At 36.0% G+C, this 975,175-nt stretch overlaps 1 protein-coding gene, 1 non-coding gene and 1 pseudogene across 3 annotated transcripts; 2 read left to right on the top strand and 1 right to left on the bottom strand.

Annotated features, from left to right (window-relative positions):
- The first annotated feature begins 316 nt into the window (after window positions 1-316).
- Window positions 317-796,178, top strand: DPYD (dihydropyrimidine dehydrogenase). Of its 2 annotated transcripts, XM_019747023.2 has the most exons (23): window positions 317-649; window positions 34,721-34,831; window positions 82,129-82,211; window positions 158,423-158,510; window positions 177,124-177,285; window positions 198,571-198,767; window positions 209,276-209,357; window positions 220,505-220,592; window positions 297,123-297,230; window positions 298,985-299,154; window positions 323,905-324,115; window positions 355,617-355,801; window positions 383,643-383,858; window positions 430,550-430,714; window positions 489,056-489,124; window positions 498,408-498,491; window positions 553,489-553,609; window positions 554,454-554,573; window positions 648,106-648,248; window positions 675,956-676,135; window positions 778,732-778,875; window positions 791,541-791,681; window positions 794,736-796,178. In XM_019747023.2, the coding sequence occupies exons 1-23, from the start codon at window positions 611-613 to the stop codon at window positions 794,904-794,906; spliced, it is 3,078 nt and encodes a 1,025-aa protein (XP_019602582.2). In that variant the 5' UTR covers window positions 317-610; the 3' UTR covers window positions 794,907-796,178. The 2 variants fall into 2 exon arrangements, with proteins under 2 accessions (XP_019602582.2, XP_074175417.1); XM_074319316.1 differs by lacking the exons at window positions 323,905-324,115; window positions 355,617-355,801; window positions 383,643-383,858; window positions 430,550-430,714 and having other exon boundaries at window positions 489-649.
- LOC141568769 (U6 spliceosomal RNA) lies at window positions 13,156-13,262 on the top strand. The gene has a single exon (XR_012491963.1). It is a non-coding gene; the product is annotated as a U6 spliceosomal RNA (small nuclear RNA).
- Window positions 164,387-165,078, bottom strand: LOC109455461 (N-alpha-acetyltransferase 10; annotated as a pseudogene).
- Window positions 796,179-975,175: the final 178,997 nt, after the last annotated feature.

The raw sequence follows: 975,175 nt of genomic DNA, 5'->3' as shown, positions 1-975,175 counted from the left end.
CAGAAGGCCCACACCCTGGCCTTCTCCACCTCAGTCCAGATCCTTGCCAGACTATTTGTTGGGTGGATGGAGGAACATTTACCAGCTTGTTCCTGAAATGCAATGTTTCTGCTTCTCGAGGGGTTCTTGCGGAAGGAAAGAAAAGGAACAATTTGTTACTTAGAGCGCGGACTGTTTCTACCTTTAATCCGTGGGTCTGTCACATCTGGTCCTCGCCTACCTAGCTCAGCATTAAACAGTTTATAGAGCAAAGAACAGTTCTCAGAGCGAGCACTCTCTCCCACCCTTCCTTCCGCCGGCAAAAGAAAAACAAGCCGCCAGGTTGGGGGTAGGGAACCGGAAGGGCTACCAAAATCTGCTCTCTTGGGCAGTTCAGCGGGCTGAAGCTGGCCCCAGATCCACAGGACGGAGCGCGAGCCCCGCCGGGGGCGTGGCCTCACAGCTCGCCCCGCCCCCGCCCCGGGCGTCACCGCCCCCCGCCCCGCCCCTGCGCAGCTCGCCCTGGGCTTGCTGTTTCCACGCGCGCTCCCGGAAGGTGTCACTTCGGTCTCTGAAGCCTGAGGACGCACGGAGCTTCTGCCTCTAGGGGACTCCGGACTTAGGCACTGCCATGGCCCCTGTGCTCAGCAAGGACACGGCGGACATCGAGGTACCGACTGCGCGCTGGCTTTCCAGGGGCGGGTGGGGGGCCCAGATGGTGGGGGCCCCTAAGGCACCCGGGCCACCGCCGCGCCCGGGGAAGAGTGGGAGCCAGGGAAACTTGGCCTCCGCGGGAGGTCGGCGGGGTGGCGGAACAGCCAGTTCCCCGCGCGGGCGGGGACCCGGTGGAGGAGTCCCATGACCCGAGCCGCTGCCCTTTGGGTTGGGACCGGGCTGTTGACTTCGGAGGGGACTAAGGAAGCCTGTCCTGTCCGGCTCTGAACGGCGGGACTGAAGAAGCACAAGAGTTGGAGAGAGGTGGAGTCTGCCGGACAGGAGCTCCCGCTTCCCAGTCCTGCCTCTCCGCGCCTCCCCTTGCACCCCGCGTGTGCTTTCAGCACACCTGTCTGCTGCTCCCACCTCCAGTGCCTGAATCCTGGATATTTGCCAAGGTGGAGTGTATCAAGGAAGATCTGTGTGTCACCGATTAGTATTGCTTATAAACTAATTTAACGTAGGAAAGAATGAAACAATGTATTGAGAACATGAAAATGCAGTGCTGCCAGAAAAACAAATAAACCGTGGTTTTTCTCTCAACAGTTTTTTTATTCCGTCTTGCCCTCTGTTTCTGTATAAATATCATCTTTCTTCCTGTGAATGAGATCTTACCTGAACTGAGCATAACTTTGAGTTCTCCCTAGGACCTTTATGTGTGAAATGAGAAGGATTTAATTATAAACAGTGACTTTAGACATACTAAACCATGTCAGCGTAGCTGAGATAAGATATACCGGTTTTTACTTTTTTTGTTGGGTTTTGTTTGGGGATTTTCTTTGTTTCACTCTCCTACTCTGGTGTATACGTGTGTGTTTGTTTTCTTTAGAAATGACAAAATTTCCTTTCCTCAGTCCTTTCAGTGGTTCAAGTAAAAGTTTAAAACGACCTGTTTGAAGAATAGCTGCTTTTGCCCCATTTTGCCATGTCATTGGTTGAAAGAACTTTGTGTTCTGTTTGGGGGATGGTAGTAATGTTTTCTCCAAATTCCATACACTGGCTTGAAAAATCCATTTTAGCAACAAGAGCCAAAGTATATTATATGGACCTCTCCAGTTAATTTACTTGTGGTTTCTCTTGTGGATAATTTACCTTTTCATATTAACCAATATGATACATTTAACCCAGTATTTATTTATGTGTGCACTGGGTAAAAGATACTTCATTTACTCATAGTCCTCATAGTACTCATACTTCATTTACTTCATTTACTCATTTGGCCCTTGTTACTTTGACTCAATCTAATCCTTTTTTTCCCCCTATCGAGTCAATAATAGCAAACTTCTGACAGCATTCAGGCAGTACGATTTCAGAAATAAGTGTCAGGATAGGTGGTTTTTGGCTTTTGACTTTTGAATTTTAGAATGGCATGTTATCTGCTTAACTGATTTCTTTCTCTGTACTCTCTTGCAGTTGTCTTTGAAATCAGTTCTTAACTACAATACACAAAAGAAAAAAAATGTCAGCGAAACATTAAGTAGTCTTATAAGTCTTATAAGGCTTAATGTCTTAAACTGTTTCAACCAAGACTAAGAAATCCAAGCTGTCTCATGTACTTGCCTCATCTAACCTTTGTCTAAGTGACCAGTCTGCCTGATGTTACTTGTCATCTAGAATAGTGGTTTTCAAGGGTTTTCAGCTTTTATGTTGTTCGTATATGCAAGACACTTTAATGAGTAACATCTTTCATCACACATAGTACCTTACTTTTCCCTCAAAGCAATACCCGTGATTCATGAGTACCACGAAAGAGCATGGAATCAGTAAAATATAATGCAGTGAGGAAAAATACATTAAGCCTAGAGGAACACGTTCAAGCATAGATGTCTTAGTTGGTCCTGACTCACGAAAGCTCACTTTTGTTTGAAGAATCAGAATGAATTATGAAAGGTCAGTTTTCTGTCTAATTTGAGTGCATACGCTGGATTGGCTTTCCTTGAATGAATTTATTAAATCTATTGTCTAGAGATTGATCTGATTGTGTGACCACTGCCTTAGTCTCAAATACATGGAGAAGGAAGTAATCTTTAAAAAAATGTATCAGTAAGAAACAGATATACGTTCACCAGATAAATGTGAAAAGAACAGAAAGTGATGGTGACAACCCACTATACTAGTGATTTAGTTTTCCCTGAAAGCTATCTACAGAACCTTTGGTTTCAGTGAAGCAGCCAGGAAATATCTTTGTTTCTGAGGAAAAAGGTTATTGAGGTATAAAAAGTTGCTTTGTGTGCTCACTCCATGATTTCTAGCCTCAATCCAACATCACATCAGGGTTTGAAGGGTTGGGAGCATGAAAAAAATCAGGTCACTAAATTCCAAAACTGGAATGTCCCTAGGCTGGAAGATAGGCATAGCAAGGATGCATTAGTAGATAATAGATACTAGGCAATAGAACCTAGCTCATATACTCAAAAATTGTTGTCATTGTAATGGAGAAGTTGCAAGAGAAGTCACATTTTTTTTCCAGACTCAATGTGGTTCGGAGCAAAGAATCTGGAGCTAACTGCCTGGGGTTAAGGTCTAGTTCAACCCTTTTTGGCCCTGTGCCTTTAGGCTAGTTACCAAGCTTCTCTAAGTCATATTTGCGTAATATGTTAAGTAAGGAAAGTAATACTTGAAAAGATAATTAACAAATATAAGTTCACATTTTCTTGTCAGCAAAAAGGACAAACGTGTTAAAAAATATATAGAAAAATATCAGGAACATCAATGCTAATGAAATAATTAGTATTCTAAAGTTCATTAGCAGTATCTATATACTTTTAAAAGTTACTTTACTTTGTGGACTCACTTTTTGGATACAGCTGAATTTTGTCAAGGATGGTTTTTGAATACAAGTTCTCCTGAGAAGATTACAAAGAAGGTGAATGTCAGACATGGATCACTGTCCCTAACATCAGCAGTACTTGCACAGTACTTTATTTAGTTTGAATTGATAACCAATATAGTATCTGCACATTTAAAAGCAAGTAAGAATGATTTTGGAAGAGTTCACTATCTTGTTCCCCTCCACTGACATGGATAATTGAGAACAGACTATAAAAGTGTAGCTGAAGGAAAATGTGTGCAGCTTCAGGGAGCTTTTAACTCTTTGAATGCTAGTAATTTTGATAAACATTTACAACCCAACTAAATTGCTACCAACCACTCCACTGCTTCCACAATCATAAGTCAAGTCCATCCTTTGAATTACCAGTTAGTATTAAGGGGTTATAAGCCCATTTCAAATTTACCCTGGATAAAAAGGGATTTCCGTCCATTGTCCACAAAATTGCAATGCATTTTGAGTCAAATAAAAATGATTTCTGAATTATACAGTAGCTTCTATTCATTTGAGGAGATAATTGAGAATTTTCTGTGTTTATTAGGAAAATAAGATAATAAAAGGATGGATTTGGAAGATGGAGTATAATGGAAACAACTCCGAGGAAGTCAATTTTAAGGAGTATTTTGAAAAAAGGAAAGTCATGGGGAATGAATTGGTAGAGATGGCAAAAGATTATTTCAGAATACCCTTTGTCATAACTGCTTTTGTCCCTAGGGAGAAAGGTCCTGGATCCAAGGAGAGAATAAGGATTCAATTTGCAGAAGCTATGGGTTATTTATTTATTTACTTAAACTTACATGCTTTTTACTCAGTGTAAAAGTAATAGTCTTTTCTTGTCTTTTTATTGACTGGGCACCACAGATCAATGGAAAATGCTATCTTGACTTGCTAAGGCTTTTAAAGCATTTTTTAAAATTTAAACTTGAAACCTGTTTTGTGAGTTTGAGTTATTAAAAATGTGTTCGTCCTCCCTACTTTAAGTTGTCTAGTAGACCATACTTACTTTTGTGTTAAACTATTTCTCCTTTCTAAGGAATTTAGGTGAAAAGTAGAAATGTGTCTGATTATGTGATGTGAAAAGTGACTTCATTCTTGTGATGGCTCCTGGTAGTTTTAAGGTACTACACATTTCTATAGCTAAGTATGATCACATATATATTTTAGTACAGTTAAAAAAATTCTACCTCCTACACGTGAATTCAGATGACTGGGTTTAGTAGTTTAATTAAAAACTGTGAGATTAATGACTAATGATGAATCTGTCACTAGGGAGATTGTTTTAGATTGGATCTGCTTAACATTAATCATAGCCGATAGTGTTGACTCGTTGTTTAATTGTAAAAATATGCTAGAATTTCAGTAGCCTCCTTTCTTACATTTTGGAAGAAAAATTCAGTTTTGGAAAGCTGGATATTTACAGTAAGGAATTAATAAGAGTCCCCAGAAGATATAGAGTCAAAATACCAAGATAATTGGATGAAATTTAAGCAATCATATCTTTCTTTAACTATTTGAGTATAGCATTTCACCAAACTCTGTATATAAACAGGCAACAACAGAAGAACTGAAAAATAGAAGTTCCAGTGAGGTAAACGTGTCTGGTCACTATGGGAGACTTCTAATAATTAGCATAAGCCTAAATTACAAAGTTAGAAACACTAAAATTAAAGACAATGAGACTAAAAAGAAAAATAAGTAATAAAATTATAAGACAAAGAAAATATAAGAGATTTGATGTAGTTCAGGTATCAATGCAGCTACAGAGATTGAAAAGTAAGATTGGCCAATTTATTTTTCTGACTCTTAGCTATATAAATACAATGACAAATAGGCAGAAACCTTTAGTACTTAAAACGATAAGGAAAATTCTGTCATCTATACCCTGCCTTGATTTGAAAATATTTAATAAGACATTCTAAGCTTATAAATTTATCTATAATCAGGATTTTTATTTTCAAATGTAACATGTTTACCTTCTGGACTTCATTTGCTTTTAATCCTCTGAGACAAGTCAGGAGTTTTTGGCTTCAAACATCAATAGTGTGGGTGTTCACAGATATCCTGGAGACAGTTACACTACTGAGATAACTCTTAATAAGATTATGTCTTTCCTGTGGTTTATAATGATTACTTCTTTCATTGCTCTTAATTAAAATGTTATAGTAGTAGATATGAAATATCTGCATTTAACTCAGCATTTAACTTTTCTTTTAGACTGAGCAGGTATCTGTTTATTGATGTTAGAAATTCAGTACTTTTGTATAAAGTTATATATTTTGTATTTCACAACATCAAGCTTCAGTTCATGGTTAGTTAAAAAAAAACCCACAACATTATATTAAGGGTTCAAATCCTGGCACTATTATTTTTTATTTATTTATGCGATTGTGGTGGAGTTCTTTCTGGACTGTCATTTCTTCCTCTGTCATTTGTATTTAATCTTAATGATTTCATGCAGTAATTGGAGTCACATACATAAGATGCTTCAGACAGCATCTGTCATATGAAATGTATGTTTTTTTAACGGTAGTAAGTTTAAATATTATTATTGCATATGTCGTGTGTTATATCAACATCATTTGGCTATAGTTTTGTTCAACTCTAAGAATTATCTAGCAGTATCAAAGTCTTAAAATATATGAGGGAGGGTAATGAAGTTAAAAGAAATGTGGGGAGGCTCATTATAGATGCAAAAATGTTGCAGATATGTCTGATGGGAAAGTTCCTGCATTCTAGTTGTTAGTATTACCAATGAGATGAGGAACTCTCTGAAATTCAGGTCAAATTAAAGAGACACACCCCTTTTGCCTTTTGTCTCTGTTTTAAAAATATTTTTAATACTGACTGTATTGCCAGCCCTCTAGTGTAAGCTACAGGAGATTAAAGTATGTGTCATAGGCTTTGTCTATACAGGATCATCCACATCTAATACACTGCAGAATAAGATTCAAACCCAGGACTGGTCCCCCCCTCCCCCAACCCCACTGTTTTACTGCAGTGGATTGATTCTTTAGTGTTTTCCTGATTGTTTTTTGAGATTATATCGAGACCAATGCACTGGTGAATATTATTTCTTGGCATTCTGAGTATTTAGAAAGGATTTGGGTTGTCCTTTTCTGAAAAGAAATCCTTACACAATTATTTAAAAAAAAAAAAAGCAACTCAGATTATTTCTTTGTACAAACAAGACTAAGCTTATAATTTCTCTAAGAAGCATATTAGCTTCAAATAAAGTTTTTTTCTCGATGTCTAAGCATCCCTGTACCTACTGTATTTTTTAATAAATAACGTTTGAAATCCTATGAAGGAGGGAGTTGGAGATCAACCTATTTTGCACCAGGAAAGGTAAACCATGCCCTTTCTGAAGTATGATTCAGATAATAAACTTTTTGCACTAGGTTGTAATAATTTTGTTTCTTTGCGAATTTCAGCTTGGTTGTATAATAGCATTCTCACTGTCTCTACCTCAACCATAATAATTAAAGAGACAATCTGTGTCCCTACCTCCCAGGTGTTTGGAAATTGATATTATGAGTGCTTATGAATGTCCCCTTGAGGCACTCCTGACTGGGCCACTTTGAAGAAAAATCTCTTCATCAATAATGAAGCCCTGAGGGCCACTTCTCTGGAGACCCACACAAAATTACCTGTCAACTCCAGGCCTGATTTATACAGATGGTGCTCATGGATGGAGCCCTGACTCTTCCTCCCCCTCCCCCATATTTTATACCAGCCACTCTCTGCTGTTACCCACTCCCCACCCACAGGACTTTCACTTCTCTCCCAAAACTTCATCCCCCAATTTTCAACTTGTTTTACCTACCCAGGATTGACTTACCTTTGTGGATTATTTGTTAAATCTTTGTGAAATCCTTTGACTGATATTAAAAATTTGTTATAGTAGCATACTAAAAGTTGGAAAATGTTAGTCTAATATGAAGACCATGTGAAAATCTTCAGCAAAACAGTAGAAGAAAATGAATATTTACTATATCTTAATTAAAATAAGTATTCTGGGATAGGGGTCAAGTCTGAGGATGTTTTGCTCTATGTGTTGCTATCTGACCTTGTGGAAATCATTTAACCCCTGTGAAGAGTGTGCTGATTCCTCAGTGAGTTTGCTATTGATTAGTCTTTTAAGGGTGGTTTGTAATAAAATATGGCAATGGTGCAATTGTTTGGAAATGTGACCTGCTGAGTGATCATATTAAAGGAATGCAGAGGTGGTGCTGTCTTAACTGCTCTGTTTTACGTGCCAGGTAGGATTAAGTGTACTATTTATATCAGCTATATGGATTTTATATACTTATTCACTTGTCTTCATGCTTGCCTGCTTCCTTTTCTTTTTAATTGAACAAATGAGCAAAATCTCTTGTGAGCACATAGAAAAAAAACATGTTCCTTCTATATATGGCTGGACTTCTATAAGGTGATCTGGAATTAATAAATTCATATTTTGTGTCTCTAGGATAGCTCTTTTTAGCTAGGAATTAAGACCAGAAATTCAAAAAAAAAAAAAAAAAAAAAAAAAAAAAGATGGGACTCTGTAAGTCAGTGTTTGTTATTGATAACTGTCAGTGGAAACCAGAGTACAAATGATGGCGTCCTCAGCCCCACGGGGAATTTCAGCTACCTTTCTCTAACTCTGTACCACAGGGAACTCAAATTTTGGGGGACATTCTTTTAGATATTCTTCTATGATAAATATTAGGGACTGCTGGGGCAAAATGTTTGAAATCCTACATAATTCAAAGATCCCTAGGGTTAAAGCATAACTTTCACAACAAAATATTCTTTTAGTGTTAATTTTCATTAAATTTTTTTTTTGATTTTTTTTGTTCCTCTGATTTAATTTTTAAATTATTTTTCATGATCATTACATAAATTTAAATAATACCAAAAAAAGGGAAAAGAAGACCCCAAACAGTCATACCACCTAAAACAGCCATGCTGAAGTGATGTAGTACTTTTCTTTCCTATGAATAAAGTTTCTTTTTTTCTTTCTAAATATGAAATATATAATTTTATATTTGCTTTCTTATCCTGTTAGAAGTATCAGCCCACATTCTTAGTACTAACAGCATGATATTCCATGGGAGTGGAGATACCAAAGTTTATTCAAGCCTCTCCTTTATTATCAAACATTTACTTTGTTTTTAGTAGTAGTTGTTAAGAATAATGCTTAAACTATTTATTTATTTATTTTTTGTGCTTAAAGCATTGTTTTGTAAATAGATGTGAGAGAGTTGGCTTCAATGATATATAGTGCATTTCATTTCTGTCCTTCCCATCTAAATGATTCAACTGAATTTTGTCAGAAAAGACCAAATGGCATTGGAACCAATTACCCATTTGTTTCATCCTCCCACAACTAATACAAGGCTACATAACACTTAGGCATCTGGATAGTGTCTTATGATGTGGACGTGGCTGGTGTGGACTCAATCCTGATCTGATGCTTCCTTGTAGATCGTGGCTTGATTGCATAGTTCCTTATTTTTATTCCTCTGTGAGAACAGGACGAGTAATTGGGGCTCAGATTGTTACTGTGAATGGATAAATCTCAGGTTGTAATATTGAATGAATAAATGTAACATCAAGAGCAGATATTTCAACAAGTGACCAAAGATAGAAACTTTCATATTGTACACATATTGTACCCCCCACCCCCACCAACCACTCTGGCAGACTAGATTCTAAAAGAATTCTTATATCCTGGGCCTTTACCTTAGAACTATGAGTGATGTGTGTGTGTGTGTGTGTGTGTGTGTGTGTGTGTGTGTGTGTATGTGTGTGTGTACAATTTTTCTTTTTTTCCTCATGGTACTGAAAGAGAAAAGGGGTAGTAAGAGTAACTACTTTGACTCAACACATTTTTCTCATGATGACAAATTTAATAAAGCAAAACAATTTCTATCATAGGTGTGTTAAACAAAATAACTTTAGATTCATGCTGCATTTTAAAGCTAAAATTTACTTGCAATCTGAACTCCAAACATTGGTATGCTTAAGCCTCAATCTTTTTGAAAGAGATAGAAACAGTTGAAGGAAATTCTTACATGGTTCGTGAAAGTTATTGCCCCTCACTAGATAGTAATAAACAAAACTTAAAACATTCTTTATATTTGTTTAAGATCACATTATATGAAAAGATTCTAGAATGAAAGTTGTCAATGCTAAGTATGACTTTTGTAAGGGTTTGAAATGTTTGTAGTTGTACCAATTCATATGGCTGCTATTAGTGTATAAAACAATACCATTTTCAATGTTAGTAATTATTTTTAATTTTTTAGTGAACTATTAGGTGAAAAGGAAAGTAGCTAGAAGGGAGAATAGAACATGTACATATGTTAATGAAAGAGATCCAGTAGAAAGAGACAGTAGTGCTGAAGGACATAGAGGGCACAAATGATTTGTTTGATGAGAGGGAATAGGATTGATAGTAAAAGCATTAGAGTCGGATGGAAGGCAGAGAGGATATATATGGGGTGGTAGGAAGAACAGGGAGTCCCACCTGATTGTTTTTATTTTTTTCAGCAAGAGTGTGATGCAAGATCACTGAGAATAAGAGGAAAACAGGATATAGATTTGAAGCACAAATAAAAGTATGAATCGATTTTCTGGAAAGTGAGAGAATGAAAATAGTAAGAAAGTATAATACGTTTGTAAGCAGTATTTGTTTTCCATTTTAAATTTGTCAAGAATTTACATGAGAGCAATGAATGTCATTGTGGCTTCTCTAGCCACTTTTACTGCTTGGGTTCAAAGTAGTTAAAGAAATGGATTTAATTGGGTTAAGATTTGCCTGGGCAATAAAATAAAAAAAAAAGAGAGAGAGAGACAGGGACAGGGAATTAAAGGTGTTGTGAGGATGTCATAATGGTGGATCATGAAATCTTTTCTGAGGGAAGTCGGAATAGAAAGGGAAGATGGGTGGTGAGAATACACGGGGGTGTGGGGTGGTGCTCAGTGGATTGGCTGTCTCAAGGTCAAAGAGTTCTGGGAAGGTGGAAGAGTATAAGGAGTGAGGATTAGAGTGGCATGTTTGACATAAAGCTTTTGGAGATAGTGCAGTAATTAATACCAATGTCAAGGGAGATGGTGGCTGAGGCAGTGTGGAAGGAAACAAAAAAATTATATATATAGATATAGATATAGATATAGATATAGATATAGATATAGATATAGATATAGATAGAGATAGAGATGGTGAGATGGTTAAGTAAGAGGCAGAGGCCAGATGTTCCAAGTGGCGGTGGAAGTCTAAGAATTGAAGGTAGTGAAAGACTGAGAACTCAATGTAAAATTCTGAGTTTGCGCAGAAGGTGGTGTTTTGACCAACAGGTTGGTAGATGACAGGAGCACAGAGTAATAAGAAATAGAAAACAGAAGAAAGAGGATGTGAAGATATGTTAGAAAAGATGGCCATATGACCACAGAGGCAGAGCTTGGAGTGATGCATCTAGAAGCCAATGAATGCCGAGAACTGCTAGCAAACACCAGACCTAGAAGAGGCAATGAAGGAGTGTGCACCTCAGGTTCCAGAGGAAATATGTCTCGGCCGACACCTTAATTTCAAACATCTAGCCTCCAGAACTCTGAGACAGTAAGTTCCTGTTGTTTTAAGCCACCCAGTTTGTGGTAATTTTTTATGGCAGCCCTAGCAAATGAATGCAGATTTTAGTATGAATTGTAAAGAAGCTGGAATAGTTGTGGAAAAGAAGGGAAAGAGGGGAAGGTATTTTGGAAGTAGATATTGTGAATCTAGGGATATCTAACATTTGTAAGAGAGAAGATCTTTATTAAATTCAAATTCATAGTTTAAGGAAGTAATTAGGGTTATATTTTAGAACCTAGCTATGCTGTTAAAGTCATACTTCTGCCACTTTTAGCTTTGTCAACTTAAGATAATTTCCTTGTCTGTAAAATGGTGATCAAGGTGCTTGTCCTGTCTACCTCACAGTTATTGTTTGGAGCAAATGAATTCAGATAATTCATACCAGTGTATGTCTGCTGGTATTACCATGAATTTGTTTAACCTGTATAGTCCTTGTATGAGGGGAAAGTATATTTATTATCAAATATGGTAAAGAATCAAGTAGATAACTTTTAAAATCTACACTAAAATTTAAATATACATTTTCCAAAGCTTAAGTTACCAACAAAATATTTATACCTTTATTTAATTTTATAACTTATTGTTAAGTATCTGCTATATCCTAGGCAGTACATTAAGTACTATGTGGGGACTGGCTAGAAAGATAAATGTGTCTCTCCTAAATGAGCTTATGATACCAGAATAGAATTTGAGGCAAATTCACAAATAACTATAAATCAACTCAGAAAGTGAAAAGTGCCTGGGGGTTAAAGTATGCAGATTATAAACTCACATTCATGCAATTCAATGATTTAGTTTTATATTGTTTTTATTTTATTTAATAATTTATAATAAATTCATTTCAGTTTTGTTACAGTCTCCTCTCACCTTCATTCCAATTTCCAGTAATTCAGGGGCTATAAAATGAGATGGGTGTCTTTTTCAAAGCACAGGTGTAGAAGGGCTATCCAGGCTGAAATGGGCCAAGACAGGGGTTGGCAGAGTAAAAAGGGGTGAATATGTGTCTGCACTCTCACAGTAATTTTTTCCTTGATGCCTTACTTGAAAACCTGTTTCCAGCCGTAAAAGATGTCTCAGTTTCAGAAATGATGAAGCCAAGGGCATAGAAAGGTTGAATAGCTTGATGAAGTCACTAGGGAACTGGAGACTAAAACCCTACGAAGATGAGCCCAGTTTTACCTGGCTGTTTATTCAGACATTAAAATACATGACATGAAAATGCGGAATCAATCAAAAAAGTATAGGAGTGGGAAGTTCTTCAAACTGTATGCATTCACAAAGTGTTTCAATAAGATGTTTTGTATTCAGTTCTTCAAAGAGTCCTTCATATGTGTGAATGAAGCAAGGTATGAATGGCTTCTAAACCACAGGCCAGATGGTTGCAGTGGAGGGAGCTGATGAGATACCATCAATCACTTTTCAACATGGTGTCAACTGACCAGTTTTGCCCTTTGCCAGGCTACTTTGACCTCTGACAGGACAGATTCTGCATTTGTTGAAGAAAGTAGGAAAAAGAAATATGTTAAATAGGACCGTAAGACTGGAATTGGTTTTGGGATTCTGTATATTCTTTTCTTCACCCTTTAGTTTCTATACACTTACACATGTATGGTAAAACTTTGATTCACTGGACCCTTTTACTGAAGTACATTTTTCTTTTGCATTCAACTTTGTAACAACAATGATGTCACTGTCAAGACAACCAGTTCATATTTGAGGATTTTAAAAAATGTCATTACAAGGCTATGATCTATGATTAACTTATATTAGCTAACCCTTGCCCCTTTTGCATCTTTAGTACTGTACAATTTTGAATTAATTATGCCACAATGGCAATTTCTTAGAAGTACTTATTGTGTAATTCTAATTGCACTACAATGTTCAAAACAAACCGATGTGTCTAGTTCTCAGTTAATCAGAAGATGAAAAAAATCAGGAATCTATGCAATTATTTAGTGTCTCGATTTTAAAATAGTATACCTTCATAAAATTATGTGGCTTAAAAATAAATATAGTGTTCGTTTCGGCAGCACATATACTAAAATTGGAGCGATACAGAGAAGATTAGCATGGCCCCTGCGCAAGGATGACTCAACAATTCATGAAGCCTTCCATATTTTTGGTGATGGAAGGAGAACTGACTCTGGGTGGTGAAGACAATGTGATTCATAGATGATGTAATACAGAATTGTACACCTGAAATCTATGTAACTTGGCTAACAATTGCCACCCCAATCAACTGTAATTTAAATAAATAAATAAAACGTTTGGTTATATTTATGGAAGGAGAACCGACTCTGGGTGGTGAGCACACAATGTGATATATAGATGATGTATTACAGAATTGTACACTGGAAATCTATGTAATTTTACTAACCATTGTTACCCCAATAAATTTAATTTAAAAATAAATATAACATTTGGGTTTGATAACTTTTATTCCTTTAGTCAACTTTTCTGGGGAAATTAAGTCACACTGACTAGTTATGCAAGTTCTCATACTCAAGCTCACAAGTGTCTTTTCATACCCATGGAAACTACCTTGGAGTGACATGGAACTGCGAGTTCCTTCCATTATTATTAAGGTATTGTCACTGAAATGTTGTGATTACCTTGCTGCCCAGTGAATACTGTGGAATAATCTCTGAATTACCCCATTGTTTTAATACTGGCATCTTTAAATGTGGTTTAATTTTTATTAGTATGCACAATATCAAAATGAAAAAGAAATTAAGAGCTTTAAGGAAAAGCAGTGGTGCTCTTTATTGTTCCTCCCAGTGACATGCTGGTAAATGACTAATTGGGAGTAAGGGAGAGGGGGAGCAAGGAAGACCTGATTTGTAGTGTTTGCTGATTAACATTGGGTGAACACATCCTGATCGGCAGATTAAAAGCTCTAAAAATGTGGAGTTGGAAAGAGATGTTAACTATAGGCTCTCCCATTGGAGGTGGGTCCAGCCCACCACTGACTTCTCTGCACTCCTCTCCATCTTGTTGTAGGATTCCAATTGCTATTCATCTGTCATATCTTGGGACACTGTTGTTTTTGTCTTTGGCCATATGACTAGCAGTTTTGGAAAAGTACAGTGTTTTTTTTTTTTTTTAAAAGACCAACTGAAGTTTAAGATTTGAAAACACTAAATATTTGGATCTCTGTGTTACTCTAGTATAGTTTAACTAATGTAAATGACCAAATGATGAGTTAGAAAGTGGAAAGCAATGCATTTTAAGATATTACCAACAAAAGTTTTCCAAGGAATAATTTAAAAAAGTATTATTGATTCTAAATATACTGCTATGCTTATAACAGAATTAATTTAATAACCACAGGACATTTCCACAGCCTTGCCCATGTTAGATATTGGTTTGCTAAGCTACCATATTTTGCTATGTATAATGGGCACTTCTTTGCCCAAATTTGTGAGGGAAAAATAAGGATGCACATTATACATGGGGAGTACTAATTCCAAATCTGTATAAATAGTTTTAATTCTTTTATTTATGCTTATGAGTTAAAAATGTAACTCTAGAAATTAATAACGATATCCGTATGCAAAATAATACCCTGGAATACAATAATTGGTTTTGTTGAACTTATGACAAACTTGCAATGACTAAGAGTTCTTGACCTTTTATAATGCGTAAATGTCATAAATTTGTTACTGGTACTTAAAATTTCTTGTACCTTATGTCTGTTCTTGTGTTTTGTAATTATTTGTTACATAAAATTTCTTGTACATAATATGTTAAACAATAAATGCTGAAATTCCTTTATAATACAAAAAACAAGTACATAAATATAAACAAGTAAAAATGTGAGTTGAAAAATTAAAACGAGAGATTTTTTCCCCTGAAAGTTTGGGCCAAAAATGTGGGTGCACATTATACACAGGAGCATATTATACATGGCATAATATGGTAGTATGTTTTGCCTATTTCAAGATTCTGGTTATAGCAGAAGCTCTATTTTGGAACTTATAAATGAATTGTGAGAAATACCATTTAAAAGTTATCAAGTGCTTCATCCAGTATAAAATAGTGGATAACTCAAAATATTTATTATCCTGCATTTTTAGGAGGGTTAAATTTCATTTTAATTAAACTTTTCTTTTTCCAGTAAAAATATATTATATCCGATATAGCAAATTTTAAGGCAAAAGGAATCTGAGATACATTTTTTGTGATATTGTTAAATACATTGTTCTGAGTCCTTTAAGTTTTTGTTTCACTTCATATAAATACTACAATAAGATGTATTAATCATCTACCTAGCTTTTGCTTTCTTAAATCTTAACAAGTACGTAAATAGCACGAATATTGCTATGTAATTAAGTAGCAACCTTGTTAACTCCTATTACAGTTTTCCATTAAGTCAAATCCTCTTCTACGCAAGCACAATAACCTTAATTATAACTAGTATCTATCATCCTTGAGAAAAAATGTTTATACCTTTGAATAAGTTTAAGTTCCAGGAAAGCTTACAGAAAGTATGTTGATCATACAGTGATAGAAAGTACCTTTTATCAAACACCTGGAAGTTATTACACTTATTTAATTTGAGATGGAGAATAATAGCAGATTGTTTCCTAGTGGTATGCCTTATTGAAGAAAAGTCTTAAAAGGTACATGGTTCTGTTTCATATGTTCCTTTTAGAAAATAGTCTATGAATAAAATAAATCTCACTAGAAGCTGAATGCTACTAATTTGGCAAAATTATTACTTATTAAACAGCAATGTAACTGCTTAAAATTTATTTTCAGTATGAATCTGTAAAATGACAGCCAAAGTGATAGAAGCCCGTGTTGAAAGTCAAGGTGGTGATTTACTCATCTTGAGATGAGTATTCCAATGGCAATGGAAAATTTTTAATGCTTAAGTAATTATTTTAAATATAGAGATCATGTAGTCTTTCTTGGGAAAATAACAGAACTCCAGCTTTGTACAGTAAATCTAAAACACTGAACTTCTGACCTTTCTCCTGTCTTATTATTTATACATCTCCTGATTCTTGCTCCATTTCTACTTCTTTTACATGGCTTCCCATCAGATGTAGGTAGTAGGATCAGAGGACATATACAGTAATGGGTAAGTCAAAATATTTGGGAGCTTCTTGATAGTAATATTTTTGTATGAATTTGGTGATGTAATGGAGTCAGAAAACTTGGTCGTAATCTTCATAGCCCTTAACTCGTGTTGTCTTTTCACCTTACTAGGTCCATCTATAAATGGACGTCCCTGTGGCTCTTAACGCAAGAGGTGCAATTGAATTCATTGCAAGCTTCCTTTATATTATGTCCTGTACAAGGTACTGAAGGTATTGAGTCGTAGCCAGTCACTATACTTAATAAGCTCAAAACTGGTGGAAAAGATAGTCACATAAGCAAAAATTTTAGGCAGTGTGGATTTCAATAGAAATACATGATCTAATAATTTATAAATCAAAAGTGTTAAGTGTATAACTTCTATTATAAGGGAAGTAGTCTTACTTGGCATTTCTCAGTTGTAAACTGCATTTTTGGGCTTGAGAATATCTGGGATTTCTTCACAATTAAGGAAAAATCTTAGCTTTTCAGATAAGATGTCTGGATTTAATTTAAATCCAATAATTGAAAGGCACTTGAAGCATGCTGTATTTCACTGTCAAATTTTTTTTGGCCCATATGTCATTTGTAACATGACACCAATATGCAAGTGATGTGCCAGAAAGAATTGAACATTTTTTCCTAAGCTAGTTCTCTATCTTAACTTTTATTTGCTGTAGTTACCATTCCCCTTGTATCACAAATTGTTGATATGGGAGATACATTTATTTTTCTGTCTTTCCATGCCTTTATTCATTGACATCAACTCCTGCTAGAACTTTCTTACCAATTTTTCTAAATTTTGCCTCTTTCTCTTCATTTAAACCAATAACAGATAACCAATGTATACTAGGCAGCTTGTTAGATACTGCAGCTAATAGACAGATGATAGACTTTTCTTTAAGGATGACTTCAGGTCTTGTTTACATTGTTACATGCAAAACTGAAAAGGAAAGCAAAACTGATTTCATTATTTACACTGAATGTACAGCAATCCTTGAGTTACATACATTAAAAATAAACATGAAGCTAATCGTGCTGCCTATGAAGAAAGCACAGAGTACTGATTAACAATGTAGACTCTGAAGCCAATATATGTGAGTGAGAATCTCTGTTACTTTCTAGGCAAGTTATTCAGCCATCTTGTAATTTTGTTTCCGTGCTTATAAACTGACAATAATAATACTAATGTCATCATGGGATGGTTGTGATGCTCAACTTTGAAAACGCTTAGATAGGTGCCTGGTATGCTGGAAGCCCACATTCAACATCAGCTATTAAGCAGTCATTTGATGCAAGAACATTAGAAAATGTATCTAAGTATTTTCTTCAATTAAGAAACAAAATTTTGAGAAAAAGGAGTTAAACTCTCTTCTTGTTTGAGATATATATTAAGCTGAAAACAAATCCTGAAATTACGTCAGAGAATATTGATGGAAGTGGTGTATCTTGGGAGATCAGAAGTGTGTTATCTCCCACAGCCTGGTGGGAGGTGTTTTAACACAGCTTGTTTGGGAGTGTGGATTGAAGGGAGGGAGTTGTGTGCAGGGGATGATTATGAAGGTTTCCAGAAAATAGTTTACAAAGGAACACTGCGTAAATTTTTATTCACATTGTTTTGCCATATTATAAAAAATTCATATCATTTAAAATGGAGAAACCTATTAGCAGCCGATCAATGGAGATTAAAATGAATCTTTTTTTTTTTTTTTCCTATGCTGGCACAACAACATTTCCATTGATTATTTTTTGAAGTGAGTAATTTTTGGTTTAGGATTTTTGACATGTTGATGTATTTCAAGAAAAATACTAACTTATGCTGATGTGATTTCCCATTTGTCTTTTAAGTACATAAGCCAAATGCTTCCATTTTGACATTTATATATACTCTGGCTCTGAATATTTTCCCTGTTGATTGGTCTATCAGTGCTTCCCACACCTAGTTGGCCACTAGAATCACCTCGGGCACTGTGAGAACCAGATTATCAGGCATAATGTAAAAAAATTAATAAAAGAGACATAAATAAGACAGTAATTTATTTCTTCCTCATGTAAAGAAGTCCAGAGATACTTAGTACAGGGTATGCGGTACCTTTTTCTTGTCAACTGGTTTTTATCTTTCTGCTCTTGTATCCTCAAGTCCACGTCACTGTTTAAGTTGGAAGTTAGGGCTCCAAAAGGAGACAGGAAGGGGAAAAGAAGGGTGCACCCATCCCTTTGATGAAACTTCCCAAAAGACCAACACTTCTAAATATGTCTTACTGTCTGGTACTTAGTTGAATATAAAAGAGTGGAATAATCACTTTAGTGACATTTTGAGAATTTTTCTGTGTGCTTTTGGTCAATTTGCTTTACAAAGTTAAGGCTGTAGGAGGGAGTGGCCATTAAAACATGATTCTCCTGTCTCTATTTCCACTTCTGCTCAAGGAAGCATAACGGGAAATGGGCTTACATTTTCTGTCAGGAGTCCCCATCAGGCTCTTTGATTCACTAGAAGTATTCACAGAACACAGAAGTTGTTATATTCATTGTTATAGTTTATTACAAAGAAAGATAGATTAAAGTGAACAAAGAGAAAAGGCACGTAAGTCAAAATCCAAAGGAAACCAGGCACAAGCTTCTAGGTGTCCTTTCTCAGTGGCATTATCCAGGACATGTTTAACTCTCCCAGCAATGATATGTAACAATATGTATGAAGTGTTGCCAACCAGGGAGGCTGAACCAAGCCTTAGTGTCCAGAGTTTTTATTGGGCATTAGTATAGTAGGTATATAGTGCTGCATGACTGATTTTAGTTACCCAAACCTCAGATCAGCAAAGAAAAAGCAGATGTTCATCATTAATCACACTGTTAGCTTAAAATATCTACTCAAACTGGTACAGTGTGGCCCAAGGCTTTTGGCATGCACTGCACTCTTACCAGACAACATTGTCAGCTTGGTTCTCAGGAATAGGTGAAGGGCCACTTCTGAAAATAGGCCTTTTTGGGGAATGTGCAGGATTGGAGCAACTCAGGCCTGCTGAATGAACCCTTTCCTGCGTAAATTGCCACCTGAAATGATAAAAAAGGAAAAAAAAGTGTGTGAAGCAGTGGTTTTCAAGGTATTAGACATCAGGCAACAAAAAAAATTGTCCCTGAGAGACAATAAACAAATAAGGAGAGCCCCAGTATTTCCACAGCTTACTTTCTTAAGAGAGTTTATAAGCTTCAGCTCAGGAAAGGGGAGGCCACACAGAGCCTGGTGGACTCCTTCAGGTGAGGAGGCAGAGCTGACAGTCTGGGGAGACCAAGAAACTAGAGTTTATAGAACAGCGTAACAGATAAGAGAGCATCTCAAAGAGAAACCTGGAGATCTGCAGAGGATCCCCAGTGAGCCTTCCACAGAGTAATAATCAGCACATAAATGTAAGAAAAATGACCCAGGGCTGGGTAAAGAACAATCTGAGGAAACTAGAAGAAACAGTATGACATTCACACTGGTTTGGGAAGAGTGCCTGCTCCCACTCGCCAGACTGGAAACCTTGTGATTCACAGGACATTGGATACTCAGAACTCTTGCCTCAGTAGTTTGAAGTAATTAGCCCTAGACCACATGCTGCTCAAGTACCACCTCACAAATCTTAAAAGGAAGACCCAAAAGGATCAAGCTATTTCCATGTAAGTCAACTGTCTTAGATCAAAACTCAAGAATATTCATGGGAATACAAAAACATCTCGCACCCAACAATACCTGACATCCAATTAAACATTACCAGGCATATTTGAAAAGAAGGAGGAACATACAACCTGTAATGAGGATAAAAATCAATGAGTTGAAACAAACTCAAAACTGCCATAGATGTTAGAATTAGCAGAAAACATTAAAAGTTATTATACTGTATTCTACATGTTAAAAAAGTTAAGTAGAGGCATAGGAGATAAAAGAGCCAAAATGAATTTCTAGCTAGAAATGGTAATTACAATGTCTAAGAGGAAAGATGCACTGGATAGGATTAAAAATAGATAGTGCAGAATTAAAAATAGTGAACTTGAGGACATAGCAGTAGTAACTTGACCAAATGAAACAGGGAGAGAGAAACAATTTAACTGTGGGACAACCTCAGTGGCCTAATATGTATGCAAATGGAATCCCTCCAAGAAGAGGAGTGGTGGAAGGGATGGGAAGACAGAAAAACTTGAAAAAATAAATCAAAGGTCCAAAAAGCACAATGGAGCCCAAGCAGAAAAAAATGAAGAAAACTAAAGCAAGGCATATAATACTCAACTTGCCCAAAACCAGCAATAAACGGAAAATCCTCAAGGTAGACAGAGGGAAAAAGGCACTCTAGGCACGGAAGAATAAAGATAATGTAAAAACAGACATCTTGTTGGAAACAATGCAAGTGAGAAGACAGCAGAGAAACATATTTGAATTACTGGGGGGAAAAAAGCTCTCAACTAAGAATTCTATATACTCAATGAAATTAGAGTTCAAAAACCTAGGTGAAAAAAGACTTTTTCAGACAAAAAAAGCTGAAAATTTACCAGCAGTAGCCCTGCACTATAAATTATGTTAAAGGAAGTCATGTTCTTCAGACTAGAAGGAAAATGATACAAGGTGGAATTATACAAAGGAATATAAAACTACAAAAATGGTGACTAGTTGGGTAAATAAATGATTTCTACCTATTAAACCTCATTAAAAGATAACTGTTTAAATAAAAATATATAGTGTGCAGTTTATAACATTTATAAAAATAAAAGACAACATGGATAATTCTTGAAAGCATTGTGCTAAGTGAAAGAAATCAGTTACAAAAGACCATCTATTGTGTGATTCTATTTATATAACATGTCAGAATGGGTGAATTTATAGCAAAAAAACAAATAAACCAATTAAAAATGGGCACAGTATCCAAACAGACATTTCTCAAAAGAAGACATGCAAATGGCCATCAGGTATATGAAAAGGTGTTCATCATCTCTAATCAATAGTAAAATGCAAATATAAATTGCAATGAGAATGGTTTTTACCAAAAAAATAAAAGACAACAAATATAAGATAAAAGTTCTGGTGAAGATGTGGAGAAAAGGGAACCGTTGTACACTCTTGGTGGGAATGTAAATTGGTACAGCCATTATGGAAAAGGGTAGGGAAGTCATGAAAAAATATTTAAAAAATACAACTATGATCCAGTGATCACACTTCTGGATATATATCTAAAGGCTAGAAATCATTATTTAAAGAGATATTTGCAGTCCTATGTTCATTGCAACACTATTCACAATAGCCAAGTTATAGAAACGACTCAAGTGTTCATGAATGGATAAATGGATAAATAAAATGTGGTATATACATACCATGGAATATTATCTTGCCATGAAAAGAAGTAAATTCTGTCATTTGCAACATCATGGATGAAACTGGAGAACATTATACTAAGTAATCCAGGCACAGAAAGACAAGCACTATGTGATCTCACTTATATGTAGAATCTGAAAAAGTCAGTTTCATAAAGGCAGAGATTAGAATGGTGGTGTTCCAAGGACTGAGAGTGGGGGAAATTGGAAGATGATGGTCAAAGGGTACAAAGTTTCAGTTAAACAGTGTGAATAAGTTCTAGAGATCAAATATGAGGTGTAATCAAACAAGATGGTGAACATTTAAATAAAAAATATTATAGTAAAAGACACATTGCTGTTAATCCCCCTCAGAATATTCCCCCTCGCTTCGAACACACTTATCCCATCATTCTTGCCACTTTCTGAAGCAGTTCTGGAAGTCCTCTTTCGTGAGTGTCTCTAGTTGCACTGTCATGGCTGCCTTGATGTCCTGAATCATTTTGACTTTGGAGAAGAGCCAGAAGTTGCACAGTACCAGATATGCTGAATAAGGTGGATGAGGACACACTGAAATGTTTTTATTTGACAGAAATTGCCATACCAGAAGCGATGTGTGACACAGAGCATTGTCATGATGGAAGATAATTTACAGCACACTTTAAAACATACCTTCTCTCAACTGTAGCTCACACCCAACTGACTGCACCGAACAAGTTGAAACTTGCCACACACTGTTAACTACGGTTCAGTGCGCAGCTTCCGGTATTGAACATCCCTGCCTTTCTTCTGTAGGATGGCACTGGTCAGCAGCATTCACCATACTTTGTGATCACAACGAAAAGGCTCCATGTCACACATCGCTTCTGGTACAGCAATTTCTCTCAAATATAAACATTACTGTATGTCCTCATCCACCTTATTCACTGGAATTGGCACTGTGTGACTTCTGCTCTTCACCAAAGTCAAAATGACCATGAAAGGTAAATGTTTTGAATCAATTCAGGACATCGAGACAACCATGGCAGTGCAACTAGACACTCATGAAAGAGGACTTCCATAACTGCTTCAGAAAGTGGCAAGAATGACGGGATAAGTATGTTTGAAGCGAGAGGGAGTATTTTCAGGGAGATTAATGGCACTATGTCATTGCTATAATTTTTTAAATTTAAATATTCATTGTATTTTTTTTATCACACCTCATATGTATAGCTTGGTGACTATAGTTAATAGTATTGTATTGTGTACTTGAAATTTACTGAGAGTAGGTATTAAATGTTCTTCCCACGAAACTAAAAAAAGTTAACTATGTGAGGTGATAGGTACATTAATTAGCTTGATTTGTGTGATTATTTCATAATATGTATGTATATCAAAACATCACATTGTACACCTTTAATACATGCAATTTTTATTTGTCAATTGTACCTCAGTAAAACTGGGAAAAAATAGACAAACCTGTAGAGTCAGACAGTAGCATTTGAGGACAATAAGAAATGACTGTTAATGGGTATGGATATTTTTTGGGAGAGAGATTGATGAAGTGTTCTAAAATTGATTATAATAATAGTTGCACAACTCAGAATATACTAAAAACCATTGAATTAAACATTTTAAATATGTAAATTGTGTGGTAAGTGAATAATATCTCAATAAAGCTTTTATAAAAATCCCTTGGAAAGAAAAAGACACATTAAATATTTAAAAAAGTAAAATGTATGACAGCAGAAGCACAAAGAGAAGTATTGGGCAGTGTATTCATCATCGGAAACTTGACAAGAGTATTTCAGGTAATGATAAGAGCGGAAACTTATTTGCAGTGAAGACCATTTCTCTCTCTTAAATTGGAAATATGCATGCATTCCTCTGTGAAATGTTCATGCCATTTTCCTATTTACCTAATAGCACTTTCTTTGATAAATTCAGTTGATATAGTTCAATGAGTGTTTGGAATAGGAATTCCGAATTACGATGGGATATCAAATGTTAATATGTAAAGTCCATTACAACTCTAATGTACTAAATCCTAGAGACCCAAAGAAGAAGCAGAGAGTTAATTTTCTTTATCCTTGGATGGAAACCAGTTTGGGTCAAGTAGTATTTAATTAGAAATGAAGAGTAGTAAAAGAAGCATTATTTCTTTACATCTTACTTTAGGTTTAAATTTAAATTATTTAAAGTGAGGTATTTATGCCCCTAAATTGGAATTGCTAGGTCATGTTTGGTAAAGAACTGAGATATGTTGATCTGACCTTATACTATAGATTTTCCACTTTATTTTTATTTATTTCTGCCTGTTCCCTGAAGTGGAACCACGTCTTTCATAAGTTGGAGATGTCTGTGTTGTGTAATAAAATCCAAAAATTTGACCCTAGAACATTTTGAGAGTGGATAGATAACAAATAACATTTGTTTTCTTGTCAGAACTCATTGCAGACGTTATTATCACAGATTGCCAATTTTACTTCAAAGTGTTTCACTGCTACTTCAGTGAGTACATTGCATAAGACTCCAATGAAAGTGGTGAATACAGTGACCTCCCATTTGGGGTAATTAATGATTATATGGCTTAAAATATTTGTAACTGGTGAAAAGTACACTTTGTCCTCTGCAACAGAATCAACACTAAAAAGAAAACACAATTCTGTTTATTTTGCCGGAATTAAAGTCCCTTCACTCTTCAGTGGGAGTTTCTTGCTGCTTTTTGAGATTGTTTTGCTGAAGAATTTTTCTCATTAACAATTTATCTTTGCATATTTTCACTAATGAAGTATTATGCTTGGTTTTGAAGATATGAGGATATGTAAATTATATCCTTACTTTTGAGGGTTTTGCTGACCAGTTTGATGGGAGATGGTTTATGTATATATTAATAATTACTTGATATATATCTGATGTGTCAAATGAATGACAGTGGCAACAGATTCTCTAGAAGTACATGGGTACAATCTAAATAGAGGGAGAATTATTTCTTCTTCATTTTTAGAGGAAATGGTTCTTAGAACTTAAAGAAAACTTACTACTTAAACTAACATAACTGGCTGCATTCTAGACATAGGCAGTGATGTGGACAGAGGTATGGACGTAGATTGTACATAGACTCAATAAACAAGAAGTAGGTGAGAATGGAGGTAGGTTGGAGTGGTAAATGGGTACCAGACTGGGTAGCAAGGTCATAGTTTTTATTGATATGTGTGTAATGTGGAGCCATTTAATCTCTGTGTGTGTGTGCACGCATTTATATGTGTGGATGGAGGATAAGAAAAAGTACAGACTTGTGAACAGTTTAATTAAGGAGTATTATTATCCTATAACCCAAGCATACTATGATCTGCAGTGGGTTGGAGAAATAGAAAATGCAAAGGACAGGCCAGACAGGAATAACATTGACTGACATCGTAGTCAATAGTAGTTATGGACTGACCACAATATGAAGTCCAATTTACTGCAGAAATGGTGGTATTATTGACAGAAGTCAAGTGGAGTTAAAAAGTTGTGGGGAAAAAAAGGCAATGCATTGCTTGCTTTTTGATGTGAAGAAACTGGATGATGATGGGGCATGGAAGTGGGTTGCTTGGCATCCAGTGAAGTGGATGACTGTAGGTCAAGGCAGAGATCTCCAGATCTGGAAAACAGATATATAAAACTCAGCTGCAGAAAAGTAATCATTAGTAGAGGGGCATGCAGTAGAGATCTAAGAACATTTCTGTGTGGTCAAGAGGGGAAATGGAAGTCACAAAAGTATGGCGAGTGAATAGAAAAAGAAGTCTTAATGTCATGATGTCAAGGAAACCAAAGCATCTTCTATCTTCTGGATAGAAGAGCACATCAGCAGTATTGACTACTGCATAACAATTATGCAGAGTTGAGAATCATACTAACGCTAATAGCATAATAATAAAAGTGTTTTCAAATGTAGCATTTTATTGATTTTAAATAGTCCAGCTGCCTAACTCACCACATATTCCTTACCCCACTCTTATCCTTCTCAGGAGAAAAAGTATCTTATGATAATCCTTCATATTAATAAAATCCAAAATTAATTGTGTGTTTTTTAAAAATTATTTAATTCTTATGTCTGATATCAGTTACTTGTTAGCCCATACATGTTTCCTTTTAGCTGTTAACCAAATAGATGATGGACAACTAGTTGATTCTTGGTGTATTATAATTTTGTGAACCTGAAAATCATGCTACTTGCTCATTTAGTTAATTAAAAAAAAAAAAAATCTAAACTCAGCCCAGGTCTTACTTCTGTCCTTCTGCTTGTCTAGTTTCCCAGCTTTTTTATTTGCTGGCCAGTATTGCTTTATTTTTAGCATCCTAGTGTATACACTTAGCCTCTTTGGAACTAAAATGAACCTTGGTCTTGTAAATATAGCTTTTTTGAAAAACAATTTATCTTAAACACAAAAGTTAATAGATTAAAGGTAAATTATAAAGTTACTTTGAGGCCAAACATTTTCTGTAAACAAGTTTTGAAATAAAAAGACTACTTTTTCTTGAATGAAAAATTATAAATTCTCAAATATGAATTTTCTTAACTAATGGACTGGTGAACTTTTTTTTTTTTTTTGGTAATGTAATAATCCTCATCAATTCTCTCCATACATAATTCTGTCTTGGGTTTTTATATATAGATTCATATATTTATTCAAATCTTGCAAGCAGATATTTTAACATGGATTTTCATAGCTATGCCTTTTCCAAATATTGATTTTTCACGTAAGTATATCATGCATGGATGCATACTAAATAAAAAATAGTTAATGATTAAAGTAGTGAAATTTTAAAATAACTATAGCACAGATTCTCATCTTTTTAACATTTTTTTATTACTTAATAAGTATTTGCACATGGTATATACCATGTTTCCCCGAAAATAAGACCTAGCCAGATGATTAGCTATAATGTGTCTTTTGGAGCAAAAATTACTGGAAGACCCGGTATTATATTATATTATATTATATTATATTATATTATATTATATTATATTATATTATATTAAGACCATGCCTTATATTATAATAAAATAAGACTGGGTCTTATATTAATTTTTGCTCCAAAAGATGCATTAGAGCTGATGTTCTGGCTTGGTCTTATATTCGGGAAAACATGGTATTTTTCAATTCCTGTAATGAAACTGTATAAACAGTATGTAAATTAGTGTGCATATTATTATTAATGCTTTGCTATTCAAATAGTTTAAAAAATAATTAATGGGTGTTGTTAATCTTTTTGTTAATGTTATTTTTAATTTAAACAATGTCATACGTGTTTTGTTATTCTGACGTTTCTTCTTGATAAAAGTGTAGACTCAGTGTGGTACCATTTGCAATCAAGATAAAACTGTTTTACGTTAATGCCCAATATTAGCAGTATTTGCATAGTTCCACAGATGGCAGAACCCTTTCCGTGACTGTTACAGAGTGAATGTTTGTGTCCCCCTTAAATGTCACGTGTTGAAGCCCTAACTCTCAATGTAATTGTATTTGGAGATGGGGCTCTTGGGAGGTAATTAGGGTTAGATGAGGTCATGAGGGGGTCCTCATAATAGGGGTAGTGCCTTTGTATGAAGAGACTTCAGAGAGCCCTTTGTGTCTCTCTGCCTTGCAAGGACATAGCAAGTAGATGGCTGTCTGCAAGCCAGGAAGTGGACTCTCACTAGTAACTGAATAGGCCAGTACCTTCATCTCGGAATTCTCAGCCTCCAGAACTGTGAAAAAGAAATGTCTCTTGTTTAAGCCATTCAATCTATGAGATTCTTTTATAGCAGCCAGAGCTGTCTAATGCAATGTCTAAGTCAGAATCAGTTACCACCTTTGGAATGCTCTGTTTTGTATTAAGAATTGTGAGATTAATACCAGATGTGTAAGTTATGGTTCCTGTATTTGAGTTCTCAATCTTTTGAGAAAGACAATAAAAAGACATTTTTTCCCAATTAGAGAGCACTTAGGTGCCTGGTGTGTGGTGTGTACTCTATAAGTGATGGAAAATCACTGGACCTTGCAAAGCCAGACCATAGTTTCACATGGCAGATCTTCTCATGTGGAATAGGAGAGTGACATGGTGAATGTGATATTTTATGATGTACAAACTATTTTATTTGTGTTAACTATTTGTTCAATAGAAATAAATCAAATTTTCCAGGGAATGTGACTAGCATTCTCAGGGGTTCATTCATTTCCAGTTGATGAATTTTTTGATGTTTTATAAATTCATCACTTTTGATCTGGCCTGTTTTTCTTGGGAAGGAAATGTAATGTGAATTCACCTAAACATGTTGGGACCAAAGGTCCATGAGTTATATACTGTCATATGTATTATAAAATGATATCTATATTGTTATATGTACATAGTAGATTTTAAAACTCTGTATTTGAATTTCATGACCCTTCTACACTATGATATTAATTTGTGAAGAGCATGTTGCATTTTTAGGCAGTCTGCCTTTGAAATTGCTGGCTTAGGGCAAAGATAAGTTCAGAACCAATGACTGCTTCATCTGGGATACATATTTGTCGTTCCTTTTGTCTTATTTATAGTTACCTATTCACCTTTCACCTTCGTCTTTTTCTATATCTGTATTTTAGAAAGATGATTCCCAGGTATATATTCAGAATTGGCAATACAGGATCATGAATATACATTGGTTGAATGGAGTCTAAAATCTTGTTCCATCACATGCTAATTGATAACAGGTAGTAAGCACTTAGTGCATGCACCATTCCAGACAGTTTTATGTATCATCTTATTTAACCCTGAAAACAACCCTACCCAGGTTGAGGTAGGTGCTATTACTAATTACCACTTTATAGTTGAAGAAGTAGAGAGTTTGAGAGTTTAAATAACCAGGAAGATTGGTAGAGCTAAGATCTAAGACCAAATTTAACCCCAGATGCTATGCAAAGTGGTTAGCTGAATACTTAATAAAATGAAAGTTGTAAGATTTAGAATTGTCAGAGTCCCCTTTCTTCATCAAGTATTTATTAACTGCAATGAGTTAGCATTGTGCATTAAGCCACTGCGTAGAGCTAGTAAATGAAAAACATGGAAGATAAATTATTTGGAAAGGCAGTCCAACCTAAGAGAAAAGAATGCTGAGCCAGGACAAAGAATAGAAGTGCATTAAAAAAAAAAAATAAGAAAATGTGAAAGTCTCTGAATAGGGCTGATTACCATGGATTTTTAAGGTTTTTAGATCTTGAAGTTGTTTATATCTCAAGTGTGGGCCTGGGGTGCAAAATTCTTTCCTCTTCTGCTCCCAACCAAGAACATACGGGGTTTTGAAAATTAATTTGGGAGCGTAATCAATAACGTAAAGATTTTGTAGGGTATCCGATGGACACGTGTCCCATTGGGGAGACCACCTCAGGGATGATGTAGATGCCTGATATATGTATATGGTTACAGGAAGCGGAGTACAGCATTAGGAATAGAGACAGTGGAAATGTAATGGCTCTGTGCGATGTCAGAGGGATAGTGGATGGGAGGAGGGGGGTTCACACAGTGTGAGGGATATAAATGATAAACGTATAAGTAGTGCTTTGTCTTGTGCACCTGAAACTAAAAAAAAAAAAAAAAAAAAGAACATACCAGTTTTGAGCTTATCCAGGAACCAAGGGTGTCTTGTTAAATTTCTTAAAATACTTCCTTAATTTCACCCTACACTGTGACTAATGATGGACATGGCAAAAGGTGGGATAATTGCCTGAGACTGGGGGCTTGCAAGCATGAGAATGTTAAGCAAGGAAGTACTGAAAAGTTCAGTTCTCCATCGATTAATTTGTTAGATTGTTGTCTGAATGGAGTAACAAATACTAATCAAAAGCATTAATCAACAGGTATTTCTGTTTTCCTGTTAGCTGAGAATATTTATCAAGGAAAAAATGGCAACATGATTCAATGTTTTTATCAAAATATAGATTATTTATGCCCAATTGTCGAAACATGAGAAAAGCATGGTTTTTGTTTTTTATTTATTTTTATTGTTTTACTTGATGCAATGGAAAGTAGAACATGATTTCCGTGTTGCCCCCAAAATAAAACCTAGCTGGGCCATCAGGTCTAATGCGTCTTTTGGAGCAAAAATTAATAGAAGACCCGGTCTTATTTTACTATAATATAAGACCCAGTCTTATTTTACTATAAGACCGGATCTTCTATTAATTTTTTGCTTCAAAAGACACATTAGAACTGATTGTCCAGTTAGGTCTTATTTTGGGGGGAAACATGGTTCTAGAGTACAAAGCATAAGCCATCAAAGACAAAATTTAGGGATAATTTAAATAAAACAAAATGTAACTCATCAAGTTCAGCCTGTAAATCTAAAGTGTCACTATATATGTATCATTTTAATGACTCAGAATTACAGTAAGTAATGACCAGTATTGAAGAGGGAATGTTTGTTTATAATTTAAAATGGAAAGAGTGAAGGATGCTTAATGGTGCATTATGCTTGGATAATCAATATTGTGATATAAAACAAAGCCATGATTTTAGAAGGAGGATATGTTGTCCAAGTGGCATCCTGCAATTGAAATTCAAGCTCTCAAATAATACTGCAGTTCCAGTATCTTCAGGCTAATACTTTGTGCTTTTATTTGTGAAATGAGGGCCTATGATTGTAGTTATCAATATAATGGAATCTTCTTTGTGCTCTCTCTGTTAGCATGGAAATATACCCTCAGACGCAGAATTCTAGTTTGTATATGGAGACATTCCAACCACTTCCCAGAACAGTGTTGACAGACAAAAGAGTGACAGCATATAACCCTGATTTGATCTCTTGTGTAAATGTCTCTGGATCAAATTCTATAATTTCATAAAATAAAATTAGTGCAGTGAAATGTTCTCAAATTCTGTTATTCTGCCTCTAGAATCACCAGTACATTTTTTATTGTGTTCCTGAAAGTGATTGGGAAAGCCAAAGGCCAAATTCTTTGCATGGGAGAAAAATCTCCCTCTATAAGTAAAATACCTTACATCTGAAAGGGTTAACTGGCTTTTTAAAGTGTTCAATTTATCCAGAGAGGGGAACTTGTGACCCTGTTAGGACCTGGCTCTGGTCATTTTTTAGGAAGAATGTAATTTAGAACTCCCCTGTATTATTCTGCCAGCTTCTTAGTTATTGATGATATTGACTTTTAGTTTTAAAAAGTCTTGCTTTTGAAAATATTTTTTAACAGCTCTCAACCACTCATGTCCTGTATTTTTATTTTATATCACTTTTCATTTGGGATATTATTAAGTCAAATCCTTGGTAACCATTCTCTACAATTCAATTTATTTTTACCCAAGATCCATTAAATTCAAGTCACTGCCTTTTTGCAAAAGGTTAACCCAATATTTTATGTTATGTTATACTTTCTACTTTTGCTATGTAAAAGAAAAGTTACTGTGATAAGCAGCCAATAAATTGTATTCAGAATGCTTAGTCTCAAAAGTTACATTACTCTGCTGACATAGATAAACATAATCATTTATCACAATATAGATTATGGAAGTAAAAACTGAAATAAATGCAGCTATCTTTCTTGCAGGTTACCAGTTTTTTTTCGTTATTGTTTTTTTCGTTATTGCTTTGTTTTTGCTTTAAATGTTGGCTACAATAACTGCTTTTAAAAAATGTTATCTTTTTATTTATCTCTTTGAATTAATAGGGTTCAAGTTTAAATAACTAGATAAAAATACTATTTTATAATAAGAAAATATTTTTAATTTTTTTGTGTAAAAATGAGAGTAATTATATTTTAATGTTTGTTCTTATCAATAAGTGGCTTTGGTATTGTTTAACAAGGAATACACCATTTAAAACTCATAGCTATAGTGTATGTTTGTTGTCCAGAAGACATAGACATCTAAACAGATAGATTGAAGAAATGTCATGTCCGTCATATATAGGAATTACTAAAAATTATCGTCATTTGTATTGGGCTAATAAAGTAAGTCCCAATTATGTTTATTAGGGTGAATATAGTATATAGTGAAATCCACTGAATGTAGAATGTAGTGATTATATATTTTTGGTAACAGCTTTATTGAGATGTAATTTGCATACCACACACTGCACCCATATGAAGTATAGAATTCAGAGGCTTTTAATGTATTTATAGAGTTGTGATATTATCATCACAATCAATTTTCATCACCCCAAAATGAAACCATATACCCTTTAGTAGGCATTCTCATTTCTCTCTAATTCCCCAGCCCCTGGCAACGACAATCTACTTTCTGTCTCTATAGATTTGCCTATTCTGGACATTTTATATAAATGAAATCATACAATATGTGGTATTTTATAACTGGCTTCTCTCAGCATGTTTAATGTGTTCATTTATATTGTTTGTAAATTTCTCAAATTTCTTTTTGTTATTAATATCGAATTCCATTCCATAGTGGTTGGAGAACTATTTTGTGTGATTTTTAATTCTTTCAAATTCATCCCACTACTTTCTGACATTTATTCCGGATGTGAAGTCAACTTAAACTTGTTGGAGTTCTCTTGTACATGATGAGTCATTTTTTTGGTTTTCCTCTTGTCGCTTCCAAGATTTCCTTTTTGGTGTTGACTTTTAGCCTTTTTACTACTGGGTCTATGAGTGGAACTCCTCCTTTCTTTCCTCTTATTCTGGTACTCCCATTATAGTATTTTGTGTACTTAATAGTGTACCACATAGCTCTAAAGTTAATCTTTTTATTCTTTTTTGCTCCGTATTAATTGGATTGCATAATCTCTCTTGATATATCTCTCTTTAAGTTTGCTGATCTTTCTTATGCCAGTTAAAATCTACTACTGAACCGCTCTAGCAAATTTTTCCATTTAATTATTGTAGTTTTCAGCTCCAGAATGGCTATTTGTTGCTGTTGTTTTTTCTTATAATTTCTCTCTCAGCATGGATATTCTCTATTTAATGAGACATTGTTGTCATGTGTTCCTTATAATGGCTGCTTTGAAGTTTTTGTTAAATTTGATACCTGGGCTCTTTGAAAGGCAATTTCTGTTGTCTGCTTTTTTTCCCTTATATGGAAACACAGTCCTGTTTCGTTAAATGTCCTGTAATTTTTGAATTAAAAACTGAACATTTTAGATAACTTATTGTAGGAATTCTGGATACTAGTACCCTCATAATAATGGGGTCTTACTGTTATTGTTTGCTTATTTGTCGAGTAACTTGATGGAGTATTTTAGGGAAGTCTATTTCCCTCACACTGTGAACCTCTGATAGCACTTGCACTGGGTGAAGCCCTGGGCATGTGCACAATAACTGTGATGACAGTGGTTTTTAACAGGGCTCTCCATGCCTTTCCCATGATTTCTTTGTTAAACCATGTACCTGTGTTGGCATCACACCCAGCTATTAGTCTCCACTGATTGCTGGTGGATTCTTCTATTATTTTTGACAATGCCTTGGGATAGAAATTACCCCACAGTGTTATTCAATTAAATCTGGGTCCTTTCGCAGGGGCAGTTTTTGAGGTGAATCTTTGGTTTCTTTGTGACCCCAGGGGAGCTGTTCTTAGCTATTTCTTTCTCTGGTTCTCTCTGGTAAACTATCTGCCTTATGATTTTGTTTATTGCTGTCAGGGAGCTGCAAGAATGTTCTTATTTGTTTGCCATCAAAATCTTTATTGGTTTTGAGAGTACCTCTAGGCTTGAGTTTATCCACATACAAATTCAAATAAAGTCAGTTCCTTTTGGGAGAGCTGTATGTTTTTATGGCTTTTCTCTTCCTTTTGGATAAAATCTCTGAACCACAGTTCCAGAGCTAGTGGTAGTGACAGTGGCCTTCTTCTCTCAGAGTGATACTCCTGCTTTATGAGCAGGGCAGTGGTGTAGGCAGTAGCCTCTGATATCAGTTTGCTTCTCCTGATTATGTTCACTCCAAACTGTAAGGGAGCTGAGCTGAGGGTGATCAGTACCCCAGTCTTACTGGCATGCTGCTCCTGAGGTACAGCTTCTGCTCTATTAGTGGGGACTGGATGAAACAAGGGAGCTCCTGACTACTCAGCTGCACTTTCCCGGAATTTAGCTGCTGCATAATGGTGTGTGTGTGGTGGGGCAGGGACAAGGGATGAGAAATTATGACAGCCTGCCCCTCCCTGAGAGATACCACAACCTTAACTGGAAGCTGGGGCACAGGGAGCCCTGTGCTTTCGCTGCACTCACCTCAGGGGGTTTTCTGTCCCGCTGAATTGGAAATGTGGAAAGTGGGGGGCTGGTTTTACTTCAAATGTTAAACATCCTCACCATTCTTACCAGATTTCAATACATTTTTTTTTTTTGAACAAATGTTTCTTCATGTGCTATATGGCTTTAAGGACATTTCTGGAGACTTTAAAGGACTCTTTATTTTTATCAGTTATGTTTGTTTTGCTGGGGAATTGATCTACAGAGGTCCTTACATCGACATTCCAGAAATGACCCCTAGTGGTTATGTTTTAAAGGTTTGCCTAAGACAGGGCTTTGAAATTAATTCTTTATTGAGTGACTCAGATGCCATATAGTATTATTTACACATGTGGTTGAAAAGGTTTTCTATTCTACTTCATACTTCACCCAGTCATAGTAAAATATAGACTTTATTTTTGGATGTATTTGAATGTAAGCCCAGCACTCAGAAGAACTGAGTTCTAATTTAGTCTCTCTGCGTGTTAATGCAGAGGGACTCTAGCAGGTTTCTTAACCACTGAATTTCATTGCTCATCCAAAATTTTGAGACAATAGTAGTTGATGTAAGTTTAATTAGATAGTGCATGTGAAAGCAATTTACAAACTATATAAACTTAAAAGTGGAGAGTATTGATATTACTATTTTAAATCAAATCTGGAATAAAGTGCTTATTTTCTGACATCATTTTCATCTAAGAATACTAAATATAAAATTTATATTAAAAAGTCATTTGTTATAGTTCACATGATTTTTAAATCCTTCATATTATTACTAATAAATATTCCTATAAAATCAGCTAGGATATCACCTAACAAATGATTACTTGAGATAAGTTTATTGTGGAATTACAATAGTAGGAGAAAATGACATTTTTAGGGTATGTCTTTGTGTGTGTGTGTGTGTGTGCATCCATGTGTGTGTGTGTGTGTATATGGGATCTTAAAATAAAAATTGATTTTTTATGCCACCATATTTACATATGTTAATACCTTGTTTATACTTCAGAGTATCCTGGCGTTAAATCCTCGAACACAAACTCATGCAACTCTGCGTTCCACATCAGTCAAGAAATTAGACAAGAAACATTGGAAAAGAAATCATGATAAGAACTGCTTTGTAAGTACCATTGATACTTGATTTCACACTGAAAATTATCTCATTCTACACATTATCTGACAAAATTATGCATGTACTTACAAATACAATTAAATATACATAAAATACAGCTGTGATTTTTTTCTTATTTTAAATATTTTATATTAGAATAATCTCCAAATGTGCTTAGTTTTACTGCTTAAAAAAAATCTAGTGAAACAGTTAAACAACATGTACATTTATTTTGGTGCCAGAATTTTTTTCTTATAAATCTATGAACTTTCTCTTAAAATTTTTCATATAATGACACTATGGTACAGAAGAATTTCCATATACAGATGTAATTGAACTGAAAAAGGGTAAACTGTTCTATAAATCTTTTGTAAAGTATGTCCTTGGGGAACATATGACATGAGATGTTCAATATGAACATGTAATATATCCAGGTGCAGTGCAGGAGCAAAAATCTCTGAGATTATTCATTGTTAGAATATTTTGGGCCTATGAGGTGATAACAAGGCTGGGGCTGTGAAACTATAAATGGGGATTAAGTACAACCTGCAAGACAATGTTTAAAATGCTATCTCAGGGATTATAAATCTTTAAATTTGTAAAGCAATTTCCTTTTTACCTGATTTTCTAAAATTGATTTTCCCAACATTAATTTTTTCAAATTAATTAGTAAAACAATAAATAGTATTAGCTTTTTTTAAACATTAGCTCCTTTGGTGCTTTGCATATACTGCTTAATATAATAATTTCGGTTTATTTCCATGTACTTCTTCCTTCCTTCATATGAACTCTTTGAGCAGGGGAATTGAGTGTACATATAAGTTTATAAATATGATTTTTTATTTTTCTGTCACTGGACAGCCAGTAAAGTTTTTTGAATGAAACAAGAAATAGTGGCATTTGCGACAAAATGATGGATCTTGAGATTATTATGCTAAGTGAAATAAGTCACACAGAAAAAGTCGAGAACCATATGATTTCACTGATATGTGGGGTATAAAACTGAAAGCAACAAAGGAACAAGACAAACAAATAAAAAACAAGAACTAATAGACACAGACAATAGTTTAGTGGTTACCAGAGGGTAAGGGGGGTGGGGGGTGGTATGAGGATAAACGGGATCAAATATATGGTGATGGAAGGAGAACTGACTCTGGGTGGTGAACACACAATGGGATTTATAGATGATGTAATACAGAATTGTACACTTGAAACCTATGTAATTTTACTAACCATTGTCACCCCAATAAATTTTAATTAAAAAAAAGAATAAAAATACAGAGAAACAGTATTACTTGCGATGATAACACAGCCACTTAATAGCAAATCTGGGTTTGGAAGTGTTTTCCTGGCTCCAGTTCTGTGAGCTTTGCATGATACTTCTAGTAGAGGTCCATATAAGGACACTAGTCTACATTAGGTCAAGGAATAGACCAACTATAAGATGTAATCCTATAGACTGATGTGAACAATTAAAGAGCACTGAAAAAAAATCATGTAATTTTCAGACATAGAAAGCTGTTTGAATTTTCAAGTCTGAATCTCTAATTTTAAAGGTGTGACAACTATGATCCAGATAAATTAGATGACTTCTTGAGGTCTCATTTATAGATTATAAAATGATTTGTGGTCAGAATTTTATTTGGAAAGAAGGCTTTCTTTATTATGATTGTTGTTATTATTTTTTGGAAATACCATTTTTATTCCATAATGTTATCTTCTAAATTGAGTGTCTTATTTTATCATACTTTTTTTAATTGGCAACGATGCAGTGAGATGGACCGTCTCCCTTAAATGTATAGTGGTACAAATTCCTAGAAAGCAGTTTGATAATATCTTTGACAATATTCATTAACACCTGTGTTAGTTTGCTAGGGCTGCTATAACAAAGACTGGGTGGTAACAGAACAGAAATTTTTTCCTCAATGTTCTGGAGGCTAGGAGTCTGAGATCAAGATGTCAGCAGATTGATTTCCTCAGAGTCCTCTCCCTTGGATTATAGATGGCTGTCTTTTTCTTGTGTCTTCACACGGTCTTCCCTCTGTACATACCTATGTCCAAATTTCCCCTTAAAATGACACCAATCATACTCGGTCAGGACCCATCCTAATGACCTCATTTTAATTGAATTACCACTTTAAAGAGTCTCTAAATGCAGGTACATTCTAAGGTCTTGGGGGTTAGGACTTCAACATATCACTTTGGGGAAAACAGTTCAGTCCATAACAATGCCTTTAAATTATCAAACACACACCTAGTAATTCATCTTCTAGTAAATAAACTATCCTAAGAAAAGAATTAGGAATGTAGATAAAGAATTGAGTAGAAAGAAGATTTTCACATTATATGTTCAATATAGAAAATACAGGGGAAAACCTACTGAATTCCAACCACTGGGTTATGATTCAGTAAGGTAGGGCAAATCCACTCAGTGGTAAATTATGTAACAATTAAAATTATTTTTGAAATAATTAACAATTTATAAAAATACAATCTATATTACATGAAAAAAACACATATGTCACTGTATTTAATATTGTGTGCGTTTGGATGTCTAACATGCATCTCAAACATAACATGCTGAAAATCCAAGGTCTGATTTTACCTCCAAAATCTGTTCTTGAAGTCATCACCATCCATTCTTTCACTGACAGTAAACTATTATGGTCCTAAATTTTCTTTTTCCTCTCACTTTCCATACCTAATTAGAAGATGCTTTTGGCTGTGCCTTCAGATATATCCAGAATCTGATTGCCTCTCACCACCTTCAACCATACCAACCTTTTAAAGCCACCACCATTATCTCTCGCTTGGATTATTTCAATAGCATTGAAATGTTATTGTCTTTTCCTGCTAAAGTCTTTTCTTAATACATCTGAGGAATCCTTTCAAAATTCCTCTGCTCAGACTGTTTCGGTGGTTTTCCAGCTTACTGAGAGTTTGCAGTTTCCTTTCATAGTGGTCACCTCAGCAAGGCCTTCTCCAGTGACCCTGTTTAAAACTGTAACCAGCCTCAGTATCTAGCTCTACTTAGACTTCACTGCTCAAATTTTCTTCACAGAAGTCATTACTAGTATATTCTGTTTTTCACTCACTAATTTGTTCCTCTGTTTTGTTCCACTAGAATATAAAGTAGAGGCGGGCAGGGATTTTTGCATTTTGTTCTTCATATGTTTTGTTTCACTAGCTGTGTCCCCAGCTTTTAGAACAGTTAGTGCTCACTAAATATCTGTTGAATGAATACATGAATGAATATGACTCTTCTTTTACGTATTCTTTACATGCAAAGGATTACATATTTTCTTATGCAGTGCTGTACAATTTCCAGAGTAGCTTTGCATATTGCATTCAGTTTTTACTGCGATGCACATGGACAACTCAGATATGCTTCCTAGTTTTACTGATGAAGCAGACTATGCTGAAAATGTTAAATCATTTACTTGAGCTTGTTAAAATTACTTCGTTTTGCAGCCAGATCTAGAATTCTGGTCATCTTACTCTATTGTGTCCTTTCCAATATATCCCATCTTCCTTAGAAAAGACAAATAAGATCATGAGAAAATAGATGCGTCAAAGTTAAGGAAACTAGATTACAATGGTTGTCATATGTATGACCAGTCATCTTACATATTTTTGGAAGACCACCAAAGAGGTACATTTTCAGCCAACTCTCTGACCACCAAATATAAAGGTTTTGTTTACTTATTTTTTATTTTGTTTGATTTTCTAACTCTCTTGTTTTGGCTTTACAATTTTTTTAAATTTGATTCAGAAAACCACAGACTTATCAATCTTTGCATATCTGCAAGAGGCTTGTGGATTCGGTTTCTTTGAAATCTCAGAGAAGTAGTTTTTCATGAGCTGTTTCTTGAGGTGTGATAAAAAAGTATGGTGAATGTTTAAATGAAAAATTTTATTACTGTAAAAGACACATTGCCATTAATCCCCCTCAAAATACTCCCGCTCGCTTTGAATACACTTATCCCATCATGATTGCCACTGTCTGAAACAGTTCTGGAAGTCCCCTTTTGTGAGTGTCTTTAGTTGCACTGTCGTGGCCACCTCGATGTCTTGAATTGATTCAAAACATTTTCCTTTCATGGTCATTTTGATCTCTTGGAAGAGCCAGAAGTTGCATGGTGCCAGATCCAATGAATAAGGTAGATGAAGACACACCGCAGTGTTTTTATTGACAGACATTGCTTTACCAGAAGCCATGTGTCACATTGAGCATTGTCCTTATGGAGGATGAAACTGTTGCCCATTTCATATTAATGCATTGTGTGTGATCCATGATTTATGGCACACTTTAAAATATACTTTCTCTCAACCGTAGCTCACACCCAACTGACTAAATGGAACAAGTTGAAACTTGTCACACACTGTTACTAAGGTTCGATGTGCCGTTTCCCGTATTTACAATCCTTGCCTTACCATTGGATGGCACTCGGCAGCAGCCTTCACCATATCTTTTGATCACACCTCGTAGTTCTCTCTATCTGCCTTTTCCTTCTTCCCATCTTGGTCCTTGAAACAACCATATTTCAGGCACTGTGTTGAATGTTACCCAAAGATGAAGAAAATCTGCAAAATAAGTCTAAATTTGTCTATTAAAATAGATAAATTTGGTTTTAATAAATGAATTAGAAAATAGACATTTTCTTAGAAAATAGGCGTCTGTTTGACCTGTGAAAGTACCCTTAAGAATGACAATTCTGATTTTTTTTTTACTCAGGAATTTCTTTCCTTGGCAGTTTTAATACCATTTTAGTACTAATTGGAAATTCTGAATTCAGTGGGGAATTTAAACTGGCAAATGTGTTTATACTGGTTAATGAAGCACAAAGCCGTTATTTCCAGTATCTTTTAAGCAGGTGTTCCATAACTGCTGTTTATTTTTGCCATTTTTGAAAATGTTGAACTATTCTAATTACATAAATATTTTGCACTCATTTTCCATTAGCAATTTTTGAAGACCAGGAAATGTTACAAATCAGAAAACATCAGAGTGAAAGTATAAAGGAAGGCATTAAAGACAGCCAATGATTAGGTGTTTTTAAGAATTTCAGCTAATTTGTTCCAAATACATGAGCCATAGTAGGTGCTCACAGTAAAAAAAATAAAAATAGGAATAAACCATAATTATAGTAATAATTTGCTAACTATAGTTATATTTCTGAGTCTTTTTTGTGAACTAACTCATTTAAGTAACTCAGAACCACATATAAAGTAGACACAGCATTTTATCTCCATTTATAGATGAGGAAACTGAGGCACAGGGCAGCTTAAAGCAACATGTGAAAAGTTTCACAACCAAATAGTTGAACTACAGGTTGAATCAATGCAACATGGCACCAGAGCTTTTTAAGTAGAAGTTTTTGAAGTAAATAAAAATGAATCATTGACTTTTTTCCTTCTAGACAACGATAAATGACTAAGTAATATATAGGTTTTGATAAATCTTTTTTTTTTTTTCTCATGTGAGCTGCACAACCTCAGCCATTACTTTGTTTCTGCATTTATTGCCTATTTACAATGGACCAGATATTGTGTCACTTTTCAAACTGGAATAAAGATGAAAATGATATAGGCCTTGCCAACAAGTTCTCACCTTCTTTTGAAGAAGGCAGAAATATCAATAACATAATAATAGTACCCTTTCAAAGGAAGGAGTTTTAATTATCAATGTGAGTCGGTCAGATTTACCTTTAGCTGAATCAATCTAACTTTCATTGTTAAAGAAGGATTTAAGGAGGAAGATGGGTGGCAAGGACTCTGGGACTGGTGTGGAAGGCTGGAAGACAAATGAGGAAGACACGGGGCAGTGGGTGTGCAGGAGAGAGGATCAGCATGGATACATTTAGGAGTTGTCTTAGTCTGTTAGAGCTGCTTTAACAAAAATATCATAGACTGGGCAGCTTAAACAACAAACATTTATTTCTCAGAGTTCTGGACTCTGGGAAATCCAAGATCAACGCACTGGCAGATTCAGTATCTGGTGAGGGCCGCTTCCTGGTTTATAGATGTTCGTCTTACTGCTGTTTATCCACATGGCAGAGGGCAGGAGAGCTCTCTGTTTTGTAAGGAAGGGACCTATTCATGAGGACTCGATCTTCATGACCTAATCACCTCTCAGAGGCCCCACCACCAGGTACCATCACATTGGGGGTAGGATTTCAACATAGGAATTTTTGAGGGACGTGAACACACAGTCCATAGCAGGAGGTAAAATAAGTAGGACTTGTGAATTGACCTTATGTGTACATTTAATTGTTTTGTAGGATAAATTGAGAGAAATAGTGAATTCAGTTTGGAATCTTACGAGTTTCTTGTGCCCGTGGGACATCCTGCTTAGTTATAAAAGTTGTAGCTCAGTAAAGGGGTCAGGGATGGAGATGAAGAGTTTTGAATCATCTGAATATATGTGGATAGTTAAAAGTCTGTGTGTAGAGTTACCCAGGAGGAGGGTATGGATAAGAAGAGAGTAGAGGTTAGACCTCTGGGACCTTTGGACAGGGATTAGGGAGAGGCAAGTGAGGTACTGGCCTCAGTGCAGAACATAAGGGGACACCAAAAAACTCAGTAATCAAGAGAACCACAGAGTAGTACAAATGCCAATAGCAGTAATAATGATGAGGATGATATTAATAATTACAGTTATTGGAAAGTTCTATAGTCTAGTTAAGAATTAAGATAAGTATGTGTCATCTTATTAAGCAAGCACAATCTCTGCTACATGATATAATTTAGAATTTTGCCATATATTAGACTCTCTTTGAACATATGTGTTTTCTTGGTGCGCCATTCCACGTTTAGAATAGCATTGTCAGAGATTTATTCTCCAGGGATAAATATATAATAAAATGTTAATTGACTAACAAGAAGAAAAGTGTTAACTCTTGATTTCCGGAGGGTGTTACAAGAAACCTATGCTTTAATTATTTATTTCAGACTGATGACAACTTTCTCCACATCCATGTGACACACAAATTAAACTCGTTTATAATTGTCAGCCATCAGCCCTGTTACTTTTAGTTTGCGTTTCTTTAGTTTGAAATTCTTATAATGCTTAAGTGGTAGCTATGTTTGTTTGTTTTTAACCAACTTTAATTAGAATGGCACATAGTATCTAGTCAGGGTTTAAATTGAACTGGAACAAACTTTTACCTAAGTAAGCTGTGTTTTACTTAGCTTTATTAGAAAAAGAAAGAAAAAACTTTCCCTTTAAAGCTAGCTTTCTTATTTTTGAGGTTGGGTTTTTATGAAAGAAGACAGTAGAACCAAAAGGGATGAGCTATCAGCTGAAAGAATGAGCTCCACAGATAAACTAATTGGGTTCAATTATTGGTTCTGCCATTTACTAGCTGTGTGACCTTGAGTAAATCCCTTAATCTTTTCCTGCTGCCATTTTCTCTTCTGTAAAATGAGGATAATAATAGCACCTACCTGATACAGTTGTTGTTAGGATTAAGAGTCAACGTGCCTACTATACTTAAAATAGTGCCTGGCTCTTATGTAATCCTCTATAAGTGTTATTGATTATCATTATCACCATTGATGGGTGATGCTCCCAGGTTTGATTCTTTTACTACGTATGTAATGTAGGTCCATCATGACAGTGGATATAGAACAGAATAACTAAACATGGAGAGGTAATAAACAGGAAAATACTAGGGACGATAATGGAAAACAAAGCATCTCCACTATTGCTCAGAAATTTCCTGGCAGCATATAGTGTGTGTGTGTGTGTGTGTGTGTGTGTGTGTGTGTGAAAGAGAGAGAGAGAGAGAGAGAGAGAGACAGAAATAGAGGAACAGAAAGACACCAGATTTTTTGAGCACTGCCTCATATATGAGAAAAGTTGTAATGAATTATCGTCCTGTGAATGTGTTTTTTTGTTTGTTTGTTTTTTTTTGCCACACTATCCCTTCCCAAAATGCTTCAGTGTGATGCCTCTGTCCTGCCCCATTTCATCAGTCTACAGCTCTGTGTTGTCATGGGGACTCCACCCTGACTGATGCTCTCTTGTGTGAGTCTCTGCAGGGTACTGACTGCTAACCTGACAGGTGCTCCTTTCTTAGAATGGCCTGAGAGTGAAATATTTCCTCTCCATGTTTGAGAAGGAAATTTCTCCTTAGAGAAGTTGCCATATAGATTACATAATAGTCCAAGAATATTGCAAAGGTACCCAAAATATCTGGAACCAAACTGATTTGATTTATTTATATAGAAATTCTTTGCCTAGTCATAAATATTAAACTGGAATTCTATGATGTATTATAGGTCAATGAGTACTATATAATAAAGCAGATGTGCGTTAAGACTATGTCTATAAAAACAATATGTATATTTTAAAAGATATTAATGAGCATATTACTGTATTTGCAAATAAGAAATATCTTTGCATATGGGAAAATAGAATGCTCTGAACAAAAGAAATCAGCTAAATTGTCTATAGAGCTTAATGGTATATTTTACCTTTGCAAAACATTTATTTGGTGCTCTTAGCAAATAAATATGCCAGTTTTGCTGTTTTCGAAATGGGCATACAATGGCAGCCGTCTTTTTAATCGCTCCCCTATTCAAACACTAATCGGTAGAACCCACTTAGAATGCTAGATGCCTGAATAGTAGACAATGGCAGCAGCGTTTTTAATCACAGTCCCATTCAAGCACTAATCGGAGTGATGATTAAGGGACATTAGAGGGAGCACTTTGACATCTGATCCTTTGAACTGACTTCTGTGCAGGCTGCACTCCACAGAGCTCACATGGTCAGACTGATTTCCTTAAATAAAGTGCCATGATTTCCAATGTAGGAAATATTACATTAGAGCCTATTGAAATGATTAGGAATTGAGGAGCTTTTCTTTGAGTTGGGATTCGGTGTATGCTGTATACTCACAAACTGAGAACATTATTATTGCATGCATTACTCTGTGAACATCAGGAACCATAGAGAAAAAGCATGAAAAAGATCCTCCTGTAGTCACATACTTGCAGTTGAATATGAATGGACCTGTGGAACTCAACTGTCATAGTTCTCCATTATGGAAGTTTATGAATTTAAAATTATTTGGATTTTCATATAACCCAATCAAGAACAGCACATCCTAACCACATTACAGTTTTTGTTTTCTTTAAAACAGGATAATTTTTAAGTTACCTCTCTTGAATTGTTTTAATCATAATTTTAAAAAGTCGTGCTATACCCTATCTGCCATGGTCATGCTTTGACTCAATGGTCTTTAATAAGACAGATGGAATCTTTCCTTTTTTTTGCTCTTGGAATTTTTAATATTAATTTTTAATATTAATGTTTAGATTTTACTGACCTGTTCTCCATAAAATTTCACGTGATTGATCCTGAAAATATTATCTATACAACATTTTCAGATTGGGTCAGTAGTTATAATTTCAGCATCAACATTTGAAGATGTAGCTCCAAATATCTATATCTACTTATATATATGTATGTATGTATGTACGTACGTATGTATGTATGCATGTATCTATCATCCACCTATTACCTATTTATCTTTATAATGTATGTAAAGGTGAAAAAAATGTTCTTCTACCCTTTTATGTTCATGAAATGAGGCCTATGAATTAAACTAGCGAAAACATTAACAAAAGAAAAGGTGTACACATTTTTTTTTTGATGTTACTATTTTATTTTTATGTGCACAGAGCAGTTAGACTCAGGGGCTTGTATACCGTTTTAACAAAGGGTGATGAATTGTGGAAAAGTGACAAGACAAAGGAAAAGGGGTTTGGGCTTGTATGGTGGTTAATTGTGGGAAGATAAATATGTGGGGAAAACTAATGAAAGATAAGAGTTATTTTAGTAAGATTTTTTTGTGCATCTTGGCTCCAACTTTCTGGCTACAGTGATAAGGGTTGTTCTTCTGGTATAGGAGAGGGGAAGAGGAACACTTCCACAAAGGGAAATGTATTCCTGCTTTTAGGTAGATAGGGGGAGGGCAAAGAGCTCTGTCTGTGTTTGTTTTTTCTTAATGGCTTTTAGCTCAGAATGACCTTCATGAAGCATGTTTGGGTTAGCATATTCTGATATTCTTTATGTACAACATATTATGACTGAGTTCCCTATATTTTAATGTTCTTTAGTTATAGGATTATTTTCTACAAGAGGTAAATTTTAGCATAAGTTCTGGAATAAATGTGACTGTGGTGTATACTTTTGAGAGTATCTGCCCTTAGAGCTGTATTTGTACCTCCTGACTCTGACCCCAATTCTGGTGACTTGAATCTGATCGGAAGAACTGACCAAGCCAGGAATCTCAGATTCTCTCCCAGAAGTCTGGGACAAGAGATTCTATTTCACTCTGTGCTGTCTGAACAGTTAAAAAAAAAAAAAAAGAAAGAAAGAAACATTGATATTTTGGGGTGTCCATTTTCCAGGTTCCACGTATGTTAAAGAGCAGAAAAAGCCAGTCTGAAAAGAAGATGGAGGCAGGTGTAGACACAAAAGCTGCCTGGGTTACTCATGGCTTTTCATAGAGTTTTGCAAGTTGTGTTTTATGAGTTGCTCTTGTATCCAAATATAGTCTGTCTCTCTCTTTTTTTCTTCTTAAAATATCTAAAACAGGTTTCAGATATAGACAACTAAAAAATCCTAAGGAACACAGTGGCATATGTCAAATTCTAATGACTTAGAAAAAGGTGCTTTATTTTTAGGGAACAAGTTAAAATCATAATTACTAAGATATAATCAGGCAAGTTTCCTGGGTTTGTGCAACGTTCAATATTTTTTCCCCAGAGAAATGTATTTGCAATAGAGTGATCTCAATATGCTCAGCACTGTAATATGTCTGACAGATAATTGTCTCAATGCAATAATGTTATTGTATTGGCACATGGGGCAATAACTTAAAGAAAAAATACTTTATTATTAATTAAAATACAGAAGCAAAGATATTTTAATAATGGGAATCAATACTGAGAAAGATACATGTGAAAGATCAGTAACATTCAGTAATGTTGAAAACAGCACTGAAATACTGAAAGCAGTAATGTTGATGAATTTTTTTCGGTTAAGACTTACATTGTATTTGAATCTTTCACTGATCCTTTAGCTATACCATTATCTGTTAACACAATATTGGCATCAGGAGAGAACCTAGATAGAGAATATGCTCTAAGAAATCATTTGAAAACTATCATAAATGTAATATCAAGATAGCAACCCCAGATTGCATTTATAGAATGTCTTCCTCCAAGGAACTCAAAACACTTGACATTCATCTTACCACCTTGATGAAGAATTTCTATAGTAGGTATTGTTGTTATGCCATTCCTGAGGAGAAAATGCATTAACAGCTCAGCAGTTCTTTTCTGACAGTTACTTAAAGTTTTTCAGAACTCTCTTCAGAGATCTTCTTTGACCCCTGTGTTTTTTAGAATGTGTTGTTAAATCTCCACGTATTTTGTGATTTTCCAGTTGTCTTTCTGTTAATTGATCTAGTTTAATTCCATTGTGGTCGGAGAGTAGACATTGTATGTTTTCTATTCTTTTAAATATGTTAAGGTATGTTTTATGGCCAAGAATGTGGTCTATCTTGGTAAGTGTTCCAAGTGAGCTTGAAAAAAAATGTGTATTCTGCTGTTATCGGATGAAGTAGTCTATAGATGTTAATTATATCCAGTTGTTGATGTAATTGTTGAGTTCAATTATGTCATTACTGATTTTGTGCGTGCTGGATCTGTCCATTTCTTATACAGTGGTGTTGAAGTCTTCACCTATAAAAGTGGATTCATCTATTTCTACTTGCAATTCTATTAGTTTTGATCTCACATACTTTAATGCATGCACTATTGTTAGGCGTATACACATTAAGGATTTTTATAAGGTTTATTATAACATAGAATTGACTCCATTATAATTACGTAATGTCCTTTTTTCCTAAGAATTCTCCTCATAAACTTAATTAATGCATTCATAACTCACATATTTCCTTTTTCGTGTGAGAATATTTGTTATACTCTCTTAGCAAATTTTAATTATACATTACACTATTATCAGCTATACTCACCATGTTATATATTAGATCTTCAGACCATATTCATCTTATAATGGAACATTTACACCCTTTACCAACCTCTCCCTTCCCCTGGCAACCACTTTGTTTCTGAGTTTGACTTTTTTTTTTAGATGCCACATGGACGTGATACCATGTAGTATTTGTCTTTCTCTGTCTGGCTTATGTCACTTACCATAACTCCTTCCAGGTTTATGCATGTTGTTGAAAATCACAGGATAGCTGTTTTTTTAAAAAGGTTGAATAATATTCTATTGTACATCCATACTACATCTTCTTGATTCATTCTTCCATCAATGGACACTTAGGTAATTTCCATACTCTGGCTATTGCAAATAATGCTTCAGTGAACATTGCAATACAGATAATCTCTTTGACATAATGATTTTGTTTTCGTTGGATATATATCCAAATGTGGGATTGGTGAGAAGTACATCAGTATCTGAATCAGTTTTTTCAGAACTATATCCTCAGGACCAAAACAAATACTTGGCAATAGTAAATATACAAATTAATGAAGCAAAGATTCTGAGACTAGATTATGCTACTGTTATCCGAAAGTGGGCCCTTGTCTGTAAGGTGTCCAGGTTCTTGGCTTCTCGGGCAAAGAATTGAAGGAGATACCGAGATAAAGTAGTGAAAAAGCAGTTTATTAGAAGAGATAGTACACTTCAAGGAAATAGGAGCAGACCTGAGCAGTAGAGAAGGCTCAAGGTCCCAAGGTGGCATTATTAGGAGCAAAAGAGGCTCAAAAGGCAAAAAGCCCCAAAGAGCCAAGGGCCCGGGCTCAAAAACAAAAAGGGCATGACTGGCGAAAACTTGGACTTTTTATCTTTTTCCCCCCTATAATGCGCTGTTCTTTTCTGGGGGTGGGACCACTTGATTGACACGTGTGATTGACAACGTGTCATCTTTTTAAACTGCTCAGGTGTGACTGGTTTAATCTAGTTGGGCATCTTGTATGCATTTGTTTACAATGAAAAGGGGAAGTTTTGGACAGAGAAGGGAGGTCTTTAAGGGGGTTGAATACTATGGGTTATGCAGGAATGCAGAAACCACTGCCTATCTCTAACTGCCTGCTTTGTTTTCCCTTTGAGAGACATGATCCCCATATTTCTATGGGAAGTTGAGGGACAGGAAGTCTGTTCTCCTGTATCTGCTTCCTGCTAGGCAGGGGCATAGAGCTGTCCCTACCTATGGGAGGATTCATGGAACTCTCGCCCTATCTGATGTCAGATGAGAAGAGATCCAACTGGAAGACCATGTTGGCTTTTTTGGTTGCGACTGGCAATCTTTCTGGGGCATCCTCTGTATCCCCAAGGCCTCTGAATGAGAAAAAATAGATTTTAATTAATAAATCTGTTAGTTCTATAGAGTCTGTGGCCATTCAACCAGACGTTTAAGTGGCATCAATTGTCCAGAAGCAGGGCCCAGAATGGTTTGGACAATGATTACCGGCTTGGGGGTGTCTGGAATGGTTTGGGGATGTTGAGAAGTCACAGGCTTTTAAGTAGTTATCTGAGCGACATCCTGTGATTCAGGCTAGGAGCAATCTTTAGTCTAGGATTCAGAAACTGATTAGAAGAGTAATCAAAGCCAGGGGCTAAGGAGCTAAGAAACTAGGAAAAAGGAGACTTAAAATTTCTATAGTGAGAGAGGTTTAAAACTTTTGTAGTGAGGGAGCTCTCCCATATCACTACTATTTCAAATCGAATTAAAGAAATTTAAATAAATACAGTCACACCTGTATCAAAATTGGAGTTCATATTTAAAGTTTTGTTTTTCAAATTCATTTGCTTCTTTGAACACCAGTAGTTTCATGTTGTATCAATTTTAAGGTAGATTAAAATTAGAAATGTTTATCCCCAGTGTATTTTTTAAAAAGGACTGTAGTAGTAGAATGCTTGATTTTCTCTTTTAGGATACCACCTAACAGTATCTTTTTTTTTTTTTTTTTTTTAAGGTTTTATTGGGGAAGGGGAACAGGACTTTATTGGGGAACAATGTTCATTTCCAGGACTTTTTTCCAAGTCAAGTTGTTGTCCTTTCAATCTTAGTTCTGGAGGGTGCTGTTTATCTTCAAGTTGTTGTCCTTTCAGTCTTAGTTGTGGAGGGCGTAGCTCAGCTCCAGGTCCAATTGCCGTTGCTAGTTGCAGGGGGAACAGCCCACCATCCCTTGCGGGACTCGAGGAATTGAACTGGCAACCTTGTGGTTGAGAGTCCACTGGCCCATGTCGGAATCGAACTGGCAGCCTTTGGAGTTAGGAGCACGGAGCTCTAACCGCCTGAGACACCGAGCCGGCCCCCTAACAGTATCTTTTAGTGATGAAAATGATTCTCAAATTCTATAAGTAAATAATACAACCCAGCTGTCGCCTAGCCTTTTGACTAAAAAGGCTGTTTTAGGTCATAAGAAGTAAAATATCAGATATCTTCTATCTTTGGACTCTTATGCTGATAAGTTTTTATTTTATCTGGAATTATTCTGCGTAGTGGACTGGAAGAGGAGCATATTATGATTTTTCTATGGTGCCAGAATGAAATCAGGAATAATGTTTCTCACCCTGAGGCACCTAAGACCTGAACATTTTATAAAATTGTGAGGTTCTTGGTGAAATATTTTGTAATATTGTTTATAGGGTAAAATGTCACAAACGAATTAATCGAACTGATGAGATCACCACTGATTTTACTGCAAAGATTTGTCAGTTTTCCCTTTGTTACAAATTGAGGAATCGTTTAGTGTAGCACCTGCCAAACTTTTCTTTCTTTTGTTTTAAAACGCCATGACACACATAGATATTGATAATATTTGCATACCACACTGAAGTGCCAGGAAGGATTTTGAGGTGTCTATATGGGGCTTGGTGAATAAGTTAATCACATTTCCCTGTATCATATAAATAAGCTTACATAAAAAAATATTTATACATAAATAAACATATAACAAATATGTCATTATATATAAAAACAAATATATAAGTAATATACAATAAAAATCAAATATAGAAGTAATACATTAAGTATTTATAATTTTCAAATTAAGATTAATAAGTTAGCAGGACTGGTACAAATATTATCAAATATATTTTCAAGTGTAAATTTTATCAATAATTTTATCACCATAAGAAATGCTATCACTTTAAATACATCAATATGACCTGTTCCACCTCTGACCCATTTGCAGAAGGCCAGTTAATATGCTCCATTATGGAAGTCGTATTGAGAGGCCCTACCAGTGTGATTAGTCTGCATTTGTACCAATTAGACCACCTCCTGTGGCATCTCTTGATTGAACCGTGTGTTTCACTTCAAAGACTGTGGCAAAGAGGTTAGGAGGGTGAGTTGAAAGTAAAGATTCTTATGTATGTTTGGAAGTGTGTCTTGAGGATTCATCCCAGTTTTAAGGAAGAAAGTTTTCTGAGTGGCCGTGCAACTGCATGGATTCCCATTTCTTCTATTAATGTTGCGGGAAAGTGGTGAGGACCAAGAGAGTCAAGCAGCACACAGAGATCAGGGAGAACACAGCTTTATTATGCCAGTGGGCTCAGCAGGATTGTTCCCAAAGACTGAGCACTTACTGGGATCAGGCGCTTTGTATTATAGGGTTAGGCCTCCGGGTTGGGGGGGAATCTGGCTGCGGTGCCCGGGAGGTCCGTCCCTAACAGCTGTGATTGCTCAACACTGTTTTGACAGGAAAGCTTCTAACTGCTGTGTTTGTAGAAAATTGTTCCGAAAAGGAATCGGACGAGGAGGAGGGGGACGGAAAGCTCCTAGTGGCGGTGCCCACAGGAAAAAAAGTCCCAACATGATAACATCGGAGATGATTTGAGCTACTTGATGATAGTGCTTGTGTCTTAGGCATCTTTGCTTCACCTATGTCTGTATAACCATTTATAGCTCTACAATTTAATGAATAATAGAAATAAATGGAAATGTCCTATGTGTGGTCTTATGTATGTCAATTAAATTTGTGTCAGTTTTGATATTTTAAATTATTTTAGATACTTGTTTGTATTAGACACCTTTTTAAAACTAGGGGTTAGGCAAACATTTAGGGCATGGTTTGACCAGACAATTGGTGCTCAAATAAAAGTTTGTTGGTCTGACCATACACAGTTCTCCCAATTACCCAAGGAGTTCACTGATTCAAAAAGTTTTGACTTCCCATATTTTGAATTATTAGCATTTCACAATGGTCTATAATTTTCACTTTGCTTGAATAAGGACAACAGAAATTACATATATGCATATGGAAATTAGATGATAGTTTGTGTTCCAAAATTACAACTTTTTAGAAACTGACATTTTTGAAAAAAATCTAAATTAAAATATCCTTCCATGTATATCCTTTATATTACTATAGAGATGGGTACTTCCTTTGTCAAATATTATCTATTGAGCATTGTTGCTTCATGAAATGATACAAAACAGTGACATACTTAACTCAGAAAAGCTGTTAAAGTTCTATTTTGCTGTTTTCCATAAAATGTGTTGTTTTGTTTTATCCATAAACTAAGAAAAAAGAGGACAATGCAGTTTTTCCCTTTCATTAGAAAATTAGAAAGGAATCATGGGAGATATATTCTAAAATAGGACAGGTATTTAAAAAATCATCATTGGTTTGATTTTTAATATATCATTTATAGAAGAACTGATGGCAGAATTATAGTTATAAGCAATGAAATAAAAAAATCACCTAGCCTTATGGCTTTTTAGTAGGCAATTTGCATGATCAAATTAAGTTGGAAAAATAGACTTAATTCTGTAGATGACATTATTGGTAGTTTTATTTTCCCTATGATCTCATGTATTTTTTTTTTCTGGCATGATTGCACGGCACCCCTCATATTATTCCTTTTCTCATTTTTCCTCCTATTCAGTTACTCTAGTATTCTGGGGCTGATTTTTTAGAGATTTTAAATCAGATTCTAGTGTGAAAATCCATTTATGTTAAAGATTTTATATGAAATAAAAGGACTATTGAATGAAAGCACAAAATTGTTCATTAAGAAGCATTGTAGAAATGAATAATATCCTAATAAAGAGTTTTAGATTTCATTTTCATAACTAAGAATTTAGTTAAGCATATCTTAATTTACTTTCTTAATTAATTCCTGTATTGTAAATTAAGTAACAGAAAAAAGTGGAAATTTAACCTACATTTTACCATTTGTAAGAGAGGTGCAAAAATATTCTATACCAGTTGTAATCATGCATGACTTTAATGAGATATTTGGAAATCTATTTCAATTGCCTGCAGTGTTAGCTATTCAAACTCAAAATATTCTTTAAGATTCCCTTATAACTTGGGAACCAGATGACTCATTTCACAACTCAGCCTGTGCAATTTTAACCGTGGATAACGAGCTGTCCATTACTCTTTATCACCATTCTCTGCTGAATGCGTGTACTCCTTCTTCCTTTCTATGGCTTGTGTTTGTTTTGTCTAATTTGGACTATTAGCATGCCATAATGGTCTATAATTTTTCCCCTCAGTCATTTACTTCTCAGGCAGGAAACTTCTTAGTGCTCTTAAGGACAACACTACTACGTGATATTTTGTTTTTGTTAAAGGAAAGTCACAAAATTAAAAGTTTAGAAAAGACTCAAGTCTTTAGGAAAAGTTTTATTCAAACATTGCTGCAGAATATTTGCACATGTTTTTTTCCTGTAAATACACATAAAAGGAGATACTGATCTTGGTGATAAATGCTAAGCGTGACAGCCTTAAATTCATTGTTCCCTTAATTTTTAATATAACTATGTATAATGCTTTGAAAATTATGAAGATAATTCAGTTATTTGTGGAATGCTTTGCGTATGGTGTACTTCCTGGTACCAAGCCAGAAGGTTTAAATCTAGGCTCTGTCAGTTTCTGCTTAGGAATCCATAGGCAAGTTATTTAACCTCTGTGTTCCAGTTTCCCCATCTGAAAAATGAATGTAGTAATGGCTTTTTTAGGGCCTTTGTAGGGTTTAAAGGAATAAGACATATAAAGCACTTAGAACAATACCTGATATAGAGCAAGAATTTAGTAAGAGCTACTAAAGGATTTTTTATAGTGTAGAGAATTTTAAGAAATACATATGGACAGAGCAAAGAAGAGTGAAATCGCTTGAAATGCTATGACTCAGTCACTAACATTTTGAAGTGTGTTGTTTCAGTCTCAGTCTATGCTTCTATATTTTTATTAAAAATGGGATTATAGCATATATCTTAGTTTGTAACATTTTGTTTACTTTAAATAATATTTAAAATTTCCATATTATATATCATACTACATATTATTTAAATGCCTTTAGTATCACAGTAATATGATAATTTATGTCTAATGCCTTAGAACTGAACAGTGGGTATTGTTGTAATCATTTCACATATTTACATATTTAAGGTTATTTCCTTTAGATATATGAGAAATTTCTTCTTCATATCTACCTTTCAGTTATAAGTTATAACTGAAAGCAAATTGAAATGATACCATTTCAAATATTTGGAAACACATGACTCATAATCTTGTAATACACAGAGAAAAGCCTTTAATCTTTCCTCATTGTTTTCCTCTGAAAATTCTTTGATTTTTATTTGAGTTTCTCCAAAACAAAGATAGTACTGAAGATGCTGACCAGTGATGACATACAGAGGGAGATAACTACTTGCTGTTATTTATACAGCACAGTTTTTTCTTTCGTAACTATGCCTGAGTAACATTGATTCATATTTAATTAAAAATAATTGTATAGTCATTTCAAATAATATAGATTTATATTAATATTTTTAAATAAGCAATTTAAATGTGCATTATACACATGTGTATTTTAAATGATGATATACTAGTGGTACATGCTATATACACTTAAAGAAAACTTCTTTTAGTATATATGCTGCCCTAATAACATAATTGCGTATCACAGTCCAACCTCTGATCTCCTCTGCAGTGATATTTTTAACATTCTCTTAAAGGATGAACTCTGTTTGGATTTATTTTACTTACTCATTATGACATTTTAAGAGAATAGTTACAATCTTTAAAATATTCTTGAACAGAAATGGTATTTTCTCATTGTTAAGTAGAGAGATGTATTAAGGTTTTCGATTGATATTGACTATTTCTAAAATATTTTAAATGCTATGTTTTCATCTCAGTTTCCTACGATTATACCTTCTTTGTGGATTTTACCATTTGTCAATATAAAAGAATCTTGTGCTTTACATCTGCCTGGCACATCCTTTCATTTTAAAACTGACATTTGATATGGAAGTATATCTTGTTATTTTTCAATTCTGAGAATCTTTGTCTTTAATCGAGAAGTGTAACCATTTTGCATTTATGTTTAATTGGTATATTTGGACTTGCCTTCTAATGCTATCTCAGTCCCCACCCTATCCTCATCACATCTATGATTTTCTTTTTTTGCTGAAATTTTAATTCTTTTTGAATAGATGATTAAGTCACACACTATATTTTGATGCTGTAAGTATGTAATATTAAATTTTTAACATGTGAATTAATTGACATCTCTACCACAGTCAATAAATACTGAGTGAATAAATGGAGTTAAGCTCTGTCCCTTCATTTAAGCTGATAAATTTATTATGATTTTATTTCCTGCCTAAAAATCCCTTCTGTTATTTTGCTAGGATAAGCTTGTATTTAAAATATGTTTTATTTTTTAGGTACTATGAAACTTCCCTTTTAAGGATAATTTTAAATATTTCACTAAGCTTCATAGGTATATTAAGGACAATTATATTACCAGTTGCTTGAGTTTTTTTACGCTTTTATTCTTTATTTGTCTTTTTTTTTATACTACATCTTCTTTGTACTTAAAAAATAAAACAAATGGAGGGAGTTCTTGTTTGAATAATGATTTGACATTTTTTCATAGAGATTGGATTCTTAGTTTTCAGCTATCACTGTATCCCAAAATTATTTTGTTGTTCCTGAGAGAAAAATAGTTTATTTTGAGGAAAACATACAGTTCAGTGTCAAACATGTTGTGTGACATCGCCCAGTTTTAAATTCCTAGCAGTGAGTTGGAAATAAAAGACTGATTCTTAAGTAGAGATCAGCAGTGCAAGTTACATTTGATGGTGAATAACTAAAAATGATAATTGGGGCAGCCATTCTCCCCTCCCCTGTATTCTTCTTATTTAATTCCATAGTCTAAAAGGTAATGTATCATTTGTGCTACTTTTTTAGAAACCTTTATTTCCTGATGAATATGTCTGTTATAAAAACACATGATAAGCTAATACTTTAAAAAGTTAAAAAAATTAGTAAAGAAGGAATAATGATTTAAAAAGAGAACAGAAAGTATGATGTGCTGTGTGTTTTTTTTCTGTGTTTTTTTTTTCTGTGCTTTTAAGACAATGATGCTAAGCAACTATTTCCGTGTAAAGGCTTTATGCTGTAATTCCAATAGATTACAAACTTCTTGTCATGGTTTAGCAGATCTCTATGATGCGGACTGTGTCCATGTCTCCTGTTTTACCTTCCGTCATTATGTACTTTATCATGCTTTAGTCAGTCTCTCTCTCTCTCTCTCTCTCTCTCTCTCTCTCTCTCTCTCTCTCTCCTTTGCTTTCCTTGATATGGTAGCCAAGTTAATAGTCATCTCACAGTCTTTTCCCTCTCATAACATTAGAAAGTCCTTCCTGAGCCATGCTGTTTGTACCAGGCCCACATCTCCCTCACTATCACATTACACTCCTTTCTTTTCCTAAAGCATTTGACACTATCTGAAGCTACCATTGTTAAATGTTGACATTTGAAGTGTGTATGTGTACCATATTTAAATATGAGGTCGGACAATTAAGATTTTGAACTTATCCTAGAAAAAGTACTACATACCTCATTGCTGAATATCACTATAGTCACCTTCAAAGTCTCCCCTTGGGAAGCTATGCACTGATGCCAGCACCTAGTCCACTCTTCAAAGCAATTTTGGAACTCTTTTTCTGGAATGGCCATCAGAGCTGTCTGTATATTATCCTTGATGTACTGAATGTCATCAAAGTGTCTTCCTTTCAATATTTCCTTTATCTTCGGGTAAAGAAAGAAGTCATTGGGGGCCACATCAGGTGAGTAGGGAGGGTGTTCCAAAACAGTTATTGGTTTACTGGCTAAAAACTCCCTCACAGACAGTGCCGTGTGAGCTGGTGCTTTGTTGTGATGCCAGAGCTCCTTCGGGACCATTTTTGCACACACCTTTCTCATGACAAGATTTTCAGTTAAGATTTTCTTAACTGTTTCTCTATGGGTATTTACTTGGTCTGCTATGCTTTTCACAGACAGCCCATGATTTTGACACACAATTTGACACATTTTTGCAATATTTTCATCAGTGCTGCTTGTTACTGGCTACCCTGACCTCTCTTCATCAGTGGTGCATTCTCTCCCCTCAGAAAAAACGTTTAATGCATTTGTACACTGTGGTTTTCTTCATGACATTATCCCCATAAACTTGGATTAACATGTCCCTGATTTAACTTCCACTCTTGCCAAGTTTAACAAGAAATTTAATGTTGTTCAATGCTCTAATTCAAGCTCAGACATTCTCACGGTGGCACACAAAAACATGCAACAACAATAATGAACGCCACTCTGCAAGACACCGCCACACGTCTACACGAACACAACTATGAGACATCGTTATACCAAGGTTATGAAACCTTACCGAGCTGTTTGTACAGTGCTGTGTGCACGGTGTCAAGTTCGCGAATTTAATTGTCAGACTTTGTATGTCTATATCATTTCCCTGTCCTCTATTAAAATGTAAGCTTTGTGAGAACGGAGTGCTAGAATATTTAGAATAAAATCTAAAAAAATAATTAATTTATTTCTAGTAAACCCATAAAAATCAAAATCATACAAGTGATTCATGTATACAAATACTATGGGTTTCTACTTAATTAATAAACATTTAACTTTCTCAAAGAAAGAAATGTGGCTATCATGTAATCTACCTTTTACACTAAACAAGGCAGCCTGATCATATGCTACGTTGAGTGTTTAAAAAATCAAGTTTATGTTTTCAACTTGGCTGGGAAAATAAAAGTTCGATACAGCCAAAATCATACTGTTTACTGGAAATCATTGGAAGGCTCCATAAATAATGTATTTGGGCCAGACAATGGAATTATCCAAAATCACCATATAATGGTAAATGGATGTTTTTAATCTATTTTGAATTGTCTTAAAATTGTATTCAGTTTACATGTAATCAGCTTATGCTAAGGGAAATTATGATAAAACCCTGTTTACTACACTAAAGGGAAGTGTACTATTTGCTATAAGAGAAAACAGTTTCTGCCACTAAATCAGTATGTTCTAGTGCAGGGGTGTCCAAACTTTTTTCAATGTTTTTTACCAAGGGCCATATGCGGTAAAATACACAAACAGCCAGGCCACTCACTCGAGGTGAAGTATGTATTGCCTCACCTGGTTTATTTAAGTAAACTAAATATATTTTTGGAATTTGCTGCGGGCCAATTAACAATGGATTGCAGACCGCAGTTGGCCCGCGGGCAGCAGTTTTGACACCCCTGTTCTAGTGAGTCCAAGTGTTACTTTGATTCCTAAGAACCTCTAGATTGAGGGGTCAGGAAGGGAGTTAATACTATAGTGAGAAGTTGGAAAGCAGTATTTTGTTGATTATGTTCAAAATTGGTTAAATTCATAGAACACGTTGTCCATTTTTGAGCTCTATTTATAAGAAGGGAAGTTGGAGAACCTGAAGTGGATTCCGTGTATAAATTGAGAGTTGAAAACAAATCAGAATGATGAAGCCAGGCTAAAGGATTGGATTGTTCATGATTGAGACTAGAAGAGTGGGGAGTTAATAACAGTCTTTAAGGATGAAGGGTTCTTACAAAAGAAAGATGACTAGCTCTTTTCCATCTCCAGTTAGTACAGGACAAGAGGACGGGATTTAACAAATATTTATTGAATATCTCCATTGAGTACAGAACAAGAGGACGGGAAGCATACGGGCTTTAGATTAGAACTACAGAATATCCTAAGAGTGAAGATTTTAATTTCTTGGGAGGATCTGAATTCGGTTTTCCAATCTTTTAAACAATATAGATTTTCACTTTATAACTCTCCCGATAGGCACTAGTGTTGCATTCTTAAGTCCTCCTCCAGTTCAGTGATCTCATCTGTAGGTGAGTAATGGGATGCTGAGCAGATCTTTGTAGAACTAGTAACATTTAAGCTCTTTACTATAACAATAACCACAATCAAGTTAATTATGATAATAATAATTTAGTGAAATTAGTAAAAGAATAAAAGTAAACAGTGGTAATAGTGCCATTTAGTAGAGAATCATTACACTAAGTTAGTCTCTATATGAACTGTAGAATATATTTGTATGTATGTATGCAATACATGTAATATGTCCGTAATGTTTAATTGAAGCATTAAGATATTTGGACTATTCAAATATATAATATAGATGTCTCTGACAGAAATAAATAAATGATGTATTAGCAAGAGGGGAAATCATCTTGAATTGCAGTGTAGTATGATTTTCCTTAAAAATGTCCTTTTGAAAATTAAGCTCTAAAAGAATTTTTCTCTTTGCAATTTTAACATATTCACTGACAGTTTAATTTTATTAAATACTTGTTATTTTAGTAATGATTGAAGCCAATGTTTATTCCAACAAGAATGGCAAGATAGCTACCCAGTTTATCAAATTGAAATCTTTAATATGTTGAATAGAAATATTACCTTATAATTATTTAAATAATGCATTACTTTATGTACTACTAATGGTTATTTAAAAAAAAAAAAAGATATGCTTATCATGTTCCCCTGTGTAGCAAGTCAGTTTTTAAGAACTGTATCAATAAAGCAGTGCTTATCAAAGAAGCTACTGCATACTAGATAAGGTCTCTGGGCCTTTAGCCCACAGGGAAAATGTCTATGAAATCTTTCCTTTGTTTAATTTTAATATTTATGCAAATTTTGCATTCTACATATAAAATGGTTTTTATTCATTCATTAAACACCTAGTAAGGTCAGGCACTGTTTATCTCCCTGGGGACACAGAAATGAACAAAATAGAGGAAAATTCCTTCTTTGTGTAGTTTGCATTCTAGTTTGCTAAAATTAAGGACAAACAAAATCAGTAAATAAAGTATATAGTATGTGAGATGAGTTTAAAATTTGTTCATTCTGACATTAAAATATTTCAATTGCTTTTGCCGAAACAAACATTTTTTCCCTAGCTACTCCTCTTGGGTAGCTGATAAGATGCTGTTTCAATGATCCTATCAGTGGTAGGAAACTGGTTTAAATTAAGAAGTACTTACGTATTTCACATAATTTGTCTCAGCAATGTAGTATTACCCTTCTTTTTTAGCCTTCACATCATTGGAGATTGCACACAGTTATGTAGGGAGAGATGCCATCACTTTCCTTTTTCATTGCTTACTAAGTACATCCAGATAATCACTAATAACAGATACCCAGAATCAAGTCGGAGGCAGTGCAGTGCAAGATTTCCAGGCTGTGTTGATGGAAATTTTGATAAGTATATTTTTTGATGACAAGTTAAGCCACTTGTGTTTTATGATGGGATAAAAAGGATGAAAGGGTCACTAATCTTTTGGTCAATCTTCTTTTGTCTCTGTGATAATCTCATAAAAGGCCTGGCTCAGGAAATAAAGATGACTGATAATGCCATTAATTTAAAAACTGATACTGTAATTTTCATCACATGTAAATTATCTGAGCCTTGCAATCTACATAATCAACTCTTCATTCAATTTTCAAATTTCATTTTCGTTGCAGCATTTTGGTCATGTACTATAAATATACTGTTTTCCTTACAATTTTTTTTTTTTTTTTTTTTTATGAATCATGCTCAAACTTGTAAGGATATTTAAGTAGGCCAAATTTGCACATCTCTCTATTAGGAGGAGCAATGAATTTAAGTTGATTTATCTTATTTCAGTTTTTACACTCTGACAGAGCATCATTTTTCCTTCATGAAGAAGAATTCTTGGACCAGCACTTTCCTCCAGTGAAGTGCAACAGAGAAAACTACATATTCCTGTCTATTTTATTAAAAATGTCTAAGATACTGTTCTTAATATTTCAAACATTTAAAAAATAAAATTCAACTGTTTTGTCACTTAAACACACCAATAAAAAAGAGGCAAACTCTTGGAGACAAAGCACAATTTGGGAATGAGGTTCTAGCTTCTGGAGCATTCAGAAAGTGGCACGATCCTGATGAAAGTGAATCCTCTGCACGTCTTGCCTTTTCACGTGTGGCATCGCTGTGCATGTGATTCCGTGCATTTTTCTAATTAACATAATATTTGCTTAATAATTTAAAAAAGAGATAATAGCCTCTAGGTCCACCCATGTTGTTGCAAATGGTAAGATTTCATTAATTTTTATGGCCCAGTAATATTCTGTTATATAAATGTACCACCTCTTCTTTATCCAGTCGTCTATTGATGGGCACTTGGGTTCCTTCCATATCTTGGCTATTGTGAATAGTTCTGCAGTGAACACAGGGTGCATGTATCTTTTCAAATTAATGTTTTGGATTTCTTTGGATAAATACTATGCTTAGTGAAATAAGTCAGACAAAGAAAGAAATACCATATGATCTCACTTATATATGGAATCTAAAGAATAAAATGAAAGAACAAACAAAACAGAAGCAGACTGATGGATACAAAGAACAAACTGATGCTTGCCATGTGGGAGGGGGTGTACGGGGCTGGGTGAAAAAGATGAGGAGATTAAGAAGTACAAGTTGGTAGTTACAAAATAGTCACAGAGATATAAAGTTCAGCATAAGGCATATAGTCAATAATATTGTAATAACTCTGTATAGTGCCAGATGGGTACTAGACTAACTGGGGGGGATTACTTTGTTAATTATTTGTCTAATCACTATGCTATACACCTGAACCAATATAAAATAGTATTGAATGTCAATTGTAATTGAAAAATAATTTAAAAAAAGAAATAGTAGGAAAAAAACTCAAATAGCCTTCTGACATTCTCTACACTGATTATTTTAACTATTTGAAAGTTGAACCCATCATCAGAAATCAAAGGGTAAAATGGTGAATATAGCAAAAATAAGGGAAATTAGTGATGTTGATTCTTTCATCCAAGAAAAAGACAGTATCTTAACCTCTATTCTCCACCAGTTATTCAGATGTCATTTGAATGTATAAAATTTTATGGTTTAAACATAAATAAGTAACAACCACATTTTCTGCTTGGTTGCTTCTTTTTGGCCCAAAATAGACACAACTAAAATGTTACGGTACTGGGGCTTCAACAAGTGACTCCTATCTCATTAGACAAGTGGGAGGGGTTCTCTTTTCATTTTCTTTATTATAAATTGTTTTAAACACTTTACAATTTTCAGTACTTTATTTGTGTTTGTGTCCTTAGTTATCTCTTTTCATAAAAGCTATAAATTTTTCTCCAAGTTTCCATTTTAACTTGATCTCATAGATTTTTGTGTCTTTTTTGTTATTGTTTTTAATATATCCTAAAAGCAAACAAAATTAATAAGGAACATATGTGGCAAAATGTGCCCTAAACAAGTCAAATATAAACAATTGTCTGGGAGTAAATTTATAACATAATGATAAAGAGAAATGTCAAAGGATATGAACAGGCAATATCTAAAAGAGAGAATATTAACAGCCAATAAACACATGAAAAAATGCTCAAACTCATTAGTAGCCAGGGGATTATAAAATGGTTTTAGTCTCAGATTGGCAAATGTATAGGAGATTGATAACATCAAGTTAACAAACTTTCAGGTAACTAAGCACTTCCATATACTGCTTTTGGTGACATATCTAGTAATGTATATTGAAATTTCCACTGTGAAGAATTTATCCTACAATGATAAAAATCACCATTACCCATGCACAATGGTACATATTATAGTATTATTTGTAACAATAAAATGGTAGGATAACAGCTACATTTCTATCATTAACAAAATTATTAGACAAAATACAGAATTTTAAGCAGCTTTGGAATTTTGGAGACATATTTATTGATCTGATAGGATACACACATATCCATGTTATGTGAAAAAAAAATTTGAGTGTTTAAAAAGTTGAAACACACACACACACACACACACACACACACCACATAAACCATGTGTTTGTGTGAGCTGGAAAACTCTATAGAAAGATAGTAATTGTGCTTAGAATGGCTAGCACAGAGGAATGGAATTAGATAGGTTGGGGGTAGGAGATTATTACTTTTTATATAACTTTCTATTTCCTGTAGTTTAAAATTAAAGAAAAATTAACTTAAAAATGCAGATTCATTTATAAAATGCAGAATTTTCAATATATATATATTTTTAATATTGGGGAGTATGCTGTGAAAAGAGTGACAATTACTGATGTATTTATTACTAAATCATTTTTAAAGAAGTTGTGAAAGATGTTGATGTATTTTGCAGGAGAGAGTTTTGTCTATTGGTTGGTTTAACCAATGAGGAAAGAAACCTGATTTCAAAGGCTACAAACTAATTTTTCAGAAAATTGATTCACAAGGGTCTGCTGAAATCACGAATTTTAGTTCCTACATGCCTTTTTGGGCTAGCAGTGGTCCTGTTAATTTGATGTGACTGCAGAGTTTATGTTAAATATGGTAGTAATACTCAATTTCCATATTTGCTAATTATTGAATGCCAATAACTTTTCCACTCTGAGATTTCATGGAAAGCACACTGTATTAAGTAACATAGAAAAGGAGACTCTATTGATTATAGTTGGTGGGCAAAATTTCAAAACTTTTCCCCGAATGTCTTTTATGAAACTAATGTTCCAGGAAAATGTACCATTTTTTAAAAATTTGCCTTTAACTATTACATCTAAACATTATGGTAAGTTATAGCATTGAAGTATACAGAGACCTGGAATTTTTATCTTTGCTATTCTTAAAATGCTTGATATGGTGAGAAACACATGCTTTCTGGTATAGCTAATTAAATATAAAGATCACTGTCTAAGACTTTGGTTTTATTATGATTATTGAGCTTATCTCAAAATTCCATCTTTTGGTCTTCTCTCTTTAATCAGGGAAAAATCAAAACCCAGTTATAATTTATGATTATTGGAAGAGAGGGAGAGAATTTATTTTTTATTTCATACTTTCTGAAATGAAGGTCATATTTTATAAGAAAGACAGAAAATCATATATTGACAGATGATAAGTAACATATTTGATACATATTTCAGACACACAGATACTGTATTTCATGTGCCTCAGGTGTTGAAATAAATTGTATATATATAACTTAGAATTTCTAATCAAATCTATATTTCTATGTGCCTACAATCTGCTATGTTAGATTTTTATGTAGTGAATATATATTTTTAAATTCTTTACCACATTTAAATGTTTAGTTCTTTAGGATGGAGGGTTCATGAATGCTGAATTTATACCTTCCATATTGATCTACTTATTACTGATACTTAAAATTTTAGAACTGATAATTACTTATTATTCTGGGGACTATGAATTATTTAATTAGTTCCAAACTTTTGAAATAACTGTCTTGTGTTTTAGAAATCAGAAACAAAAATTATAATAGGAGTTTAGACTGTAATATATTGCTGCAAGGATAATTATTAAGGGAAAACACAGCTGACATTTTCTGATTTATGCACACAATCAGAGATGGAGTCCAAGGACTGTGACATAATTATCTTCATGCTAACAATTTTTGTAAATCTCTTGACAGAATTTTAGCTAATTTTAAAATGCCTTCTGAAGATTAGCACTTAAAATTGTTGGGGAAAATAGCACAATTTATTAGCAAGGGTATAATTGTAAACCTTCTAAATACTCATTGTGAATATCATTTAGACAGTAACTCCTGCTTTAGCAGCTGGTATATAAGACACCAGTTTATGGAGTCTTGAAACAACAGAGAATGGAATCTAATTAAAGAGGATTACATGCCAAAGAAAAATTATTAAAAACAGACTAATAGACAATTGTTATGAATTTAGAAGTCTCTGCCAACTTCTCTTTTTGATACACATTTGTGTAACTGTCAAGTAAAAGCCTTTATTTCTTCAAAACCAAAAGGCGATCAGGAGGTTTTATCTTTTGTGACAAAAATGATTGCTTTCCTGAATTGTAACTTAACACAGGAACTTAAATGGTTCTGTTAATCTTTTCTCACATATTTAAAACACATCTTCTTTTATTGATAAATGATTAAAAATACTGTTTTAGTTTTTTTTTTCTTTGTTTGATATCTATTTGATACCAACGATTCCATAAGTCTACATGGTGACATCTTAGGCATATTTTTCTTTATAAACAAAATCAGTTTATAAATTTACGTACTATTTGTGGAAGCTTATGTTGAATTGGTTTGCATATTTTTCTCTGTAGTGTACATTTAAAGTTTGTGATGCACTAAAGATTGTTCAATTCCAGTATCCCAATCTACTAAATCCCTCCTTTCTGTTTGAATTGACTCTCTTTGCTGAAGGTGTTTTATTCTAAACAAGAGAATTGGGGTTACTTAAAACATATAGCCAGATTTCAATTAGTTTTTAAAAAAATAGAATTTGAAAATAGCCTTCCCAGCGCTAGAACAAGGACTAAGTTCACATCTGTGAGTTTGCCAGGTGTCTAGCTTTACACCTTGCATACTCTGTATGGTACTGCTTCATGCTTTGCCTTACACAGCCCTGTGGTCTAAGTAGACTTTCGTAGATTTTGACCAATTTAAATATATTAAAAACCAGAGAATAAATGCTGAGAATAATGTGTTTTAATGTAACTAATAAGTGCATGAACAAACACATTGGATTCTGTAAATGAGACATTTGTTTAGCCTGGGTAATATTCCTAAAAATAATCCTCTTTATGAAAAAACATAACTATTTAAAATTATCTTTGATATGTAGAGAAACACCACAGATGACGGAGTAATAACAGAATTATTTGATTTTGTCCCGCTTCACATCCTTGACCCCAAAGTTTTCCTCATTTGCTTAGATGGCAGCTATTCTAGGACTACCTACTGCTTCCGTGAGAGATTCCCCAAGGGCAAGGGATTGTATTAAGTTTAAAGTCTCCAGATTACATCAAATTTTTTATCTGGAACAACTTTGTACCTATGGCTTCATCATGGTGGTAATTAATTTAGTGGTTACATGCTGATGTTAGTAAAAAACTATTAGTAAATAGTTTCTTTTCAAGCTTCCACATGACAAAGCTGTTGGATCGTGTGGTTGATGATCATTTTAATACAGGTTGCTCAGGATGACATTAGTGCTTATGTATGACAACAAGTCAGCCAGTGTGTGAAGTGCTTGGTACTGTGAATTTATTAGTATTAAAAAAATGAATGTAATTTTCTGTGTTAGTAGAAATACTTTTTATTTAAATAGAAGTTAATTCATAAATATATAATACCTGAAAACTTGTCTTTTGGGAAAATTCTAATCTTCTTGGAATTAAGATTTTCCTATTGGCCTCATTTAGCATAGCAGGGCTTAAACTATCCACCAGCAGGGCCTTTGAAGGAGCATGACGTTCTCTCATTCACTGGACAATCGTAGCAGGGAACTGGCAGCAGGGAGGTAACCTGCGGTGCTGCGGTCTGCAGCCGCTCTTAGTGCTAGAGAAGATTAAATGTGGGCTCACACACAAGCTTAGGCAACAAATAAGATGATCAAAGCTTCCATTCCTTCTGTAGCATTCTCTCCATCTTCCACAGCTTCATTGAACATAAGAAGGTGAGTTTGGCAAGTAGGTTTTTGCCATTCAATAAAAAACAAAAAAATACATATACCCATACTATTGAGTAGGTATTATAGAGCTGAACTGGAATGAGAGTCCTGTAAATGAACTAGGAATTGAAGCGGTCTTCAGAAAATGATATAAATGTAGATTATTTACCATCCAACTTTCCCACTTATTTTTATCAGATAGACTCTATATGAGTAAACACATCAGTTTCTGGCATTTTCAATTTTCTTTTTGTTTGCTTGTTTTTTCCTCCTCTATTTTTAGCAATTTGTTGAATATTTAATTGGGAGTCATTTCTTTCTTACTATCTGTGGTTTGCAAACAATTTTCTTTTTGATTGTTTTTTAATATTCCAGAAAGTGCCTTTGGTGTGACTTATGAGTATATATGTAGGAAAAATTTTCTTAAAAGAGTTCAGGAGATTCAACGGGCAGATCAAAATTGGTTTGGGTTAAGTCTACCAAAATGTCCTTCAGGAGGGTTTAACTCTAGAATCAAAGGAGACCATGAGTTATAAAGCCCAACAAGGGCAGTATCCATTCAAGCCAAATAATAACATTGGTAATGATCTCTCTGTGGAATACAAGATCACTCCACATAGTCTTTTTTTGAAATGAAGCTTTTTAAAATCTTTGGATTTGTTTTAATTAGAATCTAGTCATAGGCTCACTGAGCAACATTTGATTTTTATTTGCCATTCCATATTGAGTTTCCCAAAAGTTAAATTTCACTGATCATGTTATCATAATAGTCCAGTCCCTATGACAGTTTCATGTAATAAATGAGTGCATTTGCACTCTGGTTTTGTACATCTGTTTCTATTAACTTGGTTAATGTGAGGCAGAATGTGAAAGACAGACTACTCATGGAATGACAAAATTAACTTTGTTAGTTTGCAAGGTTCAAGAACCAAATTTGGACCATGACATAGTCATCAAGATGAGGCTACAATGGAAGGTCTCTTGGAGGAAAGATAGCTAGCTTCCTTCACTGACTTCATTTTGCATTCTTAATTGAAGCTAAAGCTAGCATCTGATTCATGTATGACTAAATATATGGGAAAGTTCCTAGAACATCCATGAGACAAACCTTTAATGCTTAAGTATTATGTGGAAATAAGTAGACAACAAACAATCTCTTGCCTTCATAAATACAGTCAAAATTTAAAAATAGAGCAACCACCTTTTACATTTATAAATTAGTATTTTAAAAATACCATAACATAATGTAATGTTATGTGTACTAAATGTTATGAGGAATAATAGTGACACAGGGCATGGAGGCAGAGAGTGAGGATGAGTTTATTTAAGCAGAGACCTGAATGAGATGAGAGAGCAAGCCATGTGAATATTTGAGGGAAGAACATTTCAGGAAGAGGGGAGAGCAAGTTTGAGGAGAGAGAGGGTGCTTTTGTGTAGAAAGAACAGCAAGGAGGCACTGGGACTGCAGCAAATAGAGGACAGGAAGCCTCGTAGGAAATGAGGTTGATCAGATGATACAGAGCTTGAAGGTGAGCAAATTCTCTGGGTTGATATAGGTTTTCTTTCTTTTAAAAGATTTCTATTAAAATATAGCTAAAACATAGCATTATGTTAGTTTCAGGTGTACACCGTATTTATTCAACATGTATACACCTAAAGAACTGATCATCATGATAAGTACAGCAAACATCTGACGTCATATAGGCTATCACAATATTATTGACTATATTCCCTATGCTGTACATTACATTCTCATGGCTTGTTTGTTTTATACCTGGATAGTAGAACCTTATTCCCTTCCACTCCCCCTTTTTCAGTTTTTCAATTACTGTTGACATTCAGTATTACTTTATATTAATTTTGGGAGTACAGCGTAGTGGTTAGGTATTTGTATATTTAAGAAATGATGCCCCTGACTAGTCTAGTACCTGCCTGATGCTATACATAGTTATATCCATATTATTGACTATATTCCCTATGCTTTATTTTACATCCCCATGACTATTTTATAAATATCATTTTGTATTTCTTACTCCTTTCACCTTTTACACCCTGCCCCACAACCCCCTCCCACCTATCAGCCAAACAAATCTTGTAGCAATATGACATCATACATACTTATTACAATATTATTGACTATATTCCTTGTGTTCTACCCTACACCCCATGACTACTTTGTAGCAGCCAATTTGCATTGACCCCAACCCCCCTCCCATCTGGCAATCATCAAAATGTTCTCTGTATCTATGAGTTTGTGTGTTTCTTTTGTTCTTTAGATTCCACATATAAGCAAAATCACATTGCATCTGACTTTCTCTATCTGACATACTCCACTCAGCACAATACCCTCCAGGTCCATCCATGCCACCGCAGATGGCAAGAACCCATTCCCTTCCCTGGCCGAGCAATAAAACCACATCCTCTTTATCCAGTCATACATCAACAGACACCCAGGCTGCCTCCACATCTTGGCCATTGTAAACAATGCTGCAATGAACATATGGATGCACATGTCCTCTCAAAGAAGTGTTTGGATTTCTTCAGATAAATACCCTGAAGTGGGATTACTAGGTCCTTCTTTGTCTCTTGTTATAGCCTTTGTTTTAAAGTCTATTTTGTCTGGTATTAGTATTACAACCCCAGCTTTTTTTTTTTTTTTTTCATGAAATATTTTTTCCATCCCTTTCCTTTCCATCTGTGTGTGTGTCTTTCAATCTGAAGCGAGTCTCTTGTAGGCAGCCTATGTAAGGGTCTTGTTTTCTTATTCATTCAGCCCTCTCATGTCTTTTGAGTGTAGCATTTAATCCATTTACATTGAAAGTAATTGTTGATAGGTATGTAGCTATTGCCATTTTATTATTCGTAATTTAGCTTTTTTTTTTTTCCATCCTAAGTCCCTCTAAGATTCCTTGTAATACTGGTTTGGTGGCAATGAACTCCTTTAGCTTTTTCTTGCCTGCGAAGGTCTTTATCTGTCCTTCGATTCTAAATGATAGCTTTGCTGGGTAGACTAATCTTGGTTGTAAGTCATTGTTTTTTCATCACGTTGAATATTTGTGCCAGTCCCTTCTGGCTGGCAAAGTTTCTGTTGAGAAATCAGCTGACAATCCTATGGGAGCACCCTTCTAAGTTACTAGTGCCTTTCTCTTGCTTCTTTTAGGATTATCTCTTTGTCTTTCACCTTTGCCATTCTAATTATAATGTGTCTTGGTGTGGGCCTGTTTGGGTTCATCTTGTTTGGGATTCTTGGCACTTCCTGGACTTGTGTGTCTATTTTCTTTGCCAGGTTAGGAAAGTTTTCAGTAATTATTTCTTCAAATAGGTTCTCAAACCCTTGCTTTTTCTCTTCTTCTTCTGGTACCCCTACGATGCAAATGTTATTATGCTTCATGTTGTCCCAAAGGTCTCTTAAATTATCCTCATTTTTTTTGGATTCTTTTTTCTTTTTGCTCTTCCAATTGTGTGTTTTCTGTTATGGTGTCTTCCAAATTCTGATTCGATCCTCTGCTTTATCTCCTCTGCTGGTGATTCCTTCTAGTGCATTCCTCATTTCAGTTGTTGTAATCTTTGCATCTGACTGATTCTTTTTTATGATTTCTATATCCTTTTTAATGCTTGCCGTCTCTTTGTTGAAGTTCTCACTAAGTTCATCCTTATAACCATTGTTTTCAACTCTGTCTCTAGTAGGTTGCCTCCATTTCTTTTAGTTCTTTTTCTGGAGTTTTCTCCTGTTCTATCATTTGGGTTGTATTTCTTTGTTTCCTCATTTAGGCTGCTTTTCTGTTTGTTTCTATATATTACGTAGATCTGCTGCATCCTCTAGTCTTGGGCAGGTGGCCTTATGTATTAGGTGCCCTGTAGGGATCAGTGGCACAGTCTTCCTGGTCACCTGCATTGGGTGCTCCAGGAATGTCCCTTGTGTGGGTTATGTGTGACCTCCTGTTATAGTTGAGCCTTGGTTGCTATTGGCAGATCAGTGGGTGGGATTGACCCTCAGCCTGATTAGCTGTGGGGTTTGGCTACCTCCACAGCTTACAGCCTGCTGTGTGGGGGGCTCACCCCATTGATTGGTATTTGTGCCAGTGGGCTCTGGTGCCTGTTGAGGTCACCTTCTGGGAGTCCCAATTGTCGGGTTTTGGATGGTGCTCTGCTGTCGTGTGTAGCCAACCTCCCCAAGTATGTTGGTTCTGGGCCTCTTGCGAGGGGTTCCAGTGCAGGCCCAGGTCGCCTACTGTCTGTTACTGTTTGGAGACTAGCTGATAAGAGCTACAAAGTGATTTGCAGTTGTTTGCTGCTTATGCTAACCCTGGAGGCACATGGGAGAGGCCACACTACAAACTGAGGATATCCGCTACCAGTAGTGGGCCTGGGGTAGCTCTGCAAATTGCCAGGACACCCTGACGCCTACTGCCACCTGTGAGCTCCCTAAGGTTCAGCCCCTGATAAAGCCTCATACAGTATGCAGGTTGGTTGAGGCAGCATCTCAGGGAGACAGTAGAGTGGGAAGAATTATGGTCACCAGATTAATGCATATTCTGGTTTGGTGCCAGTGCTGAGCCTGCAGCTACTCAGCAAAAGTCTCAGTGCAAACTGAGACGAGTTGCCACCTGCCTGGGATCTGTCAGACTGATAGTTTTCAATAAAAGAGTGAAATGTGGACAGGGCTGTCTGCTCTTGGAGGAAGTACCTCCAGCATTCGGAGACTTGGGTGGAGTGGTATCCCAGTGAGTTACCAGGGAAGAGCTGTGGAGCTCACCAGACCAATCAGATTCAGTTTTGGCCATAAGCATAGGGGGAGGGCTCAACACAGGAAAGATGGCAACAGCCTACTGGCTGCACAGGGGAAGGACCCCACACAGAAAAATGCTGACTGTTCTCCAGCCCTCGTCCCCAAGGTACACAACTTAGTCTGCCTTGTGAATGTCTCTGAGACACTTGAGTCACCATCCCTCTACCAGAGTCCAAGGTGAGTTCCTGGGAGTGAGAGAGTTTGGCAGTGGGCCCTCAAGAGGACGACTGGGTTTCCTACTGCCCTCTGTCCCATCCGGATGGTTGGGATCCCCACTTTTCTCCACAGTCAGATGTTGTGGGGGCTTCTCCTCCCAACACCAGCACTTGGGCTGGGGAGACCAGCATAGGGCTGGGGTCCCTTGCTTCTCTGGGGGAGGAATCTCCATGGCCGAGGCATCCCTCCTGGTTCTCTAGATTTTCTTATTTAGATTTATCTTTGAAAGCCTTCCCCTTGTCAAGATTAGGTTAATCAGTAAATAAAATGACTTCTGAAAAGCACATATTAAGATATGTGTGGTGATTTGAGATTGGCAGTACATGACACATAGTACTCCACAATACTTGTTAAAATACTCATACTGCATTTTGTTTGATTATTCTGTAAACCATGTGAGACTCAATCAAAACGTAACCCAGTATTATATAAAGAACTGTGTGGTAAGTTTGAATAAGAAATTAAGTTAAAAAGTAAATACTTAATCTTGAATTTTGTTGCTCTCCTTCAGATATAGGAATTGATGATCAGCAGATAGAAATCAGCAGAACTCTTTCTATTTTTATTTTTGCTTATATTAGGAAAGTCCTAAAATATTACTTACTTCCTACCATGAATGAGGGTTGAACTCTTAAAATATCTCAAAGTAAATATAACTAAAATACATTTTGATTTAGACTATGAACCTGCAAATGAGATTTGTTCTAGCCATTTACAAATGTATAGTGATATTTGAACAGTGCTTTCTTGTTTAGAATATATTTTCACATACATGATCTCATTTAATTTACCCTCACAACAATACTTTGAAATGGGTATCGTTACTTTTATCATGTTCACTTATATCTTCATTTCATGAGGGAATATTTGCAGATTGAGATGTTAAACATTTTCCTAAGAACACGTAAGCAGTTTAGTTGGAAAACTGGAACTCAAAAACAAATTTAGTGTCTCCACAGCTTCTATTTCTTCTGTTATATTCCATTTCACTGTGACTCACATTAGATTCTACTAGACAGGGCCGGATTTTAAGCTGGCCACCATTAGTGAAATGACTTTAGCTAAATGTGATTATGTCTTAATGTTCCCTGAAAGGATTAGAGTAGCTAAGACATACTGAAGGGAAAAGCAATTATCTATTGAAATATGAATCTCTTGATTAGAAGTGGAAATCATATATTGGTATTAGGATGTTCATCTGGAATTTTTAAAAATCTGAATATCATAATTATTTCTTACTTGACTTGTAAAGAACTTCAGTGGGGCTAGTTTTGAGGCTTTTTCATTGAGCGCAGAATTAAAATATAACATTTTACCGGAACAGTAAGTTCACCTAACTGACTCATTCTCTAGGCCTTAGGAATTTCTAACTGCATGAGAAACATATGTGCTGTTATTATCTTTTCCCAATTGACCTTACTGCCTAAAGAAAACTATTACATTAATCAACATTAAATCACCTTAGAATTCTAGTAGTAAAACATGGAGTGTGCTATTTTACTCTAATTCTTCTGATTTTAAAATGTAAATTTATAATTGGTGATAATTCCCTATGGGTCCTTCAGAATATAGTATGCTGCAGGCTTCCCACCATCTGAGATTTGTAATGATCATTAATACATGATTAATATATGGCAATGATTCTCCCACTGGACATGGGCAAACTTGCCTGATGATAATTACCTTATTGCATTGGAATTTTATTTTTTGAAAAAGAAGAGGTTTTTTGTTTGTTTTGTTTTGTTTGTTTGTTTGTTTAAGCTTTCATATTCCCAGTGACTAATGTAGTATCTGGCACCTATTAGATTCTAAATAAATATTGAATGAATGAATTAGTAAATGACTGGCTTTCATTTCTAGCCTGGCAAAGGGATTGACTTTCATATCATATTTTTTATTAGTAATTTGAATACTTGAACTTGGTGTCATTATCCAACATTAATAGAAATTTGCCAACTATTGGACCCCTTGCTTCTCAAGTTACTGGACAACTGGTTATGGACAAAAAATATAACTGGTTATATTTGTAACTTTCATTTCCATATCATCTAGGTCCATTGCAAAATTATCCATCTTGGTATTAAAATGTTGTGAGCATAGACATAGCTCCATAGATGGGTTTCAGGGCATGCATTTGCCCACTGAAATTGTATATGGTATATTGTACGTATGTGCGTATGTATTGTTTTAAATATTTAATTTTTAAAAGGAAATGTTCATGATTTTCATTATACTTTCATAGGGTTCTTACGAACAAAAATTTTAAAATCTTTCTTTATAAATGCTGTACTTAATTTTACTTTATTATTCATAAGAATCACTAGGAAAACATGAAAAATGCACATTTTTTCTCTTACTCCATAAAATCTGATCCATTAAGAAAAAGGTGGGATTTATGGACACTCTTCCTGTTCTTCATCTTTATTATTTTCCTCCACCATTTCCATCATTTATTGAAAACCTTGTATTTGTTCAATGTAGTGAGTGATTTCCATATATTATCTCCTTTAATTCTGCTGGCAACTCTAGAAGGTAAGTATATTTCATATAGAATAAACTGAGTTAAGTAATCTGCTTAAGCACACCTAGTTTATAGGCGATGCCACTGAGTTGTAAGGCTAGAGCCAATTCTACTACCTTAGCCTTTTGTTTTTCTGAATCTGAAGAATTTTGACTCATTTCAAAGACACTTTCAGAAGTAATAAACTTGCAGACATCTCTACACCAGGAGAATTAATTTCTCTCTTCTCTGTATTCTCACTAGATTGTGATCAACTTGGCGTCTTATCTTATTTACCTTTATATCCTTGGAACTTGGTATGATGCCTGACAAATAGTAGATTTTCGATAATATTTTTCTGATTTGAAACTTAATTGATTAGTTTGAGCTTTTGTTATTTAATAATTCCGAGACTTAGGTTGTAGTAGCTGTGCTATTAACTCTCTGTGACCTCAATAGTGTAGGACTGAGTTTTCTCATTTATTAAAATTAGTTATCTAATCTAAAAAATTTAAGTTAGTATATAAATCTCAGATCCAACCTGTTTAGTTTTAGTTATTGTGATTATTTCATAAAGGAAATTCAGTCCTATGGAAATTAAGTCCAATAGTAATTACAAATTCTTTTATTTAATAATGTAATTTGCTATCGGTTTGCTTCTTTGCTGTTTCATGCAGCATATGAATCAGTAGATGTTTGGTTCAATTTGTTATTGTTTGTTTTAGTTTAAACAAAGATGACTCAGTTATCTTATTTAAATTTTTCAGCATCCAGATATTTGCTAGTGTGTTATTTTGCTCCTGTGTTGATGTTCTACTCATTTGTTTTATTATACTTTTATACAGTTCTTAACACAGAAGAGATATAAAATCTATCACAGTTGAAACTCTAGACCTTCCCTCAACCCATGGGGATTCACTTGGCAGGAGGCCACCAGAACCAGTTCTTTTTGATGCTTAGTTTCTGGTTTCTACTTTAATTGTTGCCAAAACCTGAGCACTTGGGAATTTGATTGCTCATTATATTTGTCACAGTGGTATCACAAACCCAAAGAAAGACTGTTGCATGCAAAATATTTATGGGTATTAATTTGGCCTAAACATGTGTATATTGAGTTCCTTATTTTTCTGCATTGTAAAGTATAACATCTCTAGACAGAAATAAGAATTCTGCAAGAACTTGTGCCTACCCCACTCACTTTACTGGTAGACTATTATCCATCCAGTCTAGTGCCCAAATTTAACAACGAACACCTAAAGAAGGACCTATTACCGAACTTTATTACATACACTTTATTTAATTTACTCTTTTGAAGTTGTCAGTCTCTAGGGGATTTGCGTCTGACTCTGAGGACAGACTACTTGGGTTCAAATCCCTGCCTTGTCCCTTAATATCTATATGACTTGAGGCAAATTACCTTAATCTCCCTGAGCCAATTTCCTCATTTGTAAAGTAAGGATATCTATGGTTCTTCTGCAGATTGAATGGGTAGAGTTCCTAGAAAAGTATCTAACACAGTAAGCCTTCAATATTAGCTAGTTTCCTATTATTCTTCCATATATGCCAAAAACTTACAACATTTACCATGATTGCTAATATGGATTTCCAGTTTCCTTCTAATTAAAGTAGAGATAATCTTTGCCTGTTGTGGCAAATGGAATATATAGTCAGCACTAAATTTAATACCTTTTATGTTTTTCTATTTTCCCTATGTGCTCCCAACTTGCTTGATCCACAATGTTCAGGTTAGTAGGCCTGCTTCTTATTCCAGTTTTATTACTAATCACTGATTTTTCTTCTTGTTGTACTTGCTAATCTGAGAAGTAGTTCATTTATTCTCTCCCTGTGTCCCCTCTTCCCTTTCATTTACTCTCTGCCTTTCCCTTCCTTCTTTCCTACACCTTGCTTCTGCTATGATGGTTGCAGCATTCTCATGCAGTTGTTTTGATCAGAGGAAATTATGATGCAATTAAAAGTTGGAAGTGTAAATTATCACCACGGACAAGGTAATTTTTAAAAATTGTTTGGTAGTTTTTTATATCCTGGAAAAAAAGTTGCCTATGTCTGAAATTGTGTTCTGGGAAAGTCCTCCTAACATATAGAATCCACTAGGATGAACAACATATTGATATTGGTTACTTAAAAATGAGTTTTTTTCTCAGATTCATACTGGTGAGCTGTGCTGAAAATAGACTTTGATAGGAGGATATTGGCTCCACTTTACATATAGTTTTCCTGAATGTTAGGAAAATATTATTCATAGTAGACATGACAGTGAATCTGTTTGCCTCTCACTCAATGGATCTGAGGCTTAATTTTATTTATGGAGATGATGAACAGATAAAGATGTTAGTTGCTTGAGATGTATATCTCATTATGTCTGAATTAGAATTCAACTCTTGTATCTTCTTGGTACTTTTATATATTGTTCTAGGGGGGAAATATATATATATATACATATTTATATATATCTATATAGTTCTATATAGATATATAGGTCTATAGATATATAGATATATATAGACATATATAGATATAGATATAGATATATAGATATATATAGACATATATATCTATATATATCTTGGATTTGATTTCCATTTCAGGACACAGAAGTAATTTTGGTCAAGATAACAATTAGATTTTTTGCATCTTTACTGACCAGTCAGAGCAGCTCCATAACAACCAATCAGAATGCACAATTTCGACCAATCAGGATAGTGCTATATGGACCAATCAGATTGTACAAATCTGGATTCCTCATTTACATAGAAATGGACCAATCGGGGACCATGTCAGGAACTTTTTCTATATAAATGTGCCACCTGTTTGTCTCAGAGGAGTGCACTTTTTATTTCCTCCAGAGGTTACATCTTACTGGTTCGCAAAATGTTCATCTGAATAAAGTTTCTCCTTTTTCCACATCCCAGAGCAGGGGCTTCTTTTGGCATTGGATTAGTGGCCGTGAACTTTTGTTGATCATTTCTTCTTTAATGTCTTTTATCAACTTGTTCTTCTACAGCTGTAGAGGCCAAGATAAAGTACAAATTACAATGCAGAAGGTGAAGAGGAGGAAGGTTATCTTTCCCTAGGCCAGCTACTCACTCTCCTGGATTACTACTTCAAGCTTTTTCATTTCTCCTGTAAGTCTTAATGACTTCTGTATCATTTTCATTCTAACATCACTTCCCATCTCATTGAGAATAAAGCAAACATGAAAAATGTTAACTCCATATCTATTTAACTACCTTCCTTGTTTCCTCCCATTATTGTGGGCATGCTGTGTGCATATGAGTATCAATCCTCACACTCTCTTCTAGATTCCGTTGCCATTTGCCTATTCAAGAACTTTGACTGCAGCAGCTTAACTCTCTCCCTCTCCTGTTCCATCAAAGCTTATCTAAATCATTACTACTAGCATATATTATTATGCTGATGTATATGTGATGCACAGGCATATTATTTATACGTTACTTGTGCTGTTAAAAATTTAACTCTCTAGTGACTGCCATTTTCCCATTTATCTGTCACATATTTTTATTTTCTCTTTGGGAGAAAAATTCCTTGATAAAGTTGTTCATACTAGTAGCCTAAAATTCTCTCCATATACACTCCCTTGAATCTATTCAAAAGACTTTCGCACCTAAATTTCTACCCAAATTCCTCTCTTAAGTCCAGTGGTTGTTTTCCAGTTCTCATCTTCAAAAAAGAAAAAAAAAAAGAAATAATAAAAGGTTATTTTTTATTTTTGTTTATTATATTTTATTCTACAGTTTTTCTCAAAGGACTTGAGACCTGGATTTGGGGATGACAAGATGTGTTTGCTTTTGATTCTAAGCTACTGTGTCATGCTATTGTAGCAGGCTGCCTTAAATATTTGCTATCTGTGACTTCCTTTTGCTGTGGGCATTATTGCTCTAGTTTAGAGAGAAACTTTAAATGGCTAAATTGAGATCTTAAAATTCTCTCTTAATTACAGTATTGCAATTATCAGGCCCTTCCATTGGTTTTAATGATTACATCTCACATTTCCTATAGCATTGTGGGCCTTAAAGTCAGTACCCTAACTCAAAACAATTGCTTTAAAATAAAGAGATTCAGATACACTGTTAATTGATTTTGTTAATCTCTGGTAAATGAAAAGTTTCTAAGGTTTTCTTTAAAACCAACCATACAAAACAAAAATATCCTATCAAGGGAAAGATTTCTTTCTATTAAATGACTCCATTTAGCAAAGATGATCATTGGAAAACAAAGTGCTAATTGGAAATTTTGAGGAGACAATTTGAAATATATAGACGAGGGTAAAGGGGATCAAATATATGGTGATGGAAAGAGAACTGACTCTGGGAGGTGAACACACATGTCACACATAGATGATGTAATACAGAATTGTACACCTGAATCCTATTGTACACCTGAAACTTTACTAATAATTGTCACTCCAATAAACTTTAATTAAAAAAATCAAACAAACAAACAAAAATATGAAAACTTTCATAAATTAATTGGCAAATAATCAAAGTAGGCAAAATTGTAATCAGTGACGTATATCTTTAATTGGAAAATTAAGAAATATTTTAAAAGTCCCGTCCTGTTTTAGTTTCTCTTGTTACTAGCATGTATTTTGTTGTGTTATATTTTCTGAAAACAGCATGTTTGACAGGGAATATACAAATATTTCCCAAATCTTTAAAAATCTTATTTATGAATTATCTTGAAGTCAAAAAGAAACATAAACCCATAATTGAAAGTTTGGAAAATAATGAAAAGTATAAGTGAAAAAGAGACACCCTTATTTATTCAACATTCTGAGATAATCTGAGTTAAACTATTTCATTTCTCATCTTTTTAAATCTGTTTGTTTTCCAAAATTGTAATCATATCACACATGATACTCAGTTTTATAGCGTCTTTAAAAAGTTACATGCTGTCATAAAAACATTGGCTTGTTAAAATTCTACCTTAACAGCATTTGTAATAAATGCATAACACCCTCAAATTTAAAAAGCCCTATTTATTGAACCATTCCTTTATTATTGAAAGTTTAAGATTTTTCACCCAATTTTTCACTGCCATGAAAATGCTGCAATAAACATCTATGAGCAAAAAATTATTTTGAAAAATTATCCCCATAGAAATATTCAAAAGGGCATTATGGTTTGTAAAGTGAAAAATTTATATTTGTCCTACCCCCTTTTTTTTTGGTCTCACTGCCACTACTAAAGCAAACAATAAAGAAAAACTATACTTTCTACTCTAGAGGCCCGGTCTCTAACTGGACTTATTTTTATTCCAGAAGTACTGGAAAAATATCCTTCAAAGGCCGTTTAATCCAAATAATGTAGTTGTTCATCTTTGCAATTATAATTGTATAAATGTCATCCTTTAATACTATTGACTATAGAGAGAAAAAGATCATAATTTTATTAATGAAGTATCAAAGCATATCAGGATAAGGAATTGGATTTTTAGTACAGAATTTTAACAAATAACAAAGTGTTATTTTATTAGTATTAGCTGGTAGCTAACATTTACCAAGTTTTTGATACTTGAATCTATTTATATGCGTTCTTTAATTTTAATTACAGTGATATGTGATTGCATTATAACTTCTTAAACAGAGTTCAAACTCTTTTCTTAAAACTTCTTTATTGCAGGGTAATTTTATGTGGAAAAGTAAACATATTTTAAGTATTTAATCATATGAGTTTTCACAAAATGAATTAAATAGTGTCCAGAAGACCTTCTTATGCCTCTTATAGTCCTGTCCACCAACTTTGAACATCTTGGTTAGTTTTGCCTGTTTTTAAAATAACAGCTTTATTGAGATATAATTCACACGCCATGAAGTGCATTCTTTTGAAGTGTATAATGCAGTAGTTTTTAGTATATTCAGAGTTGTGCATCCATCACCACTAATTCAGAACACTTTAGTCTCCCTAAAAAGTAAACCCATTACCATTAGCAATCATTCCACTGTTTCTCCAGCTGCTGCCAAGCAGTAATCTCCTTTCTATCTCTAAGGATTTGCCTATATGTACTGCCAGTTTCATAGACGTAGAATCATACAATGTGGCCTTGAGTATCTGGCTTTTTCATTTGGCATAATGTTTTCAAGGCTCATCCATGTTGTAGCATGTATTAAACTTCGCTTTTTATGGCCAAATAATATTCCATTGTATCAGTATACCACATTTGCTTCCATTTATCCTTTGATTGACTTGGTTTTTTCCTACTTTTTGTCTTTTACGAATAATGCTGTTATGAAAATTTGTGTACAAATATTTGTGCAGTTACATGTTGCTCTATATGTCTATTCTTATGCCAGTACCACACTATCTTAATTATTATAGTTTTGTAGTAAGTGTTGAAATCAGGAAGTATGATTCTTCAACTTTGCTCTTTTGTTTTTAAGAATGTTTTCATTATTCTGGGTGCCTTGCAATTTCATATGAAATTTAGGATCATCTTGTCAAACTCTGCAAAAAAAATTCAGCTGGGATTTTGACAGGACTTGCATTGAATCTTTAGATTAATTTAGGGAGTACTACCATCTTAACAAATTAAGTATTCTAATCCATGAACATGGATATGGATGTCTTTCCATTTATTTTATTCTTCTTTATTAATATCATTTTTTGGTGATGTTTTATTCTTTGTCTTATGCTTCTTTTCTTAACTTTATTTGGAAGTATTTTATTCTTTTTTATGCTCATAAATGTAATTACCTTATTTTCAATTTTGGATTATTCATTGTAGCTTTGCCTATTTTTGAACTTCAAGTAAGTGTAATAATTTTGCTATGTGTTCTTTTGTGTATCACTTTTTTGGCTCAGTACTGTCTCTGTGAGATGCATCTATATTACTCCACATAGCTATAATTTGTTTATTCTCTATGTAGCTTCCCACTGTATTAATATACTAATATTTATATATTCCATCTTGATGTGCATTTGATTTGTTTCCAGTTTTCAGCTATTCTAAACAGTGGCACTATTAAAATTCTTGTAAAAGACTTTAGGTGAGCATATTATACGTTTGTTCTGAGTGTATTCCAAGGTGTGAATGTTGAGCTTTTGACAGTGCTGCCAAATCGCTTTACAAAGTGGTTGTAACAATTTACATTTCCATCAGCAGTACTTCAGTTGCTTTTTATACTAAAAACAAAACAAAGCAAAACAAAATACTTTCCGTGATCTATTTTTTTCACTTTAGGCATTTCCAAAGTCTGTCGTGGTGTATCATAGTTTAAATTTGCATCTTCCTCATGACTAATGATGTTGAGTATGTTTTTTCTTTCTTTTTTTAATTGGCTATTTGGATATTCTCTTTTACATAGTGTTTATATAAGTCTTTTGCCCATTGGGTTATTTGTCTTTTTCATATTTATTTGTGGGAGTTTTAAATTTATTATGGACATAAGTCATTTAAATGGTGTGATACTGGCATAAGTATAGGAAATTGAGCAGTTGGCCATAATGGACTCTAGAAACAGACGCCATACACAATGTGACTTACTTTATGGAAAGATGATTCTGAATTATAGTGGGGAAAATGATGGTCTTTTCAATAAATGGTGCCAATTTAATTGATTACCTATATGGTGTATTTCCTAATTTACACCGCATATAAATATCAATCCCAGATAGATTGCACATCTAAATATGAAATGTAAAATAATAAAGCTTTGTGAAAAGATACAGGAAGATCTATTCATAACCTTGAGGAAGTCAAAAGTTTCTTAAATAGGACACAAGCACTAAACATAAATTTAAGCAATAATACATTGGGCCTCATTAAAAATAAGAAGTTCTCTTCATGAAAAGACACTACTAAAAAAGTGAAAAGACAGAGGGCATGAGATGCTATTTCCAATTTACATACCTAAAAGAGGACAGTTATTCACAATTCAAATTATTTTAGATACTTTTTGGTAATTTTCATTATAAAGTATATAAATATGTATCAAAATAGATCTTTGCCTTAATTTAGCTGATTCAAAAATCGAAGTGAATATAGTAGTATATATACCCATAGGTTTTAAATAAATTAATTCTTAAACATTGGAAATTATTAATCTAGATTCTGTAGTTTTCTAAAATGCAGCATATTATTTACAATTCGAGACTAGAACTAACACATTAAGATTTAAAATTTTATTTAATTTTTCTGTTTGTTAACTAAAACAGTCAGTTCATATATGTTATTACTTAAGTACAATTAAATTCTACATGAAATTTAAAGTGCCAAAGATTCATATGGATTTATTTAGTCTAAAATTATATTTTCAAAACTTACTAGGGTCATGTAAGATTAAGTTAGTTTTAAATAAAAAATAGTTAAAATTGTAATAAAATTAAAAAAAGACTTTTAGAAAATTTAGCCCATTGATGCTAAGAACCTGATATAATGTCACTTAATTATAAGAAATGTGTGTGTGTTTAAAATTGTAAACATTATGTATACAATTGTTATTTAAAGATGTTATAAAATTTTTATTCCAAAATGTTGGAACTTTTAGTATCATATTATACCTGGGCTCTCTCTTTTCATCTCAGTAAATGCTAATTTATTTAGAATTAAATATTTATGATATACAGTTTATTGTGATTTCAAACTTTATTGACTTTCTCTTGTGAATTTAAATTGGCTTTGCTATACTCAAGATTATTTCAGAGAAGTGATTTTTATTCCCCCAAACTCAATAAGAAATACTAATTTCTTCTATTTTCCCAATTTTGGAAAATTGGTAAAAAAGACTACTGTGACAGCTGTATCATAAGAGGTTTTTATTTTGTTATTGTTGAATTCACACTGTCAATTTTAATGAATCCTACCCAATTAAAGTGGTATGCATATCTTTCATGAGCCCATAATCTATATAATCAATTATATTTTTACATAATTGCATAGATATAATTTTATCTCAGGATGTTGGAGGATTAATGCATTTTTTAATATGTTGCAGAATTGTGAGAAACTAGAGAATAATTTTGATGACATCAAGCACACGACTCTTGGTGAGAGAGGAGCTCTCAGAGAAGCAATGAGGTAAGTCTGAGTCACCATAGCAACAGTCACAGATGTGGTAAAGAAAAAGTCATTCTTCATTATTGGGGGAACAAATGAGTTCATTGCCACCATTCAGCTCTGTTCTCTAAGGTATTAATTTGTCAGTGGAGAGACTTCCCTTGAGGCTGTACTTTGGTTTTGAAGCTGCATAAATGTTAAGCCTCAGTGCACAGTAAAAAATGTAAATGTTTAATTTGTTACTTAAAATGCTTAAGGGGTGTCTTGTTTTATATTTATACTAAACTGTGTGATTGAATGGAAATATTGTTCATCTAAATTCTGTCAATATATAAAAAAATAAACAATACAATGGTGGTTTAACTGAGTAGTATTTCCTCCTAATTAATATTTAATTAAAAAAGAGGCACTTAAAATTTCATATTATGTTAGATTTTATAGGATTATATCATCATATTTTTAAACTGATTTACATTTTCACACTATTATAGAACATATGGATTTTTTTTCAAAGAAAGTAGCCTATAATAAGCCTGATGTTTTCTCTTTTTTCACAATTTAACACTATTATTTATGAATATTTCTCTGAATTTCATCCCAAACTGGATGCCTTTTTAATAACTTTTAGAAAGTAGTCTTTAAATCTATCTGATCAGAATCAAGGAATGTTTTTTACTAGACATTAAATATATGTGAGAAATAAAACTCATTATCGTTATAGCTATAAAACAATAACAAGTAATATTAACTTAAATGTTCTGAGTTGAACTTTTGAGTGGGATAATTTCCTATATCATGGTGCAGAAATAGCATATTTACCTTTATTTAGCTTATGAAATTAAAATTGATTTATATATATAGTACATCTAATATATATACATATATATATTTAAAAATATAGCTCCTATTAATGCTCATTTTTTTTAGGATCTTAACTCAAGGCAAAAAAAATTTAAAATAAAAGAAAAGACAAACCACGAGGTTTCCTAGAAGGGTAGTTTGAGTACAATTTTGTTATTGCTAGCACACTGTTACCATATACTTTAGTTTAGAAGCTGCTCTCATTTAGCAACCTCTCTTTTACCATGCAAGCAGCAGGGGAAAGTAATTAAATTTAATAGAAGCTACCCTCATTTTGAAGCCACTTCTATTTAAAACCACAGGGGGAGGTAATTAAATTTAATGGAAACAGTAGCTTCTACACAAAGATACATGGTACTTCTGTATAGATGATTATGATGTCACAAAAAGAGGAATAATATATTACTAGTACAGAGAAATTACCAGATGGAGCAGTGAGCCTATTTTGTTGCTAATGTCTTTACTAATAAAAAAAAGAGGGAAAAATAAAACTGAGTACACAATAGAGAATTTAGATCTATAAAATGCAATCAGACATCCTCAGAAAGTTAAACTTATTGATAATAGTAGTGGATTAAAAATGAAGTGTAGAGTATATTGTGGAAGAGTTCAATGCAGAAATTATGAATGAACTTCTATTTTTCAATAGTTTCTATCCTCTGTCTAAAACTACCACAGTTATAAATTGAACACATCATTTTTGTGTATGCCTATTATAATAATTTTGAATATATTAAGCATGCAAACCAATATTTATTTAGAAAGCTATTCTCTGCATTTTTGTATCTATTCAGTTTAAAGTAAACACATAGATGTGTAGGAAGACGAAAAGAATGAAAGAATTGCAGAGAGACAATATGAATGAAAATAGATGTGAGAGGGAACTATAATGAACAGGGAAAGAACATGTAATTAGTATAGAAAATTTGTCATTAAGAAAAAACAAATTGAATTATGGGAGAAATGTGTATGAAGAGATTATTAAATTCTGCCAAATTTTGTAACAATTGCCATTTTGAAAAATACTAGGATATTCTGCTTTTTAAAAAGTAGAGATGAACTAATGAGAAAAACAAGTATTACTCAGTTGGAATAACCTCTGTAGCACCATGCTATGAGATAAAGCAGTAGTAGTCTAGATAATTTCAATCAGCATTTAATTTTATGGCTGTGTAATGTACTTTCTTTGCATAGTTTGCATATATTGCACACATACACAGACATATTATTGGTAATGTTTACATTCACTAAACACAATTAAATAATTTAGTAACCAAAAACATTTAACAATTTAGTATACTGTGGGCCTGGCACTTTTTTTTTTTCTTCTGCCTTTAGAAAATTCAGCAGGAGTTCATTCCTTTACGTGTGAGATTATGGAAACATAAACAAAAAATTATAATGCCGTGTGACTAATAGAGTAAGAGAAAAATGCACGAAGGGACAAAAATTAATTGCTCTCTCATCTATGATCATCTTTTGCCTTACATGAGGGGTGTCTGGATCGGAGAAGACCATGGAGAGGATGAGAAATTTGATCTAGGCCTTGAAAGATGGCCAGAGTTGCAGGTAGAGGGAACAGTTTGGGGCAAAGGCATGGAGGTAGGTAGGTGCAAGGAGGATTCCAGGAACAGTAAGTGCTCTGATACAGAGCACAATTTTTCAAGCTTTTTTGACTATACGTTTTACCACAAAACTGACATAGGCAGAGTTTTATAGGCAATAATATCTCTCCTTAGATGCCAAGAATCCCTGGGTGGAAATGGAGCAATAGGAGGTTGCCAAGGATAATGAGAGCAATTCAGAATCTCAGAGTGAGAGAGGGGACAGTGGGAGACAGGTATGAATAGTTTGCCAAAAACCTCCCTTAGCACAGGGGCTGGTCTCAGGAGCCTGGTTGGAAATGTGTTTTGTTGCCATATTCTAGAGGCCAGTTACCTAACATCTAGTTTGCCATGATAAAGAATTTAAGTTGTTTCAGGGAGTCATTGTGGTTTTTAAGAAAGGGAAGAGAAGATTAGATATAAAAACTATGAAGATAATTTTATAGCTCTGTAGAATTCTAGTAGGGGAAGAAGATACAATGCAGGGATGGATAAAGCCAGTCATTTAGTTAATAAACATTTATGGAGTTTCTCTAATATATCAGATAATGGGGTTACAGATATGAATGAGACACAGTCCCTGCTCTCAAGGAGCTGACAGTCTAGTGGAGGAGACAGGTACAAAAATCAAATGCTTGATGTGAAGACAGACCCCCAGTACTAATTTCTTGCCCTGGGCCCAAAACTCCACTCTAGCTTTCTGTAGATCCACGGTCAGGGCATTGCTTGGCTATGGAAGAGTCATCTTCTCTCACTACTTAGTCTCTGTGGCAGCCCTCAGTTGGTTCCAGTCACCCACAGTGGTGCTCTACTCCTGAGTATGTCTAACCTGGAGAAGCTGGAGCGGAACTGGACTGAATCTGAAGACTGACCTTTTGTGGCTACTCATTTGGGGTCCTTTCTCCAAGTTGAGTATACATCCTTGTTGATTAAGGCTCTCTTATTTGGATGAACTTAGAACAAAAAAGAGAGGATTCTGCCCTTGTTCAGTTCTCTGCCACCTCGTCCAGTCCTTCTTCCTGGCCCTTCCTCGCCATGCAGTCTTGAACCTGTTCTGTCAAGATCTCATCCATGAATCATTTCAGACACCTCCCGTTCTTCCCCCAACCCCCTAGTCCTCTGGCTGGCTGTATGAACAGACAAGGAGCTACAGCCTACACTGGAGTGTGCTGGCTAAATACAGCAGCTGTTGGGTTAGGTTTTAGTCCATAATCAAGATGGGAAAAATAACTTTAAAATTTTCACAGCAGAGAGTGGTGGGAATGAGAGCGCTGGAGAGCTCAGTGACCCCACTAAGATAAGGGTAGGAGGGTGTCAAGGTCACCAGAGGGGAGAGAAATGTGAGAAATTTAGAAATTTTAGAACATAAACCTGATGTGACTTTGTGACTGAATAGTCTCAATAAATCGTAAACCTGATTTAATCTGTGTGTTTAAAAGCTTTTAAAGTTTTCTTCTGCTTTTGGAATAAAATTGAATTTATTTGTGTGTCTTGGTAGATAGTAAATTGCATGAGGGCAGGAGGATTGCTATTTTGCTTCTCCTTTGTATTCTTACCCTTACTGTACTGTTGTATCATTGGAATTAACCTCAAGTCATTCGTAAAAGGTAAAGAAATTCATAGACTCAGCCTGAAATTCATAGACTCAGCCTGAAATGAAAGGAAGGAAGTTTATTCAAGGAGAAAGATGCCGGCATAGAAGTTGCCGGGGCAGACAACTGCCCCTCACTTCAGGTCAGCTTTTTCTTCTATAGGAAACGGTAGGTAAATTTCCTTACATTAGGAGATGTGACGTACAGACTGAGGTAATTTGATTCATATATGTTGGTTATATAAGTAGTTTCTTTCAGTGCATGCTCTTACCCAGAATGCATACAGAAAACCCACGGTGGTGGGGGGAGAAGCCTTAATGTTCATTTTATTTTAATTGTATAATATTGAGGCTAGAGTTGAAGTAATGGACAGATTTCAACAGTTTTCGCAGGTGTCAAAACCAGATTACTCCGGTTAAGGTCTTATCTCCTCCTATTAGGAGAGTTTGGACATCTTAGATTTATTTCTAGGGGATGAGCCTGGGCGGTTCCTGGGGAGGGGATGCGGCCTGGGCAGTCCCCCTTCAGGGTCACTTTTATTAACCCATTTTTGCCTCATCACATACTATTAGCATATAGTAGGTGCTTAGTAATTATTTGTTGGATTATTGATAAAGATAAAGGTAAGAAGGAGACTTATTAAAGGCCAGTGAAAAGTTTTTATTTTGAGTATTTGGATATGCATTCATTGAGATAGGGAAAGAGAAAAAAGAAGAGGATTAAGGAAAAATATTTTGGTTTTCAAATTAATGTGAGATAACTATAGTAAACTCACGTACAAATTTGCAGTAGGCAGAAGGAAAATAATTTACTATAGTTCAGCAAAAAGACTAGGGGTTAATGTGCCCATTTGGGACTTGTTAGCATTTTAATACTTGTAGCCATCGAAAGGCATATCATTTCTAAGAATAATGCATCGAATCAGAAAGGAGAGTCTAACCAGATGCCTAAGAAAATACTGGGCTTAGAAAAATATGCATCAGAGGGAAATGTATTTTGGGATTAAAAAAATTTAAATAGCCTTCTCCAGTAGTCAGTGGGGACTATAATATGGTGTGTCCAAGAAGAAAAGGGTGGGTGTCATTCTTGCCCAGTGTTCTGTGGCTCATGCAGACATTTAGAGCAGTGTTGCCCAGTAGAACTTTCTGCTATGATAGAGATGTTCTATATCTGTGTCCTTCGTTATAGTAGCCACTGGGCACATGTGGTTACTGAGCATTCGAATTGTGACTAGTGTAGGTAAAGAACCAAATGGTTAAATTTATTGAATTTTCTCTAATTTAAATGTAAATAGTTTCATGTGGTTAGTGACTATGATTTGGGCAGCATTGTGTTGCCCCAGAGGGATGTTTTTCTATTGCTATAGAGACATTCATCTGCCTCTTACTGATGGAATTCTCAGCAGTGGTGACGGTAAGCCTAAACCACATTCACACACATCACACATATACGTACATTACACACACTCTCACTTCCTCAGACAACAAAGAGTAAAAGGTGGATTCATAACATAGTAATGGATGTGAAAACCGAAATTAACAAGTATGACTTGATATGGATGAGACAAAGTGACTGTTACTCTCCAAAGGCACAATGTATATCTAGAAAGCCCAAAAGAGTTAACAACAAAGACACCCTCAGAATTAATAAGAGAATTTAGTAATGTGGTCAGATTTAATATAAAGATGGAAATTCATGAGCTTTTCTATATATTACCTACAACCAGTATGTGGTTGTTAGTCCTATGAACATCGTATGAAGTTGGTATATTATATAAAGTACCCCAAGTCTTCTAGGACATGCTAAATCAGTCACTAAATGGTATAAGAGGCAGTTATTTTGCTTTTTGGAAAAAATAATGCTTTATAGTCTCCTACATGCTAAAGGAAATAAATGAAACAGCCAAAGTCCAGTAGGTTATGGAAGTGACTGTCTTTTTGAGGCTTGGATGGGGAAAGAGAATAAGCCAAAAAGTAGTCGAAGAAATCGCTAAGTTTTGTTTCTCTATGTATGAAAAAGAAAATCACAAAATTAAACGACAACATCAATGTATTGTGTTCCCATGTGTATAACAGATTCAAAAAGATTAGGAGCTCAGTGGATAATTGGCAAAGTATGATTAAGAAACCCTTGACACTATTCAACTCTAATGACAAAAAATTATATATATATATGTGTGTATATATATATATATATATATAATATATATATATATAATATATATATATATATATATATATAATGCTTAAAATACTAATTTTTTGGTTATTGACATTACTACAATTTAGTGGCAAGGGGATTATGAGGGCTAGTGATGGAATGGTAAGAGAGCCATACTTGCATTCTTAGAGCCCAAGAGGAGTGGGAATGATTGCTGTCTTTAAAGAAAGGTGGTACCAATAAGTACTAAGAGCCTTAAATAAACTTACCCTTTTCATATTAATTTAACTTCCTGAAATATATTATGCAGAAGACTTGGAAATTATGGACAATCTGAATCTGTTCCTTAAACTATAGAATATAATGGTAAACAAATTTAATAGAACCTAATTGTCTACCATTAAGGAAAAAAGTAAGGAAATGAAGATTTTATATATGTAAATTGTGGCATAATTAATTCTATCTGGATATTAAAACTACCTTTAATACAATATTTTTAGTGACTTAAGAATCCCCATGTTATAATGTTCAGTGAAAAATACCAGGAAACTGAATTGTATGTAGAACATGATCTCCACCAAATATGAAGAATACAGAGAAAAAAGGTAGAAATGAAGTATAACAAAATAGTTATTATATCTGGTTGATGGGCTTACAGATACTTTTTTCAGGCTTACAATTTTCTGTTCTCCCAAATTTTCTATCCTGGGAGCATATTATAGATGATTAGAAAAATAATCAAGTAAGAAATGGAAAAAATGGAAAGAAAAAAGTATGACATGAATAGTAGGATAGATAGTACAAACCAGATTTGAGATCCAACTGTGATTTTAGCTAATTAATCTTTTGTTCAATCTTAATTTATTTTGTAATATAGGACATATGAAGAATGAGGATAATACAGGAGAAAATGCTTTGTAATTTATGACATTGACAAAATGAAAATATAAAGTTTTAAAGTATTTGCATATATAATTTTTATTTAATAGTGTGTAATGCTTATTTTAAAGCATTTACATATGTCATATATAGTGGAATTAACTAGAAAAGTTCAGTGTAGTCTTAGAATTTAGAAAAGCATAAGGAATAGTTCTTGTCTAACTTATACACAGTTTATTGTAGTTCCACAGCTGTGTGGATTTATGAAAATTATGACATAAGAAGAAAAATTTCAGGAAAGAAAAGAATGCATCATCTCTAGCTTAAATCTCTGACTACAGTATAATAATAGTGAATTTAGAGGTAAAATTCTCAACTTCTTTTCATCACATTTTCTTCTTATCTCTGCCAGCTCATCACTGTTATCATGCCAAAGTGATTTGATTTCTATATAATCATATTTTGCACTTGTCTTAGTCCTTGTAATAAATTCTAAACATGAATGGGAAAAGTTGGACTGTTTTTAACATTATTTGTCTCCCATTTTCAGTTCTAGAGGCAGTACTGGGCCATGTGTAGTAGATATATGAAACTGGAAGGTATTTGAACTGAATAACTTGAGAAAAGGGAGTTTCAAATTCTGAAAAAGAAAGGTACATATAATATATAGTTAATTAAGAAAAAAGTAAAAATGCTATGCAAAGCATTTTGAGAATAACAATACACAAAAATACAGATTTGTGGTATAAATTCTCTATGGCAAGAATATAAATTACATTTTTTGAGTACAAAAATTGCCAATTGGGGATTAGTATTTTACTTGCAGAACCAAGCCTATTCAATGGAAGCACTTATATTTAGATTATTATTATACAGGTGAACTATCAGAATGTCTCTGATATCTACTCTTCCGTTTTGCTTGGCGTTGTCACGTGTTAGGATTTCTGTCACTAGATGGTGATGTTGAGTTGCACAGTTTATGTTCCTGGCTCTTTTTCTGGTGTGTGTAATAGCAATTGTAGGTATGCCATAAACTCAGCCATTCATACAGAGTTAAAAATTAAAGTATAACTATGTAAACTTGGGAAAGAGTTTCAAAAGATACAACACATTCTAAATATTAAGTTGATAATTTAAAATTGCTGTAATGTGCTTGTTTCTTTAGACTCAAAGATTTGAGAGGTGAAAAGAATGTAAACAGTAATCTTACTTTTTTTTTAAGCAATCTTACTTCTCATTGAAAGACTGAGGTCTGAAGCGATATTCAAAGACATTTAAAGGACGTCTTTTTCAGTTTTTCCTTTTTAGATGTATTAGTCTAAAAATTATATCTTTAGTTTTACTCCTATGTTAATATCCATTGATACTGGGGCCATTTACAATCTGATCTAAGGGTTTGTTACTCCTGGTATATAGACATTGTTTTAGCTGTTATTTTTCAGTTATGTTAATCTTGCATCCCTTTAAAGCATAGTGGGTAAACTTCAGGATACATACTTCTTAAATTGATACTTCTGCATGAACTGGAGTAAATTTTGTTCATCTGAGTAAGACTTGAAGATAAGAATATTGTCATTATCTGATTTAATCTTTTCCTTGTAGATAAATTTGTATGTATGTGCATATATCATCTGTGTGTAAATGTGCGTTTCTGCATATATATATATGTATTTGTATATGTGCACTATCTATCTCTATCTCTATCTAAATCTCCCCCTTCTAGTCAAGAAAATGTTACATATGACAGCATTTAGAATTTGGGGATCCCTTTGCTTTTCAAAATATCCATTATGGTCACAAAGATTTATGTACAGGAGGTTCAATGAAATTGTTTTATAATGGTAAAAAAAGGTGCAGGGGAGGGGAAGGCCAACTATTAGGTTGATGCAAAAGTAATTGTGGTTTAAAAGGTTAAAAATAATGGCAAAAACCGCAATTACTTTTGCACCAACCTAATAAATATTTATGACTAGTGAATTAAATAAGTATTCTAGAAAACAAATGTAAGGCTGTGAGAAAACTTCAGGTAATGTTGAAGAAAAATATAAAATGAATAAAACAAGAAAGTATTAAAAAAATACTTCAAGTGAAATCAGCAGGTTGTTTAATAATGATTATAGATGATTTAACATTTGCAACGTATTTTTAGATTTCAAGCACAAACATAAATTACTTACATAATCATGAATGCCTGTGTGTGTCTGTCTATGTTTTTTAACCATATGAGAAGTTTGACCTGTAAAATTGGATTCAGAAGGAATGTGTTAGCTTTCTATTTTAATCATATTTCTTGATCTTATCATAATCATATTTCTCCAAGTTTTCTTTCACTCAGTGAATCAATAGGACTCTCTTGAAAGCACAATGCCTCCAAAACATCAGATACAAGAGTATCCTATTTTCTTCTATTCAGAGGAGAACATCTTGTTTTTATCATTTTTATTATAGGGAGGCTCATATTCCTTCTCCATGTCCACAGTGGGTTCCTGGATTTGGTTTATTTCACCTAACACGCGGATAGGGCAACACATGGATAGGCTGAATATATTTGGATTTTGTGAAATCTAAAGACAAAAGCACACCATCACTTTTTCTAGATAATGATGCATCTACTCTAATAAACATCATTAGAATGCTGCTTAGAAAATACAGGTTAGACATGTGCAAAATGATTAATTACATAAAACTATTTGTAACTAATTGTATTTGATTATATATTTTATGTAATCAAATATGTAATTTGTATAATATGAATGTATGTGTATATGTATACACACAGTTTATGCACATATGTATGCAAATGTACACACGTACACTGATGTATATAAAGTGAGACAATTAAGTTCACAAATTCATCCTAGAATAAGTGCTACATCCATCATTGTTGAATATCACTGCAGTCACCTTCGAAGTACTCCCCTTGGGAAGCTATGTACCAACGCCAGTGCCTAGTCCACCATTCAAAGCAATTTTGGAACTCTTTTTCTGGAATGGCCATCAGAGCTGTCATCATATTTTCCTTGATGTCCTGAATGTCATCAAAATATCTTCCTTTCAATATTTCCTTTATCTTTGGATAAAGAAATAAGTCATTGGAGGCTAGATCAGGTGAGTAGGGAGACTGTTCCAATATAGTTACTTTTAATGGCTAAAAACTCCTTCACAGACAGTGTCATGTGAGCTGGTGCATTGTCGTGATGCAAGAGCCATGAATCATAGTTGGTGAAAAGTTCAGGTCATTTCCGTTTAACTTTTTCATGCAGCCTTTTCAGCACCTTCAAATAGTAAACTTGGTTAACTGTTTGTCCAGTTGGTACAAATTCATAATGAATAATCCCTCTGGTATGAAACAAAGTTAGCAACATCATTGCAACAAGTTTGCAAACAATTGTCACACCTCTTACATTTGGTATCATCTGTTTACCACATAAGTTTGGAATATTATTTTCATTAACTCCACGGGTGAGTGAAAGATTTGCTGTTCAGTTTCAAATGGACCAAAGATAATTTAATTTTTTCATTATTTATGGGGAATATAAGAAAACTTCTATATTAATTCTCAGCTAATGTTTAATAAAACCAAGTATGTGCTTAGCATTAATACTTCTGGATTATTTATGGATTTGGTAATAATTGGCATATATGAATTTGGAACTATGTTTATTTACAATATTTTTCTCTACTTTGAACTTTAATTTGAAGCTGAATGTCAGAAATATTGACTACATACTTATCAATTATAAGCTTTGTGAAGCAATAGCACAAATGAAATCAGGCATAGGTTAATTTAACTATATGTTTGTAAAATGCATTATTATATTCATTAATTGAAGCATTGACTTATTCAGCCTGGCACCTAGTATGCACCAGACAATGTTTATTTAAAAGCAGTGTTTCTAAATTCAGTAGTACTCATTTTGTTCACAGTGTGGGAAATATGCTCTTGGATAAAGAAAAGTTTTATTATAGAAATGGAATTTGGAATAGGCCTCAAAATAGGGTGACTTTTGACTAATAGAGATTTTAATCTAGTCTTGTGGTTTTATTGGTATAGGTAGAATGAATGGGGAATACTGTGAACATAAATTACACGTTCAGCTCTACCACATACAGTGTTTCCCCCAAAATAAGATCTAACCGGAAAATAAGCCCTAGCACGATTTTTCAGGATGACATTCCCTGAACATAAGCCCTAATGCGTCTTTTGGAGCAAAACTTAATATAAGACCCAGTCTTATTTTCGGGGAAACATGGTACTAACTAAGTCAGGAACGTTTCTTAATGTTCATGTGAGTCAGTTTCCTCCTTTATAAGATGGATAAATAATGGTACCTACCTCAATTGGAGGTTATTATGAGGATTATGTTTTCAAAATATGTAACATGCTTAGAATAATTTATAGCATATAAGTACTATAATAATACATCTTTGACTTTTATTAATAAATAAAGTGGTTCTGAATCTATCTTGCATGATGGAAAAGTTGTCTGTCAATTGTAGAAAAGCTAGGGAAGGCATGTTATGGACACTGCTGTTAAAATATGCATATGTACTGATATGAAATATTTAAAAAACAAAATAAACAAAACCAGTATTTGCAGAAAAAATCAAATTAATATTATAACTGCCATTTTATGACAACTTGATATATTTAGAATAATAAAACTATAAAGAAAACACATTGTTGGCATATAGGATGTTTCTATTTAAAACAACAGCATAAATAAATATCATTTAGCTAAGGTTAAAAAAAGGCATTTTTCCCCTTAATAGCAAAAGATTGTGTATTAAAGACTAGAAAGGAAGCTTTTGCTTACTATCAAGGAAAAGTGCAGATCTAGGTCTTACTCTACAGTAGTTATCATTTTAGATACAGACTTTGAATGAGCAGCTAATAGCTAAAATTATTTAGGAGATAAAAATTGGTACTGTGAGGATTAGCTTTAATTTTAAGTATCCATAATTGAAGTGCCACATTATGATTTTAATGTTATGATAATCTTGTTAACAAGCTGTTGTATATATACTATCATATTTTAATGTAGTTCCAAAGCTTAAGTAAACCATAAAGTAAATTGCTTTTTGAATCAGGCATTTACAAGTGGAAAATTAGTGGTTTGCATGTTTCGAATATGTGTTTTGTAACTAAATTTGTCATTTTCTACAACTTTAAGAATAATAGAATAAGTTTATAGACAATGCATTATTATTTATGAGCAATTGGCATTTTTTGTTATTGCTCATTCTAATTAATTTAGGTTCATTGCTCATATACTATAATAGGTGATTGTATGTTGGTTTTTTTTGTTTTTGTTTTTTCTGTGATGGTCTTCTCTTCTGGAAGTATGCATTGCAGTTTAGTTATGATATTCCTCATTTCTCATACATTAGCAAATTACATTGAACAGAAAATCAATACCTTATCTAGTATTTATACAGGTGGTTATGATGTGTACTAGATTCCATCCATTGGGAGTGCTTATTTTATTTTTGGGAAAAAGTGTCCCATTCTGACAATTGGTGAAGATAGCTAGTAGGTCCCATTCATTTATTTTAGCTATTACTTCTCTGCCTTTGAGGTCAAATTCATAAAATCCTTTTTGAACCTAAGGTCCATAAATTTAGTACCTATGTTTTCTTCTATGCAGTTTATTGTTTCAGGTCTTATGTTTTGGTCTTTGATCCATTTTGAGTTAATTTTGGTACACGGTGACAGATAGCAGTCTAGTTTCATTCTTTTGCATGTAGCTTTACAATTCTCCCAGCAACTTTTATTGAAGATATCAAACTAAAAAGATTCTGCACAGCAAAATAAATCATTGACAAAGTAAAGAGGCAACTAATCGAATGGGAGAAGATATTTGCAAATAATGCCTCTTATAAGGGGCTAATATCCAAAATATATAAAGAACTCATACAGCTCAATAACAAAAAAATAAACCTGATTAAAAAATGGGCAGAGGACCTGAAGAGACATTTCTCCAAAGATGCTCAACATCACTAATCATCAGAGAAATGCAAATAAAAACCACAATGAGATATCACCTCACATCTGTTAGAATAGCTATCATCAACAAGACAAATAGTAACAAGTGTTGGAGAGGCTGTGGAGAAAAAGGAACCCTCATGCACTGTTGGTGGGAATGCAGATTGGTCCAGCCACTATGGAAGGCAGTGTGGAGGTTCCTCAAAAAATTACGAATAGAATTACCATATGACCCAGCAATGCCTCTCCTGGGTATCTACCCAAAACATCTGAAAACATTTATTCGTAAAGATATATATGCTCAGATGTTCACTGCAGCTTTGTTTACGCTGGCCAAGACTTGGAAACAACCAAAGTGTTCTTCAGGAGATGATTGGATAAAGAAGTTGTGGTATATATACACAATGGAATACTACTCTGCTATAAGAAAAGATGAAATAATGCCACTTGTGAGAAAATGGATGGATCTTGAGATTATTATGCTAAACGAAATAAGACAGAAAAAGTTGAGAACCACATGTTTTCACTGACATGTAGGATATAAAACTGAAAGCAACAAAGGAACACGACAAACAAATAAATAAACAAAAACTCATAGACACAGACAATAGTTTAGTGGTTAACAGAGGGTAACTACTGGGGGTGGTAGATGAGGGTAAGCGGGGTTAAATATGTGGTGTTGGAAGGAGAACTGACTCTGGGTATTGAACACACAATGTAATATATAGATGATGTATTACAGTATTGTACACTTGAAACCCATGCAATTTTACTAAACATTTTCACCCCAATAAATTTTAATAAAAATAGAAATATGTAAGCAAGTTTAAAAGAAAAAGATAGCTAGTAAGTTAAAGTTACTTTTTTCTGAACGTGTTGCTTCGATTTACAAAGCATGGTAATGTGATAGTCTAAAGCAGAAGTAAGCAGACATCTTAAGTAAAATTAGTCCAGATAGTAAATATTTCCAGTTTTCTGAGTTATATGGTCTCTGTTGCAGTTGTTCAGTTGTGCTGATGTAATGCAAAAGCAGCCATAGAGACAATATGTGAACTAATGGGCATGGTTATGTTGGTGTTGGTGTGTTCTAATAAAATTTTATTTAAAGAAACATGTGACCAGCTAGATTTGTTCCATGGGTCATAGTTTACTGACCTGTGGTTAAGAGAAGACTTGTTCTAAAGTACATACATGATACCTGATATTGATTGGAAATTATTGATTGTGTTGTGTTCTGTGGTCCATTATATTAACTCCCTTATAAAATTTATACCCATGGGACTATCTTAAGGGATTGCCTCCATTTCCAAAATTTGATCAATCAATATTTACTTTATCAATCAGTGAATAAAGAATAGTTTTTTTCTAATCCACAAAGAAGTTTTTTTTGGATTAAATGAGATGTCATATGAGATAATCTGAGCTCTTTTTAAAAAATGCTCTTGATGTTTATAGTTCAATCTTCCTAATGTCTTTCAAGGAGCCTAATAAATTTAGTTTAATTTAGTGTATTTCTAACTTTTAGCCCCGTAGTGCTCTTCCATTTTCAGGGCCATTACTTTGGCTGGTGGATAAAATAAATGATATAATCGTTTTATTTAGAGAACTTCCCTAACATCAACTAACAGCAAATTTTAGTGGAAATGGGTGTTTGTCATTGGATCACAGAGGTACTACTTTTAGTGGATATCTGTGTGGTGTTTACAAAACAATTATCTTTCCAGTATCTTCCTCTATCTTTCTGGAGAGTGAGTAATCTTTTCTTTTCTTCTTCTTCTTTTTTTTTTTTTTTAGATGGGGAAGAAAAATGATTTACAATAAGGTTAAATTACTTACTGGTATTATATTTGTCATTGTCATATTTTTCCTTCATATTTCATTTCTTCCTTCATTCCCTTAGATGTTGTTTATAATTTCATATTCTGTGAGGGAATATTGCTTGAGACATTTCTCACCCAGAGGTAGGAACTGTGTTGAAATTTAAACAGTTTGGATGAAAAAGCTGTGTGGGGATTCAGATTTCTTTCTGTACAGTAATGAAGCAAGATAAGACTTTTTTTTCACTGTAAAGAAAAAGTACTACTTTTGACACATAATTAGAGTTAAATTATTGCACATGAATAAAATGTGTTAAATAATTTAAGAAGCATTAGGTAGCCAGTTTGGGCCAGTCACTACCATTAAGTGAAGCCTGAGAATCATTCCTTGAATTGGGTCATTCCATTAAAATGAAACTTTGTTGTTATTTGGTATTAATATTAGACTTGTCCTTTAAATTATGTCTATTCAGATTTATTCTGCTCATCTGAAATTTTTAGAGAATAGATTGTTATTTCAGTAGTCCCACGAAAATATCTGCCTCTTTTTAAGGGTCATGAAAAATATTATTTGCAATAAATTACTGCATGCCTCTGATTATTAATTCTTTTATGTACTTATATATAACAACAAATACCTTTTAAATATGATGATAGCAATTGTGTATTTTAACAAATTACCAAACAATCCATTTAGGGCCATGAATAAATCTCCTTAAACTAAATTTTATATTTTATATCCTCCGAAGTATGTAACATGGTCAATTAATTGGAATTGACTAAATCCAGATTCTTGTGTTACTGTTATGGTGCTCAGTTTTTAAAATGCACTTTGGAAAGGAAAAAAAAAGAAACCTTTGTTGTTTGATAATATATAAATATTAAACGTACACATATGCAAAGCATATATATTATATACACACAGAGAAATACACATTCATTGTAGCATAATTCAAATTGAATAATTTTGAATATGTTACCACATTCCAGGTTTATTTTTAGTGTTACCGAAAGTGATTGTAGTTACCATATATATTTACTAAAAACAAAAGTAGGCACACATTTTTCTGTTCTTGGTTATTCAGTTCAGTTCAGTCACGGGCCTACCAAATATCAAGCATAATGCTGGATGCCAGAATGAAAGGGTGAGCGGCTCTGTCTCTGCTTTCAAAGCAGAGTGCCCAAGGGTGGATTTACTGGTGAAAGAGGTGGCTTTTTTGAAAGTGTTTAGATGGAAGCCAGTGATGTGAAAAACATTTTGTAAGTCATTAGCATGCATTTATTAATTTTAAAATCATTAGAGAAGGTGAAAACAAAACAGTTTTGAGGAGCAGTGAATAAAACTAAAAACCTGGAACTAGTCACAGGGGATAATTGATAAGGAAGCAAAGAAGGTACCATCAGGAAGGGGTGATTCTCCTGTGTTAGTTTTTAAAATCTCAGTTTATACTTAGTGCTCTTCTGATCTTGATAGATATTCTTAAAATATATATTAATCAGGTTCTTATTTGTGGTTTTAAATTAATTTATTTAGGTGAATGACTTCAGGCTCCTTATCTATGTTTGGTAATTAAATGGTATTAGAGTTTATCAGGACTATCTGAAGCTAAGAATTACAGTGTGCCTCTATATAAACCTTGAATTCTAATCTACAATTTGGAGATTAAAATTTAAGAAAAGGTGTATAAATTTGCAACATGATTATGTAGTCTAATAGAATGTTAAAAATGTGTATGTATATTGGGTTGTAATTAAAATGCTGATTGATGGTAATTTATTGAATTTTAGTATGAAGTTATATTTTATACACAAGTCTCAGATCTCATCTATGACATTTTAGAGGATTTAAGAGAGCTTTGTTATTACATTAAAATATTTATTGCTTAGAGTAATGTTTGTATTGTGAACACTAATAGCATACGAGTATTATATCTAAAAGGGTGACTCTAGTATGATAAAGCCACTGAAAACACAGTGGCATTGAAAGGTTTTGGAGATAGCTACTCTTGTACATGGTTCATTCTTTCAAATATTTATTGAGTTATTTAATACGGAAAGCACAAGTAGAAACTGGCGATACAATTATGAGCAAATTTTCACGAGCTTTACTCTCATAAAGTCTAACGGGAGGGAAGGTGAGCATTTATCAAATTACCACACAACTGTATATAGAATTATGTATAACTGAGGTAATTATTCAAAGGAGATGAAGTATTGCTAAGAGGGAGTGTTACTAAATTATATGATAATTTGACAAGGAAGAGTTACATGAGCTGAGATCTGAAGGAAGGCTAAGGGACTATAGACTAAGAGAAGAGGGCAAGACATAAATGAGAGACCATTGTGGTGCAGAGCTCATTGGGGAAGGTCTCAGGCACCCTAGACCTTTTTATTATCACTAACTTACCTTGTAGTTCAACAGAAGTTAGCCTAGCCAAAAACTTGGGTCATTTTTGACACTTTGTCCCCCTCCCACTCTACATCACATCAGAGTATATCACAAAATATTGTTGACTGTCCTTTAAAAATATCTCCAGATTCAACACAATCCTGCTCAAAATCTCAGCAAGTTATTTTGTAGCTATCAATAAATTGATTCTAAAGTGTGTATGGAGAGGTAGAAGACCCAGAATAGGCAATATGATATTGAAGGAGAAAAACAAAGTCAGAGGACTGACACTATCCAATTTAAACACATACTATAAAGAATACTGTATAATCAAGATGGTGTGGTATACTGGCAAATAGACAAGTAGATTGATAGAACAGATTAAAGAGTCCATAAATAGACCCACATAGTCAATTGATCTTTGACAAAGAAGTGAAGGTAATACAATGGAGAAGGCATAATCTTTTCAACAAATGGTGTTGGACCAACTGGACATCCACATACAAAAAAAAAATGAATCTAAACATAGACCTTATGCTCATCACAAAAACTAACTCCAAAATGATCATAGACTTAAATGTAAAATGCGAAACTAGAATATTGCCAGAAGATAATATAAGAGAAAAACTAGTTGATCTTGAAGTAACAATGACTTTTAGGTGCAACACCAAGGCATAATTCATGAAAGAAAGATTAATAATGGGAACTTCATTAAAATGAAAAGCTTCTGCTCTGAGAAAGATAATGTCAAAAGAGTGTGAAGCCAAGCAGCAGTTTGGGAGAAAATATTTGCAAAATATATATCTGATAAAGGACTGTTATTCAAAATATACAATGAACTTCTAAAACTCAAAGTAAAAAAAAATAATTCAATTTCTAAATGTGCCAAAGATCTGAACATACACCTAAGCAAAGAAGATATACAGATGGAAAATAAGTATGTGAAAAGATGCTCAATATCATACATCATTAGAGCATTGAAAATTAAAATGGGATACTACTCTACACCTATTAGAATGGCAAAAATCTGAAACACTGACACCAAATGCTGGCGAGGATATGGAACAAAAGGAGCTCTCATTCATTGCTGATGAGACTGTAACATGGTACAGCCGCTTTGGAAAACAGTTTGGCTGTTTCTTGCAAAACTAAGCATACTAATCTTACTATATGACCCAGCAATCACACTTCTTGATATTTACCCAAATGAACTGAAAACTTATTTACGCACAAATACCTCCATGCAGATGTAGCTTTATTCATAATTGCAAAAATTGGAAGCAACCAAGATATCCTTCAGTAGATAAATAAACTGTGGTACTTCCAGACAAAGAAATATCTATGCTAAAAAGAAATGAGCTATTAAGCCATGCAAAGACATGGAGGAAATATAAGTGCACATTATTAAATGAAAGAATTCAATATGAGAAGGCTACATTCTGTATAATTCCAACTATATGGGATTTTAGGGCAGATAAACGGTTCTATCTGATACTATGATGGTGGGTATATGTCATTTCCTATTTGTCAAAGCCCAGAGACTGTGCAACACCATGAGTGGTCCCTAATGTAAATTGCAGACTTTGAGTGACAATGACGTGTCAATGTTGGTTCATTTTTGTAAAAAAATACAGCACTCTGGCATGGTATGTTAACATTAAGGGCATATGTGTGGTAGGAGGGGATGCATGAGAACTCTCTGTACTTTCCACTCAATTTTTCTGTGAATGTGAAACTTCTCTAAAAGATAAAGAACATTTATAGAACTTTTGTTTTAAATGGTGAAAAGTTTTTGAATAAAAGATATCAAAAAAATACCAATTTATGTGCACTTAATTAGTATTAAGCAGACTGACAAAAAACAAATTTGTTGGTGGAGCTCTTGTACATTTGTTGGTAGAACTCTGGTAGATTTTATTGTTATGGACTTTTAATTCATTTCCATCATGGTCATAATATAAAACTTTAAGATTTTAATCCTTTGAAAGGTCATTTTTTTTCTCAGCATATGGTTTCTTCTTGGTGGATGTTTCATGTGGATTTGACAAGAATATTTATTCTGCAATTGTTGGATGTAGCATCCTATAAATGTCAGTTAGAGGGGGTTGATAGTGTTACCTAGCTCTTTAATATCCTTACTGATTTTTATTTATTTAAATGTTTATTATTTCTGAGAGGTTGTTGTTAAAACCTTTAACTATGATTTAAGATTTGTCCAATTTCTCCTTTTGGTTCTAACAGTTTTCATTTCCTGTCCCCCTGTTCCCTTTTCTGTCTGCCTTTTAGAATTTTTAGCTTTTCTTGTAAGCCTCCCACATTCTATTGGAATTCCGCATATCTCCAGCAGAAAAACAGACATGTGTTTGTCCTCTTAATTTTCCAATAATAGCACCCCTTCCCCAATGCCAACAATCACTAAAAGATTTCCTAATCTCTCTTCAATTCATCTTGAGAACGTCTCCCCCTGCAAGAATTTCAGTTTGAGTGATATTTCTTGCTCTCTCAGATCTCTGATGCCTCTAAAAATATAATGTTTGTGGTTTTTCCAGCTATTTTTAGTTTTTGCCCATGGAAGCATTGATTGGTCTCCTGTGACCTTCTACATTCTACCTACAAGTTGAAGTCCCCCTCCATTTACCTTACCACATTTTTCAGTAAACAAAGTTATGTACTGGTTGAATAAAACCAACTGCATATCATTATAGGTTTAAAGAACAACGTATCTTGGGTATATTTTTTAATTTAGTTTTTGTTTTATTCATTTTAAGTAGAATATTTAATCTACTGTCTTTTTTTAATTCTATTATTTCTGAAATATAAGCATGTAAGAAGCTTTCATCTCTGCTCCTCTTCTCACTGTGCGTTCATGCCTTTGGTGATCTCATCTACTTCTTTTGCCTTTATGTATTCACAGTGTGTATGTTAGGGTCTCCTGAGTCTGTAGTATCTGCACCGTCACCCTCTTGAACACCAGACCGGTGGTTCTAAATGTTTATTTGCCATTTGAATATTCTTCGGGAACCTCACACTCAAGTGCTTAAAACCAAAATTTAGAATATTTGCTTTACCTTCCAATGGTAAATATTTGCTTTACCTGCATTCCTGGGGTTCTAATTTTACCTGCAGTCCCTGTCACTAGGACTGACTATAATTTTTTTTTTGTAAGCTTCTTTAACCTACGAGCCTTATTTTTCAAAGCATTTTCCCATTTATATTTCATTTAAATGAATCAAAATAGAGTGAGGTCATTGCTTGTTTCAATAAAATATTTTATCAAGTGTCAAATTAGTACGGGTATTTATCTTTTTTCAAAGCCAAAATAGTATATGTTCAGGTTACCACACATGTAAATGAAATATTCTCTACTTTGATAAGAATTAGTTATTAATTGGTCAAGGTAAACAAGGGACAATTAAAGGATAACTTGGACCTGACAACTCAGTTCAATGCTCAAAAGTGTAGAGTTACAAATCCTAAGAGATAAAACTAAATTAGTTTTAATTGAGCTTTTTATATGACCACTTAAGCATTTACCTTTCCTAAAGTGTCTGTTTTTACAATTAGAATATGCAACTTGTTATCGTCTAATTTCTTTAATTCCCTCTTCTTTTCTCAGGAGAGAGTTCTGTATCATTGAGTGTGCTACACCTGGATGAACACAATCAAATGATTTAGACTTTGGTGTAGGCAGAAAAAATCAGTGAAATTCTGTAGGGAGAGATAATGTCAAAGAGACATTGTAGGATGTGTCTAATTAAAGTTTTATGAAATAAATGCGTTTATTTTTCTTAATGAATTTGTATAACATGTTAAAATCATTGCAGCTTCTCCAATACTGAGTTTTAGGATAGAATTTTAGGACATTATACCATTGGATATAATTTACAATATTATGTTTAGTTCCTTTCTATTTTTGTTACTATTATATTCACAAGTGTGTCTGTTCCTGAAGAAAGTCTGTATGTGGTTTTGTGTGAAATAAAATCTTTTGGTACCCTTATACTCTGATCCTCTGTAAATACTGATAGTACTTAAAGAACAGGTGTAATTTATATAAAACTCCAAGTTGGATGTTATATTAAATTTCGTTGTCATTTAGCACAATTGTTCATAAAGTACTTCATAAAACCATTTAAATGAATTTTATTACTTCAGTAGTAAAATAACTTCATGAAATGTTATTGTGACTTTTAAGATGGTCTTAACATGTGGAATCCAGGGAGAGATAGGGTAGAATTATTAACCATTTTCTAAAGATCACTTTTAATTCTTTGATGAACATATTAGCACTTTCATAAAAGTCATCTATTTAGCCATGGAGCACATGATAATATATAAAACACCATGGACAATAACCCTAAATGATAGTCTCCAGATATACAAAGGACACTTCGCATTCAAGAAGACTGTTTTTTAGCCACATTGTATTTAATAATCAAAAAGGAAAAACCCCAACAACTTTGTAATCTTTGAGTAGTAACACATATGCTGTTAATCATTTTTTTTGAATTCAGAGAAGACACATTTTTCAGAATGCTTCTCAACTCTCTATTTCTGAATAGCACCATTTCATAGATATTTGGATATAATAAGAATGTATGCCCATATTTCTATTGTCAAAAAATATATGCATTGTCCAAAAAAATCGTATTAGGAGCAATTGTCATTACAAGGAGTTCTGAAACACCTTTTTGATTAAAGCCTTTAAAATCTTTTGTCATACTATTTTTATTCTGCATGTAAAACAATAAATCAGAAATTCTTTTGGTGTATATAAAGGAAGAGCATGAAACAAGACTATTATAGTAACTCAGTGATATAAAGAAGAGTGTTTCCTGTAGGGTAGTCCAATTACAAAATAGTAAAACAGGAACAAAACACAATAAAGTGTTTTTTCTATTTGTTTCAGTAAGTTTAGCACAGCAGGAATTGTGGCATTCCTCTTGGCTGGTGCGTCAAATCTGCAGTTTGAAGTGTAACTGCAAATGGGAGTTATTTTAAAGACATCGTATATAAGCTAATAACCTTAGCCATACAAATGAGATAATTATACAGCACTTAATATATTTAATTTTCTTTTATTGTAATAATTTCATACCTTTGGTTTGAGAAAATAATGTGTTTATTTGAAAAGATTAATAAACTTGTATGTTGAAGGCATGCAGGAAAAAACTTTAAATCATTTAAAAGCTATTTTTGCCTTTATCATTTTTTTGCAGCTATCTATTTACTTCACTATGTCTTGATGAGACACTTCAGTTTAGCTTGAGGAAAAAATATTACTGGTGGTGTAAATTAAACAACAACAACAACCATAACAAAAATGTGATAGAGGATCCAATAGAACTTTTGAAAAATAACCTGAAATCATTATCATGGCCATACCTTGGACTGTAGCATGAGAAGAAAAAATATGTTCACTGTATGGACTTGTAGACTATATATATATCTCAAGAGGTTTAAGTTTCAGAAAGGTCAGCCAAGGTAAGAGGGTAAGTAGGAGAGCTCTGACCTCCACATTAAAGAGAGTAAGATTCCAAAAGTCCGGGTTCCATACAGCGAGTCTTGAAAAGACATAGCTAGAGTCTTGGTAACACAAATATTTGAGGAATATGTCTGGGACATCCAAAGGAAAAAGAACACTTTGAGTAGTAGAAATTTCTTCTGACTCGGGATCCTTGTGTATTTCTTATACACATCCAGAGTTCTCACTGGAGCAGAGATGGCCCTGAACCTGTGCGTGAAGCTGTTCAGCTTAGTGGTTCCTGGTAGCATGGTGCATTGTACACTTTGTAAAATGAGTTCAGACAGCAACTTTTAGTCCTGCCCTCAGACATCTTGGCAGTTCGTATTCAGGCAAAAGAAAGATTTGTCTTAATTAAGGCTTATGTTCATATGTTCACAATTAAATAGTTTTAGAAACCTCAAAGAATTCACTAAGAGCCAACTGTCAGAACTGTGCTGTATCCAACTACAAATTTATCTGGAAGGCGTTTTACTGCCAAGATTTCAGAATATGTAGTCCGAACAGCGTCACTCCATGTCTTTATCTCCCAGTCATTCTTCAACCCACTACAATCTGGCTTCTTTGCATCTCTTTTTCTATTAGGCATAGTGCCCTTTACAAAGTAAAAGCTCAATTGACATATTGATGTATTTTAATTTGATTCATTCTGTTATTTATTACTTATACCCTGCTTACTTCTAAAATAAATTAAAAGGGGATCTGTTTGCATGAAGATAAGACACTACTAGTCAAATAATAAAATAAACAATATTTATCACTTATTGCAAAGTAAACAATTAGGGAGTCAGAAATTTAAAAAACCCTGCCATGCAGAGAATAGTTATTGTACATGGCTGAATATTCAGTAAAAGGGAGAGGAGACAAACCGTAAAAAAGTTTCACAGAATATAGGAGAAAAGATAAAGCACAGAGAAAAATATTTCTTTGCGTTGACAGTTCCCTCTTCCCCTAGACGTCTGCATGCCCCGCTTCCTCTCAGTCTTCAGCTTCTCTCACATGTTGCCTTCTCAGGTAACTATCTAAAAGGAAGCTAACTTACATCCTCAACATTTTTTATCTGTCCTTCCCAACTTATTTTTCTCCTGAGAACTCATAAGTATCTAAGATACTGTGTATCTTACTGGTTTATTTTTAATGCATCTTCCTTAGTAGAATGTAAGCGCTGTGACAGTTTTGTGTTTTGTTCACTGTACATCCCCAGCAGGTAGAGCTATTCCCTGGACATGGCAAGTACTTAGTAAGTATTTGTTGAATAAGTGAATGAATAAATGATTTAATAATTACACACATGTCTAAAGATGAGTGTGAAGATCTGAGAACGATGGACATATAGACAATAAATGTGGAGATATAATTGGAGCCATGGAAAGGAGAGTGGAATGAGACAAAGGGAAAAAAAACACAACAAAGGAGAAACTTGAAGAACTCTAATATTTACAATTATTTAGGAAAACAAAGGAGACTAAGTAATGGCTAAATAAGCATTGGGAAAATATAGTGTTTTAAAAGAAAAAGAAGAGAATGCTTTAAGATGGAGAGAGTAGCCAACTTTATTAAATGCTTCAGAAAGATCAAATAAGAGATCTGAAAAAAGTGTTCTCTGTGTGAGTGGTATGGACATAATTAGTGACATGAGGTATATTCATGGAGAAGTGGAAGCAGAAGCCAGATTGGACTAGACTACAGAATGCATGAATAAATTAATGGACAGAAAGGAAATGGGGACAGTCAGTATAGATGACAAACTGATTTTTTTGGCTATGCAGGGGAGGAAGGATATTCAAGGATGCATGTTATTAGATTGGAGTGATCAAAATAATACTAATAAGGAGGTTTCAGGAAATAAAAGAAGAGATTAATATTGAAAGCATGTGATTTTAGAGAAGGAAGAAGGAGATGAAATGCAGTTACTTTTGTGGTAATTCATCTTTGACAGTAAGAGGGCCAGAAACACCTTTCTGATGAGGGGCAGAAGAAAAGACAGTGGTCATGACAAATGTTATACTTTTAGAGAAGTGGTGGCAGCAGTGTTAGGGAATACCACCTACAGGCTTTCATTTAGTCACAAAAATTGAAAGGAAATTTATCTGCTGAGGGTAAACTAATGGAACAGAAGTGTCTTGAAAATCAGAAGGAAAGAAGAGAGTTTTAAATTGTTCCTTTGGAGAGTGGAAGATTAGCCAAAGAAATTCGTCCCACTGCTTGGTGGAGTCTTGAGAACTCAGTTAATTGATAACACTGGCTATATCATGAGGCTGGCATTTCTGCATCATGCTTTTTCTCTGTCAACATGGGTGTTTTCATTCAGAATATGAATTTTCTAAGAAAGACATGATAGAAGAACTGAGCAACAAGGGCCTAGACATGTTTACAAAAGTTTCTATGAAATGATGAAAAATGGAGTATAAGCTGAATAAAAACAGTTGAACTGAATGGATAAAGAAGAATTGGAGAAATTAATAATATAGCTATATTTTATTGCTTACCATCTGCCAAGAACTTTTCTAAATAATTTACAGTGTTTTCTCAATTTTTGTTACGATTCAATGAGGTAGGTTATTATTACTTAAAGTTAAGGTATTATTCTTATATTAATTTTACAGTTAAGGGTATCATACCTAAGATTGCACAGCTAATAAAGAGCAAATCAGAGATCAGAACCCTGTGGTAGTGTATTTCTGGTGTCTTCACTTTAACCACTTTTCAACACAGAGTACAGCAGAGTTCTCGAAGAGCATGAACACCAGTATGAACAGAGGAATTGAACAAGCAAAATGGGAGGCTAGGAGATTCACGCTGAAAGCATTGGGTGTTTGGATTAGTGAATTCAGAAGGAATACACTTTATGGTGACATCAAGGTTCTAGTCTTGGCCTATGAACTTTTATTTCTTTCCTGCTCTCCTCTGATGGAAAAAAAAATCAACTCTGCAGGTATAAAATACTTCAGCCACATTTACTAAAGATTATGTTTTTCATGTATCATTTTGGAAAACATAGCAATTTAGGTAAATCATTGAGACCCTAGTAATTTCTATGGAGTTTTAAGAAACGGAGCTGAAGTATTCTCAGTAAAACTCCAAGGGAGAGCATCTTGAGGTAACAGTCTGAAGAAATGGGTCAGACTAGGATAAAGATCAAAATCACAGAGTAGCAACACATGTTTATTTCATGTTATGATGGATCATGTAGTTTGTACTTCACTTGTGTCCCTTCAGATAACTAACATGGACTTTCAGAAGGTGATTTTTTTTTTCAGGATGAGAACTTATTCATGCATGTATAAATTTGCCTCTAGAAATTTCTGTCATATACTCAGTAACTTCCTTGAAAATTTGCCGATTGATCACAGTTATCAGGGCCACGTTAGATTGCAAGGCTAGAATAATCATTAGTGTTTTCTAAGAAGTACGAAAGTTACTTAGCTGTATAAATTTCATGGAAATCTGTTACTCTTAGTTGACGTAATTTGACTAACTAACCATTATATCAATCCTATTTCTCCATATTGAGTTCCATGGGTGAGGGGAGGGGTCCCACTGTGGTCAAGTACGTGGTGTTCCAGGATCACCTTGATCTGCGAACAAGCTTGGCATGTTTGAGGGCTCTGAAGAAGGTGGCTTGGATGGAGGTGGGTAGAGGAAGTTGAGTTCTAAAACAATATCTGAACTGTTGGCCATGAAAAGGAGTATGTATTTTATTTTAACAATTATAAGCAGCAAGAAGAGACTTATAATCTCTACCCTGTTTTAGATAGAAAATTAAGATTCAAAAAGGTTCATTAATTTGCAGATGGGAACTCTCTTAAGTGTTCTTTTGTCAATACTACCTTTTGTTCCTGGTACATAGTAGATAACTTAGCAAAGGTTTCTGAATATATATGGGCTACATGATGTGGCATATAGAAAATTTAATCATTGAAGTAAATACATCTTAATTAAGTACTTTAGATGTGTTTAATAAATTATAACAATAACATAATCTTTCTGTTTTTCAATACTATGCTAAAAATACTTTGCATGGATTATCTTGTTTCTTTATAACAATCCCATGAGGTACTATTACTATCCTCATTTTATGTATGACGAGACTAACATTCAAATGGGTCAAGAAACTTGTATATATACACAGTGTGTATGTTCATATACTGAGTAAGTAGGGTAAATTCTTATTGGCAAAAGCTATTTCTCTATTTCTTTGACTGTCACAGAGAATTCTGTTAATCCATGGTTTATTAGCCTAGTTGGTGATTAACCTATTTGTGGTTAGTTACTATTAAAAATAAATAAAATAAAGTAAAATCAAATAGTAAAATCAAATACTGTAATTCACATTTTCCATGATCTTTTCCAAGACAATGGCAAAGAGAATATTCAGAGATCTAAATTAGGAGAATAATTCTGGAGAAGTAGATTTCACAGCAGAGGACTCGAAATGTGGGGTAGGATATGTCCTTATTGGGGAGATGGCCATATAATACTTTTGAAAATATTTATTCAATTATTAAAATAATATTGAAAATCTACCATGTGCCAGACCCTTGGGAAAAAAACAAAAGGATTGGTTGGTAGGAGCCAACTAAGATCAATGAATTTCTGTCTGTGACTTAACTCTTTTTCTGAACTTATCACAACATAATAGTCCCTGAAATCAGTTATTTTGGTTGATAGGAATCTATGATATGCCAAATAAAAGACTTTCTAGTAACTATTAACCTTGCATTGCATATATGAGGAAACTATTACTCATCGAAAGCTTATTTTAAGTCTTAAGATGCAGTCATATCTCTAGAAATGGTTTGATCATTTCCAAATAGAAAATATTTTTTACAAAGTCTTATACTAAATTCTGAAGGATTCATATTTTCTATCTGATAAGTGACAAAATCATGCCATTCTCAGGGTGCTTGGTGTAGCACAGATACATGAATGTTAGCTAATCTAAACAGTATGCCCAGCCAATTCATTATCATCCTGGAATGACATTCAGGCTGACTAATATCATGAAAGATGTGTAGAAGGGGTGAGTTGGAGAAGGTGGCCACTGCCTCTTGCTTGTTAACCTATGCAAAGCTTGGGATGCACGGCTCTTTAAGTACATACCTCCAATTCAGGATTTTTTAAGATGTCATATATTTATGTTCTTCCATTTTAGTGTATACTGTCTTCAGCATTTCATGCTGAAAAAGTAGAAATGTAAGTTACTATCCTTTTGACCAAATGTCAGCTTTTCCTTCTGTGACTTTGAAGATAGTAGACTGCAGATGTAACAGATGTTCCTTCTTAAATGAATTTCCTTAAGCAAAATTGTTTTAAAAATATTCCTGGTGTCTTTGTTTATACCTAAGGGTTGTCTGGCTATCAGCTGTATGCATGATTTTCATTGAAGCATGTGTGTGTGTGTGTGTGTGTGTGTGTGTGTGTGTGTACATTTGTATATCTTCTAATAGCATAGGGGAGGAAAGAGAAAAGAGAGCAAGATAAGTGTATTACATTTTTATACTTTCTCCTTGTATTTCTTTTAAAGATAAGAAGTTGCTAAATATAAACTAGTAATTTGATCATTACTTGCTATTTATTGGAGCTACTATAGTCAACAGATAATGGACAGTGAATGGAGAGAACTCTTCTAGTAAGCCATGTAGTTTTTCCATGGGTGATTGAGATGCTATGTGTTTTTAGATAGAAGCTTTCCCCTGTATAATCAGCTTGCCCATTTTACTGCCAAGCATTCCTTCTCTATGGTAGCACAATATTGTTACCAAGGGAACAGCTTATGGCCGACACTTACAGTAGTGCCACAAATTAATTTCACAGTTATCAGGATATAGGGCGATAACAGAAACGTGAGCTACTGTGAAATTACCATTGTTCCCCTGGAGTTACAGTGTAATTATTACTTTTGTGGTAACTAAGCGCATAATTCACATCACCACTGCTGGATTTTTTACTCTCTTCTCTCTGTTTCTCTGTCTCTCCCTCCTTCTCTCTCTTTTCCCTTCCCTTTCAATATTTCTCTCCTTCATTGGTTCAGAATCTCCCTGATACCTTTTTCACAACTAACAATATGGAGTAATTTTTATATTGTCATTAAGAAAGAGTTACAGTGAATTGGGGTGAAGACTTAGTTATCTAAGTCCTGCCCATAGTTAGGATGTTTACTTACATCAAAAACATATAAGGAGTAAAACATAGATTTTTTTCTGATGTATTGAGAGTATATATTCAATTTGCAATTAGTGTGGAATGAGAAATTGCAATCTTGTTTTCATAGAAAATTAAATCCATATGTTGAATAGAGGGATCTGTTTAACATGATTAAAAACACTGAAGAAAATTGAATACCAACCTTCCTTAATGAGCGGTGAGATTTGACACAGGCTAAACAACTTCCTTAAGCCTCAATATTTCCAGTTATGAAATGGGGATGATAATACCTACCTAACAGAATTGATACATATATTAAAAGGGATTCTTGTGACAGTGAGTTTTAAACTGTACAGCACAATAAGAGTTTAATATGTTACCTTCGTTGCCCTGTCTTTAATGGGGGCATCACTTGATAAAATATTGTTCTTATGAGTAAGAGAAAACTTATAGGGGTACTTCCAAATAACAATCATGCAGGGAACGATCAGTTTTATTAGAATAAGAAAGAGTATTTCATATCTAGGGTATAACAAAATGAGGTGTAATCATTATAATATCATAACGTTAATTTTTAACAATTAAATTCCTCAGAGAATGAAATTCACATTTTACACAATCTTTATTAAGCATATATATGTATGTATATTAAACAGAAGTTAATAATTGAAACGTAAAATAACAAGCATATGTATAATATGCTTATTTTAAAAAACTGCAATGATGACTATATGTGAAATTTTAATTGTTCACTAAGTCAAAAGGCAAAATCGTTGCAGTAAAGGTAAAAGTATATAAAAGAAGGTCAAATGTATATAGGAATATTTGTTCTGATCATTTGCTGTAATGTGCAGTGTGGTTTTTATTCTTCATGTTAGTTTGCTTTTTAATGTATTTTCATGTATTCTATTAGGATCCACATATCACTTACAGTTAACATTTTTCACTAAATGTTCAATAGTTGATTGCAAGTTTTTTATTCCAACACTATAAATCACATACCTCTAGAATTTAAAAATTGATGCATGATGGAATAAAATAACCATGTGAAATTTATTGTGGGCAGATACATTTGTTGCATGAACAACTGAATGATGATGAATATGTAGTGAGCTGCCTCCCGTTGCTGGAGGACAGGAAATTACACATAGAAACTTTTTTCTCTCTCATGTTTTTACACTACCCATTTTGAAGTTACTTAACACTGGTAACTTACTAAGAAGCCTGACTTTAAGCTTTCTCCTTATCTCATTAATCATCACTGTTTTCTTATATTGTTTTAATGACACTATGGTATGCGTGGTGTGACATGACTGAGGCTTAGTATCATCATTGGTAAAGTGGAGATGCTGCTGCTGAAATGCTGTGAGGACTAAGGAAAAAATGTATAAAGTATTGAGCACAAGGAAGGTCTGATGCTGACTAAAGAGTGCAGTAGCAGTATGTTTCTCTTTTTTTCTCTCTGGGAGATGTACAGGGCCATGTGACTAAACTGGTGTCCGAGCAATGTCTATGTTTAAGGTCTTTTTACAGTACGATCCTTCCTTGTGGGTGATGGACACACAAAACAATTTTAAATTCAAGTATCTTCACTGTATACTGCATTATGACTATGCAGAATGGATAATAAAAGGAGGTTTTCTTTGACTTAGAGCTACTAAGAAGCATGAATCTATTCCCTCTTTTTTGTATGTATAATTTTTGAAATAATTTTCTTAAAGCCAAAATATGACGAATACTGCTTCCTAGAGCAATTGAGAAAATCTTAGTTTTTTTTCCCTTTTCCCAGTACTAACTCCTTTTCTATATTTCCATTTCCTTGTCTTTCCCCACAATTTAACAACAACAAAAAAAAGATCGAACAAAATATTGGTGTAGCTGAATATTTAAGTATACGAATTTCAGTGATGATGATAGCTTTAGACAAGTCTATAAAATATTTATTTTTCTCTTGTCCAAAAATGTGTGATACTGATTGGGATGAATTAGCTCAGTTTATTTACTATCATTTAAATATTCTTTTTCTCAAAAGAAGGGGGTTGTGAAGTAGTAAAAAGAACTGTTGCTGGGGCCAACTGATTCATTAGCAGACCATGATGTTGTTACAAGACTTAAGGATGGTTTCCCTGTCAGCTTTCTGCGTTATCAAAATGCAGATTTCTCGGGCTGGCCTGGTGGCTCAGGCGGTTAGAGCTCCGTGCTCCTAACTCTGAAGGTTGCCGGTTCGATTCCCACATGGGCCAGTGGGCTCTCAACCACAAGGCTGCCAGTTCAATTCCTTGAGTCCCGCAAAGGATGGTGGGCAGCGCCCCCTGCAACTAAGATTGAACATGGCACCTTGAGCTGAGCTGCCTCCCGGATGGCTCAGTTGGTTGGAGCGCATCCTCTCAACCACAAGGTTGCCAGTTCAATTCCTCGAGTCCCGCAAGGGATGGTGGGCTGTACCCCCTGCAACTAGCAATGGCAACTGGACCTGGAGCTGAGCTGCGCTCTCCACAACTAAGATTGAAAGGACAACAACTTGACTTGGAAAACAGTCCTGGAAGTACACACTGTTCCCCAATAAAGTCCTGTTCCCCTTCCCCAATAAAATCTTAAAAAACAAATGCAGATTTCTCACTCCTTCAAAAATATTTAGCACAGACACACTATAAATACTAGGCCATAAAACTTGTTACAGTACCGCTAATGCTACAGTTGCAGATGCAGATTGTGGTTTCCAAGTTAAGTAGAGGTTTCAGTTTTGTAAAAGATATTTTCCCTCCTGAATCATAAAATATATCTAGTAGTTCTTAACTGGGGAACATTACCCCTCAAAGGACATTTGGAAATGTGGAGAGGCAGTTTTTGGGTTGTCACAACGACGGCTGTGTGCTTTGGCATTTAAAAGGAGGAGATGAGAGGTATCAGCGTTCCACAAAAAGGAAGAGTTGTTTCTTACAAAATGTGAATGATGCCTCTTGAAAAGCTAGATAGAGCTCAGCTATTGCATTATTTGTTTATATTATATAGTAAACTCTTTATTTATACATACTTTGAACCAACTCTTAATTTCATGGCTGACTATATAAACAATAAAGAAGCTATACGCTCAATAGAGTACCATCTATTTATAAAATATATCACAGTAATTGAATAGATAACTGGAAATGTATTTTTCAATTGCGACTTATACTAAAGCAAAGGAGGACTTATTAACATGTAATAATTGTAGATAATCTTTAATCATGAATATAAATGTGATTAAACTTTCTATTTTTTCTAATTGAATATTTTGAATTCAACAGAATGTCCTCTGTACCAAATCTACTTTTCCAGTATAAGTAACCTTACATGAGCCTAGTCTTTTGAAGAATTCTAAACAAAAGTAAAGATGAGATGTAAAGAGAGTAACAAATAATATCCAAGTGATAAGAGGACATAATATCCAAATGATAAGAGAACTGTTTTCTACTTTCCCCACATATGTTATTATCCACATTCTGCAGAAAAATAGAATGTATTCAGGCGATTTCTGTGAAACAAATGTCAAAAATGTAGGAGAACCATATAAATCATACCTTTGCAGAATATTCTGTGCCCTGTGTGGAAACATTGTATTTTTGTTTGAAATGCATAGATTCTGTAGAAAATCCGTTCTCTCCTGGGTCCCCTGATGCAGAATCCCTGCGGGCATTGTACCATCGTTTTCAATATGTTTAAGAAAGAACTCTCAGACTAAAATGCTAATATTGTTGCTCTCCTTATGCAAGAGGACTGACCTCTTCAGCAGCGACTTTTCTGTTGCAAAAGAGCGTAATTCTGAAATCAGCTGGGTCTCTGAGTCCTGTCTGTTTGGAGCTCAGACTAACTCCAAAACAGAATTTATCACTTTTCTCCATCACCAGAAAGAGTTCACTCTTAGAAATTATTAGTAAGCAGTGCACGCACTGTCTGAGGGAGATGGATGAAGGATTTACAACGGAAGTCCAAACTTCCTGTGAAGGAGGGTCCTCAGTAGCTTTGCCCCTTTGCCAAAAGTGCCCCCCCCCACACACACACACATCCCTTCATGTGCTGCTCCTGTGGCTCTGTGGTTCTTCTCTGCTCTTTGACTTGATTTTCTCCCTCGTAACCTTGAAGGCCTCCTCCATTATTTTTCTAAACCTTTCATCTCTAAGCCTATCAGATTTAAAGCATTATATAAATTAATCATTATATGTTAAAGCTTTCTTGCTAATAAGTAGCTGAGGTCAGTTCTACTCAGAGACTGAGCGTGTTGATTTGGGGAAAAGAGTTGAGTGATTTGGAGGCATGGAGTCCTTTGGGAGATATATCTGAAAAGACATATTTATGTTATACTTAATTTTATTATTCACATATTGCTTTTCGGGTGAATTGAGAAAATTGTGAAATAGCAAAAGGAACTCAGGCCAGCATGAAATCCCATGGGCTGAAAAATAAGTGTGGGAGGTGAGAGAAAAGTGTAGAAAAAGAAATGGGGCTATTCAACATTTTGCTTAACACCTATAATGAAAATATGATTTATTTTCTGGGAAGAAAAGCCTAAAATTCACATTCATAACTATTTTCCCAGAAATTAAATTACTAGAATTTACCACATAGATTTTTCTATCCTAGTGATCAGTAGTAGAATGTGAGTAATGCCTTATCATTCAGTTTTACAAAAGAATGAATTGCTGTTTAGTGATGGATACTATCACCAGTACAGACAGAAGCCATGTCCATTAAACCACATCTCAGACAAACCATTTCTGAGGGAGGCCGAGCTCACCTGGTCTAGTTATATTGGTTTCTGAAATGTAATATACGGATAGCACTTTCAAAATTTTAATGCTGAAGAGTAGGCAAATTAATTGTAGTATCTCAAAGTGGGGCTGTTATATGAATATCTGCCTGATTCTGGTTCATTGTGAATTGAGTATTGGATGAGGATATTAATGTAGGCCATCTCTTGTGTTGATTAAGATGAGTCATTTTCAGACACAGAATTTTGAGTTCAACTTGAGAACAGAGCTTGTGTTCTCGCCTTTGCTCTGCACACCAGTCCTGGATGAGGATTCAGGGAAATTGGCTTTTTGTTCTTTACTAGCTGATTATTCTTGCCAGAAGCAGATTAGATTCTATAAGCTTATGAGCTCCATGATTACTTTTTCTTTCCTTATCTCAGTTATACATTGCTACGTAACAAACCATCCCAAAACCTGTGGCCTAAACATTTTACTGTTTCCTGCAGTTCGTTTGTCTGGGCCCAGCTGGCTAACTCTTCTGCTCATTTTGGTTGGCTCACATACATGGCTGCAGTCGTGAGGGAGCTCAGCAGGCTCTGGGATGGCCAAGGCCTCCCTCACTTGGCTCTCCAGCAAGGCCTCTGATCCTCCAGGAGGCTAAATTGACATCTTATAGCATAGCAGTTGAATTCTAAGAGAGCAAAGGTGAAAGTTGCCCAGCCTCTAAGCCTGGGATCAGAACTGGTACAGTGTTACTTGTGCTGCAATTTTATTGTGGTCATTGGGAGTCACAAAAGTCGTCCAGATTCCAAGGGAGAGGAAACAGACTCCATCTCTTAATGGGAAAAGCAGCATGGTATGGGAGGGATTGTAGGTACCCTATGAAGAAAATCTACCACGTATTACTAATTAAGTTGTTGGAACATTGTATTGCAGTTTTATCATTTCAACCTGTTATTGCGTGTTCCCCCACTACGGTATAATTTTCCTAGGGGAAGACTTATTAAACTTTGTCTCGGGGGTGGCCTGGTGGTTCAGATGGTTGAAGCACCGTGTTCCTAATGCCGAAGGCCACCAGTTCTATTCCCACATGGGCCAGGGAGCTGCACTCTCTACAGCTGAGATTGTGAACAACGGCTCTCCCTGGAGCTGGGCTGTGGTGAGCAGCCGGAGGTTGGTGTGAGCTACCTTGGGCTACTATGAGCTGCTATGGGCTGCTGTGTGCTGACCTGTGCTACCATGAATGGCCGGTGGCCGCGCTGGCCGGCAGCGGCTGGCAGCTGGTGAGAGCTGCCATGAGCTGCTGTGAGTGGCCAACTGATTGCCTCAGCCGGGGGGAGTGCAAGTCTCATAATACCAGCATGGGCCACAGAGCTGTACCCTACAACTAGACTGAGAAACAATGGGTTAAAAACCGGGAGGAGGAGATGGGAGGGCGGGGGCAAAAAACAAAACAAAACAAAAACAAACACCAAAAATCTTTGTCTCAGATGTGTGCAGTAGGTGACTAATAATGGTCCATGGAAGAGTGAGCTCTGTGCAGATGTACTGATAATGATATCAATGTTAATATATACTTAGAGCTCAGCATTTCCATAAATATCTTTTTTTCTCAAAAGAACATTTTGAAATTAACTGTTTTTAAAAGTACTGTTATTACCATAGCCTTACTCAACTGAACTTTTATTTGTTCAGAATTTCCCCTAAGACTTTAGCTTTTTCTTTTTGTTTTAAAGTAGCAGACATCATAAAAATTGCATATGGATCATTATTTTGACTTTGTATCTTAGTCTTGTAGTATTTGCCAAGCATTATTCTTTAAAATGTTTGCTATTTCTCTGCCTTAGGGTAAGTTGAATCTTGTAAATAGCCCTCTCTCTTCTTCACCACCTATTTCAGACTAGCAGAGAAGTTGGCCGTGGAAGACTGCCACGATGCTAAATGAAGACTAGAGATGAAGGTTGACAGTTTAAACTAGCACTTACGATATAGCATCTTGAAATTTTTTCTTTCCAAAATGTTGTTATTATGATCTATTGCACTGTTTGGGATGAAAGTCTCACTTATTCCATTTCACTTTAGATATATATGCAATTATGGCTTATTAAGTTATGCTTTCAAATATTTTCACTGCCAGTATGAAGTATCCTACTGGGAAACCTGTGAAATGAGAGGGGAGGTTTTATTTTCTTCCTGAATTTAGGTATTATTTGTGTGCATATGTAACTTGAAATTTTTAGTGGTCTTTTCTGTAATTGAACAGAATGTTCAATTTTCTCATTACTGTTGTATGGAGAATAGAAAGAGGTATAAATATTTTAAGGACTGCTCTTAGTTCACAGTGACCTGTGTATTTTTCCCCCAAAGCCAAGGAAATAAAGCATAAAATATGAAGCTGTGATTAAGTAGTCTAGAAGTTAGGAACTTCCATGCAAAAAAAAGAACGATTTATACAATTTCCCCCCTCAGCAGTTATACCAGCATTAGCTTTTTATTTCAACCCAAATTCTTGCAGGTATATGCTATGTTTTAACAAACTTTGTCTTTGCATATTTTTTGCTATTTTTAAATCAAACAAAATAAGTGATAACTGCTTGTTGCCAAGATAGTGTAAATTAACTCATTGGCTTCAGAATGTGTAAATTAATAGCAGTCCCCAGCATTCACACTCTTGAGCCTAAAAAGAGTGCTACTCTTTAGGTGTAAACTTTAGGTGTCTATTCTAAGTTTCATTCAGAGACGAGTTAATAAAATGACTAATACAAATATCCTCTCAGGTGGGGAGGGCCCTGAATCTGTGTGAGCACATTTCCAGGATCAGGAGGATGAATATTTAATGGATGTTCCCTTGGTATAAAATAAGATAATCTCTGACAGATGGTGGTTTTATATGAGAACATTACAATAATTCAAAGTAGACTGGGCACACTTTATCTATATGCTTTATAAAAAAAATCATTTACTAGGGTGTTACCTTTTGTGTAGAAATGAAGGCTAATTACAGTCACAAATGTACATATTTTCATGTATCACCCTATTTTTTTCTCATCTGTACATTAATAGAAGGCATGGATTTCTGAAAAATATCAAACTTTTTTTAGGCACCAACCATCGAATTTGAAAGCATTGGTAAAGTAATAGCTACTAATAAATATATTGTAAAAAGAAAAAGGAATGCTTTTTAAAAAATAACCTTTGTTCTTTTTAGCATAATAAGATTTAAATGCCAGTTATCTTTTATGATTGTCTTAAATTGAGTATTTTTGGAGAAATGTTGAGTCTTTTATTTTATTTTTTTCTAATTTGGCAGAGGCATATTATTGACCTAAGATTTAAAGTCTAAATTGGGCACACATTATTTCAGTTAGGAGACAGTGACCTACAGGGAAAGGTCATTTTTCTTTTTCAACTAGCATAAAGATCTATTAATAAACATGGAGGCGTCTAATGTGCTTGAAACTCACTGCATATTTAGGTTTTCTTTGTGTTTAGAGAACTGCTATAAAAACATACGGCATGAAAGACTTGACGGATGGGTTTCATTGCCTAAATGAAAGCTTTGAATCACAAATGTGTATGTAGTAGTTCCTTTTTAACATTTGTAAAATACTACTCTAAATATATATTCAAACTGAATATGCATAGCATACAACAATAATCCAAGCCACTTTATGTGATACTAGTAGAGAAAATGTGTATTTTATCTGTGGCACATAGTTAAAAAGATAAATTTTGACTTTTCTCATATTTAGTAAAAGCCTTTTAAGATATGGTAAATGTTATCAAAATGACCAATGAAATATGTATATTCATTAAATTATTTAATGGACTTCATGGTGTCTGAAGCTTGTTGGAAAGACAAGTGTGTTTTTATTGTGCTGCTATAGTTTTTTCCTTTCTACAAACCAAGGTCTGAGTTAACTTATATCCTCATTTAATGATTTTACTAAAGAACGTGATGTAAATCTAATTTCCATTAAACAACAAAAATTTAATAAATGTACTTATGTTTACTAAAGTCAGAACACTATGAAACTATAAAGTATTATTTTTTACGGATAGCTTCTTGCCTTTCTTACCTTCACTCATAGTTGTACAGTAGTACCCGCTTATCCAGGGTTTTCACCTGCTCTCCGTGGTTTCAGGTACCTGTAGTCAACGGTGGTCTGAAACTATTAAATGGAAAATTCCAGAAGTAAACAATTCATGAGATTTAAATTGTGAACCTGAGACATTCTGAGTAGCGTGATGAACTCTCAGGAGCCCCATTTCCTCCCACCGGGGGAATCATCCTTTAGGCAGTCTCCATGCTATAAATGATCCCTGCCTGTTAGTCTCTTAGTGGCCATCTCCGTGATCAGATCAACTGTTGTGGCATCACGGTTCTTTTGTTCAGGTAATGCTTATTTTACTTAATAATGGCCCCAAAGTACAAGAGTAGTGATGCTGGCAATTCAGACATGCCAAAGAGAAACTATAAACGGCTCCCTTTAAGTGAAAAGGTGGGTACACTACAGTAAAATATTTTGAGAGACCACATTCACATAACTATTATTACAGTACATTGTTTTAATTGTTCTATTTTATTATTATTATTATTGTTAATCTCTTACTGTGCTTAATTTATAACCTAAACTTTATCACGGATGTATATGTATAGGAAAAAATAGTATATATAGGGTTCGGCACTGTCTGAGATTTCAGGCATCCACTGGGGGTCTTAATATGTATCCCCGTGGAGACAAGGGGGGTTATTTCCTGACACAAAAATTACTAGCACAGGATTATTTTCCCAGCTTCTGTTTGTTGTTAGAATTACTCTGGGCACACATTTTTATGTATTGGTTGTCTTTGAAGGTGGTGTGTATCACGCTCGTAACAGTGCCACTTTGGATAACATACATTGGGCTAGCCAGTCCAGTAATATAAATCCCTCACATGTTTTTCACAGAAGTAGTTAGAAAGGACATTTTGAAAGGGAAGCAGAGGGAGGAGAGGTATTTGAACAAAGACCATCCATGAGAGAGAGTGCCTTCGTAGTGCCCTTATGGATAATAGGAAATATAATCTTTTTTCCCCTTTCTTATCAAATTAAAAGCCTATTGTATTAAGTGAGAATCACCCAGAATATATTGTGTATTTCATTTTTTCAAGACAATGGCTTAGTCCTTAAATTGTGTATATTTTACATTATTCTTAACACACTTAAGAGACTGAAGTATAGTCTCTTGTCCTGTGTGTCCTCTTCTAAAGAGCTACTTCATATATTCCCTAGAACTTTTTGCCAGGGAGACATGGTTACTGAATAGATATCTGTACTTTCAACTTTTGGTATGAAGAGCTGAAAAATTGGTTTTATTTGCACTGTTAGAATAATAAAAAAAAGGAAATGGAAAAGTATGGCTCACACCTAAGGAAACATTACTGCTTGGGAGGTAATTATTACTGGGGATTGAAATGTCTTTAGGTTTGCTTACTATTCCTCCCATATTGAACATTTTTAATCTCTTGGGAAGAGAAATTCAAATGGGAACAAGTATTGCGTGTCAAGTTGGTTGTACCATAATGTGACTTCTGTCTCTTGCAAACTCTTACTACTGTTACTAACAAAAAAAGGAAGAGAAAAATATTGTCAGTGTAGTGTCAGTCTGGCTCCTGAAGCCACAATGTTTATTATTTCTACTCTGAACTTGCTTCTCCTGTTGCCATGGGAAACATAATTTTATTAGAAGTATGAGGGATTGTGTGGAAAAGCTGATGCTTCCTATTACCATGAGTTAGGGTCAGGTTTGGGATTTAGGACAAAGCACTGCTCTTAAGAAAGGAGTATTCATCCACTGAACGAGTTGTGCTCTGAGTCTACTCCTTTCTCTCTTCCCCAGCTTTATGATTCCCAATAACTGATGCCTTCTTATTCCTTGTGGAAGTAAAATAGTGTAGATTGTTTCTTCAGGTATAAACATTATATCTGGGGTAATAACCCCTCCCTCTCAACCCAATAAAGAAAGGACCTCTGATTTTCTATGGTCTGAGGTAGGTCATATAAAAATATTTAAAATAATGATCAATACATGTCCATATAAAATGGGCTGGGGAGTTCATTATATTGTAGAATAAAAATGATTTTAAGTCATGACTGTTCAAAAATTACTTTGTCAAAATCAAAAATTTTGATTGTGTTCTCATGTTCAACAACTTTTTTCTATAAGAATTAAAAAGGGAACCACTAGTGGTTACCAGAGGGTAAGGGGCGATGGTAGCAGAAGAGAGTAAAGGGGGTCAAATATATGGTGATGTTAGGAAAACTGACCCTGGGTAGTGAGCACACAATGTGATACACAGATGATGTATTATAGAATTGTACACTTCAAACGTATATAATTTTACTAACCATTGTCACCCAAATAGATTTAGTTAAAAATAATTAAAAAGGGAATATTTGAGGGATGGGTAACACAAGAGTTATAAAAATTAACATTTTGTGCTTCTCCCCCAAGCCAACCCTCCCTCACGCTTATAGAATTCTCTTGTGCCTGCCTCATCATTACATGTTTCTCTAGGATCATGCCTTCTTATATTGTCTTACATTTTATATTTTTAGTAACAAAGAACCATACAGCACCCTCACGGTATTGCCAGCTGATTTTTGGGGAGTATTTTATTAGCATTGATTCATATTGACAAATGCAGAAAAGGAGTTTCGTCATTTATTCTCTTCTAATTGTGGCAAAGGAAAATTGACTCTTTATAAATAACTTATGACAGTTTATTAATCCTGTTAATGATAGAGTGGGTATATATACAATAGTAGCTATGATTTTCTGACCTGTTTCTGAGTGGTCCTTCTCCCCCTCACCCCCACTGGTGTTGCCTTTGCATCACTTTTACTTTCTGTGCATTTGTTGGAAGTTTTAAATGTAAATAGGCAGCTGAATAAAATTAGAGTGCAGCTTAGTAGGGTGGGAAGAAAAGTGTGTATGGCAGTGTCCCCAGCAAATGGGTCATTAATTCCCAGTGCAGATGATGAAGAGCTCTCAGTGGTAGGCTTCCACAATCCAGGAAAGAGGTAGCTGCTAGGGTGAGGACCTCCTGCAGGACATGCCCCAAGTAAGGCTACAGTGATGGGTGCATTGTAGGTTTAACCACAGCAACTATCCGGTGCCACAAAAGGAAAGTGCAATGGTGGTTTGAAAAGAAAGGTGGCTTATTTTTGCTTTTACTCCCCTTGCCTTTGAGGTCAAATTCATAAAATCCTCTCCGAAGCCAAGGTCCCTAAGTTTAGGTCCTATGCTTTCTTCTATGCAATTTATTGTTTCAGATCTTATGTTTAGGTCTTTGAGTTAATTTTGAGTTAATTTTGGTACATGGTGACAGCAGTCTAGTTTCATTCTGCACGTGGCTTTCCAATTTTCCCAGCACCATTTATTGAAGAGTCTTTCTTTTCTCCGTTGTATGTTTTTGGCTCCTTTGTCAAAAATTATCTGCCCATATAGATGTGGGTTTGTTTCTGGGTTTCTCAATTCTATTCCATTGGTCTGTGTGTCTGTTTTTCTTCCAGTATCATGTTGTTTGATTATTGTCACTTTGTAGTACAAATTGAAGTCAAGGAGTGTGAAACTTCCAGCCTTGTTCTTTTTCCTCAGGACTTAAAACTGAAAGGCTTGTACACAACAAAAGAAACCATCAGCAAAATAATGAGGCAACCAACCAAATGGGAGAAAATATGTGCAAACAACACCTCCAATAAGGGGCTAATATCCAAAATATGTAAAGAACTCATAGACTCAACAAAAAACCAAACAATCCAAATAAAAAATGAACAGATACTTGTCCCAAGAAAATGTACAAACAGCCAACAGATATATGAAAAAAATGCTCAGCTTCACTAGCTATTAGAGAAATGCAAATCAAAACCACAGTGAGATACCACCTCACACCTGTTAGAATGGCTGTCATCAGCAAAACAGATAATAACAGGTGCTGGAGAGGCTGTGGAGAAAGGGAGCCCTCATATGCGTTCACTGTTGGTGGGAATGTAAACTGGTGTAGCCACTATGGAAAAGAGTATGGAGATCCCTCAAAAAATTAAGAATATCTACTCAAAAAATCTGAAAACGTTTGTTCATAAAGATGTATGTACCACTATGTTCATTGCAGCATTATTCACGGTGGCCAAAACATGGAAACAACTGAAGTGTCCTTCAATAAATAATTGGATAATGATATGGTACATACGGGGTCAGACAATTAAGTTTGCGAATTCTCCTAGAAAAAGTGCTACGTACCTCATTGCTGAAGATCACTAGTCACCTTTGAAGTACTCCCCTTGGGAAGCTATGCACCAATGCCAGTGCCTCGTCCACCCTTCAAAGCAATTGTGGAACTCTTTTTCTGGAGTGGCCATCAGAGCTGTCGTCATATTACCCTTGATGTCCTGAATGTCATCAAAATGTCTTCCTTTCAATATTCCCTTTATTTTTGGGTAAAGAAAGACATCATTGAGGGCCAGATCAGGTGAGTAGGGAGGGTGTTCCAATACAGTTATTTGTTTACTGGCTAAAAACTCCCTCAACGACAGTGCCATATGAGCTGGTGCGTTGTCGTGATGCAAGAGCCATGAATTGTTGGCCAAAAGTTCAGGTTGTCTAACTTTTCCACACAACCTTTTCAGCACTTCCAAATAGTAAACTTGGTTAACTATTTGTCCAGTTGGTACAAATTCATAATGAATAATCACTCTGATATCAAAAAAAGGTAGCAACATCATTGCAACAAGTTCGTGAACTTAATTACTAGACGTTGTATATATTATACAGTGGGATATTACTCAGCCATAGATGAAACACTGCCATTTGAGATTATCTTGAGATTAGCATGCTAAGTGAAATAGAAACGTCGAGAACCATATAATCACTCATGTGAGATATAAAACTGAAAGCAACAAACAAACAAAAAATCATAGACACTTACAACAGTTTAGTGATTACCAGAAATTAAGGAGGGAGAGGTGGTGAAGAAGAAGGTAAAGTGGGTCAAATATATGGTGATGAAAGGAGAACTGACTCTGGGTGGGAACACACACAATGCAATATATAGATAATGTATTATAAAGTTGTACACACGAAACCTATATAATTTTACTAACCAATGTCACCCTAAGAAATTTAATGAAAAGTGAAAAAAAAGTAGAAAGGTGACTTAAAAGATCTGTGAAGAAGTGAGGATTACGGGAAGTCGTAGAGTTGCAAGTACATCTTCCACAATGAAATATGTAACTCACAGAAACTAGGAAGTATGAACAATGCCTCCAACGCAGACCTTCTTTGCAGTGGCTTAGTTGTGCATCTATTAGTGTGAGAGGATGAGGTAGAGAGGATGCAGAAAATAGTGACTGAGTTTCCAACCTCAACCACTTAAATGCGATCTTTCAGTTTTCTTAATAGTTGCCTTACACCATGTGCAAAAGAACATCTTTCAGTATTTAACTTTTCTGCCTAAAAGATGATCAAGGGATAATGAACTCGACAGAAACTTGGATTGGACACAGTCGTGAATTAAATAGAATCATGGTACTCTCACTTTCTATGTGGTCTTAAGCAGCTCTCTCAACCTTGGTGAGGCTTATATAGATGCAATATATAGCTTTCTCATCTGTAGTATGGGTGGAAAGATGCCAATTTCTCATGAATAATGTGGTTATTGAATTAAAATAATGTAAAATAAGCATTTGAAAAGTGTATATTAATAAAATATTATTTAGTGTTGATTAAATACATTAAGATGTGTCACTGGTATAGAACAATGAGTCGACTTAAAATCATTTATATAATTTTTAGATTTTATTTACAAGGGAAGCAAAATGATTTGTGTCATTATGAATCTGATAAGAAATTGTTTGTACCACAGAGTTTTGTGAGAAATGTTAGGATTGCTCACGGGGACTCAGTGATCTCTATGACACTATGGTTAGACTGTCATACCCAGAGAAGACTGTTCATGATGTGATTAAGGTTCTTGATACAAGTCATTCTCTTTCAGGATTTGTAGGGTATATTTCCTGCCCTAAGCAAGACTGTAAAAGAAATGTGTAGTGATGTTGAAGGGATGACTCCATGGAAATGAAAATGTTATATTGTGAGCACTCAACAAATGTTTTTATGCAGACATACAAGAATGAATGAACAAATAAATTGACACATTTCCAGTCACACCTCATAGTAAACCTGGAACTCTCAATATGAAAAAAATCATATATGTCCAATTACAGTCTTAAGATCATAAGTAATTTTTGGTAGCAGAAATACAAAAAAAAATTACTAGTTTCTGATCTTTGTATACATATATTCACAATTAAATCTAGCCACAATATATTTAAAATTATTGTGGTAATTTCATATCGATAGAAATAAAAGTCTTGCACAGAGATACAGGTGGAGGTTTAACCATATAGCACAGCTAGGACTGCTATAGCATGAATAATCCAGCTTGTTTTCTGGGTTCTGTGGCTGTGTATGAAGCAGATTGCACCACTAACTGTTGTGAGAGGTGCCTGGTCATCCTGCAGGCAGAGTCATTCTGGACATTATTAAACATCTAGAATGATGCCTTTTACTTCTTTATTCTGATATTCTGTTAAAGGTGTAATCATATTCTCATTGTCTTTACTTTTATCGTATTCTTTTAAAGGTGTGGTACTGCCTTTACCGGGAATAACATCAAGCAGCTTTAGTTTTTTTTTAAATAGCAGTGAAAGTATTCTGCAAATTGAGCGACCACGTATTTAAAGCTGAACATGCAGACATCCATGCAGTACAATTTATAGTAATTTTTCACTTGCAATTTGACAAGTTGCATGTTTCCATCTGGCTTCTTTTCAGTTAAAAGAAGGGACAGAATAAGGTTTTGTGGAGTACTACTTGCTTGGTAGAACTTAGAATATACCTCCTTCTGAGTTGACAGCTGTTGCAGTATGTTCAAGAAGTACCCATGAATTCCTCCCTGTGGCGTCACCAGGTGCTGCTATGCCTAAAGGAGTTAAACGTGGCACTAACTTTTACAGATGTCTCCATTGTTATCCACGTGTAAAAAATCTCTTGATTAAAACTTTGGGCAAACAGCAAATCAGTAATTAAACTAAGCAGTATGTTATTGTGCACAAATTCTTTTCTTAATTTTTGTTCCTTTGCTCATTTCCATTTAACAGAAATGGAAAACTTCAGTGAATTGTCAACTTTTTTTGTTAAAACTACAGTGTCAAAGTCTTTATTACATTCTTTGTTTATTGATTTCTTATTTTTCTTCATTTACGATTTAACTTCAACTGAGCATTTCATTGAAATATTTTTGTTAATAATTCTGCATAGTTCAAAGAGAGTGTGAGATGTACAGCACAATGAATTAGTACTGTTTTTCCTTAATTCCAAGACATTACTGATTTAAAAACTGCTTTTTGGGGGAGAACACTACTGCATTAAATGTAACTAATAAATAAAACTTGCTTTCAGAAGCTTTATTCAAATAAAAAATGTAGAAATTGAGTTACATAAGTAGCCATTATATAGTAGGCACCTGATAAATATTAGATATCTCTAATCATTACGATAATTGTGTAAGGAAGATATTTTTCATCTTGATTTATAAATGTCAAATCTATAGTTTATCCTAGAGATCAAATAATTAATCAGGACGTTGTAGCTACTAAAATTTAGAGTTGGTTTTGGTTATTTAGGTTCCAAAATCCCTATTCTTTCCACAGTATGAAGTATTATATATACATAAAAATAAAAGTAAATGATACTATCAGGCCACAGTAAAACTGACGCAGAAAGTAAGATATAACCAAGAGTGTTAGTAGAGTACAAAATGCATGCAGTGACTTCTTATGTACTTGATAAATATGGACTATGAATGCCTCTGTAAGTACTTGAGCAGCTAATGCAAAAAAAAAGGAAAAGAAAGCCCATTCCAAACATGAATCACTGGATCCATAAAGAAAAATACACCAGCTATTGGGTAAAATCTCCATGTTTTCTAGTACAATAGAGATTTCTACTGTGGACATTCAAAAAGAGGATTCTGTGTAAATAACTACTTTATTTTGATATAATAATAGTATTTTATAGCAGTATTTATTTTGACTTATTTTAAATTTCACATAATAATGATTTTTTTTCAGATATACAGTCTTTTTTTTTTTCATTTTAGTGTCTCTTTCCCTTATACTTCCTTCTAATCTGAGCCATTGCAATTTTTATATAGATCCAATGAGGGGTAAATACTTTGGATATAACTCTAAAACTATAATTGAAGGTAGACCCAAAATTTTAGGTCCATTGCCAACATATAATCAGTTATATCCTGGTCTCTTGGATTTAAAAATGCTTATGTCATCAAAATCATTGTTATTCAAAATCTAAAAAATATTCTCTTAAATACAGCATTTTTCCCTCAGGCTATTTTCAATAAAAGGAGTAATTTTTTTTTTTTTTAATCAGATAATTTCTGTATTTTATGGTCATATTCCTGAATTTATTTTTAAAACAAAGTTTTCTGAAAATTAAGATATAAAAAGAATTGTCATAAGGTGGCAGTATGTTTCAGGGATAACTATCAGTATAGAAATAGAACTTGTTGCACCAAGAGGTTCCTTAGCCAGTGTTGAGCTGTGCATAGAAACTTACAGTACGTGAGGTTTTTTTGAGGAAAATTGAGCAGCTATTTCTTAGACAAAATGTGGAAAATTATTATAGATACTATGCTTTTGAGTTTTACTAGTCCTAACTCCAACGATCATTAGGAATTAGATTTATTCAGTATTTACTGCTACATAAAGGGAACCTTTTCCTTCACTCTATGCCTATAGACAATGATATAGCAGTGAGAAGAAATGCTTTCTGTTAGATCATTGACACATTTTAGTGAGAAGACACAAGTTTACATGTTTTAAGAAATATATTTTAGATTATATTTATTTATTTATTTAATTTTGAGTTAGCTCAAGATTTTTTTTTATTAGTTTCAGGTGTACAAAACAATGTAATAGTTAGACATTTATACCTCCACAAAGTGATGACCCCCCTCCCCAATTTACTATCTCTCTGACATTCTATATAGCTGTTACAATTCCACTAACTTTATTCCCTATGGTGTACTCCATATCCTGTGACTATATATGTGTGTGTATTTATATATATATATATATATATATATATATATATATATATATATATATATATAAAATTATAGTTAACATGCAATATAATTCAGTTTCAGCTTCAGGTGTACACTGCAGTAGTCAGGCATCTACACTGTCCTTGAAGTAGTCTCCCTAATAAGACAAGTGTCCATCAGATACCCTTCAAAATTTTTACAACATTATTGATTATATTCCCTAAAATGTCTTCCATATCCCTGTGGCAATCGTGTGGTTACCAATTTATACTTTCTAATCTCCTCACCTTCTCCCTCATCCAAATACCACATAATCTCACTTATATGTGTAATCTAAAGAATAGAATAAATGAGCAAACTAAATCAGAAACAGTCTCAGAGATATAGAGGAAAAACTGAGGGTTGCTAGATTGGAGGGGGGTGGTTATAGCTATTTTAAATGTTAAGTGTAATAATTTTTCATTTTGGTGGTGTTGAATACAAGAGTTTTGGGACATGGTTTACTAACTAGCATTAGTCTGTGGAAAAGCGATAGAAAGAATTTCAGCTTTTTAGTGAAATGTACTAATTTTAATTTCCTGCCTTCCCACTCAATAGCTTTGAGACATTGAACCAGTTACTTTGCCTCTGAGATGTTTCTTCTTATTAATAATTTGGAGATAATAATAATGCTTACTCAAAAAGGCCATTGAAAGATTAAATGAAATGCTGTTATTGGTGTCCTTACTAAGCTTGGAGACATTTTAAAATTATTATTAAAATCAAGGAAAATACTAGAGTGTATTTTGAAGTATTTTCTGTGTGAACTTCGTTTGAGAGAAAAATATGAGGGTTTGTGTTTGTTTTGTTTTTTTTGTCACATTACAGTATTATGATATGGTACATAATTGCTGTGTAACCATGCAGCCAAGTTAGAACAACAACAGAAAAACGCAAGCTCGTCTTGCTCAATATCCATCGTACATCAACATGTAAACATTTTTACTATCTACCAATGTTATGAGTGTGAAAGAGATTACTAAGGACAGAAAAGACATCAGAACTTTCCTTAAATGCCTTGCCATTTGGCAAGAAAAATAAACCTGGAAAAGAAATTGGGAGATCTGTGTTCCAGCCTCAGTTCTTGAGTAAGTCTGTATTCTTGAATAAGTCTCTGTGATTCTGTTCTCTCATTTGTAAATTGAACTTGATCATGTGTATAGTCCCTCTGGCACTTGTATACTAAGAATATTTCGTACCATGATTTTGTAAAGAATTAAGTACTAAATTGCATGTTACTGAGTGAACGTGCAATGTCTCCCCTGAAAGACAGGAAACTTTAGTGTGGACTTCGGTATTTGGAATATCTCTGATACTATTTCAAGGAACAGATATATAATTGGTCATAAGCAAAAGGAAATTCATTTTTATGATTGAGTCTTTTTTTTCTCTTTTGTAAGTGAAAAAGCAGACACATAACATTACGATAAACTGGTATATTTTGATTTTAAATATTATTATTATTTTAAATAATCTGGGTAAAAAAAGTTAATCCTTTGGATTTTTCACTACCAGCAGGAAGGTGGCAAATAATAAGTACCCAGGGAAGTAAAATATACAAATAAACAATTATTAGTTGCAGTTTTTAGTAGTTCAATCACGGTATCACACTTAATAAGGTAGCTTTCTAATTTCATTGAAAGTATATAATATCTGTCAAAGATATCTGTCACTTTAAGGATTTCTAGAAACCCCTATTCTTCTATTTTCTTCTCCTACTAGACATCACTTAATTCTTTTAGAGCTCTTAGCAAAGGGTCTTATAGCCACAGCCTTGATTTGATTGTATTCCTTTGACATCATTTTACTTTGAAAATTCTTTTGCCAGCTGGATGATGAGAAACAATTTTATTTTTCAAATCAGCTACCCTTGGCTTCTCTATAATTCCTATAAAATTGGCTTGCAAGTAGACAAGTGCTTTTTGACTCTCCCCTTATCAATATCCCTTGTCATATGAAGCAAAACGAACTGACGTTCTGTATATATCGCCGGAAAAATCATCTTGCCAAGGTTCACAAATTCATTAGGTATATGATCTTGCTTTAAATTTACTACAAGTCACAATGTTACATTTGGGCCTACAGAACACAGGTCACCATTTTTTTCCAGCCTAGACTAATAATTTACTTGCCATTTTTCTAGCTTTGGTAGCAATTACCAGCCTTGCCCACTACCTCATTATAGAACCAATGCCACATAATTTATGTTTTTGGTATGATAGTACAGTACTTCTAGTTATATTCTTTCTATCAATTAGCTATTGTCACATAACAAACTGCTCAGTCATTGGTTTAAATCAATCTGCATATACTGATTGATTTTGATTGATTGATTGATTGATTTTCTCCCATTTGTCAGTACGTCCTCCAGAGTAAGGCTGTCAAGCACCTCTCATTTCATTTCCCAAGCCCACCTGAGAGGTGTGAGCTATTGAGTTGAGATGGCATTTGGAATTCCTCAGGTGGATACCTTGTATTGACTGTCAGAGCTGCTTGTCCTCCATGGCTCTGTGTCCACTGAGCTTGCGCCTGAATCACTCCATGTTCAGCCTTAGTCTAATGGGTTGTGAGTATATAGTGGCCCTGAGCTGTCCAGTAGCCTGTCGCCGTAGCTCATAGAAATATATTAAACACAGATTTCTGCAAACATTTTGATGACGTCTATTAAATAATCAATAAAACCTAAACTACAAAAGCACGTTCTTCCCACAAACTCTATAAAGAACCTCAGAACAAGTTTAATGGCATATACATAAAACAAAAACCAAACAATCTTATCAGAGTGAATATTAAGTATTGGATAGTATTTAAATCTATAACTGAATGGAAAGAAGCTTAAAAGCATTTAAGCTTTCAAGTTTTAGAAAGGATGAGTTATTTCAGTGTTTTAGTATGGGGGATATCATTATGAAATATTTAAATGAAATTAGCTTGGTAGTGATGGGTGGGCTAAATGGAAGAAGCAGACACAAATGTGTCAAAAGTATGCAAAGGTTAGTTCACATAGGAATTAATCAAAGTATACATAAGTCATAACATCTCATTGATTCATTAATTCATTCAATATCATTTGTTGAATGTATAAACTTTTGGGCACTGTGCAAAGAATGAGAGCTGTAACGTCAATTAGAATTAATATTGCTTTCAAAGAATTTTCAGTCTACAAGAAGAACTGTGTAATCTACAAAATAAATCTTGCACATAAAATATGAGAAGCTACTAATAAGTCAGCATTGATCAAAATAAAATACCATTATTATTTATTCTTTGGGAAAATAATCTTATTCCTGGATTTTCATAGCTATTTTCAAATGTAAGTTAATTATGAATAAAACTAATTTACCTCTTTCAACATAAAATTTAAAAACTTAAAATTTGACAGATGACTGTGTAAAGCAATCAAGTTAAAAGTTTATTCTTTGTCTTAAAACTGCATGATGAATGCTGATAAGTATTAACTACTATTAACTTGAACATATAACACATATATGTAATGTTGCCTTTGTGCCAAACCACAATAGACTGTTTTAATCTAAATTAAAAGTGTCTTGGAATTGCACAAGAATTCCTCTGTTGGGAATGGGCCAAATACTATAAAAAAAATTCTGTCTTGGGAAGGCCGAGTTGTTTAACATTACACTATATTTTGATTATGTAATGCTAAAATTTTATACATGGTAAGTACCTTATCCATGTAAGATTTTTCCCCTTCTCTATTCTCTAATATTCTCTTTCCTTGTTTTTCTCTTTATTCTGTACTCTTCCTTCTTGTTTCACTGCTACATTTTATTTTATATTCACCCTTTCATCAGTTCCTTTTCTTTTTTATTCCATTCTTTTTGTTTCTTTATCCTTCTTTCTCAACATTATCACCTCTTCCTTCCAGTTTCTTATTCTCCGTTTCCCCCGTCTTTTTCATGCTTTCCATCTTACCTTAAAAGATTTTCAGCAATGTTCTCTTATTTTATTTTTATTATAATGTGATATTTTACTTCATGTTTATTGTAAATTAGTAAAATACATAGTAGCTATTAGTGCAAACAATTATGAACTGACTGGAAAAAATAAAATCATTGAGGATGTTTTCACACACAATAAATGCATGCTAATTAGGCTGGTATGAAGCTTCATTTTCAGAAAGAAATAAGATTCATAATAGATGTTTAGATGAAGACTGAGAATCGTAATATCCTATTTGGATTTTTCAATCCGCATTTCAAGTTCCTGGGAATAAATCAAAGTAATCAAATTAATAAATCACAATAATTTAAAATGTGCATTATTACCTTTTTACATGGTGCATGCTATTGCTATGTAAAAATCTTTTAATGAATAAACAAGATTATTCAAGTCAATTCAACTAATTTGAGCTCCTACTATGTGTGAGAAACGAGGCTAAGGAACAGAATATATTATTGGATATGATAGTTAAGGTCCTTTCTCTTTCCTTTCTTGGTTGAGGAGTTCAGAGAAGGGATAGGTCAGTTCTGAGAAAGATAATGAACAAAACCAGTGGAAGAGGTAGATTGGTTGTGCTTCTGCCAGGAAGAAGAAAGCTCAGGGGAATAACAGAAGAGCAGAAGAGGAAGAGAAATGTAAAGATAATTTAAGAAGTCTGTACTATGCAGTTTAAAAAAGCATTGGTTGTATGCAGTGCCAGTGAGTGGAAGATAAATGACTGTAGCAACATTAATTTGTTCATCTAACATTTATTAAGCCTCTACTATTAGCTGGGCACTGGGCTAGATATAGAGTGATACCAAAAGGAATAAAATTGGGCACTGCTCTGAAAGGATTTTATAGAGTAGTAGGGGGGAAAGCTGTGTAAATAAATTAGTTTAACAGAAACAGCCAAAGGTAAGGCACACCAGAGGCATTGGTCTTCTCTTTTTTGGTTAGAAAAATTACAGAATGGCTTATTTTGCTGGTTGTTAATGGGGATGAGAAAATAACATTTATTGAACATTTATTATATTACAAACATTTTGCTAGACTCTGGAGATATCTAGCCTACTTTGTTCCTCATAATAACTCTAGGTACCAGGAGTTTTTTGTTCCACTTCTACAGATTAAGAAAGTGAGGCTCACAGAAATTGACTTGTCACATACTTAATAAATAGAGACAAGATTTGAACCTGTAGCCATTTGACATTTAAGATAGAACTGTTACTATTATCATTTCAGGAGTCTATCCTTGATTTGACAGTTATTGAAAAATAGTATTCCTGCCATGCTTAAAACAAATTGGAGATACATAGTCATTTTGAAAAGGAATAATACTCTGGGCAGCAAATAATAATGAGGCTCTATGCTAGGTGGATTGGAAGGAAAGGATGGAGATAGGAATACATGTGGAGAAAGGATCCGAGGCCGAGGAGGAGAGGATTCAAAAAATAACTGAAGATGGTTTTTCATCTAAGATACTTTTAAATATGGAAACTAACTTAGTGAAGTCAGAGAAAAGCTGGCGAAAAGAATGAATCTATTTCCATTCCTTCTACCACCTGTTTGTTCATGCCTTCATGATGCCTTGGCAGGAATATGACAGTAACCTGTTGTTCATTCTTTACACTGCCACCAGAATTGATTTTCCAAAGAATTGCCTTTGATGACTCATCACTATCTTTTTTTTTGGGGGGGGTATTTTATTTGTTTTTTTTAATTAAATTTATTTTTATATTAGTTGCTGGTATACAAAACAACATAATGATTAGACATTTACACCCCTCACAAAGTGATAAGCCTCCCCCCAAGTCTACTACCCCTCTGACATTATATATAGCTGTTACTATATCATTGACTATATACCCTATGCTGTACTTTACATCCTGTGAATATATATATATATATATATATATATATATATAATATACATATGATATATATATATGATATATATGATATATATATATATATATATTATAGTTGACATTCAATATTATTCTACTTCAGTTTCAAGTGTACAGTGTGGTGGTCCTTTATACAATAATATCCAAGCTCCTTGTCCCAGAATATAAATTTGTTAATCTTTGTCTCTTTGTGCTTTATATGAATTACTGAGCACCATATTACAATTCACTAAATTTCTGAGTATGTCCTCTCTAGAATGGATCCCATCTATTATATTTTCATTTCAACGATAAATATTTCTATTTCCAGAATATCTATTTGGTTCTTTTTAATACCCTCCCACTTCTCTTTCATTTTTCTTGTTTTTGTTTCATACATTATTATTTTGTTTTTAGGGGATGGTATTCACTCCTTCATTATATTTTATAATAAGAATTATAAACATAATAATCTTAAAGAATTTTCAGATTTGTAATAAATTCAAATTTCACTTTGTAATAAATTCAGTTCCTGATTATTGGAGGTCTTTTAATGTGAGTTTTTCCTTTTCTGTTTTTAGAAATACTGTGTATTTGTGAATCTTGAGTGATTGTTGTGCTGATTTGTTTTTCTCTTAATGAACTCTCCCCTTCCCATCTACTAACTCCGTGGTTGCCTCAATATGCTTTATACAGAATCATGTCCTATATTAGTGGTTCTGGGAGTAATCCAATAGTAATGTTGTGTTGATGTTGTATGTGTGGAAACCAAGGTGGTGGTTTGACCCGTGCTTTAGGTTCCAGCCTGTGTTGGCTTCCTCCTGTCTCTCTTTGGCATAAAGCTTTATATTAGTCTTTGTCTAAATTAGTGTTTTCCTAGCACCTTACTTGAGAAAGGGAGTCCCACCCACTGAGCCCATGATCTTAAGCAAGAAGTCTTATTCCAGCCCCCTACCTCAGGTGGGGCACTTCTACAAAGGTGGGGCACAGTTATACAAAGGACTTAATAGGGGCTCTCAATGCTTACTCAGAACCTGGAGCCCATCAGGCCTGGTGCTTCAGTTCTGCCTGCTACTCCGTGATTTTGTTTCTTTTCTGATCTATTGATGTATCTCAGTTGTTCTTTACATTGCCTCTGTATTTTTAACTATATATATGTGAAGTGTGTGTGTGTGTGTGCGCGTGTGTGTGTTGTGTATGTGTGTGTGTGAATATGATATGACTGTATGTCTGAAATGAAGATGAGCTTCAAATCAAAATTTTAGTGTCATTGTAGCCAAAATTCTTCGAGAACTAGTAAAACTTAGTACTAGTCCAAACTAGATTTCTGCTCCTTTTTAAATTTTTTTAGCTACTCTCTGTCAGGTGCCTGTTATTCTAACTCTCCTGAAGGACAGAGATATCCCCTGAATACATTATGTACTTTTTTTGTCCCATGACTTTTCTCATTCTGCTTCTTCCACCTGAATACCCCATTCCATTCTCTTTCTGTCAGTCATTATTCTTTAAGACCTAGATCAAAAGCCACTTTCCATGGAAAACTTCTTACTATGAAGTTATCCTTTATTTCTTTATGTTTGTAGAGCATTTTGCACATTCTTTTAATTTATCTCATCCTGTATACCTATGGTCGGGTGTTTAAATATCTGATACACAACAGTATGTTTATTGTATAAAGTCATGCATCACATTCTGTTCACCTTTGAAATCCTGGTGCTTAGTATGGTGTTTGTTTCGTGGAGGGTATTTAAAAATTGCCCAATAAATAAAGATGCAGTTGTTGCTAAAACAGATAAATCAAATTAGAGTAATAGCATCTTAGCTTTGGAATGTGAGTCATATTAATAACATCTTAGTTTGGAATATGAATATACATGTAAAAGATTGTAGAAGATGACAATACATGTAAAATGTCTGTGTCTTACAAATAGTCATCTAAAACAAAAGTTTTTGTTCTGTTTTTTTAAAATAAGTGTGTAGTGGTTTCTATACAATATTAAACAAAGATATAGTCCTTTACTTGTCTTGTTAGAAAAGTATACCAATGTTAGTTTGGATAAAAGCTATTTGCCACTATTATAGAACTTGATGGCTAGGAGGGAAAGAAAACATCAGAGTTGTGAGGTCAGACGCCATATGGATAAATTTTTTGGATTACCTAATGGTAGATGAGCATAATATTAAAAGATAACCAGTCAGTTAAGACTCAAAAGCCAGGATTGTAGCAATTTTAAGAAACATAGACTAGAAACAAGGAGAAAGACAGGACAACAGGAATACAAAATCTGATGTAATGAGTCATTAACAGATGCTTTGGAGTTTTAGGGCCTTAGGAAAGTTAATGAAATGTTTCTGAATATCATCCCAGCATAGGTTCATTCATGTCTACAGGATTTAGTAATGCTGCTTTATAGCAGGGCAACAAGTAAGCAAAACACAAGCCAAAAGACAGCCCCAGAGAGGCAGCTAAGGTAAGGTGTTAATGGGGTAGGTCTGAATACCAGCAAACTGAATGTAAAAGTGAATTAAGTAAGTGTGTTTTGAATAGCTACTTACGCTGTGGCATTTCATGTGCATTATTAAATTCTCATGATTTGAAGGTAAGGGTTATTTCATTTCCTAGAAGGAAAAAGTTAGACATAGAAACATTAGGAGGCTTACCCAAACCCCACAACCTCCAAGTGGTAGTGACAAGATATTAACCCATGTTGATACGCTCCACCCAGTGTTCTTTGGAGTACTATTTTTTTCTAGTAATTTCGTTCTATTTATTAAATTTATTGGGGTGACATTAGTTAGTAAAATTATGAGTTTCAAGTGTACATTTCTATAATACATCATCTATATATTGCATTATTTTGTGGTATGCTTTTTAAAGGATTTTTATTAAAACATAACTAACATATAATACTATATTAGTTTCAGATGTACATCATTGTTACTGAACATTTATATACCTAAAGAAGTGATCACCAGGATAAAATCAGCAACCATATGACACTGTACCACACTATCACAGTATTATTCACTATATTCCCTATGCTGTATGTTACAACCCCATGACTTACTTGTTTTATAACCGGAGATTTGACTGTCTTATTCCCCTTCACCTTTTTCTTGCCTTTTTAAAATTTTCAGTTATAGTAGACATTCATTCAATATAATTTTATATTAACCTCAGGTATACAGCATAATAGTTAGACGTTTATGTAATTTAATCATTGATCCCCTGTCTAATCTAGTACTCACCTGGCACTATACATAGTTACTAAAATATTATTGACTATATTCCCTATGCTTTATGTTACATCCCCATGATTATTTTGTACCTACCAATTTGTACTTCTTAATGCCGTCACCTTTATCACCCTGTCCCCCAAGACCCATCCCATCTATCACCCCAATAAATCTAATACCTATCTGAAACTATACATAGTTACTACAATATTATTGACTACCTTGTTTCCCCGAAAATAAGACCTAGCCAAACAATCAGCTCTAATGTGTCTTTTGGAGCAAAAATTAATATAAGACCCCGTATTATTTTACTGTAATATAAGACTGGATATATAATATAGTATAATATAATATAATATAATATAATATAATATAATATAATATAATATAATATAATATAATATAATATAATAATAATATAAGGCTGGGTCTTATATTAATTTTTGCTCCAAAAGATGCATTAAAGCTGATTGTCCAGCTAGGTCTTACTTTTGGGGAAACACAGTACATTCCTTATGCTATACCCTACATTTCCATGACTACTTCATAACATCTAATTTGTACTGCTTAATCTCTTCTCCTTTTTCACCCATTCCCAACCCCCTCCCACATGGCAATTATCAAAATATTCTCTGTACCTATGAGTTTGTTTCTGTTTTGTTTATTTTCTTCTTTAGTTTCCATATATAAGTGAAATCACATTGCATCTGTCTTTCTCTGTCTGACATACTATACTACACTCAGCCTGATACCCTCCAAGTCCATCCATGCCACCGCAGATGGCAAAAACCAATTCCCTTCCATGACTGAGCAATATTCCATTGTATATATGTACCACCTACTCTTTATTCATTCATTCATTGACAGATGCCCAGGCTGCCTCCACATCTTGGCCATTGTAAATAATGCTGTAATGAAAATATGGGTGCACACATCCCCTCGAAATAGTGTTTTGGGTTTCTTTGGGTAAACACTCAGAAGTGGAATTACTGGGTCCTTCTTTGTCTCTTGTTATAGCCTTTGTTTTAAAGTTTGTTTCATCTAGTACAATGATTACTACCACATCTTTTTTTTTTTTGGTTTCCATTTTCATGAAATATCTTTTCCCCATATTTTGCTTTCAGTCTGTGTGTGTTTTTCAATCTGAAGTGAGTATCTCATAGGGAGCACATGTAAGGGTTTTATTTTCTTATCCATTCAGCCACCCTGTCTTTTAATTGGAGCATTTAATCCATTTAAATTTAAAGTAATTGTTGATAGTTGATAGATATATACTCATTGCCATTTTATTATTCATAATTTTATTTATTTTATTTATTTATTTAGTCTTAAAGAAATCTCTAAGATTCCTTGGAAAACTGGTGGTGGTGAGGATCTCTTTTAGCTTGTTCTTATCTGGGAAGCTCTTTATCTGTCCTTGGATTCTAAATGATAGCTTTGCTGGGTGAAGTAATATTGGTTGTAGGTCCTTATTTTCCATCACTTTGAATATTTCCTGCCAATCCCCCTTGCCTGCAAAGTTACTGTTCAGAAATCAGCTGATAGTCTTATGGGAGCTCCCTTGTAGGTAATTAATTGCTTTTCTCTTGCTGTTTAAGATTCTCTCTTCATCTTTAACCTTTGACATTTTAATTATGGTGTGCCTTGGTGTGGGCCTCTTTAGGTTCACTTTTTTTGGGACTCTATACTTCCTGAGCTCGTATATCTGTTTCCTTCACCAGATTCAGGAAGTTTTCAGTCAACCTTTTTTCAAGTAGGTTTTCAATTCCTTCTTCTCTCTTCTCCTTCTGGTATCCTTATGATACAAATGTTGATATGCTTGATGTTGTCCCAGAGGCCCCTTAAACTATCCTCATTTTTTTGGATTTGTTTTTCTTTTTTCTGTTCTATTTGGTGTTCTCTGCTACTGTATCTTCTAAATCGCTGATTTGATCCTCTGCTTCATCTAGTCTACTACTGATTCCTTCTAATGTATTCTTCATTTCCGTTATTGTATTCGTTATTTCTGACTGATTCTTTTTTATGTTTTCTATCACCATTTTTATGTTTCCTATCTCTTTGTTGAAGTTCTCCTTGAGATCATTGAGCATCCTTATAAACAGTATTTTTAACTCTGTATCTGGCAGATTACTTGTCTCCATTTTGTTTACTTCTGTTTCTAGAGCTTTGTTCTGTTATTTGTGACATGTTTCTTTGTCTCCTCATTTTTGCTACCTCCCTGTGTTTGTTTCTATATATTAAATAGGGCTGCTATGCTTCTGGTCTTAGTAGAGTGGCCTTATGTAGTAGGTGTTTTATGGGACCCAGTGGTGCAGTCTCCCTGGTCACCTGAGCTGGTTGCTCCAGGTGTGTCCCTTGTGCAGAGTGTGTGTGCCCTCCTGTTGTAGATGAAGTTGGTTGCTGTTTGCACATCAATGGGAGGGATTGACTATCAGGCTGATTGTTTTTGAGGACTGGCAGTGACTACACTAGAGGAGCTATTATGCAGGGGATGACCCTACAGAGCAAGGATCGCTTTAGCAGGGCTCTGGTGCCTGCCCAGTTTGCCCTTTTGTATCATCCTTGGAGGTGGCCAGGTGATGCTCCAATTCAGTTCAAAGCTGGCCACTGGGCGTACCAGCCCTGGGGCCTCCTGGGAGGGGTCAGACTGTGGGCCAAGCTCAGCTGCAGTCTGTGCCCTGCCCTGAGCCACCTGGCATGAGCCACAAATCAATCCACAGGTGGCTGCTGCCTGCACTGTGCTCAGAGTTGCCTCAGGAAGCCAAGCAGCAAACCAAGTCTAGCTGTCGCTTAACCAGGACTAGCTTAACCAGAAATATGGGACATCCTGAAACAAAATGCTGCTTGTTTTGGTTTTGTAAACCTTTCGGAGTTTTTGAGAAAGTCTGCATCATGACCCAAGACAGGCTATTTATGTGGAAAAGACACTGGAAGTGGTTTGGGTATGCCAGGAAGTTGGGTGGGGTGTGGTTTCAGGGAATCACTAGGGTGGGGCAGACAAAAGGTGGTAAGCAGCTTGATGGAGAGTCAGATGGGTCATCTGGCTGCATGCAGGGAGCGGGAGGGCTCAACAAAGAAACAATGGCTTCTGTCAGCATCTCCATTGGGGGAGAAAGCTGCCCCTCCAGCCCTCACCCTGCAGCTACACAATTCAGTTCCTCCCCATATGTCCCTTGTGTCCTTTGAGCTGCTGCCCCAGCCCTGGAGCTCAGAGAGAGTGAGTATGTCAGCAGGTAAGTCTATGTGGGGTCCCTTTAAGAGGAATGCCTAGAAGTGCAGCCACCCTCTGTCTCACTCAGCCACAATCTCTGCTGGTTTTTACAACCAGAAGGCATAGGGACTTCTCTCCCAAGTGCTGAAACACTGGGCTGGGGAGGGGGTGGACTCCTTGCTCCTAGAGGGGACCTCTGAAGTGGAAAAATCCCTCCCAACTTATAATGATCACATGCAAGTGTGGGACCAGCTGGTTCCATGTCTCTGCCCCTCCTACCAGTCTTGAGGTGGCTTTTTCTGTATGTCCATAGTTGTAGGGCTTTGGTTCAGCTAGACTTCAGGTGATTCTCAGTAATGGTTGTTTTGTGGTTTAGTTGTAATTGATGTGATCCTGAGAGGAGGTGAGCACTGCATTTACCTACTCTGCCATCTTGACTGAAAGGAAAACTGTGGTACACTTTTTAGAAAGTAGTTTGATGTTCTGCTGGATGCTAAAATAGCACTGTATAGATAGAAATAAATGGGGATTTCTGACTGTAGTGTAAGCAGAGGAGGTCAGTTCCTAACCCCTGAAAATGGAATTAAATGGCTTTTTTAATGACCTAATCCAAATTAGGTCAGACTGCCAAGAATACAGAGTGGAGAAATTGGAAACGTTTTATATCCTCATCACTTAATGTAGCTGAACATTTTGGACCTGGTCAGGGTTGTCAAATATTTTACCATTTATATTGGTGTGGGTTGGAGTTCTTTCAAGTTCTTTAAATTCCTTTTAATATAAGGATTTCCACAGTGCTAATGAAATTTTAGGAGAGGTTTCACTATTAGGTTCAAACTATGTTTCATTTTTTGAAAGATTTATTTTTCTCATTTTAAAGAATATGTTCAGAATTTTAAATTTTGGTGATTCTTTATAGACTTCCCCAAACTGAAACTGAATGTGGTTCTTATTATTGTTTTTTCTTTTTTAATATTTTCACTCTAATGATCTCATAGCATTTGAGAAACATGTGAAGAGGACATTGGATCATAGCTCTTTAGAAGGCACTTTGGAAACCACCTAATCATATACACATCTCTAAAAGATAAGAAAACTGAGGCCTAATAAGGTTAAATGATTTTATCAGGGTTAGTTAATTTGTTGATAATAATAGAACAGGATCTAGAAAGCCCTCTTTGTCCAGGGCTCTTTCAATGTAGAGGGGCAATTACAAATTAGATTTCTAAATTTGTCTTTCCCTAATAGTTTATTTTTAGGGTTCTTTGCCACATGACTGAATCACTTTGTGATGGGAGATGTCTATACATGAGATCATCAATCAGGAGCAGGTGTTCTTTGTTTTTTTTCAGGCAGTGTGTATTATGGGGATTCAGTAGTGCAAACAAACAAACAAAAAATTGTTAGTGCTCAAACTGGCTTTTTGGATATTTGTTTGGTAACGCTATGTGGAAAATGATAATCTTTCTTTTTTTTTTTCCTAAAGCGATTATATAATTTATATCCCTTTGGAATCCACAGTGAAACTTTTTAAATATTATAAATGTTTTCTCTGAATGCAGAAGTATGTAAGATGCTTATTTTTCAAGTGAGCTGCAGCATACATACTTTATATACTGTGTTTAATACTGAAATATACCTCTCTAAATTACTTTTAAATACATGAAAAGGGAAAACTCTTAACAAGGCAAAAATATTCCCATTTGTAATAATGGGAAATAAATTACCTTGTAAAACTTTTAATTTTCCCAAGATAGGAATAATATAAATCCTCAAAATCCGGGCAAGTGCATAGTCCTATTATTATTATTATTATTATTATTATTCATGTATTTAATCAACGAGTGTTTGTTTAGCACCTGGTCTGGCCAGCTGCTGGCACTACCAGACTAAATCAGCAGTCTCCCTCCCCTTGTCAGCCTCTCTCTCCCTCACCTCCTGTTCCAGGCACCATGTTCTTCCTTCAAAGCCCCAACTTGCTGAGCCTCCTGCCATCTCATGGCATTTGCACATTTGTTTCCTCTGCCTCCTCCTTTCCTCTCCGCATTCAGGTAACTCCTACTCATTCTGAGATGGCAGGAAGACTTCCCTAATCCCATTGTTCTGTACTATCATCATTTATGTTCATCTACAATGAAATGTTTCTTTCTTTCTTTGTTTAATCCTAAACTACAGAAAGGATGTGTCTTTGTCAGTCTCTAGCCATCATTTTCCCATGGCCTTGCACCAAATAGTCTCTCAACAAATATTTGTCGAATGAATGAATGTCCTCCTGGGACCTGTCAGCTACTTGGGGATACAGTTAGTTTAAAAATAATTATAGTATAGTGTGAAAATCTGGGGATATGAATAAATAAATGAATAACCTTTAACGGGGAGAGGGGATTGTTGAGGGAGGCTCCTCAAGAGATGATACATGTACTGCATCCTGAGGGAATGTTAGGTGAGGAGTATGAGTGATTAGTCACACATTTTGTATTGAGGGAAAAGCAAGAGAAAAGGCAAGAAAATGGAAAAATATATAGCAAGTTTAACTGAAAACACTGCTTTTATGTCAGCATTCCCCAAATTGATATTGTATTGTCGTCTTATATGTAGAATTTTAGCAACACCTATTCAATAAGAAAGGATTTATGTACCCTCTACTCTAGGAGCACAGATTAATATCTTTCTAGCTTGCAAAACAATTTCCTCTCAGTGGGATTATTCTGAAAAGTTCACCTTAAAAAAAAATATCTAGAAGGGAGCAGGTGGGACGCTTCACAGCTTGAATGAAAATGTAATACATAAGAAAAATGTGTTTGCTACAATTATTTTTTAAAATAAGTTTCTATTATTTCTCTTTCTGTTTGCTTAAAGTGGAAAATTTGGATGTTTCATCATCTGAAAGGCATTCATATATTGAAAAAATATCCATTTTACATGTTGGAAATAATGGAGGCAAAATATTGTACCTCTGTCGAGAACTTCCCTTCATAAAGGGAGAGACATGTGCCTCCTGGCCTATGGCTTGGCCGCCACCACAGACTCCGGTACCTGCTGTCACTGTCCATGTATACATCTGCCTACACAAGCTGCCCAAACACTGAATCCATTGCTGTAGCAGTTACATCAGAACTATTAATAATGAACTAAAGAAGAGGTGATTTGGAGAAACGAGATAAAGATTGTCAAGTCACTGCTATAAGTGACTCATCATGCTAGTGGGCTATCTGGAGAGCAGCTAATGTTTGGGTGTGGTGTGGCTTCTGCTTGTATTATAAACCTTATGGCTGCACATGGTAATCACGTCTCACATGTGTTATTCCTTATGATCTCTTATGGTTGTACAGTTTATTTTTATTCACAATGCTACCACTTCACTTCTGTAATTGACTTGGAAGATTAAGTTATTTTTCAAAATGTTTTCTAGTTATTTATTGAGAAATTACTATGAGCATGGCATTGTTGTTGGTGCTCTTCATAATTATCTCATTTAATTGTCACTGCAACCTATGAGGTAGTCATTATTTTATAGTTGCACCATAGCACTGTGTTTCCAGTAGCTGTTGAAAGACAGTGCTCCTTTACTCCATTGTTCCTAGATAATAATACAAATGATTTAAAACAATGATTGACATTACTGAGCACTTTCTATATGGCAGGCACTAAAAGTTTTACATACATTAATTTATTTAATCCTCCCTAAAATGGTGTGGTGTCTGCCTATAATTAGCAAGTTAAATGAGGAAGCTGCAACACAAATAATTTAAATAACTTTTCCAATATCACAAAGCTAATAAGAGATAGAGCTGGATTTAAATCCAGAATCTATCAAACTATATTTTCTCTTACATATTGTGTAGCAATGGATACCTAATGAAAAGTATATGGATAAAAGAGGAGAGATCAGTTGAAGAAAGAGATGATCTATTTACAGTGGAAGTGAATCTAAAAGCAGTTGGACAGAGAGCTGTATGCCACTTTCAGTAGATAGAAGTAATAAATACAGTCCCTCCCATTGAATATCTTCCTCAAGCCCTGTATTACTTGTCCTGTACACAGGTCACACACACACATTCTGAAGAAACATTCATTCAATGTGTCTTTAGCATTCTACTAGGCATTGAAAGATAGAGAAGTCAATGGATGGGAGTGCCTCTAAACTGAGGGCAAATCTGTACCTCTCTCACCTCTCCCTTACCAGAGAGTGTGTATTCATTTATCTGACTTCTTCACTGTGAGTTTCTCAGAACCCATGCCTTACTCATCTTGTTATCTCCAGCACCTAGCAAAATCCCCAGCAAATAACAAGTTCTCTATAGAAATTTATTGCTTGAAGAAGGAGAGAAGGAAAGATAAAAGCAAATGAACATAGGACATAACATGTTAGGATTTAACAGACCACAAACACTTTAAGTTCTATTACTTTCACTCAAATTCTTCATTCAGCTTTCTTAAATTTAATGGTGAATGTGCAAACTATGACAGCATTGTAATCCATTTCATTAGAAGCATACTTGATGGGATTTTCCATCAAGTATGTTGGAAAAATATATGTTGTTTGCCTTTATTTATTTTTTTTCTGTATTTAGAGTTTATGACATATTAATATGTAGGCAGGTAATTTTGATGAATGTGTTCAAGATTTTGTTGCTGAACATTGTATACTTTGGAGTCTACGCTAATTTTTTTTTCAAAAATCTTTTCGTAATGATCAGACCATCGTCAATTTAGTTCATTTTCCAAGCAATGTTATTGACTGAAACTTTGGTCCACCTTAAGATATGAATTAAATTGAAAAGATGAAACATTTATATTTTTATCTGTTTTTCTCCCATATTCATTAATTTCCTGAAATTTCTGCCTATTCTCCATGTACAATGTCAGCATTGTTTCTTAGGCATTAAACTCCTAAGCACTGAAATAGTGACAAAATCACTTTGAACAAACCTAGTGGAAAGTAATAGTGGTCTGCACAACAGCTTTAACTGGGAAAATTTGGGGCTTAACTATTTTTTGGCCACAATGTGTAATGTTCCAAGTGTTACTTAGTGACATATTTTAGGCTTGATCATGATTCTAGATGTGGAATGTACTTTTATTTGATCTCTTATCACTCGTACTTGTGGTATTTCTACATAGTGTTTCTAGTTGCTTTTATTTTGTCTGCTGGAAAGATTGATCTTAATTATTTCTATAGGTAATTTATGTAAAATAAAATGCTTTGTAAAGAACAACATGATATGCAAGCATTATTGCTGGGCACTTCCTAAAGTAAATGAGAAGTTTTGTTAGATTGCTTTAAGTCAACCATCTATGGAATATATTGTATAATAATCACTATAACATGTATGGTTTTTACATATTTTATCAGAAAACTTTTTCAAATTATCTGGATATTGTTATGAGAACTACTGTAGAAATATAATGATGATGCTCACAGGCTGGGCTTTGGAGAAAGTCAGATTTAGAAAGTCCTGAATCTGGCTTTCACAAACTGTGAGGCAAACTCTGACATCACCATATGGTGTTGGATTTTAGAATGAAGTAGAAGAGAAAACCAAGAATCACAGACCCTTAGAAGCTTTTTATTTTCTTCTCAATGATCACCAGGATCACAGAAACAGGCAATAAAATATTTCAAACCTGAATCAGAGAAAGAAATTCTGTGCCTTAGTATCTTTATCTTTAAAATGAGAATAACAACAGTATCTACATTATCAGGTTCTTATAAAGGTATAGTGAGTTAATATTTATATGTGTCTATATCATTGAGTGATTATGAAGATTAAATGAGTTAATATTACAAAACACATGTAAGTGCTCGCATATAGTATCACCTATATAAGTATTGATTAAATAAAGTAAACCAATTACAGATATTTTTCATTATAAGTGTATATTATTTATAGAAGTTTGCAATTATTCAAAAGAACTATTTTCCCAAACATTAAAAGCAATAGCTGGAGTATTCGCAGAATTCTGGCTGTCCTTTTCTTCCAATTTCAAATTAATCTATTGCCAAGCAGACCAACACCAAAGACAAAGGAACCCACCCATTTTTCTCACTGGAGGAGGAAACAGAAGGGAGAACAGAAAAGTCAATCCGTTGTTGCAGTCCCATGTGGCAACTGCTTTGATAAAACAGGGTACTCTGGGAGACACCTATGCTGAATTCTGAAACAAGCTTGAAGTGTGGCTCTTCAGGTAGGGGAACAGCGTGTTGGAATGCACAGAGGTTGAAAAATGACTCGACCTACTCATGGAACTAGGGAATTCTCAAGTGGGGCACGTGTTGCCACCGGAGCTATAGGAGTGAAATAGGCAGGAGCCAAGGCTCAAGGATCATTTCTGCCAAAAGTCTCCCTGTAAGTGGGAGAATGTCATGATCAGAAGGGTTTTTATAAAGATCCTCCAGGATTGTGTTAAAACACCTTTTTTTTAAAAAAAAAGATAAATAAAGTTGTGCTGAATACATTTTTTTTTTTTTACTGGGGGTACTCAACATAGATAAGTAAAAGGAATGAATATTTAAATATAAATGAAATGTGGGGGGTGTTTACCTTTTACTTTAGATAAAAGGGGGAGTGGCATCATTTTTATAGAGTAAAACTTTTAAATTAATCTGTATGGTCCCACACATGAGAATGAACAGTTCCAAATGGAAGAAAATTCAGATCTGGCTATTGCTCTTCAAATCTGTTCTTTCAGCATCTAAAATTTTGCAATCACTGTTGCATTTACAAAGGAAAAAATTTAGACAAAAATCTCTTTTACATGAAGTAAGCCCAGTATATTCTTAAGTCACCATCTTCCAAGTTACATTCAGTAAATCCCCACTTTCACCAGCACAGAACTTAAAATATAGTAGCTTTTTAATAAATAATTTTGACTTGAATTTTTTCTATTGCTCTATAATATCTAGATAGCTAAGATTTGGACTAATTTGTTTCTAAACTCTATTACTGGTGAATGTTATCTTATAACTTTAAGCCCATCTATTTTCTTCCACCTTTGTTTTAACTTAATTGACTTCCTCAGCACGTGTGCTGTTGCTGTTTATTTCTTTGGCCAGACATGACCCTTTGTTCTGTTAGCTTTGTGAACCATCAAATACTCCGAAGTAGATTCCATTGTGGTCATCCTATTAAAAGCTGTTAACTGGATCCTTTGTAAAACTCTTGAAGTATTTAGGGGAGAGGAAAAGAGACTATGGTAGCATCCTGGGTTTATTTTTGCCTGGTCAATTCAAATGACCAATGTGAAAAGAAAAAAAAAGAATTAGGGTAATGTGGTTTTAGTTGCTAACAGCATCTAAAATTTTTTAAAGTCCATGTTATATTTGCTCACTACAAAAATATTCAAACAATATAACACTGTATAAAGTAAAATCTACCCCACATCTTAGTCCACATGCCCTTAGGTTTATATATTTATACAAGTATTATTTTTTCATAATCAACATATCCCAGAAATCTAGGATTTTTATCGTAATAAATAACTTATTTTATTTATAGCTTAACCTATTTGACTTTGTTTCTCTTCTACATCTTTATCAGAAACCAGGTAAAAATCTATATGTCATTATTACTATTATATTATTTCTAAAATTGCCTGCAAATAAGTCATAAAATATACCGCTTTTTCAGTTTTATAATTTGCTGTAAAATTTTAGGGCATCTATGACTAACATCCATGACTCTTTTTGTGTTACCCTTCCTAAAAGGTCTTCACTGACATTAAGGTAAACATATAACACGTGTTTCGAAATTTGAAAAGCTCATCTGCACAGCATGTGGATATGCTACAAACATAACGTCTTTTTTCTCAGAAGCCTGGGAGGATTCTCGATATAAATCAAAGATTTTATGACACTACTGGGGAAATAGTCCAGGTGAAATAAGATTATTGAGTAGTAGGAAAGCTATAATAAAAACTGTCAGTACTGTCACCCAGGTCCCTCTAAGATCTGTAAAGGATCAGAAGTATATTGAGCATCACGTAACAGCTGTCTAGAATGTGAGGGGAGCCACAACTGTAGTGAGCAACATGATGTGGTTTGGAAAAAAATTCCCTGTGGCTTGTAGTTAAATTAAAAATAGTAGGTTGGACTATAAAAGGTATTGTGAAGCTTGGATTTTTGAAAATGACTGCATGCTAACTAGACTATGCTAATCCATTTAACTGATCTTTATTGTGGATGTATGTGGTCACCTGCATATAAAACTTATTCAAATTAAAATGCTATATAAAATATAGGCATTTTCTTAATTATTAACAGTTACATAAGGAAAGGCCATATTTGTACATATATAACATATTTTGTCAGGGGAAAGTGCTACCTTACTCTGGAGGGTGAGAAATACTTTGTTACCATCTTATCAGCTGACAGCCATTGAGAAGGGGAAGGGAGAAATATGGGCACTGAACATGTAGAGGTGCTAGGAGCTAATGAGCAGAGAAGGGATGGAAGAAAGCCTCTTATCACATGGATTTTTATGTTTACTAATTGCATCCTTTAGATGTTCAACAATACATCCATAATAAAGATCAGTTACACTGTTAGTTGTTTCCAAAGCACAGGTTTCACAGTGTACTGTGAAATTTCACAGTCCAACCTATCATCTTGAGTTAACTGATTTTTAGGATGAGAGTATTTTTATATCATACCACTAGCATGGAGAACCAACCAGAAGAAGAAAGGATTTCGTATAAATAGCATTGGATGAGATTGACATGTTGTGTTTTAGTGATTTGGTTCCTGCAGAAGTGCAGCGACTAACTGAGGAATTTTCCATAAACATGTATGGAAACTATATATGTGCCAGCTACTAGCATAGATACTGAGAACCAAATGTCAATTATAGTCTCTGCCCTGGATGAACCCATCATATATATTTTTTAATGGATTGCATCGGGCAATAGATTTTCCTTCCCATCCCTCTTTTTCCCTTCCCTTCCCTTCCCTTTCATTCATTCATTCATTTACATTATTGGGCGGCTAAAATGTACATGGTGCAGTCGTAGCTGCTGTGTGGAATACAGAGAATCACATGTGAATCTAGAACTTGCTGTCAATATTAAGCTCTAGTAAACTCACATCCACAGGGTAAAATCCTACTTGTTCTTTAGTATCCAGCATAAGTACCTCTGTCTGAGAAGGCGTCTTTCATTCTCCTAATGAAAATATTTTTTTCTTGTTCTGAAATCCCCTAAAGAGAAAAGGAAGACTTAAATCATATATTTGTTTTTTAGATAGCCACTATATTTAATGTATGTATGAGGTCTGACAATTTAGATCGTGAACTGCTTACAACGATGTTGCTAACCTTTTTCTATATGAGAGGGATTATTCATGATGAATTTGTACCAACTGGACAAACAGTTAACCAAGTTTACTATTTGGAAGTGCTGAAAAGGCTGCATGAAAAAATTAGATGACCTGAACTTTCGCCAACAATTCATGGCTCTTGCATCACGACAATGCACCAGCTCACACTGCACTGTCTGGGAGGGAGTTTTTAGCCAGTAAACAAATAACTGTATTGGAACACCCTCCCTATTCACTTGATCTGGCCCTGGATGACTTTTTTCTTTATCTGAAGATAAAGGAAATATTGAAAGGAAGACACTTGGATGACATTCAGTACATCAAGGGTAATATGACAATAGCTCTGATGGCCATTCCAGAAAAAGAGTTCCAAAATTGCTTTGAAGGGTGGACTAGGTGCTGGTGTCGGTGCATAGCTTCCTAAGGGGAATACTTTGAAGGTGATCATAGTGCAATTCAGCAATGAAGTAAGTAGCACTTTTTTCTAGGATGAGTTTGCGAACTTAATTATTAGACCTTTAAAAAATTCTTAAATGTCTGAAGTACAAATTATTTTCTCCATTTGCCTAGGGTTGTTAGGTCATTTGCCTAAAGTCTTAAAACCAGTATAGTGCAGTCAGCAATTAAATATAGGCAATCAAGCACCAGAGCCCGTTCTTTTAACATTTATACTATGGTTTAAAACATTTAAAGGCTTTGGACAAGCAAGCACATCGAGCACTTAATTAATATTAGCATACACATAAGTACAGAAATCTGGGTGCATGCACACAGAATAGGTAGGTAGGTAGGTAGATGAATAGATAGATAGATAGATAGATAGATAGATAGATAGATAGATAGATAAATGTCATACTTATATGCTATGTATTACCTGATTTGCTTATGCTGTCTATATTTATTCTGTCCAGATCTTACAAGGAACCCTATTTTAGGGACGGGTTATCACTCTCATTACTGCAAGACAGAGGAAACTCTATCTGCCTCTTGAATCTATCCATCTTCAATCCCTTTAAGTACTCTCAATCCCCACCATCTTTAAAGTGGATAAAGAATGGTTTCCTAAAACAGTGTTGCCAAGAAGACCATTGCCACAGGACATAAAGCAGAGCTTTTATCTACGCTATTCTCTGGTTTTCTTGATTAAAGAGTACCTCTGTTGTAGCTACACATGACGGATGAAATTTTATCAGAGGTTTTAGGGTCTAGATGTCTACTGGGCAGAAAAACATTTAATAAACTCTAATTTGTTCTGTATTCTTTGACTTTACTGTAACTGTATTATTGATGTATTCAAATTATGAATGTGTAATATTTAATTACTTCTAATAGTTGCAATATAACGTTTTTATTATATTTCAACAATTCAGTTTGTAAGTCATGGTCTCGTACTCTTTAAATAAATTTGTAACAGAGGAAGGGAAATGGGGATGCTCTTCCTTCACTGCTGCAACCTACCGTGATCTCATTTTCTCCAATAATCTCAGCATAATTATCAGCAGTACCATTCATGTGGCAAATAAAACTATTTTCTTTAGATATTTTGGTATTGTTGTTTAGTATTGTTAATTAAATCTTGTCTTATTGTTTATTATTTTTATTTCTAGTATCATAAAGCCCCAGTAGATTCAAAAAGCCTTAAGGACTGACCCCCCCGCTTCCTTTAGTTAGACTCAGTTCTCTGTTCATACCTAATTAATTCTATCTTATGCATATATGCATGATGTGTGTTTATTTCCTTTCAATAAATCTTCCTGCAGTTATTAATTTACTCTAATTCCATCCCATCCTTTTATTCTACCTCTGTACAACAAAAACATATTTTTAAGTTTCATCTTCTCTTGTAAGAAAGAGAAAAATATAAGTTTCAGCATTCTTTAGATATTCATGATGATACTCTCTGTGTTATTAAAATAGGACAATATGTTTGTTTAAAGTTTTCAGAAGGTGATACGTACTGATTTGTGTAAATATTTTATTTGCTTTCCGGGCAATACATATGCAAGTTTATGACTTCTTATGCTGTTGAGGTTTTTGTAGCATACTTAATTCTTAAAAAATAAGAATCTGATAGAAAAGTATCTTTCCAATAGAAGTGGCTATGCTAAAGTTGTTTAAAATTGTAATTAAAGTAGCTTCTTAATTTTAAGAATTAGTGCCTTGATGACTACTAATAGTTAAGGTAAAACCTTAACATTGTCTTCTTGACTTGAGAAACCTCTTGAGGAGACTACCTTTTACTTCTTTTTCTCCTAAAATTAAAATTGGACTCCAGGAGAGAGGATTCTATAGCCTTTTTCTAGCTGTGACTTAACTGCTTTTTTCTCAGTCTTCAAATTACTCTGGCAATGAAGAACTGATGTTGCCAAGAGATGAGGTCAGTACAATATTATCTTTTAAAATTCTAACCTGTCTTCATACATGAATAGGATAGTTCTGGGTGTAAGATGGTACATGTGTTCTAGTAGTTTCTTCGGCTGCCTTCACCACTGGCCTCATTAGGCTACTGGGAGATTTCTGGAGCTTCAATATGCTCATCTATTTATGAAGTGGATATAAAAATAGTCTTATTAATTTTTAAGAATCAGTTATATATGAAGATCAAAAATGAGTGTTAAATTTAACTTAGGTTTTTTCATTTAATTTAAAATATGCAAAAAGTGTATAATACACATTTTTTAGCCATTAGTGTCTGAGAAAACTAATAATGCTCTGACAGATTGCAGAAAGATTGTAGAAAAGTTTTTAACCATGTTTTATTTCTAGTCTCATGATCAAGATCACTCAGCAAACTATTTTGAGCATCAGTGGTATGAATTGTGTACGGTAATACATTTTGCTTCTTTTGAATTGTCTTGAAGTACCCACATGTGAATGGAAATTTTTAGTAGATAATTACCTCTATTTAAAAACTATGTTTTGGCCTTAACCTATACATTCAAATGTATTTTAAGAGCCTTAAACGTGAACATCATCGGTGTGACTAAAAGGCAGAATGGTGGCCAGCTTAAAAAAACTAAGTTGGTTTCACTCAGGTTGCCTTAGCTTTCTAGCCCAGCAGAATGTAGAAGCTGGGCCAAGGTGCATGTTGGAAATATTCAGAGAAATACCCCTGAGCTAGTAAAAACCTATGGTGTAATCAGAGAAGCAGAGTCAGAAAGTATATAGGAAAGGATATTAATGGAACATTGAGAGAAGTGAAGAGAATTATTGGAAGCTGAGAATGGTTCTTAACTGTTCAATGTATCAGAGTATTGAATTAGTCCCTTCATGTTTTAATTAGTCCCATCATGTCTTGGGTCCTTTCATTAAGACAGGTTCTGGGCACAAGGGACGTAAGCTGTGGAACTCAGACATATGTATGACACTTCTAACCTCCATGCCTTGATTCACACTCCTTATTCAACCTGATATTCAATTCTACTCAGTTTCAGTAGGAATATTGCTATTTGGGAAGGATATTAGACTATATATTTGCCTACACTGGTGATTTTTAGGGTAGTGAAGTTAGATACTGTACCCATATGCTACAATTAGTGTTTAATTAGTTAGAAATTCCAAATAAATGTACTGAACATCAAAGATCTGAGGAAATACGACATCAGTATTGCAAAATAGTTTAATTTTTTAAATGTAAATACCAACTTGTCCAGTTTGATTGTGTATGGACTAATATAGATTATACATAGCTAGATGAAACAGTCCTGACATGGTTGAACCAAAGACTAGCAAAAGAAAAACAAACACAATGTAGTGTAAGGTGTTAAGCTTTTCAAATAGACCTGTGATTTTTTTTTTTTTAAACTGAGAAATTATTTAAATTCGTGGATTAGAAAATTCTTTAACAACCATAGTTTACAATTGTAACTGCTGTGGATGCTTAGCAGAAAAAGAAGCAGGAGTCTGTTTTTCGATGTGTGCAGAATGAAATGCCGCTTATTTCATTACTCACTATGATATTTTGGGGGTCATACTATGGAGTAAAACTGTTCAGCTTCACTGATATTTGAGGAGAGAAATGATAGCTCTCTTTCCCTGAATAAATGTATATCTAATAGTTTTTGTTCTTAAGTAGCAGCACTAAAGTTTTCATACATTTTTTTATGGTCATGTTGAATCAGGAACGATTAACATTGTTAAGGATTCTATACTTTGCTTGTAATGAAATCCATGGTTATGCTGTCTATTAAATATGGAACTGAAAACAAGTTTATCACTAGTAAAAAGCTACGATATTTCATTGCTTTAAAAATAATTTATATACTCAGTATAAATGTAATTATTTGGGGATTAAAATATTATGTAATTGTTTATCTGAATTAACTTTTGTCTCTTACAATGCATTTAAAAATAAACTTCATTATAACAGAGTAACTTTGAAACATAAAAAGGGAATTAAATGACTGGGGATAAAAACAAGTCTAATTTAAATGTTACTTCTAAGGGAAAATTTATGTAGAACTGTGGTTTGCAATAATTGTTGACATATTCCCCTAAGTACTGTGTCTGTGATTTTTCATGGTATCAATCATTTAAAGCAATTTAGGTAATAGCATTCTGACATGCATTTCTGCTATTTTATTTACACCATTTGCCTACATCATTGTAATACAGTACCTTTCTGATTTGGTACAGTAAATGTACTCTGTAATATCTATTATGGCATGGTCAAAGGACAATTTATTGTCAAATAGAAAAATAGGTCAACACTAATGTCACTTGATGATCAACCCCCACCAAGTTTAATAAAACATCTCACCAGTATGCATTCCAGTGCAGTGGCTGATATTTTATTAGGACTACCTGGCTATAGCAGTAGTGTAATTACTGAGCTGTCAGAGTGATAAGTGGGATTAATGGCAGCCTGATGCACTTTAGGTCTGCAGAGCGCTTAGAGAATTGCAAGATGGTATTATTATCAGAGTCAGCCCATTCTGGCATATTCATGGCGCCAAAGAAAAAAAAAGAATGCTACAATTCAGGTTTGCGTTGCCCTGCCTCATTAACATCTGACATTTCCAACAGCTGTTATTTGTGAACTAGCTCAATAATAAAAGGAGAATTATTTGGTAAAGAGGCTTAATAACCACAACTAAAAATCCTTACATTGTCAGTGTTGTTAAGTGAAACTATTTATGTCAAATTTAAGATTTCTCTGGAAGAACAGAAAAATACACTGGGAACTAATTTGAGTCATTCATACCTGGTGACATTATAACTTTATTTTTTAATTGCTTATTATTCAAGTGGGATGTTTAAAAAAAAGCAGAAAACTTCATTAGGGATAACACACACATGATAAGTGAGATTAATGGCAGTGGATCCCTGTGCATTTATATGTATATATACAAACATATATATGTATATATATGTTGCTTTATTCTTATTAAATGATAGATATTTTAAAAACTGTTGAAATGGCTTTTTTATAAATTAGAAGATACTTAAGATGGTGTATGATTTGCTGCATTTTTAGCTATTTTATTTTACTACATATTAGGAAATTCTTGTAAACTATTATGAATGCTCAACATAACTATAAGTATCACCTCATTTCAACATCAAGAACCAAAAAGATGATGCATTCTGCTCTGTATGCATTGTTGTCCAATGTATGCTGCTGATAATACTTTCAATAAATTCTTTTTGAACTCAGTGACAGTGTTTTAGGAAAAAAATCATAAGGATGAGAAGATAGGAATTCAATTAAATGATAGATGTGAATCTAACAATGGCATTTAGAGAAATGATAGGAGAGAGGTTTAATGACTACATTTCAGAGAGGACAATTGATTATGAAAAGCCTTCGGTACTCATTGTGTAAAATTTAATTTAGAGTGAAAGCTAGGGGCATAAACCAGAGAAAAGAGATCAGATTTAAAAAACAAGATATTAATTAGGTACTGAGAAATTGGTTCAGATAATAAAGAGGACTCTTCTACTTACAAAAGAATGACAACGAGACTGGTATTGTTTTCTCGAAGGAAATGAACCAAGGTCTTTACACATGGAAGTGGATAGAAAATGAGCCAGCTAGTCACCTTTGTCACTGAGCAACGTAGAATTCATTCTCAGTGAAATTCTCAGAGAATTCTGGTCTTCTGACAAATGTGACAGTATTACATCTTAAGTTTTAGATCTCCAGTCCAATTTTTCTTACTCCTATTCTCACTTTATGCCAGACCAAATTCTACTAGTTCACTTATCCTTTCATATTGTTTCTCTCCAGGCCTTGGCACTGACTGTTTCTGTTCTTGGATTATTGTCTTGAGTGACCCTGAACTCCAAATCCCACCCGCCTTTTCGTCCCTAATGCCCATTCATTCTCCAAGCTTCCTTTAAGCGTTACTGCCCCCAAATATCTTTGCTTGACTTTCTCCCTCCAGTTCTACTGTTCCTCTTATACATTTCCTTGGCAGGCTATTTTCCACCCAAATTTACACTGACTACTACAAGTATGTTTTATATGACTGTAGTTCCTCCAAGCTGCAAACTCCATGACAGCAGAACCATAGTGGTCTTGTTAGTCACTTTTATATTCTCATATCGCAGGTTGCCATGTCACAAGGGTCATTAAATATTTAATAACTGAATGAATGAACATATATTAATGTATAAATTAAGGGCTATATTAGCCAGTGGTTCCAGACCTGAAGTAGTAATTATAGAATCGTGATTCTCACTATGTGGATACAACCACGTATATCAGAATCATTGCAAAGGCTTTTTCAAAAGGCAAATTCCCAGGCTGATCACTCAGACTCACGAGCGGCTCGTTTGTGGAAACTGAGACATTTACCAAGCTTTCCAGATGGTTCTGAGGCACACCAAGTTTGAGCAAGCCTCTGGTCAGTTCCACAGGAAGCAGATTCTAAGAGACTTAGTATGCAGGAAGTATAGAAGATTAACATCTACACAAGAGTGAAGGAATCGGAACTGGACAGACACAGCCACAATGAAGGCTGCAGTGGATCCTGCAGACTTGTTCCCCAAAAGATGGCAAAGGGACTGGGCCTCTAACCCCCTCATTGACCTGTAATTGGAGGCAGGCTGCCACTGGAAAGGGGGCATGACCTTGGTTGAGCCTGTTCTCTTCAGCTGAGGGCAGAGCAGCTGGGGGAGTAAATGCTTCAGTCTGGAAGGGTGTGGATTTGGGCTGTGCACTGAAGCATATATCACAAAGCTCAATTGCCATATGGACAGTATGTAGATTAAAAGACATCAGAAAACTGGATGAGGGGAAGGATGATGAGAGCAAAAGAAGGAGGAGAAAAAGGAAAGATGAAAGGAAAAGTGGGAAGGATGAAGGAAGGAAGAAAAGATGTTACAAGTGGTAAAATGAGAAACTACCTTTCTCACTTGTACAATACTTGTGGTCTACATAGCATAGAAAACTTTTCTCAAAAAAGTGTGTATTTTCTAAGTGTTATCAGTGTAGTGAGGGATCAAAACAAGACTGATTTAGTAAGTGAGTGAATAATGTATCTTAAATAATCATGATCCTCTTAAACTCTAAGAGGAACACCGAAAGAAGAGATGGTTATTAGCCTGAGTGGTACTAGTTTATACATCTCTGAAGGTGTGCAAAAAGTGAAAGAATATGATTACTTTATTGCTTAAAAAAAGATTTTGTACTTAAGAATGGTACAATTTTATCTGTTCTTACTAAACACTAACTGAATGGGCACAGGGCAGACAATATATACTTAGAAAGCTTCTTTAATCCATTGTTTTTTATTTCCTAGATGCCTGAAATGTGCAGATGCCCCCTGTCAGAAGAGCTGTCCAACCAATCTAGATATCAAATCGTTCATCACAAGTATCGCAAACAAGGTAAATTCAGATTTATCTCTGCAAATGAAATTAATAATGATCTCTATTTTGACCTGTGATTAAAGCATAAAGCTTGTCTTAGTGAATTGTGTGAACATATTAAAATATGATTTCTATAGGTATGTGAAAAAAGTGGCACATTTTATTAATTAGTCTCTTCCAAGTTGTGATATGATTATTGTGAAAATGAACATTATTGTTTATTGTCTTAATGATTAGTTTATGTTGAAATTAATGATCTTTTAACCCAGGCATTCACTGAATATATTGACACTAGCTTAAGCTTGCTAAATGCTTATGGATAGGAACTGTCATTGTTTATGAAAACACTTTTCAAACTTGATACTGAAAAAGAGTATTAAGCATGTAAAATATCTTTGTTTTATTTTATTTTTTTAAATTTTATTTTATTAAATTTATTGGGGTGACAATTGTTAGTAAAATTACCTAGATTTCAGGTGTACAATTCTGTATTACATCATCTATAAATCCCATTGTGTGTTCATCACCCAGAGTCAGTTCTCCTTCCATCACCATATATTCAATCCCCCTTACCCTCATATCTTTGTTTTAAAATGTGCTTTGGTATTAAGTCTGGCGCACCGAGCTACATCAAGGCAGAGGACTTCTCTGTTCTAAAATTCAGTTAATTAAAAGTTTGGAATAATTCATAGAGAATGATAGAGTTGTAAACAAAGATCTCCCCCAAACCAAAATAAATAAATAAATAAATAAATAAATAAATAAATAAAACAGAAAACAGGCGTTTATGGACATGAGTAGAACAAAAGTAATTTTGAGCTTCAAGGGTTTTTGTTTGTTTGTTTGTTTTAATCAACTTAAGACTAAACCCAAGCTCAGTTTTCATTCACTAAGTAAATGGTTGATTGAATGATTAGTAGTATCTTTTGTTTGTGAGTGGAGCATTGTAAGCTCTTAGCCAAGTGTCTTATCTTTTAACAATTGAGAAGAATCTGAAGGAACTCTTACCATAAGGATGCAGAGAATTATTTTCATAAGGTTTAACACTTATTTCCTAAAATGCTACAAAAATCCAATGTGCTCCTTCAACAACCAGGTCGCTTTTTATATATAAAAATCTTTACTTAATATGTCAATTATTTTAAAATATTTTAGGAGAAAAATGATAAATTTATATAGTGTTAGGATTTCAAAAGAATTAAAGATTATTACTTAGGTAAAGGGAATGAATGGTAGTAATCTACATGGTTAGATTTACTAGGATTTGAAATCTAGATTGAATTTTTAGATTGACTGCTTATTGTGAATCCAGAGAAAATTACTTATTTCTTTATTAATTTATGAAAGAAAGATCACATGTGTCTTACAAGGTTGTGGTATAAACTGAATAATACGAGTATGTGAAAATGTCTAACATAGTAATTATTCAACAAATAATTGCTGATGTGGAATTATTAAATTTCCTATTCATTCAGTGGTAAATACGATACAAATTATTACTATTTTTATAGTTGTTATTTATTGAACACCTATTACCTACCAAACATTTCTGCCTTTTAGAAGTTCATAATCTATGAGCAATTACAGATATATTAAAAAAATAAATAACCATAACTCAATGTGTTTAGTGCTGCAATCCAGGAAGAGAATTAAGCATGTAAAATGGCAGGAATGTGGGTGTATACATGGCAGGTTTGGGGAAATGTAATAAATTCATTGTAACTAGAACAGAACCTAGATACATGAAAAAGAATGGTGGAAAGAGAATGATAGGATTAGGCTATGAAAATCTTTGAATTTTATGGTCAATATTTGAGATTTAATCCTGTAGGTACTAGGAAATATTCAATGCTATAAATTTGTTTTGTATCTAATAAGATGAATTCTGGGAAGGGATCTGTTATTTACTTCAGAATATACCAAACAGCCATCATCACAGGACCTTTGTCTTATATGTAAAAATAAATAACTCATCTGGAACATATATATGAAATCTCATTTGTTTAAGCTTGATGTTATGAGACAAGGAGTGAAACAAAATGTCCAAAGTTTAAAGTCTATAATGTTTTGGCTATAATTTTACCCAAGGTCGCATTCCTGACTTCAAATTATAATACATGCTAGCTAAATTTTCCCTAGATGTTCCAAAATTCAGTAGCGACTTTGTGACTCTAATTAGTGTATACCTCCTTCATTCAAATTATTAAAAATAAAAAAGATAATAATGGTATTCTTTGAACAGTTTATAAAATGTCTAAGCAAGATCAGAATCATCTGTATTTTAGGAAAACTTTGTTTTATTAATTTGCCCATATTATTTACTACCTAATGAAGCATTGCACTTAGGGTATTTATTTAAACAGATTTCTATATGAAGAGAAGATATTTGGAAATATTTAATTGAAAATTAAATTTTTTGCCAGACATTTAAGGAACTCTATTGTAAGTAGTATTTTGTTGAAGAATCACTGTAGCAATCATAAAAGGTTAGAGACTCTTGTTTTTTAAAGCCTGCAGCTTTTTAGATATTTACCAGCTGTGTACAATGTAGGCTGTCCCACATTGCTCTGCCAGTGGACCTGAACTCAGGAGGGGGGTTCTTTCCAGGTTGAGAGGGTAATTGAATCGCCAGACTCAATGAGCCTTACGCCTCTTTGAGAAAAGGATGTCACTTGTGTTGTATTGTGTTAGGTTTCTGTGATTCAGTGGAGTTTAGGCCAATACTTCCATTCTTTATTTTCTTACAAACTGGATTACAGCTATAGTTTCCAAAGGTACACTCAATTCTTTTGTAACTCCTCAGTCAGTTTTTCTCTGTTTCGTTCATGCAGGCTGTTGTTTGCAATTGTAACTCTCAATTGGAAGTACACGTTTCAGATTCATCAAACTGTGAATACTGGCTTATATTTCTTGATAGTTTTCCTTTGGGAAAAAATAGTACTTTATATTAGAATGCATGAGGTCAATCTATAAATGTAGTTAAAAATAAGGACTGTTTTAAAAAAATGTTCCTTTGTTTGCTTTATTTTAAACAATAGAGATATTTTCTCTTCAAAATTTTACATTAAATTGTAACACATTGATTTTTCCACTGATTGGCATATTTTATAGAATTTGTGTGCTCAGATTTGTGTGGCTTTGGTATCTAGATAAATAAATTTAATAATACACAGAGAAAAGCTGAGTGAATGACTCAATGTAAAATAAAAGGCTCTTTATCATAGATCCCTGTTGAAAGTAACAAGTCAAAGGAGTAACAAGAAGTCAGAGGATCAACAAGATTTAAGCAGCAGAATTTATTGAGAAATACTATTGACAACAATATTTTTATTTTTAAAAACTGTCAATATATGTGTATATGTGTATACATACATACGCGCACACACACACACACACATATACACATGATGCACATTACAAAGTAGAAGTATAATAAATAGCTTTAGTCCGTCCTCCTTTTGGGTTTGTTTTTCAAATTCAATGGCTAAATTCAATACCCTTATCCAATAAAACGTTGATAATTCCCAGAATAATTTTCTCAAAGCATCATAGCTCTAATTATCACTTCCTTTTTCAAAAACCTTAAGTAGCTCCCCAGTACCTAGAAACTATTGTCCAAATACATATCTATTATGTAAGCCTATGGGGCTTTCTCCCATTATTATGATAGGAGTAAGTAGATGAAAAAAATATATTAGGAAATCCACCCAGTATTTTGAAAATATACATGAATATTTTATATATATATTTTAAAAAATAATGATAAGATGTCAGGTTTTCTTCAGTACACAAGTCTAGTTTCCTAACTTTTTTGCAAGATAGTAATTATGAGCACCTGTATCCATTTCAAGCAGACTGACAGAAACTTACCTACCTGTATAAGATGGTGCTCAAGTGAAAACAACTTTTAAAAACTCTCTCTGTTATGCTCCCAGAGAGTAAACAAGCCATCATCATACACTGAATATGCTATTTTGTTTAAATAAATACTTCTGAAGTCATGTATCAATTTCCTTTATAGTTTAGATACCAATTTTTGAGTAATGTGAAAGAAAATGTATTTTTTTTCTAGGACTGAATATATTCTAAATTTTACAACAGCTGTATATTATGGGTCTGTGTCACGTGGGGTCTTAACCTGAGTGGTCTTGTGGCATAGAGTAAGGTACAGTAATACTAATGAGCTCCTCCATATCGCAGAAGATAATGTTTTCTGTATATTAATTCTATCCTTATAAAACTTGATAGATAGTATTGTTAATTCTTTATTAATCAATATTGGATTAGTTTTGTTCACATTTTTGCCAGTTTTCTTTATTCCTTTTTTTCTTTTCATCTTTTCTTTTTTTTGGTTGGAATTTCCATGGGAAAGCAGCTTACTTTTGGTTGAAATGCATACTTAAAATTTTTATTTAGTAAGAGTTTGTTATTGGCAAGCTCCTGTAGTTTTTGTTTCTGATTCTGTTTTTACATTTATTCACTTTTGAAAAATACCTGCACTAGGTGTAGAATTCAGGCCTGGCAGTTATTATTATTATATATTTCACCTCTTGAAAGATACTATTTCAGTGTCATTTTGCATGGTTTGATGCTATTGGAAAAAATCAACAGAAGCCTAATTGTTGATCATTTTAGAATAATATGTCTTTGGAGGGGTGCTGTTTTGAAGATCTTTTCAGCTTTAGTGTTCAACAATTTTATAATGATATATTTAAGTCTGGAGTTATTTTTGTTTATCCTGCTTGGTTTTCATTGGAATTCTTCACTCTGTGGATTGATGTCTTTCACCATTTTAAGGAATTTCTCATTGTCTCTCTTCTCTCTTTTTTGGAACTGTCTCTCTCTCTCTCTCTCTCTCTCTCTCTCTCTCTCTCTATATATATATATATATATATATATATATATATATATATATATATAGCCAAAAAAATGTATACACATTTTAATAAAGGAAAAAAACTATGTTAATTGTAATATTCAATATATACTGATGACAAAAGATGAATACAAGTCATGTTTGACTTCTGCAATTACAAGAGGTGTTCAAAGTGGTTACCATCAGTATCCAGACACTTCTGATTATGGCAAACTACTGAGTGAGCAACGTTGACCGAAGTGTCCACTTGTATACATTTTTTTTTGGCACTCTAGGTGTATACGAGATCTGACAATTACATTCATGAACTTTTGCAATGATGTTGCTAAACTTTTTTGATATCAGAGGGATTATTCATTATGAATTTGTACCAACTGGACAAACAGTTAACCAAGTTTACTATTTGGAAATGCTGAAAAGACTGTGGAAAAGTTAGATGACCTGAACTTTTTGCCAACAATTCATCACAACAATGCACCAGCTCACCCGGCACTGTCTGTGAGGGAATTTTTAGCCAGGAAATAAATAACTTTATTGGAACACCCTCCCTACTCACCTGATCTGGCCACCAGTGACTTCTTTCTTTACCAGAAGATAAAGGAAATATTGAAAGGAAGACATTTTGATGACATTCAGGTCATCAAGGGTAATACAACGACAGTTCTGAAGGCCATTCCAGAAAAAGAGTTCCAAAATTGCTTTGAAGTGTGGACTAGGCTCTGGTGTGTACCTAGCTTCGCAAGGGGAGTGCTTTGAAGGTAACCATAGTGATATTCAGCAATGAGTTAGCACTTTTTCTAGGATGAGTTCTGGAATTGTCAGACCTCGTATGTATGTGTATGTGTATGTGTATAGATATATAAATTTAAAACACTGGTAGCGTTTAATTCATTTTTCAAGCCTATCTATAACTTCTTCCCTCTGCCAACAGGGTGACGTTTATTGTGAAACCTGGCGGGGAGAGGATAGGATGGGCAGGCCAGGGCTTAGAGAGGCGTGCTTGCAGGCAATGGGAGTCCTACTCGGAGGCTTCTGATCTGTCCTTGACATCGTGCTCTCTGTGGTCTTGCTGATCTTACTGGGGTCCTTGCTGTCACCACCGCTGTCCTTGACAGCCAGACCCTTCTCCTCACAACACGCCTCTCCTGAGCTTGGCAGTGACTTGCCCTTGCTCTCCAACTTATTCTCCATGGAGCCCACCATGTGCCTGCCGTTCTCCTTCAGCTCCAGGTGCCACCTCCACTCCTCCTCCATCTGGGTGAGATCCCGCTGTGTATGCACCTTTCCCATCTGCATAGTGTTTGGGCTTCACTTCGCTGATCTGAATGAAAGTTGTGGGTGTTGAAATAGAGGTGCAGGGTGACCCAGTTACACATCCTGTTATACAGGGAGATGTATTTAGCATTGATGTTCTCAATCATGGCAGCGAGGCCTGGTTGCTCAGCTTCAGAACCGGGCCGAGGTGGGGGTGGGAAGGCTTCACAGCCAGTGAGGTGGTAGGTCCATGGGGCGCGTCATCTGGATCCTCTTCCGTTATGGCCAGGACATACTCCACAATCCCCCCATTCTCGTTCTCAGCAGTGTAAGAGAGCTGGGCCAGGGGAGGCTGTAGTAGAAGTAGTGTTTCATCCGGTAGTTTTCAGGCAGCCATAGCAGGTTGGGCTGCTGTTTGCCCATCAGGTCCTCAGGCCTCACGTTGCAGATGCTCATAACCGCATCTGGGCTCCCAGCTCCCAGCCGCCGTGAATGTGCTGCTAAGTCACTGGGTGGCCGGGCGTCAGCCATGGCGGGCAGGGGTTGGGAGGAGGTGGGGGGGGGGCATCATTTCTTAAAATATAAATACTTATTTTTGTACTCTGAGAGTTCCATGATCCATAGTTTCTATGAGTCTGATTATACTGTCTGTGATTTCTACTGGCCACTCACTCAGAGTACTGTTTCCTTGTATATTTATTTATTTATTTTACCTTAGCTGCTTATGTTTTAGCTGTATTTGAAGTTCTGTGAGGATTGAGATGAATACATGATTGTTTAAGGGATTTACATTTGCTTTCTCAGAGGAACTGAAAATGTAAGCCTGTGTTCACCTGGTTTGGCAAATGCCTTTAAGGTGATTCCATTTATTTCTCTGGCTTAGTGCCTTGTCATTTTCAGACCCTGGACATGGCAGCTAGCTCATAGATGCATTCGTGATGACTTCTAAAAAAAGCGTTTTACCTATAATTTTAACTTTTAAAATTAGAAGAGTAACAGCAGATAACTATGTGCTCAATACCTGTGGAAAAGTGCGATACATATTTAAGATCTAATAGATAGTCTAGATTGCTTGGGACACAAATTTTTATTGGTAAATACTGGAATAGTAATTGGCAAGGTGTATGGAAGAAGGAAACTTGAAAAATAAGAAAATAAAGATTTGCCACATCAGCTACTGAAACTCACTATAAAACTACTATAATCAAAACAATATGATATTGGTACAAGAATACACATTTCTGGAACAGATGAAAGTCTGTAAATAGAACCAATTAAATATCAGACCATAACTTATAATGAAGAGGACATTTCAATTCAGTGAAAAATCATGGATTCTTTGAAAAGTGGTTCTGGTATAATTTTTACTTTTAGAACATTTCATCTGGCCATCTAACATAAATTTTAGGTGGACTAAACTTTTAAGTGTAAAAAGAAACATTTAAGGATAATTTTGAAGCTAAAAACTACATGAGGGCAAATTTTATTATGTGCATTGCATTTTAAAATAAAACTAACCAAGCTTGAAACCAAGTGAAAAAATTTTGCCATGTATATTTTAGGCTAAGTGCTAACTTCTCTGTTTATCAGGGTTCCTGAAAATTTAAATAAGATTAAATAAGTAATAACCCAACATACTATATGCATGGGCAAAGGTTATAAACATTATAGAAGAGGTAATACAAATAATAACAATATTGGAGATGTCCTAATTCCATATTATTCAGAAATATGTAAATCAAAGGATGGGGCATCAATTTTCTCTCATACGATTATTGAAATTGAAAGGTTCAGTAATCTCCTATCTTGTTCAGTAAGAAGAAAACAAGACGTCTTATACAGTGAAAATATATTTGACTATTACAAATATGTATACTGTTGTGCCATCCGTGTATTATTTTTTTCTTCCTGGAGAAATAAAAGTGCCACCATGTAATAGCATATGAACAATACTAGTTGTAATGATTGTAGGATTGTTTAAAGTAATGAAAAACTTGAGGCAACTATAGTGCCCATCATTAGGAAATTTGCTAAAATGTTATACTACATATTATGGAATATTATGAGGCTATTGTTTAATTAAAAATGCATTATTTATTGATCTACAAGTGTATCCCTATTAAGTGAAAAAAAGTAAGTTGGATGTTAATATGAATAGCATGACACTGTCTTTAGAAAAATTCATATATATACATATATGTATATATATTTAGGTGATATATGTATATATATATATATATGTGTGTATATATATGTATATAAGCTAAATATGTCGTAGAAGGATATAATTTAAACTTTAGTTTCCTTAGTTGATTGAGATTGAGGGAAGGGTGAAGAGAGGTTATTGACATTTTTCTTATAAATCTCCGTATGATTTTACTTCTACAGTTAGCATGTTTATTTTTAATAAAAATAATAATTAACATTCAATAGTAAAATAAAATAAAGCTGAAAGTTTACAGAGTAACATGTGACAAGCCCTAGTCTAAGTTTTTATTTTGGTGTAGAGTGCAAGATTTCTTTTCCTAAATGACTAATAGTTCCAAATCTGTTGGTTAAATAATGTATTTTCCCACTATTCTGGAATGCCACATTTATCACGTATTTAATTTCATATTCATTTGGATCTATTTCCAAACTCTCTATTTGTCCTAGTGATCTATCTATCTTTGACAGGACCATGATGTTTTTATTATTATGCTGTATAATACACCTTATCATTAAGTAAGACCATTCCCCAGATATTGCATTTATTTTCAGAATATCCTAACTTTTCTCACGTGTGATAAAACTAGTTTTATAAAATGAATAAATGTTGTACAAAATAATTATGGAATACTGCGTTCAGACTACAATAAAATACAAATTTAAAAGTATTAATGCAAATGTATGCTCATCTTGCCTCATTCATGTATCAGTTGGTATACCATTTGCCAAATTTTCCAGAACACAACCTTTACTTCTAATATATAACTTCATAGTATTGAATCTGTCAAATGGTAGGATACTAAATTTACTAGTGGTAAAGACAAAGGGCTGGAATATTATTTTCAAAATGTCCCATCTTTAATGTATTGTGCTGAAAAAGATTTATGGATGTTATGTTGTTTATTAAATCATTAATGCTTATATAAAATCTATCTCATTTTTGTTTTGTAATACAACCTTTGCAGCTTTAAAAGACTGTAGTTTTACTTTTAACCATAGCCAATACAATATGTGAGAGTAACCGCTTTTTCTCATATTTCCTTTAAAAAATGAGCATTTGCTTCTGAAAAACCTTCTATAACTCAAAGAATTTAGTCATTCATTACAAAATGTAAGCAATATAAAATTTAAAGTAATGTCAGTATAACTAAATGGGAAAAGGTTTTTATTGTACATCTTAAGCCATTTTTATATGAAATAATACCACATTGTTTGTTGTTGTGTGTATGTGCGGATGCATTTAAACATACTTTTGTGAATATTTTTTTAAAATTTAAACTTTTTAAAACAGATCAATGATTAATAGTCTATATATGTATATGTAAATTAACTGGAATTACAACTTTTTTCTTTAGTATAATCAAGACAAAGAAAACCTGTATAAACACATAAAATACTAGTTAGAATATGTTAGTATTAATAAAAGTCAATGTAACAGCATCTAGACAAATGAAATTTTAATCTAACTAGCCATGTCATTGTATAAAAAGGAAACTTGAAACCCAGCAAGGCTAAGTTATTTATTCCAGGTTACACAATACTTGATAATGTAACTGAATATTCCTGAATTCTTGCCCAGTGTGCTTTTGTCTGCATCACACTACACCAAATATATGAATAACATATGTATATTCTGCGTCATTATTAAAATATAAAGTGATAAATAAGTAATGCATTTGCTATTATGACAGAGTTTTATAAGTACTATTAACATTTTGAATAGCACAATAGACTATCTTGAAGAAATTGCAGTTTAGTGTTTGAACACTACTTTCATAAATTTAAGAATTTTAAGTAAATTATTATAATCAAAAACATTTATAATTTTGAAAGTCATAATGGGTTTAAATTAGTGTACGTGGAATGGAAGTTTTTCTGATAAAGCTATTTGTATCCACTGTACAAATAGTGGCTGACAGCTGGTTATCAGCCATAATATAATAACACACTATGGTAGATACCACAACACCCTGTCAATTAAAAAAATTTCTCATTCTTGTCAGTGAAGAGCAAACTCTCACAAAATAACTTTATTTTATTTGAATAGAAGAAAATAGGAGTGTTCAATTAGAGTCTAGCTCTACTAGCATAAATAATGAAATTCTGTCCTTGTTAAGTAATTGTCTTACACCTAAGATGTTCAACAATGGTCACTGAGTTTGTTTTAAATTTTGTTTGGGCTAAGATTATTTGGGGTGAGATTTTTGGAGCTCTTTCTCACTTTCAATTTGTAATTTTGCTATTACATCTATTTGTTATTAAGAATATCAATTCATTTTTAAAACTTGGCTAACAATTTCACTGAGCTGAATATTTTTGCCTTTTTAATAACAAATGATTTTTTAAAAACAACAAAAACCTGCAGAGTTTATTTCTGTGTTGCCAAACATTAGTATATTTTAAATTAAATCAGAGATGGAATAGTTATCAATTATTTGCTGAGGAGACAGTAACATGTGTGATATTGCTTTGTTTTCAGTATAACATCTTTCAGAAGAGGGAGATATATGAGTGCAATAGTAAACCCAGACACTAAATTTCTACTTCAAGCTCCTAGAAACCAAATTCCCTTTTAGTATATAGTATGTGTATATTTCTGTCTGTTCAAGTAAAAATAATCATTTTTGATCCATAATTATGGTTACCTTTAACAAAATATATAATTCAGTTGGGTTGTTACGAAAAATGATCTCAATTAGAAATAACATTTATGAAATAAAATTAGAGACAAATCTTTTAGCATTTTTTATGTGGCATATCATGGGATATTCTATCAGTATTAATCTTACTTCAGTTTCAGTCATTTCAGAAATTAATACATTTTCATTTGCTTGCAAGCTATGTAATATTTATAAGCGATACTTGTAGAGTTCTACTTTTGCCTTTTTCCCCTTAGCTTTATTTAATGATATTAACTCTAACATGTCTTTTTTATATTTGCATTGAAGTTTAGATGTAGAAAGGCATCTGTCTCCTTGAAAATAATTATATTATGAATTATTGTATATTATTATACATGAACTCTAGCATACACTGAATAAAATCATGCATCTTATTGTTTATCTCCAAATATAATAACCCAGTAGAAATGAAAAAAAAATCATACCTCTGTAAATTTCTTACAAAATTTATTGCACATTTTATTATTTGCTCTGGATAAAGTGAGCATTTTCATTTTCACTGCAGATATTCACGTTTACTTTAAAATGGTCATTCAAAAATTGTCAAGCACATTATTCTTTTTGAATTTTATAGAAATGTTTATTTTTGATAGTAAAAGATAAATGTAACCAAGTGAATTTCTAGTATATTTTACTAACTGCTTACAGGCAAGGAGAATAGATTAGATATGATCTCGGACCTCAAAAAAATAATAGACACGTGTCAGAAAAATATTCAATTATTGTAAATATACATTAACAGATATGATGATCAAAAGGATCTAATATAAAGAAAATATTCTGGTATTGTGCTTCTAGTTGGAAAATGGCTGAAATATTGAGAAAGCTTTTTAAAGAAAACCTTTGAACAATGATATAAGATATGTAAAGGATGGTTTTTGGTACAGACAAAAATGCTTTTCTGTTTAGCTGGAACAATCTACAGGCAACGATACTCATTCTTCATGCGTATACCAAAAGGCCTCTCATATAACAGATAGTTAATAAATACTTGACGGTTAATGAATTGAATACATGTGCATGTGTACACTATGTTATTATCTTAACTAACTCATGAGGAAAATGGTAAGTTCTCAAGTTAATCAAATACAGAAAGGTAGCTAGGGTGCAGAAAATAGGAGAAGTATAATTTCTATAAGATATGTAAAGAATTATGCCTCTATTTACATGCCTCCATGCCATTTTTTTATGGCTTAGTAGAGTGAAGATAGTTTTTCTTTCTATATATATTTTTTGCTTTTCTTATTCTATCTACTTCCCAACATAGTTTTCTTTAATAAACATTAAAATTTTAAACTTTTAGAATTAACATTTTAAGAAAATCTTTTTAGGGGAGAAAGCCCAGGGAGATGGCATGGGGACTTAATCTAACAAATTTATTCTATACTACATAATATACTAGGCATCTTATCTGTGTCGAGTTTAAAAAAAATCTTAATATAAATATAACTAATGAAGAAGGAATTTTGATCTGTGTTTCTCAAGTGACAAAACAGAAGCTAAGAGCTATTACATTTTCCCCCAATCATATGGTATAAGCAGGCTTCACATCCAGGACTGTACTGCTCTGAAGTCCGTCCATGCACACGTGTGTGTGCGTGCACGCGCATGTGTACCAATGTGTGTTTTTCAGTTTAGTGTCTCAAGGTCACATAAAATTTTATAAGAATGGCTATTTATTTCCTTGCACGTTAAGTTTAAGTAAGACTAAAGTAAATTCATAGTTCTAAAGGTCTACTCATATAACTTTTCTAAAATGTAGTATTTCTGAGATATGAAGAGAGGATTTTTCTTACTAAAACTAGCCAAACCTATTCTTGTGTCTCCATTTCTCCTTACAAGAATGTGAGTACTGTAACGGCAGACATTTTTGTGTGTTCTCTTCATGATTTATCCTCACTCTCCTTTGCCAAAGGTATGAAGATCCATAGGTTGTCTATTGAGGAATGGTGACAGCCTGACAGAGTGTTCCTTGTGTTGTTATTTTCCATATGTGTTACATTGAGACATTTTGTATTCAATGAATGTACATCAGTACACTCACCATTATTTAGCTCCATCCAGAAATATAAGTAATGTTAATTCACCCTTGTCATTCATGCAAACTTTTCTGAATTTTAGCCCAAGTATTTTTTTTTTTAAATGCAACAGATTGGAGTTTATCTTGGAAGGGTGCTTCCATCTGTGAAAACTGTCATTGGAAAAAGGAAGAACACTTTAAAATAAATCCACCAGCTGTATTGATAATGTTGCAGTGCTATGAAGGCCTGGATATGATAGAACTATTTGTGAAATTAGTTATACCATATGAGAGAATATAGCTGGCTTGTGGGTTTTTCATGTTTCTTTGTAATTAATGACTTTAAAAACCATTAAAGTGTAGAGGTATGGCACTAATGCGGTCTCAAGCTATAACTTTAAAATAAAAAGCGAAGAATAAAAGTTAAGGTTATTTTAAAGTTAACTTGCATAAATGGTACATGTTATACCTTAGAACTTGTTTTATAAACCCCAAAGAGTAATAGAAAATTCAACACCTATAAATAATGGGTAAGTTGATGGGCTGGAGAACATCCAATGCGTAGTCTTTTGTGTTGATATAAATACAACAAACATATCAAACATCATTTTTGTCTTTTAGATTTTGTTCAAAGAAGAGGTAAAAGACTTCATGCTTTATACATAAATCTATGCACAGAAGATCAAATATTTATATTTGATTCCTCCTAACATAGCTCTGTACATTTTTCTTCACACAATAGAAGGCTAAAATGCTTGTGACTGATTGAATAACATGAAGAAACCAGTTGAAGTGGTTCTATATTTTCTAGAAGGACACTGCTGGGGTGCCTTTAAAGTGCCCTTCTAAATTTAAATTTTATAGCCTTTCCTTTTAGAAAAGCTTAAGAGCTCACAGAATAGGAGTGAAACCTCTTGTTTAAAAGGAGGACTCAAGAAAAGTTCCCACTTACTATGGAGAGACAAAGTTGATATTGCTCTTGATGTTCAGGATGGGAAGAGTGGAGGTGTTCCCTGTCTAACAAAGTGCTGGCTGTCTCTGGTTCTGAGGACACAGATCCCTGCTCAGCTGAGTTCTCTAGCGTGTCTTCAAAGCTATTTGTGAGAGATGGATTGCAAATGTGACTTCTGAATCGCTGCTTAATGTAGGCTCAACCCATTTTCATGTTTCTGTGTTGTGATACATGCCAGTGCTTTTCTTTTTTTAGGTGTGATCATGTCTGCTCCTTCCATTCCCTATCTTTGTACTCCCTTTCTGAGAATTTCCGCATGATCTATACAATAATCTTTCCAGTTAGTGCCTTAATACTGTCACCTTCTTTTAAAAAGTGGCAATTAAATACTAAACCCTTAGGTTGGTAGTCAAGATTCTCCATAACTAGTTGCAAGCACTTTTTTCAAATATATCTTCTAATCATCATTTCCTAAGTGAGTGAAAGAACTATTGTAGCAAAATTGCCCAATCGTTATGCCAAGACATTTCTGAACTTTCTTGAATATTTACTGATATCAGTCCAGAGTGACTCATATGTCATTCTCTCTCTTCTCTTAGTCCAGAATCATTTTGACAGCCACCCATTTAAAACTGATTTTAAACCTCAGCCTGAAATGACTACTTTCTCTGATACCAAAATATCTTGATGTCAGGAAGCATATATTTACCTTTTAAAAAAATTCCTGTGGTTCTTTTTATTTACAAAGCATTTACTAATTTTTAAAAATTTCATACCCTCCCACAATTTCATTGTAAGGATTACACTTGGAGTTGTAAGAATGTTGAAAAATTACCAGACAGTTTCATCATCAGTGATATGCTGTGATAGATCAGGCCCTAGTAGTTTCACAGCTGTAGCAAACCATGAGTCATGAGTGTAATTTTAAATGTTTTATTTGTTGCACTTTTTAAACATATACCTCTTTCTCTTCTTGTGTCATCATTTTGTGTAATCTTGAAACTCAATTTGGGGTTCATAAAACAATCAATACTCTGTAGAAACATCCCTTGGTGTCTAATTACGTTATATTATTTCTGTGCTTTTTTTTTTTGGGGGGGGGGGCGGTAATATCCTTAAAAGTAATCTGCAATTGACATTTTTTCCCCATTATAGTGTTTTGATATTACAAGGTTGTTTCTCATTATGAAATAGGATTTTTGAGTCAGTGAGTCAGTCAATAAATATTTGTTAATCAAATATGTCAAATGTTCCTGAGAGATCAAATAAGAAGAGGAAAGAATACTGACATGACTTTGAGATTTTTTTCTAGCAGTGATTAACTGCTTAGTTGCTGGTGCTGAGTGAGGGGATCGATGGGCTTAAACAGGAACTAGGGTTGTTTTCTTAGGAATACACCAGTTAATTTTAAGCTATCAGTTGTCTATCATGACTGTTTTTCAGTAAAATTATCCAAAACCAGAAACTGAGGCCAATAAAGTAAGTTTGTATTATTTATTATCATACTAAAACATTTTTAAATACAAGGTGATATCTAAGTGTTATTTAATTTTCTAGGAAAAAGAACCATTGGTTGACTCTCCTATTTAATATTAATTAAAAGTTGAGACTGCCATTTTACATCTAAACTTGTAGATTTGTGTACAGTAGAGATGCAAATTATTTCTGTTCAGTAGAGGAGATAACGCCAAAAGTTATTTTGGAAGTATATGTGAGGAGTTTGTATAAACTGTTATTTAAATATTCTGTAGAATTAACCATTTAAGTCATGTCAGCCTCAAATGCCCTTTGAGTCATTTTTACTCTATTAACGATTCCTTATTTATTGAGTCAAGTAAAATCTTTGGCACGTTCTCCTTCTGTATGTGTAAGGGCGTAGTACTATGTTAACTATTGAAAATTATACTTTGACAGTTTAGTGCTTTATTATTGGTGCCTATTACTGACATTAATGAAGATATAACAAAGACAGTGGAAAATATGACCAAATTTTGGGGAACAAACAGATCTTAATCTCTGGAATGAAGAGAAAAAGACATTTACCTTATAATAACTTTCCACTGTACTCATGGAAAGATCAAAACTAAAGGAACTATGCGAGCAAAAAATCATCTAATGATATATAAAGCATAAGTAAGCTAATGGGCTAGCTACATGCCTTCTTGTTTATATTGAAAAGAGCTATATGCATGTATTTTACATCAAGATATGTAGTAGAGCTGAATAATAATACTGTAACTAGATTTTATAATCTATTAAGTAATGAACAGTATGATTTAATATTACCATATATCTTTGTTCTTTTTTTTTAAATTTATTGGGGTGACAATTGTTAGTAAAATTACCTAGATTTCAGGTGTACAATTCTGTATTACATCATCTATAAATCCCATTGTGTGTTCACCACCCAGAGTCAGTTCTCCTTCCATCACCATATATTTGATCCCCCTTACCCTCTTCTCCCACCCCCTAACCCCCTTACCCTCTGGTAACCACTAAACTATTGTCTGTGTCTATGAGTTTCTGTTTCTCATTTGTTTGTCTTGTTCTTTTGTTGTTTTTGGTTTATATATCACATATCAGTGAAATCACATGGTTCTCTGCTTTTTCTGTCTGACTTATTTCGCTCAGCATTACACTCTCAAGATCCATCCATGTTGTCACAAATGTTCCTATATCATCTTTTCTTACCGCTGAATAGTATTCTTTGTTCTTAAGAAGTCAGAAATATGGTTTTGAATGCCGGCTCTACCACTTTTGCATATACTGTAAGATCTGTTGGCAAATTATTTACCCTTTCTACCTCAGTTACCTTATTTATGAATTTAATTTCATAACACATTCCTCCTATGCATTAAGAAAATATGTATTGAAGAAGCATTCTTATGTATCAGACATGGCTGTTGGTTGCTAAGGAGACACATTGATAAAGCAAATGCAGTTAAAACACCATAAATTGTGTTAAAAACATGCATTAAAATCTATTTTTAAATGTTTTATTCAGTTATAGAATGTCAATTTGATTTTTTAAAGTAGATTACTTAGTATTCTGTTTATAATTTCAATTGTTCATCTATTTTGTTTGCCTTTTCTTTGCCTGAATTTTCATCAATATTATTTTAGTCTGTCTCTGCTAACTTCAATTTCTGGGTCACCTCTGAGTCTGCTTCATTTATTTATTTTTTTTCTCTGTTTATGAGACATTTAATTCTGTCTCCTGCCTAGAAATTTTTGATTGAGTGTTGGGCATCTTATATAAGATGACTGGTGGTAAAGAATAAATAAAAGCCTGGCAAAGTGCCAGGAATGCACTAAAGAGTCAATAAATAGTAAAGGTTATTGCTGTTGTTTATAATCATCAGTATTTTGTAGTTTCTCAGAATTTGTATTTATTATTGAGGTTAATCATGGAAGCAATGCATGTGTTTTCAAAGACCTTCAGAAATATCTTAAACAAAAGCTAAAGGAAAAATAAATGCATTAGTTTTATGTTGTTAAGTACATTCTACCATCTTTTAAAAATGCATTTTAGAATAGTTTTATATTTATAGAAAAATTGTGATAAAAGTAGAAAGAATTCCCATATACATCTGTACACAGTTGCAGCTATTACTAACATCTGACATTAGTATAGCACATTTGCTAAACATTTGTTAATGAAAGATTATTTATATATTGTTAGTAACTAGTTTGATAGTTTCTCCAGATGTCCACAGCTTTTACCCAATACCCTTTTTCTGATCCAGGATTCTGTCCAGACTAACAATTATATTTAGTTGTCATGTCTCTTTAGGATCCTCTTGACTGTTAAAGTGTCTCAAAAGTATCCTTATTTTTGATGTACTTGACAGTTTTGAGGAATACTGGTTAGGTCCAGTTCTTACTTTTGATTAGTGGAGAAAATGCTCCTGATATACTCAACTTATTATTCATTATTTAGTAAATAATGACATAGTTGTATAATTTTTGTACAAGTTGGATTCCAAACACTCTTGATAAAATGGGTGTGATTCTAAGTTGCTCTGTAATAGTCAAATATGCAGAAGGAAATGATGAGAGATGAACTAATCAAGATCTGGTCCAGGAATCCCTATAAAATGAGTTTCATCTGCATCTCTAGTTAGTAGGATGTTATTGAAGGGTGATAACACAGAATTCATAATACATAGTGTCCCTGTACAAGCCCGATGAATGAAGGGAAAGAGGGCCCTGGATGGTTTTAATTTATTTAAATGGAAGAAACCTGAGTACAACTTTTTTTTTTTTTTTAAGTTTTAAGATTTAAATTTTAAGCTTGTTCAAGCAATCTATCTAACTTACCTTTGTTAAAAAAAAAAGACTAATTCATGGTAGGGTATAGTCAGATGCCTTGTGAAAGAAAACTATAGAACATTTGTATTTTAAATTTCAATTTTCCAAAACTGATTAATTGTTCATTTAATATACCATATATTGAATATTCCTATCTGATAGATACTCTGCTAGTGATTACTGATGGTTCTGATGGTAAACAGTATTGTAAAGTCTGCATCTTAATATATGTCTTGATCTTCAACCCAATTTTCTAATAGAAAAATTAGGTCGTAATTTGAATGTTTAAGGTACATTGTTACATAATAAAATTTATTTTATTTTTGCAGAATTATTATGGAGCTGCTAAGATGATTTTTTCAGACAACCCACTTGGTCTGACCTGTGGAATGGTATGTCCAACCTCTGATCTTTGTGTAGGTGGATGCAATTTATATGCCACTGAAGAGGGACCAATTAATATTGGTGGATTACAACAGTTTGCTACTGAGGTATGTAAGATGTATGTGTACATATTTCTTTTTCCCTCCTTAAAGTACAAAAATGTTAAAGTAACTTTAATCCTTGGTGCTTTGTTGATATCCAACAATTTTAGTGTGATACGCAGCTAAAGGGTAAGTGTTTTGTGCCATAAACAGTATTTTTATTCAACAACTTAGCTACAAAAATGAAATTTTATAAAACCATGTCAGACTAATTGCAATCCCAGAAGGTTATTAAAATATGTTGACTAAAAGTTAACATAAATTAGAAGATCTAATAATAGAATTTATTTATTAACATTACAGTGGAGTGTGGTAAGGGGATCCCATTATGAAAAGGCTGATTCTTTTCCCTGCAACTCTCTTTAATCTTTATGGCTTGGAATAATATATCAGTATTATTTTGTAATATTTTTTGAGTAATAGAAGTTAGAGAATTTTCAAAAACCCTGAAACTGAATATTATTATTTAACACTAGATTTTGTAGACTTATAGATTAGAAGTATATTACTTGGATACAAGTACATAATGAAATAAAATGAAAACATTTTTTCACTGTTTATGCCATTAGTTTAGGTCATGGTTTTCTCTTTTATGAATCCTTTGTAAATGACTTTGATTCTCTGGCACATCTTATTCTCTCTGGGGTCTCCTGTTCAGAGTCAACTACCAGGTCAAGTCCCATGTATCATTTAAATGATCAGCTTATATGGAGGTTACAGTAAGATTTTGTAACCCTTGGAGTCCAGTTGGCTAGAAGGCCAAATTAAATGCCTGTCAACCCTAGATTTTTAGTTAATGACTTCCCTATCTAGTTTTGTCAACTTAAATGCAACATATTCTTTCCTTTTAGGGCCCTTCCCATAATATCCTTTAAGCTTAAGTCTCACTTTGCTTTTAGTAATAAATCAGAGTTATTCCCTTCCTGCTTTCTGACAGGTTAATTCTAAAGAAGGGCTCCTGGGAATGAGAAAATAGAAACAATTTGAGGTTTTGAGTTGTTGCAATAAATTCTTGTATTTAATTTCTTTTCTTACGAAATTCAGAATTGCATTAGGCTTACCTGACCAGGGCAAAGTATGACCTTTACAACCTGAGAAAATCCTTAGTTGATGGAGAAGATTTACTTGAATTCTTCCACATCTTTCTTTGGGGACCCCGCGTCTTTTCATTGAACCAGGGCAAGCTTGCAAGGATGTAGTAAGTGAAAGGTCACACAACATGCATATGGACTAACACTGCATTTCAAAACAAAATGAGTTAATATGATATTGTTAGTGTGTCAGTGACCTGGATGATAAAGAAAGAGAGAAACACCATTTCTCTGAGAACTCTCACTTGGTTTTAATAAATTCCTACCACCCCTTCCCAAAGCAAGGTCTATTTATTTAAGTTATAGCATAGAATAGGACGGCATTAAATGCATTTTAAGTGAATCATGGAATTTAGAATAGGAATATATTTTTTTTATTTCATTCCAATTATACTTTGTATAACTGTGACTTCCAATATATCTATCAAATCATAAATAAAAATTTCCCAGTGAGACTATGTAAAAAAGCTTTCCATTCATTTTTCTTTAAGTTGGCCTCTTAGGGCAAGTTAATTTAGAAAGTTCGGTAATCCCTAAGTCAGAGGGTGTTTCTCTTAAATTTACCCAGCTGTCAAAATTGTTGTGAAGATAAGCAAAACACAAACAGCGTGTTAATTTAATGCCAGTGAAAAAGAAAGATATAATATGAAAATACCTTCATCAAACTATTAAACTATTGATGTCAGTACTTAAGTCAGAGCTGAACATGATGAAAATAATTTTCTGTTTTGGTTGTTTGATAAAACAATACCTGGTTTTTGACCTTTAAAGAAATACTGACTCTGGGTGGTAAACACACAATGCAATATATAATTTTACTAACCAATGTCACCCCAATAAATTTAATAAAAAAATTTAAAAATACAAATTTATTTTTCAACCAAATTAAGTAAAGTTTAGGAAAGCAGACTTAAAATAGTATGATCGTTTTCAAAATTGTTTTCCTATAACTCATAAGTGATTTTAAAAATATCAACTCTGTAATCTGCCATTATTGGTTAAATCCATGCCTTATACTTTTCTATTTGAACATGGGTATATGATTTGGAAGGACTGTAGTAGAAAAGAAATAAATCACACAAAGGATAGCCTGCAGCCTGCAGTAGAATCAAGAGACCAGCTGCTCTTTTTATTTATTTATTTTTTGTCCTGTGTTGTCATTATTATTCAATCCTTTGCAATCCCCACATCTGCGGTGACCTTGCTTCAGACACTTTTGTGTGCCTTTGGGACAAATAGGCTATAGGGTGATTCCAACTCTCTCTAGGAGGCAGTTTTTCTTAGTTCAATTAGGTCTAGCAATATTGCTTCAAGATATTTGGCAATAATAATATTAATTTGGTTGGAATTTCTTATTAATCTCATGAGAGGTTTAACATTTTTTTACACAAATGTAACCCTTGAAATTTTAATTTTAAAATGTGTTTGCGAATTTAATTGAATTTTTTAAGAAATATATTTATCGCATAGAACAACTAGACTCTCATTGCCTATAAAATTTAACTAACGAATTGTTGCAAAAAGAGAATGAAATGAGAACAGATCTTTCTACTCATTTCCTCAAGAGTGAATAGTAACTATAAGTAGATAATTAACTGCATTTCAAATCAGTTCCCTTCTACTGATATTAAAGAGTTATGAAGGCCATATAGAAACATTAAAATCAAAATTCCAGGGCTCTAAAGTTCTAGTTTAATTGTCAGTGAGGGCCATAGGTCTGGTATTTAAACAATGCTGCCTCAATTATGAATTTTTAGGAATACAGTAGATTATGAAATTGGTATCTGAAAACAGTATTTGTTTTTTGCAATAAACACTCTGAGATAATTTATTTTAATACCTACTAAATATACTATTTGTGTGGTATATGCTTCTTGATACTGTACTTTTAGTTTAGTTTTTATATTTTTAGTTGAGAATGGCACTGACATGAAATTCCAGACTAAATCAGGTGACTCACTGAGAAGAGACTTACTCTTTAGATTTTTCTTTGATTGTGTCTTTCAGTAGGTTTTTTTTATATCACCTCTCATTTGACGTTACCCAGTTCTTGTCCCACCATCATACGCTATTTATACACCATCGTATACTATTTGCATTTATTTCTATATTTTATTGAATAAACAGGTTAAGTCAATTTGATCAGTACTTATAATACAGTAAAAATACAGTATTAAAATTTAAATAGCTAGTTGTTAATGAGACTACATTAATGAACATTTTTCAATTACTTAAATTACATCACCATTTATATTTTCCTTAAATGCTACAATAATTAGTTTGAAGAATTGTGAATGAATAAGGAACATGCTTACTTGCATTACTTTGTGATTGTTTTAATAGGACAAATATTCCTAACGTATCTTTTTTAAACATGGAGGTCTCTAAAAGCCTTCAACTTTTGCCTTGTATAAGCATATTCGAGGAGAATATAGAAATATATATGCTGATAAATAATAGAGTATTTCATGTCTTCTCTCAAAAAATGTATTGTTGTGATACATGACATCTACCAAATAGGAAAGTGGAGGCAAAGAAAAAGGATAAGCACAGTCCTCAAATTAAAACCAATTATTAAAAAATGTACATAAACTGAAATCTGAGACTGGATTCTAACTGCATGTTTTACTGAATGCTCTGTAAGTAAAATAATCCAATTACTGAGATAGTTTGGGGAGTGAACGAGGACATTACTAATAATTAATCCAGTGCAGCAGGCACAAACCAGACTATCCCAGGCAAATTGGCTCGTATGAACATGCACTGTAATAAGCTCCTACTAGGTAAGGATTCAATTAATCAAGCAAACATTGATTGAGCATCGATCAGAACTAAGTGTTGTTGTAGGCTGCTTCTAAACTACAGGTCCTGAGAAAATACAATGTTTCTCAGGAAATAATAAAAGCCAACAACTGCAATTCCGTGGCCAACTTAATAAGACATGTGCATTTGCATCAGCATCCTTGGACTGATAATCCAATCTTCATTAATTTTTGTCATTGGGTTTTAGAGGTGATTAGACCTTACTACAAAGGAAAGGATCACACAGGGCGGAAATGGAGTTAGGATACACCACACTTGCATAACACTTCCATGCACTTTTGTGATATCTCACTTTAAAATGGGGATAAATCACCCTAGGGACGTGTAAACTAGGTAATGTTTTACCCATTTTGGACATGAGGAAACAAAGGATCAAAGTGACTGAAAAATCATAGTTAACATTAAACGAACTTCTGTTGCTCTAGAGAATGTTAGGTACTTTACTTAGAACTTGACTAATCCTCAAAATAACCCTCTAGGTAAATGCTATCATTTCATTTTATGTATGAGTAACAAGAGGTTCCATGAAATTCTTTAACTTCCACAAGCTCACATCTGATAAAGGCAGATATAGAATACAACGCTAGTGCTTTAATTTGTATTATTTCACAAACTCTTTCTTGCCCCAGATAATGTTATAAGTCATCAATACAAACTCAGTGTAAACCCAGGTTTTCTGGCTGCAAGTTCACAGTATTGCACCTTGTTGGCTCAGCCACATATAACTCAGTCACTGTATCTCACCACTCACGAAATGAGGTCACTGTGCCTCATTTTCTGTGAGATGTGAAGCAACTATATTGAAATAGGGTGTGTAAGATGAACACATATGGTTTAATCATTTTCTTTGTTTATGCATGTTACCAAGTAAAAGCTTTTATTTCTTCTTTTTTTCTCCCGGCCATTGAAGGGTTATTGGATAGCCAGGATCCGGGTTTGTGGGGTTCGAGATGATAAATTGGGTTTCTTCTATGGAAAATTACACAAAAGCACCTCTGCAATATTTAAATACATGGCCTTGGAAGGGGCCCATGCAATGAGGGACCCTGAAGCTTATGCTTATATCTAAAGTTTTAATTTGGAAAGCCTAAAGCTGATTTTATGATAACTGATCTATAAGCAAACTTAAGAATGAGTCTAGCCAATTTACAATATAGTGGCAAACTGATCAGTAAGATTTGTTGGTTTAAGTAGCTAATCTAAAATTAAAATATTACCATAAAATGAATAATAACCAATATTTATCACTAATACCTTTTCCAGGGTATTTATAAATAGAATGTGGATTAGAGAATATTTGTTAGAATAGTGATATCTCACACTTGCCTCATGGTCCCAAACTTGTATCACCTTTGACTAAAGTTTCTCTATACTACTCCTATTTAAAACAGTACTATAAATTTTCCTCCAAAATCTTTCGAAATACTCATATATTAAAAATACTTAGTACTGACACAATAATTGATAATAAAACTTCAGGACTGAATGAATTGCTAGATGATTATCATCACAATGTTTTAAAAATATATTATTTGTATCTGGTGCTTTAAAATGTAAAACTAAGCTTCAGAGATTTGAGGCAATAACTTTGAAATTTGACAAAATTGCATGCTGGTTATGATTATTTGCTTTACTTTTTTTTCTGAGTTTGTTTTTATAAGATCAAACATATATACTTTTGTGGGTACCTCACAGTTTAGAATGATGGAATTTCATTGATTTGAGTCTTAACAACTTAAAAATATGTACATTTTAATAAATATATTTTATGAATAGTATATAAAGTATATTAAAGTAATATAAAGCAATGATATCATATCAGTATGAGTCACTTTAAGAATTATGATGCTGTAAATTATGATCTAAACCACCCATTTTTTCCCAAAGTATAATGATAAAAGGAATATAATAAGCACTCAATAAAAATTAATAGCTGAGATAAAGAGGAAAATAGATACCTTTAGGGGCCAGAAATGGTATAGAAATACTCAACAGTAAATAGAGGACTTGGGCCTCTCTTTGCCAGGCTCTGCATAAACAATCTGGGGCTAATGGGGGTCTGACTGGTGTGAGGTAAGAAGTACCAAAAACGTTATGCATGGTAGACAGCTGGACTCTCCAATTCCAGTAGAAAGTTAGAAAAAGTAAATACAACTACTGTGCAGTTCTGGAGCCTCTGTGAAGCTGCAGCGAGAAGCAGAGCGGGCTGTGCCTCAGTGCTTTGGCTGTGTGCCTGGTAGCACAGTAACTTGCTTCTGTGATACCTCTAAATGTTGCCTGGGGACTAGAACCAGTATGAAACCTGGTTCTGCAGTTGGGTAGAAGTAGAGGAATGATGCTGGGTGGTGGGCACTACATATTTGATATAGAAAGCAAGATGGTAAGAAATAACTTTACTCAGAAAACGTCTGAAACAAAAAGTTCAAAAGGGGTGGTTACCAGAAGGGAAGGAGTGGGGGGATGGGTGAAAAAAGGGAAGGGGAGTATAGTCCATAATATTGTGATGAGTTTGCATGGTCACAGATCACTACTAGAATTAGTAGTGTGATCACATTGTAAGGTATAAAAATGTCAAATCACTATATTCTATACCTGAAACTAATATAACCAATATAAGATTATTTACCAACTATACTTATATATACTTAAATTAAAAAAAAAAAAACCAAACAAAAAAAAACTATACTAGAAAAGCTAATGCTGCCTATAATGATCAAAAGACTCAATCCAGGGCGGCCGGATGGCTCAGTTGGCTAGAGTGCAAGCTCTGAACAACAAACAGGGTTGCCAGTTTGATTCCCACATGGGCCAGTGAGCTGCACCCTCCACAATTAGATTGAAGTCAACAAGCTGCCGCTGAGCTGCCAGAGGGGTGGCTGGATGGTTCAGTTGGTTAGAGTGCGAGCTCTCAACAACAAGGTTGCCAGTTCAATTCCCACATGGGATGGTGGGCTGCGCCCCCGGTAATTAAGATTGAAAAACAGCGACTGGACTTGGAGCTGAGCTGCACCCTCCACAACTAGATTGAAGGACAACAACATGGAGCTGATGGGCCCTGGAAAAACACATTGTTCTCCAATATTCCCCAATAAAATTTGTTTAAAAAAAAAAACTCAACCCATAGATAACTTTATCCTAATGAATCACAAATAATACCATAATTAGTCCTTTAAAATAAATCGGCATAAATTAAGAGCCCTAAAATAAGATTAAATCATGAAATAAATAATGAGTTTGGTATGAAAAATAGTTGATGGAAAATAGTCACTGAAATGAGAATACCAATACGACTTAAGTTTTGAACTGGTTACAGACACAGATATAATTGAACTAAAAAAAAAAAAAAAGATCTGAGAAATTCAACAAGAGTACAGTAAAGAGATATAAATTTAAGAAGCTTAGAAGACTCCAGTATACATATAAAAGGAGTTCCTGAGGTCAAAAGCGATTGACAAAAGCAGCCTCAAAGCAGGTATGATGGAGAATTTTCCCCAGCAAAGGAGAGATGTAAATCCCTCATATGGACTCACGATTGTAATATTGTGAAATACTGAGGATCAGGAAAGAATCAGAGCTTCCAGAAAAGACTAAAAGAGATTACTTTAAAACCAAGCGACAATTAGACTGACCCCAGACTTCTCATCAGCATCAATAGACATAGAAGCCAAGAGCACATATTTTTAAAGGACTAAGATAAAGAACTTCATTTCTCCTTTAACAATAAGGACATTAATCAAGATATTTTTCAGGCTTTTTAAATCTAAATTGACATGTTAGGTGTTTGAGGTGGGGATGGGGGAGTATGATGGGTAGTTGAGTTGCTAAAGGACTTTCATGTTGGCAGGAGGAGAGCCTCCATACCACGAGAATATGTGCTTTTAAAACATTGAAATATCTATGTTAAAAATTAAAAAGGAATCACAAAAAATATGGAAATACAATCTGTAACTTCCAAGCAATAATAGAAACAAAATGGGGTGGGTGGGGAGAAAACTTAATCCAGTGAGAGACAGAAAATGAAAACTAAAACACTAAAGAGAAAGAAGCAAAGAAAAAGCATGGTAAACAGGAAAGAACAACAACAACAAAACGGGTAGTAATACATCCAAATATATAATTAGTCACAGTGATTCATATTTATTAAATTTGTCTACTAAAACATAAGTGACTCTAGTATGGATTAAAATAAGTACTACAAACAGCTATAGCAAAACACTTGAAAATAAGGTGACTGAAGAAATATATACTCTGCAAACACTAACCATAAGAAACTTAGTGTACTGACATTAATATGTAACAAAAGAAGAAGTTTAAGGAAAATTGTTAATAAAAATAGAGAACTAAGTAATAAAAAGAATAAATGTCTTAAAAATTAACACTTATAAACTTCTATTTACATTACAACATAGGCTTACTCAAAATTAGTGAGGTATTACGTAAAGTTTATGAGATTGATTTAAGAAATCTATAAAGATTCTTGTGCCCAACTACTATAGAGTGAGTGCAACCTTCTCATGCACTTATGTAACAGTTATCAAAATTTACCATGTACTACATGAGAAACAGTTAAATATATACTTTTCTAAATAAGTATATACAAACTATTATTTTTCTATAACATAACTAAATTGGAAATAAAAAATAAAAATATAAAATGGAAACAATACCAAAAACAAATTTATGTTTGGAAATTTAAAAAACACATTTGTAAATAATTCATGGGTTAAAAAGGTCATCATAATAGAAATTACAAAATATTTAGACTTGATTGATAGCTTCCATTAACAACTTGTGAAATGCAGCCAGTCGTTTTTACATGAAAATTTATTGTGTTAAATGTGCATAAGATAAAGATAAAGATTATGTATAAATAGTGTTCATCTCAAGGAGCTAGAAAGAGAGCAAAAGAAAGGGTGTGATGGTGGTGGTGGTGATGGTAAATGCTGAAAAAATAGAAAAATGGAAATGAATATAATAGATAATGAAATGCAGCATAGAAGCAAAGACAATGTTGATCTACAAAGCAAAAAGCTGACACTTTGGAAATATTTTAGTAAATGATTGTCTGGCATATCACATAAAACCAGTGCATTTCTATTATGACTGTCTTCTAATTACTGTTCTTTTATTTTTTATTAATCTGCTTATAAGTAGCATTGGCTCCATAGTTAATCACTGCTGCTATTTCTAAAAAAAAATCGTATAAATACAGAACAGCCAGCTGAAGCTGATTGGATGGAGGAGGATCTCTCCAGTCCACCATGTCTCCATCATTCTCTGTTGTCTCTCTGCTATCCTTTTGTCCCCAGCAAGCGGTAACGGATTGACTGGCCCTTGGCAGCTCTAGTTTCCAACTCCAGCACTGAACACATATCTGAGTGACTAGGTGCGAGGCAGTGTCTGTGTGAGAAGGATACAGAGGTGAACAAGGTAGAAATGATAGTAGCCCCAGGGAGCTCATTGCCTAGTGAGAAAGAAAATTAAGTAGGCAAATTACAATGATGTGCTAAGAAGGGTCAGTGAGACAATAGCTACCCTATTTCCCCGAAAATAAGATGCAGCTGGACAATCAGCTCTAATGCGTATTTTGGAGCAAAAATTAATATAAGACCCAGTATTTATATTATATTATATTATATTATATTTATTATAGACCCAGTCTTATATTATCATAAAATAAGACCAGGTCTTATTTTCAACTATTTCAACTATTTTCAACTTCAACTATTTCATTCCGTTGCAATCTCAAATATATATATATATATAAATTCATGGTAAAGATATGAACTATAACATAAGAATAATAACCTAAGAATCGATTACGTTGCCTGTAAAATGAGCCATCATACCTAACTTTGAAGATTTTTATGATCGGAGATAGGAATTTAAGCACCTAGAACAGTGCCTTATAAAGAAAAGGTGTTAATCCTAGGAAGTTATCATTGATTCATTCAGTCTTCACAATAAATTGCTTAAGTAATTCTTACTCTCTTAATTCAGAGGTGATATTTAGAGCGGTGTAGGCTTCTCCGAGGTAACACTTGCCATTTTATAAAAGATTTGGCTCAGGTGTTATCTTTCCTCCCTTCTGGGTAAGATTTTCTTTTTCCTCATGGGCTCCAAGAGAACCATATGTAAAAATGAACCCTACACATGACAGTTTGATTGTAATAATTTTTCTATATTTAAGACATATAAGCGCTCTTTTACCCAGGGAGCTACTTACTGAAGGGTCTATGTTTGTCATATACTGGTGTCTAGTGCACAGAGGGCACATAAAGGTATTTGCAAAACTAAAGTAAAATTGAATGGAACAGAGTATTCTGATCTTAAAATTACACACTATGTTTACCATGCCAGCGATGTCTCACAATACAGGCTATATTAGTAATAAGAAAATAATGAAACAACGTCTAAGAATTACTAATACATGAGTAATTTTGATAACTGAAAATTTGCCATAGCATGAAATGTTTCTTATTTCTGAGACATTTGAAACAAAGTTCCTACTTTTTGTGTCCCTTATGTAATTGTGAGCAAAACTCTCAGGGAGCCCAAGAGTATTTCTTCTCAAAGGATGAGTGAAATGAATAGTATGTATTCATTATTTCCTTTCACTTATTTTACAAAAGGAAGCAAGTTTCAAAGAAAATTACATAGCAGTGTCTCCTAGAAGGCACGTAATTTGAGGTAACTGAAGTTTGGATGCACAAATAGCAATCTTTCTCCATTCATGAATTCAAAAGATAACCAGACTGTCATACTGCTAATTAAATAACAAAAAAAACTGAAACCAGCAAAATAAAAATCAATGTATTATTTTTATTAATATTTCTTTTAGACCTATACTGATGAAATAATGTCTGTAGAGAAATTATCAGAAATTATGTTTTATTTTATAATGAAATCAATTTAAATACTTGCAAAAATATAAACCTCTTAAGAGGTATGCAGAATATAACCATCCTTTTATAATTTATCTTTCAACTAGTGGAGACAATCCGAAATTTCCAAGAATATTTTATTTGTCATGATTTCCCAAAGTTTATTTTTGCTATTGCTTGGTTAATAAGAATGAACAGAGTAATTGAGGAAGAATTAGAGCTACCAAACATTTGTTTTTATTTTCATTATGTACCATTTCAGAAAGAGAGATTAAAATGAAAAAGAGTTACACTCAAATTAGAATTGGTAAATATCCTTACATTTGGCATGTTACATCCCTTTTCATTTAGAGAGCGCTATATAATGATTAGAAAACTATAGTGTTTCTGTCTCCAGAATGTGAGGAGGCGTGGGGTAAAATCCCATGGACCCTCTCTGTGTCTCAATCTTTCCATTTTTTAAATCAAGATAATCTCTCCCTTGCCTCAAAATAATGTGAAAAATTATGGAGAAAATGCTAGTAAAGTCAATTTAGAGTGATGAAAGAAATGCACTTTCTAGATGAGTGAAAGGTCAGAAATCACAGGGTAATTATGCAAGGAAATGTGTTTTTAAATGCTCCTCATGAAGAATATTCACTTATAAATAACCTCCTTCTGTATCACTGATGAAGAACTGTCTTTCCTTGGTGACTGTTACTCATTTGTGGAGCCTATCACTGGTAGTGCAAGAATTTTGAAATTCACGAAAATCTCGGATGCCTACGATGTGGTAAAATTCTACTGTGCCCTAGGGTTACAGATCCGAGAAAAAACCCTTTGATTACTTCATAACCTATAGGGAAAGTCAGATTGCAGCTCTGCTGTTAAGTGGGGGAAAAAATACACACACACACACACACACACACACACAGCCCCAGCAGAGTGCCTAACAGACAGTCAGTGTTCAGTTATTGGTAGCTAAACATAATTTCAACAGCAGTAAACCTAGTAATAAGCCCCCAACTAGCTCTTTCAGGGCAAATTCAAGGCCCTTTTCATTGTTTTCTATAATGCAGTGCTTTTATATTGTAGGGCTCTATAAATGTTGGTTATATACTACTGATGAAAAGTAAAATAATCTTAATATAGTCTAAGTGCTACAGCATTGGTAGGGAAGGGAACGCCTTTAAAATATAAACATAAAACATTTCAGTAGTTCACAGGATCATACTCCCTTTAATGCAGAGGAGTTTCTCAGGTCACAGAATAGCATGGTAAAAAAACAAGGTGGTGTAGTGCAGTGTTTTCAGATATTTTATGAACAAGTGGTGGTTTGTAAATTTAATTTATGAAGTATAACAACCAACTTTTGTTGTTAATAGATGAACTATTATAAATGTATTAGACTTAGGAAAGATAAATTCATGTAATACTTTTTTTGGTTATACATTCCCTATTGAAATATTTTATGTATATAGTGATTTCCTATTGAAAATCACTCTAAAAAATTAACAGCAACAGTGTTTAAAAGTTCAGGATTTGAAGTCAGATCCTGAAGTCAGATTTGGAGTCAGATTTGAAGTCAGACTTGGAATAAAATCCTTAGTATGTGAACTGGGCAACAGTTTCCTCATCTGGGAAGTGGAATTTATATTTGTAACCTCAAAACAGGACTACTGACGACTAAGTAAGATCATCTAAGAGACTTAGCATAAAGCCCAGCACTTAGTATGTGCTCATACTTTGTACTCATAGTATTGGCTTTCTTACTATTGTGGGGGAATACATATTGGGAATACTTTTCAATATTTATTTTACTGTTGCCAACAAATATTTTTTGCAAATGTGTTTATTTCACCTTTACATTTGAAGAATGTTTTCCTTCTGAGAAAAATTCTAGATAGAAGTTACTTTCTTTCATTGCTCAAAAATACCATCTGTATGACTGCCATCATAAATGCCCTTGAAATCTTCAGAACAGGTCTGCCTTTGCTTCAAAACTCTTTGCTCCAGGCCTGTAGCCAACACAACTCTTCACACCTTTACATAAAAGTTTTCCAAAATCTGCACCCCGAGCATGCTGTGCACGGATACAATGTGTCCAGTAGCATATGATGGCAATCATACAGCTGACCTGTTGAAAGACAGCTGGATGGATGGATGCTCATGGGATAGAAGATCAAACAACTATCAATTTAAATAAATTTCTATAAACCATAAAAAAATACCATTTTATAGTCAGTAGAGTTACCTAGGTTTCAGGTATACAATTCTGTAATACATCATCTATACATCACGTTGTGTGTTCACCACCCAGAGTTAGTTGTCTTTCCATTACCATATATTTGATCCCCTTTACTCTTAGCTACCAACCCTTTCCCCCCTTACCTTCTGGTAACCACTAAACTATTGCCTGTGTTTATGAGTTTTTGTTTCTTCATTTGTTGGTCTTGTTCCTTTGTTGTTTCGAGTTTATAGCCCACATATCAGTGAAGTCATATGGTTCTCAACTTTTTCTGTCACCCCAATAAACTGGAATTTAAAAAAATATCTTTTTATTGCCTTCTAACTTCCATCGGTCCTTTTGAGAGGAAGGATCTCAGATTTTATGCTGCTTACTGACAGGACTGTGTCTTTATTCTGTGGTTGTTTTCAGTGCTTTATTTTTCTTACTTTGGTTACAGCACTTTTACTCTGATGTGTATAAGTTTCTTTAAATTGGTTTTAAAACTTCTTTAATTTGTGCTTTGATGTCTTTCATTAGTTTGGAGAAATTCTTGGTGTATCTCTTTTCAAATATTTCATATGCTTCATTCTGTCTTCTCCTTTTACAATTTCAGTTATGCATACATTAGATCTCTTATTTTGTTCTTTTTGTCTCATGTTCCATTTTGTGCTTTCCACACTTTGGCCTAGATAAATTTTACTGACCCATCTTCAGTTCATTAGTCTCTTTGTACTCACCTGTCCAATCTGCTTTTAAATACTTTAATTTAGTTTTTAATTTTAAGTTTACACTGTTTTCTTTTGTTAAATTTCTTTTTTAACAAGTTACAGTTTCCTAGGGAAGTTCACAGTCTTTTTCTAAAAAGACTTTTATTAAAATATAGCTAACATACAATATCATATTAGTTTCAGGTGTACATCATAGTTATTCAACAGTACCCACATGGCATTATACAGAATTATTACCACATTATTGATGATATTCCCTATGCTAAAGAAGTGATCACCATGATAAGTCCACCAACCATCTAACACTGCACCACACTATCACAGTATTATTGACTGTATTTCCTATGCTGTATGTTACATCCCCAAGACTTTTTGTTTTATATCTGGAACTTTGAACCTCTTATTCTTCTTTATCTTTTCCCCGTTTTTTAATTTTTCAAATTAGAGTTTACATTTACTATTAATTTACATTTGTTTAAGGTATTCAGCATAGTGGTTAGACATTTATATAATATAGGAAGTGATTCCCCTAACTAGTACCACTTGGCACTATACATAGTTATTACCATATTATTGATTATATTCCCTACAATTTACATCCTCATGACTATTTTGTAACTACCAATTTGTATTTCTTAATCCCTTCACCTTTTTTACCCTGCCCATAACCCCCCTCCCATCTATCACCCCATCGATCTAGTACCCATCTGACACCATACAGTTATTACAATATTATTGACTATATTCCTTATGCTATATCCTACATCCCCATGACTACTGTGTAACAACCAATTTGTACTTCTTAATCCCTTTCCTTCTCACTCACCCCAAATCTCACTACCATGTGGTAACCATCAAAATGTTCTCTGTATTTATGAGTTTATTTCTGTTTCATTTGTTTGTTTATTTTATTCTTTAGATCCCACATATAAGTCTTTTAAGACATATGACATTTGTCTTTCACTATCGGACTAATTACATTCAGCACAATACCTCTAGGTCCATCTATGTTGTCACAGATAACAAGATTTCGTTCTTTTTTGTGGCTGAGTAAAATTCCATTGTATATATGTAGCATTTCTTTATGCATTCATCCAGTCAGGGACACCCAGGTTGCCTTCATATCTTGGCTTATGTATATAATGCTGCAATGAACATATGGAAGAGCACGTCCCCTTGAAGTAGCATTTTGAGTTTGTTTGGATAAATATAGAAAAGTGGGATTACTAGGTCCTTCTTTGTCTCTTGATATAGTCTTTGTTTAAAGTCTATTTTGTGTTGTATAAGTATTGCTACCCCACATTTTTTATGTTTGTTTCCATTTTCATGAATTATCTTTCCCATACCTTTACTTTCTATATGTGTCTTTTGATCTGAAGTGAGTCTCCTATAGGCAGCATATGTAAGGGTCTTGCTTTTTTTTTAATCAATTCAGTTCCCCTATCTTTTGATTGGAACATTTAATCCATTTACATTAAAAGTAATTGTTGATTGGTAGGTGGTTATTGCCATTTTATTACTCATATTTTTTATTTTTTTTCCATCTTAAATAAGTCCCTCTAAGATTCCTTGTAATACTGGTTTGGTGGTGAGGAACTCATTTAGCTTTTTCTTCTCTGGGAAGCTCTTTATCTGTCCTTTGATTCTAAATGATAGCTTTACTGGGTAGAGCAATCTTGGTTGTAGGTCCTTGCTTTTCATTACTTTGAATCTTTCCTGCCAATCTGTTCTGGCCTGCAAAGTTTCTGTTGAGAAATCATCTGACAGTGTTCTGAGAGCTCCCTTATAGATAACTAAATTGCTTTTTCTCTTGCTGCTTTTAAGAGTCTCTCTATTTTTAACCTTTTAATTTTGATGTTTCTTGATCTTGGCCTTTTTGGATTCATCTCGTTTGGGACTCTCTGTGCTTCCTGAGCTTATGTATCTAGTTCCTTCACCAGGTTAGGAAAATTTTCTGTCATTATTTCTTCAAATAGGTTTTAATGCCTTGCTCCTTATTCTCCTTCTGGTACCCCTGTGATCCCAGTGTTGGTACGCTTGATGTTGTCCAAGAGGCCCTTTAAACTCTCCTCAATGTTTTGGATTCTTTTGTTTCTGGTGTTCTGATTGGATGTTTTCTGCTACCTTATCCTCTATATCACTGGTTGGATCCTCTGCTTCACCTAATCTACTGTTGATTTCCTTTAATGTATTCTTCATTTCCATTAATGTATTCTTTATTTCTGACTGTTCATATTTTCTATCTCCACTTTTATGTTTTCTATCTCTTTGTTGAAGTTCTCCCTGAGATCACTGAGCATCCTTATAACCAGTGTTTGGAACTGCATCTGGTAGATCACTTGTCTCCACTTTGTTTAGTTCTTTTTCCAGAGTTTTATTCTGTTCTTTTATTTGGGACATGTTTCTTTGTCCCCCCATTTTGGCTGCCTCCTGGTGTATGTTTCTATGTATTAGGTAGGGCTACTATGTCTCCCAGTCTTAGTAGAGTGGCCTTATGTAGTATGTGTGCTGTGGGGCTCAGTGGCACAGTCTTCCTAGTTATTTGAGCCATGCATTTCAGGTGTGTCCCTTGTGTGGGTTGTGTATGCCCTTCTCTTGTAGTTGAGCCTTGGTTGCAATTTGCACATCAATCGAAGGGATTGACCCTTGGGCTCATTGGTTGTGAGGACTGGCCGTGGCTACAGTGGAAGAGTTGTTGTGCAGGGGCTGATCCTACAGGGCAGGATCTGCATCAGCAGGGCTCACGTGCCTGCCCAATATCCCCCTTGGTTGTGTGTCGTGCGGGAGACCCTGCTTGCTGCACCATTTATCATGCGAGGCGGCCTGCGGGGTCTCTGCTCCCGCTCCCCACATAAGAACGCAGGATATGCCTAAGCCAAAAAGGAACACCCACGGAGCCATAGGTAGGGGAGTCATACTACTATAGTCTCATTGGAGGCTGGATCCATACAACCTGTAACCTGCTGTCCACTTCTCTGCCTGCAAACCAACCAACTGACCAACTAGCGCAGCCACAGCAGTTATATCAGTGGCTAATTGGCTAACTGGTTACAGCTGACGGCCATCTACTACCCGAACCAGCACCTTTGCATGTGAGGCCGAGAGCCTGGAAACTGCTCTCTGGGGCTCTGTCCCCACAATGTGTCATTCTTTGAGGCAGCTGGGTGATGCTCCAGCTTGTTTCCAAGCTGGCCACTAGGGTTGCCAGCCCCAGGGCCACCTGTGAGGGGATGTACTACAGGTCAAGTTCAGCCACAGCCAGTACTCTACCCAGGGCCACTGGGCAAAAGCCACAAAGTAATCCACAGATGTCCACCACTCATGCTGTGCTTGGAAGAACCTTGAGAGGCCAAGCTGTGAACCAAGGCTGGCTGCTGCCAATGCTGGGCTTTGGGCTGCTCAGCCAGAGGTACAGGACACACTCAAGCCAGATGCTGCTTCTCTGGATTCCGTGAACCTCTAAGAGACCCTAAGAAAGTCTACGGCATGAGCTAGGACAGGCGTTTTGTAGGAAAAAGCCACCAGAAGCGGCTTGGGTTTGCCTGAAATTTGGGTGGGGTGGGGTCTTGAATCACCAGGGCATGGTGAACAAATGTGGACACTGAGATATAGTGGCTGCCCGTGTCTATACACCGGAAAGGCGGAGGACTCAAGAAAGAAACAGTGGCTTCTGCCAGTTCCTCCATCCAGAAGAAAGCTCCTCCTATAGCCCCCATTATGAAACTAGACAACTACTTCCCCACCATATGTCCCTGCTGCCTCTTCAACTGCTGTCCCAGTGCTGGAACTCAGAGCCAGTGATTCTGTCAGTGAGTCTTTGCATGGTCGCTTTAACAGGAGCACCTGGGAGTGCAGCTGCCCTCCGCCATCTCACTCACAATCTCTGCTGGTTTTCACAGCCAGAAACTATGGGACTTCTCTCCCCAGCACTGGAACCCTGGTCGCGGGAGGAGCTGGGACCCCTGCCATGGAGGGTCTCAGCTCCTGCTCCCTGCACAAGAACACAGGATATGGTGAGGCCAAAAAAGAACAACAATGGAGCCACCGATAGGAGAGTCATACCACTATATTCTCCATGGCGGCTGGTCGAGACAGAAAAGCAAACATCCATCAGTACCCCAACAGGGGTTCTTCCTGCACTCCAGTCTCGCTGGCTGTCGGCTGAGACACAGGAAGTAAGGTCCACACGATCCGCAATCCGCCGATCGCATTTGCTAACCCCACTTGCTAACTGCAATCCCCCATCCACTTCTCTGCCAACCAACCAACCAACCCCGTAGCGTAGCCATGGCAGTTATATTAGTGGCTAATGGCTAACCGGTAACAGCTGATGGCCACCCAGCCAAAGTGGATGGCCATCTGATTACAGCTGATGGTCATGTAATAACTGAGCCAGCACCTTTCCATGTGAGGCTGAGAGCCTGGAAACTGCTCTTTGGAAGTCTGTCCCCACAATCCCTCCCTCCTCTGGGGGGACCTGTGCAGCCAAAATATCCCTCCTGACTTTTAACGGTCACATGCGGGTGTGGGACCAGCCCGTTCTGCGTCTCTGGCCCTCCTACCAGCCTTGAGGCAGCTTCTTCTGCAAATACTTACCGGTAGTTGTAGGGCTTCAGTTCAGCAAGATTTTAGGTGATTCTCAACGATCGTTGTTTTGTAGTTTAGTTCTCATTTTGATGTGGTTGTGAGAGAAGGTAAGCACAGCATTTACCTACTGCACCATCTTGACTAGAAATGCACATTCTTATTATATATTATTTAACATGTCCACTATAGTTATTCTGCAGTCTATGTTTGATAACTATACTTGTTAGATTATATATACATCTCTTTCTGTTTTCTTAATTCTTGGGAGTTTTTAGTTTTTAGTTGTTGGCAGGCCTGGGCTTTTTGATCAAAACACAGGTGTTGTGTGTGAAAATTGTAGATGCTGTGGTTGATTTACCTTCCACAGAAGGTTTACTCTATCACTTAGTAGATAGATACAGTGAGGACTAATCACCTTCTTTGAAAACGGGTTGAGCTGATTCTGGCTGGGCTGCTTCTCTGTCTCTGGTTTTCCCCACTTGGAGAGTGTTGCCCTCCACAAGTTCCAGCTGTGTGCTGTATTGTTTACTATGGCTCTTCCTTCTTTAGCTACTCCTGCACTCTGCTTTTTGTTTCCTCTGGACGATCTGAGCATAGAAAGCTTTTCTCTACAGAGACTTTGTGTTTAAATTCTTAGCCTTTTGTTTCATACAGTTCAAGAATTAAGCTTACTTTTCTGCACTTTGCTCTGCATCTGGTTTCTCGCCTCTTACAGTCCCCAAAACCTGTCCATCTCTAATCCTGAAAGATAGCCAAAATCTTCTGGTTGTCTCTTCTGAGCTGTGGTCCTCTACCAGATTCTTAGTTTTCCTCCCTCTGCTAATAAGCGGTTGATTTCCTCAGGGTAAAAGTAACTCCTAAACTGTCACTTCTCTGCTCGTCCTTTTTCCATGACGTCTTGGTCCCACTAGTCTGACTTACTTCAGTAGTTCTCCAATGATTCCAACAGACTTTTGAAATGTTATGCTTCAAATGCTAAGCTATCAAAACCAGAAGCGGATATCAACATATAGTTACTGAATGTGTACTGTGTGCCAGGATAGTGCTAACTGCTAGTAGTACAATGATAACATGTTTTTAAAAATACCTAAAACATGTTATTAAGTTATATGTGCCTGTGTGTTAATATATGACATACTATCTGACTCAAGGAACTAACGTCCTACTGACTAACATGGAAATGTGAAACACAGATATGTATGTTAGAGGCATGCAAAGTATGCTACAGAAACTCAGAGGAAGAGCCCTTAACTTGACCTAGAAGTGGGTATAAGGAAAACAACCTAGGAATGCTTCGTATAGGAGGTGCCACCCTAGAAAGGAATTTTAAAGATTGAGAAAAAGATAGTCAATATAACTTGTCATCTTACTTGACCTTATACAACTTACAAGTGTGTCATATTACTACTGAAAATGTACTGCTTATTTCTACTATAAACACTTACGCAGTTGAAACATTAAAAAAATATATTTGAGGTAAAGGCCTAAAACATTTGGGATTTAATTGCATATTGCTAAGTGAAAGAAGCCAGTCTGCAAATACATACTATATGATTCCAATTATATGACAATCTGGAAAAGACAAAACAATCAATACTGCAACAAGCTCAGTGGTTTTCAGGTTTTGGAGTGGGGGTGGGGAGTGAGGAGGGATGGATAGGTGAAGCATAGGGCATTTTTAGTGTACTGAAATTATTCTATATGATACTGTAACAGTGGATACACGACATTATGCATTTGACAAAACTCAAATAAAGACTTCTAATATAAACTATGATCTTCTGTTAATAATAATGTCAGTATTGTTTCAACAATTATGATATGTGTACCATACCTATGCAAGATTACATGTTCTCCAAAATTACCAAATGTATACAATTATAGAAACATTATAATTACAAGAGACTTTTTAGATCATGAGTTTGTTTTTGCCCATATACTGGATAGGTGCAATAGTTTAATCACTATTTTTTCTGAATTTGCTGTTACAGCATGTGCTTATGTTTTATAAAAAAAATGAAATAGAAATATTTGACAAGGATAGTGTGGGGGCAGAGCCCCAGAAAGTAGTTTACAGGCTCTCGGCCTCACGTGGAGGAGTGCTGGCTCGGGTAGTAGATGGCCATCAGCTGTGGCTGATTGGCCGTCAGCTGTAGCCAGTTAGCCAATTAGCCGCCAATATAACTGCTGCGGCTACGGAGGAGAGGAGAGGAGAGTGGAGGAGAGTGAAAGAGAGTCGTCAGTGGGTTGCAGACAAAACGGACAGCAGGTCGCATGTCCAGTGAACCCAGCCTCCAGTGAGACCGTAGTGGTATGACTCCCCTACCTATGGCTCCGTGGGTGTTCCTTTTTGGCCTCACCATATCCTGCGTTCTTGTATGGGGAGCGGGACCTGCAGGCCGCCCTGCGCGACAAATGGCGCAGCGAGCAGGGTCTCCCGCATGACAGATAGTTTTAAACAATGATATATTTTACAACACAGTAGATAAAATAGAATTTGGAACCCTTCTGATATCTTTATATTCTAGTCCCGTTAGCTCAAAAGATGATTTTTAGTAGTATAAACTGTCACAAATTATCATATGTCTGTGTAAATATGTAATGTCTGTGTTTCCCAAAATGATGGCTGACATTATAAATATTCTTTTATATAACAATTTAGATGGGACTAGAGATCAACTTCACTACATATTTCGATTTCCATTTTGCTTAACTAAATAGGGTTAAACAGATAATATTAACTCAGAGACTTTTATACTGAAGGTACTGACTCTCAACAACTTTTTTTAAGTTGATTTAATATAAGGCTCTGCTTCTCTTCTCATGCTCACTGTTACGCATCTAAAAACTTTAAACTGAAGTAACACAGAGATTCTAAGGTTGAATAAAAACAAGTATTTAAAAAAAAATGTTTGAGGATGTAAAAATTAGTTTAAATTTTTTAACCATGACAATTGATTTCTCCATAGGTGTTCAAAGCAATGAATATACCACAAATCAGAAATCCTTCTCTACCTCCCCCAGAAAAAATGCCTGACGTCTATTCCGCAAAGATTGCTCTTTTTGGTGCTGGGCCTGCAAGTATAAGTTGTGCTACCTTTTTGGCTCGATTAGGCTACTCTGACATCACCATATTTGAAAAACAAGAATACGTTGGTGGTTTAAGGTAATGTCTGCATTTATTTCATGTTTATAGTATCAAAAATGATGGGGTAAAACAGTTACGAATATTGTTGGTTCATTATTATATAGGAACTTCAGGCACACAGATGGTATTTTAAATGTTCTTTTTTCAAATGCTCAAATTTTGATTTTATTATTCACTTTGATTTGCAGTTGGCTTTAAGCTCTATTTACTTTAAAATGTCTCTGTCTAGTTCTGTGACTTTAAGAGAAATCTCAGCAAATTAATTTATGGATAGAGGAACCAATCATATGAAAACTTATTTCATCCCTGTGAATTTTTCCTGTAATAGAGATATATCTAAAAATAATGAAAATTGGACATAGGGGAAAACCTAGCTCTGCAGAATCTTGGATGATTCATTTGTTGTGTAACAGATATGTTGTCCTGCTCACGTACGTTCGGTTTACAGTCTCTTAGTTTCATATTTGATTATGCCAAAGTCTACTAAACATGTTTCATTTTAATGTACATTTATGCAGTTTAACTCATAAATGCCATAAATATCAAAAATAATGTTTGATATTAACCAGTATTATTTGTGTAAACCAAGATTTAGTCATGGAGTCTTTTATTTCCATGGAGAGTAATATATTGAAAGGAAAATGTTCACTTTGTATCAGCAACTTTCAGATATTTAAACCAAGCTTAGAAATTAGATGGAGTTTGTTTAAAATACATGGAATACTATAGTAACATATATTACATTTACGATCATAAAGAAATAAAATTTATTATAAATAGGGAGTAGATATTGCTTAAAACATTTGATGTATAAATGAGAAAGTATTCGGACAATAAGTTAATAATATTACTCAATTTATTGTTATTTTCCCTAAATGTGTCATCATGCATCAGAAAATCATGGATTATAAAATATAACCATTTTGCATCTGTTGCAACATTAGTATCTGTTGCTATACTTAACATTTAAGTTTTGATGGCTACTGAATTATTATTTAAACAACACATTTCTGTATTTAATAATCACAGAGAACAAATTTAATCAAGTTATGAATAAAATTTGTGCTTATGTTTTTGACATTTTATGACACCTATAAATATGCCAATAAATGTATAAATCTCAATATTGGTCAAATCACAATATTGAGATTTATACATTTATTGACATATTTATAGGTCAATATGCTAAATCCAAGATAAGCTTGCATTAATATAAAACTATTTGAATTACCAAGCAAATATATCACATAATAGGAATACTCATACAAGAGCATAGAAAGCATAAACTGAAGAAAAAGTAATCTGATTGTCCAGAAATAAATATTTTTCTGTATTGATGTTTCACCACTATGAGTTTTAAGAGATTTCACATATTTTATAATTTTCATGGAAAGTAAAGTACCTAATATATTGTTTTGCTGGAATTATTTAGACTATCTTTTTCAATGGCATTTTACTACAGCTTTATTAATTAAGAAAAACGCAATCTATTAGCAACATATGTATAAGCATTGCACATTTTTTTCAATTATACACATCAACGAATATGTGAGCTACTTTGAAAAATAGAACTTAATTGTTGTATTAGTAGTAGGCTAGGAAAAATCTTTTTGCCCCTTAATTGCATTTTCACAAGAAGCCTAAAATGGAACAAGGCCTGTTTGTGAATTATTCTCTGTTGACAATTTTGGTAGAAGACTTATGGTTGTTAGCATCTTTTTCTCTTTTTAACTCAAATGCAGGATAGACATTTCTAAATCATACAAATTGGCACTAAACTTGTGTTTTTATATATTTGCTGAACACTTTTAGTGGGACACTGGGACAGATTCCTCTGGATTAATGCCCAAACATGTTATTTTTTTCAAAATTATTTTCTGATTTATTTTCTTTCCTTTGCCTTTGAATCCTCCCAGTCCCTAGGGACGATATGAAATGTGACAACATTATAAAAATGGACACTGGAATTTAGTTAGAATTACAACCACAACACTTTTCTGTTAATTCATTTTCTCACTTACAGATGTCTCTCATTCCCTTGTATCTTCAAAGTGGCTAAAAAAGATTAAATTAGCTTTGTATTTGAAATCAATTGCTTGAAGAGGTGATGTCAAGTTTTATCTTTCCTTTTCCTTTATCTTTCCTTTTCCTCTGCATCCAAATAGATTCTTTTATGCCTGGTAAATTAAGATCCCAACTACTTTTTAAAAAATCACTAGAGTTGGTGAAAGATATACAGGACTTAGTCCCTATTTTATTGAACACAAGCAATTGATTATTTTTGATGCTGCAATAAATTCATAAAAAGTTTTGCTTTCCTCCAACTATGGCTTCATTTTTCAGGACATGAGTTTAAAATGGTTAAATGGCTTGCTGCAAAGATAAATAAAGATGGTGTTAAGAGGCTTTAAGTATATATATATATATATACTTAATATATATATATATATATATATATATATATATATATATATATATTTTGTCTTTTACCTATAAAATTAATACGAATTATGGCATTTTTGTTAGGTGGAATAGTCAGAGCAATGCTGTCCTTTGCTTTAGCTATTTCAGATGTTACAATGTTTTCACTATGTTTATTGCATTTCATATTGATTGACAATAAAGAGAAATGGGGTTTAGGTGAAATAGTTATACCATAGGAAATTTTTTTGACAACATGTATGATGCAACACAAATTGAAAGTCTGGTACCTGTACCATAATAAATGTAAGCAAAGCTCTATCAAAGTATGAGAATTGTGCTTTAAAAACAATTGAAGGGTGTTGTTAGTAAGTAAATTCCATTTACATGAAAGAAACATGAACATGAAAGATAGATGATTTTTTTTCAGGTTATCTGGCATTCCACTGACTGTACTAAAAGATTTATGGTTGCCACAAGAAAAAAACTTCTTTCAAAACTTTAGATTGTTAAAAGAGCACAGATAGGAGAATAAAAGTGTTTTTATAAGCACCATGAACTGGGGAAATAATCATTCCAATCAAATTCCATTTTCTGTTCTTTTATCCCTTTTCTCCCCATTCAGTCTTATGGGTAATCCCATTTACTTTCATGGTTTCAATTAACACCAATATGCAAATTGTTAAAATCTATATCGGTCCTGACCTCTCTCTCTATCCTGGTCAACACTGAAATCCTGGATATTTCCTCTATACACTTCACCAAACCAATATTGATCCTCTTCCTGAGTTTGCTTTCTCTGGGGATGGCATCACCAGAACCCATGGGTATCATCTATACTACTCTTCAGTATCTTGGCCATTTATATTTTGTGAATGTTTTTAAAAAATATCTTCTCATCTCTTTATCTCTGATGTCTTTAACATCTCACTTCCTTATCACTGAAGTAACCTCCAAATGGTTCTCTGCTTTCTGATTTGTCTTTTTAAATCCATTTTCTTTGTAGTTTCCAAATCTTATTACATCACTCTTTTACTTGAAATCTATCAATAACACCTATAACCTCAGAGACAAAGGATCTGGCTTGGCACAAAAAGCCTTCTTTCTTCCTTCCTTCAATATCTATTGATCTGCTATTGTGTACTAGTCATTATCTCAAACACTAGAGCTACAAAAGTAAACAAATCAAACTGCCTTTCTTACGGGGCTTATACTCTAGTGATGGGGAGGCAGACAATAAACAAATAATAAAGCAAATATAGAATATGTCAGGTAATGACAAATACACTAGGGGGTTTTAAAAATGGCATTTTAATGGTATACCTTACATTTTATGTCTGGAATAAATTATTATTTTTTTTAGAATATGTACTGCCGAAGCGAGCACTGTAGAAGATTATTTTTAACATGCTTACCCACTAGTCTATACACTAGAGTTACTTTCAGTAAGAATCATAATAATCAGTAATAATAACTACTTTGAATTGTTCCTATGAAACAAACATTAATACTTAAAATAAGTTCAACATGAAAGATATAATTTATACTATTTTAAATTTTAAACACAAAAACTTTTTGTAGTAGTGCTAAATTACAGAATGGAAGTAATTCATGTTGCTTCATGTGCCATCATGTTATCAATTCCAAATAAACTGTTTAAACATTGGAATAGGTAATATTGCAGGGGTAGAGACACATGCTGTCTGTGGGCAATTGGAATGAGGAATGCTTATAGCTGAATCAGCATGTGCTAGTGGGCACTCTGACTAGAGTTCTCTATATTAACTTCCTTTTAGGACTCAATGTTTATTAAAGATTGGGAAATAAATATGGGACCATTTAAAACTTATACTGTTGTGTTCGATTTGCTAGTCTTTTGTTTATGATTTTTGTGTCTGTGTTCATCAGAGATATTGGTCTGTAGTGTGTGTGTGTGTGTGTGTGTGTGTGTGGAATCCTTACCAGGTTCTGGTATCAGGGTCATGTTGGCCTTATAAAATGAATTGGAAAGTATTGCCTCTTCTTCAGTATTTTGGAAGAGCTTGAGGAGGATGGTATTAAAGCATCTTTGAATGTTTGGTAGAATTCACTAGTGAAGCCATCTGGTCTTGGACTTTTGCTTTCCGGGAGTTTTTGGATGATTATTTCAATTTCTTTACTGTTGATCGGTCTATTTAGATTTTCCAGTTCTTCATGATTCAGTCTAGGAAGGCTATATGATCCTTAAAACTGCCCATTTCTTCTAGGTTATTGAATTTGGTGGCATATAGTCATTCATAGTACTGTGTTTCCCCGAAAATAAGACCTAGCCAGACCATCAGCACTAATGCGTCGTTTGGAGCAAAAATTAATATAAGGTCTGTTATTATATTATATTATATTATATTATATTATATTATATTATATTATATTATATTATCTAAGACCTGGTCTTATATTAATTTTTGCTCCAAAAGACGCATTAGATCTGATGGACCAGACAGGTCCTATTTTGGGGGAAACATGATATTCTTGGACGATCCTTTGTATTTCTGTGGTATCCATCATAACTTATCCTCTTTAATTTCTAATTTTGTTTATTTGAAATGTCTTTTCTTTTTTCTTTAGTGCGTCTAGCCAGGGGTCTGTCAATTTTATAAATCTTTTCCAAGAACCAGTTCTTGGTTGCATTAAATTTTTCTATTGTCTTTTTGTTCTCTATTCCATTTAATTCTTCTCTAATTTGTATGATTTCTTTCTTTCTGCTGACTTTAGGTTTCATTTGTTCTTATTTTTCTAGTTCTTTAAGATGTAATGTTAGGGTGTTTTATTTGCGATTTTTCTTGCTCCTTGAGATAGGCCTGTAATGATATAAATTTCCTTCTTTAATAGTGCTTTTGCAGATTCGAACAATTTTGATAGGATGCATTTTCATTCTCATTTGTTCCTATATATCTTTTGATCTCTCCTTTTATTTCTTCTTTGACCCAGTAGTTCTTTAGTAGCATGTAGTTTAATCTCATATTTCTGGGGTTTTTTTGTTTGTTTGTTTGTTTTTTACCCACATTCTTTTTGCAGTTGATCTCCAATTTCAAAGTGTTGTGGTTGGAGAATATGCTTGGTATGATTTCAATCTTCTTAAATTTTCTGAGGCTAGTTTTGTGTCGCATTTGGTGTATCTTTGAGAATGTTCATGTGCACTAGAAAAGAACGTATAATCTGGTGTTCTGGTATGAAAGGTTCTGTAAATGTCAATTATGTCCATTGGTTTAATGTGTCATTTAAGGCTGATATTGGAAAGTCACATGCAAAAGAATGAAACTAGGCTGCTATTTATCACTGATACCAAAATGAACTCAAAATGGATCAAAAACCTTAACATAAGACCTAAAACAATAAATTGCATAGAAGAAAGCATAGGTACTAAACTTACGGACTCTGGGTTCCGAGAGGATTTTATGAATTTGACCTCAAAGGCAAAGGAAGTAAAAGCAAAAATAAATGAATGGGTCTATATCAAACTAAAAAGCTCCTGCACAGCAAAAGAAACCATCAGCAAAACAAAGAGACAATCAACTGAATGGAAGAAGATATTTGCAAACAACACCTCCAATAAGAGGCTAATATCCAAAATATATAAAGAAATCATATAAATCAACAACAGCAACAGCAACAACAACCCAAACAATCCTATTAAAAAATGGGCAGAGGACCTGAACAGACACTTCTCCCAAGAAGACAAACAAATGTCCCACAGATATATGAAAAGATGCTCAATTTCACTAGCCATTAAGGAAATGCAAATCAAAACCACGGTGAGCTACCACCTCATATCTGTTAGAATGGCTATTATCAACAAGACAAATAATAACGATTGTTGGAGAGGTTGTGTAGCAAAAAGAACACTCATATACTGCTGGTGAGATTGTAAATTGGTATAGTCACTATGGAAAACAGTATGATGTTTCCTGAAAAAATTAAAAATAGTATTACCATACAACCCAGCAATTCCTCTTCTGGGTAACTACCCAAAAAAATCTGAAAACATTTATCTATAAAGATATATGTACCTCTATGTTCAATATAGCATTATTCACTGTGGCCAAGACATGGAAACAACCAAAGTCTCCTTTGATAGTTGATTGGAGAAAGCAGATGTGGTACGTATATACCATGGAATATTACTTGGCTATAAAAAAAATGCAATACTGCCATTTGTGACAACATTGAGGGATTTTGAGATTATCATGCCAAGCAAAATAAGTCGGACAGAAAAAATTGAGAACTATATGATTTCATTCATATGTGGCATATAAAACTGAAAGCAACAAGCAAATAAGACAAACAAACAAAGAAAGAAACAGAAACTCGTAGACACAGACAACAGTTTAGTGGTTACCAGAGCGTTAGTGGGGAGAGGTGGTGGTAGAAGAGGGTAAAGTGGGTCGAATGTCTGGTGATGGAAGGAGAACTGACTCTGCATGGTGAACACACAATGCAATAAATAGATGCTGTATTGTAGAATTGTACACTTCAAAGCTACGTAATTTTACTAACCAATGTCACCCCAATAAATTTAATATATTTTTTTAAATTAAAAAGTAAAACTTATACACACCTATTACTAAAACTCAGTAATAGCCATAGTAATTATTAAGAATTTAGGTCCACCAAAGATTTATTTTGGGAGAAACAATGTCTATAATATCACTGACATTGTTTAGAGTTATCAGCTCATAAATAAAAAATTAGCTTATTTTAGTCAGCTTTATAACTTTTTGAATAGTCTAAAAACAATATAGTCCTTATTGTCTGAGTCTGATAAGGGTTTGAGTATGATGAGGGATTTGGGGGCTTGAACGATGCATAGAGTGGATGTGTCTGAGGAGCAGTGTTGGGGTGGAGGAACCAAAGTTAGGTTTGGGCCATGATAAGTTTGAGGTACTTGTTAGATATCCAAGGTACTCTAAAGGTCCTGAATTAGGTCTGAGAATAAAAATGTTGCAGTCATCATATATTGAGGGCATTTAAAGCTCTGAAACAAGGAGAAATTCACCTGGTACCCAGGGTGTCTGATTCCATATTGGTGGTATTCCTGCTAAAATGTCCTGGCACCCCTCGGTGCCATTTCCCATCTCCTGTAAACAGCATGCACTCTTTACCCCTCTCCCCTTCTCTTACTCCTCCTTGTCATTCCCCCATCCTCAAGTGCTTCCCCTCTTCTTCACTTATCTGAAAGCTGATCATTGGTCACATTTCACAGTAAGTCTTCCCTCTTTTGAAACACTCTTGCTCACACTGATATTTTACACTTGTCACATTGTACTGTGTATGTGCGTATATCTCCCATCTGTCTGCTGACCTCACCATTGGTGAACAATATATTTGCCAAATTTATAATACTCAGTAATCACCTTGCTACCCCCTGCCTACTTGATTATGACCAAATCTAACCAGCAGTTTTCAGTATCTTATTTTTCACTTCTTTTCTGTAGGAGATGCTTAGAGCTGTTACTCTCATACATTTATTCATTTGGTACATGTGCTGATCACTGTGTAAAGTGTTGGCTGCAGTGCTTGTGGCAGTAGGAGGGTCTAAGCAGAGCTGCTAAAACCCTTGCAGCCTGGCATCCTGTTTGCTCTGACACCTACTTCAGCTTTCAAAGTGACACTTCCTCCTTGCTTGGATTTCTTCCTGCTAGTTAGGGTATGTCCTCTTTTCTTTTTCATCAACAGAAAGTTGTTCCTGCTTCTTGCAGCCTGCTCTTTCAGAGCTGTTTCTTAAATCAGGACCATTAGCCTGGCCAAGAATCATTTTTTTTTGTTTGTTTTTGTTTTTGTTTCTATACTGTGTACTTCTACTGAGAGCCCATAAAAATTCCAAGTTAAGGCTTAGTCAGGAGAAGGTACTCAGCTCACAATGTACCTGGATGTGTTTAGAGCCTTCCTTTGATGCAATTGGTTTATGTGGCTGGAATTCTTTATTTGCATTCCCTTGTCTTTGCTTTGCTGTCTAACCTTTCAGGAATTTCCTCAGATCCCAATTTTAGTCCATTTCAATCTCTCTCCCTTAGCTCCCCATGCCTACCAAAACTGGGTGTCTGTGTCCACATATAATCCATAATATTTAAGAATCTCTCTGCTTAAACTTTGAAAATTTTGGGAGGAAAAAAATATTCTCTACTCTCTTAGGTTCACTGGCTGGGCATATGAAATAAAATGAGAAAAAACAGATTAACAAGAAAAGCAGAGTTTATTAACACATGTATTGTACACACACATCACACATGGGAGTTATGAATCACAAAGCGGTGCTCAGTACTTGAGGTTTATATAACATCTTAAGAAAGAATAATAAATTTGTGAAAAAAAAGTGACGAGTCAAAGGAAAAGGGGGCTTTTAGAGGCAGCACACTGTGGGAAAGTAGGTATATGGGGGAAACTCACAGAAGATAAGGGCTATTAAGTTTTACAGTTTAGATTCCTCTTGGTGCCCATCTCTGGGCTAATTAGTTTCTAGAATTGTCTCTTGGTGATAAAGAGTCTGCCCTTTCTGGTAGGGAGACGGAGACACACCTTTGCAAATTTATGTCCTGCTTTTAGGCAGATAGTGGGGGGGTCAGAGAGCTTTTCCTTGTATCTGCTTCATCTCAGTTGCCTTCAGCTCAAAATAATCCTTATGCCAAAGTAGTATTTTTGGGGGGTAGAATATTCTGATACCCTACAAAGGCAAGCCATCTGTGGTGCCCTGGATATTATGACTTCTGAGGTAGTGTGGCTGGAGTTCACAAGCTATATTTAAGACATTCTTATCGCTGACCCAGGCCTAAATTCATTCTTATGTATAATCTCATGTTCTAACCAGATGGAAAGCTTCTTTAGTATAATAAGGCCTTGATTTTATTCTGTTTAATACTTTACATTTTATATAGCACTGAGCATGGTGCCTTGCTGATTGTTTGACATATTGAAATTAATTGAATGATCAAGATCTTAAGCCACCAAAGAATGAAAAGTCTGCGTACACACTTTGGGAGACTTTGCACGGCATGGTCCAGCAGCTTCATCTTCCACAATTATTTGTTTATTTTATAAAATGATCTATGTAAGGCCTGCATGTATCATTGCATGTACCATAATCCACTATAAGCAGCTGTTTTTTGGAGCTTTCTCTATTAGAATGAGAGGTAATTAAAAGTGGGAATTTGGTAAAATTCACCATCAAATCATGGCAGCTAACACTGTACCTCGCAATTTGTAAATGCTTGTTAAATAAATAGATAAATGAATCCATGCTATATATTGGTATATATTCATGAATATAGTCTTTGAATTGCTATATGTTCTATGTATTCATGAATGTAGTCTTTTTGTTATATTTATGAATAGCTATATATTCATGAATATAGTCTTTTTATTACTATAAAGCATTGAAAAATTATTTTTGCTTACCTTTAATACTCTAAACTGTTCTACTATTGAGATGATTCTATTTTAGGACTCTTTTTTTTAAGTGCAGAGAGTGAGCACTGATATTATTTATGACTGTATGCTTTGGGGATCCTTGTTCTTTTCATAGAAAAAGATAGGTTTACTACAAAAATATTCTATAGATCACATGGAGCTAATCCTGTAATATCCTAAACATAGTAATCTAAAGTTACAGATTTTAATTTGAACAAGCTGGAAGTGTATTTATAGAATGTGTATGTATGTATGTATCTATGTGTATGTATACATGTGTATTAAAAAGATATACTTTCAACCCATTTTAGTTTTTTAAGATTTTGTTTTCTTACGAATTTCTTATGGAATTATCAGTAGATAAATCAACTAAATACTTTAATAAACTTAATAGTTTTGGAAATGCTTTTGAGCAATTTTCTATTTACTGTTTTCCATTGTTTATATTTATTTTCACATCTGTTTCTACTGGTTTTACTGCAGCCCATGTAATATTTAATCATGCATATAAAAGTTTGGATGACGTCATACTCATGTGATATGAAAATACCCTTAGAAGAGACACTTAGTCCTTTATTATTGATCAGAAAGACATGTTGCAGTTTTTAACATTGGTGATTTTTTCACAAATTCTTCTTTTTCTTTTTTTTCTTTTTTTTCAGTACTTCTGAAATACCTCAGTTCCGGCTGCCATATGATGTAGTAAATTTTGAGATTGAGCTTATGAAGGACCTTGGTGTAAAGGTAAATGAAAAACATAACATGTGTATTGTTTAAAGAGAAAGGAGTAAGCTCTACACTAAAGTTTAACAGCAAAATGTCACATATTTTAGGAAAGAACAATTAAAAGCTACACCAGGCAGAAGCAGAAAGATGCTTCTCCTTGCTTAGGGCATTTGTCTGTCTACTGTCTGAATGCCACTAGCCTGGAAAAGGGCAATCAATAGTTCTCATCTGGCACGCCTGCATGTGATTAACTGTCTGTAAGAAACAAATTCCTAAATTGCTTTAGGGGTTCAGTGCAGCTAACAGAAGGATTTGGTTTCTTTAATCATGTTTTTTCCATGCAAGTTGTGTGCACTCTGAAACATTCGTAATTCACAATTTGGAACATAATTTCTTACGGAGGTTTATTTTATTATTATATGCATCATGTCAGTAGTGTTAATGTGATAATCCTTTCTCAACATAAGCAATAAATCAGTGGGGTAGAAAGCAACGACTTTGTATTTTTTTATTGTTTTGTGAAATAAATATTGTGGTGTTCTTTTAAAGATGGTCAAAAAGTTGACACATTGTGCTTTCAGAATATAGCTTTATATATTTCTGTTCTTTTCTATTATTTAAGAGTATTGCACTGTGGCTCTTCCCTTGAACATATTGCTATTTTGGTTTCAAAAATGTTAATTTTCCATAATCTAACACAATAGATTAATAAAATCCTGTGGTTTACATAATACATTCTGTAAGTACATGCAAATGATATTTTGAAAAGTAATTAACAAACTACTCATGGCTGTTGCATTTAGAAATAAAAATTAAAATAATCAATAAAAAGGGAAAACACTCAAAACAATATTGTATGCTTTTACACTTTTAACTGTGCTTTATTTGGCGGTAGTTTGGTGGTGAAACAATTACACATAATCACTAAACAAAGAATCTTATAGCAAGTAGACAGTACAGATGTGCACAACTTTATGAAAACTCAGTGTTCAAAAATAATGTTTGAAATAGATGATTTAAGGGTGATTATCTACTTATTAAAATATATTCTAAAAAGTTATTTAAATGTCTTTCATTTGGAGTACAAGTTCTTAATCAAATCTCATTAAATAGGGAAATGATTATTTATTGAGTCTTCAAACTAATATACTTGGCATTACTACCAATTGAAGATAAATTAGAAATTAAGGCACTTCTAAATTTATCTTATAAGTAATTGCAAAGTTGTATTCAATTTTTGCAGTTCCAGATTCATTGCATAAATTAGGGTATACCATTTGCTGTTATTAGGTAACTCATCAAAAGACACAGTAGTAGTTAATGAATTCAGTGCCAGAAAATACACATTTTAGTTATTTTCTAATTTTATAGCCAGGTACCTTGACACAGTCAAGTAATATTGCTACTTTGGTCAATATCTGTTCAAGATAAAAGTATGTTACTTTTATTTGTACAAAACATAAACTTACCTGCTTATATATGAAGAGAATGTCTCTGGACAGATAGAAGAATCTGATAGCATAGATTGCCTTTGGGAAATTGTGGAAAGGCTTTATCATCTTTTTGTATATTTGATTTTTAAACCCTATAAATTTATTATATTGTCAAGAAGAACTTAGAACCTAAATTAAAGAGGAAGTTATATTATCTTGTCCGCCTCTGGTTGTTTTAAGATGTGAAGTATTCAAGCTTGCTTTGTAAACCGTAAATTGTATGTGCAATTCTGAGGAGTAAGAGCAGCAAGATTCTTTTTCAGCTTTGAGAACCTGCATCCATTGATGAGATACTGCAGCTTCTTATGACCTATCAACTCTAGCCACACCTTTTTAAAACGTGTTCTACTTGTTACCTCTTTATCATCATCACCAGATTCTTTTTAACCTACCCTCTACTTCTCAGCTAACATTGTGTGTTTTTGAAATCAACAATAATTTCCTGGCAATTAAATGAATTGTGCTCTAGGTTCATACTGTTTAATTTCTGTGCAGCTATGACACATTCCTGTATGTATGTGTGTATATGTGTGTGTATTTGGGGCTTTCTGGTCTAGCATTACCTTCATTATCTGATTTTTCTTTTTCTTCCTCTTTCTAATGTGTTTGTTCATTTATTCAACAAATAATTATCGAGAATTTACTTTTGCCAAGTATTGTGCTAAGGGCTAGTCTACAACCATAATTCTTCAGAACTCCAGTCTTATATTCTTAGGAGTTTAATGAGCACATCCATCATCCAAATAACATAAACTCATCATATCCAAAACCAAGTTTAATTCATCATCTTCACTCCCGACTGTGTTCTTTAGCTAAATTTCTTGTTGAATAATTTTAAGTTATTTCATATCTAATAGCTTGATAGATTACTTCTTGTTAATAGTAAGATGAATTTTTCTAGTGGAATATTGTGTCACAAAAAATAATGAGAATTTTATCTGCTCTCTATTTGTACATTATATATATTTTTTCTTCTACTATTTCATTGGCTGGAATCTCTAGTATATCAAAAGTGTGATAATACATGGCACTTTTTTGCATTTATGAGAGAACATATTAATCATACTGAGTATTTTATTTTTCTAGACTTAGAATGTTAGATTTTTATTTAGTTTTTTGTTTATTTTGTGGAGAAAGGATGTTAAATTTTTAATTGCCCTTTTAAAAACTTATGTTCAGTTAGTAAATTGAATTATATTAACATTTATACTCTGGACTATATCCACTTTGCATAATGTTTTATTATATTTGTACATAAAGAACTAGATTTGTTTTGTTAGTCTTCTTAAAAATTTTTTTTTGTATTCACTTACTTATGAAATAAATATTAAAACTGAAAATATTTCAGGGAATAGTAAAGTATTGTTGTCGTTCTTGTAGAGTTTGAAATCTACTGAACACCCTTATTTGTTTATTTTTCTCTATTTATTTTTATTTATCTTCATGAGTTTGTGTAACAGAATTATGCTAGCCTTATAAAAATAAACTTCCCAGCATTTAATTATTTTATTGTTGGTAAGAATATTGTCTTGAGAATTACCTTTTTTGTCAGATTCGACAATTTTATTCTTCTGACCTCAAAGCCTTTTTTGAGAGACATAATTTTGACCTTTTCTTTTTTCATGTGATTACTAGTCTTTCCACCTATTTTATTCTCATGGCAATTTGGCCAATATATATTTTCTTTAAAAGAAAGTTCTGTTTCATTGAGATTTTTTAATTAATTAGCATATGAGTAGATTTAAACTATAAGATAAAAATATCTAATCTGTACCTGTGATTATTTTTGCTTTTGTGTTTCTAAACCTGTACATTGTGCTTTCTTAACTTTTCTTCTTGATAAGACTAGATAGTGGTTTCTCTAGTTACTGTATTCTTTAAAAGAACCAGCTCTCAGAGTTTTATGTTCCTGTATTCATTAATTGCTGATTTTATCTTTATTAATTCTTTCCCTCTGCTATCCTTACACTTGTTATTCTTTTTTAAACTCTTGAGTAACACACTTATTTTCATTTTTCTAGGTTGAATAATGAAACAATTTAAAATGATTAGTTTCTCTCTGAATAGATCCTTGTCAGCATCCATATCTTTTTTATTAGTATTATTGTTATTTTTATTGAGTAATTGTAGTTTTGTTTTTCTCTTTTATACAGAATTGTTTCAGATAATATTTTTATTTGATTCTGTATTCTTGTGATCGAATTCAAATTTTTTCACTTTACTTATCAGCAGGAAATATAATTTTTAATTTATCGAGTGTACTCTCAATTGATTTCATATCAAAGGATTATTTCTAAAATAATAAAATTATTCTGTAAAAAATAGTCTCTTAGCTGTTATATTTTTATAAAATCAAGAGATTTTATAAAAATTTCAATATAGACCACTGCAAATTATTTTCAACCCTAGGTGGACTTTAACAAAGGCTCTTTTGATATTTGTGTCAGATGATATTACTCATCTTTTAGATTATCTGCTCTTTACTCTCTATCTGTTGGTTTTGCAATTCAGAATTTAGGTGGCTATAAATATTTTCAAATAATTGATAAAATTCTATTGTGATTTAACTTAATTTGTAATTGCTTGGCATTTGTTCTGCTTCATGAGTTCAGTAAAAAATACCTAACTGAAATCTCTTCCTTGATAACCTCTCCTCATCATCCTTTTTTTTTTAGTACAGTTATTTGAAGCAAGCATTTTTGTTATTATAGGATATTATTGGAAAACATATAAAATCACGTCATATCTGTACTGGAAGGGAAAAACATGTCCGATAATAGTTGACAAAATAATTTTTTTTTCTAAAGAAAGCTAAACATTATTTTTAAATTCTTCCATCTCATCTTCTGTCTTAGAAATTCTAAAAATATTTAATCTATTTAGCCAAATGTTCTGTCAGAAAAATGTGAAGAGCATGTACATTGTTTTCTGTATATTTTATAATGGGTATCACATAGTTCATTTTAAGTAAGTGTTCCACTCCAAAACAGTTGTAAACCTTTATCCTACATTATATTTAGATATATATAATATATACAGGAAATATAATATATACAGGAGGTGCCAAAAAATGTACACACATTTTAAGAAAGGAAAACTGTATTAAAATTGTAGTACTCAATATATACCAATAACAAAAGATGAATACAAGTCATGTTTGACTTCTGCAATTACGAGAGGTGCTCAGAGTGGTTACCACCAGCATCTAGACACTTCTGATGACGGCGAACTACTGCTTGAGAAACATTGACCAAAGTGTCCACTTGGATACATTTTTTGGCACCCCCGATATATTCATATACTCCTATACTGGGGTACCAAAAAAAATGTATACACATGACTTGTATTCATCTTTCGTTGTTGGTATATATTTAGTATTACAATTGTAATACAGTTTTTTCCATTCTTAAAATGTGTATACCTTTTTTTGGCTCCCTCTGTATATATATATGAATAAATATTATGGATGTATAAAGAAAGTCTTCATCGAATCCAAAGTGGATATTGCAATGAACTTGGTTCAGGGCTTATTATATTCAGTCTTTATATTGATAGTAATAACTCTTACTCTGAGTGATAACTTTTATGCCAAAGTGGAGTGAATTTTATTTTGAATTTAGATAAGCAATTTGAGTATCCAGTCATATATCACTAAAGCCATTAAAGGAAGGTATAATATACGCTGTAGTCCCCATCTAAGAAAATCAAGTTGGGAAAATATTGCATATATAAAAGTACAGAGGAATAAAAGGAACAAAAATACAAACAGAATGTCCATCAGGTGATTTTTGTAACATCATATCTATTTAACAAATGTTAGGATTTCGTAGTATAGCAGACACAGGAATGTTTGTGATGTCTGTAATTGTCTGTAATACTAGTTTTAGTGAAGTTCTACACATCTCAGCCCGATTTCTCAAGGCGTAATACAAACAAAATTGTAACTTTTTTGTCACAAAATTATCTTTCTCCTTGTTCTCTCTGACTGAGATTGAGTTATTGATTGGATGGCAAATATTCGGGAGTCTGAGGCTTTATTAAAGGGAAATTTAACCAGATTGCTCAGCGCCGACAGGGAAGGGTCTTAGTGCTAAGGGCTATTCTCCTCCTTTCCCACAGTGCTTATCCACAATGTAGCCTTCCTGGTCCCAGCGCAATATATTAATGCCAAAAGTCAACTTACTTTTCTTTCTAGTTTTCAATTCAGAGAAACTGTAACTCAACTATTTACCTCCCACAGTTGCACAGTTGCCTACTAGGGTAGAAATAGACTGTAGAAGTGTAAAATATCTGTGGATCTTTCCTGCATGTTACAAACTCAGAGACATATTCACTACCCAGGATGGAAGGATTGAGATGTCTTCATTCTCATTTGATAAATCACATGTTGCCACTAGTAAATTAAACTCCTGCTTTACACACACACACACACACACACACACACACACACACCACCTTATGAAGGATGGAAGGTCTTTCTTGAATATGTTTGCTGAGGCAGATGACAATCTAAACCTAAAGTCAAGTATTCTGTGGATCATTTCTACTTGTTAACTCATTGGTAGGGCATTCTACTGCTCATCTTTGCAAACTGCATTCTTCTTCTATTTGCTTAAACTTTACCAAGCATATTTGGACCTATAGTTTGCTTTTATGTCTAACCTTTATCATATATTGATATTAAGTTTGTTTATTTCATAAAATAACCAGTAGAACTTTCCACTTTCTTAACAATCAGAAAAAAATAAATAAAATATCTATTTTTAAAAGTAAAAATTAAAATTTTAAAGTCTCCTTATCAGATACATTTAATAGCATCTAATTCTACTAACTCTAATAATAACACACATTATTAGAAACTTAGTATTAAACATTTTTAATAGTACACGATTACTTAATGTTCTGCTTTATTCTATGGTATTTGATATGTTCCAGAATTCTTAATATTAATTATTAATCTCACGTTGGTTGCCCCCTGCTTATAAACATTGCAACAGGTATTCTGTCTATTAATATAATAATGAGAGAGCACAATTTGCTACTGCAACTCAGAAATGAATTTGTGACAATACAAACATAGAAGGGAAGAGGTGAAAATCTGAATTTGCAAAGGGGGTTAATCCGGAGATAAGATGCATGCTAAAGAAAAAGGCCTACTGTACTTGTACTTATGAATTTTATGTAAACTTAATGGTAACCACTCAAAAAAGAAAATAAAATCCAGAACTGTGACACATAGCATATAAAAAGAGGAAACAGGGAAAAAAATCATAGAATACCACAAAATAAAATAACAGACAGAAACACAAAAGCAAAGGAACAGTGGAGACACTGAGCTATCAGAAAACAGATAGAATGGCTATAGGAAATCTTCATATATCAACAATCACCCGAAGTGTAAATGGACTTAACTCACCAATAAAAAGGCACAGAATAGCACATTGGATCAAACCACGAAATCCAACCATATGCTGCCTTCAAGGGATACATCTCAGCTACAAGGACAAATACAGACTCAAATTGAAAGGGTGGAACTATAAAAGAAAAAATAAAAGGAGTGGTCAAAAGATACATAGAAACAAATGAGAATGAAAATACATTGTATCAAAATTATTGGCAAGCTGTAAAAGCAGTATTAAGAGGGAAATTTATGTCATTACAGGTTATGTCAAGAAATAGGCCTATCTTAAGAAATAAGGAAAATCCCAAATAAGCAACCTAACAGTACATCTTAAATAACTAGAAGAAAAAGAAAAAAATGACACCCAAAGTCAGCATAAGGAAGGAAATAATAAAAATTTGGGAATTACATGAAATAGAGAATGAAAAGACAATAGAAATATTAATGCAACAGAGAGCTGGTTCTTGGAAAAGATTAAAGAAATTGACAAACCCCTGGATAGTCTCACTAAGGCAAAAAGAATAGACGCAAATAAACAAAATCAGAAATGAAAGCGGAGAAGTTATAACAGATACCACAGAAATACAAAGGATCTTCCAAGAATACTATAAAGGACTATATGCCACCACATTCAATAACCTAGAAAAAATGGACAAGTTCTTAGAAATATATAACCTTCCTGGACTGAATCATGAAGAAGCAGAAAATCTAAATAGACCAATCAACAGTAAGGAAATTGAAACCATCATCCAAAACCTCCCCAAAAGCAAAAGTCCAAGACCGGATGGCTTGGCTAGTGAATTCTACCAAACATTCAAAGATTATCTAACACCTGTCCTTCTCAAACTCTTCCACAAAATTAAAGGCAATACTTCCTTATTCATTTTATGAGGCCAACATTACTCTGATACCAAAACCTGGTAAGGATACCACAAAAAAAGAAAATTACAGACCAATATCTTTGATGAGTATAGACACAAAAATCATAAACAAAATACTAGCAAATCAAATACAATACATTAAAAAGATTATGCAACATGACCAAGTGGGGTTCATCCCCGGGGCACAAGGATGGTTCAACATATGCAGATTGATCAATGTGATACATCACATAAACAAAATAAAGGGTAAAAATCATATCATATCAATAGATGCAGAAAAAGCATTTGACAAGATACAGCATCCATTTATGATTAAAACACTTAATAAAATAGGTATAGAAGGAAAATACCTTAACATAATAAAGGCCATATGTGACAAGCCCTCAGCTAATCTCATAATTAATGGTGAAAAACTGAAACCCTTTGCGCTACGTTCAGGAACACGACAGGGCTGTCCCCTATCACCTCTGCTTTTCAACATAGTGTTGGAAGTCCTTGCCAGAGCAATCAGGCAAGAGAAAGAAATAAAAGGCATCCAAATTGGGAATGAAGAAGTTAAATTGTCACTTTTTGCAGATGACATGATGCTATATATTTTAGAAAAACAAAATGGCCCTGTGTGGTGTTGTCCCAGTGATCTTCTTCCCTTACTGTCTCTCTTCTTTGCACTTTATACTCCAGAAACACTACAGGTTTGGTAGGTATCCACATATGAGGTGTGCTCACAAAATACGGTGAATGTTTAAATTTTAAAAATATATATTACAGTAAAAGACACATTGCCATTAATTTCTTTCAAAATAGTACCCCTCACTTCAAACACACTTATCGTTTTTGCCACTTTCTGAAGCAGGTCTGGGAGTCCTTTTTCATGAGTGTTTTTGGTTGTGCTGCCATGGCTGCCTTGATGTCCTGAATCATTTTGACTTTGGGGAAGAGCCAGAAGTCACACGGTGCCAGATCCAGTGAATAAGGTGGATGAGGACACACCATAATGTTTTTATTTGACAGAAATTGCCATCTATCAGAGCAATGTGTGACATGGAGTGTTTTCATGATGGAGTATGAAGTAAACACACTCATGAAAGAGGACTTCCATAACTGCTTCAGAAAGTGGCAACAATGGTGGGATAAGTGTATTTGAAGTAAAGGGGAGTATTTTGAGGGGGATTAATGGCAATGTGTCTTTTACTGTGATACTTCTTTTTTTAAAAATTTAAGCATTCACTGTATTTTCAGGGCACACCTCGTATAATGTGTTGTTGTGTGCCTTTGGGCATAGTGCCAGTTCTGCTTGTAACCTCCTTCATTCTCCTTATAACCTCCAAAGACATCAGAGCGTCGCTGTTACTCTTGCTCTGCAATTAGAGTACACATGGGACTTTGATAAAGGTCCTCTACACTCTCTTGCTCCTTAGTACCCTCATCTGTAAAATGAGGACACTGATACCACTTCATAGGTTAATTGTGAGGATTAAATGAGTCTGTACATGCAGCATTTAGAAGATAACCTTGCACCTGGTCAAGGCTCTATGCAGGTTAGTTGTGATTATTGTTTCGTAGGTAAAATTCATTCTTCCTCTGTAACTTAATTTAAAAACTTGTTTTTAGGAACATGCTGTCTTCAGAACCTAAGGAAGCCTACCAGGCACTTATACTTCCTTCTTTATGGTAGTAAATGAGAGCAAAATTGCAGCAAAACCTTTTACTTTAGAGAGGCTATATTGGCACATGACTGATGAGTGGGCCCCTAAACTTCACTCAAGGGGCTTGTCTCTGGTCATCCTAGAGTTCCGTTTCTGCCATCTGGAGCGCATGTGGCTGAACAAAGTCTCTGGCACACCCGTCACCACTTGCTCATGTTGTCTGGTCTACATGATGTTTTCAGTGTAACGGATCACTGTGGTGTTTTGTGAGATGGCCAGGTCATTTCAGAGTATGTGTACTCTTACACGACAATCGACATATTCTTGAGGCAAAACTGTAAATGAGTATTATCTTTCCCCCGTGAATGTGAACTATTTTTGATCCCCTTTCCTCGGAAGCAGTATGGAAAAGTATGCCACATGCATTGTACCTGTGGCCTTATTAATCGGCTGTAGAAATCATACCACATTGGTCATAGAAACCGCAGTCAGAGCTACTCTTTGGTCAAACCTCTAGTACTTTACAGTTATTTTCCTGGAATCATCTTGTCTCAGCAGGGGCGAGACTGGTGAATTAAACAGAAATATAACATAGACCACCACCATCTCTCCTCATCGCATCCATCCCCAGGATATGATAACATGTTTGATTTACCCTCAGCCAGGGTTTTAGAAGTTTTCTGGCCTTTCTAATTATTATAGCTATTGTAGCTCTTACTGCACAGAGATCCAATGTGGGTTACTTTAGCTGACAAACACAACAATTTTGATATTGCAGTTGAAACTGAGAAAAGAATCACTAACTGGGGCTGGGATTTCAGTGGGCCCACTGTGAGCTAGACATTAGCCAGACTTCGGTTTTTCTTTCATCGCTCTAGGTCCCCATTCTTACATCTTCAGATATCAGTATCAATGAAGAATCTGGGTCCAATGTCCTTGAAATGTGTGATTATTTCCCTTTACCCAGTATACGGTCACATAGGAAAATGACCATAGTTCCCTTTGGAGAATGACTAGGGTAAGCATCACAGTATTTATTTGCCTGGATGTTGCAGGGTCCTTTTTCCTAGGAGCTGGCCACCTCTACAGTTAGTAGATTCCAGATCTGAAAATTGACTCACGTCTGGGAACTGGACAAAATATTGTGACTTTTAATAGGGATGGCTCCTCTCTGTTTCCTGAGTTTATTCGTCTTCCCCGGAAAATGTTCCCAGTCAAAATTCTATCCATTCTTTAAAAATGTCTTATTGAAATCCCACTACTTCCCTTTATCCTCATCCTTATGACCTTAGCCAGAATGAATCTCTTTTTCCTCTAAATTCTCCTAGACGTGTGTTGATTACACTCTGTTTTATATTTATTTGTGTACATTTTCTGCACATATCTTGACTACACATTGAGGCAGAAATGGTCTCATTTATCATTTCATTGTTTAAAGCACCCCCATATAGTGCCTTGAACATAGTAATCAAGCTATGAAATTTTACTGATGTGATTTTAAATATATTAGCTTTTCTTCACTACTTTATTCAAAGGTAAAATGCACTTAGCCTTTAAGCAAAACATGTTAGTGTTCCACTTATATACCACTTTGTATATGTAACCTCTATACTAAAACATAAAAATATTTCTACACATGTATGGAAATTGATATATATCAAGTTTCTGTTATTTTTGCTGTTGGAAATTAAGCTTTTATTAATCAAATACCAAAACATCATTATTCACATATTGTTTCTTATAGATAATTTGCGGTAAAACCCTTTCAGTGAATGAAGTGACTCTTCGCACTTTGAAAGAAGAAGGATACCAAGCTGCTTTCATAGGAATAGGTGAGTAGCTTACTTTTAAATATTTTTCCTTATAATATTCTTTTACATTTCCTGACAAGATACAGAATAACTGCCTTCAGACATGTCTGTGGTAGAAGTTATATCTGTTCAGAGAATAGTAGACAGAAATAAGTAGGCAGAGAAAATTGTCTATTTTACAACTGGTTGTGCTGTCTCACCTGCATTATGGATAGACTCTGGCGAGACCATCTTTATCTTCCCATTCTCTCACTGTAGCATCATCACCAGTGAACATTTCTAAGAAGCAAAATGTTCTCAAGTCATGACATGGAAGCTCAGGATTTGGGCTCAGAGACGTTTAGATGCTGTAGCTTTCTCTTTATGATCAAACAAAATGGCTATATTGATAGTAAAGCACAGAATTGACTTGTCTTCTTGTTCTATTCATTTGTTTTCAAAATTTCCTGAAGACTTTTCCTATTTGGCTGAATTTGAAAGCTGTATAACCATAGTTCTGAAATATACATGGACACTCGTAGCTGCAAAACACAATGTGTCTTATGGCTTCATATTTTACCTAAATATCCTATAGGTATTGAGTTTTTCTAACATTTTTTTTCTGCCCACTTATTGTTAGTTGAGAGACCAGAGAGAACAGTTGGTTTAATTTAGTCTTTGTCTCATGAACTTGGTATCCTTCTCTCATATGAGTAAATCCATCCTGATGTATTTAGTTTCTCTGTCTCTTCTGCAGTTCACACACTTTGAATATGAATATCTAAGTAATGAATCTACTCAGAGATTGAAAAGCTGTTCCACCTCTTTAAGTGATCACACACTGGGTAGCATTTGTTTTGGGACTAACCCTTTTCATAGCATTTCTAGAGTGAAAACATCAGGAATTCTTCTTAGCCTACCAAATTTTCTTTTCAGTATGCCATATGATCCCTTTCTAGGTAATTGCTACCAAGCCTAAGACCATTTCTGTCACTCCCTTCATTTAGATGAAGAATTATGGAGAGGAAAATAAATTTTCACTATTTTCTAGCTTCTAAATGTATTGGACCTCCTTCTTATCAGAAGCTTGAATGCCATTGTCATTACCATTTTTCTATATTATCTTAATTTAAGTACAATAATCATTGTGTAGATCAAAACTAGGAAGGAGAAAATGTCTTAAATTTTCTCTAGGTTCCGTTTTGAGAGGCATTGTAGAGACTTTGGTTTTACTTTTCCAACTTTACAGTTGTGTTGAGAATTTAACATAAAGAAATAAGGCAAGTATTTATCAAGTATATTCTACTACCATATTTCCCTGAAAATAAGACCTAACTGGAATATAAGCCCTAGCACGATTTTTCAGGATGACGTCCCCTAAACATAAGCCCTAATGTGTATTTTGGAGCAAAAATTAATATAAAACCTGGTCTTATTTTTGGGGAAACATGGTAATAAAAGCAGCATTGGATCAGTAAGTTGTTGTTACTCTCAACAAACACTTGCTCAGAAATGCTTTGTTGGTAATAAAAGGACAATTTAGTCAAGCAATATGTCTGAGATATTGGTGATGTTTTCAAATAGCTATTTGAAATTCACCATTGTGGTTTCCTACAGCAGTTGTATATAAAAGATATGTTTTCCATTAAAGGAGTTGTATATGCCAGTGCAGTTTTGCGTATCTCTATGAATGCTGTCTAAAAAGAATCTCTGTACTGAAGAGATAGAGGCCAAATAAATAAAAATGCATTGAAATAGCTCTAGATCAATAATATAAGAAGCAAATTATAACAAAATTTTGGAATAATTAAAAGGTTTGTCACTCTGAGTGATTTCAACCAAGTGCTGTCTTCCATCTGTAAGAATCTAATGTTTCAGGTTTTTTTTTTCCTTTTATTTTATTCCATTAAGTCCCCTTACATATGTTTCTTGATAATGCTACATCCCTTCACAGTACTCCATTTGACTCTGCACTAATGGTGTGAATACTGTGTTTAAAATGTGGAGTCCTTTCATATTGATGTTGCTATGCATTTTCATGCTGGGAAATTTTCATGCTGGGAAATCTTTTGACATTTTGGTATAGTGATGTGTAGAACGCAGTTATGTTCTATTTCAGTATTTGATATGAATATATACAAGAAAGTTTCATCTTGTCAAAAAAAAAAAAAAAAAAGCTGCTGTCTGTAGAAGACAAGTAGCTTCCTCCTCCAGGAGTTGTTTATTTGACGCTCTTGATTGCTGAGGTGGGAGTTTTGACCTTTCTGTTACCATATAGCTGCCTGTCACTTGGGCAGCCTCACGTCCTTTCATGCTTTTGTTCATTAACCATGCGTCTCTATCAGATTTAAACTTCACTCACTATTTTCCTGTTTCCCACTCAGTTTGGAGAAGTTAATTTTGGAATAGGACTTCCATATTATTTAGGACATAGGTTTGGGCACTTTAAGAAAGGGTAATAATAGAGGCTTAAGAAAGATCACACATTTAACAGTGTGATCCATCCTCAATACCGGATTTTCATCTTTGGTCATTAATGGCCACTTTGTCCACATTGCTGTTAACAAAAATGGAAAATAGGGAAGGGAACTTGCACATACCAGTTTTATCTCTGTCTGCAACATGGTCACAGAAACGTGCCTAGCAGCAAAGGATGCTGGGAATTATAGCCTTCAGCTGGGTGGGCATATACCCCATTAAACTTCTGTTACTATAGAAAAAGAGGATGCTCGAGCTATAGAGAGAAAAGAAGGAAAGGTCTCTGCCATAGGTTTGCATCATCATTGGTATTTGATACATGGATTCCTTATTGAGAAAAATCAATAAAGCACTTAGTAGCAAAGAAAACCCTTTTTGAACTTAGTGCTTATATATTGGTTACAGAGTTTACTTAAGAAAATGGAATATATTTATCTTACTGTAGTTGGAAATTCCAATATATAGATCTATATTTATAAGTACTGTCCAGTATATGTTACTTTGTATAAGAGAAAAAAGTGACTTTATTTTTATTAAATATAGTTTATTAAGGTTAGCTTAATAAATCCATTTGCTAATACTAGTGCGTTCTCATGTTTCTTATTTTTAATATTGTGTGTGATGTTGCTGGTGAAAACTTTCTCACTTTTAGGCTTTTTCCTAACTGATGCTAACAGTGTCTGTTAAAGAAATTATCTCATTGTACATACATCAGTGTGAGACTTAAAGAGTTACATCTCTTTGTTCGTGAGAGATTTTGTTTCTTCTAAGTAAAATCAAGATAAGTGAGATTAAGCTCTGTGTCTTATTGAAAATGTATTGCGTTGTTTGGAGACAATTGGGATTTTTTAAAAGACTGAAATTTTGGTATTTTTTATTGAAATAAAAGTGTTTGCACAGTATGTTAATGTCAATGTTCAGAAATAGAATTAGAACATCCAGTATAAAAGGGCTTTTTCAAAGTATTGGATGGTTCCCTTTGCTTGGTATTATAATCAATATAATGAACTATAACCATAATTTATCTTTTATTTAAAAAAAAATGTACACGAAAGACTGGAAAGTATCAAAGTGTGTTATACATGGTTAGGCCAAGTGTTATTTTCTTAAAAATATTTTTCAGTTGTATGTGTATTTTTTGGATATGTTTTCTTGCATATGCACACTACATAATATGAAATGTATATTTTTAAATGTGGCTTAGTAGCCAATGTTTGAAAGCCAGTGCTGTACATTGTAAAGACCCTGAAATACTAACTGCCTGTCGCCATATCATGTCCAACACCTATTAATAAGTAGCTGTTGAGTGAATTAAATAAGTATTGAAATATTGCAATATTGCAAGCACTATGCTGAAATTAAAAATGTAAATAAATCAAAATTTATTTTAATTACCTAGATTTTAATTTCAGTCAGGAAAATCATGAAATATCCCAACAGCAATATTCACACAATTTTGGGAATGAGAAGTATATGGACCTGAGTGTAGTTTTTCTTTTTTCGTTAAAGTCCTTTAGTGTGATTAAATTCTAGAGCTACTGTTCTAGATGACTGAAGAACTGAACGCTTAGTCTTTGCTTTAAAAAGGCCCATTTTTGTTGCCTTTTCTGATTGTCCATTTTCTGGTAGTTTACCTCTTGTATTCTCACAAAACATGGTGGCGTTGAAAAGTTTAAACAAGCATGAGAGGGAAAGAACATACACTAAGACACCCTCAGATAAATAGCAAAACTTTTTATATTTTTTGACAGATATTTTTTTTTCTGAATTTTTGGTTTTAATACTTGGGAGAAAAAAAGGAGTACAGGGGAAGCAGCAGTAAAATCTATTACTACAGTCACAATAGACACAAAGGGAGCAGGAAAATGTGGAGATAGCTAACTGTCTCCCCGCAGGATATTCTACTTGTGTCTGCCTCAAAGACTGTTCTTAAAATCATTTCCGACTATTACCATTCCCTTACCTGAATGCTGCTAGACCATTGCTATAGCCTCCTAACCAAGTCTCCTTGGCCACAGTTATTCACACAGCAGAAATAGTGATCTTTCGAAAATTAGATTTTATCATGGCATTCCCTTATTAAGTTCCCTCCTCCTAACCGTGGCTCCCTATTTTCTTCAACATACAAGAAGAACTCCTCAAAGTAAGACTTTCAAGACTCTTTATGATTTGGTCAACAGTTTATGCCTCCAGTCACTTTACCCATTAGATTGTGTTTCAGCGTTTTTAACTGTGTTCAGTTTTACCTCATCTCAATTTTTTTTGGTCTCAGTTTTTGGACATGAACTATCATTATTTTCATAGTTAAGTTCATAGCTTCGATGTCCTTTTTTTAACTTCACATAGTTCTCTTTTCTTGTAATGATCCACTCCCTACCTTCACTCTTTAGCCTGAATAAGTGAAGTCATTTCCTTTGCTCCAACCCCCAAACTATTATGTTCCTGTTTCCTTTCTGGATGTCCACACTAAACTTTGTACTTTATTACAGCACTTATTTTCTGAATGTGTTATAATTGGCTGCTTACACGTTTGTTTCCTCTACTAGAAGTTATAATCTTGCAGGCTTATTCTGTCTGCCTTATTCATAGATCTTCAGTGCCTAGCCATGTGTCTGGCACATAGCTGGAACACTAAGTATTTTTAACTATTTATTTATTTTTATTTTTTATTATTGATTTGTAATGCAACTGTTTTGACTATTTTCCAAAATAAATTGATAGGATGTTAAAACATGCTGTGGAGGGCTATTATAACACTGAACACACCCAGAAAGAAATAGATATTATATTACTGTAAAGTTTGTATTATACTACAAATGAAATAAACAAGTGGGAGTAATGGTATTAATGGTGGTGATATTGGTAGTAGTAGTAGTAATAAGTAAAATATCATGTGCTTAATTATTTTCTCTCAATTTTAAATATAATCTATGCCATTAAATCTTAAAATGGCTCTTGAAGTGGATATTAACTCTATTTTATGGATAAAAATTAAGATAAAAGAAAAGTACTAAATGGCAACTAAAATGTGGAAAGTGAATTTTATACAGAAGAGAGGAAAAGCATAGCAAATGCAAACATCTGTATGTCAATATAAAAAGCTGTTATAGACACAGTGACTCAAAGCCAATAAATCAGCTGATGGCACCTGACTACCTTGAGGTGTTGAACTGAAGGATCCCAATCTGGGGCCCTTGCAAGAACTATGGCTGCAAGAACTAGTCTTTCTACTTAGCCTCACTTATTGTTGCCTCCAGTTGGTTTTTTTCAGTTACTATCAGAAAAGAATATTTTTTAAATGTGATGATTCCCAAATATTGTAGCAGGTAAAGAAGAGGTCATTACAGTAAAGAAAATCCATTGAGAGATTGTGGTATTAAATTTGCTACAGTATGGCCTTTAGTTAAATCTCTTGTGCCTTCTTAGAGCTAGAATTTTTCTCGGGAAAAAGTTATTCTTAATCAGGAGTTTCTAAATTGTACACAATCAGATTTGTTTAAAAGAAAATGCAGTAAGGTTTTTACACCACCCTCTTTACTTCTGTTCACTGGTATTTAGGGATGCACAATTCTGAATAGACTGTTTTAAAATAATAAACCTGACTTAATTTTAAGCAAAAAGAAAAAAAAGGCAGGAATATTTTGCCAACCAGCTTTTTTTTATTTGTAATATTGTCTAATCTAGTGTCACTTATAAGTACTCAATTATAATTGTGAGGTGGCTTCCAAGAAATCAGAAATGAGGAAAATAGAATTCCAGCTGAGAGTTCATTAAATCATCACTTAATGAGCTCAAGCAAATCCCCCAGAAGGAGATAAAATAGATGTATGGCAATTACTCTTTGATCATATTAACATACGAGTATCTATAGAAGGTGCATCTTAATCTTCAGAATCAGGTAATAGGGACTGGTCACCTGTACGAGTACAGAAAAAAAAGGTATATACATATATATTCAAATTCCAAGGATCTGGATTATTTGAGCCCATATTGTGAAGATATACAGGTAAATCCATGTTAAAGACCTCTAAATCTCCTTGTTCTAGTTCTTAGTTCACCAAGCTGCCATTGATTCCTAAACAGTTTGATTATATTAGGGGAATGCTAATCACATCAATAATAGTAATCCTGTTCCCTATGATGGTAATTGTTGTCACCCCAAATCACTCTGCTTCTCTTAGTAATATGATACTGTAATATGAAGAACGCTCCATATGAGGTAACACTGCTCACAAACTGTAAATGTTTCAGATATTTTTAGTGGTTATCACTGCATTTAGAATAAGTCAAATTTTCTTTCTTTTTTTTATACATTAATATACCAATACCTTTATTGTTCCATGTTATAGTGTAACATTTCGGTAGTTCTTTTCATGGTTCAGTTAAATCCTAAGCCAATGACAAGAAAGAGAGAGAGAGAGAGAGAGAGAGAGAGAGAGAGAGAGAGAGAGAGAGAGAGAGAAAGAAAAAAAGAAAAAGAAAAATGGTATCTACATGTGAGACTCGGCTTCCTCTTTCTCTCCTTTGTGGCATCTCAGTTGGTTTTTGTATTGTCTGAAGAACAGATAGATTTGCAGAGATTCCGTGAGGCTGGGTTTCTATAAAAGTTGAAGCAAACAGTTTCGATGTATCACATGTAAACAGTTGATCTTAATTGGATGATCCCATACCCTGGCATTTTGTTGTTGGTTCACTTTCTTCTCCTTGTCCGAGAGTAGATGAGGGTAGAGGGTAGTGGTATTTTCTGTTGGAGACAGTAGACCCAGTTGATGAAGAAGGAGACTTGGCAGGAGATAAAGTCCTGTCTTCCTGACGTTGGCCATCTTGGGAGTGATAGGTGAGGGTGAGATGTTTTGAATGTGAGTGCATGTGTATGAGGTTCAGTGGGAAAGTAGTAGAAGCAAAGGGACTCAAATTTTCTTAGTATGACTTTCAACTGCCTACTATAGCTGTCCTAATATACTCTTTTAGCCTTCAATCTACCACTTTATAGGCCTCTCCCACCATCATTTATCTAGCCATTCCTAAAAAGTAACCTGTATCTCCCACCATTGTACCTTGGCTCTCTTTCCTTTCCTGGGAAAATTTTTCAGTCTGTTTCTACATGGTAAAGTCAATACTTACAATATTCATCTCAAATGCCACTTCCTACATAAGACTTTCATAGTCATCCTGCTGAGATAAATGTTTAGTTTGTGTTCCTACACAGCAAAATGTTTTATACGTCATTTATAGGACTGCATATAGTTATCCTTTTATTATCTTTGGTGGTGTGCGTATTTCCACTCCCCCACTCCATGCACAAACACACTATGGTAAAAACATGTAAGACTTGGGATTAATTTTTTTAAATCTTTGTGTACACAATTTCAGCACATTTTGTGACACGTGAATAAAATTTTTGAAAGTAAAATCATTGAAAGAGTAAAAAGAAAAGAGGAAACAAAGGAAGAAATGAAGAACAATGTAATAAGTTCTTGAGAAGTTTGAAACTATACTTGATTATTCAGCCTTTTTTATTTAGTTTTTAATTTTTATTATTTTTTATAGATTTTATTGGAGAAGGGGAACAGGACTTTATTGGGGAACAGTGTGTACTTCCAGGACTTTTTTCCAAGTCAAGTTGTTGTCCTTTCACTCCTAGCTGTGGAGGGTGCCGTTCAGCTTCAAATTGTTGTCCTTTCAGTCTTAGTTGTGGAGGGTGCAGCTCAGCTCCAGGTCCAGTTGCCATTGCTAGTTGTAGGGGGCACAGCCCATCATCCCTTGCGGGACTTGAGGACTTGAACTGGCAACCTTGTGGTTGAGAGCCCGCGCTCCAACCAACAACTGAGCCCTCTGGGAGGCAGCTCAGCCCAAGGTGCCGTGCTCAATTTTAGTTGCAGGGGTTAGAGCCCACCATCCCATGTGGGACTCAAGGAATTGAACTGGCAACCTTGTGGTTGAGAGCCCACTGGCCCAGGTGGGAATTGAACCAGCAGCCTTTGGAGTTAGGAGCATGGAGCTCTAACCGCCTGAGCCACCGGGCCGGCCCCTATTTAGCCTTTTTTAAATTCATGGATCTTTCCAAGCATTCTGATATATCTTTTCGTTTTGTTTTTTTTTTTTACAAAATTCAAAGACCTGATTATGGTTTTGATTACCCACTCAAAGGCAATGAATTTCAAATTCTAAATGTTGTAGTTAATGTCATTCTTACATTTATGCTTTATCATTACATAAAGTATTATATTGCTATGTTGAATATTAGGTATTTTCTTTGAGCATTTTGGAAAAGGTAATGTTAATTTCTTGACAGTTTTTAATATGAATTGTATGATGAAGATGGTGATGTAACAAAATCTTTTTTAAAAAGTGGCCTTTGTAGCTGGTAGAATTCCTAGAACATTGTAGATTTTTGTTAAATATCTATGAATTAATTAATTACTTAATTAATTAAAAGACATCTACTTTTTCCATAACACAGTCAAAAGAAGTAATTTATTCAACAAAAGGATTATTTTCAAGTATTCTATACTCCATGTTCTTTTTATTCAACACTTTCTATAAAAGAGTGTAAATTGTGTTTCAAAATATTGAACACTTCTTTGGATTTCTTTTGATGGAGACATGGAGGAATATTTATTACATTTCTCTCTCTCTATATATATATATATATATTTCAAGGAATGAAAATATATTTTACTTACATGAATTGCTTAAATTGAAGGAGAAAGAGACTCTTTTGTTCTTTTCATTGTTCAAGCACTATATATGGAGGGTGCCAAAAAAATGTTACGCATTTTAAGGAAGGAAAAAACTACTAAAATTGTAATAATATATATCGATAATAAAAGATGTATACAAGTCACATTTGACTTCTGCACTTACAAAAGGTGCTCACTATAGTTCTGGGTTATCTTCTAGAGATAGGATGTTGATGATAAAGGAAAATCTTTCGAATAATTAATAAAATTAGAAGTCACTGAGGTAGTCGATAGTGTCACAGAGGAATTAGGGAATATCATAATACACCACCACCCCCCAATTCAATGAAGTTGAATCTGGAATTTTTGATTACATTGAACACATGTGTACAACACATCAGTGATTTCCAATTAGAGCTGGGGGCATACTACTGGATAGCTCTATGCACAGCACTAACCACACAGCTCTGCTTAGCTTACACTTTTGCAAATCACTGTACATAAAAGTGGGTAAAATAAGGGAACCCATTACACACAAGGAAAAAGATTAATAAGAGAGGCTTGAAAAATGATATGGAAATGGCAGAAGCTGGTGCAAATTAGAGGAAAGTAGGTACATGGCTATTTGTGCTTTAGATTGCATTGTAGAAATCATCTTTCCGAAGAATAGAAATGAGAAACTTTGCAAATTAATTTGTGTCTTATTTATCACTTATTTCCTATATACACTTTTTATAAGTTAGGCTATGCCATCTTTGGCTACCAGCATTAGATCAGATGAACACTGTTCTTTTTCGTTGACATTTGAACACTTTTTGACATTAAATGCTTAGAAGCAATATGTTCTACAGCAAGACCATCACTTTTAAGACTTCATTAAAATACTGTATTTTAAGTAATAACTATGTTTAAAAGAAATTCAATTGAAATTTATATCAAATTATTTTTTCTCCGGATACTGCCTTTAAATTGTCTAAGGGTGTCCAGCAAAATGACGTTGTTCTAAATTCCCCAATGCTCTTATTGTATGACGCAAATTTACTTAAATGAGTAAATTAAAAATTAATAGGGGAGAACCTACTTTGGTTAAATTACTCTTTCTCAATTTCTTAAACTCATGTTACTTGATAATATTGTTTAAGTTATACAAGGAATTAGTATATGGGAAAAACAGTACTGGAATCCTGATGAATTTATACCATTAACTCAAATAACATAACCCTTTAAAGTACATTATTAAGAGTATTTACTGTGGACATTTAAGAAAAAGTTTTTGAAACAAATTTTTGGTGTATTTACTTTTTTATCTTCAAATATGTAAGAAATCTTGATGCATGTGATTGTCTGATTAACCATGCAGTGCCACCTGGTGTGTAAATGACAAGAACATTACACATCAAAGGCTCTGTTCACACCCACCCACCCCCTTCACAAACTTAAGTAGCAGAAAGTTAACAGAGGCTCACTTTGCTGTGTTACTGAGATAAATTGTGCATCCAACTCTTAATTCATAAGTGAAATTTGGAGAAGAAAATATTGAAATATTGACATTTGGGTTAATCAGTCAAAGACTATATGAATACATCCAGTTTAGTGGAAGAAAGTCATATTTAATTGGAAAATTGCTTCCTTGGATCTTTATATTCTTATTTTGTGTTTCCACTCTTTCTATTTTTGTGTACACAGTAGTTTTGTTTGTTGAGCCTTAATATCTATATTTCACTGATTAATTTATCTGTGTTAGAATACCATGTTTTAAAATTGACTTCTATTTTATTTCCCTATGATTGTTTCCTTTCTTTTTTCTTTTATAAAGACCATATCATAGTCAGGTGCTTTTCTGCTGTTCTTATTCCTTTAACCTTATCATTGGCTGATCACGTTTTAAAGTATGTTATTAAACTTCTGTCATATGTCTAGCAGTGTGACGCAGATTACAGATTGCAAATAAATTTAAAAGGTTACCATTTATTTAGAAACACAATAAAACTACATTAATGCAATTAATAAATAAGAGGTTTTTTTTTGTTTGTTTTTTTAAAGATTTTATTGGGGAAGAGGAACAGGACTTTATTGGGGGAACAGTGTGTACTTCCAGGACTTTTTTTCCAGGTCAAATTGTTGTTGAGGGTGGGAGGAGCCCACCCTCCCTTGCGGGATTCAAACTGGCAACCTTGTGGTTGAGAGGACGTGCTCCAACCAACTGAGCCATCCCGGAGCTCAGTGGCAGCTCAGCTCAAGGTGCCATGTTCAATCTTAGTTGCAGGGGGCACTGCCCACCATCCCTTTGCGGGACTCGAGGAGTTGAACCGGCAACCTTGTGGTTGAGAGCCCACTGGCCCATGTGGGAATCGAACCGGCAGCCTTCGGAGTTAGGAGCATGGAGCTCTAACTGCCTGAGCCACTGGGCCCGCCCAGTAAATAAGAGTTTTGTATATATGAATATAATATGTAGCTAAATTTCTTGGACTAATTGTTGAGTTCTTTGCATAAATTATTTTAATTCTCACATGTAATTTTGGATTGATATTATTGATACCTCTATTTCACATATACATAAATTGTGTCTCAGATGTTAAGTAGTTTTCAGTACTAGAACCTGGATTTGAACTAGGTCCCTTTGAATCTGAAGCCCTACTCTTAACCAATGCTCTAAGTTGGCATTACTCTTAAATAATGATTTTTAAACTATAAATATCCTCTTAAAATTTTATTTTTTGATTGTGGTAAAATACACAAAACATACAATTTACTGTCTTAACCATTTTTTAAGTGTACATTTCAGAGGCATTAAAAACATTCACATTATTGCGCTACCATCACACTGTTCATCCACAGACCTCTATTCATCTTGCAAAATTGACACACTGTAATCTATTTAACAACGGTTCCCTATTCTCTCCGCCCCCCAGCCATTCTACTTTCTGTCTCTATGAATTTGACTACTCTTGGTACCTCATATAAGTGGAATCACACAGCATTTATTCTTTTGTGCTGGCTTATTTCACTTAGAATAATGTCCTCAAGATTCATCTATGTTGTAGCATGTGTCAGAATTTCCTTTATTTTTGAGGCTGACTAATATCCCATTGTACATTTTCACCATGTTTTGTTTTTTCTTTTGTTCATCAAGGGACACTTCCTACCTTTTGGCTATTGTGAATAATACCACTGAAAATATGGGTATGCAAATATTTCTTCAAGTCTCTGTTTTTAGTTCTTTTTGGTATACCCAGAAGTGGAATTGCTGGATTATATAGTATTTCTACTTTTATATTTTTGAGGAGCTGCCATACTGTTTTCTGTATTAGCTTAACCCTTTTGTATTCCTACCAACAGTGCACAAAGGTTCCCTTTTCTCCACATTCTGCGAACAGTTTTTCTGTTTTTTAATAATAGCCATTCTAGTGGATATGAGATGGTCTATAGTGATTTTTTATGCCTTTATTTAATACTTTTATTCCTGTCTATTACCAACAGCAACTTGCAGTGATAATATAGATAATAAATGTTAAAATTATATCGGTCAAGTGCAGAATTAATCAACAGAATTAACAAACAAGAACCATTCTCAGTAATAATGAAATTGCATTTTTTGTGATATTATGCGGGCCTCAGTTGGAGTGTATGCCAAAATGATGAGGAGAGAGGACCAAATTCAGCAAGAAGATCAGTTTAAAAGAAGAAAATTATAGAGAGGAATACGCATATTAATAGACCAAACTTAAATATCTTACATTTAAGCTTCTAAATAGTGAAAATTAAAAAGAGTTAAATGAGGAATTGGCAAATTTTTTCTATAAACAGATGGTACATATTTTAGGTTTTGTGGGTCATATGGCCTCTGTCGCAACTACTGAACTTTCTGCCTTTGCAGTGCAAAAGCAACCATAGAATAGAGTCTATGTAAACAAATGAGCATGGATGTGGGTCAGTAAAAACGGTGCAGGGCCAGATTTTGTCGGCGACTGTGGACTAAGGAATTAATTAAGAGCATTAATCGCTTACCTTTTCTTATAGTTATGAGACAAGAGAAACCTTTATATGGAAGTCCATGTGCAATATAAATCAAGTTAACTTTTTTTTTCTGATATGACCTAACTTGTTTTGAGAGTATGAACCTGTTTATCGACTACTTTAAAGAACACCAAGATAGAATCTATCATTGAAGCAGAAGATATATCCATCACTGGTTATTTTGTACTGGCACTTTAAAATAGCCTGATTTAGGTGGGTCTCCACATTTTAACATTCACTAAAGCACCTGGCTTTCTCACATCTTATTTACTATTTCAGCATGTAGCTTATCTGAAAGTTGTATCTGGAAGAATTTTTCTTCCTGATGTCATGCCTGTATTAATTTTTTAAAACATTATGCAAGCCTGCTATTTTTGTTTATTTCTCAGGTGTAATGTTTTATCCACTTATAGCAAATAAGTACATATTTGTTTAAAGAAAAAACAAAATACATCTATGAATTAAAATCACAAAAGGAATGAAGTGAGAACTGAAATTAGTTTCCTATGAAGTGACTGACAATTCTAAAGGTGTGATCTTTGAAACTGTGATTAATGCTTAGTCTTATGTTTTTCATCAATTTTTGATAAATTAAGAAAACGGAAAACATATATACAAAATAAAAATCTTCTTTGCTTACATTAAAAAAGGTTATGACTCAACATTATATTAGAAATTAGTTTTTAAGAGTTTTACACATAGCTATATTTTACTTAATTAGTCTCACATAACCTTAAAATGCTATTTGAAAAAATCTAATATTTGTAAGTTATCTTTATAATTCAACTCTGATACCACTGACAAAATATGAACAGAATGTGCTTAAAGAGTAACAATAATAAATAACTTTCATTTTCATAATTTTTATAGGCTTTCACTTTCATTTTTGCCTATATTACTTCATTTACTCGTTCATTTGGTAAATATCAAGTTCTTGGTAAGTAATTAATCTGTCTTTGCTATCAAGCCTACAGTTTTGAGGGGAGATAGACATACAGACATTTCCTGATTGTTTCTTTCCCTCAGTATGTGACATAGTGGCACAATATCTAAACAGTTTATTCACTTCCTTATATGCACCTCTATTTAGTCATCCTACATTCTACAGGGACTATCAACTTCTGTAGAAAAGGACAAATCAAGGGGCGTGTGGGTAGTGGAAGTTGAGAAGGGCACCCAGATAAAGGCAATATTATATGTTTCAGCTCCATATTGTTGCTGGAGCTTCCACTGCCAGGAATGTGTGCTGACAAGTAGGACCAAACAGCTATAACAGAATTAGATTCTGCAGATGTTTCATGGTATACACATGAGTTTACTTTAGTTAGTTATTGTGTTTCCTTTTTACGGTGGAAGATGAAGGATTTTGACATGAGAGGTAAGCGATTAGAAAGATTGATTGGGTGGCACTGTGGAAATGGATTGGGGAAGGACAAGACCAGATACTGGGAGATTTTACAGTGTAGCTATTGCAATAACTCAGGTAAGAGAAAATTAACCATCTGAAGTTGGGGCTGTGAAAGCTGAGAATAGGGAACAAGTATAAGGAAATACCATGAGTAAGTTTTAGCATCTAAGTACATATGCTCAGGAATAGGAGGAATAGGAGTAAGAAGAAGCCAGGCAAGTTAAGAATGTAAGGATTAGCTACAACTACAAGTCAAGGATGTCGTCAACACATCTTTAGATCAATTAGATGGATGGTGGTGACAACTTACCAGCTGAATAACATTGGGGAAGATTATGAGTTCTGATGTGACCTCTGATGTTAGGATTCCTTGTGCTATCCTGGTGGAAAGATCCATTAAGCCCTCAGGTGTACCCGCTTAGGTCTGGAAATCAGCTGTGATGTTTGTGGCCAAAGACATAGATTTGGTATTTGTTGATGTATACTCTAGCAGGAAAACTATGAGCCTTGAAGCTGGTCAGATTCAATCAGTATCCCACAAGTCATATTGTTGGGAGTAATAGAAATAATTTAGTACCTTTTCACTGAAATTGGCATATGGTAAGATTTTTAAAATGACAGTCATTAATATCAGCTTATAGTTATTAGTATGTGAAGACATGGCATTGATGAGATTACATATTCATTCTTCATAACCACCCTTGGTGGCATGAGAAAACTAAGGCCCAGTGAAATTGTGTGACTGTCCACGCTCACAGAGTGTGATATTAAAACACACTGCAATGAATATGTTCTAATTCCATGTTGAAGGATGCTATTTCAACATGACTTATTCACAGTGTACTTTTAGTTTTGTTATTGTCCCATCTTTCTTTTGACTACAGCATATATTAGATAACTCTGTGGCTAGAGAGATCTTTCGTGATAATAGAGAAAAAGTAAAGTTAACCTACATGAGGATTGAACTTCTTTAGCATGATGTTTTAATGTCAGCTGTTGATGTACAGGGCCAATATACTCAAACACCGATGAACCTAGTCATTACTTGTTAAGGAGTTGACTTGGAAATACTGGATATTTGTTCTAAGTGAGTTCAGAATAGTAAATAAGTACATGAAAATATACCCTTTTAAAGAAAATGTAGTATATCCTATGTGTATATTTAGAAAGGAGCTAAATTGGGAAAGAAAATGCTTTGCTCTAAAAAAATATCTTGAGGTCCTTAAAAAAGTAGATTTCCTTAACAAAAATTAGCATAAGATATTGTTATAAAATTGATTGATTGTTTTATAGAGACATGTTCATCATATAAAAGCAAGATGTGAATTTACCCCCTTTTTCTCAGTAATCAATAAAATTGCCCTGCAAAAAAAATTCCATTTTGCCATGATTTGTTTCTTTTTAAGTTTGCTTCTTCCCCAGAGCATTGTTCCTGACTTTCTATATTTTATATTTTATCAAAATGTAATATTAGTATATGAATTAACGTTTAGAAATTCTCTTAATTTTGTAACTATTAAATGATTCTCTAAAATTAACTTTTTGCCATAATCGGAGTTAAATCTTGTATTCCCTTAAAGTGTGGTAAGAAAATTTATGTGCATTATGGAAATGTAAAATAAATTCTGAAAGATTCTGCAAGTTTTCATAATGTGGAATAACAACATATGGTCTCCACTAACCACTGTAGGTTGATTGTTATAGAAAATAAAAGGGAGGGTAAAAATTTTAGGCCGGTCTTTGATCTTATAACAAAATGTTTATGTTTACCCTCATAACAAAATGAATGTATAATAATTAGTTGCATTAAATGCTACTTAACAATTATTACTACACATACAACATATGTTAAATCAAAGAAACAGATCTTTTTAAACATTTGTAATTGTTATAGTAAAATATTTTCCCCTAACATTGTAACTTTTTAGAATCCTGGCACAAAATGTAATATTACTAATAATGACATTCATTAAATATGTTCAATTTTATAAATTATACTGATTTTACTTATTTTAATAAAAAGAACTAATGTTCAAAAAAATGTTCAAACCTGCTATTAAGAGCACCTAGGTGAATAAGTGATGTGCACTTTTCTTATCAAATTGGCTTTTGTGGAGAGTTCCCTTTCATTTATAATGGGATGCTAACGGGTTGCTGGGGCCCTGTGGGAATTCTTCCCGTGTTCCTCATCATTCTACCCACCAGTGTTGTGAGTGACAGGAAACGGATTGGTTAAACACTGTCACATTGTAAATATCAAATTTGGTATTAGCCATCAATGCCTAAGAGTTTTGCCAACATTTGTGAATGCCTACTATGATGTGTTAGGGGCTTTGCAGCAATGATCTCATTGGATCTTATTTATTCATATCACTCCCTAATCCCAGGGAGTAGGTATTAGTTACATGCCTTTTTAATGCTGAAGAAATTGTATCTAGGGTGGGTAAGTGTTCCCAAGAACAAACTGAAATCTAAATTTGTGGTTTTCCCACCATTCCACAGCACTCCATACAATAATCATCAGGAAATAAGGGTGGTGTAATGGTTTACAGCAGGGAGAGAGGTAAGAAAGTTGTTATTTTAATAAAGAAACCTGAATACATTTTATGGTGAGGTAAAGAAGTAAATGAAAACAAAAGCTTGAAATGATATTAAGGTAGGGAAGTAGGGGAAGAATAAGAACAAGAAGAGACTAGAAAAGAAGAGCATAGGCAGATGTGTCAGTTTTTGAAAGTAGTAAGGATACTTTTTACTTATTGATAGAAAAATAGTTTGGTGAAGATGGAAAGAATTCTAAGGGGGAGCATGTCAGCCAAGTGAATTCACTTTGTGTTGGGGCAGGGATGGGAGGAGAGAATGCGAGAACCTGAACTTATCTACAGGAATGCACACAACAGAAAATGTTAAGTGCGGAGAAGAAACTGCGTACAAAAGTAGAGAAATACAGACAAAACCATTAAATTGTTACTTTACTAATTTTACATTTATAGTAGGTCTTAATACCAGTTTACTTTTATGGGGTGGAAGGAAAATAAGAATAAAATAAAGCATTTTATTACATGGAGGGAATAAGAGGGATGATACATTTATTAAACATTGGTTTTATTGTTTATTTGTAATTAAAACAAAAGTAATGTCCCTTTAACTTCTTATAATGAAATTAGCGATTATTTATTAAATGAATATTCTAGGAGACCTACAAAATTATTAACGCTTCAAGCACATAAAAATAAAACCAACAAACGAACTGGTTTGAGCCAGTTTGTTCAGCTATAGGTTTTACTCAGGTTGTAATTAATTGCTTTGAAAAGGAGTTAATTCTGTCAGGTCATTAAATAACCCCACTAGTAAATTATTTTGACAAACATATTATTTGCAAAAATACAGGAACAGTAGCATTTTAGCAAATCTTTGTCCTTAGCGACAACCTGTGTTCCCCTTAAGTATAGTAATAGAATCAGCCACCATGCTATTAGAGAATATTATTAGAAAAAATGTAGGGCATTTTATAAGCTGAAAATTGAAGAAAAAATTATCTTTAAGAATATTATGCTGTGACCAGAGCTTTGTAGGCTGGACTTCTGTAAAAATTGGATGACCATATCACTATGTAATTCTCATGTATGGTGAGGTGGAAATGGCAGAAATGAAGGTGAGTGAGGAGAAAGAGACAAGAGAACAAAATAAATGTATGTGAAGTTCAGTGAAGGGCAGCCTAATTTACCTAGCATTCATTAAAAAACTTGAGTTCTTACACTATGTGTATGTATTTCACTTTTAAATATTCTAGGTCAACTACATATTAGTATGACATGAATGAAAAAAATAGCAAGGTGAAAAGTCTTCTTTGCTCATTTGAGAAATTAGGTAATTTATTTTGAGCTAAGCCTTTAGGCCAATGTTTAGTCAAAGGAAAAAAAGTGAGTTCTGATTTCTACCAACAACTTAATTAGCCATATGTTAAAAAAAAACAGCAGTTCAATAAACATGGTGTGGAAAATACTTCTCGCTATAGATTGATCTGTTTAAATTATAATTATTCAGAGTAACAGAAAACCAAAGAATTTCTGTCATTGACTGTATGGAGCAGATATCACGCACATACCCATGCAAAAACTGTGTTCTGTAATATAGAAATGGTCATTGGAATTCTCCAAATCTCTGGATTGCCAATTACAAGCAGCTGGTTTGGGCTTATCCGATTACCTCAAAATGGTATATCTTTTCTACAACATTTACCATGATCTGTACTAGGAATAAAAACCATCTAGATCCTTAAAATTCCCAGTGATCTTCAAAATTTCCAGTCTAACCATCACCTGGGTTTAAAATTATAGAGCCAGTAAAGGTTAGGAACCGGGAGTTCCAGGTCAGACAGACCTGAATTTAATCCCATGTGTCTCTTACTAGCTGTGTGCCCTTGTGTAAATTATTTAACCACTCACTGTTTAGGTTTCCTTATCTTCTTTTTGGGAGAGAAGGGGAGTTAATTGCTTATTTATTTTTTTCAGTTACAGTTGACATTCAGCATTATTTTATACTAGTCGGCTTTCCTTATCTTTTAAGTGGAGATGATAATTAGCCTCACAGGGGTCACTCTGACGATTAAATTAATTCAGTATAGTAAGGACTCAGGGGTTGTTAGTATAATTTCATTAAAAAATGGATTTCCCTTAGAAGAAATCTTTGTGACCAGTAGATAGGTTACAATAAACTTTTTAGATAGGAAAACAAAAAAAAGAAACAGTTAAAACTTGAGAAATAAATATACTTTGTCAAAATTAAAAACTGCTCTTCCAATGAAATGTCAAGTCATAAAGTGGGAGAAAATATTCACTATCTATATCTGATAAAGGTACTTGTATATTTTCAGAATATGAAAAGAATTGTTTGCAAGTATATAAGATAAATAACCCAATTTAAAAAATGGAGCAAATGGTTTCAACAGCTAAATAAATATATAAGAATAGACAGTAAACACATGACAAGATGCTCAGTCATTAGTCATTAGAGAAATGGAAATTAAAACCACAAAGGGAAGCCACTAGAATGACTAAAGTTAAAAAGACTAATAATGCCACAGATTGGCATGGGTGTGAATCACCTGCAGCTTTCACACATTGATGGTTGGAATGTGCAGTGTATTTTGGAAAACAGTTTAGTATTTTTTCTATAACTAAACATACACCGACCCTGTGATACATTAATGCCACTTCTAGATATTTAACCAAGAGAAATAAAAACATATGTCCAAAAGATTCCTACATGAAAATTCATATTACCCCCAAAATGGAAACAAAAAACATAAATGTCCATTAACAAATGAATTGATTACACAAATTCTGGATGTTCAGTCAACAAAAGGGAATGAACTATTGATACATGCAACAACATGGATGAATGTTCTCAGAAATTGTGGTGAACAAAAGAAGCTATAGGTACAGCTTGTTAGGCATTCAGTAATGGGGAAGACATTTTCCTTGACTTCATGAAGTTCAAAGTCTCTAGGTGCAAAGTAACATAATTACAACACAGTATGGTAATATGTGTAGTGACAGAGAGATGTGCAGAGTTTTGTGGAGGCACAGTGAGGATGCCCAATGTTATCCATGACCCTGATGAATTTAAGTGTAAGAATGTCTGTTGGGGTGGGGGAAGGGAGTCATGGAAACTTACTAGAAGGAGTGGCATCTTTACTGAGTTGAAAAGATAATTGGGAGTTAGCTGGAAAAGAGAGGTTGGAGGGAGGGGGTTATTCCTGACAGAGGGCTCAAGAGAGGTTTTCAGGGATCTAGCATGATAAATCCTGAGTAGTTTTGTGTTTCTAGAGTGTGTGAATCTGATTTCTGAATCTCTGGGCTGGAGAGGTAGGCACGAAGCAGATCATGGAGGCCTGCTTAGCATGCCAAAGAACTTGGGCTGCCATTCTATTGAAAAGTGATTGAAAGGTTTTAAGCAGCATAGTCTCTCTGGGTAGGATATGAATTTGAGAGTAACAATACCGGATATGTGTAGGCAAGCTGGGTAACTCTTAAACAAGCAGATAAGAGATGGTTAGAGCTTGAACTTGGGCAAAGGATGAATTAAATAACTGATATTTAGGTCTAAATGCTTAGGTCTTTTTTCTTATAATTTAAAATTAGGAACCTAAATAAGGACATTGGGAAATAAATGACCACTTAATAAGTAGTTATTAAAATTATACTTTTACTCCTAAATTCCTGTAGTTTAGTGTTTTCAATGTTGTGTTAATCTCAGTGTACACAGGATAACACCTAACATTATCATAAAAGTCAAAATAATTATTTTCAACCAATAAAGCTATGTCATCCCATAATAGGCATTATTGCAATGATATATTTTGATCAGCATTTGCAGGTTATATAAGATTATTCCTATAACTGTTTTCAAAGCATTTTCTCATATTTATGTCTTTGAATATTAAAGCTCATTAGGAAATTTATGTTTAGATATGTAGAGAAGATTAATTTATAAAACTAAAAGTAAACATAACTAATTGAAATGCTTAATAGAGCCTTAACAAGAATTGAATTCTGTTATAACCAAATAAAATGTTTTCTTGATTTTGTTCTTGTGGTTTATTTGATGCAAACTGCAGGCACTATCTGTAGAATAAAACTAATAGAATTTTATGAATAGGAACAGGCAAGTGAATAATTTCTTTAGGTGTAATCCTCTAGGTATATTTCAACAATTACCAGGCCTTAAACACTTTGAAGTTTTCATGTGAAACTCAAAAATATAACTATATATTTTAACAATTATTCAGGAATCATTCTACTTAGCCAGTTTTGCTAGATGATCTGGAGAATGGTGATCTGAGTAGATGATCTGAGAAGAATTTATGAAAACAGTCTTTAATTCCTTGTTAGTTACATAATAAATATCTTTGTAATTAGAATATGTTATTGGTGTCAATTTACCTGTTTTCTGATACCACTATTAAGAGATAAATGCAATATAAATTGATTTTCCTGGACACCTGTTGTTCCTTTGTTAGGGAAACTTCTTCTATCAGATGTATCTGTGACCATAACTAGATGGTCACTAATGCATTTATATACAATGCATTAAAAATAAAATCAGTAGCTTCCTCAGTAATGACAATAGGATGTGATGTCATTGATTGATAGGAGCCCCAATAGTGTCAAAAAAAAATTTTGGTTTTATATTACATTCACCTGCATAAAACATTGACAGCTTTAAAAACCACAAGAGTGAGGCAATTTACGGGCAAGGCTGTGTATGTTAGAGTTCAGAAATTTATTTTTAAAATACAGATTTTAATGTTCTCTATAATTTCTGGTAAATAAATACGTATAGAAAGCTATAGCTGATTTTGTGTGCTCTACGTCTTGCTTACTGGTGTAGCTGAATAGTGAAGGTGCTAAAGAATACAATTATGCAACAGGCTTAAGAAATTGCAACCGAATTTGAAATCAAGCTCAAGTTCATTCTTGGAATATAGATTAAAGAAAGAAAAGTCATACCTACAAATAAGTTTTCTAGTTCTATTTAGTCTTTTGAAAAGAAACTAGAAATGTTCCCAAGTATTAACATAAAGTAAGTTATGGAAATTCTTATTTTTTATCATTAGTTCAGTGAGATTTCCGTTTGAAATGTCAGGCCGAATACAAGCATTTCCTTCTATCTTATCCTGAAATGACTAAAATGAAAGCAACAGGATTTTTCAAATGTCATTAGCCCAAAAGAGGAAAAAGAGAATAGGAGAGGAAACAACAGTCAAACTTTGGAAGCTGAAAAGCAGATGGCTATATGGGATTGGAATGAGCAGACCCTAAAAAACTGAAACCTGAACAGGACCCAAGAAGTAACATGATGTGAGCTATTGAATCTATTTAAAGTTTCAAGATTTAAGATACCAGGTAGCTGTGGAGTGGGAGTGAAGGAGGGGATGTGTCAAAAGTCTGTTAAATAATAGCTCAATATCTTGACTCCCTTGTCCACCTTGAATAGCTCAAGAACCCCATTTGTTCAGTGGACAGAGTAAACCCAGGGCCTAGACTGGAGGACACAAGGCAGAGGGTACTCCAGTGAGCAGACGGGGATTAAGTGAATTCCTGCATGCTGACCAGTTGAGAACCTTACTCTCCCTTCTCTCACTTTGTTCCCAAAGCAACTGCTTTGTAAGTAGAATATCACACACAGTTGGGCATGGTTGTTTGTTGCATAAGATGTGTTGTTATGACTTGTAATAATATCAGTAGCTAATGGAAAATGGCACATTTAGATTTGTAAGAAAAATGGATATATGATCAAGTGAGAACTCAAGAGATGTTGGTATTTTGAAAAGTCCCTGCAATCTTCTAAGCCCTCATTCTTACAGAATAAATAATGTTCTTTAGCAATTATATTTTATTAAAAATTAAAGAGGAAAATGTGTAGTTGAGTTTCCTCGGCATGCTAACTCCCTTTTCGGCTTAATTTTCCCTAAACAATGAAAGCTAGATGACTCAAGAAAAATACTGAAAACTCAATATATCTATTAATTGGCTCAAACTACAAGATAATACAAGTTCATTCAAATTTATATCATGTGTACAATTTTTAGAGTTTTTATTTCATCGAGTGAGGGGAGATGCCAGTGTTGTTGTTGTTTTTTTTTTGTGTGTGTGTGTGTTTGTTTTTTGTATTTATGTGTGTGTGTTATACTCATTTGATTGCTTCTCCTTTAAAAAGAGTGTTCTTACTTAACGTTATTATTAAGTCCCAAAAGTTTTATTTTCCTTGTCCAAGCTGAATTTTAGAAATCAACTTGTTTAAACTAAAACAAAACAAAACTATAAAATGCCCTGAGAAATTACCGCTATCACTTTGGAGCTGGAAGGGCTGGATGTGTTTCAGCAGGCAGCACTGAAAGTAACTCCACAAAAAGCATCTTCTGAGAGCAGAAACAGCAGTCAAAATGTGTTTCGCTCTGCTTGAGGCTTAACAGAGTAGCGGAGCTGAACTTCAGAGAGACCATGTCTTAGCCTCTAAGGAAAAAGATATACATACTGTTTTGTGAAAAAGCTGAGCAGTAATTTTAAATATCAAATTGGTGACACTTCATTGTAGTACCACAGAGGATTTTATTTATTTTATTTTTTTCGATTAGAGTTGGCATTCAATATTATTTTATATTAGTTTCAGGTGTACAGCATAGTGGTTAGACATTTATGTGGTTTACGAAGTGATTCCCCAATTAGTTTAGTATCCATCTAGCACTAAACATAGTTATTGCAGTATTATTGACTATATTTCCTATGCCATACTTCACATCCCCATGATTATTTTGTAACAACTAATTTGTACTTCTTAGAGGATTTTATTTTCAAAATTCTTCTTTGAAAAAGTAATCATCCAGACTTTTTTCTTAGGAAATGCCAGGATTCAAGTATATTTGTATATACTCAAGTAGGTCTCAACAGGTAGAAAATATTCCCTTTACAGTAGTAGCCCACATTTGATTTTGATAGATTATTTTCCAAGTAAGTTTTATTATTATTTGCCATTTAAAAGTTTCTATTTCTGAAATGTTATTTCTTTTTTATAAATAATATTTCTGATAAAAGAGGACAATATAGTCATCAAATTATTCTTTCTAATGGTATGCATTTGCTGCTCAGGTCAAGTGATACACATAAAGAAATATATCCTTTGTAAAATCATTATTGAACATTGTCTATTATATTAGCTAGTAAATTTTATATATGTATATATTGATTGGTGTCATAAAATTCCTTAAAGAATTTTGTGATAGGAAAATAATTTGTCTCTCTTGATGAAGTGGTAAACTTCATTTCATCAGATATTGATATCTACATAATTTATAACAATTTCATTTTGACTCTATTGCCAGGAAGTTGAGATAATTTTAGTGTTCAATCATTGTAATTATCCAACTATTGTATTAGATTATCTCAAATACATTATGGAAGCAGGAGAGTATATGTTATAGCTACATATTCTGTAACCTTTTTGGCCCTACACAAATTTATGAATGGTGTCTCTACTTAACCCATTAATTTTTGAGATTGTTGGGTTAGTTGAGGTAAGATGGAATTATAAACTATAGATGACGCCTTGGTAAATTATTGTACACATGTATCTAGAGCACACACACACAATATTGATCACTGTAAAACAGTGAATAGACTGTTAGATGTAAATAGAAGTCCGATTCTGATTTCTCTCCTCAAACACTCTTGAGCCCAACATACAGTTTCACAACTAAAGTCTTATTATTTGGCATAAGGACAACATCTTATGCCTATCTTTAGTTAAATGCATATGTCCCTGGGAAGAATAAAATCTTAGTATTATCATTCATTTAAAAAAAAGAAAAGTATTTCAGATCCTTTCCTGTAAAGAGGTAAAAAAAGAAGGTAGAATGACAGAGAAGGGGGGGATTGAACTCATGAAAATATAAGGGCAAGAAAATATCAAGGTACAAATAAGGGATTGAGATTCTGAACACCAAAGACAACTTTTACGTATTTCCAATATGTTTTCAATTATTTGTTATAATTTTAACAATTATTATTGGTCCTGACATTATGCTAGTCATTGGGGATTCAATGATTAATTTAGGCATACTCTCTTCCAAGAGATGCACATCGATTTTTAGGGAAAAAACAATTACTGTACTAAAGTACAAAGGGGAAACAGATGATCTCTACTGAACATCTAGAAGGCTGAGACCTTAACTGGTAGAGTGGGAGTTTGTTAGAGAAATTCAAACAAGTCCATTACTGGCAAATGAGATGGTGTTCACCATAACAGAGTCCTGAAGGAACAGAATAAATTTGCAAACTGTGTCAAATATGGTATGAAATATTCCTAAGATGCATACTGAGAAGTTAGAAAGTAAATGACAGTAAATAGAGCATGAGAATAGGGAAAGAATAAATTGTTACATATGTGAATAAATTGTCATATATGTGAAGTTAAGACATTTGTGGAGTTTGGATTTTTCCCGAAGGCAGTGGAGAGGCTTCTGAGTTTTAGGGTTGATGTCACCAGGGTACTGCTTTAGGCCTTCATGCTCATCAGTGGCCCCATATAAAACATTGCAATGGTGTTGTTCCTCCAATTAATATTCTGTAGGGTTAGCTGAGACCTGAGTGAAATCATGGTTGGGTCACATATTTTTCATGAAGCTTTTCTAATTGACTTTGGATCCCTCAGATCTTGATCTGGAAAATGATCTTGCAAAAATTCACATAATTTTTATTATAAATTTACGGGGAAGGGGGTCATATTAATGTGTATAGCTTTTAGCACCATACCTTAATGGGAGAGGGTTTATATATGTACAATACCTAATGATACCGATTCATGATAAAACAAAGTATTTATAAAACATTTTCTTTATGTTTAATTGCATGGTAACCTCCAGTTCATTAACTCATTGTAAGATAAAATTGGGAAGTGGTTGTTGGCTTCAAATTCCTATGTTCAGGATTTGTTAGTCAAACAGGATGAATAATGTGAGACTGTTTTTGAAGAGAAAAGGAAAGTGGTCGCTGAAATTATTTTTTATTTTTTCAGTACCTATATTATTGGGCTATTTTAGGGCAATAAAGAAATGCAGTTTATATCAGTTGTCTTCTCTTTAGGTCATAAGGATGCTATAGGGTTTCTCTACTTACTCATCATTCAGATGATCCTCTGTGATGCCTTGAATTACAAGTTAATCCATTTTCTGTAATGTGTTTCCTTAAAGAAGGAAAAACAATCGAGGAAGATTTTACGTTTGTCTCTAACTTTGTTCCAATTTTGTTTTGTGGATTTAAAAGTTACTGTAGGTAGACAAATTGCCTTTCATTGTCTTTTGAAATAAATTAAATAGTTTAAGCTAAATTAAAAAAAAAAAAAAAAATATATATATATATATATATATATATATATATATATCCCTGCATGTGTGTTCTAGAAAGTTGATACACTAAATATATTCATAGAAACACAGCAGCTTACACTATAAATGTATTGTTTTTTGGATCTAATTTTAAATGGATATTATGAATGCATTTATTTGCCATTTTAGGTATACAGTTTGATTTAGCTCAGAATAAAGCAGTATGGAATTCAAAAAAATATAATACCATTTAGGACTTTTGCTGTAAAATCTATTACACTGTAGGAGGTTTCACATTTCTAAAATCCAAGCAGTAAGTACTGTGGGGTCAGGGACTAAGCAGTGAATGAAAGTCACAACTCAGAATGAAGTACCTTTTCTGTTTAATGCTGGGCACTGATAGAAACTGATAATGTTTGATTAATGAACAGCAGCCTTGCAGCAGGTGAAAACATCTGCAAGAAGTGATTTATTATTTCAAAAGTATTGGAAGCTTGCAGTATCTTGCAGATTTAAGTATGTGTGCCTGAATAAAATAAATGAGATGCAACATGTGAAAAATGAAAACACATTACTTGTAAAAGATGTGTCACAAGCAGGGTATTTATGTTCAAGTACACTTCGTCATGGGGACTTTTAATGCTGTTCTGAATACAAATCATTTAACTGGTTCATAAAATCGCCTCAGTTGGAATTCTTGCATCTATCATCCAAGACGTAAATGAGGGTTAAACTTAATGTGGTGTAACATCCCCTAAATGTTCAAATTTTGCATCATATACAACTATTAAAATTGCACATATGTTTTATGTATAAAGATGAATAAATTGTAGATACTTAAAACAACAGTCTCCAAAGAGAAACAAGGGTTGAAGTCTTGAGGTCTTAATTGAATGCTCATCAGTTACTCAGAGTTAAGGATTTTCACTGCAACTATTATGGCTAGACATATAAATAATCTATCATTTTATGATTGAACAATTTTTAGTTAGGTGACATGTTATATGATAAATAATAGAATGCAATAAAGGGAATGGTACTATTTTAAGTACTGCTATTGGAGTTCTAATGTGTGTGTGTACTATACACACTGAGAATCACTCACTGTTGCTTAGGTAAAAATCATACCTTTTCTGTAAATGCAGTTACCTTATATTTCACATATACTAGATAATTATTTACAGAAAATAGAATTTAAAATTCTTTCAAGTTACTAGTAACCTGATAATAGTCATAATGGGTTAAACTTGGTGAAAATGTGAAAATAGAAACAATAGGAAAGTTATGCCATTAGAGAGTTGTGCCAGTAATTTTTTGTTTTGTTTGTGAGATGTATCTGCTTGTTTAACTCTTCCCTAAAAGTCATGTTTGCAAAGTTAGGTGTTATAACTATGAGGGATCTTCTTTTCAGAGCAACAGGGTTGAAAAAAAAAAAAAAAGCATAATTCCATCATAAGCAAACTGAATTCTATGAAAGAAAATACATTTTTAAAAAATATTATGAAACTTTATAATTGTATATGTAACCCTTTTGACTGGTAGCCTTAGGACTGAGTATAAACTAAATCCCTATTAAATGTTTTGTTGAGTGATCGAATAAATGATGGGATTAATAAAGGAAATACTATTCACGGCCATTTACTCGTTTATTTAATAGAATACTGGACAACCTGCTTTATGCCAAGCAATGGGCTGCACCTGGAAATGCCACTTTGAAGAGACCAGACACAGTCCTTGCTCTGACGGAGCTCCTAGGCTGGTTATAGTCAGATATTAAATAGATTACATATCACATAGTAAAACGTTTTGAAAAGTGATGTACGTGACAAAGAGGCTATGAGGTTGCATTGCAAGGCAGGCAGTGTGTCCAGAGTGGGAGACAAGAGGCAGAGCCTGCTAACTGAGCTTGAAGAGACCAAAGAAAGGAGGCCAGTGGCAGGAGATGTTAGATAGCTGGATTGGGAAGTGAAATGATCTGATTTATATTGTAAAGGAATCACTTCGGCAGTTGTGTAGAGAAAAGAGTAGAGGTGGGAAAAATCATTTCAGGGCTTTTGTAATAAGAACACAGACGATGACATTGATTCTACTCTTCTCAGGAATACAAATTTCTGCCTATTATGGTCCGTCAACCTCCCCTGTTCTCCCAGAGTGGCCGTGGCCTAAAAATGAGGGGTCATTCATCATTACTTTCATCATTACTTAGAATTATTTATTAAATCTTTACTACCATTTAAATTGAACACAGTGATACTTGTCTGGCAAATAGACAGTTTCAGTAGGATTTTCTTATATTTTAAAAGTTTTGACTCCATTGAAATGTCAAAAAATTTTAAGGCCACCTCTTCATTACCAAATAGTAATACATGATTAATGGCAATGTGATTGGATTTGAACATATTGCTATTTGCAGCCACAGAAACATTCAAAATAGGCAAAGAAGCATATTTTAAGTAACTTGTTCTTTTGCAGACAGAATCATAACTAGAATAAGAAATATGAGGAAAATATAACATTTATAGAAAGAATTTCCATAATCTGTCTATTTTCTAAAATTTGCTAACCTTCACTGAAAGGAATGTTTTCCTCATTTTTTTTGCTACCCTATAAATCAGTTTTTAAGTGGAAATAGGCATGATCATCTTGAGAGGTCCTTATGTAACTGAAAGATCTTCATTAAATTGACTTCAGGCTGAATAATTACAGTTCAAATTAATTAAAGACTAAAAATTACTTCCTCAATTAAACTGAAATATGTAGGCAAACATATGAAAATATAAACCTTCTAGATTTAGGAGTTTCTTAGAAGTCATTGCTAAGATGTCAAATATTAATACAGCCTAACATCCTTAACATCAAAGAACATATAGAGATGTGTTCTTCTTCCTAATTATGTAGATATAACATATGTAAAACAAAATTAATATCCAGGGCATACTTAGTAGTAATCTAATAAGAATTTAGAATAAATATAGGACACTGCTTTCGAGTTCTCAGTGTATTTAAAATGAGTTGGCAACTCTGGACAAGTCAAAACCCTTCCTAGTTCCCAAGTGCAGGGTTGTTGATATGAGGATGAAAAGAAATGGCACATGTGAGAACTTTGATAATTGTATCTCAATCTATAACCCATATAAATATTAACTATTGGAGCTGAAATTGATTCTCAGTTTTCATCTCCCATAAAATTAAGTGCAGTTTCAGACCCATGTAAATATCACGAGCAGACTCTGTGTCCTTACTTGAGTCCTTCATAAAAAAATTTGCACACCAACTAATCATGCCTTAAGATTATTTTCCCCCAGTTTTTCATGTTCATCTTAGAATTGTGGGAGAATTTTTGAGGCTAGCTATGGAGGCAGAAGGTAGCAGTTGGTGATTTTTACAGCTATAAGCTAATTGTCAATATTGCGAGATATTCATAATGGGTGAAAGTTTGACAGTTTAGACTTTTAGTATGGTTTCCATCCTGGAGAAAAACCCAGGGTAACAAAAGAAAGACATACTTTATGTTTTTTATAATAAAAATGTAATAATATAATAAAAGTGTTTATTATTTTGTGAGCTTCAGGTAAACAAAGCAACATTGTGATTAGACATTTACACCCCTCAGAAAGTGATAACCCCACCAAGTCTACTACCCATCTGACACCATATATAGCTATTAAAGTACCATTGACTGTATTCCCTGTGCTGTACTCCACATCCCGTGCCTACACATACACACACACACACATACACACACACACACACACACACATACACACACACACTCACACACATACACACACACACACTCACACACACACACACACATACATAAATAGTTATAGTTCACCCTCAATATTATTGTGTATGTAATTCCAGATGTACAGTACAGTGTTTAGCCATTTATATAATCTATGCAGTGATCCCTCCAACAAGTCCAGTACCCATCTGGCACCCAACATAGTCTTTACAAAATTGTTGACTCTGTTATCCATACTGTATTTCACATCCCCATGACTATTTTGTTTTTTTTAAAGATTTTATTGGGGAAGGGGAACAGGACTTTATTGGGGAACAGTGTGTACTTCCAGGCCTTTTTTCCCAAGTCAAATCGTTGTCCTTTCAATTTCAGTTGTGGAGGGTGCTGTTCAGCTTCAAGTTGTTGTTCTTTCAGTCTTAGTTGTGGAGAGCACAGCTCAGCTCCAGGTTCAGTTGCCGTTGCTAGTTGCAGGGGGCACAGCCCACCATCCCTTGCAGGAGTCAAACCGGCAACCTTGTGGTTGAGAGGATGCGCTCCAACCAACTGAGCCATCTGGGAGCTCAGCGGCAGCTCAGCTCAAGGTGCCGTGTTCAATTTTAGTTGCAGGGGGCGCTGCCCACCATCCCTTGCAGGAGTCGAGGAACCAAACTGGCAACCTTGTGGTTGAGAGCCCGCGCTCCAACCAACTGAGCCATCTGGGAGCTCAGCGGCAGCTCAGCTCAAGGTGCCGTGTTCAACCTTAGTTGCAGGGGGCAGAGCCCACCATCCCTTGCAGGACTCGAAGACTTGAACTGGCAACCTTGTGGTTGAGAGCCCACTGGCCCATGTGGGAATCGAACCAGCAGCCTTCGGAGTTAGGAGCATGGAGCTCTAACCGCCTGAGCCACCGGGCCGGTCCCCCCATTCCCCCGTGACTACTTTTTGACTCCAAACTTGTACTTCCTAAAGAACAGAAGAAACAAACAAAACAGAAATAGACTCATAGATATAGAGAAAGGTAAAGAGATTAGAAAGTACAAATTGGTAAGTTTCACTTTGTAGTATATTACCATCTGATGTATATGCACAAATATTTACAGCATGTAAAGCCCTGATAACCAAGGGTAGAAAAGAGAGTAGACAGCAATGGATGAATTTTTAACATGACCTTTTGGTAGTTATATAAAATTACAATTTTTTATTACATCTTAGAGATGGAGGAGCTTGAGATTTTCTAGCTCAAATTCCCCTACTTTATAGACATAGAGGATCAGTAAATACTCAGTAAATGTTTGCTGCTGATGTTCTCAGTGGTCGCCTTCTTTGCAGAGCCACTGCATCTAGCTCAAGTAAAGGGTAATTCATAGTAAATAGAGGAAATGAAATATTGCCAGTCTTTATGGGAGCTGGGAAGCATCAGAAAGAGAAGTAAAGTTTTTCATTCCTTGGTGGTCAAAAACTCTTTAATATCTGATCTGTTTTTGTTGCTATCTCCATCCCCTGCTTTTCTCTATACCTTTATATGTGCTTATTGTACATGTCTCCAAAGGAGTCTTTAACCCTCTGTGTTACAGCTTTGGACTAAATTCCTCACTACTGACTGCATATAGTATCTGGGTGGATTGGTCAGAGGTTTGAACGTGGATTAGGCACTCATCCCCCATCCAATCAGTTGTGTCCCAAGAAAAGATCATTTGTTTTGGCCCCAGTGCAAGATGGGACAGGCTAAGCAGTGCCAGATGTCTTTTATGGTCCATCTGTATGTCAGCAAGGCAGGCATACCCTTCATCTAAGAAAGACAGGGAAGCTAAACTCACTTCTCAGATTGAAGAGGAGAAGTGAAGCATGGGCTTCATGAGGAGCATTTTGTGTTAGAAGGTCAGCTACTGGGGTCTATCTCTTTAAGGGGTTGACCCCTTAAAGTCAATAATAAACAATGTATTTAAACTAACTTTCAATCCTTAGAGTTGGAGCTACAGAGTCAAGTAGGAGGCACACTTTTCTGCTATCAGTATATTGAACTCTGTGACTGTTGTATAAAAGTGACCGTTTCATTCGCTCAGGGAAAATTTCCATGATGCATAACTTATGTGAACAGTTAGGAGCTGCATGGCAGTGGCAACTGTTGCAAATGCAGGCTCTGTCCGAACTTCTGTACATCTATCAGGGAACTTCTCACACTAGTTAGGCCATGGTGTGGTTGTGCAACTTGTACAATTATAGACTCAGGTATTCTTCTAACAAAATAAATATGTAAGTGAAAATGCAAGAGGCTGAAAGCAGTACTAAAAATATTTTAAATGCATAACGGGGTCTTGGGAAATGTCTTTGTTCCTGTTTAGGAATTTCTTCTTAAAAACGAATGAAAGAATTTGTACTCTAAATTCTGTACGTCACTATGTAACCTAACTTCACTCATAAGTTGAAATATTTTGATGAGTTGTCAGTTATATATGCAGAATATATAAAAAGATATATTCTCTGATGACTGATTGATCTTGGGTTACTATTGTTTTGAGAGTTAAGTCCTCATTTGTGATGTTGTAAAAATAGTCTCTGCCCCCATGTTTAAATTAGATTGAGTAGAATAAGAACCAGCTTTCACATGACTGTTGACCTTTTCAGTGTCACTCAGAAATGACATTGGCTTGCACAGGAACGTGAAGCATCATCTAGTGAAGCATACATGTGTTCGAAGATTTAATATGGTCATTTTTTTTAATGGCTCTTAAGCCTCCTCTAGGCTTCTTAAAATAACAATGGGATAATTGGAGTCAATGTTGTAGCTAAAAAATCTTATTTCTTTGTTTACCTACCAATTATATGAAATTAAATACACACACATACACCACTGAAACTCAAAGACCCAGCTTCACAGACTATTTGTAAGACTGCTCTCTTGTTTTTAATGAGACCATTGATTATTTGATATAGCACATCATTCTAACGATCATTAGAAAGTGAGAAGTTTCTAAATGTCCAGAAAATTCAATTCTTTCTTTTTTATACTTTTTAAAATGTGCAATACTTGAAATTTCTTTTTTCTAAAATTTATGTAATAGGTAAGAAATAGACAGCATAAGAAGAAGCAACCAAATACACATGCACAAAATGACAATTACTATTCAGTACAATACAGTAATTTTGTTCAGTGCCTGAGCCATGGGGCAGTAGATAACAGAAGGCAATGAATATTATTTTTAATTTAGTACACATACATTTATTTTATGATAATGGCATTACCAATAAGGGGTAAGGAATGAGCATTTATTAACAGTTTATATATACCAATCATACATAATGCGTTTTTAAATCATTATAGCAATCCTGAGAATAGACAGATATATTCCCATGTTATAAATGTGGAGACCAAAATTAAATTATTTAAAAACTTTATTTAAATCACACAATTAATAAATGGGGATAGCTGGCCCATAGTAATCTAGTGCCTATATTATTTCTACCTCGTCCACTGCCTGCAGACAAGCTTTGCCTTAAGACACTGCAATTGAATAACATAATCCAACAACTGTTCTCTGGAGAAAAATACATGCTTAAAGCTTCAAAAAGTATATATTGAATCCATTATGATATCATCTCCCAATATGAATGTTATCCCTCACACAGTATCAGGAGCTTTATACTTAATTCTTGAATTGTCTTAGCTGCTTAGCCCATATCAATAATAAAGATTTGGTAAGCGCAGGGATGGTCTTCTATTAGAAAGCAGCTTCTCCCAGGTGATTTAGCAATCTGTGGCAAGTGCCCACACATGTAAAACATGCCTGCCTTATTCTGTCAGGCATAGATCCCTAGGATACAGTACTCACAGCAATAATGGAGCATCATTTAAAGGGAGACAGCGAGGTCCATATGTCTATGTTCCTCTCTTCCCCAAATCCTGATGTGCTGGACGGGGGTCAGGAGAAGGTGTATGCATTTGGAAAAAAAAAAGTTATCCGTGTGATTCTTACGTAACTGTAACTCCAGATGAAAACCACTCTTGTAAAGTAAGACCAGGGAAGAGAGCAAGCAGCGTTTTCCTGGGAACACCATTAATATTTCATGTTAGGTGAGGTGCCTGTGCTTAGAGTGAAAAGGGCTCATGAGGCAAGTTCTGGGCGATGCTGCTGGCCACTAAAACAGTGCACGTCCCCAATACCGGGACCTCAGCAAAGCCACTCGCTTTGTCTGCTCTGTACCTCATGCTCTCAAAATGATCCTTATTATAGAATTTCACAAAAGCTGTCAGTGAGGTCAATAGTTCCTTGAGGTATTATATTTGAATAGAATATGGAAATGATGTGTGTATCAAAGCAATGAAAAATTTATCAAAAAGCAAAGTAGACATCATTTTTCTTAAAATATCCTGACCAGCACCTTTCATGGAATCAAGTCCCAGCTACCCTTTTCTGACTTCAGAAAGAAGCCTTCTTCTCTGTTCTTTCTTTTGACCTTTTATCTTTTTTTTTTTTTTTTTTTTTTTATGTCTTAAGGAAAAAAGGCAGATATTTGCCTGGTAATATCAGTATCTTTCCTTTTAAAGTGTCTAAGATTTACTTTTGAGTGCGTTCTATTTGTACAATATGGACACTGAGGATACTCAGATTTTAACAGACACCCTCCCTGCCCTTGAGGAATTCCAGGCTGGCTGATTTAGAAACACACCCATATATTTAATAGCTAGAGAATAATTTCAAGGCAATTTGTAAACAAATCCATTCCTTGGGTAGGAACTACACTGGTGGTTTAAAAGTGTAGTCGCCAATTATTTTGTTCACACATCACACCATGTAGGAGCAGCTGAAGGAATAAGCAGTATATCCACTTCCCACCCCAACCCACTGCACTCGGGCCACCCCTACCATTTAGTGTGCAGATATGTCATCTGAGAAGTAGAGCAGTAACCAAGGAAGAGGCTGTAGGCCCAGGAGACAGGCTCAGGCCTTTTGGGAAGGGAATTCCAGACTCCTAATTGGGAAGAGAAATGTGTGCTCTAGGTGGGCACATACCTTAGCCTCCATGGAACTCCACCCTGTGGAGGACAATCAAGGAATCGCTAGAGAGGTGTCTTCTGAAGTCAAGAGCCAAGGGCCCAGGAAGCCTGGGCAGAAAGGCAGTGCCTTTCTCTTCAGAGGCATCACTCTCCTCAACAGCATCTCTTCTGGTGCTTTGTGCCTCTTCTTTTTTGAACACTCAACCTAAATAAACAGACCATGGGCTGAATACGAGTACATTCTTCCTCCCTGGTTATTTGCATTTTCAGCCTTTTATCTCCAACTATAGATTGAAAGGCTTTGTTTCCAGTGATAGGAATTGCAGGCAATTGTAACTGGATGGAGGAGATTGGATTTGGTCCTGAAAAGCTTCTCTTTGTCCTTAAAAATCTTACTATTATCAGTTGTGCTACATACAGACATGAATAGGTTTTGTTCTGACATTTTTCTATAAGCCTTATGGAAATATGCATGACCACTTTGGCCACCAATAGTAGTAAAATACTCACCTACTATTTTTTCAAATAGTGCTTCTCTATCTTCCCATTTTCTTGGACCTTCAAAGTCATCTGTTGGTAACTCTCATATCTTCTACCGGCTTATTCATATTTTTTCTCTGCCTTATGGATGAGTTCTTCAGTATCATCACCAGGTGTCTCTTTGAGATCTTCAGAGCAAGAGTTATCTTTTCAATTGTTTTTATTTTATTGATTGTATTCTATTTATATTATTTTATATCAATTACTTTTCTCAAATCTGTTGTTTCATATCTAATTGCTCTCTTTTTGTATGGTAAGTTGATTCTTTGTTTTAAGAAATGCCAATGTGTCATTTTACATTTTGAGCATCCTAGACATACTTATTTTAATGTTTTTGTTAAAATTAAAAATTAATCTTTGTGAATTCATGGTTCACATGTTGACTTAATTGCTTTTCTTTCATAGTATTAGAATCTTTTGCATGATTTAAGGTTTTTTCAGCATTACTTAAAATAGGCTTTTTTTGTTTCCTTTACTTATTCATTTATTTATTTATATTTATTTGTTTAATTTTTAAAAGATAAAAATTAAAAGATTTTTAAAAGATATTTGTTTAATTTTTAATAGATAGAAATATACCAACATAATCATAGTGCAGATTTCCAAGCAATGGAATTATTATGTGATTTACATTTTGTTGGTTATATTTTTCTGTAGGTCCTAATTTTTCTATGATGAATATGCATTATTTTTTTCAATTAAATTTATTGGGTGACAATGGTTAGTAAAATTACATAGGTTTCAAGTGTACAGTTCTGTAATACGTCATCTATATATCACGTTGTGTGTTCACCACCCAGAGTCAGTTCTTCTTCCATCACGATTTGATCACCTTTACCCTTTTCTACCACCTCCCTCCCCCTTTACCCTCTGGTAACCACTAAACTATTGTCTGTGTCTATGAGTTTTTGTTTCTTCATTTGTTTGTCTTGTTCCTTTGTTGCTTTCAGTTTTATATCCCACATATCTTATGGCAGAGTAGGATGCCAAATAGAATTTTTGAAATTCCTGTTGGTTTTACTTTCCTCTCTCTTCTCATCTGTACTCTCCCCTCCTATCTAAGCAGTTTTGCAATTTCCTCTCTTATTTGTAGAGGACTCTTGTCTTAAATCAGGTCTTTTAAAGAGGGTCAGCATATGTCACCCCAAAATATGCCACTCTGGTAAGAATTATTTTGAGTTGAAAGCAATTGTGACTCAGTTACAGGAAGAGTTATCTGCCCTCTCCTTATCTACCTAATAGGAAGGCATAAATTTCCCTTTGAAAAGTTGCCCCTCCCCTCCCCCACCAGGAAGTGAAGAGCAGCTCATCATAAGAGACAGGATGCAACATCTGAGATAGGTTTGCTTAAACAGACCTTAATAAATAACCCTCATTTTCCTTTATTTTCCTCCTATATTTCCTAGTCACTTCCCCACAATTTGTCCTTCCTTGAAGCTCAACCCCTTTTTCCTTTATAAAAAGAGTATAGAAGCCCCAAGTTGAACCACTTCTTTGAATTTCACTTTTTTCCTGTGAACTCCCATGCATATAAATATTAATAAAAAATGTATGCCTTTGCTTCTGTTAATCTGTCTTTTGTTAAATTAACTCACAGGCCCCAAACACTGAACCTAAGAGCATAACAGAAAAGTTTTCACTCCTCAACACCTTAATAATGTGTTTGGGGGCTTCTTCCCACAGTGATCTAATGTCTGATGTGGCCCATGTCTTGGTTTGTTTAATCATGAAGAGATGTGACTATGCCCAACTATCTTCTCAGGTCTACCTTTTCAAATGTCAGTTCCAGTCAGAGGGTTGGCAATAGTTTGGGCCACATTCCCCTGGTAAGTTAGCCTGGTTCCAGACCCTCATCTCACTTTTAGTCACTTTTATAAGGGGGTTTAATATTGCTTGCTATTTTACATTTCTGAATAATTTTCTGGTCCAAGATGATCTTTATCTTATATTTGCCACTAAGTGTTTTCTTGGTTTTTCTTTTTTTTTAATCTAACTTATTGTTAATATATCCTATCTTGACCCAAAAATTTCATGTGTTTGACTTCACGTTTTACTTTTGCCTTTTAGATCTCTAAAATACATACGTGTGTGTGTGTGTGTGTGTGTGTGTGTGTGTGTGTATTTGGAGCCTCTTAATCAAAAGCATGAAATTAGCAAGAAAACCAAAGAAGGCCGTGTGGCTTGAGCAAATTTGTAGTGTTAAAAAAGCATGCCCCACCATTTTGTGTTAGAATTACTTATATTTTTGAAACCTAAAGAACCCAGGGACATTTTTCTTAGTAATGTGTATGTTGTCCACATCCTTAGGCTTTAAAGACTAAGATAAAATAGTAATTGCAAGTGTTGACTGCTCTAAAATGGTTTTCTACATTTCACCTTTAAAAAAATGGCCCATCTTCAAACATAGTCATATAGTTTACACAAATGAAAGTAATGAGACCTGTACATATATTAAGAATTCAGTGATCATCATTTTTGAATAATGACAGTGAACAATCATTTCAACAAAGAACACATCCCTGAACATCTGTACCAGTCGATCTTGTGAAAGTCATAGTAGGACTGGGGCCATTATTTGGCTTAAAAGTATTTCAGTGAGAGTTAAATGTCAGTGATGAATAGCAATAGACATGTATGACTAATATTCCAAGAGGTTTTTATTTACATGTTGTATGCATTAAAATACTTTGTTAATTTCATTCATGTCCAGCTTTTGAGCAAGTTTGACAGTATATCTGTATGTCTATAGTAGTATGACTAATTATCTCTGCATGCATTTATCATTAAATAAACCTCACAGGAGACAGCAAGATTGTTTACTTAAGCAGTATAATACTGGGGATGGTAGATAGCTCTAGAACACAGGATTACATTGCCAGAATGGCACTATTTATTAAGCTATGATAACGCTAATGTTCCTCTTTGATGTATAGCATGTGCGACTTTAGCTGAACTTGTCTAGAGCCTTAAGGATGTTGCATTGAACATTTAGTATGGCAGCCAGCCAGAATACATTTAGCCTAAGCCTCAATGACGGGCTGGTAATGAGGTAGTGATTGATGACCACAACTTCCTTATGAAAACCTGCTTGATATGCTGGGGGGGAAATGCATTGCCAGCTTTTTTCATTTCTTTCTGTTATATTACTTATTTTTACAGTGGAAGACGTTAGATGGGCTTGTGCTTATGTACTCTTGGCATTACTTTTAGGTTACAATTGAGCCGTGGTAGGGAATTTTAGAAGTCCAACCCTGTGGCTATATTTATGTATAATTCAAATCTCAATTTCAAAGTGGTCTTTAAAAATCATTTTTAAAAATTGTAACTGTATTATCCATAAAATGCTCTAATATTCTTACTTTGTATCTTTTTAATGTTATGGTTTCTCTGACTGTTTTATCCCCCTACTGTAGTATAAAGATCTCTCCACAAATTTCTCTCCCCACTCTCATAACTTAAAGAGCTATTGACCTTAAGCAAATGGACAGCTAGATATTTCTCCAGCAAAATGGGTTTATATGGGAACAACAAAGACTTGTAATTCCAGACATGCAGTCTAATGGTGAGTGTCGGGAAGCAAGCAAGTCCAGAAAACAAAGGAGACGTCCTTTTATAGAGGAAGGGAGTTTAGAGGGACTGTTGTAAACAAAGAGTCCATTGGGGAAAAGTGGATGTTTGAAGTGTACTGACTTTTCATTGGCTGAGTTGTAAGAGTCTTTCATTGGCTGAGTGGTTGTTGGGTGAGGAGAAAATTCTCTTTCTTTGTGCTGGAGTAATAGACTGTAAAAGCATCTTCCTGTTCAGATAGAAAGTAGTCTCTTTCTGTTTGGGGTAATTGATGATGAGTGATAGGGTATGACAGCCCCCACTACAGGTCTTCTCAACTGATGTTTAAATGAGGTTTTTGTTAGTCTTCGTAGAGTTGATATTTGTGTTGAAAATTGCGAAATATGTTTCAAGAAAATTGTATTTTCAATTTTAACATTTTAGTGCTGTCTCTGTGTGTCCATTTTCCTAAACACAATATAGAAAAATTAGTAATTTATATTTTTATATATGAAACTCCTTTGACTTAGTTCTGAATAGAACACTGCATAGAAGCACCTTTTATTGTTTTGTTCACCTCTTTATTGCTATATGAATTTGCTCTGTTACTCTTTCGCAACATAAATCATTTCTCAAATTGTTTCACATAAGCCCTTATGATTGCAAAATGCCACTTACTAGAATGGCCGCTCTGGTTGCCTATTGACCTGGGACAAGGTGGAGCAAGGCCTAAGATTGACATCTCACCCTTAATAAGTCTTGCTTGTTGAAATGCCAGCAACAAATAGGATTTGTGGAGATTGACAAAGGAAAATAAACAGTGCTCTGAGCTGGCTTGATGGTGGCTGGCTGGACTTTCAATTTTGCTGATCAGAAGAGAGTTTCTGTATATAACATCAAGTCATCTGCAAAAAGTGACAATTTAACTGCTTCATTCCCAATTTAGATGCCTTTTATTTCTTTCTCCTGCCTGATTGCTCTGGTGAGGACTTCTAATACTATTTGAAAAGGAGAGGTGATAGGGGACAGCCCTGTCTTGTTCCTGAATGTAGAGCAAAGGGCTTCAGTTTTTCACCGTAAATTATGATATTAGCTGAGGGTTTGTCATAGATGGCCTTTATTATGTTGAGGAATTTTCCTTCTATATCCATTTTATTAAGTGTTTTAATCATAAATAGATGTTGTATCTTGTCAAATGCTTTTTCTGCCTCTATTGATATAATCATATGCTTTGTGTCCTTTATTTTGTTTATGTGATGTATCATGTTGATTGATGTGCATATGTTGAACCATCCTTGTACCCTTGGGATGAATCCCACTTGATCATGATGTATAATCTTTTCAAAGCTTTGTAGCATTCAATTTGATAGAATTTTGTTCAGGATTTTTGCATCTGTGTTCATCAGAGATATTATATATAGAAAACCCTAAAGACTCCACCAAAAAGCTATTAGAAACAATAAATGAATAAAGTTTCCAGCTACAAAATCAACATGCAAAAATCAATTGCATTCCTATATACTAAAAATGAAATCTCAGAAAAAGAAATAATAAAACAAAATTCCTTTTCCAATTGCTATAAAAAGAATAAAATACCTAGGAATAAACTAAACAAGGATGTGAAAGACCTATATACTGAAAACTGTAAGACATTTTCATAAGAAATTAAAGAAGACACAAAGAAATGGAAAGACATTCCGTGCTCATGGATTGGAAGAATCACCATAGTTAAAATGGCCATATTACCCAAAGCAAGATACAGATTCAATGCAATCTCCGTCAAAATCCCAATGGCATGTTTTAAAGAAATAGAACAAAAAAATCATCAGATTTGTATGGAACCACAAAAGACCCCAAAAAGCAAAACCAATCCTAAGAAAAAAGAATAATGCTGGCGGTATCACACTCCCTGACTTCAGCTTGTACTACAGAGCAACAATAATCAAAACAGCATGGTATTGGCAGAAAAGCAGGCACACAGACTAATGGAATACAATTGAAAACCCAGAAATAAACCCACATAAATATGGACAGATAATTTTCTACAAAGGAGTCGTAAGCATACAATGGAGAAAAGAAAGCCTCTTCGATAAAAGATGCTGGAAGAATTGGAAAACCACGTGAAAAAGAACGTCACATGCTATCTGTCACCAAGTACCAAAATTAACTCAAAATGGATCAAAGACCTAAACATAAGTCCGAAACAATAAACTGCATAGAAGACAACATAGGTACTAAACTTATGGACCTTGGGTTCAAAGAGGATTTTATGAATTTGACCTCAAAGGCAAGAAAGGTAAAAGCTAAAATAAATGAATGGGACTCTATCAAACTAAAAAGCTTCTGCACAGCAAAAGAAACCACCTACAAAACAAAGAGGCAACCAACCGAATGGGAGAAAATATTTGCAAACAGCACCTCTGATAAGGGACTAATATCCAAAATATATAAGGAACTCATGCAACTCAACAACAAAAAACAAACAAACAACCCAATTAAAAATGGGCAGAGGACCTGAAGAAACATTTCTCCAAAGAGGACATACAAATGGCAGATAGACATATGAAAAGATGCTCAATATCACTAATAATCAGAGAAATGAAAATCAAAACCACAATGAGCTATCACCTCACACCAGTCAGAATGGCTGTCATCAACAAGACAATAACAAGTGTTGGAGAGGCTGTGGAGAAAAAAGAACCCTCGGATACACTGTTGGTGGGAATGGAGATTGGTGCAGCTGCTATGGAAGGCAGTGTGGAGGTTCCTTAAAAAATTAAGAGTAGAATTATCTTACGACCCAGAAATCCCTGTCCTGGGTATATAGCCAAGAAATCTGAAAACATTTGTCTGTTAAGATGTATGTGCTCCAATGTACATTGAAGCTTTATTTTCAGCAGCCAAGATACGGAAACAATCAAAATGTCCTTCGATAGATGACTGGATAAAGAAGTTGTGGTGTATATACACAATGGAATACTACTGTGCCATAAGAAAAGGTGAAATAGTGTCATTTGCGAGAAAATGGATGGATCTTGAGATTATTATGCTGAGCAAAATAAGTCACACAGAAAAAGTTGAGAACCATATGATTTCATTGGCGTGTGGGACATAAAACTGAAAGCAACAAAGAAACAAGACAAACAAAGAAACAAAAACTCATAGACACAGACAATAGTTTAGTGGTTCCCAGAGGGGTGAGGGGGCTGGTAGATGAGGGTAAATGGGGTCAAATATATGGTGATGGAAGGAGAACTGACTCTGGGTGGTGAGCACACAATGTGATATATAGATGATGTATTATAGAATTGTACACTTGAAACCTATGTAATTTTACTAACCATTGTCACCCCAATACATTTTAATTTAAAGAAGAAGAGGAGGGGGAGGGGGAGAGAATTTGTGCCTTTTTTGTACCGTGCAGCCGTTACTCCTTTGGGCTGGGAGTGACCAACAGAATGCCCAAAGCTGCTGATCCCAACCCCATCACTGGGGCAGCTCAGATCCTTTGAAGTAACTGAGAAATCCCTTTGGGATCCTGAACCCACATTAGGTGTGGTATCAGCCGAATGAGAATTGGTGAGCTGCTCTCAGAGGCCTGCTACACACTTACTTTTTTGTTGTTTCAACTATCTTGTTTCTTCAATTATTTGAAGAGAATGTAGAATGAAACACATTGAGACAAGAGGAGGATTAATGTCCCATTGAGGCGGGGCTTCTCTCTTCATGCTCTTGACAATACTGCCTGTTGACAGGCTTTGAAAAGGGCGGGAAGTTGAATTATCACTGTAATTCTTACTTCACTCACAACAAAAACTAGTAGCACAATCAGTGTTGTACCAACATGGAAGACTTACACCTTTCTATTATAGAACTTACCTTTTATTAATAAGTTGCTTACCAGTATTACAACTAAACCATACTTCCTTACTGGAGATAAACTTGTTATTTACTGGGAAAAGTTTCTGGTAGCAAAAACTTGACCTAAAATGCATTATTTACAAGTTTCGAAGAAAGACTTGCTAAGTCAATGCTACAGCTGAGAAAAAAACCAACACTTTCTCCAGAACAGCTTGAAGCTGACAAAACACTGAGTTCCGAGGTCCTAGAGAAGCAGCAGTTCAGGGTCTTGTTAGCTTCAAGCTGCAGGAGAGACAATACTGGCAGAATGCTCAGAGGAAGACATGAACCCCCACAAGGAGGATGTGAACGGAGCTCGAAATAGAATGACTGAGAAGTCCTGGAGAAATAGAGCAGCGCCAGATTGATTGGCCTTGCAAGAGATGGTGAGGCGTATAAAGTATTTGAAGTAACTTAGGAAGTAAACAATTGTACAGAAACACTCTGGACAAAATATTTTAAAATGTTAAGTATAAGAACATTACGTTTGTATTACATTATATAATGCTTTATTTGTATTAGTTTATTCAATTCTCACAGCCCTGGGGTATAGATTTTATTATCATTTTACAGGAGAACAATACAAATAAAAAGACTTACACCAATGATAGTGTTGTCTAGAGCTTAATTTCTAAAATCCAGTCATAGAATTTGCTGAATATATTGATCTAGGACAAAGATTGCTAACACTTTACATAATTTTTTTTTTTGTCTTTTAAGGAGGGTGGGACACTATTTTAAATATGATTATCAGAAATGTCCTTTCTGAGGAGAATCATTTAAGTAATTGAATAATTGAGTCATGCTGGCTTTACTGCGTTTGACAAAATATGGTTGTATCAAACTAACATAAGGGGCAAGTAGGAGATGACAGTACAGAGGTAGCATGTACCAGAAGAGCCAGTAGCTCTGCCAGCAGCCTTCAAACAATGAATGATGCCTGCTACGTGCCCCAGGTCCCTGTGGTGGGATAGCTCTGAGCATGTACCCTATGTTGGCTTCCAGAATCCCTGGCAGGACTGAGCTCTTACTCATAGTGTTAATTTGCTTGAAAACACGCTTTGCTTTCTTCCTTTTCCTGTCTCCTGTCCTCATTCCCCAACAGGTTTTTCCTGGAATCATCTCCCAAATAAACTACTTGCAATTGATTTCTTGTCTCAGGCTCTGCTTCTGGGAGAACCCAAACTAAGATAGTGATAACAAAGTAAGTGATAAGAGGTTGTCAGATTCCGCATGTAATTTAGAGGTGGTACTGATAGTAGTTATTGCTAGATTAGTTAGGGGATAGAAGGAAAACAGAAAATCAAATAAATCAGCAATTTTCACTTTTTAAAAAAGATAACTATTAAGTTAGACGCAACAGTAATAATGTGTATGTAATGTGTATGAGAATTTACAAATTGCAAGGCAGTCTTCTAATCCTGTTACATGTGTTAAGTTAAATGAATTATGCCTATATTCCCATCATTATGATTCCCAATTGAAAATTCATCCCAGATCCTTTAGTTGAGGCTGGGATTTGAACCTAGATGTCTAGTTTCAAAGTCTAAGCACATAAGCACTGTGCTCTTTTGCATACATAGCACCTGGGCCATAAAACAGCAGTCATACATTAGTATTTACTAGTTCTGTTTGCACATAATGAAATGATACTCCTGAATTTTTCTTCTAACCTTTTTTTTTTTTTTTTTTTTTTGCTTATCTAAAGCATTTTGTAAGTCTAAATAGAACTTAGCTATCATTTCACAAATTACGGCCCTTATAAAAATAAGAAAGAGGTATTATTATTATCATTGTTGTTATTGGCAAGATTTCTAAGTGGTATTGGATGTCCTGTAATTAACTGTTATTTGATACAATTGTTTCAGAATGTTGCTGTGTGCTTGATTGCAGGACCTAAAACAGCAGATAAAACATACATAGTAGAATACCAAAGGCATTTTCTCTTATTACTAGCTGATTTTCAAATGACAATTAAACAATCAATGTCTGAGAATATGTTCCCTTTGGCGTACACAATAAAAGAATCCCTGTGCAGACTGGCTGATAATGTAGGAATGAGCTACGTATTCCTCAAAATTTCAGTTGCTTTAAAATCAAGATATAGGGAGGAATGATGATTGCACATAGGGAGTAAGCTGAAGGAGAATGTGGAAATAGGTTCTTAAAGCAAACAGCCCACCTGGACCTAGAGTATAGATTGAGGGTGTTGGAGATGGGGACAGCAGGATGGGTGAACCGCGAAGCAGGAGTTTATGAACCTTTGGTCCATGAAAGTGACCAAGGTTTCAAAGACTCTTCCTCTCCCTTTGCAACACAGCTATGATAGGCAATTTTCATATCCTAAGGAGGCTACTTTTAAATGTCTCTGAAGTGGGTCCCTTTCTTTACATTCCTTAGTCAAGGCATTTGTCTTTTCGCTGCCAGGTAGTTACAATTCAGCTTGCAAACAGGTCTTTTCTCAGCCTTTAGCATGGCTCAAAAAGCTCTTTATAATTTTGCCTGCTTGACCATGATAGTATTATAATTATAATAATATATTTTATTTGTACATGATACATGCTCTATAAATACACAAAATATATATGATAATATAATGTTATTATCAACATAATGTTAGATGATAATCTGTTGATAGTATTCAATCCCCATAGGTCATCCAGGATGGAGAAATGTTCCAAGATGCAGTCCTTGGAGAGAAGAGACTGAGTGTTACTCAGAGCAGGGTTTTCTGTGAAAGACAAGGTGGAGATTGGGAGAAATTATGAAATTGCTGGCACTGTGGCAGTTGATAACATAAAAGGGTAAGACAGAGGTGTCCAAGTGCAGTGTCATAACCAGGAAGACAAAAGCCACATGCATAATTTCTTTGGTACCTAGAACCTGAGAAATGGAAGAACAGGAGGGTGAATCTGGGGAAAATGCCTTAAATAACATGAGTTGCCACAGGCTATCATGTACAGTAGAACAAGGGCTGATTAACCAGGTAACAGCACTTCCTTATAGGAGATCATTGAAAACTTTGTTTCTAAAAATGATATTTATTAAACTGTCAGTGCTAGTATTTACATATGAAAGTATCATTAATCCTGAAAAGCACAGTATAGTAAGTTAAAGTCTGGGGGCTTTGAATTCAAATCCTGGATCTGCCCCTGAGTACGATGTTTTACATTGATTAGAAAGGTATGTCAATTTATTTAAAGCTCCAGTCTCCTCTTAAATAAATTAAAAATAATAATACATTTTGCCGAGATGGTATGGCTATTGAATGTTAAGTCACCTAGAAAATACCTAGCACATAATATAAAATTTAAGAATTATAGTTCTCCTCAAATCTCTTTCCTTTCTGTGTCTTTTATTTGACAACTGTCAAGCTAATATAAAAAACATGCAAAGATCGATCCTTCTCACCTGTACAAGTCAGGCAAATACTAACAACTGATAGCAGTTTGACATTGTTTTAGAAGACTGTTGTTTATGTTGGGAAATCTATGAATATACGTCATGTAGACTGAAGTAGAAATAGGAGAGAGAAGACAAACCTATTTTCAATTAGGTAGAGGTTTTGGAGTTGCTTGGATGTCATTGCTTGTTTCTTTTCCTGTATTTGGGGTAACCGATTATAAGCATTGGAAGTATTCCCTTCAAAATTAAATTGAGATTAAAATAATTTTAAAGTACTTGAAGTAGCTGGATATTTGCATGAATTTTCCCATCACTTTAATAATTGTTTTCTCATTTACGTTATGTTGGTATCATTGACATTTAAAAATAATTACAACTTTGACTAAAGCTTAAAACATTTTTTACTGCTGATATGTCTCAAAAAACATTAACGAAGCATTGACAAATGCAAGAGACTTTGAGCTTGGCACTGTGGGAAATATGAATTCATTCATCCAGCAAATATTTGTATATCTCCTACTGTTTCAACATCACAGATAGCGTCACAGGTAAGCAAGAAGTGATCTCAGACCTAACTTTGCCCACAGCCTAGTAGGTATGGGAGTCAAAAGGACAAGCTTTCTTATCATTGATTTTTTTTAAATGACCCAAAGAGGACAATGATTTATTAGTATTAAGGCATTCGTCATCTGCCACAGACTAGGTGGCTTAAATAACAAAAGTTAGTTTACTCACAATTTTGGTGGCTAGACGTCTGGGATCAAGGTGTCAGCAGGGTTGGTTTCTTTCAAGGCCTCTTTCCATAACTTATAGGTGACCTTCTTTTCCCTGAGTCTTTACATGGTCTTTTCTTTGTGTTTGTCTGTGTCTTAATTTCCTCCTCTTATGAGGACACCAGTCATAATAAAGTAGGGCCCACCTCAATTACCTTTACTTAATTTTAACTTAATTACCTCTTTAAAGACCCTGTCTCCAAATACAGTCACAATGTGAGTCACTGGAAGTTGAGTATGAATATCAGGGAACACAACTCAGCCCATAAAAATTACTGTCCTGTATTATCACCTACAATCAGTCTGTCATTATTTTATATCCTTTCTTCTTCTACTATGTCAACTGTTACTCTAATCCAGATGTTATAAACAATCGTGTTTATAGACCATCTCTCTGTATCAGAACTGTTTCTTTCATTTTGTCCTTCCAAGTAAGAATTGTCTTCCTTCATAGTTGTTCTCATTACATTACGGCCTTGATCGAAAGTCTCTCATCAAAATGCTTCTTATGCCTATGGCTGACTTTGTGAAGTATCTGCTAATCACTCACTCTGACCCTCCAAATTTATTTCCGATTATTCCATGGTGAATCAGTTCCACTCTAGATTGGACATTCTTTTCACTTTCCGTAATAGGACACCTTTAGCAACTTGCTCTAGGCTACTTGGCTAAAACAGTGTATGCCAGGCTTCCTAACTAGAAAGTTATTCTTTTTTTCCCCCTCTTTCATACCTTTTTATACTGTTTGGAAGGAAGTCACCATGAGCAGGCTAAACCTAAGGAATTAGGACTCATGCTTCACTTCCTTGAAGGTAGAATATCTGCATAAATTATTTGGAATTATTTTGCATGGATATTTGTCTATTCTCTCTCTTTATTCATTCATTCATTCATTTATTCATTCAATCATTTACATAAATATGGAATCATGGATATTTATTTCATACTTTGGGCTAATAATCTAATATTTTATTTTATTTCTTACATTGTTCCAGGCATAGCTATTAGGAGTTCTTTTAGTCAGGTCCTATGTTCCTTTGATATAATGCCATTTGTGTGTGTGTGTGTGTGTGTGTGTGTGTGTGTGTGTGTGTGTGTTTTAGTACTTAATTTCTGGCACTGTAAGAGGCTACAGGCATATCTTATGTATCACTTGCTCTAGTCCTATAGTCAACCATTTCTCTAAGGAACTGGAGATAAATCTATTAAAAACCAAGATCTGGGAGCTAAGTATGCTCTTTGCTACCACAGCATCTCTTAGCTGACAGAGTAAGAAATATGTATGTATATGCTCACTTGTGTGTATACATGTACCTATAAATATGTATTATCATCTCTATATTAAGTTGAACATGAGTACATACTGTTGTCTCCAACTTTAATTCATTACCTCAAGGATCATTTTAGAATATTCCCCTTATTTTTCTGTATCCTCCTACTCCAACAGTGCAAAACTTGACTCCCATAATCTGCCAATGATGTACTTAATTGTTCAATTCCAGTGTAAATGTATAGTGGTAATCAAATTAACTCATACCCCCACCCTACTCCATTATGTTTAAAATAATATATAAGTGCCAGGTACTATATTTCTGTATTATTCAAAGGACCTAGAAGAATGATCAATTCATAGCAGGTCCTCAATGTTTATTCTATTGATGGATTTCCAAAATAGTTAATGTTTTTATTATACTCAGTGAAATTCAAATTTATTTGATATCCAAAAGACATCGCAGCTTCTTGAAATGCTGCCAAAGCCATAATTGTCAATTTAGGTAGACTTCTCCCATAGATGTATAAATATGCCAATTATTAGATAGTTGAGCTTTAAGTAAATATGATAGGCCTCTTATTGGGCTGAAAACATCTAATTATCCAGTTTTCATATAAAGCTATAATATATTTGCAAGTAGGAGGCTCACTTTTTTAATTAAAAAATGAATCAAAATGGAACCAGAAAACTAATTAAAGTGATTAGATGAGGGCAGAAGTATGAAGGAAGGCTTAGAAGATTAGACCTTCACATTTTGGGACAGTGAAGAATGAAAGAGCATATCCTAATTAAAGTCACACGATTGTGAATAGTATAAAAGGTAAATATAGATTTATGTTCTAATATGTGAAATTGTAAGCTACTTGAAGCTTAATTGTAATAAGTTTTGGTCAACTGAGCTTACCTAATTTTAAGAGGGTAATAAGCAGATGGTTCTCAGTAACCCATGAGATGTTGCCAGTAACAAATCTAAGTCTATTCAGAACCAGAACGAGTATGGAAACACCAAAACGCAGCAGAACTTTAAAATTAATGTCCTATGTATCCCTGAGTTAGTTACGTAGCCAAATCTCCCTGAAATCTGAATGTGATCCAGAGAGGTTCTATATTTTTTTCACTTACGCAAGGGATTTTGCCAAATCATAAATGAGAAAGAATGGCTAAAAATGGTTCTCATAGCACTCAGCTCTTCTTGTATTTGGAATTAGTCATGGAAATCACAGACATTTGAATTTGATTTAACTTCTCCGAATCTGTTTTCCACATGAAAAGAAACTATCAAACAGTATAGGAACAAAGGCAATACTTAAAAAGGCTTTACGCCCACATAATAACATTGCCATATTAAAAATATCCATTTACAGAAGTTACCTCCAGATTTCCTAGAAACTAAGTGAAATTAGAAAGTTTGTATATATGGCAAAAATACAAAAGATAACAAGACAAAAGAAGTAAACCAAAACTTTTCAGATGGTAAGAAATGCAGCTTTTGGATTGTTGATGCTACTCAGTGTTACAGGACCTGACGTTAAAATGAGTTAGACTCTCCTGCATTTATTAAAGCATGGGCAGGTATTGAACATATGCAATACATTTGAAAGAAAAGTAAATTATTCTTTCAGAATTCTCCTGTGACATTCTGAACAATTAAGTACAAAAATACTTGATTACAATTTCATGAAAAGTGGTTAACTTGTTATCTTTATATATTACCAAAGGCAACTGAATCAAATAGAGCACTATTTTGTCCTGTCAACCAGCATATCCATTGTGATCAGAAACTGGTAGTTGTCAGCTTGATATAAATACGATGCTTGAATATAATTTGACACAAAGTGTCTAAAGTAGAAGTAATATTGTTAGACATCTCTAGCAATTCTAAAAAAATGAAAATATGTTATAACTACCTAATTGATTTGAAACCAGTTGACTATCTTTTATAGAACATTAGATTTTATAAATTACCAATCTAATCTATGGAAAATAAAATAATAAAACTTTGTCCAAGTGTATAATCCTTATAAAAACCCAGTGACGTGATATATTATTCCCAGTTACATTCTGGTGTGTATCACACACCAAATATAAACAAAAATAATGAAGATAAATGAAAACATCTTTATCGAGATGTCTGTGGGTAGAAACAGTTATTAATATGTGTGATTCTTAAATTTAATAATATTACCATGCTTGGAAATCTTGGTTTTCACACATCCAAGTTGTTTGTATGAATAATTAAGTAAATAATAGATAAGTATCCAACATTTCTGTATTGTTTCTTGGGTCTCTAAATGATAATCCTATCTTGCCTCAAAAAGATAATATTTTGAATAAGAATTTTCTTCTTAACTTAGAATAATTTTCAATCCCATCATCCTAAAATTACAGTTGGATCCTTGGATATTCACACACAAAAAAAGGATGATTCATTCACATATGTAAGGAACCTTTCTTCTATGATGCTGAGAAAAATTGAAAAATGAACAAATAAAATCTGAATTTACCATTCCTTCATTGTAATAATATTTGTTGCATACCTACTGTGTGGTGGTAGGCAAAAAGAATACATAGAAGAACAAAGCAAGGACTTGTCCTTTAAAAATTCACTAATAAAAATAAGAAGTTCATTAAAGTGCATTAATGATAATAAAGAGAGAGAACACAGAGTAAGAATCTGTTATCTCTGTCTGGGGGAGGGGTGACACTGGTCTGCAAATTTTCTCAAAGGAGTTGATGTATCATTTGCATCTTAGAGGTATGTAAGAGGTAGCCAGGCAAAGGAGGTAAGGTGGGGCATTCCATCACCAGGAACCCACAGGCATGGAGTAAAGAGAGAAAATGCTGTGTTCAGGGCACAGTTGAAAAATTCAAATTGGTCCATCAGAAATGAAGGGAAAATGTTAAAGAAGTGGGAGAGATGAGACTAGAGTTCAAATAATGAATGTTCTTACATTCCGTGCGAAGGAATTAAACTCTAGAGAGTTCCTGAGAGTGATAGGGCGAATTTTCCATTTCAGAAAACTTTCTCTGCCAGTAAGGTGGAGGATGACTCCGACAAAGACAGCCTAGAAGCAGGAAGATCAGTCTGGGAGATTATTTGTATCAGCCGCTATAGAAATGATAAGGGCCTGAACTATGGTAGTCAGATTGAGAATGTTAACTTGAGATATTATTAAGTGAAAAGAATAGGAGTTTGGGTTTTAATAGAAATGAGGTTTGATGAAGAGGAAGACATGTAGATGGATAATTCCTAGTTTTCTACTTATCTGATGAGTTGGATGGTTGATATGTATATTGAACTAGACTTTTTTTTCTTTTTTTTTTTAACATGAAAGCAGGAATCAATTCAGCATTGGTCATCATAGATTCTCAGAACTCAGCACAGTGTCTGGCTCATAGCAAGTACTCTATAAATATATTTCAAATGAATGATAATCTTACAGTTCATAAAAAGGGACTCTAGGATCAAGAGTACATTTAGGGAGGAAGTTTTGGACATGTCGAATTTGATGTGTTATTAGGCCAACCAGTGGGAAATGTTCGGTAAATACTTTTTATATATGAATATATAGATTTATTAATTTCTTAAATAAGAATTATGTCTTAGTCATCTTTTGTATCCACCAGAGCAATGTTATGTAGTTCTCTAAGTGTTCTCTAAATGTTATGTAGAGAACTACATAACAGTCAACAAACGTAATACTATTCAACAAATGTAATACTATTCAATAAATGTAAATAGTATTGCAAAGTTTAGCTAAACTTGTTTTTTGAGTATATGTAAAAAATTAGAAATGACTCTAGATTTTTAAAAGCTACAGTATTTATCCATTTATCTATCAATGGACACTTAGGTTGTTTCCATATCTTGGCTATTGTGAATGATGCTGCAGTCAATGTTGAAGTGTAGATTTCTCTTCATGGTACCAATTTCATTTTCTTTGGTTACAAATTCAGAAATGGGATTGCTAGATCATATGGTAGTTCTATTATTACTTTTTATTATTTTTTATTTTTTTTTACTTTTTGAGGACCTTCCATACTATTTTCTGTAGTGGCCATATCAATTTTCATTATCACTAACAGTGTACAAAGGTTCCTAAAGAAAATGTGGTATATGTATAGAATGGAATATTATTCAGCTGTAAAAGAACAAAAGAAAGAGAGAGAAAGAAATCTTGCCATTTGCAACAAGGGTGAACCCAAGATGCACTATGCTAAGTGAAATAAGCCAGGAACAGAAAGACAAGTACTGTATGATCTCACTTATATATGGAATCTAAAAATAAGTCAAAGTCATAGAATCAGACAGTAGAATGGTGGTTACCAGGGACTAAGGGATGGGGGAAATGGGGAGAAGTTGGGGAAATGGGAAGTTGGTCAAACGGTGTAAACTTCCAGTGTAAGATGAGTAAGTTCTGGGATCTAATGTGTATCATGCTGACTAGTTAGTAATACTGTATTATATAGTTGACATTTACTAAGAGAGTAGATCTTAAATGTTCTTAACACACACACACACACACAATAACTGTGAGGCAATGAATGTTTTAATTAACGTCATTGTGATAATCATTTTATGATGTATACATATATTAAATCACACTGCACACCTTAAATATGTACAGTTTTTATTTGTCAATTATACCTCAACAAATCTGAGGTAAAAATAAGTAGATCAAAGCCTGTTTAAAATAGAAGCCTATCATTACACAATAGATAAGGCAGAAATAAGAGGTAGTGCTAATGGTGGACAGAGCATGGATGAAAATGAAGTGGACTGAGAATTAAGTAACTGGGTCCCGGCCCCACTGCTGTTACTAATTGACTATGTAATTTTGGACAAGTCAAGCCTCTTCTAAAAGCTAATCATCCTTGAAGTACCTTTTATCTCAGTTTTCTTTGGTTTTATAAAAAATTTCTTTTTTATTTTACTCCATCAATCTTACAAGGTAAATCCCCTCAGTGTGTTGTAAATATCATATGCTATAATATCTACTAAGGTGACTCTTGATCTACTGCAAACATGGTGAATATATATAGATCATCCAGCAGAAACATTGATGTTTGATTAGTTCTTCTAGCCCCAAGCCTCTGTCCCTTGTAGTTCCTTAACATCTTACCCATAACTTTGTAATTTTTCCTTCGTAAATGACATCTGCTGGAGTTGTCCTACTTTAAGTGTGAGATCTGTTTCTTATGGGGACCCTGTTTGATACACCTTGCTATAAAACTTTTTTGAAAAATTTGAATCAACTTTAAAGATTGAGTTCGTTTAAAAACACTTATTAAGATTTTTTAAAAAATTTATTAAATTTATTGGGGTGATATTCATTAGTAAAATTGTATAGGTTTCAAATGTACAATTCTATAATACATCATCTAGCTAGTGCATTGTGTGTTCACCACTCAGAGTCAGTTCTCCATCCGTCACCAAGTATTTGACCCCTTTACCCTCTTCTAAAGTAGTTACTGGCTCTGTGCCATTATCCTCTATATGTTCAAGGAATCTAGTTTTGTTTTCTTCTTTATACTTGTGCCTTTACTCATTATTGGTGTTTATTAATATGTAATGATACCCATTCTTATTTATCATATTTCTGTACCATGGCCTTTATGCATAAATATGATGAAATACAGTTCATTAATTATGTTTATTTCATACCCTAGCACTTTCCAATTGTAATTTTAATTAGTATGTATATGTTAAATAAATGAATATTTTGGCAAATCAGGCATTTGGAAGCAGGTGTTTTGGAAAGTCTCACCAGCACACATCAGGTGCCTTTTTCTCTGTCCTCTTCTCCTCCCCGCATCCTGATCCCCTCCACTATCCTGGGCTCTGCTCTTCCAGCGACTCATCCCTCACCTTGATCTGCCGCACAGTGGAAAACATTTTTGCCTTAGGTTATTCAATGAGAAATGGTATGTAATCCAAATTTCTAGGTATAGCATCTAAATGCTGTTCCACTTTTTGTGATTGAAATTACCTAATAATTTATGTAAACAGGTGATGAGCATTGTGTTAACAGAACATGAATATGATAATTTATTAAAGATTTTAGTGACATACGCACTCTTTTCCTAATCATTTTCAGAGAGGTATGATTGATTTCAATGAGTACACCGAACAAAGAGCTTGTTCCCTTATGTTATCAAGACAGAAAATATTTTTTCTGATAAAAGAGTTTTTAGATTTAACTCTATCAACTATTGACAACTGAAATTATGCTTTGATTGTGCAAATAGACTTTACATTAAATTAGAACATGATTTAAACAAATTTAGATGTTTACCTAGAAGAGAACAGTGCCTATTATATCAAGGCTGCTTAATAAATATATATTGAAAGGAGGAAGGAATCAAGGGAAGGGGAGAAAGAATGGAGGGGGAGAGGGAGAGAGGAAAAATGTCTGCCTATCTTGGCTTCAACCTTTTTATTATGACATTTCACATTTTAAGATAGCAATAAAAATATGATTCATAACATTCACTAGATTATTCAATATTCTTCATTAATCGATAAGAAAATGTCAAAATTAGATACGAGACTCTTACTGGAAAAACATTCATATAGTTTTGTCTTGCCCTTGTCTCAGTATTTCAGAGAAGTGCGTGCTCATAGAAAGGAAGCTTAAGATAAATTACAGCCTTGTCTAGCACTGGGGGTTAGTGGAGGGTGGGAGGGAGAAGAAACAAAACCTATTGCCAGGGCATAATTTGTCCTGGGGTTTTGGAAGACATTTTTCATATAGTCATTAAAGCTAAAATTAAAGATATATTAAAGCCAAAATTAAAGATATAATTTTCTGCTTAATAAATGATATATGTTTTATAATTTCATTAAGCTTACTACCTTCCTTAATTTTTGCAGACCAGGAGATTTTCAGTGAGGTGCATATTAACTGCAGAGATAATAATGTTTCTATATGTTAATAATTTTAAATGAAAAACACTTGAGCTATTTTCCAGCCACAAGGGAGGAATCATTTACATCCTTAAAGGCTTATTTTACCATTAACCCCTTCATTTGAGTAGAGTGGATAGCCATATGTAAAGTATTAATTCTTTTTACATTAGTGCTAATAGCAAGTATTTTAGACCCACTGGTGTGAGAGGATTAAAAGCCACAAGATTAGGCATGCACCAGGGTATCTGAGATTAATCCTTGTTAGAGCAACCTAGCGGGAACATGTAACTTGATTTTCTGTTTATTGATCAGATGCTTCCTGTTTCTTTTATCATGTGAAATGAAACTCTACAGAGACAATATCATATTGCATTAATATGCTGAATTAAAAAATGCAACACAGGCTTAAGTTGGTCTAATTTTACCCTTCCTCCTTTTAATACAACTTACTATAAAAGCAGGTTTTAAAGGAAGATCTGTGGAAATAAGATACACCCTAAGTATTTGGCATATGGCCCAAGTAATAGATGAACCATTCATGCTTTTTCTCATCATACACTAATGCTTGAAAGTCCTGTAAACAATGAAGCTCTGAGAATATTTATTTCTGTTTGTTGGATATGGGTATTAAAGAGTCAGTGAAAAGTAGATGCACTCAGATTTTGGTATATACTTTGAAAAAGGAAAGGGATAATATCTCTGTAGCTTTTCATTTCTCAGTTACTCCCACCCCTACCCCACCCCAGCTCGCCTGTTGCCATATAAATATTTTCTGGCCTCTCATCCTCATGTTCACTTTAATCTGGCTAGATCCCAGGAGTGACATTCAAATATTGACTAACCAGCTGAACATGGGCACAGACCAATCAGGAGGTTCATCAACTATGAGCTGATACCTGATTGATTCATTCATTTCTTTTCTGACATAAGCATAGCATATATCCATCCATCCATCTAGCCACCCATCCATCCATCCATCCATCCATCCATCCATCCATCCATCCATCCATGCATCCATCCATTCAGTTCTTTATTCCTTCATTCAGTAAACATTTATTGACCATCCCTGGTGTGTAGCTGGTGCTATGATTGGCTCTCTACATAATTAATTGCATTTGGTCCTCACAGCAGTCTTCCAAGACAAATATAAGTATCATAATACTACATACAAGACGGCAGATGCCCAAAAGTCAAGCTTGCCAACATTAGATTCTTAAGAGTATTATGTGCATCTTTGTTTCCTAACACAGTCCTTGCAACCCAGGGAGCCCTTAATGAATGTTTATGAATGAATGAATGAATGAATGAATGAATGAATGAATGAATGAACCAGAATACATTTTACTACATCTAACACCTACTTAGTGTCCATTAAATCCCACAAACACTTCTATGTTTGCCTATATTCCCTCATTTACTTATTTACTTCGAAGCTTGGTGCTATTAATGATCTTATTTTACAGATGAGGAATATGTGGTAAACATGGTAAATTCACGTGCTCAAGACCATACAGCTGCAAAGTAGGGTCGGGAATTGAACTTAAGTTCTGGCTCTGTGGTCCGTGCCCATCACGATCATGCTCTGTGTGTTGTCTAGCACAGGCCATGCTGCATTGTGAGTGCTCAGAAACTGCTGCTATGACGACAGTGATGATGTGGAATGGGAAATTTTGTCTGATGTGTTGAAAAGGCTATTTTGTAGTAATATAAAATTTTCAAATACAGTCACATGGACTGTCTTTGCAAATCCCTAGAACTCTGCTTTTAGCAATGAAATATCTTATTTACTCTGCTTTTAACAATGAAATATCTTATTTTTTTATCTTTGTAGAAAAATAAAAATATACCTGTATTGTGTGTAAATGCAATACCGTATATACAGAGGGTGTCAAAAATGTATATACATTTTAGAAAATGAAAGTTGCATTACAATTCTAATACTGAACATATACTGATAACAAAAAATGAATACAAGTCACATTTGACTTCTGCAATTACAAGAGGTGCTCAAAGTGGTTACCGTCAGCATCCAGACATTTCTGATTATAGCAAACTACTGCTTGAGCAATGTTGACCAAAGTGTCCACTTGTATACATTTTTTGGCACCCCAGGTATGCATGTGCATAAATATATAGACCTGGGTATAGTTATAGAGATATGAAACTAATGCTTAAATTGGTGATGTTTTCTCTTTTTCACATCAAAGTCAATTTGCATTTTAAAACCCCCAAAATGTGCCAGTGTACCTGGATATATGCTTTGCAAACAACTAACCATAGTTTTAGTAAATTATGCATTCTTTATTTAATTGTTTAAAAATAATGGTTTTCAGCTGAAGTTTGGCAAAAAAGGAAATTTGAGATAGAAAAAGTGATATCATCTTAAATTATATAGCAATAAAACAAACCACTATGCAATCTGTTTCTGTAGTCAGTTGACCATATGTCCACAAAGATAGCTTTGCTTTTTAACCCATTGTGTACTCATTTTTCAGTATTTAGTTTTGTCAGTAGAGGACCCTGGAAGCAGTGAGAGTAATGAGGAGGAATGATAGTTTAGATGTATTCTTTCCTGGAATGGTGGTTGAATTAAATCTTTCATTCCCACTGCAGACGTACAAATCTATAATCTCCTTTTAAGATGAATCCAGAATCAGGAGTCTGCATTCTTTTATTCTTAGTCAGGAGATTAAAATTGATCACTGGCCACACAAGGGAGTCAGCTGCAGTATCACAGCTCAGTGTGGTTAACGAGGATGGCGCTTGCCTTCTGTTCGCCTTAACCATGCACTTACAAGTTACAAATATTATCGATTCCAGGAGTCATCTGAGGCTGTGGGGAGGTGGTGTGACTTGACAATGTTTTGCTGTTTTTTAAGGATAAACCTATGAGCCCTGATAGCAACTGGGACAGACATAGTTTAAATTTGACAAATGAAAATTTATACTTTATTAAACTGGCAGAATCCTTCATGTAGAATTAATAAATGAAAATTTCGTAGTTGATTTCACATAGGTCAAATGATTGCAGTGAAAGAAGAAACATAACACTTTAATTATTACCCTTTCATCACAATGAATTGATGATAGGTTTGTCATTGTAGATCTGGGCTTTAAACAAATGAATAGTGTTAGAAAATCCTTTCACAAGACATCATTTAAATTTAAGTAGGCATAGTTTACTTAAAATGATTTGAAAATGTAGTGTGGGTGGGATGATATGTGAATAATTACCTGTGAATCTTTAAAGCATGTTGTTTCCTTTGTTGTGAATAAAACTACTGTATGAATTCTGAAAATTTAAGGCGCCACAGATCATTGTATGCTAAATTTTCAAAGACTGAATTGAAGCTCTTTCTTTTTATTCTCTGATAATGAAGAACACATGCTCTCCTAAATGCATATTTTATGTAATGGTGGAAGAAACACTGTGTTTAAGAGTTTTTATTGAATTAAATCTCACTTTGGCATTAATTAGCTATGAGATTTTAAAAAGCTTTACTGCCCTGAACCTCAGTTTGCTCATCTGTAAATGGTCACAAAGATATCTAGCCCACAGTGTTTTTGTAGAACTCAAATATACAGAGATATTTTAAGTACTATAACATTCTACAAACATAAACTCTTTAAATATTTATTATTGCTGAGCTCTTAAATACATTGAGCCTGTATTTAAGACGGTGGTGAAAAGATCTCCTGAACTACATTATTTCTGTTCTTTAAGATTTTTATTAAAATATAGCTAACATAGAATACTATATTAATTTCAGGTGTGCACCATAGTTATTCAACATTTATATATCTGAAGAAGTGATCACCATAAGTCTAGCAACCATATGACACCACATTATGCTGTGACAATAATTGACTATATTCTTCAAGCTATACTTTACAACCACATGACTTATTTTTTTAAACCTGGAAATTTGAACCTCTTAGCCCCCTTCACCTTTTTCTTCCCTTTAAAATTTTTCAATTACAGTAGACATTCAGTATTATTTTATGTTAATTCAGATGTACAGCACAGTGCTTGGACATTTATATAATTTAAGAATGATCCCCCTGACTAGTCTTGTATCCACCTGGCATTATACATAGTCGCTACCATATTATTGACTATATTCCCTATGCTTTACTTTACATCCCCATGACTATTTTGTAGCTACCAATTTGCACTTTTTAATGCCTTCACCTTTTTCATCCTGTCCCCCAAACCCCTCCCATCTATCACCCCAATAAACCAAGTGCCCATCTGTCACCATACATAGTTTTTACAATATTCTTTATGCTATACCCTACATCCCCATGACTACTGTGTAACAACCAGTTTATACTTCTTAATCCCTTCCCCTTTTTTCACCCATTCCCAATCCCACTCCCATCTGGCATTCATCAAAATGTTCTCTGTATCTATGAGTTTGTAACTCTTTTGTTTGTTTATTTTGTTCTTTAGATTCTTCATATAAGCAAAATCACATTGCCTCTGTCTTTTGCTATCTGACATACTTCACTCATCACAATACCCTTCATTTCCATCCATGTCACCACAGATGGTGAAAATCCATTCCCTTCCATGGCCAAGCAATACTCCATTGTATATATGTACCACCCCCTCTTGATCCATTCTTCCTTCGACAGATACCTACTCTGCCTCCGTATCTTGACCATTGTAACCAATGCTGCAATGAATAAATGGATGCACACATCCCCGCAAAATAGCATTTTGGGTTTCTTTGAATAACTACCCAGAGTAGGATTACTGGGTCCTTCTTTGTCACTTGTTAGAGCCTTTGTTTTGTCTGGTATAAATATGGCTACCACAGCTCTTCTTTTTTTTTTTTTTTTCATTTCCATTTTCATGCAATATCTTTTACCATCCCTTTACTTTCAGTCTGTATGTGCCTTTTGATCTGAAGCGAGTCTCTTGTAGGCAGCATACGCAAGGGTCTCGTTTTCTTATCCATTCAGCCACCCTGTCATTTGATTGGAGCATTTCATCCATTTATAGTTAAAGCAATTGTTGATAGATATGTAGTTATTGCCATTTTGTTATGCATATTTTTAATTTTTTTTTGTTTTTTGGGTCTTAAGTCCCTCTAAGATTCCCTGTAATACTGGTTTGGTGGTGAGGAACCCTAGCTTCCTCTTGTCTGGGAAGCTCTTTATCTGTCCTTCAAGTCTAATGATAGCTTTGCTAGGTAGAGTAATCTTGGTTATAGGTCCTTGCTTTTCATCACTTTGAATCTTTCCTTTGAATCTAGGCCAATACTTTCTAGCCTGAAAAGTTTCTGTTGAGAAATCAGCTGACAGTCTTATGGGAGCTCCTTTGTAGGTAACTAATTAGATTTTTCTTGCTGCTTTAGAGATTCTCTCTGTCTTTAACCTTTATTGTTTTAATTATGATGTGTCTTGGTGTGGGCCTCTTTGGGTTCAACTTGTTTGTGACTCTCTGCACTTTCTGGACTTGTATATCTATTTCCTTCACAGATTAGGGAAATTTTCAGTCATTATTTCTTCAAATAGGTTTTCAATTCCTTGCTCTCTTTGTTATCTTTCTGGTACCCCTATTATGTAAATGTTGGTACCATTGATGTTGTCCCAGAGGCTTCTTAAACTCTCCTCATTCTTTTGGATTTTTGTTTTCTTTTTACTGTTCTGATTGGGTGATTTTTGTTACCTTGTCTTCTAAATCACTGATTCAATCCTCTGCTTCATCTAATCTACTGTTGATTCCTTGTAATGTATTCTTCATTTCTATTATTGTGTTCTTCATTTCTGACTGGTTCTTTTTTATGCTTTCTATCTCCATTTTTGTGTTTCCTATCTCTTTGTTAAAGTTCTCCCTGAGATCACTGAGCATCGTTATAACCAGTGTTTGGCACTCTGTGTCTGGCAGATGAATTCTCTCCATTTATATTTTTCCTGGAGCTTTGTTCTCTTCTTTTATTTGGGAAATGTTTCTTGTCTCCTCATTTTGGCTGCCTCCCTGTGTTTGTTTCTATGTAGAGATGCTATGCCTTCTGGACTTAGTAGAGAGACCTTAGGTAATAGGTGTCTGGTGGGACCCTGTGGCACAGTCTCCCTGATCACCAGAGCCAGGTGCTCCAGGTATGTCCCCCATATGGGTGTGTGTGCCTTCCTGTTGAGACCTGATTGCTGTTTGCATGTCTATATCATCAGTTTTATGTTGGCTTTTAAAAGTGTGAGATTTTTGGGCTGGCCTGGTGGCTCAGGTGGTTGGAGCTCCGTGCTCCTAACTCCGAAGCTGCTGGTTCGATTCCCACGTGGTCCAGTGGGCTATCAACCACAAGGTTGCCAGTTTGATTCCTTGAGTCCCGCAAGGGATGGTGAGCTCCGCCCCCTGCAACTAACAACTAACAACGGCAACTGAACCTGGATTTGAGCTGCGCTCTCCACAACTAAAACTGAAAGGACAACAACTTGAAGCTGAACGGCACCCTCCACAACTAAGATTGAAAGATAACAACTTGACTTGGAAAAAAGTCCTGGAAGTACACACTATTCCCCAATAAAGTCCTGTTCCCCTTCCCCAATAAAACCTTTAAAAAAAAAAAAAAAGTGAGATTTTTTTTTTTTTATATATATACTGTCAAGATATGTGCTCTATATACTATGGTTTGAGTGGTTCAAGTGCTTTTAAATATAATTTAATTTTTCCTTGTATGTCTATTTCATAGGGAATGAAATAGTGTGTGTAGTTCATAGGGAGTTTCATTCCTTAAGAGCAACCTGAATTTCAATTTGATCTTCTTTATTAATCTACCATCCACTGTTACTATAGTTTTTCCACCTAGTAGTAGGAAAAGAGAAGATGAGATTGCCTATGTAATGGGCCTCAATTATAATGAAACTGTATTCAATTCTTAGTTAAATCTCTCATGTCACTGTAATGCATCATGATTCAAGAGTTTTTGAAGTCGCTCAGGGAAGGTGGTGCTAATAGCTTCATTTTTCTTTTTTTTTTTCTTTTTGTTTTTACATTTTTGGGGTCACAATTGTTAGTAAAATTATATAGATTTCAGGTGTACAATTCTGTATTACATCATTTTCAAAAGAGGAAACTAAGGTACAGATAGGCTGATTTGTTACACATCATACAGCTGGTAGTGAGGGAACTGAGAGCAAACCTAAGTGTCACTCTCTTGGCCATACATTTCAACGATCAGGAAGTCTTTACTTGTTTTTTCTTTCAGAAGTCAGAAAATTTGTTGCAGGATGAACGACGCATGAATATGCCCTTTTGTGGGATTTCTAAACCTGGTAGAGGAGGAACAATACCTCCCTAAATCAAAGTTTCAGTTTCGATGAAATTCTTTGAGAATACGGGCAGCCCTTTTAAAGGTTGTTTTTAATCAAACAAATATTAAGCTAAGTTACATCCATTTTGTGTTATCCACTCAGAATTTAATTAGTGTAGAGTTGCCATTGTTGACGAATTCTTTCTTCTTAAGAAAGCACTCTAATGTGACTATATTCTCCATTAATGCTGATTCCTTGGGAGGAATGTGATATATTTCTCCTCTGGCAAAATCTTTCCTTCCATACTTCAGCTGGAATTACACTTAGAATACCTTGTAGTGTGGGTATCAGTATAGGGTTTACCCCATCTTCTGATTTGCCTTATTTAAATTGATTCTTAGAATTAAAATTCATCTATTTCTATTTTGTTGTTTTGTTTTGTATTTTCTGTCTCATTAAATTTCCTTTAGTGATATTATTTCTAAAGTTAATTGTAGGTCTGTGGCCTTCCTTGTACTCTACTTAAAGTTCAAGAAGGATGAGTCCTGAGATCAAAAGTACTCTTTAAACATTTGTTTCTTGGTGCTTTATAATGTACATTTCTATACACTGGATATATATTTTTAAAAATTTGTGTCTATTTTTCTGCTGTGGACAAGAAAGTCTTAAGTCATATCTCTCTTCTCTTGGTTTCTAGCAAGACACTTTCTCCTTCCTCTCCAATCTGACTAATCTGTCCTCAATGTTCATTGGTTTGCCTCTTCCTCTTTTAAATATTGGTATGTTATCATGTCATCTGCGGCTCCACCCTAGGCTTCTTTTCTGTTTACGGTATACACTCTCTGCAATTAGTCCCTTAGCATCCATGGCTTCCAGTGCCCTTGCTTTGCTGATAATTTGTCCAGACCAAATTTCTTTCATGAGCTTGAGACTTGAATTTTTATATGTTTGTTACTACCTTTAGGACAACACACTTCGTTGTCCGACACCCCATTAAATATGTCCACACTGAAACAGCATTGCCCCCAGGATCTGCTCCTCCTCTGCTATACTGGACCCCAGTCAAACATACCACTATTGAGTTACTCATCCAAACTGAAAGTGGAAACTCAACTTTGATCCTGCATTTTCTTCTACTCCCTACAACTGCTAGGTACCAAATCCTATGAAATTAACTCCTAAATATCTAAAGGATATGGTTTTATTCTCCTGTATCCCCATTGTCAGTATCATAGCCAGTCCCTTTTTTCCCTATTAAAGCTACTACTGTAATAGGGGAAGAGAGTGAGAACAGAACTCTAGGGAATCCACAGGCATGGTTTCAAATGCCGTGTACAGAATTTTTTAGAAGTATTAAAATTTTATTCAAAATTTGCATTTCATTCCTCAGTATCTTCATATTTGTCTTCATATAAGCACCGTAATTTAAATTACTTACCTTTGAGTGAAAGTGTTGCCCCACAAGGTAAACTATGTTTATACAAGGCTATGGACACTCCCTACAATGCCATGTTAGTGGAGGTTACTAGTAATAATCCAAGTTGAGAAGTACAAGGTAAGTGTTCCTTTTTTATCTGAATTTATGCAGCATCCACTTACATGATCTACTTCCTTGATTCCCACTGCTTGTTAATCAGCCTCTACATGCTGTTACCAATTCATCCTTGTTACTATACAAAGCTGATTATATGATTTCCCTCCACTGCCTCCTCAGTGTAAAGTCCACACTTCTTGGTGTGACTTGCATGTCCCATTAAGGTCTGGGACCTTCAGATCTTTCATATTTCAAGTTTTATTATTTCCTGTTCCCTCCTATCTGCTCCCCTGACCATACCCTACTTACAGTCAGATTGAACTCTTACCTCTTCATACCTTTGTACATGTTGCTCATTCTTTGCCTTTTTTCTGCCACTGGAAACATTCATCTTTCAAGGCTCAGCTTGAGTATCCTTGTCTCCAGTCCAGGTGAAGTGTGCTTTGTGAGTGAGCCTGTGCATCTCTCTATCAGAGCGCTTATCTTGCTTTTTTCTAAGTTTCTGATTACATGACCTCCCACTAGATTACCTATCACTTAATATGGTAGCTGGCACATACAAGGCACTCAATAAATATTAATGAATAAGTGGTTAAGTAAGTTAAATACCTAAGATTTCTGTTTCTAACTGATCATAATCATAATTTAAAAATCACAGCTGTATCCAAATCTAAAAGTTGAACATGATAGACTGTATTTTTGTTTGACTTTTTTTATCTAACAAGATGTCAGAGCTAGATATGTGACAGATGTACATTGAACTTGCCAAGTTTTATACAGTTAGTTACCAATATTTAAGGAAATTTCAACCGGCACTAATTTAAAAAAAAAAATTATCTGTTGTTTTGTTACTGCTATGGTTGTTGTTATGGTGCTTTACAGTAAAATTGTGTCATTATAAAGGCAGGTATGTATAAGTATGGAAATAATAGATTTTAAAAGTTTAAAGTACATAAAAACCAATGCATTTATTAGCATTTGCCATATGCCAGTCACTGTGCTAGGCAATTATCATATTATTGAGATATATTATCTCAATCTCCCCACAAGGCAGTTTTTATAGATAAGGAAATTGAGATTTAAAATTTAAATAACTGATTATTCAAGGTTACACAGCTAATATATAGTGGAATAGTGATGTGAACATAGTTATGTCTGATGTTAAAACCATTACTTTCCTTTATACCAGGACTAATATACTTACAAATTCTTATATAAACTGGTATTCATTTGTGATGTGTAGTGACTGTCAGGTGTGGATAATTACATTACAGTTTGGCATTTATGGCCATACTCTCTTAACTTGGAATGCCATTTGGATAAATGGTATAGTGCAATTGATTTAATCTAGGTGAATGTGAGTCTTTAATCATGTCTGAGTAACAGGCTCCTTAGAGAATGTAATGAAAAGTATGGACCCTCTGTACACATACACAATAAAATGCATACATATACAAAGATACATTTTTTTGATAGTCTTGGATTCCTTGAGAAACCTACACAAGCTTCAGAACTCTGTTTCTAGATAATCTACCTATTTTGTGAATGAACAAACAAGTTCAGGAAGGACAACTGCATGTTTTTGAAATTGTTCACCATGTCTACTTATCAAGAATGTGTTTTGGAAAGTGTTTACTTTGTACAATTTTCTGAATTCCTAGAAAACTATTCTAATTTCGAGACTTGCTCAGCAACAAGTCAGTAATGCTAAATATGTTCTCAGCATATGTAAGCATGGAAATAATTTAATATTTTTCTTATACATATTTCTTGAAAACTATTAAGATAAATATTTTCTTATAAAGTTATGGTGTGATTTAAAGTACAATACATTTGCATGGAAATGTATCGTTTGAGTATAAGAGGAAAATGAATAATTAAAGTGAAATGACACTGATTTGCAAATACAGTCTCAAGGTAAAATAATTATATGGTAACTTGTCTCAATAACAGTTCTATAAGGAAATACATTTTTGTAACTCTTTTATTTTTAAAGATGAGGAAACTGAGTTTCAACGTTTAATGACTTGGTAATGAACTTATAGCTAATAAGTAATGGACTCAAGAGTCCATTAAAAGTCTTCTGATTCTGAACAAAGCAGTTCTGCATGGTTTTCACAGACATGCCTGGAGAGAATTTCATGGATGAAGAAAACACGTTCCAGCAGCTAAGAGACTCACCAAGCACATTTGGTGCATGGTCTTTATTTTAAACCCTGCCACTTGCTTCCTCAGATTATATTGTTTCACTTTGCAGAGTTCTGAAGGCCAAAGCTCACATTAAGTAATTCAAAATGATTCTTAGCTTTCATTTCACTTTTAATCCATAACCCTAACTTGTATTGTGTTTCACCTCATTTTATTCCAATACTGTAGCTAAGATTATTTGGCTTTAAAGAAAAGAGTTTAACTGCATTATCTAAACTCATGTTATGTTAAAAATTATTACATAAATTTTTTTTATATACAGAATACTTTAGCCTGACAGTATAGCTGTAAATTTCCCTAGAACAGTTACAAATAAAGAGGTTACCAGTGCCGGTATTTAAGAATTTATTTGAATAAAAAATGTAGAAGTACAATTTAAAAAAATACCTTAGAGAAAGTAACTAATACAATACAATAAATGTGTGGTACATTTACTGGTGATTAACACATTAGTAATACTTCTGAGATTACATTTTTAAAGGGGTCTTCTCCCTTCTACAGAAAGTGTGTTTATGGTGGCAGCTGTAATGCCGTTTCTTGCTGTGCAGTTCAATACAGTAGGTTTTTAGGTGGTTGGTAGAGGGTTTTTTCGTTATGCATGTCAATGGAGATAAGTGTTTTAATTACTTTTTTAATGTCTGTGCTTTTGTATTTTTCTCTTCTCTTCCCTTTTATTTCCTGCTGTTGAGATTACTGCCTCATCTGCACAGCAGGTGGCTGTTGCAAATTTGTTTTCTTTGTAAGCCTGGTGGATTTATTTTGTAATATAACTGTTCCTTTTTAGTATTTTATTATTAATGATTTCTTTACTTTGGAATATAGTATACTTAGATAGTCCTAAATAGTAATTTGCTAAGACCATGTAAGAATTCCAGTCATTAAGAAAACAACCTTTGCCTGAGGCATAGTGGAGTTTTTTTGCTTCACAATGTGAGGATTAAAATGTAAGGATATTGTTTTATAGCAAAAACCAAATGACAATAAGAAACAGAGAAAAGAGAAGGGAGGGAAATAAAAAAGAGAAAAGGCCCAAGAGATAAAGTGCATTTTAATAAATAATACCCCAAATCAAAGGGATAGGTAGAATTTTGTGAAGGTAATAGGAAATTACATTAATATATCTTTTCTGGAAAAGCGTTTTTAATAAGATCTTATGTTGATATTAAAATTAAATTTTAATTATTAAAATAACCTGCTAATTATAGGAAATTTGAATATTACAAAAATATAAAGAAAAGTACTTTGTATATTTTTTTTGTCCAAGATTTTGTTGTTTTGGTTGTTTTATTTGTCCTTTTATATAAAAAAGAACAATAGATAAGATGGGTCCTGAGTACAGAAATTATTTGTTGGCAAAGTAAAATACACTCAAGCATATTTTGTCCAACTTGGATTTCTTGGGAATTAATTTATTAATTAAAATAAAGTCTCTATATTTTTTCCAAATGTATAAAGGAAGTGGAAATTATAAGACCAAAAATGCATAGTGAAGCATATTCTCATTTTGTTGTATGAAATTGCTGGATATTTTATTACAGATCAAGAAATCCTCTAGAAGAATTTTTAACTACTTAGATTCAGTTTATTTCGTATGTATTATACTTGTTAATGAACTGCTTTCTTAATATGTTTATATTGTTTCTCATCTGTACATATTCTAAATTGGAGCTTGGTATTAAGTTGTAATAAGAAGTTACATGAACAGATCGCATTGGTATGATAGAATTTGTGCATATTTTCTACATGAAATCGTAAAAGTGAACTGAAATACATTTTTAACTTTGTAGGAATTGTCGTCTTTGGTTATTTTACTCTTCTCTCCAATGCTCTTTATTTTTGTAAAAAATATTTTTATTAAAATATAGCTAACATACAATACTATATTAGTTTCAGGAGTACACCATTGTTATTCAACATTTATATACCTGAAGAAGTGATCACAATGGTTAAGTCCAGCAACCATCTGACACCACACTATGCTATCACAAATATTATTGACTACGTTCCCCATGCTGTACATTACATCCCCATGACTTGTTTGTTTTATATCTGGAAATTTGAAACTCTTATTCCTCTTTACATTTCCCCCCCTTTTTAATTTTTTTAATTATAGTTAACATTCAATATTATTTTGTATTAATTTCAGGTGTACTGCATAGTAGTTAGACATAGTTTAAGAAGGGATCCACCTGACTAGTCTTGTACCCACCTAGCACTATCTATATTTATTATCATATTATTGACTATATTCCCTATGCTTTACTTTACATTCCCATGGCAATTTTGTAACTACCAACTTGTACTCCTTAATCCCCTCATCTTTTTCACCTTGCCCTCCAATTTCCCCTCCCATCTATCACCCCAATAAATCTAGCACCCATCTGTCCATGGCTATGTTGTAACAACCAATTTGTACTTCTTAATCCCCTTCCCTTTTTCACCAATGCTTTTTAAACTTCACTGTTTTATAAATTAAATACAAAAAGAAGACCTTAGTTCAGCATCTATCAGATTTTCAAAATGGTGTTAGTGTTCTGTTCCTCTGTTGGTTCTGGACTTCAGTATTACTTGTTTCTGTGATGAAAAATACCTCATATAATGGGGAAAATTATAATTTGAGATGGTGACTCCATTCATAACATTTTTTAAGTCTTCATCTTGTTATGCTCTAACCAATTGTGTGATACCCACCATTAATGCATGTGGTCACATTGAGAAAGAGACTAGACAGCAGTTTATGAAACAGATGTTTAATAGGGATTTGAAAAAAATCAATGAAATGAATACTATTGTGATGCATGGTGATCTGATTTCATGTGTGTTATATCGAATCATTCAATTCTTTCTGAATTCAGTCTGAACACTCAGAATTAAATGTATTTACAGTAGGGTGTCGGGGAAAAGATGGGGAGTTTTATTGAGAAAAGAATCACAATAGGGTATCATTGATCTGTGCTCTTTCTAATCAATATATAGATTCTAGAATGATAACCCGTATGGCACTATTATCTCTTGGAAATAAGATATAAATCCTTTGAGTCATATAAGTGATCTTTAAGTGACAGGTGAAGAACTTTATAATCCATTGTGGAATTATGGAGTGCTTAGGCCTGTGAAAGGAATATTTTACTTCTGTACTGTAATCACAACTGTTTGGGCTTGATATAGGAAAATTTGCCTATTCTAATAAGTATTAAACAAATATATTAATAGATACATATAGTTATGATTTTGTACCTACATTTACATACCTTATGTACATCTATTTAAAGGGCTTCTTATTATTAATTGCAATATCTTCTGTTTTTTAAAGCGTTTATTATTACTCTTTTTATCATGTGAATATTTTCCATAGTTTTTATATTTTGCCCAAAACAATAAAAATGACTTACATTTGAATGTTGTTTTAAATTTACCAGATTATTTTTATATACACTTTCTTCCTAATTTTTAGAACTACCCCATGCACCAAGCAGGGCTATCTTCATTCCAAAATTGAGGAATTTGAGAGCCACTGTAATAAGTAATTTTACCCAAGTACAGTTAGGGGTGGTGATGGGGGAATGAAACTAAGAACCCAGTTTTCCAGACTGCTAGGTCAGTGCTCTCTGAAGCATGATGTTACCCTAGTCCAGTTTGAATTACACATTGAACATTAGAGGGCCTTAATCTTGCTACTTTCCTGGTCTTGAAGTACATGTGGTTTGAGGCACTTGTAGTCTATAGGCAATTGTAGTCTATAGAATGAATGAAGGTAGAACACCCTTGCCTGACCGCAGGCTTTCATTCAAGCCAAAATGCTAAGTTTCATGGTCTCTGATACCAATCTCTCAAACACTGACCACTTAAATGGTCAGTAACAATATTAAGCGTGTATATCATGAGTTAGGTGAACATTTAATGTATGTCTATCCAAATATGTCATCTTATTAAACCAAACAAAGGCTTTTAGGGAGAGAAGCAAATAGAAGGAAACATTTCACATTTATGCAAAGAGCTTTACATACATTGTTTCCATTTTGTTCTCCTAACAATACTGTGATGAGACTGCTGCTGCTCAGAAAGAATAATTTGCTTGCCCAAGGTCATAATAGCTAGTAAATGCTAGAACTAGAATTGTAATGCAGAAAGTCTGACTTCAGAGGTTTTGTTCTTATTCAATGTACTCAGTTTACAAACAGTTATTATAAAAATAAGTTCATTGACATGAAGAAGTTTTAAAAGGATTTAATAAACAAAACTAAGGAAAAACAGTGGTTACTCAGGGACATTTCTTGCACCAAGACCTGGGTGGGTAGCTGTGGTAGGTAGCCCAGTGCCCTTCAGGAGAGTCTGTTTCATGAATCTGTCTTTAATCTGCACATGTTCATGCTCTTCTTCAAGCAGCACCATTCCCTAATCCTGGCTTTGAAAATGAGGACTGGGATCACAAAACAGGCTTTCTTCTCTGAGGAGAAAGTGAGATCTCAGATGCAAAAGTTCTTGGAAAAGTGAAAAACGTTGGCCATTTAGCTACATTTTGCTGTGCTCAGCCAGTAAACTTGAGAGTAGTGACAGCAGCAGTGGGATTTTGTGCACTAACATCTTCTTAAGGAAAAGGCGCTTGTGTGAAATAACAGGAACCGATGTACCTGCAGAGACAGTTCAGTGTGCTAGAGCACTGGCCAGTTCTGTACGTCAGTCTTTTGCCAGGAACCTAAGGCAGCCTCTCAGAGTTGTGTGCTGTCTTCTCCACTTCGGTGGCATTTGTGAGGCTGTCTCCAGTGACAGGTCTCTCTGATCACTGTCTTTCCCATAAAAGCTTAGCTGTGATTCATGTGGGTGCCTTCCAGACTGCGTGGCATCACACAAATGCTTGCTCAGTTCAATTAACACTGAATAAGTGACTCAGTAAGGTAACACAGGCACATATTATAAAATCTGAGAAGTTCTTCAACATGTCTGACCATAGCTATGAAGACTCAGCCTTAAGAACTTATTCCTCCTTTATTACTTCCTAGATGATAACATGAAACAGAATATTTAATATCTTTTTAATGTTAATAACATGTGCACAACTTAATATGAGCACAAAGAATTTACTATATACACTGCTGTTATTTATTCTGTCTTTGTTCCAGAGGGAAGTGCTCTGGAAACAAAGCAGAGATAATATATTTCAAAGAATATCAAATAATGAAAAATAACTAGCAGATAATGAAAGGGAATGCACTTAAGAAGGAAAACATTTCAGGAAGGAATTTACTAGAGAAAATAATCACAAAATAAAGATGCAGCCTGGAGAAGCAGCCAGTGTTTTTGCTGCCACTAGACTGGAAGCTGGCCACAGAAACATTCTGTGTTGTATGCATATGGGTAGCCTGAGCGAAACTTAACACATAATGTCGAATGATTAATCTAGACATCACTTGTTACATAGCATCACATTCTAACAGGACTGAATTATAACCTTATACATGAAAAAGGCAGCATTTTGAAGTTGCAGTATGAGGTCTACAGCCAGACTGTGGAGGTTAGACAGTCTGCTACTTTGTATAAAAACATACTGAAACACTAAAAACGTTAGTAACTCTTCTAAAGGAACAAAGAAACTATCTGGATTTCTTAAAAAATAAAAAACGCTATACATACACTACACTGAGCTGTTTTGTTTGTCAAATCTTTGTCAATCTTCTTTATTCATAAACCTTCTTCTCACTTAAAGGTGAATTAAAAAGTCATTTCAGTATCATTTTGAAATCATCCTGGTATAGACACATACCTTATTTATTAATATGCTGTCTACTCTCAGGAAATCTTCCTTTGATAGATGGGTATTTGCAAGTTTCATTATCTGTCATATTTCACTTACAGTTGCTTCATTTTTCTTTCTTTGTAGTATTTTGTTTAAATTTGCTAAGGTTTAATACTTTACTTTGATTTAAGCTTTTTTCTTTCCTTGATTTAAGATGTGAAAATTGATAAGCTACAGAATAAATAAACTTATCTTAATAGCTAATGTTTATATATACGTGTATATATACACGTATATATATATATATATATATATATATATATACATATACATATACATACGTGTATATATACATATATATATATATATATATATATATATATATATATATATATATATCTCCTAATGGTTTGTTTCTCTGAAGAACCCTAAAACAACAGTTCCTTAATCTCTCTCTCTCTCTCTCTCTCTCTCCCCATATATATATATATATATATATATATATATACACATATATGTATATCAAGGAATTGTCTTATACAATTGTGGGAGCTAGCAAATTTGAAATCTGTAGGTCAGGCCTGCAGACAAAGAGAATTTCTTCTTCCTCAGGGAAACCTCAGGTTCAGTCCTCAGGCCATTGGGCTGATTGGATGAGGCCTACCCAGACATAGAGGTAATCTTTACTTGAAATCAACTGATTGTAGATGTTAACTACATCTATAAAATGCCTTCACAGGAATACCTAGATTACTGTTTGACCAGATAATTTGACACTGTAGCCTAGCCAAGTAGACACTAAAATTAACCATGACAGAATTTACACAGATCACAAAACAGGTAAATGGGAGAGGATAACTCACACTAAAGTCTGTCTGATGAAAAAGACCCTGGTCCTACATAATCACCCACAACCGTCATGGTTAGTGGAAAACAGGGCACTATGCCAGTTGGGCCAGACGACTGAAGAGTGTGTGAGGAGAGCTGCAGATTGGTGACTGTCCTAGGGTATAGGGATGACCTGTTACGAGGTTGGGGAGAAGGGCTCCACGGAGTTTGGAAATCTAAGAGTATGAAAAAAATAAAACATAGCAGTGTGCATGACCTGGGGTGTAGCTAAGTAGACTGCAGAGATTTCCCTGTCCAGTCACGGGCTCCTTCTTCCTCTCTTTGAACCCAGTATACATAGGTCAGAGCAGGAAACTGCTATCCTCGTGAACATTTATGTGGAGGATCTGACCTAGTAAATGTGAAATACATTATAGTGATAAATACAGAATGTGGTGAAGCACTGGAGACTCCGTTTTCCTTGTCTGTGTCTTGTTCCAAGTGAAAAAATGGAATTTAAATTTTACCAAAGCTTTTTTCTTATGAAATAATCCTTGCAAGAGAGAAAAAGTCATCTCTGGGGCCTGGTGGTATGCTGAATGAGAATACCTTGTATGTGTCTTCAGGTAAGTTATTTTAGCAGTGGGCCTACAGAAAATTATCACAGATGTAAAGCTCCCTCTCTGCCTTAACCAGGATGAGTAGTGAGAAAGCTCAGAATAGGAGTTAGTGAAGGAAGAATCTCAGACTTTATTGCTAGTAACTGTGGAATTCTTATCCACTACTTACATTCTGTGTCTTGTTTTTGACCCGCCTTAGAGATTTTTGCTTATCATATCACCTTGAAATTGCATAGCACTGCAGGCTGTTTTTCTTGGTGTTTGTGGTTTTTTTAACAGGAAAATGAAGAGCTCCAGTACATATGCTATCTGTATAGTAGAGTAATATGAAGGAGAGAAAATTCCTTATTTAAGGCTTAATATGTAACATATGTATATGTTGGTTTGACTAATCAAGTGTAGCTTAAACTCTGGTTATTTTTAAATAGATTTCAAGGAAAAATGTTTTGTCATTAGAGTCTTCAAGAACATGTTCAGCTATTTTTATGTAACTGTAACCACCCCCGACTCCAGGCTTTCTAAAAGAATTACATAAATAAGCACACATTTATGCAATAGTTTTCTTACAAATATACCTAAGGAATATCCCTCTAAGTCAGAAAATGAAGAAATAGCCTTATCCCCATTTCTTATAGACAAGCCAAGGCAAAGGCAAGTCGAATGACTTGCCTAATCCTCTTAGATAATTAAAATAATTTAAAAAATAAATGGTCTGAAAATAATCTATAAGGACAGGGCAGCCTTCTGGGCGAGGGGATTGAGGGAGTGCTGGACAGGGAAGAAAAATGTTTGGTTTAATTTGAAGGGACAGCGGCAGTTTACTGCTGATTACACACTCAATCCACATGCACCTTCTGCTTTCAGATCAGATATGGTACCTACCCTATCTCATATGACAAAAATCATCCTGGAGCCATGCTTAGCACTTTATGTGTCCACTGGCAACTGCACGTAGGCCTTCATTTAAATATAAAATAAACTTCTACCTCTCTGGAATCACTCACAGGTAGAATGAGTCTTGGACAGTAAAATAAAATGAGACTATAAATTTCCCCTAGTCCTTATGGAATTGAGATGAATTAATTTTCCACTTTCCTGTGGTGAGGTGATCACTATCAGATTCACTTTGTTTATACTTTGAAATAAATTTACTCTGCTATTCATGTTCTTTTCAAAACTTTGGCAATTATTTCCTGATTATGTAGTCGATATGTGCATGTAGTAGACAATTTGGATCTTGAGATTGCATACTAAGCGAAATAAGTCAGAAAAAGTCGAGAACCATATGACTTCACTCATATGTAGGATATCAAACTGAAAGCAACAAATGAACAAGACAAACAAGCAAACAAAAAAAAAAATCATAGACACAGGCAACAGTTTAGTGGTTACCAGAGGGTAAAGATGGGAAGGTAAGGAGGGATGGGGGGGGTAGAAGAGGGTAAAGGAGGTTAAATATATGGTGATGGAAGGAGAACTGACTCTGGGTGGTGAACACACAATGCAATGTAAAGATGATGTATTATAGAAATATACACTTGAAACTTATGTACTTTTATGAACCAATGTCACCCCAATAAATTTAATAAAATTTTTAAAAAAGAAAATTGGGAAAAAAGAGATACAATATAAAATAGAATGTATATCTTTCCACAACCAGAAGTGATCACTGTTCAGATTACATAGTTTATATATTCTTTTTAAAAAAAACTGACTCATACTATATAGTTTTGTATCCTGCTAGTTCATTTAGAACTGTATTTTGACTATCATCTGATACTACATTTTTCAAATATTTGTTTTAATCACTGCATTTTGTTTTGTTGTCTTTTTGTTTTTTAAAGTAAGTCTAATTCATTCCTTTGGCATAGTGGTGTTCCTCCATTTTTATTTTTTCCATCTCTATTTTTCTAAATTTTTGCATTAACCATTTTTGACATTAAATCTATTTTTGCATGTCTTGGTGTTTCCCTAGGATAGATTAAAAACAGTCCTCTAGAAATCGAGCACCAGCGTGTATGTCTACCAAAGGAGTATAACAAACCCCATCTCTGCTCTTGCCATGTAGTCTAAGTTTCTTAAATTTCTTTATTTATTAGTTGAGGGGAAATCATATCTCATTGTTTTAATTTGCAGTTCTTAAATTACTAATATAGTTAAAATTTTGGTGCTTATAAGCTATATTTTTTCTTATTCAAATTTTTGTTATAGTCTGTTTATGCTTCAGTTGAAAAGATCATCTTGAAACTGGGAAACTTCTTTATACAGTAAAGACATTTTGTTTGCTAAAATACTCTCCTAGTGAATAATTTTCCTTTTAATTTTTTAATAATATTTTTGAAATGTAGAAGCAGCTGAAGTTTTGCACTAAAACATTATTTTTCCTTGTTTTCTTTTTCTAGAACCATCTTCCATATTCAGAAACTAGATAAATGTCCTTTTTTTTTTTCAGGTTTGGTTTTTTAGTTTTTGTGATGAGCTTTTTATATTTAGCATTTTAATGCATCAGGAACTTACTTTTACATATGACATGAGGAAAAAGTATGACCTGATTTTCCTCTTAATACGATATACATGTGTATGTGTCCATGTTTCTGTGTATGTAAATGTGTACGTGAAGATGTGATTTATCATGCGTGCTTAGTTATATGTTAAGTGTGTACTCTGAGGTCTGTTACATTGTATTACTCATATGTACACTCTTTTATGTTAATTTGCTTATAGGTTTTTTTTTTTCCTCTAAGAACTACATTATTTTAATGATTGCAGCTTTCTACTGTTTTTTAAATGTCCAATCGGAAAAGTTCCTCCTCCTGCTAATAATATTTTATACATTTTTGTTACTTAGGTTTGCCAGAACCCAATAAAGACCACATCTTTCAAGGCCTGACACAGGACCAGGGGTTTTATACATCCAAAGACTTTTTGCCACTTGTAGCCAAAGGCAGTAAAGCAGGTATAACATATTATCTTTTACTCTTAATGTTGCCTATGTTGTTATATGTGTTGTAAATTTATTTTAAATTCAGGCTCAGTAGGACATTGTTCAGATCTCAGATTGATCCTTTCATAACACTGATATAAAGAAAAATAGAAAATAAAAAAGGCCTGATATAACAGTTTGCCAGAATCGTCTGTTTGTTCATTCTTCCAATTAAACATCATCATAAGGATTTTTCACTGTATTATATACAGGTCTAAACTGCATCATGAAAATGTGCTTCAAAGTGATGAAGTTGTGAACAAACACTAGAAGATTTTCTTAAAAGAAAGGGCTGGAACATCAGTTTGGGAACTATTATATTTAATTTATTTTTAAATGGACAAATTATTGTCTAGCTTACATGATTTGTGTCCCAGCAGGCAGAAAGATTGACTCTTCGGGAATAACAAATTTATGAAGTAAAAGCAAAACACTTTGATAGGCATCCCGGTACACAGTTTCTGTGTAACATCACTTCATAGATCCCAGGAACAACAACCTGAAGCAAAACCTGGGCTGTATTTTGATTGGGCTGCAGTCATTGTCTTAGTGAACAAAGTAGCGTAATATATTCTCCAAAGCAAGATCATCTAAGTCCTTTAAACATATAATTTTTAAAAAGTCTATTCTGACATCTAATTACATGTGGAAAAGATAGGTGCTTAAATTTTTCTCCCAAAATTAAGGGGGGGAAAAGTAGCTTTCTCTATTAGATCATTCTGCGGAAGTTTATGGCTAAGGATGTGGGCCATCTCTCCACCTTCCTTCTTCCAGGAGAAGAGGATGCCATTCTTAGGAAGGTCATAGTACACATCACATAGAATTACAGAGGGACAATTGTGTAATCCCAAACGCAGACTCTTCTAAACACAATGATTACACTTACAGAAACTGCAGGTCTATACTATCCGTGATGCCATTTCAAAAATTATAGTAATTTATCTTAGCAACAGTATAATCTGAAAATATACTGCCACTTAACCCATAGAGAACACCTGCATTTTTTTACATGAATTTTTATATGGACATTAAATCATATAGATGCTCTTGAGAAATGGATACTTAGAAAGTCATTCTTTAATTGCTCAGTTTTATAAACAAAACGATGGAAAGTGGTAAAAGGAAGAAAGTTTTACTTTGCTATTTTAAAAATAGTTAATTTTAGAAATTCTAATTTATTACTACATAATAATAACAATAATTAAATAATTATTCAGTTACATAAACACTTATTCAGCATGTTAAGTTTCAAAGTTTACTAAATGTAATATATAGCAGGCTATATGTGAGAAATCTTATAGTAACCATGTAACGTATTTTCATGAAATGTGAATGATTAGCCCAAATCATAAGGACCAGTTTTTCCTTCTAACAAACAGAAATTTAATGATGCCAAGTTAAAAAATATATATCACCACTTTGCCAAAGAGAGTTTTAATTGATTGGTCCCAGTTTGTTATGACCTAAATACTTCAAAATGTGCTGCAGCTTTCCTTCTAGAAGGAAAAAAGGGTTAAAGGTACTGACTATGAAATTATATATATGAGCATATTTTTAAAATGGGAATAAAACTGTCTTTCAATGAAGCAGAATAATTTGATAGTGACACTCCATCCTCGAAAACTGCAAGATGCAATTTTACACTGCTTTGAGTACAAGTATCTTTTGAGCTGTCATGCAGAAATGGTTTCTCTACTTGAAAATGGGGTTTTCCTTTCATCATTCAGGAATGTGCGCCTGTCACTCTTCATTGCCGTCCATACGGGGAGCCGTGATTGTTCTCGGAGCTGGAGACACTGCTTTTGACTGTGCAACATCCGCTTTACGTTGTGGAGCCCGCCGCGTGTTCATCGTCTTCAGAAAAGGCTTTGTTAATATAAGAGCTGTCCCTGAGGAGGTAAAATAGAACCATCAGAAAATATGGGGTTGTAATGCAACAGATTTTAGGAGATGCAACTGTTAATGTGCAGTCTCCTAGTTTGCATTATTAGAATGTTCTTGGAATTGTGAAATACAAATTTCAAAATTTCTGGGCTAACCAGAGTTGTTTTTCTAATTCAGACATTCAGAGTAAAAGACAATTATTTTAAAATACTGATTTGGATAAAATGAGAAATTTATCAATATACTAGTTCTCCTTATTTTCTGTGTTAATATCTTTGAAATATACTTAACTAGTTAACAGTGGAATGTGCTAAATCTTCCATGTCCTGAACAATAGGTACTCTCCTCAAAATGTATAGATATTAGGAAAATGCAATAATTAGAGACATTCAAAAATTTCCATAAGCTAAATTTACAAGCTGCAAAGATACATACCTTGGTCACACTTACTGTCAATTCATTCTGCTCTGAAGCCAACAGAACAAAGAGATGCAGTTTATTTTTTTAAAAGAGCTCTACTGTAAGCATTATTTAGAATTAATAATTAGTTAACTTACTAAACATGACAGATTTAAAATCATTTCATTCTCACAGGTGACTGGTGACTAATCTTGGGTGACTCATCAGCTGGGTACATGTACCACAGACTTCTCAAATTTCCATGCTAATAGAGAATCTAATGCCTTACAAAAGATATTAGTTCTGAGAACAAGAACCAAATGTATTTATAGTAAGATAAATTTCTCCTTTTATCCAAATCAGTATTATGAATGTGATTTGCTTTAGAATGCCTGAACAGATTTGGAGTCTCTATACTAGGCAAGAATTTTAACTGTCGTCAATAGGTAATTTGTCACATATAGATTAACTATATTAGCGCTTAATTTCAATAAATATCAGAATCACCACTGGTTCGTGGTTGAGCTTCAAATGTCAACTTTATTCTCTGGGCTTTGCTCCATCCAGTCTACCCTTTCAGACTTTTTTTTCAAAATTCAGATGGAGATGGTCTTATATGAGTTTTTTCTGGGGTTTTAGGCATCACTCAGTACTGTCTCATCATGGTACAGATAATAGGAAAACAGCCATACTGTAGTTAAGTGACTTGCTTAAGATGAAGCAACACAGGGGCTGATTTTATTTATCTTGGTATCCCTCAGCAAATAATAAGCACTTGAGAAATACATTTTGAACTACATATTTTAAATCATATTCTGATCCTAGTGTCAGAATTTTCATTTTGTAAGCCTGCACCATGAGAGTTGGAAAGTAAAATGACCCTAAATGGCAATCGATGTCAGTTTACTCCACGCTTTATATTATAGTCACCTTCCATTGGGAAGAGGAACTAGAAATGAGTGGTGACTATTTCTTTTGCCTAAGTACAACACACACACACACACACACACACACACACACACACACAAATGAGACCAGATAATTATTTGAGAGGGCACAGATAGATGTTTATTTATTTATTTAGTCAACCTACATTTATGGAACATCCACTGTGTACCAGGCATTATTCTAAGCAATTTGAATAAATTGGATAGAAATTCTTGCCTTCATGAAGCTTGTACTTCGTGAGGGAAGACGCTCAATCAAACAAATAAACTGTCACATAAATTGTGTATTGAAGGTGGTAGTGCTATGGAGAAAAGTTAATTAATATAGAAGTATAAGAAAGATGCATATTGGGAGGGCGTATCATGGACAAGGAGGCAGGATTTGCCATTTTATACAAAGTGGCCCAGGAAGGAAGTTTCTCTAATAAGATGACTTTTAGGCGCAAAGATGAAGACATTAAGGGAAAATAGACATCTGGGAGAAAAACATTCCACATCAAGACAAACATTCACCCTTGACTGAGGAAGGCTCTGAGACTCCTGGGAACAGAAAAGAAAAAAAAAGGTCAGAGTGGCTGGAACAGAGTAGAGAGGGCAGCATGAGGCAGATCAACTAAGGTCTTGTAGGCTTTCATAAGACCTTTAGTTTTTACTGAGTGAAAGAGGAAATCATTATACTGTTTTGAGCAGAGAAGCACCAAGATCTGAGTTGTATTTTAAGAGGCAGAAGCAGGGAAGCTAGTCAGGGGCTAGTTGAAAGAGTAGCTATTCGTTAATATGACTGGATTACAGGAAGGAAATGGTCAGAGTCCAGGCACAGCTCAGTCAGAAGGCCAGAGCTCAGTGGACTGGTCCGTGGGTACCAAAATGCTGAGAGGAAGCAGTGAGTCCATGGGACCCCACGTCACATAGTTGCCACAGAGCTTAGTAGAACTCTAGTGGATTGGGGCTTAATTAAAGCTGGAACGAATGTTTGGATGTTTCTTTATTATTAGCCTACAAGAAACCAAATCATTTATGTATTCTTAAAACTACTTGACCATGAGCTCCGTGACAGCAGGGCCGTGGTCATCTCTCCTGGTCACTTTATTCTTCTGCCTAGCACAATGGGCGCCATATATAAAGTGTGCAACAAATAATTGTGGAATGAATGTTATCTGGAAGGAATCAGCATCCAAGGTTTCTAGCGTCAAAAGGGCTGATACTTTCCAACATGGATCAGTGTTACAATGGTTGGCCTTTGAAGGGTCATTTGGTAATTTTAGGCAGAATTCCTCAGCATGAGAAGGAATAATAAATAATGTATTATTAGAATGTGCATAGATTTCAGAGTTGGGTCACTGGTCAGTGTTTATGCTTTTTTAGGATTGGGACTTTCAGCACTTGTAGAGATTCCACGTTTATCCCTCATGATCATTTTGTGTACATCAAAAAAATGGGCCCATGACATGGTAATGTTAACACTTAGGAAGCTGGAAAGTCAGGAGGATGTCCAATAGCATGTATCTAATTCAGGATAGGGTTTTTGAAAGAATGTGTTTTAGGACAAACCTTTTTTTAAATAATTGTTTTATTTTATTTTATTTATATGGGTTGACATACAATATTATATTAATTTCAGGTGTGCACCATAGTAATTAAACATTTATATAATTTACCACCTTGAATGTACCCAATCTCCTCTAGGACAAACTTTTAACTGATATGAGGAATTTAATATTATACCTGATTTCTTTGTATTTCTCTTATTCTTCCGATGCTCTCTACCCCCAGCACACACAACTGCAACCATGCTTGGTTTCTTTAAAATCAGTGAAGTGTGAGGAACAGGAGCATTTAGAGTTTTTCTCAAATATGTATATTGTCTAATGGGTTTGGACTCTTGGATGTAATTTGGGAACAACATGATTTGTCTTTTGGTAGATGGCCTTACCGCTAGGCGTCAGCATGTGTACTGTATCCAAGGCTGAAGTCGCATTCACAGATGGTTCGTGAGGGAGGCAAATGCAGAACAACGTACAGTTCTCTCATCCATTAGTGACAAATATGGATTATTATTATAGAGGCCAGTTACATTAACATGGAATTGTTTCAGACTGTGTACATTGCATGATTGGTAAAAAATAACAAAATGATTGGATCCAGAATGTTTTAATTTACAAGTTAGGAGGCACCACCCAGCAGATTTTGCAGAGACAACCACATTCTGTTTCTCTAATGAAGAGGTCCTCAAACTTTCATTTGCATCAAAGTCACCTGGAGCGCTTATGAAACACAGCTTGCTGGGCCCTTGTCTCAGAGTTTCTGATGCAGTAGGTCTGGGGTGGGCCTGAGAATTTGCGTTTTTAACAAATTCCCTGGTGAGGCTGCGGCTGCTAGTCCCCTGCTCTAAGGTATCGTCGGTGTAGTTTCCAGCTCTCTAATTAGAGCCATCAGCAGTGGGCTGTTTGGGGGCACGCACCATCTTAGTTAAGAAAGCATTCATGCTCCAGGATATAGGTTTGATGAAGATACGGAGGCATCATCGGCATATTGATGTGATTCTGATTCCAAATGTCTTTCAGGCTCCCTTGTGGCCTCACACATATGCTAAACAGGATGCTACTGACAAACTCTGGCTTCTCAGCCTGGGTCCTTAGGGAAAGCAGCCAATCACGCAGCACTATCCGCTAAGAAGATGAGGGAACTCTGTTAATAATTCCCTGCAGGACGTTCTGCAAGCTTAAATAGGTGAGATTAGATTTCACAGGATGACAGAAGCCCCCAAAAAGCTGGTATTAAAAGCTGTTGACAGATCAGATAGACCTGCAAGACTGCTTTAGGCAGTTGGGAATCCCTAAAAGGAGGCATGAAGGTCAGAACTCAACATTCCCACTTGAGTGGATCATTGTAAAGGATCAGGCTGGGGAAGGACTTTGTAATTTGTATTAATTAGTACTGAGAAGAATATGGTATAAAATTATTTTAATAGCAAAATCCCACACACGAAGAATATTTCAAGAATCTGTTGTTCACATATTCAGTTTCCCAAATACCAGCAAAACATGATGTGTCTTTAAATCTGCTATATTTTACAGGGGCTCTCTGTACTTCTCAAGAGTGCCCTTGACTTCCCCTATCTGTTTGCACACTTGGTAACAGCTTTACCAAGTTTACCAAGATATGTCTGTTTCCACATATTTTATCATTCAGAGGTCAACTGTTCTGATAATTAATGCTACTTTATTATTTTTAATAACAAAAATAACAGTACCAGATTGCCTGGTCTGTTAGTCAAAAATTTCTTCATCTGTTACTGCAGTTCTGAAATAATACATCTTCATGGGAGAGAATGGGCCTTTTAATAGAGTCCTTCTGGTCCACAGGACTCAGCCCATAAAGATTATGCATGTGGCATGATGTGCAGTTCTCCCCGCTCGCATGTTTTTTAGTAAAAATCAATGCTGTTTTTGTATTACCTAAATGATAACAACGTTGACACACCTCAGAGTTTCTGGTTTGGAAAATGGCAAAAGAAAATTGAAATTGAGTACATATAGTTACATAGGAAATGTTTTGTAGATTTTCTTTAGAACCTTGACCTGAGTAAGTGAATTAGTATAGAAATTGGTTTCAATTGGCAAATTTTAATTAATAAAAACTAGCACTTTCCACCCTTACAAAATCACATTTAACAAATATTAAATTAAAGCGAGGAACTAAATTTTAGCCAGCACAAAATGTCTATGTGTTTTTCTTTTTAAATATTTTAATTAAAATATAGCTAGCGTAAAATATTATATTAGTTTCAGGGGCACACCATAGTTATTCAATGTTTATATACCTAAAAAGTGATCACCATGATAAGTCCAGCAACCATCTGACACCGTACTATGCTATCACAATATTATTGACTATATTCTCCATACTGTACATTACATCCCCATGACTTATTTTATAACTGCAAATTTGAGCCTCTTATTACCCTTCACCTCTCCCCCCTTTTTAAATTTTCCAATTACAATTGACATTCAACATAATTTTATATTAATTTCCGGTGTACAGCATACTAGTTAGACATAGTGGTTATGTAATTTAAGATGTGATCTCCCTGACTAGTGTAGTACCCACCTGGCACTATACATAGTTATCACCATGTCATTGACTATACTCCCTATGCTTTACTTTACATCCCCATAACTTTCTTGTCTACCAATTTGTACTTTTTAATCCCTTCACTTTTTTCACCTTACCCCCTAAACCCCCTCCCATCTATCACCCTGATAAATCTAGTACTCATCTGACATTGTACATAGTTATTACAATATTATTAATTATATTCCTTATGCTATACACTACATCCCCATAATTACTTTGTAACAACCAATTTGTACTTCGTAATCCCTTCCTCTTTATTCGCATCCCCAAAACCCCCTCCTATCTGTCAGCCATCAAAATGTTCTCTGTATCTATAAGTTTGTTTTTGTTTTCTTTGTTTATTTTGTTCTTTAGATTCCACACATAAGCAAAATCACACCGCATCTGCCTTTCTTTGTTTGACATACAGCACTCAGCACAGTATCATCCAGGTCTATCTATGCTGCTGCAGATGACAAGAACCCATTCCCTTCCCTGGTCTAGCAATAGCCCATCGTATACGTGTACCATTTCCTCATTATCTATTCATCCATGGATGGACACCCAGGCTGCCTCCATGTCTTGGCCATTGTAAACAATGCTGCAATGGACATATGGATACACACATCCCTTCGAAGTAGTGTTATGGGTTTCTTCAGATAAATACCCAGAAGTGGGATTACTGGGTCCTTCTTTGTCTCTTGTTATATCGCCTTTGTTTCTTTGTTTTAAAGTCTATTTTGTTTGGTATAGGTATTGCTACCACAGCAGTTTTTCTTAGTTTATTTCCATTTTCATGAGATACCTTGTTTTATTCCTTTACTTTTAGTCTATGTCTGTATTTCTATCTGGTGAGTCTCTTGTAGGCAGCATATGTAAGGGTGTTGTTTTCTTATCCATTCAGCCACCCTATCATGTGACTGGAGCATTTCATCCATTTTACAGTTTAAGTAATTATTGCAGATATACATTATAGTTATTGCCATTTTATTATTCATACTTTTGATTTCTCCTCCTCCTCCTCCTCCTCCTCCTCCTCCTCCTCCTCCTCCTCCTCCTCCTCCTCCTCCTCCTCCTCCTCCTCCTCCTCCTCCTCCTCCTCCTCCTCCTCCTCCTCCTCCTCCTTCGTAGTCCCTCTAAGATTCCTTTTAATACTGTTTGGTGTTGATAAACTCTTTTAGCTTTTCTTATCTGGGAAGCTATTTATCTGTTTTTCCATTTTAACTGATTGCATTGCTGGGTAGAACAATCTTGGTCGTAGGTCCTTGCTTTTCATCATTTTGACTCTTTCCTGCCAATCTCTTCTGGCCTGCAAAGTTTCTGTTGAGAGATCAGCTGACAGTCTTCTGGAAGCAACCTTATACATAACTAACTGCTTTTCTCTTGCTGCTTTTAAGATTCTCCCTTTGTCTTTAACCTTTGTCATTTTAATTGTGATGTGTCTTGGCGTGGGCCTCTTTGGATTCATCTTGTTTGGGACTCTCTGTACTTCCTGGGCTTGTATATCTGTTTCCTTCACCAGGTTAGGGAAGTTTGCAATCATTGTTTCTTCAAATAGGTTTTCATTCCTTGCTCTTTCTCTTTTCCTTCTGGTACCCTTATGATGTGAATGTTGGTATGCTTGATATTGTCCCAGAGGCCCCTTAAACTCTCCTCATTTTTTTTGGATTCTTTCTTCTTTTTGCTGTTCTGATTGGGTATTTTCTGATACCTTAACCTCTAAATCGCTGATTAGATTCTCCGCTTCATCTTATCTATTGTTGATTCCCTCTAATGTATTTTTCACTTCAGTTATTGTATTTTTCATTTCTGACTAGTCCTTTTTATGTTTTCTATCTCCATTTTTATGTTTCCTATCTTTTTGTTGAAGTTCTCCCTTAGGTCATTGAGCATCCTTGTAACCAGTGTTTTGAACTCTGCATCTGGAAGGTTGCTTTTCTCCATTTTGTTTAGTCATTTTTCTTGAGTTTTGTTCTGTTTTTTCATTTGGGCATGTTTTTTTGTCTCCTATTTTGGCTGCTTCCCTGTGTTTGTTTCTACGTAGGGCTGCTGTGTCTCCTGGCCTTTGTAGAGTGGCCTTATGTAGTAGGTGTCTGGTGGGACCCAGTGGCGCAGTCTCTCTGGTCATGAGAGCCAGGTTCTTCAGGTGTGTTTTTTATGGGTTGTATATGCCCTCCTGTTGTAAGTGAGCCTTAGTTGCTGTTTGCACATCAATGGGAGGGACTGACCCTTGGGCTGATCGGTTGTGAGAACTGGTTGTGACAACACTAGAGGAGCTGTGGTGCAGGGCTGACCCTACAGAGCAGGATTGACTTTAGCTGGGCTCTGGTGCCTGCCCTGTCTGCCCTTTACGTGTGTCAACCTTGGAGGTGGCTGGGTGATGCTCTGGCTTGGTCCATTGCTGGCCCCTGGGTGGCCAGCCCAAAGCTTCCTGGGAGGGGCTCCAGCACAGGCGAAGTTCAGCAGGAGCTATGTACTGCTCATTACCACTTGGCATAAGTGAAAAGCAATCAGTAGATGTCCACCACCCTCACTAGGCTTGGAGACCACGCCATGAACTAAGGCTGGCTGCCACCAGTGCTGGGCTTAGGGCTGCTCAGCAAGATGTACAAGATGCTGAAGTCAGATGCTGTTTGTTTGGGTTTTGGGAAACTTTAAGAGATTTTAGGAAAGTCTGAAGCATGAGTCAAGACAGGTAGTTTGTATGGAAAAGCCACTGGAAATGCCTTTGTGTGCCCCAGATTTGGTTTGGGCACGGTCTCAGGGAGTCACAAGGGCAGGGTGAATAAAAAATGATAGCTAGGTTGTTGGAGGATTAGATATAGTAGCTGCCTGAGTCTGCACACCGGGAGGGAGCAGGGCTCAACAAGGAAACAGTGGATTCTGCCAGCACTTCTGAAGGAAAGCTGCCACACCAGCCCTTGCCCTGAAACCAGTTTCACCCTGTATGTCTCCAGTGCCTTTCAAGCTGCTGCCCCAGTGCTGGAGCTCAGAGTGAGTGAGTCTGTCAGTGTGTAAGTCTGTGCTCGGTCCCTTTAGGAGTAACACCTGTGAGTGCAGCAGCTCACCTTCTTACTCAGCCACAATCTCCGCTGGTTCTCACAGGGAGATTTTATGGTGCCTTCTCTCCCCAGCACCAGAACCCTGAGCTAGGGGGCCTGGTCTGAGGCTGGGACCCCTGGCTTCTCTGGGGGGAACCTATGCAGCTGTATATCTCTCCTGATTTTTAACCATCACATGCAGGTGTGGGGACAGACTTTTCTGCATCTCTGTGCCTCCTGTCAGTCTCAAGGTGGCTTCTTCTGTATGTCCTTAGTTGTAGGACTTCTGTTCAGCTAGACTTCAGGCGATTCGTGATGGTTGTTCTGTAATTGTAATTTTGATGTAGTCATGAGAGGAAGTGAGCACAGCACTTACTTACTTCATCATTTTGACCGGAAATCCCCTCTCACATTTTTAATATCAAATGAACGTGTTAAAGCTACATCCACACTTTTCTCATCTACATCTTGCTGACTAAACAGGCATTTTCCTACCAGTAACTGATGCTTTTTAGTTTTTATTTAATTTTAAGAAATATGAACCTGGGACTATTTTTAGAAAATAACCTCTATTAGCTAACAAATTTAATTTTGCTTAGTAAAGGTAATGCTTATAGCAGATATTCAACATTTGGCACCTGCACATCATTTGAGTTGGTGTTCTTCACAGGGAGTAATCAGAGACCTGTTAGCATGATTGGTGATTCAAAGATGCCTGGAAACAAATAAACATATACAATTGCCCCCAGGTACACAACATTAATTAATAGATATGAAGTACATCTTCAGTACTTTATGATGACATGGGAATGATATTCCAAAGATCTATACATGTGTACATTTTTGAAAAGTGTGAAAATTCAATGTAGTTTGAGCAGGTAGAATGGAAGAGTTGAAAATGACCAAACTAAACTTTAGAGCACTTGGTTCTAGGCAATATACTCTGGTGTGAGTCTGCCCAGAGTTTCTTCTATTCCCCAAAGTCTACATTTTAAACATTCAGAGAAAGATATGTGAATGACATGGAATCTAGACAGAAAGGCTCTATCTTCTCACAGAATAACAGCAGCTCTATATCGAACATTTTGGCAATATCTATAAATACTACACTTGAAACAATTGCAACGAGTGTATACCTAACCGGTTGGTGAGGTAAAATCTGCTGCCTTCAGGACATGGATATCAAAGAAGCTGACAAATGAAGTTGTCAGAATTGTACCCTACATGTGATAATTCAGATGGTGAGTAGAAAAAAAAAAGAACCAAACAGGCCAGGAGCCAACAAAAGCCTCTGTCCATCCAACACTATATATTTTAAAAGCTTAACTAACCATTTTCAAAAATTCCACGGTCATGGCTATATTGTGTTGACTAGCAATATCTGTAGAGCTGAAAACTATTTACCTTTAAAAGGTTTACCAATCATTTATATATATATATATATATATATATATATATATATATATATATATGTAATATATATTATATTTGTAAATTATATATTTATATAACAGTAAATTATATACTACATTTTATAATAAAAGTTGTATAATATGAGATTTATGTGATATATTTATACAATAATAAATTATAGAATATATGATATATTTATATAATGTATATACACACATATCTATATATGTATGTATATGTGTATATACATACATACGCACAGATTTATCAACAATGAATATTTTAAACTGGTATCAAGTCATTATCAAGCCTTATTAAATAATGATATGTTGTTATTACTCTTAACTTTCATATGAAAGTTAGAAACCTCTCTTCCGTTAATAGTATTCCCCTCAGTTTTCCAATGTATTCTTTTCTTGTCTTATAAACTAAAAACGTTAAAAAGTAATCTGTTTGTATATATTTTTTACAATACACATGTTGGTTATGCTTCATACAATTCAAAACATAAAAATAAATGCAAACCACACATGAATTAATGAATTAATGTAAAACCAAAGAATTGTCATTCTTTTTAAGAGTGATTTATTTTCTCTTAAAATGTCATTTAAGTCCTTTAAGTTCCACCCCAATGTCGTTCTCTCTTTGAAGGCTTTCTTAGTTCTTTCCCAAGTAGCCTCTCCCTCCTGTGAGCTCTGATAGCTCTTTATGCTTCCTATGTTATGGCACTCATCACATTGGGTAGTTATTACTTTATATTCATCCTACAAATTAAAATACAAGTTCCTTCAAATGGATTGACCCATTCAGCTTGGTTTCTGACTCAAAGTATAGAACAGTGCTGTTTGAATGCAATAGATCAGTGAAGGATGTTGAATAAATATATATTGTAGGAAATTAGAAACCCTCTAGGAATAATTTAAATAAATATCAAATATTGAAAATATATAATTTATATGTATATACATATATACCTCAAAATTACTTCCACTAGCTTTAAAATAAATCATTTTATTTTTAATTTAAATGTTTGGAAGTATCATTTAATTATGTTACAATATCAACCTAACATTAGAAGATTGAAGAAAAGTTAATTATTTCTGGTCTACAGCCTCTTAAAAGATAGCTGAGATTTTTTTTTTTTTAAAAGGAGAGGAGAAATATAACCAAGCAATATATAAAAAGTAAAAATTAATAAAAAGTTGTAAGAATTAGAGAGGATTAGCAGGTTGTATAAAAAGACAGAGGATTCTGATTTGTACAGAATTTATATTAAGAGGTATTTCAATATTGAAGAAGCTACTGCAAAGGCACAAACGTTATGCATATGCAGAGGATAATTTTGTCAGACACTCCAACAGCAACCAGAAATGCTTGACTGAAGCTAGATCTAAGATGAGGAGTAAGAAGAGCTAGTCAGATTTAAGAAAATGTTATTAATGTAAATGAGTAGTATTTTTAAATGCTTCTTTCATGTTAGAAAAGATGTATTTTATGATACCTGTGCAAAGGCATTGTAAGCCTCTAAGATATCCCAATGCATTGCATTTATGGAGCTCAGTTGTGACAATAAAATAGTTAAGGGGAAACTATATTTATTCAATGTGTTGTATAACTCTCATATGGAGAAATATTTCATTCTCTTCAAGATTCTTCAATTTTAAGACTGTAACACGAAAATAAACTAAAAGGCTGTAACACCATAGCAGGTACTGAAAGTAGGAACCACAACTTGTGGTTTCAGCAAACTTTTTTGCTCAAGAAAAGAATAATTGCAGAATCAGCTTATCAGAGAATAGTAAGAATATCAAAATTGTCCTGCAGTCCACCACTGACTGTGAGTCTGTGTAAACCAAAAAGTACAAAATATATTAAGAACTTTTTATTAAGTTAAAGAAAATGAGATCAAGTGTGGATGGGCAGAAATTGCTGCCTCTTTTTTTATCCTCCTTTATTTTCTCAGTAACACAGATATGAAGATGATTGGTTTATAAAATCAAAGTCACATGAATTAGAGATATAAGCATTTTTAATAGTTTCAATGATACAGGTAAATAGGAAGTGTCAGGTAAAAAAGGAGAGGTGTGGGACCATTTTGTTCTATCAGGACAGACTTTAACCCAGATTAATATGTGTTCTCCAACATAAAGAGCTCTATAACTTCTTACACAAAAGGAAGCTGTTTTAACTATGAAACATCTCCAGTATATATTCAGATAGTTGTATAATGTATATACATGACTCTTTACAAAGAACCATGCTCCATTAATCCATAGTTTCCACCTTTGTTTACTGTAACACTCCTAGACAAGAGGTATATCTTGTCCAAAGCACTCCACAGATAAGGGCTCACCCACATGTAAATGCTGATATACATGTTTACAGTGTATTTAACCAAATCACTTACCTTCCTTCTTCCTAGAGATAAACTCCTTTACCCTCCTATCCCTTCCCTCACCAAAGAAAGATAATCTATTTTATACCAGAACTTCCCAGTAATAGTTCCTTCCTAGTAACTAATTGCTACCATGTTTCACCATAAATAAGACCTAGCCGGACAATCAGCTCTAATGCAACTTTTGGAGCAAAAATTAATATAATTTATTATATTAATAAGACCGGGTCTTATATAATATAAAATAGTCTTATGTTACTATAGTATAAAATCGGGTATAATATAATATAATACAATTAATATAATATAATATATAATATAATAAAATACTGGGTGTTATATTAATTTTTGCTCCAAAAGACGCATAAGAGCTGATTGTCCGGCTAGGTCTTATTTTCAGGGAAACACGGTATGCATCATTCAAAATTAGTTTATATAGAAGTAACTCTTCCAGTCTGTCCTTTCTTTTATTTCTTTTTTTTAAAATTTATTTATTGGGGCGACAATTGTTAGCAAAATTACATAGATTTCAGGTGTACAATTCTGTATTACATCATCTATAAATCCCATTGTGTGTTCACCACCCAGAGTCAGTTCTCCTTCCATCACCATATATTTGATCCCCCTTACCCTCATCTCCCACCCCCCACCACCCTTACCCTCTGGTAACCACTAAACTATTGTCTGTGTCTATGAGTTTCTGTTTCTCATTTGTTTGTCTTGTTCCTTTGTTGCTTTCGTTTTATACCCCACATTTCAGTGAAATCATATGGTTCAATACTTTTTCTGTCTGACTTATTTCACTTAGCATTATACTCTCAAGATCCATCCATGTTGTCACAAATGGTCCTATATCATCTTTTCTTACTGCCGAATAGTATTCCATTGTGAACATATACCACAACTTCTTTATCCATTCATCTATCAAAGGACATTTTGGTTGTTTCCATGTCTTGGCCACTGTAATCAAAGCTGCAGTGAACATTGGAGCACACAAGTGTTTATGTATAAATGTTTTCAGATTTTTGGGGTCGATACCCAGGAGAGGGATTGCTGAGTCATATGGTAATTCTATTCATAATTTTTTTAAGGAACCTCCACACTGCCTTCCATAATGGCTGCACCAGTCTGCATTCCCACCAACAGTGTATGAGGGTTCCTTTTTCTCCACAGCCTCTCCAACACTTGTTACTATTTGTCTTGTTGATGATAGCCATTCTGAATGGGGTGAGGTGATATCTCATTGTGCAATTGCAAAAGGAATTGTTTTTTGTATTTCTTTTTCTGAGATTTCATTGTTAGTATATAGGAATGCAATGGACTTTTGTACATTGATTTTGTAGCCAGCAACTTTGCTGTATTCGTTGACTGTTTCTAACAGCTTTTTGGTGGAGTCTTTAGGGTTTTCTATATATAGCATCATGTCATCTGCAAAGAGTGACAATTTAACTTCTTCGTTCCCAATTTGTATGCCTTTTATTTCTTTCTCTTGCCTGATTGCTCTGGCAAGGACTTCCAACACTATGTTGAAAAGCAGAGGTGATAGGGGACAGCCCTGTTGTGTTCCTGAACAAAGAGCAAAGGGCTTCAGTTTTTCACCATTAATTATGAGATTAGCTGAGGGTTTGTCATATATGGCCTTTATTATGTTAAGGTCTTTTCCTTCTATACCTATTTTATTAAGTGTTTTAATCGTAAGTGGATGTTGTATGTTGCCAAATGCTTTTTCTGCATCAATTGATATAATCATATGATTTTTGTCCTTTATTTTATTTATGTGATGTATCACATTGATGGATTTGTGGATGTTGAACCATCCTTGGGTCCCGGGGATGAACCCCACTTGGTCGTGATGAATAATCTTTTTAATGCATTGTTGTATTCGATTTGCTAGAATTTTGTTTAGGATTTTTGCATCTGTATTCATCAGAGATATTGGTCTGTAGTTTTCTTTTTTGTGTTGTCCTTACCAGGTTTTGGTATCAGGGTAATGTTGGCCTCATAAAATGAGTTAAGGAGTACTGTCTCTTCTTCAATTTTTTGGAAGAGTTTGAGCAGGATTGGTATTAGATCCTCTTTGAAGGTTTGGTAGAATTCACTAGTGAAGCCATCTGGTCCCGGACTTTTGCTTTTGGGAAGGTTTTGGATGACTGATTCAATTTTGTTATTGGTGATCGGTCTGTTTATATTTTCCAGTTCTTCATGGTTCAGCCTTGGAAGGCTATATGTTTCTAAGAACTTGTCCATTTCTTCTAGGTTATTGAATTTGGTGGCATATAGTCCTTCATAGTATTCTTGGATGATCCTTTGTATTTCTGTGGTGTCCGTGATAACTTCCACTTTTTCATTTCTGATTTTGTTAATTAGTGTCTTCTCTCTTTTTATCTTAGTGAGTCTAGCCAAGGGTTTGTCAATTTTGTTAATCTTTTCAAAGAACCAGCTCTTTGTCACATTAATTTTTTCTATTGTCTTTTTGTTCTCTATTTCATTTAGTTCTGCTCTGATTTTTCTTATTTCCTTTCTTCTGCTGATCTTGGGTTTTACTTGTTCTTCTTTTTCTAGTTCTTTCAGGTGTAACATGAAGTTATTTATTTGGGATTTTTCTTGTTTCTTGAGATAGGCCTGTAATGATATAAATTCCCTTTTAAAACTGCTTTCGCTGCATCCCAAAAATTTGGTAGGATATATTTTCATTGTCATTTGTTTCTATGTATCTTTTGATCTCTCCTCTAATTCCTTCTTTGACCCAGTCGTTCTCTAAAAGTATGTTGTTTCATCTCCATGTATTTGTGTTTTTCCTGCTTTCTTTTTACAGTTGATATCCAATTTCAAAGCCTTGTGATCAGAGAATATGCTTGGTATGATTTCAATCTTCTTAAATTTGCTGAGGCTGATTTTATGTCCCAATATATGGTCTATCCTTGAGAATGTTCCATGTACACTAGAAAAGAATGTATAGTCTGATGTTTTAGGATGAAGTGCTCTATATATGTCAATTATGTCCATTTCATCTAATGTGTCATTTAGGGCTGCTATTTCATTATTTATTTTCTGTTTGGATGATCTATCCATAGCTGTCAATGATGTATTTAAGTCCCCTAGTATAATTGTGTTTTGGTCAATTTCTCCCTTTAGTTCTGTTAGTAGTTGCTTGGTATATTTCAGTGCTCCCTGATTGGGGGCATAAATATTGATGACTGTTATGTCTTCTTGTTGTATAGTCCCCTTTACCATTATGAAATGTCCATCTTTGTCTCTTGTTATCTTTTTCACCCTGAAGTCTGTTTCATCTGATATCATTATGGCTACACCTGATTTTCTCTGGATACCATTTGCTTGGAGTGTCAATTTCCACCCTTTCACTTTGAGTCTATGCTTGTCCTTGTAGCTGAGATGTGTCTCTTGGAGACAGCATATGGTTGGGTTTAGTTTTTTGATCCAATCTGCTGCTCTGTGCCTTTTTATTGGTGAGTTCAGTCCATTTCCATTTAGGGTGATTATTGATATGTGAGAATTTCCTATCATTCTATCTTTAGTTGTCTGGTAAGTCTGTGTCTCCATTGTTTCTTTGCCTTTTTGTTGTTGTCTATTATTTCTGTGTGGTGGTATTCTGTGATGTTTCCCTCTGTTTCTTCTTTTATTACAGTACATATTTCAGTTCTGGATTTTTTTGAGTGATTACCCTTAAGTTTATATAAAAGAAAGTTTGATCCATTTTCTTCAGCACGCTTACTTTCTCCATTTTTATATTCCGGTTCAGGCCTTTACTCTCCCCCTTTTTACGTTTTGGTTGCCACAAATCATCCCTGTTGATGGTGGTCGAATAGCCTCCTTTAGTATTTCTTGTAGTTCAGATCGTATATTAGAAAATCCCCTCAGCTTCTGTATGTCTTGAAAGATCTTTATTCCTCCTTCATATATAAAGGATATCTTTGCTGGATATATTATTCTTGGCTCATAATTTCTCTCTTTCAACAGTTTGAATATTTGGTTCCACTCCCTCCTGGCTCGTAGAGTTTCTGCTGAAAAATCTGATGATAATCTAATGGGCTTTCCTTTGTAGGTTACTGTCTTCTTTTCCCTGGCTTCCTTCAGGATTCTTTGTTTGTTGTTGATTTTAGACAGCTTCAATACAATGTGCCTTGAAGAAGGTTTGTTGGGATTGAGGTAATTAGGTGTTCTATTTGCTTCTTGGATTCGAGGAGCCAGTTTTGTCCACAAGTTTGGGAAGTTCTCATCGACAATTTGTTTGAATATAGTCTCTGTTCCCTTCTCTCTTTCTTCTCCTTCTGGTATGCCCATTATTCTTATATTGCTCTTTCTGATGGAGTCAGAACGTTCTTGTAGAGTTCTTTCATTTCTTTTAAGTCTCAAGTCTCTTTCTTCTTACATCTGTGTCATTTTCAGGTTTCTATCTTCAATGTCACCGATTCTTTCCTCTATCTGGTCAACTCTACTCCCTAAGGTGGCTATTTCATTCTTAATTTCCTCTATTGAGTTCTTAATCTTCAGAAATTCTACTTGGTTCTTTTTTGAAATTTCAATCTCTTTCGTAAAATGCTCATGTTGTTCTTTGTGTTTCCGAGTTCATTAAACTCCCTTTCTGTGTTTTCTTGCATCTTGTTGAGTTTTTTCAGAACTGCAATCTTGAATTCTCTGTAATGCAAGTCACATATTTCCATATCTTTAACTTCATTTTCTGGAGACTTTTCACCTCTTTCTGAGCTGTCTTGTTGCCTTGGTTATTCATGGCAATTACTGATTTATTATTTCTCTTCCTAGACATCTACAGAAGTGGCTTCTGCAACAGGTTGATAGGAAGGGTCTTTCTTTTGTTTTCCAGTACTTGTTGGTAGAATGTTTTATTTTCTCTTAACTGCAGCCTTTTTTCTCTCTCACACGTTAGTGCTATGTTTTCTTAGCACTATTCCAGCTTCTCACACAATGGGGGGATTCCATGGGAGACAGGCTTCTCCTCTGTTCATAGTTTGCCTGGGTCACAAGGCACAGTGTCTGTGTGGGTATGGGGAGAGCTTTTGAAGTTCCAAAGCTCTTCCTTCACCAGATTCAGAGCCTGTATATTTCAGCAGTTCTGTTTACTCCTGCAGTGATCCGCCCAGATAGGTGGGACCAGGGGCTGGGTGAGTTGTGAGAGGTGGCCCAGAGCAATGGCGGCGACCACTACCACAGCCGGTCCTGCTTCCACATCTCCCTCCTCTTTGCCGGATCTAGTTGGGCTGGGAATCTGTGTCTGAGGTCCACAGTTCCACAGTTCTCAGAACAGCAAATATTCTGTTCTTTTCATCTGACACTGCTACTGTTCCACTTCTAGCACTGGGCAGGTGGGGGCGGGGCGAGCTCTGGGAGGGTAGGGAGGGGACGGCTAGTCTCAGTGCCTAAGGCTTCCGTTCTCTGCTCCGCAGTGAGTGCTTAAGCCACCGTTTTTAGTCTTTTTCCCTCAGTCTTTTCTCTGAGGTCTCTACCATTTGCATTGGGTTCAGCCATTTTGTATACTGCCCCCTCAGCCCTGCGGGCCATAAATGGAGCTCTAGCAGTCCGAGTTCTTCCCTCTCCCGCAGCTGTGGTAGTCCGGGGTGCAGCGAGCTCGGAACACTGAACTAGATCTGTGTCCTGCACCAGCGCATCTCCGTCTCCGCACTTCTCCTTTCCCTCCTCCCCAGCTTGCGCGATTTGCCCACCTTTAGGTGAATTCAGTAGTGGGCCTCTTCATCTTGCCTGTCTGCTGGGCAGGGAGTCCTTTGTGGAGTTATAGTTGTTCGATTAGTTGTAAATTCCATCGGAGATTTACAGAGGCACACCTCACTCTGCCATTTTGATGATGTCTCTGTCTGTCCTTTCTTTACCTGCAGTACTACTGTGTAAAATTCCCTTTAATGTCTCATTAGGGTACAGTGTGTTTATATGTTATCACACTGGATATAATTACTGATTTGTTTTCCTCTATGAGATTTTTAAAAGCAGCGATTGTTTTATTAATCATAGCACTTTGTACCATTTTTTGTATGTAATAGGTAGTTAATAAATGTCTGGTAAATTATTAATGAATGAGACTCACGTAGTTATGAATGTTTATGGTGCATCCAATAATTTAACAGTGATGAAATGAAAGATAATATTTCCCAGGATTATCACTGGCCAAAGCAGACTACCAAACAGTTTTGATTTGAAATACCATTTTTGAGGTCCTTGTGTACATGAAAAATTGATAACTTCTTAAATGTGTAGGTATTAGAGGATAATATTTACAAAGAATACTGGTCCTTCATATTGTTTCCTTCAAACTTTGGCATATTAGAATTTAATGCATGCTGGTTTTAAGTTCTGCTTATTATAGTTTATGACCTATGCTTGCTTTGCCTATATGCAATCTAAAAATGAGTTGACATCATGTTTTTAATTATAGCAAATTAAGTTGTTTCATAATTTCCACAGTATGATGCCTGTAATATTAATCAGATCAAATCACCACATTACATAAAGTTAATCATTAAAATGATGATCATTATTGCATGCTATAGCAGTCTATTTTTATTTCACTCAGCATCAACCACAAATCTTCCGTGATGAATATGGAGGTAAAAATCAAAGCTGCATAGCATATATTGTTCACTTTCCTCATATGGTGTGAAAAGAAAGTAACAATTTGATTTATTGAACCTCAAAAAATGGAAATTTATAGATGCTTCTCCTTTATTCCCTTGAGCTATTATTGATGTAGATAAGTCCAAGGGAGACTGTTTGTTTATTGTACCAGTTGTCCCTCATGAGAATAGGTGCCATCAAACAAATAAATATGCGTGTCCTGAACACAAGTGTTCATATACCAAACTCACAGAGATGCTAATTATTAATACTTTTTTTTAATTTTTATCATTTTTTAGTTTCATGTGTACAAAGCAATGTAATAGTTAGACATTTACACCCCTTCAAAGTGATAACCCCTCTAACATCGTATATAGCTGTTGCAATACCATTAACTCTATTCTCTGTGCTGTACTCCACATCCTGTGACTATATATACATAGGGTGCCAAAAAAATGTATACACATTTTAAGAAAGGACAACTGTATTAAAATTACGCTGATGGTAACCACTTTGAGCACCTCTTGTAATTGCAGAATTCAAACTTGACTTGTATTCATCTTTTGTTATCGGTACATATTGAGTAGTACAATTTTAATAGTTTTTCCTTTCTTAAAACATGTATGTATTTTTGACACTGTGTGTGTGTGTGTGTGTGTGTGTGTGTATGTGTGTGTTTAATTATACTTGACATTCAATATTATTCTATTTTATCTTCAGATGTATAGCGTATTCGTCAGACATATACAAAGTCTATGATGTGATCCCCCTGATAAATCCAGTACCCATCTGGCACCTTATATGATCTTTACAACATTCTTGATTATATTCCCCATACTATATTTCACATCCCTGTGACTATATTATGTCTACTAATTTGCACTTTCTGACTCCGTTAATGGTTATATACATTAGGTATTAAAAAGCACTAACACTGACATCTGTGAATAATTACCACAGAAGGCTGATTAATTTGAACAATAAAATGTCAAGACCCAACGTATTAGGTTAGACCACTGGTCAGTCTGGGCCATCGTTTTCTCATGACTGTGTGACTGACAACTGAGAAAGAACACCATTTTTTAAATTTTTTTTATTTCAACCCCACAGCATGGAGGGTTCTGGTCAGGTAGTGTGTCTTCCACGTGCCCGGGGTTACTTGCTTTGGGACTGGTGTTTAATAGCCATTGACTCCATATGTGTACTACTAGATGATTGTCCTTTTAACTTGAGTGCGCTTTGGGTTTTCATGTCATTCATTTTGGTAAGCAAAGTGTTATTCAAGATCTACTGTATGTCAGTCATTTTGATAGACACCAGTAGGGCTGAAATTCACTTGATGCCCTTCCATGTGTCATATTGGCTGGAGTATATTCTGATTTGCCAGGCATCTGAATGTTCATTTGCTTATACTCATCATTTGTTAAGTATTTGAATATCACTTCTGGACACTGGGGTTAGAAAATTAAATAGGATCTTCTTTCTGTACTTAAAGAATTTGTGAGAGTTTACAGCCCAACAAATATTTCTTTTATTCTATTTTAATTTTCCACCTTTATATTTTGACATACTGTGCCTCTACTATCTACTTTATAAAGTAGTACTCCTTTGTTCTAAACTTACCCTTTGTCTGGATTCAGGGAGTCTCTATTAACTTGTTTACAATATTGGGTTCATAAGTCCATCACTTAGCTCCTGTATTTCATGATTTTATAGTAACCTCTAAACTTACTTAGACTGAGAAGCTTGAATCTCCTATTCCCACCACGGGCAGCCTTTATTGAGCCAACTCCTTGACCTTTAATTTGCCTTTGACTAGATCATTTCTTGTTCCAATTATCCTCATTTTGAGATTCAACAACTAGAGCCATAGAAAGTCTCATTCTTTGAAATATTCTACAATTGCTGTCTTTGGACATAATGAATTCTGCGTTGGAGTTTGTTTCAGCCATATCAGAATTGCAGCTAGCTTTGTCATCCCTTAATATACCTTTGGTGTCTTTCAGCCTCAGTTTCAATTTCTCTTCTGTAGTAAGGAAATAGTGCTTCTTCCTACACAGGGTTGGTTGTGAGGACAGCAAGCAGCAGAGTGCCTGAGTTTGGGTGATAAATCTATAAATCAGGATGATATCCAGTGTATTATTAGCCTTTTGAGCCACACAGAGGAAAAGTTGATTTGAAGCTAACTATGTTTTTTAAATAACTCCCACATAGGTGTCATAAAATACCTTCTGTGTGAAGATTAAAATGAGGTATATATAAAGCACTTAAAAGAATGCCTGCTGTATATTAATCATTGTTATCATCATCTTGGTAGATTTCTTAAATATTGAAAGTAAATTTCTCTGTTTTCCACAAATAACTGAAAGAATATTTTACTTGACATGTGACTTCACCTACTTGTCTTCTGATTTTCCTAGTATTTCCGTACTTCCTAAGATAAATCTTATCTCAGTTCTTCTTTTCTCAATATTATATCAATATTTTTCAAGTAAATAAATATGCTCAAATGATATCTTCCTATTTTTCCTCTAAAATTATTTCCCTCTTTTAGGTAAAATAAAAAATCTGGCTACTTAAAAGCAAAATAGCAAGAAGTGGTGTGATGTATGTCTGCTGCCCAATAGTCTGCTCCTACATGTTTAGAAAGTAAAGAATACCTCTAAAATTTCAAAAGCAGAAATTCATAATAATCTCTGTGGGGGCCAGTGTTCATACCACCCAACTTCTGTGCACTGTCAGACAGTTGGCCCAAATACTAAATATCTGAATACAAGTTATCAATCCTGATGCATGTGGGTAGTTACGATATGAGCTGAGGATACCATTTCTTCATGTTCGTAACTGTACATAATTTTTGGGCCCCCAGAAGTCTAAGACATGGTAAGAGTACTACTGAGGCTTGTTCACACATTAAATCATTGGTAATATTTATTTTAAATATTTAAAAGTTTTGATTTTTTTTTTTAGTGTCCAACTTTTGTTTCTAAACTTAATGCTAAATTTGCCAAAAAGTATAAAATTACCTATATATAATAATATTTACCTACATATAACTATCTTAGTGTTAATAGGCAAAGATAAAACGAGACAAAACAGATTCTAAATGAGTCTGAGACATGATCCTAATATATGCAGCATAGTTCAGAATTGTATTTCAGTCCAACACAGAAAAGAGTAGTATTATAAACAAATTTGTGTACTGATTTATTCAAACCATAAACATTTGACATTGTTACTCAATCAAGTTTGGCATTATCATGAAAATTTAGCATTACTTGACGTTTTCGGAACACAATAAACTGGTTTATATTGATGAGTTACAAGGTGCTACATTACGCAAAAGTGGTACAGAAAACATATCTTACAAACTGGAGTCACATTTATTTTATAATTTGAAATATTTAGGGAATAGTTTGCCTTCCAGAAATCATACATTTTTGTTTTGTAGAAAATGAAAGAGGAGCCTAAGTTTCATCTGTGGCCTCCCCCCTCCCTTTTTTTTTTTTTTTTTTTTACCTTTGCTATTGGGCCACCTTTTTTTTGGAATCATAATCTCATTGCTAACTGACGTTAAATAGGCTGAAGAATGAGTTGGGGGGAAAGTGAATTCAGAGAATATCAACTACAAATACATGACATTTATTAGTACCTTCTGTATGTTAAGGTCTGCTTTAGGGGCTTTACATGTCTGAATTGCCTAAAATAGCATCACATACCAATTAATTAGGAATTATTATTCCCATTTTATATAAAAGGAACCCGAAGGGCAGAGTTTTAGTGACTATCCCAAATAAACAGTGGTTGCAGATTTCAAACCTCATCCAATTTGACTTACCGGCAGTTTCCCTGTCTAAACAGTGGATAGTTTTTGAACCACTGTTTATATACTTACCGCCCACCATATCCCACATATCTATTCCTTCTGATATAGCCAATCTCTTAATTTTTTTTTAATTAGAGTTTATTGGGGTGACAATTGTTAGTAAAGTTACATAGATTTCAGTTGTACAATTCTGTAATACATCATCTATAAATCCATTGTGTGTTCACCACCCAGAGTCAGTTCTCCTTCCATCACCATATGTTTGATTCCTCTTACCCTCATCTCCCACCCCCTCCCCCCTTACCCTCTGGTAACCACTAAACTATTGTCTGTGTCTATGAGTTTTTGTTTCTCATTTGTTTGTCTTGTTCTTTTGTGCTTTTTGGTTTATATACCACATGTCAGTGAAATCATATGAAATCTCTTAATTTTATAACGAAAAGAAAAATACTGTGTAATAATAGTTTGTGCAGTCTATCTTTTAATCTTTTAAGGCCAATAATAAAAAAAATACCATAAGTAAAACATAGACTGAACAGCTTCATGCTAATATATACTAATGACCAGTGTCAATCAATTATTTTTTATCGTCATCTCCCTGGGAGTTCTTTTAGAATCTCTTGCCCTAATTACTACCTCTCTCATCACTGTAATTTTAATTTATCTGTTTTTGTACTGTGGTTCTTTTGGTGGGGGGTAGGGAATGTCACAAACCATTATGATATCTAAGAATTTTTTATTCCCTGAGAATTGGTGTTCACTCCGTTGTGGGTGAGATTACTCTCACTGAGAATGCATAGTACAGACCAAGTTCAAAGCCAGTCTGCTATAGTCTAATTAAGACAGTGGTTCACAAAGTGTCACCTCTGGACCAGCAGCATAGCATCACCTAAAAGTATGTTACAAATGCAGTTCCTCAGGTCTCACCCAGTCCTACAGAATCAGAAACTCTGGGGGTGGGCCCACGTAGTCTATTTTAACAAGCCCTCCAGGTGAATCCGATGCATGGCAAAGCATGGGACCACTAGTAATGAACAGAGTGCTGAGAGGTGGGTCCATGGCAGGAGGACAACATTGAGCAAGTTACATTATGTCTCAGTTTCCCATTTTGAGGTAGCGCAGGTAACTCCTGGTATGAAGCCTCAAACATGGCCTTCTGAATCACTTGTCAGGGGATTCATCACCTACTGAGAATCCACCTGTCTTCGACAGGGGAGAGAAAGAATGAGACTCAATACTCCTCGACCTCTTCATATTTTTTGAAAAAGACTCCTCAGCATACTAGTTAGGATTATATTCACAAAAGCCTGGATTCCCAAAAGCAGTAAGTAGAAAAATAAGTAAATATTTATATTCTGTGTTGATAAACATCCCATTATAGGGATGAAAACAAACACAAACTAGGGTATCTCATTTTATGGCAAAATGAATTATGTAAGAGATGCAGAAGATGGAATTTTTCAAGAAGAGTGTGCTTGTTTCTCTTTCTAAAAAAATTTTATTTGTTTTTTTACAAAAATAAGATTAAGTGTTATTTATTTCTTAGTTTCACAGAGTTTCTTCAGTCTCCTTCCTTTTCACCGGCCTACCATTCTAATTGTGCACTTCACAGACGGGTTCACCCACTTGGTTGACTTTCTTCCAGCTTAGATATATGCAACCTGGTAATAATAAAAAGTATTTATTCTCATATGTGGCATGAGTAAAGAGAAATGAAAGCATAAGGAGACCAGAAACCTCACACACCACCAACCGTAGGGCATACGATATCTAACTATCTTGTGATCTGAGAAAAATCTTGTGAGGCCATGACTTATAAACTTCCACAGAACAACTGCAATTCAAGACATCTCCCTGGTCAGTGATTTACCAAATGTAAATGGTGGATAACTGAATCTCAGCTTTGGTGACAGAAAATATTTCAAGTTGATTTAAACATCATATGCTTTAGTTTGTACAATTTGAATTAAAAATCAAATGTTCAACGGAGATGAAACATTTTCTGTGTTCTGTTTTATTTTAGATGGAGCTTGCTAAGGAAGAAAAGTGTGAATTTTTGCCTTTTCTGTCCCCACGGAAGGTTATAGTAAAAGGTGGGAGAATTGTTGCTATGCAGTTTGTTCGGACAGAGCAAGATGAAACTGGAAACTGGACTGAAGATGAAGATCAGATAGTCCATCTGAAAGCTGATGTGGTCATCAGTGCCTTTGGTTCAGTTCTGAGTGATCCTAAAGGTAGGGTGCTCAGGCCCTGACATGTGTTGTGCACTGTCTGTTGTTTTACTGACATAATAGTTTCCAGCTTTGGGGAAATTGTTTTTCGCTTTAACATTTATTTCCTTCTTCTTGTAGGAAATGCAAGCCATCTTGATTTAAAGGACTTAGAAATACGTTTAACGCTATACAGGACTATTTTTAAAATGTGGGAACTGAACATGAATCTTCTTTTTAAACTGATAATCGAAATACATACTTTATTTTGTAATAATGTTTGCCTCGTTTCTTCTGTAAGGATGGCTTTTTCTTCAATTAGTCCTAGAGGAAGGAAATGTGACAGAGAAGTTGTAACAGACAGTCTTCAATGATTCGGACAAATTAGGATTTAATGAATAGACAAAAACAGAATTCATGTTTACTACTATCCTCATCTCAAACCACCACTAGAAACATCAAAATTGTCAAATTAGAAAGTTTGAACTCCTGTCATTCATCTGAATAGCATAAATTGACATGCTGAGGAAGAATGAAATGCTTTTTTAAAAAGTGATGATGAGAAAGGAAATATTTTATATAGCATTTTAACTGAAGAATAAGTCAATTAGTTAAGACTATTTTGTGATATATTTTCCCCACACACTGTTTTTGTTGGCCATTGAAGATGAAAGTTGAGGTAGTTAGGTGCCTTCATTCATTTTGCAAAGCCTTTTTACCTTTTAATAAAAACTATTGAAATGACAATTAACTATTTACTGAAAGGAAAGTAAAAGAAAGTCATTTCTCTAGATGAGAGATTCATTCATTAAGAACAATAACCAAAAAAAATCTAAACTTGACAAATCCTGTCTATGACTTCCTACTATATCCATGCTAAAATTACAGTTTGTGTCTGCAATAAGAAGAAATATATGCTTGCAAATATGCATTTATATGCAACAGATAAGTAAAAAATTCAATCAGTCATCAGTATATTTTATCTGCAGGACATCAAATATCTCCATATCTGGAAACATCCAGATGTTTAGTGTCATCAAGATAAATGTTTTCAAATAGCTGGATGATGGCATGGATTTGTCACTTTTCATCTAGATGTTTATGTGATATGTAGATACAGTCACAGTGTGGTTTGTTTATTCATTAACTGGGTTTCAGGGAAAGAGAAGAGCAAAGCATAAACTTCTTTCTATTATGAAGAAATCATACTTTTCTTGCTGCTCTGCACATCACCAAAAACTGAGTAAAAAGTTGAATCATATTTAACTAGCAATTCTGTTGATGACTCACCTATCAAAAAATAACTAAGCTTACCCATCTGAATTCATGTTCCACATCTGACAACTCTAATATTATGAAAAATGTATCATTTCCTAAGCAAACCTAAGTAAATGTGACTCAGATCATAGAAAACAGCTTTTGCAATCTCAGATGTGATTTTACTAAGCTTATTCTAGTGTGCAAGTGTGCGAGTGTGTGTGTGTGTAGAGTGAAAGATCTAACTTAATTTTTAAAATATGGCGTAGAAGAAAAAGTGATCTATTCATGTTTATTTGACAAAGTCATTCCAGAATTTCAATTTGTGCATTTATTCCAGAATTTACCAGTGCTTCATATGTACTACCCCATATCCATTTAGTGATTTAGAGAATTCAAGTAAAAATGGCTCTTCAGTTTTCTCTTTTTTCTTTTCTTTTCCCCTCTCTTCTTGACTTGAAATAACAAACTGCCTGGAAAAAAATTGTCCTTTAGTGGAATTACCTGCATTACCAGGGCCCTTCGATGTTTACGTTAATAAGAAGTTGCTTTCCAAGTGAGAGGGGAGCTGGAAGAGCTGGGATGTGAAATAGCATTCATACCTCTTACCCCCATCTAAATATTTTCAACACAGCTTTTTAAGTGGAAAACATTAAAGAAAGGGGTTGAGGGAATCACTGTTACAAGTTGATTAAGGTCTTAACCCAAATGGCATTTAAAATCTTACAATAATAATTTCAAAGTCAGAAAACTTCCATGTACACACATAATAGGTATAGTGACACATAATAGGTATAGTGAAAATCAGTTCACAGGAACCAACGTTGTCATTTGGGTAAGAAAAGAAGACATTCATGTTTTCCCTCTTCTACCCTGAATCTTATCCCATCCTCATAGCTATGTAGTGTGATTTATGTGTGATACCTTTGTGATATACATTTGCTACTATATAATTTAACTTATTTATCTTATTTATTATTAAACCTCTGCTTTACAATCTATCTTTAAAACCTCTGCCTTAAGAAAACATCAACCTGAAATCTATGTAATTTTACTAACAATTGTCACCCCAATAAATTTAAAAAATAAATTAAAAAAAACATGAACCTGCTTTTCCACCCTTCTCCGTCCCTGCTTCCCAACCTCACTGGCTCCAGTGAACTGCATGCCAATGTCAGTGACATCTTTTTAGCCCTTATTCTATTTTCTGCATTTGACAATGTTAAATGTTTCTTTCTATTTGAAATGCTCTCCTCCAAGCCACTTAAGCTTTCTGAACCTCAGCTTCTTCCTCTAGTGGAGAGAGAGAGAGAGAGAGAGAGAGAGAGAGAGAGAGAGAGAGAGAGAGAGAGAGAGAGAGACATAATAATACCTTTTCTCCCTACCTCTCAGGACTGTTGAGATTTTGTTTAATTAAAACAAAATCATGTGAAAGTGCTTTGAAAATGAAACTGCAACATGTAACTGTTGTTTATGATACTCCGTTTTTTCTTAACTATTCCTTCTCAAGCCTATCAGTGACTGCTTTTCTTCCTCCAACTTGTTAATTTTTAGTACTTTCCAAAATTCAAAGTTGCCCAATTTTTTCATCTTAACGTATATATTCCTTCAGTGAACTGATTGTCCTCATTCATTCATTCATTCATTCATTCATTCATTCATTCATTCATTCCTGTAAGCAATATTTAATGAACAACTTCTGTGTGCCAGGTAGTGGCTAGGCTCACAGCAGGCATATTTCACTTCTGAGTGAAATGACTCCAAAATTTCTTTCTCCACTCTCCATGCCTCAGAAGACATTCCATCCTATGTTTATGCTAACGCATGTGACAAACATTTTCTGAGCATCTAGTGAATGAATAGCAAGTGTCAAGTTGTATTCTGGAGAGTACAAAGATGAATGAGGCACTTTTAAAACCTCATAGACTGGGGTTGGAGGCAGACCTTTAAACAAATAATTGTTTTTACCAAGTGAAGAATACATTTTGACAGAGAAGCACAAGGTAAGGAAGGGTGACCTCATCAGATATCCCTAAGACAGATCTCTTCAACTTTGCTATTATTGTAAATAGTACCATAGTTCTCTTAACATGAAAGTTCAAAATGTCATCCAGGATTCTAACTTCTAATTCCAGTGTCTCTTTTCATTGAATTCACCAGTGTCACCCTACACTATAGGTTAAAGGTCCTAGCACTTCAGCGAGTGACTTCACATGTACTATGTATCCAACTCTCTTTTCCATTGTTCTCTATTGAGTTATTCCTACCAGAATCCGCAGGATAGATTCCATAGTGGTAACTCAGAATGTCCTTGGTGAATGCATTATATAAATACATGCTGAAGAACTCAAGGAATGAAGTAAATTTGACAGAATACATACAAATGATAATTTATACTCTCAGCATTTTCTGATTACAATAATATTTTAAATGAAAATACTTGTAGTGTCTCAATTGCATCATAATATGTATTTGTAAAGGTAATCCAAAATGGGAAATTTGAATGAAATTAAACTTTGAATCTCAGTTTTTTCCTCTGATTTACTGCATTATGTTTGCAAGTCCTTTAATCTGTGTGTTTCATAAAGGAGAATATAAAATAAGTTTATTTTGTATTACTAAGCACCCAGTATATCTTTTCTATACATTTCCTGTCATAAGAATGTTAAATGCCTTAACAGCTTATAGAAAAGATAAGTATGTGAAATTTACAAAACAAATTTGGATAATATCCTTGGATTACAGTAACTAATTGTTTCATTGCTACTGACTAATAACAATTGTAACTAATTATCATTATTTTACCCAATTCTATTTTATTTCTGTCTCTTTTTTTGAAGGGTAGCAGTGAGTAGGAAATAGGAACAAAAGACTATGTATCCCATATCCCTGTGCGTGGAATATTTGTGTGCCTATTATGAGCACAATTTAAAGGAATCCTTCATCAACTACTGTCTTAAGTTCTAGAGACTGTGCAGTGTCCAATTCTAATTTGATTGAGATAATAAAGCCTTAGTCTTACTTCGTATCATTCCTGTGAAAAACTCAAAGTGGTTCTTCCTTTTAGAAATTATCATCCATTTCCTCAAAATGTGTAAGATTCCAAATTACATTAAATTGGGATTTTTATTGTTCAAGACTGATTTTAAAGGCTGTCAGTAAATTAAGCACAGGATAGGATACCTCTAATTGGCATTTCTGCTCTACAAATATTGCCCTTCCCTGGAAATTGTATTTATTTATTTTAAAAATATACATTTTGTAATATAGAAGTCTCCTCTTCTGCTAAACATCAGTGTTTGAATTTTCTCCCTTTTTGTTTGTTTGCACAATGTCAGATTTAAGAGACTTCTTGCTTCTTTTAAGTTTATCCTCCCTTCTCTTTAGACTTGGAATCAAACTGCCAATTGTAAAAAGGTGCATATCTTTTCTGTTAGTTTTGAATTGAGGAAGAGAATATGTTACTATTTTTATCAACCTCACAATGGAGGTAGTAACAGTGGGCCTCGTCCTCACATTCCTGGGAGGTCCAGATGACATAATTCAGTGTGGCTTTGAATATGCTTTCAGACAACTGAAGGAAGCCACTTCTGCCCTACCATGACCTCTGTGCCTCTTCCATATGCTGCACCACAGCCACCCTCTCATTCTCTGCAAATGTCCACTTTGAAAAGACCTATGTGCTTTGATCTTCTAGAACATATTATAATGTATCTTCCAATTAGATTGCGAACCCTAAAAGGCAGATTGTACCATTATAGTAAATCGTAGTCCCAGTAGCAGACAACATATTAATCTGCACAAAACAGATACACAGTGTATATTTGTGCATTTCACTTGACTTGATTCATATAAGATACTAATTTTATTACACTTAGTTATGTTTTTTCTACTATGGGCCATGTTTGGCTTATGTTTCTTAGAAAATATAAGAAAAAATTGAATTTTTCTATTTCTACTGGGTATTTTTTGTTTTTGTGTTTTTTGTGGGGTTTTTTTTTGGCTGTTTTGGCATAAGTTGTTGCATTCTTTATAGTCCAATAAATAGTACACTAAATTAGATTCTGTCTAGTGTAGCAGCTTAGAGCAGGGGCTCTGGATCCAAGCTGCCCAGCTGGAAAACCTGGCTCCCTTAGTCTCTTTGTATTTCATGGTTCTGATCTCTTCAGGGGAGTGACTTTAATATCTATTTTCTAGAATTGTTTTAATAATAAATTAACTAATAATATGTGCAAAGCACTAAAATGTATGCTAGTAAATAGTAAACATCTCTTAAGTTTCAGATGTTATTATCCTTAAATAACAAAACCATATTTTAATAATTAAATTGAGTTATATTACACCCTTATTATGGTATGAATGTTGCCCAGGAATGAAAATATTTGAAAATCATGACTTTATCTGGGGCCTTCCAGGCTCTGACAACATGTCTTTGTAAACAAGTGAAGCAGATGCTCTTACATTTATGATTTTTAAATGAGAACATGTTTCATATATTTGTTTATTTTTATTTGCAGATAAAAAGATTGTACAGGTTGTAACTATATCACATATTTTTAAAGTGTTTTGTTATCAACTCTGACATTTTTCATACCATCAAAAGGAATTGTTTTTCAATAAATTTTCAATAGTTAGAAATCTCCATTTTGAATTTTCACAAGCCAGGTATTTAAAAAGCAAAGGATTTTTAAATAACTTTGTTTTTCCTCTTAACAATGGTAAAATTGGGCCAAATATTTTGTTTGTTTAACCTAAGATGATTGCTCGTTTTTCTTCTAAGTAAGAAAAAGATAAGCACTTTTGAGGATCTAAGTTTGAATTTTAAGTGCTTGAAAATTACGCAATGAAATAACTAAGATTAAAAATCTATATTTTGGGAAAGAAGAGGTAGGATAAATGGTGGCAATAAAATTGACTCAGCATATGGTACATGACACTACTCAGGAGAACACATGAGAAGCTAACTGACTGAACTCTCTTGCTATATATGGCAGAGGATGCATGGCCTTTCTTCTAGGAAAGGAGTTTATATACTTCACCAGTGCTTGCATTTTCTTTCTGCTCCTCGCACTAGAGATAACAATGAAACACCAGGCCCAGTTCTTTCTGAATCTTTAATGTAACTCTCAGAAACTAACTCCCTTGATTGCGTTAATTGCGGTTATCCATAGAGTGGTTTTGGGGGAAAAAGTTTTAAAATCTTTCAGTTTCTCTTATTAGAAGGCTCTCAGAAAAGTTTTTAAAAGACTCATGGTGTTAATCAAAGATTCTGACAATATTAGCTTCAAAGGTACCTTTTATTCACTTGCTCCCCGACTGAGAAAAGGTACAGGTCATGAGTTAATTTGTCTTGTTCTGGGCTAAGTCAGAACTCCAACAAATTTGCCAGTTAGTCAAGAAATGGTGTGCATAAGACTCTTGACATTCAGGATTTTTTTTCAAATGTGTCCATTTTCCCCCTCAATTATTTAGGTTTGGGGAAAAACATAGGGAAAATGTTTTAATGTGAGTACTAGATGAGTCAGGTGCCTAATAATAATATTCTGTGCTTTAAAAGAATTGGCATCAGTGTGTTTGGGTTTCTTTTACGCCTATTAAAATGTTACTCATATGGTAATTCACTAGTAGGATTGGGAGCACTAAGACATTGTAATAACTCACCCTCTTTTTCTTAACCAGCATGATCCATTTTTCAAGCAATAAAACATCTCCTCCAGAAGCTGTTGTGGCTTCTTAGAGGTTCATCAAAATTTTCTTTGAACAATTGTCCACTCTGGGGCTTTCAGCTTGCCTAATCCCTCTTCTGCCTTACATACATACATACATACATACATACATACATAAATGGAAGCAGGAAAGAATGGAGGATCAAGTTGAGAAACTGTCATGATCGCTCAAATTTTCACTGTTGTATGCATTTTTTTAAACTTTTTTAAAAAAAATTAGTTTCAGATGTACAAAACAATGTAATAGTTAGACACTTATACCCCTCACAAAGTGATAACCCACCCTCCCCCAATGTACTACCCCTCTGACATCACACATAGCTGTTCTATTTCCACTGTTTCTATTTTCTATTCCTTATTCTGTACTCCACATGCTGTGATTATATATATATATGCATATATAATTATACTTGACATTCATTATTCTTCAGCTTCAGCTTCAGATGTACACTGCAGTGATCAGGCATCTACATCATCCCTGAGGTGGTCTCCCTAAGAAGACAAGTGTCCATAGGATACTTGTTGATTATATTCCCCAAACTGTCTTTCGTATACCTGTAGCAATCTTGTGGTTACCGACTATACTTTCTAACACCCTCACCTTCTCCCTCATCTCAAGCCCCTTCCCATCTAGCAACCCTCAGTTTTTCTTCTATGTCTCTGAGACTCTTTCTGATTAGTTTGTTCATTTATTCTATTCTTTAGATTCCACATATAAGGGAGATCATGTGGTATTTGTCTTTCTCTGTCTGACTTATTTCACTTAGGATAATGTTCATTAGGTCCATCCATATTGTTGTAAATGGTTAAGATTTCATTCTTCTTTATGGCTGAGTAATACTCCATTGTATAAATGTATCACCATTTCTTGATCCAGTTATCTACCAATGGTCATTTCAATTGTTTCCATGTCTTGGTTATTGTGTATAGTGCTGCAATAAACTTAGGGATGCATAAATTTTTTCGAATTAGTGCTTTGGATTTCTCTGGATAGATACCTAGGAGTGGAATTCCTGGGTTATAAGGTAATTCCATTTCGAGTTTCTTGAGATACCTCCATACTGATTTCCATAGTGGCTACACCAATCTGCAATCCCACCAGCAGTGCACGAGGGATATCCATTTTCTCCACATCCTCAGCAGCACTTGTTGTTTGTTGATTTATTTATGGTAGCCATTTTGACTGGGGTGAGGTGGCATCTCATTGTGGTATTCATTTGCATTTCTCTTATGATTAGTGAGGTTGAGCATTCTTTCATACGTCTGTTTGCCATCTGTATCATCTTTAGAAAAATTTATCTTCATGTCCTCTGCCCATTTTTTAATTGGGTTGTTTGTTTTTTTGGTGTTAAGTTGAATGAGTTTTTTATAAATTTTTTGTTAACCCCTTATCAGATATATCATTGACAAACATCTTCTCCCGTTTAGTAGGATGCCTTTTGTTTTATTGATGGTTTCCTTTGCTGTGAAAAAATTTTTAATTTGACGTAATCCCATATGTTTATTTTTTCTCTTACTTCCCTTGCCCTAGGGTATACATCAGTAAAAATATTACTACGGGTAATGTCTACAAACTTTCTTCCTATATTTTCTTCCAGAAGTTTTATGATTTCAGATCTTACACTTAAGTCTTTAATCCATTTTTAATTTATTCTTGTATATGGTGTAAGGAGGTGGTCCACATTCATTTTTTTGCATGTGTCTGTCCAGGTTTCCCAGCACCATTTATTGAATAGACTGTCTGTATCCCAACATAAATTCTTGCTTCCACTGTCGTAGATTAAATGACCAAATAGGCATGGATTTATTTCTGGGCTCTCTAATCTGTTCTATTGATCTATGTGTCTGTTTTTATGCCAGTACCATGCTATTTTGATTACTGTAGTCTTGTAGTGTAATTTGATGTCAGGTATCATGATACCTCCCACTTTGTTCTTAATTTCTCAAGATTGCTGTGGCTATCCAAGGTCTGTTATGGTTCCATATAAATTTTAGGATTGTATGTTCTATTTCTGTGATCCTTGGTAGTTTGATAAGAATTGTGTTGAATCTGTATATTGCCTTAGGCAGTATGGACATTTTAACTATATTAATTCTTCCTATCCATGAGCATGGTATGTGTTTCCATCTATTTGTATTTTCTTTAATTTCTTTCTTCAGTGTATTATAATTTTCTGAGTACAGGTCTTTTACTTTGGTTAAATTTATTTCTAAGTATTTTATAATCTTTGAAGCAATTGAAAATGGGATTGTTTTCTTAATTTCTCCTTCTGATAATTTATTATTGGTATATACAAATGCAACGGATTTCTGAAGATTAATTTTGTATCCTGCTACTTTACTAAATTCATGTATCAGTTCTAATAGATTTTTGGTGGAGTCTTTGGGGTTCTCTCTATATAGTATAATGTCATCCTCATATATAATAATTTTACTTCCTCCTTATCGATTTGGATGCCTTTTATTTATTTTTCTTGTCTAATTGCTGTGGCTAGAACTTCCAGAACTATGTTGAATAGAAGTGAAGAAAGTGGGTAACCTTCCCTTGTTCCTGATCTTAAGGGGAATGGTTTTAGCTTTTCCCCATTGAGTATGATGTTAGTTTGAGTTTATCATATATGGCCTTTATTATGTTGAGATATGGTCCCTCTATTCTCATTTTCTTAAGAGTTTTTATCATAAATGGCTGCTGGATTTTCTCAAATGCTTTTTCTGCATCTATTGATATGATCATGTGATTTTTATTTTTCATTTTGTTAATGTGGTGTATCACTTTAATTTATTTGCAGATGTTTAGTCACCCTTTCATACAGGGAATGAATCCCTCTTGATCATGGTGTATGATCTTTTTAATGTATTGCTGAATTCTGTTTGCTAATATTTTGTTGAGGATTTTTTCATCTATGTTTATTAGGGATATCAACCTGTAGTTTTCTTTTTTTGTAATGTCTTTGTCTGATTTGGGGATCAGGGTGATAGTGGCCTTGTAAAACGTGTCTGGGAGCCTTCCCTTCTTCTAGATTTTTTGGAATAGTTTGAGGAGAATAGGTAATAAGTCTTTTTTGAATGTTTTGTAAAATTCACCTGTAAAGCCATCTGGTCCAGGGCTTTTGTTTGTTGGGAGCTTGTTGATTACTGATTCAATTTCCCTGGTAGTAATCACTCTATTCAGGTTTTCGTTTCTTCTTGAGTTAGCCTTGGAAGGTTGCATGTTTCTAGAAAATTATTCATTTCTTCCAGATTGCCTAATTTGTCGCCTTATAGATGCTTATGGTAATTTCTTAATTTTTTTTTTTGTATTTCTGTGGTGTCTGTTGTCACTTCTTCTCTTTCATTTCTGACTTTATTTATTTGGGTCCTCTCTCGCGCGCTCTCTCTCTCTCTCTCTCTCTCTTTTCTTTTTTTGATGAGTCTGGCTAAAGGCTTGTCGATTTTGTTTATCTTCCCCAAAAGCCAGCTCTTCATTTCATTGATCTTTTGTATTGTTTTTTTGGTCTCTTATTTCATTTATTTCTGCTCTCAACTATATTATCTCCTTCCTTGTACTCCCTTTGGGCTTATTTTGCTGTTCTTTTTCCAGATCCTTTAAATGTATGGATAAACTGTTGATTTGATATTTTTCTTGTTTCTTTAGGTAGGCCTGCATTGCTATCTCCCATAGATTTTGAGTCGTTGTGTTTTCATTTTCATTTGTCTCAAGATATCTTTTGATTTCTTCCTTGATATTATTGTTGACTCATTCATTATTCAGTAACATATTATTCAGCCTCCATGTGTTTGTGTGTCTTTCAGTTTTGTTTTGTTTTTTCGTGTAATTGATTTTTAATTTCATAGCACTGTGCTCAGAGAAGACACTTGATATGATTTCAATTTTCTTAAATTTATTGAGACTTGTTTTGTGGCCTAACGTGATCTATCTTGGAAAATGTTCCATGTGTGCTTGAGAAACATGTGTGTTCTGCAGCTTCAGGGTGAAATTCTCTAAAAATATCCATTAAATTGAACTTGTCCAATGTGTCATTTAAGGCCACTGTTTCCATATTGATTTTCTGTCTGGAAGACCTGTCCCTTGTTGTCAGAAGTGTGTTGAAGTCCCCTACTATGATAGTGTTACTGTTGATCTCTGTTTTTATGTCAGTCAATATCTGTTTTATATATTTAGGTGCTCCTATGTTGGATGCATAGATGTTTACTAGGGTTATGTCCTCTTGTTGGATTGATCCCTTTATTATTATGTAGTGCCCATCTTTGTCTTTTAGTAAATTCTTCATTTTAAAGTCTACTTTGTCAGATATAAGTATTGCTACTTCAGCTTGTTTCTCATTACCATTCACCAGAAATATCTTACTCCAACCCTTCACTTTCAGCCTGTGTGTCTTTTGATCCGAGGTGAGTCTCTTGTATACAGCATATGCAAGGGTCTTGTTTTCTTATCCACTCAGCCAGCCTATCTTTTGAATGGAGCATTTAATCCATTTACATTTAAAGTGATTATTGATAGGTACATAGTTATTGCCACTTTATTATTTGTAGTTAGATTGTTTTCATCTTTCTTCTGTTTACAGTAGCGCTTTCAACATTTCCTTCATTGCTGGCTTGGTTCTTTAGCTTATTCTTTTCTGGGAAGCTCTTTATCTCTCCTTCAAATTTAAATTACAGCCTTGCTGGATAAAGCAATCTAGGTTGTAGGTCTTTGTTTTTCATCACGTTGAATACCTCCTGCTACTCCCTTCTGGTCTACAAAGTTTCTGTAGAAAAGTCATTTGATAGTCTTATGGGAGTTCCCTTGTATGTAACCTGCTGTCTTTCTCTTGCTGCTTTTAGGATTCTTTCTTCGTCTTTAACCTTTGCCATTTTAACTATAATGTGTTAGTGTGGGCCTGTTTGGGTTCATCTTGGTTGGAACTCTCTGCACTTCCTGGGCTTGTATGTTGATTTCCTTTACCAGATTAGGGAAGTTTTCAGTCATTATTACTTCAAATATGTTCCCGAACCCTTGCTTCCTCTCTTCATCTTCTGGTATTCCTATGACGTGTATGCTGTTGTGCTTCATGTTATCTCACAGGTCTCTTAAACCATTTTCATTGTTTTTTTCTTTTTTTCTTTTTGTTGTTCCGCTTGGATGATCTCTGCTAGCTTGTCTTCTAAATCACTGATTCAACCCTCTGCCTCATTTAACCTGCTGGTAATTCTATCAAGTGTGTTCTTTATTTCAGTTATTGTATTCTTTAGTTCTAATTGGTTGTTCTTTATGACTTCTTTATCCTTCTTTATGTCATCACTAAGCTCCTTAAACATTCTTATCATCAGTGTTCTAAATTCTGTGTCTGGTAGGTTGGTTACCTCTATTTCGTTTAGTTCCAATTCTGGAGTTTTCTTCTGTTTTTTTATTTGGGACATGTTTCTTTGTTTCCCCATTCTGGCTGACTCTCTGAGTTTGCTTCGATGTATTAGGTATATCCCTTAGGGTTCTCAGTCTTTGATGGGTGGTCTTATGTAATATGAGTCCTTTATATTTGACTTGCACCACTTTCCTATTCTCCCGTGCATGTGCTCCAGAGGTGACCCTTGTGTTGTGTGTATTCTCCTGTTAAAAGTAGAGCTTTAAATTGCTTTTGGCTTGTCAGTAGGTGGGATTGACTCCTAGGCTGACTAGTTATGATAATTGACTATGCCTGCAGTGGATGAGCTGCTGTGTCAGGGTTGACCCCTCAAATGAGGCTTGGTTCCTATGGGCTCTTGTGCCTGTAGAGAATTCCCTCTGGGTGTGTCACTTATAGGTGAAACCCAGTAATACTCTGGTTTGGTCTGGAGTTGAACTCTGGGCATGTTGAATCTTGTGCCTCTTGGGCTCGGCCCTGGTGTAAAGTGATTTCAGAACAAATCAAATCAACAAGCACAGCAACTACAACAAAGAAAAAAGCCAGTACACTCACAACTGATAACCAACGTTCAACACAGGCAAAAATATCAAAAATACAAAAAAAAAAAAAAAAAATTCAATACAGAAGAATGGAAAGAGGGAGGAAAAGTAAGGTAAGGAAAAGCATAAAGAGAGAGAGAGAAAGGGGATAATGTGTGTGTGTGTGTGTGTGTGTGTGTGTGTGTGTATGCTAAAAATGATATTAAAAAAAGAAGAAGAAGAAAAAAAGCAGTGCCAGTCTTGAGCCCACCAAGCTATCTGCAGGTTCTCCTCTGCTGTACAAAGAATCCTCTGCATCTTGTGGAGGCAGAGCCAGCCACCTGGTGCCCAGTGACCTTGGCACTGCAGTTCTAGATGAATGGGGCTATGGGGTGTGGTTCGTAGTTGTGGGGACAGAGCAAGGAGTGCAGTTTCCAGGCTCTAGGCCTCACGTGTAAAGGTACTGGCTCAGGTAGTAAATGGCCATCAACTGTGATTGGATGGCCATCATCTTTGGCTAGTTGGCCATCAGCTGTAACCAGTGAGCCATTGGCTACTAATATAACTGCTGTGGCTACGCTAGCAGAAAATGGGGGCTATTGAGAAGTTGGTGGCTGAGCTAGCAAGAGCGGATTGCAGTTAGCACCGCGGATTGCAGCTAGCAAGTGAGGTTGGATACCGGGGAGAAGTGGACGGCAGGTTGTGGATAGTGTGGCTCCTGCTTCCTGTGTCTCCAACCCAGCTGCCAGCGAGAATATAGTGGTGTGACTCCCTTATCTATAGCTCCATGGGTGTTCCTTTTTGGCCTCATCTTATCCTGTGTTCTTATGTGGAGCAGGGCTAGAGACCTCACCTGTTACCCCGTGTGACAGTAGTGTTTAAAAAGTCAGTGCAGTTTCTGCTCTCTCCGGCACAAACACGCTGAAAGCACCACAAGCAGCCACTATGAGGTGGCTTTATTCCCTGTGCCCAGGTCTCCTGAGTCTTAAGGCACTTCTTCTGTTAGGGGTGCGGGTGCGCGAGATTTCTGAGCTGCTGAATGCCCAGAGCTGCCTCTGTCACCTGCTGCTGACCCGTGGGTGTGTCTCCGCCACTGTAGTAGCCCTGGTGCTAGCAGCCCAGAAAAGGGGGGCTGGTGAGGGAGGAGTCTTTTGTCTCTGCTCTGGACTCTTCCCTAGGTCACAGCTGCAAACCCGGCTTTTCCCAGATCCTGAGTGCTCAGCAACTCTGTAATCTGACACTGCTCCTCAGTTTAGGGACCAACTTGAGACTCTGGAAGGCAGGGGTAGGATTGCTGTGGGAGAGTGGGGGGAAGGGCCCGGGTATGGAGTTTGCTTTTTGTCTGTCCTGGGGCCCAGCTAGAGATGTCAGCTGAGGTTACTGCCTCAAACGCTGGATACTCTGACCTCTTGGCAGGACAGAGATCAGCTGTTGGGCGCAGGGAGAGAGCCCAGAGCCTGGTTGCTGCAATCTCTGGTCTGCGTTCTGGGGCCCCGTGTCACCACCGCCATGGATGCTCGCCGCGTCTCCACAGTGCTCCCTTCCCTCTTCCCCTGCTCGCCCAGTTTGCCCTCCTTCAAGCAATCCTCCTGTGAGTCTTTTAGCTGTTCTGTGTGATGAGCAGAGAGTCCTTTGATGGGTTATAGATGTTCAGTTTGTGGTAAGTTCCGGAGGAGAACTCAAGAAGCCCGTCTCATTGCCACCATTCCTTGTATTTTTTATAAACAGAAATATTTACATAAAGTTTTAAAGATCAGATTAAGGTATACTGCACTTTATTGGTAGATTGGAGACCCTTTTTGATCGATGGCAAAAACATTCGAGGAAGAGGCTTACTAATGATTAATATAACTAAGAAGGGATGAGATAGAATTGAAAACTAAAGTTCCAGTCCTGGATATGTTGCAATACAATAACTTGCATTGGAGTTTTTCGTATTTATATTTGCAAACATTCTGGAAGGGATCTATGAAAACATATATTCTAGTCCCCTAATGTCACAGGTTTATTTGTTTAGTAACTTCTGATGGCCTGCTATCCCACGCACTGAGCTAGGTCCTGGGGGTAAAAGGGTGAACATAAATGCAGACCTTGCCACCAGCAATGCAATTTAACAGGGAGACCCATAATTGCAATAAGTTGTGCTGGGAGAAGTTGAGCGTCCTCTGGAAGCACGGAACACAATCTGAGGGTTCAGAGAAGCTTCTTAGAGGAAGTGGGGTGTAAACTGAAGTCTGAGTGCTGTGTGGGAGTTTCCAGGTGGAGTGGGGGTGGGAGGGAGGGAGCCACAGGGAAATTATGCAACTTGCTTAACACCACAATGTTAGAAAAAGTACTCATTTTACAGTCACTTTCAAAAGCTATATATTTTTTTAAAAAGCATGTCTTTGGAAAGTTGTCATCAGCCTACTTATTTCATGCATGTTCTCATCTTTATAAATGAAGATCTGAATTTTCCATTTTTATTTCTAAAATTTAACTTTTTATGATTTCTACTGTTCATTTTCTCGTTATCACACAGTGAACATTTCTTAATGTTCGGCTATGTTATAAGCACTAGGAATACGAGCATGAGTAAGAGAGTCTTTGCCCTTCGGGGACTCACAGGGTAATGGGAGAAGCAAGCATATAAATACATTGTGACATAATGTGCTAATCTGAGGTCACGTTTGGACTGGGTTTTAGAGGTTGAGTAAAAGTTTCTCTGTTACAGTGAATATTATGCTCCAAAATATGAGCTGACAAATGGCCTCATGTGAACAGACAATGGTAAGAAATTCTGTTTAGATGGAGAAGATGATGTATGGGAAAACATGGCAGCAAGTGGATAGGGATAAGATAGCAGAAAATTTGGCTACAAATTTATGTGGGGTCAAGAGACTTAGACACTAAGCTGGGGAGTTTCAGTTTTAGCCTATAGAAATCCAGGTGACAAATGGGGAGGTTTAAATATGGGAGAGATTGTCATTGTCAATGAGCTAACTCTGGTAGGTGCTGGATGTTCCTTCTGTCTACTTGGGTTTTGATCTTTTTGTCATATTCTTCAAATAGTTGGGAATTAGAAACCGTGAAATCACCTTTGAGGTGGTTCCTATCAAAGCAAATGTGTTTTCTAGTATCGAATGTCTGGGTTAGGTAAAGTAACTCACCCGATCACCAGTATGCCCCAACACTGTAGGTTCCCTGATGGGAAGCTGCTCTAGCAAGAAGTTTAGTATTAAGGAAGGGAGAGAACTATGCTCAAATGGACAGCTCCCAAACTATAGGCACGACAGGGGAATTGTACCTGCCTAATTTCTTCTTCCAGATTCACTAATTACAATTACTAATGTCAACTTCTTAAGGAGAGGTAAATAAGATACAGACAGACACCATGAGTGTTATAGCAGTAACTGTTTCCCCATATCGGAGGAGAAGTCAGGGTGTATAATAAGCGTATTCCTCCTGGTTGCAGTAGTGTTTAAAAAAAATGGCCTGGAATTAAGACAGTTAAAAGACTGTTTTCATTAAAGTGGCTACTGTTAAGGCCTAGATTAAGGTAGAGGAGGTAGAACTATAGAAGAACATTTAGAATCAAGACGTATATTTTTAAGTAGATTAGTCAGGATTTTGTCATCTGTTTGATAAGAGGTTGAATGTGGAGTATGTAGCGTGGGAGTCTGACCAGATGTCCAGATGCAGATAGAACTCACAAATGCTGCAGGTGGGGCAGATCTGAGGGAAATGGTGATGTGTGGTATTTGAATTTGCTAATCCATTCAACAACTGGAAATGGGATGAGAACTAAGAAAACAGAGAATGAATGAAAGCAAACATTGGGAATCATTGTATGAAGATAGGACAATTAAGTTTGCAAACTTTCCACCATGTGAGCACACAGTGGAAAGTTCGCGAACTTAATTGTCAGATCTTTCGTATAGCATTTGTCTTTTCACTGTCATAACCTAGTGCTTAGAATAGTGGCTATTCATGATTGAATGAATGAATGAAAGCCATAATAACATAGAGTTTAGATAACAACTTCTTAAAAGTATGATAGAGTGTATGTGGCATTTCTTCTGGAAATCCAGAAGCATCTCACCTCAATTCCATGAAGAGGAAAAAGTCAGCTTTTATTACCGCTGCTTTTCCGATGGTCAATATCTTAAGTAGAACATGGCATTCAGGACAGTTTTATTCTATGGTTCTTTACCGTCTTCCACTTACTAATGCATGTGGTTCCTTCTGCTATCATTTCATTTTATAATGCCTGAGTAATAAAACACTGACATATGCTTTGTATTGGACATATCACGTATTGAGCATGAGCCCTTTTCAGTCTTTTCTGTACATTGCCTTGCTTTTAACTGTATTTTGTGGGAGGGTGGGGGTGGGGGAGGACATTCTCAGGAACCCAATAGTAAAACTATACGTATTTTCTTAACAATTGTCCTTCCTAATTATCAGATTTTTTTTCTGGCTGAGAGATTTATTGTTTTTCTATTATAAAATATACTGTGCACAGTGAGCATGAAGTGGTGGAATCTAATACAAGTACTGGCATTTCTTCAAAATAACCATCCAAAATAATGGAATCTTTGCACAGTTCTTTGAAATTATTTTAAAAGGGTGGAGGTGATGAGGAGGGAGGTCAAACTGATAACAGTGTTGGAAATGATTGGGAATCAACATCACATCACTTACAGCTGCCTGAGACATCCATTTGAAGCACAACATGATATTTCTGTAATTATTTTATTTCCCTCTAATAACTGCATAGGAATAGGTTTGTTTCCCCCAGTGAATAGCTCTGTTCAGATTCCCTTATCTTTATTTTTCAGGTTTCACTAGTGGTTGATATCATAAGAATTCTTACAGGGAGACAGTGGATAAATCAGTAGTTTTCCATCAAATCAAAGATTACATACAAGAAGTAGAGCAGTGGCATGTATTAAGTTTTGTCCTGGAAAGAAGGTAGAAAATGGAAAAATATCATAATTGTTTCACAGAACAGAAATCATAAAACATAGCCGATGTTATTCAACGTGTCCTCGTATAAGTGAATGGAACAGATGTCCTGAGGTTTACTGACGATGGCCTGTGGTATTTGTCTTTGAGACACTAGCTTAGCTTATGGTATAGGAGAAGTTTATTCTGAAACCTAATAGTCTTGTGAAATGTTAAACTACACTAAGCTGCTTTGAGAGGTAAAAATCAAGATGCAAAATCTAGGTAAATTATAAAGTGCTGATGCAGAATTTATACTAACATTCTTAGTAACATGTATGCTGTGTTGCAGATTATTATTGTTAATTGCTTTGTGTTCTTGGCTCCAAGCACAAAAATAACAATATACCTATTTACGATAGTCTTTGATTATATTAGACATTGACCTGCATAAATGTAAGCTGTAATTATATAAGTTGAAAAATTACTTTGACTCATATTTAATAGCTATCCTCTAAATATGGATGGTACCCAATTCAAATGTAATATGCATGTATGCATGTGTAATTTATTAGGCGTGCCTACTCTCTAATATTCATCAGAGGTCCCACCCAATCTTTACACGTACATGGACTAATGTTATCCAGTGCCAACCTTTTTTCTATGCTAGCCATACTTATAATATTTTTAATTATGAAGTTCTCTAAAGTTTTTTCAAAGGACTTTTACTCACATAACCATTTTTTTTCCCCACACAAGTGCATGAAAGAGTTTTAAGCATACTATGCAGTAAGTGTTCGGCAAATACCCAATGACATTCCAAGCCCTCTGGAAAGTGTATTGACAATTCAGTTGGTTTAATATGGCCCCATGTTTCCCCTATATTTGCACACTGCTGCCAAGTGAACTTCTGCATCACCAGCATTGTTACATTACTCTCACACTTTAAGATCTAAAATTATTCTCCCCGATGGTAGGATTGAAACCAATTGCCTCAATTTAATTTTGACGCTTCTAATCTGCTCACCTACATACTTGTGGAACCTTATTTTCCATTCTTTCTTTCTGTATTTATTAAGTATATAAGATTCTGTGTTAGGTTCTGGGTACACAAAAATGAATACATTTTCCCTGCTATGGGAGCTTGCAGTCTAATAGAGGAAAAAAATGCACATAAATAAAAATGTCATTAACTAAAAAGTGACTCAAGGAAAAATAGATAAACTGCTCGTGTTACACACGAAATGGAGAGATGACTTCCAGCTGTAAGAATCAAAGAAGGTTTTGTGGAGGCAATGGCGTTTGTAATAGAGTTGAGGACTGGGTAGGAATTAAGAGAACAGAGACATGGGAAAGCACATTCCATCAGAGTGAACAAACTGGATACATACATGGAGTAGTTCCTTCAGCTAGATCATAAGGCACAGCATGAGAAATAAAGGTGGAAACTGCTAATTCACAAAGTATTTTTAGGGTTAGGCTAAGGTATCTGAATTTTATTCCAAAGTTGGTGGGTACTGGAAATCTAAAGGGGCATGTTGATTAAATATGTTTCCCTCACACACAGAGGAACAGGTAATTAAATATGTGTCTCCTTTTTGGCCCCTGCTCTTTTCCAATTTCACTCTATATATCTTCTATATTCTAAATCATATTGAGAATAGGACTACAGGGCTGTAAATCAACAGGAGGAAAAGAAATTTAATTGTGTATGTACAAGAGGCCCATAAGAATATGAGACCCACGGGCAGTTGGGTAATTGAGGCTTACATGCCATCCTGAACTAAGTACAAAGGGGTAAGGGTCTGGGACTTCAGAGGGGAGGAAGAACACCTACAGGTAGATGGGAAGAGCAACCCGTTGCCGTACCGCACAGCCCCAAGGACCTCAGACAGGACTGTGAGTTCCAGGCCTGCTGCTCACACCCAGCCGCCACGCCGAGCCCACACTTTCGGTCATTGCTAGGCATAGTTCTCTTTCTGCCTGAGACCCTCTATCTAAACTCTTTCAGGCAGTTAAGGGGAGGTGAAAAAAAAAAAAAAAAAAAAAAAGCTCTTCCTGAGTCTTTTGGGCCTTGATTGTCTTCAGCTCAAAATTGTCCATGTGCCAAAGTAGCACACGGTGTGTCAGCCTTTCCTGAACCCATCAGAATAAATGAAGAGATGGATAAATATAGGGATGATAGTGTTGGGATGAAGAGAATGAACTTGTTGCTTTATTCTCCATGTCCCCACAGAAAATTCACCGTAAACACAAGAGTATATGAAAGTGGTGTTTATGTGTAGTGTCGTCTGAGGGCCAGCGAGCCATCCTCCTGTGGAGAGAATGGCTAGATGCTGGGCACTTTCACTTACATAGAAGCGCAGATTCCTACTGGTCACCCCGCTTCTGCTCCTGCTGCCTTGTAATCCGACCAGAATCAGCCTTGAAACAGCAATTACATCATTCCATTCCCCTGTTGCAAACCCTCCAGCAGTTTCCTACTTTATTTAGACTAAATTCTTCCCAATTCTCAAAGCCCTCCTTCGTCAGGCCTCTGCCGATCTCTCAGGCGTCCTCTCTTCTCACTTTGTTGCCTTGTTCCACCCCCACAAAGCCCCCCTTCTACCTTTCAAGTGCCTCCACCTCCTGTTCTCCTAATTCCTCCGCAACCCTTCCCTCTGCCTGGAAAGATCTGCCTCAAGGTCTTCCCATGCTGCCTCACTCTTATCCTTTATGTTTTAGCTCAGATGGCAACTCCTCACAGAGCCCTCCATGACCCTCCATCCCCTCTGTGACCTAAAGTACCTCTCCCGCTTCTCACACTCCTCACCTTATAACACTCTCTTTCATGTAATACGCTTCATAGCCATTTTCACTACCACATAGTTCACTTGTTTACTTTTTATGTTTTATCTTCTGCCAGCTGGGATGTATACCCCACAAGGACAGGCCCCTCATCTGTGGTTTACTACAGTGCCTACAGCAGGATTTAGTACATGGTAGACAATACATATTTGCTGACTGAATATATGAATACAAGCTAGCGCCTTAATTTGCTTCTATGCAATCATTAAACTTCCAGAGGGTTAGTCCTGTGTGCACTGCGTTGCCATCTTTGCAGAGCTTCTCTCCTTAACCCCTTTATGCTGCCCTTTTTCACTCATCATTTACCTGCAAATGTCATCTTTCACTGCTCATTGACCTCCAGATTGCCAAATCTAGTTGCCTACCTTACATTTCTCTTGTATTTGATGTTTCTTGAAATGATTTCTTCCTGGCTTGTGTGAGCCAGAAATATCTTGATTTTCATGCAACTCTGATGTTTCCTCCTCTTGGCTTTCGTTCAGGTTGTGCTTGATGTCACTTTAAAAAAAATAACTGGTTGACTCCATTTTTACCTGGATTTCCGTTTTTCTTCAGGAACTTTATCCATGCTTATGATTATAGCTAATCCTAAAGAGGTATCTCCAAATGCTCCTAAAGACCTCCAGGCTTCTCTACTTGGTACATCTGTTGCTGATTTGTAGTTAGATTCAAACTCTAAGAGTGTGACCTGGGCAACTTACCATATTCTGCCGTGTATAATGCGCACCTCTTTGCCCAAATTTGTGAGGGAAAAATAAGGATGCACATTATACATGGGTAGAACTAATTCCATATCTGTTATATATAAATGTTTTTAATTCTTCTATTCATGCTTATTAGTTAAAAGTGTGACTCTAGAAATCAATAACGATATCCATATGCAAAATGATACCCTGAAATAACGATAATCAGTTTTGTTGAACTTATGATGAACTTGCAACGATGAAGAGCTCTTGGCCTTCTATGATGCATAAATATCGTAAATTTGTTACTGGCACATCAAATTTCTTGGATCTTGTGTCTGTGCTTGTGTTTTGTAACTATTTGTTACATAAAGTTTCTTGTACCATAATGTTTAAAAAAATGGTAACATTCCTTTATAATACAAAAAACAAGTACCTAAATGTAAACAAAAATTTGAATTAAAAAATTAAAATGCAAGATTTTTCCCCCTAACAGTTTGGGCCAAACATGTGGTTGTGTATTAAACACAGTAGCATATTTATACACAGCAAAATACGGTACCTCAGTCTCAGTTTCCTCAACTATAAGATTGAAATAGTACATATTCTGTGAGGATCCAAAGAGACAGTATATGTGTTGCCTGGTTTAGAACCAGCCACACATTTGTGGAAGCACTCAACAAATGTTTGTCATTATAATCATTATGAATCCCATTGAATCTAGTCTTTGTCAAAACCACAGGTAAGGTATTCCTTGACTGTATGGTATTATACCTAGTGCTCTATGTAAAGAAACTATATTTCTGGATTGTGCATTTACTTATGTACTAAAATTGTCTAAAAGAAATTCTACTGTGTGTTTTAAGTTTGCATTGAAGTACGCCTACAGCCGATTGACAAGGAAAAAAAGTCATAAGATGGATATCAAAAAATAACATTAATGAGCTGCTAAAGCTAAAATTACAGGAACTTATGAAATTGGTTAAACATAAAAACCATTAAACTGTTTACTGAAGCTTCACAGATATACTGCAGCTAATGAGCATTTCTGCTATTTAAATAAGCCCAAATTGAACACACATTACATGGATACATAATTAGTCATGGCAGTCAAACACACACAGACTTACTTTTAAAGCTCTATTTAGGGATCTTTTCCATTTGATTTATTTTGTTAATTAAAATATTTTTCAGTATTCAGTTATATTTTAATAATATTGTTTTTACAAGTAGTATAATTTACTACTGGCTTTCTGTTTGTTTTTATTTAGTCTTTAAATGGAACCAATGGGGATCTTATATTAAACATTTTTCTTAACCCTTTTCTGTAATTATTTATGTCACTCATGGTATCATTCAGCATTTTAGAAATTTCTTTCACTGAAAAGTATATATAAAACATTTCAGTAGCCTTCTACTTTTTTCACTCTCTTCTAATTATCGAGAAGTATTAAGCACCCAAATGTGCATAGAATTATGATGATTATGGTCCAAATCAGATTAAAGGATAATCTATTCCTTCAAGGAGTTTGTAGTCTTAAGTAGATGGTATCATTGAATATAAATAAGCAAATCAAAGTGTAGCATTTGGGAATCCAACAGAGAATTTGAAAACAATCCCCATATATTTCCTTCAAGGACACTAGCCTCCTTGAGGAGATGTCTTCCAGATAAAATGAAATCAAATCTTCAAGGAGGTTAGAGTTTTAAATAGATGGAATTATTGCAGAGAAATAAGCAAATCAAGGTGAAGTGCTTGGACAATTTTAATTCTGAATTGATTAGTTGGTCAGTTTAGGAAATGAGAATGAGATTCCCCATAGAATACAAGGAAAACAAAAGGAGTTGCTACAGGCTATTATTGACATCCATCTTTTGTATTTAATTCAGGGAGCCTACGCTTGTCCTGAGCATGGAGGAGAACAAAAGTAAATCTGTATTTTATATTGCCTGGATTCTACAAGCATATCCAAACTGAACATTATTTAACCATAGCAGTAGGGAAACCAAATAGTTACATCAATCAAAAGAAATTAGCCAAGTGGCTGTTTTTTCCTAGTCAGTGTGTTTGCCACTGTAGAGGCTTTTTTATTCATGTATTTTTATTTTTCTTAAAGAAAAATATTTGGGCTTCCTCTCTACAATGAGCTGACTTTCTGATTGTGGAAATAAGACTTACAAGAAAAATAATAAATTAAGAAAACATAATATGAGTGCTAAATAATGGAACAACAATTACATTTTTCGTATTATATTTTTCAAACAAAAAACATTTATTGAGTTCCTCTTGTATGCCAATTATTGTGCTAGATGCTGGGGAAGGCTCTGACTCAGATTTGGGTCCTGAAGTCAAGGAGGGAAGGAGGCAAAGCAAATAGTAACTGAAATAAAGTCACATGGGCACTAGTTTAACAGAAAGTGGTTGTGGGTAATTTAGCAGAAAGGAAACAGAGATGGTTCCATTGGAACAGATGACCTAAAGTCTGTATCTGTAAAGCTGGTTAATACTAGAATTCTTTGCTATCCCTCCACCCTCCATCTGCTTCATTTTAGTTACTACCATGGTTCCCAGTAGCGAAGATTTAGGAGACTTTTGTTGGCCCATTCTTAGCTTTCTCTTGCCCCCATACCAAGGGCTAGTGGCAAGGGGGACTTTGGAGTCACAAAGAACTATGCTCAAATACTGGCTCTGCCACCTACTGGCTAGCTTCAGGATGATAATATCTACCTTAAAGAGTTGTTTTGTGGTCTACATGAGATATCGTGTGGCAATATTCAGTATCATGCCTGCCTCATTCAAGAGGTCAATAATTGCTTTTCTTAACATTCTTTATTATATGAAGATGATATAAATGAGAGGTAAGAAGTAACAGGAGAGTTTCCTTTGGATGAATTGTCACAACATGGTCACTGACTGGGTGTTGAGATAACCAGAGAGAGAAGATTCAAAGATCATGCCAAGGAGTTTATGATCTACTTCTAGGCCGTTTGAGGAAGCAGAAGAGGAAAACACAGCAGTGAAGACTTCAAGAGTCCTCATGGAATCAGGTTGAAAAGCATAAAGTATGGTGTCTGTCATGCAGGGTCTCTGGTCCTGTTCCCCACACAAGAACGCAGGACGTGGTGAGGCCAAAAAGGAACACCAATGGAGCCATGGATGGGGGGTTCATATCACTATATTCTTGCTGGCAGCTGGGTTGGAGATACAGGAAGCAGGCTTCACATGATGCACAATCTGCCGTCCGCTTCTCTGCCAACCAACCCCACTGCCAGTATAGCCACGGCAGTTATATTAGTGGCTAATGGCTAACTGGTTACAGCTGATGGCCATCTACTACCCAAGCCAGCATCTTTCTACATGAGGTCGAGAGCCTGGAAACTGCTCTTCTGGCTCTGTCCCCACAGTGTCCTTGAAGCCAAAAGAGACTTTTATGAGGAAGAATTGATTGTCTTGAATGCTGCTGAGAAATCAAGGAAGGTAGTGCCATAATTAGGGTGAGACAGGTGAGGTGCCTGTCTGTACTTGCACAGTCTTGAGCCCAGGGACCTTCTTAAGTCTTATTCTTTGGGTGACTTGCTCAACTAACTCTTGCTCTGGACCTGAACCAAGGTGTTCACTGAGAAGAGTCACTGAATGTGGCAACCTGGGGCTAATTAATCGTCTTCATGAAAAGAGTTCTGATGAAGCTTTGGGAGACAAATGCAGGGCTGTAATCATTTAAAAATTGGAGATACTGTACATGTATGTACACGGTTATGGGAAACATGTAATTCAGGGGGAGTGACTGGTAACAGAGAAGAGAGAGCATATAACCTAAGGAACAAAAGCCCTACAAGGTAAGAGGAGAGAATCCTGGGGTTAATGTGCAGGGACTGGCCTTGGATAAGAGGGGGTAGAGTGGGCACAGATCCAGTAAGTTGGTAGTTTGGGCAATGAGAAGACAAAGGAGTTCCCAATGATAGCTTCTGTATTCTTTATGAAGTACAAGTCAAGTTCTTCTCCTGACAGCGGGGAAAAGAGAAAGGAACCAGTTGCTTAGAGAATAGAAAATGTATAAATGGAGGTCACTGATAACCAGTCATGAAAAGGAGGAAGGCCCAGAGGAAGCTTTGAACTGGGGTTTCCATATGATGATTTGGAAGGGACAGTAGAGCATTCAGGTTGGAGTCTACCAGGTAGCTGAAAGGGCCAGAATAAAGGAATTTGAGATAATGTTTGAGGTCGTTTTCATAGAGGGGAAGTTAAAGGCACAAGATGACTACACTTTCTAACACATAAAAATGTGGTAGACTGACTCTTTTAGCGCTGGTAAGAGGAAAATAAAGAGGGAAGAAGGAGTAGGAGCCCAAGAAAGGCAGTTTCAAATGAGGAAAGCCCGAATGAAATAGTATTCTGCATAGCGAAGAAGGAGATCAAAATGAATGTGATTCAACTTGGATGCTACAGAAGGCAAAAGGGAGGTGGACCGAGGTCCCAGAATGTGGTGACTGTGGAGACCATGCTTTCCTTAGAGGGACAGACTGGAAGGAATAATTGGGCAGTGAAAACAGTAGACAGTCTGTAAATTATTCTAAGAAATTTGGTAAATGAAGATGTGAGAATAGCAGTGAGAACAGAGAACCATGTCAAAACCAGCTTTCAAAATAGGAGATGAGAGGAGAGGCGAGCAGAAGAAGTAGAATATACTAAGGGGAGTCAGAGATGATATTTGAGGTCCTGGAGGAGCCGGATGGTGCAGAATCAAGGTTAACTTTTGAGGGTTTTACAGAAATAAAATGATGAATCTTCATTGTGGGTGACATTGTGTTTGGGAATGGGTAGCATGCTGCTTCAAGTACTTAGAGGCAGAGGGAGCTGTAGTAAAGGCAAAACCCATGCCATCTGGGCTTGATTATTCTTAGTTGAAGGCACTCTCTGGTTCTGTGTCTTCCCTAGTTGTCCTATTGAAAGAGATCTCTGCTACCCTGACCCTGCAATTAGAATTTATTTGTTCTGGCTAAGATTTTGCTTTCAGCTCTGATTTACCAAGATTGTTGCCTCAGCCTGCCCTTTTGTTTCATTGTGCTTTTGTCCTAATGGCTAACAGGTTATGTAAAATTAAAAAAACAAGAACACAGATGAATTCATCTATGTTTTCAAGATAGCATTTTATTATAAATGTTGAAATTTTGTATTTCTCCCCCATCGTTTTATAACATCTCAAACTCTCCATAGAATACTAACAATTCTTCTTCATTATGATTTCTGTTGAATTGTTTATGGAGAATTAATTTATATTTATGTACAAAAATATAACATTCTTAACACCATTTTATAAATACTGAGGAATATACTTGTCATATGCTTGTGGGTTTCTCTTCTACATATATGACAGCACAGCTACATCAGTTTAATTGACCTTGGCAATCTGCATCTCCAAGTGATATGTCCCTGAGGGACGTTTTCTGCAATTTTAAGCTGTGGCTTATTGAAGAACTTGTGTGTCACAATACAATTAAGTCTATATAAAAAACAACATTTCATGCATAACATTAAATTGACTAAAAGTTCCTATTTCAAAACCATTTCTTGTTTTAAATCTACCTCAGAGTGTCTTTGTGTTTTTTTTTAAATAAGCTCATTCAAACATAGTAGTAATTAAAACAGAAAATTAACATAAATCTCTAATGTTTGGTATGAATTGAGGATGTTTTTGTTCTTTTTAAAGACTGCATAAAATTCTAGACACCATATCATTTAACACATTTCTCTCCCATTTGCAGAATAATATAGACTGTGAATAAGCATGTTTTGGGGTTTTTTTTTTCAAGTGCTTTTTCTGTTCAACTATGGAGCTACTGGGACATATGCTGCCTTCTCCGTCAAGATGCAATCTCATAGAAATCTGTGGGAATACTGTGCCCGATCATAACAGAAAATCTCTTTCCCCCACCCCTGTTATGTTATAAACAAGAAAGAAAGGATACAGTCCTATTAATATTCATTTAACACTTCATAGGAAATGGCAAGTAGTTATTTGGTTTGCAAATGCAAATATACATTTTTCATCCACTTATGCTTTCACTCCTTCCAAGCTAGAAAACGGCAGAACAGAAGATGTGTGTCTGAGATTTGTTTTCATTGTGTTTAAAGTGAATTGTATCAGCAGAGATGTAAGAGAGCCCTGAGGAGCTCATAGAAGGGTACTTACCATGAGGACGAGGGTGACAATCTAAGTAGTTAAATAAACGAACTCTTTTCTGTCAAATTATGAATAAAATGCATGTGGATTTTTTTTAACTCAATCTTTGATTTGAGCTATAAGTTAAATACTTTGGAGCTTAAAAATATGGGTAAATAATAGAAATAACTCTATTATATTTCAAAAGAGTCATTGAAATCATGAAAGGTGTTGTTTGGATCCATAATACCAAATTCAACAAAGTTTCAATAAATTCATGAATTTATTCTCTCTCTCTCTCTCTCTCTCTCTCTCTCTCTCTCTCTCTCTCTCTCTCTCCCTCCTTCCCTACACATACACACACACACACACACACACACAGAGGGTGTCAAAAATGTATATACGTTTTAAGAAGGGAAAAAAACTGTATTAAAATTGCATTGATAGTAACCACTTTGAGCACCTCTTGTAATTGCAGAAGTCAAACATGACTTGTGTTCATCTTTTGCTATTGGTATATATTGAGTACTACAATTTTAATACAGCTTTTTTTCCTTTCTTAAAATGTGTATACATTTTTTGGGCACCCTCTGTATGTATGGGTGTGTGTGTGTATGTGTCTGTGTGTGTTTGTGTGTGTGTATATATGTTTACATTGAGTCCACTGTGCCTACAGGAAAATGATCCTAACCATTTGATGTTCAAGTTGTAATGAACAGTCATCTTTGCATTGGCTACTTAGTGCCGCTGACAGAAACCGTTTGTGACCCACCGTGCACTGGTTTTATTCATATAAGTTGTTCATGTCCTACTTTTCCAAGGATCCTTTATAGATATTGAAAGTCAAAGTGTTAGATACTAAAATGGAAACAAATGATCTCTATTTTGTTTGACATAAGCGTTACTATAAGATGTTAAATACCCTTACAACCAGCTGCATGGCCTCTCATTATCGTTTCTATTTATTTCTTAAGTAAAAGAGCATATTCAATTTGAAGTCCTCCAAAAAGACTAAGGGGGGAATTCAGTAGATAATTTTCAAAAGGTGGCCTAGATAATTTTCAGTGTGAAAGAAAATACTTTTCTATTTTGGAATACAGTGTGAGAGAGTTGTTTATTAGTGAGGTTATCTGGATTATTAACAATGATAAAAATAATCAAAATAGTTGATATTGAGGTCCAAGATTTCACAGTATAAATGAATCAAATATTGAGGAAAAGAGCATATTTTTAAAGTAAATATTAGTATGTGTGAATGTTTAGGGACATACAATAATGCAATGTGTATACAATGGAAAGAACCATGAATAAAACAACACTTTTGAATTCACAAATAAATGCTGCTCAGTGACTTATGGTGTTGCTGCTAAATATTTTAAGAAATGCAAGAGTTATTTATTAAACTTGAAGTAACATCTCCTGACTACTATCTGACTGAGTTAGTGATGGAGCTCTAATATTAAAGTGAATCATACTATGTACATTTTTAAAGCATAAGAAATTATCAAGCACATTACTCAAGAACTTCAATTTAATTCCACAAGCATTTATGCAGCACCTACTGTGTATAATACAGTGTACTCAAGGGTAGATTCAAGCACTATAAGCCCTGAAGTTTATATAATTTGAGGACTCCTCTATAAAGAAAAAAAATTACGTATTCAAATTTCGTCACTGGGCCCTGAAAGAGACCCATGTAAGTCAGGGACCCTGGAGCTTAAGCTTCAATAATTTCACAGTATATATGTCTTTAACTATAATAGCTGCTGAGGGAAATCAAAGATAGCTAAATCATAATCCCTCGTTGCTCAAGCTTAGAGTGAAGTCTGTGCTAACTGTCAAGGATATTCTTGTAAAATATAAAAAAAATGTGTAAATGAGCTTTGATCACCTAGTGAAATAATCTTGAATTCCTTCTCATTTAAAAACCATTTTTATTTCATATCACTATAAAAGACAAAGTTATATCACAGGTTTTTTTTATTAAAGTTTATTGGGGTGACAATTGTTAGTAAAGTTACACAGATTTCAGGTGTACAATTCTGCAATACATCATCTATATATCACATTGTGTGTTCACCACCCAGAGTCAGTTCTCCTTCCATCACCATATATTTGATCCCATTTACCCTCATCTACCACCCCCCTTTGGTAACCACTAAACTGTTGTCTCTCTCTATGATTTTTTGTTTCTTCATTTGTTTGTCTTATTCTTTTGTTGTGTTCAGTTTTATATACCACACATCAGTGAAGTCATATGGGTCAAAGTCTTATATAAAATAGGTCATTTTTTACATAGGAAAATTCTTTTTTACCCCTTGCATATGTATATATCCCATTACATAAACCATTTAGTGATGGTGTGTTAACAGTTACCATTATTATAAAAGGTTGAATTGATAAGCAATACTCACTACTGACTTTCTTGCACCTCAAGTAACTGTCAACAGATGGTACTGATGATCTGTTATGCAATAGGGAACAAATGATAAAGGTCTCATTTCCTGTGACCTTTAAAAACATTAGAAAAATCTTCTCAATGTGCCATTCTGCATTGAAAATAATTACACAAATATTTAATTTTACTCTCAATGAAAGGTGATATTGCATCAGAGATACAAACAGTAGCAGATCTAAAATAAAAACCTGAGCACAATAGTGCTGAGCCATCTACTCATTCATTTATTCATTCATCCATCCATTGAACTGAGAGTCTCCTCATTTCCTAATACTCTGTGGTATAGCAGTGAGTAACATGGACTCATTCCTGTTCTCATGGTACGTACAGTCTTGTGGGGAAAACAATCAATAGTAATCCCTTAGTAGGCTTCTAAAATTCTAATATTCTTTAAGTAGAAGGTTACAAATATGTACCAAGGTTTATTTTTACTTCTATTATTGCTCAGAAGAAACTGGTTTTAGTTGCTAGAATAATATTTTTTACATTTCGTTATTTTATATTTGACTCATTAATCTATTCAACAATTAACTTCCAGAATCTTCCAATCTGTTCTTCTTTAGTATAAATTGTTATATTATCTTTTGTATTGGAGTAAAGAATAGCTCCTTTAATCTATCCTGAGATACTGAAATTAAAATTCGTGAGATGAATACCCGGAGAGAACATTGTATCCTAAAAACTGGCTCAGTTTGCTCCATCATATATGGTGCCATCTACCTTTCTTCATTTATTTTCTTAATCAACTCTGTTTCTATTTTACATTCTTTTATGTCTTCAAAATATCAGGAACATGTGTCTGAAGTTTCCTTTAGATATTTTTCTTAAAGGAACACAACGTCTTCCTTGTTCCATGACATTATATTCATTGAAACACAGCATATTTAGCATCTATTTAAGCATATTTAAAACTATTTTAAGGAATTATTGGTAATGTTTGCGTTTGTTGACTTTTGCAAGATAAAACAGAAATTGATACCTAAATGTAACTCTATTCCTGGATCCATTAAATTGTTTAACATTAAGTGCGAATGATTTAGTTTAAATGTTTTCTTTATAGAAGTTCCTGTTGTGAAAGGAAAAGATTGGCCATCGATCCAAATTCACATCATAACTGACACCTGTGACACAGGAACAAGTTTGGAATCATCTGAGTTATAACAAATTTGTGAAAATAATGGTTATGGACAAATAAAGTTTTAGAAAATGCATTTAAAATCCATTTAAAGTGATTTAAGTGGATTTTATATTCATTAAAATATTTGAAGGGGTATACTTTTCTACTTCATGGATTCATACTTCTTAAACATAAATACCAGATCTGTAACATTACCCAAATCTGTGGTCTTTAATTTGTACATGTGAGGTATATTTTGAGTTGGTTAAGTCAATACTTTGAATGTATTAACTCAGATATTTCATTAAATTTCCATTTTTATGCTTCATTAAAAACAGTTGTTTGAATCCCTAGAACAATAATTAAATCAGAATTTTTCTTAATTTTCAAATTATTGTTATGTCATGCACAGATTAGTCATTGCCTGTTGTCTTTCACTTGTTTTCAGTAAAAGAAGCCTTAAGCCCGATAAAATTTAACAGATGGGGTCTCCCAGAAGTAGATCCAGAAACTATGCAAACCAGTGAACCATGGGTGTTTGCAGGTGGTGATATTGTTGGTATGGCTAACACGACAGTGGAGTCGGTGAATGATGGAAAGCAAGCTTCTTGGTTCATTCACAAATATATACAGGTAGGCATTTGCAATAAATTTCAGTTAATTGTTTCCAATGCATAAGTACTTCTTTATTTTTGCTACTCATTTATATGAATATTTCTATATAGTATGTACTAACTATATATGAAATAGGTCACATACATATTTACTCCGATAAGATGTTTTAAATGTGGATTGGATAACAGAACTGTTTAATTGATTGATATTTCATTGTGCACTTCTACCAGTGGAATGCCATGAAGTTATTAGTCCTGCTGTGTTCAAAATACTTACCAATGGCTTAAAGACACCAATAATATTTTTATCAAATCTGAGGGGTACACAATATAATAGGAGAATCTATATTCCCAATGATCTTATACAATACAGAAAACTATGTTGTATATTCATTTGGATCGGATGAGATCCTATCCACTATCCACCAAATTGTATGCACTTAATTGAAGAGAAAACAAATATTTCATAAATTTCCATGCAATTATTTTTTTTTTTCACTATCTAGTTTTGTGATACAAATGTAGAATTTAAAAGTGATAAAATATAAAGTTGAACATGCTCTGGTACAATAACTGTGGTCTTTGGGGAAAAAGCCATACTGCTAATACCAGATCTGTTGTCGTACTTTTTGAAGAAATGCTTCATTTTCTTCTTGCTCTATAATTTAATTAGGTTTAGCGACAGTGACCTCATTTACATAAAGTGTTTTTGGAAAAGCTTGCTTTTGTTAATAAAATTCTTAATCTTTCTCCGGATAGGCTTCCTGTCTCTCTTCTTTTGCTTTCTTTGTTTGTTTTCACATGCTAACAAAATTCATTTTGTCTTTAATACTTTCTTGACTATTTTATTTCCCTTTGCCGTGATCACTTTGTCTATTCTGATTGTCCTACTGTTTCTGTAATTTGTGCAAGACTACTTATCTCCTAGGTAAGGTCTGTACTTAGTACTGATTCTGTTATAATTCTTATGTTCAGTTCACCTACCTACTCCCTCTTCACTCCAGCATCTCGGAGTAGTGGGGCTTTTAAGATGTTTCGGGGTTTGGGCCAGAGTGTGGTGTCCCAGAAATGTAGGGCTGCAGGTATGGATGTAACCAATCTACAGGTTTTGCATGGAGACAAAGATTTAGGAAGCGGTGTTTGGGGAGATGACAATCTAAAATTAAGAAAGCCACCCCATCAGTCATAAATCAAAATGGACTAGGCTAGGAAGAAAAGGGAAAAGGGAATGCAATTTTAACAGAAACCCGGGAAGCCAAGGGGATGAGTAGGTAATGGTGCTGGCTACAAGCTCTGTAGCACTTGTACCCTGGAGTCTCCTTGGCTCAGAAATTCACAGAAGGGGCCGTTCAAGACGAATACCCAGGATTGACTCCTGCTTTACCTCCTTTAGCTCGTCCTGTCCCAAAGCTTCTCACCCTGTATTTTTCTCATTCCACTCTTATTTTCATAAACTCTCAAGGCTCCCAATGGCACCCCTTCCTGCATAACTCCTTAACCCGTATCCCCAGAAGTGTATTCTCTCCCATGATTCAGCTGGTACTGAACATCTTCACTGGTGTGTGTAACCTACCTTTCAAATTTACTGGGCATTTCCACTTGGCTATATATCATACCTACACCTCCAATTCATTTCTTTTAAACCAATCACGCTCTCCCAAACCTGTTCCACTTCCAATGTGTAACATTTCTGATTCCTAGGTTCAAGTCCCCTAAATCAGTAGGGGACTCAGACTTCTAGATTACTCAGATTAATAAATTTTCAAAATCAATTTGAAAACCAATATAGGGCTGAGCTTCTTATTTTACTGAATAATAGCATTAAAAGAAACATTCAAACACATGAAATTATAATATTGACTCACATATATTAACAAGGTTCATGAGAAAAGTAGGAAGCGGCACAGTCTGAGAATAAGAGATACCTCTTCAGAGAACACAGTTGAAAGATTTACACTAGCATGTTCACACACACACACACACACACACACACACACACATTTTTCTCATTCTAAAATAGCACTATAGTACATGCCTTTATTTATGAACTGTTTGTCTAAATTTTCTTCATCTCTCTTGTATGTGTCTATCTCTGTAAAAACTCTTTCATATACTTATTTTAATTTGCTTATTTTGAGTGGAGTATGATTTTTGGTTAACCAGCTATCTCACTGACCAGTCTTTCATCATCTTGAAGAAATGAACATGGAATCAAGAGATAGGTGAAAAGACTCTTGTCTTAGTCCAGACAAAACCTAGTGAATGTGTGAATTCAGGTTGCAGGAGTGAAAATGGAGGGAAGGCAGAGAGCCTAAAGAGATTTGAAAGGTAAAATTGAACATGTAGAAAATGGAAGGTGTTGATGTTTTTCCAAATTATTTAACTCCACTTACAGCTTTTAAATTAAAATGCATCGAGAATATTTACTATGTTTTATGATGATTGTGGTTTTATAGTGCTTCACAATTGTCATTCGAAGTAGTCTTAAGGGTATTTTTCTTTTGACTTCACTTTTTTTATTTTTATTTCCCTAACTCTGATAAAAGAATACTGAAAAGAAAATGATCAATTATTTTACGTTACTACTTATTCATGAAAGGAACAAAATAGACTTTCGGGTATGATTTAAATATATTTAAATCATACCCGAAAGTCTATTTTGGGTAGTGATATATATATATATATATATATATATATATATATATATATATATATATCACTAGAGAAAATAGTGTTTGAAATATAAAATAGAAAAATTGTGACCAGTAAGAGTTTTAGATTTGCCTGAAGGGTTCAGATTTGTCAAATAAAGTGTTTAATTGCCTTTTGCAAATAAAATAGAAATGGAAGATAGGTACAGTCTCTGTCAGGTAAAATCAACATTTCCACCTGCCTGCCAGTGTGTTGGGTGAAAAGTGCTAAGTAGTGATAAGATTACAAATGAACATACACGCAAAGTGGGATTTTTCTTTCTGCATACTGTCATTAACTTAGTTTTAGCCTCTATCACCTCTTAAAATTACCTACACTTTCTCCCCTGTCAAATCCAATGCCCCTACATTGCAGCCAGAGTCATTTTTCTAGAATATAAGTTCGATAGTAATTTCCTTATTTAAAACCCTTCAGAGGCTCCTCTTTGCACTCAAGATAAAGCCCATACTCTTTAGCTGATAATGCCAATTGGAATTTCACCAACATACCAAGATTTCTGTTCAATCTCAGCCTTTCCCCTACTCCACCCGTTTCATCTGTCTGGATCCTACTTGTCCTTCAGGTTTTGTTTCCTCCTCCTCTTCCTGGAACATACTGCTCCTGGTATGTTCTGTAGCACCCTAAGTTGCCCTGATTGAAGCATTCTTACTGGTCTGTCTCTGTGCAAACCAGTGACCATGCTTGTTTATTGTTATACCCTCAAAATAATGTATTCATTCATTAAAGATACGTAGAGTGACATAATTCATTTTAAAGGAATTTAAACAAACCTATTAGTTTGTTACATAAGTTTATTATCACTGCAAATGAATAGTGTTTTCTTACAAATATAGCATTCATTAAGAAAAATTTTTATAATGTTCGAGGTGTATTCATGAATGAAGTTTTATATGAAATTTTATAACATCTTGCCTTATGGTTTACATTAGTTTGTTTGGGGGAAAGCATAACACTAGATAATGTGCTTTAAAAATGATTTAATGCACACATTAGAGTAATAATTCATGCTTGCAATCATTGCAACTGGTTATTTAGAATTTGTTCGTAATATATTTTTTTCAGATAAATGTGGTTATTTAAAGACATCATGTTGGGATTTCAGTAATTCCCATAGTTGTCTGAGAGAGCTTCATTTAAATTTCATTAGTTGATTTGATCAATTACTACTTATCGAGTAGCAGCTGTTGGGCCCAACACTTGACTTTGGGAGGGTACCAGAATGAATAAATGAGAAGAGGTATAACACAGTGGTTAGAAATTTGGGCTCTGAATTAAAACAGACCTGGTTTCAAACCCAGTTCCAACACTTTCAAACTGTGTGACGTTGGGCAAGTGACTTACTGCTCCAAGACATGCTCTTCTTGGGGTAAATAGACAATGTATTGATAAAAGAGCAATAATGTTTTGAGTTGCTGCGATATTGGGTTGCAGAGATGATTCTGTAAGATAATTTAGTAGTGAGTCTGAGCTTAAACATTTGTTGTTTGTGTTGTGGATTAGTAGGGATCATTGCTTTTGGATTGCTAAAATGGTATCAGAGGAAAATTATAAAAGGAAATTTGAATAGAAAGACAAAGTGTAGGGTTTTAACAGATGAAGATTGAAAGAGGCTATTTTAGGTAATTATAAAAGCATTTTATTTAGCCATTCATTTATTCATTCTTAGGCAACTGTCTATCCATGTAGTCATTCATGTATGGTTTCATTCATTCATTCATTCATTCATTCATTCAATAACCAACAAATTTTTTAAAATAGTGCTATCTTTTATAGATAGCACTAATCGCTAGGTTTATAAATGTGAATTAGAACATGAAACTTGCCGTTAATAATCTTACTGTCTGGTAGGGAAGATGGTTGTGTAAACAGACATCTAATACAATATAATAAATGCAATAATAAAAAATGTAAAGGCACAAGGTAGTATGGAAGAGATGATTGATTCTGCGTGGATGTGGGTTTCAGGATGTGGAGTCAGCAAAAGCTTAACAGAAATCAAGATACAAATAAAGAGGGAGGATAAAAAAAACTGGAAGAATACTGAGCTATTTGAATAGAACTTAAAGAGGGCTGCTGGATAAATTGTATAGCTTGCTCACTCCACAAGGGGTACTCAGATGAGGGTACCAGCTGGCTGAAATCCAGACCAAGCTCCACTCACCAAACAATGGTATCTTTTGTTGTGCCATTTCTATTCAGAGGAAGTAGTGCCTTCCTTGAATTTTCACAAAGGTACTTTCTACTTGCTCTGTAAGCCTTGCACCTGTGCAACAGCTTTTTATTTCACCAAAAGGCAATCTGGGCTAGTGGAGGCCCCTAATATAGAGAATCTATAGGGAAAAATGGAAGGAAGGATCTGTAATTATACTGGGGTTACCCGAACATGATGAGAATACACTGTTTAAGATTTTAATGTGGGGTATGAAATGAGGCAGAATGTGGTAGGAATTATTTGCCTAAAGAAGTGATAGTGTCAGATCTGCTATTAATATATAGAGAAACATTTTCTAATTTGTCAACATTTCCCTCCTTAAGAGTCAATATTTTATAATATTAAACTTACTCTTCTTTAATTAATATTAGTAATCAGTGGTCTAATATGATTTCACCTTAATTTTTGTATAGGTTGGTGCAAAAATGATTGCGGTTTAAAAGGATACAAACAAATTGCAAAAACTGCAATTACTTTTGCACCATCCTAATAATATTATGCTAGTGAAATCCAGGCATAATTGAGTTTTCTTCTTCCACTTGAAAAGAATTACTGAATATCAAAGGTAATTTTTACAGTGTACCCAAAGAAAGGGTATATAACTGAAAGAATGACTATAGCTAAACATAAAATTGTATAAATTTTAAAATGTATTTGTACTTTTACTTGCATCTTTCTAATGTATTTATTTAATGTGTGTGTGTGTGTGTGTGTGTGTGTGTGTGTGTGTGGTGTGTTGTGTGGTCAGATGGATAGATAAAAGGTTCTGTACTAGAAAAAAAATAGCCACACTGACCTATCATAATGATGTTTGAATTCAAAGATTACCCACATAAAATGGAGAAAAATATACAATATGACATGATGGAAAACTAAATTTACTACAGCCAGTCAACACTAAAATAGTCAAGAGATAGAGTTCCATTTTAACTAAAATTATGGAAAAAATCTCATGAAAGAAGTGGTCCCTGATTTTTCTCCTCCTTGTAATATACCTTTTATATTCACTTGTCAATTATTGTAATAATGCTACTATTTGTTTAACATCTATTATACATTGTGCATTTGTTGGTTACAATGACTTTGTGAAATGGGTATCATTGTCCTTGTCTCCCAGCTTTAAAAAATAAAGTCTCAAATGATAAAGAAACCTATTCCAGGTCAGTATCTTGTGAGTAAGGCACCCAGGATTTGAACACAGGCATGTCCAGGTATTATCGTCCCCTGGACTGAACTACTTCCCTGGTACTTTTAACTCTGGATTCTTACTCTCCTTGCCAATCAGCAGCAGTCCTACAGTACGTCTTAAAATTTAAAAATATAATACTGCATTAGAACTTAACCTGAGAGTTCCTCTGTAGTTTGCGACTGAAATTAGAAGATTGTGATTGGAGGCTGTAATCTGTGTGAAACTTCGTTCTGGTTAAAAATACGCCTGAACCAGAATGTGGATAGGAAAGTTCTAAGAATATGAACAGTCCACATCTTCTAAGTTCCAAAGAAAATAGAGGGACAGTTAGCTCAATTAGTATGACTGAAGTCCTAAATCTAATTGTTAATTGAGGATAAAAATGAGGCATTTTAGTTATACAGATGAATCCAGAATATTCATTAACAATAAATTGGTTTAATCCAGAATATTTATTTAAAAACACAGGAGGAAAAATAAATTATCTTATCTGTTACGTCATTGGAATTAACCCCTGGTTGTTCACAAAAGGTGGAAAGAATTCACAGACTCAGCCTGAAATGAGGAGAGCAAGGAAATTAAGTTCATTCAAGAAGAAGGAAGATGGCCTAGATGTTGCCAGGGCAGAGGACTGCACCTAACTTTAGGTTAGCCTTTTCTTATATAGGAGAGTGTAGGCAAATTTCCTAACAGCAGGGGATATGACATATAGACTGAGGTCATTTGATTGACATGTTGGTTATATAACTAGTTTCTTTCTGCGCATGCTCTTACCCAGAATGCATACAGAAAAGCCCACAGGGGGGCCAACCTTAATGTTGATTCCATTTTAATTGCATTATAATTAGGTTAGAGTTCAACTAACGGGCAGGTTTTGGCAGTTTGCACATGTGTGAAGAACCAGTTAAAACCAGTTGGGTCTTGTCTCCTCTTTTTATGAGGGTTTAGACATCTGAGATTTATTTCTAGGGGATGAGTCTGGGTGGTTCCTGGGGAGGGGATGCAGGCCTGGGCAGTCCCCCTTCAGGGTCATTTTTATTAACCCTTTTCTGCCGCATGATTATCCTATGAAACAAAAATCAATAATTAGCTGGTTAATCAGAAAAAATTAAAATGGGGAACTGTAAAAAGGATAGATATGCACGTGAAGCATGTCGTTTTAATTTAAAGCCTATAGATGTTTCCTCATTTTCATTTCTCATAAAAAAATGCAGTGCCAAGACCTTTTGAATCCAATAGTTGAAGTTCTATCATGTTCCTTACTAAACTTATCTATAATATATTGTCTACAATTTCTAGTTTTGTTTTTAAAGTGGGGCAACACCTTCAGGAAAAAGATATAGTATATTCCAGAAAATTGCTTTTTATGACATATGGTTGCCGTGTAGTCATTGTTTATCCCACACCTACTTTGACAGCAAATGTCTAGTAACATTTTTTACGATATCTTTCAAAAACATTTAACTTAATTTTCACAGAATCACCCCTCTTTGGTTTTACATTCATATAACTCACCAATTTATGTAATTTTTATTTACATTTATAACCAACACAAATAGGGTGAGAAACACACACGTGAGTCTCAGTGGGCGCACAGCTAACTTGGCTGGTGGGAGTAGAAAGTTTCCAGGCACACGAGGGTACTCCACTGGTGACAAAGACTCGGCACTCCTTTGCCGTTCTCTGTGAGTCTCACACAGGAAAAGGAGAGAAGATATTAGTGCAGTGAATCTGTTAGATGCAACCAACTTGATTAAGAGAGCCTACAATGTGCCTCGGGTCCTTCTGTACAAAAGCACCAAAGAAACGGCTTAATACCAAATGTTATTAACTTACAAAAATGCAATCATTCAGAAAATTGAGCACTCACTGTGTTCTAGTATGAGCATATAAAGAATTCAGTCACTAAAGTAGAGAAAAAGGCTATGTGATATCTTACCATGCTATATTCTTCATTGAAAACAAACTTGGAGATGGAATACAGGCTAAGAGTTCCTAAATTCTAATCTCAGATCAGAAGCACATATTTCCTTAAAGTAGTCATGGTCGTACTGTGAAGATGATCTGATAAACATGGGAATATTTGTCAGGTAAAGTTGGTCTAAATATATGGAAATTATAATGTCAAAACTCACTAGTTTGATTACATCATTAGAGTGAACCTTTGGTCGTGTCATTGTTCTGTGATTCAGGGTTCTGTTTTAAATTCACTATCTCTTAGATGCAACATTTGAAAACTACAATATTGATTACTAGTAGTGGTCAACTAAATTTACATGTTATTGTTATGAAAGCACTTGTAATGGGAGTAACATAAATATTAAGAAATAAGGATAAGAATTATTACCGGAAGGATAAATATGGAATGAATGGGTAGGGATAGAATTTGAAATAAAGGAAAGCATTTGCATAGACCTTATTCAAGTACAGGCAAGAAATGGAAAGGAAAAGATCTGTTTTTTTTTTTTTTTTTTCCAGGTAGAATTAATTTGGTGAAAATCAAACAATTATGAGAAACTGCAAAGATTAAGGAAGGAGGCATTGGGACATAAAACATTTAAAAGAAGTTTTGGTTACTATGTTTACAAGTGATTTTAGGAGTTGGTGAAAACTTAGTTACAGAATAGTTGAAGTTAAATAGTTATAGATTATTGTTTATTGACAGCCAGCATTTGAGGTAACTTCCAACAACAATGAAAAGTTATTTTTTCACTGTTGGTTTAGTTTCAATGTTTCTGTTATATACATGAGTTTGTCTAATGTGTGTTCCCAAATGATATTAATTTTTTCTTCCTCAAGCTTTATTCTTTATTAAAATATGCTGTATTTTTATAGCTACCCATGTTAAGGTACCTGATACTATTGTGATTATTTCAGTTGTGAATCTATTATTCTTTCAATTTGTCAGTCTCCTCTGAAACTAATTTTTGTGGCAGAATTATCTTAAAACAGATATACAAAATATTCTGGCATCATACTAGCTCAAAAGTGTCTTTCTTAGCCCTGTAAGATCACAGAGCACAAGTATCTTTTAAGTTTTAGATTTCTACAGTGTTTTCCAGCTCAGCGACAAAGCTTATATATTTTTAAAAGTTCTCTAATAGTTAACGTTATTCTACTCAGATGTATATAGAATATGGCTATATTTTGAAATAAGTGTTTGTAAAATTCTTTAAAACTATCATAAATGCCTTGCATTGATTATCCACTTTTCTGCTGCTTGAAGTTTTTGTGTATTTTCTTCTGATTTGATGGAGCACACAAGAATCATTAGTTGTTGAGGGAACTCGGTATCTCAGAGGACTGGTAGTGAGCTACAGAGCCTTTAACCTCTTGGCTACTAGTTCAGATCTGCCCCAGGTCAAGAGTGACAGAAAGTCATTACCATTTGATGGCAGTTCAATAGGCCATGTGAAAGGAATTTGTGATTTTAGTACCTGGTAGAGAGAGATTCGTGCCATAGTCCTGCCCCAGAATGAGTCAGTACAAAATGGTAGTTGTGATTTTAGTTCGAAGAGAAAGGAGTCCGATCATTGATTGCTAAGGATTCCATGCCCTTCCTGTGAGCTGAGCCTCCTCTTGGTGAACTTGTTGATGGAACGGAGTGGAAAAACCTGACTGTGCTGGTGTTGGTTTGGGATTTGAGGCCTCGGTGCACATCCCTAGGAATCCCTATCTGTCATTGCTGGTAATGAAGAACAATTCAGCATCACTACATTGACTTTTAAAAAGTGATTTCAGTCCCAGATGGTGATTAATTCAAGGCTGAAAGTTACATCATGCACACCTCCTGTTTTTTCAATGCCCTCTGCATATATTTTTTAAACCTTTAATTTTCCTTTTTAATCATATTCATCTACATTTGGACATATGACTGAACATTTCGATAGGCCTATTCATTCCCATCAATCTTTCACTGGAGAAATATTGAGTTAACAAACAAGAATAGAACACTGTAAGGACACTGTGAAGATGGAGAATTTGAAAATGAGCACAGTGCTAAAGGATCATTGCTATAAAAGTAATTGAATGATGTGTGTTCCTATCAGTAAATGAAATCTTTCACCTTCTGTCATTTTTAGGGATTGAGATTATGTGAGGGATTTTTGTCTTTCTGATATCTTTAGTGACCAGTCGGGTTACTAACGCTTTCTGATTTGGAGTTTCTTTAAAAGGAGTTATCTTCTAAACAGGAAAAAGGCACATGTTTATACTTGAAAGATTTATATAAGATCACAGGGTTTCTTACTACTGGAATATTTACAATTTTATTTTATATTGGGCTCCATGACTTTCAAAATGAACCCACATTGTCAGATTGTAAGAATTTTAAAACTATCTTTAATAATTTTTATGATGTGAAAATAACACCTAAAATAACGATGGTGATTGTGCCTCATGTTAAAGATTTCTGCTCTGGACAAAGATGAACAGTTGCTAAAAATATGACAGTCTGGGATTTTAGAAAACAAACTTAGAAGAACTTATCCATACCCAAGTCTATGGTGCTTAGAAGACCTTCTATGCCAACTTTAAATAAAATACTCTTGTTATCATTATCATTTCTGAAAATATCACTTTCATTCCACATCTTCATAGGCTTTCTTTTGCCCTGAAATATACCAGTGGTTTCTACAATATCTGAAGAACTATGATTTGAGAATTAGAAATTTAAATTGCACAGGCTTAATATTAGAGTATTTCCGTTACCCTTTGCAGGTTTTGAGGCAGCTTATTCGACCTTACAGTCTCACCAGGAAGCTAATGGGAAAGCCTTGCAGCAATCTTCACAGGAAAGTTTCCAAATGTCAAGTGTCATCTTTCCAGCTGTTAGATGAATGGGTAGCCAAGAGGCATTTATTTGGGTGGGCAGCCCCTGTGAAATCTGGGTGAGGCAGGAGAAAGGCTATAATTTGGTGGTTAGTTTACCAGCATTGGTATAGTTACAAATCTCCTAGGCAGGCAAAGGACTTCATTTTGTGGTTTTAATGATTGGCGGCCAACTGCAGTGTTCTTGCACTTGGAGAATAAAAGTGCCTTAAAGGGGGGAAGGGGGGAGTCATCGATATGTCTTATTAATTTTTGAGTCCTCTTCTGCTTAGGATAAAAACAGCCTTATCCACAGAGCTCACTTCTACTTCTCTAAACCCCTCTCTTCAACTGAGAGGAGGTAGGGCTTTTCAAACGACAACATATTAAAGTCTTGAGTCCTATTGAAAAAGTGTCCTTCAGTTTAAGATATATTGCAAACTCTTTAATTCCTATGTTAAAAGAAGATTGATATAAATCATTGGCCACTGTCAGGTTGAAAAACAATGAATATCAATAAAATGCAGTTTTAAATCATAATGGATTCAGTTTGAGGTAGTGATAGATTCCAAAAAATAATATTGAAGTATGTCATGGCTAAATGCTGTTTCCATGCTAAGTTTTTCTACTTGGTCAGGATCACAGTGCTGATAGGAGCTCAGCCCAATTTCTCATTGGGAAACTGGGCCTTGAGACTGAACTAAAATCAGAAGTGCATGGGATCTCATTTTTATACCTTTCAATGGGAGAAGTAAAGTTAAATTTGCTTATAGTTATTGAAAAATGAAGTCCATTTCAAGTGCTTATAAGTAAACATACAGTGAACTCTATAATACCGTCTATAGATTTTGCCTCTTTCATGATACATTCAGGTTGATTTTTGGTATACTCCCTAGCTAATATTTTTAAATAATTATTAAGTACCAGGGGCATGACATTCCTTCTATTAAAAATCCTATTTTTAATAATGTGTAGTTTTTTTGTATACAAAGGAGGATTTATTATTTTTTATAACGTCTATCTGTTGTAAAAGGACATCAAGGGAAAAAAGAATGATCATATATCAACTGAAGCTATCAAAACAAAACTAGTTGGTGATAGCAGAAGAAAATACCACAACTAATAAGTAATTTTAATGCCTCTTACTATAGACTTTGTATAGTGTTCCAAACCTTTATTAAATTGCAGTGTTTGACCTGAAAAGTAATTTAAAATGAAATTGTCTCCATAAAGGCAGAATATTTCCTTACTAATATAGCAGTAGATTGCTACTGCAGGCTGATAACTCAAGATTAGAAAGGGTAGAAAACAATAACTCTGAAAAATCTGATTCTGATGTACGGAACCTGATTTCAGTATATGCTGATGGAGTATGAAAGAAATTAGCCACTGCTGTGTCGCTTGGTCCAAGTGGGCTATAGGTGTTAAGAACTCCAAACCTAATCTCCAACGCCTTGATGCCTGGGGCTATACGGCACTAATGCCAATATCACAGTAGAACAAAGCACAGAAAACCTTTAGTTTGCTGGGGGAGATTCAAATGCAAAATAACTCAATTAGGAATTTTATCCAAAATTGTGTTACTCTGCATTCAGTGATTTGGTCAAGTTGAATCATACACAAGTTGTAAAGGATCAGATTGAAAAATATCTAGATTCTGGAAGTGTAATTGAAGCCTATGTCTAGTTTTTAATTAATTACGCATTAATTCTGGGACCTTTGGGAATGCCATTTTGCCTTTTGGTTTTCTCGCGTATGGCTCTGAGACAGCACATTGTAGTCACAAAGGTGGAGTCCCAGCTCAAGGATTTAAAAACTTTTAAAATCTCAGATACAGTATCTTGAGCCTCATTATTTTCATCCATAAAAGAAAAAAATTATAATTTTTTGTTGTTGTTCTGAAACCCAAAACTAAAAAACTAATTTATTCAATACACATTATATGCTGATTAACTTTTTAGGGGCTTAACATTCCCATTATGCTCAAAAGTGCCTCTGGAGGAACCATTTTTCCCCCCCATTTTACAAATTACAAAACCTGTGCTGAAGTTGAGTATGTCCCTAGAAGTCATTTGATTCAACCACTTAACATGTTGTTCAGGAAGATGAACAGATTTTAGAAGAGTAACTCAAGTATCGGAAGAATTCATTCAGGAGACTACAACAATAGAATTAATTTAGGAGAAAAGAACAAAGGGTTTTAAAATAAATATATTAAATATCTTCAAAGGCATAAAGACATCAATAAGATCCATAAAAAAGAACAGGAAAAATAAGACCTTTCTTAAGGTTGTTTGGACTAGGTAATGGCCATTCTGGGGCTAGAACCCATTCTCAGACATTGAGTTCTTCTCAATCACTGCCTTGCCTGTTCCTCATGTGTTCTCGTTGGTTGAGCTTCTGCAGAACACCAGGTAAGTCCCTGCCAGTCATCAGAGAACTCTGTGCCAAAGTGGGGATGAGAACAATGGCGCTCAACATTTGAAATCCATGTAATAGGCCTCAACATTATCTTATTTTATTTTTGGATCGCTTCTCATCTATGATGCAATCACTGTATGCTAGACAACATCCCACATGAATGTAGCCTTCAAACTGATTCTTTTGGCAGTTTTGCTCTGTGGTATCCTTGGTGTCTAGAACAATGCCTACTTCATAGTAGGTGGTTGGCCAGGGAAATGCCCCCATATGGTAGGCACATTATAAATACAGTTGAAAAACTGAATATGCTGAGAAAATGTTTTAAATTACAGGGCACATGAGGTGGAGGAAGCAGATTTTACAATTTCACTTGGCTCTGGTGATAAATACAGAGGGTGCCAAAAAAATGTACACACATTTTAAGAAAGGAAAAAACGATATTAAAATTGTAATACTCAATATATACCAATAACAAAAGATTAATACAAGTCATGTGTATACTTTTTCTTTGGCACCCCTGGTACTACTTTAGATTGCTAAAACAGGTGATGGAGGTACAGTTACATGGAGATGGAAGGATGAAAATGAGCATACCAGTGCCTTATAATTCTTCTTGTTTGATCCTCATAATTAATCATCATTCATAATAACTGCTTTAAAGATGAGACAAATGAGTTTTAAAAAAGCCTAACGGACCTGTTTAGGGTCACAAAGTGACCTCTGAGCAGCTACACTGATTTTATCCCTGCATCCTGTCCCCATCTTAGCCTATATCGGAGACTTCTCCTTCCAGAAATACAAGGGTTAATAGGTCAACACAGAAGCAGGTATTGGCTGGTAGGTTGTTGACTTGCAATTTTGAGCTTTGTATTCCAAGTCTTAATATTTAACATTGCTGCTGTCACCTTTCTTAAATGTCAGCTTCTTTTATTTACCTTCATCACTCCCACCTTGATCGCACTGCCGTCTTTGTGCTACAAGGGTTTGCTGTCAGGCATTACCCTATGCTGGTCACTAGGCTTCTCTCACTGCAGTCACTGACATCCTGTCAACCGTGTCACCACCTTTGCCCCTGGGTCTCTGAATATAGCAATTGTTACCTTCTTGATTGATACTTTTGAAAATGTGTCAACATGTTTCTTTTTTTTTTGGGGGGGGGGGCGCAGTCCATGGCTAACTAACAAGCCATTTCTTAAAGTTAATTTACTACCTTTTAAGAGACCCTTTGGGCTGTATGAAATAGAGACTGTGTAATAGTCTACGTGCTGTTATCTTAATTGATGTATTGTACTTAGTAAAAGGTAAAAGAAACCAACATTATTGCTAAAGCTAAATTGATAAATTGGACCATTCATTTTGAAGTTATAAAGAAAGTATACCAAAACTCTGTTGACACATGCATAATAACTCTGCTCACTTCCTTCTGGTATCTGCTCAGATGTTATTTTATTTTATTTATTTTATTTTCTGTTCAGGTGTTTGTTCATCTATTTATTGACTTGTTGGAAATTTTACATAAGAAGATGCAATGACTACCATGTGTGTTGCAAATTTTTTTCTTGAGCTTTATATATCTTTTTATTCTTTTATTAAATTAAAGAAGCCTCCATGGGTAGCAAATGAAAACCTTCCCTGGCCCCAGCCACACTACTCCCAAACCCACATACCCTTGCTTTCTGTGTCTCAGGAGAAGCCACTTACATGCACACTATGCTGGGTTCCTGAATCCAATTCCAATGTGTGTATATCGGAGGGGACAGTTTCCCTACACCACCAAGTGATGCTCGGGACATTGGGTATCCTACAATTTAACTCAATTATGACACTATCTACTTGGAGATAGTATCAGGTCCCACAGGTAAGGGGCCAATCCTATGAAACTGCCCCCCTTTCTTTCCCTACCTCTTCAGATGCCAGTTACCACCTGTGCTTCTGGCCAACCTGCTATATATTGGAGGTTCCAATGCCACCCTCCAACTCAGACACCAGTCACAAGTCCAGGTACTTCGACGGACCAACTGACTTCCATGTCCTCTCCAGGCACATCACTTTCCCCACAGGTCCATGTGGTCACCAACTCAGAATCTCTCCAAACCTGTCCTTTTGGTTTTTATGGATGCTTCATTACATAGGCATGATTGATTAAATCAGTGGCCATTGGTGATTGATTCAACCTCCAGCCCTTCTCTCCTCCCCAGAAGTCAGGGGGTCAGGCAGGTGGGACTGAAATTCCCAACCCTGTAAACATAGGCTTGGTTCTCCTGGCAACCAGCCCCCATTTTTTGGTGTTTTCCAAGAGTCACCTCATTAACATAACAGACACCTTCATTGCTCTTATCACTTAGTAAATTCTAAGGGTTTTGGAAGCAATATGCCAGAAACAGGATGAAGTCCAAATATATGTTTCTTATTATAAATCGTGATATCACACACACATACACACACACACACACACACACTCATCTGTTTTTGTCTGTCTCCTTCCTCCCCTCACCATCACTTTGTAATGTGAGACCTATGAGACCAGAAAATATACTTCGTTTATTGCTGTGTTCCTAGTACCTGGTCACAATGTCTACTATCTCATAGGTGCTTCATAAGTATTGTTGAAAAACTGAATATGCTGAGGAAACATTTTAGATCACAAAATGCATGAGTTTCAGGAAGCGAATTTGGCTCATTGGTGTTTCTAGCTCATGCTGCCATAACAAAATATCATAGACCGGGTGGTTTTCAACACCAGAAATTTATTTTCTCGTAGTTCTGGAAATCTGAGATCAGGGTCCCAGCATGATTGGGTTCTGGTGAGTGCTGTCTTCTTGGCTTGTAGATGGTACCTTCTTGCTGTGTCCTCGTATGGCAGAGAGAGAGAGAGAGAGAGAGAGAGAGGAGAGAGAGAGCAATTAGCTGTCTGGTGTCTCTTCTTACAAAGGCACTAATCCCATCATGGGGGCCTCACTTCCATGATCTTGTCTAAGTTTAAGTAACTCCCAAATGCTCACTCCCAAATCACTTTGGGAGTTAGGGCTTCAACATATGATTTAGGGGAAGTGCAATGCAGTCCATAGCAAATGCTAAAGGAGCTGGTACTTGGCATTGGGAGTCAAGTTTACATGGAAACAGAAGAATGAAAACAGAGCATGCCAGGTAGAGAGAATAGCAAAAGCAAACACCCAGGGAAAGACAGAGTTTGGTGGGAGTCACCTGTGACAGGTGTGTTTACATAGAGAGTGGCATAAGGTAAGTTTGGATAGGAGCACAGGACCAGATCATGAAGGATTCTGTAGGCTATAATATAGAGTTTGAATATTAACAAAATGCAATGAGAAACTAATGAAAAGTTTTAAACAGTCAAATTTGTGGTTTTAAAAGGCTATTCTGGTGCAAAGTAAAGAGTGGATTCCTATAGGGGGGAAGGAAAATGGGGAAACCAGTAAGATATAATTCCAGTAAGATTTAATGGTGGCAATGAGAATGGATAGAAGTTTAAGGATTCATATATTTTGAAGATGGATTCATTAGACTTCGAGTGAAAGAGAGAATGGGGAATGATGCACAGGGTTTGGCTTAAGCTGGATGAATGGTAGTGTCATGAAATAAATGGTAACAACTGGGGAAGGAGTTTTCACATGATAACTACCTTGAATTGCCTAAGAGCTAATAGTTGGAGTGGTGGTGAAGTTTAGATGGAGAAAAAGATCACGTAGATTTGAGTTAATATCATTTAATTTTGTATAGCCTTATTAAGAGCAATGTAATATATCCTTTAAAGATGCGAATAAAATAGTATCATTATTTTTTAGAAACTTTTCTATAGCCTTGTTTCTTTTCTAAAATTTTCATTACAAATAGTAATCTCTCAAAATGGAGAAATGAAATCTGATTTAATGTTATAATTACAATCACTGTACCTAGGCCTTTCCACCATGGAAGCAGCTAATCCAAATTAATTTCTGCTTTGCAAGTTTTTCCCCTCAATAGGTATTTCTTCAAAGGGGGAAGTAACTGAGCTGGAGTTAATTAATTCATTAATCCATCCTATGAATTAATCTAGCCATAAGTAGCTACACAATGCTATTTATCCTTTGCCTTAGAATAATCCTAGAATGGATGCTCCTAGAGCAGCTGTATCCCAAGATAGGGGCCATTGTAGTTATATCACAATGAAATATAAATAAAATGAATAAGTAAAAGCTGTTTGATGATTTGAAATTGGATGGAACATAGTGGTGGTTATTTTCTCTTCTTCAGTCAAATATAACACTACCAATAGTCTTGCTTTTAACAGTGCTTTTAAAAAAAAGTTTTCATTCTACTAAAGCAAATTAAGGAAATTGGAATACATAATTATGATGTGATTTGCTTTTCCTCAACAACATAACCATTATACATGCAAATTTATCTATAATTCCATAACCCAGCCAGGTATAATAGAAATATACTAGTGATAAAGAATAATAATGTAATAGTAAAATAATAGGCCATTATTGTTTGATTGTATTTGTTTTTATTTCCATTCGCAAATGAAAGGCATTACAATTGATTATCTGATTAATATCTGAGTGGCATATACTTGTTATTTTTGAGAATAGATTTTTCAGTGTTTGTGTATGTTTTGTGTGTATGTGTGCATGGTGTGTGTGTGTGTTCAATTGAACTATCATGAATAATTTTCAGGTCAGCTTCCTATTTTGAGGACATTAATACTTTAGAAAAGTAATGTTTATGTAAACAGGAGCAGCTGGATATAATGCAGTAAATGCAAGCTTTGAATTCAGGTCTTACTCTATCACTTCTCAGCTGCTTGTCTTTGGACAAGTTGTTTATTTTCTATGAGCCTCACTTTCCTCATCTTAACAGGGGAATAATGACTAACTTGAAGAGTTGTAATAAAAAAGAGAATAAGTACAAAATACTTGTCACTGGGTCTGGCATAAGTATTATTTACAAATAGACAAGTGTCTTGTTGATTTTGAGAATAAAGTAAGCAACCTATTTTTACACTAGACCTGACATTTGGACAATGTATTGTTGATCATCAGAATTGATACCTTATAAGCAGACAAAGTGTGGGGACAGAGTCCCAGAGAGCAGTTTCCAGGCTCTCAGCCTCATGTGGAAAGGTGCTGGCTCGGTTATTGGATGGCCATCAGCTGTGACTAGTTGGCCATCAGCTGTAACCAGTTAGCCATTAGCCACTAATAAAACTGCCGTGGCTACACTGGGGAGTTGGTTGGTTGGCGGAGAAGCGGATGGCGGATCACAGACCGTGTGGAGCCTGCTTCCTGTATGTCCAACATAGCCACCCAGCGAGAATATATTGGAAGAACGTCCCATCAATGGCTCCGTGGGTGTTCCTTTTTGGCCTCACCATATCCTGCGTTCTTATGCAGGGAGTGGGAGCTGAGACCCTGCATGACACAAAGGTTCCCATAGGAGCACATTTTTAGAACATCTGCCCAGCTTACGGTAATAATCTATTCTTTTGAACAGTTCCTGGTAACCGTTTATTTGAATACGGTAGACTTAAACACAATCATGGCCCAACTTGAATGTCTCACTTGAGAATTAGGAGTTAGGAGGAGCATTCACATGCTAAATAAGTGATTCTCAGCCTTGGATGCACAGTGCAATCCCCAGGAGAGATTTAAAAACAAAACAAAACACTAATGCTTGAGTCCTACTGATACCGTGCTAAGGTCTGGCTGCCTGCCTCTTGAAAAAGTTAAAAATCGACAGACAAGGTTGGTGGAAAGAAAAGGAGGTTTATTCAGAATGCCAGAATTCTGGGAGGATGGCAGACTCCTGTCCAAAGGTGTGGGGACAGAGCCCCAGAAAGTAGTTTACAGGCTCTCGGCCTCACGTGGAGGGGTGCTGGCTTGGGTGGTGGATGGCCGTCGGCTGTGGCCGGTTAGCTGATTGGCCGCTGGTATAGCTGCTGCGACTACCGAGGAGAGCCGAGGAGAGCGGAAGAGAGCGGAGGAACAGAGTCGAGGAGAGTGGAGGAGAGTCGTTGGTCGGTTGGCGGAAAAAGCGGATGGCAGGTCGTGCGACCGGTGGGCCCAGCCTCCAGTGAGACCATAGTGGTGTGACTCCCCTACCTATGGCTCCATGGGTGTTCCTTTTTGGCCTCATTATATCCTGCGTTCTTGTGTGGGGAGCGGGACCAGAGACCCCGCAGGCCACCCCGCATGACAAAAGGCCATCTCCCCGTTCCTAGACTGGTCAGAAGGTTTTATAGGTAGGTACACAAAAAGAACAAAGGAAAGGGGGAGTCGGTCAGGCAGGTCCAAGGGCTGACATCATTGCCTGGGGTCTGGTCTGTTTTAAGATAGTTATCTCCAGACTGTGACTGGAACTTGGACTCGCCACCGCGTCCTGGGACTTCATGTCTCACCAGTAAGAACTGCAAGGGAGCTGCACATTGGATTCCAGTGTTGGAGCACCTTAGGGTTAAGAAATTGCTCTTTTCAGGTTAGGATCCTGTTGATTAAAAGGATTCATGAGGTATGGGTAGCCTTGAGAAAGGGAACAAAGTTCTTAAGTCAATCAGTGAAGGGAGAAACAAAGAGGAAACAGCTGAATATAAGGATGGATCAAACTGAGAACTAGCTAAGTCTAATTACAGGTGGCTACATGGCGAGCTGTGTGGTGAGTCAAAGTGCAAATGAGCTATGTCTAACTGCATTATTTTATTTACCAAATTTCACCCTTACACTACTAAGTGATTCTGATGTAATTAGTATGGACTCTGTCTGGTCAGGACATCAGAATTTTAAAAACTCCAAATGTTTTTAATATGTATAGTTAAAAATGACTGAGCTAAACCTATAAAACATCAACCATTGTGAATAAAGAAGCAGAGGAAGCCTGTTGGCAGAGACAAAAGAATAAACTAGATACACACAGAAGAGGAGAGAGAGACACAGATTAGATGGCCTTTCTTGAGGATTTCCTGGAGGCCTCACTGCATATCTGCTTCAGTTTCATGAGATACTTCTATACTTTCATAATAACCATCTGAGGCTAGTTCTGTTACTTGCAACCAAAGGAGTCCATTCTAAGCTGTAAGTTTAACATAATGGAGAGCAGATAAATGCTTTATTTTAAGATGGTGTCGTGCGGGGAGGCCTGCGAGGTCTCTGGTCCTGCTCCCCACATAAGAACGCAGGACATGGTGAGGCCAAAAAGGAACACCCATGGAGCCATAGATGGGGGAGTCATACCACTATATTCTCGCTGGTGGCTGGGTTGGAAAAACAGGAAACAGGAGCCATATAATTCTCAACCCTCATTGCTCCGCTTGCAGGCTCAGCCACCATCTTCTTGCCAGCCCCCATTTTTTCTGCTAGCCTAGCCACAGCAGTTATATTAGTGGCCAATGGCTCACTGGTTACAGCTGATGGCCAACTAGCCACAGCTGATGGCCATGCAATCACAGTTGATGGCCATTTACTACCTGAGCCAGCACCTGTCTATGTGAGACCGAGAGCCTGGAAACTGCTTTTTGGGGTTCTGTCCCCACAGACGAATACTGACAAAATTGTAAGGTCAATGAATTTTATTTCATGTCATTTTATATGACTGAATTATAGCATGCATATATTTACATAATGACTTAATTGCCCAGAGTAATTATTTACCATTTGTAGGGACGGAGTCCCAGAGAGCAGTTTCTAGGCTCTCGACCTCACGTGGAAAGGTGCTAGCTTGGTGTGGGGGCAGAGCCCCAGAAAGTAGTTTCCAGGCTCTCGGCCTCACATAGACAGGTGCTGGCTCAGGTAGTAAATGGCCAACTGTGATTGCATGGCCATCAGCTGTGGCTAGTTGGCCGTCAGCTGTAACCAGTGAGCCATTGGCCACAATATAACTGCTGTGGCTACGCTAGCAGAGAAGAGAGAGAGAATGGGGGCTAGCAAGAAGATGGTGGCTGGGCTGGCAAGCATGGATGGCGGTTTGCGGACAGTGTGGATCCAGCCTCCAGTGAGAGTATAGTGCCGCCAGAGAGAGTGTGGTGGTGTGGCTCCCCTGCCTGTGGCTCCGTGGGTGTTCCTTTTTGGCCTCACCATATCCTGCGTTCTTGTATGGGGAGCGGGAGCGGAGACCCCACAGGCCTCCCCGCCTGACAAATGGCGCAGCGAGCAGGGTCTCCAGCACGACACTTGGGTAGTAGATGGCCATCAGCTGTAAATAGTTGGTCTTCAGCTGTAACCAGTTAGCCATTAGCCACTAATATAACTACCGTAGCTACACTAGCAAACGCGGAATGTGGCTAGCAAGTACAGTCGGCAGAGAAGTGGATGGTGGATTGTGGATCATGTGGTTCCTGCTTCCTGGGTCTCCAACCCAGCCGCCAGCGAGGATATATAGTGGTATAAACCCCCTATCCATGGCTCCATTGGTGTTCCTTTTTGGCCTCACCATATTCTGTGTCCACCCGCCGAGAGCGGGAGCTGAGTCCCTGCATTACACCATTTCTATGGATGGCTGTTTCGAGAACCTTTGCTAAATTCTACAGTCTTTCAGAGGTAAGAGTTGAATGCTACTGTCGTGCGGGAGACCCTGCTCGCTGCGCCATTTGTCGTGCAGGGCGACCTGCGGGGTCTCTGGTCCCGCTCCCCACATAAGAACGCAGGACATGGTGAGGCCAAAAAGGAACACCCACGGAGCCATAGGTAGGGGAGTCATACCACTATATTCTCTCTGGCGGCACTATAGTCTCACTAGAGGCTGGATCCACACTGTCCGCAAACCGCCATCCACGCTTGCCAGCCCAGCCGCCATCTTCTTGGTAGCCCCCATTCTTCCTCTCTTTGCTAGCACAGCCACAGCAGTTATATTAGTGGCCAATGGCTCACTGGTTACAGCTGACGGCCAACTAGCCACAGCTGATGGCCATGCAATCACAGTTGATGGCCATTTACTACCTGAGCCAGCACCTGTCTATGTGAGGCTGAGAGCCTGGAAACTACTTTCTGGGGCTCTGCCCCCACAGCTACTCTACATTAGAATCATAGAATATAATGGAGTTTTATATCTGGAATACAGCTGATGATTATGGCATCTAAACTGATTATTATCTAACTAGGAACTGATGTAAAAAGTGGCTAAGTACCCAAGGTCACTAATCTGATGCATTGAACAAATATTTTGAGTATCTTTCTGCCAAATGTTATGCTAGGTGCTGAAATTCAATTAGGTAGGAGATACAGACACATAAGCAAACGATAGTGAGTGTCATAAGGGAATAACTTTGCATGTAGATAGCTAGGGACGTTTCCTAGTGGAGATGGCAAGGGGACTCACTGGGAGGATTGGTTGGAATGTTCAAAGAAGAAAAGCCAGGCAGGAAAGAATATTTTAGGGAAAAGAAAACTCAAAATGCATACATGCATTAATTATATTGTTTTGTTTGAGAAATTATATAATGGCTTAATAAACTGACTGAAGGTGTTCTGAGTGAGTAGTTGTAGATGAGATAAGAAAGTGTGGGAGGGAGAAGAGCCTAGATAACAACTGGGATTATATAATGCCAAGGACTTCCGTATTCTGCACAGTGAAGAAAGAGCCTTGAAGGATTTTACAGATGCAGATGAAATGAGAAAACTTAAGTGTAACCCATATAAATGTGGGCCCTCTCATGATCTATGCATGTCATAGTTATTTTTTTTAATTGAATTGTAAGTGACTAAAATCTTCATCAGTCTCCAATAAAAAATTCTAAGGGGAAAAGGTAAACTTTTTAAAAGTCATTTTTAGACATCCCTCTCATTTTCACTGTCTTATATGGCTAACAATGGTTTCTATAAAAGAAATGTGACTTTTTATCTTTCCACTCTAAAAGTCTGCTGGACATCTAACTTTTCCTTAATCTCTATTCTAACTGCCACCCCAGCCGCATCTCTGTTCTTTGTCACTTCAGCCTCTTTCGAGTCTGTGGTTTCCATTCGGTGTTTCCATTAAATGTATTTTGAATGACCAAAGAGATTGTGATGATGTGAAGATTATAAGATGCTTCCTGCTTTAAAAAAGGAAGGGAAGTGGGGAAATTGTAATTGTAAAAATTCAAGTGCTTGTATTTCATCCTTTCGACTATATTGGCAGGTTCCTCAGTTTCAGAGCTTAAAAGGTGAATGAGATGTCCAACCAAGGCAATGAGAATGTTGATAAGATTTATGTATTAAAAATAATTATAAAGATATAAATGCTCAACCTGGGGAAAAAAGGAAATTTAGAAAATGTATAATTCTTTTAAACATATTTGAGGGTTGCCATGTGGAAAAGTGGTTTTATTTATATTTGTACAGAAGAGGGCAGAGTTACCTTTAAGAGTAAGTATTGTAAATGTAATATAATATAGTATAATATCATATAAATTACATATATTTCTAACGGAGATACTAATTTGAACAGGATATGGTCACTGCCCTCAAGGAGCCTGTGTTCTATTTGAAAAGAAAATCAACATGTACAGCACAGTATGATGACTACTGAGGTGGAGGCGTATTTTAAATTGTAAAATAGCAGGAAAAGAGTCTGCTCCATTAGACAAGCATGTGGAGTGTACTGAGGAATGTCCCAGGAAACACATACTTGCGTGAATGAGTTGAGTTTTGAGGGATGATTAGGAGTTCAATGGATGAAGAAATTCTTGGATTATATATTAGGCCAGTGGAAATACATATGATCATACATGGAGACGTAGCAGTGTGATGAACTGTCTGTGGTTTTACTTTGTGTTTCGTTGGTTGGTAACGCTATTCACATTTTTTTTTTAATGTGAGCTCCAGGGACCTTGTCTGTTTTGTTCATCTCTATATTCTCAAGTTCTCTATAAATACCTGCTGCATAAATAAATGAGTGAAAATATTTCCATGTGAATGTTAAGAATTGTGTCTAACTGAAGACATGTGTACTGTGTTACGGAAGCAATCAGTATATGCCGTGCAAGGAAATTTAAATTTGGTTTCCTGAAGATATGAATAAATTTTAGCATGTTAGTGATTAAACATATAATCAAATATTTTCAATGTAATTAAAAAATTAAAATAATGCTACTTTTTTATGCCCTGCGAGTAGCCCAGATAAAATTATTTATCTCTAGGGGTTAGGGAGAGCTTCAGAGTGGGTAATATTTTAGTAGGTAGGAAAGAAAATATGAAATGTAAAAGGGTGCAGAGTCAGGGAGGCACAGAGTATTTCTGAGGAGGAATGGTTGAAACATACTATTTCTGAGGTATGGTGCAAGGTAGTGGAAAGAACATAAGCCAAACAGACAGAAAAAATACATTTTATTCTGGCTTTGTCACTAACTGAATAACTTACAGCTATTCACTTAACCTCCCTTGCCCTTAGTTTTCTGTGTATAAGATAAAGCTTTTAAGGTTGACCATCTCTTTGTTCTAGTTCTAAATATTTTTACCTTTTATGAATAATAAATATAGCTGAAAAGATTGATTTGGCACAATCTGTGAAGGAAACTAAAGAGTAGTCTATTTACTTTGATTTTTACTTAATGAGTTTATCATTGCTTTTTTAAAAAAATTACTTTAGTATGTCTTTAAGTCTATTTGTTTTATATAAGTTAACATATGTTCATTATTGAAAATATGAAAATACAATAGGCAAAAATTTAAAAATTGAAGGTCATTCCTATTCCAATTCAGATAACTCCAGTTAACATATTGATGTTTACCCTTATCATAGATGGCTAAACAGAGAGACATATAGCTACATATATATTTATTTTTTTATGGAAAACTTTTGGATTTACATACACTGTTGACTCACTGTTTTTCCACCACACTCTTTCATGTTATATATATATATAGCTGTATTGTTTCTGATGCCAATATAGCATTTCTTTGTAGAGTAGTATCATTGGGGAACTAATCCTCATAGAAACTAGGTTGTTTCTTACATCTATTATTTACTAACACTATTGGACAACTGGAAAAATAGTATGGTCTGAGATTGAATATCTAAACATATTCTTTAGAAAGGTATACGATTAGATACATTTTAAAGGAGTTGAGTTTGAATTAATGACAAAGCATCCACATCCCAAAGTCTTGACATCTCTTGAAAATCTGAGTTTGGAGATTGGGATTGGGATTTGGGAAGAATCAGTCTTGTGATGAGAGCTGAAAATTGAGATCTTTAAGTTTCCTGAGCACAGGTACAAGGGGAACCTGCTTTTAAGTTTCAGAAAAGGAAGAGGACATTAGGGCAGGAATATATCCTGAGGTTGCACAGACTGGGCTGGTGTAGCACCACACTGTGGCAAAAAGTCACAAAGACAAAATAAAAACTTGTCCTGTATGCACAGTATGAAAAAGACTGCCTTCTACATGTAAATATTTTAGGTTATCTCTTAGATGCATACACAACAGTAGTATTTTTGTCAATAAAAGAAAAAATATATTTTATAAGAAGCTATACTTCTCACTTGGAAGAGTTTTTTGTGTTTATTTTTTGCTATTTGTTGTTTGCTTTGGTTGTTTCCTTTTTTATTTTGTTTTGAAGTTTTAGGATAATCTTGCCATTGGTTCAAATCATTCCCTTTATATGTTTTAAAGCAGCAATGTGCTTATGAATTTCAGAGCAATGCTTTATTAAAATTTGCGTAAGTTAACAAACCCACGTTGAACTGCACATACACATATGCACCCTTGAGCTGTTGCCTACTGCCATATATTGCCTACAATTATTAACAAATTGAATACATCTGTAACATTAAAGACATTCGCTATTTCAATACAAAGCCATAAAAAAGAAGAATACTTACATCATTCATCTCACCTAATGAAGAATACGGAACCATGTGTGTTTCTGCTATCAGATCAGACACAATATTGCGTGAAGTTTCTAAGATTCTTCAGATACAGAAGGTGCTTCTAAATTTTTCCCAGTGTTAACCAATCTGTGGTGTCAGGAAATTCTTCCTTAGACTAACCTAAACTTATTTGGTTCACTTTAAATTATGATTATGCGGAGCTAAGAAAATCTCATCAAAGGTATTTTTTTTCACCCAACTCTGTACATACTTACACAAACAGACACAACACATACCACAAATGAAGGCCTCAATTTATCCCCCACTTCCCTGTATTATACATTATAGCTTTTGTCTTTGCTAATAATCCTTCTGATGGTATTGAAATCCTATGTGAAGACAGGAGAAATTATGGTCATGATGGGACTGACCAATATTCAGAAATATGCTTTGAAACCCAGAATATTCCTGGTAGAAGCCATAGCTGAAGACCAGATACCATCAGACACCTCTTTGCAGGTACCAGAGGCACATTAGTCTTTCAACTGACAAGTTGGTGCCTTTTTACATATTAAGTGAAATTTACTTTGCATTATAAATAGTGGAGGTCCAGAAATAATTTCTATGCAAGTCATGGCATTTTTTATCTACACAAGACACACTCCTGTAAAATTAAAGTTCTGCTCAAATAAACTTTTCTTATGAGTGATGATTCATAAGAAAAAGGCATTCTTACTTTGGAAGTAACTAGCCCTGTCCATTCAGTAACCACTTTGCCTGTCAAAATTCATCCCTTTTTATATTTGCCAGTATTTGTCTTTTGGAGGTAAAAAGAGAAAAATGGTGGAAGGAAGAGAAGGAGAGAGAGGCAGAGACATAGACACTTTACAAACAGAAGGTCTGATGAGATCTTTAATAATCTCCCAGTCAGAAAGAGAACATTTATCAAGCACCTACTACACGTATGCTTCAGTGTGCCATGTACTTTGCGTGTTTTTATTAAATCTTTCGCATAATACAAGGTGCATTATTACAATGTTCATTTAACAACAGCAGTTTTACAGGTTGGGGAGCTAGTTAAAGATTTCAACACTAACTGCCTGGAACCTGTTTGGTTTCTGAAAAAAGAAACCCCTCTCATGCACATGAGTACATTACCCACTTTCCAGATTAGATGTCTCTCTGGGGTTTACAATCTCTTGCATTTCCCAATATCCCTCAGGTAGGAAATTAGGCAACCTGCATTCCTGCTGCTATACGGAAAACAGTGGAGGAGAAAAGACAAGGGCTGCCTTTAGGTGGCTTTCCTAAAATCTCATAAACAGTAGTGAAATTACTGGGAATTGAATGTGGGCCTCCTGACTTGCTGTTGCCCCATCTCTAACCACTAAAGATAACTCCACAAGTGAAGTACAGAAAGCCTGGGTTAATGGGACCAGGGAGATGAATTCTGAAGTTACTCCCTTCCATGTTTAAATCTCAGTTTGTTTTAAACAGTTTTTGTTTGTTTATTTAAATGATTTTATTTGTGTTAATACTCTATACTGCTTTTTAAATTAGAAAAGGATGGTATTATATGAATTTGGTTCACTGCTCACTGACTCTGCCAGTTTTCATCATTTTAAGCAGAGTGATATAATCTCTATTAAGTCAAATACTATGTTGAAGTGATTTTTGTAAAAGATTATGTGGAAAAATCAGATATGACACAAGAACAATTGTTGTCTATTTGTTTTTTGCAGTCACAATATGGAAACTCAGTGTCTGCCACGCCCAAACTACCCCTCTTTTACACGCCTATTGATCTGGTGGACATCAGCGTGGAGATGGCTGGACTGAAGTTTACAAATCCTTTCGGTCTTGCTAGTGCAACTCCCGCTACCAGCACCTCAATGATTCGAAGAGCTTTTGAAGCTGGATGGGGTTTTGCCCTGACCAAAACTTTCTCTCTTGATAAGGTAAGAAAATATTTTTGAAGTCATGTTTACACATCTATCATGTGTTTTAATTAGGGCATAAATATTATAATGGAAATATTTTTCTGGTGGAGAAATCATAGTTATTAAACTACCAGGTAAGACCTATTATTACACGCTAGTCTTTACTTCCCTTCTATGCTTTCCCATTGAAAGGGAGGTGCATATATTTCTCATTTTGTTTTGTTTAGGAAGCATCAAAAACATAAGTATTTCAAAAGTGACTGTTTCATTTAATAATCACAAACTCATGAGTTCTTATTTCTGTATTTTTGTTTTGTGATTTCTGGATGTGTATGAATGAGGACATTTGCCTCCACTCAAAGTTGGAGAGATAATGGATTTGGTTTGCACATAATCCTGGGATCTAATACATGTCGGAAGGAATCTCTCAGTGTAACTCATTGGTGCTAGTAATAAATAAGATTTTTCTGGAATTTTTAAGTACATAAACTTCACTCAGAGTACATAAACTTGAGTTTAATTTGTCATGGTCACTCCGTAAGTGGATATACTTAGTAGAAAGTACACTACATATTAAAGTTGAGATTGATTCTTTAAAGTATATGAATGTGTTTTTCAAAGTAGGATGATTTATATAATATATGGTTTTGAATTACAAAAGAGCTGCAGAATTTAACATTCCTTAGACCCTTTATTGATAAAATTTTAAATGATATACCTATTGATATATCTAGTACTAACTGGAAGTTAGTAATAATTAATGTATAAGAATGTGTGAATCTAGTGACTAAAACAAGAGTATCATTATGTAAATCAGCCTTATCCTTAGACAAAGAAAATAATAGAGAACAAAATTGCCCCATTAAGCACGTTCTCTCTTTTTTCCTCTTACTAGGATCAATAGCAAGCATTATTATGGCTAAGATACAAGGACTCTTTTATTCTGACAGCTTTACAAGATGCTTTGTACAACTGTGGTCAAGGAAATCTAGAGAATCCTCAAAAGTTAGAAAAAATAGTGCATGGAAAAATACTTCTTAAATATATTTATGTTTAAATAGGTAAAGGGAGGTATTTTTCAAATAAGTTGGTGAATATTTAGAAATACTTTGGTTAAACAAAGTGTAAAAACATACAGAACATACTAGATTCAGTTGTAGAATATTATTAATTGTTTACAACCTTGGAGAATATTGACAATATATTTGTCTTTGTTTCAGTTCGTCTTTTACAAATTACTGGGAAATCATAATCAAATGTTTAATCCATTGTGAAAAACTGAGTCTCTGATAACATTAATAAATAATTAGTTATACTATTTTGCAACTTGTATATGTAAACAGAAATAGGGGGTTACTCAGGTACTATGGGAAAATTGTAGCCAAAAAAAAGTATTTGCTTTGAATTTGGTGTTTTCTTTGCTTGCAAAAATTGAATTCTACTTAATCAGAGATACCTGTCTTTACTCTGTTGGTAACATGCATTGATTTGTGACGCTCTTTCTGTAACCAGGGAGAAGTTCCCTGGTTTAAGATTACCAGCAGAAATAAATGTGGAAGCTAACTTCCTTCTAAACCTCCAATTCAAATTTAGTCTGTCTATTCAGAAGTCTGTGATGCTGGTTCAGAAGGAGTTACGAACAAATGCAAATTAAATTTGGCACATAAACCAAAATGATAGGGGGTTTTAGAAAGCTCTGTTTTACTTACTTTGTGGGTAAGACAAAATATTTGTGCAAAGACTATTTTAAATGTATTTGTGCAGATTTTAGTGACATAAATAATGATGCCACCTTGGACTTACAAAATGCCACTTTCAAAAACTATTATTTCCCGTGCGTGATTTTGCAAAGTAGCCTGTTGCTTCACAGAGATCAACTTTTTTTTTTTTTTGGTTTTTTATATTGTCCCTAATTACTAATTAAACCTGCTGTGAATATATAATGTGTTATGAGCTTCTGTGCTATGTCCTTGATGAAACGTTGCAGTATAGAACTCAGTAGTATAAACACAGGCTTTTACTGAAGCCTCTTACTAAAAATATCTATTAAAATATTACATGTACTATACATTTATGTGACATTATAGCATACCAATTTAGATTAGCCTTATTATAATTTATTATGCCAATTCAAGAATCTACTTAAAATGTATTAAAATTCAAAATCTTGGCGTTTGAAATTTGGATGGTTTTAATATAACAAAGGTTATTCTACGGTTTTGTTATCATATGAAATATTAATATTTCACAATACAGTTTTGATGAAGTACAATTTGCCAAGCCTGCATATGATAAAGAAATTAAATGCTTACCAAGGGAGTTCAGTAAAAAATTAGAGCCCTGGCTGAACATCTGCTGGAAATTTTATTATCCTGTCCTACTGACAGTGTGGATCCCTTGTTGTTTCTCTAGATTGACAGCTGAATATTACACTGATTTCTACAGCAAATATGTTTAGGTGAACTTTGTTTCCTTTTTTTATTTTTTTGGGTATTCGGAACATGCTTTTGATTTTCATCCTATATATATATTTTTTATACTCTTGACATTTGTTGATGCCAGATTGAGGTCTAATACGCTGTAGCAACGATAGACCATTGACTTACAGTGAAATGCCAGTTGATATCTCAGTAAACAGAAATATTATTATTCTTTACTGTGTGGTCGGTATAAAAGCTATATGTGCTTTCTTAGCAACACAGATGATCAGATTTTTAATGTCAAATATAAAAAGATCTGTTTGCTTTTGTGTTAAATAACATCAAAGATGGATTTTATTAACTGTCTTCTTCCTTCCCAAATCAGTCTTTCCTAGAATGTCCCAAATTACTGACATTGCTTTTTCTAGAGATTGTTTGTTTTCTAATCATGATTTTAAAATGTCATCGTAAAAGTATTTAAATATAATTGAAAATTATTTTTCTGTATAAGTATATATTGAGTTCAAGTTTAAATTTTAAAAGGTGGGAGAGAAATCAATCTGTCAACTCGATGAAAGCTAAACTGTCATGACAAACCAGAGAAATGCTTGGTTTAACTGGGAATATTAGAAATTGTTTAGGCTTCACATAAAATAACCTCCTGACCTATATTCACATTATACTAATAGGAAATAGATTAAAACATTTTGTTTTTGTTAATTATATCATAACTTTTTTTTCTCTCAGGTAGCTACATATTATACACTGCAAATATATAGCATCTAACTGCAAATTGCATGTATCTTTATCATTACACAGATAAACTCAGAAGTGTTTATTACTATCCTAGATCAAATTTAAACCTAAGCAGAAAGTTCATTTCGTTTATAAGCTAGATATAAATATTAGAGTAAACTTGTGATTGATTTTTAGTAAGAAACTGTCTTGGATGCATATATTTTGTTCTAATAAGTATCAAATAATTAAGTAAATAGGTGCATGTATGAGTTTCAACATAAAATATTGAAAACTAAACTCTGAAAAATATTTAAGGTTCTTTATTATTTCTTTAGAATCAAAGTATTGTTTCTAAATATTTTGTTTCCATAAAATACAAACTTATACCAAATAGCACAATGCTTAGTGTATAGGAAGAGTTTGATAAATGCTTCATAAATATTCTTTGGATAAATGAATAAACAAATGAATAGATTTTTTGACAACAGCATATTGAGTTCTTTTTCATCCATGTGAACAGATAGTTAACACATAAAACATTGACTGTTCTGAGTATTGATCTCCATCAAAGAAGAAAAGGCCAATTAAAATTTTTCATGTCCTATGTTATTTCTGTAGTACATCTATACACATGTGCAACTGAAAATATAAGTGGAATTTCTAAATGCATGGGTTGTATATTAAGATTTAGGTTGTTGAGTAAGCATTTAAAATGCAGAGAACTTTTGAGAAAATAGAGTAAGTATTGCACAAGTTTAGGAAGGGTCATAAAAATTATATGGCCAAACTAAGGTCATGTGTCACTAGCTCTGACAGAAGAAATGTAATCTCTTCTTGAATGCTTTTAATGACAAGGAATATGCTAGAGCTTTAAAGGCAATGCAGCCTCTCAGAGCTACGAAAAGATCCTTTAGAAATATGTTCTTTTTATTGATCCCAAATCAGCCTTCCCATAAGTTCCATCCATATTTTGTGGTTCTGCCCTTAGAGACAGCATGGCATTAATTAGTGTAACATATTGACATTAACAAATTGTTGATTTTACAGTATGGTATTCTTTTTTTTTTTTTTTTTTTTTAAGTAAATAACTAACCTTGAGAGAGGCTAAAAGTATGGAGAGGCAGTGTTGTCTAGGGAAAAGAAATTTGACCTGGGAGACTCTGGTTTCCATCCAAAGCTGCTTCTAAATCACTATCTTAGACTTGTTTAATATTGTAGGTGGTGGTTATTATTAGTATTATTATGATTATGATTATACACATTAACTACCATTTATTGAGTTCTTAGGATATATAGACATTGATGAATAATTTTCGTAAGTTATTCATTGAATGTTCATAATATCCCTATAAGATAGATAGTAATTTATTTTTTTCCAGGTCACATAATAGGCTGAGAAAGTGAAATAAATTGCTCAGGACTTAGAACAACAATTATTCATTTGCTTACAATCATGTATATTGCAATTTGGCTGAGCTCATATGAGCTGTTTTTCTGCTTTACATGGTGTCTGCTAGACTCATTCCTGCATCTACAGTCAGTTGGAGGGATGCCTGGATACTGGCAAGATGGCCCCACTCGTGTGTCTGGACCCTCCATAGGAGTTGCTATAATTGCTGATATTCCTGAGCCCCTATCTCTGTTTCTGCACAATCTCTTTTGCCTTGTTGTGTCTCACCATCAAGGGAGGTAGCTTGGGCTTGTTCACGAGCTAGTAGTGTTCCAAGAGGGCAAGAGAAGCAACTGCAAGGACTGTTGAAACAGAGCCTAAAAAGTCACATATTGTCACTTCTTGGTCAAAGCAAGTTACAAGGTATAATATATATGCTATATTCAAGAAGCAGGTAAATACCATCTGCCTATTGATGGGGAGAACAGCAAAATCATATCACAAAGGAGCATGCATACAGCAAGGAAGGACTACTGTAGACACCTGTGCAAACATTCTAACTTGCCCTCTGGTCACAGTAATTCATGTCCCTTCCACATGCAAAATGTACAATTTCTTTCCATCCACCCCATTCCAAGACATTTTTTGGTGTCATTCAATCATGGCATTAGGCTTAACATCTTGTGTTAAGCTTATATTAGGTCCCAATGCATAGAAAGTTACTTGGGTTCAGCTTCTCTTTATTCAGGACTCTGGAAAATGGAAAGATAAGTTGTCTATTGCCTATATGTCCAACAAAAAATTGTATGATCAATAAAATCACAGTAGATACTCTCATTCAGAAACAGGAGAAATGGAAGAAACGTAGCAATTACTTGTCCATACCAATTTTGCAATTCAGTTGAGCATGTATTATCAGGGCCCCTTACTTCAGGGGTAGGGTATGTTTCTTGATTAGGATACAGTTCTCTCTGGTAGTGGTTCTTTAATCCATTGTTCCAGTCTCCTATTGGCTCAGTCATCATGATTCTATCCTTTGAGTTTTGTTTTGTTTAGAAATGGCCAGTGGTAGCCCATGTGTCTCTCCTTGTTGAATATGTCTTGCTGCTGTGGCATAATGTCCTCAAGATTCTTAGAATCAAGATTGTCAACTTAGGAGAATCTACTAGGACATGGTTTAAATTTGTCTAAAGACTTACCAAAATATCATATAGCAGCACTTTTGATGTGACCTTTACCCTAAGGTCATTTCTTACATTGAAAATAATTTTCCTTCTAGGAGAGCGAAGTATAAAAATTGGTTTATTTTTCCAACCAAGCAAGTCCTGGGCCCTTTTGCTTTGCTGTAAGTTTGCTTAGCAAATTGAATATATCCTTACTTAGCTCTTTTCTGTCTCTCACAGTACCTTATTATCCTTGGGTTAGAAATACTCAACTGACACTTTCAGCTTTCTGTCTGGAGATTTCTTTAGCCAGATGCACAAATGCATTATGTACATTTCTGTCTTATGAATTATCATCAGCAACATTCTCGCCCATTTTTCTGTCACTATATAATACAGGCCACTCTTGTCCAGTCTCCAGTCACAATTGTCATACTGCATTTCAAGCCTCCACTAACAGTTTGTTCACCATTCTTCGAAGCTTTACTAACTGTCTACTCTTGATCTTTCAAGAGAGGCCTCTGCCTGCCTCTCCATCTGAAAGCCACTACCACATGTTTTAGATTCTGGTATTCTAGCAAACATTTCTGTATCATTTATCTATTGCTGCATATCAAACCACCCCACAATTGTTGGCTTACAACAACAAGTCATCTGCTCTTGATTCTATAGTTTGGCAGTCTGGTCAGGGCTCAGCTGGGTAAGCTTGCTTTGCTCCATGTGGTGTTCGTTCTCGTTCATTCATTTGCAGTCCGTTGACAGACTGCATGGAGTCTGGCTGGCTTGACGGGGCTGGGATCTCCATGTGGTCCCATCTTCGAGGAGACTACACTGGACTTGTTCACAAGGTGGCAGTGTTTTAAAAAGGGAAGAGGGGAAATTGTGAGGCTGCTGCTCAGAATTGCACAAGATAATCTCCACTGTATTCTGTTGATTAGAGCAAGTCGTAAGGCTGGACCAGGATCCTGGAGCATGCAAATGGCTCCTCTCATCCAAAGGCTTAAATCCACCACAACAGAATTTGAACCAAGGTCTATTTGATACAAATCCAGGCACTTTCTCTATATCATGCTGTTTCCTAATTTATCCTCTCTGGACCTCATTACTTTATGTCTAAAATGAAGGCAGTTTGACTCCATCAGTATTCGCCAGAGACCTGGAGTTCAGCTGAGCAGGTGCACTGATGGCCTTCTACTCCTGCTTTAAACAGACAAGCACCTATGATTTTATTTCTATCTTGGTTGTATGTACAATTTCATATAGAGATAGAGTGGGAGCGGGAGGGAGAAAAAGAATTAGAGAGAGACAAGAAAGAAAGAATTTTTATAAAAGGCCTTCTGGGAATCCATTGTCATGAAAAGCTAGTCCCCTCTTGCACCATTTTTCTGCAGACATTTTTCTCCAGACACACTGGCCCTCTGTCTAAAACTCCAACATGGCAGCTCCTCCCTCTCTTAGGGATGTTTGGCTAGTGTTTGCTCGTCCTAGAATGCTCTGCCCTCAAGTCTTTAAACAACTGCTCTTGCTTCTCATTCAGTTCTCACATCAAAACTTGCCTCCTCAGAGAAGTCTTTGCTGACCACACGCAACTCAGTCTGTCTGTGCCGCGTTTCCCTGGTTGTCTGTTTTTCCTCACTACACTTATAACCATCTGAAATTGCCATGCTCTTGACCACTTATTTGTTTACTTGTTCATTTTCTGTTTTACCCACTTGAAGTAAGAAGAGGGATGCTGTCATTCTTGCTCACTACTGTGTGCCAAGTGCCAAGAACCATGTCTGGCAGATAGGAAGGGAGCAATACATACTTAGATGAAGGAATAATTTTAGGATTCTAATTTGAACCAAAATTCCACATGACAGCTCCTCATTTGCTGGGAGACAGCTCTCATGTCCTATCTGGAAGTCTTTTCTTTTTCCTTTCTAAACAGTCCTGTTTTCCTTTCCATAATAAGCTTTACAGACTTTTACCATGAAGGTTGTCCGTTCTTCTATGTGGATTTCAAGAAACTCGTTTCAATCCACATTGTATTAATTGAGAGGAAGTTGCTTATATTTGCACAAATTGCCAGCACCTATGAGCCAGACAAGAATTCAGGAATAACATTGTCAGGACTATAAATGCTAAGAATAGTATTTAGAATTGTTAAGAAAAATTTCACAAATATGTTACATAATAATGTTTTAGAGCCTGATTACATCCGTTTGGATTATAATACAGAAAATCACAATTTACTTTTGTAACTCGTTTTAGAAACCTTATTAGAAATTAAGATCTGGATTTTTTAAAGATTAAATGAAACATATATTTTACCATTATTGAGTTTCTACATTACCGTGTCATGAAAGTCTATGAAACCATAAATGAACAACATTCCAGTGCGTTATTTTCACTGCTATAGCTCTAGTTTCAAATTTGGCACATAATTTATTTCTATTTATTGGGTAGTGTTGTCTCCGGATCTATACTTATGCATAAAACTAAGGAGTTATAATTATTTAAACATATTCAATGTAAACTTCTCATCTGAGAGATTTTAAAATGCTAAAACTATAGTAATAGTTCTATTTTTACCCGGTTAGGCCCTTTCATTGTTATTTAGATTTATTGTATTGAAATTCATAAAATTGACTCATCCTCAAATGATAGAGAATGAGATTATTAAAAGGCTACAGTTTACTTGTAGTAGCCCGAGGGGAGATTTCATCCAAATGTTCACCTCAGGACTCTAGCAGTCTCTTCTGTGAAGTAGTCTTGATCTCTTCAGCAAGAACAAATGTGTGTGTGCTTGCAGCCATTTGTGTGCACTTGGAAGATTGAAGGCAAATCTTGCAAGTTAGAATTTTACAAAAACTACGTCCCATTTCTCCCCAAAGTTCTAAAGTAATTACCATTTTTAACCATGTTATGTATACCAGACTTAGTTTGTCCAATAGAAAATATAGATTATGATGTTTCCAAACACAAGTTAATGAGCGTACTGCTAATATTAAGTATAACTTGTTTAATTGTAGCCAAAGTAATACTTTTAACCAGGTACATTATTAAAGTGATTTAAACTGCTCCCAATATTTTTTTTTTTTTTTTTTTTTACCTTTTATTTCGCATTTTGGGCTAGTTGACTATGAAGAAGCTCAATCAATTTTCCAATATAATTACTCCTTCACCTTTTTTCTGTTTCAGGCTGTGATTTCACACTTGTTAATTAGTTAACCATTTTGGTATAGTGGACAAGGGGAGAGTCAAATAGACTTTTTAATAATATAAATTCACATGTACAATTTGATCTGGGATAGCTGTTAGAAGAACCTAACTTGTAATGGAAAATAACTCTTATTCAATTCTTTTGTTTTGTTTTGTAAGCAACCGGTATCAAAGTTAATGGAAAATTCTCACAATTTGACTAAAGGAAATGTCCTTAAAGTATAGTGTTGCTGTTTAAAAAATTTATTTTACCCTTCTCCTGTCTCACATAATTATTTTGCAGGATTTAAATTTAACTAGTTAAAAATATCCATATTCTGGGTATGTTTGGATGGTACAGTCTTTGGTTGAAATTAACATGGCTTACATGCATAATATCCTCCTTGACTTTGTAGTTTATTGATTTTTAACAAGATTTCGTGTCATTACTATGTATGGATACTCTTTATCATTCCTTAAAAATTTTAAATATAAAACCCAGTGATTACTTCATGTCAATGTTTTTAAAGATTTTTATTAAAATACAGCTAACATACAATACTGTATTACCTTCAGGTTTACCTCATAGTTATTCAACAGTACCCACCTAGCTCTATACAGTGTTATTACCACATTATTGTTTTTATTCCCTATACTAAAGATGTGATCACCATGATAAGTTCAGCAACCATCTGTCACCGTACCACGCTATCACAATGTTATTGATCTTTTCCTCCCTTTTAAAAATTTTCAATTAGAGTTGACATTCAATATTATATTAGTTTCAAGTGTATAATGTAGAGGTTAAACATTTATATAATTTAGGATATGATCCGCCTAACTAGTACTACCTGGCATTCTACATAGTTTTTACCATATGATTGATTATATTCCCCATATTTTACATCCCCATGACTATTTTGTAATTACCAACTTGTACTTCTTAATCTCTTCACTGTTTTCACCCTGCCACCAACCACTTCCCATCTATCACTCCGATAGATCTAATACCCATATGACACCACACATAGTTATTACAATATTATTGACTATATTTCTTATTGTATACGCTACATCCCCATGACTACTGTGTAACAACCAATCTGTACTTCTTAATCCCTTACCCTTTTCACCCATCCCTAAACCTGCCTCCCATCTTAAAGAAGTCCCTCTAAGATTCCTTGTAATACTGGTTTGGTGGTGATGAACTCCTTTAGCTTTTTCTTGTCTGGGAAGCTCTTTATTTGTCCTTCAATTCTTTTTTTTTTTTTTAATTTTATTAGTTTCAGGTGCACAAGACAAAGCAAAACTTAGACATTTATCATTTATATCCCTCACACTGTGTGAACCCCCCTCCCTCCATCCACTATCTCTCCGACATTGCACAGAGCCATTACATTTCCACTGTCTCTATTCCTAATGTTGTACTCCGCTTCCTGTAACCATATGCATACATATACATACATAATTATACACATAATTATATATATATAATTATAGTTGGCATTCATTATTGTTCAGCTTCAGGTGTACCGTGCAGAGATCAGGCATCTATATCATCCCCGAGGTGGTCTCCCAAATGTCCTTCAATTCTAAATGAAAGTTTTTCTGGGTAGAGTAATCTTTGTTGTATGTTGTTGCTTTTCATTGCTTTGAATATTTCCTGCCAATCCCTTCTTGCCTACAAATTTTTGTGGAGAAGTCAGCTGATAGTCTTATGGGGGCTCCTTTGGGTAACTGACTGCTTTTCTCTTGCGTCTTGGTGTTGGCCTCTTTGGGTTCACCTTGTTTGGGACTCTCTGCATTTTCTGGGCTTGTATATTTATTTACTTTGCCAGGTTAGGGAAGTTTTCTGTCATTATTTCTTCAAATAGGTTTTCAATTCCTTGCTCTCTCTCTTCTCCTTCTGGTACCCCTATAATGTTAGTGTTAGTATGCTTGATATTATCCCTGATGCCCCTTAAACTATCCTATATTTTTTGGATTCTTTTTTTTTTTTGCTGTTCTGGTTGGGTGTTTTCCGCTAACTTATTTTCTACCTCACTGGTTCCATCCTCCACTTCACCTAATCTACTGTTGTTTCCCTGTAATATATTCTTCATTTCCATTATTGTATTCTTTATTTTTGACTGGTTCTTTTTCACATTTTTTTATCTTCATTTTTATGTTTCCTATCTCTTTGTTAAAGTTCTCCCTGAGATCAGTGAGTATCCCTTCTTTTTTTTTTTTTAACTTTTGTTTATTTTTAGTGTGTTTTTCCAGGATCCATCAGCTCCAAGTCAAGTAGTTGTTTCAATCTAGTTATGGAGAGCACAACTCAAAATGTCCAATGTGGGAATCGAACTGGCAACCTTCTTGTTAAGAGTACCGCACTCTAAACAGCTGAGCTAACCAGCTGTCCCCGAGCAGTCTTATAATCAGTGTTTGGAACTCTGCCTCTGGTGGATTGCTTGTCTCCATTTTGTTTAGTTCTTTTTCTGGAGCTTTGTTCTGTTCTTGTATTTGGGACATGTTTCTTTGTCTTTCCATTTTGGCTACCTCGCTGTGTTTGTTTCTATGTATTAGGTAGGGCTGCTATGTCTTCTGGTCTTAGTAGGGTGACCTTATATAGTAGGTATGCTGTGGAGCTCAGTGGAACAGTCTTTCTGGTCACCTGAGCCACACACTTCAGGTGTGTCCCTTGTGTGGGTTGTGTGTGCCCTCCTCTTGTAGGTGAGCCTTGGTTGATAATTCCATATCAATGGAAGGGACTGACCCTTGAGCTCACTGGCTGTGAGGACTGGCTTTTACTACAGTGGAGGAGTTGTTGTGCAGGGGCTGAGCACACAGAGCAGGATCTGCCTCAGCAGGACTCTGGTGCCTGCCCAATGTGTCCCTTGGTTGTGTCGTACTAGAGGTGGCTGGGTGATGCTCCAGCTCATTTTGAAGCTGGCTACTGGGGGTGCCAGCCCCAGGACCACCTTGGAGGGGATCTGCTATAGGTCAAATTCAGCCACAGCCTGTGCCCCACCTGGAGACACCTGACAGGAGCCACAAAGAATTCTGCAGATGGCCACCACCTGTGCCATGGTTGGAACTGCCTTGAAAGGCCAAGCCTTGAACCAAGACTAGCTGCCACTACTGCCCACTTAGGGCTGCTCAGCCAGAGGTACAGGCCACGCTCAAGCCAGGTGCTGCTTCTCTGGGTTCTGTGAACATTTGAGAGACCCTAGGAAAGTCTGCAGTATAAGCCAAGGCAGGAGGTTTGTACAAAAAAGCACCCAGAAGCACCTTGGGTGTGCCCAAAAGCTGGGTGGGGCAGGGTCTCGAATCGCAAGGACACACGAATGAAAGGTGGAGACTCAGATATGGTGGCCATGTCTGCACACTGGGACAGGGGAGGTCTCAGCAAAGAAACAATGGCCTCCATCCGCTCCCCCATCCAGGAGAAAGCCACCTCTCCAGCCCCCATCCCAAACCAGACAACTCAATTCCCCACCATTTGTCCCTGCCACCTTTCCAGGTGCTGCCCCAGCACTGGAGCTCAGAGCGAGTGATTCCATTGGTGGGTAAGTCTGCACATACAGTCCCTTTAAGAGGAGCATCTGGGAGTGCAGCCGCCCTCTGTATCACTCCGTCACAATCTCCGCTGGTTTTCACAACCAGAAATTATGGGGACTTCTCTTCCCAGTACTGGAACCCTGGGCTGGGGTGGCACTGGGATCTCTCACTCCTCTGGTGTATAGGGAGGATCTCCACAGCCGAGATAGGTCTCCCGATCTTTAATGGTCACAGCCCGTTCCTTGTCTCTGCCACTCCTACTATTCTTGAGGTGTCTTTTTTATTTGTTTAATTAATTAATTAATTAATTTATTTATTTATTTATTTATTTTATTGGGTAAGGGGAACATGACTGTATTGGGGAACAGTGTGTACTTCCAGGACTTTTTCCAAGTCAAGTTGTTGTCCTTTCAGTCTTAGTTGTGGAGGGCACAGCTCAGCTCCAGGTCCAGTTGCCATTGTTAGTTGCAGGGCGAGGAGCCCACCATCCCTTGTGGGAGCCAAACCGGCAACCTTGTGGTTGAGAGGATGTGTTCCAATCAACTAAGCCATCCAGGAGCTCAGTGGCAGCTCAGCTCAAGGTGCCGTGTTCAATCTTAGTTGCAGGGGGCACAGCCCACCATCTGTTGCAGGAATCAAGGAATCGAACCAGCAGCCTTGTGGTTGAGAGCCCACTGGCCCATGTGGGAATCAAACTGGCAGCCTTCAGCGTTAGGAGCATGGATCTCTAACCGCCTGAGCCACCGGCCCAGCCCAAGATGGCTTCTTCTGCATGTCCTTAATTGTAGGGCTTCGGTTCAGCAAGATTTTAGGTGATTCTCAATGCTGGTTGTTTTGTAGTTTAGTAATTTTGATGTGGTCGTGAGAGAAGGTAAGCACAGTGTTACCTACTGAGCCATCTTAGTATCCTCATGTCAAACTTTTATTAAAGACATACTTATATTTTGTTGGAAAACTCAGTTTTAAAGTTTCAATTTTTTTTTCTGCTTTTTCTTTTTATTTACAATGAACCTCATATTAAATCACCACTATCTTTGAAGTAGGGTGTCATTAGATGCTCATGGAAATGACTGTTGTTTTTAGAGAAATCTTCAGCCAAACTGTCTTTTCATACACTACTTACCTTTACTTAACCGACTTCCCCATCTGCTGCTTTCACTTCATCTAAGTCCACTGCCCTTTTCATCCTGTTCTGCTTATTTATTTGCGTATTTCCCACAGTATCCCATATGTTTGAAACAACCCGCTATTACCTTTCTCCCAAATTCACCCTCAAATATAGTTCAAATTTACCTAAAAATGTAATCAAGTAGTGTCACTTTCAAGTATATTGACTAGACTAGATGACTACATGTATCCTGAGAACTCTTACTAATGTACTATATATACATTATAGTACGAGAGAGAGAGAGAGAGAGAGAGAGAGAGAGAGAGAGAGAGAGATGTTATATGTGTTTACTGCAGAAAAGTTAAACTCGTAGTTCTAGTTCAGAACGTATACACATCAAAAGACACAGAATAACTGACTGTTGAAATAAGGCAACCGGGATTCTTACACTAAACACGTTACTTAATAAGCAGGATTTTCCGTAACTTTTTTAAAGAAAAAAAATGACTTTATATTTTGAGTTGTGTCCTTATTCTAGACAGAAGGGATAGCACATGGACATCCATGGTCATGAGAATTCCAAGCATACTTAAGATTTAGCAGCTGAATCCTAAGTAAGTCACTATAGAACTACAGGAAGGCCTGTTAGGCTAGAAATTTAAATGTAATTATATAGACACCACGGAACCTGAAGAGATTTTAAGCAGAACCATTATATAATTCAATTTGGAAGTCACTGTTCATCATAATGGAACTCCTATTCATCGTTTCAATAATGACTTTCACTTTTCCCCTCATGCAACCTCTTTTCTGATTAAACCAGTACAGTCACTAGGTTTATGTTTGCATCATCTATACCGTAATTTTACCGTTCCTCATTTTTAAGACTTTCCTGTTCAAGTATTAAAAGGCCAGCGATGACTCAAGTCCTCTGTACCTTTGTTGACCAATGGTTATCTTCTCTTTCTTTTCTGAGCTTTTATAGAATTTTACTCAATTGGCACAAGATAGAATATTAGATTGGTAAATATCACTACTTCATGATGAACAATTTCACTTCCTTGATAAATATAAGAGAAATGTAATATTCTTCTTAGGAGAATACATTTTTTAGGCTCTTTTCTGAGAGGGCTTTCATGGGGTCTTCAAAATTTCCTACCATCAGTAGGGAAGACGCCCCTCTGGTTCTTTTGAGTCTTTCATAGCTCATTCCCCACATAACTCCTAGGAGTCCTTGAAGTTCTTTAATTTTTCTCTGTTGAGACCCATTTGCCTGTCCAGGGGTCCCTATTGAATAGAGCTTAGGGTGACCTCATAGTGCCTTATTTTATGTAAGTCCCTTAACTGGTCCACAGGAAAGTCTTGCATTTTCTTTGCCCTGACAAATCCTAGGAATGCAGGCTGGTCAAGGTACAGTTGCATGTGTTTTAGCAGCAAACAACAGAGGCTTTACCCTTGAGACATATCAAACACAGTAGGACACGTGCACTGTGTTCCCCTCCTCAAAGAAAAAAAAAAGCGTAGAACACATATCAACACATAACCCTTTTCTTGGTGTTTGGGATGGCAGTTAGACTCATAATACACCATCAGCATGCTACAAATAAGTTATTACATGATCTCTAGCATCCCTAACTTTTTGTATCCTTATTAAGGACAAAGGATATAAGAGTTTTCTAAGCAGGTTTTTGTCCTCTACGTGGACATTTCTCCAAGGGGAAAATTTATTTTAGTAATTTATTTAAACACCCCAAAATTTACACTTTGATGCTTTGTTACATTTCTAAAAATCTATGTAGAATTTTAATTATCAACATTAATTACATAAAAGCACATTATAAAAAAAATTCTTAAATTTTATAAAATTTCCCTCATACTGAGATTTTTTTTCCTAGATTTTGTTGATAACAATGTTTAATTTTTTAACATTGCATCAGAGTTGTTTTAATCTAGGTCTTCCATGAAACCATTACCAAGATGGGAGTAAACATGCAAAAATTTTATTAGGTGAAATATCTTAGAGAAAAATATGAAGGTAGGTGGAGAAAGCTGGGAGACCTATAAGGCAACAGTGTAAGTTTGGCCCCAGAGGTAGGAGAGGAGGAAGGAAGGTAGGGTGGGAGCTTCCTAGAGTGCCTTGCAGTCTAAGTAAGTTTCAGCAAAGCCACCAAGGAGTCCTTGTCTCTCAGGAAAGGGTCTGCCCTCGCGTCTCTGTCCTGTTAGACACTGACTGAGCAGTGGGAAGCATGCCTGCTGTACAGTGCAGGGGTAGATTTCACAGCAGAAGAGCTGGGCTCTGCTCAGTAATACTCCCAGTAGTTGGAGTTCTTTAAAGTTTACACAAGAATACTTGAATTTCTACAACAGCCGGCATAATATAAGCAGCCACTTACTGTATGGTTTTTAAATGGGTGAATCAGCAAACATTGGCATTGTATTTGCAATCTTCCCTTGATCAATATGAAGAGAAATGGTATGGACCAAAGGTAAATTAAATGTATACAAAGACTCTCTTGTTAACTATTAAAGTATGAATAGAAAAAAACAATGTTGCGTGCAGAAGACTGGAGGTGATATTTTACCCTAAATTTTATATTGTTTTTACAGTAAATCATACTAGTTTTTATTCAAGTATTACAATTACCTCCTTTTGTTTGGAAGAAAGTGTTGAGGGTCACCTCTTTCCTAAGTAATGTGACTGTCAATAAATTACTTAACTTCTCTAAACCTCAGCGTGTTCACTTATACAATAAGACCATAGTACCTGTTTTGCCTTTCTTACAGTAGTCTAGTAATACTCAGTTTGAATTTTAAAAAAAATAAAAGATGTAAAAAGGATTTGTAACATACGAAATACTGTATCAGTAGACGTTGTAAGTATTGTTACGACAACATGTATGCCAAACAAAAATATGAATAGATACGTAATCATTTCTTAAAGAGTAGAAATTCACTATAATTTTGCCCTTCTCATTTAAGAACTCGGCTCCATTAGTACCACCCACATCCAAATCCCCATCTTTTCTCACTGAATACTATTCCAGCCCCCACAACCATCTCTTCCCTTCCACTCTTGTCTGCCTTATGTTCCAGCCTCCAAACCACAGCCTAAGGGGTCTCTTACAAGTTAAATCATGTTGTGTCCCTGCTTTGCTTAAAATATTCCAATGGCTTCCCATAGCCCTCAAGATATCCTAAATCCTTGTACAAATCACTGTACCATATAGCTCCCACATGTCTCTCAGACCTCATTTCTTTCTACTTTACCTGGTACCAATTAAGCTACAGGCACAATGGCCTTTTCTAGGTTTTCCAACAAGTTAACCTCATTCTCATCTTTGTCCTTTCACTAACTATTCTCCTTGCCTGGAATTTGTGGGCACTTTCATTCAAAAAGAAGAAAGAAAAAATTGTTGCTATTGGCAAAGTGTAAATAATACAGGAGTAATTATGCTATAATAGGTAGCTCATTTTTATTGTAGTTCATGAGATATCAGACAACGTAAATGACAACTAACCAATTAAATGATAAAAGAATGGTCATATATTCTTCCTTTTTTGTTCCTTTCCATTAACAGAAGATTTTATGATTTTTAAATCATTCAATAAAATCCATCTTTTTAAATATTTCTCAAAAGAATAAAGCATTAAGAATCATTTTTCCATATAGCTGTTGGTATCTCTTTAGTTACCAACCATGAAATCCCCAGAAAATGGAAAGCATTTTATAGGGGTCAGTAATTGTACCACAAAGAACAGTGGGTGTGACGTGACATACACCTGGGCTTAGAAAAAAACATTTTTAAAAACACTTTTCCATGTAAAATTAATAAGTGTTAATGTAAATATCAAAACGCCAAGTTGTGATTCCTGGTTTCTGAACCTCTTCATAATTCACTAAAAGAAAACTGGAAAATGCTTCCTGGTCCTAGAGTTCCTTCCATCACTGTGTGTGGGATTTGTGTCTATAACTGCTATTAACATTAATGGGATCTAATCAAGTAGATCTCCTTCTCACAGATCAAAAAATGTACTCAAATTACTATAGGCATAGCCAATCATGAAGTATAATTCATAGTACATGCAATTAAAGTGTTTTACATTAAAACATGAAATAAAACATAATAAGGAGTTGGCTCTATATCCCTTTTTGGAACAGATACCTAACGTGTCTTCAATATTGGACTACCAGTGTTAATAAAAGACAACCTTATAAACAGTTCAATAATTGGACAGGCTACATATTGATTTCTTCCTTTGTTATATAATATTACCCACTTTTCCATCCAGATTCATGTGGCACGGGGTGGAAGAGTGCTAGAAACATGGTCGCTGTTGTGTATTGGAATGTAGAGAGATGGAAAGGCTGTCACAGCAGTCAATAAGATCTGAGAGGTGTTGACTAATTGCCTGCTAATTACACAGTAAATTGTCTAATTAAGCTGATGGTTAATTAGGGTACGCTTGCACAGCAGTCTTGTGGAATTTGTGTCTGATGTCTGGGAAGCAGCTTGTGTAATTGGCAAACTGGTAAGGACTGGCACAGAACATGACTGGAAACCTCACTGCCAGTGGATGACAGGATAAGGATTTAGTGGGAACAAAAGGGATGCCATTTTTATACTGAAGGTTTCGTTTCAGTTCTGCAGCCATTCTTCAGTGAGCAATTGAGAAATACATCTGAAACCTAAGTTACCTCAGTAAAGCAAGCTTAAAATGTGCTTCAACATGTAAAATATGCTTCCTGCTGCCCATGTATCAGCTCTAGATGCATTATATGGCATCCTATTAATATATACATTGCGTCTTTACAGCTGCTTCTTTTAACATGTTATTTGGTGTTCATGTGCAAAAAAAATACATCTTTTATGAAAGTATAAGAAAGTAAATATGACTGATGAGAACACATTTGAGATAAGAACTTTGAGTTCATTGTTTAATTTTAAATTTATGCATCACCGTTAACTCTAAAATATTAGACATAATATAAATATAGTTTGGATCATACTTTAAAGAAATTAAAAAATGTATTTGCAATGAGTTTTACTTTTATCATTTATACAATTTACCATGTAACTGGCTTTTGCTTTTAATTTAGTAAAATGTAAAAACAGAATATTTCAATACCTACTTAAATGCATTTCATTTCTGAATGGATATGAGCTTTTTTGATGAATTTACCTGTGAGATTTGAGTGCCCTTAGGAGTCTGTGTTGTTTGTTGTTCTTTATAGCTGAGAACTTCTCATTTCAATAGTTATCTGTGGTTGAAATATAAACATAAGATTTCATCCTGTAAGTAAATTAAACTAATTCATTGAAGAATACAGGTCCTTTATAATGAAGTTAGGCACACACACACAGCAGCCCTCTGTAAAAGAATTGAATATAAATGATCACTTCTTTCACCATTTGCCACTCAGATTTAAACATTTTTTGAGGATTTTGAAGTAAGATTTTGAGTAGAACATGAGGTTGCAGTTGAAACAAAGGGCCACAGATACACAATTAATCTTGGATTTACACTTTTGTGTTAATGAAGAAAGAGAAAAATGTAAGCATTTCAAAACTAGAATTCTAAAACATAAGGCGGCCTTAATTGAATTACAGTATCATTTTTTCCCCTGCTTTCTTAGCAAATAAAATATATGTCTGCATGTGGTTGTGCAGGCCTGTATGTTTTTTGTTTCTATTGTTTTCCATGGAGAATTTGAATTTGTGTGTATACTATATTTTTAAACAGCAAGAGAGAAGTGCACATTATGTACTATCTAACAGGTCTTTGCATTAGCATTAACTTTGGAGATATATGTATGGTAAATGAAAATATTTGCTATTTTAACAGGAAAGGTGTTTTTCAACCTGTTTTAAAGCAATCCTTTGAAATGTAAAGTCACAGATAAAAATAAATAAAAAGATGTGAAATAAAAATAATCATTATTGTGAGAATAAAGAAAGTGATATTCATTTCATTTATAGTCTTAGGTTATGAAATCTTGGAAGATTTATTTAAAAATTATTCAAGATAGAAGAAAAGTGAATTTACCAAAGGGATACAATGCTAAACATTGAAATTGCTTACTTAAAATATATCTTTAGAGGGAGAAAAATTAGATGGAGGTCAGTGTTGCAACTCCAACCATTCTATATTTTGATCTAGTCAGTTTTTCACTTCATTTCTTGGAGAGAAAATATAAAAAGTTTATTGTAAGTGATACAAGTTTGCATAAAAAGAAAAAGAAAGCAAGTAGGTCTATCGTTGTAATTAAGGTTGTAAAGAAGAATTTTTTACAAACACAAGCTTTATGAAAAATTCCTTTTATTAGGAATTAGGTTTAAATATAAATTTCCATATTTTTTTCTAAGTCAAAATTTAGATGGTTTCCAATAATATATAGCTATTACAGGAATAAATTCTATATATCATGGGATCATGTAGTCATCTTTTGAGAACTTACTGTAATAAACTTTACTTTGGCCTTTAAATACATATGTATATAAATATATGTAAAACATCTTTGTATATGTGTGTGTGATAAGTAATCAGTTTTTTTAATTTATTGGAAAGTTTTTTAAAATTTTTTAAAAATTAATGAAAAATACAATATTTAGCTACCTTAGCCATCAACCTCATTATAGAATGATTTTGTTTTCTTTTATAATTTACACATTGTAAAATTCACTTTTAAAATATACATTTTTATGGTTTTTAGTATTAGGTTGGTGCAAAAGTAATTGCAGTTTAAAAGGTTAAAAATAATTGCAAAAACCACAATTAATTTCGCAGCAACCTAATATAGTCACAGAATTGTGTAACCATCACCATCAAATTAATTTCAGAACATTTTTATCACTCCAAAAAAGAAATGCCTACCTTTTAGTAGTTGCTCCCCATTCCTTATAGCCCCATCCCCTGGAGACCATTATTGTATATTTTGGACATTTTGTATAACCGGAATGTTACATATGCTACATACAATATGTAATGCTACATAGGAATAATAGCATAATAGCAATATGAATGCTACATACAATATGTAACCTTTTATGTCTAGTTGCTTTTACTTGACATAATATTTTCAGAGATCATCCATGTTGTAGCATGTATCAAAACATCATTCTTTTTTGTTTATATATTACATTTTGTTTATCCTTTTATTGGTTCATGGACATTGGGGTTTTTTTTCCTACTTTTTGCCCATTATATGTAGTATTTTTTTGAACTTTCATGCGTAAGTTTTTGAGTGGATGTATGTATTCAACTCTCTCATGAATATACATAGCAGTAGAGTTGCTGTTTAACTTTCTGATGAACTACCAAACTATTTTGCAAAGTGGCTGTACCCAGTTTCCATTCCCACCAGCAGTGTGTGAGATCTGAATTTCTTCACGTCTTCACCAACATTATGGTCTGTCGTTTTTGTTACAGCCATCAAAATGAGTGTGAAGTTATTTCTCGTTGTGCTATTGACACATTCTAGTATAACTGGTTACTAGAATGGTAAAAAATATGAGGGCTTAATAATTGCCTTAATATTCTTAATAACATATCACTGTGACAACTAGTTGATATGAACAGCAGCTAAATTAGCTGCCATTGTTCATCCTTCCCTCTTGTTCCAGAGCTTATGGTCATCAGGAAAGGCTGGCCCAGTTCCACTGGAGGCCTGAGTTCCGTAAGAGTAAGCCTGAAAGTAGAGCTGGGGTTTGAAAGCAGTGGTTACCTCTGAAGAAGAGCCAGTTTCTGTGGATTGCTGGCCTTTGAGAGAAAATGTTAAAGGATGGTGTATATTCAAAGAGTAGTCTCTTACTGTTTGGTGATTTATGTAGTTCACCGAAATGAATAAATGTTCCAAGCTAAATTTTGAGCATAACTTGCAGTTTCAGTACATCCACACAAAGGAAGTAAAAATCACAAGGTATTAATTACACATTTCAGAAATGGGAGAGGGGCACAGTGAGCAAGGGGAAGGCCGTCCCCCAACCCAGGTGAGAAGGAGAGAGAGAGCAGGGTAGCAAGCACCCGTTACTTGTAAGGTGGTTAGGGCAGAGATCACTAATTTTTCGCAGGCTGAACTCTGTCTACGTGGTTATAACTCGAAGTGCACTGGGAAGAGCAAAGCGGGAACTTGGGGCGGAATCCTAAGCTCAGGTCTTTATCCAAATGTCTAGACTCTGGGTGAGAGTAGAATTGTCTGTAAAATGCCTAGGCAGCAACTCAAAATAGCTGTTTTCTCAGTGACTGGCTTCATGAAGCTACACATGGAGAGGAAGAAGGCAAGAATGACCCCGGTTTTGCTGACTTGAGTGCTCTTTGTGGTTGTTCCACTGACACAAATAAAGGAGGAGAAATGGTTGTTTCTGTGCCAGTTACTGAAGCAGGACTTTTCAATATCAAAAGAAAACTATCAATAGGTACTTTTATTCTCCAACTATAATTACTTCAAATATTTGGAAGGAAAAGGTCATTCTAATAGAAGAATTACAGTTATTAAACTTGAATTGAAAATGTTATTTTTTTTTCAGATGAGGTACTAATGTAGAGTTCTAAAGTTTGAACTCTAATGATCTAAAATTAAATTTAAAACTAACATCTAAAGGGAAAAAGTTAAATAACACAGCAGGATGTTAAATCAATATGATGAATTAATTTGATATAAATAACTTGAGTATTGCTATGTTTATCTGTAAGTCATTTATCATGGTACCAGCTGTAAAAGAAAATCTTAATAATAATGATAATGATGTGTGTCATCCTCCCACCCACCAGAAGTGTCATGACAAATTGTTAACAAACCGTCTTGGAGCACTTCACAGATTCAAATGCTATATAATAATAATATAATCGATAATAATAAAATCAACAATGGAACAAATAATTTTGATGTGGCTCAGAAAGGGAAACATTAAAACTATGAGTTCTCATGTGTGAATAAAGTACAAGAAGAGTAGTCTCTGTCCATTTAAGTCCATATTTACATTTTGACTTTCAGTGAGGGGAGAAGGGAGCACAGAGACTGGCTGGAAAAACATTTGTACAATTTATTAAGATGAGGAAACTGATCTGTCTTTCTGTCCCTGCCGCCTTCTCCTTTTCCCTTTCCCTCCCCTTTCTCAAATGGAGCCTTGGCTATTCCCGTAGAACAATTACAAAACCAAGACCAGTACACAAATATGTTATCTTCCATCCCCACACTGACTGTCATGGTACAAGGCCTCTTTGGTACTCACTTAGAACATTGCATGAACTTCTGAAAAGGTCTGATTTCCATCTCCTGACAGAAATCAGCTTACTTATTTTCAACCACACTTATCTCCCTAAAGTATATTTGGACATGTGTCTCCCCACCTACCTATAGGAGAAGCTTCATACTCCGTAGTGTGTCCAACGAGGCCCTCGATCATCTCAACCCAACTTTATACAGCCCTAATTTCCTCCCCATCTTTTCACACAAAGCAAATTTAACAACAGAAGCCCTATAATTTTACAAATATAAGTGCCCCGTTGAAACCTTAGAAAACTTGTCAGACCCCTTATGTCCTTTCTATTATCCAGCCTACAGACCACGCTCATGCGCACTGAGGCCAATCCCTCAGGATGCCTGCCCCCCCCACCCCGCCCCCCAGCACTGTTCACATGCATGGTCTCTTCCGAAGAGCCCTCCCCAACATCCTGTCAATCAGGAATTCCATTCACCCTCAGGAGTCAGTTAAGATGTGGCTCTCCCTAGAAACTTTTCTCTTCCCTTAAAATTGTGTTCCCATAAACCTTTGGAGTTCTAGAACTGCCTGCTTTAATAGGAATTTAATTGCAATGGAATTGCAATTCTGCCACTAATACACGATGTAGCCTTATAAAATGAGGTAGGTGAACCAACTATGAGCTCTCTTTCCTGTTCTACCATTCTAAATATTTAATTGGACTTTTATTTTTCTTTAGAGTTATATGAATACCAGATCCCCTCCCTCTGATAAACTAGCATTGGGGATTGATTGTCTGTGTACTGTATGCTAAGCATTCTGAAAGCCACATAGCTTACATTTTCCGTTTTTCTACTTACACCTCAGTACAGTAGATGTCATAATCCCAATTGCATGGATAAACTGAGGCTTAGCAATTTCTGAATTCCTGTTCTTTATATCCCCTACAGTCATAGCTCAGTACCAGGAGCACGGCGGACAGTCAGCAAAGGCTGAATTCCTCTCTTCTATTTCACATTAGCAGTTTTTGTTCTTCCATATGGAAATAGGATATAACCTATCATGTGAGGGAAGTTGATCCATAATATTTTGTCATCATTTAGCTGCAGGTTAAATTTAAGTTACTGTAGATTTTTAGGAAATGTATTAAAAGCCCGTTAAAAGATTTACTATGGGCCTCTTTTTAACTACCTTATTTTATGGAACAAGATTTCTCCTAAGTCTCACAGCTCACGGGATCATGTTAACTAGTCATTGGTAACCATTGTTTTGTTGGCTTTATCTCCCTGGCCCTTGTTCCAGTAAGAGGTTTTACATCTCATGACTCACAATGTCCAGTTCTTGGACAAAAATGACTCTACTCGGGTGTTCACCAAGTTTACTAGCAAGGTTGTATGTTAGGTAGAGCAGATTCAAATCAAGGAGCCCTACAGGAAAGGCTATGACCCTAGCCTCACACCTTCATTTCTTAAATTTAAACATTACAAATAATTTCATAGGCAATGAAAAAGTCTTTGTGTGTGTGTGTGTGTGTGTGTGTGTGTGTGTGTGTTTATGAAATCGATTCCAGATTTCCATGGCTTCCTTCACTGCTTGTGTTTTAGTGCAGTGGTATGACTACAAAAAGGGTTAGCACTAGGGGATTATCCTCTCTCCAGTGCTGTGTGCAATATTTTAAAGGTATCCTGACATCATAGATTATGCTGAAATAATACAGCCTACTAGGTATTGCATTCTGCATTCATATTTACTATAAAATGTCTTGCTACAGCACATTCCTTAACTTCCTATACAGAAGGATGTAATATACAACAGAGAAGTGCATTTTTTAGAAACACTAAAATGAAAGTTGTTGATTTTAAAAGACATTTTGTCACAGATGAGTGAGGGAAAAAGAGATCAAACCAGCAAGTCTAGCCAATCCAAGGTTTCATTCATGCATCTCTTCTGCTTAGTGCTTTCCCCTTCGGTATCATTAGCATTTTCATTTCGAAAAATGACAGTCTGCAGTGGAAGCAGTAAAAATGTTCAACCTGTGGTTTAAATTATTGATTTTTTAGAATATTGAAGCTGTATTTCAAATGGATTTTGTTAGAGATACTTCTGGATGGGGGGTTTCAAAGGTAATTTAGTATCCAAAAGCCTGTGTATTTCAAAGACTTTCCATTCTTTGAATTTCTTTAGACTCTGGTTGATTGGATAAAAATGTTTGTTGTCTTCAGGACTATAAGTAGCAGATCATTGCAGCTTGAACTTGAAACATGTATTTGTAGACTATGCTGTTTGTGATTTATGGCTTATGTTCAGAGTATAATCTACTGGCAAAATAAATCTTCATTTGGAAACAAAAGCTGATTTTAAAATGAAGGAAAACATACTATAATTTGCATGCATAAAAGGTCAAAAGTCCAATTGATAGCTAGCTCATTGTGATAAAGCAAGGTATGGTTCTGTAAGAATGGATTTTAATGAAGCTCCTCAAATTGTGTCATGTGAATAGAGTGTGACTACAGAAATATTTTTGAAAATCTTTTAAATCTTTCACCACAGTCAACTCTCACATATAAACAGAAAATGTTTTGGCAAGGGGTAGTATTACTCACTGCTGTGTATATGCTGTGCAGGTAGTTTGCTATTCACAGCATGTTTCTACTTATGGAAAAAAAAGCTACTTAAAAAATTACATTATATCAAAATGGTTTGATCTGCAATCACATTACAAGTCAAAGCCCTACTGAAGTCAATGAGGGCTTGGAGTGCAACTTTATGACTGTATCAAACTTAGTATGTGGAGAGTTGCATATTATTTTGTGATGTCAAGTATCACACAACAGTAGATGATACAAATTTAAAATAAAACCTAATAATTCCCTTCTTGACAAGTGGAAATTAATTAAAAATACAGTATCAGAAGAGACATTGGGACATAAAAGGGAAACCTGCTACTGAATACATGAGATGTATCCATAATAAGTCCTGTTAATGTTTAAACCAGTTTAAAAATGTCTTCCAATGGCAGTGATACTATGCAAGTTGATAGAAGAACTTGATGTTGTTACTTTGGGGAAAAAATATATTTAATCTGAGGGTACAATACCCTAGGACCAGATTTTTTTGTAGAGTCCCCCCACTTCCCCTGAAAACTTTATCCAATGGACAATGATTGAAACAACTTATGTCTTATTATGACATAGATCATTTGATTTAATTTTTATAACATCTCTTAAAAGTAAGAATTTTATATCTTTTCATATTGTTGCATAATATAATTAAGAAAAAAGTCAGAAAGAAGTGAGTAAACTATTCACGGTCATATAGCTGAGTTTTTACTCAGGTTTATTTAACTCCAAAACCAATGCTTTTCTACTACATAACACTGCCCCCCCCTTATTATTTTAAAAAAACGTTACTTTAAAAATAACATCAAAAGCATCTTGAAAAGGAAAATGAAGACACAGAAGAGCAGCGAGCCCTCACAGTATATATGACATTTAGTTCTTCTTTTAGTTTCTGGGATGAATCCATTCATATCTGCTCCCTTCCCCCATCCATTAGGTGCTTCCCTCATTGAAAACACTACAAAGATTGTAATAAGAGGCATTTACATAATGATAAAGGGGTCAATCTAACAAGAGGATATAACATTTGTAAATATTTATGCACCCAACATATAAGCGCCTAACTATATAAAGCAAATATTAACGTATCTAAAAGAAGAAATAGACAATAATACAATAATAGCAGGGAACATTAGCACTCCACTTATATCATTGGATAGATCTCCAGACAGAAAATCAATAAGGAAACATTGGCCTTAAATGACAGGTTAGATCAGGTGGAGTTAACAGATATTTATAGATCATTCCATCTCAAAGCACATTCTTCTCATGTGCACATGGAACATTTTCCAAGATACATCATATGTTAGGCCACAAACAAGGCTTAATATATTTAATAGGATTGAAGTCATATCAAGCATCTTTTCCAACCACAGCAGTATGAAACTACAAATTAAGTACCTGAAAAAAACTGAAAAATTAACTGATACATGGAGATAAAACAACATGCTACTGAATAACCAATAGGTCAAAAAAAATGAGAACAGAAAGAAAAATAATAACTGAGGCAAATGGAAAGGGCAATCAAAATGTAAATACCAAATTTATGGGATGCAGAAAAAACAGTTCTAAGGGGGAAGTCATAGAGGTAAATGCCTTCCTCAAGAAACAAGAAAGGTCCCAAAATAACAACATAATTTTACACCTCAAGGAACTAGAAAAAGAAGAACAAACCAAGCTCAAAGTTAGTAGAAGGAAGGAAATAGCAGAAATTAAAGCAGAAATAAATAAAATAGAGATTAAAAACATAAAAGATCAATGAAACTAAGAGTTGGTTCTTTGAAAAGGTAAAATTGACAAACTTTAGCTAGACTAACCAAGGGGAAAGAGAGAGAGAGAGTGAGAGGAAGAACTCAAATAAATTAAATCAGAAATAAGAGATGTAACAACTGATACTAAAAATACAAAAAATCATGAGACTACTGTGAACAATTATATACCAACAAACTGAACAACCTAGAAGAAATGGATGAATTCCTAGAAACATATAACCTACCAAGACTGAGTCATGATGAAATAGAATATCTGAACATACCAATTACTAGTATGGAGATTAGTAATAAAAAATCAGTAATCAAAACCTCCCAACAAACAAAAGGCCAGAAACAGATAGATGACTTCACTGGTGAATTCTTCCAAACATTCAAAGAATTAAGACCAATCTTTCTCAAACTCTTGCAAAAAATAGAAGAGAAGGGAACAGTTCCATACTCATTTACAAAGCCAGCATTACCCTGATACCAACACTATATAAAGACACCACAAAAAAAGAAAATTACAGGCCAATATTCCTGATAACCATAGTTGCAAAAATACTCAATAAAATATTGGCAGACCAAATTCAACAATATATTAAAAGGAGCCTGCACTATGTCAAAGTGGGATTTAATCCAGGGATGCAAGGATGGTTCAACATCCACAAATCAGTCAATGTGATAAGCCACATGAACAACATAAAGGATAAAAATCATGATGTTTTCAATGGATGATGAAGAAAAAGAATTTGACAAAATTCAACATCCATTTATGATAAAATCTCTCAACAAAGCAGGTCTAGAGGAAACATACCTCAATATAATAAAGGCCATATATGACAAATGCACAGCTACATATATAAACGGCGGTGAAAAGCTTTCTTCCAAGATAAAGGACAACACAAGGATGACTATTCTTACCACTTTTATTCAACATAGTAATGGAAATCCCAGTGAGAACAAGGACGTACCAATATATTTCTTAATTGAATTAGTTAAAATTAATTGAAGTTTTAGTTTTTCATTTCTTAGAACACATGTGAAATATGACCTTAAGGGTACAGATAAAAGGATTCTTAGAAAATACATTTCCAAACTACCCTTATTTTTACTTGTTTTTATATAGTTCTGTCTCTTCTTTCTTCACTCATTAACTAATGATTATTTTACTAGTGATATTTGAAACTTTGTAAAAATTATAAAATGGATAATTTGTGGAGAGAAAAATCTATTCTGCATATATACTTGGACATAGCAGATTCAAAAAAGGAAACGTTTGTTTAATTCTAGGATTTTTCTGTGGATTAGTGTTCTAAATACTAAAAGGTAAATCCATAAGATGAATAAAAGAACAAAAGATAAAGTCCCAATGAAAATATCCCAAGCTCTTTAGAATTTTAGAAATTCTGACTTAATCTTAAATTCATATAAAAATTAATTTGAATAAGACTTAACAGTGATGTATCTCCCTGTTATATAGAGAACAACATTAAATTTAAAGGATTCTACATTAATATGATGCTTCTGGACAGTGGAAATGGAATGAGTAACAGTTTGTCGTTACATTAACATCTTGTACTAGTAATTTAGATTATATAAATTATGTATTCTCTATCCATGATCATGATGGCGTACATTCTGTATTATTTTTCGTCACACATTAGAATCATGAAATTCATGAGAAATTTGTCATAAAGTTTGGGAGGACTCAAATTTAATAAAAAGTGTGTTTATATTTTCATACATAATACAATATATTAGTGAAAAATGTATTATTCCTTTCAGCCCTTAAAAATTATATGAATAGAGGACTAAAGTAATTTAATAATGTATTCCCATATATTTTGTACTTAGTTTTTATTTTTACATAGTTTACATATATATGACAAATTTGCTGTTATTAACCATGATCTTCCTAAATTTTCAAAGGTACAATATATAAGGAGAACAGAATCCAAAAATGCAATATTAGAAATTAGAAGACAATGTCTTTAAAAATCTGAGACACTGTTTCTAATACTGAAATGTACACCAACCAAAGTATCAATCAGATATGAAGGGAAGACAAACACATTTACTTTCCATGAGCCCTTTCTCAGGAAGCTACTGGAAACATGCTGCACCAAAACGAAATAAATGAAGCACTGAGGCAAAGGAATTTCTGACAGTATTCCAAAGGAAAATTCCAGGATAAGATGTGTGCTGTAGCACTTGAGAGCAATCTGGTCAGGCCTCCAGGAGGAATTTCAGGAAATGGATGCAACTGCTCAGTTATCTGACAGGTTTAGTCTTGTAGGAAATCAGATTATGAGTCATTTTGTGGAGTTACCATGGCAAATAGAAAGATTTGCCAGTGATAGAGGAAAAGCCAAGTAAATGAAGAAAGAACATTTAACCTGGGGTGAGAGTGGGAAGAGAAAGCAGTACAAGAAAACAAAGGGGAATCACTATTTGGCTATACAATAACCAATATTTATATAGTTACAAATGTAACAATGTTGATTGCAGATTTTACTGAAAGTGTGTTTAGATGTGTTGGGAGGTTGGAGGAGAATAAATATGCATGAGAGATTATATAAAATAACTAAATTCTTAGTTTCCATGATGGGAAGTTCAAGGTGAATGAAGGCAGAGTCAGGGGGGAGACTTATCTTTTTCTAGTTCTTTAAGGTGTAACATGAGGTTATTTATTTTGGATTTTTCTTGTTTCTTGAGATAGGCCTGTAGTGATATAAATTTCCCTCTTAAAACTGCTTTCGCTGCATCACAAAAATTTTGGTAGGATGTATTTTCATTTTCATTTGTTTCTATGTATCTTTTGATCTCTCCTCTTATTATTTCTTTGACCCAGTTGTTCTTTAAAAGTATGTTGTTTACTTTCCACATATTTGTGGTTTTTCCTGCTTTCTTTTTGCAGTTGATAATCCAATTTCAAAGCCTTATGATCAGAGAATATGCTTGGTATGATTTCAATCTTCTTAAAATTTCTGAGGTTCGTTTTATGTCCCAATATATGGTCTATTCTTGAGAATGTTCCATGTACACTGGAAAAGAATGTATCGTCTGATGTTCTAGGATGAAGTGCTCTACAAATGTCAATCTAATGTGTCATTTAGGGCTGCTATTTCTTTCTTTATTTTCTGTTTGGATGATCTATGCATAGCTGTCAATGATGTATTTAGGTCCCCTACTATGATTGTGTTTTGTTCAGTTTCTCCCTTTAGTTCTGTTAGTAGTTGCTTTATATATTTCGGTGCTCCCTGATTGGAGGAATCAATATTGATGTTTGTACAGTGCTGCCAATGTAAGTGCTTGATGGCAAGTTCATGAACTTAATTGTTAAATTGCGTATATATAGATACATATATGTTTGTAATATATATATATGTGTGTGTGTATATATATATATATATATATATATATATATATATATCAACAGTAGCACTATGCATCTTCAGTTGTCATGTTGACATGTAATATATCTTTTATAACTTTTAATGTGATAAACCTTTCCTTTTCCCTACCCCCCATGGGGGACCAGATTGCATATATTTTAGTAAAAGGAATATAAAGTGCTTTTACTAAAATACTTTCAATGCAGTGATGATTTATAATTCACTATCAGTGCTTCATCTCCTTCTATAGGAATGTGTGTGTGCTCACGTGCACATGTGTATATCTAAATATATTTGTGTGTGTGAATGAATACACACACACACACACACACACACACACACACAGAGGGAGAAAGTAGAGCTCATATGACTTTTCTATGAGGAACTGATAATTTAAAATATTTGTTACATTAAAAAAAGCACAAATGCAGGTATTGTTAGTTGAATAAAACAATCAAAGAAACCATGCCTTTTTATTTAAAAAAACTGTTTTAACTTCATCATGTTTTAAGGTTCTGTTAATACACGTTGTTTTATTTACCTGTTTACTGTCTAGCCCTCGTAGTAGAACATAAGATCCATGAAGGTAAGTACCTCATTTGTATTATTCACTCATTTTTTAATAGCTGCAGAATTCCCATATTGGATATTGCAGGATCTATCCAACCATTTATTTCTTGATGGATGTTTGGGTTTTACAAATTTTGTCACTATTGGATGTTCATTTTTGTTGTCTTGTACTATTATTTCTCTATGCTAGATTCCTAAAAGGAATTTCGCATTCAAAAGTATAGATATTATTTAATTTTGAGAAACACTGAACATTAATTTTTAAAAATGTCCAGGAAGTTCACAGTTCACTCACCGAGTATTGTAAGAGCATCTACCTCCCCTCCCCCACTTCCAGCACTGGATGTTATCAATTTTTATTTTTTTATTTTTGGCCATATTATAGTCATTTGGGGGAAAATAGCATTTCCTGGTTCTCATGTGCATCTCCCTGACTACTAATAAGGTTGAGCACCTTTTCATATTTTTCATATTGTTATTGATGTTTACTTTTCTTCTTCTATGAAATGACTGTACTCACCCTTTGACTATTTTCTCCCCCCCTCCAAGCTCTGTTGAGGAGTAATTAATAAATATTGGCTATTATTTCTGTTGACTCATTTGTCTCTAACATTTTGAGTAGTACTTTTGTACATAGGGGATCAGAATCTTTAACATATCATTTTTGTATCATTTTCTTTCAGCTACTTTTTATAACTTTTTAAAAGATAAAGTTTGCCGTTAGCTAAACAGTATGCTACACAAGGTTAAACATCAACTAATACAATAGTATTGTTTTTTAAATTCAGCGGTTCCCTGCCCCACCTTTTTTACACTCTCCTTTCTTGCTCTAAGCAACTACTTTCAATTCTTACCATTTTAAGTTTTTTTAAATCCATGCTTCTAAATAATACTCTTATTGACATTTTTTAGTTAAAACATTTTCTGTTGACTTCCTGTTATACTTCCTGAGGATTTAGTTCTCAATGATTGATATTTACCTGACTATGTCTGTGTAAATATTGTTCTTTGTTGACCCAAGTGTTAATTATGTTTCCTTTGTCTTAAAAATGTTTGTTTTATGTCGACTTATTAATTGTAGAGAGAATACAGCTTTTCTGTCTCCGGCTTCCAATGACATAGTCTGTTTGATTTCTAGTTGATCATGTGGCGATGCCCATGTATACAGTCATCAGTTCAGTTGTTTGAAGCATGTGTTTGTGATGGGCAAGTTGTTGACTACACCGATATCCATGAGGCGACCTCCTGTTTCATTTCTAAACCCCTGGTCCAAATTTCCAACAAGATTTGATTCTGTTTTGTTTCCTACATTTTGTATTCCAAGCACCTATAATTATTAGCATGTCTTGTTTTGGTGTGTGATCAGTTTCTTCTTGGATACTTGCCTAAAAGTTTTCAATTTCATCTTCTTTAGCCCTTTGTAGTTGGGACATAGACTTGAATGATGGTTATGTTAGTAGGTTTTCCTAGAAGTCTAATTGACATTATTCGGTCAGATCTTGTATTATAGCCCCTAACTGCCTGTGCTACATCTTGTCTCAGTAGTAAAGCCACTCCATTTACTCTGAGTTTGTCATTTTCATAGTAGAACACTTTGTAGTTGTTGACTGGAAATGTTCCACGCCAGTCCATGTTAGTTACCTGACACCAAGCACTGCAACGTTTAGCTGTTCCACTTCTTGCTGGACAATTTCCAGTTGACCTTGGTTCATGCTTCCTGTTCCAGGTTCTGATTTTATGCATTGTACAGCATCATACTTTCTCCCATCTTGGTATATACCAGCCGCTGGACATCCTTCCATCTTTGGTCTAGTTGTATCATCAGCAACAATGTTTTTCGTGATAGTTCTCTGCTCTTCCCAGTAAATATTTGAGTGGTTTCCAACCCGAGAGTCTCATCTTTCAGCACTCCTTCAGATTTCATTTTGGACTATTTCATCATTGAGTTTTCAAGGTAAAATGAAAAGAAAAAAAATGAGAAAAGAAAATGCAGCAGTGGTTTACTGCTGCCTCTGCTGCCCAGTATGTGGGTCTATACCACATGTGCTCAGGTCTGTGGCATAGCAGCCACCAAACACCTATGAAATGGAAGTGCCCCTATGGTGGAGCTGTTGTTAGGTTAAGAGTTATCTTTAGCCAGACAGAGGTCTGGACGTGTGACCATGAGTCATGTCTGGGCTACCTCTGGGTTTGCTGATTATCTGGGGGAAAGCCTAGGTTTCTGCAAGGTGTATATATAGAGAGAGGAATATTTTTTCTAGAGCTAGTATTTAAAACTAAATTTAATCAAAGTCATAGGACCCTCGGTTTCACTGTATTTTCTCTGCCAGAAAAAGACTGAGCAGATTGTGGTACTTACCGTGAACTGTTGATAATAAACGTTAGAGTAAATCTGAAGAAGAGCACTGAAAGAAATGTAGGGCCAAAATGACAAAAAATAACATCCCTGATGGATTTAAATTCCAAATAAAAAAACAGATTTACATTGTTAAACTCAATTGACCCAGAACCGGAAGAGCTCTGGACTGAAAGTGGAAATATTATTAGGCAAGAATGCAAAAAGACAATGCCAGAAGTAAAAAGGAGAGAAAAATTTAGATGGATGACAGAAGAAACACTTAAAATCGTTAAGGGCAGCAAGAGGCAAAGTAAAAGGTGACAAAAGCAGGGTTAGAATCCTGAATGCAGTTCAGAGAAACCATCAGCTCTGGAATCTGTTGAATCGTTTTCACCTTGCGAGTCCATGGCTCCCTCAGAGGTAGATAACTTAGCTCCCATCCTCTGATGTGGCTGCATCTCATCACTTACAGGTTACTTAATGACCAAACTCAACAACAAGGTCCCGTAGAGTGGACTTCCACAGGACTCTCAAGTATCTCACTCTCACATTCCTGGAGTTATTGTTGTAGGGAGGATTTGGCCAGAGGTCAGGTCTTCGGGAATCCCTGAGGCTAGAGCAGAGGTCAGCAAACTAAGCCTACCACAGGCTAAATCTGGCCTTGTGCTTAGTTTTGTAAATAAAGTCTTATTGGAATACAGCCATGCCCATTTTCTACAATAGTGTCTAAAAAGTGGTCTTGATAGTTCAAATAGAGTCCTATTATGAATAACACATTCTGACGTCCAGAATTCTCAGTTTCTTTGTTTTCTTGGCTATTTATTTTTGTTTTGATTCTAACTTATAAAGCCTTTCCCTATGAAGCCAGTTGGATCTCCCATTAAGTGTAACATGATTATCCCTTATGAAAGTGGGGAAAAAAAAAAAAAAAACTTGAAAAAACTTTAGAGGACACCAACAGGAAGTTTTTCAAATGTCCTTCAATTTACTTGTTTGCATTTCTTCAAAAGACACTTGTGCAAAGCAGTTTGGAGTTTAGAATAGCTTTGAAAGCATATATTGTTCCAAGGCTAATTTTAACCTGTGATAAAGATGGCTTTTTGTATTCAGTTGAATGTGAGATCCAGTAATTGTTTGTCAAGGCTAAGTGCTGTAGTACATAATACGTTTTTTAAATGGTGTTTTGTAATTATAATACAAGCATCTTTATATCCTGATGTATGGAAGAATGCTATTGAGTTGGGATATTAGAATTATGAGAAAACAGACTTTAAGCTTTATTTTTTCAATTATTAAATCTCATGGCTGCTTAACTTACATTAGGGGAGTTTCACTTTGTTTATTTGCTCAAATGAATGATTTTTCATTAACTGAATGTCTTCACAGATTCTTGGCAGAAATAAACTTTTTCTTTCTCCCTCCTACTGCATCTCCCGATTTTAGTCAATAGGATATTGGTGGGGAGGATTCCCTAAGATAGCCAAAGCGTGTGTGTAGATTGCCTGAAGTGATTTTCATATGAGTTTAAGATTACAAAACAAAAGTTTCTTCTCTCCTTTTCTAGGTTCTTCTGGTTTAACAATTGACAAGAGACAGATTAACAGGAGAAAATCAAATTTAATTTTGTATGTATGAGAGCTCCATAAGAATAATACGGGGGCCCTCAGGCAGTTGGGGCATATATGTCATTTTAAATTAAGGAGAAGAGGTAGGAGTCTGGGACTTAAAACAGGAGGAAGGCAAGTCCATGGAGATGGAGAAACCAACATTTAATAAACGTGTTTGCTGGGCCATGCAGAGACACTGGGACACAGAGGACTTCGGTCTCCAAGCCCTACTGAGTTCCCTGTACCACACCCAGCCCATTATCTCTGGTTATAGTTATATGCCTGGAACATGTCTTAGGCAGTTAAGAGGAAGGTAAAAATGGTCTTCCTGAGCCTTTTGTTTCTTAAGACTAAGCCTAAAATAATCCTCATGCCAAAGAGACATATTTTGTGGTGGCAAAATCCTATTTCCCCACACCTCCAAGTCATAAATTTGTCTCATGGACCAAAAAAAGGGTTTCAGAAAGCACCATTTCTTTTTTTTTTCCCCCCCAGATTTTATTGGGGAAGGGGAGCAGGACTTTTTTGGGGAACAGTGTGTACTTCTGGAACTTTTCCAAGTCAAGTTGTTGTCATTTCAGTCTTAGTTGCAAGGGGCGCAGCCCACCATCCCTTGTGGGAGTCGAACCGTCAAACTTGTGGTTGAGAACCCGCGCTCTAACCAACTGAGCCACCCGTCCGCCCCAGAAAGCACCATTTCTGAAATGTTTTCATGTTGTACATTTTATAGTTTTGTGGATAAATGATTTTTGTTGTGCTAATCAGTGGTAGCTGCAAATGATATTAGGGATCCCATCGTGTACAACCTCATCATTCTGTTAGAGGAATGACTAGAAGCCGTGCTCTCTGAAACATCATTCAGGGCCGTGTGTAAACAGTGGAAGTCGTGTGGAGGAAAAACATACCAATCTTAAGTCTCAGATGGCTGAGTCCAGAATACTTCCACCCTCGGGTCTGCATCCTCTTTTTTTTTTATTCCCTGCTTGATAGATTTTCTTGTTTTCTGGGTTTGTTGTTTTGTCTTGTTTTTTACTTTTTTTTAACTATGAAATATAGATGTGTACAAAAAAAGTATATATAATTTAGATATACTGTTTAAGAAATAATAAAATGAATACCCTTTTCCTCATTTCACAGGATGAGATCTAGAATTTAAGATATTCCTGTTCCTTTGATTTTCTCTGTTCTCCTCAATTATATCCCTTTCTCTTCCCTTTACAGGTAATGACTTAGATTTTGTGATAATCATTTTCTTGCTTTTTTATATGTTTTATCACATACAATAGTACCCCCTTATCCACACTTTCGCTTTTTGTGGTTTCAGTTATCCCATCAACTGCAGTCTGAAAATATAAATGGGTAATTCCAGAAATGAATAATTTATACATTTTAAATTGGTACTCTTCTGAGTAACATAATGAAATCACGTGAGTCCCATTCTATTCTGCCCAGGATGTGAAACATCCTTTTGTACAGTGTATCCAGGCTGTGTGCGCTACCTAGCCGGTAGTCACTTAGTAGCCCGGTTGGTTATCAGATCTACTGTCTTAGCATCACAGTCTTTTATGTGCCTAAATTATAAATTAAACTTCATCAAAAGTATATATGTATAGAAATAAATAGTATATGTAGGATTCAGTACTATCTGCATTTTCAGATATCCACTGGGGGTCTTGGAACGTATATACCATGTATGTGGGGGACAGTGTATGTATTCCCACACAGTATGCTGTTTAGTTTTGCCTTTTTATACTTTTATAAATATAATCACACAGTTTATATTTTTATGCAACTTGCTTTTTTCTTATATTGTTCAATAATTTTCATATCCATCTTAGTTGAATTAGTAATAGTTAATTCATGTTCTCTGCTGTATACTATTTGTATCATTTCTTTTGTTTGAAAATGTCCTTATTTTATCCTCATTCTTGAGTTATAATTTTGAAGGTATGCGATTCTCAGTTCACATTTTTTCTTTATGGAATGTAGTTTACTGTCGTCTAACTTCCATTAGCACTGACAGGAGGTTCACTATCAGTTGGTTTTTCCTTTGTAGGTACCATATTTTGCTACATGTAATGCACACACATGTTTTTGGCCCAAACTTTCAGGGAAAAAAATCTTTCATTTTAATTTTTTAATTCAAATTTTTATTTGTTTACATTTAGGTACTTGTTTTTTGTATTATAAAGGAATTGATTGTAGCACTTACTTTTTAGCGTATTATGATACAAGAAATTTTATGTAACAAATAATCACAAAACACAAGAACAGATACAAGGTTCAAGAAATTTTATGTACCGGTAACAAATGTACAGTATTTATGCATCATAGAAGGCCATGAACTCTTCATCGTTGCAAGTTTGTCGTGTTCAACAAAACCGATTATCATGTTCCAGGGTATTATTTTGCATATGGATATCATTGTTGATTTCTAGAGTTACACTTTTATCTCATATGCACTCATAAATAAAAGAATTAAAAACATTTATATAGATATGAAATTAGTACTACCCATGTATAATGCACATCCTTATTTTTCCCTGACAAATTTGGGCAAAAAGGTGCGCATTATACACAGCAAAGCACAGTAATTTTTTGTTTTTGTTTTTGTTTTTTTTAATTCTCTAGTTACTTTTAAAGTCTTGTCTTTGTTTTTGGTGCTTTTATTTACTACAATGTGTGAATTTAAAAAATTTCCTTGAGCCTGTGGGTGTCCCTGAATCTGAAGATTGGTGTCCCTCTGACAATATCAGTTGAAATATTTCCTCTCCCGATTCTCTACCATTATATTTTTGTGAGCTCCAATTAGATTTCTTCTTTAATTCTCACTCTATCTTCCTTGTCTCTTTACCTCCACATCATGTTTTGTATTTCATTGGTTTGTGCTGCCTTTCTGGCAACTCTCTCAGATGTATCATCACGTTGATAATCCTCTTCAGCCATGTCTAATCTCTTGTTTACTCCAAACTATTAAGGTTTTCTTATTCCCAATTATTGTTGTTGTTTTTTTAAATATTATTTCCAGAAATGCTTATTGCTTATATTTTAAATTGTCATGGTAAGTTTTTGAGTTTCTTATTCTTTGATTATACATTCAAGTCCATCTTTGATTTTTAAAAAATATTAAACTTTCATTTTATATTCTATATCTGAAAATCTCAGGATCTGATTTTATACCTTTTTTCTTCTCACTGTAACTTATCGTGCCTTTTTCCTCATTATTTTATCACAATTCTATTGTGAACCTACATTCCTTGGAAATGTATGTATGGGAATTTTTTGATACCTGGGGTAAAAATTCCTCCACAGAGGGTTTGCCATTGCTTCTACTACTTATCTGAGGACACCATGACCAGGAGCCACTTTTAAACCAAATTTTCAGCTTGTGGTTTTGGGGCCCACACAAGTTAAATTGTCCAGGAAGACCTTTTCTTTTCCATCCAATATGAAGGCTTTTCAGGATACATACCCCACCATTGCCGTATAGTTATTTTCTAGCTCACAAATGAAGAACACCCATTTTGGTTGGTCCTACCTTTATGTGGTGGTTTCTAATCTACCTACCACCATGCTCAGGCCTTCGCTTTGCTCTCTCAGATGTTTCTAAGCCATTAGAACTCAGGTTCTAGGCCACCAGGGACTGGAGAAAACTTGAGGGCAAATCACCCTACAGCTAGTTTGTCCTGGGGGATCTTTGCTTTGTTGTCATTTCTGTTCTCTGAGAAATTTCCTTGTTTGTTACCAATAAAGCTGTGCATCTTTTGCTTTTGTCTAGTATTTTTAAATGTGCTCTATTATGAGGGCTTTTTCTCAATATCTTGTTTAACCATATTGCAGAAATGGAAAACACCTGTCTTTTAGATGCTCCCATCCTTAAATAATGACCATTTCATTTACAGTGGCTTCTAGAGTAAAACCCAAATATAAAGTTTTATGTAAAGTTTTTAAAAATTATTTATCATTTTCAATGAAAATTCTGCTCTAATACTTGTAGATGATTAATAATTATTAAAACCGACTCATGCTTACACCTTCACAGCTGCTGTTTTGGGTCGTAAAAGATTTCTTCAAAGCATATCACATGAGCATCTTATAAGCAGGCTAGCAGAAACTTCTAAGTTAATTACAGTTTGGCAGAGTGTATCTAAAACCTCTTATCTGAACAGTGAACCCAATAATTTAATCAGTCTGTCTGTTGATTAATCATGTTCTAATCCATCTGATATCAGCACCAAAAAAGCTCTTCATCTGTTTCTTGTAAAAGTTATCTCTGTGAATGCACAGCTGCTGGGAGCTATTGGTATTAATAACTTGAATAGGAGTCAGAATACAATGGATTCTCAAAGGCTGCAGAAAAAAGTTTCAACTCCTTAAAACAGTTCCAGTTCTGAGTTCCATTCAGAACTCTCTAATCTGACTCAACTCTTAACAATCTTCACACCCTCATTTGCTGCCGAGCTCCTGGTTTTAGCCCATGCACAAGTTAAGGCCAGTTGCCCAAACTTTCACAACTTCTGCTTTGTTTCTGAAGTTGGTGAGTTGATGAATGAATAAATATTTGTTTATCAAATGCCACACGTCAAGCATGTGCTATAATATTTCACGTAATACCCTATAACCTCTCTATGATATAGAGAAGCCAATTTGACAGACGGGAAAGTCAAAAAGCAAAATGGATTACTTTTTAGTGTCCTGTTTACAAAGTTATGAGCTCTTTGAAAAAAGGCAAGAGGATAGACAAAAGCTACACAAATCTGGAACCCAGTATTTTACCAGCCAGACATAAATAAAATTTTAAAAGTTAATCTCCATACTTGTGCAGTGTGAGACACCAAATCTTTTAAATGTTTGACACTATCCAGGATGTGGGGGACATTTGGCCTCATGTAAGCACTAGAAGACATGAATAAAATCCCTTCCTTGGCATATACCATGTTTCCCCGAAAATAAGACCTAGCCAGACCATCAGCTCTAATGCATCTTTTGAAGCAAAAATTAATATAAGACCCATTCTTATTTTAATATGAGACCCAAGTCTTGTGTAATATAATGTAATATAACAATAATGATTATAATATGATATATGATATGATATGATATGATATGATATGATATGATATAACACAATACTGGGTCTTATATTTTTGCTCCAAAAGACACATGAGAGCGAATGGTCCAGCTAGGTCTTATTTTCGGTCAAACATGGCAGTAGACATTCAGTACATTCAGTTTTCATTCATTGTTTTCCTTTAGGCCTAATCAGGTTGTAGATTGTTTTCCTATTCATTCTAGAATACAATGTGTTATTGTTTGTTTTTCCCTTTACTTCTTCAACATTCTTATCCTCCTAACATAGGGTTTCCATTCACTCAGTTCAGCCCAGCGCTGTACTCCAGGCCATTTTGTGTCACCAGTCTTTAGCACAGCAACACATTGAAATTACAGCATGCCCATTGTAGTCTAAAATATGAGATGATTTCAAAGGATCCTTAGAACCTTGATCTTGCATGGTTTGGGGTCACAAGAATAGGAAATGGATTATAATGGTTGATTCAAGACTATGGAAAGTTTCATTTCACTAAATGATAATATTTTTGTCTTTTTTACAGCCATTTTCTGGTTAATTCCACTTAATCAATGTTCATCTGGTATATTCTTCTGAACTTTCTAAATGAACCTACTTAGACTAGTCCTGCTGCAGTGTACTCCTTCAAGACCACTTGTTCAACTTCCGTTACTTCACCTTTGTTTACATGAACATCTCTGTGAATCCTGATTAATTCTACCCTGCTAGACATAGTTAATCAGACAAGGGGTGAATACTGAACCCAAGTTCAGCCCATCAGAGTCTCTGCCACCAGTGTTAAAATTGGGCCAGAGAGATTATAAGTTTTGGGGAGTGATTATACCTATAATGTGTATCTTGGGACATGTCCATTATATGAACTGAGACAGAGGAAGCCCTTTGTAGGCAGAAAGAAGAATGAAGATATGATATATACAAATAGAAGTGGAGAGAAGAGACAGAGATATTCCTAACTGCATTACCTTCCTTGCATTGTGTGAAATACTAATTTTCCTTAAAGTAAATGTACCACATCTCACTTTTTAAAATTTAATTTGTTCAAGCTGATTTTATTGCAAATAAAATGAGTCCTAATATATCGTATACATCATTCAGTCTTCACTATTATTATTATTATTATTATTATTATTATTCATGTCACATAAATACACCTGAATTCCAGGTTCATCTCTAATGGCTAGAACTGTGCAACAGTGGACAAGTCACTTAATTCTCTAAGCCCCAGTTTTAGCCTGAGCAGCAGGATGATAGAGTTGTGAAGATCAAATAAGATGATGTATGTGAAAGATTTGTGCTATAAAAATCTAAATTATTATTGTTTCTGCAATTTCAATCCCACTATTTCTCTGATAATATCTCTTGTATTTCTAGGATAACATTGTTATTCTTGTTTACTGTATTTTCCATCTGGATAGACAGATTTAAAGTTCCTGATGACAAAGGGGTAAATTTTGTCACTAATTCAGGTGTTTGGGTACTATCTTTAAGAAACTATGGTGGAAAAATTGATGTATTAAGAACAAATTCTCATCCTACCCATTTCACCCATCCAAAACAACCAACTAGACATTATTCTGGCATATAAAGTTTATTTTTGAGAGGGATCAAATATTGATATACTTAGTTCATGAAAAAAATAAAATGTTAGAGAGTTCTTCTATTATAGTGGAGTTGCATTGGAAACTGGGCCACTGGTACATTTTATTTTACTTGTTGCTATTCCCAGGGTAGCAGTATGCCAGATTTATAATAATGGAATCACATCATATCATATAGCAGTGTATTATTGTTAGATTTATTTGCAATGTGATTCTCCTCTTTTATGGATAATGTATAGTTAAAGTGATATATTTTAGAAGACTATTTGTACTTCAGTGCATTTCATTTTTGAAATCCTAGCTTTAAAACCAAATAATTAAAATATTTGTTTGACAAAAATAACCAGTTCACAGCAGAATCTTGGAAATTAAAAATGAAACAAATATCCCTAGGATTTAAGTTACAGATTTTCACGTAAACCAATCAAACTTCCTTGATAGCTTATAACAATATTCACTATGCTACCACAAGTCTCATTAAACAGATTTCTCATTCTACCATGCGTTTCTGCCTTTCAGGAATAAAGCTTCTTTAAAATACTTTGAGAAATCCATTCATCCCCAATTTTTCTCTTATCATCTACCTACTCTAATAGGTAACCATTCTCTAAATTATTTTTAATTATTCTCTTACATTTACATTTTGTCACATAAGTATGTTTCACTAAATAATATGTTGTATCATTTTGCTTGATTTAGGCATTATATTCTATATATTTTTTCACAGTTTGATCTTTTCATTCAACAACATATTTCTAAAATTTATCTGTTCTGGTACAGTAGCTGTGGTTCACTCCTCAAATTTTACATGTAAGTTTCATCTGACTTTTTTGGACCCTGACTCTTTTCTTCATATCTTACCAAGACATCTTTGCATAATGGCCTTTTTCTATTTATTGAGGCCACTGTGACTATCTTAATCCAGTAGTAACCATGGAAACACTATAGTTATTTTTTAGGATAAGAAAGTTCAAGTAAATGATCTTAAACAAATATAATCAGTCTGTTTACCATTTAAATCTCTTTACTAATGCTGAAAAATCACTATAATCACTTCAAATGTTAAGAGGTCACTAACACTTGATTGTTACAATGGTAGTTAAAATATCACATAAAGCAGCAATATCACCTAACACTTCCTTATCTATAAACATCATCTTTTTTTAAATCTGAATATTTTTAATGCTGAAGATTAGAACTATGGTAATTCATCTTCTTTGTGATAGAGAATGAACTCTTATTTGTTCTAACTACCCTTGAATATGTTTATTTTCATATTAACTCCCTTAAGCAAAGCTAATATGATTTAGCTATTAAATACTAAAGCAAATTATTATCTTATAAAGTCATACCCAAATTCTAGTTTTCCCAGATTAAAAGCTTTAGTAAGTTGTTGCCCAATTATTGAAGCTCTAACTCTAATCATATCATCATGGATAATTGTATAAGTTTTCATTCATTTTTCACTTACTTTAAAAATTATAAGAAGCCTCAAGTCAGTAGAGAAGGTTTTTGACAAAATAGTAGCAAATATAACTGAATTTGGGAAAGAAAATCCAGAATAAAATATCTAGTACTGATTTATCACTGGGCGACAATGAATTTTGACATTTGAGTTGAATTTGGAATATGCTTAATTTTTAAGTTGCTATGATGGTAACAATTGACTCGTGGATAGTTGACAAATTTTACATGGTAGGCATCTGTAATTTGAGTGGTTATTAAGTATCTTTTATTTGTTTGAATTAAAGAAAGAGAAAACTGACTTGTTTAGAGAAGTACTGCCTATCATAATTCAATCAAAAGGAGTAAACAATCCCTGTCATAAAATAGATAAAATTTCCCTTTGATTTGCCTTGTTCCTGTTCAATCTTGGTTAAGGAGATCATTAATAATCCTCCCATGATATATTTACAGTTTAGCACTGGATTATACAAAAGTAAAATAACCACAACATTAATAATAAACTTAACTCACAGTACTTAAAGGAAAAACCTCTAATGGTAGAATTTTAAGTTTTAAGGTATCACTGGGTGGTGGGAGGCATTTTAAGAAGGAAGCATTTGCTTAACTGTCCTCCAATTAAATTATAAGTTTGTTGACTCTTTTGGATATTGTGGGTTGCTGGACTAATTGATATTATGATTACTATAAAATAGCATATGGCTTAGAATGCTGGAGAATCAAGTTTTAACTTAGTATAGGTAAAATTCTTCCATTCTGTGTTTTTTTAATTTTGTGATACTAAAAATCTTCCTATACATGCTCTGAAGATGTGGGCCTAGCCTAGGGCACAGATAAAAGAGGCAACTATCGGTGGGTAAGGTCCTGAGAGGAAGAAACCATCTAAGAAGTCTGCTATGTGACCATGGGCCAGGTTAGGAGTTCACAGCCACCTGAATGAGAAAAACTTACAAGTCAGTTTGTATCTGAATGGGGCCATTCTGTTTGGTATTTGGATCCTAGAGATCAGGTAAACCCAACAATTTAGGGCCAACAATCAGGAAGGTCTTAGAAGCTACATGGTGATCAAGTTGAAGAATGCTGCCTGTCATTGAGGCTGTATGTAGGGTGGCACAGAGAGAGCTGGGGTCATGGGCAAGCTGTATTAGAGCACGCTGGTACCACGATCCAGACATAGTGGGAGGTGGGTCTGTATTCAGAGAGAGTCCCCAAGGAGTCAGAGGAAGCAAGTAAAGACCCCGATTCTAAAGGAATGGACTAGTAGGAAAGGATGCAAGCACAGAACCAGTACCTGAAATGTGAATATAAGCCTAAATCCCCATGTCTGGCCAGTAATAAGTACTTTAGACTCCCCGCAGCTCCGGACAGAACCTAGTCTAGTTCTTAGGGTTTTAGTCTAGCCTCCTTCAACAAACATTTGAACACCTACTGAATGCTAGACTGAAAGCTGAGCACTTAATAGTGAACAAGTTATAGCTTCTTCCCTTCCAAAGTTTGTACTCAGTGAAAGGCCCAGATAAGAATATAGGCAATCACAATAGAGGACATCAGGGGTGCCAGCTGAGGGATATATATGTTGCTACGGCGGGGGCTTGAGCCAAAGACTAATGGTGTCAGAGGGATCAGAAAGGCTTCTCTAAGGGACTGAAGTCTAGGCTAAGACCTAAAGAATGGGCAGGAGTAGGGACCATGCTAACACAAATCAGATTTGTTGAATAAGCTGAAAGTACCGCTTTCAGGCCAATAAATTACAAAATGGTCATTTAAAACAGGTGCCCCTTCATTTGGGAACTACCCAGTGCCAGGGCACGTGTCTTGGTGAACTGAATATGGACTCTCTTCACCAACTTGGCCGAGTTGTCCTGTGCAGACACCATGGTTCATTTAGGTGAAGAGCATTTGGAGTAGGGGGCATAACTGAGAAAAGGAGGCTCTCAAGGCTTACAGTATGGCTTTTTTGGGACAAAGAAGAAAAGCAGCCTCATCTGAGTGAACCATTTCCAGAATTGTCCCCTCAGGCCAGGGCGGCACAGCAGCAGAGGACTGTGGGGCAGCTGAACTGGCGCCACCGCAGGAAGGCAGAGCACTGGTTTCAGCTTTTGCCAACGTGGAAATGTGACCCAGGCGGCTGGAGCTTCCTAGAGTGATTCTACTTGTCATTTTCCCATTAAAATCATGTAACATGGTTTCATAATAGCAAATCAAAGTAAGGCTGGTGATGTGGCCCACAATTACAATAGAAGTGGAATGGCTTAATTAGTAAAACATAAACTAGCAGAATTCCTATAAGTAAAAATGTACATATTTAAGGAGTCTTATTGTAACATTTATACCATTTATTTTATAATATACTAATTCAAATGTAAAAGTGAATGTAAATTACCAGAAATTAACATGCAATGTGAAGAAAAGTCCTTTTATCTTCTGCAACTGTAGCATTTGGCAGATTCAGGAATAAATAATCTTTTGTGGCAAGGGTATGCCTTATCAAACATATGCAGATCAGCACTAATTAATGCTAATTAAGGTTTCCTGTCTATCTAGTTGGAAAAACGTCCAAATGTTATGAAATCTAGTTAGTATGCCTATTACGCTAATTGTTTTATATGGGGTGGTTCTTAATTAAAATATGTAAATTGACCTTAATTGCTATATACTAATGGGGGTTCATGTTATCTCACTAAAAGTGACAAGATGGTGAGGAGGGGGTACTTAAATGACTAATTCTGATAAATCCTTAACTATGTGACCTTTACTCAAAATTAATTTTAATTGGAATTTGGCTGAAGAAACATTTTTCTTTGTTTCTTTTTACTTTTTGGTAATGTAAGAATGTTACTCTTCTTTGTTAATACAGCCCTAGAAGCCATTATTGATTGTTAATTACACTTAACAAGCAAGTTAACTTGACAGTTTACTGTATTTATTGTTATCAGGAAGTTAACTTGTTCACTCTTGGGAAAAGTAAACTCTCATTGAATGTGAAATTATAGACTCCATAGGTAAGTTGGCCCAGTTAGTTTGTTAGAGTATGTGTTCAAGTTTGATGAGCCAGTACTACTAATGTGTATTCGGCTGATTTACATTGGGATTACTTTTTAGGAAATTATTTTTTCTTTACAAACCTTAACTCTTATTAATTGCAATTAAAATCTCATTGGAGATACTTAAATTAAATGGACTGAAATGATATTCTTACATTTTACTTATGTTTTTATTTATTACTTAGTTGGAAACAAATTAAAATGTGTGTGCCCAAAACCAGTGTGAAGGAATTTATATTTTTTTGGTTTTTTCACTATGCTAACCTTACAATTACAGGAAATAATTTAAATAACACTAACAAATAATGTACTTTACTTTCATTTGGAAGTAGTTAATGTTCAACTGTAATTTAAAATATATTTTAAAAATTAATCTGTGAAAATGTGAGAAGGGACTTGGCAAAATACTGTCATATGGAAATGAGCATAGAATAAAAATCATAGGTTTCCTTTGTCAGAAAGAGACTGAATATTTTTACTCTTTCATCAGGACATTGTGACAAATGTTTCACCCAGAATCATCAGGGGGACTACCTCGGGCCCCACGTATGGTCCTGGACAAAGCTCCTTCCTGAATATCGAGCTCATCAGTGAAAAAACAGCAGCATATTGGTGTCAAAGTGTCACTGAACTAAAGGCTGACTTTCCAGACAATGTAAGTGTGATTTAATGTCTAAAACAAAAGAATTGGCATAAGTTGGTGAATGTTTATTTAAACATCCAATTCATAGGCTTATAAATATTAATGCGTATGATATATTTTATTAAAGAAACTGCCAGTTGCTTTGCTGATGCATAGAAAGATTAAAAATTAAAAAAAGAAAGAAAATCTTGAGAACTCGTAAAAATCTGCATAGTGTGAGGCTTTGTTATAAATGGGTGACATGTAGATGGAAGAAGTATCTACAGAAGCAGGAGGAAGAGAAATGAAATACTCATTTTATTGAGTTGGTTTTCACTGTATGTGGCTAGTATTTATGAAGGTGATGACCTTACAAAGAAATTGCAGACTATAAATCATTTTAAATATAAACCAGAGGCAGAAGCAGAATATCTTTTTTATATACTTTATTTCTGTCTTTTCAGTGGAAAATAATGTACCTAATAATTTTAATACCCTATACTAAATGAGTCAGTGGTCCTTTATAAAACGCCTTTTTCTTTTAAAATACTGTGCACAAATATTATAGTAAAATGAGACTTACATATAATATTTCCTTGTGGACTTTCATATGTTGCCTGTAGTTTTCAACCTATAGATAGTATTTTCTCTTCAATAATTGGTTAGGGTCGTCCTTAATATTATTCTTTCATTCTCTCTCCCTTCCCCCTTCCCCCCATACACACAAATGCACACATGCACACATACTCATTTCTCTCTCTCTCTCTCTCTCATTCTCTCTCCCTCCTTCCCTCCTTCCCCCTTCTTCCCTCTCCCTCTCCCTCCCTACCTCCCTCTAAATGAGCTGGTGGTGAATCGAAGTTTGAGGCAATGTGTGTGTTTATGTTGTAGAAAAAATTTTTCTACATTGATCCTTTGAAGACAAATAAGAACAGTTCAAGTATTCTAATGATAAATAGTTTAAAATCTAATGAAACTTGTGGATGTTTGCCCACAAACTGATAAAAGAAAAGCGTACAAGGGACTTTATATGTCAACTATTGCCTAACCCATTGAGGTTTTTTGTTTGTTTCAGAAAGCTCTAAGTGTTTCAAAATTCTCTCTTCCCTTGAAACAAAATATGATAGCATAGACTATAATTTATCTTCCTCAAGTCAACCTTTCAGATGTGAAGGGAACTGTCAAGAATCATCTGAAATCTATAGCTTCTGCTTATTAGGAATTTTTCACTTTTTGAGCTTGATGATGCAATTATCCCAATTTTCTCATTATATAATCAAGTCTAATAATAATTATGTTGATCTGTTTGTTTTTCTAAAGGGCATACATCTTTTAGGAAGCTTTTCTTAGAATGACAAAGACAGAAAGTGGTCAACCATGAAAAGAATTGATATATTTTTAAGCTTGGTCTATTGTGTTAAGCTCTCTGCTAGGTATTGACCATGAAATAAGATAATAATAACAACAATAATAATAACAATAATAACACTAATAATAAGTGTGGGTGCTATAGTAGTCTGTGCTAGGTATGGTTATAAATGTTTTATAAGTTTTTACATTATTTAATCTTTCAACAACCTTATAAGATAGGTACTATTATTTTCCCCATGTCACAGATGAGGAAACTGAGGCACACAGAGGTTAAATAACATGCCCAAGGTTACAAAACTGTTATATGGTGAGGCCAGATTTTGAACTAAAAGTTTGCTTTTAGCACCCATGTTCCTGTCCAATAATAGTGCTCTCTCATGCATATGCCTATGTTGAGATATTATTTCAGACCCTTAAAAGTTCAGTATGACTTTTTAATGCAACATAAGAATGGTATGAAATATAATTTCTCAAATATTGCTTCAATAGTATTTAGATAAACCAATGTATCAGGAAAAATAAATCCGTTTTCCTGAAAAATGACTCCCACCAATTGCTTATAGTAAGCTCACCTGATACTTTCTATCCTCTCTCGGGCTGGAATAAGATGTTATAATAATGGCCTCCAAGAAATGACAGTAAGTAGACAAGAAAGCTGAGATGAAGCTCTCGTTTTGCGAGTCCACAGTCAAGTAGGAAGAAGAGACATATTTGAATGTTCTTTTCAATTTCCTTGGAAACAATTTTCCTTTCCTATAATGCTTTTTCTTCTGAGGAAACAATGCATGCTTTTCTTGTTCCTAATTCTTCCACCATTTAGATTATGCTCATCATTCTGTTTCTGTATTCTCAGAACTAATTTTTAAGATTTTTACTCCCCGTATTAAAAAGATAACATTTTAAATACAATTCAAATGGCATTCCCATTTGAACCCATAGAAATAACATGTGTGCACCTAGATACAGCCATGCTGAGAGTAGAATATCCCCCACTGTTTTGGAATTACTCTGATGCCAAACCCAATGAGCTGAATGAAAGGCAGTGACCCTTCATTTTTCAAGTTTAATTATCACTCTCACTGGAGTTTTCCCACATCATTCTCGAGTGTGCGGCTGCCACCTTTAATGACAGGGATTGGATAATTCAGCTCAGTGTGGCAAATTTTAAGCAAGGGCTAACTTTTCTGAAAAATAAATTGTGTTGGGGGGAGGGGTGGTGCATAAAGGTCTGCTAATATCAGCATCTAGTATCTCTGTTTCAGAGAGGGTAGGCACTAGGTGACCGTGAACTAGAAGAGACAGCTGGAAGAACAGCTTGACTATAAAGGCATTGAGACCCCCTGAAATATGTTGTAAGGGGTTGTTTCTTAACTATCACAGAGTTATACCAAAGCCTACACTTACACTAGATTTCTGCTCAGCTTTCAAGATTTCCTTTTATTTATCTGTGATTTAAATTTGGCACGCTGATCACTGTAGTGACAATTTATTACTAAGAGTTTTTTTGTTCCTAAACTGTGATTTTGCTATGCTTATTATGAAATCTACTGTATAATTAGGGCTTACAGGAATCAATTTTAAGTGAATCCTTTTATTCTCACTGCCTTAGAAACCATATACTTTAGTCTTGGAAAAAATTGTACTGAAAAATACATGCTGCTTTTTGTCTGAATGCACTGAATTAGCAAGCAAAGACTGACATTTTCTGTCATTTGTGGCAGCTATAGTAAGAGTTAGGCAAAAGATAGGGGGATTCAGCAATGAATCAGCAGGTGAAGATAGAAAAGGGAGTGATGGCCTTGTTAGAGAAATTGATAAAGGAAGAACAATAGATATGTGCTCGTAAATACACTTCTATTACAATACACCTAATTTCTACTGAGATGCTTTCTCAGTTCATTACTGAGAGATGAGCATTAACCACATTTAGTTCATAATAACTTCAGAGTAGTTGTTCCTCATAGGATTCCTGAAGGTGTTTTCCTGACCAGTAGCCTGTACATGCAGAGTGCTTACCCTTGTGTATGCACCACGGACTCCTTAGGCACCTGGTGAAGTCTAAGGGCCTCTTTTCTGAAAAATGTTTTTGAATGCATAAAATAAAATATATAAGGTTACAAAAGATTCCCATTATATTACACTAAAATTCTCAAAATATTTTTAAGAATATGTGGTATAGTAATATACATTACTCTTTAGTAAGCCTCTAAAAAACACAATATAGTGGGAGGTCTAATAACTACTGCTATTTTGACCTAATGGCGACTATAAGTGACACCTAGAGAAGTCTGCAGCAGCTGTACAATGATTTTCTGTCACTGTTGTTGGTGCAAAGTTACAGGTATTAATAGTGCTATTGTGTTTTATTGCATTCATGGTTGAGGAAATGCTAAATTTCAATGGGAGGTCAGTGAAAATAAAGACCGAAATTTTTTCGCATTCAAGTTCATGAATTCCCTGTATTCTATCAAGAGTTCAGTGGGCCTCAGATTAAGAATTTATGTCCAGTGATTCTCAATTCTGGTTGCATATTATAATCGCTTGGGAAGCTTCAAGAAGAGTGTTTATGATTAGACCCTATCCTAGTTCAATCATTGAAGAAATTCTGGCATGGATACAATGAATATATATCTATGTGTATGTGTGTATGTAAGTATGTGTGTATGTCTACATACATATGTATGTATACATTTGTAGGTGTGTATGTATTTTTATAAAGCTTATCTATTGATTTTATTGCATGTATAACCAGTATCATTCATGACCCTTGACATACGCATATATCACTAAATATTTATGAAACTCCTCAAAGTTAGGGAGCTTTTCATACGTGCCTTGAACTACACTAAAGGCTTTATGTATCTGTGAAGCAGAAAATTTTCCCTTTTTACATATGAGGAACCTGATGTTTAGATATGTTGCATTAACTGTCTTGCCTCACATAGCTAGTAAGTGAAGGCAATGGGACCAGAAATCTTTCTGTTGCACCTTGAAGAGGTAGTCCATTTGTCCCTAAGGAGTCTGAGGAATTAAGAATATATGGTATTCCAATCCTCCTTTGTGCATCCACTCAGATGGGCCAATTATATTGTACCCTCTTACCTGCAGACACTCAAAAAAGAAAACAAAATATTTTCTTTTGAAGAAAGAAGTTCTGTCTTCAGCCAACCATGATTTTCTCATTAGTCCTAGTGTAGCACGTTTTATAGCCCAGCTCTTACTGCTTTGCAGGGATGGAACTGACTATAGAAAACAATGGCAGGACTCAAGGTGACCTCGATTTGAACTGTTAGCTGGCCCCATCTTGACATCTGTATTTGAAGATAGAGAAGTTGAGGGATTGAGCCAGGTCCAGCTCTCCTTCACGAAAGGAAGCTGCTCACTGCTTATTCAGTGGATACTCCTCACCTGAGAATCCCTGGACTGTCCTACAGGGGCCGCAAAGGCTGACTCAGCAGAAGTGGGCTTCCTTTTCTTTGCAGTATTTACAGTTAAGTCCCACTCATTAGAAATAGTGGGGTTTAGTTACTCAATCTGTTTAGAAAAATGAAATTTGGTAACAGATAAAACTACAATATGTGTATTGTTAGGCCAGCAATGACCTGTACCGGGTAATTTTTGCTTTCTTATCACAGAGTTTGTAAAGTCCAAGCTCTTCACAAGCTCTTCTCTGCTCAAATCCCAAAGAGGATATTTACTAACAGAAATGTAAACATCCTTGCACAGGAGGGAGACCTCCTTCGCTCCCTCTGGAATTTTTTGAGCTTGTCAAGTCCCTGTTTCTGTCAATTTCTACATGTTTCCATGCGGATTTATTTTAAATAAAGTAGGAAACTACTGGAGCAGGTATTGAAAGGAAGGCTAGAATATCCCCAGGAAATGCTTCCCTTCTTTATACCAGAGCTCAAGTAGTGATTTTCTAACATCATTCATGAATTCTAGAGGGCCTCTCCTACTTACTTCCTAACCTCCCCTTTTGCTGAAATCCAGGATGATTATCTAGTGGCATTACTGGTATTTTTAAAAACTATCTCATTTGCAAAAAATAAAAATGAATCATAACAATAACAGAAATTTTAAAAGTTAGGGTGCGTGGAGGCAAAGCAGTCAAGTTATCCTAACAAATCTCTGTTTTCACTTTCTAGAGTTAATAGATTCTAGACTCTTAAGACATAGGGTTTACATCCAGGATGGATTTGAATTTCAGCATTATTTGCTATATATTGATACTCTCAGCCTCGACTTCCTCCTCTGTGTGATACAATACCTACTCCCAGGTTGTTGTAAAGACTAAATGAAGTGTGTGTGTGTGTGTGTGTGTGTGTGTGTGTGTGTGTGTGTTTGACACATAGCAGTTATTCAAGACTATAAATTATTAGGTTGGTGCAAAAGTAATTGCGGTTTAAAAGGTTAAAAATAATTGAAAAACCGCAATTACTTTTGCACCAACCTAATATATTGCATAGAATACCTTTAAGCACTTAGTTCTTATTCACATATAAAATAATCACATATAAAATAATAATTTGTTTTCATGAAATGTTCTGAGAGGAATATTTGAGAAGTGGAAGATAAAAGTATTTTTGTAATTCTTGGAGTATATTGCCCAATTGATTTTCAAAACATGTGTGAACTAACAGTTTATCTAAAAGGCACTATTTCAGAAATAATTACCAATTAAAAAAATTATAGACAAACTTCTAAATACGCTTTTTAGTGATTGTTCTGAACTTGCGTTGATTATATGTCATAGAATGTAAGGTCTTCTGATTCCTTGTCCAATGTTTTATTCATTATATGTCCTTGCTTTAATATTATTCATTTATTTGACTTAACAGCTTCCAATTAAAATAAGACTTAAATAATTGACAGTTATTTTCTTGGTATCAGCATAGAAGCAAATAAAATTAAAAGCTGTTTGATTCCACAAAACAAGAATAGCTAAAATGAATTGGAATATATAGTATAGCTCATAGTTCTATGATTGATTACTGGCTCCATGTACCCATGTATTTTATTGAGATAGCATATTCCTAGTTCCTTAAAAGAAAATGCTAGCTGTAGCCTATATGGGATATTGGAAACTGGATTTACCCTCCCAGCTGAAAGCAGCATCAAAATACTTATAAAATATATGAAAAAAAAGACCAAGAACATCAGTAGATGAGGACAGTGGTCACTGAGAGATGGAAAACAAGGAGGTGAGCTGCACCATAGCCCCAATAAGTTTCCAGACCACATTAAGGGAGCTGACCCCAGAGACCTCCCTGAGTTGAGGAGACAAAGCTGAGAGTTCAGAGAGACCAAGGTGGCTAGAATTCACAAGACAGAGCACCAGGAAGCAGAGAGCTGCATACAGAGAGAACTCCAGAGATATGCAGAGGGTTTCTCTTGAATATTCAGGAGGGTACAGATCTGCTTCATGCATGTGAGTGAATTGTGAGACAATGCAGAAAGAACTTCCAAGTGCATTAGAGGGACTAGTACTCAGTTCTTACCTACATCTGGACATAGTGACTCTTGCAGCCAACCAGACTAGAAAACCCTATGATTCACAATGAGCCGTGGGCTGAGCACTGCTTTAGTCATGCCAAACAAACATTAAAAGCAAGATCTGAATGGATCAAAATGGTACCAAATAGCTTAACTGCAACTCAAGGATATCTATAGGAATACAAAAATATCTAGTACCAAGCAAGATAAAATTCACAGTCTGGCATCCAATTAAAAATTACCCAGTATGTAAGGAAGTAGGAAAATATAACCCCAAATATGCCTAAGTGGAAAATCAATCAATTAAAATTGTGCCAGAACTGATGCGATGTTAGACTTAGCAGGCAAGTACATTAAAATTGTTACTAAAGCTATATCCCACATGTTCAAAAAGTTAAGGCATGGAGGATTGATAAAAGACTTAATCAAACTTCTAGACCTGAAAACTACGAGTGAGATGAAAAATATACTGGAGGTTATTAAGACCATATTAGGCACTGAAAAAGAAATGATTAATAAACTTGGAGATACAGCAATAAAAACTATCCAAAGTGAAACACACACACACACACACACACACACACACACAGAAAGAGAGAGGGTGGGGGTAGTAAACATGATTAGTGAGCTGGGGGGCAACTTCAGTAGCCTAATATTTACTGGCCTCCCCAAAATTTGAACAAATGATGCCCCAAACTTTTCCAGTTTTGCTTAAAACTACAAGCGCCCAGCCCTCCAGAAAAAACAAACAAAACCAGAAACACACCAAGAAACTTGATGAATGCCAAGCATAAGAAACATGAAGAAAATTATACCAAAGTAGTACGTTATAATCAAATTAATCAAACTTTTGATAAAAAGAAAAATCTTAAAAGTAGCCCAAGACAAAAAACATGTTCCATACAAAGAAACAAACGTAAGGATTACTGCTATGATAATCATGAAAAACAATGCATACTAGAAAACACCATCTTTAAAGAGCTGAAAAAAGAAAAAAGAAACTTGTTGACCTAGGTTTTAAAATTCAGCTACATATTTTTCAAAAATACAGGTGAAATAAATGTACTTCAAACACATAAAAATGGAAAGAATTCATCACCAGGAAATCTGTACTACAGCAAATGTTAAAAGAAAATGTTTTCGGTAGAAGGAAATTAATGCCAGGTTGAAACATGGGTCTACACGAAGAAATTAAGCGCACCAGAGTTTGTAATTACCCTGTTTCCTCCAAAATACAACCTAGCCAGACAATCAGCTCTAATGTGTCTTTTGAGCTGATTGTCCGGCTAGGTCTTATTTTCGGGGAAACACGGTACATGGGTAAATATATGAGTTTTTCTTATTAACTCACATTAGAAGAGAATCGGTTGTTTAAACAAAAATATAAAATAGTGTGAGGGTTTATATCACATGCAAAGGCAAAATGTAGAACAATGATACAGAAGTTGTGAGGAAAAAATTGAAGTATGCTATTTTAAGCTCCTAACACCTTGTGTAAAGTTTTATATCACTTGAAGGTAGACTGTGATATATCCTCTAAGATCTACACAACCACTAAAATAATGTGACAGAGTTATAGCTAAAAAGCCAGCAATAAAACTATAAAATGCAATCATACAAAGTAATCAGATCAAAAGAAGGTAGAAAAGGAGGAAAAGGGAATAAAAAAAGAGATGAGATGAGTAGAAACCATATAGTAAGGTGATAGAGTTCAACCAAACCATATCAATAATCACATTAAATGTAAATGGTCTAAACACTCCAATTAAGTCAGAGAATTTCAGATTGGATAAAAATGCAAGACTCAACTGCATGCTCCTTTCAAGAAAAATTTAAATATAAAAACACAAATAGGATAAAATTGAAGCAATGGAAAAAGATATACCATGCTAACTAATCAAATATAGTCTTGTTATATTAGATTAATAGCAGACAAAGTAGATATCAAAGCAAAGAATATTAACAGGGATTAAAAGATCATTTTATAATGATGAAATGGTCAGTTCATCCAGAGGTGATAACAACCCTAAATGTTTATGTACTTAGTAACAGAGCTTCAAGATACATAAATCAAAAACTGATAGAAATGCAAGGAGCATTGAAAAAACTCATAATTATCATAAGAGATTTTCATCCTTGCCTGCCATTGATTAATAAAATAATGGTGTAAGGCTACTAAAGATTTGAAAAACATGATCAACTTATCTAATTAACATTTATAGGACGTATCATCCAATGACAGCACAATACACAGTTTTTTCTAGTACATACATAGCATTTTCTAAAATAGGCCATATTCTGGGTCATAAAAGAAGTCTCAATAATTTTAAAGAACTCAAATAGTGAAAGTTGAACCACAACAGAATTAAATTAATAATCAACAAGAGTTGTAAAATCTCCAAATATTTAGAAAATAACTAGTACATCTATATAATCCTTGGATGAAAGAAGAAATCATAATGGAAATTAAGAATTATTTTGAACTGCATTAATATTAAAATAAAAATATCAAAATTTGCAGTATGCCATAACATCTTTACTTGTAGCAAAATTTACAGAGTTAGTTGCATATGTCAAATGGAGAAAGGTCTCAAATTAATGACTGCATTCACCTTTAACAACCAGGAAAAAAAAGAGCAAATTAAACCCAAAGTAAATTTTAAAAGGATATCAGATCAGAAGAGGAAATTGATGAAAAGGAAAACAGAAAACATAATAGAGAATATCAAGAATGGTAAAGCTGATTCCTTGAGGTACTAAATAAAATTGATAAAACTTTAGCCAGTCCAATAAAGAAAAAAAGAGAGAAGAAACACAAATTACCAACATAAGGAATGAGAGAGGTAACATCACTGCAGATTCTACAGATCTTAAAAGGAAAATAACAGAACATTATGAACAATTTCATGCAAATAAATTCATCAACTTGGGTGAACTGGACAAATTCCTTGAAAGACAAACTATCAAAGCTTGGTTAAGAAGCAATTGATAACATTAGAGAAATTGAATTTCTAGTTCAAAACATTTTTATGAAGAAAACTGCAGACCCGGATGGCTTCATGAGTGGATTATTCTAACCATTTAACAAAGAATAACTCCAGTTCTACACATACACTTTCAGAAAATTAAAATAGAGGGAATACTTCCCAACTAAATCTGTCGGCCAATTCCCTGATACCACAATTAGACAAAGACAAAGAAAATTGTGGAACAGTGTCTCTCATGAACATAGATATGAAAGTTCTAAACAGATTCTAACAAATATAATCTAACAATATGTAAAGAATATAATACATCGTAAGCAAAAGAGGTTCATTGCAGGAATTCCAGGTCAGTTTGGCAATTAATATAATTCACATGTTACAAACTAAATAACAACACGAACTATATAATCATATCCATAAACTGAACAGAAAGACATTTGAAGAAATCCTAATTTTTAAGATATCTCAGCAAATTAAAAATAAAAGTGTAATTCTTTAACCTGATAAAAAAAGAATTAAAAACAAAACAAAACAAATCCTACAGCTAATGTCATAGTTAATGGTGAAAGACTGAATGTTTTCTTCCTAAGAGAAGTAAGATACAGTATCTGCTTTTGCCACTTCTGTTCTACACTGTGCTAGAGTTTCTGCCCTGTTCAATAAGAGAATAAAAAGAAATAAAAGATATGCAGATTACAAGGAAGAAAAACTGTTTTTATTCACAGATGACATGATTGTTTATGTAGAAAATCCAATTGTAGCAATAAAAAACACTTTATTTACTAAAGAAGGCAGCTAGCCTACAAGCTGTTGTTTTCAGATTTGAGTTTTTAAAATACAGCATTAAAATATTATTTATCTTCATTACTAACTTTTCTTGCACTGCCTTAAGTTGTGCACTCCATTCATCTCATCTTGGTCTGGTCTGCCAAAATATTACCTTAAATAATACGTGAGTTTAGCAAGGTTGCAAGATATAAGATCAAGTTATAGAAATCATTTGTACTTTTTATGTACTAGTAGTAGACAATTGTAAACTGAAATAAATATGTGATATTATATCAATATACCAATAGCAGCAAAAACATGAAATAGGGATAAATCTGACAAAAGATGTGAAAGACATGAACAGTGACAACTACCATATTTTGCTGATAGAAATTAAAGACCTAAATAAATGGGACGTTATACTATGTTCAGTGGTCAGAAGCATTCACTGTGAAAAGATGTCAAGTATCCTAGTATTGATCTGAAGATAAAGTGCAACCCCAATCAAAATATTAGCATGATATTTTTTTTTAGAACTTGGCAAGTTGATTTTGAGATTTCTTTCAAAATGCAAAAGCAGTGTAGCCAAAACATAGTAGCCAAAACAGTTCAAGAAGAACCAAGTTGAATGTTAAAATGCTATGATTTCAAGACTTATTTTTAAACTATAGTAATCAGGGAAGTATGGTGTTGACAGAAAGATAGGTAGACAAATAGATTAATGGAACAATAATAAGTCCTAAACAACAATCCACAAATTAATTGTATGAACAACTCATTTTTGATAAAGGTGCAAAAAGAAAATTCAATGAACAAAATATGTATACTCTTCAACAAGTGATGCTGGTAAAAGTGAGTTTTCACAAGCAAAAAAAGAGTAAATGTTGATTCTTCTCTGACACAGCATTTAAAAATTAATTTAAAATGGTTGTAGACCTAAATGTAAAACCTAAAACTATAAAACTTCTTAAAGATAACATAGGAGAAAATCCCTTTTACCTTAGACAAATATTTCTTAGATATATACCAAAAGCACAGTCCTTGAAAGAAAAAAAAAAGATAAATGTGATTTCATTCCAATTTTAAAAGTGTTGCTCTCCAAACCCATGTTTAAGATGAGAATACAAACCACAGACTAGAAGAAAATACTTGCAAATCATATATCTGATAAAGAATTTGTTTCCAGAATATTTGAAGAACTTTCAAAACCTATATAACATATCAAATTTATATAACATATAGCATGTATACAATTATACTTCAATAAATCTGTTTTAAGAAATTTGTTCAATTTAAAATTGTAATAGTGCTTTTTATGGGATGTGCCCTGAGGATTAATTCCAGGTTGCGGTGAGTGGCTAAAGCTCCGTCTCCCGGTCCTAAATCCTTACCCTTTTGCCCCGGCTACCAGGCAATTACCACCCACCACAAAACGGTCCAGCATTTCGATCACATTCACTTTGATACCGAGTCATGGGAATTAACAGGAGGTTAAAAATGACCTTATGCAGTATTAAGAAACAAAAGAAATGGGTGAATTTTTAAGCTTCTGCTTTGTGAGAGATTAAAGTGCTAGTCATTCAAAAGGCAAAAATCTTAAGAAAATCCATCAAAGCTTTTCAAATAGTCACATTATACAGCATTAACTGCCTACAACATACCTTTTCTCAAATTCCTTTCATTTTGTAATTTCTCATGCTGCCTTTTGGATAACAATATGGTCTCCTCAGGTTGGAAGTACGGCATCTAACACACTGAACCATGTTGAAAGAGACCTTGGGGATGGCAATGATGCATTGAATTTAGCTTTTTCTTGGTATAAACTAGCTCATGAGAGAGGCATTGGAAACAATTTATAAATTGTGTGTTTGCTACATAAGAGACCATGTCATAAAATGAAAACAAAGTTTATACTCAAACAGCTAAAGAGGTTTGTTCAGGGGGCTCATTATTTAATATCGATTTGGTAATATTTCATACAGTGTTCTGTTTTTCTGGAGAACTCAACTCTAATGCAGTCTTCTCGTAAAGTATTAGGGAAATCAGGAGAGAGAGAGGATAAAGTACAACTTCCTACTTCTTCCTTTCTTCCCCCCAACCTCATACCCATCATGCAAGTCCCTTAAAGTAGATCTTTTTTTATCTCAAAGGGCTCATTTCATCTGTTATTTTGAAAACAATCTTAGAAAAAAAGCACCACTGTTTTATAAGAGGCTTAAAAGTAGGAACTATAAAGTTTGTTATTTAATATAAGATACTACAATTCTATGTATTGCATTAACTTTATTACAAACTACTTATCCTATGTTACTTTTTTTTTTTTTTTTTTTTTGGCTTGCTTATAAAGACAACACTTTCCCCCTCGGCTTCTTTTTTTGCCACTAGGTATTTTATTCTTTTACATTGTACCCTACAGGGAATATGCCAGAGATTTATTTTTCACAGGAACTAATTTCATATTTTCCCTTTAGGTCTCCTAAGACATTTACTTAAAAGCATTCTCTTTATTTTTGAAGATGATTTTTTAAAATAAATACTTAACAGTAATGTCTTAAAGGTTTGTATACTTTAATAACTGTTTTCCTTTTTTAACCATTATTTATGGTTGAATAATTGATTCACTTTAAGCAGAATTTAAGACTTTATTTGTAACCCACAAATATGATCTAATTACTTGTAAAACATCTAAAAGAAGAATGGTCGTGGAGGCACTGGATAACTAATTTAATCACCAGGCAAACAAACATTCTTAACATATCACAAATAAAGTAAACTTTGATAGAACAAACATGTATACAATGAATTCTCTAATTTACTGAAAACTATACTCTGTGGGATATGTCTTCATTTTAAGACCCAAAGTTATGAAAATATATATTAGATATACATTAGCATGAGGGCCATTTTGGTAAGAATATATATTAATGCAGGCAAACTGTGACTATCAATTTTAATAGCAGCTAGGGAGAATTGATGAATGAAATCCATCAGCTGCAACAATACTTTTACCAGTCTCTTCTACTTTTCTACCAAGAGTATATTTCAGAACCACGTTAGAGAGAACGTGGAGGACTTTTTAAAAAGAAAGAAGAAAAATAAAAATATATTATTTGGCAATGAGCTTTTTGTCTAGGCAAGCCCTGAATGTTATAAGTCAAAGAAGCAAAAGTTGACAAAGGGGTTTTATGACTTCAAAACATAACAACTTATTAGCTTTGTATAGCCATTTACAGTTAACAGATTTATATTTCTCTGAGTTGATCTCACAATAACCTTGTAAAGATGACATGAACATCATCCCCATTTCATATTAGAATCGCATATCTAGACAAAGGTAAGTAATTTCCCAAAGATATTTCTCAGACTGTAAGTGATAGAATTTCAAATTGATAGCAGAATGTCTGACATACACACACTCACATAGAACAAACAGTTGTTTTTAAAGTCAACCTTCATAGTACTTAAAAATGCCCATGTATGATTCACTTTATTTTCACCTGGATTTTCTTGCCCTTCTGGTGGAGGTGCTAATGAGCAGAGAAATGGGAAAGGTAGTCAGCCAGAGGGAAGAGAAGAATCAAAGACCTAGATAATTCACAAACTGGAAAATGAGCTCCTAACTAATCAAGACTGGATTGTAAATAGGATAGAAAGAATTTATGCATCCCTGGTATTGGCCTGAATAGCATTTGTTCCCAATCCAAGGAAAGTATTTGTGAATTTCACAGTTGGCTATTTTTTCTCCTTTTGAGATTTTTTTTTTCCTGAACTAATTATCCATTGTGTACATGAAGCAAAGAAATAACATTAAACTCATTTTTGAGGTGGATATTTCATTTTTCATGTTGTTAAAAATGCGTAGACCATTAATAAGGAATGAATTAACTTTACTAATACAGCTTCTTTGGTGGAGTTTCTGATCTATATGTTGATCACCCAAAAAGAAATTTTGTGTAATATTTTATTCGTGTAAAATTTAGGTAAGTAACTAGATTGACGGATCTTTCCATAATAAATAATTTAACTTTTTGCTGCTTTTTGCATTTTAATTTTTCATAATGTGTCCTTTAAAACCTCCAATATTAAAATGGTCAGCTCCTGTTTTGTACTTGATTTAGTTTAAATTGTAAATTTAGTTATGGTTCTTGGGTTATATAAGGTATGGGGGTGGTGTCTTAATATAGGAAATGAACATCTAATCAAAAATCTATGTGTGCAATAAGTTTCTAAATATTAGAAACAGTATAGAAATCAATGTGAACAATGACATATCACAACACATAGCAATAATTGTTACCCAGACTATAATTACATCTTAACTACTTTACATTTCATATACTGTCATACCTATTATTCAACTGGAGAGTTCTGTGTCATGTTTTATGACTCAGTGTTGTTGCCTTATCTCTGCTTCACAGCTTCCAAGACCTTCCCAATTCAGACTCAAATAGCCAGGATGGATTCAATGTGGTTAGATTATGACTTTGCAATGCAGGTAGGACTTCTGCTGCTAGTTGGATGTAGAGAGCCAGAAGAGATCACCAGAACAAGTCAGATAAACTGCAGAATCAGATTTTTACAAAGCAACAGGGATCTGAGAATACAGATTAACCTAAATGAACTCAATCCCAGAAAGCCGTAAGATTGTTTTAGGGAGAGGACACTCCTGACGGCTTTGTTCCCTGGAGGACTGAAAGGTGAGAGGAGCAGGTAGTCACCATAGAGAAACCAGGACAGTTTTAAAGAACATTTAATGCATGTGTTTGGAGTGGCATTATGTGTGAGAATCCCAAGGAGCCAAGGTAGAGACCTTATCAGCCTTTCACAGCCAACTTTTCCCCATGTTATTTCGTTGAGTCACCTACCAGACTTGAGGCCAAGGCAGCAGAGCAGAGAAGCCCTCTCTGAGGTGAGCAGGACCTTCTCCATTTACCAGGCGGAGAAGTCTGGAGCCAGGCAAAGAGACTCCAAAGAAATCTCTCCAGGCATTCCAGGCCTTCACCAGCCCTATGTCATGGCTCTTTGGAAGGCTTGAGGATGGGAAGCTCAGCAGGAAGGTATTCCGAAGCACAGAAAGCCAGTGTGAGGATGGAGAACAAAAGAGAACTCCGCAGCAACACAAAAAGCTAGCAGCTGGTCTCCAGCAGCAAGAGATATCCCATGGTTTGGACAGCTGGTGGCTGGACTAATCATAACAGAGATTCTGGTGTTTTTCTGGGGTAATTTCCAAGTCCTGCTGAAGAGAAAGTTCTGATCTGTCCCTCAAAACATGTGAAGTCAGTGAGAACTGAATCTAAGTAAAGCCACAGCAATGCCCCGACTCAGCTTAACTGCAGAGTTGATCACCTCAGTCTCCTATACGAGCAGTGGGGTAACAGGAGTGCACCCTAACTGGAGGTAATTATTAGTTATGTAAATATCTACTGTTCTTTCACACAAACTATCTATCTGGCATGCCATCTGAACTTCTAAGACATGAGAAAAAATTGTGGTCCAGGGTCAAGAGAGTTATATTGCAAGCGTTGTGTAGAAACAGATCCAAAGGCAGAGTAGGAATTACCAGATAGAGACTTTAAAATTACCTTGTTACATGTGAAGAGAAAAAGAAAGATCTAGTGGGAAAACATTCATGAAAAGACGTGGAATTTTATCAGAGGGCTGTAAAATATTAAAAAGATCCAAGTGGAAATAAACAAAAAATACTGGCTCATGAATGAGGACACGCTTGAGGAAGATGTAGTACAGGGAAGAATCAGTGAAGGTAAAGACCGAGTAATAGAAATTACCTGAGCTGAAACACTCGAGCAACATTTATGGATACACACTAAATGCCAACACTATTTTAGAACATAGCATTGAACTAGACAGACATGGTCTCTCATGAAACTTATTTCTCCTCTAGAGTGTAAGTTTCATAAGGGTACGGTCCTTCTTTATTTTTTCTCATTTACCCCTGAATCTCGATGCACCTAGAACAGTATGTGGTGCACAATCGGAGCTCAAGTAATATTTCTTAGGAAAAATTAATAAATGAATTTTTCTAGGGGTCATTTCCAAGGCCCTGTTTTATACTGTCTCTTCCAAAAATGTCTGGCAAAAACCTATAAGCCTGATCTGCTATGTATTATTTCTCTTTCTTTTTTCTCTCTAATCCCTAGGCTCCACTTTTTCTACATTTTCAAAAAGATTGGTTCACATATAGGCAATTATACAAAAAGGTGTAGAGGTGTAAACTAGAATTTTGATAAGAGGAACCAGATGTGGGTGAAGGATAATTATAGTTCCATCAATGCATATATCACTCTATCCTTTAATTATTTGCACATAGGTCTCTGTTCCCTCCAGACAGTGAAGTCTTGGTGTTCTGAGGGCCCAGCCAGGTCAACTGCTTCTCTTTCAATGCATCATAACCTCTTACTAAATTTCATGTGAAAGTTGACATTTCTCAAAGTTTTCAATAAATTATGAAAATCTGCCATACAAGTAAAGGATACATGCCATAATAGGTGCTTTTGTTTTTGTTTTTTGGCAACTGTTAAAATACTTTCTTAAAATGATTATTCTTATTTAAAATCTATGTCCCCAAGGCCATGTTGGCTGAGTCTAAGAAACAGATGACCAAATCTGTCAAAGTAGATCCATAGAATATATCAACTCACACAGTAGAATTCTCTAAGGGTCTTATTTCATTCTTATAATTCTAACTAAGGAACTTATATACATCTCCTGTGATTTTCTGATTTATATTAAGATTTGCTATCTGTCATCATTGGACGGCCTTCTAATCTTAGAGGGAACTTTAATGACAGAAAAAAATGGACTTGCAATTCTTTTCTATTCTCAATAAACATAACTGAATTGTTAATCATAGAGCCTTTGAATGCCAGCGAATACGTGGTAGGACAATTAAGCTCTCGGGTTTGTTGCAATGATGATGCTAACCTTTTCTGAAATCAGAGGGATTATTCATTATGAATTTGTACCAACTGGACAAACAATTAACTAAGTTTACTATTTGGAAGTATCGAGAAGACTATGAGAAAAAGTGAGATGACCTGAACTTTTCACAAACAATTCATGGCTCTTGTATCACGTCAATGCACCAGCTCACACGGCACTGTCTGTGAGGGAGTTTTTAGCCAGTAAACAAATAACTGTATTGGAACACCGTCCCTACTCACCTGATCTGGCCCCAATGACTTCTTTCTTTACCCAAAGATAAAGGAAATATTGAAAAGAAGACGTTTTGATGGCATTCAGGACATCAAGGGTAATACAATAACAGCTCTGATGGCCATTCCAGAAAAAGAGTTCCAAAATTGCTTTGAAGGATGGACTAGGTGCTGGTGTTGGTGCATAGCTTCCCAAAGAGAGTACTTTGAAGGTGACCACAGTGATATTCAGCAGTGAGGCATGTACGGTAGCACTTTTTCTAGGATGGTTCTCGAAGTTAATTGTCAGACCTCATATTTGAATCATTAACTATTAAGCATCATTTGGCCCAATCTGTTTGTTTACTAAAGGAAAAAAATGAAGTTCAGAGATATTGGTCCCAAAGTTGTGCAAACTGCTGTTCAGTTTGTCCACATTTATTAAGAACACCGAGCCTCTTTGCCTAAATATGTTTTGGGTTATTGCTAACCTCTCCCCTCACTCCCAAATAAAACACCAAAAAACATAGTACTGAAGCTAGCTAGGGAGCACATCCTTTAGAATTACATGTTGCCATATCTATTAGGGTATCGCAATTAATGATGACTAAATTCATGAGTAATAACTACCCATTATTGTGCTGGTTGCTATGCTGAATAACAGATATACTTTACCACTAATGCTGTCATCACAATTTTCAATAGGAGGCATTATTTTCCTCACTTTACAAACTAATCCCAGAAACTAAGAAGTAACTTACCAAAATAAAAGCGCTAGAAAGTGTCAAAGCCAGGAATTGAACTTCACAAAGTTTCAGTCTCTCCAGTACACAACACAGTTACTTGTTACAATATCTACCTAATCATACCTCCAGATCAAAAAACAAAAGACAAAAAAAGGAAAGAAAAATGAAAAATGAATAAATTACAGAACACTAGGATAAATATTGCTTTCTATTTAGGAGTAAGGCTGAGAAATTTGTGCTAAATCTGTTTTTTATATAAAAAATCTCTGCCAATATATTATTGATTTACTAAAATTTAAGAAGTATACTAGTTGATTAGGTAAAATATAAAATCAAGTTATGTGAAATAAAAAAATTATGAAGCATACCAATCTTTGCAACTCTACACATAGCACAATTGTATTTTCTTCATTAACTCAAATTTACCAAGATGAATATCGTGTTACCCTGAGTAATAGGTTGAGCTAAACATTTAACATATCTTTTTATAGTTATAAGGGCTGCATGATCATTTGTATTAATTCTACCAAAATAATCTCAAGCGCCAACAAAAACCTACATAAATTTCCAAATATATGTTTAATGTTCAGTTCTAAATGTGCTTATTTTAATACTAAGCTCATAAATTTCCTGATCTTTTGATATCATTTGCATTCTTGTAAAATTTTCTAAATGCTTCAAAAATTTTAATACCCTATTTATCCGATATTCTGTTAACAAAATAAGCCTTTTTTTTTCTTCAATCCAAGTTATACTGCAGTTTAATTATAACCACATGCACATTTTGAAAAGAAACCTTCCTTACTGGTATTCATGAACAAACTTAACACCTACACACACTCAAAAAAATTTAATGACTTGCTGAATTTTGAACAATATGTTCATTTTCAAATTATATGAATCATTTATTTCTGTAAGATATTCAAGTTATTTTTTTGCAAGCCTCAGGTAGCTTTCATTGTTGCTTAGCTTTTATTTATTGTTGTTTCTTGAGTGGTTGATTGGACTTCGCAGTCTTAGCTGCCTGCTACCACAGGGTCCACTTGTTACTGCTAAATAATGAGCTCAAACTCTGAGACTTCCATATGTGAACAAAACCTGTGCCTTCCTACCTCTACTGCTTCCATCTTAGTTATTTTATTCTACAGTGCCTGACACATTGTAATACTCAAATATTTGTTAACCATTAACCTTTTGAATTTTTCTTGTAATGTTTAGAATCTGAAGAGCCTTTCTTTCTAAAATAATTTCATGTAGATTGATAGATTATGGAGGCTGCAATTTTGTTGGGGGAGGGGAAGATGGCTATTGGAGAAAATTATGACATGTAAGGAAATAAATACTGAACCAAGGCCTAGGAGAACTACAGTCTTCCACAGCTCTGTCACCAACTTTATGAACTTGGGCAAGTCACAGTCTCATCTATAAAAAAAGAGGTGGGGTGATGTTTCCACTGCCCAAAAGCTACTATGCTTCTGACAATGATTTGATTAAATGGATTTCTTAATGAGGCTGTGAAATCACTTTTGTAGCCTATACCTTACCTTGCAGTGGTAGTTCTTACAGTGGGTATTGAATAGTAGAAGAGAAAGCTTTTACATTTTAACTGACCCATAAATACTTAAGTCATTTTTTCAGGCATCTTTGAATTGCGCATAAGAGAAGCCAGTGGGATCTTATGCTCAGAAAATATATGAGATCATTCCAGAGGTGAATATATACTATTTTCTATTCCCTACTCCATTTTAGTCATATGTGATGATATGGTTTGATGGGAGCAGCATGGAAAATTACTGAGAATTTTTATATTCTGAGGTTCTTTGACTATTGGCTGAGTGGGCAAAGGGGCAGGATTAATAATATCTATTTCTAGGGAAAAAAATTTTGAGACAGAGGTATATTTTCAGAGAGATATTTTTCTTCTTGCTTCATTGGACAAGAAAGCTTTATCTTGTTCTGTGAGGTTAACTATGAGAACAGACCACTGCTGGGAGCTGGGGAACACATGGCGGAGAGAGGAAGGGAGAGGATGCTCTGTTAGTTTCTCAGCTCGACAGGTCACATTGCACTCAGAGCATGAAGATGAGGGTAAGAGTTTTAAATCAGCTGTGAAATTATTTTGGTACCTAGCGTTGAGTGAAGGACTTGGGTTATGTTTTCTTAGTAATTTTCTAGAATAGACAAAGTTTTATATTATAGCTTATATGTGATGAACGTATGGACAGATCTTTGGGCACACAAAAATGTCAGTCGTTTGGCCAAACAGAAATAGGAGTAGGTTGGTTGGCTCTTGAGATAATTATCAAGGGGAAAAAAATCAAGAAGGACATTTTTGTCTAATTTTCTAGACTTTCTGTATCAGAAAGCTTATTTTTTAGATGGATACACCAACAAACAGATAATTCAAAAACAAATAAAGAACAAATTCTTAGTTATATGCCACTCCTTTTGTGTCATAATTTCCCAAGTCAGTGGTTGTTGATAGTTTTCCCAAAGAACATAACTGAGGATTAAATATGAAATAGTGCAGGGTTCAAACCACTGGATTAATATATTACATGCTGCATAAATGATGAAGTTCTTTTACCAAACTCTGAATCTGAAATCTCTCATGCCACAGGACTTGCGGGAACATCAGACATAAAAAAAAATGATTTAGCTCCTCTCCTGTTTTATCATAATAGTCCTGCATCATTGCTGAAGGTTAGTTCCCTCGAATCAGTTATCTTTGCTCTTTAGGACTGAACTTTGCTCTTTCCTAGAGTACATTCCATCTGTTTACTCTGCCCTCTGAAACCCATATCCTCTTGATATCTCCTAATAATCATAATTTTTTCTAGACTGTTGCATCTACCTCTTGTCCTTAACTAAAATACCTGTTTCCCCCTGAGAAGGGGGAACAGTTTTCAAAACTCTGGGATACAGGTCACTTTTTGCCTCCTCCCTGCCTACCGTCCACCGCACAACACATCCATATCTCTATCCGTAGGCCAGTAGCTGCATCCAGCACCCTGCTAGTCTCCCACTGCCACTCTAGGTATTTAGTCAACCCTGCCTTGTTAGTGAGCCATATTCCATGAAATTAAGCCTTCCGTCCTACAGCCTTGGGGGTGTTCTGTGGTCCCTTCTCTTCTTCCTCCTCACCTATAATATTCACAAGCTCTTCAGCATATGACTTTTAATTTTTATCTGCCACCATCCTAGGCAAATTGAGCATAAACATTTTTGCCACTAGCTTTTTTCCATAGACAGCTTTTGGTCCTGTTTTCCCAAAGAACTGTGCCACGTCTACCATCTTGAGAGCTGAGATCCTGTTATGTGAACAAAAGCCCACACCTTCTACTTTTCCCATCACATGTGCTTTTTCTTCTTCATGACCTTTCACCTCTTAATTCCTCTCTGTTCTCTAACACTTGGCCCACTCCTGGTTCCACAACTCTCCGTTTCCAGCTTATATTCAATAAACATGAATTACAATTAATGCTTTTATTTTAATTTTGGAAAAAAGTAAAATAATGACAATTATGTAAAATAATGCAACAAATATCTTTGAGTGCACCACCCATAACTAACAAATATTAAGATTTTTTTATGTTTGCTTTACTATGTCCTTTGATTATAACTAAAAATTCAGAAGATGCAGATTTATTTTTCGGTAACTTGAAGACCATATGATAATATGTATGAAATTGTGCAGTTAAAATGAAAGCAAGGATTGTTGATTATATTTCCCATACTGTATTTCATAGCCCCATGACTATATTGTGACTACTGATTTACTCTTTCTAATCCCTTCACCTTTTCCTCCATCCCCTCCCTCTTCCATCTAGCAACCAAGTTTTTGTTTTTTTTTCTCTCTCTATATCTGAGTCTATTTCTGTTTTGTTTGTTCATTTATTCTGGTCTTTAGAGTCCACATATAAGTGCGATCATATGGTATTTGTCTTTTTCCGTCTGACTTATTTCACTTAGCATAATATTCTCAAGGTCCATCCACATTGTTGCAAATGGTAAGATTTCATTCTTTTTTATAGCCAAGTAATACTCCATTGTATAAATGTACCACAGTTTCTTTTTCTAATCATCTATCAATGGGCATTTCCGTTGTTGCTATATCTTGGCTGTTGTGAATAGCGCTGCAGTAAACATAAGGGTGCATATATTTTTTCGAATTAGTGTTTTGGATTTCTTTAGATAGATACCTAGGAGTGGAATTGTTGGGTCATAAGGTAGTTTCATTTTCAATTTTTTGAGGTACTTCCATGCCATATCAAGGGGATAAATTCATAGACTGTGTAGATGCATGACCAGTGTGCTGTACAGCTGAAGCTGAAGTAGAATACTATTGTATGTCAAATATAAGTAAATACACACACACACACACACACACACACACACACACCCGAGGTCTAACAATCATTTCACGAATTTGCCACCCTGTGCTTTCATTGGCAGCACTGTACAAACAACTCGGTAAGGTTTCATGACCTTGGTTTATTAGTGTCTAACAGCTCTGTTTGGTCGATGTGTTGTGGTATCTTGCTAAGTGGCATTCATTATTGTTGTGTGTGTCTGTGTGCCATCGCGAGAATGTCAGAGCTTGAATTAGAGCAATGAACAAACATTACATTTTTTGTTAAACTTGGCAAGAGTGGAAGTGAAATCAGGGACATGTTATTCCAAGTTCATGGGGATAATGCCAGGAAGAAAACGGCAGTGTAAGTGGATTAAACGTTTTTCTGATGGGAGAGAACGCGTCACTGATGAAGAGAGGTCAGGGTGGCCAGTAACAAGCAGAACTGACAAAAACATTGCAAAAATTCATTGAACTGTACGTCAAAATTGTCCTACTCATGGGAGGTGGAGTACAGCATAAACAAGATAATCAGTGGTATTGTAACAGGTACAGAAGACGTCAGAGGGTTAGTAGCTTGGGGGAGGGGTTATACTGTGAGGGTTGTAAATGTCTACCTATTATGTTGCTTTGTACAAGTGAAACTAATTCAAAAAAAAAGAAGAACTCATAAGCCACAGAGAAAAAAAAAGAAAGCAAGGAGTGAAATTTGTGAAAAAGAATAATTAAAAGAATGCTGTCAGGTGTTCAAGTGAGAATTCTTTTAGGATATTATGCAGAAGGATTTGACTAGAGTTAGAGATTGGGGTGCAGCCATAGCATGCCTGGATGAAGTCTGTTTTGTCAAATGCCAAATACACTTTTATCTACATTGAAGTTTACCTGTAATGTAGGAGCACAACCATATCTGAAATCTTACTAATCAGAGACCTCCATTTCTATAAAATGTCTCTTCTAAATTTTCTTTTGGGTTAATGAAGAGCTGAGTCATTAAAGGAGATTAGAGTTCTTAAAAAATTGTAGTCATAAAGGGAGAATTGAAATGTCTAATTTTCCATTTTCTTATTATATCTTTATAGTTTTAGTAATAAAATATCCCTGGCTAATATTTAACTAACAAGACAATATAATAATTTTACCATCTACTTTGATAATTGTTGCTTTTATAGAATTCTTATGTTACACTCAAATATCTCGATTTGCCTAATGTGTTTTACGAAGAGGTTCTAAATAGGCATATCATCAATTTATTGGAGACCAGTTTAATAATCTATTGTATTGTAAGGAGGATACCAGGTATTTTGCATTTGTTTTTCCTGAGTTAAAATATTTTGGTGACATCTAGTTGTCCTGCTGATTTTAACCTACACTTAATAAAAAACTAATTGTGTATGCCAAATGTGCACATATTTACTGTCTGGGAATTTCAAATTAATGAATGCATACCCCCAAAATTTAATAATTGTTATAATGTACTACCCTAAGCATAGTCATCGTATACCCTCAAATTTCTAAGGCAGACTCATTCTTTATTAATTTATATTTAATAAATATGATTCTATTATTATAACTTTATATGGTTTTTAATACTAAGAAAGTTTTAAGATAAATTGAGTTGGTTAATCTATGCATTTGGAACATGTTATAATAAAGATAATGTGGGAATCTGGCAATGACCAGTCTAGGAACTCTTAATTGCTCGGGTTTGTATATTGTAGAAAACTCTAAGAAACTGTAACCTTCAATAGAACAGCATTTGGAAGAGCATTTTGTTCACTCCAGCACAAGAATCTAGAATATAATACTCAAGAGCCCAGTAGATCATATACCGGTATCAGTGTCTGATGAAGGGGAAGGGTCTTTAGAATTGATTTTATGAAGGTGACAGAAGGATCCATGTAAAAATTACTGACCCCAAACTGTGTAATAATTGTTATAGGTAATTTCATTATAAATATTTGCATAGCAAATAATAAAAGATGCATAGTTAATACTATAATCTATTTTCATTTTCTCCTTCACTATGGTTCTGGTAATGGACTCTAACTATTAGAGCCAAAGGATCCTTCTTTTACTGTCTCAGAAGTCTTGTTTTCATACCCTCTTTCTCTTTCTTGTTTGAGCAGAGCATCTATATTTCCCTTGTCAATAGTATTCTGACTGCCACTCTCAGATGTCTTTTCTATTTATTAAATGAAAGATACCTTTCCATCCTGTGCCCATCCAGCAGCATCATGGCTCTTCCTTCATAAGTCATCTTAGCAGTTCTAGAGCTTCCCCATGTAACCCCTGAACACCATTATTATAGGGACTACTTTTCCACATGTCCTTTGAAAGAGCATTAAGTATTTTCTAGACACCATTTCTATTGGTTTTTTGAACTGCTCGGGAAGTGTTGTTGTTTTTTTGTTTTGTTTTGTTGTTTTTTTTAATTGTCTTTGGCTGTATATTTTATTGACATTGTCTCTTATCATCAGGAGATAAAAATAAATGTAACAATTATATACTGGGAAAGGTCTACACCAAAAGGCAAGCAAATATAATATAGCATTGGTATATTAAAGAGGTGCAGATCTTAGCATCCAGCGCTACGTGGCTGTATTTCTGGGTACACCTGGTTTTATTGAGCTGACAGGCAAGAGTTTGCGTTCAGAGGCTGATAGAAAGATGATCAGCAACATTAATATTCTTATTTTAAAATCACTGTCAAAGAAAATTTTCAGTGCAAAATGCCTGAAAAGAGAGAGCTGGAAAGTAAAGGGCCCATGAAACTGGAATCTGAAGTGATGGTGCTGTGTTACATTGTGGAGATTCTGCACTATGTCGAAGGGCAGTTGTTTTAATTGTGTGATTACATGATTTGGTGAGTCAGTTTAGAGGAGAGCAAACTGGACCTGTTACTGAAATCACAATGGGTAAAAATGGACCTATTCAGCCTGCCTCTCAATGCCCCAAATTCTTCCTGGTTGTAAATTAGAGCTTCTGGACAATGATTTAACTCATTCGGGTTACCAGGGTACTATGTCAGCTCAGTGCTCATAATTGCCCATGACCAATTCTGCACTCTCCCCAGCAGGAGGGATGCAATGTCATTTTGTTCTCTCTTCTTTAGGATAATATCAGGTCTGAAAGGAAAGGGACAAAAGAAGTTGCTGCTTTCCTTCCACCCTCCTCGCTTAGCCATAATCATACCCCTCCTCCCATTTGGCCAGACTACAAACCAGACAAAATGAGCTTCACGGATGGATATGTGGTTACCTACAGACTTGAATAAAATCAAGAATTCAGGGCTGTTCATTTCTATCCTTGAGTCAAAGAAAATGGGCATATGGGCAGCATGGGAAAGCTAGAGAGTTTCCTAGCTCATCCATAGTAAAATCATCACAGTACGGTTTCTCTTGCTAGGACCAACATTTTACTGTGGCTGCTGTCGGCTCTCCTGACAGCATCTCATTGCAATCCCTCCTCATCGCTACCATCCAGCAACACTTGTCTGCCTTTATGTGTTTAAACGTGCCTGGTACTCAGTGCATCTAGGCCTTGAACATGATATTCCCCTTACTTGAGTTGAACCATTCTTTACCCAATAAATTCCACCCCATCTGTTGGATTCCCACTTGCAAGTCACGTCTATGGGAGGGCATTATTGGAAAGGGTGATTGTATTAAATCCCCATTATTTTATTTATGTATATACTTATTTAGCATAGCAACCTATTTGCAACACTCATCACAGTTTTTAGTCATATACCATTTTGTTATGTTCCTTAAATGTTTCTATTTCTCACTAGACCATAACCTTGAGGTTCATAAGCTGGTATCACATCTGTTTTCTTGACTACTGTGTACCTGAAACCTGGCACATAGTAGGTGCTCAGCAGTGAAGTACCAAGACCGCCAACCTGTCATGTGCTCAGGGTCTCTATTCTGACCTATAGGATCTGAGGGAATGCCACTGACCCAACAACACCACAGAAGTAGAAAATGAGACATCTCAGACCCAGATCAGAAAAATAAATTTAAGTAAAGTGACTGTACTTCACCCCCTTCAGTTTGCTGCCTCCGTGGTCTTGTCCTTGGGTCAACCTACCACAATCCCTGGTCAACAGTGAGCATGTTGTCAGAGGAAGTCTATAAAAGTGGCCTTGATCCCCCTCATTCAATATGATTTGTCCTGTGAGGCTCTGTGGTGATAAGGACGAAACAATCAAATTCTGAAAGCCCTCTTCCCTTTCATTGTAAAACTATCCCTCATGAATGTATCATTTGTTTGAAATGTGTGTTTTCTAAATTACAAACAATTCCTTATCCAAATGTTAGTACCTTTATTAATACCTGTGTTATAACATAATGTAAAAATCAGAATTTTGCCTTTTTTAATTCATAATACTACTTACAATGAATGCTAAGAATAATTGTCACTCTTGCTTTTCCCGGAAAAAAACAAGGGGTAGGAATGAATCACAGTTTCAGGAGTATTTGACTCAAAAGCAGCCACACTCAGTATTAACACAGAGCCCCAACCCCTGATGCTCCTATCCCCATCTCCTGTTCTGTCCTCAGAGCTAGCTGCACAAGTCTTCCTGTTTCACGCTTACTATTTCAGAATATCTCCTCTTACAGAACTTCTTCTTGCTTCTGCTCTTGGAAACATTCTTCCTATTGCTGCTGCCATGGGGACTTCAAAGCTGAGGGAGACTTTCTCTGTAGAGATAACAGTTTTTAAGACCCTCGAATTGTCATGCTCTTTGAATGGTGTGTTTCTACCCCCCTGAGGAGTTGCAATAATTTCTCTTGGCACTGAGACAAAGGGGTTCTGTGTCATCTCAGGACACAGCAGTGGTCCCTGTTGATAAGCAGTTTGTGTCCCAAACTAAGGAATGCAATGAATATTCTTCCAACAAATATTTACTATGACCAGTTCTGTACTAGGTACTCTTGTGTCCTATGAATTACACCCAGATTTGAGGATCCACTGGTTTCTTCTCTCTGCTCAGAAATCTTAAATTTGATATCCTCAAGAATTCTGGTGTCAGACCCAAAAACTTCCCACATTTCTCCAGGGAAATCTAGTGGGTTTTCATGCAAATGTCACTTTGAACCTCTCGGAAATATGGTCCCTGGTGGCTTGATACAATACGTAAACATTCTGGAGCTAACAAAATTAATGACTAACATTTATTCAGTGCTTCTATAGTAGACATAGTGCTAAGGGCTTGGGAAAGTTAAAACTCTTAAATCTCACAATAAACTTAAGAAGAGGGCGCCATGATCACGTCCATTTTACAGCTAAGAAACTTGGACAAATTAAAGGACTTTACCAAGAACACACAGGACTCACACCTAGGCCATCAGACATTAAAGGCTGTGCTGACTACTGAACAGAGAGATGAACAAAGGGAGAAAGCAACATATCCTGCTCTTTAGTTTTTCAGAACCTAAAAGGGGAGATGAGCATGTAAACAGGTTGGAAAAATTGTGTTCAGGTGAGAAATGCACAAGCTAGAGGCTGAAGTGCCTAACTCAGCCATGAGAGAGTGGTTAGGGGAAGGCTTCCAAAGGAGGGGACGCCGGAGTGATGTGCAGAGGAGGAGGCGGCACGGCTGGCAGGTGTGAGAAGATGTCTCACAACCGGGACCTGCAAATGGCTCAGTATTTCTCGAGTGCTGGATACAAACAGGCATTTGGGGGTAGCAGGCATGATGGCTGACAGATGCCCCAACACCACAGAGACTAAATTATGAAGGGCCAGTGGTTCTGGCCTAGGAGTTTCAACTTCATTCTGGAAAGACGGAGAACTACTGAGAGATTTCATGCAGAGAAATGACACCGTCCCACTTGCCTTTTGGAAAGATCCGTGAGTGGCTCTGAAGAAACTTGATGGAAAGGAGAGCGAGAGGGGCGACAACAAAACCAGTTCTTAAAGCAGTACATAATGGTTAAGAAACCAACATGACAGGATAAAAATATCTACACGCTTTAGCATCAGACACAGACTCTTTTTGGTTTTCAAGTCTGGAAAATTATAAGGCCTGGTCGAAACATCTTCAATTTGCTGCTAGGATCCACTCACCTCCCTTCCAAATAGTGTCTGTATCTGGAAGGCTGGGCCACATTAGTAGGTCACCTTGTCTTCTGGTCCCCAGTTGGGCTCATTGGAGGGAAACCGGAAACACTGGGGAGAGAGGGACCTCCCTCCCTGCGGAGTAACTGTGAGGCAGCTGAGAAAGCCACTGAAATCTCCACTCCTGCCTCCACTCTTTTTACCAGCGTTAGGTCTTGGGGTGTTAATGTCTCCTCCAGTTTCCTCTACTGTCTCTGTGTTTTTCCTGCACAAGTCCGCACCTTTGTAAATAGCCCCTTTATTAATCTTCACGCAAATTACCCAAATCGAGTGTGCCATCTGTTTCCTGCCAGGACTATTATTAATATAACAGAATATGGGAAAAGAGGCATTTTCATACACTCTTAGTGGGGTTATTAATTAGTGCACCCTTTGTACAGAACAGTTTGACCATAGCAATAAAAATTTTGAATGCATGTTTTCTTTGACCCAGAAATCTCTTAATTAAGAATTTACTCATTGGATATAATCCCCAACATATGTGTAGAAAAATGTTTATTGTGGTATTGTTTAGTGATTTTTTAAAAAATGCTGGGAAAAATATTTATCCACCATAGAGGCTGATTCAATAAATATCTAAGATAAATTTTGAAATTAAAGTTCAGGTTGCAGAAGAGTGTGCATAATATTATCTCTTTGGTATAAAAATGGATATTTTTATATACATAAACAACATTAATAGTGTTCACATTTGTGCAAAGTGCCTAGAGGCAGAGGGTAGTTTTGAAGATGGGTTTTACTTCCCATTTTGCATTTTTCTAAACTGTTTCAGTTATCTAACCTTTAATGAAAGTTACTTTTAATTTTTAAAAATATCTTTAAATGGAAATATTGACGTCTATCTCATAAAATTATTGTGAGAATTAAAGTTACAATATATCTTACGTAGCTAAAAGGACCTGGTGTACGTAATTAACGAGAACAACCTGAACAAGAGTTTTGGACATGGAAGTTTTAGAATGGTGTAGGAGTTGGAATTGCCAGAGATGGTGACTGTTCAAGTAGCAAGGGTAGGGATTCTTACATAAGGGAAGTGGACTGTGGAATGATTCTCGGTTCTCATTTAAGCAACGGTGTGTTTCGTGGTTCCATTTACTAATGATAGAAGATAGCAGGACACATAGATTTGGGGAGGGAGACGATGGGTTTGGTTTGGGGTATAGTGTTTCTGGTGCCTGTGGGATGCCTAATTGGGTTACCCAGAATGCATTTGGACAATGATCTTATAACAAGTTGGCCGTCTCTTCACCCTGAAATATCATTGTTTGGGGTGAGGAGAGGGAAGTAAGAGTTCAAAATCATTCAGAAGTTTTAAGAGCCTTTTCTAAAATCCCTACTTCCATCTTGAACTTCTTTTCCAAATATTTATTCTTCCTTATTCAGTTTTTAAGAGTTAAGGATATCATTGCTTCTTCGCTTCAACTAAAACCTGTGTCCATTAGTGCAATTTAATTTGCACCCGTAATCAATGAAACCAAAACAGCTCAGCTACTGAACTGATTTCTTGCTTCCTGCTGTCCTTACAATGTATTTTTGTATTGAGAACAATTTCATTCTTTTCTACTATTGCATGTTTGATTGATATATTTATATTTATAATTTCTACTATTCTTATCATATTTTCTCATGGGAAGATGTACAATACTTTGAATGTAAGGAATCATCTTATAGCCATCTGAATGAGAACTAGAGGCAACCTTAATACAAAACAACAAAGGTAAACTGTGTTTTGCAGAAAGCTTGCAAAAACAAATAGCTAAATCAATACCTTATATCTACTTCCTATCTCTCTATATAATTATTAATACTTCATTCCTCTAAAACCTCAGAAACATATTTACATGCAGGTTATGCTAGGGGAAAAAAGAAAGGAGAAGAAAGTTTGTTAAATTATTTACTAAGCCCTTCCGCAAAATATTTTTTAAAAGGATTATAGATCAGTAATGTCAAGATATGCTGCATAGCTTGTCTTTATCAAAATAAGGAATCGTTTTATTAAGGAATCCCATGAAGGGTAGATTTCTGGATTGAAGGGAGTATGTTTAATATGTCCATACACATCTAGACTGACAGTTCTCACACACATGAATTTCCCTAGAGAGTCAGTGTTACTGGTGTCAGTGGATGGCATCATTTACTTCAGTGTTCCATTATTGAATTGATAACAAGATAATTCCTCTGCTTCTCAGAGACATGACAGGATTATAATGGTTAACATTCTTATTGCATGGGATTTGATGTTCTAGGTAGTTTTTAATGAGAAACATATTTGTATTTCAATATTGAAAAAAATGAAATGAAAACAACATAGTAAAATAAAATCAAAATCAGATATAACAGGTAACAGAATATGTCTATTTAAAGAATTTGACCTACTATATTTAGATTTGTTTAAAAGAAATGGACTTCTTATACTTTTTTGACCCATTCAGCTAATGCAGTTCTACTGTTTAGTCATATATTGTAATATGTTATTTGTTGAAATTAAAGTGTACATATTTAGTGTAGTATTTGTATGTAAGACATATATGGTAATTTTTAATCATTCCAGAGGCAAAGGAACTAGCTAATACTTATTGAGTCCTTTGTTTATCATATAGAAACATAGGTATAAAAGTAGAGATGGAGATAGGATTAGAGATAGCCAATAGAGACAGATATAGAAATAGACAAATAAATAGAAATGCTTTAAAAATAATAACTCAGGGATTCACTAAGACAGTTATTATTAATCCGTGTTACAGATACAGAGACCAAGGCTCACAGAGATTATGAAACTCACCTGAGGTCCACAGCTAGGAAATGTGGAAGTCCATGCTCTTTTCACTATCTCCTGTAACCTCCCTTGTAGAGTTTAAGGAAGTTTATGTCAGTGGTCAACCAGCGGGCAAGCAGAGGAGATGGTAGTCAAATATCTTTCCATACACTTCTTAGAAAATTAACAATTAATGATTTGTATGGCTATGTTATACTTGAGGGTAAATGTTGACAACAAATGACAGGACAATATGAGTCAATAAGAAAATTTTTAGGGTGGAGATGAAGCCAGGGCCTAACTAAAGGCGATTGGGTGAGCACCTCTGGGTTAAGGATATCCCAGAGGGGTTGAGTAATCTTTTAACCAGTGATGAGTAGAGCAACACTTTCAATGTATATTTAAAATTGTGTTGTGTTTGCACATAGCTTTATAGGTCATGGATCCTTGACCTATGGAAATCCAATGATTTCCTTAATGGATTCTTATTGATTTTTTCTGTTTCAATAATGTGACATTTTGGTAACTGCTAACTACCACAAGAAGTACTTCAAGAGAAGTGCTATGCCAGTGGCTTAAATGTATTCTACCATCCATTTCTGATGGAGAAATGTTGCTGTGTGCCTAGGAGCTAAAACAAAATAGTGTTTTCAAAATTAAAATGAGGGAAGTCGAAATGTTTGATGCTTATGGGTTAAGCAAATCAGAGAGTAATGCAATTACTCAGCCGATGATTCAGCCCCATGCACAGTCACCGGATACATTTTCTTCACCTATTCCAAATTATAGCTCTACATCAGGGGTGTCCAAACTGTGGCCTGCGGGCCAACTGCGGCCCACAATCCATTTTTAATTGGCCTGCAGCAAATTCCAAAAATATATTTAGTTTACTTAAATAAACCAGGTGAGGGAATATGTACTTCACCTCGAGTGAGTGGCCCGGCTGTTTGTGTATTTTACCGCATATGGCCCTTGGTGAAAAACATTGAAAAAAGTTTGGACACCTCTGCTCTACATGAACCATTGACAAAACAATAAGTTTCTGCACCACATTGCATGAGTGAGAGGCTAATTCATGTGAATTTAGTCCTCATAGATAAACGAAATGACACAGTTTGAAATCCTTTCAAAGCTATAAAGAATCAAATTGCCCTCTTTGTGAAGCATCCTATATTGTGACATGTTTTTCAGGTTCTCAACAAAAAGTGATTTAACACCAGATTCTGACAAAATGAGAACTGAAACAGTCAATGGTCCTTAAACATCAATATTATGGGATTGCTCTTGCTGTACTAATCATTCCCTTCACCTTTTTTATGGTCAGACAGTTGATATTGAATAGTTGCCATATATACTAGTCAGGAGTGTGGCTAATATATGTAAGACACTGTACATGGGAACATAAAGTGTATAAGAAAGAGTTCCTGCCATCAAAGGGGTATAAACTTGTTGGGCAGACAGGACAAACACATACAAAATAACAATTAATAAAATAAAGACATTACTTCACAAAGTTGACATCTTTGTAAGCTATAAATGCTACAGCAGTAAATACACACAAGCACACACGCACACACACACACCTGCCAGTATAACTATATCACAAAAAAGGGATGATGCTACAGGGATGGCATGAAAAATAAGTCATAAGTCATGGAAGATGCTAAAATTACTGATAAATATCTCATGTACATATGGACAATGCAGGAAGCACAGCAGTTTTTATTATTGTAAGTCAAGTGTTTCATCAAGGATGGCGATCATGGAAACATCTGACATCGGATTAAATTAGTTAGGCTGGCTGACTGCTACACCAATAGCTTAAATAAAGAAGTCCTTGAATAATATATAGATTGATAGTAGTTTTCCATCTTTTCATTCTACAAGTCTCCTAGAGTTATTATTTTTTTTCCTTAAAGAAGATTTCCTTCTTCATCATAGTTTCAGGATGGGTGGCTTCATATAAGGTAAAAACAGCCATGCTACTGGCACACACATTTTATTTTATTTTTTTTCTAATTAAAGTGTATTGGGGTGACAATTGCTAGTAAAGTTATATAGATTTCAGGTGTACAATTCTGCATTACATCATCTATAAATCCCATTGTGTGTTCACCACCCAGAGTCAGTTCTCCTTCCATCACCATATATTTGATCCCACTTACCCTCATCTACCATTCACCTTCCCACTTACCCTCTGGTAACCACTAAACTATCGTCTGTGTCTATGAGTTTTTGTTTCTCATTTGTTTCTCTTGTTCTTTTGTTGTTTTTGGTTTATATACCACATATCAGTGAAATCATATGGTTCTCTGCTTTTTCTGTCTGACTTATTTTGCTTAGCGTTATAATATCAAGATCCATTGAAGTTGTCACAAATGGTCCTATTTCATCTTTTCTAACCTCCAGATAGTATTCCATTGTGTATATATACCACAACTTCTTTATCCATTCATCTATCGAAGGACATTTTGGTTATTTCCATGTCTTGGTCACTGTAAATAAAGCTGCAATGAACATTGGAGCACACGTGTCTTTATGTATAAATGTTTTCAGATTTTTTGGGTAGATACCCAGGAGAGGGATTGCTGGGTCATGCGGTAGTTCTAGTCATAATTTATTGAGGAACCTCCACACTGCTTTCCATAGCGGCTGCACCAGTCTGCATTCCCACCAATAGTGTATGAGGGTTTCTTTTTCTCCACAGCCTCTCCAACACTTGTTACTATTTGTCCTGTTGAGGGTAGCCATTCTAAATGGGGTTCGGTGATATCTCATAGTGGTTCTTATTTGCATTTCTCTGATGATTAGTGATGTTGAGCATTTTTTCATATGTCTATTTGCCATTTGTATGTCCTCTTTGGAGAAATGTCTCTTCAGGTCCTCTGCCCATTTTTCAATTGTGTTATTTGTTTTTTTGTTGTTGAGTTGCATGAGTTCCTTGTATATTTTGGATATTAGCCCCTTACTGGAGGCACTGTTTGCAAAAATCTTTTTCCATTCAGTTGGTTGCCTCTCTATTTTTCAATGGTTCTTTTGCTGTGCAGAAGCTTTAAGTTTGATATAGTCCCATTCATTTATTTTAGCTTTTACTTCCCTTGCCTTTGGAGTCAAATTCATAAAATGCTCTTTGAACCCAAGGTCCATAAGTTTAGTACCTATGTTTTCTTCTATGCAGTTTCTTGTTTCAGGTCTTATGCTTAAGTCTTTGATCCATTTTGAATTAATTATGACACATGGTGACAGATAGCCGTATAGGTTCATTCTTTTGCACGTGGTTATCCAATTCTCCCAGCACCATTTATTGAAGAGGTTGTCTTTTCTCCACTGCATGTTTTTTGCTCCTTTGTCAAAAATTATCTGTCCATATTTATGTGGTTTTATTTCTGAGTTCTCAATGCTATTCCATTGGTCTATGTGTCTGTTTTTCTGCCAGTACCATGCTGTTTTGATTATTGTTGCCCTGTAGTACAAGCTAAAGTCAGGGAATGTGATCCCTCCAGTATTGTTCTTTTTTCTTAAGGTTGCTTTGGCTATTTGGGACCTTTTATAGTTCAAAACAAATTTAATGATTTTTTTTTTCTATTTCTTTTAAAAATGCCATTGGGATTTTGATGGAGATTGCATTAAATCTGTATGTTGCTTTGGGTAATGTTACCATTTTAACTATGTTGATTCTTCCAATCCATGAGCATAGAATGTCTTTCCATTTCTTTGTGTCTTCTTTAATTTCTTTTTAAAATGTCTTATACTTTTCAGCATATAGGTCTTTCACATCCTTGGTTAAGTTTATTCCTAGGTATTTTATTCTTTTTGCTGCAATTGCAAAATGAATTGTTTATTTTTTTTATTTCTTTTTCTGAGATTTCATTGTTAGTATAAATGAATGCAGTGGAATTTTGTACATTGTCTGTAGCCGGCAACTTTTCTGTATTCGTTGATTGTTTCTAATAGCTTTTTGGTGGAGTCTTGAGGTTTTCTATATATAGCATCATGTCATCTGCAAAGAGTGACAGTTTAACTTCTTCATTCCCAATTTGGATGCCTTTTATTTGGTTCTCTTGCCTGATTGCTCTGGCAAGGACTTCCAACACTATGTTGAAAAGCAGAGGTGATAGGGGACAGCCCTGTCGTGTTCCTGAACGTAGAATAAAGGGCTTCAGTTTTTCACCGTTAATTATGAGATTAGCTGAGGGTTTGTCATATATGGCCTTTATTATGTTTCCTTCTATACCTATTTTATTAAATGTTTCAATCATAAATGGATGTTGTATCTTGTCAAAAGCTTTTCCTGTATCAACTGATATAATTATTTGATTTTTGTCCTTTACTTTGTTTATGTGATGTATCACATTGATAGATTTGCAGATGTTGAACCGTCCTTGTGCCTCGGGGATGAACCCCACTTGGTCGTGATGAATAATCTTTTTAATGCATTGTTGTATTCGATTTGCTAGAATTTTGTTTAGGATTTTTGCATCTGTAATCATCAGAGATATTGGTCTGTGGTTTTCTTTTTCTGTGTTGTGCTTACCAGGCTTTGGTATCAGGGTAATGTTGGCCTCATAAAATGAGTTAGGGAGTACTGTCTCTTCTTCAATTTTTGGAAGAGTTTGAGCAGGATTGGTATTAGGTCCTCTTTGAAGGTTTGGTAGAATTCACTAGTGAAGCCTTCTGGTCCCGGACTTTTGCTTTTGGGAAGGTTTTGGATGACTGATTCAATTTCGTTACTGGTGATCGGTCTGTTTAGATTTTCCAGTTCTTCATGGTTCAGCCTTGGAAGGCTACATGTTTCTAAGAACTTGTCCATTTCTTCTAGGTTATTGAATTTGGTGGCATACAGTCCTTCATAATATTCTTGGATGATCCTTTGCATTTCTGTGGCATCCGTGATAACTTCCCCTTTTTCATTTCTGATTTTGTTTATTAGTGTCTTCTCTATTTTTATCTTAGTGAGTCTAGCCAAGGGTTTGTCAGTTTTGTTAATCTTTTCAAAGAACCAGCTCTGTGTCACATTAGTTTTTTTCTATTGTCTTTTTGTTCTCTATTTAATTTAGTTATGCTGTGGTTTTTATTATTTCCTTTCTTTTGCTGACCTTGGGTTTCATTTGTTCTTCTTTTTCTAGTTCTTTAAGGTGTAACGTGAGGTTATTTATATGGGATTTTTCTTGTTTCTTGGGATAGTCCTGTAATGATATAAATTTCCCTCTTAAAACTGCTTTCTCTGCATCCCAAAAATTTTGGTAGGATGTATTTTCATTGTCATTTGTTTCTATGTATCTTTTGATCTCTCCTCTAATTTCTTCTTTGACCTGGTCATTCTTTAAAAGTATTGTTTAATCTCCATCTATTTGTGGTTTTTCCTGCTTTCTTTTTGCATTTGATATCCAATTTCAAAGCCTTGTGATCAGAGAATATGCTTGGTATGATTTCAATCTTCTTAAATTTGCTGAGGTTAGTTTTATGTCCCAATGTATGGTCTATCCTTGAGAATGTTCCTGTACACTATAAAAAAGTGTATAGTCTGATGTTTTAGTATGAAGTGCTCTATAAATGTCAATTATGTCCATTTCATCTAATGTGTCATTTAGGGCTGCTATTTCATTATTTATTTTCTGTTTGGATGATCTATCTATAGCTGTCAATGATGTATTTAGGTCCCCTAGTATAATTGTATTTTGGTCAATGTCTCCCTTTACTTCTGTTAGTAGTTGCTTGGTATATTTTGGTGCTCCCTCATTGGGGGCATAAATATTGATGACTGTTATTGTTGTATAGTCCCCTTTATCATTTTCAAATGTCCATTTTTGTCCCTTGTTACCTTTTGAACCCTGAAGTCTGTTCCTCTGATATCATTATGGTTACTCCTGATTTTCTCTGGATACCATTTGCTTGGAGTGTCAATTTCTACCCTTTCTCTTTGAGTCTATAATTGTCCTTGTAGCTGAGATGTGTTTCTTGGAGACAGCATATGGTTGGGCTTAGTTTTTTGATCCAATCTGCTACTCTGTGCCTTTTTATTGGTAAGTTCAGTCCATTTACATAGGGGGATTATCGATATGTGAGTATTTCCTGTACTCAATGTATTTCCTGTCATTCTATCTTTAGTTTTCTGGGAAGACTGTGTCTCCATTGTTTCTTTGTCTTTTTGTTATTGCCTATTGTTTCTGTGTGGTGGTATTCTATGATGTTTCCCTCTGTTTCTTCTTTTATTACAGTATGTATTTCAGTTCTGGATTTTTTTTGGTTACCCTTAAGTTTATGTAAAAGAAAGTTTGATATTTAGAGTAGTCCAGTTTTCAGTATGCCTACTTTCTCCATTCCATATTCTGGTTCAGGCCTTTACTCTCCCCCATTTTATGTTTTGGTTGCCACAAATTGTCCCTGTTGATGGTAGTTAAATAGCCTCCTTTAGTATTTCTTGTAGTGCAGGTCGTGTGTTAGAAAATTCCCTCAGCTTCTGTATGTCTGAAAAGGTCTTCATGCCTCCTTCATATCTAGAGCATATCTTTGCTGGCTATATTATTCTTGTCTCATAATTTCTCTCTTTAAGTAGTTTGAATATTTGGTTCCACTCCCTCCTGGCTTATAGAGTGTCTGCTGAAAAATCTGATGATAATCTAATGGGCTTTCCTTTGTAAGTTACCGTCTTCTTTTGCCTGGCTGCCTTGAGGATTCTTTCTTTGTTGTTGATTTTAGACAGCTTCAATACAATGTGCCTTGGAGAAGGCCTGTTGGGTTTGAAGTAATTAGGCATTCTATTTGCTTCTTGGATTCAAGGATCCAGTTCTTTCCACAAGTTTAGGAAGTCCTCATTGACTATTTGTTTGAATATAGTCTCTGTTCGCTTCTCCCTTTCTTCCCCTTCTGGTATGCCAATTATTCTTATATTGCTCTTTCTGATGGAGTCAGAAAGTTTTTCTAGCGTTCTTGTATTTCTTTTAAGTCTCAAGTCTCTTTCTTCTTCCATCCCTGTGATTTCCGTGTTTCTGTGTTCGATGTCACTGGTTCTTTACTCCATCTGGTCAACTCTACTACCTAAGCTGGCTATTTCATTCTTGATTTCTTCTATTAATTTCTTAATCTCGAGAAATTCTATTTGGTTCTTTTTTAAAATTTCAATCTCTTTGGTAAAATGTTCATGTTGTTCTTTAATTGTATTTCTGAGTTCATTAAACTGCCTTTCTGTGTTTTCTTGCATCTCGTTTTTTCAGAACTGCAATCTTGAATTTTCTGTCATTTAAATCACATATTTCCATATCTTTAAGTTTATATTCTGGAGACTTTTCACTTTCTTTCTGAGCTGTCTTGTTGCCTTGGTTATTCATGGCTGTTAAAGATGTATTGTTTCTCTTCCTAGACATCTACAGGAGTGGGTTCTGCAACAGGTTGATAGGAAGGTGTCTTTCTTTTGTTTTCCAGTACGTGCTTGTAGACTGTTTTATTTTCTCTCCCACACTGGAGTGTTATGTTTTCTCTGCAGTATTCCTTTCTCACACAGTGGGGGTATTCCCTGGAAGGCAGGCTTCTCCTCTGTTAACAGTTCGCCTGGGTCATGAGGCACCACATCCCTGTGGGAATGTGGAGAGCTTTTGAATTTCCAAAGCTGTTCCTGCACCAGATTCAGAGCCCGTATGTTTCAGCAGTTCTGTTTACTCCTGCAGGGATCTGCCCAGATAGGTGGGGACAGGGGTGGGGTGGGTTGTGAGAGGTGGCCCAGAGTAATGGCGGTGACCTCCACCACAGCCGGTCCTGCTTCCATAGCTCCCTCCCCTTTGCCGGAATTAGTTGGGCTATGAATCTGTGTCTGTGGACCACAGTTCTCAGAACTGCAAATGTTCTGTTCTTTTGATCTGACACTGCTACTGTTCTGCTTCTAGCACCGGGCAGGTGGGGGCGGGGCGAGCTCTGGGAGGGTAAGGAGGGGCGGCTTGTCTCAGTGCCTAAGGCTTCTATTCTGTGCTCGGCAGTGAGGGCTTAAACCACCGTTTTTAGCCTTCTTTTTTCAGTCTTTGCTCCAAGGTCTCTCTCGTGAACGTTGTGGTCAGCCATGTTATATGTTTCCCCCTCAGCCCTGTGGGCCATAAGTGGAGCCCTAGTAGTCTGAATTCTTCCTTCTCCCGCAGCTGTGGTAGTTCCGAGATGCCGTGAGTTCGGAGCACTGAGCTAGGTCTGCGTCCTGAGTCCCCGCGGCCTCATCTGCACCTCTCCTTTCCCTCCTCCCCACCCCTGCTTGCGCGATTTGCCCACCTTTAGGTGAATTCAGTAGTGGGCCTCTTCGTCTTGCCCGTCTGCTGTGTAGGGAGTCCTTTGTGGAGTTATAGTTGTTCAATTTGTTGTAAATTCCAGGGGAGATTTCCAGAGGCTCACCTCACGCCGCCATTTTGATGACGTTTTGAAATTTTAATTTGATAAAGGAAAATTTAGTGGAAATATAGGGAAGAGTAATGAGTTTTTTTGTAAAGAAGGAGATACTTGTTTAATAAATATTCTTTAGAGTGGCCTAAAATAGATTCATTGACAAAGTAATTTAAGATAAATTGAGAAGGTGAAGAAGCTGACCCTTTAAACCAGACCAAAAGCCAAGGCAGGCAATAGAAATGATTCAGTGCAGTTGTTGTTAGTGAGCTTAGTTGTGAACTAAAATACTTGGCACCTAGAAAGACTCGACTCTTAGAAATGTTATAGCTACAGCATAGTCAAGGGAGAATGAAACCTCTTGCTCAGATAAATAAGTGGGCAGTCATAAATGGAGTGGGCAGAGTATTTTTACAAGATGAGCATCTTCAGCTGCTAGTTAAAAAGGCAAGTTAATTTTCCACTATGGGTCCCTTCTGGTGCACATCAGTAAAACAGCCGCATGAAACCAACACCAGGCCGAAAGCATACATGTTCTTTAATACATGAAATGTAGACCCTAATTTGATTGAGTGAATTTTTCCCACCATTTCTACACACCATAAGCATAAGATAGGGCTAACACCCCATATAATGAGCTTTACAACACCTGCAGCTTATTTGCTATGGTGTTTTTGATACAGTGAGTCCTTTACTGGAAATGGCTTGTGTGCTCAATGAAGGCTGGTAACTAAAAGAGAGACTAATTGCAATAAATTACAATTTGAAAACAAGGACTTTGCATAGATAGGACAAAAATTTGAGGTTAAATTTGTATACTAAGATTTTTCCTCCCAATGTATACTATTTTTAATATGTTTGTGTATGTGTATATATGTATACTCATGTGTGTGTTCAGCTGAGTAATTTGGGTGCATAGGGGTCTGTTTTATGGTAGAGTTATTAGGGTAGTTGATTGATATTGTATATGTGTATATATGTATATAATCTATATGATTTATATATACATATATAACACGTATATATTATTTACATAAACAGTTTTGGGGCAATATTATACATTTGGCAAAGGTAGTAAATCTCTCTTGCTTGGCTGAATAATATATACTAAGGTATAGTATGCCAAGTCATTAGAATATATTTAAAGAAAAGAGGAAAGAGATTGCTTAATCTGGTTGGAGAGGCCTACTTAAGAGTATCTTGCGGGGAGAAAGGGAAAAAGAAAAAGTACTGTCATTGTACAAGTATACTGAAGGCAACCCTTCCTGCTGTACTGTAGCCAGCAGTTCATCCTTTATGTGGAGAAGATGGATTGGGTGGCACATGAAGTGTACCACATTCATACCTCTTTTCCTCCCTATCTGTCCCTCATTGAACACTTTGTCTCAAGGAAGAGAAGCATGATATCCAAAGAAGCTTCCACTCATTCTTTACAATGTGCATTCATTCTTTTAGTTAGTGAAAATGTAAGAGGTTTTTGTTTTGCTTTTATATTTGTTTGTCCCACATACAAGGCCAGGGACCACTTGCCCTTTGTTCTTGGTAGTAGTTGAAAAATGCAGCATATGGTAAACCTTTTCACTGAATAGGCATTCACAATCATGCATGTGAAATGCATTAGAAAAATTTATGAGACATGTGGGGACATGGGCTGCATCTGAGACTAAAATCCTCATCACAAACTTTTATGGTTTCTACTATGAGGGCTTATGTGGTGGGGGAGGGAAGGATGCCTCTCTTTTCCTTTGTTAAGTGATAGAAAAATTGGAGGGGTTTGTAAATAATTCAAAACGTTCTGAACCAGAATTTGTCTTTTAAATAAAATTATTCTAGAGTCCATTCTTTGCCTTATTTTAAGTAATTAAAACAATCAGTGGTATAGTTTGTATAATGCTCTTTGAAAATGTATAGTAACTATTAAATCAGAAAGAACTTGATGACCTGAAATTGCAGTCTTATACTTTTTCTTAACTTTTAATTGTGTGTACACCTTTATACAATAATTCCTAAGACAAGTGTATGCTTATAAATTTATTTTTAAACAAACTTTCAAATTGGCAAGTCTTACATAATAGGAAAAAATGCATAATCTACCCTCAATTTAGAGGACTACAAACCCAGCTATACAATTACTTCATTTTGAAAGGCTACTTTTCTCCTATTTGTTTTGAAAGTTTCAAAGATCATGTAATTATATGTAGGAGACTCAAGAGAAAAGATTACAAAACAAACACCTCATTGTTATTCCTTAAAAACAGCATTGATATTAACATCTGTGCATTCATGAGCAAGCCAGAAAGTATAAACAATGAGAAAAGGAACATTTAAGAGGCACAAATAAACTTTTTTATTTGTAAACTTCCAATATATTATTGTGAAAAAACATCATATTGTAAGCTCTGAGAACGTCCTTCAGAGTTTGCTTTAGATTATAACTGCTAATGCGTTAATTATAGACAAATGTGACTTTAGCCCAGCAGTTGAAATAGCTAATTTTGATATTAGAAATATTTTATAAAATGATTAATTTAGCAAAGAAATTTGGGGATTTTTTTCCTGTATGTTTAATGATGTGTATACCCTTTGCATGCACTATAAATATTAGTACATATGTATTATCTTAGTATATAAGTATGCCTTGAATACAATTTCTTGAGTTTAATTAGGTTATATTGCTTTTTTAGTTTCTACATTTAACAGCTAGCATGAGTTTAACAAGGACTTTGTTGTACACTCTGTTTTATTTTTATAGTATGCAAATAAGGACCAAATGCCAGCACATTCATTATGCTGTATAAAGTTTATACCAGAAAGGTTCCAATCACTTCAAAAAAAGGTCCTGTCATTATTTCTATTGTAAATCACTCTGCCAACTTCTGAGAAGGAACATTTTGAACTAAAATTTGGAATATAGATGAAACCCTAAGATGTTTACAAAATGTGGGACATACCTTTGGTTGATTCCTAAGTATCAACAGCATATTAAGGCAAGGGAACCATTTATCAATATCAGTGGTGCAATGAATGTTTTATTAGTTAACCATCATTAATCATTACCCTGGAAAGTGAAGCCTGTGAGAGGTTTGTTTCTGTTGCTGTTTACCAAGGTGTCCATGGTTGGCAGATGTGGCAGCTCAAAATGGCAGAGGTAGAAGCACATGAGGCAAAACATGGAAATAGATCACTGTTCAGAAAGGTCTGATTGAGGGGAGGGAAATTATGTAGGATGGGGTGTGATGAAAAGGAGGAAGAAGAGCAGAAAAAATAAGTGAAGGTGGTATCATTAGTTTATTCATTCACCAAATTTTCACTCATCTCCTTCTCTGTGCCTGTCTCAAGGTGGGGCATTGAAGGAGGTGGTCTCCTGGAGAGAAAGGTGATGAATGAGTAATTACAGAAGTGCATAGGAGAAAGACAGGTGCACTGGACATACTTGTGTCTCATGCAGAGCATGGGTTGGAAGGAAAGCTTCCAGCTTCGTGGTTTAGAATGCATGCCCGTTAGACCTCTCAGGTATAGGGCATGATCTTGAACTCGTGCCACACTCCATCCCTTCCTCGCCTAACATTGCAGCCAGTGCCAGCATCCTACTATATCCTTAGTGTGGCATCTGTTTGCAGTAGTGATCCTCCAGATCAGGGAAGCACAGAAGTCTGGGCTTACAGTTCTTAGAATTTTTCTGAGTAAGTAGGAAAAAATAATTAATCTCAGTTCTGATAAAGCAATGTCAGCCAAAAAACATAATTCAATGAAAAGGTGTCCTAGCATTTTAGTGAAATCTTAAAATAATTGTTAAAGTATCTATAAAAGGTGAAACTATAAAATGTGTTTCTGTGTTTCTTAAACTACAGTAAATTACAAATAAAATATGCCCACAATGTGACAATAGAGAAAAATCAAAGGAGCATTAAATGTGTGCTCCCTACCCTTTTCAATGACATATTTTTAAAAGTCTTATCTGTGTATGTTTAAAACCAAAGTATTGTGCTAATTCAAAATGTCATTATTTGCACTGTAACTAAATTGTATAAAATGGCAAATCTGAATATGACATTATTCTATTAGTTAAAAATAATCATTAAATTTCATTGAAAAGTACTTAATGTCACATATATAATACCATGTAATTCTAAGAATAATCCCTACGGTGTAAGTCTGGTAAACCAATTTACTCCCATTTTATAGATCAGGTAGTTAATGTAGAAAGACATTTGGATGATATGTCAGTATTTGATTATGCATTCCACAAGTAAGGGGCATCTACTATTAACACATGTATCAAAAACAACGAGCCTTACTCTAGTGGAGTTTACATTCCAGCTGAGGGGAGAAAGACATTAAATATATTAAATATGAAAGTGATATAATAGAAAGTGCCGTGGAAAAGAAAATAGAGCTGGGAGGGGATGCTTTGTAATCTTAAATAGAATGTCACTGAGACAATGACATTTGAGCAGAGACTGGAAGGAAATGTGGGAGAGTGCCTGTGGATGTTGGGGGAGAATATGTAAGTGTGAGGAGGCAGCCAGGACAGATTCTCTCAAGGGTGCACAGCATTTTCCAATGTGAATTGCATTTAAGCATTCCTATAGAAGTTTTGTGACATAATAGCATATAGTTGGAAAATACTAAGTTGTGTGTTTTTAGAAGTCCTTGACTTCTTAAAAGCATTGCATTTAATAAACATTTATTGCATTCCTACTATTATTTATTTCTCCATTCAACAAATATTTTGTGAGTTCCTAATATGTGTTCATTGGTAAACAGAGCAGGCAGTCTCAGCCCACAAGGGGCATATGCTGAGGTGGAAGACACAACCTATATCCTCTAGAAGCTTACCATCCAGTACTTCAGACATAGTATCACTAACTTACACAACATGATTATCTAATTGAATGTGCAGTAAATATGCAATCCTAGTTAATGAGAGAAAAAGAGCTACATCTCACAAAATAATCACAATAACACTTAGTATTTACATAAAATTTGCATTTTGGGATTTAAAGTCTTAACAGAAAATGTTTCAATAATCTTTACAACAACCATGCACTATCTGTATGGTACTGAAAGAAGTGCCCAAACTGTTTAATGATAATCCATGTAATTATCATAAGAGTTATTTTTATTATTTTCTTTCACTTCTTTTTTCCAAATTCCTATATCACTTTTTAACACTGTATTAATTATTAGCCTTATTAATTTATAAAGGCAGTTCATTAAATGAATATTTGTTGTAGCCTCTGAATTGAAAAGTGTACACTTGGAATATAGATAACTTCATAACATATTTCAAATCAACTCCTTTATGTGCCTTTGGAAGACCATGTCTCTGAATGAACCACATCAATACAGGCAACATACTTGACCTTATAAATAAAAGTAAAATCAAGTCTCCTACACAGGTCTTATGTATGAAACATGTGTGTGTGTGTGTGTGTGTGTGTGTGTGTGTGTGTGTGTGTGTAGTGAATTCAAATCTCATGACTTCAGTTGATTTACTACAAACTCAGTGAAGGATCAATAGTGCCTGAACAACCACAAAATCCAGTGAGACATCATTTATTAAAGTCAGTGCCAAAGTCATGCAATTAAAATAGTAAATGGTTTATAGGAATAAAAATATATGGTAATCGCAATATTTCACATATGTACTTTTTCTCTATGTGTGCAGCAAGAACTAGTCTTTATAGGAATGAATCAGAAACTTTAAAAAATAATAATAAAATAAATAACAATAATAGAAAAAATAACATCCTTCTACAGACATTTATTAAATATAAATTAGATGCTATGCAAAGCTGAACCAAATACTAAGAAAACAAAGGTAAATAAAAATTAGCATGTTACCCCACCGAGTGGAATAAGAGAAGATAGTGGTATAAACAAACATGCATCTGTGATGCAATGTGACAGGAACTGGAATAAAAGTAGGCACATCACATTCAAGTACACAGTAAAAACGGTGATTTTATCTCTGAGGTCACTGAAGGTGTTATAATAGAAATTACAGTTAGACCTTGAAAAGTGAATAGTAGATGTACTGTCAGAGGAGTCAGGAGGTACTATAAGAAGGACCAGGGGCTTCTGGTCAAGAAGGCAGAGTAGGTAAACACTGTGCTACCCTCCTCTCATGACCACATCAAAATTATAACTAAACTACAGAACAACCATCATTGTGAATTGCCTAAAATCTACTGACCAGAGTCCAATAACTCAGGATATGTAGAATAAGCCATGCCGAGACTGGTAGGAGGGATGGAGATGCAGGCTAGTCCCAAACCTATGTGTGGTGGTTAAAAATATGGAGGGATATCTTGATTGTGGAGGTCCACCCTGATGAATGAGGGGTCACAGCCCCACACCAGGCTCCCCAGCCTAGGATTCCAGTGAAAGGGAGAGAAGTCCCCATAACAGTGGAGATTGTGACTAAGTGAGAAATAGGGCAGCTGGAGTCCCAGGACCCGTGCAGGGATATACTTCCCAATGGACTCATTCACTTTGAGTTCTAGTGCTGGGGCAGCAGCCCTAGAGGCTCTGGGGACATACGGGGAGGTACTGAATTGTCAGATTGAGGGGCGAGGGCTAGTGGGGCAGCTTTTTCCCAGACAGAAGTGCTGGCAGAGCTATTGTTCCTTTCTTTAGCATTCTCCTCATCCAGCCCGCATACACAGGTGGGTGTCATAACTGAGTCTTCATCAACCTAGCTAACACCATTCACCCTGCCCTGATGATTCCGAGACCCCACCCTATGCAACTTGCAGGCCCACCCAAGCCACTTCCAGTGGCGTTTCTATACAAATGTCTTGACTTGGTTCATATGCATCCTTAACTATAAAATCTCAAAGGTTCACAAATCCTGAACAAGCAATTTCTGGCTTCAATGTGGCCTGTGCCTCTTGATAAGCTACCCCAAGCCTGGCAGCCAGCCTCAGTACACACCTTAGCCTCTCCCAGGCATCTTCAAGCCCAGCACAAATGGCAACCACCTACAGATCACTTTATAGACCATACCAAGTGGCCCCAAGCAGGGCACAGGGAGCTGCTGACTTTAGCCTGCATTAGAGCTCTTTCCAAGAGGTCCAAGAACCAACATATCCACAGGCCAGCTTTAGAACACAACAGAGCACCACCCAATCACCTCCACAAATGACACTCCCAAAGTGTAGACTTGGCAGGCACCAGAGCCTCCTAAACTGAATCCTGTTCCTTAGGGTCAGCCCCTGCACAACAGTTCCTCCACTGTAGTCACAGCCAGTCCTCACAACCAATCAGCCTGAGGGTCGAGCAAGGCTCAACTGTAATAGGAAGGCACACACATCCCACACCAGGGACACACCTGGAGCACACAGCTCAGGTGACCAGGGAGACTGTGCCACTGGGCCCCACAGGATCTCTACTACATAAAGCCACTCTACCAAGACTGGGAGACATAGCTACTCTAACTAATACATAGAAACAAATACAGGGAGGCAGCCAAAATGAGGAGATAAAGGAACATGTCCCAAATGAAAGAGCAGAACAAAACTCCAGAAAAAACAACTAAACAAAATGGAGACAAGCAAACTACCAGATGCAGAGTTCAATACACTGGTTATAAGGATGCTCAGTGCCCTCAGGAAGAACTTCAACAAAGAGGAAACATAACAATGGAGATAGAAAGCATGAAAAAGCACCAGTCAGAAATGAAGAATACAATAACTAAAATCAAGAATACATTAGAGGGAATCAACAGTAGATTTGATGAAGCAGAAGATTTTTATCAGCAATTTAGAAGATAAGGTAGAAGAAAACACCCAATACTCAGCTATAAAAAGAAATGAAATCTTGACAACTACAACAACAAGGATGGACCTATAGAGTAATATGGTGAGTGAAACATGTCAGATACAGAAAGATAAATACCATATGATTGCACTTATATGTGAGATCTAAGAAACAAAATAGAAGAAACAAAACAGAAATAAACTCATAGATACAGAGAACATTTTGATGGTTGCCAGATGCAAGGGGGTTGGGGGGTGGGTGATGGGGGAGAAGAGATTAAGTGGTACAAATTGGTAATTACAAAATAGTCATGGGGATGTAAAATACAGCACAAAGAATATAGTCAATAATATTGTAATAACTCTGTATGACGTCAGATGGGTACTAAACTTATTGTGGTGATTACGTCCTAAGTTATATAAATGTCTAATCACAATGTTGTATACCTGAAAGTAATATAATATTGTACGACAACTATAATTGGAAAATAAAAACTTATTAAAAAGAAAAAAGTGACCGTCATGGCGAAAAGAGTGGAAGCCTAAAAGGACATCTGAGGGCAGTATATATAAGGGGTTCAGTTTGGTGTGTCAAGATAAGGAGCAGCAAGATGATTTGGGGCCAGATTATAAAGGGCCAACACTACCCTATCTTCATTTTTTAACATGTCTAAGTAGTTAGGAAACAGTGAATCATCTCATTGGGTTTTGCTCACTTGATCTTTCCTCTGACTTTGTGGTTTCTAGGTAGTTCCATCTGCCTATCTAGCTTAAATGTTATTTATAGAGTTACAATGAAATAACCCGTTGGCCAAGAACATAGAATCAAGGTTAGCATTCGGGAATGGAAGTAATAAAAATTGACACACATTGAAAGCGCTATGTTGAAATATAAACCTGCAAGATTTTCTGTAATTGTAATTAAGAAACACAGAAAAGTAATTTAGAAAAATGTATTATAGCCAGATAGTTCAAGATTTGTATTTACTTTTATTAGCTGAACAACCATGAGTAGTTATTGGTCTTGAATTTGTTTTTGGTTTTCTATCTGTAAAATGGGGCTGATGATTTCTACTTTGTCATGTTGTTCTAAGGATTCGAGAGAACACATGTGAGATGCTCACCACTGTGCTGGCACAGGCAGGAACGCAACATGTGCTAGCTCTTACTGTGTCGTCGTACTTACTCTGGTGGTATCAGTGAGCTTTGGCTACATAACACATCACCACAAACTTAGTAGATTGAAGCAATATTAACTTAGTTCACAATTTCATATATTAACAATTTGGGCTAAGCTAAGCTGCATGGTTTTTCTGGTCTCAGTTGGTCTCACTTCATCTGTAATCAGCTTTCAGGTGGGCTAGGGACTGGCAGGCCTCAGGCCCATCCTTCCCTGTTTTATTGATCTCGGTTTCTTCAGCAGGCTATGACAGCTGGGTCATAGGGCTAGGCCGAATTTCAAGAATAAGCAGAAGAGGACAAAGCCTCTTTAAGCCTTGGTTTGGCCCTGGCACTTCACTTTTGCCATGTTCTATTGATTAAAAAAGTCGCAGTCAGCCCAGATTCAAGGGTATGTAAATGAATCCCCCACTTGATGGGAATAGCTGTATAGTTACACTGCAAAGGGGCATGGATACAGGGAGGGAATCACTTTTTTCCAAATAATCTCCCCAAAAGGGTGGTAGATGCAAAACCAACTAGAATCTTGAATGTAAACCAAAAGGATAGGAAATCAATATGGTACAGTCTTGATGGTGGTACAGAGGAGCTTGGAGTCAAAAGACCAGATGTTAATCCTTGCTTCTGCCATTGATTAGCTTGACCTGGTAAAATAGTTTAAATTATCTGTGCTCATTATTCTCAGTATAAGGTTTTCTAAACTCAAAGTTATTGTCTGAAATAAATGAGATAATGTATGTGAAAATGTATATTAAGTGTAAATATATAAAAAAAATAATGGATTATTACTCTGATATGAAGTATGCTTTATAAAATATAAGAGCTTCTTGAACCTCTTACCATGTACCATTTATCTGTCCTTCCCATTCTCTCTCTAGAATGTAAAAATGTGCTTACATTTAGATCCTGGGATTGGTAATAAGAGTATGCATTACTTGGAATTCGTTATCTCAGCTTCCTGTTTTTGTATTCCTTTGAGGCAAATATTTATTGAATCCCAGTTGCCTACAAGGCACAATACTAGGTATTGAAGATATAGAGGTGAAAAATTGGGCCCTGCCCCAAGAAACTTCATTCATCTATTGAAAAACATACAAAACAACAATTTAATATGGTATAATAATATTGTGGGGTCTCAGAAAAGGGATGCCTGACACAATTAGTGGGGGAAGCGAGAACAGGGAAGACTTCTTATAGGAGGTAATGTCTAAAAAAGGAGCAGGAACTTACTAGACAGACTAATGGAAAATTCAAATCTATTCAGCTTGGCTGATTGGAAACTATTATTTTAGCCACTTGCCTGAATAAACCTGGTTCCTACCTATGCATCCAGCTCCACTGTCCATGAAGTGTAGCCATTCATTTCACCAGAGCTAAATTGAACTACTTGAGATTTTAAACAGAGCAAATTCTTTAACACAGCATCCTGTGCCTTTGCGTCTGCTGCTCACTCCATCTAGAGAACTTCTGTACCTTGTGTTTCTAATCTAATCAATGCCCAACAAATACCCCTGCATGATTTCCAAATCAATTAAGAATTACATTTCTATGATGCCTTCCCTGCTTTATGCGGGTACAAATGACTGTCCTTTCCTTTCTGCTCTCACTGTATCCTGGTTTCATACACTATAATTATTTTCATATCAATTCGCATGTGTCTTCTTTATTATAATATATGCTCCTAGAGCACAGGGTTCATTCCTTATTCATTTAGAAAAAAGGAATAGACATACGGTCAATAGAATTCAGAATATATCTTAAATTCAGGAAGTGAAATAATTCAATGTGGTTGGTCGTTCTGGTCTTATATCACATATTAGTTGGATTTTATCCCGAAGTTGAAGCAGATCAGGTTTATCTCATTAGGAGGATCTGCTGATGGCATAGACTGGAAGCAGAAATAGGGAGATTACCAAGGAAGCTACTTCAGTAATCCAGGGGAGCAGAGGAGAGGATCTTAACTAAGACAGTCATGATGAAGAGTCAGGAACACTTAGAAGAGATATCTGGGAAGTAACTGTGGGAACAGAGCCCCAGAAAGCAGTTTCCAGGCTCTCAGCCTCACATAGAAAGGTGCTGGCTCAGGTAGTAAATGGCCATCAACTGTGATTGGATGGCCATCAGCTGTGGCTAGTTGGCCGTCAGCTGTAACCAGTGAGCCATTGGCCACTAATATAACTGCTGTGGCTACGCTAGCAGAAAATGGGGGCTAGCAAGAAGATGGTGGCTGAGCCTGCAAGCAGCGCAATGAGGGTTGAGAATTGTGTGGCTCCTGTTTCCTGTGTCTCCAACCCAGCCGCCAGTGAGAATATAGTGGTATGACTCCCCTACTTATGGCTCCATGGGTGTTCCTTTTTGGCTTCACCATGTTCTGCATTCTTGTGCGGGGAGCGGGAGCAGAGACCCCGCAGGCTACCCCGCACGACAGTAACTAAGAGCAGTACTTCTCAAACTTTCTTACACATTTGAATTACCTGGAGATCGTTGAAAAACCCTGATGTCTGGGCCTAACTATACAAGTTAACTCAGAATCCTTGGGGGTATTTATTTACTTTTTACTCTCCAGGTGATTTCAGTGTTGTGGGGACAGAACCCCAAAAAGCAGTTTCCAGGCTCTCGGCCTCACATAGACAGGTGCCTGGCTCAGGTACTAAATGGCCATCAACTGTGATTGCATGGCCATCAGCTGTGGCTAGTTGGCCGTCAGCTGTAACCAGTGAGCCATTGGCCACTAATATAACTGCTGTGGCTACACTAGCAGAGAGAGAAAAATGGGGGCTAGCAAGAAGATGGCATCTGGGCTAGCAAGAGTGGATTGCAGAGAGTTGGATGCCGCCAGTGAGAATATAGTGGCGTGACTCCCCCATATATGGCTCCGTGGATGTTCCTTTTTGGCCTCACCATATCCTGCGTTCTTATGTGGGGAGCGGGACCAGAGACCCCGCACGACAAATGGTGCAGCGAGCAGGGTATGGTGCCGGCCAAGTCTCTCCCAAGAGTGGTGGAGCAGTTTGTGTGTATGAACACTCAGTCTCTGGAAGACCAGGAGGAGCAGCTGCCGGAGAGCTGGACCCCCGTGGAGGGGTGGGAGGACGTGGACGGTTCTCCCACCAGCACAGGAAAAGCCATGCAGCTGCTGGAGAGATGGAGCCCCGTGGAGAGGTGGAAAGATGTGGACGGTTCCCCAACCAGCACAGGCCGGAGAAAGCAAAGGTCGTTGCGGCCCTGTGGGCCGGGAAGTTCCTGCTCAGGCAGCCCGGATGCAGGACTTGTCCCAGGAGGAAAGGCTTGCTGAGTCCTCCGTGGGAGATGAGGGTGAGGTCAAGGTCGTCCCTCACCCCCAGGACAGCCCTGGCGAATGACTGTGGACTATGGGGAATTGCCTTCCATCCCTAATTTAATGGACAGCTTGACTGTTTGTTTGGGAATTGTTGTTAGTGGAACTGGGGGATATTTGCTTTTGTGTCTTGACTGGCCACCATCGAGAATATGTAAGCACCTTGATTGAGAGTCGCTGTTGTTCCAGCAGGGTACCCTGAGAGGCCCAGAGAGATAGTGGCAGTGCCCTGAGAGACCTGGCTGAGTCCAGGAAGTCTGGCTGAGCCCTGTAGATACCCTGGCTGTGCCTAGGAAGTCGGGCTGTTCCCAGAGAGAGTGGCAGTGCCCTGAGAGACCTGGCTGAGTCCAGGAAGTCTGGCTGAGCCCTGAAGATACCCTGGCTGTGCCCAGGAAGTCGGGCTGTTCCCAGAGAGAGTGGCAGTGCCCTGAGAAATCCTAGCTGTGCCCGGGGAAACTAGTGGTACCCTAAGAAGCCCAGGAAGTCTGGCTGTGCCCAGAAGTACTGGTGGTGCCCTGAGAAACCCTGGCTGTGTCCGGGAAAACTAGTGGTACCCTAAGAAGTCCAGGAAGTCTGGCCGTGCCCAGAAGTACTGGTGGTGCCCTGAGAAACCCTGGCTGTGTCTGGGGAGAATGGTGGTACCCTAAGAAGTCCAGGAAGTCTGGCTGTGCCCAGAAGTACTGGTGGTGCCCTGAGAAACCCTAGCTGTGTCCGGGAAAACTAGTGGTACCCTAAGAAGCCCAGGAAGTCTGGCTGTGCCCGGAAGTACTGGTGCCCTGAGAAACCCTGGCTGTGCCCAGAGAGCCTGGCTGTGTCCAGGATGTTGCGTTCACCTCCAGGCTCCTCGCACAGGTCCCCTCGCGGAAGACGCTTGTCGCGTAGATTGTGAGGCGAGAGCCTGTAGGGGTGGAGTGTGGGGGCAGAGCCCCAGAAAGCAGTTTACAGGCTCTCGGCCTCACATAGACAGGTGCCTGGCTCAGGTAGTAAATGGCCATCAACTGTGATTGCATGGCCATCGGCTGTGGCTAGTTGGCCGTCAGCTATAACCAGTGAGCCATTGGCCACTAATATGCTGTGGCTACGCTAGCAGAGAGAGAAAAATGGAGGCTAGCAAGAAGATGGCGGCTGGGCTAGCAAGAGTGGATTGCAGAGAGGTGGATGCTGCCAGTGAGAATATAGTGGTATGACTCCCCCATCTATGGCTCCATGGGTGTTCCTTTTGGGCCTCACCATATCCTGCGTTCTTATGTGGGGAGTGGGACCAGAGACCCCACAGGCCGCCCCGCACGACAAGTGTTCAGCCAAGTTTGAGAACCAGTGAACTAGAGAATAACTTGGTGATTAGTTAGATGTAGGCAATGAGAGAAAGGAAATCTTGAAGTTTTCTTATTTTTGCACAAAAGGGTAGAGTATAAGCATATTTAATGTGGAGAAATAAGCAACATCAGGGTGGAGGAATTTAAGTGTGGTTTTGGCAAATTAAAGTGTTAGAAGATAGTTGGATATGCTGTTCTAGCACTCAAGAGAGATATAGGTTGGAGGTGTACACTTTATGAATTTTCTACATTTAGGTAGCTGAAATCATTGTGAATATGATGTCTAAAGAATGTGTAGGAAGCGACACTGTCATGCAGGGTGTCAGGTGGGTCTCAGCTACTGTTCCCCACATAAGAACGCAGGACATGGTAAGGCCAAACAGGAATACCCACAGAGCCATAGAGAGGGGAGTCATACCATTATACTCTCGCTGACAGCTGGGTTGGAGACACAGGAAGCAGGAGCCACACTGTCCGCAACCCGCTGTCCACTTGTCTCTGCCAACCAACCTTACTTGCTAGCTGCAATCCACACTTGCTAGCTCAGCCACCATCTTCTTGCTAGCTCCCACTTTCTGCTAGCATAGCCACGGCAGTTATATTAGTGACCAGTGGCTCACTGGTTACAGCTGATGGCCAACTAGCCACAGCTGATGGCCATCCGATCACAGTTGATGGCCATTTACTACCTGAGCCAGCACCTTTCCACATGAGGGCGAGAGCCTGGAAACTGCACTCCTGGCTCTGTCCCCACAGACACTAAAAGAGGACCATGAGTAGACTTGGAGGATATTGACGTGTAAAAGATAGTCAGACGTCAAAGAACCTGAGAAGGAACAACAAAAATAGAAAAATTAAGGAAAAGAGGTATTTGCAAAGCTCATATGGAAGAGGGTTTCTGAAAGCTGGAGGTGTTAACTGTCTCAGTGCTGAAGAGGGTTTCAGTAAAGATTCAGGCTGAAAAGTGTCTAATATATTTGTCAAGGTCACTGGTGATCTTGCGGAGAGCAGTTGCTATACACATTGGGGCAGAAACTAGATAAAAATATATTAAGAAGTGATCAAAAGGAGAGGAAGAAGCATCGGTTACTGTGGTTCCAGAGTAGTCTACAGTGTTTTGTTTTGTTTTGTTTTTTTCTCATCTAGTGGAAAACATCTCTAATTTTCTATGGTAACTATGTGCATATTGTTTAACTTTAAATACATTAGGAATAGTTGTATAAACAAGACATTTATTGGTCCCAAAATAAATACAGAAAATGATGAATTTTAAAATAATATAAAAAGGCAACTTTAAGAATAACATTTTCATCTCCAACCATTTAATGAGCAATGACAATATAAAATTTGAAGAGCTTATGAGTTTCACTTTTAACATCCCATTCTCTATGTGTACATTTCAGAAAAACTGTATCAATCTCACTTCCACTATACTTGTACTAAGGTATAAAGACCATTTAAAATTTGAATGTTGTACAGTTAATTAATATTTAATAAGCATGTTTTCTTAGTTTAAATGTCTTTGAGAATCATGTCCCATTTCCTTTTCAATATAATCCCAGTAGTGTTAGGAATGATTTTGTTAAATTGTTTGACAAAATCTAACTCATCTACTTGTAATTTATAGTTGTTCACCTTTGTCATTTTGTAGTTTTTCCCTACTTAAAAATTTAGGTTGCCTTGAAGCTGAATTGTTGACTGTATTTCCAGTATAGTTCACAGTATGGTTACAGAATACCAAAACAGTGTTGGCAACATGTGTTTTAAGCATAGACATTAAGTAAATGGGAATTTGATGAGATAGCCTGCTTGTAACCAATTGGAAGTTTTATATTGTTCTTCACCTTAATTTATGATCTGTAAGCTTTATTGTAATTCAATTTGAACAAAACAAGAAAAGAGACTTAATAAAATCATTTTACTTATTCCATAAAGAAATGTAATTATAAAAGAATAATTTGACCATGAATTGTAATTTTTTAATTTAAAAGTTTGGAAAGATAACCTACACAACCCTTCGTCTGCTATCTCATTTCTCGTTGAGCTAGCCCACCAAAACCTTTAGAGAAATTTGTGGATCACTCCTCTTCACTTCTTCATATTTATTCACTCAATCTATTCCAATCTGACTTCTGTCCCCCGCTTCACTGAAACCCTTCTTGTAAAGAGGGTTCTGTATTGCCAAATCCATGACACTTTGTCATCTTACACAAACTCTCAGAAGAATTTATCACAGGTGATTGTTCCTTACTTTTTGGATCATTCCCCTCTCTTGGCATTTGTGACACCATTGGCCTGACTTTTTGAAAAATCCTAGTATTTTTTAATAAAGAATAAATACTTTGGGGGGGTCATCTTTATTCCTCCAAAATAGAATGTCACCATATATTTTTACAAACCATCCCTTGGTTTTAGATAAAGATATTTAGACTGCTCAATTTAGCATTTAAAATAATGTATAAATTTATTTTTTTCCTATATTTACTTGACAGTTAAAAATTTGCTTAGGAAGTTATTACAAAAGTGGTAGTCTTAGTTTTGCATATAGTAATTGTCAAGACTCTAACTGATAGAAACCAGAATATAACTTGAATTTTCTTAAGCCAGAAGAGGTACTTACTAGTTCACATGCACAGGTATGTTAGCGGGACACCTGGCTTAAAAGTGGCTGTAAGCATAAGTCTCTCCCCATCTTGCATCTCTACTTTCCTCTGTCTCAGCTGTTTTCTCTAAAGCAACTAGCTTTGGGTGTGAGTGGGAGGGTTGGTTACATGAGTTAATGGTCACCTGCAGCTCTGAACACACTTGTTCTAGTTTAGGGACTAATGAGAACAAAAGCTTTTACCTTCCCAGCTCCAGGGAGGGACTCCTGGGGGTAGGGAGCTGATCACTATGATAAGCCCTGTGATCAGGTCTCTGTTTCCATCAGCTACTTCCCCAGCTTTTGGGGCAAGAGGGTAGAATCCATTTTCAAAAGATCAGGAAAGGAGATCGGGGCAGTGCTTGGCTGCTCAGAACACATGAATAAAACCTGCTTCAGCTTAACATAATGTCTCTACCCAGTGGTCACTCCTTCCCGGTGACAGCTGCCCAAAGTCATACCCGGTCCGTACATCCCAGGCACTTGAAGGCACCAGCACTCGTGATATTCAATTCTTTGAGGGATACTTATTTCTCTCCATCAGGCCCTCATCAGCTTTTCATGACCCTCAGAGCCTAGAGGGCAAATGATGATTTTAACCAACTCTGGCACAATCAATACATATTTGAAGCAAAAACAGCTTTATCAAAATTCGAATTGTCATTTAGTAAAGAGGAACCATGTTAGTCACTAGTTGAGAGCATATATCATATCCTGTTGTCAGTGCTGGGAAGCCTGCCTTCCTCGGCTGTGGGTTTCTCTGGTCAGTCCGTAAAAACCATTGAAATAGTATATAGCATATCATAAGGTATATATAAGTCATCTATATATATATATATACACATGTGGGGACAGAACCCCAAAAAGCAGTTTCCAGGCTCTCGGCCTCACATAGATAGGTGCCTGGCTCAGGTAGTAAATGGCCATCAACTGTGATTGCATGGCCATCAGCTGTGGCTAGTTGGCTGTCAGCTGTAACCAGTGAGCCATTGGCCACTAATATAACTGCTGTGGCTACGCTAGCAGAGAAAAAGAGAGGAGAGAAGAATGGGGGCCAGCAAGAAGATGGTGGCTGGGCTGGCAAGCGCGTATTGCAGTTAGGATGGCGGTTTGCGGACAGTGTGGATTCAGCCTCCAGTGAGAGTATAGTGCCGCCAGAGAGAATATAGTGGTATGACTCCCCTACCTATGGCTCCGTGGGTGTTCCTTTTTGGCCTCACCACATCCTGCGTTATGTGGGGAGCGGGACCAGAGACCCCGCAGGCCGCCCTGCAGGACAAATGGCGCAGCGAGCAGGGTCTCCCGCACGACAACACATATATATATTGTCTTAGCAATTTCTATTATTAGTTTTTCTAAGTAGGTAGTACTATTATCCACATTTAACCAATGAGGAAGTGAAATGTCTTGCCCAGGGCAACACAGTAAGTGGTAAAGTCAGAGTTCTAATGTGAATGTCTGGTTTCAGATCAGGTGCTTGTAATTTACTACTCTGTAAAGCCACCAATATAGGATGAGTAACATTTAACAAAATTTAAAACTATAATGTAATATGTAAGGTATTATTATCCATACTATAAGATATGACTGAAGAAGACACTAACTTATTTGTCTTCCATACCTTGAAACCTTTTACTTTATCAGTAATTATATTAATAAGCATTTTTATTTCAATGCACAATTTAGGCAACCTATCATATACACATTTACATACTTCTCACTGTTGTTTTCTGAGGTTGGCAAGTCAGTATTATTATCTTCATTTTTAAAACGAGAATGCTGAGAGTCAGGAAAGTTAAAGTCGAGTAGTCAAAGATAGCAAATGAGAAAGTCTCTAACATAAGTCTGAAGTCTCAAATTTTATCCTTTGTTTCACTATAATATCCTGCTGTTTTTAAATGATTTGTCTTTCAACGATCAAAAACTAATATTTATAATACGGTTTACCATTATAAACATATATATGTAAATATTAATATGTCCTCCTGCACAAAGTCATAACTGTTTGATATTCTTTCCTTTTTCTTTTTTAAAGATTGTGATTGCTAGCATCATGTGCACTTACAACAAAAGTGACTGGATGGAACTCTCCAAAATGGCTGAGGTAATGATTTCTTTAGTATCTATTTATTTCTTCTCATCTGTTTTTATTAGTTTTAAATAAAGAGCTGCCATGAAAACTAACCCAGTAGAAGTAAAATTGAATGGAAAATAGTAACTTAAAACAGTTCTATTATAATTTGTTTACCCTGTGTTTTCATTAAAATGATGGAAATGTAAATTTAAAAGGAATCTATTTTATAAAAGTAGTCCCTTGGATTTCACACATTACCTAAAAATCCTGTATTCTTTGAATCCATATACTCTTTATTTGCATATTAAGGGAACTGTAAATTATGATGGATGTCATGATAAAATTTAATTCTACCTTTGAGAGTCTAACTTGATCTTACCTTGCCTTTAGGCAAACTCGTTTGACAGCAAGAGAAGAAATTTCGAATATAAAACTCTTGAATATTTAAAATGTAAAAGGTTCATTTAATACTATTGAGTTTGAATACAGACATGCATAAAATGATAGGACAGAATGCTCCTGAATGGAACACTAGTCAGCAGGTTTTCTATAATATAAATGGAATCTTTCACAAATGCAAACAAGTAACCATGTGCCTCAAATTTGTATTTCAAATAGAAAAATACATACTTAAAATTATACACTTATGTCCATCATTCTGTCATGAAAAATAGCTCTAGACAGATTTAGCTGAGGTTTCTTGAAAACCTCTTAGAAATATAGAAGACTAAATCTAACAATACCTTATAAACTAAAAACTCTACCTTACAAAATATTATAAAGCATTCAATAGTGTTCAGAAATGTTGACTGCACAGTTTATTTGGACATCTTAAAACTATGAGGGAACAAATTACTTCTGGGACTTAGAAGGGTGAAATTAAACATGATCAGTAATTGGCTTCATGATCTTTGGTGCTGGGTCCATTTTGTACGTGTATTTACCTAATTGACCATGAAATCTTCCACAGAGCCCTGCTTGGCATGAGCTTTGCCAACTTTAAGCTGACTATGATGAATGGCTTTATCATGCTGCTTGCTTGCTTCTCTTTCTGCAGAATAAAATACTTAAAAAATACATTTTCTTCAGTAATGAGCATTAATTTTTAAATAACTGAATTTAACTTTTAAAAAGTCAAAAATCCCTTGTATTAGTAACATACTAACCAACTTAAAGATGTTTTTCACATTTCTCACACTCCATATTTATTCCTGTAATTGCAGTTTAATTTAATATCATTTTCTAAGTACTAATAGCAAAAAATAAAAGGAAGGGAAGGAGGGAGGGAGGAAAAGAAGGAAGGAAAGAAGACAGAAAAATTTTTAAAGGAAGAAGCAAATGATGCCTTTCATTCAGTCAAAAGTCTGTGTAATCTCTCCACAGGAAAGCAATCTACATATCAGGAAGGTCAATCTATAGATGGTGTCACCTGAAAAAAAATCCCTGTAACCTTAAAATATGGACCCACCCCGTGCACATCACATGAAGGAACTGTCCCCAGGCCTTCACCTCCCCTTGTAGGGCAGTGTCAGTCAGCACGATTCTGTCACAGCTCTTATGGCAAGCACTCAATAAAGCTTTGTAGAGTCAATATTTGGCTTTCTTTTTATGAATACATGCTTCAGAACAGATTAAAACAGATTTACTTACAATGAAGAGCTCACATTAAAATAAATCAACAAAAACAAAGTATTCAAGCCAAAGTTATTTTACCATTTACAATGTACATTTCTTTGAGGGTGGTGATAATGGGCTGTAAGAAATCCAAGAGAGCACACCACTGGTTTTAAGTTCAGCAAATGACTTAATGTGATGATGGATATATTTTAAATTCATGGAGTTCCTCTCCTTATAGTAGAAAAATTCTTGAATTATGTAATAGGGAATTAGTGAAATCTTCTATCAGCTCTTTACTGTTATATCTGAAAACAGAAATTACACATGTGTAACAGCAGAACAGATCCAGTTGGACACGAACATGAAAAAATGAAGAGTGAGAATCTCTGTCAGAATGAAAATTTGCACCAGGAGAGATTATTATTACTTGTTCATTTCACCAGAGGTTAACATTTTATTTTACTGTTTTGAATAAACATTTAAGATCACATGGATGGTTAAAAAAAAATAGAACCTGGGTACATTCTTAAAATACAGTAAATTCAACTAAATGCTGTTTTTATAAGTTAAGGTATATCCAGTATATCTTCCTTATCATACACATATCCTTGAGAAAGTTTTGTTTTCTCCTGGAATTAGAACCATGCTGAACCAAAACTTCCTTTTTAGTCAAACACTAGAATGCATATGTTTTAAGGTATTTTATGCATTTCTCAACTTGATTTAAATCTGACATGTGTTTTGAGCACCATAAAAAAAGAAGCAGCCTCTGAAATCAGTAACATTGTTAGGCTCTCCCACTTTTCTGTGTCATTGACAACCTATTCCAATTCCATGCAAAGGAAGATCTATGAAGCACCTATGATGTCCTTGGTCACCCAAAACAAAGGTGAACAAGATAGAGCCTCGGCTATGTGGATGTGTTCACAGTTTAAATACGTAATCAGATACATACAAATTGAACCATATTGAAGACTTACGATACTAGGTCTTGCATAGATCTGGAACTCATTTCTTTCCTAACGTTTATTAGTTTATAAAGCAGAGGCTGAGTCAATGTTAATGTAAAGATGCTTTATTGAACGATACAATCCAGGAGCAATAAGGGTGAGGAAAAAAGTGAAAGGAGGTAGGAAGAAAGGAAAGCAGATACAGTGTGGTACATTACGGAGCTGGCCCCACCTCCCAAGGAAATGGAGCCCATTGCTCAGTCATAGAGTTGGGGAGCACTATATGGGATCATCCTGCCTCACAACAATTTAGTTAAGAAGGGTCAAGGATGTATCTGCTGGTTCCCTCCTGTCTCGTGTCTCTCATTGGTCAAATTCCATACCACAGAGCTTTATTTTCCGCTGCACTTTTGGGTTGGGTACCCTGCCTCCTTTGGGCAGCTGCTACGGGAGCCAAATCCCACGCCATGTTGTGAGATGCTTCAACTAAACCTAAAATTAGGGAGAAAGGCCAGAGCCTCAGGGTTAGGCCTTGACACTGGCATTCCTGGTGCTCCCACTTTGGCAGGTACATTGAAGGCTATGACAAAGCCCAGCTGCCACCCTGAGGGAGCTGTGAGAGCTGGCAGTGATAGGAGATGTGAGCAGGGCAACAGGGACTGAGGTTTCTTTTAAGGCTAGTGGCTAAGCTTGGGGGCAAGGCCATCAAATTTGAGGCTTCCTATCACTGGGTGTGGTTCAGTATGCGTCACTACCACACTCATCCAAGTTTATCCAGGAAAATCCCACTGATCTTCTTGCCCTCATGCAATCCAACATCTTCCCACTATGTTAAGATGCAGACCCCTTGACCTGTAAGTCCTACATAGTCTGGCCCCTCCTTCCTTCCTACCACCATCTGGGGTTTGTTCTCTACATGCCAGTTCCGGCTGGCCTTCTTTTACTCCTTCAGCATATTCCCTACTCAGAGCCTTTGCTGTTCCCTTGGCCTGGAATATCCTTTCTTCCTCATGCAGTCTTCTCTCTTCTTCAACTCTGAGCCTCCTGGCTAGTAGGTTAAACCCCTGCCCTACTCCTGAGATCCTATCCTCAGAAGCCAGCTTACTATACTTCTGTTTCACAGCCCTTACTTGCCCAAGCTACTTCCAAGACCCTATTTGACATTTTGTGTTTGTAATTTTTTATTATTTTTTTCTTAAAGAAGTTTTCTCAAATTGTTTAAGTTTCAGGTTCCCCCAAAACTATGTCTACCTCTGCCTGTGCTTTTCCTCTGTAGCACTTAATAAAGCGGTGATTAACAGTGGTGTCATTAGCTCTTTAATCTCTGTCCTGCTTATTACAAAGCAAGCTCCATGGGGGTGGAGACCCCTGTCTGTCCACTGCTTAACCCCCAGTTCCAAGCACAGGGCTTGGTCTGCTCCTGGGTATTCCTCAAATACTTGTTGAGTGAAGTAAAATAGAGGTACAGAGCTGGTGTATTGACATGTGACAAACAAAAAGGAGGCCATTACAGAATAAATGGGAAGAATGGCAATTTACTTGGCACCAGTAAGGTGATTAAAATCCAAAGCTGAAAGTTTTAAGTTAGGGACCTGATGAGGGATAGGCCAAAGTCTGCCCACAAGTGGTAGGATGAGACGAGGAAGGTCCAGGGGAGAGGCACACATGTCAAAACCAGGTGGCCACACTATGCCTAGCAGAGAGTTCAAATAAATCACTTAGAAGCCAGGCTCTCATCACGTTTTACCTGAATCTGGGCTAGCAGTATGTCATGCAGTTAAATAGGTGTTAGAGTTAAGAGAGCTCAGATAGGCTTGGGGTAAAAAGCAGGCAGAGGCACATTATAGAAATATGTAGAGCCTGTTGAGTTTACAGGACAGGGTGGAACACAAAGTCCAGGAAAGATGGACACCTAGTTGGGGACAGAAATAGTCACTGACTTAGTGTCCAGTGAGGCCCAAGCTAGATCAGTATTTGCCTGTTCCAGGTCCACTTCAGAGTGGTTTAAGATTCTGGAGAACTTGTATCTCCAGTTTTGGATAGTCGAGACTACACGGCAGTGTTGCTACATTGAAAGTCAACATTGGACTTTGTGTATTCTTTTAATGGGAGAAAATAAGAGCGAATCAAAGCAGTGCACATTTGATGCCTCACCAAGGGAACGCCTTCCTCACACTGCTTCAGATCTGATGCCCTTTGTCATCCCCCACCACCAGGGAAGCCTTCCCTTCTCACTTGAGCCCTGATACACTATTCAAAGCCACCCTCCACATGGGCATCCTTCTCACTGTGCTTGGGCTCTGATACCTCACACTGGTCCCTCAGGGCTGTTCCTCAAATCCTCCTGGGCACCTGTCTTGCTCTACCTCACCCAAAGAACTACATTGATCAGGAAGGAAAGGAGAAGTAACAAAAGGGGAAGAGGAAGAGCTTTGTACCTGATTCTGCTGTTTATATTGTACAAATGTCTGTGGTTTTGCTACCCTAGTTTCTCTGAGAGTTTTTATAAAGTGATTCAAAGAATTTAGAAACGACATTACTACCACTATTCTGAGAATTATTCTGAATGGTTTTATTTTCTTTTTTTACCTCCTGAAGAAATCTATTTTCAGATCAAGGCTGGGGAAGGGCAAGTGAGAGATTCTAGTTGGATGAATGAATGGATGGATGCATGCATGGACACACTGACAGACAGAACTGACAGATAGATAGGTAGACAGATGAGAGATAGATGATAGAGTAATTGCTTACACTTACATGGTATTGACTACAATCTAGGCACTGTTTTAACTCATTCACTTTTATTAAATTTGTTTATACCTTAGAAAAGTTACACTATGAGTTACTTTTGTTATTTTCCACATTTTAGAGATGAGGAAAGCAAGGCAAAAAGTTGTTAAATAATATACCCAAGTTCACACAGCTAGTATGTGGTCAAAGTGCGATTCAAACCCATGAAAACTAGCTGCAGAGTCCATACTATTAACATATACATTCTACCTCATGTAAATAAATGGATAATAAACAGATAACGTATGAAATTAGAAAGAACAAATTTTCTATGTCACTGCCTTCACTAAATTATTTTATTGTAGAATCCTTTAGATGAGGTAGAATAAACTCCGCTAAGTGACTAAACCAAAAAGCTTGTGACTAACAGGCGTCAGAATGCATGCCCAGTTTCAGTTAATTTAACAGTTCATGCTAATTCAGCAGTTAAGGATTTCTGAATGCATATAGTTGCCTGGAAATGGAATTAAATGTCTCTTAAGGTGGTATAGATCCTGTGACAGCAATATTTGAGTGGAGGCCAAATTAATATTTCTGATATTTTTGTATCATCTTGAGCAGGATTATCTCAGTTTCTGAGACCTAGATGTTCATTTCAAAGGCCTTCCAGGTGTGTTTGGTGGGTCAGTGTTTGCATATGTGTATAATACTGGAGAAATGTTTAATAATTAGTCACTGAAAAGGCTTTAAATCAGATAAGTGGTTTTATAAGATTTTAATTTGTATTTCAAGTTTAGAAACTTTATTATATATTTTTAACACACTGTCACGACACAGGCCGTGGAATAAGTGATTTCTACCTAATTATGATAGTAAGAATGCAGACTCTGGACTCAGAGTGCTTGGGTCCAAAAGCCTACTCTCATTCACAAGCTGTAGAACATGAAGTCACTTGAACTCTTTGTACCTCGGTTTTATCAAGCTAATTGTAAGCTTGCACTTATGAGTATATTTTAGGGAATATGTATAATGTAAATATGTATACAAAGGCAGCCTAGAACTAAGTATTCCAAAATGTTGTTGAATTGATTTGCTATAAATTGTTGCATTTCAGCTAAATAAGGAAGTCTAGAAGAAATACTTCAAATAACTAAGAAACAATAAGAAAAGTACAGTATTGTATATAATTGCAATGCACAATCTTTTAATTAAGCTGATAATTTCCATATGACATGGTTTTGAAATAGGTCATATTATCTACTGCTTGGAATTGAGTAGATGGAAACAAAGAACGTTAACTGACTTCCCCAAAGCATCCCCAATTCCTTAGCCAAACATAGATTAGTTATGCTTCATCCATGTTCACTACCAAACCAACAGGGGAAAAAAATTGCATAATTAAAGGTAATTTTCAAGTAATATGAAGCACAGAGAACAAACTGCTGGTTACCAGGTTGGGGGAGGTTAGGGGCTGGGTGAAAACCATGGCGGGATTGGGAAATACAAATTGGTGCTTGTGAGGTGGTCCCGAGGATGTAAAGTAAAGCCTAGGGAATATAGTCAATCATATTGTAGTAATGACTATGTATAATGCCAGGTGGGTACTAGAGTAATTGGGGGGTCACTTCATAAATTATATAAATATCTAACTCCTACACTATATGCCAGAAACTAATATAAAATAATACTGAATGTCAACTATAATTTTAAAATGTTTAAAAATTTGAAAAAACTGAATTAGAGAAGCAAACACCACAGTGAAACCTTGTTAGACAATAGGCTGAATGATCAAATGAACTTTCACAGCCATGCAGAAGAAAAAGCAGGCTCACTGATGAATAAAGATAGGTAAGAAACTCACCTGAGAAATAGCTAACTAGAATTTTTAACTTTGATGAGTTCCCACTTAAAATTCATAAAGCAGGAAAAAATAGGATAAAATCTTGAGTAATTAGGAAGAAAAGAGAGATATTGAAGAAACAGTTGTTGGCCTAATGAAAGGTCTGATACACTTAGAAAATAGTGTATTTTTTAAAGGCTCGACATGATTTGATAGACATGTTATAATATTATGGAAACTGATTCAAGCTTCTAGTTGACCTTACTTAAAAAGAAATTGTGTCTGACTTATTTCTTTTAGCATGATATTCTCAAGATCCATCCATCTTGTCACAAATGGCAGTATTTTATCTTTTCTTATGGCCGAGTCTTATTCCATTGTATATATGTATCACATCTGTGGGGACAGAGCCCCAGAAAGTAGTTTACAGTCTCTCGGCCTCACGTGGAGGAGTGCTGGCTCGGGTAGTAGATGGCCGTCAGCTGTGGCTGATTGGCCGTCAGCTGTAGCCAGTTAGCCAATTAGCCGCCAATATAACTGCTGTGGCTACGGAGGAGAGGAGAGGAGAGTGAAAGAGAGTTGTCGATGGGTTGCAGACAAAAGGGACAGCAGGTCGCACGTCCAGTGAACCCAGCCTCCAGTGAGACCGTAGTGGTATGACTCCCCTACCTATGGCTCCGTGGGTGTTCCTTTTTGGCCTCACCATATCCTGCGTTCTCTTGTGGGGAGCGGGAGCAGAGACCCCGCAGGCCGCCCTGCACGACAAATGGCGCAGCGAGCAGGGTGCCCCGCATGACAAATGGCGCAGCGAGCAGGGTCTCCCGCATGACAACATCTTTATCCAATCATCTGGCAAAAGGCACTTTGGTTGTTTCTATGTTCTGGCCACTAGGAATAATGCTGCAATGAACATAGGGGTGCATATATCTTTATGGATAAATGTTTTCATATTTTTTTGGGCAGATACCCAGAAGAGGGATTGATGGGTCATATGGTAATTCTATTCTTAAGTTTTTTGGAACCTCTGTACTGTTTCCCATAGAGGCTGTACCAATTTACATTCCCATCATCAGTGTATGAGGGTTCCTTTTTCTCCACAACATCTCCAACACTTGTTAATTATTTGTCTTGTTGATGATAGCCATTCTAACAGGTGTAAGGTTCTATCTCATGGTTTTGATTTGCATTTCCCGACTTTGGGTGGTGAACACACCATGCAATATACAGATGATGTATTGTAGAACTGTACACTTGAAACCGATATAATCTTATTAACCAGTGTCACATTAATAAATTTAATTGTGGTGTTGGAGAAATTCTATAAGTTAGGTGAAAGATCATAAAACTTGAATCATTTAGTTTATCTCCCACCCCTTAAATTACTATATTAAACTATAAAAAAAAAGTATTTTGCTTATTCTTGGAGTTTTTCACAGAAGGTTTCTCAAGAATTCCATGATTTTCTAAGTATTCTTAGGGTAGTTAGAACTATTTTGTTCATTTTGCAGGACCCGTTTGTGTGCTAATAAAATAATGAGTTAAATAAGAAGGATTTCTATTTAATTATTAAAGTAAGACAAATTATCTGCACATATTTCTGAGTGTGGACTTTTTAAAATACAATAAAACTGATTTTCAGTTTAAAATATTTTAAAATTTACTTGTATTCATTTCTACTACTTTTTTCTTTGCCCTGCCACTTCCAGAACCAATGATTCAGAATTAGAAACATTTGTTTCCATGAAAATAGAAGCTGTTTAGGGCAAAATAAATGTGATGTCAACACACCTGTGTTAAAATCCCTGCTGTGTCACTTAATAACCAGGCTTGTCATTTTAACCCTCTGTGCTTCAGTTTTTAACCCTCTGTGCTTTCTTATGTGTAAAATTGATAATGCAATAATCCAAGGATTGTGAGACTTCAAAATAAGTGTAAAACACATAGAGTAGTAAATGTCCTCTTATAAGCATTCAATAAATGTTTGCTGTTGTTATTGTTGTAGTTATATGCACTCTAATTTGAAAGAATCAGAATATACCTCACAAGATAGCTGTGATGCAGAAAGCAGAATAGTTAAAATTTGATAAACGTGACCTATGTGGAGTTACAATGGTGAAAGCATATCAGTTCACAGATAAAACTGCCTTTTCTTTCGTTTTCTATCCGTATCTTAAAGGCTTCTGGAGCAGATGCCCTGGAGTTAAATTTATCGTGTCCACATGGCATGGGAGAAAGAGGAATGGGTCTGGCGTGCGGTCAGGTAAGAACCTCAGCAGCTGTCATTATGGATGTCTGTGTGACAGAACAGGCCCCTGTACGGGTACTTACTGTACCTTAGGTAAGAAGATGTGTGGATCAGATGACCGGCTTGCGACTTCCAGGTCTGCATTGTTTAAATATTTAGTGCTTAAAAGGTGGAAAATGAAGGAAGCTGAAATTACAGCAACTGTTTCGTTTTATTGAGGAAAATACCACATTATGTGCTTGACAGGAAGTAATATCATAACAAACAGTTTTTAAAAGCACTGAAGCAGAATTAGCTGATTTCAAATGCAATGTTCTTTTTTCATTCTTGATGCCGATCCAGTTCCCCTGGAGCAATATACTGTACAAAATGCATTGTTCGTAGTGATTTTGTAGTAAATGGGGCATGGCATAAATTGCATTTTACATTTTTTAGCATATGATCATTATTCCCGAACTGTGTTTTGGGAATTTGAAAAAGACTTTGATGCTATTTTTATTTTTGGATACAATAAATGGAAACTTCATGCTAAAATACTTTCAAAAACCTAATGAATAAAATGTGGAAATATATGTTAATATGTAGAAATTACCGCATCTTAATGTAACTAGAAAGCTTAATGCTAAAAAGGTAAGTGTTTTGTATCTAATTTAGCTTTTAAGCCCAGAGGGAAATGGTGTGAATTAAATAATACAAAATGTAGTAATTTATGACAAGTTTCCTAGTCCTGGAAAGTTTACTTTTATCTCCACATCAAGCACAGGCCTTGTACATAGTAGGTGCTTGATTCTTTTTTTTTTTTTTTGTAAGTCATCATATTATTTGAATTAAACTCAGAGGCCAGAGGCTCTTAATTTTCTGCTTATTCAAATGAACATAGGTTACTATTTCATATTAGCATTCAGGGAGGATTTTAAAGTGCCTTGTGAATAATTTAATTGACATTCTGAATAGATTTGTGACTTAGGAAGAAACCATTCTTTCGTAGCAGCAGGAGAGGAGGGCTTAGTCAAATGTTTTTGAAGTACATCCTCTTTCCACAAATAACAGGTTACCCCGAAGATCAGTAAATGTGGTAACAGAACCAAGCCTCAGAATTATCTAGTAGAAGGAAAATATTACATTGAATGACTTTTATGACTCACAGGATTAGGTAACAGTCAGTAGGTCACGATATGTAACTTGAATAAAATGAGCAAGGCTGGAACAGGGCCTGAGGACTCAAGGTACTCGCCTTAAACCTTTCACAGTCTTTGAAACTTAGAACCAATTTTTTTTTTTTTTCAGTTACATGGCTAAAAACCTCTATGGAAAACTAGAAATCTATTGACTAATTTTTAATGAAGAATGCATTTTCATATATATTCTTTGCCACAAAAATGGTAATTATTTTGAAAATGTTGCCCAGCCTTGAGTTTATTTTTTAGAGTAGGTGTTCACTCCATGAACATATCTGAACTTACCCAGCTGTTGAGTGTCTCAGGTGTATCCTCTCCAGAGAATTATTTAGCCACATCAACTTTTTCACAGCTTTTGGCTGAACAAGGGTGCCAAGTGCGAAAGTTTTATAGTTAAAATCATCGTTAAGATTTGTAAAACTCTTGGAAAACATATGTTCTAAAGACCATCATATCTTACTTAGGCTGAAGGAAACAGAACACTTCCTTTTCACTTGTTAGGTCTCATCTCTAAAACTAAAATCAATTCTTCCTATTAGTCAAGTTTAAAAATTTTCTTTTGAATTACATTCTCTTGTAAATTATATAATTGAAAACTAAAGCTAATTTAATTATTTTTGCTCCAATATATTTTAAATGATTGTTCTGCCTCAGGATGCTTGAATATTCAATATTTTAAATGGAGGCAAGGAAGGATATTAGTGCATTAAAAAAATTAAAGACTTTACCGTAACTGTGACTCTTTAGAGTGAGCATAAACACATCTGGGGCTTACTCAACTTCTTCTTTGCTTCCTTTTTCCTTTTCTCTACTTCCTGTTCCAGTGCCTCTTCCTCCCTACGTTTCATAGTCCCGAGGCCTTGCAAGTGGTGGGATGGGGAATTTGTGCTCACTGTTGGGAGATTGAAGAGCCATTCCAATTCTCCTTCCCCATCTCGGTGTGATCCAGGCTTCTGTCTGTTTAAAGCTCTCTGTTTGCAAAGCATAGAGCTGTGTGCATCACCAGAGCCTGATAAATATTTACTTTATGAATGAAACAAACTGACATTCGTTCCATGGCTAGAATATTTATCTGCTAGAAACATTCTCTTGTATGTACTTTCTACATTTCTGTTGTTTCTAGAAGTCATAATAATTTTAGTCCCTTAAGAAGAGGCAAGGTATCACAGTACAGTACATTTTCATCTTTAAACATCTGTTTTTTTCCTCCTTTATCTCAAATATTTTCTTGCAAATATTTAATAAGTGAAAAATTCTGCCTTTGTACCCAAGTGCTTTTAAATTAGCTACATGTGTACCGTATTTCCTCGAAAATAAGATTTAACTGGACAATCAGCTCTAATGCATCGTTTGGAGCAAAAATTAATGTAAGACCCGGTCTTATTTTACTGTAAGACCCAGTCTTATATTACGTAATATAAGTCCTGGTCTTACATTAATTTTTGCTCCAAAAGATGCATTAGAACTGATTGTCCAGTTAGGTCTTATTTTCAGGGAAACCCGGTATATATTTAAATTTAAACATATATATTTAAACTCTTCTTAAATGTTCCTATAAATGACTAAAAATAGTGAAATTTGTGAACAGAGAAAGCTATAACCTCTACAACATATAGACGTCATATTTATTTATGGAATTTGTAGAAATAAAATATGAAGCTGACCTTGGGAATTTGATTTATGTATTTCCCGCAAAGCGAAACTTCATACAATATCTTAACCACTTAGCATAACAACTTGCTAAGTGTTTAAAGGAAACATCACACTTTATTCTTTCCATCAACCACCTATGTCACCTTGATCAAGCCACTTACTCTCCTGAAGCATCAGTTTCCATCTCTAAAATGTGGGATTTGAGCTAGATGATCTTAAAATCCCCTTCCAGCTTTAATATTCTGTAAATGCTGAGTTATAAATAGCAGGCTAATGTGTTATTTCTAACCTCTCCATAAAGACCATTGATAAAACAAAAGCAACTAAAGAAATAAACAAATGCATATTATGCTGTTCTTTTAAAAATAAAAACACTTTAACATTTTCCTTGGCCTGCATAAAAGTCAATGTTTTACTTCAGCGATTCCTAATTATTTTTCCATCAACTAGTGCTGCTCAATTTTTGGTATATTTTACTTTATTTTAATAATGAGTATCTACATAGTAGTTGTTTTTTTAAAACAAATATTTTGTTTAATAGACATCTTGTACCTAATGTGGCTAAAATAGAACCCTTGGTCTTTTGTATGTCTGTGTGCTCTTCTATTAGATTTTGCCACTTGAGTTAATAGTACACCACCCCTTCCCAAATCCTTGATGTTCAAGCAAAGGTGAAATATGCTCTAGTTTTGGTTGTGTACACGCCAGAGTCAGAGTTATATTACAACAACAACAACAAAAAGATTTTAGTCTTCTTCCATTTCTTCACAACAACCCTCTGAAGTCGGTTGGGTTTTTACCTCATTCAACACATTGGAAACACACTGAGTCCTCCATGTTTTCCCGCTGAGGCTTCTGGTCAGCAGTGGCAAGGACCTGAGTGTTAATTAGCATGTAAGCCTGAATATATGAACGGCATGAAGAACAGATCCTAATAAATTAGTATTCCAATATTGGTGTTCAATATTATTATTATTAACTGAAAATTAAATGCAGGATTAAGTAAAATCTAAAGTCTTTTGTGGTTCTAAATTCGCATTTCCCTAAATATATAAAAACACAAGGAAACCTGAACCCACTATTTCGGTGTTCCGTCTCCCTGGAGCAAGGGCGCTTCTCTGGTGTCGTCACACTCAGATAAAGTCGTCTACATGCAGTCTGTATAAACCAGTTTCTTATGACAGCATGTTACCTGGTAAATGTAATTGAACTATAAAAAAGCCTATGAAATCCAGATAGAATGGGACCTTTTTGAGGTCTCTCCATTTTCTAGATGCTAACTGTTCTCATGGCATTGAGTGAATAACCCTCTATTGTCCTTTTATAATAATATTGAATATTTTTATTTCCATCCTGCAGAACCTTCTAACCCAGATTCAGACAAGTGTTGAATAGTCCCTGAATAGATTTCTGTTGTTAGGGTGGTTGTGTTTTTGAAACTATCACCAACATTTTAACAATAGGTGGATTTGACAGATAAATCCTATTTCTTTTTTTCTTTAATTTGACTGATTTATTGCTATTCTAGCTAAAATGCTAGAGTAATAATCTAGCTCGAGGAGACATTCCCCTCTCATACACTTGAAGTTTACTTCAGTTAGTGAAGAATCCTGTTTCTTACTTCTCTTGAAACAATGGGAATATAAGGCCACACTTGGCCTGCACTGCCACGCATCAGTGAGGAACTGGAGCTTCGTTAGTCTCCTTAACACTGTATGTGGTCCATGTAAATAGCAGCAAGCATTGGACCAAGGATAAGTGCTGATTCTCAAACATGAGTTTAATCAGTACATGCCTCTCTGATTCAGTCTTTAAATATCAGAACCAACCCTTCCCAGGAGTTTTGCTACTTCTCTGGGTTGCTGACATTGAAGAGTCTCTAGGCTGCTGTCTTTAGCCAGAAGTACCTTAAATTCTTAGACTCTCCATCAGGTACCAATAGAAGAATAGTTGGGGATGGTGGTAGAAAGTATTCATATGGTATAAGATGTCTTGCCTTCCTACTTCCTGTTTTGTCTTCCACATGGCAAAAAGAAAAAGAAAAAAGAAAAGCAAGAAGCAGCATGCTCCACAGGACTTCTCAGTACTAGTTGTATAGTAATCCTCTTGAAATGATTGTTTTCCTGTCATCAGGACACATACATTTTTATAGGATTTTCTTAAGTTATTTTTCACGTAGGCTGTTTACTTCTTTGCCTTACGTCAATGAATGATGTGGTATAGTGAAACACAGAGTGTTAGAACTGAGAGGTTTTCCAGTTCAACCCCCTTATTTCCAGGAAGAATTAGACACGAGGAATGAGTCTGATTTGCCCTTTCCTGTAGTAGCCAACTGGCAAGGCCCCATAGTCTTTGGTGCCCTTGTCACTGACCGAGTGACTGTGTCCAGTACTTCCGCTATGTCACGTGGGTATGTCTAAATGTGCAATTAAACCGAATAAGTCAGTAAAATGCCCTGGGAACTCCTGACTCTGTACCTTTTGAGATACTATTATTTCTTCTGCCTGGAATTCATATCTTTTCAACTGAAGTCATCCAAATAGAGATCACCTATGCAATTCTATTTCAAATGACACCTAATTTATTAACTGGTTATGTCTTGTCAATCAACTGAACTTGCATGAGAAAAGAAAAAGAATATATTGTATGTGAACGGATTTAAAGGTAGAAACTAGATGCACACTTTCCTTTGAATCTGTGGTGACTTAGAGATTGAAATCACTGTCAATGAATTTGTATTTCTTTACCTGACAGTTCTAAGAGGCTACAAAGATGTTATTTTCCACACCCTTGTAGGATTCCCACTGTTTAGTGGTTTGGATGGCTTCTATGTAGGTGTGATTGCTAAATAGTGCACAACTATTTCAGTAATAATTCCATTACATGGAAAATTCTAAAGTGATAGTATAATTGGAGGGAAGACTGCTCTAGCTTCACAGTCAAAGCAATGTCATGAATAAAAATGGTATTGCCACTGTTATCACCTGCTACGTCTTGCTATATCATAGCCCTCTTCATTTATTTACACATACCCTGTGCATAGAATTTCTGAACACTGGAATGTTCAATTCAAACAGTCTTTATATTAATTGTCATCAGAAAATACATATATAAGTCTGCTTTCATGATGGTTTTTAGCTAAGCAAGAACAAGCAGGTTTAAAAGTGGTAAATCTTAAAAATGTTTAGTAATCTCAAATAATTATTGACTTAAATTAAGATCACCCAAAGCAATATTTTGATATTTCCCTCACGATCTGTTCTGTGTCCAAACTCAATTTACACAAACTCTGTATGCTTATTAAAAAAGAGAGAAAGCATTGTTTCTGTTATAACACGCCAACATTTTTCATAAAACATTAACCACAGATTTATAACTCTTACCCTTGCCAGAGAGTAAACATCTGTCACCAGGAAGAGAATCCAAAACTAAGTCTGAGGACCACATTGCCCCAGATGTGCTAGAATTTCCCCTGGGAAATAAACCTTCCTCCAGCAGCTGGGATCACAGGCCCTCTATCTCATATGCAATGACCACAGCCCTGTCTGGATCAGGTCCCTATTAGATGTCTGTGGAAGAGACAATATAAAGATACTGTTTCTAAAGCCAACACAACCGATAAGTCATAGTACACCCTATATTTCCCAGAGGGGTGAAATTCAGGAACTCAGGAGTATGAGAAATCCCAAAGGTTAAAGAAAAGAATACAGGAGCCCTACCAGTGGTAAATACAACAACCTGAATCCACAGTGACCCCTCTGGCCTCTCCTGGGCGACCTACAGTGAGGATCACAGCTGATTTAGATGTGCTTTTGGATACTGGTCACATGTGTGCCCATGAGACCTCCTCTGTTTCAGTCTCTTGATTCCTCTCACTCCTTCTGACTCCAGCCCTTATAAGACACAGGTGTGGCAAAGCTCCACACTATCCTGAATGTGATACTGAATCTTGCACTAATCAGCATGGACACATATATTTTCAGGCTAAAGAGCTGGAACTCGAAGTCTATGAGTTGATTGGAAAATATGGAATAGGCTAGGTTGGTCTCAGTGGGTTGAGCCCCTGAGACATCACAGCCACAGGTTGGGAAATCATTGCACTACAAAATAACATCATTCCACAAAGAGCTATGATAAATGGCTGCGTGGTTCAGCTTCTGCCAAAGTGACTGAAATCTGATATTACTCATATACGTTTGATTTACCCTGTTCTCTTTTATTTTCCTTTATTTTAGAAGTGCTTTAAAATAAATTATCAACTTGTTTATGAGACAAAGTACTGTGATCAAAAAGAAATATTTGCTTTATACTATATTATAATGCCCCAATTTTTATTTGATTTTAATTCTTAGTCATTTGCATAGACATGGATTCTTGGTTAAGTAGATAACTGTAGGAGATCTGTAAGAGGCATTTATATAACTGCCAATATTTTGCCTTAAGTTAGTTCTCCATGAGATTTTCAATTTTAGTTACTAATGTTGATTAACAATATAAAAATGATTGCTTTCTTTTAAAAATTATAAATTTTTAGTAGAAAGAAGCACCATTTAAATCTAACTGGAATACCAGGTTTGCATCGGGGGCAGCATTGTTTTTGCCTAGGACAATCATGTGACAGTGAAAACATTATATGTAGGACAAATAGGTGGACCTCCTGGTGAATGGTTGCAGGAAAAACATCTAAATGTGTATTTTTAATTAATGTGATTTTTATTGTACTCATCACTTGTTATAGTCCTAAAATAAAGCAGCAGTAGCATTTCAAAACATTTTTTATCACCCTCAGATGATCACATACCTTGAGTGTTGGAGGTGTAGCAGAGTTTTCTATATGTCTGTTGACTGTAGCATAAAGGTAAGCTAGAATTATCTTTGCTCTAAAGAGATAGACATAGGAGTGAGGTTGGGTGAAGCTGTGATCTTACTGTAGGCTATCACGGAGAGTTCACAGAGCATCATTTCACACCAGAATTAACAGGTATCAGAGTGCAAAGTAGTAACAAAATTGGAAACCAAGATTACTAAGATATAAATATTGGCAATGAAATGGGCATTTTAGTCATAGGATCTAACTAGCCTAGGTTATTTAAGATTGAGTCATGCATTCAAGCCACAAAATACTCAGGAGTGAAGGACATTGCTTATTAGGCTAAAAAGCAAGTTTGGACCAGAAAACTAGTAAGCACTCAGGTGCCAGGAGACTGGGAGGCAGCAGAGTTCAAGGTAAGGCAAAAAAGGATAGTGAATAAGACAAATCAGGGAAGGCATAAGAGGCACCACTTTTAAGAAGACCTTAAAATTAAGGCAACTTCTACTCAGAGAAAGTTTTTGCACGTTCCCCGCTGGGGTAGAAGTGGTCTTTTAGAGGGCAATCAGTTTCCAGCTTCCAGCTGGGAGTAGGTGTGCATTGTCAGGCAGGAGGTACTTGCGTTTACCTGACTGGAGAAATATCCTCCCCCGCAAAAAGTAAGCCAAGGAAAATAAATTTATTAAAATTGTGACATTTTACAGCCTGGGAGTATTGATTCAAGACTGAAGACTATGGCTTTTGTTACCATCATTTGGTAGCCACATTCCCAGAGAACTATTACTACCGCCCAGAGACATATCAGTTGGTGGTGCTTTACGTTGCAGAAATATTAATGAAACCATGTTTTGTAGCTAACTTGTTTTTTGTATTTCACCAAAAAATAAATCATGTTATTAACTAGCCATACACTTAATTATTATATTATACTCTAGAAGAAAGTTTTATTTAAGGAGATACCAGTTTAAAGCATGACTATCTATTTTAGCCACTTTGAGGTGTTTGAATATCTTTGGTTCTTTCCTCATATTATTTGCCATTTATTTTTTCTAGAATTCAGTTTGAGTGTTTCCTTTCCTCTCCCCATCTGGTGTTACTGTGTGTATTCAGCTTTAAAATTCTGCACAGATCAAGTTGCAAATACAGTGATTCTTAATGTATGTTAATAACTCACCACAAAAGAGCACACAGATTTTTTTATCTTATTTGTAAGATTTCTAGCCCTCGATCAAATGAACAGAGATCTCTGTTGCCAATTTTCCTTTGCCAACGTTTTTCTTTTCTTGACTACACCAGAAATTGTATGGCAACGTCGTAGGCATGCCGTTCCTCAAACTTTTAGAGATTACCTTTTTTATTTAGGATAAATATGTTCTAGAGACTGTGTATTTATTGTACACCCCGAATTGTCAGAGTTTCTCTTATTTGCATTCACTTCGTGTACCAAGAATTGTGTGAAATGCTGCAAATATAGACATGTTCTCTGTCCTCATGGAGCTTTCCATTTAGTAGAGTAGACAGATATTGGACAAATAGCCCCACAAACACTAAAATGTAACTGACATGGTAACCATGAAGCAATGGAAGCAATGGGTGCCATTGATACTTGAAAAGCATGAAATGTGATATTTCTGGACTAGTCTGAAGGGTCAAGGAAGGATCATATACGGAAGTGATGTTTGATTTCATAACGGAAATATTTAGACGATTTCCAACTAAGTAGAATGATTAGGGTGGTTTAGAGCATTCCCAGGCAATGGAAACAGCACAAGCAGGAGCTTGTGTTTGAAACAAGCATTGTCGGAGGGAAAGAAAGAAGAATGGGGTGCTTAAAGCAGACATTTGTTGGGAATTATAGATTTTACACAAACATTAAATCTGTCTTGGTGTTGATAACATCTTGTGGTACAAGATGACATCGGAGAGGAAAATGTATGTCAGACTATGTAAAACCCCGTAAGTTAGGTTTTATTAAGCATTTTCATCCTATCCAAACAGCACTGGAAAGGTATTAAAAGGTTTGTTGTGTGTGTGCATGGGTCTGTGCCTCTGTGTGGTGGGTAGGATGGTGACAACATTAGGGATGATATAATTATGTATATTTTCATTTTGAGACAATGGAATAAAGGGTCATGAGAAGAGAATAGAGGGCTTGAATGACCTGCTGAAATCTCTGTAGTAGTTCATGTGAGAAATAATGGTGGTTTATAGCTTTGATTTGGGAAATGATAGGAGAGAGAGAAAAAATGGATATGCCAAAACAAGAAGCATTTGAGGATGGGTTGAATATGATGGGTGTTGAGGAAGAAAAAGTGGCAAGATAGTTCTTAGCTGTCTGGCTTGGGCAGATGGAGTGATTCTGACATTACAAATAAAAACGGATGTATTAGCTAATATAACTGATGGCATAAGGTGAAGTTGACTTCATGATGGTCTGGGTCCAGAAAAACAGATGAGTTTTCAACATTCCCACTTACTCTAGCTTTCTCATGTTTGTTCCATGGTGTAGTGGAAGACTCATTCTAACCCACAACAGATAAGCATTCTTCATTGATTTGATAACCTAGCCTCAGACAAATCCATGGTTCCTAATCCCAACTCCCAAGGATCTTCACCTTTCCAACCCTGGACCACCCACTGATATCTGTGATTCTGGCATTTTCAGTATACTGTCTCCAAACCTCACTACTAAGCTCTTATTAAAAACTTTCTTTTAAATGGAGCCATCTTTATTTTAAGTAATTAAAAACTTACACATAAAATATTTTGAATATTAAACATATTAGATATTATCTCTACATATAGAGAGGATAAATTTAGGATAAAGTGAAATACGATTTCTACAAGAGATAATAAATAAGGAACTCTATTTTTGAGGTGGCTACAATGAAAGCATATGAGGTCTGACTATTAAGTTCACGAACTCATCCTAGAAAAAGTGCTACATACGTCATTACTGAATATCAAAATCACTACAGTCACCTTAGAAGCACTCCTCTTGGGAAGCTATGCACCAACTCCAGTGCCTAGTCTACACTCAAAGCAATTTTGGAACTCTTTTTCTGGAATGGCCATCAGAGCTTTTGTCATATTACCTGAATGTCCTCAAAATATCTTCCTTTCAATATTTCCTTTATCTTTGGGTAAAGAAATAAGTCATTGGGGGTAAGGTCACGTGAGTAGGGAGGGTGTTCCAATACAGTTATTTGTTTACTGGCTAAAAACTCTCTCACAGACAGTGCCATGTGAGCTGGTGCATTGTTGTGATGCAAGAGCCATGAATTGTTGGTGAAAAGTTCAGGTCATCTAACTTTTTCATGTAGCCTTTTCAGAACTTCCAAATAGTAAACTTGGTTAACTGTTTCTCCAGTTGGTACAAATTCATAGTGAATAATCCTTCTGGTGTCCAAAAAGGTTAGCAACATTGTTTTGACTCTTGATTTGGACTGATGGAACTTTTTTGGTCTTGAATTGGCTGACTTCCTTTGTGCACTTTGACGCTTTGTTTCAGGTCGTATTGGTACACCCATGTTTCATCACCAGTGACAACGCAGCTTAAAACATCGTCTTGCCTCTCCAAAAGGTCTTGGCAAACTTTGACTCTCTTTTGCTTTTGTCCATCAGTGAGCTCCTTCGGACAATTTTTGCACATACCTTTCTCATGCCAAGATTTTCAGTTAAGATTTTCCTGTTTCTCTGTCAATGTTTACTTGGTCTGCTTTGCTTCTCACAGTCAGCCAATGATTTTGATACACAATTCGACAATTTTTTGTAATGCTTTCGTCAGTTCTGCTTGTTACTGGCCGCCCGGACCTGTCTTCCTCAGTGTCACATTCTCTCCCCTCAGAAAAACGTTTAATCCATTTGTACACTGCCATTTTCTTCATGGCATTATCCCCATAAACTTGCACTAATATGTCCCTGATTTCCCTTCCACTCTTGCCAAGTTTAACAAGAAATTTAATGTTTTTTTGTTGCTCTAATTCAAGCTCAGACATTCTTGCAACAGCACACAAAAACACACAGCAACAATAATGAACGCCACTCAGCAAGACACCGCCACACGTCGACACAAACACAGCTGTGAGACACTGATATACCAAAGTTATGAAACCTTACCGAGCTGTTTGTACAGTGCTGCCAACATAAGTGCACGGTGGCAAGTTCGCAAACTTAATTGTCTGACCTCATAGTTAGCATGATTTGGATATATCCCAAGATAATAAATTCACAAAGGATTTTTTGGGAGAATAGAAATTGAGTTTATTCACTTAGTGCTTGCTGTATTCTAGGCATTGTCCTAGGTATTTCTACACATGGTATCACCTCTACTCCTTGATTAATTTTGAGGGAGAAGATGGAAAATTCTCCATATTACACACAAAGGAACTGAGTTTACAGTGACTTGCTCCACATTGAATTCCTGGGGGCTGATGTTACTCTGCCACACAGTAGGTTCAGTAAATAATTTTTGAGCAGATTAATGAAAGTATGAATGAGTGAATGAATGAATGAATGAATGAATGAATGAATGAATGAAGACTTCATACAAAATCTTTTTCTGTGCCATTGGCAATAAGAAGATCCTGGGCAGGGTGTTTTAAGAACATCACTCAGTAAAGCAGTTCTTAATGTTTTGTAAGTTGAGAACTATATTTCAAATCATTTTACTTCCTTCTAAAACTAATCTCAATAACTTATTCTGATTTTTTTGTTTTCTTTCCACCTCCATCATTTTAGGTTTCGTGTGTCTGATTTCTCCAATTTGTATCTTGAATCCATTCTAAATATGTTTGTCCAGAAGTACATACTCTTCACATATACATATTATTCACAATTCCCTGTACCCTCAATAGCAGTCTATCTCCTTCCCAAATATTTCAACTTTGAAACTCAAAATCATCTTATTTTTTAAGAATGAGCATTTTTTAGATGTTATTATAGGAGTTTGAAGGATGAAAGACATTAAAATGGCTCACTCTGACTTCCTTTTGTGAACTTGCTGTCCCCAGCGAGGAACAGAGGGAAGAGGAGCATACCTGGCCCCCAGTGGGCTTGAGGACCTTTTTTCAGTTGCCTACCTGCTCACCACTCATGGCAGACCATTCTTGATTACAAACACCTCTAACTGTCCCCTCACACATTATTTGAGAGCAGGTAGGACAGCTGATACCTGCCATGCTGCTTGGTAGGCTCTGATTCCAGGTCTCACTCGTGTAATCCTCACTACAACTCTGTGCTGTACTTCCCATTATTATTCCCATTTTATAGCTGGAAGAACCCAAAGGCAGAAAGTGAAGGTTACTGTGGCAGGTCACACGGCAAGGAAATGGCAGCATCAGGATCCAAATTCTGATCATCTGGCTGAAGAGACATGTGCTCAGGCATGACTCCCTCGCAAAACATAATTTCAGAGGAGTAATTCCTGGCTTTGCTATCCATAGAAATCATTGATGCATGTGTTAATGATGCGTCTTTTTTTGAAGCTAGTGCTGTTGTGGAAGTCATGAGAGCTCCTCTAAATAAATACCACTGAAAAGGCCAGTTTCCTGAACATGATTGGTAAAAACAATTTGAATGATCTTTATTTTTGTATTATTTGATTTTTTCTGTGTCTAAATTCATTTGTAAAGAGGAAACCTAACAGTTTTTTTAATCCCCATACATGATTAGAATATAATGCAATTTTCCAATTATTAATATTAATTGTCAAGGTCTATTTTTATTTAAAAAATCCATTTTTTTTGGTTGGTTAAATTTGACATCACCCTCCCGTAACAGAGGTAGTATGTAATATTGGACATTAAGAAACTACTCCTGGTAGTTGGTAATTTTTCTGGAGAAGCTGAAGAGGGGGCCAAAAAACCCCTCAGAGGTGCCTGGAGCGTAAATGCACCCTTTCTTCCAAGGGTGGCGGTCACCAAGTATGCAGAGCGCCCTCCATCCCCATCAGGGGTCTTCCTTGCCCGCCATTCCCCAGCCCTAAAGCTCTACAAAGGGTAGATCATTAAGCCATCCAGTGATGGGGAGTATTTTCATATAGCTGTTGCCCTTTATAGCAGTCTGGCAGTGAGTGACCATAATAAATTATGCACTGCTCTGTGAGACTGTGACACAATGCACTGGCAGAACAGCAGGGGTGTTAGAAAATCCATTATTTGAAATTTTTGTTTCTTTTTCTTACTAGATTCCATGCTGCTCTTTTCCTGTCATCTTGTTCTTTTTTTTCCTATCTATTGTTTTGAGGGTTTTGTGTCTGACAGTTCTTTTCTCCTGCTGGCTTTGTGCTTTTTGTTACTTTGTTTCTGCCTTCGTGGGCTCCCCCACCCCCCTTTCTCTGTCTTGTGTGCTGCGAGCCTCCTCCTTTTCTGTCATGCAGTCATTTGCTTTACTTTTCTTTCTTTTTTTGCCTTATTGTCTCATATGACGCAGAAAAACAAATTCTCTTTTTGTCGGCATTCTTTTACATGGTGTTATGTGGTTGTCATTTTCCCTTCAGCATAGATTCACTGTGTGTACTATTCATTTTGGTTCCAAGAATCCCAAACACATGTCCAGAGCAGTGCCAAAGCCGATGGCTGTAAAAACAATGAAAGCAACCAGGAGAACAGTTCTTTGAGAATAGTGCAGACCTATTTCTTCCCTCTAGATCAATTCACATGGAATCTGTAAGTTTTTGTTCCTCAATTCAGAATATTCAGTGTTTTCATCTTTCCTCCAAAAGTAGATCTATATACCAAAGTGACAATTGTTTTGACACTAATCCTTGCAAATCTACCTATTTCCTTTTTCCGTTTTTGTTTTTCCATTGATGAACAGAGCCTGAAAAGGTAGTTCTGGTAGTTGGAACATTCACTGATTCAGTTACTTAACTAGTTATTAATTGAGCAACTATTATTTGGCAATAATTGTGCAGGTGTTGAGGATACTGTACACCATCAGTTTTGTTCTCCCTTTTTGCATTCCTTAGTTGGTCAAGTCCCTTGTTCCCAAGTTTTTTCCTTTCTGTGGACACATCACATTATTTGTCATCCTGCCTTCTCCATTTTTCTCTTCTTGATCCTTTTGGATCTAGCGTTCCTATTTTGTATTTAGATTTACTTACAGACAACTTCCAATTTTCTGCCTAAATTCACTGCATTGGATTAGAAAGCTCAAATCTTCTTAGCCGTGAATACCCTAGAATATGCCAGATTCTTCAATCCCATTTTTGTGTTGGTTTAAAAACAATCCTCATCTCTGGTGTGGCTATGGATTTTTTTTAATATTTGTAATTGCTGAGTTTAATTGTATTGATATGTGTGCTTATATCAGTGAATTCAATCAAAATCTACAATTAAACTCTTCCTTTCTCAGGATTTACTTCCTTTTTCTTTTAAATGCTTTTCTCTGTTTTCTTTTATTTGCTTGGTTATTTTCTCTTTTTATAAACTTACTCCGTTCTTATCCTCTTTCTCCTAGGTCACCTTTGATTTTCTGTATCTATTACTATTGTATTTTTTATATATTTTTTACTTTATTGTGTTCCAGTATAATTGCTGTTTTTATTTTTGTTGTGATTGTTACTTCAAACAAGAATTCCTATTGTCACTCAAAAAAGTTAGTTTACTGTTTTCTACCACTTACATGATTTCTTCTATTTCTGTACTCGTTTCCTTTATATTTTTAATCTCTCCACTCTTCTGCATGTCTCCAAATTTCCAGTTCAGTGTTTCTTTCATTCTATGATTTGTTTTCTATTTTTCTTGCCCCTTTGAATTCTCCAGCTTAACATTTTCCTGTATCAGTTTTCTTTCTTTCTTTTCTTTTGTTTTTAAGAAACACGGTCCCTTTAATATCATTTTGCAAATGCTATGGACACTTTTATTTTATTTTGACTAGTTGAGCTTACAGAGTAAACTCTCCAACTTGTAATATAGTTCATTCTATGCACCCACAAGAAGAATAAGTCAGTTGTCTTTCCAGGTTCCAAATGCAGGAAAATGACCGCATTACATTCTCAAATATTTCACGCTTTCAATTTTTAATTATTTTCTTTTCAGTTGGGGGAAGAGAAGAGGGAAGAACAGCAATAAAGATAGCTGTGAAAGTGAAAGGGAAATAAAATAATAGACTGAAAGTAAATAAGTAAATCTGTTAACTAGGACACTTGCATCCTTAAAGGATGTCACAGGGAGACTGTTTTTGGTGACGGGATTGAGGAGAAGTTCAGAAAACCCCCCACAGGTTCATCCCTAAAGGGCAGGGCTTTTATAGCCAGTTCCACCAAACAAAACTGACTTTCGTTATTAAGTTCACGCAGATACCCTGTAGAGTTCCATTCATTTAATTACTAAATGGCTCTGCCTTGACAAGGCATTGTATGCTTTTTGACATGGTGCCCTAATTTTTAAAAGTTAACAGTATCAGTCTCTTCTGAATCTCCTATTGTATTTTTGTCAACCAGATTCCATTTGTGACAAACACTTGAGTAAATGTGCCTTGGCTAGTGCCAGGTTTAATACAAAACCTGTCATCTTTAAAAACAACCTCTCCAAAAATAAGTTATTGATTTATCTGTTAATTTATTTCACTGAACCCTGTACCCAAATCTTAGATCTTGGATTTGTCAAATGGGATAGTTGCCTACAACACTTGTCCAGTCTTATATGTGGATGAGTAAATATAAAAATGTTATGGGCAGCCCACATTTCAGTATAAACTATGAACATAAGAGAGAAAGTAAATACATTTGGAAGACTAGTTTTTTGTTTTGTTTTTTAGTGATTGTATACAGTGTTAAACTTCCAATTAATAAGCTTTTAAGTAAGGTGCTTTGGACTAAATCTTATGACATGAGTATTTAATTCCTTACTCTCACTACCAATAAATATCCCAGCCAGTATCATAATAAAGTTTAATTTTATTTAGTTTAAAAGGAACTTTCAATTTCTTTATGACTTTCTTTCCTTTTGGTCACCCTTTCCTGTCATTCTTACTGTTCTTTCTCTCCTAGCCTTCAAGAGGAGCAGGCCCCAGGCCTGAGACTACTTCTGTCTCACAAAATTAAAAAAAAAAAAAAAGAAAAAGTTTACTCATATTTAACTTGAGCATTTTATCTCTTTAATTATGTGTTTCTTCTCTTTATGCTTACTTAGCATTTTTTTGGTTTGAATCTGCCTCATGGTTTCTGATTCTCTTAAAATCATCACTTTTGTTTTTTTATAAGAACTTGTAAGGTTGCCTTACACTGTTGAGAACAAATAGCTCTCATTTTTTTGAGGGTTTATTATACGCCAGGAAATGTGTTAACATTTTAGGTAGATTATATTATTTAATTCTCAACCAACCCTCTGAGCTAGTACTGCCATTATCCCTGTTTTTCCAGATAAAGAAACCTAAGCATAAAAAAGCTAAGCAATTTGTCCAAAGTCCTGCAGCCAGGAAGTGGCCAAACCAGGACTTGGAGTCAGTGTCCAACGGCAGGCCTGCTCACTGCACGACTGTTCCATAGCTCCTGCTGTAAAATGATGTGGCTTATGTTAATTTGCTTTTAATCTCGATGTAACAATAGGTGCTTCCCTCCCTGGCTCTTTCTTCATCATAATTCTCATGAGAGCAGAATTGTACGTATATAGGGGGTTGAATCTTTTGGTGTTAACATGTTGATCCATATTCAGCTGGCCACTGTCTTCTTGTTTTCCTTCTGTCCACCAACTGCATGAGATTAGTTTTCACATGAAAGTAACTCTTGTTTTATCTCCATTGCTAGAGTAAACCCTTTCTAAGGGCAAGGTCTCTGGCACTGTCTTTTTTATATCCTTCCTAGTGCCTTCTATATTAACAGTTTCCAAGTAAAGGGCCAAAATTACAGGTCCTGCAGGAGGAGCACTTCCAGGCACTATTGCTGCTCAGTGCTCATGTGGTAACAGATGTTTTCCCCATAATACAGGAGAAGAGAAGACAGAGCATCACTCTTCCTTCGATGCAGGCATCTTCTAGTCCTTCCCAAGTGGTCTGTTTTGCAAGAACTTCATTTAGTTTTACACATTTTCATTTTCCTCCTTCGCTGGAATTGGGTATAAAAGAGGAAGCAGGATAACTTGGCTAAGCAGTTAACTGTTTTATTTTGTAGACTCCAACAATCTCATGTACTTGAAAAGGTTTTGTAGGATTTTTAGTAAATACTCCCAAAGAGCTTATGTTTTTGTTTTGAATTATAATTCAACAACACATAATCCTTTGCCATTGCATTGTCAGACAAATTTTAATTGAATTATTCAAAACATGAAACAAAAGGAAATAATTGTAGATAGCACACTAATATTAGCAGAATTAGCAGAGTGCTGAGAATTATTAAAGAGGACATTATGTTTGTTAATCGGGCATTTAATTTTGCTTCTGTTTGTTGATGGAAAACATGCTCTTGGAAAGGATTTTTTTTAAAAAAACCTCAATTGTGACAGTGCTTCTTAACATCCATGAATATATTGTACAAGCAAAAGCTGTTTGAAACCTAATTAGTCAAAAAGATTCTTAATTTCCATTTTAACTATAGAATGGCTGACCCACATTCCAGTCTGATTGGTCTTTAAAGCACAGGAAAAGCAGGCCTTCCAAATTTGACCTTAAAAAATGAGAACTGGAGAAAAAATTTTAACCTATTACAGACTATAGACCAAAAAAGAAGAAGAAAAAAAAAAAAAAAACAGGAAATACCCTCTCAACTCCTTTTATGAGGCAGGCATAACCTTGATATTGCAAGGTCAGTACAAGAAAGGAAACTGCAGGCTAATTTCACTGGTGAACATTGATACAAAATACCAAACAAAATATTAACATGTTGAATCCAGCAGAGTATCAAAAAATGTGAACATGGCATGACCATGTGGGGCTTACCTCAATAAAGCAAAGTTGAGGTAACTAACTAACTAACTAACTAAATAAATAAATAAATAGAAGTAATGCAAATCATCATATAAACTGGAAAAGGAAAAAAATCATATCATCTCAGTAGATGCAGAATAAACATTTGATAAAATTCAACATCAATTCATAACTTTAAAAACATCTTAGAAAACTATAAATAGGAAGCAAATTCCTCAAAGTGATTAAACATATTTGTGAAATAACTGCAGAAAATATAAAACTTAATGGTGAAATGTGGTGAGCATTTTTTTTAAGAACAGAAATGAAATGAAGATGCCAACTATTTGCATATCTATTCTTCATTGTATTAAACATACAGCACCAATACAGTATGGCTAGAAAATTTTTTTTAAATAAAATGAAAGTGTAAAAATAAAAAAAATAAGAATTGGAAAAAATTAAATTATTCACATATCTTCTGATTATCTATAATAAAGTCTAAAATAATACACTAATAAATGATTAGAATTAATAAGAGAATTTAGAAAATTTTCTGGGGAAAAAAATCTATAAGCAAACATCAATTTCATGTCTATACACTAGCTACACCAAGTTAGAAATGTATATAAAAAACTATATGCTATTTTGCATTAAAAATAGGAGTAAGATTTAATATAACAAAAGATGTGTGCAGTTATTATGTGGAAAAATTAACGAATTTTTATTGAAAGTTATTTAAGAAATATGAAAAATGGAGAATACCATGTTCAGGAATTAGATATTGTAACAAAGATTTTCATTTTTTCCAGATTATTCACTAGAGTCATTGCAGACCCAATCAAAATCCCAGCAGAATTATTTTATTGAACTTGACCAACTGACTCTAAAGTTTATATCGATGATAAAAAGGATAAAATAGCCAAGGCATTCAATAATAATATTATAATAATAGAAAAAATTTATATAGCATTTTTTCTGTGCTACACATTGTTCTAAGCACTTAACATATAATGATTTGGACTTAGTCACTATCAAAAATTCTTATAAAGCTACAGCTCTTAAGATAGTGGTTTTGGCACAGGTTTAGGTAGATTGTACAAAGTTTCAGAATATATAATTCATTTAAAAAGATCCCAGACACATATGGAAACTTGATTTACATGAGCTGTTATTGCCAGCCACTGCAAAAATGTTGAATTATTAACTAAATGGTACTAGGACAATCGTTATCTATACCCAGAAATCAACTACAAGTAATTATAGACCTAAATACCGTAAGCAATAATGTAAATGTTTAGAAAACAAGACTAGAGTATGTGTTATTGACCTTATGATCTGGAACAAGGCATGATCCTTTAAACAAGGCAGAAAAAACAAATTATAAATGAAAAGTCTGATAACAAATACCATAAAGAGAGTGAAAAGACAAAAAACAAACTGGAAATAAACATTTGCTCTACAAACAACTAACAGAAGAGTAATATTTAGAATGTATACATTTCTTAAAATTAAGAAGAAAAAGGCAAACAGTTCAATAGAAATATGGGGAAAACAATGGAACAGCCACATGGCAAAAGAGACAGTGATAACATAAAAAATATAAACAACCAAATGCCCATCTACAATAGTAAAATATAGAAGAACTTGTAATGATATGATGGAATATTTTATAGCAATACTAAATGAATGTCATACACCTACATACAAACACATAAATGAATCTTAGGACCATAACATTGAGATGAAAAAGGAAGTTGTGGAAGAAAAAGTAAGAGTATTTTTCCATGTATATATAATGTAAAAGCATTTCATATTAAAGTATATGTTTTTTAGGGAAAGCAAGGGAATGAGAAAAGCAAATAATTTATGTAAAAGTATTTTATGAATATTGTTTTGTATTCTATTTAAATCATGGGAAAAAAACCTATTTTAAAATACTTGCAATGTGTTGGGAAAAACATTAAAAAAACACACGACTGAAGTGCAAGTGATTTCGTTTCATTGCTGCTTTTGTACTTCCACAGGCAGATTGCAGAGAGCACAGATTCCAGAATTGGATTCCTGGTTTTAGGCTCTGTGCATCCTATATATTATCATAAGGCACGTGATCTTGCATTCAGTTCCTCTTCCATAAAATGCAGTTAATAATAGCACTCATCTCCTAGAGTCATAGTAAAGATTAAAATACATGTAACATATTTACAAGAATAGAGCCTGTTTGCACACGTAATTGCAATTGAGGTACCCAACACTTTTCTTCCTGCTGTTTCCCACTTGTCAGTTAAACGACATTTTCTTGCATTCCCAAGTCACTATGATCCAGTAGAGGATATGAGTTATGAGAGGAAGCGGATCGAGCATCTCTGCTTTCATTCAATTTTTATTTTCAGTTTTCAAAATGAAATTTTGCTTGGTGGAAGGATTTTAGTATATTCTTATTTTTGGTTTGTTTTGATTAAAGTTTGAAAATCGTAGTTGTGGATGAACATTTAGAGGTGTAGAAAACTGCCCAGGCTATGTTGTTAAGTGAACAGAAGAGGTGGCAGAAGAGAATGGACAGAATGATCTTATGTCATCATTGATGCTACTAAAAAAACATATGCCAAAAATAGTATCCCTATATGGGTAGAAATATGGACAGCTTTCATCTTCTTTTGACCTACATGTATTTTGTAAAATGAGCATTCATTATCCATGTAAGCTGGAAAACACACACACACACACACACACACACACACACACACACACACACGATGAAAAGATACTCAACCCAGTCGGTCAGCATGGAACTGCAAATGAAACCAGCACAGATACTCAATTTTTCACCAACTGGACTGGCAGAATGATGGCCTTCTCTGCTCTTGAGGGTGTGGGGAAGCAGGCACTTTCACATCTTGTTAGTGGGGAAGTAAAAAGCACCACTCCCTGGGCAAGTAGTTTCCGAAAACTGAACAGATTTCAGGGCATGAACTTTTAGACCCAATAATCCAATCCTAGGAATCTATCCTATAAAAAAATCATAGTATATGCACAAACATGGTTAATATAATGCAATGCAGCACTGTTCGTAATCACACAAAAACTGGAAACAACTGTTCATCTTTAGCAGGAAAATAAAAGTAAATTATGGCACATTCATACAACAGGATACTCTGCTACTATTGAAAAGAATGAGCTAGATCTCTATGTTTTGATCAGAGGAGAAAAATGAAAAATAAGTGTCATGTATATCAATGTGTGTGGTGTGTGGATATACTTACATAAAACCAAATACGTATACATGTATAAATATATATAAATATATATAAATATATGTATAAATACACACACTGTGCAAAGCAAACAATGGAATTTTTAGTAAATAATAATATGTAAGTATATATAGATATGCCTATATAAATGTAGGGTAAAAAAGGAAAAGAATACAAACTAGTGGTTAGAAACTGGGATTTGGAAAGGGGGAAATTTTATTTCTTATTTTATATAATTGTCAATATAGGAATAATTGTTAATTCTTGTGTTTTAAAATATAAAATCTCAATTAGTCGTATTTTAAAAGAATATTTTTATATTTGAGTGCATAAAATGTAACTCTGTAGTTAAAATAATTTCACTACCATCATTGTTATGAAGCTGTGAAATACTATTCCATGGCATTAACTCAGGCCCAAATGTTGGTCTATCTATTCAAAGAATAAACCAGGTTTATTTGGAAATATATTGCCCCATTGCCAAAATTCCTTAGAGTGATTACTAACAGGTACAATTTGATTTTTAGAAAGAGTCACATTATTATTTTTTTTTAAGAAATATGATCAATGATTATCTTAAACTCATTTACTTGATCTAGGATTCCTTTCTATGAAATAGTCCAAAACTGGCTGCTGTCCATCTAATGAGAACTATAATTTGATAGTGCTCTATAAATTCTTAATTATAATATATTAATCAATAAAAATTAAAATTATTAGAGTAATTTAAAAAATAAAATGCTTGTTAAAAAAATTTACAGTGTACACAGTACATGAAACTTAATTTACCATTTACCAGTAGGATAAATAAGTAATAAATCATGATATAAATATAAACAAGTTGGAATTGTAAAGACTAGTAGACATTTTTTATTTGCCATTGCTTTTGTGAAGATTTATAATATCTTACCAGCTATTTTCTGCCTATTTAGTATAGTGAGGGGAATTTTGTTCTTTCATACCTGAACACCAGAGAAAGCCATGTGTAGCTTCTGCACTCATATATTAAAGAAGTTGTATGCTTTCCTTTAAAATTTCTCATGGAAGACATAAAACTAATCAAACCTTTCTCCCCTCTAGCTGGTAACCTCTGCATGAACTAAAAGGTTGAAATATTGTTTAATCATGCTCCATACCACTTTTTACTGTTATGAGAAACATTATTTTGCTACAATGGAAGCAACAAAACAAAACGCTTTTACTCTGTGCAAGGAGAAATATATTTTTAAATTATTTATTATATTAAACAGCATGATTTCTTATGAAACTACATTTTCCTTTTCTGTATTTCAAATATTGCTTTGGGGAGAGAGGCGTGTTTTTAAAATGATGATGATACACGTGTAATCTGGGGGCCATGGACCCTTGTACTGACTTAGGACTCAAAGAAAAAGTAAGTGCTAATTTCAGTTGGCAATCTTTACTTGATTTCTTCAATTCAAATTCAACTACTATTAACCTTTGTTTGTGACAATTGAAGAGAATAATGGTTGAATTTGGGGCCTTTAATGTCATATTGAAATCAATAGCTGTAAATGGTAGTTGCCACAGTTCTAACTGATCTGTCACATTCAAACAAAAGAAGGCCTTTCTCAATTCATAGAAGATAGCTGAGACAATTAAACACACACACAAGAATCGCAGAAGACCTTTATAACATTGAGGAAATGTACTGATTCTCAGTTTTTATAATAAGGTTTTATTTTGTGTGTTTGTTTTTGTTTTGTTTGTTTTAATAATGTTTTTAAAAATACCTGAAACTGTAAGTCAAATACAGGACAGGTAGCAGATTTCATCCAGACCTCAAAAACCCCGGTCTCTGTCATAAAAATAAATTGAATTGTCCTTCTTAGAGTGGCGGTGATAGTGAGTGGTGGGGAGGAGACAGATGATAAGCCCCTTCATGAGCTGGCAAGGGCAGAAATTGCAAAAGCCACTAAATAAAAACAACTCAAAACGCTTAGAGCCAGAGCTCTGCCTGCTCCTGACATTCCTCTTATCGTGTCTTCAACTCCCCACACAAATCCATCTTTCAGACCTCTGCACATTCATCAGTGTTAAACTTTCAGTGCTCAGTTCTGACCTTATCTTTGCCTTTCTTATTTTTATGGACATTTTGTGGATGCAAATTAAGGGGTTTTAGTCCATGTTTTTCCATGCATGGCATTGATAAGCCTATTCGCCAGCTCTGAACCTAATACTGGCTATAATCGTCTGGACATTGATTAATTCCATTAAGAACATAAGTCCACTTCTGCGTAGCATTGTTAAGTACTATGAAGTATAATAAGAATGATTCAGTGCTTTATCAGAAAGTAAAAACTTTGGTATTTTTCCCCCATATAATACTAACAGATCTCCAGTTTTATTAAGGCATAATATGAAAAATTCTTATTCACTGAAATGCCATTCCAACCATCCTTTGATAGATTAAATTAGTTGTTCGTGGAAGTAAAACTAGAAAAATTCAATACTATAAGAATATAGATTAAAAAGAGGAAAGTAGACAAGATCATCTTTTTAACTTGCCTTAAGCAAAGGTACTATTTTTTCTCAGCTTACAAATTTATAAGACAATTTTTCAGCCTTAATATTTCCCAAAATTATTAGTTTAAGGACTTCGTGACTTTTTTAAAGAAATTATACTTCTCAGAAATAAACTCACTTAAGAGGAACATAACCAGTTTCTAATGGACCTTTTTTCCTACTTTATTTCCTCCCACTAGAGGATGAGATTCCAAACTGTCAAATCAACTCCTTGGGACAAAAATCAGTAGTGTGCTGGCTAACTAGCTCAATGGAAAACAAACCCCTGATAAGTAGCATTTGCGGGTTTCTGTGATATAAATGCTCCCACCATGACCAATTTCATGCTATAACCTGATGTCCCTGAATATAGAGTTGACCCCAGCCTACCGCTGGGATAGTTAAGCTTCATCTATGGAGAGACCTAGTTCTGCAGCCCTATTAGCACTACTAGAGCACAGGCAACAGGAAAGGATGTGCCAATCTTCATCAAGGAGACAAACATCAAGAGATAAGATGGCTGACCGAGAAACAGGCTGTTCTTATGGGATCATCATGCTTATCTTTTTTGAGATAAAGGAAATAAGAACCATTAACTTTGTAGGTAAAATTACGAGGTCTTTAGGTTAAGTTTCACCTTTTAAAATGCTAAGCCAGAAAACTCAGAATCTTCACCTTTAATGGTGTGGTCTGTGTTCAGTGAAAATTTAAATATTTGACAATTCCGTGGGTTCCTAAGTATATCCTACACTCACATCTTTTTCTTAAATTATATTATGCTGAGGAAGAAAAGAAAGGCTTATTAGAAAAATAACTTGTCAAGGCTTGTGCATTAGATATGAATCAGGACATCTGCATTAATTTGGAGCCTTTGCAATTCAACATGACATATTTGAAGATGTTTGTGTAAATTCAATATACGTGTCTTCATATATACATGGAGAAAGAGAGAGAGCATCTTGGGGTAGCTGGTCCTTTTTTGAATACATAACAAGACGACAAACTAGCCAAATGAGGCCAAATCACAGGAATGGTAGTACAGCTAACTCCAGGAAATTGGGGACAAGAGTCAGATGCCACAGCATCCTCTCCATCTATTGAACCAATTTCTCTATTACTCAGTTATTGTCTCTTTCCTACAAATATCAGTAGTGGCTGAAGGAGTATGGTAGGTGGTTAATGCATAGCCTTATTGGACTGTAGTAAAAAACAAAACAAAACAAAACAAAACAAAACACCAGTGAATAAAACTACTATTTGGGGGAGACTACTGAGGTGTTCTTCATGTGGCCAATTGTATGTCCAGTCTATTCAAATGGGTATAGGAGAAAAATATGTGCTATGTGTGTTGCAGAGTTCCACAATTATCTATTAAATCAAACTTGTTATTTGTATCATTCAAATTATCTACATCCTTGCTTATTTTTCGGTCAGGCTGATTGGTCAAAATCTAAAGGAGGTGTATTAAAATCTCTATTATCATTGTGTTCTCATATATTTAACCCATTTGTTTAATAAAGTTATAAGTCTCATGCTAAACCTTAAAACTTAAAGTTATGTTGTATGCCTTATCTTTTTGCTATACAGTTTATGCATATTGTTTTCAGAATCATACCTGTTACCATTATATAATATTGCTCCTTTTTTTCATTAATGCTTTTGGTCTAGATTTTTACTCTTATTATTGATTACCATTCCTGCATTTTTTTTAGCTATTTTATTTTATTATTTTGACCAATTCTGGACTTTTTATTCAGCCTATTCAACATATAGTGGTGATTGATCTATTTGACTTATTATTTCATATTATTTTGTGCTTACTATTTATTTTGTTGTTTTTTTCTTGTTTATTTTTCCTCACTTAATTTGGGATTCTTATTCTGTTCACAATATATAAAACAATATTTCTCGATTAGCATATCAAGTTCAGTATTGATGATGGCGCTCCTGAGACAGCCTACTCACCCATTTTACCCCTGAACTCCTCTTCTCTCTACTACTTTAAGGGACTTTTAGACTCCTTCTTTCCTTCATCCTGCTTTCTTCACTCCACAGTTCTTGGGTTTTGCCTGAGTAGTTGAAAAATTTTACTTGCAGGTTTTTATGAAGCGTTCATTATATAGATAGGTATATATATATCAAATGTATAATTATATACATTTAATTTTAAGAACCATGTCTTATAATGTCTAAGTCTTGGTTATATTATTGTCATCTTATAAATTAAAACAAGTTGCTTAACACTGTTTATTGCACTATTCTTCTTTCTTCTTCCTCTTCTTGGGAAGACATTTGCTTCTGATTGAATTCTTATGAAGTTGGGAGTACTTCCTTGAGTATCTTCTGCATGTAAGATACATGGTGCCATAGTTCTGAATCCTCGGATGTTGAAAACCACTGTTTTTTTCCTTAACATTTGAGTATTATATTGGCTGGTATAAAGATTCTTGGATCTTTTCTTTTAATAGTCAGATAATCTTTCTTTTGTCAGAAAATTATTTTTTGTTCTTGGTAAAAGAAAGAAGTTTTTCATTATCATTGGAGGTCAGACATTTTCCTGATTATGTCTAGGTGTGTGGCTTTTTGTGAAATTAATTCTGTCTGAGTCTTAGTGAACCCATTCAGTCAAAAGACACATGCCTTTCTTCAATTCAGGGACTATTAATTCTGTTGCTTCCTTGATTATCTCTTTTATTCAAGCTTAATTTTTTCTCCATCCAGAACTCATCTTCTTTGCATGTTATGTCACCTATATTGTTCTACAAATCTCTTATTTTGTGCTAATTTTCTTTTTTCCCCCTTCTTTTTATTATCTAGACAATTAATTCAGTTCTCAGAAGTGGCTACTCTCTTTTTCAATTCTTCGATTTGATTTTAGAACTTGGAAAATCATTATTGTCCATTCAAGTAATTATTATTTTTACTTTCTAATTGCATCTCCTTGAGAATACGTGTTACATTTAAATTAACATTCTCCTCAATCTCACTCAATAGCTTTTCCTTAATAATCACTACCTATTCAGCTTGACCTCCTTTCCCACAAGTTACTGAGTCCATGAAATAGGTCCCCCTTTCCAAGACAAAGCTCTCTGTTAATTGCTTAATCCCAGCCTTGTCTACTTCTTTATTATACTTACTTGTCTTACTTGCTTCTCCATCTTCTATATTTTTTCATTTTTCCATCTTTTATTATTATTATTATTATTATTATTATTGGGGAATGTTGGGGAACAGTGTGTTTCTCCAGGACCCATCAGATCCAAGTCAGGTAATTGTCCTGCAATATAGTTGTGGAGGGTGCAGCTCAGCTCCAAGTCATTGCTGTTTTCAATCTTTAGTTGCAGGGGGCACACAATCCGTGTGGGAATTGAACCGGCAACCTTGTTGTTAAGAGCTTGTGCTCTAACCAACTGAGCCATCCGGCCGCCCCCATTTCGCCATCTTAATTCTTCTTTGACTTCCCTGTAATATAGGCTTTGTCACACCAGAGCAAGTCAGGATTTGAGTTTCTCCTGAGCTATGGTAAACTGGAAGGTTGTGGATGATGTGGTGATTTTGTGAGCTAGTGATTATACACTAGCATACCCGAACCCACTCACTGAGAAGATTGTGAAAGCAGGTGCTGTGACTCTCTAAGTGCAATTGGGAGGAAGTCAGTTCCTCCCAAAATATGAATACTTGGAACAACTTATCCTATCTATACACCATCCTCCAACCTTCCGAAAACTGTCTGTCCAGTAGAATTAGGTAGCCTCACAGAGGAGCAGGTGAGTCACCTACATGACTGGAGCCCCACTGGCCCATGTTGGCTAAGCCCTCTTCAGTGGCCAGGAATCTGCTGTATTAATGTCAGAACTGCTGAGACCTCTGCTCTTCTCCCTTCCCCAAGGTTAATGAAGCCTCACACTTGCTCTCTTCTCTGGGAAATTCAAAGCTTCAGAGGTACTAGTCAGCTTATTTAGGTATTGCCTTACTCTGGCAACTTTCTATCTTCCCAGAAACTATTTGCACAATTTTAAATACTGCCATCAGGTGCAAAGTTTTAATCTTATACAAATTTTTACTTTCGCTTTTATTTTCTTTGGGTTATTTCTTCCAAATCTAATTTTCCCAGTGTCTCAGTCAATATCTTTGGGGTTAAAATCGTAGGTCAAAATAATGGGATGATAATGTCATGCTGCTTCATCTACAAAATTCTGTAACATGGACGACATACTTAATAAAGTATAATGTAAGAACCATCCACTTAGAAAATGAGGAGGGAATTGAGGTATGGTTGCCAGTGGTACTAAGCAGAGATCACATTCTGTTTGTAGGTTTAGTGGTAACTCACTTTCCATGAAGTAAACCAATCTCTTTATTTAGCCAGTCCAGCCGCCATAGGTTCAGGTTCTGTAGGCTGAGGGATAGCTCCTGCCCAGTGTTGACACAGCCAAGCCTGTTAACATAGTTAAGTGGTGCATAGCCATTAAGCAGTCTCGCCATTTCGCCAGACTTAGAATTCTCTGGCAGTACAGCTCTTTTCAAATCCTACTCAGCTTCTTGTTAATTCCATTTGGGGCACTTTCTTAGCTGGAAACCAATTTCAAAAAATGTGTTGAGTTGTAATTCTTCAATTTAGACCTGCTTTAGTAGTTTCTTAGCAAAAGACCTAGGAGTTCAGCCCATTGGCTAAGATGTCTTTTGAAAATCTTCTGCCTTAGAGCAGTGGGAGACAGTAGGGGTCTTTCCTGGGAGACCTAACTGAATGGATACATTGTAGCACAGAGTTGGGCTGGTATATGGTGGTCAGAGCAGAGGCAATTAGTACTTTTCTTTGGATGGGCAGTACAACTGGAGCTATTTGGTAGAGTCCTGAGGAGGATTTCTGCTTCCTCATTGCCCTAACTCCCCTGGGAATATTTCTCTCTAGTCCGCACTGTCCTTTAACTTCAGTGTCAGATAGAAGGGTCCCTCTTGCTTTCCAAGACGAACCTCTCTATTAATGTACTTAATCCCAGCCTTGTCTACTTCTTTCCTGTCTTACTTGCTTCCCCATCTTTTATATTTTTCATTTCTCTATCTTCCTGGCCCCTTCCCATTCTCTCACATGCATGATAAAAATCCTGAAATAAACCTTACTCCAATCCTACCACCCTCTCACCACACCTGTCCGTTTTCTTCATCACTTCATTGCCCGTCGTCTAGAAAACTGTCTTCTTCATCTTTCTCTCCAAACTCCTTCTGTCTGACTTTTCTCCCACTCTTCTCAAAACACTATCAGAAATGTTACCAAAAACATTTTTGTAATGTTCTACTGTGTCTTCTGCTCAGAATTTGATCTTATTTAAAGACTCTTCTTGGAATGATTTCCTGTTTTTAGAAGTATACATTTCTTGTTTATTTTCCATCTCTCTAAGCACTTTTTTCTCCCTTTTCTGGTCTATTTTCACCTTGTTTCTAAGTCAGGACTAGAACTCAGGTTTCCTGGCTCCTGGTTTAATTCTGTTTCCTTGACATTATGTAAAGATGTTGGCGTACTCATTCATTCTACACTTACTGAGCACCTACTGGATATAAAAGCCATTGGGTTTAATTTCGGGTGGCTTTTCTATACTTGGTTCTTTAAATAATTTTGTGATTATATTTAAAACACTGTTGTAAGATTTTAAAAATTGATTTGTGCTCATCAATATGGTATCCACCTTTTCCCTGCCAGGCTTTGAACGGGCTGCAAGGTGTGATCCAAGAGGCACTTCCTAACAGCTTCAGTATATCTTTTCTACCGTTGCTCTGTAGTGTCTGAATTATCCACCATGATTCAGTCATTTTTGGGGGTGGAGACATTGTTACATTGTTGCTTTCTTTTTAAAAATTTGAATAGTCTTTATGAGGGAGGAAAAAATCCTTAAGTTGTTTATAACTTCATGATTTAAATTTATGAAACAAGTTAACATTGAAGAGTGACTGAGACATAAGACAGGATACAAGACACCGGGGATAAAACAGCCCATGGGAGTTAAAGGGAGAAGGAGGTCTGGGTCACCTCACACATCACTGCGACGGAGGTGGAGGAAAGGAAGAATAAAGAAAATCAGGAAGAGCAAATTGAGTCAAGTGTCTTTGTCTTGAAAAGGCGCATAGACTCATTTTAGGGAATGCAGCAACTGTATTATTGTATTTTCCAACCAACGTTATTTTTAAATGTAAGGAATGTCGAGTTATCCTTGGTTCTGTCTGTGAGTCAGCCGAGTAGAGGAGGTAATGCAGAGGGCTTGGGGACCAACCGAGCCAGAGCGCTGCCATAAGTAGAGCAGGCTCTTGCGTATTGACCACTCTATAATGAATACCACATGGTGATGTATTTTGTCTTTTAAGGAGAAATGTAGTTGTTCCAAGGCAAAACAAGAGTGCTATCATATCTGAACAGTAACTGTCTTCAATCCTTTTAAAGAATTGCTAACAAAGAAGATAGAGCTAAAATTTCTCCCCCAATAATTTCTGAAGATTAATACCATGTGTGAGGCTCTTTTTAAAAAGTCTATGGACAGATGTCATAGGAATGGTGGCAGCGGGGCACACTTTTTGAGTTCTCCTCCGGATCTTATCACAAACAGGACATACAACCCATCAAAGGACTCTCTGCTCATCACGCAGAACAGCTAAGAGACTCGTGCAAGGATTACTTGCAGGTGGGCAAATTGGGCGAGCAGGGGAAGAGGGAAGGGAGTGGAGTGGATACTTGGCCGGCACCTGTGGCTGTGGAAATGTGGCCTGCATCCACAGCTGCAGAGACAGAACGGAGAACACAAAAGCCAGGAGGTGGGGTCTTTCCCTGCGTCCCACAGCTGCTCTCTCCCACCGAGGGGTCAGCATATCCAGCATTTGAGGCAGAAACCTCAGCTGAGACCTCCAGCTGGGCCCTAGGCAGGACAAAGGACACAAACTCCATACCTGGGCCCCTCTCTCCCTCTTCCAATCCTACCCCCGCCCTTCCAGAGACTTGAACTGGCCCCTGAACTGAGGAGTAGTGTCAGATTACAGAGGAGCCTTAGTGCTCAGGCTCTGGGAAGACTGGCAGGCAGCTCTGACCCAGGGAAGAGGCTGGGAAGAGTGTGATTTTTGCTGGGCTAGGAGAGAAGAGACTCCTCCACCCCCAGCCACCACCTTTTCTGGCCTGCGGGAAGAGTGTGACACTGCTGGACTGGGAGAGAGAAGACCCCTCCATTCCCAGCCCCCACCCTTTCTGGCCTGCCTAGGGCAATTACAACTGCGGAGGCCCTCCCAGGGATCAGCAGTAAATGGCAGACACAGCTCCCAGCTTTCAGCAGCTCAGAAATCTCCCACCCACCACAGACACACACACACACACACACACACACACACACACACACGGAAGAAGTGCCCTAAGACTCAGGAGAACTGGACACAGGGCTGGTGGTGCTACTCTCAGTGCACATATGTGCAGGCAAGGGCAGAAACTGCACTGACTTTGTAGAAACTACCCTCCAGACCCCTCAGCCCCATGAATCAAAATCTGTAGTCCCAACGTCACTCTGGGCACCAGGTGACCGGCTCTGCCTGCACAATACACAGAGGACTCTTTGGTACAGCAGAGGACAACCTGGAGATTACTTGGTGGGCTTAAGCCAAGACTCGTGCTGCTTTTTGTTTTTTTGTTTTTTGTCTTTATATCTTTGATATCTTTTCCTGTGTTGAGTGGGGGTTGTCGGTTGTTTTTACATGTGAACGTATTTGATTTTTTCTTTGTTGTTGTTGTTGTGCTTGGTGATTTGCTTTGTTCTGAAATTGCCCTATGAGGGCCCAGCTTAAGAGGCACAAGATTCAACATATCCAGAGGCCAACTGCAGACCAAACCAGAGTACTACAGGGTTTGACCTACAAGTGACACACCCAGAGGGAATTCTCTACAGGCACAAGAGCCCATAGAGGCCAAACCACATTTAAGCGGTCAACCCTCACGCAGCAGAATATCTGCTGTGGGCAGAGCCAAGTCTCACAACTAGTCAGCCTAGGAGTTAACCCCACCTACTCACAAGTGAAAAGCAATTAAAGATCTTCTTTAACAGGACAATACACACAACACAAGAGTCACCTTTGGAGCACAAGGAGAGGAGAAGAATGAATTAGTGCAAGTCAAATATAAAGGACACATACTACATAAGATAACCCAGCAAGAACTAAGAACTCTAGGGGATCTACCTAATACATCAAAGCAAGCACAGAGAGTCAGCCAGAATAGGGAAACAAAGAAACATGTCCCAAATAAAAGAAAAGAAGAAAACTCCAGAAGTGGAACCAAATGAAACAGAGGTAACCAACCTATCAGAGACAGAGTTCAGAACACTGATGATAAGAATGTTTAAGGGGCTTAGAGATGACATAAAGAAGGATATAGAAATCATAACAAACAACCAGTTAGAACTAAAGAACACAATTACTGAAATAAAGAACTCACTTGAAGGAATTATCAGCAGGTTAGATGAAGCAGAGGATCGAATCAGCAACTTAGAAGACAAGTTAGCAGAGATCACCCAAACAGAACAACAGAAAGAAGAAAGAATAAAAAACAATGAAGATGGTTTAAGAGACCTCTGGGATAACATCAAGCGCAACAACATGCACATCGTAGGAATACCAGAAGGTGAAGAGAGGAAGCAAGGGGTTGAGAACATATTTGAAGTAATAAATGTCCGAAAAGTTCCCTAACCTGATGAAGGAAATCAACATACAAGTCCAAGAAGTGCAGAGAGTTCCAACCAGGATAAACCCAAACAGGTCCACACCAAGACACATTACAGTTAAAATGGCAAAGGTTAAAGACAGAGAGAATCCTAAAAGCAGCAAGAGAAAGACAGAGGGTTACATACAAGGGAACTCCCATAAGACAATCAAATGACTTTTCTACAGAAACATTGAAGGCCAGAAGGGAGTGGCAGGAGATACTCAAAGTGATGGAAAACAAAGGCCTACAACCTGGATTGCTTTATCCAGGAAGGCTATCATTTAAAAGAAGAGATAAAGAGCTTCCCAGAAAAGAATAAGCTAAAGGAATTTGTTACCACCAAGCCAGCATTGCAAGAAATACTAAAAGAACTTCTGTAAATAGAAGAAAGATGAAAACAATCTAACTACAAACTTAAAAATGGCAATAACTATGTACTTATCAATAATCACTTTAAATGTAAACGGATTAAATGCTCCAATCAAGAGACATAGGGTGGCTGAGTGGATAAGAAAGCAAGACCCGTGTGTATGCTGTATACAAGAGACTCACCTCAGATCAAAAGACAAACACAGGCTGAAAGTGAAGGGTTGGAGTAAGATATTTCATGCAAATGGAAATGAGAAAAAAGCTGGAGTTGCAATACTTATATCTAACAAAATAGACTTTAAAATGTAGAACATATTAAAAGACAAAGTTGGGCACCACATAAAAGCAAAGGGATAGATCCAACAAGAGGACATAACCCTAGTAAACATCTATGCACCCAACATAGGAGCACCTAAATATATAAAACAGATATTGACTGACATAAAGACAGAGATCAACAGTAACACTATCATAGTAGGGGACTTCAACACACCTCTGACAACAAGGGACAGGTCTTCCAGGCAGAAAATCAATGTGGAAACAGCCTTAAAAGATACATTGGACCACTTGGATTTAATCGATATTTTCAGAGCATTTCACCCCAATGCTGCAAAATACAGGTTCTTCTCAAGTGCACATGAAACATTTTCCAAGATAGACCATATGTTAGACCACAAAACAAGTCTTGATAAATTTAAGAAAATTGAAATCATACCAATTGTCTTCTCTGACCACAGTGTTATGAAATTAGAAATGAACTACAGGAAAAAAACTGGAAGACACACAAATTCATGGAGGCTGAATAACATGTTACTAAATAATGAATGTATCCCCTTGCACGAGGGAAGTAAGAGAAAAAATAAACATGTGGGATTACATCTAACTAAAAAGTTTTTTCACAGCAAAGGAAACCATCAATAAAACAAAAAGTGATCCTACTGAATGGGAAAAGATATTTGCCAATGATATATCTGATAAGGGGTTAATATCACAAACTTATAAAAGCTCACTCAACTCAACTCCAAAAAAACAAACAACCCAATTAAAAAATGGGCAGAGGACATGAAGAGACATTTTTCTAAAAAGGACATACAGATGGCAAACAGACATATGAAGAAATGCTCAACCTCACTAACCATCAGAGAAATGCAAATAAAAACCACAATGAGATACCACCTCACCCCAGTCAAAATGGCTATCATCAATAAATCAACAAACAAGTGCTGGCACGGATGTGGAGAAAAGGGAACGCTTGTGCACTGTTGGTGGAATTGCAGATTGGTGCAGCCACTATGGAAAACAGTATGGAGGCATCTCAAAAATCTGAAAATGGAACTACCTTATGAGCCAGCAATTCCACTCCTAGGTATCTATCCGGAGAAATCCAAAACTCCAATTCAAAAATCTTTATGCACTCCTATGTTTATTGCAGCACTATACACAATAGCCAAGACATGGAAATTACGGAAATGCCCATCAGTAGATGACTGGATTAAGAAACTGTGGTACATTTATACAATGGAGTATTACGCAGCCATAAAGAAGAAAGAAATCTTACCATTTGCAACAACATGGATGGATCTAGAGAGCATTATGTTAAGTGAAATAAGTCAGACAGAGAAAGACAAATACCATATGATCTCACTTATATGTGGAATCTAAAGAAAAGAATAAGTGAATGAACTAATCAGAGACAGTTTTGGAAACATGGAGGAAAAACAGAGGGTTGCTAGATGGGCGGGGGGTGGGGATAAGGGGGAAGGTGAGGGGATTAGAAAACAGTCGGTAACAACAAGTTGGCCACGGCGTTTTGAAAATTAATTTGGGAAACGTAATCAATAATGTTGTAAAGATTTTGTAGGGTATCCAATGGACACTTGTCCCATTTGAGAGACAGTGGAAATGGCTCTGTGCAATGTCAGAGGGATAGTGGATCGGGGGAGGAGAGTTCACACAGTGTGAGGGATATAAATGATAAACGTGTAAGTATTACTTTGTCTTGTGCACCTGAAACTAATTAAAAATAAAAATAAAATAAAAAAATTAAAAAAAATCAAAACAACTAAATTTTATCACAGGTCAACTGCAATAGAATGCTTAGAAAATAAAAGTCTCAAAATGTAAAGAGAAATTCCATAGTGAAGCCAGCTTCAGTTCACAAATGTAAAGGTAAATATTGCAGGAAGAATAAAACGAAGCAATGTATTGGTTTTCTAAAAAAAAAAAAAAAGTCTATGGACCCCTTTTCCCTGAGAATCTCCAGGAATTCTGGGCCCAGGCATCTGTGTGTGTGTGAGAGAGAGAGAGAGAGAGAGAGAGAGAGAGAGAGAGATTGTGATGCACAGCCATTGTTGAGTTTGATTAGATAAACTGCAGCCCTGGCAAGAAGAGAGGAGACTCTGCTTCCTTATATGAAGCATCGTCTAATTAAATTTAGGAAGCAGCGTCTACAAAAGCTCACAGCAAAGCTTCCTGTGCATGCTGCAAAGGAAAGCATGATGAGAAACAAAGAAAGTACCCTCTCCAGAAGCGTGTCACAGAGCTAGGCATCCTGTCTTTCTTTAAAAACCTACAGTTTGGGTCCAATTTCCCCCCACCTCGCCACAAAACCTCCCTGTTACAACACTTAAACACTCTGCTTTCCCCATTATGCACTAGGCTTTCCTGTCCCCCAAACACCTGTGTTCATGCCGTGTTTGTGGCACAGATTTCCTTCCAAGGACAGATACGAATATCTCTACTGATCACTGCTGCTCAGTGACCTTTTCTTTTTCTGAGCTCTGCAGCAGTTTGTTCTGTCACATATCTGGTAAGTGACAGAGCCAGGAAAACAGAGGTATTGCTGATTCCAGTCCCGTATTCTTTTCATTATGTCATGTATGCTGCCTCCCTGACCCCATACCATGCTGTCCTATGAGTACTTGTCGCCTTTGCTTCCTTTCTAGACTGTAAGCCACTTACGGCCATAGACCATATAATATGCATATGAGAAATCCCATAATGTCTGCATTGGTTTCAAAAATGAGTTAAAGAATGACCAAGCAACAAAAATTAGCGGCCACTCGGGGTATAATTTTAACCATGGCTCGTGATATAGCAGGAGGACCGCTGGAAAGGTTGCACTGCGTAAGGCCTCGTAAGTCCTAAGTTTCTAGGTACTGTCAAATTTACAAATATCTTGTAAAAAAAGTCTACATCTTGAAAAAAATGTTTCATAATAAACTGAATAAGCCAAATTTTAGCAATTACCAAAGAATTAACAAGAAAGTATAGGAGAAAAGTAAGTCTATAAGCACTGAGACTTAGATATTAATGAGTCATATGTCCCAAGACCTTCTCAAATCCCTAAGTATCACTATAATATATAATTTTCTTCATAAAAAGCAGTAAAGTATAACTGAAATATTTAAATGATCCCTGTAGACCCCTAATGATTCTATAGAAACAGAACTAAAGTCATTTATAATGCTATTAACATCAATTCTGAATGGGGCACTGGCTGAAACATTTTCAAACATTGTTTTGTCTTGTTTCCCATACAGACCATATGGTGTACTCATTTTTTGTCTGTACCATCACCAAATTTTTCCAGAACTTCTAATTTCTAAGATGCATCAAATTTTAAAAACTGTTTCACTTTTTCTTAATTTCTGTTGTGAGAATCAGCAATTGGCTTTCTTCAGGGATCACTTTACACGAAAGTGTTTTGATCAGTTCAAAAAACTATTTTGTACTTGTAAGTAGGGAGAAACAAATGTCAAGGCTGCACTGCAATGCACGTGCCAGCTGGAAAAACCCTTCAAGTTCAGCTCGTTCCTAGCCAGGTGACTCACCCCAGCTTTCCTTTATGACCAAAATTTCTTACAAAATGATAGATTAACACATGTTAATATGTAAATAATTGAAACTGCAAACGTTTAGTCTGTGAATACAGAGATTTACTCTATTATGTAGTAGTTTTCTTTCATTCTTGCTTCTTTTGTGTTTTTCAGTATATCCCTCATTAAAAATAAAGAATTTACTTATGTATTGACTATGCATTTACAATTTATTTTCCCAGAGCTTGTGATTTGTATCACTGCTTATTCTATGCCAGGAACCCAATAAATGGTAAATATTTAGTCTCTGTCACATGAGGTGGCACCACCATCATGTGTTGATGACTATCCTGAGTTACACTATTGCTCAGGCATGAAGACACGTACTTGGCTGGGAGCAGATGAAGATGCCTTTGAGGTACAGAACCAAACAAAATGGTCAGACTTTCAAAGACAGAATTTCTAGTTCAAAAATTTGCGTATAGTGGTACTATTCCTAGTCTTTGATATTATTACCACCGTTAATATACTTAATGGTGGTACATATATATTCTTATGTGTGCATATATATGTATGCACAAACACGTACATATATGCCTGTATGTCTTCAATAAAAACTGAATGCATGTAGGAGACATTTTAAATCATTTTATTTTATACATGTAATTTTTATTTAGCTGTCTTAAATTTTTTAGAAGCAGTATGACCCTTTAAAGTAAATACACTGTAAAACAGAAACAGGAGAACTTCTCAAAGACCCGGTGTATAGACAGGATATACCATCATTTTAAGGAGGCAGCTCAGACCTCAGAGCTGCAAATAGCAGAGCCAGGCCCAGAAACATCAAGTGTGTTCTCAGTGTTCCTAGGTATAGGATTAGGAGATAATTAGTGATTATCTCAGTAGCATCTCAGATGGAATAAAAAGCACCTGGAGATATAAAACTTGAAGATGATAGAAATAAAGCATTCTTTTTCTAATGTAAAGGTTCCTAGATAATGGATAGTAACAAGAATCTCCCATTAGTATTATGGAGCTGTATTTCTTTGAATTCTTGCTTTACCATAAGCATTATATAGCTTTAAGTAAAAATTTGATCAAAGCCATTATCTTAATAAAAGCACAGGCATTCAATTAATCTTATAAAATTCTATGTTTATGTCTGAAAAAGAAATACTACCCATTACTCTTAAGCCACTCTAAACAGATGGCATTATCATTTAATTTGTAACAAAAACCAAATGCCATAATGTTTTAGAGGAGTTAATTTAATTTCTTAGATCTAGCTTTCTTTGGCCTTCTTTCCTTCTTTCTTTCCTTCCTTCTTTCCTTCTCTCCTTCCTTCCTTCCTTCCTTCCACAGGCAGCCCAGCTCTATGCAAAGAAGATAAATACGGCTGATGATACCTTATTGTTTACCATGGCACAGGTTTTAGCTATTATATGGATTCGAATCTTCTTTACGCAACAACTATAACAATGAACAGCAATAAAATGGTATGAAAGAAAACAGACTGATCATCTTTGTAATTTCTTTATGGCTTCTGCTAACTCACTGACATGGGCCTCACCCTGATTTCTTTTATAGCCAGAAAAAGCAATATTTATTTTTATGGCTTCATTTCATATTAGGATGAATTATAAGATATTTAATGTTCAAACAGTTGTCCATTCCCTAATTAAGAAGTGAAGAATACAAGTATGAGTAAAATGTTCTTTGTATATTAAGGTTTTACATGTGTATATAATAATAAAAACTGGACTAAGATTGGATTTTTAAATTTTCAAAAATTCTGAATACACTGTTAAGTGTTCTTGAAACACATTGTATATCCTTGGTATCATTGAAGTTGTGGGAAATAGCATAGAAATATCAAAGTATGTATATTCTTTTGTAAATTTTAATACTTTATTGATAAAAACTCACAAATACAGTATAAGATAATCTGATAGTTATTCTTTTTTGTGTATATTTGTGTTTTAAACGTAGAGTCAGATATTTATCTACTGTGCCATAAACGCATGATGCCTCAAAGATATTTCTTACTCTTACCTGTTGGTTGCCTGTAGAATGCTCATCAAGCACTGCTTTAAGCCAAGATTAAATACTGGAGGTAAAGAAGGTTAACACTGTACATTTGTGATTCTGATTACACCTCAAAGGGAAATATATGTAATTTTGAATGTGCTTGTAATATTAATGGCTCTGTAATATGGATAATTCAACGTTAATGGCATAAAACCATAAAAATGAACTTATGCAGGATTCAAATTAGTAGCAATTCCATATCCTAAAATATATTTTTTGTTAATTCTCATTACTATTCATGCAATCTTAACAAAATTTAGATTTACAGCTATTCTTTTTTCCCTTTTCTTTAATAGCTGTTTTAGGCTATCAAATTCATCTGACCAAATCGCCCCCAAATCTAGGAGGTAATATGTGATGGTTATCCCTCACTCACCTTGGAAAACATTTTCACTACTTTTTCACACTTTAAACAAATTGTTAGCTTTAATTAAATGTGAAATAAAACAAAAAAATAAACTAAAAAGTCCTTTGTATGAAGAACTGATACAGTAAGATTGTCTTAAAAATTCACAAATGATAACCTTTTTCTATAATGATTGATTTTAACATAATCGATGATAGTAAAATTTCAGCAAACGTTAAGTAAATTTAATTGTATAATGTAAATATAGGATTCTTAGATGATTAGCATTAAATTACATACGGATGTTTTATAAAAGCAAACCTGAATTTTATGTAGCATGGCCAGTTTTTTTCCCATTTACAAGTATGTAGTTCTCATCTTCTCTAACTAATGTGTCTTGGAAAATGTATAACCCTATAGATATGTTTCAAATACTTTTATCATATGATCTGGCTATATACTAAATAATATCCATTTAATCAGTAAATTTCTATGGAAGAATAAAAATACAAGTATGTATAAAATCGTAAAAAAAGATAAATGAGGAAATTAATTCTCTGAAGAGTGGAGCAAGTATGTGTGATGTGAATGGGGACGATATTATGGATGGAGGAAAAAATATTAATAAAGTGTTATGTGGTAGTTAACCATAAGCAGACAAATACAACTGTCCTAATATGATGCAGTGACTGATTGTGACTGCCTATCATGGTTTATATGTATAGTATAAGTTGTTTGTTTCTTAATTATTTAGAAACAACTGTGTTTCTACAGTGTAATAGCATTATCATTTTATCCCTGAATGGGATCTCTATGGTGTATAAGGTTTAGGAAAATCCTATTATGAATGACACTGGCTTAAGTTAAACCTTGTAGAGGGATAAAATTATACATGTGCTATCTGAGGGAAGCTCTTATATGCTCTAGAAGGAGAGGATGAGATGTTAACAGCTGACTGTGAGTGTGGATGGGCTCTGGTCTATTTTGCATCAGTTAAAAGACCCAATTCTGTCCCTTTAGCCAGTTGCCCCATGATAACATACAGTGACATAAGCTTCCACTAATGTTAGGCCCAGGGCTATTGACTACCGAGGGAGTCCTAGCTTCTAAATGCCTATTTTTGTTTGTCTGTTTTTTACCTAATAAACACAGCACCTAGCAACAAAAGCAAGGGAATTATGATCACCCATCACCAGAAGAGATTTAGCCCAATATTATCTATAAGAAATCCTGGAAATAATCTCAAAATGAAAAAAAAGGGGGAAAATAAGTAAATCAGGGTATATCTATAATGAAATATTTAATGAACATTAAAATGGCATTTTTCAATAAGTTTAATGACATAGGGGATGCATAATATAGAAATGAAGGATCTAAAGCTATAAACATTGTAAGAATTAAATTTCAAGGAAAGTATTTTTACACAAAGAAATTTGAAGGAAATACACCTTTTTAATAGTTCTGTTGTTCGGTTGATTTATTAGGAGTAATTTTTATTCTTTATTGAATAACTTTTCAAAATAATTTATTCAAAAATATTCCATAATAATTATGTCATCATCTTTTTATAATCAGGAAAAAAATCTTAAAAGTAACGTATGAAGAAAGATTTAATGAAAGGATATTGTATAAAATATATTAAACAGTTGTTATTTTTCTCTTTCAAAGTGAGGCAAAAAATATAATTTTAATCTGTAACAGGATGGGAAAGAGATTCATGTGAATTTGTTTTCAAATATTGTAAGAAGCAGGGTGTACTCTGTCTCACTAGGGATAAAACCAAAAGCTGGCATTATTTAAGCACGATTTGTATGAGAGCACTTCGTAAATGATTAAGTATATGTTTATTAGTTTTAATATTGTCTGAGAATGATCTTCATAACCTCTTTGGGTCCCATCTAGGTTTGTGATTCTAATTATACATGTAATTAATAAAGTTCATCCTTTAAGTCTCAAATTGTCATTGACTCCACATTGTAAGAATTCAGAGATATTGTTTAAACTACATCCAATTCCTTTAAAAATGCCGTACAGTCTCTTCACCTTCACATATATGCATTGCCTCCTAACAACAAATAATCTTTCACTATGTCATTACTTCTAATTGTTATAACTATAAAATGATAGTTAATCAATATATATTTGTTGCATACACCTTTTATGCCCTGCACAGTTCTAGGCTCTGATAGTTCAGATTAATTTTATTGTTGTCTTTCCTGAGCTATGCAACATATGGGTTTGTAAATATTAATTTCTGAATCCATTGCTATCTGTTTTCATCCCTATTATGTCTATCCATATGTACTTGTAAATTGCCAATGACTCTAGGTGGTATATCTATTGTCTACATTTTTTAACTTATATCTGAATTCTCTGCAATATTTTATATCAAGAACTACATCTACAACTCTTTAATTGGAGTTTCTCTTCTCTGTTGTATTTTTCCTGGTAGTTCTCTTTCTCTGACCAGTGCAAGGATTTCTACACCTTAGTATTAATGATCCCAAGGTTTCAGTCCTTTTCTTTCAATCTTCGCATGCATTTACAAGACTTCAGTCACCATTTTCATGCTAACAACCCTTAAATCTATGCTTCCCTAACTCCTCCTGAGATCCAGACTCCTATTAACTCTCAACCAACTTCTGCCAGTGAGGTGTCCTAAAGGAACCTTACACTCAAGTATCTAAAACTAATCATCATTTTCTTCAAAAACCTACTTCTCTTGTATTTCCAAACTTGATTGATGAAACCGCTATGCCCCAGCAATGACAAAGCACAGAATTAGTCTCAATTTTCATTCCGCAACTCCAGTTTGCCCTAATCGTGAAAAAAATTTATGATATTGCATTGCACTTGAAGTTCTTGATTTTCACTGGCACTCCTTCACTGTAAATCTTTCTCTTTCCCATTGGTCTCCCTGCTTGCACTGTGGCTTAGTATCTTATCCTACTCAGCCACAGATATATATGGAATCACGTTTCTAGAACATGTATCTAAATATATGACCTTCCACGTTTTCTTATTGCCTAAAGGATAAGGCATAGAATCTTTAGGAAGCTGACCCTAAACTGTAGCTGAACCATTTAGCCATGTATCCTCCCTGCTCCCTCATGTGCAGTAGTTTTCTATTTCCCTTTATGAAATGCATTTGCATTCTTACACACTTTTCCTGTGTATTCATGTGTTGTTCCACAGGCCCTACTCCAGCCAGTTCCATTTCGTGAATCCTTCAAGATTCCAAACTACAGTCACCTTCACTATTGTCTCCTCGACCCCCGAATACACACACACACACACACACACACACACACTCACACGCACAGTGGGTAAAAGTAATCACTCCACCACTAAGTTCCCACTCACGTTGTATACACTTCAAGTAGAGCAAATTGGGGTTGTCTTTATGTCTGTTTCTTATACTAAAATGAAACTGTTCATAAAGACTTCATTATTTATTGCATATGATTGCAAATATCCAATTAAAGACATCAGTCCAAATGCAATAGCTCTCAGTATTTCCACAAACCTCTTATCAGAAAAAGGACAAAGCAGTGTGTGTGTGTCACGTTTATGATTTTCACTGTTGTATGTTAAAATCTAGGAATATTAGCAATTGGAAAGATATGAGTAAAATCTGCTTTGTAATGCTGGCTGCTGCTTTGGCCCAGTCCTCTAAAAAACAAATTAGGTGCTAGTGGCATCTAGATGTTATTTACATACCATTAAAGTTCATCACAATATGCTGTTTTTAAGTGAAAAAAAAAAGCAAAATTTTAAACTATCTAAATTTAGCAGTCTTCTGGGTACTTTACATTTGTCGAATATTGCAAAAGTAAATACCCATCTGTTTTTAGTACTAATATGATTTTGTGTATCAAGCAGTTTGAAGATTTTTCCCCAATGCAAGCTTCATCAACTGTTTTATCAACAATGTAGACTTCAGGCTCTTCCATAAAGTTGAGTTGGGATAAAGGAAAGATCCTTGTCGAATCGGTAATCATGTAGGTATTCAAAGTGAAAGAGAGATCATATTTTAATTTAATTTCAGTGCCTCATGGTATTTTTCTTTATGGGCTATATTATCATTCTGTGTTTACATATTCATTTTTAAAGAAATCAATGCTCCTTCTAATACATTCAAATGAAGCTTTCCTGGATATATAGCTAGAGATTGAGATATATAGAGATACAGATCTCTCTCTCTCTCTCTCTCTCTCTCTCTCTCTATATATATATATATATATATATATATATATATATATATTCTGTTATTCTGTTTGTGTATATATATATATATTTTTTTTTTTTCTTCTAGGGACTCTTGAATTATATGAGAGCTTGACCATTATGACATATTCAAATGCTAAATTATTTATAGAGGAATAGAGACACATTATAATCCCAAAGCCACTCTGATAAATTTTAGTGCCCTGAGTGTTTATAATTTGATTGTAAGTTCTTTGAGGACGAAGTTGATGCCTTAGTAATCCCTATATTTCATGGAAAGTTTCATGTTAATTATTAGGTGCTAACTAGCAATTGACATTTTCTTACAATACAGTCCATGAAGATGGACACACCCACAGCTCCTTTCTAAAGGAAAATAGCCAGAGGTGGTATTTGTATATAAGCTGCCACAAAGGCAGGTGTCCTGGCTACCCTGACCGCAATTCATTGTACCCAATGTTGTATCCAGAGCAAAAAGCGACCACCTATGGTCTAAATAATAGAGGTCAGCAGCCTGTCAGGCAGTGGGTGCCATAATTTGGGCAATAAGGTCACTCTGTCCTGGATAGTGGCTACCTGACTGTCTCATTTAGCACTCTTAAATGCAAGCAACAGAAACTGATTCTGGCTGTCAGAAGCGGAAAAGAGATTTATTGGCAAGATTCAAGATGTGTTAGAGAATCAGGAAAGGTAGGAAGAGCAGGCTTAGAAGAGGGGCAGAAACAAAAGGGGTCCAGAGAATGGGCAGAAAAATTGTCCAGCTAACATGTCTCCTCTACCAGTGCTGATATCTGCTACTACTGCCACTGTTGGATACCGTAAGGATACACTGCACCACACACCACCACAAATAACACAACCACCATTCTGATTGTGAGATTAAACCACTTCTCAGCACTACACACTAATGCACACACACGCACACAGATTTTATGATATGTGCTCTTATCAACCACACAAGTAAAAAAAAAAATTAATTGGTAAGGATTAAATAATGAGGATTGCTCAAAATTTGGGGTGAAATCTATCAAGAGTCTCTGAATATCACCCTTGCAGAAGGTCATGTCGCATGTCTTCGCATCCCACGCTTTCACACAAAGACTTTTCATAGTCTCCTCACTTTTCGTATCGCCAAATCCTTTTCAGCTCAAAGAGGGAAATCAGTCTACAGATCTGGCAAAACAAACAAAGGCCTAGATATTTCTTTCTCGCTCTCACAGCAGCAGTAGGAAGAAATCCCTTAAGGAACTCTACCAACTTGTTATGGATGAGTTCCCCGTAGCTGAAACTGTGCATTGCCAAGGATTGACGTTTTCCCCACTATGTTATTTAAAACTGCCTGAGCAGTAATTCCTTCTGCTTGGATTTCATATCGTTCCCAGGACAGAAGCATGACTTCCCTGGACTCTCTTCATCCTAAATGTGTTATCACGGTGAGCGCTCCAGGGCAGAAGGCTACTTTACATGAGCCTCCTTCCTGGGTCGGTTAATCACTCACACCAACATGGGATTATAGAGCTACTGAGGTTTGTGCTTGTGGTTGTTTTCTAACTCTGGCCCTTGAAATCAGAGGCTAAGTGAATAGACCAATAGATGTATAAAATACCAATTGTTAACGCTGTTTACACTAATGCTTTGCATTAAGTAGACAAATGCCAAGCTGTCTGAAGTCTGTAAAGAATAAAAACCCCTTATTATACACTGAAATACTCACTTGCCCTTATCTAAAATGAATCCATACATAGTAGTACAAGCGCCTCCCTGCACTTCATTACCCACTAAAGTCTTTTTGGTGTGTTCTGAGCAGTGATTGGGAAGCCTGCTGAGTTTCAGTTTGGCTCAGCTGGTTCAGTTTTGAACCCCTACTGGTGTATCAACAAAGCATGTACATAACCTCTTTCTTCATATATTAAGATTTTCCAGGTTGCACTGCATACCCTCATTTAAACAACAACAACAACAATGGCCAACACTCTTTTTGCATGATAGATAATACTAGCCTTTGAATTCACATCTCATATATATAAGGAAAGATTAAGGTCTTTTGGGGAGCTCAGTATAAAGAATGTTATAAAGAATAAGCCATTTTCAAAAATGTTTTAATGTAGAGGATTCTGAAGTATCTTAATTTCTGTGAACTGTGGTCAATATATGGTTCTCAAAGGGCATTTGTTTTTCTGTGAAGATAGACATACGGAGCCTGTGTCTATCTTGATTTTGGAGGGGAAAAAGGATGATAAAAGTTAAGACGAGAAATATAAATGGAAATAACTTGCAGAGGCAAAGGAAAATCTTTGTGAATCAGAACAGAATGATTGCCTGTAAATGACCAACAAGAAGTCATGAATCAAGTATGGATGCAAGGAGGGTAACTGCAGGTCAACTCGGGCAGGTGTCAAGACTCAGAGGGATCCAGTCCAGACAGAAGTGAGCAAGGGATAAGTCCAAAAATGCAAGAATTCAGGAAACAGAATTGATTGTGACAGCAAAAGCAGACTTTAGAACAAAGTATTAGAGCCCCAATACCTGGAAGAAGTTTCCAGATGACCTGCTCATGATATTATTAACAGGGTTGCTATTAATTGGTTTCATCAACAAGTAAAATGGGCCAGCGGTAGGAATTAGCATATACACAGATTCTCCTGGCTATACTCCCTTGATGGGTGGACCTGGCTTTCAGATGCAAAGGTATCATCTCCTTAATTCACAATCATTTCCAACGTCTCACATCACAGTAGTGATTCTTTCAGCAGGTACTGAACCAGACAATCAAATAGGTGTCTAAACTTTCCAAAGATGTCTCTGAACTGTCTCTAAATGAAGGACACCCAATAATTGCCCCATACCATGTCTCATACTACAATCTTTTCCTAGGGAAAAAAAAATTACCCCTCCTTCTTCATATTGGCCCTTTCTTAACGAGAAGCACAGATTGGTCATTGTTGGGTAAACTAGATTTGATTGTTTCCAGGACCTTCCAGGAAAGTTGGAATTAAGAGGCTTGTTTGGACTCAGATTAGGTAAATTTCTTTTTCTTCTTTGGCTTTCTTAGAATGTCGCCTAATCGTATCACAGGATTCCAAGTCTAAGTAGGAAATTGCGGTGTCAGGTGAGGTCTCCACGAATCAGACACATACGAGGTATGATAAAAATAATACGGTGAATGTTTAAATTTTTTTTTAATTTATTACAATGAAAGACATATTGCCATTAATCCCCCTCAAAATACATCCCCTCGCTTCAAACACATTTTGTCCCATCATTCTTACCACTTTCTGAAGCAGTTCTGGAAGTCCTCTTTCCTCAGTATCTTTAGTGGCACTGTCATGGCTGCCTCGATGTCCTGAATCAATTCAAAACATTTACCTTTCATGCTCATTTTGACTTTGGGGAAGAGCCAGAAGTCGCATGGTGCCAGGTCCCAGATTCGGGAATGAGGTGTCTGAGGACACCCCGTAATGTTGTTATTTGACAGAAATTGCCATACCAGAAGTGATGTGTGACACGGAGCATTGTCATGATGGAGAATGAAGTTAAGACACTCATGAAAGAGGACTTCCAGAACTGCTTCAGAAAGTGACAAGAACAATGGGATAAGTGTGTTTGAAGTGAGGAGTGGGGGGTATTTTGAGGAGGATTAATGGCAATGTGTCTTTTACAGTGATATTTTTTTATTTAAGCATTCTCTGTATCTTTTGATCACACCTTGTAGGAGAGTTAGTTTATTGGGAAGTAATACTTATGAAAGGAAAAGGGATGAAGCCAGATTGGGCCAGGGGAGCAGTCAGCCCTGAGACAGATATGAGAAATATCTTCACCAGCCCAACAGGAGCACTCTAGGATTGCCTATTAGAGGGGTCCTGAGTTGGACAGAAATGCCTGGGCCCTGGTAGCACAGTTTTGCTGTCATGGGCTGGGACCTACCCATGGGAAGCCTGACCTCATCTTAAAAGATGAGGACGACCTTAACGGGTGAGCATAGAGGCTGTCAGCTCAGCACGGTGAGGCAGCTGGGCATGTGGCTTTTCCTCAGGGGGGACCTGCGTCTTCCACGCTTGCCTGCTCCTACGTGTATTCCATAAGAACATTTTAGATCTTAGTTATGTCACCTGAGCATATCTGCTCAGCAGTTCTGATGAAAGCTTATAGGATTCTTCAACAATTTGAAAAGTTAAGCCCTTAATTTACAGCATCTGAGCTCAGCTTCTATTTTGGGAGGCATTTATGTGGGGTTCCTGGAATAAAGACTGGAGGCATTTACTCAATAAGACAGCAGTAGTGCTGTGAAGAATAGTCTCCCATTGACGGGAGTAACACATGGAACTGTGGGTAGGAGATGTTCACTGCCCTGCTTATTAAGCAGGTACATCTTCTCCAGCTTCATTACCACGGCCTGATAAGGCAGTGGGTTTCTAGTTGGGATTAGCCAGTAGGTTCAAGATGACCCGAGGAAATCTGAATCTAATTCCATAGGGACATTGCAGAGAGGAAGATTTGAAATTCGAGCCGTTTTCAGAGCTGGCTTTCATCATTAGCACCACCATGTGGGAGTAACAAAGTGAGCTGGTAGAGAAGTAGCTAGAGAACCATAGGGTCATCAGAAGGGATAAAAATAGTGACTCAAAGGATACCTAGCTGTCAGAAATTACCTAAACAGTGCAGGGCAATTCTTGTCCATTTGTTAAAAATTTAAACTTCTCAGACTGTGTGGGAATGAGGAACACTGACAGCAGAAATGTCAGAGGAATGGTACACGAGGGGAATGCTGTCTGAAAGGAAGAAAAAACAGCATCAAGCCTTAGCTGTAGTCACAGGAAATGGTATTTAAGGAATGAAAAAGGAATGCAGATTCCATTTAGTCGTAAAAGTAGAAGCAGGTTTCCCCACCATGCCTCAGGAACCAAGGAGCAGGAGTTAAAGCAGGGTTAGGGGAGCAAACTCTAGAGAACCCTCAATGTCTTAAAGATTTACACAGAGAACCATGGGCAGCCTAGGACCTCAGGACGTTTTCATGCGTTGACAGGCCACAGGAGGGGACAATTGCCCTCCAAGTACTTTAGCTCACTGATAGGGAGATCAAAAGACTGATTCCAAACTCCATTAGCTGTGTGTGGGGCAAGAACAACTAATAACTCCTGCTTGTTTTTGTCTCCATGGAAGGGAAAAAGCAAATGTTTTTTGCACATTTAGGAATTCTTTATTCTTCCATTCAACACTGTACGTTTCAGACTATATGTTAGGTGATCAAGATGAAAGAATAGAGTATATCTCTTAAAAGACTAATAGTCTAGTAGAAAGAGAGAAGAAAAACATAAATGGATAATTATAAAACACTGCAACAAATGAAGTAATAAAGAAACATTATGGAAGTATTCAAAAGGGAGTAATTTACTAATCCATCCTGTGCTGAGGCAGGATGGGAGGACTGGTTGTGGAGGGCTGCTCTGAGGGGTGTTATTCAAGGAACAAGAAGTGAAGGCTATTCTGGGCAGAGAAAAAGAAAGGACTGAAATGAGAAACAAAATGGAGAAGGCGGTATGTCTGGGGAGGAGAGAACACACAAGCAGTTCTGTGTCGTCTGTAATTTAAGGCACAAGAGAAGGAGAGTTTAAAAATGTGTGTGTGTGTGTGTGTGTGTGTGTGTGAAATATTTTATACACACATATACATACACTGCATGATTATACACTTACAATATTGTATATTCACATTATTTGTTTCTTATATACATTCCCCCCACCAGATTATGAAATATTTTTGTTTGTTTGTTTTTAAGAATAGGGAATAGCATATTATACAGCTTTAAATCCCCATTGCCTAACATGATGCATAGTGCCTAAAACAGTTGTTTGTTAGATTATCCTTCACTCCACAATTGTGTACTCCCAATTTTATTCTAAGTAAATAGAAATAAGAAAGTCGGTGTTACTTTATGCAATGTGAACTCTACCAATTCAGCGCTATTCGTTGAGTGCCTACTATGTACCAAACGCTGTGCTACATGCTCTAAAATAATCTGAAACAAGAAAGACTAATCAGGATCTTTTTTATACTACAGTCAATATGCAGTTTATCTGTGTGTCTGGGTTGTATTTCCTAGTAGACTCTGCCTTCCTTGTTCCATTCATCTTAGTCTCTAGTACCAGACCAATTACAATGCTTTATGGTCAACAAATATTTGTTGAAAGGATGGAACCCACATTACCTAGAATGCCACCTCCTTTCATTTTTCTGTTTATATTTGAATATCCTTAGAATTATGTTTAAAATTTAAATGAAATCTGTGGTGGTATAATTTATCTATAATAGAAAACAACACATTAAAATGTAGAGTTTGATGTGTTTCAGCAAATGTCTACAATCATATAAACACAACCACAATCAAGATATAGAACATTTCCAGTACTCTCGAAATTTTTCTTGTGTCTCTTCTCACTTAATCCCTTCTCATCCCCAGCTCCAATCCCAGCAGCCGTTGCTCTGCTATCAGCATAGTTTTTCCTTTGTGGAATTTCATATAAATGTGAACATATAGCATTTATTCCTTTGTGTGCTTTTTTAACTCTAATGTTTTCTTGACTAATTCCAAGTTGTTGCATGATTTGGTATTTTGTTTCTTTTTATTGCTGAATAATATTCCATTGTGTGGATATGCTACAGTTTGTTTTTTCTTTCACATACTAATGAATATTTGCGTTGTTTACAATTAGCGGCTATATGAAAATTCATGTGCAAGTTTTTGTGTGGATACATGTTTGTATCTTTTTGATATATAACTAAGAGTGGAATTGCTGGGTTGATTGGTAAGTGCATGTTTACCTTTATAAGAAACTACAGAAAGGTTTTCCAAGGCAATTATACCATCGTTAGAATTCTTAAGTCTGATAAACCGTTGCAGGAAGACACAGGCTACAACATAAATTAATTGAAAACAGCCCCACTCCAATGCACAATCTTTGCATTTACTAATAATTCTACCTGGAGTACTTCACTACCTGGAGTAGTGAACTCTTTCTGTGCCATTTTATTGTCACAGAAGGATAAATGCATCCCTTTTGCCTACTACTCTGAAGCTACATCTAGTCTTACAGGTATAAACGAAGTGGAAGCACTTTACACGTCTAGTTTACAACTGATGGCTGAATTTCACTTTAGGGAGCAATTTTGCTCAAGAAGATGATGGTTTAGGACATGATAATGGAAAAGAAAATTAAGAAGTTGAAATAGGTACTCAGATTGATCTTCTGGGCCCCAGTTCTCTCTATCAGAAAAGTGGACATAATAAAATGCTAGCTACTTCCTGACATGTCATGTGAATTAAGACTTAGGAGTTCCTTAGTGGAAAACATTTTATAACTGGTAAAATTTTTCAGTGGACTCATTGAAATGTCACCTTCTAAGAAAGCCATTTTGAAAAGAATTGTACAGAGTGAAAATTACCAGGTAAATTGGAGAGAAATGTTTCTTACAGTCAAAAATTTCACTTGTAATTTAGCTTATCAAGAAATTCTCACAATCTCATTCTGTAGTGCTTTTTCCTTGTACAGGGCATGAAACCAGTGAGATTTGATGTCCTAGGGAATAGGTGGAAATGCCTGTTCTACAATGGAGAGGTCAGTGTAGAGGCCTCAAAAGCAGCAGGGTGTATCATTAACAGAATCCCTGTAATGTTTAACTGGAGAAATACTTGTTACTAGAATTAAAAATTATCTTATGGCCCAGATAGAAAATTAAGCTTTAAAAACAACCAGTTTGGGACAATGGAAACTACTAAAGCAAAGTCTACTCAGCACTACATTTCCTATCTTTTGCTGTTGTAATTGTTCATAGGAATCTATTCCAGAGTGTCTTCTTTGCAGGCAGACACAGGGCTGTTCCTCATTGAGATTGTCAAAGAAGCCAAATTTGGCTGTAGCTTGCTTTCATCCTATTGTCAGCACTTCACAAGTCTGGTCTGGTCTCTTTGCCTCAGGTAGTACTCTCAAGACCTCCATGTGCTCCCAGGTGCATCAGCCATCCCTTTAAGGACTTCAGTGCTTTCCTGCATGTCCTATTGCACACCTCCATCGCAGAAAAGCCCATTCTGCTGCCTCCGCGCTTTCTTTGGTGATCACATGAATAACAAAAGGGTGAACAGGCATTAAAGAAGAACACACACACACACACAAACACACGAGCTCTTGCTGTGGGAGAGACTGTAAATCATGGTCAGGATGGGCATTATTGATATGTGTAGGAAGAGATGATAAAAGCTTGGTGATCCAAGCAGACTTTTTGTGAATTAGACGCTAAAAAATGTGTTAAGCTGTGTTTTTTGGTTTTTTTTTTGCATGATTATCCACCATTTTTCTTGAAAGGTAACAGAGATTTGTAAACAAATCTTGGATTTCATACTTTTAGACATTATCTATCATAAATTATATCTGGGTATTTCTTAAAGTATGTCTATATTTTGATGACTATATAAAGAAACCAATTGAAAATGTGCCGAGTTTTCATTTGTCATAATAGCTATTTTTTTGAGTACCCACAATATTTTTGTGCTTAGAAATAGAAAAGAAGTGCAGAATTATTTTTGTTTTATTATATTTTTTGTTGGTGTGGATAATGTTAAAGTCTCAATTTGTCTGAGACTAGTAGTACTTTTGTATATGTCATATCCTGAAGATTTTTTTTTGGGGGGGGATTAGAAATTGTCTCAAATTTATTCCTTTCAATAAGATTCTAAAAACTGGCTTGTTAGGAAAGGCGGCACCATGTGATGCTGTCACTAGAAAATGAGAAGGTCAAGATACAGAAACACTATTAATTGCTTTTAGATCTTGAACATTAATATCAAAAGTGTGAGGAAACCAGGAAAGTGTGAATGTTATAGTCTATCCTTTAATTCTCCAAAGTATACAGATTCATGTTATCTTCTTATTAGCTTTACTACATTTCGTGGTATATTAGAATGTTCTCTAATATGCCTGTCAAACAAAACTTTGCAGTCTATAGAACAGTCATTTTCACAATAATGTTGGTCAGAAGTTGCTTTTAAAATTCCCAGGTAATCAAATTATGTTTCATCTGGGTATGAGGATTGGTCAGCAGCTGGTTGGCTAAGTAGGAAGATGAGGAAAATATATCTGAACACTATGAACCTTACTCATAGGGTCAAATTATGGTCTCTCAAAATAGAGATGGATGATTCAAGTAAATATCATTAACAAAGGACCATGCTTAAAAAAAAAAAAAAAAAAGAACTTTGAACAAATTCCAAATTGTTGAATAATGAGTAAAAGGCATTCATTCAGAATCAACAGAAAAATATGTGACAAATGTTCAAAGTAAATTATAAAGACATGGTGGTCAATAGTATCGATAGCCACTTAGAAGCCTATGTCAGATTATTAGTGTTTACTCAATTGGAACCAAATAATATTTTAAATTTGTTTCAGTAATTCTTATTAGGCTACCTTCCATGTATTATGCAGTTCAAGTGATCTTTAAATTATTGTCAAATTCTACCTTAAAGAGAGCTTTCACAAAGGACATGCAATTCATATCATCTAGAGTTACTGTCATTTCTAGGCTAAGTCCCATGGAAATTCATAACTTAAAAATGAAAGTCACAAAGATGCAACTGCCTTCATAATGCCAATGTAGCAGTTATAAATATTTCATGAGCATTGCATGGGCAGGGGCAGATCTCCATTTTCATGAGTTAGAATTTGTACAGCTAAGTCTCCAGATTTTACTATTCATAATGCACAGTATGCCCTGTAGAGCATTCCATATAGTGTTGTTTTTTTTAATATTTATGTTTAATGAAGAAATTACTGTTCTGAAAAAAGAATGAGGTAAGCCAAAGAATTTTTTGTTAAAATTATTTTGAATAGAGACAAACTATTGAATAGAGACAAAAACAATCAACAGAAATTACCTCATGGCAATATCTTAGCACATAAACACATAAGTTTTAGAGGAATACAAGATGATGGATCAAGACACATTAAACCTAAGTGAAAAGGTTCTTTCTAAAGGTTATAACATTAGAAATCTCATCTTAAAATAATTTGAAAGGTTAAAATGCAGAGTAACTTTCCTACATATAAAAATATTAATTACAAATGATATACTTGCCTACTGTTTCATAGTTTAAATATCTGTCTATATTTTTCTGGTTTTTTTCTTTTATTCAAAAAACATTTTAACTTGCTAAGATATTACCAAGTTCAATAATGAATTGCTATTGCATATTTTAAGGTAATTTATCAAAGTGCCTTATCAGTACCTGTCAGAATAAATTTTGCACTAAAAGTAATGAAAAAAGGGACTATTGTATCTGTTGAAATCAAAGAACATTACTACCGCTCAGTTATTTTCAATGGAAAGGAGAGGTGATTGCCCTCTAAATTATACTTGTCCCCTGAGAACACAGAAGCCTGAAAAATCACAGGAAACAGGCACAGGAAAATGTCTATTCCTTGCTTTTAAAAATGAGCATTTGATATTTCATTTCATTTTTGTCATTTTGATCAATTCTTTCAAGTAGATAAATGTTGAAAAGTGCTGCACAGATCTTGGTAACGTTTACAAAAGTAAGCTAAAGGTACTGATCAGCTCATGTATAATCCAAGGCTGAATTATTCCATATTAGCATATACTGTACATTATAATTAGATTGATTAGGAAGTCACAGAATTTCTTCTGAATATACTTCAGCAAGACTAAGTTTTCTAATAATGAAAACAAGCTTCCGATTTAATAGCATTCACCTGGGAGTCAGCAGTTTAAATATTTTTTATTAGATGTAAACGAAGGAGGTCAGTAGGCATTCTGTAATGTTTCCCAAACTTACCACCAGAAGTTTATGTTTTATCGCTGCTATTATTTAACTGGAAGTGGGAAACACATTCTTCCATTTGTTTCTTTGTAATTTTATTTTCCAAAGGCTCCCTTGAGGCATGTAACCTTTATGTGATGAATTTGCAGTTCACTTGAAGTGTGTTAACCTTAGTTCCTTAATGAGTCTAGGTGTAATACTGAGGAGGAATTTGAGAAATAGATCATGGAGCTCAATGTCAAGTTGGATTTGTCTTGCACATCTCCAACTTTACTGTTGTTCCAGTACACGTTTTAATCACAATTCTTTAATTATGTTCTATATTTAACTGACCTATTTGAACAGGATCCAGAGCTGGTGCGGAACATCTGTCGCTGGGTTAGACAAGCTGTTCAAGTTCCTTTTTTTGCCAAGTTGACCCCAAATGTCACTGATATCGTCAGCATTGCAAGAGCTGCAAAGGAAGGTAAGAATTCCAGACTTGCATCAATTGCCTAGTTATGGAAGTATGGGCCTGAATTATGTAGCCATATTAAGTATATCTCTAGCCACAAATATATGTGTATATCTTTGTTTAGAGTTTTAAGAAAAGTATTAAATTGAGCAGCTGATCTAACAAATGCCGTAAATTCACACCTGCACAAGCTTATAAATGGACTCCAAACTTTGGCCAGGGAAAACAAGAGCATTTATAACCTTTACTAATAAACACATCTTTCACACAAAGACTTATGAAACAAAACCACAGTCACAGCAAACCACTCCAAAACAAATGACCTCATTATGGAACAATCCAGCAATAGCATTTGAACCCTTAATGAAGTAAAAACAGCAATAACAACAGCAAAAACGATACCAGCTTCCACAATGTGAAATTTCTATGAGTTCCCATTATATTTTATAAGGCCTAGTACACTGCCTTAAACATATGTTTAGTAACAGTCCATTGATTAATAAATCATACAGTCAATGCATGATTTTACAAATCATATATGCTGTGTTCTATCCAGTGGAAAATACATTCTGATTTGCAAAAATATGGTAAATTACATATAAAATAGCACTGAACACAAAACATTTGCCATCCTTAAATCTGTATAATAATTGTAAAAGTGCAATGGTGGTAATTAAAATTTTTATGTCTAGCATTTTAAGCACAATTGTAGGAGTGAATTAGTAAAGACATTTGATGTGATGGAATGTTCTCAACAGGAAGTAGAGTGTGCTTTTCCTGGGTTGTGTGGGTTTGAATGGGTTTTAACAATTGTCCCTTTAAAAGTTGCAGGTAAATGTTGATGTGTTTTTCATAGGTGGTGCAGACGGTGTTACAGCCACAAATACTGTCTCAGGTCTGATGGGATTAAAAGCCGATGGCACACCCTGGCCAGCAGTGGGCATTGGGAAGAGGACTACATATGGAGGAGTGTCTGGTAGGTGTTGCCCTCTCTTTGCATTTTGCTTTCTTGGATGCTGCTGAAAACTCAGTAGGTCTTGTCACAGGCAAGGGTATTTTGTCTTCTAAGATCCCTAATTGTTATAACTCATTGCTGGCTAAAATTTCTAATAATTATGACACATGGGGGAGTTTGAGTGTGTAGGCTCAAGTAACTGCTAGCACAAGATGAGAGAATACTGACGTAGGTTTTAATGTAAATTCTATTCTCTCACTCTCTGTGCTTTCCTCAGGATTTCTCATTGTCACAAGTGTCTTTTCACTTATTAGAAAGGGCTAATACCAGGGCCTTCTAAGAGGAAAACATAAGCACCCTGATTATATCTTTTTCATAGTCTGGATTAGTTTCCACTTTTCCTAGAATTGTGAAATACCTTTTCCAAAAAATCTTGCTTTCCCAACTGTCCGAAACGAATCGTTAAAATGTTGCTTTTGTAGCTTCAGCTGATGAGACATGTGCAGGCCTCACACCTTTGCACACTCTTTTTCATCCTCAAACGCTTGCATTTAAAACATAAAAAGAAGTTTTCATCCCAAAGTTCCGTTCAGCATCTTTGCCCTGTGTACTCTGTTGCCATGACAACATGAACTTGGTCTTGCAAAGACAATGCTGTGAGGTTCTTGACTGTATGGGTATGGGGATTAATCTCCTTGGTGATAGAGACAGCGGTGAATATACAAAACATAGCAGTGTCCCACTGCTTGAGAAAGCATTGCTGAATCAGACCGAAACGTGCTTTTGGAATAAGCTGGATGGACACAAATAAAGCACTATCCATACTGAGGCATTATGTTTTCGGAGCAGGAAGTGTGCCTATGAGCAGTGATTTAAAAAAAGAAAAAACATGATTATATTCTGCATTTAATTGAATGCCATTCCCATCCCTGCAATGTCAGGAAGAGGAAAGCAGGTGAGCAGCACCTGCTCAGCGTCCAGCTGCAGCTCCTTTTTATCCGGAGCTATCACACACAGGGCCTTAAATATTATTGTAATGCAGAATAACGCGGACTGCGTCGGTGTGTGCCACAGGAAGAGAGTCAGGAGACTTCAGAGAAGGGCTGTAACGTGCACTATGTTTTCTGTCAGCCCATTTCAATTTTTCCAGCCTGCCATGTTGACAGCAAGAGAATAAAGGAGGTCACAGAGGGTGCTGAGCATTAAAAATTAATAAAAGAACTATTGCAGTAGTATTTTATATAAGTAACACCATTCACGTTTTCTCATTTAAGCTGCAATTTCTGAATATTCTCCTATACTATAACTCAGTCTAATAAAACTACAAAATTACAGCATTAGAAAAAGTCATTTGTGTTGCAGTCTTTAAGCATACACACACTGGAAATTATAGCGGTACCTGAACACAAGTTCAGCTATACCTAAGGCCTGTTAACATTTCTATAAAACTCCATTTCTAGGATTTATGAATTTGTATGTAAATATTCACTTGGGCTATAAGCTCAGCTAAGCCTGGGTGGAACTTTCAAAAAGTCCCTAACATTTTTAAGGGCTTGTACCTCATTTCTAATAGGGTCTATATTGAGTCCCTACACGTTAGGCAATCTGTTTTGAAAATAGCCTTTCTTCATAAAGAAAAAATTAATAGTTTTTCTCCTTTAAAGCAATGTTTGCTTTAATTTGAAGGTAATAGAATCTGAAAAAAATGGTTTAAATGACAATGATAATAGAAGAAAGTTGTATAATAAAGTACCTTTAGTACCTTGCTTAGCAAATTGTATTAAATAATAATGGCTTCAAATTTTAGGAGTGATGAGAACATCAAAATAGCTACCATTCCTAGTTTTATCAAATATGGCTCTCAAGACTCCAATGCAGCTTAAATATAGAGTATTACACAAAATATGCCAGACACTTTTATAAAATTAAAAAAAAAAAAAAAAAACAAAGCACAGTGCTAATACATCCCCCAAGTGTTCTCTCAGAGTACTAGAATGTCTGCTTTTATAGGAGCTGCTTGAATCACATATTTTTCTTTTTAAGTGAAAACTACGTAGAAGTTTTGGATAGCCACCTGAAATACGACACATATCTTCCATTGCTAGAGAAGGACATTTTTCCTTTTCAGTGTTCTCTAGCTCTTCATTCAGTCTTAGTTATTTTTTCTGAGAATAAAATTTCTGCTATTTGAAAGGAAGGTTTTGATTTGTTTAAATGGCAAGATAGTGCAGTACTTGGGGTATTGCATCTGCTACAGGAAATTGGTCACATTTCAGTAATGTTCTTCTTTTTAAAATGCGTTAACTAATAAAGGGAGGTGATAGCATTAGGGAGACAAAACTTCAAGTAAGGAAAGTCAGTGAATTATTTCAAGTATGATTAGTCTGAAATCTAGAGTAAAGCAATGTTTTTCCAACTTTGGTTCCCAATTTATGAATATGCTTTGGAGTCAAGTTTAATGAACTGTAATCAACATTTTTTTAAACAAATGAAATAGACTAGAAAACATGTCAGAATGCTTTGTACAGTTAGGATAAACACTGTTTGGTCAAACCTTTTTCAGTTATACATGTAATACACACATGTATATAATTTCTGTACTGGGTCATGATATAAAAAGCATTTTTTATTGTGGTTAACTTCAAAATGTCTGAAATGTATTGTTTTAGAGGGAGGTCTCTTTGTTAAATAAAAAAGTCACTAAGCCTATAAAAGTCATTAAATGAAGTAATTTCCGCTTGTTACAATTTAAAATTTGTATCAAGAGGGAGAGTTAGCACCTCATTCCAAGATCTCATCCTCAGCTTTGTTATTAATGTTTTAGAAACTATTTTTCCAACTCACATGTGTGTGTGTGTGGCTGGGGAGGGGGCAAAATATATGAACCACATTCATAATAGAATGATTTATAAATTTGAAATTCAACTGTGGGAGAAATACCTGGCAATTCATGCTCACAGTGTGAGTCCATTCATAGTTGAATTATGGAAGTAAAGGTGATTTCATAGTCATAATGGTATCATGAAACTAGGATGAGTAAACTCTCCACCATGCGAGTATTTCTGTCTAGATCATTAACTCTAAAGAAACAATATTCTCTAGCCTTCTTTGGACACTAGAGATTTTTACACTGTAAGTTTTTTGCCACTTGATTTTTCTTTTTCTAGCATCCATGCAGAAAGTTTCTGTTAATATCAGACAACAGTTTGTTCAAGTAACACCACACAGTTGAGTAGATTATTGGGTGGTTTTGTTGTTGTTGTTTGTTTGTTTTTTGAGAGGGGAAGGGAAAAAATTCCTTGGCTTTATTTATTTGACTGAAAGAAACACTCATCAGTAACTTTACAATTCCATCTTCAAGTGGATTACTTATGATTTTTTCAAGTCTTAGTTTAGTTATTTTTTTTCTTGTTTTAATTCCAAATTTTGGCCTTTTTCTTTTCCCTGTCCCCAAATAATGTCATCTTAAGATAGTCCCTAACTCAGAGATTACTACTACATAAATGGTGTTATCCAGTTTGGGTGTTACATTTTCACATGAAGTTCTCGCTGTGGGTAAGATCGTTTTAGAAATGGTTATGCCTGCACAGCATAACTGAAATCATGGCTTTTGTGTAGCTGACTTCATGGGGATAACATTTATGCATTTACAGCTACATCAGAGAAACAGGAATCAAGCGTCTTTCAAACTCATTTGAAGGAGTTTTTGTTGTTCCTTGTGTTTTAAATGTTCTCTTTATTAATGGGGGATGGGCATATTCCTTAGGTTTATGTTATTTCATTGTCCTGTACATATTTTGTTTGTTATAAACACACACAAACACACTTAAGGAAAAGTTCTAAATTTCTCTGAAGAAGAAACTTTGAAACCATGATAGATACTTTGGGCTCAATATAATTTATTTCCTACAAGCATGAAAAATTAACAGTTTTACATTATTTTATTTGCCAAATTTGTTTTAATTTACCAAAAGAGGAATTCTTGTTCTCAATTTCAAATTTTGGACGCTTATTTGAAATTACTGATTCTGTATCAACTTATTCAGTTAAAACAATCGGTCACATTTTGTTCAATATTAATGCTTGTAAGCTTGTTACTGATGTCTGAGTAATTCATCAGAGATGACCATCAAGATTTGATCTCTATTTCAGGAACCCACATTTACTAATCATATATAAGATATTGCAGAAGGTTTCAGAAATGATCGTGTATTGCTCAACAAATGGTAATAGCATACTCCAGAAATGCTCTAAGATTCTACAAATAAACAATGAATAATTTGATACCTAGTTATGTGGGCTATTAGACACTGAAGTCTACCTGAGCTCTTACAGTTACAAGCATCCTAAAGGTGATTTCACTGAAAAATCAACATGAGAAATACCAGTAAATGAAGGTACAAGATAGAAGTGTTGCTAGTAATTTTAAACTCTGTGCCAGTATATGGCTGGAAGTAAGTACAAAGTGTATAGTTCAGAAAACTTGGGTGAATCAATGTAGTAGTTTAGAAAAGAATCTTAAGCACTGACTCCACAGCGTATGACTTAGGCATGAATTGTGGGGACCATGTGGTAACTTAGCAGCATGCCTGCAGCTACTGGGCATTACGTAAATACAAATCCAATGTAACCCACTCCAATCAGAAAATTAAACTTATTTTTTTAATGTATTGCTTAGTGACTATTTGTTTAAAATGGGAAGGATGACAAAACATATAACATTGGAAAACCAGAAGTTTTAGCTGAATTTTGCTTTGAATAACTATTTTCACACATGCAAGCAACTGAAGGTTTTGGCAGGATTGCTTTAAGTTCTTACATTATACATTACAATTATACCATAAAATGCAGTATTAGTATTTGTTTTATAGAAAGTAGTTCTAAATGGGCTGGATTTTTTTATGTGTCAATCATATGATTATTGGTGCATTAAATTGTTTTAGAAAAACACACCTACTGTCATGTAATTTCAGCTATCTATTGTAACCATCTTTATCAATAAAAGCTTAGATTTTAATATTGAAATGTCTAAAACATCTGATAAAGATAGTATTTAATGAATTTTAAAAAGTGATAAATCATGCAAAAAGAATAATTCAAAGAACTTTCTACTTTATACACACTCATGTCTTTTCTTTTTCGTGTGTACCAAAATAATGCAAAAAAGGAGCCTACTATTCACATATGTAAAAACATTCTTAGACTATCACAAGTTTAACTGATCAGATAAAGACCTTGTTATATAAATGCATATGCTATATGTGCAGAATAGTCAAAAGTAGGTATATCAAATAAAAATGCTGAATTACAATTTTCATTATAAATTATCAGTTTGAGAGAAGCCCACCATTAGAACTATTCTCATTTAAATCATGCTCATTTGAATATATCCCTGTACAGATTGACAAAGAATTCCCTTTCACATTATATTGCCTTTCCTGAAGCTGAGTTTCTCACTGTTTGGCTGCCGTTGGTCTGTGCAGGAGATCAGAGCCCTAATAATAGATTTTTTGACAGTGAGCTCACCTGCTACCTGCCCTACACAAATCCTTAGTGTTCGTGTTTGCTTCATGGCAACAAAGCAGACAGAAGGAAAATGCCAAGTGCTGAGTTTGAGGTACAGCCTTGCCTTGGCTTGACATTTCAGCAGAATAGCAGCTTATGAGATGCATAATTTTTCATCTGGGACTCAGCTGCCATATTCATAGATTCTTACAGCTCATCGAAGGACTGGAGTAAGGGCAAAGGTTTAAAGCATAGATCAAGTTCTACATCCTTTTCTTAGGTATTTTAAAATAACTGTGGCCCTGCAGATTGATGATAAAATCAAATAGTATTTAAGATCAAATTCATGGGGGTATGGATATTATATATTTTTCTTTTGTTCAAAATTATGAAAATGAATTCATGCCATGTTTCCCCGAAAATAAGACCTAGCCAGACAATCAGCTCTGATGCATCTTTTGGAGCAAAAATTAATATAAGACGGGTCTTATATAAGACCTGGTCTTATAGTAAAATAAGACCAGGTATTGTAGTATAGTACAGTATAGTATAGTATAGTATAGTATAGTATAGTACAGTATAGTATAGTATAAACCTGGTCTAATAATATAGTAAAATAAGACCAGGTCTTATATTAATTTTTGCTCCAAAAGATGTATTAGAGCTCATTGTCTGGCTAGGTCTTATTTTTGGGGAAACACGGTGTCTGTACCTGCTCCTTAAAAAAATACTCAATAGACTTTGTAAACAAAAGGACTCTGACAAGCGTATTAAGAAAACTTACCTTTGCAGCAGTGGTAATGAATTATTAAATTTCTTTCCTCCGTGTATGTGTATGTGTGTGCGTGTGTGTGTGTTTTCATAAAGAATGATTTCAAGCTTGAAATTAGTCAAAAAATGTTCTATTATGAAAATAAAGCTAGAGAATATTGTGTCACTGTTTGAGCTTGAATTTAAATATTCACAGATTCATGCATATCTACTGTACTAAAAAATCAGTGTAGGTACACGTCAGTGACTGTTTAATTTGGAACTACACATCTCTGTAAGCTTCAGAAACAGTTCACCATGTCACAGTCTCATACAGAACAATGGTAGAGTACATTCGATTAATTAAAGAAGCCTTGCAGAGAACTGAGTTCTCAGTATGTCAAGATTTCAGTTTTATGTTAAATATTTTCTAAAGGCCAGACCCTTAAATCTCAGGGGTTGTACCAAGCAGTGAGCTGTGAATTTAACCATAGGCTAACTGCTAATGATAAGGAAAAGAGTCCTAGTTGAGGCAGCTGTAATACAGTCATTGGATTAGGCTATCAATCACTCGACTCCCTAAGGAAAAAGGAAGAAGACCCAACAGTGAAAAGGGAAATTAGGAAAGGAGGGCATGACTAGAATGAGAATCCTCACCATCCTTATCCATTCGTCACTTAAATCCCTAAAGCATCAGACCAAACTTTCCAGCATTACTCTGACTATAAAGCCAACATATTTATTCCTAACATCTAGAGAACTAGCAGAATGTCATTGGCTCTCAGTAGTTGAAACTCACTAGAAGCAAATGCCTGATTGCATAATAAAAATTAGATTAACCCTTAATTTTTGGATTTAAGATTTATGTATATAATACTTTTTTTATTAGTTTTAGGTATACATGTATATGATACTTTTATTTATAAGGATTCATGTATTTTGGTAAGGGAAATAATCTTATTTAACTTCTCAACTGTAACTAAGTTTTATTATGGAAGTCCTATTGGTGAGGTGAGATTGATAGCTCAGTGGTTCTCAAAATTTGTGTGCACCAGAACCTGAAGAACTTGTTAGAATACAGATTGCTGGATGCCTCCCCCAGAGTGCCTGACACAAAAGTCTGTGAGGGCCTGAGCGTCTGCATTGAACAGTAGATGAGGAAAGGTTAGTGTCACTGAGCTTTGTGCTTTAAGTATCTTATTTCCAAAATAATGTCAAAGGCTTTAATCAATCATAAAGTTAGAGAATCATGGTATTCCATAAATAAATGCTGAATCTCTGCCCACAGCTAACTATCTGACATAAACTGTAGTGAATAGGGTCAGAATTCCTTCTTAAGAAAAGTAGCAAAATACAATATTTGAGGTCTCAGAAAGTAAAGAATATGTCACTCCATTTAATATTAAATTTGGGAAGCTTCTAGTCAAGATGGTGGAATAGGTAAATGCTTTGCTCGCATCCTCCCAAGACCACATCAGAATTACATTTAAATTATAGAACAACCATCATTAAGAACCACCTGAAGTCTAGTTGACCAGAAGTCCTATAACTAAGGATATACAGAAAAAGCCACGTTGAGATTGGTAGGAAGGGAGGAGACGCAGAAAGTCTGGATTGTTGTCATGTGTCAGTTGAGAATCAGGAGGGATATCTTGGTCTGAAGAGCAAGGAGTCCCAGCTCCACACCAGGCTCCCCAGATTGGGGTTCCAGTGATAAAGAGAGAAGTCCCCATAATTTCAGGCTGTGAAAACAAGTGGAGATTGTAGCTGAGTGAGACTGAGGTCTGCTGGACTCTCAGGCGTTCCTCTTAAAGGGCCTATGCATGTACTTACTCACTGACTCACTCGCTCTGAGCTCTAGTGCTGGGACAGCAGCTCAAAAGCCTGCCAGGGACACATGGGGAGGAACCAAATGGTCTGGCTAAAGGGTAAGTAATGGAGGGGCAGTTTTCTCCCAGAAAGAAGTGTGGTCAAAAGCCATCATTTCTTTGTTCAGCCCTCCCGCCACCCAGCATGCAGACACAGGTGGTCACCATATTAGAATCTCCATCAAACTAATACCTTTCATCCCACCCTGGTGATTCCCTGAGTCCCCACGCCACCCAACTCGCAGGCACACCTAAGTTCCTTCCAGTAGCATTTCCATACAAACAGCCTGTCTTGGCTCATGCTGCATACTTAACTAAAATCTCTCAAAAGTTCACAAAACTCAAACAAGCTGCAACTGGCCTCAGTGTGGCCTATACCTCTTGCTAAGCAGCCCCAAGACCAGTATCAGTGGCAGCCCACCTCCATTCACAGCTTAGTGTCTCCCGGGCATCTTCAAGCCCAGCACAAGTGACAACCAACTGCAGATTACTTTGTAGCTCATACTAAGTGGCTCTGGGTAGGGCACAGGCAGCAGCTGGTCTTGACCTGCGTCTGAGCCCCTTCCAAGAGGCCCCAGAACCAACACATCTGGCGGCCAGTTTCAGACCAAACTAGAGCACCATATAATGACTTCCACAAAGAACACACCCAGCAGTTAGACTTGACAGGCACCAGCCCCACTAAAGTGAATCCTGCTCAGTAGGGTCAACCCCCGAACAACAGCTCCTCCACTGCAGTTACAATCAGTCCTCACACCAATCAGCCTAAGAGTGAATCCTTCCCTCTGATGTGCAAACAGCAACAAAGGCTCAACTACAACAGGAGGGCACACACAAGGGACATACATGGAATACCTGGCTCAGGTGACCAGGGAGACTGTGGCACTGTCCCCCATAGTACCTCTACTACATAAGACCACTCTACTAAGACCAGGAGACATAGCAGCCCTACCTAATATGTAGAAACAAGCACTGGGAGGCAGCCAAATAAGAAGACAAAGGAATATGTCCCACATGAAAGAAGAGAATAAAACTCCAGAAAAAAAAAAAAAAAGACAACTAAACAAAATGGAGACAATCTACCACACGCAGAGTTCAATACACTGGTAATAAGGATGCTCAATGGTCTCAGGGAGAACTTCAAAAAAGAGCTAGAAAACATAAAATGGAGATAGAAAGCATAAAAACGAACCAGTCAGAAATGAAGAATACAATAAGTAAAATGAAGAATACAGTAGAGGGAATCAATAGTAGAATTAGAAGAAGCAGAGGATCGAATCAGCAATTTGGAAGATAAGGTATCAGAAAATACCCATCAGAACAGCAACAACAAAAACGAATTAAAAAAAATGAGAATAGTTTAAGAGGCTTCTGGGACAACATCTAGTGTACCAACATATATGTGTGTGTGTGTGTGCGTGTGTGTGTGAGAACAGTTTAAGAGGCTTCTGGGACAACATCTAGTGTACCAACATATGCACCATAGGGGTACCAGAAGGAGAAGAGACAGAGCAAGGAGTTGAAAACATATTTGAAGACTTAATGATGGAAAACTTCCCTATCCTGGCATAGTAAATAGACACAGAAGCCCAGGAAGCACAGAGAGTCCCAAACAAGATGAACCTAAACAGGCCCACACCAAGACACATCATAATTAAAATGGCAAAGTTTAAAGACAAAGAGAGAATCTTAAAAGCAGCAAGAGAAAACCAGTTACCTACAAGAGAGTTCCCATAAGACTTTCAGCTGATTTCTCAATAGAAACTGCAGGCCAGAAGGGATTGACATGAAATATTCCAAGTGATGAAAAGCAAGGACCTACGACCAAGATTAGTCTACCCAGCAAAGCTATCATTCAAAATCAAAGGACAGATAAAGAGCTTTCCAGACAAGACAAAGTTAAAGAAGTTCATCACCACCAAACCAGTATTACAAGAAATGTTAAAGGGACTTCTATAAGAAGATGAAGAAAAAAAAAAAAGATAAAAAATATGAATAATGAAATGGCAATAACTACATATCTATCAACATTACTTTAAATGTAAAAGGATTAAGTGCTCTAATCGAAAAGCATAAGAAGGGTGAATGGATAAGAAGACAAGACCGTTACACATGCTGTCTATGAGAGGCTTCCTTCATATCAAAAGTCACACATGGAGTGAAAGTAAAGGAATGGAAAAAGACATTTAATGAAAATACAAACAAATGAAAAAAGCTGGGGTAGCAGTATTTATACCAGACAAAATAGACTTTAAAACATAGGCTATAACAAGAGACAGAGAACAACCCAGTAATTTCACTTCTGGGTATTTATCAGAAGAAACCCAAAAGACGTATGCATCCATTTGTTCATTGCCGCATTTTTACAATAGCCAAGATATGGAAGCAATGTGCATATCTACCAATGGATTAATGTATAAAGAAGAGGCAGTATATATATATATATACACACACAATGAAATGTTACTCAGCCATAAAAAGAATGAAATCTTGCTATTTGCAACAATATGGATGGACCTAGAGGGTATTATGCTAGGTGAAATAAGTCAGACAGAGAAAGACAAAACCATATAATTTCACTTATATGTGGAAATTTTGTTTTGTTTTGTTTTGTTGTTTTTTTTTAGATTTCACTTAATCTAAAAATAAATGAACAAAACAATAACAAACTCAGATACAGAGAACATTTTGACAGTTGTTAGATGGGAGTGGTGTCAGAGGGAATGAGTGAAAAAGGGAAGGGATTAAGAAGTACAATCAGTAGTTAGAATATAGTCATGGGGATGCAAAGTTTAGCTTAAGGAATATAATCAATATTGTAGTAAGTATGTATGACAGATGGGTACTAGATTAATCAGCATGAGCCCTTCATAAGTTATATAAATACCTAATCACTGTGTTGTATACCTGAAACTAATATAACATTGTATGTCAACTATAACTGAAAAAAAATTGTTTAATTAGTAAAAGAAGATTTAATGTTGAATGCAAACCATTGTTTATGCAAAAAGAATCCATTCTGAGTGCCACTAAAGTCAATTTTTGGATATTAGCAATCCTTTGGAAAGGAAACAGGGTCGGGACAGACAAGGGTAAAATGAAGCTTACAATTGTGAAATAGTATGCTTTTTTTCTTTTTGACTTTGTGTAGTTACTAATGTATTGAATAATGACAGTTCTCTCCCAGGATAAGTGCTTACATATCAGTGAAACTGGTTATTTTCTCTGGCTCGTAAAATGGAGACAACAGTATTTGTAGCCCCCTGCTCTTCTCTCTTCATTAATTCTTTCCTGTAATCCCTGTAAAGTGATATCCTTTTATCAGTAGAAGAGAGGAGACAACCAATGTTGTGGGGATAGGCTGTTTCAATACCTGGTACCTCTGCCTGTTAGCATAGATACACTATGTACAGAGTCTTCCAAAGTCTGTTTGCAACACTGTTTTTCAACCATGGAAGCTCTTGCAGCCTTCCAAGATGGAGGAGTGTCCTGGTATGCAGTCCTCACATCAGTACCATATGAATCACTGACAGCAAGCTGCACCAAAATTCTAAGAGGTCCTTAAGTGTGGGGCATGGAGAGCCCTTGAGACACTTGCAGTATGTTATGGTGAAAGGTGCATACTGCCAAGATGACAAAGGAATGATGACACAGGAAGAGTTAGGATTGGAATACAGGAGGCAAAGCAACCTGGTCCAGCCAGTTGAACATCACTTGCTACGCTTTTGGAGAGTCCAATACTTTGATTCAATGTGTGTAAGAATTTTACATACACTATTTTAGTGTTCTTTAAGTTTTTATGCTCACGAATACTCTACATTAAAAATTATAAACTATGTACACCTCACCCATTTTAATCAAAATTACAAATTATAGCCATAAGTTTAAGTGTAGCAAAAGACAATCTACCATGTTCTGAAGATAATTCCTAAATCATCACTACATCACTCTGTTAAATAAACCTAATAGAGTCTAATAGCATAGTGATTTCTTCCCCCCTTTCCATTTTACTTCCTCACCAAATTTTATCTGCTTTTGTATATTTTCAAGCTTAAACATCTTTTATGGATCATCCTATGAAATTTCTCTGTTAGAAAATGTATGTCTATAGATGGACATTACATATTATTTTTTTAAATTTCTGGGATAAGTCTTTAAGTGATAATTTTTCTTTTGTCTTGTTAGAATTTATAATTTATCCTTCATCATAATAATGTAGATACATTATGAACAGTGATAATCATTCAACAAAAAGTAAAATTTATTGGAAATGCATTTCTTACTGAGAAATATGGCTTTTTAAAAACAAATTTTTCATGTACCTATTAATGCATATTGTTCCTTAAAATGTCATCATTCTATTCTTTTTAGTTTTTTAGATATGAACACTGAATATTCTCATTCATCTAAATTTATTATAGTTATTTCACTCAAATCTTTGAACACCTTTCGCATTATAAGCTAAATATTACTTAGTGATCTTCACCAAAAATAATTAGGCAATTTGATGAGTTTCTCTTTCAGTTTTTGTTGAAGCAATAACTTTGAAGTCACCTGATTTGCAAAAGTATTTAACCAATCATAAGTCACGTCCTTAAAACCAACACCAATATTTGAATTATTTTGTTTGGTACTCCATCATTTTTTCATTATAGAGCTATATGTAATTGTAATATTTGAAATCATTGAGAAATATGCCTTTTTTCTAAGTTGGAAAGAACTGTGGAAACATGGGAATTGGGAACAGAAGAACCAGCATGCTATCTTGTCTACACTTTTTCTCAGGCATATAAAATTTAGGAAATATTACATATGCAAATTTGGGATCTAGAAAATAATTTATTTAAAAGCAGTTTTTCCCTTTGGGTATATACTTATGTGTGAAGTACAACACTGGGCATAACTACTTCTATGAGAATACCAATAGTTTATTTCACCAAATCTTCACACAACTTTATGACAGTTAAGCAGTACCTTGGTTTTCCATTTTATATAAACTCAAAAATGTCTCTTAAAGTAGCACCAGCCATTCTAAAAAAAATTTCATGCATGGGTTAATAAATCTCAGTATGTAAGTTTGTATATGCTTGTGGTAGTATTTGAAAAGTTATATTGCTACCCTTTTGTGTTATTGGCAAAATGGATCAGCATTTCTCATTCCTCAGCACTGACTATTGAAGCAACGGGTGGTAGCTATGGGGAAATATCAAGGCCTTTGAATAATATATTTATGTGCCTGGCACTGTATTGCCCACTTTATATGCATTCTTATTTAAATAACTCTATGAGGGCCCATTTAACAAACTTAGAAACTCAAACTCCAGATGGTTAAGCAACTTGCCAAAGTTTACATAGTCAGAATGTGTCATATCTGGATTCAAACTCAGACCTGTCTCCAAGGACGAACTGCTAGGCATTTTTTTATCAATGTCTTCATCCAATATCTGCCATGATAACTCTGTCTAAATATAGTATAGTCATTAAGTATAGGCTACAACTGTCATTCAAGTTTATTCTATCTGGATTTGAAAATCTATGAGTGTTCTCTTCTGTGACCATTGTCAAAATCATGCCCTTTATTAGCTATATCATTCCATTTCATGTTAGAAAATTTAGTCAAATAGGTGAATTAGGGAAAAATTCTTGAATGCATTTCAAACAACAAAAAAATAACAAGAAACATTCAAGCATTTTTCTTAAAATGGAGGCATGCAGCATTCACTCAAAATGAAGCTGTCATCAACATAACAATAAATAACCGTATTTCTTACTGACTTAAACTGAGCACTTCATCCAGCCAAATGCTGAGAATAAACTTTGGGTGTCTTTCATAATTTCTTCTTTGTAATCTTCAATCAGTTACAAATGACCATGTGCTACTGCAACTGTCTCACCTTCTTTTCAGACAGATCCATCCTTTTCACCATAGCAGTATCATCTTCTTTATAATTTTAACTGAGTTTGCAAGAAGCACAACTCAGTAATTCAGAGATGCTACTCTTTCATTTTGTGGGGAGAGAGAAGGACGTTTTGAAGGTGGTGAGGTGGGGAAGAAATTGGGCCAAAAACCTATGTTAAGCCCTTTCTGAAAGGGAAAAAAGAAATGACACAATTTCTCACTTTCTCTGGTTGAAAACAAAACAAAACAAGATAAAATATAAATAAAATAAGAAGGGGAAACTCTCTTAGCACACATATGGCATGAGAAATTTTAATCAGTATGAGTTAATTTGAAAAGAGGTATATAGATCAGAAGTCAAGAGCCCAAGGAATGTCCCTAAATGGCTCTCAGTTCATTTAGCACATCTGGTTAATGACTGACTCATTTGTATTAGAAGCTTCTTAAAAGTAGGATGCTGTTTCTTCATCATCTCCTCCAAAGCCTATGAGAGTTAAAAGCACATCATAGACATACAAGAAACACCATTTGATTCTTTGTTTTTTAATTCAAGTTTATTGGGGTGACAATTGTTAGTAAAGTTACATAGGTTTCAGGTGTACAATTCTGTAATACATCATCTATAAATCCCATTGTGTGTTTACCACCCAGAGTCAGTTCGACTTCCAACACCATATATTTGATCCCTTTTACTCTCATCTACCCCCCACCCCCCTTACCCTCTGGTAACCATTAAACTATTGTCTGTGTCTATGAGTTTTTGTTTCTTCATTTGTTTGTCTTGTTTCTTTGTTGTTTTCAGTTTTATATACCGCATACCAGTGAAATCATATGGTTCTCTACTTTTTCTGTCTGACTTACTTCGCTTGGCATTATAATCTCAAGATCCATCTATGTTGTCGCAACTAGAATTATTTCATATTTTCTTATGGCAGAACAGTATTCCATTGTGTATCTGTACCACAACTTCTTTATCCAGTCATTTATGGAAGAACACTTTGGATATTTCCATGTGTTGGCCAATGTAAATAAAACTGCAATGAACATTGGAGCACATGTGTCTTTATGTATAAATGTTTTCAGATATTTTGGGTAGATACCCAGGAGAGGGGTTGCTGGGTCATATGGTAATTCTATTTGTAATTTTTTGAGGAACCTCCACACTGCCTTCCATAGCGGCTGCACCAATCTGCATTCCCACCAACAGTGTATGAAGGTTCCTTTATCTCCACAGCCTCTCCAACACTTGTTACTATTTGTCTTGTTGATGATAGCCATTCTGACTGGGGTGAGGTGATATCTCATTGTGGTTTTTATTTGCATTTCTCTGATGATTAGTCATGTTGAACATTTTTTCATATCTATTGCCCATTTGTATTTCCTCTTTGGAGAAATGTCTACTCAGGTCCTCTGCCCAGTTTTTAATTAGATTTTTTGTTTTGATTTTGTTGAATTGTATGAGTTCCTTACATATTTTGGATATTAGCCCCTTATCGGAGGTGCTTTTTGCAAAAATCTTCTCCCATTCTGTTGGCTGCCTCTATATTTTGTTGACAGTTTCTTTTGCTGTGCAGAAGCATTTTAGTTTGATATAATCCCATTAATTTATTTTAGCTTTTACTTCCCTTGCCTTTGAAGTCAAATTCATAAAATCCTCTTTGAACCCAAGGTCCATAAGTTTAGTACCTATGTTTTCTTCTATGCCGTTGTTTCAGGTCTTATGTTTAGGGCTTGGATCCATTTTGAATTAATTTTTGTACACTGTGACAGCAGTGTAATTTCATTCTTTTGCACGTGGCTTTCCAATTCTCACAGCACCATTTATTGAAGGGCTGTCTTTTCTTCATTGTACATTTTTGGCTTCTTTGTCAAAAATTGTCTGTACATATTTATGTGGGTTTCTTTCTGGGTTCTCAGTTCTATTCCATTGGTCTGTGTGTCTGTTTTTCTGCCGATATCATACTGTTTTGATTTTTGTTGCCCAAGCTGTAGTACAAGCTGAAGTCAGGGAGTGTGATACCTCCAGCACTGTTCTTTTTTCTTAGGATTGCTTTGGCTATTCAGGGTCTTTTGTGGTTCCATAAAAATCTGTTGATTTTGTTTTGTTCTATTTCTTTAAAAAATGCCATTGGGATTTTGATGGGAATTGCATTAAATCTGTATATTGCTTTGGGTAATATGGCCATTTTAACTATATTGATTCTTCCAATCTATGAGCACAGAATGTCTTTCCAGTTATTTTTGTCTTCCTCAATTTCTTTTGAAAATGTCTTATAGTTTTATGTCTTATAATTTTCAGTGTCTTATAGTATAGCTCTTTCACATCTTTGGTTATGTTTATTCCTAGGTATTATATTCTATTTGTTGCAATTGCAAAAGGAATTTTTTGTGTATTAATTTCTTTTTCTGAGATTTCATTATTAGACTTTTGTACATTGATTTTGAGCAACTTTACTGTATTCATTTATTGTTTCTAATAGATTTTTGGTGGTCTTTAGGGTTTTCTATGTATATCATCATGTCATCTGCAAAAAGTGACAATTTAACTTCTTCATTGCCAGTTTGGATGCCTTTTATTTCTTTCCTTGCCTGATTGCTCTGCCAGGACTTCCAATACTATTTTGAAAAGTGGAGGTGATAGGAGACAGCCTTGTCGTGTTCCTGAACGTAGAATGAAGCACTTCAGTTTTTCACCATTAATTATGATATTAGCTGAAGTTTTATCATATATGGCCTTTATTATGTTAAGGTATTTTCCTTCTATACCCATTTTATTAAGTGGTTTAATCATAAGTGGATGTTGTATCTTGTCAAATGCTTTATCTGCATCAATTGATATAATAGTATGATTTTTGTCCTTTCTTTCGTTTATGTGCTGTATCACATTGATGGATTTTCATCCATCCTTGTGCTCCTGGGATGAACCCTACTTGGTTGTGATGTATAATCTTTTTAATGCATTGTTCTATTCGGTTTGCTAGAATTTTGTTTAGAATTTTTGCATCTGTATTCATCAGAGATATTGGTCTATAGTTCTCTTTTTTTGTGTTGTCCTTACCAGGTTTTGCTATCAGGGTAATGTTGGCCTCAAAAAATGAATTAGGAAGTGCTACCTCTTCTTCCTTTTTCTGGAAGACTTGGAGGCAGTCAGGTGTTAGATCCTTTTTGAATATTTCATAGAATTCACTAGTGAAGCCATCTGGTCCTGGATTTTTGATTTTGGGAAGATTTTGGATGACTAATTCAATTTCCTTACTGTTGATCAGTTTATTTAGATTTTCCAGTTCTTCTTGATTAAACCTAGAAAGGCTATATGTTTCTAAGAACTTCTCTGTTTCTTCTAGGTTATTGAATTTGGTGGCATATAGTCCTTCATAGTAATTTTGTATGATCCTTTGTGTTTCTGTGGCATCCATTGCAACATCTCTTTCATTTCTGATTTTGTTTATTAGTGCCTTTTCTCTTTTTATCTGTCTAGCCATGGGTTTGTCAATTTTATTAATCTTTTCAAAGAACTAGCTCTTTGTTGCATCAAATTTTTCTATGGTCTTTTTGTTCTCTATTTCATTTAGTTCTACTCTGATTTTTATTATTTCCTTCCTTCTACTGACTTTGGGTTTCATTTGTTCTTCTTTTTCTAGTTCTTTAAGGTGTAACGTGAGGTTGTTTATCTGGAATTCTTTTTTCTTGAGCTAGGTCTATAATGATATAAATTTCCCTCTAAAACTGCTATTGCTGCATCCCAAAACATTTTAGTAGGATGTATTTTCATTCTTATTTGTTTCTATGTAACTTTTATTCTCTCCACTTATTCCTTTCGACCCAGTCATTCTTTAAAGTTATGTTGTTTAGTGTCCACATATTTGTGGTTTTTCCTGCTTTCTTTTTGTAGTTGATGTCCAATTTCAAAGCCTTGTGATCAGAGATTATTCGTGGCATGACTTCAATCTTCTTAAATTTGCTGAGGCTAATTATATGTCCCAATATATGGTCTATCCTTGAGAATGTTCCATGTACACTAGAAAAGAATGTATAGTCTGATTGTCTAGGATGAAGTGCTCTATAAATGTCAATTATGTCCATTTCATCTAATGTGTCATTTAGGGCTGCTATTTCTTTATTTACTTTCTGTTTAGATGATCTATCCATAGCTCAGTGATGTATTTAGGTCCCCTACTATAATTGTGTTTTGGTCAGTTTCTCTCTTTAGTTCTGTTATTAGTTGCTTTGTATATTTCAATCCTCTCTGAATGGGGGCATAAAGATTGATGACTGTTACGTCCTTTTGTTGTACAGTTCCCTTTATTATTATGAAATGTTGATCTTTGTCTCTTGTTACCTTTTTTATCCTGAAGTCTGTTTCATCTTATATCAGTATGACTACACCGCTTTTCTCTGAATACCATTTGCTTGGAGCATCAATTTCCACCCTCTCATTTTGAGTCTGTATTTGTTCTTGTAGCTGAGATGTGTCTCTTGGAGGCAACATATGGTTGGGTTTAGTTTTTTGATCCAATCTGCTACTGTGTGCTTTTTATTGGTGAGTTCAGTCCATTTACATTTCGGGTGTTTATTGATATATGAGGATTTCCTATCATTCTTTCTTTGGTTTTCTGGTAGGAGTACGTCTCCATTGGTTTTTGTCTTTTTGTTGCTGTCTATTATTTCAGTGTGGTAGTATTCTATGATTTGTCCCTCTTTTCTTCTTTTTTTATGTTATATATTTCAATCTGGATTTTTTTGAGTGGTTACCATTAATTTTATGTAAAAGAAAGTTTGATGTTTAGAGTATTCCATTTTCTTCATCATGCTTCCTTTCTCCATTTCCTTTTGCCGGTTCAGACCTTTACTCTCCCCCTTCTATATTTTTGTTGTCACAAAATATCCCTTTTATGTTGTGACTTGATATCTGTTCTGCAGTAACAATTGTCTTTTTCCTTTTTTTTTTAATGTTTTTTTCCTTCTTTACCCTGTATGTTATGTTTAAGTGTATAATGTCCTATTTGGTGTAGGGGTTGCCATTTCCTGCATCTGCCTGTTCGTAAGACTACTCATGGTTTTGTATTCTTTTGCTTTTTTGTTTCAGATTGAATGGCCTCCTTCAGTATTTCTTGTAGTGCAGGTTATGTGCTAGAGAATTCCCTCAGCTTCTGTATGTCTGGAGAGGTCTTTATTCCTCCTTCATATCTAAAGGATATCTTTGCTGGATACATTACTTTTGGCTCATAATTTCTCTTTTTCAATAATTTGAATATTTGATTCCACTCCCTCCTGGCTTGTAGAAGTTCTGTTGAAAAATCTGATGATAATCTAATGAGCTTTCCTTTGTAGTTTGCCATCTTCTTTTCCCTGGCTGCCTTGAGGATTCTTTTTTTGTCATTAATTTTAGACAGCTTCAATATAATGTGCCTTGGAGAAGGCCTATTGGGAACGAGGTAATTAGGTATTCTATTTGCTTCTTGGATTCGAGGATCCAGTTCTGTCTACAAGTTTGGGAAGTTCTTTTTGACTGTTTGAATATATTCTCTGTTCCCTTCTTCATTTCTTCTCCATCTGGTATGACCATTATTATTATATTGCTCTTTCTGATGGAGTCAGAAAGTTCTTGCAGAGTTCTTTCATTTCTTTTAATGCTCAAGTCTCTTTCTTCTTTCATCTGTGTTATTTCCAGATTTCTATTTTGATGTCACTGATTCTTCCCTCCATCTGGTCAGCTCTATTACCTAAGCTGGCTATTTCATTCTTTATTTCTTTTACTGAGTTATTAATCTCCAGAAATTCTATTTGATTCTTTTTTAAAATTTCACTCTTTTTGGTAAAATGTTCATTTTGTTCTTTGATTGTGTTTCTGAGTTCATTAAACTGCCTGTCTGTGTTTTCTTGGATCGCTCTGAGTTTTTCCAGAACTGCAATCTTGAATTCTCTTTCATTTGAGTCACATATTTCCATGTCTTTAAGTCCATTTTCTGGAGACTTTTCATTTCCTTTCTGAGCTGCCTTGTTACCTTGGTTATTCATGGCAATTCATGAATTATTATTTCTCTTCCTAGGCATCTACAGGAGTGGGTTCTGCAACAGGTTGATATGAAGAGGTCTTTCTTTTGCTTTCCAGTAGGTGTTGGTGGAATGCTTTATTTTCTCTCCCGCTGCAGCCTTATGTGCTCTCTCATGCTGTAGTGTTATGTTTTCTCTACGCTGTTCTGGCTTCTCACACAATAGGGCGTTTCCCTGGAAGGTGGGCTTCTCCTCTGTGAGCAGGTCGCCTGGGTCACTGGGCACTCCCACTGTGGGGGGATGTGGAGAGCTTCTGAAGTTCCAAGGCTTTTCCTGCACCAGTTTCAGAGCCTGTGTGTTTCTGCAGCTCTATTTACCCCTGCAGGGATCCGCCCAGATAGGTGGGGTCTGGGGTGGGGTCGGTTGTGAGACGTGGCTCTGAACAATGGCGGTGTCCACCAGCACAACCCGTCCTCCTTCCATGGCTCTCTCCCCTTCGCCGGAACTAGTTGGGCTGTGAGTCCGTGGCTGTCGGCCACAGTTCTCAGAACTGCAAATATTCTATTCTTTTGATCTGACACTGCTACCATTCAGCTTCTAGCACTGGGCAGGTGGGGACAAAACAAGCTCTGGGAGGGGGCAGCTAGGCTCCATGCCTAAATCTTCCATCCTGTGCTTGTCAGTGAGGGCTTAAACCACCGCCTTCACCCTTCTTCCCTCAGTCTTTGCTCCGAGATCTCTGCTGTGAGCGTTGTGTTCAGCCGCGTTATATGCTGATCCCTTAGGCGAGACTGTGGGCCATAAGGGGAGCGCTAGCTGTCCAAGTTCTTTTCTCTCCCGCCTCTGCGGTAGCTCTGGAATGCTAGGAGCTCGGAGTACCGAGCTAGGTCTGGTCCTGCGCCCACGCGCCTGCATCTCAGCACTTCCCACTTCCCTCCTTTCCCACTCGCCCAATTTGCCCACCTTTGGAAGATTTCAGCTGCACGTCTCTTAGTCTTGCCTGTCTGCTGGGCAGGGAGTCCTTTGTGTAATTATAGTTGCTCAATTTGTTGTAAATGTTGGGAGATTTTAAGAGGCTCACTTCCCCCTCCCATTTCTATGACGTAATCCAACACCATTTGATTATTAATATTTGGCTGTGTACAATTCAGAAGGTTTTGGAGATCAGACTGCCTCTTAATCTCTTTCATTTATCTTGATATGGTGAGGTTTTGGTAGCTGAGTAAGAAATTCTAACAGATAGAATATAGGCTATCTTACCAGATGCCAAGGGCTTTTCACGTGTTATGCCATTTCATCATTATGACAATCTGGTCAGCTGGTCACAATTAGTGACCCATTTGACTGAAAAAGAAGCAGACACAGAGAGGTCAAGTAAATTCTGTAATGTCACAGAGCTAGTACCCGGTATATTGGGACTCATGCTGTCTGACCACTGTGTTACAGCACCTTCCCCATTTCTGCTCATTCTGTATTAATTTACTTTATTATGCTTTTGTAATTTTCTTAACATTGTAGGATGAAAATATAGAGAGATCATCTTATGTATTTCTTTAAAAAATACATTTAGACTGAAAATAATCTATAAATATAGCACTAAGATTATCATTGCTTAAAATTTTTCACAGCAATGACAGGTCACAATTATACTATAAGTGATCTAGTAAACCTCTCTATATACTGTAACAGGTCTAGTAAACTAGTCGTATTAACATCTATCTTTCATGAATTTCTCATATTAGTATGCTGAGAAATAACACAGAGAAAGGTGTACTTTCCAAGGCAGATGCCAAAGGTTTAATGGATCAAATTACTTCTGTGCTGGATTTTTATTCACTAGTTGTGAACATTAGTTCTTTTACTTTAGTTCAATATTAAAAGGGAATCATACATTTCTCTATTAAATTGTGTAAAATAAAAACTTAATAGAAATAAATTGGGCTAACAATAATAGTTTGAATAGTTGAAATATCTTTTTACTTTATCCTTCCTAGATCCCTTAATCTTTGTTTTAACAGTAAATTTATACTAGGTGAGGGTATGGTAACTTTTTCTGAAGAAATAATGGGTGTGGTATTTGCACGTTTGTTTCTTATTCATTATTCTAAATCATCCCAAAAGACTTTTTCTTTAGTTTCACCCTTTTTATATAGGTTTGTAATATTGCAGTATCACCAACATCTTTACTGTGATAATAGTCACCTCAAGACGTTGTTACATGTGTCCATTTCTGGGCTCAGAAAGTATCTAATGCAGTAAATCTGAGATGAGACCAAGATTCTTACAAGAATCTCAGAAGATTTTAATAACCATAATCTTCAGTCCTCTTTTTTTTTTTTTTTTTTTTTTTTTTTAATTGGAGAATATTGAGGAACAGCATATTTCTCCAAAAGGGTGCAGCCCACCATCCCATGCAGGAATTGAACCGGCAATCTTATTGAGAGCTCGCGCTCTAACCACCTGAGCCATCTGGCCGCCCCTCCAGCAGCTCAGTGGCAGCTCATTTTCTTCAATCTAGTTGTGGAGGGTGCAGCTCACTGGCCCATGTGGGAAGCGAACCGGCAACCCTGTTCAGAGCTCGCGCTCTAACCAACTGAGCCATCCCATCGCCCTTTTCAGTCCCCATTTTGAGGGGGGAAATAAAAACCTAATATGGAGAATGCCACCATTACAAAGTGTAATATTTTTGTATAATAAAAATTTGAAATATTTGTTTTGGGGCAATGAAATGAATCAATATATCTTTGATATGTTAAACTTAGTCAATGATCATTCTAATAATAATGTAGATTTTAAATGGGAAGACCCTCAGATGGACTCTCTAAAATTCTCAATCAAATATATGATGTTTTAACAAGTGATAAAAGTTCAAAGGAGCAACCCAAAACTGATTTGATATTTAGCCAAATGTCAGAATGATCAAGTAACTTTCTATTTGGTGAGCTTCATATGGATATTAAAATTTAGGCTATGGGATATATCATGAGAAGTCCTTCTTTGCCACTCCTAATTCCTAACCAGGTACTTCTGAGAATGTGTATATGATTGGATATATCCAAAGAGCTGTTATTATAAAAATGTTTTCAATAAGTGGTCCAGATTTTTTAAATAAGTAGTCCAGGAGAAAAACAGAAGCAAGAAGCACGTAGATAAAAACAGAGGCAAGAAGCACATTGCACTTTTATACCTCCTTTAAGGCAAGCAGGGTTACTGTTGTTCCAGGGCCACAGGAGAGACTCGAGAATGAAAAACTTTCTCTCTCTCTCTCTCTCTCTCTCTCTCTCTCTCTCTCTCTGTAGCAAGCAGTAGCTGGAGATAATCCCTAATGTTTACAAGCTCTACTCATAAACTAAGATCTTCAAGTAGAATTAGAGACTCCAGAACTCCTTGTATCCGTTCACAGGGAATTATGTATGTTTACTTATATTTCATCATCTGTACAGTGTCAGAGTTCAAGACACAAAGAAAAAGATAAAACTTTCACACATCAGTCTCACAGAATTCCAGGGTCTTCCAGATTCTGGCATTTGAACTGTACATCAGTGTTGTGTCAACTTTTAGTCCTGAAAAGGGAACTTGCCAAACCAAGCAGATGGAAAAAGCAGGGGCAATTCACACTGCACTGAGATGAGAAGATACAGAATGGATAGGGAAATAGTTGAAAAGCAATAACAGGAAACAAGCAAAAATACAGCAGCACAAATAAAATCCACATTGCTGTTATGGCAAAACAAAATGGAAACCTTGGAAACTTAAATCATCGTTGTGAAGGATAGCCTTAGGAATCTCTCCAAAAGTGAGACAAACAGGACAGAAAAATTTTAAAAATCATGAAAGTGAAGGTGATGGATGTACAGACTATCCATAAAGGGTATTCATGATGAAGGTAGCAGTATGGAAGTGGGGCCGCAGATAATTGAAGAAGAAAAAAATAGTCATGCTTAACAGTTACTGAGCACATGCTATGCGTCAGTCATTATTCTAAGCTCACTTCCTAGAGTTTAGCTCCTTTAATAGGCACTTTCCATATGTTAATTCATAATGAAAGGCGTACATTAAAAAAAACTAACTTTCCTGAATTAAAAAAAAAATATATAGCTAGTAAGAATTCACTGATTACCAGAAAAAAAGAGACTTTTACCTAGCTCATTCTGTAAAATATTTTGAGTTATAGAAACACAGAGATAAAGTTAGGCGTGCCACAGATATGGCCTCAACAACACTAAACGTTAAAAGATAATGAAGTGGTACATATATTTAGCAGACAGGGTAATCACAGATCCAAGTTAATATTCATGTGTCAGTTCAGGAGGAAAATTCTCAGATATACAAAGACTCAGAAAATAGAACACATCATTCTTATTGAAGATGTTTATACTAAATAACTGAATTACAAATTACAACAGTGGTTTTGAAATTAGGGTTTCTGGAGCAGCAGCAAGCATTACCTGGGAATTTATTAGGAGCACACATTTTTCAGGGCCAACCCCGGACCTAGTAAATCAAAACTCTGAAGTGTGGGGCCCAGCAGTCTGTTTTAACAAGCCCTCCAGATGATTCTGATGCTTACTAAAGTATGAGAACTATTGAATTAAATTAATAAATTCAAGAATTAGAAGGACATTGTATAAATGTTAAGCTTTTAAAAAATTAAACATACTTAAGCCTAAATAAGTATTGGAAATTGAGTTTTAAAACTGAATGCCTGTATCAAAAATTAATCCTAAAACAGAAACCACAAATATTAACTAAATTTTAAAAGACAACAACTTAGATCTAAAACCCAGATTATTTTAACAAAGAACAATTTATGAGAAATAAAAAAAGTAGGTGGTTGAGGATTCAGGTGTGCAAATTGCTTCTCCTAAATAGATTTTCTTTTAAGTTTCATTCTTCACTTAGATATTTAAAATATATAGGTTTAAATAGTCTTTTGAAAAACTTAAGGATAACTATTATTTTAAGTAGTGAAATTTTAAAACCATATGTATGTTTCACTTATAATTCTCTATCATTTTAATGTCTTAGGATCTATAGTTACTATTCTCTTTCATTCATGCTATTTGTAATTTGTGTATTATTTTATTTCTTGGTCAGTCTAGTTAGAAGTTATTAATTTTATTGATCTTTTCAAAGAACCAGCTTTTAACTTTATTGATTTTCTCTAGCTTTTGTTCATTTTCTCTTTTCATTTTTATCTCTATTTTTTAATTTCTTCTGCTTATTTTGGATTTAATTTTGCTCCTGTTTTTCTAGATTTTTAGGGTACAACATGGACATACAATTGACTTTAGACCTTTTTTTTACATATAAGCATATAAAATTGTAAATTTCCCTCTAAGCATTGCGTTAATCACACCCCACAAATAATTTACTTATTCATTATATTTATGGTCTGCAACTACTCACTAAAATGTAAACTTCACAAAAGCAAATATGTTTTGCTCACTTATATATCTCCTGTTGCTTGAAGAGTGGCTGGCACATAGTAGGTACTCAGTAAACATTGTTGAGTAAATGAATCGTCAGAAGTGGGGGCTGACCTAAAGAATGGTGTTCTTGTAATATAATTAGAAAATAATATTCATGAAAGACATGGTAAATAGCATGGTGCTCAAAAGCATATCCTTTTTTTTTTTCAGGTGTACAAAACAACGCAATAGTTGCAATAGTTAGACATTTCACTCCTCACAAAGTGATAACCTCCCCTCCCCCTATCTGTTTCCCCTCTGACATCGTATATATCTAGACTTTTGAGTTAATATATTTTGAGACCTTGGGAAACGTAACATTTGTCTGCCTGATTTTTCTCATCCATATTATAGAAAGAAGAAACATTTATATAGTGCTTCCTCATTGTCAATACTACAAAAATAGTCCCAGAATATTTCCCAGTAATGGAAAAGTCATTATGAAGCTAGCATACTAAAAGATGAATTTTGAAGAAGCACCAAGTAAAAGTTTTGGTTCAGTTTAACTTATGAATCTAAATATATATTAACTTCTAGGAGATTAATTTAATACTATATTAAAATAATTATACACCTCGACCAAAGAAGTCTATTCCTGGAATGCAAGAATGGCTTAATATTATGAGTATTATGTACATAATATACTATATGACTACCTCCAATATGAAAAAAAGTTAATTATCTCAAAGGTCTGAAAGGGCATTCCAAAATTTCAATATCAATTTTTGTCTTAAAATATTAGAACACCAAAAGTAGTTTCTAATAAATACTAATTAATATGATAAAGAATATCAATCTTTAACCAAAAGTCCAAGTCATATTTAATGGTTTACCATTAAGAATAATCACATAAAAATAAAGGATAAGGTGAGTGTACATATCATCAGCTTTATTTAATGTTGTTCTGGAAGTTAAGTGTAACTTGTTAACATGAAAGAAGAGATATAAATTTTTAGAACACATAGTATCTGGACATGCTCACATACCTAGGAAATGCAAAACAAAACATTAACTCTCAGATCAATGAAAGTGTAGGACAGTGTAGTGACAGTGGTGGCACCATGGTATTGTGGCAGCTACCTCTTATTAAGGGACCCCTGAGTCGCAGACAGTGAGCTAAGCCTCCTTAATAAAGAATTATTTCATAAATGATAAAAATTGTACCAGAGTCTCAGGTTCATTGTTATTTGAGGACAGGTCAGATTCCAAAGCCTATGCAATTAGGGTAGCAGTGCCTACACTGTGGAGCAGGCATACAAACATGAGTTGCTTTCCTATACACCAGTATTCACACTAGGAAAAAAAAAAGACAAAATATTCATACTTAACAGATGATATACAGATGAAAGAAACTATGTAACTGCAGCATAGAGAAACAGACTTGAATAAATGACAGAACATAGTATGCTCTTATGGTAAAAAACTCATTATTTTAAATATGATACTTATTTATAGGCTTAATGAAATTACAACATTACAATGACCTTTTTCTTAAGGCACACAAAATTATTTTAAAGTTCAGAAGCAAGAAAAAACAGAAAAAAATTTTTTTTTTTAATTAGAAGGAAGGTGAGGCCTGGTGGCTCAGGTGGTTGGAGCTCCGTGCTCCTAACTCCGAAGGCTGCCGGTTTGATTCCCACATGGGCCAGTGGTCTCTCAACCACAAGGTTGCCGGTTTTACTCCTCGACTCCCTTAAGGGATGGTGGGCTGCGCCCCCTGCAACTAACAAGGGCAACTGGACCTGGAGCTGAGCTGCGCCCTCACAACTAAGATTGAAAAGGACAACAACTTGACTTGGTAAAAGCCCTGGAAATACACACTGTTCCCCAATAAAATCCTGTCCACCTTCCCCAGTTAAAAAAAAAAAAAAGAAAGAAAGAAAGAAGAAAGGTAAATAAGGACATACATAACCAATGATTTAAACCAATTTCAAAATTATGATAATTAAAAAATGTCTGGCACAAGAATCAGAAGACAAACAATTGGGGAAAAAGGGAAACCCTAAAATAGACTCTGTATTCCCAAGAACGTAACATATTTTAAAAGAAGATTCTCAAGTCAATTGGGAAAACATGTTTTATTAAATATATAATGAATGGCTAAATAAGCTATTTGGAAAAAAAATAGCTATATCCTTTCTTCAAAATAAATTATAGATGAATAAAGAACTACTGTACTAAATTAAGCTATTAAAAAATAAAATGAGAGATGAATATTCTGTTTGAAAATCAAAAAGAAAAGGTTTCTAAAGATGAAAGAAATGGAAAAAATATCATAGTGAAGACGTGGAATGTGTTCGACTGCATATAAGATTTAAATTTATATGTTAAAAAAAACACTAACAAAGTTAAAAGATAAATGTAAAACAGTGTTCAGAAGATAATAATGCCATTGCTTCAGAACAAAGGTTCATGCCTCTCATTAAGAGACTATGATGTGTCAGAGAGTTGTTGGACTTGGTGGGGGGGGGTTGGGGGGGGCCACTGCGCTATACACCTGAAACTAATATAAAATAGTATCAAATGTCAACTATAATTAAATGTGTGTGTGTGTGTGTGTGTGTGTGTGTGTAGCCATGGGATGTAAAGAACAGCATAGGAAATACAGTCAATGGTATTGTAATAGCAATGTATGGTGTCAGATGGATAGTAGACTTGCTGGGGTTATCACTTTGTGAGGGGTGTAAATGTCTAATCATTATGTTGTTTTGTACACCTGAAACTAATAATAAAAAAGTAAATAAATAGCAAATAAATAAAAAGGAGGAAATTATTTCCCACCAAAAAAAAAAAAAAGAGAGAGAGAATATCATGTGATATTATAGTTGTATCCTCAACAAAAAGTTACAGTCAATATACTAACACCAGTGAGTTTGCTTTTTCATGAAATCCCTGTTTATAGCATAATATCAAGGTTTAAGTCAGTAAAAGCAACTCTTTGCTGGTCTGGCTTCAGCTCGAGTTAGATTTTTAAAGTTCTTTGAGCAAAGGATAGAAAATAGGCAATAAACACAAGGAAAAATCTTTTAAAACTCAATTTGCAGCGACATGCAGTGAGTTATTTTTGAGTATCAGTTGGTAACATATTTTAAAGGCAATATTTAATTCAAAAGATGGTAATGAAGTAGAGATTTTTATACTCTATTGGTGGAATTGTAACTTGATATACTTTTTTTTTTAAATGCCCTGTATGCCTAATTGTTGTTATTTAAGGATGTACCTTATTTTACTACTGTGTTTGATCTCTATTTCTGGTTCCCATATATTCTTCATTCTTAATATATTTACTTATTTTTCTGGATCTTGAGAACTTCCTGACATATTCTAAGCATTCTGAGAAATTTTCACTAAAATGTTCAGTTCATTGATATTTGAAAATGTCTTTATTCTATCTTCATAGTTAGTCATTTGATTGAGTATAAAATTCTACATTAAAAAGTGTTTTTAACTAAATATTTTAAGCCATTGTTCCAATTTATTCTATAAGTTATTTTAAAAATCTGATCTTAATTGATATCTGATCTTTCGATATATATGTGTAAATATCTATATATATACACACGTATATGTATATATTATATATGTATATGTGTATATATATATATCCTTTTAGTAGTATTTACTCTTTATCCTTTGTTATCTGGTTTTCACAATGAGGATTCTCCCTTTAGTATATTATTGAGTTCTCAGACCTTTTCTGTCCAGATATTTATACCTTTAGGTCTAAGAAATTTTCTGGTATTATTTTCTTTGGTATAATTTTTCTTTTTCTTTTTCCCATTCTTCTCATTCTCTTTTCTAATTTTTTAAAAAATCTTTTTTCTTCTATTTGAATCTTATTGTTCTCTCCTTTGAGAGATTTATTGGTCCTTTTTTTGAGAGGTTTTCTGATATCATTTTGAACCCTCTAATTTCTTTTATTTTATTGGTTGTGCTTATATTTAATTTTCTTACAATTCTTTCTTGTTTTCCAATAGTATTTTTATTTTGCATCCTGATCTTTTGAATGCAGTGCCTTCTCTTACTCTTTCTAAGGATATTAACTGTTTTTGCTTTTTCTTTCTTTCAGCTTTCCTTCAATTCTTCTTTGATCTTAATTTCCTCTGAATCTCTATTCAGTTATTTATATCAATGATTTGTTTTTGTTTCTCTAGGACATGTGAGAGACCTTCTAAAATGTCTGGGGATTTAGGCCTCTCTTTCTTGATTCAGTTTTATAGTGTGAGACACTAAAAGGCTAGTGGAAGATTTGAGTGTGTGAGTAAAGTTTACCAGTTAGACAATTTAAATGTAGAGTGAATGATAACCTATCCTTTACCCTGGAGCTCAAAAAATTTGAGCATCTGAGGTCTTTTCCGTGGGAATAGCTAGTTTCTTCGGAGAAGAATTCTCAGGTCTCTTATCATGGAAGCATATATCTTCCTATATAAAAGGGAAAGAGGGTGAGTGGTATTCTGCGTGTTCAATGTGCACACTTTCCTTTCATTTTCCAACTTTTCATCATCATCTCAATCACAACTTGCCACTAATTTTGATATCTGTTGTATCTCTGGTACAATTCCACCATAAAAATAAATCTCTGGTCTCCAGTGGGCCACTAGAAACCTTATTGTGCAAAGTGAGATAGGGGACCTCGGGTCCAGTTGACTCCACATACCAATCCTCAAAAACATGTTCTCATTTTCAGCCCCTTGTGATCCCTGCTTTCCACAGTCCTGTTGTGTTCCTCAGTCCTTGGCCTTTCTGAGTTCTGCACAGTAAATGCTCTTAGGTTTCTGCTATGTCAGTTAGCGATTCTGTCTGTTTCCATCTTTCACAGTTTCTCATCCACAGATGATGCTTTCTTCATGTGTTTATGCTCATTGCCATTGAGCTGGGGTTCACAGGAAGGACTGTATAGTTGTACTGAATCTGCAATGTTTAACCCAAAAGTGTTACATTTAATATAATTGAAAACCAATTCTTGAAAAATTCAATATCAGAGCCTGGATATCAGAGATTCAACATGTCACATATTATTTTAAAAGTGAACTCTTGCCATTTATAAACTCAAATTTAGTGTCTACTAAGAGCTATGAAAAAAAGGATTTTTATGAAATACCATTGTCTTAGTAAAAAGTAATATATATGTATATATATTTGTGTGTGGTTTTGTGTGTGTGTGTGTGTGTACACATGCACAAACAATTGAAATTGATAAGCTAATAGTAAATTTCATTATGCAAGGAAAAAAACGTATTGTCTGCACTATCAGAATTCAGGATTTTAGATTTCTCTAGCCCTTTGCATCATTGCCACATGACAGGAAACAATGATATTTTTCCCTTAAATAATGCCTTCTTTCCAATTATACACATCAAGTTAGCCTCATTTGGTTGTCCTCATTTTCCTCTACAGTTTTTAAACTTTTTGAGGGGAGCTACTGTAGGAAGTCTGCTTGGGGCTTAGTAAAACCACCAGGTAATTCAGCATAATTGAAGCACTGGTCTGTGACTTTCTAAATCTAGGCATTGAGTTAAGAACACTGAGGAACATTGAACTAGCACAGCTTAGTCATATGCTAGCGCGTTAACAACAAATGCATCTCTTTCTCTGTCCATTCACCTTCTGGAATTTCTGGTTGTCATGCCCTGAATTGTAATGTGATAAAGGGACAGTCACATAGTAAATGTAACTGAAAAATTGGAACCTCTAAGAATACTGCTCTGTTATAGACTGACAACTTACTTTTGACTTTTCTGGTACTTTCTTAACTAAAATGTGTCCCTGAGTAGGCAGACTTTCATTGACATTACTGGTCTTTAGATATTGTTTCAGATGGAGTGTAAATACCTCTGAATATGAAAAACATTAAGCCACGATCAAGAAAAAATTAATATTTTCTTGATCTTGGCATTTCCTGGAATAGTCTGAGTCATGAACTGAATGACACTAAGCACTTACATGGCACATTAGTCAGAGTTCGTTACATAAGGTAAGGTGGGGGGTCACAAACTTAATACACCGATCAGCACTACCAAAGAAAACAAGTTAAAGAAATCACTTTACAGTAGAAACCTAGAAGGTAAGCTATTTCCATAATGCTCAGTTTAATTACAAAGAAAATATTAGCGGATTAGGAGACAAATTGAATATGAACTTGATAAAAAATGTATCCAAATGCTAAATTGATCCATAACTTAAAATAAGTTACTCAACTATATTTACAATTCCTATTTTATTAAATATCTATTAATTGGATATTGTAACTATTAAGTTTTTGCCATTCTCAATTACTCGGGAATGTGAGACTGAACATGGTAGATAAATTCTCTGCCATTGTGGAGCTTAACATTCTAATAGAGAAGACAGAAATTACATAAATAAATAGATATCTAATGCAATATAATGGTAAGTTCTATAAAGAAAAGAACAGATAAGGGACAAGGGTGGAATATGATCACTGTTTTAGAAGGCGTGGTTAGGAAAGACCTGAATGGAGTATGAGCACAAGTCATGTTTGTACCTGCAGAAGGAAGCACAGCACACAGGCCCTGAGATGGCAAAATACCCAGGAACAGCAGTGAGGTTTTGTGATGTGAAGTAAGGTGAATAGAAGGAGAGTGGTTGGTAATGCGATTAGAAGGATAGCCAGAGATCAGGTAGGCCTGTATGGATTTTGAATTTTATTCTAATTTTTAGGATAGTTATATGATCTGACTTCTATTTTTAAATGAAAGGTCACATGGCTATGTGTCAGAAGACAGACTATAAGGAATAAGCATGGAGGCAGGGAGATCATTTTGAAGGCTAATATAGAAATTCAGGGAACAGATGATGGTGGCTTAGACCACTGTGGTAGCATAGAGGCAGTGGAGAAGGGGGAATGTTATATTCAGCGCATGTTTTATAGGTAAATCAATGGGATTGGCTGATGGATTGACTGTTGAAAATAAAAGGTAGGGGAAATTATAGATGACTCCATGTAGTTTGGGCCAAGCATCTGAATGAACAATGGTGTCATTTTTAAAGCAGTGGGTAACCTTAGAAAAGAACAACTTTATGGCGGGAGAGTGGGGCGAAGCTCAGTAGTTGGTTTCTGGATGTGTTGAACTTTAGATGTCTATTAGACCTCGAAGTGAAGATAGATGCACAATCACTGGTTGGCTATTTGCTTCTGAAGCGCAGGAAAAGGAAGGGCTTAATACCTAAATTGAGCATCCATAAACAACGCATAGTATTTAGAAGTCATGGGACCTCATGAGATAAAATACAACTTGCATACAGGTAAAGCCAAGAGGAGATCCAAGGACTATTTCAGCATGTTGTGATCATGAAGAGGAGGATCCAGCAAAGGAAGCTGAGAGAAGGCAAATCAGGAGATGGAATATTATGGCAAGCGCAGTGCAGTAGCTATGCACATCTCCATGTACTGAGAAAAGGAGAGAGACTAAGAGAAGGTTTCCTGGAAGAAGTAACAATTGAGATAAATCTTCAAGGTTTTATATTTATAAATAATTGGCAAACTATACTATCCACCCCTCATAGAGTCTAAATCTTGCTCCCTTTTAAGGATTGTGCATTCTTATATAAAATATGTGATATATACTCAAATAGCTCAAGTGACACTTCTAGATTTCCAAAGCACTTTCACATTCAACAACTCGGTATGGCAAATGTTTGTAAGTATTACCCAGAATTTATAGATAAGGAAAATTAGGTTAACGAATCCATCCAAAGGCAGATAGACTACAGCTATGTGACAAGACCACATACTGACAGTAAGAAAATAGATCCCTTGCCTTCTGAATTCTAGTTCCCTATTATCACTCCACCACCTATTGCAATAGGTGAATGCCAGCAAAGCAACTCAAAGAAAGTTCTGTAGGAGCTCTGTGGAGAGAGAGATCACCTCTCCCTGGAAGGATCAGGGAAAGCTTTGTGAAAGAGGTGGCATTAAAACCAGGACTTGAAGAAGAGATAGAATTCCAGGATAGAAGTTGCCTAACCATGGCATTCAGGCCCCTGGGAGATTTTGCCCCAGCCTGCGTAGGCAATCTCATCTGCTGTGACGCCTCACAGCTGCCCTCGGCCATGATGGACCATGCTGAGCAACTCATACTTCTATGTCATGTCAAGGTCTCTGTTGCTGGTATACCTGCAGATGTACTGCTCTCTTAGACATAGAGGCATTCTTACCATGGATTCTTCAAGGTGCAGGCCAGTGTTTTCCTTAGATGCCCCAAACCATTTTAGAAGCCCCTTCTCCTGAGTCCACGCACCCTGTACATCTCTGTATGGCATTCTGCTTCTAATTTCTCATCTGTCTGTCTTAGACTGTGAACTTCAGGAGAGAAGGGACTTGCCTGGCATATAATTGTCACTAGTCCTACATACTAAGGTACAGTGGTGACCAGTACTGATCACTCTTTGTCCTCATGGAGTTTCCAGTGTAGCAACACTTAGTAAATGCTCAATGGATTTTTTTCTGTTCTTATTATTATTATCATTGTTAATGAGTATATGTACTTTGGTTTGTATTGCGCCAAATTCCTTGTGCTTACATGTATGTATCTGAGCTAATGTTTATTTTACTTTATTTTTTCTTTGAAGTATAAACTTCTAAAGCAAAAATTGCCTTAGTTTTATGGTGTAGCATAAGTCTTCTGTGAGCAAAATGGACATCAAATAATAATCCACAGGCTAGGATGATAATAATTTAGAGTCTTCAAAATAGGTATTTTCTCCAATTTTACCCCTAAAATTCAGCAGGAAAATTGAAAAGATGGCTTGTGAACTGGTTGTTGTATATGTGCTTCATTAAACATTCTCTTACTCCTGGAATATTATCTTTTTTTTTTTCATGAATTGTGCAGACATCAAGAAATTTGGGGACTGCAGGGTTTCAAATAATTCAAGTGACATACATCACACAAGCAAGACACCTGCATTTTATATGTGTGAATTCATGCAAGAAAGAGAACAAGATTGAGAGAGCTGGATAAATGTCTTACAAAAAAAGCAATAAACACAGAAATCCTCCAGGAAATGGCACAGTAATTTAATCACATATTGACAATATCTGTATTCCTAGGTAAATGCAAAAGACCTTCCAATTTATAAATATAATAGCTTGCCACCTTCCTCATCCCTCTCCAGTGCTTTGATAGCCATGGCTGGTAAACACACAGAAGCAAAGATTTACACTTTAAAGTTTTAACTGCCATATTGCAGTCACTATGGAGGTAATTGTACTACATAAAAAAGTGATACCTTGAACCTATGTAATTTTACTAACCAATGTCACCCCAATAAATTTAATAAAGATAAAAAGAAATTTAAATGATACCTTGTGAGAGGGAATACAGTATAGATGAATATCAATGTTGTCTCATTAACATACTTTATAAAATTTCTGTGTTGATTTCCCACATTCTTTTGTTGCAAAGATTTCAGAGGTCAGAAAATACTGAGTTTTACCCACAGCTTGCTGGGCTCATGGCAAACCATATTTTGAAAGGCTTAAACAGGTTAGAAAATTACATTTCTAAAATTCATCTCTTGGCTGGAGACTATTAACTAATTTGCTTTAAAACTAAATTTAATTCCAAAAATTGTGCATGATGAATTTAAAAAACAGTCATCTACAAGTTACCTTTTTGAAATATCTATTCGTATTTAACAAAAGGAAATATTTCACATTTCTGTCTCTTTGATTTTGTGGTACCATGTTTATATGCCCTTATTTTCTATTCTAAATAACTATGGAGTTGAAAGTGTTGCACATTGATTTGAGCTCAAATATAATTTTATTATTAATTGCCAGTCATCTCTAAAACTGAGGGGAAATGGCACTTTGTTTATTTTACCACAAACTAAAAATAAAGACCAATGATAGGCCACGTGCTACTTATATAATCTCAGATACCTTATAATCATAAAGTTTCAAGGTGCTGGTTGTTAAATATTCTAGAGAAATTATCCTCTTACGTCTGGTCCAAGAGATAGCTTGTAGTGAAGCATCTTTTCCTCAGTCAAAAAAAAAAAGAAAGAAAGAAAACTTGAAATGGGTAAAGATTACTATGTCATTAATCTACTTAAAGATTAACCTTTTAAACAGCCAAGATTTGTAACATACTTGTTCTTATTCAAAGTTCAATTGTGTTCAGCACCATGGAAAGTTTTATGATTGAATATATGTAATTATAGTATATGAAAATTTAAAAATAACTCAAGGGATTGAATAAAGTTTTCCAGTAGTTAATCATTAATGAAAATCTTAAATCTGTGCTTTAAATACAGACAAAACTAGTTATAATGATCTCATTAGTGCCTTATTAAGGTTATCTATTTTAGTATTTGTCAGGAGAATTCAGATGGAAATGAAGTCCTTAACATATTTAGAAAGGGTTGTTGATCACTTCCTCAGATAAAAGACATACCATAGCTGATTAATTGTTTTATAAATAAAGATTCCATCTAGAAGCAACAGAATATTCTTCTATCTCAGTGTAGCCCTCTCAGAAAATAAGCTTCTATGCCTGTGCTCTCTGCCATGTTTTTGTTTGTTTTTACTAAATTAGCCAGGAAATAATTTTGAAATGTAGTGGAAGTTGGAGAAAAACATAGAGAAAAAATAAACATGACTGTGATTTGAGTTTTCCTAGGGCTTGGCTGAGTGTCAAATTAAATTGAGACCTTTCACAGGTGTTCAAAACTTGGGTTTTTAAAAGAGAGAAAATGTGCTTGTTTGCTTTTGACAGTCTGTTGCCCTAAATTCAAATTGCATAAAAAAACAATCTTTCAAAAAGAAGGTCACAATTATTGCAGGGTACCGGTTTGCTCTTTAAATGGCATTTTGTGATATAAGGGCAAATGAAGCCAAGATTATTGACATAAATATACCTCAGAAAGAAGAACACAGTGAATGTTACATCATAAGGGAGCGTGCTTGATTGAGATCAATTATTCAAAGTGTGGAAGCCCTTCCCTTAGAATCCTAAGGGAAGGTTCACCAGCTGGGATTCAGTGGTTCACCAAGTGGGAGAATAGAGAACACAACTATTTGGGAATGTGGTGAAGTAGACAGCAGTGATAAATGGGTAATAAATTGAAAATGGTCTGCGTATTTATGCCCTGGTAATTTCTTCTCTACATTATTTTAATCTGCATTAACAAAATTGATGTTTTTGTAGGGCTTTCAATATACAGTCTCAGCAGAGTGTGGAGAATATGCAGATTTCTTGAAAAATATTGAATTTAAGATGACAATCTCTTTGATTTTTATTATAATTTTACCTTCAATGCATATTACCTTTTCTAAGATGATAAGGGTTGAGGCTATGATAAGTATTATCATAGGTGATTGATCTCTAAAGCCTGAAAAACCTACTTGCTTAGTGTTTTTCTGAGCTAGTTTTTTCTTCTTCCCCACAAGATTATCTCTGACTGGGAATATTGAAATAAATTCCCACCTGATTTTACTTCCTTCATTTCTCTCCCATCTCCTGTCCATCTACTACAATACACCCAACTTTCTTTAATTTTCAAACTTTTCATACTCACAAACTCATTGCTTAGCCCCTTTTTAGCCTAAGTTTTCCCTGACCCCTTAGCTCCCCAGATAGGGCTGTGCTCCAGTCAGAGAACCACTCTCTGCTTTCAAGGCACCATACTCCCCACGGTGCTTGTGTATCTCTTGCTTTTCCCCAACTCTGAGGAAATCCCAGTTTTCCTTCAATATGCTAACAAATCTTCTCTTTGGAATCTTTTGCTAAATTAGATGTTCCCTTCAATGGCTCCCACATACTCTCTGTGCACTTCTGTTAAAGCACTTATCATTTGGGGGAGTTATTATGTGTTTACATCTCTCTTACTAGTTCGAAAGTTCTTTCAGCACAAAAATGCTCTGTAGGTCATTTTTATTTAATCTCCCAGTAGCAAAGCCCCTGGTATGTAGGAGTAGGCACTCAATAAATGCTCGGGAAGTCAACACAAGAGGCAGATGTTAAGTGAAGAGCAGAAATCTTCCTGATTAAAATTGCTCAAACTACCTAAGTTTGTGAGAGAACTTATATAATTAACTTGCATTTGTAATGTTCAGCATAGGCAGTGCTGGCTCTAGAACTTAACTAGGCAAAGTTTATCTTTGTCCCTCTTACTTTTACTTCCTCTTTTAGCAAATCCCCACTGTTCATTTGCCTTTCCTCATTTAAACCCACATTTATTTCTTAGGCTCCAACTATAGGTAGGGCTTATATTCCAAATATTTTCTGGCTCCACACTTCCAGCAAAATTTACCTCTCTTATGTTTTATCTCCTCATTGCCTTCATAGCTTGAGTCCATGTGAATGAGAAATGGTGTAAATGGCTTAGCTAATGAACTTCCACAGATAATGTATGTGTATTTTAATGAGATTCTTCTGAAGATCTGTGATTTAACCCAAAGGAGTACCTGCCATCTGAGGAACATCAGCACTCATTCAGATATTCAAGAAGGCAGATTTGGGAAAGGAGAAGAATCAAGGATTGCAGGGTCTAAAGACACTCTACTGAAGTACCATGATGCCTTTCAGCACCAAAATGGCACAAATCCTTTCTTTGGGAAAGTTAAATCCATTCTCCCACACTTTATAAATTCAACTCCAAATGGGAGTTTGTGGTTGCTTAGTGATTCTGTTGCCTTCCTGCCTATTTTCCAACCTTCCTTCCTTCCTTTAACAAATATTGAGTACTAAATATATATGCCTGGTGGTATGTCCTAAACAGTATAAAAAAAACTACCAATTAAATGAGCATCTGTTTCCCTACTTCAATATAGTATCCACAGAGTTAGTGTTAAACACTATTTTGTATGTAGTTCACACATTACAATTTTGTGGATTGTCTCTGATAATGGCATTTATTCCCAAATACAAGGTGCCTTTAATTACAAGGCAGTCCTCCATTTTCCAGTGAAAAGATTGAAAAAAACACTTTTCAGCTAATTTGAATAAATTTTATGAATGTGAAGAAAATTTTCAAATACTATGAATAATATTTAATATTGAAATTTCCTTACCTGTACATATATAAAATTTCATTGTATGTAAAATGTTAATTTGGAGATATTTTCCAATGCTTGTTTGATGACCAATTTTATTCAAACTCTCACACACATTATCTATAACAGTGATTTCTCATCAATGAACCTACTTTTTCAGTTTTTGAATGAAGTTTTCACAAAGACATTTTATGTCCATCTAAGTCATTTGAGATAAAACAGTATTTGAAATCATGTATGACTTTGCCAGTGAAAATTTTATATCAGACTACAAATGCCAATTTCAGGTGTACAGCATAGTGGTTAGATATTTGTATAATTTAAGAGCTGATCCCCCTGACTAGCCTAGTACCCACCCACCTGGCACTATGCATAGTTATTGCCATATTATTGAATATATTCTCTATGCTTTACTTTACATCCCCATGCTATTTTGTAACTATGCATTTGAACTTCTTAATCTCTTCACCTTTTTCACCCTGTCCCCCAACCCCCCACCTAGCTGTTACTTGATAAGTCTAGAGCCATCTACACTTTACATAGTTATCACAATATTATTGACTATATTCCCTATGCTATGCACTATATCCCCATGATTACTGTGTAACAACTAATTTGTACATTTTTAATCCATTCCTTTTTTCCACTCATCCCCAATCGCCCTCCCATCTGGCAACCATCAAAATAGTCTCTGTATCTGAGTGTGTTTCTGTTTTGTTTGTTTGTTTTGTTTTGTTTTGTTTTTTTAGATTCCACATATAAACGAAATCACATTATATCTGTCTTTCTCTGTCTGACATACTCCACAAACCACAATTTCCACCAGGTCCATCCATGATGCTGCAGATGGCAAGAACCCCTTCCCTTCCATGGCCAAGCAATATTCTATTGTGTATGTGTACCACCTCCTATCCGTCCTTTCCTTCATTGACGGATACCCAGGCTGCCGACACATCTTGACCATAGTAAACAGTGCTGTAATGAACATATGAATGCACATGTCCCCTCCAAGTAGCATTTTGGGTTTCTTGTGATAAATATACAGAAGTGTGATTACTGTGTACATCTTTGTCTCTTGTTATAGCCTTTATTTTAAAGTTTATTTTGTCTAGTATAAGTATTGTTAACCCAGCTTTTTATTTTCTTCTTTTTATTTTTCATTTTCGTGAAATATCTTTCTCCCATTCCTTTACTTTCAGTCTGTGTGTGCCTTTTGATCTGAAGTGAGTCTCTTGTGGCATTATGTGTAAGGGTCTTGTTTTCTTATACATTCAGCCACCCTATGTCTTCTGATTGGATCATTTAATCTTTTTACAGTTAAAGTAATTGTTAATAGATATGTAGTTATTGCCTTTTATTATTCATATTTTTTATCTTCCCCCCCCCCCAAAGAAATCCGTCTAAGGTTCCTTGTAATACTGGTTTTGTGATGATGAACTCCTATAGCTTTCTCTTGTTTGGGAAACTCTTTGTTCTTCGACTCTTAATGATAGCTTTGCAGAGTAGAGTAATCTTGCTTGTAGGTCCTTGCTTTTCATCACTTTCAATATTTCTTGCCAATCCCTTCTGGTCTGCAAAGTTTCTGTTGAGAAATCAACTGACAGTCTTATGGGGGCTCCCTTGTAGGTAACTAATTGCTTACCTCTTGCTGCTTTTAAGATTCTCTTTGTCTTTAATCTTTGGCATTTTAATTATGATGTGTCTTGGTGTCAGCCTCTTTGGGTTCATCTCGTTTGGGACTCTCAGTGCTTCCTGGACTTGTATGTCCATTTCCGTCTCCAGGTTAGGGAAGTTTTCCATCATTATTTCTTCAAATAGGTTTTAAATTCCTTGCTCTGTCCCTTCTCCTTTCTGGGACAGAAAGAGATATGAATGTTGGTAAACTTGATGTTGTCCCAGAGGCCCCTTAAACTATCCTCATTTTTTGGATTCTTTTTTCTTTTTACTATTCTGATTGGGTGTTTTCTGCTGCCTAATCTTCTAAATCGATAATTCAGTCCTCTGCTTCATCTGATCTAGTATTAATGCACACTAATGGATTCTTAATTTCAGTTATTGTATTCTTTTCTGACTGGTTCTTCTTGGTTTTCTACTTCAATTTTTATGTTTCGTATCTCTTTGTTGAAGTTCTCCCTGAGATCATAGAGCATCCTTATAACCAGTATTTTGAAGTCTGTCTGGTAGATTGATTGTCTGCATTTTGTTTAGTTCTTTTCTGGAGCTTTGTTCTGTTCTTTCATTTGGGACACATTTCTTTGTCTCCTCATTTTGGCTGTCTCCCTGTGTTTGTTTCTATGTATTAGGTAGGGCTACTATGCCTCCCGGTCTTAGTAGACTGGCCTTATGTAGTAGGTGTCCTGTGGGACCCAGTGGTGCAGGCTCCCTGGTCACCAGAGCCGGGTGTTCCAGGTGGGCCCTCCTATTGTAGTTGAACTTGGTTGCTCTTTGCACATCAATGGGAGTGATTGAGCTTGGGCTGATTGGTTGTGAGGACCGGCTGTGACTACAGTGCAGGAGCTGTGGTCAAGGGCTGACCCTGCAGAGCTGGGGTTGCTTCATCATGGCTCTGGTGCCTGCGCACTCTTCAGTTTGGGTGTGTTGTCCTTGGAGGCAGCCAGATGATGCTCCAGATTGGTCCAAAGCTGGCCACAAGGTGTGCCAGCCCTGGGGCTTCCTGGGAGGGAAGTCAAGTTTAGCTGCAGCCTGTGCCCTGCCTCGGGCCACCTGATATGAGCCACAAAGCCATCTACATATGACTGCCACCTGCACTGGTCTTGGAGGTGCCTCAAGAGGCCAATTTGTGAACCTAGGATAGCTGTTGCTAGTACTAGGCTTCGGGTTGCTCAGCCAGAGTTATGGGGCATGTGGAAGACAGATGCTGCTTGTTTGGGTTTTGTGATCCTTTGAGAGATTTTAGGAAAGTATGCAGCATGAGCCAAGACAGGCTATTTATATGGAAAAGCCAGTGGAAGCAGCTTAGTTGTGCCTGGAAGTTGGGTGGGGCATGGTCTCGGGGAATCACCAGGGTGGGTCAGACCAAAGGTGATAGCCAGTTTGATGGAGATTAGGATGTGGGGTCTGCCTGCATCTGCACACAGGGAGGGGGAGGGCTCAACAAAAAAACAATGACGTCCACCAGCTCCTCCTTCTGGGAGAAAGCTGCCCCTCCAGCCTTTGCTCTGAATCCAGACAATTCAGTTCCTCCCCGTATGTCCCTGGCGTCTTTTGAGCTGCTGCCCCAGCATTGGAGCTTAGAGCGAGTAAGTCCATCAGCAAGAAAATGTGTACAGGCCCTTTAAGAGGAGCACCTAGGACTGCTGCCACCTTCCATCTCACTCAGCCACAATCTCTGCTGGTTTTCACAGCCAGTAGTTATTGGGACTTCTTTCACTGGCACTGGAACCCTGGGTTAGAGAGCCTGTTGTGGGGCTGGGACCCCTCACTCCACTGGGGGTGACCTCAGCAGCCGAGGTATCTCTCCTGATTTTTAATGGTCACACGCAGGTATGGGACCAGCATATTCTACATCTCAAAACCTCCTAACAGTCTCAAAGTAGCTTCTTCTGTACAAGGTAAGACAGTTAAGTTCATGAACTCATCCTAGAAAAAGTGCTACATACCTCATTGCTGAATATCACTATGGTCACCTTCAAAGTACTCCCCACTGGGAAGCTATGCACTGATGCCAGTGTCGAGTCAACAATTTTGGAACTCTTTTTCTGGAATTGCCATCAGAGCTGTCATTGTATTACCCTTGATGTCCTGAATGTCATCAAAATGTCTTCCTTTCAATATTTCCTTTATCTTCAGGTAAAGAAAGAAGTCATTGGGGGCCAGATCAGGTGAGTAGGGAGGGTATTCCAATACAATTATTTGTTTACTGCCTAAAACTCCCTCACAGACAGTGCCATGTGAGCTGATGCATTGTTGTGATGCAAGAGCGATGAATTGTTGGCAAAAAGTTCAGGTCGTCTAACTTTTTCACGCAGCCTTTTCAGCACTTCCAAATAGTAAACTTGGTTAACTGTTTGTCCAGTTGGTATAAATTCATAATGACTAATCTCTGTGATATCAAAAAGGGTTAGCAACATCTTTGCAAGAAGTTCACGAACTTAATTGTCAGACTGCATGTGTCCATAATTGTAGGGCTTCGGTTCAGTGAGGCTTCAGGTGATTCTCAATAATGGTTGTTGTGTAGTTTAATTGTAATTGATGTGTTCTTGAGAGAAGCTGAGCATAGCATTTACCTACTCTGCCATCTTGACCAGAAATGACTGATTAAATCAGTTTAAAATTTATATCCCTGTGACTATTATATCCCTGTAACTACCAATTTGTACTTCTTAATCCTTTCACCTTTCTCACCCAGCCCCTCTGACACCCCTCCCATCTAGTAACCATCAGTTTGTTCTCTGTAGCTATGGGTATGTTTCTGTTTTGTTTGCCTCCTTCTTTAAAATCTATCAGACAAATACTGAAATATCCAAAATATCATATTAAGTATTGTCTTTTTCAAAATATGTTTATTGGGACAGTACTACATAACTGAAAGACTATAAGGTCTTGAATATAAGGTAACACTCTATTCAGAGGGATAATTTAAGATGTTAAGCTTCTTTTAAATTGAAGTGTTTATGCAAATTTGAGTATTCATAGCTAAGTTTAAGTGAATTATTCAGCTATGGACTGAATTATGTTCCCCAAAATTCATAGTTTGAAACCCTAACCCCCAGGATATTTGGAAATAAGGTCTGTGAGTAGGTAATAAAGGTTCAATGAGGTCATTACAATGGTACCCTTATAAGAAGAGGAAGAGACATCACAGCTTTCCTCCATTTAAGGACATAGCAAGGAGACTGCTGGCTGAAAGCCAAGAAGAAGGTGCTCCCAAGGAACTGAATCAGGTGGCACCTTGATCTTGAACTTCTCAGCCTCTAGAACAATGAGAAATAAATTTCTATTGTTTCAGCTTCCAGTCTATGTTATTTTGTTATGGAAGCCCAAGCTGATTAATACAGTGAGAAAGTACACATTTACAGCAGGCAGACATCTATGGTAAAAGTCAAGCTGTCATGCAACAGCATCTGGGGTAAAGGCATCAAATCTTTTATCAAAATATAAAAATCATCAGTAATTTTATCATCTGGATCTAATTATTATTTGCTATTAATATATATGTATGTGTGTTTACACATACACACACGGTCTGACAATTAACTTTGTGAACTTGTTGCAATGATGTTGCTAACCTTTTTTGATATCATAGGGATTAGTCGTTATGAATTTGTACCAACTGGATAAAAAAAATGACTATTACAGTTAAAAAAAATTTACCAGTTGGAAGTGTTGGAAAGGCTGCATAAAAAAGTTAGAGGACCTGAATTTTTCACCAACAATTCACAGTTCTTACATCACAATCACATGGCACTGTCTGTGAGGGAGTTTTTAACAAGTAAACAAATAACTGTGTTGGCACTCCCTCCCTACTCACTGATCTGGCCCCCAATGTCTTCTGTCTTTACCCAAAGATAAAGGAAATATTGAAAGGAAGACATTTTGATGACATTCAGGACATCAAGAGTAATACAATGACAGCTCTGATGGCCATTCCAGAAAAAGGGTTCCAAAATTGCTTTGAAGGGTGGACTAGGTGCTGGCATCAGTGCATGGCTTCCCAAGGGGAGTACTTCGAAGGTGACCATAGTGATTTTCAGCAATGAGGTATGTAGCAGTCTTTCTAGGATGAGTTTGCAAACATAATTGTCAGACCTCATATATGCATACATATACATACACAGAGGGTGCCAAAAAAATGTATACACATTTTAAGAAGAGAAAAAGCTATTACAATTACGCTGATGGTAACCACTTTGAGCACCTCTTGTAATTGCAGAAGTCAAACATGACTTGTATTCATCTTTTGTTATCAGTATATATTGAATATTACAATTTTAATAGTTTTTTCCTTCCTTAAAATATGCATACACTTTTGGCACCTTCTGTATATGTTTGGAGATATATATATGTATACACATACATACAACCTACAATATATTCAATTATGTTTTATTCTTTCTACCCTTCAAATTATATCATCAAAAGTACTTTATCATACCATTAGAAATTCTTCATGATTATCATTTGTGATAGTTACACAATATTCCTAGATTGCCTAGAATATGAGAAAATAATAGAAAACACACTTAAAAGTTATCATTAGGCATTCACAAATCTTGTCTTTGAAGCAAGTGGGGGGCCAGTCAGAGCTGTTGACAAGTCTATTCTTCAGGGGCTAATGGTGGTGATTCCCAAAGAGAAGGTCTCTGCTTGGTGTGATTTTTGCCCCAAGCACAAATTTTGAGCTCTCCCCAGAGCTAATAGGGACCCTGTGCTCAGTTAACCAAGCTGACAGAAAAGCCAAATGATGTGCGTCCATGTGGGACTTAGAGCTCCCTTGCTTTCATGTTTCTTCTCACATTCAATTTTCTGAACAATCCCAAGGAATACTTCTAGATAAAAGAACCAAAATTCACAGAGGGGAAGTGGTTGTCCATGTATGCTAATCAAATTAAGGTCCAAATGAAAGGTGTGGTTTTAAGTACAATACTCTCTCACTGACGATAAAGCCTCTCAATGGCTTAGCAGAAAGCACACTGCTGAAAAAGACTATACCACCTGACCTTTTGGACAGGCTATGGAGTTCTGTGAAGTTCATTTCCTTAAAACTGACCGACACAAAATCAGATCTCATGACTTCTTGTCCTCACCAAAATTGAAGAAGGATCTGGAATATAATCCTCTGCAACCTACAACTTCAGGCTGCCTTGAAAGCTTACCACAGCTCAAAGAGGAAAAAAATTGTTTTTCCCAACTCCATACTGTCTTTTTAAATCAGCATTTGGGCTAAGATGCTAAGTTCTTCAGGAATTTTCTGCTGTGGGTCAGATAAATTACTTGACCTAAATAAAGCTCTTGTTTCGTACCAGTCTGCTAAAGGAAGTGACAGAACTAGAAGATGTAGCATTCATTTGACAATTTACATAAAATATGAAGAAATTTTCAAATCTACCAGAGGTCATTTGACAAAATATAATGGAGGCCAAACATCCAGGACCCTGAATTGCAGGCCACAGCCATGTTATTTAATCAGGTATTGGGTAACGCTGCTAAGTTCTGCCTTGATACGCCTCATGCACTCTGTCCATGGTGCTGAGTTTCTTCTCTTAGCAGCTGAGCATTCTGAGCACAGCTGCACTATTTTGCATTCCCTGGATAGTGTTCTCCCTTGATGTGCTAAGGCAGGTGGGTGTTGCTGCCTAGGAACATTGATTAATACCCTTCTGAACTCAGAGGGACAAATCATACAGATTTTATAGCACAGTATTTCTCTGAAATTCATATTCTATTAAAATTATTATGAGCCAATTTTGAGATAACTTAGACTTAAGTTCTTTATTTCTGGATATCTCCGTCTTTTTATCTGAAAAAAAGTAATAATTTAATCAATTACTTTTAAGTCATTGAATTTAGATAAATGATTTATCTACTTATCTGCATTCATATGACTTAAAAGTAGTTTTTACTTTTACTCAAAGCACACTGCATTACTTTTTTCAATAAAAGTGTTACAAAATAAATCTGATATGAATGTTTAATTTACAAATTTCTGAGTGGAGGAATCAAACTTATACTACAGTAAAGGAATGGTGTTTTCTTAGAAATTTGGTCATCTAAGTGAAGAATACCAAAATGTTCTGACATATGAGTAGATTGGTTGCATATTTGAAATTGAGCAAGTCAGTAGGAGACATGGAATGATTAAAGAAAAGTTGTGCTTTAAAGTTTAATGAGAATACTAAAAGATCGGGTTTATCTCATAATCAGCATTGATATAAAAACATACACTACTGAATGGAAGATAGACAGTGAGATTTTTTACATATCACAGTGACACAAATCCTGCTGCATTCAATTCCTAGAGATGGGGCTAATAAAGGCAACTGTTATTCTTAAAATAATTTTTGTAGGATACTATTACATCTGGATGGTAAAGAGACTGATTTAGTTACTTATCCATTAAACACATATTTATAAGAGAAGCTTCCATATGCAAGGTACTGTTCTAAATTCAGCATAGAGCAATGAGCAGAACAGGAGAAGACAGGGAGAGGACAAACAAACAAGTAAGAATAATCTCAGATACTTCTAACTGTTGTGAAAATAGTAAAACTAGGTGATATGTTATAATTGTGATAGAGAAAAAAAAGGGGTAGAGCTTTAGATTGGGGCTCAGGGTAGATACCTCTGACATTTGAGCTGAGACTGATATCATAAAAAGGTGCCAATCATGCAATAATATGGATACTTAGAGCACCAGGCAGAGGGAAAGGGCATGCAAAGTACCTACTACATGATTTTAGGAATTTAAGAAACAGCAAATACTAGTAAGGCAGGAGTGTGATAAACTAAAGCCAGAGTAGTATGATATAATTTACAATTAGAATTCCTAGCATCCAATAAGGCAGTGTACAAGGATAAAAGAGATAGTGAATAAAAACTGATTTTGCCATTATTATCTATTGGGGAGAAATTGAAGGGTTTTTGTTTTCTTTTGTTTTTAAGAAAAGACAAGGCAAAAATATAACAAAACCTGTAAAGTTTTGCCTTCCCCATAATTAAATATTTGACACATTCTGGAGAGTAATCTTTCTCTGAAAATCAAAACACTTTTAAGTCCGGAAGTCTCACCATGTTTTTATTCAAACTTTGCCTCCATCAAGAAACTTTGCCTCCATCATGTGTTGATGACAGACCATCAAGGTTGTAATCAGCAGACCCAGGTTCAAGTCCTGGTTTAAATAGATTTTAGCTTTGTAGTGTTGGATTGTGCTCACTTGATCCATCTGAGCCCAATTTCTTGTCTGTAAAATATGATGAGTTGTGAGGCTCAACTGACATGTAGGAAGTTTAAGGTAGGGGCAATGATGGAAAAATGTATTGCTACATAAAAACTCAAATAGTACTTAAGAACTTATCTTACACATTTTCCTAAACTCAGTAAAACAAATATGATATATCAAAATTGGTATTGTTTGAATGGATCATTGGAGTTTCCATTCAGAAATTGATAGACTGGGAAGAGAAATGTGCCATTAATGTATTTAACATCAGAATTGCAATCACAGGTATCTGTAGCTAACCAAAAATAGCTGGTTCTTGTGGCCTGCCTCTTCTGCTATCTGATTTCATCTTCAGTCATTATTTTTAGATAAAAAAACTAAGGTAGGTAATATCAAGGCCATTTTCAGTCATCTTATAAGGACATATGAAAAGTTTGGTCACCAAATGAAGGAGAGAATTGTTCAATTATCTGAGATATGTGTTTAAAATTTTGATTTTATTTTTATCATAATCTTTATCATACCCAATCTCATAGACTGCTTTGTACGGCCCAATAAAAAGGTAAATGTAGATTTCTAATTCATATCTATTAAGCCATAAAAGTCAGATGGCAAAGCAAAATATATTAATTTAGGAAAAATGCTAATTTCATATGCTTTATTCTTAATCACAAGAGAGGGTGTAGGTTTTCTTCATTCTAAGATTGATTCCCACTCTATTTTCTTAAGTGTAAAAAATAGTTGCTACAGAAGCTCAGAAACGTCACAGCATCATTATATTAAGTTGGTGCCAAACTAATTGCGGAGTAAAAGGTTAAAAATAATTGCAAAAAACGCAATTACTTTTGCACCAACCTAATAGCAGAAAGTTTGAAGTGTGGAGTTATTGACATTGCAAACTATTTTTTTAAGTTTTGGGGAATCATGACACATCATCTTATCTGTATTACACTTGTTTCTAAAATACAGATTAACGTTTTTTCAAGCTTTTTTATATATTGTTGTCATGATGGGTAAATAGTATTTTAAAACTCAGATAAATGCCGTGTAGTAACTTTATGTGACAGAATTTTATCTGGGTTTCAAGAAACCCTAATAACAGTATTTACAATTCTATGTGATTTGTCCTCTTCTCCTTACTGTAGGAGTATGAAAAACACGTTCCTGGTTTAAAAGCTAAGAGAAAAAAATCAGCAGTTTAATCTGAGTGTTAGGAAAAGGATCACAAATCTTGCTGTAGTATTTTGTATTTAAGCTAGTTTCTGTAAAGACCTCTGACATGCCCCCTGGGAGCTAAATATTGACAAGCATGCTCTGGCAATCAAGATCAAGCTTGTTGAATTAACACAGCTCGAGTCTTGCATTGACACTATAACCCAAGACTGAGAACTCTTATCTTACCCCATTTAGTTGGGCTTCATAGATGTTACTGTACACTTGAGTTAGGGATTTTCATTGCATCTTAAATGCTACGACTGTGGATTAATTTGATTTGAGAATATACTAGTCCTTATCCTGTTCACAGTGGAAATTATAAATGAAATGTAACATTCATTGTTTTATCTCCCAGCATGGATCCAGAATAAAACTATCTATACACTTAAGGCTGATATTATCTTTTCTATCAGAAAATGTCTTATAATTTCCACCTCCTAAAGGAAAAGAGATGTAAGAAGAAAAATAGCCTTTATTTTTCTTCCAGTAAAAGCAAATGTATTCCAAATTGTTACTTCTTTGAAAGCTTTGATCAAAATTTAAGACAAAATATCAAACATAAAAAATAAAGATTATTTTTCATCATAACTCTAAAAACTCAAATGACATTCTTCCAATGACAGTAGTATTTATAAAACTTAAAATTAATCATTTTCAAGTTTTAGAGGAAAATGTAACCCTTTTCAATTCTTCAGGAAGTTGAGGTCTGAATTTTATTAATTACTAAGAATAATGTGATGGTGGTGTTAGTGATTGTAAGAACTAATATTAATTAAGGGCTTATAATGTGTCAGACTCTATGCAGAATATTTTACATGTGCTTATTTAACTCTAAGAGGTAGGTACTTTCATTGGCCCCATTTAACATAATGAGGAAACAGACTCAAAAGAGCTTTAGGAACTTGTCTGGCCATGCCCTGTTTCCTAAATCTTACCCTTATTTTCTTTCCATGGATAGACTCATAGTCAAGGTAGTAACTAGGTATTTTTCCTCTCCTCCCATAGCTCTTGCCATAAAAGAAGAGGCATGTGTGTATCGCTATCATTCCAGATGATGTTCCACTAGTACTAGAGGCAAAAAACAAGGAAAGAACATGGCGATTGAGGATGTCTCAGGAAGGCCCCCAAAAGGATGTAATATTTGGTATGGGCCTTAAAGGATAAATAGGAGAAGAAGGTGAAGAACCTTTCAGGCAGTAGAAATCATAAGATAAATGACAGAGTTGTGAATAAATTTGATATCCTTAAGAAGCTGCGGATAGTTCAGTGTTTCCAGAGACGCCACATGAATGATGCAAATAATTTAGTGAATTTAAATCACAAACACACTTAACAGCTGCTGACCTCCATTTCTTCCCTGCGAACTGAAGATAATAGCCAAAACTGTACTTCTCAATTCCAAGAACACTCTTTTAGCTTCCCAAGTAAATTCATATCCTGTGCTACCCTCAGGAGTCATTTTGAACTATCTTCTCAAACAAATTCCTTTAAACAAAATAGCCATTTGGTACAATTTCCCTTCTAACTTTCCTCCTTCCTATGGCAAGTTAGGACAGAGACACAAATTGGTTCTTTCTTGATACACATGTTCTTCCTTTATCTGTTTCTCAAAGAGGGTTATCAGAACTTCATCCCTATTGGCAAGTGTCACTGGTATTAATATTCCCCTATTTGTGCAATTAGATTTCTAAAATACTTTTGAATTGATGTGATTTCAAATGTTCTTCATAAGAAGACCATTTTGTAAATCATACGTGTCCGTCACAGTGCCCAGAATATAGAGTCATCTAGTTAGTTCCCCTTTTCTTTCTCTTCATCTTTATATTAAAATTCCCTTCAAAATCTACTCAACAAACTGCACAGAAAGAGAACTCTGCATTTGGCCAATGGCCTGTTTGTCAGACTTCTTAGTCAATCTAAAGTCTCCACAATCAACCAATTGGCTACATCCCAACCTACGTCACAGTGTTCATTTTACATACTGTCTATGTAATGTGAATATTTATCTCCTTGTTCCTTAAAATCAGTATATGCGTTCTCACTTCCATGCCTTCTCTCAAAACATTTCTGAAATTTGGAGTGCCTAAAGTGTTCTAATCCGGGGTTGTATTTTTGATAATCACATCCCCAAGTATATCCTGGACCTCATCCATTCTCTGAACTTTTTTGGAACTGCCCACTGGTCTTTGGCATCTGAACGTATTACATTATCTAGTTACGGTCAGTCTACAAATCCTGTCTCCAGCAAAATATGACTCCATTTAAGTTAGGGACCTAGTTTCTCTATGTATTTCACATAAAATGAAATTTAGCTTTTGAAAATAAAAATTATCCTGTTTTCTACCAAACCAAACATTCAATAAAGTATATATATATATACACACACACACATATATCGTAACATATGTATATCCACGTAACATATATATCCACGTAACTATTTCATAAATTGCTTAAATATTTCAACTTCAGGGTAATTATAAGATGTATCACAAACATTCTTACTTCAAGTCCATATTTTTGCAATAAATTTAAATGCTCTCAAACATCTCTTTAGTGGTTGTTTAAGTGGGGTGCTTTTCAAATTAAATGTAGTCTCATTGCATCTCCCCAGAATACGTCCTTGTAGTTTTTGAATATATTTCCATATCTTATGTCAGTAGAACACTTCCATATATGTTTCATTATCAAAAGGATACAGAAGTCTTAAAAATTAAATATTTGGAAACTGATGTAACTAGTTTTAAAACCATAATTATATAAGAGAGTGTTCTTTTATAGCAGGAAGTCTTTATATCTGCCACCCAATGTTTTAATGCCTCTAGTACTTGTTAGCCGTCTATTTCTATTATTACCATTCTACAAGCGTCTGCCATTCTTGAAACTGATTGATGTTTAGGAATAAAGAACATTTATTATATGTTGCCAACTTCAGAGGAGCAATCTTATAACCTACAGTGGTTTTTGAGAAGTGATGATACCTTATATTTCTGGAACTAATCACTGCCAAAGAAAGTAAAAGGATGAAAACATAATTTATTTTCCTGTGAAGACGTTTCATTGCATTATATGCCATTCAACTATAAAATGATTATAGTGTTTTGTCTGCTAAGAACAACAGTGATGAAAAGTAAATATGTGTGTGTGTGTGTGTGTGTGTGTGTGTGTGAGTGTATGTGTATGGAGTCATATATATGCCATTGTCCTGTCTGTATATGGCATTGTCCATATTATTTCCCTATTTTATTCTGGCTATCATACCTTGAACAGATATGAAGGAAGGATGAGAATAGAATACAAGAATTAAACCTCTTGTTGAATTAAACCTTTTTTGGGGGGGTTTACAATGGTTAGTAAAATTATGCAGGTTTCAATTGTATAATTCTGTAATACATCATCTATATATCACATTGTGTGCTCACCACCCAGAGTCAGTTCTCCTTCCATCACCATATATTTGACCATGTTTACCCACTTCTACCACCACCACCCCTTACCCTCTGGTAACCACTAAACTGTTTTCAGTGTCTATGAGTTTGTGGGTTTTTTTGTTTGTCTTCTTACTTTGTTGCTTTGTTTTATATCCCACATATGAGTTAAGTCATATGGCTCTCGACTTTTTCCATCTGACTTATTTCACTTAGCATAATAATATTAAGATCCATCCATGTTTGCACAAATGGCACAAATGGCATATTTTCTTATGGCAGAGAAGTATTCCATTGTGTATACAAGTATATACTACACCTTCTTCATCTTATTGTTTACATGTCTTGGCCACTCTAAATAAAGCTGAAATGAACATCAGAGTACAGATATCTTTACAAATAAATGTTTTCAGATTTTTTGGGTAGATACCCAGGAGACGGATTGCTGGGTAATATGGTAATTCTATTCTTAACTTTTTGAAGAACCTCAATACTGTTTTCCATGGTGGCTGTACCAATTTACATTCTTACCAACAGTATATGAGGGTTCCTTTTTCTCCACAGCCTCTCCAGCACTTGCTATTATTTGTTTTGTTGATGATAGCCATTCTAACCAAAGTGAGGTGGTACACCATTGTGGTTTTTATTTGCATATGTGAAATTGAACATTTTTTCATATATCTGTTGGCCGTTTGTATGTCTTTTTGGGAGAAGTCTCTGTTCATGTCCTCTGCCCATTTTTTAATTGGATTGTCTTTTTGTTGTTGTATGAGTTCTTTATATATTTTGTTATTAGCCCCTTATTGGAGGTATTGTTTGCAAATATCTTCTCCCATTCAGTTGGTCACCTCTTTGTTTTGTTGATGGTTTCTTTTGCTGTGCAAAAGCTTTTAATTTTGATATACTCATAGTCCCAATTATTTATTTTAGCTTTTACTTCCCTTGTCTTTGAGGTCAAATTCATAAAATCCTCTTGGAACCTAAGGTCCATTAAGTTTAGTACCTATGCTTTCTTCTATGCAGTTTATTGTTTCAGGTGTTTTGTTCAGGTTTTTGATCCATTTTGAGTTAATTTTGCTATATGATGAGAGATAGCAGTCTAGTTTCATTCTTTTGCACGTGGCTTTCCAGTTCTCCTAGCACCATTTATTGAAGAGGCTGTCTTTTCTCCATTGTATGTTTTTGGCTTCTTTGTTGAAAATTATCTGCACATATTTATGTGGGTTTATTTCTGTATTTTCAATTCTAGTCCACTGATCTCTGTGTCTGTTTTTCTGCCAATACCATACTGTTTTGATTATTGTCATTTTGTAGTACAAGCTGAAGTCAGGGAGTGTGGTGTCTCCAGCCTTATTCTTTTTAGTTAGGATTCCTTTGGCTACTTGTGGGTCTTTTGTGATTTAATACAAATCTGATGATTTTTTGTTCTACTTCTTTAAAAAAATGCCATTGGTATTTTGATGGGGTTTGCATTAAATCTGTATATTGCTTTGGGTAATATGACCATTTTAACTGTATTGATTCTTCCAATCCACGAACACAGAATGTCTTTCCATTTCTTGATGTGTCCTTCAATTTCTGTTCAAAATGTCTGGTAGTTTTCAGTGCATAGGTCCTTCACATCCTTTGTTAAGTTTATTCCTAGGTATTTTATTTGTTTTGTTGCATTTACAAAAGGAATTGTTTTTTCATTCATTTTTCTGAAATTTCGTTGTTAGTATATAGGAAAGCTATGAAATTTTGTGCATTGATTTTATAGCCAGCAACTTTACTGTGTTCATTTATTGTTTCTAATAGCATTTTGGTGGAGTCTTTAGGGTTTTCTGTATAAAGAATCATGTCATCTGCAAAAAGTGACAATTTAACTTCTTCATTGCCAATTCGGATGCCTTTTATTTCTTTATCTTGCCTGATTGCTCTGGCTAGAACTTCCAATACTATGTTGAATAACAGTGGTGATAGGGGCAACCCTGTCTTGTTCCTGAACATACCCCAAAAGCTTTAGTTTTTCACCATTAATTATGATATTAGCTGAGGGTTTGTCGTATATGGCCTTTATTATGTTAAGGTATTTTCCTTCTTTACTCATTTTATTAAGTGTTTTATTAAGTGGGTGTTGTATCTTGTCAAATGCTTTTTCTGCATCTATTGATATAATCATATGATTTTTATGTTTTATTTTGTTTATGTAGTGTATCACATTGATTGATTTGCATATGTTAAACCGTCTTTGTGCTCCTGGGATGAACCCTACTTGATTGTGATATATAATCTTTTTAATGTATTGTTATATTTGGTTTCCTACAAGTTTGTTTAGGATTTTTGCATCTGTATTCATTAGAGATATTGGTCTGTAATTTTCTTTTTTGTGTGTGTTATCCTTACCAGGTTTTGGTATCAGGATAATGTTGACCTCATAAAATTAGTTAGGAAGTACAGCCTCTTCTTCAATTTTTTGAAGACTATGAGGTAGACAGGTGTTAGATTCTCTTTGAATGTATGGTGGAATTCACTGGTGAAGCCATCTGGTCCTGGATTTTTGTTTTGGGGAAGGTTATGGATGATTGATTAAGTTGTCTTACTCTAGATCCATCCATTTAGATTTTTCAGTCCTTTGTGATTCAGTCTAGGAAGGCTATATGTTTCTAAGAACTTGTCAATATCTTCTAGGTTATTGAATTTGGTGGCATATAGTTTTCATAGTGTTCTCATATGATCCTTTGTATTTCTTAACTTCTCCTCTTTCATATCTGATTTTGTCTTTTATCTTTTTATCTTAGTGAGTCTAACCAAGGGTTTGTCAATTTTATTAATTCTTTCAAAGAATAATCTCTTTATTGCATTAGTTTTTTCCTATTGTGTTTTTGTTCTGTATTTAATTTAGTTCTGCTCTAATTTTTATTTCCTTCCTTCTGCTGACTTTGGGTTTCATTTGTTCTTCTTTTTCTAGTTCTTTAAGGTGTAATCTTAGATTGTTGATTTAGGATTTTTCGTGTTTCTTGAGATAGGCCTGTTATAATATAAATTTCCCTGTTTTTTTTTTTTTTTTACTGCTTTTGCTGCGTCCCATTAATTTTGATAGGATGTATATGTATTCTCTCCTTTTTGATCTTTTGATCTCTCCTTTTATTTCTTCTTTGACTGAGTCATTCTTTAATAGCATATTGTTCATATTGTTTAATCTCCACATATTTGGTTTTTCCTGCTTTCTTTTCACAGTTGATATCCAATTTCAAAGCCTTGTGATCAGAGAATATGCTTGATATGATTTCAGTCTTAAATTTGCTGAGGCTAGTTTTATGTCCCAACATATGGTCTATCTTTGAGAATGTTCTATATACACTAGAAAAGACTGTATAGTCTGATGTTCTAGGATGAAATGCTCAATAAATGTCTGTTATGTCAATTTGGTCTGATGTGTTATTTAAGGCTGATATTTCCTTACTGATTTTCTGTTTGGATGATCTACTATATCTGTCAATGTTGTATTTAGGTCCCCTATTATAATTGGTTTTGGTCAATTCTCCCTTTAGTTCTGTTAATAGTTGCTTTGCATATTTTAGTGCTCCCTGATTCAGGGCATATATATTGATAAGTGTTAGTTTTCTTGTTGTGTTTTCCCCTTTATCATTATGAAATGTCCATCTCTGTCTCCTGTTACCTTTTTTATCATGAAGTCTGTTTTGTCTGATGTAAGGATGGATACAACTGCTTTTCTCTGGATGCCATTGCTTGGAGTATCGATTTCCACCCTTAACTTTGAGTCTATATTTGTCCTGGTAGCTGAGATGTATCTCTTGGAGGCAGGATGTGGTTGTTTTTTGATCCAGTCTGCTACTTTGTGCTTCTTTATTGGTGAGTTCAGTCATTTACATCTAGGGTGATTATTGATATATGAGGTTTTCCTATCATTCTATCTTTTGTTTTCTGGTATCTCAGTGTCTCCATTGTTTCTTTGCCTTTGGTTGCTCACTATTATTTTAGTGTGGTGATAGTCCATGATTTTTCCCCATGTCTTCCTTTTTTATGCTAAATGTCTCAGTTCTGGATTTTTTTTTTTTTTTTAGTGATTACCATTACATTTATGTAAAAGGTTTCATATATACAGTAGTCCTTTTTCTTCAGAATGCTTCTTATCTCCATTCCCCTTTGCAGATTGAGATCTTTACTCTCTCCCCTTATATGTTTTTTTGTTTGTTTGTTTTTGTTTTTGTCACAAGTTGTCCCTACTTAAGCTGTGAGTTGATTTCTGAGTTGCAGTAACAAGTTGTCCTTTTCTTCTCTTTTTCCTTTTTTTAAATGTTTTTATCTTCTTTACCCTTTATGTTACATTTAAGTGTATAGTGTCCTACTTTGTGTAGGGGTTCCCATTTCCTGCTTCTATCTGTCTGTTAGTAATCTTGTTCATGGTTTTGTATTCTTTTGATTTTTTTGTTTCAGGTTGAATAACCTCCTTCAGTATTTCCTGTAATGCAGGTCATGTGTTCGAAAATTCCTTCAGCTTCTTATGTCTGGAAAGGTCTTTATTCTGCCTTCATATCTAAAGGATATCTTTGCTGGATATATTATCCTTGGCTGATAATTTCTCTATTTTAAAAATTTGAATATTCGGTTCCACTCCTTCCTGGCTTGTAGAGTTTCTGCTGTAAAGTCTGATGATAGTCTAATGGGCTTTCCCTTATAGGATACTGCTTTTTTTTTTTTTTTTTTCCCTCCTGGCTGCCTTGAGGATTCTTTCTTTGTCATTAATTTTTGACAGCTTCAATATAATGTGCCTTGGAAAAGGTCTGTTGGGATTGAGGTAATTAGGTGTTCTATTTGCTTCTTGGATTAGAGGATCCAGTTATTTCCATGGGTTTGGGAAGTTCTCCTTGACTATTTGTTTGAATATACTCTCTGTTCCCTTTTCCTTCTCTTCTCCTTCTGGTATGCCCATTATTCATATGTTGCTCTTTCTGATGGAGTCAAAAAATTCTTGTAGAGTTTTTTCATTTCCTTTAACTCTCAAGTCTCTCTTTTCTTCCATCTTTGTCATTTCCAGGTTTCTGTCTTCAATATTACTAATTCTTTCTTCCATCTGGTCAGCTCTGTTACCGAAGCTGGCTCTTTCATTCTTCATTTCTTTTACTGAGTTCTTTATCTCCACAATTTCAATTTGGTTCTTCTTTTTTTTTTATAATTTCAATTTCTTTGGTAAAATATTTGTTTGTTGATTGTGTTTCTGAGTTTATTAAATGGCATGTCTGTGTTTTCTTGCATGTCATTAAGTTTTTTCAGAACTGCAATCTTGAATTCTCTGTCATTTAAGTCACATATTTCCATGTCTTTAAGTTCATTTTCTGGAGACTTTTCATTTTACTTGCTGAGCTGTCATGTTATCTTTGTTATTCATGGCAATTCATGAATTATTATTTCTCTTTCTGAGCATCTACAGGAGTGAGTTCTGTAGCAGGTTGATATGAAGAGGTCTTTCTTTTGCTTTCCAGTAGGTGCTACTGGAATGTTTTATTTTCTCTCCCGCTGCAGCCTTTTATTTTCTCTCACGCTATAGCATTTTATTTTCTCTTGTGAAATGGGGGCTTCCTGGAAAGTGGGCTTCTCCTCTGTGAGCATGTTCCCTGTGTCTCAGGGTACCACCTCTGTGGGAGGATGTGAAGGGTGATAGACTTCTGGGCTTCTAAAATCCCAATGTTGCTCCTGCAACCCAATTCAGAGCTTGTATGTCTCAACAGCTCTGGTTGACCCCAGAGTGATCTGCCGAGAAAGGTAGGGGTGTGGTGGGCTGTGAGAAGTGGCTGGTGTGTTTGTGGTGCCGAGTAAACTCGACTTCAGCCCACAGCTGTCTCGCCCCTACAGTTCCTTCTCTATTGCCAGAAGTAGTGGCACTGTGCATCTGCCATAGCAGACTGTCTCTCCAGTCCTCAAGGCTATAGATATTCTGTTCTTTAATCTAACACTGCTACCCTTTCTTCTGTAGCCCACTTCTAACACTGGGGGTGGGGAGGGGCTAGCTCTAGGAGGGTGGAGTGGAGTCCGCCAGGCTCTGTGTCTTTGTTTTCTGTTTTCTGCCTGGCGGTGAGAGCTTAAACCATAGTTCTCACCCTTCTGTGTTGGGTCTTTGCTCTGAGGTCTCTGCTGCGAAGGCTAGGTTCAGCCATATTAGATGCTGATCCCTGAGGCAGGCCAGTGGGCCACAAGGAGTGCACCTGCACCCTGAGTTCTTCCCTCTCCCAAGAATGCAGTGAGCTCTGAACTGTGTCCTGTGGCCCGTGGCCCACATCTCTGCACTTCCCCCTTGCACCACTACTGCTCATCTGATTTGCCTACCTTCAGATAATTCTATGTGTGGATCCCTCCGAGACGCTTGTGTTATCCCTTGTTGAATTATAGCTGTTCAATTTTTGTAAATTGCAGTGGAGATTTCAAGAAGCACTCCTCATGCCACAATTTTTTGTGAAGTAATAATTCTCTCTTGTTAAGTTTTATTGTGAACAAAAATTAATAATATTAATATAATGGTTTATTATTTCACTACTTCTTCCAAGTTATTGTTTTATAGTCTTTAATCACCATTCTTTGAAACCTTACTTTTGTTATACCACCTTGACTTTTGGCACTGTCCTTGTCTTAGTTTTGCCACCTGATCTCATCTACTAACCTTAAGTCAGTACCCCACCATGATTGAATACTTTAGTCCTTGGTTCACTGGACTTTCTATTTCTTCAAATTCTGTCATCATTACTAAGGGATAATAATTGTAAAAGTACTTAAAGTTCTAGCTAACACATGGTAAGGGAAATAAATTTTTATTTTTATTGTCATCATCATCCTCATTACAAATTTTATAGTCCATGTTGTTATCTGTCCATCAATTTCTAAAACTTTTTAAATGATGTGGTAACTAATATTTGCATAACACTTTATTGTTTCAAAGCATTTTTAGAATTTCATTTAATTCTTACAACAAACTCTTAACATAGATGCTGTTAGCTTTATTTTTCGATCGATTAAGATACAACTCATGGTTGCTATTTAGAGAGTAAAGCAGAAGTTTATACCAAGGTTTGATGACCTGAAAGTCCACACATGGTTTTTCAGTTAGATATCATTTTAGCAAATGCTTTCCATTAGTCAACACTGTATAACTTCTTTCAGCTCAAGGCTACTGTATATAAATAAGACATTTACAGAATCCCAATTATATCATACACTATGCATGGCAAACCAAAATATGAATAATGGGTTACATACCATGTTTTAAAGTAGCTCTGATATTTTCCACCTCGACAAAGTCAGGTATGTACCCAAATCCAAATTTTTTATTCTCTAAACACCTTAAAAATTATTATGGTTAATGATATTAACCTCTGAGTCTTCTTGATGCCACCCACCCTCTTAGTCTGCACATCTAATTAATCACAGAATTCTATATAGTCCTTCTCTGAATGTGACTGAACTTTTTTACCTTATTTTCTATCTTGATAGCCTTGATTTAGTCCAAGCCCTTGTTCTTAAAGACTTAATTTTAAAATGACCTTTTTGATAATCACTTCACTTCCACTTTCATCTCCTTTTGAGCATTATGTAACACCAATACCATGTATAAAGTCTAAAGTGCCATTTGATCTCATGACCACTCTGTTCAAAATTCTCAGAGGCCCCACTCCTGTAAGAAAAACTCCAAAATGCTGAGTATGGAGATTAGGACCCTTCACAAACTGGTCCCATTGTATCTCTTGTATCCTTAGTTTTTGAGTTCTCATGAAAGACAAACCTGAGACAAAAGTTTGGATGAGAATAATTTATTTGGGATTTGATCTCAGGAAGCCAGCATGAGGGAAGAAAGAATATGAGGCAATAAGCAGTAGAAGCCAATTTAAAAGTGTTATTTTAAGATCATAATTGCAAACTCCTGAGAAGTATAGAGAAGGCAGAACTCCTTGCAGAATTGTCTCCCCAAAGGATGGAAAGCTGGAGCATTTATCCAGTGGTGCCCATCAAACTCTGCTTGAGGATTGTCCTGGGGCACATTAACTCCTCTGCCCTTCTGTGGATGCAGTTACACAGGCCTCCTCACTCTTGTGGTGCCCACAGCGGCCTGGGGCAAAAGTGGAAAGAAGCCTAGCAGAATGAATGTAGGCCCTGCCTTCTTGGGATTAGAACACGCTGTCATGGAACTGTGTGTAACAGCTACAGTTGAAATCAGAGGTGGTTTAGAAAATGAGATGTGGGTCACGGAAATACTTGCCCCACACGCTCCATCCAGACTTGTTCCCTCCCTGCCCCTCCTCATTGTTCCTTTACTCTAGGCCTTGTTACATGCCTGATGTGCCAGTTACTGCAAGATCTTTATCCTTTGGCTCATGCAGTTCTCACTGTCTGTGACTCCTATCTTTGCCTTCTCTGCCTTCTAAAATGCCACTTATTTTTAAGACTTAGCTCATATTATCCATCTTCAATGAAAGAGGACCCAACCAAACAAAGTACATTATACCTTCCTCTGAATTATCATGGTCATTTGCTCAGGTTTTACTGGAAATATTAGCATATATTACAATAAAATACATCACAACCTCCAAACATAATAACATAATAACTATTTATAGTTAGCATTCAATTCAATAAGTCTGTTGATTTAATGGATTTTTGAACACTTTAAATGTGTAGTTTAAATTTGTATTAAAATGCATTTTTAATTCAAATTCTGTTTCCAATTGATGGTGTGGAACTTTTTTTTTTAAATTAAAGTTTATTGGGGTGATAATGGTTAGTAAAGTTACATAGGTTTCAAGTGTACAACTGTGTAATACATCATCTATATATCACATTGTGTGTTCTCCATGGGATCAAATATATGGTGATGGAAGAACTGACTCTGGGTGGAACTTTTCTTAAATTGAAGAAAAGCTGGGAAGATATTAGTTCCATTGGTAAATATCAAAGTTTGCTCTTAATAATGTTCCTTAAATATCAGATATCATTTATAACAAGATCTCATTTATCTAGTATATATAGTATATGATAAATAATTATCAGCTACATTAATTGAAGTATTTTATATTCCAATAACAAGATATCAAATATAGAGATTTTATAAATATATTTTAATATTATTTAACCTATTATTTGAAAAAAATCCCATGACTCTTTTTTGTTCAATACATTTCATAATTTTGCTACACTTTATTTTTTTTACTGTCTTTTAAAAAATCATCTGTCTATTTTTTTCAGTTACAGTTGATGTTTAGTATTATTTTATATTAGTTTTAGGTGTATAGCATAGTGGTTAGACATTTATATAATTTATGCAGTGATCCCCCAATGAGTCTAGTACCCACCTGGTGCTATACATAGTTGTTGTAACATCATTTCTCTTTTGAAATGTTAAATATCCTTATAATTCATAATGCACTATCTCAGAATTTTTCTTTGCATTGTGGTATGTTCAAAGTATGTTCTTCATATGTCAAATGCCCTCGGTCTCCTGACTTTTTATTACCAACTTTTGGCATTGAGACTGCCAAAGGGATTGGTATGGACTGAATATTTGTGAACTCCCAAAATTCATATGTAAATCCCAAATGTGATGGTGTTAGTTGGTGGGACCTTTCAGAGATGATTAGTTGAATAGGAAATGAGCCTGGTGAATGGAATTAGTGAGCTTATAAAAGACACACCAGAGAGAGCTTCAGAATATGAAGTCTGCTACTATTGTGTTTGCTTGAAAATGGAAACATTTATCAGCATTTTTATCAGATGTCATAGGGACATCCTGGAGGGATATAGTTCAGTCACTATAAGACATTCCCATTTTAATCATAGATATTCAAACTTTTGTAGTAGAATAAAATCTGAAAATAGGAAAAGCTGAAAGAATGAATAATCAACTGTCATCAGTCATCAGTCAATACTAATTTCATGTAGAAATGTCATTTTTGTTTATTTAGACCATGAGACACTGTTCTATTTCTAAAAGGCAGCAGTCTAGCACAAGGATGGTGTGGGGACTCTGGAGCTAACTGCTCAGCTAACTGCTCGGGGTAAAATTCTAGTGTCACCCCTCTTAGTTTCCCTTGGATAGGTTACTCAGCCATTGGTACCTCAATTTTATCATCTGGGAAAAAAAAGGCAGAAATATGAGAACCTTCATCTCTAACATTGTTATGAGGATTAGATTAGTTACTGTTTGTACAGCATTTAGAACAGAGCTTGGTGTTATAAAACATGTTATATAATCATATGCATTTAATATGTTTATGAAACTCTGCCTTTATTCTTGGAAGCTTTATTTACTGAAGGGTTTGAGTTATAGCAGGCTCTCCTAATAAGTGGAGACATGAAACAAAACTTATATTTTCTTTGTAGGGATACCCCCAACCAGTAACATTTCATTTGCAGTTTGATGGTCAGGCATGCCCTGAAGTCTCGCAATCGGTTAAGATAAATGTGTCATTTAAATGAAACCAGTGTATTAGGTGGGTACACAAGTAATTGCGGTTTTCGACTTCTTAAACTGCAATTACTTTTGTACCAACTTGATAGGCGGTATTGGTGAAGAGCTTACCACATCCACAGAGCTTTTACCAGATGTGAGGCATCAAAGCTCCCATCATGCCTTCTGATTCAGCCTCCCCAAAACAAGTGCTCTAGCATCACAACTTTTATTTTAGCCTCTGTGTCTTGGCCTCTTGACATACTCTTAGCAAATGAAATCTTTCCTTTTTGTCTGGGTGAATCTTCTAAAGTAAAAAGTGTTGAAATAAATGGCTTATGACATGTATAGTGTTGAAATAAACGTTTATTTTAACACTTCATAAGTCATGAGCCATTTATTTTAACACTTTTCACTTGAATTGTTTAAATAATAGGTTTGATACAGGAATGTGTCATCCACTCTGTTTAATGTAAAAGTGAATATGTAAATATATCCATCTATCTAATCTGGATTTTATATCGTTTGACTGCCAAACAGCCCAGTTGCCACAGTTTCTGGAGTAGCCAGAAATTAAATTTTCTTCTCCTTCTTGCTCAGTTGATAGGTAATTTGGTGATATATAAGGTAATTGGACATCATTCCATTAATGCAGAAATGGTTAAACACATCTTTCTTTTTTCAGAAAACTGAAGAAGTGTCAGCAGAGACTAGAGATGACAGTGAAATGCTTTTATAACTAGAATAACTTTTACTAAAAAAAAAAAAAAGTCAGGATTTTTCCTTTTGTTTTTAAGACTAATAGCCACTTGTTTGCAGGGTTATTTTTTAGTACTCCTACAGATACATAACCTAGCATAGGGCATTCGCACCATATTTGTATGAACACAGGTACTACATACAAATACTAACTTTTTGGAGGAAGGCAATGTGGAAAGCAGCACTGATTTGGGAGTCAATAGATTTGTGTGGAATCTAAGATCTTCCATTTACGATTACAAGGGCAGAATATGTAACCATTTTGAGCATTAAGAGTAATAGTTCCTGGGATATTATGAGATTTAAATGAAATAACATACATGAAAACCTTAGTAGAGTGCTTTGTACATATTAGGCAGTTCAATAAAAGATAGCTATTATTGGTATTATTCTTAGTAAGAAATGGTAATTAATAAAAACAACTATAAATGCTTTATTAAAAAATTCCAGTATTCATAAGTTTGTGTCTTTGTTTTTGCCAAAAATTATAGACAAACTGATATTTTTATAAAAGCAAGAAGAATCCAAGTGTTTTATAAGGAATTTTTTAAAAAATAAACTTTTTGTTTTGGAATGACTGAATTTACAGAAAAATTGAAAAGATAGTACATGGAGTGTCCATATATCCCTCACCCGATTTATTCTATTTTTAATTATAAGGAGTATTTTAATTTAAGAATTTACTAATATAATATCTTGTGGTAGAAAGTATTTGTGCCAGAGCCTTTATTGTGAAGTGTAATGAAGGGAACAAAAACTTTGGGAGAATCAGGAGAAAGGCCAAAAGAAGGGACATGGACTAAAGGGTAAAACTTGGAAAAACTTTAGTTCTGATGGAGACTTGTCATTTTCCTGTATATAAAACAGCACCCTGAAAAATCTAAATCTGTTGAAAGAGTTAATTAAGACATGAAAGGACACATTTTGCTTTTGTTATGAGGTTCTAGGAAATCTTTTAAGGAATAATTAAAATCTAAGTAGTAAGAATGCTCCAGAAAGAATACAAGTACTGGCATTCATTTTCCATTTGACATTTTCCAATATCTATAAATGTTATTGATTTCAAATTCTACATTATTTCACTTCTGAACACTCCTGGTAGAATTATTACAATGCTATTTGTATGGGCTTGTAATTATTGATTGCAACATTATACTCTCCATAAATGTGCCATTGTGAATAATTAAACTTGTTAGCATTTTGTTTGCCTACAGTCTTTAAAGTGCTAGCCCTTTTTGGCAATCACAGATATGTTTCTCTAGTTCATTTTGTGCTAGATGTGGTATATATATCATTTTCCCCTGCAACTTTTTAATACTTTGCCATTTTTAGGTTTCACATTTCAAGAGTTTCCCTATAACAATTTAGCATTTAGTCAGAAATCTGGGAGTCTTAGGATTTGTGTTCTGCAGTTTATAAATAAATGATCTTCTAGAATGCAAACAGGAGACCTTTTTCAAGCAACTTACTTCCTGTGAGCTGCCATTTCTCACACCGTCATTCTTATTACCTACGGTAAAACAAATATTAGTGTTAGAAAAAGGTATACATTGTGACTGCTGGCCCTATTTACACTCATTGCAGATAGACTTGAAAAGATTTGAAGACTGGTATAGTCTAATATGATTTCTGTTAGTTCTGCATAATTACAGTCTCTGAGCTCTGTTGAGAAAACAATACATAGCAGTTTGGGCAAAGGTCACCAAAAAAGTATCTCCCCTTGAGGCATGGAAACCACATCCTAGCCATGCTCTGTAAGTGAATCTTGCACATCTGTGATGCCCAGTGCCCAATTCTGAATGGCTCAATGCTGTTTGGAATCATTATGCACAATTTAAGCATTTGGATGATGAAACACTTATGGCAACAATATAAATTGAATGAGCATCTATGAATGAGGAAAAACATATGTGTGACATTTCTGCTTAGATATGTGCATTAGATACTGACTATATATCCCTTTTCCACCAACTTGGTCCGATAATAGACTGTCTCTCCTTTTCATGCATGCAGAAGTTAGCTAAATGCCATTTGGCAAAGAGTTGAATCATCCGAGGTTTCACACTTGCCAGTTCAGCCTAAATATCCATGCCAATCAACAAAGTAACGACCTTAATTTGACAAGAGCCTGAAATTTCATCAGTAAATATAAAAGATTGGAAAAGTAGAAAATAGAGGATATTTCACTGCAAACCCATCATGGACTTGACATAAGCAATAAGCCAAGTATTCTTTAAAGATTCAGCTGGGAGGATAAGTTTATGATGACAAGGTTTTAATAGGAATAACACCCTGGAGTGCTTGCTCTCTTGTTTTGGAGAGGTAAAGATACACTCAAACAGCAATTTGGGCATAAAGTGCAGAAACAGAAACTCTCATTATATGCTAACAGCATTTGTGATCAGTTGATGACATGTTTGCAATTTGGCTCTGGGGCCTTACTTAGTACAACAGTCAGCAAAGGGCCAAACTGCCTTTGCGGCTTGCTGGAGCGGTGCCTGTCTACACAGAGTGGTGCTCAGCACGCCGGGCTAATTCAGGGTCTGGGATTCAGACCTAATGTTCAGCCATAATCACTGTCTTTATATGTGCATCATTCTTGTGCTCCATGTGTCCTTTTCTTAACAATCACTGATTATCACTGATAGTGTATATGTGTGTATGTGTACATTCTTTTTTTTTGACATATGTGGCTTCTTTAAAAGCACTGCTTTCAAGACAATTTCACAGAGATTACAAACACTGAAGAGGCCAACACCATAAAAAGTGCTCTCAATGGGTCATCTCATTCTCTACATTTTTCTTTCATGATGTACTGCAGATGATGGTCTTTCATCCCATTTACCTTTAAAATATAAGAATCAGTGTCTCCAGATTTAGTTTCTACCCACAAATGGGAAGATGCTCTCATATTTTATAAATGAAGCCTTTGAATGATCTCACCATCAAAAGATATCTTACAAGTGGATCCAAACGGAAGAGTCTCACTTTTGAGATGAACTTTCTTGGTTCTCCTTAAATATGAGTTCATATTTTTAATTTTTGAATGAAGTATATTTTACATACAATACAATGCATGGATATTGTCAGCTAAGTTTGCTTTGAAAATTGTATATATCTGTAGTAACTATAATCAGAAACAAAACAGGATATTTCCTTCATACCAGAAAATTCCCTTATATTGCTTGCAGTCAATTCCTCCACTCCCAGCTGAGATTTATATCACCATAAATTCTTTTCAACTGTTCTTAAATTTTATATAAATGAAATAATATACATTCTCTCTCTCTCACTCCCCTACCCGTGTGTGTGTGTTTTGTGTATGTGTGTGTGTGTTTTGTGTGTGTGTTTTTTTTGTTTTGTTTTGTTTTGGTGTGTGTGTGTGTGTGTGTGTGTGTGTGTGTGTGTGTGTGTGTAGAGTTAGGCTTTATTTGCTCAAAATATTTTCTTATATCCATCTATGTTGTTGCAGGTATCAGCATGTGAGTCCTTTTTATTACTTACAGCTTTCATCAAATTAATTGACCACAATTTGTTTATCCACTCTCATTGATGGACATATGAGTTGTTCCCACTTTGAGGCTGTTATAAATAAGGCTGCTGTGAACATTCTTTTACATACACTTTTTTTTCACTTATAGATGGTATTCAATATTATTTTGTATTAGTTTCAGGTATACAGCATAGTGGTTAGACATTTATATAATTTATGAAGTGATCTCCCAGATACATCTACTATCCACCCAGCACTATACATAGTTATTACAATATTATTGACTATATTCTCTGTTCTACTTTACACTCCCATGACTATTTTGTAACTATCAATTTGTGTTTCTTAATTCTTCTTCACCCAAACCTCCAAAACCCCTCCCACTGGTAGCCATCAGTTTGTTGTCTGTATCTATGAGTCTGTTTCTGTTTTGTTTGTTCATTTATTTTGTTCTTTAAATTCCAGTAAGTGAAAACATATGGTAATCGTCTCTCTCTGTCTGACTTATTTCACTTAGCATAATACATACTAATTCCATTCATATTGCTGCAAACAGTAAGGTGTCATTTTTTTATGGCTGAATAATATTTCATTCTATATAGGTACCACATCTTCTTTATCCAATCATCTATTGATGGACATTTGGTTGTTTCCATACCTGGGCTATTGCACATAGTGCTGCAGTGAACATACAAGTGCATATTTCTTTTCAAATTAGTGTTTTGGATTTATCTGGATAAATACCCAGAAATATACTTGCTGGGTCATAAGGTAGTTTAATTTTTAATTGTTTGAGGAACTTCCAAACCATTTTCCATAGTGACCACCAATTTGCAATCCCACCAACAGTGCAGGAGGGTTCCTTTTTCTCCACATCCTCGCCAACACTTATTTGTTGATTTATTGATGATGGCCATTCTGACAGATGTGACATGATATATCATTGTTTTAAATTTGCATTTCTCCGATGATTATGGATATTGAGCATTTCTTCACATGTCTATTGACCATGTGTATGAAGTCTTTGGAGAAATGTTTATTCAGGTCCTCTGCTCATTTTTTGATTGGGTTGTTTTTCTAGTGTTTAGTTATATGAGTTCTTTATAAATTTTCGATATTAAACCCTTATCAGATGGATCATTGTTGAATATCTTCTCCTATTCAGTAGGTTGTGTTTTCATTTTGTTGATGGTTTCATTTGCTGTGCAAAAACTTTTAGATTCATGTAGTCCCATTTGTTTATTTTTCCTTTTGCTTCCCTTGCCCAAGGAGATAGATCAGATAAAATATTACTAAGAGCAATGTCAAAGAATTTACTGCCTATGTTTTCTCCTACGACTTTTACAGTTTCAAGTCTTGCATTTAAATTTTTCATACTTTTTGAGTTTATTCTTGTATATGGTATAAGATGGTGGTCCAGTTTCATTTTTCTGCATGTATCTTTCCAGTGTCCTAATAGCATTTATTGAATAAACTGTTTTTACCTCATTGTGTATTCTCACCTCCTTGTCATAGATTAAACTACATTAGCAATATTTGGCTATACAGGCATGGGTTTACTTCTGGGCACTTTATTCTCTTCCATTGATCTACATGTCTGTTTTGATCCCAGTACCATACTGTTTTGATTACTATGGCCTTGTAGTAGAGTTTGATGTCAGGTAATGTGATACATCCAACTTTGTTTTCTTTCTCAAGTTTGCTGTGGCTATTTGCAGTCTTTCATGGTTTCATATAAATTTTAGGATTATTTGTTCTGTAAAAAATACCATTGGTATTTTGATAGGCATTGCATTAAACCTATAGACTGGTTAGGGTAGTATGGATATTTTAAGGATGTTAATTCTTCCTATTCGTGAGCATGGTACATGCTTCCATTTATTTGTATTATCTTCAATTTCTTTCTTCAGTGTCATAGTTTTCTGAGTATAGGTCTTTTACCCCTGGGTTAAATTTATTCATATATATATATATGTGTATATATATATATATATATATATATATATACACACACATATATATAATATATATGTATATGTATATATATACAGACATATATAATATATGTGTATATATGTATGTATATATATGAATAAATTCATATATATATGAATATATATAAAAGAACCATATACAATTGCATATATTGTATATGGTATTCTTTTTTTATTTCCCTTTCTGCTAGTTTGTTATTGGTGTAGAAAAATGCAACCAATTTCTGAATATTAATTTTGTATCCTTCTACTTTATTCATTCATCAGTTGTAATAGTTTTTTGGTGGAATCTATGGGGTTCTCTTTATATACTATTATGTCATTTTCAAATAATGACAGTTTTACTTCTTCCTTTCCAATTTGGATGCTTTTTCTTATCTGATTGCTGTGGCAAGGACTTCAAGTCTATGTTGAATAAAAGTGGTGAAAGTGGACATCCTTGTCTTGTTCCTGATCTTAAGGAGAATGCTTTTAGCTTCTCCCCATTAAATACGATGTTGGCTGTGGTCTTTATTACACTGGTCTTTATTACATTGAGGTACGTTACCTGTATTCCCACTTTGCTGAGAGTTTTATCATAAATGGATGCTGGATTCTGTCAAACACTTTTTCTGTATCTATTGATATAATCATATGATTTTTCTTTCATTTGTTTAAGTGGTGTATCATGCTAATTGATTTGCCGATATTGAACCAACCTTGTGTCCCAAGAATAAATCCCCTTGATCATGATGTACAATGTGTTTAATGCATTGCTGAATTCAGTTTGCTAATATTTTGTTGAGGATTGTTGCATCTATGTTCATTAGGGGTATTGGCCTGTAGTTTTTTGGGTTTTTTTGTATTGTCTTTGTCTGGTTTTGGAATCGGTAATGGTGGCCTCCTAAAATAAGATTGGGAGACTTCCTTCATCTTGAATTTTTTGGAATATGTTTGGAAGAATAGGTGCTAATTGATCTTTGAAGGTTTGGTAAAATTCACCTGTGAAGCCATCCCAGCCCAGGACTTTTGTTTGTTGGGAGTTTTTTTTGATTACTAACTGGATTTCATTAGTAGTAATGGGTCTGTTCAGATTTGTTTTTATTTCTCCTGGATGAAAATCCAAGAATGAAATTGCTGAATCATAGGATAGATGTATGTTTAATTATTTTAAAAATTTCAGGCAATTCTTCAAAGTGATTTTATCATTTCATACTCTTACCAACAATGTATGAGAGTTCTACTTGTTTCACATGTTTGGCTACACTTTATGTTATCAGTCATCTTTATTTGTAGCTATTTTCTAATGGGTGTGAAATGGTGTCTCACGGTGATTTTGATTTGTATTTCCCTGATGTTGAGCACCTTTTCATGTACTAATTGCCCATCTGTATATCTTGTTTTTTGAAATGTCTGCTTAAGTTTTGCCCATTTTAATTGAGATAGCCATCTTGGAATTGTTGTTTTATAGGAGTTCTTTATATATTTTGCATATGAGTTGTTTTTCAAATATATGTGTGTGAATATAATATTTTTCCTAGACTTTGGCTTCTTTAGTTTTTGATAAAATCCAATTTACCATTTTTTAAATAAAATGTAGTTGTTGCTTTTAATGTCCTTTCCAAGAAATCTATGCCTGACTCAAGGTTACAAAGATATCTCTTATGGTTTTTTTTCTAGGAACTTTATAGTTTCAGGTTTTACATTTAGATCTTCAATTCATATCGAATCTTTATATATATATATATATATTTTTTTTGTATGGGGTGAAGGTTGTTTTTTGTTTGTTTCTTTCTTCTAACCAGTTGTAGCATGATTTGTTAAAACAACTTATCTCCATTGAACTGATTTGGTGAGTTGGTCAAAAGTCACTTGACCTTTTATGTGGGAACTATTTGTGGATTCCATTTGTTCTATATTCTTATACTGTTATGTTGACGCTCTAGATTTATAGGCAATGCTTAAGTAAAATATTGTCTTTGAATTATGTTTTTGTTTTTATGATTGTTTTGATTATTCCTGATTGTTTATATTTCCATATAATTCTAGAATCAGCTTATCAGTTTCTTCAAAGAAAGCTTACTAGAAGTTTGATTTGGGGTTTGTTGAATCTATAGATCTGTTTGGAGAGATTTAACATCTTGATAGTACTGACTCTTCCTGCCTATGAATGTAGCATATCTCTTCTTTTCCTTCAGTCTCTGACTTTCCTCAGGAATATTTTATAGTTTTTGGTGTAGAGATCTTGCATATCTTTAACAAAATTATTCCTATTTGTTTCTTTTTTGTGTATTGTAAATGTTATCTTAAATTTTAATTTCTGATTGCTTATTCCTACTATACAGAAAAGGATGGAGTATATAGTATGCAGAAAAAAATGCAAAGTATATAAAGACAAACATCATTAAGCATGATGTTAGCTATAAGCTTTTCGTTAGATGCCTTTTGTCAAATAGAGGAGATTCAGCTCTTTGTTTTCTATTTGCCAATTGTTTTCATCATGGACAGATTTTGAATTTTTTTTAAGTGTACTTTCTGCACTCTTTTGAGATGCTGACAGCTTTTTTTCTTTTGTATTCTTTTATTTTATGTTGCTATGGTGAATTACATTAATTGATTTCCAAATGTTATGCCAACCTTACATTCTTGGGATAAACCCCCTTTGATCACAATGCCTTACCTCCTCCCCTTATATATTGCTAAATATTGTTTTCTCATGTTTTATTAAAGGTATTTCTGTCTATGTTAATGAAAGATATTGGCCTATAATTTTATTTTATTTTAGTTTATTTGTTAGGTTTTTGTATCAGGATTATACCGGCTTCATAAAATGAATTGGGATTTGTTCCTTCTTTTCCTATATTCTGCAAGAGTTTGTATAAGATGGTATTATTTCTGTCTTGAATTTGATAGAATTTACCACTGAAGCCATTGGGGCCTGTGGTTTCCTTGGTAAAATTTTTTGTTCTTGTTATGAATTCAATTTCTGTAATAATTATGGGGCTATTTTTTTCTATTTTGATCAGTTTTGGTTAGTTGTTTTTGCTTGGAATTTGTCCATTTCATTTCAGTTGTTAACTTTATTGCATAAAGTTGTTCATATTATTTTCTTATTACATTTTCATTGTTTTTAGATTCTGTAGTGATTGTACTGTTTATTAAGCACTTACTATGTGCTTATCACTGTGCTACCTGCTTTACATAGATTATTTTATTTTATTTTACCTGGTTCTATTTAAGTCCATGAGCAGTCATTTCCCACTTTATAGTTATCCAAATAGCTACTGTTTTCCAACCACCCACTTGCATAAGGAGCATCCTAGCTTCTAGCTAAAAAACCTAAAATATCAGGGGCCCCAGGGGCCTTACTGATATGCACAAGTTGGAGCTAGATGACCACTTCTGGCCTGTAGCTGCCCTCTGGAATTGTAAGGGAGGTTGCCAGATGGATGCCTATCCCCATAATCTAGAGTAGTATAAGAGCTTTTTTAGGTAATACTTTGCGAGAGCTTGTCTGGAGTAATGTAATGTTAAATTCTTTTCCCTTTTCTAATTGATTGATCAATGCTATATGCATGCCAAAGATCCCCACAGTGTTTATGATATTTGTTATCTATGAAAATGAAAATTTACATTACTGGCAACGGTTGTTGAATGAGTAGAATCTGTATTCCCTCTATCACATGAGCTCTTTACACCGTGAAAAAGGGAATCTTACTATTATACTTTAACTGTAATCCTTGTTTCTTCTGACCGATCAAAATCTTATTTTTAAATCAGACTAGAAAGATCCTCATGATTTGCAGAAAGGTTACAGCCAGGGACATGTATATAGAGTACCTATTCTCTTTAGTTTCTTCCTGATAAATTTTTTTTTAACAATAAAATAAATTTGGACTTTCCTCATTTTATGATATGTTTTCTTCACACATTGCTGGAGTTCAAACCTGTTTATTCTTATGCCAGATCAACAAATTAAAAATTATTTTTAAAAATAAAATATTGTATAGAAATTGATGGTGTTAACTGGAGGAGCCGGGGAAGGGCTAGCTGTCCCTCTGCTCACAGGCAATACCCTCCCCACCTACACGCACTGTATACCATTTCCTACCTGATAGGCTACTTTAGTTTTGCTATTAACACAAGTATTTCATAAGTATGATTGGCTAATTACTGTATCTGCAATTTTGCTCACCTTGTCCCCAACCTCTGCCAGAGTTTGAAATATCCTAGTTGTCACCCCAAAACTACGTACCCATCTTTCAAGAGCCCAGTTGAAGTCCTGCATCTTGCTATAGTCTTTCTGGACCACTTTAGTCTTCCTGGATCATCCCATCCTGAGCATTTTAGCAGTTTTGTTGTCTGCTCCACACCATCAGGATGTGGTCATGCCCATGCTTTCAACTCATCTACTCAGCCTCATAAGCTCCCTAAGAAGTGGCTCCTCTACTGTTGACTTTTAGCAACTAACACAATGCTGGGTACAAGGAATAATTTTGACTGAAAATGGTTTCTTATGTTTTATCCTATTGAAATGTAGGAAGATATTTTATTGTCAACTAATTGAGAGAGCAATTACTAATCAGTAGAGTAAATATTAATTAGTAGAGCCCCTCCTTTCCAAAGTACCTAGTCAGCATACAGAGAGCTTTGGTTCTCAGAGGGTTCAGGTAGGGCAGCTGGAGATGTGCTTGTCTACATCACTGTCTTTGAGAGTTGTCCAACCCAAACAAGAGAACAAAACCTTATTGTCTGCTGTATAGCCTGGGTTTCAGCACTCCAAGCAACTCTTATACAGGGCACACAGATTTACAAATATAATTCATTGCAAAGTGAACAGAGGATGTATTCCTGAGAATGAAAGTAAAGGTTTTACAGATGGCAAATGCTACCATGGACACCCAGATCATGGAACCACCCACAGAATAAACAGAGTACAGAATTTCAGCGAGAAAAGAAATCGTGGTTTTCCAAAGAAAGAAATATGATCCTGGTGGATGTGAGAACTCTTTTTGTTATTTATATATTTATTTTTATGTTGTCAGAAAAATACGCACTTCTAATTATCTTGGGTTCTCTAAGGGTAAAATGTAATCTGGTCATCAGCATTATCATCATTGTTATAATCTTCCTCTTCTCCTCAAATAACCATTTTTTGATACACACAGACTGGTGAGATCTTTATGTGGTTTCATAACATTTGCCCTGAACATCCTTAAGCAAAATCACATGCAAGATGTTTATACACCAAATCTACTAAGTCAGTCAGGATTCAGAATTTCTTGTCTAAGTAAATAGAAATATTTTTAAATTCTCTATATATTTATATTTAGAGATAAATTAATCATATTTATAAGCTAAAGGCACTGCTAGAAGTACTTACATGGGAGGGACTGAGACATACAGTAATCTGGAAATGAAGAAAAACCCTCAAATTCAAACCCAGCACTGAATTTTCTGATCACATTGTAGACTGATTGTTTTATTGTTGTAGTCATTATTTTAGCAAACAATCCTGCCTTTTTTACATGCATATACCACTTAACCTTTTTGAGCCTGAATTTCCTCCGCTGTATAATGGGGATAATACCTATGTGACTTGTGAGGGTATAAATAATGTGGAATTTAGCAGAAACAACTGGTATTCAGTAGGCTCTCAAAATTATTTCATTTTAGCCATAAAACATTATTGCTGTTGGCTTTAATTCTAGTTCTGTTTTATTGTGTGAAGACCAACAGCTTAAAAACTATAGAAGTCAGAAAGAGTTTTATCACTGGCAATTCAGAAACATGGTTTGAGCCCTCATCAACAGTACTTAGTGGAATGGGGAGCTGACAAGCAAGGAAGAACCTGAGACTTGGAACTCCAGTTTACTTTAAATGCTAAATATTAACTGAGATCTAAAAGCCATTTATAGTTTTCTTTGATAACTCTACTTTGAAAATTTTCCCCATTTTGTAATTAAAAGCATACTTAAATATTTAAAAATGATAGTAAGAATAATCTCCTCTTTGTTTTCTCTTGTGTAGAGATACTGAACAAATAATACGAGTATATTTTATATATTCATAGATTCATATGATTTTAGTTTATACCAGCCAGTTACATGAATCATTTTACAAAACTCCATTTTTGTTTTGAAAGAGAGTAAGTATGTTTTATCATCTACTATGAAAACTAAACCAAGTTGGAAATAGCAATAATGTACCTATTTCAATAGTGCTTTTTCTTTGGGCTCTGTCTTTCTTCTGTGTAAACATGTATGCACACTGGATTTCTTTCTGAATCTGAACGTCCTCGCTGGCCATATTGAAGAATGTGCTTACCGTACTGTTTCATTAAACTGCTGTGTTATCGGGTAATTGTTTAAACATAATGCCATAGCACTATCAAAAGGAAAGGTGAACTAATGGCATTTGCAAATGTCAGGGATTATCTTAACACTTTTATTATAGTTTATAAAAAACTAGGTTCAGGGCATTTCATGGCAATTATTTCTACAGAAATTGGTTATTTAAATAAATTGCTAATTATCTGAAGATGACAGTATTGAAAATGCTACTAATGAGTTGTTTAATAAGTGTAGCTTGTGGTGGCCACCTACAGGTTGAAAATAGGAAGAACATACTCGTATAGACTATGCCTAGATACCACATATGAATGCCCTGTATTTCCCCTCTAGTAACAAGCTTAAACACATTTATCTCTTCATGCCATCCTTTGAGTCTCAGACACTGCAGTTAGTTTCTAAGTTTTTTATAGATTATGGTTCTGTTTTAAATCAAATTTCACTTTGCTTTCATGATTATTTTTGTCCTATAATTCCTGGATATAATTACCATTATAATCTATCATCCAAACCAGTATACTTTTAGAGTGAAAAGGGTGTTGTTTATAATTACATCATGTAATTACAAATAAATAGAGGTATAATAAACTGGGTCCATCTCATTGTGTGTGTGTATGGTGGGAGTGGATTCAGAAAAAGAGATATCCTGTTTACCCTGTTCTGGACATATTTTAAGTTTATGTCTTACCTAAAATATTGAATACAAAACCGAACGTGTTCTTCTGAATGTATAGATGGTAGAATCATTGTACAGAATCTGATAATGCCAATTCCTGTGCTGTGAGTTTTAGGAGCAGTATAAAACATAGTCATTTTTTTATTATAGAAGTGAATCAAAAACACTCTTACCTAAAATAATCAAATAATACGGAAATATAGATATCAAACTTGGAAGTTCCTTTTCAACCCATTCACCAAAGATGGTAAATAGTACCAGTTTAAAACTCAAGATTTTATGTATTTACTAAATGTAGTCATATTGTTTTTACCAAAAATGGAGTCACATTATATATATATTGTTCTGCTATTTCTGATTAACATTTAACATTATATCTTAAAGATATTTCCATGTCCATTTTAAGGGTTTCCTAGGAGATCATACGTGGATGAACTATAATTTATTTAATAGTATAACTACTAGTGATCAGTTAGGTTGTTTTCACTGTTTTGCTCTAAGAAACAATACTTCAAGGAACATCTTTGTACATGTCACTTTGTGTCTAGGTACTAATGGAATAGACTCCTCAAAGTGTAGTTTCTAGGTGAAAAGGCATATACATTTAGGTATTGCATTATTGATCGAGTAAAGATTTACTCACAGAAATTGTGCTTTTATAATCATAGACTCAAACTGTAATCTTTTTAGAAATGAAATGACATAGGAATGATAAGAATATCTCGAAATTTACTATCTCGGAGATTAATACCCCGCACATGTCAAATGTTTATCCCCGCATGTTTACAGCTGAATGTTCATTTTTCTGATCAACTTTCTCTGGCGTTGATCCTGATATTAGCCTATGTATACTACAAACCAGGCACTGTGACAAGTGCTTTCTACAAATTGCTGTGATAGTATTGCTCTTAATATCACTGTTTTATAGGTAGGGAGAACTGATGTTTTCTTAGGAAGTGAAGGAGCTTTCTCAGTCACGACTGTGTAAAGTCACAGCTGAGACTTACACCAAGTTGGTTTGACTTTAGATCCTGTGCTTTTAGTGTTAGGCCATAGGTGGTACTGATACTGGTTTCCTAAGGCCAAGACAATATGAAGATGATCCTCGGCGTCATTTCTGTACTGCCATTTCTCAATAACAACTGAGAAGTCCGAACTTTCGAGTCTCAGAGACTTGGTGTTTGGTCCCAGTCTATCCATTTTAGACTGTGTGACGTCAAACAAGTTATTTGTTTAGCTAGAACTTCCCTTTTCTCACATACGAAATAGAGATGACAGCATGCACCCTCACAGCATTGTAACAGTTAACTTACCTAAGCATATGAAGCCACGATCTCAGTGTCCAGCGTATGGAACTCACTCCATTAATGAGTACTTCTACTTGTTCCACTACCAGCAGCAGGGAAAAAAAATCTTGAAATAGTCAAAAAAAGTAAAACATTTTCATAGGAAAACTTTCAGCTTTTCCAATAAATCTAAAATAACAACAACATAAAACAATTGCTTTTCTTTCTTCCATTCCTCCTCTGTAGATTTCACATCTCTATTTATAATCCTGGGTCCAAAACTTCAGTTTCTGGATGAATTATGCTAATTTTCTTGAGGACTTTAACCCATGTGTAAAGATGTATTTTTTTCTTTTAAGATTTTTTTATTGGGGAAGGGGAACAGGACTTTATTGGGGAACAGTGTGTACTTCCAGGCCTTTTTTCCAAGTCAAGTTGTTGTCCTTTCAATCTTAGTTGTGGAGGGCGCAGCTCAACTCCAGGTCGAGTTGCCGTTGTTAGTTGCAGGGGGCGCAGCCCACCATCCCTTTCAGGAGTCCAACCAGCAACCTTGTGGTTGAGAGCCCATGCTCTAACCAGCTGAGCCATCTGGCCACCCGGGAGCTGAGTGGCAGCTCACTGACTTCATTCTAGTTGCGGAGGGCGCAACTCGCTGGCCCATTTGGGAATTGAACTGGCAGCCCCGTTGCCTAGAGCTCGTGCTCTAACCAACTGAGCCACCCGTCCGCCCTGAAGATGTGTTTTTAAATAGCCATATTTCACATATTAGTATATTAGGTTCATTAACATTTTAAGCTTGCATTAGTGAAGTATAAATTTTTGAGATGCTTGATTTATATGTATTTTTAAAAAAATAATCTCTTAACTACTAAATCCTTGAAATTATTGATTTCCTAAAAGTATTTTCTTCTGGATGATGTTAAAATAATTAACAATTAGACAGTCAAAGTTAAACTTCTAATGAATTTTTTATCCACTTAATTCATTATATTTTAATTAATATAAGCAAATTAAAACTACATTTTCTTTTAGTATACACAGTGAGCACGAGTATTATAACCCAATTTCTGTTTTACAGCTAGCTAGAGCTATTATCAGGGTGTTTATTGTGGACTTAGTTCTAACAATTAATTGTGTAGCAGTGGCTGTCCTAGGAATCAAATGATTAGGGGGGAAAAAAGACTGAATAAAACTCAATTATTCAAAATTCCAGTTATCCAAAATTAGCATATGTTCCACACTATCTTGCCCATTAAAAATGTCTTTTCTCTTCAGGGATTTAGTCATGCAGAGTAAAGCTCTGCCTCCTCTTCACCAACAAACTTGAGTTCTGATGCTGTCATTAAAATCCCTTGTATATTGGTTTAGTGCAGAAACCTTTTGATTCTCAAAAAAAACTGTTTAAAGATATTGACGTTTGCTTTTGAGATTTTTACTTTTGGGGTCAGTTAATCTTGCCAACACTAGTAAACAAGAGCTCTTAGGAGAGAAGAAAAAGGAGGGGGGAGGGGGAGGTTCACCCAAGGTATCAGATGATATAACGTTCTATCATCATAGGCATCATCCTTTTGTCTCCAATAAAATAAAAATGTTTTCATTACATGACTAAGCCTACAGTAATAACATAAAAGGCACTATCAAAGTAAATGAAATAAAGCCTCCCTCTGAAATCAATTGTCCTTATGGGTAGTACAGATTATAATAGCAAAGGCCTGTACAATTTTTATTATGCACTAGCCCTTTACATATGTTAAATCATTCAATCCTCAAAACATCTCTGTGAAGTTATTTTAATTTTATTGTTTTGTAGATGAAAAAACAGAGATTTAGTGAAATTAAAATCTCACAAAAGTCACACAGATTGTATGTAGTGTAGCTAGAATTTTAACCTAAGCAGTTGGCCCAAATTGTCTAATTTATAACTATTTCATCCTCAAATTGCCTTCTTCCTAGAATTTATATTAATACTACTTATAAAATGTATGCTGTTTAAATGAATGTGAGTTTTTTCCTAATGGAATACCTGTACAGAATGAATAAATGGACTCATATTATTTACCTTGAAACAACCTCCTAAGATCATCAGAGTTGATGTTTTGGGTGCCTGTCCTGGGTTATATTATAGTTAGGACACAAAGTAGTTAACTGGAATGATTCTTTCAAGCTTTTCAAATTCAGATACAATTATGTATTTTTGTTTTTTTAATGATTTTTTTGTTACACTTGACATTTAATATTACTTTATATTAGTTTCAGGTATATAGCCTAGTGGTTAGACATTTATATATTTTATGCAATGATCACCCCAATTAGTCTAATACCCATCTGGCACTATACATAGTTGTTTCAACATTATGGACTGTATTCTCTAGGCTGTACTTTACATCCTGTGACTATTTTGTAACTATGAATTTGTGTTTCTTAATCCCTTCACCTTTTCACCCAGTCCCCCAACTCCCCTCAACTCTGGCAACTATCAATTTGTTCTCTGTATCTATGGGTCTGTTACTCTTTTGTTTGTTCATTTATTTTGTTCTTTAAGTCCCACATATAAGTGAAATTATATGGTATTTGTCTGTCTCTGATTCTTTTCACCTGGTATAATACTCTTTAGTTCCATCCATGTTGTCGCAAGTATTCAGATTTCATTCTTTTTTGCGGCCCAGTAATATTCCATTGTATGTGTGTGCCACTTCTTTATCCAGTCATTCATTGATGGGCGCTTGGGTTGCTTCCATATCTTGGCTATTGTAAATAGTGCTGCAGTGAACATAGGGATACATATGTGTTTTCAAATTAATGTTTTGGATTTCTTCAGATATTACCCACAAGTAGAATTACTGGGTCATAAGACAGTTCTGTTTTTATTTTTTTTAGGAAACTCCAAACCGTTTTCTGTGGCTGAACCAATTTACAATCCCACCAACAGTGCACGAGGGTTCCCTTTTCTCTGGATCCTCACCAACACTTGTTTGTTGATTTATTGATGATGGCCATTCTGACAGGAGTGAGTTGGTATCTCACTGTGTTTTAAATTTGTATTTCTCTGATGGTTAGTGAGGTTGAGCATCTTTTTATATGTCTATTGGCCATGTGTATGTACTCTTTGGAGAAATATGTATTCAGGTCTTGTGCCTGTTTTTTAATTAGATTGTTTTTTTAGTGTTGACTTATATAAATTTTTTATAAATTTTGCATATTGATCCTTTAACAGATGTATCATTGGCGAATATCTTCTCCCATTCAGTAGGCTATCTTTTCTTTTGTTGGTGGTTTCCTGTACTGTGCAAAATGTTTTTGTTTGATGTAGTCCTATTTGTTTATTTTTTCTTTTGTTTCCCTTGCCAAAGAAGATAAGTCAGAAAAAAAATGTCACTAAGATCAGTGTCTGAGAGTTTACTGCCTATTTTTTCTTCTAGGAGTTTTATGGTTTTGGGTCTTATATTTAAGTCTTGAATCCATTTTGAGTTTATTTTTGTATGTGGTATAAGAAGGTTGTCCATTTCCATTTTTTTGCATATATCTGTCCAGTTTTCCCAACACCATTTATTGAATAGAGTGTATTTACCCAAATGTATATTCTTTCCCCCTTTGTCATAGATTAAATGACCATATAGCATGGGTTTATTCCTGGGGTCTCTATTCTGTTCCATTGATCTATGTGTCTGTTTTGATGCCAGTACTATGCTGTTTTGATTACTATAGTATAGTTTGATATCACATAATGATACCTTTAAGTTTTTTCTTCTTTCTCACGTGGCTATTCACGGTCTTTTATGGTTCCATATAAATTTTAAGATTTTTTTCTAGTTCTGTGAAAAATGCCTTTAGTATTTTGATAGGGATTGCACAGAATTTATAGATTGCTTTGGGTAGTATGGACAACTTAACAATGCTAATTCTTCCTATCTATGAACACAGTATATGCTTCCATTTATTTGTATTTCCTTCTATTTCTTTCTTCAGTGTCCTATAGTTTTCTGAGGACAGATTTTTTACCCCCTTGGTTAAATTTATTCCTAGGTATTTTATTTATTTTTTTTTGATGCAATTGTATTCGGTATTTTTTTTCTCTTTCTAATAGTTTGTTATTGGTGTGTAAAAATGCAACCAATTTCTGAATATTAATTTTAGTCACTGGGGTTCTCTTTATATAGTATCATGTTATCTGCAAATAATGACAGTTTTATTTCTTCCTTTCCTATTGTATGCCTTTTATGTCTTTTTCTTTTCTCATTTCTGTGGCTAGAAATTCCAATATTATGTTGAATAAAAGTGGTGAAAGTGGACATCCTTGTCTTGTTGCTGATCGTAAGGAAAATAATTTTAGCTTTTCCCCATTGAGTATGATGTTAGCTGTGGGTTTGTCATATATGGCCTTTATTACATTTAGGTATGTTCCCTGTATTCCCACTTTGCTGAGAGTTTTTATCATAAATGGATGCTGGATTTTGTCAAACACTTTTTCTGCATCTGTTGATTTTTATCTTTCATTTTGTTTAAGTGGTGTATGACATTAATTGATTTGTGGATATTGAGCCAACCTTGCAGCCCAGGAATAAACCCCACTTGTTCATGGTGTATGATGTTTTTAATGCATTGCTGAATTCGGCTTGCTAATATTTTGTTGAGGATTTTTGTATCTATGTTCATCAAGAATATTGGCCTATAGGTTTTTTGTTGTTTTTTGTTTGTTTTGTTATGTTTTTTGTAATGTCTTTTGTTTTGGAATCAGGGTAATGGTGGCCTCCTAAATTGAGCTTGGGAGACTTCCTTCCTTTTGAATATTTATGAATAGTTTGAGAAGAATAGGTATTAATTCATCTTTGAATGTTTGGTAAAATTCACCTGTGAAGCCATCTGATCCAGGGAGTTTGTTTGCTTGGAGTTTTTTGATTAGTGATTCAATTCTGTTAGTAGTAATGGGTCTGTTCAGATTTTCTATTTCTTCTTGATTCACTCTTAGGAGATTGTATGTTTAGATGAATTTATCCATTTCTTTCAGATTGTCCAATTAGTTGGCATACAATTGCTCATAGTATTTTTTTGTACTTCTTTGAATTCTGTGGTCCATTGTCACTTCTCTTTCATTTCTGACTTTATCTATTTGGGTTCTCTCTCTTTTTTTTCTTGATGAGTCTGGTTAAAGGTTTATCAATTTTGTTTATATTTTCAAAGCACCAGCTCTTGGTTTCATTGATCTTTTGTATTGTGTCTTTAGACTCTATTTTGTTTATTTCTACTCTGACATTTATTATTTCCTTTTTTCTACTCACTTTGGGCCGTCTTGCTATTCTTTTTCCATATCTTTTAGGTGTAAATTAGATTGTTTATCTGAAATTTTTCTTGTTTTTTTAATCTAGGCCTGTTATGCCATGAATTTCTCTCTTAGGTCTGCATTCACCGTGTCCCATAGATTTTAGGTTGCTGTGTTTTCATTTTTCTCAAGTTGTCTTTTGATTTCTTTCTTGATCTCGTTGACCCATTCATTATTTAGTAGCATGTTATTTAGCCTCCTTGTTTGTTTTTCAGTTTTTTTCTTGTAATTGATTTCTAGTTTCATACCATTGTAGTCAGAGAAGATGCTTGATATGATTTCAATTTTATTAAATTTATCAAGACTTGTTTTGCGGCCTAACATGTGGTCAATCATGGAAAATGTTCCATCTGCACTTGAAAAGAATGTATATTCTGCTGCTTTGGGGTAAAATGCTCTAAAAATATCAATTAAATCCATCGTATCTACTGTGTTATTTAAGGCTGTTGTTTCCTTACTGACTGTCTGTCTGGAAAATATATTATCCATTGATGTAATGGGATGTTAAATTCCCCTGCTATGACTGTATTGCTATCAATCTTTCCCTTTATGTTGGGTAACATTTGCTTTATATGTTTAGGTGCTTCTATGTTGGATGCAAAATTGTTTACAAGGGTTACATCCTCTTGTTGGATTGATCCCTTTTATCATTATGTAATGTCCCTTTTGTCTTTATTATACCCTTTGAAGTATATTTTGTCCCATATAAGTAGTGAAACCTCAGCTTTTTGTTTGTTTGTTTCTATTCACATGGAATATCCTTTTTCATCCTTTTACTTTCAGTCTGTGTGTTTTAGCTCTTTCAATCTGTAGTGAGTCTGTTGTAGACAGCATATGTATGGCTCTTGTTTTCTTATCCATTCAGCTACGCTATGCCTTTAATTGGGGTGTTTAATCTATTTACATTTAAAATGAGTATTGATAGATACATAGTTTTTGCCATTTCATTACTCATATTTTTATTCTACCTGCCCCCCCTTTCTTTTTTTCTTTTTTTTAAAGAAGTCCCTTATGGTTTGGGGGTGATTAGCTGTAGCTTTTTCTTGTCTGTGAATCTCTATCTCTCTTTCAGTTTTAAATAATAGCCTTGCTAGATAGAGTAGTTTTGGTTGTAGGTCCTTTCTTTTCATCCTTTTTAATATTTCATGCTACTCCCTTCTGGCAAAGTTTCTGTTGAGAAATCAAGTGACAATCTAATAGGAGCTTCCTTATGAGTAACTAGTTGCCTGTCTTTTGCTGCTTTTAGTATTCTTTCTTCATCTTTAATGTTTGGCATTTTATCATGATGTGTCTTAGTGATGGCCTCACTGGGTTTGGTTAATGTTGTTTGGGACTCCACGTTTTCTGGAGTTGTATGTCTATTTCCTTCACCAGGTTAGAAAAGTTTTCAGTCATTAATTCTTCAAATAGCATCTCAATCTCTTGCTCTCTCTCTTCTTCTTCTGGTACCCCTATGAGGTAAATGTTATGCTTGATGTTGTCCTGCAGTTCTCTTAAACTATCCTCATTTTTTTTCTTTCTTTTTTTTCTTTTTGCTATTCTGATTGGGTATTTTTTTTCTATCTTGTCTTCCAAATTGCTAATTTGACTCTCTGCTTCGTCTAGTCTGCTCATGATTACTTCTAGTACATTCTTCTTTTCAGTTATTGTATTCTTCACTTCCGGCTCATTCTTTTTTTATGGTTTTTATATCATTTTTATGCTTGCTATCTCTTGTTGAAATTCTCACTACATTCCTTGAGCATCCTTATAACCATTGTTTTGAACTCTGTATCTGGTAAGTTGCATACATCCATTTTATTTAGTTCTTTTTCTGGAATTTTCTCCTGGTCTTTCACTTGGGACATATTTCTTTAGGCTGCCTCTCTGTGTTTATTACTATCTGTTGTTTTATCTGCCAGTCTTAGCTGGGTGGTCTTATGTAGTAGTTGCCATGTGGGGTCCAGTGGCACAGTGTACCTGGTCACCTGTGTGTGGTGCTCCAGGAGTGTCCCTGTATCAGTTGTATGTGACCTCCTGTTATAGTTGAGCCAAGGTTGCTATTGGCACATCAGTGGGTGGGATTGATGCTCAGGCTGACCAGACTCTGGAGTTTGACCACGTCCACAGTTTATGAGCTGTTGTGTGGGGAGCTTACCTCATGGAGCAGGATTCACCCCAGGGGCCTCTGTTGCCCGCTGAAACCACCCTTTGGGTGTGCCACTTGTGGGGCTAATTTGGTGGTGCTGTGCTGTGGTCTGAAGCCAACCTTCCACAAAGCATTTACACAAAGGCCATTTTTGTACAAATCAGAATAACTGTTTGCTGCCCTGTTGGTACTCAGAGTTCTAGTTCACTTTTTGTTTGTTTGTTCATTGTTCAAAACTACAGCTTGTTTCAAAATTTGAGGACTCATTCCACACAGTTGAAACACAATGGCTTGATATAACTAAGCTTCTATCAGGTTCATTTGGCTACCCTTATGCAGATGAGGGCTTAATTTAAATTGCATGTTGCCTATTAATTCATTGAAGCTGATAGTATTTCAATTTTTTTATTTAAACCTTGTCATTTTCTGAATGATGGAGAGCAGCTTCTATTCCTTTAGCCTCTCAAACTGGCTTCTTCTTCCATAGTCTTTGGTCTAAAATCCTTAGTTACTGTAGCAGTGACAGATTTAAAAAATCCTCTTCTCAATAACTGTGATTCTCGAAATTTTTATGCATTTAACATATGTGCAACTTTATATGGTATTGATATATGAATCTTCTTTATATCAAAGGTTTTATTTTGATCTTGAACCTGTTATGTCTTAATTTCTTTTGATTTGAAACTAAAAAGTAATTTCTATATGACAATTTAGAAAAATCCTTTTATAATTATTTGCTTTCCTTCCAGAAACTTTCATGGTGGATGAAAGTAATTTTTAAAACCTAGTCCCCTTAAAAATTCTTAAAACAGATAGATTACATTTCATATTAAATTAATTGAGTTATAAAGGAAACCAATCAAATGGAATTTTATTTAAATTTATTTAAATTTTAATTAAAACAGGAATTTACTATTACCCAGCAACAGCAAGACCAGCTTCTTCATTTTGGGATCATATTTCCTCAGACAACATAATTACTCTTATTTTTTTTTAAAAAATACCTTTATTAGTTTGAAAGGTTTTCATGTTCATTAGGTAGATTAGAAAAGTTTCAAAAAAGGAAGAAAAACATGAAATTAAAAATGTCTTATTGATCTAATTGAATATCTTCAAAGGCCATTGAAGATTTGCCGATGTATTAAACACCTGTGTAATAATGTTGCCCTTTAAATGTAACTGGTTACATTTTCAAAGCTGTGTTCTGGGATTTTGTCACTTGATGTTCATTAATATCAATTCGAATATGTGGCCAAATCCCTCTGTACCACTTTAAATTTTACCCCTTAGTGTTAATAATCTTCTAATAGTGCAGTTAGCAATAAATTATTTATCGTCTTAGCTCAAATTTCTTTTACTCTCTAGGGCTCACTAAATAAGAAAAAAAAATCCCAATATTTCTTTATTACTGTACTTCAAAGTAACAAGCATGTAAAAAGGACACCAGTTTAGTATATATTGAACATGTCAGGTATATTGTGCAGAGATAGCTATATGTCTAAATGGTTTATTTGAGTTACAGAGTTACAGATTATCTTAAAAATGCTTTCCTTTAACGTTTATTCTTAGATTTCTTTTTAGTATACCTAAAGATATGTGTATGTAAATTTGTGTGTGTGTGTGTGTGTGTATTCTTGCTATGCATTCTCCTGTCCACTGTTGTTAGCCTTTTTTATGGTTAAAACATAAAGACTAAGAAGAGGTTAATAATAAATATTTTGTAATAGAAATAGAATCTTGACGTTCAGTTTCTAATTTTCCCAAACTTAATGCCCTGCATTTAACTGTCATTTATGCTGTTCCAAAGTGTCAGCATTGAACAGCCTTGATTAAGAAACACTAATATCTAGAGGAAGCTTTTTATATGTGGGAGCAACAAATAGGCATTTCCACAAACATTTTTTAGTGTTGAGTGCAAAAGCATCTGCTACACTAAAATTCAATTTTATCTGAAATGGATAAAGAGAAAACCACTGATTTTAAGGAAAGTTCCTTATGCTTCTCCCCAGAGTGAGCACTCAAGTAAATACATACTGATAATGCTGGTGAAGGTGCTTGTGGCAGTGGAAGTGATGATAAAATACTCACCACATGAGGCTGATTTTACCAGTTGCTTGTTTTTTGTTGTTGTTTGCTTGTTTGTTTGTTGTGAAGCCCTAGTTTGATGCAATGTCAAATTCTTGAACAAACACCACTATTTTTAGTTCAGAAAATGCTTTTAAAGGATCATTGACTTAAGAGGCCACACTAGAAATATCAAATTACATTTCTGTGTTATGAAAGCATTAATTTACTCCAAGGTACGTTAATCCTTTAGAGTCAAAAAGAGCTTTTAGTACTGTATAATCATAAAAAGTAACGTCAAAGTGTTCTGTCCATCCATAACATTTTCATTATGATAGGGAATAGTATGTTGGTAATGTCTGGCTGAATAAAGTGTAAAACATTAAACACATACTCTCTAATTACTGAATTCTAGTAAATTCTCTTCAACTTGGTTAAAACTTTCTAATGTATGAAAAAATTAGATTGGTCTCACTATGTTTCATCAAATTAAGGAAAATATGTGTAAAAAGTAGACTGAAAATGGTGGTTAAAGCCCTCATTGCCAAGCAGAGGATGGAAGCCTTAGGCACTGAGACTAGCCCCCCTCCTTACCCTCCCAGAGCTCGCCCCACCCCCACCTGCCTGGTGCTAGAAACGGAACAGTTGCAGTGTCAGATCAAAAGAATAGAGTATTTGCTGTTCTAAGAACTGTGGACCGCAGACACAGATTCGCAACCCAACTAGTTACGGCAAAGGGGAAGGAGCTGTGGAAACAGGACTGGCTGTCGTGGTGGTCACTGCCATTGCTCTGCGCCACCTCTCAAAACTCACCCTGTCCTTGGCCCACCTATCTGGGCGGATCCCTGCAGGAGTAAACAGAACTACTTAAGCACACAGGCTCTGAAATTGGTACAGGAAGAGCTTTGGAACTTCAAAAGCTCTCCGCATACCCAAAAAGACACTGCGCCCTGTGACCCAGGTGAACTATTAACAGAGGAGAAGCCCATCTCCCAGGGAATACCCCCATTGTGTGGGAAGCTGGAATAGTGCAGAGAAAACACAGCACTACCGTGTGAGAGGAAAAAAAAAGGCTGCAGTCAGAAAGAAAATAAAACATTCTACCAACACATACTGGAAAACAAAAGAAAGACCTCTTCCTATCAACCTGTTGCAGAACCCACTCCTGTAGATGTCTAGGAAGAGAAATAACAAATAAGTAATTGCCATGAATAACCAAGGCAACAAGACAGCTCAGAAAGAGGTGAAAAGTCTCCAGAAAATGAAGTTAAAGATATGGAAATATGTGACTTGCATTACAGAGAATTCAAGATTGCAGTTCTGAAAAAACTCAACGAGATGCAAGAAAACACAGAAAGGCAGTTTAATGAACTCAGAAAGATAATCAAAGAACAACATGAGCATTTTACGAAAGAGATTGAAATTTTTAAAAAGAACCAAATAGAATTTCTGGAGATTAAGAACTCAATAGAAGAAATTAAGAATGAAATAACCAGCTTAGGTAGTAGAGTTGACCAGATGGAGGAAAGAATCAGTGACATCGAAGATAGAAACCTGGAAATGACACAGATGGAAGAAGAAAGAGACTTGAGACTTCAAAGAAATGAAAGAACTCTACAAGAACTTTCTGACTCCATCAGAAAGAGCAATATAAGAATAATGGGCATACCAGAAGGAGAAGAAAGAGAGAAGGGAACAGAGAATATATTCAAACAAATTGTCGATGAGAACTTCCCAAACTTGTGGACAGAACTGGACCCTGGAATCCAAGAAGCAAATAGAACACCTAATTACCTCAATCCCAACGGGCCTTCTCCAAGGCACATTGTATTGAAGCTGTCTAAAATCAACGACAAAGAAAGAATCCTCAAGGCAGCCAGGGAAAAGAAGACAGTAACCTACAAAGGAAAGCCCATTAGATTATCGTCAGATTTTTCAGGAGAAACTCTATGAGCCAGGAGGGAGTGGAACCAAATATTCAAACTATTGAAAGAGAGAAATTATGAGCCAAGAATAATATATCCAGCAAAGATATCCTTTAGATATGAAGGAGGAATAAAGACCTTCCAAGACATACAGAAGCTGAGGGAATTTTATAATACACGACCTGCACTACAAGAAATACTAAAGGAGGCTATATGACCACCATCAACAGGGACAAATTGTGGCAACCAAAACACAAAAAGGACGAGAGTAAAGGCCTGAACCGGAATATTGGAATGAAGAAATCAAGCATGCTGAAGAAAATGGAATACTCTAAATATCAAACTTTCTTTTACATAAACTTAAGGGTAACCACTCAAAAAAAATCCAGAACTGAAATATATACTGTAATAAAAGAAGAAACACAGGGAAACATTATAGAATACCACCAAACAGAAATAATAGACAACAACAAAAAGGCAAAGTAACAATGGAGACACAGCCTTACCAGAAAACTAAAGATAGAATGACAGGAAATCCTCACATATCAATAGTCCCCCTAAATATACTCACCAATAAAAAGGCACAGAGTAGTAGATTGGATCAAAAAACTAAACCCAACCATATGCTGTATCTAAGAGACACATCTCAGCTACAAGGACAAGCATAGACTCAAAGTGAAAGGGTGGAAATTGGCATTCCAAGCAAATGGTACCCAGAGAAAATCAGGAGTAGTTATAATGATATCACATGAAACAAACTTCAAGGTGAAAAAGATAACAAGAGACAAAGATGGATATTTCATAATGGTAAAGGGGACTATACAACAAGAAGACATAACAGTCATCAATATTTATGCCCCCAATCAGGGAGCACCGAAATATACCAAGCAACTACTAACAGAACTAAAGGGAGAAATTGACCAAAACACAATTATACTAGGGGACTTAAATACATCATTGACAGCTATGGATAGATCATCCAAACAGAAAATAAATAACGAAATAGCCCTAAATGACACATTAGATGAAATGGATATAATTGACATTTATAGAGCACTTCATCCTAAAACATCAGACTATACATTCTTTTCTAGTGTACATGGAACATTCTCAAGGATAGACCATATATTGGGACATAAAATCAGCCTCAGCAAATTTAAGAAGATTGAAATCATACCAAGCATATTCTCTGATCACAAGGCTTTGAAATTGGATATCAACTGCAAAAAGAAAGCAGGAAAAACCACAAATACATGGAGATTAAACAACATACTTTTAAAGAACGACTGGGTCAAAGAAGAAGTTAGAGGAGAAATCAAAAGATACATAGAAACAAATGACAATGAAAATACATCCTACCAAAATTTTTGGGATGCAGCGAAGGCAGTTTTAAGAGGGAAATTTATATCATTACAGGCCTATCTCAAGAAACAAGAAAAATCCCAAATAAATAACCTCATGGTACACCTTAAAGAACTAGAAAAAGAAGAACACATGAAACCCAAGGTCAGCAGAAGAAAGGAAATAACAAAAATCAGAGCAGAACTAAATGAAATAGAGAACAAAAAGACAATAGAAAAAATTAATGTGACAAAGAGCTGGTTCTTTGAAAAGATTAACAAAATTGACAAACCCTTGTCTAGACTCACTAAGATAAAAAGAGAGAAGACACTATTTAACAAAATCAGAAATGAAAAAGGGGAAGTTATCACGGACACCACAGAAATACAAAGGATCATCCAAGAATACTATGAAGGACTATATGCCACCAAATTCAATAACCTAGAAGAAATGGACAAGTTCTTAGGAACATATAGCCTTCCTGGCTGAACCATGAAGAACTGGAAAATCTAAACAGACCGGTCACCAGTAACAAAATTGAATCAGTCATCCAAAACCTTCCCAAAAGCAAAAGTCCAGGACCAGATGGCTTCACTAGTGAATTCTACCAAACCTTCAAAGAGGATCTAATACAAATCCTGCTCAAACTCTTCCAAAGACTTGAAGAAGAGACAGTACTCCCTAACTCATATTTTGAGGCCAACATTACCCTGATAACAAAACCTGGTAAGGATAAAACATAAAAAGAAAACTACAGACTAATATCTCTGATAAATACAGATGCAAAAATCCTGAACAAAATTCTAGCAAATCAAATACAACAATGCATTGAAAAGATTATTCATCACGACCAAGTGGGGTTCATCCCAGGGCACAAGGATGGTTCAAATCCGCAAATCCATCAATGTGATACATCACATAAACAAAATAAAGGACAAAAATCTTGATTATATCAATTGATGCAGAAAAAGCATTTGACAAGATACAACATCCATTTATGATTAAAACACTTAAAAAACGAGGTATAGAAGGAAAATACGTTAAGAAAATAAAAACCATATATGACAAATCCTCAGCTAATCTCATAATTAATGGTGAAAAACTGAAGCCCTTTGCTCTACGTTCAGGAAGACGACAGGGCTGTCCCCTATCACCTCTGCTTTTCAACATAGTGTTGGAAGTCCTTGCCAGAGCAATCAGGCAAGAGAAAGAAATAAAAGGCATCCAAATTGGGAATGAAGAAGTTAAATTGTCACTCTTTGCAGATGACATGATGCTAGATATAGAAAACCCTAAAGACTCCACCAAAAAGCTATTAGAAACAATCAACAAATACAGTAAATTTGTTGGCTACAAAATCAACGTAACAAAAGTCCATTGCATTCCTTTATACTAACAATGAAATCTCAGAAAAAGAAATACAAAAAACAATTCCTTTTGCAATTGCAGCAAAAAGAATAAAATACCTAGGAATAAACTTAACCAAGGATGTGAAAGACCTATATGCTGAAAACTATAAGACATTTTTAAAAGAAATTGAGTACACACAAAGAAATGGAAAGACATTCCATGCTCATGGATTGGAAGAATCAACATAGTTAAAACAGCCATATTACCTAAAGCAATATACAGATTTAATGTAATCCCCATTAAAATCCCAATGACATTTTTTAATGAAATAGAACAAAAAATCATCAGATTTGTTTGGAACCACAAAAGACCCCGAATAGCCAAAGCACTCCTAAGAAAAAGAACAATACTGGAGATATCACACTCCCTGACTTTATCTTGTACTACAGGGCTACAATAATCAAAACAGCATGGTAATGGCAGAAAAACAGACACATAGACCAATGGAATAGAATTGAGAACCCAGAAATAAAACCACATAAATATGGACAGATAATTTTTGACAAAGAAGCAAAAAACATGCAATGGAGAAAAGACAGCGTCTTCAATAAATGGTGCTGGGAGAATTGGATAGCCACGTGCAAAAGAATGAAACTGGACCTGTGTCTGTCACCATGTACCAAAATTAATTCAAAATGGATCAAAGACTTAAGCATAAGACCTGATACAATAAACTGCATAGAAGAAAACATAGGTACTAAACTTATGGACCTTGGGTTCAAAGAGCATTTTATGAATTTGACTCCAAAGACAAGGGAAGTAAAAGCTAAAATAAACGAATGGGACTTTATGAAACTTAAAAGCTTCTGCACAGCAAAAGAAACCATAGATAAAATAAAGAGGCAACCAACTGAATGGGAGAAGATTTTTGCAAACAGTGCCTCAGATAAGGGGCTAATATCCAAAATATGCAAGGAACTTATGCAACTCAAGAACAAAAAAACAAACAACACAATTGATAAATGGGCAGACGACCTGAAGAGATGTTTCTCTAAAGAGGACATACAAATGGCAAATAGACATATGAAAAAAATGCTCAACATCACTAATCATCAGAGAAATGCAAATAAAAACCACAATGAGATATCACCTCACCACAGTTAGAATGGCTATCATCAACAAGACAAATAGTAACAAGTGTTGGAGAGGCTGTGGAGAAAAAGGAACCCTCATACACTGTTGGTGGGAATGCAGACTGGTGCAGCCGTTATGGAAGGCAGTGTGGAGGTTCCTCAAAAAATTACGAATAGAATTACCATATGACCCAGCAACCCCTCTCCTGGGTATCTACCAAGAAAATCTAAAAACATTTATACTTAAAGACACGTGTGCTCCAATGTTCATTGCAGCTTTGTTTACAGTGGCCAACACATGGAAACAACCAAAATGTCCTTCGATAGATGAATGGATAAAGAAGTTGTGGTATATATACACAATGGAATACTATTCGGTGGTAAGAAAAGATGATATAGGAACATTTGTGACAACATGGATGGATCTTGAGAGTATAATGCTAAGCGAAATAAGTCAGACAGAAAAAGCAGAGAACCATGTCATTTCACTGATATGTGGTATATAAACCAAAAACAACAAAAGAACAAGACAAACAAATGAGAAACAAAAACTCATAGACACCGACAATAGTTTAGTGGATACCAGAGGGTAAGAGGGGTGGGAGGTGGGAGATGAGGGTAAAGGGGATCAAATATATGGTGATGGAAGGAGAACTGACTCGGTGATGAACACACAATGGGATTTATAGATGATGTAATACAGAATTGTACACCTGAAATCTATGTAATTTTACTAACAATTGTCTCCCCAATAAAATAAAATATATATAAAAAGCAATATGGAATTTGAAATCTTATCGACACCTTGCTTGATTTCATAGTATCTGTAGTCACACAGCTGCTTTATACTTAGTGGCAACATAACAGAGCTGTATATCTATTTATGCACTGTATGTGATTGTGTTTCTTTCTCAAAATGTTGTGTTCCTTGCCCTTTTTGAAGCAGATGCTTGAATGTTTCATACAGTCTTTTACACATCACTGTCTATCAAACTGTAATATATATATACTTAATGGGAGAGTTCTAGGGTTGCTATACTCACTTGCATAACACATCTGCATGCAATAATAGCACCAGAGCACTTAAAATAAATATACATCCATTTAAAAAGGAACATACTTTGAAACAACAGCATTTTTATTATATATGTATATACCTTAAATAAAGATAAGTAAATTTGTCTAATACAGCACTTTTATCACACAATAGTGTTTAGAAGGCAATGTGTTCAAATTGTCAATATGCTAACCATTGATCATTCTGCTTTTCTGTAGGCACAGCAATCAGACCTATTGCTTTGAGAGCTGTGACCTCCATTGCTCGTGCTTTGCCTGGATTTCCCATTTTGGCCACTGGTGGAATTGATTCAGCTGAAAGTGGTCTTCAGTTTCTCCACAGTGGAGCTTCGGTCCTCCAGGTAGTACTTGTGTTTGTCTGTCCGTTCAAGAAGCTCCATCTAACAGATACAGTGTAAATTATGTGACAACAAGTATATTCTTGTAGGGTCTCTTGAAAAAGAATGTGGCAAAATGGCAATACTCATTAAGTTTCTATTTTGAGTCAAGAAGAAACCTAAGATTTATTCCCTATCCTGATCGAGAGCTTACAAACCCTCTATATTTTTTAAATGTATTAATTTTAAATGTATTCATTTTAAATGTATTCATTTACCACTCTTTTTTAAACACAAATGAAATCAGGTACTAAAATTCACTGTACTACTAGAAAAAAAGAAACTGATATATGAGGAAATTTGAGTAAATGTAAATAAAATCTTAATTGAAAAATAAAGTCAAGAGTAAGGCCAGTACACAAAATCTATGCCAAAAAGTACAGGAGGGATCACAATTTTCTTTTTCATTCTTTTTTTTTATTAGTTTCCGGTGCACAAAACAATGTAATAGTTAGACATTTATCATTTATATCCCTTACACTGTGTCAACCCCCCCCCCATCCACTATCTCTCTGACATCGCACAGAGCCATTACATTTCTACTGTCTCTATTCCTAATGCTGTATTCCACTTCTTGTAAGTATATACGTACATATATATATATATATACACACACACACACACACACACACACACACACACACACACATATATATACATACATATATATATATAAACTTATAGTTGACATTCATTATTGTTCAGCTTCAGCTTCAGGTGTACAGTGCAGTGATGAGGCATCTACATCATCCCTGAGGTGGTCTCCCTAATGAGACAAGTGTCCATCGGATACCCTACAAAATCTTTACAACGTTATTGATCACATTCCCCAAATTAACTTTCGGAAGGATTACAAAGTTTGACTTTGAACTTACTGGCAGTTAAAACAAGGAAATCATGGCTTCATAAATTTCAAAATATAAATATAAATTGGTTGTTCAGTTTTTTCTGGTACAAAGCTGAGGAAAATTCTCCATTGTCTTCATAAAGTGATAATTTGAGATGTAGTGCATTGTACTCTTAATAGCACCCCTACAAAAAAGTAGTTTTTTATTACTTATACACTTACTTTTTATAATGTTGCTCAGCATTGGCCCAGTAGAATGGTTGACACATAGCATAAGCATTTTTTTGAGGGGACAGGTATGCTTATTTGAATGGTCTGACCTGATACTGGGATAAAATTTTTCATATAATGACTGTGCCTTGACTACTCAGGAAATCCTTCATTAATATGGCTTCTTATTACTTAGCACCGATGGTATTGGGAAGCAGAGCATGTAGCATCACTTATAATTCCTGGCAAGAAATTGGAGTGCAAATGTTTTGTGTTGCCAATTTGATAATCAGAGTTAATATCCTCTTATGACATACAATCTAACATGGAAATAACATGTATCGAAATGCTAATGGAGGTGGACTTCTGCTTCCAAGAAGATGGAGTAGATGTACTTTTTCCCATGCGTCCCACTAAGTAAAACTCAAATCCTTTATATATAAAACTAACATAAAGAGACTCGGAAAGGTGGCAATGAGGCAGTCTGCCTAGGAACCTCAGGACCCAAGGAACAACACAGCAGCGAGTTCCCTGGGTTTTCTTTTCTTCATCTCTCCAAGAGTTGGAGCCAAAGAAGACAGCAACCCAGAAACAACAACTGGTACAGACAAGGAATCCTGCTCCCTCTGGCCAAAAAACCAGGAAAGAGGCAGATTAACAAGACAGAGAACATGTAGACAATAACTGCCCCCTTCTCTAGCAAAACACCACAGGTAAAAACTGTGACCCTGAATCCATCTATACAAACAAAGGACAAGTGGGGTCTTACACTTCCATATGGGAAGCCTGGACTCTCAGCCCCGCCTGACAGTAATGAAGTATCTCTTTGCCTCCCCTCTGGGGTTTTGCCAGAAGAGATGTAGTGAAGAGTCAGGACTTCCGTCACCACCCAGGAGTGACAAGCCTACTCTCCTTCCACATGCCACCCATGGTGTCAGTGAAGCCAAGTGGGAGCGGTAACAAGGCACTTCTGCCCCTCCCAGCCAGGGAGGTATCAGTGGAGGGCTGGTAAGAAGCCAGAACCCCCATACTCTCCCAGCAGTAACAAGGAGCCGTGTCCCTAAGTGTTAAAGAAAGCCAGGGAGGGAACCTGGGCAGTAACTCGGCAGCATCCTCCCTTTCACTTGTCAAGATGGTGTCAAAGAAAACCAATTGAAACAGAAGGTTTAAATAAGATCAGAGCCTCTTAGCATAATACCCACAATGTTAACGTTTCAATTGAAAATTACTCACATACCAAGACCCAGAAAGATCTCAAGCTGAATGGTAAAAGACAATTAATAGATCCCAACACCATGATTAAAGAGATGTTAAAATTATTTGACAAAAAAATTTAAGACAGTCATTATAAAATTACTTTAACAATTGATTACAGACATGTTTAAAACAAATAAAAAAATTGCTAGAATTAGTGGGGTGATCACATTGTAAAATATAAAAATGCCAAATCACTATATATACACCTGGAACTAATATAACTAACATAGTATTGTATACCAACTATATTTAAGTAAAAAAGGATAGAACAGTCTCAAGAAATAAAGGATATAAGGAAGAACTAAATGAAAATTTCAAGACTAAAAATTATAGTAACCAAAATGCAAAACTCAGTTAATGAGCTCAACAGCAGAATGGAGAGAAGATGAGAAAGAATCAGTGAACTAGGAGGTAGAACAATAGAAATTAACCAATCTGAATGACAGAGAAATTGAAAAAAATAATAACAATAAACAGAGCCTCAAGAAACTGTGAACTCCTCTCAAGGGACTATAACAAAATCTCTACAATCCATGTCATTCCATTGCCAGAGGAGAAGTCAAAGAAGGAGGGGATGAAAAAAAAAAAAATCATGTTTGAAAACTTCCCATTTTTTTTGCAAAAAAACCTGTTTGGCTCACTTTATCTTTTCATGCCAGGCCCTCTTATAAAACACTGGTCACCCAATGTATTGACTGCTTAGTGTGTAGCAGAAACACACTAAATATTTGTTGAATTAAGTTATGAAATGAATGTGCTTGAGTTGCATTTTTTTTTACTGGATTGTGAACAGGGGATGAAACGGTTAACATGGTATAAAAAATGATTGCCAAAGAACTGCTCCTTCAGCTCTGACTAGCAATGCTCGGAGACTTTCCAGCTATGTAAAATATTGGCTACTAAATTATTGTGTTAAAAAAGGAAAGTTCCACACGTAGGCTTTTACTGGTACAGAAATCACAGATTATGTATCATTTCTACCATTAGCTTGAGTCAGATTTTCATTGAGCCAGAAAATATTTTTAAACCAATTTTAGCTAAAGTATGAACTAAAATCAGTATTAAGATATGCTTAGGACAGTTATGAGTAGGAAAACCTTTGAATTTAGAATTTTGGCTTGGCATTTGAATGGGGTAGAGAACGTATAATATTTCCATCTCTGTTCCTTTGCAACTGAATTTCTTCCTATTCCATTTCCTAGTCCTGGGTTAATCTAACCTTTCATTTTCTATACTTCTGGTCTGCTAAATGTTATTAGAGAAATTCAAGTAACTCTGCCAATTGGATTTACTCCAAATTCACAGGGTCTAATGTCAGCTGGACCTTGGATATTAGTCAGCATCCGCTTTTATTCACCATTTTTTAAAAAAAGAAATCCCATCAAATTCCCTCTATCCATTAGTTCAGATCTTTTTCATACACTCAAGGCCCTGAATCTGTCTGTCACCACCCTCCCTTTTCTCTGATTCCACTTGCTCACGGGCTCTTATTGCCCAACTGAATCCCCTTCTCTGTTTCTGTATTTCTCTTGAAGAGCTCATCCACTTACGTATCTTCAGGTGGATTCCTATCAAATCTCCCTTTCTAACTGTTTCTATGCAGAAGTGAAGACATATGACAAAATGCATTTTTATAAGATGTGATAAGGCAAATTAAATGTATTTAAGTATCAGGGTGATGGAGCTGATACACTGGAGTACAGAGAGAAGGGTACAGAAATAGTGATATAAATAAATATTTTGCTTCTGATTTTCTTGATACACATACATGGACTATGGAGATAGGTGAGTTTACTACTGGAATAAGGATTTATATTGAAAGTAATTTCAAATTCAGTTTTAAATGAATTCAATAATTGTGATGTTCTATGTGACTTTAGAAAAAGTACTGATATTTCAGAAATGGGAAGCTAAAATATTTTCCCTAAGTTTGATAAGTGTGATAGAACATGCCTTCCTAAGTAACCAGTATGCATCACAGAGAACCATTCATTCATTTATTAATGTGATAACTATTGATTGAGAACCTATAGCATGGCTAGCACTGTTCTAGGAATTTGGAATTCTATGTATAGAGCAGACAAAAGTGCGTTACCTCATGAGGCTTACATTCCAGTGATGAGCAAGATATATAATTAGTATGAAACTTAAGTATATAATCTGGTATGTAAGATGGTAAGTGCTGTGAAAAAAAATAAAGAGGTTCATTGAAAAGGTAATATAAAAAAATTGAAGATGGCGAATCATGAAAATTTTTATTGAAGGAAAATATTTAGGTTATAGCATCGTTTGCTTACATTTTTGTTAACTGAGAATTTTACTGAAATATAAAAATCACAAAATATTGTAGACCACCTTGTGTCTCTGATTTTCATCTTATTTGGTAGGCTCTCATTAATTAGAATATGCAAGTTAGAGCTATAAGAAGGACAGATGAAAATTATTAGTAAATTTCAGATGCTGAAATTTATAAATGCCTCTTTTTAAAATTGTATTCTCAAACTCTTGAGGTCTTAAAATCTTTTGGAGGTCTACTCTGAAGAAAAGACATTTGCTTCTGGTTGCCAATTAGTTATTCATGAAGAGGACTGTAAATAAATAACTTGAATAATTGCTCTTTAAAACATTGTTAAGAGAAGACTTTAATAAATTAACAGTTTTTTGGTTGTTTTTTTTTTACTTTTAGTTTTGTTGGTTTAGTCCGAGACCTAGGCTTCCCAGTGAATCCCATATCCCCTTCATCTGATTTTAGTCCTAGTCACTTTCTATTAATTCAAACTAGTTAGGGATTTCTACTGCACCCAAAACCCAGCCTACCTTAACGATAGGTTTCATCACAAAATGTCCACTCTCCTCTGTTGTATGTAGGTAGAGAATATAAGTACTATATTACCCTTTTTTCACTGAATGACTATGGGTTACTGTAACTTAATTTAATGATATTGCCATACAATTCACTCTGTTAAGGACTTTGATTCAGGACATCAGACATTATAGGAAGCCCTCAGTTCCTTCATGTACAGTTATGACCTGTGCCTTCATTGAGATGCTATAGGTGGGATGTTTTTGTTCCATTTCTTTTTTATGGATTTGTCACTAAAATTAATAGAAAATCCTGAAATACAACAGAAATAGTGAGCATAGTGGGTATTTGCGTGAAGAGTCATGGTCACGTGATGGACACTCATGAAACTTAGATAACCAAACCAATGTTCAACAATAATCAAAGCTGCTTTGATGGAGCTAGTTCAAGCTCAATGGAAAACTTTATTGTGATCAGGAGATGTATTATTTTATTAAAACTAGAGAATAAGAAGTAATTGAAGCAGCATAACAATTTCCATATGAGCACAGATGCCTTACCAACATTCTCTGTTGGTCATCACACACAGAAAGACTTCAGTGCTTCAACTATATTGATGGGGGTCTTTTGTGATACAAATTGTGCATTCCATGTTCTAAAGTTTTATTGGGTGAGTGGAAAATATTTGTTCTACGATTTCTTATCTTTTCTTCCATTATCATGCTCTTTAAAGACAGACTATGATATACAAAGGAAGAATCGTTGATACCATTCAAAGTTATTTTAAATGGCATTGGAACTGTTTCACATAGTTAGTTAAAACAGACATGTTTTTCTTTCCGCTATGCAATTTCTTGTTTCTTAAATTTAATGACTGTTTCACTTACAATTTTTAGAACAATATGGAAGTGGGTATTTAAAAAAATAGAAACCCTATGTTCTTAGACTAATATATAAGAAAAAATATGCTGTTAGTATCTATCCAATGAAATTATATTACTGTGTCAATTATTACAATATTTTAAATTACTTTAATGGGTGTTTACTTTAATGGAAGCGGTTTTAATTTTTGAAAAGCATCTTGATTCCAGTGCAACAATGTTGTTTATAAGCAAATAGAAGACATTAAATGGAAACCTGCTAGGCCTTCCCATGATTACACACTCTCCACTTGATAGAAAGAGTAACATCTAGATTCAAAGGAAATTATAAATCTAATCTTTCTGAAAGACAGTTTTACTATAAGAAAAAGTAACAGTATTACATGATGACTATGCTATGTGAGAAAATAACCATGAGTTAGCTAAGATTCGTATATGAAATTTCTGACCTTGTATAAACTTTCTTGGCAAAATTTTTTCCTGAATCTGCCCAGCTCCTTTATGTTTCCTGTTCCTTTTTGCATTGTATACAGAGATATGATTAATGACTGGTTTCGCTTCCTCGTCAAAAAATCTTCATATGCCTGACCAAAGATTTAAACTACTATTTACCGTTTTATTTTTCAATTTAAAGAATACCAGTTGTTTAGATATTCTTATTTCACATATTATTTTCTAAACATTGTATTTTCTTGGTTTATTTTCTCTGAATCTTTCCAATTTATCAATATCATTTGAAATGAGTTGTGTTTGGACATAACTGATTTTTTCATAACCATCACATAACTTGTCCATCCAAAGGACTATTTAGAAGACGTCACTTTGGGAGGATATGTATTTTGAACACCATCAGGAACTAGTCTTCATTCTTTGAGAATGGATTTAATTTCCTATAAACAAAGCTTAGGAGAGCCAAGTTCAGTAAACAAAGTTGGTTGTTGAACTGAGATATACAGAGTCATGTATCTCTTTTTCTGTCAGTTCATAAACTGATTTTAATAAACAGTTCAAAAAGAAGTGTTACAAAATTATTCTGAGCAGTGCCAACTTCCACCAAGGTGATTATTTTGAAAAAGCCACATTCATTTGGATGTGTATAATTGTATATTTGTTTTAAAATTCACCTAAATATATTATAGACTCTGTTTTGTACTAAGTTCGGGTTCAGAGTTCAGACTGCATAAAAATTTGGAAAGCTCTAAGCCATAGCAAATATATTGTAAAGAATATTGATCTGATGAACATTACCTTGTTTTTCAGAAAGGCTTTTCCAGTTATTAATTTGTTTGGCTTTTACAAAGCAATGGGGACATCAGTAAGCATTTTTAAACCCATTTTACAGATTTGCAAATTTCTAATTTCCTTGAGTTTATTTCATTAGTTGGCTACCAGTAGTATTAGAAACCATGTTTCCTGATTTCTACTCCATGACTTGTCTTTATATCCCCTACCATCCATGTATGTTATTGTGCTCAAGAAATGTACTAGCAAAACGAAAGAGAAATTTATCATAATAAATATGTGAATACTTGCTCTGTCCTTGATTCGTTCTCAGTTCTTGAATGACACCTATGCATAGTTCGTTTACCCCGTCTTATAATTTTACAGGTGAACTGCTTGCTCTTTATTAAATATTTATCCATGATCTCTTCAGTTTCCAAAATTATTTTCAATTCTGACAAATGTTGCTATATGCTGAGTAAAGAAAATTTTGAGATTTCTAAGTTCTGTTTGGGGAAAACAGAAATCCAGTTGATCAAATTCTTGAGTAATATTAAATATGGAGGCAGAGTAAGTTACAAGGTAGATCAAGAAAAGCAAGAGATACATACACGACTGATAAAAAATAAGAATATAAAGCTGATTATTGATAAATTTAAGGCCCCATCCTTGAGTGCAGAAATTTAATTGCACATCTAAGATGGAGGTTGCTATGGCAAAGATTTTTGGTTTGTTTGTTTTTGAAAAACTGTAGAGGGATTTAATAACAATAAGGTCAAGAAAAGTGATGTGTTAATAATGCTTCCATAAAAGTTGATATGATCTTGGTTGCATTTGAAATATAATATCTAAAAAAAGGAAAATGGTATCCTTAGTGAACTCTCACCAGATGATGTCTTTGTTCATCACATGGTAGGTGGCCACTATGTGCCAAATGTCGTGCTAGCCCCAGGGACACAAGAATGTTCTCGGACAACTGAGTATGCTCTCAGGAACCTTGTATGCCAGAAGCTTACTCAAAAGAGTGATAGGATATTTGAGCTGTGACTTGAATGAGTAAAAAAAAGTCAGCCGTGCAGAGGCCTGTAGAAAAGATTCCCCCTGGCAGAAGGGAGAACAAGAACATAAATACAAAGCCCTAGGGTACAAAATGAGAGTGGTCTAGCCCTGATTTAGAACTGGGAAGACACGGTAGCGGTGAGGATGATAGGAGATGAAGGTCAGTCATAGGCAGAGACGGTTCTTGTGGGGTACTGTAGGCCATGACAAAGATTTTAGATGCTGTTCTGTGTTCAGTGGGAAGCTACTGAACAGAGTGGCAAGGTCTTACATTTTCACATGCCGACACCACACCCCTTCTCTCTCTCCTCAGATCCAGGAGCTGATAAATCCTCAGTGGGCCCTTTCCCCTTTTTTACTTCCAGTACATCTTGTTCAATTTTTAATGAATGGTTATTATCCTCCATGATTTCAATTTTCCTCTCTTCCAGGACTACTGATAGCCTCCGTCATCTTTGGTTAGCTGCCTCACAAATATTTTTGACTAGCTCAATACAAATCCTTCACTCATAAAGGAAATATATCTCCAAGCACATGTTCTATTAATGGTAGAACATCAACTTTCTATACACAAAAAAAAGGCAATATTAAGTATTAATTCAAAAATCAGACTAACACAAATACTTTTCCAGAATCATTCAGTTTTGTCATGTGCTTAATATATTTGGATTTTTTCCCCAAGGGTTTAGATCAGAGTAGAAGTTTGTGTCATTGTAAGAATTTCTCTTGCAAGAAACAATGAAAATTCAGACCACAGAAAGACATTTCACAGTTGGTTCCTCATAAGTGCCTACCTCCCTAAGAGTTTTTAATCATGACATTCAATTTTGTACCGTACAATTTTCCTTTGTATGTGCTGTCCCAATTCTTTGTCACTTTTCTTAATTACATTTTTGAAGTGACACTGAATTATTAGCTTATTACAATAATGATGTTCCTGGGTTATGGCTACTCTTCTTTTTACATGACTTCTCTCTCTGCTTTATGCTTACTATCTTTGTTCTAATGGGTACAACAGAGATTTAGATATTTTTCCAGGCTATTTTAAGACTGATTCCTTTGATTTTTTTTTATGCATCTTTCTATTTCAAAGCAGCAATTTCTTTTTGCAATCATAACAAACCAAACCTTAGAAACTTTTATCCTCCTGACACACACCCATGTATGTACAAGTCCATTTATAGTCAGCCTATAATATTTTGGGCATTATTGCCACAATATATTCAGAACAATCTAGACCCTCTGAAGTAATCTTCTTCTGAAAAGACCCTGTCATCATTTGGGTTGTGGGGCATTCTGTACTTACTCCATTTTTCTTTTAAATTTCTGTTGCGCTACTCCTGATTTTCTTCCTAGTTCTTTTATTATGAAGTAGATTTGAAAAGGTCTTATTTCTAACCCTCTTGGAAGATTAGAAAGTACGAAGATTTATTTATTCACTTTCTGATCTTGATATAAGATGTGTCTAAGGCTGAGGTAGAAAAGAAAATAGGAAAAGGAAGGAAGACACAGTTGGATAGTAGCTGCTCTGCAGAATGCCAGGGGCTCTGCACCAGATATATAACTGAGCTCTGAGAGCTGCGTTACAAAGGCTAGTGGTCTCTCTTCTTAGTGAGGTAAAATAAAAACCAAACACTTCTGCTTTGTGCCTCTATGTCATTCACCAATATGTGGATTTTATTTTGTTTTGTTTTATCTTGAAAAGCAATGTTCTCAAGTTCTTTATTCTTAATGCTTTTGTTTATGAAACACTCTTGTTGGTCCCTAGCATTTTTCAAACACCTTAGTTTATTTTTTAGTTTTGAATATTCTTGACAGTATTTGTGTGCAACTATTATGTATCCAAATATGTTTGTATTGCCATGGATAGCGTGGTAGTTCAGAGAAGGAACTTTGAAGTTCTGCAGTTCTTTGCTCAACTCCTGGCCTCACAGTTTAATAGTTGGATGAATCTGGCCTAATCATTTAACTTCTATAAATCTTGGTTTATTCCCCTATCAAATGGAAGTTATAGTTCCTATCTCATTAAGTTGCAGTAAGGGAAAAATAATACTAATATGTTAAAAGGGTATCAGAGTCCCAGTCCCTGGGGTGTCTCCTTCGGTTCCAGCCACCTTGGCCTGTGCCCTTTTCTTCATCCCGCAGCGCCTGGCTCATCAGGGAAGCTTGAGCACCGTGGTCCAGCTCTAAGACTGGTTGTCAAATGAGTATCAACTCTGATTGTATCTGTTTCTAATTATAAACTCCTAGAAGAAAGAGTACCAGTATTATGTCATTCTAGTCATGCAGCTGACATTTATGAAAGGTTTTCTTGGTACAGACGATAATGATTTACGGAGAAATAGAGAATAAGCAAACAATTTGGGTGCACATTCATTTTTGCCATATTCATTGTGACTTGATGCAAATAATGACTATGAAAGAAATTACAGTAAAACATCAAAGTTCTTACAGGTCTAAAAATCATTTTTAAAAGACTTTTACTAGAAATCACACTATGTCTTCCATATAGAAGTTTAGAAAATAAATGGAATGTTTAAGGTTTATGAGAAGTTGTAAAGGAAATTGCTATCAGAATATCTGTCCAGTTCAAGGGACACATAACTCTCAGTTCGGTCCATTGACACAAATGACACAAGTGACTCCTAACTCACAATTCAGAAACTAGGCTTAGGCCAGATGACTTCTGCCTACACTATGAGCATGATCACGTTCAGAATAGAAATACAAGCTTATGATCGGTTCTGCCAGAGAGGAGAATTATTTTCAATTAAAAGATTGATATAACATGAGGAAATCTAGATTTTGTGACATATTCTGTGCAGATGTATATAAATATTTACTGGATTTTTGCATCTTTTTCTTACATCTTCACTCTTTAAAAATATTCATCTCTGAAATGTATTGTTCACTTATATGTTAAAAGTTTGCTCTAGGAAAGAAAGTAACATAATCAGTGCTCCCAAGTAAAATGCTTTTAGGGGAAATTTTTAAATGTTTTATTGCAGACTATTCAACAAATTGTAACTTCAAATAGAGGACCAAATGGATTTCTGTTTCATTTAAGTAAAAACAACAACAAAAAATCATTCAGCTGCTGGGCTCTCTAGAAATATGTATCTGTGCATCATGTATGTGTTTTATGGCATCAAAGTTACAGTTCAGTAAATTTCTAAAAAGGTTTTTGAGACAGAGATATGAATTTTTACAGATTCTAATTACAATTTAAAAGTCACCTCACTGTGCAAAATTAAAAATGGAGACAATTAGAGAAAATTCCAGTTGAAAGAAAAATGCATTATGGAAAAGCAATAAAAGCCAAAAAAAATAGCAAAGCAAAAATGACTCCTCAGTAGCCTCTATGATTCAACTGTAGATCAATAGTGTGTAGTTAATGCATTACCAGGAGAGCATTAATTTGCAATTACCACTGGTGATCTGATCCTCTGTGTTCTGTGCATTGACACAAATGACCTTTTGTTGAGAGAGATTCTGTAGTCATTATTTTAAATAGAGCAACAGAAAGGCAAAAGGAAAGTACAGGTCACTTTCAGTCATAAATATCTTACACCACCCAAAGTGTAACCCTTTGTAGTGCAGCCCCAAATAGTCACCTAATGGAGTATAATGAGCCCGAGCTTGGTGTATCTGTGTACAGGATGGATGTAATATGTACTGTACAATGGTGGTTAAAAATGATTCAAGGGGAGATTAAAAATGCTTTGAATTAAGCATATAATAAAGTAGACCTTTCATAAGCCTCTACAACAAGGGAAGACATGAGAGACTTTGGTTCAAATAAGTGTGTTGAACATGAAAGCTGAGTAGCCTGGGAGGTAGAGTCTGATGCCCCCAAAGCAGGCATGCTTGAAAGACAGTGGACCTCAGCTCTGTAGAGACAATACTCTAACATAAACAGTGTGATGGTGACCCACATGGACTTTTCCAGAGTCTGTGACACAGACAGTACTACCAACCTCAGAATTGCCAGTGAGCCACAGTAAACCTCAGAGAACTGCACCTTTCTGACGATGCTTCAACACAAATAAAAATGCGTAAATTGTTCGGGGTGAATCCCAGCTCTGCAGCTCATTGACTGTAGGACCTTGGTTTATTCACTGTGTGAGCTTTATATACTTCACTATTGTTATCTTTAAAGTGGGGATAACAGGATGGTTGTGAGGATGAAATGTGATCATATGTAAAGCACTTCAAACAGTACCTGCAACTAAGAGCCCCGCAGATGTTAGATATTAATGATCACCATTGTCGTTATCCCCTCTGCTAGCATTTTCATGCACTGATGAAGAATTTTGAAACAAAATTTACAACCTTCTATTCTAGCTTTTTACTAACTTGTATGTTAGCTCAAGCTGGTTGAAAACAGAGCCTGAGGAAAGGGTCAAGTGCAAGTGTTTTGTTGGAAGGCAAACTCTAGGGTAGCTAGAGTAAAAAAAAATGGAAATAAAATAGGGAAGATGGGATCTGAACAAGGTAAGGCAATACTGAGCTGGCCACTGCTCCACAAGCTGCAGAGAGATGCAGATATTCAGTTGACCAGATGGACTGTCTCCAGATGTACCGGATAGAAAACAGAGCCTTGGGATGATACATCACAATGAAAATGGAAAAAAAATGTATCTACCATTCCCTTCAGCCTCTCTCTCCCACTCGCTGAGGTTCATCCTTCAAGACAGTTAACTCTCCCATCCTTCTGGGTTTTGCCACCTCTCATGAATGGATAAACAAAATATGGCACATCCATACAACTAAATATTATTCAGCAATGAAATGGACTGATACCATAACAGCATAGATTGTCTTAACGTGTAAAAAACATCATGTTAAGTGAAGGAAAATGGACACAAAATACTGTCATATTTATATTTCATAATTTCATTTATATGAAATGATCAGACGTGGCAAACCTACAAAGACAGAAGACAGATCAGCAGTTGCCTACAGCTTGGGGAGGAAGTGGGAGAGTGACTCTACCAGGGCACAAGGGAACTTTTGGGTGATGGAAGTATTTTAAAACTGGGTTATGGCTATGATTGCGCAACTCTATAAATTTAAAAATCATTGACTTGCACTTAACATAGATAAGTTTTATCGTATTAAATTATACCTTAATAATGTTTCTTTTAAAAAACCCACATACTTAGTGATAGCTTAAGTATGGTACATAACAAAGTTATTAAATATAAATGTTTGCAATCTGGGGTAAGAGTGATTCAGAGTGAAAATCCTGAAAAGCAAGTAAGAGGGATATCGATTCTTAGGAGTTCTATTCCTTTAATCTTACTGGAAAAATGACATAACACATTTTTAAAGTATCCATTGTTATTTATATTGCGTTTAGTATCGCAAATGTAATCAAATTAAATAAGTGTTTATGAACCCTGGCTAATTTAAAAGTAAGCACATTCAAATAAATCTGCCTAATTAAGGGATCCTTGAAGAGGCATTCCTGGATTTCTCAAATGTGTTCTATGCATTGAAGTATTAAAATTAGACTGTTTTCTTACAAATACACACTGATCATACTTGGTATAAATGCTTATGTGTGATGCAACTATTTTAATTTTTAAAAGTCTGTATTATTTAGAATAGTTAAATAGGTCCGGAGGAGATTGGCTTTGTAGTAACAATAACCAGCACTGTTGAGAACTTTAGTAATGAGGGTCATGTTATCGAGCATTGTTATATAATGTCACAATGTCCATTCATCCTATGAATAGTTAACTGAGTGTCTAGTGGGTACCAGGCACAGTGATAAGAAACAAATATGTTTAAAAAATGCAAATAGTGATAAGTGCTATGTAGAGAATTTAAAATAGAAAAGGGGGCTGGATTGTCTTGTTGGGGAAGTCCTCTCTGGAGAGTTAACATTGAAGTGGAGGACTGAAGGAGAAGATTGACCCGGTTATGTGAAAATATAGAGGAGAGCATTTCAGGCAGACAGGACAAGCCCTCAGGCAAAAATAAAGGAATGAATGACACAATAAAAGGTATGCCTTTTTCACATGCTCAAAAAAGGCCAATGTGGCTAGATCACAGTGGGCATGAGAAAAAGGAATGAGCAGGGACCAGATCATACACTACTTCATATCAGGTATTCTCATTTTTCCAAAGTGAGGTAAGACATTGGTTTTAAGCAGTGATGAGATATTATCTAATTTATATTTTTAAATAATCATTCTAGCTGTTGTGTACACAATTTTGAATGGTTAACAGTGGAAGGTGAGACTATTGCAATAGTCCAGGTGAGAGATGATGATGGATTTGAATAACAAAAAGCAATGGATGCAGAGGAAAATGGATAGATGCACAATAGTATATATTTGAGGTAGTGCAACAAGACTTGCTGAGAGATTGGAGTTCTGTGGGCAGGAAAAGACAGGAATGAGGAATGATTTCTAGGTTTGTGACTACTGTATTAGATGAGTATGTTGCAGGGAGTGGGAAAATTAAGGATGCTATTCTTAATTTCTGGCATAGTTAAGATGCCTAGGAAACATCTCTGGAGCTGTCATATGGGCAGTTGTCTCTCTCTCTCTCTCTCTCTTTTTTTAATCCTACTTTCCAGAGATGTACCAAGCTTTCTAATGCATGTGTAACCCAATGCTGATAAATGAATGTATGTCTTCTCTCCCATCTATGATGCATATTTCTTTCCACTCTTATGAGTGCCTCACAGTGATTAGAAGAATTGGGCACAAAGTAAATATATGGATACACGCTCCTGGATAGATGCTGAGAGATGAATGACTAGGTGGCTGTCTAGATCAGTGAATGTTAGAAATAGATAATAAGCCTCTGGGTATTGAGTAGTTCAGAGTTCAGTGTCAGTGATTAACTCTTATCATTCTCAGAAATATATTCCTGAAGCTGAGCTTTAGAAGATCATGAGTGTTAAAGAAAAAAATGAAAAGAAATAAAATTTACATCAAATGTGTATTTTTAAATAAAGTAAATAAAATATATAGAAAACATTCCCTTCCAAAGAGGGAAAAAAACACCCTAAATTTATTAGCCTTTAAAACCATGCTCATCCATTTCTCTAACTCATCTTCAAATATTCAGGAACTTTTGCTTCTCTGTTGTGTGTAAGTGCTCAGATATCCCACCCATTTAATGTTTTTGTAACTCTTGGGTCTTTTGAAACTTTCAAACCATATTCTCCTGGCTTGAAATATACATATTCCTATTTAAACACCTCTCTTACTCTGTTCACTGATCCCGCCCCACTAAATAAGACGAAAGAAAGACAATGGTTGCTGTTGGCATCTTATGTTCAATCTGACAGATACGAACCTGGAGGACCTAAAAACTTCTTGGAATTAAAAATTGGGCATGCATATATAAATGTTTATTATCCTCAAATCAATTATGTTGTGTATATAAGACAAAAGAAGGTAGTATGTCTAAGGATATAAATGTATCTCTTTTTCAGATAGCTGGCTTAACCCGACAGTGATAGACATGTCAGATATTATAATATTAAACATATTTCCTCATGTTCAAAGTGATAGGATTTCAGTTGTCATGCTTTAAGGACAGGAGCCATAATCTCATTATCATCTCCTTAAGTCAATCATCATATCCTGGATATTAACTCCATCCTAACAACACCAGATACAGTAATGAATATGAGGCAAGAGAAAAGTTCCATGACTCATCATTGGGCCAGAAAACAATGATGCAAGCTAAAAATCAATTTAATTACTGGTGAATTCAGTATGGCCAAATACAACGCACATTGTCTATGCCTGGCCTTGCAGAGCTAAATTAAGAATAATGGTGCATATTCATAGGGCCTGATGTTTCTAAAACACAAAGTAAATGTGAGTAATTTAGAGAGAATTAAAAACAAAATAAGCCAGTTCTATTGCATTTTCGAGCATTATATAAGTAGGTAATGTTCCTTATTACCAGTTTTGGTATATAACCAATTGTTTACTTTACAGTGTGACATTTTATAGACAAGGGGAAATGTAAAACACATAAAATTCACTTACCTGCATCGATTCAAGGGTCAACTGTGTATATATTTTTCTTTTTCTCACATGAGAGCCAGGTGCCTTTGTGCTGGTTAAAACTGAAAATCAAGGTTTCACAGTAATTATGAGAAAGAATCCTGGGAGCAGATTGACCCAGGATTTGAACCCTTGCTCTGCTATGTATTAGCTGTATGATCTTAATCCTTGTCCTTAGTCTCTGACCTTCTGTTTACCCATCTGCTAATTGAAGAAATAATAATGCAATACTTCATGGTGCTATTGTGAGGTTTAAATATGGTACTACATGTGAACATATTTAGCACAGTGTTTGGAACGTAATAACCTTTAAGGGAATTTCAAAGTGCAGTAAGCCTCAAGGAATGTGGGTAATGCATAAAGAAATGACAGTTACGAAGGAATAGTCTATTAAGTATGTAAATTACATCAAAATTTTTCACCCTTAAGGGTGGTTTCATTTGGCTTACAGGATTCGGATTGGGGTAGTCCTTTACCCTTCCTTTCCTTGAGTTGTTCCTATGTTGAAGACCTTTGGAGGCCCAGAGGGGACTCCTTAAACCTAGGGTCATCTGGATCAGGTCAGGTCTTGACATTCCAAGTCCCCACACGAGCAGTGAAGGCCCTGTGACTTCAACCTAAGTCTAATGTGCTGAGGGTTGCTTAAGTGCCTAAAGGACCCGGATGTTAAACCAAACCAGGAGACAGCCCAGTACAGAATGCATTCCATGAGGACACGTGAAAATCTCCTTACAATCTGAAGATGGGGAAAAAAAACTTCTATTAAGTAGGGGAGTCATAGACCTAGGTTTGTCCAGACCAATTCCAGTGTATGCTAGTTGTCCTGGTATTTTTATTACTAGTTTCCCTGTTTATCTCAAGTGTCACAGTTTGGATGATAAATTATATAGTCAACTCTATGCAGCCTCTGAAAACCCTCAGCCTAGAACTTTTACTAGTCTGGGTAGACTTTCTTCAAGGTAATTGTCATATTCACAAATCATAAAATAGGTGCTATTTTAGTAAGAAATGCACAAATAAAACTGTTTCTTTCATCACTGCATTCATTCATCTATAACCATGTTCTAGCAATCCATCTTTGGAGGCTGAAGACAGGCATTTTATTTTTAGGTTCTTGGTCTTCATTAGGGGAAAAAAAAAAACCCAAAATACTAACATACAATTTATTTCTCTGTTTTTCGTTTTATTTTATTTTTTTTCACAAAACCACAAACTTTGTGAACCTTATATTTTCTGCCTGTGTAGTAAAGGAATTAAGAAACAGTCTTTAATATTTTTTTAAAAAAGCTCCTTTTTAAAAATAAAAATCTTTTTGCTTTGGTTCTTTAGCCCTCCATAGATATGCTCCATGCTTTCAATATATTAACTTGAATATCGGTGTTTTGTATTTTTTTTCTATAGAACTTTACCCTTAAATAGATTATTCACTGTTAATCAGCTGAACTTTGTTTAACTTTTGTGTCTCAGACTATCTTGACAACTCAGTAAAGATTGTTTACTTACTGATAATAGTCACATGCTACTCTCACAAATTTCTGATTTTATCAATAATAGATTAACCATAAAATCAACTACTGAATTGTGAATGCTTTGGCTTAAGAGGTGGACAAGTGCTGAGATGCTATTTTCAATGGTTTTCTCATTGCAGGCAAATAGTCCTCTTTCCTCAGAATCTTAAGTGTCTGTTTATATTATTGCATAGCCAAATACCTTTATCCATCTTCAAGGTCCAAAAAAATATTTGCATGTGTTAACTTGGCCAATAGATTTTTCTTCTCTAGGCATTATGAGTTATTCTCCTTCTGTTATCTAAACCCCATGTGGTATTTTAGTAAATTATTTTGTAAGTCAAGTTTTCCCATCTGTTTTGACTCTTGAAAAAGAGAGGTTACCTAAAATTATGAATTTTAGTCATCTGACAGCTGTTGTTTGGATATAGTAGTTTCCCCCTCATCCGTGGTTTCACTTTCTGTGGTTTCAGTTACCCATGGTTAATCACGGTCTGAAAAAATTAAATGGAAAATTCCAGAAGTAAACAATTCATAAGTTTTAAACTGTGCATTGTTCAAAGTAGCAGGATGCAATCTCGCAAAATCCCGCTCCGTCACACCTGGGATGTGAATCAACGTTCTGTCCAGCACATCCATACTTCATATGCCACCCACCCATTAATCACTTATTAGCTGTTTTGGTTTTCAGACTGGTTATCAGAGAGAGAAAGACAGAGACAGAGAGAGACCACATTCACAGCTTTATTACAGTATATTGTTATAATTGTTTTGTTTTATTATGTGTTATTGTTGTTAATCTCTTACTGTGCCTAATTCGTAAATTAAACTTCATCATAGGTATGCATGTATGTATAGAAAAAAAACTTAATATATGTAAGGTCCGGTACTATCCATGGTTTCAGGAATCCAGGGGTCTTGGAATGAGTTCCCTGTGGATAACAGAGAACTATGTATTTCGTTTCCGTTTTTTGCCCCACTTTCATCATGGGACTTGCTGAGCTTGCACACTGCTGCGTGCACACCTCGCACTGCCACCTGTGTTACTGCAGAGCAATTGAAAATCACTGTCTTAACTGATGCTGCCCCACAGCAAATGCCCAGGACAGTGAGAATCTATTTTAGTACAGAAATCCTACTGCCCCTGAAACAAAGTGGCTGAGCTTTCTCAAACTGCAGCCACAGCCTCCTGCCACAGAATGGCCTGCATTGGAGCCTGCTGTGCAGAGGACTCTGGGTTTTGCCTCAGTCATTTTTAGGCTTGTATTTATGTCTGTGGGGGAAGCATGGCCATCAACAACAATGTCTTTGAAGAGGCAAGATGGCAGTCACCATTGTTTGGCCCTCCATGTTGTGCGTGGCTCACCCTTTTTCTCTCTAGCCTCTCATAAAAGGCAGATGGAGGGGTGTGTCTCTATAGAGTTCTTTTAATTATTATTTCTTGGTTCAGGTCATTATTGAGATCTGAGTCCAATTGGAGCTGACTTTTAAAGGAAGAGGACAGAGGCGTCTTGCCTGCAGGGTTCATCCCTTTGACCAATCAGCCCAGACCATCTTCAGTCAACTTGCATCATCAACAGACTGCAACAAGGCAGACCCATGACACTGTTCTAGAAAAGAGGCCGGCAGGTGGCCCATCACCAGTGCTGCCCTTGAGAAAATATTCTCAGTTGGAGAATTGATGGTTATATTCTGGTTGGCAAAGTGTGGTATGGATCCCAATGCAAAATACCTTAAAAACACTTTATTGTCTTTAGTATACCTTCAGCTGAACTTGGGTTAAGAAATTAATCAGATAGAGAATGACCACAGATGGACACTGAAACACAGCTTTTCAACAACCATAAAATTTCTTCTTGATTAGGGAAAAAGAGGTAGTTCATACACTTAGATGTGTCAGAAAATATATAATTTAAAAGGCTAGATAAGATTGATGGTGAAATATCTGATGTACCAAACAAGCGAAGTAGCTCCTACACCTTTAGGATTTATCAATGAGTAACAATTACAGTACAACTTTGAAGAAACTAAGTAGAACTGCTTATCCCTCAGGCTTTTTCTGAGCTGACTCTGAAAAACAACATCTGTGGGGTTATTTGTTTGTTTGTTTGTTTTCCCCAATCCAATTTGCTATTGTCAGAACATAGAAAACTGAACTCAAAGTCAAATTTCTTGACAGGATGGCATTTGGACAACTATTTCACTTAGTGATCCTGAGCAGTTTAGTAGCAAAGCTGAAATAAGCCCTGTCCTTCGGGGGGAAACAAGATGGTATTCTGCTGAATGCTACGATTTTACCACTTTGGGGGGGGGGGGGGGGGAGGGAATGCTTGAGAGACCTAAGAGTATAAAAGCATTTGAGATCTCAGAAGGAGTTTAAATCAATTCACTGCCACAGTTACGGAGCAGATGAAAGAGCCTGCTGTCTCAATTGCCAGGAAACTACTTAGAAACTCTCACTTTGATTTCTGCACGTCGTCCATTACATTACTGCTAAATGCAATACATAGGGACATCATGACTTTGATGTTGTACAGCTTCAACAAATGGAAACTAATGTGCTAGAACAACTAAGATTTGTGGTTTTATGTGGATATACAAATATATCCCCATCTAGCGCCCTAGGTGTTACGCCTCTCCAGGGGCTGTCTTCTCACCTATATCTTTATGAAATTATAATTTGGGTGTTTTATTCATGAATTCTACTAAGTAGTGCCATGTTTATGTAGTACCAAAAACTCATAGGGAGATATTGTTATTCTGAATTATTACTTTAACTATATGTATTGTACACCAGTTTCAAAAGTACAATGTAGTTTTATACATCTGTTTGTCAGCACTGGACAGAACTCAATTCAGTAAGGAATAACTGATTCCAGGCCTTTGGAAAATCTGATGTTTTCAATCAGTGGGTATGCACAGATGGGATTGGAAACTACTTTTCTATTCAACAACAGCAAAGGTCTGTTTTTGAGTTTTAGTAGTAAACCTCCCAGTGGTCATTCAATTAAAATCCTACATTTTAAAGATCTGTGGATTTTTGCCATTATTCATTAAGTACATTGGAAATCATTTTGCATAATGTACTTCTTCTTATTGAAAATTATAAATATGTGCTTGTTTAACTATGTGTAACATCAGGTTTAATATTTTGAAATTTACAAAAACAAGAGAGCAGAAGTCAAAAGATCTGAATCTGATCATTGCCTCTACTACCTACTAATCTTTTGAGTTGGGGCATAGCATTTAGTATTTAGATTTGATTTCCTCACTTTCCTAAACACCTGATAGCACCTTCTCTGTCTTCCTCTCAGAGCTGGTGTGTGGACTAAATAAGATGGCACTAGAGAGGCAGTGCTATAGCAGAGAGAGCTGCAGACCAGGTGGGAGACTGGTGATGCCTCTAACTAGCTGTGTGACTGTGCAGGTCATCTCACCCTGCTGGAGTTCTAAACTGGGAAATAAGGCTGGTCTGAAAAATGCCTAACTTTCCTTTTGCCTCATTTGTCAGTTTGCTCTGACAACTGCAAATCACGGTGTAAATACTTTATGACAGCCAGCTTTGAAAACTATAAAGCATTAAGAAAATATTATAGATGTTAAACATTGTTTAAACAGTTTAACGCTTTATCAAAATAGATTAGTAAGGGGGGATCATAGGATTACTTTTTTCCTTTTTCTGATAAATCTTTAAGAATTGGGTGGATAATCTTCCTTATTCAGTGTTTCCCCTATGGACCATGTTCATCAAAGACTCTTGCACTTCTTCCAGCTGCATAAGACTCTTTTAGAGGGTAATTTTAGATATGATAAGCATTGCAGGAGAATTTCCACTTTTGTTTAAACGTGGTTACTCTCCAACATATCCTTTTAGTAATGAGTCAACAAAAACTTGAAACTACTTTGGACTTAAATTGTAAACATATATTTTACTTGCATGTAGCTTCACAACACACATTTCTAAGACCTGGAGTGTAGTTTGTCCACTTTTGTGGTAAGAAATGAAAGGCGGTAATTATGATCATGGGTCCATCTGAGTTGTATCTAATGTTCAAGATCCCTATTTAAAAACCTTGTCACATTTTAACATATCATTTGAAAGATGGGCTGCTCTAATATACAAATTCACATGCCAGACTCACAGTGTTCTAGTTCTGTAGAGCTCTTCTTTGCAAATTATTTACCTGGCATAACTATTTTTAGTACAGTTTGGATTTTATTTGCTAACTTCCTAGTAAACTCTGTTTTGCATTTCAAAGAAGTTGGATTTTTCTTTACAGGCAAAACTTTCCCGTTTGATCTCCACTCAGCACTTTAAATTCCAGCTTACCTGATAATAACTATAAGGTTTAGTACCGTTCTGAGCTCGTCTGAGCGTTATAATTTCCATAGCACTTCCACCTACATGATGTAATTTAATCCTTACATCAATAAAGTAGATATCTCATTCATTTTTTGCAAGTTGGGAAGTGGGAGGGAGGACTCAAGAGGCTAAATGACTAGCCTCAGTCACCCGCTGCTGCGTGACGGTGCTGGCTTTCAGACATGTCTTCTGATGACAAGACCGAAGCTTTTTTGAGATCATTACCTCGTGTAAATAAAGGTCAGGTCCATGGCCTTCCTTTACTGCACTGGGCCAAAAAGCATTAGATTTCAAAATTATATCCTGCCTAATTCATGCTCTGATTTTTCATATTATGAAATTTATTTTTGGTGCCAATCCAGCTTACTAAGTACTAACTACTAATTGAGCACTTAAATATATTGCCTTTCAGTTCCCTATGTGCTAAGTATTTAATCTCCATTTTGAAGTGAAGAAAGTTGCTCCTACTTACACAGCTAAGATGTAGTTTAAACCTGATTTGGCATGACTTCTACATGCATGTGCTTAACCTCTAAGTGGTGTTACTTGACATGGCATAAAAACCACTAGATTTGACTTTCAGAAATAGTTCTACAAGTGCGAGCTCTTCCCATTTCCAAAGTAAGAAAATTACCTTAGCTCCTGCCTAACTCATAGGCTTATTCTGAGTATGGAGGAAATAATATATACAAAGGAGACTTTAGAAATGTAAATAACCATAAATAGGAAAATTACTATTAATGTTGTTAATCTCGTTTAACGAGAAATAATGAGAAAGGAATAGCACCCCAATACCCCCTGTCATCTCTCAGGTATTTGTACAGCTGCTTGCATAGACAGGCTTTAATTAAAGCCTGCACCTAATGTGAAAATTCAGGGCACTGTGTCACACCTTTGGAGAAGACTATTCAGTGGCAAGGGGAACTTTACAGCATACCTCAAATCATGCTGCACAAGACGCCACCTACTCAGCCCCTGCAAAGGGCTGGTCCTGCAGAGAATCCAGGGTCCCTACTTAAAACAACTCACTGTAGGGGGATTCACGTTTATAGAAATAATTAATGGTGGCAATGATCCTTATAATGGCACCTGATACCCTGCTGGGAAAAAAGATAAACCAGCCTTCACCATAAAGAACTTACAAATTATACTAAGCAAACATGTTAACAGCTATTAAGGACCCTAATCAGAGCTGTTAAACAAACAATTAAGAGATGTCATATAAAACACCCATTTAGGAATAGCAGCTACATGTTTGGAGTTTTAAAAGGAACCATTTACCTTTGAGATAGAGAGAAAGCCCTCAATGGAGTGTAAACTTTCGGCAAGAACAAGGCACCTTTCGGAGCAAATCCATTTTCTGAGCCTCAAATCCCATGAACAAAACCCTGTTCCCAGTGGTGTGCTTACACCCTAAGATTTATTTTGGGTCTTATTACTATTTAATCAGAAAATTACTCTTGTTTCTTCAGACATGACTTATTATTATAAATAGTGCTTCTTTTAAGGGCCATGAAAATGTTGCTACAATCTAATAGTAAAAATTAAGATGAAATTATTTGTTTGGAAGAAATTTACTTGGCAGACAGCATTTCAGGTTAAGATGCGATTCATCCCTACTGGTGCTTAAAACATGCTCTTCTAAGTGTGGCCCCGTGGCAGCTGCAGCAGCTTGGAGCTTGTCACAAATGCAGGGTCTTGGGCCTCACTCTAAACCTACAGAATCAGAATGTGCATTTTAATAAGACCCTCAGATAATTGATATGGATATTAAAAATTTAAAAGAAAATATCAACGTGCAAAGTTGCTACTACTAGAAACTCTGATAGGAAAATTAATGTTTAATCTTATTGGAAAGTAAAAATTAAATTACTCACATTAGGAAGGTATAGAATAGTGTGACATTTGTCTTATGATTGAATGTATGTGAAATTGTCCCCTCCAGCATCCATGTCTGATGGTGGCTTCCAGGGTTTCCAGCCTAGCACACCATCCCAGCCATGTTTGGTCACTATCTTGTAGTCTTTCCTCCCTCTCCAAGTTTTGTGTCCCCTTCACATTTTCAGTATAGCTCTCAATTATGTGTAACACTAGCACTGTAGACTAAAGAGCATGTGAGAGGGTAAAAGATCCTAGACTCATGCCCCACCTAAGAGGCCCCACTCTTCCTGGCCTTAGGTCCCACCTTGTTTGTCCCTGGTGGGCACACCAAGACTACTTTTTGATTACTCCAGCACGACTTGGCTGAATCTACTATATACAAGTTGTGCCATGCCTGTGGATTAATAGAATTAGTGGCTTTTATATTTTCTCACTGAAAAATACCACAGATGACTGAAATTATACTTTACTATTTATACATTGCAAAGTATCTAGATTCCTTTAAAAGTAGGTTTTTACAACAGTCATGAACATCTCATAAAGGACATGACATGATATGGTTTTCAAAATCTGATTTTTTTATGTTCATGGTGAACTATTTTAAGATGATAGTAAAAGTATACTCATAAGCATATACTACAAAAAAAATAGAATCTCACAGTGAACAAAGAAGATTATGTGAAGCATCAGTTCACCTTTATAGTTAAATTATAATGATGTTCTTTATAATTGTTCTGAAAATAAATCAACTATAAGAAAGTTATAACAGACCTAATTAATGCTCAAATTTTTCCTCCCAAGAAAGATCATGGAAAATATTATTGTCTGTGTTTAGTGGTTATTCAATATTCTTTCCTACATTATAGTAACACAGAGCACTTCAAAATAGGAAACAAAGGGTTTTTTGTTCCACTTTTTCATTTCGATTTGTTTTTCTTTACTCATGCTATACAAGTAAAAAGGTAAATAAAGTCAGAGGACATTGACAATTTTAATCTAGCAGTATGGATTTTTCAAAAACAATGGTTATATTTGGGTTGAAGATAATTTGATTTTTTTTTAAACAAGTGTGTTGGGTTCATGAAATGGTTGAAGGAAAAGATCATTGTAATTACATTTAAATGTTTTTTTTCCTCTGTCAATGTCTGTGTCTTACTCACATTAGATTGCATGGTCATATTCCTGGCCGCACCATTTTCTAACCAGGTGGTCCAGGGCAAGTCATTTAACTTCTCTAAGACTCAGTTTGATCATCTCCAAAACAGGGCTAAAAATTAAACCTACCTCTTAGGGTTATACTGAGGACTGAGTGAAAAAAAAAAAAAAAGTGTTTAACAGAGAACCTGTCCCATAGTAAGAGTTCACATCATATTAGTTATTACATTATTTTATTTTTATCACACAATCCTTCAGCCAATTTTGACAGAAAATTAATACACAATAGACATTTTGTCCTATTCTGAAATGTAAAATGGTCACATTGCCTTAAAACCATCCTTTAAGAAGTAAGATAAAAAAGAAGTAAGATATTGCCATCCTTTAAGAAGTAAGATAAAAAACCCTCCTACTTATAACCCTAGCTCTCCTCTATCTTTTACTGGAGCCAAACTTCTTATAAGAACAGTCTGGCTCTGTGTCTTCACTTCTTCAATCCTCATCCATTCCTCAGCCCACCATAAAATGGCTTCTGCTCTGTTGCAGAACTTCTCCCCTCTAAATACACATGTCGGTCATTATCTTTCTGATTGCTAAATCCAGCTTTTCAGCTCTGATGCTATTGGTCTTCGTACAGCTCTTGACATCTTCTTTGATGTTGCCTTGGATCTCTTCTGTGCAGTGTCTTTCATGATCTTCCTTAGCCTTCCTTTTAAATACTCTTGTTCTCAAAATTCCACACTTGGCCTTCTTTTCCATACGCACCGTGGAATCACTACCACTTCCTGCTCAGAACTCCTATATATTTTTCCTGCCCTTTCTCTTTCTATCTACTTCCTATTTTCTAATTTAGAACACCACAGTGTATTTTCAATAAATTCTCTCAACCAACCAATCAACAGCTAGGTATCAGACAGTATGCTAGGCACAAGGATTACAATTAATTTTATTAATTAAAGACCCAGAGGCTTTAAGAGACCTTGAAACAGAATCTAATTTATTCTCCTATTTTCAGGTATTTCCTTATTTTCATTCATGTATGATAAGATTTTTCTTTATTGCCTGCCACTGCCAAGCACCATGATACCTGCTAAGAATCTAACACCTGGGAAAATGGGATAGAAATGAGTTTTCCTTTGCTTAGTTTTGTTTGGATAGCTGTTTCTTTGGACTGATTTGGAATATAGATGAGGAGAGGTGTTGAATTCTGTATTGCAAATTTTGGATTTGAAGTGACGGGGGGCCATCTTAGGTGAAGAGGTCCTATTGGCAGTCGTAAATGAATCTCTAGGGTCCACATGTAGTGTCAAAATTGGAGAGGGGTCTTGTAAATAATCAACCTAGAAATATTTACCTGATTCAAGCTCTCGCTCAAATCCCAACACAGACTCTCACGTCTATTTTTGTTGAAAGCATCTTAATTTCTCAGATTCGAACTTCCTTTCCTCTGGAAATTTTTTAATCTCTATTTTCTGACATATAGTTACTCAAATTAAAATATCTCTTCCAAATTATCCATTCATTCAATGTATATTTATTGAGAGCCAGAATAAGTGACAAACCCTGCGCTAGTCACTGGGGATAATATGGTGACTAAGATAAATACAGGTTTTTCCCTCCGAGGTTTTGGTTTATTTGGGTAGTGTTGAACTGTCAATCAAATAATCATCAACCAAATAATTATCAACCAAAGATGTATGAATAAAAGAAAGCCTTAATTATTCTGGACTCCTGGAGGCCTCCTTAAATCAGTGATACTTATCCTGAGACTGAGGAAGGACGGGTAGTTAGCCATCTGTAGATGATAAAGGCCTTCTAGGCAGTAAGAGCTTATAAAAAGGTCTTAAGGCAAAGAAATAATTTGGCAAATTTGAGGAAAAGAAGAAAGACCTGGGTGATTAGAGCAGAAGGAATGAAAAGGAGAACAATACTAGATAAGGCTGAAGGGGTCAGCAGTGGTAAGTGGTGGCTGAATTAACTGATGGAGAACACTCCAGCCTTAGTGTGACCACCTCCAGGCATAAGAATGGCCTCCAGGCAACATACCCCAATGGAGGAAAAGGAGACTGATAAAATATCTTTTCTTATTTTGTGCCAAATTTGACTCCTTGGAAATTTAGTTCATTGGATCTGATTTTTAACAGTCATATGCAATGAGGGATACATTGCAAAATAAACTGTGCATATTTAAAGTGTACAATCTGATAAGTTTTGAAATATGTGTACATCTGTGAGACCATCACCACAACAAGTTAATGAAAGTATTCATTGTCCCTGATGGTTTTCTTGTGCCCCATTGTAGTCCCTCCTTCCCCACCACTCCCATCTCCAGGCAATGACTGAACAGTTCATGGCACATAAAATGAATTTTGTTGAGTAAATGAAAAATGAGTCTGGAGAATTAGCTCTCGGCTTCATATTTGGTTGATTGCTCTGTTTTTTTCTAGGTATGCAGTGCTGTTCAGAATCAGGATTTCACTGTGATCGAAGACTACTGCGCTGGTCTCAGAGCCCTGCTTTATCTGAAAAGCATTGAAGAACTACAAGACTGGGATGGGCAGAGTCCAGCTACCGTGAGTCACCAGAAAGGAAAACCAGTTCCTCAAATTGCTGAACTCATGGGAAAGGTATGTGCTCACCTACTCTGTGTTGTCCTTAAGAACTCTGTCTTGGTCACTTTGTATTTCAGGTCTTGTTTCCCTCCCACTTTCTCACTAACAGGAATCACAGTGCCTGTTGGATGTGAGTTCTACAATAGAATCATTCTGAAGGAGGCTTGATTATAGCTATACGATAGGTCTGCGAGTTACATTTTTATAAACCAATATAACACAAGGTCGTATAAAAGAAAAAAGATTGAAGTGTGTGTGTAAAGTGCCCCCAAATTCTTGCTTACTGTGGCTATGACTGGCATTCTTTCCAGTGGGAGGCTGGAGATTTCTTTATTCTTTAACAAGCTCTGGAAATTATAACATTCCCTTTCTATTTTCAAGATAATCAAATCACTGGAGCCCTGAATAATATGATGAAGTTTTTAAAATTAAAATTGAATCAGTGTCTTTTGTAACTGTGTCTGTTATGTAGTTAAACCTGGGCTCAAAAGGTTATATCCCAACTTTCTCACTTACTGCTATTTTCAGAGAAATATACACTACATTTACATTTTGTATAATATGGTGATTTTAGCAAATCTTTTCTAAAACAACACTCAGCATTTTGCCTTTGTATTTCCTTGGTATTATTCTAAATAGACAACCATTGTCAGAAGACATTTCTTGAGACCTGAATGAGGGGAGGAAAAAATTATAATTCTTAGTCTTTTCAGCTTGTCACTACATCAATAATTAACTTTCAAAAAAAAAAGAGGCAAGTATAAAAAAGATTCTTTAAGGAAGCATTTAATAATTCAAATAAATCCTAACTTGAAACAGGTCACATGAAAAAGAATAGAAAACAAAAACCCTGGGTACTCTGCCTTGGATGGCAGGGTTAGGGACTCAAAGAATAAGAAAATATCATATAACTGACTTACATTTGGCTAGTTTTAATGGAAAATACATCACTGTTCTTCTCCTAACAGATAGCTAAAAATAAGAGCTTCTTGAAGAATAATTTGTATGATTTCAAGTATGGTAATGAAAAACAAAAGGGAGAAAGAAATAAAATGTTACAGTGTGGATTCCAGGAAAATATGGTGATGAATGACTCCATGAGTGGCAATCAAACAGAAAGACTGGGTGACATTAATATTTATAATATTGTAATTAGTAAGACTGTGCCTAAGCTGCATTATTAGTGTAACTAATCATGTTATCATAAACTGAGTCTGCAGTATTTGGACAGTGAGTATTCTTACCTGTATCAATGACCATCAATACCCTAAACTTGTTCATAATCAGAAAAATATAACAAATAATTTTACCCTCATTCAATCTAAATATCTCAAGTAAATTGTGTTTGACATGATAGTTTTAATAGTTTCTGACCATCTATAAAAGCATTGTCTTAAATTTGAGTGGTCACCATGCGAGCTGAAATATAAGTAGCTGCACTGCACTGTGCCATTTTGTCTTTAAAGGACTTCCACACTCATTTCAAAACTTACATATTCAAATAAAAGATGGCTAATGCTGGAGACACTTGTGTCAATGACATAAGTGGAAATTGATTTTCTGATAGTGTGAGTCTAGATTCAGACTTTACTTTGGTAAGCCAAGCCTTCATCAAAATTGTAAGTGTAATTTTGGGCATTATCATTTGTTAAAATAAAAAAAAATCTTGCCTATGTGATTAGATTAGTGATTCATTTCTCAACACTAAGTTAAGGAACAAGCAGATGGTCTGGTAATAAATCTATGCTCCTGGATTGTCTGGTGTGGGCTGACATGACTAAAATATAGGAGACTATCCCCTTTAGGTCAATATTCCTAACAGTGAATCAAAACACTGTATCCAAGCTATAGGTGACCTCCTAATTGTTCCTTCCTGGTGTTGCTGGAGTGTGTGTGTGTGTGTGTGTGTGTGTGTGAAAAAACAATTCATATTATACTCTCACTGGCTAAAGAATAGTAAGCTGCTCCTTACAGTGTTTTCATGCTACAGGGGGAACAAGAAAAGATGTAGACCCTTTTTAGAAAGACACCCCCCCCACCCCCACCAGAAGTAGCTGGCTTCTTTAGACAGGAAAGATTAATTTGGAAAGTACAATTGTTACTCTACTTAATCTTTCACTCAAGAGGTCAGGCTAGAATAAATTAGAGTAGAAATTTAGAAGAAACCAATTATAATACAGTGTTTGAAGATGGAGAGAAAATAAGACTTGAGCCAGAGAAGCAAGGATTTAGCCAAATTAGTCATGTTATCTTTCAAATAATCAGTATATTTAATATATTCTCCCTGTGCACACATCACTTAATTGATTAAACTTCCCAAGCAATGTTTTTCAGGGGGCTTTGGAAGAGCAAGAAATCAGGCCTTTATAGTTTGCTCTGGTCTTATGGTGCAAGTATAAATCTGTACCCGCAAGCATGGGAACAAATCCTGTAGGAAGAGTAGTCACCAGCTTTGCCACACCACAGAGCAGTTGAAGGGTTGGTCTCAAACTGTTGGCACTTAAAAACCTTGTGAAAAGTGTAGATGCCCTGGCCCGACACCCTAGTCCTGATTCAGCTGGTCAGCACTGGGTCCCGGAATCTGCATTTTAACATTGTGATACTGACGGAGGGATCCAAGAATCCATGTTGCCGAAAGGAATAAAGAAGAGAATAGCAATAGAAAATAGTCAGAGATCGAATAGTTAGCGATGAGCACACACAAGCTTCCCTTGATGGAGAAAGTTGGCAGTACATGGTTTTGAGCTAGAAGAGTAATGAAACATAGAGAGACAGGAGAGGAAATCCAGAGGAGCAGCTCACTGGGTTTTGAATGGCCAGAGGCTGAAATTACCCTCTGAGTAGCCGGGGGCAGGGAAGTAGTGCAGCAGTGGACAAAAGACATGTAAGCAAAGTGAATTGCTGTGAAAATATGACACCCAGAGCCCATGCAGACAGTCTGCAATGAGGAAATCTGTGCAGATAAGGAAGAAGACACTATTTACAGCAGCATCAGAAAGGAAGGGTCTCCATAGCAAAATTTACCGTTATTTTATACTGTTAGCTTCATCTCCCCTTCTCCCTGGCAAAAACCTAGGTTATTCAATAACAGTGGTTGCTTGCTGCATAGAGGACAGTGGTTGCTAGCAGAGGTGCGGGTAAGACTGTTTGGTTCACATGATGCCTCGTTACTTACCAGCTAGGCTATGTGGAAACATTAATTAATCTTTCTAAATCTGTTTCTAAATCTATGATGGGAAGATAATCGCAATACAAGCCTACAATTCCTCATTAACAATTCCTAAATCCAAAAAGCACTGAAACCAAATGTTTCCCATAACTCATTTGGCAGCAAACCTGGCCTGAGCTGATGTGAGGCTATTTATAATCTTTATTTATTCCTCTTAGGGTGAACATTTAAATGTTTACTGCAGAGAGACTAATGTGTTTGATTCTAGGTTGTTACTTCAGACCTTGCCGGGAGTATTAGGTAAAATGTGGTATGTGCACCATTTCTAAATGGTCCTCTAAAGTCCAAAAAGCAATCCTGAATTCTGAGATGCATTTGGCACCAAGAATCTTAGGTAAGGGGTTGTGAAGAACACTTAAATGAAAACATAACTGCAATTATACCTTTATCCACAAATTATTCCTTAGAGTTGGAGGCAACCTGTACATTTTAGTGATATAAAAAAATAAAATATTAGTATTTGGCATTTTTAGACGAGGCAGGTAAGAATTACTCGTATGTTGAGATTAATCACTTGAGAAACATGAAGGGAATTGGATGCGCCAATATTAGAATAGAAAATTTTGCCATCAGAAGGCATGGAAGGAAATGACTTCACTTTCCTGTGCTTGGGATGAGAGCAGGATTCCCGTGCAAGAGCCTGTGTAAGGGAAACAGCGCCGGCCAAGACTACTGGGTGCTGGGGGTCTGTGCGCATCTTCACATGCGTTTCCTGCATCTCAATGTCTGTGCAGTTCACTAAAGGGAAGCGCTCAAGCCTCCCCTTTTTTCTGAGTTCTTCTCTGACATCTGCACCACGATGAATTTCTCCTTCTCTTCCTCAACCTTAGTTGCAACACGTATCACACAGCATTCGAATTTTTACATGTGTTTCCTCTACCAGACATTCACTGTCCTATTCATCTTTGTGTCCCAATTCCTTAGACACCCACTGATACACAGTAAATGCTTAATAAATTCTAATTGAATAAATAAATTAATATATAAATGAATGTAAGAAATCTACTAAGTGGTAGCATTAAAAATTAGTCGTCATTTGACTTACCCAGCTATTGCTTTTTCCATTAAGTCAGAAATGAAAAGAACGTAAAAGAAAAACATAACTTTGAACCTATCGTCCCTTTTGTGTCTGAGTCTAGTTTAGTAAAAATGAGATGGAAAGAAGCCAGAGTGGAAAGAGTGAGGGAGGCAGGTGAGCAATCTTATTTCTTCTTGGCTTGGCAAAATGTACCTAGAGTACAAGCTTCCTGAGGCCCTAGATCAGGGTACACGCTGTGTGCCAATGCCCGACAGCATCTACCATGTAGGAGCAATGGCCTGGCAGCTGAATTGCTGAATGAAAATATTGATCAATCACTCGCTTACTTTAAGATCTACCTTAAATGTCATTTGCTTTGTGGAATCATCTATGACCCTCTTTCTCTCCCTCCAGAAAAAGGGGATCCCTCCTTTCTCTGTTCTCCTATAGCCCTTTTTCATATAACTAGTAGTGCAGTTATTGCATTATCTTCTAGTTACATGTCTTCTTGTCCATCACTGAGTTCATTATGGGCATCTTGAAAGCAGAGGTCATATCTTACTTATCCTTGAGTTTTCAAGCACCTAGCGTAATGCTACATGTTTATAGAATTACACTGCACAAACTATCTGTGGTGTCCTAATTTAGAAGGAGAAAGAAAGGCACTTTATAATTCAAATTCCAGCCAGGCCCTTTCAAGAATAACAGTCATTTTAGAAGAAAACCGTAAATGTGTCAAATTACTTTCAGTATGTATTAGAATATCATGAAATGATATCAGTGATATTAATAAGTGGACATAACCTGTGCACTTTAAAAAGCTTTCATTAGGATAAAATCAGAAAAACTGTCATGGTGCTTGTATAGCAACCCCCTAAAACAAGGCATTGTTTTGATGATAGAAACCAAAAATGACCAGATGCATCATTCTCCTATTACTTTAAAGCCAAAAGTAATACGATTTTATATAACTACTGCTATCTAGTTGTGGTAATTTATATGTAGATGTCTAACTATTTATTTGTTTCTGGCATATTATCCAACACACAGAACAAAGAAATATCTAAAGGGAATATATGTCACAAGCAAAACCATTATAAAAGACCTAATAGTAATAGTCTCAGAAAAGAAGGGTGCTATCTCCTATTTACCACAACTATAAAAGTTTTTATGTCTTGCAAGCTATTTATTTTTCCATGCTTTTTATTTTTTCAAATTGAGATAAAATTTACATAAATAAAAAATGCATAGGTCTTAAATGAACCATTTGACACATTTTGACAAACGCATACACTCATGAAATCCTCACTTCTAACATGTAGAATGTTGCCAACCCCTCAGATGATTCCTGCTGCATTTGTCCAGTTATTATCTGTCCTGCCACTTGAAGCAAACACAGTCTAGTTTCTGTTGTTTAGCATCAAATCATTAGAATTCCACAGAATGTATATTTTGTGTGCTTCCTGTCACTCAGCACAATGTTTTGGAGATTCATCCATGTTGTGGGTGTTAAGTAATTTATTTCTTGTTATTGGTAAATAATTATCTATTGTACAGACATACCACAATTTGATTATTCATTAAAACTTACATTTGGGCTCTTTTCACTCTTTCAATATTATAAATATATAATATTAAATAATCATTTAAGCATAACTGTTTTGTGAACACATTTTTTTTTAATGAAGCTTATACATTTCTCACACAGGACACAAAAGTAATTTTAAGTATATCATAGATGTAAAAATAAAAGCTAAGACTATAAAATTTTAAAAGAAAACGTAAGTAAATATCTTCGTGACCTTGGGATAAGGAAAAATTTCTTAGATAGGGTACAAAAACCACTAACCATACAAGGAAACAATTGATGTTATTAACCATTCATCAAAATTAACTTCTGCTCAACAAATGACAGTTAAAAAATGAAAATTCAAGTCACAGAATGGGAGAAAATATCCATGATACTTATATCTCAGAAAGAACTTATAACCAGAATAAATGTATAGAATATGTTATAAATGTAAGCCGGGATAATTTTAAATAATCTAATCTTATCAACTGAAGATACAGAATGTTACAATGAGAAATCCATTGTGAAGGACTTAAGGGTGGGTAGGCTCTTAGCAGCTAACTCCCATCCATCTACCATGCCTTTTTTTTGCTCTTGTCTGTAATAACCACTTGCAGAGCGAGCCCAGAAAAGAGGGTGCAAGGGAAATGAAAAGCACTTTCCTTCATGTTCATCCAATGGTCCTGTTGTTCTTGTCCATGTTATTTTTTCCCATTGTACCTTTCACCCTGCGGCTACTCTCCCTGGGGCTGCCACTGTGGTATATTATAATGATAGAAAAGCTCCAGATGATATTTTACATTTCTATCAGTTCCTTGGGTAATGACTGCGATAGAAAGAAGTATCTTGAGGTCACTTTCTATGACTGTAGCCAGATTGCATGAGGCTAAATATTTTTTTTTATTGTTTTAGTACATTTCATAAGACATGGCCAAAACAAAAAGTACCAGTTCCTGGAAGTTGAAACTTTCAAAAATTACCAAATCAGAGTCTACTGCATAGATATTATGGGGACCTAGCTACATCTCTAAATATCATCAAATGGTTTGAGTAGTATCAGGTAGACCACTGAAATCCCAAATATTCTTTAAGAATAGGGCAGACATCTGTTTATAGATGGTGATTATTTCTACTTAGAAGCAAACAATGTCAGATAAAATTTGATAGCCCCCTCTGACAGTTCTGAGTGTCTAATCAGTTCATTAATGTGTAGTGATCCCGCAAAGAAGCCGATGTGCTGTAGTGAAAAAGAGCACAGTGTTTACAGTAAAATAGTTATGGATTTGAATCCAGGCTTCCTGTCTCACCACTGGCTCAACTTGGGCCAGCTTCATAAACCCCACAATCCTCCATCCCTCTAACAGCAAATTGAGATAATGATACCTATTTCACAGGTACTTTGTGAGGATTACAAACCATCTGTAAAGTGTATGGCACATAGCAGACACTCAATACATGACAGTTATTATAATTAATCCTAAGATACATAGATAGATGATAGATAGATAGATAGGAGTAATTTGTATATGTGATATGTCCATATGCAAAATATATGAATAATATTAGCATAAACATAAACATTTGAAGATATTTTATGAGTTGATTTTTTTGTACCTTCTGTATGGATTTTCCAGCTGATACTTACATATTATTTTTATACTTACTCTTGGCCTTCTATTGATAGCATGATCTTACTTGCTTAGTTTTGTTTGATCTGGGCCAAAGCTAGCCTTTTTGTCCCTCGAAGCACTCTGTTTCACCAAAAAGGTTTCTAAACAATTCAGAAATATTCACTTTCCAGGTGAAATGGAGATACATTTGTTAATTTGAGGTTTGGGCACTAAAAGGGCAATGAGTGGTCTGTCATTGGTCTTAAAATAGGTGGAAGGGAGGAGCCTACTGCTGTTGCCAAATCAGGGTAACAATGTCAGAATTTAATATGAACTCTTAGAGGAGGTGCTGGTAGAAGTCTCTCATGTTATGGAAAAAAGTTTTGCATTGCTTATAGCCAGAATAGTTTGTGCCCCTGTAAGCCTTCCCAGCTTAGTTTCTTTCCCATCTCTGGGGTAAGTGGGTTCATTTCACAGGGAAACTCTGATCAGTTGGTAGTGGTTGCCAGGAGCACTATGTAGAAGAGGGTTGTGACACAAAGCCAAGCCCAGCAGAGGTGCTTGATCGATTGGCAATGCCTGCACGGGCATGGACACAGGACAAGATGTTGCAGAATATGGCTTCCCACTTCTCTGTATGTGGAGCACCTACAGTTTGTCTGATCTAGGCATTTGGGCAGAAATGAGCTTTTAAATTTGTAACCACTACAGCTGCCTCATTGTGGTCCACCATTGTATGCCTGAAATAAAATGTAAAACATAAAACATTTTTACTCTTTTGACAGCATCCCATCATGCTTTGCATTTATCCATTATGCTTTTAAAAATTATGAGTCCTTATTTGTCCTCACTTATAAAATGGACATCTAATTGACAAACATAGTTATCATTATTTCCTTTGTCACTTTCATGAAAGTAAGTGGTTAAGTATAATTCCTCATACTTCATCAAATATACTACTTTAATCAGAATGCACCTTATTAATATTAATTATATACTTCTATATAAAGTAAGAACTTCTATAAAAGTGCTTTATATTTTCAACATGACTTTCCCACATTAATTCTGCTGTTATTTTTTATCCAGGAAAAAAATATATAGGATTTTTCTTGTTTTGAGTAGGGATTGAGGATTTATAAAGAAACCATTACCATAAGCATGAAAGATAAAATTGAAATTCAAACAGTGTCCTTGAACTCCTCCCCTATCCTCCCTCCCAAGAACTCTACAAAATCAGTGGACCTTTATTGCAAACCAGTTAGCTTTGTTCCTAATCCTGGTTTTATGGAGTAAGGCAAAATATCTCTGTGTAATTCTCTACATCTCTGAGATTCTTTCTGAGGGAAAAAATATATATTTGTTATATTTCTTTCTAAGCCATCTGCCTGCTAGGGTAAAGGGAGTATTAGATAAAAGATATACTTTTCTGGTAATTAAAGGAGTCAAAAAAGTTATTTTGATAATGTAAAGAGTCAACAGAAACTCTAATTATATTCAGCTTTATGCCAATTTGTTCTAATCTAATATTTGAGGAAAATTTAAACGTCTATTATTTGAAATTAAAAAGGGAATCTGATTTACACCCCTCCCCCCAAAAAAATCTAACAAAACAAACCATAATTAATTTTTTTGGCTTTCAAATTATATGGATTGTAACTGCTATTGAACAGTTTTACCAACATTCTGGAAGCTTAGGAAAGATAGACCAAGATACCCTCAACTGCACTGAATAATTGGCATCTCAGTTAACCGCACAGTTGAGACATCCAGATGAAACATCTACCCCTTTTCCTCTTCTCCTTAGAAACCTGGTTACTCTGTTTGTTTGTCCATACTGATCTAATTAACCACCTAGTTTCTAAACATTCCCTCTACTTTATGTTGTATAGATACTAGAAAACAATTTTCTTGGGTCCCAAATTCATAGCCTATAATAGTCCATGCTTCATGGTCACAGGTGACCCCTAGAAATGTGTTTGAGGAGATGTGACTACAACCTGCACAGAGAATCCTTTGATTTATAGCTTCAGGTGCTGAAAGTTGCCTCATTGACAGGAAATGCCCTGAAGCCTTCACTCCCAGCTCCTCATGCCATGCTGGTTGGTCTGCTGTGGACTGTTGGCAGCAAACCATGTCAAGATCTTGCCTTTTGAAACTTTGTTGCCATACCTATATCTTTAAAGCATTTCACCTGTCTTCCCTCCTTGCCAATTTTATCCTATTTCATCTCAAACTGTAGAACCTTCTCTAGATCCTTTGCTGGCAGTTATTCTCTTCATGTATCCAGTTCAACTGAACTACAGAATATCACCCATCATTTCAGGGCTGTCAAGCTGGTCGTCTTTCAAAACTCAAATGTCCCCAAGTTTTTCTTTCCATTTACTGTAGGTCCCAAGGAAAAAAATGAAAGTAAACATATGGCTGTCATACAGGGTGTCATGCAGGGTCTCGGGTCCTGCTCCCCACATAAGAACGCAGGATATGGTAAGGCCAAAAAGGAACACCCACGGAGCCATAGATAGAGGCGTCCTATTACTATAGTCTCCCTGGCAGCTGGGTTGGAGACACAGGAAGCAGGAGCCACACTATCTGCAACCTACCATCCACTTCTCTCTGCCAACCAACCTCACTTGCTAACTGCAATCCGTGCTTGCTAGCTCAGCCACCATCTTCTTGCTAGCCTCCCATTTGCTGCTAGCGTAGCCATGGCAGTTTTATTAGTGTCCAGTGGAGCACTGGTTACAGCTGACGGCCAACTAGCCACAGCTGATGGCCATCCAATCACAGTTGATGGCCATTTACTACCCGAGTGAGCACCTTTCCACGTGAGGGCGAGAGCCTGGAAACTGCACTCCTGGCTCTGTCCCCACAGTGGCACTCATGGGAAGCCAGTCCTCATTGGAAAATAGAATTTTCCTAGTACTACTGTATACAATCTTCTCTGAGATATAGAACAGGCCTGCAAGATTATCCTGCTCAGTCCATGCCTTTGGTGTTTGCGGCAGGCATTGGTGGCACTCACTTGTATTTCCTGGTTCCATAGGAAAAGGAAAGCTTTGTGCCTCACAGGTGTTCCATATGACTAGGGCAGTTGCTTTAGTTAATGAAATATGAGGAAAGTGTGCATGGTGTGTGAATCTGGGTGGAAGCACTGAAGATCTGGCATTCAGTTTTCCATATTCCCTTGCTTTGCCCCAGCGAACACTGAAGTCTCGTGTAAAAGGTGGCCAAACAGAAAATGGATGGCCAGGGTTGCTGACACACCACATATAAAAAACACACTCCTTTTGGAGTGAGCAATCAACTTTTACTGTGTTAAGTCACCGAGATTTGGGAATTGATTATTACCACAGTACAACCATCCGGTCAGGATTAATACAGAATTCCAAATAACTTGCAGCTATTGCCAGAGGGCTTGATGACTCTGTAGGCCTTTGAAAACTGTATATTGGAAGAGCTTATTTTCAGTGATCATTTCCCTTTGTGCACCTTTTCCCATGTGCCGGCAGCTAGTACCACAATGCAGTTTCCCATTACATCACTGCACCCCAAGTCTGATCTCTCAGCAAAATGCCTGAGGATACCAAATTGCCTTTCTTTCCAAACCATACAGTGAAGATGTTTACTTATGCATTGTACCTGGTTTTAAATAAATTATTGTGAAGATACACACAGTTGGCCTAATCTAACTGAAGAAACTGAGCAGAGTGTGTACCTCCCATGTAGCCTCCTTCCTAGTAGTAGTAAGGCCTTACGCAACTTACATACTTTCTTTTAGCCACCATTTCTTTATCCAAAAACTTGGGATAATAATAAATATCTCATAGGATTGTTGAAAAAAGTAAGTAACAGGGTCTGAATTTCTTTTTCCTTTCACAGGTCAGGTTGTAGAAAACATTATCTCCACTCACTGTCTCTTGTTCTTTACTTGCTTTTCTATGTTCAACTCATCAAAATTAGATTTCTCCTCATCCACACTCCCAAAATCACTAAAAGGGCTCCCACTAAAGTTATTAATGATTTAGTGATCATCACATCCAGTAATTTCTCAGTCTTTATTACTTTATTTATTTTATTAGCTCTTGTTATGTTCAACAACTTCATATTTGAAATTTCTTCTTTGATTTCTCCTTTACTTTTTATCAAGCAAACAACTGTTAGCACCTACCATGTTTCCCCAAAAATAAGACCTAGCCGAACAATAAGCTCTAAAGCATCTTTTGGAGCAAAAATTCATATAAGACCCAGTCTTATTTTACTATAAGACCACGTCATATAATATAATATAATATAATATAATGTAATGTAATGTAATGTAATGTAATGTAACGTAACGTAACGTAACATAATATAATATAATAATACTGGGTCTTATATTAATTTTTGCTCCAAAAGACACATTAGAGCTGATTGTCCAGTTAGGTCTTATTCTCAGGGAAACACGGTAGTATTTGCTAGGCATTATAGATGCAAATATTAATCATAATGATACTGCCCTTCCTTGAAAGGATCACAGACTAGTGTTGCAATTAGACAATTAAAGAGTCATTTAAATATAGTATAATAATTACAGACAAACATAGGATAGCAGAGGTGGAAAGGAGTTTGAGAATGTTTTCCAGAACAATCTGAAACTTAAGGCCTAGTAAGTGTAGAAAGACTACCCCAGGCTAAGGCAGGAAGCATGGCAAAGGCCGGGAGTAAACAACATTTCTGTGTGTGGAGAGAACTTTCTTGGATTTAATCTTTTAGGACCCCTCGCCTATCTTTGGGCCCTTAAATACTAGTATTCCCCTGTCCATAGCTCTCACAGACCTGTAGGTGCGCATCTGGCCCTTGAATCCAATTTTACTCTCCATGTTGTTATCATCCAAATATGTAGTCTCACCAAAGAACCCCCTCTGGACCCTAAACCCCTATCTATTCAGCTTTCTGTGGACTTTGCCACCCAATAACGCAATTCAGTGCTCTTCCTACAACTCAGGAATAAAACAACAGTAGCGATTATCCCTGACAATTATATAAGCACTTTATAATTTACAAAGCACTTTGGCATACATTATCTTACCAGCTGCTTCCTTAATGTAATAGCAGCAGTAGGCAAAAAACCGTGTCACTGACAGCAGTGCTTTTCTGACCTTGGTCTCCCAGCCCCACCTACAAAAAACATGAGAGCAGCTGGATGGAAGCAGATTAGAGGCTGGAAACTGACCTTGTTTGGGAACCAGGGGAGTGTGACAGCAGTAGTTGCCACCTCCACCTTCTCCATCCCCGAGAGGTAACAGAGCAAGCCAGAGGTCTCATGGCAAAGTGTGGGAGGCTGCACAGAGCAGCAAGGCTTCTCATGGCTGCCTAATCATGGGCTGAGGGTGGCAGGTATCAGCTTGTGGAAGGTTAAGCACTTATCCACTCGCCCTCCACTTTTCTGATTTCTCATTTCTTACATGCATTAACTATCATTTTGAAAGTTTCAGTGGGTTAATTAAATTCTTCTAGTGTTGATGCTAAGGAAGCTGAAACATTTTCAACTGAGATTGACACTACTCAAGACATAGGCTTCACTGATGTTTGTTCAGTAACACTCCAGTATGTCACAGGATTGCCAAGAGAACATCTGAGAGCTATAATGAGCTAAAAGTCAAGTACAGGGGAAAATATGTTCCAGACTGTTGCAGATGTTCTCAAATCAAATCATGTTTCTGTGAAATGCCATATAGAATATTCAATGGTGGAAAGATGCAACATGAAAGGACAGTTCTATTGATTTACACTGTGTTGAAAACATTTATTTAGCCTAAATTATATGAAATGTGGGTGTGTTGTTTTTTTTCACTTTGAATCCATTAATAAGAGGTGCACTTGATTCTAATGAGCTAGAAGGATAATTTCCCTGGGCTAAGAGGAATGCATTAACTGCTTCAGTAGGAGTCAAGGCCTCAAGAATAGGCCTTGCTGTATGAGTCCATTAAATAAAGGAAACAGGGTAGAGTCAAAGCACAGGCATTCTAAAGGCCCACTCTCTTGCCTTTACTCTTTCTTTGTTCCTTTTGCACAAAATTGAACAGAACGCTGCTTAATTAATTCACCATGATTCTGCTAAACCTCTCTGTGATGGTGGTTCATTCTGCCCCTCAGGGAAACTCACAGGAAGCTTAGCAGAAGTGGGTCAAAGAAATGTTCGGTAGATGAATATTTTATCATCATCGACTTACATTTCATCACACAGGTGGCCTTGCACATCACTATAGTTTATGTAGCCTGGCATCTAATTAGGAATGATATTCTCCTAATTGGAGGACACCCATAGGTAAGAACTGACAAACCTGGTTAAGGAAAAACAGAAAGATGCTTAGGTAACGTTAGAAAGTGCAGGTAAACACCACAGTGTGATAGCACTTCACACCCAATCCAATAGCTAAAATTAAAAAGATTGACAACATCAAACGATGGCAAGAATGTGGAGCAACTAGAATTCTTGTACTTTGCTAATGGGCATATAAAATGCCACAACCACTTTGGAGAAATCTTCTGTACTTCCTTATGAGACCCAACAATTCTATTCCCAGGTATGGATCCAAGAGAAATGAAAACACATCTCCATAAAGTTTGAGATAGATCAATTTCAAAAGTATTATGTTAATGGAAAGAAGCCAGACACAAAAGAGTATTTACTAACTAATGCCCTTTAAGTGCAGTTCGAGTATGAGAAAAACAAATCTATGTTATTAGAAATCACAACAGTGATAAGTAGAGATTGACTGTAAAAAGACACAAGGGAATTTTCTGGAGTGATAAAAATTTTTTGTACCTTAATTAGGGTGATAGTTTCATGGATATATTTATTTCTCCAAACTCCTCCAACTGTACACTTATAATATGTACATTTTTCTGTGTGTAAATATACATAAATACACTTACATTAATTTTTAGAAGTAAACAACTGACTCTGAAAGAAACTAGAGGACAAGTATCCAGTAGTACTTCTGGGGGAAAAGTAAGACATATCATATAAGAAATATTAAAGGCATGTTTTATGTCCAAATTACTCTAATCAGGTAGCCTTTGGGATTTAACTATTGGACAAGGATAACTGGTACCTAGATAAAGTCTCAGCTGGAAACCAGCTTAAAGAAAATGGATAGCTGGGGGCATAAACAAATGTATTTCCTTCTGTCAACTTGCTGGCAGCTGGGTGTGGACTGGAACACCTTCGGCTTTGTGCATCAGGGAAGCTGTCTAGAGCTTAGAGCTTAGATGTTGTCGAGAAGGGCAACATCTGGCTCCTTGAGGAGTGGTGTAGGTAGGGAGGTGGCTTCACAAGGCAAATGGGAAGCTGCTTCTTAAAGATGGATTTGATTCAGTAGGCCTTCTCCTCCCTGGGCTTTGTAGGATCAGCCAGTGCCTGCAGTGTCTGTGAACAAAACTGGCTTTGCCTGAGGCCACAGCTCCCAGAACAGAACCTTAAATGGACTGCTGATAGAGTGTTCCGTGCAGGACTGGGTTCTTGTCCCCTAATGTCCTCCCCACTTTTCCACATACAAACCAGTGGGACAGTTATTTGGAAATTCTAAGTCAAATACATTTCTAATGCTTTAATATATGCATTGATAGTTTGTTTTATAATACACTATTATTAATGGATAATAAAATTATAACATTTGTAGAAATAAAGGCAAAACTCTTAAGGTAGAATTTCTATTCACTCAGTTACATTTTGTGCATTTTGTGGGCATTACTATTGCAAAGTTGTAAAGAGCCCAAAAGAATGTTTTGATTTTGCTGTTTTTTTCCTTCAAGTTTCAGCTTTTGTACTTCCTATCATCTAAGATGCATCCCCTAAAACATTACGCTGGAAACAAATACCGTATATCGTTTCTGAACTCACAGAATTTTTGTGACAGATTTGATTTTTGATACTAATTAGAATTTTTTTTTATATCTTTCTACCTAGCTTGGGAACTTTAATTTGAGTTTGTATTTTAATCATTAAATATATATCTACTCATTTAATAAATACTGAGTATCTGTTACACACCAGGCACTGTGGTAGATAATTGAGATTGAATAATGAACAAGATAAACGCTTTATCATCGAGGGACAATCCATTATAAAAAGTAATAAGATGACTGTAATAAACTCTTTAAGTATTTTACATAATTATTTATACATATACACATTTACATATATCAATATATTTGCATATATAGTGCCATTTTACAAAGGTGAAAACTGAGGCTTATAGAGGTTTAGGTATTCAGTAGTGGAAGTGTGATGCAAACCCTTAGCCGCTTAACTGCTCTTCCTCTTGTGGACTTTCCACCTCCCTTCCGGTGACCTGCGGTAGTCGATTATACTGAGAATAACGTGACACCTGCTTGCTCCCCTGAATTCAGGGGACTCAGGATAAATCTCAGCATAACTGCTATTATGATATCACAGTTATAGAAGCAGAAAAGAGCAAATGTCCATCTCAACCTAGGGGATCAGAAGCAACTGGGAAGAGACAGATGAACTATGTCTGGAGGGATGAATACAGTATAAGCTTTGTAAATGTCTTCATTAATTCCAATCAATAGACAATGGCTGTGGCCAAATGATCATTTATGAAAATTGCTATGTTTTTATTTACAATGGACAAAGGGTTACAAATCTGTTAGATAATTAATTATATCCCCTGAGAGGACACGGGTTTCATTCTTGGTTTGTGCTTTTGGGTGTCGTTTAGTATAAATACCATCAAATCTTTGTGAGATTTGCTTTACATTTCCTTCATCTGTGATGAAAAGATTCTATTAGCAACCTTGGCACCTTCCATTAAAGTCTACAACTTCCAACTGCCAGGAAGCGTTATAATGAAGTGATAAATTTTATTTGTTAACCAAAAAACGTAAGGCAGCGATATCTAAGTCAATTTATAGCATTAGCTATGTCTTTCCTCTTAGCATTAACCAAAGTTTTATGGCAAGTTATCAAATCAGTGTGACAAATTCAAATTTGTATGAATTTCCACACACCAAAATCCGATCTACTACTCTGTATCATAGCATGTCTTTCTCTCTTCTTCTTAGCATTTCTAGGCTCATCAGAACGTAATACAATGAGTTTTAAGTATTTTATTACTTGAAGGATGTCAAAAAACTGTTAACCAGACTAAGAAATACTTTTTACTCATTACTGTATGTAACCTGGAGTTTATGATTATGAACCCTCTTCTCATACCCTGAAGAGACTCTACAATGCTATGAAGCAAGATTACAATATCACCTACCTATGATTGTGACAATGAGAGTGTTTCAAATTCTCTCAGACACAAAATCTACTTTCACCTGATCTCTTAAATCTTTGTCATGATCATAAACAGAACGATTCTTTAGTATGAAAACTTTCCTATATCTTCTCCATACACTAACATTCCCACTTCAAGAATTTCTTTGTTCCTTAAACTGTATCTTATAGTGTCTCATAATGCCGTATTTTAGCAGTAGGATCAGCCTTAGTTTTCCAGGGGGCAGTGACGCCCCTAAACTGTACCCACTGAATACACAGCCAGGTTAAGTTGTGCTTCTACCATTCAATTATGTATGTGTTCATTTTGTGAAACAGACAAAGCTGTTAATGTCAGTTTATGACTTCAAGGTCATTGGCCCAAAGAAATGCAGAATTAATAATGATGATGATGATAAAAACAAAGTACCTTCAACTGCTTATTCCGCACTATTGTCCTGAGGGCTTTTTATGTTGCCTATGTTAGTCCTGACAACAATCTATGGAAGGCTGGAGTCACTATTCTCTTTTTCCTCTTGAGAAAAGATTCCACTCTAATAAGAGCAGAGGCAGCATGTGAGCCAAGGTTTACATGCTCATAAACCCTGCACACTTGCCTACCACCTTTTACTGCCTCTTCTTATCATCCTGTGCAAAGAAGGTTATTGCTTCTAATGCTTTAGATGTGATGATGGGTTGACACATAGCAGATTAAGATTCTGTTAATCTGTGGGCAAAAATTGTGGACTTTCCACCTCCCTTCCAGTGATCTGCGGTAGTCGATTATACTGAGAATAACGTGACACCTGCTTGCTCCCCTGAATTCAGGAGACTCAGGATAAATTATTACTTCTCCAGGCACATCACATCCTGTCCTCAGGCCCTTAACCACTGGCATCAAGAGCATTAGCCATCCTACCAGCAGTGTTGATCCTCACCGTGTACTCTGTTTGGTGGCAAAATCATGGCTCATCTCTTCCTCCTTCTGTTCTGTCTCTTTCTTTTGGAGTACTTGACTTTTAGCTTGTTTACAAGTCCAGTGTGGGCTTCATGTATTTAGTGATATGCATGTAGTTCCCTCACCAATTACCTTAATAAACCTAGTCCTTCTGCTCTGCTGATTTATATCTTTGAAAGCATTTGAGATAAAGAGAGCGAGAGTAATGGAGAAGAGAGAGCCTCGGACACTGGGGAGAAGCCTGGATCCTGATGTCCACAGAGGCTTCCCACGGCTGCTTTGTTCTCCCCATCTCTGGGCTTCTCCTTCAGCAGCTACAATGCCTGTCTAGATATGTTTGGAAGTCTGGCAGTATGCCCAGCGAAACAACTGATATGAACATTACTTTCTTTCTCTCTTAAGTCACCCGAGTTTCATGTAAAAACAGCCATCTAGGCAGTAACTGGATATTTGAATGGAATTTAGACCCTCCTATGGCAAACAATCGCGTAAGGGCTTGTAGTGACATTACTGCCCAAGGTACCAGGTGATGACTGATTTATACTTAATGGTAAGCAAACCCCTGGACATACCTGCCAAAGACAGTAGATCGTCTTTGTTACAACTCCAGGTGAAAAATCCCATTCATACAGCCCTTATTCGCGCATTGTGGTGTATGCAGGTCTGCAGAGAACGCAAAGAACACCTACCAGGGTGTCTGAAAGTACCCTAGGTCTGTATGTATGTTGGTGCTCTCTCCTATACTACACTGCTTGTGTATTTTATGTAAATACTCCTATATGTCTCTCTCTGAAAGTCCCTGTACTCACACTCTTGGGCCAAAGAAAAATTCCCTGAAAAATGATTTAAATTTTTATCCACTTCTTGGTTTTTATTGAGTGTTACAAGATGTAAAATGCTAGAGCTGGGGTGGAGTGGGGTGCAGGTGAGGCTGGGGTTGGGGGGGTGGAGAACTCCACGTTATCTTTGAGGAGATTTCAGTGCAGTGAGTATATAGAGTCAAGCAACAATCTAAATCACAGCATAATTGTGCGTACAACAAGAGTTACCCCAGCAGTCACCATCGGAGAATATTTTTAAGGGTTTTATGTACTATGCCAAATATGTATAGAATACAGGTTAGAAAAATATAACCTGAGTCAGTAGTGATTAACAAGCTGAGAATAGAGTTTATTAACAGAGGAAAGTGTGACTGTGTTTCAAAATTTATCCCAGTTTATTTTTTTTAAACTTATCATTCCCACAGGGATTTGTAAGTGTCGTGCGGGAGACCCCGCTTGCTGCACCATGTGTCATGTGGGGTGGCCTGCGGGGTCTCAGCTCCCGCTCCCCACATAAGAAGGCAGGATATGGCTAGGCCAAAAAGGAACACCCACGGAGCCATAGATAGGGGAGTCAGACTACTATAGTCTCTCTGGCGGCCAGGCAAGACACACGCATTAGTAGCCACACGATCCACAGTCTGCCATTCACTCCTCTGCCTGCCAACCAACCAACCAATCAATGCAGCCCCGCAGTTACATCAGTAGCCAATTGGCTAACTGGTTACAGCTGACGGCCAACCTATCACAGTCTATGGTCATTCACCACCTGAACCAGCACCTCCCCACGTGAGGCCAAAAGCCTGGAAACTGCTCTCCGGGGATTTGTCCCCACAGAAACCATATATTTACGCTAAGCATTTTCCCCCAAATGTTTTGCCTTGCAAAGAAATGAGTGCTTACTTTATGATGGTGTAAGGAGGATGCCAATAGGTAGACATTTTGAGTTGGAAAGAAAATAATAAATATGAATAATATCAATCTCATCAGTAAATATTGTCATTTTGGAGCTCCAGATGAAAATGAGTAATGATCAGACCATTCCTTAAGAAAGTAAATGTAAAATTGCTAAATGTTTACAAGTGACACAAAGTTGGAAAACATGCTCAACTCCTATTCTGTTTCCATTTTTTCCACTGGAAGATTCATCTCAATCTGGAAAGAACAGGACATAGGAATGGAAGCCTTGTCTCTACATGAGTGAGTTTAGTCAGGTAGTACTTAGCCACTTTAAATTCTAGTCTCTAGTCCCAGACAAATTGCATCACAGGGAATTGAAAAACTTGGAGATGTGGTCAAACAGAACTACTGGTCATCTGAGAAATCCACACACAGGGAAGTGCCGAAACTGAAAATGCACTGGTTTTACCAAATTCTGAAAATTTTTGTATTCTGAAAATTTCTGGATGTTCAGTTCAATTTGGTCCCATAGAAAATATTTAAACTCATTGGATATTGTGTATATATATATATATATATATATATATATATATATATTTTTTTTTTTTTTTTTTTTTTAAGAAAAGTAGACAGTGTTCCTTTGGAAGCAGGATTTCTCTAAAACCATGTGTGTAGGTAGGGGTAAGGGAAATGAAAACTCAGTAAGAACAATTCATACCGAATGAACCTCATTTCCTTTTTTGATATAGTGTAGACAAAAATAACAATTGGTAACTTTCTCTTGGCTCTTACTGAATACCATGTCTGGGCTAAGTGCCATACTGCAGTTACCTTTTCAAACCCTCAGAGCAACCTGTGAAGTCCGTCTTACTGAGATCCCTGCTTTACAGATGAGAGAGACTAGTAAATAGTCAAACCAAGATCTGGACCCAGTTAACAGGAAATCAAAATCCAATCCCTGAAATACTCTACATCCCTCTCCAAAGAGGGAAGAACCACTTCTGACAAGGTAGAACTCGATTTCCAGAAGGCATTTGACAGCTGACTGTGATAGCTTGTTGGGCGCTGTGAAGAAGATTGTCACTGAGCTGGGTAGATATTAGTTCAGCCTCATAATATTCTTATTTCCCTACAAAAAACTTAACTTGCTATTTGGAGAATACCATACTTATAAAAAGATTTCATTTTCTCAGAGTTCCTTAGATTTACAATTAGAATCTGGGGATATATGACTGAAAGAAATACTTTATAGGCTTATTGTTTACTACAAAAATCTGTCATCGAAATTTGAAAACATTACTCTATCAGGAAATAATAATATTTAATTAAAGTAATATATTTATGAATATTGAATGAGAGTAATGGAACTCTGAAAGAAAGGCCTAGAATTTTTCCAGAGTAAGAATGAAAAACTGCAAACTTACAAATGTTAGATATAACTCATTTAAAATGCAGGCTGTTTAGTCATTAGAAACTGCAACATACGTTTATGCTATAATATAAAACGGCTTGCTTTGCTAAACAAATTATTAGTATAAACACATTTCAAGAAACTGTTTAACCAACTTAAGATAATTAGCAGATTTCAAGTACGCTATCAAATTTCATATAAACCAACAATGAATGTGCAGTTTTAAATGAGCATTTGTTAGCAATTCCTTCCAGTGGATATACCTGAAAAGTGCATTTCTTTCCTAATAATGTATAGTTCAGAATTTTCAGAAGAGCTCTTCACACAATTCATCCAAATTAGTGAGCTAGTACTTTAGACTTTGTAGAATATAGAGAGCACCATATTCTCTATGGATATAATTTGATCTCAGTTATGTACTCATTGTCTCATTCTATCTGCTTCTACCAGGAATCTTTCATTAGTTGTTTACTGATCTTACTCTAGAGACTCAAAGTAATTATGTCCAAGAATTGTACAGTGTCAAGAAGTAGTAACTTACAGGAAATGGAGTGATATGTGCTTTAATTTTTAAATCTAATAGTGGGATACTAAATAAATCCTGGGAGTATATAAATATGAAGTAGATACTGCACAGAAGTGTATGTTATATTCTTCCTGTGGTCAAAACGATTTTAACTTTTAATCAGTGCTAAAACATCTGAACAATAAAAACTTTTCATTGAACATCTTGTGAAAGGAAAAAAAAATAAAAATTTTCACCATAAAAACTTGTTATATAAATCTATTCTTGAAAAGCATCATCTAAAGCATAATTCCATATTTTTATAAATATAAACTTTTGGTATCAGAAACATTCCCATTTCCTAATTTAGCATTAATGTACTCTCTAAAGTGATTGAAAACATTAGTGACAATAAAATGAAAACATAAGGAAATTTTCCAAAATGCTCAAATAATATGGTACCTAGATACTATTCCTGTATCTGCATTACATTTTTCTTTTTAAAAAATACTTTAAAGTACAAGTATTGTCCCATATGGCAAATTTTGGGATTCCTGCTTATGTCTGGGGAGTTCTTAATTACAAAATGTAATTCCTGGGTTTTTCCAAGTACCTCTGAATTAAGAGAAAAAGGAAGTTTGGAAGAAGTAGGTAGCTGAGTTGGTTAGCTGCCAGAGGCTGAGTGGGCAATACAGGTAAACCACCAAGCATCTTAAGGAAACCAACCCTAAGAGGAAAGTGAATTATTTTCCCTTTGCATGAAGCCTCAGTTTCACTATATAACTTTTTAGCCTACCGCTTTTTCTTAAGAACTGAACTCTATGGACCAGAAACAAATGAAGATCACATGGTCCTCTCAACCCTGTTTCTAAAAGAGGGTCATCCCATTTACTTCTGATGCTCATGAGGCTTAGAGTGTGGACTCACATGGTAGGTTGTTTTTTTAATTATTATTAAATATTGCGATGATATTTCTTAATAAAATTATATAGGTTTCAAGTGTACAATTCTATAATACATCATCTGTATATTGCATTGTGTGTTCACTACCCAAAGTCAAATCTCCTTCGTTAACCGTATGTTTCACCCCCTTTACTCTTTTCTACCTCTCCCTCCCCACTTTTTCTCTGGTAACCACTAAACTGTTGTCTGAGTCTATGAGTTTTTGTTTTGTTGTCTTGTTCATTTGTTGCTTTCAGTTTTATATCCCACATATGAGTGAAATCATGTGGTTCTTGACTTTTTCCTTCTCACTTGTTTTCCTTAGCATGATAATCTCAAGATCCATCCATATTATCGCAAATGGCAGTATTTCATCTTTTCTTATGGCTGAGTAATATTCTATTGTATATCTATGTACTACATCATCTTTATCAAATCATCTTTTGAAGGACACTTTGGTTGTTTCCATGCTTTGGCCACTGTGAACAAGGCTGCAATGAATATAAGGATACACATATCTTTACAGATAAATGTTTTCAGATTTTTTGGATAGATACTCAGAAGAGGGATTGCTGGGTTGTATAGTAATTCTATTTCTAAGTTTTTGAGGAACCTCCATACTGTTTTCCATAGTGACTGTACCAATTTACATTCCCACCAGCAGCGTAGGAGGGTTTCTTTTTCCCCCACAACCTCTCCAACACTTGTTATTTCTTGTCTTGTTGATAATAGCCATTTTAACATGTGTTGAGAGGGTATTTCATTGTGGTTTTGACTTGCATTTCACTAATAGCTACCAAAGTTGAGCAGTTTTTCATATATCTGTTGGCTGTTTGTATGTCTTCTTGGGAAAAGTGTCTGTTGAGATCCTCTGCCCATTTTTTAATTGGATTGTTTGGGTTTTTTGTTGTTGTTGTTGAGTTACATGAGTTCTTTATTTTGATAGCTCTGTTGGGTTGTTTGCATTCCATTTCAAAAATCACTTTAACTATACATGGTTTAGGTTTCATGCTGAACTAAGAAAGAAGGAGAATGTCTCTATAGATTTCAAATACATTGTTCTCTGTTGACTAGTTTAGAAACCCTCAGATCTGTCACAATTGTGGGCTTTCAGAAGGTCAGAGTACTTCTATAGAAAGTCTTAATATATTGGAACATCGATACTCTAATTTCTTGTACTGTATCAATGTGGTAGAATAATGATGGATCACCTCCCACAGAGTTTTGAGGCTGTTCTCTATGACAGAAATCTAACATTAAAAATGAAAATAGTCATAGATAGTGCTGTATTATATAGTTGGGCTATTTGAGAAACTCCCTGCAGTTGTGTAGAAAAGATGCGTTGTTTAAGGAAAAACCCTTGGAGTAATTAATTGATATGAGGCAGAAGTTGTTCAGCCAATTTAATCGCTAATCTGCTGTTGTTTCTAAATTGTATGAGGTACAGAAGGAAGTCTGCCTGCCTCCAAATCAGCTAATTCAAGTTATGAACACAGGATTGAATTTAGACCACTATATGCTAAAATACCTGCTTGAAATTAAATAGGCTTGACTTGGGGTAGGGGTGAGGGAGAGATTAGCCAAGTTGTTAAACATGCGAATTCACTTTTGATGGCGTTTTGCCAAGTCAACTAAAGCTATCCTGAGCTATTTGAGAAATTAACTGGAAAACAGTGACTAGGTCCAAATTTCTTTTTCCAAAATTTGTTAAAAACTGGGCTTTGAAAAAAAAATGAAAGCAGTAATTAAACTAAGTCTTTTATTTAGATATCACATTATTGAATCCCAGTAATGGTACAATCTCTATAGACAAAGTAAATAATTTGGGTGGTATCGTTCCAGCTATGACTGATTCTATGTGTAAAGCTGTCATGTTCTCTTTAAAATTCAGATATTCAGAATGTATGACAATAAGAGAAAATTCAACTACCAATGAAATGATAATTGATTAAAGCTTGGGAACTAGTGGGGATCTAATAGGTGGAGTAAATCTCGTACATACTTTTTGTTCTGTTTAAAGAGTTAACATATCTCTCGGAATAAGACACCGCATCTTTTGGCCTTCAGAATTCTGCTGGACTCTCCTAATCTCACATTTGTCAGGCAGTATATTAAAGAGGCAACTATTTTCAACTCTCATAAGTATTATAGAAAAGATACAGAGTGTTGGTTCAGTTGAGAACGTATAACCTGTTAAGAGTAACTTAAAGAAAACATTCTGTTTTGCATTTCAAGTGTAGCTTCCTAGTTACCCTTTTCTAATATTCTACATTGATAAAGGATAAAAGTTGACTTTGTTGTTATTTTTATCACTTATTTTTATAAAATAACTTTCTGTTTTATTTTATGTCTTTTAAATAGAAATCATCCTGAATTTATCTTGGAAAGCTCAACACCCTATGATATTAGTAATTGTGGAGAAGTTAGTTAAATATGCAACGTTATAAATAAAAAAACTATTGGTTATCACAATGACTGTTGGCCCAAATAACAAAATGTCATTTCTTCCTCACTCTAGTGGTATCAATAAGAAAAGCTGCATCCTTTGCCTTTCCCCAGGATAAGGGGTAAGGGGAGCAGAGGGAGGGAGAGAGGGAAATCTTAGGGCTTATTAAAATGGCATAGCAACTGAATAATATTATTTCTATTTAATTATCTAATGGATAAAGTCATTCTTATAACACTCCTCTTTAACACTAATAATAGAGTCAGAATGTATTTTTAATTCATTTATGTTATTTTCCCATTTTTCTATATCCATTTTGGTACAGGTTTCTCCAGACATATTTCAAATTCGGAATCCCAACCCTTTCCTTAACTTTCCCTCTACATAATATTAAAATGTTATAAACGTTCAAAAATTAGCTATAGTATTAATTTATCTTAAGCTTCTCTGGGCTTCTTGAACCTGTAAATGGCTTGCATTTACCAAATTTGTTCAACATTTAGTCATTATTTCTTCAGATAGTTTTTGTGTCCCATTCATTCTTTTCTCTTTTCTGGGACTCCTATAAAATGCATATTGGACTTTTTATATTGTTCAACAGGTTCCTGAGATTTTTTTTTCAATTGTTTATTTTCTCTATTTTTTCAGATAGAATAATTTCTGTTGACCTCCCTTCAAATTCACTGAGTCTTTCTTCTTATGTCATCTCAATTCTGAATTTTTTTATTCCAGATATCACACCTTTCAGTTCTAGATTGTCTTTTTGGTTCATTTTTATAGTTTTTATTTATTGCAAGGGTTTTAATCTTATCATTTATGATCAAACTATTTTTACATATATCCTGAGCCTAGTTATAAAAGCACCTTAGAATCCTTGACCGCTAATTCTAGTATGTGGATTGAGTACATATGCAGAATCTGATGGTCTTTCTTTGTAGCTTTCCCCTTTCTTAGATATTCATGCAGTTTCTAGTTGCTTTCATGGTATTGAACTCTGATTTCTCAACCAGTAGGACTATGGATTTCTCTCTGAATTTTTACTTCCCTGCTTGGTATCACCTGGGCCTGTCCTCAGGCAAAAATGATGGTGCCATTCCCTTCTTCAAAGTATCATATTCCCTCCAGTTTCTGCCCTTTTTAAGACATTCTTCAGTACCTTAGAATGATGATGATGATAGTGTGTGTGTGTGTGTGTGTGTGTGTGTGTGTGTGTGTGTGGTGAGCTACCTGCACAAGAAGTCCAACACAGATACTCTGCCATTATCAGAAGTGGAACTCTCTGAAAAGCATCTTTGTAAAATAAGGAACATGAAGAATCTTCATAGAAAGAACATCCATCTCGTTATAAAACTTTCTGAAATTGCAAATTTGTACAATTTGAAGACTTAAATGCTTTTTGCCATTTTTGTTTTTAAATTCTCATCCTATGTACTGCCATCTCTAAATCAAAGTCATGAATCCAGTGGTGGTGAGCAACTTGACATGATTTGTAGAAGCACAAAAGGCCCTGGGGAATTGGATTTAGTATTGCTCACTTTTAAGCTAATAAAGAGAAAACCCTACAATCAAATCCAGTGAAGGGTATAATTGGTGCAATATTGCTTGCTAGCAGTGTACTTTTCAGGGTCATTTTTGTTAACTGCGGAATGAAGTAAAACATTTTTAAGCACCCAGCACTTCAGTAAGAATACATATGGTTTCCCTGAGCAGTCAAGTCCAAATACATGATGTCTAATTATTACAGAAGCACCTATTCAACATTGCTATTATAAAGAATCTTACTATCTAGTTGTAGATACACATCACCTGAAATTAAGCCATGTCTAAAAAATATATCACTTTTAGCTCCATGCACCAGTAATGGTGAATAAAATTGTCAAAAGTAAAAGAGAGCTTATATACATATTATAGGTATGGGAATGCGTGTACAACTTGAAAATACATCCATCAAGAAGTGTAGGCAGTTTTTATAGAAAGCAAAATATTTCAGAAATGATACTCTGTTCTGTGCCATGGAATACATATATCCCAAATCTGAAGAAATTTCAAGCCTTTTTTATTTTTTTTTAATTTATTTATTTTACTGTCTCTTATATTCTGGCTGACTCCTTATAATCCTTACTTCTTCATTCAGTCACCATGGAAATGAGAGGGACTTCGTTGTTCTGGATAGAGAACGGACTCAATGATAGGAAGCTATAGATAGAAATAACTAGCATTTGTGTTCCTTGGGTGTCAGTAATAAAAACTATGTCATTTGAGGAATATAATCCCACATAAGTAGATAAGTCTTCCCAATAAGCAAAAGACAAGATGATGGTATTACACTGGGCAGGGATCTCTAAATTTATGAATGGGCAGAAAAGGTGACATGCGTTTGAATGTGGGCAAACACTAGGTAACATAGTTTACCATCAAGAGAGTTTGAAAAGGACCAAGTAAACATTTTCCTACCCAAGAAAAGAACCGTAGGGCCTGAAGAAAGGAAAACCAAGTTCTAAACTCCCTCTTAGGTCATATTAAAGTGAGAGATTTTCTTTAACCCAAAGTCAAAGAAATTAATTCATTTCAAATAACCACCATGTCAAAAAATTTCCATGTAGACATTTTCCTTAAAACGGTACTTGAAATCAATTAGGTTGTTTATGTTGTGTGCATGAACTGGACTCGTCTCGGAAGTGCTACTTAAAGTATGGTATCTGAGCCAGCGATACCAGCACACCTGGAACTTGTTTGAAATGCAGAATCTCAGGCTCACACCCAGATTCACTGACTCACAACCTGCATTTTAATAAGATTTCCAGGTGATTGATATGCATGTTAAAGTTTGAGAACCACTGGTGCAGATAATACAATAAAATAGAATCTCAGTGTAAGAAGCACCTATGTCTTCTTTAGTGACATCATTGAAAAGTGAGGTCAAAATGAAGGAAATTTATAGGTGGTTATAATTTAGGAGCTACTTTCAATTCTCAGGAAAAGATAATTCACACAAAAGATCGAAAGGGGTTACAAAAAAGGAAAAAGAAATGAAATGAAACCTGAGTAAATGTAAGATATGAATCTGTGAAATAATCATGCCAAATAAGACATTTAATAGACACAATTTAGAAAGCAGTATTATCAGGAGACCTAGTGCTGGGATGAAAGTGAAGAACAAATTATAGTGAAATCAGACTTTCAATGCATTAGGATAATAACAACAACTAATGCAATTTGGGGCCTCCTACCCAGAGACAAATCATGGAAGAGGCAGATAATGCTTCTTTTTTACTGACTCAGGTGAAAATTCAAAGAGAATATTTGGACACAAAAGCAGACAGGCTCAGGCTTCATGCAGGATCCAGAGAACAACAGGTTATAAAGTTTGATAGATGAAAAGAACTATGACTAGTTTAAATAATGATTCCGAGGTCAGACCTATGACAATACATGGAAATATGAAATGTGAAAAGACTTTGATTTTAGGAAGCATGAAATTTGAAGTATAGTAGTAAAATCAAACAGAAAAATATGTCCCAAATATTAATATAGATCCCACAGATTTACTAGTACCTAGCCTAATCTGTGTGCTCAACTCTTCAGGATGAGCATGCCTCCAAAGAGAAAATAACCAGTTGCCTCTAACCCCCCACTTCATTACCAGGTCTTGAGAAAAGCTCAATCTAATTTAGCTCTAGCTTGCTCCACTTCCTCAATGACACGGGCAAAGCACAGTAACTTACCTAGGGCGAGGCTACCTACCGTGTACATTACCTAGACACGTGCTCTTACTGCTGTCCTCAGCATGTTCTGCAGCACACAGTCAGGCCTCAACCCACAGGTCATCCATGTCAGCATGTTGTCCATGAACATGATAATGACAGTATGGGAGAGGAATGTAGATGCAGGATACCTGGCATCCTCTTTTCCCCCATCTGAACCTAAACCCTGTCTTCTGGATAGCAATTCTGCTCATTAGACTCTACATTAGTTTCGTTACAGTAGTAAAACGAAAACAAAAAAAAAAATGCTATCAGCTGTCATCAGATTAAGCTGCAGAATACTTCAGATTTGCCCTGCCAAATAATATCTCTATGCTGTGAAAATCAGTAGTTAAAGTACAAATAAATAAATGGCAGATCACAAAAGATTTTCTCACATTTCAAAAGGCTTCTCCATAGGGTTCCTTTTAAAAAATGAACTCCTCTAGTGTTTTTAAGTGTTTTACAGTACATGGCAGAGGGGCAATGAGAAGGGATTTCTAAATTTAATGAGCTAGGATGCACTCAAATTGAGGACAGATAAAAATAAGACAAGTTATATTTAAAATTCCGCTTTATCAGTGGGAAAACACAACAAAAATCATCTAACCATAAACTTGAAAAAGTATATATCTATTTTTCAATCATGCTATACCTGAAAGAATAACAACAACAAAACTGATAGTATTAATATCATAGAGGTATGATATTTATATGCTAATATATTCTTTATAATATGTCACTATCATAATATACATTATATATTGACATCTATTGTATGTGTCTCTGTGTGTGTGCATATATATATAATTAAATATGGTTGTCTATGTATATATGTGATATTATATCACTATTCAATAGATATATTAATAGATATTAAATATGTGCACCTGTATACATATGTATTCATATATCTGTGTATATATTTGTGAATCAGTAATCACCTAACAAAGTGAGAACGTCATTTAAATTTCCTACCTTTGCATTTTACATCTTAATTTAATACTGACATTGACCTTGCAAATCTCATTCTTCTGAATATAATGTAACCCAACATTATATTTATTCCCAGCTTTTAAACTCTTAAATCTCATTTACAGATGGCTTAGGCCAGAAAATAAATCAGCCACATCCCTAGAAACTTAGGCTGAAATTGTATAGTGTGTTTTTCCACTAGAAGTATTTAAAATGCTCCCTCTAAAGTTAAGTGCTTTACAAAGTTAGCAGAAGGAGTTTCCTGAAAATACCAGTGTAAATATGCTCAACTGTATTTTGATAGGAAACCAAGAGGTCATGTTAATTAATACTTTTTCCATAAAATTAAATCAGGCTAGAAACAGTTCTTAAATAACTACAATATTAATTTAATACACTTTAATGGAGAGAGGCGGAAGAGGGCTTAGTAAATCATACTAGACAGATTCAGATAATGTAGTATTGTAAAATCTTTTCATAAATTAAACTTTTTGCTATTAAGGTATTTCATGGAATAGTAAGAGTATATTTATTAAATTTTTTTTATCTAAAATGCATTTTATATCTGCTGTATTTGTTAAACATAGAACAGTAAAATAGAACAGGAATCTGAAAATCTGAGTTCTGACTCTACTGTTACCTAGCTGATTGCATAGTCACAGATAATCTTTCTGAGCCTCAGTTTTCTCTTCTAGAGAATGGAGGTAATTAAGTCTCCCCCTGCTGATTTCACAGAACTGTCATAGGGCATCAAAAAGAGATTATATAGTACATTATCTATGGGAGATACATTCCAAGACCCGAGTGTATACCTGAAACTGTGGATAGTAGTGAACCCTATATATATATATATATATATATGCATGCTATATTTTTTCCTATAATATATTCCTTCTCACCTAACGGATGCACTTTATGGTTACTTTTTGGCATTTGAATTGCCAGCATCACTACTCATGTGCTTGGGCCATTATTAGGTAAAATAGGGGTTACTTGAACACAAGCACTGTAACACCACACAGTCGATCTGATAACCGAGCCAGCTACTAAGTGACTAACGGGTAGGGAGCATATATAGTGTGTATATGCTAGACAAAGGGATGAGTCATGTCCCAAGTGGGATACAGTCGGATGGCGCAAGATTTCATCATGCTATTCAGAATGGTGCACAATTTAAAACTTATAAATTGTTTATTTCTGGAATTTTTTATTTAATATTTTTTGACCACAGTTGACCCCAGGTAACTGAAATGAGAAAAAAGTGAAACTGCAGGTAAGAGGCAAGACTACTATATATATACTCCTAAATTAAGACATTGTATATTGTATAAATAAATATCAAGTATTTTGATGTTTTCTGTAGTGTTCAAGTTACAAAAGGAGTACATTTCGTAGAAGAATTTTATAAGAATATAATGATATTTTTCATCAGCTAGATCTGATGTCAGTGTTAATTTTCCATGTGTGTATTGACTTAGCTTTGCTGCCTCTCTTACAAGGGGTCATAATCCTAGCATAGTTTTATTCCATTGACTATGTTACTTTATCAAAGCCCGTAATTATACTTTTAGTGTTTCCAGATCACTACTTTTAGTGTTTGCAGATCAACAAAAACAGTTGAACATAATGCAATGAATATTGCTATGAAAAACATTGGTCATAATAATGTACTAGAATTCTAGGAAGATGCAATGTACATTGTATGCAGTTTCTTACAAACAGCTTTAGTGCTATTTGAAGCCGTAGAAGAACAAGGTGACCAGTGGAAAATAACAGCTTATTCTTCTGAAACAGAATAGAAAATGGAAAAGAGAAGGCCCTAGAAAGAGGCATAATACCTCAACCCATCCAGAAGCCATGAAAGCAGATGATGTGGAAATGTACTTAGTTCTGGGATCCTATTTTGTATCAAATAAATAAATATTAATGAATACTTATTTCCCTCAGAAAATAGCTTCTTTATGGGTACAGAATAGAGCCCGGTAACCCCCCCCCAAATGCCTGAGTGACATCATTATATTTTTGGTTGCCCAAATAAATCTTAACTTCGTGAAAAGAATAATAACAAGAAGAATATCACTAAGCATTTGAATGGCCCTTTCATTCATTCATTCAACAAATCTATGTATTTTACAAATGTATTAAGCACCTACTGTAAGCTAGACAAGGTGCTAAATGTTGTTACACTGTGGTGAGTAAGATACACTGGTTCTTACCCTCTCAGAGATTACAGTCAGATAATGGAGAGAAACAGTTGTATTTTATTTTTTAAGTTACAGTTCATGATAACTATCAAAAGGAGCAAAAGGCTTGCTTAGGAGAATAATGGGGAATGCCTATGTTTAGTTTGTATATCAGGAAAGAATTTTCTGAGGGAGCAACATTTGAAACGATATCTGAAGGATGAAAAGGAGCCAGGGACTAGCATTCCACGGGGAGTGAACAGCATCTGTGAAGGTGCATAATAACCCAAAAGAAGGTCTGTATGCCCAGTCAGAGAAAAGGGACAAAAGTGACACCACATGGGATTAGAGGGTTTGGCAGTGGCCATATTATGTAGAACCTTATTGGCCATGATACAGAATTTGGGTTATATTAAAGGTGCCAAAGATTTTGCACAAAAACAATGATATTATTCAAATTTCTTTTTAAATATGTCATCATGCTCCTATGTGAAAATAGACAGGAAATGTGCAGAATCATTTTCAGAGAGATCATTTTGGAGACTGTTATCATGGGTATGTGACAAGGCTACCTTCTTCTAAAGCATCCTACTCCTGTTTAAATGTTCTACTGGCTTCATCTTGAAGTTATTAATTTTTAAACCAGAGGACTTGCATTTTTATTTTACTTTGGGCCCCCAAATTATGTAGATGGTAATGGCTGTTACCAGAAATCTAGTTGCAAGGTAATGTTGCAATAGACTAGGATGGTGGCACTGAGGATAGAGAAAAGTGACCTCTGTTTTGCAGGTGAAATACAATTAGAATCCAATATCCAATTGCCACCAATAGTAGCATTCAGTTTGGACCACGTGGAACATTTTAATTGTTGGTACAACATTAACTTATGATAATCAACACATCCCATCCGTTTAATAAATAATAGTTTTGAAAAGATTGCTATTTTTTGTCATCCTATTAGTGCATCTGGTTATCATATATTTATAATAGCGATGAACTCTGAAGAATGTGATACCTTTGCTTTCCACTAATATCAATTGAGCCCAAAGCACACAAAAGGCTCTGTGCTGTGAACTTGGAGTGATGCAGGTGTTATCTATTAAGAATTTATAAGTTAGTCGAAACATAAGACTGAGTTATAATACTAGGAAGAATATACAATACAAAGGAGACACAAACAACACATTCTGAGGGATTGCATTTTTTTTTGAAGGACCATTGAAAGGTTTATCAAGTGTTTCTGCTTAGTTAACAGTGGTTCAGTGATTTTGTCATGACATCTGAATGTGGAATGACATTGTGACATTTCATTTTAATTAAAACCAGATATTGCCAGGGATTCCATAGTAGACATCTCCCTTATGTAATAAGCCATAAGATTGTCCTAGAGTATTTGAAGATTCCATTTAGAAGATAAATATTATTGAGGTCTTTAAAGAAAAAAAATCAAAATACTTCTTATTTCCTACAAAGTGAAATAAAGCTAAAAGTAAAATAATTCTTAGTAGTCATTATCACAGCCAAAAAAATAAAACCAGAATTTTGACCAGTAGATGGAAATCTAATGAAATTAAGAGATAAATGAAAGCATTCTGGTTTCTGTACAGCAGATCTGTCTTCAGTTTAGTAAGTTACACAAACTGCACGCAAATGTGGATGTTTTCTCTCCAGAATGGAGCTCTCAGGGAAAAGCTGAATTTGATGACCAGACTTCAAAGCAAATGTCCCAAAGGGAACACACACACACACACACACACACACACACACACACACGACACTTGGGCAATGGAGAGATGTACTAGTACCCCAGAGACGGAGACCTTTGGCGCTGAAGAGCATCGCATGTCATGCATCACAGCTTTAGGACTCCAGGCATTACTCCCAGGCCATTTGTTACACTTTCAGGCTTCCACAATTCAACTATGGGCAGAGCGTCTAGCTTGTATCTCCTGAGATGAACTCTGGGCTCCGGTTCGCCTCACACTCATTTTCCTTTTCAATCCTTCACCCATAGAATAAAGTGGTTATGTCCCCAAAGTGCTCACACTTTTAAACATTAAGGCAAAATAAAATGCCCAGTACTTTAGGCTCCATACCAAGTCACGTAAATAGACTCGCCCTCTTGGTCCTGCACATTCTCAAAGTAGAGCTCAAGCACTGTTACCTGCTCTGCAGTCTCTGGGCCTAAGACAATGTGCAGGAGACATGGGCATGAGAGTAAGATGGACTGGCGGGCTGAGGATACAGAAGAGAGTGAGAAGATATGACACAACTTGGGAAATATATGTAAGTCTTACAGGAGGAATATTTCAGGAAAGAATAGGAACACTTTGAGCAGCCGTATCTAGCCAACTCAAAGGCCAGTATCCTAGTTTAGGCTTTGAGGACTTCTCTCCTGGTCTGTAACTGCACACTGTGTCTTCTCAGCTTCTCCCCTTCTGGCTCTCATATACCACTGCCAGGTTACTCTTTCCAAAACTCATTTTCCTGTTCAGAGCCTTCAATGACTGATCAACAGATGTAAAGAATCCTTTCACCCGGCATTCAAGTTCCTTTGTGATCTCACTGCAACCTGGTTTGCCAATATGACTTTTGCTACTTGTGTATTATCTCTGTGGTCCTAACCATGCCCTGCCCTTTCCTAGCACATCAGCATCTTGGCTTATGAAATGCAATTCTCCTGACTTTTTTTCTCTCTGCCTAATTAAATTCTACTAATTCTTCAAGCTATCTTTACCTACTCCAGAAAGCTTTGTTCATTTCCCCCCAGAAGATAGGTTTTTTCTCTCCCCTGAACTAAGAGATCATCTGGTTGTTACCCATATTAACATTTGCTACGTACGCACCTATTTGTTGGGGTCACCGTGGCAGTGGTCTTCAACCACCTTTCCTCCTCTCCAACCCTGACTGTAAACACCATGAGACCCTACTCATATCTCCTTGTCCCTCATAGTGCCAGCTGATCATAACACAAAAGTTTGGTAACATTTGTTTAAATGAGTGACTAGAAAAGAGTGGAGAGTGGATTCGTCTCCCTATTCTGAGACTGTCTTCCACAATTATTGTATTTCTAGGCAGACCTCATGGAGAGTCCATTGGCTGAAGGTAAAAAACCAAACCAAACGAAAAACCCTAGAGGTTTATACAGACTGCCTGAAATAACAGAACGTGTCTGCTGCCTTTGGGCATGGTGTGCTTCCTCACATTTGCCAGCCTGAGACCCTGTGATTGGGGTGATCACATAGGCCAGTTGGCCTGTGACAGGCCTGCTTTCTATACCTGTCATTTTGCACACCCTTCTCTCTTCCATTCTCAAAAGACTTCTGGTTTAGATGGTAAATTATATGGTCACTCTTCCTGAGGACCATTTTTATTGACAAGTAGAAAGACTAGACTTATTATATTAAGTCTTTTTTTTTTAAAACAAGCTAGTATGGAAGTGGAATGGGATACCATCCCATCTATTTTACCCCAAAATTTGAGGTTAATCCAAAATAGCAAACCAACCAACACAGAAAAATAAATAAATAAAACAAACAAAAACCCAGGAAAAAAACAAAAACAAAAAACAAGTCCCAAAGGCTAAGCCATTTGAAGTAAGAGAGGATAAAACATAAGGCTCAGTATCATTGAAGTGATTTTCTTATCCTTTTTTTCTTTTTGTCTCCAGGGAATTCTTCATTAGACTCAATTTAAGCGTTGAGTTTGTGGTTTTATATTCTCAGTTGGTAAGCACACCTATTAAAAAGAATGTATTCATGTTAACTCCCTGGCACCAGCAGGCTCTATTCACTGCTGGTAGTGGACACCCTGCCAGGAGAACCTGACTCATAGTGCAAAAAGATTTACAAAAAATTGAGCAATGTCCCCCCACAAAACAAAAAAAAAATGTAATTTTTTTCAGTACTCCGTAGTTTGTTTTACTTAGGAAAACGACCTGGTTTTACCCTGCAGCACGCATTCATTACAGTGATCTTTGACTGGCAGATGCAGAGTAATAGGATGCATATTTTAGTGCTTATTATAATACCCTGTCCAAAAACAACTTGACAAATTTGTGATTTCGACAATATCTCATTTTGCTGGCTGCAGTGCTCTGTGATTGTCTGGCCCACGTGGCCTGCAGATTATGCATACCACCAATACTTCTCATTAAAATGGCCACAGTTCACCAGTTTCGGTAGCTTGGAACGAACTTGGAATGAATTATTATACAACAAAGAGGCTGCTGTCATGCAGAACAAAAGACAAGCAAAAGAGAGCTTTGGCTTAATGAGGCTAAGTGAGTGTCTCCCCTGCATCACAGCTACTTGACGGCCTTTGAGCATGGATTTTTTTCTCCACAGGCCAAAACCTTTGGTCTATTATTTTGTGTTTATGCACCTTGAGGCTAATATACATTTTAATATGCTGCACATGGAGAAAAAAAATCAGCCATTAGATTAGAACATGTGCACTCCCTGTTAAATTAATGACAACCGAACATAGAGATAAATTTAGGTTTTCATATTTAATTATAGCACACTGCAATACGTTTAGCAAGGATAAATTGCACTATTATTATGCTTCATTTTTCTTGACATTTTCTCCTATTAACGGTGCACACTTGCCCCCCGCCCCACCACCACCCTTTGCCATACTAACATCTCTACATATCATCCTCCCCTCAATGTCACACAATTTTAGCCACCACACTGAAAGGTACACTATTTTGTTAAATTTAGCGAGAGAACTGATGCTATTTTGGCATATCTGTAGAATGAATAAGAATGTTATTTTTAAGAAAAAAACGATAGCTCATCTAAGAACACCGCAGTTGTCATTCCTTCTTGCTGCATCAGATTATAGAGATGGACCCAAGTTCTGTTTTTTTCTGATCTGCCGAGGCACAAAGCACAGCATGTAACTCTGAATAGTTGATGTTTCACTATGACTCAAATGACCTGTGTATAAAAAAGAAATCATAACAATCTCAAGAAAAATCCTGTCACTCTTTGGAACTTTTATTCATTGATTTTTAATCTATTTGTTGCAGAAATGAGAACATGACAAGTAGCAAAAAGTTGTAGGGTTCTAAATATCCAGTGGTCTTCAAAAAATTTAACAAAGTTGATAGTAGAGATTATGAATATTGCTGTTCGTTCTTCCAAAGCCACCAAAGCAGGAACAGATTGTCAATACAACAGAAATGTCAAAATGGACTTTTCATGGAGAGTGACCTGATAACTATTAGTTCTCCCTATCTGGGCACTGTGACTTTACCTTCCATTGATTGAGTATTTATTCCCTGTCATACCTGGAACATATAGTTTAGTTTACTTCATCTACTAGTTCATAGAGTTCTGCTTGGTTGCCCAGAATGTAAAAGATTCTTTACTATCTTTGTGTGAAGCAGAAAGAAAAAGCATTAGCCTGTGTCTATGTGAAGGAAGCATACTTATTTCTTGTCCTTTTGCTTTAAAAAGTCACTTGAATTAGTAAAGGCCTTAAATACTTTTCCAGGATCTGAGAGTCAAAACCCAGCTCTAGGGTTATTCAGAGATGATCATTTATTGGACATTTACTTCATGACAATACATACTGGAGTTTGATAACCAGAGAATCATGGCAGGATTAATAATTATCATGTAAGGAAGGCCTGTAACTGGGGATAAAATATACAATAAAGGAAACAGTTAGCACTTGGTGCTGGACAACTCTTCCTGATAACACAGAAAAACAGCCTTTACACATTAAAGAATAATCCTCTTTGCTCAAATGCTGGTAGAGTGAAATTTGCAAGACGACATATAAGAAATGACCTTGCAAAGATGAGTTGTCCAATTCATTTTCAAAGTGTTTTTAGTTTAAAATCTTACTTAACCAGAAACTTAAAGTGTGAGGTAATGAATAGCTAAGTAACCTGGTAATAAAATGTGGTAAAAATTTCGTATGATTAAAACGAACTAGTTTCTAATCTGTAAGTGCTTGATAAACTTAACTTCTAAGAAAGTCCTTGTGGCATATAGATGAAGATTATATTTACTATTTTATAGATGTTGACACTGAATCACTAGATAAAAGGATCTACCTAATTGGTGCAGTCTCCTAAATACTAAAATTCTTTGTCAATAATATAGACCCACTCATCCCTGAGGTTTCTTTCCACCTGTGGACAAGTGGTTCAGATATTTCAGTCAGTATTAGTTAGTGGTCATCCAGTCACTTTTCTGGGTTTATTCACTTTGCAGTTCAAAGAATTTACTCTAATTAATCATATATTCTCAGTTCCAAATACCCTGACCATTAGACATTTTATTGTGTTTAAAACAGATGCTGAGACACCCCACTTCTTATATAACTGTTCTACTAAGCAGGATTTCAAAAATAGTCCTTGTTCCAAATATCCTTGGTAAAATTAAAGTAACTTCTTTTAAAAATAAGTATATTTTTAAAAATAATATATACTAGCCCTAGGAAATGTTCGTATTATTAAGTTCAAAAAGAAAGAAACTAAATTATGTCTAAATATGATTCCAGTTTTGTTCAAAAATACGTATATGTGGACAGTAAGCAATGATAATATCCATATATTTACATGCATTTCTGAAAACGGACATTTCAAATTTTGGTTTCCTTCTTTTTCTTCCTATATTTCCTCAAGTTCCCATAATGACTATATATTTTTGTAGGGAGAAAGACTAAAAGTGAAAGTAATAGCTTTAGAAAGTTTTGTATGAGTCTCTAAAGAATATTGATCAAATATTTCATCAAAATAGTCCTGGAAGAGCCAAATTTAAAAGAATAAAGACTATTCAGGCACCAAAAAGCAAAATCAGTAAGGGTGTAACAAACTGGCATTATTTAGCTTATAGAATAAATTAAACTTAGTTTAGGCAGCAAAGAAAGGCTGAGAAAAAATTACTACTTTTCTTTAAAAAAAAAAAAGGGTTATCATGTAAAGTATATAAAAAGGAGTGACAGTTTTCAAGTCTACTACTGAGGAAGGGAAATTAAATCAATACACAAAAGTTAAATCTGACAGAAATATGCTTTCTTGAGAATGAGCTATTTGAAGGGAACTGAAAAAAATCTCTGGACTCTTTCTTTTTTTCCCCTCTTCATTTCTTTTCTTAGATCTTTGCAAAAAAAGAGAGATTGTCACATATTTGTAATTCTAAATGTGTAGAACGATACGAAGGAAGCTGGTTTCTTTACCTTCCCTAATGTTACATGAAGTTTTCTTTAAGCTACATTTATCAGAATTTTCAAGTTGGTTCTTCACACAAAATACCAAAAATACTTGGTGAAATCACACTGAAGTTAAATTTGCCTGAACTCAAAGTGAAGTATATTATCTTTTGCCAAATGTGGTCCAGTAGTCTCAGAGTACAAGTTGATTTGAAGAACTATCTAATCTAAATTTATTCCATTTCAATTTATTTTAACTTCCATAAGTTTTCAAATTCCTATCCTCTCTGCATCGTATAGGAATGGCTCTCAAGATCTAAACTTTTAGTGCGTCCACATCTGGCCAACCCTGCTTCCAAGCAGCGAAAGAATCCAGAGGTGCTCTTCCACCTGCCATTTGACTTGAGAGCCCTGAGGAGTTCTTTCCCCCCCCAGATTTATTCAAGTACAATTGATAAATAAAATTGTAAGATATTTAAAGTATATAGCATGATTATATCTGTATATATGTTTGTATATATCTATATATGTGTATATATGTATACATATATATGTATACATGTATACAAACACACATACACGCGCGCGCGCACACACACACACAGTGAAAGGATTCCCCCATCAAGTTAATTAACACATGCATCACCTCATATACTTAGCTCTTGTATTTTTCTGAGAACATTTAAGTTCTACTCTCTCAACAAATTTCAGTTATACAATACAGTGTTGTCAACAGTCAACATGTTATCCATTAGATCCCCAGACCTTATTTATCTTACACCTGAAAGTTTGAATCTTTTTACCAACTTCTTATTTCTTCTACCCCAGCCCTTGCTAACTGCTTTCTACTTTCTGTTTCTCTAAATTCAACCTTTTTTTCTTTCTTTTTTTTAGATTCTACTTATGTGATATCATGTAGTATTTGTCTTTCTGTCTGGCTTATTTCACTTAGCACAATGCCTCTAGGATTGTTCCTTGTCGTTACAAATGACAGGATTGTTTTTCTTTTTTAAGGCTGAAGAATATCTCTGTGTGTGTGTGTGTGTGTGTGTGTGTGATCTAGATAGATAGGTGATAGGCAGATAGATGATAGATAGATAGATAGATAGATAGATAGATAGATAGATAGATAGATAGATAGATGGCATTTTCTTCATCCATTCCTCCATTGACAGTTAGGTTGCTTCCATACCTTGTTATTGTGAATAACACTGCAGTGCACATGGGGGTGCAGGTATCTGTTTGAGAGCCCCTGAGTAGTTCTCAAATTTAGTTTTAGAATACCCAGGATGCTGGGTTTTGGTAGAGGTTGTGGATATGCACTGCAGCTACTTGGCAAAGGAGTCGTTAATTCCTTACACGCCCCCAGCATATGTTCTGTGATGCCTCAAAGGGACCAGTTAACAGGGCACAGAAGCCTCTGGTCACCTATAGTCATTTTTCATTCAGCTAAGAGAGCAATTAGACCCATACCATTTGATAGATACTGTCCTAGATACTTGGGATATATTAATAAAAATAATAATCCCACCCTTATAGAACTTATATTCAAGTAAGGGGACATAAAAATGAACAATAAAGATAAGAAATGACAGTATGTTAGGGAACGGAGCATGGAAAACAGAAAAATGGAGCATGGACAGGGAGCCAAAAGTATGGGGTTCAGGAAACGTGTTTTAGTTAAGTGTTGGGGGGCAGTGAGTGCAGGCTTGATTCAGAAGGAGACATTTGAGCACAGATGTGACGAATAAGTCACTTGTTAGTGAGAAGTTAGTGAGATGTTAGTGAGAAGAGATTTCCAGGCGGAATAAACAGCCAGTGCTGAGGGACCACAAGGAGCTGTATGCTGGGTAGGGGAGTCAATAGGAGAGGCAGGGAGGTGAGGATGAGTGGAGGAAGGGTGCCGTCTTCACAGCCTAACTTAGTTCCCTTCTAACCTGTCAGCCAGCTTATTTGCAGTTCTACCCCATTGTCTCCCAAGCTTCATGGTTCAGCCTGACATTCATGTATCAGTTTTCTATTATGTGCCAAGGACTGTGCTAGAAAATGTAAGTACCCTCTTGCATGAAGCCAGATCACCACAGTAGCACTTACCATTCTACCCTATTTTGGATTAGAATGACAAGTTTTACAGGTGTAATATATATTCAGAAGACCACTTTTTCTACCCTCTACATGTTTACAAACCTACAAGACTTAAAGCCCACTCTCAGCTCACAGCTCTGTAGTATAACACAAAACTTACTTGACTATTGGAAAGAATGATACTAGAGTTTACTAGATGAGCTGCACTTTCCCAACAAGCCAGACACATCTTTATTTTCTACCAATTCCCTTTCCTGCTTTTGGATAAAACCCTGGACATATCTCCAGACTCTCCAGGCTTTTCTGGTCACTTTCTGATATTAGAACACTCCCAGGCAGTGAAGAGACCAGCCAGGAGATTTCTAGCTCTATTTCTGTTTATAGATTCTCTGCTTTAACCTCCACCAAAACCTTGAATTCTGTATCAGCAGCAGGGAAGTGGGTGGGCATGCTTAGGTCTTCTGTGATGTTCTCTTCTCCCTCTTCCATCCCACCTCTCCTTTCCTCAATATCACCTCTGACTCCTCCAGTGTGTTGAGAAGGCATATGCTGGTTTGGTATTGATGCCAGCCCAATGGGGCACATGCCCAAACACTGGCTTTTTTTCTGAAGGGATACTTTTGTGGGCTCTTAAGAGATTTCCCCTCCCATTCTCTAGCCCTCGTTATAACCTCTGTTTCTGCCCATTACAATGCCCTGTGCTTCAGCCTCTCTCGACCAAGATCACTTCTTGTCAGGGCTTTGAAGACACTTCTATCACAGCAGCCTACAGTGATGTCCCCAAAACGAGTTCCCATGCCATGCCGTCATGGAAGCAGAGCTTGCTCATGTGCAGACATCTTTCTCCTGACCCTATTAGTAGGGAGCCCCAATAACCAAACTCAACATTTAGATCTTTCTAAGGAATAGTCAGTCATCAACCTCCCCTGGCTATCCACCCAAAAACCAAGGGGCATGTTCATGCTCCGTCTGCCAAGACCACTCTTACTATAGTCAGCAGCTGTCCCATGATGCAGAATTTTGCAAGTAACAAACATGTAGCCCTGAGTTAAGAATGTCAGTCACCTCTTTGGGCAAACACCCCAATATTGACTGGTTCCTTGTCACTTGGCTTACATCACACAAGATTCTGCAGGACAGAGAACAGAAAAGTATAGCATTTTTTCTAAGCATATAATAAATTCTGTTCTCTAGAGTCTTTTCTCTCAGTCCCTCATCAGAGCTAGTGAGACATAAATGATGGGCCAAGATCCCAGATCTACAGAACATATTTGAATCATATCTTCCTATGTGCAATCCTGTTTAGAAATAAGGAAATTTACCAATATTCCTTTTATCTTTGGAACCGTAGAGCTCTGACTAAAAACCATCCCATAACATCTTATTACAATAGTGCTATTAAGTTTGTTTTCTGCCTTTGCCTTCAATCGGTTGTTTGTAAACATACAAAGAAATCTTCTCAGACTAGAAGTATCAGTAGTGTGGTAATAACATTAAGACCAGTGATATAATGATGCTTCAGTCAGTTAAACCAAGTTATAGGGAGATCAATTTTAAATACCGGCCGTCGAAGATTTTAAATCCATGAGTAAAACCCAGTCTTTGGGTTGGGCACTGTTTCAATGTTCTTTTGCATATCTAGAAGTTGGATTATTAAGTTTTTCACAGTGTTTTGATTTTTATTTAAAAGATTCATCTTGTGAAACCACTTTGAGAATAAATATTTGTATTTGTATGGTTTGTTTCTCAGAAGAATAAAAACTAATTTACAGTTTTCTAAAAATCTCATTTACTTGATCCAGCTATAATTGGGGAGATCCTGCTGTAGCATCAGCAATGAGGGGGAAGGATCTGAGGCACCAGGAGCTGCTCAGCCCTGAAGGGCTGGAGTTGGCATGCATCAGAGCAGGGCCAACAGAATTCCAGAATGCTTCACTTGGAGCTATCTCAGAAAGTCAATCTACATTTTGAATAATACGTGTGAATCCGCAAAGCTTAAGAAGAAATATGTAATTGTGGCAGATTTCTTATTCTTCAAAAGGACCAAACTCAATGACAAAACTTCCAAATTCCTGAAAAAAGTTAAAGTGGAAACATCTTGGTGTTTTAATCGATGATGAATGTTACAGCACTGCCCACAAGTCTTTGTTATGAATGTGGACTGCATCTAACCAAGTAAGCCACGTGACTAGAATCTGTGAAAGCTGGTCACTGCTACCGCCTAATAACCCACAAGCAGCTATAAGACAGACCCTCTCTTCTCTAAATCCCTTGAAAATGCATTGCCTTAATTAGCAGACACCAACTTGAGTGACTTCCCCAGAGACTCCAATTAACTAAGCTTCTAGACTAGTATCATTAATACTTCTCTCTTATTAGTTCATACACATATATGTATATACATATACATTCAAGAAAAACTCTCAACACTTTGTCACCCGAAAACCCAACCCATACAAATATTTAATATTTTGGGGGACTAAATGCAAAGAATAAAATGAATGCAGTTTATTAAGCAAATAATCTTAGAAGCAGCACACAACACAGTTGCTCACCAGCTCACCAGATTATATTTCCTGCTGTTTTCAGGGACTTCTATTTATATTCCTAACTGGATAACTCGCCACGCCCCCTACTGCTTAGGAGCAATAGGAGCACAGTTCAGCCAATACAACGCATCACGCTGTTCTCTGGAGATTTATTCCCGGCCATATGCTATCTTTCAGAATGCTTGTTGAACAACGTTGTTTGTCTCCCCTTGGTCACCAATGCTAGGATAAATCTGTGGAGTCACGCTGGTAGGAGAAATGTCCTCCAGTCGGCAACAACAAAGATTCTTACTCCTGACCCCACCATCTGTCCCAATTTTCACATGCCACACTCACAGAGGAACAGGTTTCATCCAGGCCACATTTGTGTGCAGCCAACATCCACCAGTAGGGTCACCTTGAGCATCCAGATTGTATCTGTGTGTAGCCCTGTACCTAGCTAGCATTCTTCATCCAGACTGGAAAGCGGTGGGTAGACACACACACATGCACAAAACCCTTGAAAGCTCCACTGCTGGTAAGAAATGTGTTCACTAACATCTTGGATCAGGGATGTATGTGTACATAGTGGAGCCATCGGTCTTTCCATAGCAGAAGCAGAGTGTGGGTGTTACCTCCTTTATGTTGTGGTGTGCACCCACAAAGACCACTGTGCCTGTAGGTAGTGAATAGAAAGGCAGTGTTGTATGATACATTAATTATTAGCCCTTTAAAAAACTGTATAGAATAGCCAGACATATTTCCAAGATGAAGTCATTTCCTAAATTCTCATTTCAAAGAGGTAGCTGATTCTGTATACTCTGCCATTGTAGTCTCAAGGTAAATCAGTTATCCTTGTTTGCCATGTATCCATGTATCTTGAGTGCTCAAAGTATCACATTTGGTGACAAGGAAAAAAAGACAGTGCTCTCAAACCAGCAATACCAAAGTAAGTGTGCCAAGAGCACATTATGGAAAAACTGATGAGATGAAGAGCCAGCAGAATGTCTGCAGAGTACAATGAGAGAAATTGTCTTTTCCTCTTAACACCATTATGAGAAAGCTTACAGAAAAGTTGTTCCGTTGAGTATTAGTGTTATTAAAACCTATTCCCCTGTCTGGAATTTAATGCTACACAAAGTACTAAACAGTCCATCGTCAAGAGGGATGATAAACGTGGAAGAATAGCATTACTACCCAAAGTATTGGTCATTGTACCAATTGTGATTTAAAATTTAACAACCACATTCAACACCAGGCAGAAACAGTACTTTCAGTCTCTCCAAGGCAGATGAAAGCATTGTGAGGTTGTGTGCAAGTAGCTGGGACGTGTGTCAGTGAGGCTGGCCTCCAGTGTCATCAGCTCTGGGCAGACACTACACTCTGAGCATTTTCAGAAGGTCTTTCCACAGCTACAGGACTTCCCAGCTCTCCATAGTGCCATGGCACCAACAGTGGAACATTACCTCTGGTATAAATTGAACTATTTTCTTGGCATTTGCCATATTATTGCTCAGACTCTGTCAGAAAAATTAGTAGGTGATCACCATTAGCAAATATCACTTATGGAAAGAAGAGATTTATTAGCTTGAGTTTCTCTGATTTGCATCACTTGTAAGTATTATAATGTTGACTGTCCACTTGAGCTGTCCTTTCCAAGCCAAGACAGTCTGTCCCGTTACTCTTTACGAGTGGTGAGGATGGCGTATACAAATAAAGAAACCAGATGCTTTGGGCTTAAATTTCCTTTTTTCGCATAACAAATTTGCATTTCTACATTCTTCCAAGCTGTTCCTTAATTGCATCACCTTATTTTTACTGACATTGTTTTTTGGGAAATTCAGACTATTGCTCCCTGATTGGGCTAAATATTTGGTGTCCTGTTGGATTCCAGCACTATTTGTGACTTTCATTCCTGATGAGCTGAGTATGAATTCCTGTTTTGATGGCAGGAAGTTTTGAAGAAAAAATACCTATGTGGGTAGGAATTACAAATGCCATTAGAGGAATATGAGGGTTGCCCAGTCTGGCTTGGGACAAAAAAATCCCCCTATGTATCCAAAGAGGAAAGCATGTTGGTGTTTGTACACTAACGGAGTTGTCAGGCTGTACTCACATTGGATGTGAGCTCAGCTGAATCCTGGTGCTAACCTTGGGGCCGGTCACTCATTTTCTCATCTGTAAAACAAGGAAAATAATAATACTTATTTCAGAGGGTTAGTGTGAAAATTATATGGGATGATGCAACAGTTTTTGCACAGGGCCTGGCACAGCGAGTACTCAGGATTTGGTTATTTGTATCATGATTCCTAGCACTTTAAAGCTTAGGGTTGTATGAATGGAGATTCTGGTTAGGATCATGCAGACTTTTGAACCTTGGAAATTATGTAGGTCATTCTTATTGGTGGATGCAACAAGTGACTAAATGGACTGGCCTCACATCTGAGGCCTCACATCTGACATGCCTAGAAAATTGGAAGCCTTAATTCTAGTCTTGACTTCTTAGTGACCTAGCATGTTACCTTTACAAATGATATAAACTGACGGGACCTTGGTTTCCTAACCTTTGAAGAGGGAACTGGGCTCTATCAAAATCCCTTCCAATTTAAGGAATGACAATCCTGGATATCCTCTTCCTTACATATAGAACATAGCCTCAGTTCAATGTGGAATAATTTGAAAATAACGGAAAACACTGTCAGGTCAATATTTCTGCTATTAGCCCATCATTTTTTAATGAAAATCCATCATTACAAATCTTCTCTAGGCATCCTCTTTGAAAAGACAGCTATCAAGCAATCAAGTTATTTATTGGGTACCTATAACTGAGAGGTATAAAAGATATAAAAGAAAAAATCCTGTCCTTCTGTAGGACCTCAACATTTACTTGGGGAAAAAAAAAGAAAATAATTTACCACTATTTTTTAAAAATTAACATTTAATGAGAGTCAAATGAAGAACATGGATAATAACTATTTCATTTATGTAACCTATGTTCCCTTTAAAGCAGCTTGTAGATTTAAAATTTAAGGCAATACAATTTTTAAAATTTAAGATAGGTCAATAATCATTTAGAAAGTAAGCTATATTTGTATCAGAAACAAAAAACAAGCTATACTACTAAAAATGAACACCAAGTTCAGCTTTCAATTTATTGGCCGCCAAGAAGCTAAAGAAGCTCATGTGCTTTATAGCCCGTGTGGTCTGATAAAAGGGAATGTCCAGATTTCTCTTAAGAGACAACGTTTTGTTCTTGGCACTAAATATTGGGAAAATTTTGATACATGAATCTATATTTAAGAACCATTCATTAATATAATGTGCAGTATTCCTGCAACTTGTGCTTTGTGACAGATACAAAACTGTCCTTCCTGTAACTCACCACAGCAGTTCTCAGTGGAAGCCAGGGATTGGTTATAGCAGCTCTGCAGAAGTGCGTCTAAGCAAGACGCAGCTAATACACTCTAGGAATACTGCTTCATGCTTAAAGAGACTTAATGCTTGAAGAGACCCAGAAAAATGGTGGATTTAACTGCCCTTTAGGACGATATTTTAAAATATCAATTATCTCTGAGACACTTTTTAAACAAAAAAATATGAATATAAGTTTCTGCCTGGAAAGAGTAACCCAATAACTACTATTCACCTTTGTATATAAATTATTCTATCAGAATCTTTACCGTTTATACTCTCCACACTGGGGTACTCTCAGCATGCTACTACCGCTGAGAAGAGGTAAGTGTCAAAGGCAATACTGACATAATTTATCATTAGGACAAGGGCTACTATGAAGAAACAGTGTCCTGCATGCCCAAGCAGATCTGTGTGGAAGCTTCTGAAAGTATGCAGTGAAACTTCTCTGCTAAATAACCAACCACCAACATTAGAAACGCATGTCAAAATGCAAAATTCCAATGTCGAACATCTACTTATATTTTAATGTCTAGCCCAGGGGTGTCCAAACTGCGGCCCGCGGGCCAACTGCAGCCCACAATCCATTTTTAATTGACCTGCAGCAAATTCCAAAAATATATTTAGTTTACTTAAATAAACCAAGTGAGGCAATACGTACTTCACCTCAAGTGAGTGGCCCGGCTGTTTGTGTATTTTACCGCATATGGCCCTTGGTGAAAAACTTTGAAAAAAGTTTGGACACCTAATGATAACAATCTCTCGGCACCCTTTGATGACACACTTCTCCCTCTTCCTTCACAACTAAGTAAAACAATATAAATATTCACTTAATACTTGTTAACAACCCAGAAGATAATGAATGTTATTATTGTCATTTTATATATGAGGGAACGTAGTGCACAAAGAGGTTAAGTAATTTGCCCCAAACTATCCAGCCTATCAATAGCAGACCAGATACTTGAACTCAGGCTGTCTGGCTTCAGAATCCCTGCTCACAAATATTATGTGATTATACAAAATTCAGTCTTATTTTAAACTAATAATTTACCAAAGAAAACAAATGTTTATACTTAGATTTAATGAAAGGGATTATTTTAATTTTGTAGATAGAATAATATCCTTATTTAAAAATTGAAAGTAATATTCTGACTCTAAATTTCTTAAAAACTTAGAGTAAGCCCAGAGACAACTCTATAAAGCCCCAGCTTGGTCAGAAGTCATTACCTAGGAAATAGAGAAATTATTATCAGTGTAATATTGCTTCCCATAATTATCATATGTTATCAGTGTGATTAGTCCATTAGAAACAATGTGGAAAGGATATTTTTATTTTTTTAAGGATATTTTTAATTTAAAATGTGTTTTAGGATAATGTATAGCAATTAAAGAAAAAATTTAATATCTGATAACACACACTAAAACAAATTTCAAAAGTATTAAATAAATTTAAAAAGAAAAGCAACAGGTAGAAAACATTAAAACTGAATATTTAGCAAACTTCTGTAGGTAATCAATTTTAAAAGCAAAAAAAGAAAGAAAGAAAGAAAGAGAAAGACACCAACAAATAGATATCTAGACTTAAGTTAGAGATAAATATTTTTAAAAATGTAGAAGATAACAAAACTATCATACCACTGTAGGTTATCACTATCAAAAGGCAATTTTAAAATAAAATAAACAAAATAGATTTATAAGTTTATCTGCATACATTTTAAAACCTGTTTACATAGTATATAGCCCGACTTGAAAAGGCTAGCAATAGATTTCGGGAAAGTATAATAAATATGCAGAGGTAATGTTTTTATTTCAAAAAAAGTTAAATTAAAATTTTAAGAAAATTACCTTGACACCTGTATAGGCAAACAATTCACAGAATAAGAAATACAGCTAATAAAAACAAAAAATTTTGAAACTCACTGTTTTCTTAAAAATTTAAAGAAAAAATAAGGTCTCATTTTTGTATCACATACTAAATAGGCAGAAAAAATATATTGATGTATATTAAGGCAATATCAAGTATTGATTTTAAACTTGTGATGTCATAAATATTGGTGACTTTGGAAATGGTTTCAACTCTTTGGAAAAGAAATCCTATAATCTAAAGCCTTTGAATTAATTCTCAGGAAATAATATATATATATATATATATATATATATATATATATATATATATATATATATATATACATATACATACAAATGTGGACGCAGGAGTTCATTTTATCATTACTGAATCAAATAGTACTAAGTGTAAAAACTTGGAAGCAACATGGAAAAATAGTTGATTAAATTATGGTACATCATTGAATAGACTATTTCAGTTTCTAGGCAGCAATCTAGCAGACTCCACATGATACAATGCAAAATGAGCAAACATATTTTAAAAGGCATTTTACATCATGATGATGACTTGCACATGAAAAAGATGGAAGGAGGACCCATAAGAACGATGAGTAATTTAGATTGCTAAGTGTGTGTGTATGTGTGTGTGTGTTTTCTGCATGTCAGATTTTTCTGTACTGTTATTTTACCTTTATAATTGAAAAATGTAGAGACAAAATTTATGTATACTTTTTATTTCAAATATGTAATAAGAAATATGAAGCTGTGAAATTTCCTCCATCTTATTCATTTTCTATCCCAGTAATCTATACTGTATCCAAGTTAATGAATGTGGAATATATTAGTGGAATGGTATAGTATTTTATTTGTCTGTAGGAGCATTTCTATATCACTTAAGAGAAAAAAGAAATTTAGCATTATAAATTTTTATTATTAGTATTAGTTCTTGAGCTGACGTATTAACATCAGTCATGATATTCCTGCTTATGAAAGCATTCACAGCAATTTGACTCACTGACCTAAAAAATGCTGAGATGTAAGAAAGTCAAATGAGGATAATAAAGGAATTACATTTTTGTGTGTGTGTCTTTAAAAATATCATTGTTTAAAAAAATTTTCCTGGGTTTCTTTCCCCATGTACCTCCCAATTTTAGTTGTATTCACTTTTAATAGTACAGTAATTGTGTAGGTCACAGAAATCTTTCCAAACAGATTTTAAATTGTAGGTTCCTTAGCAACCATATATTGTTATTGAAAAAGCATTTAAAGAAAGGAAAATGAGTAACAAAAAAATTCTGTTGTGTAAAACAAAAATGCCATAAGATATGCTTAGTAACTAAAATTGTTCAGTTTAAATGATCTTCTTGCCTTATTGCCGGTCCATCTGAGTATAATGTGAAAAGTTTGTTCATAGATTTCCTTCCTGTTAGGACTGGGTCTTTTGGTTTATTGCAGTTTTATTCCTCAGGGGTTTACTTTGAACTTCTCAGTAGGAGCATCTTGATTTCACTTCTGTATTGAGTCACATATGATCAGGTTATGAAGACTGACATTTGTAGTCAGGTTTTTTCAGATCCTATGAACATTCACACACACAAATAGTTGTCTCTCCAGCTTCCACAGCTCTTGACCTTCTCAGTGTACTTTAGTTGTCTTGCTCTGACATATAGCAGGGACCAGAAATCTGTGCTCCTTGCCCTTTTTCTTGTGCACATCCTATAACACTAACCTTTCTCAGGTGAAGGTAAGAGAGATGTTGATGTTATTTTGTGACTGTCATCTAGTAGCAGAGTTAGCTAACAGAGTGGTGCCTGGGTATTATTACATGCATGGAAAGTACCACTCTCTTTCAGATCCTCCATATGAGAATTATAGTAAGGAAAAATACTGCATGTGTTGCCTCACTCCTTTACCTAAAATTATGAAGTATGAGTCACTAAGAATAAGTGAAAGCCAATAAAGACGAGTGCCATATTATTGTGTTCAACTTTCACCAAAAACCGGTTTGGGTTTCTTCAAGGGACTGACTACATCTGACCTGTAGACTTTTCCTCTGGGGTTTTTCAATACTTTGAAAGTCTTTGGATTCAATCAGGAAATTTTTGAGTACCTTCTGTGATGTGTTATGTACTATATATGAAATAGAAATTACTAGAATATTTATTCCCGAATCCTGCTCATACTTAAAACTTCTTACAATGATTTTTAATAAATAATTAATAACTGGGTAAATAGATGATGATAGATAGATAGGTAGATAGATAATACATAGATATAAAAAATCAGAAGGTAAATATTAAAGTGAAAAGAATAAAACAGAGATGGAATGGAGTAAGTAGCCGAGTATATGTCAGTGGGCCTATACATCCTAAGGAAGGTTGAAAATAAGGTTCTGAGCTGCCTAACAACAATATAAGAAGTGGAGCAATCACATACATGATTCATAAGATCTACAGGTGTAATCCAAAAGAAGAAAAGCAGTGCTTTTTCTGTTATGAACCTTAAAAGAAATGTCTGAAATATCCTTAGGAAGAAGGTATGTTCTAGAATCACTTCTCTGGTGTAAAAGCAATAGTGGGTTCCATAGTGTAGGACTTAATATTCTCCTTCACTGTTGACAATGACAGAAATTTTACAAAGGACCATCCAGTTAAGTAGATCTCTAAAGCTGAAATTTAGAGCACCTAGAAATAAAATTTAGAGAATTCAGGAAAATGTATCCTTTGGAACATTCTCCCTAAATATTTTATTTTCCTTTCTATGTTTGATCATCACTGAGTGACAGACAACATGAGAGGTACCTCTCTGACCTCCAGTGAAGTTTACCCATGTTGCTGACGAAGGCAGATTCATGCCTTTTTAGTTTACCTTTTAATAGAATATCTGCAGGAAAGGTTGGGACATTTAAAAATGTCAGGATAGAGACCAGGAGAATCCTCATGAGTAGATCCAATATTTTGTGCAAAGATAATTCGGGGCCCATTTAAATTACACTGTCAAATGGGTAATGGAAATGGGTGAAGAAGACATGAAGATGCAACTTACAGTCACTGGGTGCTACAAGAATTAAAATTATAAAACTGTAATAAAGAGCATAATAAAAAGACTGTAATGGAGATGCAGTAACAGGAGCAGAGAAGTGGGATTATTCCTAATTGGAGAAATCCAGGAGTACATACTAGAGCCTTTGAGCCACAATTTGACAGAGGAACATATTTCAGAGGGTGAAGAAGCTCAAGAGGATTTAAGGTTGAGTAGAGTGTGCAGAAGACCCTAAGTGCACCCAATGCTGCTGACACAAAGGGTGTGTGCAGCAGAGCATGGTGGGGCGGTGGGGGGGGGAGGGTAGTGGGGTGATGCTGCGAAGATGAACTAGGTTGCAACCTTGAGGGGATGTTAATTATAAGCAAACCACCTGGACTTAGTAGACAGGAGGAAATGAGGTTGTTTATTTAATGGGTTATTTAAGTCTTTCTTAGAGGAATAGTGTCACTCTGGGTGTCAAGCGGGGTCTCTGGTCCCGCTCCCCACACAAGAGCTCAGGATATGGTGAGGCCAAAAAGGAAGACGCACGGAGCTATAGAATATAGAATATAGTGGAGTCATACCACTATATTCTCGCTGGCGGCTGGGTTGGAGACAAAGGAAGCAGGAGCCACACTATCCGCTACCTGCCATCTCCTTCTCTCTGCCAACCAACCTCACTTGCTAACTGCAATCCACTCTTGCTAGCTCAGCCACCATCTTCTTGCTAGCCCCCATTTACTGCTAACGTAGCCACAGCAATTATATTAGTGGCCAATGGCTCACTGGTTACAGCTGACGGCCAACTAACCACAGCTGATGGTCATCCAATGACAGTTGATGGCCATTTACTACCCGAGTGAGCACCTTTCCACACGAGGGCGAGAGCCTGGAAACTGCACTCCTGGCTCTGTGCCCACAGTAGTGATCATGTGTGTGGAGCGTAATTTCAATGGGAAAGGCTAAATAGGCCATGTGAGATAAGGTCAAGGCCTAAAACTAGGGAAAAGCAATGCAGACTAAGGGTAGAAGCGGGTGGGAGAGAACTAAGTGGAGACATAACTGCACTTGGTAGGCGACTAACTAGGGAGCAAAGAGAGAGAAGTGAGAGATCACCCCAAGGTTTCTGGTCTATGTGTCTATGTTACTAGATCCATGATTATGACATGAAAGACAAATAGGGATAATGTCTAAGTGGCAGGTGAAAATTCAAATTTAGAGCTCAGCAAATGAAGCATTGTAAGAACACAGCAGGACCTTTCAGAATAAGGACCTGTAGCTTACAAGAATGATTATGGAAGGACAAGTTCCCCAAGGAGCACTGTCACTAACTCTGGCCCCCAAATCTAGGTGGGCTCCAGTGAGAGAGGACAGTAAAATTGTACGTCACACCTCTGTCCACACTTTCATGTTTTCTCCCTCCTAACAGATATTATTCTACAGAATTAAAGTGTTGGTTCAGGAACAATTGACTTCAATCACGGGGGGTGAAAAAACCTAAGAGAAGAAAAGTTGGCATAGTACATTCCCAGACTTCTATTCTTTGCTGAGACAGAAGGGCTCCAATTCAGCACGAGAGTCCCACGTACTGCAGTGTGTCTGCCACACGGCCAGCAGCCATCCCTCTCTGAGTCCCGTAAGAGTACTTTACATTCCTTTCCCATCTTTCAGCTCATAAACATGTTTCTCTTCAGAACACACACCATATGCCATTGGAAAAGGGTTGTAAAGTTTTATAGATATATTTGAGAGTATTATAAGGGTATAATAAAGCAAAAATAATGCAAAGGAATGGGAATTATTGAACAATGGAATTAAAATATTAGGCACAAATATAACTCTATTTGGCTTCTGTTTGTTTGTTAAAGTCATAAAAACCCAAAATTCTTATTTAGTTTAAAGATGAAGCTTTTGAGTTGGGCTTTAAAAAAAGTCAACAATGGCTATCCTTTATTGAAAGCTTACAGGCCAAACATCAGTAAATGAGAGCTAATGAGTTTATCCTGTATTATCTTAAACACCGTATATGAGGCTCTGTATTTTGAGGTGACAAAATTTATTGTTTTCTCTACTTCCTTACGAATTTTCCACAGGCATTCCTTTCTTTGAGAGAATTAATTACATTCATTTAATTAGCATTTATTAAGTATACCAGTGAGAGTGGATGAGCATGTAGAATATAAATACCTACTAATTCTTGTTACTGAGGAACATATATTCCTACATGAACCAACATTCATTCATTCATTCATTCATTCATTCATTCATTCAGCATTTATTGCATACCTACTACTGGTTACTTGGTTCATGCAAGATCAGCAATACATATAAGGTTTATTATTGCAATATATAACAGCATGTGTGGGGGTTAATAGCTTCTGTTTGATACACTTTTTCCATAATCCAAGAAGATGTCCAAAGGAGCTTGGTTATGCGTTGATGTTTCATAAAAGAGACAACACAGAGACTTGTAGGACAAGGAAGTGGCTCCATAAATGAAAAAGTTGAGGTCAAAGGCCTCAAAAGGACTAGGAAAATACATAGTAGGTAAATTGGAATTAGAAAGATGCCAGTAGAAAACTGTGTTAGAGGCTAATTATTGGGACTTTGGACCTGATTTGTATAGTAGAACGTAAATGAGTATGGGGGTGAGGGGTGGGAATGGTTTGACAATGACCTTTCTAGCAGCCTTCAAGTTGAGCTTTTTAGAAGAAGCATTAAAAATGTCAAAATAATAGGAAAAGGAATCTGGAACAGATGAGAGGTGTTTCTGTAGTTTTTTAGGGGGAAAAAAAGTTAGATACAGAAATATTGTGTAGGAAGTTGAAGCAAGACTCAGGCAGCCAGTGAGATATTTACATAAGCTCATAAGCATCAATACTACCTTTTCTCTACTCTAACTTCAGAGCCTAGCATCAAGGATTTCCACTACCTATAGGAGTCTTCACAGTTAAGTTCGCAAACTTGTTACAATGATGTTGCTAACCATTTTTGATATCAGAGGAATTATTCATTATGAACTTGTACCAACTGGACAAACAATTAACCAAGTTTAGTATTTGGAAGTGCTGAAAAGGCTGCGTGAAAAAGTTACACGACCTGAACTTTTCACCAATGATTCATGGCCCTTGCATCACAGCAAGGCACCAGCTCACAGGGCATTGTCTGTGAGGGAGCTTTTCAGCCAGTAAACAAATAACTATATTGGAATACCCTCCCTACTCACCTGATCTGGCTCCCAATGACTTCTTTATTTACCCAAAGATAAAGGAAATATTGAGAGGAAGACATTTTGATGACATTCAGGATATCAAGTGTAATACGACGACAGCTCTGATAGCCATTCCAGAAAAAGAGTTCCAAAATTGCTTTGAAGGGTGGACTAAGCACTGGTGTCAGTGCAAAGCTTTCCAAGGGGAGTACTTTGAAGGTGACAGTAGTGATATTCAGCAATAAGGTGTGTAACACTTTTTCTATGATCAGTTCACAAACTTAATTGTCTGACCTCGTACACAGGATCCCTTTTCAGTATACCATCAGCATTGTTACAGTTTTTCATAATCAGGCTTTTGTTTGTGGTTTACACGTGCTTTGTTTTCCTCTTTCTTCTTTGCACACATTATCTTATGACTTGGAATGTCTTTCCTCTTTATGACATGATGTCCAGACACTGCACATGCTTTGAAGCTTTATTCTTGGTTATGAAGACCTCTCGTATCTCTCCAATTGGTATATTATTATCATTTTTTTCCATTTTCTACTTTGATGATAGTGTTCTTTTATTGAAATCTATTCTTTCTTTTATTGAAATCTACCTAATTTTCTACAACAAATGAGATGATTCATCTGAGTGATCAGAGAATCAGAATGTCTAAGATACAATACTTTTTTTTTACTTTTTCTTTGTTTAAAAATTATCTCATGTGGTCGAGATAGTCTTTTGAAAAGGAGATTCATCAACATCAAAAAGGATATGTTCTGTTTCCATTCACCAACAGTTCTAACTGTACACATGAAAGGGTGATTGTTTTAAAATATTTCTTATTTTCTTTAAACATTAATCTAAGAGTTAATTTGAGAAGTTGCTACAAGGTCCTGAAACCATTTATTACTTCCATAAACAAATGGAGTGGTTTATTTCTGTCTCACTCATTAGTTTATTCTAAAAGAATCTTTTTTAAATATTTCAAAAATTATACCTAAAACAATATGCTAGAAGTTGTGGTTTTACTTACTAATTTTCCCTCCAAATGTTATTCAGGGTAAAATTAGACTTTTTCTTTCATATCCACTAGAAAAAGTTAAGTGCTCTCTAACTTCCCATGTTAGGGCCAACAGATTGTTGGAGAGAACGTATGGTCCCACATTCAGATAAAAGGAATAAGTGACTGTCCTAAATTCATGACAAAAGCCACCCAGCAAATCACCTAGAGAAGGTCAAATAAACAATTCTCTGTGTGTCTATACAAATATTTGGGGCAGGAGGAGAGGGCAGGTGGATCATTCAGGGTATTCAAAGATGCAGGCAAATTTAAGTAACATCGAACTTTTCTCAGCGGACATCTATCCATTGAAATCAAATATTTTATTCCTAATAGCTACCCAAATAGGAGGGATAAATCCCAGATAGACCATGGAGGCTATATATATTTTTTCATCCTTGGTAGACATTGAAGCATGTTGGAGGAAATAATATACATGCAAAACAAAGTCTTACGTGGACACTGAACTATTGAATTAGTGCTTGGAATGAATCTAATTTGGATTTCCTGAGCTGTCCCTTGGGAAACTGTATCTCTCCATGTTTTTAAAATTACTTAGAAAAGTTACTAAAATTATGATGTTAAAGCATTGTGACCCAGTTAACATGACTGTTTGCCTTTTCTCATAATAAAGTGTTAAGAGAAATAAATAACCTAAGGGTTAGCAGAATTATTTTATTTGCGATTAAAATCTGTCCGGTCAAACTAATGACACATTAAAATTCCAGAAATCTGTGCCATTTGGAGCAGGGCTGGGAGAGCCATTTGCTGCGGCAAAGTGATACAGAACTGCATTGTGAAGTTTTCTTCTGGTTCCGACAGATCAGGCATCTGTCATTCCAAACCAGAAGCCCACAGATTGATCAGGGATTTTCACACAGAAATTGGGAGTGTAAAATACTTCGTTTAAAGTTGTTTAATGAAACAAACTGTAAGCAGAAGTGAAATTCACGAAACTGGATCATGATTTAAAATGCAGGGATGGAAGTTGACAAGGGCACACCAGATTTGGCAGGGACCCGGATTCGTTACTGCACATTAACCTGAATCGCCCAGACTCCTTCCTATGCTGCAGGGCTCAGCGCCTGCACCGTCCTGACAACTCAATAAAGGTGTCTGCTCACGCACACCAGTGACTTCATAGGGAATAAGATGCTTAAAATGCTGTAGTGAAGCTTTAAGAAAAAAAATCTCTGAAAGATTAGATAGAAAATAAAATAGAAAAATTAGGGAAAGATGAATGAAGGAATAAAAAAACATAAGAGTAAATGTTAATATGCATTCATGTATATTTTCTTGGTTAATAAATGCTCTCATCCATTTTTAAAGCATCTAGATTGTTCATCTTCTTACATTCAAGGGACCAATAAAGAGAAATTTCATAAATAAGCTAGTATATAAATGTGATGTCAAGGGGCATATATATTTTTCTTCACATATTTACTTTGTTTATCAGATTTGGAAAGTAAGAGAGTCCTCTGGGCTACTGAAGGTACTATATTTCAAACCCTATTCAGTTAAATTTTTAGTGGTTTTCTTAAATTCATTTGATAGTACCAATTTCAGAGGATAATAAAGGACCAAGTCTCAATGAACTCGCCAAAATCCAGCCTTAATATCAGAAGCAGAATTTATTAGAAAAATAAATTTTAACTACAGAAGTGTGGTAAACTCTTTGTGTATATCTTAGTACTGACTGGTATGCAAAGCAAATAAGTTTCCAATATATAAAAATACCCAATTTCAGGATTCGAATGAGAACCTAAAGTATTATTGATAGCATTAAAAATTTCAGTCTCTATTTCACCAACTGAAAACTGAGGTTTTACCTTTAAAAGGTAAACAAATGTGTCAGAACCATGTTTCACTCTTCCTTGACCAGACAGTAGTTGACCTTTACTTTGAAGATAATAGAAAACAGCCTGATCTAACTATGTTTAAGTACAAAGGAAGAATATCTGAAGTATGGGCAAATGCATGTTTAATTTATTCAAAGCAGTACAATTGAGGACTAAAAAGTCAATCAATGGCATAAGAGTCACAGAAGGATTATCCACTAGTCTCTACAATAGTCATACTCTTCTTAGATCAAAATATAGTTTTGTCATTTTCAGAAAAAAATATAAAGATAGCAAAGAGAGTTAAGAGCTGGGTTTTTATTTACTAAAGGGATAAAATGAAGTTATCTTTTTCTGTCTGGCTTATTTCACTTAGCATGATATTTTCAAGATCCATCCAAGTTGTCGCAAATGGCAGTATTTCATCTTCTCTTATGGCCGAGTAATATTCCATTGTATATATGTACCACATCTTCTTTATCCATTCATCTATTAAAGGACACTTTGATAGTTTCTGTGTCTTGGCCACTGTGAATAATGCCGCAATGAACATAGGGGTACATATACCTTTATGGATAAATGTTTTTTCAGATTTTTGTGTGTAGCTACTCAGAAGAGGGATTGCTGGGTCATACAGTAGCTCTAATTCTTAATTTTTGAGAAACCTCCATCCTGTATTCCACAGTGGCTGTACAATTCACATTCCCACCAGCAGTGTTTGAGAATTCCTTTTTCTCCACAGCCTCTCTAACACTTTTTGTTATTTGTCTTGTTGATGATAGCCATTCTAACTCATTGTGGTTTGATTTGCATTTTCCTGATAGCTAGTGAAGTTGAGCGCTTTTTCATATATTTTTTGACCATTTGTATGTCTTCTTGGGAGAAGTGTCTGTTCAGTTCCTCTGCCCATTTTTTAATTGGATTGTTTGTTTGTTTTCTTGTTGAGTTATATGAGGTGGTTTTTTTTTTAAATATATTGGATGTTAGCCCTTATCGGAGATGTTGTTTGCAATTATCTTTTCCCATTTGGACTGTATAACTTCACTCATATGTGGGATATAAAACTGAAAGAAACAAACAAGCAAAACATACAAAGAAACAAAAACTCATAGACACAGACAACAGCTTAGTGGTAATCAGAGAGTAAGAAGGGAGGGGGATGGTAGAAGAGGGAAAAGGGGTCAAATATATGGTGATGGAAGGAGAACTGACTCGGGATGGTGAACACACACACAATGCAATATATAGATGATGTATTATAGAAATGTACACTTGAAACCTATATAATTTTAGTAACCAATGTCACCTCAATAAATTTAATAATAAAATAAGTGGCATAAGGAAAGATGAAAGCAATGGGATTTTTCTGAGAACACGTGGATTATTTCAACAAAATGTACTTCTTACTCTCTTCAGGCATATAGCAGGCTGACTTTTGACAATGCCATCTAATAATTCTCTGTGTACATAGAGGATGAAATCAGATAAAATTGGTTTTGAATATTAAAAAGTTTAGTTTGCAAATAAGGAAGAATTTCTTAACCATTCAGTGTATAGGAAGATTGATGAGCAAGGTTGCAAAGTCTCTGTCTGGGATGTCTTTGAAAAGCAAGTACATGACTCTATTCTAGAATATTTGATTTTTTTCAACTAAAAGATTAGAAGTTAGATGAATTCCATAGTTTTTAATCTTCCCAACCCAGTACTTATAAATATTTATTTACTTGACTAATTATGTTGCTTCCTATTAGTCTCACAAAAACAAAATAAAATAAAACAACCTCCCTAAAGTACAGACATCTGAAGGAGACTATCCTCTCCTTAAAAGTGATAGGTGGTTCTCCAATAATGTAATACAATATAGCATGTATAACCCAATCTCTAATAGAACTAACCAACTATTCTTCTAGAGATGTCTCCCTTTTAAACATTCTCTCTAGTAACATTTCTACAAGGTGGGTGGACTACATAAGGCTAATTGCTGGTCCTCAAAAGCATCCTGATTCTCTTAACACCATTCCCACTGCTTTTAATGACATGTGTCTCATCTTGGCTACTGAATGGATTGCCGTCCTCCAAGATTCAAGATAGTATACTTCATGTCTTGCTCTGGACTTGAAACACGTAGTCTAACCTCCTTGGATCATAATGTACTTACAGACACAGGCCAGGATGCTCTCTCCCTGCAGTACCTGGCATGGTACCTATGCCGTCATGGTCCTCACTGAATTACTTTGCGTAAAGCACGTGGGATCAACAACTGAAGCCTATGTCAAGCCAGTTAGGTTTGTCTCTGTGACACACAAGTCCCAGAATCTGACTACTTAGAAACCCGCACTAATCCTTGTTCTAGCTTTGGGTCGGGCCTCCGCTCTGTATCAGATTCCACTCTTGTAGAAGTCCTGAGGGTTCTCAGAGCAAGAGTAGGTCTTCTTCCCAAACACAGCCACTAAGTGAGTCAGCCCACAGTCGCAACCGCTACAAGGGGCCTTGGTTTGGGGATGAGAATCCAGGTGCAATGCTGCCATCCCTGCACACAAAAGACAATTGGACAGATGTGGCTTTGTAACGTTTCTTTAGGAAGCACATTTATTGAGCACCTACCATGTGTTAAACACTGTGCCATGCCCCAAGGATAATTTAATGAACAATGGTCAGGACACATATATTTCTTGGGATGGAGATAGACAATAAACAAAATGAGTAAGTAAATTATAAAGTGAGGTTGAAAGTCCTAAGCGCTAAGGAGACAAAAAGGCATGGAGAGGTAAAGGTTAGGGCTAGGGACTGGCAGGAGGTAGGAAAATTTTTCAATTTAAATAGGATGGTTAGGAAAGATCTCATTAAGAGGGGGTGATTTGAGCAAAGACTTGCAGAAGCAATTCCTTTGACACAAGCTTCCTGTTCAAAAGGCAGCAGATTCAGCTGCCCTAGTGGGATCTGCATGCGCACGCACGCACACACACACACACACACACACACACACACACACACACACCGCATATCTCACCATGACACTGGTTGCTGTGCAGTGTTGAGCTGGCCTCGGTCCCCATGACAGCATCGTGCCCAGAGCAGTATAAGGCTCTGTCTGCGACTTATTCTCAGGTTCTGAAATGCGTAGAGAAAAGAATGAAACCCACCAGTCATTTAATGATGCCCCGACTGAAAACACGATATTGTTTAATACGTATAACTCTCCTTAGGTATTAATCATGATTAAGTAGCCTCAGTTTGCTAAAGTGATCCAGCTTCCCCACCAAATACACAGCTCAGACACTTGGCTTCCCATTTCTGTAGTGTTTCAGAAGCATCTTTAGCAAAGCTAACAAGCAATATAAGCCCAGGTTTTTTTCCCCCTGGAGACCCTACACATTTCTCCAACTTGCTGCACTCACATTGATTTCAAAAGGAGCTTTGCACTCACCAAGTGTGGGGACAGAACCAGGAGAGCAGTTTCCAGGTTCTCGGCCTCATGTGGAAAGGTGCTGGCTCAGGTAGTAAATGGCTATCAACTATGATCGGATGGCCATCAGCTGTGGCTAGTTGGCCGTCAGCTGTAACCAGTGAGCCATTGGCCACTAATATAATTGCTGTGGCTACGCTAGTAAATGGGGGCTAGCAAGAAGATGGTCGCTGAGCTAGCAAGCGCGGATTGCAGCTAGCAAGTGGGGTTGGTTGGCAGAGAAAAGTGGACGGCAAGTTGCTGATAGTGTGGATCCTATTTCCTGTGTCTCCAACCCCGAGAATATAATGGTATGACTCCCCCATCTATGGCTCCGTGGGTGGTCCTTTTTCGCCTCACCATGTCCTGCATCCTTATGTGGGGAGCAGGAGCTGAGACCCTGCATGACACCCAGCATCACACCAAGAAAAACATGGAAGCTTAGTATGTGACCCGTGGTTTTAAAGCCATACTAATTTTACAAAAGGGAAGAAACTCAAAGCACATTGACATGAATTGGCTGTTTTGACAAGGAAAAGTCACGACATAGGATTTTTCAGATAAATTACAAGAATGAAAGTGCTAAATTAAAATTGCAACATTGATTTCCTTTTTAGCTAGGCTGTGCATCATATAAAAGGGTCAGAGGCAGGATTTATTATGGGTGATGAGTCTCTGTCGTCCACTAAGAGAGACCAGTGTATAAAATAAAGTTGTCCTTTTCAGACACCTTTGTTTTAAAGGAAAGCTGTCTAGGAGGCCCATGGGTGGCAAAGGCACTGAAAGGAAATGGAAATTGATAATCGGTCCTGTTAGGCTGATTCTCTGCATGTTCAATTCATATCCTTTTGAAAGGAAGAGATTAAGATGAAACCTCATTGAGGAATACACATTTTGAAGAAAATAGAGACAAAGGTTCTGCAAGGCTATTTCAGTTGGTGTCAAATGTGAGAACAAGGCGACACAAACTTATATGAAGAAAGGGCATTAACCAAATCCCCAGACAAAGAAGGAGCTAATAGCAAATGCATGCAGCCGTCTCTGTGGATGCTCACAGGAGAAGTGCTACAACTTGATTTACAAAGGACCTGGATAATTATTTGTTACTTGGAGCCAACCCCGCTTCTCCCTCTGCAGAGGGCAGGCACTGACCATCTGCGTGTCTTGGTTTTGCTTTTGTGTAGATGAGAATTAGCCACATTTTTTTGTCTGGTAAGCTTTGCATGAAGAGATCTTTGAAGCACTGGCTTTGTTTTGTTTTAAATCTTTAAATTGTTCCCTCAGCTTCAGTCAGAGGATTATTGCACATCTAACCACAAATAAATTGAAATATCAGCTGAAGAGAGCGTGTGTTGCTCACTGATGGAATAATGGACGGCAGGTGGTAGAGGGTTTTGTTTTCAGAAAAGCACAGGAGGCTAGAAGTGACAAGAGTGATTTTTGTGAAAGGGCTGAAACTGTCAGGATGAAGTCACAGGGGTCAGTAGTTCCTGAGCTGACCTTTTTAAACAAACCCTGAGAAGACCTTTTACTGGATCCTCACAGCAGTAGAGCATTCATGCCGGAAAGGTTGTCCCTCCCCCTAGATATTGAGAGTTTAAACAAAAAGCATATTTTCTATGATAGGGCCCATGTTCAACACTTTACTCACAGGGTATCTCGACACTCCCTCCCCGTCAGCCTGTGACACTGGACTATCTGCTCACCTGCTCCCTCCCCCCACACACACGCACGCGCACACACACACACACACACACACACACTAGCACTTGTGCTTTCCCTTAAAACCTCTCTTCAGCTTTTGATATCATCTTCCTGTCAAATCATGGAAATCAAGGCACTGGGCTGCAAACAGGCCACTCAGTGTGCTAATTTCTACGTCATTGCCTTGGAAGGTATTCCAGAGCAGCACTGTTACACAGAACTCTTGCCTGGGTTCTGCGGATGCACTGAAGGGCTGAGATGTGTTGTTGATGGCATAAAAGTCACTTCTTCATGTTAGTGAGCCAGAGTTATAAAATGCATAGCATAGGCTTTCTTTTCCAATACTGTTCTGTTCTCTATTATATAACTAGAAATCACAATAAATAACACACCTAGTATGCTTTATACTGAATGCTTTTTGTTCAAAATTGCCCACATCTGAAGATGAGTACCTTCTGTCTCCAAAGCCTGTGAAAAACAATGAGGGTATTTTTGCCTTTATCACTAAACAGTATTATGCTTTAGATCCTTTAACTAAAAATAATTTTAATGATGATAGTCTTACATAGGAGGTCAGACAATTAAGTTCGTGAATTCATCCTAAAAAAAATTTCTACATACCTCACTGCTGAATATCACTATGGTCACCTTCGAAGTACTCCCCTTGGGAAGCTATGCACAGATGCCAGTGCCTAGTCCACCCTTCAAAGCAATTTTGGAACTCTTTCTGGAATGGCCATCAGAGCTGTCGTTGTATTACCCATGATGTCCTGAATGTCATCAAAATGTCTTCCTTTCAATATTTCCTTTACCTTTGGGTAAAGAAATAAGTCATTGGGGCCAGATCAGGTGAGTAGGGAGGGTGTTCCAATACAGTTATTTGTTTACTGGCTAAAAACTCCCTCACAGACGGTACCTAGTGAGCTGATATATTGTCATGATGTAAGAGCCATGAATTGTTGGCAAAAAGTTCAGGTCGTCTAACTTTTTCATGCTGCCTTTCAGCACTTCCAAATAGTAAACTTGGCTAACTGTCTAGTTGGTACAAATTCATAATGAATAATCCCTTTGATATAAAAAAAAAAGTTAGCAACATCATTGGAACAAGTTCGCGAACTTAATTGTCAGGCCTCGTACATGGCAGAGATTTTGTCTTACATCCATAAGGGGCATCCCTTAAGGATCCCAGTGCCTTGCTCAGGTTGACACGCAGATAACAGTTCATTCTGGAATTGGAGATCTCTGAAGCCATGCACCTAAATTTAGAGCCTTCTTTTGCATTTGCAAACTGGCAGAGTAATTGTCTCACTAAACTTCAATCCTCAGATAACCTAGTCTAAACCACTGAAATGAAAATCATTGAAAATACACAAACAAGCTTTTAAAGATTTGAAGCAGATTCAAGTGACTGTAAAATTTAGGATTTTTTTCAGTTAGCTCTATATGTCTCTGTAATCTACAAGGGAAATTTGGTGAGAGATCCCTTAGAGGAGACTTAATATTTAAATCTGCAGAAAAAATTATTTTAACAAAGACCTAGATCTTCAATCTCTTGATCCCAGACTCAGTACTCTTTTCAATAGACTACTGTTTGCAGGTACTTTAAACAAACAGAAAACGTAATAATGTAGCTCTTTACTGAAGGGCATAATTTTTCGTGCCATCCCCATCCTTGCCCCTCTGCAGAAGCCAAAAAGCATGGAATCTATTGTGGTTATTTTTGTTGTTGTTTGTTTGTTTGTTTGTTTTTGAGAATTGGAATATGATAGACTATATTTCTCAGATCATTAAGAAAATATAAAATTTTCAATAAATACTGCCAGTTCAATTCATTATCCACTTGGCAAAAAAATAAGGCTGGATTCACTATGCCATTTTTTTATCTCAAAAGCATTCTCAGACTTTTGAAATATATAACCGCAGTAACAATTCTAGAGAAAATATTGGTGAATATTTTAAAATTTTGTAATAGAGACAATATTTTTATGTAAGTCATGGAAGCTAAGATCTATTATAAAAGAGTTTATAGACTTGTTTACATAAGAAAGTTTAAAACTTTAGAAGACTAAAAGTTTTTAACATCTGAAATAATGTCAAACTTGAAATTTATTGCCAACATATTTGATGAAGGTCTAACATCCTTAAAGCATAAAAACATTTACAATTCAAACCAGATATACACCAAGTAGACAAATGACGTTATAAGATAGAATTTCTCATCTATTTCATGGCCTATGATGAAAATGATGAACAGTAGGAAGTGTTAAAGATGATACAGAACCTGCCACATAATCTGTGCAGCACTACAGATTGGTATCACTTTTCTGGTGGACAGTCTGGCAGTACCTTTATAATATATTCCTTTTGTTTTTGATGTTTGTTTAATTATTTTTATTGTTTTTCAATTACACTTGACATTCAATATGACTTTATATAGGCCTTTGAGCCTTTGAGCCGCGCGGCCTGCTCCTAACCCTTTGGAGTGTACTTTCTCTTCTGATAATGGCCCTTGAGCCACTGCCTTCTGCTCTGGCCCGCTTCTACCTCTTTGGAGTGCACTTTTTCTTCTAATAAACTGCTCTTTCACCACTTAAAAAAAAAAAATATATATATATATATATATATCTATATATATATATATAGATATATATATTTATTTATATTTTATGACATATTTATATGACTTTATATTGTTTTTCAGGTATACCGCATCGTGTTTAGACATTAATATAATTTATGAAGTGATCTCCCTGATTAGGTTAGTACCCAACTGACACTATACGTAATGTTTACAATATTATTCACTATATTCCCTGTGCTGTACTTTACCTCCCCATTACTATTTTGTAACTACAAATGTGTACTTTACCTTTTTCACCCAGCCTCCCAACCCCCCTCATGTCTAGCAACCATCAGTTTCTTCTCTGTATCTATGAGTCTGTTTCTGGTTCTTTTGTGCATTTATTTCGTTCCTTAGATTCCCCATATAAGTGAGATTCTATGGTATTTGTCTGTTTCTATCTGACTTATTTCACTCAGCATAGTACCCTCTTATGTCCATCCATGTTGGTGCAAATGGCAAGATTTCATTATTTCTCATGGCTGAGTAATGTTCCACTTCTTTGTTATTCATTCATCTATGATGGACACTTAAGTTGTTTCCATAGCTGGGCTATTGTAAATAGTGCTACAGTAAACATAGGGGTGCATATATCTTTTCGAATTAGTGTTTTGGATTTTTTCAGATAATTACCAAGAATTGGAATTGTGGGGTCATAAGGTAGTTCTATTTTTAATTTTTTGGGGAACCTCCAAACTGTTTTCCATAGCGTCTGCACCAATTTGCAATCCCAGCACACTGCATGAGAGTTCCCTTTTCTCCACATCCTTGCCAACACTTGTTGTTTGTTGATTTATTGACGATGGCCATTCTGACAGATGTGAGGTGATATCTCATTGTGGTCTTAATTGGCATTTCTGTGATGATTAGTGACGTTGAGCACCTTTTCATATGTCTATTGGCCATCTGTAAGTCCTTTTTGGAGAAATTTCTGTTCAGGTCCTCTGCCCACTTAATTGGATTGTTTGGGGGTTTTTTGTTTTTGTTTTGGGTTTTTTTTGTTGTTGTTGTTTTTAGTTTTCTTTTTTTAGTGTTGAGTTGTATGAATTTTTTATTAACCTTGAATGCTCTCCCCATATTGGATGTGTCATTGGCGAATATCCTCTCCCATTCAGTAGGTTGTCTTTTCATTTTGTTGATGGTTTCCTTTGCTGTGCAAAAAAACTTTTTAATTCGATGTAGTCCCATTTATTTTTCTTTTGTTTTTCTTGCCCAAGGAGATATATCAGAAAAAAAGCATTACTAAGAGTAATGCCACAGAGTTTACTGCATATGTTTTCTCTAGAAGTTTTATTGTCTCAGGTCTTACATTTAAGTCTTTAAGTCATGAGTCATTTTGACTTTATTCTTGTATACAGTGTAAGATGGTGGTCTAGTGTCATTTTTTTTTTTTTTGCATGTATCTGCCCAGTTTTTCCAGCACCATTTATTGAATAGACTGTCTTTACCCTCACTGTATATTCTTGCCTCCTTTGTCATAGATTAATTGACCATATAGATGTGGGTTTATTTCTGAGCTTTCTATTCTGCTCTGTTGATCTATGTGTCTGTTTTTATGCCAGTACCATGCTGCTTTGATTATAGCCTTATAGTATAGTTTTATATGTAGTATGATACCTCCAACTTTGTTCTTCTTTCTTAAAATTATTGTGGCTATTCAGGGTCATATAGTTCTATATAAATTTTAGGATTATTTGTTCTAGTTCTGTGAAAAATGTCATTAGTATTTTGATAGGGATTGGATTGAATCAATCTATAGATTGCTTGGGTAGTGTGGACATTTTAATAATGTTAAGTCTTCCTTTCCATGAGCACAGTATATGCTTACATGTATTTGTATATTCTTCAGTTTCTTTCATCAGTGTCTTATAATTTTCTGAATATAGGTCTCTTACTTCCTTGGTTAAATTTATTCCTAGATATTTTATTTTTTTGATGCAATTGTAAATGGGATTGTTTTTCTTAATTTCTATTTTTGATAGTTTGTTTTTGGTGTATAAAAATGCACCCAACTTCTGAATATTAATTTTTTATTCAACTACTTTACCAAATTCATTCATCAGTTCTAATAGCTTTTTGGTAGAATCTTTAGGGTTCTCTACATATAGTATCAGATCATCTGCAAATAATGACAGTTTTACTTCTTCCTTTCCCATTTGGATACCTTTTATTTCTTTTTCTTGTCTGATTGCTGTGGCTAGGACTTCCAATACTATGTTGAATAAAAGTGGTGAAAGTGGACATCCTTGTCTTGTTCCTGATCTTAAGGAAAATGCTTTTAGCCTTTCCCCATTGATTATGATGTTAGCTGTGGATTTATCTATATGTGGCCTTTATTATGTTGACATATGTCCCTCTACTCCCACTTTGCTGAGAGTTTTTATCATAAATTAATGTTGGATTTTGTCAGACACTTTTTCTACATCTATTGATATGATCATGACTTTTGTCCTTAATTTATTGCTGAGTTTGGTTTGCCAATATTTTTTTGAGGATTTTTGTATCTATGTTCATCAGAGATATCGGCTTATAATTTTTTTTTATTTTTTTTTTTGTAATGTCTTTGTCTAGTTTTGGGATCAAGGTAATAGTGGCCTCATAAAATGAGCTTGGGAGCCTTCCCTCTTCTTGAACTTTTTGGAATAGCTTGAGAAGGATACGTTTTAATTCTTCTTTGACTGTTTAGTAAAATTCACCTGTGAAGCCACCTGGTCCAGGACTTTTATTTCTTGGGAGTTTTTTTTATTACTGATTTGATTTTGTTAGTAGTAATTGGTCAGTTCAAATTTTCTGTTGCTTCTTGATTTACTCTTGGAGACTGTACTTGTATTTTCTAGGAATTTATCCATTTCTTCCAGATTGTTGAATTTATTGGCATATAATTGTTCATAGTATTTTTTTATAATCCTTTGTATTTCTGTGGTGTCTGTTGGCACTTCTCCTTTTTCATTTCTGATTTTATTTATTTGGGTCTTCTTTTTTTCTTGATGAGTCATGTTAAAGGTTATTGATTTTGTTTATGTTTTCAAAGAACCAGCTCTTTATTTCCATTGATCTTTTGTATTGTTCTTTTAGCCTCTATTTTGTTTATTTCCAAGCTGATATTTATTATTATTTTTTCCTTCTACTCACTTTTCAGCCTTTGTTTGTTATTCTTTTTCAAGTTCCTTTACATAAAGTTTAGATTGTTTATTTGAGATTGTTCTTGTTTCTTCAGGTAGGCCTATATGGCTATGAATTTTCCTCTTAGGTCTGCTTTCACTGTGTCCCATAAATTTGGAGTTGTTGTGTTTTCATTTTTATTTGTCTCAAGGTATCTTTGGTCCCAAGGATTTTTTTTCTTTATCTCTTTGTTAAACCACTTATTGTTTAGTATCATGTTATTTGGCCACCATGTGTTTGTGTGTTTTTCAGTTTTTTTATTTTTATTTTGTTTTGTAATTTTTTTCTAGTTTCAAACCATTGTGGTTAGAAAAGACTCTTAATATGATTTCAGTCTTTTTAAATTTATTGAGACTTGTTTTGTGGCCTAACATATGGTCTTTCTTTAAAAATGTTCCACGTGCAGTTGAAAAAGAATGTATATTCTGCTGCTTTGGAGTGAAATGCTCTAAAGATGTCAAATCCATCTGGTCTAATGTGCCACTTAAGGCGACTGTTTCTTTGTTGATTTTTTTGTCCAAAAGGTCTATCCATTGATGTCAACATGGTCTTAAAGTCCATTACAATTAATATATTACTGTTGATCTCTCCCTTGATGTCCTTCAATATTTGCTTTCTAACTTTAGGCACTCCTATGTTGGATGCATAAATATTCACAAGGGTTATAGCCTTTTGTTGGATTAACCCCTTTATCATCATGAAATGTTCTTCTTTGTCTCTCATTATAGCCTTTGTTTTAAAGTCTATTTTGCTGATACAAGTATTTCTACCCCAGCTGTTTTTCATTTCCTTTGTATAACCTGTCATTTTGCAACCCTTTACTTGCAGTCTGTGTGCCGTTTTATCTTAAATTGGTCTCTTGTAGACAGCACGTGTATGGCTCTTATTTTCTTATCCATTCAGCTACTCTATGTCTTTTGATTGGAGCATTTAATCTATTTATATTTAAAGTGATTGTTAATAGGCACATAATTACTGCCATTTTATTATTCATATTTGCATTTTCCCCCTTCTTCTTAAAGAATTCCATTTAACATTTCTTGTAATACTGGTTTGGTGTTGATAAACTCCTTTAGCTTTTTCTTGTCTGGGAAGCTAGCTCTCCAATTTTAAATGATAGCCTTGGTTGTAAGTCCTTGCTTTTTACCACTTTGAATATTTTGTGCCACTTCCTTCTGGCCTGCAAAGTTTCTGTTGAGAAATCAGCTGCCAGTCTTATGGGAACTCCCTTGTAGGTAACTAACTGTTTTTATCTTGCTGCTTTTAAGATTCTTTGTTTTTAACCTTTGACATTTTTATTATGACATGTTTTGGTGTAGGCCTCTTTGGGTTCATCTTGTTTGGGACTCTCTGAGTTTCCTGGACTTCTATATCTATTTCTTTTGCCAGGTTAGGGAAGTTTTCAATCATTATTTCTTTAAAGAGGGTCTCAATCCCTTGCTGTCTTTGTTCCCCTTTTATACCTCTATTATGAAAATGTTGTTACACTTGATGTTGTGACAGAAGTTCCTTAAACTACCCTTATTTTTCTTTTTTTTTTCTTTTTTGCTGTTCCTATTGGGTGTTTTCTGTAACCATGTCTTCCAAATCTCTGATTTGAACCTCTGCTTTGCCTAACCTGCTATTGATTCCCTCTAATGTAGTCTTCATTTCAGTTGTTGTATTCTTCATTCTGATTGGTACTTTTTTCTGATTTCTATGTGCTTTTTATGCTTACTATCTCTTTGTTGAAGTTCTTACTAAGTTCCTTGAGTATCCTATAACCAGTATTTTGAGCTCTGTGTCTAGTAGATTGTTTATTTCCATTTTGTTTAGTTCTTTTTCTGGAGTTTTCTCCTCTTTTGTCATTTGTGACTTTTTTTTTTTTTTTTTTTTTTTTTTTTTTTTTTGTCTTATTTTGGCTGCCTCCCTGTGTTTGTTTCTAAGTATTAAGTAGATCTGCTATGTCTCCCGGTCTTGGCAGGGTTGCCTTATATAGTAGGTGTGCTGTGCAGCCCAGCACCACACTCTCCCTGATCACCTGAGCTGGGTGCTGCAGGTGTGTCCCTTGTGTGGGTTGTGTGTGCCCTCCTGTTGCTGTTGAACCTTGTTTGCCATTTGCATGTTAGTGGGTGGGATTCACCATCAGGCTTACTGACTGTGAGAATTGGCCATGACCACAACATATGATCTGCTGTGCAGGGGTTGATAGTACAGAGCAGGATTCTCTCCAGTGGGCTAGGGAGCTGCCAAGACCACCCTTTGTGTTTGCCTTATGTGGAGCTAATTGGGTGGTGTTTTGTTGTAGTCTGAATCTGGTCACTGGGTGTGTTGGTTCTGGGGCCTCTTGGAAGGTCCTTCCATGCAGGTCAAGGTCAGCCTCTTCCTGTGGCCGACCCAGAGCTTCCTAGTAGGAGCTACAAAGTAGTTTGTGATTAGTTGTTGCCCCTGTTGAACTTGGAGGCCTGTAGAAATGACCACACTGCTAACCAAGGCCAGTGGCTACCAGTACTGAGCCTGAGGCAGTTTATCAAAAGGCCCAGGTCACCCTGAGGCCTGCCACTGCCTGCTGGCTGACCACAAGGCTCAGCCACTGTAAGAGCTAGGGTTTCCAGGCAGGAATTCCCGCCAGTTCTCAGGAATTATTTTTTGCTTTCCTGTTCCTGAATCCTGAGATATAAAATGTTTTCTGTTCTCCATGCTGAATCGTTTCCACAAAGTGACAGCTGATACTACCAACCACCTGGGTTCAAGGAGCCACTTTTCCCAATTTCCCAATCAACTTTTCTCGGGATTCAGGAATGGAAAAGTGAAAAAAAATACCAAGAACGGGCAGGAATTCCCACCCAGAAACCCTAACAAGAGCCTCTGGAGGTATGTTAGTTGAATGAGGTGGCACCTAATGGTATCACCAGGGTGGAGTGAGTGATATTCACCAGTTTAATGCAGATCCAGATATGGTGCCAGTGCTGAGCCTGGAGCCACTCAGCAAAGGGCACAGAGCCCCCAGAGGCCAGCCTACAGTTACCTAGGGCCTGCAGATCCCTATGAGTCGTCCCTAAGACTGCAGCATGGGTCAGCCACCTGCCCCTGAAAGAGCGTCTTAGTAGTACGTGAGCTAAGGATGGCTGCTTGCTGCTGAAAGAGCTCCCTGTGGTGCATGAGATGGTCAGGGCAGAGTTCCAGGAAGTCACCAGGGTGCAGCAAGTGGACTTCACCAGGGCCATGCAGATTTAGATTTGGCCATATTAGTGGAGGGCTCAACACAGGAAAGGTGGTGCCCACCTGTAGGCTGCACAGGAAGAGGGCTCAATGGGGGACAGTGGTGTTCCCCCAACCCTCATCCATAGGCCGCACAACTCAGTCTCTCTCTCTCTGTATATCTCTGATGCCTCTGAAGCCTCCATCCCTCTGCTGGAGCCCAGGGCGAGTGCCTGGCAGTAAGTGAATCTGTGCACAGGTCCTTTAAGAGGACATCTGGGTTTCCAGCAGCCTTCCGTCTCACTCTCATGGACAGAATCTCCACTGATGTTCACAGCCAGATGTTGTGGGGTCTCCTCTTCCTGGCACTGGTGCTCCAGGCTGGGGACCCCAATGTGAGGCTGGTAACCCTTAGTCCTCAGTGGGACCTCTGCAGCTGAGATATGCCTCCCTGTTTCCAACTGCCACACCTGGGTGTGGGGCAACATATTTTGCATCTCGGCCCCTCCTACCAGTCTCAAGGTGGCTTCTTCTGTATACCCTGCATTATAGGACTTCTGTTCAGCTAGTCTTCAGATGGTTCTCCAGATTGATTGTTCTATAATTTAGTTTTAATTTTAATGTGGTCTTGGGAGGAGGCAAGCACAGCATTCACCTAGTCTGCCATGTTGACAAGAACCCTTTAGTATGTTCCATGGAATCTATTTTATAACTGTCTATTGCTTTATACATTAAAAGAGCTGTGTGTTGGGAAGCCAAAGTTTCTGGCTTGGAAAAAAGGTGTTAAAAAGAAAGAAATGGAAAGAGCATCCTGGCAGAGGGTTTCAGAGAGTGGGGTGCAATATGAGAGAACAGAAAGAAGGTGATTTCACAATAGAACCTGAATATTATAAATAAAGCTCTGAATACCCAGAGAAAGGATGGTTACCTTGGACCAGGAGGAGAAGCATTGGATCTACCAGGAATATTGTCTAGTCCTGGGTGTTAGCAAGGTCAGTTTGGGGAATAACCAAAAAGAAAGGGAAAAATGAATAATAAAACAGAAAGTTACATTTGATAAACAAAGACCAATAAATGGAAAAAGTATTATAGAATTGTACACTTCAAACCTATATAATTTTACTAGCCAATATCACCCCAATAAATTTAATTTTAAAAAATCTCAAAAAAGGAGAAAGTATAAAATATTCTGTAAGGATAAAAACAGAACTGTAACTTCAGATACAGAAGAGAATTAAAGACTAACAAAGTATTATGTATAACTTTTTGGCAATAAAATCTAGAAGGAAGAGGTAATTGCTGATCAAATATAAACAACCAAAACTTTCAAAATGTATATAACCAGTAATCATCTATAAAATGGGACAGCAAATTTTAAAATTTACCATAAAAATGTATCAGGCACAAGTAGGTTCGCAGCTGAATAGCTGATAGTTTTTTCAGAGTTTCTATGGTATTTAAACAATTCCAGCTTATTGAAAGATACAGAAAACTCCCCAAGAAATTTATGAACCTCGATCAAGTTTACTACCCAAACCAGCTAATACTACAGAGGAAAAAAATATATAGAGACCATTTTCCACTAAGGAATAAAGATGCAAAATTCTAAACCAAATAATATTAAAAATTGCATCTTTGACATTATAATGAAACTGAAATTTCCATGCAATATCTGTACAATGGGTTAACTTCCTCTTCTGATGTTCTCTGTATTAACTTTGTAAAATGTGGATAAACTCCAGTCTATAGGTTGAATCAGTATATGAGAAAGGTAACAACAGTTCTTGACTTTGTTTCATCTAAGCCTCTAATTCTGAAGTGATCTTTTAGTGAAGATTGTTCAGGAAGTCTTCGTTTATCCACACATTCACATATACATGAAAGCATCAGATAAATGAGTCATTCTTGATAAGGCATTTAATCAATAAAGATTTTACTTAGGAAACCTGTAGTGTTAGCATATTCAACCTGCCATTATGTTTTTTATCCCAGGGAGACTTGAGTTGCTTGTTCAATCATCTGTCAGGGTAGATATTAGAAGACAATAACCAAAATCAGCAATTCATCTACAATATAAAGCATGACAGGGAAGAGATTATGTACAGATATTAATTCTGAGAGAAAAGGTACCCATTTATATAGCAGATCCATGATTTGTCATTTCACACCCATTGTATATACCTAAGCCTCCTAAATTGGTGTCCCAGGAAGGCGCACCATAGACACCCTTGAAAGGTATCCATGGTGCAGTCACCTTGGGTTTCCTCACTGAACAGTGAGTCAGCTAGAGAGATCAATGCCTAAAACATTGTAGGTGCTCAGCAAACAATAGGTTAGCTTAATTGAATCACTGAGACAGAAGTTTGTCCAGGCTTTCAAGTCACTTCAGGTGATTCAGCAACTGCAGTCTCCACAGTTACTTTTTCTGAACTTCAATATAATATATGGTGGGAAAAATCAATGTTTTATTAACTCATTAACATTTTCCTTCACTTCCCTTTTTCAGATCATGTGCACATGCCCAGGTTTCTTTTTATGCTTTTGTCGTTTGCTTTTAGAGGAAGATGGAGTTTACATGGCCGTTGGCTTTTCTCCATGTGTATGCATGCGTGTGTGTATGTGTGTATACACAGCATGTATATTTATTTATTACATATTTATATATATTATGTGTGTGTGTGTGTGTGTGTGTGTGTGTGTGTGTGTGTGGTAGGCCTTAGTGAAATATGAGTCCCAATTTTTAAATGCCCATGAAGTAGATGTTACCTTTAGGGGTCTTCAAAGCTTATCAAGTCTCAACCTTCACTCTGTCTCTCACTGACTATTGTTTACAGATCCTCAACCTCTCTATTGACACCTTATTTTTCCCATGTCACTATATTTGTTGCTACTGCCTCTAATCTGTAGATAGTCTTTGTTTCATATTTTTATAAATTGGTTTCATAATTCTAGTGAAACTTTCCCATACTCACTGACTTATACATAAAAAGACTGGTCTATAAAACACATCACCAGCCAATCAAATGTTCTTTTTCAATCTACAAATGGACCAATTGGAACTTAGTGTGAGGATGATAACAGTTCTGCAGCTCTTCTCAATTATGTTCATTCTGTCTAGAAATGCAGATGATACTTGCCACCAAAGATCCTTCTCGAGATGCAGTATTTTCAGGCTCAGGGATAGTCAGGAAACTACAGTTGTTTAGGTAGCTCAACTTTGTAGGAAGAAAGCTTTATTCTATGTATTTGTGTATAAATATTTTCATATTTATAGCTATCCAAATGTATATCTCCTTTAAGAAATATAAAAGAAAAACAACTAATAAAAGCGAGCATTAGAGTTTTAGTTTTTGGAAGGTTTGTATTACAGTTTAATTTTTGGAGGTTCATTAATTTGCCAACAGCCCATACAGGATGAAAATTTAGTCATATACTCAGAAATAAAAATATATACAATGTTTTGCTGGAGTGGATGAACACTTCTTATTTAATATCTACTTAACCATATTTTAGAATTAGGCCTGAGGTCTGCTTATCATATTTCTCTGTTTAGTCATCCATATGCATTGTGCCACAGCTTAGATTTGCTTAGTAGCTAGTATTCTAAATTATTATTTGAGGCTCGTGTTTAAAAAAAACAACAGGATAACAATTTTGGCAATAATAATAATTGTAATTTTATTCCTGCCAAGATTTTTGTAATAGTTCCCACTAGTGTGCCTTTTAAGACAATATTTGTTTTAATAACATTTTTCTGATTATAAAAATAATATGTGCTCACTGTAGAAAATTAGCAAAATACGTAAGTATAAAAAAGATCATCTGTAATCTCACTACTCAGAGATCCCAGCTGTGTGTGCAGGTGTGTGTATATACATATAAACAATAATTTCTTAAACTAAATTGGCTCATACTACATATACTGCTGTAGTTTTGCCATTTATTCCTCTTAAAAATATACTAAGCATTTTATATACTTCTTATAATCCCCCTAAATGTGGGTTTCTTTTTAATGGTCATCTAGGATTTGGAAGAATAACTGCCAATTTAGCCAATCTGCTATTTTGGAACTTTTTAAATTATAAAATCAAAATCCATTTTGAGGACAGACCAAAAGATTTACTGCAGCCAGTTCTGACCCTCAAGGGCTTTGATCTCAAACACAAAAATGCTAGACCATTTGAAAGAAGTCAGAGCAGGAGAGAACCCCAAAGTCAGTACCCAGCCTTAATTCTATGTGTTGACATGAAACATGGATGAAGGCCAGTGAGCAGGGAGGCTCTCCAGATTGTCATATGTGTAATGGAACCCAGACCATTATATAACCAGTAATGGCTTCTTTGGTTCTAACTCAGATTCTATTTACACTACAGTCCTTGTTTCAGTAGTGAATAGATTGCATTTAAATTATAAACTTGGAAAGAAGAGGTAAAAGGATTACTGAGTGTGAGAGATGAATAAAGAAAACCAGGAAAGCCTGTAAGATCAGCAGGATAAGTTCACAGCTCCTCTGACATGAGAGATGGATTAGATGGCTCTGAAGTGGGGAACAGTTTACTTAGGAATTTAGCACTAATTTGCATTTAAGGAATCCATTAGTGCCATCATCAACACAGTTCCATCATTGATGACTAACAGAAATATATGGTATTTGCTTATGATTTTATTGATTCTAATAAAATGTGACATGTTTTTTAATCATTCTTGTTCAGGGAAAACCTGCTTTCCTTGGGCTGTTGGCTGACATAACCCACCTCAGCTGTTAAATGGCATAATGATGCTGTATTTTTTGATATTTTCTTATGTATCTTTCTCCCTGTGGCTCAGTCTGTTCTAGAAAAAGTATCTCTAAGGGGCAATACTAGAATTAATCCTTGCATGCTGCTCAACAGAAATTTCTTGTACATATAACTAAATCTATCAATTGTTCAGGTATTTAGCTTATGCAAAGACATTCATAGAGAAATACAAGAGGAAAATCTTGCTCTTAAAAAAAAGGGTCAACCTCATAATTTTATTTGAAGGAACAATATTGCTTATGACATATTTTTTAATTTAAAAAAAAAAAAAACTTTGGCATTACCTACTTCTAGAGAGATATGGGGGTGGGAGAATGAAATTCAAGAAACAAAAGACACTTATCTCAGAAGCATTCACATCTGGACTCAACTCAAGCCCGAAATATCCAGTGACTTCTCCTCTCTGCTTTCTCTTTCTTTCAAATACTCACATTGCTTTCTGGGATAAAGCTGGAAAACATAACACTATTTATTCCCTGCTTTTCTCTCATAATGAGGTTTTGTTTTGTTTTATACCTCTAAAATTTGGAGTTTTATTTATGAGGTCTGACAAGTTCGTGAACTTGTTGCAATTATGTTGCTAACCTTTTTGATATCAGAGGGATTATTCCTTATGAATTTGTACCAACTGGACAAACAGTTAACCAAGTTTCCTACTTGGAACTGCGGAAAAGGCTGCATGAAAAAGTTAGAAGACCTGAACTTTTCGCCAACAATTCACGGCTCTTGCATCATGACAGTGCATCAGCTCACATGGCACTGTCTGAGTGGGAGTTTTTAGCCAGTCAACAAATAACTGTATTGGAACACCCTCCCTACTCACCTGATCTGGCCCCCAAAGGAAGATAAAGGAAATATTGAATGGAAGACATTTTGATGACATTCAGGACATCAAGAGTAATATGACAATAGCTCTGATGACCATTCCAGGAAGAGTTCCAAAATTGCTTTGAAGGGTGGACTAGGAGCTGGTGTCAGTGCATAGCTTCCCAAGGGGAGTACTTTGAAGGTGACCATAGTGATATTCAGCAAGGAGGTATGTAGCGCTTTTTCTAGAATGAGTTGTGAACTTAATTGTCTGACCTTGTATAAATAGGATTTTAGGAATGATGATGTAATTTTTACATAGCATTGTTCTAGGAATAATGACATACCAGTGTTATGACTGCTAACAGTGATGAGACAGAAATATAGAACTGAGTCAGTCAGTATTTGGGAAACATAATGCATTTCATAATTCTAAGATACATTTTTTCATATTTTAATATCTCTGAATCAGAATGTCTTGCAATTACCATGGTACCTCTGTTTTCGAATATCTCTGTTGACAAACATTTCAGTTTATGAACGCCGTAAATTTTATGAATATATGGTATCATTAGACAGTAAAATTCATGCTAAACTTGCAGTTTTAGGGATTGATTTTAAAGGTTTGGAATGGGTTAATCCATTTTGAATTACTTTCTATGGGGAAACCGTGCCTCAGTTTTCTAACGTTTCAGAACTCAAACGGTCTTCCGAAACAGATTACGTTTGAAAACCGAGTACCACTGTCATTAACTGGTGGCATCTTTATTTTTTTAAGATTTAGTATCTCACTTTTTAATACTTTCTTTTTTCAATTACAGTTCACATACGATATTATATTAGTTTCGTATGTGCCACACTGATTATACATTTATATAATTTACGAAGTTATGTAAATCACCATGATAAATCTAGTATCCAGTTATTACAATACTACTGACTATATTCCATATGCTATACTCTATACCTCCATGATTATTTTGTAATTTATAATCCCCTCCCCCACTTCACCCATCTACCCAATACTGACCCCCAATCCAACAACCATCAATCTGTATCTATGAGTTTGTTTCTATTGCTTGCTCAATTATTTTGTTCTTTAGATTCTGCGTATAATGGAAATCATATGGTATTTGTCTTTCTGTGTCTGACTATTTCATTCAGCATGATATTCTCTATGTTCACCCAAGTGTTTGCAGATGGCAAGGTTTCATTCTTTTTATGGCTGAGTTACGTTCTATTGTGTATATGTACCATGTCTTCTTTATCCATTCATCCATTGATGGACACCCCAGTTGCCTCCATATCTTGGATATTATAAAAAGGCTGCAATAAACATATGGATGGATATGTCTTTTCAAGGTCATGTTTTGGGTTTCTTCTGATAAATACCCAGAAGTGGGATTAGTGGGTCCTTCTTTGCGTTTTGTTATAGCATTTGTTTTAAAGTCTGTTTTATCTGGTATGAGTATTGCTACCCCGTTTTTTTTTTCTGTTTTTTTTTTTCATTTTCATGAAATAACTTTTCCACCTCTTTATTTTCAGTCTGTGGGTGCCTTTCAATCTGAAGGGAGTCTCTTGTAGACAGCATATATAAGGATTTTCTTTTCTTATCCATTCAGCTACCAATGTCTTCTGACTAGAGTATTTAATCCATTGACATTTAAAGTAATTATTGATAGATATGTAGTTATTGCCATTTTATTATTCATATTTTTTTATTGGGGTGACAATTGTTAGTAAAATTACATAGAGTTCAGGTGTACAATTCTGTATTACATCATCTATAAATCCCATTGTGTGTTCACCACCCAGAGTCAGTTCTCCTTCCATCACCATATATTTGATCCCCCTTACCCTCATCTCCCACCCCCCATCCCCTCTGGTAACCACTAAACAATTGTCTGTGTCTATGAGTTTTTGTTTCTCATTTGTTTGTCTTGTTCTTTTGTTGTTTTTGGTTTATATACCCCATATCAGTGAAATCATATGGTTCTCTGCTTTTTCTGTCTGACTTATTTCGCTTAGCATTATACTCTCAAGATCCATCCATGTTGTCACAAATGTTCCTATATCATCTTTTCTTACCGCCGAATAGTATTCCATTGTGTATATATACCACAACTTCTTTATCCATTCATCTATCGAAGGACATTTTGGTTGTTTCCATGTCTTGGCCACTGTAAACAAAGCTGCAATGAACATTGGAGCACACATGTCTTTATGGATAAATGTTTTCAGATTTTTTGGATAGATACCCAGAAGAGGGATTGCTGGGTCATATGGTAATTCTGTTCGTAATTTTTTGAGGAACCTCCACACTGCCTTCCATAGCGGCTGCACCAGTCTGCATTCCCACCAACAATGTATGAGGGTTCCTTTTTCTCCACAGCCTCTCCAACACTTGTTACTATTTGTCTTGTTGATGATAGCCATTCTAACTGGGGTGAGGTGATATCTCATTGTGGTTTTTATTTGCATTTCTCTGATGATTAGTGGTGTTGAGCATTTTTTCATATGTCTATTTGCCAATTGTATGTCCTCTTTAGAGAAACATCTCTTCAGGTCGTCTGCCCATTTTTTCAATTGGGTTTTTTGTTTTTTTGTTGTTGAGTTTCATGAGTTCCTTGCATATTTTGGATATTAGCCCCTCATCTGAGGCACTGTTTGCAGAAATCTTCTCCCATTCAGTTGGTTGCCTCTTTATTTTGTTGATTGTTTATTTTGCTGTGCAGAAGCTTTTAAGTTTCACATAGTCCCATTAATTTATTTTAGCTTTTACTTCCCTTGCCCAAGGTCCATAAGTTTAGTACTTATGTTTTCTTCTATATGGTTTATTGTGTCAGGTCTTATGCTTAAGTCTTTGATCCATTTTGAATTAATTTTGGTACATGGTGACAGATAGCAGTCCAGTTTCATTCTTTTGCACGTGGCTATCCAATTCTGCCAGCAACATTTATTGAAGAGGCTGTCTTTTCTCTATTGTATGTTTTTTGCTTCTTTGTCAAAAATTATCTGTCCATATTTATGTGGTTTTATTTCTGGGTTCTCAATTCTATTCCATTGGTCTATGTGTCTGTTTTTCTGCCAATACCATGCTGTTTTGATTATTGTAGCCCTGTAGTACAAGCTAAAGTCAGGGAGTGTGATACCTCCATTATTGTTCTTTTTTCTTAAGATTGCTTTGGCTATTTGGGTTCTTTTGTTGTTCCAAACAAATCTGATGATTTTTTGTTCTATTTCTTTAAAAAATGCTATTGGGATTTTGATGGGGATTGCATTAAATCTGTATATTGCTTTGGGTAATACGGCCATTTTAACTATGTTGATTCTTCTAATCCATGAGCATGGAATGTCTTTCCATTTCTTTGTGTCTTCTTCAATTTCTTTCAAAAATGACTTATAGTTTTCAGCATATAGGTCTTTCACATCCTTGGTTAAGTTTATTCCTAGGTATTTTATTCTTTTTGCTGCAATTGCAAAAGGAATTGTTTTTTTGTATTTCTTTTTCTGAGATTTCATTGTTAGTATATAGGAATGCAATGAACTTTTGTACGTTGATTATGTAGCCGGCTACTTTACTGTATCCGTTGATTATTTCTAATAGCTTTTTGGTGGAGTCTTTAGGGTTTTCTATATATAGCATCATGTCATCTGCAAAGAGTGACAATTTAACTTCTTCATTCCCAATTTGGATGCCTTTTATTTCTTTCTCTTGCCTGATAGCTCTGGCGAGGACTTCCAATACTATGTTGAAAAGCAGGGGTGTTAGGGGACAGCCCTGTCGTGTTCCTGAAAGTAGAGCAAAGGGCTTCAGTTTTTCACCATTAATTATGAGATTAGCTGAGGGTTTGTCATATACAGTCTTTATTATATTAAGGTATTTTCCTTCTATACTTATTTTATTGTTTTAATCATAAATGGATGTTGTATCTTGTCAAATGCTTTTTCTGCATCAATTGACATAACATATGATTTTTGTCCTTTATTTTGTTTACGTAATGTATCCCATTGATGGATTTGCGGATGTTGAACCATCCTTGTTCCCTGGGGATGAACCCCACTTGGTCGTGATGAATAATCTTTTCAATGCATTGTTGTATTCGATTTGCTAGAATTCTGTTTAGGATTTTTGTGTCTGTATTCATCAGAGATATTGTTCTATAGTTTTCTTTTTTGTGTTGTCCTTACCAGGTTTTGGTATCAGGGTAATGTTGGCCTCATAAAATGAGTTAGGGAGTACTGTCTATTCTTCAATTCTTTGGAAGAGTTTGAGCAGGATTGGTATTAGATCCTCTTTGAAGGTTTGGTAGAATTCACTAGTGAAGCCATCTGGTCCTGGACTTTTGCTTTTGGGAAGGTTTTGGATGACTGATTCAATTTCATTACTGGTGATTGGTCTGTTTAGATTTTCCAGTTCTTCATGGTTCAGCCTAGGAAGGCTATATGTTTCTAAGAACTTGTCCATTTCTTCTAGGTTATTGAATTTGGTGGCATATAGTCCTTCATAGTATTCTTGGATGATCCTTTGTATTTCTGTGGTGTCCATGATAACTTCCCCTTTTTCATTTCTGATTTTGTTAATTAGTGTCTTCTCTCTTTTTATCTTAGTGAGTCTAGCCAAGGGTTTGTCAATTTTGTTAATCTTTTCAAAGAACCAGCTCTTTGTCACATTAATTTTTCTATTGTCTTTTTGTTCTCTATTTCATTTAGTTCTGCTCTGATTTTTGTTATTTCCTTTCTTCTGCTGACCTTGGGTTTCACTTGTTCTTCTTTTTCTAGTTCTTTAAGGTGTACCATGAGGTTATTTATTTGGGATTTTTCTTGTTTCTTGAGATAGGCCTGTAATGAGATAAATTTCTCTCTTAAACTGCTTTCGCTGCATCCCCAAAATTTTGGTAGGATATATTTTCATTGTATTTTGTTTCTATGTATCTTATGATCTCTCCTCTAATTTCTTCTTTGACCCGGTCGTTGTTTAAAAGTATGTTGTTTAATCTCCATGTATTTGTGTTTTTTCCTGCCTTCTTTTTGCAGTTGACATCCAATTTCAAAGCCTTGTGATCAGAGAATGTACTTGGTATGATTTCAATCTTCTTAAATTTGCTGAGGCTGATTTTATGCCCCAATATATGGTCTATCCTTGAGAATGTTCCATGTACACTAGAAAAAAATTACAGTCTGATGTTTTAGGATGAAGTTGTCTACATATGTCAATTATGTCCATTTCATCTAATGTGTCATTTAGGGCTGCTATTTCGTTATTTGTTTTCTGTTTGGATGATCTATCCATAGCTGTCAATGATGTATTTAAGTGCCCTAGTATAATTGTGTTTTGGTCAGTTTCTCCCTTTAGTTCTGTTAGTAGTTGCTTGGTATATTTCGGTGTTCCCTGATTGGGGGCATAAATATTGATGATTGTTATGTCTTCTCGTTGTATAGTCCCCTTTACCATATTATTCCATTTTTTTATATATTTTTTTCCTCCTTCTTCTTAAAGAAGTCTCTTTAACATTTCTAGTACTGATGTGGTAGTGATGAACTACCTTACTTTTTTCTTGTCTGGAAAGTTCTTTATTTCTCCTTCGATTCTAAATGATAGCTCTGCTGGGGACAGTAATCTTGGTTGTAGGTCCTTGCTTTTCATCATTGAATATTTCATGCCAATCCCTTCTGTCCTGCAAAGCTTTTGTTCAGAAATCAGCTTATAGTCTTATGGGAGCTCCCTTGTAGGTAACTAGTATACTTTTCTCTTGCTGCTTTTAAGATTTTGTTTGTCTTTAACCTCTGGCATTTTAATTATAATGGGTCTAAGTGTGGGCCTCTTTGGGTTCATCTTTTTAGGAACTCTCTGCAGTTATTGGGCTTATATGTGTATTTCCTACACCAGGATTAGGAAGTTTTATATCATTAGTTCTTCAAAAAAGTTTTTATTTCCTTGCTCTCTCTCTTTTCCTTCTGGTACCCCAGTGATGTGTGCTTGATGTTGTCCAGGAGATCCCTTAAACGCTCCTCATTTTTTTGGATTCTTCTTTCTTTTTCCTGTTCTGACATTATCTTCCAAATCACTGATCTGATCCTCTGCCTCATGTAATTTACTGTTGATTCCCTCTAGTGTATTCTTCATTTCAGTTATTGTAGTCTTCATTTCTAACTGGTTCTTTTTTTATGCTTTCTATCTTCATTTTTATATTTCTTATTTCTTTGTTGAAGTTCTCACTGATATTACTGAGTGTTCTTATAACCAGTGTTTTGAACTCTATATCTGGGAGATTGCTTGTCTCAATTTTGTTTAGTTCTTTTTCTGGAGCTCTGTACTATCTTTTCATATGTTACATGTTTCTTTGTCTCCTAATTTTGGCTGCCTCTTCATGTTTGTTTCTATGTATTAGGTAGAGCTGCGGTATCTCCCAGTCTTATTAGAGTGGCCTTATGTAGTAGTGTCTTGTGTTTCCCAGGGGCACAGTCTCCCTGGTTACCTGAGCTGGGTGCTGCAGGTGTGTCCCTTGTGTGGGTCGTGTGTGCCCTCCTGTTGTAATTGAGCTTTTGGCTGCTGTTTGCATGTCAATAGATTTGTTGTGAGGACTGACAGTGACTACAGTGATGGTGCTGTTGTGCAGGGGCTGACCCTATGGAGCAAGTTTTGCCTTTGCAGGGCTCTGGTGCCTGCCCAGTCTGCCTGTTTTGTGTGTCATTTGTGGAGGTGGTTTGGTGGTGCCCTGGTGTCTGAAGTTGGCCACCAGGTGCATTGGTTGTGGAGCCTCTAGACAAGGGTTCTGATGCAGGCCAAGGTCAACTACTGCCTGTGCCCTACCCAGGGCTATTTAGTATGAGCTACAAAGAGATTTGCAGATGGTTGGCACTGGGTTTGGAGGTGCCCGGGAGAGGCCAAGTTGTGAACAAAGCCAGCTGCCATTAGTGCCGGGCTCGGGGCTGCTTAGCAAGAGATACCCAGTATGCTGTGGCCAGATGCTGCTTGCTTGGGTTTTATGAACCTTTGAGAGATTTTAGGAAAGTCCACAGCATGAGCCAAGACAGGCCATTTGTATGGAAAAGCCACTGGAAGCAGCTTGGGTGGGCCCACAAGTTGGATGGAGCAGGGTCTCAGGGAATAATCAGAGCAGGGTGAATAGTGTTACCAAGGTTGATGGAGATTTAGATATGGCAGCTGCCTGTGTCAACACACTGGGTCGGGGGAGAGCTCAACAAGGGAACAAAATGGTGTCTGCCCAGACAGAGCTGCCCCTCCAGCCCTCACTCTGAGGCCAGATAATTCAGTTCCTCCCTGTATGTCTCTGGAGCCTTTTGAGCTGCTGCCCCAGCACTGGAGCTCAGAGCAAATGAGTCTGTAAGCAAGCAAGTTCATGCATGGGTTAAGAGGAATAACTGGGACTCCAGGCACCCTCCATCTCACTGAGCCACAATCTCCACTGGTTTTCACAGCCAGAAATTGTGGGACTTCTCTCCCCAGCACTGGATCCCCGGGCTGGAACCCTATTCCTCAGGGGGGGACCTGTGCAGCCCAGATATCCCTCCCTATTTTTAACTTCCATACGTGGGTGTTGGACCAGCCCGTCCCATGTCTCTACCCCTCCTACCAGTATAGATGTTGCTTCTCTTGCATGTCCTTAGTTATAGGACGTCTGCTTAGTTAGTTCAGGCAATTCTGAATAATTGGTAGCATGTTTAAATTAGCAGACCCTGAATGTGAAAAAATTTTGGTGATATTTTAAACAATTTATTTTGCATATATTTTTCCTCTTATTGTGCACATAAGAATAATGTATGATAACACCTTAAAAGTGATAAAATACAATGCTGTGCTTTCAATTTATAATAGGTAAAGATAAAATTACTGTGTTTTGGGAGTACTTGTAACTGGCTTCCAATACATCAACATAGATTCTTTCCCAAACTCCACTAGACAGAGAAAAACATATTTTCTTGGAAAGATCTCCCACACAAGGAAATTTGAAATCTCATCCTCATTCTGTTTAAAAAGTTGCTGTCTGAAATCTAACTAATGGGATATTGGGCCAGGGTGGATTAATGAATTCCATTGATAATTCCCCCAAACTCAATTTATTCATTAAATTCACTTTTTTCTCTACTAAATATATTCCCAAAGCTTGATGGGTCACCAGAGTAATTAATTTGTTACATATTCTTACCCTTTCTTTCTGTTCACCAACAATGAAAATAATGCAAAGAAGCAGCACACGGACTGAGAGAATCCCTAACTGCTGAACCATTCCTGGATACACAGTGTCTACTACATTTTAAGTCTTCCTATAGAATTAAAAATATTGAATTAGAGTATAGATGTAAGTGTGTATGTATGTGTGTGTGTGTATGTACACACATTTAGTTCCATAGTTACATGTATTAAAAAGACTTTGGCCATAATGTCCTAAAGGCACTATTAAGAAGGTAAAAATATTCATTGGAAGTTTCTTTCTACATTAATAGACATGAGGGGAAAAGTTATTGGGGTTTGAAAATTTATTCTAAACAAATTCTTTAAAAATACCCAGTGACCTACATTTATGGAAAGAAAAAACAGTCAACTACAATTGTAATTGTTATTCTGTCAGTTATTTATTAATAGACAGCCTGCTGTCATCTTTGTTAAAATGCTCTAAGTTGACAGAATTTCATTTACATAAATGGGTGGGAAGTCCTTTTCTTACTTGTCCAACAAACTGTAGACAAAGTGCCAGCCAATGTTTTAATTTCGTTTTCATGTACTGGTTAGAGAGTGAGAAGAATACTTTCACTCCACAGTGTCATGAATATGATAATCTATGGAAATCACGGAAGGCAGGTACTTAAGTTAAGCATATACTGTACTGTGGAAATCCCTGATGAATTCAAGTCTCTTCTGTTTAGAGAAGATGTTGCCCGTGCAGTGACAGACTGCCAGATGTTCATGAAGTAGCACAGCAATGGGCTCAGATCTCAGCATCTTTCCCCATCCCCACATATGACAGCAATTACTTTAGGCTACACAATGGTCTTGCCTTCATTCTCTAAGCACTAGGGTTTACATTTACTTCTGAACTATCAAATCATTTTCTTAATTTTATTTATTTAAATATGTGGAGCATAAAATTACGTAACTATGTGAGCAATCCCGACTTTATAGAGTGTGTGCAGTCTAAATGTGAAATAAGCAATTCTCCATCATGTAAAACATGCTTAATCCATTAACATCTGTTTAAAAAGCTGGAAATTGGTTTACTGAAAGGAGGAGGAATGTTTACTGTAGCATAATATTAAACACAGCAAAATATGCTAAAGCATATGTAAGTTAATAATAGAAATAAAACTATACCACATTGCCAGGATTTCTATAATAGTAATATTGATGATAAGGACTAATATTTATTAAGTACCTACTGTGTACAAACTCTGGCTTCATTTTATATAATTTCCAGACATTATACAAAGGGTGCCAAAATATGTATACACATTTTAAGAAAGGAAAACACTGTATTAAAATTGTAATAATATATACCAATAATAAAAGATAAATACAAGTCACGTGTATACATTGTTTTTGGCACCCCTGGTATGATCCTTACTACAACCCTGTAAAAGATTAGCCCCATTTTCTGAATGAGGCAACTAAGATCTTATGAAGGTTAAGCAAATTTTGACCAGGTCAAAAACCTAGTAAATAATTGAACCACGCTAAGTTCAAGGACTGTACATTGCTACCCAGTACATTCATTTGTTTGGGAATGTACAATGGGCCAGGCATTGCTCAAGGTTCTGGGGAGACATTAGTGAACAAAGTTGATGAGCAACCTATTCTAATAGTTCACACCTTCTAGGGAGGATGGAGGTACAAAATAGATGAATAAAGAATAGGATGAATATTAAAAGGGAGATATGCAGAACATGATTTGGAGAGCCTACTTTAAGTATAAAGGCCTTAAAGCAACAAGACCTTGTACGGCTTTGAGAACAGCAACAAGACCAGTACGGGTACAGTGTAGTGAATTAAGAGGAGACATAAAAAAAAAATAAAAGTGAAGTAGGCAGGGGCCAGGTGGGCATGCAGTTATTGTGAAACTTTTAGATTTTAAGTGTAATGGGAAATCATTGGAGTTTTAAGCAGAGAAGTGACGTGTTTTCATTTCTATTTAGGACAAATGCTTACATTGCTATATGGACAACACATTATAACAAGTCAAAGACAAAGTGGGCAGATCATTTAGGAGGCTACTCTAGCGTTCCAGGTAAAGGACAATTGAGCCTTAAACTGCAGCCATATCAATGGTGATAGTGAGAAGTGGAGAGATTTGGGGTGTTTGTTGGGGGTGCAGCTCAGAAGATTCGCTGAAGGATTAAACCTACAGGAGAAAGCAAGTGAAAGAAATAAAGACTAACCCTAGGTTTTTGACTTAAAAAAATGGGTCAACAATCATTCCATTAACTGAGAAGGGGAGAATTGGAGAGGAAATATATTTGGAATGAAATAATATGTTTAGTTTGAGATCACTTTTGAACATTTAATTAAATATGTTAATTAAGTTGCTGGATATAGAGTGTGGAGTTCAGTATAAAGAACAGAACTGGAGCTATAAATTTGAAAGCCATACTTTAAAGGATATTCAAGTCCAAAAGTCCAGATTAAATCACTTAGAAAGAGCATGCCGACAGAGAGAAAAAGTGTCTATGACTGAGCCATGGATAATCTAAGTTATAGGTTTCACAGAGAAAAACTGACCTAGCAAAGGAAGTACAGAAGTGGTGTAGAAGAAAAAGTAGAATAATATTTTAAGAAAGAAGGAGGGGTCATGGGGTAATAATGAGAGATATGATGCTAAGAGATAAAGTAAGGTGAGTACAAAAATGTGTCCATCTGATTTGCACAATAAAGTTTGTTGTTGACCCCATTACCAAAGCATTTCTGTGGCTTGGAATGGAGGACAAATTCCTGCAAAGAAAATATTGAAGAGTTAATTGGAGGCTAAGGATGTGAGGACAGACAATATTAATGCTTATAGGAAGTTTGAAGGGGAATAGATAAATGATATCTACAAGCAGCTGCAGAGTCAAAGGAGTTTTGTGTATTTGTTTTTGGGATGAGAGAGCTTAAAGCACATTTGTGTACTAATAAAACGAATGAAAAAAAGAAAGTTAATTGTAGAATGGTCAGAGATAAAAATTACAGAAGCAAATGCTTTCAGATGGTCAGACATATGTGAGCTAGAACCCTTAGTGGATCCTTTGAGAGAAGCTAGACACTTCCCATCATAACAGATGAAAAGATGAAGGTGGATTTATAAAATTCAGAGTAGTAAAATTACTTCAGTGTTTTTAACTGCTAATGTGAGGCAAGATCATCAACTTAGAATGAAAAGGAGGGGCAGTTAAGACTTTATGAGAGAGAAGAAGGTATAAAAATGTCATTTTGTACAATGAGAAAGCAGAAAGTGACAGTAGTAACATAGCAAGACTTCTTGGGCAATACTTGGTGCCCCATCTGAGATTGTTGTTGTGAATCTGAGTGGCGGGAGCAGTCATATTCTCCAGCCATATTCAGTTTCTCAAGTGTAAATATGGGGTAACTGGATAATTGCCTTAAATATGGGCTAAGATTTTGAGATTGTTGTCTGATAAGATTAGAACTTAAATGATCACATAAATATATATCATTGAAAATTGTGATAAATGTTATATATGTTTACAGGATTATTTGTTTATGTTTAATCCTATTATATTATAAACGATTACAAATTTCCTAAGACTAGGAATCATACCTGTTTTGTCCTCAATGCCTGGCATATAGAATGAGCCTTTGATAAGAACACATTTTATTAGCTCTTTCCTTTAGTATCTTCTATTAAAACACCAAAGCCAGTATTTTTAGGTGAAATAGGAGCCTAAAAGCTCAGGAATGACATGGCCAGTCAATGAGGAGGAAAAGTCTCTAGGCTTAGAGGTAGGAGACCTGGGTTTGAGTTTGCTCTGTGCTTCCTGTTATGTGGCATTGTGTATTATGTGCTTGCCACACCTGTGGGCCTTGGGTTTCTTCAATATTATAATAATGTTATTATGGAAATTAAATGAGATAATATGCAAAAACAATTTCTAAAACTGTTAAGAGCTGTAACCCTGTTACTGAGTTTTAGACATTGGCGTTAATGCCTCTTGGAACATGGCGATGTTTAGCAACTCGCTGATGTCTGATGAAGCTCAGCAAACTGTACAGGTTATTCTGCTCCAAGCCTAATGGCTGCTTTCTTGAATTGCTGTTCTCACTTATGGTATTAGCCATTGTCAAATTAGCCTCTCTTCTAGAATAGAATACGGCAGCCAAGGGAAGGGGGCTCTAAAACCAGCAGCATGGGCTGCATAGCCATAGGGCCTCCATAAAACCTAAAAAATCAAGGGATTATTCTTCCCCAGAAGCTGAATCTTTATCCTCATGCAATAATTGCACAGATTCAGAATTGTTCAAAGTAAATTTTCAATGAAATAATGTTTTTTATAATAACTATGGTCTACAAATTATGTTGTTGTTGTTTTTTTATTTGTTTATTATGAAGCAGGAGAGTAAAGTAGTTGGTGATCATTATTTTTTTGATAAAAACCTTTAAACAAAAATCCTGGAAAAGACAAAAAAATTATTTGCACTGAACTCTGAGCCATTGAATCTAAATTGATTGTTGGAACTATACCTAACAATACCTTATTACTACAAATGCTATTACTACAAAGGCTGTAGGATGTTATTAGAATTCACAGTAAGTGTTTTTATCGGAGATTGGCTTATGTAATATTATGGACCAGGCCAAATATTATTTGTTTGATTATTAAGTATTAAGTGAATCCCACTCTTGGCAGGCACTGTGTCCAGAGAGAACTTTTCTGAATATTTTATATGAAAATGTTCAATCAAACTAGATCAGATGTCATCATTAATCTGTGACCACATAAGTTGAGCTGAAATTTTTTATCAAAGTAGGTTTTTGTTAATTTTATTCTCATTCATTATAAAATATTTCATTAAAGCCAGCTATGCACAGAGGATTAAGTGGAATGATAAAACATCTTCAAGAAGTATTCTATCCTCAAAATGTGTACTATCTACTCAGAAAGATAGTGAGTGCATCAAAATGGCAATGTAGTTTAGAAAGTGATGAAGAAGAGACAGGGAGGAAATCCTAATTCCACTGGACAACAATTGCCTTCAGTCGTGACCCAGGTTTGGAGATGAGTTTTCTCTTAGGGATGTGTGCTGGTGTTTTGTATCTGCATGCAGACACTATTGTCTGTGGAGCACTTTCCCACGCACATAAAAGATTATTTTCCCATGTTAAATACTTCCTACTAGTGTGGTAATTAATTATCTTAGACTTCCTTTCAACTAAAAACTTATACTTACTTTCATTTTCTCTCCAACATAACTCATCTGCTGAGCATATAGACCCTAAAAATTGACTTTCAAAATGATGACCATTGTTTCCAATAAGTAAGTTTCGATTAGGTCAAAATATAATATTTTATGCCTTGTGCCACTTTCAGGCAAAAAGGCTTAAAGCGGTTGTTCAGGTGTTAGGTAAAAAAGAAATAGTATCATTGAATTATTATGCAAAATATCAATCTTCTACTCTTGCTCCAAAGATAGCTTGAATCTTGTATGTCTTTTTTCATATTTATAGCAGTCTCATTTTATTCATTACCACATTTCTCTGTTGTCCTTTCCTTCCATGCCATTGTCTGAAGTAATTTTCATTCCATTTTCCTTCATTTGTTTTTGACCTTGACAATCTATGCAACATTTAACCATGAAAGCAGTGGCGTTTTGAAGGTGGATTTCAAGGGCAAATTATTTCATCCAAGTCCTCCTAAGGCTTTGGAAGGACTACAGCTGAGGAATTTTTTTTTTTTCATGTGTAACTAACATTTTGTGACATTTTTATAATTCTGATACTTATTTCAACTTTACATTGTTTATTATATTGAGCATCAGTTGTACTTATGCTCAATATAATAAAAGAATACTTTGTTTCTGTACTGCTTTATAGCTTCCAAAATAGGTTAAGCTGTATTTTAATAATCTGTTAGAGCTGTATTATTTCAAATGTTTGTTGTGAAGAACAAGTAGGCAGGATGATCATTGCTATTTCTATTTTACATGGATGAAAACTGAGGCTCACAGTAGACAATTGACTTGCCCCAAGTCATTCAGTTTTTCTGTATCTCAAGACAAGTGTTCATTCTGTATATTGCGCTATGTTAGTAGGAGGCTCTGTTTTCCCTCCAACATATACCAAATGCAAACACAAGTGTGTGTATATATATATATATATGTCTTACTACATGGCAGATGCATGCCTGGTATCAGTTATATCCACTTCTAATATGTGTGGTTGATGTTGTATAGATGTGTCTCAGGTAGGTTTGTAACTAGACATCAAATATTGAAAAGAAAGTTACAGTGTAGTGATAGTGGTAGTGTTAGCTTTCATTTTAAAAATTATTTTGGGGCCAGCTGGGTGGCTCAGGTGGTTTGAGCTCCATGCTCCTAATGCCGCGTTCGCTGGTTCAATTCCCACACTGGGCAGTGAGCTGCCCTCTACAGCTAAGATTGTGAACAATAGCTTTCCATGGAGCTGGGCTGTCATAAGCAGCCAGAGGTTGGCGTGAGCAGCCGTGAGCTGTGGCAGGCTACTGTGTGCCACCATGAGCGGCTGGTGGCCAGCCTGAGTGGCTGGAAGCCAGCATGAGTGGCCCGTAACCATTGTGAGCTGCTGTGTACTGCTGTGGGCTGCCATGAGTGGCCGGCAGCTGGCGAGAGCTGCCGTGAACTGCTGTGAGCGGCCAACCTGATGACTGCCAACCGACTGCCTCACCTAGGGGAAACGCAAGGCTCATAATACCAGTATGGGCCAGGGACCTGTGTCCTACACAACTGGACTGGGAAACAACAGCTTAAACTGGAGGGGGTAAAGCAGAAGAAGAGGGGAAAAATTATTTTTTATTAACTGTCTATACTAATTTCATTATTTAATAATGAGACAAAATAGCTATGATATCTGTGGTTGTTCCTTTCACCAGTGGAGCCTAAAACATTTTATGAACTCATCCAATCTTGTGAGTTTGGTAAACATTATTCATATTTTACAGCTTAAATAGATCCAGAATGTTCTACAGTTAAATAGGAGGGAAACAGTTATAATTTGTGACTTACTCCATTGTTTTATCTGTAGACTATGTGATGCCACCTGGGCATAAACCCTGGGGGTTTCTAACTGAATTTGAGAAACAAAGCATGTCCCTGGAAGGCACCTTATAAATTATCTGGCCCAACACCCTCATTTTACAGGTGAGAAAATAGACTAAGAGGTAATCACAACTCTTGCCTTAGGTCACAAAATGAGCTGAGAGCAAGGCTAAGATCTTGCCCATTTCCTAACTCAAGTGAGTGTTATTTCCAATATATCACGTTAGCTCCTGCAGAAAGATGCCTCCCATACAGCATTGCTTCTTGAGAATAAAGTTTATTAAATTCACATTTGGCTTCTAATCATTTTCTTAGCAGCTCTATGGTATTTCATTAACTGCTGCACGTAACACTATGGCCTTTCACCTGCATTAACTTGAGCTCATTAAACTTGAGGCCAGTAATAAACAGGAGTGAACTAATACAGATATTTTGCATGGTATGTGTTCAACATCTTTCTTAATGTCTACTGTGTGAAACATTTTCCCTTCTCAGTTTATAAAATGAGAAAAACAGAAAGCACAGATTTCAAGGAATGGAATATATGTGTAGTATATCTCTGCATATCAATAAAAAGAAATATGAAATACTGTCATGCAGGGTCTCCCCACACAAGAATGCAGGATATGGTGAGGCCAAAAAGGAACAACAACGGAGCCATAGCTAGGGGAGTCATACCACTATATTCTCGATGGCAGCTGGTCAAGACACAAAAGTAAACATCTGCTAGTACCCCAACAGGGGGTCTTCCTGCACTCCAGTCTCTCCGGTGGCCAGGCGAGACACAGGAAGCAGGAGTCACATGATCCGCCATCTGCTTCTCTGCCAACCAATCAACCAACCAACTCCCCAGCATATCCCGGAAGTTATATCAGTGGCTAATTGGCTAACTGCTTACAGCTGATGGCCAACTAGTCACAGCTGATGGCCATCTACTACCCAAACCAGCCCCTTTCCACGTGAGGTCCAGAGCCTGGAAACTGCTCTCTGGGATTCTGTCCCCACAAATACTCAACTTATACAAAGTTTTGTAACATGGGTGACAGCATAACACAGTATCTGTCACTTACTGGGATTTAAATACTGTCTCTACTGTTTATGAATGGTGAGAATTGGAACAAGTTACTTAGCTTTCTGAATCTCAGTTTTTCTCATCTGTAAATGAGGAGAAGAACAAGACCCACCTCACAATGTTGCAACGAAGAACAGATAATTAATTACTCATACACTTTACAATGGGTCTGAGATGGAGCTGGCGGAATAAATGTATTGATTTTGATGAAGATGAGAATGATAGTTCCTTCCTTCATAAAACTCACTACAGCTATTGTTGAGGAACTTGATTTTCTCCAACTCTTCACTTGCAATTCCTCATCACTCTAAGACACAAGCAGAGGACCTCCAGAATGCAATGAAACAAAGACTAATCCTACCTCAGGCTTCCCAGGTTCCCCACCAACATTAATTTATGTACATTTTGACTAAGAAGTAGCTCTTCTGCAGCTCCCAACCAGCAGTTCACACAAGTTCCTATGTGATTTTGAAAGTATGTAAGATTCTGACTGAGCAGGGGCTGGTGAGAGAGGTGGGGTCATCTGCAGAAAGATGAGCAGCAAAGAGGTAGAGAAAGGTCTGCCAGAGAGGCGTTCTGTGTCAGAAAGAATGACAACTGTGTGGTTTCAGGCAGGAGTCACCGTCAAAGTAGGGATGTAACAGTGAGCGGGCAATGTGAGGGTGAAGGTCGGTGTCAGACTGTTAGGGTTGGGATGTATAATCAGTATTATTTCTCTATTTTCCAGAGTACCAGACAATTTTTTTAAAAAAATCTTGTAAGTCATCTCTTTTGTTTTTCTGCTACTATCAGAATCCCATCTCCAACATTCTGGATCATTATTTCTTTCTGCCACAAACATCCTCCCACAATCCACCCTTCTTTCTGCCACCATAGGGATCTGATCACATATTTTCAAATAGCTGGTGTTTCCCTACACAGGAAAGAATAAACATCCAAACCACTCTGCTCAGAATTCAGAGCCCTCTATAGATTTTTCCAGTTTTGTCCATTATTGTTCCCCAATCACTTATACTTTAGCCTTATGAGAACAAGTTCGTCCTGTAGTTTCTTAACTTTTCATTCCTTTACTCATCCATTCCTTTATCTCTCTATCTTCTCTTTCCAGCACCACCCACTATTTCTTGCTCTTACAACCTTTCATCACAGTTTAAATCCCTCCTTCACAAGAAAGTCTTCCTTAATCTCTTAATTGGAATTTATTGCTCATTGAGTGAGGGTTATATCAAACCATTTGTACATCTCTTCCTCTACTTACCCCATTCTTATAATTACTTACACAACCCAGATGTCAGCTGAGATCACCCAGTCCTGTCCTTCTGGAAATTGCTACAAAATCCCTGGAGAGTATATCCTCTAGGTCACTTATAAATTCCTCCTCTCATGGAATTCTGACTCTTCCTCAATCTTACTTCTTGTTGGTTTCTAGTCTTTGAGCTATATGTCAACCAAACCATGAAACTCAAGCCAATTTTGCTGCTTTTCTTCCAAAATTATCTCCAAGACATGTAAAATTTAAGGTTTAGGGGCCATAGAGGAGGATTTGGATTGCAGCAACATAAACAGCTTAAAATGAAATATTAGCTCTTCCTGTTAGTGAAAATCCTCAGCCATCACACTCTCAGGCTCTGCTCCCTCTCTGTCCCCCACCTTCATTCTCTTTTTGCTCTTTCCTCTCCCCTCTTCTCTCTCTTCTTTTCTCCCTCTGCTTCAGAATTCTGCATTTCTCATGCTTAAGGATTCAGCCATTTTTTTTTTTGTTTCTCCTAAATCATGCTATCAGCACCTACTCTCCCAAACTTGACGCTGAAGTTATTGCTTTAAAAGTTATTGCTTTAAACAATGATGTTTGCTTCTTTAGAGGAACCTGATGTGCTTCATTTAAATAATATTTCAATATAAAATAGTAATTGTCTCACCTCAGTTCCATTAAGTGTGAGTCAGTCCTCCCAGAAGGCCATGCTGCTTTTGGAAAGAACCACTTCCTGGTCATCTCTGTGGCCCAACACCTGCACGATGCTTGGGAAAAAGCAAGCCTCACCTCCATCATTTTTTCAGGCATTCCATTAACGTTAGATTTTCTTTTCTTGATTGACATTCTTTCTAACATATGCATCCGTTCCAACTTCATCTCTTCACAACAAAATGCGCTCTGCTTCCTCTTTACAGAGAAAACTCCTCACCCTCTGGCATTTTATTAAATACAGAGCAGAGTCTTGGCACTCTGCTGGCTCTTCAGGCCTCTTCCAGATTGTCACCCTTCTCCCTCGGTGTTTCTTCCACCTGGAATATGTTCTTCTCCTTTTCTGACCCTCACACCTCCATCTTCACTACTTGCCAACCTAGCTTCACCTTAGCCTTCTGTGGGGACAGAGTCCCAGAGAGCAGTTTCCAGGCTCTCGGCCTCACATGAAAGGTGCTGGCTAGGGTAGTAGATGGCCGTCAGCTGTGGCTAATTGGCCATCAGCTGTAACCAGTTAGCCAGTTAGCCCCTGATATAACTGCTGTGGCTGCGCTGGTTGGTGAGTCGAGGGTGAGTTGGTCGGTTGGCAGGCAGAGAAGCTGACAGCAGGTTGCAGGTTGTGTGACTCCAGCCACCAGTGAGACTATAGTGGTTTGACTCCCCTACCTATGGCTCCGTGGGTGTTCCTTTTTGGCCTAGCCACATCCTGTATTCTTATGTGGGGAGCGGGACCAGAGACCCCGCAGGCCACCCTGCACGACAAATGGCAGAGCTAGCAGGGTCTCCCGTACGACACCTTCAAAACTTAGCTCATATGTCACCTTTTGGGGAAGACCTCTGACCCCTCAGTCTAGGGGTCAGATACACATTGTCTTTGCTCATCTACCATCCTGTGTCACCTCTGCCATAGCCCTTTTCTCAGGGTGCTGCAATTGTTATTAACTATAGGCTCTCGAAAGTCACAGATTGTGTTTTATATATAAATTTTGTCTGGCACTTTATGTTTTTTGAATCAATGAATCAGAGCTGTTGTGTAAGTATATTTTTACTTTACACAATTTTAAATATTAAAAGAACCTATTTCTATAATTTCTTTTTGAAAGTAATTGTTGGGGATCGTCTGACATTGCAAACACCCGGCAGGATTTTTAAAATACATTGAAGATATTCATTCATTCCTTCATTTATCTGTGAAGTTTTTTAAAGCATATTGAGTGTCTATTATGTGCTGAATCAAAAACTAACTCTCTAGGGCCTCAGGTGGGAAATGGAGTCACAGGTTAATAGTGATAAGGCAGAGTAGTAAGTACTAGGATGAAATGGGCATCGAGCACCGTGAGAGGCTGCTGACACTGAGTGGAGGGGAGTCAGCAAAGGAGATTACTTAGATGCTGTGTTGATAGAACCAAAACTAAAATGCCCAATGGGCATGTAACTGGTGAAAAAGATGGGGAGGGGGCATTCTGAGAGAGGGCTTGCATGAGCAAACAGAAACATGGAGCATGGTACACAATGCAGTATCAGCAGTTAAGGCTTATGGGGACAAATTGGTAGACATGCACTTTACAAATATTATTCCATTTAATGCTTATACCAACATCGTGAGTTAAATACTGTCATTCTCATTTCATTGATAAGGAAAATTAGTAGCAGGATGGTTAAGTAATTGGCTCATAGACACACAGCTAATGAGTGTAAAACTGTGATTTTTAATGCAAATTTGACTTCTAAATCAGTGACCTCACCACTCTGCAAAGGGTGGCTTGCTAGTTTCACTATGAAGCATAAACTATTATTGCTTCTGACTGACATAGACATCAGATTTTGATCAAAGGTTATATGCAGGTTAAACTAAGTTATATTTCATTAATTTCATATATTGCATGTCCAAGTTCATTGTCCCAATTTGCACCACTGGGCACCGGCATAGTGTTATGATATAGTACATACCAGGGGTGCCAAAAAATGTATACAAGTGGACACTTTGGTCAGCGTTGCTCAAGCAGTAGTTCACCACAATCAGAAGTGCCTGGACGCTGATGGTAACCACTTTGAGCACCTCTTGTAACTGCAGACGTCAAACGCGACTTGTGTTCATCTTTTGTTTTTGAGTATTGAGTATTACAATTTTAATACAGGTTTTTCCCTTTATTAAAATGTGTATACATTTTTTTGGCACCCTCTGTAGCTGATCTTTCTTTTCTCTCTCTGTCTTCTTATTGTTTTTCACTGTCCAAATTTTAATAATATCATGAAACATTGCTTACTGTTATCAGTGATTAAGCATTACATGCTAATTTCTCATGAGGAAAATCTGAGTTTCTGAATTTAAGCCATGGTGAAATGGATTTGGAAATAAAAATCAGGGTCAAATGTAAGAAATTGATTAGTCTCATAATTGAGGGAAAGGAAGATGAAAAGTAACTAAATTCAGATAGAACAGAACAGAGATTTCTCATCTTTACTCCCATCCTACCTTGCAGCATGCTGAATGCACAATGACTGAAAATAGGTTATGTTAGGAACAGACTCAGGGAACCCATTCTCCCAGTCCTGTGCTCCCACATTTTTTTTTATTTATTTTAGATATCCAAAAAGTTCTCCAATGCTTTCTTGACTTTGTTAAAGAACACTTTAAATAGATAAACTCTTGGAAGGTTTATTCTCTTCATTTTTCTCTCCAATTGGTGGTCATTTGATGAGATCAAACAGTTTTCCCAGGATTTTAGTATACAATGCTTTTAGATAACTGCAAAAACCAGGTATACTTGACATATGATTTAATCTGTCACAAGCCCTTAATGAATAACAGAGATACTTATAAAATTAACAACAATGATAATTGTACACATAACATGAGGAAATTAGTTAACTTTTAATCATGCACAGAATAGTTTCTGACCCAGAGTAGTCATTGGATATTATATTTGTTGAATAAATGGTAAAAGATAAATAATGTAACTAAGTCATATGTGAACATGTTTTTTGTAAAAAGGAAAAAGCTAATTCTTAGTTGTGAAACATATTCTTTATATCTAACTTATTCTCAGTTTGTCAGTATAAACACACACACACACACACACACACACACACACCAATACATAATATATATTTATCCATATGTAAAAATCCATATGTATGGATATCAGATTCATACTGAATATATATTGCACTCAGTGTATATGTATGTGTATATATATAGTATATACACACACACTATATATATATATGTACATATACATATATATATATCACTCTCAGTATACACCTAAAATCCTTTTCTTTTTTAACTTATTACCATTTAGATATCAAAGTAATTACTTTTCTTGCTATTATTGTTATCAGTCAGATAAGAGTATGATTAGGAAAATAGAGTTGATTCATTATAGCACTGTAGACCAGTGCTATTAGCCAACTTGCTGCCATTCTCATAAAAATTATGCAATTTAAACTAGAAGATACCAGTGCCTGTTTCTATTAGAAACAAGAATGCTATTCTACTTCGTAATATGCTCAATTACCTTTAGATTGATCCATGAATAAATTATAATCCAAATAGACTTCTTTACCTTAAAGCTTTGCTGGCTTAAGGTATCATTGTTGATTCATTATGTTGTCACTTTTCTAGCAGCAACGTAATGCTTTTTATATCTGGACAGAGACAGTTTTAGCGTGAGATACTGTTATCTTTAAATGAGTAGGATTTAGCTTTTCTGGTGAGAACAAATTCATCAGTGATGAATCCCTGGAGAAACTATTGAAACAAAAATCACACCATTTCTGAGCTTTGTTCAGTTCATCAGTCACAAAGCGGCTTTTGATAGTCCTGAAGGACTTTTTTCTTTCTTTAAAAAATATAGCATGACGCTCAAAACCTCTTGCTTTGAGTTACCACAGGCTACAACTTTTTCTGTACGAAAGTAATGAATGAAGAGGATAAGCTCCTGCTGCTTCTCCTCCTGCAAGAGGAAATCAATTAACTATATGTTCAGGCAGAGATTTGAACTAAATGCTTTATTAATCATCACTGACTGCACACACACACAGTGGCCAACTCGATGCATTCATCTACACTCTTTCTTAGTTTTGTTTTCCTTTTGGCTTGTTTCTTTGGCAAGATCAGAACACAAATATATGCCTAAAGGTAGTACGTGTAAAGGTGATCCTTTGGTGCAGGGGAAAATTGATCTTTTATATTTTGGGAAAACTTAACTTTTAAACTGTTCAGTAGTTAGATGTCCTAGAGGCATTTTAATACATGTAATATAAAAAGAAAACACTTAACTTTCTTATACTAATGCAGGAAACAAAATGCTATGGCAGCCTTGAAGTTTTTGAAAGCTACCTTGGCCTCTGGAATCTCTGTGAAACAGGAAGAAACTACACACAAATGGACTCTATTTGATTTGGAGATGAATGGTAGAAAGCTGAGGGGTCAGCGCTGATATTTTGTGTGGGTGTGCTTTCAATTTAAAGAAAAATTTGGCAACAGTTTTCCTTCTTTTCTACTGATTCTTCTAACACACATGCAAAGAAAATCCTATGGGAATATTTACGTTAAATTGAGAACCTCTTCTTAGGACTAATTATAAAAAATGTGCACATTAGATCATAGCACTGTTAGCTGTGGAAAGGCTGCATAATTTAAATATGACAAATGTAGTCAACGACTGCAAAAAATTACAGAAAATACCAGGCTGGTAAATGTTTACTCAGGCTATATTCTATTCAGCACCAACGGATTTTCAAATATCATTATTATTGTTATTATTATTACCATCATTGAGACAATTTGAAATCATCATTGTTTAAATTTAACTACTTTTTTAAATCTCCCTTTGGATAAAGAATAATCAAAATGGGAAAAAAATTTTTCTCTGTGCTGTGTTTAAAGGAAGATGAATCAAAAAGTACCAAGAATGATTTCCTTTGAATAACCTTTCTGGAACTCTCAGGTGGAATTAGATGGTGCTGAGTATATGGAAAGACCCAAGTAGGGGATCGAGCCTTCCATTCCTAGGGGTCTGCTAGGACTGGAAGTCACGTGTTTCAACACTTAACTCTTCTTGATAATCTTCAAGAATATAAGATTAAGATTAAGGTGTCCTTGATGTATAACAGAAGTGGGGAGAGAGCAATAGTCTAACAAGATTTATACCATGTGGACATGCATTCATCACCTTATAAAGTGCTATTGAGACCCTGGGGGCATGTCTTTGACACCAAGTGTAATCCCTAACACCTCACCAGAAGAAAGTCATTTCATAAGAGGACATTTCAAGCAAGCATTATCTTTTCTACATTAAAGAGGCGTATGTATGTAATAAACAGTGAAGATTTGTTTTATACTGTATTTTATGCTTTTTAAAAAGACAGCATCATTTATTTTGTGGTGAAATAGATGTAATACATTCTCTCCCTCCATCGTATTATTTCATATCATTGCAATCATTAAATATTGTAATTTGGGAAAGCATTAATGTATAGAGACAAAGTATATAGTTCTAGTTTAATTGTATATAAATTAATTTGGCATTCATAACATTGCTTCCATTTTCTTGACTTGTTGACATATTTACATTAAATTGATAATGGAAATAATCTTAGATATTGCCACATAAATATGCTCTGCTAATATAAATTTTCAGTTACAGTTTGAAACATGCTTTAAGTTCAGTTTCCCTACCCTGCTGGCATCTCTGGAGGACCAGAGAACTCATTTTTCCCAGGGCATTATGCAACCTGCAAGTGGAGGCCAGTGTTTTGAAACAAGTGTGATTTTTCACCGAAGTACTTGCTAGGTCAGAGATTAGGGCAACCTTGGAGTGCTGTAGTTTTCCAAGCCTGCATCAGCAAATAAATGGGCTTTATTCTGCAGGAGAGAAAGAGTGTGTTTTTAGTCTTTAAAAAGAGACCTAGCAATTCCAGGTTACAGGCAGACACGGAACATTTGGAATTCAGTGGTATCTATCACCAGTAGGTATGTGTCAGTAAAAGTGAAGATCAAAGGTTCTAGAAGAAGAGAAGGACAAAATGAAGAGGAAATAATTGTGTGATAATGAACAGTATGAGGGCATTTTTGTGTTAACTTGAAACCACTTAGCATTTTTCCCTGACACCCAGGTATCTTTGTAAATGAACTTTGTAAAGTAAAATTGAATAACCTTGAGATTTAAATCTCCATGATGTGATTTTGAATACTGATGGAGCTGGTTTAAGCACTATGATATTTCCTCTGCTTTTTCACTTTTGTTTTGGTCTTCTTCATGCAAAATAAAATTTATTTTCTGTACAGAGAAATCAATATTTTTACCATTTTGTTTTCATCTATTCCAGTAAATTGCAATCAACATTCGTTACAATCTTTAAAGAGATGTAGTAAGAATTTGAACACAATAAAATAGAGATACAGATTAGAACTTTGGCAAAGTACCTTTGCTATTGACAAAAGCATTTGTCAGGAACTACGGCTGTATCTATATTGTGCTGAAAACCTGATGAAGAGGGAAAAAGCATCAATAGGTTTCACCTTCTGTCTATACAAACCAAACAAATGGTCCAACTAATAGCTATTGTTTTAAGTGAATGGATTTGATTTACTATTGCAAACTTTCCATTTAGAAATGTTTTTTAATTAACATTTGTATATGTAATACATTCATATTTGGAAAGGATATTGTGCTCTTGTGTTCTTAATAATTAATGGAATCTGATATCTACAAGACTAGTGGCCCAAAAATGAATGAAGACCTTTTTATAGTATACATGAAACAATCTCAAAATACACATTTGTTGTTGATAATATTTATGTGTTTATATCCTTACATTTTTCTCTTCTATGAGCTAACATGCTTTCTTATTTGTTTGTCCTCCTTTTAGAAACTGCCAAGTTTTGGACCTTATCTTGAGCAGCGCAAGAAAATCATAGCAGAGAACAAGATTAAACTGAAAAAAGAAAAGGCAGCTTTTGTACCACTCGAGAGAAACTGTTTTATCCCCAAAAAGCCTATTCCCACCATCAAGGTAAAAATTAAGCCTTATGTAAAAATATGCCTATTTTACTGTTTAAATATGCAGTGCACTTTGTTTATTTACTGTTTAAATGTATGACTTCTGCCAGGATAGTGTAAACCAGGAACACAAGGGCCACCAAACTTTGGGCTGGTGATCATCCCTTTCAAACCTGCCCTCCCTCCTGAGTCCTGTTGTCAATGAGCAGCACCCTGCCCGCCTCTTTTCTAAGCCAGAAACCTGAGACGCAGCCTGATACCGTGCTATGACTCCTCCCATCATGAATCAGTCACTGCGTCTATTGTTTTCATCCCTCATGTTCCCTTCCTGTCCTGTTCTTCCCTACTGCAGAGGCCTAAGTGCAGATCTTCACACATTGTTTCCTGGAATTCTGAAACATTCTACCAACTGGCCTCCCACCTTCATTTATTCTTATCTAATGTATCCTCCAACTATTATGGAGTATTATTTTTAAAATGCAAATCTGATTATTTCACCACTAGTTTAAGATTCTCACATCTTAGCCATGGTCTTAAGGTAAATTCCTTAGAATAACCTTCAGAGCCTTTATATTTTAGCTTACCTTGGCCTAAGCAGCTGCAATGGAGTAGTGAAAAGTAGAATCTGGAAGTGGTAAGCTGAAGAACAAGTAAAGGTTGAGAAAGTAAGAAGGTGTGTGGAATACTCTTAGGAACTCTAGAAAGATCAGAAGAATAGATAAGAGGAAATGGAGAATATGGCAAAGGTTGGTTTGTTTATATTAAAATAATCTAGGCTTGAGTGTGTTTATATGACAGCAAAGAGTAGCTAAACCTACCAGAGAAGGAGTCATTATGGAAGCTGTATCGCTGGCAAGTAAGGAGGGATGGAATCCAGACAATACATTAAGCCACTTTGAATAACAGGAGGGACAGCTCTTATGATTTTCTGCCCACTGCATTCCTTATGCATTTACTAAGCTGAGTGTGGGATTACCAGTGTCATTTTAGTAAGTAGCCATGTCTAAAGAAAGTGACCATAAAAAAGTCTTAAGAAGCTATTTTCCCCATTGAAATACATAGCAAAGTTTGTAAGATTTTAGCAGATTACATTTGTGGAAGAAGAGTTTCCTGAATTAAACATGGGACTACTCTGTCACACTACCTGGGTTTAAATTATGACCCTGCCATTTAGTAGCTGCATGAACTTGCCTCAGTTAACTAATCTGTGCGATGGAGATAATAAAAGTGTCTGCATCATGAGGTTATGAATTAAGTAATGTGTGAAGTGCTTTTAGCCTGTGCCAAATATGTCCTAAATGTATGGTACTTACTATTAGTTATTATGTTAGGAAGGAACAGATTGAAGGAGATAACAAGTTAAGGTGACTGTTTCCATTTTGTCCAATAAAATCAACAAGAATGAAAGTAGGAATACATAAAACTCTGGAGTCTGACCAAGTTGGAAGCTTTGGAGAAGCTCATATATTTTCCCAGAAGTCTTTATTGCATACTTACCCTGAGACAAGCACTATGATAGGAATTGGGCATCTGTAGTACAATTAATAAAACAGACACAACCTCTGTCCTCATGAAGCATACAGAACAGAGAAAGAAGCAGTTATTAAACAACGAACCACACTAATAATATAAAATTATATTTGTGACATGAGCTACATAGGAAAAATACAAGATGTATGAAGTCTCTTTCAGACCTAATTTAGATTGAAAGGGCCAAGGAAGGCATCTCTGAGGTAGTGGCATTTAAGGAGCCCTATAGACTGGGTAAGGATTAGAAAGGTAAGGGGAGAAAGAGTGTTCCTGGTTACCTATAACGTGTTCCTGGATATGGTGAGTGGCCATGTTTATGGAGAGAGGAAGAGATTACATTGATAAAAAATTGTTACTTCTTCCTCTAAGACCTAGAGATTCTCAATATATATTGAGGGATAAGGAGTTGAATATAAGGAGACTAAGATGATTAGATTTTTGATAGTCCCACTAACTGAAAGAAAATAGAAGATAATGAATCAGGTCTTTGTTCTCAGTGTTTTCAGGTTTAGTATTTTTTGTTTGTTTGTTTGTTTTGTTTTGTTTTTTGATGCAGGATGAAAAATTTGAGCATGTTGAAAAAAGATTTGAGTATATTGAAATAAATGAACTCTAGTAACTTATGGGTCTCTGATAGATGATATAAAGAAAAAATAACTGACATACTGCCTGCCTACTGTGTGGGAGACACAAGATGAGAGCTTCACATACAGTTTCTTACTTCTTACTTAACCCAATACCTTATGGGGGAGTAGGAAGTTCTGGCAAAGCAAATGAGAATAAATGATCAAAGACATAGGAGAACAACCAGAAGAAAATGATGACATGGGGGAAATCAAAAAAGGAGGAATGAGGAAGTAGTCCTGAGGTCAGAAAGCACTGCTTATCTTAGCAATACTTGGTATTGTTTCATTTTATCTTTCATATGTAACCACTGAGATTCCAATCTCCAGCTGGTAACAGTTGTCATATTCACCCATATATCCATTTTGTCATTCATTCAACAATTGTTGATGTATACCCACTAGGTTGCAGCACTGCTGTAGTCACTAGTGATTCAGTGGTGAACGAAATGAAAATCCAGCTCTCGTGGCACTTACATTTTAGTTAGGAGAAACAGACAATCAACAAATCAACTAATCAACAATCAAATACATACTATGTCACATGGTCATGGTATGTATGGCCAAAGAGTGCTATGGAGAAAATACAGCAGGATTAGGAGAATAGGAATTGCTAGAAAGGTTGGTCAGGAAATGCCTACCTGATTAAATGCCATTTGAGTAAACACTTACAAAGTGAGAATGAACGATGTGGTTAGATATCTGTGGGAAGAACACTCCATTCAGAAGGAACAGAAAGGGCAAAGATCCTGAAATAGGAAAGTCTTTGGCAGGAAACCATTGAGGCTTTAAAAGGCAGAATGATACAACCTGACACAAATTTTGAAAGGATCATTCTGGCTGAGGTGTTGATTTCAGATCCTAGATGGGCAACACAAGGGCAAAAGCAGGGAGACCAGTCAGAAGGCTACTGAACACACAATGTGATATGTAGATGATGTTTTATAGAATTGTGCACTTGAAACCTATCTAACTTTACTAACCATTGCTACCCCAATAAACTTTAATTAAAAAAAAAAAAAAGAGGAAGAAGAAAGCTATTGTAACAATCTAGGGTAGTGATTGGCAGGAGGGAGAATAAATACCAGATAATGTCACAAGGCCTCAACTCCATTGTTTTAAATGAAATGACGTGTGTGGAAGCATTATAGACAGCACAGGTCTATTCAAATGTAAGGAGCCATGGTTATTGTCATTTTCATGCGAGTCCTTTGCCCCTTCACCCACTATTCCAGACCCCATCTGCATAACGTGGCCATGTGGTTATTCAGTGCCCACTGAGGTGAACACTTTTCCTGTAAGGGTCATTTTCTCTCTGCGTGTGAATCAGACATTGCTCCTTATGCTTTATTGCTTTATTCTAGCACACACACCCAAGCATGGCCTGTGCTTCCCTCTGCTGCTTCATTATTACTTTTGTGTTCTCCCTACAGAGTTTATATTCTTGACATACCATTTTTCCTTCTTCCCCTTTTCCTGGAGGGCCTGGGTTATCTGTTTCTGTGCTTAATATTTCCTCTGTCCACCCATCTGTTTATTTTAGCTTGTTTCTTCCCTCCACTGTGCTGGCCTCTTTATAGATTCCTCTGTTCAATAGCTTAAACTCCATGACAGTGCTTTGTTTATCCTCTCAGATAACACAGTGTATTATTCCCCATCTGCTGTGGGAAGAGTCACAGTGTCCCACAGTTAACTAAGCCCCTCTTGTCTGAACAAGTTTTTCAGTCATGCATTCAAGTTTCTAATCTACCCCATCTTCCCTGGTTATGAGTGTAACAATATTATTTCTAAGCAAGCCATGCTCAATAGATCTCTTTTTTTGTTATTCTTTTTTCCTTTCAAATGCCTCAGATAATATTTAATGGCCTGTTGCCTCAGAAGTAGGCAGTTTCAATCAGTAAGTATCTATTGGGTATTTGCTATGTGGCCAGCAGTGTGCTAAGGACCGGTCTGTGACCAAGGACATACAAGGCATGGTCCATGGCTCAGGGTTTTCACAATCTTGGTAGAGATGTAGCACTAGCATATGTTTATTATGCACTCACTGCAATCCAGGAACTGTGCTAAAAACTAGGAATACAACATGAATTTTAAGAAGAAAGGAATCTCTACTTATGGAGCTCATAGTCTAACAAGGGAGAAAGACACATGTTAAAAATTATTTACAGTGCAATCAAATATGTACAAAATGCTCTGGGAACACAGAGTAGTGAAAGGGATTAGTTCTGCCTTGGGTAATTGTGGAAAGCTTCTCAAAGATGGTGATATTTAACATGGAGTTTAATAAATTAGTGTTAATTAAGCAGAGAATTAATAATAAAAGCTAATATTTATCGAGTCCTTCTGAGGTTTCAGTTATTGTTCTCCGTGCTTGTGAATTAACTCATTTAATGCTCACAATAACCCTATCAGATACCTGTATTTTCCCTATTTTACTGATTAAGTAATTGACAAACAGGTTAAATAACTTGCCCAAGGTCACACAGCTAAGAAAGTATCAGCGCCAAGATTTCATTCCTAAGTCTGGCTCTAGAACTTGGGCCTTATGCACTAGCCTCTGCTGTCCCTCACACAGCGAAAAAAAAGAAGGTAGCATGTCAAGTATATCAGCATGTGTGAAAAGCACAGTGTTCATACATACTTGGAACAGGATGAAGCTACGGGCCTTAGATCTACTCCACAATGTCTGCCTCACCCAGGTAGTGGCGTCCAAGTGGTAAACTCATTCCTTGTTCAATAGGAATCATAGAAAGGACAGCATGGACAGATAGCAATGAGGAAAATAATAGTTTCCTTGATCATTCTTAACAAAGGGTGGGGACATGTAAAGATTAAACTGCTAGGAATTTTAGTTAGAGCATCAAGAGTGGTCCTTCCCTATGTTACACCATGACTAGGAGGTCCTTGAGAACAAGAAGTCTCTACTAGCCAACATGCTATCCAGCTTTTCCTCACCTCCTGAGAAACTGAAAAATGGCCTCAGGTGCTCTCAGTCCTGCACCAGAGAATGGTCTGGGGCTCAGGGGACCCTCGCCCTGGCATCCAGTCGATTTCCTCTATCCACCCCACATCTCGATTTGCATTGCATAATGACACAGCATTTATCAGGCATATTGCCATATTCTGGAGCTGCCAATTCTGTGAAGGAAGCAGAAAAGGATTCTGAGGAAGAAGAGGGTAATCAAAGACAGTGCTGGAAGGCTGAGGGGGGAAAAGGAGCCAAAGTAAGAAAAGGAGAGCTGGCTTCTGCAAAACGTGTGACGGTCTCCTTCTAAAGACAGAACAGGACCTTCTGAAGAAGCTCCTGAAAAGTAACCAAAGAGGAGGCAGCTTTGTCTCCTCCCTGAGGAGAGCTGAAGTGACAGTGTGCGCGTTTGGCTGGGCTAAATGAGAAATGTGCTTTATTCCCAGGCAGCGTATAACAGACTTGAAAGTCTGCCAAGACTTATAAAGTTCCCCGAATGCTTCCCACTTCTGTTGATATATATGAGAATGAATTCTCATTCTCTTTATGAAGCCAAGAATGTATCTCTAATGCCTTTGAATTTCTGGGTAGGAAAATGAATGGTTTAAGGGCACTAGTGATGTTTTCATCTCTTCTTCCTGCTGCTTCTAGTGAGAGATGGACTGCATCTCATAAGACTGGCAAGAAAGTGTTGGCAGGAGACCAGTCAGCCTGATCGAGTGGTTTATTATTTCAATTGAATTGTGAGAGAAAAAAGAAAAGTACTCAGATAAAACTGTAAGACCATATTAGATACTATGAAGCATAAAAGAGATGGCACAGAAAGAAAAACAGCAAAGGACTTTGCAAGCAATTTTCAGAAGATACCAGAGAAATGGGCTGGGGGCACCATTAACATTCTCAGTTGTCTATACACCAACAGATCACAGATGGAAAATTATCAAACTGAACTTTAAAAAGCATGGACAAATTTGGTAAAAATCATCTCTTAAGTCTTCAGCAGACGTTTTGAGATGTCATTCCTGACTGGAATATGATGGTGGAAAGGTATATCTTGTTTGGAATAAACAGGTCTAATCATAGGGCTAGGGAGGAGCAGTATATGTCAGAAAGATACACACATGCATGGAAATCACAAAGCTGAAGGTGAAGCATGGAAGAAGCGGCTGCAGGAGAGTAAAGTGAAAGAAAAGCAGAAATGTTATCCTGGGACGACATCAGAGACATCGTAACCAGATGGTTAATGTGGACAGGCAAGATAGAGGAGCAATGTAAGCCTTTACAGACTTCAGATGAAAATCTCACTCCACTAAAGGCAAAACATCTGAAAAATTATTGAATGGCCTTGTGTCGCGCAGGGCGGCCTGCGGGGCCTCTGGTCCCGCTCCCCACATAAGAACACAGGATATGGCTAGGCCAAAAAGGAACACCCACGGAGCCACAGGTAGGGGAGTCAGACCACTATATTCTCTCTGGGGCAAGACACCCGCAGTAGTAGCCACACGATCCACAGTCCGCCATTCACTTCTCTGCCTGCCAACCAACCAACCAATCAACGCAGCCCCCCAGTTACACCAGTAGCCAATTGGCTAACCGGTTACAGCTGATGGCCAACCAATCACAGTTGATGGTTATTCACCACCTAAGCCAGCACCTCCCCACGCAAGGCCTAGAGCCTGGAAACTGCTCTCTGGGACTCTGTCCCCACACCTTGTTAGAAATTTAATCTCACAAAAGAGAAAGAATCAGTGAGGGGACTTGCTGCATTGGCTTATTTCTGGCTCCTTATAAAAACCTGTTTGGGGAAAATGGCAGTGAAGGAATCTTGAAGAAGAAGGAAAGTAAACCCAATCATCTTAGAGTTCATTAGGCCACAGAAAGGAAGTCTGAGCTTAGATATACAAGTATCCCACTTTTAGTACATCCATATTTCCATTTTCAGATAATTTCAGAACGTTCATAGAAAACAATCCTGTAATCAACGACTCTAACCTGAAGATGTATCAAGAAGAATGAGAAATTATCAAATAGAAATTTGATGACATAATCACTAAATTAAGTAAGAAAAGGATTAAACATTAAGATAACTAAGTATTCAATGGTCAGAGGAGAAAATACAGGTCACAAATTACCAGTGATGATCATCGGAGTGGCATCAAGATTTAAGGATGGGTCAGAGATGCCAAAGCCTGAAATTATCTGAAAATGGAAATATATTCTATTAAAAGTAAAAAATAAAAAAAAAGAAAGAAAGAAAAAGGAAAATACACCCACTGCCTAGAGCAGATGATATACTGTTAACTTACAATTAGAGAGAAGAACTCTTCAACTCCTATTATTTTTCTAGCATCTCCATACAGAATGTTCTTAGAACTGAAAAGAATAGGGAAAACATATTTGAGTTGATGCCTAAGATAGGTAAGGATATAGTAAAGTCAAATTTAGCTTCATTAAATGTATTTAAATCCAAAGTGTCTGGCAAGAACTTGCTGTAATACTTTAAAGCCTTAGCCCACCCTCATAAAAAGAATACGGTTATCAGGGCCACAGATCTGTATTGAACCAACCTTGGTCACACCCCAACCTCACCTACTTCTCTCTTTCACTAATAAGCTCCCTTCCCACCCCCACCACCCTCTCTCACTCACTTCAATTTCCAGATTCTCACTTGCTTTTATTCTACCTCTTGATTTACTTGCTTCTCTCACCTTCTCTGCCAATCTATTTTATCTCCTGTCTCATATTTTGTCTCTGTCCTCCCATCTCAGTATATTCATACTGGGTCCTCGTTATCAGAGTTCTACTGAATTTAAGCTCAAGACTTCTTTTTCTAACTGTACAGTCTCCCTCCCAGCCTCCTGGCTCATAGGGTATTATACAGGGTATCAAAAATAAATTGCATGCTATATATTTTTAAGTATTTTTGTATGGTATTGCTGAATCACACTGCTAAAAAATAATGTTGCCCTAGATTCTCTAAAAAAAGAAAAAAAATGGATGTGATTAAAAGAGTGGGGAAAAGCTATAAGTAGACCAGAACGCTTGACATATAACCTCAGTGAAATTCTGCAATGATCATTCAACTTTTGACTTGAGAGCATTACCAAAGGGTGACGTTATTAAAAGACAACATAAATTCAGTGAGAAGAAATCAAATTATCTCATTTACTATTTTGATAGATTTATTAGGCAAGTAGTAAACTTGGAGTAAAAAATAAGAACATGCAACATTGGTAATAGTCCAAATAAGGAAATAGTAAAGTTATTGAACAACTAGGCCCAAATAATTTAAATATTGGATCCCTTTTAGATAGAAGTCACAGTGATTGCCCACAGCTTCTCTCTGGTCCTAGCCTTTGAATAACACTTATTTACAGGTATTGCAAAAAGTATGCTAATCAGATGTGTAGAAGATTTAAAGCTAGAAAGAACAGTTAACTTGACAGATAACAATCACAACTTGAAAATACTTCAATCACCTATAAAAAATAGGTCACAACTAACAAATTCATACTAAGCATAATAAATTAAGTATGCTAAAACAGGGATACGATTAAGGCTTTCTAGTTCCTCATTCCTTGGTCCTAAACTTTATATCAAACAGAAATGTTAATTGAACTGTAGTTTTTAAAAATACTTTTGATTATCGCAAACAAAAATTAATTGACAAAGATGTGATTCTAGAATTCTGTAGTCCTTCCCAACATTATATTTGCGAACATACATTTAAATAAAATGTATCATCTATACTTTAAAGAATGTAGCATCACTTTCTCCACACATACATTCATGCATAAACATTTCCACAAATCAAGGGAGGCTACAGCAGATCGTCTGACCTCTGTATATCCGCACCCTGCTTGAAATAATGAATGTAGTTTCCCTGATCACCGCAGATGTGTGTAAGAGGGACTAGACTAGTCATATGTGCTTTTCTGATTATACATGCCTTTCAGTGAGCTCCAAATTCCAAGGCGTGTGCCCAAGGGTACTGATACTAGAAGTACTACCTGAAAGCTTTGAGTTTTAAACAAATGTCCACACTTTCAGCCACATAGGATGATGATTCATTTTCTTTGATACTCTTTCCCAAAATAGTTTTTAATAGTTGTCATTCTTTGATCATCTTCCAGATTAAACATATTTTTTAATTTTCTTAAGAGCTATGATGAATGAGGGGGGACTTTTTAACACCAAGTTCTAATAACTTATAGAGGCTCCAGGGACTTTGTTTTATTTAGTTTCACATTAAACAATGATGTTTTAATAAATGACAACAGCAAATCTCCAAAATAGAGCAAAAGTCATATTTAATGTACACAAAATGTGAACTTGCTCTGACAATAAAATCTATTACAATCATGCATTGTTTATTTTGAATAAGCCTTATAAGCTTGATAACTGTTTAGGGAGTTTCCTGTCTAAATATCTTTTGAATATTTCCTGGTGATTTTAGTCAAGACATAATCTGATTCAATGAAAGAACTGTTTTAACTGATATATTTTCTGTCATATATAAATAGCCTTTTATAGCCAGAGAATGATCTCATGCATTTACTATCTTAAAAAAATATTAGAAAATATTAAACATATCCAGATACTTTAACAATGATTATTTTGTAAAGAAGTGCTCAAATTTTTTTGTGAATCTCATAAAATTGCAATTAGCCCATGCAACTGTGTGCCTAATATTATGCTGTATATTTAGTACAAAGATAAACAAAATATGTTTTTATTTTAACAAGTATTTGAGTGCCCATTATGTTTCAGAGAGGTGCAGGAGCACGCTACACCATACGAGGCACAAAAATGAATAAAGCCTACTAAGAGACTGCATGTGGGAACCTAAATTGAGAAATATCTGTAACATGAAATAGAAACTGCTGAATAGAGAAGTGACAGATGAGTCATCTGAATGTCAGCAGAGTGATCATATGATCATAGAATTTTAGGTCTGGCAACACTGGTTTGAGCCTCTGCTTCATCGTTCACAACTGAGCCTTGAACAACATTGGTTTGAACTGCGTGGGTTCACATATATCTGTGTTTGTTTGTTTGTTTGTTTGTTTGTTTGTTTGTTTGTTTGTTAATAAATGCAGTTGGCCCTTTGTATCCATGGGTTTTGCATCAGCAGATTCAACCAACCGTGAATCAAAAACAGTATTTTCAAATTCCCAACAGCAGTTGATTGAATACAGTGCAAAAGTTTTACTGTAGAGTCAAATCTACAAATCTGCATAGATTTTCAACAGCTCAGGGGTTGGTACCCCCAACCCCCTCATTGTTCAAGGGTCAACTGTACTGAATTTTATTCCTTAAATCTCAATCACTTTGTCATCTATAAAATATGTGAGGTTTAAATGAGAAAATGCTTATATTATAGCACTGGCCTGAACATAGTAAGAACTTAAAAGTTATCTGTTGTCATTAGTTCCACCTAATGGATAAAACACTGCAGGCCAAAAGGGGAAGAAAAACAGAGGATGAAGAGGGTAGGAAGGGAGGATGGGAAGAGGGAGTAGGGGAAGGAAGAAGAGAAAGAGGAAGAGAGAAAGATCATATCTTTTGGTTAGGAAAGGAGAAGGCGGGATTGAGGAAATCTTCATGAAGTAGTGGCATGTGAGCTGTCTTTGAAGGATGGATAAGATTTTTCAAAGCCGAGATAGGAAGGCAGGGTAGTCTAGACAGAGGACTCAATGTAAACTTATGTGCCAGAGAAGTTGATTGACAAATGTGTTCAGTGTGCAGGACATGTGCAGTATAGCTGAAGTGCACTGTGCTTGGAGGTGAGAAATAAGACCAAAAGACACGTGTTGGTAGAAAGCTTTAGATGCTAGACTTAAATGTGAGCCTGTGTTTAATTAATCAGATTTTTTAAGTAAGGTAGTGAGAAATTTATTTTCTGCTGTGCAGCCTAGATTAAGATGACCACACTACATGGGGTGGAGTGGAAACGGAAGAACATGTGGAGGAGTCTTATCAAGTAGGCTCTTGCCACTGTGTTAGCAGTAATGGGAAATTAATTAGCAATGGGCAAAGATTATAGTAGGTGAGGAACAAGGATTCAAAATATAGCGCAGATCCAGGATTTGGAAGACTTTGCAACAGATGAGACAGTAGAGTAGGGAGAAGTAGGAGTGAACTGTAAGTCTGAAATTTCAAGGCTCAGTGATTGGAAAAATCCCAACACTGTTCACAAAACTAAGGAAATCAGAAGGAAGATCCAATCTTGTGGTGTTGATGATAAGTTCAGTGAATGGTGAATTTGAGGCACCAATTTCTAGTGACAATGCTTGTCATGCAGCTGATAAATGTAAGTCTTGAGTTTGTGAGAGCAGTTCAGAACGGAGGTATTGATTTGGACATCAAGTGCCCACGTACAAATAGACTGCAGGATAGTTGAAATTATACCTTCAATGCAGTGAAAAAACAGTGAAGACAGTATTGTAAGTTTTCTATCATCTGACTCCTTGAGAGATGCACAAATAATCTGTATATAATAATGTAAACTTCGCTTCAGTTTGAAAACTCGATGTCATCAGCATATTGTCATTTTGAACTAAATGGAGGGAAAAAGTAAAAAAGGGTAACCAAGGTCATAAAATAGAGCAGAAAATAAAATGGCAAAGAGAATAGAGGAAGGTGGCTTAAAGTAAGAGTCAAACCTGCTTGAATATGGACCTTGCATTCAAACAAAAGATTCTCCTGTTAAAAGTTAAAAACAAAAGCAGACAATCTTGACAGCATACTAATTTGACAAACATTGTTGCATTCTTTGTTTTGTTTTATGAAACAAAGTGTTTCTTATTGTTGATGAAACGTCTCTGTGCTTCACATATTAAACACACTTTTAATTAATATGGGAAACAATGCAATGTGTAACCGCGTGAAAAATCTTCTGTAGTGAACGAAGAAAATCCTAGTTCTTTAAAAGTGAACAAGCAGCTTATTTAGCTATTAGATGAACCTAATTAATTAACATAAATTAGAATTTTTAAGTAATGCAATATACTCTTCAAGACATGACAGGTGAGTATGCTATCAAAGCACTTTTCTAAATGAAAATCTAGAATCCAAATGCAGTGCTATAAATGCATAGTATTTTTATTCCCCTCATTCCTAGGAATCTAGTTTTCTAGTAGAAGTACATTATCCTTTGTCGTTTTTCTTTATTTTGGATCCTTCAAAGTCCAAAATTGAGAAAAATTAAGCCACGACCGCTGAAAAGGGTGTCATTTCTTCTGTCCACAGAAGCATTCTTTTAGATTGTCTAGTAGAAAACTTATTGAATGCATTTAATTAGCTCTTGCGTTTCTAAGCCATATATATATATATATATATATATATATATATATATATATATATATATCCATCTTTCAGAAGACAGGAATATTTAAGCTACAATTATAAAAGGTGTATCTATGAGAACTACAATATCCAAAGCCTCCTAATTATTTAAAGCATCAACATATGAAAACAAGGAAACATGGACTGATATTAATTATTACCAGGTAATGTTTTAAAATGAATATTATAAGTAATTCCATGCCTTTCTTTTAGGATGTCATTGGAAAGGCACTGCAGTACCTTGGGGCATTTGGTGAGCTGAGCAGCGCAGAGCAAGTTGTGGCTAAGATAGATGAAGAAATGTGCATCAACTGTGGCAAATGCTACATGACCTGTAATGATTCTGGCTACCAGGTAAGAATTCCGCTGTAATTAGGATGCTATGAAGCATGTTTTTCTGGCTTTTGTAGGAGAAAGCATCTTCTGTTGCTAAGTCTGCAATTCAGACCAGACATGACAAATATTGCACCTCAGCAGTGGCATATCTGTCCTCTCACCCTCAAAGCATAGTATTTTTTTTTAAAGGAAAGCCATACCTTATACTAACTATGCCACTATTCAATGCATAGTATTATTTTAATGTCATTTCATCATCTACAAAATTGGAGGGAAAAATACAACCGAAAAGAGAAAGTCACAAAATTATAGAAAATAGGGAACATTATGTTATTTTTAAACAATTTATTTTTCAATTACAGTTGACATACAATATTGTATTAGTTTCAGGTATTCAACATAGTGATTAGACATTTAAATAACTTACCCATTGTTTTAATACACAAGGAAGGAAAAAGAAAACCCATTTATTTCTATTACCCTGAAAGGACTTGATTCCTTCTACCAAAAAAGAATTATCTTCCATTCACTATTGGTTGGGCTTTTGCTACAGTTAGAATGAAAATGCACTTTCACACCAACTAGTTGTGTAGCTTGGGAACAGGAAAAGCCAACAAGTTGCATTACTACCACACGAAGTGAACCACAGATTCATCCAGTTCCTTGCCCTTCAGCTCAGAGTCTGCCCTGGGGCAATACAGAAAAAGTGGGAATTCAACTGTCTTCAGGCTACAAACTGCGGAATAATATTATTTTCATAAAACTTTTTAAGCTATAATGGAGTATAACAAAGTAAAGTAAGATATCTTTGAGATGGTAAATGGAATTTTCAAGGTAGATAAAATGGCGTATTTGTAAAAATTAAAGTTCATTTACCTTATGCAGCCTGAAGGAAGGTCCCTTGTTGCTTATGATGGGATTTGGCATTATTCTTCTGACCATCTAATAGAGATATGACAGACATATTTTTTTTTTTTTTAAATCTCTTCTGCCTTAATTTGACATTAGTTCTAGACCACATTTTTAACTCATGTATCATATTTTGTTCTAGTTGAAAGGTGTCTCTTCTAACAGTTATTTTGAAAATGCTAATCGTATCATATTCACTTGCATGTCATCTTTCCTCTAATTAACCAATCAGAGATAAGTCAAGAACTCCTATCACTAAAATCATAACATCAGGGCTCAAATATATTAAATCTTTTAAATTATGACTCTCACCTTAGAATTCTAGCCTACATAGCCCTTCACAAAAAACTAATCTTATTAATGAGGGGAAAAAAATCACAGCTCATATGCACTTAAAAGATTTTGAAAGTCGTCCTTTGACTCTTCTATCTCAAAAAGATAAAAAATAGAAAATCAAAATCTTCAACTGAATGTAATATTTTTGTTTGCGTTTTCAAAGTATGAGATTTCTAAGACATAATTTTTATTTTCATCAAGGGCTTCTGTATAAAAGTGTGCATAAAGAGAAGAAACAGTTTTTACTCATTCAAATAACCATCCAAGATGTTATTCTACAAAACATGGCAACAATTTGTGTGGACAAATTTTCTTATGGTTTGTCATAACTTCAGTTCTTGTACAGATATAGTACTTAGAGAGAGAGAAAGAGAGAAACAAAAAAAAAATGAATACACATTTTAAGAAAGGAAAAAACTGTATTAAAATTATAATACTCAATATATACTGATAACAAAAGATAAATACAAGTCATGTATATATGTTTTTTGGCACCCCGGTATATATTAATATAATGGGACAAACCATATATATATATATATATATATATATATATATATATATATATGTATTAATCTGACATAATTCACTCTAATAAGACCATTTTCAATTTTATGTGTATAAAAGAGTAAAGAATTCTAGTTACAAGTAGTTTCATTTGGGGGATGGAAATCTTCAAACAAAAATAATTGTTTTGCATTGGATTATAACACATTGTTTATGACACAGGGGGAAAAAATCAGCATCAGGTAATTATTTGAAACTGTAAGATTTGCAGACCTGGCTTCAAGGAGTATCTGGAGGACAGTGGGACTTCATGTCCCTGCAGTTTTCTTCAGCCCCTACCTCGTCACTCCAAATTAGTGTGCAGTCTGAGAAAGGACACTGTACTTGTCTGCAACTGAGAGGACCAGACACATGCCCTGAGTCCCCTCTGGCCCCACATAGCGGCCCTAACGTCCTCCTAGATGGAAATTCTTGCAAGTTGTTTCCACCATTGAAATGTTTCTCTTAACAGGCAAATAGTCATCATGATTTTAAATTAAAATCTCAATTGTAAATTTCATGCTAGGTGTTTTATTATGTGTTGCATCATGTTTAAGAAAAAGAAAAAGAAAAAAAAGAAAGGGAGAGAGGGAGAAATAAATTATCAAATTTCTCAAAATCCTGACCCGGTTCCGAGCTGAAGGCCTCTCCTGGTTCTCACGGCTGAGTGAGTGTCAGGCGGGGCCTGCAAGCCAGGTGTCCATGCTCTCCGTCTTGTAGTGCTTTTTCCCTTTGCGGTGGGACTACACCTAGAATGAGTTTGGAAATCCTCAAACCTCAAAGCTGGCTCTTAATTTTTTCCTACTGCTTCCTTATAAAAACTACACATGTAATTTGAAATCCAAACAAGTGCATTCCTTGCCCCATCTGATGGTGACATTTTTCACTGACCAGGAGTGTGAGGAGGAAAAAGAGGATGTGTGAAAGCGCCCCACCATCCTCAGGTAGCAGACACCCCATCCTGGTGGGGTAGAAGGACCTGAGCTCTTAGAAACAAGGACACTGGAGAGTGACTATGTTATGTAATTTTTCCCTCACACGACACAAGAAAAATATCTCTAAGGAATTTTAAACCTTGTGTTTCTAATTTAAATGGATTTCTTTTCTGTCTTTTTCCCCCTCCTCTCCGGCAGCTCAACTGTTGCTATAGCTGCACCACAGCGTCCTGCGTAGCTGTCTCCCAGGGCAGCTCCACTGCAGTGGAGAAGAGCGTTCATGCTACAACGGGGGCCTTCTCGACCTTTGTGGCAGTGACAGTATACTCTTTCTTTGTGTTTGCAGGCCATACAGTTTGATGCCGAAACCCACCTGCCCACCATTACCGACGCGTGCACAGGCTGTACTCTGTGTGTCAGCGTCTGCCCTGTTATCGACTGCCTCAAAATGGTTTCCAGGACAACACCTTATGAACCAAAGAGAGGCTTGCCCTTAGCAGCGAATCCAGTGTGTTAAGGTGATTTGTGAAGCAGTGGCTGTGAACTTCGCGGTCATCCACATATGCTTATCTTTTTAATTGTGATCATTATGTGCAGCTCTTTCTAAACTGAAACACACACATAATTTCTAGATAAATACATAATATCTAAATAAATTTCTAAATTTTAAAAATGTCTGCTACCAGTGACCATTCAATTAATGGTCAAAAAATAGAATAATTATTTTCTGAAGATACTTGTTAAATAACTGTGTCGCAGTTAATTGGATGTTCACTGTCAGTTGTCCATTGTGAAAAATATTAATTTTTTATGGCAACTGATGCAACAATTTCTAAATTGCCCTGTGCTGTGCTCTGTCTTTGATTTCTAATTCTAAGAAAAATTAAGTATTTTAGAACAAAGTACAATTTAACATACAGGAGAATGTTTCCAAGGAAACATTTTATAATTAAAAGTTACAGTTAATTTTAACACTGTTTCTAAGCAAATATAATTAGCTCCATAAAGCATAAATGAAGAAAGACAAATAATTTTTTACTGTGTCAGGAAAAGAAAGCCAAAGAGGGTTTGGTTTGCAAAACTTTTTAAAGGCTCCTTCACTGAAATAGCTTCTTTTTGGTGCTAGATACTGAAAACAAGAGTATTTAGTAACCATTCATATTACTCTGTGCTATTCACCACTCATGCTTGAGGCAGGTGTCCAAATGCCACTAACGAATCAACATGATCTTCTTATTGAAATGTTTAAACTATGTTCCTAACAAAATGTTAGAATGGAACTCTGGTTAAAACCACTCTTTTGCTGTGCACAAATATGCTCTGTTTTTAATAGTAATCTTCATGATTATAGCAATTAATGCTTGAACAAAACCCAAATTATACAGCAGTGAGTGGTTCATGTGCTTCATTATTCAAGAATGAAAAGTATAGTATTAGCAATATATGTGAAATGTTCAAAAACCATTTGACTACTCTATTTTAGTGCTTATATTAAATTTCAAAAGTAATGCAATAAAAAATATTTTATCTATCATTGCCAAACATTATTTTTACATTTCTCTATTTTCATAATCAGCAAATAGCACCATATAAATTCATTTATCTTTTATTTGTGGCATATACATATGAACTCATAAGGAGTAAATCTTTAAGTAACAATCTGTGGCATATTTCTATGACAAATGCAAGAAAAATAAAATATTTGATTACACACTTTTAGAAATGAACATTTACCACAAAATCTATATGACTGAATGATGTCAAATAAAATTTCAAAAAGCATTGTAAACATCGTGGTCTTTTGCTGCCTCTTTTGAAAATACAATCGCATGCCAACCATTTAGACTTTGAGGTGGGGAAGTTTGGGGTGAATTCCATCCAAATGCATACATAATCCTAGTTGAACTCTAATGTGGGTAATGACAGTGTAGTTATTTCAATGTTTCACTTCCTGTTCCTCTTACCCAGGTTTCCATACAGAGTTCAACTCTACGCTGCCAAATGCGTCTTTCACTGGACATAGGCCAGGTTTCTTGTGACAGCTCATGGGCAGAGATAAATGGAAACTGGCAGCCACCACTGAAGGTGCCAACTTCACTATAAGAAACATCCATGTCACTTAATATTACTCCTTCAATAGTGGTGAGATATTAAGAACTCATATAGACTGGCTCGCTTTTGTCACCTTCGGGGCATTTTACCTTACAGACATGGTAACAGCTTAGCAAAGAGTTCAGGTTGTCCCAAAAAGAAATTTGCCAGAGCCATGTGGATGCCATCGTAATGCATTATCACCTCTCTCATATGATGAGAGGTTTTTGCTCTGGTAGTTCATCAGGTAGCCTTTTAGGAATTTTATGAAAAGACATCCAGGGCACATATGCTTGAGTCCTCTTCAAGACACTTCCTGCCGGGCAGAAATTCCCTTAATAGAGATTAAAGAAAAAGTGGTTTATACCTTTGCATCCTCCTCTGAGAAAGAGTACACACAGTGCTTTCACTTCTCTGGAACTACTTTGCAGAACTACGAGTGACCAGGGCTTGGAGTTAGCCATGGTAAGCCATGATTTTACAAGTTTGTTTTTCACATACATTTCTTTTCGTTGTGTCTACTTTCTGCTTTACACTATGAAGCATTTCTTATTCATGTTCTTTATAGGAAGCATAGTTCAATTTTACATGTGTGGTTTGCAGAGAGACTCAGATAGAGGAAGAAGGAAAAATCACAATATTCCATCCAGCAGGAGATCACAAGCCACTGGCCCTACCACACGCATTCTCTTGGCTCCTTGAATGAAGGCCTGAATGAAGACATAGGACCTGACCGAGGAGTCCAGTTAGGGATTGTTCCCTATGTCTAAGAAGTTGTACTAAATGTTCTACATAAGATAATTTTATGTGTCAGCTTGGCTGGGCCACAGTACCCAGATACTTGACCAAGCATTATTCTTGATGTTTCTCTGAGGGTGTTTTTGGATGAGATTTACATTTAAATCGGTAGACTCTGAGTAGAGAAGACTGCTCTCCATAATGTGGGTGGCCTCATCCAACAAGTTAAAGGCCTGAGTAGAACAAAAGGCTGACCTCCCCTTAGCCAGAGGGAATTCTCCCCCAGGTGGCCTTTGCACTTTTTCTGCATGGTCAACTCTTCCTGGTTCTACAGCAGACTGTCATTGCCTTCAAACTGTAACTGTCCTAAATCTCCAGCTGGCTAGCCTTCCCTCTCAGATTTTGAACTTGCCAACTCTCCACAATCACATGAGTCAATTCCTTAAAACAAAAATCTGTACACACACACACACACACACACACACACACACCGTAAAGGTTCTGTTTCACTGGAGAACTCTCACTAATAAAACATATATTAATCTTGTTTGAATGTTAAAATGATCAAAGTTGGGTTCTTTTTTTTTTTTCCCATTAACAAATGAGGACATGGATGCTTAGAGTCTAAGTAACTTGTTCCAGGTCTCATAGCTAATTAGGTATTTAGCTAGGTATGTTCGTTATATCCATTATACCACTTGCTTTTCCTCTATTGTTCATCCAGACATTCATCCACTCAATAAATATTTATCAAACCACTACCATGTACCACGCACTGGACTAAGGGCGGAGGGTGTGAACTCAAATGATGAAAGTTCCCTAAATTCCAGCCACTTACAATCTATGGGGGAAATGGGCATGTAACAGTTATTACAGCACATGTGGAAAGCTCTATGAAAACAGTCTTGAGAGAAGGGACATCTAAAAGATCCTTCCTTGACAAGATGATAAAGTAAGCCACGTTTTTAGATCATAAAAGAATTTCCTAAATAGGTAATGAAAGAAGAACATCTCAAGCAGTGACAGCAATAAGAAAAGCACAAGGGTGTGAAAAGTCGGGAAGGTTCAGAAAACTCTTAAGAGCTTGGAATTGGGTAGAACAAAAGGAACATGTGTTGGGAGGTAAGGAGGGAGGGGGAGAGAGAGAGAGAGAGAGAGAGAGAGAGGTTTGAATCATCTTAGGATCCCTCGGGGAGTCACAATCATCATTTTGTTCATTCATTCATTCAAAAAGTTAAGTACCTCTCTTATGCCAAGCACTTGCTAGTTGATGGTGATTCAAGTATGAATAAGATAGACATGGTTCCTGCCTTGCGGAGCTTACATCTTAGTGAAGGATACAAAAGCAAGCAAATAAATAAACTACAAATCTTAGGCAGTAACAACAAGGACCTGGGGTAGAGAGGAGGAGGGCATTCATTCTTCACAGGATAAGCAAGTAGGTCCTAAATCAGGGGGAAGAGACAACCACATGAACAACAGGGAAGGGTGTGCTCTAGAAGTGGAAACAGCCAGTGCAAAGGCCCTGAGGTTGAAAAGAGCCTGAGGTATTTAAATTACTAAAAAGATAGTTTGAAGTAGGGTAATAGAAGGCAAGATCTACGATCATAGAAATGGTGAACTAGAAGCAGTTTTGAAGGTGTCCTTGAGATTTTTATCCCTCCCTTCCCCTTTGATGATTGCAATCACCCTTTCTATACAGATGATGTCAACTTTTTTTCATACTTGTTTAATGCAGAACAAGTTCTGTTTTAAAACAAAGCATTGTTTTAAAACTGACAGCCAAAAAAAAAAAAAAAAAGCTAAAATTAAAATGTAGATAGAATATCTCATTTAAGCACAAGGTAATGTGATCAGAGTACACGTTATTAACCCCATTTCATAGACGAAAAAAAAACAAGGCTCAAAGAGTTTATGTGATTTGCCCAAGACCATACATTGCAGAGGGCTACGTGTATTCAAACCCAGGCTGCAATCACCCACTACACAGCCCACAGGGCCTGTTCCCTGACTTCACTTGAGCTTGTCAAACCTTCCTACCAATATCAAAATAGTCATCTTACACACAGATTAGTAGAATCTAGATCTGCACTTGGCTAATATGTGAACTAGACCATTGAACCTTAATTGTTTCATCTATGAAATAGAGATGATAGTAGCTGTGCATTTCAAAAATTAGATATAATTTCTGTTGCTATTATTTATAGGCATAGAAATTCCAAATACAGTTTAAAGAAATAAAAGGCTACCAACAAAAATCTACATTTACTATGCTCAAAATCAGACTGTCCTAATAGAACTGTTGGTACAACTTCCTAAGTTAACATTCATCACCTGTAGCCATCTGGAAAAAGACATCTCATGCGGTTGGGAAACCAAAATTTTTTAACAGAAAGTAGGATAACCAATTCTGACAAAAATGAAATACCCAGTAGTAAAAATTAACATATATAAACATATGTATAATTATCTCATTGTATATCTATAATAATCTCATTTTCCTTTCCCAATTCTATGAGCTGGATAGAGCAGGTAGTATTCTTTCCTTCCTTCCTTCCTTCCTTCCTTCCTTCCTTCCTTCCTTCCTTCCTTCCTTCCTTTCTTTATTTTTTCTTTCTTCTTTTTTTTTTTTAATTAAGAGGAAATTTAAAGCCAAAGCAGCTAAGTGACTTACATAAATCAGTATGTTTAATTGTTATCTATTTGGAAATTGAGCTCAGCTGACTTGACTTTCAGTCAGTGCCCTCTCTTCCAGATCATTTTGCAGAGCAGGTATTTGACATTTTTCTACAATATAGGTATTTGGAGATGCATTATTCACTTTTGGTGGTCTTAGGGTACCAGTAATAGCCCGAAGAAATCATGTAATAACTGTTGTCTGAATGGGTTAAGATATTACCCTTAGAAATGAGTTTATTACCTGGCAGGATCTCATCTACTTCTAGCCTATGAAGTTAATTCAATTAACAGGAAAGCCATTAGACACACTATTACCTACCCAGGGCTGTAACTTTTCCTCTTACCCACAGATGCACAAAATTCAGCAAACTACCTGCAGAGCAAAAAGTTGGATCAGATCCTTAATGATTCTGGGGGAGTTGGTGTAGTCTGGCTCTCTCTTTTCTTAATTACTATGGTAGCATTAATTAATATGGTACCTCTTTTATTAATTAATATAGATTTTCTGCTTAGATTTTTAAAATTACAGATGACATCTTTAAATTGAATAGTCCCATTCAGGTTGGAAAGAAGCATGTCTGACTGTTCCTTTGAGCGTGTTAGCCTTTCATTAACTAATCTGGAGCATTTATAAACTCTAGATTGGTTTCACTGTATATGGAATTACAATTATCTTTCATTATGTCTACACTTACTGTTCTTCCAATATGCACTGTAAAATGCTGCATCATAAAGAGCCAACTCATTTTGTCACTGGTAAGTAGCCTATAGCAGTGAGTCACCTTGATTAATGTATCTGTGCAGCGATTTGTTTACAGAATTTATACAGTGCTTTTCCACATGCTGTGTTCTGCAAGCACCAAGAGCCGTCTGTATGCTCCTGTCTTTCTATGTCCCTGCCTGCTTTATTTCACTACAGTTGATGAATTCAAGTTTATATACTACTGGCAGTTTTCGAAGATTTGCATTAGTCATACCAGTCAAGACTTCCTCTCTTACCAGTAATTTTCCTTTATGTATTTCTATTGAAAATAAGACCTACCTGCCTATTAATAATGCTGGCTTATTCATCTTTCTGGACCTTGTGTAGTACCCATCTCCATGGAATCTACATATTTGGTCAAAGATGAAACACCAAATATGTATATATGAAGTTCTGACAATTAGCAAACTCATCCTAGAAAAAGTGCTGCATACCTCATTGCTGAATATCACTACTGTCACCATTGAAGTACTCCCCTTGGGAAGCTATGCACTGATGCTAGCATCTAGTCCACCCTTCAAAACAATTTTGGAACTCTTTTTCTGGAATGGCCATCAAAGCTGTCATTGTATTACCCTTGATGTCCTGAATGGCATCAAGATGTCTTCTTTTAAATATTTCCTTTATCTTTGGGTAAAGAAAGAAGTCATTGCGGGCCAGATCAGGTGAGTAGGGACGGTGTTCCAATACAGTTATTTGTTTACTGGCTAAAAACTCCCTCACAGACAGTGCTGTGTGAGCTGGTCCATTGTCATGATGCAAGAGCCATGAATTGTTGGCAAAAAGTTCAGGTCGTCTAACTTTCATGCAGCCTTTTCAACACTTCCAGATATAAACTTGGTTAACTGTCCCATTGGTACAAATTCATAATGAATAATCAAAAAAGGTTAGCAACATTGTTGCAACAAGGTCATGAACTTAATTGTGCAACCTCGTACACATATACACACATATAAGTGTGCATAAATGCACAGGTATATTAAGATATAAGATACTAAAAAGATTAAGTCTGCATATTTTTCTTGGAAGTATAAAAACCGAAGTGGAAGGTAAGAACCTTTCCATTCAACTTATGTCTTTTGACAGGAAACTCAAAATGCTTATTTTAAAAGAGCCTCTTTTGAGGGAAAGGGGTTGGCAGGGCTTAGGGATTTGGAACAGGACTGTAGGAAGCTAATCATGAACTTTTTTATATTCCATTTCTGTTTTGCAACGTTTGGAAGACTGCATCTTGCTCCTTCTTCTTATAGGCTGTGATGTTTTGATGGGGCTTGGGTGTGGAGTGTGGAATACTTAATAATTACAGTTACTTTTCTCTTTTGAGACTATAATCGAGAGTAATTTTTATCACACATGAAAGTCTTGCCAACAAATAGCCAACAACAATACCTCCTATTGTAATATTATTCTGAGCTAACCCTTACAATTAAACCTTTGAAAGTTTCCTAAAGACGAGTATATTGTATGTTCTTTTCTGCTTAAAATAGTAATATAAGGGTCCAAGGACCTAGCAAACTAAAATAGATAAAGCATCTACATTAAAGATAAGAGAAAAAAGATGAGAGACTCTAAAATGTATTTGCATCATCCTCCCTTCTCTGAATTTCAAAGCTATATATATCAGAGTGCTTATTGGACAGTGGATATCTAAATGCAAACCCAAACTTAATATGCCTGAAGTCAACTCTATGTCTCCTTAGTTAACATCTTATCTTTCTTCTTTCCGTATAGTAGTTCCACCCTCTTCCCAGTCACCCAGGATGAATAATTAGATGAACTCTTCCTTTTCTTTTCTGCCCCATATCAGGCAGGATGCTTGATTTCTAATGCCAGAAAAACCCAAATGAAATTAGATAATGAAAATAAAAAATAATTTTATTGGCTTACATAACTAAAAACCCAGGGGTCGAGTTCACGGAAGATTTTATTGGATCCAGAGTTTCAAACAGTGGCATCATCACAACTCAGTTACCCTTCATCTCTCTGTTCTGCCTTCTGGGGCTTTATTCTTAGAATCTACATGCAACACCTGGAGCTCAAAGTTTATATCATCTTTATTATATCATATCAAATAATATATTTATTATTGTGTGGTAGGCAAAATAATGTCCCCTCAGTAAGTTGCTGATTTCCTAATGCTTGGAACCTGTGAATATATTACTCTACATGTCAAGGAAGAATTAAGTATGCAGATGTAGGTAAAGTGGCTAATCAACTGACCTTAAAATCAGAAGATCACCCTAGGTTATCTGGGTGGGCCCAATGTAATCACAAGAGTCCTTATCAGCGGAAGAGGGAGGCAGAAGAAAGAGTGTCAGAGTATTACGACTGAGAAATACTCAGCTGGCTATTTACAACCTTGAAAACGGAAGGGAGATCACAAGGCAAGGAATGCAGGCAGCCTTTTCAATTAGGAAAAAGCAAGGAAATGGATTCTCCGCTAGAGCCTTTGAAAAGGAGCCCAGCTTTGTCCACATCTTGCTTTTAGCCCAATGAGACCCATTTTAGACTCTGACCCCCAGAACTGTGAGATAATAAATTTTTCTGTTGCTTTTAGGTTCTGGTAATTTGTTACAGCAGCCAGAGGAAACTCGTACATTCTGTAAGGATCAAGAACCTCCTGCGGCTTCTATTAATAATTCCTTGCTGTTACCAAATTGGGCTGAATGTATGAAGGGTGGGTGGGCCAAAAAAATACTGATTCCAATCTGTCCATATTTTATTCCTCCCATCCTTTGCCAATTCCTATCAATTCTACCTCTGAAATAAGAAGCGTCCTCATGTCTACTTCTGTTGTCACTGCTCTACTCAAGGTCTTTATCAGAGGATTTAGAGAGTGATTTTTTAAGGTCCACATTAGTTCTGTGTTTCTAGAATCTGGTATCTAACATGTGAAGGAAAAATGTCTAAAGTAGCTACTTACATGAACTTAGAATTAAAAAGTAAGCATTTATTTCTGCTTAAGAAATAGAATATGTAGATATGGGAAATGAGACTTAAAAAATAGAGTCAAATATTTTCAAAAGGAAATTTAATGCGATTTTTGCCTTATGCATTAACTTTAATTTTTATAAATTTCTTTTATTAAAATAAAACACATTCAGAAAGTTGCAGAGCAAGTCTTAAGTTTCAGCTTATCACACAAAGAGCACAACACTCATTTAACCACCATCCAAACCAAGATATGTCCCTGCATCCCTAAAGCCATCCTTGGACCCCCTTCCTTTCTGCCTAAAAGTAACCACTATCCTGACCTCTCTAACCCCATGGCAGTTTGCCTATTTTTGAACTTCATATAAATGTAACCACAGAATATATACTTTTTTAATGACTGGTTTCTTTCACCCAGTGTCGTCATTGGGAGAGTCATTGATGTCATTGCATGTAATAGTAACATAGTCATTTTTGTTGCTGTGTAGTATTCCAGTACGTGAGTAGGTCATAACTTTGAACTTCTATTATTATTGGAGAAGATATGGGTTGTTGGTGATCTTTTTTACTATTACAAATAATGCTGCTATGAAGATTCTTGTGCGTGTCTTTTGGTGCACAAATGTATCCACTTAGAATAAGTAAACAGGCGTGGAGTTGCTGAATCATAGGAATTGTGTGGGTTTCGGTTTATTTGTGCTACCAGAGTGTTTCCCAAAATGATCATAGGCCCTTGTACTTCACCAGCAGCATTCAAGTTGCTCTACATCTCTGTTAACACTTTATATTGTGAGGGAAAATCTGATGGATGCACAATGGCAAATATTTACTAACAGGAAACAAAGCACTGATCCTGAAGGGAAAAGTTGATAAAGACTACATTAAAATCAGGACTTTCTTTTTCATCAAAAGACCATTAAGAGAATGAACAAATAAGTTGCAGAGCAAGAAAATATATTTGCAATACATATAACTGACAAAGGACTCATATAAAAACCATAAAAGCAACTCCTACAAATCAATAAGAACAGGGCAGATCACCAATAGAGCAAATGGGCAAAGACTTGAATAGACACTATACAAAAAGCGGATATTTGAATGATCGATAAATGTATAAAAACATGCTTAACTTCATCAGTCAAGATATTGAAAATTAAAACACTATGATTTCAGAATCTAAATCTTGAATAAGATGCAAAACCACTAGATAGGGAAAAAAAACCTGAAAGAAATGCAGCAAATAGAAAATTCTGAACCTGGTAGGCGCCTAACCAGATTACGTAATTGAACAGTTAATAAAATTTCGCCTACAAGTTCCATGCTGAGGCAAAATGAGAAATGAAGTATCTTAACCTTTATGCATTGTAAAGAGTTTATTTATTTAGGAAATGAAATTTATTAATTTCTGCATCAAGTGAGATTTTAATGACTCAGTTTTAGCGTTTAGAAGATACCTTTCTTCAAAAAGATGTCCTTGATCATAGACCCACATGGGATTTGTCAGGCAGTTGAAATTGTAGATGGCTTGTTGGTAAAGAAACAGAAAACTATATTTTGACTATTACGATGAAGTCAACTATTTTTACACTCACCAAGAAGTGTTTACAAGTCAATACTCTTCATCACTATGACTTAAATAGCAGACACAGTTCCACATTCACCAAATAATAATGATGAAGAATGTTCAGGTGGCAGGGCTGTCCAAATTATCATGAAAGTAAGGGGCCTAAGTGTATATGCATTTAGCTTTTGGATCAATTTTCTCAGCTGGGAAACTGTCGAGTCTTTTGATTGGACAGAATAGAGAATCACTAAGTGTACCTGATATCAGCTATGGTGAAGGGTATGGTAGCACAAATTCTAAGTTACTTCTGTTACATGTGTTCCAGCAAGAATTTTTGAGAACCTGAATTAATAAGGCAGCAATAGTGGGGTTCAGGAGTAGGAAATTGATTAAAAAAATATTTAGCAATAGAGTTGAAAACAGCAACCTATATTTATTAAGGATAATAAGCCACTATGTAAGGTAATGGGAAAATGCCAGAAATACACAGTATTATATACTTGTAATAAAATTTTAAACATGCTATTATGGAAACACCAATAAAGCCATCCTTAAATCCATTTGGGGAAGACAAAGGATGCCTCACACAGGATATATGCAAGGTAAACTGAATCTTATGGACAGGAGATGTGGTGTATGTGTTTACATACAAAATCTGGAATCAAACTCCCTGTGTTTTCCTGGCTCTGCCTCTTAGCTGTGTCTTCCTGTGGAAGATACTTCATAACCTCAACCTGTTTCTCAGTTGTAACAGAAGTAGAAAGAAAATTATTGATAACAACTAACACTTAAACAGCTGACACCACATGTCAGGCACTATTCCAAACATTGTACATCCCACAATCCTTTCAGCCATCACAACAATCCAATGAAGTAGGTCCTATTATTTTTGCCAATTTAGAGATGGGAAACTGAGGCACTGAGCTGTTAAACAATATGGGCAGGCCACACTGCTAGTAAATGACAGAGCTAAGATTTGAAAACGGGCATTCTAGCTCCTGATGCATATTGTTGACCAATACGCCTCTTAAGGGTCAACTTCTCAGCATTATCTTGAGGTCAAAAAATGATACTGCATGCAAACTGCTTAGCACAGTGCCTGAATGTGGAAAAGTGTTTTAATGAATATTAGTTTGATTATACCGATATTATAATATAATATCAAATATTAATAAATATTACCTATTCAGAATAGTCCGCCTTGTGGTATTATCTGCTGGCTGGATGTTATAAGGAGTATAAAGGAAGGACTGAGGCAGCTGTCCTGAAACCCGAGACCAGGACCTCCACTCCCCAAATCTCTTGTTATAAGTAGTACAGTGCACTTTCTCAGAGCAGGGCTTCCTAGCATGGTCTTTTTGGGTGGACAGATAGGAGAGCTGGATTCAATCCATCAACAATCATTTCCCAAGGAACAGCAATGGGCCAAGGCTGTGCCAGCTTTCTCAGGGTATGAAAAAGTGGGAAAATGTCTTCAAAACAGACTAGTGGCCAAGAGCTCAGGTTCTGGAGACAGTTTTCCTGGGTTTGAATCCCAACTCAGCCACTTAGCAGCTTTCGACTTTGGGCAAGTCACCTAACCTCTCTGTGCCTCACTACCTTTGTCTGAAAAATAGAGAAAAGAGTAAACAGGCCTCCTAGGGCTGTGTGCACATGAAAAGAGTTAATATATACAGGTCCAGAGAAATAAAAACATCTGTCCACACCAAAACTTGTACATTAATGTTCATAACAGCCTTATTCATAATAACTAAAAAATGAAAACAATCCAAGGGTCTGTCAACTAACAAATGGGTAAATAAAATACGTTACAAGCCATACGATGGAATGTCATGCAGCCATGAAAAGTATTGCTGGCTTGTATGGTAACTATTTTCCTTTCACTTTCAAGGAATTGCCATATCATTTTTCTCAAGTGGCTGGACCATTTCACATTCCCACTAACTGTGTATGAGGGTCCAGTTTCTCCACATTCTTGCCAAAACTCGTTATCCCCTGTCCTTTTGAGTATAGCCATCCTTGTGCTGTGAAGTGGTATTTCACTGTGGTTTTGACTTGCATTTTCCTGATCGTTTTTGATGTTAAGCATCTTATCATGTGTGTAATGGTTATTTTTATATCTTCTTTGGAGACATGTCTATTCATATTCTCTGCTTATTTTTAATTGGGTTATTTGTCTTTTATATGTTGAGTTGTAGAAATTCTTTATATTTTCTAGATGAGTCCCTTATTAGATATATGATTTGCAAAAACTTTTCCCAGCCTGTAGGCTGCCTTTTCACTTTCTTAATAGTATTTTTGAAGCAGAGAAGTTTTTAATTCTAATGTTGTCCAATTTATCTATTATTTTATTTTGTTGCTTATATTTTAGTGTATTATCTAAGAAATTATTACCTAAACAAAGTTACAAAATTTACACAAATGTTTACTTCATATGTTTACTTCTAAGATTTTTATATATTTAGCTTTAACATTTATGTTTTTGATCCATTTTGAGTTAATTTTTTTAGATAGTGTAAGGTAGGGGTTCAACTTCATTTTATTGCATATGGACATCCATTTTTCCCAGAACCACATGTTAAAAAGACCATTCTTTCCTCATACTAATTTTTTTAGTTAAACAGCATTCTACCCGACTCCTCCCTTCCAGGAACTGATAGTACAATGATACACACTGGTAGGTACACCAGAAAAACCACAATGCAACATAACAATATTCACACATCCCAGAAGAACACAGCTAGGAACCTATTCTTTTGGGTTTCTCGATTGAGACCTGATATTGAACATAGCCTTACCACCAACAATGGTTCTCTCTTCCTGTAAGACAACGTTGAAAGTGAGAGCTGCATAACACCTGAATTTGTGGAGGACACAAGTTTTTCCACATATGCAAGTCCCATCAATTAGTACTCACCGAGAATAAAGGCACATTCCTCAGATTAAAAAGAATAAAAAGAATGATAAGAACAAGCTAAGAAATGAAGGCAGGTCTCCCTTGAAGTACACCTCCTCTTGTCTTTAATAACATTGTCCCAATTGTGATTAAATCAATCCATTAGTTTTATTTTATTTCATTTACTTATTTTTTTTGATTGAAGTTTATTGGGGTGACAATTGTTAGTAAACTTACTGAGATTTCAGGTGTACAATTCTGTATTACATCATCTGTAAATCACATTGTGTGTTCACCACCCAGAGTCAGTTCTCCTTCCATCACCATATATTTGATCCCCTTTACCCTCATCTCCCACCCCCCACCCCCGTTACCCTCTGGTAACCACTAAACTATTGTCTGTGTCTATGAGTTTTTGTTCCTTCATTTGTTTGTATTGTTCTTTTGCTGTTTTCAGTTTTATATACCACATATCAGTGAAATCATATGGTTCTCGCCTTTTTCTGTCTGACTTATTTCGCTTAGCATTACACTCTCAAGATCCATCCATGTTGTTACAAATGGTCCTATTTCATCTTTTCTTACCACCGAATGGTATTCCATTGTGTATATATACCACAACTTGTTTATCCATTCATCTATCGAAGGACATTTTGGTTGTTTCCATGTCTTGGCCACCGTAAACAAAGCTGCAATGAACATTGGAGCACACGTGTCTTTAGGTATAAATGTTTTCAGATTTTTTGGGTAGATACCCAGGAGAGGGATTGCTGGGTCATATGGTAATTCTGTTTGTAATTTTTTGAGGAACCTCCACACTGCCTTCCGTAGCGTCTGAACCAGTCTGCATTCCCACCAACAGTGTATGAGGGTTCCTTTTTCTTCACAGCCTCTCCAACACTTGTCACTATTTGTCTTGTTGATGATAGCCATTCTAACTGGGGTGAGGTGATATCTCATTGTGGTTTTTATTTGCATTTCTCTGCTGATTAGTGATATTGAGCATTTTTTCATATGTCTATTTGCCATTTGTATGTCCTCTTTGGAGAAATGTCTCTTCAGGTCCTCTGCCCATTTTTCAACTGGGTTGTTTTTTTTGTTGTTGTTGATTGTATGAGTTCCTTATATATTTTGGATATTAACCCCTTATTGGAAGCACTGTTTGCAAAAATCTTCTCCCATTCAGTTGGTTGCCTCCTTATTTTGTCTATGGTTTCTTTTGCTGTGCAGAAGCTTTTAAGTTTCATATAGTCCCATTCATTTATTTTAGCTTTTACTTCCATTGCCTTTGGAGTCAAATTCATAAAATGCTCTTTGAACCCAAGGTCCATAAGTTTAGTATCTATGTTTTCTTCTATGCAGTTTATTGTGTCAGGCCTTATGCTTAGGTCTTTGATCCATTTTGAATTAATTTGCGTACATGGTGACAAATAGCAGTCCAGTTTCATTCTTTTGCATGGGGCTTTCCAATTCTGCCAGCACCATTTATTGAAGAGGCTGTCTTTTCTCCATTGCATGTTTTTGGCTTCTTTGTTAAAAATTATCTGTCCATATTAATGTGGGTTTATTTCTGGGTTTTCAATTCTATTCTATTTGTCTGTGTGTCTGTATTTCTGCCAATACAATGCTGTTTTGATTATTGTTGCCCTATAGTACAAGCTAAAGTCAGGGAGTGTGATACCTCCAGCATTGTTCTTTTTTCTAAAGATTGCTTTGGCTATTCAGGGTCTTTTGTGGTTCCAAACAAATCTGATGATTTTGTTCTATTTCTTTAAAAAATACAATTGGGATTTTGATGGGGATTACATTAAATCTGTATATTGCTTTGGGTAATATGGCCATTTTAACTATATTGATTCTTCCAATCCATAAGCACGAATGTCTTTCCATTTCTTTGTATCTTCTTCAATTTCTTTTAAAAATGTCTCATAGTTTTCAGTATAGGTCTTTCAAATCCTTGGGTAAGTTTATTCCTAGGTATTTTATTCTTTTTGTTGCAATTGCAAAAGGAATTGTTTCTTTAATTTATTTTTCTGAGATTTCATTGTTAATATATAGGAATACAATGAACTTTTGTACGTTGATTTTGTAGCCAACAAATTTATTGTATTTGTTTATTGTTTCTCATAGCTTTTTGGTGGAGTCTTTAAGGTTTTCTACATATAGCATTATATCATCTGCAAAGAGTGACAATTTAACTTCTTCATTCCCAATTTGGATGCCTTTTATTTCTCTCTTGCCTGATTGCTCTGGCGAGGTCTTACAACACTCTGTTGAAAAGCAAAGGTGATAAGGGACAGCCTTCCTGAATGTAGAGCAAAGGGCTTCAGTTTTTCACCATTAATTATGATATTAGCTGAGGGTTTGTTATATATGGCGTTTATTGTGTTAAGGTATTTTCCTTCTATACCTATTTTATTAAGTGTTTTAATCATAAATGGATGTTGTATCTTGTCAAACACTTTTTCTACATCAGTTGATATAATCATATGATTTTTGTCCTTTATTTTGTTTATGTGATGTACATTGATGTACACTGATGGATTTGTGTATGTTGAACCATCCTTGTGCCCCTGGGATGAGCCCCACTTGGTCGTGATGAATAATCTTTTTAATTCATTGTGGCTTTCGATTTGCTAGAATTTTGTTTAAGATTTTTCAATTTGTATTCATCAGAGATATTGGTCTGTAGTTTTCTTTTTTTGTGTTATCATTGCCAGGTTTTGGTATCAGGGTAATGTTGGCCTCATAAAACGAGTTAGGGAGTACTGTCTCTTCTTCAATTCTTTGGAGGAGTTTGAGCAGGATTGGTACTAGATCCTCTTTGAAGGTTTGGTAGATCACTAGTGAAGCCATCTGGTCCCGGACTTTTGCTTTGGGAAGATTTTGGATGACCGATTCGATTTCCTTACTGGTGATCGGTCTATTAAGATTTTTCAGTTCTTTGTGATTCAGAGTAGGAAGGCTATATGTTTCTAAGAATGTGTCCATTTCTTCTAGGTTATTGAATTTGAATGGCATATAGTCCTTCATAGTATTCTTGGATGATCCTTTGTATTTCTGTGGTGTCCGTGATAACTTCCCTTCTTTAATTTCTGATTTTGTTTATTAGTGTCTTTTCTCTTTTTATATTAGTGAGTCTAGCCAAGGGTTTGTCAATTTTGTTAATCTTTTCAAAGAACAAGCTCTTTGTCACATTAATTTTTTCTATTGTCTTTTTGTTCTCTATTTCATTTATTTCAGCTCTGATTTTTGTTATTTCCTTTCTTCTGCTGACTTTGGGTTTCATTTGTTCTTCTTTTTCTAGTTCTTTAAGGTGTAACATGATGTTATTTATCTGGGATTTTTCTTGTTTCTTGAGATAAGCCTGTAATGATCTAAATTTCCCTTAAAACTGATTTTGTTGCATCCCGAAAATTTTGGTAGGATGTATTTTCATTCTCATTTGTTTCTATGTATCTTTTGATCTCTCCTCTTATTTTTTCTTTGACCCAGTCGTTCCTTAAAAGTATGTTGTTTAACCTCCACATATTTGTGGTTTTCCTGCTTTCTTTTTGCAGTTGGTATCCAATTTCAAAGTTTTGCGATCAGAGAATATGCTTGGTATGATTTCAATCTTTCTAAATCTGCTGAGGCTAGTTTTATGCCTCAGTATATGGTCTCTCCTTGAGAATGTTCCATGTACACTAGAAAAAAATGTATAGTCTGATGTTCTAGGATGATCTGCTCTATAAATGTCAATTATGTCCATTTCATCTAATGAGTCATTTAGGGCTGCTATTTCTTTATTTATTTTCTGTTTGGATGATCTATCCATAGCTTCAATGATGTATTTAGGTCCCTTATTATAATTGTTTTGGTCAATTTCTCTCTTTAGTTCTTTTAGTAGTTGCTTGGTATATTTTGGTGCTCCCTGATTGAGGGCATAAAGATTGATGACTGTTATGTCTTTTTGTTGTATAGTCCTTTTTATCATTATGAAATGTCCATCTTTGTCTCTTGTTGTGTTTTTTATCCTGAAGTCTGTTTCATCTGATATCAGTATGGCTACACCTGATTTTCTCTGAACACCATTTGCATGGAGTGTCAATTTCCACTCTTTCACTTTGAGTCTATGTTTGTCCTCATAGCTAAGATGTGTCTCTTGGAGGCAGTGTATGGTTGGGTTTACTTTTTTGATCCAGTCAGCGACTCTGTGTCTTTTTATTCATGAATTCAATCCATTTACATTTAGGGTGATTATTATTTTTTTTAATTTGAATATATATTTTTTTAAGATTTTATTGGGGGAAGGGGAATAGGACTTTATTGGGGAACAGTGTGTATTTGTAGGACTTTTTTTTTATTGGCGAACATTAGTGCGTTTTCCCCAGGATTCATCAGCTCCATCCAAGTCAAGTTGTTGTCCTTTCAATCTTAGTTGTGGAGGGTGCAGCTCAGTTCCAGGTCCAGTCACTGTCGTTAGCTGCAGGGGGCACAGCCCACCATCCCTTACAGGAGTTGAACTGGCAACCTTGTGGTTGAGAGCCTGAGCGCCAACCAACTGAGGCATCTGGCCACCTGGGAGCTCAGCATCAGCTCAATGACTTCATTCTAGTTGTGGAGGTTGCAGCTCGCTGGCCTTTGTGGGAAATGAACCATCAGCCCTGTTACCCAGAGCTCACATTCTAACCAACTGAGCCACCCGTCTGCCCCTAGGGTGATTATTGATATGTGAAGATTTCCTATCATTCTATCTTTGGTTGTCTGGTAATACTGTGTCTCCATTGTTTCTTTGCTTTTTTTGTTGTTGTCTATTACTTCTGTGTAGTGGTGTTCTATGATTTCTCCCTCTGTTTCTTCTTATATTACGTTATATATTTTAGTTCTGGTGTTTTTTTTCCCCGTGGTTACCATTAAGTTTATGTAAAAGAAAGTTTCATATTTACAGTATTCCATTTTCTTCAGCATCCTTACTTTCTCCATTCCCATATTCCAGTTCAGGCCTTTATTCTCCCCCCTTTTATGATTTGGTTGCCACAAATTATTGCTATTGATGCTGGTCAAATAGCATCCTTCAGTATTCCTTGTAGTGCAGGTCATGTGTTAGAAAATTCCCTCAGCTTCTTAATGTCTGGAAAGGCCTTTATTCTGCTTTCATATCTAAAAGATATCTTTTCTGGATATATTATTCTTGGCTCATATTTTCTCTCTTTCAATAGCTAGAATATTTGATTCCACTTCCTCCTGGCTTGTAGAGTTTCTGCTGAAAAAAAATCTGGTGATAATCTAATGGGCTTACTTTGTAGGTTACCGTCTTCTTTTCCTTGACTGCCTTGAGGATTCTTTCTTTGTCGTTAATTTTTGATAGCTTCAATACAGTGTGCCTTGGAGAAAGCCTGCTGGGGTGGAGGTAATTAGATGTTCTATTTGCTTCTTGGATTCAAGGATCCAGTTCTTTCCACAAATTGGGAAGTTCTCATCGACTATTTGTTTGAATATACTCTGTGTTCCCTTCTCTCTTTCTTCTCCTTTTGGTATGCCCATCATTCTTATATTGCTCTTTCTGATGAAGTCATAAAGTTCTTGTAGAGTTCTTCACTTCTTTTAAGTCTCAAGTCGCTTTCTTCTTCCATCCGTGTCATTTCCAGATTACTATCTTCGATATCACTGATTCTTTCTTCCATCTGGTCAACTCTACTACCTAAGGTGGCTATTTCTTTCTTCATTTCTTTTATTGAGGTCTTAATCTCCAGAAATTTTATTTGGCTCTTTTTTAAAATTTCAATCTCTTTGTTAAAATGTTCATTTTGTTCTTGATTGTGTTTTTGAGTTCATTAAACTGCCTTTCTGTGTTTTCTTGCATCTCATTGAGTTTTTCTAAGAACTGCAATCTTGACCTCTCTGGCATTTAAGTCACATATTTCCATGTCTTTAAGTTCATTTACTGGAGACTTGTCATTGCTTTCTGAGCTATCTTGTTACCTTAGTTATTCATGATAATTAATGATTTATTGTTTCTCTTCCTAGACATCTATAGGAGTGGGTTCTGCAACAGGTTGATAGAGGTCTTTCTTTTGTTTTCCAGTAGGTGTTGGTAAAATGTTTTATTTTCTCTCTGACTGCAGCCTTTTATTCTCTCTCACACTGTAGTGTTATATTTGCTCTGCACTATTCCCACTTCTTACACAATGGGGGGATTCCCTGGAAGGTGGGCTTCTCCTCTGTGAACAGTTCACTTGGGTCATAGGGTGCTGCTTCCGTGGGGTGATGTGGAGAGCTTCTGAAGTTCCAAAGCTCTTCCTGCACCAGATTCAGAGCCCGTGTGTTTCAGCAGTTTTGTTTACTACTGCAGGGTTCCGCCCAGATAGGTGGGGACAGGGTCAGGGTACATTGTGAGAGGTGGCTCAGGGCAATGGCGTCGCCCACCACCACAGCTGGTCCTGCTTCCACAGCTCCCTCACTTTTGCCAGAACTAGTTGGGCTGTGAGTCTGTGTCTGCAGACCACAGTTCTCAGAACTGCAAATATTCTGTTCTTTTGATCTGACAATGCTACTGTTGTACTTCTAGCACTTGGCAGGTGGGGGCAGGGCGAGCTCTGGAAGGGTAGGGAGGGGGCTGCTAGGCTCAGTGCCTAAAGCTTCTGTTCTCTGCTTCGCAGTGAGGGCTTAAACTACTGTTTTCAGCCTTCTTCCCTCATTCTTTGCTCCGAGGTCTCTGCCATGAGCGTTGGGCTCAATCATGTTATGGGCTGTCCCCTCAGCCCTATGGGCCATAAACGGAGCCCTAGCAGTCAAAATTCTTCCCTCTCCCACAGCTGCGGTAGTTCCGGGATGCAGCGAGCTAGGAGCACTGAGCTATGTCTGCGCCCTGTGCCCGTGCAGCCCCATCTCACTTCTCCCTTCCCTCCTCCCCAGCTCGTGCAATTTGCCCACCTTTAGATGATTTTGGTAGTGCACCTCTTAATCTTGCCTGTCTGCTGCTCAGGGAGTCCTTTGTAGAGTTATAGTTGTTCAATTTGTTGTAAATTCCAGTGGAGATTTCAAGAGGCTCACTTCACGCCACTATTTTTTATGATGCCATTCCTTATTTTTGTTAATTAAAGTTTATTGGGGTGAAAATTGTTAGTAAAGTTACATAGTTTTCAGGGATACAATTCTGTAACACGTCATCTATATATTACATTGTGTGCTCACCACCCAGAGTCAGTTCTCTTTCCATCATCATACATTTGATCCCCTTTACCCTCATCTACAACACCCCTCCCCCCTGGTAAGGTAAGCACTAAACTATTGTCTGTGTCTATGAGTTTTTGTTTCTTCATTTGTTTGTCTTGTTCTTTTTTGTTTTCAGTTTTATATACCACATATCAGTGAAATCATATGGTTCTTGACTTTTTCTGTTTGATTTATTTCGCTTAGCATAATAATCTCAAGATCCATCCATGTTGTCACAAATGGTACTATTTCATCTTTTTTTATGGCACAATAAAAAGAGCCCATTTTTAATAAGAAGGACAAGTGATATAGAAAGGCAGCTCAGAGCAAAAAAATACACATGGTTAATAAACATCTGTAAAGATGCTAAAGTTTTATAACAAATTTTAAAAAGCAAAAATTAAAACAAAGTGGTAATTTTTTACTTATCAAATCAATTAATCCAATTAACATATTTTACTTTTTTATTATTAGTTTCAGGTGTACAAAACAGTGTAATAGTTAGACATTTATACCCATTACAAGGTGATAACCCCCTGCCCCCTATCTACTACCTCTCTGACATTATATACAGCTGTTACAGTTCCACTGACTCTATTCCCTGTGCTGTACTGCACATCCTGTGACCATATACATATATATATATATATATATATATATATATATATATATATATATATATAAAATTATAGTTGACATTCATTATTATTCAGCTTCAGTTTCAGGTGTGCACTGCAGTGGTCAGGTACATACCCTGTCCATGAAGTGGTCTTCCTAAAAAGACAAGTGTCCATTGGATACCCTATAAAATCTTCACAACATTATTGATTATGTTCCCCAAACTGTCTTCCGTATCCCCATGGCAATCTTGTGGTTACCAATTATGCTTTCTAATCCCCTCACCTTCTCCTTCATCCCCACCCCCTCCAATCTAGCAACTCTCAGTTTCTCCTCTATATCTCTGAGACTGTTTCTGATCAGTTTGTTCCTTTATTCTATTCTTTAGATTCCACAGATTAGTGAGATCATACGGTATTTGTCTTTCTCCATCTGACCTATTTCACTTAGCATAATGTTCTGTAGGTCCATCCATATCTTTGCAAATGGTAAGATTTCATTCTTCTTTATGGCTGAGTAATACTCCATTGTATAAATGTACCACAGTTTCTTAATCCAGTCGCCTGTCTACCACTGGGCATTTTGGTTGTTTCCATGCCCTGGCTATTGATTTATTTTTTAATTGTAGTTGACATATAATATTATATTTGTTTCTGGTGTGCAACATAGTGATTAGACATTTATATACTTTCCAAAGTGATCACCAGGATAAAACTAGTAACTGTCGTCACTGTACGTAGTTATTATGATATTATTGACTATATTTCCTATACTGTACATTACATAAGGATGTCACTTATTTATTTTATAACTAGCAGTTTATAGCTCTTAATCCGTTTCACCTTTTGGCCTATTCCTCACCCCCTCCCATGTGACAACAATCCCGTTGTTCTCTGTATCGATGAGTTTCTTTCTGTTTTGTTTTGTTGGTTGGTTTTGTTTTTTAGATACCACATATAAAAGAAATCATAGTCCATTAGTCTTAAATAGAAAGCCAGCACATTTCTTGTTCTCAGCCCTTTTTCTTTTTTCCTTTTTTAAAATTTATTTTTTAAATTTATTGGGGTGACAATTGTCAGCAAAATTACATAGATTTCAGGTGTACAACCCTGCACTACATCATCCAAAATCCCACTGTGCGTTCACCACCCAGAGTCAGCCCTCCTTCCATCACCATATATTTGATCCCCCTTACCCTCATCTCCCACCCCCTACCCCCCTTACCCTCTGGTAACCACTAAACTGTTGTCTGTGTCCATGAGTTTCTGTTTCTCATTTGTCTTGTTCTTTTGTTGTTTTTGGTTTATATACCACATATCAGTGAAATCACATGGTTCTCTGCTTTTTCTGTCTGACTTATTTCGCTCAGCATTATACTCTCAAGATCCATCCATGTTGTCACAAATATTCCTATATCATCTTTTCTTACCGCCGAATAGTATTCCATTGTGTATATATACCACAACTTCTTGTTCCATTCATCTATCGAAGGACATTTTGGTTGCTTCCATGTCTTGGCCATCGTAAACAAAGCTGCAATGAACATTGGAGCACACGTGTCTTTATGGATAAATGTTTTCAGATGTTTTGGGTAGATACCCAGGAGAGGGATTGCTGGGTCATATGGCAATTCTATTCATAATTTTTTGAGGAACCTCCACACTGCCTTCCATAATGGCTCAGCCCTTTTTCGTGCTCTGCATTTGGAATCTGGGCACCGGGCTTCTCTGCAGACATTGCTGAAATCACCAGACTCAGTTAGCTGGAAGGACCTGCACTACATGTCCTCAATGTCTGTTAGTATGTCACAAAGCTGGGCTGTGCTGTGCTGAAGGTTAGAGACTAAACAGGGCTTTTCAGTCACAGCTCCTGTTGGATACTTCTAAGGTGATTAGATACTTCAACATGAAATGATATTATTCATCAAAATTTGCCATTTATCTCTAAATTACAACAAATTAACAACATACTAGAATCATTTCTTTCCTTAACCTGACACCATATTTATGGATGTGCACAAATATGAGCATGGAGTGTTCCATAATTATGCCTTTCCAGTGATGAAAATATCGGTATGATCATTTTTATCTGTTGAATAGCATGGAGCGTTTTACCCATAAAGATCGAAAATATTATTTCGTTATATAAAGAAACATACTAGGGGGCTATCATTTGCTTAAATGTGTATCACCACTTTGCTGATGACCCATGGAAGGGTGTTTGCCCCACCAGCATCTGGCTACCTGGCAGACTCCATAGGCAGCTGGGGAAGAGATTTCAGACTTGCTTCTGGGTCTTCCACATAATTAGCCTGTTTATGGGCCATCTGGGTGGCTTTGATTTCACCATCGCCGTTTCTTTCTTTCTGAAGAATTTCTCTGTCTCTTCCTTTGGGACTGAAATCATTAATAAATCCTTTCTTAGGGACTGTAGCTTCTTTAATGTGTCTGGCAGCTCTCTGTGCCTCTGGATCCATCTCATTATGAAGAACACTAGACCAAAGGAGGGAGGTGTTTATACTGGATGATGCTGTCATCAAGTGAACAGACCTCATTAGAAGTAAATTAGAGATTTGGGGCTCCCTAATGGAATAGACTCTTAGAAAACCTCATCCAAAGAATTACAAAGGGCTCCTAAAGAGAACTATTACAAGAAGGGGTGAATTTGAGAGAGGCTGCTCTGATAGCAGACGTGTGGACCATTGGTGCTGTGCTAACTAAACTGTGCTGATACAAATTTTAACCTAACCTGCATATCCTCAGGCCTCCCTAGCCTATGTAGCCCACTGTGGTCACATTAACATGATGAAATAAATGTCGTTGGTTAATTCACCCTCACCTGCAAAACCACCTATGTAAGCCCATTTTTAAGAAAACACCGCACTCCCAAGTTCCAGCAACAAAAGGATTAGCATGAGTCTCCAAAGGGTCACGTGCTAGCCCATCTGCCTACATGCCAGAGCTGGGCCTAGAGACACCGTTGTCTCATCACTCTAAACCTGGGTTCTGCTGATCTGAGTTTCTACTGCATTATCACATCCTCTTGTTCAATCCCTCCAGTGTCCAGAGCCACCAAAACTCTCAATCCTCTTAGTGTTACATCAGCTCTACTTTGGGGCAAAAGAATAAAAGCTGCCCCTACCCCCTGTATTACCTTCTGTTAAAAATGATCCAATGACACGGCGCTAATATTTATGGGGCACGGGTAAACCTTTCTCTCCCACCCTCTGTCTGCCCCTATCTGTATGTGATCCAGATAAAAGCCTGTGTTCAAATCAGTGAAATAAAAACTTCTTTTTCTCCAAAGAGGCTGTCCCTTTGCGTAAGGGTGTGCACATCACATGGGAGGGTATGCCTTTGGAAGAGGACCTGGGAAATAGGCCTGGGCCAGCCCTAGATGTACTATTGAGCTGTTGGGAAGTCTGAGTTCCTGCTGCATAATCTCAGGGAATCTCCTCTCACCTCAGGCCGACAGGGGACACCCTCTTCTTACAGTAATGTAACAATGCTCTTAATTGTTCGTTAAGTTTTGTTGCAAATGCCACATGTAAGATAATGTCTGCTGTCAGAAATACGCATTTTGGGGAAGGCAGTGACATGCATTCAAGTGGCTTCCAAACTTTTTTTTTTTTTTCCATGTGAGCTTCTGTCTATGATCTTAGAGGATAAAATAGATGAAAGTCGAGTTGCTCTGGTTAAAACGGACCAAGAAAGAAGGTCCTATGTGCCTTCTTTCCTTCTTTCTTTCCTTTCTTCATTCCTTCCTTCCTTCCTTCCTCTTTTCTTCCTTCCTTCTTTCCTGTATTCAAATACCTAATGCATATTCTAGATCTTGGTGATCTCAACGTAAAGACAAACAAGATCTCTGCTCACAAGAAGCTTATGGTCGCTTTCCCAAACCCTAGAGTTCCACAGGACACATTCTTAAAAATTCCAGCTATAGAAGAACAAAGAACATGAGCATGGGCGTTAGATCTGCTTTCAGTTTCTGCCACTGCAGCAAGTACTAGACTCAGAGGGTTGAGGAAGGCTGTCATATTTACTTCACAGGATTGTGGTAAGAACTGCGATAACTTATGGAGCAATTAGCATGTCATAGACTTCCTTAGATGTCCTTTCTCTGTTCTTCTGCCCTAGGTGGTATTTATATGTCTGTTTCTAGTCTACTGGTCCCCTTTAGGACCAAGAGACACATTTGCAGGGTAAGTGACTGGTCGGGAGTGACATTTGACTCTGGACCAACAGGAAGTTGTCTGCCTGAATGAAATTTAATAATCTGCATTACAAATAAGAAAACACATATACTGATGAGAAATGTATGGTGAGTGACGTAATTGTCACTTATTCCTAATCGTAAATGGCCTAAAATCTAGCTTGTTATTTAAATGTCCTCATAACAGGTCTTTTTATTATTATTAACCCAGTAGCTATTTGGTGATTCCTCTGGGCCTGGGATTGTTTTAAGAAATTTTATGAATAATAACTCATTTAATCCTTACAATGAAGAAGTGGGGAAATCCAGGTCTGGGCGGTGAGGGCATTTGTCCCATGTCTCATAGCTGGTGGACAGTAGAGCTGGGATCTGATCCTGGCTGGTCTGGTGCTAGCATCGATACTCCCAAACCACCCACCACGAGTGCCTTGCGTCCCTTGGTCACCCTTCTCATGCTATTCTTCTAATTAGAAAGGCTACCTTTCTCCTCTTCAGTTATTAAATCCTACTTACATTTAAAACTTCTATCAAATCTTACTGAGAATATGCAAATTGGCTGCAGTGGTCATCGAAATGCTGTTGTTTGCATCAGATGTTAAAATTTTCCTGAGCCTACATCTAAAAGTTAAAATATTTCACATTACAATCCTGATTTCTAAATCCTTCTGAAAACTCAGATCCAACAACCATCAGTTCTAGAGCGGGGGTTGCCATACTTCAGCGGCCACATCAAGATGCCTGGTTTTTCGTGAACTTTTACTAGAACAAAGCCACACCCATTCACTATTCAAATTGTGGATGGCTGCTTTCATGAGTAATAGAGTTGCATAATCAAGTTGTGACAAAGACAGTATGGCCCGCAAAGGATAAATATTCGCTGTCTGGAATTTTACAGGAAAAGTTTGCTGACCCCTGAGCTAAAACTAGAAGCAACAGTGCCTTCAGGCAGGGCTCCCGCTCTGCAGGTGGACAGACCATCCCCACTCACCCTCCCATCACCTGCCTGGCCCCTGCAGACATGCACATGTCTTCTCTGTTTACAAGTTTTCAGAACCTCTCACCACCAAGTCAGCTCATGCCTCTCTCACTCTCCTTTTACCAAGTCAGTCCCCAATTCTCCTCACTGTCAATCAAAACCCCACACTTACCTGCCCTGGATTAGCTGCAGAAATTTTTCTTCCTGTTTAAAGTTTGTTAGTGTTATCTCTCCAGGGCAAGAACTTTTTTATTTTTTGCATGCCCCTAAGGCCTGTCACTGTGTGGATGAAACAATAGACGACTGATAAATATTTTTATTTGACTAATATATTGTCAACCTGATGTACCCTAACCTTAGAAAAGAATAAATAATACTAAAATAGATGTTTTGCTTCAGGAAGAAAAACTCAAGGGGAAGATGCACATTTCCCACCTGAAAACTAGAGAAGTTACCTTCGTCAGCTTCACCTGATCCCCAGCTGGTGTTTGCGTACAAAGGTGGGGAGACTCAGTGGGTGCTGCTGACTGCCTGCGAGAAGTCCTCCCAGGGTACTGACTCGAGTTGCTCAGTCTCGTTAGCACACACACTGCTTACTAGCTTCACATCTTGAGGCAGGCTCTTACTACCTCCGCTCACAAACGCAGTTATGTAAAACAGAATGTGTGATAAGAACTAAAATAACCACGGAGTCTGGACTCTCAAGCCTTTGGGCCAGCATGATTTTATTTTCCTTCCAGACAACGAAAACATAGGAATAAAGTAAGGGGAATTGGTTAGATGGTTGGAATGTTCTCTGACATCAGTTTCTAACCATCCAGAGCATTTGGGTTGACAAGTCACCTTCCCTGGCCAACGTCCCCTTCCCTCCGTGGTGCTTTAATGATTTCTGTCTGTGATATTATTTCAAAAACTTCACTACTGAACAAACTCCCTTCTAATTCATATATTTCTTGTCTAGAATATATCATAGTAGCATCCATGCCTTGCTTAGGCCTAGGAGCCCTGTATCTCTTTACCATGACTTTATATATCTGCTGTGAGTTGTTACATAAAAATCTTTGAGTCTAAACCTCAGAGGTAATATTTTATTTTCAAAATGAGTAGGGAAAGAGGATAGATATCATTCCAGAATTGTCCGAAGTCCTAGAAACATTACTAGGAGGGCAACATAGGGACAGCTCCTAGGGTAGAAACACACAACACTAAACTGAAAGCCCAAGGTCAATTTGAGTGAGAACCCCAGTCTCCAATACACAAAAGCCGTATTGGAACCAGAAAGGTTGGGCCCGCAAGGCCACATCCTAATCTCACTAGGGATAGGTCCCTAGTAGGTTGAATACCTCCCTTCAGGTTGAATTCTGATTATCCATATACCACGTTTCCCCGAAAGTAAGACCAAGTGTTATATTAAGTTTTGTTCCAAAAGACGCATTAGGACTTATGATCAGAGGATGTCATCCTGAAAAATCTAGGGCTTATTTTCCAGTTAGGTCTTATTTTCAGGGAAACACGATAGTCTCTAAATAGTGACTCCTGGCTTCAAACAAGCAAGGAGAGACTGCTTTCTCTAAGGCAAGAAATCACCATATGGCTGTGACCTTGGTTTTGATGGCCTCCCTTCTCTCTGGGAGCCCAGGAAGCAGGAATTCAGAGGTGGAGGCGCAGGGAGGAGACGATGAATTACACTGGGTTGGCTCACTTTACTAGACCAAAGTGAATCTGTGAGTTGGTATAGTTCTTGATCCCTTATCCACAAAGCTTGGGGCCACACATTTTCTATTTCAGAATTTTTCAGTTTTGGAAAAAATGCATAATGACTGTTATATACTCGTATATTATATACAGCCCCAGTCAAGTCCAGGGCAGCACTCCATATGCAAAGTCATTGATATTTCTGGATTAATGCATTCACTCTAAGGGCAATGATGCTAAAATAAACTCACATCATATCAGTTCAGATTTCACCCCCAAATGAGTGTAGTTCAGGTTAGTGTGCTGACAAATGTTAAGTTACAAAAAAACAAACTTTGGGTATTTGGAACTTTTTAGATTTCAGAACAATGCAAAGACATCACGGAACTATATTGCCAAATAAAACTGTGAATTGATCACCATCAACTCTTGATTCATCCTTTGAGCTATCTTAGCACCGTGGGAACCACTGGTTTGCCCCGGACCTGGCTCAGGCTCCCACTCTTTCTCTCCAAACTACAGGTCTGAAAAACTTGGGTTGCTTCCTTCTTCATGTTAAATGGGACACAATGATCTTTAATGTTTGAGAATGCTTCTCTCCAGAAGGACAATGTCACTTCCTAATCTCCCCTAAATATAAACACTCTGCATTTTTCATTTTACAGACTTTACTGCTAAACATTACAGGGACCAGAGAAAATTTATCAATAATAATCATAAAAGCAGAAAATAATCACATTAACAATAGTTCTGACAGTAATAATAATTGTTAATATTTATTGAGCCCTTAAACAATGTATCATCCATTGTCCTAACAGCTTGTTTATATTATTTGAATTAACTTAAAACTAAGTCAATGACATAGATACTGTGATTATCTTCATTTTATAGATAAGAATATTGAGGCATTGTTAGATTAATTTACAAACTTACAACTTAAAAAACTTCCTGACTTTATTGATGAGATGGTAACATTATAACTGGGTTAACTTTAGGTCTCAGTTTGTTGTCTTTTTAATTATTGAGAATAGATTTGCACATCATGCTTTTTTCCCTATAGTAACCCTCTTGAAATGGTTGAAAAACCATTAAGAGTTTAGGAGAAATTATGACAGAACAGTAGAAGCCACCTTTCCCCACAAGTAGGTAATTGATTTCTTCCAAGGCTTTCTGACTGTGAAAAACATTGCTCTCCTTTTTTTCTTGTACAAATCTAAAACAGATAAGTCCACTGTTGTGTCCAAGACTTCCTACAATCATTCCTATTAACTGTTGAGAAGAAAAAATGAGAAATCTTAAAAAACGTCTTGTTGCTTTAGGAACTCTATAATCAGTTGTCCTGTAAAAGGACTAAACGAATGATCCTGAGCCAACCAACAAGGTTTAGTAAGTATAATAGGGCAATGCATTGGCCAGAGTAAGGGATGATGCCAGTTCAACTTAATGCAAGTTAACAAGCAGTTTAGAATTCACCAATAATTAGACAACTGCCCTGTGTTTCCCAGAAATGTGTTTCTGTCTGGAAAAGCTAAAGATTATAATACATTCATTTTCTCTATTTGCAGTCAAAACACTTTTTTTCTGTCTTCAAAGCCATTACCAAATATATCAAAGTGTACATTCCCACCCACCGGTAGTGATTTACCCTCAAATCAGAAGACAGAAGCAGAATTCAGAGTGATACTAACGATTGTAAAAATTCCCACCCTGTGGAATGCTACCATAAATTTAAAACAAAAGTGCTTTAATCTCCAGTGTAAATGCTTCACATTAAAAAAATCTGCCTGTCAAATATTAGCTTACGAAGAAAAAAATACATCCCACTACTACAATAGTTGTCAATGTTCAATTTAACTAGAAAAATAAAACCCCACACACACTACCGATTGTCTTTTCTATTTACACATGAATGACTAGGTAACTCGAATTTATCATCTGCCAAAAGAACATTTTCTTTATTCATAAGTTCTTGAGACTTCTTGCAATCACCATTTCTATTTGCCCTTGTTAGAAAAAGGTTCAAATATAGAAACCAGTGATGATATACCTAATATCTAGGAGTTAAAGTTTCACAGGAAATGAGTAACTAGTATCATGCAGATTAGAGAGCCTGTGGATGAAATCATCCAATTTGATTATGTGGATAATGACATTGGTGTTCTGATTCAAATGACTGAGGAATACATAGACAACTTCTATTTAAAGAATATTGTCTTGTTGATAATCAAAACAATTTTAACTGACTTATAATCTGATCCCACCACTTCTAATAAAGAAGGAGAGGAGACAGTTCCAGTAGATGACTGGAGTTCCATTTTTAATTAAAGATGAATTCTCCTAGAAAAAAAAAAATGAAAAAGTTATTATTTGCCTGATCCCTCCCTATACCTCTCCCTTTAGGAGTCATCACCTCTTTTGGGGGCCCCAGAGTAGTAACCCACTTAGTTTATCTATTCCAAACAAAACTCTTTGCTGTAGATGTTTCTCAGTCTTCTACTAACTCCTAATTTATTTGAATTGTCCACACTGTTACTTATTAAATGAGTGTGTGGGGGGGGAACTATCAAATAAATGGACAATATATCTGAAAAATACAAGGCTCAATTACTTTCTCTACATTTCACTCATCAATACACTTTTTCCAAGTATCTAGTAAGTACTAGGAATCATGCTAGGCACAGACAACATAGGATGTACCCACAGACAGTATTTCTTCTTTCATTAATCCATTCTATGCTACTTACTTGCAAAATCTGCATTGCATTACAATTTACTTATATTCTCAGTGCCAGGCACAGTTCCTGGCACATAGTAGGTGCTCAATAAGTATTTGCTGAATGAATTCAATCAAATGTTATTGTGTACCGACCATGCCAGACACTGAGCCAGGCTGCAGGAATATAAAAGACACAATCAAGAGTTCAACGAGAGGAAGGATTTTCCCTGACCTCCCCCAAAGCCACAAAAGTGTCTGAAGATCTTCAGGGGGAAACATGACAACCGGGGTAGTTTTGTTTCTTACATATAGAATTTTTTTCATTTTTAATTATAAAAGTAATTCATGTTTATTATGGAAAAGTTAGGGGAAAACTAAGAAAAGAAAAATCACCTATAATTCTATTACCCAGTGGTACTCCTCACTATGAACCTGTTGGTGCACATCTTCCCAGGTTTTTTCCTGTGTTTGATAGATGTCTTTATATGATTTATTATTACAAAAATATAATCACATGAAAATTTCTACTCCTTAAAAGAAACTATTAGGAAAAGCAAAGGCAAGCCATAGACAGGAAGAAAATATGTAATAGTATGTAAACATTGTGTGTAATATTACGCATAGACATATTGTATGTATAATATACATGTAAAATGGAGGACTTGTTTCCAGAAAAATAATTAATTCTTACAACTCAAGAAAAAGACAAATTAAAAAATAAGCAAAAGATTGAAATAGACACTCACCAAACAGATATAGAGGTAGCCAATAAGGACACGAAGAGATGCTCAGTATCATTAATCATCAGATAAATGCAAACAAAAAACAGTGAGATACTATTACACACCTACTAGGATGGCCAAATTTTTTTTAAAGGAATGATAATATTAAATTTGGTAAGACTACAAAGCACCTGGGATTCTCATGCATTACTGATGGAAATGCAAATTGTTGAACCACTTTGCAATAATACGATTTGGCATTTTTCCTATAACATTAAAATATACTTACCAATTAACTGAGCAATTATTTTAGATATTTACCCAAGAGAAATGAAAACAAATGTCTATGTAAGGACTTGAATCTTCATAGCAGCTTTATTCATATTGGGCAAAAACTGGAAATAACCCAAATATCCACCAACATGTAAAGAGATAAATTACTGACTATCCAAGTAGAGTATTACTAAGCAATAAAAGTGAAGGGAATAGTGATCCATACAATGGCATACGGAATCTCCAAATCACTGGACTGACAGAAAAAAGCCAGACACATGAACTATAGGGTTTCATTCTCATGAAATCTAGGAAAGAAAACTCTATAGTGATAGAAGGCAAATCACTGTTTGTCTGGGGCCAGGGGTGGCAGTGGGATTGATTACAAAGGAGAACAAGAAATCCTTCGGTTGGTGGAATGTTCTAGATCTTAATTGTGGTGGTGGTTTCATGGTAGTATACATTGTGTAAAAACTTCATCAAATCGTACTTACAATATCTGCATTTTATAGTACACATAGATAAATTATTCATCAATAAAGTCAGTTTTTTAAAAACTCAATCACAGTGAACATACAATTCTTTTCACCTCATAGTCACCTAAGAAGACAGCAACAAATGTTTTCTGTATCAATACATGTATGTATCTGGCATAGATTGTGATGGCTTCAAAATATTTCATATAGTGACTGTGCCACAATTTATTTAACTAAATTACTCAACTGTGGGGAATTTAAGTTTTCACCATTTTTAATCATTATATTGAATACTGTGTTGCCCATCTTTGAAAACATGTGTTCAATTTTAAATTACAAATTGGAGAGCGTTAGAGAAGAAAAAAAGAAAGATTCAAATTAGAGGAAGAAAAAGTCATAAAATGGCATAGACATTGAGACTTATTGCCCATTCAGAGAGCTTCCGAAGGTCTATTCGACTAGAGGGGAAGATACAGGGCATCAAAGGAGACGAAGGTGAGGTCGCTGAGATTCAGATCAGGAGGTGCCGTCTAAGAAAGAGACCCTCCATGTGCAGCAACATGAGTGAAGCTGCAGGACATTATTCTAAGTGAAATAAGCCAGACACGGAAAGAAAAATACTGCACAATCTCATACGTGGCATCTAGAAAAGTCAAATAAACAGAAGCAGAGAATAGAACCATAGTTACCAGGGTTGGGAGGTAGGAGAAATGAGATGTTGGTCCAACTATATAAACTTGTGGGTACGTAGGATGAGTAAGTCTATGTGCTAATGTACAGCATGATGACTGTAGTTAATAATACGGTATTGAATGCGGGAAATTTGCTAAGAGAGTAGATTTCAGGTGCTCTCTGTACAAAAAAAAAAGGTACCTGTAAGGAGATGGCTATGTTAATCAGGTTGCCTAATCATTTCACTATGTGTGTGTATATCAAATCATCATGCTGTACACCTTAAATATATACCAATTTTATTTTTAAACTAAAACCAGGTGATTAAATAAAAAGAAAGCAGTTTGGATTTCTCTTTAAAAGTAAAGCGAGAATATCTGAAAGATTTGAAGACAAGTGACACATTTTGATTTGTGTTTTAGAACGATCACTTTGACATCTGAGTAGACAGTGGACTGGGCGCCATTGATTATTATAGTAAATATGGATGTCTGAGCCAAGGACGTGGAGGAGAGTAGAGAGGGTAATCCTGATAGAGGCCTATGAGGAGAAGACATGAGGAAGTCCAAAACCTCTAGAACACGTCACAGGGACCAGAAGAAGGTGGAGAGAAGAGGTTTACAAATAAAGGTGAAACATAAGATGGGTCTTTATCAGAGTCTGAAATTTATCTACAATCTGAGATGGATCTACTGGTATGATATATTCGACAGATTATAGCAAACTCACTTTCACACAAACCTTGATGAGCCTGGAAAAAAACTCTGTTACTTACATTATTATGTTTGGTGAGTTTTTTAAATTGAATTACTTTTGCTGTTGCCTTGCTGTTGTTGTGGATGGTGAGGTTATTATCTCAAATATAATACATTCCTACTGCCTGGCTAGATAATAATGTGTTTGATAATTACTCTGCTATGCCATTTGAACATATTTTATTTTTTACAGTTTCTACTCAGGATAGGTTTTTATTTTTGCAGGAACATATGTTTACTTTCCAGATCCCCTCTTCAGATTGAGCATAGGTAAACTTCTTTTATAAGGTTTATAATGTGCAAACATATATTCCTTTTTATGCTACTGGTTTATTTATTGGATTAACTGGAAGGATTTGATGTGAAAGCTTAGGATGATATTGAAAGCACGTCACTTCTATTGTAGCTAAGAAAATCAGCTTGCAACTAGAGAGACCTTGTGTTGGGCATTATGTATAGACCTTTAGCTTTTTATCACAGCTGTTCTTTGTTGCCATGACAACAGAATTAACTATTTCATTAATATCATTGAGAAAAGAGATATATTTATGCATGTCTGACTTGGAACGTAGTCTCTGTTCAGATTTCAAGATCTTTGGCAGGTTTGCGTGCTTGATTTTACCCCCCAATATTTTGCTTAATGCTTCTACAGGATATTTAAAGCAAAGCTTCATATTTTTAAAATAAATTTTTATTGGCTACATTGGTTTGGCTGCTTTCAAATGTCCCCTGAGTGGCAAAATAGGCTTCAGAATTTGAAGCTGGTGAAAGCAATAGGAAATGAAATTTAATACAAAAGAAAACAGTTGCCTGTTATAAGAAAAGTCACTTATTTGTTGTTTTTTCCTTCTTTGGGGCTCCACTTGGTGAAATGGGTGTTACTATAAATACTGAAGAGTGATCCCTTATCAGAATGGGTGATCCAGCTGTTTCTGTTGCTGCTATAAGCAGGTAGTGTGCTGATTGCTACTGTGATGAAAACACAGGGAAAAAAATTCCTAGGACAAGTAAAAACCATTATTTTGAAAATAATACCCGAAAAGAATAAGTTTACTCACTCCCTTCAAAGTTATGATGATTCCTATCTAGTTTATTCTGTTAAAGAAAAAAAAATTCGTAATATTGAACTCTATAAATATTCATATTTTTAAAGACCAGTGCAAAAACTGCCTACTTAACATTAAAGCAGCTTGAGGAAGCTGTTAACTCTGTTTTCTATTCATGTACTTTAGTTAAATAAATAGAATCCTATCCTTCAGAACTATCATTATTAATTTCCATCTTTTTTGAACACGTACCACTCATTAAGCAACCTTGCACAATGCTTAAAATGCATTACCTTGTCTAATACATGAAACAACAGCTGTGTGAAGAAGGTACCAGTATGCCCACTTTCCAGCTAAGGAAACAGAGACTCAAAAAAGAACTTGTGCAAGACTTTACATCTAATAAGTGGGGTTTGGAGCCTCACTACTCACAGCTGTGCGTCATCGCTAGAGAGAGTGCTGCCCTTGGCTCTTTGTTTCTACTCCTATCAATATTGTAACAACACTTAAAATATTTACATTCCCTCCAAGACATTTGGTTCTGAAAGAGAAAAAAAAAAGTCTGAGGGAATATTATTCATAATAATTAAACTCATAAAACAAGAAGGCAGATTTGAACTAGTGACATAAAATCTTTAAAAGCCAAGGAAGGTTCTACGAGGCTAACTGCATACATGTGAAGAATTTTGAATGCTGAATATTAGCCTTTGAAATAAAGAAAAAGACTTTTTACAGAACACAGTGGGTTTTTTAAATTTTTTTATTTTTTGAGTTTTTCTTTTTCTTAAATAACAGCTTTATTGAGATATAGTTCCAATTCCATAAACATCATCTAAAATGTACAATTCAGTGGTTTTTAGTATATTCATAAAGTTGTGCAACCATCACCACAATCAATTTTAGAACATTTTAACCCCCTAAAAAGCCCTGTGCCCATTAGTAGTCATTCCCTTCCCTCTACTCCCCCCCCCACTCCATAACTTCTACTCCTAGGAAAACACTAATATGCTCTCTATCTCTATAGATTTGCTTATTCCGAACATTTTATAAAAATGGAATCATATATTATGTAGCCTTCTCTGTCTGGCTTCTTTTACTTAGCATAATGTTTTCAAGATTCATCTGTGTTGTAACAGGTATCAGTACTTCAATTTTTATGGCTGAATAATATTCTATTATATGATTAAAGCACATTGTGTCCATTGTTGGACATTTGGGTTGTTTCTGTAATTAGGATTAATGTTGCTATGAACATTTGTGTACAACTTTTTGTGTGGACATATATTTTCATTTTTCTTGGGGCTCTGGTTTTTAGTCATTCTTATCTTCTAAAAAGATGGAGCACAAACATTCACCGATTACTAAAGATCTCGTGGAATTCTAAACTGTAACCCACATCAAAGATTTACTTCTACATTCTGTGATTTATGGATTAGAGACAGAGTAATTAATTCAGGTAACATTACTCAGGATTCTTAGCCACTCGGATAACAAAGATAGTCAACTAATTTGTTTCTGACAATAATTATTTGTTAAGTTCTTTAAAACCTTAAATTATAAAAGTACAAGAAAGTATTTGCATAAAATACAACTTATTATTAAAGTTTCAGATATAAATAATCCATCTATCTTATCTACTTATCAAATAGCATTTTGGAAGCACTACTTCTTCAGTGGAACTAATAACTTGGAAAAATAAGACCAAAAACAAGATGGGAGAGTGTGTGCACTCTTTTTTCTACTTTTAAATGTTAATCTTAAAAAGGATTAATCCTTCAAAACACTTGAAGGATTCTCTACCTTTCTTCTCTCCCACAATGACAAAGTCAAGATCTTGCCTTCAGCAGACCAAGGGGAGTGGTACTGACTTCTTTTCAGTTTAGTTATATGACTCTATTCATTAACAGATCAGATGCTTTTGTAATAAGAAATGAGCACATCATTATTTTTCTGAAGGGAAACCCTGCAGGTTCTTCCTACTAGTGCACTGTTTTCTTGTATTGATGGTGTGAGTTTATCTTTGGTCTGAGCTGTATAAAGAAACCATGGAAATCGTAATACAAGGAGTCCAAAGGAAGGTTAAGAGTGAATTGGGATTTCTACATGATGACTTGGGGGTGCCAAGCATAGCATTAATGTCCGTTTCAAAATCCAGCAGACATTGCATTTCAAAATCCAGCAGACATTGCATCAGCTGACAAGGTGAATGAGGCTTTTAAAGAGTTGCTTCTCATCTTTGCACCAGAGGGCAGCCTTTCACCAAAACCATGGAAACACTTGGGCAGAACTTTTTGTTAATTTGTACAGAGACCCCGCCACTCTTAGAATTTACAAGAGCAGCTTCCTTGATGTAAAGAATGAAGAAATTATGAGAGTTAATATCATGTGCTGTCAATCCCAGAAAATATCTTCACATCTAGATCACCACACAGATGTTTGCCATTTCAGTGATGTTTTGCCTTTACTGTTACATAAATTTTTGCATTTCTTAAACTACTGTGGACAATTATAAACTTCTGAAATTAATGCTAGACATAAGGTATTTTTTAAAAAACCTGCTCCTGAAATCAAATCATTCAACCCCAAAAGACAGTACTTTTTTCTGTATCTCACATTAACGTTTTCTTGTTGGTTATCTATAATCAGATTTCAAGGTTTTAGAATCAAATTGCCAAAATCAATTTGAAATGAGTAATAATTCATATTGGTACAATTATAAATTTAAATTATAGAATATAGTTGAAGATATTTACCAAGAAATTAAGAGAAGCCAAAAAGAGTTCCTATAATGCGTACACTTTCAAAATAATTAACCACCCCTGACAGATAATACGTGATTTAAATGTATTATGATGGGATTCCAAACACTGTTAAAAAGAGGGTTAAAGTTAATTTGTCACACAGAGAAGCAAATCTAACTATCTCTATGTCCAAAGCTTTGAATGATCTTTTCATGAAGTATAAACTAACTACAGCCTTTTTTTTCTCTTAAAGTTTATGAAACCTGCAACTAAATTTTTCACAGGAAATTACTGTCTCCAAGAATATAAAGGGTTTTATATGAAGGATGATCAGTTGTTCTCCATGGATACAGAGAAGCAAACAAGCAGAAACTGGTTTAATAAAGCAGAAGAGATTTCAATTGGATGTTAGGCAGAACTTGTTGACTATCATGGTGATAAAGAAAAATGGAGGAATGTTTTCAATAATTTTTCAAAGATAACTGTCCAAAAATATCCAGTGAAATGGATAGGAGATGTCTTTACTGTTATTACTTATATTTATAAAATTCAGGACTAGACAGGGAAATTAATATATACCTAAAACCATTTCCACAATTTTATATATTTTCCAACAAACAGTAATCATTTCATACTAGTTAATCAGCTAATAATGCAAACAACGAACAGTATTTCAATCTCCTTCAGGTTTAGTTTTGTAAATAAATACGACATATTTCTTATAGACCCAGCTAAAAATTCAGCAGACTACCTGACTTCCATTTTCCTCTAGGTAACATTTACAAGTGGAGAAATTAGAAAGACAGACAATATAAAAATGTTCTTTGATTCTCACTTGCTCAACAAATTTTACCAAATCAAGAGTTCCTAAAATGTAGGGTCAGTAGGTGCCAAGCACACTGCCTGGCACACGGAAGAATCATAATGTAGGTTTACTGAATTGTGTCTCCATAAATTGCATTTGTTTTGTATCATTAGAGGATCAAACTCTAAGTGCTATTATCAATTCACAGATCCCAAGAGGGACTAGAGACTGAGCTAAAGGAAAACTAAAGGTATGCTTGATTATTTGTAAATCCTTTCATAATCGATATGAACTTGTACTACTTTTAACTTGTTTTTTAGCAAACTATACTAACCAAACACTTACAGAGTCTTACTTTACTGAACGTAAACTTCATTCAACAACAAATATTTATCTAACATTTATATTGTAAAGACATTGTACCAACTGTTAAGGACACAGCCTTAAACAGGGTAGGCATACTTTCAGCCCCTCCTGGACCTTACATTCTAGAAAATGTAAGCAAATTAAGTTGGCAATGAAGCATTTAATTACAGTTGCTGTAAATGCTAGAGAGGAGAAGTCCAGGATGTTATGAAAGAATATAATGATGGGAGCAGTGATCACAAAACCTACTGATGGTGGCGGAAAGACAGTTACAAAATAGAGCTGATTGATATTGAGAATTGATTTTATAAACTGAGATCCAATGGATGAATAGGAGTAGCCACAGAGGCAGTTAGAGGGGAGTGTCGGCAGGGGTGGGGGTGGGGGCTGGGGATTGCATTTCAAGTGGAGAGAAGAAGGTGTGTAAAGACTGAAATTGGGAAAATATGGCACCAGAGAGGGAAGAAAATAAAGCCAAAGTGTTGGAACATAGAGAAGGAGGGGGAGTTTCTCAGCCCAGTCGATAGAAAGAGGAAACCAGGCACAAAAAGAAAGCGATGTAAGGCCAAATCAGGTACTGCCTGCTGAGGAGAGGCTCAGGTGCCACTGGTCTTTCCCTTCCTCCACACCAACACTCCTTTTTGTCCTTCCTCCACAACTGATTTCTACAACGCCTTACCATCTTCTTAACCATGTGTCAGTGCCTACTCTCTAGTAAAGGTGATATAGACCCTACTCCAGTTATTTTTATGGAGTTTACTTCCCTATGGAAGCATCCCTTTGAGGATTTAATCATAACGTGGAACATTCTCTAGCAGAGCAATGCTGAAATGGGAGGCATAAATGAAGCATAATTCTTGAAAAGCCCATTGTAGTCTTGGGTCTTTATAACAAAATAAAAGCTCTATATTAAACTAGAAGGCATTACACTTCTGTAAAATAAATTAAGTAAATGGCCAGCAGGGGTGTTTTGCACAATTTATTGCTGCCCTCTGCAGTCAGTGCTACATCTCATTAGCGGGTCTGTCACTCATGAAGAATGTGGCACCCATCAGCATCACTCATTAACTTAAAACATGTGCCCACACATCAAATATATATTTTTTAATTATGGGAACATGCTATAAAGCAGATGTGCATGTGTGCCATGAACAGCAAAGGGCAGTCAAACCTCTTCAAGCCTCTTTTGACTTTTTTTTTTAACCAAAATGGTAAGAGTAAGACACTGTTCTCAACCTTTTGAAGTCTTTTCTCTCTACCAACTTTTTCTGCTCGCATCCATTGCAATAATCCACACTTTGCCAATTTTTTTCCTTCTTGACATTTCATTTTTAATTAAAATTGACATTTTAATTAAAAGGAAACATATGTAGAATAAACAGAATAACTCACCAACAGCAGAGAGCTGGGGCTGTCCTGTCAGCACAGTTTTAACCTTTCTTGCTCACAAAAGGCTGTGCGGGGCTTCTCTACAATGGTTACCAAGGCACATTCTTGACAGAAAGAAAGAAAATTTTTAAAAGATGGTCATCAAACCAAAATCTACCTACATCCAGATAGCCCTAAGAAGTGCAGAGAGGGGAGATGAGAGAGGAATACCCAATCTTAGCTATATTGTTTGGGACGTTTAGAACTGGGAAAATCAGTCTTTCTTCTGTTCAGAATATTAAAACCTTCCCTTTGGTGAGAAACCCCAGTTTTACAATTTTTTCATGTTTACAGATGGCCTGATTTGGCAATCTTAAATGTTAAGGGAATTAGAAATCTGGCATGAGGTAAGCATAGCCAAAAGTACAGTATTACAATTAAAACTAACTCCCCTTCTCTGAGCATCCATGACTTAGGACAGTTGTACCTGCCGGGGCATCTCTCCTCCTGTGTCAGAGCTGGTACTGGTGGGTCCACTGGCTGTGGGGCACCACAACTCTACCCGGAGTAAGCTGGCTCCTTGAACAAAAGTATATTGTGGCAAAGAAGGGATAGCAGCCAGGCTGAGCAAAATGACAAAAAAAGAAACCACTGCATGGATAAACACTGCATGAGGGGTAAGCAAATGATTCTCTAAACAAAACCACCAAAAACCATTAATTAGCCCATGTCCTCAGAAAGCAGCCTGTGGATGAGGATGAACAGGGGTCAACATGGCAACTCAGCTTTCACCACATTCAGTGCAGTTTCTGACAAGCATGAGGACATTGAGACAGACTGAAATTAGCCATGGACAGTCATTGTAGTTGTAACCTAACATGAAGGAGGAAGGTAGGGAATACAATTTTGTGGCACCTACTAGCTATGAAGCAATTAATGTGTCATTCTAGTTCAAATAAGGATTTTATATTCCAGAGTTATGCGTTGAAATGGTCCCCCCAAAAAGATATATTAAAGTCCCAACCTCCATTATCCCAGCAGATAAATATATTTGGAAATAATGTCATTGTAGATGTGATTAGTTAAGTTAAAATGAGTTCAAATTAGAGTAGGGTGGGCCTTTAACACAATAGAAGTGGTGTCCTTTTAAGAAGACGGCCACAAGAAGACATAAACACAGAGCGAACACATGTGATGATAAAGGCAGACATCCGAGTTATGCAGCTGCAAGCTAATAAATGTCAACGGTTGCTGGCCACCCACCAGGAGCTGGGAAGAGACAAACCCACTGGTTTCAGAAGGAGCCTGGCCCCACTAACAACTTAACTTTCATCTTCTAGCTTCCAGAATTGTGTGACGATAAATTTGTTACTTTAAATCACCCAGTTTATGATACCATGTTATGGCAGCCCTAGGAAACAAATATAAATATAACAGGTATAATTATCTTGGCATATTACAGAGGGAAAATGAGGTGTAGAAGCTAAAATTTTTTCTCAGGATCCCATAGTTATTGAGGAGCCAAAATCAGTCTGCCTTCAAGCTTGTGCTTTCACAATGTGTTGCAGTGCGTCCAGGCCTTCAGATAGTTATCCAAACTGGAATTGCATAATGGCATGAGGAGTTTGTGACTTTTAAACACCTAAAGCAATTAATGTTAATGAAACAGGTCACTACTCACCTTTTTTTAACTAAAAAAAAAATTAACCTCATATTAAGAATAACCACACAATCATCAAACTAGTTTCTTTAAACATGTATTTCTCGAATTCCTATTCATTCTGCAAGTTTTGCTCTAAGAATTGCCTTCAAAGGTCTTTCAATAAGTCAGGGAAAATAGATAAGCAAAATATAGGTAAACAAGTGCTCTAGTTTCATGGATAGTATTATAGAGTTATGTACCTGATATAAACTGGGGACCCTAGAGCTGTGCAGGGAGAAAATCACAGATGGGGCTAGAATTCACTCTGTTAGATGTTCAAGCTTTTAAATATGTCTTAAAGGGATTTTTTTTATTAGCAAGGATAATTTGTGAGTGGATTCTTCTGAGAAACTGGGAGAGAGATCTAATGTTATCAAGGCTTAAACGCTGAATATGTGATCACATAGCCACCATCTGCCCAGTAGTCTGAAATACCTATGTACATAATGAGAACCAAAACCTTCACACACAGATTGGACACAGAGAATGGAAACTATCTGTCCCCCACATACATCAATTATTGTCAATGTTACCATAACTTTTCTCTTGTCTTCGTTAATAAAACTTCACCCTTCCAGGAGATCTAGCTCAGGCAAATGGCTTGATTGCTCATTAGAGAAACTTCTGGAACTATCCATCAATTCATCCTTGGACAGCATCAACAGTCTGTGCCCCAAGAGTGTTTGAATCCCTTCCCTCAAAGATCCGCACCTCGCTGCTGCCGCCAATCATGGGTGGTTGCCTGGTGATCCTTACCAATCTTAACCGAGTCCGCCCGCTGAACACATCCTAAAATGTAACTGCAACTCTCAGTAAATGCAAACCTTGCTTTTTGCCCCTGCAATTATTAAAAGACAAATGGAAGCATATTAAAATTTTTAAGAGTTTATCTGAGCAAAAATAATTCACATCCAGCAGCAGTCAAACTGAAGCGGTGAGGAGCGCTGCAGCGACAGGAGCCAGGGATAAGACTTCCACAGAGAAGTGGGTGCGAAGCAAGGAAATGGTCTGATTGGCAGTAACTTAAATGTTAGTCTTTTTTGGGAAAGTGTAGTTGGCTGTTTGTGACTGGTTGTCCTTAGGTGTTTTTCTTAACCTTGAGACATTATAGGTTTAGGTTTTTGCTTTGCTTACATAGACTACTAAGGCATTAAAGCTGCCTCAGTCTAAAGACCTTCTTGTTTAATTAATTCAACATAATAACCTGAATTTTATCTCACCAATAGATTGTGCTTGTAATATTTGGGAAACTAGCATTCAACAATAACACTAGTGAACAAAGAAAAAGGAACATGTTTCGAGGGGAAATAACAACTTTAGTCTTTAATATGCTGAACTTTAGGTGTCTGAAAAACAACAAAGTAGAGACGCCCATTAAAAGCAGTTAAAGGGAGTTTAAGAGAAGGCCGTGAGCAGAAGACCTGGAAGTTATCACTGAGATCACCAAGGAGCCAGGTAAGCAATGATACAGAGGGAACCTGGGGCAGAAAGCATATTAAAGAGATGTGGTAGAGGAGAGGACCTTCGGTAAGGAGACTAAGAAGTAAAAGGATGAGAAAAATACCAAAAAAAGTTAGCTATTATAGAGTCCAAAGGCAGAGAGTATTTCAAAAAGTGAGGAGGGGTCAACAGGGCCAAATATTGCCAAAGGACACAGACACACACAGACACACAGACACACACACACACACACACACACATGCACTAAAAATTATGGGATTTACCACAAAGGATCCTTCAAAAGAAGAGCTAATTCAAAATCTAATTAATCATGAAAAGACCTTAAACTCTTCAAGCCAATTTTATTGTTCTACAGTGTATACCAATGACTTTGGGGTCATGTAATTCTGACTTCTCAGGAAAGACTGAGGCCTGGCTCATAAAGAATAAAGAGCTTTTCATGAAAATAAACAAACAAACAAATGTTATCACCAAAATTATGTGATGAGCAGAATGACTCAGTTTCATTTTTTTTTAAGTAAACATCAGTTTTCTTGGAACTGTTTAATTACCTAATTGGTTCCACTGTATTACCTTAAATCCTGATCAAAATGAGACAGCAGTTTGATTTTTCTGGCCATCTCATGATCACCCATTCAAACAGTGGGATCATTTAAGCAAGCTAAATTCTCATCCCTGATCTCCCAAAAGACTGTCTGACATATTCCGGGCTGCTACACAAAAGCTTTTCTCTTCATAACTTAACTTTCTTTGGTTTTTTTCTTTAAGCAAAGGGATTTATCAGGTTCTGGGTTTTGTTTTGCTTTTCGAGTTTCAGACACTTTATCAGTTTTAGATATGCTCAATTTGTTTTTGAGCCATAGCTTCTTAGAGAAACAATTGACTGAGTGGTTTGCCTTCTATGACTAAGCAAGTTTTGGCTTCCTCAGTTTTTTTCCTCCCCTGGATGCTCAAACATAAAGCAACCATTTGGATTTAAAGTTAGATCATGTAATGGTGTTGGTATCATGGGGACAGGGCCTGAATTACTGACCAAAGGAAATAGTTTGGACATGATGTCAAATGATCTTTAGTAATTCTAGAACATCAAGACTTTGTTTAAACTGAATTCAATGGCAGCTATCCATAAACTACATAGGATTTCTAATAGAATTCGTCAGTGTTTGGTGAAAGAATAAATCAATCTAACCAACCATTAGAAATCATTATTGCCATGGAAAAAATGCTCAGTATAATCTTAAAGAACAAAGATCACCAAAAGCCACTCAAGAAATAATTTAATTAGTACTTTTGGCCGTCCACTAAGTTTATGGCATTGTACCAGCTGGAGGGGGAGGAGTTTGGGAGAGTGGGCAGAGAAGAGGAGAAGTGCTGTGTAAGGCAGGTCCTCCCCTGGGAAAGTTTAAAATTTGAATCATCCGGGACAACTGTCGGTTTGCAACATAACGCTAGCTTATCATTAATATGATTTATTTTTATAATGCATTTAAATTCTTTTTTGTTTTCAATTGGGGAACAGGACCCATCAGCTCCAAGTCAAGTCGCTGTTTTCAATCTAGTTGCAGGGGGCGCAGCCCACCATCCCATGGGGAAATTGAATCAGCAACCTTGTTGTTAAGAGCTCGCGCTGTAACCGGCTGAGCCACCCGGCCACCCCTCTTTAATGCATTTTAAAATTCCTCTGCATAACACTACATCCATGCAAGCATATACACGTACCTCAGATATACACACTAGAGAACAGGACTCTCAAGGGAGTGGATTAAGCACTGCGTTCATCTTTGCACCCAAAATGCCAACCTCAGTGCCTGGCACCAAATAATGGCTCAGAGTTTATTGAAAGAATAAATATGTACATTAGGTCATTTGTACTGTTACTGTGATTGTTACAGTAAAAATAGAAAAGATATTGAAAACAGTTAAGTATTTGATTACCTCCAGGAGGGTAATACCCACCAGTATCAATGAACCCACATCATGGTTTTCCTTCAAATACCGTGTTAAGCACACGATGACTCAAAGGGTGCTAAGAATACCAAGCTGCTCCCACAAAAATATATTTCTTCCCGTTTAGACTCTGCTCTTACTTTACATTATATTCATAAGGTTGTCAGTGGAGTTGCTACTAAGTAGCATCATTTGAGAGCATTTTTAGGCTGTATAAAATGGTCCCACTTTCAAAGAGCTGAGAGTTATTTCTGCTAAGGTATAAGCCACAGTATAAGACTGTGAATAGTTTTTAGAATTCATTACACTAAAAAAAATGATTTTTAATAGCACAGTGAGGTTTATACTTGCCTTATACTTTCAATTTTAGGTACAAATGAAACAAATGTAATGCCAGGAAAAGTACTAGGAGGATACTTGGAATTCATTCAAAACCATGCTTTTCCTCTCTACTTTTGTGACCTTAGGAAAGTCACTTAACATGTTTCCTCAGCTATAAAACAGGATAATAATGCCTGATTCACTGGATTAAATCCTGTTAGTATTAAATCAAATAATGTGTGTTAAACCTCTTATTTAATTACTTTTAATTAATATTTTGGTGAGTGCTTTCATTTCTGAAATGTGTAATGTGTCATTAATAAGTTAGATGGGCTGTAACGCCATTGTTTTAATAAAGTTAAGGTATATATCTATATACATTATATTTAGGTAATACAGGAAATTGCTCAAAACTGCTGCTTTTGTGTATTAGTTATATTGACTGGAGGTGTGTGTGTGTGTGTGTGTGTGTGTGTGTGTGTGTGTTAAGACTTTCTTTAATAAAGGTCCAGAGACTGAAAGATTGACAAAAATATCTTCAGGAAACATCAAAGTGATATTGAAATGAGCCAAACATTGAAAAAATTAGAATTCTCTTGGCTTCCCTGAAGTTACTCCCTGAATTCACCTCCTTCTCTATCATGGTCACAAGCTCCTTTCCTTCCCTCTTTGGATCAAAATAATAAAAAAGTAGACCTGTTGGCTAATGAAGAGCTTCATCTGGGGAGAGTACCACCAAGCCATGTGTTTCCTTACACAGTGGTGTCCAATCACTGTAACTAACACAAAAGTTGTATTTTTCACCAATGTCCTATGCTACCAGTGCTGTACAAGTTAGATTATATTATAAAGAGTTGTTGCATCTTCAATCTCTCTATCTCCATTGACTTCTTCCCCTATGGCAATCATTCTTAAATCCACTCCATGTTTATTTTGTGAAACTCTGCTTTTCAAAAATTACCCTATAACTAATTTCATCCTCTCTCCTGGCTCTCAACACCAAACTTCTCAAAGAAGTAGGCTTCACCTACTGTCTTCACTTCTTATGCCCCATTCCTTCTTTAACCAGATATACAAGGTCTGACAATGAAGTTCATGAACTCATCCAAGAAAAAGTGCTACATACCTCATTGTTGAACGCCACTATGGTCACCTTCGAAGTACTCCCCTTGGGAAGCTATGCACCAATGCCAGCGCCTAGTCCACCCTTCAAAGCAATTGTGGAACTCTTTGTCTGGAATGGCCATCAGAGTTGTCATTGTATTACCCTTGATGTCCTGAATGTCATCAAAATGTCTTCCTTTCAATATTTCCTTTATCTTTGGGTAAAGAAAGAAATCATTGGGGGCCAGATCAGGTGAGTAAGGAGTGTGTTCCAATACAGTCGTTTGTTTACTGGCTAAAAACTCCCTCCCAGACAGTGCCATGTGAGCTGGTGCATTGTCATGATGCAAGAGCCATGAATTGGTGAAAAGTTATGTCGTTTTGGTCTAACTTTTCCATGCAGCCTTTTCAGCACTTCCAAATAGGAAATTTGGTTAACTGTTTGTCCAGTTGGTACAAATTCATAATGCATAATCCCTCTAATATCAAAAAAGATTAGCAACATTGTTGCAAACAAGTTTGTGAACTGAATTGTCAGACCTCATAATCTGGAAACCACTTCTATGAACCACTTACTTAAAAATACCATTGGTATCCTAATTGTCAAACACCTTTTTTTTTTTTTTTTTTTGCATTTTTTCACCAATCATGATATTTTATATCTCTGCTACTTTGACACCATTTTTTTTTTTTTTTGGAATGTCCATTTTTTCTCAGGGTGTCAAGAATCCAAACATCTTCCATTATGTGGCTCCACCCTCGTCTACAACCTCAAAATTCTCTACAAACATCTGCTTCTCAACAACAAGCCTCCCTCATGAAAGAAAAGCAAGAAAGGTCATCGTCAGTTAACTGTCTGTGAGTTACTTAACCATTTGTGGCTCAGTTTCCTTACATGTAGATTGGGGATAACCATTGTACCTACAGCACAGGCTTGTCATGAGGAGTAAATGAGTTAATTTATGTAAAGTGCTTAGGAAAGTTCCTGGCACATAGGAAGTGCTATATAAAAGTTTGCTATTATTTTGCTGTTATTACTCACATACTATGATGTTTATATTGGTTCTGAGTCTTATCCCAGTCTCACATATCATGGGTAAATACATACATGACAAACTATATTGAAACATTGAAACTTTTTTTTGTTATCTTATAAATAAGATTACCTTATAAATAAGATTAATACAGTATCTTATTTATGTATCTCCCACAATGCCTTGAACAAGCAATTTAATTGTTAAACTGCTTGTATTAGTAAAGTTTTACTTTCTATTTCTTTTACTTTTTATATTCTTGCTAAATTTTACTCTCATAAGCTTAAATGTAATCCATAAATTAGGGTGACACATAAAACTGCTGGTTCTGGAAAAATAAGCCCTGGAAATATTTTATTATGAAACCAAGCTATGTCATTTTTTTTCTAAGAAACGAATTCTACATTTTGATGAGAGGTTATGATAGTGTGGTTTCTAGACCCACTGATGGCCCCCAAGTGCCCTCTGAGTGGTCTTCAGGCTCACCACTTATAGTTTGCAGGTTTATAATAACACACCATCTGTGCTTTATTTGCTGTCATGATTTCATAATCTATTTATGATGGTCAATAAAATTCAAATATAACTTCAAGGGTATACCATTCATGCCATTAATTCTAAATTTTATTTTTTTCTTATGTTGAGCAAAAGTGGGGAGATGAGGGGGTTCACTGGACTATATGTACAGCAACCGACTTGAAGATTGGTCACGTGTGATGTCCATTCCTTCAGATAGCCTCCGGGCAGGAAAAGTCGAAATCCTCTTCAAGACTTTCTTACCTAATCTGTCTAATTATAAACCTAAGGTTTATTGTTGACCAGCTGTAGTAATTGGATCCTTCTCTTTGAATCAAAGAGAAAAATAGACTCAGCCATCAGGAATAAAGGACAGAAACCAAAGACTGAGAGTCATCTGAGGCTACTGACGTATTACCAAAACATGAACTGTGTTTTCAGTAGTATAGAACCTACTCAAATAATTCCAACTACCAATGTTGTGCCTAGTATTATTTATTTCCCCCTTTTAAATATAAACCCCAGTTACTCTAGAAACCAGCTTGATAATGCATAACTTCTCCATTAGGAATATTTTTATGGAGCCCATCATTATGAATTCATTTGCTATTCACTGTAATAGCACATATCATAATGAATTCATTTAGTATTCATGGGGATAACACAAACACCATTTAGTAACTGGTTAATGAACTGAGTGGGGCTCTTTATCCTGTCTGGGTTTTATAAGAAACAATGCTCATTTATTTAAATCATCAACTTCTTTTTCAGCTTCCTTTTACATTGACTACTTCTTTTTATTCTCCAATGTCCAAGTATAATGCTGGGGGAAAGAACAGCTTTCTCTGGAAAACAGAAATCCAACAACAAAGGGCCCTGAGACATGGAGGTAGGGTGATTATGCATAATTATGTTTCAATTCATTGTAGGTCAGTTTTAACAGTTTCATCCTGAAAATTAAAAATCATCAAAGCAATAATACTACTAATGCACCAGCCTCTGAAGTAAGCTAAAAGTGTCACATTTAGGCTCATTTTACAGATTAAAAAACAAAAACAATGAAGTATAGAGAGACTAAGTAACTTGTTCAAATTCACAAGGCAAGTAAGTGAAGAGTCTCAAGTTGAAACCCAAAAATTCCTGTCCCCAGTCCACGGCCTTTACCCTGTGCTACCCACATGCCGTCTTAGTGATCAGGCCCTTAGTGCTCCTTTTGATAAAGCAATGTTACATGCATATCTCACCTAACAAAGGTGTTGTTGTCAATGAGCAGAATCCCCTGGAAGCAATTTGCAAAATTAAAATGGCAAACAGCTTCAATAACCTACAGTAAATTACCAAACCAAGAATTACCATGAGCCAGCTACATTCGGTGGTGATTAGGCTTATAATAATTAATTGCTTTTAAGTAGGGCACAAACTAAGTAATTCAGAAATAATTTTGTCTGGAATCCATCTCCTCAAAATAAAATATGACATATTCCAAAGTAAAATATGGCATATTCTCAGACAAAAGAAAAGAGAAATACAGGAAAGAGAAAAGAATAGAGACTTCACCAGCAAAGTTAAGATCATGGGAAAAGTCAGGCTGACGTGGGTACCAGTTCACTATAGATTTCCTCATACCAAATAACGTCTACAAGCCAAACAAAAATCTACATGCAAAATTAAACATCAAGAGAGAACATACAGGCTCCTCCCCTTTTTACACATGTGCACAAATTATTAACCATTGATTTTACACAAGGGGTGAACAGAACCTAAGAAGGTATGTGAATGCGATGTCATTTAGAGGAAACAGTACCTAGGAGTGCTAAGAAGTTAGAGAAGCCAGAGGAAGGAATGAGAATTGTTTATTAACGTATACTCTTAGTTTGTCTAGAGAGGAGTTAAAGTAAATGTTATAAAACAGAAAATCTGGTTGTTTTTGAAACACCAGGATCAAGGATTATAGAGTATATAGTTAGTGAGCCTGTAAAGATCCTTTCGGTGACAACGATTAAGACTTGAATTTGACTATAAGTCTCCTAGATGCTGATATGAAATAGTGAAGTGGGTTTCATCCAGGAGTCACACTGAATAATGTAGTTAGACAACATACTCAATAAAATTTCTGAACAGCTAGTACAACGGTATGGTTTATAAACCTATTTCTTGTAGTTTCCCTCAATGAAAAGTCTGCGGGCCTCAGATACCAAAGCATCTTTCAATTAAAGAGTCATGTTGACATGGTCCATACAACTAGTATTCAGAACAGGAAAAACATCTAGTCCACCTCTTAATTTTATAGAAGAGGAAAGAGAAATACAAAGCATTTAATTTGTTTATTCTCTTCTCAAATCCTCATGGACTCCACATGTTGAAAGATGTTACTTCCAGAAAAAGTGTATTTAGAAGTTGATCATTTCTTTCTCTTGTTCTCGCTCTCTCTCTTTCTCTCTAATGTAAGACATTTCTAATTCCTCAGCAGAGCTTCTGACAGGCATGTTTCAAACATTTTCTCTATACTGATTTGACCTAATAGAAGGGAAAAAAAAATACCAGAAACAACGAAGTGCTATTACAGATCAATTTAAGGCTTCCCTCAGGTTTTCGAAATAGTTAAAAATCTTTAAGGATTCCCAATGCAGCCCCTTGTGTGAGACACACTGGATTTGGGTCACAGACAAAGGCATTCATATGTTATGTCATGTTTGGGGAAGAAAGAGAAGATTGGAAAATAAAAGAAAGGAGAGGGGAGAGAAAGGAAGGGCGAGGAGGGGAGGATAAGGAGAGGAGAAGAAAGAAGAGGAGAGGAGAGGAGAAGAAGACAGCCCAAAGCCAAAGATAACAGAAAGAAGGGAAAAAATGGCTTTCATTTATGGGGTGCTTATACTATATAACCATGCACTAAACTAAGTGCTTTAAAAACATAATCTCATTTATCCTTCTTATTAGCACCAATTTAGAGATGAGGAAACTAAGGCAAAGAAAGAGTAAGAAACTTGCCCAAGTTCACACAGCAGGATTTCAATTCTTGGTCTGTCTGACTTCAAAGTGCTTTAAAAGATAATACCATAATTTTCTCAATGAATTTTAAAAGGTGAAAAGGAAGTGCTATACAAACAGAAGCTTAAAAAAAAAAAAAAAAAAAAAAAAACAGCAGAGGAAGGAGTCAAGGGTATGCAAGGGCAGGCAATAAGAAAAGAAAGCTGAAGTCGCAGCCTCAATGGCCTCCAGTTATTTTTATTATATCTCTACCTTGTAAAAATCATGGAGATTTTTATTACCATTGGGTAATTGATGGCAGATCATATGGGAATGGACACCAGATGAAGGATACATATAGAAATAAATATGGTAAGAGGTTTTTGAGACCTGTATGGCTTCTGAGCTCAGCACACTTTAGATTTGTCTACTATTTTGAACAAACTACCATGTCCTAGCTCCATTTCTAAAACTCACCTCTTTGGCGCAGATGCCCTAGCTTTAAATAAAAGATATGAAAAGTACTTCTCTATGTTATGTGAAATACTCCAGACGAAATTTATAAAATACAAGCAAAACACAAAATTCCATTCTTAAGGTAAACCTGTAATGGAGATTTATAGGATTTATGGGGGCTGAAGGGAACAAAAATCTATCTACCACCTTAGTTGAGAGAAATCATTCTCTGGTTATTTTGCTCTCCACAAAGCCAGAGTTTCACCAGTGTTGAAAAGAGCTGTCAAAGATTGCCAAAAAATAGAAATAATCTTTAAATAAAATAAAAACACAACCACTGTGCAACTTGTGATTTTGAACTTCTAAAAGACAGTGAGCAGCATTGATATGTGGCCTTAAAAAATGTAAAATCAAAGACAAGCTGACAGGATTGGAAATGCTCCACCACGGTAAGTAAACACAGAAATGAGAGCTCAATGGTAGCAAAACCTTTATTTCAGGGTTGGCAGCCTTCTTGGAAATCCATTCTCAGCATTGCAGATAATCTTTTGTCCCCAAACACTGTAGTTCCTTGCAGAGAGAGCTGGTGCAAGAGTCAGGACATACCTTGGTCAAAGAGCCAATTTAGTCACTGTCTACCTACTTCTTCCAAGTCCCTGACGGCTGAGAAGGTAAGTGGTGAGCACTCCTTGTGTCGTTATCCCTTACAGCAATGTTACTCCAATAAAAAAACACAAAAACTACTGCTCACCTCTGTGAAGTTGACCATTTATGAGGTGGGCAGGCTGAGAAGCCACTCTGGTGTTATGAGCCGAACTGTGTGCCCCATCCTCCCAAATCCATATGTGCAGCCCTCACCCTCAGGACCTGAGAATGTAACAGCACTTGGAGATAGGGCCTTTAAAGAGGTGAGCAAGTTAAAGCAAAGTCATTAGGGTGAGCCCTGAATCCAATCTTAATGGTGTCCTTTTAAAAGGAAATTTGGACACACAAAACAGACAGCAGCGATGTGTGCACATAGAGGAAAGAGCATGTGAGCATACAGACAGAAGGTGCCAACTGCAGGCCAAGGAGAAAGGCCTCAGGAAATACCAACCATGCTGACACCTTGATCTTGGACTACAGGCTCCAGAACTTCGGGAAAATGAATTTCTGTTGTTTGAGCCACCATGTCTGTGGTATTTTGTTGCAGTATTCCTAATATACCTGCTTTTTTTATTCTGAGGGCTTTCAGCTAAGTTGGCGGGGACAGTGAGGGGTCCTCTCTCTGCCATCAACAGAATTATAAGGGGTGCATGAACAGTTAACAATCTGATCTCCCTTCATCATTCCAATCTGACCCTTTGCCTCTCCCTCTTATCCCTTCACTAATCTTGTACCACTATTAACGATATGTCTTTTTGAAGACACAATGATCCTTTTCCTCCATTCTCTTATACCTACCACTGTTCACTCTTTTGCCTATGGAGAAATAGTTTGCAACTTTTCCAAAAGAAAAAATAAATTATTCCACCTGCTGGTTGAAGAAGAAATCTGTGGTGGCCTATAGAATCTAAAAATTATAGGACCATGTGTAAATCTTGATTTTTTAATTATTTTTTTTACATTGATTTTGAATGTATATAGAAGTGCATTTTTCTGGGGAAGGGTCCTTAGCTTTTACCATCTACTCAAAAAAAGCTGGCCTACCAAAAATTAAGAATCCCTATAAACAGAAAATAAGACATAGAAAATTTACAGCTCTTAGAGCTAGGAATAGACCATATCTAAGTTAAAAAAAAGAAAAAAGCCAAACCTTAATGTTTCTACTCCATCTCAAAGAGATAGTCAGGATATTAAATAATGCTTTTCTAAGAGCTAGTAGTGGAGGAAAGAGGATGAGAACGGAGAGGGAGCAAAGAGAGGAAGAATAGGAGAGATAAGAATTTAAATAATGCAATTAGGCCAGCAATTTTGGCAATTTCACTCAGTGAGTGGGAATCCCAGAGAGAATTATAGATAGAATGTGAGAATACGAAAATCTGTTCCTTCAACATGCCCCAGATCTTACATGCCTCTCAGCATGTGAATACTCTTGCTATGCTAACTCAAATTTTGGTGTTTATAGATATATACTTCTCATGCATTATGGCCCTAAATACAAGGTACCTACTGCCTCTGGTGTGCACAAAAATGCTGATCTACGTAACCCAGGAATAAAGCTGGCAATGTGGATTCACTGAGACAGTGTCTCTTCAATATGACAACTTCCTGAGATTATCAAGAGCAATTTCCATAATATGTCTTTCTTCCATCCTCCATGATTATTTTAGAACTTATCACTTAGAAACAGCTCCACTATGTCTGAGTCAGCATTTAGCACTCTGCATTTGAGAATAACAAAGAATTATTATAGCATGTGCTGTATAAGTTTATGTGCAATTATTTTCTGACCTGAGTACCAACGAATCAGCCTAAGCCTTCCGTTTCACAGCTTTCAAATGTCACATACGTTGTGTCATCTCCATCTCATGAATGCTTGTAACATATGACTCGTAGACTCATCAGGCCTAGAATTGATGGAACCCTTTGGGATGGGATGAAATGATAGCACATTATTCTATTAAGGACACATTTGTCATTTTATATTTTGTCTTTGACATCTAGTGGTAGTAAGATCTCATATAACATTTCCAGGAATGACACTTGTCCAGTATTTTCATTGTGATATCCATTGACAACTTAACATCTGGCTGAGAAGCTTCAAGCATTTAATATTTTCAAAACTTAAATCTGAGAAACCCAGTGTTCCTCATCTGGCTTTACTTCCCATCATATATGATCGATCTTAGCTTTCCTTTCACTAGTTTTATCCCAAAGGCCACAAGCAGCACATAATCTGATAAACTCCACAGAACAATAGAAAGTCTTTCTTCACAGTATCATACCCTCAACACAGAATCTGCCCATATACCCAGTTCCCTTAGTCAAAATAAATATTCACCTTCTGAAGCCTATGCTTATTATCTTTGGGTTCTAATTTGCTTGAGAATATAGGACACAATTCATCAATATACCATCGATATACAAATGAATTGGGAGTTCATGTAGTCAACCAAGAATTCACTACTAATGAGCTAGTGTTTTCTACCTTCTTAAAGAAAATGTCCTAGAACTGAGTATGAAGCTAAAAAATGTGAGATAGAAACTCATTAAAACCAATATTAAATTAGTATGAAGTAGAATGGTGACCTCAGAAAAGTTAGCTCCAGAAGTCTGTTCTCAACAAAAATTGATTGCTTATTTGAATAAGATATCTTAAATTTGTGTATAGCAGAAAATTAATAGAAATGCTAGAAACAAAGAAATTTTTCAATGCTAACATTACTTAATCACTACTGTCCATCAATAGTCTACAAAATAATACCATGCAACATTTAGGCTGACCTCCTTTTTTTTAATGTGTAATTATCACCAGGAGGAAGGTATACCTGTGTCAGTTAACAGTTTCAAATTACCTCTACGTGATAATTTATGTTAATAGCAAAATAGCATAACAATGATGGATAATGTGCACCAACATTTACAAATTGGTTGCAATGCATTTCAATTACAGTTCTCTTCCTATCTCTGATCAGCAGCAAAATCAAATTAGCTGTGCAACCATTGGTTGGTGAATCATCTTAACATGGAGAGTCTTTACTTAGTCACCCTTTCGTTTGCACAAAGGGTAGGAGAATCACAAGTGCTGCTCATGATTTTTTGTGGAACATCAATGACAGTAATCAGGAGGTAACACTGGACATGTAAAGGACTCACTGGTTAAGGCCACAAAGAGGTGGCTATTGATATTACTACAGATTGAAATGGATTGGGTGATATGGAACGCCACGGAATGAACTGAAACAAATGCCCCCATGGCTCGTCTGCCTCCTGTGTCCTGGCCACAGACTAAGGTAGTGTCTACACACAGGTCTCCAAGGGCAGAATTTCAACTGGCCCTTGTTTCATTAGAGCCCTTGGGAATCCCAGTCACTCCGTCCTATCTCCAAGGCCTGCAACAGCTCAGAACTCAGGGGGACCCAAGACTTGTTCCATCATTGTGAGGCAGGGCTAAGCATAATAGGAGCAAATGAAAACACTCTAGTCAAAGCCCTCTCTGGAAATATGTGGTCCTTGATCAAATGCACTGCATTTGCAGAAAATGTCCTAAACTGGGTATGAAGCTAACAGATGTGACGCCCCAGTTCCCTCTGACTGGAGGGCTCCTTTCTCTGGGTACATCATCAAACAGTTTGACTACAATGAGTACCACGTTTGTTTGAAGTGGAACACTCTCTCTTTCTTAGGTAAGGCTTAAAAGTGTGGATGGGACCTGTTCTAGTACCACCACACGTGTTGAGGGAATCTTTATGCTCATACCGCTTACTCTTTGCAATTTCTTCATGTGCTCCCAGTATGTTACGCATTCAGAATATTTTTGTTGCAAAGGAAAAAAATGTGTAGCTATAACACATTTAGGATTTTCTCCAAAATAAGGAATCCTATAAGATGTTGAAGTAGTCTGAAAATCCAGGAAGTTTATGTATCATAAGTCACAGCTTCCTTGCGTCTCCTCTGGATTAACCTGATATTGGAAATTCCCATATTGTTCCCTCCACAAAAAATCTGTCTCTCAGATTCTATGGCCATAGTGGCTAAAAGCCTTGTGCCTGGAATGGGAGGGCCGGGCCTGTTTCTCCTCTACCACTTATTAACTCTGTATCTCTAAGAAAATCAATTAACCTTGTTTTGTTTTAGTGTCCTCCTCCAAAAATTGGGATAATAATAAATAATGCCACCTCATAGGACTATCATGATGATTAAGTGCACTAACACAGGTAAAGTCCTTAGAACATGCTTAGAACATAGTACTCTGTCAATACTAACTCATCTGCTTTTCTACCAAAGGAATGTACAATATACCAAGAATGAAAACAAATAAAATATTTCAAACCATAGCGGCATTGTAAATAATTACTGGACAGCCCTGGGTCAGGAGTTGCAGACACAAGGAAACCTCAGATCTATGGTAGAAGAAGGGTATCAATCAATCCTTTTCTTCTACTCTTGTGCCCAAATCCAAAGCCGCTTGGACTCCAACCAGGCAACCCTGGGAGCCTTGGGAGAAGACCATGCTCCGTTTGCAATAATACAGTATAATGAACTATCACAGTATGTAGTGTAAACCAGACACCTTGAATCACTGCCTAGGAATCCCAACTCCATCATGCGCTAAAGAAATGTTCAGTCAGTGAACTGATCTCATTCTTAGCAGATTAATATAAGCACAGTAATGCATAAAGTTGTGATGGTATGTACACATCACACATGGGCTGAAGGTTCACTGTATTTTCATTATGTGCACAATACATTCAGTCAGAATATCTTAGATTTGCGGGGCCAAAATAGATCCTAAAGCCAGTGAGGATCAATTTTTAAAGCATTATGGCTGCTGAGTAGGAGATAGCATGTTTTTATACAGTCTAGGAAGTGCTGTGCATTCTGGAAGCTTCCTTTATTTATTGCTGTCATCAGCAATCCAGTGTACACAAGACCAGATTCCAAACTAAAAAATATTCTTTAAAGTCTGTGTTGCTACCTGAGAAGTTGTTATTAAAATAGAAGAAATGTCTTGTGTTTTTAAATGTTTGTGTTTGAATTTTGATGGTCACTGATACTCAAACAGGAAAAGTTAGCATTTGTGTTAATTGAAGACCAAGATCGTTATAATTGTCAAAAATAGGCAGGGGACAGATTTTGAGTTTTTACCATGTTTCTCTCTGGATGTTGTACATTGGACAGATTTGGAGAAAACAAATCATATTTTTAAACGCCAGCATGGAACTATTAGGCGGCACAGCAGACTTCCTGCAATGTTGCATGTACATGCTGACAGCCCCATCCGACCCCCACATACTAGCTGCTGGTACAGCTAAGTGAGTGCTGCTGCATAAATATGAGGACAGGTATTGGTAGGAATCACAGCTAGCATGATAGAGTTAGCAACCTATTCCAGGTCCAGCCCCAAGTGGGAAGAGAAACCAAAGGGACAGAAAAGAAAAATATTTCAGATTCAGAAACAATGCTTGTCATTGACAAGGTTTTGCTATGAGGAAACTCAACAATCTTATCCTCCTGACACTGGCATGCAGCCAGCTGGCATCTTTGTGGTCTGCACTGAGAACTAGTGTATACCATGTGGACAGTTTTCAACATTAGACACAAGAAAAACAGAGAGGAAAAATGCACTAGAAGCTATAACATTGATTTTCAGGGGCTTTTTATTTGTACCAAGATGCCACAAATATTTCTAGGTTTTGGTACCCACACAATAGGCATCTCAAGATGATAATGATAAGAGCTTTGAAGTCTACAAAAGACTTTTACACACAGAGGCTGGACAGTGGGGTCAGGATGCTGCAGCCTAGGAGCTGATGTGGTAGCGGTTAGGTGTACTGGCCTTCTCACATAGCTGCAGGGGTTTTGTTGTTGTGGCTTTAGTTTGCATATAGATCAGGTCCACCCAAACTTGTACAAAAGTCAAGTAAAATGGGAGTACTGTGGTCACTTCTTTAGAGTGATATAACATGTACTCATGTGATACAGCACAGAGCATGTTTACTATCTCTTATATTAGAATGAAACACTCAGTTACATTCAATTGTCAGAAATTTCTTATGGAACTATTTTAGCCTCTGGACCACTGGATGACATACAGCCTTAAAAAGACAAAAAACAAAAAAACCTGATATTTAAGTCCAGACATTTCATCTATCATGGTACAGTATAAGATCACTTATCTTTAATTTGTTTTCCTCATTTTGACAGGAGGACAAATGTAATATTGATATTTATAAAGCTGATAGTTATGGATCACTTACTATGTGCCAAGTGTTTTTCTAATTTCTTTATATGTCAAATTTAGTTTCTTTATGTTATCAAATTTAGTCAGTGAAACTACCCTATGTAAGAGGTACTCTCATTATGCTCACTGCTATTATTCTCATTTTTCAGATGAAAAATTCAAGGCAAAAGGGGTCTCAGTTCACACAGTGATGAGTGATGCTGCCAAAAGTCCAACCCACACAGTTTGACATCAGAACTCGGGCCCTAACCACTATACACATGACCTCCCAAACCCACTTCACATGTATCTGAGATAAGGCAGGCAAGGAACGAACATAGGGTTCCAGTACACAAGAAGTTATTTAATAAATGGCAACTATCAATATTAGTCTACTTAATATCATTATTACCATTATTATTATTAACCTTCCTCCTATAATTTGCTTGGGCTTCTCAGAAGAAAAGATTACATTTGTTTCAAGAATAAGATTGATTCTGCAGAATCAGCAACTGAAAACAAGTCAGGTATGACAACAGACCTGCCAACACCTCAACAGAGTGGGAGTTTTATGTTATGTCAGTGATGCAGAGAAGATCGGTTCACATGCATCTACTTGGAAAGATGGCATCCATCCACAGTGACATGAAATAAAGCATTTACTTCCACTGTCATGTCTGAACACACTTAGGGAAGATGGATGTGTGAAGCAGAGGTAAATGTGGAGAGAACAAATGGAAGGAAGGGAATATGAGTTACATGCCTTAAATGTCTCCTTATAAGGCATGAATATGACAAGGATGAAAATCCCAATAGATAGACAGATAAATATTCAGGCCTAGCTCCCAAAGATGTTATTTTCAGAAGGTAAAGAAGGAGAAACAGTAGGAGGTAAGTGGCTTTTCATGTCTTTTCTTCTCATGCCTTTGTATTAAATCAGGGACTTTTCTTCTTAAAACATTGACCTGGATGACATGCAAATAGTGTCCTCACTGTTCCTTCCATGAAGGTTGTAGGGCATATGGGAAGGCTTGCTCGCTCCCTTCCTTTCAGGCAACATGCACAATTCTAGGAATTTTGTACTCAGCATCAATACACACCCTCTAGAGCATCCAAGTCCACTCCCACTTTTCCATTTTTCTTAGGCTTATTATCAAGAAAAAAAGGGGGAATCAGTTAAGCGACCATCTCCCTGCCCCAGCTATGCACACAGTGGTTGCCAAAAGATAACTGGTGGAAGGTGTGTGTTCTTCAAACACTTACCTTGCTGAGGACCAGCCATGCCCTGGCACAAAACACCATCTATTTGCTGATAACTCCTACATTTTTATCTCAAGCACAGCTCTCTTTTCTGAATTTCAGACATACATATCTAAATGCCCACTTATACATGTCTATATATCATTAATAGGCCTCTCAAATTTAATACACGTATGTCCAAGATGAAACTTTTGATCTTCCCCTCCAAAAATGTGCTCTTCTCGCATCCTTACCCATCTCAATGAGTGGAAACTCCCATCCTTCTCAACATATACATATACACACCCACACCAGCAGTTAATAGAGGAGAAAATAAATTTTAGTCCAATTTGGTAAACTTAGATCCAATAATTTCATTATTCACTTAAGAAAACTCAGTCTCTTCTGGTCTAAGAGTTGCTTTTCAGTATTTAAAACTATCTATCCTTCCCCTGCTACTTGTAAAAATGTTGTCAGAGTATGTGGAGAAATGTACCTAATGTTACAACGTGACCTAGTGCTAGTGCACGGAGGAGTCTACAAATGACCCAGTGTCCTCTGGGACAAATGGTATGGTCTGCTCCATGAACTCGAGTTGCAGAAGTATATTGCCTCTATCTCACATTTTTTAAGAGTGAGATTCTGGTGTTCATTGCCAGAGTCCACAGTCCCAACCATTTAAATCTATTCTGCTGTGCTCATCTTGGAATCTCCTGCTCCGTGGCCTCTTCATTCCAACCTCTGACAGTCTTCTGGTTCTCAGTGACTTCATATCTCCCTGCCAGGCCAATTCCTCTAAGCCAGGGGTGTCCAAACTTTTTTTAACGTTTTTTACCAAGGGCCATATGTGGTAAAATACATAAACAGCCAGGCCACTCACTCGAGGTGAAGTATGTATTGCCTCACCTGGTTCATTTAAGTAAACTAAATATGTTTTTGGAATTTGCTGCGGGACAATTAAAAATGGATTGCAGGCTGCAGTTGGCCCGCAGGCCGCAGTTTGGACACCCCTGTTCTAAGCCTTACAATGGCCAAGGGGAGCTGGTGATGCTCTCTTAGGCTCATTCCTAAGAGTGATGGCGCCATCACTTCTAAACAATGTTGGACAGAGCTCCATTGTAAAGGTTGGCATTTTATAACAGCCTACAGCCCCTCCTCACACCATGCTGTTAGTACTCATATTCTCAGGATCCCCAAATTATTTGGATGACTCCAGTTTCCCTGTGCCAGTGAGATGTGGAGATTGTACCTATACTGAGCGACAGGAAGCCCTCCTCACTCTAGCTCAGCCTGCCCCTTCCCCAAACCCTCTTGGATCATAAGGGGACAGCTTCTGGTTTCCCATTTCCTTTTCCTCATGGCCTCCTTCCATGCCAGTGCAGGGAGTCTCGTGGTCTCACTGGCAGAGCTAGAAGCACAGTACTTTTTAAGTAATAAAAGAAACACCCTGCTTAAAATCCTCTAGGTTGTTTCTTGAAAAATTAAATGGGAGATAAAAGAATGGGGAAAAAAGTTTTATCTCGCTTAAAATGTTCGGATTTCAAAACAATCATCTCAATACGAAGGTCACATTTAGCTAATTAAAAGCTAAATACTCTTTCTTTTTGCATTCTTGCTGTACTAGTCCTTATTTCTAAGCTCACCCCCCAACCCCAAGTAGGTTGACTTCTTGGACTGACTATTAAACAGCCATTTATTGAACACTTATTCTGTGATAAACATGTGTAAAGCACCTGTAGTACCACAAGCTTTACATACATTTTGTTTTTAATCCTTAAAACAACCCTAGAAGGAAGGTGTATTTCTTATTCTCATTTTACAAATAAGGAAACTGAGACTCAAAGAGATTAAGATGCCTAAAAAGAATATGTCTAGCAAACATAAAGGCCAAGATTTAGTGTGTTTTTCTTATGATCACTGCACTAATAATAGAATATTTTCAAATACATCAATGAGCTATTAGTCTTCATTTTGAAAGTTCAATGTAGTTCATTTCTCAAATTGTATCTATAATATGAAAAATTAGATAATTTGCATCAAATGATTACATGATACAAAATAAATGTCAAAAATATAGGATAGTAAGAAAGGAAGGAAAAGAGGAAGGGAAGAAAAAAGAAAGGAAGGAAGGAAGGGAGGAAGGGAAGAAGGAAGAAAGGAAGGAAGGAAGGAAGGAAGGAAGGAAGGAAGGAAGGAAGGAAGGAAGGAAAGGAAGGAGGGAGACAGGGAAACTGGGAGGGAGGAAAGAAAGGAAAGAGAGAGGGAGGGAGGAAAAAAGGGAGGGAGGGTCACTGATAGTACAACTTCCCAGAAACAGTTACATTACATGTTTGGTAGAATCCTATTGTGCTTTCCTGATTCTCTGTATGTGTCAGGATTTTAAAAACTGACTTATGCTATTCTCAGAAATTTAAAAAGCAAAAATCTCTCCTGGAGACATTGTAGGGTATTAGTTAAGACAGAGCTCTTGAGTCCTATTGCTAGGTTCATCGAACAATAGTGCATAATAAGTGCTCAAGAAAAGTTAGCTCAGTTATTATCATTCCCATCGATATTTTTCCTTAACTGACCTAACCATCTCCATGAGCTTTAGTCTATAACAAGAAATAAGTACATTTTATTCCAACTAATGAATGCAGCTTGATCTATTGATTTTTAAAATACCTTAGGTAACTATACATTTTACACAAATAAGTATTTCAGATTCTGCAGCAAACACTTAACAATATAGAGAATATAAGACATTATACCTGCACTATGATTACAAATACACAAAATTAAACAAATTAAACACTCCAAAATAAATGCCAAGAGAGAGGCAAGGAGAGTAAGCTTTGTGAGGATGATAAGATTATTGTTAATACAAGGTCAGACAATTAAGTTGGCGAACTTGTTGCAATGATGTTGCTAACCTTTTATTGATATCAGAGGGATTATTCATTATGAATTTGTACAAACTGGGCAAACAGTTAACCAAGTTTACTATTTGGAAGTGCTGAAAAGGCTGCATGGAAAAGTTAGACCAAAACGACATAACTTTTCACCGATTCATGGCTCTTGCGTCATGACAATGTACCAGCTCACACGGCACTGTCTGCGAAGGAGTTCTTAACCAGTAAACCAATAATTGTATTGGAACACCCTTCCTATTCACCTGGTCTGGCCCCCAATGACTTCTTTCTTTACCCAAAGATAAAGGAAATATTGAAAGGAAGACATTTTGATGACATTCAGGACATCAAGCATAATATGACAATAGCTCTGATGGCCATCCCAAAAAAAGAATTCCAAAATTGCTTTGAAGGGTGGACTAGGTGCTGGTGTCAGTGTACAGCTTCCCAAGGGGAGTGCTTCGAAGGTGACTGTGGTGATACTCAGCAATGAGGTATGTAGCACTTTTTCTGTGATGAGCTCACAAACTTAATTGTACGATGTCATATTCAAATTTTTAAATTATTTTCATAACATTAAAAGATTGAATTACTTTGTCATTTAAAAAATAAATAGCCACAATAATTATTTCCCCAACCCCTGCCACAGACACACAAATAAACACATATACACACAGAAAGTGAAGTCTTCTTGTTTAAATACTATCTGTCTTTTACCAAATAGTGTACTTCATAAAGAGTTTTATTCATCTTTTAGCCCCGAACACAGCAAAATGCCTGGAAAACCGTAGGTCCTCAAATACACGTGTTGAGCTTTTCTAAAATATTAACCAGAGCCTTAACCCAACTTTTAATATCACTCAGTTCTGAAGAAAGCACACATATGTTTGATCTTTTGGTGATGACACAGATGAGCACTAAAAGCTAGCATTTGTTTTGTAGCAACTCCAGGTAAAGTGCTGTGAAAGCATTTAACATGTACTATTGTTCTCTTCCTTCCCTCCTCCTCCTCCTCCTCCTCCTTCTCCATCTTCTTTTTTTAACAGAGGAAGGAAAGGGGCTCAGAAAGCTTGAATGATAGGTCAGGGTCACACAGTTAATAATAAGTTGCAGAGTTGGACTTCCACTCTGCATGACCCCTAAATGGCGCTCTAAATAGCAGGCTAGTTTGCCTCTACCATCGTACTTCATGGACTCAGGTACTTTACCTATAATTCACACCAGAATAAGTCGACTGCTGATGACAGATCTTCTCTGAGTTGCTAGAGTGGTACCAGCCACCAGCCACATGGCAACTGAGTGCTTGAAATGTAGCTGGCCTGAACTGAGAGGTGCAGTGAGTGTAAAATACACACCTGATTTAAAGGTTTAGTACAAAATAAAGAATGTAAAATAGCTCGTTGATCATTTGTACATTGATTAAATGTTGCAGCAATAATATTCTGGGTATAACGGTTTAATTAATTTCACCAATCCCAATGAAATCGGCAGCAGAGTTGCTCGTACAGCACCGATGTTGATTTCTTAGTTTTGATAACTTTACCATGCTTATGCCAAATGCTAAGATTAAAAGAAGCTGGGTGAAGGGTATATGGGACTACTGCACTATTTCTACAGTCTTTTTATAAGTCTAACTTTATTTCAAAGTATGAAATATAAAAATCTGTTCCACCTGTTTCTTTCTACTTTTCTTAATGTGGGTTCTAGAAAATTTAAAAGTGCCCCCTATGTGGCTCACATCATATTTCCAATGCACTGTGCTGCAGTAGTACCTGAAGCTACAGGAAGAACCAAAGTAATACCTGACAGCTCTGCACTGCCAACCACAGGCCTACGTTTAGAGATAGTTTAGTTTACTCAATAAGCAGTTTTATTGCTGGAAAGCCAATGAGCCATCAGTGAAGGCAGCCTCAGGCACCACTAAACCAAGGTGAGCAGTGATTTGGATTCATAGGTCATCTAGTCAATCTATGATTCCAGGCAGAAATACAATAAAACCCTAGTCCTCAAAATCTCCCGTGATGTCTCCACCACCTCCCTTAGGAAACTGCTCTGTTTCCTCACAGCGTTCAAATCAGAAAATGTTTCCTCTGCATTAATAAGTAAATACGATGGCTTTACGGACTTTTTTTTATTTCTTTACACATCCTAGAATTGTAAGGAGGCAAGCTACAAAAAAAAAAAAAAAAAAAAAATGTCTGAGGGCAGAGACTAGGTTATTACTTGAAAGTGCTGTAAATTAATGCTTACACTTGAATAATTCTACTAAGCATGGTTAAGTTGTAGGGAAATAAGAAAGGAAGTGCTTTTTAAAAATCCTTCATTTGCACCTTTGTGGAGATCAGAATGAGAAAGCATAACCTAGACAGAATCAGTCGTTCACATCAGACCACTGTTTCCTCTGCATATATAAGTGATTAAGTGTGACGTGTAGTAGAACATTAGCCTCTTAGTCAGGAGACCTACATTCTAGTTCTTCCTCCAACCTAACAAGTCACCAACCCCAGGAATCCTCAGCAACGTCATCTGTAAAACAAATAGACTAGACAGAATTAGATAGGTCTTTTTAAAATCATAATGTTACCCCATTGGTAGGTTATAAAATCAATTTTATGGGTCAAGACCAACTTTCTTTAAAATGAAACAGAATAAAAAAGAACAGAGTTCAGCGCACATATTAAGGATCAACACAGTTTCATGAACTCATGTATATGTATAGGGATATATATATATATATATATATATATATATATATATATATATATATATATATATATATTCTGACAATTATGATTGCTGAATATCACTATGGTCACCTTTGAAGCACTCCCCTTGGGAAGCTATGCACCGACGCCAGCACCTAGTCCACCCTTCAAAGCAATTTTGGAACTCTTTTACTGGAATGGCCATCAGAGCTGTTATCGTATTATGCTTGATGTCCTGAATGTCATCAAAATGTCTTCCTTTCAATATTTCCTTTATCTTCAGGTAAATAAAGAAGTCATTCAGGGCCAGATCAGGTGAGTAGGGAGGTGTTCCAATACAGTTATTTGTTGACTGGTTAAAAGCTCCCTCACGGATAGTGCCGTGTGAGCTGGTTCATTGTCCTGATGCAAGAGCTCCTCTGGGACCATTTTTGCACACACCTTTCTCATGCCAAGATTTTCAGTTAAGATTTTCCTAACTGTTTCTCTCTCGATGGTTACTTGGTCTGCTATGCTTCTCAGAGTCAGCCGATGATTTTGACACATAAGTCAATGAATTTTTGCAATGTTTTCATCACTTCTTGTTATTGGTCGCCCTGACCTCTCTTTATCAGTGACGCGTTCTTTCCCCTAAGAAAAACGTTGAATCCATTTGTACACTGCCATTTTCTTCATGGCATTATTCTCATAAACTTGGACTAACATGTTCCTGATTTCACTTTCACTCTTGCCAAGTTTAATAACTCAAACTCAGACATTCTTGCGACAGCACAAAAAAACATGCAACAACAATAATGAACATCATTCAGCAAGACACCACCACACGTCGACATGAACACAGCTGTGAGACACTGATACACGGAGGTTATGAAACCTTACCGAGCTGTTTGTACAGTGCTGCCAATGTAAGCACACAGTGGCAAGTTCGCGAAGTTAATTGTTAGACCTCATACACACATACACATATATATATTATAGAATATATATTTATATTTCTGTAAACTGATTTTCGTATATTGAATCATGATATAAGATGTTTCTTACTATGAATAACCGTAAAATTGTTTGAGAAACACTCTTTAAATGAAACACTCATATCTCTGAAATAATATGCTCAATAGAAACAAACCATCTTCAAGCAATGAACTCAACAGGCAATGCTCATCAGTCCCCTAAAGATGCCCACTGTCAACTCCTTCCCTCCTGTAAGTGCTTCTTCATCTCCTCAGAGATGAAGCTATTTCCTGTCCCTTAGAAGCTGGGCTGGCCTTCTCTCAATGTAGCAGAAGTGATGTTATGGGACAAGCCCTGGCCTTAAAAGGACTGGAAGCTTCTGCCTCCTTCTAGGAAGTCAAGCACCATGTAAGAAGTCAGACTTCTCTGAGACCATGATGCCATTAGGAGACCCAAGCTCACCACATGAAGAGGCCGGGTGAAGATGCCTGACCAGCCCCAGTTGCTTCTAACATCTCAAATGACACCCAGACATGTGAGTAAAGAAGCCATCTTCTATGTTCCAGCCCCCACAGAAGAACTACATCATTGAACCGAATCCAGATTGTAGAATGAAATGATAAATTGTTGTTTTAAGCCACAAAATTTTGGATAGTTTGTTATGAAGCAATAGAGTACCAAAACAATGTCCATGAAACTATTATATAATAAGATTGCCGTGGATCACGGAGGTTAAAGACTACTTTGATTGTAACAAGATCTCAGTTTATTCTGGAGGGCTCATTTCATTGCATATATGATGTCAATATTGACCTAGCATTTCTTGGGAATGCTGGCAAATCATGGAAAATAAAATGCAAATTGCAACACTATGCTAGCAATATAGGGAATTTACCAGATGTAGAACAAGGTCCTAAGATCTGAGAAAGTACGTTTATTATACTCATGTAAATTAAAGGATTTCAAACATCTCAAGATTTGCCGTGTTGTTAAATTTGCTGAAGTGTGAACAGAGACAAATATCAGAAGGCAAATTGAAAAGGAAAAACACGCTTTTAAGACTTTTCTTCTGAAACACAACTTACGGACAAAAGTAAAAACTGAAACATTGCAACTTATTCGCAAGAGACAGCCCTTTCATTTGTACCCACGGCTGCTGTGAAGGACCACCACTGCCTCAGCTTGATCCAATTACTGCACTGTGTACCTTATCACACAGCTTTGTTTTGCTCCTCTCCTGTCCTAGGATCTGTGCCTCATTAAGATAAAATCTGTCAGGCTCGGTCAATGCTGAATTAGAGCTGGTGGCTTCTCTTTATTTGGGCACAACTGCAAGTTCCATGGACTTGTATTCAGTCTCACAAAAAGGAAGGTGTCCTTTGCTAGTGAGATTTTTATTTTCTCTGCCGTTATTTATTCTAACCTGGGCATCTGAGCAAGTAAAATTTCCCAGGCTTTTTTAATCAAAAACATTTCATCCTCCTCACATCCCTTTTCATGAGGCTAAAGTGCTGCTTCTTGATTACAAAAATATCTCTAATGAGGAGGCTATAAATTCATCTGGTGTTTGGTGACACAGGTCAAAATGTTCTCTTTTATTTTAGTATTCCTGCTCTTCTCCCAAAGAGCCACAAATAATAATAAATGACAATACAGGCTCTCGTTGAGAAAATTCAGCTCTTTCACCTTTAGTGAGCTTAATTTCCTTTCAAAATGACAAGGACTCAGTTCCCGACTGTCTGCCTTCATTTATTTATTCTTTCCATTTTAGATCTGCCTTTTGTACTGGCTCACACCATAGTCCATATGGAAATAAAACACATCCACATGTGAAATGAGAATGCCTTCCCTTGCTGGTATTTGTTTCCAATATGATATATTTATTTCAGTGACAAGGTCCAGTGGTTAAAGACATAGCAAGACCAGAGTTACCTGAGTGGAGAAAGGATTGAAGTGGCTCCCTGGTTACTCGTATAAAAGGAGCAGAAGGAGAGCAGAGTCCCAAGGGCCTGGTAGGTTCTGCCTGAATTATCCAGATAATTGCCTCAACCCTTTACTTTGACAGTGGAGACCTGGACTAAAATTACATAAGTCAACAGAAGTTTATTTCACTTATTTTTTCACATTCCACTAATAATGACAGAAATGAAAATCTGTGGAGATACCTGTCAGAATTTAGATAGAGGCCTAATTCCATCACTGTGATGTTTATGGGGGATTCGTAAAGTGTTAAGAGAGGTAAGTTCCAAAACGAATGAAAAGGAAAAAAAAGAAAAAAATTCCAATGTTCCTAGCCCCTTTTCTGCCCAATCTCTAAACTTTAGTTCTGGTGAGTTCTGTGCTAGGCCTTTCCCTCTTGTGTAACTACATTCCCTCCTTAGTTAATCTCACTCCACCCCCACGATTTTAAGTACTATTTACACTCCAACATTTATAGCTCCAGCCAGGACCTTCCCTTCTTCCCTCCTGACCCAGCACACTTGATATACCATTGCAGAAAGAGCTGCTGTTTTCCAGTCTTACTACTATTTCTACTGCCTTTCCTACAAACAACTAACCCATTGAGTGCTTTCTATGCCACACGCTATACTTAAACATTTATGGGCATGATCTCCCTTAATTCTCACAAGTTTAAGTAGCAGAATCTATAACTATCTTCTTTTTTTTTTTTTTTTTCCTGGATAAAGAAACTGAGACAGAGGTTACATAAGATGCCCAGTGTTTAACAATTACAAAGAAGTGGAACTTGGACTCACAGGCAGGCCTGTGTGTGTGATTCTCAAACCTGTTTACAGTAGTCTGCTTCTCTATTGTGTTTATTATTTCTTCTACACATTTGTGATTTAGCATATGATACTTTGACTTGCCATTATCATCATCATCATTATTTTATTATAAAGTCTTGCTTCTTCCTACCCTAATGCCAGCCCTTATATCAGGAACCCTGTCTGGTGCTCTAGCAAACCTTGCCCAGTACATTATTCTCATGGTTGAGGTTTTACAGCAAGCCAACCTTCCAATTAATAGCCTGGCTAGAAGCCCAAGTCAAGAGGCTTGAAAAAGCATCTTAACTAATAATCAGGGTTTTAACCCATTACTCAGGTCTTTAAAAAGCGATAGAATGTGCTGTCCATGTCATGCCTGATTTATAGGGCCATAATGAGATTCTGTGGCTTCTCCTCTAGAATACACTTTGCAAAAATAGACAGAAACTAAATATTAAATGCAGGTCAGATTCCTTGAACTCTGGAAATTGAACTTTGGAGGTCACCGGGCCTAAATCTAGGAGCCCAGCCTAGAAAGCCTTTTGAGAGTAGGGATTTATGATTCATAGGAAAAAAGATGTAATCAAAAGACTTGTCCTTCATACTACTGGGAATCAATCTCTTGTCTTAGAGACTGATTTTTTTTTTTTTTTCTGTTTTTACCTTTTGTCACATTGTTCTGTCATTTAGTGTCAAATGGGGCAACTTCCCTTTCCCTTTGTAACTAATCATCACTGACAGCTAGTTGAAAATCTTTTACTCCAGAGAATCTGCCTGTGGTGTTTTAGGTCAAACTCACCCCGGGTGAAAATACCATACATGGTGTCTCTGAGTCTAGGATCTAAAATTCAACAAGCTTGTTGTATGCTGACACTTTATAGTATGTTAGGCTGGGTCATCTTTCACCGAGATGAGTATGCTATCCAATGGTCTACAGCAGTGTACCGCTGGTTTTGTTCAAAGTGCTCTTGGATGCAGCAAATGAAAGGGGATCTGACATCATAGACTGTCTCCTACCCAGCGCTTGGGGAATACTTCAGTATGGCAACTGGCTTTCTCTTGACTTTTTGAGGTAGTTTCCCAACAGTCCAACACTGTGAAGCCATATGGCTTTTTGTTTGTTCTAAATTTTTTCCAGTTGTTTATTGTTCAGGTAGAGAAATGCGACTATTTCTTTTTAATCAGGGTGATTGAAATATAATTATTTGTACTCTAAAATTCACTCATTTTGATGTACAGTTCTATGAGCTTTGACAAATGTATACAGTAAGGTAACCACTACCACAATTGAGGTATAGAGCAGTTCCACCTCCCAAAGTATTCACTTTTTTTAATCCATCCTTCTCCACAACCCCAATCCACCACAACCACTGACCTATTCTCTGCCTTTATAGGTTGTCTTTATCAAATCAAACAATATGTAGCTTTTCGAACCTGGGTTTTTTAACTTACCACAATGCAGTTGAGATTCATCCATGTTAGTGTGTATCAGTAGTCTATCCCTTTTTATTGCTAAATAGTGTTCCATTGTAAGGATGCGTGACAGTTTATCCATTCATCAGTTGAATGACATTTAGGTTGTTTCCAGTGTGGGGCAATTATGAATAAAGCCATTAAAAATGTGTGTACAGAATTTTGTGTGACCATAAGGTGTTATTTCTTTTGGATAAACATGCATTGCTAGGTATATGATTAGTATGCATTTAACTTTATGAGAAATTGCCTGTTTCCCAAAGTGGCTATAGCATTTTACATCCCTAAACAGCAGTATCAGTGTCCCACTTGCTCTGAGTCCACGTTAGCTTTTGGTGTTATCAGTTTTTCATTTGTTTGCTCTTGTTTTTGCTTTTTAGCCATTTTAGGTGCTGTGCAGTGATATCTCATTGTTATTGTAATTTGCATTTCCATAAAAAATGATATTGTGCATCTTTTAATGTGTTTATTTTCCATTTTTATATATTCTTTGGTAAAGTTTTAGTTCAGGACTGTTGCCTATAGTTGAACTGAGGTTTGGTTTTCTTATTATTGAATTTGAACATTCTTTATATATTCCAGATGCAAGTCCGCGATAGTTAAGATGTATTCAAAAGATAAGAGTTTCACCTGGTGTATACTTTACCCTCTCTTTCAGCAGCATCCTAGCAAAAGCAGGAAGGCTTATACTTTTTACAGTTACAAGTCACAGAAGTGACCAAATGCATATATGGGTTCTTTTGAACAATGTTGGTCTTCCTTTAATTTGGGGGAGACATCATTTAATGAAATAAACTGTCCCAGGGTTCACCCCTTGGTCCTCTCTTTTTATCACACTTATGTCCTTGGTGATCTTATCCAGTCTATGGCCTTAAATACCATCTTTATGCAAATAATTTCCAAATTTACATCTCCAATCTGACCTCCAGATTCGTATCTCTAACTCTAGATTCACATCTCTAACTGCTTAATTGACATCTCTACCGAGAATTAAATAAACATTCTGAAGCTCAGCATGTCCCAAACTGAGCTCCTCATCTTCCACCCAAATCTTCTCCACTGCAGTTCTCCTCATCCCAGTTGGTGGCAATTTTGTCCTTCTAGTCACTCAGGTCAAAATTTTGAAATGATTCTCAACCCCTCTTTCTCTTGTACCCAACATCCAATCCATCTACATGTTGTCTTTACCTTGAACATACATCAAGAATATAATTAATTCTCAAAAGTTCCACTGCCATCATCCTGATGTAAGACACCATCAACTCCCACTTGGATCACTGCAATAACCACCCAAACGGTCTTTATGCTTCTTCCCTTCCATTTCTCTCCAACTCCCACCCTATAGACTATTGTCAACACAGCAACCACAACAGTTAATTAAAAACATAATTCAGGCTATTATACTCCTCTTCTTAAAGCCTTGAAGTGGTGAAAGTCAGAGCCAAGGTCCTCACAATGGTCAGCAGGCTCTGTATGACCTATCCCTCCCCCATTATTTCCACATTCCTTTCTGAAAACACTTCAGGTGTCTGTTATTATCACCAATTTCCAACATCATATCTTCCATGTAATTTTAAATCGAATGGCACAAATAAGAAGATACATTACTAATACCAAGTATGCAATGAGTCAACAGTAAAGCTGAAAACAGAATGTAGCACCTTGCCTACTTCTGATACACATATTCTAACTACTAGTTATTTGCCTTCCCGGGGGCTATAATAATCTTCTTAAAAAAATAAAAATAGCTGACATTATTAATTACTTACTGTTTTCTGGGTACTTTGCATACGTTTTCTTTTATCTTCACAGCTCTACATGTAGTTATAATTACACTCATTCTGGAGATGGTGAGCCTGCATCGTGGAGCTATAGGGGACGTCCTTCAGGCCACACAGAGGACAAGTGAAGGGTAGAGGACAGCTCAGGGGGACCAAGTTCCAGACCCCATCTCATTATTGCCTTATCCTCCTTCCTTTGCCAAAAGTAGGTCAAAAATTGGAGAAAAAGTGCAAAGATGATTTCTCCTAGGTTTCTTATAAAAAAGGTATCAAAGGTAAACATTTTTTATGCTTTGTAATTCTATCATCAAAATCGTCTGCACAAGTTTCTGTCTCCCTTTATTATTTTTTTCTTCTGTGCCTATGCCCATGTAGGTAGCAAAGACTTTATAATCCTGGGAGAAATGCTGCCGGTGAAAATACTGAGACTCTAAAGAGAACAGTGAGTTTATAGGAGATGAATCAGGTTCTCCTATCCTGGCAACCAGCCAACCTAAATCAATATATAGATCTACTTGGCTTTGTGCACTAAATGTTCCTGAAAAGTTGTCTATAACAGAACTATTTGTATATTAAAATCATATATTCCCACTGCCTTCCTGCGTGATTTTAGAAGTGTGTTCCCACACACACAAAGAAAAATGTTTACCCCCATAGAGTAGAAGAATAATGCTGGTGAAGCCAACAGGCCCTCAAAGGAACAGTCTGTCAACACCACTCGTGCAAGAAGTTCATCAAACGGACAACCAATCCATATGATCATTGATACTCCTGTAAAAGCACAACTATGTCAAAATACACAATCAATTCTCGCTCAGATATTTAAACAGCCTTCCTAGGTTGTGATGTTAGATGGTTAATAAAACCCAAGGAAATAAATGAAAATACTTTCAGGGGAGGTGATAGGTATCCTCTGCTTTGCAGTGAACACTTAAGTTGATACTACCCCTTTAACTAACCACACACGCCTTTACCAATCAATAAAAGTTCACTAACCTTAATGAGTATCTAATTGATAAAAAAGAGACTCTATGTTTCTTACCTGATAAGAACAATTGCAGTGTCACCTGAGATAAGAGGAAGCTTCTTGCTACTTCTAAATTATCCTGAAACTTGAAAGCGAGACGTCAGATACACAAATCAGAAGGTGGCCTCATGTGTTGGCTACATAGATGCCATTCTGTGCAGCATGGGAGAGTCAGACGGGGGAGACTCCTGATTGCTTCCTCTACAAAACGTGCGTAGTTATATCAACCTCATGGAACCATTCATAGAATTAAATATTAATTTACTCACATGTGTCTTACCTAATTTAACCCTCATCATTCATGAGATAAGTATTATTTATCACAGTCTGACAGATGTAGAAACTGAAACTTAAAGGTTTGAAGTCACTTAGTGTTAGGCAGCTAATAGGAATTGAGTTAAGATCTTAAGACAAAATCTCTGCTCTCCTTTTTAGAAGAGCAGTTAACTTCTTGTAGGCCTCCAAATAAATTTACGTATTTAATGATAAATTCATTCATCCACAAATAAGGATCTGTCCAATGTGCGCATGAATGACTATAATAAGTGTGTAAATGCCTGTGCAAGTGTACGTGTGTGCAGATTGACACTATGGAAACTCTCTTTATTACCTGTTACAGCCAGTGGAACAGAATGAGTCCTGACCAGGAAGTTACAACCCATAACCAATTATCAAAAAATTAGAAGAAATGAAAACATTTAAACACCTCTAATCCTATGTCAAACATAGTTTCCTTTTTCTTAGGATGAATTCACAGTTTTCCTAGAAAAATTATATTTATTTAAATAAGAGCTATTGACTTTGGAAATTTTTCATCAAGCTAGGCTATTCAGTGCAGAAACAAATGTGTCAGGGCCTAATAATCATACTATTTCTGAAAACTAAATCCATCACATTTATAAATATAGGCAAACATTGTGAAATTTTCTAATATAACGTAAGAAAATGCTTGCATTGTTACTAAACCGTTTGAATTATTAATAGATCCATTTTTAAGAGTGTTGATAATTTGGTTGATTTGAATGGCCCTTAATGGAATAGGGTTTTTGCAGTCTGGCTAGGTTAGCAGGCCAATTTCCAGATCCCAGTCTTAGACATACAAAAGCCGTTATCAGCCATGGCAGAGAATTCCCAGTGAGGGGACACTTTTGTTGCCACCATTGGTGACAGCTACTGTTTCCAGTCTCCTCAGCTCAGGGACTCCCTAATGAGGCAAAGATTGAACTAAATGAAAAGAGCACAACTCTTGAGATCAGGCATCCTTGATTCAGATCCCAAGTTCTTTAATTATTCTTCCATTTGGCACTGGCCCACCAAGCCAGAGGGCGCCAGGTGGGGAGGCCAGCTGTGTGTAGCAATGGCCTGTGATCCTGCTTACACCCTTTGTTCAGGCCGAAATGAACCTGGGGATGTATGGGGAATGTGCTGCAGTGATATTGCAGACAGGGCAGAGCACCTGGATAGAGCCCCCGGCCCACCCTATGGAGGTGGACGGGATGTAAAGAGTGGAGCTCACCAGCCCCTCAAGCCTGGAGAATTCCTCCAGCTCCCCAGCCTTCTGTATGTGGTCTCTCTCTTGTTTGTTTTACAGAACATAGCCTTGTGTAGGAGTGACCTCTGTTCAAGCCGTATGTGCCCAGTAATTTGGGAAGTTGGTTGGAAACTGAGGTACAGGCTCACTGGGCTGGAGTGACTCACAGCAGGGAGGTCAAGTGCATGGTGACCCCTGTTCGTGCTTGCTCCCTGTGTTTGGAGGCCAAAGGCTCTGGGAGGTGTTACTGGGAATGCACCAAAACGGTTATCCTGCAGGTAAGCCAAAGCCCCCAGTAGAGCTCCCTCCGTCCTACCATGGTGGGGTTGATGGTGAGGGGTCGTAAACAATAGCATTTATGACTCCTCCAACCTAGAGAGGTCCTGCAGCTCCCAGGGAGCTCTCTTGGCTCCCCAGCCTTCTCTATTCAGTCTGTTTCTCTTGTTTGTTGTTCAGAAGCTGTTCATTCAGCTCTCAGCTGGAGAGTAATTGTCTATATAAGTATGTATTTGAGTTTGCTCATGGGAGGGCAAGTTCAGTGTCCGCCTATGCTGCTGCCACCTTGGACCTCTTTTAGGTGAACATTTTGTTTTGGTTTCCTCATCTGTAAAATGGGCTGAGCAGTGAGCCGGTGCTATCCAAGATGTCTTCAGACATAGCATTCTCTGATGCTTCCACTCTGGTAGCAAAGCACAGAAATGCATTTGGAAACTGCCATCGCGTCTATTTTGTAACTTCAGATAGAGTTTTATGAGGTGTGTGGCTTCCTTATGGCAAAATTTACTACTCAGTAGGTGTGGGGACAGAGCCCCAGAGAGCAGTTTCCAGGCTCTCGGCCTCAGGTGGAAAGGTGCGGGGCTTGGGTAGTAGATGGCCGTCAGCTGTGGCTAGTTGGCCATCAGCTGTAACCCTTGAGCCATTGGCCACTAATATAACTGCCGCAGCTGCGCTGGGGAGTCGAGTGGAGGAGTCAGTCGGTTGGCAGAAAAGCGGACAGTAGGTCGCACGTCATATGAATCCAGCCTCCAGGGAGACTATAGTGGTATGACTCCCCTATCTATGGCTCCGGGGGTGTTCCTTTTGGCCTAGCTATATCCTGTATTCTTGTGTGGGGAGCGGGAGCAGAGACCCCACAGGCTGCCCCGCGTGACAGTAGGACGCAGGTTAGTTCATGGCACCCTCAGTCGTCTTGATGTAATTCAGCCCATACATGTTGGAGTACAATTGAGGACAAAACCTCAGTTGCTATATAGCCCAAGGAAACTTTCTGAGGTTAAGAGTTCTGTAATATATTGTTAACATAAAAACTACACTCAGGGAAGTTCCTTTATGGAGTCCCAACATAAAATAACAGAGAAAGCTGGCATTTGGGGGTGTTGACCAACAAAGTACACTACTGAAAAGACCAGCCTCCAGGAAATCTGAGTCCAAGGCTGATATGCATCACAGAGGTGTGAGTTGCTTGGTTCAGGATGGGTCTGTTGTAACAGAATGTTAACAGTCATTGCCATGTTTACTCACATATTCTCATTCATCCTTACCAATAAATAAAAAATAACCCGATGAGATGGTGATCAATATTATCTCCACGTTACAGATGAACTGTGTCATGCTGTGTCAGAGCCAGGGCTTAACCCAGGTATGTGTTGATACCCAAAGCTGTGATAGGCGCGTGTACCAGCCCTTCAGCACACATCAAGCAACCAAGTAGGCGGGGCTTGGTGTTGGACACGCATGTCCGCACTGAGTATTTGCAACACATATTTCCTCATAAAATCTCTTCTGGCCACATCTGATGCCAATCCGATGGCTCAAATTTATTAGGTCAGACTGAGGCTGTCAGCAGAAGTTGAGTTTAAGGGAAAAGGAGGATTAAACTCAAAGAGCACACCTTTCAGATTAATTCAAAATCCTGGGTCCCCCCACCCCCAGGCCAGACTGGAAGCAGTGTGAAACTGAGCACACACAAAAATATATATATATTCAAACGGAAATATATCAGAAAAAATAACTTTAAAGGCGTTCAACAAGAAGCACCTAATCTTGTCTCACCAGACACTGCTCCACACAGTCTGTCTCAGCTCTAGTCTGCATCACAGCCATCTCTGTAACAGCACAGGAGAAATAAAATCTGCCCACTCTGCCTCACCAGAATGCAGTGAAAATAAATGGAAATGTGTACAAAGTGTTTAAATCTCATTGAAATTGGTTAAATGAATTCAGGGTGCCCTCTCTATGTATTATTACAAATTACCATTGGTATCATAAGTAGCAGCCATTCAAGAGAGTGCTACTCTCTCTCTAGGCAGAGACTTATTTCTGCCACCCACTCAGTAGTTTTTGATAAAAACTGTTCTTGTAAAGAAAAGTAGCAACTGGCTATAAGACTATTTTCTTGGGATTATACTTGAAATGACACAACTCCAGCAAGTTTCCACTCTATAATATACTTGTGAGTTCTTCTTTGAATCCTCTGCATATTCCCATTTCTCTCCCTGATGTGTGTGTGTGTTTAAAAACCAGACTCCTAGGACTGAGACAGAACAAATGAATGCATCCTCAGGGGAAATGCTAAATCAGTGACATGCAAGTGATTTAAAGGTCTTGAGGGGCACCCAATATTATTAAGCTTAAAACATAACCCTGACTTCCAAGAAAATAGAACCAGCTCAAACTAGCATCCTCAAATTTAGAGAGGGAAGGAGGTAGGGAGGGAGGGAGAGAGAGAGAAAGAATGTTTTACCCAAAAATAAGACCTAAAGGGAGAATAAACCCCAGCATAATTTTTCAGGATGACATCCCCTGAACATAAGCCCTAATGCAACTTTTGGAGCAAAAATTAATATAAGATCCAGTCTTATTTTCAGGGAAACACGGTATTTACAACTCCCATGTCAAAATAACTCAAAAAGAAAGAAAAAGACATTTCTAAAGAGGAAACAATTTTTTTTTTTTTTTAGATTCATTGTGTAGGCGAATTCAGTGCTTTTCTGAAAAGCTCTATGCAGGACGCTTTTTAACTCAATTTACTCCCCACTTTAAATTCTGTTTCTTGGGGCAAGACAGCTTTTTTTAGAGCAGAGCCAGGTAATAGTCAGCCTCTTGGGTAGTCTAAAGCTTATGAAAGTCTTACTCTTGCCTTTCATCTCTCCATAAACCTGTACACTCTCCTGATTATCCCAAATTACAATGTTTGCCGCTGTTCCCTTTAATCAGATTTGAGCAATTGTGTTTAGTTAAAAAAAAAAAAAAATCAAATGGCATTTCCCTTTCATAAGGTTTTGCACTTCATAAGAAGAGTGAATTCTGTTATCCTTCATTGCTCCCCATGAGAGATTTTTCTTCTAATGTTTTGAAGCCATGGTTGCTGTATATCAAGATGCTCAGTGTTGGCCCCGTGGTGGTGGGTTGGATTACTTTGCTGATTTCTTACCTACCGTGTAAGACTCCATGTAGATTAGGACATGGTTTAAGAGGAATTATCTCCTTTTTCTAATAGATCACATACTGAGTCTCAAGCTCCAAATTCAACAGAAAATCAAGCTAATTGTTCATTTCTTCCAGGATATCCCTGAAGGATAATTGACCTCTGCAGAGCAACTTCTTGGTAGGAAACTAAATAATTAAGTTGAAGGAAATACATTTCTTATTCACAATTCCAATTGTAAAGGTTTTGGGGTTTTTTTGTTTTTTTGTTTTTTAATGTGTGATGAGATCATAACCCTGCCTGCATTTTATACAAAAGATAAATGCACCTTTCCCCCCAGCCTGTTTTGAACTACTAGGTTGGTGCAAAAGTAACTGTGATTTTTGCAATTTTAACCTTTTAATCATAATTACTTTTGCACCAACCTAATAGTTTTTTGAAGCAGGACACAGATTCAAATTACTGTGATTGATAAAATCTTTACCTTTCCAGTTATTAAAATAAAGTATTATTAACCAAATCAAACCTCTTCCTAATAAATCAAGTTCTATACCCATTGGATTAATCCTTACACTAAAAGAATGAACTGGGAACATACAGTATAGACAGCTTTGTAAAATGACAGGTTTGAATGTTTTCCCCAATTGGGGCATTTATACTTTATTATTTTCATCTACAGTGTCTATCTGCCTACCCTACAAATTTTCATCAGTACTATGATTCACATTCCCCAAACAATGAAATGGAATGTTAACCCCAAACTCCTAATTCGGTGAAAGCCCTGATGAAGCAGTTATATTTCTTATGATGTTTAAAAGCATCTCAACCCAAAACATATAGTCTTCTCGAATGAAGAATGTTCCAAAGGAGTTCCTAATAGATGCCTCCAACTCGCTAAAAATTACTCTTAAATTACAAAGGCCATGACATTTCCTAGAAGCAGTCCCAATTCAAATCAACTCAGCTAATGCAATTTTTAACTTAACAATTATAACCTCAGAAAGTTGCTCTGCCATGAAATATTTCAAGGAGCTTGAGAAAAGCGGGATAATGTTCCCCAGCATGACCTGAGGCATGGGAAGCCCCCAGGGGAAAGGACAACTTCGCCAGCTCACTGAGCATACCTAACCACCCCTAAAATCTATCTAATTTGTAAATTGCTGAATCTGTTTGCGCACATTTGGAAAATTACTGCTTTCCTGCAATTTTCTGTAAGCTTTTGCTAAATTGTTCTGTTGAATGTTAGTGAAAAATTATATTTTTACACCACCTCTGAATCCTAAAAGCCCATGGCACAGTATTCTGTTTATGTGAGCAATTTAGATTTATTAAACAGCATGACATAGACTACTCAGCTAAGATAAGCTTGGTACAGTATGTGCCCCAGAATCGGCAGCCAGCAAAGCCAGTTTCCATGAAGGCGGTGCCTCTACTGGCAGCTCCCCAGGCAGACTGGACTCCCTATTTCATCGTGGATTTTAGTAGAGGGATTCTTCTAGACAGCGCAAGTTTAAAGAAGAGCACCTTCCAAAAAGTACTGATTTCTGAACTTCTTTGTTTTTAACCTTTTACCAAACCACCAATTACAGTGTTCACTTTGCTCATCTTGGGCAATAAGATGATTCCCAAATAAAGTTTGAAGTGTTCTACTTCGAACACAGATTTGTTCACTCAGTAAACAAATGGGAGGAGGCAACCAGCTCTCACCCCAGAAGTGAGAAAGAATAGATATATTTAAAATGATTTGCTAATGTATAAAATGATGTTAGCTTTGCAGACCAAGGGAATAGAAACGGTGACTGAAATCTGTTACTGTTTGTGCCCTCCCAACTCACACTGCCTGGAAGTTTTAGAAAGGCTAAATTAAAAAGAAAAGCAAAATTCAGCGAATTCTCATGTAATACGTTCTCATGTTTTCCTATGAGAAGTAATATTCTTGCTAAGCAGTTTGTTCTTCTTTAAATCTTTAGATACCCAGCCTTCTCTAAGGTCATCGTATGAATTTAGACACAGTGTTCTGGAAAATAAATTACCCTGCATTTACTGGGAAGTTGAATACAGCCAGACTAATGGTAGCGCAAGTGTAATTGGTTCCCAACATGTGTCACTGTGCATACTTCTCATGCCCTAGAAAAGATGCATTATGGGACTAATTTTTAAATGTTAATGGATATTGGACATTTGCCAGACACCCAGCTGTGCACAAAACACTGAAATGGTAAATAGCTCTTGATCTGTTTAGAAACAAATGATGATGGTTTTTAGGATTCCACAGGACAGACAGCATGGCAACCAGCTCGGACTGGGAGAATGACCTCACTGACAGCACTGAAGGGAAATGTTCTGATTTCTACCATGAAAATTAAGGAGCAAGGGCACTGTGTTAAGGCTCAAATTATTTTTGATTAATATCGCAGAAAGTCTAGTCCCTCACACCTGTTAACCTCACCTGTGTTAGCACAGCTCTTTCACAAGTGTTTTGGCTTTGTTTGTCTTCTATGGGATCGGGTCAAAATGAAAATGTCTTCATCAATTAGCTTGGGTGTAAAAGCTGCGCTTGGAATGACCTACTCACCTGTGCTTACGAAGAGAAACTCACCCTCCCAACAGCCACAGGATTGACCAGGGCAACAGGTTTCCTATCACTTGATCTGCCACTCTTATCATTTTAATTGAAAGTCAACGAATGGAGCGTTTACTGTAAATTCTTCTTCCGAAAGGTCTTACTAATTGTGTGCACTTGGCCAGTTAAGCCTACTAGAAACGGCTTTTTCTTTTTTTTTTTTTTTCAATGTTGGTGATTAGCTGCTTTTGATTAAAAAGCATTAGGAAGAAGTGACATTTTTAGCATAAACACGGGAGAGAAATGGATGCAGGGCACTGCAGCTTACTGTTCCTCTGGAAAGAGACCCACAGGGTGGTGTATTCAGCATCTAAAATGCCATCTGAGGCTATCAGCACGGTTTAAATATTTCATCAGCCAAGGAGAATATGAACATGAGCCGAGCTGGTCTGACATGGTTTCTGGAGATGTGTGAGAAGCACCAGGGGAGCTCTGGTGTGCTGGCAGCTCAACAACCGGCAATTTGTGCAGGGGAAGCAAGACAGACAGGGAGGAGGGAGAGTGCTGCAATTTGAATCTAGTCATCATGAAATGAGAATTTTGGATTTTAGAGACTTTTAGCAATAGTATTAACCTTTTAAGAAATGGTAGGGAGAACTCGCTTTAGGATATGGCCTCATTTTTGATAATTTTTCAGAGGGACCTTCTAAATAGCCAGGTTTCCTTGTGTAGTTTTAGTCTCCTTATCAGTAAGGAGATTCAAGCGACAGTCTTGACCCACTTGTCCAAAGGTGACTTGTACCAACAGACTTTGATGTCTGAAAGCCACAGATTCAAATCCTGACTCTGCCACTTACCAAAAACAGTGCAATTTGGGACAAATTACAGTCTTTCTAAACTCTGTTTCTTTAACTGTAGATAGGATTATGATTAAGGTATGTAAAAGTGACTAGGGAATAATAGATATTCCATAAATGGCAATAAGTAAAAATTTTATTATGTGTTGTAATAAGAGATAATTAAATTTTTAATATTTTCCTTATGATACATTCCAAGAGTATATTTATGAACAGAATATCTTTCTTTTATTATATGTTTCTTTTCTAAATTGTCCTTTTGGATAAAAGTTCATTGGAAGATTAAAAATTACAACTGATTTGTGGATTTTTTCACGCACCTTTCACTGTTCTGTACCTCATAGATGCATCTCTAGGAGTGAGAAACTAGGACAAAGGACACAGAAAGCACTTTTAAAAAGGCAGGATTTTTTTTTATTTTATTTTTTTTTTAAGTTTCCCCAAATCATCTGAGACATAAGGTCTGACTTCCACACTTAACTGTAATAGAGATTTAAAAGACTCAAATGGAGTTTGAAATGGACCCTTTCTTTTCCTTTGGGCCAAAGGTATAATTTGGGGTGTCCCATAATCTGATTTGAATAGTTAAGCATTACATTTGAGAGCATTTTCAAATCACAGATTCAAATATTACTTCTTTTTTCAACAGCTTTATTGAGATATATTTCACATACCATACCACATAATTCACCCATTTAAAATATACAATTTTAGCATATTCACAGGTATGTGCACTCTTTCCTCACAGTCAAATTTAGAATATTTTCACCACCTTTAAAAGAAACCCCATACCCTTTAGGTCCCATTCCCCTATTCCCTTACCCTTCCCCCTAATCTAATTTTTGCCTCTATAGATTTCCTTAATCTATTCTTTCATATGAATGGAATCATACAATTAGTGGTCTTTAGTGACTGACTTCTTTCACTAAGCATAATGTGTTCAAGGTTCATCCATATTGTAGCATGTGTCAGTTCTTCATTGCTTTTATCACCAAAAAATGTTCCATGTATTTCATTTATCTGGTCGTCAGTTTGTTACCATAGGTAGCAAGGGTATGGGGACAGGGAGACGGGGTGGGGGGAAGAAGGAGGAGGTGAGGGGAGACAAAGAAAGGAAGAGATGAGATCATTCGTTCTTGAGAAAAATACAGCAACAGGACAGGCCAGAAGATTTTGGTGGCTGAGAGCAGATCCAGGCTGCCATCTTGCCCCTCAAGGTGAACTTTAGTTAATTGTAATGGATTACAGTGTTACTATGTTGTAATATAAGGCAGGGAAACGCTCCACCCTCTATACCTCCATGACAGTTCCAGCTAGAACCAAATAAGGACAAGAGAATCCCACCTCCTGACAGGAAGGAGTGGTTAGGGAGGACCTGACTGGATACACCTATAACACCACCCCTAAATTTTGAATATTTCACGCCCTTATTTTGAGGGTAATAAATTCATAAGCTCCTTTGTTCTTTGGAGCGGTTGCTCTTCTCCTGTCCATTCCTACCATCTTGGAAGTGTACTATCCTATCTCTTTTAATAAATCTGCTGCTTTCTTGGCTTATTGGATGTGTCCTTGAATTCTGTCCTGTGGCGTACACCAAGAACCCATTTTCCGGCAACAAATTGATGGACATTTGATTGTTCTCCACTTTTCTCTGTGGTAAATAATGCTATAAACATTCAGGTACAACTTTTTATATGGACATATGTTTTCACTCCTCTTGTGTGTATACTCAGGAGTAGAATTGTTGGGTCATATGGTAAATGTATGTTTAATCATTTGAGGAGCTGCCAGACTGTTTTCCAAAGGAGCTGCACCATTTACATTCCCACCAGCAGTGTGTGAGGGTTCTGTAGGGACAAATGTAGCAAAACTCTAACTGCTAGCAAGGTTTTTCTTATACTGAGCAATATCTGCCTCCCTAATCCTCCCCATTGATCCTAGTTCTGTCCTACAGAGCAACACCCAATAGAAATGTAAGCTCCTCCCCCTTCTAAACTGCAGGCCTTCTGCTATTTATGATCATCAACTCTCACTCTCCCTTCCCCAAGATTTCTCTTCTGATGGATATACTTTTGAAGGGCCTTCGATATTCCTCATCCTTGCCTATATCCCTCTTTCTTATTTTCCTTGCTAGAATGCAAGTTTCCTCAGGAAAGAGACTTTATGTACCTTTGGAACATTTCACCATTTTGTCTCCAGTACCCCAAAAAACGGCTGGCACATAGAGTTCAGGAACTATTTATTGAATAAATATATTGAATGATTGAGTCCCAGAGGCCCTCCAAGGGACATACTGTAATTTATGATGTCTTGTATCCAGAATTGTATAATATACTCCAGGGAGGCTGACTAGTGTTGAATACAATAAGATCATTACCCCCTTCTGTAATTTCATAACCTAAAGGCTCTGTATATAAAACTCTATAAACTAGGAGTGAGAGACTTCCTTGCTTTGAAGGGCTATAATAAAATTACTGCAAAAGAATTTGTAAATGTAAATGCAGGCTGATAACAACCAGTCTGGTACACAACTCTTGCGCGTTTATGTTACCCATTCCATGCACACTTTTCGAAGTATCCTGTAGTGACTAAAGTTCTTCATCCCATCTGGTTTAAAGAATTTAGACGACTCCAATGATGTCAAGATATTTAGCTAAACAACATAGGAGCTGGGGCCATAGACATCTCAATTCTGTCTCTGAAATTGGACATTATGAAGAAAGTTTACATGGAGAAGAGAAAATCCCAATAGTTTATACTTCCACTCAAATTTTACCTCTACCAATATAACAGTGAGTGTAATGCTTTTGAAATACCTTCTGAATTGTAATCCTTTATTGGTGAATTGGTTTCTCTCTTTAAACATCAATGGACATTAGGACAGGAGTTATGACCCTTGGATCTGCAAGGAGAATGTAAGATGTGAAAATCCTGATCAGATAAGAAGTAACACAAAAGCCCAATGCTGCCAGCACTGGAGAATGAATGTCAGGAAGAAAAGAAATGGAAGAAGAACTGCATATCATTTACATATGTATAAAATCCTCTCCCCCCCCCCCCCACCACGGTGTCACATCCCACGAAGGGGTGATAATTAAGAATTTACAGTTATAAGGGAACTCAGGAACACTGGAACTAGTGCCACCCATTTTTCCAGGCTCCGGATCTCTAGGCCATCCCCAGCCTTTGGGACCAAGCCAAGTCCCCATGTCACATCAGCAGTGGCACACAGGCAGTCCTGGTATGAGGCCAGATGGATGCACCAGAGGCCAAAATGAGACTTCTTAAAGAAGAGGAGACTGATATCTTGTTAACTGGCAACTCAAAGTATCCAGGAGAGAGGGGACTCATAAAGAAGACACAGAACAATTATAGAATATAAAGAGACTACATGTTCCCAGCACAGCTGTGGATAGCTTGAGTAAATCTGTGACCTATAGGGTATGGAAAACCGTATCAGAAGAAATAGAAGGAGTCAGCCTATCACTTCAACTGTCACCTTTACCAGGAGACTTGAGCCCTGGGAGTTGTCCTCCTAACTTCTCTGTGTGGCTCTCCTTACACTGAAGTATTCTGTTCAGCATCTTAGGGTTTAGGTCTTTCTCCCCATGGCAGTATTAATACAATAGACCAGCTCAATACCCAGAACTATAGTGATCCTAAATGTCAACCCGGTGGGAGGGAAGGAGCATCTGGGACAAAGGGAGCGCAGATTACACTGGGCCACTGTGTGTGAAGCAGATAGAGAAATGCAGGCAGAGGTTTACTAACTGCTTCTTTAGGACTGCCTCTGACTTGCCACCATTCCCTGCCTCTTGAATGATGACCCCAGAATTTCTCCTCAGTGCCAGCTGAAACCACCCTCATTGTTTGATATTGAGTGTGTGGTTATAATTTTGGATGAGAGAGAACTAAGCTTTCTGGCTAAGTAGTTTTCATCATTTTCTTCAGTATTTATAAGACAGTGTGTGCTGATACTGAATAAACAGGAGTGAGTGTCTAAGAGAAAAGTACACATTGTAACTGTTTTGGGAAAGTAATTTCCTCTATCAGTTCATTTCCATCAACTTTATCAATTCACTTAAGCTGCCTAATCCAAATGATATGCTATATATTGAAGCAGAAATGGGAGTTGTTTCAAATCTCTTTGAGTCCTCCGTATTCCTGCACTAAAAACCCAGGCCGGCTGGAGACTTAACTCCATTATCATAGCTCTCTTATGGGATTCACGAGTCTATTGTGTTACAGAGCTGTATGGAAAGAGGAAAAAACTCATGTTCATCCCTTCAAACTGTCTGCAATCATTACGTGACGTGATGTCTCATCCAGGTTGTATAACAATATGTTGCACAGAGGTTGCTAACAGGAAAACAAGTGAAGATTTTTCTGTGTACTGCAAGATTTGGTGAATATTCCTAACACACACACACACACACACACACACACACACACACACAAGTGCGCATGGCAGAATCAGAAAATACATGATTCCTTTTCTTGACAGATTGATACCCAAAGCAGGTTTCACAGATATACTAATTTTAACAAATCCATCTTTGGAAATTTTTTATTTACAGAACTCATTGCTGCCTCCTTTTAGTGTAATGAGATTTCATAATGAACACCAAATACAATCTGGTAGAGGAAAAGGACTTGTAACACTGATTCTAATAAGCCCAACTAAAATCAATAATGTTGTTAGTTTCCCTGAAACCAGCCTGCATTGGCTCACATAACGGTGTTCTGCCTAGAGCACAATATTAGTGTTTTATGTCATATCGGGCAGATTTCTTCCATAGGGAAAAACAAACAGAAACTTAAAGGAATTAAGAAATGTTATTAAATGTGTCTTTAGGCTTTAAATGACCACAAATCTGTTTGCTTTTCTCTTTTAATTGGTTCTTGGTTTCTGTAGAAATAGGTTGGTGGCATCCTTGCTACTGCTCATTTTCTGTGTCTATTTCTTCACCACCCTTTTTGCTGTCGCCTCTCTTGCTTTGAAGGTATCACAGGAGTAGAGAATTGCTGAAAAGTATGTTTGGAGAAGGGCACAGAGACAGCCGTCTGTCCAGAAATCACTGTCGATCTCTGATATCTCAGTAGTAGAGAGATTATTTCACATTAAGGCATTGTCTGGTTAAAATGCTACACCCATAGCAAAGTTAGTGGGACTCTAAATGGAACAGTTAAATTTTGATTGTGGAAAGTAAATAGAAAGGCTTGAAGGCTCACACATCCCTAAAGAGGGGCTTGGCTGAGGGTCCCCAGCATCCAGTTATGGTATACAGACACTAAGACAATTTAGCAGTGACAAGAAAAATGTGTAGAGGAAGAAGAATGGAGAATGGAGGAGGGGAGTGAGAAGATTAGTCTTAATAACAACAATATTGAGCACTTTCTATCTGTCAAGAAACTTCCCAGTGCTTTGCATCTATTAACTCACTATAACCTCAGGAAGCTCTGTGGGGTGGATACTACTATGATCCTCTTTTTACAAAAGAGGCATCAAAGACCAGGGACCATTGTGATTAGGCTCTACTGAAAGAAACAACACATTAGAGAACTCTTGCTGTCAAGTCTCCTGAGTCCATACGCTTGATAAAGCAAGTGAAATTAGGTTTAAATAAAAACCATATTAAGTAAATCACGAGAGGGGTTGTGTGGCTTGGTGGGCTCTGCATTGGGGATGATGGGCACATATATTGGCTGATTCTTTGTTTGAATAGATCTCTCAAACTTTGCCTTAGTTAAATCTACCTGAATAAAAACAATCTCCTTTGCCACCCAAGGCGGGCTCTCTGAATCACTGTCCCACTGCACAGAGGTCAGAGCCCTAAGCAATTGCCCCAGTTTTCTCGGTCTTAGGTATGCCTCTGAGGCATATTCAGTTCCAGCTTGCTAGTTGGTACAGCTGCAGATATCTGAGAAAACGTATGTTCATAAAATGTGAGTAGAGTTTCTCCATCAGAGTTATTATTCTGCTCGCTTTGGGGTTCACCTGCCAAGGGCCAGCTCACATCTTCTGTGTATTTGAGTAGTGGCCTCCCAGAGAGCTTCTTTAGCTAATGCACAAATAACACCAAAATCGTTAGCCAGCCTTTTGCATATAATTGATATGTTTCTCCAAATACATTGCAAGCTTCTTGAAGAAAAGCACTACATCTTACATATTTTGGAGCAGCTAGAATGGCGTTTTAGTGGAGGTGCTCAACAAAATGCGGTACATTAATTGGCTGAAAAGTTACAGAGAGTGGGACTAGGATCCTAAAACAGCAGAGGGAGTCCACTGCTTCTGATTATCTGTGTTGACATTAGCAAAAGTTCAACACATAAGAAAAGATATCTGAGTACTAGACATTTCTCACAGTTGAGCCCAGTTCAAATTCAATTAAACTTAACACAGGGAAATGCCACAGAGAGAGCAAACCCAAACAGCCCAAGGAAGCTTTCTTTTAATTTCATTTTTAAACCTAAAATCAAATCAGCAAGTGCTGACTGAGTGTCTACTGTGTACAAAGGAAGGTATACAAATAAATAGACAACTTAGAGGACTATCTTCTCTTAACCCAAACACCACCTTCCAGGTCAGAGCATTGGATTTAGAGACAGAACAATGGGTGCCACATTCCATATATGCCTTAGGATATTGGAACAAATTATTTAAATTCAGCCTAAAGTTTTTGTTTCTGTTTTTGTTTTTACAATTTACTTGAACCTGAGCAACAGGAGCAAATGGAGCCATTTTGCTTCCATGTGGATCTGGGTATTATGTGTCCTCTGGCACTCAGAGGCAAAACAGTATAATTTGATGCTACAGACATTGCTGTCTTTAAGAAACTGTGCTAGACCCTGTGCTGTTTGCCAGTGTGAGCTGTGACTCCTGGAGCTGTGGCAGCCATCTTAGCCCCATGAAGAAACAAGCTGAGCATGAATCCAGTGTGCTATGAGAACAGTCCTTGAGGACTTTTTTCTGTCTTGGAGCCGCTCTACACTGAAGATTCTTACTGTGCGAGATAATATTTTCCTTTGTGTTTAAGGCATTTTTATTGGCCCAATCTCTGCCTTAACATTAGCTCAGAAAGCAGAAAAGAAAAGAAAAAAATCTGTCTAGAGTATTTCTTCTCTTCCTTACTTAAAAATATATATATATATACAGATATGTATATATAATTTTTTAATGGTAGGTAATAATAATTATATATTTCTCAGAGGGATGGCATGAGGATTGGTGAGATACATATGCAAAAACAGTATAAAAGTATTAATAATTTCCTTTATTATTTTCATTCTCACACCAACAGACTTCCTTCCTCTGCTCTCTTTCCAACAACACTCCTAAGTCAGGCCCGCCTGTTGTCAGCACCTCCGCGTCAGGGAGGCAGCACCACAGTGCTGATTTTCAGGGCTGAGACAGCACGGGTGCAGGGAGCGAATTGCTGTCAGTTACATTGGCTAGTGAAGAACAAGCGGGCTAGCTGCTTCCCTCACAATTTTGGAACCCTGCAGCTATTCACCCTGTTTTTGTAACAGATGCTAAAAAGAAAAGAGATGTCAGCTTTGAAAGCAGAAACCCATACTAACCAGCTCTGAAGTGAGAACTCTAATGAAAGCCAAAAATAAAGTTCTCTTTTCTGTGACAAGAAAGGGGTATTAAAAATTCAGGCAACCTGAAACAATCCATTCAAAATGGCATAAATCTTCCTATAAGATAATACCATATTCCAGAAATTAACTTTTTCTAACTTCATTGGTCTACAGCTGGGATGGAAAGCAAAATGGACACTATCTATAAACCAATGATAAGAAAATGTGACTAACAAAATTCACAACTCTGATTGACCAGTGTTACATTATATAATTTCAGTGAAAGCCATGAAAGATATAATTTTATAGTAAGATATGTCATTTCAATGATGCAAAGTATACATTCATGTCTTTGTTTTTTTTTAATCACCACACATATTCATGAGGCCTAGATCCCCTGCCCCCAAAAATGAGAATTAAAAAGATCCAACACTAAATACATTTGTATATATTGATACATGGGGATATAAAAATAATATCATTTAAAATGCATAAAATTTTTTTATAAGCATACACTTAGAAATTACAGTTAGAGAACCATCATTTGATAGTAATGTTTTTAGATTGCTAATGTATGGAGATATTGCAAGGAAGGAAGTCTTTCTTGTCAGTAACTTGGAGATGTTTGCTATTCCTGTTTATAGGTAAGTTTATTGAAGAACAGTTAAGCTATATAAAGCTTCATTGCTTCTCCCTTTTACACATCTGGTCCAGGGTGATAAAAGGGGACAAATTCCTTTAGTTAAAGTTTGAGAAGGATATTTTTGTAATATGTTTTCAATATTTGTCTCTCAAAGGAATTGTGCTTCAGCAACACTCAGCAGGTGCCAAGTTAATGTTAATACTTAAATATGCAAGAAAATGGTAATGTAAATATTATCTAAATACTCGTATATAAAGAGATGGCTACCTAAAATTTTTGGAGTATGTCTGTGAAATCAAGATTTGTTGAACTTTGCGTCTCCTCAGTGAACAGCTCCTACTGGGGCAGCACAGTCACAGTTCTCAGAAGTGCTGGAGCACCACTTCCCTCCATTCAAAGAACTCAAGTATTTAGGATTTTTGCCTTTTGGCTTTGGAGTCCTGCTTAAAGGAGAAGAAGTGTGAGTGTGAGCAAAGTCAAGAAAGTTCTATTTATTCAGAAGTATGTACACATCTGTGTGGGTCTGTTTTAATAGACCCATTCTGGACATTGAAAGTGTATTTGATATTTTCATTAAAGCCCTAGGAATTAGAAATGTTCACTGGGATAAATAAAAGATATTATGTCATGACAACAACAAAAATAAGAACTGGTGCTTCTTTTTTGGTTTTCTTTTTGTTTTTGTTTTTTTCTAAGGGCTTTATTTTAAAAATATAGGATGGCTGGATGGCTCAGTTGATTAGAGCGGGAGCTCTTAACAACAGGGTCACCAGTTCCATTCCCACATGGGCCAGTGAGCTGCACCCTCCACAACTAGACTGAAGGACAAAAACTTGGAGTTTATGGGCCCTGGAGAAACACACTGTTCCCCAATTAAAATTATATATATATATGACTACCATACAACATTATATTAGTTTCAGGTGTACACCATAGTTGCTCAACATTTATGTATCTAAAGAAGTGATCACCATAAGTCCAGCAACCATCTAACACCGTACCAGCTATCACAATATTATTGATTACATTCCCCATGCTATATGTTACATACCCATGACTTATTTGTTTTATAGCTGGAAATTTGGACCACTTTTTGCCCTTTACCACCTCCTTTTATTAATTTTTCAATTACAGCTGACATTCAATATTATTTTATATTAATTTAAGCATAGTGTTTCAACATTTATATAATTTAAGAAGTGATCCCCCTGACTAGTTGAGTACCCACCTGGCCTTACACATACTTATTACAATATTATTGACTATATTCCCTATGCTTTACTTTACATCACCATTACTATTTTGTAACTACCAGTTTGTACTTTTTAATCCCTTCACCTTTTCACCTTGTTCCCCAACACCCCTCGCCTCTATCACCCCAATAAACCTAGTTTATAAACCTATTTATAAACCTTCTGACACCATAGTTATTACAATATTATTGACTACATGTCTGATGTTATACCCTACATCCCCATGACTACTGTGTAACAACCAATGTGTACTTTTTAATCCCTGTTTCACTCACCCCCTCAAACCCCCGACCATCTAGCAACCATCAAAACAGAATTGGTGCTTCTTATTACTGTGGCTTGTGATATATTGAAAATAAGGTTATTCATCCTATGGGAAATACCATGTGTCACTGGTGTGCGCTGGTTACTAGTGCCCTCTGCTGGAAAGAATGAGCATTTCGCGTATCATTAGGGCTATGAACCAGTTCTCCCCTTGTTATAAGCAAATGAAGATGAATCCATCTTTCTTCCATTTCAGATGCTGTTGCTGTAGAAAACACAATGCACAGCATCAACCCAAGAAAGAAAAATATATTTCCAAACTAAAGATACGATACAGAGACTCATCCCTACTAGGTGATTCTATTAGAAATAATGGTTTGCTATTAGCTTAACCTCTGATAGATTTTGTCTTTACTGATCCTTCCTGCCTGCCTTCTTCTTTTAAACAAGCTATGTAATTAAATTCCTTACACTTAAATTTATTCCATGATAACTCTTCTTCCCACTTTTTCTTTCTCTATCTTAAACACATTATCTAACACATTTCTTTAAAAAAATCATATACTTTTCGTACATTTTAGTTGTAAAATACATCAGTGTGGTGTCATTGCAAATCTACACAGTAAAGATGACATTGCTCACCTCAAAGGGCTCCAGTTTATCATAAATGATCAGTAGCGGGGAGTGTGAAATCTAACTTAGAGAAACATGAAAGACCTCCTCCTGGTGTCAAATCCTTTCAGTCCAGTTCGGACCAGCAGTCCAGCAGTAGGAAGCCCAGCAGTAGAGGTGTGCAGGGCTCATGTGAACAGTTCACTGTATTCACACCCCCTGAGTTGGATTGTTGAATGGAAGGTTCAAACATATTTCCTCAACTCAAAGCAAAACTAACCTGAAAAACATAAATTGGCTCATTTGGGCTTCAAACTTGACCCAAATGTACACAAAGGGGTTCACAAACTTCAGTGAACCTGATTCAACCTTTTAGTTTGTGAAGAAACCCAGAAGAAAGGGTCTTTATAGTTATCAAAGGCCTGCACATTACCTTGTCAATGGAAGTGCACTGTTAATAAAAGCTGTTCCCCCACATGTCAGGGGCACCAACCCACTGTGCCTCAGAAGTCCCCAAATGTTCACGAATGGTACCAACCCTTTCGTTAGGCCACGTTTACTCTCCCCAGTTAATCTGTGATGAACAGAGTTTCAGTTATTTCAGTTAAACAAGTAGCTAATGCTGGAAATGAAGAAACCCCAATGATGTGTATAGATATAAAAACTGATTGTATTAAGATATCTGGTCATTGTCCAATTTATAACTTTAAAAACTTACAGAAAGGATGTAAAATATTTTGTATTTGCCTTGTACTTACCTTGGATACATTCCAAAATGCTTGAAAAGTGGTCTGCAGTCCTGTAATATCTGCTAAATGGTCTCAGAGGCGTCAACACCTTCAGTGTCACTGCTTTCTATGAAAAGCCAACATGCCTGAAGCTGCTCAAACACTACTTACATTTTTTTCTGGGAGGTTGTTTCCCCTCCACATAGGAAAAGAATTTTGCAAATGTGTAATGTGTGGCAATCCTAATACCATTGCTCTATTTCTCATACTTGGATCCTTTCTTGCATTTTGTCCTATTCGATATTGCTTTAATATGCAGAAATCAAACAAAAATGTCAAAAGAAGAAAGCACCAGCAGAGATTTAGTATAAATGGAAATATTTCATATCTATAGTAAGAGAAACTTTAAAATTGCCAGAAATTGTTCAGTCAGTGTGAAAATGAAGATGTCATGACTAAACAGGAATTTTCAGTCCCTTAGCTGTCAATAATTAATAGATTATTTACACTGGCACACTCACATTTTCCAGCTTTCAGGATTCCATTTACACTTTGATCCTTTGCTCAGAAGCAAATTTAACATCATTGTGACCTTCTTCTGCCCAACACCACCCACCTATCAGACAGGGAGAGAGCATCATCTGAAATGTGTATTTCAGGCAGCAAGGCCCAAATATTGGAAAAATGACAAAGGCCTGTGTTTCCTATAATAAACTAGAAGATAAGCAGATTGTTCTTAAGGAAAAATCAATTAGCAAACCCTCTCTACAATGCTTTCCTTAGGAGTGAAGATGTTTACATCCTATGGTGAACTATAGCTCTTAAAAAATTGTGATTTAAATCTTACAGAATGGATAGGAAGTTTGCAATGGTTTTAGTCATACATGAGAATTCTAATGTTAAAGATACATAGTGTTGCTTAATTGCATTGAAAACAATAGTTTAAAATAATTGAAGTATCATTAACATCCTAGAAAACTCTGAGGTGTATTAAAAATTACACATTTAATGAAGAAATATTTCTTAAAAAAGAGAACTAAATATTATGCTCAAAAAAGCATATTATGGAAGTCTATGTCATATTAGTGGGCAAAAAAAAAATCAGCATGAAACCACTGAATCTTAAAATTGTGTACTAATCAATGTGAAAATATTTGGTAGAAATGCACACGACTGTTAGTGTGGAAAATTATTTTGAAGCTGATTTGTCCTTTGATGTTGATTCTGGTTTGCATATTAAAAGATTTTGAACTAGGCCAAAATGCTGTGGAGCTCCCATATGTGGTAAAGATAAAAAGAACAGTGAAAAATACACACTGTAGCTGCTATGCAAACAAATGTCAAGTATTATTTGTGGATTTTCTTGCTAGAAAATGGTTGTGCAAATAATATGTCAACATTTGCATTAATAACAGCACTATTAATAATGAAACTGCAAGATGAAGCTCTTGGTGTCACGTTTCCGCTTGGAATGTGTATGTGGTTGGGGGAGGTGTATTATATCTTTAAAAACAAAAACATCAGTATTATAAATATATCACAGGCATGGTATCATTGTGAGTAAGCAAATACTACCCTTCCTTCCTCTGATCTCTTTTGAGGCCATATTCATTGTGACTCACAAAGGGAACAAGGTTTTCGGGGTTTTCTTTTTTTTTTTTAAGGTTATATGAGATTGAAGTGACACCTATACTGCTTTTGTGTCAATTTAGAAATTCTAAGCTCTTTTCAAGGGCTCCCCATTAAGACCAGTCAGCCAGCTGACACTGCTTTCACTTCCCTTGAAAGACCCTATAAAGGACAGCCTTTTTCTTAAACCTGGTTTGATTGTTACTACTTTATTCTTTAGCATCTAATTAAGAGTTAGAATAAGAATAATAGCTAGAATGTATGGCAGGCTTCTATTTCAATGCAAGTATTTTTATATCTGTTATTATTAACTCATGAAAACTTAGGTCTTAAAAGGAATTCAACGAGTTCTCTGTCCCATCTCTCATCTAGAGGTACAGTCTCGTTAGATGTGATCCTAAAGAGCTGAACATAGATTTTGCCTAAGAAATGAGTGGTTAATAATAGACCATCACCAAGCCTCACTTTATTGCTATACTTTTTAAACATTCTATAATTCTTCCCATGTAAACTTCCAAACAAGATACCTCAAGAAAGATCTTTGAGAAACCCACTTAGGTAGTTTAACAGACTGCACTAACAGAAAGTTCTTCCATTAATCTATAAGATGTATGCCTAGTGTAGAATCACATAAATGTGTTTAATCACTATATTAATGACAAAACCAAGTGTAGAAACTAGAATATTCCAGGCCAAAGAAAGTATTTTCTTCCAACTGGGTAGAGACATGAGACTACCACCTGATATCCTTTACCTTATCTCCGAACCTGTGTACTTACTTTTCCTCTTTTCAGCTTGACTATGACCCACAGAAGCCAGAAAAACAGGGCCAGTTTATCTAGTCCAGACTTTTTATTTCTGCTGAGAGCTCATATTTTTATTCATGTCATACGTGCTCAGTGTCCCAGCAGATTACATCCTTCATGCAAAATCAAAGCACAGCCACTTCCTTTGCAAAATTCCTTGGCATGGAGCACCAAAAAGTGCTAACCTAGTCCCAGAAATGACTGCATATTGGACTATGTGAAAGATTCTACACAATATACCTTAATTGTGCTTAAAGAAATGGAGATGTTGGGGAAATGACAAAACATGAATGAAATTTGAAGCTCAGGATAATTTTCTACGCAAGTTTCCATCCACGTAATGATACTGTTGGTGGGGAAATTATTACTGTGTTTTTAAAATGACATCAACTGTTATCTCTCTGGAAGATATTCTTTGCCTTGGAGGCAGAAAGATGAATGGCTAGTAATATTCTTTCTTATTAACCTGTTTCACAACACAAAATTATCTTTTTATCAGCGATCTATGTATTATACAGGATTTTACCCTAATGCAAGAAATGCCTAGTATTTCAAGGTGACTAGAGATAAAGGGAAGAAAAATATTGCATCAAGTTGATTTATTACCAGACAACCCTACAATATTTAGACAACTGAAATAACCCTAAGAAGCGTTCCATCTGTGACATGGGCCAAAAGAAAGGTAAGGAATTTCCACCAGAAGTGAATTTGCAGCTTGAGATATGACCTCCGAGGAAATGAGATTTGTAAAGTAAATGGCAATAGAGCCTCCTGCATGGCAGCTGGAACACACTGCTAGGAAAACACAGAATAACAAGCACCTTTCGGCGTCTTCGGTTCAGTTTTAATTACTGCAGAACAGCCTTCTCGTGCTCCTCTAGTCCTGCTTCTGTCAACACTCCAACAGGAATGTGGCTTCTCTGAACCTTATGTGTTTGCAATATAAGTTGACTCTTGAAAGACTTTGTTTTGTAAGATTTTTTTAATCTCTATTTTAACTGGATGAGTATAATTCCTTCCTACCATTTCCCATTCACTTTTTAAAATTCTACCCAGACAAATAGATATTGGTGTGTCCAAAACGCTAAGGTCAAAAATTGCAGTTAGGAAAATGACTACTTATGGAAGCTCACGTCCTTATCCTGAACAATTCAATGTTAAAATTGGTTTATTGGCCATCCAAGGAGTCTGCAGCCATTCCTGTGCTTTAAGCCCCGCTAAGTGCATACTATTACTTTTATTAGTTAGCTTTTCTCCCTGAAAAGTTTTTTTCCCCAAACCTTTCCTCTTTCTTCTATCTTCTTTTCCATGTTCCTCTATAGATTTTTCTCTTTGTACCCTCTATACCGGTGGTTATCACAGGTTGGAATGCAGAACACCAGGGGTCTCTAATAGTCTTTCAGGGCATTTGCAAGGTCAAAACTATTTTCATAATACTAAGACATAATTAGCCTTTTTCATTGTGCTGATGGTTTGCATTAATGGTGCAAAAGCAATAGGTGGTAAGACTCTTGTTGCTTTAGCAAAATCAAGGCAGTGACATCCAACTGTTCAATATAGTTGTATTTGTCAACTGCCATGTAATCACAGTTTTAAAAAATGACAGTTTCACTTAGCAATGTCCTTTATGAAGCAGTAAAAATTAATTTTATTAAAACTTGACTCTTTAATGCAATATTTAATACTCCACGTGATGAAATAAGAAGTAGATACGAAGCTCTTTTACTGCATAAGCTTTGTCTCATGGAGAAGTACTTGGGTGACCATTTGAGTTGTCAACTGATCAAGCCAACTTGTGGAACACCATGTTTGCTTAAAAGAATGATTGACAAACTATGATGACTCAATCCTATATATTTGGGGGACATTTTTTCAAGAAGAAATTAAGTGAACCTATCACTTCAGGAAAAACAATTGAAATGTACATTGCCACTGATGAAATTAAAGATTTCACGTACAAATTGGAAATTTGGAAAAACTTGAATCCACAATAATGAACTTGACAGCTTCCCGGTACTTGAAGACTTTTGGATGAAGTTGGTGGTGATATTGATGAGTGCAATTTTTTATACTGTACAGTGAAATGTATCAACATTTGGAAGATCTGCATAACTCAGTAAACTTGTATTTTCAAATGATCGTTGCAAAAGTTTATAAAAATCATGCAAGATCAAAAGATCCACTCAAAATGCAAAGAAAACCAATGGATTTTCATGTAACAGAGTACAAAATGTTCATTAATATAGTTATAGGTTTAACTTTTTAAGTAACCTTTAAGAAACAACTGCTTGCCAAGTTTTGGTTTAATATCAAAGAAGAATGTCCACAATGATCTTTAGAGACTATTAAAATATGTCTGTCTATCTTTTCTACTACGTATCTGTGGGTGAACAGATTTTCTTCATATGCTTCATCCAAAATTACATATCCCAAGAGATTAAAAACAGAAGGAGACTTGAAAATTCAGCTGTCTTCTAAGGAGCCAAACATTAAAGAGAATTATAAAAATGTAAAATAATACCACTAGTATTGCTATTTTTTTTTGTTTTTAAAAAATATATAGTTGTTTTTATAATAGCATTTACATTATTTACTGGGGTTTGTTATTGTCATTTTTAATTAATAGACAACATTTTCTTAATTCCTCAGTTTTAATTTTTAATATAAGTGTAGATTGATACCATCTACATAAACAAAAAACTTGGAGGTCCTCAATAATTTTTAAAAGTGTAAAGGGGTCCTGAGACCAGAAAGTTTGAGAAACACTGAACTATACCTATTCACTGCCATTAAATACTGGTAGGCTTATTACTCATCCAACTTGCCTTCCTTTAGGCCAGGGGTTCCTAACATGGGGTCCCAAATAGGTTGTAGAGAGATCACATAGTTGTATTTTTTCCCCTGGGCAAGGCTCATGAATTTTATAAGATTCTCTACGAGTCACCAAGAGCTGCTGTTTTTAGAAAAATCAGGGAACGTTTCTTTTCTAAACTCTTCTCAGACACCGGGATAACCAGCATAGAAGTCAGTGGGTCCCTGGTGTTGAGAAAGAGCAACCCACTTTGACAAATTACATTAAACTGATCTGTTGATTCTTCATCCGTGCACAATCCCATGCTAGGAAGTAGGAGGTAAGGAAAGGACAAAGTAGCTAGGACAGAGCTCCAATCAGAGGTATCTCTTCCTTTAGCTTTCCTTCACTCATACTCCTATTCCTCAAGGCGGGCTAATGCCTTTCCTGCTGCTTCTCTCATTCCCTCTCCTCACTTCCCACAATGCAGTATAATTTCACGTTTATCTCCCCTACTAGACTGTGAGCTCCTGGAGAGCAGGGACTATGTTTACTCATCTTTGCATCCACTGAGCCTGGTACAGTGCCTGGGATATAACAAATGTTGAATTATTATCATTTTTAGTGCAGTGAGTTTACAGTCTGAAAGGAGGAAGTAGAACATAAGTAACTATCATAGTCATAGAAACAACAGGACATAGTAGCTAACAGCACAGACTCTGGATTCAGACTTCTTGTATTCAAAGCCAACGTTCTACCACCTAATAGTTTAGGAAACTTGGACAAGCTGCTCATCCTCTCTGTGATTCAGTTTCTTCATCTGTAAAATAATAGTTGTACCTCATAGCATTGTTGTAAGATAATTGTTAGGAGATTAAATGAAGTAAGTCTTGTAAAATGCTTAGAACAGCACCTGCATGTAGGCGAGGCTCTCTAGATATAGAAGATGAAATTGTCCATATCTGACTAAATATGAGGAAGTGCTAATGGAGGGCAGCATTTGAGTGAAGTGCATTTTATTCTGATATCTTTTTAATTAGCATTAACATCCTTACACTTGTTTGAGGATAAATTTATAAAAGGTGATATCAGGGTAGCAATCAGGTTCATCAATTTTTCATTTTATACCCAGTTAATCTTTGATAACTTTTCAAGTGACACACTGTAGCATCATAAGGCATTGTGCAAGTATTAAATGTTATGCACAAATAGGTACCTAATGGTGGGTTTAAAGATGTTGCAGCAGTCCAAGTTCTTTCATTTTCCTGATTATAACTGCATTTGCATAATGTATGAATTCAGACTTTATTGCTATTAAATAATGCATAAATATTCTCCCATGCTGAAATATGTCTATTTCCTCTTCATGAATTCTGTTGTGCTTGATTCAGTTGTTGTTCCATTTAAAATGTACTCAGAGCTCTGCATACATCAGAACTCTGACTGGGGGAAATGTCCTAGCCAGAAGAACATACCTACTCAGAGCTGTAAATGAAGTATACATTATTAAATGAGCCAGGTTTTCCCCTCTCTGGGGTGCATTACCTTCAGAATCTCATGTTTAGTATTTTAGAAATGGCAAATACTTCGTTGATCACCTGATAATTGGAAGTGATTTGCATGTCTAATAAGACTTTCCTGGAAGGTTTCAGAAAGAAAAAGTTTTTTCTTTGTTTTGTTTTTGCAAACCTAAATATGAATATGAACATGATCACATAAGTCAGAGATTTTCTTGGATACTAGGAAATACTATCTAAATTATTAGAGACAACGATATTTGGTAGGAATTCCCACTTCAACTTTACAGCTTTAAATATTCTATTTAATGTACTTTAATGATTCTCTGATGGAAACCACAGTTGCTTCTTTGTTTTACACACTGTATATTTAAAACAAAATATATGTTTAGTTCTAACTATATTGTCTCCTTTTCTATTCCAAATAGATGATTTGCCTTTTAAATTTCCATTTACTTATAAAAGAGATGTAACCTAGGACTTAATTTAGAACCTAATGTAGTAGATTCTCTTGTCTTAGTTTGTTTTCTTCTTGCTGCTATTATGAAATAATCAAGTGACCAAACCAGACCACATTTTAAAAACTGTATTTTATTTTATGATTTGCCATTATGATGCCAAAAGCTGTCTATCCTTATATTATAATTGCTGTAATGTTACCCACAGACATGCAATCACATACACATATGAAGAGAGCTATTTTCTCTGTCAGATGGATTTTCTGTCACTTCCTTATTTTATCCTCTACTTACCACTACTGATAAGACAGTGTGATGCATTCAAATGTCTAATAAAAAAAGAACGTGCCTTTAAAAGAATGCATTTTTAATTCTAAGTGTTCCATTATAAGCAAAGGAGCTCTGAAATGCATCACATGAACCTCAGTGGGAAACACAAAAATACTTTTATTCTAAAATTGAATATACCTGTGCAATAAACAAAATAAAATTAGCTGTGACACTGCATCTTAGTTTCACAGATGGAGCCACCAAACTAATATTTGCTTTAAAAAAAATTATTATACCACAAGGCTATTCATTAAACCTTTTCCACTTTCCCATGAAACATATGCAATGGAGCCATCAAAGCATGGCTGGTGCGGGGCACTTCAGATTTAGAGACTGCAAATTTTCAGCATAAAAACTTGAACTAAACTTGCTTCTTTTTCATTCTCCTTAATGAGCAATTCTAAAGCCCCATGGTGCAATTGATTTAAAAAAAAAAATCAATAAGAAGAAGACCACTGGGCATGGAGATTCAAGGGTTGTCCGTGAGAGAATCATGGTTACAGCTTGGCAGCATTAGGCTCTCGCTCATTTCTCTTCACAGCTTATGCCTATAGGATATAATATGTAACCTACCTCAATCTCAGAAAGTAGAGGGAGCTGTCCAAAGTAGCATGCCCTAACATTGTGTTATCTTCAATGGGAATAGTTTATAAGAACTTCAATCCAAATTCTGATTTTTTTAATCCAACTGCTGTCCTTTTTCCCAGTGTTGGAGTGAGAAATAAAAGACAAAACTCTGGGATGAATGCTGTAGGAGAAGGAAATTTGAGAAGCTGTTCAGAGACAGGTAGCTTCCCTTTGAGCTGAATAGAGAAAGGGCAGTGAGGACTGTAGAACAAAGTTACCTCCCAGGTGCACACCACCCTGTGTGCTAGAAGGGTTGTTAACTCCACTCTCAACCCCATAGGAGAAGCTAACCCAAGATTCACCACCCCCTCAACTCTACCCAATGACCCCAAGCCTTACATTGCCAGACAATTCTGCCTTGGAACCTATTTTTATCGACTAAGAACTTGATTCAACAAACCAAATGGCATACAATTTTTTGATAACATGCTTGCTTGTATCGAAACATATTAAGTAACATAAACAAAAATGAAACTCAAATTGTATCTGTGAGAATGCTATAACAACACTGAGGAATTCTGCAATTTTTATAAATCTTATGGGTTGGATATTTCCAGAACCTGTAGACTACTTTGAAGGTCCCCACAAATCCATTCAATCTGATTCTGTTTCTTTACTTTGCACAACCCCTCAATCAAAAGAGCTTGTTAGTAGAGAAAACCTTTTGAAAGACACTAAATTTCAGCAAGGGGCTAGAAAATCACATTTTATGTGAGGTCTATTGCCTGCAAAATAACCCTGTGAGGTCCGAATATTATGTCTGCCCCTAATTTTGTCCCAGTGCCTACAGTGACAAGTATTCCTGACTCACGGTCTTGGGAACATCAAAGCTCTGGTGACACTCGCATTCACCATGGCCTTTCCCGGCAGCCCCACCTCCAGGCCCTACTCATTTAGGCAGCTTCTCTAAGGCTGGGACAAAGGAGTGTTTAATCAGAAAATGTATTAACTAATTGGTGAAGCCTATTATAAAAATCCCTCTAATTACTCCAGGGTGTCAAGAAAAAGAGCCTGTCAAGAGGGTATCAGCATTACATCTGTGACAGCAAAAACCAACATTTGGAGGTCTTCCTCCCCTGGGCCTTTTCTTTGATTTCTGCCTTTAATACTGATAAGAAGTGACAGTAGTTGGATAAAACAATCAAAACTTGAGTTGAAGAGCTTATAAACCTTCTGACACTTCAATAAACCAAAAGCCAATATGAAACTAGCAAAAAGGTTTTATTTTAACTCTGGCTCGCCACACACCACAGGCGTGACGTGCATTTGCAGAGCTCCAAGCTATCTCCTTGGTATAATATTTTACTAACTCTCATTTCAGATCTTTTAAATAAGAAATAAATGCTAAATTCTACCAAGAGAAATAAAACCTTTTATAATCTTTTAGACAGTTGCTGTCATCCCTCAGGAGAGCTCTATGCTGCTGCTAAACGTCTACAAATCAATATTTAATATTTTGAAACATGAAGTCTTAATTATCCATCTCCCCTTTAAGCATGAAACCTTCACTGAGTGAAAATAAAACCATTTGTTGGCTGATGGATTGATTGCCACTTATTAGCACTTTTTTGATCTGTAGGTCAGATTGCAGGGCTCCATTCCAAACACATACTATGCCTTATCATTTATTCCTGGATGTGTGAGTGAGCAGAGCAGACTACGTTAACTCGGGGCTGTGTGAAGGTCTTTTTCACTTTGGTTCATTGGACTAACACTGAAAAAATAAAATAAAAATAAGGAAAGAGAGCTCTTCAGCTCATAACATTGTTTATACCCCAGACAGACTTTCTACTTTTAGGTACAATCACAACACACATTCTAATGATCTATGTACAAATTGGGACATAAAAGACAGTTGTGTATCTCACTCCCTTCCAAGGAGGAAAAGGGAAATTGTCTGATTTTGCTCAACTGTGCAATATCACAAAAGCCCCAATTACAAAAAGGAAAACAATACATGGGAGCCTGTGGACCTTTAACCTGTCTATACTTGGTCAGAAGCTTAACCACAGCAAGAGAGTTGAACCCCGAACAGGGAGATGTTCAGCCACTAGAGCAAAGAGATCACAAGCTGGTGGTAAATAACAGGGTTCCTCAGATGTGTTCATCTCAAACATAGGAGGAGCTTCCTGAAATGGAATACATGGTGAAGTGGGAAAAAGATGTGTCCACGTGCTGGAACCTGTGAATATGACCTTACTTGGAAAAAGGAATTTTGCAGATGTGATTAAATTGAGGATCTCGAGATGAGGTCATCCTAGATTATCCAGGTGAGCCCTAAATCCAATGACAAGTATCCTACAAGAGACACAGTCAGAAAGGACACAACCCGAGGAGAGGAGGAGAAAGCCATGTGAAGATGGAGGCAGAAATTGGAGTTATGCAGCCACAGACCAGGATGCAAGGAGCCACCAGTGGAAGAGGCAAAAATGAATCCCCCCAGAGCCTTCAGAGGGGACGCAGCCCAGCTGGCATCCTGATTTCAGACTTTTGGCCTCCAGAACCTTGACAGAGTACATTTCCATTGTTGTAAGCCACTGAGTTTGTGGTTATTTGTCATGGAAACCCTAGGAAACGAATGCACATGGCATGAACACAAGATGACGTAATGGGCTGGGGTGAATTAGACAAGTACAGCAACTAATAGATTATGTAGATTTGTCCTAAATCCAGCCAGAATAGGAGGTTCAGGAATGTTTAAAGGCTCAAACTACATCTGTTTATCTTGCTTTGTCTATTGTTATCACTTTTCAGTCATATCTTTAATAAGTCTACTACATGCCTAGGACTGTGGAATGGTGAGGTTGTATAGCTTTGGGTTTGCCCATCAGCTCCTGCATTCTATTGCTTAAAATAAGGAGGTAAAAATACCTCTTGATAGGTTGGTTGCGAGATTAGAGATATATTTGTAAAGTATTTAATATGGTGCCTGGAATACTGTTGGTGCGCAATAAAGAGTAGCAATTATTACTTCACCAGGTATTGTGAGAATTAAATAACAACATATAAACCTCCTGACTCCAAGCAAGCATGTAATAAATGATATTGTAGCTATTATCAGTATATATTTTTGCTCTCCGGAGTTTCCATCATCATAAATTGGCAATCACAGGCTGAACTACTTTGGTGGCTGCCCTTGCACTGGGGTTAACATCCCAAACCTCTTCCATAGCCTACCAGCCCTGCATAATCTGGTCTGCAGTCTAGCCCAGCACACCACTGCACCCTGTGCCAAACCCCTGTGCTTCTCCTGATCCAGTCCCCATCCACGCCCGCTAGTTTCTATTCTGTTCCTCAGAGGGGCTTCCTCGCTCCTTTTTGCATTTGCACTCCTGAAACACTCTTCCTCCACTCCCAGCTCAATCTTACTCACCCTTCAAGTCCCAGCTCAAATGCTGCATCCGTAGAGAGGAAGTCCCCAACTTCCACCTATCGCCATCTCAACAGATCCTGTATTTGCTTTCTTCACACTTATTCCTCTCCATAATTACTTCTTTACTTGTGTGATTATGTGTTAGTTTGTCTCTTCCACTAGGCATGGGTAATACATTTAGGATATTACAATAATACATTTTTATGCTAGTTTCATTGCTAGTTACAAATTATCCCATGGCTACGATAAGAACTGTCCAGCCTGGTAGACTCAAATCATGGATTTTGTCTCTCTCTTTTTTTTTGTATTAGTGTAGGGAGAGGTAGCCTTTCTTTCACCATGGGTAAATTATGAGGCTCGGTACACAGAGGGGAAAGGAGGAGTAAAACAGGGAAGTTCCTGCAGAGAAAACGGGAAGTCCAACTTTCTTAGCCCAATACATTGTGGAAAGAGGAAAGAACCAATAAGTCATATGGATAAGTGTACACCTTTCTCCTTCAGGGGTTGTGTTAGTTGGCCAGGGCTGCCATAACAAAATACCACGGTCTGGGTGGCTTAACAACATAAATTTATTTTCTCACCATTCTGAAGGCTGAAAGTCCAAGACCAAGGTGGTAGCAGCTTTAGTTTCCTCTGAGGCCTCTCTCTTTGGCTTGCACATGGCCACCTTCTTACTGTGTCTTTACGTGGTCTTCCCTTTATGTGCGTACCCCTGGCATTTCTCTATGTGTCCAAATTTCCTTGTCTTATGAGGATACCAGTCAAATTGGAGTAGGAGCTTCAACATATGTGTATATATTTGTGAAGGGAGACAATTTAGCCTAAAACAGGGATAGAATCTTCAGGACGTGGGGAGTGGTAGAAATAGGTAGGTAAGTCTGAGAAAGCCCATCGTGCCAAGTGGAAAAGGAGAGGCCTGGTGGCATGTTTTCTCAGGCATCTCTTAGGAAGCCTGGGAATAAGAGTGTAACACTGGTCTGAGAAGGCAGCTGGAGAGATGGAGACCGTTCTGGCTCCACAGAGCCCATGTGGGACATGTAGGTGTTAAGTGTGCCCCAGTGAGAATGCATGAATCTGTTGCTAGGGGCAGTGGACCATTAGGGACCTGCATTGGGGCAAGAAGGACTATAAATCTGAGACACATGGTTTGATCATAAACTCCAGGGACAGGTCACCTATAATTCCAAAAATTCAAACAGCACTGGTTGTGCTTCATCAGCCAAGATCACCAGTATCTAAAATACATCGTGTGAATTTCCCCCTCCTTTTGCGCCATGATCTCAAGGCCGCCTAACCAAGCCCTCCACAGCCAGATGCCACTGTGGATAAGAGCAGGAAAAAGGACAAAATCTGAAAGACTAAATATTTGACTAAAGGATTGAGTCAGGTGAAAGAGACAATCTAAACTAGCCCTAGAGAAGAATTGAATTGAAACTTCTGAATTTATTGAAGATTTAACCCACAGAAACTATTAAATGATTGAGATTGAGAAAGATGAGATGGGATGTTATTCATTGGCCATTTTACATTTTCCTGTTACCCAGTAGGATGAGAATAATGTGAAAGATTATACAAGTTATAGGGGGAATAGAACTACTTTTTCTATACACCAGATTATCAGTATGTATTAAATATGGACACTGTTGCCACTATAAACTCCAGGAGGACAGGGACCGTGTCTAATAGGTGAATCTAGCACAAAGTTGTTGCTAACAAGAGTTTTTTAAATTAACGATGTTACCAAACTTGCAGCAACTTCTATGCTATATTACGTCACTCCCTATCTTTAAAACTTGCCTCCATTAATGGCATTTTGTACAATTGTCCACCTTCCATTATTCCAAATAATTCCATTAAGCAAGTCTCCAACCTTTCAAAATAGTGGTGAAGGTGGTCTCAGCTCCAAATCCAAGTTTATCCAACCACTAAATCTGATGCCATCCCCAATTCAGGACCCTATAATGGGTAACACATTAATTCTACCTCTATCTCTCTTGGCATAGTCACCTACGTTGTTCTCTCTCCTATAATTCCAAATTAAGATATGTTAGCCTCCATTAAGCAGGTCCCTTACTGCCTCCCTCGATCTAGCTTCTGCCTTGGCTCAAGCTGTTTGTCACATCCGATTGTCTGGCTCCTCCTGTCTATGTACCTGCACGTCCAGGTCAAGTCATCCCTGATGCCTCTACTCATTTTATTCTCCTTTAAAAATTCTCCTTTATAATATCTGTATTACGTATTGCATGATTTGCAGTTCTTTACATTCCAGTACCTCATAATTTAACATTTAGTCTTATCTATATGTGATATACATATAATACTAATTCAAGACCTCCTACTAGTATAATTATATAGATAGATAGGTATTAAGATGATGCACAGTAATTGTGGTTTTTGCAATTTTTTTGACCTTTTAAACAACAATTACTTGTGTACTAACTTAACAGATAGATATACACACATATATACACACACACGTGTATGTGCATCTTGTCCTGCTAATCATATGTACTCTCCTTAGAAGGAGACAACATCTTTAAAATTCATTAATTTCATACTCCATACTTTACAACAGATATTACAAATGATTTTTGATTGATTCTAGATGAGACATGACTTGGTAAACACAGTAACAAAAAACTGAATTGTATTTGCTTAATTTTTTGATTCACTTTTCCATATTTAGTATTTTATGTTATTTTCATTCAGCAAGTAGTAGAATTTTCCAGCACCAGCTCATCTGCTCCTCCTCCTGATTTTGAAGTGGTGGGCAGGCTAAATTGGTAACATCTTTCATCCTGTGGCAACGCCCCATGTTGTCACAGGCAGGCAATTCTGATTTCACTGCCTTATTGAGCCAAAGGCAAAGTGAGGCAACAAGAGATAAATTCCTTCAAAAACTCAATAAGTTTAATAATAGCTAACAGACACAGAATACTACCCACCATTGAAATGCTTAATTGCTCTTTGTCATTAAGTTGGCTCTAATGATAAAAGCTCTTTGTGAAGGTTCCTGCCCCTTTGGAATTAGACTCTGAAGGATTGCACTGGAAGGGCCGTTGAATACACACCTCCCCACCCCCCCACACTATCAGCTACCATTGCAGTGCAAACAAATAAACAGGGAGGAAGACAGTCTACTTAGAAGCAGACTTCTCAAAGCAAGGCGTTTTCACAGTCATTCTAGATGATACACCACAGTGTTTCAAAAATCTTCATCTGAGCCAGTCCTATCCTACTTTTCCCAAATCACTCCTTTTTTACTTTAAATGCAATTTATCTTGGACAGCCCTCTATGGAGACCAAAAACAAATTAATTTTAGGTGTGGGCCTAAAAGTAATAGAAGAGAAGCCCATTGCTTCTCTCGGGGATGTTAAATTGTTCTTAACATTTCATTTACAATATTCAAGGGAAATATCCAAGTGAATTTATAGAAAGGATTCACGTGTGCTGTGGTCATTACAGTAGATTTTTTTTTAAAGCTCTTTTCCCCCACAGAAGAAATCCACTAACTGAACATAAGGATTTCCACCAAGTTGAAATGTGGGGGAAAATGTTAGAGAAATTTATAGTAGAATACACTGCTGTGAACATAAAATGCAAAAACCACATTTGTGTTTAGCCACTAATCCACTTCCACTAACTTTCTCTTTATTATTTTCCTTTGGAAATTCAAAGGTCATACCTATGTCAATGAAAAAACACCCAGCCTAAGAGAAAGCTTACAAGAGTTTATTTGAGCCAAACTGACGACAATTGTCGGGAAGCAAAGTCTCAACGGATTGAGAAAATGCTCTGGAAAATGACCATTTTGCAACTTATTTTATACATTAGAATCAAAGGAGGAAGGTTACATGAAATCCATTGGTTGTAAATTAAGGGGGTGGGAGAAAGCAAAACGAGGATATCTCTGGGACTGTATAAAAAGCAAAATGGAGAGACACACACTTCTTTTCATTGGTGGGTACAGGATAGTTAATAGCATTTTACAACACATAGAGATGGTATTTGGGGAGCAATGAGGGATTTTATAGTTTCCTACTCTGGTGTGGTGGGTTGTGCCCCTTGGGGGGGGGGTTTGGAAAAAGGGATTACTCTGACATTCCAAAGGGTATGTTATCTTAGATGTAAAAAGACAACAGACAGACTCACTTAAGGTAAAGATTGACCTTTATCAAGGAAGCTACAGGCCAAGGATGTGACTTCCCTCCATGGCCCACCTTAGTTAGGAATTTTTATGTTCACGCCATCCTATGTGGTTATTTTCAGTCTCTTGAGCTTGTCAGGTTTTATATGTGGCACCTTTTCCGTCCACACTTACAACAGCAATATGTCTATGAATTATTAGAAAACCGAGGCCAGTAGGTGGGACAGAGGCCAGCCCTAGGCAAAGCTATAAATCTATAAAAATGTTGTTTATGGTGTCCCTCTTTTCTCCCTTTCTAGAACTTCAGTCTTTCAACTCAATATCCCCTCTACTCCTTTTGAGAAATAAGTGAGGTTAAAAGCTTAAAGCTCATACAAAGTGCCTGGCTTTCGCACCATGGAATAAATACTATTTTTCAAATTATTTCTCTGAATCCAAGATAATCAAGACTACTCTATGAGATAGATGCTATCATTAGCCCAGTTTTACTAGTGAGGAAAATGTGGTTCAAAGAGGTTAAATAATTTGCCTAAATCAGCAAGGTAATCCAATGCTTTAACCAGCACACTACATTGACACTATACTATGGCAAAGAGGAGCCAGAATATCCTAGATTTGTTTCTTGTTCCTTAACCTTTGGTAGATCCAGTCCTATGAGTAGCTATAGACTTGCTTCAGAAACTCCATATTCATAACTACTTTGTGAAAACTGAGGTAAAGATGGAGTCAGCTCTAACCAGAAAGGAATATGGAGAAAATCCTTCCCTTCATTATCTCACCCACATTACTGCTAGCACCATGGCCCCAAAAGCCCACCAACAGAGTCCGGCAAACCAATCACTTGGTCAGATTCACTAAACCCCTGAAATTGTATGTCTTCAGTCACATCATTCATTGAATTACAGGTGGACTCCTACTTTATCACATTGGTAGTAGCTCTTACTTCCCACTACCACCCCTAGACATCAAAGTGATCATAGCTTCTACCTGCAAAATTTCCTCCTTGTCTAAGTCTGATCAAAAGTATTATGACATGGAGAGACGGGGAAAAATGGCAGTGTGAGGTGAGCCTCTGTAAAGCTCCCCTGGAATTACAACGAATCGAACAATAATAACTCCACAAAGGACTGCCTGCACAGCAGACAGGCAAGACAAAGAGGCCCACTACTGAATTCACTTAGAGGTGGGCGAATCGTGCGAGCGGGTGAGGAGGGAAGGGAGAAGTGCAGAGACGGAGCCACAAGGGCGCAGGACACGGACCAAGCTCAGTGCTCCGAGCTCGCTGCTTCCCGGAACTACCGCAGCTGCGGGAGAGGGAAGAACTCGGACTGCTAGGGCTCCGCTTATGGCCCACAGGGCTGAGGGGGCAGCATATAACACGGCTGAACCCAATGCTCATGGCAGAGACCTCGGAGAAAAGACTGAGGGAAGAAGGCTGAAAATGGTGGTTTAAGCCCTCACTGCCGAGCAGAGAACAGAAGCCTGAGGCACTGAGGCTAGGTGCCCCCTCTCTACCCTCCCAGAGCTCACCCCGCCCCCACCTGCCCGGTGCTAGAAGTGGAACAGTAACAGTGTCAGATCAAAAGAACAGAATATTTGCTGTTCTGAGAACTGTGGACGCAGACACAAATTTGCAGCCCAACTAGTTCCAGCAAAGGGGAGGGAGCTGTGGAAACAGGACTGGTTGTGGTGGTGGGCGCTACCATTGCTCTGGGCCACCTCTCACAACTCGCCCCGCCCCTGAACCCACCTATCTGGGCGGATCCCTGCAGGAGTAAACAGAACTGCTGAAATATACGGGCTCTGAATCAGGAGCTGGAAGAGCTTTGGAACATCAAAAGCTCTCTGCATACCTACCAGGACATTGCACCCTGTGATATAGACAAACTATTAACAGAGGAGAAGCCTGTCTCCCAGGGAATCCCCCCATTGTGTGAGAAGCTGGAATAGTGCAGAGAAAACATAGCACTACCATGTGGGAGAGGAAAAATAGGCTGCAGTCAGAGAAAAAATAAAACATTCTACCAACAAGTACTGGTAAACAAAAGAAAGACCTCTTCCTATCAACCTATTGCAGAAGCCACTCCTGTAGATGTCTAGGAAGAGAAATAGTAAATCAGTAATTGCCATGAATAACCAAGGCAACAAGATAGCTAAGAAAGAAAGTGAAAAACCTCCAGAAAAGACAATTAAAGACACAGAAATATGTGACTTAAATGACACAGAATTCAAGATAGCAGTGCTGAAAAAACTCAACAAGATGCAAGAAAACACAGATAGGCAGTTAAATGAACTCAGAAACACAAACAAAGAACGGAATGAGCATTTTACGAAAGAGATTGAAATTTTAAAAAAGAACCAAATAGAATTTCTGGAGATTAAGAACTCAGTGGAAGAAATTAAGAGTGAAATAACCAGCTTAGGTAGTAGAGTTGACCAGATGGAGGAAGAATCAGTGACATCGAAGATAGAAACCTGGAAATGACACAGATGGAAGAAGAAAGAGACTTGAGACTTAAAAGAAATGAAAGAACTCTACAAGAACTTTCTGACTCAATCAGAAAGAGCAATATAAGAATAATGGGCATACCAGAAGGGTAAGAAAGGGAGAAGAGAACAGAGAGTATATTCAAACAAATTGTCAATGAGAACTTCCCAGACTTGTGGACAGAACTGAACCCTTGAATCCAAGAAGCAAATAGAACACCTAATTACCTCAATCCCAACAGGCCTTCTCCAAGGCACATTGTATTGAAGCTGTCTAAAATCAACGACAAAGAAAGAATCCTCAAGGCAGTCAGGGAAAAGAAGATGTAACCTACAAACCTACAAAGGAAAGCCCATTAGATTATCATCAGATTTTTCAGCAGAAACTCTACAAGCCAGGAGAGAGTGGAACCAAATATTCAAACTATTGAAAGAGAGAAATTATGAGCCAAGAATAATATATCCAGCAAACATATCCTTTAGATATGAAGGAGGAATAAAGACCTATCCAGACATACAGAAGCTGAGGAAATTCTCCAATACATGACCTGCACTACAAGAAATACTTAAGGAGGCTATTCGACCACCATCAACAGGGACTATTGTGGCAACCAAAACACAAAAAGTGGGAGAGTAAAGGCCTGAACCGGAATATGGGAATGGAGAAAGTAAGTGTGCTGAAGAAAATGGAATACTCTAAGTATCAAACTTTCTTTTACATAAACTTAAGGGTAACCACTCAAAAAAAATCCAGAACTGAAATATATACTGTAATAAAAGAAGAAACAGAGGGAAACATCATAGAATACCACCACACAGAAATAATAGACAACAACAAAAAGGCAAAGAAACAATGAAGACACAGCCTTACCAGAAAACTAAAGATAGAATGACAGGAAATCCTCACATATCAATAATCACCCTAAATGTAAATGGACTGAACTCACCAATAAAAAGTCACAGAGTAGCAGATTGGATCAAAAAACTAAACCCAACCATATGCTGTCTCCAAGAGACACATCTCAGCTACAAGGAAAAGCATAGACTCAAAGTGAAAGGGTGCAAATTGACATTCCAAGCAAATGGTACCCAGAGAAAATCAGGTGTAGCCATAATGATATCACATGAAACAGACTTCAAGGTGAAAAAGATAACAAGAGACAAAGATGGACATTTCATAATGGTGAAGAGGACTATACAACAAGAAGACATAACAGTCATCAATATTTATGCCCCCAATCAGGGAACACCGAAATATACCAAGCACTACTAACAGAACTAAAAGGAGAAATTGACCAAAACATAATTATACTAGGGCACTTAAATACATCATTGACAGCTATGGATAGATCATCCAAACAGAAAATAAATAACAAAATAGCAGCACTAAATGACACATTAGATGAAACGGATATAATTGACATTTACAGAGCACTTCATCCTAAAACATCAGACTATACATTCTTTCCTAGTGTACATGGAACATTCTCAAGGAGAGACCATATATTGGGACATAAAATCAGTCTCAACAAATTTAAAATGATTGAAATCATACCATGCATATTCTCTGATCACAAGGCTTTGAAATTGGATATCAACTGCAAAAAGAAAGCAGGAAAAAACACAAATACATGGAGATTAAACAACATACTTTTAAAGAATGACTGGGTCAAAGAAGAAATTAGAGGAGAGATCAAAAGATACATAGAAACAAATGACAATGAAAATACATCCTACCAAAATTTTTGGGATGCAGCGAAAGCAGTTTTAAGAGGGAAATTTATATCATTACAGGCCTATCTCAAGAAACAAGAAATATCCCAAATAAATAACCTCATGTTACACCTTAAAGAACTAGAAAAAGAAGAACAAGTGAAACCCAAGGTCAGCAGAAGAAAGGAAATAACAAAAATCAGAGCAGAACTAAATGAAATAGAGAACAAAAAGACAATAGAAAAAATTAATGTGACAAAGAGCTGGTTCTTTGAAAAAATTAACAAAATTGACAAATCCTTGGCTCGCGTCACTAAGATAAAAAGAGAGAAGACACTAATTAACAAAATCAGAAACGAAAAAGGGGAAGTTATCACAGACACCACAGAAATACAAAAGATCATCCAAGAATACTATGAAAGACTATATGCCACGAAATTCAATAACCTAGAAGAAATGGACAAGTTCTTAGAAACATATAGCCTTCCAAGGCTCAACCATAAAGAACTGGAAAATCTAAACAGACCAATACCAGTAACGAAATTGAATCAGTCGTCCAAAACCTTCCCAAAAGCAAAAGTCCGGGACCAGATGGCTTCACTAGTGAATTCTACCAAACCTTCAAAGAGGATCTAATACCAATCCTGCTCAAACTCTTCCAAAAACTTGAAGAAGAGACAGTACTCCCTAACTCATTTTATGAGGCCAACATTACCCTGATACCAAAACCTGGTAAGGACAGCACAAAAAAAGAAAACTACAGACCAATATCTCTGATGAATACCGATGCAAAAATCCTAAATCAAATTCTAGCAAATCGAATACAACAATGCATTAAAAAGATTATTCATCACGACCAAGTGGGGTTCATGCCCGGGGCACAAGGATGGTTCAACATACGCAAATACATCAATCTGATGCATCACATAAACAAAATAAAGGACAAAAATCATATGATTATATCAATTGATGCAGAAAAAGCATTTGACAAGATACAACATTCATTTATGATTAAAACACTTAATAAAATAGATATAGAAGGAAAATACCTTAACATAATAAAGGCCATATATGACAAACCCTCTGCTTATCTCATAATTAATGGTGAAAAACTGAAGCCCTTTGCTCTACGTTCAGGAACACAACTGTGATGTCCCCTATCACCTCTGCTTTTCAACATAGTGTTGGAAGTCCTTTCCAGAGCAATCAGGCAAGAGAAAGAAATAAAAGGCATCCAAATTGGGAATGAAGAAGTTAAATTATCACTCTTTGCAGATGACATGATGCTATATATAGAAAACCCTAAAGACTCCACCAAAAAGCTATTAGAAACAATCAAAGAAAACAGTAAAGATGCTGGCTACAAAATCAACGTACAAAAGTCCATTGCTCTCCTGTATACTAACAACGAAATCTCAGAAAAAGAAATACAAAAAACAATTCCTTTTGCAATTGCAGCAAAAAGAATGAAATACCTAGGAATAAACTTAACCAAGGATGTGAAAGACCTATATGCTGAAAACTATAAGACATTTTTGAAAGATTGAAGAAGACACAAAGAAATGGGAAGACATTCCGTGCTCATGGATTGGAAGAATCAACATAGTTAAAATGGCCATATTACCCAAAGCAATATACAGATTTAATGCAATCCCCATCAAAATCCCAATGCCATTTTTTAAAGAAATAGAACAAAAAATCATCAGATTTGTTTGGAACCACAAAAGACCCCAAATAACCAAAGCAATCTTAAGAAAAAAGAACAATAATGGAGGTATCACACTTCCTGACTTTGGTTTGTACTACAGGGCTACAATAATCAAAATAGCATGGTATTGGCAGAAAATCAGACACATAGACCAATGGAATAGAATTGAGAACCCAGAAATAAAACCACATAAATATGGACAGATAATTTTTGACAAAGAAGCTAAAAACATACAATGGAGCAAAGACAGCCTCTTCAATAAATGGTGCTGGGAGAATTGGATAACCACATGCAAAAGAATGAAACTGGACTGCTATTTGTCACCATGTACCAAAATTAATTCAAAATGGATCAAATACTTAAGCATAAGACCTGACACAATAAACTGCATAGAAGAAAACATAGGTACTAAACTTATGGACCTTGGGTTCAAAGAGCATTTTATGAATTAGAGTCCAAAGGCAATGGAAGCAAAAGCTAAAATAAACGAATGGGACTATATGAAACTTAAAAGCTTCTGCACAGCAAAAGAAACCATCGACAAAGTAAGGAGGCAACCAACTGAATGGGAGAAGATTTTTGCAAACATTGCCTCCGATAAGGGACTAATATCCAAAATAATCGAGGAACTCATGCAACTTAACAACGAAAAAAACAATCAACCCAATTGAAAAATGGGCAGAGGACCTGAAGAGACATTTCTCCAAAGAAGATATACAAATGGCAAATAGACATATGAAAAAATGCTCAACATCACTAATCATCAGAGAAATGCAAATAAAAGCCACAATGAGATATCACCTCACCCCAGTCAGAATGGCTATCATCAACAAGACAAATAGTAACAAGTGTTGAAGAGGCTGTGGAGAAAAAGTAACCCTCATATACTGTTGGTGGGAATGCAGACTGGTGCAGCCGCTATGGAAGGCAGTGTGGAGGTTCCTCAAAAAATTACGAATAGAGTTACCATATGACCCAGCAATCCCTCTCCTGGGTATCTACCCAAAAAATCTGAAAACATTTATCCATAAAGACACGTGTGCTCCAATGTTCATTGCAGCTTTGTTTACGGTGGCCAAGACATGGAAACAACCAAAATGTCCTTCGATAGATGAATGGATAAAGAAGTTGTGGTATATATACACAATGGAATACTATTTGGCGGTAAGAAAAGATGATATAGGAACATTTGTGACAACATGGATGGATCTTGAGAGTGTAATGCTGAGCGAAATAAGTCAGACAGAAAAAGCAGAGAACCATGTGATTTCACTGATATGTGGTATATAAACCAAAAACAACAAAAGAACAAGACAAACAAATGAGAAACAAAAACTCATAGACACAGACAATAGTTTAGTGATTACCAGAGGGTAAGGGGGGCTTGGGGGTGGTAGATGAGGGTAAAGGGGGTCAAATATATGGTGATGGAAGGAGAACTGACTCTGAGTAGTGAACACACAATGGGATTTATAGATGATGTAATACAGAATTGTACACCTGAAATCTATGTAATTTTACTAACAATTGTCACCCCAATAAATTTAAAAAATAAATTTAAAAAGAAGTATTATGACATCATAATACTTTCCTAAATCTTTAATTTATTGTGGACACACTTGTGCTTCTAATGCATATAGTCATTTTTTTTTAACATTTTAAAAGATGTATTAGTATGTAAAAACTTAAAGACAACTCTGTGTCTACATTTTCTTTTCAGTATTTTATTGTATTTTCTCACCCCACAATATACCCCAGTTCTCACATGAACCCAGCCAACTATTCAAATATACCCTGAATGGCAAGATTCACTTTTTTAATGAACATAGGTTATGAGATTTCTTGTGTAAAATAGCACAATTCTTCATGCTTAGAGAAAGCATTTGTCTCTTTGGACATGTTCAAAACAGCTCATTGTTCCAGGGGTTGTTTGCATTACTGCATCACTGTGTCATCATCATCACACTTAATTAATATTTGGGCCATTCACTGAATATGAGGTTCTGTGTTAGGCCTGCAGACATCACGGCCAACAGCTCTAGTTTCCCAAGCCCCATAGCCAGTCTCATAACCTCTTAAATAAAATTTTATTCTGCTTTAATTAGCAGAGAAAGTTTGGACTCCATAATAATTTTTAAAGCTATTTTCCTGCCAAATGTGCATTACATGTTTGTCTGAATCCTGTTGTTCAAACAGCTCACAAATGAACAGGAACTTGCTTATATGTCAAGGGTTTGGTTGAATTTCAGATATGGAAAAATGGGTGGGAAAATAACAGTGATCTGTACTCAGAGAGCATTAATACCATGCTATGGCTAATTATTTGCTATAGGGCAAATAAATCATTAACAATGATCAGTTTATGATCATTATTAACAAAAAACTTCTCTTCACTAGGGTCGAGTATTATACTTAAACATCTTCAGAAAATCAAATTCTGAGTAATAGTATTCAATATTTATAGGTAACTTCCAATTATCCTCCCTCCAAATTGTCTCCCACCTAACACCTGTGATCTTCATCTTCCTATAAAAATACAAATATTATTTTAAAAAGAGATGAATGAAGAAATAAATGCCTCCCTTTAAAGTTATTGGAACTGCGGTCTTCAGGTCAGAGGGAAACATCTTCAACTATTACCCATTATTTTCCTTTGACTACATCATGAGCTTCAGAATTTTTTACAGGCACTTGCATGGTATAATAAGCAAGATTAAGTAGATTATCATCTATGTGACTAGCCCTTCTTCATGAGCAAGGTAAAGGTCATGCTTACATGAGTGTGTTGTTGTGATAAATAATCCCCAAATTTTAACCTTCAAAAAGAAATGAATCCAAAATCTATCACCCAAATTCTCAAACAATGCACACACTTCGATACACAAGATCAACTTAGCAGGAGGGATGTATCATTTAGCAACTAGAAAAACGTGTTTCAAGTACAGTCAAAACAAAGGGTAGACACTAGCAAGAAGAGAAATGAATAATGGTTGGTTAACCTGAGCATGTTTAATTCCTTTTTTGTTTCAGTTCTCATTACAAAGGCTACTATTGTCTGAGATATAATATATAATAATTTCTATTGGAGGACTTGAGAAATCGGATTTAAAACAGGCCAGGGACTTAGTCATTCAGATCAGATTTGCCAAAATGTCCAAAAAATTAATCAGTTTATCCTGCACTATAAGAACACAAGGACTAACTCATGAATTATGGAGCAGTTGGTCTGACTCTCAAACCCGAAAGTTTCTGGGGCAATTCATTAAGAAAAAGATCAATTTGTAGAATCCTGGAGGTTATTAAGTTGTTTAAAAGCAGCCCACAAAATTTGTCATGTCGAACCAATTCCACTATCTTTTTCAGCCAGGAGGAGGTGAGAGGTGGCATGAAAGATGTGAAGGAGATGATTTACTCTATTCTTAAGAAGGCTTTTGATAAATCAACATATTGACCATCAACTAATACATTGTTCACTTAAATTTAGGGACACCCAAACTGCAGAGAGTGATGCAGTAGCAAAATAAGAGAATCAATTCTTCACCCAATATTTATTGAGTTTCTGGAATGTATAAGGCACCCTGCTAGGCAATGGGGGAGGGGAGAGCTGAAGAAAATCAAACAGCTGCTCTAAACTCAAGATTAGCATAGAGTAGGAAAGGAAATCACCATCACCATCTTTAACACTAGATATAAAGCACTGGTGATATTTGGGTACCACAGAGTAAGTTACAACATGGACCCTAGAACCAGACTGTCAAGGTTGGAATTCTGGATCTATTATTTACTAAAAGCGTGAACTTGAGAGAGTCATGTGATTCTTATGCCTTCATTGTGTCACCTGTAAAATAGTGGTGCTTTCAGGGCTCTATACCTCATAGGGTTATGGTTAGTACTGAATGAGTTAGCACATGTAAAGCACCTAGAATAGTGTGAGAACTTCAAAGAAAAGAGACATTGCTTCCCATGGTGGGTAGGTTTGAAAAGGAGGACAAGAGTGATGACATGAGCAAAGGAAATCAGAAAGATATAGCATTTAAACAAACTCAAATAGGTAGGACTGGACCATATAGAGATTGAAATAGATAGAGTAGGCTATGGTTTATATGGGAAACATTATATAGTTCAGTAATAACTAATATCCTAACCATGTGGGGAATAGTGGAAAGAACAAGTTTATCATAGCGGAGTGTGCATAAAAGGCAGCAATCAGAGAAAAGATTGGGACTCATTTACACTGACATCATTATTAGTGCCAGGAAATCAGATAAAATTATAAAAAGAAAGACAGTGGAAAAAAAGAGAAGGGGTACACTGAGCAACTAAAAAAAAATGAATATCAAGAAAAACACAGACATACAAGGCAGGAAGATAGAAATTAGAACAGGAAGGGTTCTTTCTACTTAAATTTCATACTTATTCATTTCCCTTTAATTATAAATATGTCTGGCCTCCCTCAAAAAGTAACAGATATCCATTCAAACTAGAATAAGCCAGACTAGAGAACTGATTCTAAGAAAACAGTTATATTCCAATGAATTCAGAGGCAAGAAGTCCTAACAGGATACCTGAGGAAATAGAGAGCTATCAGGTGCTAAGGTGCTTACTCGCTCAGTGATTTGCTCCCTTTCTCTCTCTCTTTCTCAAGGCTACATGTCAGTCTCTAGAGAAGATGAATGTGGGCTTGGTAGATGCCCCCTAGGATTCTATCTTCTCTCCTTCTGCTCTCTTTCTCTCTGCTCTCCCCCACCGCTATGGACTAGTACCTCATACAAAGCTGGACATCCAGTAGGAACCCATGAGCTGTTGCTGGGTGGGGTTGCTGCAAGATTTGACCTCTACTTGTCTAGACCACCCCTTCTCTACCTAGAAATGAACTTGGCACAAATTGTCTACTCAATAAATGTTGAGAGACTTACAATTTATATGGGGCCTCCGTTTATCCTAATTGCTGACGTATTATTTTTAAATGAGATCACTTTTTCTTTCTTCAATGAGAGAAATATATATGAGGTGTGACCAAAAAATATGGTGAATGTTTAAATAAAAAAAATTATTACAGTAAAAGACACATTGCCATTAATCCCCCTCAAAATACTCCCCCTCACTTCAAACATACTTATCCCACTGTTCTTGCCACTTTCTGAAACAGCTCTGGAAGTCCTCTTTCATGTCTACTTCATCCTCCATCATGACAAGGCTCCATGTCACACATCACTTCTGGTACAGGAATTTCTGTCAAAAACATTACGATGTGTCCTCATCAACCTTATTCACTGGATCTGGCACCGTGTGGCTGCTGGCTCTTCCCCAAAATCAAAATGACCATGAAAGGTAAACATTTTGAATCGATTCATAATTGTGTCCCTATGTCAGATGTATATTTTAAGCTACAATTTCCTATTCTGTTCCTCAAATGTATAATGTTTCAGCCTTTTACTCTTTTTACATAGTAGCTGCTACCAAGTAATCTTTCTCCACCTCGTCACAGATTCTGTGTTCAGATCTCAGGGAAGAGCAGCCCTCTCCCCACTAGCATGTCACCCCCACAACCACAGCACATATTTCCCCCACCCCACCTGAAGAACTCACTGAAGAAATACAAAGTGGTGGCTGCCATGACACTCACATATCATAAGTCACTTCCCCACACCCAGTCATGCTCTTGCGTGAGGATCTGCAGGAGCAGAATCCCTTCCCACAGGCCCACTTCATCTACACTGTGCAACCACAAGCAGCTAATATTTAAATGTACTTGATTTCCCAGCAGGTAGGGAGTGATTCTGTACCATTGAGCTTCAAAAGCAACACGAATGGCAAATTATTACAAAAAGCACAAGATTCCACCAATCTCATTTTTATCACAAACATTTAAGCTGCATTATGTATGGAGTCTGAATGCCCTCCCTGCCTGTGTGTTTTGCCGATCAAGGTACTCTACATGAACTCCCTCCAAATCCAAGCTAAGCTAAAACCCCACATACAGTCAGTCGTACCTTTCCTTGACTCCATTGTCTCCAACTGCAAATCCCAGGAGAGAGGCATATGCTGATGTGAGATATTGCTTAAGTGAATTGAAAACTAATCTGGAATTTTTCTGAGCTTCATCCTGCCCTTTGCAATAATCAGGCTTTCTGTTGACAGTTCCTTCTTCAACAATACTGTGCAGCTAGTGAGACTCCTTATTCTATGTACTTTGCTGTCTAGAGCCCTATTAACCTCAGATTTATTAGCGTTTTTGTCAACCACTTACACTGCCAGCCTCCCAAGAGGAGAACACATCACAAAGCCAAGAAACTCTATAAGATGCATACATAGAAAAATAGCTCAAACAGCTAACATTTACTGAAAGCAGAAAGTCAGATGATAGCACTTGAATAACCCTTCCCCTCCACCCCCCACAAGCACATTCTATAGACACACTCCTGGAAGTTGTGCAAATAAATCACATTATTGCACCACCAAAGTGCAGAATTACTGTCTGAGAGTCCTGAGATGAAGTTGGGAATCTTCACAAATTTACTGGGCTGGCTCCAGATGCACACTAGATTATATTCACCAAAATGCAGAGATTTTAAAGGGAGTCCAAAATAGATTCTTTCAAAAATCTAAGACTTTGCTTCGGAGGGTTTTTTTTTTTTTTTTTCCTTCTCCGTTCTTTCTCTGGCTTCCACAGAGAAGAATAGAAGAGAATATTTATTAAAACAGAGAGGAAAAAAGTAATTTGACTTAAGTTACTCAGCCAGAGAGCCGCCAGATGTCAACAGAGCCAGCAGAGGTTACTGGCAGCTTGGGACCAGAAATAGAAATTAGAGAAAATATATCTATAGAAAATGTCTGAAAGTCCATTCAGCTCCAAATACAGAGTGATTTTGAGATCTCCAGATTGAACCTCTCTTGGCTGACCAGCTGTCTCTTTGGTGAGTTCCACAGACACTTTCATGATAGTTTTTCTTCATTAAGTGTCATGCTTCTGAATTATTCCACTTTAATATATCAACCTGATATATGTCGCTCAGTTTAACCCTAAGACCAACCGAAAGGGACATAAATGAACATGACTTTCCACTGGATCAATATTTTATCCAGGTCACATATAAAGTGCTTCCAAACACACACACTCACACACACACACACACACACACACACACACACAGAGAGAGAGAGAGAGAGAGAGAGAGAGAGAGAGAGAGAGAGAGATTGAAATATTAATAGCAAAAATTCCTTGAGTGCTTACTATGTTCCTGGCACTGATTTCATTTAACTTATCTCTCTAATTTTGTCTTATCTAACTCTCAGCAATCCTATGTGATAGGTAATATTATTGGCCTCATTTTGCAGATGAAGACACAGTAAGTGATAGAGTCAGGGCAGGAAAACAGGCAGTCTGGCTTCAGAGTTTGGGCTCCTAACCATTGCCATCACCTTCTTAAAATATTTCTTATAATCAAAGTGTGCTACATATTGTTCATATTGTAATATGTGCCGTAAAAAGTAAATTTTCAGGGTTATTAGCTTCCATGCATTTGTAGGACAAAAATATAGTTATTCAACTACAAGTTGCTGTGTATATACTTTTTTTTTTTTTTATCCTCTAGATTTGCATAGTTTAGTATGAAAGCTACTGGCAACACATGGCTATTGAGCACTTGAGATTTTTCTGATTAATCTTGAGCATCATTATCTTAGGAAAATACTTCAGAAAAAAATATTTTAAAAGAAATACCCATGAGAATATGTTGCATTGTTTGGATAGTTCTGTACATATGTGTTCTAAGATTTTATACATGGTTATTCCTAAGAGAAAAGAAAGCAAGTGAGAGAATGAGGGAAAACATAAGGAGAGAAGGAAGAAAGAGGGCTCTGCCCTGAAATAAAAATAAAAATTATCTAACCTATGCGAGTAATTTGTATTTTTTCTATTGCCCAATACCCTAACAGGTCCTTTTATGTTCTATCCTATCTGTTATGAAAGAGTCTAGTTTGAACAGATTTGAAAAGTAATGGCTATGAATATTCCATTCTATGCAGACCTATTTTTGAATACAACAAAAAAACTACACAAAACAGTGCATGTAATTTGACCTCTGTAGTTCCATGAGAGAGGCTATCTCTGCCTCAGTGGTTGCTAGGTAATGAGATTTTAGAATAAATGCATTTCCTACCTCCAAATCAACAACCGTACAATGTTAATTTAGAACATGATCTCCATGGTCACCAAAAATTACCATGAGAATTTGCTTTTCATGAAACAACATTTGCACAAAACTTGTCCCTGCCAATGTATTTCCAAGTACTTACTACACTTGACATTGGCAGCTGCACTGTCACGGCTTGCTCTTTGCCGTTGGATCTACTGATTGAAACACCATGATTTCAGTGCAAATAAAAGAAATATGGCTTAGCTGGCTTCTGCGAATTAAGATGTGGCCAAGTAGAAATTTCATTTAACTTTAAGAAGCCCTGACATCATTTCCCTTCCATCTTTATTTCTCACAAAAAGTATTTGAAATTCAAGGAAGAATTACGCATAAACCATTCACCTGCAGTTTGGTGGGGGGAAAAAACCCTTCAGCTTCTAGTAAGTTCTCTATTACTAGCCTTTATTTATCCTACAAAATTCTTCCACTATGCAAGCAAACTGTTTCATAGATGTCCCTTATAAAGAAAACATTGACCCAGAATGAAGACAAAATCACTTGATGAGTGAAGAAAAGAAAATGGATCTACTACATAGAGCATCTCAAATCAACAGGCAACAGATCACTTGTTTGAAACTTTTTCCCATTTAAATGGAATGATTTCATAAAGGAAAAAGTGAGAGAAGAAGATAATTATTTGGCGGTGAGTGTAGATATATCAAAAAGAGTAAATATCTGTATTAGCTTGCAAGGACTGACATTACCAAATTATTAAAACTTGGTAGCTTGAAACAACAGACATTTATGTCTAACAGTTCAGGAGGCTGCAGTCTGAAAGCAGAGTACGGACATTGCCGTGCTCTCTCTGAAGTCTCTAGAGGAGACTTGTTTCCTCCTAGCTTCTGATGGTTGCCTGCAGTCCTTGGTATTCTTTGGTTTGTGGCAGCATACCCCAATCTAAGGCCTGTCTTCACATGGCTGCCTTCACTCTACGCATGTTTATGTCCAAATTTCCCTCCTTTTATAAGAACACTAGTCATTGGATTAGGGCCTACCCTACTGCACTGTGACCTCATCTTGACTCCATTACATTTGTAAAGACCCGATTTCAAATAAGCTCACACTCTGAGGTTTGGTAAACCACACTCTGAGGTGAACACAAATTTTAGGGGAATACAATTCAATCCAGTACTTTTGGGTGGGTGAAAGATTAGATTATGTGCTACATGAGGTCAAGGACCATATTGACTAATCTCTGTATCATCAGCCTCTAACATGGAGTTTCGTGCTATATAGATGCTTAATAAATGTTTGCTTAATAGGGAGATGGATGAATAAATAACAAATTAGGAAATGACTCAGTGATGAGAAACCAATAAATTGCAAATATAATATAGAAGTAAATGTTACCTTTGTATTGCATTGTATTTTCTGCTGTTTGTCTTTGTGTTTCTGTTTGGGAATAGTCCAATTAGAATTCAAGGTTCCCGTTTTAATTTGGATCAAAAAGCACTATCAATCCCCTAAACCTCTCTTTGGGCCTCTACTTCCACACCATGAGCTCTGAAATAACACAACAATGTTAAAACACCAATGAAGAATTTTCTAGTTTGATGAAACTATTCTGGTCTTCTTTGAAGTACATGAAAATAAAACAGAACTTCATATAAAACAGCATTTCCAATTAAGGAAAAAGACAGAACAGTAAGCTGCCTTCATTTTACATCAGGAGCTCTTGGTTCTTTATATAATGTTTTTCCAGAAGTTTAGAAAAATGTATCAGAAGACTTTTTATCAGAATTTTCTTGCTTTAGCAGAGCTATGACAGATTATAAGGTTAGCTCTGCCACTTAAGAGAGAGAAAGACATCTCCCTTGTCTTTATTAAATGGAAGGGGTGACTGGAGTTAGAATCTCGTGTTATGAGGACACTGCTATGCGCTCATTTTCCAAAGACATTTAAGTTGAGTACCCTAAGGATGGGCCAAAGGACTGTTGGGAATCTTGGGGATGCTGATCATTTGCTCTGGTGAAAAACCCTGCAAACGAATCACAACTTTAAATGACAACCACAGAATAGTAACAAAGAGGATTTACAACCATTCTACCCCCTTAAACTTTCCTTTGTTCCGATTTTTTTTTCTTGTTCCAGAGCAGTTAAGTGGCATGTTTACCCTGACATTAATGAATAGCCTGTCAGAAAGAAATATCCGAAATTACAACTGCTTCTTTATTAAGGTCAAAATTCATTCATCGGTTGATAACAATATGCTGTTATTTGAGGAACAGCAATCATACCCACTCTCCTAAAACATTTCCTCACCAACCTTGTTATGGAAGTCTGAAACTCCACCTTTAAATCACCAGGTTTTGGGTCAGAGTTTCTCCTAGTGTGTACCACATAAAACGCTTCACTGATAAAACTCTATTATAATCCAGAAAGAGACAATAATTTTTACAAATTTTAAAATATTACAGCTCTAATTATTATAATTGGTTTTCAATCTCCTCTACCTGGGGAGCTAGAGAAAAACACAGAACCATGCTTGAAATTCGCAACCAGCAATGCTACCACATTCCCTAGCAGACTCACTTACTTACTCTCCTACATGGTACCTTCTCCTCTTTCCTAAAAGTCTTCCCGTTTCCTCTCTTTTCACTCTCACCTGCTGACCTTGCATTTTACTTCACTGACATTAGAAGTTCTCAGAAGAAATGAGAACATGTTCCCACCACAATTACCAATCTATCTGTATCTGGGCCACATCTTCTGACTTCCTTCTTGTCTCTTTCCATGGTTCTATGTAAGGCCAGTGCTTCTCTGAGCTGCGCCCCCTACTCAAGAATATTCCTCCAGTAATGGTCCTGTCTCCTGGATCATCAATTTCTCCTATTAGTTCTTTCCTATTAGCCTAAAACGATATTGCAATTTCTTCCGTTTCAAACAAAAACCTTTGTTGACACATGATGCCCTCCACTACTGTTCTATTTACTGCCCCTGTTTATAGATACCATTCTTTTTCTTTAATTATAGTTTTATTTTTCAATTACAGTTGACATACAATATTATACTAGTTTCAGGTGCACAAAATAGAGATTAGACATTTATATAACTTATGAAGCAATCCCCTCAATAAGTCTAGCACCCATCTGACACCATCCACAGTTATTACAATATTATTGACTGTGTTCCTTATACTATAACCTGCATCCCCATGACTACTTTATAACAACAAATTTGTACTTCTTAATATTTTCCCTTTTCACCACCCCCCGCAAGCCTACTCCCATTTGGCAACCATCAAAATGTTCTCTGCATCTATGAATTTGTTTCTGTTTTGTTTGTTTATTTTGTTCTTTAGACTCCACATATAAGTGAAATCACATGGTATTTGTCTTTCTCTGTCTGACTTACTCAACTCAGCATAATACCCTGTATGTCCACCCATGTTCTTGCAAATGGAAAGATTTCATTCTTTTTCACAGCTGAGTTATGTTCTATTGTGTATATGTACCACTTCTTTATCCATTCATAAATCGATGAGCACACAGGCTGCCTCTATATCTTGGCTATTGTAAACAATGCTGCAATGAACACATAAATGCACATGTCCCTTCAAAGTAGTGCTTTGCGTTTCTTTGGATAAATACCCAGAATTGGGATTACTGGGTCCTTCTTTGTCTCTTGTTATAACCTTTATTTTAAAGTCTGTTTTGTCTGGTATAATACTGTTACCCCAGCTTTTGTTTGTTTCTTTGTTTCCATTTTCATGAAATATCTTTTTCTATCCCTTTATTTTCAATCTGTGTGTGTCTTTTGAATTGACCTGTGTCTCTTGTAAGCAGCATATGTAAGGGTTTTGTTTTCTTATCCATTCAGCCACCCTATTTTTGATTAGAACATTTAATCCATTTACATTTAAAGTAATTGTTGATAGATATATAGTTATTGTAATTGTATTATTCATATTTATTTCTTCTTCTTCTTCTCCTCCCTCTCCCTCTCCCTCTCCCTCTCCCTCTCCCTCTCCCTCTCCCTCTCCCTCTCCCTCTCCCTCTCCCCCTCCCTCTCCCTCTCCCTCTCCCTCTCCCTCTCCCTCTCCCTCTCCCTCTCTCCCTCTCCTCTCCCTCTCCTCCTCTCCTCTCCCTCTCCCTCCCTCTCCTCCTCCCTCCCTCCCTCCTCCCTCTCCCTCTCCCTCTCCTCTCCCTCTCCCTCTCCCTCTCCCTCTCCCTCTCCCTCTCCCTCTCCCTCTCCCTCTCCCTCTCCCTGAGGTCCCTCTAACATTTCTTGTAATACTTGGTGTTGATGTACTCCTTTAGCTTTCTCTTGTCTGGGAAGCTCTTTATCTAACCTTTGATTCTAAGTGATAGCTTTGCTGGGTAGAATAATCTTGGTTCTAGGTCCTTGTTTTTCATAACTTTAAATATTTTGTGCCAATCCCTTCTGATGGGCAAAATTTCTGCTGAGAAATCAGTTCACTGTCTTATGGGAGCTCCTGTGTAGGTAACTAAGTGCCTTTCTCTTGCTGCTTTTAAGATTCTCTCTTTGTCTTTAACCTTTAGCATTTTAATCATAATGTGTCTTGGTGTCGTTCTCTTTGGGTTCATCTTGTTTGGGATTCTCTGCACTTCCTGGGCTTGTATATGTATTCCCTTCACCAGGTTAAGAAAGTTTTTCATCATAATTTCTTCAGATGGATTTTCAGTTCCTTGCTTTCTCTCTTCTCCTTCTAGTACCCCTATGATGCTAATGTTGGTACTCTTGATGTTGTCCCAGAGGAACCCTTAAACTATCCTCATTTATTTTTTAATTCTTGTTTTCTGTTCTAATTGGGAGTTTTCTGATACCTTGTCTTCCAAATCACTGATTTAGTCCTCTGCTTATTCTAATATACTATTGATTTGATTCCCTCGGATGTATTCTTCATTTTAATTATTCTTTTTTTTATTTATGATTGGTTCTTTTTATGGTTTCTATTTTCATTTTTGTGTTTCCTATCTCTTTGTTGAAGTTCTCACTGACATCATTGCATGTGCTTATAACCAGTGTTTTGAACTCTGCCTCTGGTAGGTTGCTTGTCTCTATTGTGTTTAGTTCTTTTTCTGGAGCTTTGTTCTGATCTTTCACTTAGGACTTGTTTATTTGTCTCCCCATTATGTCTGCCTTCCTGTGTTTGGTTCTATGTGTTTGGTAGAGGTACTATGTCTCCCAGTCTTAGTAGGGTAGCCTTATTTAGTTGGTGTCCTGTTGGGTCCAGTGAGGCAGTCTCCCTGGTCGGGTGCTCCAGGTATATCACTTGTGTTTGTGCTGTGTGCCCTTCTGTTGTGTTTTAGCCTTGGTAATTGTTTGCACTGCAATGGAAGGGATTGACCCTTGGCTAATTGGTTGTGAGGGCTGGCCATGACTACAATGGAGAAGCTGTTGTGCAAGAACTGACCTTTGCTTTAGTGGGGCTCTGGTGCCTGCTCAGTCTGCCCTTTTGGTGTGTGGAAATGGTTGGGTGGTGCTCTGGTGTGGTCTGAAGTTGGCCACCAGGTGTGCTGGCTCTGGGGCCTCTTTGAATGGGCCCTATCGCAAGCCAAGGTGGGCCGCTGCCTGTGCCCTATCTATGGCCACCTGTCATGAGCCACAGTGAAATCTGCAGATGGCAGTCTCCTGTGCTGGGCTTGGAGGTGCCTTGAGAGGTCAAGCCAGGAACCAAGGCTGGCTGTCGCTAATTGTGGGGACAGAGCCAGGAGTGCAGTTTCCAGGCTCTCAGCCTCACATAGACAGGTGCTGGCTCAGGTAGTAAATGGCCATCAACTGTGATTGGATGGACATCAGCTGTGGCTAGTTGGCCGTCAGCTGTAACCAGTGAGACATTGGCCACTAATATAAATGCTGTGGCTGTGCTAGCAAAAAATGGGAGCTAGCAAGAAGATGGTGGCTGAGCCTGCAAGAACGGATTGCAGTTAGCAAGTGAGGTTGGTTGGCAGAGAGAAGTGGATGGCAGGTTGCAGATAGTGTGGCTCCTGCTTCCTGTGTCTCCAACCCAGCCACCAATGTGACTCTAGTTGTATGACTCCCCTATCCATGGCTCCATGGGTGTTCCTGTTTGGCCTCACCATATGCTGCATTCTTATGTGGGGAGCGGGACCAGAAACCCCACATGTCACCCCATGTGACACTAGTGCTGGGCTTGAGTCTGCTCAGAAAGAGGTACAGGGTCCACAAAGGCCAGATGCTGCTCATTTGGGTTTTGTGGACTTTAGAAAGATTTTAGGAAAGTCACAGCATTAGCCAAGACAGGCCATTGATATGGAAAAGCCACTGGAAGTGGCTTGGGTGGACCAGCAAGTTGGGTGGAGCTGGGTCTCAGGGAATCACCATAGTAGGGCTAACAATGTTAGCCAGGTTGACAGAGACTCAGATGTGTCCTTTGCCTGTGTCTGCACAGTGGGTGGGGAGAGGGCTCAACAAAGAAATAAAGTCTTCTGCCAGCACTTCTTTGAAAGAAAGGTGACCCTACAATCCTCACCCTACAGCTAGACAATTTTGTTTCTCCCTGTATGTCCCTGGTGACTTTTGAGCTGCTGCCCAGCACTGGAGCTCAGAGGAACTGAGTCTATCAGTGAGTAAGTCTGTATGTGGTCCTTTTAAGAAGAATGACTGGGACTCCAGACAGCTTCTGCCTCACTCAACCACAATCTGCTGGTGTTCGGGGTCAGAAGTTGTGGGGACCGCTCTTCCTGGCACTGGAACCCTGGGCTGGGGAGCATGGTGTAGGGCTGGGACCTCTCCCTCCTCAGGGGAACCTCTGCAGCCAAGATATCGCTCCTGATTTTTAACTTCCACTTGCGGTTTGGGACCAGCTCATTCTGGGTCTCCTCCCGTTCTATCAATCTCAAGTGGCTTCTTCTGTATGTCCTTAGTGGTAGGACTTCTGTTCAGTAGACTTCAGGTGATTCTCACTGATAGTTGTTCTGTTTAGTTGTAATTTTGATGTGATCATGAGAAGAGGCAACCATAGCCTTTACTTACTCTGCCATCTTGACTGAAACCTACATATCATTCTTAAAGTGTGTCTATACTTACTGTTTCTACTTCCTTTGCCCCATCACTCTTGAACCCACTCCAATCAAAAGTGAACCCCCTCCAATCAAAAGTGAACCCCCATCTTCACTTTGTTGCTGTAAAAATTTTTGTCACTGTCATCATAGACCTCTCTATATTGTGAAATCCAACAATTGTCAGCCCTCTATTTTCCCCCTACTAGCTGCATTTTCACTCTCTCCTTCAGGAAAAATGTTCTTCACTTAACTCCCAATTTGTTATTCTGTTTTGATTATCTTCCTATCTAACTGGCTCCTCCTGCATCTCTTTTACTAATTTGCCCTCCTTTCTCCAACTTTTAAATTCCAGGCACACAAGGATCCATATTGATGATGACTCCTGACTTATATTTCCAGCTTTGAAGTCCAAACTTTTACATGCAACTGCCTATTTGACATTGCTACTTGAGTATCTAATAAATAATTCAGTCTTAACATGTCCAAAGCCACACTCCTTGTTTCTTTCTCCAAACCTCCTCTGCCCCTGGATTCATTCATCTAGGTAAATATCAACTTCATTCTTTCAGTTGTTCAGGTTAAAATCATTGGTGTATCTTTGACTCCTCACTTTGCCTCACATCACACTTCTCCTTTATTAGCTGTCTTCACAGATTTACCTTCAACTTTGCTTCTTTTCCACCTCTGCTGCTACCATCAACTCTCATGATTTTTATAGTCTCCTAACTGGTCTCTCTTTCCTCTCCCTTTTCTCTTTCCCACCCACAGTAGCCAGAGTGATCCTTTCAAACTTAAGTCAGATCTCACTTCTCTGTTTCAAAAACTCAGTGGATCCCCATCTCACTCAGAATAAAAACTAAATTCCTCAAACATTAGACTAGACTATAGGCTGGTCCCCAACACCTCTCTGAATTAATTTCCTATTTTCCTTCAGTCTTCTCCACTTAGAATAATTTCTTCTCAGCAATCCCACGTCTGGGTATATATCTGTGGGGACAGAGCCAGGAGTACAGTTTCCAGGCTCTCTGCCTCACGTGGAAAGGTGCTGTCTCGGGTAGTAAAGGGCCATCAACTGTGATCGGATGGCCGTCAGCTGTTGCTAGTTGGCTGTCAGCTGTGACCTGTGAGCTATTGACCACTAGTATAACTGTCGTGGCTATGCTAGCAACGAATGGTGGCTGGCAAAGGCGGATTGCAGTTAGCAGGGCGGATTGCAGCTAGTAAGTGGGGTTGGTTGGTTGGCAGAGAAGCGGATTGTGGATTGCAGAGAGAGGGGGATTGCAGTTAGCACAGCGGATTGCAGTTAGCAAGTGAAGTTTGTTGGCAGAGAAGCAGATGGAGGGTTGCAGATCGTGTGGCTCCCGCTTCCTGTGTCTCCAACCCAGCCACCAGTGAGACAATAGTGGTATGACTCCCCTATCTATGACTCTGTGGGTGTTCCTTTTTGGTCTCACCGTGTCCTGCACTCTTATGTGGGGAGCAGGACCAGAGACCCCCATGACACCCTGCCTGACAGTATCCAAAGGAAATGAAGACAGGATATTGAAGATATATCTGCCTGCCCATGTTCATTACAGTATTATTTACAATAGCCAAGATATGGAAACAACCTAAGTGTCCATCAATGGAAGAATGGATAAAGAAGATGTGATACACACACACACACACACACACACACACACACACACGAATATTATTCGGCCATTTGATGAAAAAAAGGACATTCTGCCATTTGCAACAACATGAATGGAGCTTGAGGGCAGTATTCTAAGTGAAATGAGTCAGAGACAAATAATCTATGATCTCACTTATATGTCGAAGCTTAAAAAAGCTGAACTCATAGAAACAGAATACTTTTTACCAATTTCACTCTTCTAACAATATCCACCTTCTTTTCATTTTCCTCTTATTGATGAGATAACCCTACTCAAGGACCTGCCATTTGCAAATGGTACCCAGAATCTTCCCACAGTCAAGAGTTCTTTGAAAACTAAACTAAAAGATAACAGAAAACTATGGGAAATGTTAATGCAGTTATTTTAGGTTAAGATTATAAGTTTTACTGCACCTACACAGTTCAATTTCTTTTAGAAAAAACATTTGTGAAACAAAGGAGGATAAAAAGAAAAAGAAAACAAGAAAAGTAGGGTGGAAGGAGGGTTAATTAGCTGTCAAGTATTACCTACTTACCTCATAGGTGATCTATGAGGATCAAACATATTAAAACACCATGAAATACACAGTAATATGCAAATCCAGTTGTTTTATTAAAATCAGATTTTTTGGTTTTTCATTGTTAACCAAGTTATTTTTGTTTACCTATTTATTTTTGGAACTCTTTCTATGATATTTTGGTAACATTTTCTACCTAAAGTAAATGTAGTACTGCATCCTAAACCTTACCTAATCTTCCTTTCTGTGAAAAGAGAAAGAACAATGTAGTAGGCAGAATAATTTCCTTAAAACCATCCAAGTTCGAATCCCTGTAACCTATGAATATGTTAAATTACAGAGAGAAGGAAAATTAAGGTTGCAGATGGGATTAACATTGTTAACCAGCAGACCTTTAAAACTGAGGAGACTCTTCTGGATTATGCAGGTGTGCTCAATGTAATCACTAGCATTTTTTATAGGGGCAGTTGGAGAGACCCAACAGAGAGAGCAATATAGGTATGAATGTTGCCGGTGTAGAGGATGGATGGGGGCAGGAGCCAAGGAATGTGGCCAGACTCAGAGCTGGAAAAGGGAAGAAGTGGGTTCTCTCCTAGAACCTCTAGGAGAAACACAACACTGCTGACACCTTAATTTTAGCCCAGTGATACTCACGTTGGACTTCTGACCTCTAAAACAGGAAGATAAAAATTTGTGTTCTTTTAAGCCACTAAGTTTGTAGTAGTTTGTCATAGAAGCAGTAGAAAACTAACACAAATGACTTTGCAGCCATGAGCATGGGTTCCAGTGACAAACAGACCTGAGTCTCAATTGAGACTTACCAACTTCTCCAAACTTTGGTTCCTCATGAGCAAAATGAGGGTAACAACAGTGTTTTTGCCATAGAAATATTGTAATGATGAAATAAAACAGTTTATGTAAAGATTTAAAAATAGGGCCTGCAACATAATAAGTTCTCAAAAATCATTAGCAGTTAGCTGTTAAATGATAATTTTTCTGTGATTTTTAAATATGAGTGCATTTGTAGAAGTCAAATGACTAGTAAAGTAAGCTGTACATGTATTGAAATGAAGATAGAATTTGGAGTCAGATGAATGAAGTTAAAGTTCAGTTAAATTTCACACTCACCTAGCAGTGTGATCTTGGGCAAATCATTTAACTTCCTTCGTTTGGAAACTAAGATATTACAATTGCCCAGTCTGTACCAATTTAGATACTCAATGTGAAAGCACTTGGGAAATCAAATTCATGCTGCTGGAATTATTGCACACCACATAAAGCCTTCCCATCAGCTCCTTTTGTTGATATTTATTTTCCTAAATGTGGAATATAAAGAAAGGCTCTTTAGTTATAGTCAGAGGAATCTAGCTGGGTTAGTTGGGTTTTGGTTTTGATAAAATTTCTAGTTAGGTGAAAAAGTTAGCTGAGAGATAGAACAACAATATTACTACTGAAACAGGATTATCTTTTAATTAAATGTGGGTCATAATAATGTTCTGGAGAGGAATCAGAACAATTTCTCTAAAATCATAAAGAACTTGACTAACTCTATTCTTTCTCTTTACTAACACTTCTTGAAAAATATTTATCTCAAGCTCAGTTCACATTCATCCCAATTCTTTTGATTAAGTTGTGTGTCTAAAGACTAAATTGCATCTAGTTGTAAGCAGAGTAGGAATTCTAAAATCACAAACTCACAGTGATCCAGACAGCCTATGCTCTCATTCTCTCTTTCCTCCTTCCTAAATTAGATGATACATGTGAAAAATCCTTGATCAGATATAATGTACTCTTGTTGGGTTTCTGCACTGACACTACTTTGGTTCTAGCTTCACATTTTCCGAGCTGTTTTCCTAAATTCAAATTCTTTCACCTCTTTCTTAGGTCTTTGGTAATACAAATGAATAAAGACCCACACTAATAGGACTAGCAGATGAAAAATGTAATGCAGATAAAGCGGGTTAACAGTATTGCCCAAAGTATATATAATACAGATCTCTAGCTTCACAGGCTGTTAGTTAACTAGTAACTTAATGTAAAGTGTTCCTTGCTTTCATGAATTTGGAGAATGCTAGGTTAAAGTTCAACAAATTTCCTTATTTCAGATTTCTCAGTGTCTTTAATATGCTAATGTACATGAGGCTATAGTACCCAGCATTTCAAGCTGACCTGACCAGAAGTTCTCTTTTGAATGTGAAACATTTGGGGACTGCAATTCTCTGGATCACCCTTAGGTAAACTCCTGGTTAAATGCCTGTCCTACAAAGTAAAAAGATTGCTGTTTGCAGATCAGGTAGAGCTACAGGAGTAAGAAAACACACAAAGCACATTTACCAATAGCACTAGATCGTATGTCAAAGATGTATATCTAAGAAGATAGGAATCTCCAAAATTATTATATGTCTTTTAGGAACACAGGATCACACTTGTGTGTAAAGAAACAATCCCTACTCGAACATTTTTTCTCTTGAGAGGGAAAAGCCCACCCAATTTCCTTCTGTCCTCCCACATTTACTTTTCCTTTCTCCTTCTTAATGCTGAAGACATGCTCTATCCCTAATTTTTCTCCTTTATGTATTTTCCTCTTTATGACCCTCCCATCCAAATCAGGAAATAGTGATAATTCTGCAGAATATCCAGATTTATTTTGCTCTTATTGAAGAGATGAATAGGCTCTAGCAAAAAAGATGTCATTAATATCTCATAAGTAAAATGTTCCAAAATCCAGTAATTAATTACCATTCAAATTTCTCTGACTTTGAGTTTTCCCCCATTTTCTAAAGCCTAAAAGTGTACCATGTTCACACCTTTATTATTCTCAACAGTAAATAATTGTGTGCTTGAATTTTACTAAGATCCTATGCCCCAAAGTTGGAATTGGAATTTCAGAAAGGATTTACTTTCTTTATATGCGAGAACTGCCTGTTTTGTGTCTTTGATTCTCACATACTGCTCAGTAACTAGGGATTTGTTGCTCATTCACTAAAGATTTATCACGTGCTAATACATGCCAGGCTCTGTGCAAGGTATCAAGAATTCAAGTGTATGGTTTATAGTCATTGGTGGTGGCAGCGATGGTGATAGTGATAATGTGGTCTCTTCTAAAAGGTGCCCCTCCATTGTATGAAGGGTCCAGTGGAGGGAAAGTCTCCACCATCTTAAATAGATGAGCCTGGGGCAAGGTTGCACACAGAGGGTAATTATTACTGTCAGTGAGTGCCTTATTGGACCAATCATGTGATCTCCATTAGTGGTTCTAAGCTCCAACTGCACAATAGAGATCTTTTAAAATATTAATGCCTGGGTCCCCACAAATTAATTGATTGGGACTCTGAAGATGGGGTCTTGGCATTGTTATTTTCTAAAAGGTCCATTGGTGAGTGCAATGTGTAGCTAGTGCTGAGAGCCATTGTTGTAGAGAGGAGTAGGAAGGGAGTTTTCTGGGTGTAGTAAGAATATCGACATCAATAGTGAATGTACTGAGAGGAAGGCCAAAGGAGAAACGAGCATAAATTAATGAAGATCAGAAGTTTTGCACACCACTGAATATGCCTGAGGGTCATGGCACCTACAAAATTACATAAGCCAGATCTGTGGGCTCCCAAGCAACTCCATTCCCTTAGCGCATTCAGAGGAAGTCTGTGCTACAGAAGGGAATTTCCAGGCAAGTCAATTCATAGGATACATTCAATCAGACCTAAAGTTATGAATATTGTACATGGTCTCAGCACCCAGGGATAAACATTTGCACACCAGATTTTATTAGCAGACAATTGTGAAACCAAATAATGATTGTTCTGTAGAGATTCACATTTAAGAACAGGTACAAATTTTAAAAATAAGAGGCAAAATTTAATTATCCCTGTTGAAAATGGGACAAAAGATTTCCTTCCCCTCCCTTTTCTAGGAATATGCAGAAAACTTATCATTGTAAGTACTTTGCCATCTCTTTGAAATGTATATAATCCTTCTGAAGGCCAGATAGGCCTTTTATCAGCTGGCCTATTGACCTAGGAATGTCTTTCTAAAGGACCTGGGAGCCATCTCTTTGAACTGCAGACATCAAGGGAACTAGCACCCCTATATTCCAGTTTCTGAGGGAGTAGGAGCCCAACTTCAGTGGGCACCTTGCTCCAAGTTGCAAAACTACCTCCTGCATAATGAGGAGATGAGAAGTTTGTTTTTCCTCCAGATAAAGCCAAATAGCTAACACATGTGATCAACCCAATTACCCGCTACAGTTAGGAACTATGTATGACAAATGATGGTGTGGAGTCCTTTACCTGAGGATAGTTATTGTTTATCTTGAAAAATGCATGTAATGGATTCTGTCTGCTCGGCTCAATGAGGGGATGAGAGCTCTTTCTGTCTTTTCCATCTGTTATCAGGTAGCCTGTGATGTGCACCACACTGCGATTTAATGCTGACTCAACAATAAGCATTACTCAACAACATTACCTTTGTGGAGAAGTGTTCTGCGTTGGGAGAGATCTTGTTTTTAATTGTATTTCCCCAACATACTATACTTTAGTTTATTAGAGAGTAAAAATTATTCTCAATATTTTCCACTTTTTCTTCTGATGTCAGGTTGATACAAATAATTGAGATCTAGTCAGATTTCAAATTCTTTTTCAATGTTCACACATCAGAGAGAAAATTTGAAAGTGCCTTGATTATAATCTTGCTTTTTAATCTAACCAAAAACTGTAAGAATTTCCAGGAATCCTCAAAAAAATACTTGCTGCTAAAAAGAAAAAAAAAGTGTTCATTTTAGCTGCTTAGAGAGCTCATACTGTTCTGAGCACTGCCAACCAAATGGTCATGGAAATTAGGAATATGGAATAAATCTTAGAGTGAATTCTTTCCTGCTTAGTGGCCTCTTTTACTCAGGGTATTTCAAGGCAAAGATTCAAGTTGCACCAGGAGAAACATCAACCTTCTTCCCCTAATAAATGGCGTGAAGAAGTAAGTCTTCATCTCTATTCCATTTCATTAAGAAAGGTTAGTGATACAAAAATTCTCATTCAACAAATGTAAAGTACTTGTTTCAGAAAATAGCTTAATTTGTTTAACAAGTACAGAGGGCTAGAAAGAATCTGTTATTAGTTCAGGATGGTGGGGGGTGGTTCTTATGAATCACAGGTCCCATCATGTTCTGCGGCAACCCAGCAACCCCACCAGAAATATGCAATCCCCTCCCAAAAGGAACAGGCATATCCATTAACAGAGCACCATTCATGCAGGTAACAATCTGATCCCAGGGATGGTGAACTAGAAAGGGCAGCAGGAAGACAGAGAGGACTAGTACAAACCAAATCTCCCAGACTGGCAAATAAGGAAAACTGAACTAATCCAAGAGATATTTTCCAGGATCTGGGACCTGGTGGTTGTAGAAAAGCATTTAGGAGGGAGACTGGATAATGTTACATGGTATTGGGCAGTAACCAAAGTGAGCTGGAGCGTGTTCACTTTGCACAGTGCATGGGTTGCAGAAAGGGTTTAATACCTATTGAGGAATTAAATTCATACGTGTCTTTCTTTTCTTTCCCTTTTTAAGTACCCTTTGTATGGTGTGTGGCAACCTTGTCTAAATTCATAAGAATAAAATGAACACAAAACATCTGTCTTAGTCTCTACGCTGGTTCTCTCTTCTGTCCCTTAATACCAACATACAGAGTCAGCACAGGAACTTGGGTCTGGGTGGAAGGAATGCAGGATGGCCAGGAGGAACACCGACAAGCTTACCACAAAGCATGTCACCACCTCATCACCCCTTACACAAAAATGTACAAGTAGCGTCTCCCTTCTAACTGTTTACTTCCATACAGATATCAAAACCGCTGTGCCACATGCACAGTTAATCAAGGTTGGACTGCTAAACGACGTTCCTTGGGTGGCTATAATGAGCAGTCTGCCACCTTGCCCCACCGTGCGGTGCGAACATGGCTACCAGGAACAGAACTGGTAAAGAAGGCCAGTCACTCTCAAAAAGCCCTCCTTTTCCTCAAACTTGCGTGTCTCCAGCTTATGAAAGCAACCACGCTGATCTTCCTTTCCTCTGTGCTGCCTCCCTCGTGCTCGAGAATAAGCTTAATAAAATCTGTTGGGAATTTTTTCTGGGTTTTCCTCTCAAATTCTGTCTCAGGAAACCCAAAACGCTAACGCCTTTAACAGGACCTTTGAAACTTCCACTGAGAGCTAAAACTCACCTCATTATAGGTAAGATGTTCTTTGGAAATCTGATCCCACGATTATTTAAATGACCACATTCTCCTAAAATCCACGAAACATCCAAATTGCAGCTCTAATTTCCTGCTTCCTGCAACATCATTCAAACTCAGTCAAAAAAATGTATCCATTTTCTTTTATAAACTAACAGTGACCCTGTCTCAAGCTTTAAATAAAAAGCATAATAAACTCAATGTTTAATGGAAAAGATAAGAGTTTAAAGTGCTGCTTGCTCTATTTTTAAATGAAGGCATAAAAATTGCTACACCTTTGATGCAGTTATTGATCATTAGAAACAGGTTCTTAAATTAAGAATGTAGATCGTGTCACCTTTTCCTGTATCTTATTCTGAGTCAGAGTCTGAAGAAATTCTCTTACTGTCAAATTAAAAAGATGATAGAACCATACACAGGAAAAACTGACAGTGGCACCAGTTGATTCTCCAGCCAAAACATCCTCTGTGATTAATATGAAATATCCAATTGATAACGGCTGAAAAATAAGTGTATGGGAGTTGTGATAGCTTATGAGATTAACTCAGTAATATCCATGCTTCTTCTGGCATTTATACTTTTATATGGTTATACAATCTCAGTATGAAAATGAACTGAGAAAGATCAGCTTTGAGAAACAGCAAGACCAGGGCAGTAGACAGGCTGCGGGCTGCAGTCAGAGCCCTTCCCTCATTATTCCTCAGATGACCTCGGGTACCATGCCAGTGAGAAAGCTCCTGCCTGACTCATAATGGCATAAGCTGTTGCCTCTCAACCCCACACACAGAAGTGGGGCTGGCTGCCAAGGCTTCCAGGCTGGGTGGAGAGAGAGATCTTAGCAAAACAGGATCTAAAGAGCTTGCTGTCACCTCCAGAAGCCAGCATCCCCACGGTGCACACTGGTAGATGTGAGGAAACACATCCCAGAGGAGTACTTGTTGATTGATTAAATTTACAGGGACAAGTTAATTTGTGTTTACTAAATTAACAAGTTCAGAAATTTAAAAATGAGGCATTTAACTTGTGCCAGGACGAAAAACCTATGCATTTGACACACAGGAATGGATATTTATTTTTACTTTATTTTAAAATATTTCTGACTCAGTAATATGGATACACAAATGCTCTTGCAATGTTTTAATTTTCAAAATCCATTTAACATCTATACCTCAAAAGTATTATATTCAATTTACCTGTGAAAAGCACATTTCCAAAAAAAAATCCAGTCTTTTCTGGATGAGAGAATAGAAACACAGAGTTGTTACTTCCTGGGGGTAAGGGAGGGGTGGAATACTACAGAAACAGCAAAGAATAGGTATCAAAATTTCTGCTTAATAATTTCATGGTAAACATTTTCTTTCTATTGAAATATTACTCAAAAATCATACTAATGAAACTACCACAGTCTACCAAGTCATCTAACTAGATAATTATGTTGTTCCAATGTTTCTTAATTTTTTAGCCATAAGCAATTACAGTGCTACATTCCATATATAGCTATTCTAACACATGTATTGTCATTTTAGCACATTTCCACTGCTGCTGATGCAAGATCAAGCCTCCCTACCCCTCATCCTTCGGTGTCCTATACCCTAATTATTTCAGGACATATCTGAAAATAACTGTCTTTCTTAAAAAAAAAAAAAAAAAAAAAAAAAAAAAAATATATATATAGAGAGAGAGAGAGAGAGAGAGAGAGAGAGAGAGAGAGAGAGAAAGGAGAGATATAAAACCAACCACATGCATGGCAGGAAAATCTCAGTAAGCAATATCCATCCCTGCTTGAGTCACATCATCAGCAATTTCACAAGGTAATGAAATCAATTCCACACTTGCTGGGAGCCTGCAACTGGAGGGTGAAGCCAAAGGGTTTTGATCATCCTCAAAGTAAAACTTAGAAGAATTCCTGAATTTAAGAAGAAAGACAGAGTTCCTTGAGATCATTGTTCTCAGCTATTTAATTGTCCTTCTGATTCCGTGTTCATCCAGGTGCATGGAGCACTACTGGACATCTGGAGATCAAACTGAGCTCAAATGAAGAAAATCATGACCAAGCAGAGAAAGGCTATAATTACAGCTGCAGGAAGCTGCAACCCAGAAATCTGAATTTTGAGCTCTGACAAACAAGTTCTTCCAAATTTACTAAAGAAGTCTACTGATAATTCTTTCATTGATGAGTAAATCAGAAAGAGTTCAGCTCAACTGCTGGGATCCTGAAAAATTCAAACCCCGGTTTTAATAGATAGTAATCAGGCTGCAACACCTTGAAATGCCAAGTAGAACACTTAATTCTAGTGAGATTATAAACAAGATAAGAATTCCCTTCCCCTGATGGCCTGGGTTCACTGGGGGTCTCAGAGATAAACCAGTAAAGCCTAGTCAGTGCTTACACATTTTGTTTTCCCAAAGCCAAACACAATGAGAAAATTGGGAGAATGAATTTTCTCTCTTGAAGTCTCCCTTCAAGTTCAAGCATTTCAGACAAGATTCAATAAAAAATTTTAATCTAATTTTTGTGCCAGCAAAGCCCGTATAAATCAGCACAACCCCTGAAAAATTGAAGAGGCACTGGTTTTATTTTATTATTATTTTTTATTGAATCCATAAATCTAAGAACTTAGCATTTGAATAATTTTAAGTGATTTTTGTTTATTTGTTTGTTTGTTTTAATAATTAGTGTGAGAACGGACCTGGCAATTGAGCCCAAAGGTATAAGAGCCTTATTCAAATCCTAGAAGCAAGAAGCATTTGAGGAGAGAAAATTGCCTAAATAAAATTGACTAAAATCTCTGATCCAAACCCAACTATCAAATGTCTTTTGTTTCAGGAGTTTAGGTTGGATTTTGGACTCCTTATATGTATTCTAAAATTCCAGTGATAGTCATGGCAAGAGGGAGGTGCTTTGAAGCCCATTAATTTTTTAAGTGAAACAGAGATGGGTTTTGAAATTTGGCAGGGAAGTTGGCAGAAAGACATTAAGGAAGAACTTTGAGGTGGCATCATTCAGAATTCTCTCCAACAAGTGTTTTGATCAATTTAATTTGAATTTATATACATAGAGTTGTCATATGATTTCCCATAACAAACTAAGAGTATACGTCTACATATGTTCCTATCTGCACTATAAACCATAGCACTGTGTGCCTTATTTTATTCCAAAAACAACCTTATGTTTGCATCTCTGGTAAGCTCCCTCAAGGGTGGTATGGTGAAAAGTTGAGTATCTAGTGGAGATTTAGGTTCTGAAGTTTGTTCTGCCATCAGCATCTCTGTCCTTGGACCTGCCAGTGTGGAACTTCCAGAGCAGCAACATTGACGCCATGTGAAAGCGTATGAGAAATGCAAAATCTCAGGTTTCACCCAGACCTACTAAATCAACATCTACATTATAACAAAACTGGTATTCACGTGTACATTAAAGTGTGAGCGGCATTGTTCTAGATAACTTCAGCACAACAATCCTTTTTGTGTCCCATTTCCCTTGTTGGTAAAATGAGAATTAGACTAAGTAGTCACTAAGGTCCTGTCCTTAATTTGTGATTTACAGCAAATATAAGCTAGAAAACCCCTTTTTTGGGAATCATCTTCAGTGTCCCATAGAGCTACCAAGCAAAGCACCATATACATATGGAAACGTTAAATTAACCCTTGCAGTCTGTAAATTTACTTCTTTATAGAAGCAAATCAAGCCAAATGTTTAGTTTCATATTACCCCCAAACAGAGCACATTAGAGGACAGGGAAAAGGAAAAGAGGGATACTAACATGCAGAGGGTGCTAAAACAATGTATGCACATTTTTAAAAAGGTAAAAACTATTAAAATTGTAATACTCAATATATACTGATAACAAAAGATGAATACAAGTCACGTTTGACTTCTGCAATTACAAGAGATGCTCAAAGTGGTTACCATCAGCATCAGACACTTCTGATTACAGCAAACTACTGCTTGAGCAACATTGACCAAAGTGTCCACTTGTGCACATTTTTTTTACACCTCTGGTATATTGAACCTTAAGAACTGCTTTAAATTCATCATCTAATTTTCTGTCAACAACCCTATGAAGTAGATTCTATGAAATTTATTACAGGTGAAGAAACAGAAGACTTAGGTAACTTATTCTGGTTACAAAGTCAAGTGGCACAGTCAGGATTTTAGCTTAAGTACTTCATTCCAAATTCCCAGAAAAGCAGAGTTGATTAGTAATGTGCTGATACCTTCAGTGGTATTAACTGTTTTATTAATTTTGGTTTCCTGTGTAAGTCATAGTTAAGTCATCTAAGTCCTAAATAATAAAAAGGACACCAAAATTACATATCTACTTTGCCTTCCTCCAAACTACCCTTTCTGATGATACATTGGTAAATCTAGATTTTGCAGATTTTTTAATATGTAATTGGGTCAGCTCTTTTTTAAATTTGTATATTTAGTTTATTTACATTTATTGTGATTACTGGTTATTTAGACTTATTTATGCCATCTTCTTTTGTGTTTTCTCTTTTCCATATTTTTTTCTTTTGTTCCTGTATTTTCAGCCTGTCATTTGATTGATAACATTTATTTCCTCTTTCTACCTCACTGCTATTTCAGATATTATATCTTGTATTTCTATTCTATTGTCAATATTGTTTTAATGATTGACTTAATTTCATATTTTCCTAACATATCTTCACATAATTTATCTTCCAAACACTGCCCCTCCCTTTTTCCAGGATGTTAGTTCCACTTATTTTACAATAATATTTACTTCTACTAATTTTAAGATAATTGGTGATTATTAATATTAATTAATAATTATTATTTAATTAATATTAATTTAAGAATCAGCAATTAACTTGCATTCTTATTTTCCTGACATCTTCCCTGAGAGTTACTAGTTCACTAGTTCATTAGTTCTTCATTCTGAAAGTACACATGGGGGATAAATTAACAATCCTAGTATCTAAAATTGGTGTTTTGCCTTTACTATGAATGATAGTTTAGCTACTTATAGAGTTACATGTTAAGAGCTATTTTCCCTGTGTCAACTTATGACATCTATTGTTACTTCTGAGAAGTCTGCTGTCAACTTTTTAACCTTTGTAGGTAGTATATTTTTTTCCAATGTTGGCAGTTAATATTTCCTATTTCATCTTTATTGTCTACATTTTTGTTATTCTAGGTCTACTTATAGATTTATTTTTATATTTGTGCTTCATTTTGTTGTAGGCCTTCCTTATGATAAATTTTTATCTTCAGAAAAACTAAGCCATTATCTCTTAAAGTATTACCTCTGCTAGTCTCTCTCTGTCTTTTATTTTTTTCCTTTTTTTTTTTTTTTTTCACTTCTGGAACTCCAATTACAGGTAAGTTGGACTTCTCATTCTATTCTCTGTCTTTTAACTTTACTCATATTTTCCATCTCCTTATCTCCCCTGAATTCTAGGTCCATCTCTGAGATCTTTCCTCCAGTTGACAAATTCTTTCTTGGCTGTGTTACATCTACTGAGTTTATTTCAGTGATTATATTTTTATTTCCCAAATCAATACATTAAAAACAAAAATCATCTCCTGTCCTTGACTCATCTATTTTTGTTCGTAATATCTGTTCTTGATTTATAGATATATTTTTTCCTTTATGTCTTTAAGGATTTTGGCCATATACTTTTTTTTTTTAATTAAAGTTTATCGGAGTGACAATTGTTAGTAAATTACATAAATTTCAGGTATACAGTTCTGTATTACATCATCTATAAATCACATTGGGTGTTCACCACCCAGAGTCAGTTCTCCTTCTATCGCCATATATTTGATCCCCTTTACCCTCATCTACCCTTCCCCCCTTACCCTCTGGTAACCACTAAACTATTGTCTGTGTCTATGAGTTTTTGTTTCTCATTTGTTTGTCTTGTTCTTTTGTTGTTTTCTGTTTATATACCACAGATCAGTGAAATCATATGGTTCTCACCTTTTTCTGTCTGACTTATTTCTCTCAGCATAATAATCAAAAGATCCAGCCATGTTGTTGCAGATGGTACTATTTCATCTTTTCTTGTGGCATAAAAGTATTCCATGGTGTATATATATCACAACTTCTTTATCCATTCATCTATCGAAGGGCACTTTGGTTGTTACCATGCCTTGGCCACTGTAAATAAAGCTACAAGGAACATTGGAGTACACTTGTCTTTATGGATAAATGTTTTCAGATTTTTTGGGTAGATACCCAGGAGAGGGATTGCTGGGTCATATGGTAATCCTATCCTAAATTTTTTGAGGAACCTCCACACTGCCTGCCATAGCAGCTACACCAGTCTGCATTCCCACCAACAGTGTATGAGGGTTCCTTTTTCTCCACAGCCTCTCCAACACTTGTTACTATTTGTCTTGTTGATGATAGCCATTCTGACTGGGGTGAGGTGATATCTCATTGTGGTTTTTATTTGCATTTCTCTGATGATTAGTGATGTTGAGCATTTTTTCATATGTCTATTTGCCATTTGTATGTCCTCTTTGGAGAAATGTCTCTTCAGGTCCTCTGCCCATTTTTCAATTGGGTTTTTTGTTTTTTGTTGTTGAGTTGTATGAGTTCCTTGTATATTTTGGATATTAGCTTCTTATCGGAGGGGCTGTTTGCAAAAATCTTCTCCCATTCAGTTGGTTGCCTCTTTATTTTGTTGATGGTTTCTTTTGCTGTGCAGAAGCTTTTAAGTTTGATATAGTCACATTCATTTATTTTAGCTTTTACTTCCCTTGCCTTTGAAGTCAAATTCATAAAATGCTCTTATGGAGCCAAGGTTCATAAGTTTAGTACTTGTGTTTTCTTCTATGCAGTTTATTGTTCTGGTCTTATGCATAAATCTTTGATCCATTTTGAATTAATTTTGGTACATGGTGTTAGATAGGAGTCCAGTTTCATTCTTTTCCATGTGGCTTTCCAGTTCTCCAGCACCACTTTATTGAAGAGGTTGTCTTTTCTCCATTGCATTTTTGGCTCTTTTGTCAAAAATTATCTGTCCATATTTATGTGAGTTTATTTCTGTGTTCTCTATTCTATTCCATTGGTCTGTGTGTCTGTTTTTCTGCCACTACCATACTGTTTTGATTATTGTTGCCCTGTAGTACAAGCTAAAGTCAGGGAGTGTGATACCTCCAGCATTGCTCTTTTTCTTAGGATTGCTTTGGCTATTTGGGGTCTTTTGTGGTTCCCTACAAATCTGATGACTTTTTGTTCTATTTCTTTAAAATATGCCATTAGGATTTTGATGGAGATTGCATTAAATCTGTATATTGCTTTGGGTAATATAGCCATTTTAACTATGTTGATTCTTCCAATCCATGACCATGAATGTCTTCCCATTTCTTTGTGTCTTCTTCAATTTCTTTTTAAAATGTCTTATAGTTTTCAGCATATAGGTCTTTCACATACTTGGGTAAGTTTATTCCTAGGTATTTTATTCTTTTTGTTGTAATTGCAAAAGAATTTTTTTTTCTTTTTCTGAGATTTCATTGTTAGTATATAGAAATGCAATGGACTTTTGTACGTTGATTTTGTAGCCAGCAAATTTACTGTATTTGTTTATTGTTCCTAATAGTTTTTGGTGAAGTCTTTAAAGTTTTCTACATATAACATCATGTCATCTGTAAAGAGTGACAATTTAACTTCTTCATTCCCAATTTGGATGCCTTTTATTTCTTTCTCTCGCCTGATTTCTCTGGTGAGGACTTCCAACACTATGTTGAAAAGCAGAGGTTATAGGGGACATCCCAATCGTGTTCCTGAACGTAGAGCAAAGGGCTTCAGTTTTTCACTGTTAATTATAATATTAGCTGAGGGTTTGTCATATATGGCCTTTATTATGTTAAGGTATTTTCCTTCTATACCTATTTTATTAAGTGTTTTAATCATAAATGTGTGTTGTATCTTGTCAAACACTTTTTCTACATCAGTTGACATAATCATATGACTTTTGTCCTTTATTTTCATTATGTGATGTATCACATTGATGGATTTGGTGTTGGACCATCCTTGTGCCCCGGGATGAACCCCACTTAGTCATGATGAATAATTTTTTAACGCATTGTTTTATTCGATTTGCTAGAATTCTATTTAGGATTTTTGCATCTGTATTCATCAGAGATATTGGTCTGTAGTTTTCTTTTTTGTGTTATCCTTACCAGGTTTTGGTATCAGGGTAATGTTGGCCTCATTAAATGAGGGAGTTTTGTCTCTTCTTCCATTTTTGGAAGAGTTTCAGTAGGATTGGTATTAGATCCTCTTTGAAGGTTTGGTAGAATTCACTAGTGAAGCCATCTGGTCCCAGACTTTTGCTTTTGGGAAGGTTTGGATGACTGATTCAATTTCCTTACTGGTGATTGGTCTGTTTAGATTTTCCAGTTCTTCATGGTTCAGCCTTGGAAGGCTATATGTTTCTAAGAACTTGTCCATTTCTTCTAGGTTATTGAATTTGGTGGCATATAGTCCTTCATAGTATTCTTGGATGATCCTTTGTATTTCTGTGGCATCTGTGATAACTTCCCTTTTTTCATTTCTGATTTTGTTTATTAGTGTCTTTTCTCTTTTTATCTTAGTGAGTCTAGCCAAGGGTTTGTCAATTTTATTAATCTTTTCAAAGAACCAGCTCTTTTTTACATTAGTTTTTTCTATTGTCTTTTTGTTCTCTATTTCATTTAGTTCTGCTCTGATTTTTATTATTTCCTTTCTTCTGCTGACTTTGGGTTTTATTTGTTCTTCTTTTCTAGTTCTTTATGGTGTAACGTGAGGTTATTTATTTGGGATTTTCTTGTTTCTTGAGATAGGCCTGTAATGAGATAAATTTCCCTCTTAATACTGCTTTCACTGCATCCCAAAAATTTTGGTAGGATGTATTTTCATTGTCACTTGTTTCTATGTATCTTTTGATCTCTCCTCTTATTTCTTCTTTGACCCAGTCATTCTTTAAAAGTATGTTGTTTAATCTACACGTATTTGGGGTTTCTCATGCTTTTTTTCTGCAGTTGATATCCAATTTCAAAGCCTTGTGATCAGAAAATATGCTTGGTATGATTTCAATCTTCTTAAATTTGCTGAGGTTAGTTTTATGTCCCAATATATGGTCTATCCTTGAGAATGTTCCATGTACACTAGAAAAAAACGTATAATCTGATGTTTTAGGATGAAGTGCTCCATAAATGTCAATTACGTCCATTTCATCTAATGTGTCATTTAGGGCTGCCATTTCTGTGTTTATTTTCTGTTTGGATGATCTATCCATAGCTGTCAATGATTTATTTATGTCTCCTACTATAATTTTGTTTTTTTCAATTTCTCGCTTTAGTTCTGTTAGTAGTTGCTTGGTATATTTTGGTGCTCCCTGTTTGGGGCCATGAATATTGATGACTGTTATGTCTTCTTGTTTTTGTTGTTGTTGTTGTTGTTTTAAAGGGAACAGGACTTTGTTGGGGAACAGTGTGTACTTCCAGGACCATTTCCAAGTCAAGTTGTTGTCCTTTTGATCTTAGCTGTGAAGTGTGCAGCTCAGCTCCAGGTCCAGTTGCCATTGTTAGTTGCAGGGGGTGCAGCCCAACATCCCTTGCAGGAGTCGAACTGGCAACCTTGTGGTTGAGAGGATGCACTCCAACCAACTGAGCAATCCGGGAGCTCAGCAGCACCTCAGCTCAAGGTGCCGTGTTCAATCTTAGTTGCAGGGTGCATAGCCCACCATCCCTTGAGGGAGTCAAGGAGTCAAACCGGCAACTTTGTGACTGAGAGCCCACTGGCCCATGGGGGAATCAAACCAACAGCCTTCGGCATTAGGAGCACAGAGCTCCACCTGCCTCAGTCACTGGGCCAGCCCCTGTTATGTCTTCTTGTTGTATAGTCCCTTTATCATTATGAAATATCCATCTTTGTCTCTTGTTATCTTTTTCACCTTGAAGTCTGTTTCATCTGATATCATTATAGCTACACCTGATTTTCTCTGGGTACCATTTGCTTGGAGTGTCAATTTCCACCCTTTCACTTTGAGTCTATTTTTGTCCTTGTAGCTGAGATGTGTCTATTGGAGACAGCATATGGCTGGGTTTAGTTTTTTGATCCAATCTGCTACTCTGTGCCTTTTTATTGGTGAGTTCAGTCCATTTACATTTAGGGTGATTATTGATATGTGAGGATTTCCTATCACTCTATGTAGTTTTCTTGTAAGACTGTGTCTCCATTGTTTCTTTGCCTTTTTGTTGTTGTCTATTATTTCTGTGTGGTGGTATTCTGTGATTTTTCCCTCTGTCTCTTCTTTCATTATGTTATATATTTCAGTTCTAGATTTTTTTTGACTGGTTACCATTAAGTTTATGTAAAAGAAAGTTTGATATTTAGAATATTCCATTTTCTTCTGCATGCTTACTTTCTCCATTCCCATATTCCAGTTCAGGCCTTTACTCTCCCTCCTTTTCTGTTTTGGCTACCACAAATTATTGCTGTTGATGCTGGTCGAATAGCCTCCTTCAGTATTTCTTGTAGTGCAGGTCGTGTATTAGAAAATTCCCTCAGCTTCTATATGTCTGGAAAGGTCTTTATTCCTCCTTCATATCCAAAGGATGTCTTTGCTGGATATATTATTCTTGGCTCATAATTTCTCTCTTTCAATAGTTTGAATATTTGGTTCCACTCCCTCCTGGCTTGTAGGGTTTCTGCTGAAAAATCTGATGATATTCTAATGGGCTTTTCTTTGTAGGTTACTGTCTTCTTTTCCCTGGCTGCCTTGAGGATTCTTTCTTTGTCATTAATTTTTGACAACTTCAATACAATGTGCCTTGGAGAAGGCCTGTTGGGGTTGAGGTAATTAGGTGTTCTATTTGCTTCTTGGATTTGAGGATCCAGTTCTTTCCACAAGTTTGGGAAGTTCTCATCGACAATTTGTTTGAATATATTCTCTGTTCCCTTCTCTCTTTATTCTCCTTCTGGTATGCCCATTATTCTTATATTGCTCTTTCTGATGGAAATGTTTAGTTTCATATTACCCCAAACAGAGCACATTAGAGGACAGGGAAAAGGAAAAGAGGGATACTAACATGCAGAGGGTGCTAAAACAATGTATGCACATTTTAAAAGGTAAAACTATTAAAATTGTAATACTCAATATATACTGATAACAAAAGATGAATACAAGTCACGTTTGACTTCTGCAATTACAAGAGATGCTCAAAGTGGTTACCATCAGCATCAGACACTTCTGATTACAGCAAACTACTGCTTGAGCAACATTGACCAAAGTGTCCACTTGTACACATTTTTTTTACACCTCTGGTATATTGAACCTTAAGAACTGCTTTAAATTCATCATCTAATTTTCTGTCAACAACCCTATGAAGTAGATTCTATGAAATTTATTACAGGTGAAGAAACAGAAGACTTAGGTAACTTATTCTGGTTACAAAGTCAAGTGGCACAGTCAGGATTTTAGCTTAAGTACTTCATTCCAAATTCCCAGAAAAGCAGAGTTGATTAGTAATGTGCTGATACCTTCAGTGGTATTAACTGTTTTATTAATTTTGGTTTCCTGTGTAAGTCATAGTTAAGTCATCTAAGTCCTAAATAATAAAAAGGACACCAAAATTACATATCTACTTTGCCTTCCTCCAAACTACCCTTTCTGATGATACATTGGTAAATCTAGATTTTGCAGATTTTTTAATATGTAATTGGGTCAGCTCTTTTTTAAATTTGTATATTTAGTTTATTTACATTTATTGTGATTACTGGTTATTTAGACTTATTTATGCCATCTTCTTTTGTGTTTTCTCTTTCCATATTTTTTTCTTTTGTTCCTGTATTTTCAGCCTGTCATTTGATTGATAACATTTATTTCCTCTCTCTACCTCACTGCTATTTCAGATATTATATCTTGTATTTCTATTCTATTGTCAATATTGTTTTAATGATTGACTTAATTTCATATTTTCCTAACATATCTTCACATAATTTATCTTCCAAACACTGCCCCTCCCTTTTTCCAGGATGTTAGTTCCACTTATTTTACAATAATATTTACTTCTACTAATTTTAAGATAATTGGTGATTATTAATATTAATTAATAATTATTATTTAATTAATATTAATTTAAGAATCAGCAATTAACTTGCATTCTTATTTTCCTGACATCTTCCCTGAGAGTTACTAGTTCACTAGTTCATTAGTTCTTCATTCTGAAAGTACACATGGGGGATAAATTAACAATCCTAGTATCTAAAATTGGTGTTTTGCCTTTACTATGAATGATAGTTTAGCTACTTATAGAGTTACATGTTAAGAGCTATTTTCCCTGTGTCAACTTATGACATCTATTGTTACTTTTGAGAAGTCTGCTGTCAACTTTTTAAACTTTGTAGGTAGTATATTTTTTTCCAATGTTGGCAGTTAATATTTCCTATTTCATCTTTATTGTCTACATTTTTGTTATTCTAGGTCTACTTATGGATTTATTTTTATATTTGTGTTTCATTTTGTTGTAGGCCTTCCTTATGATAAATTTTTATCTTCAGAAAAACTAAGCCATTATCTCTTAAAGTATTACCTCTGCTAGTCTCTCTCTGTCTTTTATTTTTTTCCTTTTTTTTTTTTTTTCCCCTTCTGGAACTCCAATTACAGGTAAGTTGGACTTCTCATTCTATTCTCTGTCTTTTAACTTTACTCATATTTTCCATCTCCTTATCTCCCCTGAATTCTAGGTCCATCTCTGAGATCTTTCCTCCAGTTGACAAATTCTTTCTTGGCTGTGTTAAATCTACTGAGTTTATTTCAATGATTATATTTTTATTTCCCAAATCAATACATTAAAAACAAAAATCATCTCCTGTCCTTGACTCATCTATTTTTGTTCGTAATATCTGTTCTTGATTTATAGATATATTTTTTCCTTTATGTCTTTAAGGATTTTGGCCATATACCTTTTTTTTTTTAATTAAAGTTTATCGGAGTGACAATTGTTAGTAAATTACATAAATTTCAGGTATACAGTTCTGTATTACATCATCTATAAATCACATTGGGTGTTCACCACCCAGAATCAGTTCTCCTTCTATCGCCATATATTTGATCCCCTTTACCCTCATCTACCCTTCCCCCCTTACCCTCTGGTAACCACTAAACTATTGTCTGTGTCTATGAGTTTTTGTTTCTCATTTGTTTGTCTTGTTCTTTTGTTGTTTTCTGTTTATATACCACAGATCAGTGAAATCATATGGTTCTCACCTTTTTCTGTCTGACTTATTTCTCTCAGCATAATAATCAAAAGATCCAGCCATATTGTTGCAGATGGTACTATTTCATCTTTTCTTGTGGCATAAAAGTATTCCATGGTGTATATATATCACAACTTCTTTATCCATTCATCTATCGAAGGGCACTTTGGTTGTTACCATGCCTTGGCCACTGTAAATAAAGCTGCAAGGAACATTGGAGTACACTTGTCTTTATGGATAAATGTTTTCAGATTTTTTGGGTAGATACCCAGGAGAGGGATTGCTGGGTCATATGGTAATCCTATCCTAAATTTTTTGAGGAACCTCCACACTGCCTGCCATAGCAGCTACACCAGTCTGCATTCCCACCAACAGTGTTACAAGGGTTCCTTTTTCTCCACAGCCTCTCCAACACTTGTTACTATTTGTCTTGTTGATGATAGCCATGCTGACTGGGGTGAGGTGATATCTCATTGTGGTTTTTATTTCCATTTCTCTGATGATTAGGGATGTTAAGCATTTTTTCAAATTTCTATTTGCCATTTGTATGTCCTCTTTGGAGAAATGTCTACTCATGTCGTCTGCCCATTTTTCAATTGGGTTGTTTGTTTCTTTGTTGTTGAGTTGTATGAGTTCTTTGTATATTTTGGATATTAACTCCTTATCGGAGGTGCTGTTTGCAAAAATTTTCTCCCATTCAGTTGGTTGCCTCTTTATTTTGTTGATGGTTTCTTTTGCTGTGCAGAAGCTTTTTAAGTTTGATATAGTCCCATTCATTTATTTTAGCTTTTACTTCCCTTGCCTTTGGAGTAAAATTCATAAAATGCTCTTTGAACCCAAGGTCCATAAGTTTAGTACCTATATTTTCTTCTATGCAGTTTATTGTTCAGGTTTTATGCTTAGGTCTTTGATCCATTTTGAATTAGTTTTGATACATGGTGTTAGATAGGAGTCCAGTTTCATTCCTTTGCATGTGGCTTTCCAATTCTCCCAGCACCATTTATTGAAGAGGCTGTCTTTTCTCCATTGCATGTTTTTGGCTCCTTTGTCAAAAATTATCTGTCCATATTTATGTAGGTTAATTTCTGGGTTCTCAATTCTATTCCATTGGTCTGTGTGTCTGTATTTCTGCCAATACCATGCTGTTTTGATTATTGTTGCCCTGCAGTACAAGCTAAAGTCAGGGAGTGTGATACCTCCAGCATTGCTCTTTTTTCTTAGGATTGCTTTGGCTATTTGGGGTCTTTTGTGGTTCCCTACAAATCTGATGATTTTTTTCTATTTCTTTAAAATATGCCATTAGGATTTTGATGGAGATTGCATTAAATCTGTGTATTGCTTTGGGTAATATAGCCATTTTAACTATGTTGATTCTTCCAATCCATGACCATGAATGTCTTCCCATTTCTTGTGTCTTCTTCAATTTCTTTTTAAAATGTCTTATAGTTTTCAGCATATAGGTCTTTCACATACTTGGGTAAGTTTATTCCTAGGTATTTTATTCTTTTTGTTGCAATTGCAAAAGAATTTTTTTTTCTTTTTCTGAGATTTCATTGTTAGTATATAGAAATGCAATGGACTTTTGTACGTTGATTTTGTAGCCAGCAAATTTACTGTATTTGTTTATTGTTCCTAATAGTTTTTGGTGAAGTCTTTAAGGTTTTCTACATATAACATCATGTCATCTGTAAAGAGTGACAATTTAACTTCTTCATTCCCAATTTGGATGCCTTTTATTTCTTTCTCTCGCCTGATTTCTCTGGTGAGGACTTCCAACACTATGTTGAAAAGCAGAGGTTATAGGGGACATCCCAATCGTGTTCCTGAACGTAGAGCAAAGGGCTTCAGTTTTTCACTGTTAATTATAATATTAGCTGAGGGTTTGTCATATATGGCCTTTATTATGTTAAGGTATTTTCCTTCTATACCTATTTTATTAAGTGTTTTAATCATAAATGTGTGTTGTATCTTGTCAAACACTTTTTCTACATCAGTTGACATAATCATATGACTTTTGTCCTTTATTTTCATTATGTGATGTATCACATTGATGGATTTGCGGGTGTTGGACCATCCTTGTGCCCCGGGGATGAACCCCACTTAGTCATGATGAATAATTTTTTTTAACGCATTGTTTTATTCGATTTGCTAGAATTCTATTTAGGATTTTTGCATCTGTATTCATCAGAAATATTGGTCTTTAGTTTTCTTTTTTTGTGTTATCCTTACCAGGTTTTGGTATCAGGATAATGTTGGCCTCATTAAATGAGGGAGTTTTGTCTCTTCTTCCATTTTTTGGAAGAGTTTCAGTAGGATTGGTATTAGATCCTCTTGGAAGGTTTGGTAGAATTCACTAGTGAAGCCATCTGGTCCCAGACTTTTGCTTTTGGGAAGGTTTCGGATGACTGATTCAATTTCGTTACTGGTGATTGGTCTGTTTAGATTTTCCAGTTCTTCATGGTTCAGCCTTGGAAGGCTATATGCTTCTAAGAACTTGTCCATTTCTTCTAGGTTTTGAATTTGGTGGCATATAGTTCTTCCTAGTATTCTTGGATGATTGTTTGTATTTCTGTGGCATCTGTGATAACTTCCCTTCTTTCATTTCTGATTTTGTTTATCAGTGTCTTTTCTCTTTTTATCTTAGTGAGTCTAGCCAAGGGTTTGTCAATTTTATTAATCTTTTCAAAGAACCAGCGCTTTGTCACATTAATTTTTTCTATTGCCTTTTTGTTCTCTATTTCATTTATTTTGGCTCTGATTTTTATTATTTCCTTTCTTCTGCTGACTTTGGGTTTTATTTGTTCTTCTTTTTCTAGTTCTTTATGGTGTAATGTGAGGTTATTTATTTGGGACTTTTCTTGTTTCTTGAGATAGACCTGTAATGAGATAAATTTCCCTCTTAATACTGCTTTCACTGCATCCCAAAAATTTTGGTAGGATGTATTTTCATTGTCACTTGTTTCTATGTATCTTTTGATCTCTCCTCTTATTTCTTCTTTGACCCAGTCATTCTTTAAAAGTATGTTGTTTAATCTACAAGTATTTGGGGTTTCTCATGCTTTTTTTCTGCAGTTGATATCCAATTTCAAAGCCTTGTGATCAGAAAATATGCTTGGTATGATTTCAATCTTCTTAAATTTGCTGAGGTTAGTTTTATGTCCCAATATATGGTCTATCCTTGAGAATGTTCCATGTACACTAGAAAAAAACGTATAATCTGATGTTTTAGGATGAAGTGCTCCATAAATGTCAATTACGTCCATTTCATCTAATGTGTCATTTAGGGCTGCCATTTCTGTGTTTATTTTCTGTTTGGATGATCTATCCATAACTGTCAATGATATATTTAGGTCTCCTACTATAATTTTGTTTTTTTCAATTTCTCGCTTTAGTTCTGTTAGTAGTTGCTTGGTATATTTTGGTGCTCCCTGTTTGGGGCCATGAATATTGATAACTGTTATGTCTTCTTGTTTTTGTTGTTGTTGTTGTTGTTGTTGTTTTAAGGGGAACAGGACTTTGTTGGGGAACAGTGTGTACTTCCAGGACCATTTCCAAGTCAAGTTGTTGTCCTTTTGATCTTAGCTGTGAAGTGTGCAGCTCAGCTCCAGGTCCAGTTGCCATTGTTAGTTGCAGGGGGTGCAGCCCAACATCCCTTGCAGGAGTCAAACTGGCAACCTTGTGGTTGAGAGGATGCACTCCAACCAACTGAGCAATCCGGGAGCTCAGCAGCACCTCAGCTCAAGGTGCCGTGTTCAATCTTAGTTGCAGGGTGCACAGCCCACCATCCCTTGAGGGAGTCAAGGAGTCAAACCGGCAACTTTGTGACTGAGAGCCCACTGGCCCATGGGGGAATCAAACCAACAGCCTTCGGCATTAGGAGCACAGAGCTCCACCTGCCTCAGTCACTGGGCCAGCCCCTGTTATGTCTTCTTGTTGTATAGTCCCTTTATCATTATGAAATATCCATCTTTGTCTCTTGTTATCTTTTTCACCTTGAAGTCTGTTTCATCTGATATCATTATAGCTACACCTGATTTTCTCTGGGTACCATTTGCTTGGAGTGTCAATTTCCACCCTTTCACTTTGAGTCTATTTTTGTCCTTGTAGCTGATATGTGTCTATTGGAGACAGCATATGGCTGGGTTTAGTTTTTTGATCCAATCTGCTACTCTGTGCCTTTTTATTGGTGAGTTCAGTCCATTTACATTTAGGGTGATTATTGATATGTGAGGATTTCCTATCACTCTATGTAGTTTTCTTGTAAGACTGTGTCTCCATTGTTTCTTTGCCTTTTTGCTGTTGTCTATTATTTCTGTGTGGTGGTATTCTGTGATTTTTCCCTCTGTCTCTTCTTTCATTATGTTATATATTTCAGTTCTAGATTTTTTTTGACTGGTTACCATTAAGTTTATGTAAAAGAAAGTTTGATATTTAGAATATTCCATTTTCTTCTGCATGCTTACTTTCTCCATTCCCATATTCCAGTTCAGGCCTTTACTCTCCCTCCTTTTCTGTTTTGGCTACCACAAATTATTGCTGTTGATGCTGGTCGAATAGCCTCCTTCAGTATTTCTTGTAGTGCAGGTCGTGTATTAGAAAATTCCCTCAGCTTCTATATGTCTGGAAAGGTCTTTATTCCTCCTTCATATCTAAAGGATATCTTTGCTGGATATATTATTCTTGGCTCATAATTTCTCTCTTTCAATAGTTTGAATATTTGGTTCCACTCCCTCCTGGCTTGTAGAGTTTCTGCTGGGAAATCTGATGATAATCTAATGGGCTTTTCTTTGTAGGTTACTGTCTTCTTTTCCCTGGCTGCCTTGAGGATTCTTTCTTTGTCATTAATTTTTGACAACTTCAATACAATGTGCCTTGGAGAAGGCCTGTTGGGGTTGAGGTAATTAGGTGTTCTATTTGCTTCTTGGATTTGAGGATCCAGTTCTTTCCACAAGTTTGGGAAGTTCTCATCGACAATTTGTTTGAATATATTCTCTGTTCCCTTCTCTCTTTATTCTCCTTCTGGTATGCCCATTATTCTTATATTGCTCTTTCTGATGGAGTCAGAAAGTTCTTGTAGAGTTCCTTCACTTCTTTTAAGTCTCAAGTTCCATTCTTCTTCTATCTGTGTCATTTCCAGATTTCTATCTTCAATGTCACTGATTCTTTCCTCCATCTGGTCAACTCTACTACCTAAGCTGGCTATTTCATTCTCCATTTCTTTTATTGAGTTCTTAATCTCCAGAAATTCTATTTGGTTCTTTTTTTAAATTTCAATCTCTGGTAAAATGTTCATTTTGTTCTTGATTGTGTTTCTGAGTTCGTTAAACTGCCTGTCTGTGTTTTCTTGTATCTCGTTAAGTTTTTTTAAGAACTGCAATCTTTAATTCTCTGTCATTTAAATCACATATTTCCTTATCTTTAAGTTTCTTTTATGGAGACTTTTCATTTTGTTTCTGAGCTGTCTTGTTGCCTTGGTTATTTATGGCAATTAATGGTTTATTATTTCTCTTCCTAGACATCTACAGGAGTGGGTTCTGCAACAGGTTGAAAGAAAGAGGTCTTTCTTTTGTTTTCCAGTAAGTGTTGGTAGAATGTTTTATTTTCTCTCTGACTGCAGCCTTTTATTCTCTCTCACTCTGTAGTGTTATGTTTTCTCTGCACTGTTCTGGCTTCTCACACCATGGGGGGGAGTCCCTGGAAGGTGGGCTTCTCCTCTGTGAACAGTTCGCCTGGGTCATACAGCGCAGGATTTTGGCCATATACCTTTTAGTGTTCTGTGCCGACCATTATAATCTTGGTAATAAATTTTATCATTTACTGAATTTGCTGACTAACCATTATGATTTTAGTTTTCAGTCATGGAATTTTAATTGCAAGATCAAACAAACAATTTTCTTGTGTTTTCTTTTGTGGTTTTCCTTTCTAGTCCTCTTTCTGCCCTCACTGCTCCATGTCTAGTCTCTTTATGTATGCCTCTATTGAAGTTACCCAAGTCCCCAATCAGAAACAGGCCTCATATTGGCAGCTCAGAATTACCATTCTGGAAGTTAAAATTAGTCAAGTATTTAGGTGAATATGTGGCTCGAGCCACATCCAGCTGACTCTGCTTCCTTCTGCCATTACTACCCTGCAGTACACTGTACACTGTGGTCCCGAAAATGATTTTGGCTTTTTTATCACTCGAGCTCCTGACTTAAGTATGGAAAGCTCAGGTCCTGTTTCCACAGAGATTGAGCTCTTAGCAGCTTCTTTGTGTTTTCATCCTATAGTGTGGTCGATCTATGGCTTCAGCCTCCCTGACTACAGTTCATTTCTTTTCGACTTTTGGTCCATAAGAGACATTTGTCATTTTTACAGAGCAAAAATAAATCTATAAACATTATTTATAGATATTATTGCTATATGTTTATATTTGAGAGGAGGCAGTTTTTTATATAAATTTGCAACCCCATTTTGATCCAAATACTACGTCTCTAATAGTCTGAGTTATTAAGCCAGGGAATGGAGTGGCAGTGCAATTAGAAACCTTTGAGAATTAATCCCCTTTTTCATGTGGTGAAGCATGTTTAAACAAAAAATAATTTTTCAGAAATTTCGACAAAGACATAGAGTGTTGAATCGTTGGTGAAAGAAATGCCTCCGACGCAGCAACAGTTTGTCTGTGACTAGTTTGAGGTAAACTGGACCAACGTTGAATCAAAAGATTACAAAACTGATTTTCTTCTCCAGTTAGCCTTTTCTGCCACTTTTCTTCACCTGCTCCCTCGATGTTCACTACTTCCCCCAGCTCAGATATCCCAAACTATTTTCTTCCTTGTCATGACTGATCGCAGGTTGAGAAAGTATTCACAAACCACAAAGGAATAGAAGTTAGAAAGTTTTTTCTAGAAGAAAAGCACCAGCAGACAGGCCAACGAGAGCAGAGTCCAGAGCAGACAACTGCCCCAATGTTCAGGTTAGATTTCTTGTATAGGAAAGCGTAGGTAATTTTCTTACAGCAGAGGATGTGATGTACAAACTCAGTACATTGGACGTATAGACTGAGGGCATTTGATTGGCATGTGCAGGTTATATAACTGGTTTCTTTCTGTGCTTGCTCTTACCCAGAATGGATACAGAAAACTCCGTGGGGTTGCAAGCCATAATGTTCGTTTTATTCTAATTGTATTATAATAAGGTCAGAGTTCAGGCTATGGGTAGACTCCAGCAGTCTGTGCAGGCACTAAAAAACAGACAATTCCAGTCGGGGTCTTATCTTCTTTTTCTAGGGGTGTTTCAACAAAAAAATTTATCTCTAGGGGCTGAGCCTGGGTGATCCGTGGAGATTGGACCCCGGCCTGTGTGGTTCCTGGGGAGTGGACATAGGCAGTGCAAAGTACTGATCAAATCACTTTCTGCTAATCCCCCTTAGGATCACTTTTTATTAACTCTTTTTCTGCCTCATCAGTCTCTCTGTCTCTTTCATTTAGAAAAGTGGGGAAGATTTAATATCAATTATTAGAACTTTTTGACATGGTAGGATATTGTAATGAGTGAATTCAGACATTGTGTTAACTCATTTGAATAGTGAACGGTTTATAGCTAATAGAAAATCAAAGGTTCTGTCTTATGTTAAGGAGCTTTAGTTAGTTGGCAAGTGAAATTGTAGTTTGTTCATTCTGAGCAGAAAGCCCTTACTTCACATTAGACCAATTTATTAGATAAGCCATGAAAACACAACAGGGTAGAGAGAGGACTAGAGATATAGACTATGATCTGTCTATAGTCAGGCAGGAGTCATAAAATTATGCCCAATGCCTAATTTTATATATAAAATTTAATTGGACCATTACCTATGTAGGCTGTGGCTATTTTCACAGCAGCAGAGTTGAAAATTTTCTGCCAAGACTGTATGGCCTGCAAAGCTGAAAATATAGTTACTATATAGTCCTTTATAGAAAAAGTTTGATGACCTCTGCCCTAGATGATATCCCTACTTTATTGAGAAGAAAAATCAGTTAATGGCATGGCCACCAAAGGGAGGTCTGAGAGTCTTCCATAAAAGATGAACCTATGTCTACTTTATACCAGCTTCTGAAAGCTATGGGTCTCCCCTGCCCTAATTCTGGTCTCCCAGTCTTTCCTCTATAAATGCGCACACCCACTTCCCTGTCAAACTCTTTCTTTCTGCAACCCAGCCCCTCTTTCCCTCTATACCAAAATCTTACAGAGTCCAGTTGCATTCATTATATCATGCTTTCATTGTACTCAACATTTAATTATATTGTGCCATAACATCTTTCATGTTCTACATGCCTTTGCTTAATATGTAACCAGCAAGTCTCCCTCTTCTATGTCTCATACATACTATATTTCTGTAGTTTTACAGCTTCTTAAATTCATTCATTCATTTATCCATTCTTTCAAATAAAACAACACATGTGTGCAGCAGCATCTACTGTATATACGATACATACTGCTGAGCACAGGGGGAAAGGAGCACATGGTCCAGAAAGAGAGGCAAACAGACGAACAGGCACAGCAATAAACTGTTTCAGTTGAGTTTCATTTGGGACCAAGAAAGAATGTGAGATTAATTCCACCTGGAGGAAATGGGCAACTTTGTGAGGAAGCTCCTTTTGCTAATAAAAATATTATTGAATGTGTCCTAAAACTCCTGAGGAAACAGATTTTTGTGAATTTAGAGCAGTAAGAGCCACTAAAAATTAAGAAAAATTATTCTAAGATAAGAATGTATGACAAATACACTCTTCTCAAATGCTTTAAGGTAGTTATAGAAGACAAGTGAGACAACATGAAATTAATTAAACATAAATAGAACATAATTGATCTCTTTCCCTCCAGAATTCATTAACGCTTGCTGATTGTGGGTCAATAAATCAGAGTGGACGTGGTGCTGGAGCACAGACTCCAAGAGCAGCTGACAAAGGAATCTTCAGATTAAAAAAAAAACCCTAAAAGAAACAATGGATTAAATAAGAAGGCAAATAATTAGAAAGGAAATTTGTGTTGGTTTCTGATGATAACAAAGAGAAAAGGTAGGAATGAGGGAGAGAAATATCCTCCCCGTTGATCTGCAATATCTGCTACAAAATCAGAATTTTAAAATATTCTCAGTTTGAAAAAGGAGACATGACAGTCATACTGTCTATATTTGGAAATTATCAAGGCAACCAGAATTGACCTTTCCCAACCCATTCTGTCCACTTGGGTAGGAATTACAGGAGCCCAGCAACTGTCTGTCTTCTGGAGAAAAGTTGGTTCTCCCCTCTGCAAGGGCCTCTAGCAGAGCACAGATGATAAAATTTTATCACAACAGATACTTAAAAAAAAAACACAAAAACAACAACAAATTAATTAAAGCTGAGATTTGAATAATGAACTGTTTTGAAAGAATATAAATTCTAGATCCCTGGAAGTTTTCAAGTGGGACTAAAATTATTTGGACTATTCTAGATCCCCACCCCCACCCCACCTTGTATCTGGAGGAATACTGAACTAATTAGATAACATTTTAGGTTCATTGTAACTCTGTGGTGGCTTTGGCCAATGGCTGCATTCTGTGAGACTATGAAAGCCCGCAATCCAGAATCTAGTGCAGGAAAGGTATTCAACATGGGTCTGTACAAACAATACGTGGAATAATATAGATGGACAGACTGAAGGAAGAGAGAAATTAAGAGGGGTAAGAAGGACCCAGTTTATCACTTCAACCAAGTTGGATCAATATGGCCTAAATCAGACAGATCTGCCTTGAGTGGATAGGCATTTCCTAGTCTGTAACCTTGAGCAAAAACACTTAACCTCTCTGAGTCTTAATTTCTCGTTTGTAAAATTTGGGATGATAGTACTTATCTCATTGGGTTGATTTGAGGAGTAATTCTCTCAAGCAGCATGAGCGCTATGAGGACACCTCTAAGCGGAAGTCAGTGCAGAGGTGTACACATCTAAGGCATTTCTTTCTGCAGGTAACTGCTGCTAGAAAGGCCTACATGGTGTCCCTATCATATTTTCTTATTTTAGCCACTTGGCGTTATGGACTTTTAAGGTGGCTTAGCGACAGGGAAGCCTATGTTTCTTTTTGTTGTTACTGGTACCTCTTCCGTCTGTTGATAACTAAGGAAAGCAGTAAGTCACTGCTGAGAGATGCCTATGTTGGAAGATTTAAACCATATCAATTTCAAAGTTTGTCTAGAGCAAGAAAATAGTGCTTCTTTTAAAAAGACTAATGTAAATCAGATTAAGTGATTCAAATAGAAACAAACCTGTAAAGGTTAGTTAAGTGCTGATAAGCTTTTATAGTTGTTAGACAAAGAGAGGATGTCTTTTCTATTTACAAAGCCAGTACTTATTAAGTCACAGAATAGTAACCTAATGAAAAACCAAATGTGATACGCCCTGGAAGATAAGTGACCTCTCCAGAGCTCCAAAAGGATGCAAGTTCTATGACAGCAGGCTTCTTATTCCGTGATCCTGGAAGATGTTTCCTTAGTCCCTGGAACACTTTTAGTATCTCTCTCCCTTGGGCAGCAATCAACAAAGAAAGCTTATAATTTTCTCAAAGCTTTTTAAACATATGCATTTATCTACTGGATACCCTCCTTCATTGGTTGAGGGCTGCTGCCAAGGCTGTAACTACCCCCCACACTTTAAGACTGACAGCCTCCACAGAATGCACTGAGATGGAAAAGAAGCTACCAGCACAAAGTGAGTCTGAGCTCCTATGGAACTGTTCATCCCAGTTATGGCTGAAATCAGAGGTTCGAGAAAGGATGTGACACTAGGTGTCAAAGATATCTACTACAGTACCCTCCGTGGTGGGGTTAAAGGGTTATTAGCAAGAAACTTTTCTGTACCAAGGACATGCCATACATATGTCCAAATGGAAAGGACCATGATGCTTTGTATCCTTCTTTCACCATGGAACATGCCCTACCACATCTTATTTAGCTTGGGGGCAGGGGGCGGGAAGAGACGGAAGGGGACAGGTACTCACACAGCTACTAAAATGATAGAATCAAAATAGGCAATATGAAGTCTTTCCTTTGTGCATTTCCTTTTTGCACTCTCTCCTCCCTAAGCTTTACCTAAGAAAATACCTTATACCCCTCAATATATTGCACAAATCCCTCTTTATAGGCTGCTTTTATTCAGTAAGAATTTCTTCTGCTCTGAGACCATGTGTTTGGTCCGGATAAATTTCTGGAACCCTCAAATTAAGGCTGTACCCTTCTCCTCTTCCACAGTTTGAATTCAAGTCTGTCCCTCTTCCTGGCATTCTTTTCGCTCTAATCCATATTCAGAGTCTTCCTTGCTTTAGTCCAGGTCTACACATCTCTCTTTCAAACCCTTCCTCAGTTCCTCCAGCTAGACCCAGTCTCCTGTTTTGCAGTACTTTTAACTTTCTATCTTATGCTATAGCTATTTTTTAATGCTTTATACTTTGTTTTTATATACGTATCCCTATGTTTATGGCAGCATTATTCACCACAGCAAAGACACTGTAGCTATTTGTGTACCTATTTTATCTCCTCTCTTAAATAAAATCCTCAACAGAAGGATCTGGATCTGATTGATCCCTGTAAGACTCTTGCCATTTAACATATGGTACGGCTTAGAGTAGATATGCAATAAGCATTTACTGGTTAACCAAGCTGAGACTGAATTGTAAGCTTTCTAGATAGGAATTGTGGAAATTGTTTTCTGTGCTCGCCACATTGCCTGATGCAGCATTAGAGATGTCACAGAAATTTTTATGTGCTTACCAAACCTCATTTCCTCTCCCTCCTGACACACCTAGATTATGTTTAGTCTTCCTTACAGTGAGGTTGGGCTATATGACTGAGTTTTGCTGCTGGAATATCACTCAAGTGACGTGTGTGCCACTTCTAGGACTGGTTCCTAAGCCTCCAGCAGAGTCCTCTATGCTCTCACTTTTCTCTTCATTTACAAATTCCAGCAAAGGATGATACTACCCCAGTGGATGTGGAAGCCACCAGATGGAACAGGCATAGGTCCCTGACACACTGTAGGCTTCCCTCATCCTTTCTCTGACCCACATTAGACTGGAACATGAGCGAGGACTAAACCTTTGATAAGCCACTGAGATTTGTGGTTATTTATTATGGCACTTAGCATACCCTGGCTTAAACAGACACTTAACAGATATTTTTTTAACTGACTTTATTAACTCAAGCTAGCAGGAGTTATGCCATATTTCTTTCAATTTAAGAAACCATCAAATATAAGATACACCATTATTTTATGTTCCATTAAGAAAGAATGAATACCGTCCATCAAGCTATGACAACCCATCCCAATTTCAGAGGAGTTATGCATAAGAGTAAATCTTAGAATCAGTGAAATACCATAACAATACTTCATATGTAAAATAATTCTACAATTCATAAAGTGCTTTAATGAAATATTCAACCCATTTTTACAACATGTATTCATTAGTCACTTCTTTGATGTTTAGCTTTACGTGTGGCCCTAAGAATAAGACATAGTCCCTGTCCTCATGGAGTTCATAGTCTAGTAAGAGAGGTTCATAATTTAAAATAATTAAAATTCAGTTTAGTAAGCAATAAGAATGTAGTTAATATATACAATACATACTGTGTACTAGATGTTGTGAATTACACATCTTTTCAGGCTTATGTCAATCCCACGCAATCAGTAGTACTTTTCCTATTTTACTACCATGCTGCCCCGTAAGTATTCTGATGGAGGTCAATCTACACAGTCCAGCAATAATATAATAGCATAATAAAGGGAATAATTGGGGTGGGCTGGGCAAGAGGTACAACTCAATGGTCAAGGGCCGAGTTACAGGGGACAGGAGCCTTTAACTACGCCTTGAAACTGGAAAGTGTCCAAAGGGGCAAGGCAAAGATTCCAGGCTGAAGAAAGTATGTATAGAGCAAGGAGGTAATGAATGTTTGCAAAATGCTGGGGCTTACTGTTGGAGGGGATAAAGGAAGGTGAGTCTGGAGAGTGTGGTAGATGATTTCCAAAGAGTCTGTGTGAGGTTTAAGGATTTGGACTGGTTCATAAGGATGATAGGAATTTAGAGGACTTTTAGGGAGGAGAGGATATGGGTATGTATATTACCAAAACAAGGTCAAAATGGCAATTTAAAAAAATTAACTCTTAAGAATGTCTACATTTGTGGACATTTAGTTTAAATTAAAAAGATGGGATCCTTTATGTCTCTGTGTCATTCTATCAACAAGAATAAAAGATAAATAGGGAGATCCATTAAATGGCAAAAACATCAAGAACATTTGTTACTGAAATTCATTTGAATTGATTTCATATTACATATGCATAAAAAGATAATTTTCTATTCCTTTTGCAGTTTTGTAAGTTATTACCTTAAAAAGACTTTACAGCACTGTCATAAATCCATTCAGTTCACATATTACTTCTTGAATATTTTCTTTTAAAAATATTGCTAAGAGCAATTTTAACCAGCCCAACTTTCAAGCTTTAAAAGGCAGATATTTTACATACACTGTAAGCACTTTTTCTGAAAATTTTGTGTTATAGATTCATAATTCACAGTGGGCTACCACTGTTAATATGCACTCACAGCTGCATGCAGCCCTAGGAACCATTATTATATTAAGCATAATGTAAAGACACTTGAACTTACCCTGTATCATCATGCATATTACCAAGTGTGTGCCATTATGAATAGCAGCCATGGCACACAGCATAATGGCAAGTTATAGAAGATGCTTGGTAAACTAAATGCACATTAAGAATACACAAAACTCTGCTGAATTTTAATCGTCCTAGTCATAGGACACAGAGCTCTAATGATCCTCAAAATGTGTGATTTAAATAAGCTTTCTTTATTTTATTCCATTTAAACCCTTGGTGTGAGTTAATTGCCTTGGGTGGACTCATTCCTAGATGAAAATGACTGAAGGTTGGTTCACATGTGTGGTACAGGGTGAACAAATAAAATGAATCATGTAATCTACCTCACTAGACACCCTACTGACTTCAGGGCTGAATCGTAGAGTTGTATGAAATTAGAAAGGACTCACTAATTGATCTCCCCTTCTCAAAGCTAATCTCCAAAGTATTTTTATATAATACGATCACAACTAAATAAGAATGTTGCTAAAGTTATTTTCAAAGTGCAAAGGAGAGACCTTTATTGTTATTCTGTTACTTAATTTAAGAAGTAATATTAACAATCACCATAACTAACAAAACACCATCAGTAGAAATCATCTGTCATTTCAGTAGCTTTCTTTCCTCTGACCTGGTGAGTGTAGCATTGCAGAGGACAATATCAGACCTATTACCAGTACTCTCAGGATTCCTCCCAAATTTCTTCCAAATCTCGTTACAAAACATGAATTTCCAAGGAGTAGCTATGAGGTCTTATGTTCTGATAAAGTGGAAATCATATGTAATCTTTCTTTTTTTCATTTTTAAAGCATTTGTGCTGGGTGGTTGGCTTTCAGAGGAGTGAGAAAGTATATGAACAATGTTAATATAAACAAAATATTAGAATTCGACAGAGGCCAGTAAGCAGCCATTGTTAGTCACCAGACTGTGGTGGCTATGGTTCTGTCTGCGCCTTCTGGCCTATTCCCACTTGTCTTTGGGAACCATTGATTCCTCGTCCCATTTGAGGTTATTAAACCCAGTGTCCTGCCCTCACCTGCTCAATAGTGGGTCCAAACCTTGCCACAAAAGCCATGTACTTGGGGCTTAGTCATTAATGTAGGCATAGGAACCTGACCTAATCAGGACAAGAAAACCTTCTCCAAGGGTTCAGGAGCTAAGAGGAAAGACAACCATTACCCACTGGAAATGCTAAAGTAGGCAAATGTTTCCAGCTTCATATCAAGTATGAGGTTTTCAGTTGGCATTTTGCTCATCTTGTGCAGAGGTCTAATGACTAAAAAAACACCAAATAGGAGTGCAAAAGTGCAAGTGAACGACTCATGCCAACATCATTTGAGTTCCTGGCCACTGCCTTGAATTAAGTCAGCTGCTTCTCTGGACTTCCTATGGATGTGAATTAATGAATATACTTTTATCCCTAAGTTGTTTTGAGCTGGGTTCCTATAAGTTGAAAGAGAGAAAAAATACTAAAGATAAATGGCTTTTTTTAGTCATTCAGCATCTACTCACCGTTTTTCCAATAACTCCAGCTCAAATTCTTCTGGGGAAGAACTTTGTTTCCAATTCTAAGTCACAGTGCTTTGGGTGGGCTCCACCTCCAGCTACAAACATGGCCAACTACAACATCAAATTCCTTTGACCACGGTGATTTGTTCAGGAATGGGAATGTGCCCCAATCAGAGCCAATGAGGCAGAATGAGAATTTTGGAAAAGAAACAGAATCTTTTTTCTGCTGGATTTGAACATTGGAGAAATTGAGCATCAACTTTACAGGGACTACCATGCTGGGCCCAACTATGACGTTTATTAATCAGAAAGTAGAGACATGGACAGAGAGAACAAGTTCTAATGTATCACTTGAGAGCTTGTATGCTGAATCAACCTGTAGCAGAATCTGTATCCTGCTTTTAGATTTTTAATCAATTATTTCCAGTTTTTACTTAAATCATCTTGAAATTTTGTTTTGGGTTTTGTGGGTTTGTTGGGGTTATTTTTGTCACTTGTAATTGATTATTGATTATACCAATGCACTAACAATTATTTTTATAAATAGGTTACATAGTTAATATAATAAATATATATAGATTTCCCTTGATATTGTCTATCACTGGAAGGAAATTTTTCTGTGGCATTTTCTGTAGTCTCAGAGACGCCAGGGGACATGATCCTGCAAATCTTCCTGTAACACTAATGAAAGAAATTTTAGGAGTGTACTTATACCAAATCCAGAGAAATGAAAACCCAACAAAGGACTGTATACTGCACTAAGATCCTTTACCTCATTATTAATGTTATTTATCAAATAATGAATAACTTTTATTAGTAAGAAGCAGCTGCACTAGAAAATGACAGTTAGAATTATAATTTTGAGGTGTCTATGTGACTAGTCATAAATGCTAAAAGCAAAATCCAGAGCTTACGGTTTCCCTAAGCTGTGGTTGTCTACACTTACTCACTTTCATTGTGTTCCAAGTGCAGAGTGAGGGAACAGTACAAGCTGTGCCTGGGAGTCATGAATTCTTTACTCCGATGGTACATTCAGGCTGCTATTTTATCTTGTAGCCATTCCTAATGTTAAACAATGCTGGGAGAAGCCTACAGTGTCTTTTGAGTTTAACTGTCAATCCAAAACCAAGATCAAAGCTGCTGTCAAGCACAAAGGGCATAGCAATTGCAAAACAGAATTGTTCCTGTACTAGGAAGATAATAAACATAATTATGAAAAGAATGATCTTTCTTTGAAAATATGTCAGATTCCAAAGAAGAGCTTTCTTTTGTGAAGATTTGTATTAGAATACAGCCAACATACAATATTATATTAGTTTCAGGTGTACACCATAGTTATTCAACATTTGTATACCTTAAGAAGTGATCACCATGATAAGTCCTGCAACCATCTGACACTGTACCACGCTATCACAATATTATTGACTATAGTCCATATACTGTACTTTACATCCCAATGACTATTTTGTAACTACCAATTTGTACTTCTTAATCCCTTCACCTTTTTCATTCTACACCCAACCCCCTCCCATCTATGACCCTGATAAATCTAGTACCCATCTGACACCATACATAGTTATTATAATATCATTGACTATATTCCTTATGCTATACTCTACATCCCCATGACTACTTTGTAACAACCAATTTGTGCTTCTTAAATCCTTCCCCTTTTCACCCACCCCCTTCCATCTGGCAACCAGCACAATTTTCTCAGTATCCATGAGTTTGTTTCTGCTTTGTTTGATCACTTTGTTCTTTAGAGTCCACACATAAACAAAATCGTTTTGCATCTAACTTCCTCTATCTGATGTACTCCATTCACCACAATACCCTCCAGATCCATCCATGCCACCATAGATGGCAAGACCCCATTCCCTTCCATGGCTGAGCAATAGTCCATTGTATATATGTACCACCTCCTCTTTATCCATTCATCCATTGATGGACACACAGGCTGCCTTACATCTTGGCCATTGTAAACAATGCTCCAATAAACATATGGATGCACACACCCCCTTCAAGTAGGATTTTAGGTTTCTTCAGATAAATACCCATTAGTTGAATTACTGGGTCCTTCTTTGTCTCGTTATAGTCTTTGTTTTAAAGTCTATTTTGTCTGCTATAAGTATTGCTATCCCAGCTTTTTTTTTTTTTTTTTTTCATTTCCCTTTTCATGAAATATATTTTTCCACTCCTCTACTTTCAGTCTGTGTGTGTCTTTCAATCTGGACTGAGTCTCTTGTGGGCAGCATATGTAAGGGTTTTGTTTTTTATCCATTCAGCCACCCAATGTCTTATTTTTGCAATATTTAATCCATTTACATTAAAAGTTGCTGTTGATAGTAATGTAGTTATTGTCATTTTATTATTCATATTCCTTTTATCTTTTTACTCCTTCTTAAGAAAGTCCCTCTAACATTCCTTGTAATACTGGTTTGATGTTGATGAACTCCTTTAGCTTTTTCTTGTCTGGGAGGCTCTTTATCTGTCTTTCAATTCTAAATGGTAGTTTTGCTGGGTAGAGTAATTCTGTTTGTAGGTCCTTCTTTTCATCACTTTGACTATCTTCTGCCAATCCCTTCTGATGGGCATAGTTTCTCTTGAGAAATCAGCTCACAGTCTATGGGAGCACCTTTGTAGGTAACTGTTTTTCTCGCTGCTTTTAAGATTTTTTCTTTGTCTTTAAACATTGGCATTTTAATTATGACATGTCTTGGTGTGGGCTTCTTTGTGTTCATCTTGTTTGGGACTCTGTGCTTCCTGGGCTTATATATGTATTTCTTTCCACAGGTTAGGGAAGTTTTCCATAATTACTTTTTCAAATAGGTTTTCAATTCCTTTCTCTCTCTCTCTCTCTCTCTCTCTCTCTCTCTCTCTCTCTCTCTCTTGCCCTTGCTCTCCTTTCTCCTTCTGGTACCCCTATGAAGCAAATGTTGGTATATTTGATGTTGTCCCAGAGGTCCCTAAACTATTCCCATTTTTTTGGATTCTTCTTATTGTTCTGTTTGGGTGTTTTCTGCTGCCTTATCTTCTAAATTGCTTATTTGACCCTCCACTGCATCTAGTCTACTGCAGATTCCCTCTAATGCATTCTTCATTTCAGTTATTGTATCCTTTATTTCTGACTGGTTCTTTTTAATGTTTCCTATCTCCATTTTTATGTTTCCTATCTCTTTGTTGAAGTTCTCCCTGAGACCACTGAGTGTCCTTATAATCAGTGTTTTGAACTCTGCATCTGGTAAATTCCCTGTCTCCCTTTTGTTTAATTCTTTTTCTGGAGCTTTGCTCTGTTCTTTTATTTGGGAAATTTTTCTTTATCTCCCCATTTTGGCTGACTCCCTGTGTTTGTTTCTATGTATTAGGTAGGACTGCTGTGTTTCCAGGTCTTAGTAGAATGGCCTTATCTAGTAGATGTCCGGTGGTGCCCTGGTGTGCAGTCTTTCTTGTCACTAGAGCTGAGTGCTCTAGGTGTGTCCCTTAAGTGAGTTGTGTGTGCCCTCCTGTTGTAATTAAGCCTTGGTTACTTTTTTTACATTAATGGGAGGGATTGATTTTTGGGCTGTTTGGTTGTAAGGACTGGCTGTGACTACAGTGGAGGAACTGTGGTGCAGGAGCTGACCCTAAAGAGAAGGATCAATTTTAGCAGGGCTCTGGTGCCTTCCCAGTCTACCCTTTGGGTGTGTCATCTTTGAAGGTGGCTGGGTGGTGCTCCAGCTTGGTCTAAAGCTAGTCACTGGGCATGCCAGCCCCAGGGCCTCCTGGGAGGGGACCCACTGCAGGCTTAGTTCAGCCACAGACTGTGCCCTTCCCAGGGCCACCTGGCATGAGCTGCAAAGCTATTTGCAGATGGGCACCACCCCTGCTGGGCTTGGAAGTGCCTTGAGAGACCAAACTGTAAACTGAAGCCCAGTGTTGCTGGTCCCAGACTTGGGGCTGCTCAACAATAAGTATGGGAAATACTGAAGCCAGATGCTGCTTATTTTGGTTTTGTGAAACTTTGAGATATTTTAGGAAAGTCAGAAGCATGAGTTAAGATAGGCCTTTTGTATGGAAAAGCCACTGCAATATGCTTGGTTTGGCCCTCAAGTTTGGTGGGCTGAGGTCTGAAGGAATCATCAGGGTGGGACGAATGATCAGTGTTAGCCAGGTTGATGAAGACTTGGGTATGGTGGCTGCCTGTGTCTGCATGCAGGGAAAGAGGAGGGCTCAACAAAGAAACAATGGTTTGTGCCAGCTCATTTTTCTGAGAGAAAGCTGCCCCTCTAGCCCTCATCCTGAAGCCAGACAACTCAGTTTCTCACTATAGGTCTCTGGCACCTTTCAACCTGCTGCCTCAGCAATGGAGCTCAGAGCAACTTAATCTGTAAGCCAGTAAGCCTGTGCTTGGGCCCTTTAAGAGGAGTGCCTGGGACTGCAGCAGCCCTCCATCAACCACAATCCCTGCTGGATTTTACAGCCAGCAGTTATAAGGGCTTCTCTCCCTGACACTGGAAATCTGGGCTGGGGAATCGGGTGTGGGCCTGGGACTGCTTGCTCCTTTGGGGGTGGGGAAAACCTCTACAGCTGAGATATCCCTCCCGATTTTTAATGGTCACACACGGGTATGGCACCAGCCTGTTCCATGTCTATGCCCATCTTACCAGTCTCAAGTTGGCTTCTTCTGTATGATCTTGGTTGTAGGGCTTCAGTTCAGCTAGGCTTAGTTGATTCTCAGTGATGGTTGTTCTGTACTTTAGTTGTAATTTTGATGTGGTCATGAGAGGAGGTAAGCACAGAGTTTGCCAGAAAATCTTCTGGCAAAAGGAAAATTTTCAATTAAAATTTCAGTATATATATATATATATATATATATATATATATATATATATATATATATCCTAATTTAGTTGATTATTTCAAGCATTTTCTCCACAATGTCCTCCTTCATGTATTTCTCCTTATCAAATAATATCTTTGGTGGAATTTTATCTTACTTGAAAATTTCAGTTTCCATACGTTTTCCTCTGCCTCCAAAATTTATAACTCCAGCCCAGGATACTGTCTGGATCCCAGATATGTGTTTCCATTGTAGTTCTCCACCTTGATGTCTTTCTCAGCATCTAAAATATAACATTTCCTAACTCAGCCCCTATAGCAATGTGATATAAACATAGCAAAAGATGCAGTATTTTAATTCAAGCAAACCTAAATTTAAATCTCACCCCCATCACACAATAGCTGTGTGAACCAAGTTATTTAACCTCTCTGGGCTTCATTTTGTTTATAAAATGGAGATAAATATACCTATCTGACCGTACTATTGGAAGTGTTGAAGTGAGTACTATAAGTACTAGAAACTAGAAAAAAATGTCTATTTTCTACTCTTATTTTCATAGATGTGAATAGTTCCAACACTTCTTCCTGAAATGAAATAGAAAAATGAGGACCATTTCCTCCATCTCTCCACCCTTCACTCATTTCTTTCCACCAGAGGAGGAGAATCACTTTGCTCAACTCAGTCCTTTCTAGGTTCTTTCACTTTTATTACTGCCTGTCTTTTAAAAGGATTTGTTCTTGATCTGTTCTAGCCATGTGATAAATGTCTGCAATTGTGCAGTTGCACCAGTGGATAAATCTGTTTGATTCAGGTGAAAAATATGGGCAATTCCACCTTGCCAGAGATTCTGACCTTCGTGTGACTAACTCCTGTCTCTTATATTTTAATGGTTTCCAAATCTGGGAGAGAAATAAGAATGTTATTTCTTGGCCCCCCAAAACTAAATAGTAATGAAAGGTGACCAGCTCATTTAAGCACATACTAGGAGCTCAAAAAGCATCTGCTGCTGCCCATATTCCCTATTTCAGATCCTCAAGCTAGAAACTTAGTTTACTTTTTAATCCTCCCTTCAGTCAATTCCACATCTAAGTGTTCACCAAGCAGGTCTACTCTACTCTACTGATTTGTCTTGAAGATATATGGTTCACTCTACCCACACTTCCATTGTCTTGGTTCATAAACTAATCATTTTACTCCTAGATTAGTTCAACAAATGGTGACCTGATCTTGCTGCCTACCCCTATCTTTTTTCTGCCAATGCATTCTTCATGCTGCAACTAGAATGATCTAATATACGATAGAAGCTACATCCCTTTACCAAAGAGCTAAGTCTATTTTTCTTTCTAGTCTCGTGTTCCATTACTTCCCACCATCCCAACACATGCAGATACACACAAACAAACACACACACAACACTGTTCACATGCATACACCCCACGACAGGATACTTGCCCCAGTTCATCACTGTCCACAGCCATGGGCATAAGCCATGTTCATTGGTCAGGAGATAAGTCTTGGTCTTTCTAAATCAGGCATTTTCCAGGAAATAAGTCTCTCAATTCTTAGGTTTCATTCTCCTGAAGGTCCGTGTGTGAGATTCTCCATTTCAGGTTCTCTGGTTCCATTTTAGTTTGAAATACTTTCACGCTCAGCAGGCCTACACTAAGCTATGTTCTCCTTAGCATATGTCAGTAATAAAAATATATTAATTTTTGGATATTTGGTTCTCCATATGTTATTCCACTGTCTTACTTGACAATTTGTTCCAAAGCTAAGGTAGAGAAGAAAGATTCTATGACTGGCCACTTTTCCAAATACTCCAACACTCCTGTGCCTAACAATGTGCACCCGTCTGCCTTCTACCCTTGACATTCTCTGTCTTGCCTTCAAAACCTCATCCAAATAGCTCTTCCACTGTAGAACCTGTCCTGAAAATCAAACATATTAAAGTTTAGGAGTGCTAGTTATGTATCTTTTTTCCTTTAAATTCAAATCAATAGATATTAGACACATGAGTCATACTAATGATCAACGTATCCATGTTGCTAATGGTAAAATTGGAGAATTCAGGAGAGCCTCTTATAACCAACCCCTCCACAAACACACTAAAGCATACACACCAGACAGATAGATGAGGCAGCTCCCTCACCCGTGCCCAGAGCTTGGTCTATTGAGAAGCTGATCTTGTGAAAACTGAACACAAACCCTGTTGTATCCAAAGACAACAGTCCTAGAAATCCAGTGTCTGGATCATACATGAACAAAACACATCTATCGATGCCCAATAAAAAAAGTGAGACCCAGGGAATGTCAGACTTTTACCAATTTATCAATGAGTTAACTCAGTTAAGAGGAAGGAGAGGGAAGAAATTCCCTCCCCACAACTTCAAGATCCCTTAAGTGTTAGAGGACATTCCTTCTAGTTTGGGTAAAGATGAGAATTAGGGAGAGAAGAATGGTCTCCATTTATATTCCTGTGATATTGTGATTTATAATAAGACATATATTATTTGGTCTTTGTCCCCATTCCTGGCAACAATCTCGTTTAGTAGTTCATTGTCACTAACTGATCTGTCTCCTTGCATGACTCTGAATGCCAGATTTAAAACAGCTCTCTTATCTTTTGGATTCATTTATTATTGTGAAAAGGCAGGCAGCAGAGGGGTAAAAACTCCTGAAGTGAGCCTCCATGGATTTGCAGTCTTCCTGCTTCTCTTTCCCAAGAGCCCAGTGTCCTCACTTCTTACCTGCCAGACTTTTGCTTGAGTTACACTTACATTTCTTTATATGGAGTCTCTGTGTCCCCTCTGTCCATTTAATGGATTTCATGATGACAGAATATGTTCCACACAGGAATTAAGATGAGGGTCTCCAGTCAAAGTTGTAGGAGAGGTGGTGGGGTGTGTAGGTTCATACCAGGGGAGTTAATAGACATGGTGTTGATTTTCCAATTCTCACAATAACAGGAAATGAAAAATCTTAGCACATCAGTAAACTTCTGAGAAATGTTAGCTATTTCAATTTTATTAGAATCCAGGTTAATGCTAAGTCTAATTGAAAACAATGATCTCTGCACTAGATTACCGCATCTGATACTTTTCAAACCGTTCCTAAGAGCCTGGTATGTCCCCAATCAGCCCCTCTTCCCAGCCATTCCATATCCTCTAAGCCTTGGTTGTACATTTCTCCAGCCACTGCTCAGTGACTGGTTCTGCATGGACACTGACCGGTTTAAAGTAGGAGCACTTCAATAGCACCTGGTTTCAGGCCTGTGCCGCACGTGCTGGCCTCCTGCTCTGGGGTTCCTGGCTTTACAGGAAACTGTTCTGGAGTAATAAGTTACAGGCTCTACCTTCTAGGGGACCCAGGGGAAAACAGCAATACTTGCAAATTGCAATTAAAATATCCCATGGGTGGGGGAGGTCAATAATTAGCAACAGAAGTATAAAAGAACATATGCTAAATCCTGGAGGGGTTTTCCATTAAATCTATTATGAGATTTATGAATTAATAAACATATTCTTAGGTTACATATATTCTGTGGGCCAACCAAGAATAATACAGAAAACCAAAAGCACTATGGAGAAGGAAAAACAACAACAACAAAAAATAAATAAATAAACCTTGATTCAGCTCTAATATTTGCCCTTAACTATGGGATGCATAGTTGCCTTCCCAAAACCAACTGACGAAAATATTGTTTCTCTCCCTTCTTCAATACACTTGTTGATTTCTACATATTCAGAAACTACAAATGTTAGCAACATTGCCAGAAAGAGACGAGGACATTAAATGGTGTATGGCTTCTTACTATGCATGGAATCTGAGGAAAACGTTTGCTCTGATGAGACATGAAGTCTGAGGAAGATGTGCGTACTGGCAGGAGCAGTCTGTTCTATTAGAAACTTGTGTTGAGAATTACAGCAGATTCCTCTTTCTCAAGAGCATAGGCAGAAAGCCTGACCACAGAAAAATATCCATCCCAGCCCAGCAGACCAATCCTGGATGACACAGTTGCTAGAAACTGAATGTAGAGACTGTACATATATATCACTCTGCCCTTAGGACCTATATCTGAGAAGAGGATTTTCCCAACTAGTAGACAGGGAGGGTTGCTAGAAACATATTCCCCATGCCTGTAGACATACGTGAGGTCTAGAGAGTTTTCTCCCCATCCAAGGAAGAGGGGACAACAGAAAGCTACACCTAAGAAAAGGAGGAGTGTGTTGAAAACTCAGAAAAATGCATTCAGAAAACATAAGACAATTTTAGAAAAGCATCTGTTAGGTACACTCAAATTGCGGCAACACAAGGGCCTCACAACACAGGTGCCAAAAGCATAATGAAATAATACGGTGAGACAAAGGCAAAGACAAAAATGAAGCTAGATGAAATAAGGAAAGATTTTATTGAGTCTTAAAATGTAATTCAAAATTTTTAAATTAGGCAAAAAAAAGCAAAGTTGACATTGCAGAACATCAAATCGTTAAAGAGATGTTCCACTTCAAAATGCTCACCTAGAGCTCAAAAGGTGAATATGACAAAGATACAGGAATAAAGATACAGGATATAGGGCTGAAATACAAACTGAAACATGTAGATGGCTTAAAGAAATGAATCTGAAACTTAGAACCCTTCAAAAGGCAGTGTCAATTAGGGGCTCAGTGCTTAACATTTGGAGGGAGGCATTGGGGGTGACCTCGCAGCCCAGCTCGAACTGGTGACCTCGGCGTCAGAAGCACGTGCTCCAACCACCTGAGCCACTGGACCAGCCCCAGTTTGCTGATCTTTAATATGAGGATAACAGTAGCTATTGTATTAATTAAATTAGGTAATGTATGTAAATTGTTTATAGGCACTTTAAGCACTCAGTGAATAACTGTTATCAACACCATCATCATTAAACACAATAATCAAAGATGTTTCCAAAGACATTTTTCCCGAGTTCAAAAGAAAACCTGCAGTGTGTAAATTGAAAGAGCTCACTGTGTTCTTCATGTGCTTAAATTAATAAAAGCAGCACACACCTGGCTGTAGCCAAGCTATTAGTGTCATTATAGGATAACAACAGCAACAGCAGCAAAATCCTACAAATACCAAAGCTTCTGACTCAGAACAAAAATCAGGCTAGCCTCCAACTTTTCCTACATTAAACACCTAAAAACAATGAAAGAGAGTAACATTCTCAAGTTATGCCACTTACAAATCTCTCCAGAAAAAAATCACTCAAACATGTTCTTGCTTACTAAGAGATTATCAAAATCAAGAAATCAAGAATGAGAAAGTTGTAATGTTAAAACCAATTAGTACAACTTTTGCAAATACATTTACAATATTTATATGGACAAATACACACAAACACACGTACAATACTTCTATATTCTCCAGCCTTCAATGATCATACTGAAGAGAATTAGAATGACGACCAATTCCTCAACATGTAAAGGGGAGTGTCATCTATGCTTGGTTCTTGATTTTAAATAACAGGAAAATGAGGTTTATGTATTTACTTGATAAACTATAAGCAATCAGAGGTAGAATTTTGAGCTGAACATGTACTTGCAACATTATTAAACAAAATGTATTTGTCAAAAGACAGTAAAACAAAAACTAGAAAGCACAAAACATGATGGAAAAGGTAAAGTATTAAATTTGACAACACATGAAAATAGGCTATAGGTTATTAAAGCAAAAATAATATTTGAAAGGAATTAAAATAATTAATTATGTATTGAGAAAATGCCAAACAAGGGCAGAACGGAGGAAAGGAGGGAGGGAGGGAGGGAGGGAGGGAGGGAGGGAGGGAGGAGAGAGGAGGAAGTAAGAACCTGGTGCAGCAGTATAAATGAAACAAAAGAGATGGTAAAGGCAAAACAAAGTATTCAATGGACAGACATATAAAGATATATAAATATAAAGAGAAGTTACTTGAAAATTGAAGGAAGAGTTGATAGGAGTATAATTGTAGAACTTCACAAGCCACTGTCAATTTGTAAAGATACAGTTGCCAGGATTATGATATAGATGGTTCAAATAATATAATTAATAGGATTTATTAAGTAACATTTATTGATTAATTAAAAATAAAATATACTTTTTCAAACACTTATAGGACATTTCCACAGAACACTGAATACATACTAAACTATGAAAAAATTCAGTAAGATTCAAATATAGAAATCTTTATTGTGGTAAAAACACATAAGGTGAAATCTATGCTATTAACAAGATTTAAGTGTATAGTACAGTATTGTTCACTGTATGTGCATTGTTGTACAGCAGATCTCATGAACTTTTTGTCTTGTCTGACTGGAACTCTATACCCACTACATAGCAACCCCCAATTTCCCCCTTCCCCAGACCTTGGCAACCACCATCCTACTTCCTGTTCTCTGAGTCTGACTATTTTAGATACCTCAATGGAGGCAGAATCATGCAGTATTTGTGCTTCTCCTACTGGCTTATTCCACTTATCATGGTGTCCTCAAGACTTATCCATGTTGTAGCATATGAGAGGATTTCCTTCTTTTTAAGTCTCAATAATATTCCCCTGTATGTTTATTTTACATTTTCTTCATGCATCAATGGACACTTAGGTTGTTTCCACCTCTTGCCTATTGTAAATAATGCTGCAACGAATATGGAAGTACAGATCTCTCTTGTTTGTCTTCTTTTAAATTCTTCTGGATACTCAGAAGTAGAATTGCTGTATCATATCATAGTTCTATTTGTAATTTTTTTGAGGAACCTCCATAGCGGCTGCACCAATTTACATTCCCACCACCAGTGCACAAGTGTTTCCTTTTCTCCACATCCTCGCCAACATTTGTTCTCTCTAGTCTTTTTGACCGTAGCTATTCTAACCTGTTTGAGGCAGTATCTCATTGTGTTTTTGATTTGTATTTCCCTGGTGATTACTGATGTTGAGCATCTTTTCCTGTAGCCATTGGCTATTTGTACGTCTTCTTTGGAGAAATGGCTATTCCAGTCTTTCACCCATTTTGAAATCAGGTTATTTGTATTTTGGCTATTAAGTTGTAGGAGTTCCTTACATATTTTGGATATTAACCTTATCACATATATAGTTTACAAATGTATCTATCATTCCATATGTTTCCTTTTTACTGTGTTGATTGTTTCTTTTGCAGAAGCATTTTAGTTTGATATAATCCACTTGTTTGTTTTTGCTTTTGTTACCTGTGCTTTGGGTGTCATACCCAGGAATCATTGCCAGCTCCAACGTCATGAAGCTTTTATTCCCTATGTTTTCTTCTAGGAGTTTTATAACTTCAGGTCTTATGTTTAAACATTTAATCTATTTTGAGTTGATTTTGTGTACACTATAAGAAAAGGGTTTGATTTCATTTCTTTGTATATGGATATCTAGTTTTCCCACTACCATTTGTTTAAGAGCATATCCTTTCTCCCTTGTGTTGGCAGTCTTGTCAAAGATCATGTGATCACATATGCATGGATTTATTTCTAGGCTCCCTTTTCTCTTCCTTTGATTTATATGTCTGTCTTGATGCCAGTACCTTATTGCTCTGATTATTATAGCTTTGTACATGTTTTGAAGTCAAGAAGTGGGAGGCCTCCACCTTTGTTCTTTCTCAAGGTTGTTTTCGCTATTCAGGGTACTTTGTGGTTCTGTAATGAATTTTAGGATTTTATTTTTTCTATTTCTACAAAAAATACTGTTGAGACTTTTATAGTGATTTCACAAAATCTGTACATCACTATGGGTAGTATAAACATTTTCACAATTTTAAGTCTTTTTATTCATGAATACATGTCTTTCCATTTATTTTTGTCTTCTTTAATGTTTTTTAGTGATTTTTTTTGTAATTTCAATGTAGAAGTCTTTCACCTCTTTGGTTAAGTTTATCCCCAAGTGTTTAATTCTTGATTCTTTTGTAAATAGGATTGTTTTCTAAATTTTCTTTTTGGATTGTTCATTTTTAGTGTATAGAAATGCAACTGATATTTGTATGTTAATTTTGTATTCTGCAGCTTTGCTGTATTCATGTGTTAATTCTAACAGGTTTATTTTTCCTGTGTGTGGAATCTATAGGGTTTTATATATGAAATCATTTGTGAGCAGAGATAATTTTACTTCTTACGCTATGATTTGGGTGACTTGTATTTCTTTTTCTTGCCTAATTGCTCTGTCTAGCAGTTTCAGTACTATATTTGAATAGAAGTGAGAGTGGGCTGTCATGTTATTGATCTTAGATCACCATTGAGTATGATGTTAGTTGTTCATATACGGCCTTTTTATGATGATATAATATCCTTCTATTCCTAGTTTATTGAGTGTTTTTATCATGAAATGATGTTGAATTTTGTCAAGTGCTTTTTCTGAATCTTTTGAGATCATTATGTGATTTTCGTTCTTCATTCTGTTAATGTGGTGTATCACAGTGATTGATTGATTGATTGATTGATTGATTGATTGATTGATAGTTGAACCATCCTTGCATTTGAGGGATAAATCCCACTTGTTCACGATATATGATTTTTTAAATGTACTGTTGAATTCATTTTGCTACTGTATTGTTGAGAATTTTTACATCTACATTCTTCAGGGATATTGGTCTATTGCTTTCTCTCCTTGACATGTGTTTGTTTGGCTTTAGTATGAGAGTAATGCTGGCCTCATAAAATGAATTTGGAAGTTCTCCCTCTTCTTCAATTTTTGGAAGTGTTTCAGAAGGGTTGGTATTAACTCTTCTTTAAATGTTGGCAGAATTCTCCAGTGAAGGCAACTGCCCCTGAGTTTTTCTTTGTTGGAATTATTTTAATTACTGATTCAGTCTTCATACTAGTTGTGGATCTGCTCAGATTCTCTATTTCTTCATGATTCATTCTTGGGGGGGTTGTATGTTTCTAGGAATTTATCAATTTCTTCTAGATTATCCAATTTGTTGGCATACAATTGTTCATAATAGTCTTTTATACTACTTTTTTATTTCTGTGTTATCAGTTGGAATGTCATCTCTTTCATTTCTGATTTTATTTGAGTATTCTCTTTTTTCTTTAGCTAAGAGTTTGTCAATTTTATTAATCTTTTCAAAAAAGCAAGTCTTAATTTTGTTGGTTTTTTTCTATTGTTTTTCTGTTCTCTGTTTCATTTATTTCTGCTCTCACCTTTATTATTTCTATCCTTCTGCTAATTTTGAGCTTAGTTTCTTCTTCTCTTTCAAGTTCATTAAGGTATATAGTTAGGTGGTTTATTTGAGTTGTTTGTTCTTTTTTTATATATAGACATTTATAAGTATAAACTTGTCTCTTGGTGTTATTTTTGCTGTATCCCTTAAATTTTGGTACCTTGCATTTTCATTTTTATTTGTCTCAAGGTATTTTATAATTTCCCTTTTAATTCCTTTGACTGATTGGTTGTACAGAAGAGTGTTAATTTCCAACTTTTTGTGGATTTTCAAGTTTTCCTTCTACT

This window comes from Rhinolophus sinicus, linkage group LG14, assembly GCF_036562045.2.
Source record: "Rhinolophus sinicus isolate RSC01 linkage group LG14, ASM3656204v1, whole genome shotgun sequence".
Lineage (NCBI taxonomy): Eukaryota > Metazoa > Chordata > Mammalia > Chiroptera > Rhinolophidae > Rhinolophus > Rhinolophus sinicus.
Note: the sequence above shows the minus strand (reverse complement) of the source record. Positions and strands in the feature narration are given on the sequence as shown.

Excerpts from the sequence above, each read along its gene's own strand:
- DPYD (XM_019747023.2), top strand. The coding sequence starts at position 611 with ATGGCCCCTGTGCTCAGCAAGGACACGGCGGACATCGAG. Across the intron at positions 650-34,720 it reads AGGACACGGCGGACATCGAG|AGTATCCTGGCGTTAAATCC; the intron begins GTACCGACTGCG and ends TTTATACTTCAG. Across the intron at positions 198,768-209,275 it reads GAATACGTTGGTGGTTTAAG|TACTTCTGAAATACCTCAGT; the intron begins GTAATGTCTGCA and ends CTTTTTTTTCAG.